Genomic DNA, 945,943 nt, shown 5'->3' with positions numbered 1-945,943 from the left:
AATTTCAGGTGGTTTATGAAAACAATAATGATTTATCAATAAATATAAAATACCAGTTAGAAAAAAAATGAGTATAAAAGTCCAGCATATAGAGTACTAAAGAATAAAGATGTAGGTAAAAAAGCTGATTTTGAATTCTATGAGCCTGATACTAGGATGCATGCTGTCATTTAATTCTTACAAGAACTCTGCTGGTTAAATATTTTATCCCTATTTTGTACATAAGGAAAACTGAGGCTCAGAACGATCCAGTGATTTACTTAAAATGTTATAATAGGGATTTAAATTTGGAGTTGGAGTAATTGTGTCTCACTGCTCCAAGCTAATTGAGCATCAAGCATTAAAGGAGATGATCCTTACTGAAAGTAAGCCGGTTCCTACAGGATCCTTGGAGTGTGTATACTTGGGGATCCTGCGTAGAGTGATCTTGAGGAAGTAAGCACACGGCAGTAAGGCTTCTGTTGCCTCAGTTGGTCATGGATGAATTTCTGTATTTGTTTTCCATATATTCTAAGCTCCAATATTTTAGCTATTAATATAAGCCAAATGTTGATACATTGTATAAGCCTTAACCCTTAAATATACAAACCAAAGTTTTCAAGAAGTAGATTTCTCAAATATGGTTTTTTTAGATCTTGACACTAAAGGCATTGTCAGTCAAATATGCAAAGTCAAACTTAAGTATATTGGGGATTTACAAAATTCAATCTTAATCTGTAGTTTGTTGATACTATACGAAGCTATATCGTGTTTTATTGACTTGTATCGAAAAGTAGATATGTTAGATTTGATATAAAAATTTCCAAATAGCTCTTCACTGTAATATATTAATATGAAATTTTAGTGTTTTCTTAAATTGTTTATTATTTTGACAAAGAATGGGTAGTTTTAAAAAGTCCATTTCAAAATACAAATGCAGAAAACAGAATTTAGTAATCTCTAGTAGAAGAAATCCTCAACTTTTAGAGAAAAGTAATATATAACTTATTCTGTTGATATGTTGAGTATTTGAATTGTTAGCAGGTAACTGAAGCACACAGGCAATTTTTGATGACTATAGTCTATCTCTGGAAGACAGGTAAGTCAAGCTTTCTCATCCAATGTATGTTTCATGACCAGCAAATAAATTTATCATATGTTAATTTAGAAAATAAACTTTACCAGGAAAGTGTATGGTTCTCCCTCCCCCACAAACCAAATTTAGCTACACAGAGAACTTATTATTGGTCACTATCCTAATGTCCAGGTGGTCTGCATCTTCAGAACTATTGATGTAAACTGGAGTAAGGTTACTTCGGCAAATATAAAACCCATCAGATCACCCACTTGAAATAATGTAATTTGAAACACTTCATAGTAATTTTTGCTCTGCAAAAATCTTATTTGACCATTTTGCTGCTTGTCTTGCTCATTTTAAATGTTTCATTTAAAACTAAAATTTAAAGTTCGTTTAACCCCTTAGCTAATTCTTGTCATAGGAAGAGTATTATTTATTACACAAATAGCTTTTATTTTTATTTGAAGATTTTTCTAAATGCACTCTTTGTTCTTTTGATCCTGAGAAACAGTTGAATCTAAATTTGGTATGATAGAAGGGTCAGTGACTGACCAAATTCTGGTTTGCATAGTTTATTGACGAAGTGGTCATAACATCCCCATGTGTTTTGTATGGCAATCTAGTGAATACTACCAACACACCCCTCCTTTAAGACTCCATTCATATATGGCTTCGTATATGGCTTCATTGCTCAGAGTGATGCAGTATGCACACAGTTATTTTTTTCTCATCAGAACTTTTTAAACTATTTTAACTTTTTTGTTATGAAACTGCCATATTCCCATCACTCAATTTTAATCATTCTGAGTTTCTGACCAAGCTTGTTTGAGCTGTAGCCAATACACTCCCTTTCCTCATATTTTTCTGAAATAAATCCCAGACATCATATTATTTCATCTGTAAATACATCATCTTTAAATATGAATACTCTTTGACATCAAATATCCAGTAAGTGTTCAAATTTTAAATTTTCTCAAAATGTTTTTTTTTTTAGGTCTTAATCCATAAGTTTCCTCATCTCTTTTATACTTGGCAAATTTTTTATGAAGAAACTGAATTGTTTGTCCTTAGGTTCTTGAGAAAATAGTTGATTCTAAATAGAGGAACAGTTATTTTCTGGCTTGTAATCCTTTTTCTTACCTGAATTTATCGTAGGTTTGAGAGAGGCTAAATTCATATGTTGTGATTCTTGCATAACCTGCATAACTAGAACAGAGTAGCGTTACAGAGATTATGAAGGAAGGACGTAGGCCCAGTTTTCAAAAAGATGGTGATCAACGTTTAATCCGTTGAATTTTAGTTGGCAAATGCTGAACAGGCAGTTGGAGATGAAGAACTAAAGTAAGGAAACAGAAGTTTAAATAGATAACAGAGGATGTCCTGTGATTAAAGTTCCTCTGTTAGTCAGAAATTGTGTGTTAACTACTCCTTGAAATAAGTGGACCCCTGCCATTATTTTCATTATTTAGTTTATAGACATTACGGTTTCTTTTCAATGGAATTTTGCCTCTATCTCTGACTATTTTTCAGTCATTGTTTTATCTGTTACTTAGAACCTTAGGAATGAGAAGTTATTTTGTGTTACTTTGTCAAGTGGTTCTAGAGTCTTCACCCTTGACATTAGCCTTTCTTCTGCTAAGAAACGGCAGTGTAAGTTTGCCTTGATCATAACTTACCTAGAATTGTGATTTAGGCTTAACCTTACTAGAATTAGATCCTGGACCAAAGAACAGGAAAAAGTAATTATAATCTAAGTTTGTTATAAAACCTAAACAAATAATGGATCCCCATGTTCCATAGTGTTAAAAATATTTATAGAATCATACAATATGAGGGATCTGAGGAATCATTTAACGCAGATGTTCTGAACCACTTAGGAATTCATGAACTTCTTTGAGATTCTAATGAAAGCCATGAAATCTCTCCTTAGAAAACGGAACAAATTCATACCCAGAATTATGCATACAATTCCAAGGGATTCATAGCCTCCCCACCTCAGTTCTGTTTATGACCTGCCTTGGAAATTGATGAACTACAAATTAAGAGAACCTTTTTAATCCAAGCCCTTACGAGGCTCCAGGAGGCGAATTGATGTCTACAAGCTACAAACACATGCTTAGTCCCAGAGCCAAGTGCAACTCTCAGGGCTCTTACCTCCCAGATCAGTTGCTCTTATAAAGAAGAGTTCATCTGGAAGATCCTTATTCAGTCACCTGCTAGGATCTGAATGTAGACCACTTAATGACTGAATGTTGTAGCTTTTCTCACGCCTTTTCAAAAGATCTACTTGTATATTCTCAGATTTTGAGATGCCTACCATCCCGTTAGATAAAAAAATGTGATATTTTATGTGTTCTATTTTTATTTTAATTATCTTCCACATTACCTGGCTTGATGTAGAAGACTAAAACTTGGATTGGTGAAAAGAGTAGTAAGTGAAGCCAGAAGCCATGTGTTCCTGAAATAAATGTAATATGAAGTTTGGTAAATAAAATCACTTAGCATGTTATGTGGGAGCTTATTTAAAGAAATTTCTAATTATCCTTTGTGCATATTTGGATCATCAGAATGTTTGGTTAAGTGAGGAGATGGGGGGATGGAGTTCTGAAAGCGTGGACAGCACGGTGTGTGGAGGAATCGGTGTGGGTGGTACAGTATCAAAAGATGAAGATATAGACATAGAGATAAGTATACAATTTTGAGAACTTAAATTTTAATGTGTAGGCAGTGGAAGGACTTTAAGCAAGGGATTAATGAAAGCTCACTTCACCTGCTACATAGAGGATAGATTTGAGGGTGTCAAGAAGACACTAACGCAGTAGTCTCACAAATGGTGAGAGCCTGAACTAGGATGAGGAGGGTACTGGGGACAAAGAGAAGATTGGAGAGATTGCAGATGTATTTAGGAAATAAAAATAGCAGGACTTGACAGTTGACTGAGGTAAAGGAAGACAGAGGCATCAAGGAAAGATCTCGTGTTTCTCTACTTTAGATGACTAGGTTCAATTTTAAATATGTTGAAAGTGAGTACCTGTGGGATGTTCAGGTGATGTCCAGAGGTGGGAACATATACAAGCCTGACACTTTCAGGGAAGAAGTTTGAGCTGAGGCTACATTTGGGATTTATCAGCATGTAAACTGTAGAGTAAGCAGCATAGAGCCATAGAAGGACCTTGGAGACTACCAACATTTAAGGTGCAATGGGAGGAAAATGAGTTGGTGAGGAGAGAAGAGAAATGATTAAGGGAGTATGGCAAGAATCCAGAAACTACAAGACTGGAGAGTTTCAACAAGGGGGTAAAGAGCAACAAGTGAAATGCAGCAGTAAGAGGAAAACCGAAAAGTGATTGACCCTGCCATTCAGGATATAAATGATAACATTTAGGGAGAGTAGTTTCAGAGAGGATGAGAGCAAAGCCAGTTTGTGGTTGAGTTGAGAAATGAATGAGAATCTTGGGGAGAGTGGAAGGGCAGGGAGAAACAACAGAGTACTGAAATGCTGAGCAGTGAAGCTAGGGAGAAAAGCAGATAATAAAAAGCCACTTTCAAAGGTTTGGGGGTATGACATACGCAGGGCTGTGGTTCAAAAAAGATCACTCACTGGCTACAATGTGGAGAATTGTGAGGATGCCACTGCATGATTGTGTTATTTTTTTTCCAGTAGTGCTCAGCCACACAGCAAAGGTGATTGGTCATTGAGCCAGGATTGGGAGTTTGCTAGGGGTGTAGTTGAAGAGTTGCGTTGGGAGAAAATGGAAGGGTCAAGGTTCAAAGGTTTCCATGAAGTGGAAGAGCAAGTGCTGTGGAGTAGCACAAATTGAATAATGGATGATGAAGTCAGAGGAAGGAATGTGTGACATTTCTGAGGTAGAGTGGTTCTGGAAACAAGGTGCACAGTGTGACCGTAGGAATGAACTAGTAAAGGTGAAAGGTTGGCATTGGAGAGATCAAGGAATCACAGACTACATTCTGAACCCCATTCCTGAGCTTAAAGCATTGGATTCTTCTTTCCTGTCATACTCGCAGTTTGTCTTGGAGATCAGTTGCTACTGACATTGGCTCATTATTTTTAGTTTTTGCAAATTCAATCATTTGACAAGTATTTGCTGAGTGCCTTCAATGGTCAGTGAACTGTGTTGACCCATTGGCAGTAAGCTTGTGTTCTGGTGGGAGAGACAGGATATGAAACACAAAGTACACAATTCTACAGTTGTTACTTTACAACTGAAATGAGTGCTTGAAAGGAAAAGTAACAGAAACCATGAGAGTATGTAGCACTGAAGTAGTCTGGAGGATTGGGGAAGATCAGAAAGGCTTCCTTTTCCAAGTGAAACTAATCCTCAGATAAAGCCTGGCATGTAATAGATAGAAATAGATGCCAAATAATGTTGGTTGAACCATTGAGAAATGGGAAATTCTTTTTTTTTAAATTGCTTCCAGCAGTTCATTCCTTAGGGACATGATGGTTGACCTGTGAAGTCTGAGGGGAAAAATAGATGAAAGGGATGCAAGGAAAATTGCAAATTGATGACACAGTACATGCAAAGGCCCTGAAGAAAAGAGCATAGTGCCTTCAGATGCTTCACAGTTCCTGTGAATGGCAGAGAACAAATGAGAGTAGAATGATGAAGCTGCTGAAATAGGCCAAATTATGCTTTTGTAGGCCCTGTTAAGGGTGTCGTATGAGCAACGGGGAGCCATTAAAAAATTAAGATGATTGGGCGTGGAATAGGGATTTGCATTTGTGGAATCAGATTTGAGTTTTTAAAAGATCACTGGCTACAATTTATACAATGATTGGAGGGAGACCATAAGGGTCCATGTGAAAGATGATGATAACTTGGGTAGGGGTGGGGGTGATGGAAGGAGAGAAGTGGCCTCATCTGTAGAACTGTTTAGGATGTTTAAATTGGTCACATAGCTTTGGTTGGCTATTATTTAAGTTGTAATAAGGAGAGAACAGGTGTGAATTTTCTTAGTAAGATTTGGTGAGTAAGACAAGTTTTCCTGGGTGGGTATCCACATAGAAGACAACATGATTCACCACTTGGTTCATCCGGAGGACAGCCCGTGAGGAATAACCAGGCTTTAAAATAAGGAATCAGAAGATGTGACGTTATCCACAAAGGAGAAAAGTAGTCTTGGTGGATTTCTGTATAGCTTAAAACTGTCAATTGAATCTTTAAAATCCTGCCTTTTATACAATTCAAAGTAATTCCAAAATAAAAATTTTAATGAGGCAGGCTTTTGATGCAATGATTAAGTTTCCATTATTTAATGATTTATTTTTTTCTAATTAAACAATCCCTTATTCATAGAGGCAATCACTTTCAACTCATATCTTTATTTGAGTAGTTATATCCATATTTCTAAAGAATATACTGTTAGGGGGCTGGCCCGGTGGCACAGCAGTTAAGTGCTCACATTCCACTTGGGCGGCCTGGGGTTCACCAGTTCGGATCCCGGGTGCGGACATGGCACTGCTTGGCGAGCCATGCTGTGGCAGGCGTCCCACATATTAGAAAAAAAAAAAAAAAAAAGTAGAGGAAGATGGGCATGGATGTTAGCTCAGGGCCAGTCTTCCTCAGCAAAAAGAGGAGGATTGGCAGCAGTTAGCTCAGGGCTAATCTTCCTCAAAAAAAAAATACATAATTTATTCTAGACCTTATTTATTGAATTATGATGTATGGAATTTTTTATGATAGAGAAAGACTTGGCTCTTAATACTCTTACCCTCTCCTCCCAATATGGATATAATTATAATGAGCGCTTATGTAATATAAAACTATATAAATATTCTCCAGTCATAGCCTACATTTAGTGTATTGTGAATACTTTTCCTTTCTTATATGCTCTTGTTTTTTCTTTAGTGAGATCACTTTGCTTTTTCACTCATAATTTCCACATAGAAATCTTTAACTCTTTTGGAGCGCTCTTTCATTTCTTTCATTCATTCGAGTCTCCTCTCCTCCCCCTCTGGTTCCACCATCAAGGAACTCCTTCCTGGAACTGATCTTATTTTGCACCAATGTGGACTGATTTTCTCGGACCGCTGTAAAGGTGTTGTACCAGATTTTTTAACCCTGTTCTGTTGATGTCTTTATTCTCACCTCATAATTGATAGCTGGGTCTAGAATTCTAAGTTGAACGTTTTTTCTTTGAAAGCATTTTCACCATACTCTAGCCTGTGCTGTTGCTGCTAAGAGGGCTGCTTGCATACTGATTGTTATTGTTCCTGTGTATGTCACCCGTGTCTTCCCTCTCTAGAAGCTTTTAGGATGTTTTCTGTATTTCTCATACTCTAAAGTTTCATTGTGATGTCCCTTAATGGATCTCTTTGTAAAATTCATTTTACAGGACATGTTATATAGACTTTTAATCTGTGTCCTTAGCTATGGAGAATTTCCTTTGGTAACTTCTTCCCCTTTAGTTTCTTTATTCTCTCTGTAATTTCTGTCAGATATTATTCTTCCTGGACTGATATTCTCAGTTAGGATTCTTTGCTTTTATTTTTTTTGGTCTTTTGGCTCTGAGTTTTTTTTCAACTTTTTCAATTAAATTTTTTTTCAGCTATATTCTAATTTTCAAAGAATTTCTTCCTGTTCTTTGCTCCTCTCATACAGTATCTTATTCTTTATTTATGAATACAACATCCCATATCTCTCAGATTCAAAAGGAGAATTCTCACTTGCCATTTGGAGGCATAAGCTCAAGTCACAGCCAGTGCATCATGTGTTCAGATTTAAGGAAGCTGATAGCTCACATTCCTCACTCCTTCAAGTTTGATTAGAATGATAAACTGGAGTCAGACAGATGGAAATAAAATTAACAGCTTTATTGTCAACAGAGCCAGAGTAGAGAACATATTGTAGCCTGGACCTGCAGCCCCAGTCAAGCTTGCTGCCATCTGCCCCAAATCTAGACCTTGAGATCCATCTGCAAGGCAAATCCTTAAATCCACGTAGCCTCCTGAAAGAAACTGCTGCCCTCACTCATTGAGCGCCAAGAGTAGGGAAGAGAGTGAAGTCACACACATATCTGGTTTTTAACAGATGTATTGCACTCATTTAAAAAATGGAAATCAACTGATGTTGAATTCTTGCCACTCACCAACCAGAAATATACATTCTCTTTATTAATAGAAATAACCTCATGGAAATGTGAGGATAAGGTTTCCTCCTTCATTGTCTGACCATTACCATTTGTTTTAGTTTAAAAAAACCATTTCTTCTATTTCCTGCATGATCTGTTTTCTCTGTTATTTTGCCCATTTAATTTGGATTCTTCCTTTAATGATGAGGGCTTTCTTCATATATCTGGTGATGCCTACCTGTCCATTCAGGTTTTAGAATAAGGTACTAAAAAGTTTATTGAAGCTCTCAGTGCATAGGTGGATTTCATCTGATGGGCTCCACTCTGGGGCAGTGGTCAGCAAACTTTTTCTGTAAGGGGCCAGAAAATACGTATATTTTAGGCTCTACAAGTAACACAGTCTATGTAGTAACCATGCAGCTCTGCCACTCAAGCACAGAAGCAGCGTAGAGAATACGTCAATGGATGGGAAGGTTGTGTTTCAGTAAAACTTTATTCACAAGAACAGAGAGCAGGGCCAGACTTGCTGACCTCTGCTCTAGGGTGATCAGATGGGAAGCCAGACTCCTGCCTGGGGCACACCTGCTGGGAGTTCTTTGAACAAGGGTTGCCTAGATGAGGAGTTGTGACTGCTGTAAGTTACACTTACAACCATGATTGTCTCGCCATGTCCCTTTTTGTGCTTGTCAGCTGAGTCCTAAGTTCACTGTTCATAACTATCCTCTTTTGCACAAATTATGTTATGGCTTCCTCTAGTCTCTTACACTTACTGCTACTTCTCTCATCCAGTAATATCTCCCCTCCAATTCTCTTCATGTTGCTTTATACATTTAAAAATTCCTTTATTATCCTTCCACTTGGGTCTTAAGAGAGAGAAGGAATAAAAATAATTTATCAATACACTATCTAGAAACCGTTTTAAAATTCTTAATACTGAGGTTATTTAATTGGCTTGTTTTCACATTTAATGGCCTTGAATATATTTTAAGTACCTCTTTCTAAATTAGTATCGTTTTTTAAAACCTATATAAAAATCCCCCCTTCGGCTAGGCAACTCCTGCCACAGAAGTTGGCCCGAGGCCCACAAATACAGGAACAGCCTGGGCCATTCATTCCCAACTTACAAACCAACCTTACCTAACAAGGATTTTTTCCTCTCAGGTGTCCCCGAGATTCAATATTTTATGAAAATGAAAGCATTAGTTTCCATCAGGGTCTCCTTAATGGCGTAGGCCCACAGTCCAGATGTTGAACACACATGAATGGTCAGAATATAAGCAATGCTTAAAGGAAAGAGGAGTTCTGGAGGGCTACTAATGTGACTTCTGCACAATTATCAAGTGCATTTTCTTTTTTCTCTTACTTCCTCAGCAAGGTCCAAGGTTTGATTTCTTACAGAAAAGCAAAGTAGGTCACAATGCATAGTACATAATAATTTGAATTGTTAAGTGGAAAATGGTACAAGCTATTCATTAATTCATCAAACAAACATTTATTGAGTATATACTACAGGCTAGAAACACTGGGTGCTCAAGTGGGAGAGTAAGGAAGGCTGAAGTCCTTTTAACCCAGGGCCATGGACATAACATCTTGGCAGAAGTTTTGTGTTTGAGCTTCTTTGCTGATAGATTCCAAACTCAGCCAGAATAGTCAGACACTCAGATGTGGCTTTTGCTTAGTGATACACTATAGTAAATGCTGCATAACATATTTTCTAATAAAAATGTGAGCAAAATTCAGTTTTGAGAAATTGGGGAACCCTTTTTGAAATTGGAGGTAATCTTGAGCACGGTAAATTCTTAAAGTCTAGATATGAAAACTGCTTCTTTTAATCCATGTATGGAGGGCATGAAGTCTAGACCCTTCCTTATAAGTAGAAAGGTCTGAAACATACTCCTTGGGATGTTTCCTCTGTGTTCAGACACTAAGCAAAATCATCATATTGCAGTTTTTTGAAGACTCAGAACATGTTCAAGCTGGGGCTAGAGACTGCCTAGGCTCATCAGTGCTCTGCTGATATTCACTGCCCTCCTTCATTCCTCATTCTCAGGTGTGTTGTATGGAGGAAAAGTTCACTGAAATTAAGAGTTCCACTTCCAGCTATGACAGAGTAACTGGTACCTGACTAGCCTGCCTGCCTTGACCGTAAAATAGGACAAAAGCTATGTGAGACAACTGCTTTTAGACACTGGACAACATGCAGCACAAGACAGTGATCCCCAACAGAAGGTAAGCTCACAAGGTGACTCATGAATGCCTAGCTCTCTGCTTATTATCCTGACTCTAGCGTAATGAGCTAGAGTCCAGGCAGGTCACAGTGGTCCCACTGAGCTGAGGAAGCAGAGATCTGAGTTCAGGGTAGTAACAGTGGCTGGAATCTGCAGGGTAGGGCAGCAGAGAAAAGGAAGCTGTGCACAGAGGATCCCTAAAAGTCTGTGCGTGGGTTCACTGTGTTTACTGAACAAGAGGTGAGCTGACTGTATTCAGTGCAAGAGTCCATGAGGCTTACCAGAAAGCAGCTCCTACGAGGTTGAGACAATAAGAGCTGCTAGAGAGTAAGCAGTGCTGGGGGGTGTTGGAGGCCCAGCCCAGAGAGAGTGGAGAGATCTTGCTAACACCTCATTAACACCCCAGGCATCCAGTTTAGACACCAGAAAGGTCCATCTTAGAAGTAAAAACTTTGCAGGGCTAGAGAAATATCCTTCAAAAATGAGGGTGAAATAAAGATACAGTTCGGTCTATGAAACCTGAGAGTATTAATTGCCAGAAGATCTGCACTATAAGAAATGCTAATGATCTTCAGGCTGAAGGGAAATACTAGATAGATAGAAATTTGGATCTACAGGAAGAAATGAAACAGCATTGGAAACTGTCTTTCCTTAAAAGCACAGGAGTGGGCAGGTAAAAGGAATTATACTCTTGTAAAACCAGTTTGTGAAGTGGTGAGAGTGGTACATGGACTCTAAAAGTCTGAGAAGGTTCATATTTTTGCCCCTAAAGCAGCAGTTCTTAAACTTCTTGTTCTCTTTATACTCATAAGAATTATTGAGGACCGCAAAGAGCTTTTGTTTATGTAGGTATACCTGTCAATATTCATCATGTTAGAAACTGAGAAAAATGTTTAAATATTATTTTAAATTACAATGGCCCATTCAACGTTAACATATAACACATTTTTATAAAAATAACTATTTTTTAAAAATTTAGTGAGAAGAGTAGCATTTCTTTTTATAGTTTTACAAATCTCTTTAATTTTTGGCTTAACAGAAGACAGGTGAAGTCTCATACCTGCTTCTGTATTCAGCCTGTTGCAACATGTTGTTTGGTTGAAGTGTATGAAAAAAGCAGGGGTGTAGTTGGAGGAGGAGGAATACTCAACAGCTTTCTCAGATAATCGTAGTCTTTGATACTACAGCAAAAAATGGACAAGTGGGGGAAGGTTTTGAGTTTCTTTTCATAAAAATTATCCTCCAAAATTATGACACCTTGGGTGCAGTACTAGCTCTCTGCACCATAGTTCGTATAAAGTTAGTTAATATGAGCCCCCTGGAGTCAAAAGTCATATTCCCTTCCTTTCCCACCCAAATCAGCCATCCCCATTTCTTCTGCCAAGGCTTTTCAGGCTACAGGGCAGAGGACAGAAGATCTGGCCTACGTGAAACTTGGGTTATGCAGTAGTTCAGGACTGGTGGAAGGCGGTTGGCTCCTTTTTACTCCTAAGCCAAGCCCTGCAGAAGTGAATTTTAGGATGTGTTTGAAAATGGAGCTCATTATTGAGTGTCTCAGGTGAGATTGTGATTTATTCTCCTCCATGAAAGGAGAAGAAACTTGTTTTTTCCTATCAAGTTTACCCATATAAGGTTGTTTCTCAAAACTCAGGTGGTAGTAAAGAAGGATGCAACATAGATAGAAGATTTTTATTGAAAGTAGTTTAAGTACTTTTCATCACTTAAAAAATTATGCCTAAAGATAATTCAAATGCAAAAAACATATAATACATCTATAGTTAAACAACCCTTTCCCCATGAAGGCAAAATTATTGAGAAATGTTTATTTTTCCCTCTTGAAATAGCTAATCCAGGTAATAATATGGCTGCAGGTGATAAACTCACATCGCTTCCTTCATTGCTTCTCTTCCTGAAACTCACAAATCTTTCAGAACCACATCAGTGAGATGCTGGCCTTTGCTTGGAAACAGAATGATATTCAGGTCTTACAGGTCCAGGGCCCAGTAGACAGACGGGCTCTTGTCCTCCACACTGGCCACCATGTCTTCAATGGCATTCCAGTCAAGCTTGCTGAGGATGCTGCCAGTGCTCTCAGACATGCTGTCCATGCCACTCACCTCAAAAGGAGGCTTTGGCTCCTCTTTCGTTGGTGACAAGTCCTATCAAATTGAGAAAGACAGTAAGTTGTGGGCTTAGCCTCAGAAAAAAGTAAATGGAACTTGAACTAAGCTTCCCAAAGATTCTAGAGTTGCTCGTCTACCAAATGGTGAAGGAAATATGAAGGGAACCCAGGCTGTCGTTGCCCAGGACATCTGGATTGGCAATGGGCTGGACATCATCTGACACAACTAGATGCTGGCACCAGATCTGAAGACAGAATGGATTTTTATAACGGTAGTACAATTACCTTTTCTTACATTTTGGTTATTTTTTTGTTAAAATACAAAGTCAAGGAAAATTCTGAAAGATAAATGCTGGAAGTACTAAACCAAAAGTGTAGACGTTTTGAATTACTACTTCAAAATGACCTAACAATTTTTCAGTATCTCTACATCCCACAAAAAATAAACCAAAAAAAAACCCTGAAGAACACAAAGGAATCACTAGGCACCCTGCAATCTGGAACAATGCTTACTTGGAGAAGAGAACTGTGACTCTCACGAAGAACCTGACGGATGTCTGCAGGCAATATCCAGGGGCTCACCACGGTCTCCTCTCTCTCATACTCTATACACACCTGCTTGGTTTGCGGTGCAAGCCCGGCACGACTTTTTGTATGCTGCAGACTACAACATGGAGCACGAGAGCCTTTCAAGGGAAAAGAACAAAGCATACGTTAGGACTGATTCATTTATAAGTTTGTTCATTGTGACTTTTTTCATCAAATCCAAGGCAATAACATTTTACCTAATGTTGGAATCACAAGGTCTGGATATGCTTCACTTTAGAGTTCTAGCGATTCTGGTCCTGTCAGTGTGAGAGAAGGAAACTGATTTGGGGCCACCTCTTTTGACGTCAAAGGTAATGGTAACCTCTAGGACAAGCGAGTCCAGGGAGAAGAAGTCACAGATAGAACAGAACTGTGGAGAAGTTCCAACCTCAAAGTTGGGTGAACTTGAGGAGCTGCGCCTTTCTTGCCTCTTCTGGAAAGTCTTGTGGAAGCTTCCTAGGCGTGATGTTTTAGGTATCTTCACTCAGGCTTCATGCCTACAAGCTGCCTTTGGTCACAGGCATCAAGGTAAATGCAATGACAACACATTACGGCCCTCTTCCTCCTTACTGAATATCAGGGTTTGTTGAAAAGAAAGTTTCATCCCAGCTAGTGCCCAGAGGCAGCTTAGCAAATTCCTCAACCAATAATGCTTCTCTGCACAAGGCCCTAGACGAGCGTGCCCACCTAAAGCACTTAATGTTCCAAAACCGATGTTATAGTACGTTGTGCCCCTCACCAGGGTGACCTGAAGAAACACCCAAGACATAAGGTATGGTGGGAAGTAAACACAGGTTGCGACAAGCAGTTGTGTGGCTCCCTGAAGAGAGGAAGAGGAGGTAACAGAGTGGTGAAGTCCGGGCACCGGGTCCTTGACAGCTCTACCAACCTCACGTCCTTAAAGCCGAGGATGCCACCCAGAAATAAATACGCCCCCAGAACAGCAATAGCACACCTTTTGACAGCTACTATGGCTAAGCGCTTTATCTACATTCAGTCCTTTGAACTTACCGGAGTGCCCCGGGGCCTGGGCCTTGGTCCTCTTACACATCTACACTCTCCCCAGCTGAGCTCATCTAGGCAATAGCTGGAAATATCATCTACATGCGGACAGTTCTCAAACCTGTACCTCTAGCCTCACAGAGCAAAGTGCCTTCTTGACATCTTTACTTGGATGTGCAATAAACATCTCACCCTTAACATGTCCAAAACCAAACCATTAATTTCTACCCCTAAACCCATTCCTTCAATACTGTTCCCCATCCCAGGAAATGCTCAGGTTAAAATCCAATTTTCTTTTATCTTTCTCTTTCTTACACATCCTATAAGCAATCCATCAGCAAGTCTTAATTTGGTCTACCTTCAAAATATATTCCAAATCTAATAACTTTCCCCATTTCTATTGTTATAACTCTAGTCCAAGCAGTATCTCTGTGTTTGTCTGCCGCCTTCTGTTTTTTCTCCCACATGTTCTAAAATATAAATTATAAATTATCTCGCTGCTGAATTCCCTCCGATGGAGTCCCACTGGATCCAGAGTAAAATCCGAGCTCTTTGCCTTAGCCTGTATCGTCTCTCACCGCTCTCTCCAACCATCTCTGGCCACTTTCCCATACTGATCGTTTCTGTCATACCAAGTTGGTGTCTGTCTGGGCTTTCAACTTGCTCTTCTCTCTGCCTGGAACTGTTCTGCCTTATCTTTGCATGACAACCCCTTTTTCATCACTCAGGATCTTGACTCCATTACACTTTCTCAAAGAGACCTTCTTTAAGAAGGTCTCCCGTATCTTATTTTTGTGCTATTGTCTGTGTTGTTCATGACGAACAGTGCCTGGTATGTAGGAGGAGCTTAACGGATGGTTGCTAAATGAATATTCTTCCTGAAAATCGTATGGGGGAAGTGTTATTATCTCCATTTTGCAAATGAGGAAAGGGAGGCTTAGAAAGGGTAGATAATCTGCCCAAGATGATGGAGATGGTCTATGCCCAGAACCTGAGCTAATACATCCACTTTCTCTTTTCGGGGGTGAAAGAAGAATAGTACTCAGAGGCTCCTTTAGGATAATCTTCATATGTGTAAATGAGAAATGGGCCTATTTATCTGGATCCCCAAGGCAGCAGCTTTCCAATAGCTTGCCTCCTGGATTAGTGCCAAAGCGGGGCCAGAGGGTGGTGGTACAAGGCGGCTGAGGGATTTTTCTTTTGACTGGCCCCAAGGGTCTGAAAAGAAACAAGGCTGACATCATTCTGTAGTACCTGTGGTTGCCACTTTAGCATCAAACGTGAGAGTGGTGCTCTGGTTGAAAAAGGTTTGGCTTTCTTTTCCTGCTATTTAAAGACATCACTGAGTATTTTGGGATGAGACTGAAAGTTCCATGTTAAAATAATTATTTCAGTGAACATTACTAAAGAACAAATTTTGAAAAACTCTATGAAAGCAAAATTATCTATGAATGGACAATAGGAATGCACATGTGAACAAATACTGTGCTAAAAAAGAAAACAGCCAGTAAAACACAGAAAAAGTTGAGACTAAAGGATTAAAAAAAGAGAAACCAGGGGTCAGCTCTGTGGCATAGTGGTTAGGTTTGGCATGTTCCTCTTCGGCAGCCCAAGTTCAGATCCTGGGCATGGACCTACACCACTCGTCAGCCATGCTGTGGCAGTGACCCACATGTAAAGTGGAGGAACACTGGCATAGATGTTAGCCCAGGGCCAATCTTCCTCAGCGAAAAAAAGAGGAAGATTGGCAACAGATCTTAGCTCAGGGCTAATCTTCCTCAGCAAAAACAAAACAAAACAAAACAAAAAACACAGAGAGAGAGAAAGAAACCAACAGGTGGTTAAGCAGTATTATAACCACAAGGGTAGGCTGTCTCTCCAAAGTAAATGGAACCAAATGGAGGCAGGATGCTGAAGTTGTTCCTTCAAGTATTCAGTATATAAGAGATTAGCAAAGGCTGTAATTACCAATGAATCCCACCCCCATCTCTGCTAAATTAATCTGCTATCTAGACTTTGATACTCGTTTGTCAAATGAACACAATTATTGCCATCTAGAAAGTGACAAACTCATCACCAAGTCTGCTGAAATTAGGGTTAACAACTCTGCATTTGGGGATAAGCCTTTACCTATGGGGTATCTACGAACCTCGAGAGGCTATCACTGGCTTTTTCTCACATATCTTTATCCAGGAATGGCTTTGTGATTTCCTTCTCTTCAGATCAGACTGCATTCTCTAGGATTTATGTGGGACAGACAATGTTGAGATAAAAATACAACATGAAAGAAATTCTGTGAAACGGAGAATGTGCAAAGCTTTTCAAGGTAGGTGTGTGTTCTTGCCCTGGTGCAGGCAGGGAAAGCTTTCGCAGGAGACAGGTAAATGATATATCAAGAAGAAACCCCACAGTGGAAACTAGGCCGGCAAGTGCAGCAGCCTCCCTTGAAGATGCACTCTTTCTCTGTAGGCTGCTGAACGATGCCACTCAGTTTCTTTATAACATATTGCCAGACAATGTCTTAAGAGTCTAGTCTGAGGAATCTGAAACTACAAACAGTAAAAGCGAATCCATTACCTCCATCACCTCCAAAAGAAAACCCTGCTCCTCCTCTTATCCTACCTGTGTCAGTTATTGGGCTGCAACCTAGACAAGCACCAAGCTAGAAACTTGGAGTCACACTCAACTTCTTCCTCTCAGAGGCAGGGCTACCACCAGCCAATGGAAGAAATACCTCTATTTGCCTTTCTCTGGGCAAGGCCTCATGCTAGATCATAACCCACTTCAAGAACACAAAACCCTGGGTCTCTAGAGTTTTCATACACAATACAATACAAATGTACATATAGGGGCTGGCCCAGTGGCGCGGCGGTTAAGTTCGCATGTTCTGCTTCTGGGTGGCCCGGGGTTCGCCAGTTCGGATCCCGGGTGCAGACATGGCACTGCTTGCCATGCCATGCTGTGGTAGGCATCCCCATGTATAAAGTAGAGGAAGATGGGCACAGACGTTAGTTCAGGGCCAGGCTTCCTCAGCAAAAAGAGGAGGATTGGCAGTAGTTAGCTCAGGGCTAAAAAAACCCCACAAAAACAAACAAAAAAAACAAATGTACATATAATTTCAATTATTTTTAGGGGCAACATTGTATTTGGGGGCATTTTATCTGTTAAACATTGCTAGACATTTGCTTAGAAAAGAATAAAAAGCTAAACTAGAAAACATTTTACAAAGGATTAAAATGAGAGACTTTGAAAGAAAACAAGGCTGGATTATAAAATTAAAAGCTCAGGATGTGATGCTTCTAGGACTCAAATTCATCCTAATAACTAGAGGCTTGGGTTTTAATGCATACAGTGGGGAAAAGTTTGGAAAAAGAACCAAGTGGAATTTCTAGAAAACATAGCCATCAACATTACAACTTGATAGATAGATTAAATAGCAGATCAGACACAGCTGAAGAGAGATGTGGTGGACTGAAAGATGAATCTGCAAAGAAAGGAGATCACAGCAGAGAGAGGGGCATAATGGCAGGATTAGACTAATTCCTATTTCTCATCATATTTGTAGTACATATAAATAGAGTTCTCACCATTATCTCTACCAAATTAGTTCTTTTCTGTAAATTGGGATAATGCCACAGAACTCACTGGATTAACGTGAGGATTAAGTCAGATCATGCATACAGGTATTAATACAATGTGGCATCGATTAAGTTCTCTATAACTGTTAGCTATTGTTTTTATTGTTCTAAGGGGATCTGAGCAGGTCATTCAACTTCTCTGCCTCAGTTTCCTCGGCTGTAATATGGGGATAATAGTCGCCCTAACTATCTACCAGCGTTGTTATAGAGAGCTAATAGGAGAATGAATGTGAAAGTACTTTTTAAATTGTGAAGAGTAACATGGGCTGAGGGAGGGCTGGGGGAGACATTGGGTATTAAGATCATTAGGTATAACTCCCCCCTCTCTAGCTGATCAGAGCAGAAATTCGAAAGAGTCCAAAGATGGGGGCAAAATCAGGCCTAAAATGCCCAAACTGATAGGTCTGTGTGCTCCGTGACTGCGTGATCACAGCACCTTCCTGAGCACTTGTTTTTATGTTAAGTACTGTGCTCAGTTCATTGATACATTCTCACTATTATAATCCATATTTTGCAGGTGAGAAAATTGAAGCTTACACAAATGGGTTAGGAATTGGCCCGAGGCTAGAGTTAGTGGTGAACTGGGATTAGAAACAAGCTAACTCCACAGCCCCTTCTCTGAACCACTGCCCACACAGCTACACTCCTCATTCTGAAACCTGCAGCTGAAACTTCTAAGACTGATTTATGATTTTTAAAAATTCAGTAGTGCAACTAGACTTCTGGTGGTGAACACACTGCAGTCTATACAGAAGTTGAAATATAATGATGGACACCTGAAATTTATATAATGTCATAATCCAATATGACCACAAAAAAAAGAAAAGAAAAATTAGTATTAAGTCCAAGAACTTTCTACTCTTTATTTATCCCTTACCTTTTTGGAAGGTAACTGGAGACTGCACAGCCTTTCTTACTGCCATTTTGGCTCCACCAGATTTTTTCTGAATGGTAAAAGTGGCAGTTCCTACAAAGACAGACAAACTTCTTTAACCCTCCATAAAAAAGCATAATTTTTCATATATCATAAGTTCCTTGAGGACTCAAACCTTCTGATTAGTAGGGGCTCAATAAATGATAGTTGATTTGAACCAAGAAAGCAAAACAAGAGTGCAGGAGAAGGAGGGAAAACTCTGCTTAGAGATTTGGTATCCTTATGGCACAACCATGGTCCTTTTCAAATGGCAAATGTGCCTTGACAACGTCTCTGGGAACTGGAATACAGGCACATAAGCCTATTAGCAGTAAACACCTAGACAAAATGCCAAGTTACACTTTACCAAGAGTATGATTAACTAAGGTTTCTTAAATTCCAGGATTAACAGCAACAATTTACTGTTTAAGTTATGCAAAATGTTTTACTTATAATCCTCAACTCTATGAATGAGAGAGGTTTTCAATAACATATTTGAGGGCACAAAGTAAGCAGGAGAGCTGGGATATGAACCTAGACCTGGATGAGTCCAAGAGACAGACCTTTTATTATGCCTATGACACCTCCCATACAATCGTATAGCCTTTATATTGTTTTTGATAGAGTCCTTTTTTTTTTGCTTGTTTTGTGTTTAGTTCTAAGTATAACAGTTTGCAAGGAGGGCTGAGGAAATTAGAAACTGCATCCTGGTTTACAAGATAGACAGCAACATATAGTCCAACTCACAAGTATCTTCAGAAAACTCTTCTCTCACAAATGAAGTGCAGTGAATTTTCAGATTTCGCCTGGATGCTCACTGGCTCATCTCTGCCATGACTGAGCCTGCCCCACGTGGGCTCGGTCACCTATTACCGACTAGGGAAGGGCCTGGGATCAGTCAGGCTTCAGTTTCTCTCCCACTGCCCCGCAATATTGGGGGACTACTGAATGTAGCCAGGGGAGTGGGTGCGTTCTGGATGTGGCAGAGGCACAGCTGGGTGCCATCGAGATGGAGAGGTCAGCGTGCTCACAAGTCCCCAGAGTTGCCTCTCTCATCTTTGCCTTAAAGGTCTGGGGAAGCTAGGTGACAGGTTAGCTAGGATAATAGCTAGGCATATGGCGCTGCTCTCTGACATAGGATAAATACTACAATAGCCCCTCATTAATATTCTTGAACAATAATTAGTTTATAAATAGCTATTTTTAGGCAAGAAAGCTAAATAGCCATTTTTTTCATTTATCCAGTTATTTCATTTGTACAATGTGAGGGGTAACACAAAATGAAGAAGAGTGTTGCTACCCTCAGAAAAATCCAGTCTAGCACGGGACACAGGTTTATAAGTAACTACAACAGAACACCTGCCACACTAGCGCCTCAAGAGGGACATAAACATGTGACTGAGGGTTCAGAGGACAAAAAAAGAACTATTTTTAGCTACTGCTGCTACCGTTTATCTCTAATATTCACAACCATCATGCAAGTTCAGAATCAGCCCCAACTCAAAAATGAAAATGTGGACGTTAAAATCATTCTATCAGATTGGAAGAAGTAAAGAATTAAGATTAGGGATGTTTTCCGAAACACAGAGGTGAGGCATTCAAGATATAAGGGAGAATTTCAACTACGGAATGGCAGCACAAAAGCACAGCATGCGGCTGGAAAACAAGCTGGCATCAGCGCAGATTACAGGGGGAAAGGAGCCTAAGGAGGCCGAGGGGGAGGACAAGGCCAGAGAGAGGGTCTGGGCCTAACTGCATGGGGTGGGGGTCACGGAGGACGTCTGGGCCCAGGAGCACGACATCAAGCTCAGTCCAGCGGGGGCAAGGGAGGGGACCAAAGGAGGGCCGAGGCCTTGGTCCAGTCAAGTGCAAGGTAACAGTACAGGCCTGACATTGGACAGGTCAAAGGGAAAGACATATTTCCACATAATCCAGGACTTTTCCATCTTATTAAGAAACTATGGTTCAAGCTTAAAATCCTTGAAAATTTTGGATGTTTCTTTAATTCTGGCAAATGTATCAGGTGTAAAATAAAATTAGAAGAAAACATGGTTACTATTTTGAAATTTTAGTTTAAAAAGAGCAGTATTTTCTTATTGTAATTTTTTCAATCAAAAGCCAAGAGGTAACCAAATTATGAAGTTTTATCAAAAAGATTGGAATTTATGGAAATTTCAATTTTCCAACTTGAGGCAGCAAACCAAAGTGAAGGTTCTTAGTGCGTAGGCACTAGACCCAGACTGGGTTTACATCCTGCCTCTGCCACATCCTAGCTGTCTGATCTTAGGCAGCTATTCCAACTTTCTCTGCCTTGGTTTTCTCATCTTGAAAATGGGAACATAAAAGTACCTATGGCACAGGGTTGTAATTCAAGAGCTTAAACAGAACCTGGCACGTTGGTTGCTGTTATACATTAGCATTAGCTGTATACATTTATACTACATGATAACTAGGATTATACATTTTTAATGGCTAATCATTTTACAAATAAGTACGTTTTACTTTAGTAATCAGAATCCAAACATGGCAAAATTAACTAACATAAAGCTAGCAATAAATAACAGATATTATATCTTCAAATGTGGAAAAGGATGTTCAAGGGGTAAAAACATGAAATTATTTCCATCTGAGCCTCTGAGTATTCCTCTTCTGTGATGTGTCCCTCCCAAAATCCATCAGAACTTGATCTGTGAAAGTGCCTACATCTTTAAACAGACCCACAAAAGAAACAGATTCCCAAATAAATCCATCTAATTTCCTGATTGTTCAAATTCTATTACAAAAAGGCCAATAGTTTAAAAATACTCCCAGGGTCGTCTTCTTTCAAAGCAATGGAACAAAATCCCAGTATAGCTAAGTCTTTACCAATTCCATGCATTCTGTTGAAATGAGAATTGCTTTTCACTTAGATTTACAGTTTTTACTAATGAAAACACAACTTTAGAGACAAGAATAGATCCAAATTACACAAGATAAAAAAGGCTTTAGGTCTTACCACGTGGCCAAGGTGAGCCGTGAGGTTGCCCCAAAGGCTTCCCCTTTGGCGTACAACTGGGTTTGGATATATTTCTGACTTTTCCAGGTTGATTTATTGGAAAATTGTGACCATGTCGATTCTCTCTAAAGCAGAAATTACATAATAATTATATTCCTAGAATTTCATATCAGTGATAAGCTATAATATTTCAGAAAGCCCAAATTCTAGCTCAGATGAATACATTCACTTGATGCTGCTTATTCTGTACAGCAGTGATACATTTAGTCTATAAGAACTCTCAACAAATTATTTTCCCTATCTCATGCTTCAAACTTCATTTGTTTTTTTCTAAGAAATGTCTTTGGTGCTCTCTCTATCCATGTTAAATTCTCCACGTATTTGGAAGTTACTTGTGTATTTAATACCCTGCGTTGGTCTCTGGTATTTCGAGTAACCCCCAAATGACACACAGACAAGTGATCTGATTACATCCGGGTTTCTGTTTGGCAGCATTTCCTCTAGGCTCTTAAATTATGAGATTACATTTATTTTGTCAAAGGTGGTAATTTTTAACAACACGAGTACTGCCAATTCACGTTCACTTTACGAATCACCAACAAATATTATTTTGTTTTTGTCTGTCATATGTAAGAAACTTCACACTTGGGTACTTTTCTTTAGCATTCTATGTTTAATTAATTCCTGCCTAATGAACTCATATCCAAACATACTGGAGGTCATTATTTTTAGAAGAAATGTATAACAGTATCTACAATTGAATCAGCAATAACTGGGCAGGGTGGGAAGAGACAGCAGAGGAAGAAGTGGGAAGCTGGTGGGGACTGTCTGTTTCTGCAAGAGTGGAGCCAAGTAGAGAGACAGGAAGAGCAGTTAGGGGGCAAATTACAAAAAGAAATGCTAACAAAAACTACAGAAAAGAAGAAAACAGGATTGAATGGATGTCAGCATTGTATTAGGTATACCCAAGTGCTTTGTTACATTTTAATTAGAGACAACGCCATTTTTGTCTTTTTCCTTGGTGATTCTATAAACTTACAAAGACCTCACAATTATATGGGGCCAATTTTTTCTTCACTTTATTGTCATAATTCTGAGCAGGGTGGACACAAATACACTGAACTTGGGTCACAAAACCACTGCCTTTCTTCTTATCATCCCTGATATTATCTTGCCAAATGACATGCCAAACCTCGTCTCACCCTCTTGGAGAAAGAGAGCGTTGCCGTCTGGAAGTGTGAGCAGTTCTGGGTCTGTCAGGCAGCGGTTTCTGCGCAGCTGCTGGTAGCTGTGCTGATTCAGATAACAGTTCACTCATCAGACTGTATGCTTGTGAGATTCGACGACTATAGTGGTCAGAGAGCAGCAATCTTTAGACAAAGAATTAAACAACATTTAACAAAAGAGTCAATTTTGTTTCATATTTCTAGAGGGAACATAGTGTTTGAAGACCACCTAGCATTTGTTTTTTTTCAGTGCTTTTCAAATGCTAATTAAAATTTCGGATTTCTGAAGACCATTAGGCAGTATTATTTAAAGACACCTGTAGTTATGGCCTTTGGGGTATTTTCAAAATGCACATACATAACTGAATTGGGAGAGGGAAGACAACCACAGAAACAAAAGTCATAAAAATTGAACGGATGGGGCCGTCCTGTGGCCGAGTGGTTACGTTTGCATGCTCTGCTTCAGCGGCCCAGGCTTTCGCTGGTTTGCATCCTGAGTGCGGACCTAGCACTGCTTGTCAAGCCATGCTGAGGTGGCATCCCACATAGCAGAAAACTAGAAGGACCTACAGCTGGAATATACAACTATGTGCCAGGGGGCTTTGGGGAGAAGAAGAAGACAGAAAAAAAAAGAAAGATTGGCAACAGATGTTAGCTCAGGTGCCAATCTTTAAAAAAAAAAAATTGAATGGAATGAATAATACTTGAAAGCAAATTCCTAAAAATGCTCGTGGAGTCTAATTATTTTCCTTGCAGTGATCTTCCATAATTTTCTGCTTATCCACATAAAAGGGACTACTGCGAAAACTAGAATTCCTAAGGCATTATCTATGCCCTGGGTGAGCAAGCCAGAGAGAGCGATCAGGGTACACTGTCCCTGGAATGTACAGCCACCAAACTCACCTGTCTTTTTCATGCTTCATCTTTTGTGTCAGCCTGATTTCCCTTGAAGTCATGTAAAACTGCACAAGAAATTATCCAGTTAGTTCATTATTGTTCAGTTCAAATAATTAAACCATTATGATCCATGGAAAACATGAAACTCCACTAATCAATTTTAACAGGGGGTTAAAATAAATTTTGCCATTTTGGAAACAGTGCAAAACACTGTCATATTTGATGATGCTTCCTACCCCAGCACAAAACATGAAAACGTTAAAGTATCATGCAATTAAAATAAAATCCAGTTCAATAAATGGAACGCAAAATATATTTTAGTAGCAAAATTAATATATTTTTTTCAAAAGGAGAGAATCTTATCAGCTACATTTAAAATGGAAAATAGGAGGGCCTGCCCGGTGGCACAGCAGTTAAGTGCACAAGTTCCACTTCAGTAGCCTGGCGTTCGCTAGTTCAGATCCCAGGTGAGGACATGGCACTGCTTGGCAAGCCATGCTGTGGTAGGCGTCCTACACATAAAGTAGAGGAAGATGGGCATGGATGTTAGCTCAGGGCCAGTCTTCCTCAGCAAAAAGAGGATTGGCAGCAGATGTTAGCTCAGGGCTAATCTTCCTCAAAAAAAATTAAAATAAATAAATAAAATGGAAAATAGGAACGTTTTAATGATGAAGACACCTGTACTTTGTACTCAGTCTTGTGATTAATCTCATCAAGAGCTTGGTTCATAGAGCAAAAATGAGTCAGACATTTAAAACCATCATTCTGATGTTCTAAAACATTCACCAGAAACCTGCTGTAGTGAGCTCATTGTGACTTTAAACTCTTCAAAACGTATACACCAGGAGGCAAACCAGCAAATGTTGGCTGCATACATCTTATTCCAGAACACTAAGAGTTACTGTTGAGTTAGTACTGAGGTTAAGTCCTTTCACACATAATTGCATATATAAAAACATGCACGCAGAAGTGGATTCACTTTCTCAAGATCCTATATGGAAGTAGTCAGTAACAAATTAAAGGTCTTACTGATTTCTGATAGAAATTCAAACGAATTTTTCATTACATTAATCCCTCACTAATCCCATATCTTTACCCAGATAGAAGCTAAAAATAAACAACTATCTGTGATCTTGAAGGAGATGTCACAAAGTCTATGAACCAAACAGTGCCAATACCCTCAGAGTTAATTTATTCTAAAAATGCCCAAAATTCTAACCATCTTAGGTATTTGCTTGGCTGACAGGGAGGGTGGTATGAGAACCTACCCCTATGGGCTGCAGGAATGCACACATATACACACACACTTTAAGATTCTGGTCACGTACCTCAGTACCTGAAGGTCATTACCATGTCCCCAGAGCTATCAACAAAATGTTATATTAACATCAACATGCTCTTTCCAGATACAGGTAAGTAAGTTACACACTTTAAATAATAGTTCACCTACTTTTGCACTATTTGGTGCTTAAATGTGACAACCTTATCTGGAAAATTCACTTACAGAATATGTTCCCCTAACGATGCTGGAAAAAATGAAGTGCTATTAAATTTTATTTTATTTCAGATTACAAAGTAAAATATAAACTGTAATCTAAGTGTAATCCAAATGTGATTTTCATAGTAATGTGATAAAGTAACATTGCTTTGTTTCACACTCTGCAGAAAAATACTTCTGACCCCCTAGCCATGGTGATGTCCATAGTCAGGGCTCAGCAAACAAATGTTGACAGATTAAACGGCAGTTGAAATACATACGGAGAGGTACCATTGTTCTGTTGGTACATGACTGGATCATACTTTAAAAAATTTTTTGAGGATAACTTATGGATAGAAAATTGGTTTTTAAAATGGCTCTATTGCAGTTGGTTGTTCAACTGCCATTGACTCTCATAGAAAATTAAGGGAACAACTCCAATCGGTCACCCAATCATTCAACCTCGTCATTTGATTAAAATGCTAGAGCCCTAATTAGCCAGGGAGAGAAAAAAGTGTTTCAGATAGTTCAACAGAACATGGTTTGTAAAATATCCTGCTACATTTTGTTAGGTTATTTCTTAACTTTTCCTGACTTAAGTAAAATGCTGAGTTTTCTGTCAAATAAAAAATGCATCCAAATTATGTTAAATCCTTTTCTTGAGTATTCCCCAGGAAAAAACTACACATATTCTGTGATAATTCCATTACCCTTGATCCGGCAGACTTACTGGATTGCTCCTGGGGCGGAAAGGATCATGCTCTTGGCTTCTCTTTTCTGCTAGCTGATTTAAGTACTCTGCCATTCTTTCTTTTCGTTTTCTTTTCATCCAGGCTTGAATCTCTCTTCTCTCCTTCTCCGTTCTTTGTGGACGTCTACCAGAAGAATGCTGAATCCTAAGAAATTGAACAGGCAGGGCATCACTTGATCTTAAATTTGTTATGGGAGAAAGTCAAATACCGTATGCTCTCACTCATAAATAGAAGATAAAAACAACAGCAAACAATCACATAGAGATGGAGATTGGACTGGTGGTTACCAGAGGGGAAAGGGGGAGGGAGGAGGCAAAAGGGGTGATTGGGTGCCTGTGTGTGGTGATGGATTGTAATTAGTCTTTAAGTGGTGAACATGATGTAATCCTCACAAAAATCAAAATATAATGATGTCCACCTGAAATTTATATAGAGTTATAAACCAATGTTACCTCAATTAAAAAAAAACTATTGAATAAATTTGTTATGGAAAGAAGAAATATCACAACTAAATACTGTTTATTTGGAAAGATTTTGCCCCATCTCAAAAAGTTGTATACACTTACGATATCTAGTCAACTTGCTCCAACCTGTCCCCTGAAATCCACTGAAAACGATCTCAGAAAGGTCACCACTGACCCCTTCAGTCTTCACCCTACTGCTGGACTTCTCTGTAACACTCAATAAAACTGGCTTTTCCTTTCTGCTTTAAACTCTCTCTTACCTGGGTCTTTTTCTACCTCTCAAAACACTATGCAGCCTCCTACCTTGGCTCCTTTCTTGTCCGCTCACCACTTCAATATTAATGTCTTTATAGGTTCTGCTTGGACTGTTGTGTTCCTGGACTATCTGATTCACTTCTAAAACTTATACCACAGAGCTGACTTCTAAACTGCTGCCCTTCTGGATCGAGCCTCCCTTTCATGCCCCTGCCAGACTTCCTGTGCGCTGGCCCAAGCTAATGACTGAGCACAGCAGGGATGCTGTGGCTGGCATTTTCCGGCAAGACACCGGACTCCTCTGATGGGTGACTTTGCCTTGACATCTCGCCAGTTACCCAGTTGAAACTTTCTTAAGAAGACTTACACTGCCCTCTGAGATTCTACTTACTCAACCCTCTCCTCTTCTCTCTCTGTGTCACAGGGAGGGGTCAGACCTGCATTGTGGTCTGACGCCTCTCTCCACTTCCATTTTTTTCTGCCTATTCCCCTTACAGGCATTTCTCCTGATAAGTCTCTGGTACATCTAATCTCATCTTGGTTTTTGCTTCTGGTTTTTGCTTCTCAGAGGATCCGAACTAACACAAGCAGTGAGGCCGGTCCAAGAAAACAGGCAGTGTGAGACAGGGATTTGGGGCAGACTCATCACCCAGTGTGCAAAGAGGACACAATCCTAAATGGCAGATGGGTCATGGATACAAACGATGTGGTTTACACTGAACACCTGCTTTCCTCCTAGGAGCCTGGACTCTTGGTATGTGCCAGGCAGAGGGTGCCTACCTGATCAGCTCCAACAAAAACCCTGGGCACTGATCTCTACAAGCTTCCCTGGTAGACAACATTCCACATGTGTTGTCACGACCTCTTGCTGGAGGAATTAAGCATGTCCTGTGTGACTCCACTGGGAAAGGATTCTTGGAAGCTTGTGCCTGGTTTCCCCTGGAATTTACCCCGTGTACCTCTTCCCTTTGCTGATTTTGCTTTGCATCCTTTTGCTGTAATAAATTACAGTGAAAATGACTCTATGAGTTCGGTGAGTCCCCCTAGTGAATCACTGAACCTGGGGTGATCCTGGGGGCCCCTAATTCAGGGTCAGATCCACACTGGCGTTGCAGTCTGACAGTTGTCCCCAGCTCCTCTGGCTCCTCCCCTTTTTCCCTTCACAGCTGTTTCTCCAAATAAATCTCTTGCTCATCTAAATCTCATTTTGGCATCTGCTTCTGGGAGGATCTGAAACTAATGTACCAATGAATATTACCAACTGAATGTTCTCCTGGAAACTTATAACATATCTAAAACTACATTCTCTGTCTTGCTAAAGAAATCACCATCAACTCACTCTTCCAAGTAGAAAATCTTTCTCACTTCCTCCCGACAGCCTCCAGGTATACTCATGCTTGTGAGCCCACACTCTCCATCCTGAGCCATCTCATCTTTAGGATACTGAAGACAGACCTCTGATGGGCTCCCAGTGCTAATTTAAAGCCCTTTGCTGACTCCGCTGCTGCTTTCAGAGACAGTTAATTCCAGATGCCTCTGGTCCCCAACCACAGCCAGCACACCCAGCCTGACCCTCTCTCTCTTTCCAAGGCATAAACTCCAGTCACGTGTAACTCCCTACCCTCACTGACCATCACTCCCTTGCATGTTATATTCTTGCTGCCTAGAATACCCTTTCTTCTAGTTATAACCCACATGAGTTTCTATTGCTCCTTTGAAATACAGCTCAAATACCTTAACCGGTGAAGCTGCATCTTTCATTGACTCTGTTCCCCCGAGCTCCCTTAGCACACTGATATAATTTGGTTTTATAGGTCTATCTCCATTCAAGAATAGAAAGCATATTTTATTGTTATTCCAGTTCTTGACATTTAATACATTATTGATGAAATATTCATAACATGATCATTAACTTTAAAAAAGGAATGAAAATTCCTACATCTGTGATTGAAGGTAACTAAATGTGTTTTACCAGGAAGTTAGGCTTACATGGTCTTGATATGAGGTCATAATAGAGCAGACGATCCCACTAATTAAATAGAAATTGGAGGTCTTTTGTACACTATTTCCTGGTAACAGCCTTTTAAGTTCAATTAGAATACACTGCATTTCCACTGAGGTAGTAAGCGGAATTGCACTAGGAAATACAGAAATGTAGCTACTCTTCATAAGGCTGACAATCTTACATAAACCGGCCAAGAGGTGTATGCGTTTTAAGGAAGCGTTAGCAGGAGAACTAGCCTTTATTCTATCAGGAACCGGTTCTAGGCCCAGGAAAGGTTGCAAGGAGAAACATTTTAACCTAATGTTCCAAGGAAAGGCTATTTAGAATGTATTCTAAGGGTTAATATTTAGGGTGAAGTACTTTGAACTAAATCATTAATTACTTCTAAGACAAAATAGGATAAAATTTATGTTGTAGTTAAAGTGATGAGACCTTAGGAAAACTCACAGGATACAGATGTGCTGTATTAGTTAAATAAACCAGTCTCTATGCTGTTGGGGGGAGGGGCAGAATGACACACAAACATCACAAAATGTATTTATGAAGAAAACATCTATTCTAAGCTTTGAATTTGTTTCATAAAAATATGGCCAATTTTGAATATTCTTGAACCATAAACATTTTAAATTACCTGGAGATATTCCTAGTTTGTTGTTCTGTTAAGCCGAGCTCATCACTGGACACTCCATCTTTTGTAATAAGGTCATCAATAATGTCTGCAATATCAGTCAATCCAGTCATCTGGAATGGACCTACTGAAACACTTCATTTGCAAATGCAATTTGAGAAATATACGTCAGTATCTACAACTTAATTACATCAACCAAAAATGAACATGTAAAAACTATGCCCTCCAAGAGCGTAAACGAACAAAAAATGCTTAACATATAACTACTGTTCCTTCTATTTCTTTAATTCCAGTAATCCTGAGTGGAAAAGCCTAGTCATCTATAATTGACGACTTTGTGCGTTCTCTTAAAAAAGCAAACAGAAGGCCCAGGAGACAACCTCTACCTGTGCTGCCTGCTGAAATTTAAGACATAGGTAGTAAAAGAAAGTGTAGCAAATGTAGCCTATTGCACTCCAATAACCAATGCTAAAATGGTGAGGGATACAATATAACAATCCTCAGTTTCTTAAAACACCCCATCCCCAATGGGAATTAATTATATTCCTTTAATCCACAAAAAAATATGTAGTGTAGAAGTTCACATACATATGAACAACAAAATTTCCAGAACACATAATTTATATCCAGCTTTAAGTAAAACTGTGAATTAATTCTTAAGATATTTACCTTTCAAATAACTCATCACTGTTATTCACACCTTAAAAGAAGATACATTATTATTAATAAAAATTTCAGGTCAGTTATTTTTTTCTACTTTCGATTATTAACCTGATTTAGAAATTATATAACCAGAAATTGAAATATTTTTAAACCTCCAAATTGGTTTAAAGATATATATGTATAGCATATTTATCCTCCTCTTAAATATGCTATTTGGTAGTGAATATTGTGCACATTTTAAGATTATTACTTTTCTATCCAGAGTACTCTGAATAATAGACTTTAAGAGATATAATTCTTCTTTGTTTAGTACACAGTTTAGAATGCTGGAATGCAATTTTACTAAAAAAACAAAAAACAAAAAAACTTCTGATGATCTAAAAGTAATACATTTGGGAAAATATCCAATCTAAATCCAAGAAAACCTTTATTTGGAAGACCATGACCCAGAAAAATATTTTTTAAACCTTGTCCAATATTAACTACATGTCTTTAAAGCAAAACACTGTATGTTTAATCCTGAAAGAGAACTGAGTTAGTGTAGGAAAGAGTGTTCTGACATCTCTTCTCAAAAATATCTCCTTGTTAGGGGTCCGGCCCAGTGGCACAGCGGTTAAGTTTGCATCTTCCGCTTCGGCAGCCCAGGGTTCGCCAGTTCAGATGCGGACATGGCACCACGTGGCAAGCCATTCTGTGGTAGGCGTCCCACATATAAAGTAGAGGAAGATGGGCATGGATGTTAGCTCAGGGCCAGTCTTCCTCAGCAAAAAGAGGAGGATTGGCAGCAGATGTTAGCTCAGGGTTAATCTTCCACAAAAAATACAAAAAAAAATTTCATTGTTAATATTTTCTTATACTAAGATAAATTCACCCTGCCCCTAAGACTTACACATCCACATGTTTTTTATAGTAAATAATTTTGTCTTCCTAAGTACATGTTGTTTTGCTTAACTTATTAATCCTCAAATCAAGGATTTTATATTATCTTTGTTCTCGGAGTCTGGGCATTCGTGAGTTAACAGTAATTAATCAAATTTACCTATTAAGAAAAGCCTCAACTAGTGAAAGAAAATAATGATCACAGTTTAAGTACAGGTTAATCGGATACAACAGGTCCGACTATTAAGAAATGAAACTGATTCCTTTTCTCAAAGGGTAGAATAGTGTTATATCCAGATAAATACCTTTACAAGTAGTTACACAGGAAGACTATATCCTGACTTCATTTTCAAACCATTTTTGGAACTCTCCCTTTGGGACGGCCTTCACAATTTACTAAACACAATTGATCAGCTTCATTCCTTGATAATCACATTCCTTTTTTTTCATTCCAAACAATGACACTCAGCCTGATCATCTACTTCATTTATCAGAAATGCCTCTGAATAACCTATGGCTGTTACCAAAAATCAATGAATAAATTATTTGCCACTATTAAGAACACTCAGAAGGATGTGCTAAGAAATGGAAGTCAGTTTCACGAGAGGAAATCTAACCTATTTTTGAGCACTAGAAGTAAGCACTAGATGTCTTTCCAAGATGCAAACTGTGGAGAAGAAAACACCCTTAGGGCATCTAAATTCTATACTTTCAAAAAAATAATTTGGTTTCTTCTTTAATCTGCAATCAAACACTGAATACTAGAGAAAAACATTTTAATTTATCCATCTTTTATGTGTTATACCATTTACTAACATTTCCTCTTTTTTTCCTCTTGCATACTAATTTAAGAAGCTATTACAATCTTGAATGAAACACCTCCTTGACCTGGTACTTTGAATTTCTCTTTTCCTACTCCTTTCTTTTCTTCTGCCTTTAAACATTAAACAGCTTGTATTTATCTCCATCTTAAAATGATCCTTGACTTCATTTCCCTTATCTCCTTTTCTACTTCCTTCTACTGTCAGAATTCTTAAGTAGTCTACACCTGTAGCTTCTTGAGCCTGTCTTTGTCCCCACCTGCCCTCTTCTACTCTTGATATTACACTGAAAGTCCCCAAAGTCCGTAAAAAGCTCAGTCTTTATTCTCAACTTTCTGGTGGCTTGTGAAGCTGTTAGCCATGCACGTTTTCTTGGAAATCCCTTCACCTGAGTCTGCTCATCCATTTCCCTCACTGAGGAGGCTCCTCCTGCTCTTTACTGGGTGACATTTCACAGGCTGGCCCTTGGCATTTTCCCTTTTTCCATCTTTCTTGCACAGAACAGACGCACTCTGTCAGTCTTAACTACATAATTAGGTAAAAGGCTCTTACATCTGTTTTTCAAGCCTATCATCAAGCTCCACTTACTTGTCAAAACTGGTCCTAAATATGGCCATTTATACAGCCCAGCATCACCTCAAACCCTACATTTGGTCTTAAGGGACTCTTGACATCAGACCTGGTCATATCCTTGCTCCTACAGTCTGACAACACTGAATAGCCATTCATTTTCTCCTTCTCCTCCTCTTTTATCCACTTAGTCAGTAAATACCACCAGTTGCCTATTGAGAGTGTCTCATTTCTTCTTCTTCTTTTCTTTTCAAAGATTGGCACCTGAGCTAACAACCGTTGCCAATCTTTTGGTTTTTTTTCCTGATTTTTTCTCCCCAAATCACCCCAGTACATAGTTGTGTATTTTAGTTGTGGGTCCTTCTAGTTGTGGCATGTGGGATTCCACCCCAGCGTGGCCTTACGAGCAGTGCCACGTCAGTGCCCAAGATCTAAACTAGCAAAACCCTGGGGCGCTGAAGTGGAGCGCACGAACTTAACCTCTCGGCCACGGGGCTAGCCCACTTTTTTTTTTTTTTTAAGGAAGATTAGCCCTGAGCTAACATCTGCTGCCAATCCTTCTCTTTTTGCTGAGGAAGACTGGCCCTGAGCTAATATCCATGCCCATCTTCCTCCACTTTATATGTGAGAAGCCTGCTGCAGCTTGGCTTGACAAGCAGTGCATAGGTCTGCACCTGGGATCTGAACTGGTGAACCCCAGGCCACCAAAGCAGAACGTGTGAACTTAACCACTGCGCCACTGGGCTGGCCCCTTGTTTCTTCTTTTCCTTTCCTACAACACTGACCAGGCCCTCATTACTTCGCAGGTCAGATTGATACAACAGCTCACTAACTGACCTATGCCTCCATTCTAGTCTCCTTCAAACCTCCTCATTTTACTTCTCTGCTCAGAATTCTCCAATGATTCCCAAGTACAAAAAGGAGTTTAAACTTCTCATATACAATTAGAACCGTCTACAACCTCTTTAACCTCATTTGTCAATTCTCCCCCATAGGAGGGAAGAAAAAGGCTACTGGTGATCAACAATCTGCAGAAATCAAACAGAGACTCAGCTAGATGCTTTCTATGTAATAGTCAATCTTCACAATTCTGTGAAATGGAAATGATTATCTGCATATGATGATGACTAAAATACAAATGGAATCCAGAAGAACTCGGGGGAAAAAATTACAAGATTTAAAGCCAGCTTCTTAATAGCTTTTATTTTTTTCCTTTTTGTTTTTTCCTCCCGAAAGCGCCCTGGTACATAGTTGTGTATTTTTAGTTGTGGATCCTTCTAGTTGTGGCATGTGGGACGCCACCTCAGCGTGGCTTGATAAGTGGTGCCATGTCTGCGCCCAGGATTTGAATCGGCGAAACCCTGGGCCGCCGAAGCGGAGCATGTGAACTTAACCACTCGGCCACAGGGCCGGCCCCATGCTTTTCTTTTATTTAAATTAAAGCAATGCCATTTAAAAATAGCATTTTTTTACTGCTTATGTTACCTTAATGATGGTAATAAAACACATTGTAAATATTCAGTAAAATCATCACTATTGACCATCAATATCTGAGGGCAAAAGAAATATTTCAAAGCCATTGTCAGTGGTTCAATTGTTGAATTTAGTAGGACCTACTACTCATATGACAAAATGTATTCATAGGACTAAAGAATAACGTTTTAAATTGCCAGCTCCAAATGAAATGGAATGAAAATTGGCACTAAACTGCTGCAAGTCTTGATATCCTCAACTGTAAAATGGGCACAATAATGGGCCTGCCTCACACATCAGGCTTAGACCAGGGTTGATGCAGGTAAAACTGCAATGTCTGCATGGCAGAGGCTCAAAAATCACAGCCATTATTTTGTTATCAAATTGAAATTCCAGCTTCTCATAATTGGCAGAGTTTGAATTTCTCAGTTTTTGTAAAAAATCAAATATAGTAATTCCAGTTGCTATATATCTAACATTAATAAGTTACACAGAGATATGATACAAGCTTGCAGTATATCTTATAAAAGTGGCAAGACGATATAGTGCTTCATGTGAATGGCACAATTTTTAACTTCCCTTCCTCTGAAATTTATAAACATTGCAAAATAGCTTCTCAAATCCTTCACAACTATATTCCCAGTAAATACTCTTCAGTCACCGTACCTTGGAAAATAAGAGGGTAAATGAATAAAATGAAGAACAATACCAGGAGACGTCATATTCTGGTCACTGGAAAGGCTGACAGCCGAATCAGCAGAAGGAAACACGCAGGTTTTCTGACTAGAATGAGTTTCTGTTACTGAAAATTCAGCTTCTGAAGTCTCTTCTCTGTCACTTTGATCTTCCTTATTCACATGGGTCAGGAAATGCACTAATTCAGAGTAAATATTACAATTAAAAGAAAACAGAGAAAAAAAATCACATGGAAAGGATGTAACACTTAGCTAACACTTCCACGTAGCCACAGATATACTAGAAGTTTGCAACATATTATTCTGACAGCTTTCTACAATATAACGAAACTATTTAATACAACATTTAAAATTTGAACTTCCCCATAGTGAAAAACTATTAAATTTATCAACTTCAGAAAATATGGTAGACTGAACTAAAGTTGACAGGCCCATGCCCTATTATAAAAACACAGAAGAAATACTAAATTAAAAAAAAAAAAAAGATAATACACAACCAAGCCCTGTCAATAAAGAAATATCCTGGTGCCAGAAAAGAAAAAGGAATTCAAAGCTGGGCAATAACTGGGCGATGATGCTGGGACAGTCCACAGAGGAACAGAAGAGGTGGTTTCTGCAGACTGCAGTGAGGGGAACTGAGCTACCCTCATGCGGCCTAGAGCGCTGAGGGAGAGGTCTGTCCATAACACGGGGATAAGAAAAACCCCGTCCTGGAAAAGCAGCAAAAGAGTTTTCCATCTGCCTGGAGAGTGAATGGGAGCAAAATAAAAGTCAACTCTGAGAAATCAAACCCCTGTCTTGCCACAAGCAGGTGTGGGATCTGAATTTATACTATTTACGTAGTACAGTAACTCCAAGCCAAGAAATGTATATAAAAACTTGTCCTCCAATTTTTTTCTACTTCAGTGACAGCAAGAAGCAAATACAAAACCACTCCAAAGATAAACACACACAGCCCAGCAGAACTCCCACTAAAGGTATGCTCATGATAAAAAAATTACAAATCACACAAAGAGACAAGCAACCATAAAGACAGTCAGTATGCGGATTCAACAACTGAGAATAGGCACACACGAAATGAAACAATCTGAAAGGGCACAAAATGTTACTAAAATCATCAAACAGATAAAAGAAGGCACAGAAACCACAATAAAAGAACAGGACAGTTCATCCAAAGAGCAGACAGACTTGAAAAATAAATAAACAGATCTTCTAGACATTAAGAACGTAGTCACCAAAATTAAAATCCTACAGCAAAGAAGACATAGCAGAAGAGAGAATCATTAAACTAAGAGAGATCTGAGGAAATCCCCCTCAGTACATCAGCGAGACATAAAGGGGTGGAAATTAAGAAGTGGTGAAGAGATACGGAAGACAGACAGGGAACATAGACCTCCAAAATGTGTTTCAGAAAAGGGAAAAGAAAGAATGCAGAGGAAGTAATATTCCAAAAGAAAATGGATGAAAAATTCCCAGTGTTAAACCTGCAAATTAAAGAATCATTCCTACTCCCATATAGAAAAAATAAAAAGAAATATACACCTAGACAGACACACTGTATCAAAAATGCAAAATAAACCAAAAATAAAGAGAAAACTTTAAAAGCACTCAGAGACAGAAGAACAGCAATTAGACAGACAGCACACACGTAGTATAAACTCAGCAGTTAGAGACGTCAGTAGATGATGGAATCATATCTTTAAAATGCTGAGGGAAAATAAGCATCAACCTAGAATTCTGTACTCAGCTATAAGCCATCACTCATGAATGTAGTAAAATTAAAGCTATTTTCAAAGACTGGGAGAATTTACACTGACAGATTCTAGATGAAAGAACTAATAAAGGGAAGAAGGAAACAACCCTCGAGAAGTGGATGCAAGAAGCAATGGTGGGCAACAGAGTAGAGAAGAGAAAATCCCAGAGTGCATCTCAGGCAGCAAGGTAAGTATTATTTCATGAAACTTGGGTTTTGGTTTTAAATATTTATTGTTTACATATTTAAATTAAAAATAAAAGAAGCAATTGAGGGCAAAGAAACTGGCAAACGTGCTAATAAATCCAAATAAGTATTGACTTAAAAGGGAGACTAAACAGGAGAGCTAAAAACAAAGGTAGAACTAAAATATTAGAAAACAATATCAAAGAAGATGGGAGGGAGTAGATTAGTGTTAAAAGCTCTAATGTCGGGGCTGGCCCGGTGGCGCAGCAGTTAGGTTTGCAAGTTCCACTTCTCAGCAGCCCAGGGCTCGCCAGTTCGGATCCCGGGTGCTGACATGGCACCGCTTGGCAAGCCATGCTGTGGTAGGCGTCCCACATATAAAGTAGAGGAAGATGGGCACGGATGTTAGCTCAGGGCCAGTCTTCCTCAGCAAAAAGAGGAGGATTGGCAGTAGTTAGCTCAGGGCTAATCTTCCTCAAAAAAAAAAAAAAAGCTCTAACATCTTAATATTGTTGGAGAGGTAAATATATTTGCCTTAGGTTTTAACTCAACTATGAATGTTGAAAATTCAAGAACAATCACTAAGAGATTAAAAATAGAATGTATAGGGGGCTAGCCCCATGGCTGAGTGGTTAAAGTTCCATGCACTCTGCTTCAGTGGCCTGGGTTCTCGGGTTCAGATCCCAGGCATGGATCTACATCACTCACCAGCTATGCTGTGGCAGTTTCCCACATACAAAGCAGAGGAAGACTGGCACAGATGTCAGCTCAGGGCCAATCCTCCTCAGCACAAAAGAGGAAGACTGGCAACGGATGTTAGCACAGGGTGAATATTCCTCAGGAAGAAAAGAAATGGAATATACAATTTCTGAAACAATAGAGGGGGAAAGAGAGAATATAGAAAACTCAATCCAAAAGAAGGAAAGAAAGAATGACAAAAACTAAAGAAAAAAATGCATAGAAAATTGGAAGCACAAAATAAGATTATAGATTAAGCACAAATATATCAGTTATCACAATAAATGGAAACTGATTATACTTGATGATTAAAACACAAACTGTATAATTATTTAAAAGAATGAAGTCTAGTTATATGCTGGACACAACATAACTACTCAGCTTGAAAGGAAAAGGATGTCTAATTCACAGGAAGTCCAGGGGACAGAGGAATATGTTAAATGACATCACAGAGACTCAACTAGCAAGATCCAGACTCTGAAAAACACTTCAGGACAAACATCTAGGTTTCTTCAACAAATAAATTGAAAGGAGGAAAAAAGAGAGAGAAAGGAAGAACCCAAAATTCAGAGAGACTCATAAGCCATCAACCAACTCCATGTGTAGACCTTACTTGGGTTCCAACTAGAACAAATAAACTATTTTTTAAATGAGACAACTGGCAACATTTGAAAATTGATTAGTTATATGAAAATATTAAGATTTTTTTCAAAAGAGTGACAATATTATTTTGCCTATGTTTAACAAAAAGAGACCTTATCGCTTAGAAATACATATAAAATATTTATGGATAAAATAATGGGCTGTCTGGGATTTGCATCAAAATAATCCAGGAGAAGGTAGGAAGACTTGGTTGGATGTAAACATAAAACAGGACGGGCCACGAGTGGATAACTGTTACAGTTGGTTGTTGGGGACATGAAACTTAATTATACTACTCTGTCTTCTATTGAAATATGTTTGAAATTTTCATAATAAATTTATAAAAAATAAAGTGTCAAAAAATATATGCCAGGCAAAAGAAAGCAGGAATGGAAATACTAATATTGGACAAAATTGGCTTTGAGTCTAAAAGCATTATTGGGGATAAAGAGGGTCATTACTTAATGATAAAAGGGACAAAATTCAACAAAAAATATAACAATTATGAACTATATTCATTTTATAATATAGCCTAAACTATACAAAGCAACATTGAATAGAATTACAAGGAAAAATAAACAATTCCACAATCATTGTGGGGAATGTTTAATGCAGCCTTCTGAGAAATAAATAGATCAAGCAAACTGAAAAGTCAGAAAGACTACAGAAAATCTGGACAATACAATTTAGAAGCTTGACTAAATATATATATCTATATATAGATAGATGGATATATCTATGTATCTCCTACATAAACTGATAGAAAATGCTTGTTCTTTTCAAATAAACAGAACATTTATAAAAACCAACTATATATACTAGGTCACACAGGAAATTTTAACAAATATCTAAGAATTGATATTATAGTATACTCACCTAATCACAATACAACAAAAATGGATACAAATTACAAAAATATAGCCCAAACCTCCTAAGATTTGGAAGCTAAAAACCCTTTTTATGCACTAAAGAAGAAATCTTATTACAAACAAACAGTTTATCTGAACACCACCAAAAGATGGTACGTATCAACACTCTTGTCTGGGTCCTTGCAGGAACATATTCAGCCTCAAATGCATATATTAGTGTAAAAAAAAGAATAAAGTTAGGAAAAAAACAAGTTAAGACCCCAAAAGCAGAGGAAATAATAACGCTAAGAGTAAAAATTTATGAAAAAGAAAATTAAGAAGCAGCAGAATCAACAAACCAAAGCCTGGTTTTTCAAAAATTAAATTGCTGACAGGACTGAATGAGAGAGGGAATATAGATATAAACAACAACTATAGATATGGTAGAACACTTCTTAAATAACTACCCTAATTTCATTCACATTATCACAAAAATAATCCTAATCTCAAAACGGGGCTGACGGCTTCAGCTAACATATGAACACTATTCCTAGTGGTGGCTCCCAAAAGTCAATGCTGCTTCTTTCAAAGCGAGGTTTCAGTCCCACCCCTCAACCCCTACAAACCTTCTTCGGAAATGCTGATGGTTTTTGAAGCCAGTTTTTTTTCAGATTCAGGACCAGAAGACAATTCAATGTGATCCAAAGGTCCAACCTGTAGAAAAACACACACAACAAAAAAACTGTTATAAACTGTTATAGTTTGATAATTGCAAAATACTGTAAACAATTTTACACAGTTTAAAATATTTGCATTAATGCAACAAATGAAAGAAATGCGATTAAATCTAATATGAGATAAAAGATGGGGATTGATGAAGAGGAGGAAATTTTTACTTATTTGTAGCTTAACTGATTTAACATTTCAAGAGGCTCAGGAAAATAGCATCATGTAATTTTAGAATGGGGAGGAATGTTAACCATCATCTAGACAAAACCTTTCATTTTAAAAATGAGGGAACAAGGCCCAGAGAAATTCAGTGACTTTCTTAGCGCGAGAACATGGACTTGAAGCCAGGTCTTCTGGGCCCCTAGTTACTGCTTGTCCACAGTATCCCTCTGCCTCTTCCAGACCTATGAGCTGTTTTCTTAACTAAAATGGGAAAATCAAAATCTTGTGTATTTATACGCACATTATAATAGGAGGAGAATATTTTAAACGTCTTCCTAAATGATGACTCTAAAATCTGTCTGATCAACCCGGACTAGCTCCTGAGATCCAGGAGCATATATCCAACTGCCTACTAATCTCACAGCACCTCAAATGTAACATGTCCCTGATAGACACCACTGGGCCTCCCTCCCCCCAACACACACACACTCCCTCTCCCTTAGTTTGGAAAACGGCTCCATCATTCATCCAGGCTGGAAATCTGGACATCATTGTAAATCTGTCTTTTTCACCTTCCCACAGCTGACAAACCTCTGAATCCTGCTACATCCTTCCCTCCATGCCCAATTCTAAAGTTCAGGTTATTATCACTCCTTGGCTTGGTACTCAGTGGATTCCAAACACCAATCAGTAGACCTGGTATAGAGCTAGCTGCATAGGAATCATTTAGGAAGCTTGCTAACAATACAGATTCCTGGGCTCCACCCCAGACCTACCTAAAATCAGAATCTCAGGGATACAGGGCCCATGAGTTTGCATTTCTGACAAGTTCCCAAGATGATTCTAATGAGGGGCTAGTTTGGAACCACTGTGACCCAACTGATCTCCTTGCTCCCAGTCTTACCCTCTCCATTCTACCTTCCACACCATTGCCAGATTGTCTGATCATATCATTTCACTGCTTAAAATTCTTCCATGGTATTGGAAGAATAAACATAGTTAAAATGTCCATACTACCCAAAGCAATCTACAGATTCAATGCAATATCTATCAGAATCCCAATGACATTCTTCATGAAGATAGAGCAAAGAATACTAAAATTTATATGGGGCAATCAAAGACTCAGAATTGCTAAGGCAATCCTGAGAAAAAAGAACAAAGCTGGAGGCATCACAATCCCTGACTTCAAAATGTAGTACAAAGCCATATTGATCAAAACAGCATGGTACTGGTACAAAAACAGATGCACAGATCAATGGAACAGAATTGAAAGCCCAGAAATAAAACCACACATCTATGGACAGCTAATCTTTGACAAAGGAGCTAAGAGCCTACAATGGAGGAAAGAAAGTCTCTTCAACAAATGGTGCTGGGAAAACTGGACAGCCACATGTAAAAGAATGAAAATCAATCATTCTTTTTCACCATTTACTAAAATAAACTCAAAATGGATCAAAGACCTAAAGATTAGGCCTGAAACAATAAGTCTTGTAGAAGAGAATATTGGCAGTACACTCTTTGACATCAGCTTCGAAAGAATCTTTTCGGACACCATAACCCCTCACATGAGGGAAACAATAGAAAGAATAAACAAATGGGACTTCATCAGACTAAAGAGCTTCTTCAAGGCAAGGGAAAACAGGATTGAAACAAAAAAACAGCCCACTAATTGGGAAAAAATATTCACAAGTTATTTATCCGACGAAGGGTTAATCGCCATAATATACAAAGAACTCACACAACTCAACAATAAAAAATCAAACAACCCGATCAAAAAATGGGCAGGGGACATGAACAGACATTTCTCCAAAGAAGATATACGAATGGCCAATAGACACATGAAAAGATGCTCATCATCACTAATCATTAGGGAAATGCAAATCAAAACTACACTAAGATATCACCTTACACCTGTTAGAATGGCAAAAATATCCCAAACCAAGAGTGACAAATGTTGGAGAGGCTGTGGAGAAAAGGGAACCCTCATACACTGTTGGTAGGAATGCAAACTGGTGCAGCCACTATGGAAAACAGTATGGAGATTCCTCAAAAAGTTAAGAATAGAAATACCTTATGACCCAGCCATCCCACTACTGTATCTATCCTAAGAACCTGAAATCAGCAATTCCAAAAGTTCCATGCACCCCTATGTTCATCACAGCATTATTCACAAGAGCCAAGTCATGGAACCAACCTAAGTGCCCAGCAACTGATGATTGGATAAAGACGATGTGGTATACATATACAATGGAATACTACTTGGCCGTAAAAAAGGACAAAGTCGTCCCATTCACAACAACATGGATAGACCTTGAGGGTATTATGTTGAGTGAAATAAGCCAGACAGAGAAAGACGAACTTTGTATGACTCCACTCATAGGTGGTAGTTAACATATGGACAAAGAGAACTGAGCAGTGGTTGCCACGGGAAAGGGGGGGGTGGGGGGAGGGCACTAGGGGTGAAGTGGTGTACCTACAACAAGACTAATAATGATGTACAACTGTAATTTCACAAGGTTGTTAACTATCATAACCTTAATAAAAAAAAATATTCAGCTATCCTTTTGGGAATACCACCCTCCCCCAAAACAAAAAAAATATTTTCGTAGTGGCTTTTTTAGATGCAGGAAGTACTCTTGCAGTATAAAAGTAACACGTGATAACCAAAACTGGAAAGCAAATAGTATTACAGTTTTAAGTACTATGTAACTTGAAATAAAATATATCAATGTGCTGTTAAAATCTAAAGGCTTGATAGAAATGGCTCTAAAATTCATGTTTATAATTAGCATAATGATGTTAATATAGGACTTTTCCCTATCATCTGGAATTGTTTTAATTTTAAGGTACAAGAAAAGAATTGTCTACTTTTATTTGATTCTACTTGAATGTTTTTTTCTTCTATGTATAAATTAAAATATTTTCTCAGTCTCATCTTAAGAGTATCAAGCACTAAAAAAACAAAACAAAACAAAACAAAAAACCAGCATGGTACTGGTACAAAAACAGGCACACAGATCAATGGAACAGAACTGAAAGCCCAGAAATAAAACCACACATCTACGGACAGCTAATCTTCAACAAGGGTGCCAAGAACATACAATGGAGAAAAGATAGTCTCTTCAATAATTTGTGTTGGGAAAACTGGACAGCCACATGCAAAAGAATGAAGGTAGACCACTATCTCACACCATACACAAAAATAAACTCAAAATGGATCAAAGACTTGAAGATACATCCTGAAACTATAAAACTCCTGGAAGATAATATTGGTAGTACACTCTTTGACATTGAAATAAACAGGATCTTTTCAAATACCGTGTCCTCTCAGACAAGGGAAACAATAGAAAAAATAAACAAGTGGGAATTCATCAGACTAAAGAGCTTCTGCAACGCAAAAGAAACTAGGATCAAAACAAAGAGACAACCCACCAATTGGGAGAAAATATTTGCAAATCATATATCTGACAAGGGGTTAATCTCCATAATATATAAGGAACTCATATAAATGAACAATAAGAAAGCAAACAATCCAAATCAAAAAGTGGGCAGAGGAGATGAACAGACATTTTTCCAAAGAAGATATACAGATGGCTGATAAACACATGAAAAGACGTTCAACATCACTAATCATCAGGGAAATACAAATCAAAACTACACTAAGATACCACCTTACACCTGTTAAAATGCCTATAATCACTAAGATTAAAAGTAACAAATGTTGGGGAGGGTGTGGAGAGAAGGGAACCCTCACACATTGCTGGTGGGAATGCAAACTGGTGCAACCACTATGGAAAACAGTATGGAGATTCCTCAAAAAACTAAAAATAGAAATACCATATGACCCAGCTATCCCACTACTGGCTATCTACCCAAACAATTTGAAATCAACAATCCAAAGTAACATACGCACCCCTATGTTCATTGCAGCACTATTCACAATAGCCAAGACATGGAAGCAACCCAAGTGCCCATTGACCGATGATTAGCTAAAGAAGATATGGTGTATACATATACAATGGAATACTACTCAGCCAGAAAAAAAGACAAATTCATCCCATTTGCAATAACATGGAAGGACCTAGAGGGAATTATGCTTAGCGAAATAAGCCAATCTGAGAAAGACAAACACCAGATGATTTCACTCATATGTAGAATATAAACAAGTACTGAGACAAAGAAAACAGTTCAGCAGTTACCAGGGGAAGGGAGGTGGGGGGGGGACAGGGGGTGAAGGGGAGCACTTATGTGGTGACAGTCGAGAAATAATGTACAACTGAAATGTCACATTGATGTAAGCTATTATGAACTCAATAAAAAAAAAATTCTTCCATAGTTCCCCACTGCCTACTTATAAGATAAAATCCTAATCACCTGGCATTGCAAACTATTCTTTCCATCCTTCCTTATCTGCCCCTACCTACCTCTACTGCCACGTCTTAAAGCCCAGTCCCACCAAGCCCTACTTCCAGCTAATGTTGACACAGTTCCCCAAACACTCTATGCCATTTGACTCCTTCTGCTTTTGTTTATAATGTTTCATCAGCTCTTCCTTATCTAACCGATGAACATCAATTCATTAGCAGCTCAAGAGTCCCCTTTACAAAGCCTTCTCTCATGCCACAGCTTCACTTACCTGTCCAGTCACAGCAAGCCAGGTGTACCTGTGTGTGCTCACCACACCCTGTTCATATGTATTTATTGGGGTACATATAAGTCTATCTTCTTTTATTAGATTCTAAACTCCCTGTCAGGGACTATCCCTTATCCATCTTTCTATTCCCAGAACTTAGCACAAGGCCTAGAATGCAGTAGCTCAATAAACGTTTGTTGAAAGAATGAATCACTCATGGACTCTGGCGAGAGTGAACAACCCTAGATTCAGGTTTAAGTAACATATCTGGCTTTACATTTGCTTAATATACTAGATCAGAAGGCAATTTCAAAAGAGATTCTTTGGAATAAGGAGTTCCAAGGACAACTTCGACATTCAACATTCATTTGGAAGTGATAGATCTAAGTCTGAGTTAAACAAAAATGAAAATAACCAAATAAACATCATCGTATCATTACTTAATAGTATTTTTTGTTACAGTAAACATTTTTTCAGTTTAGTCTCATGTATATTTAATCTTAACTTTTTAATATATGTTAAATGTTTGGATTAAATACTGTAAACCTAATAAAGACATCTTTTAAAATGTCAACATGCTAGCAACCTGGAATATTTGTTAGGTAAGTCAATGATGGAATTCCTTTCCTGCAGACTAATTTGCATTTCCCAATATTAGCCTTTAACACCTGCAAAATACTTTTACTATTTGTTCTTTAATCTTTTTTTTTTAAGATTTTATTTTTTCCTTTTTCTCCCCAAAGCCCCATAATACATAGTTGTATATTCTTCGTTGTGGGTCCTTCTAGTTGTGGCATGTGGGACGCTGCCTCAGCGTGGTTTGATGAGCGGTGCCATGTCCGCGCCCAGGATTCGAACCAATGAAACACTGGGCCGCCTGCAGCGGAGCGCGGGAATTTAAGCACTCAGCTACGGGGCCAGCCCCCTGTTCTTTAATCTTTATTATATAAATTTTACTTCCTAAAAAAAAAAGGACATGATGTTTGTACAAAATAATTACTTTTTGAGACTTTGCTTACTATTTTATCTACCTACCATGATATACCATTACACACAAACATTAATCTCTTGATTATGAATCTTTTTAAAGATACAGAAAATTTCTAAGGACTACTTGCCTCACTGTATAAATATTTAAAAGAAACTGAGGATTCCAAATATAGGGACAAAAATATTTGTAAAGTTATAAACATTTTCCCAAAGAAAATGATACTCAATTACAGCAGGGTTTGTTTAAAACATTCTGGCTTTGTAAATCATTATTTATTTTCCTGGTAGGAAGCACAGGTTCACTTCCTGAAACCTTAAGGCAGTGGTTCTCAACTGCGGCAGTTTTGCCCCCGGGGATACGTGTCCACGTCTGGAGACATTTTTGACCATCTCAGCTGCAGTGCGCTACTGACAGCCAGTGGGTCACGACCACGGATGCTACCAAACTCCCTACAACGCAGACAGCCTCCCGCAACAAAAAGATATCTGGCCTAAATGTCAGTCATGCTGAGGTTAAGAAACCCTAGCTTAAAAAAAACATATTTCCCTTATTTTTAAAAATCACGTGACTCACGGTATATCACACTACAAATCTACTAACTCGGTTACAAACAGAAAAACTAAAATAAAGACAGTCTACCTTATCGCAGTGTCGGTCTAGCACTTCGTGTCTGGGGAAATCCTGCTCTATATTTTCAGCAATGCTCTGTATTGCTAACAGCTGTTCATCAATTTTCTGAAGCTTAGAGGTGAGATGCTCTAGCCGGCAAGCTGCAGAGCTCGGCGCAGGACGAGCGACGGAGACATCGTGCAGCACTTCCCACAGCAGATAATCTTCTCCAGCATCCGACTTTGAGCTCTGTTCTTTGAATTGAAAATCTGGCTTCGGCACAACTAAATATTAATAATGGCAACATCAGAATTGACTAAAAGAAAGAAGTAGATGCTGATGATCTAATTTTTAAGACCTCATTTTAAGTTAACATTACATGCCCTTCCAAACCAGTTTTAATTTAATGCACTTAGAAATTCCATTTCATCTTGACTTCTGAGATTTGTCTTGTTGAGAGAAGAATACATAACAATGTTGCTATTACCATAAATCTCCATACAGAAGACAGTTTGAATGTTACTTTTATCCTCTACTACAAAAATATAGTTCATCGAAAAGCAACTTTAATATTTTTATGACTTTTTAAAACTCTACTTGAAAACCAACAACATCACACAGTAAAAGCTAGGCCCAGTATTGGCCATTACTGACTCTACGTGGGATCTCAGGCAAACATGAAACCGCCCAAGACCAGTACCAAGGCCAACGACTCTCCCCACTCCGAAACTCAGTTGATTCTTGGCCCAAATTTGAAACACCTCGTTTTTTAAATGCGTTCTTCCTCTGGCTTCTGGGTCTCCTCCTCCCCGTATTGCTCTTCCTTCTTCATCTTTTTTCCGGTCTTCTCTTCTGCCACCCACTCCTTCTTCCCATCAGTATTTCCTGGGGTGCCAGTCTCAGCACACTCCTCGCTCTACTCACTCTCTCTGAGTGATGTCACTGATGCACAGGTGACTTGAATTCATACTGGACTTTCTGAAAGCCAGCCCCTTAAGTCCATCTGTGTCCTGGACATCTCATGCAGGTTATCCCCAAAGCGTATCAAACCAAACTCATAGTTTCTGCCCCTCCAACTTGCTCCCTCTTCCTTATTATGCAGCTCAGTGAACAGCACTATTATTCACTCAGTTTCCAAAACCAGAGGCCTAACAGTCACCCAAGGTCCCTCTCTTTCCTTCAGATCCAAAGTGACATCAAATATTGATGACGTACCTACCAAACATCTCCATTCCTACCACCACAGTTTAGCTGCAGCTTTCACAACAGATGGACCCCAAATAGTATCCATATCTCTAACTTATTTCACCCTATCTAGTCCATCTTCCACTCAGGCCCTAGAGAGATCTTTGAAAATACAAATCTGATATTGCTCCTTTTCCACCTGAAATCCTTCAGCAGTGCTCTAACGTCATCTTAAAAGTTCAAATGCTTCAGTATGACAGATAACTTTATTCACACTCTTTCCTCCGTCTACCTCTCCAGCTCATCTCTTGCTATTTATTAAACAACAAAAAAAAGACCATTCCATTGACTCCAAGCTTAATGAACTTTTTTCTTAAACTCAGACAGCTCCATCAAACCTCCGAGTCATTGCACAATCCATTCTCATAGTCTGTATGCTCTTACTCTTGCTGAATCCTACTTTCCTTTAAGACTCCATTTAGGTGTCTCCCCCCTAAACAGCCCCAATCTTCCCCGCAGATGGACCCGATGCTGTATTTCCCGAGAATCTCATCCATACCACTGTGACAGCACTTCCTTCCTTCCCCTCACAGGTGGAACCACAGGCAGAGAGCCTGGAATTACGCTCCTGTTTAGCCCCAATACCTGGTACCTACCTTAGTATTTACTGAATGAAGAGTGAGTCAAATGAGGATCATGGTTGCCTGTCCTACTGAACTCATAGAGGTTTTATGAAGATCAAATTATGCAACACAATACTCTGAAAAATGTGAATTACTAAAGAAATGTAAGAAGTGCTTATTATATTTCAGTCCCAGTCTAAGGGGAACCTTCCAACAAGAAGATAGTGGTAAATTCCACTGCTGGCAAGGGCAGTTATATAATCTTTCCCTACCTGTTCTGGAGCTACCTTTTTTAGCTTGACTCTCACAGTCCTTGACCACCTACCCTTCCTGTTTCTCAAACTGAAGTGTCTCCCTTAATCACTCTCAGGGGAGAATTTGGTGCACAAATTTCAAGTAGAAAATGCAGCAAAAGAGATGGACATGCTCAAAATCCAGAATGCCCTACATACATAATGAAACTACCTTTGCTTTCTCTAGAGAACCTGCTCCACTCACAGTGACTAACAGAAAAAACCACCTATGGGGCCAGCCCGGTGGCACAGCAGTTAAGTTCACACGTTCAGCTTCTCGGCTGCCAGGGCTTCACCGGTTTGGATCCCAGGTGTGGACACGGCACCACTTGGCAAAAGCCATGCTGCGGTAGGTATCCTACATATAAAGCAGAGGAAGATGGGCCTGGATGTTAGCTCAGGGCCAGTCTTCCTCAGCAAAAAGAGGAGGATTGGCAGTCGTTAGCTCTCAGGGCTAATCTTCCTCAAAAAAAAAAACCACAAAACCACCTACTGAGTTCCATTGACCCTGAAATAGTCTCCCTCCGCCCAGCAAAGCTCTGCTTGCCGTTACTGGTGGCACTCCTATTGGGAGATAGTTTCTAAAATAGGAAGCTACTGTCATTCAAAATAGTGAGCAAGTCTCCACTAAAACAGAAATTTGTTTGTTTTGCTTTTGTTTTTTGTCAAATACCTAGGGACCTTGTCCCTCCCTTCTCTCAGCCTTTTCCTATAATGCAAATCCCACTTAACTCTACTCTGTAACTATATTCTGAGTTTTTAAAGTATGTTATGTAAATACCGTGATGGAATTTTAATTCCAAAATATAAAACTCTTCCTTTTAAATTGACATTTTTAAGTTCTTCTCTTTAATAAGAGTAGAAGGGTCCACTGACATATTTTCATGACCAGGCAGTCTCCCCAGTGAAGAATCCTCCAAAAAGCTGATTATAGACTTGATCTCACTGACAGAGGAAGTTAACCTGCAGCCATGATCATTTGAAATGCTGGCCTAAGACATTCAGGGGTCACAGGGAGATGGGTCTGGTACCAGTCTGTCAGAATTTCAGAAGTTGATTGCTGTGAAAATGAAGGGAAACTAACAGGGTACTTAAGTAGCCACAGGCATTTGGCTAGATGTAACCCTCATGACAACCCTGTGAGGTTTTGTCAAACAGAGATACAAGTGAGAATTAGATAAAGTTAATTTACTTGCAAAAAGTCTCCAAGCTATTATGTAACAGAGCTGGGATTGAAATCGAGTCTATTCTGTTTGAGTTTAAGAGCCATGCTCTTTTCACTTCTCCACACACCTGCCCAGCCTGAAAGACTGCTAGCTTCATACATCCTCCCTCCACCACCCATGCACCTAGCAGCCCAATGACAGGGGAGAGAGAGCGACCAAAGGCTTCAAAATCTGAAATGCTGGCAGTTACTCGTCTATGCAGCTGTAACACGCATGCGTGCCCCAACACATCCTAAGGTGAGGTCTCCTGCCACCCATCCCTTCCTTGCTCCTCATGTCTCCTGAGTGCCCACTGTTGATACACAATGAATAGGCAGTGCTGGATTCTGCTCCCAAGCATCTGACAACCACTAGGCTGGGTCCACTCCTTCCAACAGCTGTGGAACCCAGAAGAAACATTGGGTTTCTGGTGCAGGAAGTCTAAGTGTATGTGAGATTAATCTAATCATTCACCGGAAGTGAGACCTAGGTTTTGAAGAAACAGCCTTCTAAATCTTGCAAATATTTTACAATAATGCAGCCTGATTTATGACTATAAAACTGAATATTTTACTAATAAAGGACCGTTAGCTACCACCCCTGTGTATTTTCTATGAGCTATTCTAGAATTTCCCACATTTTTAAATATAAGAATTCCTTTTAATACCAGAACATTTATGAAATCCCACAGGATATTTATTTTTAGCCTCATTAATTGGAGAAAAGATATATGCACAAATACATCTGCAGTCTCCTTGCAAAATAGTCATGGGTCCCAACTTCGGAACCATGACTTTATTTTATTTATCTAGCTACCCCCACTCTCCTTAGCAAGGGAGAAGCCTTTTTCTGGTGTCTTTTGCAATATCGAAGTTTTAGTGCTTACTTCTAACATGACAGTAATTCAGAAGGAGGAGAGTCATGCTATATGTACACTGGGGCATTCACCTTTGTCCTGCTGTATGTCTGGTGGTGTAAGTGAGGGGACACCAGGCTCCTTCACTTCCGCAATGGCTGCTCTCCAGCTTCTTCCATCCAGACAGGATGGAGACACTTCTGCAGGTTTAAAAAATAAATCCACAGTGGAATTGGCAAATTCTATCAAGAACATGAAAGGTATATAAAGATTGATTCTAAACTTCTAAACAAGGTACTTAGAAGATTAATAGAACATTTCTAAATGGGAACACAAACATCCAAAAGTACAGTGGGTTTGCAGAAGGAGAGCTAAAAGACATAAGTAGGGTAACAATGCTGTATGAAAGAATTTTTCAAAATGTTTTAAATTTACTTAAAAAGTAAGAAAAAATTATTACCTTGAGGCTTGAACTTGTGCAGGGGAACAGCGTTAGTAACAGAAGCTGCCATATAATGTAACTGTGCAGAAGACAGGACTTCTGGATGATCACCTTGCTGTTTGATATTATCATCGGAACGCTCTTCTCTGACAGGTAACTCCTGTAGATCATCTGCTTCAATGTCAATCACATTTATGTAAGTGTATCCAACCTGAGCAAAAACACGTAAAATCACAGAAGATTACATTCTTTTTACTCTATATGGCCACTCTACCCAGCCCTCTCCCAAAAAAGGCAAAAAGAGCTTACATGAGCCTAACTTAGGGAAAGCTGCAGGAAGTATGTGTTATTGTCTTAGTTTACAACAGTTGGGGGCACAGTACTTAAATCTTACATTACTTTTTTACCTTTCCAACAATGCTACATAGATGAAGTTTTTAGCCTCATTTCATCTATACAACTGAATAATGTAGATGACCAGAATAAATTTTAGCATGAAGGTATCATTAAAACTTCCGCATAAAATGCAAACCAAATTTAGTACCCTATCAGATGCTGAGGGTGACAAAGGTTTCTTTGATATTTCAGTGGAAAGTTTGAGATTTAGATATACATCTGGAGCCAACAGCTGAGGAACATTCAAAGGTTCTTGTTCTGAAAATTACGAAAAGAAAAATTAGGAATATAAAAAAAATCTGTAAATAGCTCTGAGTCGTTAACTGTGTAAGAAGAAGTTAGCAACCAATAACATAAAATGCATTTGTTGAAAATCTAAGTAGAAGTTTCACAGGTATAAATAAATTAAAGCAAATTCCATTCTATTCTACAGGCAGTTTACTCCAGGGTAATTCATAATCAAATGCAGACTGACTATTGCTTTCCTTATATGAACAATTCACAAGAACAATAAAGTATCTAAATCTCGTCAAGAAAATGCTATAACTTCCTATTTCCATTTCAGATATATTATTAAGTCGAGTTTGTTTATTTAGAATTTCAATAAAACCAGACTTTAGGAAATTAACCCATAACTAATTTTTTTACTTTCAACACTCTTTCTTGTTATTCATTTGTTTATATTAACAGCTTTATTGAGATAGAATCCACATCCTTTAAAAGGGTGTATTTCAATGGTTTTTAATATATTCACAGAGCCCACAGCTAAATTTTACCACTTAAAATGTTTAACATCTAAATTTCACAAAAGTCATTAGCTTCTTAGGCAAAGAAGCCTGTTAGGGCAGGTCAGCAGACAGTCTAACTTTGTGCCTTTCACTCTAGGACTCTAATCTTATATCCTAGCAATTATTTTTAATAGAACATTACTTTCAAATTCCACATGCAAAATATAACTCGTTGTCATATTGAATAAGGAAACTTGCATCAAGCCTTGAATTTAAAACCATGTGTCAACCAAAAAACTAGAAAAAAGGAAAATGAAAATACTTAAATTATCATTCTCTATTAAATCAATTGATTGGTTTAACTGCTTTTTTATGGGAGGGTGTCTGCATCACACAGACAACAATCTTTAACTAGTCATGTTATTATCAGAAAAAAAAGAAAGAAATCACACCTGATGTGGACGAAATGTCTTGTTGATTTTTATGACATTCAGGAACAACTTCTTGAGAAGCAGCTTCTTTATCTAGTAGTCAATTAGAAGATTTGAGGCAAAAAGAGAAAACAGAAAAAGCAAAAGGATTTCACAAACAGAAAAAATTAAGTATACGAATGCAGATTTTTAGATATTGTGTATAAAAGGTGGTAGTGGTAGAAAAGCAGATTGACTGCTTAAGAATTTAATTTTTAAAAATTAATATGATGGATTCAGATCTTATTACTATTTATATCCTGGGCCTGATTACCCAGATAACAGATTCCTAGCAAATGACTGCCAACTTTGGAAGAAGATCCAGAAGCAAAGCACCGCCAAGGGGTTTCTCAAAGATACATTGAAGAATGTTTCTCAAATGCACACTTGTCATCTGCATCAAAAAACATCTTATACATGCCCAACCTCATCGAAAAAGAAACAAACCTTAAAATAACAGTGAGATGCCTTCTTTTGATCAATCACATTGGTAAAGATTTTTAAAAATTAGCTAAATCATAGTGATGACAAAAAAAGGCTCTTATGCAAGAAAATACTTTGAAGTGTTGAAGCATTATTTATAGGAGAAAAATACTGGAAACCAGCCAGTGCATTCAATAAGGAATATGTTAAATATTTTATGGCACAGCTGGAAGAAGGAAAACACTTACAATGTATTTTTTGATGACACACGGAAATGTTTGGCATAAGCAGAAATCAAAGTGAAAAGAAAAGGATACAAAATACAGGTAACTCCTATTACCCACATCTAATCCATTCCTGATAATACACTGAATAGTCAGGTACCAGGAGACTTTACTGCATTATTTTAAATGTGGAAAAAAGGGTGTCCCAGCCCATCCAATTTTTGCGAATTTCATTAAACAACTCTTTTTCTTCTTCTTCTTCTCCTCTTCCCCAAAGCTCCCCAGTAAATAGTTGTGTATTCTAGTTGTAGGTCCTTCCGGTTGTGCTATATGGCACACTGCCCAGCATGGCCTGATGAGCGGTGCCACGTCTGCACCCAAGATCTAAACCAGCAAAGCCCTGGGCCGCCGCCAAAGCAGAGAGCGCGAACCCAACCACTCGACCATGGGGCTGGCCCCTAAACAACTCTTAAACACCTAAATAACAATCCATCAAGGATTGCCAAATAAGATAAAGCATTTCAAACATCACTTTTTATTAACATTCAGTTGAGCCATTAGTTTGTGTGCAATATGCAATAACACTGAACACATCAGATACAAATTATTGTCAACACTGCAGCAAACATGTACTACAATGCAAACAAATAACAAAATATGTTAAAGATACACTCTAATTGGAGAGTGTTCCCAGTACCTGGGAAAAAACAAACACTAGGACCCATGAAGGGTTAAACTCTCAGGGACGACAACAATAATATCTGGACAATGAGAGTTCAGATAGTGAGGGAGGACACCTGTACTATACGTCACATCTAACTTTGTAAAATGTACAAAAGACACAGAAAAAACATCATCAAGATGTTGCTTCTAAGTGGTGTAATTATAGTTAATTTCATCTTCTTGGTAGCTTGCTATATTACCCAAATATTCTACAATGATGATATATTATTTTGAAACCATACCAACAAATACCATTTTACAACATATAAAATTAGAGGTTTAAAAAGGTACTTGCAAAGTTCCACACACAATTAAGAGAAACTGTTCTCCAAATATCATATAAAGAATTACTATAACACAAAGGGCAGAGAGCACTTACATTAATGAGGAAGTTTGTCAGGCAAAATTCCAAACAACTCCTCCAACATTTATTTCCTCTGTTCTTGGACACAGTTACATATACCCTTTCCACACTAAACCCAATCTAATCCTCTTCCTAACTCAACTCTGCTAGCCACAGTTGTAAGCCTCTCAATCTTAGGCAAGAAGTTCCAGTGAAGGCAATTAATGGCATAGAGAATCCAAATTCAAAACATTATTTCTACTGATTTAGGATGTAGTCCATGGCATTTCTGAACAAAAATCCCTAGTACGTTGTTTTGTGGGGTTTTTTTGCTGAGGAAGATTCACCCTGAACTAACATCTGTTGCCAATCTTCCTCTTTTGCTTGAGAAATATTTGCCTTGAGCTAACATCTGCGCTCATCTTCTATTTTGTATGTGGGCCCCCACAGCATGGTCCCCGAAACTGGTAGGTCTGAGCCCAAGAAGCGAACCTGGGCTGCCAAAGCAGAGTGTGACAAACTTAACCACTAGGCCACGGTGCCAGCCCCCCCCCCATTATGTTTTAATTAAGTTACAAATTCAATTTAAAACTTAATTTTGTTTAAAATTTCTAAAGTATATACCAAGGTTGGGGACAAGAACCTAGGATAAGTAACTAATATCACAATTTAAAATTCCCTTTAAATCACTGTTTTGAAGGAAAAAATCTAGATACATTAAGTATTTCAAAATATATTAATTTTTTAAATTAAAGTAAAACAGCATTTTACCTGAGTCTGTATTTGTACTTGCATCCTGACATTCTCTAGCTTTCTTTCTTACAGAGGCCATGAAATGCAATCCGGCTGAAGTATTAACATCCTCTTGTAGCATTTCTTAAATATAACAACAAAACATTGGAAGCAATCATTGAGAAGCCAGCACATTACCAGGAGCCCAGAAGCCGAGTACCTAACTCAAGGGAGGTGAGGTATTGGGTGTCAAGAAGTTATCAAAACGTACTTTCTGAATGAGCTGGTGTCTAAGTTGACACTCAAAGGCAGCTGGGCGGCATCAAAACCACAATTGGGGAGGATTCTGTATGCCCAGCCTAGAAACCCAGATATTCTTCTGGCTGATGAAGATCCAGTAGAAATTGTTAAGCAGGAAAGGGATATGATCAGACTGATGTTATAGAAAAATGACCCCAGCCAGTGTGTGGGAAATAGATTTGAGCAGATAAAACTGAAGTAAGGCAATCAGATAGATGAGGCTGCAGCAGCAGTTCCAGTAAGTACCTAGTAATGGTGAGGGATGGAGAAGAGGATAAATTCAAGAGTTAGAAAGGAGGCAAAAGAGGCAAGAACTGGTCATTGACTGGAAGAGAAGGGGAGGAGGAAGGCAGAATTTAGAACAACCTATGTTTTGGGGCTAAGTTGGTAGTGACACAAACGGAGATAGAGAATACAGGAGAACAAACCAGTTCATGGGAGAGGAATAATGAATTCAGACTGCACATGCTGTACTTGACGTCATTTCCACCCAAGTGGAAAAGCTCAGCAGACAGTAGAATCAAAGTTCAAAGTCTATTATGGGAGCTTGGGTTTAGATGTAGATTTTCCCGGAAGATCACCCAGGGAGACTAATCAGAAGACAGAATCAATTATGGCGCACTGTAGTGTAATAAAAAATATATGTTTGGTCTTTGTCCTCCGTTCCAGACAGAGTTCCTTAAACCCTTGGGATTTCCTGAGTGATAGGAGTAACTTTCATTATTCATAATGAGCCCCTTTTGATGATATCTGAGTCTATGCCAATGAGGTGACTCTTGGCAGACCCCTAGATGGTTTCAGAACAGGTGCTGGTCACCAGAGGAACCACCCACATGATCAGAGGGTTAGGACTATCAGCCCCACCCCACCTGTGGGAAGGGGAGAGCGGTTGGAGATGGAATTCAATCACCAACACCCAATGATGTAATCAATCATGCCTACATAATGAAACTTCAATAAAAATCCTGAAACAACAAGGCTAAGGGAGATTCTGGGCTCTGTGACCCTAACCTTATACCTTGCCCTATGCATCTCTTCCATTTGGCTGTTCCTTAGTTGCATCCTTTATAATAAAACTATATTCATAAGTAAAGCGCTTTCCTCAGCTCTGTGAGTTGTTGTAGCAAACTAGAGAACCAGTGGGGTGAGGGGTCATAGGAACTCCTGAATTTGTAGTTGACCAAGCAGAAATACAGGTGTCTGGGGACCCCGTTTACAGCTGCCATCTGAAGCAGGGAGTCTTGTGGGACTGAGCCCTTAATCTGTGGGGTCTATGCTAACTCCAGGTAATTAGTGTTAAAAATAACTTATTTATAGGACACCCAGTTAGTGTCAGAGAATTAGAGAATTACTGTTGTCTGGAATGACACGGTACACATCTAGCGTGTGTATATGTATATATGTATATGTATATGTATTTGCAGATATACTTAAGTAGGGATATTTAGAAAATAAACCCTGGAAGAATATTAACACTGGTTATCTCTAGGCAGAAGGATTACGGGAGATTTTAATATTCTTCTTATTCCTTATCTGTAGTTTGTAAATTTTCTCCAGTGAACATGTATTACCTTTACAAAACAAAAACATAAGCTATTAAGAACGCAAATAAAGTGGTTTTAAGACAAGTGAGTGGGAAAGAAGAATACCAGATGGATTAGGAAGCTGAGAGATGGAAGCTAAGCAGGTCCATTAGGAGGCGACTGCTTGCTGTCGGCACGCAGAAGCCTGATGCAGGGCAGTGGCTTCGAGAAAGGGAGGGAGGACCAGGTCAAGGGCTAAGTGAAGGAATGGGGTGATAGAGGTGAGGGATAAATCAAGTGACTTTGAAGGTAAGAATGATGCTATCACTAACAGGAAGATGCCAATTTAAAATTTGGACATGACAGGGGCTGGCCCGGTGGCACAGCAGTTAAGTTCGCACGTTCCGCTTCTCGGTGGCCCAGGGTTCGCCAGTTCAGATCCCAGGTGCAGACATGGCACCGCTTGGCACGCCATGCTGTGGTAGGCACCCCACGTATAAAGTAGAGGAAGACGGGCATGGATGTTAGCTCAGGGCCCGTCTTCCTCAGTGAAAAGAGGAGGATTGGCAGCAGTTACCTTGGGGCTAATCTTCCTCAAAAAAAAACAAAATAAAATAAAATTTGGACATGTTGAATTTAAGGTGAAGGTAGAAAAGAAAGATGAGAGAGGGCAGATGTATATTTGAGTGTCATCAAAAAAATGTAAGGGGCAGGCCCAGTGGCATAGCGGTTAAGTTCATACTCTCTGCCTTGGCGGCCCGGGGTGCGCCAGTTTGGATCCTGGGTGTGGACCTAGCACTGCTTATCAAGCCACACTGTAGCAGGTGTCCCACATATAAAATAGAGGAAGATGGGCAGAGATGTCAGCTCAGGGCCAGTCTTCCTCAGCAAAAAGAGGAGGATTGGCAGTGGATGTTAGATCAGGGCCAATCTTCCTCAAAAAAAAAAAAATTTAAGAATTGAAGTCATAAGAATGAATGGTCCTAGAGGCAGAAAAGTGTTCACGTGTTTGTGGGTATGTGTATGAAAATTACTGAGGAGAGAGCCTTGGGGAATACACATATTCAGGTGCAAGAAATAAACTGACCAATTCAAGAAAGAAAATAGCTTACTATCTATAAACAAATTGTCTTTTCTGAACTGTTTCTTTTACTTTAACGTGCATGTATATTCTATGATGAATTCAGGCATGTTCTTCCATAATTCCCTTTTAAACTTTATATAACAGTATCTTATTTGAAATTTTAATTAATTGCATTGTTCTACGCAGGGGTCGGCAAACTTTTTCTGTAAAGGGCCAGAGAGTAAATATTTCAGGCTTTGTGGACCATAGGTCCTTTTGTAACAAGTGAACCCTGATGCAGTGTAAAAGCTGGCAGAGACGATAAGTAAATGGTCGTGGCTGTGTTTCAATAACACCTGATTTACAAAAAGAGGCATGGAATGCATCTGGCCTATGGGCCATAGTTTGTCAACCACTGCTCTATTGGATAACACATCAAAACACACACACACACACACACACACACACACACACACACACACACACACACAAGCTATCCTGTCAAAGATACATGAAAATAAGTTGGTCTCATTTTTATGTACATATTTCTAGAAAGCTGGTTTTAACTCTGAACTTAGACATTATATTAATCAAGCATATACATACCAAAAGGAATGTCAAAGTCATCCAAAGGTTGGGGACCATGATGTTCTTGTTGCTCCTAAATGGATCCCAAAAAGATCAAGCTGTGATTAACTCAAAGACATTTATTATTTTGAAAAAAATGTTCAAGAGCTATGAAGATTGTTGAATTCTTAGGCATAGGTTCAAATCCTATAATTCTAGAAATATCTATTGATTCCATCAAAGTAACTCTACAAAGTAGTTCCCAAAATTCACAAGTCAAACAATAAAAAAGAGCATCACCAATTTGATGCAAAGTTACTAAGTTATGATACGCAATCCCCTCGTGCAGAGTAGCTTTGATACTCAAATAGCACCCCCATTCTTTCAAAATTGTTCATGGACTCACCATTTTTACTAAGTGTTTCCAGATATGCTCTTGAGGACTTACTGAAAAAGTGTGCCTTTGAAAAATCAATGTAAATAAAACTATATCTCTGTTTATTTAATCTGTTCTTGCAAAAATAGGTAAACAGTCACCAAACTAAGAAGGAATGTTTGAAAACATCTGATTTAAGACATAGTTTATATAAGAAACCCAGGTTTGGTAAGCCCTAGAGGCACCTAAAAGAGATCGGTGAAATTGTAATAGGAGCAACCCAGCTAACAGACCACATGCATTCAAATGTCACAGAAAAAAGCAAAGAGTGATTTCAGATATTAAACAGTAACACAGGCGGATGCTCTAAACTACAGTTTTTGATTAACCATCAAGTTGCTTACCACACTCACTGCTGTGCGGTACCATTCTGCCGAGGGACACAGCAGGGACTTATGTATTTAATGATGTCAAGATTCTCCTAGTCACAATCAGAAGTTTCCAGCAATCAGAAGACTAGATGAGCCACAAAGACATTCTAACTCTGTGTACATGCAGACCAGGGAAGAATGCACAGTAATTTTTCTATACCTTGGATTTCATAACTATTTCTGAATCCTTATCATTAATGATGGAATCCTCTGGTTGGAAAGTCACACTTGGTTTTCTCCTTAGTTTCTCTGATCTTTCTTCCTGCAGCTCTTTTTCAGCTCGTCGTCTTTGCCTGTTAAAAACAATAGCGTAAAATATATTTTTACTATTAAAATAACATCAGTTTTTCATTTGTATCATGCTATATAGGGAAACAGTTATCAAAATTATCTTAAATTATTTTCAACGGCACTTAATTTGCAAGATATTATGCTAGAATACAAGCAAACAGCAAAAAGTCAGAGACACATGAAAGTTATTTCTAGCGTCTCTACTACTGAACTGACTATTCTGTGTTAGTCACTGGAATCTCAGGTCAGGATTATACCTTTTAGGTAATTTTCAAACTCTCTTTTTTTAAGATTCTAAGCTGGCCCCAGAAGCCCTATCAGATACCTCCATTTGCCTATTTGCAGAAGTTAAGCACAGCTAGTCACCTCAGCGAAATCCCAGGAAGAAGGAAAGAGGGCCCAAAAAGTTAAGGGGAAGACTTATTTTGAAGAAGTGATACCTGGAAAAAAAGGAAGGGAAAAACCATTTCTGGAAAGGGAACACTGGTAGCAGATTTTCCGGTCTGATAAATAAGAAATTTTTTAAGTATGTTCTAGACTCGTAATAATCTACCAGTCAGTACATGTACTGAACATTTATCATGAGTAAAACACTATAAATGCTCTTTATCAGAAATCAGCGCCCTGCACATTTTCAATGCCTTGCACATTTCTTAGTGCCCGGACACAATTCACATTATTTGCTCTCGTGCTTCCTATATAAGAGTCTGGAGGATATAGTAAGATGACTAACAATAAACATCAGCTCAATGTATTGGATAGTACATGGAATATCGCGTGAGATACCAAACATTTGTGCTGCAAAAGATGACTGCTCATCCTGTTACAGAAAAATGTAAAAGAATCCAGCCTATGAATACCAGGAAAGAATTTCTTAATAGAATGGAAAAAAATAATAGTATTTGCCTCCCACAAGATAGAAACTTTCCTCATCACATGATGTGTCCAAGTGTATGACACTTGACAAGGAAATTGAATATGCAGTTGTGTATAGACCGGGAGGTTGAAGCATACAACTTCCACCTTTATAACTATATTACTGTAACTAATAATAAACTTGCAGGTATGTGATATTCTCAAATAAAATTTCACTTAAAACTTGCCTTTTTTTACTGTCCTTTCCTTGCCTCACTTCAGAGGATTCCATTTGGACCTTCAGAAGCTGAAGATGCCCAGGATCGCCTTGTTCAAATAAATTACGTGTTAGTTTCTGTTGGCTTTGTTTAAACGCAATGAGGTTTTCAAGTGGGATAAGCTGTGGTTTTTTGTGCTAGAAGACAGACACAAAGCATAACAATTCAAAATTACAAACCTCAATTATGCAATATGTTAATAACAAATTGAGAAAAACATTAAACTAAGATGTGCAAGAGATAGAACATACCAAAGATAACAAATTGATTTGGACTGGTAAGATGAGCGTCTAGATCTTAAAGAATAAATGATTTAGAGTGCTGAAAATTTCCACTGGATCATCCTATTTAAGAAATTAAGCTAGAAGTCGTCATCTTACTAATTTCTTTTCCATATTAAAAATCTTCCCTCTTATAATTATAAATGAAATTATGTAATGTCTAGCACTTGATTTAAAATTCTCTGGAACAGGGAAGGTACAGAAGGATGGAGACTACAGATGGAACACATTAGCAATATGTTGATAACCACCGACACTGAGTGATGGAAATTTGGGGGTTCATTCTACTATTCTAATAAAATTTCTTTAAATCATTCTCAAAATGTCTGCTTTTCCACTCCTTTAATCCTTTTTTTGTTCATAATATGTTCAGAAGTAAAGAAGGCATGGTAAGAAATACGTTTTCTGAAGAATGACCATTTCTTTTCAAAGCACCATCTTGAAATCTTTTAAGGGCCCCAGAGAATGAATTACTCAATCACCTTTCTACGGTGGTACTAATGACTTATAAAATTAGAGTCTAAACGATTTGAATTTCATAAATCAAACGTCACAATTTTAAAGAGGATGTGGCGGATTTATAAAGATTCAATCTTTGTCTATTTAACAACTTTAACAATTTAAAAATAAAAATATTTATTTTATTATTTTTTTTTTCCCGAGGAAGATTAGCCTTGAGCTAACATCTGCCAATCCTCCTCTTTTCACTGAGGAAGACTGGCCCTGAGCTAACATCCGTGCCCATCTTCCTCTACTTTATATGTAGGACGCCTACCACAGCATGACTTGCCACGTGGTGCCATGTCCGCACCCGGGATCCGAACCAGTGAACCCTGGGCTGCTGAAGTGGAATGTATGGCACTTAACCGCTGTGCCATTGGGCCGGCCCCTATTTTATTTTACTTTAAAGTGGGTCTATTTAACAATTTTAGCCTGTAACAGACTTGAAGGCAATCATATCACAATTGCTAAGACTAAAACAATGCTCTCTCCCTCTCTAGACACACATACACAGAACATGAACAAGAATATCTGATCAATTTATTTTACTTATTTCTTCTCTAAGCAGAAGAAATATCTCTGAAAAAGTCCAGCAAATCCTGGTATTGAAAAGAAAGACCTAAAACTTTTAAAATAGCCAATTATTATTTTAATCCTGATTTTTTTTTTTTGAGGAAGATTGGCCCTGAGCTAACATCTGTGCCAATCTTCCTCTGTTTTGTATATGCGATGCCACCACAGCATGGCTTGATGAGTGGTGTGTAAGTCTGCGCCCAGGATCCAAACCCGTGACCCTGGGCCACTGACCCAAAGTGTGTAAACTTAATGACTACGCCACCAGCTTGGCCCTAAACCTGATTTTTATATGTTTTTTTCAATAAAAGAAGCATTATTAAAAAAAGAAATGTGTAAGAGCTTTTCATTAAACATACAGTACTCATGGCATGAAAAATGTAGGGCTGTGCTTCTGCAGCACCCAGAAAAATCATTACCATGTTTCCTGGAGAGAGACAAGAGTGAAGTAATGATAATCTTGGGTATGTTCTCTCTTCTGCTACAGTTCTGATAGGTACGGAGGGAACTGTAACTGATGCTCTTGACACAGAGGAATATATATAATGAGGTTTAAGTTGCAGGTGCAATAATGGAAGTCCGAAGGAATTCTGAGGAGATATCTCAAGGGGCCTTGGCTTAACATCAAATAGTTTTTCTGGTTTTATAACTGTTGAAAAGTCCTGTCGAGGTGTCAAGTTTTCTTGTCCAACATTCTGATCCGAGTTCACATGCTTCGGGATTTCTGTAGTCACCGTTTCTGCCCATTTCTTCTGCTCAACTGCTTTTTTTATGGCTTCAGTATTATACTGGCTCAAATTCAAATGGGACGTGGAAGCAGTGTGCATTGCTCTCTGTGGCAAAGGAGGTTGGAAGGAATCAGCTAAGCCCCAAGCCTCTCTTGGCTGTGGCAGAGGCCTGAAGGGAACTTGTGCAACTCTTCCTGTAGGGAAGGAAAGGGGCTTAAATTCATGCTTGGGCTCAAATTGAAGCAAAGGAAAACCATCACCAGGTCTTAAAGTTTTTGCAACGGGAATAAGTCTAGGTGTCTTTGGAATTAGAGAAGATGTGGACAAAAGCTGGAGGTGAGTATGTGCAGCAGGGCCTGGAGACAATGAAGTGGTTGGTAAGTTTTGAGACGGTGGAGTGAGTCCTCTATTCTGAGGTTGGCCTTCTAAGTGACAAAAAGGAATACTCTCATGGGGAACATTCTGGAAAAGAAAACATATTACATAAGTTTAGAATATATTACAACCTCCTTATTTTGTAAATAATGCTCAATATGGTTTGGAGAGTGTGGAATATAGTTACTGCTAAAAAAGTTACTTACTCAAATAAAAAAACAAGAATTGAACTACTAGGACAACTTTAATGGTATTTTTAAATGCACTACCTGTAAATTTCCATTACTATTTTGATCAGATTGCAAAATTCCTCTATGGCAGTTTGGGCTGTTCTTGCCAGGCTCTCTGGTGCACTCTCCCATAGACTGTGGTTTAATGAAAAATCTCTCCTTCCGACTTCTACTGGTGTCTTCAACATCACCACTCCCTCCTGCGGGGTTCAGTACTTGGTTTCCCACCAAATGCACAGACTGAGACTGCTGTAAAAGTTGACTGACATCTGGGAGGTTAGCAAAGGATGATCCCACTATCTGCATGAGGCTCATGAAGTTGATCTGTTGCAGCTGGAGTAAAACAAAAATTAAAGAAATATCTTAAAATATAATGAGAAGAATCTAAGGAGTCAACAACAATCAGCTGAGTATTCCACAGTAGTCACAGCTTTCTCTCAGTATCTGTAGCCCCAAGAATGCTAAGCAGGAAGCACAACTGGGAGAGATAAGGAAGAAAGAATAGCTTCCTGTCTTCAAGGAGCTGTTGGCTGCGAATACGAACTCATGACTGAGACCTGGGACTATCTGTAAAGCAGTTTACAGAAATATCCCAGGGACCACAAAGGAGTGATCTGATGGAGTAGAGTGAGGACAATGAAAGAAGAACTCCTAGAATGGGTGTGTTGTACACAGGTTTTCAGGAAAGAAAAAGAACAGAGATGAGCAAACAGGTGAAGAGTACAGAATTCCTGTGGAAGAGCCGACTGGGTGAAAGGCAAAGCGGCTGACAAACTCTGCAGCACATTAGAATCACCTGAGGAGCATTTAAAAATCCCAAAGGCCAGGCCATACCCCATACCGATAAAACCAGACGTCAGGGGATGCGAGCCAGGGTTAACATTTTTTAAGATAACCAAGCGATTTCAATGGGCAGAAAAGCTTGGGAAACACCAGCATACACTGGCTTAGCTACAACAGGACATTTCTAGCAGCTACAATGAGACGATAGGTTACTGCAGTAGTTCTCAAACTTCAGCACGCACCAGAATCACTCAGAAGACTTGTTAAACCACTCTTCGCTGAGTCCCATGCCCAATTTTTTTATTTCAGTAGGTTTGGGATGCGGGCCTGAGAATCTGTCTTTCCAACATGTAAGTGATGCTGATGCTACTGGTCCAGGGACCACAGTTTGAGATCACTGGACTTGTGAGAGTATAGGGGGGAAAGGGGTAAGGCAGAGGCTGGCTGTGGGTTCTTTCAAGCCCAGCAGAAGAATCTGCACTTGATAAAACAAACCAATAGGGAAACACTGCAGGTTAAAAAAATGTATGTTACCTTCAACTGTAAAAGAAATATATGCTTATTACAGAAAAAAACAGAGAAGCATAAAAAAGAAAAGTCATTCATAATCCTACTCCCAAAGATAACTAGTATTGAAATTTTTAGTGTATTTCCTTTCACTCTTTGTATTTTTAAAACAAGAATGATATAGTATACAAATTTGTACTTGAAATTTACTGAAGATTTTAATACGGGAAAATAATAGTATTAAAACAATATCTGAAGAAGAATGTCCTAGAAAATGCATATATAAGATAATGGAAGTATGAGTTCTAAGAATCTAAGGCTGGCTACACCTATAGAAAGAGCAAGCGGCTGTGCTGACATACAGTGTGGGCAAACGAATCAAGAGGGCATGCTAAAACACTATGGGGAGAGAAAGAAGGCAAAGACAGCGCTCTAAGACAGTGATTCTTCACCTTTTGTGTGCATCACAATGATCTGCAGAACTTACTAGATATACAGGCAGTAACCAGCAAAGTCCCTACGTAATATAAAAAAACAGTTTGAGAAATGCTTCTGAAACTTTAAGCTGGTAGAACAGATAGTGCTAGTAAATGGAAAAGGAGAAGAAGGGATCAGGGAGAAAAAGAATAAAGTCAGTTTCAGTAAGTTTCTTGGGACAGTGGGACATGTTGAAAAAGTATTCTCATCAGGGCCCATATTCAAAGAGAAAATTAGTGCCAAGAATCATCAATACAAAAATGGTACATTATATCACATAAAAGGATATAGAAGTGAATGTAGAACAGATGAGTAGAGGATTAGATCTGAGGGACATTAATGCTTAAAGAATAAAATAGAAAAGGGAAATAATTAAAAATTGTTGGCAGACAGAGAAAAGGATAGCCAAGCGAGAAAAAAATGATGGAAGTCAAGGTGAACAGTACTCCAAAATGCAGCTGACATTTCAACCCAAGCCAAAATTTGGTTTGAAAATAAGAAACATGATGTGACAGGCTATTGTAGAATAAACTTTGGATACCTTTGAGCAAGAGTCTGCTGTTCTGGTTTGATTAGCCCCCACCTCACTTTCACGAGCAGCTCTGCATCCCCAAGAGCTCAGTAAAAATAGTCACTGTAAGAAGTAGGCAGCTCAGCCTGGACTCTAGGCCCTAGAGTTAAGAACTTCTGAATAACAAATGAAGAATGCCCTAACCAGAGAAACTCCGCAATTTAATTTTAACTTGTCCATTTCTGGAACTTTTCATATTTTAAAAACTTACATATATATCATGTGTAGATTTACTTATTTATTTGGAGATGTGCTTACCTGAACTAATTTAAACATTTCATCTTGGAGCATCTGCCTAACAGAATCGGAAGAATCTGGTAAGTGAGCCCTGGGTTCGTTTCTCTGGGTCTGCCGAGGTGTCGGCACAGGTGTTTGTGAAGCAACACTGACTCCATTTGATATGGAAGGTGGAACTGATGAAGACTTATCTTTAAATGCAGAGATCTGTGCACTGTGTGGAAGCATATAAATAAAAAACACACTTTAAGTCAAGAGAAACACAAATTAGATGTTCATGATCTGAATATTTTGATCCCACTTTTTTCTTCTATTTTAAAGGCTTTCTGGAAGTTTTCTGGAAATTTAAACCCTAAAGCCTATCTCTGTACGCCTCAGCCACCAGACACGTTTGTCATCAGCACAGTTATCCATCTGAATGCCTTTTTTTATTAAGGGACATGTACCGTCTAGTCAGCCATGTCCCCTCTCTATGGTGTTACAAACCACAACAGTTCACACATCTATTTTATGTGCCTGGCCCCTGTAGGCATCTGAGTTTGAGACCTGTGCAATCATTCTGATTAGCTGTACGGACTACACAATTTGGCTTAGGGATATATTTTTTGACTAAAATTAATGATCCAGAATGGAATTAAGAAAAAGTGGGAAAAGTATGGGTTAAAAAAATGTTTAAATCTGGGGGCCAGCCCAATGGCATAGTGGCTAAGTTCACACACTCTGCTTCAGAGGCCCAGTGTTTGTAGGTTCAGACCCAGGGCACAGACCTAGACATGGCTCATCATGCATGCTGTGGTGGCGTCCCACATACAAAGAAGAGGAAGACTGGCACAGATATAAGCTCAATGACAATCTTCCTCAAGCAAAAAGAGGAAAATTGGCAGCAGATGTTACCTCAGGGCCAATCATCCTCATCAAAAAAAAAAGAATGTTCAATTCTAATATGGGTACAGCAAATATTGCTGATCATCATTAAATGTGGTGAAAAACAGTATTTTGAACATTTCATTTCCAAACACATCACAGAGTATACATTCATCATAAACACTAACAAAAGTGTTTATCTAGAAATAAAAATTAAAGATCATGGTAAGCTTTTTGTTTTTTTCTCTACACAAAATGATTTTTTTGAGATAATTCCTTAAGCACATTAAGTACTCAATGTTTTCTAAGCAAATCAATCTCATAAACTAAATCAGGGAGCAGGCATTGTCATACTCAAATAAACTGATCAGTCTCTAAAAAAGAAAAGAACATATTAAATTGCTTTTAGATTTTTTTGAGTTTACCCTCCTTCCTTTTCAGCAATAATATCTGCCTTTTATCAAGCATCTAATGTGCTCAGTAACAAAACTTTATTGGGCAAATCCATGGAAGACAGGCACTACAAGTGGCTTGCCTATTTTAAGACAACTTTATTGGTCTTCTTGTCAACAAGTAGCAAGGAGATAGATTCTAATTTTGGAGGATTTTTCTAAAGTAAAGCTGTGCTATATTATCCTCCTATTTCAGCAAGACTTCTAAACACTAAACACTGTTCAACCTCTGGAAAAGAAATTCAAAAGAACTGTACGAATCTGTTCTATGAGAGAATTAAAATCATTTCATACACTATTAGGAATCTGTTAAAAGCTGAAAGTGAACTACATCTTTCAATAATATATCCACTACTACTTTCCAGAAAAGACTAGTTCCTGTATATCTTTAAAACACAACTGTTAGAGGAAAATCTTTCAAAAATAAAGTTAAAGGTGTTGGAAAAGTGTATCCATGTTGCTCTGGTTTCAATGCTTCATGTTGCTTTCATTTTACTCTCAGTTTCTAGTCAAAACATTTAGTAATTATTTTAAAATGGTACAGTAGACATCATTTCATCCTTTTATCTATTTGTAAAATATGATTACATCTAAATGGTTACAGTATGCAAAAACTCTTACCTAGAAATTTCTGAACTTGTGTCTACACAAAATGAATGAGGAGTGGTGTGTTCAGGATTTGAAAAGCCTTCGATCATACTATAATTAAAGATTAATAAGCAATTAGGAAGTGATATTCTTTACATTATCTAAGTTACAGGTGATCTAACGCTCAGCCATCTAAGAATCTACACCTCTTCTACTCCTCTGTAATGCTTAGCTAATAATTACAATCTGTTTACATTAGTCTCCATAGCAATTAGTAACAGATTCAAACAAAAGCAAAGAATATTTCTGGATGGCTTAACATACTACTTGAACACTGCTGCCTGCTGGCAACAGCCATAACAGTATCTAAAATGAGGGGGAGTGAGGTTAGCTGGGACCTCAAATTTCTCCTAAGGAAAAGGCAGACACTTTGCTCAGGAACACTACAGAGCCCACTGTCAATCTGAAACTGTGAAGACTAGTTTTTTATTAACAGAAATATTTATATTACTTGTAAAGACACATGACATTAAGTATATTCTTTTTGCTAATTACCCACAGAAGAACTGGACAAAATTTGAATACTGAGAAACAAAATCTAATATTTCAAAACTTTAAAAATTCTAAAAATTAAGAAGTCATGTCCAGACTGCAACAAATGAAAACTGCCTTCAGTAACCCTTGACGCAGTAATAAACTAGCCAGCAGAGCATGTCTCCACCACAGCCCTACGGGCAGTGTGCTGTAACGATACCACAACAGTGCAAGATTGTACATATATACTATGATTCGTGATGGTTCTTTATTTGATCCAATAAAAGTGGAGTCAGAGTAGAAGTGGTTCCCTAATTAGTAGCTAAATAAACTCTAGTCTATTTATAGCTATATTTTACTTTGATAAAGCTGATAGTGATGGGAGAACAAAAGGCAATGTAGAAATCATTATTTATATCACTATACCAAGATTTAAAGGCATAACATTTACCAAAAGTCACTGTTTACCACAGCTATAAATTGAAGTTACAATTTCACTAGGGACACAATATCACCATAAAATATATATTGTAAATTATGAGAAAAAAATCTCTTCATCAAGTGAATCCCACTTGAGCCTTGAGAGCCTTGAGCCTTTTTCACTGAGGTGAACAAGGCAGCATAATCACTTCCACACTTTTCCCCTTACCCTTTCTGTTCAGTTGATTTTTTCTCCATATATGTCTCCAATGGTCCCTCCCTTGGGCACAGAAGCTCTCCTGTAGAATGCTAGGTGGTAAAATTCATAGTACGCAAAAAGAAAAGAGGTGAAACAAACACAGTATTACTATCTGGGGCATCTTGAGTTTCACATTAGCTACTTGCCCAGAGTAACGACAGTCTAAAAGCAAGTGAGAAACCAAACATTAAAATGTACTCCCAGGCCTGCTTTGACCACATCTTTAGACTGTGCAAATTGCCTTTGGCCCATTACCCTCAGTCACCGAACATTAAAGTAGAAGGACAAAATGATGTCTTTACATCATTTGTATTTGTATTTACAAACACATTGTAAATTACATACACCCATCACCACATGATAAGCACGTTGTGAAAACAACTATAAAATCAAGGAAAATTAATCCTTTTAAAGGAATTGCTTCAATAATTTGAAATATCTGTGTTCCACCTGAAAATCCAGTGTATAGAGTTTTGAGAAAACAAATTATACATAAAAGTGCATATAATATACAAAAACTGTATACTAAAGCTGAATTATACATTTTGAATATAGAACACTTTCATCACACTTGATTAAATTAATTTACTACAGCAGTTTATGAAACAAAAATTTCATTGCCTGAAATTACTAGACATATTACTAATAATAGAATTTCAGTGCAAGAAAAATGCTGAGTGGTATGGGTATACTCTACAATCCACAGGGCACTTTTCAGAGATGATAACCTTGGTTGGATGCATTGAATAAAAACAGAAGTATAATTTAAATACCAGACAAAGTAGAAGTTGAATCACTTTATCCACTATTTATTGACTTACTTCTTCTAAATGCTGTGGTAAAGTCTGCACGTAAATGGCAATACTGGGACTTTTGAGACTTCTCACAGGTTCTTTGGTATCTTCTATAGGGAAACAAAGACAAAGAGAAAACTAACCACTTGAAAAATAATCAATTTACTTTTTAGAAGGTTGAGGAATATTACAAGAAACAAATATAATGGCAGAAACATTTTCTATCATCCTTACAAAAACATTTTTTGAGGAGACTACCTCTCCTCACCAAGTGAATCCCATTGAGCCTGAGAGGCCTCATGTCAGTGTGTATAACTCCTTGCAAAGCTCTGAGCATTTCTGTTTTAAGGTGGGCTGCCAAGAAAAGGTTCAAAGAATTGGTCCACAGAAATGAAGAGGCCAGTAATAATTACATAAGCAGGGCAAAAGGCTCAATAATTGTAAATTCAGGTTATGAGTTAATGTGTTCAATATTTCATAAATATTACGTTCTCTTTTAATTTTTGGTTTTAGTCCATAATAAACATACCAATTTAGATATAAGACTAAATAGTTATCTCAGATAATCATTCACCAATTTCAAATTAATAAGGTCAAAGAAAAATATTAGCCAAACCAACTAACCTTCATAGTCTGACAGACATACATCCATTTCCTCCTGTGTAAACGTTTCTACTTCTGAAAGATCCTCATCAATATCTATAAATTCTTTTCCAGTATCATCAGTGACAGAAATAACCTCTTCACTGGTTTCTTTTATTTCAGGATTTTTTGCTTCAGTTGGCATTCTACTGACAAAAATGAAGCAGTTAAAATTATAACTCATTCTTGGAAACAAAGAGCTTTCTTTCAATGGATTCAGTTTATTGAAAAAGAACAAACTTAGTTTTCATATTTATAAAGTCTTTTGTTTTTTAACTATGTCTGGTACACAGTAGAAGCTCAATAAAAGGTTGTACAATGACTGACTGAATATCCCCATTTTTATTTACTCAAAAGATTGAATTAATTTCAACTTATCTAAATTTGCCTTTCTCACAAAGGAATCTTCCTGCTATAAAGGCTTCAGGCTTGGTATTCAAAGATATATGACTCATAGTATTGCTTCATATGTAAAAGTGGATAAAATGATTAGCTTAACTTCCTCTGACATAGGACATCAATTAACATAATAAAGGGATCTCTCAGGATGAATTAGCTCCTCTCTCAGAAGATACAAGCTTCTAACAGGGAAGAGATATAGTTTGCAATGAATTGTTAAACCACTGCAGAAAGCGCTCACTTCCAGCTTCTCTAGTTCAAAGAAAGGCTCATTCCTTAACTTTCAAGGGTTTAGTTCTTCTCTGCAGCCCAAACTCCATCAAAAAAGGTACCATCCACTGAAAAGGAGGGTATAATTAGCAACTTACTTCGAGATACTTTGATAAGATTCATTTTGATCATTTCTTTGCTCGAGTCCAAGTTGAGTGGATGCTGCGACAGAACCGCCAGCATCTGTTTTGCAGTCACTCTCAATATGGGGTTCGCTCTGAGATCTAGCTGAGTGATTCTCTACCACCTAAAACAAATCACTTACAGCACTTAGTATTCATTACACAATACCTTACTTTCCATTATACCTTTAGATAATTACCACTTTCTACAGAATTTCTCACGATTAAGTCTCTTACGCATTATCAAGTATTTACTACGTTTCTACAACTCAATATTTGATGCTGAAGCAATGATCAAGTCTTTATTCCACCTGACAAAAACAAACCTGACTACCTGAACAGTGTTCAAAAGAAATCAGCCTTAAAATTTGTAAGTTGTATCATCAATGTTTTCAGGCCACAAAACAACGGCAATAAAATGTAAAGTTGCTTTCATTTAATTCTCTTTGCTATTATAAAGACATTTAGTAATTATTTCAAAATGACACAGCGGGTAAAAATACTGCTAAAAATACAAGGGATGTATCTCTTTTGTCTCTTACTTAGAAATTTAGGTATCCATCACCTAAAAACACTTAAAAATTTCAATGACAGCAAATAGAGTATCTTATAAACCACCTTAGAATAACAGAAACTGATCTCAAAAAAAGAAAAAAATTCACAAAAGCAAAACACAAAACACACAGACCCACACTCACACCCCTCAACCTACAATAAAATATTTTAGAATGAAGGCACTTTAAAAAAGAACAAATTTAGAATTAGAAAGTTTAGAGGGGCGTTGACAAAGATGCTGATATAGGAGACTCCTGAAGTCCCCTCCTCCCACAGACACCCTGAAGAGCAATCACACACAGAGCATTTATCGCTGAAAGAAATTCAGAAAATAGCTGACTGACTCTTACCCATTAGGTGAATGAGAAAAAGACTCACATCGAAACAGGTGCGAAGGCTGAGACACTCTCACTGGAAACCCCACCCCTGGCACAGCACCCTATAAGCAGAGGGAACTCCCCACTCCCAGCTTCTCCCTGAATAGTGAAGGGTTTGGACCCTACATTTAATGCCCCAATTTTTAAGACTCCCACTCAAGGGACAGGACCCCAAAACAGCTAGCACTGAAAGCCAACAAGGCTTGTATCCAGGACACTCACAAGACCACAGCAAACAAAGCAGTTCCCCACAGGTGCTCGAGCACTGGCTGCAGCTGTCCCTGCAGGGCTCAGCACAGAGGGGCAGGTGAAAACACCTCTCAGTCCTGCCCTGGAAGGAGTCCATCTACATGCCCTGAAAGCTGCTGCCTGAGGGTCAGGATTCTAACTGAGCACACATCTAGGGGCTGCTGCGATCCTCCCCAGGGCCCAGGGAAGAAGGTGGACCCCTCTCCCACCTTCTCCCTCTCGGCCACTCCAAGTTGCCAATATCTCCCTGGAAGGAGTTTGTACACACAACTGGCACTCCAGCTTTTGAAACTGCTGACTGAGACATGACTCCCTAGATCAGCTGTCTCTGACGGCCCTTGGGGCTTGCATTCAACGAGTCCCACAGGACCATAGCAAGCAAAGAAGCCATTCTTAAGGGGGTCAGGAGCACCCCCACGGCTAAGCAACCACGTCCACCTCACAGGGGGCAGGCAAAACACCACTCTCTCACATTCTCCCTGGAAGGGGCTAAACTATGTACTTTCCTTCATGTTGCCTGAGGGTCTGGCTTCCAATCAGCCTGCATCTAGGTGTTAAATGTGATCCACCCCTTTGGGACACTGACAGGTCTTGGTATAGACCTGTCAACTACTGGGAGCCACTAAGAAGAAAGAAGGAGGCTTAGACAATCACAAAGGTTTCAGAAAAGACCAAAAGCTCAGGCCAGGCTGGCTGACGAGGTTCATCTCTTACACAAGAACACTCTGTCCAGGCTGGGAGATGTGGTTATTTTACCTAAGGTGCAGAAACAAACACGCAGAGTTGAGGAAAATAAAGAAACAGAAGAATATGTTCTAAACAAATGAACAAGATAAATCTCCAGAAACAGATCTTAATGAAATGAAGATAAGTAATTTACCTGATAGAGATTCAAAAAAATGGTCAAAAACATGTTCACTGAGGTCAGGGGAGTAACACACAAACAAAGTGAGAATTTCAACAAAGAGATGGAACATACAAAAAGTACCAAACAAAATTACAGAGCTAAACACAAAAACTCAACTGAAAAATTCAATGGAGGGGTTCAACAACAGACTAGATCAAGTGAAAGAAGGCATCAGAAAATTCAAAGACAGGGCAGTGGAATTGATCCAATAAGAGGAGCAAATGAAAAAGAATGAAGATAGTTTAAGGAACTTATAATTTACCATCAAGAGGAACAATAAATGCATTACAGAGGTCCCAGAAGGAGAAGAGAGAGAGAGGGGGGCAGCATGCTTATTCAAAGAAATAATGGCTGAAAACTTCCCTAACCTGAAGAAAGAAACAGACTTCCAGAGACTTTCAAAAAAGATAAATTCAAGGAGACCCACATTAAGACACATCATAGGGGCTGGCCTGGTGGCAAAGTGATTGAGTTTGCGCACTCCACTTCAGCAGCCTGGGGTTCATCAGTTCGGATTCCAGGTGCGGACCTACAGACCACTTGTTAAGTCAAGCTGCGGCCGGCATCCCACATATAAAATAGAGAAAGAGGGTCACAGATGTTAGTTCAGGGCCAACCTTCCTTAGCAAAAAAGAAAAAAGAAAAGAGGAGGACAGGTGGTGGATGTTAGCTCAGAGCTAATCTTCCTAAAAAAAAAAAGGACATTATAATTAAATTGTCAAAAATTAAAGACAAGGAAAGAATCTTAATAATAATAATAATAAAAACTTGTTGCATACAAGGGAACTTCCTACAGCTATCAGCAGATTTTTAAGCAAAAACTTTGTAGACCACAAGGGAGTGGCATGATATATTCAAAGTACTGAAAGAAAAAAACTGCCAATCAAGAATACTCTATCCAGCACAGCTGTCCTTCAGAATTGAAGAAAAAATAGTTTTCCAGACAAGCAAAAGCTGAAGAGTTCATGACCACTAGACCAGCCTTATAAGAAATGTTAAAGGGAGTACTTCAAGCTGAAACAAAAAGATGCTAACTAGTAGCAGGAAAACATATGAAAGTATAAAACTCATTAGTAAAGGTAAATACATACTTAAATTCAGAATACTCTAATGTTGCAATGGTGGTAGGTAAAACACTTATAACTCCAGTATGAAGATTAAAAGACAAAAGTATGAAAAATAACTATAACTACAATAATTTGTATACAGATACACAATATAAAAAAATGTAAAGTGTGACATCAAAAACGTAAAATGGGGGGGAGGTAGCGTAAAAATGTAGAGCTTTTGTATGTGCTCAAAGTTAAGCTATTATCAGCTTGAAATAGACTATTATAAATAAAACATGTATTATGTAAACCTCATGGTAACCACAAAGCAAAAACATATAGTAGATACACAAAAGATAAAGGAATCTAAGCATATCACTATAGAAAGTTATCAAATCACAAAAGAAGAGAGCAAGAGAGGAAGAAGAGAACAAAGGAATTGTAAAATAACCAGAAAACAATTAACAAAATGGCAATATTAAGTCCATACCTATCGATAATTAATGCAAAGGTAAATGGACTAAATTCTCCAATCAAAAGACACAGAGTGGTTGAATAGAGAGAAATAAAACCAAGACCTAACTATAGGCTGCCAACAAGAGACTCACTCCAGCTTTAGCGACACATACAGACTGAAAGTGAAGGGATGGAAAAATATTCCAAGTAAATGGAAGTCAAAGGAAAATGGGTAGCTAAAGCTATATTAGACAAAACAGAGTTTAAGCAAAAGACTGTAATAAGAAACAAAGAAGGTCATTACATAATGATAAAGGAGTAAATTCATCAAGAAGATATAAGATGAGTAAATGTTTACACAGTCAACAAAGCACCTAAATATTTAAAGTAAATATTAACAGAAATGAAATAGACAGCAACACAATGACAGTAGAGAAATAGACAGCAATCTCACTACTTTTTTTTTTTTTTTTTAAAGATTTTACTTTTCCTTTTTCTCCCAAAGCCCCCCAGTACACAGTTGTGCCTTTTTAGTTGTGGGTCCTTCTAGTTGTGGCATGTGGGATGCCGCCTCAGCGTGGCCTGACGAGCAGTGCCATGTCCACGCCCAGGATTCAAACTGGCAAAACCCTGGGCTGCCGAAGCGGAGCATGTGAACTTAACCACTTGGCCACGGGGCCGGCCCCAATCTCACTACTTTTATTCAACATAGTACTCGAAGTCCTAGCCAGAGCAATTAGACAAGAAAAAGAAATAAAAGGCAACCAAATCAGAAAGGAAGAAGTAAAACTGTCTATTTGCAGGCAACATATTTTATGTAGAAAACCCTAAAGACTCCACCAAAAAATGGTTAGAATAAACAAATTCAATAAAGTTGTAGGATATGAAATCAATACATAAAAATCAGTTGCGTTTCTGTACACTAACAATGAATCATGAGAAAGAGAAATTAAGAAAACAATCCCATTTACAACCGCATCAAAAAGAATAATATACCTAAGAATAAATTTAACCAAGGAGGTGAAAGACCTGACACTGAAAACTTGAAGATATTGATGAAAAGACTTGAAGAAGACACAAATAAATGCAAAGATATTCTGGGCTCATGGATTGGAAGAATTAATATTGTTAAAATGCTCATACTACCCAAAGCAATCTACAGATCCAATGCAATTCCTACAAAATTTCAATGGCATTTTTCACAGAAGTACAACAAACATCCTAAAATTTCTATGGATCCACAAAAGACTCTGAATAGCCAAAGTAATTTTTGAGAAATTTGAGAAAGAACAAAGCTAGAGGCATCACAATTTCTGATTTCAAATGACATTACAAAGCTATAGTAATCAAACTATATGGTGTTGGCATAAAAATAGAAATATAGATCAATGAAATAGAATAGAGAGCCCAGAAGTAAATCCTTGCGTACACAGTCAATTAATTTTTGACAAAAGAGCCAAGAATATTCAATGGGGAAAGGATAGTCTCTTCAATGAATGATGCTGGGAAAACCGGACAGCCACACCGAAAAGAATGAAACTAGACCACTATCTTACAACATTCACAAAAATTAACTCAAAATGGATTAAAGATTTGAGAATAATAAGACCTGAAACCACAAAACTCCTGGAAGAAAACATAGGTGGTAAGCTCCTTGACATTGGTATTGGTGGTGATTTTTTGGATTTGACACTGAAAGCAAAGACAACAAAAACAAAAATAAACAAGTGGGGCTACTTAAACTAAAAAGCCTCTGCACAGTAAAGGAAACCATCAACAAAATGAAAAGGCAGCCTATCAAACAGGAGAAAATATTTGCAAATCATACATCTGATAAGTACTAAAACTCAATAGCAAAAAACAACCCAGTTAAAAAATGGGCAGAGGATGTGAATACACATTTTTCCAAAGACGACATACACATGACCAACAGGTACATGAAAAGGTGCTCAACAACACTAACCATCAGGGAAATGCAAATCAAAACCACAATAAGATTATCACCACACACCTGTTAGAATGGCTGTTATCAAAAAGACAAGAGATGACAAATGCTGGGGAGGACAAGGAGAGAAGGGAACCCTTGTACACTATTGGTAGGAATGTAAACCAGTACAGCCACTATGGAAAACAGTACAGAGGTTCCTCAAGAAATTAAAAATAGAACTACCATATGATCCTAAAATCCAATTTTTTTTTTTTTACAGATTTTATTTTTTCCTTTTTCTCCCCAAAGCCCCCTGGTACATAGTTGTATATTCTTCATTGTGGGTCCTTCTAGTTGTGGTATATGGGACGCTGCCTCAGCGTGGTTTGATGAGCAGTGCCATGTCAGCGCCCACGATTCGAACCAACGAAACACTGGGCTGCCTGCAGTGGAGCACGTGAACTTAACCACTCGGCCATGGGGCCAGCCCCCTAAAATCCAATTTTTGAGTATATATCCAAAGGAAATGAAAGCATTATCTCCAAGAGGCATCTAAACCCCCATGTTCGTTGCAGCATTAGTCACTGTTGCCAAGGTATGGAAACTTCAACAGATGAATAGATCAAGAAAATGTGGTATATATAAATACACAACGGAATATCACTCAGCCTTAAAAAAAGAAGAAAATCCTGTCATTTGCAACAGCATGGATAAACCTGGAAGGCATTATGCTAAGGCATTATGGAATAAACCAGACAGAGAAAGACAAATACTGCATGGTATCACTTATATGTGGGATGTTTAAAAAGAAAAACAGTTGAACTCAGAAACAGAGTAGAAGAGTGATTGCCAGGGGCCTAAGGGGTGGAGGAAATAGGGAAAAGTTGGTAAAAGGGTAAAAATTTTCAGTTATAAGGTGAGTAAGATCTGAGGATCTAATGTTTAACATGGTAACTACAGTTGATAACACTGTATTGTATAACCGAAATTTACTAAGACAGAAGAATTTAAATGTTCTCATCAAAACAAAAAAAGTAAACGTGTGAGGTGTTGGATATGTTAATTAACTCGATGAGGGGAAAACTTTTGCTATGTATATGCCTATCAAATCGTCACGCTGTATAAATATCTCACAATTTTACTTGTCAACTACGCCTCAATAAAGCTGAGAAACAGAACAAATTTAGATACTATTGGAATTTTCTAAATATTAAAAAAAAAGTCCATGTCCCACCTACTTTACCACACCTATTAATAAAATAAATTTATTTTCCAAGAAATTCGTCTCCATCTTTTTATTTTCTTAAGTGCAATAGCAACCACTCAATCAAAAGATATTTATGCAAAACACACGTGCTATTGAAAACAAGTTAAAACAGCAGCCTGCTACTTGCCATTGGCTAGAGAAAAGAAAAAACAGCTAATAAGCACTAACTCCTCTACCAATACCCATTTGCCTTTCTAGGTTTGCTTCTCCAACCTCATCTGGCCAGAGTATAAGAAAGATTATCTCCCAATACATATGATGAGACACCAGTAATAAACACTAGATAGCTGCCTAGTGCTTCATCTGAATCACAACCTGAAACTTAAAAGAAAAATTATATAAATGTAATACCACTTGCGATATCACTTAAAATTATCTTCTTCCTCCTTCTTTTTCTTTTTTTATAAACACATAAAACCTCAATACCTACAGCCTCTATGAAAGCACTTTTACCCTGATTTTTCTTCCTAATTATTTTTAAGAATAAAAGGAACTACTGGAAGAAAAAAAATTAGGCGATAGAGACTATAATCAACATTGTCATTAATTTTGTTACTTAGTGATTCTTTAATAGATGGGGAAATATAAATATAGTTTTAATCTAAAATGAGAATTCTCATTTGTATGTAATACACAATTCAAGTTCTTACCTTAATAATGGAATTTTCTGCCTTATATGCAGCAAAATAGGGTTGTTCCAAAAGCCACAATGATGTGAGAATGGCAGCTGCAGAGGTCTTCACCCGAATGATGGGACTGTACTCACAGGATGATTCAGCGAGACCAGGGTCACAGAGAAGTCTTCTATCAGACCATCTTATCATCCACTCCAGCAACCTTCTTATACTGCCAAACATGTTATTTAGTGCCAGAGGAAGATCTTCTTGAGGGTTAATATCATCGCATTGGATTGCTTTGAAACTACATCTTCCAGTTTTAACGGACTTGGGAGTCCAAAAAATATGGCTCGGCAATCTCTGGATTAACGGTTTCTCTGGATTGTCATCTTGGATTCTGTAAATCGACTTTTGTTTTAAACCAAATAATCCACTCTTCTCTGCACTTTTATTGACTTCATTCAAAGGGTTCTCTAAGAAAGGGTTCATCCCTTGATTAACCAGTACTGAAGTTGAAGGTGCCTGGTTTTCCGATTTTTCAGACTCATGTGACTCAGGAGCAACAACAAAGCAAGAGCCAGCTCTAAACACATTCTGGCTTTTGGTTTTGCCCTGACGTCGTTTTAATGTTGTATGGACATCAAAAAGTAAAGAATTAAGTTCATGTTCTCTAAGATGTCCAGAAAAACTGGTTAGAAATGGAATGCCAGGATCCTTGGAACCAAGTAGGTCTCTTTCAAGAACATAACTCAAGAAGAGATCAAGGAATTTAATATATTCATCATCATCACGTTCAAATTCCCAAACACCTATTACAGGAAGTACATTTTGTGATAACTTTGCATGATCTTCTTCAGGGCTTTCTTTCTGATTACATATTTTCTTTTTTTCATTGGGCTTACCAATAGATGTTAATTCCATGTGACTTGGGGCATTTCTACAGCAAACAGAATTGAAAAAGACAAAATTACAGATCGTTTAATCACTAAAACTGATTTTAGGATTGACAATAAAAATCCTCTCTACTGATTAAGTTGTGTCTTTTTTTTTAATGCCTCAATTACCTGTCTTTCAAATGAAGGGGCTGGACTAAATGATCTTTAAGTGTTCACTAGAGCTGAACATTCTGAGTCTAAAAAATACAACACATTAATATCAAAAGGGGAAATTTGGGGCCGGCCCTGTGGCTGAGTGGTTAAGTTCTTGCGCTCTGCTCCAGCGGTCCAGGGTTTCACTGGTTCGAATCCTGGGCGTGGACACAGCACTGCTCATCAGGCCATGCTGAGGCAGCGTCCCACATACCACAACTAGAGGGACTCACACCTAGAAATACACAACTCTGTACTGGGGGACTTTGGGAGAAAAAGGAAAAATAAAATCTAAAAAAAAAAGGGAAAATTTGTGTTAAAAGAAATTAAAATGTGTACAGAGGAGCCGGCCCAGTGGTGTAGTGGTTAAATTCACGTGCTTCACTTTGGTGGCCTGGAGTTCGGGGTTTGGATCCCGGGCGCAGACCTACACACTGTTCATCAAGCCATGCAGAGGTGGTGTCCCTCATACAAAATCGAAGAAGAGGGGCACGGATGTTAGCTCAGTGACATCTTCCTCAAGCAAAAAGAGGAAGACTGGCAACAGATGTTAGTTCAGGGGCAATCTTCCTCGAAAAAAAAAATTAAATAAGAAACAAAATTAAAATAAAATGTGTTCACAGAAATTTCACTATAAAAAAATGAGTGTTTTTTCTGGGAAAAATAAAAGGTCCTCTAAAAGGTCAGAATTTAGGAGTACAAAGTCAATAAAAATCACAAGCCACCAACACACATCTTAGTTTACAGTTTCTTGGTTTCCTCTTGCATCTGCGCTTTTCGGCTCCCCCTGTATGATGTACAGCGAGCAGGACTACCCTCAGGATTCTTTACCACACAAAAGTTGGGAATTTTTTCTAAACACTTTCTGCTGCTATTAAACCTGTTGGGCAGGCACCATAACTGCCAACCATAATTACTTTTAAGTTTGTCTCCTTCCAACAAAGTCCTTAGGGCAGAACACAGATCCCTAGTTCTCTCAGTAAGAAAAATACAAGGTTCCTTTTAGGCACCTGGGCTTAAGTAACGAGCCTCTGCTTATTAAACACACAACAAGCAGCCTTCTGCGCATTCCTGTACTAACACTGAAGTCATCAGGTGGAACAAGCATCTCATTTGTAACACTATGAGATATGGTTTAAGCAGATGTTTGGATTAGAAAGGACTATTTCACTTAAGCCAGATTATAGTCGATTACATAGTTTTTCAGTCATGAGTAGGATAAACTGCCTAGCAGATACTGGAATTATAAAAAATCAGCTTAAAGTAATAGGGGTTTAAATGATAAGCAAGAATTTCTCAACAATTTATGGACAACTTTCAAAGATGAATGTGCAATTTCCTTCCCTGGAAAGCCTTAAAAATAATACAGCTCACCCAATAACCCTCAAGTATTTAAGTCTAAAGATTACTGAAAAAAAATAGAAGTCCTCCACTAAAAGTCCTCCAGTGAACTCTAGAATTTTATCTACTCATTTGATTTTACACTTTCAGGTGGCAAAATTACTTCATATTTCAATACTTAAAACTGATTTTCAAATGTACAGTCTCATCTTATACTCCTAACATCCCTGTGAGTAGCGAGGGTACCACTCACCATTCATATTGTTAATTGTACAATCCGTGAGGTTGCTGAGACTAGAAATCAGCTTATCGGTTGCATGAAAATATTTTTTTCCAAAGGAAGTGAATGCTTACTATTAACAGATCCCAACTGTACCTTTGATACAAACGTATCCTGCTTTTCTCTTCAACCAACAAGGCCTCAGAGAAGGTATCTGCTGTATCTGCATCACTGTGGACCAGAGAATTCCCCAGTTCCGTGAGTGTGCTCCTGCTCAAACTGGTCCCCAGGGAAAACCTGTCAAAACCTGAAACCTCAGCTGGTTTTTCTTCTTCAGCTGGTTCCCATATATTCATCTCAAAAGAACCTATATTTCTCTGCACACGTTTTAGGGCTTTCATCCTCACTTTATGGATAGAGTGCATGATAACAGACATCATTTCCTCAGTTTGGGGGCCTAGAAAGAAAAGAACAAAAGGTCTTACACTTCATTAAAATGTTTCGACTCAAGACATAGGGGACCCAATTCTGGTCCCTCCTGGGAACACGAAATCTAACTTATGACTAAGGCTTATTTCCACAATCTTACAGATCATGCTTTCTTCAGTATTCATTAGAAGGCAATGGTCCATATTTTAAGGCAGAACTGCAGGGGCTAGAGAAGGTCCCTTAAAGAACAATAAAAGGGACAGAACCCAGACTCTATAAAACAGTGTGCTTGGGAAAACAAAAAATTAAGAAGTCATTTAACTATTTAAGAAATCAGAAGGACAATTATAAAAAGAAAGACTAATATTTTTTTCCATTCCCACAGAGTGGTGAATAAGAGAACATGAGTAAAATTTTAGCCAAAGAAACAAAAATACCTTTCAAATTTCAAGCAATAAGAAACAATATCATGGCAAGTTTTTCAAGGCTACCTTTGGAAAAATTTTAAACATTATTAATACATAAACAGGACGTTTCAGAGGATGTCAAAAAAGTCTTAAGAAAAATATAAATCACAATATAAGTATAATACAAGTATATTAATATATATATTAATGCAATAATGTGCAATCATAGGACACAACTAGACTTAAATACTAGATTATAGTCCTAAAAAAGAGGGTAATTTAAAGTCTTTAAAAATTTCCACAACATTGTGAATGCACTTAATATCATTAAACTGTACACTTAAAAATGACAAATTTTATTTTATGCATATTTTACCATAATAAAAAGAAAACTTCCACAAGTTCCACAAGGTGATCTCAAATGTACGGGATAAAATTAAAAGCATAAATAACCATAAAGGGAGAGGAAGAAAACTAGTTTTCAACAAACTACCTGAATTATTCAAGGCACTATGTGGTTATTTTATACACTTTATCTTATTAAATTCTTTCAATGCACATTCATAAAGCAGGTAATTTCTTTTATTTTATTGCAGTAACATTGGATTATAACACTATATAGCTTTCAGATGTACATCGTAATATATTTCGAATTCTGTGTAGATTACATCATGTTCACCACCCAAAATCTAATTATACTCCATCCCCTCACATGTGAGCCTAATCACCCCTTTTGCCCTTCCCCTCCCCACTTCCCATATTAGGTAACCACCAATTGTTTGTCATTGTTTTTATCTTCTACTTCCAAGTGAGATCATATGGTATTTTACTTTCTCCTTCTGAATTATTTCACTTAGCATAATACCCTCAAGGTCCATCCATGTTGTCACAAATGGCTGGATTTCATCATTTCTTATGGCTGAGTAGTATTCCATTGTGTATATATACCACATCTTCTTTATCCATTCGTCCCTTGATGGGCACCTAGGTTGTTTCCAAGTCTTGGCTATTGTGAATGATGCTGCAATGAACATAGGGGTACAAGTATCTTTATGCTTTTGTGTTTTCAAGTTCTTTGGATAAATACCCAGCAGTGGGAGAGCTGGATCATATGGTAGATCTATTCTTAATCTTCTGATGATAGTCCATACTGCTTTCCATAGTGGCTGCACAAGTTTGCACTCCCACTAGCAGTGCAAACTGCCTCTCCAACACTTGTTGTTTCCTGTCTTGTTAATTATAGCCATTGTGACCAAAGTGAGGTGATACCTCATTGTAGTTTTGATTTGCATTTCCCTGATAGCTAATGACGTTGAGCGTCTTTTCATATGCCTGTTGGCCATCCATATATCTTCTTTGGTCTTTTCCCCATTTTTTAATTGAGTTGTTGGTTTTTTTGTTGTTGAGATGTATGAGTTCTTTGTATATTTTGGACCCCTTATCTGATATGTGGTTTGCAAATATCTTCTCCCAATTGTTAGGTTGTCTTTTCATTTTGTTGATGATTTCCTTTGCAGTACAGAAACTTTTTAGTTTGATGTAGTCCCATTTGTTTATTTTTTTTTTGTTTCCCTTGTCTGGTCAGACATGGGACTTGAAAACATGCTGCTAAAACCAATGTCAAAGAGTGTACTGTCTATGTTTTCTTCTAGAAGTTTCATGGTTTCACGTCTTACATTCAAGTCTTTAATCCATTTTGAGTTGATTTTTGTGCACGGAATAAGGTAATGGTTTACTTTCATTCTTTTGCATGTGGCTGTCAAATTTTCCCAACACCATTTATTGAAGAGACTCTCCTTTCTCCATCGTATGCTCTTGGCTCCCTTGTCAAATATTAGCTGTCCATAGATGTGTGGCTTTAATTCTGGGTTCTTGATTCTGTTCCATTGATCTCTGTGTCTGTTTTTGTGCCAGTACCATGATGTTTTGGTTACTATGGCTTTGTAGTATATTTTGAAATCAGGGAGTGTGATACCTCCAGCTTTGTTCTTTTTTTCTCAGGAATCCTTTGGCCATTCGGGGTCTTTTGTTGTTCCATATAAATTTTAGGATTCTTTGTTCTATTTCTGTGAAAAATGTTGTTGGAACTTTGATAGGGATTGCGTTGAATCTGTAGATTGCTTTAGGGAGTATGGACATTTTAATGATGTTAATTCTTCCAATCCAAGAGCATGGAATATCTTTCCATTTCTTTGTGTCTTCTTCGATTTCTTTCAACAATGTTTTATAGTTTTTGGCGTACAGATCTTCCACCTCTTCGGTAAAGTTTATTCCTAGGTATTTTATTCTTTTTGTTGCAGTTGTAAATGGGATTGTATTCTTAATTTCTCTTTCTGCTACTTCATTGTTAGCATATAGAAACGCAACTTATTTTTATATGTTGATTTTGTATCCTGTGACTTGACTGTATTCATTTATTATTTCTAAAAGTTTTTTAGTGGCGATTCTTTAGGGTTTTCTATCTATAAAATCATGTCATCTGCAAAGAGTGACAGTTTCACTTCTTTTCCAATATGGATCCCTTTTATTTCTTTTTCTTGCCTGACTGCTCTGGCTAGGACTTCCAATACTATGTTAAATAAGAGTGGTGACAGTGGGCATCCTTGTCTGGTTCCCGTTAGAGGGATAGCTTTCAGTTTTTCCCCATTGAGAATGGTATTTGCTGTGGGTTTGTCATATATGGCCTTTATTATGTTGAGGTATTTTCCTTCTATACCCATTTTATTTAGAGTTTTTATCATAAATGCATGCTGTATCTTGTCAAATGCTTTCTGTGCATCTATTGAGATGATCATGTGACTTTTATTCTTCATTTTGTTAATGTGGTGTATCACGTTGATAGATTTGTGGATGTTGACCCATCACTGCATCCCTGGAATGAAACCCACTTGATCATGATGTATGATCTTTTTAATGTATTGTTGTATTCGATTTGCTAGTATTTTGTTGAGGATTTTTGCATCAATGTTCATCAGTGATATTGGCCTGTAATTTTCTTTTTTTGTGTTGTCCTGGTCTAGTTTGGTATCAGGATAATGTAGAATGAGTTAGGAAGCCTCCCCTCCTCTTCGATTTTTTGGAAGAGTTTGAGAAGGATAGGTATTAAGTCTTCTTTGAATGTTTGGTAGAATTCACCAGGGAAGCCATCTGGTCCTGGACTTTTATTTTGGGGAGGTTTTTGATTGCTGTTTCGATCTCCTTACTGGTGATTGGTCTATTCAAATTCTCTACTTCTTCTTGGTCCACTTTTGGAAGGTTGTATGTTTCTAAGAATTTATCCATTTCTTCTAGATTATCCAATTTGTTGGCATACTTTTTCATAGTATTCTCTTATTATCTTTTGTATTTCTGAGGTGTCCATTGTAATCTCTCCTCTTTCATTTCTGATTTTATTTATTTGAGACTTCTCTCTTTTTTTCTTGGTGAGTCTAGCTAAGGGCTTGTCAATTTTGTTTATCTTTTCAAAGAACCAGCTCTTGGTTTCATTAATTTTTTCTATTGTTTTTTAGTCTCTATTTTGTTTATTTCTGTTCTGATTTTTATTATTTCCTTCCTTCTGCTGATTTTGGGATTTGTTTGTTCTTCTTTTCCCAGTACCCTTGATGCGCTGTTAGATTGTTTATTTGGGATTTTTCTTCTTTGTTGAGGTAGGCCTGAATTGCTATAAACTTCCCTCTTAGAACTGCTTTTGCTGTATCCCATAGATTTTGGCATGTCGTATTTTCATTTTCATTGGTCTCCAGGAATTTTCTGATTTCTCCTTTGGTTTCTTCATTGACCGAATTGTTGTTCAGTAGCATTTTGGTTAATCTCCACATTTTTGTGGCTTTTCTGGTTTTTTTCCTATAGTTGATTTCTAGTTTCAAACCTTTGGGGTCAGAAATGATGCATGGTATTATTTTGATCTTCTTAAATTTACTGAGACTTGTTTTGTGGCCTAATATGTGATCAGTCCTGGAGAACGTTCCATAGGCATTTGAAAAGAATGTATATTCTGTGTTTTTTGGATAGAATGAACTATATATATCCACTAAGTCCATCTGGTCAAATGTGTTGTTTAAGGCCAGTGTTTCCTTATTGATCTTCTGTTTGGATGATCTATTCAGTGGTGTAAGTGGAGAGATAAAGTCCCCTAATATTAGTTGTGTTACTGTCTATTTCTCCTTTTATGTAGTTAATAATTGCTTTATATATTTAGGTGCTCCTATGTTGGGTGCATAGATATTTACAAGCGTTATATCTTCTTGTTGGATTGTTCCCTTTATCATTATGTAGTGCCCTTCTTGGCCTCTCGTTATAGTTTTTGTTTTAAAGTCTATTTTGTCTGATATAAGTATTGCTACCCCCGCTTTCTTTTCTTTGCCATTTGCATGGAATATCTTTTTACAACCTTTCACTTTCAGTTTATGAGTGTCTTTAAGTCTGAAGTTTGTCTCTTGTATGCAGCATATATATGGGTCTTGTTTTTTTATCTAACTGGCCACCCTATGCCTTTTGATCGGAGCATTTAGTCCACTGACATTTAAAGTAGCTATTGATAAATATGTACTTATTGCCATTTTGTTACTTCTTTTTTTTTTCTGGGTGTTTTAGTAGTTCGTCTCTGTTCCTTTCTTTTTCTCTTGCTCTCTTCCCTTGTGGTTTGATGGCTTTCTTTAGTAACATGTTTGATTTCTTTTGTCTTACTTATTTGCTTACTTATTATAGGTTTCTGATTTATGATTACCATAAGGAACCTATATTATATTCTATGTATATAACAGTCTATATAGAGTTGATAGACTCTTTAGCTTAACCTCCTTCTAAAAACTCTACTTTTAATATACTCATCTTCCCAACAAGGAAATGATGCTCAGAGAGACTGAGCAACTTGCGTATGGCTGCATAGTTAGTAAGTGACAGAGCTATGACATGAAGTCAGCTCTGTCTGGTTCCAAAGCAACTGAATTAGTGCTTCTGTAATGAGGAAGTGCTTCTGCCTTCTCACATTCCTATCGCCAAGGAAAGAGAGATATGCATAGAATCATAAGCACTAGAAAATAAATGCTTTCAAAACAAAAAGAGAATCTTCAGCAATTTATCTATCAGATATCTAAGAAATGACAATACCTTTCACAACACAGTGCCTGAGTCTCTGTTGAAGAGAGTGATATTTTTCTCTTAAAGGGACCCTTATATCCTCAGGATTGGGGAACGCTTTCACAAAAATTTCTGCTACCTTTAGAAAAATTAAAAAATAAGTTTATGAGCAACATCATTCCCAATTAAAATAAAGTAAAAGTCCTTTAAAGTCTCTTCTTCTGATTAAGTTTATTTTCCTCTACAATCACTTTACCTTTCTGATCGGTGGCAGTTCTCCAATGAGGCTCAACAGCAGATCCTGAATCAGTTCTTCAATGTTAGAAAACCGAGAGAAAGGCAGCATTCTATAGGCCCATTCCACCGCACCGAGACAGTGCTCAACCACACAAGAATCAAACTCCACTTCAAGGGCCTAAAAGCATATTGAAAAATTCATTTCCTTTTAACTTTAGATGGTTAGACCAAGGAGTTCAAAAGAAAGTTTTACTGCAAACAGTAAAATCTCCCACCAAGCAATGATTTCCCAAGGAACATTTGCTCATTTTTCTTACTCTTGTGCAGGTAAATACCTTTCTTCCCTCCACATTTTCTCTTGCTTTCTGATATTGCCTGCAACTATAGGATAACTTATCACGAATATGCAGCATCCAACACAAAGCACAAAGTTCTCTGAAGCAACCTAAATCAAGAATAAAAATATAAAAGGAAATTGTATGAGTATATATACTGATATTGTAGCAACTTCACCACTGTTGTAATTTTTTTCCCCCAAAAGGAATGTCTTTATTTTGTTAATTATAAAAGAAACATATGCATATTGTAAATACCTTATATAAAAGTCATAGATATCCTTCCAGAATTATGTATATTATTCTAGAATATTTCATGTATGTCAGCTTCACCAAAATATTGAAAAAAAATTTAGAGTAAATAACATACACTGTTTACTAATAGTTTACTTGCTTTAAACTTTATAGTACATTGTATATATTTTTCAAAGCCAATACATACAGCTCTACTTAACATTGTATAGTTAATTTATTTGGAAAATCACTTATTGATAGCATTTCAGCTTAAAATTTTTAATGCTAAAAACATAATTTCCAATATTAAATAATTTTTTATTAAAAGCAACACAACTACACAAAGATACATAAAATCATATTAAATATGCTGTTTCACAACTAGCTTTTTTTTCACCTAATGCATCTTGGATCTTTCCATGGTGGTAACATAAACACACTAAGTCTGTTTATTGCCAATAAAGTATTCCGTTGTATAGAGCATCACACTATACACAACAGCTCACAATCCAGCTAACAAAACATGTTTTCAATGTTCTGCTGATCTTAAATGTAATTTCCCTTATTATAACTAAAGTTATGTTGTAAGTATAAAGTTACAAGACAAATCAAGTAAAACCCATCTTCTCTACTGTTCTGAGGTTAATAGGATCTTTTCCCGTGGAAAACTTAATAGTCCTTCCTTTAAGCCTTAATTTTTTTTCTAATGAGCCTTATTTTTTACAGTAAACTGACTCTTACATTAGTGCCAGTATTCTCATTTTCCTTTGAAAGGTACTTAATGTATTTTTTCAAACAACTATTACAAAGCTAGGAAGTACAGTTGGACATTATAGAAACTGAGCAGACAGCAGGTCTTCTACAAATCCTACCCATGGAGGATCCAGGTGGGGGGTGGAGGAATGGGGGCAGTGGTGGCAGTGGGTATATGCTTCCAGTGGGGATATCAAGATCACCTACTGGCATTTTCAAACTACACTCCACCCCTACAGATTCTGGCAGGATCTACTAGGGGAGCATGATCCAATCTTTTCTTTTCAGAAAGGCACCATTACTGCTGGATGTTTCATTGTTTTATATTTCTCAGGCATGCTGGGATAGAACTAAGTCCAAGAATCAGCAAGATATAGTGCAGCAACATACTAGGTAGCTAGTCATCTTCTAAAAGCATCATTTGTCAGTCTTTTTCAAACTGTTTGGATTAAAATTTACTACTAATCACTAGGCTATATAATTAATTCAGTGGGTCTCAATCATTTTAAAAAATAAAATAGAAAATATCAAGAGTGCATTGCACATAGAAAAAGTAAGGATATCTCATTAAATTTTCATTGTAGTTTTATATAGGGGTATGTTTGTACTGTCTTAATGTAAAATCAGCATCTTGCTGTAAGCCATGGTCAAAAAAATTTGAATACCCAAAAGATGTAATCAACTGAAACCAGAATGGAAGGAGTTCTACTGGACAAATGATTTGGTTTCCTCAATAAATGAATGGCGTGAAAAAAATAGGGGGAGGAAAAGTTTTATAGATTAAGAGACTAACATATCGGGGCCGGCCCCGTGGCCGAGTGGTTAAGTTTGCGTGCTCCACTGCAGTGGCCCATGGTTTCATTGGTTGATCCTGGGCGCGGACATGGCAGTGCTCCTCAGGCCACATTGAGGTGGCGTCCCACATGCCACAACTAGAAGGACCTGCAACTAAGATATACAACTATGTACCAGAGGAGATTTGGGAGAGATAAAGCAGGGGAAAAAAAAAAAAAGAGAGACTAACATATCAATCAAAATGCAATGTGTGGAGGACCCTGTTTGGATCCAGATTTGTAAAAACTGTAAAAAGACACATCTGAGATAATGAAAGAAAATTAAACACAGAATAGATAATATGTGATATTAAAGAATTTTGATTAATTTTGTCACGCATAATAACAGAACTGTGGTCATAAAAAATTCCTTATCCATTAAGGACACATACTGAAGTAGTGAAATCATGATTTCAAACTTGCTTTCACATGATGAAATTATTGCAGGTGGGTGACAGGTACTTGAGAGCTCATTATATTGTCTCTAATTTCATTTAAATTTTCTATAATAAAAAGCTTCAGGGGCCAGCCCCATGGCCGAGTGGTTAAGTTCTCGAGCTCCACTTTGGTGGCCCAAGGTTTCACCAGTTCACATCCTGAGCGCGGACATGGCGCCACTCATCAAGCCATGCTGAGGGGGCGTCCCACATGACACAACTAGAAAGACCCACAACTAAAAATATACAACTATGTACCAGGGGGCTTTGGGGAGAAAAAGGAAATATAAAATCTTTAAAAAAAAAAAAAAGCTTCAAAAAAGTTTGAAAACCACTATTTTAGATAACAAACTAGGAAAGGAAACTTTGTAATCTAGCAAAATCACTTCTCAACAACCAAAAGACCAAATCAAGCAAAAGAGTAAATAGTCGACCAATTAAATAGTAGACCTCAGAGTCAAAATGAAAATACTAAAAATATGCATTCATTTAAATCACTTCAAAGAGCTACATTCTATCAATAAGCAAAAATATTTTAATGAAGATTGTTGTAAATTTAACTCATTGCTTACAGACCCAGATTTTCAAGACATAAACTAGGATTGTACATACATTTCCAGGTGATACCTGCCTGGCTCTTTCTTTTGTCAGGTGAATGACAAGTTTATGAAACCAAGCTCATGAAAGCTGAGAGAAGCAACTGAAAAGCAATTTAATGCCAGTACAGTTTGAAAAATAGTCTGAGTTGAAGAACACACATTACTTGACACTACTACGCAAGGGTCAGTGAGTTAGAAAGGAACTTTAATCAAAGTTTAGAGATAAGATCAGGGCTGAATATAAACATGACTGATAAGATTTAAGGATTAAGGAGAAAAGAATGAAACGATATCTAAGGTTTTTGTTCTTTTTAAACTTGTTACTCAGATACTGGACACAGACCATGAACATGCAATTAATTTATAAGAGAACATAGCAAACTAAATGTTCAATATAACTAGCCAAATAAAGACATTATTAATATAAAACTATCATTTTTCCCCATTAAATTAATCTGAAGGAATTACGAAATTTGGCATACTATTTCAAGAGATATAAAATAGACATATTCATTAACTCAGTAATTCCACTTCTGAGAATCTATCCTAAGGAAATACTTTAAAATAGGAAAAAGAAATGGATATGCCAGAGACAACTTAAATGTACAACTGAAGTAAATTATAATACAGTCACTAATAAAAGTCATTAAAATTAATAGATATGAAAGTTTATAAAAAGCTTAAGTAGGTATGTTAAGTTATAAAAGCAAGAAATGAAATTAATAAGTCAATATTGAAAGGTTCAAGACCTGTCCACTTACAGTACTTGGCAGCATATCCTAAGAGCAAGAAAATTACCACTGAAAGGCATTCTTGGGTGCTAAAATTCGAAATTTAAACAACGAAATGATGAGAATAATGTCATAATTGTCACAATTTGTTTTAGATAATAAATTTCTAATTTAATACCACACACGTAGTACACGGCTGTTAAAAGACACTATTTACTTGTAAACACAAAGTAAAATGACATAGAACATACTCTCCTTTGAAGAGTAACAACAGTTTAGAAACTTTCCCAAATCAAATGTAAAATATAGCATTCATATTTAAGCCTAATTTCTAAGCAAGAAGTTCATTTTGGACAAACCTATTGCTTTAATGGAAACTTCATCGAGCTTGTAGTCTCCAGTTGCTCCAGGTCGAAAGAACGCTACACCCCCTTTACAGTAATTAAGTAACGACTGAGGGAAAGGACTTAATGAAGGAAGGGACCCTTTCATTCGAATCTGAAAGTAAACAACGACAGAATATGTTATCAGTCGTATAAGTCAATTTTTAAGGAAACTATAAAGCAACATACAAGGCAATGTATGGAAACATTACAGAATGGAAAAGACAGCATGCTTCCTATCCTAGGTAAGTAAAATACCCCTGAAATCAGCTGTACTTTCAGAAACTTAGTTCACAAATCTAATTCAGGAAACTCACCAGGTCAGATCTCAAAAGAGAAAAAGAAGGTTCTAACCAAATTACCGACTCTTGTTACTCAGTTTTGCCTGTATAAAAAAGTTTAATGCGGGGCTGGCCCAGTTGCATAGTGGTTAAGTTCATGAGCTCCACTTTGGTAGCCCAGGGTTCACAGGTTCGGATCATGAGCACCGACCTACACATCACTCATCAAGCCATGTTGTGGCGGCATCCCACATACAAAAAAATGGAGGAAGACTGGGACAGATGTGAGCTCAGGCACAATCTTCCTCACCCCAAAAAATATAAAAATGTAATGCTATTTGACCCTGGCTTTACCCACAGACATAATAAAGAAAATAAAGAAATGTAAGCATCCAATTCTCATCCAAAATAAAATTATGTGCAGTACCTAAAAAACAAATACAAAAAACTCATATCTACATACATAACTTTTTAAACACTATGTAATCTCTAAAAGTGACAGATTTAGAAAGTCACCATTTGGCAACCTCTAATAAAATAATGATTCTAGCACGGATCATCAATAAGTGCTAAATTAGGTAAAAAGTTCATGTGCTGATGGAGAATGTGATAGTGTGTGGGACATGACCCTAACTCACTGATCCAGCTCACCATCACTAAAAGTGAGATAAACAGACATACATGCCATATGATACGATACAACAGGGAAGTATACAACTCCACTTAGAAAGCATTTATTTTTAAGAAAAAGTTAACCTTAATGGAATCACACTTCTCTAACAAGATGAGTGTAGACTAATTACTCACTTATGGGAAATAAAAGGAAAGTGGAACATGTTAAATGACACTAAATGAAAAAACAAATCCAGAACACATCAGACAATGCCAGAATACATTACAGGACAAATTGTTCTCTAACAAATCAAGAATAGAAAAAAAATTGAAGGGGACTGTTATAGAATAAACATTAAGAGACATACCAAACCCAGGAAGGAAAGGATTAGCAAGAGGCTTGTAATCTCCTTTCTTCTTCCACTATTCACTTTCAGAAAGAAACGCATGATCTAGGCCAATCCCCTTGTAAGCATCCTAATGACAAACTTCTTGTCAAACATATTAATGGTATTTACCAGATGTACAGAGTCTGTCTAGGTTGGTTATCATAAATAAATCTAGAAAGTATGGATTTACGGAGTATGGCTCCCTGGAAAATGACACATAAGCTATATATGCAGCCAGAAAAGATTTGGGAACAGTGTATGCAATTCCAGATTTCTCTGTTTCACCTGTGTCTTTTGGTTACCTATATCCTTGAAATTGTTAGTAAAGTTTGATTCTGAGTAAGACTGTTGATTCCTATGAGTCTGACTTGATAATACAGCACTTCCTGTTATCTCACAACCAAACATAAGCAAACTTCAGTTTGAGTACTGATTCATACTACGATATGAACAAACTTTAAAAACATCACACTAAATGAAAAAAGCCAGCCAAAAAAGGCTACATATTGTATGATTTCATTTATATAAAATGTCCACAATAGGCAAATCCATAGAGACAAAAAGCAGATTAATGATTGTAAAGGCCTGGGGAGAAAAGAAAATGGGATGTGACTGCCAATGTGTTTCTTTTTTGGGATGATGAAAATGTTCTGGAATTAAACAGTGGTGATGGTTGCATATATGTATGCGAATATATAAAAACCCACGAATTGCACACCTTAAAAAGGTGAATTTTATGATAAGTGAATTACATATCAAGAAAAAACTGGTGAAGAAGTTACCTGAAATGATTCTGCACTACATTAGTTTTCTATTGCCAACCTAAGAAATTACTACAAATTTAGCGGCTTAAAACAACACACGTTTGGTAGCGCACTGTTTCTGTGGATCAGAAGTCTAAGCACACTGTGGCTCAGCTGGTTCTCTGCTTACGGCCAACCCAGTGAGTGGGTAACAGCAAGGCTGCCTTCTTCTTTTTAGAGGTTCTAGGGGAAATCTATTTCCAGACTCATTCAGGTTGTTGGCAAAATTCTGTTCCATGTGGTTATAGAACTAAAGTCCCCCCATTTTCTTGGTGGCTATAGGCTGGGAAACATTCTCAGTTTCTAGAAGCCACCTTGATCTCTCCCAGATCATGGCCTTCTTCAAAGCCAGCAAGGGTGAGTTGAGTCCTTCACATTCTTCTAATCTCTCCTTCCATCTCATTTCTCTTGTCTTCCTTTCCCACTGCATCTCACTGACTCTTCTGCCTCTGTTTTCTGCTTTTAAGGGTTTGTGTGATTATATTGGGCCCACCAAGATAAACCAGGATAATCTCCCTATATTGACATCAGCTGATTAGTCATCTTAATTCCACCTACAAAATTCCCTCAGTACAAATTAAAGCAGCATCTGGATTAATATCTCAATAGCTAGGAGATAGGAATCTTGCAAGCATCTTTAGGATTCTGCCTAGCACTTGCTCTATGCTTTAATCTTATATAGTTAATTTATTACTTGTAAATAATTTTTACAAGGAAGAATGTCTTTAGCTGTGTTGCTGATTTTAAGAGACTCCACACAGTCTTTACATGCTAATTGAGTTAATTAAAACTAGACTGAGTAAGACTACAGTCAGGAGATGGTGAGATCAACCAACAACGCAAATATAATTTACAGCTTTAAGAAAACCATTTCCTACAATAAACAGATTTTTCTTTTCTATATTTTTTATACTTTTCTATATAATTTTTCTATATTTTTATGGTAGCTGTATGCAAATTTCACCAATCTTTCTTTCTAAAAAAGGCTAATTTTCAAAAACGATTTGATAAACAATTTCTCAAATTCTCTCTAAAGGTTCCTACTAAAAGAAGCTATAGATTGTTTTAAACATAATTTTAATCAAGGGCCAAATTAAAGATATTTAACAAAGAGACAGTCAGACAACAGGCCTACAAAGGACCTGCCACTGGATAAGGGACATCCCAGTGGATGTCCCGTCTGGCTGCATATCAGTTAAGAATGCGGGGCTACTAAGACATTTCCATACCTTCTGCATGACTTTTCTTGCCCACCTCAACTGCAAGATGTACCACTGCACGACAGGAAAAGAACACCGAGCCGCCCGGAAAAGCAAGAGAACACGTTGAAGGATTCCAGACACCTTTTGGCGATTATCTTTTTCAGCTTTTAAAAGAAGATCATCGCCATCTTCCTGAAGAAGACAAAACAATCCATTTTAGTAGGTAGTAATATGGAAATTTAAAATATTGTAAGTGAAAATAAAAACAGTGCTTCTCAAACTAGAATGTACCTGGAGATTCATAAAGGAAATTTTGAGGCTTGGCCTTAGGAGATTTCAACTATAGCTATTTCTAGTGTCGAGGAAACATTTCTCTCCCTTCAAACAATACAAAGGGCCAAATCGACCCTAATCTCAAGTCTTCCTCTACAACAGTTAAAGCCCACCACTCCTGACTCCATTGGTGGAATGTTCCAGAGAGAGCTTCTTTCAAGGAGAATGCTTTTCCCTTCCTCTGCCTGGAAAAATCCTACTTGTATTTCAATGTCACCTCCTCTGTGAAGCCCTCTCACTCTGTGCTAGTATGGTACTTTGTTCAGACATCCACTATAGCTTTCACCAATTTGTTCTATACTGATTTATGAATCTGTTTCCCACTATACTGAGAATTACCCAAGAGCAAAGGCCTTGGCATGTGTCTTTGTATGATCATAGAGCACAGAGTCAGGTCCAACACGTAGTAGGACTCAATAAATGTTTGCTGAATAAATACTATTCAAGTCAGTAGCTAACGACTAATTTCCCAGAGAAGGAGATAATGTGAGTACTGTAAACATTTGCTTCCCCAACATCCTCCCACCAATGCCAATTCTTAATAGTACCCAATTTTCAATTGGGTATCTGCAGCTCTCCTACGTAACCCATAGGATTCAGGGAGAGGTGATCTCACATCCCCAGCTTCCAGGGAAGGCCCCAATCAATTGCCAAGCAGTACCTTGCATTAGCTCTAGCCAAGAAGACTGATTCAAGGACAGTCTCACAGCATGAACCTCAGTACTCTTGCTTGGAATGCTAGGAGAGAAATACTTTTGCTGCTTTTCTTTCTCCCCTTCCCTCTCCCTCTGGACACAGGCAAGGTATCCTTAGAAGCTGCTGGCAGCCATCCTGCTCCCACAAAGGCAGCCAGCCTTAAGCTGAAGCTGAGATCTCAGAAAACAAAGTAGAGAGCAAGAACCCAAGTCTTTGGTAACATAATTGAGTCAGAAAACTCCCCTACCGCTGGGATTCTCAATTACGCCAGCCAATTCTGATCCAATTTTCTATTACATCCAACCCAGGGGTTCTAGCTGACACAGAGTGACATTTAGGAGAAATCCTACCATTGAGGACTATTTTAAAAAATAGTAAAATGAAGCAGTACTAAGGATAGTAACCAATTCAAACTAATATTAGCATAGGATATCCAAAAATACCTTAAATGCTATTTCTAATTTCTAAACCAAAATATTGAAGACTGAGATGTAAGAGGAAAAAGGAATTACTGAGAAATTCTATAAACTATTTAGTACTCCCATTTTGTAATATACTATATTTGAAATATCAAGTGAAATACTTTTAACCTATTGAAACATAATTCTAAACAAATGAAAATATAACAAAGAATTCTAAATAAAGCAAAAGAAAAAACTAGATACAGAGGTTGCCAATATTGAAACAGTAAGTAGTAATGAAACAATACCAGAATCACTTCAAAATATTAATCAAATATTAAAATAATTTAAACGTAAATAATTTACATTAACACTTTAAATCTTAAAACAAGCTAACTGTAATGTTACGATTTTCAATAAGAGCAGAAGAAAAGTTCCTGAGAGGAATACAGTATTGCTATTTATAAGACAGAACTATCAACTGAATAGTGCAAGAGAAGAAAAATGATCTTTCAAATCAAAGAGAAATCAAAGTAAGTCTTTCAAAAAAGGAAAGACAACGAAGTGAATAAATGACTGAAGTAATGTATGGCTTCTAAATTCTGACATTCATCATTTTGTTACCCTACACAAATGTTTATTTTTAAAAAAAAAAAACTGAATATAGAGAAATACCTCTTCATTTTATTACTGCAATAATTTTAACATTTATTGAATGCTTACTATGTGTCCCAGGCCCAAAGGTAAAGCCTTTACAGGATACCTCACTTAATTCTCACAACAATGCTATGAGAGGCACTATCATCATCTGCGACTTACAGATAAGGAAACTAAACAGCAGTGTGGTACAACGCCCAAGGCCATACAATCAGTAAACAGGAAAGGGGGAGCTGGAAGGCTGTCTTCAGAGCTTGCATTTTTAACTTGATGATTATGATCAAATAGATTATTTTAAAAACTGGGAGTAGTCAACTTTAAATTAATTAAAAGATTAAGCATGAAGCTTACTTCACTAAGAATAGCTGGCTGAGGACAATATAATGGAGGAGCTGGAAGATACAAGCCGATGGGCACCAAGCCCCACAGTCTCTTGCTGAAGTCCTTGGCAGAGTTTATCAGAAGCTGAAACGTCTCTGAAAGAATGTCTGCATCAGCCATAACTGCCGCTTTCAGTACTTCCTGTACGGAACCAAAGAGCATATTCGCGTCTTCCTCTTCAATGGGATCTATCAAATTCAAAATTAGGTAAAATAGTTAAAGTTTACATTATACGTATCCTATTTTGTAGGGTAAAATTTCATATCTGAAAAAGCTGATCATCAAAAATGAACACACTCAAGGCCGGCGCCACGGCGGAGTGGTTAAGTTTGCACACTCTGCTTTGGCGGCCTAGGGTTTCGCAGGTTCAAATCCTGGGCACAACATGGCACCGCTCATCAAGCCATGCTGAGGTGGCATCCCACATGCCACAACTAGAAGGACCCACAACTAAAAATACACAACTATGTACCAGGGGACTTTGGAGAAGAAGGAAAAATAAATCTTTAAAAAAAAAAAAATTAACATACTGGTTGACAGGCAAAACATCCAAACTTCTAAAGAGAAATTTATTAACTATTCTGTTACTTTAAGATTATAGGAATCACAGCATGAGACTTTTACAGAATTATACAAGACACTGTAATAAGAACTATATAATAAAAATATTCTTGGAATATAGTCCTGATTCAAAAATAATAATAGAATATTAAGGGAAAAAGGAATGTCAAGAAAGATACCAAAAAGTATACAACATTATGTGAAGGAAGTGGGAGAATAATTTTTTCTTTTTCTTAATAGTTCATCTTTTATAATAAAAGTTAACAAAAATGACATGATATAAAGCTAAAAACACAGAAAAATACAAAATAGTCAAACAGCATGGCTTGAATTATATCAATATCTATATATATGTGGACATGTCTCAGAAGGCAAAACGCAAGAAAATGCAGGTGGTAGAACTGGGGACTTAGGGATTTTTATATGAGGAAATATTTTAAGCATACTTTAAGGTACAAAAGATAATGTGAAAACACTCAAGTACTGACTTCACATCCTTGTCTGATAGTAACATTTTTGTATATACAATTTAGATTTTTTTTAAATAAAATGTTACAGATAGAGCTGAAAATTCCTTATGTGCCAATCATATTCCACTCCCTCTCTCCAGAGGTAGCCATTTGGTGTGGACATATCAGAACTCCCGTTAGATATATGTTGTGTCTTCCTATTCTATACTCTACAAAGCTTAACTTCACTTTCATATTTTCCAACTCTTTTCTTTATATCTATTTGTTATATATTTATTTTTATCTCTCTATATATTTTGTGTGTATATATAGAGAGTTTAAATTCATTTTCCAGTTCCCTAACCATCTGCTGAGTTTTTTGTTTTTAAATTGGTTTATTAAGGTATAATTTACATACACTAAAATGGATCCTTTTTAAATACAGAGTTCAATGAGTTTTGACAAATCTATACAGCCCTGTAAGAACAAACATTTCCATCACCCCCAAAAAGTTGTCTTATACTGCTTTCTTGTCAGTTCCCTTCTTACCCCCAGGCAGCCACTGATCTGTTTCCTGTCCCTATAGTGTTGCTTTTTAGAGAATGTCATATGAATAGAATCATACAGTACGTAACCTTTATTTCTGACTTCTTTCATCCAACATAATGGGTCTGTGATTCATCCACATTGTTGCATGTTATGAGTAGTTCGCTCCTCTTTATTATTTATTATTCCATTGTACAGATATATTGCAATATGTTTATCCACTCATAGGTTGATGAGTATTTGGGTTGTTTTAAGTTTTTGGCTATAATGAAAAAGCTGGTCTTTGCGTGGACCTTTGTTTTTATTTTTCTTGGGTAAATACCTATGAGTGCAATCCACTGAGTTTTTTATTTCCTCTTTGTTTCTGAGCCCTGGAAATTTCCCTTACTTTCTCTAAGTGTATATTTTAATATACAGTCTTGAAATGTATATTTTATCTAGAAACACATTTTATCTATGTATATATTGTGAGAGAGTCTTCAGATCATCTAAAACAACATACTTCCAGAACTGGAAGTTCACACTGGGAATTTTTCAGTCCATTATTTCAAAATCAACTTTCACGTAGTTACATTACCTTTTCATTTGTCTAAAACACAAATGAGAACTAGACAGAAAACTAACAAAGAAAAGTTTACAGTCATATTTCCAAGTATTATCAATTCATTCTAGAAAGAGAAATTATAATTAATAAGCTCTAGGAATCCAGAGTTAGAAGTCTTATTCCTTAATGGAGACAAGCACTAACAAAACCTCAAGGGTCCCAAAGTAGTTGCAGTTTTTATCATTAAATATATGACTTTCAATAACTGACCTCATTACTTTTCGTCTAAATTTCTCCATCTATAAACAGATAAATTTTATAGGGCTCCTGAGTAAATCTATATAATGCATTATATTATATTATTATATTATATTATTATATTACATTATTATATTACATTATATATTATATTATATATATTATATATATTGTATATTATGTTACATTATAATAATGATTATATTATTTTAAATTCCATAATACCACTTTGAACTTTTCAAATGAAATACAAAACCATCTCCAGGATTTATACACTAGGTGAGAGTTTAACATAATACTTCTAAGTACCCTTCCATTTCTGGGAGTCTATGATTCTCTGACTATAAAAGAAAATAGTCCAAATGCAGCAAAATTCAACTATTATAAAGGTATTTATGGAAAATCGGACTATCATTCAGTTATGGACCATCATGTTTTGAGCTGGTATCAGTTTTGAATGTTTCCATGCTTAACAATAAATAGCACTTCTCTTTTTGATAAGCTTATTTCAAAGTGTTAATGTATTTGTGGATATTTACATGCTTTAAAAAAATACCATAATGTTTATATTAATTAACCTGATACATGTGTCCGACCATATGTAGGAACACACCTGTAAATTGCTTGTATTTTGAGCACATTTCATTTTTTGCTTCCAGAGAGGCTGGCTGACCTAAAAAACACTGGAGTTTTTCCTGGAAAATCTGTGCTGGAGTCATATTTAAAGGTAGATTCAAATCCTTTTTCTTGGACCTGAAATCACATAAATTAAGAGAAATGAACCCAAATTTTGAAAAAAGGAAATATTCACACATCAAGAATTAACCATGAATTTTAAGAAACAATAAAATTCACTTTCTTATTCATCTTACATATAGAAAAGAAATATTCAAGGAAATATTATATTAAGGAGAGTATTAAGACTCTCCCCAATTATGGTACTAACATATCTCCCCCTCCATATTCCCACTGTTGCCTGTGTAATAGGTACTCTATCCCACCTGAACCACACCTGTTTTTTGCCACATGCCTTTGGTTGTGTTTGGAATGTTCTCCCTCCCGACAGTTACTCAATTTGTTAAGATCCTATCTTCCCTTCAATGCTCATCTCAAATTACATCTCCTATATAAAGTATGTCCTGTCCTTCCCCAACGTGATGTTACTGTTCTCCCCACTGAACCACTGGCACTTTTCTTACCAGACCGTGTAAATTACAATAGTGTTTTGTCTGATTTTCTCTGTTAAAGTATAAATGCCTTAAGCATTGAAACTATGTGGCATTTAAGTTTATATCCACTAAAATACCTGGCACAGAGCTTGGTACAGAGCAGTTACTGAATAAATAAATATATGTTGAATTGAAAAATATAAAAGACACAGCAATACCATAATATTGAGAAAAGTTAAAATACAAAGATTAGTTTGATGAGCTTAAAACTCAAATCCTATTCGGGGTAGACAAACTTTCCCACTGACTAGAAGCCCTTTGAGGGCAATTCTAACAAATAAATGTGCTAAAGAAACATTTTATCACAAATAAGTAAGCCACTGAGCTGTCCAACACAGTAGCCACTAGCTGCATGTAGCTATTTAAATTTAAATTAATTAAAGTCAGATTGAAAATTCAGTTCCTTGGTCTGAAAAGCCACATTTCAAGTGCTCAATACTTACATGTGGCTAGTAGCTCTCACATTGGACAGCACATATAGAACATTTCCATCACCAAAGAAAGTTTATTGGATAATGCTGAAATGAGGATTCCACAAAATGTGTAAATACCAGCAATGAGAGAGATACATGATACTTTAGATGATACTACTATACTATTTCTTAACTTAAGTTTGCCTAAAAATACAAACCTTGTGAAACTGCTATCATGTTTACAGAAGAGTTGGAAGGCCACACCAATTGAAACAGATGTCTTCCAGTCTCCAAGTTTATGTGCCAACCACACAGCCTCTGGGACCAGGCCACCAATAAATAATAATTCAAGGGCATATTCAACTGTCCATACATTAGAAAGATTCTGATCTCTAACAGCACTGGCCACCTTAGAGTGTTGTAGAGGAATAAGTCGAAGGGGCTGCTCTGTGAGTAAATTAAAGAAAATGGATACTACAATTACATATATCAGAACTCATGCCTCCTTACATGGGTACATTTCTCTCCTCAGTAAGTATTTTCTATACAAAACCATAAGGAAGATACATACAAAATGGGCTAAAATAATACTTAACAAATCTACAAGTTTTTCTTAAGCACTGAAGAATGTGCCTCAGTGGGTCATGAAGCAAATGTCAGCGTTCTTAAAAAACGACACAGAACAGAGTAGAAAGAGAAACAGAAGAGACAGTATCTGAGGGCATTACACGAAATAAAGGTAAATATATTTCAATAAAACTCTTGTGTCACATAATATAAACATACATATATACAGTCCTAAGTACTGGATCAGAGCATACAATTTATTAGTGTGGAGTGCTCTGAAATACATGTCTATTTCTCCTACCAGATCAGAGACTGCATTTTACCTGACTTTGCATTCCTCATAGTGTCATGCAATAAACAATTATTTCGAGGTAATAATCAAGAGTAGTAAGTGTTCAACATATTAGTGTTCATAAGAAAGTAGAAAAGTGTGATTTTCAATGATCCTGACTAAATGATAAGATTTCAATCTAGCCTGGGATTAAATAAAAAAGGTAACAACCTTCTCCCAGCCTCTGTACCTTTCCATAATTACAGTAACTTAAGCAACTGGAAAATACAATGCCAGGATTGTTATTTTTAAAAAAACACGTATTGCTAAGACTTTCACTCACTCCCTCAAAATAAAACTGGTAAATGGTATACACGGATTTCTGCTCCTTGAAATAAAATGATTATTTTCTCATGCGATCTACACAGGCTCTGTCCACACCAAGCACTAACATTTTAGCTCTCTGACAAACACAGCTGGATGGAAACAAAAAATTTAGTCAATCAAATTTAGTCAATTGAATGTTTGATTCTGCATAGGTAAAGAGCCTGGGTACTCACTAAATTTTTCCTATTTTTTTATTTAGTACGAGCAAGGCACTGTACTATTAAAAGAATCTGAGTGATTAAATTTTCTGAAAATTTTGCTGCTTTCACACAGCAAACATCACATCAAATAAGCAACTCAAATCCCCAATACATTCTGTCACTAGTTCTGACTGGAAAGATAAACAAGAAATGTATCCTAAGTCAAGCCTGCCAATATCATTTTTCATGATCCTAGGAAATTAAATAAATTAAGGGATATATACAAAGTTTCAGATATTTAAATTTTCAATAATCACATTCTCGAGCATAGAAGAGAATATAAAACCTTTTTCCTACCCTCTCCTCTCATTGGGAAGATATTTACAAAGGGAATAAAAAGTATGTGTGTCTGAGCTCTTATGAATATTTATGAATCTGTCCAGAAATAATTCACTAATTCTATCAGCTTTCTTCCTAGAATGTGACAAAGACGAGTCTTCCTTAGGTCTGCAAAGTGATCTGTAAAGATAAAGATCACAAACAAACAGCAAAAGTCCTATAAATATTGTAGGATAGGAAAGACAAGAAATTGAGACAAATTTTCTAAGTAGCAGAATTTCATTTTTTTTTCTTTTTTTAAGATTTTTCTAGAAACCACATGGAAGACTACCTACCTTCTTCAGTAAAATAATGTGGATTAAGGATACAACTTGCTGTCAGAAACATTACTATCAAAAATAGGGAACACAAGTATAAATACCTAGGTTGTGAGAAAAAAGTGAGCTTAAATATAAAACCACAGCAGTAATAAATAATGTCATATGTATAAGGAAATAATAATACATATCCAAGAGTCTTGGTCAGGAAAGCATAAGGGTGAGAGCAAGGAGCACAGGCTGTTCCCAGGGAGAAAAGGCAGAGAGCACTGGCTGAATCTGAGTTAGGACACGGTGGAGGGGGACAGGAGAGCGGGCAGATCCTGGAAGAAACTGAGCACCTGTTTCTCTGCTCACCCCAGCTCCCTAAAAGTCATAATCAAGTCAAGACCAACTCTTCTTCCCAAGGGAAGCAGGGACCTGCTAGAAAAGGGACCACTAGACAACTTGCCTTATGATCCTACCTCACACATGACTCTCTAGGGACCAGAACATCCTCAAGAACCCCAGGTAAGACTAGAGACTAGCACTCTTGTTGAAGCATCCAAGTGGGTGAGGACAGTCCTCAGCACCTACCTACCTCCTGAGACACTTATAGAACAGAAGAGTCTGAACACACAGCTCAAAGTCCACAGTTCCATGATGATCAAACGTGCTGATGACTTGTTGCTACGTCTATTAAACTTCTAATTACATTATATCTTATAGTACTCTAACCTATGTGTGCCTCGTACATATTTATCGGTTCATGTTATTTCCTGCTTAAAGCCCTCCAATAACTTCCCATTGCACTTAAAATAAAACTCAAGATTCCTTACAACGGCTTACATCATCTGGCCCCTGTCTGCGTCTGACTTCATCTCGCATCACTCTCCACCCCATCCTCTATGCTCTGGCCACACCAGTCTTTCAGTTTATCAAACACACTCCCTCACAGAGGTCTTTCCTAAATTTCCAATCTGATATAGCCACTCAGCACAATGCATTATTCTATTTCAATTCTCTGCATAACAATTATCACCATTTGATATATCTTGTTTATGTATTCATTTAATTTTCTGTCTCGATCTATTAGATGCCAACTCCATAAAAACACAGGTACTTTGGGACCAGCCCAGTGGTGCAGTGGTAAGTGCGCACGTTTCACTTTGGCGGCCCGGGGTTCACAGGTTCGGATCCCGGGTGTAGACGTGGCACCATGTGACAAGCCAAGCTGTGGTAGGTGTCCCACACATAAAGTAGAGGAAGATGGGCCTGGATGTTAGCTCAGGGCCAGTCTTCCTCTGCAAAAAGAGGATTGGCAGACGTTAGCTCAGGGCTAATCTTCGTCGAGAAAAAAACAAAAAACAGGTACTTTATCTGTTTTGTTCACGGCAGTTAGGATAAATCTGTTTCATAAGTCAAAAGAAAACAAAAAAAAATGCTATATGTGTTGTCATATTATTGATTTCATATGGTGTAAGCTAATATATTTCCAGCACCTAGAACACTGCCTGGCAGATAGCAGGCACTTAACAAAAATTAGTAGAGTGAATGAATTATCAGAGAAATCTGTGTACATGTTTATTTCCATGAGGGCAAGGCAGTTATCTAGCACAATTTAAGTACATTTTGACCCTATTAATGAAATGATTAAATAGAACAAAGTAAATGATTCAAATAAAAGTATAAAAGTAAATCATCCAAATAAAATTAAATTCTAAATTAGCACACTCAAAATATGTTAAATGTCCACATTTTTATATAAACAAAGGTGGCAGCCCTTTCACTTTAAAAATGAAACTTTGGGGCTGGTCCCATGGCCCAGTGATTAAGCTCGGTGCACTTTGCTTCAGGTTCCCAGGCACACACCTATACCACTCCTCAGTGGCCATGATGTGGCGGTGACCTATATACTAAATAGAGGAAGATTAGCACAGATATTATCTCAGGACAATCTTCCTCAAGCAAAAAGAAGATCAGCAATAGATGCTAGCTTAGGGCAAATCTTCCTCACAAAAAAAAAAAAAGGAGACTTTATACATACCAATTTGTCCAAAATTTGTGATTAAAAAATCCATATTCAATAAAAACAAATCCAACAATTACCTTTCTCAGATTTTACACATTCACAAATAGTCACTGAACATCTCCTACGTGTCAGGCACTAAGCTAGAACAGTATTATTTCCATAGAATAATGATCACCGTATAATATGGTTTCAAACATTATATGCAAAAACAAGGTGAGAAAAAGGTATATTACCTGTTTTAATATGAAGAGGAGGAAGAACATTCACGTTGTGAGGCGGCAAAATGCAAAGCAGCTGATTGGCGAAATAGGCGGCCATGAAGCGAGCCATGGACTGGACAACCCTCACTGCCGCCTCAGGACGAGCGCCTGCAGTCACTCCAGACTCACAGTGAGACTTCTCAGGAACTAAGGGACACAGCAAGTGACCAAAGGAGATTCTGATCAAACCACCAAAAAGTAATAGCATTTGAGACCTCAACATTATACAAGAAGAAAATTATAATTAAAATCTTTTTCTGAGATGAGCACCCATGGCCTGCACAAGCTAATTTATAAAAGGTAGCTATAGTTCCTTAGTGCCAGTATCTTGTACAGGACTGTCTGTAAAGTAGGTCACTATTTTTCCTATTCTTTTCATCTGTTTTAGGTAAGTACACCAATCTTGTGTGTGAAGAGTCATCCCATGATCTGTGGCACACTAGGCACATAATAGAATCCAGAGTTTTTATAACGTATCATTCACAAGGTCCAAAATATAAGTAAATATTATTATGCAGGCTCATTTATAATCTATAAAATGTGAATGTATTAGTTTCCAGTGGCTACTGTAATCAATTACAAAAAACTTGGTGGCTTTAAACAATAAACATTTATTCTATCATGAAAAAAAAAAAAGGTAGCTATAGTTCTTGAAGACAATAGGAAAAAAACAGTTAGCTCCTAATTATAAGAACATACACTTAGGAACTACATATGACTTGAAATTACTATTTTTTTAAAAAATGGAAGGATCTATGCAGAACAATCCAGCCATGATGGACTCACAAGCTTAGCATTTCATTATTTTCCCTTCTTCCTGCCCTTTCCAATTCTTCTTCTTTGATGAAAGGAGGCAGGGTTTGCTACAAAGACAATCTAAAAAGCACCAGGACAGTGATTCTTAATGCTTCTTTCTGTACCATTAGGTCTGGGGATTATGATATACTCCCATTAGTAAGAGCAGCTCACTACTACAAGATTCTTTTGGGAGATAGGGACAAAAGGAATGTGTGGGGTGGAGGGAGAAGGCTAGTGGTGGGGAATTACATCAGGATTTGTGGATTGATTCTGATATAAACTGGCAAGAGCAAAACATGTGTCATCCCTATTTGAGAACCAAAACTTAGTAATATAAGCTGGCATACAGAAATCTGAAAATAAAGAGTTAAATACTATTAAATATAAATACTAATTAACATTAATTTTTGTGAAGTATATGGCCCCAACAATAGCAAAGTTATTTTCCTTTCCAAAAGTCATCTGATATTCACAAGAAGATTAAATTCTATACGTGTATCGACATTTCTATCTTGTCACTGTATACCCCAGCATCTACCATTCCTCTTTTCATATAGTAGGCACTCAAGAGTATTGTTAATAAACTTTTTTTTATATAAAGGGGATCTTGAGAAAATTTTATTAGCCTTCAAGCAATATTCTTCATTTGGTCACTGTAAGTTTGGAAAAATCATACTACTTCTTCCCAATTAAGTTAAAAATACACGGGTAAGAATTTTTTTCTCCTGGTAAAACTTACTGTAGGAATTATATAAAGGTAAGATTTCCAGTAAGCTTAAACATCCAAAACTCAGGAATAAGCCCTTTAAACAGGGAGCAATCTGATTCTAAAAGACATGATCACAGAGTAAAATAGTAACAACTCAGAAGTCAAAAAATTTGAAAGGGTAATTCTGTACATGGCACAGTGATGATGCTAATAACGGCGCCTTATGCAATAAAATTAAATTATAACTATATAGAATGATTTAATAAGTACGCAGGAAAGACAGAACATAGTGGGCCTGCTTATAAGGTTGGAAGGCTTGCTTATAAGGTTGACCCTTGGCCAGCATCTGGGAACTTGGATTCTGGGAGGATCTCCACTACCTTATCTGATGAGAGTGGCTCGCTGGACCTAACTGTACAAACAAAGTGGTCTATGCTGAACACCTGCTTTCCTTCTGAGTGTGTGGAATTTTGGTATGGGCTACGCAGAGGGGGCCTAAGTGACCAGTCCCAAGTTAAAAGCCCTGTGCACTGATTCTCTAATGAGCTTTCCTGGGAGACAGCTCACATGTGTTGTCACAACCTGTTGCTGCAGGAATGAAGCGTGTCCTGTGTGACTCCACTGGGACAGGATCCTGAGAGGCTTGTCCCTGGTTTCCTGCAGACTTCACCCCGTGCACCTTTTCCCTTTGCTGATTTTGCTTTGTATCCTTTCGTTGCAATAAATCACAGCCCCGAGTACAACTATATGCTGAGTCCTGTGAGTGCTCCCTGTGAAGTCTTGGGGACCCCTGACCCAATACGCTTCATATACTCTAAACAATCGTCATTAAAAATTAAAACAAATACATTACTACAGGTTCAACTTATCTTGAGAGTTAAATCATGTAATGACAATACTGCTGAAAAAAATGAATATCTAATCAGTTAAAAAGTCACAGATAAAAGTCTTTCACTAGCTAGCTAGCAGAACTTTCTGGAGGGAAATTTGACACAAGCATCAAAAGTCTTAAAACAGTGGATTCTCTTGGATCCAGTAACCTTGTTTCTAGAAATTTATCCTAAAGAAATTATTAGTAGCACTTACAAAAATTTATGTACACTGCAGCATTGTTTAAAACAGTAAATAGGTGGCAACAACCTAAAATGTGCAATAATGGGGAAAACGTTTAATAGGTTTTCAAAAGAGAATATCATTTACATCGGAAAATATTCATCATAATATTAAACTTTAAAAGATTACAAAACAGAATATATAGCTCTAGTAAGATACACATAGAAACATAAATACATGTTAGATTTATAAGTGATTTTTTTCTTCTTTGTACTTTTTCATATTTTCAAAATTGTCTAAAATGAACATGTATTACTTCCATAATGTGCACAAAAAGCCAAAAAAACAAAAATCACAAAGAGTAAGCAATCTTTGTTGCTACAAAGAGTAAGTAACAGTGGTTGAAATTAAAAAATTCAGTTGGAATGGACTCCATTTAGAAAGTTCTGATATATTGGGCCTTTCAGACACATTCATAAGCATAGTATAGATCTAATGGTCTACCACTCTACAACCGTTATAAATATATTATGTGTTCGTTCATATGTATCGTTCACTCTGGTTATTGCTTAATTTCAATATACCTCTTTTAAAAAGGGCAATCCAGATACTGTGCAGCCTCTTAGATTTTTTAAAAGACTCAAAATACTTCAGAAATTTATTTTCATCACTTCGCTAAACCATCTTAAGCAACAGTTAAAGAAAATATAAATATACTAAGGAAAAATACTTGGTATCTGATATTGTGTCTAACAAATATGACTGAGAAAACAATTGCATCAGTTCACAGGCAATCACTGCTAAGCCCTAGGGATCCAAAGACAGAAAAAAAAAAGCAAACAAAAACTAGGGACTTGCTAGTGAGAAGCTGACAGTCCAAAATTCACCGTAACATAACTTGGTCACCATAGGAGGCAGAGCAACTAGCTTTCATGTATAAGCGATTTCATATCTAAGCCTATACACGCAAATTAATAAGATTAAACATACTAATTTTTGAAAAGCATACCTGAACAATCTTCATTTTCTTTTACAGGTAGGTACGACCACCTCAGTATTTCTCTTACTAGTTGATCACACAATCCTTGAGCATCATTTAAATTATAGCTATAAAGGTAGCAGTATAAAAGAGAAAGATAATAGCGTATCTGAAGAAAACACGTCCTTCTTCCTCCTTAAACGGGAAAGAATTAAGCTTACATTAAAAATATGGTAGCAAGGCAACGTTCTTAATCTGGGTGCTAGGTAGACAGGAGTGTTCAGTTTATGAAAATTCATCAAGCTGTACACTCATATTATGTGAACTTTTCAGTAACTGTTTTATACTTCAATAAAAGATATTTTTAAAAAGAAGTTAGCAATAAGTTTTTTCATTTTTAAGTTCTGAACAATTTTCTTTTTTTTCTCAGGCCCTAGGATGACTAAGATTTTATCCAAAGAGAGCTACAAATCCTTATCATCTTAGCTCTAAGGTTCACTAATGACATTTATCCCAATTACATATGGTATGAAATAGAAAGGAAACTGCTAAAAAAAAAAAAAAAAAAAAAAAACCCCAAGAAACCAAACCACATATCAAACAGACAGTCAAAGAGAATTTCCAAAGGAGAAGAAACTATCCAATAAGACAGGAGCCCCTGACCATTGCCTTCGAATATCTGAAGGGTGTTTAGGACTGACACTGCTGGTTGCCTGCCCCTTATCCATTCTTCCTATGTATAAGAATTCCAATTTTATTTGGGGTTACAATGCACCCAGATCACAACTTCCCGTTAGGTGTGGCCATGTGAAAACGTGACTAAGTTCTGAACCAAGAGATAATATTGTGTAGAACTTCCAGAAAAGCTGCTTAAAGAGAGGTAACTCAGCTAGGAGGTGTACCCTTGCTTGCCCTTCCTGCCTTCCTCCTTTCTGCTGCCTAGAATATGGATGTTATGGCTGGAGCTCCAGCACCCATACTCATGTAATGGCCTTAAGATTGGAAGCAATGCACTAAGGATAACGGAGTAGAAAAACTAAAGGAGCGTGGATTCTTGATGAGAAATATCAAATCAGTCCCAGACTGTCAACCTCTGGTCTCCTTTCCTAAGAAGGAGAAATAAACTTCTTTCCTGTTGAAGTCACTGTTACTTTCAGACTACATTACTAGAAGCCATTCCTAATGGATACTGTTGGAAATGAAATTAAATCGAAAGGTCCGCAATGGAACTCATTACGAAAATTTTTCTCCAGCAGAATCTCTCATCTGCTTGAATGCCACTCTTCTTCACCTAGTTGGACAATCCTTAAATATGAGAACTAATTTAGTAGACTTCCTTCTCCAAATCTATTCAGTCATAAGTCCAACTGATTAAACCTATTAAACATCTGTCAAACATGACTTCTGTTCTCCAGTACTCTTGACATTGCTTTGGTTCAGGACCTCCTCAACTAATTTTCTCGCTTCTGAGTAAAACCCACATCTCTACACCACACTCCTACAAATGACCCTCCACACTGTACCAAAGTGATCTTTCCAAATGGCCTATATTTATTTCAAAAGTTCTCTTTCCTACATAAAACATCTTAACTGATCGCACTGTCTTCAGGATAAAATCTTAATCCCTTGGCACTACAGACAGTTCGTTCCTTTATCACGTGTTCTCTCTCTACCTTTCACCTTAGCTCTCACCACCCTACCTCCAACATTACATATGTATATCATATAATGTAGCCCTATTAAACTACTTGCAGTTTATGAAATTGTCATGGTTTCTCATGCCTTTTGCTTTTGGAATGCCATATCCTCTGCTAAACCATTCTCACTACTTTAACTGGGCAATTTCTACTCAGTTTAAATGTCAACTCCTCCAGGTTTTCCCCAGACTAATTCTTGCACTCCGGCCTCAGATTGTGTGAAGAGTTCTTCTGTATTTCCCCAGCACCATTCATACAACATAACAAGAAAAGTGCTGGCTGTTTATGTAATATCTCCTTCAGACTGTGGGCAACTGATAAAGTTGTTGACTTCAGTTATTCCTAGTGCCTAATACAGTACTAAGCACATAGCAGTCCCCCAATAAATACTGGTTAAGTAGGTGAATGAACGAAACATACAAAGCCAGAGCAGTCAGAAAATAAATTTAACTGTCCAAATCTGACCATGTAGTATTTGCAGTCAGGGCTATCTCCAAGGTCACCAGCTGAGAACACCTGTCAGCTTAGCCACACCCTCACCCCTATATCATAAAAGCTATCACCAGTTTCTAGAATCTACACCGTATATTCTCATCAAAAACTCCATGTAGCCCATACTTGACCCAACAATAAGTCTAGCTCACAGGAAATTCTTAAAGTTGAATTACTTAAGGGCAGAGAGCCTTAGCTCCATGTTTCTCTAAGTATGCAAGAAGGGAGTAAAATATCTGGCCCATAGGTTCTCATTTAGATACTTGCAGTCCCCTTAAAGAACAAAAAAAATCTAAAACATTATTTTATTTAGGATCTAAATCTCATTTTTTCCCTCATCAACAATCAATCATAGGTTCCACGACTAATCAAAAAAAGGACAGAAGGAGCTTTATCTACAGATAACAGAAAAAGTCTTGGGGCGACAAATTCCAAGACTAAGAATAATTTTAGGGGCCGGCCCGGTGGCACAGCGGTTAAGTGCACATGTTGCGCTTAGGCGGCCCAGGGTTCACCAGTTCAGATCCCAGGTGTGGACATGGCACTGCTTGGCAGGCCATGCTGTGGTAGGCGTCCTACATATAAACTAGAGGAAGATGGGCACAGTGTTAGCTCAGGGCCAGTCTTCCTGAGCAAAAAGAGGAGGATTGGCAACAGTTAGCTCAGGGCTAATCTTCCTAAAAAAGAATAATTTTAAATAAGTATTTCTGACAAGCATGGTACCTAATGACAGTCAAGGTGCTCAAATATGTATTCCATCTGAGCATTAAGAAATTGTGAGCAAGCCAACCCTGATGGCCTAGTGGTTAAAGTTTGCCACAGCCTGCTTTGGTGGCCCAGGTTCGGTTCCTAGGCATGGAAACACAGCACTCATCTGTCTGTAGCCATGCTGTGGTGGCAGTTCACATAGAAGAACTAGAAGGACCTACAACTAGAATATACAGCTATGTACTGGGGCTTGGGGGAGGGGAAAAATAAAGAGAAAGGAAGATTCGCCACAGATGTCAGCTCAGGGCAAATCTTTCCCAGAAAAAAAAAAAAAAAAAAAATTGTGAGCACTCAGAAATCTGGAATCATTTTTAAGCTCTATAGCATGCTAAAATATGTTCCTACCAATATTACGGCAAATATTATTTTTTAACACTCCTTTACCTTTCTCTTGGGTTTCCTGAAGAGCTTTCTTCCACAGCTGAACAGACTTTTCATATGATCCTAAAAGGAAACACTCTTCACCTACAAAGTTTTTAACCAACAATCAGTCATGGTGAAGTACATTATTTTATAAAAATTTACTTTGTTTTAAAATTCAGTGGAGACAGCTCAGCCAGAAATTATTTTGAAAAATAAATAACTGCAACCAATTAATAAAATCAAAGCCCAGTTAACTGTATTGCTTATTCATGGAGGTAGAAATCGTTTATAAGCTACTGACCATTGATAGGTTTAAGTTCTAAGGTTCGGTTCACGCAAACTCCAGCCTCCTGTAAGTTAGACTGTATGTGACATAACAGGCTCTTGACAGCAGAAGCTTCATGGGTCATCTTTTCATTGAACGGTCTGTCATCTTCAGGAACTCTTCGACTTAATTGTGTTTGATACCATAAAGTTTTTTTGTACAATATTCTCCAGAGAGCAATCAATCTGCACATAAAATTCAGTAATCAAATTTCAGACTAGGGATAAAAATGAGTATAGCCTCCTACTTAGCCTTATTTTTTTCTTGCTGGGATTCTTCAGGGATGTAATAACATATATACAAACCGATCAGTTTTAATACAGCACAAAGTCCACTGATGAAAAAAATGCATAATATATTTTAAGTATCTTCATGAATGCTTTATGTGCCCATGGTCATTTCTCTATAGCACTTCCCTAAACCAAAGTCTTTCAACAGTATTATAGTTGCCCAAGACTAATAACATATGTGCTGAATAACATCACCATAAATCCTAAAATATTTTTAAATAACATAAAATTTATAATGCTGAGTGCTAATGGATACAGGGCTTCTTTTGGGGGTAATAAAAATATTCTCGAATTAGCGCTCATACTTCTACAACCTTGTGACTATACTAAAAATCACTGAATTGTTAACTTTAAAATGGTGAATTTTACAGTACGGGAATTATATCTGAATTTTTTAAAAAGGAAAAAATCTAAAATGCTGAGGGATCAGCATTATATAAAGTATATATATAAAGAAATTATACCTGTGACCTGGCTGTTGAACAAGATTTACTACTTGAGGACAAATCTTGAAAGCTGAGTTCCAAGACCAGTTTCCGCGAGAACCACTATCTTGAAACATCTGAAACACGGGTACCACAAATGAGTCTTGATTTGCTGTTCTACTTCCATCAGTTAATGCTGAAGTAATTTCAGGTTGAAGATTGTATGTGTCATTTAGATTATCAGCTACCATTCTGAGTAAATGAAAACAGGCTAAAAGCTTCTCTGAGAATAACTGACCCTGTTGTTGCTGAGTCAACAAAAGCTTGATAGTATTTGAGGTCAGCTTTACCAAATGTCCCACATCTTGTTTGTATCTCATATCCCAATACTGGATTGATAAACACTGATGAAAAAGTTCAAAGATACAAAGTATCCATGCGTTATGTCTTGGGCTCTTGTTTAAAAAAAGACCAAGTGTGGGGAAAGGACATTTTATAAATTGAAGAATGTAGAAAAAATGAGTGATACAAACTACTGTATAATTTAACATTAAATTTTTTTCTGTCACATTTTTTGAAATGCCAATAGCCCATGCCGCAAGGAGATTTTTCTGGACAGACTGCAGTTCTGCAATGGTTCTGTCTGTCTCCTCATTGTTACCCTTTGCATGTATCGTATCAAACATAGATGCAAATTCCAATCTTCCCTCCTTGGCACTACTAAACAATGGATCATTTTCCTGGCTCCAAAAAGAGAGTAAGTTGTTTGGAAAGTGTTTGCCTTCATCAGTTTCTTCCTCTTCAAAATCCTAAAACAAAAGTAAAAAAATTATACTTAATACCTTACAAATAGAATCACTTTGGTGTTCTCAAATTTCTCTTCCCTTAAACAAGAGAAAAACAAAACGTGTTTCTTGGAAAAAACTCAATACATAATCCTTCAACGTAAATAAAACACTGCTCCTAAGTACCTGCAAATCTGCTGTTTTTTCATCTAACTTCATTGTTTCTTCCGCTTGCAAGAATCTGGGGAGAGTAGAATCAGCTGAACTTTCATTTCCTTGGTGTTTTAACAGGCTAGACCTTAGGGAATCCAGTGATCGCAAGTTTAGTCCTTTGCCTTTTGGCTGTAGAAGACAAAAAATTTCCAAAAGCAAAGTTTTATCCATAATTCTATTACAAGCAATTAAAAATTCTATAGACAACTGTATACAATCCAAAGACATTACTGTCAGTATAGTTTTAAATCTGCAAAGACTAAGAAGCCGACTTTTACTAATGATACCAAAAAGCACTATACCTTAGACATCACCACACTTTGGTACGTTTTCTCAAGTCTCTCAGTTGAGTCAAGTAGAAGGGATCTCATGAGCACTGATGGAGACAGGTTACCGAGAAATCGAAGGGTTGTGACCATGTATCCATCAGAAATAATGAGGTAGGGTAACCGTGAGTGTGCTTTTACAGAAAATCTCTGTCTCATAGGGTCACTATCAGACGCTGATGAATCTACAGAATTATTTGAATCTTGAAAAGTAAACTGCTGTGGTCTAGCAAACAAACATCAAAATTCAAGAATTACTAAGAGAAAAATCTTAAAGGAAACAACCATATTATTCCAAAGAAAAAGCAAAACAACAATTAAGTTACAGAATGATGAAAAAAGTAAGCAAACTAAACACAAAAATATTAATGTGCATATACCTGTAAGGAAAACATAAGTGATTAAATAATGTATATGTTAATTTTTTAAAATTTTTCCTGAATTGTGGCATTTATTCTATTTTGTTTTTTAATCTGGTTTTATACAAATTATTTTAGAAAAGAAGGCAGTTCATTTTTACTACTAAAGAGAGTTAAATAGTTAACTTTCCTTCTTACCACATATTTAAATATACTTATAAGAATATAATTATGAGCTATGAGTATACTTGTTATCGAGGAGAAAGAAAAGAAACTGATGAGGGCATTTGGAGAGGACAGTGGTGAGTAAAACTCTATCAGCTTAAGGTTAAATTTGACTGAATTTCCACACAAATGTACTTATTTATTGTTATGGTGGTCTACCTGACTCTGATAACTTATTATCACTGCTTATTAAATTTGGGGCTGTATAAATATAAAGAGGACAAACAATCAAAATAGATTATAATTTTTTTCTGCTTAGGAAACTATTCAAATATAGACTTTATTAGCCAAATGGTCAATGATAGGAGATTGGTTAATTACAGAATGTACACACCACAGAAATCTACAGAACATTAAAAAATGACTTAATGGAAAGAAGTGTAAGAAATACTACTAAGTCAAAAAAGCAAAATAGTAAACAGCATATATCATATAATTTCTTTTGTTTTAAACAAGAAACTAATATTGTTATTAAAATGTTATGGAAATTTTTTTTAATTTGGAGGACAACAGGCTAAAATGTTAATTGTTATCTCTGAGGAATAGGACTACAAAAGTCTCTCACTTTCTTCATTATTTAATTTTGTAACATTTGATTTTTAAGTTTTTAATAATGAATATATATTATTTTTGTAATCAGAAAAAGCAACTGATTTTGAAAGGCCCCCAAATATTAAAGGAGAATGTGAGGGAATTCAAGTTAATTATGAATAAGACCTCAAGAAATAAGGAAAAAATACTTTCACTACTGCAGGAAATGACAAATATTTCCATTAGAATTTCCTATTGCTAACCATTCAGTATCATTTTTTTCTGCTAAATATAACCAAAGACACACACGACCCCCTCAGTTTTCTTTGTGTAAAGTAAAGGGAATGGATTCATTTCAAAGGCCTTTTCCAATTTTTTTGTTCTGTAAATAGCTGTGTATATGTGTCTAGCCATATTTAACAATATCAACATCCATAACAACAAATATTTACTGAGCATTTATTTTATGCCACAACTGTGCTAGGCAATTTATCATTATTTATTATCTTACTTCATTCCCTCAACCCTAGGAGACACTTATTGTCATCTTCATTTCACAGTAAAAGAAACAGAGGCTTAAAGAATAACTTACCCCAAGTTATACAACTAATAAGTAGAAGAATCAAGATCTGAATCTTGATCTGACTCCAAAGGCAAACCAATCCCCCATCTCACAATTAAAAATTAAAATACAGCTAAATTATAAAGTCTTCTATCTACTTCCAAAAACTTTTCCCCTTTTTCCCTTTGAGAAAAAAAGTAGATAAATCCATGTGCCCAGCTAATTTTGAGTTACTAATTCATCTAAGTGCTCTTCTTTTAAAACTTTAAAAGACATATCATACTTTAATTTTTATATCACAGAAGATAAATTTTTAGTGCTATTGAATATTTAAATAACTTATACTTACATAGTCACAATGGCAAATTTTCACCAGGATTAAGCCACAAAAAGAAATAGAAGAAAACTATAAATAAGAAACAGATATTGAGATGATAGACTTAAAGAAAGAAGACAATTTGAAAGATGAAATTATCAAAAAAAAAACACACAATAAAGTAATACCAAAAGAGAAAAACTTCCATAAACAAATTAAAACAATTCAAATGTCTCACCTATATGTTATTAGTGGGTGAAGAGGAATAAATTCTGCTGGCCCAAATTCTATTGAGCAACCAAATGTAACTAATGTGAGCAATTCACCTTGGCAGGTCAACAAAACCAGGGAGCCGCGTTTTAACACACAAGCCAGAAAAAGACTATCGTGAGTCCAGCTGATATCACCTACCCAGTAGGACCTAAAAAAAAAGCAAGACAATATATTTACAAAGGACTCTCTATAATTTATACTGGCCAAGCAGGGGTGCAACACTTCAAAAAATAAGGAGAAAAGAATGCATAGTAGGCAGTTGCTACATACATGTTGTGTATTTTGCTTCCCAGAATAAAGGTAAGAAAAAGGGATTTTATTCATAAACATCTACTCTATACGACATACCAATTAGAATTTACTGAGATTCATGAGCAAATCATAAAATGAAAATACTCCTTAAGAGCGTCAGGCTTTTTAGTGATTCACATTTTAATCAGAACAGCTTTTAATCCTATTGGTGTCCACAGCTGAGATCTACTGATAGACCAATACCAGGCCAGCGCTCCCTGCAGCCTGCCAGAGTCCCGCTCGGCAGCAGATCCCTCTCCCCTCTTCGTTACCACTACTCAACTATCTGGTCATATTAATGTTTCACAGGGACAAAATGCAGCTCCTCCTTATGTAAACAGGACACCCCAAGTCAAACAGACCTGCACTGAGACCAGTAATACTTCTGGAAAGGAACTTTTGGGGAGCGAATGAAAATGAAGACGCAAGGCTGGAGGGACCTGAAAACTTTGGAAATTCAGAGAACAACATAGAAAAGTGTTCAGAAAAGGAAATAAGGAAGTCCAAGAGGAAATATTCCTACTCTACAGTCCCATACAGGCCCTGGCGGTAGCTCATGTGCCATCCAAAATCACCACTTATGTTGCTACTGACCCATATACAGAGAATGCCAACTTTGTTTAAAGGGCTATAAGTGTCTCAGTATTGAATGGTCTTCCCAAGTTTCTTTCATTTCAACCTCTCCAACTAAGTGAAACATTTCTCTACTCCATGATTCCACTCCTCCTGAGACAACACAGAAATAAATAGAAGAAAAAACATATATGTTCACCTATCTTCCACCCTTCCAGGTCCTTCCTTAAAGTATTTAAGGCTTTCCCTATATAAAGCAATTTTTAGAATCTATCAAGCACAAATGCTGAAAGTTGCATTATCTATCTAAATATCCATCTATTTAGATACCTATTGAATTATCAGAGCCTTAAACTTACGAGAAGAAAATAACTTATTGGAAAAGAAAATAAAAACACTATTTAGAAATACAAGAGTTCTTACCTGACAAGTGTAGCTGGAACCACAGGATTCTTATTACTACATCCTTTAAGGCTACCATAGAGAGTAACAAAATTCAGTGTGTTTATAAATAATACCTGAGTTGCCTGGAAAGGAAAAAAAAAAAAAAGACAACAAAATCATTAAAATTATTACACTTTAATCATTACTTATAATTCTGGAAGCTAGAGATCTATTATTCTAGTGACAAACTATCTAGGGAGTCTTTCCCAACTCACAAGGCAATGCTGACCACCTATAACTCTTTTCTCTCTTATACCACATTTTAAGAACACCAGTTAGCACTTTGCCCTTCTTTCTTTCTTTTCCCTTATCCTCTGCTCACTTCTGAAGACCAAGTTTCAAAAATTATGACAGCTAATTTAAATAACTTTACCAATGCACAATGTTAAGTTGGATGAGAAAACACCAATATAAAGAACATAAAGTAGTATTAAGAAAAAAATATATCTTCAAGAGGAAAAAAACCTCAAAACAGGACTAAACACTCTCTTTTATAGGTTCTTCCAAGACAGATTACATTTACTGACCTTTGGATCTTTCTGATTAAGAGTTACTGCCAGGGTAAGGCCATCTCTGGAAAAGGCAGAAATTAGAGCTCCTCTTGATTTTACTGATTCACATTTAGGAATCAGACTGCTCAGAAGGCAATCTTGTTGTGCCCAATGAACACAGAATGGCAATGATCTAAGGAAACAATGAAATATTTGAAAACAGCAAGTATAATAACTTCTAAATCAATATAAGTTCATTAGAAAAAATTAAAGGGTCCCACTAAACTCCTACATGTGCACATACACTAGGGGGCCCCTTAGCAACCATTCAGAAGTGTCATCCCAGAGGGCCAGCCTGGTGGCACAGTGGTTAAGTTTGTGTGCTCCACTTTGGCAGCCCAGGGTTTGAGGGTTCAGATCCTCGGCGTGGCCTTAGCACCACTCATGAAGCCACGCTGTGGCAGGCATCCCACATATAAAATAGAGGAAGATGGGCACGGATGTTAGCTCAGGACCAATCTTCCTCAGCAAAAAGAGGAGGATTGGCAGTAGCTGTTAGCTCAGGGCTAATCTTCCTCCAAAAAAAAAATTAAAAATAATCTAAAAGAAGTATCATCCCGGGTACAAAAGAGTAGTCACCACTTAAAAAGCTCAATGTCGGAGTTTTGTTAGTAATGGCACATTCCATAGCCAACCCCAAACACATCTGCTTCCACTAAAGATTCAAATACACATATTTCTACATCACTGCAAACATTTTTACAGGGATTAAATAGGTATGGAAGAGAGGATTTTTAAGATAGTGTTCTATATTTGATATTAAGATGGTTTACACATACATGTATATTTGTCAAAGTCCATCTAGTTGTATACTTAAGATTTGTTCATTTTACTTTATACAAATTACAGCTTAACAAGTTCTGTTAGCATAAAAAAATAAAATAAACAGAAAAAAACAAAAAAATCACACTATTTTACTAAATCTTACTTAGGCATTATATGCTTTTAAGGCGTTCTTTCTATTTTATGGGGCGTTTTAGATAAATGTAACTATTGTTAATAAAACAAAGCTTAAGCATTTGAAAGGCACAGTAGCAAATTCAAGTAAGTTATGCCCCTTTTAAAATTCAATTGAATTACTTCCCCAAATAGTTATTTTTATAATCTTAAGAGAAGTAAGACCACAGCTTGCCTTATCTTTTACATTTTCTCAATTCCAAGAAGGGAAACAAAACAAAAACAAGAAAAACTTTCCGGAGTAAACATTTAAAAATGAAAACTAAAGAAACAGAGCAATACTTACAAGAATAAAGGATTTATGAGGTCTCAGAAGTTGAAGTTCACGTTTCCTTTACTAATTTTATTATGTATTTATGGGCCAAAAGATGATAACGTTTTAAAAGGCAAAGAAAATAAGGAAGGAGGAAACATTTTCCTCACCTTATAGGTGTAAATACATTCTCATGCCACCGAATTGCTAGAAATGTTAATTTCAGGCATTCCCCAGAATAAAAAGTAAATGAACACAAGCAGCAGTCTCCAAATAACTGTAGATAAATTTAATATGCTTTAGTATATAATTAATCTGAAAATAAATCAAGATATATAAAACATAAACATCTTTCTCATCATAAATAAAATAAATGAAACATATTGAGCTCCTGCTTATATTTTTATTCTTAACCTTAAGCTGAAGACTAAGTAATTTATTTCTGAGCCAGAGGCCGGTCCCAAATGGGAAATCAAGGCACAGTTTATTCTCTTAAGAAAACACTGCCATTTACTGTAGCTATAACTGGAAAGATTCTTATATTTTTATTTTTCTCTTCTTTTATAGTTACATAGGGCACTACCCCTGAAGGTGGGGGAAGGTAGAGGAAAACAATAAAACTTCAAAATGCAATTTCTAACTATAGGGGATTGCATAATAAAATGTTGGTCCACACATACAAAGAGTAACAAGCAGCTATTTAAAATGTTTTTTAGGGGCTGGTCCTGTGGCACAGTGGTTGAGTTTAGCACGCTCCACTTCAGCAGCCCGGGTTTGTGGATTCAGATCCTGGGCATCAACCTACGCTACTCCTCAGCTGTGCTGTGGCAGCAACCCACAGATAAAGTGGAAGAAGGCTGGCACAGATGTTAGTTTAAGGCTAATCTTCCTCAAGCCAAAAAAGATGAAGATTGGCAACAGATGTTAGCTCAGGGCTAATCTTCCTCAGCAAAATTAAATAAACAAATAAAATGTTTTTTTAGTTAATGAATGTGTTATGTCCTTGGAATTAAATGGCTTACTTAATATCACCAATTATAGCTTTTTAAATTACAAAACTAGTTACATTTTAAAACTAGGGAAAAATAAAACTAGGAAAAGAGAAAGGAAGCTGTAAGTTCAAACCCCCTCTTTTTTTTGGTGAGGAAGATTGGCCCTGAACCAAGATCTTTTGCCAATTTTCCTCTATTTGCTTGAGGAAGATTGTCCCTAAGCTAATATCTGTGCCAGCCTTCCTCTATTTCATATGTGGGATGCCACCATAGCATGGCTTGATGAGCAGTGCATAGGTTGCACCCGGGATCTGAACCCACGAACCCCAGGCCACCAATGCACAGCATGCAAACTTAACCACTACACCACCATGCCAGCCCCTCAAACCATTTTTAATAAATATTTTTAAAAATGTGACCAGGAAATAGAAAAATATCTTTTCCACAATAATTTCACAATTACTAGGACAATAAATGATGACTAGAGATACATAGCTATGCCATTACACACTCCGCTCAATGGCTTCACGGACAGCCTCTATTCTTCGTCTGAAATCTCAACTTCTATAACACCCTGTCTGATTTGGACTTTACCTCATTTTTTATGAAAACAGCATGCACTACAGCTTCTTTATCTTTAGTGGAAGGCAAATGAACTGCTTCTTCAGGTATGATCTGGGACCACTGGCCCACCAATGAAGGGCTTTTAGAAGATATGATATTCTTGAATTCCAAATATTCCCAAAGAAATATGCATCCAGAAGGAGTTATAAGCAGAACTCTTTTCCCATTTCCAGATACATACAAGTACAGTCTCAAAGAGCTTGCTAAAAGGAAAAAAAAAAGCAATTAAACCTCTGAAGTCTGAATTCTCTCTAGAAAGTATGTAATTTATCTATTCTGACAATAAGAAATCAAAATGATGTTTCCATTCAGGATGTAAAACTAAGGTACTAATAATAAATTCAAAGTACAAATAATAGTAACATTTGGCATGTACTTAGGTGGTTATTAGGAACCCACTGTTATCAGAGATATGTTAGGCATGCCAGACTTTTCTTTTTTCAAGACAAATCTAAGTATCACAAATCACCACCACCAAAAAAAAAACCATATATACATACGGAAATATATATATACAGATACATACATACACACATTTAGAGATATATTTTTAAAATATTAATAGGAAAATGTTTCATCCTCTTTTCCTCCTATTTATCAAGTTAAACCTATTTTAAACAAATAAAAAATTCTCACCTACTGCAGCTTTAATCATTTCCTTAGGCTTTTCAGTTGCTTGTATAGTTTTCAAACAATCTTGATCTTTGTTCCAAAGGAAAACCTCCCCTGTAGTGAGTACCCCAGCCAGCCAGGCATCTGTTTCAAAAAAGGAAATACAATTCTTATAATCTAATATTTTCGTTAATATTACCCCAAATTGTTAAAAAATACAGTTAAACTAGGCTTTTGAAAATCTCAGTACTACTTAACCATTACTGGATGTTGTTAGGACAATAACATTCTTCAACAAAGGCTGCAGACTAGGAATTTTCTTCTTTGTCCTTCCTGACAGCAAATTAATTTCATTTATGAATTTATCATCCAAAAGAAAAACAGCTTCATTTTCCTAAGAGAAGAAACAAGTGAGAAACTTAAGAGGTGCCAGAAATTAATTCAACATCTTATCTAAATAAATTATCCCAGAAAGGAAAACAAAGTGACATCTAAGAACAACCCTTACAATAAATCATAAAACGAAAAGTAAAGTTGATGAAGTAACCTGCAGATTTTTCATTCTATCTTAAAATACCTCTTATCAGAATTCCTAGGTAAGATGACCTAATGGTTGCATTTAGATTTCTTTGAAGTTTAAAGTTATAGGAATGTCTTCCAATTCTGCTAGAGAAAACTGGGTTGTCTGCTGTTTAATCTCATCAACTTGAACAATGGTATGGGTAAGTTTTTAAATTATTTAGTTAGATTAAAATGGATACGGCTTCTGAAACCCCTGGCTCTGATCACTTTTTTAGTATCTAGAAAAAGTATACTTTTTTTTTTTTGAGGAAGATTAGCCCTGAGCTAACTGCTGCCAATCCTCCTCCTTTTGCTGAGGAAGACTGGCCCTGAGATAACATCCGTGCCCATCTTCCTCTACTTATATGTGGGACACCTGCCACAGCGTGGCTTGCCAAGCGGTGCCATGTTCACACCCAAGATCTGAACCAGCGAACCCCGAGCTGCCAAAGTGGAATGTGTACACTTAACTGCTGCGCCACCAGGCCGGCCCCAAAAAGTATGCTATTTTGAATTAACTTTGTTTTCATATATTCTAGGGCAGTGGTTTTCAAAGTATCACTTAACCAGCAGCATAAGCAACACCTGAGACGCTGTCAGAAATTCTCCAACACCACCCCAGACCTACTGATCAGAAACTCTGGGAGTGGGGCGCAGCACATGCTTTAACAAGATCTCCAAATGATTCTGAACTATCAAAAAGTTCGAGAGACACTGTTCTAGAGGAAGTTAATTAATGGTATAATTTCTCACAGGAAATGACACAAAACACCAAATTTTTTAATTTTAATAATTATTACAAACTCTAAGAGGATTTTATAGGTTTTCCCACTTTTCCTAAGGTGAGGAATCTATTCCACGTTGCGAATGGTGTTCCTGGATTGTTAGTGTATTGTGGCCCATCCTTATTCTAGTTCTAAGCGGCACTTTATTGCACATTCATGAAAACCAAAATGGGAACTGACTATTCCAGTAGGGAAAGAATCAGAAGATAAAATATTCCCTTTTGATACCTGCCATATCAACCTTCTCAAACACAATATGAAAAATATTTTTTTGAAAGTAAACTATTTCTTCTAGACAGACCACTTAACTTTCTGGAAAAGCTAACTTACTCACTACAACAAAAAAACTCCACAAACACACAAAACCCCTGTTCAGCGTGCAGGTGATCTGTCTAAAGATGGTGCTTTGTTTTTTTTTTAAAGATTTTATTTTTCCTTTTTCTCCCCAAAGCCCCCCGGTACACAGTTGTGTATTTTTAGTTGTAGATCCTTCTAGTTGCGGCATGTTGGATGCTACCTCAGCGTGGCTTGACAAGTGTACCATGTCTGGCCCAGGATTCGAACCAGCAAAACCCTGGGCTGCCGAAGCAGAGCGCACAAACTTAACCACTCGCCACGGGGCCAGCCCCTAAGGATGGTGTTTTATTTTGTAAAGGCCATAGAACATTCTTCAATTTTAGGGGCAAAGCAGACATTTAACACATATTATGCCTGGTATTGTACAAATAAAGAAAAAACTTACCTGTCCCAACCAGCAGACTCGTGGCCAGGGTTTTTTCTGCTTGATACTTGTTGATGTCAAAACTTCTAATCTTATCTCCATGCTTGTTAAGATATCAATGACCAATTAAGTAAAAACAGTCACAAAATGCTGTGAAAAACAAATATAATAACAAACAGCCCATAATATTTACTGAGAATTTTAATTTAGAATTTTCATAAAGTTTTGGTAAATTACTCTCTCAGTAGCTCGTTAACTCTCTTTTTAAAGGTCAGATATTGACAACACATTCAGTATCTCATTTTTATCTTGAATAAGATATAAGGCAAAATGTATTTGCTTTTTTGATAAGTTATTTCTCACACTATGAAGATAAACAAGAATGAGGAAAAGATTTTCACAATAAAGTTTCTATGTGATTTTCTTTTCTCGGTGTGGCAGGTTGTATTTTCCAAAAGAGGCCACAACAATATCTCCCACCCCACATGCTCGTCTTACACTGTGACTTTGACACTTCTCTCATTGAGAGCTCTGGTCTATGGCTCATCCCTTGAAAGTGGGTGGGATTTTGACCAAAAATAAAATGGAAGTGATGCTATGCATTTCTCAAGGCTGGATCATAAAAGGCAAAACAGCTTCTACCTTACTTCCTGGAATAAACACCCTTGAAGCCTTCAATCGCCACATAAGCAGTGCAAACTGCCCTGAGCCACCAAGCTGTAAGAAAGTGTAAACTACCACATAAAAATGAAGCCGAGATAACATGTAGTGAAGGTGCCTAGCAAGTCCCTGTGCTGTGTTTGAGGATTGTGGAGGCCAGGAACAGTTGTCAGAACCCAAGCAGAATGAGGAGAGTGTAACCCTAGGCCAATGGTCCATTTCTGCGAGAATCTTAGGAGGATGTTCCTGCAGTGGGACAGCCTGGCAAGTGTGCTGGAGACAAAGTAGAGAGAGAACACAGGAGCCATACTGAAAAGGACCTCACTGACCAAACTGAGGACAATTTGAGCATCAAAACAAAGTAGAGTAATGGATTTAAAAATCCATGGGATAAAAAAGGAAACCATGAATTCATACAATTATAAATAAGTAAAAGAATAAACTTAACATTTGATGAAAAATTGTATATTTACAGGGGCCGGCCCAGTGGTGCAGCAGTTAAGCGTTCCACTTTGGCGGCCAGGGGTTCCCTGTTTTGGATCCCGGGTGCTAACATGGGACCGCTTGGCAAGCCATCCTGTGGAAGGCATCCAACATATAAAGTAGAGGAAGACCGGCACAGATGTTAGTTCAGGGCCAGTCTTCCTCAGCAAAAAGAGGAGGATTGGCAGCAGATGTTAGCTCAGGGCTGATCTTCCTCAAAAAAAAAAAAAAAAAAAAAAAAATTTATATTTACATTGCTTCAAAGCATCTCCCTATAAAACACTCATTAATTGCAAAGGAGAAAAGAGTAACTTTACAATGAAAAAGCCAGGTCGACTCCACTTAATCCAGTGCTCAAAATGAAAATCATCAGAAATGGTATATACAGAAATCAGGTGCCACCTGATAAGTAAAATGAGAAAAACATCTCTGTGACATATGTGCTAAAGATACATAACCTGAATCTAATCACAAGGAAACATCAGGTGAACCCAAGTTTAGTGACATTCTACAAAATAACAGGGATTTGCTTTAAAATACTCCAGATGTATACTCATAAGTTTTGCAATTAAAATGTAAAGTATAAAAGACAGCTAACCATTTCAAGATGTGAGGATAGAGCCCTATCACATTTGATGACGGATGGTCTTCAATCTTTCATAACTCTAAAAATCACCCCCTGTTATGTAGCAAAGGTTATTTCTTCTATATATGCAACTCGCACCCAAAACACTACGGTACGGATGGATGCTAATAAACATCACGAAACAAGTAAAATCAGTTAATGTAAGAACGAGAAGTAAAAATGAAGTCAATGACAGTCACAAAACACGTTAGGAGAAATATGCTAAGTCTACCCAAAAGAGTATCTTTTATTTATAACACATTGGCGAATGCAATTTCAAGAGAAATCCAAATTCTTCTGTGGTTTTCACCATAGACGAGTCTAAGAAATCATATCCATTCCTTAGGCTCAATTTATCACCAACTAAGGCCAAACACAGGAGTTTCCCTACGACCACGTCACACAAGTCATCCCCAGGGACTCCTCTGAGGTTCTCTACCCGGCCCTGCGGGGGAGGCGTAAGAGCGAGGGCCGCCCTCTACCCGGTGAGGCGCCCGGAGGACAGGACAGGAGCTGGAGGACCAGGGTTCCGGCCGAGGTCTGGCCCCACCCTGACATCGTCCCCCGCCGGCCAGAGGGCGCCCCGGCCGCGAGAGTCCCCGCGCCTCCGTCAGCCTGAGGATGCTGCGGCAGGAGGACGAGGCCGGGAGGCTGGGGAAGGCCTGGAGCGAGGGAAGGGCCAGGACCGGCGCTGGGAACGGACCCCGGGGCTGGCCGAGGCCGCGGACATGCTCGGTACAGGGGGGCACGGAGGGGCCCGAGGACTCCGGGAACCCGCCGGCGCGGGGAGGAGGCTGGAGCCGTGAGGGGCAGCAAGCTGCGGGCAGTTACCTGCGCCAGGGCCCGGCCCGGCCGGGGCGGGGAAGGCGCGGCGAGCCGAAGGCGAAGCGGACAGCGCGGAGAGAGGCGGGAGCGCGACGGCCGCGGCCCTGACGCCAGCCTGCGCCCGGGCGACGGCGGGGGCGGGGAGGGGGCGCGGGCCGCGCCAGGGCGCCTGCTCTGAGCTGGCGGGAGCGCAGGCGGGAGGCTCGGAGAGCTCCTCCTCCCGCCTCCTCTCCGCCCCGCCTTGCCGGGTTCCCGGCGGCGTCCTCCCAGGCGTCCTGTGGCTCCGCGCCGTCTCCCCGCCTCCATCTGCCTCTTCCCGCTCCCCTTCTCCCCTCCTCCTTCTCTCCCTCTCCTCCTCTCCGCCTCCCCGTCTCCGCTCCTCCCCGTCCCCCCCTCCTCTCCCTCCTTGTCTCCCCCACCGCTTTGGCCGGCCCTGCAGTGTCCACCTCCGTGGGCGCTCCTCAGACACACGCCTGTTGAGCGCCCAGACACTGGGCTGCGCTTTCCAGGAACCCGTTGAATAACTAATATTAGTCATTCACGGGATGTCAGCTCCAGCAGGGCAAAAATAAAGGGACTGTACTCAGCCCTCCACAGATCAGGTGGGTAACTTACAGCCCTGAGGAGAGGCGTCTGTGCTGGCTACCCTCGTGACTCTTTACTACACTGTTTTCTCGTCCTTCGACCCTGTCCTGGGCCGGCCGACCGATTGGGAACAGGGGTCACGATCAAGCAGCTTTAGGGCTATGTTTGGCCTGGAAAAGCGTTTTTCTGTAGCTTACAGCTAAGCAATGGCATGCTCTCCGTTTCCCTACCCACCCTCCTCTTCACATGTTGATGTCCCGGCCTGGGTTTTTTTTTTTTTAAGGATTGGCACCTGGGCTAACAACTGTTGCCAATCTTTTTTTCTTTTCTGCTTTATTTCCCACCCCCACCCCCCATAGTTGTATATCTTAGTTGCAGGTCCTTCTAGTTGTGGGATGTGGGCCACCGCCTCAACGTGGCCTGATAAGCGGTGCCATGTCCACAACCAGGATCCCAACCCTGGGCCGCTGCAGCGGAGCGTGGGAACTTAACCACTCGGCCACGGAGCCGCCCGGCCTGTGTTTTGAAGGCATTTTGGCTTGTTACTATCGGCTAGGCTCAGTATGTTCTGCTGAGTAAATCGCCCAGTCCTCTCAACTGGAGAGCTATCAGGTTGGTTTATCTTAGCAAACAAAGGATACAGGGCAGGAGGACTCGGGCAGCATTAGAAACCAGCACTTATCCCTGTGTCTCTGTGAGGGATGAGTGGCAGCTGGGATGCTGGCTGCTCAGCACCATTTATCTTAAAGGTTATAGAACTGAGGTGGTTCAAGTGCATCCAAAGTCACCAACATCTTAGATAAATCCCTCTAGAGTTAGCACAAAAAGTCTCAAGTGGAAAAATTCGCTAAGAAATCCTAACCTATGCTCACAATTTTCTGTGTTCCCATGTCTAGGTCTTAAGATGTGATAATAATGGGATAACTGTGGCTGATTTAGCTGTATGGCCACCAGACCTAGAGGTATTGGCATAATTCTGGAGTTGACTGCTCCACACATTTATTTCTTCTTTAAAAATTTATGAGTGACTATAATTTGCTAAAATGAAAATTATTGAATGCCTAATATGTGTCAAACACTATGCTGGGTATACAGATGGGAAGACAATGTTGTCTCTATTCAAAAGAGATACATAGACACTTAAACTACAGTGTGATGATAAATTCCATGATAGCAGTATTCACAGAGTGCATTTTCTCTGTGTGGGAGACAAGGAAGTTGGAAATATCTAAGCTAGATTTTGAATGAGGACTAGTTCAGTTTGAAGTACATCCATTTTGTGGTGCCTGTGGACTTCCAGGTGGAAGTATCTAGTGAACAATTAGATACGTGGTTTAGAAGCCCAATAGGAGAACTGTAGATATAAAATATGTAACCTAAACATGTCTGTCCTTCAGCCTGCCCTGCACTTTTTAAGAGTCCCCTCTCTTTAATATATATTGATGAATAAGAGTTCAGTGGAAAATACCAATTCTTATGAGAATGTCAGAGGGTTAGAAGAGAACTAAGAGAGGGGGGTCATGAAAGCCCAGGAAGGAAGAGTCGAGGAAGGAGTGATCAATCACGTGAAAATTGAAGTATGGTCAAATAAAAATAAGCCTGAGAATTCCCCCATCGGACTCGGTATTTTGTAGTTATAGTGCCATGTATATAAGGTCCTTTTGGTAGCAGATAATAAAATCAAATCTGACTAGTTTCAGCAAGAGAGGGAATTTATTGTAGAGATTCTGTTGTATCCCACGGAATCTAAGGAATGGTTTCAACAAGCAATCTTTGAGAAGGACTGGAACCAGGAGACATCATGGACATTCTCTCTAGGACAGTGCTGTCGGGTAGAAACTTCTGTATTAATGAAAGTGTTCTACGTCTGCTCTGTCCAATATGGTAGCCATAAGCCACAAATAGTATTGAGCACTTGAAATGTAGCTAGTGCAACTGAGACACGGACTTTTAGATTTTATTTTACTTCAAAGAGCCACATGTTCCTGTATTGCACAGTGCAACATTAAAGCCTTGCCATTAACATGACTTAGCTCCAATTATTTTCAGCCTCTGTCTTGTTTCAAAATTGTAAATCTCTTGGAGGGAAAATGCAAATGGGGTTTGGGTAAGAGCTCCACTCCCCTATCGATCAGCTATGTCTAGGATCACATAGTACAGAAATGGCTGCTGAGGGCTTGTCTCATGTATCTGAGGACATTCTCCCTCCATGAGGGGAATCCTTATAACCTCAGGTCTGTTATAAAATGGAGTGGTGAATTATTTAGGGCAAGACTAGGCTGCCGTATCAAAAGGCCCCTACAATAAATCAGTGGTCTAAAGAACATAGGAGTTTATTTCTCTCTTGTGTAACTGTTAAAAGGTGAATGATTCAGTTTTTGGTGTAGCTCTGCTCCACACAATTATTCAGGGATCCAGCTTCCTTCAACCTACTTGTTCTGTCATTCTCCAATGGCTTGCTCAAGACTGGGTCACAGTGGATTCCAGCCCAAGGGAACAGGAAAAAGAGAGAGCACACCCACAGTCTTAAGACCTGGGCCCAGAAATAGTACACAATGTTTCTGCTTTTGTTGGGTTGGAGAGAACTTAGTCACATGGTCACATCTGAGTGCAGAGGAGGCTGGGAAATGTAGATTAGCAATGTACCCTGATTTTGGTGGACAACTAGCAGTTTTTATCACAAGTGGTTAGAATACGAAAGAAAAAAAAAAAAGGCGGACCGGTCTCAACACTTCCGGGTTCCGGCTGCCACTTCCGGGTTCCGGCCACCACTCTGGGTTCCGGCCACCACTTCCGGGTTCCGGCTGCCGGAGCAGTGGGCTCCTCGCGCACGCGCGGCGGGGGCTACTGTGTTCCGCACTGGGCACGGTAGAGGCGTTCTCAAAGTGACTGGCCATGTCGCTGCCCCACTTTTACCGGGACGGGGAAGGCCACATGGATGATGATGAGGACGAGCGGGAGAACTTCGAGATCACCGACTGGGATCTCCAGAATGAATTCAACCCCAACCGGCAGCGCCACTGGCGGACCAAGGAAGAGGCCACCAATGGAGTGTGGACAGAGCGAGCCTCGGATGGAGAGAGACCCAGCTTTGGAGGCAAACGAGCTCGCGACTGCTCAGCGCCAGTCAGCTTCATCAGCGCGGGGCTCAAGAAGCGGGCAGCAGAGGAGGCGGAGCTGGAAGATTCTGATGACGAAGAGGAGCCTGTCAAGCAGGATGACTTTCCTAAGGATTTTGGACCCAAGAAGTTAAAAACGGGAGGCAACTTTACACCCAGCCAGAAAGGCTTTGCTGGAGGAACCAAGTCTTTCATGGATTTTGGCAGCTGGGAGAGACACACAAAAGGAATTGGACAGAAGCTTCTTCAGAAAATGGGCTACGTCCCTGGGAGGGGCCTCGGGAAGAATGCACAAGGTATCATTAAGCCAATCGAAGCCAAACAGAGAAAGGGCAGAGGCGCTGTGGGAGCTTACGGCTCCGAGCGCACCCCCCAGTCCCTGCAGGACTTCCCTGTGGTCCACTCAAAGGAAGAGGCCGAGGAGTTTCAGAAGGAGCTGAGCCAGTGGAGACAAGGCCCCAGCGGAAGCAAGAAGAAGCCCAAATACTTTTACAAGACCGTGGAAGAGTTGAAGGCCAAGGGCAGGGTTAGCAAGTAGCTCACCGCCCCCGAGAAGGAGCTTTCTCAGGTCAAGGTCATAGACATGACTGGCCGCGAGCAGAAGGTCTACTTCAGCTACAGCCAGATCAGCCACAAGCACAACGTCCCCGGCGACGGGCTGCTGCTGCAGTCGCCGCAGCCACCACAGCCCGGCAAAGAGGCCAAGGCCCCGGGCTTCGCGCTGCCAGAGCTGGAGCACAACCTGCAGTTGCTCATCGACCTCACGGAGCAGGAGATCATCCAGAACGACCGGCAGCTGCAGTACGAGCGGGACATGGTGGTCAACCTCTCCCACGAGCTGGAGAAGATGTCGGAGGTCCTGGACCACGAGGAGCGGCTCATCTCCAAACTCAGCAAGGTCTTGGAGATGGTGGAGGAGTGCGAGCGGTGCATGCAGCCCAACTGCAGCGACCCCCTCACGCTGGACGGGTGCACCCACATCTTTGAGACCCTGAGGGACAAGTACTATGAGGACTACTGGATGTCCCACCGTGTGGACCTCACCGTGGCCATCGTCTACCCACTCATGAAGGAGTACTTCAATGAGTGGGACCCCCTCAAAGACTGTACTTACGGCACCGAGATCATCTCTAAGTGGAAAAGCCTCCTGGAGAACGACCAGCTCCTGTCGCACGGTGAGCAGGACCTCTTGGCAGATGCCTTTCACAGGCTCATTTGGGAAGTCTGGATGCCTCTCGTTCGAAACATTGTCACCCAGTGGCAACCAAGGAACTGTGACCCGATGGTGGACTTTTTGGATAGCTGGGTGCACATTATCCCCGTGTGGATCTTAGATACCATCCTGGACCAGCTCATCTTCCCCAAGCTGCAGAAGGAGGTGGAGAACTGGAACCCACTGACGGACACCATCCCCATCCATTCCTGGATCCACCCGTGGCTGCCCCTCATGCAGGCACGTCTGGAGCGGCTCTATTCCTCCATCCGCAGCAAACTGTCCCGTGCCCTGCAGAAGTGGCACCCCAGCGACTCCTCAGCCAAGCTCATTCTGCAGCCCTGGAAGGAGGTCTTCACCCCTGGCTCCTGGGAAGCATTCATGGTCAAGAACATAGTGCCCAAGCTGGAGATGTGTCTTGGCGAGTTGGTCATTAACCCCCACCAGCAGCACATGGATGCCTTTTATTGGGTCATCACCTGGGAAGGGATGATCTCTGTCTCCAGCCTGGTGGGGCTTCTTGAAAAGCACTTCTTTCCCAAGTGGCTTCAGGTGCTGTGCTCCTGGCTCAGTAACAGCCCCAATTATGAGGAGATCACCAAGTGGTACCTGGGTTGGAAGTCCGTGTTCTCAGACCAAGTGCTGGCACACCTGTCCGTCAACGACAAGTTTAATGAAGCACTTGACATTATGAACAGGGCGGTGTCCTCCAATGTGGGGGCCTACATGCAGCCCGGAGCACGAGAGAACATTGCCTACCTCACCCACGTAGAGCGGAGGAAGGACTTCCAGTACGAGGCCATGCAGGAGCGACGGGAGGCTGAGAACATGGCCCAGAGGGGCATTGGCATGGCCGCCGGCTCCATGCCCATGAACTTTAAGGACCTCATTGAGACCAAGGCTGAGGAACACAACATCGTCTTCATGCCCATCATCGGGAAGCGACACGAAGGGAAGCAGCTCTACACCTTTGGCCGCATCGTCATGTACATTGACCGGGGAGTGGTCTTCGTCCAGGGCAAGAAGACCTGGGTGCCCACCTCCCTGCAGAGCCTGATTGACATGGCCAAGTAGACGGCGGCCAGAGGAGCAGACCCAAGAGGGACATATTTATGAATAAACGATATTTTAAACCAAAAAAAAAAAAAATACATATTTCTTGCCTTCAAGAATATCACAGGTTTGGTGAGGAAATAGATCAGTATTTAACCAGCAATGAGTAAGGAACATGCTGTAAAAACCCAAAAAAAAGAATGACTTTAAACAGTATTTCCCAAACTTTAATGTATATATGCATCACTGGGAATTCTTTTTGAAATGCAGATTCTGGGTAGGTCTGGGGTGGGTGGGGCCACGTGAGATCTGCTGTCCTAAAAAGCTCCGAGGTGTTGCCCATGCTGCTGGTCCTTGGACCATACTTTGAGTAGCAAGTGATTTCAGATTCAGCAAACACCACAGAGGGAATGGCTACACCTTTGTATTATGGTGTAGTGATTAAGAGACCAGCTTTGGATGTTAGCCATCCTGTGTTTAATTCCCAACTCTGTGACTTACTGGTTGATTTAAATTGCCTTCTGTAGCCCTAATAAAGATCTTCAGTATCAGAGAACCTCACACAAACTGGATTTAATAATAAAAAAAAGTTGGTTGGCTTATTAACACAGGGGTTCAACAGGTTTCTTACAAGTTTTGATCATGCTGGGCTCTTGTTCCATTTTTATCTAATTCTCTTCACTCTGCCTTTTGTCTTCCTGATGTATTCTTTTGTGATCAAGTGAAAAGATGGCAAATTTACATCTGTTTTACAAAGAAAATGTAGTTTTCTACAATTGAACATTCTTCTTGAGCTTCCACTGGAATGTGTAGTAGAGAAGGTGTTTACTTTGTCAATTAATGGTACTTCCATTTCTTCTTTGGTAAAGTCTCTTTCAAATAAATGCTCTATCTTGTAGATTTTCTTCTTCTCATTCTACCTAAACTACAAGGTAGATTCATAATGATAGTGGTAGGAGGGGCTTTGTGTCCTGAAAGCAATAGGGGGAGAGAGTGGTTGTACTCAAACTTTGTTTCTATATGCTTATCCATCACTTCTTCAGGATGTCTGATGTTTGCTCCTGGGTCTCTTGCTGTGGTGTCTACTGTGGGACAGTTAGTAAGTCTCTAATTTTTCCCTTGCTGTTGCTACAATGACCATGAAGGCTCAGATACATCCTTCATCTTTCCATTCTGTTGCCTTCACAGTGTGGTCCCCTTTCTCTCAACTCCTTTGGAGCATGTGAGAACATTATGTCCCTTGAAACTGACATAAGAGCTGATAGCAGGTCAGGAATGATGACTCAGCTCCTTTCCCTAACTATCCCACATGTTATCATGTTTTATTCTGCTGGGGTCACCCCAAATTGGGGATAGAGGAGCAGCCCAAGGGATAGTCTTTTCCAAGAACTGGGAAAAGTTACTCTGCTTTCAACTTTCTCTTCAACCTCATCATCATGAGATTTTATGTTAAAATACGTGCATATCTGATTCCTTGTTTCCACTAAGCAGAGAGGCTTTCTTCTTCCTCTGCTTGCCTGGATAGTCCTTCTCTTACATATATTCTGAGTCCTATCTAGATTGCTTCTGCATCGTGGCTTATGGTAAAATTCCATATTCAGACTTTAACGCTTTGAGTTTGATATATAACAAATTTAGAGAGCCCCTTTCTCTGTGAATAAAGCTGAACTGGTTGAACAGTTGTCTCACTGAAGAATCAAATAGGGGCCGGCCCCGTGCCTGAGTGGTTAAGTTCCTGCACTCCGCTTCGGTGGCCCGGGGTTTCCGTGGTTCGCATCCTGGGCGCAGATGTAGCACTGCTCATCAGGCCACTTTGAGGTGGCATCCCACATGCCACAACTAGAAGGACTCACAACTAAAATATACAACTATGTACTGGGGGGATTCGGGGAGAAAAAGCTGAAAAAAAAAGAAGATTGGCAACAGTTGTTAGCTCAGGTGCCAAGCTTTAAAAAAAAAAAAGAATCAAATAACTTTGCTTGAAGACTTCAAGCTGAAAACAAACTCTTTGTTCTTAGTAGTATCTATCTTCTCCATAGAAGGGTGAATGCCACTGATTCAACGAATGGGTAATGTGGTGACTTTGTAATGTGTCAACTTGGCTAGGATGAGTTACGTTTTCCAGAATTCCTCTCCCTGTATGTTTCTACCTAGAATAGGCCACAAGAGATATTCTTACGGGAGATTCGAAGGGCAGAAGTAAAGCAGCAGCCATCTTGTAGCTCACAGACGTGGCTGCTTGTCTGCTGGCTTACCGTGTTGTTGTGAAGCAGTGGCAGGGCTTGCAGCTGCTCTAGCTTCCCTTGGACACTCTTTCAGAGTCTCCAACTCCTGGGTCAGCTGTAAGTATTTAGCTCCATGAAGAAGGCTCCAGCTTCTGCAGGACACCAATACCACCAAGGTCAGAAGCAACAAGAACTGACATGGGTTTTGGATAATCCTCAAGAGCTCCAGCTCATGCCTTCAGGTCCCAGCCTGTCCTTACTTTCTTCTACTTTGCAGCCGTCTTCCCTTGCTACCTGACTGCTCTGTGAACTTCAAGCTCCGGTGTCTGCTGCAAAGACAACAGCCTCATAGAGACTGCTTAAACCAGCTCTCATAATTGCATAAAATCAATTCCCTGTAAAACACATGCACTCACACACACACATTTTCTGGTGCTGCTCTCTTTTTGATTGAACCTTGATTGACATAGTGTTCAACGTAACAAGATTTGATGAAAATAAAACTTACTTCCCAAAATATTCTTTAAAAATATCATCTCTGTTATAGTAGCAAAAGGGCTACAGATGGCCCAGAACTTACAGTCTCACACCTCACCATCCAGAACAGAAAGCTCCTCTATTACCCCAACCTGGGCTTCACTCTGATTCGAACAAGTTAATTCACATATCCATGTTGAGTCATTGATTGGTTTAGGCTTTAGTTAAGTGTCATTTATAATCTAATCACTGTGACAAGGTGAGTTGCAAGATTGCAATGGCACTAGCTAATCTTGGACTTTCCCTGTCACCTGAAATGCAGCCATTTTATATTTTAAGTATGCCTCCCATTGCTTGTCAGTTGGAGGGTTAATTTATCACCTACTTGGGCAGACCGTAAGTAAGAGGCCAGAAGCCATTTTGAGAGACAGCCTTCCAGTTCAATAGAAACTATGAAACTGAGTTACACAATTGGTTGGAGTTGCCAGAGTTGCCAGAGACAAAGGACTTATTTCTCGTAGGAGGCACTATGGATGCATATGCCATCCCAGTAGTGGAGCACCATCTTCTGGTTTCTTTTCCAAGGCTCTAATTCAGAAAGTGGACCCACAACAACTGAGTAACCTGATAGATGAGGAACTTCCCAGGAATTCCCTGATAGTCTACCAAGCCTCTATTTGGTCCTTGTCTTTACACAAGTGTAATAATACTGTCGTAACATGCATCCCTTTAATTTCAAGTCCCCAATTCTCTTCCTATTTAGATGGCAATTGGAGTTGTTACTTCCATTTTCAGAAAACCCATCAGAAGAACCATATAGAACCATGTAGAAGAAAAAAGTAGGTCAAATACTAAGACCGGGCACCAATACCTTGGCTGTCAGGACAGGACATAGGGAAGATTATTTGTACTTTTAGGTAAGGTTCTGAATTTTCATTGGGGTGGTAGTTAAACAAGTGTCTTCGCTTTGAGAAAACTGATTATCCTATGATTTGTGTACTTTTCTGTATGTTATTGCAGTTAAAAGTTTTTGTGGTTTTTTTTTTAAGTTTGGCACCTGGGCTAACAACCGTTGCCAATCTTTTCTTTTTTTTTTTATTCTCCCCAAAGTCCCCCAGTACATAGTTGTATATTCTAGTTGTGAGTGCCTCTGGTTGTGGCGTGTCAGTCGCCACCTCAGCGTGGCCTGATGAGCGGTGCCATGTCCAAGCCCAGGATCCAAACCGGTGAAACCCTGGGCCACTGAAGCAGAGCGCAAGAACTTAACCACTCGGCCGTGGGGTCGGCCCCCTAAAAGTTTGTTTTTAAAGAAATCTTATATTAAAAGCTGTCATTTAGGGGCCAGCCCAGTGGCATAACAGTTCAGTTGGCACCCTCTGCTTCGGCAGCCTGGGGTTCACCGGATTGGATCCTGGGTACGAACATATGTACCGCTTATCAAACCATGCTGTGGCAGGCGTCTCACATATAAAGTAGAGGAAGGTGGGCACAGATGTTAGCTCAGGGCTGATCTTCCTCAGCAAAAAGAGAAGGATTGGTGGTGGACGTTAGCTTAGGGCTAATCTTCCTTAAAAAAAAAAAAAAAAAGCTACCGGGGCCGGCCCAGTGGCCGAGTGGTTAAGTTTGCACGCTCAGCAGCTTTGGCATCCCAGGGTTTCACCGGTTTGGATCCTGGGTGCAGACATGGCACCGCTCATCAAGCCACACTGAGGCGGCGTTCCACATGCCACAACTAAAAGGATCCACAACTAAAACATATACAACTATGTACTGGGGGCTTTGGGGAGAAGAATAAAAAAAAAAAAGATTGGCAACAGTTGTTAGCTCAGGTGCCAATCTTGACAAAAAAATTTTTTTAAAAGCTACCATTTAAACAAAAATTAAAACTCTGCTGACTAAGGAAAAAGAGATCCTCTATTGGCTCCCAAACAGATTCACCTTTAAAGAATGAATAGGATTTTGATAAGTAGAGGAAAACTATGAATTCAGTTACATCATATGAAATAAAAGTAGGACATATTCAGCAAACATAAAACAAGCTCCTTGTGGCAGATTCTAAGTACAAGACATCTTTTGGGCGCTGGCTTAGCAGACTCTCTCTTTGAGAACTGCTGCTCTGCACTCTCAGATGTGGACCTTAGCAGGCACATTAACAGTACATAACCCTGTTCTCCCATGTTACCCCACCCCAGCTAATTAACTGGGCCGAATGGGACTGAAGGCAGTGGCATACTGCTAAATATTTAACAACCTGCTCTAGGGGTTGGAGAGAAGCCGTGATTTATAGCGTTTGCCAATTTCTGTGATGTAAATTCTTCCACCATGACTGATTTCAAGTGAAAGTCTCATATCGACTGGCTCACAGATTTCCTGAAAATTTAACAGTCAGCTCTCAAAACCCAGTATCAGGGGCTCCAGGACACCACTGACTTAGGGCTGGCAAGCCACTATCATCCTGAGAGAGAGAACATCTCTTTTGATAGATTTGTCAGAAGAGTGAAGACGTTTCTTCCCCATAAGTCCACTCCCTTCACATCTTATTAACCTACATTAAGGCACCTGCCCTGAATATAATGTGTCTCAGGTTTCATGAAATACAAACACTGTGAGGATGGGTGAGTTGTCCTGATTGGCTTTTACCCGTGAGGATCTGCTCTGGTTTATGTAGGGGGAGGGAAGAAAGTCTAATGAAATTGAGTTCCTGTTAGGAAAGTGAAAGAGAAAATGAATGAATAGATTTAAAAATCCACTATGCCAAATACCCTTATAATTAGATACCTCAAATCACGTGGTTATCAGGAAGCTGAAGAACAAGTCATGAACAAACAAAAAATATCCATTATATCAAGTACTGTATTTCATCTTTTCTGAGATGCACCTTCCATTGTAACTTCTCCAACTGGGAAGACTTTTACAAGAGTTGTCAGCCAGGTGGAAGTAATTGCCTGGCATGTGCATCAAAACTTGCAAAACGGTTGTCAGCAGCTTGGCAGAAAATTCCTGAGTCATTACTAGAATGAACACTCTTAAGAAATGCTTCATCACCAACATTCTTGATGGTCATAAGTTATTATTTTCAGGGTCTATGAAGAGTTTAGGATTTTACCCTACTAGCAAGCAAACAAACGCTCCTGTTACTGTTTCATGGATGCTGGTAGAAAACATGAACTCCTGGGGTGATGAAGTCTGTGAGGTTCTCCATGCCTCTCAGTTCCCACAGGGCAACACAGGTGGCTAGATGGACAAACTGGGTTGTGTTCAGGAGAGGAACATTGAGCTGGGGGATTTCCTGCTTTTATAGTGACTGGCAAGTTGGTCATCTCATTGTTTGGAAAATTACCTCAGAAAACACAACTCTCAGAAATGCCGTGGGTAGGGTGGTCAGGGCTTTGTGTTCTTGGCATATCCTGCAAGAGTGTAGGGGACACAGGATCATGGGGGATTGCCTATCATAGTCATCAATATTGTGTTGAAAAACACAGGCATCAATATCTGAGTCCAAAAATAATTTAGAAGAGTTGGTTTGTCAATGTAAAATTGTTTTAGGAGTACCTTAACCTATTTGTTTAGCTTCTGTTTTCTTTTTATGAATAAACAGAAATGATATGATAAAACTCTATCTTACAAATCTAAAGAACTCTTTATACAAGTATAAAATAAAAATTTAAAGTGATAAGAATGCATTATGTCAGTTCAATTGGCAACATTTTTTTCTTGGTAGTACTTTAAAAAACGGTTAGTTGGTGGCACTTTAGGCTAGAGAAAATTTACTAAACTCTAATTTTTCTTATGGAATGTGGAAATACATAATGGTCAGTTTAGCCTGCAATTTTGCCAGCCCTCTTATTTTCTGATCAAGTTGTTTTTTTTATTTACTTGAGTTTTCAAGATATGAAATCATGGTGCCTTCATATGGAAATATTTTGAGATTTTTACTTATGTTTATCTTTTTACATTGTAAAGTTTATAGCATTCTTTTTTGATATATTTTATTACAATTGCTGGCATCTTAATTATTGTGTTCACTGAAAATGGTGCCTGGATGGAAGGACTCTAGTCCTTTTTCTTCAGCATATAAATTATACAGAAGAACAAACACACTGGCAAAAATATTAACTGCGATAATATGTGAAAACATTAGATACTTTTATTTGCAAAATTCTCATTATTTGTAAAAGACTGTGTTACCATAATCTGGGCATTGCTTTTAAACACACGAAATTTAGGAATTAATGTCCATTTAAGTCTCTTAGAAGTGACAATCAAATATATATATCGTTTTGTTTCCATTCTTATGACCCATCACATTAATCCTAAAATTGTCATATAAAATTATTTTTCCTTATAAAATATGTATTTTATTCAATTCAGCAAACATTTGTGAGGCTGCTATTACTTGTAGATGATTTTTCCGGCTGGGAAACAGATACAGAGTTGAACAGGACACTCCTTATCCTTAAAAAGCTCGTGTATTTAAATGCTTTATTTATAATGACTAAATGATTCATAATTCACTCAAATAATGTTCAATTTATTTAATTGTACAATGTAGTATATATACACAGAAATATATATAAAATATACATGTAAAGTTTATAAAGTATGGAGTAAACATCTATGACAGTCGTCAAGAAAGAGAACATTAACTTCCTAGAAGGCACACACATCCCATGCTCATGAAATCTTCCTCTCCCCACAACCATATCCCTCTCCCTACTCCCTGGAGGGAGCCATCAGACCAACTTTTATGAGCCTTGGTTTCTTTATGGTTTTGCCACCTATGTATACGTATCTAAACAATCCAGGGCAGGTTTTTCTGTTGTCTGTTTTTGAACTGTGTGTAAACGGAAACATACATACAGAAAGCATGTATTCTGTTTTCTTAAGATTGGCACCGAGCTAACAACTGTTGCCAATCTTTTTTTTTCCTGCTTTTTCTCCCCAAATCACCCCAGTTCATAGTTGTATATTTTAGTTGTGAGTCCTTCTAGTTGCGGCATGTAGGATGCCACCTCAATGTGACCTGATGAACAGTGCCATGTCTGAGCCCAGGATCTGAACCAGTGAAAACCTGGGCTGCCAGTGCGGAGCTCACAAACTTAACTACTTGGCCCCGGGGCTGGCCCACATACATTCTTTTGTTACTTAATTCTTTCACTTAACATCATATTGCTGCTTGTACAGGCATGGTATTCCATTGTAAGAATATACCACAATTTATATTATTTATTCAACTGTTGATGGGGATTTAGGTTGTTTCCAGTTTTTGGCTATTATGAGTAAAGCTGCTATGAATGTTCTTGTACAAGTTTTTCTGTGGACATAGGTTTTTATTTCTCTTGAGTAAATACCTAGGAGCAATAAATAGGATTGCAGGGTCATACAACTATACAGTTAACCTTACAGAAACTGCCAAACTGTTTTCCAAAGCGGCCATACCATTTTGCATTCCTACAAATCATGTATGAGTTCCAGTTACTCTGCATCTTTGCCAATGGCCAATCTTAAATTTTAGCCATTCTTGTGGATGTGTAGTGGCATCTTATTATAGTTTTAATTTGTATCTCCTTTCTGAGCAATGATGTTGAACAACTTTTCATGTGCTTATTTGCCATTCAAATATCTTCTTGGGTCAAGTATGCAAATCTTTTTGCCCCCCCCTTTTTTTTTTGGTGGGGGTTGTCTCTTTATTGAGTTGTAAGAGTATTGTATATATTTAAATCAAGTCTTTTATCAGATCTACGGTTTGCAAATATTTTATCCCAGTCTGGGGCTTGCCTTTTCATTTTCTTAATGTCTTTTGAAGAGCAGATGTTTTAAATTTTGATGAAGTTCAATTTATTAACTTTTTCTGATTCAGGTTTTTTGTGTCCTAAAAAATCTGCCTAATCCAAGGTCACAAAGATTTTCTCCACTGTTTTTCTCTAGAACTCTTACAGTTTTACCTTTTATGTTTAGGCCTATGATGCATATCAAGTTAATTTTTGTATATGTTATGAGGTAAGGGTTGAGCGTTTTCTCCATGTGGTTATTCAATTGTTCCACCACCATTTATCGGAAAGACTATTCTTTCCCCCATTGAATTACCTTGGCACCTTTGTTGAAAACTGATTGTCCATATATGTGTACATCTCTTTCTGTACTCTTTGTTCCATCGATTGATATGTATATCCTTACACCAATGCCACATTATTGCAATTAACTATAGCTTTATAATAAAATCTTGAAATCAGTAGAATATGTTCTCCAATTTTATTCTTCTTTTTGATAACTGTTTTGGCTATCCTAGGACCTCTCATTTCCATATAAATTTTAGAATCAGCTTGTCAATTTCTACAAAAAAGTCTGCTGGAAATCCGGGTAGGATTGCATTGAATCTATTTATCAATTTAGTAAGAACTGTGTGCTAAGTTGTCTTCCAATCTATGAACATTGTCTATTTCTCATTTGGGGTTTCTTTAATTTCTGCCAGCACTGTTTTAGAGTTTCCATTATATAGGTCTTACATGTATTTTGTTAAAATTAATCTTATTTTGTTTTTTTTTTTCTTCTCAGGAAAATTAGCCCTGAGCCAACTACTGCCAATCCTCCTCTTTTTGCTGAGGAAGACTGGCCCTGAGCTAATATCCATGCCCATCTTCCTCTACTTTATATGTGGACACCTACCACAGCATGGCTTTTGCCAAGCGGTGCCATGTCTGCACCTGGGATCCCAACCAGTGAACCCCAGGCCACCGAGAATTGGAACGTGTAAACTTAACCGCTGTGGCACCAGGCCGGCCCTTTTATGTTGTTTTAAATGAGTTTTTAACAAATTTTTGATTACTTGTTGCTAGTATATAGAAATGCAGTTGATTATTTATTTTTTTGCTGAGGAAGATTCACCCTGAGCTAACATCTGTTGCCAATCTTCCTCTTTTTGCTTGAGGAAGACTTGCCCTGAGCTAGCATCTGTGCCAATCTTCCTCTATTTTGTATGTGGGACGCCACCACAGCATGGCTGCCAACAAGCGGTGAGGGTCCACACCTGGGAACTAAATCCAGGCTGCTGAAGCAGAGCATGCCAAACTGCTAGGCCATGGGGCTGGCCCCTGAAGTTGATTTTTGTACACTGACCTTATATCCTGTAATCTTGCTAAAGTAACTTACTAATTATAGCAGTTTGTTCCACTTATTAGTTCTAGTATTTTTTGTATATTCTATAGGATTTTCCACATAATTTTCTGTGAATAAGCATACACTTACTTCTGCTTTTCCATTTGTACATCTTACATTTCTTTTGACAAATTGCCCTGATCAGGACCTCCAATACTACGTTCAACAGAAACATCCTTATTTGTTCCCAACTTTAAGGAGAAAGTGTTTAGTCTTCCACCATTGAGTATGGGTTTAGCTGTACATTTTTCATAGATATCTTTTATCAGACTAAGTTCCCTTTTATTCCTAGTTTGCTGAGAACTTGATCATGATGTGTGTTGGTGTGATTTTGTGTCTATCCTGCCCTAGTTTCATTGAGTTTCTTAGATCTATGGGTTTATAGTTTTCATCAAAGCGCAAGGAAGTGAGTGGTAAGTAAGGTAGGTGGACATAGTGGACTGATGTGTACCTAGCATCCAATTCTTTAGCAAAGCATTTCTTTCCTGTTCTGTATGGTTTGGGTGATGATCCTGTACCACTGTACCCTAAGACTGAATCCATGACTCAGGCTGGGTCAATGAGAGCCCTTCTTATGACTTGTCTGTTGGCTATACCTCTGGATACTGCCTGTACTCTCCCAGGAGTTACAGAGCAAACTGTCTGCAGAGAGAGACAAAGAATGAACATGAAAGAAGAGCAGAAGTGACCTAGAGAAAGCACTGTAGATACTGAGCCTCTGGACCGAGCCATGTGGAAGTAGCTCTATACTTGGACGACTTAGTTGAGGGCCAATAAAGTCTTCTTTTGCTTAAACTAACTTGAGATTTTTGTTATTTTTATTTTTGTCAACTGCCATGGAGTCCTTATATGCCACACTAGGAATCTGGAATTTCTGCTGAGGGAGAAGGTAAGGTATAATATATTTAGGTTTTCATTTTTTTTTTTAAAGATTTTATTTTTTCCTTTTTCTCCTCAAAGTCCCCCAGTACATAGTTGTATGTTCTTCGTTGTGGGTCCTTCTAGTTGTGGCATGTGGGACACTACCTCAGCGTGGTTTGATGAGCAGTGCCATGTCTGCACCCAGGATTCGAACCAATGAAACACTGGGCCGCCTGCAGCGGAGCGCACGAACTTAACCACTCAGCCACGGGGCCAGCCCCTAGGTTTTCATTTTTAAAAGACCTCTCTGACTTTAGTGTGGAAAAAAGAATGAAGGAGGGGGTCAAATTGGAGACAGGCAGACCACTTAGACACTACTGAAGGCATACAAGTGAAAGGGTAATCTGATTAAACCCTAAAAATCTGAAACAGTGAGACAACTACACGGAAATGGAGGATATTAAGGAAAGAGACTTGCTTAGAAATTCGTGAATGATTGGATTTGGAGGGAGAAGGAAGAATTTAAAGAGGATACCCATATTTCTGATTAGAATAATTAGATGGTAAAGATTGAGGTAGGGCCCAGCCTCATGGCTGAGTGGTTAAAGTTCTGTGCGCTCTGCTTCAGCAGCCCAGGTTTCCAGGTTCGGATCACGGGCGTGGACCTACTCCACTCACCAACCACACTGTGGAGATGTCCCACGTACAAAAAAATGGAGGAAGATTGGCAGAGATGTTAGCTCAGGGCTAATCTTCCTCAGCAAAAAAATAAATAAATAAAAACTGAGGTAGAAAATAAAGGAGGAGGAACAGGAGTGGACAGAGGGCAGGGAGAGAGGAATGAGTGCAGATTTGGTCACATTTCGACTAAGGAGTTTCTAAGGTCATGCAAATGGAAATGTTCATTTCACGGATGGACACTCAGGTGTGGGCTGGAGATATGATATGATAATCCTGGCTCCCATGTGGTAAACTGATTAATCTTAAAAAGTGTTAGTATTCCTGCTGATAGGAGCTGCCCAAATGCAAAAAGCATAACTGAGTTTTAAGACAAATGTTTAATTTCAAAAAATGCCATAATGCAGCAGAAATGATTTGAAATGAAAAAGAGTAAAAACAGTATTGTCACTACTCTAATATTTGAAGCAGAAGAACAAAACTGAATAAGAAATAGATTACATTAATTCCTACAAAATTTTGGATTGAAAAAAACCTTATCGTTTAGCTTCAATCTCCTGATGAAGAAAATTTCCGTATCAGGAAAACAAAACTTAGAAGAGTTTAAATGAGTTACTAGAAGACTCAAAAATATTCTTCAAAAAAAGTTTAAGAGAATTTAAATGAAGAACTTGATTGAAAAAAGATGGAAATTATGAGCCCTTTCAAGATCTTTAGATTCAACATTCTAGTTCTTCATTTCCTTGATACGACTGTGTCACCATCATAATTTTTTCTCTCTTGAATAAGAGGAAAAAAGATGGAGTCAGGAAGTATCCTGAAGACCAGAATGAGTAATCCGTGGGAGTCCTGAGATGAAATCAACTCTAAAAGATAAAAGTGGAGGGAGTTTATGTGGTTAGCAGAGAGGTGTTCAACGAAAGGCCACTAGTTAAGTCGGGTATGTTATAACTAAAGGGATGTTGAACTTATATCACGTGCATTTCAGGTCAATATCCCATACCTTGCACAGTTACTCAAAACACAGTTTTCTCTTCTTTCCTAACCATTTTGCCATACTAAAATGACCTGCCTAAAACATAAATGTCACAACCAAGATGTTCAGTGACTCCTCACTGCCTACAATGAATACACTGTTTCATAAACTGTTCTACTTATTATTCATTGCCTATTTATGTTTAATAGTAACTATAAAGAAATGTGTTGAATGAACACCAAGTACAAAGTATACTAATGTAGTGGATACATGTGCCAGAACAATGCTATTCCAAGTTTGATCCACTGACCACCAGTATCAGCATCACATTGGAGGTGGAAGCCAATAATCTGTTTTAACAGGCTATCCAGATTATTCTTTTTTTTTTTTTTTAGGAAGATTATCCCTGAGCTAACATCTGCCGCCAGTCCTCCTCTTTTTTCTGAGGAAGATTGGCCCTGAGCTAACATCCGTGCCCATCTTCCTCTATTTTATGTGTGGGACGCCTGCCAGAGCATGGCTTGATAAGCAGTGCTAGGTCTGTGCCTGGGATCCAAACCAGTGAACCCCGGGCCGCTGAAGCGGAACGTGTGAACTTAACCGCTGTACCACCGGGCCAGCCCCCAGGTGATTCTTATGAATGTCAAAGTTTTAGAAACATTGTTCTAGAGGGCTAAAAAGAAGGAGGGAACCTAATTTTTTTTCTCTTAGGGACTTTACCCTCCAAAGGGTATTGAAAACATCTGCTTGTGTGGCTGGAATTCTTAAACCCTCTCAAAAGGTGCTATGTGAAGAAGGGACAAGGGTTCAGATTTCTGACTCCTAAGGATTACTTAGCTGTGCTAGCTTACAGACCTTTTGAAAGATGTAGCTTCAGTATTGTGAGTTTATTTAACATAGACAGTCATGTGTTGCTTAACAACGGAGATATGTTTTGAGAAATGTGCTGTTAGGCGACTTTGTTGTTATGGGAACATCATACAGCGTACTAACACAAACCTAGATGGTAAAGCCTATGACTACTGCCTAGGCTAAATGGTACTAATCTTATGAGACCACTGTTGTATATGCAACCCATGACTGTATATTAATGTGCTTGTGTGTATATGGGCTTAAAACAAAAACATATATATAGATAGATAGATAGTAGAATTGGAGTCACAGCTAAATTATAGCATTTTAGCCAGATTTTCATTTTAAGTTGACATGACAGAATTTTAAATGTACAGAATTAAAAATGCATAGCATACATTCATTTTACATATTCACAAACTAAACTTAATTGAAAAGCTAAAAAATATGAGAGGTAGTGGTATCTAATGAGTGACATTTTCACATTTTATTAAACATTATAAATTAGAAGATTATAGGCAAAAGAGAGCTAAGTTCTAAGAGAATAAATATGGAAATGGCAACCCATGGTCTTAGGAACAAATGAAGGTGGAAGGAAAAATATTTTCAAAATGTATTTTAAAAATTGCCAGACAGGCAATAATGACAACAGGCAGAAGGTAATTAATCTTGGTAACACAAAAGATGAGAGGAAAGGAGTTCGTGTTGTTGCCTTTTTGTTAGTCCTGGTCATTCCCACTCTTTTCTCCTCCCTCACTGTAGCCATGACTTTGGGGCACTTGGTTTAGTTATTCCAATTCTGTTAAAGACTGAAAACTACATTACTAAAAATTTTGCTTTATATATTGTGTGTCTTGGGTAAAACTTGTGTGTTGTGGTTATTGACAGGGGAGGGAGGAAGAAAAAGCAGATAGAGAGCCAAGCCATACACCAGACGAATCCTCTTATGCAGTCGTTCTCAAAGTTAACACGTACTAGAATGCCCTGGAAGGCTTGTTAAAACAGAGAGCTGGGCCTCATCCCAAAGTTTTGGATTCAATAGGTTTGGGATTGGTCCTAAGATTTTGAATTTCTATCAAGTTGCCAGATGATGCTGATGTAGCAGTTTGGTGCGCGCACTTTGAGAACCACTGGTCTAAGGGAATTAGTAGTCACAAGGCCAAAGAAGAGCTAGGTAGACACTAAGGGAAAACAGTATCTTCCTGTATAACTTTTCAGGACAAGGAACATTAGCTACAGGTTTATCACTTGTTCAAAAAACAACCAGATATATACCAATCTTCGAGGATTATAACTGATGAAATCAGTAGTTGCAGGAAATTTCTTTCCATGGATGAACCCAAAACCTAAGTAATTTTTTTAAAGAGACAGTGTTTGCTTGCCTATTTAAGAATTGTTGTAGAATCCAGTATTATGGGAATGGACCTGCTCAGCTAGCCTATTTAAGTTTTAATATCGCTATCCTTGGACTAACTTGAAAATGAATACTACAAATCCAAAATTTCTGCCTGCAGTAAAATTCAAAATAAAAGTTTCTAAATATTTTTTACCCTTGTGTTAAGATCATAAATAATCGTATTTCAGTTGTTTTTTTAACCTGATTATTAAAAAAAAATAGTAGTAGTAAAAAAGAATTTGTCCAGCAAATGTACTATTTGTAGATACTAGTCACTTTTTAAAAACACATTTCTATTAAAATTGTTCTTAATTTCTTAGATTTGGAGCACCTGACATCTGGACCCAGCTGAGCTTTTATTTTACAGATCAAAATGCATAGATGAAAATACATTACAATAATTAATGAAGCCGTTCTAGTTTAGCCTGAAGAGATTTAAAATTCCCTGTGATGGCTTGTACTGCTACTGAAGAGCTCATAGACTGGAGCTCAACCAGATAACCACAAACAGCATCCAGGCAGAGATTTGTAAATCTTCTCCTGTAAAAGAAAAGACATCTGATCAACGGTCTATACATTTAAAAACATTTCCTCCTATAGAACTTTCCTCCAACTTCTGCTAACCTTACTCATAGCCCCAAAGCAGAGCAAGGGCCCCGTGTGTAAGTAAACAGCAAATGACTGAAAAGAGAAGGAAGAGCAGGGGTTGGGACATTACCATATAACCACCATTTTCCTTTTGAAGATTATTATAGTGAGAAGGAGGTAGTAAGGGATGACTCCTTAAATTAATATTATTTAAATTCTTTTGGCCTTTTCAAACAAATACACCTTGAAATGGCCAATAATATCACACAACATAATTGAACTGTCCTAGATCACTAATTTAAAGCCGAAGGAGTTTAGAAGTAATTCATACATCATATCCTTTCACTTGTAGAAAGGATTCAGGACAAGGGTTGAAAACTGGAAGCCCCTAACCATTCACACATGCTAACTGACATCATTCAAATAGTTACTGCTAACATACAAAAGAGCTTAAATCTCCTATACTTCTGTATAATCTCCACATCTTTCCCTATTCTCTCCAAATCTGTTTACTCAGATATTTATTAGAAGCATTTAGAAGTCTTTGCTATAATACAATATCTAATTCATACTTACCTCTCACAATTTAAAACTTGGCTAGGATTCTCAACATATCTTGTTAATAGTACACGTATACAATCCAAAAGGTGCAGTGGTTTCTTCATTCTGTTCCAGAATGGATCCTATAAAGAAAATACACATCGTGAGTTATAAGCCAAACTGTGCCAACTGATTTTTCAACCATTTATGTTAGTTAAAACAGTCATCAGAGCCCAAGGCAAAATTTACTGATATTAAAATAAGCATTTTATATTATGTGGTACTAAATTATATATCTGGTTATGGTTAATATTTAAAGAACATTGAAAACTGCACTGTGATATTCTTTAGGAAGAATATTTGCTACATCAACCAACTTTGTGGAGAATGTAAACTTCCTGTTTAGTAATGTGAGGTCAAAGAAAAAACCCATCTCTTCCTATTGCCCGTGACAGCACTCTTACTTTGAACCTATGCAGACTTAGTCCGATATGGTAAATAAGAGACTAAACTAGTAGTCCAAGAATCTTAACTCTAGTTTAAGCCATATGACTTAAACAGGTTATTTAACATCTCTGCTCTTGTCAGATGTAGTGGAAGATGGGGATGCTACTACTTGCTCACTTCCACCAAAGGCTCATCGTGAGGCTTAAATGAGACAGACAAGGGCCTTGGAAAGCACTGCATGAATGTTGAGATGATGCTACTATAATAGATACAATCTAGTTCAACAAGGTTTTATTTGGATCATTTAGGATAAAAATTACAAGATATATAGTCTGATAAGGTTCAATATGCGGAGAAAGATCTTCAAGCACTGATATTTTAGATGAGGTCATAGTAAATAAATACACTGTTACTTTGTTCTTTTAAAGTAAGTGATGATTCTAATGTGATGTGTTTAGCCTATTCCACCAAGAGTAAAGCATATGTTTATTAATGTTAAAAAATAATATTGGATTTTTATCATGATATACAGCAAAGCAATTCTCATTATCAGTTATTAAAGTGAATTATGGGGGCCAGCCCCATGGCTGAGTGGTTAAGTTCGTGTGCTCCGCTTCAGTGGCCTGGGGTTCGCCTGTTCGGATCCTGGGTGCAGACCTATGAACCACTCATCAAGCCGTGATGTGGCAGCATCCCACATAGAACTGGAATGACTTGCAACTAGGATATACAACTATGTATTGGAGAAGAGGAAGACTGGCAACAGATGTTAGCTCAGGGCCAATCTTCCTCAACAACAACAACAACAAAATAGCATTGCTTAAAAAAAGACTGACATAATTTCTGATACTCAACCAATGAAGCAAATTTCTGATGACAATTGTATTAGATGATGAGATACTTCAAAAACACTTAACCAAAATACTCCACTCCCATAACTAGAAAAAGTTAGTTAACTTTAACTAAATAAATTATTTTATTTTATTTAATATTTTCCTTACCCGTGACTTGAACAAGTGATCATATACTTCCAGTAGTCTAGGTAATGGTACTCCAATTTCATTCATTGTTTGTATTACAAAACCCACATCCCAGTTCAAAGTACAAACTTGCTGCTCTAAGAACTGCACGATAAAATCTAGGGAGGGAAAAAGATAAAAAATTAGGGTTGTTAACTCCCCCCAGCTTTACTGAGATATAACTGACACATAACATTGTGTGAGTTTAAGGTATACAATGCGATGATCTGATACACATATATTAAGAAATGTTTACCAGAATAAGATTAGTTAACACATCCTTCACCTTACATAATCATTTTGTTGTTGTTGTTGGAGGATTGTTAACTCTTGATACCAAAAAGTTGGTATGATTTCTAACTGAGCAGTTTCTATGGGAATCTTTTAAAAAACAATTTTCCAAAAAGAACTTTTTATAAAAATAAGACACATACCAGAATCAGCAAATCCATAGGGACAGAAAGTGGATTAATGGTTGCCTCTGGCTGAATGGTGGGAAAGAGTAGGGAGTGACTGCTAATAAGTACATGGTTTTTTTTGGATGATGAATATGGTCCAAATTTAATTGTGGTGACAGTTGCACAACTCTGTGAATATGCTAAAATCATTGATTTATACACTTTAAAGCTAATAGGAAAAAAAGTACATTTTAGTGAATTTGGAAAATATAGAAAGGTACAAGGAAATAGAGAGCATTTACAATCTCACTACTGGAGAGGACCCACTGATAATTTCTTCAATATCTCGATATACTATATCCTCAATTTAACATCTTTTTGGAAAAGAAAGGCTACTGTATCCTGATTTTAGAAATATTAAATGCATTTTTTAAATGCTCCAGCCCCCACATTCAAGTTATTTATTTTGATAGTTCTAATTGTGGCCCTACTTTCACTTTTTACTACTTGTCACATCATAAATAAGATCATAACAGTACCAAATTCCTATTTATGATACCTGAAATCAGAGACTGACCAATGTGAATATCCATGGGCAAGAGGAATCACTGAAAAGCTGCCCCTGAAATTGCATCTCCCCTGGAATGTACCAGACAAAGATTTTGGACAGGTAATAAAAATTCTAAAAACCCTAAACTTGTTCTAGTTTGAAGTCCCCTGGAGCTTGTACCAATTGAAAGACTGATAGAAAAATGAGGCCTCTTCTACCCTAAACTTTACTGGGCTCAAAAATTAAAAATCTAAAGCCAAAGCAGAAATACACTCAAAAGAGACTGTGTATAATGTGGTCTTTTTTACTATTAAAATTGTCGTTTCATATATTTATAAAATATATATATATATTTGCTCTTTATTTTTCTGATCAATGAAACGGTGTGGCAGTTTTTAATGGCTTTATTTCTTATCAAGTCCAAGGACTAAATCCTAAATCAGGGATGGTCTATAAACAAGTTTGTATCCTAATTTTTAAAAACAATTTAATGTTATGTTGTGAGCATTTTCATGTTTCTCAACATTTTTCAAAAACACAAAGTGCTTAATATTCTACTTATGGGTGTATTTATGTTGATTCTATTGTTTTACAGCTAAAGAAAACACAGATTAGCGAATGGCTCATAGTAATTAGAGTCACTTACATAACAATTATACTCCGCATATTTTGTTAAGAAAGTGGTTCACAAGTTACATTTTTAACACAACTTCTCACTATTTTAAAGAAAACTATGCTCTCAATATAATACACAGTAGTTGAATCAATCACAGATTACTCATGCACAAAAACACCAGCTGTTTTTCTTTTCTCTTCACAAACTCGTATAGGGTTACCAACACTATAACCACTGTCTGACAGTACTATGCCAAGACAGACATATAAACTTGGATGGTCAGTCAAAGAAAGTTTCATACCCAACCATTCATCACCAAATTCTGCTATTCTTTGGAGGACTTTCTTTCTGGAGAGGTAGAATTAAACTGCTGAGCTAAATAGCAACAAAGAAACACTTTCACCCTAAAGATCATTATTTTTCCATGTCAATCAGGAAACCCATCAAAACAAAAAACATCCTGACAGCACCTAGGGTTACTGCTTACCTAATGGAAAGAAGCGAGGTGTGCCAGCATAAATTTTTCCAAGCAGCACAATCTTGAGACTAAGAGCATGCATTCTATCTGGGGAACTCAATGTCACACTTTCGTTCAATTCTGTAAGAAAGTGGCATGTCATTAGAAACCCAAATTATTTTTAATGTGAAATGTTTAAATTGGCTATTTTATTCTGTTTCAAGTTACAAAATACCCTAGAACTGATATTTACATAATATAATGAGTAGAGTCTCTGTTTCTGTTAGCGTCTGATATACTCTCTTGTCTTACCAGGGTACTGGTTATGAGACTCTGAGGGAACTGTCTCAGGCTCCTTTATTAAGCAGTACAAACCACAAAAATGACACTCCAAGCTTCCTCTCCAATATCCACTCTGATCATCCTCTAGAGGACTACCCTCCACCACATCCAGCTACCCTCCACTTACCCTCTACGTGGCTATATACAATTTTCATGAACCCTGGATATATGAGGCACCAGCAGTTTGCATTCCTCTACCAAGTCACTAAACACTGGATGCTAAATATACCAAAAAGCGAACACTTACCTTTCTCTATGATATCTTGCCAAAGTGTCTGCACCAATATAGGGTCTGAATAACCGGCACAATGAATTATTGCAAGTTTACACTCTGCAAGTTTAAATGGGTCAGCAAATTCCCCATAAAGCTGTGGGAGAAAATGCCAACATTATATATCCAATTAGAGGTCAGCATTCAGAAATTAATGGTGAAACACTCCTTGAAAGTTTAAAACAATCAAAGATTTTATCTAAAGTTTTCAAAATACGATATAAAGATGTGACAATGTGTAGCTAGTTATAACCCCAGATTAAAAGTGGTGAATGAATGGTAAAAACATTCAAACAGATTTCAGCATGTGTGTCTGTGTTTTTCTCGTCTGGGAGATGTTGCAATGACATTTCTTTTAGAATTAGTGTTGTCTAAACCAGAGTTTGAAGAAATGGAAATAACTGACAAATTTCAGGGCGCTTAAGGATACTGGAGCCATGTCCAAGAATGTCAAGAATAACTTGACAACTTGAATGTCAAGAACAACTGAAGAAGGAGCTGCTCTGAGGATTCAGAGTGGGAGAGGCTAAGAAAGTGCAGCAAAGGTATGTTACTTTTACAAGACAAGAAGCAAGGCCACGGGGCTGGCCCTATGGCCTGGTGGTTAAGTTCAGTGTGTTGCACTTCGGTGGCCTGGGTTTGGTTCCCCGACACAGACCTACACCACTTGTCAGTGGCCATGCTATGATGATGACTCACATACAAAACAGAGGAAGACTGGCACAGATGTTAGCTCAGGCAGAATCTTCCTCAGCCAAAAAAAAAAAGCAGCAGCAAGGCCATAAAATAGCTGGCAGAAGTTTTAACAAAGCCCCATGTGAGGCTGATAGATTCTTGATAGCTACTGGCTTGGAAAGAGCAACTCAGTTCTTTCTAAGAGTAAGATATAACAGCAGTGATTTATCAGCCGAGTGACATGCTGCCAAGGACGACTTATCTTATTTTGTGGAGATAGGTTAATCTTTCCCATGAAACAACAAGTAAAATGCAAAAGAAATAACGAATTTGTAGATATTAGCTGACTGCTTGACGGTTATAGGAATTTCACTTGCTTTTTTATTACCTTAGTTATGTCCATCAGCTCAGCATCCAGCTGAGAAATTGCATCCTGTACAGAAGAATGATGGGAATACTGCCTTTGTAGTGTCTCTTGTATCTGAAGTTGGATCCTAGCAACCTAGTTTGGATAGAAAAAAAGGAAGTCTTAAGTTCTCTATGATAATTCAATAGGTACTTGAAGGAATGACTCCTAGTATCTGGCTTTAAGTTTGTTAAAATAAAAATAATGTATAAATAAAGACTTCTATCATAATAGACCAGCAACTCTTCATCACAACATAAAAGGCTGCACAGGAAGTGGACTGTGGCAGAGTCTTTGATGCCCACAATACCCGCAGCCAGACTAATGGCTAGACTACACTTTATACTTCCCAGCCTCCTTTGCAGGGAGGCATGGCCATAAGACTGAATTCTCTTCAAAGGAATGGACTGGACATAAAGTATGTCACTTCAGGGCTGAGGTTTTTAAGAGTGAATGTGCTTCTTACAAACTCTTTTTTTCCCCTTCTTCCCTCTAACCGAAGAAAAAGATAAGGGAATGGTAGAGCCAGAAAATAGAGCCCAAAATCAACCTAGTGGAAGAAAGCCACCTGCCAACCAGGGACACCCACTCCAGATTTTGGACCACTATACATTTTTGGGTCTGTTAGTTAAGGCAGTTAAGCCTCCTCTACTTCATACACCTACTTATTAGCTTCCAGGATAAATGGTGAATGTGATACAATTTGCTTTGTGTCCCAACAGTTGAAGAAGCCTTCAGAAATGTCATAGAGAAAACTTTTAAATTACAGCAATGTCCTATGACACCAGTGCTATGTCCTTAAAATCTCTGAAAAGATTTAGATCTAAATATGAAAATAAATAATACAGGCAGAAATGACTAGAATTAATAATACTGACTGCTATGATAAACCTATTATTTACAAGGGGAAGAAGAGAAAGTGCAATAACGTGGCTATTACTCAGTGTGGACAAAGCTTAAGTATTTTTAGCACTTACTTCCATTTTTTCTTCTAATTCATGAAGGAATTCACCATCTGCAGCTATTGATGAAATGGCAGTGGAACTTTTGGCACTGAGAATGGCTCGAGCAATGTACTCTAGTCGCTGCTGAAGTGAAATTTCTGTGCTGGGGGAAAATCCTTATTTTTATTTTATGAATTCTCAAGGATTCAAGATACAAATAATTACTTATAATGCATTATTTTATACCAAGTGAACATAAAAGGCATTTGAAACTTGAGAAAATTATTAGAGGGTTTCTAATAAAAGAGATCAATAATTTAAGGCAACAAATAAAGAAATACTTTATTTGTTCATGTACACAAAAGTAACTTCCTATTTTAAAACTTGAGTTCAAGATACTAAAATTTGGATTCTTCTAAAATTAAATTAAGGAAAACATTCTTCATAGCTCCTCGTATGCTTCACTTCTCCACCTTAATGTGGTCAATACCACATTTCATCTTCCACACAGCAACCAGAGTGTGCACTTAAAAACATAAACTAGATGTCACACGCTTTCTTAAAATCCCCCAGTCGCCTTCCCCCTTTCCTCCAACCACCTCTCCTTCTACTTGCTCCCTTCCTGACTAGCTCCAATCCCACTGGCTTTCTTTTTTGTATCCCAAACATGATAAACTTCTATCTGATGCAGTGCCTCTGTACAGACTATGTTCCTGTGCTTGGACTACTTTTCCTCCCATTTCTTTACATGGTTGCCTATTCTTGTCACCTGAGACTCAATTTTAATGACAATTTCTCTGAGGTCTTCTCTGACCATTCCTATGTAAAGCAGCTCCCCACTTCCCTAGGCACTTTCTACTGTACTGTCTTATTTTCATTGTATTTATAGAACTTGAACCTGTTTATTTGTCTATGGGTTTTACCCACTAGAATGGGAGCTCCTTGGTAGCATGGGTGGTGTCTATCTTGTTTACACTCCTCCCTGCATGCCTTGGGCATCAAAATCTATTTGCTGGCGGACTGACTGAAAGTGTCAGAGAGCCCCAAGCATGTACCCACCTCATGGTTGCCAGCTTCAGTCCTTTTGAATCTTCTAACTCTATCAGATCTGGCTTTGACATTGTAAAGTATCTTGGCATTAAAAGCAAACTCCTTTAGTTGCTGGCAACCTCTCAGATCAATGAATATTAAATTAACCTTTGATATCCTAATTAATTCCAACCTGAATCAGGAAAAAATTGGCTTTCTTTTACTTTCGGAGAAGGTCTCACTTAGACTGTCCTTCTGTGTAGCTATGGCTCCTATACTTTTCCCCTTCCAAAAAGAAACCAAAAGGAAAAAGAGTTAACTCCTTTCTCTCTTCTACCTTTCAAAGTATATGTGTCTATGACAGTTAATTAGCACTGACCATCTCTTAAGGTTACACATAAGGAACACAGTACATTTGGGAGCTCTGTCTCTAAAAGGGCCTTCCTTTCTTTCCCCTCTTATCTCTAAACAAACTCACTTGAACTTTACATTTTAAAAGTGAGTAACATTTCTGAATTATTTAAAAGAGAACAGTCTATGCTGCCTATTTATTTGGTACAGGCTATAAATGCGAAAAAAGAAAAAATACAGTGAGAAAGAGAGTAACGTAATAGTTGGAAAAACATTTTACGGTGGAAAGAGATGGTAAGCTGAGAGCTAAAGAGTGGATATAGGGGCCGGCCCGGTGGTGCAGCAGTTAAGGTCACACATTCTGCTTTGGTGGGCCAGGGTTCACTGGTTTGGATCCCAGGTGCAGACATGGCACCGCTTGTCAAGCCATGCTGCAGCAGGCATCCCACATATAAAGTAGAGGAAGATGGGCACAGACGTTAGCTCAAGGCCAATCTTATTCAGCAAAAAGAAGAGGATTACTGGCAGATGTTAGCTCAGGGCTGATCTTACTCAAAAAAAGAAAAGAAAAGAAAAGAAAAAAATGAGTGGCTGTACTACAAGGTATCTCATGTGAAGAGGAAATTAGGTTACACAAGTGAGTGTGTGAAGTAAACGTGGACAATGGGTGTTCCTAAAAGTTAGAGAATTTCTGAATATTTTTAAACAAGAATTTAATAATTATTCTAACAAGGAAAAAGGTAAATAAACAATAAAAGGGCAATTAAGAGCCACTCAAGTTTTTGAGCAATAAGTGGCATGATAAAAAATGGAACATTAAGATTTGATGGTAATGGTATCTAGGACTAACTAAGAAGAACGACAAGCGTGATCCAGAAATGATACTGAAGGGCTGAATGAGGGGTGCAGTCCATATGTACCTCCAGCAGAGGACAGTATGTAAAAGGCACACAAACAATGGATAAAGGAATGAATTACACAACCTTAAGATATAGAGCTACAGTGAATTAAATACTTAATAATGCTATCAATTCTTAATTATATAAACGAAAAATTAACCAAGGCCTTTACTAGAAACTGCCTTTTAGGCCTTTACTAGTTTAAATTCCTTTCCTTTCCTTTTATTAAACCAAAGACAAAGGAATTAAAGTCAATTATATATATTTCACTTTCTGTTTGAGAGAGGAACTTATAAAAATCAAGTGCCTGTTATGACCAAGGAGGGCAAGAAGAGCAAAAAAGCCTTGGGTCTACATAGGCAATAAACACACCTGCATCAGTATACATACAGACACACACACACTCACACTCGCTATTAGCCATATCTGGATTCTTTAAGTGACCATTCTGATTAACTGGGTTTAATAACAGCTTTGCCTCAACAGCCTCCTCTTCCTGACTTAACCGCTCTCCAGGTTTTAGAAATAGCATTTGTATTATTTTGGCAAAGAAAACTCCAAATGAAAATAGGGGGTCAAATTAATGATCCGCCTAACATTTTATTAAATTGTCTTTTGATATGATAACCTAATTAGAAATTTCAATATTTTCTTTAACTGGATTCTTAATAATCCCCTGTATATGCTCTAAGACCTTTTTCATAATTTAAACCAATGGCAGAGTAGAGGAAATTTGTCTGGAATTAGTAAAAAATTCAAATTATAAAGCCCTGGAGAAGTAGTTTTTGTCCTTTTAGTTAAGAATACTAATTAATTGGAGCCTGCCCCATGGCCGAGTGGTTAAGTTTGTGTACTCCACTTCGGTGGCCCAAGGTTTCGCCGGTTCGGATCCTGAGCACAGACATGGCACCACTCATCAGGCCACGTTGAGGCAGCGTCCCACATACCACAACTAGAAGGACCCACAGCTAAAATATACAACTATGTACTGGGGGGATTTGGGGAGAAGAAGGAAAAAAAAAGATTGGCAACAGATGTTAGCTTGGGGCCAATCTTACAAAAAAAAAAGAATATAATTGATGTTAGGAAGAAAGAATCTAAAGACATACTTTAAAGAAAAGGATTTAGAAGACAGTTTGACTAGAGAGGGTCTTAGGTATGCTTTTAGTACCTTCTACATGTTATTAAAAACAAAACAAATAGAAAAAGAGAAAACCATAAACTTTAGGTAAATCCAAGTAAAAGCATAAAATTCTACATATGTATAATCTGAATGAGGTTTGATTTAATTTTTGAAATCTGGATGTAACTAGATATAGCTAAGTAATCAATCACTTTTCACAGTGGGAATATTACACCATACCTATGCATGTCAGCCAATTTGGACAGGACACGAGCAGCATTACTAAAACTTCTGTTCTTCTCATAATACCTCCAGAGTAAATCCATATAATGGACTTTGTTTTGATCAACTTTGGCCATTCGGACTAGATGGGGCTCTAGAAATGGAGAGGCAATCTGGAAATTGTATAGTTACTCAGAAACATTTTATGACCACTCACTTGCTCTTTATGTAGTACATATAACATTTTTAAGACAACTATAGGTGTGCCTTGTTTTATGAATAAATAAGCAAAATATAATCCAATAACAGATAAAAGAGAGGGCAATTTTTCTCACTATAAATGATTTTTGTTTTATCACAGTTAATGAAAGAGTTGGTATCACAGTTGCATTAGGCTGATAAAAATAATTTCCTATAATCCAATTATAAATCTTTTAATAAACTTTGAGAACACAGCTATTGATTCCTAGAATCTGAGCTCAAAGGCATCCTTGAAATTATCAAATGCCATGTATTTATTTTACAGACTGAGGAACACTGAGACTTAGGGTAGTGAAAGGACATGTGTGAAGTCACATAGTGACTTCACAGAAGAGCTAAGACAAAGTTCAGGTGTTCTAATTCATAATCCAGTGATCTCCACCCCACAATATAAACAACCCCAATCAGCTTCTCAATAAAAGAAAATTAGAGCAATGGCCTACTTTGCCTACTAGAAAAAGATATTGCATTACTTGGCTTTACACGAACACCTTGGTAGGTACAGAATGAGAAAAAATTTCCTATAACTATATGTGTTTAACCCATTGAGTTATGCTATTTAAAAATACAAATTAACATTAGAGTAAAAAACCATTTTTTTACCTGCAGTAGCTTATCTGCAAGGTCAGCTTGTATTAGCCAATTATAAAGGGCAATACTAAAGAGCTCATCTTTGGATCGTTGAGACAATTTAAGCATCTGTTCAAACTAAAATAAAGAAAACAATAAAAATTAGCACAGTTAAAGGTTCAGTTGCTGTAATATCATGACCCTTAGCCTTATAAACTCCTGTTAAGATATCAAGAATCCTTAAACCATAAGTTTGAAGAGCTATGACCTTTCCCAAGATGATTATGCCACCACTAACACACAGAACTTCTAAACACAATGTATTTCCAGAATGAAAATATGCTATGTCCCTTACGTGATGTCCTGCTTCTTCATTACTCAGCATATTGGGATCAGAGGATAACACTGGAGGCCCAGGTTTCTTGGGTACACTGGGAGACTGAGGAGCAGCCTTACTTTGATTTACTAGTTCTTGAAGTGTATCTGTAATACACTTGTAACTGTTTAATCTGAAAGAGAATGGCAAAGGAGCAATTACATTATTTAATTAGACAGCAATTGATTTATCTTTTTTTTTCTCTTTGGTGAGGTGCCACAGCAGGGCTTGATGAGCTGTGTGTAGGTCTGTGCCTTGGATCCAAACCTACAAACCCCAGGCCGACAAAGTGGAATGCACGAACTTAACCACTATACCACTGGGCCTAATTTAAATACAGACAACAATCTGAAGACTATTTTGGAGAAGATGTGTGTGTGTATACATATATATACACACACAAATTTGGTATTAAAAATAATACAAATCATAGGCTTTTTCAATAGGTTGGAGAAGCATTTGGTTAAACATAAAAAGGTAAAGTTTTAAAAATGACTGTATTAACAAAAAACATGTCTTAGGTGATATATTTCCTTCATGGATATACATTTTTTTCTTTAACAGTCTCAACTAAACTGTGAACATTTAAAAATAATCCTTGAGCAATGTCAGCACCATGGCAGAATGAGCTGTTCCCTTTGTCTCTCCTCTCTAAGTTACAACTAAACGGACACAGAACAGAATGCCTGAGAGATCCAGGCAGCTATACGTCTGAAGGTGGGTATACTGGACTTCCAGGAAGCAGCAGAACTAAGGGAGCAGATCCAAGCCTGGCCCCACAACTGCCCCCTCCCCTGGCAGCGGCGATCCATGATGCAGACCCTCACACAGTGCTGGAAGAAGTGTGAATGGAGGCCCGTGTGCAAATGCTGTAGAAATGGTAGCCCGGCTCACAGGAGTGCCCACCCCGCTGCAGCAGCCCCATTCATGTGAACGTTCCCCAGCAAGTGGCCACGGCTCAGCCCGTGTGACAGCGCCCTACCCCTGCAAGTGCGACCCACTGAGCAGCTGTGGCCAGCCTGCAGGAATCAAGAGTGGCTATACAGGTACAACTAGGAGCAGAAGGAGTGGAAACAGAAAACACAGCCCCTGGCCCCTGTCCACCCAGCTATGGCAGGTGGAACCTTGGGACCATTTACTACCACAAATGTGCCAGTGGAGGATCAATTTATCAAACACCATGGAGAACTACAGTAATAGCTGCAGAACAGAAGGAAAATGACAAGTCTCCAAAAACCAAACCTTAAGTCACAGAAGATTACAGTCTAAATGACAGAGAATTCAAAATAGTTGTCATTGAGAAACTCAGTGAGTTACAAGCACACAGAAAGACAGTTCAATGAGCTCAGGAATAAAATTAATGAACAGAAGGAACAGTTCACCAAAGAGATTAAGCCCTTAAAAAACAATGACACAGAAATTCTAATAGTAGAATTAAATGAAAAGATAGACCAGATGGACTTAATAGATATAGAATACTCCATCCAAAAATGGCAGAATATACATTCTTCTCAAGTGCACATGGAACATTTTCAAAGATAGACCATGTTAGGAAACAAGGCAAGCCTCAATAAATATAAGAAGACTGAAATCATATGAAGCATCTTTTCTGACCACAATGCTATGAAACTAGAAATTAACAAGAAAAAAACTGGTAAAGTGACAAATACGTGGAGACTGAACAACCAATGGATCATTGAAGAAATTAAAGGAGAAATCAGAAAATATCTGGAGACAAACAAAAATGAAAATAGACCATACCAACTCATATGGGAAAAGCAAAAGCAGTCCTAAGAGGGAAATTCACAGCAATACAGGATCACCTCAACAAACAAGAAAAATCTCAAATAAGTAATCTGAAACTACACCTAACAGAATTAGAAAAAGGAGAACAAACAAGGCCCAAAGTCAGCAGAAGGATGAAAATAATAAAAATTAGAGCAAAAATACATGAAATTGAAATAAAGACAAAACAGTAGAAAGGATCAATGAAACTAAGAGCTGATTGTTTGAGAAGATAAACAAAATTGACAAACCCTTAGCCAGATTCACTAAGAGAAAAAGAGAGAAGGCTCAAATAAACAAAATTAGTAATGAAAGAGAAATTACAATGGATACTGCAGAAATACAAAGGATTATAAGAGAATACTATGAAAAACTATATGACAACACATAGGACAATCTAGAAGAAATGGATAAATTCTTACACACATGTAACCTCCCAAAACTCAATCAAGAAGAAATAGAGAATCACAAGTAAAGAGATTGAAACAGTAATCAAAAACCTCCCCCCGCAAAAAAGTACAGGGCCACATAGCTTCTTAGGAGAATTCTACCAAACATTCAAAGAAGATTTAATACATATCCTTCTCAAAACATTCCAAAAATTTGAAGATGACGGAACACTTCCTAACTCATTCTATGAGGCCAACATCACCCAGATCCCAAAGCCAGACAAGGACAATACAAAAAAGGAAAATTACAGGCCAATATTGTTGATGAACATAGATGCAAAAACTCTCAACAAAATATTGGCAAACTGAACACAGCAATACATTAAAAGGAACATACACCATAATCAAGCGGGACTTTTATCAGGGATGCAGGGATGGTTCAACATCCGCAAATCAATGAATGTGATATATCACATGAACGAATGAGGAATAAAACCCATATGACCATCTCAATAGACACAGAGAAAGTATTTGACAAGATTCAACATCCATTTATGAAAAACACTCTCAATAAAATGGGTATAGAAGGAAAGTACCTCAACATAATAAAGGCCATATATGACAAACCCACAGCCAATATCATACTGAACAGGGAAAACCTGAAAGCCATCCCTCTAAGAACAGGAACAAGACAAGCATGCCCACTCTCACCACTCTTATTCAACACAGTCCTGGAGGTTTTGGCTAGAGCAATTAGATAAGAAAAAGAGATAAAAGGTATCCAGATTGGCAAGGAAAAAGTGAAACTTTCACTGTTTGCAGACAACATGATTCCATATACAGAAAACCCTAAAGAATCCATTGGAAAACTATTAGAAATAATCAACAACTACAGCAAAGTTACAGGGTACAAAATCAACTTACCAAAATCAGTTGCATTTCTATACTCTAACAACGAATTAATGGAAAGAAAACAAGAATATAATCGCATTTATAATTGCAAGAAAAAGAATAAAATATCTGGGAATAAATTTAACCAAGGAGGTGAAAGATCTATACAATGAAAACTATAAGACATTATTGAAAGAATGATGATGACATAAAGAAATGGAATGATAGTCCATGCATATGGATTGAAAGAACATGGTTAAAATCTCCATACTACCTAAAGCAATCTACAGATTCAAAACAATCCCAATCAGAATCCCAATGATATTCTTCATGGAAATAGAACAAAGAATCCCAAAATTCATATGGGGCAACAAAAGACCCCGAAGAGCTAAAGCAATCCTAAGAAAAAGAACAAAGCTGGAGACATCACAATTCCTGACTTCAAAATATGATACAAAGCTATAGTAATCAAAACAGCATGGTACTGGTACAAAAACAGACACACAGATCAGTGGAACAGAACTGAAAGCCCAGAAATAACACCACACATCCATGGACAGCTAATCTTTGACAAAGAAGCCAAGAACATACAACGGAGAAAGGAAAGTCTCTTCAATAAATGGTGTTGGGAAAACTAGACAGCCTCATGCAAAGAATGAAAGGAGACCATTATCATTTGCAATATGCAAAAATCAACTCACAATGGATTAAACACTTGAAGGTAACATGTGAAACCATAAAACTCCTAGAAGATAATGCAGGAAGTAGACTCTTTGACATTGGTCTTAGAAGGATCTTTTTGAATACCATGTCTACTCAGCTAAGGGAAACAAAAGAAAAAATAAACAAGTGGGACTTCATCAGACGAAAGACCTTCCTCAAAGCAAAGGAAACCAGGAACAAAACGAAAAGACAACCCACCAACTGGGAGAAGATATTTGCAAACCATATATCCGACAAAGGGTTAATCTCCAAAATATATAAAGAACTCATAGGGGGCTGGCCCCGTGGCCGAGTGGTTAAGTTCGCGCGCTCCGCTGCAGGCGGCCCAGTGTTTCGTTGGTTCGAATCCTGGGCGCAGACATGGCACCGCTCATCAAACCACGCTGAGGCAGCGTCCCACGTGCCACAACTAGAAGGACCCACAACGAAGAATATACAGCTATGTACCGGGGGACTTTAGGGAGAAAAAGGAAAAAATAAAATCTTTAAAAAAAAAAAACTCATAGAACTCAACAACAACAACAACAAATAACCTGATCAAAAAATGGCAGAGGATGTGAACAGACGTTTTTCAAAGAAGATACACAGATGGCCAATAGGTATACGAGAAGATGTTCATCACTAGTGATCAGGGAGACGCAGACCAAAACCACAATGAGACATCACCTTACGCCTGTCAGAGTGGCTACAATACCAAAACAAAAAACATCACTAATGATCAGGGAGACGCAGACCAAAACCACAATGAGACATCACCTTACGCCTGTCAGAGTGGCTACAATACCAAAACAAAAAAATACTGTTGGAGAGGATATAGAGAAAATAGAACCCTCACACACTGCTGGTGGGAATGCAAACTGGTGCAGCCACTACTGAAAACAGTATGGAAATTTCTCAAAAATAAGAGAAATACCAGATGACCCAGCTATTCCACTACTGTGTATTTATCCGAAGAACTTGAAATCAACAGTTCAGAGACTTAATGCACCCCTATGTTCACTGCAGCATTATTCACAATAGCCAAGAAGTGGAAACAACCCAAGCGCCCATCAGCTGACGAATGGATACAGAAAACGTGGTACAAATATATATGGACTCTGAGGGTATTATATGTTAAGCAAAATAAGTCAGACAGAGAAAGACAAACACCACAATTTCACTCCTATGTGGAAGATAAACAAACACATGGACAAAGAGAACAAATGAGTGGTTACCAGAGGGGAAGGAGGTTGGGAGGTGGGCATAAAGGGTAAAGGGGCACATATATATATGGTGACTGACAAATAATAATGTACAATTGAAATTTCACAGTATTATAAACTATTATGACCTCAATAAAATAAAAAACAAACTATACAGAAATTCTGGATATGAAAAACACAATTAATGAGATTAAAAATAATATAGAAACCCTAAAAAATAGAGCAGACCTTACGGAGCAGAGAACAAGTGACCTAGGAGATGGAAATCTGGAAATGCTTCAGGTGGAGGAGGAAAGAGAACAAAGATTTAAAAAAACAAAGAAACTCTTTAAGAAATATCCGACTCAATTAGGAAAAGTAATGTAAGGATTATAGGTATCCTAGAGGGAAAAGAGTGGGAGAAAGGAGCTGAGAGCTTGTTTAAAGAAATAATAGCCAAGAACTTCCCAAACCTGGAGACATAACTAGTCACACAAGTACATGAGACCAATAGAACTCCTAATTACATCAATGCAAATTACCTTCTCCAAGGCATATAATACTAAATCCGGCAAAAGTCAATGACAAAGAAAAAATATTAAAGGCAGCAAGGCAGAAGAAAATAACGTACAAAGGAAGCCCTATCAGGCTTTCAGTGGATTTCTCAGGAGAAACCTTATAGGCTAGGAGAGAATGTAATGATATATTCAAAGTACTGAAAGACAAAAACTTCTAGCTAAGGAATACTCTATTCAGCAAAATTATCCTTCAGATATGACAGAGAAGTAAATGCTTTCCCAGATAAAAATAGTCCTTTAAAATAAAATTACTAATCTTCACCCAGAACCAGAAATGGGGGATGGGGGTGAGTCAGTTTTGTTTCCAAATAAGCTATCTCATTTAAAATCGACATTAATAAAGTCTCAGAAAAACCACAGGCACAAGTTCAAAAATGTTGATAAGTCCCTAAGAATTTTCACCAGACTAAAATTTTATCCCTAGGCTAAGATTCATAATCTTGATTCAGGTCTTTAATAAAACAAGACATTTTTAAGTTAAAGCATAAGTCAATTTAATAAGGGTTGTACTTGACTGATATACTATTTTCCTAACACTACAAAGAAAGGTCTGTATCCGTAAAGTTGACAATCTGCGAAGGTGATAAAACTCGCCTTTCTTGGAAAGCCTGAAGTCCCACCAGGTCTTCGTCTGGCTCTCCATGTTTATAGAAATGAAGTCCAAGACCCTGAGGATCTTTTTTCTCTGCAGCAGTAAGAGAGAGCTCCACCACACCCTCATAAAAACGCACTAATTGGAAATAAAAAAGACAAAGAGTTAAGGCTTATTAACAGCTTATTAAGCTGGATATGTTTTTCCTTAACTGGCTTATAAAAATATGGATCAAGGTTATTACATTTCTACCATATATTAGTCATTGTACTGACAATATCATATAAAGTATTTCCGACAAGTCCACCAAAGATCAGGGTCCCAACATTCCTAAAAAGCAGCTATTAAATAGATTTTCTTCATTGGGAAAACATTTTTGTATTTAAAATAACGAAAAGGAGGGTTTCCGTTCCTTGATAGAAAAAAAAAAATCCTGAAATTCAAAACAATACCCATGAAAACAGTTACTTTTCCATCACGTTAGATTTGATTTAAAGTAATTTTAAAGTGAGCAGACAATATTTAAAAAATTAGTCAAAAGAATGTAAAGCATCTGAAAAACAAATGTAACCCAGAAAGTAATCTAATACAGTAGTAGTTTAACTGAACAAGGACTGAAACTCCAATGTTAAAAAGTTACATATTTCAAGATATAAAAAGAGCGTTCTAGCAGAGGCCGGTGCAATCATCAAAGCCTAAAAGACAAGGGATGAATTTCCTCTGTCATATCACTCGGGCCACTAAAGTTGAAGGAAGATTTGCCTCTGGAAGAAACTCTTCATCATTCACTTGTTTTACTCACACAGTCATTTGTCCTCTGAGTTAAGAAAAAGGTATGAAGAACATTTTGTTTCTCACCTTGTCTATACTGAGCACAAACATTGGAAAGGTCCACTTGATGGCTGATTTTTTGATACTCCTTTAATGATTCCCTTAACATTCTTTCCTTTTCAATCTTATTTTGAACTTGTCGGGAACGCTGAAGAAGCTCATTTGCCTAGCAGTAGAGATGACAGGAACTTAAAAAAAAAATAAAATCAAGCACACAGATGACACTGTCAACATATGTTTTAGTCTATGTCTAAATTTACATCTGGTTTATTATCATCAAAAATAAAAACAACTCTACAAACTTACTTCTTAATTTTAGGCAGAAAAGTTTTTGACCCCCAAATCCTAGCTACTCTTAATTCCTCTCACAAATATGTTAAGCAAGACAGCTTTTGACTGGTAAATCTCTTGCCTAGTCAATACATTATTGGTCAGCAGGCAGTCCGTGGGACACTGATTTTTTTAAATTATTTCCACCTGTAGGAAAGGATCAATAAAAATTGCTCAATTAACTCTAATTCATTACAGACTTAAAGATTCAGTGATTTTCCTTAATTTCTAAGGAGAGGCATGTTTAACCATTGTCTTTTAAAAAAAATATGGCCTAGAAATACTATCAAAGATTCTTTATGTAAAAGTTTAATATACATGGACTTTAAGAAATCATATATGCCAATGTCTTTCTTACACAGATGAGAATTCTGAGGTCAGGAGAGCTTAAGAGACCTACCCAAGGTCATATATTAAGTAAAAGAAGATAGTTCCTGATTCCAGTTCTAGTGTAGTTTTCATCGTAACATGAAACTTCCCAGAAGAAACACCGAAATAGGTAACAAACCATCATACCTTAGAACAAACTGCATCATCAGTGCTATACAGAAGTGGGCAGATATCCTGTAAATGTAAACTAATGCCGTCAACAGCAGCATTATCTCTGATGTAGCAGTTGATAAGAGAAGCAATTAATGCCCCAGTCAGTTCTTTGTCCCTGATTACCAGATCTTTAAAGGTGGTGATTTTCAACTGCTCTTGAAATTCCTAGGAGTATAAAAGAAAATCCTTTTTTCTACCAAAAACAAAGGAATATCATATTTCAATATAGAATAAAATTTAATAACTTAAAATAACCAAAATATTAATAGACTCTACAATTCAAAAGAAGATACACTAAACTATATGAACTAACATACTTTTGCAAACTTTCATAGAATCACAGAGTTGGAAAGAACCCACAGTATGTCTAGTCCAAATCTCACTTTACATATGAGGAAAGTAAAGCCCAGATAGAGCCAAAATTTGAGCCACATCTCCTGACTTCAGTTATAACCAGGAAAGAAACTGGGCTTACACCTGTTTTTCCTAAATAATGTTAGAATTCTATTATTCAAGGCCCTCCAACATTGGAGTTTGATCTCATTTTGTACAAATCTGCTTGTTAAAACGGAGTTCTAAAGCATTGAGGTGATTTTTATATTAGAGTACAATATTCTGTTTAGTGATGTGACTGCTATTTCTTTTTTCTAAATTTCAGCAAATATCCAATCTGTATTTAAATATTGGAGTAATACTTAATTTGCATTCCTTGAGCATACACTTCATAATGCAAGGAAGGAAGCTATTAAGATGGGTCAGAAAAAGGCACCTAGGCTAAAAATTTACCTGTTATGTTTATCACCCAATAAAACTAAAAATCATTATTCTACCTGGCCTGCAAAACAGTTTTCATAATTAACCATATTAGCTTGAATTTTTAAAAAGAAAAAAAAAGTATGTGCTTAAAAGAAATACAACCACAAACAAAATAATTCATTGGACACTACTGGAAAGAACTAGGGGATTGCCTTTGAAAACTGGTACTTAAAAGTCAAGAATTAAACATTTCAGGGTAACCAAATAGCCCTACAGGATAAGAAAAAAACCATTTTTAAAAATAGAATTGCAGTTAATAAATACGGAAAAAAGCACAGATTTAGAAAATGACCATATTGTAATTCTAAATGAAACAACTAACTCAGGTAATGATTATCAATGGATAACGAACGCTTCAAAGTCTGATGGAGAATTTCACAATGTCAGGATTGGACTTACTACCTGAATCCGGCAATCAATCTTAATATCAGTAAAAGTGGGACAATCAAACCTTTTGGTCTAATAAACACAGCCTGACACACAAACCACCACCTATGAAGCATTCTATTCTTCCTCAGATAAATGGACCTGAACTTTATCAAGCCTCTGTAGACTTAATTCCCATTTTACAGAAAAGGCAGGAAACAGAGGGACATGTTAACTACAGTGAAGGTGAAGAGAACCTCACAATGTTGGACATTCTACAGAGTTGATGACCATCTACAAGGCAAAAGCAAGGAAAAAAAGAAGGAAAAATTGCTCTAGATTGAAAAATATTTAAGAGAAATGAAAACCAAATTCAGTGAGTCAATCAGCTGGTTAGATTCTGATTTCAATCAAACAATCGTAAAAAGATATTTTTAAGACAGTCACAGAAATTTCATTACTTTAGATGCCACCAAAGAATTACTGTTAATATTGCTAAGTGTGATAATGATACTGTTATTTAAGGAAATGCCCATCTTTTTTCGGAAATACACACTAAATTAAGTAGGAATGAAATAACATGATGTCTGGGATCCACTTTAAAATAATTCAATAAAAGGAAAAGAAAAAAGCGGATTAGGCAAAGTTGGCAAAATCTTTAAAATGCTAAATATGAGTAAAGTGTATATGGAGATTAGTTGTAGTAGTTGCTCTATTTTCATGTATGTTTAGAAATGTTCACAACTGAACAATAGGCAGAAATACCTTCCCCCTAAATGGCTTAATATTTAGATGAAGCAAATTATCATTACCTTTAAAAAAGGTTCAAATGAGGACAGCAAGAGAAATATGAACCATTCGTTACCCACAATGGTAAACATCTTTCTTTAAAGCAGGAATGTTTAATTTAGGTTGCTGAACTTCTTGAAATTACATGCAAAAATTTTGTGTATGTGTCTGTACACATTCTTTGAGAGAGATGTTTTAAAAAGAAATTAATTAATTAATTAACTTTTTTTGAGGAAGATTAGCCCTGAGCTAACTGCTGCCAATCCTCCTCTTTTTGCTGAGGAAGACTGGCCCTGAGCTAACATCCATGCCCATCTTCCTCCACTTTATACGTGGGATGCCTGCCACAGCATGGCTTGCCAAGTGGCGCTATGCCCGCACCCAGGATCCAAACTGGTGAACCCTGGGCCACCGAAGCGGAGCGTGTGCACTTCACCACTGTGCCATCGGGCCGGTCCCGTGAGAGAGTTTTTTGATCAGATTCCCAAAGGGATCTGTAGCCTAAATAAAGGTAACAATCCACTGTTTTAAAAAACATTTTTGGTAAAGTAAGATTTCCTTCACATACTATTATAAAGTTCTTACATACTGTAAACACTTGTGGCTTTGACAAAGTGGCTCTCTCAAGTTATCACGTGTTAGTGCAATCTTCTTATAACACACGAACTTTATCATAACCTAAATGCTTCTCCGAATAATCTCCTTCCAAACCCAAGTCTAAGATTAAAGCTGACTCAAAAGAAAACTAAGCATAGTATTAACAGTGTGATCTTAAGGGAAAAAAAATATCCTACCTTCTGAAGTTCTCCTACAATAACAGTGAATTGATGCTCACAAAGAAGTTTCCATAAAGCCAGAGCCTGGTATGATTTTCGAACCAACTGCTGGATTGCTTGAAGTGAAACCTTTTCACTCAGTTGAGCCTCTAATTATAAAACACAACTAATGAAGTTTTATAAAATAACATAAAGTTGTTTTATTCCAAGTAAATCAATACTTTACCTCAAATAAAAACGATTATAGTTAAGGTTGAAATCCTTGTTGTTCTCTTCGCTCCCCTCATGAGTTACTGAATTCATGTTTTTATCCTCTCACTGTATATACGTGCTTCTGGGTGTTTGTGTGAGCGTGTACACATAAGCAATAAAAATACTGCTGCGTTTTAAAATAGTTTACACCATTGCTCTTTCCACCCAGTTGCAGGCTACCCATATTTAGAAATTTAAATATAATACATTTATTTTAATTGCAGAGTGTTCCACCACGTTAGTATACTATAATCAGGTCCACTTTCCACCTGAAGGACATTTATATTGTCTCCAATGTTTAGTGACTAAAACAATAATGCAATAAATATTCTTAAAAAGGCTCTCCTGGAAAGCAGTCAGGTTTCTCTGGGACTAAAGCTTCCCAAACCTTGGATTAAGATGCATTGGTGAGTCATGAAACCAATTCAGTCATGACAGTTTTTTTTTTTTCTTAAAAAAGCAGCAGAATAGAGTAAAATAGGAAAGAAAAGAGTGTAAAACAGGTAGAGCTACTTTCTGAAATTTTGTTTCATTTGTGTGTGTATGCTTTTACATATCTGGGGCATTACGTAAATGTAAATAATGTAAATCTGGGTCTTACTGTGGGGAAAAAGTCTGATAAAGACTGCTCTAGGATGTACACCTACGGAAACTGCTGGTTTGAGTATATACGCATTTTCAGCTTTTGCTATACATATACAACCAAACTGCTCTCCAAAGTGGTCATTTCAGTGTATACTGCCAGCAAATTGAATGCTCCCGTTTGTATGAATCTTTATTAATGCTTGATATTGGCAAGCTTGAGGCCTTACTGGAGTTTCATTAGCAGTACTGAAAAAAGAATTTACAAGACAGCAAACAGAAAATGAGGGCCAGCAGGAAGGAAAGGAAGTACTTTAGGGACAAGAGAAAATGGCTGGGTCTTAATTAGCAAAGTTCTATTAGCCAGAATAATTGGCTCGAACAATAGAAGACAAAAAGAACTTAAAAAAATGAATGACAGACAAAATTTAAGCAATAATTTATTATTATTTCAATTCATATCCAGAATAATTGATGATCATGAGAACTTTTCAGTTCCCTTACTCTATCCTTAGTTGTTACTATTTATAATAGATTAAAAAAAAGGCCAAAACTTTGATTCATATTTTAAACTCTACAAAAAGGTGTCACTAATCATTTGGAAAATGCAAATCAAAACCACAATGAGATACCACTTCATACCTCTTAGGATGGATATTATAAAAAATAATAATCTGAAAAGTAACTGGTATGTGGAGAAACTGGAGCCCTTTGTGCACTACTGTTAGGAATGTAAAATGGTACAGCTGCTATGGAAAACAGTATGGAGCTTCCTCAAAACACTAAAAATAGAATCACTATATGATCCAGCAATTCCACTTCTGGGTATATAACAAAAGAATTGAATGCAAGGACTCAAATTTATATTTGTACATCATGTTCATAGCAGGATTATTCACAATATCCAAAAGCGGAAGTAACTCAAGTGTCCATCAATGGATGAATAGATAAACAAAATGTAGCATATACATACAATCTTAAAAAAGAAAAAAATTCTGACACATGCCACAAGGATGAACTCTGAAGGTATTATGCTAAGTGAAATAAGCCAGTCACAAAAGGACAAATACTATATGATTCCACTTATGAGGTACCTGAGTAGTCAAATTCAGAAATAAAGAATGGTGGTTGTCAAGGGCTGGGGGCAGGGGGAAATGGGGAGTTATTGTTTCATGGGTACTGAGTTTCAGTTTGGCAAGATGACAAAAGTTCTGGAGATGGATAGTGGTAATGTATGCAAAATGATGTGAATGTACTAAATGCCAGTGAACTGTACACTTAGACATGATTAAAATGGTACATTTTTTACCAATAAAAAAATCCCACTGATTAAAAAATAAGGTGTATATCATGTTTTCTGGTGGAGGAAGGGACAAAAATTTATGGGCTGAAAGTTATGGAAATACATATTGCCCCATTTTCCCCCATCACACTGCTGATACTTTAATAAACAATATTTGTGTTATTGCAAACTAGATCTTATTGAGAGATGTCCATTATTTTCTATTTGACTAATAAAACTCTCTACTGGGTTCATGTACATTTAACTGATCAGAAGCAATAATTTACCATGAAACTTCCTCTGCAGCTCCTGTTGCATTTGCTGGGTATTTCCATTTTCAGGACGCATGAATCCTATCAGCCTCTGCTGTACTTTGGCAGTAGTACTGAAACAGAAATTCCAGAGTGTACTGGTATTTTTAACAGCTTTATTGACATGTAAATTCCTATAATATACAGTTCAACCATTTAAAGTGTACAATTTAATTTTTAAAATACATTCATAGGGTTGTCCAACTATCACCACAATTGAATTATAGAACATTTTCACCCACTCCCCATTAGTGGTCAGTCTCCATTTTCTCTTTTCTCCCACCTCTACCCCCAGGAACTACTACTCTACTTTCTGTCTCTATAAATTTGCCTATTCTGAATATTTCATATAAATGAACTGGAATATGTTGTAAACACTTTTTTTCCTCTTTAGTGAAATAATCACTGGCAAATCAATGATGACAATGTAAACCTGAAGCATTTTAATCTCTCAGATGTTTGAAGTTTCACTGAGAATAGATGAGTAATAACAAGTTTCCTTTTATTGAACACTTGTTTTTTGCCTTCACCAATGATTTAACTTAACACACACAACAGTTCTGTAAGGTAAGTACTATTAAGAATCTCATTTTACAGATGAGAAAACTTCAGGACAAAAGTAAAAAGCAAAGAATCTGCTGTAAGGAAATACTGGCCGCTGAGAGAAATGAGCAAGTAAGAGCATTTGGTGTTGATTTGGTGAAGAATCTGATATTTGAGCTGTTAATGCAACTTTAGGGATGAGAAGAAATATTGCTGAACTTTCAGGAGAAATTCCTGTTTGGTAGCTGACGCTTGGTGAAATACAGATTAAGATTTTAACTTCAAAAGTATATGACTACTGAAGCTATAATTGGTACACTGTAGGATCAAGCAAATAAGTGATTATGTCAATGTTGTTAGAAAACAAGATTTTTAGGGTAAAAGAAATTGCGCAAAACTCCTGTAATCTTAAATTTGAACTGAAAACAACAGCACAACTCACAATTCTGTTTTATTAAAAAATAAAAACAAAACAGTATACAGCTTGACCAGGAGCAATGAATACCTCCAGCTGTAGTCTCTCATATGATTTCCTACCAAAAGAAACCAGAGCTCTGAAGAAATGGCCGATTCCAGGTGTAGGGGAGGAATTGTACCAAATGAGCCTGGAATGTCTCGTGATACTAGAAAGCAAAGAAGCTACTACAGACTACTGTCAAAATGACCCCAGAGCAATCTGAAGAGGCAAAAGATGGGACAATTTCGCATTTAAAAAACATGCAACAGATTGAAACACATTAAATATGTTTAAAACCACAGATTGATAATGATACTAAAGAAAAGCCTCAACTCATGGTGCTGGCTGAGATAGAGTAAGCCTACTACGGCCTCTCCCGTTGATTACAACTAAAACCCCAGGACAGAATACAAAATGCAACTACCATCTGAGGACTCTGAAAAGTTAGTAACAGCACACCGAGGGGAAGTCAAAACTCAAATGACAACCCATATGGAGGTGAGTTAGTGGTTTTTTCCCCTTACTCCTTTATCTCTAGGCTTTGACCAAAGGTGAGCTGAGTCTCAAAGCCGTGTGGACAGTAAAATTCCCAGGGAATGTTCAGCAAGGTCTGGAGACATTCTGATTGTCATTACTGGGGAGAACTACCGGTATCTAGTAGGTAGAGGCCAAGGATGCTCCAACAATGCACAGGACAGCCCTCACAACAAAGAATTAGCTAGTCCATAATGTCTACAGTGCCAAAGTTGAAAAACTTGGGAACACAGGAACTGGGAAGAGAGGGCCCTGTGGTCTGAACAGTTTGGAGGGAATCAGTTATTTTCTCTTGCTGCTTTGCCCCAAAGACACCACCATTTCTGCAAACTGCACGACACCAAGGGAGCTAAAACAGAGAGGCAATGACTTTCTATCCAGATGACCAGTAAAAGGGACCCCTGGGAGCTAGATATTGTGAGCGAAATCACAGCAAAAAGAGGCTGAAGAAGGAGATCCGTTAATTCTGTGTAACAACTTCTGGGCTCGCCCCCTAAGCTGTATATGTTTGGAACACACGGGAAGAAACATAGTGAAGATTCTAAGAACTGAACTGAGATATAAACCACTGTACAAGTTCCAGAATAACCTGTGAGACATTAATGCGAGAGACAGACCTAAAGAGCATAAGGCTTTGAAAACTAAGCTGACATTGGAATCACTGCCCACAGACTGGAAGACAGAACCTGTAGTCTGAAGCTAACTAGGTAGACTGCCTGCTGAAACAAACAAGACTGACGTTCTCTGGAGTACTGATACGTGCAGCGACATGAATAAATCTCAAATGCAGCGTGCTTCATAAAAGAAGCCAGAATCAATTTATATGACATTCTGGAAAAGGCAAAACCAGAGGTGAATAAGAGATCAGTGGTGGCCAGGGTTAGGTGTGGGAAGATGGAGTGGATACAAGAGAGACAGCACAAGAAAAATTTGGGGGGATGATGGAACTGTTCTGCATCTTGGTTGTGGCGGTGGTGATTACACAACTTTACACATGTGTCAAAACTCATACAACTGCACACCAAGAAAACATAGATTTTACTATATAACTTAATAAAAAACAAACAAAAAACCCACACTGCTCTTCTTTGGAGGATGTTGGAAACCAATTCATTACTTTTAAATTTGGTAAATAAAGAGAATGCAGCAAGCATTTATCCAGGCTTTCTGAATGAATCTTTCAAAATGTATCTCAGGATAACCAGATAGTTGAAGAAGAGATTTTTTTAAAACTATGGAGGATTATAGCAGGACTTCAGTTCAGCCAGTGTGTCCTTCGCCCATGTAGGCTGACTAAGTGCAGTGTTCAATCACGTACTTTACTTTTTTGTAAGGGTAAACCACTCACAAACAAAATGGTGGATTTGTGGCACAGGGCTCCACAGGCTCCGAATACTGCTCAGCAAAGTCAAGGGCATCCTAACAAACAGGGGGAAGCTGGGGGGGGGGGGGGCAGGCAGATTACATGGGATTTACACAGCAGGCTAATCCACTGGGTACCCAACTGCTATCAGAACGCCTCTCTTTCAATCCCTTGGCAACTCAAGCTCTAACTGGTATAAACATCCTCAAGATCCAATTATTAAAGGCTGGAGAGGACCAGTTGGCAAAGAATAAACAAAATAAAATCTCATCTGGGTGGCCCTGGCATCCAGGCCCAAATCTCCTCTGGAGCAAATGACAATACATTAAATATGTAAGGTGCTGACACTGCTACGACCTCCCAACTCACTTGAGAGAAACTGCAGTTTCACTGGTGTGTCTGGCACACTGAGGAGAAAATCTACCAACTGACCTAATCTCAGCTTTTTACCATATTCTTATCATATTCTAGGGTAAAACTAACCCTGGGAGCTTCACAAAAGCTTTGTTCACAAGATGGTCTGCTTCTGAACACTGATCACAACTGCTGAGCAGATCTAATCAGCTACCTATACTAATAAATAAATATATTCATTTTATAAACCCAGCCAGAAAAATACCACCAAGTATGACATATCTGCTAGCTTGGAAAAGATGGACTATGCTGGGCAGTCGAAGGCAACAGCCCCCAATGAAACAACTAATGTAAGAAATATGAAAAAACTTGAAAAGCAATTCTAGTTGTATTCTTAGTGAGATTTGGGATTCACATTACAAGTAGTGACTGCCATGAAAAAGGAAAAGTTGGAAAATCAAAGGGCTCTTGGAATTAAAAGTATAATGGCCAGAAAAAAAATTTATCAGACAAACTGAACAAACGCTACTTAAAATAGAATTAAATGACTGAGAACATCAACTTTAGGAATTCTGCAATCTACAGGAAAAAAAAAAGAATGAAAGAAATTATGGAATTTCTTTCCATAAGAATAAATAAATAAGAATAAATAAATAAATAAGAATAAAATATGAGAAGAAACTGAGGCTAGACCCAGGAGAGTCAATACGATTCTCCAAAGAGAATGGGAAAGATGGAATACTACAATAATTTAAAAATAATAGAAGAACATTTACCAAAGCTTAAATCTTTAGTTTAGACGCTCATTGAAAATGTTCAGTTCTCAAAACACACTGAAAGAACACAGAGCTAAAGATATTATGGTGCAATTTCTGAAATTCAGTCACAAAGAAAAAAATCATAAAAAATTTCAAAGTAAACACAAGCCATTTACGGTGGAAAGAGAATCAGAAAAGCAACGTACTTTTCCTTTGCCACATTAAAATTCAGGAAGAAAATGGAACAAAATGAACACGAAGATCTGAGAGAAAAGTACTATGACCTTAAAATTTCATACCCACTAGGTAATAAAAAGGGCTGAAGCACTGACACATGCTACAACATAAACCTCAAACACGAACCTCAAAACATGCTACGCAAAAAAAGCTAGACTTCAAAGACCACACACTGTATGATTCCATTTATATGAAATGTTAGGAATAGGTAAATTTATAGAAACAGAATAGATTAACAATTATTTGGGGCTCAGGGGTAGAAATAGGGAGTGACTACAAATGGACAAAAGGGACGTCTTTGGGGTGAAGGAAATGTTCTAAAATTGGATTGTGGTGATGATTGGACAATTCTATATATTTACTAAAAGTCCTTTAACTGAACATTTAAAACAAGTGAATTTTATAGTATATAAATTATCTTAAAACAGCTATTAAAAAATTCCCATACACAGTGAAACTAATGTTGAAGGCATGCAAGGTTTGGTTGAAATTATGAAATCTGTTAATATAATTCTGTTAATAAAGGTAAAGAAAAAACTGTATGATCTCTTTTCATCTTCTTTAATGGGGAAACACCACATGCTTTCTCACTAAAGTCAGGAATAAGACCAGAGGCCCACTCTATCTCCATGATTTAACACTGTTGGAGACATCAGCCTAGGCAGACAGGAGAAAGCAACTAGAATTGGAAAGGAAAAGGTAAAATTATCTATGTGCAGACGACAGGGTTACATATGTGAAAAATCCAAAAACTCCAATGAAAAAACTACTAAAAACAGTAAAGAGAAATCAGTAAAGCAGTAGGTTATAAAATTAACAGATAATTGCAGTTATACATGCAAAATTCAATAAATTGCTTAGAAACTATTAATAGAAGAACATAATGGTAGAAAACAAACAAAAAAATCTTTCAATTAACATATCAGATAACTTCTAGGAAGAAGGATAGTGGTAGAGGGCAGGAGGAGGAGGTAAGATAATAGATTGTGTTCAATTATTAATGCTCACTGAGATGTGTATTTTTCATATTTTAAAACTAGAGGAAGAAAAATCATGTATAAAACTTCTTAATCAGCATTTGGGGTGGGCCAAGGCCTGATCAATCCAGTAAAATAAGAGAATGAGGAAAGGGAGAAAAACAAAAAACAAAACAAAAAGTAAATTCAGGATGGTGAGAATAAAGATCAAACATTTAACTAATCCCAACAAATGGGAAGGGGTTAAATTCTCCTATTAAAAGACAAAGACTCTTAAACTGAGGTTAAAAGGGAGGAAGAAATCAATTTATATGTCGTTTAAGACACACTTAAAAGCATTCTGAGGGGCTGGCCCAGTGGCGCAGCAGTTAAGTTCGAGTGCTCTGTTTCAGTGGCCTGGGGTTCGCTGGTTCGGATCCCAGGTGTGCACATGGCATCGCCTGGCAAGCCATGCTGTGGTAGGCGTCCCACATATAAAGTAGAGGAAGATGGGCACTGATGTTAGCTCAGGGCCAATCTTCCTCAAAAAAAAAAAAAAAAAAAAAAAAAGGAGGAGAATTGGCAGCAGATGTTAGCTCAGGGCTAATCTTCCTCAAAAAAAAAAAAAGCATTCTGAAGGCTAAAAATAAAGAAAACTGATATAACCTTCTCAGGATACAACCAAATACTACATATTAACATTTTAAAAAGCCTTTACACCCAATAATTCTACTTTTAAAGAAATTCATCTGAAGATAACTGAACAAGTACACAAACATGTATAAAGAATAATAATCACTGCAACTTGCTTAAAACTCCCAGAAATAGAAACAGCCTAAACATGACTAGAGTTCTACTGTTAGTTGCTTGTATATAAATAACAGAATGATATGTAGCTAATACAGAATTTATTTATTTGTTTATTTTTTGGTGAGGACGATTGGCCCTGAGCTAACACCCATTGCCAATCTTCCTTTTTGCTTGAGGAAGACTGTGGCTGAGTTAACACCTGTGCCAACTTCCTCTATTTTGTATGTGGAACACTGCCACAGCCTGGCTTGATGAGTAGTGTGTAGGTCCATGCCTGGGATCCGAACCTGAGAACCTGGGGCCACTGAAGCAGAGAATGTGGACCTAACCACTACACCACCGGACAGGCCCCAAAAGAAGATAATTTCTTCCACTGATTTGGAATTTCCAAAAGGATATACCGAATGTAAACAATGTTTCATAAAAGTATGCATACTTAGATCCTATTTTTACTTTTAAAGAAATGTATATTTATATATGCTTTAAAAAGTTTATATTGTCATACTTCAAATCATAATTCTTTTGGGGAGAGATGTGAATTTTTTGAAATTTCTTATTACTTTTATAATAAAAAAAAGTTCATCCTAAACATATGTCCACACAAAAACTTTTACAGGAATCTTCATATCAGCTTTATTCTTAATAGTCAAAAAGCTCAAATAACCCAAATGTGCATCAACTGATGAACTGAAAAATGAAACAAAGTACAGATACACACTACAACATGCGAACCTTGAAAATATTATGCTAAGGGAAAGAAGCCAGAAACAAAAGGCTACATAGTGTATATTTCCATTTATATAAAAGATTCAGAATACGGCAGATCCATAAAGACTGAGAGTAGATTAATGCTTGCTAGTGGTTGGTGGGGGAGGGGATGTGGGGGGGGGCTGTGGACTGAATGTTTGTGCCCCCACCGAATTCAGAGGTTGAAGCCCTAATCCCCAAAGTGATGGTACTTGGAAGTGGGGCTTTTGGGAAGTAATTAGGTTTAGTGTGAGTCCCCCTGATATCAGTACCCTTATAAGAAGAGACCAGAGGGCTTGCTCTCTTGTTTTCTCTCTGCCATATAAGGACACAGAAAGAAAGCAGCTGTCTGTAAACCAGGGAGAGGGTCCTCACAAGAACTCAACCAGGCTGGCACCCTGATCTCATACTTCCAGCTTCCAGAAATGAGAGAAATAAATGTTTCTTGTTTAAGCCAGTGTATGGAGTTTTTGTTATTGCAGCTTGGACTAAGACAGGGAGTGAATGCTAATGGGTATAGGGTTTCTTTTTGGTGTGAAGAAAATGTTTTGGAATTAGATAGTAGTGATGATTGCATAACCTTGTGAATATACTAAAAACTACTGAACTAAACATTTTAAAAGGATGAATTTTACAATGTGTGAGTTGATCTGAGCAAAAGAAAAAAGAGTAAATAAATCCTATTTATTCTTACTTTGGATTTCCTAATGGTCCTCCTGCAAATTGGGAGTTTCTGTCTAGAAATTCTTGCAAACCTTTTAGCTCTTGTAGCACTGACTCCAGCAGCTGGGAAGGAACACTACTTTCAATCTGTAAGGAAGTATTTTAAAAAGCTTAAAAACACTGAGAAAGTATATATATATAAAATACATGCTCTGTATATCTATAATTGAATATAAAGTTTTAATTTTGAGGTATGCTATCTTTATAAAGTTATTTCTTATATCAATTCACACTTGGTGACTAGAATAAAAGGCTAGATACATCCCTCCCCTCCTGCTGATTTTACTGAGGTAGAATTTACAGACAGTACAATACACAAATCTTAAGTGAACACTTGATGACTTTTTACATTTTAATGCAGTCAGATCCAAACCACAATACAGAATATTTCTAACACCCAAGAAAGTTCCCTAATGCCCCTTTCTAGTCATTAGTCATTCTACCGCCCAGTAACCACTCTTCTGACTTCTATCATTATAGATTAGTTTTGTCTGTTCTTGAACTTCACATATACAAAGTGATATACTCTGTTAAGTAAATACATTTTTATTCTTAGAAATGTGAACTTTAAAACAGTATCAGAGGTGAAAAGATACTTGCTATCTTTTCATTTTAAAAAGAAAAAAGCTTATAATAAATATGTCCATATTTCACATTTAAAAAAGCCTTACATCTGAGGGGCCGGCCACGTGGCCGAGTGGTTGGGTTCGCGCGCTCTGCTTTGGCGGCCCAGGGTTTCGTCAGTTAGAATCCTGGGCATGGACATGGCACGGCTCGTCGAGCCATGCTGGGGTGGCATCCCACATGCCACAACTAGAAGGACCCACAACTAAAAACACACAACTATGTACTGGAAGGCCTTTGGGAGAAAAAGACAAAAAATAAAATCTTAAAAATAAAGTCTTATATCTGAATTTATGATAATATAAAATTCTATAAGATGTTTTCTTAAAGCTCAGTAGAGGGGCCAACCCCGTGGCCAAGTGGTTAGTTTCGAGCCTTCCGCTTTGGCGACCCAGGGTTTTGCTGGTTCGGATCTTGGGAGCAGACGTGGCACTGCTTGTCAGGCCACGCTGAGGCAGTGTCCCACATGCCACAATTAGGAGGACCCACAATTAAAATATACAACTATGTACAGGGGGAACTTGGGGAGAAAAATGCAGAAAAGAAATTTTTAAAAAAAGCAGTCTGGAAAGTATGTCAAATTAGTATTGAGTCCATAGAGTTTTGGGGCATAAAAGCAAAATATTAAATAGTAACTTTGAGCAATATTAAGCACTAGGATTAACTCTATTTAGCCTTCACAACAACCTTATTAGGGAGATATATTATTATTCTCATTTTACAATGAGGTGTCAGGCTCTGAAAGGCTAAGAAATTTACTCATCAGTTAATCACTGCCAGAGCTGAGACAACTCAGGGGGTGGACAGTTTACTGGACAAGTACACAAGCACATACATATACAAATAATCATTGCATCTTGTTTATAACATCAAGAAATGTAAACCAATCTACTTATCCACTACTAACATAAACTGATTACATAGAGAGAATGGAATACTATTATACAACACACTTACTGCAGTGATCTCTCTGTTGCCACTCTTGAATACTCTCTCCACAACTAAACTAGCATCCCAGATGTTTCTGGAACAAAAAATGTTTTAATGGTTTTGTCATAGGTAAATAAAAGTAATTATAATATGTAGTAAATTCCTTTCTGTGTTTATTCACTTTTTATAGTACAGAAGTGGTTTTGTCTAACATTTTACTACGTTATCTCAGAGAACAGAAAACAACAAAATTTTTAAATCTGATACATCTAAAGTTATTTCACACAACGAAATATTGCTGAAGAAAACTCAAAAGGCTCTAGGTTAATGAATTCTAAACAAGGAAGCTTATAATACAAAAAAAGATTTAAAAGGGATTCTAACACTGTTTCATCACATTTTTAAGCAAATGACTCAAATGAAAGCATATATCTTAAAACTAAGAAAAATTTATACTACACATGATAATTAACTAGATGGTACGGTAGACTGATCGCAAAAATGGCTGTTAATTCTTTATCCATCCTTATACCTACCCCCTTCACAATATGACTTTAACGCCTCTCTCATAATGAGGAGTCTACTTCCTATCTTTTAAATCCTGGGTTGGCCTGGAAACATTCTCCTACCAAGTGAATGAGGAGGAAATGACGGTAGGCCAGTTCTGGCCTAGGCACCCTTGAAGAAGCTTGCAAGTTTCTATTCTCTCTCATGGAACTTTGCCACCACCAAGTGAATAATTCCTGGCTAGTCTGCTAGGATGAGACACCATGTGGTTTTCCAATCCAGCTGTCCCAGTTAAGGACATTCTAGACCAGCATTCAGACATGACCCTAAATATGTGAGAGTCCAGCCAAGAGAGACGGAGCTCTGTTCAAACTCAGCTGACTGTATGTGCATGCGTGAGCCTAGCCAAGACCAGAATTGCCTATTTGACTTGCAGACACACGTCACTGAACTATGGGGTGGTCTGTAACACTGTATGTTAATGTACTTATAGATACATCTTGAAGATAAATATGTAACACAGAAACAAACATAGATGGTTGGACAATAAAACAGCTGAATGATAGAAAACAATCTTATTAATGGACAAGTGAGCTGAAACTACCAGTAAAATTTAATAAAAATAAATGATGTCCCAAATTTAGAGTTAAAAATATTCAACTACACAAAATAGAACAAGGCGAGCAGCAGTTAATTATTCTATGAAAAACTTACCCCATGATTCGAGAGAAGTAGATGCAAATACCATTGTGTTTCCCAGAGTAGACAATCTCTGGTCCAGCCATACAACTCATACCTGTGGCCTGAGTTGCTAGGTTTCCCACAGGATACGCTGGAGTCGACATGGCAGGAGGATGTACACCTTGAATCCACATAAGAAAACCAAATCTTAAAAATTTAACCTTAAACATTCAGAATTCTCAATAATCCAAGTTTGTTCTATCTAGACCCACATGTAAGAATATTTACAAAAATACTGGAATAGATAAATATGTAATTTAGTTTTCCTTGCTAAGAAGAGAGACTTAGCCTTGGATGGGAACTCCCAGGTAGGCTTTCCAGGGTTAGCAATGCAGGATGAAAAGGAAAGAAAGCTTGCAATCACTGCTCCTTAATGCTGGGAGTGAAATAGAACTAATTATACAGATTTCAGGGCTAGTAATTAAATCCTGGTCCTCAAATAAGGGGCTTTCCAGTTACACTACTGAAGGACTTCCTTAGTAAAGGCACTCATGACCAAATGCCATCCCTGCTTGGATGTCACTTCTAATAAATTACATTATTTTCAAGGTAATAGGGCAAGTTAATCTTTTTCTAGGTATTAAGGATAGTAAGCTCACAGTGTTAGCTCCTCAAAAAGAGTCATAGCAGAAACTGAAAACAAGGAAAAGAGGTACCTTGAGATGGTGTTCCCAAAAAGGATGGAGTAGGATATGGACTACCACTAGGAACAGGAGAACCTAAAAAGGAAAGAAATATAAAGATTTATAAAATTACCTCCCAATCTTTTGAATCTGAACAAAATTAGACGTAGAAGTTATTTCTAAGCATAAGATGAGGAATGGCACCATTCATAATATACTCAAGAATTAGGGACTCATCTCATTTCCTGGTAACTTTCTAACAATCCCCACTTTGGAAGACATTGAGGGGAGAGCTTATTAAATCATTCATCTCCTTCCTTTTGAATAAATAACAAAAGAGTTCTGTACATACTATTAGTTACATCTTATTTTGTTCCCTAGCATACATTAAGTATTCAGTATTAATAATCATCACTCTTAAGAGTAGACCTCTATAGACTTATTCACTAATAATACAGTAGCAATAAATAAAATATAATGAAAAGCTTTATACATTAAAACATGCTACAAAGTTTCCAAAATTCAAACTCTATTAGAAACAGTTTCATTTCAGTGTTTCATACTCACTAGCGTACACAGGAGACCCCAAGATGGGACCAACATTACTTGGAGCAGGGAGAGTGGTCGGAAATCTCATCTGTGCTTCACCACCATACCTATTTTTATGACAACAAAGGCTGAGTTTATTCAGTGAAACTATCCATCTTAAAAGCTGGAATTGTTCCAAGTCCTGCTTAGCTTAAAAATAAATGTTTTTTGGGGCCAGCCCCATGGCCAAGTGGTTTAGTTCACAAGCTCCACTTTGCTGGCCCAGGGTTTTGCCGGTTCGAATCCTGGGCGTGGACATGGCACCGCTCATCAGGCCATACTGAGGCTGTGTCCCACATGCCACAACTGGAAGGACCCACAACTGAAAAATATACAACTATGTACCCGGGGGTGCTTTGAGGAGAAAAAGGAAAAATAAAAAGTCTAAATCACCCAGAATCTAATAACCCCTTAAAAAAAAAAAAAAAAAAGCTTTAAACATTAGAGACTTTCATGTATTGTGTATGCATAGATACATAATAAAATGCTGATTTAGTAAATGTCGACTTGAAACTGCTACCAGGAAGAATTATAAGCAACTCTGGCAATTTCTTAAAAAAGAGTCTGCAATGCATAGAATTTACTTAATGAGTATATGGGCACTGTAATTTTCATACTAGATTATAGTTAGTATTTAAAAAAATGCTTTTAAACAAAATCACGTTGTAAATTCTTATTTTTAGCTAAATATTTTCTTACTAAAAATATCTTTTTGACACCAAATTTCCTTAAAGTGATTCACAATTGCTGAATGCAAATGATACACATAAAGCAGAACTGGCATAGTGTTTCAGGAAGTGAAAAAGATAGATGAGATAGAAACCAAGGTAGAAAGAACACTAGACGGAGACAGTGGAGAAGAGAATCCAGAGAAAGGGAAATGATGCATAAAGTATGCTAATCTAGCTGTTTCCAGTAGCATTATCACCTTTCCAGATTTCACCTTTCTGCAAATGAATTTTAGTAACTTGCCTATACAGTCACTCAACTGTTTTGCAAGCCCTTAAACTATCACATTGGCCAATGCAAACATTTAAAAAAGTAGCCAAGAACGGAAGAAAACTGACACATACCTGAAGAAAGCCCGAGTAGCCCAAGCAGATACTTCTCTGTCACAGGCAGCAGTGGAACACGCAAGGATAAGGCAAGTTGCACAAGCCTGGTCTTCCTGTAAAAAAACGAATATCTTCCCTTATATTAAATATAAACATTTTTAAAAGGTTGTGTTCACTGCTACATCCAGTGTTTAAATCCGTGCCTAGCAGGGCAAGTGCTTGATAAATATTTGCTGACTGAATGAAATCAGCTGCTATGAAAAAGGAGAGGTAAACACACTGGTCTTAAAGTTTATCACAGGCACTAATACTAAAGGATGCTCTCTTTTTCTTTTTATCTAGATTCTATGTTAGTTTCAGTGGCTTATTCTTCCCATTTTTTTCTCATGGTCTTTTTACATCTTTTAGAAAACGACAATACAGTCACGTGCTGCATAATGACATTTTGGTCAACGACGGACCACACATACGATGGTGGTTCCATGAGATTAGTACCATATAGCCTAGCTGTGTAGTAGGCTAATGCCTCTAGGTTTGCGTGAGTACACTCTATGACATTTGCATAAAGACAAAACTACCTAAAGACACATTTCTCAGAAAGTCAAGTGCCAGGTACTATTTTAAGAGTTTAGCAGGTATCCTCATACTACATAATATTATAATGTAATGCATATTTTACATATGAGGAAATAGAAGCCCAGAGAATTCAAGTAATCTACCCTGGTGGTGGAGCTGGTTGTTCAAATCCAGAGTCTGTATATTTAACTCTGATCTGATATTCTTGATTTTAAACTAAACATTACCAGTTTTACCTCATCAATTCTAGTTGTGGCTTTAAAATACTAATGTCCCCATCATTATTGCCTCAAGTTTTTTCCTCACACCACTAAGTAAAAAACAGAAAGTATTTGTCCATAATTGTCTTGTCATTTTAATAAAAATGTATTTGTCATATAATTTGAACATCAGATTCCTCCTAGTACACTTTAATGATAAGAAATTATCAATAACAGAGAATAAAACTCTGAACGTTTACTATAAGCCTTACAGCATATTAAATCCCACTCCCAAGTATCAGTACACATATAGTGACTAAGGTAAAGAAAGGAAGATTTTGTAAAATTACCTGTTAATTACAGTATTTTAGTCCTAACTTATATAAAATTTAGCTATCATTCCCACTGTTTAAAATATCACTACATTAAAAAAAGAAGTACAAATAATTACCTGATGTAATTTAAAGAATCTTTCAATTTCTTCTCCATCTCCGCCCACATTACTCACAAGTAGATGCCTCAACTGATCTACAGGTCTAAGTTTATGAAACATAAGACTCCCCTAAGAAGTTAAAAAAAAAGAAAGAACATGAATAATAGATTTACCAAGCTTGGCTGGTAGCAATGGATCCTGCTACACTACGTAATAAAACCAATGAAACAAACAAAAAAACCCCACAAGAATACAAAGTAAATCAGTTAAAAAGATTATCTACATTTCAATTTCCCAACCTACACTAGATCTACATATCCATAGAGGAAACAATATGAAAACACTGCCCCCCTTTCCCCCTGACAAAGGAAAGCAAAAGGGTGCTGACTCTGTCAGACACAAAATATACTATAAACCTTTATCTTATGCATGGTAATAGCACATGAATAAAGAGTCAGATAAGTGGAACAAAATAGAAAGTTCTGACATAGGCTCAAGTAAATAGTAGAATTTAGTATATAATAAAAGCTATTCTTCAAACCAGAGGCTAAAAGTTAGATCACCCATTAATTACGTCAGCACAAGTACGTCCATTTAGAAAAAGATGAAGCTGGATCCATACTCATATCTGTACCAGGATAAATTCCAAACAGATCAAAGGATTTAAAGGACAAAATAAAATTATAATAGTACTAGAAGAAACTATGGGTGAATTCTTTTATGAACTTCATTGAGTGAAGAAGGTTTTATCACCATGACATAAATCCCAAAAGATAACTGAAGATTTTAATTACTTATAAACTTATCCACATAGGAAAAATCTCAATAAACAAAATCAAATGATAAATCACGAAAAATATTTGAGACTAAAATACAAAAAGTTAGTTTCCTTGATACATAAAGAGCTTCTATAAATCAAAAGGAAAAAGACAATTCAATAGAAAAATAGAGAACGGGAAGAGTTCACAGAAAAATAAACACTTGAAAAGATAGTCTCACTCTTAATAAGATGAAATATTGTACTTGGACAGGATGCAAGGAAACAGGCACTCAACATTCACTGATAACGAATGTATGTATACAGGGAAATCTGGCAACATCTATCAAATTTATAAATACACATACTCTTTGACCCAACAGATACAATTCTACAGCTTTAGTCGCACATGTGCATAATGATATACACACAAGGTTGTAGCATAATTTTTAATAGCAAAAGATGATCCATTAATAGGGGATTAAATATGGCATAGCCATATAAAAGAATACCTTTCAAATATACAATAGAAAGTTCTTTATATATCGATATGAAAAGATCTCAAATATATTTCTGAAAGATAAAAAGCAAGGTGTAAAACTATATATAATCTGCCACCATTTGTTGAGAAACATATTTGTATTGTGTGTGTGTGTATATATATATTAAACATGTCTCTGGAGGATACACAGATGCTGATGACACGAGTGTCTCTAGGGAAGGGATGTGAATTTGAGATTTTACTGTGTACATCTATTATATCATTTGAATTTTGTCAATGCATTACAATCCAAAAAATAAATATTAAGAAAATGTTTTTCAACAAGTGAGAACTATAATAAAGATAGCTTATTTTATTTCTATTATGCCGCTGAACACTGGTGATAGAAATGCTATTTTAGAAAAAGCATAATACTTTATAAAAAGCAAGTTCTTTTTGTTGCATTTTTTGGTATTTACAAACTATTCCTTAAGAATATTTTAAGAGTAAACAATCCTAAGTACGTAAGTAAATGACTCTATCAAGAGACTACTGCAGGATACTTGATCAAAACATTAAATCTTGTTTCGCTTCTTTTTGTCTCCACCTTAACAGAATACGTCCATACCTGTGCTGAGAGAAGAACAAATTTCTTTGGAGGCAACATGTGCTGCTGTACAACAACTGGTGAGTCAGTTATTGGAATATGATCCTTATTTAAGGGTGTAATTATCTTGTCTACTTTCAATTCATCTATTGCAGAAAGAGCCCAGGAATGACCATCAACACGAGTCGTCATCTATGCAAAAGAAAATATTTCTTATACATATTATTAAAGGTACATAAAGCAAAACCTCCTAAAAAGAAAAAAAACCCTGAAACCTCCAAATAAATGCGGGATTTAATAAATTAATAATACAGTGATATGAATAGTCTCAAAGGCCTGTATTTAATTTTCTACTGTATTTGTCTAATCAGGTACCTTTTATGATAACAAATAATCTTTTCACATTAGAGGACAAAGGCAAAAATTTAAAATAGACTATAAATAGTATTTACCAGAATTACAATTCTTTCAATGACCAAAGACTGACTACCTTCTACCATCCTTCCAACGACAGACTGATCTATACTGGTAGGTTGAGTGCTTATATTTTGCTGACATGAAGATTTCTGTTCTCTTCTGAAGTTGTATTTGCTTTTTTAAACTAACGTATTCCTTTTTTTTTCCAAGTGTTTTAATTTTCTAAAATACTTTATCATAAAAATTTTCAAGCATTCAAAAATGTTGAAAGTACAGTAAATGTCCATATGGCCAATATCTATGTTCAACAATTGTCAGAATTTTGCCATATTTGCTTTCTCTTTCTATAAACTTTTTCTTTTATTGAACCATTTGAAAGTATGTTTTGGACATCATAGGTCATTGCTAAATGACATATGCATCTCCTAAAAATAAGGATGTTCTCTTATATAACCATGATACTACTATAACATTTAAGAATATTAACAATTGTCTAATATAACCAAATGCCCAGCCAATATAGCATTTCCCCATTGTCCCAATGTCTTTTATAGCTTTTTTTGGGAGACTAGAATTTGATCAAAGTTCATGTACTTTATCTATATTTGGTGGGTTTTTTTTAAAAGGTCCATATTTGTTTGAGAACTCAAGCATTATAGAAATGAAATGATATGATGTATAGTATTTGCTTTAAAAACAAAAACAAATAATTAACTTTTATCGAGTGCTTCTAATGTACCAGGTAGTGTTCTGAGTGCTTTACATACATCAACTTGTTTAAACCTACAACAACCCCATAGAGATAAATACTATCAAAACTATTATGGATGAGGAAATCAGGGGCCAGAGATATAGTAAGTCTTTTGAGCCACAGCTCTGAGGAAATGGAGCCAGAATTCAATCCTGCATCCCCTAACACTGTGCTCCCATCAGGATAGGGTTTATATCTTACTGAGTTCTGATTCCTCACAGTCTATCACAGAATGAGGTACACAGTATGTGCTTAGTGAAGTTCAAAGAATAAAGAATTTGAGAAAGGTGCTCCTTGCCTCCATACCTACCTCTTGCCCCTACCCCAGCTGCTTAGGCCCCATCAGAAACTTGTAAGAGCCCATTCAAACCATGCACCCATGCCTGGGGGTTGGGTTCTTCCTTCTCTCATCTACACCTACCTTTTGCCACTGACACACGTGAAGGGCTTATGTTTGAGAATAACCAGGAAGCAGCCAGGGACAGCTAGAACTAAAATGCCTTTAAAGAGATGGCTCCAAATGGAAAGTCTCAGACATTCACACCCTAGTGGGGGTTGGCTTATCTGGTTTGATCAGCAGCCTCTGGAGGCAGGCAGCCTGAGCTATGCTAGGGCATCTAGGAGGACAGGTGGGGGTGGAGCAGGGGACACTAAGGGTAGACAGCAGAGACGGCCTGCCCTCAGCTTCTTGGGCTCAGGGCTGGGATGAAAGAAGAAAGACGAAACAAGATGGGGAAAATGTGGGTAATTCTTTAATGTGGGCTTCAATTAACCATTCTATTTTTGTGTCTGAAAATTTCTACAATTAAAAGAAAAAACTTTAAATATTTAGGCAGAGCTACAAATTAAAGAGATTGTACGAATAAAATTCTAAGTCATAACTATAAGGGATGACCTTATAAATAAGTAACCAAAAATATAATACAAGGGACCAAGATAATTTCAGAAAAGATATATGCATTTTCAGATACATTATGAAAAACATTCTAAAAGAATTCCAATATTTTAAGATATTTTTAATGATTACCATAATGACTTCTAACCTCACAGAGGAAAAATGAAGAATTAATGGAAGACATTTCTTTTCAAGATGCTTGCTAATCATATAAGATTATTAGAAGGAAACAGTAATAAATCAGAAGATAAAGTTTCTTACAATTTTATTCTTCACTTAAAATTATGTAAAAAATTCTTTATAATTCCTTAGGATAACTTGCCTGGGTTTCCATCATTGGCTTTTGGAAAGGAAATGTATCATGGTTGACACACCACAAAATGTCATTATCTTCATTTTCTGAGGCTGCCATCAGCAGAATACCTAAAAGTTTAATACACAAAATCTTATTATATGATGTCAAATAATATGCATTCCCCAATAATCTTAATATTAATTAGTAACATTAACATATATACACATATATATTAATATATATACATATTTATGTATAAATATACACACACCCCCCACTAATCGGAGATATGAGTTAATATAAAAAAAGAGTTTCTGGATTAAAAACCAAAACATTCTAAACTTTACGGGAAATTTCCCTGTTATTTTCAAATGCCTTAAAATACATTCTAATTTTAATAACTTTAGGAATCTAAACTCTGATAGTGTTTCAGAACTTACCTTTACTATAAAGAGCTTTATGTACTTTTGAAGGCTTTTCCACTGTTGAAGATGCTGAGAATCCAGGAGGCAAGCGGACGTGGACCAGCGTCAATGTGTTAGGTCGTGCTAAAGGCTGTCTGAACGGACAAGTGCTGAAATATAACCTTACACCTGATGATGGGATAAAATTCTCCATCAGTAACAGAAAATACAGACGAGGTCCATGTGCTATTGAAGCAATTCCACAGAGAAACACAGCACTCTGCTAAAGCTATACATCACTTCTCTGACTCATCTTAAATCACTAGGTGTACTACCAAGCTGAAGTGGATTTCTAAGACAACGTCACTTGGAATTGAGAGGTGAATCAACACCTTTCAGTAGAAAGAGCTTACAACCGTAAGATAAGGGAGCCTGCATTCCAATTCAGGCTCTGTCACTGAGTGTTAGCCACTTTACCTTTCAGACCTGGTTTACATCTATAAAATGAGGAGACAGAACCAGAGGACTCTTCTAATCTTCAAAATCCTTAGGTTTATGAAATATTAATATGGCTTGATAACTGATACAGAAGTAAAAACATATTGCTAATGATAAATTTCCAAATCAGAGGATTCTCAAAAGTTATAACGGCAATAGCAGATGTATAAATAAAACAACATACCTGCATGTGTGACAGCCAATAACTGACAGTCCAGTGATTCGGAATTTTCAATCACTGCTATTTGAACAATTGGTTTAAAAACAGAACGATCTATGGTCCTAAACGAAAGGAGAAAAACCAAAGTTTATTTAAAAAGTGTGTCTACTAAACTATAAGGAACATAGTCCACCAGCATTTTTACATGTCTAAATATGAGAAAATAGTTTAAGACTAACTTCTTAGGAAAGTATTACAATAGCAGCAAGAATTGGCAAAAACCCTTGAATGTGTGTTGTTTACATTAATATTGTTAAGAGCAACCCTTTTTTCAGATCATAAAAGAAGGCTAAATCCACTGGGTGAACAGTTAATGGGGAACAAGGTGTTATCGGAGCATCAAAATATCATTGTAAAGATTACCACTAATTAAACAGGGGAGAAAAATGAACCTTTATAATGGAGAGATATGGTGAACACCACTTAACCAACTATTCATAGTGGGAAACCTGGTGCTATGTGCCTCCTGATGTAATGCTGTAAGAAGTTCACTGATAACCTACGCGATTGTGGTTAAAAACAATAGCCCCTGAATCTAATGATAAGGAAAAAAGGGCAAATTCAGAAATTGGGATATTCTATAAATAACTCACCCGCCCCCTGCTCCCAAAAGTCAACATTTGACAAATAAAAGGACACTAAAGACCAAAGCAATTCATGAGCTCTGACTGAAGCTGGAGAAAATGGAAAGAAAAATAGCCATAAAAGATTTTTGAGACTATTGAGTAATTTTAATATGGACTGTACAATTACAAAATAATATTACAAAATTATTAACTTTTTAAGATGTAGTAATGATACTGTGGTATATGAGACAGGAGATGGAAGTGGAGGATTTAAGGGTGAAAGTCATGATGTCTACAACTTACTTTCCAATAGGTCAGAAGAAAGTAAGTGAGCAAATGAGGCAAAATGTTAACAATTAGCAAATTTAGATAAAGGATGTATCAGTTTCTACCATGCTATTCTTTTAATTTTTCTGTGGATTTGAAAAAATTTCCAAAAAGAGTTGAGGAAGAAAAAGGAAACCCTTTATTTTCGATTGTCTGCCTTTAGAAGGTTTTTTTTGGCTGAGGAACATTAGCCCTGAGCCAATATCTGTTGCCAATCTTCCTCTTTATTTGCTTGAGGAAGATTAGCCCTGAGCTAACAATCTGTGCCAACCTTCCTCTACTTTTTATGTGGGTCACTGCCACAGCATGGCTGACGAGTAGTACAGGTCTGTGCCCAGGATTAGAACCTGTGAACCTGGGCCACCAAAGTGGAGTGCACCGAACTTAAACACTATACCACGGGGCCAGCTCCAAGAATTTTTTTGTCACTGAAGAGCAAAGAAAACATGTTGATTTTTCACTAGGATATCTGATTGCAGCAATGACCCAGGCACATAAGACAAGAGAAGCTGAAAATTTGAGGCCTTTGTTATGTGAAGAAAATTTTTTGCAGCTGACTAAGTCAACGGTGATATACGCAAAGACCAGTGTATAGTGTCTGAAGACTTGCCTTCTAGGTTGGGTTCCAGCACTTATGTAGCAGTCAGACCTCAAGCAAATCCTAACATCCCTTAGTTTCAGTTTCCCCATGAATACAATAAGGATAATATGACTGAAACTCTGTGCACTTGTGTCAATTACCAGATCACCTAAACTTGTACGATGTAGGCCTGTTACAGGGTGGAGTAGTTATAAGAGGGGAAACTTGAGACATGCGGCTTCCCAGTCACAATTCTAATGCCTGCACAGACCACCTAAAGCTTAAAGTTCCAAGGAAAGACACAGGTCAAGCTGTACTTCACATTGCAAAATCAGTCTGCCATACGTCTCAAACCATCCAACATAAGAATAAAATGAAAGAAGTCTCTAGCAGCTCTGTTTCAAACACAACCTATAACGTCATCCCCAACATTCCTTATCTTTTAGAGATATTTTGAGGAAGGAATAAGTTAATTTTAGTATATTGCACATAAATGGTATAATTGTGCCTGCAAATGAAATGTCCAGCAAGAAAGTACACACATTACCTAGCAATGTTTCCAGCAGCAGAGACGATAGAATTCTGTGACACTGAGGCAACTCTGCTCATTCCTTGTCCATCTTGGCCCAAATCATAAACCTGTGAACAAAAAATTATGTCCACTTAAACATGATTATAAGATATATACATTTTACAAAACAAACAAAAGAATTTTCTTAAACAAACTTTCCTTTTTCAGGGATTCTATAATTTTGGTATTTCACATAGGGATGGAAACACTCAGAGATTTGAAATTTCATAAAAAAGGGGCATTAAGAAATGGTTTGGGTTGTTTTTAAAAAGCACACAGTCCAAAGGAAAAGTCTAAGAGTGACTGAATCTTCTTCCTTAAAAACAGGGATGTTTTTCCCCCTTTAAATGGTAGAATAACATTAAAACTTACCTGTATTACTCCTTTCTCAGATCGAGTATATAAAATATTTCTAGAATTATCAATTGCAATTTGAACAATAGGATCTAAAAGTAAAAGAAAAAAAAGAAAAAAACCTAAACATTAATGAACCAACCAGCAGACACTTACAACAAATTAAAACTGCTGAATTAGATCTTTGCATTCAGGGACTTTCCTCTGGCTTTGTAGATAAATCCCAGGATATTTGTATAAGGACAAAGTTAAGAAGCCTTTAGGTCAGACAACATGTGAACAAAGCAGACATCAAATACTGTGACTGGGTTGAGACCATCACCAATAAGTCATTATGTCTTCTAAATGAAATTTTTTTTTTTTTTGGAAGATTAGCCCTGAGCTAACATCTGCTGCCAATCCAACTCTTTTTGCTGAGCAAGACTGGCCATGAGCTAACATCCGTGCCCATCTTCCTCTACTTTATACGTGGGACGCCTACCACAGCATGGCCTGCCAAGCGGTGCCACGTCCACACCCAGGATCCCAACTGGCAGACCCCAGGCCAGTGAAGCAGAACGTGCGAACTTAACCACTGCACCACTGGGCCAGCCCGTGAATTTTAAGCTAATTGAAAAACATGTTCTAGATTATTTTTCCATTCAACAGACATTAAATAGATTGTTTGCTATATGTTAAAAACACAAAATAAATTACACCCGGTCTATTCCTTCAAGAAACTTCCAGTTGAGTTTAATTCATTGTGTGAAGGGAAATTATTTAAAAACTCAATCACACTAACATTTTTTAGGTGCATTACTTATTTCAATAAATGATTTTTAATTATTTCACCTGCCAAAAACACTCAGTTTATTAAAAACTTGGATAAATTCATTTTTTACTGGGAATTTGTTCCAGAACATGAAAAATATGTATTACATGTCTGAATGTCTGTCTCTCTCTCTCACACACACGTTTTGGTTTAAGAATGTATGTAAAGCTGCTATTTAGACACATGTTCCATGATGCTACATTTACAGGAACTTGGGAATAAAACCCATGATGTCTCCACGTTTCATAATCCCTTCTTCCTTTAAGAGATCATATGAATAACAAATACTATTTAATAAGACAAATTGTTTCAATTAAGAATGAGAATTCTGATGTTAAGCCAACAATCTGTTAAAATTTTTTGTTTGCCAAATTTGTTTTCTACTTACCATCTTCTGAGAATGTGAATTGTAGCAATGAAGGAACAAGGAAAGAAAGTGAGCTCTTTGAGTGGTTTATTTTCCTACATCTTTGGCTAAACCAACCTGCTTCTGCCTTAAAAGAAAAAATTGAAAGAAAGAAGACTGGTAAATGTAGGTACCTCTATCATAGCAATTATTGTATACCCATGCTTATAAAAATCTTCAAATCTTAGTGAAATACCAATAATTGTACATAAAGTGAGACATATTCTTCAAAAGTAAATACTGACTTTAGTCCTATAATTAAAAAAATTGTACTTTGTTATAATTAAACCACTGCTTTCAGTGAAATGAGCTATGTCTATTCCAGCAACTTCAGGAGTGTTATGTCACTCAACTCATATTTTATTTTTTTTGCTGAGGAAGATTGGCCCTGAGCTAACATCTGTGCCAATCTTCCTCTATTTTGTAGGGTTGCCGCCACAATATGGCCACCAAAGAGGGGTGTAGGTCTGTGCCCAGGAACTGAACCCAGGCCACCGAAGTGGAGTGTGCCAAACTTTAACCATCAGCGCTGGCCCAGTCAGTGAAGTCCTGTTTTAATTATCTTAAAAACTCCTGTTTCAGGGCTTGCCCAGTGGTAGAGTAGTTAACTTGGTGTGTTCTGCTTCAGCAGCCTGGGGTTCAGGGGTTCAGATCTCAGGTGCCGACCTACACACTGCTAATCAGGCCTTGCTGCAGCAGCATCCTACATACAAAATGGAGGAAGAGTGGCACAGATGTTAGTTTAGGGATAATCTTTCTCAAGCAAAAGAAGGAAGATTGGCAATGGATGTTAGCTCAGGGCCAATCTTCCTTACCAAAAACAAAACAAAACAAAACAAACCCCAAAAACTCCTGTTTGAAGTGGTAAGGAAAATAAGCACAGTTTATAAGTATCAAAAGTACACAGGATAGAGGTATTTTTATCTCTTCTCACTACTGCTAAAAGGAATTTTATTAGCCACCACCATCAAAATCTACAGTCTACTTCTCAATGACTGAGTTTTGCCATACTTAAATCTATAACAAAACCATTTTTTGTAATGAACACAGCCAGGAGAAAGTGGGCAATGAAGAGATACAATGTAATATTAAAAAACCCAGCTGACCTGGGTTCTAATACTGCCACTAATTAGCTGTGTAACTGTGAGAATATTATTTTACCAGTTTCCTATCATTTACCTTATAAAAAAGGCAACAGCACAGGAGGGAAACAAACCCAGCAAAGGACACAAAGAGGCACTTCAGAGAAGAGAAAATACAAATGACCAATACATGAAAATATGCTTAACTCAATTAGTAATAAAAAACAACTTCTCTCCATCAGATTGGCCAAAATCAATGTTTGATAATACCAATATTAGTGACAGTGAGGGGAGGGGAGGATACATTCATAGATGCCTGCCAAGGATCTAAAACTCTGAGAGGGCAATACAAAACTATACAATACAATTTTAAATACACATACTCTATAAGCCATCTATTAGAATTCTAAGTCTTTCAGACTAAAAAGTTTCTACACAAGTAAAGAAAGAGGTCTCCAAAAGAATAAGGTACTATAGCATTATTTGTGAAAGGGAAAAACTGAGAACCTAGAGGTCCATCAAGAAAGGAATTGTTAAATAAACCACGCACATTCATTTTACGGACAAGTATGCAGCAATCACAAAACATAATATCTATCTACCAGATACAGACAAGGAGAGACTTTCAAGACATAGTTCAGTGAAAAGCCAATTATGAAACAAAATGTAAGCAATAATCCAAGTAAAAATATACATATACAAAAGTATACTATATACTTGTAAATGGATAAATATACATATAAACAGATATATGTAGATATTTACAGATATATTTAAAGATATTTATCAATGTATGTATCATGCTCTATAAGGATATACACAGAACTGATAATGGCTTTGACCTCTGGGGAGAAGACTGGGTTTTGTAGGCATGGTGTAGTCATGGAGGACTACAGCTATAACTATGTTTGAATACTTTCCATAAGAACATACTAATGTACTTATATAATTAGAAAATAAAAACAACAGCTTACCTATCCCTACTCCATCAAGAGGGAGGGAAAAAAACGTGTATAATGCCAGACTTACTTGGTATGCTACTTCATACAAACAGCCATCCTTTCCAGCCAAGAAAATTCTGCCATTATCGGTGGAAGTTATTGTTAAAAGGTAAGTATTATCAGTGGGAAGAGAATATAAAGGATCTGGAAGCAACTGCATTCCACCACACATACTGTCATTAAGAACTCCAGAACCTATTTGTTTTTTAAAAGGAAGAACACAGGAATTAGTTTACCAGCTTTTTTAAAATTTAAAACAATTACTGCATTATCTTCAGAATTGATATTTTTACTGAAGCCTTGAAATACTCAAAAGCTTCTGTAATATACATTTTAAATTACTATAAAAAGTCTCATATAATTTGATAATTCAAGTTAAATACAACCTACAGTATATATATAATGTGTAACAGTATATACACATAACATATAAAATATATAAATTATTATATATAATATTATATATGTATACATGTCATGGTAAAACATCAAACAAAAAACTAACCCAAATAATATTTTGGAAGAAAGTCTAAGGACGTGGTAGTAATAATCACTGAGTCACTGAAATTCAACATTATTTCACCCAAAACAGATTGCTAGAATGCAAAAAAAAAAGCCATTGAATGTGCTTGTAATAAATTAATTGAGGGCTTCTTACCTTAATAGAAAGAATAATGTATTATATTTCAGTGTTCTATATGTTAAAATGGCCATCCAAAAATTTAGAAACAAAGAAGTTGAAAGCATTATTGAAAAACACAAGGGTCAATTATTTCTCTACTACTATCCTCCCTTTATCTTAGACATTTAAGAACCACACATTAATATGGTAAATATATCTAAAATACATTTTTGGTGGCGTGACTGACCTGAAAGATAGCATATTTATAGGGAAATGTTATTTTCCTACAAGCAAATAGCCTGGAAAGTTAATGTAGTGAAAAAGATTAGCTTTTAATAATAATATTAAATTGGCCAAGACATTTTTATTTTAAAAAACACAACATGTGGATTTCTATACCTGTTTGCAGATTAGCATAGCTTAGCCCAAGAATCACTATATCCACAGGAGTTGCCAAAACCAGGAGGTGTCGAACGTGAGGTTGAAAGATGCCTAAGATAAAGTAGACATGCAGTAGGGATTATTTCCTGAAAAACATCTAGACTTAGGTGTTAACAGAATACAGCTTTATCAATAAAATGAACTATTGATTAAATAGTATATGAAAAGTCTGAACTCAGTTTAGTTAATTTTGATGTTAATATATTATACCCTATGATCATTTAAATAAGTAAATAGTCATAGAAAAGAACCACCTTAGGAAATAAACACTTCAGTATTTAACGCCATTTAAAATCAGTGTTACATTACAAAATAGCTGAGGTTTACTAAAATATAAAAGACTTCTATTTGTATACTCATGTTAATAGCAGCATTATTCACAAGACCTAGAAGGGTAAAGCAACCCAAGTATCTAACAATGGATGAATAAATAAAATGTGGTATACAACTACAATGGAATATTATTCAGCCTTAAAAAGAGAGGGAAATTCTGACACATGCTACAATAGAGTTGAACCTTGAGGACAATATGCTAAATGAAATACGCCATTCACAAAAACACAATGATTCCACTTACATGAGGCACCTGGAGTAGTCAAATTCAAGGAGACAGAAATGAGTTTACATGCCAAATGAGTTCATATATCAAAACCAGGTAATTTAAAGTTTTGGTGGGACATTAAACCAAGTACAAATTTTTTTTATGTTAATTCACACTAAGGTATTAATTTTAAAAAGTGAGGCGTGGTATGAAATGCTATGTGTAATTATCACTGTCATTATATTATGACATCAAAAAGTAGTGTCTCTAATAGGAATAAAAGTAAATATACTTTATGATTATGGACATCTCTTTGTATGTATACATTTGGCTTACTTAAGCATATTAAATGTCATAGAAAATACAACAAAGCTTATATCATTACTTGGTTTTACTTTCACTTGATGAACATAAAGGAACACAAAGTCATAGTTTGCATATCAAGGTTTTAAGTCAATATAACTAAAGGCACAGACTTCTTGTCATTTTTTTTCTTTTGAGGAAGATTAGCTCTGAGCTAACTGCTGCCAATCCTCCTCTTTTTCGCTGAGGAAGACTGGCTCTGAGCTAACATCCGTGCCCATCTTCCTCTACTTTATATGTGGGATGCCTACCATAGCATGGCCTGCCAAATGGTGCCATGTCCACACCCGGGATCCGAACAGGCAGACCCATGGCCACCGAAGCAGGACATGCAAACTTAACCGCTGTGCCACTGGGCTGGCCCCCACAGACTTCTTGTCTTACTGATCTCAAAATACACCTGATATTTCATTGTAAGTTGATTTAAAAAGTCTGAACTTTACGAAAACTTAGATTTTCTTTAAAGGAAGATAAATAAAGTAGCACCTCATCAAATGATGCTATCTTCTCTGAAATCTTTCATAATTTATTCAAGTATTTTGAAACAGGAGATAGTAAAATTGGAAGCCACTTCCTTTCAGGATGCAACAGGTCAAAAGACTTACATTTCACTTCAGTCAACTCTCACTTCTTATCTACAGAGTGCACATCTTATTAGTACCTTTTAGAAACTGCCATTGTCCTTCAGGTCTTTGGAACGGTGAAAAGTCTCACTGTTCAATACAATTTTGAAAGAAAGTTTTGTGCTTGTGTAAATATGAGCACTTAGGATCCTTTGCAAAACATCTGTTTTTGCTGCTTTGATGAAGAAACTTAACAGAACCCTAACTCACTGCATTCCACAAGGCATGCTTTTGCACCAAAAACTTGGCCAATGGCACCTTCAACTTCAAAGGCAACTTCAATGATAGCATGAACTTTTCAAGAGATTTTGTCCAGAAATAGGAAAATATAAAGTTGTTCTCATCTACCAAGAAGTTCACTGGCTTTCCAGAAGTAGTTGACTAAACTTGAGGTAGGAGGTTTACTTTCTTGGAGACACAAGGAAAGATTATTCTAAGAATAACTTGCAGGAAGAAGTTTATATGCGATTTGACTTAGGTGGCAGCTCTATTGGGTCATACAGATGAGGTAAATAGTTTAACTTATAATCATATAATCCCTGTAAGGAATACTGCCCAAAAGCAACAAGCTCTTTTGACTAAGTTACCTCCCTGGAAGATGAGATTGAAGCTGGACAACGATGTGAATCTTTCCATACACAAGAAAGGTTTTTTGAACTTGAAAAGTGTGATTAAGCCTTGTCAATTTCTCTGTAGGCAAAAACCTGGAAATACTAAAAACACTGGGGAATTCTTGTGTTTTATTATTCAAACAATCATAAAATTGAACCTTCTTGCTTACATAGAAAGCATCAATAAAGCAGACTTTTGTCAAAAAGCTTGACTTAGAAAAAGATGACTTTAACTTGACAATGTTCCCTTGCAAAAGACGAAGTAAGAAAAGGACTTTGTTAGCTGTAACATATTTTTGAGAGTCAGAATTTTCAGTACTTGACAGCAAAGTCAGAATCGTTTAATTATCAAAGACAACTTCGCTACCTCATCAAAGACTATGCCATAATTTCAATTTTGCACTAAAATTTACATTTGAGTGGAACAAAATTTTACTATTTGTTTTAGATGGAGAATTTACTACAATGGGGCAGAAACAGTTGTTGACTTTTATATGAATAAACTTCTCAATGAAAAAACAAGACAGACAGACAAATATCAGAGTAAAGACTGCTTTGAGATTCTATGTAAAGGAAATACATTTCCACTGCAATCGTACAAACTATATAAAACTGCATGTTTGGGGGCCAGCCCCATGGCTGAATGGTTAACTTCGCACGCACTGCTTCAGCGGCCCAGGGTTCATCGGTTCAGGTCCTGGGCACGGACCTAGCATGGCTTGTCAGGCAATGCTGAGAAGGCATCCTACATCAAAGAACTAGAAGGACTTACAACTAGGATATACAACTATGTACTGGGGGCCTTTGGAGAGAAAAAAAAAAAGAGGAAGATTGGCAACAGATGTTAGGTTAGGGCCAATCTTTTTCACCAAAAAAAAAAAAAAGAGAGAGAAATGCAAGTTGCTTTAAACTACTAACTAAAAAAACCCTGCATGTTTATACTTATGCAAATTATTGTAATTTTAAAATGGCCATGACCTTAAAAAATTTTTAGGCTTTGCAAACAAGTGAATTTTTTTTTGAGTTTTTATTGAGATTATGATAGTTTACAATCTTGTGAAGTTTCAGTTGTACATTATTGTTTGTCAGTCATGTTGTAGGTGCACCACTTCACCTTTTGTGCTCACCCTCCATGCCCACTTTCCCCTGGTAGCCACTAATCTGTTCTCCTTGTCTACATGGAAACAAGTGAATTTTATCTATTATTTCCTCTAGTAAGAAGGGACAGTCAGGGGCTGGCCCCATGGCTGAGTGGTTAAGTTTGCGCACTCCACTTCAGTGGCCCAGTGTTTTGCCAGTTCGGATCCTGGATGCGGACATGGCACCACTCATCAGGCCATGTTGAGGAGGCATCCCACATGCCACAACGAGAAGGACCCACAACTAAAATATACAACTATCTACTGGGTGGATTTGGGGAGAAAAAGCAGAAAAAACAAAAAACAAGACTGGCAACAGGTGTTAGCTCAGGTGCCAATCTTTAAAAAAAAAAAAAGAAGGCACATTCAAGGGATGTATATTAAATGTAAACCAATCAATTCTGCTCCTCAGTAGCTTGATAAAAGATCTCACATAATGAAGTTATAACTGTAAGTTAAACAATAATTATGACTTCTCTAAGATTTTGAACTCTGTTGTCACTTCCATGGGCAAGCAAAACTTAAAAAATGCAGAGACAAAAATGTTTTTTAGATTAAATTCAGTAACTGATGAAAAATGTATAATGTAAAAAACAAGGTAAATCAAGACAGAGTAACAAAAATCAAGATAAAATTCAAGAACTACAGCTTAACAATTTTAAAGGCAGACTCACTTATAAAGTGAGTAAACTGTTAAATATTTCTAATGACTTTATATATTTCTAATTATTAGTAATTCAGAACAAAACTTCAACAGGAAATTCAACTTCTTAAAATGTGTTATCATTCAGTACTAAAACACCTGGGAGTCTATGTATATACAAACATAATTTAATCCTTTTATTTTTATCTCTTACCAGCTTTTGGTTTCACAAGCCCCACAGCAAGAATAGTCTCACTAAGTCCATCGAAATAAGCAAGGTCTCCTCTGTCAAGAGTTAAAGAAAAACACGTCATACACAAAAAGAAAACCAAGTTTTATCTTATAAGACTCTTTAAGGCTATAAATATAAGGAAAAATAAGCCAGCAAACAAAACTGTTTCAGTTCCAAGACCCAGGCACACAGCCCTGCCTAAGGCTAAGCAGGAAAAGGAAAACAGGGAATGCTGCTCCCCATTCCACATACCTTCCAAACCAGGTTGCAGTCTCAAATAACAGTGATCTACCACTGGAGCAGGGGCAAGAGTATAGAGAGGGTACATCCTCTACAGAACAGGCTCACAGGGAAAGCCTATGGCTGAGGGTGGAACAGGAGCATTGAGAAAAAATCCCCAACAACCCAACCTGTACCCTAAGTGTAAGATAATTCCAAAGGAATTTGAAACCTATGATCCACTGAGGATAACCATAGCAACAACAAAACCAAACTCAGCTCAACTTCTGACTTGGAAAAAGTCAACTTCCTCCACAACAAAGGCCTACCTGCCAGGCCCTAGCAAGACACATGCCCATTTCTAAGGATGTTACTTACTGCAGTATTCATTGTCCTATACATGATGTCCACTTTCAATCAAAAAACATGAGACACAAAAAAGCAAGAAAAAAAAAGCCCACTGTCAAGAAACAAAAATCAACAGAACCAGACTATCTATGAGCCAGAGGTCCAAACTACCAGATAGACTTGACACAGCTAATGAAAGAATCGGTACACCTCAAGTTAGGTCAATAGAAATTGTCCAAATTGAAACAAAAAAAGGAAAAAAAAAAGCAGAGAAACAAAAAGCAGAACAGAGCATCCAAAGTCTGTTGGATAACATCAGTCTAACAAAAGTGTAACTGAAATCTCAGGAGAGGGAGAGAATGGGGCAGAAAAAATATTTGAAGACAGTGGGTGAAAAAATTTCCAAAAATAATGAAAGACATCAAACCAAAGACCCACGAAGCTCAGAGAATACCAAACAGGATAAACACCAGGGAAATAATCGTATGATCCGGACTTTGAAGAAAACTTCCCGTTGTCCTGAAAAGGGCCATGCAAACAGAAAGAAAACACCTAAATGGCAAATTATGGTGGACCAGGTTTCCTCATTTTCCCATGCTGTGGAATCATATAGGCTCCTCTGATAATGAGCACAACCTCTGGAAACTAAGACTAACACCGGGAGAGTTGGGGGTTAGGGAACAATGAATCAAATAAGATTATCTTTCTATCATCCAGATGGATTTAGGATTTATAAATAGAAAACTAATGGAATAACTGAAACTAAGCCTATAAAATTTCACAGAATTGAATTTTTGAACTAAAGATTTATACCCAGTACTTCTGCCTAGACTTTTCTTTTTTTTTTTTTTTTTTTGGAGGAAGATTAGCCCTCAGCTAACTACTGCCAGTCCTCCTCTTTTTGCTGAGGAAGCCTGGCTCTGAGCTAACATCCGTGCCCATCTTCCTCTAGTTTATACGTGGGACGCCTACCACAGCATGGCTGCCAAGCAGTGCCATGTCCGCACCCGGGATCCGAACCAGCAAACCCCGGGCCGCCGAGAAGCGGAACGTGCGAACTTAACCGCTGCGCCACCGGGCCGGCCCCTTCTGCCTAGACTTTTCAATAAGCACGTTGTTCAAATAATTTTTCTTTAAATGAGTTCTAGTTTGAACATACAGTAAGGTTGGACTGTACCTTCCATGTGGTCCAGGACTACGCTTATATCATTCAATACTGTTTTTAGCACAGTGTTTGATACACAATAAGCTCAATGTATTTATTAAATGAATGACTATGTTAGATATTAATGCAAATACAAAAACTTTCAGGGGCCGGCCCCGTGGCCAAGTGGTTAAGTTCTCGCACTCCACTTTGGCGGCCCAGGGTTTGGATCCTGGGTGTGGATGTGGCACTGGTTGTTAGGCCATGCTGAGGTGGCATCCCATGTGCCACAACAAGAACCTACAACTAAAATATACAACTATGTACTGGGGGGATTTGAGGAGAAAAAAAGCAGCAGAAAAAAAAAGAAGATTGGCAACAGTTGTCCCAGGTGCCAATATTTAAAAAAAAAAAAAAAAAGATGATCAAACTGCAGGGCTGGCCCAGTGGCACAGCAGTTAAGTTTGCACATGCTTCGGCGGCCCGGGTTTCGCCGGTTCGGATCCTGCGTGTGGACATGGCACTGCTTGGAAAGCCATGCTGTGGTAGGCGTCCCACATATAAAGCAGAGGAAGATGGGCATGGGTGTTAGCTCAGGGCCAGTCTTCCTCAGCAAAGAGAGGAGGATTGGCAGCAGATGTTAGCTAAGGGCTAATCTTCCTCAAAAGAAAAAAAAAAAACAAAAAACAAGAACATCAAATCATCTCTCAATGAATTTTGTTGTTAGTGCCTTTGAGTTGATTCCAACTCCCAGTGACCCTGTGTCCAGCACAGCAGAACTCTGCCTGGTCTTTTTGCACGTTTCTTTCACCTTCTAGTGCTATATCAGATAATGTTCCACTGATATTCACAGGGTTTTCATGGCCAATTTTTTTGGAAGAGAGTGGCTAGGTCCTTCTTCCTACTCTGTCTTAGTCTGGAAGCTCCAGTGACATCTGTCCACCATGGTGACCCTGCTGGTATTTAAAATACCAGTTGCACAGCTTTCAGCATCAAAGCAACATGCAGTGCCACAGTATGACAACCAACAGACAGGTGGTTCCCTGACTGGGAAACAGACCTGGGCTGCATCTTACCACTAGACCACTACAGCTGGCCTCAAGAATTACTGACAGACTATTTACTGCAAAATGAGAGCTTGGGAAATAGATTCCTGCTATTCAGAGTGGTACTCAGAATGGCGGCATCACCTGGAAGCTTGTTACAAATGCATACAGCCTCTTGAGCCTCACTCAGAACTATTATAATGGAATCCACATTTTAACCTTATTCCCAGGTGACTGGTATGCATACTGGGAAGCACTGACTCAGCCGTTAGACAAATGAAAGATAAACCAGGCAGCTTTTAATGAGTAGATCACTAGCTGCAATAAAGATAATCTAAATTCTAATCATGGTAAAGCAAATCAGCCTTCAATACATACCCATCTTCATAGTTCCACATGAATATGTCACTGTCAATTGTGAGCCAAGCTCTGCTGATAGGAGGGAACACACCCATCATGCAGTTACACTGCATATCTGAGGTAGTGTGGATGTAAGGATAAAAATTTCAATCTCATCTTTGTTAAACTTGTTTCAAAAGATTTTGATTTAAAATTAGTGATTAAAAAATCATGCCCTGCCCATACTTTAACAGAAAGAGCAAATGAAATATCTTGATTTCCAATGAAAGCCTTAGTGAATGACATGAACACATAGTTTATAATTTCTAAATAATGCTATCTGACCACTTAAAATGTATTCTGAAGGACAAATGTATTGTTTTTACTAACTTAAAAAAAGAATACTGATTATGAACACCACCAGTGAACTTTGACACTAAAAAACTGTTTTACTGGGACAGTTTTTCCAATGTCTAAGAGCAAGAGTGATGAAAAAAAAAGCACACAGGATGCTAAAGTCATAGCTTGGTGACAATCTGCAAACCTCATATATAGTGCAATTGAAAAACAGACAAAGAATTATGTTAAATAATCATAAGACAATGAAACAGTCCTGAAAACAAAAGAATTCCCTAACTAAAGAAAATGTCTTTGATAAAGTATGGTATTATCAGAGGATTAAAGAATATTAAGAAACCAAGCAAAGGTAGAGTATGGGATAAGGTACATCATATACTTAATAATACTATTTTACAAAGTCTCAGAGAAACACTGAAAATTTTAAGAAAAATATTTATTAGATTTTACTAGTTTTTCTATTTATTTTATAAGCAATTTTCCATTTCCTTTCTATTTCTTTTCTTTTTTTTTGAGGAAGCCCTGAGCTAACTACTGCCAATCCTCCTCTTTTTGCTGAGGAAGACTGGCCCTGAGCTAACATCCACGCCCATCTTCCTCTACTTTATATGTGGGACGCCTGCCACAGCATGGCTTTTGCCAAGCGGTGCCATCTCCGCACCTGGGATCTGAACCGGCAAACCCCGGGCCGCCGAGAAGCAGAACGTGCGAACTTTGCTGCGCCACTGGGCCAGCCACTCCTTTCTATTTCTAAATCATTATACTAAAATATGAAACCCTTTTACTCTAAATAGATTAATATCCTTTTAAAAGTCTCAGATTTAATCTTTATACAGTATCTTGAAGTCTTTATTATGAGAGCAGTAGAATGATATAAAACCTTCCTAGCAAATAACTATAGATCTAGTGCTTTTATAGGGTTTGCCACACTTTAAGAAAATCAAACAAAATCTTTACTTTTAGAGGGTAAGAAAACTCCTCTAGCTACTCAGACTGTGAAGATGCCATTAGTATCTCAGTCTCTTATATCTTCAGATATGGATTCTTATTGAGGTCTTTAGAAATGTGATCACTTATAAACTTTAACTCCAAGTGTAAAAACATACCAAAAACTTTGGGAAAAAATAACTATGTGGCAGTTTTGTTTGTTTTTAAATATTGTTAGAGCCACAACTGTTTTAAAATGTTAAAATATGGGAAAAAATAAAAATGAAAATTATAGGTCTTTGAACTGAAAAGGGTAGTAGTAAAAGCTTCCTCATATAGCACTTAATCGGAAAATAATACTTTGCAATGTATCATTCAAAACTGCAGAGTTCCTTGTAAACAATTCACTCTCCTTGATATCCCAAAATAATTAAATAATTAAAATGTCACTCAATTTTCAACATTCAATTTTATATGAAATTTTCCAGGCACATGGCAAAGTAACCACATACTTAAATGTATTTTGAATAAAACCCTCAAATGAACTTATATACAACACACTAATTAAAAATGACTTATAAAAATGAGAATATCAATTTTAAAATTTTTTGTTAAAAACAAAGTAATAGGATACGTCCAAACTGTTCAACAAGTTCAGGTGGGAGAGGAACTCTTCGGATGGAACTGATGTCTGGAAGGTTGGGTACCGACAGCAAACCAGGTCCTTGTAGAGGATAATCCATATCTGACATGCCAGAAACAGTGGGATTATCTACAAAAAATAAAATGAAGCATTTATGTAAAATAATGTATTGAGCATCAACTAGGCATACAGAAACACTGTAAGCTACAAAAAAATTACCCATTTGGTGGTTCCAAAGGTACAGGAGAATAAGGTAGTTCTGACCTGAGACAAAGGAGGCCTGAAAAATTCCAGTGTCAAGGTGGAGGCAATTACTGGTTTCAGTACTGAACAGAAGGCTATCTTTCACAAAGACTTATTCCATAAGAAAGGAAATGTTCAGTTCATTAATTGAGTGTTTTTCTATTATTTTGCTAATCCGAAAAGAGAAAATATTTCTAAAACTGCTTTGTGATTCTCAGCTAAAACAACTGGGGACAAACAAAATATTGATTGGGGAAAAACAGCTATTTCTTTTCCCACTTAAACATTTATAGATTAAAACAATCCATGCCTTTTTCCATTAGATTTCTTTCTCAGACCAATTAGATAAAAACAAATAATACCACATAAGCAATATTTTATTGGGGAGAAAAATCACAGACTGCTCTATAAAGAGTTCTCATTTGGCAACCTTTCTCATGCTCTAAGACTCAGACACTAAGGGCTGGTCAATTCAGCCTGTGTTTCCTAGTCCTGAACAAGGTGTTCTTAGATTTGACTGATGACCTATTTATCCCAGGCACATTTTCAGGCTCTCTTAACGTACAAAGATGTTGGGTAAAACTGACATGTAAAACAATTTTAAATGTATTACGGTAATTTTAAAAATATATACAACTAGAGAGAAAAATGCAATCAATCCCTCTGTACTGATTCTCCAGTTTCAACAATTACCAATAAGATGCCCAAGGAGGTTTCATTTATAGACAGTCCAACTTACAATGGTTCAACTCATGACTTTCCTGCTTTACAGTGGTGCAAAAGTGGTACACATTCAGTAGAAACTGCATTTCAAATTTTGAATTTTGATCTTTTCCTGGGCTAGCGATATGCAATATGATAGTCTATCGAGATGCTGGGCAGCGGCAGCGATCCGAAGCTCCCAGTCAGCTAGGCGATCAAGAGGGTAAATAACCCATACACTTACAACCCATTCTGTGACCATACAATCATTCAGTTTTCCACTTTCAGTACAGTATTAAATAAATTACATGAGATATTCAACACTTTACTATAAAACAGGCTTTGTGTTAGATGATTTTGCCCAAATGTAGGCTAATGTGAGTTTTGAGCATGTTTAAGGTAGGCTAGGCTAAGCTATCATGTTTGGCAGGTTAGGTGCATTAAATACAGTTTTGACTTAGTATTTTCAACTTACGATGGGTTTATTGGGACATAACCCCATCATAAGTTGAGGAAGATTTGTATTTCACTATCTACTCTAAGAATTTTTTTTGAAGCAAATCCCAGATATCTCATTTAATCTTAAAACATATTTTTAATAAAACATTGCATGTGTCAAATGGCAGTGAGAACACAAAGGATGGAATTAATAACTGGTGAGCATGTGAATAGTTAAGAAAGCCTTCACAGAGAAAGTGATATTTAAGGGAGTCTGGAAGAAGTGTTTGTCAGGCAAAGAAGAATATTCCAGAAATAATGAAGAGTACATGTAAATATAATCCTGAAGAGGGGGCTTCTTATGGAAAACATGTTAAATTTAGTGAGACTGGAACAAGGGGGTTGAGAATACGATGGAACAGGGACAGATCAGGTTGAAGAGGGAGGTGTGTGTTCAGGTGGATAGGGAGGATTGGGGTCAGATATGACGAGAGGACCACAAGGTATGGACTGTTTTTATACCCTGCTTTCAAATTTAAGGATGTCAAAGTGAGTAATGCTGTTCAAGATAAGTGTTGCTAGGTAAGTCACTCGGTTCTCATAAGACAAGCACACGAGTAAGTAGCTGTCAGGAACAAATATCTTTGCTTCCATCTTTTCTCTGATCACAAGTCTACTCAAATAACGATTTTTATAAATTGTCAGAGGCATCTTTTAGGTTTACATTGCACAGATTATCCGGGTTATTTTATCCTGCTTCTTGCTTACCAAAAATCTTGACTCAATCTTATCTACACTTCTCTGCTTTTCTCCAATTTCATCTCCCAAAGGAGTCACTTTTTTCTAGCAACTTTTGTAATCTACATCTCTTGAGAAGCCTGGCCATAATTTAAACCTGCTAAAATATTTTCCAGTTACCTCTCTTTCATGGGCACATACTCTACCTCACCCTACCTGTCCATTAGCACTGCTGATTCCCCTGTTCTCCTTTATTCTACTGGTAGTTCTTAACGCGTTCCAGCAGTTCATATTACACTAACGCTACACATAATAAAGCTTATCCTTGAGAGAACACGGTAAATCACCAATTAACTCCGTTTGCTCTTCCGTTTTACTCTAATATTAATAGGAGGAATTAACAATGATGAGACTTGGATCAGGTGATCCTCCTCATCTGGCCCGAGCAAAAAACACTTGGTGACAGTCAGGAGCTCACTAAGGTCGGGGTCTTCGCCTCTTCCTGCTTCAAATGCGGGCTTGCTCTTTACTCCTACCCTCTCAAGTACCTGCAATGAAGAAAGTGAGGACAGGAAAAAAACGGAACACAGGCTCTTTTTCGATCTTCAAAATGCAGCCAACAGCGCCCTAAACTCAAGATGTCCTCGCCTGGTCCACCCTGGGGATAAGGACCTAGTTAGGGAGTCAGGCGAATCTTTTCGGCTGAGAAAGCAGAGTCACTAAATGGGCACCGATCACTCACTTGGGGCAGACACCATGAGCAGCTCGGAAAGGTCCGGGTACATGCGGTCTTCCTGCAACTGACGGTCGATGAGCCGCCCCGCATTTTCCAGAGCTTCCTGTAGGGCTGCGGCCGACGTGGAGGCCGGCATCGCCGAGCCCAACAAAGAAGACGGCATCTCTAAAATCCGAGACACCAGCGTCCACAAAAAGTCAAAAACCAACGAGAAAAATGAGAAAACCCAAGACACTTGCTCAGACCAGCGACTTGGGGCGCGCGCGCCAAACAAGCACCTCGGCGCCTGTGCATGACGCACTTCCGGTTCGTCAAGTGGGGAATTTGAAGATGCCGTTTTGGAGCTAGGGAGGGGAAACCGTTGAGGGGGCTGGACGTTGGGGGTGGAGCGAGTGAGCAGGAGGCTGTTTCGAAGCGTCTGGCTGGGTGTTTGGGGGTGGGGAAGCGGGAAATCCGAGGAGGTTGTTCAGGGAAGGGAGGAAGGAAGGGGACAGGGGAAGGATCAGGGAAGGAGAGGACGGGACGGGGTCGGGACGGGTGGGGAGGAGGGAGGGAGGAAGAAGGGACGGGGTAGGCGGGGTCCTGGTGGTGCGGGTGCAGCGCCGGCTGCTCACGTTCTGGTGGGTTTAGCGCGCGCTGGTTCTGAATGCCGCGAGCTTCGGGGGTCGGAACCCCGCAACTGCAACTATTTAAGAGCATGCGCGTCAATTTCTTTGGTGTCCAAATAACTTCTCTTCTGCAAGTAGATAGGAGTTGGTAGTTTGTTGTGACAAACAGTTTGCATATGAACCAGAATTTCGCTACAGTGAGCTTCAGTGTGAATGAAAATTCATCAGGCTTTTCTATTTGTGTATCGCTACCGGTTGACTTTGTGGTCCGTTACCGTGAATAATTTTGTGTTTACGGAATCGTTCGCTGCGTGCAGGGGGCTGCTAGCTTGCTTTGTTTCCCATTACAGAGAGGAAGCAGAGGATTCTAATTCATCTTTTCATCTCCGGCACATGATAGAGGGACCAGTATAAAGTAGGCCACCCAATGATCACCCAGACCTTCTACAGAAACCGAATTCTTTAGTTATGTCAGGCACCGTGTTTGGTGCCGGGAATATCAAACTGATTAAACATTCTTGTCCTTAAGGTGCTTCGTGCAGAGACACACAAGCAAAGCATTAGAGTGCATCACCATGATTTTTCTGCGGGCTGTATATTAACTACAGTAGAAGGATAAGAGAAATGAGCAAGGAGAGCTAAGATAAGGCTTCATTTCATACAGAAAGCGACTTGAGTGGATAAATCAAAGCCTTCAAACAGCAGACTTTATTTAGAATTATTAGAATTAGTCCTTATTTAAAATTTAACCTAAGTAAGCTTCATCCGGTTACATTATTCACAGTTTAGCAAGTCAATACAGAATACTATAATTGGTCTTTTCTACTCGAATTACTTGTTACTCCCTCAAATAAGTGGTTGACTAAATTTCTGACTATTAAAGTTCTGTGACATTACAGATCTATACATATAATTTAAGACCTCATAGCAAATATACCAGGAAAAATTAGATTTGTGTTATTGGTAGATAAATAGGCAGATGGGTCTCCAGCTGTCAATTTTCTTTATTTGGTACACCCCAGGTTGAAAACTGATGGTCTGGTACAGTGTTAAGTTCGTTTTTAATTTGAGACAAAATATACAATTGAGAGTTTTCAACTCCACAAATTGGATAATCTAGCGATACTGTTCTAATATTCCTGCACAGCAGCAGCATTCCTGGGGGGCTTTTCATATTGCCTATGGCTACTTTCCAGCTACAACTGCTGAGTTGAGTAGTTGCTACACAGGCCACGTGGCATCAAACCTAAAATATTTACCATATACCCCTTTACAGGAAAAGTTTGCTGAAGTCTTCTCTAGAACAGCGATTCTAAAACATTTTGATCTCAGGAACTCTTGATACCCTTAAAGATTAAGAAATCCAAAGAGTTTTTGTTTTGTGTAAGTTATAGTTGTCAATAATTGCTAATATCTCATAAAAATGAGTTTAAAAAGTAGTTTAAAGAATAATAAGCCTAATCCTTGTTAATATAAATAACACATTTTATGAAAAATTGCCATACTTTCCAATACTAAAACATTAGTGAGAAGAATGGCACTATTTTACATTTTTGCAAATCTCTTAAACATCTGGCTTAATAAGAGATAGCTAGATTCTCATATCCGCATCTGCTATCAATATGTTGTGATATGTTGTTTAGTTGAGGTATATAAAGAAAAGCAGACCTCACACAGTGATGTAGTTGGAAAAGGGAGAAGTATTTTAATAACCTTTTTAGACACTCGTGAATATTCTCCTCTGGTAGTGCCAAAACTTGATAAATGGTAGTTTCTTAAAGCTTAGTTGTGATGTGGAATTTGAAACCATCAGTAAAGTTTTTTGAACTTTGCTAAATTAAAATCCACGGGTCTGTCTTGTACTTTGAATGCATCTTTTATCTATGCATGATTCTGTAACATTGTGTGTTGGTCATTTGGGAAATACTGGTTCTCTGAGTTATGCAGAACTTCCAAATGTTGATAGATCTCATTAACCAATATGAAAAAAGATCACGTTAATATCACTACCTATCTTATCAGAAAAATCTTTTAAGTATTGGGAAGCCGTCAAGCTTATGGTGGTTGGTTCAAGTTTTTCAAGATTCTAATTTTCTCTGAAAGGTCTGATTTCCATTAGCAACAAGTACAGCGAGTTGTTTTCCTTGAAGTGACAAACTCATTTAATTCATTATTGAGAAAATGTCTGGCAAATTCTTAAGTCTGAATGTATTTTGTGAGTCATACTTTTAAGTAAAAATGGTGTTTCTTGAAAAAGCTAACAAGTCAATTGCACAAATAAGGTTTTTTTTGAGAGAATCATCATACTTTGATATGCATCAGAAGTGCTTTGTGAGTACTTCTCATTTTGTCACACAGTGTATTCGAAAGTTAAATACTCCAGTCAAGATTTAATAAAATTAATAATGTTATGGCTTTATTATGGACGTTTTAAAGGGAAACTAGTTTTGTTTACAAGGGGTATGTAACAGTGAAGAATGCAGTGACTACAACAGTTTGCTTGTCATTGCCTTGATTTATGTTGAGGCACTAGCCGTTTTACCCATCATTGCTTTTGCATTATCAGTGCAAATGCCAATAGAATGAAAAAGGCAAATGATGTCTTACTACTATAATGAAAATAGTTTCAATCTCATGGACACTGTTAAAGGAGTCTGCAGAAGACATTTGAGAACTACTGTTCAAGTAGCTTCCTATGTTTCTGATTTAAGTCAACTCTGTAGCCCACTTAGGTATTTAAGGTTTTAAAAAGTCTCTTCATTAGAATGGAAATTCTGTGAGGGCAGTGTCTTCACCACTCTTACTAGCGTCTGGCACTTAATAATGGCCAGCATTTATTGAGTGTGTAATATATGCCAGGCACTATTCTAATTGCTTTATGAGAATTAACTCATTCAATCACCAGAAAAACCTATGAGCAGATAGTTGCTATTATTAGATTATCCACTTAACAGATGAGGAATTTGAAGCACATGAAGACGCTATCCTGCCCCTCAAATATTTGATTTATGAATAAATTCACTTGGTTTGCTTCAAGAAAATCAAAGTTGCCCTGGCACACTTAACAACTTTATTATGAAGATGTTTCATGCAAACAAAACCAGAAAAAAAAAGAGATTAATGTAGAAGCCTCCACTAGTGCAATTATTGACTCTATCTTTTAGCAAAAGCAAATACATCTTCCTGTGAATTTTCTGTAATGATCATGATTATCTACTTCCACTGGTTGATGATATCTACTTTCCTTTTTTATCTCAAGTACTTTGTAGTTTAGAAATTTATGTATCTACAATGAAATCTTCTCAACAAATGGTGCTAGAACAACTGGACATCCATATGCAAAAAAATGAATCTGGACACAGACCTTACACCCTTCACAAAAATTAACTCAAAATAGATCACAGACCTAAATGTAAAACACAAAACTGTAAAATTCCCAGAAGATAACACAGGAGAAAATCTAGATGAGTTGGGTAGGGCGATGACTTTTTAGATACAACAGCAAAGGCATGATCCATGAAAGAAATAGTTGATAAGCTGGACTTCATTAGAATTAAAAACTTCTGCTCTGCAAAAGACAGCGTCAAGAGAATGAGAAGACAAGCCACAGACTGGGAGAAAATATTTGCAAAAGACACATCTGATAAAGGACTGTAATCCAAAATATACAAAGAAGTCTTAAAACTCAACAATAAGAAAACAGACAATCTGATTAAAAAATTGGCCAAAAGGGCTGGCCTGGTGCTGTAGTGGTTAAGTTTGCGTGCTCCACTTCAGCGGCCCAGGATTCGCGGCTTTGGATCCCATGCACGGACCTACGTACCACTCATCAAACCATGCTGTGGTGTTGTCCCACATATAAAATAGAGGAAGATTGGCAACATGTTAGTGACAATCTTCCTCACGCACAAAGTTAAAAAAATGGGGCAGAGACCTTAACAGACACTTCACCAAAGAAGATATACAGATGGCAATTAAGCATGTGAAAAGTTCCACATCATTTATCATCAGGAAAAGGCAAATTAAAACAACGAGATACCGTTTACATACCTATTAGAAGGGCCAAAATCTGGAACACTGACAACACCAAATGCTAGTGAGGATGTGGGGGAATAGGAACTCTCATTCATTGCTAATGGGAATGCAAAATGGTGCAGTCACTCCGGAAGACAGTTTGGCAGTTTCTTACAAAACTAAATATATTCTTACCATATGATCCAGCAATCGTGCTCCTTGATATTTGCCCAAATGAGTTGAAAACTTATATCCACACAAAAACCTGCACATAGATGTTTGTAGCAGCTTTATTAAAAATTGCTAAAACTTGGAGGCAACCAGGATGTCCTTCAGTAGGTGAATGAATAAGTAAACTGTGGTACATCCAGACAATGGAATATTTTTCAGCGCTAAAAAGAAATGAGCTATTAAGTCATGAAAAGACATGGAGGAAACTTAAATGTATATTACTGAGAGAAGCCAATCTGAAAAGGCTACATACTGTATGATTCCAATTATATGACATTCTGGGAAAAGCAAAACTGTAGAGACAATAAAAATACCAGTGGTTGGCAGGGGTTGGGGGAGAGGAGAAGGAGGGATGAACAGGCAAAGCACAGGAGTTTTAGAGCAGTGAAAATACTCTGTATGATACCATAATGGAAGCGTGTCATTATAATTTGTCCTAACCCATAGAATGTACAACACCATGAGTGAATCATATATGAAGTATGGACTTTGGGTGATTATGATGTGTCACTGTAGGTTCATCACTTGTAACAAGTGTACCACTCTAGTGGGAGATGTTAGTAAAAGGATAGGCTATGTGTGTGTGCGTGCAAGGAATATATAGGAAATCTGAACCTTCCCCTCAATTTTTCTGTGAACTTTAACCTGCTCTAAAAAATTTAAATTATTAAAAGAAAAAAAAAATGTGTCATCTGAGGCTCTCACCCACAAGTCCTTGACTCCTGAGGAACTGAAATAGCTATTTATAAGCTTGGGGCATTGGTTACATAATGAGCTGTATTCATAAAGTTCTATTCTACTACCTGAGGTCTGCTTATCTGTACTCAGAAAAGAGACAGTCGCATTAATAACTTATTTTGTTAAAGGTACAATGAACTAGCCTTATTGATTGGAGTTCACATTGACTTTTGACTTTTGCTGTTCAGTAATCTCTGGATGAGACCAAACTTTGTTGTCCCAAGTTATATAACATCCTGCATATAAGAGGAGTAGCTTTTGCCTTCACAACTGCTTTTGTTTTTCTTATTCATTCATTTAACAAATACTGAGTGCCCACATAGGCACTGTGCTATGAAGGAAGGATACTAAATGACCTGATAGATAGAGGGGCCTAACTTGGTTGGAGGTCTATAAAGGTCTGTAAATGCTTACAAGAGCATTGACGTTTAATTTGAGAACTTAAGGATGACTAGAGTTAAATGAAGGGCATGGGGTTGGTGAAGAGTCAGCTTTGAGGACATCATGTTCTGAGGGTGCTTATAGAGCTGGAAGAAGACTGGCGTGGTAGAAAATAGAAAAAAATGAAGTTGGAAAGGCTTTGCAGGCCATGTTAATAATTTTGTATTTTATTCTAAGAGCAATGGAAATGATATTAGACTTGATAATTATCATTTAGAGTGTATAGATAAAGCATAATTTGAGATAGGAGATTAAGGTAGTGGTGGGGCCGATAGTATCTTTATGAAAATATTTTCATTCAGCAACGTTTATTAGGTCTATACAGAGTTTTGCTAGAATTCAGAAATATAAAGATAAATAATATGCCATTAGTTCATAGCATAGCTAAGGAGTCGTTAAAAGCAATATGAAGTGAAAATATAAGAAATACGTGAATTAAGTGCTTTGGGAACCCTTGCTGTGGTCTGGGAAACTCTATAACCAAGCATAGCTAATAGAGGGAGGCTTGGGGTAAGAATATGAGCTTTAGAGCATTTTCTGACAACTCTTACCTACTCAGGTCTTTATGGCTTCTGAGTGCTTTTCAGTCATGTGTTAGATACTAGTTTCTTCCTCAAAATATATTCAAAAGATGGAGAACTGTGGAAGTTTCCTTATACTGAAGGACAACAAGCAAAGAAAGGGAGTTTGTTGGCTTCTCTTTAGAACTCTGAGAGGATTAAGTGTCACCTTGGCCATAAACGCGTCTTAAAAGGTAAAGAGCCTTGGGGAAACTCCAGACAATGTTCCCATCCAGCAGGTTGAGTTAGGAGGCAGCGTCGGCGGCGCTCATGCCCCGCCAGCCCGCTAGGGCGGCGCTGCTCAGCAGGCCGCGGGCCCTCCGCGGAAGGTGCCGCTCTTGGCCCGGGCGGCGACGCTGCCGCTCGCAGGCGATACTTCCTGCTGGGTTTGCCGCGGCTTCTCGGCTGCTGTTTGCGCTGTGGCTGTGCTGTTTCTGCGCAGGACGGCTGCCATGGAGCGCCCGGGGCCCAGCGAAGGTGGGTCCGGTGGGGCGAGCCCGGACGGGGTGGGCTGGGCCGGGGGCGCCGCAGTAACGAGGCTACCTTTCTTTTCTGCTTTTGCCCCAGTGACAGGCTCAGACGCGTCGGGACCGGACCCGCAGCTGGCGGTCACCATGGGCTTCACAGGGTTCGGTGAGTGACTGCCCCGTCTCCTTTTGCAGAGGTTTTTAGAGCCGCAGGTTGGGAGGGGAGGCCGAGCTGTCGCCTCTGTTCCGCACCTGCCGCAGAGCCAGGCCTAATTACTTTAGCATCTATCTTGCAATTTCTCTACGCTCTTTTCCCCATTCGTCTTCTGACTCCTGCCTATCTATGGGATCGGCTCAGGTGACACTTATGGAAGCCTTGTGGGAAAGAAAAATTGCTTTGTGACCCACGCGGTGGAGGGTGTTGGTTGGGAGAGGGAGTTTTCACTTTGCGTCCTGAGACAGAGCTAACCACCGATTGCGGTCTATAATGAGGTGGCCCTTCTGGCAACAAATGGGCCATTAAGTGATGTTATAGTGGTTATTAAACGCTTCTTCCCCAGAATCTTCACTTCAGTCTCTCTGTAGAGCCTAGTCACGGCAAGTTATGCGATCAAGATAAAGGCCTCGAACAGAGATGTAGTCATCTGTTGAAAACATTGCTCTCAGTAAAAAAACAAATGTAAATTGTTTTCTCACCCCATTTCTGTTGGATCTTGGAGAGAACAAATGTTAGGCTAATGAGGCAGGTCTCTTGTTAGTTTGTTCATATATTCGCTTATTCTGGTAATGTCTTGAGCCACATGTTTACTATTTCCTAAGTGGTCATGACTACAAAAGTACTATAGACCTTTGTAGTACATACTGTGGTACTTACTTTGTTTCAGTTCTTTAAAATAGCTTTTGCCCTAATTTCAAAAGTAACACATTTTCATAGGAGAAAATCTAAACAACACAATAAATGAAAAGGAAGAAAGCAAACTCATTCATAATCTCATGATCTAGAAATCAAGACTTGTTAATTTGTTTTCCAGTCTTTTCTGTTGTGTATTTATTAAGAAAATTAAGATCATTTGTGTATACGGTTTTATATTTCTCTTATATATAATTTGTCCTTAATATTTTGAGCATTCTCCGGTATTATAAAATGTTCTTCCAAAACATGATTTTTAATGGCCGAGTGGTAGCCTATTTAATAGAAATGCCATAGTTTGTAATACTTTTAACTTTCCCCTATGTAGTTTCTAATTCTTTTCTTTTTTCTTTTTGTGAGGAAGATTCGCCTGGAGCTAACATCTGTTGCCAATTCTTTCTCTCTCTTTTTTTTTTGGAAAAGATTTTATTTTTCCTTTTTCTCCCTAAAGCCCCCCAGTACATAGTTGTATATTTTTAGTTGTGGGTCCTTCTGGTTGGGCATGTAGGACGCCACCTCAGCATAGCTTGATGATTAATGCTATGTCTGCGTCCAGGATCCGAACCATCGACACACTGGGCCACTGAAGTGGAGCACAGGAACTTAACCACTCGACCATGGGGCCGGCCCCCAACCAATTCTCTTTTTTTTTTTTTGCTTGAAGAAGAATGGCCCTGAGCTAACATCTGTGCCATTCTACCTCTGTTTTGTATGTGGGATGCCTCCTCAGCATGGCTGATGAGTGGAGTAGGTCTGCACCCAGGATCCAAACCTGTGAACCTGGACTGCTGAAGTGGAGCGTGCAGAACTTTAACTGCTCAGCCATGGGTCTGGCCCTCTAATTCTAACTTTTATCACTAATGCCAAAATGAACATTTTTGTAAATAACTCTTTTATCTCCTTTCATAAAAGAGATTTTATGCATATTTCCATAGGGTAGATTTTTAAAGGAGGAATTGCTTATAAAGAATGTAAATGTTAAAAAGTAACCAAAAAGTTGGGTATATATCTTTTAAAACTTCTTGATACATATTGTCATAATGCCCTTCAGAAAAGCTGTTTCGATTTATATCAAAGTCAATATTATGTAAATAGAGTACTACTTTTACTGTACTCTTAGTAACATGGAGTAGGTATTAGTATTGAAAAAAGCACGTACAACATTCCTTCCAAGCTCATTCAGGTTCTTGTCAGAATTTGATTCCTTGTGGTTTTAAGGCTGAGGCCCCTGTTTCTTTACTGGCTGTCAGGTGCGAGTCTCTTAGCTGCTGCTTCTTAAGGTACCTGCATTACTTGCATCTTGCCCCTTCATCTTAAAACTGCAGTGTCTCCAGTCCTTATCACACTTCAGATCTCTCTCACTTCTGCCGTATCTCTTCTTTATCTTTGCTTGTAAGGACTTGTGTGATTAAAGTCTATAATCTTAATTACATCTGCAGAGTCCCTTTTGCCATGTAATGTAACATATACACAGGTTCCAGAGATTAGGGTATAATCGTTCTTCATTCTGCCTGCCACACCAGTGTTGTAGTTTTAAGGGGTAGAGTCTAGATGATTTAGAGAAGGATGGAAAAGTTGGCTGGTTAGTGGTACTTAGTGATGAGATTGTCGTGAAAAATTCCCTGGGAAGAAAGCTCTTTCTTTCTTGATATTTTATGGTTATCATTGTAGCCATGCTGTAAATACACAGACTAAGTGGTTATTGGTCAATCAGAAAGCATTTATTGACTACTTACACTCTGGCCAGCTTAGGGCAAGAAGATCACAGCCTGTTACTTATTCCTGTTTTAGGGAAAAAAGCTCGCACATTTGATTTGGAAGCAATGTTTGAACAAACTCGGAGAACAGCTGTGGAAAGAAGTCGGAAAACTCTGGGTAAGAAGTTCAGTTATCTGCTCTTTTATTGATTTAAATGCTGTATACACCTTACACAAGTATGTTGACAGTTATTATAAATAAGACTGAAAAAAATTTCAAAGGCCATATTTGCTAGTTCCTTTGGGAGCAGAGGTTATTTATTTATTTATTTATTTATTTATTTATTATTATTTTTTGGTGAGGATGATTCACTCTCAGCTAACATCTGTTGCCAATCTTCCTCCTTTTTTGCTTGAGGAGGGTTAACCCTGAGCTAACATCTGTATGAGTCTTCCTCCATTTTTGTATGTGGGTCACCACCAAGGCATGGCTGATGAGTGGTGTGGGTCTGTGCCCAGGATCCAAACCTGTGAACCCGGGCCACCGGAATGGAGCATGTGGACTTACCCATTACATGACAGGGCAGGCCCCAGAGGTTATTTTTTTTAAACATGGTGAAAAGTTACATCCAAATAAAATAAGAAGATCTGGGTGCTAAAATCTCTTAGAAGTGTGTGCTATGAATAAAGGAGGATTCTAAATTAATTTATAAGAATCAGAATAGCAGTTTCTTTATTACCTCTCCTCCTGCCTCTTTCTGATTCTCATTTCATGTTTTTCTTTCCTGCTTACAGCGAAACCAGTATTTGGAAGGCTGGGCGAGAGGTGGTTCTCAGAGCTGTGTACACCACTGACTGTTGACCCAGACAGTATAGAAAATTGAGACATACAGTGAATGTGGCTGCTGCTGTTGAATCCCTGCATTAATGAGTTGTATCAGACATTTAATGAAGGCCTTAATTTCCAGACTGTCTGGTTTGATACCAGGTGGTTGGCAATTCTAGGTACCACCTTAGGGTCTTCGAAGGAGACTGACTCCTCTACTGCTTTCTTTGGATCTGATTCAGATCATTCTTACACTAGAGAAAGGAAATATGTAATGTGATGGAACAGAAGGGGCTAGAAATCAGAGACAGGACTCCTGGAAAAATTTAAGTGAACGTTGTTCTCTGGTACATGCTATTGTTGGATTTAAAATGATAAATTATATAGCAGTAATAGCTAATATTTGGGAAGTGAGCTTGACATGAAATATTTTGGTCTTTAGAAGAATAACAGGTTTCTTTTTTTGTGGTGAAAAGACAGCTGTCTATGTATACTATCTTTTAAAAAACTTTCATCATTGTGTGAAATTTCGAACACATACAAAAGTACTGTAGTGAGCTCACATGTGTCTGTCACACAGATTTAATTACTATGACAATTTGTAGCTAGTGTTATTTCCATTCACTTTCCATCTTAGATTACTTTGACACAAATCCTAGACACATTATTTCACCCATAAATATTTTATTTTATTTTATTGTTTTTTTTTTGAGGAAGTTTAGCCCTGAGCTACCTACTGCCAGTCCTCCTCTTTTTGCTGAGGAAGCCTGGCCCTGAGCTAACATCTGTGCCCATCTTCCTCTACTTTATATGTGGGACGCCTACCACAGCATGGCTTTTTGCCAGGTGGTGCCATGTCCGCACCTGGGATCTGAACCGGTGAACCTCGGGTCGCTGAGAAGCGGAACATGTGCACTTGCACTTGACTGCTGCGCCACCGGGCCGGCCCCACACCTGTAAATATTTTAGTATGTGTCTTTAAGAGACAAGGATCCTTTTAAAAAACTTAACCAAAATACCATTACCACTCCTAAAAATATTAAATAATTTAATATGAAACAAGATACAAAGACATGATATCTGAGGGGTATTTACAGATACTTCAACCACTTAATTTTTAGACATTTTAATCAATGTTTATTGTAGTATGGCTTTCTTGTAGTTACCTCTTTCAGCCTGTGATACAAACTGGTTTGAACAGGGATTGTCTTATTCTCCTAAGTTTTATAGTCCCCAGCCTTGCAAGATAGGTTCTCAATATATATTTGAGACTATTGAATTGAGTTTAGAACTGTGATACTGCCTTTCAAAAAATAAAATTCTGCTTCTTTGGAGAATGTTTTAAAATGGCGTGATCCATTGTAAAGAGCTTGAGGTTTGGAGTGGGAGGACCTGGATTTGAGGGTCAGCCCCATGTTCTGCCAGATGAGTAACATTGGATGGATTTTCAAACTTCAGATCCTTAATTTCCCCATCTGTTAGGTGGAAATGGTAATAAGATCTCCCTTACAAGGTTCTTGAAGGGACTGAGATATTGAGCATATCACCTTTTAAAGATACTTTATAAATATCACTTTTAATTCCTGTTGTTTTTCTTGGTAAAACATGTATGCATTTAGCACCTAAGAGGAATTTCAGTGAAGATTTAATAGATTTTTAAAATTTTGAAAAATTATCTAAAGGCCATGTTCTTCTGTGATGTTTGTGGATGAATGAAATGTATTGAATTTTGTTTTCCTAGTACATCCTTGCACTTGGACTGCTGTTTCTACCCCTGATCTAAACACATGAATCCAAAGTTTGACTTCTTTTAAGAAAAGTTCAAAAATTCTGATATGGGCATTATTTATCTCATAATTGGTGTTGGATTCCTTCCCTGGGCATTGACATCAGACTTGAGAAAAATAAGAACTTTGGTCCTTTTAATAGGAAATTTAATTGTCTGTGTATGTGGATGTAAACTATTTTGGTTGTTAAATGCTCTAGTAGAAAGGATAAATTACTATAAATCCTCAATAAAATACGCATTATGTAAAATGTCAGGAAATAATAATGGTACAAATTGCTTTTTAATTTTTTTGTTCCTGAAAGCTTTAAATATGTTTAGGACATATGAAAGACATAGACCTTTTTTTAGAACTGTTATACTATGAGGAGATAAATGAGGAAGAAAAATTTCTTTTATTCAAATGCTCATTTTGGGTGTTATGATGCTTTGGGTGGATTATGAACCTTCTCTGATATGACTGGAAAAATATTTCTTGAAAAAATGGTTAAGATAGGATTTGAATAAGATTTCAGTGGATGATTTAATGATCCTGAAAAGAAAAATTGTCCCAGAGATCTTAGAAATTAGAAAAGCTTAAATTTTTTTTGCTTGAAACAGCCTTCCTACCTAGTTAATTCCTACCTCATCCTTTAAGTCCTCATTCATATTTTGCCTTTTCTAGGTATTTATTTCAAAACCCCTCTGGACGTAATAATTGTTTCCCACCTTTGTTCCCATAACAGTTTAAAAAATACTATGATGTCAAATCATTATCTTGTACACCTGAAACTAATATAATATTGTATGTCAACTATACTTCAATAAAAAAGTATTATAAATCTATTTTAATATGTTAATGTCTTGAGGATAAGAACCTTGTTCTTCGTTTTCATGCTTACAGTGCCTAACACAGAGCTTGGTACATAGTAGTTACATCCCTAAATATTTAATGGAGAAATGTAACTTATGTACTTAAAGTGTTCCCATCTTATTTTTATTTCCTAGTGTTTTGGCATTAAACATTTAAAACTGAATGTAAATTTTCATGAAATTAGTGGGCTGGTGAATTGTTTTAAGTTAGAATAACAAAAACATTTAGTAAGATTTAAGTCCAATGAATAGAGAGGTTATCAGGATTAGAAAACATTCTAGCTTATATTTCTAGTACTTTTATTTCCTTTACATTTTGTCTATCTTAACTCTCATTTCTTCCTTAAAGTTAAGTGGTTGCTATGATGATTGGCTTTGAGATTTTCAGGTGCCAAGTTACATTCATTTGCATCTGCAATTCGTGTGAATCGGCCCAGATGCGACATGGTAGTTTTGGATCATTTGCTGTTAACCTAGACAAAAGTCACAAATATGTGGGGTACTTTTTCAGAAATGGCTATCCAAAATTGGTAACTCTTTGAAAGTAGAGAACAATACAATGAGGTGGTTGGAAGAATAAAGTGAGGTATTGGAGAGTAGGTTAATTCACTTTTGTTAAGGGAAGATATAAAGCATTTTTGTAGTGTTTACAGTGTATTTGGTTCCTCATTGTGTAAAAATGCACAAAACAGTCCCTTTGTCCGGGAGCTACAGTCTGTTAAATTCTGTTTTGTTTTGCTTTTGACCTCAGTCAACAATGAGAAAAAATTTTTTTTTCTCTAAAATGTCTTTCTTTTTTTTTTTTTCCTGCTTTAATGCAGCGGGTGACAGCAGGAACCTCTCTGAATAGAAAATCCTTGCTAGTGTAACAAAAAAAGTTAAAATTTTAAATTACAAAATTAGATGCTTCACTAGATGGGGCAAGTAGTTTGGAGTATTTATTCACTGGTGAGGAACTGTAGTTAGATGGGCGGGTGGGTCGCAGTTTCCAGGTAGTCTGGTGAAAGCAGTAAAGAGCTGTTCTTCACAGCCATTTAGAGAGAGAGGCAGGCTCACTTATATAAGGTAGGTGGTGCTCGTTGGATACTTTTACAGTCTAGAAAGTCTGGTCACATCAAGGAAAGACCCAGTTGTGGAGCCTTGAATTCACTACTCTGGGACTTACTAGCTCTGTTACTTAAATTTTCTATGTCTCAGATTCCTCAACTGTAGAGTGAGGATAATAGTTCCTATTTCAACTGTATTAGATAATTGAAGTTTGCTAAGAGAGCAGAACTTAAATGTTCTCACCAAAAAAAAAGGTTAAATACGTGGGGTGATGGATGTGTCATTGACTCCATGGGGGAATCCTTTCACAATGTCTATGTGTATCAAATCATCACTTGTACACTTTAAATATCTTACAATTTTGTCAATTATACCTCAATAAAGCTGAAAAAAAAATAGTACCTACTTCAGAGGTTGTTAGGAAGATTAAAGGAATTAATTTACAGGAATTGCTTAAAATAATACCTGGTATATAGTAAGCTCATTGTAAGAATTAGTTGCTATTATTTTTGTTAAATTAAGATTGATGTTAAGATGCTTTTGGTTGTTACTTGCAAAGAAGTCATAGAAGACCTAATCAAAAATGGCTCACATAAGAAAAATTTAGTATCACACCTGACAAGAACTCCAGAATGGGGCTGTTCGATCTTCTGCGATCTTCTGAGTCCTGACATGAAGTACATGAAGTTTTTTCCCCTTTTTCTGCTTTGCCAGCTTTAGGGTGTTGGCTTGTCCTAAGCTGACTGTCCTCATGACCCAAAATTGTCAGTGAAATTTTGTTCAGGCAGATGACCACAGGCACAGGCTGAAAGGAGACTATTTTATATACCTCTTTTTAGGAGTAAGAGAACCTTTCTCGAATGTACCTCTACCTGACTTCTCACGTCTTATTGGCCAGCGTTAGTGTGCCACGTCAGTTCCAAAAACAGCAATTGGCAAGAGCAATATGCTTGACTTGGAATGAAGCTTCTCTCTTTCTGGGCAGGGAGGGGCCCAGGATCTCCTGAAGCACAGGGCTGCCACTTTCCTGGGGAAAATTGTGGTTTTCTTAGCAAGGAAAAAAGGAGGAAACAGCTATTGGGTAGGTGGCTAATAATATGTATTTTGTTATCAATTTCTAATTAGCATCAAAACTGCCTCTAAGACCTTAGCCTCTAGTCCAAGTGTGGTTCCCTCCGCGCTGACCCAGGAGGGTATGGAGGGATTGACTGGAGAAGCAGGAGGAGGCTAGGAGCCAAGCAGGCCCACTCTTAAATTTGGACATTATCCTTCTCTCTTTTTTATTTTTTCAACCTCCTCCAGGATCGGAGCCAGAGTTGTTGACTCCTAACCCACCTTAGCCCAGTGAAGAGCACAAAAAAAATCAACTTGAGCTAGAGCTGTAGCATTTGCCTTATCCTTCTGGAGTGTTTTACCTTCCATGTTTGAAAAGAAAGACTATGTGTTTACTTGTTGACACTTGCTGGTTATTTCCTTGTTCTTCATCTTCCGTATCCTATTAACAAAAGACCCTAAAGGGTACAGCATCCCAGTTAATAAGTGCCTTTTGATATTGCTTAACTTTAAGTGTATTGTTTTTCATTATTAAATTAAGGAAAACAACATTAAAGATTATCTCCATTTACTGAGGATGGTGGCAGTTGAGAACCAGACTATTCAGATAATTCATTTCCTTCCCCTGTGCCCCGCAATTGTACAGTGATATTATCAGAGGAACGAGGTTAAATTTCCTTGGATAAATTTTGTGTGTGTGTGTCTTTCCAAGGTAAACGACTCTAGAAACCTAGTGTACTTAATTGAAATAGTCTCATGGTTTTGGTAAGAAGGCTCTGACCAAAAATCCAGTGTGGGAAATTCAGAAATGAACAAAGTGCTGAATTTATGGTTTAAAACATTAAAAATAAAAAGTGAAGTTACCTAAAATATTACCTGTGAATACTTTCTTTTTTACTTACAACCTTCCACATCTTTTTACATAGAACAGTCGTGGTTCATGTACTATTTACATGCTAATTTTGCTTAGCATATCTGTTAATATTTTCCCAGATTTGTACATTTTCCATCACTATTTTTATTAGCTGTATTTTGTATTATGTTGATACACAGTAATTATTTTCCCAGTGTTGGGCATTTAGGTTGATAATTTTTTGCTGTTATTGGTAACACTCTTAAGTTACATCTTTGTGACTATGTTAATTTTCAGCCTTTTTGTTATTGACAAATTTTGAAGTCTAACTGTTGGAAATTTTTAAAAATCTTTTCAGAGGCAAGAGAAAAAGAAGAAGAAATGAACAGAGAGAAAGAATTAAGAAGGCAAAATGAAGATATTGAACCAACATCTTCAGGCTCAAATGTGGTCAGAGATTGTTCTAAATCATCTCCCAGGTACTTGACTTTCTCAAAAGGGTTGTTTTAAAGTATCATTTTCTAGGTGTTCATAACACAATTTTGGCAAAGTTCCTGATATTAAAAGTTTGCATAATTTCTCCCAATTTAGGCAATTGTATATCCCTAGGACCATGAAAAAGTCGTTGGTCACATTGTGAATCACTTGAGTTTTTCTAAAGTATTCCAGATGTAGTGTTACAATCTATGCCTTTTGACTGCAGAGCATAACTATATAAAGTTGTAAAGATGTTCTCAAATTTGTAATTTTTGTCATGTTTATTTTGGTGTTTACATCTTTCGTCCTTTTTTCCAAAATTCTACATTCATGATAACCTTTTTTAGTAGGATCCTTTATGGAAATAGATAAAAAGAAAGAATATAAGTAGAGGCACATTATAAAGTTTACAGATCTAGGAGAAAGCAGCCATTATAATTAAAGTGAAATTTAATACTGTGTAACTTAATTACTAAGAACTTTAAAAAACATAAATGTATATAGATATCAAATCTGGAAGGAATAATACAAGAAATCTAATGTTGTTAGGTATATTGTTAATTGTCAAATTGGTTCTGTAAACTGTTCATGGCAAAATGTGCCATCGGATTGTCATTCCTTCTGTTCATTGTAGGAAAAAACCATAAAAATATGGAATACACAAAATATCATTTATGCTGTGTAATTTCATTTTTTGCTCATCTACTCCCTAGTGCAGATCTTTGGTGTCTCAATCTAGGCTCTAGAGCAGAATCTCACTCCGTAATAATCTTGGTCTTTTCTATAGTTTATCTTTGTAGGGAGAGGGAATATCTACATGGGACTACAAATGTGTTTCTCCCTTTTCATGGCAGTGCAACCCTAATATCTGTTAGTCTCTGAAGTGTGGGTATCTTTGTATAGATTCATGAAAAGCAGGGCTCAGCAAACCTTTTCTATCAAGGACAGATAGTAAATGTTTTAGGCATTGGAGTCCATACTATCTCGTTCTCAACTACTCCCCTCCTGTGGACAATACATAAACAGATGGACTTGGCTGCATTCCATAAATCTTTAGAAAGCAAGCACCTGGCCAGAGTTTGCCAACTCTTGCTATAGAGTGTAATTCCTTTATATACTAGTCAAAAAATTCAGTTTTGCATTGTCTATAGTTTTGTATTAATTGTCAGTCACACAGTGTTGCTGGGTTTCAATATGGTAGAAAAAACCCCTCCTTTTTCTAAGACAAACATTTAATATTTACCTTTAGTTTCTTACTTTTGGGATGATTTAAGATGTCTTGGGAATTCATCTTATTGCTAAGGCTTTGACACACAATGATTTCATTAACTGAAAATTGTAAAGACTTCTATAGTTCTGTTGATTCTATATTTTGGTGCAATGCTAACTTTAAAACCAAAAGATAAAGAACGTGCACTATTGGTATTGGGAATAAATTTTATTGATATGACAAAACCCAAGCATTACTTTTGTTATTAGTGATTACAATTACAGAACTATTATTGACATTATAATTATAAAATATAAAGATAGAAATAATCAAGAAAAATATAACTTAAAAAAATTTTATTGAGGTCGTAATAGTTTATAAAATTGTAAAATTTCAGTTGTACATTATTATTTGTCAGTCACCATATAAAGGTGCCCCTTTACCCTCTATGCCCACCCCCTAACCCCCTTCCCCTCTGGGAACCATTAATCTCTTCTCTTTGTTTATGTGTTAGTATTCTTCTATGTATGAGTGAAATCATATGAGGTTCATCTTTCTCTGTTTGGCTTATTTTGCTTAACATAATACCCTCAAGGTCCATCCATGATGTTGTGAATGGGACGATTTTGTCTTTTTTTTATGCCTGAGTAGTAGTCCATTGTATATATATATATGTCATATCTTTTATCCAATCATTAGTCGATGGGCACTTGGGTTGCTTCCACTTCTTGGCTATTGTGAATAATGCTGGAATAAACATAGGGGTGCATAGGTCTCTTTGAATTGTTGATTTCAAGTTGTTGGACAAATACCCAGTTGTAGGATAGCTAGGTTGTATGGTATTTCTATTTTTAATTTTTTGATATGTCTCCATATTGTTTTCATAGTGGCTGCACCAGTTTGCATTCCTACCAGCAGTGTATGAGGGTTCCCTTTTCTCAAAATCCTCTCCAATATTTTTTTTGATAGATTTTTGATTACTATTTCAATGTCTTTACTTGTGATTGGTCTCTTCAGAGTCCCTATTTCTTCTTGATTCACTTTTGGGAGATTGTATGTGTCTAAGAATTTATCCATTTTTTCTGGATTGTCCAATGTGTTGGCATATAGTTTTTCATCATATTCTCTTATAATCCTTTGTATTTCTGTAGTATCCATTGTAATTTCTCCTCTTTCATTACTAATTTTATTTATTTGAGCCTTCTCTCTCTTTTTGTTAGTGAGTCTGACTAAGCATTTGTCAATTTTGGTTATCTTCTCAAAGAACCAGCTCTTAGTTTCAGTGATCCTTTCTACTGTTGTTTTTGGTTTCAATTTCATTTATTTCTGCTCTTATTTTTATTATTTCCCTCCCTCTGCTGACTTTGGGCCTTGTTTGTTCTTCGCTTTCTAATTCTACTAGGTGCGGTTTAAGGTTGCTTATTTGAGATTTTTCTTGTTAAGTTGGGCCTGTATTACTTTGAATTTCCCTTTTAAGGCCACTTTTGCTGCATCCCATTTGAATTGGTCTAGTGTATTTTCATTTTCCTTTGTCTCTGATATTTTTTGATTTCTCCTTTAATTTCTTTGCTGATCCATTGGTTGTTAAGTAGCATGTTGTTTCATCTCCACATATTTGGTACTTTCCCGTCTTTTTTCTTGTAGTTGATTTCTGGTTCATAGCATTATGGTTGGAAAACATGCTTGATATGATTTCAGTTGTCTTAAATTTAATGAGGCTTGCCTTGTTTCCCAACATACAGTCTATCCTTGACAATGTTCATCTGTACTCGAGAAGAATGTGTATTCTGCTGTTTTAGGATGGAGTGTCCTCTATATATCTATTAAGTCCGTCTGGTCTAGTTTTTCATTTAATTCCACTATCTCCTTGTTCACTTTCTGTCTGGATGATCTATCCATTGATGTAAGTGGGGTGTTAAGGTCCCCTACTATTATTGTGTTGTTGTTAATATCTCCTTTTAGGTTTGTTAATAGTTGCTTTATGTACTTCAGTGCTCCCTTGTTTTTGGTGCATATATAAATGTTATGTCCTTTTGGTGGAGTGTCCATTTTATTATTATATACTGCCCCTCTTTGTCTCTCATTGCCTGTTTTATTTTGAAGTCTGCTTTCTCTAATATAAGTATTGTGACACCTGCTTTCTATTGTTTGCCATTAGCTTGGAGTATCATCTTCCTTCACTGTAAGCCTGTGTTCATCTTTAGAGCTGAGATGTGTTTCCTGGAGGCAGTGTATTGTTGAGTCTTGTTTGTTAATCAATCCTGCCACTCCTTGTCTTTTTATTGGAGAATTCATTCCATTTACATTTAGAGTGATTATTGATAGGTGAGGGCTTAATGCTGCCATTTTATCGCTCGTTTTCCAATTGTTCTGTATTTCCTTTGTTTCTCATCCTGTGTATTTCAGACTACCAATTCAGTTTGGTAGTTCTCTATGATGGTTTTCTCACTTTTTTTTTTTATCGTTTCTGTCTCTGTTCTGATTATTTGTTTAGTGGTTACTGTGAGGTTTGTATAAAAAAATCTTGTAGATGAGATAGTCCATTTTCTGATAGCCTCTTGTTTCCCATCTAAGCTGATTCCATCCTTTCTTCTTCCCTTTCTAAGTTATTGTTGTGACAACTTATTCCATCCTGTGTTGTGAGTTTATGGTTAAAATGATGAGATTATCGTTATTTTTGATGTTTTCCTTCCCTTTATCTTTAATGTTATAATTGTTTGCTAACCAGTTCTGATAGAGAGCTGCAATTTTTTTGATTTTGTCTGCCTGTTTATCCCCTTGCTCAAGGCTTTGTAAACTCTTTCTTTTTCTTATTTCAGATATGAGGGCCTTGTTGATCATTTCTTGTAAGGGGGGTCTTGTGATGAACTCCCTCAGCTTTTTTTATCTGAGAAAGTTTTTATTTCTCCATCATATCTGAAGGATATTTTTTGCTGGATAGAGTATTCTTCTCTGAAAGTTTCTATCTTTCAGAATTTTGAACATATCATTCCGCTCTCTCCTAGCTTGTAAGGTTTCTGCTGAGAAATCCACTGAAAGCCTAATAGGGGTTCCTTTGTAAGTTATTTTCTTCTGCCTTTCTGCCCTTAATATTTATTCTTTTTTACTAACATTTGCCAGTATTACTACTATATGCCTCGGAGAAAGTCTTTTTTATTATTTTTCTTATTTTTAAAGATTGGCACTTGAGCTAACATCTGTTGCCAATCATCTTCTTCTTTTTTTTTCTTCTTCTTCTCCCCAAAGACCCCCAGTACATAGTTGTGTATTCTAGTTGTAGGTCCTTCTGGTTGTGCTATGTGGAATGCTTCCTCAGCATGGCTTGATGAGCAGTGCCATGTCCTCACCCAGGATCCGAACCAGCGAAACCCTGGGCCACTGAAGCGGAGTTTGTGAACTTAATCACTTGTCCATGGGGCCGACCCCAAGAAGGTCTTTTTACATTGATATAATTAGGATTTCTTTTAACTTTTTTCACTTGTATTTCCAGCTTTTTCCCCATGTTTGGGAAGTTCTCAGCTATTATTTCATTAAACAAGCTTTCTGCTCCATTCTCCCTCTGGAATACCTATAATCCTTATGTTGCGTTTCCTAATTGAGTTGGATATTTCTCGGAGTATATCTTCATTTTTTTAGTCTTATCTCTCTCTCCTTCTCCATCTGAAGCATTTCTATATTTCTCTCCTCTACACTGCTTATTCTCTCCATAATAGCAGCTCTGTTATTCAGGGAGTCCAAATTTTTCTTTATTTTATCCTCAAACTTCTGGTTGGTTTTTCTTTTTAGTTTCAATCTTTTTTTGTGAAGAATTCCCTCTGTTCATTAATTTTGTTCCTGATTTCATAGAACTGTCTATCTGGGGCAGGTCCCGTGGCTGAATGGTTAAGTTCGTGCGCTGTGCTTCAGCGGCCCAGGGTTTAGCCTATTTGACTCCTGGGCGTGGACATGGCACCACTCATCAGGCCATGCTGAGGCAGCATCCCACATGCCACAACTAGAAGGACACACAGCTAAAAATACACAACTATGTACCAGGGGGCTTTGGGAGAAAAAGGAAAAATAAAATCTTTAAAAAAAAAAAGAACTATCTGAATTTTTTTAATAACTCATTGAATTTTTTAATGATAGCTATTTTGAATTCTCTCTGATTTAGACTGTAAATTTCTGTGCCTTCAGGATTGATTTCTGGCTGCTTGTCATTTTCCTTCCGGTCTGGAGTATTAATGTATTTCTTCATACTGTTTGATGGGGTTGATTTGTGCCTTTGCATAATGTTAGTATGGTAGTATCAATGAGAGGAGTTTCACTGCCCTAAACATCCTCTGTGCTCCACCTATTTCTTCCTCCCTCATTCCTAACCTCTAGCAACCACTGATCTTTTAAATTTTTATTGAAGTAATATATTCATATTACAGAGTCAAACATTGTAAAGCCTCATGTCTCTGTTCGTGATTTTTGCTTCCCAGAAGAAACCATTTTAAATTTAAAAAATTTTTTCTTCTTCTGTTTACCTCCATGTTTCTAAATTATATCCTTTTACTACTGTCTTGATTTTTTCTATTGTGCCAAAATTTTTATAACATAAAATTTACTATTTTAAACATTTTAAGTGTACAGTTCAGTGGCATTAATAACATTTATAATATTGTACAACCATCATCACTATTTCCAAAAATTTTTGCCACTCTAAACAGAAATTTTAACCATGAAGCAATAACTTCCCACTCTTTTCTTCCTCTAGCTGCTGATAACCTCTAATCTACTTTCTGTCTTCATGAATTTGCTTATTCTAGATATTTCATATAAGTGGAATCATACAATATTTGTCCTTTTGTGTCTGGCTTGTTTCACTTTACATAATGTTTTCAAGGTTTGTGTTGTATCAGAACTTTGTTCCTTTAAATGACTGAATAGTATTCCATTGTACGTGTATACCACGATTTGTTTACCCATTCATTTGTTGATGAATACTTGGGTTGTTTCCACCTTTTGGGTATTGTGAATGCAATGAACATTGGCATACAAGTATTTGTTTGAGTCTTTGCTTTTAATTCTTTTGGGTGTATACATAGGAATGCAATTTCTGGGTCATTGGATAATTTTATGTTTAACTTTTTGAAGACCTGCCAAACTGTTTTTCACAGTGGCTGCATTATTTTACATTCCTACTAGTAATGTCTGAGGGTTCCAGTTTCTCCACATTCTTGCCATCACTTGTTATTTTCCTATTTATTTATTTTGATTGTAGCCATCGTAAGTAGGTGTGAAATGGTATCTCATTTTGGTTTTTATTTTCATTTTCCTAATGTCTAATGATGGTGAGCATCTTTTGATGTACTTATTGGCCATTTGTCTCTTCAGTAAATGGTGTTGGGAAAACTGGACAGCCACATGTAAAAGAATGAAAGTAGACCATTCCCTTACACCATGCACAAAAATCAACTCAAAATGGATTAAAGACTTGAATGTAAGATGCGAAACCGTGAAACTTCTAGAGGAAAACATAGGCAGTACGCTCTTTGACATCAGTCTTGGCAGCATATTTTTGAGTCCCATGTCTGACTGGGCAAGGGAAGCAAAAGAAATAATGAACAAATGGGACTACATCACACTAAAAAGCTTCTGCACAGCAAAGGAAACCATCAACAAAATGAAAAGACAACCTAACAATTGGGAGAAGATATTTGCAAACCGTATATCAGATAAGGGGTTAATATCCAAGATATACAAAGAACTCATACATCTCAACAACAAAAAAACCAACAACCCAATTAAAAAATGGGCAAAAGATCTGAACAGAGATTTCTCCAAAGAAGATATACACATGGCCAACAGGCATATGAAAAGATGCTCAACATCATTAGCTGTCAGGGAAATGCAAATCAAAACTACAGTGACATATCACGTCACTTTGGTCAGAATGGCTATAATTAACAAGATAGGAAACAACAAGTGTTGGAGAGGATGTGGTGGGAGTGCAAACTGGTGCAGCCACTATGGAAAGCAGTATGGAGTATCCTCAGAAAATTAAGAATAGATCTACCATATGATCCAGCTCTCCCACCGCTGGGTATTTATCCAAATAACTTGAAAACACAAATGCATAAAAATACATGTACCCCTATGTTCATTGCAGCATCATTCACAATAGCCAAGACTTGGAGACAACCTAGGTGCCCATCAAGGGACAGATGGATAAAGAAGATGTGGTATATATACATAATGGAATACTACTCAGCCATAAGAAATGGTGAAATCTGGCCATTTGTGACAACATGGATGGACCTTGAGGGTATTATGCTAAGTGAAATAAGTCAGAGGGAGAAAGTCAAATACCGTATGATCTCACTCATAAGTAGAAGATAAAAACAATGACAAACAAACATGAAGCAATGGAGATTGGATTGGTGGTTACCATGGGGAAGGGGGGGGAGGGCAAAAGGGGTGATTAAGCTCACATGTGAGGGGATGGACTATAATTAGTTTTTGGGTGGTGAACATGATATAATCTACACAGAATTCGAAATATATTACGATGTACATCTGAAAGCTATATAATGTTATAATCCAATGTTACTTCAATAAAAAAAAAGAAAGCTTGTGACTTCTGAACCAATGCATTCAGAAATTTGTGATTTAATCACAAGGGAGAAAATTTGGGAGTGTGAATACTTTACTTTAAGGAAAATTTATTCAGTCATTTAGCTATTATTTATTGAACATCTGTTGTGGGGTAGGCACTTCTTTAGGCACTGGGGATACAACAACTAACAAATCAGATGAGATCTCTGAGCTTATATTGTTGTAGGGATATTTGAGAGGAAGGATAACAGATTATAAACAACTAAGTAACCAATCAAATAAGATAATTTCGTAATGTAGGTAATAAGGATAATCAAAGTAAGCTAATTAAGGTAATGGTGACTGATGGGAGTGTGTGAAAGTTTAGAAAGGGGGCGGCCCTGAAGGCCTGTTTGAAGAGGTGACAATTGACGAGACCTGAATGATGAAAAAGAGGCCATATAACAATCAATTCCAGCAGAGGGACTGCAGGTGCTCATGCTGGACCCTCATGCTGAACCAAGCCTGACTTGTTCAGTTAGAAATGCCTTTGGTGCTGGAGCAGAGTGAGTGAGACAATTGCAAAAACAAAGAGAAACTGTTTATGGAGGTTTGCTACCTCCTACCTTTGCAAAAGGATAATATGTATGTGAGAATATATTCTTTTCAATATTAAACCTAGATGAAAATAAAAATAAATATCCCATATTTTCTTCAATAGATATGGAGTGCCTATTATATCATTTAGATGCTAGGTCAGGCATCATTTGGCTGCTAGAGACACAGCAATGATCATGACAGACAGAAATTTCTGCTTTCATGGAGTTTATATACTAGGAATACTTTATTAGAAGGCTATAAAATATTTGATAACTTGATAAAATATTTGATAGATTAAGTGACATCATTAGGAATGCAATTCTTAACCCTGTGGGGTGGGAAGTGGAAGGATGGTGGATGGTGATGGCTTTCAGAATGCCTAGAGGGGTTTGATAAAGACCTTAATGAGGGTGTGTAATAGTCCTCACTGTGTTGGATAGAAAAAAAGTTGAGAATCCCTATGATACTCCCTAGAGTAAGATATTTTTAGAAAGCAGGAATGCTACATTTAACGTTTTTTTTTTATTGAGGTTATGATAGTTTACAACATTGTGAAATTTCAGTTGTACATTATTATTTGTCAGTCGTCGTATAGGTGTGCCCCTTCACTCTTCGTGCCCACCTCCCTCCCCCCTTCCCCCTGGAAACCACTAATCTGTTCTCTTTGTCCATGTGTTTGTTTATCTTCTACTTATGAGTAACATCATATGCTGCTGGTCTTTCTCCTTCTTGATTATTTCGCTTAACATAATACCCTCCGGGTCCATCTATGTTGTGAATGGGACAACTTTATCATTTTTTATGGCTGAGTAGTAGGAATGCTACATTTAACATTTCAGCAATTCGGCAACCTTGGATTAGCACTGAGAAATAATTTGTATTTCAGAAAACATATTGAAGCATTTTGAGAGTGATATTAACTTTCTTACATGGCAGGCTTTATTTGCTCCTGTGGCAAACAGCGATTGGATTCAAATGTAGTACATAGAGGCATTGGGTGTCTCCGTGGTTTTCTTTCTTATGGATGTAGTGTTTTGTAGTTTTTCTTGCACATTCCAGTAAGTGAGGATGATCTAATGGGGGTCTAAAGTATAATTGCTGTGACCTTTCATCTGACTTTAATTTATGTTTAGGTAAGATAAGTATATAAAAGAAGTTTTTTACTTTCTTAAGATAAAATATTTGATTTACATATTTAATGCTTGAATCACAAATTTGAAAACATTTTAAAAACTCAGTTAAAAGGAGAGGCAGTACCTGAGAAATCAGTACTCTCTCTAGATTGTGCTCTTTGTGGCAGTGGAGACAAAGAGTTTGTTTCTGTGTTTTCAGGGATACAAGCAGCAGTGAAAGTGAAGAGACTTCTGATTCTTCTGATGATGAGTTAATTGGCCCTCCTTTACCCCTTAAAATGGTGGAAGAACCAGTTAGTCATATGGAGGAAGAAATCATCGGTCCTTTACCTCCACCTCCTTTTGAAGAAGTGGAAGAAGATGATGATGATGACGGTGATTCAGAAGAGGAGGATGTAAGTATTTCAGTGAGGTAGTGTCTTAGGGTAGTGTACAGATCAGTTCTCTGCTAAACTGTTATTCATGAATAAGAGCAAATTAAAAAAAAAAATCTGAATTTATGGCTGACAGCCCTTGTTGAAAGACTTCTAGAGAATGTGCTTCAGCAACAAGGAAACAGAAATCAAAAATAATAATTGGAGAGCAGGAAGCAATGTATTAAAAAAATTAAACATTTTGTTAAATCAACGTAAGCATTCAGAGTAAATAATGGTGTTGATGAATAAATTTGGGGGGATTTAAAAACAAACTGGATCTAAAATTATTGTGAACAGTAATGTGGAAGATGGGAGAGTAGAATCAGTTCATTCGTTTTGACGTCCTTGTATTATTTGGGAGGGGGCTAGGGTTATTAAATTTAGATTGTTGTGTGCACGTTACGGTTTTAAGAGTAACTGCCCAAAAAATAGAAATAAATGATATAAACTCCAAAATAGTAAAAAAAAATATAAAATAAAACCATTGGTATACTTCCTGTATTTGACATCTGGAATGGATAATTTTTAAATACTACCCTCCTCTGTGTGACAGATTATTTTCAGTAAATAATTACGAAATGGAACAAATAATAATGGTCAGAAAAGAAATTAAACTTTTACAAATCTGTCAATGACTTCTCAGAATGGACATTCTTTGCATATTCATGTTCAGTACACAATATATGAAATTTGTCAATCTATAGTTGTTCATAGTTGGTCAAAAGAAGCTTTTAATTTTAATTTTGAAACTTTTTTTCACATGAAATGACTGTTATATATGTATATACACATGCACACCTGTGTATGTAAAATTATAAAAAGAGCAACATAAGGATAAATTTGGCAGTTTCGTTAAAAATCTTATTGTGCAATAAGTTCCCGAAACTGCAGTGTTGAGCATATCTTTTTTCCTTTGATATTAATTCTAGTGACTTTTAAATATCTCTGTTCTTGAAATATTTTCACTAAAATCTTTTTTCCGGAAAATTCATCATTTTCTGATATATTTCGTAATGACTTCTAAAGTTTTCTTCTGTAAAAATCAGAGAAAATGGCTAAATAATGACAAATATTGTCATTAAATGTTGCCTTAGAATGTTTTTGATGAAAACAATTGAGGTGTTCAAACATTGCCTTTTTGAATTCTTCTGCCAACTTAGTCTACCATCTTTTGTTTTTTCTCCTGGCATTCAGAGAATAGGAGAATGGAAGATACTCAGGTTTTGTTTCTTTATCTTAATAATCATTGTTTATTTTGAATCTGCTATTTAAATGCAGAAGCATGTAGTGCAACAGTGATTGGAGATGTGAAACTGCTCTTCAAGTAAGCTTGAATGAATCTGAACCATTAAAAGCATTATTTGAAAATGTGTGTAGCTGAGTATGTATGTGCATGTATGTAGTAGACACGGTATAACTGGGAGTTCTCCACAGTAAGTTCATGTAGAATACAATGTTTATTAAAAGATAAGTAATAAAAATATGCTAATTTTAAGCTTACATATCTATTATCAAGGGTCAGCACTAAACATAGCAAACAACAAATTTCTAAACTGACATTTTTAGAATTGCCAGCAAATGGTGGTAATAAAAAGCAGACTTATCTTCAGTTGACTGTGCTATTGTTTTTAAATTCTGTACAGAAAATATACCCCCTTGTCTGCACCACTTCCAGTGCAATGCAGACAAGGGGGTACCTTCTGTCAAATGCTTTAGTTGAAAATGTATGTAGCTGAGTATGTATGTGCATGTATGTGGTAGACACGGTATAAGTGGGAGTTCTGCAAAGTAAGTTCATGCAGAAAAAAGGAGTAGATGAAAATCTTGGTAAATAGGGATCACAAAATAAGGTGATAGGTGTGAATACAAATATATCAGTGTTCATAATAGATGTAAATGGAAAGATAAAAATTCTCAGATTGAACAATTCAGGTATGTTCTGTTTGTGAGTGGTATACCTAAAATGTAATGACATAGGAAGGTTGAAAGAAAAAGAAGGAAGAGATATAGCAGGAAAATACAAATCAAAATAACTGATTAATATTATAAAATTAATCTTTAAGTCATAATCTTAATTAGCAAACAAGTGTCAATAGCTAATGGTAAAAGGAACAATTTATTCTTCAGGAAAATTTGGGAGTCCTTAACCTCTGTGCATTTAACACAATATACTCAAAGCATTTGACAGAATTACAAGGAGACATGGAAGATTCTGCAATCATAACAGGAGATTCAGAAATTAAGATGACAATTAGTAAGAGTATAGATTTTGAACAGTACAAATGCACAGGTCTTATCTATTGAACATACATAGAACCCTCATCTAACGTTTTCTTTTCAAGCACACATGGGTAATCAGAAACAGCAGCAAGAAGCAGCAGTACACATCTAGGTCGCAACGTGCTATGGATGTGAGAAAGATGTACTTTTCCATTTCTCCTTCTATTTCTCTTTCCGACATATATCACAACCAGCATTTCCAAGGCTGGGCCAGAGATGGTGTGAAGCAGATAGGTTGGAAATTTGGAAGTGTTGTGAAGGTGGCTTTGTAGTGGTCTTCCTAGATTCTGATAAAGTATGTTGGCCTTGAATAGAGGCCTTTGGTTTTCAGACCTTGTGGTTTGGTAGTAGATTGGTGGCAACCTCATGCTGTGTTTTAGGTTCTGAGTGAGAACAGAACTTTTCTGCTTTGTTATATTTGATATGTGGAATATTGGCAACCTTCTAGATCAAACAATAATAGAGTCAGGGATTATAGACAGAGGGAATCTGCTGAATACTGTCTTTAACATGAATGTTATTGTGGGATCTAGACAGACAAATTAGCATGATTCATTTTAGGCGATTTACATAGCAGTGTTTGGCCTGTGTTTCAACATAGAATTAAAATGTTTCTGGCCTTTGAAAGAATTTTGTTATTGTGATTGGTTGGATTTAGGGTCTAGTAGTTCTTTGCTTGTTGATTCAGAGACTGAGTTTAGTTCCTTCAGGAAATCAGTTTGAGGTAATGCTAAATTACAAGAGATTGTTTTATACATCAGAATGCTAGTTATACTTTTACAATTTGGGATATATCAGAATTGTCCCATCTACTTATCAAGGCTTAACCATTCTCCAGGTCCCCTTGATTGCTTCTCCTTTTTTCTCTCATACTTGGACTCATCACTGTCAGCCTTTCGTGTCTTTTGTTTCCTTTCGTGCTTTCAGCCTTTTCCTTTCTACTTGCTTGACTGTAAGCTTGCAAACATACTAAAATCTTCCTTTAACTTAGTTTTCTTTCCAAGCTACTGTACAACAATTTCCTCTTTCTCTTTGTTGCTAAATGTCTTGAAAGCAGTATCTGTATTTGCCATCTCTGCTTTGTCGCCACACATTTTCTCCTTAAATCTTTGTTGTCAGTTTCTGCCCTTCCCATTTCACTGAAATTCTTCTCACAAAGATCCTGAGTGACAAAATCCAGGTGTGCAAATCCAAGGGCCCTTTCTCAGTTCTCATTCTGCACCTCTGCAGTACTGGACAGTTTGACTTCTCCTTCCTTGAAACTCTTCCTTCGCCATTTCTTTATACTCTTGGCTTGCTGCCTATCTCTTGGACTGTTTATTCAACAGATACTTACTGAGCAGGTATTATGAGTCAGGTACTTTGCAGGTGTTGGGGCTATCGCAGTGAATAAGGCAGACAAATCCCTGCTCCGATGGTGCTTACATTTCTGCTAGAGTCCCTTTTACTGCTTCATATTTCCTTACATTTCCCCAACCACAAGCATTCCTGAGGCTCTGTCCTTGCCTACCTTATTTCATATGTGGTATGTGTGGAGGTTCATACATTTTCTGGTTCTCATAACTCCTGTTCACTCAGAGCAACTAGAGGCATTGCCCCATCTTATTTGAACTTCAGATCCCAACTTTCTAACCACTCATGAAACATGTCCACATTTAATCTCCAAGAATATTCTAAATTCAACATCTAAGATCAAACTCAGGCTTTTATTTTCTCCCACTTAACCTTTTGCTGTAGCCACTTAGCTTGTCACTTTGCCTCTAGGATCTTTCATTTAAATCCCGTTTCTTCACTGCTTCAAGACTAAATTATTTGTAGCATGAGTCAGACTGCAAATAATAGTACTCATTCCCTAAATGAGGGAAAATAAAGCACCAGAGCAGGCAAGACTCCATCTGGGGATTCCTGAATACAATCTGATAATTTTGTTGCTCAGAAACATGCAAAGCACTGTGGCTTTTTAGAGAGACATTCTACTTAGTAGGAAAGCAGCCAAGTTCACATACTTGAGTGGCTAAATATTTCAGCAAGTATTATTGAAATTAATGGAAAAATATTTTAAAAATACCTTTTTTTTTTAGCCCACTGATTCTTAATCTAAATGTAAGAATCATCTTTGGTACAATTGAAAAATACATATTCTTAGGCTGTGTAATCTGGAGATGGATTGAGTAGGACTGGGGTGCACCCTGCCTCAACACCTGCAATCTGTGTGATAACAAAAGGCTCCACAGGTAAGCGTCTTCGCAATTCACCTGTGGTTGCAGCTCTTCCCAATGCACTTGTGGCTGCTTACTTAGATAGTCACTGTTGGGGTCATAGGTTAACCATATTAGGGTACCTTCATAGGTTATGATCTGTGTCATGCCTCATGGATACTTCAGGACATGGGATATCGCTTGCAAAATAGTGTTTCTTAAAAAGAAGGGTATGGAATTGCTGCCTTGTTTCTCTGTGACAGTGAAGCTACTTTGAAGTTTTCATATAAAACTTATATAAGAATATTCTTTCTTTGAAATAACTTAGAAGTAATATCTATTTTGATTATTATTTTGTGAAAAATATTTCTTCCATAATATGTGAAGGTTGGTATTTCTAGAAGTGTTAGTGTTTAGTTGCTTCCGAAGATGACACGGGAGAGATGATAAGCTCCTGGTCTTTGAATCTCACTCGTTTTTGTATCATCTTATGCCTGTCTTGAATTGTACCTATTAAATCGTAACCATTATATTTTGTGAAGGGCTATGAGCAGGTCGATATTCTAAGAATTGAGCCAGTAGCTCTGATAGTTGTTTTTATTATTGAAATTATATTACTAAGTATCAAGGGCCTTAAAAATGTTCATTTCCTTTAAACTCAGTAATATCACCTCTGGGATTCTATCCTAAGGAAATTTAGAAAAAGCTTTATGCACACAAGATGCTTATCACAGTACTATTGTAATAGTGGTTTTCAGAATGTTTTCCATGGAGCGTTGTCTGGGGGTGGTGGGTGGTAGAATTGGATCCCTCATATCTGTTTTCATTTGAGGGAACTGATGAGAGCGTGTCTACCTCACTGGTGGTACCAAGAAACTGATTTTCTTGTATTAAGTACACTTCTTGTATTGTTTTTTTTAAAGGTTTTGTTTTTTTCCTTTTTCTCCCCAAAGCCCCCCGGTACATAGCTGTATACTCTTTGTTGTGGGTCCTTCTAGTTGTGGCATGTGGGACGTCGCCTCAGCGTGGTTTGATGAGCAGTGCCATGTCCGCGCCCAGGATTTGAACCAACGAAACACTGGGCCGCCTGCAGCGGAGCACGCGATCTTAACCATTCGGCCACGGGGTCAGGCCCACTTCTTGTATTTTTAATACGATGACTTTCCAGAAGGCGACATATGTTATGCTTTGGCTTTTAAAAGGCAAAATATAAATAAATTTAATAACTTAGAAAAAAAATGTTAGGCTTGCTCAGAGCTTTCTCTTGACAGAAAGTTTCCATGTCTAAAAATGTTTGAAAATAACTGACATATATAAGTATTAGAATAATTAGAAATAATGTAAATATATAACTAATAATACAGGAAGGACAAGTGAATTGTTTTATAGTCATATAAAATATTATATAATCATTAAACATGTTTAATAAGAGTTTTCAGTAGCACTAGGAAAAGCTGTAAAAACTATATGATTTCAAAAATTTAAATGATAAATATGCATGGAAAAAAGTACTCCCATTGCTTGCTTCTGTATTGTGGGAATCAGGATAATGTTTATTTCTGCCATATACTTTTCCAGTTTTCACACTGATCCTAAACTGTGTCTGGAATTAGACACAAATAATGGGATTACAAACAGTTAACAGTCCTTTGTTGTAAGGCAATTAAGATCTTAATTGAAAAAAGTCTCGAACAAATAGAGAAAAAAACCTGAACAGAATAATGTTGAACATGAATATAAAATAGGTCTTAAGTACTAATGAATAAACTTATATCTTACCTTCTTCCAAAAGGGATTTAATGAAGTGAAATGCTATAAGAAAGCATAAATTAGGAAGAATGAAAGAAAATAGAAAACTAAGGAACATAAAGTTAATATAAAACGTGGGAAACAGAGTTCTAAATATTTGCTCTGACTAGGCCACAAAACCTAGTCACCCTCATTGATTCCTCTCTTTCTCTCCTACCCCACATCCAGTCTCTAATTCAACAAGTCTCATTAGCTCTGTCTACAAAGTAAATACTAGATCTCTCTCTCTCTCTCTCCATCCATCACTACCACCTTAGTGAATCCAATATTACTTCAACGTCAGCAGCCACTTAAATCGTCCCTTAGCTTCCACTGTTGACTGGATTACAGTAATAGTAACCCAGGCAATAAAAAGAAGCAAAATAGAGATAGATACAGGGAGGCAATATGGAATAGTGATTAAGAGAGTAGATTTTGGAGCCAGATGGAGCTCTTTCAACTTTCAAGTTATGTGACTTCGGGCCAGTTACTTAACCTCTATGTGTTTCTTTCCTCCTCTGTAAAATCGGACCAGTAAAACCCTCAACTTGAGTTGTGCAAATGATTAAATGAGTGAATGAATGTACATAGAACCCTTAGAATGCCTGGTATTTATCATTTTGGTCATCTGTTTTAATATATAGCAAAAGGTGAATAAATTTAACATGATTTTTAATAAAAACATTTAAAGATGACACTAAAAGGAAACTTTTGTACCATGTTAAATAATTCATTCATGCTTCATACCAGCAGTCAGTGTTATAAATAATTAAGGTGCATTAGAGGTATTCTCTTTAAAATCAGGAATAAAATAAGGATGGTAACTGTCACATCTAGACATTGTTGGCAGTTAAACAAGTCAAACTGATATAATTAAGACTATATATTAGAAAGAAGTGAGAATATTGTATTTGATATGACTGTGCCTGAAGCAAAAAGGAACTAATCAAAACTTTTATTATAACAGATTAATAGTGTCTGGTTTAAAGGGTTAAAAATCAAAAAGAGGGGCTGGCCCCGTGGCTGAGTGGTTAAGTTCATGCGCTCTGCTGCAGGCGGCCCAGTGTTTTGTTGGTTCGAATCCTGGGCGCCGACATGGCACTGCTCATCGAGCCATGCTGAGGCAGCGTCCCACATACCACAACTAGAAGGACGCACAATGAAGAATATACAGCTATGTACTGGGGGGCTTTGAGCAGAAAAAGGCAATAAATAAAATCTTAAAAAAAAAATCAAAAAGAGATACCTGTTTCACAACAGAAACAACAACAACAACAAATTAGGAATAAGCTTAATGAGAGATGTGTCTGAATATAAATAACACTATAAAGCTTTTCAGTACAGGAAAGAATTTGAGTAAGAACCACTAGGTAATCAGTAAATGTTTCTCAAATTTTTTCCCACAGAGGTTGAATAATTTGCCCAATTTATTTATTTGCTCATTTATCTGATTATTAAATGGTGAGAGTTGCAATTCAAACCCAGCCCGTGTATGCTTTTAACATTACTATGCTGCCTCCCATACTTGGAAGCCTGTGGAGTTGAGCTTCGAGCGTATTTTAAGTGGCCCACCCATATATCAGTACATTATTAATTTGGTGCCAGTGACAGAAAATGGAAAATAACAGTGGCTTAAACAAGATAGAAGTCTTTTTTCTCTGTCACATAAATGAAATCAAGAATTAAATGGACAAGAACTAGTTTGTAAGTCCAGGATATCAAGATTTAGACTGCTTCTGTCTTTTTATTCTGCCATCCGCAATGTATGGACTTCAAGATGGATGGTTAAGTTGTAGCCGTTAGTTTTGCAGTTCTGTCAGCTGGAAGGCAGAAAGGATAAAGAAGTCTACTCATTTTGAACTTCATATCTTTCTTTCACGTGATAAATATAGTATTGACTTTAGGAAGCCAGGAGTCTAGGTAAAATTCAATGCTTCCATTACAAAGGATGGATAATGGATGCGGTGGGAGGAGCCAACTAGAAACCATGTAGTGAGCATAAATTTTTACTCAATATTTGGTGCTTTCAGTTATAGAACTGCAAATTATTTACTTTTTCTTGTCATTTTAGCCGTTATGTATGACATGCATATATATATACTATTTATTTGATTTTACTTTGTTCATCGTGAACGTGTTGACTGCCTTTCTCCAAAGAAATAAAAGACATAAAGTTTATGGGTGCTAATGTGATTTTTAAACTCTCAGGATTTCATTACTATATTAACATGCACAAATTTCACTTGAATTCTTTTGTGTCTGTTATGTCCTGCTGTTTAGTTATTCTGCTGTTTTTCTTTGTTCAGAAATGAGTGGCAATCTTTTTGGTTCATTTTTTTAAAGTAAGATTCCATAAAACTAGTCTTGGCTAAGATTTTAGTCAAGTTCAACTGTATACCTATCAAGTTCATTTATATAGAAAATCATTGAAACACTCATAAGGAAAATGGAGACATAAAAGCTCAATTGTTTTTCTTTACAAAAGGATTCCCAGTAAGAGATCTTAACAGAAAAATTTTATTTTTTTGAGGAATCTTAGCCCTGAGCTGACATCCACCACCAATCCTACTCTTTTTGCTGAGGAAGATTGGCTCTGAGCTAAGATCCGTGCCCATCTTCTGCCTGCCACAGCATGGCTTGATAAGTGCGGTGTGTAGGTCTGTGCCCGGGATCCAAACCTGTGAACTCTGGGCCTCCAAAGCAGAGCATGCAAACTTAACAGCTACGCCACCGGGCTGACCCCAGAGAAAGTGTATTTTTAATGCTTTACTTTAGGGAAATGTGCCTCTGAGGTGAAGCAAGTTACACCTGTAAATAAAATAAGTAGTTTCTCTTCAATTGAGTTTGTGATTATCATTTTTTTTACATATAATTCATGCTCCATTTTGCACTGGTTCTATTAGTAATTCAGGATATTTTTTGCAAGGACGTATCATCTTTCATCAGAATAGGCTAATATATGAAAGGTCTGATTTGTAATGTATCAGATCTCACCAATTCCTATTTGCCCATCAATCCTCTCTGACAAAGGAGTCTGCTGGTTTTGAATTGATACTGATCAAAATTTTAATACTTCCTTCCCATTCCTCCAGTTTCCGCTAGTTAAAATTCTGTCAAGCCTTTAAAGACTGTTTCATATGTGATTTCCTCCACGCAGCCTCTGCAGATGCCAGCTGCACGTTTTATTTTCCAAAATTGGTTTCTGCCTTTTGTAGCAAACTTAAACTATTTTCCTTGTTAAATCATTATTTGTGTGCTTGTCTTAACTCGTCTGCCTCCCCTTTGGAATCACATGTAAAGATCTCAGGTATAGGGACTTGTATATAAATGGTATAGTAACTTTTAAAAACCCCTTACAACTTTCAGCGTAGTGCCTTTTATATAGTACATACAGAGTAAATATTTGTCAAGTGGAATAGAGTGTACTTGGCTTTTATAATTGAAAATTTCATTTTAAGACATTGGAGACTGTTTTCTCTTTGTGATATATCAATCCCTAGTTTTTACATGGAAAATGGAAGTAGGGATAGGAGAGTGAACAGAGGAAATCTGAGCAAGAAATATGAATAAAAACCTATTTCTGTAAGAACCATTATATATGCCTTGTCCTAAGCTTACAATTTAGTTACATAATAGTTTAATAATTATGAGAACTGCCCCACAGTAAAATGAAATTACTTAATTTAATTGTGTAGACTATAACTGCTTATGAACTTACCTGTCAAAGCAGGACAAAAAAGTTATACTTTTATCTTTCTTAAAACCATCTCACAAACTTTTTTAAAAAAAGTGATTATTATATATAATAATATGCACAGATTTTAAGGGTTCAGTTGATGGGTTTTGACAATTGTATATATACTGTGTGTGGCCACAATCCAAAACAAGATATAGGACATTTCCATCACCCAAATAGTTCCTTGTGCCTTCTTCTATTCACGAAACTCACTTTTAAAAGTGAGTTTTTGATAGCTCTAGAATTAGAAGGAAAATTACCAGAGAACATAATTAGTAGGTACATTAAGAACTACACTGCCTGATTATGATTGGTCTTTTAAATGTGCATTTTAGTTCTGTTGCTGACTAATGGTTGGTCTAATGTTAATGTTGTATATAGTAATTTGATGACAAGCTTGTTTTTCGCTCATTGTTTATTCCATTTTACTTATCTACAATGGTAATGAAATTGTTCTTATAAATAGAATGCAAATAAAAATAGTATGCAGACGATTATTGAACTTTGTCAAACTACACCACTGTTAAATAATTGGAAGTATTTAGTATTTGAAGGTTTATTATATTATTATTTTTTGAATTTAATAAGTGAACAAAAATTCAAACGGGTAGGGTCAGAGAAAGGTGAAAAATAAATTTTAAAACGTATCTATTGTGTATGATTCAGATTTTTTTAAAGGTAAAGAAGGTTGTAACTTATAATTAAATGGAAACTTTGGGATTATTGAGGATTTTCATTTTCCTTGCTATCTTGTTTCCCATTATTACAGAAAATTGAAAGTTGCATTTTTATGACTGTAACTAAAGGCTAGATGTAACAGTGACTTTTTAGTTGTGAGCACCTGTTTTCCGTGAACTTTGTCTGACTCCCTGGCTGGCACGTTCTGTGGTGCAGAGTCCAAGTTTGGGCCACCACTGTGCTTCCCTGACTTCTGGTTTGAGGCTTCTCATCCCCTTGGCCTTGGTCATTGCCAACCACCTGTATCAGTCAATCTCTTTCCCTCATGCATAGGGAAATGTTGAAGAATTAGAAGTGGAAAAAAACTCTCTTAGTTCTCAAGAGTTGATATGAGAATGAGATGATATATGTAAACACTTAACATAGGGATTGACACATACTAAGCACTCAAAATTCCTGGGTTTTATCATTGTTTTCATCATGATTACCAGTATGATTAATGACCAATTTAAATGTAATTGCAGCTGACTGGAAAAAAAGTTTTTTAAAGCAATGTGAGGAAGCCTCAGGATTTTAACTTCAGAGGAAAATTAATGTTCTTTAAAACAGAGCGATTTAATTACACCTGCAAGATTCTGTCAGCAGAGGATGCTAGAAGCTCTATTCCAAAATCCAGTGAGCTTGCTCCTTACCATTTCCAAACTGCTAATGTGTGAAGATCTTCATTCTTTATGATTGGCACTAGGGGGCAATAGAGGCATTTCGGCTTTTGGCAAGAATCCATTTTTTTCAACTGTCTCCTGTCTACAGTGTGAGGAAAGAAAGGAATCTTATAAACAATGCCTTCTACAAATTGGACCAAGTGAGGTTTAGGTTGAGATTAATGCTGGAATAATTACTTTTTTTTTTCTTTGGAGAAGATAGAAAAAATTCTTTTGTGATTTGACAATATTATAACATATATTTATAGTTTTTTTTTTTTATCTTTAAGCTTTTTAGATCAGTTTTTTAGATATGGATTCCTATATAGAATAAGGCTTTATGGGAGGAATTGTAAGGATAGCCTCTTTATAATTTAAGATTTAAGTCTGTAAGGTAGATAAGAAGGTTTATTTCTGTAATCACCAGACTAATCCAAACTTTTAAAAACATGTATCAGATCTTGTCACTTCCCTGCTTCCCTTGTCCCTTTCCTGTCAGTAAGCCCTCCGATTTCTTCCTATCACATTGTTAAGGAATCCAAGTTCCTTGCCTTGATCTCTAAGGCCTGCATGACTTGGCCTCTACAGATCTCCGACGTCATCCCCTTCCAATCCCTGTCTTGCTCGCTCTTCTCTACCCACATTGACCTTTCTGCTTGTCTTTGAACAACTATGCTTGTTCTCTCATAGAGCCTTCTATTTACTCTTTTTTCTACGTAGAATAACTCTCAGAGCTTCACATGCTGCCCTCATTTCATTTGGACCTTTGCTCAAATGTTACCTCGCTGACCACCTTATATATCAGTACCCCCACTCTATTCTGCTGCTTTTCCTGTCACTGCTTTATAGTACTTATCATTATCTGACATTTTTGTTGATTTTCTTTCTCCTCACAGTAATGTAAGTTCATGAGGGCAGTTACATTGTCTCTTGTACTACTGTTTCCCCAGTGGCTTGACTGGTACCTGGCACATAGTAGATGTGTCAGGAGTATTTGTTGAATGAATGGCCATCCTTCGCTGTGTTCGTAGTTACTCTCTAACCCCTAAACATCTCATTGAATCAAAGCTAGCTTCTGATCTACTCACAGTTAATCTTTAGAAACTCAGGAGTCAATACTTCACCCTCACATTTCCAGGCTCGTCTTGCCACAGTTCCTTTGTCAAAAGGCTGCAGTTCTTTTTAAGCCCGCCTTGCCAGAGGGGCTTTTATATCTAAGGTAGCTGCCAGGAACGGTCCCTAGTATGAGTCCTTTCTGCCACTGAGCGGAGGTTTTCATTTTGTTCAACAAACATTTTGTGCATCTGCAATGTGAATGACACTGCCAGTATGGATCATTTTCTTTGTTCTCAGTAATTAGCGTATAGTGGGGAAGAAGGGCTAGTTTATGTAGATAATACAAAGCATAATGTAAATGCAGTGAGGAACGCGGGAGGGTACTTTTTATCTGACTATTTGTAGTCTCCTCAGTTGCAAGTTGTTTGAACATGTAAGTGTTCAGCATTATACTGTGGTAAACCTCTGTTAATATAATGTATATATCATGAATTGCAAATTTTGCAGATGTTAAGTCTGTGGAAGTGGTGTTAAGGATGTCCTTCACTACACCCAAAGCCATTGTCAAATGGGGATCTAGTGGAGTTAGACCAGTTCTTAATTGAAAAAGAGAAACTGACAAGGGTGATAAATGATTTGTAGATCATAGGATTAGGAGCCTTTGAGAAAATTGATGAAGGCCTTGAATATTTTTTGCAAAAATAGCCGTCTTATTTTTTTTGGGGGTGGGTGAAGATTAGCCCTGAGCTAACTACTGCTAGTCCTCCTCTTTTTGCTGAGGAAGCCTGGCCCTGAGCTGAGATCCGTGCCCATCTTCCTCTACTTTATATGTGGGACGCCTACCACAGCATGGTGTGCCAAGTGGTGCCATGTCCGTACCCAGGATCCAAACTGGTGAACCCTGTGCTGCCGAGAAGGGGAATGTGTGCACTTAACTGCTGCGCCACCGGGCCGGCCGCGAAAAATAGCCATCTTAATAATCCTGCCAAAGTCTGTGATGCCATGTTATACTGTAGTAAATTTTAGTTGGAAAAACTACTCCATACTTTCTGTAAAATGATACGTGATTCATTCTTTGTGGATTCTAAGAATTAGTATAGTCTGAGATTTGATGCAGTTATGAGTTAAATTTTGTTAAAGATTAAATAAATTGGTATCTAAAAGTTTAAATTTCTTTTTAAGGTATTTTGATCAAACCTTTTTATGTGCTCTCATCTATGAAAATTTGGGTCTACTTTTCAATTGACCTTGTAATCATTGAAAAATGTTATTATGTTCTCCCTTGTATCCTTTATCATTTCTTATAGCATATACCTTATCTTCTGGATTCACAGAACCCCTGTTCATTTCTTCAAAAACAATCCCTTGGCACATCTACTTCTTTCTCAAAACGTTTTTTTCCTTTATCCAAGGATATTTACTATCATCAGTACTTTCTGTGAAGTAAAGAAATCTTCTTTTTTAATTTTTCGTGCTCTTTCTGCTCATAACACTGCAATTATTTTTCACACTTTGTATTTTTGAACTTAGGTTCAGAGAATTGAATTATTCACACTTCATAGTTCTGGTAATACTGTTGTAATTGGCCCTTCCAAAGTCCTTCACTTGTTTACCTATGTGGAATCCTCCTCTTTTTTATCTTTTGCTTTCATTTCTCTTTTCTTTCCAGTTTCTTATGTCTTCCTACATACGCCTTACCTATTGGCTCTGTTTCACTTGAGTTTCATTTTACCTTAAAGTGTTTTTTTTTTTTAACTGGATTCAGTGTAATTAAATTTTTCCCCCATTTCATACTCTGCTTATATATTTTTAAATTTTACTCTGAGGTGCTTTTATTTATTGATCTCATTTTATTTTCTTCTACCTTCACAAGTAGAAAGTGGTCTTAAGAACAGGGTCAGGTAATTAGTTTTTGCACTCCTCTCAGTGTTAAAGACAGCCATAGAAACAGACACATTAGTATTTCCTTTTAGTAGATATGAACACAGTATTTGAATGTAAAACATCTCCCTTGATCTTTTACCCCTTCTGTTTTACCTGGATAAAAGTGGAAGATTTACGTGTGTCAATTTTGAAAAGGATTTCTTAATGTTTTAATCTCATTCAAAAAAGTTCTTTTAAAGAATTTTTACAAAATCGTGAATATTTATCAAAATTGACAATTTGTCTGTTAGTGGAGTCAGGTACTTGCCTGTTACCATGATTATAAAATTTGCATTTGAATAAATTTATATTTCTAGGTGCCAAGTTGATAGAATAGCATGTAAGTACATATTGAGACAGCACAAACAGCTTATTTTTTAAATTCTTCTATAGACCTTGATCTTTATTGGAAAGACATTTTGTTCATACTATTTGTACTGAGTGCTAGAAGTGCAGCTAATTGTGAATTTGAAATAAGACCAAGACCACCAAGTTGATTCACATAGCATATCAGGCAGCTGTTGGGTGGTAATTTTGGCATTTCACTACCGATCTGAATTGGAATCAAGGAGTGTTTATTCGCTTCTGCATCCCACAGAGCCTTGCATGCTATAAATGGGGATTAAATGTTTTTGATTGAATGAAGAAGTTAGTGGCACAGTCTTGATTTTTACTATCATAAAAAGTGATGCTGCAACAAACCAGGAATTCACTGATAAGCCACAGTTCTGTATCTACAGCTCCCTTTTGTTTGATTTATGATAAAGAAATAAGCATATGTTCAACTCTAGAACCAAAGAATAGTACTGACAGTGGATACTTCCTTTGTGCAGCAATGTTTTAAGCACTTAAGGTGAAATAACTCATTTAATCTTCCTAGTACTACTATCCTCTTTTGACAGATAAAAAGCTGATACTCAGAGGTGCTAAATAACTTTCCCAAAGCCACCCAGTAGTAAGGTGGAGCCAGGATTCAAATCTAGGGAATCTACTCCAGAATCCATGTACTTAACTGTTATGCCCTCCTTTACCACTGATTATAACCTAGCCTGCTTCCCAAGGTCGTTCTTCCCTTTCCCCTACACTTGTCTCATGCCCCCTCCATACAAACTATGAACAGTCTTTGAACATGACTAACTCTTTCATGCATTCCAATATGGATTTCTTTCTCTCTGAACCCTGCCCAATACTCCATTCACTTGGTAGTCTGTGTGAGCAGTGACCCTTGTGGGTACATTGTGACAGACCTGTCTCCTTCACCAAGGAAGAACCTTCTCATTTTTCAGGATCTAGTGCTTCTGCTTATGAAAGGAGAGCATTTTCTCCTTGTGAAAGGAGAGGATTTTCTCCTTGTAAAAACCTTCACTGACACACAAAAGTAAAGTTGAATACCTCCTCCCTTGTGCTACTTCTGTATTAGGTATATTCTTCTATTATTTTATATTTTTTATAACAGCTTAATTGAGATATGTCATATATCACAATTCATAATTTTCAGTTATACAGTTCAGTGTTTCTTAGTATAATCATAGAGTTGTACAACCATCACCACTATCTAATTTTAAAGCATTTTCATACCAAGAGAAACTTTGCATCTTTAACTTTCACTCCCTATTCTCCCCCCATTACCCTGCCTGCAACTCTTGGCAACCACTAATCTACTTTCTGTCTCTATGGGTTTTCTTATTCTGGACATTTCATATCAATGAAATAATATAGTAAGTGGTCTTTTGTGACTGATTTCTTTCACTTAGCATAATGTTTTCAAGGTTCATCCATGTTGTAGGATATATCAGCACTTCATTCCTTTTTATTGCCAAATACTATTGCATCGTATGGACATACCACTTTTTTTTTTAATGCCTTCATTAGTCGATGGACATTTGGGTGTTTGTACTTTTTGGCTATTGTAAATAATGCTCCTATGAACATTTGTGTAGAAATTTTTGAATGGATGTGTATTTTTGTTTTTTGCAGGAGTGTGTATCTAGGTGTAGAATTGCTAGGCCGTATGATAACTCTGTGTTTAACATTTTGAGGAACTGCCAAACTGTTTTCTAAAGTGGCTGCACCATTTTACAATCCCACCAGTAGTCTATGAGGGTTTAATTTCACCACATAATCACCAACACATGTTATTGTTTGTCTTTTTGATTGTAGCTATCCTAATAGTGTGAAGTGATATCTCACAGTGGTTTTTATTTGTACTTGCATAGAGAATAATAATGTTGAGCATTGTTTCATGTGCTTATTGGCCATTTGTGTGTCTCTTTAGATCTTTGCCCGTTTCAGTTGGGTGGTCTATTTATTATTGAATTATAAGGCTTCTGTATGTATCCTGGACATAAATCAGATATATGATTTGCAAATATTTTCTCTCACTTTGTGGGTTGTCATCTTCTTTTGTTAAATTTAATTTTATTTAAAAAAATATGTTTAAAGATTGACACCTGAGCTAATCTGTGTTGCCAATCTTCTCTCTTTTTTTTTTGTTTCCTCGTTCTTCTTCTCCCCAAAGCCCCCCAGTACACAGTTGTATATTCTAGTTATGAGTGCCTCTGGTTGTGCTGTGTGGGACGCTGCCTTAGTGTGGCTTGATGAGCGGTGCTAGGTCTGTGCCCAGGATCTGAACTGGTGAAACCCTGGACCACGAAGCAGAGTGCATGAACTTAACCACTCAGCCACAGGGCTGGCCCCCCATTGTCATATTCTTGATGGTGAACTTTGAAGCATAATAATTTTAAATTTTGGTAAAGTCAGATTTATCTGTTTTTCTTTTCTATTGTTGCTTGTACTTTTGCTGTCTTATCTAAGGAGCCCAACCCAAGGTTGCAAAGATTTACTCGTTTTTTCCTCATAGTTTCATAGTTTTAGTTCTTACATTTAGGTCTTTGATCCACTTTGGGTTATTTTTTGCATACGATTTGACATAGGGCATATTTATGTTATTGTCCTTGTCACACTATGATAAAATATTATAATTGTGATACAGTTATTTATTTACAGGTGTGTACCTTCTGTGGCTTCTGAGCTCCATGAAGACATTGCCTGTGTTTTGCTTATCTTGAGAATCCTAGTATTTAGCATAGAGCCTGGCACTCAAGCTTTATTAGGTACAGCTTTCATTAAGTCTGTCTGTGGCTTTGAACGTTTTATCTTAAAAGTACACAGAAAAATTTTCAAGATAAAATATAAATAGTTAGCAAATATGTCCCCATGTTTTAGAAGGATATATAAACTATGATAAGAACACACCCTGATTGTGTATTTTTTTCCTTACAGATTTCATGCTTATTTTCTTTTAAAGACAGATTTTCATTACTAGGTAATCTTTGTATCTTAAATTAAGAATGAATATATTTTGAGCACCTGCTATATGTCAGACACTGTGCAAGTATTGAAGATATAAATCAAATAAGGCATAGTACCTGTCCTCAGGGATCTTACAGACTAGGAGGAGATGGCAAGTAAACACTCTACTTCTGTTTTTTTTTCTTTTTTGAGCAGGATTAGCTCTGAACTAACATCTGCTGCCAATCCTCCTTTTTTTTGCTGAGGAAGACTGGCCTTGAGCTAACATCCACCCATGTTCCTCCACTTTATATTTGGGACACCTGCCACAGCATGGCTTGCCAAGTGGTGCTTAGGTCTGCACCTGAGATCCGAACTCGCCAACCCTGGGGTCACTGAAGTGGAACATGTGAACTTAATTGCTGAACCACTGGGCCGGCCCCCTGCTTCTGTTTTTTAGCAAGAAATGCCCAAGAGCAATTTAAAATATTTGGTTGTAGTGGGTGGTGTTAGACATTATGGGAAGTATGAGGAAGTGTTAATAATGTGCTTGTTCCATATTTGGTGGGATGAATAAGACATATACTTGCTAGAGGTAGAATTGTAGAATGAATCCAAGAGAAACTATATGGATAGACCATTGAAATGTCTCTAATTTTCACTGCCCTTTGACAGTTGTGAAGCATGTACACGTTTTTGCATGTATGGAAAATAATATTAAATCAGATATAGTATCTATTCTGCAGTGTTAGGTTTTTAAAAGAGCTTTAGCAGAGGAGAAGGATAATGATATACTTTTCAATATCAAGTAAATTTAATAAAAATTTGTTATGCCTCAGACTTCTTTTGTTTTCCCAAATACGTTAATTCTCACCTAATTTGACTTGATACCTTGACACCTTTTGTAGTCAAAATTAGTAGAGTCTGTGCATCTTTAACTAAATATAAAAAGACTGCCCAAGCAATAACTAAATTTTTATAAAAAATGGATATGAAATCTTAAGCATACTCAAAATGCTACACTGTATAACCTATGTTGAACTAATTCTGTGCTGCATATCTAAGATTCTGAAACTTTGTGAAACTTTCCTATCTCAAGGCATTTTATACTTGATCTCAAACAATTTCTAAGATGTGTACTTTCAGGATAAAACTTTTGAGCCATAGACTCATAGCAATATCTTACTGATTATGGGTGATAATTATAATGTGTTTTGCCACATTAACTCCTTTGATCATCACAGCAGCTCTGGGAAGCTAACAGGCCTGTATTACTGTAGAGGAGGCCTTATGTTGTAATGATTATGTGCACAGACTTTGGTGCCAGACTTCTAAGTTCAAATTCCTTCTCAGTCACTTACCAGTTATGTGACCTTGGACAAATTACTTAACCTATTTTTTCCTTAGTTTCCTCATTTTTAAAATGGGGTGATAATTGTACCTATCAGAGAGTTGTTGTGAGGATTAAATTACTTAATATATATGTGGTGCTTTGAACAATACTGGTCCATAGAATGCATGTATATGCTAGCTGTTACTATTACTATGTATATCCAGTAGTTAAGGAAATAGCGGCTCTAAGAAGAAAAGATTTTTCACTCTTAGCACTAGTTAAGTAATAGAATTGAGATTCTTGTCCTGTTCTTGGATTGTCTCTTTAACACAGTATGAATTTTTCTTAAGTAGCTGTTGAATGAATGGTTGTATGAATTGGAAAAAAATTCCCTGTTACCTCTCAATTTTGGAAAACTGAATTATAGAGTAAGATTTTTGCTAAGTAAAATTGACATCCAAGATTTTCCAGTCAAATATCTTTCTTAGGTTATGGAAATTATCTTAAGATGTAAAATTTAGGTCAAGCAATGTACTACCAAGCCATGATGGGGCTGGTGAACTTTTGCAATAAAGTGGCAATCTCAGAAAACCTTTGCTTCTTACACTTTAGTGTGCATACAGCTCTCCTGGGGACCTTGTCGAAAAGCAGATTCTGGTATAGTAGGTCTGGAGAGAGGTCTGACATTCTAAATTTTTAACAAAGTCCTGAGTGATATCCATGGTGCTGCTCTGTGGAACATGCTTTGAGTAGCAAGGCATCAGAGTACATTTTTAGCTTTTATGAGAACTGTGGTGGTATCAGACTGAGGCTTGTATTAATTTTTACTTCACTTATAAACAGGTGCTTTGTTCCCAAATGAATCATTGTAACAAATACTTATTCTTTGTAGACAGAGAGCTAGGACTTGAGGCTTTGAGAAGATGTCTAATTCAAGTTGTGAAGATGTGAGAATGGTGTATATGTTGTTGCCTCTGACATGGTAGAGGTGGGCTTTGTTTAACAATAGGACAAATGTAAAACTCAGGGATCCCAGTTTGAGCAGGTGAAATTCTCCCTCTTCATTTATAGTTGTAAAAGGAAGCCTCCTCTTTGGGATGAGGGTGAAGGAGTGGGAGGGAGAGGTTTTGTTATACGGGTCATAGAAAGCCAGCTTGTTCCTTAATTATGTTAGGGTTCTATGTTCTCCCCTCCCCCGATCCCTGGTAAGCTCAGTTCCTCAGTTCTTCCATTCCTGCCTGGAATGCTTAATATTGTGGGTAAGGGTGGGCTCTTAATACATATATTAATGGTACCGAGCAAAGGCTAGCTGCCTGATGCACACAGAAGCCAATACTATGGCACTGGCTTTTGAGAGAAGAAAGAGCTTTATTGCAAGGTTGACCAGCAAGGAGACAGGAGACAGTGCTCAAATTTGTCTGCTTGAACTGAACTGGGGATGGCCTTTTTTAAGGATTAGGGAGTGAGAGTGGTTATGTAAGTTTCTAGGTTGGCTGAACCTGAGTGGATGGTGGGAGTGTAAGGGCCTTGTAAGTCCTGTGTGCTATAAATCAAAGGACCCTTGCTTCTCGTTAGGTTCCCCATGTGGCTTTCATATCTCCTTGAGTTCTGTAGTTAGGGAACTTTTGGTTCTGGCACTGCTCAAGGTCATCTGAGGACTTGGTTTCCATCTTCTGTGCATACTCTGATATTTCGTCTTTTGCACATGCTCTCTCCCAGTTTCAGCAGGAACACGGCTCTTGAGAGGGTTGCCCAGCATCAACTTGATGGCAGTTCTGCAAGTGGGTGCTGCCCCCTTGGGCTCTCACGGTCTCTGGAAAACAGCTTACAAAAACTTTTTAGTAGGTAGACCAATCAATGGTGATGAGTAAGTCTAAGACTGTTTCACTAAGAAGTAATAAATGAAAAGTAAATATACCTGCAAAGGATAAGAATATTGCTAGACTCTTTAGAGATTAGTATTTTATAACAGACTATCTGCTTTTTAATTGTATATGAAACTATTTTGTTTTTAATGATATTTATTTTCCAGCTTTATTGAGGTATAATTGACAAATAAAAATTTTGTCTAGTTAAGGTGTACAACTTAATGGTTTGATATGTACATTGTGAAATGATTACCACAATCAAGTTAATTAACACATCCATCACCTCACACAGTTACTTTTTTTGGGGGGGTATGGTGAGAACACTTAAGATCAACTTTTTTAGCAAATTTCAAGTTTACAGTATTATTAGCTATAGTCACCATGCTATACATTGTATCCCCAGCATTTATCTTATAGCTGAAAGTTTGTATCTTTTGACCAGAAACTTTTTAAAAACATTGATTTTTTTAAAACTTAGCCTGGAACAATATCCTACAAATGTAGAAAATTTCTAAAACAAAAATGTGTGAGTGCTGTGAAAAGTTATTGATTGCTACTAAAGGTGGTGGAGACCAGTGAAAGTTTTCAATGAAAAATGATCTAGGAAGCGTACTATCATGGTGGTGAGCAATGTGGAGAGAAGTGAAGAAGATGGAAGTCAGGGAAGGACATAAGGTAGTGTTCATAGTTCCAGATGTGAATAAGTTTAATGTAAACCATGTCGTCATAGAGTGTCATGAATTACCTAATCCGACTCTTTTCACTTTTATAGATGAAAAAGCTGAGGTTCTATATAGTTAAGTGGCTTAGTGAAGGTTACAAGTGAAGTTAATCTCATAGTTCTGTTTAGATTTCAGGTCTTCAGACTTAGCAAATAAGAATAAGACCCAAAATAGTCACAAAATTTTACGGTGTTAGGAAATGATAAGGCATATGTTCATGGTAGCTTTTGAAAATAAATGTGTCATTTGGTATAAATCCTATTGGCTTATCACCTGCCATTGTCGAGTGATAAATAAACATAGAAAATTATCTTTGTGTTTATTGATAGTGTCATGGAGTTTTTTTTTAAATAGCATAATTTTTGATAAAGTATAAGAATGAACTTTTTTGAGTTTCTCAGCTCTCACAGTTTTTTAACAATGTATTCTTAAGTCATGTTACTGAGAAATGTTCTCCAAGATTGTAGCTTGCAAAAGGGCATAAATGGTTTGAAGGTAATTTAGAGGCGGTTTGGGAATACTGCTAATTGAAGAATTGGAACCAGCTGTGAGAATTAGCTAGGAAATTGTCCTTCCTTCCTGCAATATTTTAGACATGTAACTTTACATTTTTGGAGAAGGATTTTAAACGTTTGATAAATGATTTATTTTGAAGCTTACCTAAAGTTTATTAGAGCATTGAGAAGAATTCAGGCTTATTATGCATCTTTTTGTCTTTTTTTTGTTTGCTTCTGTGGGTTATATCTATTAAAGAGGTATTTTGTTTTGGTAAACTATGCATAACCGTTTTAAAAGGTACAGTTCAGTAGTGTTACGTTGTTGTGCAACTGATCTCCAGAACTTTTTCATCTCGCAAAACAAATTCCATACCTATTAAACAACAACTCCGCATTTCCTGCTCTCTCCCGACCCTGCAACCACTATTCTACTTTCTGTTTCTATGAATTTGACTACTCTAGATACCTCATATAAGTGGAATCATACAGTATTTGTCTTTCTATGACTGGCTTATTTCACCTAGCATAATGTCTTCCAGGTTCATTCATGTTGTAGCATGTGTCAGATTTACCTTCCATTTTAAGACTGAATACTATTGCATTGTATGTATATACCACATTTTGTTTATCCATTCATCCACTTGGGTTGCTTCCACCTTTTGACTGTCGTGAATAATGCTGCTATGAACTTGGGTGTACAAACATCTCTTTGAGACTCTCCTTTCAATGTTTTTGAGTGTATGCTCAGAGTGGAATTGCTGAATCATAAGATAATTCTATTTTTAATTTTTTGAGGAACCACTATACTGTTTTCCATAGCAGCTGTACCATTTCCTTCCAGTGATGCATAAGCGTTCTAGTTTTTGTACGTCCTCTCCAATAGTTTACTTTATTTTTCTTTCTTTCTTCCTTTTTAAATAATAGCCATCCTAATGAGTGTGAAGTGCTATATCATTGTGGTTATTATTTGCATTTCTCTAATGGTTAGTGATGGTGAGTATCTTTTCACATGCTTGTTGATCACCTGTATATCTCCTTTAGAGACATATCTATTCAGTTCCTTTGCCAGTTTTTGAGTCAGGTTGTTTGTTTTTTGATTATTGAGTTGTAGGAGTTTTTAAAGTATATTCTGGATATTAACTCCTTAGTAGATATATGATTTGTGGATATTTCCTCCCATTCTGTATGTTGCCTTTTCACTGTCTTGATTGTGTCTTTTTAAATTTTTTTTTGAGGAAGATTAGCCCTGAGCTAACATCTGATGCCAATTCTCTTTTTGCTAAGGAAAATTGGCCCTGAGCTAACGTCTGTGCCCCATCTCCCTCCATTTTATCTGTGGGATGCCTGCTACAGAATGGCCCAATAAGTAGTGCATAGATCTGTGCCCAGGATCCAAACCAGCAAACCTCGGGCTGCCAAAGTGGAGCATGGGAACTTGACTGTTATGCCACCAAGCTGGCCCTTGATTGTGTCTTTTGATGCACAGAACTCCTTGGTGATTTTTTGAAAACTCACATCTTATCAAATTACTCTATGTGGCTCAAAGCTTAAATTTCACATTGTTGGCATTGTATGCAATCTGGCTCCTAATTAACTCTCTGGGTTAAGTTTTTAAAAAAAAATACTGCATATATACACATAACACACACAGTCTTCCCCTTTTTCCTTCCCAGCAATTTAAACTGTAGCCAGGCAAAAATATTTGCAGTTCAGAAAGTTTCAAGATTCATCTTATTCTCTCTGAATGCCCTCCACATTCACCTAGGGAACCTCTATTTACTTTTCCAAAGGCATCTCAAACATCTCTTTTATGAAGCCTTTTCTTTTTTTTTTTTTTTTTTTTTTTTAAGATTTTATTTTTTCCTTTTTCTCCCCAAAGTCCCCCGGTACGTAGTTCTATATTCTTCGTTGTGGGTCCTTCTAGTTGTGGCATGTGGGATGCTGCCTCAGCGTGGTTTGATGAGCAGTGCCATGTCCGCACCCAGGATTCGAACCAACGAAACACTGGGCCGCCTGCAGCGGAGCGCGCGAACTTAACCACTCGGCCACGGGGCCAGCCCCATGAAGCCTTTTCTAATCACCCTCTACTTCTCCGGGTGGAATGGAATTGAGCACTGAACCCTGACTGTTCTTCTGTCATAGCACCTGAAGCATTTTAGTTTGCCTGTTTGTTTACCTGTCTGTTTTTCTTTACTGGACTGACAGTTCCTTGTGAGCAGTCTTCATTATTGATCTTTTTTATCTTTAATCTAACTGTAGTCCCTGATATGTGGTATGTAATTAAATGCTCAATAAATGTTTGTTAAATGAATGTATGATTAGTGAGTGAATGAATAAGTGAATTCCTGTTAAGTCAGTGTTATTGGATCCCCAGAGTTACACTACAATAGACCCTAATTCTCATTGCCTGTGTTGCTGTACTGGTAACTATTTCCAAAGTGGTTTCTGGCAAAAAATAGTGCTCATTTTCAAGCTTCTGCTTGGCAGTCCCCATTCTTTCCTCCCAATGCCTAGCTACTTTGTGGCAGATCTTTGTTACTGGGTAGACTTTTTATTATGGCTTATAGTACCATACATATCCAACTTTTTAAACTTAACGACACCTTTACCCTAGAAAGGTTATTTCTGATTTGCACGTCTTTTGAAAACACTGTAAGGATGTACGTCAGATGGAATCACTCATGTCATTCCAGATATATTTGCTCTCATTGTTATTGGGGGTAAACCAAAGAGCCTGGGAAATAATCCTTTGGTTGGCATTTAAAACCAAACCAAAATAAAAACTGCTATCTTTCCACCTCTTCCATTAAAACTGTGGCTCTTGTTATGAATTCTGGTATTAAATGACTTCATTGAAGTCTTATAGTTTATGGTGTCCCCTGGCAGGAAAATCTTGAAAATATTTTACTGTTATAGCAAATTTCACACTAAGCCATATTTCAAAAAGTCATTAGTAAAAGTTCTGGAAAAAGAACAGTCACCATTAAGTGATATGCTACCAAAAGATGGATTGCTACTATTTTAGATGATTTAGTTGTGCCAATTATATGGGCTTTTTATGAGTTATGCCCTACATGATTTCCAGTAAAACTTTGATTTTAAATGTAAACAACATTTATTTAAACATTTAATTCACTCCTAATGTAAATACTAAGTTGTTCTGTGTTCTTGTAAGTTTTTTTCTTTAAATGTCAGCAATTGTCCATATATAGGCATATTCTGCATTGAATTCAATGAAATAATTTTCATCCCCTCTTTCCATGATAGTGTTTCTGTTTCCTGAGTGATGAAAAAGTAATTAGTTATGAAATGAGACACAGCCTATAATAGATTCTTCTCTAAGTGAAACATTTGAACTGTTCTGGTTCTTGCAAGAGAACCAAGCACTTATATGTAAGTTTTTATTGCTGACAAATATTGTCAACTGCAAAGAGAGCAATGGCTTACATATCTAGGAATAGTCTAGAATTCATTTGTTTGACTTTTAAATTATTTTAGAATGTTGGTATCTCTGAAGTAGGTATGTGTAGCACTTTCCAAAACATAGTAAACCATACTGTAACATCTTTGTCTTAAAATAAACTGTAAACTCTCCACTAGTTCCTTAGGCCACTGTGAGGTAAGTGTTGCTGTTCAGGGCTTTCTTGGTTCCTAATCTTCACTGATTTGTGGTAGTAATAGACTACAGTAATCTCTCAGATGCAAAGAGTCTAATAAACAAAACTGCCTTTATTTCTCTATTCTGGCAACTTTAAATCTGCTTTTACTCTGGGATAGAATCATTTGGTCTTCAAAGGTTTTCATTTTTTCAAAATCCTCAGTTATCCCTGACTCTCACTCACCAGGCTGACCAGATAAATAGCACTTTCTCTTCTTTATGGACATAAACATTAATGTTTGAAGGTAAATTAAAAATTACAATCTAACGTGATCTACAAGGTAGACGTTGGGCCATTCATTCATTCCAAAAACTTTTGTGTGTGTCTGCCGTACACCAGCTGTTTTGTGAACTGGAGATCCGAGGTAATAGATATATACACAGTCTTTGAGAAGTATCCATTTCACAGTTTTGTTAGGGAGTAGTGGGGAGGGAGACAGGTCAACAATTACAATGTATTGTGTTAAGTTCTGTGATAGAGATAAGGAGAAGTTGTCATGAGACTGCATAGAAGGGTCATTTAACCTGGAGCGTGAAATGTTGAGAAATGCTTCCAGGAGCAGGTCACATCTGAATTGAGTCTTGAGGGGTGAGTAGGAATTAGCTAGGTAAAGAGGAAGAGAAACTTGGAAATAGTCTAAGATGATATGACCAGACATATAGGAGGTACGCCTTAGAATAAATGGTGGCTGTTATTTATTGAGCACCTACTTTGTGCCAGACTCTGTATTAGGGGCTTTAAACAACTGACCTCACAGTAACCTAAGGGGCAGCTGCCATTATCCTCAATTTGCAAGTGAGGAAACTGAGTCATAAGTCTCCTGAGGTTATGATAGGGTTAGTGAGAGGCAAAGCTAGATTTAAAAACCCTAGCTTTTCTGGCTTTTTGTCTGTGCTGTTTCCTCCCAGGAAAGAATAGTTATCATGCTGTTGAAAGGTCGGGTGTGCAGGTAAAGTTCTGAAAAGTATCCACTGGTACTGTAGGGACTTGTTTATTCATTCGGGTCATAATTACTGAGAGTGTCTTAAGTGCCAAGAACGGTGCTAGCCATTAGGAGTAAAATGACAAGTGCCAAAGTGGTAGAGGTAGAAGGGTGAAAGAAATTAGAGAAACTGCGTGAAAACTGTAGTGTGAAGAAGCTTGATTGCCAAGGAAAAGACAGTGTTATGGCAGTAAATGTAGGGGAAATCAGTGTGTGTGTGTGTTTTAATACAGGAAGTACTTTAAATGTTTATATGCTGAGGAGAAAGAGGCATAGCAGGGGAAAGATTTAAGATAATGTAGAAAGAACTGGTGATTGATTGATTCATCAGGGATCCTAAAGAGTGAGAGGAGATAGGGACCAAAGTCTGTTAGATTGCACATATTTTGTTAAGTATATTGCAAGATGATCCTAAGGTGAATTTGTAATGGCTATGGAATTTTAGTATGATTAGCTTGCTCTTGGATAATGGAGAGTTGACTAAACTATGAAACTTCTTATTCAAATGATCACTGTGACCTCTTATGTCTGATTTATGCATCCATCTTCTCTATCTCTGTTATTCTGTCCATACCCCTGACTATTGTAGCATTTATTATATTGAATTAGTCACTGATGTCTCCCTCTTAGACCATATGCTTCTTGGAGGGGAGATGAGTAGAGGCTGTGTCTGATGCCACCTAGCATCTGCTATAATCTCACTTTAATAAATGCTTGTTGAATCGATGAATCAGTGAATGACCGTTCCTTGTTTGTACCATTTTGGACAGTAGACAACTTTTTGTTTTTTAAACTTTTAAAGGTATATATATCCACCCTGTGGAGATTTTGTTGTTTATTATAAATTAAGTACATAGGTAGTTTAAAGTATGCTCAACTTCCAATGAAAAGAGAACTTTAAATATTTTGGATGCTGAGAAGACCTTACGATTTCATACAACATAAAAAGAGTTTCTTAGGTTTTATTTTTATTTTATTTCATTATTTTTTTGAGAAAGATTAGCCCTGAGCTAACATCTGCTACCAATCCTCCTCTTTTTGCTGAGGAAGACTGGCCCTGCGCTAACATCCATGCCCATACTTCCTCTACTTTATCAGCATGGCTTGATAATCGGTGGGTAGGTCCATGCCTGGGATCTGAACTGGCAAACCCTGGGCCGCCGAAGTGGAGTGTGCAAACTTAATTGCTCTGCCACCGGGCCAGCCCCAGTGATGCAATTTTTAAAAATTCTATTTCCTGTGAATGTGGTATGCAGTTTTCCCCAATTACTGTATATTACTCATCAGTGTCATGAAATTTTCTTTTTTTCAGAATCCTGTCCAAAAGATCCCCGACTCACATGAGATAACACTAAAGCATGGCACTAAAACAGTAAGTTGTAAAAATTGGATTCTTTTTTCTAAGTAACAGGGCTCTAATGGAAAAATGAACTAATAAGATACATTTGTATTAATGCTAATTACGCAGTCAACTGATATCGCAAAAGCTATAGATATTAAGCAAAATGGAGAGATTGCTTTTCTGTTCAGTCAAAATAGCCATTGCATTTCATTTAAAATAGGAACACTTATTATTGTCATTGTTATTGTTGGCTTTAAAACCTCTTTTTCTTTGATATAGGAACATTACTAGTGAAAGAAAGAAATGAAACTCAAAACAGTTTTCTTTTTTATGGTGTGGGAAAATTTCTCAGTACCCTTAGCTTTATTTTTCTTTCGGTAAAAGGCCTGAGTTCATTTTTTAGATGAATGTTGAGATAAGAAATAAACATAAAATAGTCACTGTATTGCTCTAAGATTATATTACTTAGATTTATGGATTATATTTTCATATTATATTTGTTGGTTATTTAATGATTTATAACAAATTTTTGAGATATAAGATGAATTCATTTTATCTTGTAGAACTGTTAAAAAGTAGTAGTTGAATGAGTGAAACTTGCTTATCAATGAATGAAAATATAATCACCTTGCTTTCCCTTTTCAGTGAAGCTGCCTTTTTCTAGCTATTTGACATGTAAAGTAGGAAACTACATCCTGTAATAAGGGGGAAAACATCAGTCAATAGAAATAGACTCAGAAGTGGCACAAGTAATAGAATTAATAGACACGGATGTTAAAACAGTGACATTCTTCTCACTAAATTTTTTGCTTTTGAAAATATCGTTTTCATAAAAATATGTTAAAGCATAGTAGGTTTATTGTTTTAAATGAAGTGAACAATAAATATGTTTAAACATCTTAATTTTAATTCTTACTGTGGTAAATATTGATACACATAACTCACATAAACAAATGCTTTTGGGGGTCCTCTATAGATTTTAGAAGTGTAAAGGGTTTCAAAGCCAAAATATCTGAGAACTGCTGTCTTAAGAAATCATTTTCATCTAATTCTGGATATTTTATCTACTTTTTATTAAATCAAACTTTTGATATTTTAATTCTGAAATCGTGACAAAATTTTAATAATTTTCGTGGTTTTAAGTAAATAAGGAAAGGCATTATAGACTGATAGTACTTAAAAGGAGGCTTTCCTGTCATTTAGTCCAGAGATTTTTACAACTGAGAGAGTTTATGCATATCATACATGTTTTATTTAAATATTCTTATTTTTTCAAATCAGATTTTATCTTTTAAAGAAATATAGTTTAAAAAAATGCTCTATCTTGTTTTATGTATTAAAAATCAATTAGAGCTTCTAATTGTACTGTTTGGTTAATTAATGTTTTTGCATTCCTGCTTTTACCCTGCATATATCTCATCTCCTTGTAAATGTGTCAGAGATTAGGAAGGTAACTATTATGTCTGGTCTAGTTTTTTTCCAACTGGTTATTGTAAAAATATTTACACATTCACAGAAGTATAGAGAATACTAAAAGGAATCCACATATATTTATATCTGAGCCTTACCAATTATCTACGTAAGGCCAGTTTTGTTTACATTTCTAGCACCCACCCCACCCCGTCTACTCAGCTTGTGGGTCACTACTTTTTCACTTTCATCCTCCTGGATCAGTTTGATTTGAACAGTATGATGAGGTTGGAACGTTGGCTTAAAAAAATCAAGACTATTATTGTTTACAAATGCTTTTCTATGTGTATCAGCATCTTCTCAGTATTATGGACAAAAATAGCATCAATAACTATATTGGATACTAGAGTTACATAAAAGTGCTGCTGTCTTCTGATGCTCTAGTTTTAAATTTGTATGGTATTCAGGATATTCTCACTGTTCTCATTAAGTTTTTAATAAGTATTTACAGGCAGCCCTAATTTTCCATAGTACCAGTTACGGAGACCTGTGCATATTGGGACTGTGTCTTCACTTCGCTTGGTTCCAATCTGCATGAATTTCGGTTAACATGGTATAGTGCAAAGTGAGGACTACCTGTATTATAAAATAAAGTTATGAAATAGGCTAGTACTAATAACTTTGGTGAAAATCAGTTGGCCACAAGTGTAAAGCTTTATTCCTAGACTCTCAATTATATTGCACTGATCTATAAATCTATCCTCAAGCCAGTACCATGCTATCTTTAATCCTGTAGCTTTGTAGTAACTTTTGAAGTCAGGAAAGTTGAAGTCCTCTAACTTTGTTGTACTCTTTCAAGATTGCTTTGGCTATTTTGGGTCCTTTGCATTTCCATGTGAATTTTAGGATCAGCTTGCCAATTTCTTCAAAAAGTCCAGCTGGGATTTTGATAGGGATTGTGTTGAATTTGTAAACCAATTCCAGGGAGTATTGCCATCTTAACAATATTAAGTCTTCTGATTCATGAGCCTGGAATGTCTTTCCATTTATTTAGATCTTTAAAATTTTTTTGAACAGCATTTTATAATTTTTAGTATACAGGTCTTGTCCTTTTCTGTAATATTTATTTCGTAAAGTATTTTATTCATTTGGATGATATCGTAAATGAAATTGTTTTCTCAGTTTCATGTTTGGATTGTTCATTGGTATTGCATAGAAATACAGTTGATTTCTGTATATTGATCTTATTTCTTGTTACCTTATTGAACTCATTTATTCTAGTAGTTTTTTAGTAGATTCCTTAGGGTTTTCTATTGAGATGACTATGTGTTTTTTGTCCTTTATTCTCTTACTATAGTGTATTACAACAATTGATTTTCAGGTGTTAAACCAACCTTATCTATATATTTTTTTGAGGAAGATTAGCCCTGAGCTAACATCTGCTGCTGATCCTGCTCTTTTTGCTGTGGAAGATTAGCCCTGAGCTAACATCTGTGCCCATCTTCCTCTATTTTATATGTGAGACACCTGCCACAGCATGGCTTGATAAGTGGTGTGTAGGTCTGTGCCCGGGATCCAAACTGGTGAGCCCTGGGCCACTGAAGCGGAGTGTACGAACTTAACTGCTACGCCACTAGGCCAGCCCCACCAACCTTGTATTTTTGTACTTATTCCTAGAATAACTCACTTTATCGTGGTGTATACTTCTTGTTGTATGTCGCTGGATTCAGTTTGTTAATATTTTGTTGAGGATTTTTGTGTTTATATTCATAAGGGATATAGGTCTATAGTTTTGTTTTCTTATGATGTCTTTGGTTTTGGTGTCAAGGCAATATTGGCCTTGTAGAATGAGTTTGGAAGCATTTACTCCTCCATTTTCTGGAAGAGTTTATGAAGGAAGGATATTAATTCTTCTTCAAATGTTTGGTAGAATTCACCAGTGAAGCCATATGGATATAGGCTTTTCTTTGTGGAAAGATTTTTGATTACTAATTCAAGCCCTTATTAAAAATCTATTAGGTTTTCTTTTTCTTCATGAGTCAGTTTTGGTAATTTGTATCTTTCTAAAAATTTGTACCTTTCCTCTAAGTTATCTAACTGGTTGGCATGCAGTTCACAGAACTCCTTTGTAATCCTTTTAGTTTCTGTTATGTTGGTAGTGAGTCCGCTCTTTCATTCCTCATTTTAGTAATTCTTTCTGTTTTTGCTTGGCCAGCTGCCTAAAGCTTTCACAATTTTCTTAGAATTTTCAAAGGACCAACTTTCGGTCCTGTTGATTTTCTTTGTTTTAAAAAATTCTCTATTTTACTGATTCCTGCTCTGATCTTTGTTATTTCCTTCCTTCTGCTTGCTTTGGGTTTTGTTTATTCTTCTTTTGGTCGGTTTTTTTTTTTTTTTTTTGGAAGATTAGCCCTGAGCTAACTGCTGCCATTCCTCCTCTTTTTGCTGAGGAAGACTGGCCCTGAGCTAACATCCATGCCCACCTTCCTCTACTTTTTTTTATATGTGGGATGCCTACCACAGTATGGCGTGCCAAGTGGTGCTGTGTCCATACCCGGGATCCGAACCGGCGAACCCTGGGCTGCCAAAGCAGAATGTGCGCACTTAATCACTGCACCACTGGGCCGGCCCCCATTCTTTTGGTAGTTTTTTAAGGTAGATGCTAAAGTTACTGAGTTGAGATCTTTCTTCCTTTTAATATAGGTGTCATAGCCATATGTTTCCTTCCAAGTATTTCTATTTTCATATATTGCTTAAATGAATAATTTACTTCTGACCACAGTAAAAATGGATGCTTTTGGGTATCTCACAGAAAGACTGAAATATTAATAAATGGGAATTGTGTAGGGAGTTCTTTCAAAGTTTTGGGCTAAAAACATCGGATGATCAATGATTTATAATGAATTGAAAGATTCTTTACTAAGTCTTCCTATGTAAACAAGGCTTGTATGGTTTTGAAACCACTTAAATTTTAAAAATATTTTACTGAAGAATTTCTAGATACAAAAAAAGCTATAAATATGCAAAAGTTTATACAGTTAATGTACTATGGGATAAATTAAATTCATAAATTGAATTACCTTATGGACTGAAGTTTAAGACTTCTTACAAGAAGAAGGAGGTGATAAAAATTAATTCTCTGAACAAAGAGGCCAAAGCTGAAAGTATTTGTGTCCCTTCTCAAATTGGAACAGATGATTATTTTTACATGATCTGACATTTCATGCAGTAAACATTAAAACAGAAAGTTTAAAACATTTTATTTATTGTTCAAAGAAATTCAGACCATCACCCAGAATAATCTGATATTAGTTTTTAGTCTTTTTATTAGCTTAAAATAATTATGCTTTTTCTTTTTAAAGATTGGCCCCTGAGCTAACAACTATTGCCAGTTTTTATCCACAAATCCCCCCAGTACATAGTTGTATGCTTTAGTTGTGAGTCCTTCTTGTTGTGGCATGTGGGACGCTGCCTCAGTGTGGCCTGACGAGTGGTGCCATGTCTGTGCCCAGGATCCAAACCTGGGCCACTGAAACCCTGGGCTGCCGAAGCAGAGTGTGTGAACTTAACCACTTGGCCATGGGGCTGGCCCCTAAAATAATTATACTTACAACTCTGTTCTAAGCCATTCTTTTAGACCAACATTTATATGAGTTCTTATTTTTTTTTTTTAAAGATTGGCATCTGAGCTAACAATTGTTGCCAATCTTCTTTTTAAAATTTTTTTCTGCTTTTTCTCCCCAAACTCCCCCAGCACATAGTTGTATATTTTAGTTGTGGGTCCTAGTTGTGGGATGTGGGACGCCGCCTCAGCATGGCCTGATGAGCAGTGCCATGTCCTCGCCCAGGATCTGAACCTGCAAAACACTGGGCCGCCGAAGCAGGGTGCACCAACTTAACCACTTGGCCGTGGGGCCAGCCCCTGAGGTCCTTTTTTATTTCAGTATGATTAAAATGCACCTGAGAGTTAACTAGACTTTCTGTGTTCTTCAAGTATTTGGAACATAGCGATTGAGAAGTAGCTGGCAGATCCTCTGGCTGGATATGTCTTCTCTACCTGGGGAGTGTTTTCTACCTCAGAGCCCTGTTTTCTCTCTTAGTCATTACCTTTCTTTTCTTTTTGGTGGATGACGAATGATGTATACAAACAGCTGCAGAGATCCTCAGCCTTCAGAATGCTGCATTGAAAACCTCATTTAGTCACTTTGCTGTAGAATTTGCTGTCTTTCTTCTGCCCTCAGATAGGAAAGAGTTATCTTTGCGGTTTATCCTGTTCTTTTTTGACAGAGGATAATTTATATCATATTTGTCAGATTGCATTTCTCTTTGTGTTGCATAGGTTTATTTTACTTTTAGTCCTCCTTCCTTTTTTTAAACAAATATTTCTTAGAGTGTCTGTTTTGTGCCCGGCGCTTTACTGGGCACAGATGTGACTCTGGGCCTCCACCCCTGTGGCTCCACACCGTGGGTCAGCGTGGAAGCCGAACTTACACTCTTGAAGGGAGGGCAGGCACAGAATAGACGAGCCACCAGTGGATTTGTAATTTCAAGTCGCACTGAAGTGGGATGAACACTGGTGGGGTCAGCCTTATCAGGAGCAGGGGCAGCTCTTTAATTGTGACAAGAGGGAAGAAGGATAGAGTGGGCATGGGGGCAAGTAAGTTTGTAGTTGGTGTTAGCAGAAGTCACTTCTTAGACTTTTAATGTGATTGTTTATTTTTGTTTTTGATTGTTTTGAGTTTTTAGTCATATTGTTCAGACATAAAGAATGACTTAGTTTATTAAAATATTTTTTCTTTATTTATTTCAAAAGAAATAATACTGAAAAGTCAAATAATATAGAAGGTGCTGTCCATTCCTGCTTTTCAGAAATAGAACAGTTGGCAGTCTGTACTTCCAGTGCCTGTAAGGTAGGAGGTCAGTTAGACAAAGGAAATGGGGGTTATAATAGATTGTAAGTAGCTTTTCTCCAATTAATTAAACTTTTTTTTAAACTAGGTTTCTGCTTTGGGTCTGGATCCCTCAGGTGCCCGTTTGGTGACTGGAGGATATGACTATGATGTTAAGTTTTGGGATTTTGCTGGAATGGATGCGTCTTTTAAGGCATTTCGGTCCCTTCAGCCTTGTGAATGGTATGTATTACGCAACTTAATATCTTCATATTTGAAGACAGTGCTGTTGTCATTTGAATTACATCTATAATAATTTGTACCAAAATACAGTAAGTTTATATGACTGTATTCTGCCTCCACTACTCAAATGAAAGTAAAATGTATCTTAAATTTCTTTAAGTTTCATTAACCTGTATTGTAAAGACATTTTCTGTCTTTTGTTGTTTTAAAAAAAATACTTTTATTTTGACATTGTTACCTTGCCTAGTTTATTTTAAAACACTGCAGTAAATACTGTGTAATATTATGCATGTGTGTATGACATATGTTAGGCCAAACCCAGATGCTAGTTGGTGCCGCACTGTGTGGGTGGGTATGGTCAGCTAGCATTATATCAGAAAGGGCTTTACATGTTGCTACCACAAGCCAACCTCTTATTTCTATTTTTGTCCATATTTGATCTTTTAGCATATTGGGTATCAAAAATGGATTTTTATTGGTGAAAGTGGTATCTTGTTAACTTACGTAATGTATGTTAGAAATGGGCTCTCATTGATGACGTTTTAAAGATATTTAGGATAATGTGGATTAACTGAAATTACTTAGACCCCATTTCCTAATCTTGCATGAATAGGGTGTAAGAATGTAGTTTCACCTTTAACTAAGCTCTTAGAGATGTGTTTTTTGCTAAGCCTAATATCCACCTGTAAACTCTGGATTCTGTCAACTCTGTGGAGAAAGTTCCTGTCTCTGGACTGTTGGGTGTTTGCTTCTAGTAAACCTTTCAGGAAAGTCGTGTTTGCAGCCTCTGAAAGGCTAGAGAGCTGGGATTTTTCTTAAGCCTGCAGGACAGGTCATATGAATTGTTTTTGCTCACTTGCCAATAAATGCTTAGACAATAACTGTCTGTCTGTGGAAAAGAATTGGGATTGAGACCTCAGATTTCTCTGGCAGCTATAGTTACCTAGCAAAATAACTTAAAAGTTGTATTTGACTCAGGTGGCTTTGGTCAGTTTTCTACAAATCATATCGATTTGTAAATTTTGAAGTCATAACTCTGAAGCTATCGTTAGTAAAGATTGCAGAATTTCCTAAATGAACATAGCACATCTCTGATCAATTGGACAGGGAAAAAAAAAAGAATAAAGAAACTGAGTATCTCCAGTGATGGCTGGATTTAAAATAGCTCTCATGATTTAAAGTAGTAACATGTTATCTTGAGTTAGTATGATGACATTTAAAAAATGTACTTAAAATATGTCATTATATCCCTTTTCCTCATGGGCTAGTCTCTTGATTCATATAGGGATTGTGCTCTCCTTCTACCTTTACAACTATAAGCGGACTTGTTCAGGATTATCCACTGCTCTGTTAATGATCAGCTCTGAATAGAGTATGCTTCATGAGTTGCAAGCCAGTGTTCTATTACTAAACTGTCATAATTGAAAACGCAGAAAAGCCCAAGAATAAGCTTATTTTCTCTTCCATAATTAAATCATTGCATTCTATGTATAATAGTGAACTATCAAAGGGTAGATGGGAAGAAACAGAATTCCTGACAATCCATGTAAAATTAATATAAACTCTAATACTGCAAACATTATGTGAATGTTACTATTTTAAGTCATGAGAACCAGTTAACTTTGCCATCATTTGCCCCTAATCTCCAAATAATGTGACTCTATTTTTTATAACACTGGGGTTTCTTTTTAGACTTAATGTGTTTTTTATATCTATTTATATATTCATCTGTAATTCGCTTTTTACTATGAAAACTTTCAAATATAAGGAAGAGTAGAGGAGTTAGTATAATAACCATCTACCATACTTAGATTTAACAGTTATAAACATTTTTCTGTATTTGCTTCATCTCATTGTTATTTTTGCAGTATTTAAAAATAAAGACAGACATAACTTTCACTTTGAAATGCTTCAGTATGTATCTTTCAGAAATATAGACATTTTCCTATATAAACATAGTTCCATTGTTACTTCTAATAAAATTCTTTAGAATTCCTTAATATTGCTAATAACCATTCCGTATTTAAATTTGTCCATTTGCCCTCAAAATGTGTTTTAATGCTGGTTTGTCAAACATGGATCCAATCAAATAATACACATCACCTTTATTTTGTACCTCTCTTATGTATCTTTTAATCTAGAACAGGGTCTCCTTCCTACCGTTTCCTTCCCCATGACTTCGTTAAACAGACAGGCCCAGTGTTCCTCTATGAGGTTCTTACTCCCTCATTTTCTAATTGCTTTCTTACGATGTCATTTAACTTGTTTCTTTATCGCTAGTATTTCCTCTAGAAGATCCAAAGGCTTGATCATAATCCATATTGTATCACATCAGGTGGCATATATGGTCTAGTTGTTGCCACTATTAGTGACTAGCAATTAAGATTGATCCCTAGGTTAGGTTGGTGACATCTGATTCTTCCATTGTAAAGTGAATATTATATACTTGAGATAGGCAGGAACTTCATGGGGAGACACTTTGGCACCATGTAAATATCAAAATTCTTATCCCTTCACTTAGCAAGTTTAGCATCCATTAATTGTTCATACCTGAATCAGTTATCCCCTTGAGGGTTCCAAGTTTTTTTTTTTCTAGTTCTATTATTTCATCTACATTTATTTGCTGGCATTCTTCTAAAAGAAGAACTTTTCCTCATTAACCGATGTTATTTGGTTACCCTGAAATACATTTCCTACTAAAGAGGGAGGATAAATGCTTAGTTATTTCCCTTTAATTACTTATTTCAGCTTAAGAGCTGGTGGTGATAAATGAGTTGTTGCTGTTATTGGTGGTGATGTTTTTGGTTTTCTTTTTTTGGCATTTTCTTTTTTGAGTATCAGTATTTGCGACTTAGAAATTTTTCATGTGTTGCGGTCAGTTGCAGTCATTTTTCTTGTTGATGTTTAAATTGTTCCAGATTTGGCCAGTGGGAGTCCCTGATTGCTATGTAGTTTTGACATGACCTCATTAGTCTTTAAAAGCTTGCTTATTTTCTCACACAACATGATGTAGCCTTCCTGGTACATTCCTTTCCAAGTCCTGAAATCAGCATTTCCCCATGGAAACCTGTTTTTCTTTTTTTGGTGGGAATGGTATTTAGAGACCAAATCTGGATGCTACGCATGCTCATTGATAATGGGGTATCTTTGCTTCTTGACCTTTTCAGTGGAAAGAAGTAGAAAATAGAGATATATAAGCATATGTGTGTGTGTATGTTTAAATAAGATCATATTGATATTTCCATTTCAAGATTTTAGTAAACTTTTAATTTCAAAATATTTTTTAATTTATAGAAAAGCTGTAAAGATAGTCCAGAGTTCAGATATACCCCTAACCCAGTTTCTTCTGTTGTTAACATCTTATGTGGCCATGGTACATTTGTGACAATTAAACCAACCAATGTTGGTACATTACTGTTAACTTAACTCCAAACTTCATTTGGATTTCACTGGTTTTTCCACTAAGATCCCTTTCAAAATACTACAATACATTTAGTCTTCATGTCTGTTTAGTCTTTTCTGATTTATGATAGTTTCTCAGTCTTCCCTTGTTTTTCATGACCTTGACAGTTTTGAGGGGTACTGGTCAGATATTTTGTAGAATGTCCCTTGAGTTGTTTTTTTATGTTGTTTTTCTCATGGTTAGACTGGGACTATGTATTTTGGAGACAAAAATCTCAGAGGTGAAGTGCCTTTCTTATCATATATCACTGGTGCGTGCTATCATATTTTTAAGGTTTCTCCACTGTGAAGTTACTTTTTCCTCCCCTTTCCATATGCTGTTCTTCGGAAGCAAGTCAGTAAATGCTGCTCACTCTTGGGAGAGTGGAAAAATTAAGTTCCGCTTCCTGGAGGGGGTGGTATTTACATAAACTACTTGGAATTCTCCTGTAAAGAAGAATTGTCTCTTCTCCTTCATTTATTTATTTCATCATTTATTTCTACCAGTATCTACTATTGGCTATTTATTTTATATCTTGGGTACTATGTTATTTATTTTGTTGCTCAGATTGTTTCAGCTGTGGCCACTGAGAGCTCTTTCAGTTTGGCTCTTGTGTTCTTTTCTTTGACTCCCCTCCCCCCCTTTTTTTGAGTACTTCCTTACTTTTTGGAACTATAAGATGTTCGAGATTCATCTTATATTTTCCTTGCCCTAGTCCCAAAATCAGTCATATCTCTCATGAGAGTGGTACCAGAAAACAGGATCTGGGTTCTCACTGTGCTTGCTGCTCCTGAGGTGTCACTGCCTCTAGACCTTCTCAGCCAACAGACCTAGGAAGTGTGTGCATCTATACTACCCTGTGTATACACTGTATCTATAATTGTTTCTGTATCCATTTGCATCTGTATTAAGCTAAACAGGAGTTCGTACTGATGTCTGACTCTAATGCAGTACACATTGGTTCATTCTAGCCTTCCTTCTTCTTCTTGCTTGGAAACATTCACTTTCCAACAGTGAGAAACTTGTCTCCCACCGCCCATCCATTTATGTATTTGTTCAATCCCAGTGTACATGTAAAACAACCTCAGAATTGTTAGTTTGTACCCCTGTTCCAATTTAACTTTAACAGTACAGAATGTTTACTTAACGTCTTTGATTTCTATACTCAAATTCAAAGATAGAACATATTTTTGAGAAAAGACTTACTGGTCAAGACCAGGAGTTGGCAAAATTTTTCTATAAAGGGCCAGTTAGTAAGTATTTGAGGCCTTACAGGCCACAAATGATCTTTGTTAAATTTATCTGTGTGTGCATGTGTGTGTCTATATTATATGATATTATGTTAAATTTATATTACATTTTTAAATAAAGAAAAAGGTACAGTGCAGGTATTTACATTTTTTTTGCATTCAATTTCATTCTCTTTATTTTGTTACCTTGTTACAGTTTTTGATTCTGACATCCAACATATTAGTGATCAGTCCTTGTTTTTTGCCAGTTGCAAATTTGCTAAATGTGCAGTAGATTCTTATTCAGTTGACACCTGTTGAATATGGCAGAGTCAGATTTTGGTATGCCATTGGAAGCCTTTCTTTATTTTCATATTGATCTGTTAAACGACCTTTTAGATTCAGTTGTTCATTCATATGAGAATCCATACATACCTAATATTCAGCTAAAATTTTTCATGACATTTTTGTCACCTCTCTACGTTATTCCTATATCATCTGCCAAGAAAACTTGAGGGAGTTTGTTGAGTGTCTTGAAGATATGAAAGCACAGTATGCTATTTTCACACCATCTCCTCACGTGTACTAGCAGATGTCAGAATTTGACTGATATCCAGCAGGCAACCTGCTGCCTATCCACCAGCATCCTAGAATAAGGGTGTGTCAAAGAGGCATTCACACACAAAGGACTCCCATAGCCGTTCAGGAGGGGAGACACAAGTCCTAAGTATAGGAGTGAAACTGAGGTAAGGTGTTTTGAATTCTGGGTCCCTCTGATGAATTTCTCCAAAGGACTCTGTTGCTGTAGTATTCTTGGCCTTGCTCTCACTCCCCTGGGACACCTTAAAAAGACTGATGTTGTGTTTTCTTTTTTTTTTTTTTAAAGATTTTATTGTTTCCTTTTTCTCCCCAAAGCCCCCCAGTACATAGTTGTATATTCTTAGTTGTGGGTCCTTCTAGTTGTGGCATGTGGGATGCTGCCTCAGCGTGGCCTGATGAGCGATGCCATGTCCGCGCCCAAGATTCGAACCGGCGAAACCCTGGACTGCTGCAGCAGAGCACACGAACTTAATCACTCAACCACAGGGCTGGCTCCTGCTGTTAAGTGTTTTCTTGATCTACCAATATAAAAATCAGATTTTTCAAAATGCTTTTCTTTTGTTGTTGTTCAACTTCTTTTTGATGCATGTTCCATTTTTAGTATTTTGAAGTCTGTTTAATAATTTGTTTTGGACTTTTGCCCAGCATCAGTATTAGATTTTTGTGTGTCTAGTTTCTGAAGTCTTCCTTTGTCCCATTTAGTGAAAATTAGTACCACATTTTCTCTAATCCAGCCTTCTAGTCACCTTTTCCTTTCTCTCTGTTTCCTCATGGATTTTCAATAATTATATATGTAGGTTCAAGAGTCAGAATCCTTAGGCTCACAGATTCTTTGGATGTATCCTCTATGTAAAAAAATGTAGATGGAGTAAAATTTTTCATAAAATATTAAGAATTTCTGGATCGTTTAGATAGCCCAAGTTAAGAATTTCTTTTTTTTTTCTTCTGCTTAATCTCCCCAAATCCCCCCAGTACACAGTTGTATATCTTAGTTGCACGTCCTTCTAGTTGTGTCATGTGGCACGCTGCCTCAACGTGGCCTGAGGAACAGTGCCATGTCTGTGCCCAGGATCCGAACCGGTGAAATCCCAGGCCGCTGCAGTGGAGCGCGTGGACTTAACTGCTTGGCCACGGGGCTGGCCCCAGGAATTTCCTATCTTCTGCCCATTTAAAAATGGCTAGATACTCTCTATTCTCTTCTTTTTGACATTTTAAGTAATCAAGTAACACATAAATTATGTTCTCATACAGAAATCAAAACATTACAGACAAAACTAAATTTCCTTGATTATCTTCATTTTAATCTCTTTCCCAGGTGTTATGACTGTTTTTTCATTATGGTTTATATTCTTTGAGGTTTTTCCATGCAGTTATCAACAAATGTGTGTGCCTATCAAAAACCAGTATATACTATATTTGTTTTCATAAATGGTATCAGATGGTTGTTATTCCATAATTTGTTTTTTTCCCCAACTTTGCAATATTGCTTAGAGATTTTTGATATTGTACATATATACTACTGTATTCTAAGTGCTGCAGAGCAGACCGTGTGTAACTTACCATAGTTCAGTGGTTTTGAAACGTTGTTAGTAGGGTGCCGGAACTGTCTGAGGGCTTGTTAAAATATTCACTGCTGGACCTCACTTTTACAGTTTAGACACACTGAGAACCACCACACTGATAAGCTCTTCTGTGATTGATGGGCTTTAGGGTTGTGGCCACTTTTTCACTATTACAAATAAATGATTAGTTTGGAATTTATAAGCCAGGTGTTTTGCTTTAATTTCTGGGATCATTTAGTCAACCACGTATTGTTTAGTCAGATGTGACACAATTTCATAGACAATACATATTGATTTAGTATTAATTATATTCACTTGTGAGAAAATTGTTTGTAGTTTTTATTACCATACGATATGGTTTTCAACAATTTGTTAATCATTTGTGTCAAATGTTCAACCTTTTCAAGTGGATGAATTCTGTTTTTCATCAGGTGTTTCTTGCTTTAAAATTACAATTTTTACTTGACTCATAAATGTTAAAATAAATTTCCAGGGCCAGCCCGGTGGCATAGTGGTTAAGTTTGCATGCTCTGCTTCAGCGGCCTAGGGTTTATGGGTTCAGATCCTGGGCATGGACGTAGACACCACTCATCAAGCCATGCTGTGGCAGTGTCCCACATACAAAATAGAGGAAGATTGGCACAGATGTTAGCTCAGGGGCAGTCTTCCTTAAGCAAAAAGAGGAAGATTGGCAACAGATGTTAGCTTAGGTCCAATCTTCCTCACCAAAAAAAAAAAAAAAAAAAAAAAAAAAATCCATTTCAGAAATTCACCAGATTCATGATTGAAAACAAGGTTGTTTTTGGTTATGCAATATAGAAACCGTCTTCCCAAAGCCATTTTGTGAATGAGCACTTACCAGAACTGCTCAACTGTATGGATAACTTTCAGTGTGAAGTGATGGCCCTGCATACTTTAGTAAATTCTGAGACTTTGCACATTACAGGTTTTTCAAACTGGGGTTTATGGACATATTCTTAGGGGTTCATGAATTCCTTTCCTTAATTTAAAAATTTCGATTTTTATTTTGACAATCATTTGTCTTAATCCTAATGTCTGCATTTGTTTACCTTTGTGTTTAAAATCACTTGGGCCCTAGTGCTGCTTTCACTTTCAGTTTCCATGGCCTAATGGGAAGGGAGCAGAGACATGCTTTGTGCATAAGTGACGCATTGGCACCAAGTGAAAGCTTGTTTTGTCATGAAGTGATATATGAATAAAGTTTTCACAGTGGTTATCAAAGAGAAAATTGGTGGGAAAATTGAGTGATCGCTAGAACCCAGTAAAATAGGCATGTGTTACAGCAGGCAAAAAGTATTCAACTTGTTGCTCTAATGGCAGATTAGAGGACTTTGGTAGAGGGATATAATTAATTTGTTCCATGGTAAAGAAGTGTTTTTCATTCTCTATAATATTGTTTTAGTAAACATCTTATAATTAATTTGAATTTTATTGCTTTTGTTTTAGTATCTATTTTTAGCATCACCGCAGTCTGCTTTCCATCACCCTGAAAACAAACCTCATTCCTACTTGCAGTCTCTCTCCATTTCCACCTCCAGCCTTCGGCAGCAACTAATCTAATTTCTGTCCCTATAGATTTGCTTTTTCTGGACATTTCGTATAAATGGAATCATACAACATGTGGTCTCTTGTGTCTGGCCTTTTTCACTTAGCATAATGTCTTTGAGGTTCATTCATGTTATGGCACACATCAGCACTTTGTTCCTTTTTATGGTTGAATAGTATTCCGTTTGTGTTTGTGTGTGTTTATAAATACGTATCATATTTTGTTTGTCCATTCACCATTAGTGGACATTTGGGTTGTTTCCACTTTTTGGCTCTTGTGAATGGTGCTATGAACATTTGTGTACAAGTCTTTGGATCGACATGTTTCCATCTCTCTTAGGCAGATACCTAAATTGGGAATTGCTAGGTCATATGGTAAATTTATGCTTAATATGTTAATAACCTGACAAACTGATGTCCAAAGTGACTGTACCATTTTACATTCCCACCAGCAATATACATATAAGAGTTTCAGTTTCTCTACATTCTCACCAACATTTGTTATTGCCTTTTTTTATTGAGTTCATAATAATTTATAACATTGTCATACATTTGTTGTGCATTATTTTTTGTCAGTCACCATATATATGTGCCCCTTCACCCCTTGTGCCCACCCCCAACCCCCTTCTGCTCTGGTAACCACTACACTGTTCTCTTTGTCTGTGTGTTAGTTTATCTTCCACATATGAGTGAAATCATATGGTGTTCATCTTTCTCTGTCTGGCTTATTTCACTTAACATAATACCCTCAAGGTCCATCCATGTTGTTGTGAATGGGATGATTTTGTCTTTTTTTTAGGGCCGAGTAGTAGTCCATTGTATATATACATATATACACACAATGGAATAAGAAGATGTGATATATATATCTACCTATGTATCTTTATCTTTATCTATATATATATCACATCTTCTTTATCCAGTCATTAGTTGATGGGCACTTGGGTTACTTTCACTTCTTGGCCATAGTGAATAATGCTGCAGTGAACATAGGGGTGCATAAGTCCTTTGAATTGTTGATTTCAAGTTTTTTGAATAAACACCTAGTACTGGGATAGCTGGATCGTGTCGTATCTCAATTTTTAGTTTTTTGAGAAATCTCCATACTGTTTTCCATAGTGTCTGTACCAGTTTGCATTCCCACCAGCAGTGAATGAGGGTTCCCTTTTCTCCATATCCTCTCCAACATTATTCCTTGTCTTGGTGATTATAGGCATTCTAATGGGTATAAGATGATATCTTAGTGTAGTTTTGATTTGCATTTCCCTGATGATTAGTGATGTTGAACATCTTTTCATGTGCCTGTTGGCCATCTGTATATCTTCTTTGGAAAAATTTCTGTTCATATCCTCTGCCGGGTTTTTGATAGGGTTGTTTGTTTTTTTGTTGTTGAGTTGTGTGAGTTCTTTATATATTTTGGAGATTAACCCCTTGTCAGATGTATGTTTTGCAAATATTTTCTCCCAGTTGATGGGTTGTTTTTCTGTTTTGTTCCTGGTTTCCTTTGCCTTGCGGAAGCTCTTTAGTCTGATGAAGTCCCACTTGTTTGTTTTTTCTTTTGTTTCCCTTACCTGAGTAGACATGGTATTCGAAAAGATCCTTGTAAGACTTATGTCAAAGAGTGTACTGCCTATATTTTCTTTTAGGAGTTATATGGTTTCAGGTCTTACCTTCAAGTCTTTAATCCATTTTGAGTTAATTTTTGTTTGTGGTGAAATATAATGGTCTACCCTCATTCTTTTCCATGCAGCTCTCCAGTTTTCCCAACACCAGTTTTGAAGAGACATCCCTTTCTCCATTGAATGTTCTTGGCTCCTTTCTCGAAGATTAGCTGTCTGTAGATGTGTGGTTTTATTTCTGGGTTCTCAGTTCTGTTCCGTTGACCTGTGTTTCTATTTTTGTACCAGACCATACTGTTTTGATTATTATGACTCTCTAGTATATTTTGAAGTCAGGGATTGTGATGCCTCTAGCTTTGTTCCTTTTTCTCAGGATTGCTTTAGCTATTCAGGGTCTTTTGTTCTCCCTATGAATTTTAGGATTCTTTGTTCTACTTCCATGTAGAATGTCATTGGGATTCTGATTGAGATTGCATTGAATTTGTAGATTGCTTTAGCTAGTATGGAGATTTTAACTATATTTATTCTTCCAATCCATGTGCATGGAATATTTTTCCATTTCTTTATGTCATCATCAATGTTTTTCAGTAATGTCATAGTTTTCATTGTATAGGTCTTTCATCTCCTTGGTTAAATTTATTGCTAGATATTTTATTCTTTTTCTTGCCGTTGTAAATGGGATTGTATTCTTGAGTTCTCTTTCTGTTACTTCGTTGTTAGAGTATAGAGTGAGAGTATAGAGTATAGGGTATAGAAATAGAGTATAGCATTGTTAGAGCTAAGAAATATGCTGAAAGCCTGATAGGGGTTCCTTTGTAAGTTATTTTTTTCTGCCTTGGTGCCCTTAGTGTTTTTTCTTTGTCATTGACTTTTGCCAGCTTTACTCCTATATGCCTTGGAGAAGGTCTTTTTACATTGTTATAATTAGGAGTTCTGTTGGCTTCTTTCACTTGTATTTCCAGCTTCTTCTCCAGGTTTTGGAAGTTCTCAGCTTTTATTTCTTTGAACAGGCTTTCTGCTCCATTTCCTTCTCTTCTCCCTCTGGAATACCACTTATCCTTATGTTGCACTTCCTGATTGAGTTGGATATTTCTTGGAGGATTTCTTCATTTCTTTTTAGTATTTGTTCTCTTTCCTCCTCCACTGGAAGCATTTCTATATTTCTGTCCTCCAGACTGCTAATTCTTCCCTGCATAATATCAGCTGTTATTTAGGGAGACCAGATTTTTCTTTATCTCATCCATTTGTGTTTTTCATCTCTGACATTTCTGATTGGTTTTTCTTTATAGTTTCAATCTTATTTGTGAAGAATTCCCTCCGTTTGTTAATTTTGTTCATGATTTCATTGAACTGTCTATCTTTATTTTCTTGTAACTTGAGTTTTTTTTTTATGATAGCTATTTTGAATTCTCTTTCATTTAGATTATAAATTTCTGTGCCTTCTGGGATTGATTTCCGGTTACTTGTCGTTTTCCTTCTGGTCTGGAGCATTAATATATTTCTACATGCTGTTCTATGGTATGGATTTGTGCCTCCACATAGTGATAGTATGTCATCACAGCTTCCACCTGCTGCCTCTGGGTTGGGGTAAAGAGCTGTGTATTCTGAGCCTGCTGCAACCTGCGGCTCACTTGATCACAGCTGTTGCTTTTCTATTGTACATGCTGTGCTCTGGCCGACCAGCTGAGCTGGAGCTCCAGAACAGGGGAGGGAACTTTGTTTTGTTATTTGTGATCCCAGAGTGTTCTTTCTCTGCCCTCACTATCTGCTCTCTCCTGGGGTGCTGGCTTGAAGACACCCCCACAATAGTTTAGCTGCCACTGTGTGGGTCTTTCCCACGGGCTGTGAGGGAACTTGGAGAGCGTAGTTGTTCCTGAGGAGACCTGCCCCTCCCCGTTCTTCTCTCAGAGCCATGCGTGGTCTCCCTCCCTGGGTTGCTGCTACTGGGGGAGGCAGAGGAGATCCCATTACCTCCTTCCACTTCCACTGGGGGGGTACAGCACCTCCACCTTCAGATGTATGGCTTCCTGGGTCTCTCACACGTCTTCTGTAAATGTCCTCTCTTGGTATACGAATGTCCTTCTTGTTGTATCTTAGAGGGAAGAGTCTCAGGGAAGAAATTACTCCACCATGATGCTGATGTCACTTCTGTTATTGTCTTTTTGATGATAGTCAATTCTTTGGGTGTGAGTGGTTGGTATTTACTTTTAAATTCACTGTGACTATATAGATTTTTAAGAGTTGTAAGTATAAGGAGCCTAGTTATATGTTCATACTCAGTTGAATAATACTATAATAAAAGTTATTTATTACGAAGTGATCTCTAAATATATTTTCTCATCAAAAGGAAGGAGTTATTACTCAAATTTGAGAAACGCTGACCTGAGGCATCAAGAAAAATTTCACTTGTGGAACAGTCTTTGAAATATATTGAGTCAAAACCACAATATAGAATAGTATATAGTTTTTAAAAAAAAGTTTGGAAAGAAACAATATCTACTTTTTGCTTGTGTAAGCATAAAATATTCTTGGAAAGGTACGCAACAAACCAGTTACACTGGTTGTCTATGGGGAAAAAAACTGGTTATCTGAGGGACCAAGGTGGGAGGAAAATAAGTTTATTTGCCCTCTTATATCTTTTGAGTTTTATCCACTAGTTGTATATATTACTTATATAATATGGAAATAAATGTTTTTCTTTTGTTGAAGAACACAGAGATATGTTCTGTTTGCATAATAGTTTATTGAGCTTGGCTGAGTTCTTTATGTCAGTTAATTCTCATAACTGCCCTGTGTCATAGGTATATTTATTGTCCCTATTTTACAGATATGGAAATGGAGGCTTAGAGAGATTAATTAACTAGCTCAAGGTCACACATAAGTGATAGAACAGGGATTTGAATACAGGCATTCTAACTGTAGAGCGTGTACCATTAATTACTGTGTTAGACAAAAGCACTGAAAGGATTGAAGCCATGTAGAATAAGGGCATCAGAAACAGTCAAGAGTGTGTGTGTTTGCTTAAATCCATTTATGTATAAGCCATACTCATCTCAACATTTTATTCACTGCCCATGCCAGATAAGTGAAGTAATTTTAGCTTTTAGGGAAAGTTTTTTTCATTAGTTTACAGCTGACATTTATGCAGCATAATAGTTCATTCATTTAACATAACCGTGTGTAGATGAGTGATTTTTTTCAGGTATTTATACTTTGTGTGTGTGTGTGTGTGTGTGTGTGTGTGTGTTATCAGTTAGTTCTGAAAAAGAAACTGAAGATGGACAAAGATTCCCTTTGCCATATTGGATCTATGATTTGTGTATGAGTTGATGTGTAATGAAGCAGAGTTAGATAAATTTCAGTAATCATGTCATTGTAACTCATTTCACTTGGATAATAGCTCATTAATTGAATTCAGATTAATAAAATATTTTTCATTGAACTTTTTATAATTATTAGTGAAGTGGTAAACTTGGTTAATGAGTATCCTTATTAATATCATTTTCTAAACTATTACATTTTGCACCTTTTAGAGCAAGAAACCATAAAGCCATGTGACTTTTTTCCCTGTAGATTCACTGATCAGTGGCATCATTGATTAGGCTCTACTTGAGATGCAAAATAGAATATTAAATCCATCTAGCTACTTTAGTTTTGCATAATAAGGTTTTATTTGTTAGTAACTAAACTTGGATGTCACCATAGAAAAGAAAAAGTTGAAAGATAAGATGCCTTCAGTTGTAAAATCCCTAGCTTAGTAAAATCAGAAATCGTTCTCAGGTATGTCAGGATAGTCCTGAGGATGACAGAACTTTATTGCACTTACTAACTGGAGAGGAGGTGTTGACTTGGTCTGTACGAAGCTCAATGTGGGACCATGTGCATCACCAGAAAGCTTTAATATGAGATGAAAAGGTATGTGGGAAAGCACAGTTAATGTTTTTTGATATATGCTGTATACCTGAATATATTTTCTCCTTCTCTGATATCTTCACTGTAAAATTATATAAGCTTACAGATGATTTTTTGCTTAGTTTCCTGGGTTTCTGCTGCCCTCTATAACTGTTATCACATTATATAATTTGTGAATTTTATCTCATTAACTAAAAACCAGTGACCTCTTGGATTGTGTCTCAGCTCAAATATTAGCTCCTCAAAGAGACCTTTCCCGGCCATCCCTTCAATAGTACCTCCTCTCCCCAGCTTCCCACTCTATCCATTGCCCTGATTTGTTTTCTTTATAGCACTTATTATCATCAGAAATGATCTGTTTTGTACATTTGTTTACTTGAATTCCAGTACCTGGGATAGTGCCTGGCATATAGTAGGAACTTATTATTTATTAAATAAGTTGTAAATAATATAATCTTTTCATATTTTTCTTCAAAAATTTCTTGTTGTGTAGAATGAAAGACCATTTTCACCAAGATGTACCTATCTTTTCAAAAAGAAAGGAAGCATAAAGATTTCTTTTCCTGGAAGATCTAAAATGTTTGGCTTAAACCCTATCAGTTCAGGGCAAATAAGGAACAGGCAGCTCTTGAAATCTATGGCTCTGCAGTGTTGGTGATGCATTGGGCATCAGGCTTTAGGCTGATCTGTTTAGCTCTTTGAAAAAACAAAAAACAGGACGTACTCTCAAGATAACTAGTTAATGAGTTTCATTGCGTTTTATGATTTCCATTCATTTTATATTAAAATTGATTGCCCCTAGCCGTGATTTCCATGTTTGGAAATGGCATTTGCAGTTCTTGGCATATATCTACCAGTTCCTCCTTTTGATTAAACGGTTCCAGAGTTCAAAGGAAAAAACACTTTTACAGAGTATTTCACCTTCCTGAGTGAATCCTAGATTCAGAAATTTAGAAATTTCTGTTACTAGAAATCAGAATGGATGTCAGTGCTCTAGCCATTGGGCATGATACAATGTCTTCTCTGCCATTTTAGCTGAGCTTTTGTCATAACTGTCAGTTATAGTGGGGATGGAGGAAATGTCATTACTTTCCCATGCTTCCGTTGAAGTACTTTTTCCTCTGTTTCCATAGCAGACTGATTTATGTAAAATTCATTTTACAACTAAGTATTACTATAGAGTCAATGTGCATGATGGGTAAGAGCATGGATTCTGAGTCATATAAGTCTGAATTTGAAGTCTTTCTTGGGCAGTTCACTTGCTGTATGACTAGGCAAGTTATTTAATCATTTTGAAACTTGGTTTCTTTGCCTGTAAAATAGAATGAACAGTATCCATTTCCTTGGCTTGTGATAATGATTAAATGAGATAACATATGCAAAGTTTGTGGCACAATGCTTGATGCTTGGTTAAGCGCTCAGTAAATATTAAATCTTGTTATCTTAGTATTCAACATGAAGGAATTCCAGTATACAGACTCTCACAAGGTACCGTCTCTCATATCTTTCAAGCATTATTTCCTGTCCTGAGTTTTTGTTAGTATCATAAGATTGGATTGTACCTCTAAAAATTCAGACTGCTGGTTAGGCTGTTATCTGTCCTGATTTCGATTTTAGGAGTATTGGCTATCCAATTTTGATTCTGTGTTATCTCTTCTCTATTTCCCTTTTCATCTTTCTGACCCAGTTTTCTTGATCTTTTTGTTTGTTTGCTTTTTTGCTACAGTCTGTGAAAATCCCTTAATCCAATCTACTTTACTAATTTCTTGCTGTTTTAATTCAGTTCCTTACTGCTTTTAATGCACTTTTAAAAGTCACGTTTATTCATGTATTATTTGTATACAGTAAAATTCTTCTTAAAGTTACAGTTCCATGAATTTTTAGAAATTCCTACAGTCACATTACCAGCACCATAGTCAAGATATAGAACGTTTCCATTACCCTAAAAAGTTCCCTCCAGCCACTTTGTAATCAATCTCTTCTCCTGACATGCAAGCAACCACTGATCTGATTTTGTTGTTGCCTCTTTCAATAGTTTTTTTGCTTTGTATTGCTATGTAGTTTTCCCTTCTATGAATACACTACAGGTCATTTATCTGTTCACCAATTGATAGGCATTTGGGTTGCTTCCAGGTTTTAGAGATTATGAATGAAACTGCTGTAAATATTTCTGTATAGGTTATTTTGTGGATAAATGTTTTAATTTCGTTGGACAAATACCTAAGAGTGAATTGCTGGCTCGTATGAAATATTTGTTAACTTTATAAGAAATTGTGTAACTTTTCTAAAGTGGCTTTACCATTTTGCTCTCTTAGCAGCAACATGTAAGAGTTCTAGTTGCTTTACATCCTTGCCTGTACTTGGTATTATCAATATTTTAAAAATTAGCCATTTTTTTGTTGTGTAGTGATACGTAATTGGGCTTTAATTTGAATTTCCCTGATGACTAGTGACGTTAAGCATCTGTTTATGTCTTTATTTGTTTTATGTGTATCTTCTTTGGTGATGTGTCTGTTCAAATATTTTGCCCCTTTAAAAATTGGGTTATTTTTCTTGGGTTGGTGAATAAAATTCTTTATAAGATTTGTGTATCACAAATATTTCCTCTCAGTCTGTGGCTTGCTTTTCATTTTCATAATAGTATCTTTTGAAGAGCAGCTTTAATGTACTTCTAAATATTGTTTTCTATCCTTGCCTATTTTCTGCTTATGTTGTTATAAACCATGTTTTCTTGGAAATTTCTTTTTTTTTTTTCAAGATTGGCACCTGAGCTAACAACTGTTGCCAGTCTTTTTTTTTTTTTTCTCCTGCTTTTTCTCCCCAAATCCCCCCAGTACATAGTTGTGTATTTTAGTTGTGGATCCTTCCAGTTGTGGCACGTGGGATGCCACCTCAGCGTGGCCTGACGAGCAGTGCCATGTCCAAGCCCAGGATCCAAACTGGAGAAACCCTGGGCTGCTGAAGCAGAGTGCGTGAACTTAACCACTCTGCCACGGGGCTGGCCCCTCTTGGGAATTTTTGAAGATAGAAAGGTTTTCTCATATTTATTAAAAAAAGCAGTTTCCAAAAAACTTCCATTTTTGCAATATATAACTTACATATGTATGTTTTCCAATTACTAGGGGAGGTTTGGAAGGTTACATCTTGGGAATGGATGTGTATTATGTGAGGGAAATGAGAAACTTCCACTTTTTACTTTTACATGACTTGGCAAGACAATATTAATTGCTTTTATAATTAGAAAGATGTTTTATACTTCAGAAAACAAAAGACATCATAAACAGAATTAAAAGACATTATAAACTCAAAAAGAGGTGGACTACATGTTGAAAGCAGTGAGCTACTATCCATAACGCATAGAGCTTCTATAAATCAATAAGGAAAGGGATATTTGAAAATTAAAATTGGTCAAAGGAAATGAATTAACAGATAATAGCAGAAGAATACAATTGGCCAATAAACATGAAAAAAAGATACTCACCTTCACTAACAATCAAAGAAGGAAATATTAAAATGCCTATGAAGTACTGCTTGTCCCCTCTAAGACTGGCGAAGAGGAAAAAGATCTGTTCTGTCCAATGAGGGGAGAAGGCAAAGATGGCATCTCAGTTACTAAACTTTTTTTCCACAGAACGATTTGATAATGTCTGTCAAGATGTGACGTGTGAACTCTGATGGCAAGATTTAGAGAAACAAGTATTTCACGCATTGTTGGTGGGAGTATAAATCGATACCATTTTATGGAGGGCAATTTGGTGTTATCTTCCAAGTTACAAACACAGATACTCCTTTCTAGGAACTTCTCTGACAGATATATCCACACATGTGGAAAGACCAAGAAACAAGTTTGTTTATTTCAGGATTATATATAACAGGAACAGATATGTTCTCTTGAATTTTATCTTTAGCACAAAATAATTACAGTCTGAAAATACTTTCTTTTTCCTTAAAAAAAAAATTCACAGCTACATTCTTTTGTTCTTTATCTTTTATGCTCTAGAATGGGGATTGGCAAACTATGACCAGAGGGCCAAACACAGTCCACGTCCTGCTTTTGCACAATGCTTAAACTGAGAATTGGGGATTTTACAGTTTTAAGGGGTTGTAAAACAAAATACAACAAAGAAGAATATGTGACAGAAATCATATATGGCCTGCAAAGCTTAACATATTTATTGTCTGGCTCTTTGCAGAAAAAGTTTGCTGACCCCCTACTCTAGAATCTCTTCACACCCCCCTTATTATTTTACTCTCCCTGCTTAGTAAGAAACAGGCTGAGTAGATTCTTCTTGCATCTCATCACTTCCTTGAGCTTACTAGTTTCTAACTAAAGGAATGAGCCTGTGGTCTGAGAGAGTTTTGAGGGGGCTGTATCTGAGAGTAATCTGTGTAGGGGAGTCTCCTCTCCATGTGATGGATGCTCCATTTTCAGGGAAGCTATTCTGTTAGATTTCTGACAAGTTGGTACATCTCTGTTTTTTTCTACCCTGTTATCATCTTTTCTTCTTTTGAGGAAGATTAGTCCTGAGCTAACATCTGCCACCAGTCTTCCTCTTTTTCTCTTTTTTCTGAGGAAGACTGGCCCTGAGCTAATATCTGTGCCCATCTTCCTCTACTTTATATGTGGGACGCCTGCCACAGCATGGCTTGACAAGCGGTGGCTTAGGTCCGTGCCTGGGCTCTGAACCTGTGAACCCCTGGCTGCCTTAAGCAGAGAGTGCAAACTTAATTGCTGCGTGACCAGGCCAGCCCCTCAACCCTGTTATCATCTCTTGAACATCCTTTTCAGCTATTAGCTGCCTAATGTTGTGATAACTGTTTTCATAAGTTTAGCCTTGCTGTTTTGAGAAGGTGCTGCCCTAAGAATTCATGGTTTCTGGGATATTTTCACATGAAGCTGTTGCACCCTTTTTGGGAGGTGTTTTTCTAATCACTCTAGACCTTTCCTAATAGAAATTTCCGGATAGTTTCTACCTTTTAACTGTTCTTTCAGTTTCCAATTCTGATATTTCTCCTGATTGTTATGTTTTTCTGGATATTTCTTTTGATATTTCGATAAGAGAAGTCTAATGCATCCTCAAGCAACTATTTTTCCTATTTTCAAGATCTTAAGGACCTCATGTTTATATTGTTTTTGCACCATCTTCAGAATCTCCCCTCCATTGACAAAATATGTTTTTATATTCTTGGGTGACCTTTCACAAGTCCTTAATTTCTCAAGTCTTATGTTTATTTTTTTTTCCCTGAACCTTGAAGGACTTTATATGTGCCGTCATCTTTCTAACTGACTCTATTTCTTATTACTTCACGATGTGAAGGCTTCATTGCAGTCTGTTCAGTGTCCCCGTTCCGTTCCTCCCTCATTACCTGGTCCTTTTCTCCATCTTTACTTGTACTCCATAGATACCATACTTCGTACTCCTCCTGCCTCTCCAGTTTCTTCAGAATCCCTCCTTCAGAGTTTTCCTCAAGCATCTTCCTTGCTTAAATCTCCCGTAGAATACTGAAGCTGTGTCTTTACTCTTTTTTTCCCACTATTCATGCTAAATCCCTTTAATGCCTTCTTGATGCATTTTGGCTAAGACCCTAGTGCCCTGCGATGGTTTATAAAGTCCTTTGTGATCTGGCCCCTGCACATTTCTTCCCTTTTCTTGTTGTGCTTTAGCAAAATGGCTGAGAGATTTTTACACAGTACTTTTTTTTCTGCTTAGAATGCTCTTCCCTACTCCTGCTACCTGCTCCCCTGTCACAAAGTGGTTAGCTCCTTCTTATGCTTAGGTCTCCCCCTAAATGTTGCTTTTCCAGAGAGGCTCTCTAAAGTAGGGCATTCCCAGTTTTTGCTCCCTCAAAACCTTTTATTCATTGTTAAATTCTGAGCCCATGTTGCTCTACTACTAGAATTAAGACTCAAGTTATTCCTAACGTCAACATTAGAAAGGAACCTGCTGGGAATAATCAGAACAGGATTTAATTTCTTTTTTTTTTTAGATTTTTAAAAAAATTTTTTTCCTTTTTCTCCCCAAAGCCCCCTAGTACATAGTTGTATATTCTTCGTTGTGGGTCCTTCTAGTTGTGGCATGTGGGACGCTACCTCAGCGTGGTTTGATGAGCAGTGCCGTGTCCACACGCGAACCTAACTGCTCGGCCACGGGGCCAGCCCCAGGATTTAATTTTTGCTAGTCATCCTCATTGATTGGCTGTTCATGATCATATTTCTCTAATCCCTAGAAGACATGAAAACATATTGCTTAGGTATTTTGGTCCCTTGTCTTTTGACTTATCCTGTTTTAGCGTGGAACTTGACGGTGAAATCATATAAAGTCATGATGGCATTAGTCTGTACTTGAGTGATAGAGAAGTTTTATCACATTTCTAAACAAGAATATACATTTTAGTGGAAGGGAAGGATTAGAGATAGTCTTTAGTAAGATTGTATATAGTCCTGGATAGAAATTTTCTGTACCTTTAGTTTTGATCAACAGATAAATTATTTTTTAAAGTTACTACCTAGCTTGCTAACCTTTAGTATGTTTAAGCTGGTAGGTGATATATTCTTAATTAATTTTACATTGGAAATCAATTCTTAAATTTAAAGCTAAAATATTAAAGTAGCTGAAGATTTATTTAGCATGGACTAAGTTAGTATTTTCTGATATTCTCAGACAGAAGCCTTTGATGGTTCTGCTTCATGTCTATTGCTTTCTTTTCCTGTTCTCAGCACTGGATAATATATGTTGCATACCTGGAAGGAATAGACAGTTTCATCAAATACTATAGGAAGACAGTATGCAAATCTGAAACTATATTTTCTCTAATTATTATCACTTTCCATTTCCAAGAATGTAGTAGTCATATTTGACACAGTGATTGAGTTTTTTGAGTGGCTGCAGAAAATCGGAAAAGATGTAAGAACATTTGTCTCGAGTATTTTGGTTAATAATAATTAAAATGTGTGCAAAACTGATACTAACTTGTTATGAATTTGAAATATTTAGTGTATTCAATTCAAATGTATTCATTACAGGTGGCTACCAAGATTTTATACCCATTAAACAAGTAATCTTAAAGAGACCTTGGAAATAAGGAAGTAACAACAATAATGGCAACTACTTGTTTTACAGACTGTTGCTAGGTGCCCTTATGTGTATTATTTTTAATCCTCGCCCCAGTCCTGTAAGTATCATTTCTCCTGGGTGTTCAGTGGAGGAAACCAGGACTCTGCAAAGTTATACAGCTAGTAATGAACTCTGTGTCTCAGGAGCACCTCTGCATAGTGCTGCCATCTGGCCTCATCTCCTAATTTTCTAAAAAATGAGGAGACTGAGTCTAGTGAAGCTGAAGGGCTTGCTCCTCGTCACACAGCTAGTTAACAGCAGAGTGAGAACTTGGATCCCTGGCCTCCTGACTCACATTCCGGTGCGCTTTTCACTACATCAGGACACCTTGGCTCCTGAACCCCAAGTGACAGCCCCAAACAGCTGTGTTTATCTGTCTTGCATGTCCCAGCTTGTTTTGCTAGCCGAGCAAAAACTACTTAAAAGGATCCTCAATCTTCACCTTCCCACTCCCCTCCACTTACACTCATGTACTCCCACTTGCCCCATGAATAACTTCACAGAAAGAATTGTGCAATGTCACTAAGCCTTCCTCTGGTGTCAGAGTTACTCCCTGAGAGAACATTCACTTCCTCATGACTCCAGTTGACTGTCAGATTGGCTTTCCCTCTCTTCTCTTTGATCGGAATCTTAGTAGTATAGGCAGGAATTTGAGGAGCAGATGTTATACCCCTTGAACAAGCCCTTTAATTCTCCTTAGTACTGTGTCTAATGACCCTTAATCCTGTCCTTTTAACTCTGTGGCTAGCAGAATTAAGAGCGAAGTGGGACAGGAATGGTGAGCTTGATGCTGAACATTTCATTTTAATGTTAACAAAGAGAGCACATGAAAAACAGTGAGAGAGGGAAAAACGTTAAGTTCTACAATATAACTAAAAAGCAAGGCGAAAATTAATTTGGGATCACTGAGATTTTGTATTTCCCTCCAAATGTAAATAGAGCAGTTTGGTGGAGCAAATAGCCAGAGAAATAGAGCCGCTGACTTTCTGTGACTTTGTCATCTTAAATTTCGCTGTGTTTTTTAGATTTTCATTTCCCTTTGGAAATAAAAATGATTCACCAGAAAAAACAAAGTGATCACACACAGAACTTGATCTTTCATGGTTAGTGAAGAAAATTAAGACTTCCCCCAAATGGGAGTACTGTTAACAAAGATATACCCTGTGAACTGCTTTGGTTCAGCAGTCTGAACTGTCTCATTGTCAAAGATCTGATCTGTTTGTCTGTAAACTAAAAAAAAAAAAAAGAAAAAGAAGCAGTCTTTAATTTTTCCAGTTCTAATGAATTACTGGAAATTTAGTATATCAGTCAGGGTCCGATTAGGAGAAAGAAATCACACAGTAATTTCAAGAGGGAAAGTTTATTATAAAGAATTACTAACTATAACAGAGGATTGGAGTAATGAGAGATTGACTAGTAAAATGTAAAGAGAACTCTAAAGACTGTAGAATTAGCACATCAAAGGAGCATCCCCTACCCTTAAGGTGGAGCGAGAGCATCAGGCAAGAGGCCTCCAGGAGTGAGATCTAGACATTTTTTGAGAGAGCAAGGTTTTGGCTCACTATTGCTGTCAAGCTGCAACAGCAGAACTTGCCAGAACCTGTCTGACCAGAGTGACTGTTAACAAAACTGCCTTAGAGTGGTGCTGGGGGAAGCTTCTGGGTGCTGCTGACTACCGTGTGTTTCAGCAGCCTGGTCATGGAGGAACTGCACAAACTACAGGAACTGGACACTGGAGTGGACTCTGGAGTGGACTCTGGAGTGGACTCTGGAGTGGACTCTGGAGTGGTGCGGGAGCCTACCAAGAGGAGCACACCAGGGCCCGGGGAAACCCCTTCCTCCTGTCTGTCTGGCACCCTCCACCAACAAAACTTAACATCATGCCAACTGGCAAAGGGAAAATATTTAAAGGGCTCAAATGCATTTTGCAGCATAGGCAGTGAAGGGTGAATTTGGAGCTGAGAGGCAATAATTGGACATCTGACACGTTTGATGAAACATGTAATTTTGTGCGTTATTATCATTGGACTCACGCTTACATTTGAGACCCTGGTCAGAATTTTGCTAAGGACCTCGTTTCTTCCTCATATTTTAGGAAGGATAGACACCCTGAGGCCAGAAAAGGCTTTTCTTTTTCAGGAAGGAAGGTCCTGGGCACTAGCCCTGCATTTGCTTTTTTGGGTTCTTTTCTTATGAGCATCTGGTTTGGGAGCTTCAATTTATCTACCCTGACAGTTTGCTCTTGGGCATTGTGGTGAAATTCCTTGAACTGTCGCACATATTAACCTCAGAACTGACTCAGATCTTTGTTTGAATTATCTTTGCCATTGGAATCAGTACTTGGAATCAGTACATTAAGATGGCTTTTTGAAGAATAAATATTTCAAAAACTATCAGCTGGAATTTTCAGCATTTTAGGAGAGATGGTCAGTGTCAATTTCGAGCAGCAGTTCCTAGTTAATGGTGGCTGTGCAGGAAATCCGTTTCGTTGGTAAGTGTCTGATTTGGATTTGGTAACCAGCCAGGAAGAATAATTCTATTGAGGCCTAGCCAGACACACATAAATTTTAATTCTTTTAGATATATACTGTTTCTAGAAGAGAAAATTATCGTGAGTTAATAGTGTTTTCCTGAGATATCCATTTATTTTTCAGCCTTGAAATTATAGACTTAGAAAGTAACTCAGACTAAATAGCCTAAAATTTTGTTAAAATTGTCTTATCACTAAAATTTGACATTGGCCTGTTAGGATAAATCAAGGAATGTAACTGTTTTTTTTTTTTGCTAGCAGAGTTTCATTCATGAAGGAAGCTATGAAGACAGCTTTAAAAAAAAAGATGTTCATTTTTATTTTGCTAGAGAAATTTTATGTTTGGGATTTTATTAAGTTGGTCCTCTACCAGAATTCTTTATGGGTTTGTGTGTTAATATCTATTTAAGAGGTTTAGTTACTTGCTTTTCATTCATATTTATTTGAGGATTTCTTTTTTAAGAGAATGGCCCCTGTGAGGACATACCTGTAAGATTGCTCTCATGTAATACTTTAGCATACCATCTCTGAAGAATGTTATAGACTATTTTTTAACATGGTGAATAAGAAATTTTTACCTGAGGAATTTTCTTCAACAGTCATGTTTAAATTTGTGACTGAAGGTCACATTTAGGGACTGCATAATGACTTTTTTAGTACTAGTAGTTATTATTGTCCAAGTGGACTTTTATAGATTTCATTAGGTTTTTTTTGTGTGCATGTGTGAGGAAGATTCAGCCTGAGCTAACACCTGTTGCCAGTCTTCTTTTTTAGCTTGAGGAAGATCAACCCTGAGCTAACATCTGTGCCACCACTCCTCTATCTTGTATGTGGGACGCCTGCACAGCATGCCTGATGAGTGGAGCAGGTCCACGCTTGGGATCCAAATCAGGGCTGCTGAAGTGGAGTGTGTGGCACTTTAACAACTGGGTCAGAGTGCTGTCCCCTCTTTTGTTTTGTTTTTAAAGAACATTTTACTCAACTTAGTGTTTCATTTTTCATCTATTTTATGAGGCAATAAGAAACTTCTTCCAAAGTTGGGGCTGTTTTATATTTATTTCACATTAACAGCTGCACTGTTCAGTGCACTGGCCATTAGCCACATGTGGCTATTAATTTTTTTGTTTAAAAATTTTTTTTTGGTGAGCAAGATTGGCTCTGAGCTAACATCTATGCCAGTCTTCCTCTATTTTGTATCTGGGACACTGCCACAGCGTGGCTTGATGAGTGGTGCGTAGGTCCGTGTCTGGGATCTGAACTTGTGAACCCTGGGTTGCCGAAGCAGAGCATGTGAACTTAACCACTGTGCCACCGGGCTGGCACCCATTTGTGGCTATTTAAATTAAATAACATCAAAAATTCCTTAGTTGCACTAGCCATATTTCAAATGCTTGATAGAAACATGTGGCCAGTAGCTACCATAATGGACAGCACAGGCACAGAACATTTCTACCATCACAGAAAGTTCTGTTGGGTAGTGCTGGTCCTACAGTGTGTAGAACAGTGACAGACTCACATTTGGCAGTTGTTGATGTGATAGCTTCCTTCCTTTGAAGGTAGATGTTTTCATTTTACCATCCCAATAATAATTTTTGAGGCTCTGTGAATTTTATAATTTACTCTTTCTGGTTAAAACAATATATAATTTATTTTACCCTAACAGTTATATATGTATATTTTCCAAATTATACGTGTTCCTTCCACGTGGAGGTGACTACTATTAACATTGTGGTATTTTTCTCTTATACTCACATATGTAAATATTTTTATTTTACAAAACTAGTACCATTCTGTACATATTGTTTTATAACCTCCTTCTTAATGTTTATACATATCACAAGCAGCTAGAGGTAGAATTTTTCTAAAATTTATATCCACTTGACAAGCATTTATAGAGCACCTCCTATGTGCCAGGTATTGTTTTAGATTTTGAGCACAGAACACTATATAAGTATAGTCCTATCCTCGTACAGCTTTTATTCTATTGAGGGAAGACCAACTACAAACAAAACATGCGTAATAACAGATGGTGGTAAGTGCTGTGGAGAAATGGAAATTGGATAAGCTGAGTTACACAGCTCCATTCTTAGAAACATTTGAGTACCTTTTTTGGTTGCACTTCTGAGGGTTTCCGTTGGTCACCTTAGAAACATTTGAGTACCTTTTTTGGTTGCACTTCTGAGGGTTTCCGTTGGTCACCTTAATAACATATGACTTTGACAAGTGGCCATAGCTGGAGTGAGGACGGGATCTCTCCCCAAAACATCCTCTCAATAGGCTGGCCTCAAGCCTATAAAGAAGCGTCAAGTCTTGCTACTCCTAACTGTGGTCCCCTAAACTGTCTGGTATTGGCATGTCTTTGATTTTCTGTTTCTTTGGAACTTGGAATGTGCAACACATTACTAAGGAAGCAGATAGTAGTGGGAGCGGAAGCAAAGACGTGCAAACAGAGGAAGTGGAGAAAGCAGGAGTAACTGATGGAATTGAAGCCACCAGGTAGCATAAAGCTTAAATAAGCAAAAAGTGGGAGAAGTAGAGGAAAGTTAATTGGGAGTTAAAAAAGCAATACATATAATGGCAAAGCAGAGTTGGTGGCACCAGATAATAAAGAGTAGTTGCAGGACTTCCTCCTTGGGTCATCAGAGCAGTTGTCATGTTACTGAAGCTACTGAATGAAGGTGGGTTCTTTGTGAGGCCTGGCTGAATAGCTCCTCTTGGTATTCTCTATGTCCTTGTTTGATCTTGTAACAAACCTCTAAGTAAATAGTCTGTAAGGTAAACCAGGTTTTTTGTTGCTTGAAAGAGCCACAACCTTAATAGGCTTCTATGATTTCTGGACATTTTTGTGCTTTCCAATATTTGGCAATGTTTATGTTTCTAAGGTTTGTATTGAACATTCTTCTGCTTGTACTTTAATGGTTAAATTTCTCTTTATGAGTGAAAGTTTATCTTTTGTGATGTAAAATCATCTCAGATTAATTTATGGACTCTGAATTTATTTAGCAATGGGTAAAGAGAAGGTTTCACATAATTCTTGAAAACTAAAGTATGCCCATTTAAGCATTAAAAAAATCAATTTAACCTCAAAAAGTATTACATGTAATTTACTTTCTTGGCTTATTTCGAGATTTTTCTGGCCTTTGATGATCAAATTATACTGCAGAATATTGTAGTATCTTTGCTTGATGTTCTTATTGGTGAATTAAGGGCCTTTATGTAAAATTGCTTCAGATGAATTTGTTTTATTATAATGTTTAAATTAAAGTATGACGTATCGGAAAATACACAAATCCTAAGGATATAGCTGATGACTAATTGTAAAATGAACACATCCCAGCAGTCCTCACTGAGATGGAAGAAGTATGGAATATTACCAGCACCAGAAGTTCCTTTCCCACATATTACCCCCACCCTCCTCATCCTGACTACTATACTGTAGATTACTTTTGCCTGTATCTGAGTGTTATTTAAATGGGATATTCTTTTTTGTCTGGCTTCTTTCACTTGATTGTATTCGTAAGATTTATCCATGAAGTGTGTAGCAGAAATTTGTTCATTTTATTTGGTATACAGTGTTCTACTGTATGAATATACATCTTTTTATCTATTTTTTGCTTATGGACATTTGAATTATTTCCAGTTTTGGACTTTTATGACTAGTTCTGCTGTGAGTATTCTTACAGATGCCTTTGGCACACATATTGCATTTCTGTTGGATATATGCTTAGGAGTGAAATTGCTGGGTCATAGGTTATGCATATATTCTGCTAGTAGGTACTGCCTAACAGTTTTTTTTTTTAATTTATTTTTTTTAAAGATTTAAACAATTTTTTTCCTTTTTCTCCCCAAAGCCCCCCGGTACATAGTTGTATATTCTTCGTTGTGGGTCCTTCTAGTTGTGGCATGTGGGACGCTGCCTCAGCGTGGTTTGATGAGCAGTGCCATATCCGCACCCAGGATTCGAACCAACGAAACACTGGGCCGCCTGCAGCAGAGCTCGTGAACTTAACCACTCGGCCACGGGGCCAGCCCCTGCCTAACAGTTTTTGAAAATGATCGCACCAGTTTAGCCTCCCACTCATTATCAATGAGAGTTACTCTACATTCTTACCAACATTTTGTGTTGTCAGCCCTTTAAATTTCAGTTATTTTGGTGGGTAGATAGTGATATCTCATTATAGTTTTGTTTTGAGTTTTCCTGATGAATAATAAGATTGGGCAAGTTTTCACTATGTCATTGGATATTTGGGTATCCTGTGTCAAGTGTTTAAATCTTTTGACCATTTTTCTGTTCATTGTCTTTTCTTACCATTTTACAAGAGTTCTTTATATATTGTGAATGTGGGGGTTTTTTATTGATTAAATATGTGGCACATCTTCACTCCCAATCTGTGGCTTATCCTTTCACTGTCTTAGTGATATCTTTTGATGAACAGAAGGTTCTAGTTTTTTTTTTTATTGAGGTTATAATAGTTTACAACATTGTGAAATTTCACTTGTACCTTATTATTTGTCAGTCACCCAGAAGGTTCTAATTTTGATGAAGTTAAAATTTGCAATCTTTTTCTAAATAGAGTTTTTTGTGCCGTCTTGATTTTTATGTGTTGTGTAAAATAGAGATCACAATTCACTTATTTACTTTTACTATATGGATATCCAGTTGATCTACCATTGTTCATTGAAGGCTTTTCTCTTATCGCCTTTGTCATAAATCAAGTGATCTTGTTCTCGTCATATTGCATTAACAAGGACCTCTATTTATGTTGAATAGAAGTGGTAATAATAGGCTTTCTTGTCTTGTTCCTGATTTGAGAGGGAAAGCTTTTAACATTTTAACATTAAGTAGGATTTTTGTCATAATTTTTTCTAGATGATACTCTTTATCAGATTAAGAACATTCCTTTTTATTCCTAATTTGCCAGGAGGTTTATAAAAATTATTCATGAATGTTCAAATTTTTAAATAAAAATTCTTAAGTTGAAGTACACTCTATATGCAATATTTTGCTATCCTTAAGGACTTGGCTGAATAAATTTTAATAGTTGCATACACCTTATGTAACCACTACTCAGAACAAGATAGAGAATATATCTATCCCTCCAGAAAGTTTGAGTCACTTTCCAATCAGTGTCCATATTCCTCATCATGGTGAGTATTTTCTGATTTCAGTTACCATAGTATTTTCCTAATCTTTGACTTTATGTAAATAGGATCATATATTTTGTATCTCTTTTAATTTACTCAATAAAATATTTGTGAGTAAATATTTTCTCATGTGAACATCCATGTTATCGCATGTATTTTATTGCATGAATATACCAAATGTGTTTATCTGTTCTCCAATTAATGAACATTTAGATTATTGTTTCCAGTGTTTGGTCATAGTGAATAAGAATGCTGTGAACACTTCTGTTGAAACATTTTTGTAGACTGTGAACATACCTAGGAATAGAACCGCTGGGTCACAGAACAGATGCATGTTTAACTTTATAAGAAACTGATAAACCATTCGCCAACATGGTTATATTGTTTTACACTCTCACTAGCAGTGTATGAGGGTTCTAATTGCTCCACGTTCTTGACAACATTTGGTGTTCAATTTCTTCAATTTTAATCATTTTAGTGAGTATGAAATGATAATTTGTATTTTTTTCATTTTACAGATGGTTAATGATGTTGAGCATCTTTTAATGTTTGTATAGGATATTTGCATATATTTTGCATAGTGTCTATTCCTTTTAGACATTTTTTAGTAGGTTGCTCCTTGTATTTTTTAAAAAAATTGTTGTGTTTTAGGAGTTCTTTATATATGTTAGATAGGAATCCTTTGTCAGCTACATGTGTTATGAATGTTTTCCACCAGTGTATGACTTGGTCCATTCATATTCCTAATGTCTTTTAATAAGTGTTATGAAATACTTGAATTATTTTTCCTTCTTTGTGCTGTTATTGTAGAAAATCACATGGATTGACTGGACGTTAAACTCATCTTACCTTCCTGGAATAAATCTTACTTGACATGATGTATTTTCCTTTTTATACGTTGCAGGATTCAGTTTGCTAGTATTTTGTTTGGAACTTTTGCATCTGTTTTCATGAGACATGTTGGCTTATTTTCCTTTTGACAATGCCCTTATCAGGTTTTGGTATCAAGATTTTTCTGTCATGAAAAGAATTTGAAATCATTCCTACTTTTCTGTTCTCTGGAGATCTTTGGATATAGGTTTTTTTTTTTTTTTTTTTTTGCTTTTTGACATTGATGCTTAGATCATTGATTAAAACTTTTTGGGGGGTAATATATGCATTTAAGTGTGTAAATTTTCTTCTAAATATGGCTTTGACTGCATGTCACAAGTTCTCATCCATGGTACTATCCTCATAATCCAATTAAAAACATTTTCTAATTTCTCCTGTGTTTTCTCCTTTGACCTAAGGATTATTTACAAGTATATTTCTTAATTTTCGAACGTTTGGTGATTTTCAGATTATTTTTAAAAATTGCTTTTTACTAATTCCACTAGGGTTAGGGAGTATATATTCTATATAGTTTTAGACTTTTGGTATTTATTGAGACTTGATTTACAGATCAGTATATGTCAGTTCTTAAAACATTATTTGTATGTTTGAGTGTATTTTGCTGTTGTCGGTATAACATATGTAAATTAGTCAAATTTATTAATTATGTTGTTCAAATCTTCTGTCTTCTTACTGATTATTTTATTTGCTTGCATATCAGTCAGTGGGAAAGAGATGTTAAAATCTCCCAGTGTGACTGGGTTTGCCTGTTTCTCCTTTTAGTTTTGTTGTTTTTTGCTTTGTATATTTAGAGGTATATCATTAGGTGCAAGTACATTTACAGTCTCTTCCTGGTGGATTGAACCTTTTATCCTTATGAAATATCCTTTTTATCTCCAATAATGTTCCTTGCTTTAAAGTCTACCTCCTGATATTAGTAAGATATACCAGCTTTCTTTCTGTCAGTATTTGTGAAGTATATGTTTTTACATTCTTTTACTTTCACACTTTCTCTCTTTATATAAAGTATCTCTTTTACGTGAAAGTTTATTTTTTATTCATTCTTAAAAACTTTGCCTTTCAAGTGGAATATTTAATTTGATTATGGTTAATATAATCACTGGTAAGTTTGAGTGTAAGTCATCCATCTTATTCATTGTTTTCTATTTGTCCATCCTGTTTTATTTCCCTTTTACTGTCCTTTTTATTTTCATTCATTAATTTTTAATATATATTCTCCTCTCTGTTAGCTTGTTGATATCTTTTCCTGTTCTTTTAGTGGTTACCCTAAAGATTTCAACATATATTCCAATAGTAGACTTAAAGTCTATTAAAAATTAGTGCTTTTACCCCTTCCCATTCAATGGAAAGGCCTTAGAACATTTGCTATATATAACTAAATTTATCCTCTCTTACCCTTTTGCAGTTGTTTTCATATATTTCAATTTTATATATGAGTATATATATGTATGTACATTTTAAATCCCATCAGATGTTGTTAATTTTGTTTTATGCAGTCAGTATTCATTGAGATTTACTTATATATTCTCCCTTCTGTTACTCTTCATACCATCCTGTCTCTGCTTTTATTTGGGATCATTTTCTTTCTGACTGAAGAACGCTTCAAGTATAGTCAGCTACCAATAAATTCTTTTAGCTTATATTTTTCCGAAAACATCTTTATTTTGCTTTTATTTTTAGTGATTTTATAATTCTATGTAGGCAGTTATTTTTATTCAGAACTTTAGAGCTATCACTACATTGTCTTCTGGCTTTTGTTGCTTCTGTGGCAAAGTCATTTATTAGTTTTATTTTTACTCTTTTGAAGGAATTTTTTTCCCCCACTCCGGCTGTTTTAAGGTTTTACATTTGTCTTTGACTTTCAGCAGTTGTGTCTGGGTGTGTTTTTCTGGTACCCTATTGGGCTACTTACATGCTTATGTACCCTACTGGGGTTTATAGTACTTATGGAATCTGTGGGCTGGTGTCAGTTATCATCTTTCCAAAAGTTTTGGCAGTCACCTCTTCACACACTGGTTCTCTGTCCTTCCGTTCTGCAGTTCTAGTGTGAGACCTTTTCACCATATCTCATATGTATATTAAGTTTTTCTTTTTGCATTTCTCATTTTTTCTCACCATGCTTAAATCTAAAAATTATCTTTTAATCATTAATTTCTGCTACTAAACCTATCCATTAGTTCTAAATTTCAGGTATTGTATTTTGCATTTTAGAATTTCTGCATATTTTTTTAAATGATTTTCAGTTCTATGTATAAATTCTCTATCTTGTCATTTAATTTCTTAATTATAGTTATTTTAAATTTCATGGTTCAACATCTGGTTCTCCCAATTTCTGCAAGCTTGGATAAAAAATTATCTCTTTTCACTAACCTCTAACTGAATTTAACATTTCCTTTAATTATGAAAGTAGGCAACAAAGTCACAGGTGTACCTGCAAATTTCAAATACTTTTGTATCTCATTACTATTGTTACAGATAAATTGAAATATATATGCTTATACTCATCACTGCTTTGAAATTACAGTAGTCATTAGACCTGCCTCTAGGTGTAGTTACTTAACACATTAATACAGAAACTCACATATTATGTCACAAATTTTAAAAAATTATTTTTATAGTTATTTCTTTATAGCTGGCTTCCAATATATGCCTAGTGTATTTTTTTTATGTGTTTAAAAAACATATTGAGAAGGAGTCCACAGAGTTCAGAGTGCAGAATGGTCCAAAAAATGATCTGTACAGCGTAGGTCAGATTGTATCATTGCTCAGTTCAGAATGCTCCAGTGGGCTTCCTCTCATTTCTCTCAGAGAGTAAAATGCAGAGTCTTTTCAGTGTCTTAAATGGCTGTCCATGATGTGTACCAGCCCACTTGCTGCACTTTGACCTTATCTCCACCTCCTGTTCTTTTTGCTCACTTTGCTGCAGCCACATAGGGAAAATGCCAGGGACACTCTTGCTGCAGGTCCTTTCTAGTAGCTGTTCCCTCTTCTTGGAACACTCTTCCTCAAAATATCTTCATCGCCTACTCAGTCTCTTACCTCCTGACCACTCTACTTAAAATATTTATCCCTTCCCCTTGGTACTAACTGCCTTCTCTGCTCTGGTTTTCCCCATACACTTATTATAATTTCTCATATTACATATTTTACTTATTCATTAGTTTAGTATTGATTTTGGGAGAGGAGCTCACCATAGGCTTCTGTTTACTGTCAGGTTGGACCTTCAGCAATAGTTAGGTCAACTTTGGAGAGTTGCTCTTGGTCCCACGCGTAACTTCCATCCCTTTTACCACCTCTATTTCACTTATAAGCCTATTGCATTAAGAACAGGGTGGATGATGACAAAAACTAGCTAATGTCAGCTGAATTGGCCAAGTCACTTTGACTGCATGGTTGTTCATTGCCTCTTTTGAGGTCGATGCTGTCTTGGATTAACATGTAGTACAAAGAACTTCATACTTGGTGTCCACTTTCATATATCTGTCTACATGCATCTTCCCCACTTCTTGCCTCAATCTCCTGATCTTTTCTAGGGATTATCTCGATCTTCTGGAGAGCATATTTCTCACTATTGTAGTTGATACTTTTTGCTCACCTGATTCATATAACATGATGTTATCAAGATCATGGACCAACATGAATTTCTTTGGAATGTCCAGATGGTCCAAGTCCCTTAGTACTATGTTAAGACAAAGGGCTTCAAAATTAATATACCCCTGATTCAGGCATGTAAATGTGTGCTGCTGTTGGTTGCAAATGTAACTGTCTTTTGTCTTTCGTCCTAATAGAGATAGAAAAACACACTTTACCAGATCAATGACTGCATACCACTTACCTGACAGAGAACTGTAACCCTGTCTTTATATGCTGCCAAGGAGGCCCTCTGGCTTTCACACTATATATAGTCTTTAATTGGTCATTAATTATCCTTAGCCTTTCATTGTCTTTCTTCATTGCATTGACTGCTCCTAGCAATAGCTATTCAATTCTGTAGTCCTTTTTATTACTATTTTTCCTGTCTCTTTCAAATGCCTGAAATATTGCACCAGCCAGGGCCTTCTCTTTCACCAACAAAGTTTTGGCAATTGCAGTTGCAGTGCTGCAGCGTATCAGAAACTGTGTACCACTAGTGATGGCGTCCTCATTGCTAGCCAGTCGGTGATTGATAACTGCTCCTAAATCTCATTTTGGAGTTGGATTCATAGGACCACTTTTGGTACCAACTCTCTCAGGTCAGGTTCCTCAAAAAAACACTTTGAAACATCAGGATTTGCATGCAGAAGTTTGTTGAGGAGTGCTTCTGGGGTCAACCCTGTGAGAAAAGGTGCAAGGGAAACTGCATTAGGAAGATGGAGAAATTGAATTGCCATATAGATGCAACAGCAGCCTCAACTGATTCCCACATGGAGATCTGAGGCTGGAGTAACCCTTCTGAGATATCCCAGATTGAAGCAGAGGGCTGGACCATTTTACTGCACGTCAGCCAGTCCCTGACTGTGGGCTGCTTTGGAATGGTAACATAACCTTGGATGAGGGAGTTGTCTGCAACTCAGGGGAATTCCTCAGGGCTTATTTGTGAGTCATCAGCAAGCCAAATCCTGGAAGCTGGGGGAATGAGTCCTGAAGGGGTGTTTCTGGGTGGCACACCGCAGCATTCACTACAGCCACAATGGCAAGATCAGTTTTAGTGATGGTAAGGGTGGAAAGGATACTGTAGTGCTAGAGAAATAAAGGAGGAGATGAAAACTCTTTTAAATAGCTTAGCTGTGAAGGGAGCAGAGAGAGGATAGGCAGTAGAAGTTCCTAAGGAGACTGGAAGGGATCGGATCCAGAATATAGGTAGTAGATTAGCCTTGGTCAGGAAGATATTTATTTCCACCATTGTAATCAAAGAGAAGAAGGAAGAGAGATGCAGTAAGTTTGTAAATTAATGGGAGGAAGTTGAGGCAGTTTAGATGCAGATAACTTTATAAATTCAAGGGAGGTAGTTGAGGCAGTTATTTGTTTCTTCTGGCAAAGAGCAGGAAGAATTAACAGCTGAAAGAGGAGGATTTGTTTGGGTTGAAGATTTAAGGTCAGTAGAGAAGAATTTACTAGATTGCTGTGGAGAGTGGGAGGGAGAGCTAACAGGATAGCCGCTGGTGTTGAGAGCGCATTATAGGTGGATGTTCCTGATGTTGTAGAATTATCACTTTGTGCAGTTGTGTGACTTTTTCTCTGGCAGTGCTTAATGTAGTAAAAGTATAAACGTTATGCTCAGTGTCTTACCAGACTTTTTTTTTTTTTTTTTGGCATAGCCATCAGATCAAGTCATTACAGTATAGTAATACGGGAGACATGATTCTTGTGGTGTCTGGAAGCTCTCAGGCCAAAGTGATTGACAGAGATGGTTTTGAAGTAATGGAATGTATAAAGGGAGACCAATATATTGTGGACATGGCCAACACCAAGGTAAGCATTAAACAAAATGCTTTAGTGAATTTAATTAATTCAGCACACATTTATTTTTTTTATTTTCTTTTTAAAGATTGGCACCTGAACTAACAGCTGTTGCCAATCTTCTTTTTTTTTTTATTCTTCTCCCCAAAGCCCCCCAGTACATAATTGTAGGTCCCTCTGGTTGTGCTGTGTGGGACGCCACCTCAGCGTGGCCTGACGAGCGGTGCCATGTCCACACCCAGGATCCGAACCCGTGAAAACCTGGGCTGCTGAAGTGAAGCACGCAAACTTAACCACTTGGCAACGGGGCCAGCCCCTCAGCACACATTTATTAACAACTTGTTTGAGTTGCCATAATTCACCCCAAAAGTTGGTGTCTTGTTTTAAACAATTTATTATTTCTCACAATTCTGTGCATTGACCTGGACGTTCTTCTGCTTTGTAGTGTTAGCTGGAACACTAGGATGGTTGTGAGGTCCAAAATTGCCCTGCTTAGATGGTTTACAGTTGGTGCTCTACCCAATGTCATCTCTTTCTCTCTCCCTCTTCTCCTACCTCTTCCTTCGCTCTCAAGTGCTCTCTCTCTCTCTCCTTCTCTCTTTCTCTTTTCACGTGTCTGGTTTGGGATTTCTTACAGTGTGGTGGACTTAGTGGGCTTTGACTTCTTGCTTAATGACTGGATTCCATGAAAGACACACATGGAAACTTAAGATTTCTTAAGGTCTGGCTTCAAGTCTTACACAACACCATAGGGCCAGCCCAAATTTGGGGAGAGAGGAAATAGACTCCACCATCTGATGTGTGAATGGCAAGATCACACTGTAAAATATCACCTGGGATGGGAGATATGGATGCTGCCATCTTTGGAAATACAATCTACTACAAACCTATTATATACTAGGCTTTAGGACAAGAAGGAAGGAGGGTTTCATCAACTTTTTTTTTCTTTTGCTTGAGGAAGGTTAGTCTTGAGCTAAGAGCTGTGTCAGTCTTCCTCCACTTTATATGTGGGTCACCACCACAGCATGGCTGATGAGTGGTGTAGGTCCACGCCTGGGATATGAACCCACAAACCTGGGCTGCCAAAGTGAAGTGCACCAAACTTAACCACTGCACCATGGAGCTGGCCCCTTCATCAACCTTTTTATGTAAAGATTTTTAGTGAGATAATGGTATTTTTATTTATTATTATTATTATTATTTTTAAATCTATGGACTTTATTCAAATTTTGTCAATTGTCTTATGTCCTTTATAGCAAGATTAAAAAAAATAATTTTTTAAAAAATTTTAATTTTTTTCGTATGTACATCATATTTCGAATTCTGTGTACATTACATAATGTTCACCACCCAAACACTAATTACAGTGCATCCCCTCACATGTGAGCCTAATCACCCCTTTTGCCCTCCCCGCTCCCCCCTTCCCCAGTGGTAACCACCAGTCCAATCTCCAATGCTATGTGTTTTTTTTTTTTTTTGTCATTTTTATCTTCTACTTATGAGTGAGATCATATGGTATTTGACCTTCTTCCTCTGACTTATTTCACTCAGCATAATATCCTCGAGGTCTATCCATGTTGTCACAAATGGCCTGATTTCGTGATTTCTTATGGCTGAGTAGTAGTCCATTGTGTATAAATACCACATCTTCTTTATCCATTCGTCCCTTGATGGGCACCTAGGTTGCTTCCATGTCTTGGCTATTGTGTATAATGCCGCAGTGAACATAGGGGTGCAAGTATCTTTAAATTAATGTATGTTAAATATCAATTAACCAAAGCCACAATAATGCTATAAAACTTAATGGCTTATTTATAATTGCTGACATACCTGTGGATTAGCTGCTCTTGGCTGGGCTTGGCTCCAAGCTGCAGATAGAATCTAGGTCTGTTCAATGTATCTCTGTTCCTCCTTGCACAGAGGACTACCTGAGGGTATATTTTTCTCATGGTGATGGCAGAAACACAAGAAGGAATGTCCAACTCTGGAAGCACATTTCAAGCCTCTTGCTCATTATGTCCATGAACATTTCATTGCCAAAGCAAATCACATGACCATGGGTAACATTAAGAGTGGAGAAACATGGCTTGATCTCTAGTGAGAGGATCTGTAGTATGGCATGTCAAAAGTTGTGGATACAGGGAGGGGTGATGGATTGGAAACAATAAGGCAGTCTACCACAGATATATTAAAGTGTCAGTACATGTGGTTGACACAGAATTTTGAACCTTCATTTTAATTTTGATTTTTACTTTCTCCCCCTGCCTATCTAGCACTTTCTTCTAATACACTAAGCTTCATGGTTTGTTCCTAAATCAAAATTTTGTATGAGATTTGGCTGTCTAAGAAAATACAGTCAGTGCTCACTAGTTGTGGTTTCTATATTTGCAAACTCACCTACTTGCTAAAATTTTTTTGTAACCCCCAAATCAATACTCACGGCACTTTCATGGTCATTTGCAGACATGCACTTGCACAGAGTGACAAAAAAGAATTTGAACAAGGTGGTGCTCTGCCTTCTTGTTTCAGCTCTCAAACTATAATCAAGTGTCCTTTTTGTGGTCTATTTATTGCTACGTTTTCTTATTTTTATGCTTTTGTTGGAGATTTTGTTGTTTAAGATGGCCCCCAAGAGTAGTGCTAAGGTGCTGTAGTACTGTCTAGTGTTCCTAAGTGCAAGAAGTCTGTGATGTGCCTTTCAGAGAAAATACGTGTGTAAGATAAGCTGGATTTAGGAATGAGTTATAGTGCTGTTGGCCGTGAGTTCAGTGTTAATGAGCCAAGGGTATGTGTTACATAAGATGTCCTTAAACACAAACATACATAAAACAAGGTTATGTGTTGATTGGTTAACAAAAATGTGACCAGAGGCTTGCGGGAACCTAACCCTGTATTTGATAATTCAGTGTTTGCAAAACTTTATAGACCATAACTCCTGCGAGTAATGAGGATTGACTGCGATCTACTTTAGATGCTCTGGTTGAGCTATTGGCATAAATTAATATAGTATGTTTCAGAGTACCCTCTGCTGAATCCTAGTGAAGTGCCTCTCACCCCAACGAGAATCACAATCTCATGCCTTTTCTTTTGTTTGTTGACTATTTATTGAATGTCTAGTATATGTTAGATGATTTGAACAGGATTCACATATAATTTAAACGTAAAATTATATGTAGTTATATTGTATTCATGGCTTGAGTAGTTTTTTTTCTTTTGTTTTTCATGTATTCCATTAGAGTTTCTCATTCCCCTCTCCTTAAAATCATTTCCCCAGAAATTCCTCCAAAGATGTTGTGTTGAGGGTGATGGTGGTAAGGAAATAAAGCAGGTGGGTCTCCAGATTGCTCTCCCTGTCTTAAACTCAAATAGTTCTGTTTTTATCTGTTTTATTTGAAGCTTGGAGGAATCCAAAACTTTAAACAACTGGTTTGTGGAAATGAAAGCTTTAAAAGCTCCTATTTAATTTATTCTTTTTAAGTTTGTGCTTACCATAGATAATTTTTCTCAAGTTTGAGGGAGAGAAGTTTTTGCCTGTCTCTAAGCTCTTCTTAATGATTTCAGACGCTTCGGGCCACTTACATTAAAAAAAGCCTGACTTTGTGGATCTATATTTTAGCCAAGAAAATTTCAAGAAAGGAATCTGGTTGGTTCTGTGTCTGGCTATTTCTTCAATCTCAGACTTATACATACAGTACATATAGTAAGATGAATAGGAAAATTGGACAAGGATGGATAATATTTTAATTTCCTGTATTTCTATATTACCAATATGTAAAAAACTACTATATATTATAACTATATACTGTAACTCCCTCAAGCCTGCCTAATCTTATTTCCATTTTGATTTCAAAACCATGGTCAATATTTACTCTTCTTCATTTCCCAGCAGCAAATATAATTATCTGTATGTCTAGGAAATATTACTGATAACTTACTTGTAGTTTTTGGCTTGAATGATGAGTTTTGGAAATACAAGAATTATTATTTGAAAGTAGTAGATTTCATGGGACACTTCTTTTTCTCAACTTTTTAACCTCTTTACTGATTCCAACAGTAATTAGTAACTTGTGGCTTTACTGGAAAATTCAACTAATAGGACATTAAGGAAACCATTAAATATATCTGATCTGTTATGATAACATTATATACTTCAAATATAAACAGGCCCTTCTAATTACATTTTTAAATTGTTATATCGTTAAATTTGTATCTTTAATCTGTATATCATTTTGCATTTGTGTGTGCGTGTGTGTATATATATACACACACGCACACACACAATCGCTCTCACCGAAAAAAACAAAAACAAAAACTGCGGTTATATTGTCATCTAAAACTCATTTATTCTAGGGGCTGGCCCCGTGGCCGAGTGGTTACGTTCGCGCGCTCCGCTGCAGGCGGCCCAGTGTTTCGTTGGTTCGAATCCTGGGCGCGGACATGGCACTGCTCATCAAACCACGCTGAGGCAGCGTCCCACATGCCACAGCTAGAGGAACCCACAACGAAGAATACACAACTATGTACCGGGGGGCTTTGGGGAGAAAAAGGAAAAAATAAAATCTTTAAAACTCATTTATTCTAAACTAGAATTTTGGTTTGTTACTTCCAATCAGAGTGTTTTCCTCTATAACTTTGAACTCTTAGGCACACACTTTGCCTGGGATTCAGACGGGGCTCTTTGGCCTAGAGCCCACAAACGTGTGATTATTAAGCTTCTATCCCTCATTGAGAAATATTCCTGTATTTCAAAACTCCATAGCAAATAAGTATTAAGTTTAATTAAAAAATGTTTTAGTAGATTATTAGTAAGTGATACCTATGGTAGTAGTCTTATTGTCTCATTTATTAAACTTACTTTTTTTTTTTTTTTTTTTTTGCTGAGGAAGATTAACCCTGAGTTAACATAGGTTGCCAATCTTTGTTTTTTGTTTTTTTTTTGAGGAAGATTAGCCCTGAGTTAACATCTGCTGCCTATCCCCCTCTTTTTGCTGAGGGAGACTGGCCCTGAGCTAGCATCCATGCCTGTCTTCCACTACTTTATATGTGGGACACCTACCACAGCATGGCTTGCCAAGTGGTGCCATGTCTGCACTGATCCAAACTGGTGAACCCCGGGCCGCTGAAGTGGAATGTGTGAACCTAACTGCTGTGCCACCAAGCCAGCCCCAATCTTTGTGTTTTTGCTTGAGGAAGATTTGCCCTGCACTAACAGCTGTGCCAATCTTCCTTTTTTTTTTTGTATGGGGGTTGCTACCACAGCATGGCTGCTGACGAGTGGTATAGGTCCTCTCCTGGGAACCGAACTCAGGCCACTGAAGCAGAACATGCCAAACTTAACCACTAGGCCATGGGGCCAGCCTGTATTAAACTTTCTTTTATCAATTCATCTAGAGTTGATATTGTTAAGTCTATTTCCCTTGAATTGTTTTCAACCCTCTTCTTTTCAACATCAAAATGATTCTCTGTCATTTATTTCTTAATTACTTGACTAAAGTGGGAGAGGACAGGCTCAGAGGATCCCAGAATGCTTGGACCTTTTGTTCAGCGATTTCTCTATGAGTGTACTCTATGGAAATCAGAAGCTTTATAAGGAATTTCAGGAAAAAAAATTTTTTCTTTTCAAATGCTTTATTTATATTTGAATAGTACATGTGGTTATTCTGATATCCAGCCACTTCAGAAAATTGCCCTTATTATTTGGAGATGAAATATTTTAGTCATGTCCTTTTAATGGTAAATACTGTTTCCTAGGGAGTAAAATATCTTAAACTGTGAATTCTAGGTATCTTTTTGTTTTCTTAAGCAGTTTTAACTGCAAATATAAACTCTAAAAAGTGCAATGTTTTAAAGTACATTGTGTTTCTTTCCAATTTATAAATATTTCCAGAGCTTTTAATTGAATAGAAACTCCTTGACACTGGTTTCTGTCCTTTGACATATCCCTATTATTTTGGGGGTACTTGCTTACATTCTGACACGACAAAATGTTCCTGGCTATCTTGTACTTTTCCTGCTCTGATGTTGCCTATTTCTAAAGTGATCCATGGCTCCTTTAATGCGAATTCTATTTACAAATCAAGGTCTGGGCACTGTATATGTTCATTGCTGGTCAGGTGTCATTGCTTCTAGACTATTTCAGAAGAAAGATCTTGGGTGGGAGGACAAACCAACCAACAAAAAAATAAATAAAATATATAAAATATCATGAGTTCACACTGATATATCCAAAATTCTAACCCACCTTCCCAGTCTTTCCCCATTCCATATTTGTATTTTACTTTTCCAACAGTGAGGAGCCTGGCTTCCAACATCATCACTGTATTTATTCATTTGTTCAATGCTACAATACATAGAAAGTAGTTTCAGAATTGCTAAGCCCATAGTCCTGGTTGTAGGCAGAATTCTAAGATGTCCCCTAGGATGCCCTGTCCGTCTCCTTGAGTGTGGATGTGGACTGTATGATGAGATAGTCCTGTGATTAGGTTATATTGTATGGCACAATTGACTTTAAGAAGGGAAAATAATCCTTAGTAGATCTGGCCTAATCAGGTGGGCCCTTAAAAGGGATTGGGCTCTTCCTGGCCAAAGAGATTTGAAGTGTGGGGGGGATTTGACTTGAAGGAGATTCTCTGTTGCTGGCATGTAAGCATGACTTGAATAATGAAGTTGAGTATATAGCCAAGGAGATTTCCAAGCAAAGCTTGAAGGTACTGCCTGGTTTCTTCTTGCTGCTTGTAATAAAACATGAGACAAGAAGGATGAAAGAAGTCTTATTAAAGGGGAACCAGGACTAGATGAGTTAATTAATTTTGAGCCTAATCAGATGCGAAGTAACGTTAAGATGACAAAATTGCTTCCTGAAAGAGGAAAAGCCAAGGGTGTGGCTATATAACCTTTTGCTAAAACTTTAGAAAGATCAAAGAATTAGAGTATTCAGTTACACTAAAGGCTCTTTCAAGAAATTAAGCTTGTACCTCACAAATCTCAACCAAACCAGGTGACCTCTAGGAAGCTTAAGGATATTCTTCCTTAGCCACTTCAGCAGGAGCTATAGATAAAGAAGGAATTCTTTTGCACAGATTTGCAGGGATGGCTTTTGTGTAATTCAGATCCAACATGAGAAAGATTCTCATTTGCTGGCTTTGAAGATGGAGGAATCCATGTGGCAAGGAAGGCACACAGCTTCTAGATGCTGAGAGCAGCCCCTAGCTGACAGACAGCAAGGAAATGGGCATCTTACTCCAACACTCACAGGGAACTTGGATTGTGCCAGCACCCTGAGTGGGCTTGGAAGCAGATTCTTCCCAGAGCCTCCAGAAAGGAATGCAGCCCTACGGACATCCTGATTTCAGTCTACGAGACTCTGAGCAGAGAGTCCAGCCACAGGGATTTCTGACCTCCAAAACTGTTAGTTAATAAATTGGAGTTATTTTAAGCCCCTAAGTTTGTGGTAGTTTGTTACACAGTAATAGAAAACTAATACAATTCTGCAGAAACCAAATATACTAAGTAATAATGAAAGTCCCTGAGGAGGTGGTGGTGATTGTGATCAAGCACAAGAGCAGGAGTTAGCTTTGAGTGGGAGAAGGGAATACATTTACACCGGAAATGGAAGGATAAGGATGGGCTCATGTGCAGATATGTTTATAGGTGGTGGGCCTTAGATAGGAAATTGAAAGTGTTACCATCCACTAGCAGTGTCATTTCCTAATTTTGTGTTGGGAGATGTTGGGTTGAAGCCTTCAGCAGGATAGTAAAGACTTGGAATAGCTTTGATGGGTGAGAGAAAAATGGCTGGAAGAATTGTGGGAGCATTAAGGGCTACAGAATGAAAATTTGTAGAGACAATCATTCTGCATATTTGTATGATATCGTTGAGTCTTATTCAGGAACCTGGGTGTTTGAATGGAATGCAATGATGGGGAGGAGGGAGTTATTCTAGAATAAAAGTTGTTCATTGTAGGTAAAGCAAAAGGACACTTAGGCTTATGCTGAGAGAGTGGTTGAAGTTTAGGATATTGAAAATCAGGCTAGAAAACTGGAAGATGGGCAGTTGTGTGACTAGTAAATGCAATATCTAAACCTAAGACATATCAGGTGATAATTATTTGTTAAATCAATAAATATTGGAAGTTCATGATTTCAGAAAAGGAACCATTTGTGATAATGGCAGAGTTAGCCATATTTGAGGCTGCCGAAATATCTTGGAAGAGCTCATTGAAGGCAAGTAGATCAAAAAAGAATGAATTTATCTCTTTGACGCGTTCAAATGGATTTTAAAATTGCTCAGGAATTAGAAAGACTTGGACTTCAGAGTCCTTGATTCACAGAAGGAAATGACTAAAAGTGTGATGGATTACAACAGGGTTTGGCAAACTGTGGCCTGTGGGCCAAATTCAGCCTGCACCCTGTTTTCGTAAGTAAAAGTTTTATTGGAACATAGCCATGCCCTTTTATCTACTGTTGTCATTGGCTGCTTTTGTGCTACGTTGGTAAAGATGAGTAGGTGCAGCAGAGACCATGTGGTCCACAAAGCCTGAAATACTTACTGTCTGGCTCTTCAGAGAAAAAGTTTGCTAACACTTGAATCAAAGCCATGAACATTTTCTCCAGCAAAATGTTCTCATGCAAAATTTTCCTGACAGTTTCAGGAAGTTTGGTGATTTCTGAAAGTCTGTGAATGGACGTTGGTTAAGAAGAACTTTTGGATGAAAGCTCATGTATAGTCCCTGCTGTGTTTCACTGCTTCATAGGAGTTGGCTCTGTTAGCTAGCTCACCATGGCAGAGACGTGGGTGCTTTAATTTTATGGGTCATAGAGCCTCACCTCATTCATTGACTACAAATGGTACTGTAGTAGGACAGCTGTTTTACAGCCTTTGTCTTAGGGACCCCCACAAAAGTATGGACAGATTAGTACAGATCAGCACGTGTGTGTGTGTGTGTGTGTGTGTGTGTGTGTATGTGTGTAGGAAACCAATATTGGTCATGGATCAGTAATATCCTCTCTTTCTGCAAAGTATGCTCTATTATGAGAAACAAATAGATGCTTAATTCTTTCTTCTAGGCTATTTCCAGTTAAGGCTGTTAAATAAAGGAAGGGATTTTTTCTTCGTAAGTGCTTATGTTTAGATAAAGGAGAGAAAGAAAAACTAGTTTATTTGATGAAAAAGTGTTTTAGTCACTGACTGTTCTCTAATAGGTGTCACTTTAAAATGTTTTCCACTAATGTTAGCCATGGTACTGAATCTGTTTAGACCCATTTAAGAATCCTTAGTTGAACTTCTTTTTTGTTATGACTAATTTTGGTCACTGTTTTAACACAAGGATACTTAACATTCCCGTTGCCTTTGTCATGCGCCTATCTTTACAAACAAGAAGCAACATTCACAGTCTTGTAGATTTTTTCACTTTAACCTACTATTGGTGTTCATATTCTAGGTACTCAACAGCTAAAGTGACCATATGTCCTTTTATCTTAATGTGTTCTACAATAGGGATCATTTTCTTTGGGTTCTCTTAAAAATATCCTTTATATTCTAAGATGCTATTTCAACTCTAATCAACAAATACTAGTAAAAGACCTGTTTTCTGGGACCTGCCTTCAAGACCTGCATGGGCTCGGTGAGTTGTAGGTTGCTGTTAGGACGAAGTATAGGAAGTGAGGTTCAAAGACTGGACTGAGCAGAACCCATCTGTAGAATCCCTGAGTCTGAGAGCGGGAGAGGAAAACGGTAAACTAGGAACTAACTGGGAGGTAAGTAGAAGATGCATTAGTTAAGGGACCAGGCTGAGATGTCAATGAGATGGAGCTAAGTTAAGCAGAGGAGGGGAATGAGAGTGTGGAGTAGTATGGAAGTTCAAAGAAGCCAAAGCAGTTTAAGATCTAAGTTCTCAAAGACTGGGCATGTCTTCAGTTATGTGGTGTTCCTTTTGTTGCAAATGATGAACTATTTTCCTGGCTCAGAGGCAGGCATTTGATGGGATCAAACTAGACCAGATACCTGTTTACTGCTCAGTGTTAGAAATTCTTTTTTTTTCCTGAAATAAGCATAGACTGACAAATTTCTGTTTTGGAAAGAGATTAATGGGACCCCTAACAATCCTATAGATTTTAATCTATGAGCCAATCAATTAATTATTGTCTTTTAGTACCTTAGGTGCACAGAATTGAGGGGAGCCTAACTCACGTGTCTGTTCATGGCACCCTATCGTCATGCCATATCTGATGATCAGTTCTCAGTTCTCATAATGCTGTAACTCTTAGCGTCATTGACACAGTTATTTACTCTCTCCTTCTTGAAACACCTTCTTTACTTGACTCCCAATTTACTGTACGCTCCTTGTTTTCTTCTTACTTCACTGACCGTTCCTTTTCATTCTTGTTTTGTAGTTCCTACTGTCCCATTCAACCTTTAAATGTTTGAGCGTCGTGGGGCTCAGCACTGAGTCCTCTTTATTTAGTTTATTTTTTATTTTTATTGAGGTATAATTGACATACAACATTGTATTAGTTTCAGGTGTACAATGTAATGATTTGATATTTGTTTATATTGCATAATGATCACCACAATAAGTCTGGTTAACATCTGTCACCATAGTTAGTATTTTTCTTATAATGAGAACTTTTTTTATTAAGATTATGATAGTTAACAACCTTGTGAAATTACAGTTGTACATTATTGTTACTCATGTTGTAGGTACACCACTTCACCCTTTGTGCCCTCCCCTCAACCCCCCTTTCCCCTGGTAACCACTGATCAGTTCTCTTTGTCTATATGTTAACTACCACCTATGAGTGGAGTCATACAGAGCTTGTCTTTCTCTGTCTGACTTATTTCACTCAACATAATACCCTCAAGGTCCATCCATGTTGTTGTGAATGGGACGACTTTGTCCTTTTTTTATGGGTGAGTAGTATTCCATTGTGTATATATACTATGTCTTCTTTATCCAATCATCAGTTGCTGGGCACTTAGGTTGGTTCCACATCTTGGCTATTGTGAATACTGTTGTGATGAACATAGGGGTACATGGACTTTTGGAATTGCTGATTTCAGGTTCTTAGGATAGATACCCAGTAGTGGGATGGCTGGGTCATAAGGTATTTCTATTTTTAACTTTTTGAGAAATCTCCATACTGTTTTCCATAGTGGCTGCACCAGTTTGCATTCCCACCAACAGTGTATGAGGGTTCCTTTTTCTCCACAGCCTCTCCAACATTTGTCACTCTTGGTTTTGGATAGTTTTGCCATTCTAACAGGTGTAAGGTGATATCTTAGTGTAGTTTTAATTTGCCTTTCCCTGATGATTAGTGATGATGAGCATCTTTTCATGTGTCTATTGGCCATGCGTACATCTTCTTTGGAGAAATGTCTGTTCATGTCCCCTGCCCATTTTTTGATCAGGTTATTTGATTTTTTGTTGTTGAGCTGTGTGAGTTCTTTATATATTATGGAGTTTAACCCTTTGTTGGATAAATAACTTGTAGATATTTTTTCCCAATTAGTGGGCTGTTTTTTTTGTTTCAATCCTGTTTTCCCTTGCCTTGAAGAAGCTCTTTAGTCTGATGAAGTCCCAATTGTTTATTCTTTCTGTTGTTTCCCTCGTCTGAGGGGTTATGGTGTCCGAAAAGATTCTTTTGAAACTGATGTCAAAGAGTGTACTGCCTATATTCTCTTCTAGAAGACTTATTGTTTCAGGCCTAATCTTTAGGTCTTTGATCCATAATGAGAACTTTTAATATTTATTCTCATAGCAACTTTCAAATCTGCAATATAGTATTATTAACTATAGTGGCCATGCCATACATTACATCTCCATGACTTCCTTATTTTATAACTCAAAGTTTGTACCTTTTGACTCCCTTTACCCCCCAGCCTCCACCTCTGGCAACTACCAATCTGTTCTCTGTATCTATGAGCTTGGTTTTTGTTTTAATTTTAAATTTCACATATAAGTGAGATCATATGGTGTTTGTCTTTCTCTGACTTATTTCACTTAGCATAATACCCTCAAGGTCCATCCATGTTGCTGCAAATGGCAAGATTTCATTTTTTTATGACTGAATAATATTCTATTGTATATTTATATATATACCATATTTTCTTTATCCATTCATCCATTGACAGACACTTAGGTTGTTTCCATATCTTGGCTGTTATGAGTAATGCTGCAGTGAATGTGAGGGTGCATATATCTTTTTGAGTTAGTGTTTCCATTTTCTTTGGATAATACCCAGAAGTGGAATTGCTGGATCATGTGATAGTTCTATTTTTAATTTTTTTGAGGAGCCTTCATACTGTTTTCCATAGTGGCTTCACCAATTTATATTCCCACCAATAGTGCACAAAGGTTCCCTTTTCTCCATATCCTCCCCAGCATTTGTTATTTCTTATCTTCTTGATAAAGCCATCCTAACATGTTTGAGGTGATATCTCATTGTGGTTTTTGTTTGTTTGTTTATTTGTGTTTTGCTGAGGAAGATTTGCCCTGAGCTAACATCTGTTCCAGTCTTCCTCTTCTATATGTGGGTTGCCACCACAGCATGGCTGATGAGTGGTGTAGGTCTGTGCCCAGGATCCGAACCCATGAACCTAGGCCGCCACAGTGTAGAGCACCAAATTCAGCAAGTATGCCATGGGGCTGGCCCCTCATTGTGGTTTTAATTTGCATTTGCCTGATGATTAGTGATATTACGCACCTTTTCGTGTATCTGTTGGCCAACTGTATGTCTTCTTTAGAAAAATGTCTGTTCAGATCTTCTGCCCGTTTTGTAATTGGCTTATTTTTTTCCTTTTGAGTTGTATGAGTTCTTTCTATATTTTGGATATTAACCCCTTATCAGACATATGATTTGCAAATATTTTCTTCCATTCAGTAGGTTGGCTTTTCATTTTGTTGATGGTTTCCTTTCCTGTGCAAAAGCTTTTTAGTTTGATGTAGTCCTGCTTGTTTATTCTTGCTTTTTGTTGCTTTTACTTTGGTGTCAAATCCAAAAAGTCATTGCCAAGACCAATGTTAGGCGCTTATAGCCTATGTTTTCTTATAGCAATTTTACTGTTTCAGGTCTTACATTCAAGTCTTTAATCCATTTTAAGTTAATTTTTGTGTATGCTGTAAGCTAAAGGTCCAGTTTCATTCCTTTGTGTGTTGCTGTCCGGTTTTCCCAGGACCATTTATTGAAGAGACTGTGCTTTCCCTGTTGTATATTCTTGGCTCCTTTGTCATAAATTAATTGAGCATGTATGTGTGGGTTTATTTCTGTGCTCTCTATTCTGTTTCATTGATCTGTGTGTCTGCTTTTATGCCAATATCATACTGTTTTGATTAGTATAGCTTTGTAATACAGTTTGAAATCTGGGAGCATGATGCCTCCCACTCTGTTCTTCTTTCTCAAGATTGCTTTGGCTATTCAGGGTCCTTTGTGGTTTCATACAAATTTTAAAATTGTTTTTTCTATTTCTGTGAAAAGTGCCATTGAAATTTTGGTAGGGATTGCATTGAAGCTATAGATTGCTTTGGATACTATGGACATTTTAACTATTAATTCCTGTAATCCATGAGCACAGAATATCTTTCCATTTATTTGTGTCTTCTTCAGTTTCTTTCATCATTGTCTTAGGGTTTTCACTGCACAGGTCTTTCACCTCCTTGGTTAAAGGTATCCCTAGGTATTTTATTCTTTTTTTTCTTTTTTTAAATTTTTCTTGTGTTTTGAGGAAGATTAGCTCTGAGCTAACATCTGCTGCCCATCCTCCTCTTTTTTCTGAGGAAGACTGACCCTGAGCTAACATCTGTGCCAGTCTTCCTCTACTTTATATGTAGAACACCTGCCACAGCATGGCTTGACAAGCAGTGTGTAGGTCCACACCTGGGACCTGAACTGGCAAACTCTGGGCTGCCAAAGCGTAACGTGCAAACTTAGTCACTGCACCACTGGGCTGACCCTGGTGTTTTTTTCTTTTTGATGTAACTGTAAATGGGATTGTTTTCTGGGCCCTCTTTAATATTTACACTCTATCCCTGATTGATTTCATCTGGTCACATGGCTAAAATACCATGTATAGACACTGATGACTTACAAATTTATGTTTCTTGCCCTATCTTCTCACCTGTCCAGTATTACCAGCTACATACTTCACAGACTCACTTGGATGTATAATAGACATCTCAACATAAAATGTCCGAAAAGGAAATCCTGATTTTTCTTCCTAGACCTGCTCCTTCTGCAGTCATCTTTATTTCAGTACCATCACCACTCACCAATTGATCAACCCTAAAATCTTTGAGTTCTGCATGACTCCTTTCTTTCCCTCATGCTGCACATCTGTCCCATTGACCAAACATGTTTGGCCAACAAAGCCTTATGAATATTGCTAGTATAAACATTTGCATGTAGGTTTTGTGTCGAGATAAGTTTTCAAATCAATTGGGTTATTACCCTAGGAATGTGATTGTTGGATTGTATGATCAGACTATGTTTAGCTTTTTTTTTTTTTTTGAGGAAGATTAGCCCTGAGCTAACATCTGCTGCCAGTCCTCCTCTTTTTGCTGAGGAAGACTGGCCCTGAGCTAACATCCATGCCCATTCTCCTCTATTTTATATGTGGGACGCCCACGACAGCCCGGCCAGCCAAGTGGTGCCATGACTGCACCCGGGATCTGACCCGGCGAACACCGGTCTGCCGAAGCGGAACATGTGAACTTAACCATTGCGCCACCCCGGGGGGCCTCTATGTTTAGTTTTTTAAGAAGCTGCCGAGCTGTCTTCCAAAGTAGCTGTACCATTTTGCTTTCCTGCCAGCAATGAACGAGAGTTGCTGTTACTCTGCACCCTTGCTAGAACTTGACATTGTCACTTTTTTGGAATTTAGCTATTCTAATAGATGTTTAATGGTATGTCATTTTTTTTTTTTAAAGATTGGCACCTGAGCTAACAGCTGTTGCCAATCTTCTTTTGTTTTCCCCTGCTTTTTTCTCCCCAAATGCCCCCAATACATAATTGTATATTTTAGTTGTGGGTCCTTCTAGTTGTGGCATGTGGGACGCCACCTCAACATGGCCTAAAGAGCGGTGCTATGTCCACGCCCAGGATCTGAACCCTGGGCCGCCGAAGCGGAGTGCGAGGACTTAACCACTTGGCCATGGGGCCGGCCCCGTATCTCATTGTTTTAATTGCGTTTTCCTCATGACTAATGATGTTGAGCATCTTTTCATGTTTTCCATCTTTGTATCTTCTCTGGTGAAATGTCTATCCAATTTTTTGCGTATTTTGGGGGAAGAGGGAATGTTTGTTTTCTTACTGTTTGTTCTTGAGAGTTAAAAAAAATATTCTGGGTATAACTTCTTTTTCAAGTATTGTCTCCTAGTCTGTGGCTTGTCTATGCAAAAACAATTTTAAAATTTTGATAAAATCAGTTTATCAATTTTTTTTTAATGGATCATGTTTTGGGTGTTAGATCTAAGAACTTTTTGCCAAACTCGATGATGAAAAGATTTTGTCCTGCTTTTCTTATAGGAGTTTTAAAGTTTTATGTTTTACATTTGAGTGTATGATCCATTTTGAGTTAATTTTTGTATATGGAATGAGAAATAGGTCAAGGTTCTTTTTCGGCATATGAATGGCTGGTTGTTTCAGCACCCTTAGTTGAAAAGACTGCCCTTTCTTTATTGAATTGCCTTTGCATCTTTGTCCAACATCAATTGATGATATTTGAGACAGTTTATTTTGAGGCCCTCTATTCTCCTCCATTGGTACGTGTTTATCCTTTCACTATCCTTTCACACTGTCTTGAGAACTGTATCGTTTTAGTATTTCTTAAAATTTGGTGGTGAATTCTCTTTCTTCTTCTTTTTTAAAATTGTTTTGGCTATTCTAGTTTGTTTACTTTTTCACATAGATTTTAGAATCATCCTGTCTATACTTACGAAGAATCCTATTGCAATTTCGTTTGGAATTATTTTAAATCTAAAGACTGTTTGGAGAGAATCGACATCTAAACTGTATTGAGTTTTCCAATCCATCAACAACAGTATATCTCTCACATAATTATTTAGGACTTCTTTTATTTCTTTCATCTGGTTTTATAATTTTCAGCATAGAGATCCTGAACATATTTCATTAAATTTATACTGAAGTATTTAATATTTTTGAGCTATTATAAATGATCTTGTTTTAAAATTTTCTGGGGTTTCTAATTGTTCATTAGTAGTATAGAGAAATACTGTGATTTTGTTATTTTTTTTGTATGTTGACCTTGTATCCTGCAGCCTTGCTCAACTCACTTACTAGTTTTTTGTGGATTCTTTATAGACAGTCATAGTGTCTTGGAATTTTATTTTGGTGTTTATTTGGTGTTTTGTTTCTTCCTTTCCAATGTGAATGTTTTTTCTTTCTTTTTCTTGCCTTATTATACTTGTCAGAACTTTCAGTGTGATATTAAATAGGAATGGTCAGAGTAAACGTTCTTGTGTAAATCCTGTTGTTTGGGGGGAAAAATTCAGTCTTTCATGATTAAGTATGTTGTTAGCTGTAGATTTTTTGTAGATACCTTTGTCAAGTTGAGGAAATTCTTTTCTATTCCTGATTTGCTTTATTTACTCAGATATTTGACTTTTGTTGTCCATTCATTGCTTATATTCTAAGTTTCTCTTTTTTATTATTTCCCTTTCATTTGAAGAACTTCTTTTAGCATTTCTTTTTTAATTTTATTGAGATAGAATTCACATACCATAAAATTCACCCATTTTGACCGGCCCCATGGCCTAGTGGTTAAGTTCAGGGTGCTGCACTTCAGTGGCCTGAGTTCAGTTCCTGGGTGCAGACCCAAACCACTTGTTGGTGTACATACTGCAGCAGCGACCCTCATACAAAATAGAGGAAGATTGGCACAGATGTTGGCTCAGGGCAAATTTTCCTCAGCAAAAATAATAGTGATAAAAAATTCACCCGTTTAATGTGTATATTCAGTGGCTTTTAGTATAGTCACTGGTTTTTAGTGTATTTATGGAATGTGCAGTCATCACCACAATCACTTTTAGAACGTTTTCATCACCTCAAAAAGAAACTCCTGGAGACAATAAGAAGATCAGTGGTTGCCAGGTGTTAGAGGGTAGGGAAGGGTAAGTAGGCAGAGCACAGAGGATTTTTAAGACAATGAAACTAGTCTGTATGATACTATAATGGTAGATACATGTCATTACAAATTTGGTAGAATGTACAACATCAAGAGTGAACTCTAATGTAAACTATAGATTTTAGATGATAATGGTGTGTCAATGTAAGTTCATCAATTGTAACAAATGTGCTACTCTGGTGGGGCATATTGATAATAGGGGGAGGCTATGTTTGGGAGTAGGAGATACATGGGAAATCTCTCTACTTTCCTTCTGGTCAGTTTTGCTGTGAACTTAAAACTGCTCTAAAAAATAAAGTCTGTTAAAAACAAAAAACTCCCTGTCCTTTAGCCATCATGCTCAACTCTCCCACACCTCTAAGCCCTATGCAACTGCTAATCTACTTTCTGTCTCTGTAGATTTGCCTGTTCTGGATATTTTGTATAAGTGTAATCATACAATATGTGGACCTTTATAACTGGCTTCTTTTACTTTGCATAATATTTTCAAAACTCATCCATGTTTTAGCATATATCGATATTTCATTTCTTTTCATTACCAAATAATATTCCATTGTATGGATATACCGCATTTATCTATTCTTCAGTTGATGGACAGTTATATTGTTTCCACTTTTTGACTATTATGAATAATGCTACTATAAACATTCCTCTACAAGATTTTGTGTGGACACGTTTTCATTTCTCTTGGATGTATACCTAGGAGTGGAATTTCTGGGTCCTATGGTAAGTCTATGTTTAGTTTTTTGAGGGACTGTCAGACTGTTTTCCAAAGTGTACCATTTTACATACCCACAAGTTGTGTACGAGAATTGTAATATTTCTACATCCTCATCAACACTTGTTTTTTAAAAATTATAACTGTCCTGGTGGGTGTGAAGTGGTATCGTAGTGTGGTTTTGATTTGCATTTCCCTGATGGCTAATTGTGTCAAGCATCTTTTTGTGTATATATTAGCCATTTGTATATCTTCTTTGGAGAAATGTCTATTCAAATTCTTGCCCATTTTTTAAAAAAAATTTTATTGAGGTCATAATAGTTTATAACATTGTGAAATTTTAGCTGTACATTATTATTTGTCATTCACCAAATAAATGTGCCCCTTTACCCTTTATGCTCACCCCCCAATACCCTTCCCCTCTGGTAACCACTGCTGTTCTCTTTGTCCATGTGTTTGTTTATCTTCCACATATGAGTGAAATCATGCAGTGTTTGTCTTTCTCTATCTGGCTTATTTCACTTAACGTACAGTCAAGGTCTGTCTATGTTGTTGCAAATGGGACAATTTTGTCTTTTTTATGGCTGAGTAGTATTCCATTGTACATATATACTACATCTTCTTTATCCATTCACCAATTCTTGGGACTTGAGTTGTTGTCTTGGCTATTGTGAATAATGCTGCAGTGAATGTAGGGGTGCATAAGTCTCTTTGAATTGTTGATTTCAAGTTCTTTGGATAAATACCCAGTAGTGGGATACCTGGGTCGTATGGTATTTCTATTTTTAATTTTTTGAGAAATCTCCATGCTGTTTCCCATAGTGGCTATATAGTTTGCACTCCCACCAGCAGTGTATGAAGGTTCCCTTTTCTACATATCCTCTCCAACATTTGCTGTTTCCTGTCTTGGTGATAATAGCTGTTCTAACAGGTGTAAGGTGATATCTTATTGTAGTTTTGATTTGCATTTCCCTGATGATTAGTGATATTGAACATCTTTTCATGTGCCTGTTGGCCATCTCTATATCTTCTTTGGAAAAATGTCTGTTCATATCCTCTGCCCATTTTTTCATCAGGTTTTTTTTTGTTGTTGTTGAGTTGTATGAGTTCTGTATATATTTTGATGATTAAACCTTTGTCGGATATATGATTTGCAAATATTTTCTCCCAGTTGATGGGTTGTCTGTTTGCTTTGTTCCTGGTTTCCTTTGCCTTGCAGAAGCTCTTTAGTCTGATGAAGTCCCACTTGTTTATTTTTTCTTGTGTTTCCCTTGCCTGAGTAGACATGGTATTTGAAAAGATCCTTCTAAGGCTGATGTCAAAGAGTGTACTGCCTATATTTTCTTCTAGTATTTTTATGGTTTCACATCTTACCTTCAGGTCACAAATCCTTGCCCATTTTTAAATTTGGGTTGTCTTTTTATTATTGAGTTTTAACGATTGTTTATATATTCTAGATACTAGTCCTTGCTCAGAATATGATTTGCAAAAATTTTCTCCCATTTTGTGGGTCGTCTTTTCTTTCTTCATAGTGTCCTTGAAGCACAACAGTTTTAAATTTTGGTGAAGTCCAATATTTTTTCCTTTATTTTTGTGCCTTTGATGTCATTACCTACCCCAAGGTCACAAAGAATTATGCCTTTGCTTTCTTTTAAGACTTTTATAGTTTTAGCTCTTACATTTAGGTCTGTGATCCATTTTGAATTAATTTTTGTGTGTGATATGAGGTAGGTATCTAACTTCATTCTTTAGCTTGCGGATATTCAGTTGTCCCAGCACCACTTGTTGAAAAGAGAATTCTTTCCCCTAAGTTATTTTTGTTTCTCTTGTCAAAAATGAATTGACTAGAAATGTTTCTTTCTAGATTCTTAATTCTTTTCTGTTCATCTATATGTATATCTTCTTGCTAGCACTACACTGTCCTTAATTAGTTTAGCTTTGTAGTTAATCTTGAAATTGAGAAGTGTCAATCCTCCAGCTTTGTTCTTTCTTTTCATGATTATTCTTGAAATAAATATTTCTTGAAATGATAAAATAATGATTAAAATAAGAATGTAACAATAAGAATAATAAATTTTCTTGAAATAATAAAAGAACCTTGAAATTCTTGGCTGTTCTTTGAATTTCCATATGAATTAAATGATCAGTTTTTCAATTTCTGTAGCATTTCTTTTAAAGCAGGTATACTGGTGACAAGTTCTTTTAGTTTTCTTTCTTCTTAAAATGTCTTTATTTCACCTCCATTCCTAAAGTACATTTTTTGTACATTTAACTTGGCAGTAGTTTTCTCTCAGTGCTTTAAAAATATTGTTCCACTGTCTCCTGGCTTTACTTATTTCTGATGAGTGATCTACAGTATTCAAGGTTTTTTTTTTTTTCCTATATGTAATGAGTTGTCTTTTAGGTTTACTGTTAGAATTTTTTCCTTTATTTTTGACTTTTAATAGTTTAATTATGATCTTTCTAGGTGTGGGTTTAAAAAATTTTTTTTTATTTCTTTTAATTGTGTATTTTTTGTTTTTAGTTCATCCTGTTTGGCATTCGTTGAATATTCTTGGATCTGTAAATTCACATCTTTCACCATATTTGGGAAATTTTTAGCCGTTATTGTTATTATTTTTTTTGGTGAGGAAAATTGGCCCTAAGCTAACATTGGTTGCCAATCTTCCTCTTTTTGCTTGAGGAAGATTGTTGCTGAGCTGACATTGGTGCCAGTCTTTCTCTATTTTGTATGTGGGACACTGCCACAGCATGGCTTGATGAGTGGTGAGTAGGTCTATGCCTGGGATCTGAACCCATGAACACCAGGCCACCGAAGCAGAGCGCATGAACCTAACCACTATACCACCGGGCTGGCCCCAGCCATTATTTTTTAAAATATTTTTCTTCTCCTTTTTTTCTTCTCCTCCTCAGTCTTTTATAACATGATACTTAATCTTTTTGTCTCACGGGTCTCTGTGATTCTCATTTTTTTCCCATTCTTTTTTCTTCTTGTTGTTTGAATAGAATTATTTCTGTTTATCTGTCTTCAAGTTCGCTGATTCTTTCCTCTGACATATCCCTTCTACAATTGGGTGCCTTCAGTGAATTTTTCATTTCCATTATTGTGTTTTTCAATATGACCGGATATCCGTGTTTTTATAATTTGTTTTTCTTTGGTGAGCAATTCTGTCTTTGCACTTGGTTTCAAAAGTGTTTGCTTTCCCTTTTTGTATCATGGTTATAAACACTGGTTTAAAGTCTTTTTCTGATAATTCTACCATTTGAGTCATCTTGTGGTTGACATCTTTTGTCTTATTTCTTGAGAGCTGGTTAGGTTTTCCTGGTTCTTTGTATGTTTAGTTTTGGATTATATGCTTGACATTTTGAATATGGTGTTAGGAAATTCTGAGTCCTGTCCAAAACCTCTGGAAAAAGCTGGGGTTTTTTTGTTTGTGTGAGTGTGTGGTTTCTTTTTAGCTGACAGTCAACCTGGTTAATTTTAGACTGTATGTCCTGACCTGCCTCCTATGAACTGTTTTTCCCTCCTATATTGGTTTAATTTTCAAAATCTTTGCATGTTATTCTGGTTTGCCCCATGTGCCTGTTCCCAGGAGTCCGTGTGGAACCTGGATGGTAGTCTGCACTGTCTTCAGTTCTCAATGCTTTTCTTACAATGATTCTTCACATATGTGCACCTACTGGAGCTCAGGACTTTTTGTATAGATTTAAAGGATATTTTTATCCAGCTTCCTTACCTTTAACCTTAAGCTTTTTCTTTACTCTCTGTTTTCTGTTTTGGTCTTCTTGCTAGAAGACCAGAGACTTACTCGTTTTATGCTATATGGCAGTTTTCATAATTGGCTATGCCTCCAGGCAAAACTGGAGTAGGGTGAGAAAATCAAAATTTCCCCACCCCACAGCAGCTGCTTTTATGTGTAGGTGGGAAAAGGGCATGCTGCTGCTCTGTTGTTGGTGTTTCCCAAATGTAAAGCATAGAGTATCAGAAGGATTCAACCCTTCATATGCTTCTGTGCAATGGGAAGGCATGAGCGATCTGCTTTGTTACTTATGTTGGCCTAGCAGAGGGCAGGGAGTGTCAAACATGCTCTACCCCACAAGGGTCGCTGTCATTGCTGCTTTTGGGGAAACGGAGGAGGTCTTATGGCTTTTCGTTGCTGGCCCTTTCCTGGTGTAGGGTCAAGGGAGCCAACAGATAATCCTCTCTGAGGGCTGCTCCTGTCACTGGGGAAAAGGCAGCTGCCGTTTTGTTGCTGGCACTCATCTGCTGTAGAGGCCTCACAGGGCCACGGCTGGTTAGGAGGATGAGAAGTGCCACCTCAGAGCCAGCCCTTACCTGGTGTGAAAAGGAGTAAGTCAATAATTCTTTCACCTATGAGGACTACTTCCATTTCTGGTGCCAGCACTGCAGGGGAGACTTGTAGCTTTGTTGCTCTGTGCTTGCCTGGCATAGGGAAGGTCAGGTCACAAGAGCTTTGTCCCACAGGCCCTTCACTTCTCCTGCCACCCCTCACCCCTGGAGTGAGCAACCTTTTCTTGGGACTTGATCTGTCAGTTCTCACTCTCACTTGCCAGTTGTGGGCTGCCATAGAGCCTGTCAGGAAATGTGTAAGACAAGAAACATCCCCAGGAAACTCATCATCTCATGCTCCTCAAGACCTCGATTCTTTACCCTTTTTTTTCTTGCTCTTCTGTATTATTCAGTATCTTCTGGTAGTTACTTTATTTTGTTCAGAGTTTTTGGTTGTAATCAGTGGAAGAGATAGGGGTGAAGTGTGTGTATTCCGTCTTGAGTGAAACCGGAACCTCCTGTAAAATATATTTTAATTCATTCCAGTTCTCTGATCAAAATTATGAGGTAGGATTTTACTCCTGTTCTTAGCTACATCTTCTTGATTTATGTGTAATGAGAATGCTAGAAGGACTGGTGAACCATACTTGATGTGAAATGCAGGAACAATTCCCAAAACCATGTTACACACCTGGTTTGCTGGTAAATTGTGATGTTAACTGCCAGACGTTGGATGTCCCACCTAGCACCAATGCCAGTTAAGAGCCGGGAACTTCATCTTGCAGGATGAAGTTGTACTTGCTGTACTGCTGCCCTTAAGGAGAGTGCTATGGTCTGAATGTGTCCCCCCCAAATTCATGAGTTGAAACCTAACCCCTAAGGTGATATTGTTAGCAGGTGGGACCTTTGGGAGATAATTAGGTTGTGAAGGCGGAGCCCTCATGAATGGGATTAGTGCCCTTTTGAAAGTTGCCAGAGAAAGCTCCCTCACCCCTTCACCATGTGAGGTTACAGTGAAAAGATGGCCTCTTCACAGAGGAAGTTCAGACACCAAATTTGCCAGTGCCTTGATCTTAAACTTTCCAGCCTCCAGAACTGTGAGAAATAAATGTTTCTTGTTTATAAGCCACTCAGTTTATGATATTTTTTTGTTATGGTAGCCTAAACAGACCAAGACAGAAAGAGAGCACTCTATTGTCCTGGAGTCATAACTCAGGAGAAAAATCACGGCTGGAGCTATATTGTGTTGCTGTGTCGTATCTGTAAGGGAGGTTGGCAAAGTTAGCATCGGACTTTTTCACTTCTCTAGTGAGAGGTGGTCTCTGTCTTCTACCAAGAGTCATTTTTTTGGGGGAATTCCCTACGCACAGAGAGGTTCATGTTCTCCATGGCCAGAAAGAATGACATATATTTGTACAGTTGACATATATTTATACAGATGTATATTTGTACTGTCACATAGTTGATCAGTTCACAAACCTTGCTTTCATCTGTGATTGCAGCTCAGGTACAATTCTTTAGGGAATCCTGTTGTCTCTTTAAAATATATCCCAGATCTTCTCACTTCTGAACACTTTATTGTTGTTCCTAGTCCAAGCCACTGTCAATTTTAACATCAGCCACATCAGTATCTTCCTAGCTGTCCCTCTTAATTCCTCTTTTGTCTTGGCAACAGGCCTTTCTTCACACAGCAGCCAGAATATTTTTTTTTAAAGTATTTATCTTGATATAATTTCAAATATAGAGAGTGTAAGAATAGTACACAGAGCTTCTTTATACTTTTTTCCCCGAGATTCACCACTTGCTAGCATTTCGCCCCATTGCTTTATCATCCCCTCACATTTTCCTCCTTCCTACCCTCAACTAACACAAACATTCCCCCACTCCTCTCCCTCCCTTCCTTCCTCTCCTCTCCATTTATACGCTCCTTCACACGCCCACTCATGCTCATATGTATACTCACATATATATAAATTATGTGTGGGTGTGTGTGTTTAATTATCCCCAACTTTTGAAAGTAAGTTGCAAACACCATGCTCCTTTACTCCTAAATTCTTCAGTGTGGTTTTCGTAATAACATTATATCTTCTTACATAACTGTAAATTTAACGTTGATAAAATACTATTATCTAATCCATAGTCCATAGTTTCACAAGTTGTCTTAATGATTTCCTTTATAACTATTTTCCTGTCAGTTCGATTGTCATGCCTTTTTGTCTTCTTTAATTGGGAACAGTTCTTCTGCCTTTTTTGTTTTTATTTTTTACTTTGATATTTTTGAAGACTGTAAGTCAGTTATTTTGTAAAATGTAGAATTTGATTTTGCTGGTTTTCCTCATAGTTAGAGTCAAAGTCTGCATTTCTAGAAGGACTATCACAGAAACAATATCGTGTCCTCCTTAATTCCTCGTATCAGGAAATACGTGATGTCAGTTTGTCCCAGTATTGGTGATGTTAACTTGGATCACTCATTTAAGGCATTGTCTACCAGATTGCTTCACTGTGAAGTTAATATTTTCTATTTGTAATTATTAAGTAATTTGAAGGGAGATTTTGAGAACCTGGAAATATCTTGTTCATTATCAGACTTTCCTCTATTGATTTTAGCATCCCTGATGATTCTTGCCTGAATCAGTTATTACTGTGATGATTACAGAATGGTGATTTTTCTAACTCCATCATTCATTTTATATTTATTAATTCGTATTCTACTGTAAGATGGAGCTGTCTATTTATTATATATTAATATGTACTCAAGGGTTCTTATTTTAGTCAGTGGTTTATTATCCATTACTCTCATTATTTATTTTGAAAACTTACTTGTCCCAGATTTAGCCAGTGGAAGCCCCTTCAACCTACACTTTATACTTTTTTTTTTTTAAGATTGGCCCTGAGCTAACATCTGTTGCCAATCTTTTTTTTTTCCTTCTTCTCCCCAAAGTCCCCAGTACATAGTTATGTACTAGTGTAGGTCCTTCTAGTTCTGCTGTGTGGACTGCTGCCTCAACATGGCTTGATGAGCGGTGTCAGGTCTGCGCCCAGGATCTGAACTGGTGAAACCCTGGGCTGCCGAAGCAGAGCACACAAACTTAACCACTCGGCCATAGGGCCAGCCCCCTGCACTTTATACTTTAACGTATTCCCACCATTTTTGCAGCGCTTTCTTATTTTTTGGCACAACAAAATGTTCCATGTTCCTCTTGTACTTTTCCTATCCCAGCACTATAATCAATCATTTCTTCAAGGAACCCTGATTCTTTATAGTGGAGAATGATATTTAGAAACCAGAACCTCTCTTCTAGGTTTGCTGGGGTGTCATTTCTTCTAGACATCCTCAGCATATAAAACTAGAGAATAACTTACACACATACTTAAACACCTATACTTGTATCTACCTATTAAAAATCCTGAGTTCATGTTGATGTCCCTAATTTCAGTCATATACCACAGAGTTCATTCTAGTCTTGCCTCTTTCCATTTTTGTAACTTCCTTCTCCAACAGTGACGGAAATTTGATTTCCATTATTTTCAACATATTTCCACATTTGCTTAATTCTTCATTATATTGAATGCAGTTTCAGAATTGTTAATGCATACCAGTGCAAGAAGGAAACAAATGTATTAACTAGAATTCGTTATTTATTTATGGTTCTTTGGATTTTAGACTGAGAGTATTAGTTTCCTAGGACTACTGTAATAAATTACCACAGATTTGTTAGCTTAAAACAGCAGAAGTTTGTTCTTTGGCAATTCTGAAGGCCAGAGATCCAAAATCAAGGTGTTGGCTCAACCATGCTCTCCCCAATGACTCTAGGGTAATCCTTCCTTGCCTCTTCCAGCTTCTAGTGACCTAAGGGATTCCTTGGATTGTGGCTGCCTTCATCTTCACAGAGAGTTCTCTTTGAGATTCTTAATTATATCTGCAAATACTCTTTTTGCATTAAAGTCACATTTACAAGTTCTGGCAATCAGGATATGGACATATCTATTTGGGGGCCACATTCAACCCTTTACAGAGTATATGGTTACTTGGGTTATTTACCTTCTGTTTGTCCTTTCAGAGTATTTGTTGCTTATTTGAAATATAGTAGCGTTCATTTGTTTCTGTTTACATTCAGTTTTAGGTTTCTCCCATCCTTAATTGGTTTATTTTTGAATATGTAAGACATTAACACAGTTTCAAAAATCAAATAACAAGTTAATAGATATGTAATTTCAAATTATAGTGACTGTTATTAAGGAAATGGACAGGTACTCTGCTAGAGAACAACAGAATGGGCCATATTTAGATGGAAGACCAGGTAATACTTATTTGAACAAGTGGCATGTAACCTGAGATTGAAAGAGTGAGAAGAGGCCAGTCATGTAAAAGTGGAAAAAAGAGCTTTGCAGTAGATAGAAAAGCCTGTGAGAAGGCCCTGATGCAGGGAAAGAGCTGAATGTTTTGGAGGAAATGAAAGAACGCCAGTGGGCTGGTGCATGTTGGGCAAGAGGGAACACAAAATAAGTAAAGTTGTAAAGGAAGCAGGAGCCAGAAAATGTAAGTTGTTGTAGACTGTGTAAAGGGTTGGAAAGCCAGTAGAGGATAATAAGCAGTGGTATTTTTAGAAGCATACTTTTAAAGGACTATATTGATTACTCTGTGGAGCATGTGAGACAAGAGTAAAAGTAGAGACTAGTTATAGACCTGTTACAGTACATAGTAAGTGATGGAGAGGCATGAGATACTGTTGGCTCAAACAAGGGTGGTAGTGGTGAAAAAGTAGAAAAGTGGATAGATTTGAGATGTATTTTGGATCAAACTGACAGGACTAGCTAGTGGATTGAATCTGGGTGGGTAGACAGAGAGTTTTTAGGTTATTGTTTTGGGGTATTTAAGGATGACTTCCAAGTTTGTAGCTTTAGCAAGTAGGAAAGAAGTTGATTACAAATGAAGTGGACAGTAAGAATCAAGATTTTCCTGTTGGACCCATTATGTTTGAAATGCCTGTGACATGCAGATGGAAATGTCAAGCTGGTGGTTGAATATACGTCTTGAGCTCAGAGAGGAAAATGGAGCCTCCAACTTCCTATCTAGTCCCTCCAGGCATCCCTTCAGTCCATGCCTCCCTACTGCATCTGTGGTTCCCATTCCTACCCTGTGAACATGAGCAGAATGTCAGGAATAGGCCAGATACTGTTTGAGGCCTTGTTGGCAACTTGGACAGGAGATGGTCTCCAGGCCCACGTGTGGGTACTCCAGTTCCGATTCATTCTTTCCAGAGAGCTACTGTTACTTTCCTTATAAGTCATTGAATGTGCACATTTTGCTCCTTTTAGCATAGCTTTATTTTGGACCCTTTCAGATTAAGAGACCTTGCCATTATTACATTAAAAAATGTTAGGCTCTTCTCTGCCCCAGTTGAATCTGACCTATTGTGTCAGACCACTCTAGCTGACTTTGCTACCTAGGAGGGAACTGCCTGTGTGTGTTTATGTTTGATATGTACTCTGTGGTTGGTTTGGTGTGTACGTCAATTTTTATACCAACATCACATTGTTTTAACTGCAATGTTTTTATATTATGTTCTATACTTAGTAGGGCTAATCTTCCTGAATCATTTTAAAGACGTTTTTGCTTTTCTTACATATTTATTCTTACAGATGTATTGTAGAGTCAGGATTGTTCACACAGTTGTAAGCAGTGTGGATTTTTTTCTGAAGCCTGTTGGCTTTTGCCTTGATTGTTTGTAAGTACTTTCTATTCTTCTTGTTTTCCATTGAGAAAAGTGTCTTTAAAGAAAAGTCTATATTGCTTTCTTATTATGGTTTTTTCTTTTTCTTTCCTAAAGAGAGGCTATCATTTTCCTCTCTATTTCCTTCCTTATTAAGCACCTGTTATATGCAAGCACTGTCCTAATTCTTGGAGGAATCACAGGAGGGATTACATAGTGAATTAAAGTGAAATAAATAAAGCATATCATGAAATAAACTTGGGAGAAAATAATAGCAGTTTGTAATTAAAATAGTGTGCTTTTGGGAGGACTAAAAAGTTTTTTTGTTGTTTTTTGTGTTTTTATTTTATTTTTATTGCATTAACATTGGTTTATAACATAATATAAATTTCGGGTGTACGTCATTATATTTCGATTTCTGTGTAGATTACATCATGTTCACCACCCAAAGACTACTTATAATCCATCACCACACACATGTGCCTAATCACCCCTTTTGCCCTCCTCCCTCCCCTCTTCCCCTCTGGTAACTGCCAATCCAGTCTCTGTCTCTATGTGATTGTTTGTTGTTGTTTTTATCTTCTATTTACCAGGGAGATCATACAGTATTTGAATTTCTTCCTCTGACTTGTTTCACTTAGCATAATACCCTCAAGGTCCATCCATGTTGTCACAAATGGCTAGATTTCATTGTTTTTTTATGGCTGAGTAGTAGTCCATTGTGTACATATACCACATCTTCTTTATCCATTTGTCCTTTGATGGGCACCTAGGTTGCTTCCAAGTCTTGGCTATTGTGGATATAATGCTACAGTGAACATAGTGGTGCATATCTTTACACATTCATGATTTCGTGTTCTTTGGATAAATACCCAGCAGTGGAATAGCTTGATCATATGGCAGTTCTATTCTTAATTTTTTGAGGAATCTCCATACTGTTTTCCATAGTAGCTGCGCCAGTTTGCACTCCCACTAGCAGTGTATGAGAGTTCCCTTTTCTCCACATCCTTTCCAATACTTGTTATGTCCTGTCTTGTTAATTATAGCCATTCTAACGGGTGTGAAGTGATATCTCATTGTAGTTTTGATTTACATTTCCCTGAGAATGAGTGATGTTGAAGATCTTTTCAGATGCTCGTTGGCCATCCATATATCTTCTTTGGAGAAATGTCTGTTCAGATTGTTTGCCCATTTTTTAATTGGGTTGTTAGTTTTTTTATTGTTGAGATGTATGAGTTCTTTATATATTTTGGATATTAACCCCTTATCAGATATATGGTTTGCAAATATCTTGTTCCAGTTGTTAGGTTGTCTTTTCATTTTTGTTTTTTTCCTTCTTCCTCTCCCCAAAGCCCCCCAGTACATAGTTGTATATTCTAGTTATGAGTGCCTCTGGTTGTGCTATGTGGGACCCCACCTCAGCATGGCTTGATGAGCTCAGGATCTGAACCAGTGAAACCCTAGGCCATGGAAGTGGAACATGCGAACTTAACCGCTAAGCCACGGGGCCGGCCCCTGTCTTTTCATTTTGTTGATGGTTTCCTTTGCTGTACAGAAGCTTTGTCCCATTTGTTTATTTTTCCTTTGTTTCCTTTGCCTGGTCAGACATGGTACTTGAAAATATGCTGATGTCGAAGAGCGTGCTGTCTATGTTTTCGTCCAAAAATTTCATGCTTTTGGGTCTTACATTCAAGTCTTTTATCAATTTTGAGTTAATTTGTGTGTATGGTGCAAGGTAATGATCTACTTTCATTCTTTTGCATGTGGCTGTCCAGTTTTTCCAACATCATTTATTGAAGAGACTTTCCTTTCTCCATTGTATGTTCTTGACTCCCTTGTAGAAAATTAGCTGTCCATAGATGTGTGGGTTTATTTCTGGGCTCTCAGTTCTGAACCATTGATCTCTGTGTCTATGTGCCAGTACCATGCTGTTTTATTGCTACAGCTTTGTAATGTATTTTGAAATCAGAGAGTGTGATACCTCCTGTTTTGTTCTTTTTTCTTAGAATCCGTTGGTGATTCAGGGTCTTTTGTTTTGCCATATAAATTTTAGGATTCTTTGTTCTATTTCTGTGAAAAATGTCATTGGAACTTTGATAGGGTTTGCATTGAATCTGTAGATTGCTTTAGGAAGTATGGACATTTTAACTATGTTAATTCTTCTAATCCAAGAGCACAGATTATCTCTCCATTTCTTTGTGTTGTCTTCAATTTCTTTCAGCAAGGTTTTATAGTTTTCAGTGTATAGATCTTTCACCTCTTTGGTTAAGTTTATTCCCAGGTATTTTATTCTTTTTGTTGCAATTGTAAACGGGATTGTATTCTTAATTTCTCTTTCTGCTACTTTGTTCTTAGTGTATAGAAACACAGCTGATTTTTGTGTATTGATATGGTATCCTGCAATTTTACTGTATTCTTTTGTTATTTCTAAAAGTTTTTTGGTGGATTCTTTAGGGTTTTCTGTATATAAAATCATGTCATCTGCAAATAGTGACAGTCTCACTTCTTTCTTTCCGATTTGGATCCCTTTTACTTCTTTTTCTTGCCTGATTGCCCTGGCTAGGACTTCCAATACTATGTTAAATAAGAGTGGTGTAAGTGGGCATCCTTGTCTGGTTCCTGTTCTTAGAGGGATAGATTTCAGTTTTTCTCCATTGAGAATATTAGCTGTGGGTTTATCATATATGGCCTTTATCATGTTGAGGTACTTTCCTTCTGTACACATTTTATTCAGAGTTTTTGTCATAAGTGGATGCTATATCTGGTCAAATGCTTTCTCTGCGTCTATTGAGATGTTCATGTGATTTTTATTCTTCATTTTGTTAATGTGGTGTATCACATTGATTGATTTGCAGATGTCAAGCCATCTATGCATCCCTGGAATAAATCCATTTAATCATGATGTATGATCTTTTTAATGTATTGTTGTATTAGATTTGCTAGTATTTTGTTGAAGATTTTTGCATCGATGTTCATCAGGGACATTGGCCTGTAGTTTTCTTTTTTTGTGTTGTCCTTGTCTGGTTTTTGGATCAGGGTAATGTTGGCTTCGTAGAATGAGTTAGGAAGCTTCCCCTTCTCTTCAGTGTTCTGGCAGAGTGTGAGAAGGATAGGTATTAAGTCTTCTTTGAATGTTTGGTAGAATTCACCAGGGAAGTGTCTGGTCCTGGACTTTTATTTTTTGGGAGGGTTTTGATTCCTGTTTCAATCTCCTTCCTGGTGATTGGTCTATTCAAATTCTCTCTGTCTTCTTGATTCAGTTTTGGAAGGTTATATGATTCTAAGAATTTATCCATTTCTTCTAGATTATCCAATTGTTAATGTATAGTTTTTCATAGTATTCTCTTGTAATCTTTTGTATTTCTGAGGTGTCCATTGTAATTTCTCCTATTTCATGTCTGATTTTACTTATTTGAGCCTTCTTTCTTTTTTTTTCTTGAGTCCAGCTAAAGGTTTGTCAATTTTGCTTCTCTTTTTCAAAGAAGCAGCTCTTAGTTACATTGATTTTTTAATATTCTTTTCTTGTCTCTATTTCATTTATTTCTGCTCTGATTTCTATTTTATTTTTAATTTTTTAATTTTTTGGAAGATTAGCCCTGAGCTAACTCTGCCGCCAATCCTCTTCTTTTTCCTGAGGAAGACTGGCCCTGAGCTAACATCTGTGCCCATCTTCTTCTACTTTATATGTGGGACATCTATCACAGCATGGCTTGCCAAGCAGTGCCATGTCCGCACCTGGGATCTGAACCGGCAAACCGTGGGCCGCTGAAGCGGAATATGCGCACTTCACTGTTGCACCACAGGGCTGGACCCTCTGTTCTGATTTCTATTATTTCCTTCCTTCTACTGATTTTGGGCTTTGTTTGTTCTTATTTTTCTAGTTCCTTTAGGTGTACTGTTAGATTGTTTACTTGAGATTTTTCTTGTTTGCTGAGGTGGGCATATATTGCTATAAGCGTCCCTCTTAGAACGGCTTTTGCTATATCCCATTAATTTTGACAGGTCATATTTTCATTTCATTTGTCTCCAGGTATTTTTTGATTTCTCCTTTGATTTCTTCATTGACCCAGTCGTTCTTCACTGGCATTTTGTTTAATCGCCACAAATTTGTAGCTTTTCCAATTTTCTTCCTGTACTTGATTTCTAGTTTCATACCGTTGTAGTCAGAAAAGATGCTTGGTATTACTTCACTCTTCTTAAATTTATTGAGACTTGTTTTGTGGTGTAATATGTGATGTATCCTGGAGAATGTTCTGTGTGCATTTGAAAAGAATGTGTTCTGCAGTTTTGGCATGGAATGTTCTATGTGTATCTATAATGTCCATCTGCTCTAATGTGTTACTTAAGGCCAGTGTTTCCTTATTGATCGTCTGTTTGGATGATCTATCCATTGGTGTCAGTGGAGTGTTAAAGTCCTCTGCTATTATTGTGTTGCTGTCTATTTCTCCTTTTATGTCTGTTAATAATTGCTTTATATGTTTAGGTGCTCCTATGTTGGGTGCATAGATATTTACAAGTGGTGTATCCTTTTGTTGTATTATTCCCTTTGTCATTGTATGTTGTGCTTCTTTGTCTCTTGTTACAGTTTTTGTTTTGAAGTCTATTTTGTTAGTATAAGTATTACTACCTCAGCTTTCTTTTCATTGCCATTTGCATGGAGTATCTTTTTCCATACCTTCACTTTCAATTTGTGAATGTCTTTAGGTCTGAAGTGTGTCTCTTTTATACAGCATATATATGGGTCTTGATTTTTTATCCAGTCAGCTGCCCTATGCCTTTTGATTGGAGCATTTAGCCCATTAACTTTTGAGGTAGCTATTGATAAGAATGTACTTACTGCCATTTTGTTACTTTTTTTTCTGGGTGTTTTAGTAGTTCTTCCTTGTTCCTTTCTTCTTCTCTTGCTCTCTTCTGTTGTGGTTTGATGGCTTTCTTTAGTAGTATGTTTGGGTTCCTTTCTCTTAGTTTTTTGTGTATTTATTATAGCTTTGTGGTTTGTATAGCCTACGTATATAGCAATCTGTATTAAGTTGATGGTCTCTTTAGTTTGGTCTCTTTTTAAAAGTTCTACTCTTTTACTCTCTTCCTTCCACATTTCATGTTTTTGATATCATATCTAGCTTCTTTTTGTGTGCATGTGTATCTATTACCCTCTTATAGTGGAAATAGATAATTTTAGTACTTTTGTCTTTTGACCTTAATGTTAGCTTGATAGGTGGTTGCTCTGCCTCCTTTGCTGTATATTTGCCTTTATCAGTGATTTTATTGCTTCTTTTTTTTCCATAATGTTCTTATTCCTATTTGTGGTCTTATCTTTTCCATTTAAGTAAGTCTCCTTAACATTTCTCGTAAGGCTGGTTTCTTGGTGATAAACTCCTTTAGTTTTTGCTTGTTTGGGATATTCTTTCTCTCTCCTTCCATTCTGAATGATAACCTTGCCAAGTAGAGATTCTTGGATGTAGATTTTTTCCTTTCAGCAGTTTAAATATATCATGCCACTCGGTTCTAGCCTGTAAGGTTTCTGCTGAGAAGTCAGCTGATAGCCTTATGCAGTTTCCTTTGTATGTAACTTGTTACCTTTCTCTTGCAGCTTTTAGGATTCTCATTTTATCTTTAATTTTGTACATTTTAATTGTAATGTGTCTTTGTGTGGGCCTCTTTGGGTTTATCTTGTTTGGTGCTTTGTGTGCTTTCTGTACCTGGATGTCTGTTTCCTTCCTTATGTTCGGAAAGTTTTCAGCTATTATTTCTTCAAATAGATTCTCTGCCCCTTTGTCTTTCTTTTCTCCTCCTGGGACACCTATAATATGGATGTTCGTATGCTTGATGTTGTCCCAGAGGTCCCTTAGACTGTCCTCATTCTTTTTAATTCTTTTTTCTTTTATCTGTTCAGCTTGGATGATTTCCTCTAGTCTTTCGTTCAGCATGCTGATCCATTTTTCTTTATCATCTACTCTGCTATTGAGTCCCTTTGATGAATTTTTTATTTCCAGTATTGCATTCTTCATTTCTGATTGGTTCTTTTTTGTATTTTCCAGTGCTTTGTTGAAGTTGTCTCTGAGTTCATCTGTTCTTCTCCCAAGATCAGTGAGCATCCTTATGACTCTTAGTTTGTACTCTTCATCAGGTAGATTGTTTATCACTGTTTTGTTTAGTTCTTTTTCTGTGGTTTTGTCCTGTTCCCTTGCTTGGAACGTACTCCTTTGTCTCCTCATTTTGCCTCTTTCTCTGTGTTTATATCTATGTGTTACGTAGGTCAGCTGTGTTTCCCAATCTTGGAGACGTGGCCTTGTGTAAGAGATGCCTTATCAGGCCCAGTAGTGTGCTTCCCTCTGTCACCAGTTCCAAATGTTCCAGGAGTCTCCCCTGTGTGGCCTACATGTGTCCCTCTGGTGTAGCAGGTTTGATCTTGCTTCAGGTGCCTAGGGAGGTGAGGCTGTCCCTCTGTCTGTCTGGTTGTAATGCTCAGCTGTGTGTGGCTGCTATGGACCCTACAATCACAGAATTGGGCATGAGGAGCCCCAGCACAGTTGGCTGCAAGGTCTAACAGCACATTCCCGTTACAGTTTTTCTGTAAAGTGAGTAGGCCTCCAGCGTAGTTGGTTGCTAGGCTCAGGGGCTTACAGTTGCTGTAGGCCTCCAGACTACAAGGCTGTTCTCAGCTGTTTCTCATGATTACAGCTGAGTGGGGCCCACCCCATGCTTGGGAGCACCCAGTTGTTTCAGGCTTTGGAAATTGTGGCTGATCCCCTATATGGCTGTTTCAGAAGCACAAGTCTGCTGCAGCTGAGAAGCCCCACCACCCACAGGGCCACACACCCTGCCAACGCATTCTGCCCCATGTGCATGCCCCAACCCTGTGAAGTGGACCCAGTCTCCCCACTGCAGAGACCCCACACACTCTAGCAACACAGGCCCGCTTCTTGCACATGCCCTGCCCCGCAGAGGTGGACCCACTTGCCCGACTGTAGAGGTCCCACACACCCTGCTTATGTGGGCCCACACATTCCTGGAAGGCTTGCTTTTGGGTGGGGCCAGTCCCTAAGGTGGGCTGCCTGCCCTGGCTGAGCTGAATTAAATTGATGGTCTAGTGAATGGGGCAGACCACTGCACTAACAGGCCAGTGGAAGAACTCCAATGGCCTCTGCTAATGTCTGTGTGAGCACACCTGTACTAGGTTACAATAATGACTGTTGCCATGTCTCAGTCCCTGGGGAGGTCTCACCTCTGAGATCTACCCAGAGCCTATTAAGTGATTCTCTTTTCACCAAAGGACTGTGCACCTTTCTTTCTGATGATTTTAGATTGCTTTCCGAAATGAGTGAATTTGTGTGTGGGCCACTTAAGAGCAGGCTTTTTTTCCCCTTATGTCCTATAGCTTTTCTGGGGCTATTCCCCGTTGTTGTTAATAGCCAGCAAAGTCGTATATTATGACACTCGTCTCCGTTGTGCTGAGTCCAAAAGCTACTTAGTGTGGTAATGCTCCCCTACTCAGATCCCCCACTCCTCCAGGGAAGGCTTCGTACCTTAAGATTGCTTCCGACCAGCTGTGAAGCACCCTGGCTCAAAGGTGGCTCTTTTCTTTTCAGAAGGGAATTTCTGTCTCTTCCACCTCAGGCACTGTCCCTTGTGGGAGTTCTTTTTATCCAGTTTTCAGTTCTCTCTCATGGGTCATTGTTCAATGAGTAGTTGTAAATTTGTTGTGTCCATGGGAGGAGGTGAGTTCAGAGTCAACCTGAACTGCCATCTTAACACTGTCTCTAAAAAATTTTTCTCTTGAACGTGATATGACAGTTTCTGGTCAGTTTATTTATTTTTTATCTTTGTAAACATCTTTTTTTCTATATTTTTGTTTTTTCAGGGTCACACAGCAATGCTTCATACTGGCTCATGGCATCCTAAAATAAAGGGAGAATTTATGACTTGCTCAAATGATGCGTGAGTATTGTTGATAATTCATCTACTACATTCCTATATTTCAGAATTTTGTTTAACATTCGTATGGTAACAATCTTGCCAGTAAAGTAGGAGATAGAGTATTAGGAATCCTGATGTTTATATAGTAGTATTCTTTAATTTAGATTTAGCTGATAGTGTGAGGTTTGTTTAAATAAATATGAAAACTATGAAAATGAGAGTTGATATAAATTTCAGTAAAGTTTGTTAGGGAGCACAATGGATCAAACTGATGCTATTAAGGGGACTCAAATGACTTTGAAGTTGTGACTAATAATTTGTTACTTTTTATAGTAAAGACTCATTTCCATCTGAGTCTAAAAGCTCATATAAGTTTATTGTTTAAATGATTGTTTTTTGGAAGTAATAACTGAAAAAAATTGATTAAATGAGTTTTAAGACTCTTTTGCATTATATCTGTTGGCCTACAACTCAAGAATATTACAGGGACTATTTGAGCACTTTGTTCTTGTGTTGTTATATTTTATGATTCATTTTTAGTACTAAGAGTAGTTCATGGGGCCGGCTCCATGGCTGAGTTGTTAAGTTGGTGCACTCTGTGTCGGTGGCCCAGGATTTCGCTGGTTCAGATTCTGGGTGTGGACATGGCACCACTCATCAGGCCATGCTGAGATGGCATCCCACATAGCACAACCAGGAGGACCCACAACTAGAATATACAACTATGGAGTGGAGGACATTGGGAAGAAGAAGAAGAAGAAGAAGAACAAGAAAAGAAAAAAAGAAGATTGGCAACAGATGTTAGCTCAGGTGCCAAACTAAGGAAAAAAAAAAAAAAGAAGTATGCACTGTTTATAATATTACAGGGAAAATTACAATGAGAAATCTTGTAAATTAAAAATATAGGTGGTATTATTTAGATGAAACACCGTTATATTTTAGATAAAAAAGAACATTTTTGTTTTTAGGTTATTTAGTCTTTCATCATTTTACTTTCTAATATTTATAATTTGCCTCTTTAACCTTCAAAATTGCTGTTCACATCCTTGGATATTTTATGTTTTCTGGAATTAATCTTTAGAATAACAGACAAAAGACATAATTTTATTTCAATGGCACAATTTAAAAATTAGCTTGATCTAAAAGGAACTAAAATTTGGGAGGCTGTAGAGAATATGACTGAAGCAGGATAATGCATTTGGTTAAAATTTCTTTAAATGGAACTATGTAGTTTTAATTTTTTTTATCTTTGTCTTATTATCTTTCCAAGTACTTAAATTGTGTGTGTTTAAGGTGGCGTTTCTTACTTCAGCATTAGGAAATCAAATTTAGCAGCTAATTTACATTAGTAGTATACCATACCCAAGTAAGGTTTATTCTAGGAATGCAAAGATATTTTACAATTAGGAAGTCTTGTCATCAAGAAATTTGCAATATAATTCATTATTTAGCAAATGAAAGGTGAAAAACCATTTGATTTTGTTATATGATCAAATTGGCATTTAATAAAATTTAGTAGTCTAAGTAACTAAGAATTTAGTAAAAGTTCTAAGTAAAATATGAATAGGAAGAAATTACCGTAACCTGATAAAAACTTTTCCAAAATTTAAAATAAGTATTGTATTGTATATTGCAATGCTGAAGCTACTTGCATTTAAATAGGAAACAAGACAGGGATGCCCACAACTGTTTAGAGACTTTATGCAGAGTAGACTTAGAGACTTTATATAATATAGTAAGATGAGACAGTAAATAAATTGATATTATTGTTGGGAACAAACAAACACTATTAAAGCACAGAGGATCCAGGCTACTCTGGTTAAAAACTTAAGATAAATAAAGTAGTTGGAAAAAACCCTTTTGTTCTCAGAACTATTTAAGGCTCTGGCTGAATGATGGGCTCTCATAGTTGCTAACACAGTAATTTTTTTTTTTTTTTATTAATGTTATGATAGATTACAACCTTGTGAGATTTCAGTTGTACATTTTTGTTAGTCATGTTGTGGGTACACCACTTCCCCCTTTGTGCCCTCCCCCCATCCCCCCTTTTCCCTGGTAACCACTGATCAGATCTCCTTGTCAATATACTAACTTCCACCTATGAGTGGAGTCATATAGAGTTCGTCTTTCTCTGACTGGCTTATTTCGCTTAACACAATACCCTCGAGGTCCATCCATGTTGCTGTGAATGGGCCAATTTCGTCTTTTTTTATGGCTGAGTAGTATTCCATTGTGTATATATACCATATCTTCTTTATCCAATCATCAGTTTCTGGGCATGTAGGTTGGTTCCACGTCTTGGCTATTGTAAATAATGCTGCGATGAACATAGGGGTGCAACGGACTCTTGAGATATCTGATATCAGGTTCTTAGGATAGATACCCAGTAATGGGATGGCTGGGTCATAGGGTATTTCTATTTTTAACTTTTTGAGAAATCTCCATACTGTTTTCCATAGTGGCTGTACCAGTTTGCATTCCCACCAACAGTGTATGAGGGTTCCTTTTTCTCCACAACCTCTCCAACATTTGCTGCTCTTGGTTTTGGATGTTTTTGCCAATCTAAGCGGTGTAAGGTGATATCTTAGTGTAGTTTTGATTTGCATTTCCCTGATGATTAGCGATGATGAACATCTTTTCATGTGTCTATTGCCCATATTCATATCTTCTTTTGAGAAATGTCTGTTCATGTCCTCTGCCCATTTTTTGATCGGGTTGTTTGTTTTTTTTTTGTTAAGCCGTGTGAGTTCTTTGTATATTATGGAGGTTAACCCTTTGTTGGATAAGTGGCATGTAAATATTTTTTCCCAATTAGTGAGCTGTTTTTTTGTTTCAATCCTGTTTCCCTTGCCTTGAAGAAGCTCTTTAGTCTGATGAAGTCCCAATTGTTTATTCTTTCTATTGTTTCCCTCAACTGAGGAGTTATAGTGTCCGAAAAGATTCTTTTGAAACTGATGTCAAAGAGGGTACTGCCTATATTCTCTTCCAGAAGACTTATTGTTTCAGGCCTAATCTTTAGGTCTTTGATCCATTTTGAATTTATTTTGGTGTGTGGTGAAAAAGAATGGTCAATTTTCAATCTTTTGCATGTGACTGTCCAGTTTTCCCAGCACCATTTGTTGAAGAGACTTTCTTTTCTCCATTGTAGGCCCTCTGCTCCTTTGTCGAAGATTAGCTGTCCATAGATGTGTGGTTTTATCTCTGGGCTTTCAATTCTGTTCCATTGATCTGTGGACCTGTTTTTGTACCAGTACCATGCTGTTTTGATCACTGTAGCTCTGTAGTATGTTTTGAAATCGGGGATTGTGATTCCGCCGGCTTTGTTTTTCTTGCTCAGGATTGCTTTAGCAATTCGCGGTCTTTTGTTGCCTCATATGAATTTTAGGATTCTTTGTTCAATTTCTGTGAAGAATGTTCTTGGGATTCTGATTGGGATAGCATTGAATCTTTAGATTGCTTTAGGTAGTATGGACATTTTAACTATGTTTATTCTTCCAATCCATGTGCATGGAATGTCTTTCCATCTCTTTATGTCGTCGTCAATTTCTTTCAAGAAAGTCTTGTAGTTTTCATTGTATAGATCCTTCACTTCCTTGGTTAAGTTTATCCCAAGGTATTTTATTCTTTTCATTGTGGTTGTGAATGGGATTGAGTTCCTGAGTTCTTTTTCTGTTAGTTCATTGTTGGTGTATAGAAATGCTACTGATTTATGTATGTTGATTTTATACACTGCTACTTTGCTGTAGTTGTTGATTATTTCTAATAGTTTTTCTATGGATTCTTTGGGGTTTTCTATATATAAGATCATGTCATCTGCAAACAGTGAGAGTTTTACTTCTTCGTTACCTATTTGGATTACTTTTATTTCTTTTTCCTGCCGAATTGCTCTGGCCAACACCTCCAGTACTATGTTGAATAGGAGTGGTGAAAGTGGGCACCCTTGTCTTGTTCCTGTCCTCAGAGGGATGGCTTTCAGTTTTTGTCCATTGAGTATGATGTTGGCTGGCTAACACAGTAACTTTTATGAACTCTATGGACGCTTTTCCCTAATTGATTTCCAGAATATGTAAATCAGTAAACATTTTACTAGAAAGGCATTCCATGGTTAAATAAATTTGAGAAACTTTGAGTGTTATATTCCCAGGCCAGTGATCCACATCAGACATTTAAATGGTTTTGAATAGGATATAAAGAAACCTATTGAACTTTCTTAATCCTCTAATCAACGGTTTGGATAAAATTTTAAGTCATGACGTCATTTTACTGGGTATAAAATATAATTTATTCCATTCCTTGAAAGAGCAATTCTTTAGTTCCCTGCCCAAATCACTGACTTACTAGTATATTGTACCCTTGAAAATGTGCTCCAATTTCTTTTTACACTGGACGCATTGGTCTTTTTTTGTCCACAGTTCTATGTCAGGATCAGTAGGCTTTAACCATAGACCCCATCATACATGTTCTTTACTACGTTTTAGAGAATCTGCCACTAATAATTTTAGATAGTTTTCGGTTTGACTGACTTTTTCTTGGCCTTTGACTCAGAGGTAGTAATAAGCTAAGCTGTGTGACATAGTGTACACATCACTGTGTGCCAGGTACACTCTGTGATCTAAGCCTCTGCTTTCATGGGGTTTACGTTCCAGTGGAGGTGAGACCTGGGAGACAGACTAGGTACAAATACACTAAAAAATCAGTATAGTTTTATGTAGTAGTAAGTGTTAAGAATAAAGTAAAATAAAACAAAAGGATAGAGAGAGAAGAAAAGAGAAGGGCCTCAGAGAAAGCATCTGAGGAGGTGACCTTTTAGTTGAGACTTATGCACAGGAGGCAGCCGCAAGGGAAAGAGCTTTCCAGGCCAAAATGGCAGTGTAGTTCAAGACCTTAAGATAGGAATGCAATGTAGCATATTTGAGGAGCAGTTTAACTGACAATTTGTATGTTGGTAGGAAAGGTGAGAATGATACTAAATGAATTTGTAGAGGAAGGCGGGGACGAGATCATATAAAGTGTTGTAGGGTAAGGTATAAAGGGCTAGGATTTTAATGTAATTACAAGGCAAGCCGTTGGAGAGTACTAAATCTGTACCATAATAGTATTGAAAACTCAGAATCCATATGAATGGTTTCTTTGCAGGGTGTTAAAATTTCCCAGTGGGAGAACATTGGGATCATAGCTAATAATAGCTAACTCTTATTGAGCACTGACTATGTGCCAGCGCTGTGCAATACATTTTACCTGTGCTATGCACTTTATCTTATGTTCTCCTCGTGGCAATAGGGTAGGTAGTAATGTTATTACATATTTCAAATGAAGAAACTGGTTATGACTTTCCCAAGGACACATGATTCTTACCTGGTTGAGCCAGGATGTGAACGCACTATGTCAGGTACTTTGTGAGTGATTGTCACAAAGGTTATGGTGATTGATTTACAGATGCACACACAGGGTACAAATCCCTTTTATGTAAGGAAAGGATACGAGAACTCACCTCATTAAGAACATTCTGCAGTATTCTCCCCCATTGGAAGGACAAATTCCCCTCTCCTTGAAGTCTCCAGTAGGACACCCCAGTGTTGATGCTTCCACATTATCTGACTTGTGATGAGGATCCTGAGAAGTCCATTGCCATTAGAAGTGGGTCTTTACTCCCCCCTCCAGGCAGCCATAAGTGATTTTTGCTATGTGGAGCCATTCTGGCAATGCTGGAAGAGTCACAGCTAGTGGTAAACTGTATTTAGGCCTGAGAATGTTTCCTCAGTCCATCTTGCCAATTTGGGAGTTTGTGTGGGGTCCCCCTCCCCCACATTCCTAAGCAAAAACTAAACAAGGAAAACAATGTGCTGGTTTAAATGCCTCTTATTTTAAAATATTGTTTCTTAAAGTATGATGTATTTGGTATATAACTTTATTAAAATAAAGAAATTTCATTCTGTTTCTAATTTTATCATAGATGTTGAACTTTATAAAATACTTTTGTGTAGTATTTGATGTAATCTTGCTTTTTTTGGTCCATTCGTATAGAGAAGTACGTTAATACATTTGAGAATGTTTAACCATTCTTGCTTTTTTGTAGTAAATCATAGTTGATCACTTTGTATTTTTAAAAGATATATTGCTCAATTTAGGAAACTTGTATTTTACTTATGATTTTAATTTTATATTGACAGGTAAAAGGGGACTTTTTTTCCCCTTGTATTGTTTTTATTGGGTTTTAGAGCCAAGATTACACTGACCTCTTAAAATAAGGCAGCTTTCCCTCTTTTTCTAGTATCTAGCACCCGTGTCCAAGTTCATAAACATGGCAGTAAACAGAAATCTCATGGAACCTCCGAGATCATCTAACAATTTGAATTGAAGTCCACACCCAGAGTTCTAATGTCAAAATTATTTTACAAGGGTTGTTTTTATTTTCGACTACTACTTCTCAGAGTTTTTCTGAGAAAATAGTTCAGTAAATTTAGAAGAAATTTGGAAGTATGCAGGAGGAATTTAGAAGAAAATGCTTTGATAAGAAAATTTTCAGGAAAATATCCATGATAAGGTTAAGTGTACTAATGTTGTGTCTGGGCCGAGTTCTCCCATAAAGGAAAGGTGAGTGGACCTGGACATAGGAACATAGGAAGTGGGAAGGAGGGGCAAAGGAGCATAGGAATGGCATCTTGGGACCTGCAAATATAACTTGATGTAGATCATTTTGAATAAAATGTACTTAGAAGTCTTTTTTTATAAAAGGAAGAATATGCCTTGAATTGAAGTATCAATGTTTAAAAACAGTTAACTAGTTAGTTCAGGGGTAGTGTATATATTATCTTTGGAGATCAACAACTTCCATTGTTAAAAATAGGTAATTAGGATCAAGAATCATGTTTTTGTTTTTTGCTTTTTTACCCTAATATGTTAGAGTAAAAAGGTTTTAATTTTATTATTGGACAAACTCTGGGTTAACAGGATAAACAAAGTAAAATTGGTGATACTTTTGATTATACTTAAGTGTAATTCTCAAATGAATATTTTATCAAATTATACTATAAAATATTCTAAATAGGTCTTACAAAAAAAATGAATAACCATGGTATATTGGTTACTTTCCTTCATCCTGTGAAAGTGACACAGATCATTAGGAGTAACTAGCATCTGATCAGGCGTTATCAAAAATTTAAGATCTGGTACTATGAAGTTCATCCTGGATTAAGAAATATTCCCGTAATTCGGGAATTAGTTTGATGAGGGCCTTGGCAAAATCTGCCCTGTATTTTTTAGTGTGTCTCATAGCTTAGAGGGCAGTTCTGCTTTTCAGTGCTTTATCTTGTTCTCTTCTATGTTGGTGAGCATGACAGAGAGATAAACATCAACTGCACATCTTACAAATTCTTCACTGTCTTGGAGATTTTATTAAGGGTTACTTAGGATTTAAACTAGGATAATTTTATCAGACTCCATCAAGCTCATAATAGTAATATCCTCTTCTTCCTCTTTTCCCCATTCACCTTTATCTCTCCCTCCTTCCCTCATTTTGGGCAACTGGAAAATACATATTTTGGATAATATGACCATATTGTAGATGGCCTCTGGATAAAAGTTATTCATCTCAACACCTCCTGTGTCATCACAGTATTATGTATTTAGTGCCAACACACATGGAGAATGTTTGCCACGCTATGGCTGCCAGCAGTGTAGGAGTAGAGGGGGAGCCCTGGCCAGGCCAATACCAGCCATTCCTGTAAGCAGCACTTATTATAAAGAAGTTTAGATGCAATAGGAGTGAAGAGTCAGATGGCATTTGTGAGAAACTATTCCACTGAAGGCCAAAGTGGCACTCACTATTTTGTTCTGGCCTCATGTATGCTGAGTTAAATTATGGATGTTTCTTCTGAGTGTCAGTTGGAGATGCTACTGCCATAATGTTTTGATTTTATGAGTTTCATTGTGAAACATGAACCTGGGATGAGGCCAATTTAGGAATGAAATGAAAAGAGGAAGAGGGTAATATGGCAGTCTTTTTGGTTTTCCCAAGTTTATCAGAATGAAACATAGATAATAAAGCAGCGCTTACTACATTATGCTTGGGAGTAAATGTTAATAAAAACCAGATGATAATGAAGATAAAAATGCTTACTTAGCCAGAGGAAGTCAGTTATGCTTGTGAATTTATATGATCTGATATGGAGCCATTTTATAATATGAATTGTAGTAGTGTACGGAGTGAGAATACAAATGATACAAGTGTAATCTGAGTTCTTGGTACAGAATTTGTAGTAAGAAAATTCCAGCTCAGCACAGAGCTCTGTCCATAAGTACTGGTGAGTGAATCAGATGCTTCCATTATACACCTTGAGAGTTTTCTATTACTTACTCAGGAATTTTTATTGCAGAGGAATTTGTTCAGATCTGTTGCAGCTGCTTCTGTCTCTACATGCAGTTAACGATGAGGAAAAATCAGGAAAATAATGAAATGCACAAACATTTCACAGTGAGTTACTGCAGAAGAATAGACGCGATTAGATAAGAAGAACAAATACTGGGGAGATGACAAAACTTCACAAAATAATGTCTCCTTCCACAGTCAGGGGAGAGAGGAAGTATGGAAGAATAGGTAGGCAGTGGCAGGGCCCATGGTAAAAAAAAAAAAAAAAAGAAAAAGGGCGCAGAGAAAGTGGGTCTAGACTGGAGTAAAAGAGGAGGAACCGGTAGATGTCACAAAATAGCCAGAAATCCATTCGTAAGCACTTGTGAAAAATGACTCTCAAGTGCTGAATGAGTCTTTAAGGGCTAGAATCCTGCAATAGTAGGCAGAATTAAGAACCAGAGACTTTTTAAAAAATCAAATTGAGAGTGATTTTTACTCCAGGCCACAATGGTCTGGGGAAAGTAAGGCTGCACATGCAACATTAAAAACATTCACTAGCACTGGCATAAGAAAGAGGTGCTAACACTAAATGCTTGCGAGAATCGGGGAAAGCTTTACACAGGAGTTTGAAATATGTGTATTAGTATAAATTCCTTTTGTGGAAAAGTAGAGAAGTGATGAGAAAGGAGATGGGCTTGTAGAAGAATATAGGACAAGCTTAATTTGGGCCCTCAAAGATGTTACCATCTAGAACATGCAAAATATATAGTGAACCATGATTAGATGATTTTACCTATAAGTAAAAGACAATTTCATTTTTAGGTTATATTTTATATACTGTGAATTGAATATTTAGAGACATTAACATCTAGTCAATTTAGTTTTCTTTTGAGCAACTAAATGTTAGAAATGTCAATATCATGAAAGAAATAAAGGCAGGATTATTCTAAACTAAAGGATTTGTGGCAAGCATTTTACAAACCGTGCAATTTGTGAACTTTGATTTGATCTTATTTCCTCTGAGGCAGGAGGAACGGAGGGAGGAAGCCAGGAAGGACGGAAGGAATAACCAAAAAGTAGCAATAAAGAGACTATTTTGGGGACAATTGAGGAAATTCACTTATTAGGTGATATGACATATTGCAAAAATGGCCACAATTCTTCATCTTTCCTTGTATCTGTGCCCTTCGCAATGTGGCTTAGCAGCTGCTCCCATTAAGAGGCAGAGTCTATTTCCCTACCCTTGAATTTGGGCTGGCCAACAGACCGTGGCAAAAATGATAGTGTGCCTTTTCTGAGCATTGGGTTCTTAAGAGTTCTTGGGTGCTTCCACTCTCTTGGAATCAGAGCATTGCTGTCTGATCAAGCTCTGGCTAGACCTCAACCTAGATCAGTAGAACTGACCACAGACACGTGAGTTAACCCAGCTAGGACAGAACCACCCAGCTGACTAGTAGACTCATAAGCAATAACCTATGCCTGTTGTTTTAAGCCATTAAAGTTTGGAAATATTTTGTTATGCAGCAGTTAACTGATACAGATGATATTATTGAGTCATGTTGTATAGAATCATGGTTATATAGAAGAATGTCTTTATTCTTAGAAGATACCAACGATGAATTTCAGTATGAAGTGTCAGGAGATCTGAAACTTACTTTTAAATGGTATAGCAAAAATAAAGTGTTGTGTTTGTGTGTGTAGTATGTGTTTAGTATATGTGTGTATATACATATATATATGGAAAGAGAGAGGTTGAGAATACAGATATGGCAAAGTATTAGGGTATATGGGTGTTTATTGTACTACTCTTAACTTTTTTGTAGCTTTGAAGCCTTTCCAAATAAAACATTGGGAGGATCTTCTTAACATTGGCTTATTTGGATGTCATCTGTCCCACCCCCACTTTTTTCTCTAAAAGTTGATATAAGATGAAGTAAAAAGGGTCATGAGGATTCTAGTTAGTTAACTCCACTTAATCAATTTTTTTCCTAGAAATTTTTTCAGTGTATTTGAAGTTTCTGCTTATCAGTGCTGACTTCGCTTATGAGAACCTAGTGGTTGGGGATTGTCTGCATGGGTTATATGTAGCAGGATTCCCTAAGTGTGTTCCTAGGCATGCTAATACCTATCGAGTGTCTCTGAGAAAGAGTTCCTTAGTCCTTCACTTGGAGAGTCACAGTGCCAGAGACTAAGTACGTTGAAGATTCTGAGAAATATATTAATGAAAGAAACCAGCATTTTCCAGACATTTCAATACAAATCCCTCTCTCTCCCACAGCCAATAGCACCTGTTATACCCTGGGTATAGTGTTCCCAGGAATATACTTTGGGAAGTGAAGATTGCCACTAGTAAGCCTTTCCATGGTGGGATTCAGTAAATTATAAATATCTTTTTATTTGGTTGCAGCTTATAAAGATGAATTAAACCAGTTAAAATTTTTGGCAAGTTTTGGCATGGCTTAATAGAAAGAACGTGTACTTTCCAGACCACTCCACCACTAATCATGACTTTGAGCTAGTAATTTACCGCTGAGTCCCAGATTCTTATAAAATGGCATAATACTTGATTCACAAGAGTGTAATCTGGATTTAATGTGAAAAGCCTTGCACATAGTTTGCATTCATGCATAGGACTAGCCTTGGATTCATTTGAATTGGATTGAAATCTGCGTATACTTTTCAGTCTAGTTTTTCCTAGGATTTCTCTCGCATCTTGATGAGCATCTCCTATTTGAGAGCATGTATGGGGCGTGTTGAATCTCACAGGTTTTTGCTGGAAGGCTGCTGGGCAGATTTCACTTGATTTTTATAATCAATAACATATGTAAATGTAATTATAAAATTCACTAAGGAATGATGAGTCACATAAATGGATCACAGAGAAGTAAACTTTTCTGTAACTCAAAAGTTTTTTTCCCCATTTGGAATTTTTTTTGAAACTTAAAAAAAAATTGTTATTTTCCTATATTATTCATAAATGTTTTGAATATAACTTAGCATCTTCATAATTTATAAATTATTACATTGTGGTATAATATACCTCAAAAAGTCGTAGCATAATAGGTCTTTACAGCTCTTTGAATTCTTGACTGCTACTTTTATTTTTTTGCCTTTTCCTTTCTGTTAATTGTTACTTCTTGCTGCTGTCAGTATGACAAGTATCTCAGTTTCTCTCCTCAGTGTTTTTTCTTCTAATAAGCTGTGGACTGGGGCTGGGATAGGATAGTCCAAGCTTTTTAGAATTTGTGCAGAAGAAGAGGGAATAAGCAATTAGTATGGTGTAAGATTTTTCTTAGCACGTTGATTTTTGCTATCTTTGGCTGCTAGGAGACTTTTTCTTGCTTACTTCCTGGTTCTGGGCAGAATTTTGTTCTGTCTATGTTGTCAGATAAGTAAGATGGTGTTTATATTTCTTTTTCTTTTCTTTTCTTGTCTTTTTCTCTTTTGAGGACGTTTAGCCCTGAGCTAACATCTGCTGCCAATCCTCCTCTTTTTGCTGAGGAAGACTGGCCCTGAGCTAACATCCATGCCCATCTTCCTCTACTTTATACGTGGGATGCCTACCACAGCATGGCTTTTGCCAAGTGGTGCCATGTCCGCACCCAGAATCCAAACCGGCGAAACCTGGGCCGCCAAAGCGGAACATGTGAACTTAACCACTGTGCCACCGGGCCGGCCCCGGTGTTTATATTTCTAATGGTTCCTTTGTGATGCTGCCCTTAAAGAAACAGAAAATACTGTGTTTTCAGATGTTAAGTAGACATTATGATGATCATTTCTCAATGTATATAAATATCGAATCATTATGTTGTACACTTAAAACTAGTATAATGTTATATGTCAATTATATCGCCATTAAAAAAAGGAAATATACTATTTGGATCATGTTTCTGCAAATCTGATATTGCTTTTATCTAATTTAATTCTTTGATTCTTCTAGTTCTAATTATTCTTTAATATATTCTCATAGTTTTTAATTTTAAAGCTGTGAGGATACTGTAACTATCTGTTTCAGCAGCTACCAGCATTTAAAAAATTAATAGCTTTGGGGCCAGCCCAGTATTATAGTGGTTGAGTTCATGCATTCTGCTTTGGTGGCCCAGGGTTTGCAGGTTCAGATCCTGGGTGCAGACCTAGTACCACTCGTCAAGCCATGCTTTGGCAGCATCCCACATAAAATAGAGGAAGATTGGCACAGATGTTAGCTCAGCGACAGTCTTTCTTCAGCAAAAAGAGGAAGATTGGCAACAGATGTTAACTCAGGGCCAATCTTCCTCACACACACACACACACAATTAATAGCTTTGATTCTATTTTCATTGTGTGGGTAATTAATATGTCTGTATATTTTTAAAGCATTTGTTGATAGAAATTTTACATGAAACAGATAACTTTGTTGAAAAATTAATTATGATTTAGCAGTAGAGCCCAATCCTGAAAATATTTCCATTCACCCTTGCTGGTTATGGTGAAATATGCTTATAATTAAAGGCAAAATGTACTCAAATACTTTTTTTTTGAGTTCCTAATTGTTTATATCATTGTGGAATTTCAGTTGTACATTATTTCTTGTCTGTCACTGCATAAGTGCTCCCCTTTACCCCCTGTGCCCACCCCCTACCCCCCTTCCCCTGGTAACCACTGAACTGTTTTCTTTGTCCATGTGTTTGTTTATATTCCACATATGAGTGAAATCATCTGGTGTTTGTCTTTCTCAGTCTGGCTTATTTCGCTTAGCATAAGTCCTTCCAGGTCCATCCATGTTGTTGCAAATGGGATGATTTTGTCTTTTTTATGGCTGAGTAGTATTCCATTGTCTATATATACCACATCTTCTTTATTCAATCATCAGTCAATGGGCACTTGGATTGTTTCCATGTCTTGGCTATCGTAAATAGTGCTGCAGTGAACATAGGGGTACATAGGTTACTTTGGATTGTTGATTTCAAGTTGTTTGGGTAGATGATAACCAGTAGTGGGACAGCTGCGTCATATGGCAGTTGTATTTTTAATTTTTTGAGGAATCTCCATACTGTTTTGCATCGTGGCTGCCCCAATTTGCATTCCCACCAGCAGTGTATGAGGTGGGAATGCACCCTTTTCTCCACATCCTCTGCAACATTTGTTATTTTTAGTCTTAGTGATTATAGGCATTTTAACAGGCATAAGGTGGTATCTTAGTGTAGTTTTGATTTGCATTTACTTGATGATTAGTGATATTGAACATCTTTTCATGTGTTTATTGGCCATCTGTATATCTTTGGAAAAATGTCTGTTCATATCCTCTGCCCATTTTTTCATCGGGCTCTTTGGTGTTTTGTTGTTCAGTTGTGTGAGTTCCTTATATATTATGGAGATTAACCCCTTGTCAGATATGTGATTTGCAAATATTTTCTCCCAATTGGTGGGTTGTCTTTTTGTTTTAATCCTAGTGTCTTTTGCCTTGCAGAAGCTCTTTGGTCTGGTGAAGTCCCACTTTATGGGACTTTTTTTTTTCCTTTTGTTTCCCTTGTCTGAGAAGACATAGTATTTGAAAAGATCCTTTTAAGTTTGATGTCAGAGAGTGTACTACTTATATTATCTTCCAGGAGTTTTATGGTTTCAGGACTTATCTTCAAGTCTTTGATCCATTTTGAGCTTTATTTTTGTGTATGGCGTGAGATAATGGTCTACTTTCATTTTTTTGCATGTGGCTGTCCAGTATTCCCAACACCATTTATTGAAGAGGCTGTCTTTTCTCCATTGTATGTTCTTGGCACCTTTGTTGAAGATAAGCTTTCTGTATATGTGCAGTTTTATTTCTGTTCTTTCAGTTCTGTTCCATTGATCAGTGTGTCTGTTTTTCTACCAGTAGCAGGCTGTTTTGATCACTATGGTTTTGTAGTACATTTTGAAGTCAGGGGTTGTGATGCCTCTAAGCTTGTTCTTTTTTCTCAGTATTGCTTTAGCACTTTGGGGTCTTTGGTTGCCCCATATGAATTTTAGGATTCTTTGTTCTATTTCTGTAAAGAATGTCATTGGGATTCTGATTGGGATTGCATTGAATCTGTAGATTGGTTTGGGTGGTATGGACATTTTAACTATGTTTATTCTTCCAATCCATGTGCATGGAATCTCTTTCCATCTCTTTGTGTCATTATCTATTTCTTTCAATAATGTCTTACAGTTTTCATTATATAAGTCCTTCACCTCCTTAGTTAAATTTATTCCTAGCTACTTTATTCTTCTTGTTGAGATTGTAAATGAAATTGTATTCTTGGGTTCTCTTTCTGTAAGTTCGTTTTAGAGTACAGAAATGCAACTGATTGTTTAAGTTGATTTTGTACCCTGCCACTTTACTGTAGTTGTTAATTATTTCTAATAGTTTTCCAATAGATTCTTTAGGGTTTTCTATATATAAGATCATGTCGTCTGCAAACAGTGAGAATTTCACTTCTTTGTTCCTTATTTGGATTCCTTTTATTCTTTTCTCTTGCCTAATTGCTCTGGCCAAAACCTCCAGTACTGTGTTGAACAAGAGTGGTGATAGTGGGCATCCTTGTCTTGTTCCTGTTCTCAAAGCGATGGTGTTCAGTTTTTGCCCATTGAGTTTGATGTTGGCTGTGGGTTTGTCATATATGGCCTTTATTACGTTGAGGTAATTTCCTTCTATCCCCATCTTGTTAAGAATTTTTATTGTAAATGGCTGTTGGATCTTGTCAAATGCTTTTTTCTCTGCATCTATTGAGATGATCATGTGGGTTTTTTCCCTCATTTTGTTAATGTGGGGTATCACATTGATTGATTTGCAGATGTTGAACCATCCCTGTGTCCCTAGTATAAATTCCACTTGATCATGATGTGTGATCTTTTTGATGTATTGCTGAATTCAGGTTGTCAGTATTTTGTTGAGGATTTTTGCATCTGTGTTTATCAGTGATATTTGCTTGTAGTTTTCCTTTTTTGTATTGTCCTTGTCAGGCTTTGGTATCAGTGTGATGTTGGCCTCATAGAATGTGTTAGGAAGTGTTCCATCTTCCCTAATTTTTTGGAATAGCTTGAGAAAGATAGGTATTAAATCCTCTCTGAAAGTTTGGTAGAATACCCCAGGGAAGCTGTCTGGTCCTGGGCTTTTATTCTTTGGGATGGTGCTTTTGATTACTGTTTCAATCTCTTTACTTGTGATTGGTCTATTCAGATTCTCTATTTCTTCTTGATTCATCTTTGGGAGGTTGTAAGAGTCTAAGCATTTATCCACTTCCTCTAGATTGTCCATTTTGTTGGCATATAGTTTTTCATGGTGTTCTCTTATAATCCATTGTATTTCTGTGGTATCCATTGTTATTGCCCCTCTTTCATTTCTAATTTTATTTATCTGAGCTTTCTTTCTTTTCTTCTTTGTAAGTATGGCTAGGGGTTTGTCAGTTTTCTTTGTCTTCTCCAAGAACCAGCTCTTTGTTTCATTGATCCTTTCTACTGCCTTTTTTGTTTTAATAGCATTTTATTTCTGCTCCGATTTTTGTTATTTCTCTCCTGCTGACTTTGGGCTTTGTTCTTCTTTTTCTAATTCACTAGGTGTAGTTTGAGATTGCTTATTTGTGCTTTTTCTTGTTAAGGTGAGCCTGTATTGCAATGATTTTCCCTCTTAATATGGCTTTTGCTATATCCAATATGAGTTGATATGGTATGTTTTAGTTTTCATTTGTCTCCAGATGTTTTTTGATTTCTCTTTTAATTTCTTCAATGATCCATCGCTTGTTCAATAGCATGTTGTTTAGTCTCAACATCTTTGTCTCTTTCTCAACTCTTTTCTTGTAATTAATTTCTTTTTTATAGCATTGTGATCAGAAAAGATGCTTGTTAGTATTTCAATCTTCTTAAATTTATTGAGGCTTGCCTTGTTTCCCCACATGTGGTCTATCCTTGAGAATGTTCCATGCACACTTAAGAAGAATATGTTTTCTGCTCTTTTTGGTTGGAGTGTTCTATATATGTCTATTAAGTCCAACTAGCTTAGCTTTTCATTTAATTCCACTGTTTCCTTGTTGATTTTCTGTCTGGATGATCTATCCATTGATGTGAGTGGAGTGTTGAGGTCCTCTACAGTTATTGTGTTATTATTAATGTCTTCTTTTAGGTTTGTTAATAGTTGCTTTATGTACTTTGGTGCTCCTGTGTTGGGTGCATAGATATGTATAAGTGTTATTTCTTCTTGATGAAATGTCCCTTTGATCATTATATACTACCCCTCTTTGTCTCTCTTTACCTGTCTTATCTTGAAGTCTACTTTGTCTGATATAAGTATTGCAACACCTACTTTCTTTTGTTTGCCATTAGCTTGGAGTGTTGTCTTCCATCCCTTCACTCTGAGGCTGTGTTTGTCATTGGAGCTGAGATGTGTTTCCTGGAGGCAGCATAATGTTGGGTCTTGTTCCTTAATTTATTTTGCCACTCTGTGTCTTTTTATTGGAGAATTCAGTCCATTTATGTTTAGGGTGATTATCGATATATGAGGGCTTAATGTTGCCATTTTATCTCTCGTTTTCAGGTTCTCCTGCATTTCCGTTGTTTCTCTTCCTGTATATTTTGGTGTACCAATTGAGTTATGTAGTTTTTTATGTTGTGTTTCTTCGTTTTCTCCCTATTTATTATTTGTGTCTCTGTTCTGCTTTTTTGTTTAGTGGTTACCCTGAGGTTTGTATTCAAAATCTTGTGGATAAGATAGTCCCTTTTCTGATGAACTCTTATTTCCTTAGACTAAACCAATTCAGTCCCTTTCCTCTTCCCCTCCTAAGTTCTTTTTCTCATATCTTATCCCATCTTGTGTTATGAGTTTGTGGTTAAAATGACAAGATTATCTTTGTTTTTCGTATTTTCCTTCCCCTTGTCTTTAATGCTGTACTTGAGTATTTGCTGTCCTGCTCTGATTCTGTTAATCTCCTTACTCCATGCTTTGTAACCCATTTCTCCCTTCTTGTTTTTTTTTCAGGTGTGAGGGACTTCTTGAGGATTTCTTGTGTGTGGGAGGTGGGGTCTCGTGGCTACAAACTCAGTTAGCTTATGTTTGTCTGGGAAAGTTCTTATTTCGCCATCATATCTGAAGGATATTTTTGCTGGATATAGTATTGTTGGCTGAAAGTTTCCGTCCTTCAAAGATTTGAATATGTCATTCCAGTCTCTCCTAGCCTGTAAGGTTCTGCAGAGAAATCTGCTGAAAGCCTGATGGGGGTTCCTTTGTAGGTTATTTTCTTCTGTCTTGCTGCCCTTAGTATTCTTTCTTTTTTGTGATTCACTTTTGCCAGTTTCACTACTTTATGCCTTGCAGTAGATATTTTTACGTTGACATATTTAGGAGATCTGATAGCCTCTTCCACATGGATTTCCATCTCCTTCCCTCCATTTGGGAAGTTCTCTGCTATTATTTGTTTGAACAAGCTTTCTGCTCCATTCTCTCTGTCTCTTCTCCAGAATACCTATAATTCTTATGTTGCATTTTCTAATTGAGTCATATATTTCTCAGAGACTTTCTTCATTTCTTTTTAGTCTTAGTTCTCTCTCCTCCTCTCTCTTGAGCATTTCAACATGTCTATCTACGATTATAATGATACACTCCTTTATGATGTCCACTTGAGTGTTCAGGGAATCTGTATTTGTTTTATTTCTTCCATTGTGTCTTTCATCTCTAATATTTCTGATTAATTCGTTTTTATAGTTTCAATCTCTTTTGTAAAGTAGTTCCTGAACTTGTTGAATTGTTTCTCTACATTCTCTTTTACCGCGGTGAGTTTTTTGATGATAGCTATTTTGAATTCTTGTCATTTAGATTACATATTTCTGTGTCCTCAGGACTGATTTCTCAATACTTGTCATTTTCTCTTTCTTCTGGAGATCTAATATAATGTTTGATATTGCTAGAGGGAGTGGCTCTGTTTTTTTGCATCTTGGTGTTATTTGGTCACAGTTACCACCTATCGCCACTGGGTGGGGATTGAGAGCCACATGTTCTGAGCCCTCTGCCTTCAGCTGAGATCCCAGGGGCTGGAGCCAACTCTGAGCAGTTGAGGGGAGGGCTGCCTTCTCCTGTGTGCTCTCAGGGATTTCTCCCTCTGCTCTTGCTATCTGCTCTCCTGGGGTGTTGGCTTGATGAGGTCACCCCCTGTGAAAGCTTTCACCCTGGTAGAGGGCTTCTCTCTAGGCTGCAAGGGCCCTCGGGGATCCTTGATGTTCCTGTGAACGAACGTCCCCTCTCCCCTTCCTTCCCTCTTGGAGGCCACCCACGGTCCCGGATCACAGTCTTTTGGGGAGGGAGCAGTGTTTTCTCTTCCCCTGTTCCATTTCCTCCGAGGGGGGCTCCAGTCTCTCTCCCCTCTGTCGTATGGTTGCATGGGTCTCTCCAACGTTTTTTGTGTTGTGTTGGGATGTCCCCTTTTGGAGTATGAATGTCCTTTTCGTTGTATGTTCGAGAGGTGAGATTCCATCCGTCTGCCATGATGCTGACGTCACTCTCAGACACTTTTTAAGGCTCTTTTTCTTCATGAGTTCTGAGAGTAATAAAAATCTTTCTTGAAATTACTGCTGTAATTGAGATGTGCACATTTTGGTGTTAGTTTTCTTTAGCGTATATTGACAAACTTTTCCTGTAGGTTTGAAGGGAATAACAATGTAGATCTTCTTTTAATTTTATCATAAATTCATTTGGTTCATATAAGTTTCTTTCTCTCAAAATAGTTTGCTTTTACTGAGCTGTATTTTATTTCTATTATATTGAGAAACACACAGTAGGTAAAGAATCTGTAAAATTTTAAAATAAAATAACCCAATGCAGAGCTACCAGGACAAATTCTTTAAAATAAAATAATATTATGAAACTCAAAATCCTGGAGACGTATTTTAATTGGAAAATGAAATTGACAGTTATTGAGAACCATGCCATGCTACAAGAATACTAACTTTGCCACTGGTTTTGTGCAATATTCCCTTTATTTATACAATCAGATTGTTCCTATAAAGCCAAAACCACCAAAGACAGCTACTAAGTCATATATATTTGTTTAAGAGTTATTGTGGAAAATTGTGAGCCTGACCTTGCCAGATCTTGGCCTGTGAAGACCTGGCTGGCTTTATCGACTAATTTAGGCTAGCACTGCTGGCTCATAAAATGTAGGTGTCTGTCCTGGTCCACTGTGTTATAGAGGGCTAAATAAGTGCTATACCTAGTCTACCTGCCTCAAGCTCTGTGGCAGGTTTGGAGGAAGATACTGCTTTGGTTATCAGAGGAGGCTTCACAAAGGAAATAATATTTGAGTTTGAGATTGAAGGATGAATAGAAGTCTTCTAGGAAAGTAGTTAAAGGAAAATAATTCCAGGCACCAGTAAGATTTCATACCAAGCTCTGAAGACCAGAAGTGTAAAAATGGTCATAGAAAGGCAAGAATAAGCAGAAGCAGTAAACCAAAGAAACTCTAGGCTGTTATCTTCTAGGATATCTGTTGTAGATTTTTATAAGAACTTAATACGGGAAAAAAATAAACAAAGGTTAAGTATGTGTTAGAGGATTATTTGTATTTCTTTAAATTATATTTTCTACATAGCCAACCATATCTTAAAGTAAATAGTTAGCTGCATTTTATTATGATAATTATTGATAAAATATTCTTTTGTTTATAGAATTGTGGGTGTGCTTTACCTCTTTTCATCTGGGTCTTAGCTCCCCTTGGCAGACACCGCCTAATGGCAGTTGCTAGAATTGCAGGCAATAAATGCATTGGAAAAGTTCATAGTAACAGGAAAAGCCCAACCCAGTTTACAGAATAATTAATATAATGTAGTGATATGAATTAGTCCTTTTTTGAAACCTGGACGTATTATATCATAGTAAGTATTCCTAAATAACTGTCTCATATCTCTTATAAATTTTCCATTCAGAAAGGCTTTCTTTGCCTCTAAAAATGACTGAAATTCTTATAGAGTGTTACTACTAATGGAACGTGAATAGCCAAGGCAGTTGACGTATTTAGAATGAAATAGGTTGGTCATGCTGATTCTTATAGGACTTGTAATATTCTTAAATATTAAGAATATTATTAATATTAAGAAATTAATATAACTAAATTATTATGCATAATACGTATTTCAAAGTAAATTCTGAGAGGAAATCTAAATTAGATGTTCACACAATGCAAGTCTAAATAATTCATTTTTTATCATAAAGTCAACTCTTGTGGGATAGATTATCTGATGTATGGATTAGTCATGACAAATATGTTTATTTAATAAGATATTTAGAATTAATAATTATTAATTATGCATAGTTCCCCATAAGCATTAAACAAATTGTATCTTATCCCTACTTCCATCACACAATATTCTGATAATATAAACATTATAAGAGATGAAGTTCTCAAATGCTTAGGTTGACAAATGAATTTCTCAAGGTTATGAAGTTAGAGGTTCATGCTATTTTTTCCTTGTGTCCTTTCTATTTCTTTATTGCTTAAAATTAAAAAATATATTTTGTAATTATAAAATAGTAATATAACTTTATACTTGGCAAAGTATAAAGTGTAACTTTATACTTTAAACATGGCAGAAATCTTAGGCAGTTCAGAGAAGCACAGCCTCATCTGTTGATTCCCAGTGTCGTAATATGACTACTAATGTTTGAGGAGAGGAAATAGCTTAGAGGTTTTTTTTGTTTTACATGCACTTGAACATAGCTATAATTATAGTTTACACAAAATCTTACTTTTATTCCCTTAACCTTAATCTGAATAACCTTCTACCAAAACCTTTTCCCTGCTGTGATATATTTCTATGATCATAATTTTTAGTTGTGGCATAATATTTAGTTTTAAGTACCATAATTTACCAAGCCATTCTGTTATCCATATGTGTTGAATATTTTTATGCATGCAACTTGTTTCATATTTTGGATTTTGTTCTTCCTTTTTTTAAAAAAGTATATTTACTATTAGTGTCTACATTTAGATGCAGAAAAGTATTTGGGAAAAAAAAAAGAATCTCACTTCCCAAGGAATTTTTTGTGTGTACTAATTCTTTGACTGAATTATATGATTTGACCAATTCTGTGACAGTTACTACCATCCACTGTGTGTCTTATTATATGGCAGATAGAGGACTGGGTGGACTATCCCTGTGGGATTTCCTTAATTTATCTGTTTTGGACATGAAAATTTTATTGGAAACTAGTTAGTTTACTGATTCTGGAAAAAAATGAAAAAAAAATTAGTTGGTTCCTCTTCTAGCACTTGTGATTGAAATCCTTAGTTTATATATTTGAATCATAACAAACATACATCATATGATCTTCATTTACAAGTGACCTTTTCTTTTGGAGCTCCTGATCTTAAGCAAGCTTATCAATGTGTGAAATACCAATGCTTTATTCACCTGCACATTTTCAATAGAGGCCTTTCTTTTAATGATCTTTTAATTCATCTTATAATTTTAGTCAGATGTTAATATCCTCTTAATTTCCCTTTTACCCAGGCAGATGTCCTGGAACTGTGAGAAATTACAGTAGCAATTAGAAGAAAGCAGGAAGGGTAGGTTGGTCAGTCTTGGAGAGCAGGAACAATGGAGCCCATTTCCAGATTCAAGCAACTAAAATTTGAGAGTCCAAGTAAATTCCTTTGTGTGGAATTCAAACTTAAGAATGTTAAGTATCGCTTTCTAATACAGAAAAACCTTGCCATAATGCTGTAAAAGGAGCCACAAATATTCAGTTGTGTAAAGTGTGGGATGCTATGAAACACAATCATGTTATTATAAGATCAATGAAATGACTGGGGTGAGCCTGTTGTGGAGGATGGGAGCCCACTGCCAATTGCTTCATATCCAAATTAGTGTTAAGGAAGGGTATGTTATTGAGCCATTTCACTGGATTTAATATTTTTATTTCCCTTTTAAATGGAATTGTATATTAGAAATGAAATCATTGACATTTTGTTTTTAGACACAACCTGAGTAACTTCCAAAGGAAGACATCAGCTAAATTGAATTGACTCTCTCTGGTGGTACTTGTATTATGGAATGACATGTATGATCAGCCAGCATGAAAAGAACTTGGCTGTTGTTTCAAAACAGCACAACTAGTGCTTGACATTTATGAAGTTCGTTTAAAAAAACTTGACAAAATCAGTGATGTTAATGACCACCCAAGTAGCTGGTGTAATTAATGCTGATGGGCTTTGAGGAGCATTGGCAAGGCACGGAGCCTGAATAGATCAACCACGAGTTTACCAAATATGGGCTATTTATTCTTCCTAGATAGTTTATTGAGACTAGGACTTTTGTAAAATACTGTTTTTGTACGAGGGTAATAGCCAATGTTACTGAACGCGTGCTATGTGCCAGATGTACTCTTCTCAAAACTTTGAATGTATTAACTCATTTATCTCACAACAAGACAGGTTGGGCAATAGCAGGATCTTTCCTTTTTCCTTCTCTTCCTCATCTGCTTTTTGTGTAAGAGTCTGAAATCATTGCTTTGTTCTGGGGATGCACTTTTGCAAAGGTGCTGTGGTCTTAGTGGTGAGAGGAAAGTTTCAAAGTTGTATAGTTGGTGGTGAGTCTTTGGTAACTACATGGTTTCAAATGTTAGGCATCTTCTAATAAGAATTTTATTCTTGCTCTTGGTAATTCTAAATATCTTATTAAATCAACTATTTTTCATGACTAATCCATACATTAGATAATCTTTCCCACAAGAGTTGATTATGTAATAAAAAATGAATTATTTACATTTGCATTGTGTGAACATCTAATTTAGATTTCCTCTTGGAATTTATTTTGGAATATGTATTATGTATATTAATTTAGAATTATATTAATTTCTTAATATTAATAATATTCTTAATAACATTTAAGAATATTACAATTCCTATAAGAACTAGCATGACCACTCTATTTCACTTTAAATATATCAATTGCCTTGGCTGTTAAAAGAATTTCAGTCATTTTGTTAGATGCAAAGAAAGCCCTTCTGAATGGGAAATTTCAAAGAGGTATCAGACATTTATTTAGGAATACTTACTATGATGTAATATACTTGATTTTCTGACATAGTTTCCTATTTAGTTTTTAAAGTTGCTGAATTGCATGTAGTTTCCATATTAATATCTGTTGGCCTCCAATTTTTGTTTTGAACTCAGCATATTTAATATTTTTCTTTGACTCATAAATACCCACTTCTTGCTGAAAGTTTGTTTCCCTGTTCTGCGTTATCTTCCAGCTGTGTATATTATTTGCAGAGATGTTTTAATACCTCTAGAGAAAAGCAGGTGACTCCACAGTGATCTCACTATTAGGCTAGTAGGCCTTGTTTTGTTGCTTTTTTTTTTTTGCTTATACTTGTCTCCACTCCCACCCCTTAGCTAGAATATTAATAACTTATCTCCCATTGATACTTATTCTAATAGTTACGTGTATTCTTACACTATTTTCAGGCAAGACTTACTGAACTTTTCTCTTAGTTTGGTGTGGCATCACTTACCACTTATCATTTATTTTTCCCCCTTCTCTACTCTTCTTCTTTCTCTTCCACTTCCTTCCCCTCCTCCTTCCCCTTTCCTCCCTTCTTCCTTTTCCTTCACCCATCCTCTTCCTCCTCTATGTCTCTTAACAACAAATATTAATCCAGAGCCTACTCCTATAAAGTTGTATAGAAATATTGATATATTTAGGTATTAGTTGATTGCCAGAAATGTGTTAATCTGTAGAAATATAAAAGACTTTTTGAAAGCCTTGGGAGGTTATGGATTGGCTCTTGTTAGCCTTTAAGACACTAAACTCATTTTGTTTTTCTTACATTAAAAACTTTCACTTCTTTTAGTTACGTATTTGTTTTGCTTTGACTGATGAATTCCATTTCATTGTATTTATTGCTTATACTCGTAACTTTTAGATGATAACTTTTATAGGTTCTTTTATACTTTCTTTTTTTGGTAGCAGAACAAAGTTTTGATATTTTAATTAGCCAATTTAAGCAAAACTAGTTATGGGGAGAATTTAAAACCAAGAAAAGTTATTGATAACTAAGTGTTCCTAAAGTAGCTTAAATTATGAGTTTATATAATTCAAGATAGAGAGGTACAGATACTACATTTATTTTTGATGTAAATATTGTAGTGGTTCGGGAGACTAGCTCAGAGCCAGATGTTCTTCAAAGTCGTTATGGATTAAGCACTGCCTTTCGATGAATCATTTTCTTTCTACTCTGTCCAGAGGCATTTCTCTGACCTGTTGTGCTGTCTATTTTCCCTTGGTTAAGGTTACACAGTTTTATTGACAGCTAGATCATCTAGTTCAGTTCCTTCTGTTAAGATATAAAGTTTATAAGCTACAATGTATCCCTTCCCCAGAACTCCCAGTTTAAAGTCAAATAGGAGAGTTTGTCTGGTAAGCCAAATATGAGCTATTATCTATCTGTCTATATCAGATTGACTGACACCTTTTCTTCTTGATCTTTTGTGCTGTTTCACATCTTTAAAATACATGCCCTTTGACTGAACATGAATTTGTATTTCTTAGTTATTGCTGATTCCTACAGTAACTTATTCAAACTAGGCTACTGCATATCTCAAACTATAAATGAGCCTGTCTGAGATGCTTTAATAGTTTGTTATAAAAAATAGGAATGAGTCCTATATTTTAGAAGATTTGTGACTATGGGAGTCACAGGGCCTTCCTGGGACTTCTCACCAGCTACTCATCATTTATTTTATTACATAAACAAGACTTACAGAAGCCAGTCTTGAGGAAAAAATACAAGTCAAAGCAGAATATCTAGTCAGGCATTGGCTTTGGCTGAGCCAGCCACGTGGTACAGGGTGCCTGTGACTGGCAGTCTCACGCATATGTTCGTTATATCAGTTTGCCTACTTGCTTCAATTCCATGAGGCAAGTGGTCTATTACATAAACCGTCGGGGAAGATCTACAAAGAAGGATGACTGTGATTGGCTAGTAGAGACTCACTATGTCTCACCTCATGGGTATTGCAGGAGAAAGATCATTAGGAAATAAAGTCTGTAGTATGAACTGCTTAAGTGCTTTTCAAATTTGTTAATATTATTTCTTTAAATATTGCTTTATGTGCCATGAAGGCAGGGATATTTTGTACTTCTTGTGTCCTCTGTAGCCTCTCTCCAAGTTCTAGAAAAATAGAATTAACTAATATAGAAAACTGAGAGTAAGATTATTTTGCTCAACCTATAAATCCATATTTTTGAATTTTTTTAGAAATAAAGTCTTCCTCACCTATCACTATCACAGAGATGGCATACATTGTGCTAAAACAACTGTTTAATTAAAATTGTGTAAAATATTTGTATCACATACATGTTCACAACAGATAAGGTTAGCTGTTTTGGTGGGGAGATGGAGTGACGGTTCTCCAGAATCAGGAAGAGTTCGCTTTTGGCAGCTGTTATGTTGGCATGGTGCTAAGCCTTGTTTTGTTCCCAACAAGGACAGGATCTGCTGTAGGAGGGTCTTGGCAACAGGCCATATCATTATGAGGGTTATTTTTATAAAGCAGGTCTCATTGTATTGGCAAAGCTTAATCCTCTGGTGGGTAGAATTCATTTTATCATAATTTATATTATGACATTACTTTTTTAGTAATAAACTAAAAAAATTCTCTCTGTTGATTTAACATAAAGATAGCATCCGATGTTGAAAGTACATTTGCTATTTACATATATAAAAATTGTTTCATGTGTTAGTGTGGAAAAGGAAAAAAAGAACTCTTCAATTTAGGGAATAAAGGCTGAAGGAAACGGTGCTGAGGGAAAAAGAGGCATTTGAAGGAAATGGGACAGGGCAGGCACTCTAGATACCTCTTATAAAGGCATCTAAGATGCACTTATGGTCTTGGGGTCTACATATGAGTAGATGACACCACATGCATGTTCAAACTTTGTGTAATTAAGTGGAAAATCTTCCTTCTTCTTTAAAGTGGCAGTCTAGAAAAACCAGAAGACTTGGGTTTGAAACCTGCAAGTTACCTAATGGCTTTGAGCCTCAGTTTCCTCACTGACCAATTATGGGCATGTTAGATAGTTTTGGAGGAAGCTTAGCTCTTTAGACTGGAGTTAGAAAAACATTTCCTTTTCCTCTCTTATGATGAAATTGTGAGGTTCCAATTGGTATGACAACTGTATGAGATCTTCTGATAAAATTGTGATATCTGTTTGTACTGCTAATTACAGTTTTCACTAATAACTCTACCTTTTTTCATTGGAGTAGTTCTGAGTTATGGTTTTAGAAAAGATTTTTCCTATTGATGTTGACATTTTTCTAATTGTGTTTGTTTTATTTCAAAGGCAACTTAAGTGCAGCTCATGTTTTTATGCATAAACATTTGCAGTAACTCATGTAGTTAAAATTTAAATACACAACTATTATAGCCCTTTAGAAATAGCATCACCATAAAAATCAACTACTTTATATGACATATTTTATACAATAGCACAGATGATCTTATAGATTTTGCTCTTTCTTGATGTCCCAATTGTGGCAAATTGACTCATTATGTTATAAGGTAGCAGTAAGACAGAACTGTTGATATAGCTATAGTTTTGGCAGATTTGGAATATCTGCAGAGAGCTTACAAGTTAGGAAAAAATTTGTTGTGTTGTTTGTCAGCACAATTCAGAGATATTCATCTGGATCCATAAAACTCTGAAGTCTAAATAAAAGTTACAAAGCAGTTTACAACCTTAACAAATCAGGTCTTTTAAGAATCCCTTCTTTCTTCTTTTTGCTGATTCGTGCAAGACTGCTTTTGTGTCATTAGTAACTGAGCTGGTGAAATAGCTTAGCTGGTAGGCATATTTTGCTGCAAAAGTCATTCCCTTTTGATCTTAAGATGAACTGTAGTCATTTATCGTTAGGGTCTGTTATCTTGTTGAAAGAAGAACCTTGAGTAGATTTATTTTATTACATATCAGCTTGATGTGTGAAATTACTTATGTTGTCTGTATTTACAACTGTTAATTCCCAGGAAAACAGGTGCCTTTATATTATGTAGCCCACTGGAATTTAAACCTTTTTTTTTTTTAATGGGTTCATCAAGATGTCAAAACCTTCAATATTTAGTGTCATTTCTATGTTTTGAAGAGTTGTTAGAAGGCTGTGGATATTTAGAGCATTAGAGTAACCCTTTAGGGAGATAATTTCCTAAAAAATAATAGACAAAGCAGTTTACAGATAGAAGATTTGAATACGTTCAGCATATTGCCCTAGAATAAATAAATATTTTCTTTTTAGAAATTCACATAGATAATAAAAATGTTTAGTGTTACTTGCTTTTTATGATAACTTTACCTAGGTATAATGCACATACCATAAAATTTATCCTTTTAAGGTGTACAATTTGTGGGTTTTGGTATAGTCACAGAGTTGTGCAACCATTTATCTAATTTTTTAGAACCTTTTCATTGCCCCAAAATGAAATCCCACTGGCAGTCACTCCCCATTTTCTCCTTCCCTCAGCCCATGGCAACCACTGATCTACTTTTTTGTTAGTTTCTGAATTTTAAAATGATGCATTGAAGTTGAAATAAATAATAGTTTAATGCTGCTGATCCGTCATGCTAATAAAATTATGTAATTAAGTTCTATATCATTAAATATTTGTAGCAATGTATTAAGGTTTATTTTCTTCATGTTGTAAACAATAGTTTATCATCACTATATGCTTTAATTAGGCATAGTAGCATATCGCTAATTTCCTGCTATTATTTAGTAAAATTTTGTTGAATCTACCTCATTTTTGTTTTTTATTTCTGAAAATTTCAAATAAATGTTTGTTTCCTCTAATCCCCAAATTGGGGTAAATACAATGAACTTGACTGTATTTATCTTTGCTTAGATTACCTTTCCCTCACAGTACAAATAAGTATTTAGATAGCAGTTATAAGAAGTAATGTCTAAAATACTACTTTGCAGTTTTTATCAGTCTTAGAAACATCCCTCTTTTGTACACAATTGACATTCTTTACAGATTATGCTTATTTATTCACTAATGCAAATTCAAGGTCCTTGTTAACTTTTGTGACTTTGGGCACCTGATTGTTAGAATGACCAGTAGATTAGTAATCACAAATATATGATTATCGTGCATGGTTAGTCTAGTTTTGCCTGGTTTAAATTAGAGCTTGAGAGTCAGAGGTAAAGAGGGTATTTTTTGAGGTTGGCAGGTATACTGAGGATTCTGTTAGTGTAGAGATCTGCGTTATAGTTCACCTGGGATTTGCTTTAGCTGAGAACTATCAGAATCATCCTAAGACTGTTATTGTATGAACCTCCAACATGTGTATGGAGTGAAGAGATGTTGTGAAGTTGGTTATATAAGAATTCTGGAAAAAAAGACCTGTTTTAGGAACATCTCTATAAGGCTTCTCTGACTCTTCTTGGGGAGTGATGATAGAACCTGGGGTCTCTAACAGCAACTAATAGTAGTATACTGTGACTATTGCTATAATAGCTGTTTTTCAGTGTCTCTGTAGTAAAAAGCAATGGTAAATTCCTTCAATAGCTAAGATACTGGAAGAACCTGTAGGTTGAACAAGCACTCTATTCTTTAATTCATGCCTCAGGTTTTACCTTTAGATATAAAATCAAAATATTATTTTTGAACTGTAAATAAACAAGAGGACTAAAACATTGCTCTTACTGGATATTGACAAGAGATGCTTGGAGCCTGGATCAACTGGGCAGGTGGAGAGTGAGTATCATCATACAAGTGGACATCACACTACAACTTCTATCATAGTACACAAAAATATAACCTAAATCCATGGTCTCTGGAGAATGCTTATATATAGATACACATGTTGGATTTTATAATAGCTCTCAGAGGAAGAATGGGTTTCACTTTACAAAATTTTGTTCTGCCTACAGAATTTTGAGAGTAAATCTCTCGTATAACTTGATGTTCTTATGTAAAATAAAAAAGTGAAAAGCTATGCTGTTTAAGTAATACAAAATAGGCCTGGTAAGGAGTGCTAACAGTATAATTAGATACTGAATTTTTTGTTTTATATTCAAAAAAATTTTTTTCATGCCAGATTAGCTACTCCATGTACAATCCCCAAAAGATGCATTTTATTGCTGTGTCTCATGCATATTTTTCACTGAGTTTGAACAGGCGGTTTTGTCCATGCCTGTAAGAAGACTTCTTTCACTGCTCCCAGTTATCATGCCTGGCTTGTGTAATTGGGTAGTCATCAGAAAAAAAGGGAGGGGGGATTTTTTTAACCTTTGAAAGTGATATCCTTTTTAGCCTTGGCAGGTCTCAGTGTTCTATCTTTGTCTCTAAAATCCGCATCGGAAATGCTAAGAGTTCCCATGCTGGAGTTAGGAGAGGTCGGTGTCAGGAGGATCCTGTAGCACTTTTCAGAAATGAGAGGATCATCCAGCAAAACTAGGCCACATAGTCTAAGGATCAAGTGCACCCAGTAATATCACTTGGATTTGAAGATCTGCATGCTTTTAAGCTTATCTGTAATTTGGTCTGGTTTCTGTTTACCTATTTAAGCCCAGCATAGTTTTTGTGGTTGCCGAAAAATACCTTACTAATATCAGTTTGTGTTATAAAAGTAGTTTTTCATTTTCATCTAATTTTCTTTCTAGTAGGTTGCCAAGTTTATGTGTATTTGCCGTAAGAACTCCTCATTTAGCCCTACCCCCCCAACTCACCTGGCTCCTTCTTGTGGTACAAGGGTATACCGAGTGATTCCGTGAACATTTTTAGAGAATTTTATCTCTGTGTGTCATGTATTTAGGAAGTGAGTCTTTTCTTGAATTATATAAATACAAGTTTTTCTATATATTTGAAAAATCTAACTCAGGCTTAGCCCCTGTTTATGTTAATTGAATCCTTCCAACAGTGATACAATGGACTGCCCTATTAGTTTCTCAAGCCTGTTGATAGCACTCACAGTGAACAAACAGAATACCCTGTGGTAAAAACATGATTCTCTGAAATCAGTGGGGAATGACACTGCAATAAAGTGAGTTATCTAGTGCAACTCTTTTAACATTTCTTCTGATCATGGAAAGCATTTTATAATATGCTTCTCTGCCAATAATACACTAAGTGTAACTCCTTGCTGAATCAGAATCATCATTATGAATATCATACACTGAACTGTACGCCTCTCAGGTAGATGCATGTGTAGGGCCAAACAGTGTGTGGGAGATGGGTTGTAAAAAAACGGCCTTGATTTTTCCTTGCCTGTATCTATGCCCTTTGCAGTGTGACTCTGCAGATAGAGTCCTCTGGGCTGGCTTTGTAACTTGCTTTGGCTAATAGATATGACAGAGGTGATGGTGTGTCAATTATGAGGCTAAGCCTCAAGAGGTCTTTTGCATTTCTGCTCATGGAACCCTGTTTAGCTGCCGTGGGAATTAGCTTGGGCTAGCCTACTGGGTGTCTCCATCACCCCTGTCACCTTCTCCAAGAGCCAGCCAACCACAATATATGTGAGGGAGGCCATTCTAGATAAGCAGATCTTACCTAACTTATCAGACTATTACAAAATCATGAGAGCGCACAGCCAAGATGGAATTACCAGCTGATCTGTAGAGTTAAGAGTGAGAAATGCTTATTGTTTTAAGCCCCTGGATTTGGGGTAGTTTGTTATGCAGCAGTATCTAACTTCTGTACAATGGTTGGTCTAAGAACACATTTCTTTGGGAGAAGCAAAAAGCTTCAGACGTCAGCTTGCTTTTTGGTCATTTGTTGCTTTCTCAGAAAATTGTTCTGAGTGATACTTCTGCAAAAGAAGTGAGTCAAAGACAAAAGCAGCTTACTTTCATTGTTGCTGGACTCCCCCAAGTGTTTTTTAATTGAATTACTGGTTTTTAAATAATGTTTTTCTTTGTTTTCACTGTCCTTTTACAATAGTATTTCATATATCATCTGTTCTATTGACCTTACTAGAAGGGGATCCACAGGAAGTCCCCTGTCATCCTCTACCCATTTTTTAATCTTATGTGTGCTCAGTCTTTTGATGAAATGTGTTAAATATTTCCTCATCATTTATTTAGTCATATAACACAAATAATTTTTGAGCACTTATAGTATGCATAGGCACTGTGCCAGGGGCTTTTGTGAGCTTACAGTGTAGGAAGATACTGAGTAGTAAACAGTAAATTAAAATCCAGTGGGATAGGAATACCTATGATAGGACATGTAAGAGGAAGCAGTTGGGCCGGTACATTAAAAGGTGCTCAACATCACTAATCACCAGGGAAGTGCAAATCAAGACCACAAAGAGATATCATCTCACACTTGTTAGGATGTCTGTTATCAAAAAGACAAGAAATAACAGATACTGGCAAGGATGTAGAGAAAAGGGAACCCTGGTACACTGTTGGTGGGAATATAAACTGGTATAGCCACTATGGAAAACAGTGTGGTGGTTCCTCAAGAAATTAAAACAGAACTACCATTTGATCCAGCAATTCCACTTCTGGGTATATATCCAAAGGAAACAAAATCCTTATCTTGAAGAGCTATCTGCACTCCAATGTTCATTGCAGCATTATTCACAACAGGCAAGGTATGTAAACAACCTAAGTGTCTGTCAGTGGATGAATGGATAAAGAAGATGTGGTATGTATGAATATTATTTAACCTTAAAAAAGAAGGAAATCTTGCCATTTGAAACAACATAGATGTACTTGAGGATATTACTAAGTGAAATGTCAGACAGAGAAAGAGAAATACTGTATGGTATCACTTACATGTGGAATTCAAAAGAAAATTGAACTCATAAAAACAGAGAGTAGAATGGTGGTTGCCAAGGGCTGGGGGGTGGGGAAAATAAGGAGAGATTGGTAAAAGGTACAAACTTCTAGTTACAAGATGAATAAGGTCTGAGGATCTAACAATTAACGTGCTGACTGTAGTTGATACTGCTCTACAGTATAACTGAAACTTGCTAAGAGATTAAAACTTGTATTCTCACAAAAAAAAAAACACAAAAAGGTAAATATGTGAGATGAAAGATGTGTTAATTAACTCCATGGTCGGAATCCTTTTATATATATCTATAAAATATGTATAAATATACATATATTTTAATTATATATAATATATGATATTTAAAAATATATAAAAATGTATAAAATATATATCAATTCATCTTGTCCACTGTATATTACACTTTGATCAATTATACTTCAATAAAAAAAGAAACTTAAAAAAAGGCCCCATTCAAAAAAAAACAAAACAAAACAGGAAGCAGTTGGGGGATCAGTGGCTCCTCTGAGGAAGTCATGTGTAATTTTAGATCTAAAGGATGAGTGGGAATTAGCCAGTAAAAGAGAACAGAAGTAGCATTTTATGCATGGGAAATGTATATAGAAAGACCTAAAGGCAAGAGAAATGGTTGAATGTGGCTGGAAATATAGAATATTTAGGGGCTAGTGGCAAGAGATAAGTCCAGAATGTGATTAGGAACTAGATCGTAAAAGATGCTGTAAGACATATTATCATTGTGGAAGGTAGATTGGAGGGAGGCAAGACTAGAGGCAAGAGAGTGCAGTTAGGAGGGTTTTGCAGTAATTTATGCAAGAGAATGAGACCATAAATTAGGACAGTAGCAGTTCAGATAAAGAGAATTAGATGAATTCAAGTAAAAGGCATAATTAACAGGACATAGGGACTGAATAAAGGGTGAGTGTAATGGAGAGAGAGGAGTCGAGGATAATGTCCAAGCTTGGACAACTGGCTGGCTGGTTCACTGAGGTAGAGGGGCATCCTAAGAGGAAAAAGGTATTTGGGAGGAGGACAATTTAATTTTGAAAGTGTTAACTTTGAGGTACTTCTGAAATTTTAAAGAAGTATCCGGAAGACAGCAGTTATTTGCCTTTCAAACTCAGGAACTCTCTGTTCTGGAGATATAGCTTTGAGAGTCATGTGTATGTGGCAACTGAAACCGTGGGGGAGATAGGAGATCAACCAGGCAGGGGGCTTTTCGTTTTTGAAAAAAGGATCTGGGTCTGAACTCTGAGGAAATGACCCTATGTAAGAGACAAAGAGGAGTCTTCAAAGAGTACTGAGTAAGATCAACCAGAGAGATAGGAGGAAAACAAAGTGTGGTGTCACAAAACTAAGAGAATGTGTCAAGAATGTGAGAATGGTCATCAGGATCAAAAGCTGCTGTGAGATCAAGTAAAGGGAGGTCTGAAGAATGTCCTTGGGCTTCAGGAACGTGGCGTCTGTGTCTAAGCACAAGTTGTTCTCTCCACTTAGAATGTTCTTTATCCTTTTTTGTATTAGAGTTTTCTTGAACTCTCAGTCTTTTTTCAAGATGTTTCTCACATGTCCCCTCTTCTGTGAAGTCTTCTCCCCACAAAATTGTTTCCTTGCTGTAGTTTCACACTAGTGCAGCATATATGAGCATTCTCACAGATGAATTTTTCATCTGTGTACCCTGACAAGACAGTGAATTCCTGAACTCACCAAGTTTGTATTAATTCTTTTAGTACTGAGATCTTGTGTTACTCATCCTTTTGTTCTTAACACTCTTCATGGTACCTAGCGAAGAAATGTTACTTGATAAATGTTTGTGGATTTGAATGCTTGATTTTGAATGTAATCCTAGGCAAAAGCAGCATTTAAAATTGCACATTAACAGTTACTTCAAACCCAAAATTTCTAAATAGTGCTGCCTGTTGGATGAACTTTGTCGTATGCTCTTTTCTCTAATAACACTCACAATACAAATTAAATTCTTCTCAGTAATATGCATTATTAATATGACATTGGAGAATGGGGGGTCAATAGTTTTCTGTAATTGGCCAGGAAGAGACTAGCTTTGTTCTCTCTAATAAGCCTCTGTATCCAAAATGATCTTTTAGGACCTTACCAAAATACGTAAGAGTCAGTCAAATAGTCTGCTTTTGCCTAGAAGTTAGGAATAAATTTGGTGACTGATAGAGGATTTTAAGTCCGTGTGTCCATTTTGGGTAAGTACATTGAGCCATTTCCTGCCAAATAATTAAGCTACCCCATGGGTTTACATTGGAAGAGAGTTACTCTTAAAATCTACTGGAGTAGACTAGGGTAATAGTTACTTTTGACTTAGCATGCAACACTTATAATGTTGCATGTATATATATATAAATAAATATACACCTTACCTTTTTTATTATAACTTGGAGAATTGGTAACATCCCTTCTTCCTCCCTCCTGGTAATTTGAGTACTTAATTTACTCAAACTCTTCTTTTATATACCTTTTTTGATATTTTTTTGCAGGGATGATAGGAGCTTGATCATTTGTTGTGCTTCTATGTAAAGGGTGTTCAGAACTATAGAAGCAAACAGAAGGACCTCTGCAGTGAAAAACAAAAGGTTAAAGAGTGTTAAGATCTGTTTTATGGAGTTTAATGATTGTCTTAGATAAAAGGAGAAAGAAGGGACCAGCTCATGTTAAGCAAGGATTTATAATTCCCAGGAAAAGCCAAAAGGAGAAGCCTGTGATAACAGCTTCAGAAACTGCCCATGAATGAATTCTTGCTGGACTGAGAGCTTATGGCCTGTTCCTGAAATATGTGTAAAATTATATGTAAAGGTCAAGAGAGCAGCATTAATATGTATGACCAGATTCCAACTCTAGTAGGCAATCTCTTCCCTCAGGCGTAAAATGAGATAGTTGAGCCTTGGAGGAGAAACATGCTGTGTAAGCCTGTGTTGTGTAATACAATTGTTGTACACAGTTGTGTCCTTTGGTGTTACAAATGTTTGAGTAGGACTGGGGAAGACTGGATATACCACCAAGAAAAGGGGATCCATGTGGTCTGGGGGGCCCCTGAGAAGTTGGTGCACCTCTGCTGGGCATCATAACCAGTTCTGCTTAGTTCATTAAACCAGACAGAATCTTAGGAATTATCCTTGAAACTTCCTTTCTTTTAATCCCATTTTCACCAGTCCTGTAGGTTCTACCTCTGAAGATACATTTTGAATCCATTTGCTTCTTCATTTATTAACTATTTTATTTGAATGAATGAATGAATGATTGCATTCAGCTTCCCAAGTTCAAATCACCCTCAGCTCTCAACAGAAAGACCTGCAAACATAATGCAGTTCCCCCACTGCAAACATAGTGATATTTTCTAAAAATCACAAATCATGTCATATTAACTCCCCAGCTTAAAACCTCTAGACTTTAGGCTAAGATCCAAAATATTTATCACTTCCTACATGACCTTGCATAATCTGGTTCTGGCTCTCTTTATTTCAGCCACAGCAACTGGTTTTCTGGTCCTCCGATAACTCAAACTCTCTCTCACTCCTTGGCTGTAGTACCTGCTCTTCCCACTTCTTGGAGTGCTTTTACTTCCACTCTTCTTCTGGTAAACTTTAATGTGGTCCTCCAGGATGCAGGTGCTGAGATGGAGAGTGGCATGCAGGAGGCTTATGGGAGGAAGGGGCCTGCCTGTGAAAGATAGAAGAGGAAAGACGCAAGATTGGATAGGTCAAGACTTCAGACCAAGAGCTAATTGTCGTGACGTGAAAGAGGGGAGTAAGCAGGAGTGGGCAAGGAAAACCTCAGACCACAATGCAGATCTAACAAAGTCTCTGGCGACTCAACTGGGAGCTCTGGAGCAAAGCTTACTCATTAGAAGAGACCTGCACTTCTAGGCAGACTTGGCCAGGCCATACTACTCACAGTGTGCTCAGTGATCAGCTGAGGTGACCTGGGAAGAGTAAGGCCTTGGCTCAAAAGCTGAGCAGATCCTGAGGCTGTTAATAGCTGGAGGTTGTCAGTTAAGTGCACTGTTTACAACTGAATGGCAAGTGGTTTCTTGAAGGGAGATGCTAGTTTCACACCTCCATGGGCTTGCCACAGTGACACTACACATTTCACTGTTTTCTCCCTATCTTACTAATCACTTGTCAATTTTATTTTGCTTCTTTCTCCTCCTATTTCTCAACCTCTCAAAGTTAGAATGTGTGAGGGTTTGATCCTGGATGTTCCCCTCGTTCGTACTCTCTTCCTAAATCCCATGGCTTTACGTACCATCTCTATGCCCAACTCCTAGTTATACATCTCTAGTTCTGCCCTCTCTACTGAACTTCAGGCTCCTAAATCCAACAGCCTGCTGGATAACTCCTCTTGTCTAATAGGTACTTCACCCTATATGACCAAAATATAATTCTTAGTTTTCTTTCCCAAAGGTGCATCTCTTCTATTTTTCCCCATGTAAGTACTACACCCATCAATGCACTTGTCCAGACCAGAGATGTGAGAGTCATTTTCAATTTCTCTTTCATTTACCCTTTCTGGTCCTATATGTTATACCTCTAAAATATGACCCATGTTTTTCTGTTTCTCTCCCTCTCCACTGACATATCTTGTCCAAGCCATGATAAGCTCTTATGTGGACTCTGCAGTGGTCTCTTAACTGGACTCCTTGTTTCCTTTTTGTCTTCACAGAATACTCTAGAATGAAACCTCTATGAGGGCAAGGGTTTTTCCTGTTTTGTGCCCCACTGTATCCACAGTGCCCAAAATAGTATCTGGTATGTAATGGACGCTTATTAAAATATTTGTTAAATGAAGGAATGAGTGAGTGAATCAATTCTCCACTTAGATTTATGACATAAAGTAGATTATGCCCTTTCCGTGCTTATGATTCCCCAGCGGTTTTCTAGTTTAGAATAGAATCTAGATCATAGAACTACATAATCTGGCTCCTGCCTACTTCATTGACTTTGTCTCATATCACACTATGTTCAAGCCACCTCACCCTTCTCTCCATTTCTCACACCATGCTCTTTCTCACATTAAGACCTTTCACTTGTGGTCCCTCTTCCTGGTATGTTCTAACGCAAGATATAGCCCCTTATCATTCAGATCCCAACTCCAGAAGGTCATAGTCTCAGAGATACCTTTGCTGGCCATTGTATGTAATTAACACCCCTCCCACCACCTCCATCCCAATTTTGTCCCACAGTTGTATTTTATTTCTTTATACTACTTAATTCTTCTAGCTGTTTAGTCTTTAAACTTTATTTTGACTTAGGGCATTAGAACAACTAATTCTTTTTCATTTTTAATTAGTTGATAGCTAGCCCTTCCTTCCATCTCTATCTACCAAACATTCCTTTCTCACCCTCTAGTGTATCTAATGTAAGGTGGCCAAAGTAATTGGACTAGAGCCTAGAAAATCGAGTTTAGATTATGATTATTTTAGGAAGGCCCTTGGGTGCTATATCATAAGTATCTAGAATTTTTTCTGTAGCCTTCTGAACCCTCAGGCTTTTCCTCAGGAGAACAACATCATCAAATTTATCTTTTTTTTTTCCTGAAAAAAACATCGTTTTTATGACAGGGTAATGACGGGCTAAAGACAGGGAGCTCAGTCACAAGGTTAGTTCTAGAGTGTAGACAACAGGTAATGATGGTGCACTCCAGGGAACTGGTGGCAATTTGGTGGAAAGTAGGGAATAGATGTGAGGCATACTTGAGAATGGGATTCATCAGAACTTATCATCTGGTCGGATATTTATTCAGTCATGAGTTATTGGCACCAACTCTGTGTCACACCCTGGGCTAGGTTCTAGGGGACACTAGTGTGCAAGATATCTCCTAGTCTAGTGGAGAAGAAGGACACTAATGTATTCATAATTATGGTTTGTAATCAGTCCTTTGAAGCAAACAGACGGGGTCAGATGTTATGCCATGATGAGGATGATTATGATGATGATGATGATTAGAGAGAGGTCAGGGAAGACTTTTCAAAGGAGACAACATTTTAGTTGAGAACAGAGGAGAAGAAAGAAGTAACTATGAGACAAGATGATGTTCTACATAGAAAGAACCACGTGTGCATTGTGGGCATGGGGACGGAGAGGAAGGAGTCAAGGATGAATGAGACCACTTCCTTGAGCCGTTGTATTAATGCTGATTCTCCCAAGTGAGACAGGAAAGATAGGAGAAGCCAGTCTGAAGGGGAAGATGTTACATTCTATTTTTGACCTATTTAAGTTCTAGGTGCCTGCAGGAAAACCAAATGTCTGGTTGATAGTTGGAAAGTAGAATTGTGACCCAGGCAATAGCTAGATAAGTGGATAGTAAACTTAGGCCTGAGAGTCCTTATATGGGTGGTGGTTGAAGCCATAGTACTTTGTATAATTACCTCAGAACCCTGAAGAATACCAGCTTTTTGAAGGCACAGGTGAGATGTGCTTCAGCGGAAGAGATAGGAAAACTTAAAGGCAGGGGAGAAAAAGGCTTCAAGGGAAAAACAGGTCAAAGATGTGCATAACTGTTGTATTTGGCAGCCAGGGAGTTATTGCTGGTCTCACAGAGTTTAGTTTCAGAAAAGAGGCAGAGACGAAAAACAAGGCTGCATGGAAAACATGAAAGAGGTGTTTGTTGGTAGAGAAGGAAAGAGGCATGGAGAGAGCAATTAAGGGAAGTATCAATAAATGTGGTACACTGATACAGCCAGAGTAGAGAGGAAGAATGAAACTAATGATTTGAGTAATTATAAACATGTCAACATTTTAGGATTTTGCTTTGCCATTTTTCAGGCTCTGTACCAGAGCATTGCCATTTTATTTTATAGCTCTAACAAACCCACTGTTAGTGGAGACCATATGAATGTCAGAAAGTTCCCGAGTAACAGTGTAATCAAGATGTGGAAGCAGTCTTCCAGTAGTTAAACATTCAGCCGGAATTGTACCCTATTTATCAAATTTTAATAACTTACTGATTTCTTGGCTGTGTACCTTCAACTAGGCTCTTAGTTTTATTGAAGATCAAAATGTTTGTTTTTTTAATTTAATGATTAAGATATAACATTTTGGATAATTTTCTTCCCATAATTAAATGCCATCAATTCAGTAAACTTATTTGAACTCATTTGCGAGGCACAGCTCTTGGTGCTAGGGACACAAAGATGTACAAAACTCAGGACTCTGTCCTCAAGGAGGTCACAGTCTAATGTGGCAGAGGAAAATGCATAGTGTAAAATACAGTGTGATATGACAAGTTTTCTACAGGAAGTGTAACATACTCAACCCTATAGAAACACGGAAAAAGTGACAAATTTAGCGTGGAGAATGAGGGGATGTGTCCACAGGGGGTCCCTGATCTGGATCTGCCCCCTATCTCTTCCACATATCGTGTTCTCATTTAAATGGTGTATTTGAAGTTTTAATTTTCTGCATAGTCTTAACCCTGATGTCATTATTATTTTGTTTCTCTAATTCCTAATATAAGTGTTTCTCCAAACTCTGTTCCTTGAAGGCATACAATAAAAAGATATGGAAATGAAGGAACAAACGAATTAATGTATGTGACTAGACTAAAAGCTTCACAAGGACACAGATGTTTGTTTTGTTCAGTGCTGTATTTCCAGCACTTAGAGCAGTGCTTGGCCTATCAGGAGGTCTGTAAGGACTTTTTGACTGAATGGAAGGAAAAGGGAGGGAGGGTGAGAAGAAAGGAAGGGAATTTGTTTAATATATTCACTTCTGGAAGAGCAAAGAAAAGAAAAAGGACAAAAAAATCTAACTCTGACAATGAACAATTTTAGAAAAATTAAACCTTTGGAACAGAGATTTGATTATAGTCTGAAAGAAATTTGAATTTCGATGTATTAACTTTTGTCCATTTCATTATTGTGAATAATCAATATGGAGTCATTTTCTTTCTTACAGCATTTGATAGACTGGGCACCCAAAATGGAATTTTTGTGATAGACAACACCTTTTACAAACAAGAAGTCTCCCAAACATTTTACAGTACATGTTTCTTTAGAAAGAATCCTTTAGAAGAGCATCTCTACTTTGTCTTCATAGTTTCTTCCTTTTGTATATCTGTAACACTCCATTTTAATTTTGCTGCCCTAGGATTTGATAATGTACTTAAAAATGATTGGTTTTATTCTATCTTATTGATTCTTTAGAAGTCATACTTTTATCTTCTCGGGAAACATTTACTTCTCAAAAATTAGTGTTTTATCTGTTGTATGCCCAAGACAATATACAGCTTCTTAAAAGTATGAAATTATAGTACCTATAGAAACTCAAATAATCCTGATATCAACATATATAGTAGTGAAACTGCTTTCTAATTTTATCTGTTTAATGAATTCACTTAGTTTTTTTCACTGCACTGTTTTTAATTTTCCAGTCACCACATGTGAATCAAATTAAGATGGTTTGTTTAGAAGCTGTATTGCCAAGCAGCAATGGAAAGCTCCTTTGGCTTACATTTTGAATTTTTTTCCCCTTTGTCTTTGGCCAACAGCTCAGCCCCTTTGGTGTCCCATCTGCTTAACACACGACAGCTATGGCACATTTCCATTCATCTGGGTCAGAAAATAAAAAGACCTTTAAGTCAGCCTGGATATTACCTGCCATTGCTGTGGGTCCAATACAGTTACAGACAAGATACTTTTGCTTTTGTTTTTCCCAGGAATTGATGCAAATAAACCCATTACTGTGAATTTGTAGCTTCATTTTGAAATGTCCATAATTGAATTCTAGAAATTATTTAACTTTCAGAGCGTACAAGCATTCATCTGAAATGAACAGCGTGTTGCTCCACTCCCCCATTACTTCAGCACTCTTCATGCTAAGTTCTCATCATCATACCGGTGATTTATTGTACTTTTTGACTGATGACTCTTGATTCAGCTTTCTTTTGAGAGTCTAAACTGGTCTAGGGTAGATTCTACTTTTGGAAGTCCAAAGATTTCAATTTTTCTCTTGATTCTGTAGCCAATATTCCCATGAATTAGGAAAGTAACTTTTTTTCAACCCACATTATCAACAGTTCAAAAATAGCACTATTTATTTTTTCTATTGATTTGTTAATTTGTTTGTTTATTTTTATGCATCCTGTCTCATTCCAAAAATGAATTCGAAGGAGCTCAATGTGATAATAGTAACACAACGTTATAAAAAATAAAGCATTCAGAGATGTGGGAAAGTAAGGGTGAAGGGATAAATAAGTTCACAAAAAATTATTAGGAGAAGGAGTGGGTAAAGTTAGGTTGTAGATTCAGCTCTAAACTTGCTAGTGACCAGAGCAAAGATGTGGACATGCTCAGTTAAAAGAGTCTTAGGATCCCAAAGAGGAAAACGGAGCTTTTCCTTTTAATAGAGTATAAATGAAAAATGTTTCCCAGGGGCCCTCATATAGAGAGCACTGGTTGATGTAGACAATATCCTTAGAATAAACGCAGTAGTAGATTTATAATAATTGGCCATTTACTATGGATGAGGCACTGTGCTAAGTGCTTTATGTATATTTTCTTGTTCAGTTTTTTAAAAATAACTCAGCAGTTTTATTTTCAGATTAGGAAACAAGGCTCTGAGAGGTTAAGTAACTTATCCAAGATCGCATAGTAAGTGGGGAGAGAAGATTTAAAAACAGGCAAATCTGACTTCATTGTTCTCTTCCTTAATTATTTTTCTGTATTGTATTCATGTTACTATTTTTTGTTGCACCCCTCAACGTAAGTCAAGGGCAGAACCAAAAAATGTAATTTAGGCAAAGCCATTCTAAGAGAGGATCAAAGGAATGCAGTCCAAATGTACAGTCAGCTCTCTGGAGGTCTTACTTGGGCCAGGGGTAAAATTTAGGTCACCTAGAGCTGTGTTCGTTCTTCATCTTTGTGGGATCTCTTTGATGATCTAGGGGAAGCTACAGACTTTCTCTTCAAAAAGTACAAATGTATATACTATTTTAGGTAACTCGCCCCCCTCCCCCCAAAAAACTATCCATAGATTTAGAGTTGGATAGCAGAGAGTCCAGGGAAGGACAGTCAGGTAAACAGTAAGTGTGTCACATGAGGACAGATCCTTTTGCATTAACTGGCTGTTGAATATTAGGTGGCTTGTCCCTTCTTAAGTCATAAGCCAGGAGATATTTCACTGGATTCCAAATCCCAGGTCTCGCAGTACTGTAGACAGCTCCTGGGGGTGGGGAGAGTGGATGAAGACTTTTGCTTTTTTAAATTTTCTAAAGCAGTATCTGCCTTCCGGGGATATTTGACCTTTGATGGTCTTGATATTCAGTTATAGGATGGGTCATTTTAGCAGTTGTATTCTGGTCCTATTTCTCCTGCAATCAGTTTAAGTGTTGCGCTGACCATGGTATTCCGACTCATTAACTGCAGGGATAGGTGAAAGCCAAACCATGAAATCAAACCTTTTAATGTTTTAGGGAGACATGTAGTAAATGTCTCTGGAAACTAGAATAAGTGTATTAAAAACAGTACTTGTCAAAGTCCCTATATCAGACATCTAGGAATATAACCCAAGAATACTCTACTTACTTAGTAGTGTCTGGCCGAATTTTATACGATGATCATACGACTAGAGGTCTACGCACAATTATCTTTTAGGTATTAAGGTACCTCTACAACCAGGTTGACCTGGATTAGAATCTTAACTCTGCCACTAACTATGTGATCATGGACAAATTACATAACTTCTTACACCTTATCTCTAAAATGAGAACTATAAAGGTACCTACCTCAATGTTGAGCTTCAAATGAAATAATACGTGTAAAGCCCTTAGGACAGTGCTGTGTAATACAGCCTTAATAAATGTTTAGCTTTTATTAATATTATTATACTTAACGGTAATGCTGCAGAACATCTCTTTATGTTGTCTTTTTTTTTTTTTTGAGGAAGATTAGCCCTGAGCTAACTGCTGCCAATCCTCCTCTTTTTGCTAAGGAAGACTGGCCCTGAGCTAACATCCATGCCCATCTTCCACCACTTTATATGTGGGACGCCTACCACAGCATGGTTTGCCAAGCAGTGCCATGTCTGCACCCGGACCCGAACCAGTGAACCCCAGGCTGCTGAAGTGGAACGTGGGCACCTAACCACTGCACCACTGGGCCGGCCCCCATTTATGTTGTCTCTTTATGTAACTGTAAAGGCTGGAGAGTATTCAGAGAGTTTGCTGAGTTTCAACCCCTGTTTTCAGCATAGGCTGTCCTTGTGTGTAGCACTTCCTTAGCATGGTCTCCACCTCTGCCTTTTCTCAAATGACCTGTTTCTGATGACAAAATGCTACTTGGGTCGTTCTCCCTGCTCTTTTGATCCCAGTAGTTCATAGCATATGCACCAGGTTTTAAACTGTATCTGCTGAGTTTTAAACCTTTTCCTGGATTCACCCTGTTTATTTCTGTTTTTGAACTCTGCATCAGCTGCTGCTGATTCTTCTACATTCTCTTCCTCCTCCTCCACACACAGAAAGTTTATCCTCCTAAAGGTTTTTTTTAAGAATGTCTAACAGAGCTTATTTGGGGGGAAAATGCCTACCTTATGAACAGGTCTAGGGGATAGGAAAGTATGAGAGATGGGGACAGAGACAGGCAATTATAGTAAATGGTATCTCTTACCCTTGTATCCTTTTGAATGTATTTTCTTGGGGCTGGCCCCGTGGCTGAGTGGTTAAGTTCACACATTCCGCTTTGGTGGCCCAGGGTTTCAGGGCTTGGATCCTGGGCGTGGACCTAGCACCACTCATCAAGCCATGCTGAGGCGGCGTCCCACATAGCACAACCAGAAGGACCTACAACTAGAGTATACAACTATGTACCGGGGGGCTTTGGGCAGAAGAAGAAGAAGAAGAAAAAGAAGAAAAAAAGATTGGCAACAGATGTTAGCTCAGGTGCCAATCTTTAAAAAAAAAAGTATTTTCTCATTGATTATCTTCATTGGAAGAGAAAAGTTGGTATTCATTTTGTTAAATAGTAAGGACTACATTTCTGTTAACATAGTATACTTTACAATGGTGAGATTTTCAAAGCCACTGCTTATTCCTAAAAGATGCAAAGTGCAAGTAATATTCAGCTTTCTTTTGCATTAGTTTTATAGATATGGAAATTTTACAGTATTCTTTCTCAAGTAAAAGTATTACTTGGACCGTCAGTATTTATAACTTATCAATCCAAAATTGTTATGACCTTACCTGTTTTCATGGATCCATATAGTAGGTGCAGTAGTTGATTATCCTCTTATCTGAATATTGACATTAATTATTACCTAATCCTTTTGTGCCTTAGTTTTCCCCTGTAAATAGAGATAATAACAGTACCTTATTCACAGCTTTGTGAAGATTAAATAAGTGCTTAGAACAGTGTTGCTTCATTATGAGCACATAAATGTTTGCTATCTATTAGTCCAAATCTTAGCTTTTATTCGTATTATTAGTTTAGTATTCTGAATTCACTATCAAACACATTTTGGCATTCATGATTTCTGGAAGTAATCTTCCAAGTATAAGAGTTCTGTTGTAGATTAATTTGTTAGAGATATTGAAAAGATTCACTATTTTTAGTGTAAACCTCTAAAGTAAAATTGACTTCACTACTTAACTTTACAACTTGATTAAGCATTGTTTAGCTTTCCAGTCAGGACAAACCATCCATTCCCTTTCAAAAGAAGAATATTTATCTCATTTTCAAATTTGCACTGAATCACTCTTTGGCACATAAAATTTTATCTTTAGAATCTGTTTTGCAGATGTGGAGTCTGCTGTTTTAAAACTTGATTGGTTAAGATTTCATATATATATATATATTGTATTTCAGAGGCATTTAAAAAAATAAAGAGTAATGGCTGTAGTCATGAAGAATAATGGCTCCATACTTCAGCAGCTTGTTGGAAAGCCTGCCTGCACCTGCTAATATCCAGGGAGAAGTTGGTCCAGAAATACCATTGAGCCCTGGCAGCACCCGGGTAAAGGGTGGGTGGAGGCGGATTTCTGTAAGATTTGTCATACCCACTTTATCCTGTGCTGGCTACCATAATCTCTTTCTTCTTCCCCCATATCTCTCCATTCTCCACCTCTACACGTTTTGCTCTGTCTTGCTCTTGCCAGACAGACTTATATTACTTCTTAATATAAGGTAAACAATTATCTGTAATTATAGGCACACTGCATGTTTTTCCACATTTTAAGATCAAATTTACGTATGATTTGTTATAAGAGTAATTAATTAGCCGTACTAGCACTGAGTGACTTTCTCTTATGCCCCAGGTAGATTCATTGTGAATTTCTTACTCCCCAATCAAGTACATAGAAATGCAGTTGTAGAATTACAGAATTGTTCTGTCTGTTTTTAGTGCCCTCTCCAGAGGAGTTGATTTCCATCAGGAACTTCTTCATGTTCATTTCCAGTTGGTCAGAAATATATACTATTATTAACAACCCTAGATCTTTACTATTTTAATTTTGTTTTCTTGTGTCTTTCTCTCTTCTTCTCAAATTCTTCATTTATGTTAATAAAAGCATCATTCTTCTTTGTTCAGGACCTTTGTCAGGGACACTGTCTTCATTCCTTCTTGGCTCCATACTCTGCAGCCATGGGTCAAGCCCTGTTGCTGGAGCACCAGTCCAGGCAGACTTTGGGGCACACCACTTGCCTAGGATGGGAGTTCAGGCCTGCCCTTCATGATCCTAAACTCCATATTGGTGTTGACTCTCTCTTGCTTCCCAAAGTTTACAGAATACTGTGCACACTCCCTAACTGGATGTGCAAAACCTTTCCCACTCCCGTCCTAGCCTGTTTCCATCCTCATCTCCAGACATCTGTGCATTATCCCCCCCACCCAACACACACGCAAGCACGTGCACACACACACACACACACTAACTATATCAGACTGTTCATGATTCCTTTCAAGGCCTTTGCTCATGGTATTCCTTCTGCCGTAAATTCCCACCTTCAAATCTACCTCACAAGCCCTTCTTCCTATTTAGGAGTCAAATTAAATGTTATGTCCTCTCCTTGGCCTCTCTTCCTCAGTTCCATTCCTTTTCATCCTACCCAGGTTTTATCAGTTCCCGTCTGTTTAAATAGCATTTTATGCAGGAGCATTCTTCACCTGCTATCTCTGTCTTATCACTTCCTACTCCTGATTCCATAGCATTTTGACTTCTGCCCCTGTCATTCTACCAAAATTGCTCTTGCAGACCTCATCTATGTCCTTTATCTCTTAAATCCAATGAAGGCCTTTCACTCCTTATTTTACTTAGTATCTCTTTGGAATTGACACTCTCGATGACACTTTCCTATTAAACTTTCTCCTTTGGCTTTCCAAACACTGCCCTCTCCTGCCTCTGATATTTCTTTCTTGTCTCTTGTCTCACTCCTTTTCCTTTTTGCTGCCTGTTCCTTAAGCGTCTGTTCCATGGAGGTCTGCCTTCTTTAGTTCGCAAGGTGTATCTCCGTCTACATTCTAATGACTCCTAATTTGTATTCCTTTCACCCGCCCAATACAAGATTCTCCACCCGGTTGTCATACAACTGATCTGAACCTTAACCTGCTCTTACCTCCTTTAATATTATTATCTTTTGTCTTACACCACACCTTCCACAACTCTGCCTCACTGAATGAATGGCATCACCCCCTGGCGCTCCTCAAAAGTATTTTTCTTTTACACCCTCCCCACTGCATTGCCTTTGCCCAGGCCTTGGTCGTCTCTCCCCTGGGCTATCCAACCTGCAGATCTGTCCCCTCCAAACAGTTTTCCCCACTGCCACCCAAGTGGTTTTCTAAAATGTGGATCTGATTATATAACTTAAGTCATTCCTCTATTTAGTGGCTCCATAGTCTCCTAGATTATAAAGCCCGTAATTGCAGGATATCTCATAAGATACCGTGTACAATCTGGTAATTGCCAACTATTGTTATGATCTCGTCTTCCACTTATACCCACTGGATGCCTCATCCTCTTGTTGAAGCAAACTACTTGTTCCTAGAATAAGTTGTGCTTTTGCAAGCCTCCTTATCTTTGCATTTTCTACACCAATTTCTAGGATTTACCCCTCTCCCCCTCTCCCAACTATGAATTTCACCTGCAGAATCTCAACTCTTCCCAAAATACACACCTCTGTGGAATCCTTTCCAGATGTTTCCAAATGAGCTACCTCTTTCTCTTCTCTGGGTACTGCCTCGTGAGGTGATGTCTTTTTTTTTTTTTTTTCCAATTTTTCTCCTCCATTTGATTATGTGTTCTTGGAGAACAGGCATCTTTGTATCCCCAGGTATCCACCAAGATACCTAACTTATAGAAAGTATTTAGTATATATTTGTTGAATTGTGGCCCCATGGCTTATTGCTTGTTTGTTATTTCCACCACCTAAGCTGTGATTTCTGTGAAGGCAAAGGCCCTGTCCTAGTCAGTCCTGGTCTCTTCAGAGCCAGGAACAGTGCTCATGCCTCAACAAAAACTAATTGGAGCAGATTATTTTGAAGAACGTTTCAGGAAAACTCAAGAGTAGAGCAGTACTGAAAGATTATAATGACAATATATATTGTAAATATGTATGTATTTAATTATATAAATATATATTTAATTACATACATCTGGTACAGGTGTTGAAGGCCTATTATGTGTATAAAACGATGCTAGGTATTAAGAGAATAAAAAGAGTTGAAACAAGTATCCATATGGAAGATTTTAATTTGGCATTTCAGAAGGTGTATGGTAGTCTCCATATATTCTTTTGAAATACTTGTGAAGCATTTTTGCCGTAAATCTGAGCAGAACAATCCTTAGCATCTACCTGTGAGTGTTCTCTTAAAACGTTATACTACATGTCTCGTGAGCTTCATGATAGGTTAAAGTAAAAAGGTTAGGGGGGAAAAAGGAACCTACTGTCTCAACATATGCAGATATATATCTGAGGGTGTAGTTTTCCCTTCCCTTCCTCCTTCCCTTTTCCTGTTCTCCCTTCCTATGTTTAAGGTCACTTATTGAGATAATAGGTATGAATAGATAATGTATATTTATATATCTATATATTTCCTATTTGTACGCAAACCTTTAAGCAGTTGAACATTTGACATCTAGTGTAGGGCTTTAATTTAATGTTGGTGGGAAGCTGTTGAGTACTGCTTCACCTACAGTGGTCCAACAGGTCCCGTGGACTAGAAGTCTCTGTGTAATTCAGGATCTTTTACTTCTTAAGCTATATGCTAGTCCCTGATCTTTTGTTTGATTTAATGAAATAAAAGATTAAAAAGTGCTTCATAGGGGCTGGCCCCATGGCTGAGTGGTTAAGTTCAATTGCTCTGCTTCGGTGCCCAGGGTTTCGTCGATTCAGATCCTGGGTGCAGACATGGCACCGCTCATCAAGCCATGATGAGGTGGCATCCCACATGCCACAACTAGAAGGACCTACAACTAGAATATACAACTGTGTACTGGGGGACTTTGGGGAGAAGAAGAAGAAGAAAAAAAAAAGATTGGCAACAGCTGTTAGCTCAGGTGCCAATCTTTTTAAAAAAAAAAGTTTCATAAACAGCTTTAGGGTTATTTGGTTTATAAGAGCAGAGAGTAATTTTATCTAATAAGAGTATTGATATATATTTTAAATTGAGAATCTCTTCTAATTCCATTTGATTGTCTTCCTCATTGAGGATTTCCTAAGGTGGTCCTCAGAAATGTTTAATTACTGATGGTTATTCTAGGAATTTAATGAGACTTTCAACTCTACTGGTTCCAGCTGAAACTAGAAGAGGATGGGGCAATTTAATGATTTTTAGTATATTTACAAAGTTGTGCAACCATCACAACAATCTAATTTATAGCATTTCCATCACCCTAAAAAGAAACCATGTTCAGTCAATCCCCATGCCTACCCCAGCTTGTAGGCAACCACTAATCTGCTTTCCGTCTAGATATTTCCCTTTTATTTCAGATAAATGGGAGCATACAATATATAACCTTTTGTGTCTAGCTTCTTTCACTTAGCATAATGTCTTTTGAGGTTCTTCCATATTATAGTGTATCGTGGGTTAAATGGTAGCCCCTGAAAAGATACTTCCATAACAAATTCCTGGAACCTATGAATGTTACCGTACTTGGAAAAGAGATCTTTGCAGATGTAATTGTTAAGGATCTTGAGATAGGTCATCCTGGATTATCCAGGTGGGCCCTAAATCCAATGACAAATCTCCTTAGAAGAGACAGAAAAGGAGAAGACACACAGGGGCCATGTAAAGATAGAGGCGGAGATTGGAGTGATGTGATTATAAACCAATGAAGCCAAGTAGTGCCGACAGGCACCAGAAGCTGGAAGAGGCAAGGAGGGATTCTCTCAGAGAGCCTGCAGAGGGAGTAGACTTCTGGCCTCCAGAACTATGAGAGACTAAACTTCTGTGGTTTTAAGCCACTCAGTTTGTAGTTATTTGTTATGGCAGCCTCAGGGAAGTCATATATAGTATGTGTCACAACTTTGTTCGTTTTTATTGCCAAGTAGTTTTCCATTGTATGACAGTTTCTTGTTTTGTTTATCTATTTGTCGCTTGATGGACATAGGAGTTGTTTCCAGTTTTTGGCTGTTATGAATAATGCCTCTATGAACATTCATGTTAAAGTTGTCACATGGGGATGTATTTTCAGTTTTCTTGGATGGATACCTGGGGTGGAATTATTGAGTTGTGTGGTAAATCTATGTTTAATATTTTACAAAGCTGCCAAACTTTTCCAAAGTGGCTCCACCATTTTACATTCCTACCAATAATGTACGAGGGTTCCAGTTTCTTTCCTTCCTCACCAACACTTCTTATTGTCTTGTCTTTTTTATTATAGCTATCCAGTGGGCATGAAGTGGTATCTCACTGTGATTTTTATTTGCATTTTCTTAATGACAAATGATGTTAAGCATCTCTTCATGTGCTTATTGGGCATTTGTATATATTCTTTAGTGAAATGTGTATTCAAGTCTTTTGCTGATTTAAAAAGTTGGTCACTTATCGCTTTGTTGAATTGTAAAAGTACTTTAAATATTCTAGATACCAGTCCCTTATCAGATATATGATTTACAAATGTTTTCTCCAAGTCTGTGTCTTGTCTTTAAACTTTCTTCCTAGTATCTTTTGAAGCACATAAATTTTTAATTTTGATGAAATTCAATGTATCTATTTTTTTTCCCTTTTATCATTTGTGCTTTTGGTGTTGTATCTAAGAAATCATTCCCTAATTCAAGGTCATGTTTTAAAAGTTTCACATTTATGTTCATCATCCATTTTGAGTTAATTTTTGTATGATGTGAAGTAAAGGTCCATATTCACCTTTTTGCATTTGGTCCATATTGCACCTTTTTGTCTCGTCGTCATTTTTTGAAAAGACCGTTTTTTTTTCCATTGAATTGTTTTGGCATCTTTGTTGAAAATCAATGGCCATAAATCTAAGGGTATAAGTGGTTATTTATTGAGGATTCATTCCTTACTCTAACTCTAAATTTCGTGAGGCCTAACTTTAATAATTGTAATTGTAAAACATTAACACCAAATACATTTCTCCTAAATGCGATTGTATTCTTATTGCAATTACTGTATATGTGTGTTTATAAAAATTATTGTGGATTATATAGGAGCCAGAACATTTTTCCCATTTCTTTGGAACTTCACTACCTTAAATTTGGGCATTTTTGTCAAGAAGGTTGTTCTTGTTAGATTTGTTCTACCAAGAGAGCCAGCAAGTTTCAAACTCTTACATCACTCGAGTTGCTTGTATAGTCTTTCGAGAAAAATTAAACCAAGATCTCTTAAGTGATTTCCATGCAAAATTAATGCTTCCCTTGACTTCTGCCAAATGTTGTGATACATTTATGCAGCAGATGCCAGAAAGTTTAGAACTTGTATCTGGAAAGAATTCAAAATTTTAAGACAGAAAGCATTTGTGCCTGGGGCAATGTAATGTCCCACCTGTGTCTTTTTCTTGTCTTCTGGGTGTTTTCATTGTGTGTCCAGAAAGGCCCAGGCAGATCCTTCTTCTATTTTTAAATCTTTTTTTATGAAACACAGTTTTAATTTTACAAGACTAGGTCTCATTCCAAGTTTCAAAATAAGTGTTCTTCGGTATAAAATGTTTTGACAGATACCTAATGGCCTAGCACTTTAGCGACCATTTTTTTAGGCATAGATTCAGAGAATCAGAGCCATAAAACCGTAGTGTAATTAGTCACCATCAGATGCTGTGTAAATTTATATTTCATCCATCTATATACTAGGTTAGCTGCTTTTTTTCCTTTCTGTTATTTTGATAACTGGCTCAACCTGTTAATATACCACTGAAATAATGGAACATACTTGGTTGTTGGATTTATTAGCTTTAATATTTTACTTATGGTCTAAGAGGAGGAGCAGAAAGGAACTAGTATTTATTGAGTGCCTACTGTGTTCCAAGTACTATTCTAGACACATTTACATCCCTTATCTCGTTTAGTCCTCCCAACCCCTCGTGGATAGTATTATTATCCCAGTTTTAGAGATGAAGGACTTTAAACAAGCCAGATAGTGATAAGGATATGTAATACTTGTGTGGGCTTTTCGTATCGTAATTCTAAAATGTCATCTGACTTTTCTAGATGTTCAGTCATAAAAAAAAAGAGGAACTATTGTAATTTATCCCCACTATTGCAGAGCTGAGGGTGGAAAAAAAGGCACCGAGGTATGTCTCAACTTTTTGTGCATATTAAATATGGGAAGCATAGTGAATGGAGATAAGAGACAAGCAATACAGAATACGTTTAGTAGAGGGTAAGGTTTTATGATGCTCAGATACATATGGTGCTGGAACAATTGGATATCCACATGCAAAAAAAAAAAAACAAACCTTGACTTCATACCACATATAAAAACTAATTTGAATAGATCATAGACCTAGTTGTAAAACTTAATATAAAACTTCTTGAAGAAAACATAGGAGAATTTCTATGACCTTGGGTTAGGCAAAGATTTGTTAGATATGATATAAAAAAATTTGGTAGGTAGAACTTTATTAAAATATAGAACATCTGCTATTTGAAAGACTGTTTAAAAAAAATGAAAAGGTAAGCTACAGATTTGGAAAATATTTGCCAGACACATATCTGATAAAGAACTTGTATCTAGAATATCAAAAGAACTGTCTAAGTACAATAATAAGAAAATAAACAAGTAAATATTTAAAATGAGCAAGAGATTTCAAGAGACACTTCACCAAAGAAGAGAAATGGATAGCAAATAGTATGTGGAAAGATTCTCAAGGTCGTTAGTCATTTAGGAAATGTAAATTAAAATCACAATACCAATACACACCTATTAGAATGGCTTAAAAAACAGCAACTGATAATACCAAGTGCTGTAAAGGGTATGGAGCAATTGGAACTCTCATACATTACTGGTGAGAATGCAAAATGGAACAGCTACTTTGGAAAATAGTTTTTAAGAAACTATAAGCAGTTTTTAATAAAGTTAAACATACAATTCCCATCTGACTAGTAATCCCATTTCTAGGTATTTAGCCAAGAGAAATGAAAACTTATTTTTACAAAAAACCCCAAACAAAACCCCAAAAAACTGTACATGAATATTTATAGTGACTTTATTCATAGTCACCTCAAACTGGAAACAACCTAATATCCTTGATTTAGTGAATGGATAAACAAAATGTAGTATATCCATATGATGGGATGTTTTTTAGCAACACAAAAGAATATACTACTGATATATATAACAACTCAAATATATTATGCTAAATTAAAGAAGCCAGAGTCAAAAGGCTACATACAGTATGATTCCTACTATATAATATTGGAAAAGACATACCTATGGAGATACAAAGCAGGTCAATGGTTGCCAAGGGTTAAAACTTGGGAGGGGAGGGGGTTTTATAAAGAGACAACATAAGGGGAATTTTTGGAGTGATAGAACTATGCATTTGTCAAAACTCACAGAACTGAACATTTAAAATGATGAATTTGGGGCCCAGCCTGGTGGCATAGTGGTTAAGTTTGTGTGCTCCACTTTGGTGGCCTGGGGTTCATGGGTTCGGATCCCAGGCACAGATCTACACACTGCTCATCCAACCATGCTATGACGGCAACCCACGTATAGAATGGAGAAAGACTGGCACAGATGTTAGCTCAGGGCTAATCTCTCTCAAGCAAGAAGAGGAAGATTGACAACAGATATTAGTTCAGGGCCAATCTTCCTAACCAAAAACAAACAAACAAAAAAGATGAATTTCATTGTATGTTATACCCCACTAAATTTTATCTATCTTTCTTTCTATCCCTGTATCTATTTATCTGTCCATCCATCTGTCTGCCTGTCTGTCTGTCTCTCAGTAAGAGAAGTCTAGACACAGGCACTCCAGAGTTGGTTTGGTGCTTCTAGTGTCGTCAAAGACCAAGGTTCCTTCTATTTTGTTGCTCTGATAAGATGCTTCTTGAGCTCAGCATCATTTCTAGAGTGCTGGCAGAGGAGGAAGTAAACAAGAGGGGATGAAGAACGGTCTGTTACCTTCTTTTAGACACTTTCCTAAAGTCCTACACTACTCTTCCATTTACACTGCATTGGTCAAAACATAGTTGCCATGTTTCATCACATCTAGCTGCAAGAGAGGCTGGGAAATACGGACCTTTGAGAAGAAAGCAGAATGGATGTTGGAGAATGCTGCTAACAGGATCTGTCATGTTGCTTATGGCTTCTAGCTGTCAAAGTGTCTTGTAACACTGAAGTTAAGTCTCCTGGCTCCTTACTAGGTTGCTTTAAATCCTGGAGTTCTAAGGTGCCCTTCTCTTGTTTCTGTGTACAGTTCCCAAACCCTTATTTGAGCTTACATCTTGCTAGCCAGTAGTTTATAAAATTGAGTTAGTTCAATCTTATGTCAGGCACGGGGTTTGACAGCTGTGAAAACTAGGGTTTGATAATGTTAAACAATTAAGTTCCCAAGCACAGCTTAGGGGAAAGACATGTGAAAGTTATTAAAAAAGAAAAAAACCTTCATTTGGAATAAATCATAAATATTTGACAGAAAATGCTGGCTATTTGAAATCTATACATTTAAAAATCAATTGCATTTCATTGTAAGTTGATTATACCTCAATAAAGTTGCTTTCTAAAATATTTAGATAAGCAGTGAATTTCTGTCATTTATTCAACAAATGTTTATTGAGGACCTAATATGTGTTATGTTCCTGTTATGTTCAAGAGATGGTGCAGATCCTAGGCAAACAAAGATTAAAAACAAAAAAAAGCACGCTTGCTCTCAAGGACCTCTTCTTGTAGAAGAAATACATTTTTTTTTCTGAGGAAGATTCACCCTGAGCTAACATCTATTTCCAATCTTCCTCTTTTTACTGAGGAAGATTCACCCTGAGCTAACATCTATTGCCATTCTGCCTCTTCTTTTCCTGTATGTAAGCCTCTGTGATAGTATGGCCACTGACAGATGAGTGGTGTAGGTCTGCGCCTGGGAACTGAACCTGGGCCACCAAAGCGGAGCACGCTGAACTTAGTCACTAGGCCACCAGGGCTGGCCCATAAGAAATAGATGTTAACATGCTTGAATACAACTTATATGATTTATGTTATAAGACAGAGTTAGAAGGTAATATGGGAACCTGGGTAGAGTAAGTTCCTAGTTTTGTTCTTTTAAAAAATTATTTAGGCTGTTCCAAGTTGTTTGCGTTTCCATGTGGGTTTTAGAATCAGCTTACTGAACTTCTACTCCAAAGAAACCCTGCTGGAGTTTTGATTGAGATTGCATTGAATCTAAAGATTAATTAGGGGAGAATTGAAATCTAAACAATGTTGACTCTTCTGATCCATGAATACAGCATATTTTCTCATTTATGCAGATCTTCTTTCATTTGTCTTAGAAATGTTTTATGGTTTTTGGTGTACAAATAGTAAACATACCTTGCCAGATTCCATATTTATTTGTGCTGTTTAAATGGTATTATTTTCACAATTTCAACATCCAATTGTTTACTGCTAATCAGTAGAAAGCAAAATCTAGTAGCATTCTAGGAGCAAATTCTTGGGGTTTTCTATAGATGATTATGTGGTCTCTTAATAAAGACAGATTTGTTTCTTCTTTCTAGTCTGTAAGCCTTTAATTTCTTTTATTTGCCTTATTTCACTGGCTGGCAATGCCAGTATAAAGAAACGATGAGAGCTAGACATCATTGCTTTGTTCTCAAGCATAAGAGGAAAGCATTCAGTCATTCTCTTTAATTAAATTACCTGTAAGTTTTTCATAGTTGTCCTCTATCAGGTTGAGAAAGTTCCATCCTATTGCTCATTTTCTGAGAGGTGGGTGTTTTTTTTGTTTTTTGCTGAGGAAGATTAGCCCTGAGTGCCAGCCTTCCTCCATTTTATATGTGGGTTGCCACCACAGCATGGCTGATGAGTGGTGTATGTCTGCGCCTGAGATCTGAACCCTTGAACCCAGGCCACTGAAGCAGAGCATGCTAAACTTAACCACTATGCTACGGGGCCAGCCCCCTGAAAGTTTTTTATTGTGAATGAATGTGGACGTTTTTTTCAAATGCTTGTCTTGCATTGATTGAGATGATCACATGTCTTTTTTCTTTTTTAGTCTGTTGATATGTTTAATTTTCTATTAAACATTATATTGTTTAGTTTTCAGTCCTTTCAATCCTTCTTTGTATTCCTGGTTTAAATACCAGTTAATCATGATGTAGTATCATTTTTATACACTGCTAGTTTGAATTTGCTGATATTTTGTCAAGGATTTTTGTGTCTCTGTTTCTTGGGGATATGGATCCATAGTTTCCTTTTTTTGTGGTGACTTTGGCTTTGGCATCAGGGTGATGCTGGCCTTATACAAGGAGCTGAGAAGTGTTTCCTCTTTTATTTTCCAGAAGAGTTTGTTTAGAGTTGGTATTATTATTTCTTGCTTGCTTGGTAGAATTCAACAGTGAAGCTATCTAGAGTTTCCTCATTGGAAGATTTTAAACTATGTTTTCAGCTTTTTTAGTCATATAGGAATATTCCAGTTATTTCTTATTGAATGAGCTTTTGTAGTTTGTATCGTTCAATGAAATTTGTCCATTTCACCTAAATTATCAAATTTACTTATATAAATTTGTTCATAAAATTCCTTTATTATCCTTTTAATGTTGTTAAGCTCTATAGTGATATCCTCTCTTTCATTCAAAATATTAGTGTTTGATATTGTCTCCAATTTTTGTTTTTTTCATCAATCCAGCTAGAGGTTTATTAATTTTATTGATCTTCCCAAAGAGCCAGCTTCTGTTTTCTCTACTGTTTTTCCATTTTCTATTTTAGTCATTTGTACTCTCAATTTCATCATTTCCTTCTTTTTGTTTGTTTGGGTTTAACTTTCTCTTTTTCTAGTTTCTTAAGATTGAATCTTAAGTCATTGATTTGAGGTCTTTCTTTTTATATATAGTTAATGCTTTATTTTCTTTCTGTGCTCTGCTTAGCTGAATACTATGAATTTTGAAATATTCTATTTTCACATTTGTTGGATTCAAGGTACTTTCTAATACCCCTTGTGATTTTTTTCTTTGACCCATGGATTATTTAAAATTGTTTCTATTAGTTTCTAAATGTTATGGAAAAGATATATTTCCAGATACATTTCTATTATTGACTGCTTATTTAATTTTATTTTCTGACAGTATGCATACTTTATATGATTTTGGTCATTTTTAGTGGTTTAGATTTGTTTTATGGCCCAGAATATGGTCTATCTTGTTGAATGTTCAGTGTGTACCTGAAAAGAATGAACATTCAGTTGTTGTTGGGTGAAGTGTTATATAAATGTTACTTAGCTCAACTTCTTTGGTAGCTCAACTTGTTTTTGAGGTTTTCTATACCTTTACTGATTTTTTTGGGGGGGGGAGAGGAGGGATCTACTTGTTCTATCAGTTACTGAGAGAAGAGTGTTGAAGTGTACAGCTATAGGTATGGATTTGCTCTTTCTTCTTTTATTTCTATTAAGTTTTTATATTTTGAAGCTTTGTTATTAGGGGCATATGCATTTAGGATTGTTGTGTCTTCTTGATCAGTTGACTTTATCATTATGAAATTTTCCTCTTTGTCTCTAGTTTTATCCTTGTTCTGAAGTCAACTTTGGTATTAATATGGTCACTCCAGCTTTCTTTGATTATGTTTACATGGTACATCATTTTCCCCCGTCCTTTTACTACTAATGTCTCTAAGTCTTTAGAGGCTTTTTTGTGTTTTTTAAAGACAAAATCTGCTGAGTCTTGCTTTTATCTAATCCAATCTGACAGTCTTTGCTTTATTAATTAGAGTTTTTAGGCCACTTCAAATTAATGTAATTATCGATGAGGTTGGATTGAAATCTACCATGTTGCTATTTGTTTTATATTTATCCCATAGTTCTTTTTTATCTCTTCCTGGTTTTGATGGGATTAATTTTTGTTTCCATTTTATCTCCATTATTATGTATTCATTATTAAAAATGTGTTAGTGATTGCTCTAGGATTTATAATATACATCTTCAATGTATCAAAGTTTCTCTTCTAATAATATTTTACTATTTCAAGTATAGTATAAAACTGTATGCTTCCATCTCTCCCTCCCAACCTTTGTACTACTGTTGTCATACATTTTTACTTGAACTGTTTATCTTAAAACTTCACAATATATTATTTTTGCTTTATAGCCATTTATCTTTTAAAGAGATTTAAACATTCTTTTAAATGTCTTTTACATTTTCTCTCATTTGTACCATTTTTGGCACTCTTCATTTCTTTGTGTAGATGCAGGTTTCCATTTGTGTCCTATTTGTTTTTCCTGAAGAACTTCCTTTAACATTTCTTGTAGTATGTATCTGGTGGAAATGAATTGTCTCAGCTTTTCTTCACCTGAAAAAGTCTTCATGTCACCTTATTTTTGAAATATATTTTCATTGGCTATAGAGTATAGAATTTACAGTTTTTTTCTTTAAAAACTTTAGAGATGTTCCATAGTGGTTTAGCTTGGATAATTTCTGCCAAGAAGTGGCTGAACTCTTTTTTGTTTGGCTGTGTATTGTGGGTGTTTTCTCTCTCTCTTGGTCATATAGATTTTGTTCTAGCCTCCCTCAGTGGCAGTAATCCTTTGCCTGGGACTGTGAGTGGGAGGGAGTCTTGTCCCCGCTTCAGCTCTAGACTGCTGTTGCTTGTTACTTGGTGAAAACTCAGGGGCAGACAGCTTTATTTTTATTACTCCCCCAGAGGCATGAGATCTTTGCCTGGGCCCTAGAGCAGGACAGCATTCTTTTTTAGTGACTTACTTTTTCAGTGTGTTTTCTGGTGTATGTTATATAACGGCACATTAGCACATGTAAGTAATTTAGATATTAATGTGTGTGTATAGGAGGTGTATGTTCAACAGTTTTACTGATCAGAGTGTATAGTCAGAATTGTTTGGAGGCCACTGCTTTAGAGGGTCAGAACTAATAGCTGATAGATTTGAAGTAGAATTTGCCACTTGCTGTTTGATTTGATGACACCACGATTTGGATGCTTTACTTTATTTCAGTGAGTAACCTCATTTACAGATGGGGAATGTTTTATGGTGCACATTTTATTTTATTTTAAAATAATTATTAGGTTTATATGCTTAAAAGGTGAAGCTGTCTTTATGTGCTCTTTTGTATTTTAAACTCCTTTCTTTTTTGTAAATGAAAATTTCCTTATTCTTTTTAGGACTGTGAGGACATGGGAAGTAGAAAATCCAAGGAAGCAAAGAAGCGTGTTTAAACCACGGACAATGCAGGGTAAAAAAGTAATTCCCACCACGTGCACATATAGTAGAGATGGAAACCTCATTGCAGCTGCCTGCCAGAATGGAAGCATACAGATTTGGGACCGAAATTTGACTGTAAGTCAAGGACATTTAAGTCCGCTATTCTTAGAAGAAAACCACCTTATAAAGACAAACATCATGTTAAAATATTATGAAGGTCAATTTCCTGAGTTTAGCCCTAATTTAAACTTCAGTGTTAGTTGATAAAACATTGGGACTTTTGCAGTAAACAGTATTTCAGCAAACATTCCAGCCGAGTATTTTCCAATGCGTATTACATTCTTTTTTTAAAATAAATTAGATCTTTTGGTATAAAATTTAAAAAGCACAGTTCAGTTTATTATGTGGCATCTCAGTATACTTGATTTTGAAAATGAAGGTTTGACAGTAATATGAAGCAAGACTAAACAGAGAACTAGAAAACTACGTACTATATGGCAGGCACTGTTCTAGGCACTGGGAGTACTGCACATCATCCAAAATTCCTGCCCTCATGGAGTTTACATTTTAGTTCTTTAAAAAAATTATGAAGATAATATTCTTCCAAATAAAATTGCCCATCAAACATTTACATTTTGAAAGGGACCCCAGGAAGCATAGTTGTCTTTTCAGGCAGATGAGTTAAAGTTAGTTTTCTTGGAATAAGGTGAAAGGTAATGATAGGGGAAAAAGAATCCATGTTGATAATGCTGGAAATATCTCTGGCATTTTCTGTTTGTCAGATCTTTTTATTTCTGTTTTCATCTCCACTGTAAACCCCATAAAGCTTCATAACAGCACAGAGATTTTTAAAATCCTTTGAATTGTAAACTGAGATTTTACTAAGCAATAAATTTTTTAGTAACTGGCTTTCATCGTCTCTGGGTGCTGTTGATTTAAACATAGAAATTCTGAAACATGAAGTTTTCTTGTGTAGCTTTACTAGTGGTGTGTTTGGTATAGTGCGTGTATATATGCCTTTTTCTTAGAACCTATATATTTTCATAAAGTTGAGTATAGCTCTTAAAGATTGGCCTTGCATGTCTCTTGGAATAGTGAGTATTTCCTATTTCCAGTTTTTTAGAAACAAAGCTATTTGAATGCCAGTTTCCTCCCCAAAAATCTTTTAAGCCGTTCTGCTGATCACAGTCTTTGGTTCTGTTTTGTTAGAATTTAATAATACATGAATGTATAGCTTATTATACCATATCCTGTTCATTATATTTTTATTCATATTTTTACATTTGCGTGTAAATGTGCGTCACCTGAAGACAAATAAAATTGAGAAGAAAAAACTTGCTAGCAGGAAACACAGCTTGATTTAAAAGCAGATTTTTAAAAAATTTATAATAATAACAATAATAATAATGATAATAAATCATCCACAGGGAAACACTAAAGCTGAGGTCAGAAAACCTAATGGCAGTAGTTTTTCACACAGTACCCAAAGAATTACATGGTAAATGAGGGCTAATACATACTTTTTGTGGCAATTCAGTAAAGCTATCATAATTGTCATATTTAATCATAGAATTCTCAATAGACCAGCTTCAACTTTAGCAAATTAAATGAAACATATTTCTTTGTTTAGAAGTAAGGTGTCTGTCTATTAATGATAAATTCCTGTGTTCTATGTATGTATGGTAGCCATTAGCCACATTCGACTATTTCAATTTAAATTAAGATAAAATACAATTAAAATTTCAGTTTCTCAGTCATACTAGCCAGTTTTCACATGCCCAATAACACATGTGTCTAGTGGCTACTTACTGAACAGCACAGATAGAGAACATTCCTATCATTGCAGAAAGTTCTGTTGGACATTGCTGCTCAAGAGGAGTGTTTGCTCCACGTCCGTTTCAGTCATATGGTGATGGAGTGTTTTTCAGTTTGGCAAGAAGGCTGTCTCTTCAGAGGAGCTTTTATAGGTCTGCACTGCCTCCCTGGCCCCTCAACCTCCAATCACCAGCATATATCTAAGCAACAGCAAGGAGGCCAGTGCTTGGTTGGAGTAAAGTGAGGGAGGTGCAGAATATGGGGAGATGACACTGGAGGGGTAACAGCATGCACCCTGACTCAGGGCCTTTGCATGTGTTGAACCCCTCAGCCTGTAACACTCTTCTCCTAGGTGTTCATATGGCTTTTTCCCCTCACCTCTTTCAGTTCTTTGCTGAAATTTTCCCTTCTCTGCAAGGCCTTCCCTGACTCCACCATATATATATAATTGCAGCCTTCCCCCCTTGAGTGGTATTCTTTATCCCTCTTATTTTCTTCCATAGTCCTGATTACCATCTGACATACTATACTGTATCTTTTACTTCCTTGTTTATTGGCTGTTTTCCTCCAGTAGGATACTGGTTCCATGAGAGAAAGGATTACTGTCTATTTTGCTCCCGGCTATGTTCCCAGAGCAAAGAACAATGCCTAATATACAGGAGATCCTGAATAAATATTTGTTGAATGAATGAGTGAATGAATGTGTTCTGAAAAGGTAAGATAAAATGAGATTGTCAGTTTGTTTCTAAGGAGACATTGAAAAATAGTAGCGTAGGGGCCCGCCTGGTGGCACAGTGGTTAAGTTTGCACATTCCGCTTTGGCGGCCTGGGGTTTGCCGGTTCAGATCCCAGGTGTGGACATGGCACCACTTGGCAAGCCATGCTGTGGTGGGTGTCCCACATATAAAGTGGTGGAAGATGGGCACAAAGGTTAGCTCAGGGCCAGTCTTCCTCAGCAAAAAGAGGAGGATTGGCAGCGGATGTTAGCTCAGGGCTAATCTTCCTCAAAAAAAAAAAAAAAATAGTAGCATAACAAACTATTCTAGTTATTTGAAAACATAATAAGATACAGATATGAGAAAGAGAGAGCTAGGTAGATATTAAGATAATTTAGGGTACATCCTTAATGATGTGTAAATACACAATCTGTATTAACATAGGTAGATTTTTTTATTTTTTATTTTTTTTTATTATTTTTTTTTTATTAATGTTATGATAGATTATAACCTTGTGAGATTTCAGTTGTACATTTTTGTTAGTCATGTTGTGGGTACACCACTTCCCCCTCTGTGCCCTCCCCCCACCCCCCCTTTTCCCTGGTAACCACCGATCAGATCTCCTTATCAATATACTTATTTCCACCTATGAGTGGGGTCATATAGAGTTTGTCTTTCTCTGACTGGCTTATTTCGCTTAACGTAATACCCTCGAGGTCCATCCACGCTGTTGTGAATGGGCCAATTTTGTCTTTTTTTATGGCTGAGTAGTATTCCATTGTGTATATATACCACATCTTCTTTATCCAGTCATCAGTTTCTGGGCATGTAGGCTGGTTCCACGTCTTGGCTATTGTAAATAATGCTGCGATGAACATAGGGGTGCAACGGACTCTTGAGATTTCTGACATCAGTAATGGGATGGCTGGGTCATAGGGTATTTCTATTTTTAACTTTTTGAGAAATCTCCATACTGTTTTCCATAGTGGCTGTACCAGTTTGCATTCCCACCAACAGTGTATGAGGGTTCCTTTTTCTCCACAACCTCTCCAACATTTGTCACTCTTGGTTTTGGATGTTTTTGCCAATCTAAGCGGTGTAAGGTGATATCTTAGTGTAGTTTTGATTTGCATTTCCCTGATGATTAGCGATGATGAACATCTTTTCATGTGTCTATTGGCCATATTCATATCTTCTTTTGAGAAATGTCTGTTCATGTCCTCTGCCCATTTTTTGATCGGGTTGTTTGTTTTTTTGTTGTTAAGCAGTGTGAGTTCTTTGTATATTATGGAGATTAACCCTTTGTCGGATAAGTGGCTTATAAATATTTTTTCCCAATTAGTGAGCTGTTTTTTTGTTTCAATCCTGTTTTCCCTTGCCTTGAAGAAGCTCTTTAGTCTGATGAAGTCCCATTTGTTTATTCTTTCTATTGTTTCCCTCAACTGAGGAGTTACAGTGTCCGAAAAGATTCTTTTGAAACTAATGTCAAAGAGTGTACTGCCTATATTCTCTTCCAAAAGACTTATTGTCTCAGGCCTAATCTTTAGGTCTTTGATAACATAGGTAGATTTTTAAAAACTGTTTTCATCTCTCTCTCAGGTATAATTTCTAACTTTTAAAATATTCCAGCATGTATAGTCTTAGGAATACCTACTGACTTCTTCTGTTCATATAAAATCACCTACCAAATTCTTTGGACGTATTTTGCTCAAAGCAGTGTTGCTGCTCTTTAATATCTATCAAGAATCTACAATATGCAGTATGCTAGACTCTGTACTAAAAGAACATGCTGTATTTACTTGTATTGCAATCACTATTTGTAGACAAGGATTTTGGCAGGAAAATGAGGATCCATCGTATTCATGGAGTTTCACCTGGAGTTTTGCCTTCCCTGGACACAGGTGATGGGAAGGAATAACATTTAAAATTTGATTTGGCAATAGGGTACTTGTAGCAATTTGACCCGCTCTCCACCTGACTGCCTCCTACTGCTCTTTTGGCTTGCAGTCCCAGCCCAGATTCTGGGGCTGTCCCTTTTGGGAAAATGGTGACACGCTACACCCCTTTACCAGAAAAGGCTCAAGCCTACGAGATCCTGCAGAGACATTTCTCCAGCTCAGTGGTTGATCAGTGCCCACACTCTCTCAGCCAATCTAGAGAATGATTGGTGTGGATCACAGAAAGTTGGGACAAAAATTGGTAATCACATCAGGAGATAAGTAAGCCCCTAGTGAATAGGAGAACGTGAAGAAGAGACAATACAGGAAATAAAGTCACCAATAGTAGCTTACGTCCAGTGCACGACAAATCTTTAAATGTCTCCAATCACTGTCAGGTGACCCATGTTAAGATTAGGTTGATTTATGTCCTTTTACACCTTTCCTTTTATTAATATGTATATAAACAGGTTAAACATTTTTGCTTGTTTTTATATAGAGAAAGAATTTGCAATTTGCTTGAAAGCAACATGGACAACCTTGTAAGTGAATAGATATAGCCCTAATTTGCTTTTTTCAAAATCTCTTTATTTAAATAGAATCATAAGTTTATAAACATGAATATACACTTTTCAAAAAATTTATTGTTATTGTTACTATTCTTCTTCTTTTATTTAATTACCTCTCCTTTCGACTCTCATTGTTCTGTTTCTACCCTATATTGCTTGTAAATTACCTGGTATGTATCCTTCTGTACTTTTCTCCGTATCTCTATATCTGTATCTATCTAGCTAGCTAGCTAGGTCAGGAACATTTCACCTGGTATTTTTGAGCACCTACTACCTCACTAAGAATAAGACCAAAGACAAAAAGATCTTTTCTCTTCTTCCTGCAAGGACTCATCACTTAATCTACAGCTTTTACCCAATATGCGTTGTTCAGGTTAAAGCAGTGAAGTATTAACTACAGGGGGGAGAGAACTACATTATAGAGGCAAAAACAATATTTTATTTTTTAGACAATTTTTAAGAATCAAGTGATTTAGAAAATGGTTCTGGTTTCTTTCTTTGGGAAAAAATAGTGTATCTTTGTAAAAAATATAAAGAACAATATTAAAAATTCAAATATAGATTTTTGTCTCTTCATTAGGCCTAATACTGGGAGTCTGGAAAAATAGATACGGACAGCTCAAAGTCTACTGCATATTTCTATAACACATTTTGTAAATGACACCTGAGACATACAATTACATTATACATTACTTGGAACTTTCTGTCCATCAGTCCTGAGTTTCCTAAGCTCTCTACACCTTATTTTCCCTATTCATGAAGTGAGGGCAAGATCTCCAACCTGTCACATCTTGAGAATTGTATTAGGTGACGTATTTAAAGCACCCAGAACAGGACTGGCACGTAACAGGTTGTCAATAACTGTTGGTCTTCTTCCTCCTTTTTCTCTTTAGCTCCCAGATGATTTACAGTTTTAGTAGAATGATGAGGTTACATCTCAGGATGCTGTTTAACTAAGGCTGTGAAAGTGTCATGCGTCTGAGTTTAACAGATTTCTTTGTAACTAAAAGTATGGTTTAGGAAAATAAGAATATAGACCCCTGCTAAAGCATTCATGCAATGTATGAAAATACAGCTGCCATCAATAAATAAGAATGCTCTATATCCATTGGTTAGTAAGCCTAAGTAGATATATGAATCATAATAACTTTTTTTTACAAACGTTCAAGAGAAAGCGTCTGGCATACAAATTATTCTGTAGTATTTTTGACGTGTGTACTTTTCAAACTTTTCAAAAAAGTGTATCATTGATTCAAAACGCAAATAAACCACCAAGATTGTGTGGAATTACTTGCAGCCTCTGAAGTTAAACTCATTTATTCAATTCTGCTCCCTCCTAAAACTCCACTAAAATGACTGAAAAGGCATTTTTAAAAGCATAAACCCACATGGACAAAGAGAATTAAGAGAGGAGACCACAGCAGAAACGAGAAGTCAAGACGCATGTGTTAGTTAGAAACATGAATGGTAATTGACTTCGATAACTAGAGAGGCTGGAACCTCAGCTGTGGCCGTGGAAGCCTGTGAAAGATGAACTGGTTTATCCTGCAATTCCCTCTTCCACCCTGTGCAACCAGGTTACTGCTCTTTTTTTTTTTTTTAATAGGAAAAAATTAGAGGCTGTTTAAATGTTTGTTAATAAAAGACTATCCAAAATATTTATTAAAAATTCTATAGAATATATCACATAGCCGTTAAAAATAAATTAATATTTTGTGCATTTACATTTCACCTTATTACCAGTAAATTGAGATTTCAACAGTCTTTCTCTTTCCTTGCCCTTTAACCTGAATAGTTAATGTTCTTTACCGTCTTTACTTTGCTGACTTGGATTTAATTATTTTATTATTCCGTGGTTTCCTCTGTAAACTTGTTAGTTGCAATCATATAGAAATCTTTCTGTAATTGCACTAAGTGATTAAATCAGGAATCCTTTACTTAATATAGCCTGATACAAATAATTACTTTTACCACTTCCCCCAAATGCTAATACTTTAAACACTTTTTAAAAAAAAATTATTTTATTGAGGTCATATTGGCTTATAACATTATGTAAATTTCAGGTGTACATTATTGTATATCAGTTTCTGAATAGACGGCATAATGTTCACTACCAATAGTCTAGTTTTTATCTGACACCATCCATATGCGCCCCTTTACCCCTTTCGCCTTCCCCCTACCCGCTTCCCCTCTGGTAACCACTAATGTGTTCTCCTTATCCATATGTTCCTTCATCTTCCCTCACCCCCACAGAAGACCAAAGGATTACTCTTAGAGGGGGTCTGTTAGAGCAACTGTATTCCAGGCAAAGCTGAGATAAGGTGAATATCTTCATATGGAGCTATGTTTCCTCTCCCCGTCCTCTATTATTATTATAATAATGGCACTTACTGAGCGTAACTGTGGGCTAGGCAGTATTTTAAGCGCTATAGACGTACTCTATCACTTAATCCTTATAACAATCCTATGATGTAGGTACTGTTACTATCATCATTTTACAGGTGAGGAAACCAAGACACAATGAGGTTGAGTTGCCTACCCAAAATTACAGTTAATAAGTGGCAGAACTGGGATTTATTCCCAAGCAGTCTGGCTCAAGAGCCTGTACGAAGGGTTAGTAACCTATGGCCCATGAGCCAAATTTTTGTTTTTAAATGTTTCTATTGTCTTCCTATGGCTGTTGTAACAAATTTAGCATGAACTTAGTGGCTTAAAACAACACAAATTTATTATCTTACTCTTCTGTACATCAGAATTCTCATGGGACTAAAATCAAGGTGTTGGCAGGACGTGTTCCTTTCTGGAGGCTTCAGGGGAGAAGCCATTTCTTTGCTTTTTCCAGTTTCTAGAAGCCACCCATATTCCTTGGCTCATGGCCTCCTTCCTCCATCTTCAAGGTCAGCAACAATGAGTGGAGTCCTTTTCACGTTGCGACACTGCGACCCTCTCTTCTGCTTCCCTCTTCCACTTTTAAAGACCTTTGTGATTACATTGAGTCTACTCAAATAACCCAGGAGAATCTCCCTAATTGAAGATCACTTGACTAGCAATGTTAATTCAGTCTGAAATCTTCATTCTTCTTTGTCATGTAGGAGAACACAATCACGGGTCCAGGGATCAGGACGTGGACATCTTTAGGGGGCGTTATTCTGTTACCACAATGGTTTTAAAAAAGTCAAAATGAGAAAAATACTTCATGACTCATGAAAGTTATGTGAAATTCAAATTTCAATATCCATAAATAAAGTTTAATTAGAATAGCCTTGCTCATTCGTTTTTGTATTGTCTGTGGCTGCTTTTGTGCTACACTAGCAGAGTTGAGTACTTGCAACAGACTATATGGCCCTCAGAGCCTAAAATATGTACTGTCTGGCTTTTTACAGAAGAAGATTTTTGACCCCTGACAGAGTTTCTGATCAGTTTTTTTTTTCTTGTGAGGAAGATTTGCCCTGAACTAATATCCATTGCCAATCCTCCTCTTTTTTTGCTTCTGGAAGATTAGCCCTGAGCTAACATCTGTGCCAGTCTTCCTCTACTTTTGTTTGTGGGATGCCTCCACAGCATGGCTGATGAGCAGAGTAGGTCCAAACCCACAAACCTGGGCAGCCGAAGCAGAGCATGCAGAACTTCAACCACTCAGCTACAGGGCTGACCCCATGATCAGCTTTTCACTGCCTTATTCTTATATAGTAATGGACAGATAAGGATCACTAGACATTTGAGGAAATCCTCTAACATGAAATACGAAGACTAAAGCAAACAGAATAACTCAGAGGGGAGAGAGAGACAATGTAGGAAACAGAAGACTATTTCAAGAAAAAAAATCTTATAGTTAGTATTCTCAGAGAGAAAAGAGAGAATATTGTAGCCAAGAAACTAAAGCAGAATACTACAAAAATTTTTGAACATTTAGACTTCAAGAAAGACGTCTTGGAAAATAAATAGATGATACCAGCAGGGAAAGCCATAGGAGTATTGAAAGATAAAGTCAAGAAAATCTTCTAGAAAGTAGACTAAAATACAGTGAGAAAGAAAAGGTAGATTTTTATTTTATTTTACTTTTTTAAAGATTGGCACCTGAGCTAACAACTGTTGCCAAGTTTTTTTTTTTTCTTTCTGCTTTTTCTCCCCAAATCCCCCCAGTATATAGTTGTGTATTTTAGTTGTGGGTCCTTCTAGTTGTAGTATGTAGGACACCGCCTCAGCATGGCCTGATGAGTGGTACTATGTCTGCGCCCAGGATCGAAACCAGAAAAACCCTGGGCCGCTGTATGGGAGCACGTGAACTTAACCACTCGGCCACGGGGCTGGCCCTAGATTTTTAAAAGAGTCAATTCAGGGTCCAGTATTTGACCAGAAAGTTTTAGAAAGAGAAAAATTGTAGAGGAGGGAGGATGGAATTAGGTAAGAAATAGTCCCACATCCCTACCACCCCCACAAAAGAAAAAGTCTCAAAACTGAAAAAGAAAATTTTTTTCCATGTAGGAAGGGCTCATTGAATGCTCAGCACAATGAATGAAAAAGACTCACATGAAGCCACACGTCATGAAATTTCAGGGCACCGGGGTTATAGGGAAGATTCTGAAAACTTGCAGAGAGAGAGAAAATAGGAAACATGTTAACAGAAGGATAAGGGGGCCATGTAATGTAGGATGTTGGTAAGACAGTTGCTCAAGGTGTGTAGGATCATGATCATGGACTCTTAGCTCAGTAGGGAAGGAGATGAAGAGCAGGAGGGGCTGACAGGTGGAGGGAAGTTAGAGAGATCACATCATTTATTCCACAATTATTGAGTACCTTCTCTGGTCCAAGCACTGTTCTAGGCGCTGAGGATACCAGAATAAACAAAACAGAGAGAGACCACCCCCCCCCCCCACCTCAGTTTGCTTTCAAAGGCTCTGAAGAAGCTGGAAAATTGGTATTTTGAGGATTTATCAGAAGAGATTCTGCAATCTCATGTAGTGTTTTTAAGAATAAAATAAGACTTTCTAAGTGCCAAATTCAGCTGTCTTTTTAGTCTTTGTTCTTATTGACAGTAGCACTCTTTGAAACAACTTTTTCTCCTGCCAACTTCCCTCTTGTCCTCTAAACTCAAGGCAACTAGGCATCCTTTATGTGTGTGACAGTCACTGTCATCTTGTTCTTATTGTTCTCATCCTCCTCCTCTGGCTGCATTCCCACTGTCTCCATATTAGAGTAAAAGGACATCATCTTTCCTAGTCTTCTGTCAAGGAGATGAACTATTTTAAGTTATCATTACTTTCAGTGACTACTCACTGAATCTGCTTCTCTTAATTCCTTCCTACACATTCTTCTGCGCTCCAGAGGTATGTTCAGTTACCTGAGCAACAACCCCCACCAGGATGTTATACCAGCACGTCAAGTCAATAAACCCAGAACACAGTTCCTCATCAACTCTAGAACTCACTCTTCCTTTTGACTTTGCTATTTTTCTTAATTTATATTTCCATTTAGAACTTCAGAATATTCTCTATCTCCTATAATCAGTCTCAGACTTATAAATTCTATGTGTTAGTTCGCTCTGCTTCAGGCCTGCATCATCTCTAACCTGTGCTGTTGGACATCCTCACTCTTCTCTATCCATCCGCTCTGGAATACGCAGCCCCAGTTTAAGTTGTGTTAAATGCAGTGCTCACTGCTTCAGTGCTTATCACATGCTGAATATAGTTCACATTTCCTCAGGCTGACACCTGCAGCCTTTTAATTTGTCTTTAACCAACCTTTGAGTATCTCCCATGACTTTCTCCATCAATAGAAAACTTCTTTTTAAAATCAGTTAGATTACACTCTTTTTCCTCCTGATTATCTTCTACTTTACTGCATTGGTGCCTTTCCCTTTGCTGACCACTCTGCCCTGTATGTGGGTCTCCCACTGCTGGTGGAGACCTCACGCATTGAAGAAGGCCAGATCAGATGCCATTCCCTCCATAGCATCCTTATGCACTGCCTTGATGCATAGACATTAACGTATAGAAGGAAAAAAATGTAACTTATGAAAATAATTTGTGAAAAATTCGTAGGTTTAGATGATCATATACTGATCAAAGTTACTCAGGGAAGCCTGAAGAAGAATTAAAATTGAGTTAACGTAAGTATTTACTTATAAAGATTTATAAATATTCTTAAAACATTTTAACTTGTAAGTAAAAATAGAAGAATTTTCCCCTAAATGTGATAGGAGTAGAAAAATTATATGAATATTTATGGGTGTGTGTTGATATTTAGGACAGAAAAAATGGAAATCAGTCATGAACCCAAAACCTCCAGTTTAAAATATATGAATAAGAGCTGCTGTTATGGAGTCAAACGTATAAACATTCTAAGTAAGCAGTTAGTGTAATCTTATATTGAATAAATGGACCAGAGGGGCTTTATAGATTCAGGAGAATGATGTAATTTTTGTCACTATTTGGTGACTTGACATTAGCCAAAATATTAAAGTGAAAGTAATTATGAAATATCTGTAAAAAAGTAGGACATTTTTACCTGTGTTGTGTGTAATCATGATTAGAGACAGTCGTTCTGTAACTGTTTTCAATTCCACTAGACATGAATCCAAAACATAGCTCATAATTTCCTCTGAAAACCTGGTCCCAAGCTTTACACTCTTTACTAGCCCCCAAAGAAAGTTAATTTTGGCTGTTTTTTTCTGACTATAAAATTAATTCATAGTTATTTGTAAAAAATGTTCATCCAAAATAGAAAAGCATGTGACGAAATGAGTCTCTTATAACTATACCACTTAGAGATGAGCATTTCTAGATTCTTTTCTGTACTTACATATAAGTTGTGTTCCTTGCATGTGTGTTTGTTTCAGTGTATTGGGGTTAGTAGCCCTAATAATTAGCACCCCTCTTCCCTCCGTGGACTCTAAACAAATTAAGAAATAAGACTAATCGCTAAAGCATGATGGATGAAGGCCAGAATGCACTTTTGTTCCATATGGTGGAGGAGGATGACAGCCAAAAGTGCCTGCTCACTAACTCTTGGAATTGGACAGATTTGCCCACAGTCTCATCCAACACTGATCCTGGCGAGGTTTGCCCCAGGTAGACTCGGGGTGTGGGGCAGCAGAGGAGGGTTACTCCATGAGGGCAGCTTGCACCCAAGAAGGAAAAGGGAACAGCTGAGCCAAGAACTCTCCGTTAGTTCTTCCCACATTCACAAGTCAGATTAGTAAACTACCTTCCTTCCTAGGGAAGAGTGAATGACAAGTGTGGGATGAGAGGCTAGCTCATCAAATAGGGCCTTGAGGCTCTGTAAAGGAGTTTGAATACTCTTCTGAGGGTAACGGAAGCCGTTAGACAGATTTTAGGAGAAGAATGACATCATCATCTAAATTACATTTTTAAAAGAATCACTCTAGCCGTTCTGCATGGAGAATAACTATGCGGGGAGAAAGGCAGAAGCAAGAAGGCTGGTTGGGGGCTGGCTATTGTAGATGTCCAGGTAATTTCCTGGAGAGGGTGGTAGTGGTGGAGGTGATGTTTGAATTCCAAAGATTTTTTGAAGCTAGAATTGACAAATGGTTAAAATTTAGAAATAATTTTTTCACAGTATTTTAAATTATGCCTTTTAAAGAGTTGTACACTGGTATAATATAGAGAATTTAATTTGGAAAATGATTTCATAAAACACATTTGATGATGCCTTTCCATGGTGACTGATTTTCTAGTGGTAAGTAGGCTATTTGAGAGTCGAGAATTTGGATTGCATGAAAGCCTACTTTGATTTTGTGTTATTTTAGCTAGTTTTGAACAGCTGATTTTACTTTTATTATCTTATATCAATTGGCAATATGGAGTAAATGCTCCCTAATTCTTAAAAAAAAAAAAAAAAGACTTTTAGTGTTTTCCCCAGCACAGGTAAAGTCCTCTGCAGTTGTCTAGCTAGAGCTGTTATGTCGTCTAAAATGGTCAGAGTCTCTGCAGGATGACTGTAGTCTCTAGAAAGCCTATATAAGGGATGCCCTCTCTAGGAGAGAGATTTCCTGAGCCATGCTTCTCAGCTTCAGGACAGCTATGATTTATTTCGTAAGCTGCCGAGGCCAAACATTACTGTTTAACCATTATAAACAAAATAGTAAATGTTAAATGTTCACTCAATAGAGCCACTAGTAGGGCTTTTATATACGGAAAGTAATGTCTGAGCCAAAAATGTAGAACAGTTCTCTGGTCTGCGTGCATTCTCTTTTAACCGACTCTTTGATTCATTGCAGCTAGAGAAGTGATGTAACCACTGATGATTTGATCTCCAAAACTCTTGCTGCTACATTGAATCTTCCTGTTTTGTTTTGTTTTTCCTTCCTCCTTCCACTAATTACCGAAGTCTTAATAATTTACCACATTTCTTAATAGTTCTCAGAAACTTTTTTTATGTGAGACCCAAATTAAAGAGCATTGCAAGATTCTGTTTAACCTCAACAATTCAGAATATTTTAAATATTTACCAGTTTTGTCCCTTATCAGACTTTTTATGGTTTTCAGCTCTATCCTACAAAGTAATGCAAGGATCAAATTTTAATTCGGAAGTATTTTTAAAATTATTGCGCAATTTATTTATAGTCAATTGTATAAAGAATTATTCTCACTCTGAACTGTCTGATAAAGAACTTTACTTTTTGCTGTAAAGGTTTTCCCCTGGGGAGAAAGCACTGATGCTCATGGGACATGTGTTTAGGGCGTCTGTTGCTGTGTACATCATGTGGTAACCTGTTTTATTCTGAAAAACAGTTCTTATCCTCTGAATCTGACAATATAACAGAGAAAGGACTGATTTGTCTTGTAAAGCTGTATTTTGTTTTTACCCACAGTAAATTACATTTTATATTGTGACTGACTCCACACATCTCTTTGCACAGACCGACACCCACACGCACACAACTGAAATAGAAGAGTGCCATAATTCCTAATCTTGCAATGTACAGTGCACTCTGATATTTTTTCGTTCCATTTGATTTAATTTTTAAAAAGTACTGATCACAATCTATTAAATTGATTTTATGACCCACTAATGAGCTAGAATCCAGAGTTTGAGAAACACTTCTAAAGCATGTCCCAAAAATAATTTGATCTTCACAGCAACCTTGTGAAGTAGGCAAGACTAATGTCAGTGTTTTCAAAACACAGTTAAATCCCATACTTAAAAAAACAGAAGCTTTGACTGAAGAAGAAGAAGAAATGGTTTGGGGCATTGAGAGACCAGAGGTCATCGTGAAGACAGTAGGTGCTTGAATGGTGAGGGAGAGGAAGGGGGGCTGCAGAGATTTAGAACAGGAGGCAGATGGATGCAAAAGATGCTTTGCCTGCCTTGGGATTTTTGCCTAAGCCCTTGAAGACATCTGGTATGCCACCAGAAATCACCTGTGGTTAGAATGTGCAAGGTTGCTGGTGTCTTGAGAGGCTGCCAGAATTAGTTTGCAGAGCTCTACCTATCAGATTCCTGTAGTTCATCCCCAGAAATTCCATCCATACTAATCCAGTCCAGTTTCTCTAGTTAAGTCTATTTCCCAGACTTCATTTGTTTGCATACTACTCTCATAATTCTTTCTATATTTATACACCACCTTATTCTTTACTTACTTTAAAAAATTGATTTATTTTACAATTATAAATAATTTTTTTATTGCGGTAAAATTCACATAACGTATGATTAACTTTTTTTTTTTTTTTTTTTTTGGTGAGGAGGTTTCACCCTGAGCTAACATCCATTGCCAATCCTCCTCTTTTTTGGCTTAAGGAAGATTAGCCCTGAGCTAATATCTGTGCCAATCTTCCTCTATTTTTTGTAGTGTGGAATGCTGCCACAGCATGGCTGATGAGTGGAGTAGGTCTGCTCCCAGGATCCGAATCCACGAACCCATGTCGCTGAAGTGGAGCGTGTGGAACTTTAACCACTTGACCGCAGGGCCGACCCCAATTAACCACTTACAAATGTACAATTCAGTGGTATTTAGTGTATTCACAACGTTGTGCAATCACTAGCTCTCTGTAGTTTCAAAACTTTCTCATCACCCCATAAAAACACCCTGTGCCCATCACTCCCCATTCCTCCTTTCCTAAAGGAAACATTATAACACAACCATAAATAAAAAGCCAATGTTGCTGTAAATAGAACATAGCAATTTTTAAAACTGCATTAAAAATAAAACAATTATAAATTCTGGCTAAATACTGTTGTCTGCTAAGGCTCTGTGTCTGAAATTTTTCTGTGTTAAAGAGATATTAGCAAGTGTTATGGTGGTATTAAAGACAAATTAGCACTAAATCAAGGCTTTCTGCTTGGTACAATCAGAAGAATTGAAGGAGAATTTTAAAAACATGACTTTCTCGCTGCGAGATTCACTGCTATTTAATGCTGTTCCCTTGTACCAGCTAAAATTTGTCTCACTACAGCTGAATTCATCCCAACCTCTCCGCTCCCCCGCCAAGCTCCTCTCATCACCTCATTATTAAAAGGATTATATATTATTCCCAGAATCTTCTATAACTGAACCTCCAGAGTTCCAAGTGTGTTGTATTAAGTCTGGTGATTGCAGTCTTCATCATTATCCTTGATCATGTAAAATCAGGTATTTACCAAATAGTGAACTAGATCCTTTGGCAGTTTTGAAGAAAAGACAGAGATACTCCTCTCAAATAATATAAATCTTTATTGTGAAAATCAGTTTATGCACAATTAACACTTAGAAAATAAAACCGATAATAGTCAGTAGACAAGTGAATTGTATTTTAAAAGTTCACTTGTTTAAATTGTTTGGAACTTGTATACTTTTTCATAGAAATTGTACTTAATATTAGCTGTGTTATTGTGAATATTCTAGATTAGCCAAATGTAGCTCATCTTTCTGTGCTTTTCTTTAAGTTCTTCAGAGGTAACGCTAGTATGATCAAAAGAATACTTTGCCTCTCAAACCTCAGTTTCCTCATCTGAATAATAAGCTTCACCTCTACTTGGTTATAAGGATCGAATGGCATAACCTTTGTGAACGTGCCTAGCTCAGTGCCTGATGCTTAGTTGAAGGTCAATAAGTGTGCATTCTTTTATTCAGTCACTCATGTTCATAATCTTGTTAATATGTTAGGAAAGTGCATCACTACCGTTTGCTCAAAGAATTCGGTTAGTTTTGTTCTTCAGTGACCTATAGAACTTGACTAGAGAATTCACCTCCTTCTCAGTGCTGCCTACCTCAGCATTAGTAATGGTGGTGGTGTAGCCATAGCAGTAATAGTAATAATAATTATTATTATTAGAATGGGAGCTAACATTGCCCATCTACTATGTACCAGGAATTTTTCTAAATTCTTTCAGTGTATTTGCTTGTTCTATAGCTCTTTGAGGTTAGTATTCTTATCTCTATTTTAAGGATGAGTTAACTGAGACTGATAAATTTACTTAAGGACACACAGTAAGGCGTAGGTAGATCTGGGATTTGACTTCAGGCAGTCTGGGTCCAGAGTCTGTACTTTTAACCACAGTCTCTGGGGCCTCTCACAAGAGTGGGATCCCATGCATACACCCCAAATGAAGGGTCTGTCAGCAAGGGGAATATTCCAGAGAGCTCATTCTCCTCTACAGGTGTGCAAAAGCCAGGAAATGCTTATTATCAAGGACAGAATTGTCTGATAGAGTATCTGGTTCACATAGAAAAGATCCAGCTTCTGTCTGTCTGCCCACAGAGGGCCAGCAGAGCTGGGTGAATGTGGAGTGGAACCAGGAGAGAAGGAACAGGTAGGGAATATATTGCGAAGGGAATTCCTGAGCCCCTTATCATGGTTAACGAGGATCAAAGTAGAATAGAGACTGGGGAAGAAAAGAGATCAGTTTAGACTCAAGTAATTAGGCAAGGAGTGACTAGCAGTCTTTTCCCCTTAGCTGCATCACCTAAATTAAGTGCATTAGAAGTATTTCTAAATTTTGTGTCTGTTCTCTTGGTGAAAATAGTGTGTGGAGTCCACATACATTGAAGGAAATAATTCATTCTGTACTATATTTACACTTTATATATTTTATTACTGAGATGGTGAATCAAGAATATAGAAATGGCATAAAGTTAAAACATTTTGCTAAGTTCAAGTGACCATAACTTAAGTGGGATTCTTTGTCATTGACTAGATCTAGTAGCCAGATGACATTTTACTATTTTATTTTTAAACCTAGGAAGATTCGCCTATAAACCATTTAGTAGGAGAGCAAACTTTCCAAATGCTGTGAGTTAAAACATATGGAGATACGAAAGATACTTGCATGGGGCTTGAATGTTTCCCACACATAAACTGTGTGTATCAAAGAGGGAAAGATATTTTGGACATTTCACTAAAATACTAATTTAAAGTTATAGCAAAATACATGATGGTTATGTTTACATTGATAAATTAGGAATACTTTTGTTTAATAAGATATGATAAGCCAAAAAATAAAGAATTCTCTGCTATATCTCTAAATCCACACTTAGAAAGTGGCCCTCCTGTATAAACCTGAAACTGATATAGTTGTGTGTGTGTGTGTGTGTGTGTGTTTGAGTTTGATAGTGGTTGCTTATTTGTATGGGGTTTCCCCATTTATGAAGACAGACTTGGACCAGCTGCTTCTATTTTATCTTAGGGAGAGTATTTTTTATTTAAAAACGAGTACATATTCTCTATTTTCCAATTAGCTAAGAAAACATGTTAAGCTTTACTTTCTGTACTCTGTGTGTTATGGAAACAGTAGATAGATTGAATATACTTTCTCAAACGAATCTCTGTTCGCACCCCACACAGTAATTTGCCATGCCCTTCTTGGTGGCATTGGGATGGGGTGATGTTGAGAGGGAAGCCTATTTTTTTCCCTTTCAGTAAATGGCTGTAAGCAAGAGAGATGCAATATCAGACTAAAGTTTTTGAAGAATTGCTTTGTTTTCTATATGCAGGATAAGTCAGAAGAAATGAAGGCAAGAGACTAGGGGGTCAGTTAAGAGGTCCCAGGCAAGTCCAGTCCCAAGTAAGAGGTGATGAGGAACTCAACCAAGTATGTGGAGTGAGAATGGAGACCAATCCAGAGAAGTGGGTTAGAGAGATATTTAGGATATAGGATGCATACAACTTGGTAAACGTTTGTATATGAGGCAGTGAAGGATGAGTGACTGACTAGAGTGAGTAACTGGAGACCCATGCCACCCATGAAAGCAGAGAGATTTGCCTGAGGAAGTGGAGGGAGAAGGAAAGGCTGTAAGGAGTTTAGTTTTGGATGTGTTGAGGCACAAATTCCTCGACTTGTTATCCAACTCAGTTGAATAAATGAATGAATTAATTGACTCATTCTTGGAGCTTGTATCCATCCCCATTACTCTCTTTCCCTAGATTTTGACTGAAAAATGCCCTAACTTTTTGGCCTGGAACTGGACTTCTATTTTCAAACCCTCACTGAGGTCTAATTCTTTCCTCCATGATCTCTTAGCCTAATTTCCTGATTTCTGCTGATTGAATTTCCATGCTTTGACCCTGTGCCTTCTGTGCCTGCATTACTTTGGACCTCTGGCCTATGTTTACTTACCAACTTATGATAACTATGATCCTTACCAACTCCCTTCCTGCCTTACTCACCTTTGGATCAAAATCCTTCTGGATGCATGTTCTTTGGAGAGACGGTAAGGATACATTGCTCTCCTCATTAGAGATGTATTTTCTCGGTGTCCCTATGCACTGGTTTTGATAGGGGCTGGGAGGGGACATACCACTGTAGTGCAGAGGAAGAGTACTCTACTAGGACTTGTGCCACTGCTGCTTCAAAACTAGCTTTTTGAAGTAAATCACTCAACCCCTCCATGCCTCAGTCTCCTTATCTGTAAAACAAGTAGGTTGGGCTCAAGGACCTTTAAAACTCCACCTCCAGTTGTAAAAATTCGTCTCAAATTTTACATCTGTAATATTTGACTCTGCAGAACTGGATTTGATAGCACTGTGTATCAATTCCAGTGTGTTTTAAATAATAGAAAAATTAAACCCTTTATAGAAGTTAAATGGAAAAATGTCTTAAGAATTTCAGTAAAATTAAATTGAAAAGGGAAAAAACTGAAAATGGTTTATTTGTGCTGCAAAGATAATTGATAAAAGAATTAAATTAGCCTAATGGAGCTCATTCTGGAATACATTTTCTCAATGATATTAATCAAAGTTGGGATAATTTGATAAAAATATATTTGAAAAAATGATGAGGGCATTTCAAAAGGACACAGGAGCCAACCTGAATGAGTTCCTAATGGCCAAATCTGGGACAAGTCTGTGAACTATATCTGGAAGAAGTCTGTGAACTATAACCCATAGAATAAATTAAAGATCCAGGCATACACACTCGCACATACACACACATTATCTCTCTTTCTTAAAATAGAATTCCAATTAATAAATGTAGAAAGAATGATAGAAATAGAAAATCACCATGAAGCAAACACCACAGTAATAATTATTGCAAGCAAGAATCATTGATGGATGCTAACATTAGTGTGCAAAGGTGTGATGAGAAACAGTATATTTATGTATGTAGTCTCAAGGTTTTTTTCTCACAAGATACTTATCAACTACAAAGGGAAAAATAGTAAATTTACGTTGGAGAAACCCGGCAGACACTACCTTAGCCAAGTGGTTAAAGATAACATTGCCTGTGTTAAAACATTGACATTGTATAACTCCTGATATGATACCTGAGAAGGTACAACATCACTGATGTTGTATTCTTGCTAAAAATGTATAACCTCAGACTAATAATGGGAAAACATCAGACAAATCCAAATGGAGGAATAGTCTGTAAAATAACTGGTTAGTCCTCTTTACAAGTATCAAAATAAACTGTCCCAGATTGGAAGAGACTAAAAAGACATGACAACTAAAGGCAGTGAGGGGTCCCAGATTCAATCTGGACCAGAAAAAAAGACAATAGTAAGGAAAGTGGTGAAATTGGAATAAGGTCTATAGATTAGTTACTAGTCTTCTGTCAGTGTTAATTTGCTTCTTTTTCAATAATTTTACCATGGTTATAGTAGATGTTAACATTAGGGGAATCTGGGTAAAGAATATGAGAACTCTTTGTAATATTTTTGTAATTTTCCTATAAGTTTAGAATTACTTTAAGATAAAGATTTTAAAACTTGTATTTTAGCCTTAAAAATGATTTTGAAACAGTCTTGGTGTCAACATGGTAAGGTTAAGTCAACACACAACCCTCCTCCTCCCCACACAGTAAGCCTGAAAATGCTAAAGTTCACAGATTTTGAAAATTTTGAAAAAGATAATTTTAGGACAGCAGGAAGATCTGTTTAATAAATGGAGAGGCAAATTTTTGGTCTTCAACATCCCTGAGGATTAGTAAAAACTTAACAATATGTTCAAGAAGCATGTGCGCATATAAATGACTTACCTTTGGAGGGTGACCCTCTGGAGGACAATCATGTCTCCTTGTGCTATTAAATGAGTTGTGTGTCACATGAGTCTTAGTGGGAAGTAGAGCACAGCTCCCACTCAAAAAGCCAAAAATGTCAAATGCTCATTTTCCTAGCTTTCTTTGTGTTGCTAGAATGCAGGTGTTCAGCCTAGGCTCAGCCAATCAAATTCACTCGCTCTGGGCTTTGATTCAGGAGACAGTGAGAGGGGAGAATTCATTCTGGCGTGGGAGTGGGAGTAGTAGCAACAATTTTCATGGGTAGCAGTGACGCTGATGATGTCATATCCAACATTCTGAAGTGGGAATGGTGTCATCTAGGCTTGTTCTAGGTCCTGAATCTGGCTGGGATCCTGGCTGTGCCAAGCCTGCCTTGTTCTCACACATTTTCTCATCCTGGTTCTGATGCCTCCCCAACAATTGTAGGATGCACTTTCTATTCTTTCAGTAAATTAGTTTCCTGCTACAATTGAGAACTCTAACTGATAATGTACACATCTACTGTTGTTTGGATGTTAGTGAAAATATCAGGAGTAAGACAGAACCCTTTAGCATATAATTTTAATAGATTTAATAACTTTTTTGTGATTAATAGAGAGCTATCTGGACTTTGTCTCGATCTTTCTTACCCTGTCTATTAGGACACTCAAATGAGTTTATGTTGCAAGAGTTATTTTTTAGGCATGTACGTTTTTCAGCACTTAAAGGTTTAATGTACTTTTATGTGTATTATACTGAGATAGTAAGTTGAGTTTGAGAGTCATTATAGTGTAATGCTTAATGGTGTAGACTCTGGAGATATACCTGTATTCAAATCCAGGCTCTGCCACTTATAGTCTGAATGACAGTTTCTCCAGTTATAAAATGGGGATACTAACAGCACCCCCACCCCGGGCTTGTTAGGAGGACTAAATTAGTATATTTATATATATGTGTGTGTATATGTATTTGTGTGTGTGTGTGTATATGTGTGTGTGTGTGTTTGTATGATTAGAGCAATGCTGGGCAGATAGTAAGCTCTCTATTTAAGGGTTAGCTCTTGTTGTTATTTTGATTCTCATATCATCTCAGACATTTATTTACGTTTGTTTTTCTGGTTGATTTTAACATATTAAGTCCTTAACCCTTCTTTGTGTCCACAATAACTTTTCTTCTTGGTGAACCCCTCTTGTATGCATCTGACAGAAGAGAGTTCACACTGATGCTGAGATCTGAGATCAGACTTTGTGAATTGTTATATTACTGAATCAGCTGTGTTCTTGATAGTTATTGGAATCGGTATAGCATCTGAATTTTTAGCTGATTTGCTTACAAAGAAAAGTGATAACAGACACCCCAACTTCAAAAGGAAATGAATTTGTTGTTTTCAAGAGCAAGACTAAAATATTAGCTTCAATTAATTATCTTTGAATGTTTCTGGAATAATTCAATATACATAGCACTTAAAAGAAAAAAATGTATCTAACTTAATCAAGTGGATTTTTATAAGCCACATAAACAAAATTAAGCTATTCACTGGCTACCCAAGGGATGAGTAAGTTAGAGCATTCGGAAGAAATGGAGAACATAAAAACAAGCCCAGAGAGAGTATTCATTTAAATAATGAAGAATAGTGTCATTGTGTTGAGTCTTTGAAATTCTTTCCCTGGTTGCCTATTGGAGTAAGTTTTCCTTTAAGAATTATCGTACCAATATGATGGAAAAAACCTGAAAAATTTCCCTACAACTTCATACTTTTTGATCATAGGATTAAGACTCAGTGAAGAGATTTTAATCATCATAGTATAAGATTGTGCTTCTTACCCAGTGGATATAGACATCATTATCCGTCTCTAAAGACTCATCAGAACTTTCCTCAAAGTTTTATTGCAGTCAGCAGTCTATTAAAGGAAAACCAGAGTGCTCACTGGGGCTGCTAGTGAGACAGGAAGAAGTTAAAAGTTTACTCTCTAAATACTTTTCCTGCCTCATTTGCAGATCCAGGAACTCTTGATCTATGAACCTTATTTATGCATGAATCTTGTAAGTCTTAATTCCTCCACTTTCTTGGCTCTTAAGTTCTTTCTGGTCTGAGTTTCTTGTACAGTTCTCTGTCAGTGGCTCTGGCCTTTTACATGTTAGTTGATGCCAGTGTCATCTGTTTTGGATTATAAGGTCCTTGAGGACAGTGACTCTTTTGGCTTGGGTTCTACAACACTCTTTGATGGTGATCATGGTGATGAAGTAGTTTGCTCCTTTGATTTGAAATATACTCCTGACTTCTGGTTAGCATATTCTGAGAATTAGTAGTATTGCACCTATTTCTCAATATTGATCTACTTTCCAATTGCCTGTGTCATATCAAAACAAAATAATAGCTATTTTTTGCTGATCATTTTCTGGGTACCAGAAGTGTGTTTGGTCTCTTTACATTTGTTATTTCATCTAATTCTCACCAGAACTTACTGAAATTGGTATTATTTTCTCAGTTTTATAGATGAGAAAACTAAGGCTTAAAGAAGTTAAGTAACTTACCTGTTGTGTACAAGTAGAAATGTTAAAGCCAAGAAACCCAGATCTGTCTGACTCCAGAGGCACTGCTTTCAGCCACTGTACCATGGTTTTCTATGAGTCTCCATGGACATTTGCATGTACTATTGATTCTTTGATGTCTTTGAAATCTATTAAAAAAATTTTTTTTAACAGAATGCTTAGAGAGAGTTATCATGATTGTAATAGCATACCCTTGAAAAACAAGAATATTTCACTGATTTGTCTTCATTTATTAGGGGAAAAAATTCTAAAAGTGTGTTAAATACCTATTCCATTTGTCTAGCATTGCAAAACCTGTTATTTTAATTTCTAATGCTATTTAGAATATGAGAGCGAACATTCCTATTAGTAGCTGTCAGTGTTGATACATTTTGTATTTCCATGATAATTTTTCTAGAGCTATGTCTTAGCCTTTCTGATGTAGTATTCACTAGTCTTTGATAAATAGACTGTATTGTGTGGTTTTTTTCATTGAGAGAATGATGGAGTTAAAAATAATCACAATAATAATTTTAAAAGAACATGCTGACATTTAGATCTAAAGACTTTCCCCTCTAGGCTATAAAGTCTTAAAAGTAGGTCACACTTTGGGTTTAAACTCTCAACAGATACTTGCTCTCTGTATTAGCTTACCTTTTGATCTTAAAGCAGCACTTATTCTTGACTTCAGTAAATTTTAAATTGTCCTTCCAAATTTGGAAATCCTGTATAAAATGAAAAATCACCAATCATTTAAAGGATACAATTAAAGAAGCAAGTTTGTACTTTTCTGTTCTGTCCTCTTGAAGAATTGACACTTTTCTTCAGTCACTGATTTAAGCTAGAAATATGAGGCAGTTTAAAAGCAGAGAAGTTCATGCTCACTTGAATAAAATGGGGTATAGGGTACCATCCTTAAAATTCTCTGTAGGATTACCTTTCATTAATCAGAGGACAGTAGAGTAAGAGAGAGTTTGGAGGCTAAACCCCAAACACAGACTGCTTCACTGAGCTAGCATAATTGGCGATTCACTTGTTTCCCAATGCTCTATTCATTACAAAAAAATTGCCGTGGGTCTTTTGAACGATTTTTCTTCAGTTCTACCACCACCACAAACCAGTGAAGAACATGACCTTCAGCCTTTCCCCTTTTGTTTCTCTGATTCATTGCAGGCTTTCTTATACTTAGAATTTCTCTTTCAGATTCTCCTGCCCTATACTGCCTACTTCCAGTAAGGATAAACCCCGGGCTCGCTTCTCTGCTGTCACTACTGGTTACTGAAACACTTATTTTTGCAAACTGATTTTTGTTGTTCTATAGTAGCATAAACTATTTTAGATGTCAGCTATTTTAGACCGGCCTATTCTATGGCCAGAGAAGGTTGATGGGTGTGAAGGTGTAATTAAAGGTTACTTTAAATATTCTAGATCTGGTAACTCTCAATATAATATTTGATTTAAATATGCATGCAGGAATTTTGATAGCATGATTGCTACAAGTGTGGTGCCTGTTTACTTTGAGTAGGTATCCTTTTATTATTATAAACTCCCTATAAATATATAAAGTTAACAAATATTTATTTCAAATCAACTAACTGGTGATGATTTATTTCACATTTTAGTTCTCTTAGCCCACTATTAGCGCCTCCCCACAGTATTACCCGGTCTGCTCTTCTCTTCCTCTCTGTATTTACTCTAGATTTTCCTCCCAAATGCTTAGTGGAGTTCTTTCTTTCTTTTCTTCCTCCATCTCTTCATCGTCTTATTACTGAAAATAATAGTTAACTAAATTCTTTAAGTTTAGAAAATAAGAATTATATTCTTTGTCTTATTGTTTATATTTGACATTATAATCTTGATCTCTATTGCCAAATAGAAGGACCGAGACAGTCGAAAACAAGCATATAGATTATAAACCTGTATCCAGATATTTAAGGGGTCCCATGTAAGATGGTCTAAAAGAGAATATTTCCAGCATGCAACTTTCCAGATAAGATACATACCAGGTGCTCAAGACAACCAGGAAATGGGGAAGTATAATTAGAATCAGAAGAGAACTCTGCTAGAGGCACAATACCTAGAAATAGTACACAGTGAGCATGCATTTACTTTCAGGACTCAGAAAGTCCTGAAAGTAAAAAGGCTGTGTCCTGCTTACCTAAGGAACACAAGGAAGTAAAAGGAAGAGTGACAGAGGAAAAAGAAGAACATAAAGAGAGAGCAATAAAAACTTGTTCTGTAGATGTTTTTATGTCTTCGTTTTCTTACTCTCGGCTTCAGTTAATTTCATCAGATGTTCATAAATAGAGAAAAGAAGCCAGCATCCTCAGTTCAGCTAATAGTTATTGCATAAATACTAATGCTAGGTCCATTATTTCATTAGATTGTGATCCAGATCAAAGTATGAAAACAGTTCAAAATTGACCAGAATTGTGCATATGTGTTTGGTTTTGTTTGTTTTTTGGTGAGCAATAAGTGATGTGTTTTCCTAAAGAGAATAAAATCTCGTTTGCTAATGAATTAGTAAACCCAGAAGTATTTTGAACATCTAATAACAGTTCTTACTTTTACCAAATATGGGATTAGGTAGGAGGTAAAACATTGTTCTTCAGGAAATGAACATTATACCTTCAAAAAAATCATCAAGCTTCAATTTTTCATGATTTCCTTGAATATTTTGGGAAATAATTTTTAGATTTTCTAAAATATTTTAACCTTTACTCACATGAAAAGACAAATAAGAAGTAATTCCCTTCCCAGGCTTTCTTACAGAAAGGCTAGAGCTTTGTTTCTGTGGTTGTTGCTACTAAACAGTTTCAGAAAAGATAGTGAAGTAGGTGAGGTCTTTTCTACTGGCATCTTACATATAATGTGTGACTATCGTGATACTATACAGACTGTAACCAGATACGTCCAGCAAAAGGCTGCCTGAGCCTTGGGAAATTTCTCATGAGATTTGAAACCAGAGTTGGTGCTTGGTCTTCTAGTAGCTCATGATTTATAAGAGAAAAACAACAGCTCTGCTTTTTGATAACCTGTGATATTTCCAGCCTTACTAAACTATGCCTTATGTTAAAATGAATTTAGGAACAACTGAAATTCATTTTAAAAATCTCACCAATCAGCAGAACAAATTTATTGTCTTTTATTCTGTGTTGTGTCTGTGATACTCAAACTCATTTGGCCATTTTTCCTAGTTCACACTGTCCTACATCAACTCTATCCAAATGTCTCTATGTTAACTGTGCAGCGTGAAACGCTAATGTCAATACCTTTCTCATGAAAAGAAGTTATATTTCAGTTTTGAGTGCCTCAGACACAGGAGGCACTCAGTAAATATTATTGACAGACTGAAATGTGTGTAAAAGAGAGGAGGTTTCAAAAATACAAAATAGTTGTTTCATGGAAACAAATTAGTCTTCCAATTTTCTCACCACAAAGAACCCCTACCATACTAAAAAAAAAAAAGCTTATCAGTAAATATATAGAAAGATCAAATTAAAAATGTTTAAATAAATGCTATTCTTCACTATCTTTTTTTCCTTTACTTGCTTGACTAAGGTGGTGATAATATCTGCACTGTGTGAAGAGCCCTTGGATTCTATTCCAGAAAGGCCATGTCCTCCAGGCATGTTGAATTTCCTTCTGTTTTCATCTGAATTTATGAAGCCACTGCACTGTAAAGGATGATGCCATAATGTAGAACCTCACTGTGATTAATTCCAGTATTGACTGGAACTAGTTAATAACTTTTTTTTAAGAATAATATTTTCCAAAGAAAGAGAGCTGTTCTTTTAGTGGTAATCTGTTGGTAGCTAAATTGTCAGAAGTCACTATAAAATAAAACATCAACACACATGCTTAGTACCCTTCACCAATTTTTTCTCATCTGGACTTTATGGACAAAGATAGTGGTTGGAGATATGTCTTTGGCTTCAAACAAAACAACACTGTAAAGTTGAACACTTCTTGCTTCTTTGTAGTTTGTTATTCATTGAATTTTGAGTTATAGCTAAAATAAGTGTCTTCTTTTATTTATTTATTTATTTATTTATTTTTGATGAGGAAGATTGGCCCTGAGCTAACATCTGCTGCCAATCTTCCTCTTTTTGCTTGAGGAACATTATCCCTGAGCTAACATCTGTGCCAATCTTCCTCTATTTTTTTTTTTGGTATGTGAGATGCCGCCACAGCATGGCTTGATGATCAGTGCATAGATCTGTGCCTGGGATCCGAACCTGCGACCCTAGGCTGCCGAAGCAGAGTGCACGAACGTAACCACTTACCTGGCCTGACCCCATGTGCGTCTTCTTTATGAAAGGAAGAGTAACTGGATTTTTCAAATATGAAGATTTTATTTCATATATTTGATAAAGAAATTGTGATATACACACACACAGTGGAATATTATTTAGCCATAAAAAAGAATTAAATATTTGCCATTTGCAACAACATGAATGGACCTCAAGGGCATTATGTTAAGTGAAATAAGTCAGAGAAAGACAAATACTGTATGACCTCTCTTATATGTGGGATCTAAAAATATATATTTTTTAAAAATCCAGCTCAGAGATACAGAGAACGGATTGGTGGTTGCTAGAGGCGAGGGGTATGGCGGTGGGAGAAACAGGTGAATTCTTTTTGTTTATTTTAGTTTAAATAAATTGAATAAAAAAATAAATAAAAATGTTGCAGCACATCAAAAAAAGCATAATTTGGAGCAAGAATTTTCTCTACCATTTTAATTTTTTATCTCTTCTAAATTATGTTGATCCTATTGAATTGTACTTCTCATTATCCTATTGAATTTTACTTTTTAAGACAGAAATTTGTTTTTCATTAATAATATTGTCAGTGGACTCTAAATGATGTTTTGAAATGATCTTTAGAAATCATTTAGAAATTAGATAAATCCAAACAATATCTATTTTCAGTGATAAATTCCCTAGAAGCATATTCCTGTACCCAACTTTATAAAAATCAAATCAAATTTTGAAAAAGATATTTCAAGAAGAGTGCTGTGTGCGTTAGAAAAGCTTCATGTAGCAAAAGATGCCTGGAGTAAGATGCACAGGATAACTACAGAGCAGGTAGAGAGGAGAGAGGCAGGCTCTCTAAGTAAAGAAACAGCATAGGCAAAGGTGTAAAGTGGAAAATGGAAGTCTTTCCAACTGACAGTGACCGTTTGAGTTTATCTAGAGCAAAGGATTCTCACTGGGAGTAGTAGGAAGTAAGATCAGGAAGTTAGGTTGGGGCCAGACCATGGAGGAACATGAATATCGTTGTGCCTCGTTTTTTTTTTGTTTTTTATTTTCCAATTTATTTTTTTATTGACATCACATTGGTTGGTAACGTTATATAAATTTCAGGTGTACATCATTATATTTCAACTTCACAGACTACATTGTCTTCACCAACAAAAGTCTAGTTGTCGTCTGTCACCATACAAATGTGCCCCTTTACCCTTTTAGCACCCCCTCCCCCAACCCTTCCCCTCTGGTAATCACCAATCTGTTCTCAGTATCTATGTGTTTGTTTGTTGTTGTTGTTTCGTCTTCTACATATGAGTGAAATTATATGGTATTTGGCTTTCTCCTTCTAACTTATTTCATTTAGCATAATATCCTCAAGGTCCATCCGTGTTGTCAAAAACAGCAAGATTTCATCTTTTTAAACGGCTGAGCAGTATTCCATTTGTAAATATATATACCACATCTTCTTTATCCATTCGTCTGTTGATGGGCACTTAGGTTCTTTCCAAGTCTTGGCTATGGTGAATAATGCTGCAATGAACATAGGGGTGCACATATCTTTTCAAATCGGTGTTTTTGTGTTCTCTTGATAAATACCCAGAAGTGGAATAGTTGGTCATATGGTAGTTCTATTTTTTGAAGACTCTCTATATGGTTTTCCATAGTTGTTGCACTAGATTACATTCCCACTAGTAGTGTGCAAGGGTTTCCCTTTCTCCACATCTCTCTAACACTTAATTTCTTGTCTTTTTAGTAATAGCCATTCTGATGGATGTGAGGTGATACCTCATTGTGATTTTGATTTGCATTTTCCTAATAATTAGTGATGTTGAACATGTTTTCATGTGCCTGTTGACCATCTGTATATCTTCTTTGGAAAAACGTTCAGATCTTCTGTCCATTTTTCAATAGGGTTCTTTGCTTTTTTGTTGTTGAGTTGTATGAGTTCTTCACATATTTTGGATATTAACCCCGTATCAGATACATGATTTGCAAATATCTTCTCCCAGATGGTAGGTTGTCTTTTTGGTTTTTTGATGGTTTATTTTGCTGTACAGAAGCTTGTTAGTTTGAGGTAGTCCCACTTGTTTATTTTTTCTTTTGTTTCCTTGCCTGAGGAGACATATTCAAAAAGATGCTGCTAAGACCAATGTCAAAGAGCATACTGCCTATGTTTTCTTCTAGGAGTTTTATGGTTTCAGGTCTTACATTCAAGTCTTTAATCCATTTTGAGTTAATTTTTGTGTCTGGTGTAAGATAATGGTCTACTTTCATTCTTTTGCATGTGGCTGTCCAGTTTTCCTAGCACCGTTTATTCAACAGATTGTTCCTGATTTTAGACATACATTCATTCACTCATTTACTTATTTACTTATTCGCTTACTTCCTTATTTGCAATGTCAGTTCCTAAAGGTCTAAGCATGTGGAAGTAATATGATCAACAAAAAGTTTTAGAAAGATTAATTTGGTGAGAGTACACCAGATGGTTGGGATAAGAGAAAGATCTCTCTTTACATTAAGTTATTATAACAATTGTGATGAAGCAGGGGAGCATGACGGGAAGTGGAACTTGTGATCTTGAACGGGTTAGTTAACCTTTCTGATCATGTGTGGTTTTTGTGTCTGGACAGTGGATGTAATAAAAGTATCTATTCTGAATGTCTAGCTGGTTGTTGTGAGCATTAAATGTGGTAGTACACATAAAAGTACTTTGTAAACTCTGAAGCTTGTATACGTTCAGGCTAATATTACTTACTATTTCGTTATCAGCATTTATTGGCAGCTCAGGGGGTGTAGGCCATTGTACTAGTTACTAAAAGGAGGCATAGGATGTGAGAGATGGGTTATATCAAGAGATACTTGGTAAGGGTCAAGGATAATGCTTAGTGACTGAAAAAAGTGTAGTAGGTTAACTGAAATAGGGAAGTCAGGACTGGGAGCGGTTTTGGGGTAAAAATGTAGGAGTTTAGTTCTAGGAATATTGATTGGAAGAGATGATAGTACATCTAAGTGGAAATGTCCAGTATCATTAGACATAAAAAGGTTTGCTTGAGAGAAAGTTATATAGTAGAGTGGGATTTAAATTTGGGGATCACTTCCATGGTAGATAATTGAAGCCCTGGGCATTCATGAGTTCTTGGGGCAGTAGGTGTGGAAAGGAGGGCAGACATTTAAGGGCAAACCATGTACATATTTGTTCCCTCACAGTCTCTCCCTCATATGCTCTGCTCCCTATTTGAGGAGGAAAAGAAACTGTCCTTTATAACTCCCTCCGCTGCTCATCCACCCACTCCTTTTTTTTATACTGTCTTGGAAGTAACACTTCCTTCAACAGAACTTCTTGAGGGCTTTCAGAACATCAGTCAACAGAATGTGCTTTATTTTTATGGAATAAAAATTTTATGCATTTTATGTGCTTTATTTTTATTTTATTTTTTAGGGGGGTTTTATGACGATAAAATAATGTAAATATACCCTGGGAGTGAAACATAGTAAGTGCTTAATAAATGCAATTTTATGGTGATTATTATATCTTGTAACCATAACAGTGATTTCATTCCTTGTTATTCATAGTTGTATACATTTTTGTTTCCTTTCCAAGACTGGGAGATCTTGGGGGTCAGGGACCCTGTTGTAGTTATCTTGCTACCCAAGGGGCCTAGTGCAGTGCCTCATTTACAGTAGAAACTCAGTAACTGATGAGATGAATTGAGGAGTCAGTTGAGTGTTGAAAGAGAGTAACAGCAACTGTTGAGTCTGTCTTCCACTGAAACCACAGCGTCTTCAAGTCCAAATTTAAAAGGATAAGACTTTGTTTCATTTCCTTTCTAAATTGCTACCTATTTTCACTCTGACACCCCTTCTCTTACAAGTACCATGGCATACACAACTTAATCGTGTCACACGCTGACTCTTCTTTGTCCTTACATAATTAGTGTGTTTATACCCAAGTGATAACTTTTTCAAAAAGGAATTAGGACTAAAAATCATGTAGATAAATGACAGGAAGCCTAAACTTGTTAACTTTTTGTTGTCTACATGGCTCATTGTTTTTATTTAAACGTAGCTAACAGTCTCTAAAATTATGAAAATTGATTTATGTGGTTGTAGATTAATGCTGCCACACTCTATTTTACAATGAAAATATTTAGGTACATATATATTCTTATTTTCCCACAAAATATTTTAGATGCTAGTTAAATAAATAAGACATATATTCGCAGAAGATACCTTTTCAGTGGAAATTCAAACAGAACCAACTCTCTAATCTTAGATAATGGTGAGAAGGGACAGCATGAATATTAGGCTACCAAACAATTGCTTGTCATCTCTAAACACACTATGCCCTTTCCTGCTTGCCTTAGAAAATAATGTTCCTTCTTCCTAGAATATACTTTGCCCCTTTCTCTGCCTGGTGACCTCCTAGTTTCCCTTCAAAACCCTCCTTAAATGTCATTACCTCTGTAAAAACATTTCTGCCCCCTTGGCAGAATTAGTCACTTCCTCCTCTCTGTCTGCTTGTGTGACAGCCCTTTGAGCTCTCTTCCCACACTCCACTGTGAGTTCCCCTGAACAGTTGCCATCTCTCTAGCCCTAGCTTCGTGATTAGGTGCTCCATAAATGTTGAGGGAATGAATGAATGAATGAATGAATGAGTTAATGAGTAATATAGGAATCTACACATAACCAAAAATCCAGGTTTTGACAAGAGTGATAGCAACTTGCCCTCTCCCAAATATTTGCCAACTATGGTTGTTGTTTTATTATAGGGCAAAATGAAACATTTGAAGTTTTATTTTCCACTTTTGTCTTCCCACATTCTGCTGAAGACCACTTACTTAAAGGGAGAGACTGAAGAAGGGGACTAACTCTTTGCATTTGGGCTAATCAATTCTTGACCTCAGTACAAGAAGGGTCTCTTTAGTACTCATCATATTTTCTATCAATAGGATGGGTCTCAATGATCTGTACATATTTCATTCCATCATTTTCCCTTTAGCCAGTTCTTAGAAAATGATTTAGAAGTAGTCTACTATTATTTCAGTTTCTCGAGGGGAAAAACTTATATTCTAATTCCTCAGCAGCATATAAATTTTAAGGTAGATGCTTCCATAGTTAGAAAATAGGTTATTAATATTTCTTAGCTGTTTATGACCTACTGCAATTAAGTAATAGCCCTGACATTTTTGTTTTATCTCTTTGTTTTATTCACTAAAGAAGTCGTAGTTTGATATAGATTTCTATTTGGTTTTTTATACTTTTGTAAATGTTTCTTGTTTCAATTTCTAATTATTCGTTGATGGTTTTTCTGTTTTCTATTTTATTGACTTCTGCTCTTTATTATTTTCTTCCTTCTTTTTTGTTCCTCTTTTTCTAATTTCTTAAAGTAGAAGCTTAGGACTTTTATTTGAGACCTCTCTTCTTTTTTAATATATACATTAAACTCCTTAAATTCCTCTCTAAATACTGCTGTATTTTTTGTCTTAGTTGGCTCAGCCTCCCATAACAAAATACCATAGACTGGCTTAAACAACAGACGTTTATTTCTCATAGTTCTAGAAACTGGGAAATCTAAGGTTAAGGTGCTGGCAGGTTCAGTTCCTGGTGAGGACCTTCTTCCTAGTTTGCCTTCTCCTTGCTATGTCCTCACGTGGCGGGGGAGTGATGGGGTGGGGGTGGGGGGTTGTCTGGACTCAGGGACTGGAACCAGACAGGGCGGAGACGGGACCAGAAAGCAAGCTAAGGTTATTGAGTGGTCTCTCTTCCTCTTCTTATAAGGACGCTAATATGGGGGTCCTACCTCTCATGACCTCTTCTAAACCTAATTACCACCCAAAGGCCCACCTCCAAATACCATGACATTGGAGGAATAGGGCTTCAACATACTGAATTTTGAGGGGACACAAACATTCAGTCTGTAACAATTTGTATCTCAAAAAGTTTGATGTTTTGTGTTTACATTTTTAATGAATTAAAAATATTTTCCAATTCTCCCTTCTGATTTATTTTTTGGGCAATGGATTATTTAGAAGCATGTGGTATAATTTCCAAATATGTTGTTTTTCTATCATTCATTTAATTGGTTTCTACTTTAATTCCATTATGGTCTGAGAATATACTTTACATGATTTTAATACTTTAAAATTTATAGTGATTTGTTTTCTTGTCCAGAATATAGTCTGTCTCAATAAATGTTCCATGTACACTTGAAAAGAGTGTATATTCTGCTGTTTTGGGAAGGAGTGTCCTACAAATGTCAGTTACATCAAATTGGTTGATAGTGTTGATTATGTCACCTGATTTCTACTGATTTTTATGTCTACTTATTTTATCAGTTACCGAGAGAGGAATGTTGAAATCTCCAACTATAGTTATGGATATGTCTATTAATATTTTCAGTTCTTTTTTTTCTTCCTTTGTGTATTTTAAGGCTCTTTTATTGGGTGCATACACATTTTGAATTATGTTTTCTTGCTGAATTGACCCCTTCATCACTGGGTAATATATCTCTATTTCTGGTAATATGTCCTGTTCTTTAGAACATCTGCATTGTCTGATGGTAATATAGCTGTTCCAGGTCTCTTTTGACTTGTATTTGCCTAGTGTATCTTTTTCCATTTTTTTACTTTTAAATTAAGCCAAATTGGATTTCTTATAGATGTGTATAGTCAAGTCTTGCTTTTTTATCTCATATAACAATCTTTGCTTTTTAATTTCAGCATTTAGACTATGCTATCCAATACATGGCCTATTTAAATTTAAATTAGTTAAAATTAAATTTAAAATTCAGTTCCTTAATGACAGTAGCCATGTGTTCTGATCTCAATAGCTGCATGTGGCAGGTGGCTTCCTTGTTAGACAGCGTGGGTCTAGAACACAGGCAGGTTTCCTGCCCCTTGTCTTCATTGCAGCCAAACTCTACTTTGTGTCTGTAGGGGGTCTTGGGTGAGAGCAAATGGCCTGACCTTCACTTTGCTCTGTGACATCTGACCTTTGCCTAGAAGGGGCAGGGGCCAGGAGGTAGGAGGGTTCCCTACCCTCTGTCAGCAGTAGATATTTTTGCCTCATGTCAAAGTAGTATCCAGCCCACAGCCCTGGGCCAAAGCTCATCCTCTGTGCCTACTACCTAAGAATGATGTGAAGGGTCTTAGGATCAGATGCACTTATAGATCACCTTTCAGAACCTGACATATTGATAAATAGAGAGCTTCAATTTTTTTTTATTAAAACTCTGGTGAAAAGGAGAGTTTAAGAGAATATTTTGAGGTTGTGGAGATAGCACAGTTTTACAGATATGCTAAATACCTGGAAGAGTTTTTTAGATCTCAGTTTTGGCTTTCTAGTAAAGATTGGTTTGTGTTTGTTAACAAAACATATTTGTCTGCCCAGAGGAAGAAACTACCTGCCTTGATTAAAATGGTTTCAATGCATCCCTGTACTTATATTTAATGATGTCTTACTAATAAATGAGTTGCATCTTTTTTACTTCAGATTAAGACAATTTCTTTTGTCGTGTTACCTAAGGCAGTCTCTTTCTCTTTTGTGATAGTGTGATTTATAATAAATATATATTTGGTCTTCATCCTCAGTCCCTGATTCAGGGCTCCTAAAACCCATGTAAATTCCTGAATGATGAGAGCACTAGGGAGCATCTTTTGTTTTAATGAGGTGATTCCAGATGGGCTCCTGGATGGCTCCTGGATGGGAACTGGTCACCACGAAGACCAAGCCATGATTAGAAGCTTGGAATTTTCAGCCCCGCTCCCCACTTGTCTAGAGATGGGAGAGGGGCTAGAAATGGAGTTAATAACTGATTATGCCTACTTGAGGAAGCATCCATAAAAATCATAATGGTATGGGGTTGAGAGAGCATCCATGTTCTGGGAGAGTGATATACTGCTACTTCATGGGGACAGAAGCTCCTGCACTTGGGACCCTACCTCACCCTATGTATCTCTTCATCTGGCTGTTCATCTGTACCCTTTATTATATCTTTTAATAAACTTGTAGACATAAATGAGTGTTTCCTAGAGTTTTGTGGGCTGCTCTAGCAAATTAATTGAGCCCTAGGAGGGGCTTCTGGGTAACCTCAGGACCTACTACTGGCAAGGCATCTGAAGTGGGGTGGGAGCAGTCTTGTGGGACTGAGCCCTTAACCTCCAGGTAGATAGTGTCAAAATTGAGTTAAATCTTAGGACACTGGGGCTGGCCCCATGACCGAGTGGTTAAGTTCTCATCCTCTGCTTCCTTCACTGGTTCGGATCCTGGGTGTGGACCTACACACTGCTCATCAAGCCATGCTGTGGCAGCACCCACATAGCAGAACCAGAAGGACTTACAACTAGAATATACAACTATGTACGGGGGCTTGGGGAGGAAAAAGGGAGACTGGCAATCTTCTTCACCAAAAGGCATCCCTAAAAAAAAAATTGTAGGACACTGAGCTGGTGTCATAGAGAATTGCATAGTGTGGGGAAAAAACCCACATACATATGGTGACCTGAAGTGTCACAAGTGAAGTGGTCTGTGTGAGTAGTAAAGGAAAACACAGGTGAAAACTGGGTGGTTTTTCCAAGTAGATCCTCCAGCAGTCCTTGCAATGTGGAAAAGAGGCGTATTAGACCTTTTAGTTTATTAGGAGAAGCTGGAAATCTCTAATTTCTTGAATGCCTGTAGATTGTTATATATTGCTGTTCATTTCTTCTGTCTTCTCCTTCAAATTAAAAAATAAATGAAAATACTTTTTTTAGAAAAATTTTCCTCTGATAGTAGTTACTACTTGGTCAGTTTCATTTTTGTGGTTTTAGTTGAAAGAGTCACATCACCAGGATCATTGGATTAACATATGTAACGAACAAGGAAATACAGGTTTTTAACAAGTAAAAAAGTTATTAAAACGCTTAGAATATGAATAAGAGTGTAATCATCTTGAAGGCAGGGGTTATGTTTTTGCATCTGTTCCTACAAGGGTGGCATAATGCCAGGGACCTAGAAAGCAACCAGTAAACATTTACTTCAATTTGATTCCTTAAGTGAGTGAAATTGGAACTCCTGCTTTTTTGAAATAAGTTAATGATAGGCTCAAAATAAGCAAAATATTGATACTACTATTTTTAGTTGTTGTGAAGGCCTTTTCTCTAATAAAGTGTACATTGACAAAAGGGGAAATGTTTTATTTTTGTAATTAAGCTGCCAGGTTAATGTGGCATTACACTTATCTCAGCTTCAACTTTTGAGGCAAAAATGCAAATTTAAACCAGTTAACTTTGGGGCATAGTCCTTGGAGAAAAGGCAAAAGATCATTTGACTTCTGCAATATGCTTTTTGCCAAGATTTTAAACTGTGCTTTGTTTTTTGTTTTCTACCCTGCAACTCCAGTAGTATGGTTCCTTTGTTTGCTCACTCCAGTTCTAAGTCCAACTTGATAAAACCCACAATTTGGCAAGTTGGTACGATTCCAGATTTATGACACACATTTTCTTCTTGGCCCTCCTTGCCTTTGGTAATCCCTTCCTTGCTCTTGTCCAGTTATCTCTGTCATTTCATCTCATCAGGTATTTTCAAATTTACCCGGCTCTTTTCTGGTCCATCTTACAATCCCCCACTCCCTACTCAATTATCTCCCCTTCTTTACATGGAAAAATATGGACAGTGAGGCTGCACTTCTATTAGACTTTTCACCCTCATATGTACAAATGTGTCTCTGTGTTCATGTCTCCTTGGTCTCTCAGCCTCTTTCCTTGCAGTCTCCAAGGAAGAGGTCTTTCTCTTCTAGTTCCTCACTAATCCTTCCACCTGTGCGTTTGATGGCGTCCTTCCTGCTTCCTCTGAGACCTAATTCTATCAGTTACTCCCTTTCCTGTATTTTTATCCTTTTCATCCCTATTGGCTCCTAGAAAATATGCTCAAGTTTCTGCTTTTAATTTATTTGATTTAACAAAAAAAGCCTTCTCCAACTCTTCCTTCTTTCATTGTCAGGTTTCTACCCAGTCACTATATTTGTAGTGTCCACTTCACAGATTCACTGAAATTGCCCATACCAAAGTCACAGACTACAACTTAAATTGTTTTCAGACGTGCTCCTGCATTACCCAGCTTCAAGCCCTCACCTGCTTTCGCCTGGACCACTGCAGGTGTTTCTTAACTCATCTCCCTGCCCGCAGTCTTCCCTTTTCTAGTTTATCTGTCCCACTGCTACAGGGTGATCTTTTAAAATACAGATATGATCATATTATCCCTCTCTCCTTAAAACCCTTCAGAGGTACAACATTGCCCATAGGGTACAATTTCAAACTCTATAAAAGGGCGTATGAGGCCACTAATGTTTTGTCTTCCAGCTCTCCAATCTTATGTGCTGCTGGTCTGTTCTTGGTACCACCTGTACTTCCAAAAGCACTGTGCTATTTCACACTTCTGAGTCTTTTATATGCTGAGTCCTCAAGTGGAGTAACTTTTCTTTGTATTGCCGGTGATCTCCTACTTAACCTTCAAAGACCACAGTCAAGCGTCCTCACCAGGCTTTACCTGATTTCTCTTTCCTCCACTCCCAACCTATCACTGTTATGCTATCATGGAAGAGTGGACCATTATTTTGTGGGCTTACTATATAGTTTGTGGATACTGCCATTTTCATTGTATGATGCATTGCAAATATTTGTTTTATGTTTACCTCTCTTCCTATACAAATCCCCTTGAGAGTAAGGAGCCATTTTACTAATCTATTACTCATCTGCAATACCTAGCATAGTGCCTTGCACATAGCAGCGACTCCATAAATATTTGTAGAATGAGTGAATAAACAGTTGGACTAATTTCAGTAAATATTAATTGGTACTTCTTCTGTAGGCTCAGTATTATACTTTTAAAGTTAGATAATAAGTTTTGGATTATATGTCTGATAAACTGTACTTAATGCTGGCTGCTGTGTCATGTAGTTTTATAGCAATCTAAAGGGCAGGGAGGAGGATGTGTTTGTAGTTAGTGACTTAATACAATAGTCTCTCTGAGTATTTAGGTCTTTTCCTCATATTGTTATGGTGCACAGTACAAGCTCATCCATACCTTCCTTTCCTAACCAAACTGTACAAAACTAGAGAAAAGATTTCATGATATTTATGATTATTTTTCCCCTGGCTTCCAGTTGCCTTCTCTATCTCCGTGTAGCTGCCAGAGAACTCCATCTAAAATGCAGATCTGATGATTTACTCACATCTGCAGTAATCTGAGTTCTGTTTATGACCCTTCAATTCTTCCTTTCCATTTTTCTGTAATTTAGTCACTTTCGTAATCTCCCGCTTTACCAAATTTAAGACCTTATTCTTAGACTTCTTTTGAAAGTTTGTTGTCACTAATAGAACTGTTCTGCATCCCTTTTGCACCTGCAGCTGATAACACTCACTATTCTGTACCCCAAGCATATGGTTCCAGAGGATAAACATAACAACACATTGGTAATGTTTATGTTAAATGAGCCAGTCTTCTCCAAGCATCTGCTGCACAGGCGCAGAAACAGATAAATGGTTTCAGCTATTGGCTGCCAGGGGAACAGAAGGGTTGCCACAACAAACTCGGCAAACAACCCCAAAAGTCCCTAAGAAGCGTAAACTCTCGCTGCTGGAAAATCAAAATTAGTAAAGGACTGTGCATTTTTGGTTCTTGACCTTAGCTTTGTCCCCTACATCCCTGTGTAGAGATTGGAGTGTTTTCTGCAGCAACTGGGACATCTTTAGAAGAGTGCATTTGAGATTCACTCAGCTTTTGAAGGAAAGTGTATTTGAAATCTCTCATCACTTATAAGTTACTTTGTAGTGGAGCTGGATTGTACTCTCCTTGGAAGCTTGGTCTTTTGACTGACATTGATAAGGTTGGCTCCAAGGAAACCTAGCATCCTCTTTGCCCTGGCGCCACTGGGCCCGCCACCCTCCTCCCCCCACCACTCCCTCTTCCTCCCCCTCCCTCCTCCACCACCTCTCTATCCCTCACTTGAACTGACTGCCAGAGTTCACAGACAGCTGGGCAGAGAGTGGCTAAATCTGCCCAGCTGCCCGGGAAGCTTGGCGGCCAGGCTGAGGGAAGGAAGCATCGGCTCTCTTTGAAGGTCGGCTGCCAGTGAATCTCAGGCAGCTGGACTTCAAAGGGGGGACCGCTGGGCTTTCCCTCCTGTCTAGGCAGGTCATTCCATGGCAGTGTGCTTCCGGTGTTGGCATAGCGGCTTTCAAGTTCCTCTTCAATTAAAGAGCTGAATTGAAAGCAGCACTTGTGTTCACATTTGTGTTTCTTATGTGATATAGACAGTCTAAGACCATAACCCATTGCCCCAAACTTAGCTATAATGATGGAGGAGAAAAGATAACATCATAAAAAAGGCAGCTAAGGAGATCCACAGCGGTTAGTGGGATCTCCTCATTGCCACTTATAACTTGTATTATTTACCAAGTTTTAAATTACTTCAGGGACCCTTGGTGTGATCTTCTTGAGTAAAGGCTAATCAACCTATGCTTATGAACTGAATTTAGCTGGTGACCTGGTATTAAGTTTAGTCATGGATGATGGATTTCCAGAAACTGGTGTAGGGCTCACCCACTAACCCACACTTTACTCTCCTGCTGCATTTCTCACCTTTCACGTTCAGATTCCATTGGTGGTTGGGGAGAGGACTGGCCTGGTGAGGAAAGAGCAAAGGTGCTGCACAGAGTCCAGGACCACCTTAGCTGCGAATAGGGTCAGGGTAGAGGGAGCCTGGAGTCAGAGGAGCTGTAAGTATTTACGTGTATAGTGGTGGTTAAGAGTTGAGGTCCTGGAGCCAGGCTGCCGTGTTCAAATCTTGCCTCTGCCACTTATTGGCCTCATGACATTGGGTAACTAACCTTACCTTTCTGTACCACAATGTCCTCCCTGGAAAGTGAGGATAATAATAGTACTTAGAAGGCTATTGGAAGATTCAAGGGGTTAACACATACCATGTATCTAGGATAGTATCTAGCCCATAGTAAATGCCCAATAAATGTTAAGTGTCATTATCATGTACCAGATCTCATTGACTGGGGCTAGAGGGGTGTGAGAAATGAGTGGTTTGTGATTTTTACTGCCGCTGTAAGGGTAAAAGACTGCTAGCTTCTGCCTTAGATGGAATTTGTAATAGAATTTTTTTTCAGAAATCCTCAATAGTGTAAAAAAAAATTGTGTTACGTAGTTTGAAGGAGAAAAAGTTCTTTCGTGTTATCCATCTCTCTCCTTTCACTGCACTTGCTTGGGATGCAAGGAGATACAATTCATTCAAGGCTCTTACTATAATAATCTATACAGATCTGAAAGAAGCCTGATCAAGCATGGCAGCGTATATATACACATATATATGTATAAATATATAAATAAGTAAGGTGTTTTACTGAAGAGTACAGTTTCTGGAGTTAGAATCAGGGTTTGAATTCTGACAATTTATTAGTCATATGTCTTTGGGGACCTCACTAAATTTCAGTTTTCTTGTTTATAAATTGATACTAATAATTACATATACCTCAGAAGGCTTGTTTGAAGAATGAAATTAGCAAATGTATGATTTACTGCACTAAGTAGTAGCATGTTCACTAAATGTACCTGTCATCATCATCGTCATCATTATTGTTAAAATCATTGTTGAATTACAAGGAAGACTTTAGTTTATGTAACAATGATTTTACAAATAGAATGCCTTTTCCTAAGATTTTTATTTTCTCTAGATCAGTGGTCAGTAAATTGTGGGCCCAATCCAGCCTGCCACCTCTTGTTGTAAATAAAGTTTTATTGGAACACAGCCTCCTCTCTCTGTTTATGTATCGTCTATGGCTGCTTTCATTCTACAGCAGCAGAAGTGAACAGTTGCAGCAGAGACTATGTAGTCCTCATAGCCTAAAATATTTACTGTCTGGCCCTTTCCAGAAAAAGTTTACTGATTTTTGCTCTCTGTATGTATTTTCTCAATTAAGGTCCAGAGAATGTTAGTTTTATCCATGTTAGTGAGTACTATCTGAAAAAAAAAAAAAAAAAAAAGAAAACGGTTCCATAGTCAAATAAGCTTTGGAAATGTTAAAGAGGTTGATTTATTCTAGGAGTACTATTTAAAAGACTCTGGTTTTTAATATACTAATGTGCATTGTGAATCTTCAAGACAAGGCCATGGTATGCAAATAAACTGTAGTTTCCCAGGCTTGCTTGGCTGTAGAAGGACCCCCACCCCCTCATCCCACCCCTGGATATGATGATGTTACACAAAACATCCTCTGGGAAACCCTGCTCTGGGGCTGTCTCTCTGGAAGAACTTTCTTCTTAAATCATTCCTCTTGGTGATTTAGGTGGTATCCTCATTTGGAGACCTACAGAAGATCATAGGAGATTCTGTATTACCTCAATTTTTTCCCCAGTAAAAATTATGCTTTGCTTAAAATCAGAAAAGTAAAATATACCAGATATGTAAGTGGTCTAATCAGATAATATCCTCATGTTTTAATGGTTCTGTATCATGTCTCAAGATTATAAATGGAGTCTCAAAGTCCAAAGTTTCATTTCATGCCTTCTTGAAATTCCAGAAGCATAGGTCTTCTGTAGGGCGTTAACATTTTTTGCATCCAGATTTTTGAAGCATAAATCTGGAGTGCCTAACTGGTATACCAACCGATCTCAGCTAGGGTTTATAAGAAGGAAGATTAATGTGAAGGTAACTTGTGCCTTAGCCATAAGGGGTTTGTTTTATAGACTAAAGTAAACACCTTGAATTTCAAGTTGCAAGCACATGGGGAGCCAGAAGATTCCAGAGCTGTGGCGTCATGTTCTGCCTGTGACTCACACATCTTAGTGACTGAGCTTTCTCCTGCAGCTGCAGCTTCCAGCTGGTCATCAGATAGAGCCCTAGGTAGTCACACACTGCAGTCACCTGGTTTGACCAAACAGGCATGTAATTGCAACATTGTCCAGTTATGAATGAAGGCTGGGCTATCTCTTTGCCAAACACAGTTGAAAAATAAATGCTAAGTCATAGCTGTTTTCTGAAATCACAGTGATTGCAACACTGAACCTGGACTAAGTGGAGAACCCTGCTGGAGAGTTCAGCCCTGGTCATAGATACTTACTCTCACTCGCTCTCACTCTCACTCTCTCTCTCTGTCTCTGTCTCTCTGTCTCTCTCTCTTTCTTTTGAGCTTCCCCATTATGGCAGAGGCCAATTCTTGGTCATTTTGATGCCCTCTAAACCTGGCTTATAACTGAGGCAGTAAACATTTTATGAAAGAATAAGAGGTCTTAAGTATTTCTTTCCCCATTCCCAACTTGCAAATCATTTCAAGAAAATTCCATGTCGTCTCTTCATTTATATATCTCAGTGTTGTGTGTATAATGTGTCCTCACTAAATGTATTTGACATTGTAAATGTGGATTCTAAAAATTTCATTATCACACTTTTATGGGGGATGATGAATGGACTTTTCAGAAACCTTTGTCAGATATTAGTGTCTTTTGCCTTTATTTCTTTAAAAAAAAAAGGAAGGAAGGGAGGGAGAGGGAGAGTGAAGGAAAGAATGAGGGAAGAGTAAAACATCTTGGCTGGAACATAATTATCTTTTTTTCAAAGTTAGAAACTTGCAAAACTGTCAACTTACTATGAAATATGTTGTTTCCTTGAAATGTGCTCAAAAGTTCAGAGTTTCATTTGCTATATTTATTAAGTACGTTCCTCTTGTAAGCAAGCACCATGATATGTGATGCATAACATATTATACAGTATGCTAAGATTCACTGGGGTTCTTGGAGTTCAGATGATTTGCCTGGGAAAGAAATAATCAGGCTGACCTACTTGAAAGAAAGGATCAGAAATGTCGGGAAAGAGCTTTCATCTAGTACCATAAAGAAAATCAACTTAAACACAGTCCTCCCTTCCATGTCTTCCGAGAATGAGCTGTTTCCGGGCATTCTTCTCTCACTTCAGTACTGTCTGCTGGAATCATTGCCTTACTCAGTGTCAAAGAATATATAGAAGAAATGGCTGCAACTGGTTGGAAACAGACTACAACTACCTAGAGACAATGGTTATCCCAAGCAGCCACAGCAAGTATTAAGAAACATTGCTAGAGAGAATTCTTGCTCTCACAGGCAGATGCAAAAAGGCAAGAGAGGAGCGTATTGATTATATAAAGTACATCACATGGTGAAGTTGAATAAATTCTAATTATACAGTTGCAGGACTAGTTTATGATGGATATTGTTTGGTAGAATGCTAAGGTAGGGGAGAGAGAATCAACCTTCTTACAAAGTTATTACTGCTCCTTTAGTATCATCCAACTTATAATAATGACAGACACTTATATAATGTTTACTATCTGCCAGGCACTGTTCACATCCTTTATATGTTGCATTAGTTAACTTTTGCTGCATTAACAAACTACACTAAAATTTAGTAGCTTAAAGCAACAGACATTTATTATTTCTCATAATTCTGTAGATCGGTTGAGTAGCACTTCTGATCTGAACTGGCTTGGCTGATTTCTCCTGGGTTCTCTATTGGGTCTACAGTTAAATAACAGCTCAGTCGGGGCTGGATAGTCTAAGATGGCCTCACCCACATGTCTGGCTGTTGGCTAGATGTCAGCTGGTGCCACAGGGATGACTGGGCACATGTCTCTGGTCATCTAAGAAGCTAGTCCATGCTTTTTCACAAGGTGGCTCTGTTCCAAAAACAGCAGGAGAGCAGATCCCAACGTATATGCCTTTATTTACTGCTTGTGTCTTGTTTGCTAATGTCCTCTCTTAGTGTTCTCTGAGAAGCAGATGCTAAGAGTGTTAGATGTGTAAGAGATTTATTGCTAAAACGCCTATAACGGAGAAGTGAATGGGGAGCCAGAGGAGGCTGGAGAGTATCAGATGGTGATGCATGTCTGACCCCTATGAAGGAAAGAAGGAAGGAAGGAGGGTTGACTAAGGAGAATCTCAGACTGCAACACAGTTCTAAGAAACCTTCAGCCCGGCCAATAGGAAGTCCTTGAGCCAAAGTCACCCCAAGCCTTTATTAATCTGCTCTAGCTATGATACCTCATTCAGCACAGTAGGTACAATTGGGACTACTACCTGATTAAGTCTGTAGTCAACAATCTCTTTGTCTTTGAGGAGAATTATTGCCCCATGAGTAGCTCTGTCCTTCCTCTAAGGAATCTGGCTGCCTCTATAGTCAATAGCTTCCTGATCTGAAAATAGGCTCAGATGTGGGAACAGAGCAAGGGGTCATGACTTTTTATTGGGATGATCACCCTCAGCCTCCTGCTCCTCTATTCATTTCTCTTTTTTGTTGTAGATATCAGGCAGTACTTTTTGTGTCTGCCCATCTGTTCTGCCTCTAGGAATGCCATGTTCTATCAACCATCTCCACAACTCACTGCACATCACGCCTCCTTGGCTGCCTCTCTGACCTTGCCAGTCATTATAGTAATTGCAGCCTTTGGGCTTCTAGCTGTTAAGCATGGCAACCTGGCTTTGATTACTTTGGGCCTCATCATCTCCATGGATATTAATGACCCAGCTCTGTGACATTAGCCCTGGGCTGCAGAGGAGAGCTTCCACTGAACTTCTCAGTGATGCTGGCTCCCTCTCACCTGTGCATTCCTGATGGCCTTCGTGAATGGTATTTCCTCTGGCCCCGCTCATGAAAAATAATATTCTGTGTTTTTTGACTTGACACAATATATGCATTCCGGCATGCTCACTTCCCCAGCCTTCTTATTCTTTTCTCTGTTGTCTGCCCGAATAATTTAGAGTGTTTTTTGTTTGTATTTTATTCAACATTTGCCATCACTTTTTCAGGCCTCTAATAGTATCCTAGCAGCAAGTTTCCGCCATCCCCTGGGGTCCTTGTCCAAAAAAGTGCCCCCAAATCAATGAATCCTGCTTATCTAGTTTTACATCGAAGCCCCCTTGATTAAGCATCCTCAAAATCTAAACTCAAGGTACTTCATGGCTCCTGCCAGTACTGCTAGCTAATTCTTGCATCTCTTTTGGTACGTAATCTCTTTCCTCCCTTAGCAGGCCCAGCTACTTCCCCAGCTGGCTAATACTAGGATTCAACCCTACTTATTGGCCTAGCAGCCCGGAGTGGAGGTATGAGCAGGTCCGAAGAGAAAGTATCTGCTGCCTTGTTGGGGAGGGGCAGTTGTGGCATCTTCCAACACAAAGAAAGTTCTAGCTCTTACTTGGCAAGAGCAGACCACCTCTGTAAGCTGTGAAGCTTCCAGGGGGTTCTGCAGATCCAGCATCTTAATGGGCATCCATCCAAATATCCTATCCTTATGTTTCAGGGTCTCAGGTTTTCCCAGCTAGAGCTCTGACCTTAGAATAACAGGCTTGGCTGAGCATTTAAATATGTCTGGAACTCTATAAATCTAACTACCAGATCGCTTTTGTTTGTTGCTCTGCTCTGTCTGCTCTTCCATTACAGGAGATGAGGGCCTCTTTGAAAGCTGCTAAAGTGGCCCTTGGCTCTCCCACTTAGTCTTTAGCTGTTAGTGACCATCAGTTTCTCATTATCCTTCTGCAGGGTATCAGTAACCAGCCAACACTATTGTCTTTGTAGGCATTATTCCTCCCATATCTTTTAAATGCCTAAAACATTTTACCCTCAGGGACATTACCCTGCACCAGGAAGTTTTCCCAGGTCTCGTCAAGTGAAATCTGTAGCAACTGGACAGCTACCAAGTGCTAGAGTGTATCTCTGCCCCACATTCACTTAGGACAATGTCCTCTTTACCTACCAGGCAATGAATGAGGCAGTCCCAGATTCCTATCTTACTACCTGTGTTGTCAGATCCCTCCTGGCACCATTTGTGTTAGTCTGTGTCCTCTGAGAAGCAGACACCAAGATAGGATTAAACATATAAGAAATTTATTGGAGAAAGGCCTGTAAGGGCAAATGGAGAGGGAGCCTGAGAAGGCTGGAGAGACTTAGACCATGATGCAGGTCATACACCTATGAAAGAGAAAGGAAAGAAAGGAGTGCTAAATGTCTATCAACTGATGAATGGATAAATAAAATGTGGTACACCCATACAATGGAATATTATTTCGCAATAAAAGGAAATGAAATATTGATACCTACTCCAACATCAATGAGCCTCAAAAACATTATGCTAAGTGAAAGAAGCCAGTCACAAAAGATAGCATATTGTATGATTTCATTTATATGAAATGTTCAGATAGGCAAATTTGCAGAGACAGAAACTAGATTAGTGGTTGCTTAGGGCTGAGGGGTTACAGGGAAATGGAGAGTGATTGCTAATGTGTATGGGTTCTTTTTGGGGTGATAGAAATGTTCTGAAATTGACTTTAGTGATGATTGCTCAACTCTCTGAAAATACTAAACCACATTGAACTGCATACTTTAAGTGGGCAAACTCCATGGTATATGAACTATATCTCAATAAAACTGTTAAAAGAAAAGAGAAAAAAGGAGGATTGTACAGAAGGAGTCTTCGACTATAATACAATGCCAAGAAAGTTTCAGTCAGTCTGATTAGGAGTCCTTTATCCCCTGTGCTCAATCATTGGCTGGGGGCAGCCCTTGGAAAGCCTGGCCTAGTCACAGAGGCAGTGAGGGTGTTAGTTATGCTTTTCACAGTGGGAGATCTGAGAGGCACATTTTCATTGCTATGCGTCCTGTAAGCCAAAACAAGACATATTTCCATACCTAGACTCAAGGTGTAAAGAAATAGCTGCCACATCTTGGTGAAAAGAAGAGCAAAGTTATATTGCAAAGGAGCATGCCACACTTGCATTAACTTATTAAATTCTCCCAACAGCTTATGAAGTGGATACTATTGTTATTTTCATTTAATAGTTGGCATAGGAGCTATAGGGAGATTAACTAGCCTAAGATCATATAGATGATAAGTGATGGAGCCTGGATTTGAACTCGTCACTCTGGTTCCACAGCCTGTGTTCTTTATCATTACACTGTGTTTTCATACAGTATATTAATTTGAATATCACAGAATCGAATGGAGGGGTTCTATTGTCTCTTTCCTCTCATTAAAATGAAAGCTTCATGAGAATAGGGGATTGCAAAGCATCTTTAAGGGTAGTTGCTCTACTTTTGTATACGTTATCCTCATTATCCAAAATCAGAGAAACAGGAGGAAATTATATTCAGTCTAGACCTGTATTTATTCTGTTTTTTAATCTTGGCATTTAAAAAAATCCTGGCATATTTTTAGTCCTGGGGTAAGTAACCCTACCATGTGATTGAAAATATAGAATTGACTGGAATTGCCTGGTTATCGCTAAGCTTGAAAATAGATTCCCAATGAGAAAGAAATTTTATATCTATTGAGGGGATCCTAGGAATAGATTTGCGAGGACAATCAAATGTTACTACACCTAGTTTGTTAGATAGCCTAGCATTTGCCTCATCTTGCTCTCAGAGTTTATGTGTTGGTAGCATAGTTGCATCTCAGCAACTTTCTGAGAGGAAGTACCCACTACAGGCTTAATAAATGTGTGCTTTTGACACAGGGCAGAGATAGTAGGTCAAATGTAACTCAATCTCTTTGGGAGTTTGGGAGAAGGGTAGGAGTGGGAAGATGTTTGGTGCATGTATTTTAAAGATTAAGAAACTGAGAAACAGAAAAATTAAGCAACTTGGCCAGGATCAAACTAAAATGTAGTAAGTTGAAATTTTAGGTCAAGATGGCTTGGCTCTAGGACAATTACTCTTTCCATTAAATTTTTCTATATTTTCAGCCCAGCATTTCATTTAAATTTTCTCATTTAAAATAGTTTATTCCACTGTTTCTATTAATTACAAAACATATTTTGATCATTTTGAGGGCTGTCCTTCCTCTTTTGTTGATAGACACACACTAGAGCAATAGAAAGATACTGGGATTTACCGACAACTGGATGTAAACTCACTGACCGTCAGTACCACTACAGAATGTTGGCATTACAGTCATGCATCGCTTAATGACAGGGATATATTTTGAGAAATGTGTCTCTAGGCAATTTCACCTTTGTGTGAACATCAAAGAGTTTACTTACACAAACCTAGATGGTATAGCCTACTACACACCTAGGCTCCATTATAATTTTATGGGACCACCATTGTATTTGCGGTCCTTCATTGACCAAAGCGTTGTATGTGGTGCATGACTGTATTTAGGATTTCAGGAAGTGGAATATTTAAGACTTTGTGGACATCGTATTTTTCTCAGAGAATTTGGCAGACTCCTTTAGAGAAGAAAAATCTAGAATTAGTCAGCATAGCCACAGAAGGCAGGACCGAGACTCACAAGTAAATGTTAGGAGGGAATCTTGGACCCAGTTTAAGAAAGGTGTTGCCAATTAGCAATGGACTGATGTTGCTTGTGATGTCATGAGTTCTGTACTGCCACTGGCTCCATGACCATCTGCTAAGAAGGGAAATAGGGACAGTTTTACCAGTTGGGAGTCTGTATGATCTCAGAGAAGGCCTTTAAAACTCTAGGATTTGGGGCTTGCATTTTCCAGCACTATGAATATTTGAGACTTGATACTCCCCAAATCATAACACAAGGCACTCCAAAGAATAGGAAACCTATATAAAAGAGTTAAGTCTCAACTTCCCTGAAGAATGATTTTCTTTGCCTAGGATGATTATGAAAGCAGTTAAAGGAGAATTTGCAGTTTTAAATTTCCCACATTATGCCAGGAGTGTTTTTCAGTCAGGTTGACTTTGTTTTCAAAGTGTGAGGGTGTGTGTCATCATGGACTGTCCAAGTGTTAATGTTTTATGGAAGTTTAAGATCCTCTCTGGCTATTTTATTTCATTGGGATGAACTTTCGTTACTGGTTAAAATAATTGACGAGTACTTTTGACATAAAATTCGTGAGTTGTCCATCTCAAGTGAAGAGATTTTGCTTCTTAATTTTATGAGGTCCTTTAAAAGAGGAAGTGCATTAGATTATTTTGAGTACAATCTCTTCTTCTCCCTTGAAATCTTAATTATTAATATGCAGTTATTTTTTACTTTAAAAGGGTGTTACACTAAGATATAAATCTATTCAGCAGTAGAGAATATCATGGGAAGTCAGAAGACAGAGTGGGGCTTGTTTTGTGGCATATGTTTACTCTTTCTGCATTATAAATAATAGAATTGTGAAAGTTTGAAAACACCAACCTCCATTATAATGGACCTTTAGTACCTAAGTGAGAAGACATAAAAATTTAGTAGATGGATATTTGGTGAAGTCCGTTCTTACTAGATAAAGGCAAAATCACCTGTAGTCAAAATCCCTTATTCCCATTCAGTTCATTGTATTTTATTTATGCTATCACCTGTTAGATCCAACAGAATCTTTTCTTAAGTTTTGAAACACTTTTTCTTTATTTGAGTACCAGATGGCTATTTGTCTTGAAGTCCTAGAATCCCACTCAGGGCAGTAAACAGATCAGGGGAAACAAGGCCAATTTAGGGAGCAGCAGATTCACGACTCCATTTCATCCCCTTTCTGGAGCAACAAGGCTTAAATTAGACCGTCAAATGGAACTACCTGCTTGCTCCTGGGCTCACACTGAAGGTTATGTGATGTGATTCCTTTGGATTCTACACCTTTTAAGTTCTTTGTCCCACTTTACTGGTAAATGTATATGTACACATCTATATGTATGTGTGTATTTATATTTGCGAATATTGGCATTCAAGGTCTATTTTGTCCTACTAATTATAAAAAGTACATATTGATCAGTAACTGGAATTATAAAATATGTATTTATCAGTTTCTGCCTCTTCCTTAAGAATCATAGAGCTAAGTGACCTTAGAAATCATCTAGCTCAATCCATTTATTTTACAGGAGATAGAATTGTGATCCAGAGAGGCTAAGTGATCTGTCCCCAGTCACATTGCTAGTTTTTGACTGAACTAAGTCTAGATTTCATATCTCCTGGTCCTGGCTCAGTGCTCTTTTTACTATAATACATCCCTTTCCACTCATGAGATGATGGATCTTCCTTCTATTTAGATATGTGTATGTATTGATTAGCATTAAAAACAAATAAAACATTTAAAACAAATAAAAAAACTAAATTAATTTCACTGAGTGGCCAAATATAAGTACAGGACTTTTTGGTAAATTTTTACCATTATAGTATCTTTCAAAAGCTTTATGTAGAGTTTAGTAGTTGATGACTTGAAATACAAACAAGTGGCAAATTTTCCTTGTTGAGGTTGGTAGCAGAGTTTTGTTTTTCTGAGGAACAAAATATTCCCAATCTATTCTCCACATGTGTCCAGAATGATCTTTTAAAAATAAGCAAACCCAGTCATGTTAATCCTCTGTGTAAACTCCCGTAACAGCTCCCTTTTGCCTTCAGGATAAAATCTAAACCCTTACTATGGCCTAAAGGCCCCTGGTGCTCTGGGCCTTGCGGACATCAGCCTGCCTACCTCTGCTCTCCCTGTAATCATAGTTAACTTCTTTCAGTTCTTTGAATGCATCCAGCTCTTTTACCTTCGGGCCTTTCAATGTGCACGTTAGCTTTCTATTGCTTCATAGCAAATTACCACAAATTTAGTGGCTTAAGAAAACACCAATTTGTTTCACAGTTTTTGTAGATAAGAAGTCTGACATGATATGGTTGGATTCTCTTCTTAGGGTCTTATCAGGCTAAAATCAAAGTAATGCCCTGGGCTGTGGCTCTCCTCTGGGGCTCCGGGTCCTCTTTAGAGCTCACTGGTTATTGGCAGAATTCAGATCCCCATTTCCTTGACACATCTTTAAGTCAACAGTGGTATGTCAAACACTTCTCATTCTTGAAATCTCTTTGCCTTACTCTTCTGTCACATCTCTATTGCTTCCTCTTCTGTCCTCAGCCAGGAGAAAGCTCTGCTTTTAAGGACTCATGTGACTACTTCAGCCCCACCTGGATAACCCAGGAGAATGATCTCCTTATTTTAAGGTCAACTAATTAGTAACCTTAATTATACCTGCAAAGTCTCTTTTGCCATGGAGAGTAACATATTATGGCTGTGACACCAGAGGGCAGAGGTCATGGAGGTCAAAATTCTGCCTCCCACAATGCAGTACCCTCTGACTGGAATACTCTTTCTTGTCCCTGTATCCTGCTCCTTCATGTGCTGACTCTTCCTTTGTCTCCTGGGTCTCTGATTTCTTTTTGTCCCTCTTTTTTAACCTATTCTCAAGTTTGGGTTAGGAACCTCTCTTCAGTACTTGCCTATTACTGTATGCTTCCCTATTGAACCACTTGTCGATTGCTATGCTTATCCATATCCTTTCAGGGGACTGTTGGTTAGCTCTTTGAGGAGAGAAGCCTTGTTTGGGAACATTTGTGTTTTCCTGCTTAACCTTATGTCTGCCATACAGTTGATACCCATTAAAAAAAAAAGTTGAATCAATGAATTATTTATATCCATGAAAAGTAGAAACATGATAACTCTCTCTCTCTTTTTTTCTTTTGAGGAAGATCAGCCCTGAGCTAACATCTGCCAATCCTTCTCTTTTTGCTGAGGAAGACTGGCCCTGAGCTAACATCCATGCCCATCTTTCTCTACTTTATATGTGGGACGCCTACCACAGTGTGGCTTGATGAGTGGTGCTGTGTCCGCACCCGGGATCCGAACCAGCGGACCCCAGGCTGCCAAAGTGGAACGTGTGAACTTAACCGCTGTGCCAGCAGGCCAGCCCCGATAACTCTCTTTAAGATGAATTTCTAAGACTGTCACCCAGAAGAAGAGAGGACAGTTTTAACTCAATATGTACAAATGACTAAAAAAAAAAAAGAAATGATTTGCTTTTGTGAGGTAGTGTGCTCCTCATTACTGGAAACTTTTAGCTGAAAGCTGAATGACAGAGTGTCAGGAATATTGTTGGGAGGCTAATGTACATGAACTCTACTTTATGACTCATTCTTTGTTAGGGCTGCTGCAAGACCAGTGGAGATGGAGTTGCTTGTATTCCTCTGCCTGTGGCTCCCAGGAGAGACCTACATGCCGTCATCACTAGCAATATCCCTGTCCATTCACTGCAGAATTATCCAGCCTGGTGGATCTGGAATAATTGATTCCCTAGTGCTTTGACCTGTGCTGGTTACTGAATCATAACTGAATGGCAAGATTAGTAGTAGAGTTACTTTTACAATTCATTAAGTGTGCAGAAGTGAGATTAGAAGTAAAAAGACTATTAACATACACTAGTAGAGAAGGAGTATTGTCGTTAGTGCCATCAAGTCAATTCTGACTCCTATCGACCCTGTGTGCAGCACAACAGAATCCTGCCTGGTCTTTTTGCGCCATCCTCTCACCTTCCGGCACTCTATCAAACAATGCTCCGTGGCTATTCACAGGGTTTTCATGGCCAACTTTTTCAGAAGTGTGTGGCTAAGTCTTTCTTCCTAGTCTGTCTAGTCTGGAAGCCCTGCTGAAACCTGTCCACCATTGGTTACCTTCTGGTATTTGAAATACTGGTGGCAGAGCTTGCAGCATCACAGCAACATGTAGCCACCACAGTATGATGACCATCAGACAGCTGGTGTGGTTCCCTGACTGCAGAGCATTCACTAGACCACCAGAGCTGAGAGAAGGACTGTAGTGTAGTGTTTAAGAGCAGGGTTTTTGGTTCAAACTCCAGCTCTACCACTTACTAGCTGTGTGACTTTGAACAAGGTACTTAAGTCTGTGTGCTTCAGTTTCCTAATCTGTGAAATGGAGATGCTAATAGTAGAACCTAACTTGTAGAGTGATTGTGAGAATTAAATAGGCAAGATAGTAAAGGATGTAGTGCCGAGGATATAATAAGCATTGTGTAAGGGTTAGCTATCATCATCATCATCATCATCATCATCATCATCATCATCAGTAAAGGATGTAGTGCCGAGGATATAATAAGCATTGTGTAAGGGTTAGCTATCATCATCATCATCATCATCATCATCATCATCAACAACAACAACAACAACATTATCCTACAGGCACATTAAAGATGTTTCAAGACCTACAACATGTACACAGTGTCTGGCATATACTTGGAATACAGTGATATTTTTGAGTTAATAAATAATATGTTCATTTGTAATTTTTATTTATATTTACTCCTTAACTATAGGAAATGGTTCCAGTAACTTTATAATTAAAGTTACTGTGTTGCTCAGAGCTTGCTAAGGCCAGGCTGAAAAATATCTCCTGCTAAGACTTACCTTATCTCTTCTTTTCTCTTATTAAAGTAAATGGATGTTTTAAAAAGCCTTTTGAATTTTTTTTTCCAGGATAAAGAAAACATAATCACGTGAAATTAATATTTTACATATAGATGTATGTAATTTTCTGGATGATAAATTGAAATATTCTTGCTACAGAAATGTTTTCATGTGAATTCAGATGAGATGTTAACACTTTGCTTGTTTTCGCAAACAGGTTCATCCTAAATTCCACTATAAACAGGCTCATGACCCAGGCACAGACACTTCTTGCGTTGCTTTCTCCTATGATGGTAATGTCCTTGCCTCTCGTGGAGGTAGGTTGAAAGCTTTCTTTTTGATGTGTTTTTATATTTAAAATGATCATACTTCATGCTAACAGATGTCACACTGGTATCCTAGCACTTAGTAAAGCTAGCTGTGCTTTTATTAACGTGCCTTTGCCAATCTGATTTTTTTCATTAGAATCCATTTGCAACTTGGCAATATTGTTTTATTAAAAGGGATCAAGCTGGGGTCAGCCCTGTGGCTGAGTGGTTAAGTTTGTGCACTCCGCTTCAGCAGCCCGGGGTTCACCAGTTTGGATCCTGGGCGCAGACCTAGCATTGCTCATCAAGCCATGGTGTGGCAGCATGCCACCTAGAGGAACTAGGATGACCTACAACTAGGATATACAACTATATACTGGGGCTTTAGGGAGAGGAAAAGAAAAAGAAAAGAGGAAGATTGGTAACAGATGTTAGCTCAGGGTCAATCTTCTCACCAAAAAAAAAAAAAAAGGGGGGGGAATCAAGTACAATTTAGAAAATGTATACTTTTTTGCCTAAGTTTTTATTTTCGCTTCAAATCCCATCAAAGTTTGAAGCCTCCAAGGATGACCTTTGCGTATACTTTATAGAATTTTATAGACAATGTTCTACATTCTTTCTATACCATTTTATAATTCTAGGTCTGGTATTTCAAAATCTTCTATTTGCTGACCATTGATTTTTTTCCGTTCAAACACCAACTGAATTCAGTTAAAGGAGGTTGTATACCCAGATGTTATTTTCTAATAGCTACATATAGATCATGTTGTAAGTTTACTTATCCATACACATATAGTTGAATATAGGTTGTTTCTGATTTTTTGCTAAATCTTTCTCACATGGATAAGCTGTGCATTGATAGGAGGAGATAAGAGAATAGTGAGGGCAGCTTATGAGCAAAGCATTATGGGGAAGTGTGGGACATGACTGAAGATCTTCCATGGGCCCACTTGTGGGGAGAGAAAAGTAGGAAAAGTCAGTAGATCGGAGCCATGTTACAGATGGCCTTAAATATCACATAAAGGATGTAGTCTTTATTTCGCAGGCCAAATTAATTTAGCAACAGTACATTTAGTCGTTCATTCACTCATTCAACTTCTATATATTGAGCAGCTGCTCTAAGCCGACATTATGCTAGGTGCTGGGTATAGGCTGTGAACATCATAGGCAGGGTTCCTTTCCTGAAAGAATTTACAACCTGATGTAGAGGGGAGTGGAAGTGAGGAGGAGATGAAGAGACTTGGCACAGCTTTCCCCTCAGTTTAACCAGTCCATGTCCTTTTACCCTCGGGAGCTCCATTCAGATTCTCTTTCCTCCAAGGAACCTTATCTATTATATCTAAACTACCCTCACTTACATAATTTTTTAAAAACCAAAGCAAGTGTACATGTATTTTCTATTTATGGTATACATGACAAAGGTGGATATGTATAAAATATGTATTTTGGTCCATCAGTTCTAAGCTGCTACTTGCATCCTGAGATGACTCTTAATTAAGACTATACATACTCTACTTACAAATGGTGGTTCTTACCCCAGAAGTGTATCTGAATCCCCTAGGAAGGTTTTTCAAATGATAAGTGCTCCACTTAGAAATTATCACATTCAGGGCTGGCCCAGTGGCTGAGTGGTTAAGTTCACTCACTCTGCTTCAGCGGCCCAGGGTTTCGCTGTTTCAGATCCTGGGCATGGAGATGGCACTGCTTATCAAGCCATGCTGAGGTGGTGTCCCACATAGTACAACCGGAAGGACCTACAACTAGAATATACAACTATGCACTGGGGGCCTTTGGGGAGAAGGAGGGGAAAAAAAGATTGGCAACTGATGTTAGCTCAGGTGCCAATCTTTAAAAAAAAAAAGAAACAAAGAAATTGCCACATTCACTCTTGCATCTTCAGATTGTATACCCAAATCTCCAAGGTGGAGTGGAGAGGGAAGAGAGGGGTAAGAGTTTGAAAATTCTCCCCAGAGGATTCTAAAATAGGCCAGTCCCCATCCAATTGATAATTACTGCCTTAGAAGCATAGGCCTAACTCCACTTCAGTCAAAGCCATTTTGCTGATAATTCTTACTTTCCCTTTCCATCCTCTAATAGCTATTGGGTCACATGTCATCAACACAACATGTATACCATATTCTATCATTTTCCTTCCTCAATGTATAGAATATGGCAGATGGAAGTCTGTTCAGTAGAGAGTCCCCAGGGTGTGGTAAGGTGCTCCTGCTAGCTCCAGAACTTGCCAGCTTAGCTAAACTATTTAATGCAGGTTAATGTTTTCTTATTGTTTGAGAATTGTGAAGATCTGTAATCTTTTTTTAAGACTAAAAGCAAAAAGGTGAGTCTTACAAAGTCCTTCCAATATAAGCAGGTCCCTAGTCCAGCCAGTTGTGGATTAGTGCACCTACCAAAAGTGGGATTTCAGAGGAAGGGTCGCTGGGGAGAGAACGGAGATTTCTATTGAACTCTCCACTCACCTCACTTGCATCTGATAGTGATTCCTGTTGGACTCAAGGGCTTGAGGCAGGTCTCAGCTGTGGACACTGGGGAGAAGGAAGAGCAAAGACATTACTTATATGAGTTTTGGCTTTCATTCTGGTCAGGAATTAGTTAGTAGCCCTGTAGAAATATTTTAAAAAATGATGCTTAAAAGAATATTAATTATACTTTAAATAGCTTGGAAACACTGTACTCCCCAGCAGAGTGAAGAATGATAGCCACAGGTAGAGTTACACTGTAGGGGAGGGAATCGCATGGCTCACCCTCATTAACGTTAATGGATAGCTTCACCTACACACTAGTGGGAAAAAGAATCTGTTGTGAATTGAACTGTTTTCGGGCCTGATGGTTGTTAAATTAATATCTTCTTTAGAAGTCAGGTTATGCTCAAATAGACCACAGGGGAACTACCATCTGCTCTAAAATCACTCTTTAGAGTAGATTCTCCAGGGTTCCTTCTAGCCTATAGATGCTACATCATTCTGGAAAGTAATTTCTAGAAGGCCAGTTCATTGTCATATATCTTTCTACTGTTCTTGCAACTACTGCTTTCAAGCTCCCCAAACGGTTAAAAAAGCAAAACATGCTTATGTACATCTCCTTCCTTCCTTCTTTCCTTCCTTCCCTCCCTCCCTCTCTCCCCCTCCTTCCCTTCCCTCCCTTTCTCCCTCTTTTCTTCCCTTTCTCCCTTTCTTCTTATAGTTGTACACTAAGTTTAGCAAACTCTAAACTTGGAACTAGTTCTTTTTGCCCAATTCACTTTCTGTATTTTTTTTCTTTCTCATTCCTCTATCAGGTGATGATTCATTAAAATTGTGGGACATCCGACAGTTTAATAAGCCACTTTTTTCAGCCTCAGGTCTTCCTACCATGTTCCCAATGTAAGTAGCATATTTTTAATATTTGATAAGTGTGAGAGAATAGAAAAGAAATTTCTTTACCTTAACATTAATTTGTATCATGTCTTTTAGATATTCTAGAAAAGGAATTTGAAGAGTGATTGAAATTGGTTTTTGAAAGATTCATTTTATTTTTCCTTTTCATTTTGCACATTCTTCAGAAAAATATTTTTTTGAAGTTGAAATGATGTATGTTCTTGCATTTGTGTGTGTTTATATATTATATCCACTCATAGGTCTTGGAGTAGTAAAAATATTTTAAGGGATTGAATTGTTCTTTTAATATTGTATAAATGACAAGGTAGGCCTACATATTTGTTGTCTTTTAAAATTTGAACCCTCATACCATCAAAGCAATTTTTCAGAGTTACTGAGCATTATTTTATTATCACTTTCTCAATTATTTTCTTATCATCATTCTAATCAATAATTGGGTAAGCCTCACTTGTTCAGACTGTCTCGCTGTGGTAGCTGAACACAGTTGTCTCCATCCTACTAAGTTGACAACTAAAGCATTTAAAGATTTTTCTGAGGCAGCTGAGGTGGGATTTGACCTCCAAGTCCTACAGTTGGTGCCTAAGCAAAATTTTCTATTTTGGTAAAAATAAAATTTCACATCTGTGTTAAATAATGCCCGACAGGGAGAGCACATGAAGGTAATGGAAGCATCAAGTGGAGGAAGCTGAATAATAACAGAGCACTAACTCTAACGCGGTCTGTGGCCCATGGCATTTATCTGTTCAAACAAACAGATGGACAAACAAGCATGAATTCATAGCTGATGAGAATCTTTTGAGCTGTTATGCCTGCTAACTACGTAACTTCTTTGGATCATGTCTTAGATTATTCACAATCAGGTGTGCCAGATCTCCAATAACAAGAGCTGTTGACTCATAGCCATCAATCAGGTTCTGGTGGTGCAACCTGCTCCTCATTTCATGGTGCTTGACTTGACAAAACTCAAATTATGTGAGTGATGGTGGTGGTAAAAAATAGTTCCAAAACTGGTGAAAATAATCACTACTTAGACATTAGTCATACGATGTCTATTTGTGTATATACTCTGTCAATGTCTGTATTGAGTTTTTCCCACACTCTCTTTACATTAAAAAATATTATAATGTGTAGAAGTTAAAAAGCTGGATCAGACTGCCTAAGTTCGAATCCCAGCTGCACCACTTACTTTTGTGATCTTGGACAAGGTTTATTTAACTTCCCTCTGCCTCAGTTTCCTCATCAGTAAAATAGGAATAATAATATCTACCTCATAGGATTGTTGTGAAGATTAAGTGAATTAATATAAGTGCTTAACTTATTGTAAGCCCCGTATAAGAGTTATCTCTTATCACAATGATGTTGTTTATATTTTATTTAACTCGCTTACTGCACTGTTGTGGGGTCATAAGCTTACAATTATAAACTCTTTTTTTCTGTAGGACCGACTGCTGTTTCAGTCCAGATGATAAACTCATAGTCACTGGCACATCTGTACAAAGGGGATGTGGCAGTGGCAAACTTGTTTTCTTTGAGCGCAGGACTTTCCAAAGGGTGTACGAAATAGACATCACGGATGCGGTATGTATATTCTTTTCTCTCCAGCCTTGAGAATGAAGTGAAGTTTGCCTCGTAGCCATCTTGGTTTTTAAATAGAACATAAGCCCTGGCTGGTACAGTGCAATGGTGGCTGCTTTTTCCACCAAAACAGGAATTTTTAGTACATTACAGACTGGCTGATCTCCCCTGTCCCCTCCCCGACCCAGTATTTCCTATGGGCCCTACGTCAGTCAGCATTAAGGCTGGGCCTGGGATGTTTCACCCGTCTGCCAGCCAATTTGAGGAGAGCAGAAGCTGATCATCATGTAAGATACAGAAAGGAGCTTCCCACATGGTATATGTTTGTGAGGATTCGGGGGTTGTGGACAGTGAAAAGTTATGCCCTCAGAAAGTGGTGAAGTGTATCATTGTTTGAAAACCTTGGAAACTTTGACAGAATTCTGCTTGTCAGAGTTGTCATTAGGGTAAGACTTCTCAGCTTCCACCGAGTTTAATTTCTGTTTAGTTATTTGAAAGTTTAAAACAATTCAGATTTAGCTTCTGTATTTAAAAAAAAAAAACTCTTTAGTTTGCTTTACAGATTTGTATAGGCACTAAAACACCAGCATACATGCATGCATTCATTCATTCATGTCCTGGGACTGGAACCATATTTAATGCAATAATAGTGAAGATTCCCAGAGGAAAATCTGAATTCCTTTAAAGTCTTTTAAAGTATATATTATTATTTAGATGGTAAGGCAAATCATTTTATTTTCTGAGTATGAAACAGGCCAATTAATGTCTGTGTAAATTTTCTTTGGCTCGTTGTCAGATTCTTTAGTAACATCCTATATCTTAAACAGAGCTCTTATGTAGGTTCTCCAGTTGTTTCAGCTCTTTGTAAACAGTTGAGACATATTAGGTACTTAAATGATTCAGACAATTGAACAACTGTTTTGAAATCACGAGTAAAAAGCTGTTGTCTTTAGTGTTCTAGTATTACTGTGGAGTCTTAATTTGTAGGCCCTAAATTTGAAACCATGGTAGAGTGAGTTAGAGACAATGAACTAAACAATGAGACTGATTCTAGATGAGTACTTAAATTTAAAGATTGTAATCTCATGACGTAATCTGAAATGTGCCAGCACTAATAATACTTTTTTTGGGTACATCCAGCAGCCAACTAAAACATCAGAATCAAAGAAAAATACTCTTGACTCTATCAACTTTAATCTCAAAAAAATGAAATTATTATAATTGGTTGTTCCAGATGTAAGCTGTGTTCTGTTATGGCTCTCAATGACAATACATCTCAGTATTACTCATGGTGTTGTGTTTTAAGATTGTAGTTTAAATTGAAACATAAATAATTAAGAGATGTAGAAGTATGATTGCACTTTTAAAGACATGCTGCATTTCTGTAGGGCACAGAACATGCTGTTTGCTGTGTTGCTCTGAGTTGCTTTTCTACCTAGATCTGTTTCTCCATAGCGCTTACTACCACTTCATCTAATATGTATTTGTTTGTTTTTGTCTGTCTTCTTTTACCAGGAGGTAAGAAACTTTGTTTTATTCACTGCAATGTCCTCAGTGCTTAGAACAGTGCCTGGCACATAGATGGCACTTAATCAGTATTTATTGAATGAGTGAATGGTGTACTTGAGAAATGCAGATAATGCATATTGTAGACCACAGGTGTGTCTTGGGAGAATGAGGCAGGAGAGTAGTATCTAGAGAAGGAAAGGTACATTGACCTTGTATACCATAATAAGAAGGTGACTATCTTGTGGCTCTTTTTTAAAGCAAAGGGATGATACATTCAGATCTAGGTTTTAGAACAGTTAGTTTTTATTGAAATGTGAAGGCTAGGTTTACAAGATTTGGTATTCATTTGTATATGAAGACTAAGGTTTATAACTTGGGATACTGGGTCAGTGTTCCCTGAGATTAAAAAAGGAGAAGAAAAGAAAAGAAAAGAAAAGAAAGCAGGTTTTGGAAGAAAGACAGTGAGTTCTGTTGAAATGTTGAAGTACCTGTAGGACCTCTGGGTAGAGATGCTTAGTAGACAGATAGGTAGATGAGTTTGGTGCTTAAGAGAAAGAAGACAGTTTTGGGAGAAGCATTTATAGTTCCTAGTTGAAATGTTGGTTCTGGTTAGTTTGATTAAGGAAAGGGCACAAAGGATGGAGAAGATGAGCCCTCGAAAATCCGAGCATTTAAGGGATGAGCAAATGAAGAGAAGCAAACAAAAGAGAAGGCTCATGAAGTCAAGAGATTATACCATATATTGAATTACCTTAGAAAAGTCAGAAAACAGATTCTGAGATCCATTTTAATGGATGGATGAACAGAGAACTTCAAATAGAGACAAACCCACACACCTGAAAGTGGCCTTTTCAATCGTTGATTTAGGATTTGTTTGTCTTTTGTTGTGGTTAACATCAGACAGTATTGTTTTCTGTTTATGTAGTAAAATGATATGCTAAAAGGACTTTATACTGTCCCTTTGATCTATTTTCTCAAGTTGTGAGTCTTCTTGGAATGTAAGAAAATAAGCAAATGCATTCTTTGGAAGGGATAAAGAGAGTGGACATTTTACTAGAAGGGCCAGAAAACACCTCTTTTATTTTATTGTGGTTTTGGCATTAAAAATCAGGATGGTCATTTCTTTGGAAATAACACACCCTGCTGTAGTAATGTACTTACTGTGTTGTTTTAATGTACATTAAAGACAACATCTCCTATTCTTAGTATCAACATTTAGTGGTGTGCTTGTTTAACGAGGCACAGGCAACGGTGGCTTTAGTTCTATCCTAGATGTGTCCCCGTACTTCAGTAGAGTGTGATTGGTTATATTCTTCCCACACCCTCTTCTAAAACAAAATAGTCCCCTCGATAGTTATATTCTAGAATACCCAGCTCAACATGAGCATTATTTTCAGTCAGGGGATGTTAACAATCTGTACAGTTAATTTCCTAATAACTAAAAATTCTCCTACCATCTTCACAATAAATAGCTTTTAAAAGTCTAAGAATATTTATATTTATTTTTGAAATAAACTAAAAAAAAAAACTAGTTCTGTTTCCATTCTCTGCATTGTCGTATGCTCTAAAAATTTTTCTTTATTCAGTAGAAAAACTCTCACCTCTCTTCACTAGGAGGTGACAAATATTTTTTTAACATTTACTGTATGATATTTGTAGACATTTTACAATTCTGCTGAAATTATTTTTAGATGTTTCCTTTGTAGTCCACTTGTGTTTCCTCAAGTTAAAAAAAAAACACAACACACTCATACTCCTCATTTATCATCTAATTCTTTGTGATTTGAGTAGTGTGCTTAGCCTCTTTCCTAAGATAAATTCCAGAATGTAACTTCAATCTTGAGTTTACGAACTCACTTTTGTTTTTGTGTTAGACGGGACCCTAGGCTTTTTATATGTTGTGTAAAAGGCTTCCATTACTCTCTTCTGTGCAATAAAAGCATACGGGAGAAAGAATGGGCAAAATATAATTGGAGATGATGTATCAGTTTTTAAAAAAATAATTAGAAGAAACATAGACATTTTTAAACCTTTTCAAAGTTCTAGTTATATCAGGAAATGCTCTGAAAATAACATTAAAAACTATTGTTAGCTTAATAATTTTTCATCAAACTATAATTTCTTGCAAAATGACTTAATAGAATTTCCTTTTTAACTAACATAAATCAAGGTACATGGTTTATGCAGTTGTACTAGCGTATTACCATTTATACTCTTTAACCCAAGCTTAGTGAAATAAAGTTGTTTTGACCTGGTATTATTTAAGATGGTGGCCTCTTCACCTCAGATGCTTTTGGCAATAATTTAAAAGAGATAGCAGGCATTCCCTTGGGTAAAGAGAAGAAAAAAAGCCAGAAATTTCACACCTGCTGCTGACTTCTCTTCTGATTTGTTTCTTGGCTTAGGTACTCTGGTGAGAGACCTCTGTGTCTTAAAACTGACTGAACAAAGTGAGGAAAAGAAAGAAAAAAACTACACCTTTATTTTTAAAATACAGCCAAAGCATCTAGCACAACTGATCTGGCATGTGGCCACTGAAGAGAAGGGAAGGGAAATTTGCTCTGATATTTTCAACTAGACTGCCGTAAGCATTTCAAAGTGGATCGAGAATCCTTGTACCGACATAAGAAATATAATAGTACAGGTCTTTTAAGGAAGGAAAGAGCTCCTTTGTAATTATCTAAAGAATATTTGATTATCTTTAGGAACACTTTTTAACCACTGAAGAACATAGATAGCAAAGAGCAAGGATTATGTTAGATTTTTGCTTCTTTCTACCGTGACTTGTTCTCTAGAAAACTCCCTTCCTGTAGGAAATGAAATCTAAATTGTGCACATCTCATTTGTTCTTTACAAAAGAAGACTCAGAAGGTCTAGTATTAGGTGTCTTCTGTCACTTTGAAATCTTGTTATTAATTTTCATGCAGCCAGCTCTACAATCAGAGAAAGTGTATATTCTAGATCTGCCTTCCTGGAACTTTGTCAGTTGTTTTTATCTTCATCAAATGGAAAAAAGTGAAATAAAAATATTGAGTTTTCTGTTTGTTATTAACTCTGGCCTTCTCCTAAAAGATAGGGAAAACCTAAAGTTTTTCTACTAGATTGATTTATTTACTTACTATAAGCCCCTTATTATCAGGGGTATTGGTTGAAAAATATATAATTATTGTTAAAATTATGTTACAATTTATATTTTTACCAAAAGTAGGGGAAAATTTCTTATTTAAGACTGATTATAGAGATAGCCTACTATATATATTGAGGAGAAAGTGAGGTCCATATTGTGGAAAAAAAGATTTCTTTAAAAAAAAACTTTCCCTGAAAATTCCAACTATATTTCCTTCTTTATTTAATTAGGGAAGTTCTGAAGACAACTTGATTTCACATTATTTTTCCTTACCTTGTAAGATCTGATTCTTGATATATGCATTTCAGTGTGGACTATCAGATTAGCATTTTGTATTTTAATTGTATTTTTCTGGTTATAAAAGTAGTACATACTAAATCTAAAAAATTAACAATGTAGAAAAGATCAAGAAAGTAAATATCATATCTAATCGTATCACTCATAGATTACTCCATTGATATGGCATTTAATGTAATAAATTTTGCTGTCCAAGAAAATTGTTATATATGTTAATATATAAAATGACATGTAACATATAAAATGAAAGTATTACCACTTTCGTTTCACATAAAAAGTTTTTGTCTTCTTATTAGGAGAGAATATTGATGCTTTAAATCCAAAGAGCTTGAATAAGAAGAATAGGTGGATATAATGGGGCCGTGAAATAATAGACCCTTCGTGAAGCTTTATTTATCTTAATTTGTAAGTGTAAGGGACATGCTGACCATTCAGACTGCAATCATCGTCAATTATTTGTACACATGGAAGAGAGCAGAAAGGTCATTCAGATTATAATGGATATTCCAGAACTCCTCAGAATTGGCTTTGGAATGTATCTTTGTTGTTACGTTTGCATATAGATATAACTAATCTGGAAATTCACTTCAAACAAATTAATGAAGCTGTGCCTGTGAAAGCTTGTCTCTGAAGGAGCTGGGGAACTCATCTTTTCTTCCGTTTCGTACTGGGAATAGACTAGTGATCTGTCTTATTGATATAAAGACCCAGCTCAGGCCGAATTGCACCTCTTTAAACATTTTGTAGAAATAAAGGAAACAAGTGGTGTCTTTGCCTAGTCAGGATCATACAAGAAATAGTACACAGAGGGAACCTGAGCTATCGGCAGTACAAATGCCAACTGAAAATAAACTTGAAAGAAAGACTATATTTGGGATTTATCTGCCTTCTAAAATATAGTGAAACCTTCTTAATGTGAAGCACAAAGGGATGGAAAAAATTGGCTTTGAATTAACTAGCTTTCTATATCTGATTTTTATTAAAGAGCAATCAGGCAGCTGGTTGACTAGGGAATAGCAATTGCTTTGAATTATGTATTATTTTGTATAAAGTGATAGCTTAATGAAATTATACTGTAATTCACTTTCTTGGGAAGATTAAACAATGCAGATTCTAGGTGAATCTTGATTAACATGTTTGTATTTAATAAAGTATGTATATTTTCCCACAGCCAAGTGATAAGGCATATCAACATAGGTGTGTTGAACATTTGCTCATTGAGAACAGAAAGGCAGGGTATGTGAGCACTGGATGTTTCCTGGTCTTCCGAGATGTATGAATATTTGATAGAGAACCTGGGAGTAAGTAGAAGATGATGGGGTTTTAGTGTAAATCTGCCAATACAGTGGTTACGTGGTTCCTTCTCTAGTACTGCTTTCTCCAGGGTCAAGAGCTAACTTCCAGCAGGGCTATTAGGCAATGTTTTACTGTCAAGAAGCACAATGATCAGTCAGTTCTACTTTCTGTAAGAATATTTTCTTTAATCACTGAAAAAAAGAGATGCCATTGGGCTGTCATAAAAAAACGCTACTGCATTTTTGCTGCTTTCATGATTTGGATTACTAAACCCTGTTTTGAGATTTCCTGGAGCAAGCAGCATACATCCCAGAGTTCAGTCTAAACCATAACTGGAACTCAGCTGGAGTCCCCTACTAAGTTAGCTTCACAGTGTCCCGAGGGGCTGGCATCAGTAAGACTTGATTAAATTACTTTTCGGTTCTCATTGCCCCTAAAGGTATCATGCTGTAGATGGGTTTCAGGATTTGGAGGTTACAGTTGAGTGCTCATCTGTAGGCACAATCAGGATACAAAACAGTTCCATCACCCCCAAAAACTCCTTTGTGCTATCCCTCTAGAGTCACACTCTCACCCCTTCCCCGCCCGCTGCTCCTAACCCCTCGCATTATTGATCTGTTCTCCATCACAAGTGTTGCCTTTTTAAGAACGTCTTATGAAAGGACTCATACAGTATGTAACCTTTTTAGACGGACTTCTTTCAGCAGAATGCTTTAGAGATTCATCAAGGTCACTGTGTATGTCAATAGTTTGTTACATTTTATTGCTGAGTAGTATTCTGCTGTATGCATATAGCACAGTTGGTTTACCTGTTAAAGGACATTTGATTGTTTCCAGTTTTTGGAGAATATGGAGAGAACTGCTATAAGCCTTCATATACAGGTTTTTGTGTGAACATAAGTTTTCATTTCCCCAGGGTAAGTATCTAAGTGTGGGCTTGCTGGGTCACACGGTGAGTGTATGTTTATTTTTATAAGAAAATGCCAAGCCATTCTTCAGAGTAGCAGTACCATTTTGCGTTCCCACCAACAGTAAATGCATTTTCTACTTGCTCTACATCCTCAAATACTTTGTATTGTTAGCATTTTAAGTTTTATACATTCTAAGAGGTGTGGAGTGGTGTCTCATTGTAGTTGGAATTTCCATTTTCCTGATGGCTAATGATGTTGAATATCTTCATGTGTTCATTTCCCATTATTATAGCCTTTTTGGCGAAGAAGCTGTTCGTATTTTTTGCCCGTTTTTAAATCAGGTTGTTTTCTTGCTGTTAAGTTTTGAGAGTCCTTTATGTATTCTAGGTACCAGGCTTTTGTTAGGATATGTGATTTGCAAATATTTTCTCCCAGCTTCTTGCTTGTTTTTTTCTTTTTCTTAATAGTGTCTTTTACAAAGCAAAAGATTTTAATCTTGATAAAATCTAGTTTATCAGTTTTTTCTTTTATAGAAAGTACTTTTAGTGTCACATCTAAGAACTTGACTGACTCCAGGTCACAGAGATTTTCTTCTAAAAGTTTTATGTTTTACATTTATGTCTCTTGTTCATTTTGAGCTCATTATTTATTTATTTATTTATTTATTTTTGGTGAGGAAGATTCGCCCTGAGCCAACGTCCATCGCCAATTCTCTCTCTCTCTTTTTTTTTTTTTTGCTTGAGGAAGATTAGCGCTGAGCCACTATCCGTGCCAGTCCTCCCCCACTTTGCACATGGGATGCCCCCACAGCATGGCTGATGAGTGGAGTAGGTCCGCGCCCAGGATCTGAACCCATGAACCCACACTGATAAAGCAGAGCACGTGGAACTCTAACCACCTAGCCATGGGGCCGGCCCCCTGAGCTCATTTTTATGTGATAGAGTGAGATATAGGTTGCAGCAGGGCCAGGACTAGGGTCAGGCTCAAGCACAAAATTTAAGAAAGTGCCAAAAAACTCTGTAATCAAGATAAGTAACATTTTAATGCAACATTATGAAAGAATCAAAATTAGTGTAAAAAATCCATGATGACTAAAATGGCAGTATTTTAAATAAAAATGGGATCAGTAACAGTGCTGTGCCAAACTGTATTCAAGCCTGAGGCAAAAGGAAAACTCAGTTGGACTGATCCTGTCTTTATTTAAAATTTTGATATTTTGTTCATCACAAATTTTTTTTGTTTTTTTTGGCTGGGGGAGGGGTACCAGAGTGGAGGAAATGGTAAACTCATTTCTAATTCAGTGAAACTTTGAATTCTGGACTAATTCCCTAGTGTGCCTACTACTCTTTACTCTTTAGAGTCCTCAAGTAGGGGCTCCGTGCCTTCTCTCCAGGTTTTATAACTGTGATCAGAAGGAGAGACCAAGTGGAATGTGTTTCGTCTCTCTCACCCGGAACCAGAAGTTGTTTTTTTTTTAATTAAATAAATTATAATGGTGATGGGAAATACATAATGAAATAGTATAAATTGCAGCCGATGTGCCTAGGAGGAAGCTTCTAAGATTGCTGCACACTTACAGGAACGTTCACTTGTAGGAAATAAAATAACATCATTGATCCCAGTATGAGTCACCTCTCTTACTGTGGTGGTATGTTCCCTTGACATAACTACGCGGCAGGCAAGGCTACTGGCTTTTTCTAAATTAGCCACCTTCTGGCATCGGGCATACCTTACTCAGTGTCTCAGTATCTTCCAGAGTCTATCTCCTTGCCTACCTGAGAACTATGGCTCAACTCTCCTATATGAAAATTAGATTTACTTCTAACAGATTTACAACCTCCCTAAAGAGTTTATTCTTGTTTATGAAAGCCTTTACCATCAGATCTTTTTTTCCTTTACTTTTAGCTTTACATTCTCATGCTCAGAGCCCACATCCTTTACTCTAGTCCTCATGGAGTTGGAGAACAGCTGGTCAACATCCTCTATTTCCTTTAAGATTATAACGTTAGTGTTCACTCTTCTCTTGTCTAAGTGAACCAAACTTAGTTGCATAGGTTTTTTTTTAACGTTTCCTTGTGGGTCATATTTTCTCAACACTTCTATTATCTTTGCTACTCTCTTCTTAGCCATTTCTAAATTCTTTAGCGACCAATTAGAGTAAGGATCTCCTCAGTGCCATGTGGGTGGTAAGGGCGTTATAGTCCTAATGCTTCACACAGTACGTGGTACATAGTGGGTGTTTGGTGAAAATATATTTGTTAATTTTGCTTACCTCTTATTATATTTTATTCTAGTATGTTCTTATTGGAACTTACTGTAATGGCCTGTTCCCTACCGCCTTCTTTTGTTTTTATTTTTTGTTAATAGTTTTGTCTAGTTAATTTGGAATTTCAGACCATAAATATGTTTTCTTTTAGATTTGATGAAAGAAGTACACATTTTATTTTGTCTGCTTCTTTAAAACTTCAGATGATCTTTTTCAGACTTACTAAAAATAGCTGTGTTTTGAGTTCACTGGAGGAAACACAAATATACTACGGATGCTTAAAATACTGGTAATTTAAAACTCTAATGAATGTAATTTGTTTTGGTTGTTATACTGTTAATGAATATGATCTGTTTCCTGGATCTATTTTGTAAGACACACTGTACTTTGAAGTAAAGATTATTTGCTGGAATTTGTCACTATGTTTTATCAGCAGTCTAATCATTATTCCTCCTTAGAATAGAAGACAAATTCTGATACACTTATCACTTCCTTTCTGTTCTCATCTCCAGTCTCTTTTAAAAGAAAAACTTTATAAATTTACTTAACCGGTAGACTCTTAATTCAGGTACAGTTGTTTAGGTTCTCCATTTCAGCATTCTTCTCTGAAATAATGTCTACTGTAGGAATCCAGATACAAAACCTATAGTGAGATGTCTTTTCCTATAATTACTGTTTGACATTGATCTCGTTTTGGGAGTTACAGTGAGATGAAGGACCCCTCACATCCTGCTTCAGCCTTCATAAATCATTGAAGGGAGGAAAATGAGGACTAAAAGGAGGGCTTGTCCAGTTTAATAGTTTACCCATTTTTTAGAGTCATTTAACCCTCTAACAGGCTATGTTAGTAGGTATCTAGTGCTTATTGGTGTCAGCAGTTTCAAGGAAATGTTTTGTATTTACTGTTTTGCTTCCATTTCTAGTCCTTCAAAACAGTAGAAACAGTCAGTGTTTCCCTTTTGATTAAGTAGAAACTTTTTTTCCCTCTCTGCACAAAAGTTTGGTGTTTATTTAATTGATATTTAAACTTATCTATATTTCCTGGTATAGCCATGATTGCCATGAATGGCAAACTGGATGAAAAATCAGCCACTAGATAATGCAACCCTGAAGAAGAAATGTACATGACTCCTCTATAAAATATCAGGACAACTTCATTTTGTAGATATTTAAAGGTATTCAAAATGACACACTATTCTTTGTATAACGTGTAAACATATAATACAGTACCGACTAGTGCTCTGTTGTCTCACTTCAGCACCATATTACGTCCCACTGATAGAAGACCCAGGGAAAGACTTTACATCTTGTAGGATTTTCTAGGACAGTTTTTCGTCTCCCAACCTGAATTTGATGAACAATCTTTGGTAACAAGTTTTCCAGCTGTTCTATCAGAACTCTGGCCAAACTTTCACAATTATATATAGTGTGGGGAAGAAAGAGATCTATAATTAACACATATCCCAGGATAGCATTTTTTCTTTTTTGGAGTGATGGATAATGTATATCTTGTATGAGGAGAGAGGTTGTGAGACCCCCAGAGGGCTAAATAAAAGAGTATGATTTGTAAAACATCTTCACCTATACTATATTAAGATAAATAGTGCTTTATGTATCCTGTGTAGTTCATCTTTGAAGGTTCAGCTTTTCCTGTATTTTTTTGATTTTACATACTTGATCATTTCCAAGATCTGATCATATATACTTCTTATGTAGTAGTTAGGGATTTAATAGTTTTATTCATTTGTGCTTTGTTTATTCATATAAACCAAGGATTTGTGGTTATTATTGTTGTTATGCCCAACTCTATTGATAAATTAAGGAGGGTAAAAGGGCCTGGGTCTGTGTAGATTAGACTGAGAGAGATGGCCTTAGATAGTGCTTCCCAAGCTTTTTCACAAGCTGGTCCCCATAATAGATGATAACATGTGATATAAACAGATAAGGCTACTCTTTGCTGGAGTGCCTTTCCTGAGGCTCCAGCGCCCCAGGCCCCTCTCAGGCCTAAGGAGCTCCATATCTTGGCACCACCAGTGGGAAGCTGTGCTAGAATTTTGGGAATGTGCCTCCAGTAAGTGCTGCTTCTAAGTGGATCACTGTGGTGTGGGGCCTCTAGGGTGTTTGCCCTGTAGGACCCACCAGCAGTGTCACTCACCCTGCGGACTCCAGCTTCCAGCCTGCTGTTTGTTTCCTGCTCCCAGACTGTCGTTAATAAGAATAATTACCAGGTTTTCTTCAATCATTATTTGTGATTTCTTTGCCTTTGTAAGCTCTTCTGAAATAGCAGGATTGGAGCAAACTAACATTTAGTGTTTTGAATTAGGTGAAGGAAATTCTATTTAATTTTCTTACCCAAGAGACCTTCCATTTTCTCTGAGAACTTTTTCTTGTGATGAAATTCTTTAGGCAAGTTTATTATCAGATACAGATGTGATTCATTTAGTGCCAAGGACAACTACCAGTTTCCAGATTTTTGCTGCTTTAGCAGTTACCTTAATTTTAGAGCATGGGCTGTAAATGAACTGATTTCAATAAATGCATTTTCCATGGGTTTGATGAGAATTAATTTGATAATTAGATGCCAATTTTTAAAAAGCATAATCTGTGCATCTGTAGCAAATATAATGGCAGGTGTAGAGTAACACCTTTCCTTGTTTGGTTTTTCTGCAGCAACCCTTACATTTATAAAAGTGTGATGGCATTTTTTGTTTTCACCATTGGTCTTCTGTCTGGTTTATCAGAGAGAGAATTATTTGGGGCAGAGGGGGGAAGATTGAGAAGAGTTCCAGCAAAGAGTGACAGCTGTTACAAATCTGGCCCTATGGTAGAACTTCCTTGGAGCTGGAGGAGTGTGGAGGAGGCAAAAACGATAAGTGCGTGCTCGCTTAGGGAGAAGAGCAGAGATGTCTGTCTTTAATCTTTTCCATTCGCGGAATGTCTCCATGGAGATCAGGTTGGTGTTGAAGAGTCTTATTTATTGGAGACTGAGGCTTGCTCACCAGGTTTGCTTCCTGAACTTTAGAGGGGTGAGGCCAAGCCCCATGGCCCATGCATGCTGCAAAATAATCCAAGTTTGGGAAAAGCAAAGCTTTGGGAGGACAGGACAAATAGCCTGGAAAAGTTTAAAGAATTCCCATCTTACTCTTCTACCTTCCTGACTCAGTGTTTTAATGTGAAAAGCAGTTTTTCTTTCTCTGTGAAATAAAACTTGGGCTTGTGGAAATCTGAAGAAAGTTCCTTCTCCAGTAGCTTTCCATTTTCATCTGCCTTCTTTTTATTTGTTTTGAACTCACATCTTGATCTGTGTTCTTAGCCTTGGCGATCGGCACACATGGCCATTCAAATGTGTTGGGTAGTCCTGAGGATGTCCATGACCAGGTGACAGCCTCTCTACAGTCTGCAAAACTGCCTGACAGTCTCCCTCACAGACAGGTGTAAGGCTCTTTCTTTGAAAATTCTCAAAAATACTTGTTCTCCCAAGGAATCACTGAATTAGCTTATCCATTCTTACACTATATGACAAAAACCAAACATGTAAAACCAGATGGAGTTTGGTTTACAGTGTGGGTCAGCAGCTGGGAAGGATCAGGAAATGGTGTTTCATCATAATCATGTTTAAGATATAAAATTATGAAGGATGTTGGGCTTCTTTTAGCATGTAAAGTAGAATCAGGATGTAAAGATGTTTGGATATATGCATTACAGATGCCTAAGATGTTACACAGGCATCGATTTCTTTTATGGTAACATTTATGAACTGAGTAGTAGTGGGCTTTTTCCTTTATGATTTTAGTAACACCATCTGCTTTTCGATATAAACTTGCTAAGATTTCTACTTCTGGGTTAGGTGGATTTGGAAATGATTTAAAATCTCCCACATCCCTTTCTCCCCATCTTCTAAAATAGGACTTTGCATAATTAGTTGCATGGAGGAATCAGCATTGGAGCTGGAAAACCTCCGTGCTGATCCCAGCTCCTCTATTTACAAGTTATGTGACCTTGGGAAAGTTACCCACTCTCTGACAAGCCTCAGTTTCTTCTTGTGAAATGAGAATGAGATTACTAATTTTGTAGTATTGTTGTGAGGATTCAATTATTTTAAATAACATAAAATCCAGATACCTAATAGTTCCCTTCCCACCACGTCCTACAATGTAAATTCATTTCTCGCATTGGTTACCTCCTCCTCTCCTTATTTGCTTCCATGATTTCAGTAAAGTAAACCAAAAAGCCACAGAAATAAATTATTTGGAATTTTTTTGTGGCCTTTTCACTTTTGCTAAGGAGTAATCCCAAAATTCCTGTTTTGGAATCTTGACACTGCCATTTGCACACAGTGTTCTCTTCTTCCCCAGCCCACCCCCTCTTTTTTCTTGGGTCTCTATAGTGAAGAAGGATCTCTGTGTTGAGCATGTTAAGGTTTCGTAACTCCTCCTTGTCATCTTGCTAATTATCTCCAACCTCGGTTATCATTTCTTTGTGGCTGCTGCTGGAGCTAAGTACTTTTGGGGCAGATTTTGGTTGCTCTGCACTGCCAAATTATAATGCTAAAATGAAAGTAGGCTTTGGTTTAAAAGACTAAACCTAATTTTGTGCTAAAATGGAGTTCAGCTTGGGCAGCTAGGGGAAGCCATTAGTGGGCCCACATGTTTTGGTAAGATGAAGTAGATTAGTGTAGGAATAAAACACTTTATCAATTTAATTAAGCAAACAAGTGTGTTAAAATATGCAGACTAATTTCAGAATTTAGTTCTTTGCACTACAGTGGCCTTCTGCCGTTTGAATCTCATGATATAGTATGAAGCCTTTCTCTTTGAAATCTCATGTCATGACATTGCTCTCTGGCCCTTTGATTCAGATGTGCTCTACCCTTCATTTGCTGCATTGCTCAGTAAATCTGTAGGTCTGAGTATGTCAAGCCCACAGCCACAGAAGCACATCTTCAAGAACAGAGGACGAAGGAAGTCTCGGGTGGATGGGCGATTGACTGAATGCACTCTTTCTAAGTAGTTATAGCTCATCTGTCTTCTGATAGTTCCTTGGGCTTCTAGCAGGCACGTGTCCCATTGTTGTTAAGTAAAGCCCTGTATGGATGTTTGACAAGTTAGCAGCGTGGCAGCTCTGCTTGCTCCCCAGCCTCGCCTCTGTCTCAGGGATTGTTTGGTTTGGCAGATGGCCAGCTCTCTGCTATAAGATGCATTTCCTTGACAGGACAAAGTGTGGAGCCGCATTAGCTGCAAAGTTTACAAAGGTTAGCTAAACACACACAATAAATATTAATAAACAAAAAAGGCCCACCCACCTTCGACTTTGAATTCTGTTTCTTCATTCCATGTTTTGGAATCCCTGTAGTATTTGATTAATAACCAGTCTTAGGGTAATTGAGCCTTAAGTATCCTCTGTCTAAGTCAGACTGCTCACAGAGCCCTCATTGGCTGCTTTCGTGACTCATTGCCACAGTGGATGGAGCTCTGGAATGACTGTTTAGTTCAAGGGGTCTTATTTGCCTTCTCTTTGCTTCCGTGTGAAAAGAGGAGTAAATGTGCTTCTCCTTAAGAGCTTATACTGACCAGCCGTGTGCGTGTCTAAGAGCTCTAGAGGGTAAAGGATGTGAACAGGAACAGAGGTACAGTGCCCTGAGCTTGGACTCCCTGGAAAGCAATCAGACATTGGTCTGTTGGCCTGGACGATTGCCTCTCTCTAACATTTACACCCTCAGCGTAGAGGGAGAGAGTAACAGTAACCCGCTGCCCCTGGAAACTGCCTGTTTGGCTGGGTGTCTTGGAATTTACCAGGGCTACGCTGTGGATCTTTTCCAATTCTGCACCCTGCTCACTTGAAAGCATATTTGAGAACCAGTAATCTTAGATTGCTTAGCCAGACCTCTAGAGAACCAAGGAAGAGAAATAAATTTAATGCTATGTCCTTAAGATTGTCCTGGAGCCATGTGTGGGTGGCTGAGATTTCTGAAGGCCCTTGAAAGCCCCCTCACTATCTTCTTTTGCTCACTGGTTCATGCATATCCCTCTTTTTAAGACCACATTAGGAGGGAGCTAACCTTACTGCATTTGTAGGATACTTGAGTATAATAATGATCTGGAGAAATAAAATTATTCCTCATAGATAGCAATGATTTAACTTAAAAATTGTCTCCAACTCCACTTAGCAAAGCGATCCATTTAGGCTTGGGTGAACTGTAACTTTTAGTTCATTTCTTCAGGAAACATTTATTGAGCACCAGACACTAATCTGGGCACTTGGGATATATTGCCACGTAAGTCAGACCAAGATCTCTGCCTATGTGGAACATACGTTTTAGTGGGGGAGGCTGACAAGAAACACAATTAACAATAAATTATATATTATGTTAAAAGGTGATACATGCTATAAAAAAAGAAAAAGCAGAGTAAGGGGAGTTGTGGGTACAATTTTAAATAGGGTGGTCTGGGTAGCAATGACATTTAAGCAGAGTCTTGTAGGAGATGAGTATTGGCTTGGATGGATTTATTCTAGATAGGGTTTATGAAATATGTTTGTGACTCTTCTCATGTTTCCACATACCTGGCTGTGACCATCTGGAAATTTCCAGTGGTCTAAGCATGGTTCTCAAATTAATCTCAGTGGTGGTGCACCTGGAAGTCAGGCTGAACTTTGCAGACCATAAACTATTGATATACTTAATTCCATCTTACCAACCAGGCACGGTTTTATTAGGAGAAAATGTGACTCTTTATACAGATGCATTATAAAGTACGTTCCTTGAACATATGAACAAAACAATGACAACCCCCCAAAATGTCAAACTGTATATGATTTACTATTTTCAAGTTTTTCTGTTAATATTCACTCATTATTATATATGTATTATCATCTTTTAGCACTTGCCAGCAGACATTGGGTAGCGGGCACCACAGATTTAAGAAAAATTGTGGAAAGAAATCCTAAAATTTTGAAAACCTGCCCTTTTAGTATAATTTTTCCCCTATCAACAGGGAAAACATAGCCTCTCTGATTTGATTTTCTCAGTAGAACATCTTTAGTGGTGCATCTCTTTAGTGGTGCAGAGCCTAGGAACCACTCTTCTAGAGTCTTGTCAGACACGAATTAGAAGTCCTGAAGACTTACATTTCTTCCTTACTTCCTCAGGAATCTCAGAGAAGGATTTGTAGCCCTTTAACTTGACGCGTATTTTTTGCCAGTCAGGTGGGAGCCAGAATTTCTCTCAAAAGGGACTGCAGAGATTCCCAGATATTCTATCTTAACAAAAGAGTGGGCTGGTTAGGGAGAAGAAACCAAAGAAGTTCAGCCCAAGGTAGACTGGGGAGACAGATTCCATGATTTTGATTTTACTATTAGAATGTAAAATGGCAATATCTAATTGTAGCCTTTTTCCCCTTAATCCTTGTACATTGCTTGGCACGTGATAGGTTCTTAATAAACATTAAATTAATGTTTCCCCTCGTCTCTTGTTCTATCAGAGCGGGATCTGCAGCATTGCACATGGTGTTTCTGCCCACCAACCTCAGCTTCATCTTTTTTCTCCTTAATACTATCCCTGCTATGCCCCCGCCTCTGCCCTCTTACTGCAGACAAAAATTAGAAACAGGTTGCAGTTCTCACTGAGAAGTTGTGGTTCTTTCTGACCCCAGAGCACCACTTATTTTTCTCACCAGTAATGAATTCAAAGGATCATAACTTTCAGTGACCCTTCTCTTAAACAGCGTTTCATTCAGGTTAATGTCAAGTATTTGTATTCCGTATCTCTGTTTTACTTCTGCTGTTGTCCTGCTGGTTTATCTCATAGATAGGGACATATTATTCAGTGCCTGCAAATATGTGTTGTTCCTTAAAAAGCTTTATGAGATTTGGATCTTTGTGAAGTAAAAACAATAACCACCTGGCCTCAATCTGCTGTCCAGAGGGACATATTGTGTGTGTAAAAGCATGAAACACTGAATCCAAAGCTGCTTCAGTGGTAAGCAGAACTGTATTATGTGGGTTCAGCATTCCAAGATGCCAGCCTCGCAAGGCAATGGAGCTGGGAAAGCCTAACTTTGTGGTTTCAAAGCTGTTAGGAAAGGAGAGGAGGGATGTCAGGAAGGGAGCATCTTTTTTATTTTTACAGGATAATCACACAGATAATAGTGATGGAACAGAACTTAACCTAGGAACATGACCTTGTAGTTTAGAAGAAAATGTCCTAAAAGTTACAGGTAACCATCAGGATGATATTCAGTTTAGTAAATTAGCCACCAAAGTACCAGCAGGCATTTTCCATTTTTATTTGGCCTCTTTGGTTGATTACTGTGCCTTTCCTTTTCAGAGTGTTGTCCGCTGCCTGTGGCACCCAAAGCTGAACCAGATCATGGTGGGAACTGGAAACGGATTGGCTAAAGTCTATTATGACCCCAACAAGAGTCAGAGGTATTTCATACGTATTGCCTGTTTTAGATGGATGACAACAACTGGGGGGAGGACTTTTTTTTCACCCCTGCTCTTATTTATTTCCCCCTTTGATGGGGATCCACCCTTTTAGAAGCTGCAGCTGGCACAGAGTAAAGCCTCAAACTTCTAGTATTGTGCTTTAGAGAGGCTTTGGGTATTGCCCTTGATCTACACAAAATTCAAAGTGAAAGTTTCCTGGGGATTTGCAGTTCTTTAGCTGAAATGTCGAGTGCAAGGGGGTGGGGAGGGCCTGCTCACTTTGCATACCACCCTGGATGGTGGCATTAGCAGTGATGCATGTAAGGGATTAACAAGCAGGGAACTAGCCACTTACAGGAAATGGGACCAGCTAGTCCATTTTGTTCCCTTTCTGTTTGGGCTTTTATCAGGTACCAATTGCATGTTTGGCAGGGTTGTTCTCTGCCAGCAGAAGGGGACAGCACAAATACTTGCCCCTTTAACCCCATGCTCACCTCAAATGCCAGGGTAAAGCACACCAATGTGTTTCAAAGGTCCAGAACTTCGCTAGAGGCTCAGTTGGTCCCTCAGATATTTCCAGTTTCCTTGGGCACAAATGTGGACTTGTGTTACCACCCAAAAAAGGATGGTTTTGTTTCCCGCTGTTAAGGTACAGTGACTGATGAGCTGTTTCTTTAGAGTAAGCCTTGGTTAGCTAATATTAAAATTCACATGCTAAATTCACTGGGGTTCCTTCCTGACAAACCTGTTTTGAGGCCCCACATCCTTTTTGGGGAAAGGAAACCCATACTCTGTTAATTCATTGACTATAATTTGGCTCTGAATAGAAACAGACAGTCTTGTCTTCCTTCAGAACTTTCTGGATTAGAGTTGGAACCCGTGTCCTATAAAATGAAGTTATGTACTGAGGTATTTAAGAACAATAGGATTTTGTTTGCTTTTTAATAAAGGAATCGAAAGTGCTAATATAATTTGGATGAGAGGGAGTCTGTTCCACTTGAAAAAACAGTGAACCCCATTTGATAGCACCCGTTTAGAGGGCACTATCTTTAGAGTCTTTACTTTTAAGAAATTTGCCTATTTGTAGTTGTTCCTCCTGAAAGAGATAGCTCGTCATTGCTAAGGAGAAGTGAATTGTTCTAAGCACACTTTTGGTTAATCCCACACATTGTCAGGCTGTAGCCAGTTGGCAACACTGCCAAGGACTCAGTTCCAGCCACTTGTGCTCTTATATTTGAGATGTGGACAAATGCCACTTGGGGTGTAGACCACCCAGGTTGCTTTCATCTGAGACATAAACTACAATTTGAACCCTGTGACCCTTAGGGTGAAAAGGTTGATTCTCTTTAAGATCTTAATTTTAAATTATTTCTGTAGATTTTTTAAACTAACTTTCTGCTGCCCAGTTACCGGTCCAACCCTTTTGCTCAGTAGTGACCACTGACTAACAGACTCACTTTCCCATACATTTAATCTCTTATCACTGAGAGCTCCATCTGTTGCCATCCTTTAGAAAGTCAAGGACTTGGTAAGAGGGTGTGCACAGAGTATGTTCCTGAAAATATATAATGCTTTTGACATAGACTTTCTGTTTCTAAGACCAAGTAAAGAAAATAATTTCCTTTTACCCCTCCTCAGGGGAGCAAAATTATGCGTGGTTAAAACCCAACGGAAGGCAAAACAAGCTGAGACTCTAACCCAGGACTACATCATCACCCGTAAGTTGTCAGCATGGTCTCTCCGTCATAGATCTCCCTTCTATTCTAGTGTGCAGTTGATCTCATGGCTTTAAAGACAGAAAAAGCCCTCAGAGTTCAGGCATATATTACAAAATATCCCGTTCACGTGGATAGGACCGCGAGTCATGTAACAGCTAACCCCGTTAGCTTCTGTCACTCATCACAGAGACAGGGTTATTTTGTGTAACTTTCAACCCCAAAGGGAAAAGCCTATTTGAGCCTAATGCATTACTCCATAGCAGCCTTTTAAAGAATAGCAATCTGTTCTAAGAATAAACAAGAAGGAGTGCAGGGCTTGGAATCAGGAGACGTGGATTTGTCCAGTTCCACCTCTGACTGGCAGTGTGATGTTGAACAACTGAACTTTATCAGGAGAGTAAGGAGACTCGCGAAGGGTCTCCTCCAGCTCCCTCTGATATTCTGTGACCGCGTGATCCCGAGACATTTAGATATAAAATTAACTACCTGGGGTGTGATCAGAAATCTTATTCAGACAGAGCAGCTTTTCTTGGGTATGTCACACAACCTCGTTAGTCTGGCAGCTTTTTGTTTCCCAGAGCCACATCTCAGACAGGTAGCAGCTAGGAGGGAACTCTTGCATGTGATAGCAATTGTCATTAGCAGATGCCCCTGTGGACTTGATCAGTCTCAGTCTAAAGCCCAGGGGGCGCTGTACTGCTGGGTTTTCTCCCTGGAGGTGGGTCTCCTATAAGACCAAGTCCCTTGAAGCTTATGGTCGGTAAAGAGATCCCATGGCACTTTTTTCAAGAGTAGAAGTGTTAAAGTCGGTGTCATAACCAGTCTAGCTCATGTAATTACATGCGGCCTACTTAAATTCCTCCAGTCGTTTGAAGTGAAAAGCTATTTTTCCCCCTCCTAAAAATACTGTTGTGTCATGTTGCCTGACAGAGTGACGTGTGGCTGTGTTTCTCAGGCAGAGAAACCCAAGGCAGTCATGTTTCACTGATGAGTGATATGGTCCTGGCCCAGACTGGCAGTAGGGGTAGAAGGTGGGGGATACTGGAAGCGTTTTTGAGGTGTTAGAGACATTTCTGTTATTCATATTATAAATTCCCTTTAAACCTTTCCCTCCCCAAGTCCCCTGGAAGAAGCCTTCTCTTTTAAAGGAGGTTTTAGTCTGTGTGTAAGCATCCAAAGAAATTATTCTAGTACTTTTTTTGGTCAAAAAAAGATACTTAATTCTTCCCCCAATAATCTTCTCCCTCTCTCCCAAAATATCACACTGTGTTCCTTTTAAGTTTGTATACTCTTTTATATTCTGAAATTTAATTCCAAGATTAAGTAAACAACCAACAGCAATTGGACAAATATTACTTTGATTTTCGTTCTTTTGTTTTGTCCACCATGGAGGAGTAGGGATAATTCCCCATCAAGTCACCCTGTCAGGAGATTGAGGCACCCCCGTGCATTCCAGGCAAGCTTTATCCCAGTTTCAGTGGGATAAGTGCTCCTCCCTTCCGGTTACTCAGTGTTGTCTCCTCCTGAGAGGTGGTCACATTTCAGAAATGTGTGAAGTGATTCCAGTGTTTATGAGGCATCTGAGTAAACTTCAGGGCTGATAGGCAAGCTGTTGGTATTATTCACATTTGGGTCTTGTAAGAAAAAATTAGAGGCAGCCCCGTTAAGTGTTTCTTTTCAAAACTGCAGAAATTAAGTTCAACTGCTACCCATGGTTTGGGAGATGGCGCGCCTCACTGATGTTTCCATGACGGTATTTGACAGGATTTCCTCAGTGCCATTAGTTGCCAGGAGAGGTGAACAATGAGTCTGGTCTCAAACAAAATTGGCTAATTGGTTACAGTAAGACTGTCTTTTATTATTAGATGAAGGCTGTCATCGTGACTTCCATTTCTTCTTTCAGTTAGTCATGCTCTAGCTATGTTTTTGGATGGAAGGGTTATTATCATAATGAAATTTTTCAAATGTGACTTTTTGTAGCTCATGCCCTGCCTATGTTCCGTGAGCCCCGCCAACGAAGTACAAGGAAACAGCTGGAGAAGGACCGACTGGATCCCCTGAAGTCTCACAAACCCGAGCCTCCTGTAGCAGGCCCAGGTGACTGTGCTGTAGCTCGTGACCTGCAAAGGGGGTTGGCGGCAGGGTGGGGCAATTGATAGAGAATTGGGAAGATCTTTTGGGCCTGGGTGCCTCTTTGTCTTCAGAAAGATTTTACTAAATAGGGGTTTTCAAATATTTTCTTTTTAGCATCAGAACTTCTTGCTTAGGGATCTGGTGTGGAATCCCAGTGCATAAAATAGATAAAATGGAGCTGCTGTGCTGAAGTACAGAGGGAACCTGGAGCACCTTCTGTTCAGTCTCTAACTTGAGCCCTTTAGTGATGTTGGTGGAACTGTGGGGCTCCTGGGAACCCAGTGTTAAAACCCCTGCTCTCAATGTTGGCTTAATATACAACATTGGATACTTTGACCAGAATCCAGGCTGGATTAGGTTTCACAAAAGGCAGAAAGTGGCCATCATTTAGTTCTGTGTTGATAAAATGGAGCTGCCCACTTTCCCTAGAAGATGAATGAAGTCCTTAGAGTTTTTAGGAAAGTAAATACCAGAAGAAAGTAAGACAGCATTGGCTATTGTGCAGCACATACCTTTATTAGAGTCCCATTTTCTGTTATCACCTGTGTGGTTTCCGTTTGTCCTAGGCTCACAAGCCTATAGCTTTTGACTTGTTAATTCCTGTGAACCTGAGTTTTGGACCTACATCTATTCGGCCCACCCCTTCAGCATTGAAAACATTTCACATACCAATCTCAATTTTTCTTTTTTCACTTCCTCTGCCACCCATCCTAATCAAAGTTCCTAAATAATATTCTTACCTGGATTACTGAAAAACTCTTCTAACCTTATTTCAAGTTACTCTTTTTCCTCCCCACCCTACTTCCATTCATCTTACACACAGCTTTTATTCCCAACTCCTCCAGCTTTCATATTGCTACTACTCCTAAATCTGCATAAGCTTCCCACTGTCCAGTTGCATTTCCGGAGATTTGAAGTTCTCTACAGTCTGCCTCTAACCCACTCTTGAGCTTTACACCTTATTTCTGTTCTACTTTTGGTTCACTCCTGCCCCTAAATGCCCAGGGAGCTTTTGTCTTTCTGTGCTTTTGTACTTAAACCATTCTTATTGAAAATAACCTTCTCTGTCTTCTGAGCTTTCTTAAATTGGCTCCATCTCTTCCTAAGGACAACCCCCTCAACCACCTCAGCCTGAAGAGCTCTTGCCTCCCTTTTAAGTGCTACAGTAGTTACTGACCACACAAATTCTTTGGCAATTAATTATTTCCTGCTTTATTTAGTCTCTTGTTATCTTGATTTATAAAATTAACTTTTAGTGCTATTTGGCTTTTCGTGTTTTTTGGGTTTTTACCTGAGGAAGATTCACCCTGAGCAAACCTGTGTTGCCAATCTTCCTCTTTTTGTGCATGAGCTGCCGCCACAGCATGGCCACCCACTGACAGACGAGAGTGGTGTAGGTCTGCGCCTGGGAACCAAAGTGGAGTGCACTGAACTTAACCACTAGGTCACCGGCGCTGATCCTTACGTTTTTTTTTTTTTTAATCCTCCTAAAAAGTCATACATTTTTTTGAGTACTGGACACCAGGCTGGCTGTTGGGGATCAAGTAGGAAATAAATCTATGCCCTTGTGGAGCTTCCTGTCTACTAGAGCAATTATAGTACAGTAAAATAATGTGAATCGGTGTGTTCAGCTTATTTGTTTTCTCTCCTACAAGGTACCTGGAAGCTGACAAGCCCTAAGATATGTTTGTTTAAAACTAAAATAGCATCTGATGAATATTGGTTATATTTACTAATTGAATTTCAAATGTTCATGCCTGAGGAATTTTTTTAAGGCATATACATGGCAAAGTATTTGTAATTCTTCCTACATTGGTATCATTATGTAAATTAAGCAACTAAGACATAACAAAAAATGTCTTTTTCTATGTAAAAATGTTATGGGGAAATTGAGGTTTGGTGATTTCCTACTCTGGTTGTGATTATCATAAATGACAGCTGAAAGAACAATACTCAAATACTCTTAAGATTTGTGTGCTTCAAACCAAAGTTTGAAGAAGCCCTAGAGTGCTCAAAACCTTGATTCCATGGGGAAAGACAAAAATTGGGTAAACCAAAGTAAAGCTCTGGCCCCATTTTGTCATTCACTTAACAGGCCACCTTGGAAGCCAGCACTGAGGGATTCTCACCCTTGTCAATCTGACAGTACAGTGCACACAAGGTATACTTATATATTGCCATGCACGTTCTGTTTCTGATTTGTGGTTTCTTTCCTTTGGAACAGGTCGAGGCGGCCGGGTTGGAACCCATGGGGGTACTCTGTCGTCATACATCGTGAAGAACATTGCTTTGGACAAGACCGATGACAGCAATCCCCGGGAAGCCATTTTGCGGCATGCCAAAGCAGCTGAAGACAACCCATATTGGGTTTCTCCAGCATATTCCAAGTAAGGAGACAGCCTTTTAAAATAGAAAAATTATTGTGTTTGGTGAATGGGAAGAACACAACAATGGCCACTTTGAGGTTCTAACTTCTCCACTTCTTGTTTTACTCTTGAGCATGAAAAACAGACCAGGTACTCATAGGTCCTGAAACCTAGGCATTTGTTTGTATCTTAGAACTTTAAAATGGTGAATTTTTGAACCAGACCAGTTCCATCAGAGTTATAGCCTAGTATAAACCCATTATGTGAAGCCCACTCTACCTATGATTAAAAAAAAGAGGAGCGCCGGCCCTGTGGCCGAGTGGTTAAGTTTGCGCGCTCTGCTTCGACGGCTCAGGGTTTCACTGGTTCGGATCCTGGGCATGGACGTGGCACCACTCATCAGGCCATGCTGAGGCAGTGTCCCACATACCACAACTAGAAGGACCCACAGCTAAAATATATACAACTATGTACTGGAAGGATTTGGGGAGATAAAGCAGGGGGAAAAAAAAAGAAGATTGGCAACAGTTGTTAGCTCAGGTGCCAATCTTTGAGGGAAAAAAGGGAAATTACTGCCTATATGCATTATCTTAGTTAGGGAGGCTTTACACTTTACTTAGTCCCCTAATGTTAAGACTTTACATAACCATGGTACAATTAATTAGCAATGCCATGAAATTAACAGTAGTATAATACTGTTAACTAAGCTTATCTGATTTTCCTGTTTTTCTGCTTTCTCTGTTCCGGGATCCTATCCATGGTCCCACATTGCATTTAGTTGTTACTTCTCCTTAGTCTTCTCCAGTCATAATAGTTTCTCAGTCTTTCTTGTCTTTCATGAGCTTGATGCTTTCAGTGAACACTGGCTTGTTGTTTTGTACACTTTCTCTCAGTTTGGGTTTGTTTGATATTTTTTCATGATTGTAATGAAACTTTGCATTTTTGGCAAAAATAATACAGGAATGATGTATCATTCTCAGTGCATCTTATCAGGAGCTTCGTGTCACTGTGTCTCATGTCACTAACTTTGATCCCTTGGTTAAGGTGGTGTCTGCCAAGTTTCTCCACTGTAAAGTTTCTGTCATTCCATTTTGAGTTAATAAATTTCTTGGGAGTGATATTTTAAGACTATGCAAATTCTCTCTCTCCTTACGCTTCTGCTTTCTAACTTTATCATCCATGGGTAGATTTGCCTGCAATGGTTATTAGTGTGGCGTTTGCCTAATGGTGATTTTCTGTTTCCCTCTTTTCTTCTACATTTATTAATTGGAATTCTACTGAAAGGAAGAATTGTCTTGTCTCCCACATTTATTTATTTTTCAAGTATTTTTTTATATCAGTATGGACTTTAAAATACTTTATTCTATGGGTTAAAATCCAATGCTATCATTATTTAGTCTGTTGCTCACGTTGTTCCAGCTTTGGCCTGTGGAATCCCCTTCAGAACGGCTCCTGTCTTCTTTCAACAAGTCCCTGTATTTTTTTGAGCACTTCCTTACTTTCTGGCACCACAAAATGTTCCAGGCTCATCTTTCTGGGTTTTTTTGGTCCCAGTCCTAGAACCAATCACTTCTCCAAGGAATTCTGGTTCCTTTTCTTGGAGAATGATGTTTAGAAACCAAGAAGTTGGTGCTAGAAGTGCTCATTGCTACTAAAATGTCGCTTCTTCTAGGTCCTCTCAACTGACAAAGCTCAGAAATAGATGTATGTATACTAACCTACGCATACACACGCGTACATATTTCTGTGTGTATCTATCTGTATTTATATTTTAAAAATCATGAGTTTAAACTGGTGCCTCTCATTGCAGTCCTGTAGCGCAGAGTTCATTTCCCCTTTCCCCTTTCCGTATTTGTAACTTCTTTCTCCAGTGGTGAGAAAACCAGCTCTCGTTATCTGCAATAGATTTACTTATTTGTTCAGTTCTGGTCTACACATAAAGTAGTTTCAGAATTGCTGACCCCACTGTGAGAAATACTTTCCCTAAGTAGAGTACAGCGTTTGTGTACAGTTCTTTTTGTCTTTTTTAGCCTTACAGTATCTATCTAGTCAAGATATTGTTTTCCAAACTTACTTGGCTTAGATCTTTTCTTCTCCACTCCTGTCAGTGTGATTATGTTATTCATTTGAAGTGCAGTTAGGGTCATTTGTTAGTGTTTGTATTCTCTTTGGGGTTTCTCGCATATTCTGGGGTTTTTTTTAGGGTGTGTGTGGGGTATGTGAACTATTCTTGTAGTGCTAGGAGTCAGAACTTTAAAAGAGATATACTCAGAGGAGTGCCACACCTTCTTTATCCCTGCCACCCCATTCCAGCAGCCCCCCATTCTTTCAGTCCTTTTCCTACTCACCCCTATAGGTAACCAGTCTCTATTTTCTGGTTTGTCTTCTTTTGCACAAATGAGCAGAAACGTATTTTCTTATATCCGCTCCTTTCTTACATGAAGGGCTGCATGGTATAAATACTCTTTTGGGCTTTGCTGTTTTTCACTTAGCAATATGCCCTGGAAATCACTCTATATGAGTTCACAGAGCTCATTCTCATTCTTTTTGATAGCTGCATGGTGCTCCATTGTATGGATGTACCATACTTTATTCAACCATTCTCTTCTCTATTGTTATTTAGGTTGTTCCCAGTATTTTACAGGTACTAACAATGCTACACTGAATGAATTTGTGCATGTATATTTTTGTATTGTTGGAAGTGTATTCACTTTTTTCTTGATGTCTTTATGTATTGCTAAAGTTTTCAATTATGAGAAAGCTGCACCCTGATCGCTTTTCAAAACATTAATATGCTGGAAAAAATCACTTATGTACCAACTCAGCTTACGTGTTTACTGATGTCAGTCCCCTATCTGCTATGAACTTCTTTGCATAAAAGAAAAAACATTGTCTTAGCTTGGGTTCCTTAGAAACAGATGCTGAGATAAAGATTCTCATAAAGGTGATTTATTAGGAAGTGTTCCCAAAGAAAACCAGTACAGGAGTGGAGAAGTGTAATGAAGCCGAGCAAGGGTACAGTATCAAGCAAAGTTCCAGGAAGGGTCACTTTGGTTCAGTCCCACAGAGCCACCCTGGAGACCCTGGTCAGAGGCACAGTAGCTGGAGTACTTACACTCCAGTATCTGTTGCTCATTGGTAATGGCTGGAGATGGGGTTTGGGAAGACAGTGCCAGGCTCTTGCGGCTCTCCAGGGCTTTAGCAACCTGCCAACAGCCTTCTGACAAAGAGAGATAGGTGCTGCTGTTGTGAGTGAAAGCACCTCACACATAGATGCTAGAGGGATTTGAGGGCATTCTGTGGGGATCACTGCATCCTCTGCTCTGCACGTTGTAGCAGAACAGGCTTAGCTGAACTGTGTATTGTCAGTGGTGGTTGTTCACAGTATATGTTAGTAACCAGACAGTACAGATGGAACATCTCTGAACAATTAATTGGATAATATTACAACAGCTAAGAGGGTCATATCAAGGCTGGCCAGCTAAATAGTATGCATTTATAGCCTTCATTTGTATAGAATTTGTGTGTATATAAACTAATGTATGTCAACTCATCATTGGCAGCCAGATAAGCTTATAAACTATGCCTCTGTTGACACTTCTGTTTTTAATGGAGTGTTTTCTATTATTATTAGGGATTCTTTTATACTTCAAAAAACTTGTTTAGAAACATACCAAAAATTAGCTGAGGAGAGAAGAGTAAACAGACCCATGGTTTAAAATTTGCTATACATAGCAAGAATCATTTTGATAGCAAACTGCTCCAAATCGATGTGTGTATGTTTACACACAAAGCGAATCATTGAGGTGTCTCCATAAATATTGACATCATACAGTTTACTGATTTTTGATTGATATTAACAATATATAATTCATAGGAAGGTGCCAAAGATCTATCTTACCACTGAAGAAAATGAGACACTAAGAAGATAACTTTTAGAACCTGCTGGATAGCAAGTCATTGCTAGAGCCCAGGCCAAGAACCTTCCCTTAGAATTTCCAGGTTATTGTTCTAACTTCTAACAACTAATTATTTTGATAAAAGATCAAACTTCAATTTTTTATGTTGGAAATTTTAAGTAATACATGCACACAGTGCAAAAACAAATCCAGCAGTGCTAAAGGGTAGACAGTGGAAATTCAAAAGCCTTTCTTTCCCTTTGGCCCCCGGTTCCTTCATTCTACTACTGAGGGATGCCCACCACCCACACATTCCTGTATTTCCTCCGAGAGAGAGAGTCCTTGCATAAACGAACAGATACGTATGTACATGCGTTCATTGTTTAAAAGCACAGGTATATAGCATGTTTTACAAGCTGGTTTTTGTTTGTGTTATTTTGTTGGTTTTTTACTTTGTTTTTTACTTCGAAGATTGGACCAGATTCGTCCATCCATATCTAGCTCATTCTTTATGCTTTCTTGATATTTTCCATTCAATGGATATGTTATACTTTTCTAAAATACCTTATTGAAGGATATTTACATAGTTTTCAGTCTTTTGCTTTCATAAATACTGAAATTAATATCTTTGGGCGTACTTATTTGCCCACATGTACAAAACTTGTGGAAATAGAATTGCCAAGTCAACGGGTATTTGCATTTTAAATTTGTATAAATGGTGCTGAATTTTCCTCTAAAGAGACCTTTTAATCAACTTCTCCAGTGTATCGGCCCCTCCCTCATCCTTGCTGAGAGATGGTTCCTTTTATCTTTGCCAAACTCATAGGTGAAAACTTGTATTGCATTGTAGTTTACGCTTACATTTTTACATCTTTTAAGCATGTTTTCATATGTTAAAAGCCTTTGTTTCCTGTGAACTTTTCTACTTATGTCTTGTGCCCATTTATCTATCAGTTGATGGGTCCTTTTCCTATTGGTTTGTAAGAGTGCTTTATATTAAAGAGCTTAACCCTTTGTGTGTCATGTATTACAGATGTTGGTCCCAGTCAGTCATTTTTATTTTACTTTGTTTATGACATTTTTCCCATGTGTGAAAAAAATTTAATGTAGTCAGATTTAGAAATTTTTCTTTCTTGGGTTTTATTTTAGTTAGGAAAGCCTCCACTCTCCAAGATTATTCTTTAAATTCTCCCATCTTTCCATTTAATACTTTTTAAAAAAATTTTTTAGAGTTAAATCTTTGATTCACTGGAATTGTTTTAGTGACAGGAGTGAGGTGGGTGTATTAGTTGCTTGGGGCCACCATAACAAATTACCAAAAACTTGGTGGCTTGAAAAGCAGAAATTGATCCTTTTACAGTTCTGGAAGGCCAAAGTCCGAAATTAAGGTGGCAGCCAGAGCCGCACTCCACATGGGGCTCTAGGGGAAAATTCATTCCATGCCTCTTCCAGCTTCTGGAGGTTGCCTGCCTGCTCGGCTTGTAGCCGTGTTACTCCAGTCTCTGCTTAGTCTTGGCGTCGCCTTCTCCTTTGTGTTGGTCTTCTCCTCTTCTCTCTTATAGGATACCTGTGATGTCATTTAGGGCCCACTTGAGATAATCTAGAATTAATTCCTCACTTTCAGATCCTTAATCACATCTGCAAAGACCTTTTTTTCCAAATTCTACAGTATTCACAGGTTCCAGGGATTTAAGGTGGGTATTTTGGGGGGCCATTTTTCAGCCTACCACCGTAGAACTCCAATTTAGTCTTTCCTAGTTGGTTAGCCAGTTGCTGTTAAACTGTTTTATTGGGTAATCTAATTTTCCTCATTGAATTGAAATTATATCTTTATTATATGTACTGCACTCACGTGAATTTTAGCCAGTTTCTGGGCTTTCTGTTCTGTTCCGTTAATTGATCTAGTCAAGTATCGATACCAAATGGTTTTCAGTATTGGAGGGCTGCCTGCTCTCCTTAGTCTTCTTATCAGAATTTTTCTATCTATTCTTGCAGGTTTCTGTAACCTTACTCTAAGTTATCTCGTAACCTCTCCCCCCAAAAAATTCTTGGTGCTATTTTTGTTGAAATTGAGTTATATGTATATGTTAATTTATATAGAGTTTTATAACATTGCTTCTTTTAAACCAAGAAAAGGGTATGTCTTTTCTGTTTAGTCACGTCTCTTTATCCCTCGGTAGTATTTGTGAGTTTTCTTCATATAGATCTACATTTCCTTTTAAGTTTATTTCTAGTTATTTTATCTTTTTGTGCTCTTGTAAATAGGATCATTTCTTCTGCTGAATTTATAACTCCATTGTATATGGGAATGCTATGTGTTTATATATATACATGTATTATTAATTTATATATGGGTATTTGTTTCATATCTATTTACTGTATTTTCCTACTGTTTAAATGATTTTTTACTCAATTTGCTTGGGGTATTCAGGCATAAAATTATATCATATGCAAATAATGTTAAATTTACCTCTTTTTTTTCCAATTTTTATGCCTGCTCTTTCTTTATCTTATCTAATTGTATTGACTAGTACTGCCAGAACAATATTAAATAATATCAGTAATCACATCCTTTTATCACCTCAAACTTTAACAGGAGTGACTCCATTAGGTTGAAACATACGTAATTGCCTTTTTTGTAGGTGAAAAAAGTCAAATGTCAGTGGTTTCATATTGTTCAGTTTAATGGTATTTCCCCGTAAGACATGATACCTTTTGAAAACACATGTACAAGATGTTAAGGAAGAATCCATCTTATTTTATTTTATTTATTCATTCAACAAAGGTTTATTGAACACCTACTATGTGTCAGATACTGTTCTAGGTTGTGGGGATACAGCAGTTTTTATCGAGCTTATATTCTAGTTGACAGAGACAGACAATAAACAAATCCATAAATGTTAGATGGTAGCAAGTGAAAAGAAGAAAACTAAAATAGGGGACATAGAGTAACCAGGGGGTTAAAAGGGTGCTATTTGTAGATATAGTGATCAGGGGAGAACCTCTGCTGAGTGATCTGTGACCTGAGTGAATGAGGGAGTGAGCCATGCGGATATCCAGGGGGGAGCATCCCATGCAGAGCGAACACCACACAAAGACCAGAGGCGTGTTCATCTGAAGTAGATGCTGAATTTTACTGAATTCCTTTCTCGTATCTCTGTGGAAGTGACCATATGGTTGTTCTACTTTGATCAATGAAAATGATCAATTATATTACTGAATTTCTTAAGATCGAATCATCCTTGCATCTTTGGTACGACCCTCGCATGGTTATGGTTTAGTCTTTGTCAGTGCCAGGCTGGCTTTGTAAAAATTCTGTATGCTTTTCTTTTCTATGCATATTCTCGAACTGTTTTATACCATTAAATCTACTTTGTAAAGATTTGATAGATGCCCCTGTGAATCTGTCAAAGCCTGGTGCTTTTGTGGCGAGGAGGGTGAGTAGTAATTCGTTAATTTTCCTCCTTCTTTTCCATCCCTTCGTGGTAAATAGTCTGTTTGGATTTTCTGACTCTTTTGAGTCTGCTTGGTAATTAATATTTTCTTGGAAAATCATTCTTCCAGATTTTCAACTTTCTTTAAATAGAATTAATTGAAGTGGAAATGGGTTTTGTTCCTTGGTGACTATTGCCTGATGATATTTTCCTGCACTGGAGGTGATTTGTTTATATTTACAATTGAATAATGTGCTAGCTTAATGGTGGCTCTGCAAAGTGGGTGGAACGGACATTGTCGTATCGTCTCCTTACATATGAGGAGACTTCGGCATCAAGATTTACAATTAACAATGGTTGCAACTGGAACTAGACTTCATTTCTTTTGATGCCTAATCTAATGAGCTTTTCAGAGGACTGTGATCTCTCTTAATATACACCTTTCTGCCGCTCCCTTTTGCTCCCATCTCTTTCCTTCTACCCAATTTTGTCACCTTACATTTATTGCATACTAACTAAGTTCATGGCACTGTCTGTGGCATGTAATTTGTTAGCCAGAATTGCAGTGCTATTTCTCCCATGTTCACCTGCTAGAGTATACTGTTTACTGCCAAGTGGCGAAGTGTTTGAAGGGAAGCTAATATTTAAAGGATCTTTTCATAAAGGTCACTGTAATTGAGAATGTGTGTCTGGTTGTTTTTCTTCACTGCAATTGACTTCTGTCAGTGATGAAATGAAGATTTACTGTATCTTGCTTTATCACAGAAAAGCACAAGTAGACATTACACAAATTTGCCCACTTGCACGTGACATATACTCACCTTTATTCTCCAGTGATGGTAACAGAGTCTTTGAACACGTTACATTTATCAATTGAGTTTTAAGTTTCATTTCTGGCACTGGCAGTGTAATAGCCATGAAAGTTTAAAACACAGCAGGATCACAGAAGACTCTTGTTCAGCCACACATGGGCAGATTCGATTACAGTTTCTTGTTAAAAGATGTTGCTGGAGGGAGGCGAAAGGAGCTGGCTGGGGAGTGGGCAGGATATAGATCCAGAAGGCTATTAGTTTACATATCTGACTGGGGTAGATGTGTGTGGGAGCCTGGACCCTGGCCAGTAGGCTGACAGCCTGACAGCTCTGTCAGCCATGCCCGTTTTCTTGCCAGATAAGCTGCCATTATTGCTGTTTCAGTCAATTTAATTTTCAGTGTGCATGTCTTGTCTGATACAGGATACATGGATATGTGTGTATGTGTGTTAAAATATCATTCCCCTCCATAAAGGATCCATTTAAAGCCATGTTGAGTTAGTAGGCAATATTGAAAGAGGTCCTTCTTTGATTGAGTAAAGGTTTATATATTATTTGTGTTGGGAAGACACATAAACCCACAGAGATAAATAAAACTTTTTTCTTGAGTTATACTTCAAGGTGACTGATCCTCACTGATCACCATATTCCTGTGGAAAGGCCAGTGTCTCTCAAAGTGGTTTGTGGACTGCCTGTGTCAGAGTGGAGGGAGGGAGTGGGAAGGTTAAAAATGCAAATTTCTAGATTTCACCCCAGCCAGACTCAATTAGACTCTGCAAGATTGGGGCTGGGAATCTGCATCTTGAGAAGTTCCCTAGGTGATTATTTTGTATAGTAATGTTTGATAATAATACAAAAGTAGCTATTGAACATAAACCACAAGTGATTCGCCCTTAAGAAAATACAAAGGTACAGAATAGATTATTTTGATTGTAGAGATTCATACTGAAGACAGAGTATTTACATAACAAAAGTATTTCTTCCTCCAGGAGTTTTTAAAAAATAGCAAGCTGCTATGTTGTATTTAATATATAAATTATTTTATCAAATATATTCCACATACAACTTTTTGAAAATTTACCTGCTATATGAAGTGAGGAACACGTAAGAGTCAAAGCAAGGTTTATAATAACGATGACACTTTTATTACACTTAGACCATGCCAGGCTTGTTTAAAAACTTTATATGTATTATTCATTTAATCCTCCTATGAGGTAAGTGATATTATTGTCTCCATTTTACAAATGAAGAAATTGAGGCTTATAACTTGACCAAAGCCACGCAGGTAGCTGAGTTGGGATTTCAACACAGGCGGTCTGGCTTCAGAGTCAGGCCTCTGCTTTTGACTACTGCAGTGTACTGCTTCGCACCACAATGCAACTGATAGTAGCTATGGGAGTAATAGCGAAGCTGAGGGACGACTGTGTGAGCCAGCAGGCAGGGCGGAAGCACGGCAGGCGGAGTCGGAAGTCCGGGGGTTTAGTTCCTGCTGAGATTCGCTTACCTTCCCTGAGACTATTTCCCCATCTGTGAAGTAAGAGAGTAGGGCTGCACTAATGCCCAGTTTTCACACGTTTTTGAGTGGAAATTGTGGCACACAGTTATATATTTTATAAATGTGAACTTAGAGAGGGCATTGATGATCCTGGGCTGCCTCAGGCCTGTGGGCTCCTCAAAGATTTAATCATTCTGACTTGTTTACCCACTTGGTGGTGAGGTAGCTAATGGTGATTTTAGACAGTTCTTCTTCATTTTTTTCCTCTCTCTTTTTTGTTTTTTGTTTCCCGTTTCCGCAGGTTTCAGATATGTCCCTTTCTCCCCTTCACTCAATCTTCGAATCTCGCAGTAGCCTTATGAGTTAGTGTGTCCTTTTTAATGAGTCTGAGATACGTTTGTCTCTTTTCCAAAATATTATGTGTTCATTTCCTGAAGAAAATAGAACATTCTTTATCTAGAAACATCTTATTGCCTCTCATCTTCTTCTGTGTCCCTAATATTAAAAAAAAAAAATTATCTTTGATTAGCTGTTCACCAGAAAGAAGGGACCATTTCAAGTGGAACCTTTGGTCAAGTTCTTTATTTAATCTTAATAATTCTGCAATTGTGATGACTGGGTCAGAGTTCATCTGGACCATGTTCATTCTCACAGGGTTAACAAGTGTGTCAGATTGTCAAGTCATGGCTATAGTTGACTTTGGCTTTGAGGGTTTCCTTCATAATAAACAATGGGCCCTGAGCCAAAAAAGCTTGTGGTTTATACTCACATACTGATGACTAAATATTACAAGTGATTTCCCTTCATACTCATTCTATTACCCTGGAGCTCGCTTTATGCTTTTTGAATGAATCATATCAGGAGAATATGCATAATTAAGAAAGACTTTGAGCTGTGGATTTTGCATTGCAGCTGCAAACATTTGGGGACTTCATTCTGGCCTGAGCACGAGGGGAGGAGTGTAGAAGGCCCGCGTTAGAGCTTGGTCAGAAGAGAAAGGACAGCTCCGCTGACACTTTGAATCTCTTGCACAAACAATGCACCCCCTAAAATGCCCTTTTAGAAGCTTGCAGGGGGACTCTTTATTATTTACTGACTGTTCTACACAAAATTCTTCTGGGTGGAAACACTGAAGGTGGGATTCGGTTTCTGTTGGCCTTCTGTTTTTTTTTCTATACACATAGTTGTTTGAAAGGACTCACTTTCTACAAATAACTTGAGAATTCAGTTTAAAAAATGTTCCAAGGGGAAAATTAGTCAGCACAAAGTATCAGTACATTAGAATTTGTAGATTTGAGAAAGACGTTTTCTTAGGCTTTTATATTTGCTTCATGAAATATTAACTGTTAGCAAATGCAGAATTTACTGAAGCTAAAATAAAAAACCCTTCAGCCCTCCTCTGATTAGTTTATTTAATGGCTCGCAGTAATAACTGTTGATATCTAGTCTGCTGTCCTTTTCTTAGTAACTCTAGTAAACAAGTTGACATATACAGTCAGGTGAAAAATGTTTCCTATTCACCAAGTAAGTTAATCAAACTGCAAAATGCAAGTTTCACATCAGCCTTCTGTAAGTTTTTTTTTCTTTCCTTTCAAATTCTTTTTTTTTGAGGAAGATTAGCCCTGAGCTAACATCTGTCACCAATCCTCCTCTTTTTGCTGAGGAAGATTGGCCCTGAGCTAACATCTGTGCCCATCTTCCTCTATGCCTGCCATAGCATGGCTTGGTACGCGGTGCGTAGGTCCGTACCCGGGAGCTGAACCCATGAACCCTGGGCCATCGAAGCGGAGCACACAAACTTAACCGCTCTGCCACTGGGTGGGCCCCTGTAAGTTTAAGCTTTCAATTAATACTTAGAAAAATGGGTAAGTGTGGGCCATCAACTAGTAAAATAGTGTGGATGAAGCTGATTTCAGTAAGGTGGGTACTCTACTGGTTCTCAGTGAGACTTACCTTATCCCTTAACCTGTTGAGCACCCACATTGATGATTACCTTTGGCTGATGGAATGTTCCCCTTACCCCCTTCTTCTTCACGTCAATCCTTTTATAGTCTTTTGTTTTGGGCAACGGAGATAAATCTGCCATGAGACTGTAAATTGAGTTGACACCTTCCTGTTTCTTGACAAAGGAGGTAGAGAATTCTGGAGGAACTGATTAAATAGAAGACGAAAATGGGTGGGCAATGGAAACGCTTTCTTGAAGCGGTGGAATATATTTCTTGCACGTTATTTATTGATGGGTGTATTTCCTGAGTTGCTGCCATGCCTTCGTGCCCATTGGTTTGTCCTCCTCTTCCTTACGGAAGCATCCACGAGAGTCTATGTTTACAGATTCCATTTCTTCAAGCAGCGCAGAAAGAAATCCATTTTTGTGGCCAGTGACAATGTTAATAGAGACTTAGAGGGTTTTTGTTGTTGTTTATCTGTTAGCTTCCTATTGGTTTTAAGAGTAGGAATTTCTGCACCAGCTTGAAGTGTTTTCAAATCTGTTAACATTTTATCTTTTTGCACATGTCATTTTACTCCTACTTGACATTGTTGATTTATTTTATAGTAGTTTTCTATGCCAAGGGCAAATTAGGCCACCTCCCGGGGAAGAAATCTCCTGGTTCTCTTCCTAACTCTGCTTAGTGGTTGCCTAATCATTTCTGTTCCTCATTGTCTTGAAAAGTGGTGACTAAAGAAATCCATTTTAAATGCCCTAGATAATCCTGAATTGAATTTTTTTGTCTTCCTCATATATGGATTTCCAGAGACTTTCAAAAGAATGACTGCTGGACATAAATTCAAAGATAAAAATTGCTGAAGAGAAAGAATAGCTGCAAGATTTAAAGCTGTAATTCTCTCTTTGCTTCTATAAAACACTGGCATTCCTGAGGCTAGCTAGAGATATTAGTGTGCTGAAGCCAATCTTTTTTGAAGAACCTAGTCTTTATTCAGCAGACAATGCAGAGCTCTTATGGAAGGTTCTGAACTATGTAGTAAGAATGTTGGTTTTGGAGGCAGGATGGATTGGAATGAGGGAAACTTCTTTCTGTGGGCCACGTCTCCCTTCACCTCCCTGTACCTAACTCCCGGGAATTAAAGACTGCTCCTTAAAGGGGCCTGTGAAAATGCAACGTCAAACTCCATTCCTTCACCAGGTCTTCAGTAGCATGATACAGGGCCCACTTCTCCAGATATGGGAAATGTTTTCCTACAGTTGGCGGAAGCTCACCCTGTATAAAAGTTTTATTTAAGAAGACAAATTTTTACTCCACAGCCTGGTTTCGGAGCCCTGCTTTACTCCTTTCTTTCCCAAAGTAGGGGAGGGATGGAGCTCCCAGCAGGTGTTATTCACAGTGTAGTCCAACAAAACTGGACTGCAAAAATTGGACTAACAAAAATTTAGATTTGGATTTTGGTACTCTTTTTATTTTTCTAGAAATATAATATTTGTCTGCGAGGGATTGGAAATTAGAAAACAAAGACTGGCCTTGCACCATAGATGGTTTGAGAAGCATTGCTCTGGGATGGCCCCACGTTGGAGGCTAAGACCCTTTCTATCCCAGGAAAAGGGTTTTTCCATTCTTCCTTATGACTAAATACAAGAACCTAGGTTTTTTTTTGTTAATTGTAATTGTTTAAAATACACGTAACAAAATTTACCATCTTAACCATTTTAAGTGTACATTTCAGTAGTGTTAAGTGCAATCACATTGTTGTGCAACCAATCTCCAGAACTCTTTTTATCTTGCAAAACTAACACTCTATACCCATTATACAACAGCTCATTTCCCCCTCTGCCTACCTCCTGGCAACCACCATTCTCCTTTCCCTCATGAAATTGACTACTCCATGTACCTCGTGTAAGTGGAATTACACAGTATTTGTCTTTTTGTCACTGGCCTATTTCACTTAGCATAATGTCCTCAAGGTTCATCCAGGTAGCATTTTTCAGAACCCCCTTTCTTTTTAAGGCTGAATAATAGTCCATTGTCTGTATATACCACCTTTTTGTTTATCCATTCATCCATCCATGGACACTTAGCTTGCTTCCATGGATGTACAAATATCTCTGTAAGACTCTATTTTCAGTTCTTTTGAGCGTATACTCAGAAGTGGAATTGCTAGATCACATGATGAATCTATTTTTAATTTTTTGAGGAGCTGCCATACTGGGAAAATTTGGATGCTGATTTATGCCTTGATTTTGGCAATTTGGGGAAGGAGAGCATGGCTATTGGAAAGCCAAGTGTCATGATTTGATGTTGCATAGGCATAATATAGCTATTTTGCTGGCAACATTGTTGTTAGTTCAAAAGTGGAATTTAAAATAAATTTCATGGAGTTTCACAAAGAGGACCGCTCCACCTTCCAAACAAGTTGATGTCGCCGAAGGTAAAATACCTGCAAAGGATGAGGGGACTGTTGGGGTCTGGTGATTGAACGTGACAATCTAAGTAACCCTGATGTAAAAATTTACTCAGTGAAAAATTTACTAGTTCAATGCTAGTCAAGGGGGAAAGCTATCTCCTTTGAAAGACTGATATTTTTCTTTTCTTTTGTCTTGGCTGCTAGGAAATTCGGTGCTAAGTTTTATACTCAGTTCCGTACTTTTTTGTTCCTTGGTTCTTGATCTCCTACTCATTTATTTTGTTTTGATTTTCTTTATAGGTCAATTTTATTGAGATATAATTTATATATAATAAAAATACAAAACGCGTCCATTTCAAGTCTTGACGAATATCTACACCTGTGTAGTCACCACTTCAATCAAGATTGTAGAATACTTCATCCCCCAAAATGTTCTCCCATGCCTCTTTGCAATCATTACTCTCTTTCTGCCCCTTGTTGAATAGTTCCACTGATTCTCTGCCCTTTAGTGTTAGCCATCAACCTGCTAAAAATACTTTTGGAAGTTAGTGGAATATAAAAGAGTAACCACTCAAATGAAATAGCCTTTTCAAGCTCTGGGTTTCCTTCCTGTAATCTGTCATCAGTTTCTTCTTTTTTATATCCAAAAAAGCAGCATTACAACTTCTTAGTACATAAACCTCTTTGCAGCTAACATTGATGAGCTGGTGTCTTATGAAGCACTGCTGGATATCTTTAGAAGACCATGTTTCTTTTTTTCCCCCTTAGAGATTAAATATCTAATTTAAAGGATTTTTTAAACCAGACAATTTTGTTCCTGTATGGGTTTGTCCATATCTAAGTGGCCAACATCTTTGCGAGAAGATGAAATATGTAATGAGCACCAATTGCCTTGTTATAGCATGTTAGAAAGCCAGTGGTCCTGCTTTCTAGTAATTCAGCAACTCACGACCTATGAAAATCTGCAGTTGCTTTTGGAAATGTTAGAGCTATGGTGTGTTTGTTGATGTCCTAAGTGTCTTAAAGTGACAACAAGTTTAACCAATTGGATTGGATATGGGGACAGCCTGGGCTCTAGATAGGTGTGTGAGATAAGTGGAGAGACAGGAGTTATAACTAACTTATGCTGGAGGAATTCTAGGACACGGCTCGCACTGGAACATCATCAGCATGATGTGGATGCTTTCTACTTCTTCCTCAGGATAACGAAGAAACAGCAAGAAGTAATAGAAGCTTTTAACCTTGTTTTCACTTGGCAAATAAAAGGAGTTATTGTCATTATTTTTACCATTCTCGAATTACCTTGACACAATGAATTGAACTCTAAATAGAGATGTAAGCTAAAATATATCATCTTCAGTATTATGCTTTAATGTTTCCTCATAATGTGACAGAGTGGTTTTTAAAAGGAAATCAACAGTAGCATGACCAAAAAGAGTATGAATTATAACCATTTGACATTTTCTTGGAATTATTTTCTGTGTGAATGGTGTAAAAAGGAATGTCATTGAACCAGGTATGTTTACAAAGCACAGAAAGTCCTAATACAAAGATTGCTTGATGTACTTTGTGCCAGTATTACAGCAATGATACTCAATGACGATTCCTAAAATGCTTGACATTTCCAGGCATGGATCTGGGTGTTGGGATGGAGGGAATGTTCATTTGTTTGTTTTGTTTTTTTATTTTTTCTAGCAGTACTCAAATTACTATATGTGTTATCTAGTATTTTAAACTCATTGGATAAGAAAACTATTAACTCAAATTCTCCTATTCATGTGCACCATAATCACATATATTTGGACTGCTTACATCTAGGAACAGCCCAGAGAGCTATAAATAAAGATCATGTAGATTCTTGCGTGGCGACTATAATTTGGCCTCCCAAACGGTCCTGGTGAGCTTGAGTTTGATGTGGAGGGTGGTTCTATGTGATTCCACTGAATTTGATACTTTTTTTTTTATTTTATTTTATTGAAGGAAAGGACAGCACACATAGTCTGCCACAGAGTGAAAATCTTTAAAAGAATCTTTGGCTCTTGTCTTGAACATAATTAAATTTCTATTTTCCTTTTCTTTGCCAGAAGTTCAATGATTGATATTTAATAATTGAGATGTGATTGATTCCCCAAATGTGCTTCCACTTGATGAAAGGAGCAAAGTCTAATCTAATAAACACATGTCGACTAAATTTTTCCTCTTCTCTTTAACTTTCTTTTAGGACTCAGCCCAAAACCATGTTTGCCCAAGTTGAATCTGATGATGAGGAAACAAAGAATGAGCCAGAATGGAAAAAACGTAAAATCTGAAGAATCTCATATGAGAGCTGTTTGCATGAGGGGGAGGGATATTGGCCGGTTTTTTTTTTTAATGAAATAAAAAGTACATTTTTATGAACAAATTTTGTCCTTTCATTATTGAACCACTCAAAAGATTGGTACATACCCTTCACTAAAATTGTGCTTACATTTTCTTACCTACAGCTATTAGACTGTATTATAAGTAAATAAGAAACAGATTCTTAGCCTATTACCAAGTACTTTAGGTATTTGGAAACTTTATTCAGCAATTATTGGTCTTGTACAGATTCTCATAATCTTGAGGGAGGGGAATGGACATTGAGATGTATATCTGTCTTGAGCAATTCTAGGAGCTCAATATGGAAAGAAGCCTCAAAAGCTTAATATTTCTGTATAATTTCACAACAGTTGTTTACATGACTGTAAATAATTAGGCTGAGTTCAAACTAAAAGCATTGCCATACTAGGAAAGAACGTGTATCTGATTATTCTTCAACAGCAGAATGCGGTGGTTGGGAGTTAGGAGGCAGGCTTTGAAGTCATACAGATGTGAGTTCAAATCCTAGCTCTGCTTTTACTGCCTGGGTCAGCTTGGGAGAGTATTAAACTTCAGTCTTCTAGACTCAGATGACGATAGTGCCACCCTCGTAGGTTTGTCAGAAGGATTCAATGAGACTCTCCTTGTCAAGCATATAGAGTAGTACCTGGCACACTGTAAATATACACTATGTGTTTGCTGTTTTAAAATAGAGCTAATGATAGCTACTTTACCTGATTTTTATCAGTATTAAATTAGAAATATATAGAAATGCTTTATAGATATAAGAGCTATATAAGTAGAAGACATTAAAAGTCATTCTAAGAGATCCTTTTGCTTTTGTGACTAGAAAACTAAAACAAAAATTGGCAGTTTGTCCAAAGTAATAGTGAGTCAATAGAATAAAGTTCTGTGGACTGATTTCACATAGACCTGGGGCAGTTTTTGCATGTTAACTAATCCCCGCTAAACAATTTATGTGTTTTAGTGCTCTTGCCTTCTGCTGTCCTGCTCTCATTTGTCCTAGTGAATTAAATAATTATAAAAATGAATGATGATCCAAAATGTATGTCAGAAAGTTCCTGGTTCTACAGGTCTCACATACCACCCCCTGCCCCCAGCCGCCTTCCTCAAAAATCTTTTTTAGTAACCACTCACACTCACACAGCTTTCTTGCCTCTACAGTTCTGAGGTGGCAGGGGGCACCCTTCCATAGATATATCCTAAAAACTTTCTTCTTGTAAACTATTCTCTCCTTTTTCCCTCCCATCCCCATCTTCATCCCATTCCCCTTCTCTTGTCACTTTGTTTGTAGGTAATAAGAAGTAGGACTAACATTTGCTGAGTCTCTGATGACTGCCATTCTAAGCTCCTTACCTGCATTAGCTCATTTAATTCTCACAGAAACCCCCATGAGTAGGTAAGATTGCTAAACCCATTTTACAGATGAGACAGAAGTTGTTCAAGATATCACGTAATCTGTCTGAGATTACAATTAGGGAGGGCTGTGTGAAGACACCCAAGATCTCTAAACATCAGTAATTAACAAACTGCTCCGTTTCCTAGTCCTGTTGAAATACACTTCATCCAAAATCAATTATGGGCCAATATTTTATTCCAGCTGCTTAGGATTCGTAAATTTATTGCTTCTTGGATAAAATTTACTGAAAGCATTTCATATGTTTCCCAGTCTTAACATAAACATTGCACCATATGGAAGTATTCGTTTTGCACAGCCAAAAGTTGCAGTGGAGGATTGGAAGGAGGAATAAAACTTGATCGTAGTGGTCTTGGCGGAGTCTGCTATGATGTAAGGGAAGAGAAAGGCAAATTTAGCACGAAGATGATTTTCTCATTGTTACCCGTAAGTGGCTCTTTTCATGCTTGAGATGATCTATCTCACTCAAGAGAGTTTTATAAAAAATTATTTTTTCCGCACATGATTGGCAAAAAACACATAAGAATTTCAATGTCATTTTTGGTGACCAAGGAACTTAGACCAGGACTGGACAAATAGTGGGTGCTCATTTGATGTGTAGTCCCATCACCAGGGTAGACATCTCCAGTTGGTTATCCCACAGGCCCTCACACTCCCATGCCCCTCAGGCCTCATTATCTTACCCCATACAACCTTGTATCCCCTGTCTTGGTCAACTACATTTCTATTTGCTCAAATAAGGAACCTGGAAGTCATAATAATGACTCCTCACTCACCCCCACTGCCACCCCATTTACCCATTTGCCGATTTCTGTCGATGCTGTCATCTGAATCTCTCATGTTTGCCCTTTCTCTCTGCTCCTACTGCCCCTACTAGAATTTAGACCCTCTTTTATCCCTCACCAGGACCTCTCAGGAGCCTCCTTCCCAACTAGTCTCCCTGTTTTTCACACACACACACACCGTCTAACTGAGTTAGCTTTCTGAAACCAAAACCTATCATTTCATTCCTTTGCTTAGAGCCCTCCAGAGGCTCCATGCCAGTGCTTCTGACCGATTTGTGTAGCACTTAGAACATCCAGCATTCAGCCTCCCCCTGTCTTTCTTGCTTTAACTTCTGTTGATCTTGCACATGCTTCTGAGGTCCAGCCACACTGACCCAAAAGGTACCATGTTCTTTGACACCTGAGTACCTTTGCACATGTTGTCCCTCTTTCCTCCCTTGTCTGCCTGGGAAATTCCTATTTGTTTCTGAATATGGGGATCAATTGCACCTTCCTTGAGCAGTCTTCCATGACCCATCCAGGCAAACAATTAGTTGTTCCCTCGTCTGCTCCCATAGTTGCTTACATATCTCTCCACTGTAGCCTCCTTGTAGATGCATTGTAAATGCACACATATCCATGGCTTGTGGGCCTGAGTGTGTGCATTTCCCCCACTGGGATGGAGATTGTAAAAACTAAAGCACATGGGGTTCTGTGAATATTCAATGAATTTGTTTAATGAATGAGAGGAGCCATGTTTAATTCAAATTTGTGTTCCTAGACCCTAGCCCTGAGAAAGAGGTTAAAAGGGTGCTCATTAAATCTTTGACAGAGGGAAGGAGAGAAACAGGGAAGGGAGAGGAAGGGATGGGAAGAGAATGAGGTGTGAGAAGTGTTTCTGCCTCTCAGATGGGAAGGAGGATTCTTAATATGGAAGCTTGGTCTGTACCAAGGTTGTTTTGCCTTTCTCTGTTGGACTTTATTCACAGGTAACTGTTGTGATGGCTCGAGGAAGAAGCAGGATTGTGAACAGTTGTGTTTACTGTTCCTCGCATGACCCAACAAGCCCTAGGCCACCATGACATCCTCAGATGCTCACTTCCTGTCCTGTCGGGGTTGGTACCATGAAGGTCATGGGACCCTGAGTCACCAAAAATCTGAGATATCTCTAGCATGGGGGTTATTGACATAGGCAAGGTGTCTGTGAACCCCTCAAAGTATGCAGCATACTTTGCTTATGCTCATGTACATTTTTCTGAGAGAGGATCCATAGCTTTAATTAAAATTCTGGGATACTGGGTGTTGCTAGCAGCTCTTTCATCTTCCAAGAGGTCTTGATAAAATTGGCTATTCAGACTTGAAAACCAGGACAAAACTCTCACACACACAAAATACCAAACAGAACAAACTAAACTAAAACCTGTAACACACTGGCTCACATTTAATCTTAGGCAGTTAATCTTATTGCTTTGTTGTCAGACCTTAATATTTATTCTCTAAAGACTATTAGCCTTCTCTCCCATTAAAAACTAAGGAGATCAGCTTCATGATCACTTAAATGCAGGACCCAAGTGTGAGCACTTCTTTATGTGATCTAAGAGTGAGTATTAGGAAACTTGAACCAATTTGAGAAAAGCTTTTAAGAATCAATATGACTATTTCAGGCAACTATGAGCCCTTCAGAGTTTAATAACTGATGAGTCAGATGTGGTAGGAGAAAGGGAGGGCAATGAGATGCTTGCTTAGTTGTATACATACAGCTTGGATCAGTAGCTCTTCAGAAGTCATGTGCTTCATTTATTTGTCAGTCTTCTTGTATGTGAGAATGTTGGGAAATGCAGGAGTATTGTTAACAGACACCTTTTGAAAAGTATCTATCTGGAATGGGGCATACTACAAGCTACCATGACCAGTACTCTTAATTTTTAGTTAACACCCTCAGCAAAGAACTGAGAGAAGACCAGGCCAGGGGTGAAGGGCCTAAAGATGGGAAATTTCGTGTGTGTGTGTGTGTGTGTGTGTGTGTGTGTATGTGTAGAGGTATATAGATGGAGAAGGGGCTTTGAGGGCAAAGAGGGGAGAAATTTGGTATTCTAAGTAGTTTCATGAATTATCAGAGAGTTTATATTAGGGGTCTTCAAAATTTTAAATAAAAGCATTTTAAAGGTACTTCACGTGCCCCTGCTTGTAACAATACTCATTAAAGAAAATTTGAAAAATGTCGACTTATATTGGTAGATCAGAGATGGCCACAAGTTCTTTAACATTCCTCTCATCAAGAAAATCCCCTCCTCTTAAATCTGAGCAGGCCCCGAGATGGCTTGATGAATAGAACAAGGCAGAAGTGATGCTGTGCTAGTTTTCAGGCCCAGGCGTTAAGAGACTTGCAGTTTCTGCTTCCTTTCTCTTAGAACACTTGTTCTTGAAACCTGGCTGCCATGCGATGAGGAAGCTCAAGCAGCCCCATGGAGAGGCCCACGTGGAGATGAACTGAGGCTTCTGGCCAACAACCCCATCTGACCTCCCAGCTGACCACCAGCACCAACATGTTCTTGAGCAATCTTGGAAAGCGCATCCTTCAGTCACAGTTGAATTACATTAACTGTTGTCGCATGAGGCAGAAATGAGCCAACCTCTACTGGGCCCTGCCCAAATGACAGATTAATGAGAACAATAAATGCAAGAAGCAATAAGTTGTGGGGTTGTTCATTATGCAGAAATAAATAATTGGCACAACCTAAAAGATAAACAGAAATCATTCAACCATTCAAAGACAAACAATGCTGATATTTTGATGAATTATTTTCCTTTTTTTTCTTTTATGTACAATTTTGTGATTTATTTGCTCTTCTTAAAACATAATTGTATTTATAAAAATATTGTGTATTTTTCACTTGTTAAATGGTGTGTTTTTCACTTGTAAATTTTCTACATTATTACAAACCTCATATATAATTTTAGAGGATACTGAATAGTCCATTGTATAAATGTATCTTCTGTACTTAGCCATTCTCTTATTATTGGAAATATAGATTGTTTTCAGACTTGCTGCTATAAGCAGTGCTGCTTTGCCTGAGCTCTATGCCTAAAGTTTCTTTATGTATGTAGACTTCTATTCTTAGAATTGGCTACCAAAATGGAATTATGGGGGGGGGGGAGTGTCAAAAAGAATGATTCGTATTTGCTAGATAGGATCCTTGTAATCTTGGTAGTTACCTTGTCAGTTGATTCACACTTGGAGAGGATAAAGATGATTCTTGGAAATGTTCCTAGTACGCTGGGTTGAATAGTGTCCCCCCCAAATTCCTGCCCTCCCAGAATCTCAGAATGTGATCTTATTTAGAAATACAGTCTTTGCAGTTGCAGTTAGTTAAAGTAAGATGAGGTCATAGTAGATTAAGATGGGCCCTACATCCAATGTCTGGTGTCTTTATAAGACGGTCATATGAAGACAGAGAGAGACACACACAAGGAGGGAAAAAGACCATATGAAGATGGAGGCACATAATGGAGTGACATAGCTACCGGTCAAGGAACTCCAAGGATTGTCAGAGGCCAGGAGGAGGCAGGGAAGGCAAGGAAGGATTCTTCTCTAGAACCTTAGGTACTGACACCTTGTTTTTAGACTTCTAGCCTCTGGAAATGCGATAGACTAAATTTCTGTCATTTTAAGCCATCCAGATTACCCTGTGGTAATTCATTAAGGCAGCCCTAGGAAATGCATACACTGAGCAACAAGATGTGAGGAACACTTGAGTCCAGATGGAGACTTTCAAGGCTGCATATCACAATTCACTAAGGACTCAGGAAAAGAAAAGAAAAAATTCACAAGAAGACTTTCAAGATCCAACATCAAAGTTTAGAATCCTGTCATCCTCCCGCACCCTCCAGCCCCGGGCCCCAAACATCAGTATGGACTTGAGTTATTATAGTTGTTGTTTTATGCCACTAACTTTTGAGATAATTTGTTACACAGCAATAGACAACTGATACAATTTCTAATGCAGCTAATTCCTCTTACATTTTGAGCATCTGGCCTCTAGTTTCCAGAGAGACTTTCTGTTCAGTCTTCTGAGAAGGGACTCATTAAGAATTTGTCTTAAGGGGCCAGCCCAATGGTACAGGAGTTAACTTCTCACATTCTGCTTCAGCGGCCTAGGGTTCACCAGTTCAGATCCCAGGTGCGGACATGGCACCGCTTGGCAAGCCATGCTGTGGCAGGCGTCCCACATATAAAGTAGAGGAAGATGGGCATGGATGTTAGCTCAGGGCCAGTCTTCCTCAGCAAAAAGAGGAGGATTGGCAGCAGATGTTAGCTCAGCACTAATCTTCCTCAAAAAAAAAAAAAAGGAATTTGTCTTAAGACAAAGGCAGTAAGGTCACTTGGCTTTTCTCGATGGGATGGGAGGGAGGGGACAGACTTTATTCTTCGGACAAGTCCAGAGATTACAGCTAAGGAAATAATTATAGTATTCTTTCCTTCAGTTCTTTTGAGTCAGCAGAGTTGCTGCTCCTTCCCCATTTTCTCCCCAGTCAACTTGGCTGGAAGTGGTTCCCCGAGCTGCTGTGGGTTCCACACTTGGTCTTATCCCCCATCCTCAGGGCACACAGACATCCAGCATTGCAGTCTCCTAATCCAAAGTATCCATGAGGTTGGAAGCTTATGACTCAGTCTTCCTCACAGCCTTTTTTATTCTGAGACATGTATGCCTGAATAACCAATGATGGTTTTGCCGTTTACAAGTCACTTTGAAGCGTGGGTGGCTGACAACTGGACTCTCTCCTCGGATCTGCCAGACAGAGCTGACGTGACCAGATGTCTGGTGTTGTTCCTCAGATCTCTGAAGTTCATCAGCCATGGCAAAAGATAAACATATGATGGGAGAATATTTGCTACATTACTCAAGGAGTCTTAGTCAGTGGTATGGCTGGTATCTTGGAAGGAACATGAAATACGAAGCCAGAAGTTTGGGGTTCATGTTTCTCCTTTGCTATTTAGTAATTTTGTGAGTTTAGGGAAGTCATATAAACTATGAGCCTCAGTTTCTTCATCAGTGGAATGGGGACAATATTAATCACCTAACCTACATCCAGAGGGATGTTTTACGGTTCCAATGAGGGAGAGCGAGCATTGCGAACTGTGAAATGCTAATATAGTGGCTTTGTGGTTATTTATTATTAGTATCTCAGTGAGTTTACATGAAGGGTATATTCTTAGAAAACAAGCCCAAATCCATGTCAGCCCTTTAATGGAGAATCCTGTCTGGTGGCAGACAAGAGGCTCTACCCACAGGGAGGATTTGATTTCGCACGTGTGAGAGATTGCCATCTAACGTGAAAGGTATCCAAGATTTGGTAAGGTGGTCTTAGATGGGCTCTGGTCCTGGTTGATTCAGCTTTTCATGGGGCCACCTGGGACCCTGATCTACCGCCTGTTGGCCACGTTTGACTCTATGACCCTTATGGTACTGGTGGTGATAGCATCCAAAACCTACCCAAATTTAGAAAAATTGGAAAGTTGTGTTTTGCATTTCTCATAGGCTATTTTGATACTGTTTTCTCATGTTTGACCTTGTTTCTCTCCAGCACTGAAAAGTATCGTGTTCACTTTGTTGGGTGCCATGTGGTCTTTCCCTTTGACTTTTCTGCCTCTTGTTTATGAAAAATAGCAAGTCAACCATGAAAAATGGCCAGCAGCAATCTTGCCTCCTAAATAGAGACTTTTTTCTTCTCCTTATTTTGTTTTAAAAATAAGAAGGCATTTTGCCTTTGGGGAAAAAATGTCTTATTATTCAAAGACTCACAGTGTAGAGGAAAGGTCTGGAGCTGGGAGACCTGGGTTCGAATCCTGGGCTGGGCAACTAGCTAGGCTATTTGGAACCTCAGTGACTCTCAGGGATGCTATGAGGATCAAAGTGTGAAAGCACTTTGCAAACAATGAAACGCTACACAAATGTTCTTGTTGCTGCTTCTATTTTCAGAGGCCCCCTAGCAGGAACAGGCAGGCTTTTCAGAGATTCTGGTTCAGGACATTCCTTGGAAATGCTGTCTTATGGCTTATGTGTATTTGATCTGAAACAAGAAAGTCCCGAAGAATGTGTTGCAGATCTGTTTCTTCACCTCAAAACTTTGCAACTTGACTTTGAAATCCAGCCCCTACCCCTTCAGTGCCCACCAACGGTTATGGCCCCACCTGGGAGCTGTAGACTAGACTATGACCCATCCCCTGAGCCTTTCACCTGTTGATAAGCCCCAGTGGCCAGGTTGTTTATTTTATCCATCTCCAAGGCTGGCTGAACCCCAAAAGGGTTGTGCATGGTGACTCTCTCTTTCGCCTGACAATGTCTGGCCTGGGGGTAAGACTCATGAATCTGCTCAGAGCCAGATGTGTGGTCCTAACCTAGCTGTGCCTGGATTTACTTGCATCTTCCCAGATCTTTGTCATTATAACAGTCAACGACAATCAACATTATTCTTTTAATTTATACGTAGTCAGCTTTCAGTTTTTCCCCTTTACTGAGGATCCCAGGACTGTAAATAATGAGAAGACAGAACAGCACAAAAAGCACATGTCACTGCTTTTATCTCTGGAGATGTCTGACAAGCAGTCCCTCACCTTTGCCTCAATGTGCCTTGAGAGCTGCGTCGTAACATAGGCTGTGGCAGAGCACACTTGTCCACCAGGTTGCATTTTACCCGTAAGAACAATGTTGTAATTGGGAGACCGAGGGGATCAAGGACTAAGTAATCCACAAGTTATAGTTATGACCAACCATGTGTCATAAAATCCAGAGAAAGCAGCAGAAAGCACCTAGAATAAAGTGAAAGAGCAAAGCTGTAATTAGGGACCGTTAGACTTGGAAAGCATATTAGGGACCATTTACTCGAGCCCCATATTTTACAAATGAGAAAATTAGAGCCCCGAGGGTCAGCTACTTGTGCCAGGACACACTGTTAGTTAATGCTAGAGCTTTGATCGTAACAAAGATCATTGATAGCAGCCCAGTGTTCCTTCAGCTCTGCTCTTCTTGGGGTCACTGATCGGCATGAGACAGACCTAGCCTGGAATCCTGGCTCTGCCATGGATTGTGACCTTGGCCAAGTTATTTCACTTCTTTGGACCTCAACGTCGCCATCTTTAAAACAGAGAAATTAACACTTAATTCATGGGGTTGTTGTCAAGATTAAAAGAGACAATTAATGTAAAAAAAAAAAAGACTTAACCAGTGGCCAAGACAACAGTAAATGCTCAGTAAGTGACAGTTATTATGATTATGCTAAGGGCCAATACACCATCAAGTATACATACATCACTCTACTGCGACATAAATTTGGCTCAACTAAAACGAACTTACCAGCAAATCTGGACTAATCTTTTCTCAGCTTGTTTTGCTTTCTCTGGGATTTTGGGTGGCTTTCAGTGGTAGGTCTGGATTTAACCATGTCTTTCAAACATGGTCTGGAGAAACTGAAATCACCTTCTTCATTTTGTTTTGCTGTCTCAGCTGTAATTAGTCATATTGGAGTCTTTTCCTTAAATCAGAGTCTTGTACTTAAAACTCAGACTGTTCTTTTAAAAACATACATTGGAGAATCCAAATATTTAGAGGCCTCACTAAAGACTTTAGATTTTGAGGATTTTGAGAGTAGGTCACTGTTGAATCTAGTCCATCTGATTTCTCTCTCTATTTGATCTTTTTTTAAAACACCAACAATTTGAAGGCTGCTTTGAAAGGAGTAAAGGTGAAATGAAGAAACATCCCAGGACCACCCGAGAGGGAAACGTCGAAGGCACACCAGCTGGTTTCCTCGGTGGCAGCGTACAAAGGCTCTGGTGGGTTCCAACAGTGTTGGCAGTGGATCGACATGGCCTAAGGCACTGAGCGGGGGAAGGAGGGCTGCTGAATTGGACTGTGCTGAAGAAGTGGAGCAGTGGAAGGCCAAGTGCTGAAACGCCGGAAGGCCTTGTGTAGGATTAGAAGGGGCAGCTGGCTTCCCTTCGCTTCTATTCCCTGGGTGTGCTGCTGGGCAAGACCCAGAGAATGAGCCACAGCAGGTGGAATCCATTTTGATTTTCAGACGAGGGTGGCACCTAAATCCCAGAGTGTTTGTTCACACAGGGGCATCTGAGGGTGGGCTGAGGTCTCTCCTCCACGCCACTCAGCTCTCTGCAAATCCTGCCTCTTTCTCCTGGCCATGCTCCTGAGAGGCAGGGCAGCAAGAGAGTTTCTGTTTTGCCTCTAAAGAAACCAAAGCGTGGGGACTTAAACTAGACTTAAACCAGCAGGTGTGGCTAAGCTGAACGTGGGATCGAGAGTTCCTGTACCCCCAAAGCGGCATTGTATAGGCATTGTTCATAAATATCCTGTTAACCCTCAGATACAAGGAAAATGATCTGGTCTTAGAAAATGCCAGACCCGCAAAAGAGATCCCGCAAAAGTCAAACCCATGACTGGGGTGTAAGTCATGCGCTTGGGCAGCATCTGCCTGGGTAGTACATAATTGTGGCCACTGCTGCATTACTAACCTCTCCCTCAGCCATTTGTGGAAGCAGTCATTCTTTGGGAAATGGGAGTTGGACCCTTCCCCCTTCTGAAATCCAAAATGCCATCAGTGTGATATCCTTCTCTATACCACCATTCTGACAGCTTGTGGGATCTTACAAGTTGCTAAAAGAATGTTGCCTGGAGGGAGCCTCTCTGGGTAAAGGCATGCTATGGATTCAGCCTTCTGGTGTATGGTCTCATAAAAGAATGATCCAATATCAGAAGAAACCGATTCTAAAATGTCAGGCTGCATCAGAGACATCTGGGATAGTTATTAGAAATATCAAATCCTGGGTCCCGCTCCCAGTCTTTCCGATTGACTAAAGGTCCTGGGGCAAGGCCCAGGAATCTGCATTTATAACAAGTCTCTCAAGTGACTCTGAAACGGGAGGTCAGGGACAGTGCTCCATGAAACAATTCTCAAGACAATACAGTGTATTTATGTCCCTCTTGATTCTGAACTTGAGTAAATCTGGGAAACTTGATGCCTCAGTTACCATCAAGACCTAGCCGGCAATATGCCTAAGTTGAGAGAATGGCAGCCTGATCTGAGAAGACTCAAGGAGTGTTTCAGTCTTGGCCCCACTGCAACCTCTTGATCCTCTGTTTTCCTGCCTATGAAATGGAGCACCCCCATACGTTGAGTTCTTAAGAGGAAAGATACTGTGTGACAATAGAGGTGATATTGATAAAAGGTGTGTTACCTTAAACCTAGATACAATTTAACAATAGCTTATACTTTATCTTTTGATTTTCACAATAACCTCAGATAGAATTTCACAGTAAACTATTTCACTCACGAAGATACTTTGGCACAGAGATGTGTTCTAGAGCCAACAGTGACATCCATTATTCCGTTAACAGGAACACCGAACTTAAGGTCAGGGTCCTGCTTTTCAAACTGGCCATTGGAGAATCTACATGGTTGAAGGCCCCACCAAGGAGTTTGGTTGTGGTATTTGGCTAAGGGATCTCTTGAATCTGGTCCCGATGTCCATTTCTTTGCTCTCTTGTCTGCACTAGCTCTTATGGAACTAGATCTGGGACTGGAACATGATCCAACTACCAGGGTGGTGATCTTCCTGGTAGACTTTCCTGCCTTTCTGTATAAAATCCATGGAGTATCATGTGGCTATTAGTACAGTCTGTTGAGTATAGGTGTGGCTACTATTACCTTAATCCAGAGAGTTACCAGAAGATGTTTAAAATGACCAGGAGAAGCATTTAAGATTTCATGTGACCAGAGTCTTAAACTGGACCAGATATAGCTGAATAGTCTACTTCCATTTTCTTAATGCCGGTATCTCATGCTTGGCATAGATTATCATGGGAGTCAGGAGACCTGAGTTCTGGTCCAGACTTGGCCAATAATCTTCTGTGAGTTTGGGACATTTACTAATCTCTTGGAGTCTCATTTTCCTCATCTATAAAATGAGATTTCTTGACTCTAGGTTCCCTTTTGGGTCTAATGTCCTTCAATCTAACTCCCACCAATCCACTAGGAATGCTAGGGATATATGAATGAGTGCCTTCCCCAGGAACCAGCCTGAGGACAAGTAAGTACCGCTTCTTGGTGAATTTCCAGGGACACAGAAAGCAGAAGGTTCAGGCTTGAGGAAAACGTGGGAGTAGGGTATGTTTATATTTTTTGTCCACTGGGCATGTACAGATGCCCATTGCCTCCACTATTCACTTTGCCTTCAGCTTTTGTTTTGCTACCTGAGGGAAGCCAAGACCTCTTGAAGTCAGAGCAATATGTGGCAAGGAGGAAGCTAACGAGGAGAGATTAGATGCTTTCATACCTAGTAGTTAGGAAGAAAGTGGTAGACACCTCTAGCTACAGACAGGCTTGGCTCCCGTAGGGCCACCTAACTCCATCACCAGGCATAGGAGTGTCACGAGGAACAGTTCAGTTGTGTTAAGTATATTCACATTGTCGGAAAACAGACTATCTATCTCTTTTTAAGAGCAAATCCTGAGACCTGAAAAATACATAAATTTTCAGGAATGAAATGTTGTAGGAGAAATGGCTGTAGACTGGCTTTCTAAAATTTAAATTCAATTTTCTAAAAATTATTCAAGAATTGGCACCATGTTTTTATGATTAAAATATCTTTCAATAGTTGAGTTTATGAGAAAGAGTTACCCTGCTGGCTGTGACTAATACAGATGCCTTTGCTGCATCTTTCAATTTTGGGCTTTCTCTTATTATATGAAATCTTTAGATATCTCATTTTTACTTCCTCCTTGGTTAAGTGAGCATCTTCAGAGGCACATAAAGCTGGGGTGCAGTACCACCTATCACCATTAGGTACTACTTGTTTGCCGTAATAATAAAGGGACTGAAAATAGCTGAATAGAACTTCTTTCCTTCCTTCTTTCTTCCCCTTTTTGTGCCTCCTGGGTGCCAAGCTCTATGCTAGGCCCTGCAGATATAGCAATAAACAAGACAAAGTCTCAGGTTGAGACAGACAAGTCATTACAATAGGAGGTGGTAACTTTGGGAGAGGGAAACATCCAGGATGCTGTGTGAGGACCAGTTTGGTCGCAGGTGAGGCAATGAAGTGGCCTGAACCAGGGCAGGGGCTTTGGGAGTGGAGAGAGATTTCGGCTGTTGGAACAAGTTGGTGGGTTCATGTTTCGGTGGAGGCCATGGATGCAGGTGGCTCTGACCCCCTTGATCATCGTCCATCAGGGGTTATAAAATGGTCACTTACGACCAATTTTGTTTGTCTCACGTGGCATTATTTTTCTAATGTTCCTTACTTGCCAAAAGGAAATACAGATTTTTAGCTTCTCATGAAAAATCAGAAGGTCTAGTAGCAATCGGCTGGAACCAAGTCATGGCCACCCCTTTCGGCAGAGCATCAACCCACCAGCCGGCCTGTTCTCTCATTTAGGTTCTTTGGCTGTTCCCTTGGGGCAGGGCCAATAGTTAGTGGGTGTGCACTGGTACACCTGAACCAGTTGTCAAATTGGTGAAATCTTCCTGTTCTACATAAATAGCTTTCCTGATCTTCCTTAGTGCCCACCTTGCTCTGAGGGAACATTTCCCAGCAGCACCTCCCAACCCCGCTTCCTACAACCTGGCTGTAAAGAAGTTCCATCTTGGCACCAAGGGCCCCCAGCTCCTCGTGCCAGTGCTGAGTCTCACATCCATTTGCTGACTAGTCTTCTCCCTGAGCCATGATAGCCATTAAATATTTTTAACATCATCCCTGCCTTTAGATGATCAAGTCTGTGGCCTCTGGGCTGAACCACGCAATCTTGCCTCCTGGAGCATGGGACATGTTCAATCACAGATGACTGTGGAGTTTGGGTTGATTTTTTTTAACTTTTAATTATAAAAGCTATTTTCAGAAGTGTTTATATTTGCATAGCATGGTGCTGAATGTGATCTAGAGATTATTAGGTAAATTTTTATAACCTGAGGGAGATAGGAAATAATTTTTTATTTTTGCAGCTCCAATACATTAAAATAATGTAATTTTTTTCAACTACTGAAAGCCATTCCCGGGAGATATTTAAGTTCTTTGTAGTCAGCCTCAGGTAGCAGTACAGATAAAACAATAAATAATAAATACACCTATTCGTACTGCTAAAACCAGACTGTTTTGCCTCTCCTTCACAAGTAGCCCATCTATGTGCGACCTGAAGGCCAACCTTGGAAGAACCTGTTGTTTCTCCTCCAAGAAATTGTTCTGTCTAGAGAAACACTTGTTCCGTTTTAATTAGAAACCGGTGGGGCGCTGGGCCGGCTGGCTGGCTGCTCCATGCCACGCTGTAAACCAGAGGGCTGAGCGCCGGCCAGGGAGTCTGAGCATATCTTCAGGGTGAGATATTTGGTTACACAGGGAGGGGAGTTGATTGCCAGTCCTCCCATCTGGAGAAAAATTTCTGGGTGGCAGGAGCTAAGGATAGGGTGAAAGAAAGTGATACACTGAGGAGAGTGGGGTGAGGTGAGGAGAAGAGGCTGCGCCCTGGCTGGGTGTGTGGCAGCTGTGAGGAGGTCAGCTTCGCCTCTGCCCTGTGTTTATCTGAATCGAACTCAATGGGACTGAATCATTGTGGGGTTCTGTTGGTGTTCTTCTCCACCGGTCTACCTCCTCAGGATCACCTAGAGAAACCCATTTCTCACTGCAAAGGCCAAGGGGCTAACTTATTGGCATCTCCCTCTGAGTCTTCCTGGGATGGTGGACTTGAGGGAAAGGCAGGCTCTTCTTGAACACCACTCCCTCTGAAGCAAAGGCAGCAGCTCCCCCCATTTCCCCCCACAGTTGGAATTTACTGCTTTTATAGCTCTTGTTACATCACTTCCTAAGTGGGGCTTACAGGCATCTCTCCCCACTAGAGTGTGAACCACGTGATGTCAATGACCACACCTTCCACTCCACTCCACTCCACTTCCAGCATCTAGCGCCATATCTGGCACAAATAAATTGAGTAAGTGTAACGAATGTTTGTCAACGAATAGAAGGCAAAATCCACGCTAGGTCAGAAACAGCATTGACATTATTGTGTGCATTTTCTACAACTATGCTGCTTTCATGGATCCAAAGCACAGCAAGACCTTGAAGCACTTGGGGAACCACGGACAATGAGTCACACAGGGAGAGCAGAGTGAAGCAAATAGGACCAGTACAATTCCAGTCATTGAATGGTTGAAGAGCTTGGAAATTGGATGTTTCTCTGTTAAATAATTGCTCCAATATATGTGTGACCCTCATATGTCAGTGTCAGCCATTCTGGATGAATCAGAGGATATTATTTCTGGAGTTTATGTTCATTTCAATTCCATTTTGAATTTTCCATGCACTCTATTGGAATCAGTAGCGGCCATTTGTTGAGCTCCCACCATGAGCCAAGCCCTGTGTGAGATACTTTCCAGGTATTAAAGGTCATAACGTCTCTGCCAGGCAGGTACTGTTCTTGCTGCACGCATGAGGAAACTGAGGCTCAGGCTGCTTACAAGGCAGCATCACCTTGTGCTTGGAGAGACTCAGTTTCCAAACTCTGCCTCTTATAATTATGGGACTTTGGGGGAAGTCACTTAACTATGGTCATTAAAACCAGAATATTTGGAAAGAAATCAACTTTTGTCTTGGCCAAATCACACTGGGTCAGTGCAGTTAGAGGAGCAGTGACACGTGACTGTCTTGTTGCGTGTCAGATGCACACATATTGATGTGAACTTTGTGACCTCTTTGTTTCCTTTCTTTGGGATGTGAGGAGGGACAGCTCTCAGGTCACGCATACTTCGAATTGTGCTAGTTCCGGAGTTTGGAAGAGCCTATTCAGCTCACAAGCTGGACAGGCCTTTCTCTTGGACATGAAAGATTTATGACCTGTTTAGCGATAAGCCCCCACCACAAAAACCTCATTGAGCTTGTTACACATTATCTCCCAAATATCAACTCAGATTAAAAGGACCGTCTGGCCCACTGACAATTATCCATTGGCTTCTGTACAGTGTGTTATTGTACAGCACTTCCTCAGGAACTATAATTAGGTGGTTGTGTAAGGAGTCCACAGTGCACGTTTGAATAGCGACTCTATTTGGCTCATGATATCACTCCTTCACTCCAGTCCCTTCTCATCATGTGGCCTTCACTGCGGTGTGGCTGGAATTCAGTGCACGTGAAATCAGACCTTCACTGAGTTTTCTGTGAAGTAATGATAGCACCTAGGATGAATCACTTGGGACAAGAGCCTTTACATTCCTGAAATAATTATGGTGTAAGAGCCAAGAGTTCTGGGAACCTCACTTTTTAACTCTTGGATCTGGACAAGTCCCTCAGCCTCTCAGAGTCTTCCTTTGTTCTTCTGGAAATTGGGGTTCACGGTACGAGCAACCCAAGTGGGTTATAATGTATAGATTACCTCCCTCTTTCTCCCCTCCCACACCTGCTCAGTGACCACATCCTGAGCATTCCACCTCAACTCCAACTGCTCCTCAACTGTTTCTCTATCTCCGTGGCCACTGTCCTGGTCCCAGCCACTATCTCCTCTTGCCTTAGACCACTGCACCAGCCTTTGACTGGTTTTGCTGCACCCTCTCTGACACCCCTGTAATAGACTTGCTGCTTCCACAGTGATCTTCCTGGACAATCATTTGGAACATATCCTCTGGCTTAAAACCTTCCAGTGGTATCTCTGTGCTCTAAGGATAAAGCCCCAATTCTTCATCTTGACCTATCAGACCCTGCGTGAACTGTCCCTGTCTATATCTCACATGTCATGTCATGCCACTCTCCCCTCACTACCAGCATTCCAGCCAAATCAGCTTATTTTCAGCAACTCAAATATATCAAGAACTCTCTTTTTTAAAAGATTTTTGCACTGGATGTTCCTTCTGCCTAGAACATTCTCTACTTCCTTCTCAAGCCCCTCCCATGACCTGCTAACCCCAGATCCTCCTTTAAGAACTAGTTTCAAAGGTCGCTTCCTTGGGAAATCTTCCTGAAACCACCCCCAACCTCCACCGTTATATAAACTCCTGATAAATAGTTCTACTCTACTTCTTTGCATAGGTCACAACTCCAATTAAATAATTACTTGGGAAAATATTTGTTTAAAGTCTGTCTCCCTCTCTGGACTGTTTCTGGAACCCAGTCTCATTCTCATCACACTGCATGGCACATAATGTTCATCAATAAACATTGTGGAGGGGATAAAACTTATTACTCCTCTCTGAACTTCATTCTACCATTTTTTGTAGTTGAACATCCTTGAGGGGCACCTTTGCTATTTAATTTCCAGTCTCCTCTTGGTTGAGAGGACAGATGACTCTGTGCGGGGGAATCCCATCTCTGGGTTTTCTTGGCCACCATGGGCTGGCTGGAAAGTATGGTAGGAGTCAGGAAGAGTCATTGACCTATTGAATGTCAGAGCTAGAAAGAGGCTTAGAGTTCAGTGAACCCTATGACCACATTTTACAGATGGGGAAACTGAGTCTAAGAGAGAAATTGAATGTTATGCCCAAGAGCAGAGCTAAGGAATGGATTCAATGACCCTAAAATGTTCTTTTATCAGACATAAATACATCCATACAAAAATATGTATTCAGAGAACATTTCGTAATTGTCATTTCTGTTGCCTCATTGATCCTCAGAGCAGCCTTGAGAAGAAGGAAGGTCAATCATGGTTGATCCTGATTTTACAAATGAGGAAACAAGAACAGAGAGTATACAGATGATTTACACCTACACCCAGGGTCAACTCAGCTTACGAGTGCAGAATCCTGACCGAGTCCCCAAGCTTCTGGAACTCAGGCAAATGTTTTTCCCACTGTACTGCTCTGCACCTTTCACAAATAGCTACTTGGTCAACTCCAATTCAGGTAAGAAATGCATTGGCCAGGGAGTACAGCTGTAAGCAAAGAAAAGTTCTGCTTCGTTCTCTTCCTTACTCCCTTGGTGGCTATGATGTCTGTCACTTGCCCTTCCATCTGTCAGGAGGAACTATCTTAAGCCAGAGGGCATGATGGGAAGAGAGTAGAGGTACTGTAGAATCAGCCTCACCTGGGTTTAAATCTGGCTCTGCTACCTACACCTGGGTGACCCTAACCAGGTTATAGGAACCTCTCTGAGCCTTAGGTTTCTGGCTGTAAAATGACTGCCTCTCCCTAGCTTTGTTCAGGATGAGGTGAGGTAGTGTCTATAAGATGCAGAGAAGACAGAAGGTGCTCCACTAACACGACTTATCCTAACATCAAAGGTAGCATGGAGCAACAAAGCTGAGAAGAAAATGCCAGCAAAGGCCATCCTTTGGGCAGAAAAGGTGTCAGAAGGGCGAAATGAACCCTGGGGGTGTGGTTAATCAGGGAGCAGTTTTGCAGGCTGATGCAGATTGTGTTTTAGCTGCAGTCTTATTGGCTGCCTCCTGAATTCACGTGAGTCCCCATGTGTCACGCATCACGCCCATTGCACGGGTATGCGTACTTGCTCGGGCAGTTGAGGGGGGGTGGGGAAGACAGGAGGCAGGCAGTGTCCCAGCAGCTCCCCTCACCCCCAGCATCACCAACACATTTCTGCACAAATTACGTTTCCCATCTCTGCATTTGGGTGGGGAAAGTTAAAAAAATAAATGGGAGAAAATGCTTATCAGTTAATCTGATTGTGGGTTCATTCTTAAAGCCATTGGGGAGCTTTTGTTTTTCTAAGCTGTGACTTCACAAAATGTATCCAGAAAAGGTGCTTAAAGGAAGTTATTCCACTGAGCCGTGAATGCTGTCATTTTATGAGTACCCTTTTTCCCAGTCTAGAAGCTGAAGTCCAAAAACACCATCCCTAAAGGTTAAACTAGAAAATATAAATTGAAATTGTTTTTTCATTATCAACATTTAAATTAAAATTTCATGGCAGACTCAGGAGCAAGGAGGAGGGGTGGCGGAGAGAGGTGTCAGGTGATCAAAGTAGAGAGATCTAGTTCAAAAAAAAAGGCAAGTCCAGGTCATTCCTGTGTGCTCCTCAGCAGCTTCTCAGATAGGCAGAAGTCATGGCCCTGGGGAATTTACCAAGTTCAAGGGCTGTGCCTTAGCCCGCAGGCTCTGTCACTGAATTTTGTCCACAGATCAAGGGCAAGTCCAGGGGCAGACCCATCCCCCCCAAACTCCCAAGACTGAGATGAAAGCAGAAGCTGGATTAGTTAATTTCCAGCGAGAAATCACCGTGGCAAGGGCCGGAATCCCACGTTGGCATGGCAAGCTCCTTCCCTCCTTGCAGCAGGCAGATGCCACTGAGAACTAAGTTGAGTCAGAGGAATCGAATGTCTAATGGGGGAGGGAGAGAGAATCTGACTCGGCCCTGCCACCCAGGGCCCAAGGGCACCAAGTCCCCAAGCCAAGGATCCTGTTCCTTGGGAAGTCACTGCCCACATCTGCGTCCGTGACAGTTCTGTTCTGATCCCATTGTCACCAAACCCCATTTTGAGGGGCGCATCCTTTTTTCTAAGGAAGAGGCAAAGCTTTCTCTTCTTCACAAAGCTGTCCAGTTATGTATTCCCCAAAGATTGAAAATGATGAATTCAAGTTAATGAATGAGACATTTGAGATGGTGAAGAAATTGAGGCATGTATATATTCCTTGAAATATCTTCTATGTGTAAAGGGAAAAGAAAGCAAGTTATGACGTTATTACATGTGTGGGGGTGGTAGGAGAAAGGAAAGTGATCTCTGGACTGGAAAATTTAATTCTGACTGGCTTAGGTTAGTTACATTGTTGAGAAAAAGGAACCAAGGAGTAAATATCTAAGTGGATTAGGAAAGGCATAGTGGTAGTGGGGAGTCAATACAATTCACAGCGGGACTGTGTCTTCAGGCCCCGCTCTCCTGCTTCTACCCACATCCCTGGGAACTCATCCACCCCATGGTATCAGTGAGCACATGGGTGCTGGTGCCCCTTAACTCTCTATCTCCTTTCTTTCTCTCCTGAGCTTGGAATTCAATTGTCTACTGCCTATCTTCACCTTCACATCCCATAGGCAGCCTAAATGCACCACATCCAATATGGAGAACACATCACCAAGCATTGGCACCTACTGCACCACCAGTGGCCAGCCCCTCCATTGATTCTGTCACCCAAACATAAACAAACCTGGCAATGGGTCACAATCCCACCTTCTCTTTTTACCTTCAGATCTAACCTGTTACCATATCCAGTAGATTATTTCCTCTTTCCGTTTATCATATTGGTCTTCTCCTCTCCTTCCCACCCCAACTACCTTGGTCAGACCCTCCCCTACATCTTTCTCCTGAGCTATTGTCATTGCCTCCTAACCTGTCTCCCTGCCTCTACTCATATCTACTCCAAGCCACACTCCACACTGTTGCTGCAGAGATCTTTCTTCAGCACAAATGGAATCATCATGCTAGCCTTGAAAGGCTTTGGGTCACCTACAAGATAAAGTCCGAACTCTTCACTGGGGTAGGCAAAGCTCTCCTTGACCTGGACCCTGTCTATCTCTCCAGGTTTCTCTTTTACTTCACTTCTTTAACCTCTTCACTCACTACACGTTTATCACATACCTACTTTGTGCCAGGTATGATGTGGGTGCTAGGGATACAGGGATAAATGTAACTATCGCCTTGCACCTTACAACCCATCTACACAAAGCACATATCGTTCCATGGCTGTGAGGCTGTTCCAAGTTTTTGCACCTTTGCTCACTCAGTTCTCTCTGCTGCTCTCCTGAGACTGCACGACCTTTCCCCACTTCTGTTGGCAGGGACCCAGCTATCTTTCAAGACTTGCTTAGGATCCCTTCCTTTAGGGAGCTGTCCTAGAACTCTCCTTCTGCTGTGCCCCAACTGCCACCTGTACGTGGGCCTTTGTTCACTTATTCAAAGCATTATAAGGCAGGCTCCACCACATCCTACCTGTGTGATCTTAGGCAAGTCACTGTGCGCAATTTCCTCATCTATAATATGAAGTCAAGGATGATATTGTAGGAGAGGCAAAACTTTACCTCTACCCACCTTAGGTTTTCAGTTGGGACTCTTTAACAAAAAGATTAACAAGAGAAAAATAGTTTATTAATGGGTGCAGTGCACACCACACAGGAGAAACCGGAATGAAAAGTAACTCAAAGCAGTGGCTTGGAATTTTGGCTTATCTAGCATCTTCAACAAGGAATGACAAATCTATAGAGAAATGATAGGACAAGGGAAAGCAGTTTTAGGCTTCCAAGGGCAGCAAACTGTTGGAGGGTAAATATATGGGAGCGAACTAATGGAGGAAGTTTTGTTAAGGATTCCTCTGGTGCCCTCACTGGGCTGATAAGAGTCTGTCTCCAGTAAAAGGAGAGTTTACATCCTGTCTTTAGGCAGAAAAGGGGGAGCTTTTCTGAGGTTGTTCCTTCTTAATTACCTTTAGCTCAAAATAATTTTCATGTCAAAGAGGCATATTTTGGGGTGATATATTTTGGTTTCCTTTAATATCAACTTCATACTATTGTTTTGAAACATAGTGCCTGGTCCATTGTGCACCCAATAAATATCAGCTGCTGTAACAATGATAACGATGATGCCAACAAGGGAGAGTTTAGTGCAGCTTCTGTGGAAAACTGCTTGGCAATTCATCAGAAAGCTAAACATAGAGTTACCACATGACCCAGCCATTCTGCTCCTAGATATATACCCCAAAGAAATGAAAACATATACCCACACACAAAACTGTACACAAAAGTTTACAGCAGCATTATTTGTAACAGCCAAAAAGCAGGAAGAACCCAAATGCCCATTGACAGATGAATGGATAAACAAATTGTGGTATACATATCCAGGGACTATTATCTAGCTGTGAAAAGGAATGAAGTTCTGATACACGCTACAATTTGGATGAACCTCAAAAATTTTATCCATTAGATACCTAAGGGATGAGTCTGGGCTTGTAGAAAAGAGCCTTCTAACAGTTTATTCCAAAGTGATGTCAGTGAACACCCACCTGAAATACTAGAATTTGGATGGAAAAGAGGGAAAGTGTTCCCAAACAACAGCTAGTGTGAGAAGAAAATCAAGCAAACACCAGGGAAGATGATGGGTGGGTGGGGATGGAGGAATTCTTGACTGCATTGCTCAGAAAGGCGGGAGGGCCGAGAAGAAGGAAGAGGGGTGGGAGTGAGATCCATGCTCTGGGGAAGGTCCTGAAGTCAGGGCAGTGAATGAACACTGAGACTCAGAGCAAAGGTTTTGGGAGGATTTTGTGGCTGTGATTTAGAAGTCTGGGGAGAAATCAGGCAGTTGTAAGGAAAAACTCCAATTGCGGGGGATGCACAGGACCATGCCATGTGAGGCTGAAATGAATTGGTCTGGGGAATTTGGTACAGAGTCTGCACCTAATAGCAGGGGAAGCTCCACCAGCCAAAGTCTTGACAGCCCATGTGGAGATGGCAGGCTAGGCTGTCTTGTAAGGCAGGAAGTGGGGCTAGGGGAGGGTGCCACCGGACTCCCTTACTCAGGGCATATCTCAGTTCTCCAACTCCTGCTGTCCAGAGGGCATTATCTCCTTTGGGTTCCTGAGGCCTTTGGTACCTGCTCCAGTGTTACCTTGTCCTTCTTCTTCTTTCTCAGTAGACTGGAACATCGTGAAGGCAGAGGAGGTATCTCGGTCACCACAAAGTGTGGGCAGGAAGCACTCACTCTGCTCATTTGGTAGAATAGAACCTGATCATTTAGGGGAGGCGCCTGCCTTCCAGATACCCACAGAAATGAAAACGCCTTCTCAATTGATTGCTAGAAATGACACTTCTGACTTGCCTTGTGGGGAAAGGAAGTAGAACTCACTTCCTTCCTCTAGAAGAGGAGTGAATAAGTCCCTAGGAGAGGCCAAAGGGTCATTCATCTGTTTTTTCTTTCCTCCCAGCTCTTGCAAGTTTGCATGTGGTGGTGCATTTTGGTGGGAAGCTTGGAAGGTCTTTTCTTGGATAACGGGATGTTTGAGCTGGGAAGGGATGAGGGGATGTGAAGGAGGCTTGGTATGTGAATGGTAGGAGAAAAGAATTGGGAAGAGCTTTGTTCACCGGATCTTACCGTGCAAACAGGCCAGGCCAAAGGCATTGGTGGCAGTGAGGTTGTGATCAGGGAACCTTCACTTGGCTGGGTCTCTGCTGTTTCTGGGAGGCGGGGGGCCACCTGGCTGTCTCAGGGCTGTGCTCAATGGACTGGTTGGAATGGTCAGTGTTACAGGTGCACTGCAGCTTCACCTCTGGATTTTGTGTTCTTGGAGGGAAAAAACTGGTGTTTCTGCAAACGGGTTTTACTTGCCTGATATGGTTTTTCATAGAAATTCTTCAGCTTTCAGTGTTTATTCTGCTTATGACTATTTATCCTTACACTAAGGCCAAGAAGTTCCTCAGAACTAGCCCAGCCCTGTTGAACATATTTCCAGATCAATATTCTTAAACTGTTTTCTTCGCTGTGTCTTTCCTCTGCTCAAACTTCTCCGATGGTCTGCATTGTTGTGCCCCAAAGCATGGTTTGAGAATCAGCAGCACCGGTACTGGGAGCTTGTTAGAAATGCAGAATCTCGGGCTCCATTCCAGACCTACTGAATCAGAATCTTCATTTTAACAAGATCCCTGTGTGTTTTACATGCACGTTGAAGTTGAAGAGGTCTGGTGGACATGAGACTGAGATAAGCATGACTCCTCAGTGGACCCCATTATCATTGGTTGCTCCTCCAGATAAATATTCACTCCAGGATGGCCTGGTCTAAATGAGCTTGGTGCCCTTAAAAGCTCTCTCCTAACGTGTGCTCTGGCTTTTAGTTTCAGACTTCATTCTTATTTTTGAACAGAGAAATTTATACAATATTTATTCCACCATAATCCATTTCTCCTGAGATGCTGCTTTTATTTTCCCATTTTTCGATGTCCCATAGTCAACCACATGCCCTCCCCACTTCCAAAGCATGCCTGAAATTCCAGAATGCTAGACCAGATCAGAGCCCTCAGTCCCTTTCTTTGCCTGGGAAGTTTAGGCAGCCTTCAGAACATGCCATGTTCATTCATTCACACTTCCGTATCTTTGCTCAGCTGGGGGCCCTTATGGAAGTCCTTTCACCCCTTGAGCTATGCTTTCATGGTCTAGACGAAGCCACATGACTTGTCTGAAGCCCTTCCTAGAGACATCAAAAGTATCAAGCCCACACTGCACCATCCTTCCTCCAAACTCTAAAATCACTGATCTGTACCTATAATTTGGGCACTAAATCCTATCGACCTTTGCATGTGGTGGCAAATGGTTTATAAGTTTACTAAGAAATAACACAAGGTTTTCTTTTTGAACTTTAAATTTTGAAATAATTTTAGACTGACAGAAAATTTGTCAAAATAATAAGAGGAGAGCTCCCATATATCCTTCACCCAGCTTCCCATAATGCTAACATCTTCCACAACCACGGTACAATGATCCAAACCAGCACATTAACTTTGGTACAATACTATTAATGAAACTACAGACACTATTGAGAGAGGTTTCCCCAGTTTTCCCACTAATGTTCTTTTCCCGTTCCAGGATCCAGTCCAAGATCTAGCCTTGATTTAGTTGTCCGGTCTCCTTAGTCTCCACAACCCGGGTATAATTCTGCCTTTCTTGTCTCTCGCGTACTTGACACTTTGAACAGAGCTGGTCAGTTATTTTGTAGAATGTCCTTGAATTTGTGTTTGATGTTCTCTCAAGGCTAGATTGAGGTTTGCATTTTTGGCAAAAATAACACAAGAGTGATGTGGTGGTATCCTCAGTGCATAATTATATCAGAGAACATGATATCAATATGTCTTATTACTGGCGATCTTAGCCTTGATCATTTGGTTAAGATGGCGTCTGCTAAATTGCTCCACTGTAAAGTTACTATTTTCCCATTTGTAATTAATAAATATCTTTGGAGAGATACTTTGAGATTATGCAAATATCCTTCTCTTCTAACGTGTGCCCACCAATTTTAACATCCATTGGTGGATCTGCCCGCAAAAATTATTCCTGTGGCACAGACCATGTATATATTCATAAATTCTCAACTGTGTGAGATAAGTTAGCCCTTGTTAAACCACTGCAGTAGAGTTTTCTATTAACTGAACCTTCTTTGAACTGTCTTTCTAATGGGGTCCGATACAGCAGAATATTAATCTGATAAATGGCACAATCAAATAAATAAAATGCTCCTTCATTCGTTCATCTCTCTGCCCACTCATCCATCCATCCATCCCTTCATCCATCCAATATTCCTTTTTTTGTAAAAAAAAGAAATTCAAGTGCCAATCCTCATATTTCTCCCAGTTGTGCCCTTACTGGTGCCCCCTAGTCCCTACTGTTCTGTTTGAATTGTTATATGAACTTGCTGTTGTGGCAAAACGAAAAAGCCAAGATGGGAACATTAATTTCTTTGAACAGATGGTCGTCAGAATCAATCTGAAAGAAGAGGTGCCAAATTGTTTTGCTGGAATGTGCCATCACACAAAATGACTCTGTCATGGACATCTGTTGTTTTTGTCTGCCCAGCATCCCTCATCCCTTCTTTAAGTCACAGAACCCAAATTTCCTTTGCAGAATCTCACCTTCCATGTTCTTAGTCCTGCAGTTTAGTGGGATTGGCCCACCTGTTGGCACCAGAGGTGAGCACGTGCCCTAGGCCAGGACAGAATTACCCATCCCTCTGGCCATTGTGATTGGCTGAGATATTGGCATCTGGCTCTAAGTGGCCAATCAGAATCTCTTCCAAGATCCTTGGTGGAATTATCAAGTAAGAAGTCTCTCTTGGGGCTGGCCCCGTGGCAGAGTGGTTAAGTTCGCACGCTCGGCTTGGGCATCCCACAGTTTTGCTGGTTTGGATCCTGGGCGGGGACATGGCACTTCTCATTGGGCCATGCTGAGGTGGAGTCCCGCATAATACAACCAGAGGCATTTACAACTAGAATATACCACTATGTACTGAGGGGCTTTGGGAAGGAAGAAAAAAAAAAATCACTCTTTCTACTGGGTATCTAAGAGAGTGTGTTCTAAGCCTGTATCTTCCAATGGACATCTTTGCCACCACGTGGGGAAAGACAGTCTGAGAATGAGGCCAATACAGTGGAAGAAAGTGAAGTAGGAGAGAATGAGAGGGGGCTATTCCACATGATGTCAGTTGATCTCCCGGAAGTAGCTTTTTCTGAAGCTAGTTCCACTCCAGGACTTTTCAGTTGCTTGAGCCAATCAATTCCCCTTCATTGTATAAGGCAGCTTGGGTTGAGTTTCTGTTACTTGTAACCTAGAGTCCTGACAAATACAGATTCTTTTTAAGCACCTGCTACTTGTGAGGGCACATGCTCAGGGCTCTTCAGGATTCAAAGATGAGCCAGATATGTCCACAGCCCTGAAATATCCACAAGAAAGGGGCCGAGGCCATTAGCCTGATCCATACATGAAGAGCTTGACTGTAGGACCACCGGGAAGTGAGGGATAAATACCAGCTGGGGCGAATTGGGAGCATCAGAGAGATGAGGAACATTATTCCCAGCAGCGGGAAAGGCTAGGCAAGGGTCCAATGGTAGAAAGTGAAAAAACTCAGTGTGTATTTTGAGGTTCTGTAGGTCATCCTTAGTGACTGAAGGGTAGAGTTTAGGTTAAAAAGGAAGATTTGGGAGACAAAAAAAAAAAAAAAAACAACTAGAGAAAAGATTTGTTTGAAGCAAATTGTGGAAGCTCTGCTCCGTAGTCTCAGGGGTTTGACTGGCAGCAGGAAGGAGAGAGGGATTTGCTGCCGGGGAGTAAGGGCAGGATTAATTTGGCAGCAATGAGTACAGTCAGAGGGGAAGGGATGGGAGGCGGGGGGCCTGTGAGGAGGCCAAGGCAACTGTCCGGTTGAACCTCAGTGCAGGGCTGGGAAGGACCAGATGGAAAAAGACGGCTGGAGGCGGATGGAATCCCAGCCCCTGAGAACATTCTGCAGAGAGACTCTGGCCATATTTGCTCAAGAATCTTCCTCGTGGTATCATTTGAAAGCCATACTTTTTATTTCATGCTAAACATTGTCAGAGGGAGCAGTGGCAGATTCATCCTGAATGTCAGCCAACCAGCCTGGCATGCACACTTTTAATGGCATTCCAGACCTCAGGGCCTGGCAGACAGACTCCCTCAGATCCCTGCCCCTGCCTGGCTCCTGCCGTAGCCCGAGTTAGGGTGTCAGGAGGGAGTGTCTCTCTTCTTACTTGGTCCTTCTCAGCAGAAAAGGTCCAGGATGAGACTCCAACCCTCCCCTGCATGAGAATGTACAGTGTGGCCTTCCTAGAGGTGCCACTGCATTGGCTTCAGGCTCGGTGCCGTTCTGATGGCACCTTCACTCCTCTTGCTCTCCCGCCCTCCTCACGCCCAGCACCGCCATTGCTAACCCTAGTCCGAGTCACCATCACCGCGCGTGTGGATTGCTGCAGCAGCGTAGCTGGGCTCCTTGCTCTTCTACAGTCTGTACTCAACAAAGCAGCTAGAACGATGCTTGAAAATCACAAGCTAGATCCTGCTACCTCTCGTCTTAAAACCTCCTGATGGGCCTGATGGGGGCCGGCCCCGTGGCCGAGTGGTTCGTGCACTCCACTGCAGTTGGCCCAGTGTTTTGTCGGTTCGAATCCTGGGCACGGACATGGCACCGCCCATTAGGCCATGCTGAGGCGGCACCCCACATGCCACAACTAGAAGGACCCACAACTAAGAATATACAACTATGTACCAGGGGGCTTTGGGGAAAAAAAGGAAAAAATAAAATCTTTAAAAAAAACCAAAAACAACAAACCTCCTGATGGCTTCCTGCCTGAGTCAGAATAAAATCCTAAATCCCTACAATGGCCCCAAAGATTCTGCACCATCTGACCCTTGGTTTCCTCCTCAACTTTATTTCCTACCACATCCCAAGCCCTTTGGGCCTTTACACCTGCTACTCTTCCCTACTTCTGCTGATTGCTCTCTTTGTGGCCCATAGCATACCTCATCATAATAAAATCTTGTATCTATTAGGAATAGGCTAAGATGTGCTGCAGTAACAAACAACCTCCAAATCTCTGTGGCTCAAATAACAAAGGGTTATTTGTCATTCCCCACACTATGTCTGCTGTGGATTGGCAGAGAGTCTCTTTTCATCACAGTCACTCCAAGCTGACAGAAGAGCCACCATCTTGAATGTTGCTGGTTGTTGTTGACTACAGAGGGTCTTAATTGGCAATTAAATGTTAGTCTCAGAAGAAACACATGTCACTTCTGCTCACACTCTATGACCAGTCACTGGCTTCAGTCCACCACAAGAGAACCCAAATGTCTAATCTCACCACGTGGCCAAGAGTGGAAGGGGTCTGCAATTATTTGGTGAACGGCACTAATGATGACCACTAATGGCTGATTTGTTTTGTGTATGTGGCATGGATTAGAACCCCTTGGAGTGTCTTCCAGACCAGCAATTGTGCACTATGGCAGGGTTGGCCAGGTGGGGATGGGGCAGAGGGTGGCTGGAGAGTGAGGACAGGGGAGGAAGGTTGGTTACCTCTGCTCTAGCTCAAGGAGAATGAAAACGTGGCCGAGTTTGGCTGCTTACTGGACCAGTCCAATTGGTGCATGTCAGAAAATGTGATGGCCATTTGTCAGGTCCTGAATCAGGCCAAGGGTGCCTTTGTACTGACGGTGGGCGAGAAAGATCTCCCTGCCCAGAAATAACTTATCTTCTGGTGTCTGCAATTCTTCTATTAGAGATTCACTCCTTTGGTTCTAAAATAGCATTTCCCAAGTGGTGTTCAGGAGAACTTCTATAAGATGTCAACAGATGCTCTTTGGTCAAACAAGATTGTGAGATACTGGGTTAAACAAAATTAAACAGGTTTTTCCTCTGCAGCCTTCTCAGGGCCTTGTTTAATATGCTAATATGTACTGTCTCTTTCTGAGATGGGCCCAAAATATGCAGCATTTCCCCAATTTTTAAAATCAAGGAACCCCTGCCTCCATGAATGCCTCCCTAGTGTTCAACTGAGCAGTTTGGGAAATGCCCAAACTTTCTTCCAAAGTCTGGAAGCCTTTTCAGTCCTTCTGAGTCCCCTGTGGAAAGTAAATGTCCCCAGGAGGGGCTTTTCCTGGGAGAATGAAAGAAGCGCAGACAAGGCCTTGAGAGAATGGGACTCAAGAGAGTGGTTTGGGGAGGCAGAGGGTCTGAAAGGGAGACCGAAGGTATGAAGACTAAAAGCCATCCTTTTCCCTACTCCCAAGGATGTATGCTGAGCTGGAGTCTGGCAGACTGAGAGCTCCCTGTCCTCCACACCCCTCACCACCCCCAGCCTTGCTGCTTCCTTCCCTCTCCTGCCCGATGAAGCCCATTAGTGCCACTTTCCAAAGTTCTGGCCTTGCCCCCATCTCTAGCTTCTCAAGCCAACAGCATACCAGGCTGTTTCTAGTGTTGACGGCTTAGCTCTCCAGTTCCTTCTATCTGGAATGCCCTGTCTTCTCCCAACTCCAGAATGGGACATTCCTACTCATCCTTTCCTAGTCCATTCAGGCAGCCACCTCCAGGAAGCATCCCTGATCCCTTTCCCCTGCTCCCCAGCCTCAGCTGAATTTATTGTCCCTCCTCAAAGCTCCCACAACACACTGTGCATCTTGGTCACTGCGCTGACGACGTTGTATTTTAACACTCTATTTCTGTCCTAATCTGGAAGCCCCTGGAGGGCTTTGTCTTTATATCTTTTATCTTTACATCTTTATATCCTCCCTTGGTAGGAGATAGATGCTCAGTAATTAATTGAATGAATGAGACCCAGGCACAGAGTAGGAAGTAGGTTAAAATCCCCTGCATATACCACTTTAAAGAACTTCCCAAATTAACATAATCTATTCAGCACGTTTAAAAGCCTCATCCTTGTTTGTCACGGCCAACTCTGCTGGTTCTCTGATTTTTCCTGGGGCCTCAAGTCTTCCCTCTACCCTTCTCATCATCTGCCTTCTGTCTGACCAATTCTCCCTCCGCTGTCATTATCCCCTTGACCATCAGTCAGCTTTAGGTCTCCTGAGTCCTGTTGTCCTTTCTCAAAGATAATGAATGAGTCTTGGAATGTTAATGGCCTGCCCTTAGGTTTGTTTCCCTAAGTAGGCAGTAAATGCAAATATCTTGAGAAGACAATCTAATTTGAAGTGTGGGAAGAAGCTTTTTTTTAGGACGAGACTGGATTTAATGATTGAGGAAGGAAAAACTAGAGGGAAACAACAAGTAGATAACACAGGAAGTTTGTTACTGGCCATGCACTCATGGCCACATTATGACCTTTGTGGGTCCTAGGGACTTTTGCCTTTGTGGGTCCCTTTTCTGTAAAAAAATATTAAAAATTATACAACTGTGTTGGTGTATAAAGATGAGGATAATCCAGGCTGGATTTGTTATTATATATTCATTATTGTTATATTCAATTGTTTCTTCTGATCTAAAAAAATTAAAATTAAAATAATTGTTGGACCTCTAAAAATCTCGTGGCCCCTAGGCAAGGTGTCTGCTATGCCTAACGGCTATGTCAGCCTTCAGCCCACCACCCTTGGAACTGCTCTCGGAATGCACAGTGCTCTTCCACCCTTTTGGGTCGCACTCTTCCTTCTGCCTGGAGCATCTGGACCTTGTCCCACCCCCACCTTTGCGCCCGTCCACCTGACAGATTCCTGCTCAAACTCAAGGCCCAGCTCCAATGACTCTTCGTCTTGCCAAATTTAGCAAATTGAAATACAGGATGCCCAGTTGAATTTCAGATAAACAACTAGTAATCATTTCAGTACGAGTATGTCCCAAGTATTGCATGTCCCAAATCTTGCACGAGACATAGTAATACTAAGAAATTATGCATGTTTATCTGAAATTCAAATTGTCTGGCAACCCTAGTCTGTAGCTGTCCCTGACTCATTTTCCTTTCAGGCTTTCGTCCCTCCCGCTGCTTGCCAAGTGTTCTAGCACTTTCTACGCACCTGTCACCACACATCCTCCACTCCAGTCCCCATCATCATTATCCTCACCTGCCACAGGGCCGGGGTGTGGCAGTGCGTTCCTTGTCACATATGAGTAAATGAGTGCTTTCCCTTTATTTCCCTAACTATCTACTTGTTTTCAGGGATGACTTGGCAGCATTTGGTTTCAATTTCATTCAGGATGTTGTGTGATGAGACAAGAGTCCAGTTAACTATTGCATGGGATTACAGTAATAGTCTGTTGACAAAGATGTGTCCCAAGAAGACAGTTTGGGCTCAGACATTTCATTATTTGATGGAAGAAGGTCCGAGACTGGTGGCTGACAGCCCTGTGTCATCTCTGTCCTGTCGTCTCCTCCACACCCACCTCCCCTGCCCAGGTCTGTGTCCCCCCTCTCCCCACCACCGCCCCCGCCGCTGTGCTCTGAGAAGCAAAGGTGGACAGTGTGAGGTCTCGGGCTCCCTCCTCCCCATGATTCTGGGGTGGGATAGCAAAGCAGCTGTGGCCCAAGCAGGACCCTGCCTGTGAAGGATGGGGGTGAGGGGGCTTTCTGCTTTTGAGGCAGGTTCAGGAAATTCTGATTTTCTACCTTTACTTTGGGAGTGGACTGATTCTTTTAAAAGTTCTTTTATACTTTTACCACTTAGCGCTGGCCACGTGGAGAACACCGCCCATCCCGGGCTGGCACAAGCCAAGGCGACTGTCGGAGCCTGGCGTCTGGGCTCCAAAGTCTCCTAATCCAGTGCTCTCACACCATTCTCAGCAGCAAGGAATTCAGAGCCGGGTACCCAGGGAGAGCAGCTTTCCCTCTGAGGATCACGGCGGGGGTGGGGGTGGGGGTCGCTGCGGGGTGTGGGGCGGGGTGGGGATATCATTCCCTCAAGACCACGGAGCAGCCAAAGCACCAGCGGTTTCGGTTTGAGTGAGGATTTGCGGGAAGCCTGGTGAAAGTTCCCTTTCTTATTGCTGCAAAGAATTTCCCAGCTTTCAACACATTTTCCCTTTCTTGGCTGAATGAAATTCCCAAAGTCGACCGCTGGTTAATCACGCTGAGCAAGAAACCACAGTGCCCGAATGTCCAGTGTGTGTGTTGGGGGGGTTGGGGGGGGGGGTGGTGGTGTCCTTCCCATGCGAGCTGCCCTGAGGTTTGCCCCTCTACTGATCTCTAGCCCCCTCTCTGCTCATCCTGACGCTTTCAGGAACCGGCAACATGGCCTGAGGGAGTTTCAAGGGAGGGTCAACAGGTGCTATGAGAAAGAAAAGAAAACCATGGCAGCTTCCTGGTCCCATCCACCTGGGGAATTCTGCACACTAGGCCTCTCCCGAACTGTCACAACCTTCATTAGTCTAATAAAGGCTCTGACAAGTTCGAGGCTTCTCTTTTAACTTGAAAAAACTGTTGACGGTATTTAACTCAATGTTTTCCAAATTTACTTGATCAGAGAACCACCCCATCCTTTTTTTTTCTGAGGAGCATCTCACCTGGTTACTCATCCTGGGGACGCACTTTGGGGAAATGGCTCTAAGAAGGGAGAGGAGGTAAGCCAGAGTTTTACAATGCTCACATTCCCTCTCCAAGTCACTAACTCCATAGCAGGACTTGGCTCAGGAAAGCGCGGCTGGCCTCGGCACTGCCCTGGCGGGAGGACGCTAAACGCCTGAGCTCACAAGTGGGGACCGGCGACTCTCTGGAGCCTCAAGGCTAGGGACGGCACGCGCCGGGAGGGCAAGGCATTTCAGGCAAAGCCTGGGATTGCACTGAATGCTGTCTGTTGGAAAGCCTAGGCCGGCAGCCACTTAGAAGAGTCTTAAGACTGTCAGAGTTTGGTTTTGGGTTTAAAATGTTGCACAAGGCCACCTTTTAATAGTCAGAAGGCCTCCCTTGATGTAACACGGGCGTGTGTCATCTGAGGAGGAAGCGTGCTCTCCTCTCCCAACCCAGGGCAGTGGCATTTCCTCTCTTCAGTCTGTTTTCCTTGCCATCAGAATACACGAAGCTCAAGGCCACCATTTGCACAATTCCAGGGATTCTGCCACATTGCACGTAGAAACGATGTGAATGGCGTCCCCTAGAGTTGTGCAAGGTGGTGGCACCATCCAAGCGTTTGCCTACCTCAGGATTTTGCCAGGACACCCATTATTTGTTGGCACTACCTAGCTTTTAAGTCCTGCCTCAGTATCACATCTAATTAAAGCAGGCCCCTGTTATTTTCTATTATAATATCCTGTTTGTATTCCTTATACATGCCACGTACATATGCTTTCTTTATGCATCCCACTTATCAACACCTGGATCACTACGTATTTGTACTTCTTTGAATATTGTCTGTGTCTCCTCAAATAAAGTATCGACTCCATGAGATTGAGCAGAGTTTTAGTTCTGGCCACTGTTGGAACCCTGGTGCCTTGCACAGTGCCTGGTAGTGTAGGCACGCCATAAATATTTGTCAAATGAGTAAATGAAGAACAACTTTGCAAATTTTTTCCCACTTGGGTGGTGATTGGTAGTGGAGAGTTGATGGACAAGGCCACTGACCAACCAGTGGGCTGTGTGGTGGTGAAGGGGAGGGCCTTCTAGCCCAGGGCCTGGCTGTGGTCCCAGGGCACCGGGAGGAGGTACAGAAGTACAGAGAGCAATAGAAATGAGTTTTTATTTGTAAAAAGTTACAAAATGATATTGTACAAAAATAAAGTCTGTAGAGAACTTTGGTTGTATAACACAAACGACCAAGACAGATCAGAGAAGTCAGAACTTCCAAAGAAGTGCACTCCTTACTGGATCAGATGGTAATCACAATGATAAAGAAAAATCACAAACTTTACCCTTTTGTGGATTTGGTGGAGCGATTTGCTTCAGTTGAAACCTGCTTGTGGTGTGTAGCGATGCAGGGAACAAGTTGTCAACACCCATTGAATCCCACAGCCCCTTTGGGTAGGGACTCTTCATGGGGAGCTGGGGGCCGACTTAGGTTGACTACCTGGGGACACCAGCCACCACACCTGCCAGGACTCTGAGTTGGACAGATGATCCTGGGGCGACATCAAATTGTGCTTCATGAATGACCAGACGGCTGGGTCTGCCCCTATTCTGAGCAGGTTACTCCTCAGCAAGACCCCGGCTCTGGAGAGGGTAGAGGGAGGCCCTTTCCCTCTAGTTCTGAGTCGAGCAAGGGGGGCAGAAAGGACAGAGAGGGGCAGAATGGCGGAGAACTTGGGTCTTTTGGGGCTGGGGAGAAGGGATGTCTGGTAACTGCTGCCTCTTGGTTACTTTGTAAAATTAACATGATTGTTTGAGAGAGGCCAGTAGGTCATTAAATTGCTAAATCTGTCATATTTTTGGGCTAATAGCCACTAAGGTAGTGATAGATGATCTCCTTGATAAAAATGCCTTTTACAAAATGTATGACAAGCTCTAACATAAGGCCCAGTGTATTGCGCATGGATTGGCTGCCAGAAAAATCCAGGATCTGGGGCATGTGCGAGATGGTGGTTCCCATCCTTCGCTCCCTTCCCTTGGAAAGCTTTCCTCATAAAGGTACTGTGATCTGTGAGCTTGGGGCTTTGGGTAGCCATGGCCAAGCCATAAATATCTTCCTCATGTCACTTTCTGATTCTGGGTCACCTTCTTCCAAGGGAGGGGTCAGGTGTACAAGGGCAGCAACTGTTGCTCTGAGGCCGCAGGCAAGGGGCTTTTATGGCAACCAGGCAGAAGCCCCTTCTGGAAGGCCGGCAGTACGCTCCTTGGCTGCACTGGGCACGAGCATGTTTCTCAGAAGGGCGGTGGGGGAAGGATGGAGGAAGAGTCCCTGCCATGGGGGCAGAAGCCTGGCTGCCTGACAGGATTTTTGCTTTTAGGTCAATATTGAATCCAGGACTACCTACTAAAAGGAATTTAACCTTTCATATATTTGGTTATGCATATCATAGATAGATATATGTCGAGGGGAGTAAGAGCTTAAATACGACAGAAAGTGGAGCACATGGCAGACGGGTTCAGAGACGGAATAATGAGGAAATAAAGCCGAGTGCCAACGGACTCTGCACACAGCTCCCCAAAAGGGGGCCCGTCACCAATGCTCCTTCTGACACTTTTCTTTTTTAAAAAATAAAAATAGGGAAGATGCTGAAATTGGGGAAATGAACGAGGGCTTTTCTTAAAAAGGTAAAGTAAGTGATTTTTGCCTGGTGAAAAACTTTTTAATACTTTGAAAAGCATGGACCCTTGTTCTCAATTAAAATGTCCTTTGTCACCTTTCTTTGCATTTTGCGAGCACATATACTTTGGCACCTTTGAAAAGAAACTTTAATAAATAAGAGAAAAAAGAGAAACTCATTAGTGAACGGTAATAAATAACAATAACTTAAATCTCAATAAATAGCTTCTCTATATTTCTGTATCTGAAACAGATGCATTGCATCGAGTAGCTTCTCTGGTCACTGGTGACCACGCATAAACGGAGCTGGGGTGTATGTAACATCTGTCTCTCTGTAAACCGACAGGCCCGGCGGGTTGCCCTGCCCCCGTGCAGCTGGGGGCCTTCCCCACTGCTCTCCTGTGAAAATGCTGCCGAAAACCACAACTGGTTTCCTGTTTCTAAGGACACAAAGGAAATACCTTCAGGTTTGGTTTTAGTCATGAGGACAGCCTTTTTGGTTCCTAGCCAATTTCTTCCCACCCCACACACCATGTTCGAAACCAATCACCAATGGTTCACAAAAAGGCTGGTTGTACGAAACCTCAGGCCTCAACCTTCCAATTCAAAGGTTACTATCTCTTGTGTCTTTGCTTTTGCTTTTTCCTCCTTTCCCGGGTATGTCTCCACTGAGTGACAGAAAAATAAACCTTTCTTGCTTTCAGCGGTAAAATGTAACAGCAAGGAATGACACCAGGATTCCCGTTTCCCTGGTGTCTCCAGATATGTGAAAACAAACCACAGGAGATTCATGGGTTTGGTTTCATGCGCATCCGCAACTGGGCCGTGACCGGTGATTGTATCAGATGAAATGATGGCAACACCCAACGGGGGACACCAGCCCTGAGCTTTGGGTGACATCGGCTGCCGTCTGGGAGAATACAGACGGCTATTTTCTCTCTCTCCTGTCCAGTTTTCTGTAGCTGGATCTCCCTCTACCAGGCTCCCATAACGGCTGCCTTCCTCCTCCTCCTCCTCCTCTTCCTCCTCCGCCTCCTTGGTCCTCATCTTCCATTCTGGGCAAACATTTCCTGGGAACCTTGGTCCCTTTCTTTGCACTGTAGCAGGAATGCAATACACAGCGGTCTCTGGAGCCGGACTCAGATACATCCACACCTTTTAGCGGAATGCTTTCTTAGAATATGGTAAACCAAGTTATCATCTAAAAATGACAGGTCGTCATCGAAGGCGATGGGTCTGCAACATGCCTGCCCTACTTTGTCACTCACCAGCCTTCTATTTTTGGATAAGTTTTTTAATATTTTGTCGTACATTGTCTCGGCTGCCTCGCAGGAGCCACTGCAGTACCTAAAAATCAGTTCCTCCTTGGTTTCGTAGCCCAAACCCAAGTCAGTGACATTTAAATGTATCGCGGTTAAGACACAACCCCGGTTTTTGCCCCTCTGGCCTCGCTGACCTTTCCTTCTGGAATTCTCCGGGTTGGCAGCTGCAGCCTGCCGATTCCGCTCTCTTCTAGGAAGCACTGCCATTTGTTTATCTGGTGACCTTTTCAGTCTTTTAATGGTGGCTTGAATAAAATCCATGACATCATCAAACTGATCAGGATAATCCTCTGGCATATTTGCTGTTCAACAAGAAAACAGAAAAGGTCACATGAGACAACAACAATGATCATTTCAAGCAGTCTTCTGGGTCAAAGGGCCTCCTAAAGGCAGCCACGATTGGACCCACAGCGAAACTATCAGCCAGTTCAGCTAAGTGATCACTGTAATCCCCCAAGAACAGAGGCTAAAATGCACCCTCCAAGACTTTGCAGAAGGAAAGTGATTCAGTTGAAAGAGGAGACTAACGTGGTGGGTGACACACTGCCTGGTAAAAAACAAAGCCTTAGAAGTGTATATTTCACTTGAATAACATCTGCTGTTTTTAACAAGGCTGTAGAGAGTTGCTGTGAACAGGCTGATCCTCTAAGGCCATTTTTCTTGTCTAATAGCGTGACCTAGAGTAGTGGTTCTCAAACGTCAATGTGAATGAGAATAAGCTGGGATGCTCCTTGGAATGCAGATTCCTGGCCCTGTCCTTAGGGGGCGCTGTGGGGAGGGGCCAAGGAATCTGCATTTTTAACAAACCCTGGAGGAATTCTGATGTAGGTGATCCATGGGCCATACTTTGAGAAACCCTGTCTTAGAGGGTGACAAAGGCCTATCTCGGATTGGGAAGTCTTCCAACACTGCTACTTGCATCTGGAATACCGAGTGTCTTCTCTGAAATTGACCCCCACTCGACATCTCTGCTTGGCTGAGTGGGATGAGAACCATTTTGAGAGAACAAATGAAAAGCTCATAAACTCAACTATATTTTAAAACTTCCTTAAAAAACATTAAGAGACGGAAAAATAGCCTACTTTTCATCAACAAAGAGACTAATTTACCAGTTCCTTGGAACAGCATGACTTAAAAAGTTATGGAAATACTGTAAGAGGGCATTTCAATGTATCATAGCAATAAATAGAATGAGATGCTATTTGTGGACAGATGCAGCCTGACCCCGCTGTCTTTGGTTGCAAACAGGACAAGAGGCGAGCACTTTAGGGAGCTCACATGGAGGAATGATGAGGTGATGCCTCTAAAAGGTTTGAGACCTTTGGGTAGAATCATGATTAGCAATCTCTTGGTGTTTCCTGCTGTGTTTCAGCATTTGCTTTGGCTGATCAAGTAAGAGAAGAGTAACTATTTGAACAATTTAATACATTTTTAAAAGAGGAAAGCAATTCAAATGCCTATTTATTAGGTACTAGAACTTTTATGTTCCCCTCATCGCATTTTCGGGTAATTTAGTATGTTTGGGGTTATACATGGCTTAGAAAAATAATACTACAAAAGAGTTGTTAGCAAGAGTGAATGTTTTTTGTTGAGACTGTATCAAAGCAGAGAAGGATTACATTGTGCCTCACCCACGTCAAATTGTTTTGTCATGAACTGATTGTTGAGGTATCCCATTGTGTTAAACAAAATCCAACTAAGGTGACTTAACCATATCTATCTCTCTATCTATCGATATATAGAGATAATATATAATATATATAAAATATATGCTATTTGGTATTGAAAAGAGAGGGGATTGCGTGGAATCCCAGAACACCTTTTTGCCCCATATCTAAAATTTGGCATTGAATGATCCTACTGCCCAGAAGTCACGAAGCTGCTTCCACTGTGCTCTGAGTCCCATCATCTCGCGCCTGGATAACCACAACAGCTCCTAAACTCCCTCATTCCAGCCTTACCCTCCTTCAGTCTATTTTCCACCCAGCAGCTCTCTTAAAACTGTTAATGCAGTGCATGTCTCTCCTCTGCTCCAAACCCTCCAATGGTTCCCCATTTCTCTTGGAGCAAAAGCCAAAGCCTACATTGGCCTAAGGCCCTACCTGACCCGGCAAGCCCCTCTCTCCCAGTCTTTGTTACCTCTGACCTCATCTGCTACTTCTCCTTATTGCCTCCCCTCCAGCTTCTCTGGCCTCCTTCCTGTTCCTCAAACACAGGGTTTCTCAACCTCAGCACTACCTACATTTTGGGTTGGATCATTCTTTGCTGTGGGACACTGTCCCTTGCGTTGTGGGAGGTTTAGTTGTATCCCTGGCCTCTACCCAGGAGATGCCAGTAGTATCTCCCCATCCCAGCAGTGACAAACTAAAGTGTCTCCAGACATTGGCAAATGTCCCCTGGGGGCAAAATCATCATGGGTTGAGAACCACAGGTTAGACATAAGCAGCGACTCAGGGTCTTCGTGCTGGCTGATCCCTCTCTGCCTGGAATGCTGTTCCTGCAGAGCACCCAGTGGCTCACTCTCACATCCCCTTCAAGCCTGTGCTCAAACGTCACTACCACCAAGTCCCACCATGACCTTCCTGTTTAAAATATAGTCCCTCCCCAAGCCCGAATCCAGACCCTCCTGCCCTGCTCTTCCCTCCCACCATATTACTTAATATCTTCCAACACTCTGGATAACCTATTTCTTCTGTTTGATATTTGTTGTCTGTCTTCTCTGATAGAATGTTAACTCCAGGAGGCAGAGGCCTTTGCTTGTTCACCAACAGATCCTAAGTGTCTAAAATAGGATCTGATCCCTGGAGGCCCCCGATGATTTTTGAATGAAGTAGGTCACTTGAAGAGGGGGGAAGAAAGAGTCCTTAATTTTCAAGGGGACACTTGGACTTTAGCTGAGAGCGGCACCATTATGAAATGAAAGGATCCAAAATAAACAGCCTACATCACGCGGGCAGCCTCGATGCCCTGAATGGCACATTTTCTACCTGAGAGTTGAATAACCATCTTCAAGCTGACTTTCCCTTGCCAGCTTCCTGCAGCTTTAAAGTGTTCAGCTCTCAATGCCTGCCTTATCCCCAGTCTTCAGAAAGGGTTCATGCTCGCTGGGAGCAACATGTTCCCAAGGAGGACTGAAGGCTGGGAGAGTATTCTGAATTTGTCATTTCCTCTGAACCACTTTCTAACTGGACTTCCTTAGGAAGTTTTCTTTTCTTTCTTAAAAAAAAACCTTTAAATCTCTGTGATTTAAAGACATGAACCACTTATTTTGAAAAACAATCTGCTTGGCTATTCGTGATTTTTTTCAATAGTAAGCAAGAGAAGAGGAAATTAGGTGTGCACAGTTTCAAAAAACCATGCTTGTGTAGAAATCTGAACTGGTAAAACTGACATATTAGGGGTGATTCATCAAAATACAAAAAAAAGTCTTCAAATTCCAAAAAAGAATCTTTGTTTTACTAAAGGATTCACATGATGGGGTCCCTGGCCCTATTCAAGGATTCCTGAATAGATCATTAACTTAAGAACCTGGGAACATAGGAAGTTAAAATCGATTAAGAATCAACTGAAGATTAATAAGAAATGAGGATGAAACATTACTACAATTTTAACATAAACTAATGGGAAAACATCTGAGTTACAAAAGTTCAACTTACGCCAGTTTAGAGACTCATTAATTTATATAACATAAGTTATATAATTTTGTATTGCTAGAGTTAGAACAATGATTTGAATCAGTATTTATAATGGTCTTATTTATTGCCCAATACTTTCAAAGTTCCTGAAAAACATTTTCCCTCCTTTTTAAGACATGTTGACTGCATGCCTTTGTCCACTGGCATTGCTTGCCAGATAAAATACAGTACACATAATTAAATTTGAATTTCAGATAAATACCGAATACATTTTTAGCATAAGCAGTCCTAAATAATGTTTGGGACATATTTATACTTCGTTATGAGACTATTTAGTCCCTTTTTCCTTATTTTCAATTCCAGTGGCCTTTTCAGGGCGATATGTGCAGCAGCGTGAATGCACCAACCACTCACGCTTTTCGATGAGGTGGCGAACAGATCATTAACCCTAAGTTAAAAGGCTTCCTGGCACTGGGAAGCAGTCAATAAACGTTCGATGTGTTAAACTGAAAGATGTAGCTAATGAGGACTTCTCTTTTTGATGGGAAAACCTCCCTCATATCTCGTTGTGAATGTGGAAATATTTAAGCCCCAAGTTCAGGCCATAGGCAATTCTTACTGAGCTGAAGTTTTTTCGTTTTTTTTCCTTTCTTCTCCTTCTTGAAAAATAGCGCAAAAAATAAATATTTCTGCTGAAAGTTTTACATGGATATGAATTTTGGAAATGAGAAAAGGGCAACAGTATCTTTTCCAAACCACAAAGCAAATAGGCCTGTCTCTTCCAACTAAATTCCTAATTCCAGGCCTTTGGATGCTGACTGAGCTCATTCATAGAGAGGCCTCCATTTATCAACACTAGGCATTTGGGGGGCATTAGGAGCCATGCACCTCACTGAGCCTATGTTTAAAAATTCTGCAGAGGCCTCCACCCGGCCCAGGCAAATAAACTCCCTGTGACGAACCAAGGAGCCCACTGCCTCAATCTTCCAGGAATTCACCGAGCTGAGGGGAAAGAAAGGACTTTGGGTTTGGGTCTGGATTAGCTCCCTAAATGAAGGTTTAATGGCATATCACTTTCTTCTCCATCCTATAAAGGGTTTGGCAGAATGTCGGCGATGCAAACAGCCCTCGTTCGTATGAACTTTGATAGTAAAATACTTGCAAAAGAGGAGCATCATTTTTAAAAAACAGGTCAAACACTTGCTCATTTCCCAGACCCACTGGAAGGATTTATCTTGGAAAACACATCCATCTAAAAGCTAAAGGTTTTGAAAAATCAAAATGCTCAAATGCATTTAAGTCACTCTTCAGCGTGCAACCAAATATTTTGGCATTATTCTATTTAAGATATTTTAAGTTTGATGTGTCCTTTGTATAAACAGTGTTATTTAAACAAACGAAACCTTGTTCTGGGCCACGACTGGGAACAAACCGTTCACTGAACAGGCCTTGCCTCCCTCGATTATGGGGAAAAAAGGAGTAACGTCACCTTGGGAACAAAGGCCTGGGATATTGACTATTTTGTAAAGTTAATTGAGGTTTTATAGGAACAATGGTGAGGCGTCAGAGTACTCCCTGTAACAGCAGAACTAAAAAGGACAAAATGCAAAACATCATCTTGGTTAAGCTGCCATTCCAGTGGACAAAGTATTCTCCTAAATATTGGATTTCTCTTGAAAACAGTACAGGTTAACTATATTTTAATCAAAGGGGTCATTTTATACAGATATCAGGTTGCCCCTTCTTCATCCCAACCAGTCTGGGGGTCTAAGCTGGCCTTCAGCCCGGGGTCAACCCGTGGGTCCCAGAGGAAGGCAGCTCAAGGTTGTGTACAACGTGGTGAGGAGATTATCTCTTACCGGGAGGAGAGGCGGGCTCTGCAGAGGGAGGGAGGTCTCGAGGCTCTGAGGGTCCCAGCAAAGAGGGGGCCTGACCCTAGTACCTACAGGGGCCCTCCCTTAGAGGAGCTGGCTTCTAGGCCAGAGCCAGCCTCAGGGATGCAGAAGCCCTGGAGAGAAGGTCCAGGTGTTTCTTGCTCTGGGAAGGACCAGCGTCTGTGCTTCACTGTAAAGCATTCAGCTTCTGTGTACCAGAAGGGCAAGGGTTAACACGCTGAGGTCCATAAGGGTGAGCTACTGCCTAAGCCAAGGCCAGACAGGTGAGAGGTGTGTCTGGAACCAATGCCCGGGTGCCCCCGCTCCAGGTAGTGCCTGGGTCTGGGGTGGGTAGACGCCGGGTGTGAGGCCATAGGATGCTGTGCCTGGGGCTGCTGAGGTGCTGAGCAGCCCGTCCTCGCATGTAGAACCCTCCCTGAAAGGCTGTCCCAGACAGGAGGCAGGTGGGAACCCCCCCGGGAGTGGGGACATTTAATCTGATATTCTTTGCCTACCTGTACCCCAGGTAAAGTACAAATGGCTCCTCAGACCAAGTATATAAAAAATGGAAGTTCTCTCTCTCTCTCTATACATGCACCCACACACATACACATACATATATGTATGTACACACACACACGCCTGTTTATATGAAAAGAAAAGGTCAGCCTAAGACTGATATAACCTCTCAAGAAAATTCCCAACTAACTCCATTCTTTAGAATAAGTTATTTTCACTTTTCAATAAGGTACGAACATGATTTTCTTTCACTAACATTGAAATATCATAAGAACTACATGGTTGAGTCTTACCTTTAAAATTCCTCACATTACAAAATTTCATCACTCTGTGTTTTAGATAACAGCGTCTTTGCACTTAAAAATATTGCCAATATAAAGGGGACGATAGATGGCTACTTTCACACACTAACTTTAAAACCAACATCATTCCTGCAAGTAGGGATCACATATTATCTCCACTTTACAGGTCAGGAAACTGAGGCTCAGAGAAGATATGTATTTGCCCAGGGCTACCTGGTTCGGAAATGTGGACTCGGTTTGGTTTCAAAGCTCAAACTTGTTCTAGTGCCCCTGCCGCTTATTTGTTTTTACGTACAAATTCTATTGCCACGCAGCTTTTCAAGTCTCGAAACATGTGGCAATTTACTCTGGATGAAGTGTAAGATATCCTGATTTCACAGGAACACATTTACCAAATTCAGGACAGGAAGCGAGTATATTTACTTTCTATTGGAAAATTCGGTATGAACTGAGGTACGTTAAGTAGATTCTAAAATCAGCCTGCCATGGGCCACAGAATATAGCAAATAGTCTCCCAAAAGAGAAAAGCCATGCCTTTCAGGATCTCTCTCCCACGTCCTGGTTCTTGCATATCACTCTAAGGCCGATCTGGCGATTTCCCAGTTAAAACCGGAAAAGCGGCAGCCAAGGACGGCGGCAGATTCAGACAGAGAGGCCCCGTCTCCGGAAGCTCCTCAAACTCACTCTGGCACCAAACGACGAGGCTCTCGCTGCAGAGCTGGAGAGGACAGAGCTTGGGATTCCAGTCTGAGGTCAGTCCCTGACCAGCCTCGTGACCTTGGACGTGTCACTTAACCCTTCTAAGGTCAACCAGACCTTCTCTGGGGCCCTCCCCAGGGCTAAAACCCTAAGATTCGGACAGTCTATGGCTTGATGGGAAAGTGCTGCCAGACATAGGTTTTTTGTCACCTCTGTCAGGGAGAGGACCACCTCCAGCTGATGCCCGAGCAGCATTCTGCTTGGCCACCATCATCAGGGGCCCTAGGAAACCCCACAGGAGGCATTTTAGGTTCTAGTAGTTCTCAACCTTTTCAGTTTACCTCTTGGGTCAACATCGTGGTTACATTTGAAATAATCACCAAGTTCTCTCGATTCATCAAGTCATCTTCCTGTGCCCTATTTTAGGAGAGGTAAAAAGATGTGCATAAAAGGCCTGTATTTGAGTCTGAAAACACCCACGGAGGCATCCTGACACCTCAGTCTCCATCTGAAAGGTGGAGATGGAGTAGTGACCTCTGAGAGGACATACTAAGCCAACATGATATTATAATCCTTCAATCTCTATCAACCAAAAGTCAAACACTAAACTTGCCATTTTCCTAAAATCTCTATTTTATTCATTTCTGTTTCTGCTGCTTCAAGCATGTTTAGGTCATACCCAACTTAGGACTCCAGGGCTAGAATCACCCACTGCAACTGCGACCCAATGGCTCGTGAGAGCTCCACAGCTTATCTTGGAAACCATTGACCCTTGTTCTTATCTGACCTTCACTGATCTCTGAAATGTGTCGTGTAGGTCCATAAGAGTGTTCCAGTTCTCTGAAAAATTCTACAAAGTTTTGTCTTCTGCTGCTATTTAAAAGTGTTAATTTTGTCACTTATTTGAACTATTTAAAAAAGAAGTCCATAGGTCTTGAAGCACTGGCATGCTGACGTATCTCACATTACGTAACGACCATCCTTGCCTTCCTATTGGATAATGTATTCATCTAGCATTAGAGATACCATCCTGGTCTTAAGGCACTCTTGGGTTAACTTCAAGAGGGGTCCATGGCATCTATTTCCCTAAGAACGATCACCAGATGAGGCAGTTTACTAAGTCATTGTGAGCACTGCCAGAGCTACCAGTGCATTCTCTCCATGACCAGTGGTTTGCTGACAATAAGGCATGACATGGGTTTATTTGAAAAGTATTTGCATTGTAAAAACACCAGTGTTTTGTTGTTTTAAAAAACATTTCTGGATCCTCTCAAAGCAGAAGAAAAGGACCAACCAGAATAAAAACCATTTCGGAATATAGAAAAAGGAGACTTGGGTATACTTTTAAAAGATACTTTGGCCACCAAAATGCCATTGTATTTACCATCTCCACCCACTTTGACCAATGTAGTGCATGCTTATTAGTTATATTGTATCTTGAATTTTTATCCTACAACTTAACTGAGAAAACTTGTCATAAGTGTAATGGCAATTATTCCATGAACACAAATAGCCAAAAAGCCTCAGTCACGGAGAGACGGACGGTTTAGTCATTTTGCTATTCAGATTCTGATTGCCCTGCTCTGATTTCCACCTATGTGGTCCATACTTTTATTATATTTATGTTAATAACTTTACAGTAATACAGCATGCCTCCCCTGGGGGAAAATGTCCCTTCTCCTGCTTTTAAGTCAGGAAAACACACAACAGGGTGTCCATTTGTTAGCTAATCCATGAACACCTGGTGTGGGCTAAAAGCACTCCACGATCAGCAGTAAACTCTGCAGGCTAATGTATGCGCATCATAACCTCTGCTACTGCCCTTATTAAAAACTTAACAGGGAAGAGCGAGAACATTACCCAATAAAATTAAGTGTCCAAAAAACCGCTTGGGAAAATAATTTCTTGTGGCGTTATCAGAGGTTCCTTTGCTTCCTTCTGCCCACAAAGCCCTGCTCCCAGCCTGGGAGGCCCCAAACTCCCCAGGGAGTCTGCATTGCACTTCCCTCAGCCCTTCCCAGAGGGCCACCGGAGCAGTAGGTAAAAGGAACATGGAGGACCTGAGGGACTTGGGCAAGAGTGGGGGGAACTAAGAGAAGATGAAAGGAAAATAAAGGGGACGAAAGGAAAGTGTTCTTTATCACTTGAGCCTGTTTCATAGATTCCTGTGGTCAGATGTGAGGAGGGACTTTCTATTCCCAGTGAATAAATTCATTGGAATGTCAGACTCTTCGTGTAATCAGCTCTAAGAATCATTCAAAAATGACTGCAGTTACAAAACCCCAAAGCCGGACTTTTCTCTTCACTGACTTTCCGTCATCGTCAGGAGACTGATGCAGGTGTGTCTTGGGCTGGCAGGAAGTGATCTTGCAGAGTGGGGATGAGAGTGAGTGTTGGGCTCAGGCTGCCCTGGGTCCAGAGTCTGGCTAAGCTGCTTAACCACGTGGAGTCCCAATTTCCCCTTAAAATGGGGACAGTCACACCTTCACTACAATGGAAGAACAGTTTCCAGCTCAGTGCTGGAAAGCATTTAACAAATGATGCCTGAAGTACGTCCTTATGCTTGTCACGTCTGCGATATTTCTTCAGCGATGTCTACATAGGGGGCAGCAGTGTGAAGATTAACTCTACTGGCTCTAGACAAAGTGAGATTACCCCAAGGGAGATGCAGACATTGGTCCCTTGTTAGTCTAGTGTGTTCCATAGAGGAGAGGGCCTGCAGCCCCTGACCTGGTGGTCTACGGTCTGTGGGCAGAAGGAGCAGGCTTATCTGGGGAGTTTGTACTGCCTCTTCTGTGTTCCTAGAAATGCCTGAAAATTAACCACACAAACATCAACTTAGTCCACAGCCCAAGAACGATACTTTTGTGTCCAGTGTGGTATGGGTCAGTGTCATCAAACTGAGACACATGTCCCTCCCGGCACATCAAGACGTTCTACAATGCCTGTGGGTAGTTTTAAGAGAATCAATTTCCAGATCCTCAGCTTCCACATGTACTCGATCCTAAAACTGGTCTGTCCTGCGGCCAGATCTCTTTTCCCATGTCCCCTTTTACAGTCACCCTTCCTCCTTCCTGAGAGAGTGTACTTCTTGTCCATCTCATCTTTTTACTGTGAGGCACTGTCTAGAGGATAAACAACTATAGACACTATGTAAGGACAACTCAGGCATGTATGGCTCCATGGGACAAAGTGCTATGGGTGGCCCCTGATGTGAGGACCCATCAGCATGAACTTAGTATTCTGAGGATGTTTGCCCGAATCTAATCACATGGAAACAATCACACAAATCCAAATTGAAAGGCAGTGTGCAAAACAGCAAGCGAGGCAGCCTGGACTTCTCAAAAATGTCAATGTCATGGGGAAAAAAGTCTTGGGAGCTATTCCAAATTAAAGGAGAATAAAGAGACAGGATAATCAAATGCAACTTGTGATCCTCAACTGATGAAAACTCTATAAAGGACATTATAGCCACAATTGGGGAAATGTGAATATGGACGATCCATTGGATAACATTATTGTATCAATGTTGAATTTCCTGAGCCTGATAACTGAGTTGTGGTTATATAAGATAATGTCCAGGGCCGGCCTGTGGCCGAGTGGTTAATTTTGCGTGCTTTGTTTCGGTGGCCCAGGGTTTCACCGGTTTGGATCCTGGGCATGGACATGGCACCACTCGTCAGGCCACGCTGAGGCAGCGACTGATATGCCACAACTAGAAGGACCCACAATTAAAATATACAACTATGTACTGGGGGGATTTGGGGAGAAAAGGCAGGAAAAAAAAAAAACAGGATTGGCACCAGTTGTTAGCTCAGGTGCCAATCTTAAAAAAAAAAAAAGATAATGTCTTTGTTCTTAGAAGGTATGTGCTGAACTATTTAACGTTATGTTGGCAACTAATTCTCAAATGGTTCAGAAAAAAAATGAAGCAAAATGCTAACAAGAGGTCAATCTTGGTGAAGGGTACATGAGCATTCATTATACTATGAACACTTACTGAGGGAAAGTCCCACATGAATAAATGAAGAAATACTGAAGTGGGCGGTTCCACATTTCATTCTGGCCAGGCCCTCATGGCAAGGCTCAGCGCTTTATCTGCCTGTTCAGCCACTCATCTATCTATTCATCTTATAATTAGGATCCAGAAGTGTGATGGTTGTCACAGAAGTATATTAACCAGTGTATTTGAAGTGAAAATGAAGTCAGATCTTTTCTGACCAAAAAGTCAATTTATTTCAGCTGATTAGTTTGATAGTTTTCCATGAATTGAATAAGCTAAATTTGCAGCTCCAAGGTTTTGCCAAAAATATATTAGAAGCACATATTCCTGAATGGGCGGGAAATCACATCCAGTACAACCATTAAACTTGTGATAAAAAATTTTAGATGTCACCTGAGAAGTGTATAATAGTTTTTCAACATTCTTTTTGCAGGTTTGCAAGGAAAAAGGTTGAAGACTTTTAAACCCATGCCTTTCCACCTCTGTTATCTTTTTAAAGTCCTGCAAAAGTGGGTATTGTCTCTACTGGGCTAACCAGTTGACTCCCAATAGTGACCCAAGCTCTGGCTATGCAAACTCACTCCTAGTCCCTCTGTGGCCGTGCCTCTGACACTTGTGCAGTCACCCTTGGTTTTCGGTGTGAATGCCCTCTTTCCCTGGGTAGAGGGGGTGGATTCTGAGAAGAAGTACCTCCCAAGTGCTGTCAACCTATCAAGCATTCAAGGAGACCTCGCTTTGTCCCCCAAATTTAGGGAGCTTTCCCATACTGCAAAAAGCATCAATACTATAGGAGTCCACAGAGAAATTCATGTTTCTCTCCTTAAAACATTCTGATCTGGGCTTTGAAGTAGCTGTTAATAATATGAGCCTAGGCCCACTGCTGTCCAAATGGAAATCAAAAAAATGGCCTAAAGGAAATTTAAATTCCCTGCTTCTTTCTATTAGCTTGCTCCCTTGATTTTCCTGGAAGTCTGTGTTTCAGGGTTATGAATGTATTTTTAGCAAGTCAATGTTTGTGTTTTCTTAATCTACTAATATGGGAGCACAGTCTGTGTTAAGCCAAAAAATATTGGCTTCGAGACCAGAAATCTGAGGTTTGAATTCTGGTTTTACTACTTAATAGATTTTCGACCTTGAGCAATTCTCTAGGTCTCATTTCTTCATCTGTAAAATGGGGATACCAATACCTCACTTTGTCCAGCAAAGCTCAAACTTACTCAATTTTAGGACAAAATATAAAACCTATTTGTTAAAAACTGAGTTAACCACGTGGATCACTAAGAGGTACTATGACACTAACTTTAATATTAAGTTTTTATTTGTAGCTCTTCACTTACTTGAGGATTAATAGGTTGACTCTATTGTGGCTATGCCGAGAAGCTTTTTAAAAATAAGGACACGATACTTCAAAATGACAAATATGCCTATGCTACAGACCCCACTCACGAGCAGCCTGGGTACTGGAGTAACTTTTGCAGCAAGATGGGTTTGCAGCAAGATCCCACTCACTCAAGCTGCTCCAGTGGCGCCCCATTGCCATTAAAAAGACAGCAAACACCTTCTTGTCCTGGATTTTACAGCATTTCATAATCTGGGTATCACCTACGGAGATATCCTAAATTTCACACCACTTCCCGCCACCTGTTCTCAGCACTTGGCGACTGGTCTGGCTTCCTCCTTGTATCCACCATCTGCCCCTTCCCCATGTCAGGATCACAAATTTGCCCATGCATCTCCCTAGTCTGGAATGTGCCTTTTTTCTTTTTCCTTCCCTTCCTAATACCCATCTTTGAAGTACCAGCTCAAATCCTCCCTCTTCCCTGAATCCTTTCCTGCTATGATCTCAAATCCCAGTGACCTCATTGCTAGGAATTCTTACCATGACCACAGCTAATGTAAACCCCTCGGCAGACATATCTATCCGTCTGACTGACAAGCCACACACCCATCTGCCTATCTATAGTTTATAACTGGGTCATAAGCTATTTAAGTTCACAATTTTGCCTTTTTGATGCCACACAGCACCTAGTGCATGAAAGATATTTAATACCTGCTTCATGATCGAACTGCAGTGATTAAAGAATAAGTGTTTTAATTGAGTGAAGGTGCTATGGACCATTAAGGGCCAAATGAACAAAGATGAATGGGATGTTAGGAGAGGAAAATGCCAGAGAGCTTTTATTTTTATAACAGCAAAAGTAGAAGCTTTTGAGCATAATTCTTAGGCTATTGGATCAACCTAAGGTCCTAAGGCTGGCCAATTCAAATTAAGCCTGCAATAGATTTCTCTAAAGAGCAACAGTTTGATTTAGGTCTCTGGACTGGGGCCAGAGTGAGATGTTGTTCTAAGATCTCAAGTGAGAAATCAGTGCCCCATAAAAGGGTCTGACATGCAGTTTCTTGATTCCAGGAGTCCTGTTCCAAATGGCAGAGCCCCTTCTCAGCTTAGGTAGTCATTTTATTATAGTATTGCTCATTCATACAGTTTCTAAAGCGATAAGAAGCAACAGGTGAGTGGTGCTCATTTTTTCTGAATTCTATGTCCTATAACATTAGATTTGAGAGCTTAACATTTAACCAGCCTGTTGCACTAGAAGCTTCCTTAGCTGGATAACAATGGGCTGAAAGTTTACTAAAGTTTATTAAAAGTTTTTTACTAGGTTTATGAAACATCTTAAACATCCAGCTGGAATCAATTAAAACAGAAACCCTCTATCTCAACACAGGTAGTTTCTAACTCATAGCCCCCTTAACACTTACAGAGAAGGAAGGAGTTGCCTGCCCTGGCTCCCTTCTCCCTATGGTGGAAGAGGGTCTCCCTAACATGTCCACGGGAATCTGGTGGGAAAAATTCCATAGGAACTATGTGGGCTCAGACAATGGGGAAGGGAAGGAGCCGTGAAACCTGGGAAGAGCCAGGGGGAGCCCACCCAGGGGCAGAATCCCAGGCAAGCCTGGCCTGCCTATGTGCTGACCAACTGACTGACCACAGAGCCCAAAATAGTCTCCCCTGTACTTCTTTCAGTCTCCGTACTATGTTATGGTGCTTGAAATTCCACCATTTAGAGCAACCTCTTGTCTTGGCAGAAGCAGGAGTGAAAGGCTGTGGCAGGAGAAAAGGTATTCCTTGGGTGCGTTGGGGAGGGGCTGTTGGAAGTAGGAGGGTGCCAAGTAACAGCTATAATACCTATTTATGGGGCATGGGCTTTACAGGCATTATCTCATTTAACTCTCCCAGCAACCCCATGAGGTAGGTTTAATACTATCCTTATTTTACAGAGGAGGAAACTGAGGTTTAAGAGATGTTAAGCAACAGCTGGTTAAGTGGCAAGGCTGGGATCCAAACCATAGTCTGATCTGAATGTGTGAACTCGAACTCTTGCTTGCCGAAACTCCTGATTTCTTGCTCTATGCCCTCCTTCTGCAGATTATGGGACCTGGCACCTTGGGAAGACACTCTAGTCAATAAGACTGTGATTCGTACTTCAGTTATATCATGGTTCACATAGATTTTTGTGGGCTAGGCTGGGAACTTGATAGCTTGATTTATAATATTGTTCTATAGGAAATATTGTGACTTGCTGCCAAACTGGTGGAATATAATCCCATTGTATTACAATAAATTGTACATTACCTTAATTACAATTTAACAACGCTCAATGTTTTTTCCAGTTGGCTTCTGGTCACACAAAAAGCCCACCTTCCAAGACCAAGGTTCTTCATGTGTAGTTTTAGTTTTCAATGCTACGGAATGACCACACATTGTATATTTCCTGAGCGCACGGGCTTTTGTCTATTATGTGCACCAAGGATTCTCTAGCACCTAGGACAGTGCCTGGCACATATAGGCACACATTAACTATTTGTTGAATGAATAGACGTTTTTAGATCACAAATGTTTAAAACCACATGTACCTTATGCTTTTACTTGTGAAACACATTTAGAGCTGTCACACACAGCTGAGATCTGACATATGACTACGATCGACTAAACTTGGATAAGTTTAGACAACCTCGTGCAACACAGTTTTAGTCATTAGCTGAGACCTTCCTCTCACAAAAAGTGTCTTTCCCTAGGTAGCAAAACTGAACGCTCTGCGTTTCAGTGGTTTGGGGAACTCTGGTCCTAGGTTCAGCAGACTTGCTTCCTGAAGCTGCTTTACCTCTTGTGGGCTGAGGACCATAAGAGGATTCCTTTCTATGACATCTGCAAGTTTCACCTTCTAGATTCCTCATGTCTGCTCTAATCGCCCTTTGGAGATGACGCTGGCACAAAGCAAAAGAGAACAAAGATAGCTAAAGGGAAAAGCCTTGAACACCCTAATAAGAAAATCACAAGCCCTTGAGTTCAGACAAGTTCAAAGTTGCTAAAGGAGGCAGCCACAGCCCATTTACTTTACAGCCAACCTCTAGGCAAGCAAGTGAGCCAGTGATGAATTCTGTTTGGTAGGTTCACCCTCTTCATCATGCTCAGAATAGAATTCTGGCTGTTTCATTTACATTGGAACCAGGAGAACACATGCAACCTCAAGGGAGCGTGTGTGGATGGGGTGCAGTCCAGCCCCCTTTGAACAGCAGAGAATGACTGTTAAAGTGGCACGAAAAAGTCTTTGCTCAATCACTAGGTTACAAATATTTGAAAAGAAGAGAGACCAGTATTTACGGTACTTTCTATTTTCAAATGAAGCAAGTGACTTAATGTTTTTCTACGTAAGTCTTAACCAGTTGCACGGCGTACAGTGCAGGATATAAATGTCAGCACTGCGACAGGGGTGTGTTGACACTGGCTGAGTGCTCAAAGTCTGCACACTGTCATTATTCTGCCTTCCCTGCACTGACAGCTTGCTACCGAATTGAACGTACCTGGAAAGAAGTCAATTTGGCTTAGAATGCAGCTCGGTTTCTCTTTGGGAACACTTCTCTTTCAGGTTTCCTCTAGGATCTATTGGGTCTTCCCACAGATAAAATAGAATTGGGTGTGTTCTGCTGGTTCAGTTGTAAATAGAGAAGCCAGAATCTTGTCCAGTGATGACTTCACATCAGTTTCAGAAAGGGGAAGTAATCTCCCTTCCCCCACAACATGTCCCCTCCCTCACAGTCAGTAAGATTAATGCTACTTTGCTTGCTTTGTGACTTGCCGAACCTTATATGAGGCACAGATTTTCTTAGGGTATTATCAAGTCATAGTGATTCGACCCTGACTGCACATTAGATTTACCAGGGGACCATCTAAATATGCAGATGCCCAGGCCACACCCCAAATCAATTAAATCAGAGTCTCTTAGAGTGAGGCCCAGTATCAGTATTCATTAAAGTCCCCTAGGTGATTCCAGTGAGCAGAGGTCTCTTCTTACAAGTTTCTTCCCAAAGGACGGTTAGGGCAGTAGCATGAAGGCCAGGGGGCAAATCTCATAGCCATTGGCATTTTGGAGTGAAAAAGCCTCCCTTTACTGTACGGTTGTAAACTGTTCATGGAGTTCTAAAGTAAGCAACTTGTCCAAAGTCACAGTTGAAAGCAGAGCCAGAACCAAGGGCCTACATTAAGTAAGCATAGGTAGACAGAATCCTAATATGCTAATTAAATCTCTATGAATTAATCAGGCACAGTCATTTTTCTCTCCTGAACGTCCTGGTTAGAGAATTATTGTCTACTGCTGTGTTCTGTTCCTCTGGCCTAGGCTGTGTGAATGAATGAAAAACCACTTAGCTCTCATGGGTACTGTCCTGAAGACTACGGTGCAGAGCAGCATTTTAAATTTAAGTTTCTCTTGGAAAAACATTTATATACACTAAGATGGAAATTCATGGTTGAAACCAAAGCCTTTAAAAATAGGTTTATACAACTAATTGACAGCAACTTGGAACAGTTACTTTAATTTCAAAGGATCAACCATGTTCTCTTTCTAACCCTAAGTCACTCCTGAAGTCTTAATTTGCCTTTAGGAAAAAAATGAACTTTTTCTCTTTCAGGACTTCTGGAAGAAGATGCTTTTATTGTTGTAATTAAGCATAAAATAAGCCCATCACATTTCCTGGGCTGTTTTTAACCCAAGGAGACAGGGTTTGGGGTACTCTGAGTATACAGCTGATTTGTGGGGCCGCTTCTCCTATGCATATGACCACAGTATGTTTCAAGTGCAAAATAGCTAGAGGGGTAATGGGAGAGGGGAGTAGCCAGGGTGACATCCTGGATACAGCTCACATTGCTTTATTTTGGGATTGTGTCAAATTTTCTACTGCTATCTTTGTTGTCCACATACCTCCTCCATAACCTCTAACTTGTAATATAGCACACCTGGCTTTATGCAACAGATAAACTTCTGAAGATGGAGGGTAAATTATATCAAATCACAGTTGACATGGCCTAATAAACTTGATATCTAAACATGTTAATTTTTGAGAGATAAATCACATATTTATTTTCTACTATGAATAACCTGGTCTTTTCTTAAGAGTTAACATGGTCATGCATGGAGTGAACTACAGACCTCTTCCCCAGTCCCAGCGAGCACTATTTACCGTTAAGTCTTTCTAGAACCGGAACTTTTCTGAACAGATTTGACACTGCCCAGACGCTTGTTTTGGAAATAGAGGCCCTTCTGTGTTTTCTCTGACTCTGGCTTCGTTTTGTGAAACCTTGGCCTTTCCCTTGCAAGGGCAGTTTAGCATGAAAATACAATTGTTTCCAGGATTCAGCACCGCCAGACACACCCAAACAGATACAGGGCTTTGGAAGAAAGAAAAATGTGATGCATATATATGTGTATAGGTGATGGGGAAGCGGAGAAAAAGGGACAACTGTGTGTTTTCCTGTGGTGGTGGTAGTGGTGGGGAAAAGACCCGTTCACCGGAATGCTAAACAGACAGCATAAAAATCTGATACTCTCTCTGCTGGGCTTTGGGCAGCAGCCGGCAGCTAGGGCACTGGCACCGGGAGGGGGCTTCAGCGCCAGCGCAGCTCTGCCCCCGGGTCGGCGAGACCAGAGTGCCATCCGGGCTGCCTTGGAGTGCGTGCGGGCAGCGGGTGGGGGTGCGTAGGGGTCCGTCGGCGGCCCCCCCGCGGGGAGGGAACGGTTCTTACAGTCACTGCTCAGCGCGAAGGGCGCGCGGCGGCGGCCGAGGGAGCGGTCTTCGGCGGGCGCCTCGGGAGGCCTCTTACCGGCGGGCAGCGGGAAGGCGGACGCGGTGTGGAGCAGCACCAGGCAGACAGCCACGACATCCCATAACTTCATCTTAGAGTCCCGTCCGGCGGCGGCACCTGCGCGGGCGGGCGGGCGGGGGAGAGAACCGCAGAATGCACTTTACGCCTGGACGCCGAGGGCCGCCGCGCTGCCCTTGGGCGCAGCATCCCCGCGGGTCCCTGTGCCCCTCTCCAAAGTCGTCACCGCCCTCCTCCGGGACGGCTGAAGCCCAGAGGTTCCCTGGGCATCCCCCGCCCTCTTTCCAAGTCCCCTGCTCGCTCCCCCTCCCGGGTGCGCCCCGGGCGCGGCTTGCTATCCGCGTCCAACCTACAAGGAAGCCCTTCCCTTCCGCCACCTGATCCCAGGGGTCAGATTTTCCAGCAGGGCTGCTGCCCCCGCCAGTACCAATACAACGACACCAGGACACCTGGCCAACACGATGACACCAGTACTGGCGCGCAACGCTCCCTCATCTCTTGGGGGGGCGACGGGGCAGCCCTCACCCTGAGTCTCCCGCCCCAGCCAGAGGCTTTCCTACTCCGCCAGGCAGCTCCCGTAGATCCCGGGAACCAGCCCTCGACGAAAGCAAGCAACCAGCCTTTCATTTTAGGAATAAAATCAAGTGCACCCTCAGCCCGGGGTCCCGATCCTGCTCTCAGCTAGGCGGGGACGGCTCAGTGGCACCACTCACCCCACCTGCGCTTCATTCCTCCCACTTAAATAAGTATATTGTCGCCGGAACAAGAAGTTAGTAGGGACTTGGAGATTTAGGGCCTGTAAAGGAATATCTGCGTTGTTACTAAACTTCCCACGTCAACTCGGTTTAAAATACTACTTCCACCTCTTAAGGTCATGAACGTGAAATAATGTATGAAAAGGCCTAGAGGAGCATAAAGTAAGCGCTCAACAAATACTTTAGTATTGCTGTCAGGTAGGGATTGCAACTGTCTTGAAAATTTTCATCCTTCGTGGTATGCCGGAACACACTCTTTTTATTTTATTTTATTTTTGCAGTTTTGGCAGATTCTTGCCCTAAATCCCTTCCCCTCCCAGAGAAGTCTCGAGCTCCCCGCGGCGGAGTCACGGTCATTCCTGGACGCCTGTACTCAGTCCTGGATGCTGCGGAGGCGCAGGGCCACCAGAAGGCCTAGACCACGAAAGGGCGCGGAGTGGGGGCTCAGCTCTTCCCAGCGAGGGGGCTCCGTTTGGCTTCTCAGTCCTCACACCTCTAGAAAGGAGGGCCACGCAGACAGAGGCGGGCGAGAAAAAGCTACCGTCAACTCAGGGCCAAGTCCCACCCAATTAGGAGGTGGGGAGGGGACCCGGGCACCTCCGGGACTGCGGGGTTACCCAGTGCCTTCCCAATGCCAGTGTTGCAGTTTACAGGAGAATTCATGCAGTTGATTATCCCCTCTTCTCCAAATATAACGGATTCTTAGGTTAATCTCCTTGATCTTTTTCCACGGGAGGGAGTCAGACGGTTTACAGATAAATGCAAAAACCTCGGCACCTTTCCTCTCCGTTAGTTCCCAGGTTTGCCTGCCTCCCTTCCACCAGCCGCCCCCTCCCGCCCCCGTCTCCACCCAGAACTCCCGCCCGGGTTCCCGTGCAGACCACCCGGGGAAGAGTTTAACTCGGCCGCCACCTCCCGCCGCTGCGGAGACGAATGCATTTTCCATCCCTTGGGCATCTGTTTGTTCGCTAGGCAGCTGTTGGGCTCGGGGAGTCTGTAGGGACTAGGAACTCGAGCAACCTGCAGCTCCGGGCGCCTCATGCTGCGCTGGCTGGTTTACAAACCCGAGAAAAAGCAAAGGCTCTGGGCATGGACGCACCGGCTCAGGAAACACTGCACCCAAGGCGCGCATAAACAGCGCAGCGAGGCGCTTTGGGAGAGAGGTCTGGGGGAGCGCGAGGCCTCCCGCCCCTCGCCCCAGCGTCAGCTCTCCTGTGTGTGCGAAATGGCTGGCGGCGCCGAGAAGCAGGGAGGCGCGGGGTTAAGGCGCCACTCCAAATCGCGGTGCCCGCCAGCAGTAAGCGACAGAGGCACTAGATTTCCCTTCCACATTAAGAGGGTTTTTCTTTTTTTTGTTTTCTGCTTGGCCGACGGAGGGCTTTTTAAATTGGACGTGGAGATCCTCAATTAGAAGTGTGGCGAAGCTGGCAAAAGAGGAAACAGTGGAAAACTCCCCGCTTCGTCAGAGGAGGCTCCCAGCTCCTGTTCCCGCCCTCGGCCGGGTGCGGCTCAGGCCCCGAAAGAGCCCTCCCACCTCCCCCGGGAGAGGGGCGGGGGGGCGCATTCTTCCCTCTGAGCACCGCCGGGGCCGGATCCAGCCGGAGCGTCTCTAGTTCCCGGTATTTGCCGGGTGCAAGAAGAGGAGGGAGTCTGGGGGCTGAGCATACACAGTGGTCTACCAGGACGTTTCCCCCCAAGCCCATGTGGGCGCCCCACCCCACCTCACACACACCCGGTGGCTTCCCTGTTGTCTCTTTATCGCTCTCTCAAAGCACAGCTGCCCGATGTGTTTCTGTTGCAACCATCCGCTTTTGCTACTCGCGCAAATTGCTGAACGCACTGCCACGTGCGGTAATCAAGCCCTTTTTCCCAAGTCAGCTCCGCCAGGCTCCCCCGCAACGGTTCCTGAACCCCACAAACTGGTCCCCCTCTGCGTCCGGGACCAACAGCCCAGGCATGGCAAAAGGGGCGCGTCGCGAGCGCCAGCACCTGGTGGTCCCCAAGCCCGGGGCGGAAAGGACGCCGAAATGCCGGTACACGCAGCCGCTTGCAGCCGGGCGCTTCTGGGTTCCCAGCACCAGGGGGCACCAGAAACCGCCGGAGTCCTCTAGCGCCCACGCGGCCCGGAGGCTGCGTTGTCATTTTAAGAACTGTAAAACCGGTGAGCAAGCATTCCCCTACAATCCTCCCCAAATCCAAATTACCCCCGGAACTTCTGGATGTCCTCACCAGCATCCCCGCTTTTCAGGCTCCTACCCCTCCATTCTCCCTTCCTAGTTTTTCTCCACCCACCTCACCTGAGCTGGTAACTCGGTAACCTGCTTTTAGAACTTCCCCCTCCCCCGATTTCCCGCGTCACCATGACAGCTTCACCGCGGGTGAGCGCTCCCGCCGCCAGTGCCCCCGCACCTTCTTGTGTCTGGCAGGATGGGAGGTTTGTTTGGGCTTTGCCGTAAAGATCCAGATTTCAGGGAGAGAAAAGAGAGGTGGGGCGGGGGGCATGCTGCAACTCGGGGTTTTCTTTTGGGTTAAGGACAGAAGTTGCTGAAAGACATATTTATTTTAGCCGTTCCGGGTCCTAACTGACAGAGGACTTATTCTCCCCCTAATTGTTGGGCCCAAGACCGGGGGAGGGAAGGAGATTGACTGACGCTTTCTGCAGACGGTCTGGGGAGGGGTCTGGCTGTTAAAGGGCCCAAGGCCGGGTTCCAAGTCCTGGGGCACCGGAACTCCTTGCGATAGTGGGCTGGGGACGCCGAGGGCTCCCCGGACACCTGACACTTGTTGAAAAGGCGGCACTGTCCCTCTACCCCGCCAAAGCGAAGGCGTGGCGAAACAGTGAGGGCGAGACCTTGTCCAGGCCGGGTGGAAGGCCAGCGGCTCCCACTTTGAGGGCTTTGCGGGAAGAGGTGCGCGCGTGAGGTTGGAAGAAGCATCTCTTCCGTGGAATATTTAAGTGTATATTCAAAATACTGAGGAAGATTAGAGTGCCCTCTAACATACCCGCCGCAGGGGCGGCAAAAGTTTTGTTTGTCCCCGCCAATGAGCAAAAATGTTGGGAGCACAGGGTTGGGCAGCCCCTCCACCTCCCTGGGGCGCGCAAGTAGGCTCTGCCCGCGGGTTCGCCACAGTCGAACCTAGAGAGGCGCCAGGAGGATGGGGGGTTCCGGCGAAAGTCCGTTCCCCGCCCCGGTAAGTGTTGGTTTTCAACGGGTGGGGCTGGAAACCAAACCACGGCGAAATCAGCCCTGAGGTGGTGCAAGGTAGTGGTGGTGGGGTATTATTGGGGAGGTGACACAGAGTGGGAGAAAAGAGGTCACTGAAATAATCACTTCGATGGCCTAGCGAAGACCTGGGCCATCCAAGGTCTTCTTCTTGAGGAGTTTCAAGAGTCTGTTCAAGGCGGAGACCCGAGTCCCCCTCTCCTAACCTCGACCGGGATGGTTAATCGGGGTTGTGGGCATTAGGAAGGTGCAAGCAACTGGGTTCCAAAAAGGGCGAGGAATGTAGCTTTGCAAGACCGCGCCCTGACGAGGTGAGCCCTCTATTTTTAGGTTCTCAGCACCTTTGCAGCAGTCCCTCCTGGGGCCTGCGTTTTCCCTCAGAACAGATCAAAACAAGCTTAATAGTAAGTTACACTCCTGGCACGGCAATGATACCTCTGCAGCTGCACGTCCAGAGAGGACACTCTCTGGTCGCGATGGTTCAAAGATGACCTAGCCCGGCACCGTCCCGGGAGTTGACAGAAGAGCGCCCCGCTGAGTCGGGGAGGGAAATGCCCTTCTTGGACATTCCAGGGTCCAGAGGCATCAGGGGCACCAGAGATCTTTGCCCACGTGCAAAGACAACCTGCCCCTCCGCAAGGCCAGACTCTCTCCCGTTCAACTTCTCTATCTCGTCTGTCCTCCCAGCGCCTCGGGTCCCTCTAGTCTTTCCTCTTTCCAATCTCATCGCCTGCTTTGGGGTCCAGCCGCGCCCCCTCTGTCTCCAGCGCCCCACAGCCCGCCGCGCCAGCCGGCGCCACCCGCTCCCTCCATCCCGGCCCGCTCCCCCACTTACCTCGGATCCGGTCTCCGCAGACCCCCAGTTGGACATTAACTCCAGGAGCCCCGAGTCCCAGCCAGGAGACCCATCCAGGCCGAGGGCAGCAGCGCGGAGCCCCGCCCAACAGGTCAGGGGCAAGAGTTCGCAATCCTGGGGCTGCTCGGGGCAGCGAGGGCGCGCAGGAGGCGGCGGCCAAGGCTCCCGCCGCCGCCGCCGCGGCGAGAAGGGCGAGGGATGCCGACAGCTCCCCTGCCGGCCCCCAGCACCCCCAGAAGCCGAGGTCCGAGCAGCCGCCGCTGTCTTGGGTGGGGGGTGACACGGCTGCGCGCGCCGCGCTCTTGGCTGGGGCTGCGCGGGCCCGGGGCGCGGCGGGCGGCTCAGCGGCGGCGGCCGCGCTCTGCGCCTTCTCGGGGCGCAGCGCCTGGGAGCACAAGACGGGCCGGGCTGATGCTGCCACCGGAGCTGAGGTCTTGCCTGGAAATCCGAACGAGACACCACGTCAACCGGCGCGGGGAGTCCCGTGAAGACATGAGGGCGCCAGGAGCGCAGGCTGGTCCTTGAGAGCCCGGGCCGGGGGGCCGGGGTGGGGGAGGGGAGGCGCGGGGCCCCGGGAGGGGAGGGGTCGGGAGGCGGCGGTGGAGGAGGGAAACGAGAGCAGCGAGGCGGCGCCCGAGCTCCCGAGGCGGGGGCTCGGGTACGAGTGGGTGACGCGAGGCGCCCCTCCCCGGGGTGCAGGGAGAGCGCTCAGTGCGTGGAGACGCTGCAGGGCTCGCGCCTCCTCCTCGCTGGGTAGATCCGGAGGAATGTGCGGAACTCGTCGCGGACCAACCGAGGAGGGCAATCCGAACTTGACCGCGGCGCCCGGGCTTGGCCTCCGCGCCCCGCGCTCTGAGGGCGGGCGCTCTGTCGGGTGGAGGGCTACACTGGGCTTTCCTCGTGCCTGTCGAAGGCTCTCTTTCCTCCTCGGGTGTCTAGCTCTCTCGCTTTTCTGCAGGGTAGAAGGCAGTGGAGGAGAGGACCTGCTTGCCGGAGTTCTCCTAGCACTACGAAGGAGAGATGTGGAGCGGCCCAGGGAGGGAAACCGAGGGTTTGCCAGGGGACGCTGAGAGGGGGGATGAATTTATAGGTCTCTCACTCCGTGACGTGCCCTCCAGTGGCTTTTCTGATTCGCTTTCTGACCTAAACACACATTAGTTTAGTCCCCATGCTAGGGCCAGCACGGTCTCCGAATATCTGCTGGCTGAAGTCAGAGGCTTTGCATATCATGTATTACATGGCAGGCAATGAAGAAGGCTTCTGAGGCTGGCCGGCTCCTCAGTCCTAGGCTCCATTTTCATGCTGTTGTAATATAACACCAGACATGGGGTAGGCACATACATTCAAAATCCCGATTCCAGAACAGTAAGATCACTTTATCAGGAACAGGTCACGGGGGATTGGCCTTAAACCCGCTTTTATCCAGATTTTGCAAAATGCAGATGGGAAACCTAACCAAGCCTTCCCTTGGGTGCTGAGTTTCCAGGGAGCAGGGACCCAGGTCCTATTCCTGAGCTCTGTGAGACCTTTTAGGCATTCCTCTTGTTGGTTAGCTTACCACCAGAAACAGCCAGAGCCTTCTTTTGTAGAGGACATGAGGAGGGCAAGTCCTTACACACCCTGCACATGACTCTACCCATTAATACATTTCATTAACACAGGGCATGAAATTAGCTCTACCTTTAAAATAATGTATTAAACAAGGTATGTCTTTGCTAAGCAGAAACTTGCTTTCCGGAAGCCACTGGACCTGAATTCAGAGGGACCTCTTTTATTTTATTACTGGGGCCAGGGAAAGGGTAAACAGGCTCAGTTTACATCCATGTACCTCTTATTTTATGACTCATCCGGTTGTTGGGGAGTATGTGTTCCTCAAGTAGCTGATACAGACAATAGACAGGGGAAATGTGTGTGGCAGTGTTGGGGGAAGATCACATATTATTAAACTTCTTAAAAGTCAAAGATCAGCTTCTTTGGAGGTTTGTCAGTGAAGCTAGTGTGGGAGGGAAATTGTTCTTACTAACATTACAGTGATTTAAGATTAAGCAGAGTGGGAATCGAGTCATCCAAACATCCCTTAGTTGAAATTAGGATGCTCACTGTAGTTCTGCAGAATGTGACATTTCCTTCTTTGATAGATTTATGGTGGAAATGTAGATGGATTTGGAAATGGGAGGGTGGAATAACCTTAATAAATTTATTCTAGTTTAGCATTGTTTTTGGAATCTGAAGGCGACCCCAGTCAGTGTTCTTACCGTGACTGATTTCTTCATTTTGAGAAGCCTTTTCACAGGGCATGGTCATGCCATCCAAGCACCTGCAATGATTTAGCACTTGCTGTGTGCCAGGCAAAGTTCTAGACCCTGGGAATTGGGCTGATTGGGCTTTTTGGGGTTGCAAAGAACAGGCGCCACTGAGTTTACCCTAAGTAATGGGAATTTACTGTGGAAGGAGGGCTGACCGGAATCTCCACCACTCAGCCACGTGTCTCCGAAAAGCCTTCCGGAAAGGCCACCCAGCCAGGCCTCACGAAAACTGGATTGAAGTTCAGGAACTGGAAGGTCATTCAGGATACGGCTCTGTGACTGGGTTATCTCGCTGCCCCCTGAGCAGCAGGCATCTGCGATCCCTACTAGCAGGCTTAGCCGCCAAGGTGATTCAGCTCCTCTCTCGCTGTTTTTCTCCGGTGTCTCTTGGCTTCTGCTTCAGCTACCAACTGCTCAGCTCTCTGTTGATCTCACATTTAAACTCCTTTAGTGAAAGGATCTAATTGGCCCCACTGGGCACTAACCAGGTGCTAGAGTTGGACTGAACTTTTGTGTCAGGCCTCCTTTTGGGTTACCGGACACCCTGCCGCTGGGCAGACCTTGGTCAGGTGCTTACTCCTGGGCTCGTCACCCATGTCCACTTTGTTGGGTTGCATGATACAGAGCCTGGCCGCCTTTGCTTAAGAAACTTTGTAGAGTTCCTCCTCGTCTTCCCTCCACAGTATTTGCGCCCCCAGAAGGAGCTATGTTTACGGCAGGCACTTGGAGTTTAACAAACCTCTGTCTTCGGGAAGCCTCAAGGATGAATAAGATACAACTCCATTAGCTTACCATCTATAAGGAAAAGGAGCCATGCTCACAAGTAATAGTGGTACAAAGTGATGGATGAGGTGCTCCTGTCTGATCTTCACATGGCCAGTGCAGCCCTGGGGAGATAACATAAACATACTCACGCCTAGACCCTATTCCGGGGCAATTAAATGAGGATCTTTTGGGTGGTGGAGCCCAGGAGTTGGTATTTTTTAAATATTCCTCAGGTCATTCTAAGTGCAGCCTGCGTTGAGATATCAATTATCTTTATTTTTTTCAATGATTACAAGCATTTTATGGTTCTTTTTGAGAGCAAAACTAAGAGACTCATTTATTTTGATAGATTCTAGGACTAAGACTCTTACAAAATATTAAATATTTTTGAAATACTACTAATTATCTTGAAATGCTAATATAAAGGAAGATGTAAAATTTAATTTAGAGTTAAAGCAAATACTTCTAGTTCTGAAAAAACATTTATTTGCATGATTACAACATTCAGATGACAGCAGAAAAGGTGAAAAGCTCTAAAAATTTCAGTCCTCTACTGCAAAGCCCAACATTTAAATGTACTGTAATTGATATTGACAGAAATTTCCTCAGACTCACCTTTACAGACAATGAAAAACAAAGTTTCTCCCAAAGCGACTGCCAGAAAGTACTCATTTGATGTCTTGGGCACAGGGAATGGCCTGATGTCACAAAGCCCCCAAATGCTGAAAGTAGGGACCCCCATAGCTCTGTGACTCCATCTTCTTTCTCGAAGAAACAAAGAGATGTTTGATTTGAAGCTATTCCTCAGCAAAGTCCAGAAGAGAACAATTTACAGTCCAGAAGAGAGCCACTTTTGCTCTGAATCGTTAGCTCATCCCCTGATAAAGTAACGACAGACTGCTAAGAAGTCTCACCCTGTCCCTAGATCTCAGCCTTTCATCTGGAAAACCTTGCCTGAGAATCAGAAAGAGAGAAGCAAGTCTTGTTCAAGCATCTCATCTCCTCTTTGAGAAAAAAGGTTCAAAACCGTGCTAATTTCTCATTTCACCATTACCATCATCAGTATCAGAATTTGTTGTGGAGCTCTAACTGAAAGATGTTGAAATGATGGGTGCTGACAGTGCTTGCAGAGAAAACACAAACATAAAATGATGAAAAATCATATAAGGTATCCTCAGGCTATGGGCCTGGAGTATTACTGTATTTGGAACTCAGAGTAGGCCTTGATTGGGGTAGGGAGGAGGGGGTGGGGAGGGGCATTCCAGGCTAGGTGGAAAGAGTCTCTGGAGACTACAGCCTGTGGGGCGCTGGGGCAGAGGGTCAGCCTTTGGCCATTCACAGAGTCCTCAGTGAGCTCCCAGTGGGGCTTTGCAGCTGCTTTGCCTAGAAGGGCCAGGCCCTGGGTCCCTGGACTCCCTCATAGCAGGTCATGATGGCTGAAACAGAATCCATCACTTGAGCAGGGCAATTTCCTTTTCAAAGTCACCACTTTATTGGGCAGGGATTTGTTTCATGCTTGCTGGCTCTTTAGCAGTCATTTTCACCAATGATACTATTACTCATAAAGAAAAGATAAATTCACTGTCCTTCAAATCACTTAAAAAAAGAGAAAAGAAAAAAAAAACAAAAGTGGGAAAATGGACTGTAATGGCCTCTTAGCAAAGTAGTAGTAAGAGACAAATTCTTTGGAGCAAATAGTTTCTCATAAGAAATCAATTATGACATTGACAAGGTAGATTTATCAGTAATTTCCAGCAGTTCTTATATAAGGATCAGATTGTCCCATTATCTATTAATTCTGTTTTTGGTTCTTGAGGTTGCGTTATGAGACTCCTCTTCTCCAGAAATAAAACTTCAATCAGGTAAGAGGGTTATGGCAGACTTTGTTACTATGCATGTGGTGTAATGGCTTAGCTCTGGGCTTGACAAACTTTTTCTGTAAAGGGCAAGCATTTTCTGTAAAGATAGTAAGTATTTAGGCTTTGCAGGCCATACAATCTCTATTGAAACCACTCACCTCTACCCTGTATTGCAAAAGCAGCCATTGATAATATGTAACTGGGCACGGCTGTGTTCCCATGAAACTTTATTTATGGACAGAGTGAGATTTGAATTTTATATAATTTTCATGTGTCACGAAATACTCTTCTTTTGGTGTTTTCCCAACCGTTTAAAAATGTAAAAACCATTCTTAGCTCGTGGACCAAACAAAAGCGTGCAGTGGACAGGATTTGGGCAGAGGGCTGTGGTTTGTGGTCTCCAGCTTAAGTTAAAATTGTAACTTTGAGGGGATGTAAGAGCTCTAGAATTATGAAATTCTAGAGCCAGAAGGGACCTGATACTTTTCGTCTTATCTCCTCATTTTACCAGGAGAGAACACTGAGGCAGAGAGTGGTTAAGTGACTTATCCGAGGTCACCCTTTGAGTGAGGGACACACCCCTACTATCTGAGAAAGCATGGGATCAAGTCAGTACTTCGTTGCTCTATGCATGTGTGCGTGCGCAGTGGGAACAGGGGAGCACATGGAGGATGCGTTGTGTCATCTTTCTTTCATATTGTGATTTAGTATATTTTGTTGAGACAAGATATGAGTCAAAATACGGAGAAATCATTTGGAATCTGTATTGGTGGCAGAGTTTGATGTCAGGCTGAATGGGGAACAGAAATTTGAAAAGAAGTCAATTGCTGCCTTTTAGAGTATAGCAGAGCTCCCAGGCAAAGCAGAGCACTAAATAGATTTTTTTTTCCTTCTTAAAAGGCCATTATATTTCTGTGATTGGTTTTTAGACAGCAGATACACAGAACCTTATCACAAAGGCACGGAGATGTTGAGAGAGAGATTTGAGTGGCAAATCAAGATACCTGTATCCTCATTCTTTTGTGGACCACCTGGTGCCTACTGAAGAAATTTTAGAACCTTTTAAAGAATTGAAATCATAAGCGATAGTTAAAGACACTGCCATAGAGGATAGTTGACTCTGAGACAAGGACTCAGCATTTGGACCTCAAGCCAAAATATTCCAAGGGACCTCTTTGCCATGTACTAATTGCATAATACAGACTTCAGTCTAGACTCTTCTCTTGCCTAAAATAGATGAACTATTTGACCATTTCCAACTCTGGCAACAAAACAATAAGACAGCCTCTCTTCTCTGCCATTGTATCCCCTCCGCCATTGCCTTCTCCACTTTTCCGCTGTGTGGGAAAATGAATTAATCAGCTAATGAATCCTCATCAATATTTATGGGTTTTATAGAAGGAAATAGTAAATATAAGTGAATTTTGTGGTTCCTTAGATGTTTCAAGCAACTCCCCAAATATCCCTCATTGAATTAGCAGCTGGGTGAGGCGGCGGAGGCTTCTAATGTTGTGTCACAGGCACCTCACTCGCCTCACCCCAGTCCCTGCCTCGATTAGCAGAAACCTCAAGTTGAGAGCCCCAAATCCTAAAGCCACTAATTAGGAGGAAGTCATGCTGAGGATCAGACAATTCTGATCAAGTTGGAGCTCTGCCCCTGACAAGCTGTGGGAGCTTAGGAAACTTCTAGCATCCCCGGCCTCACCTATTTTTCTCTTCTTTCTCCTTCTCTCCCTCACTGGGATACTGTGTGAATAGACAAGACAATAAACCAGATTTTCTGAGTTCATAAACTACTCCCTGGGAATAATTTATATTGCACATATACTTTCTGGCCACTGGGGTACTATTTGGTAAATTACTGCCCTCCTGCAGTGCTCTAAGTGGAACCCCAGTGACCTGAAGGAGTTAATGCCTCCCTCCAAGCAATTCACTTACTCCTGGGGCGTAATTTATACTCTCAGAGGATCTGGCAGGCCATATGTGAAGTGCTTGGAGTTCTTTAAGAGAAAGTCAGCTCTAGAAATGTAAAGAATTAATATTTCAAAAAGCGCATTTGCAGACCGTTCTTTGAGGAATCTGTCATGCAACTTTCCCCAGAACAATCCTGTAAGGTAGGTCATTGTTACCCCTTCCAGAGTCATTCTCTAGCCAATGAAATATCAGTCCATAATACACCCAACCTGAGGTTGGGATAACATATTTGTAGAAGGACTTCACTATTTGAAAAATAACAGGTGAGAGATTGGGAAGTAGTTTTTAGAGATCTGAGTACAAAACAAAAGGCAAAAGTAAGGTAAATGTAATAAAGTATCTGCTTTGTAAATAATAGTAGGAATATGACCTAAAGGGTCAATTTTTTATACAAACACAGGAGCACTTACTATTAGAATGTGGCATCCTTTCAGGATGGTCACCAAGCAGACTATCTGTATATCTTAATATGCAGTTATTGCTCAAAACACTTTTATGACGTGAATGTATTTGTTCATTTATCCAACAAATATCATTTAGGCATCTCTCTTCATGAGGCCTTGTGTTGGCGGTTGTCAAGAGTCACAAAAAGGCGTGAGGTAGCATTCCTATATTCGGTGGTGGCACTTATCTGGATTTTGAAGGTGAGTTTAATTTTGGGCAAAGACCAAATCATCTGAAATAAATTCTAGGGAAAGAGGTGGGTTAAAAGCAAGAGAAGGTAATTCAGAGACTGGTTTTTTGCTATGGCTTGGTGGTAGGTTGCAATCTTCACCCTTCTCTGTATCCATGTTCCTTGCAATATGACTTTTCAGATCCTCTTACTAAAATGGTGGTGTCCATTTCCCCATCCCTTAAATCTGAACTGGCATTCTGACTTGTTTTGGCCAGCAGAAGGCAATGGTGGTGAGGATATTCCACTTTTGAACCTAGGACCCAAAAGGCTAACATGTTTCCACTTACTCTCTCAAACCTCTGCCATTACCATAAGAACGTGCTTGGGTCAGCCTGAAGAAGGATGAGTGACATGTGGAACAGAGTAGTCTTGCTCTGTTCATCACAGCCAAGGTCAGCTTACATTGGCTGAAAGCCAGCTGACTCCCCTGACCAGACATATAGGTAAGCCTTGTAAAGATTGGCAGAGCTGCCTGTCTGACCACTCCTGATGGATAAGCAATAAATACTTGTTGTGGGCTACAGGGATTTTGTGGTTGTTACATAGCATTATTATGGCAATGGATAACTGATACAGCTTCCTTCCAGAAGAGGAACTCCCAATGTTGAACAAGAACAAGAACAAGTGTGTCTCCAGGTGACAGCTAGGAGGCTGTAACACACATGTGGGAATATGTGTCCCAGTGATTACTGGGCATCCTTCCTCTGTTCCTACTATACTTTGTACTCATTGTATGCAATTGCTTGTCTGCGTATCCACCATTAGGCTAAATGTTCTGCAAGGACAGGAGCCACTTTTATTTTTACGTCCTTAGCACTAACATATAAATGGTATTTGTTAGGTGAAGGAAAGTGAAGAATTTCGTTAGAAAGCATAACTTGCATTGTTGCTTTTAGTGACTTTGTTCTATTCGTGACGTCTTTGGTGTGTAGTATGTAATCTTAAAAAAATAATGCAATTACTTGAGTAAGTTATACATGTACATCTTACACCTTTCAAAAGATGCAAAAGTATTTTCAATGATAAGTGATTCTCTCTCATGCTGTCTTCAAGCCATCCACTTTTCCTGGTAACACAATTACTAGATTCTTATGACTTCTTCAGAGATTGTGCAATCATTAAGATAAAGCTTTTGTCTAGGAAAGAAAGAATGTTTTCCACCATTATATTGTAAAAGTCTGCCCATTTTACAATCCCTTTTCTTTTGCATATTTGGGCCCATTGGATGTAGCCTGTGGGTTCTTTGCTAGAATGTTGTGAGAGCTGTTCCCTCTGAGTTTGTTCTTTTTTGATTAAGCAACATTCCCTTGGCTTGTTTAAGGTTTGAACCCTGCTGGAATTAACGCAGCTGTTTGTGTTTACTTCTTTGCTCATATACTTTATCACATGTGATGTCAGCCAGCTCCAGGAGCCTGGTAATTACCACGGAACCAGGCAGCAGAGGGAGCAGATAAACTCAAAACATTGAGTTTTCTGGGTGACAGGGAGCCAGGAGTTCTGAAGCCCTAAAAATATCTTTTATCGTGGAGAACCCGTGCTTCTATTTGATGATGATAGTGGGGTGAGTATAATTTTAGTATTTAAAACTCTTAAAGGAGTCTTTACAGGCCAGCATGTTTCTTCTGCTCTATGACAATGCAAAGACTTATAAACTGTGGCAAAAACATGTTGGCATAACTGTGTTGGCTGGAATCCAGCTGGCATTGTAGCTTTCAAGGCGTTTTGGAGGTTCTATGAGGTGGTTTAAACCAAAGCCACAAAAATGAGAAAAAATTTATTTTCAGATGAATTTTAGTACACTGCCAACTCCTGGTACTTGTGTGCTAAAGATGCAAATTTTTTTTTCTATTTTAACAAATTAAGTGGTTTAAAAATATTCTGCCTCATGATTCATGAGATTTCAAGTTCAACTAATTTTTTTTTTCTTTGCTGAAGGAGATTCGCCCTGAGCTAACATCAGCTGCCAATCTTCCTCTTTTTATATGTGAGCTGCCACCACAGCATGGCCACTAACAGACGTGTGGTGTGGGTCCACGCCCAGGAACCGAACACAGGCTGCTAAAGTGGAGCACACTGAAGTTAACCACTAGGCCAAGGGGGCTGGCCTGAGGTTCAATAATTTTTAATAAGTGCAAAATATGTACGAGGTACCGTATTAAATGTTTACATGTATATTTTCTGATCTGGTGAAATATATTATTCATTAAATATTATATTACAAAGATCAAAGCAGGAAAACATTTAAGAAATAAATTGAGGTAGTTGTTTTATATCTGCTTTTTACGGTTTGCATAATCTTGGTTTGCATAATATGATTGTCCATAATATCTCTGTAGAGGAAGTCTTCTGTACGTTTTACACCAGATTTAGCAGGATTCACTTATATTTGTGTGATGGCTACTCTCAGAGAAGAAAAACTGTTGTGTGGCATGCCTGGGACGTTAGTTTTTTTTTTTTTTTTTACGATTGAGGGACTGTTTCATGAAAACATCGTTTCAAACAGATGTGTTCTAGTGTTTACTGAGGGGAGAATTTAAGCCAGACGGATTAATTAGCAGTTAGTCAAGACATTTTCCTGTTCCTATCTGGGTAGTCTGGGGATTATGAAGCTGTCAGTAGGTTATATTCAGATGATGAAAAAAATGACAAACAGCAAACCAAACCTCAGATCACTATGCTAGGGTGTAAAATATGGTGTCCTAACCGCTGTATGTGGTTTTTATTGGAACACGAGTTTTTTGGAGCAGGCATGATAGAACTAACATAGGGGTCAGCAAACTTTTTCTATAAGGGCCAAGTAGTCAATATTTTAGGCTTTGTGGGCCACACAGTCCATCATAACGACTTAACTCTGTGATTGTAGTGCTAAAGTAGTTTTAGACAATATATAAATGAATGAGCATGGCTGTATTCCAACACTTTACTTATGGACAGTAAAATTTGAATTCCATGTAATTTTCACGTCAGGAAATATTATTATCCTTTCGATTTTTTTCAGCCACTTAAAATGCAAAAAATATTCTTAGTTTGCTGGCCATACATTTGGCCCGTGGACCATACTTTGCCAACTCTTGGGCTAAAGCAAAGAGTCTCTAATCACTTTTAGTCCTGGTTCTTTTTGGTGTTTTACACAACGCTAAATCATTTTAAATCTTAGTTTCTATATTTGTAAAATGAGGGATAAAAGTAGTTGTACCGTTTCTTCCCAGGATTGTTGGCAGGACTAAGTGAGGTAGTGGATGTGAAAGTATTTGAAGAATGTGAAGTGCCATGCTGATGTAAGATATTGACTATCTTATTATTTGCGTTGGGAATGTGTTTGATTAGAAGTAGCGGAGAACTGGATTAACAGAGGCTTAAGCCGTAAAGACACTTATTGGTTACTTACGTAGATTTACAAATTCCCAGAATTGGTGCAGTGGCTCAAGGATGTGGTTCAAGACCTGGTATTTTCTCTCTACATTCTGCTAGTATCCTTGTGCTGGTGCTCCCTCCTTTCACAGTGCAAGATGGATGTCGTAACTCCAAAAGTCGTGTTCTTACATGACCGCATCCCAGAGAAGAAGGGGACAGGGAATAGAGAGAAAAGGCATCTCCTTCCAGCTCTCTCTTATTTTGTCAAGGAGGAAAATCTTTCCTAGCACTCCCCCAGCAGCCTTCCCTTCACATCTCATTGATCAGAACTGGTTCACATGCCCATCCTAGCCCAACACTGGCAAAGGGGAAGAGGATTGGTGTGCTTGGCTTATAGACCAGCATGAATCACCTTCTGGAATTGGGCACAATGCTGCCTGGACAGTCAGGAAGCAAGGAAGGAAGACGAGGGAGCAACTAATGATGTCTGCCACATTATTTTTCTTTCCTGTTATAAATTGTGTGACTGGCATCAGGTTGGGGGACTAGCTGGTGAGTTAATTCCCTAAGAGCACTCAGAGATGAATCCTCCAGGTGCCATACAAGCTATCCTCACAGGCACATACAGACGAAGATCATTGTAGTTAGCTGGCGTGGTGAGACTATGAGTGGAGACTGCATGAAGACAGAATCTCTGCGTTACCCTGCACTAACCTGAGAAGGAAGCAGAAAAAGGGAGAAACCTGAAGGTCATCTCCATATGGCTTCTGGAATGTACTAGACAGAACCAATTTAATCCGCATGTGCTATTAGGAAATGCCCTACAGTCTTTTTTTCTGAGGAATCTCTTCATTGTAAAACCCAGTACTAAAGGTACCTTTGTATGTGGGTCTCATTTTCAGAAAATTCAGATTAAAAATCTAGACTCTAAAAGTACAAATTATGAGTCAAAGATTCTAAAGTCTAAAATATTCTTTATTTTATATAAGAAAATACTTTGGTGCTCTTTAAATGATTTCATTGATGAAAATCAGATTTCCACATAATTTATATACGTGTGTGTGTGTCACACACACACCACCTATTACATTGCATTGAGCTAGGTAGACCTATAACTTGATTGAAAAATCATGAGTAAAATAATCCTTTAGCATAAAATTGTCACTTATGTGAACTAAATCAAATAGGATTTCAGGGTACCAGAGCAAATGACATTTCCCAGGGATTAAATGCCTACTTCAAAAAGAGAGTCTTACAGAAGTTATAAACTCTGTACATACAGGTCAAATCTCATGACAATTCAGAGATTACTACTTTGTGTGGGAGGTTCAACCAAAGGTTCCTCAAAACTATAAAACTCTAAGATTCTTTCATTCTATGAGTATCATTTGACCTTAAAGTTCCTTTCCTTTCGCAAATACTACAATTCTATGATTATAGTAGAAAGGTCTTTATAATCAAGTTCCAAGCTCATAACCTGCTGTCCCTACATTCACCTATCCATTTGTCTATTTGTTCGTTCGTTGTTTTTTTTAGCTCACACACACTCCCTGGTCTCATGGAATTTACGGCGTAGATGAGAAGATCAACATTAAAGTCTAGCTGATGATACTGATGAATGCATAACTATACACAGAGTAGTGCTCTGAAGAAAGGAATGCTGCACTACAAAAGGACACGATGAAAGAGCCCGACCTTGACTGGGGATCAGGGAAAGCTTCTTCGAGGAAGCAATCCTTGAGCTGAGAACCGATTTGTGAGTAGGAGTTAATTAGGTGAAAGAGGTAGAGTGGGATGGAAAGAGCATTCCTAACAGAGGTACGGTGTTTGTGTTTCCCTGTCTATCTATCCATCCATTTGTCTGTTCATCCATCCATCCATCCATCCATCCATCCTGTTTTACAAAACAGTATATTACCAAGTGATCATGGAGATGTAAATAGGTATAATTGTCTCTGTTTTCTAAGTCTGTAAGTCAATTTGGGGACACCAGAGAAGAATTCTTTTAAAAATTCCTCAGAAAATGTTAGGAGGTTATTTTAAGTCATAATAGACAAGAGGCAATTTCAGCCCTTACTCTTGCTCTTATTGGAAGGGGATTTGCCTGAGTGAACATCAAGAGGCCGCTCTCCCCTGGGTATCTACCTTGTTCTGCCTTTTTCCCTGTGGAGAAGGTGCAGAATGCAGAGGATAAGACCCATGTGCCAGCAGCCTAACGCTGCTTCCATGGGAACTGAAATTTGCAGTTAAAAATTGAAGCAAAATCCTCCATTAATAGAGGAATTTATCTGATTTTACAATGAGTCACGTTTTCCTAGTGCTTTTAGGATCAACCAGAAAGCAAAATTCAGTATTTTAAAAAAAGGGAATTAAATTGGTATCTGTTCTACATAAAGCGATTTCATCATCTCACTGTGATCTCCAAGAATATGGTTCCTCATACGAAAATCAGGGATAGTTTGCAGGCATGCTTTTAGTGATTAGCAAATTATTTATTTACAGTTGTTGTCAGATTAATGGTAAATGTTCCACTGAGTTCACAGAATCTTGGCATTGAATTTATACCTGGAATGAGCTTAGAGATCCAGTATAGCTCTCATTTTACACAAGAAGAAATCGAAAGCCAGATAGGTTAAGTGACTTTTTCAAGCGACTTAAAAATTTATGCCCCAACTCATTTCACAGGCTTTTGTGATAGCTGTGCAAGTAGGGTATAAGCTATTTAGGATCTTCTATCTCCTGGTTCAGTGTGGGGGACTCTGGAGTATGATTCTGCACTCAAATTCTTGCTATTTACTAGCCTTGTGACCTTGGAAAAATTGCTTAACTTCCCTAAGCTTCAGTTTTCTCATCTCTAAAAGGGGATAATAATTGTACCCACATCCCTGCATTGTTGTGAAGATTAGAATGCATGAGAAGAGGCAGGCCTGTAGTAAACACTCAGTAATTGCTTTGTGATGTTTCTTGCTTTGGCCAACAGAAAGAAGACGGAAGTGACCATATGCCAGTTCAGAGTGGGACTTCAAGAAGCATGGTAAGTTTCCTCTATTCTCTTGTGCTCCTCCACTCTGCCATGAGAAAACCATGTCCTGGGCAGTCAGTCATTCCAGAGAAAGGAGACAGATGGAAGAAATGTGAGCCCTTATGATTAATGTCACCATGAACATTCTAGTACAGGTCTTTTTGTGGGCATTTGCATTTACTTCTAAGTATATACCTAAGAGTGGAATTACATTAAAAGCAGCCAATGAGTTTTCCAAAGTGGTTGTACCATTTTACACTTTCACCAGCAATGTGTGAGAGTTCCAGTTACTCCGCATCCTCTCCAACACTTGATATTGTCAGTCTTTAATTGCATCCATGTGTGTTGTTATTTCATTGTTGGTAGCCTACTGAGTTACGCTTGTTTCTTGCATGTTTGGAAACGTATTCTAATACTAGCTTCTAGGTCCTCTGTTTCATCCTCAAAGATGGCACACAAAAAGTTTGACTAAGCCCAGACCCAGACTTGTCACTCAGCCTTGCTTGTTGAGACTAACAGCTGGGAATTGGCCAGATCAAACACCACATACCCCAGAAACACCCAGCCAGTTCACTGGGTAGTTGGTGAACCTTCCAAGGGATCACACTGCTTTGATGCTCAAACTCCTCCTAAGTGACAAATGTCTGTGAGTGTGATGTAGAGCTATTGAAGATCTTTTCTGTACCTTCCGTGTATTTAATGAACAACAAAAATTCGTACTTTTTGGTGGACTAAAATCCCATTGTACTTGCGTAGCTCACAGAGGAGGAGCCTACTCACGATTTTGCCTAGGATGCCATGGTAGTAACTGCAGTGAGCTTTCCAAATCATCTTCCTCTCCATCTGTTCTCCTTTCTACTTTCTCTCCTTTTTCACTTCTTCCTTTCCCTTTTTGTCTCCTCTCTCTCCCTTTCTCCTCCTTCTCCTTGTTTTTCTCCGTTCATCAACTAAATGAGAGTTGAACAAAACATCTGGACACAAATTTGAAATCACCAGGAAAACTCAAGCCCCTGAAGCATCACGTGTTTGCCCCTGTCCCTTCTGAATTTAACATAGGCCTGATTTAATTCATATATAATTTTAACGTGTGTATTATGAAGAGTTCTATTTTCTCCTGTTATTGTTACTTCATGTAGTTATTTCTATATTCCTAGATAACACTCATAATTGTGATTCCTAATGTCAGTATAATAGTCCATTGTATTAACACACCAGCCTGCTGAGCCATTGCATCCAGTAGCTACACAATATTCCAGCATGTGGATGTAGTACAATTTATCTAACTGGTCCTCTTTTATTGGACATTTGTGCCACTTCCAGTTTGGAGCATTAATAATAGTGCTATAGAAAATATTCTTTTGCATAAATCTTTATCTACATTTCTGCTTATTTCCTTAGAATTAATTTCTAGATGGAGAATTACAGGGTCAGAGGGTAATGAACCTTTTAAATGTTCTTTCAACACGTAATCCATAATGTTCCAGAAAGACCGGGTCAACTTTTTTACTAAAAGTAGTGTATGAGAATGCCTATTTCATTCATGGCAAATGAAGACTTAAGATTTCTGTTTTAATTATATAATTTTTAAATTTTTTTGAAATTACACAGAAATAGCTATCTGCTGCCCAAACCTCAGTCTTACAGAAGTGAATGATTATTTCTTTAAATGTTGGGATGAAGGCTAGATTATGTTTAGGGGTGTACCCTGTGCTTTGCAGGATTTTTAGGTGGTGGTAGATGCTGTTGAGGCAGGACTAGGGTATAGTCAGTGACAACAGGTAAGATTTCTCAATGTGTGTTCCTCAACAGCAGTCAATTGCTGGGTTCTTCTCCCTTCCTTCCTCCTGTCTTGGTGGTCATTAGTGCTGTTCTCCAAATCTTTCTGGCTCTCTGACTTCCAGGCACAGGGTAGGATTTCACTTCCTGGCCCCCTTGTAGTTGAGTGACTAGTGGTTGGCCATATGACTAGTTCTGGACAATAAGATGTGAGTGGAAGTGATGTGTGTCACCACCAGACCAAGCATGTAATTGCTGGTGTGAGATTGTGCAGAGCTTTCTCTCCTCTCCCACGTGCCTGGCAATGTGTGAATTGGTGTCCACTTCCTCAGCCTGGGTCCTGGACTAAGGAGAGATGGAGCAGGCCCCCTCAGCCAAGCAGTGATGGAAATGTAGTGGAGTGAGAAAGATGCCTTTTTTGGCTTTGAGATTTTGATAGTGTTTATTACTACAGCATAAACTAGCATGTTCTGAATGTGATCCCTTCTCCTTTCTCACCTCCCAACATTTATGAGTAACTCCCCATATCCATTATATAGTCATAAGACCTTTGCCATGAGCCTAGTGGTTGGGAGTCAAGAGAAATAGATTTGAATCTCGTATGTTATGTAATTGACACAAAATGCTTAGATACAATTAACACTTAAGTTTTTAAAACCGTATTTGATGGCAAGTAAACAAAAAATAAATATATTTATTCAGGGAGGTTCAAGAACAAATAGACTGATGGTTACAGGGTGGAAGGGCAGTGGGAAGGGAAGAGATATTGATGACTGGCTTAGAGAGAGATGGAAGTCTGACCAGTTGGTACTGTAGATGTGTCCATCTAGTCTGTAGCTTTAAGCTTCCCAAAGTAGTACAAAAAGGCTAAGCCCCTTATTGCTCAAGAACCTGCCAAAAGAATTTGCTACTGTGTGCACAGATAGGCAGGGTGTATGTGTGCATATGTGTGAAATTGTGAAGAAACCACACGCCCAGTGGAAAATAATGCCCCCTTTTAAACAAGCTGAGCAGGTCTTGATACAAGGCAGTGTGGTCTTGCTCCTCTGTTTACAGAGGAAGCCTTTCATGCAGGCATGATAGATGGACGATTTAAACCATTGAGATCCTTTATGCTAACAGACCGTTTATCTTGGATTTTCCAGGTTTCCAGGTTGTCTTCAAGGAGTACACCATTGACTCTGAAATTAGCTGTTGTGTGGACAGATACGTTACAAGTCTCTAAATTACCAAGCTGCAGGATCTTGTCATTCCAATGCTTTAATGGACTCTAACACCATTTCAGCCCTCCCTTCTGCCCTGAGACCTTGTCACCTGGGCAATTTCAGGTTTCTTTTCCTTCCAGATGTCAGGGCCTCTCCTCCTCCTCCTTGCTTTTCTTTAGCATCAACATTTCCAACTACTATTTTCTAGTTATCTTTCTTTTTGTTTCTGTGATACATCCAAACCTTGGATTTTCCCTAAAGGGAAAAGTGGGTCTTCTGCCTAGGAGAAGTGGATGGCTTCCCAAGTTGTGCTCAAGGGCTCTTTCCTCAGTTTTCAGATTTTTTGGGAACTGAAAATCTGGTTGCTGGATTGTGTGTATGTGTGTGTTCCCTATCATCACAGAAAAGAAAGAATATGTGTGATAGCATTCTCTTTTAAAGTCAGTTGAAATCTTGTATAGAGAATGTTTGAGAAGACATTCCCTGAAAGATGTTCCCTGAAGAGATGTTCCAGGGTGGCATCACCCAAGCAGATGTGAAAAGTACTTTCCTGGAGGCGCTCTGGGGTGAAAAGTTTTCTCCTTCCAGAATGCTTTCCTAGTAGCCTGTATCTCTAACAATTTATCATCTGTATCAGAGTCACCAGGGTGGTATTAACTATGCAGATTCCTGAGTTACACCCCAGAGCCACTGGGTTGGAGCCTTTGGGGGCTGGGAGCCAGGGATTGGCATTTTAACAGATACCCCAGTTTCCGAGCCACTGCCTCCTAGTAGAACTCCCACCAGCTCCAGAGCTTCTCCTATATGCCTCACCTGCAACAAAGCCGCAGACCCTTCTGTCTCGGAGACAGGGATGGGAGGGAGGGAAGATGGCTCCCTGCCTCTTCTCCAAAACTCTCTTGTGTGGCTGGGCCTAGTATCTGTGAGTGAGAAGGTCATGCAGGAAGGTCAGTGTACAAGGCTTAGGAAATACATAAGGAGTGAAACACTGAGATGTTTCCCTGACTTCTAGTCAGGGATTATGGAACAAGCACCATTTTGTTTTTTCACTCGCTAGTCCTCAAAATATTTTTTAAGGGGCCGGCCCGGTGGCGCAGCAGTTAAGTTCGTACATTCCACTTCTTGGTGGCCTGGCGTTTGCTGGTTCGGATCCTGGGTGCGGCCGTGGCACCGCTTGGCATGCCATGCTGTGGTAGGCGTCCCACATATAAAGTAGAGGAAGATGGGCACGGATGTTAGCTCAGGGCCAGTCTTCCACAGCACAAAGAGGAGGATTGGCAGCAGATGTTAGCTCAGGGCCAGGCTTCCTCAGCAAAAGGAGGAGGACTGGCAGTAGTTAGCTCAGGGCTAATCTTCCTCAAAGAAAAAAAAATATTTTTTAAGTGCTCAACATGTGCCAAGCACCATTCTAGGTGCATTCCACCATTTGCATCCCTCATCTTTTTGTCAGATATGAAAAATGAAGCTGAGATTTAAGTCCCAAATCATCCCCAAATAGGTAGCACCAGCAAAATAATTAGAATTAAGACAATTCTCTCCCTTTCTCTGAGTATGTGTGTGGTACCTTTGTGTCATACACATATGTATGTGGGTTAGGGACTTTAGTGTGTGTTTTCAAACATACGTGTATAATTCATTCAGTTTATTACTTTACTCATGCTTTTGTTTATTTATTCAGTAAACATTCACCCATTCATTAATTCAACTAATATGTATTGTAGGCCTGCTGTGGACCAGTCTAGGAACTAGGGATACAGTGATGAAAGAGGCAAAGTTCTTGCCCTCATGGAGCTTTTGTTTCAGTAGACAGTGCTCTTATATGTGTATTAAATAAAGAAATACTATTTTGCAATTTATGTTTCTAGCAGAGATAGGCAAGCCAGCACTGGTGCTCTAGTGGTTAAGATTTTGTGCTCTCACCACCACAGCCCCTGTTCATCTCTTGGTTAGGGAACTACATCACCTGATTGTCGGTTGTGATGCTGTGGCAGCTGCATGTTACTGTGATTCTGAAAGCTGTGCCACTGGTATTTCAAATACCAGCAGGGTCACTCATGGTAGATAGGTTTCAGCGGAGCTTCCAGACCAAGACAGATTAGGAGAAAGGACCTGGCCACCCACTTCCGAAAAAATTGGCCATGGAAGCCCTGTGAAAAGCAGTGAAGCATTGTCTGATACAGCTCCAGAAGGTGAGAGGATGGTGCAGAAAGACTGGGCAGGGTTCGGCTCTGGGGTACACAGGGTCACTGGGAGTCGGAATGGACTCCTCAGCGCTGAGGAAAAGAGACTGGCAATTCAACAGAATGCAGATCAGGGCACAGGAGCCCTGCCCTTTTCTTTCCTCTTCCTGGCTTTACAAATGTTCTTTTCAGCAAAGGTGCCTTCCCAGACATTTCATCACATGTTTGAAATATTTATACACATAACTGGGGAAAATGAATTAAAAGTGTGAACTCGCCATGGCACGTAAGTCAAAATAGGAAGCTAAGTTATTCAGCTGTGACTTTTGACTGGTTCCCATTAGGAAACCCCTTTCAAGAAAAACCTTCACGGAGCAACACACTTCAAAGAGGTTCCCGGCAATGCTGTGTTTAAAACGTGTTAATGGGACCTAATTGCAAACAGCTGCCCAGTTTAACCACTGTTTGGGTTGGCGCTTGCCCACTCTAGATCTAGGTCATTTTTTTTGTTACATTATGTTCATATTGGGATCTTAATATATTTGTTATAATCTCAGAATGTGTCACCATCCAAAGGATTGTGTGATAAATAAAAACATGGAGACAACATATTTGTCAAACCCTGAGGTCACTGCCAAGTACAAAAGTGTTTGAGAGCAGATGCCCTATTTGATACTTGGTGTGGGGTCATGGTACCTCGCTTAAACATATGGGAAAATATCCAACGACAACAAAAAAAATCTGTGGTATTTGCTGGTATGAGTGGAAACATTGAATGATGTTTTATTGTCTATTCTCCACTTAACTATTGAATTTTAATGTCATGTACTGTAGAAAGAAGGAGGAAAAATAAATAAATATATATTAGTTTATTAGGTGAAATTGCTATTGGATCTAGTTTTATAGAATATTGATGTTTCTCAAGAAGCAATTATGAGAGCAACTTATTTGTTAAATGTGAAGGGGTCGTTTTCAAAATATTTAACAAGTAGTAAGGCATGAACACTGAACAGGTGGAAGGAGCACTGGCCATAGTAACTGGCATGGCCATACTCATGCATACTTGTATAGCGACCAAAGGGTTCAGTATCCGGCAAGTTCTCAGTGAGGCTGCCTGGAATGTGATCCTGCTGGGATTCAGTATAGAATGTGCACCTCAAAGTTATCTCACCCTAGGCGGGAGAGAGCTGGGGTATTTATACCCATTCCCATCCCACATTGGTTGAAGGCTGCTTCCTGGGCATTAATTTTCCAGCACTTTTGTCCTGCCATTCAAGTGGCAAAGTGGGCTCTGGAGGACTGAGGATGCCCATATGCAAAGGAATGCTGGTGCTGGCAATTGGAAGTCAGGCTGCTGAGGATTGAAATGGTATGTACCCAGGAGTATGGGTGGGGCATGAGCGGCACCTGCTATGGTGGTAGGGGGGCATTTGAGGATGTTGGTAGAACTGAAATAGGGATCATGAAATATTTCTGTCTCTGCATTGGGTACATCAGTAGCAATAGCCTCCCTGAGATTGTTTGAAACAAATTGGCCCTCAGAATATGAGTTATAAGTTAAATGGGATTGAGGGGGTGGAGTGTATAATAAAAATGATGATGACGAGAATAAGATCGTTAATATTTATGTGTTCTCACTATGTGATAGGCATTGCTTCCCCATTTTCCAGATGAGGAAACTGAGGATTAGTGATGTTGAATAACTTGCTCAAGGACACACAGGTGGAATGGTAGAGACAGGATTTGAATTCTGGTCTTTCTGACTCCGTATCACAAACTCCTGAAAGTGTGAATGGTTTAACACAAATCCTTCCTTTTCTCTTTCCTTCCTTCCCTCCCTTCCTTTCTTCCTTCTTTTCCCTTTCAACACATATTTGAGTACTTACTATGTGCCAGACACTGTTTTAAGCACCACACAGCAAAGAAACAATTTTGGTCTTTTTTGATCCAAAGAGTATCCCCATCCTTCCCTTAAAAAACATTTTCCCAGGCCTGCCCTGTGGCCGAGCGGTTAAGTTCATGCACTCCGCTTTGGTGGCCCAGGACTTCATGGGTTTGGATCCTGGGCGCAAACATGGCATCACTCATCAAGCCATGCTGAGGCAGCATCCCACATAGCACAACCAGAAGGACCTACAACTGGAATATACAACTATGTACTGCGGGGCTTTGGGGAGAAGGAGAAAAAGGAAAAACAAAGCAGATTGGCAACAGATGTTAGCTCAGGCATTAATCTTTAAAAAAAAAACAAACCATTTTCCCTTCCCAAGGCCCTCCCCTAACTTTTGTGGGGCCCTGGCAAGTGTAAAATTGGAGGCTCATATACCACGTCTAAATATTTGAAAGTTATAAATCAAGCTGACAAACAAATAAAATATGTTCCATCCTCATGCTTTGACAAATATAGCTGCACAGAGGGCAGGTTTGAATTAAGAATTTGTGGACTCCTGGAGTGCCATGCAGAGTGTGGTGGCTCAGGGAGTGTGGACTCCTGGCCACAGCCTGCTGCCTGTCCCCTTCTCTGGCAGTCCCACATGAGGGGGCTGTGCACGCACCTGTATCTGCACATCCACACTCCATCCCTGCCAACAGCCACCCCATGGTCGCTTCTTGGGCTTAGCTGCCTACTGAAAGTGTGGCCTGCCCTTGAGAGAACTGGCCTGGGGAAGGCTGCAGAAGTGGGCTTGGATCACTCCTGCAGGGAATTCCAGGGTCTCTGGTACCCAACGCATGGTCTGGAAGAGGAAATACAGGCTCCAAGTGGGCACATCTCCATGGGCTCACATCCTTTTCTCCCAGTGGAAAGGGGCACAGCCAGTGGAGGACCAGAAGTGCGGCGCCCAGGAGGCCCCTGTTTCCTGGGCTTAGGCGCAGTACTGCTCCTCCCTGTTCTAGTCTCTCTGCTGAAGCTTACTTTTGCACATGGATTTTTTTTTTTTTGAGATTTGGCCCTCTGAAGATTTTTTTAAAAGGAAAATGTGGAATTAAAACACTCCACTTCTTGACCAGAGGGAGGGTCAGTTGAGGTGGACAGATGGTAGATGTTACAGGAAGAGGAAGAGTCAGATTGTGGAGAAAGATCCACTGGCCTGGGAAGACTTCTCCAGTCTACAGAGAGGGAAAGATATGCTCCCAGGTGCTCTCTCTTGAAATCTTCATGGGCTCATCCCAGACTTCTGGAAATGGATGAGATTTCAGCAGTATCAGCTCTTCAGCCTATTCACTTCTCTAGCCATGCCAACCCAGAGTTCTGGATACACTCCTGAAACATGCGCATACTCAATGCTTGCCTTTACTGTGTCAGATTATCCTGGGAGAGTCAGATAGAAGAATATTTGACCCAAACAGCACATGTTCATGCCAGTGGTGTTCCCCTCTCTCCCTTAGGGAAGATAGATGGTTTAATATTTACTAGAACTGGGACTAGACACACACTGACATATTCAGTGGGTGATAATGATCTTTATTAATGCAGTTGGTACTAATTGCATGTCTATTTAATGTTTTTGCTTCCCCTTCAGGTGGTTATTGTCTCCTGGGCACAGGTAACTGCCAGCAGTTAGGGAGTCACTAGTAGATCTAGGATGGCATTAGCTTATTTGATATGCTGACGTCAGGGTAGTGGCTCGCAGGACACTGCGATGGGGAAGATTCTGTAGTCGCACCCAGGCTTGTTGAGCAAGAGTGCTACGTGGGCCAGGAGTACACCTGGCTGATGACTTACCAGGGGGTTGCTCCGGAGGGGACTGCCTAGGATGAAGATCAAATGGGAAACATGGGCAGACCTCAGGGGCATGTGAGTCCTGTGAGGACCTGAACTTTTCCCCCAGGGACCATCTTGGAGAGGAATGGGAAATGGAGAGGAGGAAAACGGCAGGACTGAATTACCTAGGAACTTTAAATTATTGGATTGGATGACATTTAATTTTCTGACTCTACATAGTAAGATGGAAGGCTCAGGAGAAAGATTAGACCAATTATTGAAAATAATGAAGTTACATTTTCTTTGTGTAACTTAAATGTAGGGTAATTTTGAACTTTCTAAAATTGTCTTTGCCCTGTGTCTCTTCGCCCACGCCTCATGCATGAGTGCACATGTGCACGCACACACACGCGCACACACGAATGACACTTCTATAAGTTTGTCCCTGCCACCACCTCCTTGCAAGAATCTACACTTACAAAAGCATTAGGGAGGAATGTAGACTTCACAGGGGATTGAAGAAGAGTTGAATGAGGTTTCACTGTACACCCTGTGGCAAACAGGTTCATAATCCCCCTTCAATACTGTTTGTCATCATCTCTAAGATGCACTTTTTCCTATTTGAATATTTGATATCTCTGAACCAGAATCTGTCTCACTGTGGTGGTGTGTTATAGTCTAATTTTCAGAAATTTCATAGCAACACATAAAATAATGATGTGTCTTACACTGGCACCTTCCCATATTGGATAACATCCTTGTGGCCTTGTGCTTTGCTGTTCTTCCTCAACTGTGACCAGAGGCTTACCCACAGAGGCAGTTGAGTAGAGTGGTTCAAAGCACAGATTCTAGAGGCAGACAGTTGCTCACTAGCCCCACCATTCGTGAGCCAAGTGACCTTGGGCAAGTTACTGAGCCACTCTGGGCCTTTCTTCCCCATCTGTGAAATGGAGATATTACTAACAACTTCATAGGATTGTTGTAAGAGTTAAATGAGTTGATACACATAAAGAGATTGGAACAGTGCCAGGAGAGGGAAGCACTGGATAAGTAGTTAGTCTTGTAGTTTTTCCCTCTGTGGTCTCCTCCTACACAGGCCCAGCCTCCTGCTGCCTATTGCTTTTCCTTCCCTCCTTATTTTATGAATAGTAGTTCAGTCACTACTGTTTGCTCTTTGAACAACTCTTGAGATCTTGCCTCTCCCCCCCAAGTGGCTTCCCTAAATATTTCCTCCAAACAAATCTGTTCTCTCTTTAGAGGAATTCTGAGAGAGAAAAATTGCTGTATGGTAACATATTTTTATCCTTATTTCTGAGGCATCTGTGGTGGATGAAAGAGACAGTGAGGTATGAGCCTGACTGGAGTGGAGGAGGTTTGTGGGGAACATTAAGGGATAGGATGGGAAAAATAGGTTGGGCCAGATGGCCATGTGAAGGATTCATAGGATATTTCTTTAATATGTCTCCTTGTAGCCTTTGTGTTTGATAGCAGCCTTCCATGCTGTGGATGCCCAGTCACACTGGCCAGCCCATATAGGGTGGAGAGGGCTTTCTCACTCTCCTCAAATCACTCTGTAGGGCAGCAGCTGCTTCTTCCCACATCTAAGGCTGACCCTAGGAGACGAGTTAGTGGATGTGAACTGAGAGACTAATTTGGGCTTAGGTGAAAGGTGGAAATTCAGGAACAAAATTTCAGATATAGGGGTCTTAGAGAAAGATAGATAAAAACAAAGAGACACCCTAACACATCTTGGTCCGAGGTGTGTCCCAGGCCTGCATGCCCTTGTAAGATTTTCCAGACCCTTGGAGCTGGAGTTTGAACGACTGCAGCCCTGGTTTTTTCTTCAGTGAGGCTGGACAAAATGACCAACTTCTAGTCAATGGAAAATTTCTGCTGTGTGGGGTTAGCGCTTCCAGCTCCAGCAATCAAACATACTAAACATAGAGTGTGTCTTGGCACAGAGTGACCAGTACCCCCAACTGGTCAGTACTCCACCCTGTTAGTTCATTTTGCTGGTGACCTTGTCTACGAGAGCAAATAGCTTTCTAGCTGGTCACCTCTGGAACAAAGTGAGAGTTTTTGAATGGAGATTAAAAAAATATTTTTTGGATTTGTTTTGGGTTTAATGAGTCAATGCTTTATTTTACTATGAGTGTTTATAACTAAACCTAAATGTACGTAAGGGTCTTGAACCACCCCCCACAGCTATTTCCTATTTGTTCCCAGAAAAATTCCAATGCCAGATTTTGTCATAGCAACCAGAGGTAAATATCAAGATAGTAATAAAGAGAAAACTGGGGAAAGGGTTTCCCTCCAATGTGGCTTGAGTTTCTGTAGGGCATCCACCGTCTGTGCGAAGCCCTGAAAGGTGGGAGTTGGCCCCACGGCTCCTTTGGGGATCTAGTGGAGGCCGGTTCTGCTGACTTCAGGACCCATCAGGAAATACATCACTCGGTTGGCCAGCCAGGTGCAGAAGGACTGGCTGCCTCGCTCCTCAGGCTTTGCACCTGTTGTGTGTTGAGCTTTATTTTTGTATGCCAAGTTCTCAAAATTAAATGTATTGAATTATTATTATCCCATCATGCTTTTCCTCTGAGGACTTCCATAAACAAGCCTGTTGTTTATTTCCTAAATTGTTCCCTCAAATGCTCTTTGGAAGAAGGCAGGGTATATATGAGTGAGCAAAGAAAACAACAAAACACGCAAGTCTTCAGATACCTGCCACAGTGTCCCGCATGCTGTTCCTTTCCTCTTTGTCCTCCTTGTCATGGGGATGCTATGAGGTCAGACTCCTTACCCATAGGTAAAATCATCTCTAGTTTCTCTACAGTCCAGCCTTCTTGCTGAAAGCAGTTTTGAGTTTTGAAACAGTTGTTTCAGGCATTGGTTCTGAGTAGGGGTATGTTGGTAAATGTTTAACAACTGGCTTTCAGAAATAAAATTGCCTTGATTTGTAGAATGCACTGATGTCAGTGGTGTAAATACTCCCATAATGGCCAATTTCAAACTACCAAAGTGACCTTATGAATGTGAACCGGAAAGAGATGTACACAGTTGACTCTGGGGAGCTGATGGGAGCTGGCTGCACTATACCACTGATCCTATGGACTAGGCCAGGGGTTCTCAACCTCGGTACTGCTGACACCTTCAGCTGGATAATTCTTTGTTGGTGGTGGCGTCTTGTGCATTGTAGGATTCTTAGCAGCATCTCTGCTGGTCATCTAATACTCTTAGCAGCATTAGATGCTAAGAGCATACCCCCTATCCCCCGAGTTGTGACAAAAATGTTTCCAGACATTGCCAGATGTACCCTGAGCAGCAAAATCAACCCCTAGTTCTGGACCATTCTCTATAGACATTGTTTAGAAGGCCCATTCAACAGACTGTAGGCCTTTACCAAGTGTTCTCCATGAACCACCCTTAACTTGCACCTAAAAATGTGCTCTCTTAGCATTTTGGAAGTGGTATTTAAAAACTCAGAGTATACTTCCTTGAGGAGTCTTGGGAAGAGTGATGTCATAAAGAATCAAGGTACCAAGACAAAGCATGGCCACTGAGGAGAATCAAGGTAATTCCATGGACTGGACTCAAGAACAGAATAGATTGTGATAGACTGTAGAGGTCCCCTACTACAGTCTTGTCTTTGTATGCATGAGAAATGGGACTCAGAGGCAGGGAGTGACTTGTCCAAGGGCACAGAGCAGGCTATAGATGTGCTTGGGAGAGTCAGAGAGGTGATATGGTAAATGCAATGAAATGCCTCTGTGATATACTGGGAATTGGGGCCAACTCCACTTTGTAGCCATGAGTATTTTGTAGGCTTTACAATGTTGGGTTTCGATGGCCATATTTTGACACCTTCCTGTCCCTAACCTCCTGCCATCTGCCCCTGGAAATATCTGCTCATGAAAACCACATTATAATGAGGGACTTCTGTGTCAGATGGAATTATTCCATCAGCTTCAGGAGTGAGTCGTTTGTTCAAATGTTCTATTCAAGAGGGTCAAGCTGCTTGTCATTAAAAAACAAATGTTGAAGATTGTTATTGGTTCCTCTCTCCTTCCTCCCACATCTGCTCTGAGCCTTCTCACTGATGAGGTATCTCAGGCCATTCCCATAATGAATTAAGAATAGGACTTATAGAAGAAACTGACTTTTTAGTAGAAAACTTAAGACCAAAATACTAACGCGAGAAGAACTAAGAAATCCCTTCCTAGTTTGCATTGAAAACGTGTTTTCAATGCAGGGAGATGCCCAATCAGAAAGGAAATATTAGGGAGGGATTATTTTCATCAGCAGAGTTCCTTGGCTTTGGAAGTTCCAGCTTAATTAGGGCGATCACATACTAGTAAGTCAATATACTTCAAATGCCAATAAATTCGGCTTAACGAGGAGAGCAAGACTGCTTTCATTAGGGGATTGAATAAAAGTGAAAGGAGTGCTTTGAATTATGGATCTTTAGAGACACATCAACATTTGAAAAGAATTAAGATTTGATGATTTTCTGTGGAATAATTTGTCACCTCACTCCAGATTAGTTTTTTTACAATAAGTACTGGCTCTTGAGAATATCTCCCATAAATAAAGTTTATTGTCATTACCTCATGCATCTCACATTGTCCTTTGTCACACCCCCACCGGGTTCACAGTGATCATGCAGACCAAGCCTGTGGTCCTTGTCCATTTCCTTGCACCAGTCCTTCAAGGCTCTCTGAGCAATATAGGCCAGTTGGACTTTTGCTTTCTTTTCCCAGAGGACAGTTCAGCCTCAGCGTCTTAATCTAAAGGGGTCAATAATACAGAGTGTCTGATGTGGATAAGAGGAGGAGGTATTTTGGGTTGTGGAGAACATTTGATGTAACTCTGATGCTCAGGCCACACAGCCCCAAAAGGAAAGGCCTCCTGGGTGATGGGAAAACTTTTCTTTCTTTGATATGGATTTTGAAGTGATCTAATCTTGTTACTTTTTTATGAGGAAGCTCTCTACACAGCAACTAATGACTTTTTTAAGCAGTTAATACTTTACTGTATAATCTTTGGGAAATGTTTTATGCGTAGCTTGTCACGAACTGTTCAATAGGCTGCTTATACATCTTGCCAAATGACTGTCCAGAGGAGCATGCCAATATACAGTCTTCCCTGCTGTACAGGAGCACCTTGATTATTGCAATTAAAAAAGTCAATACGTTGGGAAATAATATGTCATTGTTATTTTTATTAGAATTTATACAACTCTAATGAGGCTGATTATAATTTTGCATGTCGAGTTTTTTTATTGACTTTATTTTTTTAGAGCAGTTTTAGATTTACAACAAAATCGAGGGTAGGATACAGAAATTTCGCATATACCCCCTCTCCCAACACATGCTTAGACTCCCCCATTATCAACATCCCCCACCAGAGTGGTATATTTGTTACAACTGGTGGACCTACGTTGATACAGCATCAATGCTCAAAATCCATACTTTCCATTACTATTCACCCTTAGTGTCGTACCTTCTATAGATTTGGACAAATGTGTAACAATACATTATCCATCATTAGTGTATCATACAAAGTATCTTCTCTGCCCTAAAAATCCTCTATGCTGGCCTATTCATCTGTCCCTCCCCATCTCAGCCCCTGACAACCACTATTCCTTTATGATTTTTTTCTCAAAGTGGAAAAGGGAGCAACAAATTTTAGTTCTAACGAAAGGTCCTATTGACCTTCATAAGCCCTAGGAATGAGGGGGGCAAAATTGGGAGAAAATAGAGCAAAGAATTTGATCTATAGCATTTGCCCTTGAGCTGACCTTGAACCTTCCAGACCTTCACCCTGCACTCTTGCAACATTGCCCACACTACAAGACTAGCACCAAGAGAGGTCAAGACATGAGTAGTACTGGTCTTTCAAAACAGCAGATTCCAAATAGCTGTCTTTCTAGACTATTCCTTCTGAAGTTTTGTTTGTGCCAACTACTTGTCTCTGTCATATGATCCTTCCTGGCTCTGTAACACAGATGTGAAAAGTGAAGAGAGCATGCCATTGAATTTTGTTTCTGAAAGTGGAAAAATATACAATTAACTTTGGAACTTTTAAAGCGTTAATATTATTCCCCATATGTATCCATACCCATATGTAGAAATAAATCTAGAGGGTGTTGTATACATGTACATTACTTTTTGGTATAAAATGGTTAAGCCTGATGGGCTGTTTCAGGCTGGGTTTTGGGGCTTGGCTTGACACATGGGCCAGGATCCGGTCATTAGATTGTAGACTGAGCACCCTGATTTAGTCTGTTTATTGAAGGTGCTCAGGTGTTGGGGAAGCCACTCACTCCATCCACACTCATAAGCCTATTTTATTCATCAGAACAACTTACTGAACTGTGAGCCCCTTGGCGACAGGACTCATAGCTTATTTTGTATCCTCAGTGCTTAGCATAGTGCCAGGCATGTAAAAGCTTCTCTTTTAAAAAAGTATTTTAAGCTTTATTGAAGTATAAATGATGTAGAGTCAACTGCACATTTTTAAAGTTTTCCATTTGATGCGTTTTGATATATGTGAACACCCATGAAACCATCACCACAATCAAGATAATGAACGTATCCTACACCCGCAAAGTTTCCTTGTGTTCCTTTACAATCTTTCCCTCCTTCCTCCCCCCATACCCAGACAGCCGTGTTTCTGCTTTCTGTCACTATAGATTAGTTTGCATTTTCTAGAATTTTGTATAAGTGGAATCATACAACATGTAGTCTATTTTTTTTTTTGGTCTTGCTGTTTTCACTCAGCATAGTTATTTTGAGATTCATTGATGTAATTCCATATATTAATAATTTGTTACTTTTCATTGCTGAATAGTTTTCCATTGTATGAGTCATAATAGGTAATTAATAAATGTTTGTGGCATTACATTGACTTGACAATTAAGTTTTAGAACTATAATGGGGGGAAGAGTGGATAATGGGGTTACCACTCTATTTCCATTGAGTAGGTCCACTTAGGAAGTCAAAATAGAAATCAGGAGGTGAATTGGCATGGTAGTGACTTTTGTTGTCATCCAATATCTGTTCTTCTTTCACAGTAATAGACTACTTGATTTTGGGCTGAGCACAGAATTGTAGGGAATAAAGACTACATTTCCCAGCCTTCTGTGCAGCTAAGTGTGGCCATGTGACAAAGTTGTGGCCAATATAATATAAACAGAAGGGGTGTGTGAAACTTTAAAAATGTCTCCTTAAAGGAAGGGGGATTTCTTTCTCCTCTTCTTCCTCCTTCCTGTTGTCTGAAATGTCATAATGTCTGGAGCTCTAGCAGCCACTTTGGACCAGAAGGGACCTTGAGGATGGAAGCCCCTCATGGCAGAGCAAGAAGATAGAAGTCTGGATCCCTGAAATCACAGAGTGCTGTGCCAGCCCTGGATTACCTACCTCCAGATTTCACAACTGTGAGAGAGGAGTAAACTTTGATCTTGTTTAAGCTTTTTAAAAGCCTCTTTTGTGTTTTTCTGTTTCTTGAGGCCAAAACAATCCTGACTAATACAATTAGTAAGGACAGAGTTAGAACAAGAGGGAGTTTGATGTTTCTGAAAGGTCGTTTACATCATGCTAATGTGTCCATCTTCACTCTAAGGATGTTTCTGAATAGAAACCTGGCATCAGCTGTTGGAATCTCTTTTGGTGAGTTTTGGAAAAACACTAACAAATCATTGTTAACAATTCTCCTTTTCCCAACTATGCTATTTGCTTCCGTCTATTTGTATCCATCACTAACATTTTTGACTTCTCAAAATTATAGCTTATTTTACATTTATTTACTTTTAACTTGGTGGCTTTCTGGTGGGATATGGGGTTAGCCTAATCTCATTAAATTTTTTTACAAATCATAGTTATGGTGGCTTATTTGGAAATGCTTTCTGTAGAAGTCTAGTCTCATTTATCATGTATGAATTCTTGTTATGTTTAATTCTTAGTGATGGTTTGGCTTGTGATTCTCTTTTCTTTTTATTAGAAATATTTCAAACATACAGAAAAGAACGTATGTCCAGATGTCATTTACCTGGCAAACACGACACTGTAGAACAGTAGCTGTCAGCTTTATTGATTGATTTAGCAGTGGAACCCTTTTTTCAAATGGCATTGTTTGGGGCAAACCCCATGGCCGAGTGATTAAGTTCTCGTGATCTGCTACGGCAGCCCAGGGTTTTCACTGGTTTGGATCCTGGGTGCAGACATGGCACCACTCATCAGGCCGTTGAGGTGGCGTCCCACATGCCACAACTAGAAGGACCCAAAACTAAAATATGCAACTATGTACTAGGGGGATTTAGGGAGAAAAAGCAGAAAGAAAAAAAAAAAGAAAGAAAAAAAGAAAAAAGAAGATTGGCAACAGTTGTTAGCTCAGGTGCCAATCTTAAAAAAAAAAAAAAGGCACTATTTGCAGAACCCCATTATATAAAACATATATTGGAGCTTCTCTGGTTAAAGTGGAAGTGGAGAGCTTGGAGCCTGACTGGATAATCCTTCTGCCTGCCCATCCCCGCCTCTCACCATGGAGGTCACTGAGATGCGCTCCCAAAGCATGAAGACCCTGTGAATGTAGCCAAAACCCACAGATTTAGAAGATGTTCAAGATCTAGAAAGCAAGCTAAACCCTATTCTCTGATCAACCAAAATAGATATCACAATGCCCAGATGTTCAAGCCCATACATTTAGTTCATAAGGGAGCCTGTAAGACTCTCATTCAAATCTCTGAACTCTTATTCTAGCCACAGTTCTAGCAAGCTTTGTAATCTGGTTTCCCAGTCACAGAGGAATAGAACAACAGCTCAGGGGGCAAGATGGTCAGACACAGCCAGACATGACTGCTGGCAGATAGACCAATGGGGAGGAGGCAAGGATGTTGAAAAAAGACAAACGCAAGGCATCAAAAACCACCTCCTGAGGTCATTTAGGGTAAATGTAGTCTTCCCACTGTATTCCAGTGGGTCAAGAAGGCATGACTTTATATATTTATATATGCATGTCTGTGTATTTGTATATACTTAGTGGGAGTGGGTGCATAGTAGTATATAGTATGCACATATATGTGTGTATATGTATATGGGTGTGTGTGTATATGTATATACATATATATATATATATGCAGTATTTTGCTGACTGTTTATGATGACCCTGAGAGGAAAAGCCACACTTATCTTTTATATTTTACATTTTGTTTTATAGTAATAACAATAATACTTATTGGAATGATTATTCTGTTCTCAGCTACTGTTCCAAGTGTTTTATGTAGTTAACTTATTTAACTCTCACCGTTACTTTATGAACTAGGGACTATCCCCAGAGACACAGAGAAGTTAAATGCCTTGCCCAATGTCACACAGTGAGCATGGGGTAGAGCTGGGATTCAAAGCCAGGCATCCTGACTCTAGGCCCAGGCTCTTAACATAGACCATATCTGAGGAGAATTCCCAATATTTAAACAATAAAGCGCAAACATCTTGTAACCAGCAAGTTTTTCAGTTGTCTGGAAAACTCACTTATTCAATAAGTGGAAAACTCACTTGTCTTCCAATAATCCTGGGTAAATGAAAGAACAAATTGAATTGAGACTGGAACCTAGGTCCCCTAATGTCATATCTAAAGAGCTTTCCCCTCTGCCATATGGCTCCTCAGGAAGGCCTCCGAAAGGCAGACTGACTTGAGTGGGTCTGAGTAACCAGGAAATATTCCACAGTTGGACTTGGCAATGGAAGTGAAACATGTGGACGCAAATTGCCTCCAAGATGGTTGTGTTTTTGTCTGTAGTGTCATGTTCCTAGTGGCTCAAGGGGTATTTTGGAGTTAACTTAAAGGCTACTGTATTTTTTAGAGGCATTTTCTTTCTGGTCTATGTTTATATATTGTGGTGAAAGAGTCAGAAGGCTTCAAGCTTCAAACGTGAATCCTCTTTCAAGTTATGAAAGTGCCAGGATGTGGGGTGCAGTTCAGCCTGTGTTGCCTCAGGCCCTGGGATTGGCCTGGCTTCATGTCCAACCTTGGTTACTGTTTTTTGTACTCTGGGATGCAGAAAGTGCCTTGACTTTTCCTGTTACTTACACCTGTATGTGCAGACTCATTTCCACCTTTGTGAAATGAAACGTGATTTCAAGGGAAACTGCTGATTCTAAAAGGTCCACACATTCTGAAGGAAACCCAGGAGCACATTTCTCGTAGGGCTGGTATCTTAGTCAGTTTGGGCGGCTGTAACAAGATACCATAGACCAGGTGGCTTAAACAACAAACATTTATTTCTCATGGTTCTGGAGGCTGGAAGTTCGCGATCAGGGTGCCAGCGTGGTTGGGTTCTGGTGAGGGCTCTCTTCCTGGTTTACAGGCAGCCACCTTCTTGCTGTATCCTCACATGGCAGAAAGAGAGATCGTTTCTTTCATATTTCTTTTATGAGGGCACTGATAAAAAAGCCATGATTGGTTCCACCTTCATGACCTGATGAGGGCTCCACCTTCATGACCTATTTATCTCTCAAAGATGCCCCACCTCCAAATACCATCACCCTGGGGATTAGGGCTTCAATATATGAATTTTGAAGGGACACAAACATTGACTACATAGCAGCTGGAGTGTTAATTTATTATACATTGCCCCCCTCAGTGTTATTTTCGTGGTTTCTTTAAGTGGATGGGTCATATGTAATGTATGACACACACATACACCTGGTCCATCAACCAGGCTTTAAGACAATTTATTTTCTTTTTTTAAGGGGATAAGTAAGTCTAACTAAAGCAAATCAAAATGCTCAGCACATTTGCTGAACCCTTGGCAAAACCAAATTCTTGGTAATTGAAACAATATCACACCATATTATTTCAAGCCAATCCTACTTAATCCCCCCTTCCCCATACTTGCCTGCCTGGTGAACTACTACCGATCTTACAAATCCCAGTTTCCATGTGACCTCTTTTGTGCTGCTTCTGAACATTGAATATACCAGTATTATAGAACTTATCTCCTGGAGTAGTAATTATTTGTTGCATATCTACCGTCCTTGTTAGGGTGTGAGTTTCATGAAAGTAGGATTCACGACTCATGTATCGCCATACCGTTGTACATAGAAGGTGTAGTGTTCAGAATTCTAAGATGGCCCCCAAGATTCCCACCCCGCTGGTATACATACAATATATAATCCTTTCTCCTTGAGTGTGGACAGGATGTGTGAATATGATGGATGTCACTCCCCTGATTAGGTTACATTATATGGCTACGGTAAGGGGTTTTGCAGATGTGATTAAGTTCCCAAATCAGCTGATTTTGAATTAACCAAAAAGGTGATTATACTGGGTGGGCTTGTCTTAATTAGGCAAAAGCCCTTTAAAGTGGTCTGGACCATTCCCAAAGGAAAAAGATTTCCCTACTGGCTTTGAAGAAGTAAGCAGCTGTCTTTTAAGAACATGGGCCCACATGGCAAGGGCATGAGGGTGGCTCTAGAAGGTGAGAGCACTTCATGGCCAATAGCTATCAAGAAAATGGGTAGCTCAGCCCTACAGCCACAAGGAAGTGAATTCTTCCAGCAGCTTGAATGAGCTGGGAAGTGGTATTTTCCCCAGTCAAACCTCCGGATGGGGATGTAGCCCGGCTGACACCTTAATTGCAACCTTATGGGAGCCTGAGCCGAGACTGAACTTAGCCATGCCCAGACTCCTGACCTGTGGAAACTATGAGATAGCAAATGCATGTTGTTTTAGGCCACTAAAGTTGTGGTAATTTGTTATGCAATAATAGAAAAGTAATACAGTAGGCATTTCTTAAATGTTTGTCAAATTTAATTTAATCAGGGAAATAGAATACTTCAAGTGAATTTTACTAAAGTTTTGGCCAATTAAAAAAATGTAGACATCCTAAAGAATCGCTGTCTTCCTTTGAATCTTCTACCCATTCAGTCAACTTCACACACTGCCAGGTTTCCATAAATACCAGCTTCTGATTGTCTGGAAATAGGAAGTGATATTCTCTCCAGCCATCATTCAGCATTCTTGGGAGATAGAATGGATAAAAATTGATGTTGAAATGAGACCACCATCATTTTGCAGTCTGCTCACTATGTACAGAGCTCAGGATGATTAGAAAATGTAAAACACATGTGAGTCGCTCAAAGCTCTTTAGTTAAATCACATTTACATAGATCAGTTTTCCCAAAGGACCTAAGTTAGCTGAACTTAAGCAATTAAAAAAACCCCCAAAACCCAAAACTAGAACCTTTTGCTAAAGCCAGAAAATATGGGTGAGTTAAACCATGTCAGATATAATGGTTTGTTTTGAGACATATTTTTGTTGTCTGCATGTGTGAGTGTTTTTTTAAGGCAGATAGAAAAGCAGAACTTCCAAGATCTTTAGCTGCTGAGATAGAAACCCAGTATATGGGGTTCAGTTGCACCAAAGCAGTTGATACCATCAGGATCACTGATGACCCGGGTCAGGGATGTGCTGCTGGCTCTCCATTGCATTCCAGAGCCATCTTAGGGGCCATGGGAACAGAGGAACTGTGAATGCGGCTGAAAACAAAATTGGACCCAACCTTGGTCTTGGTGTTCCACCAAGAGCAAGTTTCTAGGACCTTGACATCTCACCGTAAGGGGAACTCTCCTTGCTGTTCTGCCATGTGGAGAATAAAAACAAACATTTTGATCCTGGAGCCTCTTCTCTCCCACCGCCAACATTTCAATTTCATTTGCCCTTAGCCAAATGTAGCTTCCTGTTTCTAAGAGAAGAGGCCGAAAGAGCCCTTTGAAGGCCTCACAGACAGTCTCAGAAGGCTTCATGGGCAGCAAACAACTCTTAGCAAACAACAATTTGATGAGTTAAGTGTAAACGGATCAGAGACATATGGATTACATTTTTGGGGAAATACACATGGGCTTACAATGTAAAGCGGGGCAGTGGTGGGGGTTGGGGGTGGAGAAGGGAATGCTTGGAAAAATGTGGTTTGGGTCTTGCCAATTGCAAAATGTTTCAAACAAATAACTTGAGATGTTTTGCCCAACCTAGAGCATGGCTGGATTCACCCTTTCCTTCTATTTATGTGTCATTTTCAGATTTGGCATACGTGCCAATGCTGATTTGGGTCTTGGGTAGGTTTTAAAAAATGCAGTTGTTTGGAGAGATCATTGCATGTGATTTTGTGTAGCCTCTGAGTGTGAAGGGTGGGGTGGCGTTGGAGAAGAGCTGGGCATTTAGAAACATCTCTCAGCCTCTGGACCAAACATTTCTAAGCCCCTCTGGTATACTCCACAGTGGAGTTTCCAAATCCAGGTGGTGCTAGTGGGGAGATGTGGTAGCTTGAGAGAGTTACTTGATAACCTCAGTTTCCCCAACTGTAAAATGGGGATAATCTTACCTACCCTGGGGCCCATGGGGATTGAGATGCTGTAAGGTATAGAGTTAGGAGTGTGGACTCTGGAGGTGTATTCTTGGGATATCATCCCAGCTCTGACAGTGTGTGAACTTGGGCAAGTTCTATAGCCTCTCTGTGCCTCAGTCTCTTCATCTGCATATTGGAGGAAAATGTTAGCATCCACCACATAGGATTATTTTGAGAATTAAAAGCGTTTTTACGTATAAAGAACTTAGCACAGTGCCTGGCACATCATAAGTATTTGGCAAATACTAACAATTGCTATTGTGGTTTATAACTTTTCTTGTTCCATTAAGCCTTTGGATATTGTAGAAAATGAGGCAACTTCACCTCGAGGCTGGGGACAAGGGCAGCACATTACTCCAATTGCAGGGGTCCCCTCCAACTTACTTCCTTTTCCTACTGCTTCTGCTTATAGATTAATTCTATACTTCTTTCACCTCCAAATAAAAAGTAGGTAGATTCCTCAGTCTAAAATTGGACTCATCTTTTTCTCCATTTTTGGAAGGATCCTTTTCTCTCATATACTTTACCACCATCCAACACTCAGAGTCACTTGGTTCAAGAGCCCAACTAAATCATACTAGAGTGTGAGAGAATTCTAGGGGCTCAAGCAGAAGAAAATCATGAGGCCTGAGTAGTGTTGGCTTAACGCATTGCTTCTCAATCTGTCTTGCATGTTAGGATGAACTGGGGAGCATTAAAAAGATAATAGAGGTTTTGAGAGTGGAGCTTGGGCATTAGTAAGTTTTAAAATTCTCTAGATGCTTCTAAAGTGCAGGCAGGTCTGAGAATCACTCTGGCTAAAGCATAGAGTAGGCATTGCAGGTGCTCCCCATGGTCATTTCTGACCCTCGTCCCTTTTAACTTATTGGTCCTTCCTTTGGAGGCCAGGTGGGGTTTCTGTCCTCCACACAGCGGGCAAGCTTTCCTCTGGGGCTCTGCCCTCGAGGTCTGCAGAAGCAAAGTCACTTCCTCTCTGAACCCCAGGCTGGCTATGGGTCAGAGCTGCTACCCAGGTGGTTGGCACCCTCTCACCCCAGCTCTGTTCTGATGGACTTGTCTGAATCCAAGCCTTCTTTCCTGTCTAACTCCTTCTAGCTGTTGTTTCTCCTCTCCTCCTCTCTTGATCAGCACAGTTTTGCTTTGCTCTGTCAAGCATAGTTTCAGAGGCTGTGGAGTGTAGTGAAGGAAGAGGGGATTTGGAATTGGACCTGAGTTTAAATCTCTCCTTGGCTACTGACAAGTTACTTAATCCGTCTGGGCCTCAGTTCCTCACTTGCAAAATAGGAATAATCTTACCTAGATAATTCTTTTGCTGTGAAAATTAAGGGAGATAAAATAGGGGTGATGGTCATGGTGGTAGTGATGGCAGGGTGACAGCAGTGGTGATAATGGTGGTGGTGGTGATAGTGATTGTGGTGGTGGTTGTTTTTGGAATGGAGATGGCGGTTTGGTAGTGGTAGTGGTGGTGGTTGACCATGAGAGTAGCGATGGTGATGGTGGTAGTGGTGATGCTCACTTGGTGGTGGTAGAGGGGTGGTGACCATGGTGGTGATGAGGGTTTGGTGGTGATAGAAGTTAATCAAGAACGTGGAAGCCTAGAGGAAGGATCAATGTTCTGTTCAGAGGAACCACGTGGGAAGCCAAGAGAGAAGGGTCGTTGTTTGCATTTGCTGAGGCAATAGGAATAGCTGGTTGTATCAGTAAGTATTTGGTCAGGAAAGCAGAGCTACTCTGAGTCACATGGAAGAAGGGATTTATTATAGAAATTAGACTTACCCAATGTGAAAACTAGTGGAAAAGTCTATGCAAGGTTGTTGCCTCTGTATCTAGTGTTGGCCCTAAAGTTTCTACAGGTCAGCAGGGCCTGTGCTTTGGATGGAAAGTTGCATGAGAAGTGGTAGAGAGTAAAAACAAACTGGAACCTGCATCTGACTCTCACCACCTCCAATCCTGATAACACAGATGATATGCAAGAAAAGTGGGTGCCCATCATCACAGAGCTGCACATGCACCTGACTCAGGAGGAGATCCAATGGGAAGTGGAGATGCTGCAGGCCCAGCTAATGCCCATATCACCAAGGTGGACCTGCAAGTCTGAGACAATGTATGTGAGCTGCCATTGTGCCTGGTGCCCTAATCCAATCTTCTGAGCATGATGGCCACTGCTTCATTCCACCTTCCAAATCTCATGCAGATTTCTCTTGTTGCCAGCCTTAATCCAGAACTATACAGGGAAGGAACTCTTGGAAATATAGTCCTTGCTCAGTTCTTATGACACAGCACAAGAACACCACAATGGGGGGCCTCATGTAGATTAGACAGATTAAAAGCTTCAGCAAGCCAGAGTGGCCTGTGCACTATACTCACCTCTAAAATTTCAAGCTTGGAGAGGCAAGGATAACTAGAGCTGGGCTGAGGGGCATGCCAAAGACTGGACAAGGGAGCCCGTTGCACTCTCAGGTCAAGGAATAGCCTGGTCATTTCATCTCATGCCCGGATGCTGTGTTTGGCATCCCCTCTACCCCCTAACCACTGAGGGGGTCCATCTCTTGTACCAATCCTCGACTTTGCAGTCACGGGCTGGGTGAGGCTGAAAATACCTGGCCCTCTTTGGGATTCTAGTGTGCCTCTAGCTTCAGCCTGGTGTCTCTTTAAATGGCTGTTTTTCTTGGCATTGATGCTACTCTCTGTTTCTGATATCTATTCCTGCTAAATCTGCTAGCTGGACCTGTAGGTCTCTTTGATGGCCAACATCCTCAGACCATGGATGCTCCCTCTAGAGCCTCTAGTGTTCAGGGGCTGCAGCCTTGGGAAAGCTTCTACCCTCTTCCTAATACTCTGGCTTTGGAAGGCTTCATTTATCAACAAACAGAATTATGATCTTATTTTTATTCTTTGAAATTTGAAAATTTTCTTCATCAAATTGAGCATTTAGAATTTAGCTCAACTATGTTCTCTCCCATTTTGGCTGTCACTGCTCTGACTGCATCAAATCTTGGATGGGTGATGGGAATGGAAGTAGTTGGTTCTGAACTTTGTACTGTGAAACGAGTAGTTTGAGATTCAGTGCTCTCCACTCCCTCTTTTTCCTTATTTACTATGTTACCTGGTTTGCGAACATTTTCTCCAGCTGCAAACAATTTACACAAATTGTAAACTATGTAACTGTTGTAATCTCTGGAACTATGACCAGAGACTGGAAAATGACCAGTTGTCATCGGATGTGAAAACTCATAGAAAGGGTCCTCTCACTTGTGGCCTTGTACCTGATACTTCTCAGATGGTGGACAAGTTATTCTAATTATTTGCACCTCAGTTTCTTATCTGTAAAATAAGTGGATCGCCTTGCATTTCATTCTGTGTTCTTTGAAGCCCCAGGGTTGCCAGAGGACTCACTGAGAATTTGGGGATGGGAAGAACATGGGGTCTAGGTTCCCCTCATCCCTTGTTCAACTAGCAAAGAGCCACTTATTTCTATTTTATATTTGGTTTCTGTGATAGATTGGATTATTCGTTGGCAAATAATCACTCTCTTCCCTCTCTCCCTTGGAGTAGATCACACTCTCTTGTCCTACTGACTTTGGGCTTGACCATGTAACTTTGACCAATGGAACGTGAGAGGATGTAAATGAGTAGAGATTTTAAACGTACTTGCATGTTTTGGCTTGTCTCATGTGCTCTTCCATTTACCATGAAAACGTGCCCACAGGGAGCCACTGGTCCAGGAAGAATGAGAGATGCGTGGAGCAGACCTAAACCTAACCCATAGCCTGAAGCAGAACTTCCCCAGCTGAGTCCTGCCTAGACCAGCTTATCATCAGCCTGCGGATCTATAAGCAAGAGATTAAGTGTTGTTAAAAAACCTTCTATTTGGGGGTGGTTTGTTCCACAGCATTACTTCAGCCATAGCTAATACAGTTTACAAATAAGTTTTAATCAATAATTAGATCCTTTGGTTTTGAAAAAGTTTGAAGCTTGAAAAGCACTGAGTTTGCTGATTTTTCAGCTCTTCCATGCAGCTCTAATATCCTGTGTTTCTTCCTCCTTGTGCATATAGGAGAGAGAAGGAGAAAGAAAGGGTTTTGGAAACAAGAAAAATCTTGTGGAAAGAAAGAAAAAAGAAACTATAGGTTTTTCTTTTTGAGAGAAGAGGGACTTGTTAGAAAGCAGGGGACATCCATCATTAAGGCATGTTTTATTTCTTCTTTGAATCCTCATGTAAACAGATTTCTCCACTGGTATTATTTGGCAGTTACATTATTTTGTCCATTTTTGTGTTCCATTTGCACAACCTCTGAAATTCCAGGAAGAAGGTGAAAGAATAACATTGCACATAGCCCTGGGTTGTGCTGTGTTTATTTCATGACCGACCATTCACTTGGGCTTAACCTCAAAGTGACCTTTCTGATTCCAGACAAGACAGCAAAGCTTTGCTAACAGATTCAAAATCGTACTCTTAAGGAACAGAAACAGATTACTTCCCCAACTGAAGATGTTTTCTATTCTCATTATTTGTGTCCATGGTCACAAATGAGGTGCCAGGGAGGTCATTTTTTAGGAATTCCTTGAGTACTTTAGTGCTGAAGTGCATGTGTAGATCCCTGAGGTTGTAAACAATTGGTACCCACACCCTCAACTCTGGATATATTAGTTGCAGAATGGAGGGAGGGAGGAAGGAGGGATAGGAATGCCTTCGATGATTTTCAAGCCTGATTTGCTTCAGCCCTTTGCAACAGGATTTCATTTTAATCTTAAGGTTTTGAGAACATCTCAAATATAAATATAAAACTATTGCCCAAAGCCGAAAATAGGGGATATTTGGATGCCATCTGTTCCAATGAATAGTTACAAAGCTATGATATCATGTTTGAAGGTAGGTAGCCTCTTCAAGGATGAACAACATTTTGCATCCGATCGTGGAAGGATGGTTCTGTTTCCCAGGAAGAGAGTCTTTGTAGGGTTTGTGAGGCCAGCATGAGGCAGGCTAGGAGGTGTCTAATGGCAGGGGCTGGGTTTGAGGCCATCTCTGCCATCAGCCTGTGCTCAGGTTGTGTCCTACACAGATGGCCATCTGAATTTGGGTATCAAGTGATTTGCCTGCTTGTTTTACTGGATTGAATGCCTTTGAGGACAACAGGAGCTGCTTAATATTTCAGAGCCAGAACTTGGCACTGCCTGTGCATAGAGAATTCTACTGTCATGCTCTGGGGGACCTGAGTCTATGGCCCACAGTGGCATGTAGGGAGAAAAGGGCTGTCTAGGAGATAATTTATTTTAGGTTGACTAATCAGTGTCTAGTAAATATGTGCCAATAGTTGTATTTATTGAGTGCCAGGAGATTTTATTTAAAAAGGTCTTTTCTGGTAACCTCTAAAGAGAAAGAAAGAATATATACCTACCCAGCTAATATAAAGAGAAGATGGAATTAAAAAAGACAAAATAAATCTAGATAAAGGAAGAAAAAAGAGAAAAGGAACACAGAACACTTTGGACAAATGGTAAGGTGGAATATTTAACTCCAAATGAGTCAACTATTACATTAAATGTTAATGAACTAAATTTTACAGTTGAAAGATAAAGGTTGTCAGACTGAAAAAGTAAAATCCAAGGATATACACCTTAAAATAAATTTACAGGAACCCTTCATCTGTGCCTATAAATGGCCATAGCCCTTTGCCAAAGCAACCTGGTGGTATATACCATTAGCTGTAAGCTTGTTCATACATTTACTCTTTTTGTTTTTGAGGAGGAGGATTAGCCCTGAGCTAACTGCTGCCAATCCTCCTCATTTTGCTGAGGAAGACTGGCCCTGAGCTAACATCCATGCCCATCTTCCTCTACTTTATATGTGGGACGCTTGCCTCAGCATGGCATACCAAGCAGTACCATGTCCATACCCAGGATCCGAACCGGTGAACCCCAGGCCAGCGAGAAGCGGAATGTGAGAACTTAACCACTGTGCCACCGGGCCGGCCCCAATGCTGTTTACTCCTATAAGTCATTGTAATAGACCAGACCTCAGAGCCTGTAGTGGGGATGGACCTTAGTTCAAATCCCATCACTGCCCTGTGCAAGCTGTGTGACTTTGGGCAAATGGCAATCTTTCACATTTTCATCTGCAAAAGGAAGATAATTAGTACTTTTCTCATAGGGATGTTGTGAGGAGTCAGTGATATTTTGAGTTTAAAGTGCTTATCACAGAGCCTGGCACATAGTAACTGCTTGACAAATGTTAGCTAATATAATCACTGCTGCTGCTGCAGTTTTTACAAAATTACCAGGATTATTACTGGGAATCTGTTTCAGGGAAATAAGCTAAAGAAAAATGTTGTAGGCATAAAGATATTTATTGCATCCTATGTATAGCAATAAGAAATTAGAAACAATCTAAATGTGTCACTCGTTTATTCATTCATTTATTCAATTCAACAAGTATTTATTGGGATTCACTTATGGGCCAGACACTGTTTCCCACTGTTTGGGATACATCAGTGAACAAGACAGACAGCGATCCCTGCTTTTGTGATGGAGAATGTATAGCTAAACTGTGGGGCAATAACTCAATGGAATGTTTCGCAGCTATTAAAACAAGGGCAATGAAGACATGGAAAGTTGTGTCTAGTACCATGTAAAATCAAAAAGCAGAAGAGGTAAACATAGATGCCTTAAAATATATGTGGGTGGGCAGAGACTAAAATGGAGCATTTGACAATGAACATGGCTGTAAGAGTGATGGGAGTGTGTTTATTGTTTTTTAATAATTTGCCAAATGGCTTTATGATATTATGAAAAAAAGTAATTGAGGAAAGTGAATTGGCACAAAGAAAAGCTTCTTATGGTTTAGGAGTCAAAGTGAGGCCTGGGGGCAGAAAAAGAAATTGCCTATGTAACAGGGAGGGAAAAATGGCCATTTCAAAACAGAAATGACTGTTGCAGCTTCCCTGGGTGCTGGGAGCAGTGGATGTCATGCCAGGGAAGGCGGTTCTTGTAAAGGAGACCTTATTAAGCAGATGAGTGAAAGAGGCCCTGAAGCCCCTGGAAAGGGAATAGTTCAGACTTAAACATGTCTATATAATAAAGTAACAGAAATTTTCCATTTTCTCTTGGCAGTTTGGAGGTGGAGGGAGAAACAGGGATTTGGAGGCTAGAAAACTGGAAGAAGATGAGCAAGGAAAGATCCAGCCTGAGAGGGTGAGAGTGGAGGGATGGAGTAGGAACTTTAAGAACACTGGTGACTAATATTCAATTTTAAGCTATTTTCTGTTCTGTTTTAATCAAAGTTCAGTAAAAGTATGATTATGCACAACAGTGATTCTCTGTTCATTCGGGGAATGAATTGGGGGAAGGGGTGACATCTGAGGAGGAGAGCAGACAAGTGCACACAGCAGACCATATGTACAGAAGACAAGATGGTGAGTGCAGACCAAGAAGACGCTGGAAGGGAGAACTTAACTGCGAAGTGTAGTCCCATGGGATGGGGGCTCAGGCCATTTTGTTTGGATATTAAAAGAAAGCTGGTGTGGTGCCATAGGACATGCAGAGTTCACATACACAGGGTGATCTGAAGGGTCCTGGCCAGGGGCTGCCTTTTCCGTATTGACACTTCCTGGAGCCTTGACTTGCTTCATTGCCACCGTTAGCAATGCAGTCGTTTGCAATGGACATTACTCTACCTAGGAGTCCTGCTATTTTTGGTGCAGCAAGGGCTAGGAGAAGTCCTGCCTTTCCATGAAGGCCTTAGGGAGAATGAGTTTGGCAGATCCTTTAGCCACTTAGGCAGGAAGTTGGACAGGTTTTGATGGGTTGGGGGTGGACGGAGAGAAGGGAACAACAAGTAGACATGAATAAGAGTGATTCCAGGGCACTGAGGCCGGGTGGTGGTAGTGGAAGGGGGAAGCAGCACGAAGTCTCCTAGGACAACTGGAGAATGGTGTCTAGACTCTGACACCTGCTCCCAGGGGAGCTTGTGACAATGGCCCTTTTAGGAATGGTGCCCGACTTAAAGATTTCTAGAACAGCAACCCTGTGTGACCTTAGTGTAGCAAGGTGATGGTGGGTGGGAGCTATCTGTCCCAGATACAGGCCATGGGGGTAGGGAGAGGGGAGTACATAGTCTGTAGAAAATTTAAAAACCATTATAAAACAAACTAATTTTTATTATCATCGCATACCAACAATTCCAAACACTGTGGTGATAAAGCACTCCTCCCTGCTGGGATAGCCAGATTGGCCATCCCTATCCCCTGGGCTGTGGCTTCTATGGGATGGAGAACAGCTGAGGTGGGGAATCCAGAAGGGGCATGTGTAGGAAAGAAGCCCAAATTCCTCCATCTGGTAAATAAGACGTTTCTCCTGACTGAACTTGAAAGACGTGAGCCTGGTCAAGGGTGGGACAAGAAAATCCTCAGAAGATGGCAGCTGAGTGGAGGTTAAGCAAACAGTGGTGCCAAACCAGTGGCAGCTTGGTAAACAGGTGGCTTGCATCCTCTTCAAACACTCAAGATTAGTGTCTTTTCAGGGAATCTGTGGCGGGGAGAGAGGACTAGTGCCTCTTTTGTGAAAGAGAGCGCTTGGTTGTGTCCCAGCCAGGTCACTTCCATGCTGGAACATGGAGGTTGCAACATCAGACAAATCACTCAACTTCGCCCAGCCTCAGTTTCCTCACTTATAAAGGTGCACTTTGCCGTGTTGTTATGAGGACTGTTACAAAGTATAAATAAGACAATGTAAAAGCACCTGGCATACCACAGGACAGCGAATCTTTCTGAAGAAGAGAATTGGGCTTCTCTCTAGCTTGGTGAATGGTTGGAGAATGCAATGTGAACATTCCTGCTGGCTCATGGGGGAGCCGTGGTTAGTTGGACATTTGGAGCTGCTGGGAGTTCAATGCCATGGGCAATCCACTCCCTAGCCCCTTTGAAATAAGATACGTAGCTGCTCTCTTCCGTGGGGCAGGATATTGCACAGCCCAGGGCATTGCTGGGTCTGGGTTCTTAGGGCCTCAGTGGTGGCTCTAGCAGGGAAGAAGACCAGAACAGCTTGGTGAGGCCTGGAAAAGACATACATCACCTGGACAGTGAGTCTGCAGGAGAACAGGCATCTTTCAGGCTGCTACTAGGCCCCTGGAATAGCACTGCCCAGGCCTCTCCACAGCTGGTCTGTTTTCCTGACATTAGCATCCAACCACAGCTGATGTCCTTCTACTGGGTGTCAGAAGCAAAAGACCTGAGCTCCAGTCCTGACTCTAGGCTGCTCTTTCATACCTGCCACTGTAGAGTGAACTCCCCATGGCAGGACGCTGCTGTCCCCAACACTGAAGTTAAATGAGAGCTGCTTGGGAAGGCAGCTCTGGAAAGGTAGAATCGCCAAGTGAGCCTCTCTTTGGCTTCCACCTCCTCTCCACCAACCCTCCAAAGACCCCAAAGCCCGTGGCCTCAGGCTGCTCAAAACCCCTCACTCTGGACCCTCACTCATCAGACCCTTCCCTGATGTGCTCCTGGGTAGGCGAGAGCTTACAACAGACCCTTGACAATCCAGAGGACTATACTCCAGACCTTTCTGGCTCCCCAAATTTGAGAATAAAGTAAGAATAAGAGAATGTACAAGTTATTCATTTTCCCTTAATTGGTATTTCCATTGAGAGTCAAATGTTTCTGTGCTTACCCTCACATTGCTCATCAACTACTGTTTACATTTCCAACTTTCCCTGAAGTTTCATCTTTCACTTGATGGCAATTTTTCACATAGAAACCAAGTATTTAAAATCACCTGCCAGAGTCACTTCGTACGTGCCTTCAGTGAACAGAGAACAATGGAGCTGAGTCCAACTGTGGTCTCTGGTCAGCTGGCTGGGCTCCTTTCGCCAGTTTCTCAGACACCCCAGACTCAAACTGGTATCTTAGCAAAGTTACACAGCGCTCCATTCCCTAGGACTTTAGGGTTGCTTCATATTGTTTGAATTGAAATGAAACGGGGATTGTGAAGTGGTTCCTCCCTCCCCTGTTTAACCACCTCTGTCCTCATTTCTTACTGCTGGGTGCTAGGAAGGCAATTGATTGCGTTAATGCAAGCTAATCCGCCTCAGAGTCTGCTTATTAATTCAAATGAATCTTAATTTGGTAAAGGATCAAATGTGAATGAAGTTTTTTAAAAGTTGTTACTTGGGGGGATTGTTTTTGTTCTACGCTTGTGTTCTTTGGATGCTGTTCAAGCTATTATTTTTTTTAAAAGAAGAACTACATTGGCAATTAGGAAGAGAATACAGACTGTACACTCGGAGTAAGAAATGAAGAGAATTATTTGACTGCAAACTGGAAGCATTCAGGAGCTTTTTAATTTATTATGTTCATTAATTAATACATAATAATGATTCATTATATTGATTTCTAAGAAGATGGAATATAAGTTTTTTTGTATCAAGTATGGTTCTAGGTACTGGAGAATACAAAGATGCTAGCAGGTCTTTCTCTTTAAATCTCTATGTCTTTCTACCTTCCTCACTGTTAATACAAATATATCATGCAGCTCATGCAGAGCCTTGAACAGGTGTCGGCTTAACTTTGCTTTAAATCAGTGGTTCTAAACAGGGGTGATTTTGCTAACCAGGGACATTTGGCAATGTCTGGAGAACCACACAAGGTGCTACGGCACCTCGTGGGTAGAGGCCAGGGATCCTGCAAAACATTTTTAAATGCACAGAACAGCCCCTTATCCCCATCCTAACAAAGAATTATCCACACCAACCTGTCAACGGTGCTGAGTTTGAGAACCCCTGCTCTAAACTATGGGTTCTCCCCCTTTGAGAGCTAATGCATAATGAGAAATGTTACCGATGTGAGTTCACTGAGATTGGGCCCCAAAGGTGGGAACATCTGAGATTCTGAAATCTGGCTTTTATGTAACTACAACACCAAATCTTGTAATACTACCCTATCTTTATAGATAGTACTCATGGTCATTTCCTGGAATTTTTAAAAGAGTGAAAAAAATCGACCCTGATTCTTCTACTGACTAGCTGTGTCACCTTGGGTAGGTCACTTAAACTCTCTGGACCTCTGTTTTCTCACATAAAATGCAGTGTGCAATTCACAATCTCTAAAGTACTGTTCAGTTTTCACGTTCTATGCCCATAAAAGCGAATGAAGCACTCAAAAGTGGCCCTTCTGTCTTCTGGGTGCTTATCATCCAAGCCCCCTGGTCTGCTGATCCTTCAAATCAGGGCAAAATTCCCTCTTCCTCCTTCCATTACCTGATCAATTTCTGGGCCCATTTTTATAAAAATGACACAATCATAAGGCCCTGGGGTTTCAAATAGCTCTTAGTAAGTTAGAACTAATAAATATTTTATAGTTAAACCTAAAATAGAAACCTGGCTCCTCCCTAGTATTAAACAGATTGAAAACGTCTCCACACTAGGAAGCGGTGGGAAAAACATATCTCCACAATTGAAGACATATGTGGACATGGCAGTTTGACCCTCCTGATATATCAAAGAGACAGACTCCTAAAGTGTAGTCAAGGATGACCTGCTAATAGCAGCCATTTGACTAGGTAAATGGCAAGGCCTGGAGTCAGAGAGGCAAAGCATATGTATACGTTTGCATTTTGGGAAGAAGAGGTTGTAGCTTCCAGTCATTGTTCGGGCTGAGTCTAAATTAACATGTTAATAAATCAGGACTCAATAATAAGCACTGTCTAAATAAGTCTAATAACCCTTTCTGACTCGAATCCAAGTATCAGGACTGGAAATGGTTGAAACTGGTCCCTTCTGTGAAAGATGAAATTGGTGAAATAGAAATATTCGCTGAGAAGTTGAAAGCCTTCTCATTAACAACTAGCCACTGGAGACACTAATAAAGACAGAGCTCTAAAAACCAAAAAATTACTAATCTTGTCTATAGAAATTGTTCTTCTGTTATGGACTTGCTGGTAGTTGGTTAGTCCTGGCACTTAATAATGATCAAAAGTGGACAGAGAAGTGCTGAGCCATGAACTAGAAGGAGAGGAGGTTTTGGAAAGTACTGGATTGAGCCTGCTCCCATTGGCCGTTGACCATCCAGGAGCCCATTCTCCTGTCCATTAGATTGTTCTGGGCAGCCTTCCCCCAATCTGGACCATTCTGCAGAACTCCAAGGCAAAGCTGGCACTAGGAAACCCCAGTTTTATGAATGTCTCAGTTACAGATTTCTGGTCTTAATTACCGGAGTGGAAAAGTGATGTGTGTTTTCTAAGATTAGCTTTTACACCAGCTACTGTAATTGGCCAGGCTCAAGCTCTTGCAGAAGCAGCCTGGCAGCTGGAGAGAAATGGCTTTATGTGATGGGACAAAGAGTCATCAGCTTGCTTGGGGGAAACCTTTTACAGAAACCATTGTTACTGTGTGTTTATGTGCACTGGCTGAAGATTCTGACTTGGAAGGGAAAAAGGTAAGTAAGTGATAGTTGTGGGTCAGTTATATTTTTAAAAGTTTGGAAGTTAATGATTTCATGACCATTCTGAGAACTGTTACAGCATAGGACCTGTTATAACCAGATATTTCCTTCATCCAGCACATATTATTGCATACCAGTGGTTGTCCCTGTGCTGTGCAAAAGGGACATAGTGGTGACCCACTCAACATGGTCCCTGCCCTCATGGGTCTTGTAGTCTAGTCTTTGCCCAGTTGTTTTCACCTCACTTAAATTAATGCTATACAGTTGTTAGTTTTGAAACTTGTGTCATCCATCTATGGCCATAGTAATGTGTGTAATGAAACACCCCAAAACTCAGTGACTGAAAACAATTGGTATTTATTAAGCCTATGAGTTTGTAGGATCGCAGTTTAGGCTGGGCTTGTCTAGACAGTTCTTCTGGTCTTGGTTGGGCTCACTAATATGATAGTCTCAAGGGCTGACTGATCTAGGATGGGCTCAGCTGGGAGGTTCTTCTGGTCTCAGCTGAGTTCACTCACATACAAGTCTGGCAGTTGATTGGCTGTTGGCTGGGGCAGTTGGGATGATTGTGTCATGCATTTCTCATCCTCCAGTGGGCTAGCCCAGGCATGTTCTCCAAGCAACCACAGATGAGCAAAAGCAAAAGTAGAAACACCAAGTGATTCTTTTTATCCTTGGCTTGTCAGGGCTGCCAAATGGTCAAAGCAAGTCACAAACTGAGAATGAAGGAGTGAGGAAGTATGTGCCACTTTTTGATTGGTAGACCTGCCAAGTCACGTTGCAAAGGCCAAGGATCCAGAGAGGGGTGAAGGGTTGGCGCCGGCAGTGTAATCAGTTAATCCCAATGCTTGTTGATGATATTGTCAGCATTGCCTTTTTATTAGTAGAAAAACTATGTATCTATGTTTATTTAAATATGTTCTTTTTTCAGTTTAAGACTAAACACTATTATCTTCAGTAGGAAAAAATAGTCAATAAAAGCCTTTTGAATAAATACTTTTTAATGAAGAAAAAAGGTACATGGAAGAAAAAATTTGGCTTTGCCAAGTTTGGGATAGTGAGTGGACTTACTAGCCATGAAAGATAATTTGTTCTGGAGTGGGATGGGGAGAGGGAGATAAAGGTAGAAAGTTAGGTTGGAAATAGATTATGAAGGACCTTGACTTTCAAGCAGAGGAATCTGGACCTTTTGTTTTAATGTCAGTAATGGGGAAATATTAAAAAACAATTTGAAAACAAGTTGAAAGTGACCTTGGAATTAAATAATGTAAAAGTCTCTTAAAAGGAAGACTCTGTCCAAATGCTTGTTTATTTTCTGCTCCTATTGAAACACTAGTGTCAATGGGTGGATAGAAATGCTGTACTGTGGGGGTTCAGCTGGCTCCAGAAGTTTTCATGAAACACAGCCCCCAGTTTAATCCCTTGGTGGGTCCAACGGCTTTGCACGTTCTGTAACTTCTTGCATATCTAATGACATACAGCTACTCTGCAAATGTGTGTGTTTCTTTGCAAGGAGGTCCAGGTGAGTAAGTGTGGATAAGACAAACTGGTGAACATCTCCCTTGAATGCAGGAAAAACACGTATATATTTTACCACTAGCACCAGGAAGATGGATATATCTCTGCTTCTATATCTCTGTCTATAATTATACCTAGCAAATGAGGCTATGCTGGAATGTTCATTGGTATGTTTATATTTCAAAAAAGTTACTTTTCAGGATTCAGGTTCATGCTCAGCCAAAACTTTCTGGAGTTGATATTTGTAATTGAGACAAAAACTTTTCCTTTTTTTTTTTTTTCAAACTAAAGGAACAAAATTCATTGCAATGGAGCTATGGCTCTCAGCCTGGGCTGCATATTAGATTCATCCAGGGAGCTTTAAAAAACATCCCAATACCTAGAATCACTGAGATTGGTGCCCAGGCATCAGGATTTTTAAAAACTCCCAGGTGATGCTAATCTGCAAGCAAGATTGAGAACCACTGCAATGGGTGAATAAACAGAAGCTGGGTTTGTGAACATCCCTGGTGTGGGTGTTTTCTTTGCTGGGTTTTTGGCTTTTACAATGTGTTTTCTGCCAATGCCTCTGCACTGAAAGAACCACCCCATCCCTGATTGCTAATCCTCCCTGTAGCTGTGGTTTTCCCAGGAAGCCACTACAAAGCAAAACAAATTCCCTGCAACTGTGCTTTGCATTATCTTTCATTGGTTTCTGCTGCCCACCTCCTGGCTTCCCCATTGGTCTCTGCTCTCTCAGTACCCACGTGTGAAGCTGTGGTACAGAGCAATGCCCTGTTCTGCTGGAAGGCCGGCGCACTGGGTGCCGTGACTTGGTACTGCACTCAGGTCCCTTGCAATCAGGCTCACAGTGAAGGCCCCCTTTCTAGAGTGTTGTGAGGACTCATGGATAACACATGTGTGACCGGCAGATTGCACAAGCTGGACTCAGGGGGCAGAGAGTCCCATTATTCTTGCTCACTATTACTCTTCAAACAGGGTCTTTTGGTCTTTCCTCCCCTGTCCCTGGAAGATTCAACAGATGTTTGGTCACTTTCAGGTATTCTAGTTTTACTTTCTTGTGTTAAAAAATTATGATCCAAATCAAAATTTCAAGTTTTCTTCCAATTCAGAGCTTCCTGGTGCGATCAAGTCTTGGGAACTTGCAGTGGGGAAGAGTGGAGTGTGCTTTGTCCTGTGATTTCTCTTGTGTGTGTGAGGAAGATTGGCCCTGAGCTAACATCTGTGCCAATCTTCCTCTGTTTTATGTGGGACACCGCCACAGTGCGGCTTGATGAGTGGTGCTAGGTCTTCACCTGGGATCCGAACCTATGAACCCAGGGCTGCTGAAGTGGGGCATGTGAACTTAACTGCTACACCACTGGGCTGGCTCCTTGATTTCTCTTTCCTGTTCTTTCATTTCTCTTCTGTCTCTTATTTTGCTACTGCTCGTTCTTGGTTGTTTTAGTCTGATCTTAGTGCAGTTGTATTCTGGGGTTGATGCCCTCTGGGTGTTGGATACCCAAATACTGGCTTTCTCTCTTGGGGTGCTTTTGTTGGTCTTAGGAAAGCTTTCCCTAAAGAGGTGTCAGGCACTGCTCACTGCCTTGTTCCCTGACTTGGGGGCTCACCTTCCTGCTGATCACTTATGGTTCCCCTTGTCGATGAAAATAATCCATAACCAATCTATAAATGAAAATTTGGGCAAGTTTATTCTAAGCTGAAATCTGAGGACCATGGCCCGGGGCCTTTCTTCCCAAAGGAAGAAAGGGCACCAAAGAAGTGGGGTGCACAGAGTGGTTATATACCCCCAAACAGGGTGTTTCACATATGATTGAAATGTCCCTCCCACAATAGTCACAAGATTGCCCTGTCGGTACAGCACTTGATGGACACAGCAGGTAGTGGGTTTGCTATCTTGGTGGGCGTAGCAGGAGGCAAGTCTATTGTCTCGAGCTGGGCGGTCACAGGTGAGCGCAGCAACCAGTTTCTAGACTAAAGAAAGATGCTTAATCCTTAAGGAGACGCCAACATTGGGAGGGGGAGGGAAGTTGCACCTTTATCTCAAGGGCCTTTGTTCTTGCCATAGGGAATATCTAAAGCAGATATACAATGCATGATCAACAGCCATGGCCAGGCCCTTTTGGAAAGATAAGGTCAGGCCGAATTAGGTTTATAACAAATGGCTTCCTCATATTCTCCAATATATCCTATTGCTTGCCATTTTTATTTGTCACCCTCACCCTGCTTCCAATCTTCCCCTGAGCTTCCTGTTGCTGGGTTCACTTTGCCTTTGGAGTTGAATCTTTTCGAGGTAGCTCAAGCATAGCTGTCCTCCAGGGGATCCACTGCTCCTGGGAGGTATTTTGTGTTTTCTGCCCACTCAACTCTGGAAAGGCAGGCTGTGTTCAAGCCTTTTCATGCCCTGCTCTGGTTGCAGTGCTAGGGGCTCTGTGAGTTTTGCAGCTTCGCAAGCATCGTGCTGAGAGGCAAAATGTTAATCTCCCTTTCAGGAAGATCCACCCACCCTCTAAGGCTTGAGTTGGGGTGGGGAATGTCTCTCCCTGACACCCAACTGAAATGAATAAGATTCTCTAAACACACAGTCACAACTCTCAGAAGAAATCCTTCTTCTCCTACCTTCCTTCGCTTGTCTTTATTTCCTTTTATTGATTGGTTAAAGGTAAGTGATGGACTATAGGTCATGAGCCAGCCTCTCCCCCTCTTTTTAAAATTTTGAAACAATCCCAAACTTTCACTAGGAAGGTCACTATAAAGAACTTTCTCCTCTTGAACCTTTGGAAGTAAATTTCCAACGTGGATGTGATCACCCTAGGATATTTTAGAGGGTGTTTCCTATAGAAAAGGGGACATTTTCCTATGTAACCGCAATACAGCCATCAAAATCAGGACATTAATATTGATGCCTTGCTATCATCTAATCCTCACACCCCATTCAAGGTTTGCCGGCTGTCTTAATAACATCCTTAAAGCAAAAGGATATAGTTCAGAATCATGTGCCACATTTAGTTTTCATGTCTCTTAGGCCTCCTTCAGTCTGCAACATACCTTGGTTTTTATCACCTTGATACTTTGAAGTTTACAGGCCAATTATTTTATAGCACACCCCTCAATATAGATTTGTCTGATATTTCCTCAGGACTAGATTCCGATTATGCACTTTTGCAGGAATACCACAGCAGTTAGATAAAGTTCTTTTCACTGCCTCCTATCAAGTGGCACAGATGTCTCTTTATGCTATTATTGGTGTTGTTACCTTTGATCACTTGATTAAGTTTGTGTCTTCTAGGCTTTCCCGCTGTAAAGGTACTCTTTTTCCCTGTGTAATTGATACACATTTTGTGGGGAGGTATTTTGAAACTGTATGAACATCTCATTCCTTATCAAACGTTGAATTTATTCATGTATTTATGTCTGTACAGGCTCATGGTTTCCCATTATGTTGAATGAGTTTTAATTCTTCTTATTTATTTTCATGCTAAAATTGTCCCTGGTTTGGCCAGTGGGATCCCATTCAAGCTGGCTTCTGTATTCCTTTGACAGAATCTGGCATTCTTTGAGTGCTTGCTGGCTTTCTGGCACAGGAAGACACTCTGGGCTCACCTGTACTTTCTGTGCTCCAGCCCTGGAATCAGCCATTTCTCCAAAGAGCCCTGGGCACTTTTAGTAGAAAATAGTATTTCGAAGCCAAGATCTGAGTGCTAGGAGTGCTCATTGTTATTGGAGGATTGCTGCTCTCAGGCCCTCTCAATGGCCAGAGCTAGTATGTCTGTGTGTGTGTGTGTGTGTGTACACATTTCTCCATCTATTGAAAACTGTGAGTTCACACAGATGTCTCCAATTGTAACCCAACGCTAGGACTTTCCCCCTTTCTGTATTTATAACTCTCTTTTCCAACAGTGGGAAACCTTGCTTCCATTGTTAACATATTTATTGATTTGATCAAGGTCTTTGTATATAACCAATCTCCCATATCTGCTGCCATCCCCTCCCTGACAGGGCCACCCTCCTCACTCTGTTTAAACTCTAATACCTCACTCTGAGCCACTGTGGCTTCTCCCATCCCCGCTGCAGAACTAGCTTGCTCTGTTCCAACTGATGGCTTTAGCACTGACTTGTTCAGGAAGGAAGAGAAGCTCATGGGGCCACTGAACCAGTTTTGAGTCACTAGTTAGCAAGGCTCACATGGATACTCCAGCCCAGGGGTTCCCTCTGAGGTTCATAGAACACCAAAGGATGCATGTAGAAAATTCAGGGGGTCTGTGAACTTTGGGAAATAAATTACATCTTTATTCTCTAAATTCTAACTGCATTTTACCTGTTCCTCCAATTATCAATGTAGGCAACACAGCACAGTGGTATCAGCAGTGCCTGTGACTTTGTCAACAACAAAAATCACACATATTTTCATATCACATCACAGTTGTTGCAGAAACTATTACTAATGCTCATCACTAATTTAAAATTATGATAGTTATGAGATGTTCCTTTAGATCTTATTATTTATAGTTCTAAAATAAAGTCTGCATATTATGGTATCACAAAAAATTATTTTTAAGTTGTTTTTATAGTTGTCTTTTAACGTAACTCTATATATTTTATTTTGTGCATTAAGAATAATTATCCTGAAGAGAGGTCCGCGGTCTTCACCAAATTGACAAGGAGTCCAAGGGAACAAAAATGGTTAAAAGCTTCAGCTTAGCACTTCTCTTTTGAATGTGAAAGAATGTTCCCCCATTACTTTAAAATTTGGAGCCCGAACTAGATGAGAAAATTTCCCTCTAAGAAACAGTCTGGTAGGCATCTGAAATGACTCCCCCTAGTAGACTGAGGGTCGCCTCTTGGGTATTAACTCCCTGGCACCTCTGGCTTGTTCTGCCTGCAGGCTGAGCATGCTCCTGAGGCCAGAGGACACCCATGGGCAGAAAGATGCAGGAAGTCATTGCTGGGTAGGACACCTATCTCAGGTGACCTTTGGGGTGGACTGAAGGGGTATGGGAGGGCCACCAATTGTATCTTCCACCTCCACACTCTTCTCTCTGGGCCTCAGCTCCTTCCTTTGTAAAATGAGGAAGGACAATCTCTAAGGTTCCTCCTTGAGTCTCTAATACAATTTGAAGAATGTGCTTAGCCCTAGAGAAGGACAGTGCACACAGCTAGAATGGAAGAGCCCCATGCTTTGCATCTCCTCAGGTGGCAGGGTTGAGTGTGTTGCTCTGGTCCTCCCCTATATCATTACTCCCTCTCCCCCGAGGTGCCAGAGGAAAGGAGAGGGGAGGAAGGCCACAGAGCTGTAACAGGGTGGCTGGTGGTCAGCCCAATTAGGGGTGAGTCTGCCCCTCCTCCCCTTCCTCTGGGCCCCAGAAAGTCTGTTCTGCAAATGAGCCGTCCTGTCTCTGATCACTTTTCCCCGGGTTGGGTTTCTAGACCTTCACAACACTCAGGTTACTACTTGGTCTGGTTCAGGGTATCACTTTCTGTGACATCCTCTCCATAAAGCCTCTTCGGTACTTTCTCCCCAGAGGTTCTTGACCCATATACTTCAAGAGCACTCGGCTTTCCTTGGCAGAAAATCAGGATAAAGTGAGCTGGTGAAGCAGGAGGATGGCAGAGGACCTCTAAGGGCCTCTCTTTCAACTACTTTTATTTCTACTATTAGAACTCCATGGAACTAGTAAATATGTCGGAACTTATGTAGCCAAGTGGGTGTTGTCTTTCCAAGTGGCCACGTTGAGAGTACTATTGCTTAAAACAAGAGTGTTGCTTTTTTTTCCTCTCCCGGAATTGTTCTGTAGTGCTGGTTTAGGAACCACAAAGAGAGAACCACTCATACTGCATTATTTTCCCATCTTGCTTTTGAGCAGAGACACTATTACTGTATTTACCAGGCTTCAGTCCAGGTAGCTTGATTATTTCCAAAAGTCTAATTCACCCATCACGGTTGAAGATAATAAATACCATCCACAGAGTTCTTTCTATATTCTAGGGGCTGTGCTAAACACACTGCATAAATTTCCTCATTGATAATCCTGTGAAGTAGTACAACTATTTTTTTCCCAGACAAAAATTTCTGCCCTCTTGGAACTTAAATTCTAGTGGAGGAGACAGAAATAAAGAATGATTTACTAGATAAAAAATTTACATAGTATATTAGAATGTGATTGAGGAAAAAAAAACAGGTTAAAGGAGATTGGATGGCTAGGTGAAGGTTGAAATTGTAAAATACGTGGTAGCATTCGTCATTTGAGCAAAGATTTGAAGGAGTAGAGAGAGTGAGCCATGTTATCTGCAGAGAACGATTTCAGGCAGAGGAACAGCCAGTACACAGGCCCTGAGGCAGGAGCATGCCTGGTGTGTTTGAGAAATGACTGGGTACACCTCCAATTTCTAGGGGACTTCTAGACCGTTGTGAAGACTTTGGTTTTACTCTGAGATGAATGGAGGGGAAATTGTAGGATTGTGAGCACATGTGTGACATGACCAGACTTCTATTTGAATAGGATCACAGTTATGGAGAATAACTAAACAGAGGCAAGAGCAGTTGTCTGTTAATATGGGCAAGCATAACCAGGCCTTGTTGTAGATACAGGAGAGAAATATTTGTGGTTCAGACCAGACCATGTGTATGCATCCAGTGGGTGCATTCAAAGTTGCTACCAGGTGTGTTAATTTTTCTTCAAATTGGGTGACGCCTGAGTAAAGAGAATTTGCAGGGCCTGGTCATCTCTCTAATAACAGATTTAGAAGCAGCAGAAGACAACGTGTTTGGCAGAGAAAACAGTCACCAGTATAACTGCTCACCAAGTCTCCAGCGGATCCTTGGAATAGGAGTTCTGTGAGAGGAGACTAGTCTCAGACTAGCCTAAGAAAGATTAAGAGAGGACCTGAAACAGGTTATAAGCCAAAAATTGGGAAGGTGGAGAAAAAATGCAAGATAGGGGGAGCTGGTAAGCCTGTGAAGATTTGATTTCTTTGATTCCATAGGACACTCGTGTCAGTGTTTCCAACAGTAGATGAGGGTCCATGTCAGGCAAAGGGCACAGACAGAGTGTGGCCAGAGACTTGCAGCCAAAGGTCCAGTGCAGTCAGGAAGTGGAGCAGAAGAGGAGTGCTGCTGTTTAGACATGGCACAGGTCTTGGGATCCAAGGTTTGGAGAAACAGGCAAAGTAGAGCTGCCAGCAGTATATCTGGGCTCAGGTCTCTGTCCTCTGTCCTGGTTTTCAGGAGCTTTCCTTTGGGTATGGGGTAGCCATTGGCATGAGGCATGATGGTGTGGAGCTGTAGTAGATAGTGTTATAATTCTATACCAACTTGACCTAAATGCAGAGGTTTGGAAACATTCCTAGGATGAGTTCTGGTTCTTGTTAGCAGCTCAGGAGGTTTTAACTAATGACTAACATGGGGTTTTGGGTTATCTGTCAGTTTCTTTTATGCATGCTCTCTTTCCTGTTAGAATGGAGGAAGGAAAGATCAGATCAGGGGAGCTGTCAGGTTCAGGAATACCAGGCATGGAATCAGGAAGACCCAGAGATCACAGCGCTGCTGGCAGAGCAACAGCCTTCACAGGGCTCATTCCAAAGTTCCCTCTTGGACATGGGGCTGGAAGAAAGAAGGAGGAAAGGAGAAAATAAAATCATGCATTATATTGTCAGATGACAGCAGACTTAGTCACTTTTAGTGCAAACATGATCTGGCTTATTTCATGTAAACTACACACCAAATTTGAATAATGGGAGCAGACATGAAGAAAAAGAAAGGGGGGCGCTGATGATGACTCACAGGGTGAGTCCAACCAATAGTGACCCCAACCAATAGTCCTGGAAAAATGGAGATATTTGGTGTATAGCCAGTGCTGGTAATGGGGGTGATGTGCTGCCTGCCTCCTTAAAGACCCAAGGGAGTGAGCGCAGCCTGCTCTACCTGCACATGCTTCTTCCCTGTGATCTTGATATAGCTCCACCCCTTGGTGTGAGGCTTGGGCACTGGGGAAAACCTCCCTCCTGAGCTCTAGGCCAAAAATGTTTCTTTGGTTCAGAGGGCTTTGGACACCACTTTCTGGTTTTGTTGATTTGAGTTCACCAGGGAGCATCAAAAAACATAATCATGGTCCCAGAATGTTTGAGCTCAAAGGGACTTTGGCAAGCATCCCATTCAAATCTTTTATTATAGTGATGAGAGCCGAGAACCAGACAAGCCCAATAGCTTGTCCAAGGTTCTATAGCTCGCTGGTTCAGAACAGGTACTGGAGCTCCAGTTTAGTATTTTTTAGAACTTATGTTGGTTTTCCTTTCAGCAAATATTTATTGAGCTTGTGTTAGATGCTAGGCGTATTGGTGAACAAGGCAAAGTCCTGGCCCTAACAATCTGGTGGGGAGAAAGTCATTAACCAAATGAACCCATAAATAAAACAGTTACAGATAGTGACAAGAGCCACAGGGGAGGTAAACAGGGGAAAGAGACAGGGAGTGACTGAGGGTTGTGGGGTGACTCTTTTTTAGTGGGAGATCACTGAAATCACTGAAGGTGTAACAAAACTACTCACCTCCCCTGGCTTCCCCAGGTAGAGTAAGGACATCACCAGCTACTCAGCTGGTGGCTCAGCCTCTAAACCTAGGAGTCATCCTTGACGCCTCTCTTAACTCACCTCCCACATCTGTTGCATCAGCAACTCATCTTACACCAGTTGTCTTGAAACTATCCTCTTCTTTCCGCCTCCTCTGCAATCACCACCCCCTAGCCCAATCCACCATCCTCTCTCACTTGGACAGCCACAATGGCCTGATGCTACCCTTTCCCCCTACATTTCATTCTCCACACTGCAGCCAGGCAGATCTTTTAAAACATAAATCAGATCTTGTCACTCACCCCGGTAAACTTACCCCCACCCAGGTGGCAACTCATCATACCTGGAATGAAGTCAAGTTTCTGTCGACTGCTCCTGCCTCATTTTCCTGCTCTCCTCGACTTCTGCTCCAGCCATCTTGACTTTCCTACTATTTCTTGTGAACGTCAAGCTTGTCTAACATAGTTTTTAGAAAATAATAACAAAGGCAGTTCCTTTCTAATGTTTCATTTATCCATACATAACCGGCCATTAAGTAAGGTGACCACATGGTTTGGGCCTGTATTAGCACCCCCTTTTACTCTCAGAGTTGTCCCAGTTTTGGCAATAAATTATGTGATCATCCTGTCATTAAGGATTTGGGGGTAATCTGTACATGGCTTCCTCCCTTCCTCCTTCCCTCTGTCTCTTCCTCAAACACATGGAAAGTAAGCTACCCAGTACCAGACATGTAGTAAGTGCTGGAAGGTGGAAATACCTGAAAATAAATCAGCCTTGGTTATGCCCTCAAGGAACTTTCAAACATCTGCACAAACACTGAAAACTAAAACAAAATTACAATGATGTGACCTAGACATTTTCAGATTTGATGTCTGCTGTTCTATAGACAGAATGGCTGGCTGTTGGCTTAAACATTTTACAGTTTACCCAGATGTTTGGCACCACCTAGACACGGCCTGATTTCCCTCTCCCCACCAGTCGCTCTCAACCCTCCCTCTCTTTCCTCCCTTGTTTGTTCCCATTACTCAAGGTTTGGCAGGTTTCACGCATGCACCATGCCAGAACATCTTCACATGGAACATGATTAAGACCAAGGCCTTGGGTCTTGCCTGCCTTCTGACAATTCACTACATAACATAATTTTCTTGTTCTTTCTCTGTTGCTTCCAGACCCAAGTCAGCCAGGCGGGATCTAAATTAGCTTCTTGATGGCCCTTGTATTCCTGCCAAAAGTGTTTGTGATTGCTTGGCCTGCAAGTTCCATGTATTCCAGCCCCTCAGTGGTGCCCTTGGGGAAGCACGTTGAGGCTTCTGGCCCCTGGAGTGCTGTTTGTCTGCCTGGCTCCCTACCGCAGGGTGAAGCCCACCCTCCACGTGGGAGCCGAGAGAAGCTCCGTGTGTGGTTCTGAGAGAGGTCAGGGGTGGGGGTGAGGATTGGGAAGACTTAACCTAGTCTTTTTGGAGAAGTGCTTTCCAGTGGTCATCTATCCCTCCTCCTGGCTTTGCTGGGTAGAGAGTTGGTGAGCATTTACACGGGATGGCATAAGAGGACTGAAATAAGACTCCTTCCTCAAATGACTCATTATTAGCCTACATTGGTTTCTTAGAACCCCACCTCTAGTTTTATCTTCTATTAATCTTCTTGATAAGGGAAAACCCATTAGCGAGCAAATGCAGCAGATGATAATTAAACTAAGTAACACATCATCTCCCATCACCTCTAGAGACATAGAACTCAAAAGACTGATGCTTTTTTGATGAGAGTGGAGCAAGTTTAAGGGGAATTCAGGATTATTTGGCTCCATTGGGCATGGGGAGTGCCTCTGAGCTGAGACTAGACATTTGGGGATGTGAGGGAGGGTGCTAAAGGAGATGCAGGGGTGCAGATGGAATAGTGGAGGCATTTTAATGACAGACTGCCAAGAGCATGATGATGGTGAACCCTGGTACCCTGTTGACTCTTCTCGTAGCATGGCCGGGAATGGAGTGGTGGTGCTGTGGGCAGGAAAATTCATTCTTCCTTTGTCTCCCAAGAGTCTGAAGTAGGGTGGTGGAGAAGACATTACATTCTATGCTCAGTAGAGATCCCCCAGGCTAAAGAGAGAGAGGGAATCAGGGCAGGGCAGAATGTGCATATGGCCTCAGGATAGTAGGCATGTATAGCGACAAAAAGCCTTTACCAGATAGAGAATTTCCCACATTTTCTCAAGGGCAGCAGGGTTATATTTATACAAAAGTCAGAACTTAAATCCATGCCCTCTTAAGAGACTTTGTAACACAGGGAGACAGATGACTTTCACAATGAACATAGGGGATGTGACTTGATCCTGGCTACAGGAGGTAATTTACTGCAAGGCATTATTGGATCCAGATGTCACATGTCCCGTAGAGGCTGCCTGGATGAGCCTTCCCACCAAAATCTGTACTCTACTAAGGCAGACAAAGGCCTTCTCGAGGAGGGAGTTGGGATTGATAGAGACAGTCACCTACAACAGGCATGGGGACGCCCTGGGCTGTCCACAGAGTAGGATGGTGTGAGTCACGGCCTGCATGAGTGGGAAGGACTTGGCTTTTCCCAGTGAGGGCAGGTAATCTGGTGGAGAGGAAGGAAGGAGTTGTAGGTTCAGCATTTCTTTACTGGAGGAAGGAAACAACCAGGGGATAATAAACCAAATAAATGGAAAACATCTTTCCTAAAACAAGCCCGTATGTCAGCTATAGACAGGGCTCATGAGACAAATTCTTTTGTGAGGATGAAGCTTCACAAGAACACACACATATATTGTTCATACACAAGGATTTTTCAATGCCTGTATATGTACATATGTCCGCACATATACACCCTTATACATAGAAATAAATACACAACCCCATATTATATATATACATGAATGTATACCCAGATATATACATATAAACATGCATATGCAGACACACATAATATTGGCATTGATTTGATGCATATATATGTATATGTATATACTCACATATGTAATATGGAAGTGCACACATGATAAGCCAAGTCTCAATTATCTACCATTATCCACTCTTTTCTCCAGCATGTTTTTTATCTGAGAATGGTTTCTTTCTCTTCTTAAGTATAATACTGCAATCATCACTTGATCCATGGTTATGAAATGCAATTATGTTATAATTGCCATTCCCTGAACCCAAATGCTAAAGATTGATTAACTGCAATAGAAAAGAATAAAAAAATCCTTAACCCAAATGCCAACTTGTATTATTTATTCCAAAGTCAGATAAAAATTGAGTCTGTAGAAATGAGCCATTTTAATTTATTTGCTTCTTGATTATTGGAACTGAATGTTTGTGTCCACTCAAAATTCATATGTTGAAATCTTTACCCTCAATGTGATGGTGCTAGGTGGTGGTGCCTTTGGTAGGTGATTAGGTCATTGGGTGGAGCCCTCATGAATGCAATTAGTGCCCTTATAAAAGGGAACTCAGAGAGCTTCCCTGCCCCTTAGGCCATGTGAGGACACAGTGAGAAGACAGCTGTTTATGAATCAGGAGGCAGGCCCTCACCAGACATCGAATCTGCCAGGGCCTTGATCTTGGACTTCCCAGCCTCCAGAACTGTGAGAAATAAATTTCTGTTGTTTATAAGCCACGCAGTCTATGGTGTTCTATTATAGCAGCCCGAATGAACTGAGATAGCACTGATACTTGTAAGTTTGGCTGGGTTTCATTGGTGATCTAAAAATGTCTTTATTTCCTTTTTGTTTTTTCTTTCTGGCATAGATGAACTGACTTGTGCAAGTGGAGATCATCTTCAACATGACAGGCAGAGCCAGGTGTGGGGCATGGCTCGTAATCCTCATACCTGCTTTTGTTGTGTGTGTACACATACACCACCCCCCGTTCCCCCCACCATATACTTGTGTTTAAATGTCCGGCCTTTATCCTTGAAAACCTCTAATAAAATTGAGGATGACTTTGTCCTGCTGAGTTTTTCAAGCCTCTGGTGACAGAGTGCTATCTTCAGCGATGGACGTGATTCTTACAAAGTCCATGAGCTTGGGGCTGGTGCTTGGCGCTGGTACTTCATTTTTAATGCCAAAAAAGGCCTCCTCTTGGGGTGTGTATTCAATTCCTCCAGGCTCTTGAGGACATAACAAGTGGAAACTCTCTGATGCAACTTCTAGAAAGAAATCTGTATTTAAGACAGTGTCTCAGGCCTCCTGAAACCAACGAACAATTCAAACTTAGGAGAACTAAGCTCCTAGGGTGTGGAGTTTTCCTGGTAATTGAATGTTCGGAAAAGAAACCATTTTCGTCTCAACCATTTGGTTGGAAAGCTTGCTCAAATGTGTTAATACCCTTCCTGTAAATTCCGTGACCATGGTTGGGTCTTTTTTTCATTATTGAGGATTCTACAAAGAGACTAAGGCATTTGATAAACAGGAGATGAAGCTGTAGAAGAAAATTCAGGAGGTTCTTCCTGCAACCGGGACTTTTTCCTTTCCTCCTAAATTCCTGACATCCATTTGTTTTCTTGTTATTGTGATGATGGGTATAATGATTCTGGAGACTTCTACCACGATCACTGCCACTTACCTCTTTCTGAGCCCTTTCTTTGTGTGCAGCACGGTGCTGCGATCTTTTACGTGCAGCTGCCCACGAGGCCGCATAACTGCCCATTTTCCAGAAACTGAAACTCAGGGAGCTCCAGTAACTTGCTCAAGGTCTTGCAGCTGGAAGGCTGGGGAGAGGGATTCAATCCAGGTCTGGCATCTAAATATGTTCTCTCAATCACTATGGCTTTCGCTTCTCTTCTTAAAAGCGAACAAACTGAGGTTTTGGCAAGTTAGGTTAAAAGTTGCTTTATTTGTGTGTGTGTGTATTTCTTTTTAGATTCAGTAAGTGTATAAACACCAAGTATTTTACCGAACTCTTTTTTTGCCACATTGCACAGTTAAAATACTTGAATGGGCTATTGTTTTTATAGCCCCCCAGCAAAATTTCTTGTTCTCTTAGAGATCTCTTCAGTTTTACGTTTTTTTTTTTGCTGTTCCCTTTCCTGTAACCTGAAATTTTTTGAGTCAGCGACTTTTGCAATATCTATACAGATAGTCTTTTTGGTTAAGGGTGAATTTTGGCAACTTAAGGATTACTAAGCAGATATTTAAAGTTTCCGTCAATTTCTTTGGCAATAGCAGGAGAATTTAAAAACTAGAGTTTCCCTCTCTCAGTGGCCACTTTCTATAGGAAACCTAAACCCTGGAGAGCCTTGCCAAGAATAAATGCAGAGAAGGTATTGCTTGCAGACCATTGTCCTTGAGCTCAGACAGCCTCCTCCTGTCTCCTGGCCCCAGGGTATAAATAGAGAGAGACTCAGAGGAGACTGGCAGAGATCTTGCTGACAGCCCTTCCAAACTTCCAGAAAAGATGACTCGCTGCCTATAGGAAAGTTTGTCTCATGGTCGGGCAGCTCCCCTGTCTCCTGTAGACTAAGAATCCTTTTCAGGCCAGTGGCTTCTCTGAATTCCCCTGGTATTTTTGTGTCTGTCCATTCATCTGTTCTCTTAGGAAGCATTTATTAGGTACTGGCAATGAGAAAATGAACAAGGTCTAGTTCTTACCCCTGGGAGCTCCCAGTTTACTTGGGGAGACAGACACATAACTAGATGACAAGATGGCAATATGTCCTTGGAGAGTATGGATGAAGGCCTTGGGAACAAAGGAGAAGGAGCCATTGATTCTACCTGGGGGAGTCCAGGGAGGCCTCACAGAGGAGGTGACATTTGAGTTGAGTCCTGAGGGATAAGGAGGAGCTTATTAGGCAGAGGGACCCTGTGAGCACAGGCAAGAGACCAGCTTTGCTAAACTGGCTATTATATTTGGAAAAGGGTGACCTGTGAATGTAACTGATTCATCCCACCATCCATTTCCATGAAATTGTTCTTGGGTAAGAAAAGAGGTAACAAAAACAGAGAACCCCCTGCCTAGTTTGGCAGCAGCGCCCTGCTCTCTTGTTGAAAGCATTGAATTTATTTGCTTCCCCCATCTGGCCTTCCAATCTGAAGTCCTGAACGTTTCTGCTCCTCTTCTTTTTCTATCTACATTTTTTTTTGGCAACTGTTTTGAGGGATTTAAAAGACAAAACTTCCATTCCATTTACTGCGGCCACTGGCAGTTCAGCATTTCTTCCTCTCCAGCCTCCCCCGGAGACACACTTGGAGACGGGAGATGGGCCGGAAGTGTGTACAGTGCGATAAGTGGAGGCTGAGATCGCCTGCCCCGAGCCAGTTCTGACTCCTTTAGTGGTTGTGTCCCTCTAGGGACATCAGGCCCTGCATCCTGTGGGGGCTTGCCCTTGGCTGGGCTCTGCTCTCTAGTGAAGATTTTCCTCATCCTCCTTGGGAACAGTCATTTTATGGGCCTTGCCATGCTGCTGTGTTCTATCTGTTCCTTTGGGTCCCAATTTGGTGTCTATTGCGAGTGGGGGAGTGTGTGCATGGAGTGGAGGGAGGATAGGATTCTTCTGGATTGGGGGAGGAAGGACAAGGGGGAGACTGTGTAGACTTCCACTATAACGAGAGTTTGGTGCAACTGACCATTAATTGTCAGTGCTCATGGAAGGGACCCCCCACAGTTAATAACTCAAAAGGTCAGGCGGTTAAATATTGTTTGATTTTAGAATACATTTATTAATTGACCTTTTGTTGCTTTATTGTTTGGTCATGAACCATGTGAAAGTTCAGGGTTTTGAAGAGTGGTGGGTTCTCATTAATTCTGCTGCATCCTTGTGAGACAATAAAACCAGGAAACTAAACTCAGCTGTGGGCATTGGAAAAGGCTAGAGTTGTGCATCAACCTGACTCTCCATCCCAGACACATTGCTTGATTTTGGGCAAATCTTTAGTCCAGCCTTGTTATGCTCAGGCATTCCTCATCCACATGTTTTTACCAGTTCTTTGATTAGTTGCAAGCAACAACAGCCATGGCTGCCATTCTTATGAAAACATGCCCTCACACCATATAGGTGGCTTCCTTGCTAGGTGCCAAAGTGAAACTCCTGTGATACAGCTCCCCTATCTGAACAGACACAGAATGTCAGGGGGACGAGCAAACCCAGAGCCCATTTGTGCTAAACCTCTGGAGTCCACACTGTTCAATAGCTTTTCCAAGGACATATGCTAAGTGGCAGAAATGGGACCAGAACTCGAGACTTGCCAATTGCCAGCCCTTTTCCACCTCACTGAGCCGCTTCTTTGTGTGTATGAGTGTTCTTTTAACAACCACGAAGTAATCAGGTTGATTCTAACTAACCACTCATTGTGGAACTTCTAGCGCAGTCGTTCGCAGCCCTGGCTACAAATTAGAATCAGCTGGGGACCATTTAAAAAATACCCACACCCGGGTGTCACTGACCAATTCGACCTAATTCTCTGAGTGTGCCCCACTAACAAATTTCCCCAGCTGATTCTAAAACGGCAGAGAGGCTTAAGACCCCCTGTTCTAGAGCAGAGAAGGAAAGAAAGCTTTTCTTAAGAATCTTTAATTTGCTGACTGGACTACGGTTTGCTAACACAAACCTAATGTCATACACTGCCGTGAGAAAATAGTTTTCTCCAGGAGCAGGTTAAAGCCTAGAGCAATTTTTTTTTCTCATTCCAAATTTGCAAGTGATCCAGCATTCCCTAACTGATTCGGACAGGGAATCTGGGCTTGGACACCGGAAACAAATATTGAAGATGGAGTTTTCCTTCCCTTCGAAAATGAGTTGGAGGGCCATCAGTAGGACCAGGGACCACATCCTCCCCTGTCCCGCGCTACCCCCCCCCCATTGAAATTTGAGAGTAAACTTGTTTTATATTAGAGAGAATTAATGTCAGATCTTGGATCAGTTTGTTACAACAATAAGGCAGCTGTTTGTAATACAAATGCCTCAGGCTTTCTCACAACCTGTTTTTTCAAAATCTCTGCAAAGGTGTTTAATGGATAACCTCCCAAAGCCATCCTCTCCTCATGTAAAATTGTGTCTGCTGCCCCTCTTTCTCTCTCTGCTGAGGAGAGTGCGGGGGCTTGGGGAAGAGGTTACTGCAGTGGTGTGCTGGAGCGTGCTGCTCTTCCTGGTGTGGGAGAGCCAATTGTACTCACTTCCCCTCTCCGCAGTCACTGACTTCACATTGGTAGCTTGAAATTGGCCACCATGGGAGTATTTACACCATGGAAATGGGCAAATGTGACACATTAGGGAATGTTTTCCCCCTGGAGAACAGATAATTAAACAATCACCAGCATACCACTGGGCACAGGTATTCTCTGGACAGTTCCCAAGGAGAAGATGTGAGTGGCATCATTGGGGATTATATTTTAATTTGGAGATTTTCTTTGAAGAATTATCATTCTCCAAAGAACATTCTGGATCCTGTGGTATTAATATCACATTCTCATAAGGCATCTCAAAGTCATCTCAAACGTCTCATGCCTAAAATTAAACATCCAGATTTCTATCTCTCACCACCTCAAATAATTTCCGTCCATAGTATTTCCCAGCTCAGTAAATGGAAGCTCCAACATTTCACTTATTTAAGTGAAAAATTTGGGAGTCATCTTCGACTGCTGTCTTTCTCTCATGCTCTCCATACTGTACATTAGCAAATCCTATTGACTTTATCTTCAAAACATAGCCAATTCTTATCAGCTCCACCTGGTCCAAGCCACCATCATTCCTCATGTGGGGTATTGCAATGGCCTCCTAACTGTTCTCTCTGCTCAGAGGGAGACCTTTGTCCCTCGAAGTCTATTTGCCACACACAGCAATGAAAGTAATCTTTTAAACGCATATGTCAGATCACGCCATTCCAAAGTTCAAAATGCTCTGGTGATTTCTCATCTCAATGAGAATAAAAGCAAGGCTTTGCCAGACCTTGATGATCTTTCTGACTTCATCTCCTTCCATTCTCACCCTTGGTCATTGTCTCTCTCAAGCACACTAATTTCCTTGCAGTTGTTTGAATACTAAATAGGTCACGATGTTTCCCTCGCAGGGACTTTGCACATGCTGTTGCTTCCACCTGGAACCCCCTTCTTTGAATATCCAATGGCTCACTCCCTTACCATATATCTTTTAGAGCTCTGCCCAATTGTCATCTCGTTCAGAGGGGTCTTGCCTGATTATATATCAAATAGAACATCATGCCCAACTCTGACAGCTTCTTTACTTTTCGCCATCGCAGTTATTTCTACCTGACATATATCTGTGTATTATTTTGCTTTTGGCCCCTCCTAGAAACTAAGCTCCAAGTAAGCAGGGCTTTGTCTGTATTGTTTGCTGCTATATCCTCAGTGCCTAGAAGTGTGCTTGGCATCTAGCAGGCAACAAATATATTTTTTAAAATTTGTTTTATCGAGGTCACATTGGTTTATAACATTATATAAATTTCAGGTGTACATCTTTACGACTTCTGTAAAGACTGCATTGTGTTCATTACTACCAAGAGTCTAGTTTCCACCTGTCACCATACATATGTGCCCCTTTACCCTTTTTGCCCTCCCACCACCCCCTTCTCCTCTGGTAACCACTACTCTTTTCTCTATATCTATGTGTTTGTTTATCTTCCACGTATAAGTGAAGTCATATGGTAGTTGTAATTGTCTTTCTCTATCTGACTTATTTCGCTTAGCATAATACCCTCAAGATCCATCTATGTTGTCAAAAATGGCATGATTTCATCTTTTTTTAATGGCTGAGTAGTATTCCTTTGTGTGTACATATACCATACCTTCTTTATCCATTCATCCATTGATGGGCACTTAGGTTGCTTCCAAGTCTTGGCTATTGTGAATAATGCTGCCATTGACATAGGGGTGCATGTATCTTTTCGAATTAGTGTTTTCATGTTCTTTGGATAAATAACCAGAAATGGAATAGCTGGATCATATAGTATTTCTATTTTTACTTTTTTGAGAAATCTCCATACTGTTTTCCATAGTTCCTGCAGCAATTTACATTCCCACCAGCAGTATATGAGCATTCCTTTTTCTCCACAGCCTCTCCAAGAATTGTTATTTCTAGTCTTTTTAATAATAGCCATTCTGACTGCTGTGAGTTGATATCTCATTGTAGTTTTGATTTGCATTTCCCTAATAATTAGTGATGTTGAACATCTTTTCATGTGCCTGTTGGCCATCTGTATCTCTCCTTTGGAAAAATGTTTGTTCATATGCTCTGCCCATTTTTTGATCAGGTTGTTTGTTTTTTTTGTTGTTGAGTTATATGAGTTCTTTACGTATTTTGAATATTAACCCCTTATTGAATATATGATTTGCAAATATTTCCTCCTAGCAGGCAATAAATATCTATGGAATGAATGAGTAACTGTGTGAGAGAGTATATGCACAGTGAATGTGGGTGTATATATCAAACTATATGAAATTGTCATTATTTGACAACAATCATTTTAATTCAACTCTTCATTTTACAGATGAGATCCTTAAGACCATGAAAGGGCAGATGACTTGCTCCAGGGGCAGTTAGTGATGGGAACATGTTTCCTTCTCATAAGCAAAATGTTTTTGAAAGCAGAATACCCAGATACTATCAGTTAGCAGTGCGTGGGATACTGGTCATTCCCACGTGTTACGGTTTTTGCCTTTGTCTCTAAGCAGGCTAGGAGAAAAGCTTTCAAAGAGACTTTCATCTGCTTTGGCCAGGATAATGCTTTCCAGAACTCTCTTAGAGAAGGCTCAGAGCTGCTCTTGCACCACTGTCAACAGGGAGTTCTTCCACACCGGCTGAGTCAGGGCCAGGAAGTACCTCGAACTTACTGCTTTGGGACTTTGGTAAGAAAGCTTGCAGCTGGGTGCCTTCAGGAATCAGCAATAAAGTCTAGACTTAACTACAGGTCTTGAGCTAAGACCACTTAGAGCATGGCTGGAGCTACAAGGCTTTTTAATGCAGAAGTCTCAGCTCTGCAAGCTTTTCACTCCTTATCTGTGCCAAGACCCCTTCTTGGGAGTCATGTCCCAGGGTGGGGACATGGGGAGGATCTCAGAGGCTCTCCCTATGAAAAAATGCGAAATAGGAATGTTTTGATTTCTTTGGGGTGTTCACTGTATAGTGAATTTGACTAGTTTCTTCTGAAGTTTCCCAAAGAATAATGTTTGATGTGAATTTATTGCTTAATAAATTTTACTAGAAGGGAATGGAGCTGGTGAGGAGACATTTGGATTGATTTTCAAACAAATCAGGATTTGAGAACAATTTGGGATGAGGACTCTCAAGCTGATGCTGAACAAACAGTAGGAGTCCCTTTCAACAAAGCTTGCAGTTCTTTTTATGTGAATTGTTTCTCTGAATTATCTAAGGAGGCATTTGGCTTCACCTGCAAAGTTCTTTGCCCTTGGAGTAAAATTTAGCTACAGACTTGCATCCTTAGATTTGGGTATGTAGAGGAGGAAGAAATTTTTCTCTACCCTTCCAGCTTCTTCTGGCTGGTCTAAGAATTAAACTGACATGAGACAGGTTAATAGGAGAAAATCAAATTTAATTTCATGTGTATAGGAACCCCACATACACAAGAGAATCAGAGACCCTACACACATGAGAAGTTTAGAGTCCTCACATACATGAGAGGTTCAGAGACAGAAAGGTAAAATGAGGTATTTATGCCATCTTGAGCCAAGGAATGGGATAGGGGCCTGGGGCATGAGAAGGGAGGAGGGTAATTCACAGAATGATAAGAAGAGGAGATAATCAGTACTTAAATGTTTGTCCTGCCGTATAGGTAGGTCACAAAAATTTATTTCTGGTAATATGTTTTATTATGGGCAAGGCCCCCAATTTAAATTCTTTAAGGGAGAGGTAAAAATTTCTCTTGAGCCCACAGGTTTTTTTATGCTTTTAGCTCAAAATATTCCACGTGCTAAATGGCACATCTTGGGGAGGCCTGTTCTGACCCCTTCAATCCTGCCTTTGAAACTTCATGATAAGTTTCACATTCCACAAGTTGGGTTAGTAGATTGCTCCATCTCGTTGAACCAGTCTCTTAGTTCTGAGACAGGTCAGTTCAGTCAAACAGTTGTATCTCATTTCAGGAGGTGGTGGTACAGGTAGGCTCCCAAAATTAGGCGTATGGCGCAAACAATCAGGTATTTAATGAGTTGCATTTTTATGGAAACAAAAAACCGACAATGGTTAATGATTGGAGTAAACCATGATCCCAGTTTCTGAGTTCTGAGGGTAGCCAGTTGGGAAGATTTCTAGATGTTTGGCTTGAAGCATTTTCATATCAAGTGAGGGCCAGCAGTAGCAATCTGATAGACTTTCCTAGTTCACAGTTTGGATGTCTCTGATGATTTCTTTGAGTGGTATAAAGATGGTCCATACATAAGCTATTGTGGTGATTTCTCTGAAATTTATATCAAATTTCAGCTTCAGTTTGTAGGGCTTCAGGAAAAGGGCAGTTTTAATTCTCAATGAGTCCAAATCAAAGGTGGGAGAGAACTGGATACATTAATTTGGAAGATTGTAGCCAAATATTGGAGGAAGCTAGAAGAATTCAGGGTCTGGGTCAGCTTACAGGTAATAAACAAAACCTTAAAAGACAATGAGCAGCTAGACTTTAATATCCACAGAAGTGTATTATAGTCTTATTGAAACATAATTTTCCTCTCTAAAATCACCTCCATTTTTATCAAAGATAATCACTATAAAACTAATTTGTTTGTAAAATAAGTCTAGTTTCAAGAAACTTGGCTTGTTATTTTCTTAAGTTTAGCAAGAATAGCAATTGACCATATAGGCTTTTTAAAATCTGCTTTGCTGAAAGCTTTCATAAGGAATCTCCAGTTGAACTTTTAAAGGTCCCTCTAGGCCAGGAAACCAAGCTGAGGACCTGCCATCAGACCCACCTGCGATACACATAGATTTAAGTGAATTTCTTTCTTTTCAAGATTCTCAAAATATCCTGAGGTTCCTGCACCTGCCAGGAAGTGACCTTTATCACTCATCTGGTAAGGCTGCTGGGAACCCTATAAGCAAGGTACCAGGCCAATATTTCTGAGGGGCTTTATTGGCTTCATAGTCAATCTTAGTTTCTTAAAGCTGTCTGGTCATATTTGACCCTATGCAGGTTCTCTCTCAAATATGACATCCCAGTAAAAGCCTTGGTAATATAAGTAGTTTCCAATTGTGTCCTGTTACAAGGAGAATAGATTCTAATTGAACTTATCCAAATAACTATATTTCCATGGAAATAAGAATACTCACTAAATTTCTGAATTCTGGAGGGATCAGGCAGGGAGAAAAAGATAAATGTTCAATTCTGTTTACAAAGATATAATTTACCATTTGCTATAGTCATAGTTAGCTTAGTAGAAAAAAATCCTTTATCTGGAAAAGAAAAGATAAAAACCAGTAATATTTCAGACAAAGAGTCATAAAAATGTATCAGTTTATTCAGTCCTATGTAATTAGCCTTTGTTCTGTTGAGTCCAGTTTTTCCACTAGTTCTGTTGACCTTGCCTGATGATTGAGGATGACAGGGACAATGATAATTTCAAGAAGTTTGCAAGGCTTTCATTAAGGCTTGTATGATCTACCCAGTGAAGTGGGTGCCTTGATTGCTGGAGATTATGGAAGGTATACCCCAAGTATGAAACACACTAATGGTTTTTTTTTTGCCATTGTGAAAGCATTAGCCTTGTAGCAAGGGAAGGCTTCAACCAATCCAGAAAACATACATCCAATAACAAGAACATATTGATAACCCATACTAAGTAGCAGTTGAATGAAATTTAGCTGCAGGTGCTCCAGGAATCCAGAAGGAGGAGGTCTGAGGTCTCTAGGGACAAAAATAATTCTTCTTGTGGTGGGTGAAGGAATAAAAAAAACTGAAAAATGAGGTTTGCCAGGGAGCTGGGAAGAACCAAGTGACTGTCTTGGGTTTCCCATAACCCTGACTGTTTGTTTAATTTATAGCCATTTTTTACCCACTTTAATTTCTCTGACTCAAGAGCAGACTGTTATCATACTACAATGATATCAGGATGGGAAAAGTCTGCCATAGGGGGGATAAATCTTTGCAGAAGCAGAATGGACTTGATCTACATGTGTCATCATCTTTATAGATTATGTTGTTGCCCTTGCATGAAAGTCAGCTAGGGTGTTCTCCTGATACTCAGATTCAGTTCTTTTAGTGTGAGCCTCAATTTTGATGACAGATAACATTTTCTACCAGGACACATCAGATTTCCAGGAATTCCACACAATTTCTGGAACACTTATAACATGCCTAACAGATACAACATAAAGAAAGCTTAAATGTTACTTCTTATTTGACAATGCTTCCCATGTAATTTAACATATTAAATAAGCCTAATTAGTTTAATATCCCTCTTTTTATAAGTAGAGAGGAGAAATCCTTTGAGATGTTTTTGGGATCCTCTGAAAAAATCTAAAGTTAGCTAGAGGTCAAAAAGACTTCACTTAGAATTTGATTTGGGAAGATTGTCAAAATATCAAAAATTCATCATATTGTAGGGCACTGTGAAACAATGCTTAGTTATCTATTTAACTATGGTGACAATTAAAGACTTTTAGGCAAATACAGAAAGTTAAAATAGTTGTAAGAAAAACCTTAGCTCTTGTAATTAAAGACTTGATAAAAACAACACAGGAAATTATTTTAATAAAACATAAAATATCTGCCTTTTAACCAGACTACTCAAAGGTGAAGAAAAGTCTTTCATAATCTCTCTATCAAGAGTAGACTAAAAGCCCAAGAAAACCTTGTTCTTTTAACAGAGAGAAAACCAAATTCTAATTTTGCAACAGCTTACTTTTGATATTAAAGCTCAGTTACTTAATTGAATTAATTCCAATCTTAACCAGCTTGGCTATGCATAAAACTCTTTTCTCAGGGTTTATTTTCCATAAACCTTCTATAACATTACTTTTTACATTCAAATTTTGTCCTATGCTTCTCTCCTCTATTTTAATAGAAGCACACATTTTATACTAAGATGATTAATTTTAATAGTTTTAATCACATATATTAAGTAGAATTTCTCACCCTAAGAGACCTTAATTTCTAGTAAAAACTAAGAAGTGAGCCATTGTGAACTGTCTGCCACACCAGCATTTTTTAGTTTGGCAAATTTATAAGTTCATTTCATAATTTCTAGAAACATATGCTTCTTCATAGTACAGTCTCTCAATAAAGCACAAGACATATTTACTAACAGACTTAAATTTGTCTTCTAGTTTCTCTATAATAAGAGGTCAAAAGTAGGTAAACTTAAATTTGTTTTGCAATTAATGTTTCAGTATTTTACCCTATCTGGAAATGATCTAGGCATTCAATGAATTCTCATCATTTAACTTAGTAAAACTCTAAGGTTTCAAGTTACCAAAAAGATTTGCAAGATATTTTTAAGTACACATTCCATAAAATATAATTATTGCACCAAAAAATTCTTATTTCATTAGCGTCTATATAATTTATTTATTCTTAACAATCATACTTAGATTATTCATGAAAATATCATGAGACATTAAAGTAGTTAGCTGTCATTTTAATATTTGCTGACAAATTTTGTAACAGACATAACATGAAGTTATTTCACTCAGTACCCAGGTAGAAAACATGTTACATGTCTGTATTATATCTGATGCTGATAACTCTGAAGACATGCCTATTTTAATTAAACCAACAACCATAAACAAGCTTTTATTTACCAAAGATTATTTTATATCATGTTAATTGAAAAACATTTGGGTTAGTTTTTATTACATTTAGAAATAATTTACATAAGCTCTTACCTTAAGCCAATTAAATAGAGCTCTTTTAGAAATTAATTTTGCTGATACAATTAGGAGGTAGAAAAATATCACATATATATAACATACACAGATACATAGGCATAAGTAGAGCTCTTAAGTAGCTTTCAGTTTAAAATTTTAGCCATGAGGTGAGTATGATAATGCAAATATCACTAGTTTATAAAAGAACAATTGGATCAAAACTGTGTTTCTGGAGATGGGACAAATTAACTATACTTGCTTAGATGGCTAATGCTTTTTTCTACTAAAATTTGTGGAGAAGGCACTTAAGATGCTAGACTTTGGACAAGGGTGCTTCTACAGCCGTTTACCTCTTTTTTCATTTTTTGTGTTCTTCAGTCTTAGGAATTGGTGATGGTCTAGATAAGAGTTCTCAAAGAAGTTACAAGCCTTTTGAGATGAATGGGGGGAGATTTTGGGATTGGTGAAGGGAAATGAGTGGAATCTGAATTGCCTGTAGAGTTGCATTTTCAGTTTTTCAAAGATTTGAAAGGTAAAGACAATTACTCTTAATTCCTCAGAAATTGGGTTGTAACTTAAGTGACATCATAGGTTGATCTATGTGTTCAACTACATTATCCCAAATTTGCTTCTTTGCCTCTGGGTACATAGTTTTATTTTAACTTAGGGAATAAGTTCTATAAAAAATTCCTATCAGGTTCTGAATATCAGCTTCCAATTTTTGACCATAGAGCTACAAAAAAAAAATTCTTTTAAATATCTTGCCAATTTTCAGTAGAACAAACAGTAAATATTTCTGGAAGTATTAAAGAACTCCATGGGCCCAAGAGGCATCCTCAAAGGTTACTACGTTCCCAAGATCTAAAGTCACTACCAAAGATAGCCAAAAGAAAGAACCAATAGCTTGCATGTCCCAGGCAGGCAGAAAGCCAAGCCGAACCCTTAAGACATGAAACAAGATAAGCAAGAAGGCAATAGCTATCCCTGGGAGAGAAAGGATCAATAACCAATGGGTTTGGATTTGGAAAGGAAGAACAATATGAAATTTTATTTTCCTCTCTTGACTGGGCATTACAGAATGGCCACTAGAATGGAAGTAAAAAGGAGGCTGTCCAGGGGACGCAAATTCCCTGGGAGAGGATTCTAGGATATATCCACAAAGGATGTTGCACAGGAAGGCCTGAAGCTGGCAGAGCCCGATTATAGAGACCAGCAAAGTGAGCCTATGGCCTGTCCCAGGGGCTTTTGCTAAATTCATTTTCTGACTTTCAGCATTTACATGAGTAATTATATACTTTTAGAGATTAGGCTGGAGTGCTTTCTGCAAAACTTGTAGGAAAAGGGAAGCTAAAACTGGGCTGGATTTTAGGGACCAGCCTGGTAGTGTACTGGTTAAGTTCACATGCTCTGTTTTAGTGGCCTGGGGTTTGTGGGTTCGGATCCTGAGCATGGACCTTGCACTGCTCCTCAAGCCACACTGTGATGGCACCCCACATAAAATGGAGGAAGGTTGTCATAGATGTTAGCTCAGCAAACAATCTTCCTCAAGCAAAAAGAGGAAGATTGGCAACAGATATTACCTCAGGGCCAATCTTCCTCTCACACAAACACATACACACACACACACAAAACCAAAAAACAGGACTAGATTTTAAGAAGGGGGTTTTATGTTGGATTTTTGTTTTAAGTCTAAATTTTTATTCTCTTATCTCATTACAGAGTCCCTAAGTCTAGCTGTCGTATTATTTTTTTTCTCCTTTTCTTCTTAAGTGTTGGACAATTGTACTTTCAACTGATTTTTTTTTTTTTTTACAGTATCTACAAATGTCTGAAGGCAAATAGGAAGAGGTCTGAGTGGACTTTTATTTTTGTTCTAATCTCTGTCCTTCCATCTTATTAAGGAAGTCTTAATGGCTAGCCATTATACCAATATAAGAGCTCTCTAAAATTCTTTTTTCCAATTTGGAAATTTTTTCAGTTCAGATGATCCATTGTCTGGCCATTGACGAACAGGCTCTTAATAGTGACTCAAACCAATAAGCATTTTTATGGCTTAATCATGGACACAAGAGGCATTTCTAAATGAGAGTGCAAAGGATGTAGCCCTTACAAGATCCAAAAAGTTCGTTCCCAGAATTAGCCTAAGAAGGTAAAGTCAGTATCTATGAGGGGCCCTATTTTTAAATAGCCATTCCAAAACACAGGGAATCATGTGCCATCCTCCTCCCTCCACTTTGTATAGAATAGGGTAAGCTGAGCTCTGATCACAGCCTAATTGACTGCTTGCCAGTTGCATATGCATCCTCTGGCTGGTAGAGACAAAGAAAACAATGACCATCTCTGGGAGGAATGGGATCAATGGAAAACAAGAGTAGTAGTCTTAAATCTTTACCAAATCACTTTTGTCCTAAAAGCTAGTTTCACAAATATCTTCTCCCGCTAATCTAAGTTTAGCAAAGAGAAAAAAAAGACTCTTACCCACTCTTGCTTCCAATAGACCCTGCAGCAGGCGGAGATCCAGGAGACTGAGGGGCAAGAGCTCTTACCTTCTGTTGGTGCTTGTCAGACATCTCAGGATCTCTCAGCTGCAGCAACTTTGAAGCGAGCAGAGTCCAGCCAGGGATGTTTATCCTGCCAGCTATGCCAACTGTGGGGGAAGAAGAAATTTTCCTCTACCCTTCTAGATTCTTCTGACCAGTCTAAGAATTAAATTGACATGAGAGTGATTAACAGGAGAAAATAAAGTTTAATTTGGTACATATGGGAAACCCATATACATAAGAGAGTCAAAGACCCCACATACATGAGAGGTTCAGAGACAGAAAGGTAAAATGAGCTATTTATGCCATCTTGAGTGAAGGAATAGGATAGGGGCCTGGGGTTTCAGAGGGGAGGAGGGTAATTCACAAGATGATAAGAAGAGGAGATGTTTAGTAATTAGATGTTTGCCTTGCCATGCAGATAGGTCATAAAAATTTATTTCTGGTACTACCTCTTATTATGGGAAAGGCCTCCTATTTAAATTCTTTAAGGGAAAGTTAGAAGTTTCTCTGAAGCCCACAGGGTCTCAATTGCCTTTAGCTCAAAATATTCCACATGCTAAAGTGGCACATAGTGGGGAGGCCTCTTCTTATCCCCTTTAGGTACTTCTGTTAAGAATTTGCCTTAAAAATGGGTACAAATCCCCCTAAATGACAGGCTTAATTTGTTGGAATATATTTTGCAAATTTTCTCCCTGAATGTTGTACCATTGGACTTTTCAAGGCTGTAATTTATGTCAGGGCAAGTAACTTTTCAGGATGTCAATATTGAAAACCCAAGGCTCTGTCTGCTGAGGTGTGGAAAGGTTTGCTAAACTTGTTTCGTACTCACAGTTTTGGTAAGTGTTAGACTTTTGTAAGTCTTACACAGTAGCCATGTCTCTACTTGTATGCTTGGCTACGTAATTTCCTGTCAGGATTTCACCCTCCACAGGAGCTGGGAACCTGTGTATGGGTTCACTTCCATAGTGGGCTCCTATTTCCTCTGTTATAGGCTCTATAAGATATCCCTTACAGAGGGGATTTCTGGATTGCTTCCCAGAAAGCTCTGGAAATAGGTCCAGAGCTTGTTATCTGTGTTCCTCACACTAGAGTTTAAGCTGGTGAGGGCATTTCTGGACCATTACTGCCCAGGTTCAAACCCCATCTCTCTTAGCTGTGGGACTTGGAGCAAGTTATGTATCCTCTTCTTGCCTCAGCTTCCTCATCTGTAAAATGGTAATAATAACATTAGTAATCCTAACTTCACAAAGTTTTTGTGGGGATTGAGTGAGCTAATAAAGGTAAAGTGTTTACAGCCCAACATATAGCACTAGCACTCCATAAATATCATTATGATTGTAATAACATGTCAACTTGCTTACATTTAACCAGTTTCCCTTGATCATCAGTGACTCTGCCCATTCAATCTGCTTCTTGAAGATAATTATCTATCTGTTCAAGTCATCTATGGGGTTGGATCATCCACATGTGTCTTTGGTATGTCTTTCATTTCATAAGTGCTACGTGATAGCATTTTTCTTGATTATCCTTTACTTTCTTCCCACACTTCTAGAACTTTCTGGCTCATTCAGTTGTCAGCCTGGAAGTCCTGTTATGGCCTCCCTCATCACCTTCCTTCCTACTTTAAAGAATTAGTACCTTTTATTTCCAATTAGGCAATTAATGTAACTATAAACAACCTATGGCCATAGAGTCTAACTGTAAAGGAGTTTAACTAGAGAATGCTCATTGAACAGCCCTCTGAGTGTTGGGCTGCTGTTATCTCAGGAAAAGTGAAGCTGCACCCACATTGTGAACTATGCCTCTCATGTGTGGCAGGAGGTGGGGTCAGCAAGCCTTATGAACCCCACCTAGAAATGTCAGATCCAGTCCAAGAGGTAAAGGACAGAGTCTCAGGATGAAGTAAGCATTAGGATATCTGAATGGAATCCACAGAGAGCCAAGGGAGGAGAGTCCCATAATCCTACCCTTGAAACAAGAGCCCAAGATCATGGCCTTTGGGGCCGGTGAGGTCAGGCAGATGGGGAAGCAGGCAGTCAGGGAGGGGTGCACAGCAATTGAGCAATTTCTGAGAGAATTTGATGGCTCAAGCAACTTTCCCAGGGCCAGGTATGTATTTACTTACTCTGGCAAAGCAATGACAAAAGCTGCTGCTCTGCATCTAGTAATTCCAGAACCACTATTAGGTCTTGGCCTACCAGTGTAAAGGATAATTATAAGTGGATATAAGCATGTATAGCTCCTCAGTAAAAGTCTCAACCTACAGTTGGCAACATGGCAGATAAAAGCTCAGTTAATGCCTCCCTCTCTGGTTTCCATGGAACACTATCTTCTGGTTCGCCTCCTACCTCTTTTGTGTTGCCGTCTCAGTCTTTTTGCAGGCTCCTCTTCCTTTTATATGTTGATGTTCCTCAGAAGTCTTAGGATCCTTTGCTTCTTATTCTTCTTTTCCTCCTAGGATAATCTTATATATGTCTATATTTTCTCCTGTTTCTTAAAAATTGTATTAAAAAATAGTTTTGAAATGCTTAAAATGCAAAAACCAGGTTCTTATACCATCTACTCTTATCCTCTGTCCATTTCTATCCTGTGGAGACAATACTTTTTAATTCTTTGGCTGTTTCTTTTGATAGTGTCTCTTATTTATATAATATTTTATACTACTAGTTCTTCATGTGTCAATTTCAGAAAAATGTCTGAAATTAACAAATCTCTTCAACATAGATAAGAATTTAGCTCTCTTGTATCTCCCTGTACTTCCCTCCCTGGTTCACCTAAGATATTTATACTTTTTGTTAAACTATCAGCATTTACAGTATTATAACTATATTAATATTATTCATTTTAGACCCAAGTAGAGGACTGTGATAATATTTATTTTCTATCACTTTTATTTCTCTTAGAGTCAATAATTGCAACTAATTCTCACTTGTAGATTCTTCAATATAACTATTCGTCTTTTCTTTTCTTTTTTCCTGAATGCTGCATTATATTTGTTACAAACCTATCAGTTTTTCCTAAATGTTCAATTATCTCTGATTACATATCAATTCTCCCCTTTTCCTTTCCTGAGCTCTTCCACCATAGCCCTCTCTGCTGCTCTGATCAGACCCCTTGTTATCAGGATCCACTGGGTATTCCTGTGTTTGGTGAAGATGCCTTCTGGAAGTTTCCAAAGAAAGAGAGCATGGAAGTTAAAAATTTTTGAGTCCTTGCTCATCTGAAAATGTCTTTAATGTATTCTCACACTTGATTGGAAGTTAGGATGGGTCTGTAATTTGATATTCACAGCCATTTTCTCTTGGAATTTTGAAGGTATTCCTTTGTGGTCTTTTATATCCCTGTGTTGTGTTTGTCAATAGGCATACATTTCTCAAAACAGGCGTAATCTTATAAAATGCAATGTCTTTTCAAATAAATTAAGGGTATGGCCTGAAAGATTTTTACAGATGTATATACCCATCTAACCTCATTTAGATCACCAACCCACAAGGTTATCTTGTGTCTGTTCCCTGTCAATACCACCTCACCTCTGCCCTAAAGATAACCACTTATCTGACTTCTATCACCATAGATTAGCTTTACTTATTTTTGAACTTCATATATGGAATCACACAGTACTTTTCTGTGCCTGGCTTCTTCTGCTCGATAAAATGTCTATGAGATTCATCCATGGAGTTGTGAATGTTAGCTGTTCATTTGTTTTTATACAATTTAATATTCCAAAATTTTATCCATTCTCTTGTTTTTAGACATTTAGGTTGTTTTCAGATTTTGGCTACTATGAATGAAGCTGCTAAGAACATTCTGTATGTCTTTTCGAGGACACACACACTTATTTGAGGAAACAACTGGGAGTAGAATTTCCTAGATACTGGGGTTGTAGATACTACCAGACAGTTTGACAATTTTGCAAAGTAGATGCAACACTTTTCATAATTATGCGAGTTCCAGTTGCTCCATGTCTTCCCTAATGCATGGAATTGTCAGCCTTTTTAATTTTAGCCATCCTTGTGGATGAATAGTGATATCTCATTGAAGTTGTCACTTGCATTTTCCTAATGACTAATCATGTTAAGTATTTTTTCATACATTTACTAGCCAATTATATATCTTATTTTGTGAAGTGTCTATTCAAATCTTTTTACCATTTAAAAAAATTAGCTTGGAGAGAGGTGTCAAGATGCCAGCATAGGCAGGCTCTGAACACACCTCCTCCCATAGACACAACCAATTTACAACTACTCTGGCCACAACAGAAGGACACATGCAACCCACAAAGGGTCACCTCTGGAACATTTGGAAGTGACGACTAGGGGGAAGCATACTGCTGGGCCTCATAAGGCATCTCTTACACATGGCCACCTCTCCAAGATCGGGAGATGTAGCTGACCCACCTAATACACAGATATAAGCACAGAAAAAGAAACAAAATGAGGAGGCAAAGGAACATGTTCCAAGGAAGGGACAGGACAAAACCCCATAAAAAGAACTAATGAAACAGAAATAAACAATCTACCTGACAGAGTCTTCAGACAAAATGTCATAAGGATGCTCACTGATCTTGGGAGAAAAATGGGTGAACTCAGTGAGAACTTCAACAAAGAATTGTAAAATATAAAAAAGAATCAATCAGAAAAGGAGAATACAATATTGGAAATGAATAATTCACTAGGGACTCAACAGCAGAGTAGATGATACAGAACAGATCAGCGAAATGGACAAAAGACTAGAGGAAATCACTCAAGTTGAACTGATAAAAGAAAAAAGAATTAAAAAGAATGAGAATAGTCTAAGGGACTTCAGGGACAACATCAAAGGCACTAACATCTGTATTATAGGTATCCCAGAAGGAGAAGAGAAAGACAAAGGGGCAGAGAATCTATGTGAAGAAATAATAACTGAAAGCTTTCCTAACCTGAGGAAGGAAACAGACTTCTAGATACAGGAAGCACAGAAAGCACCTAACAAGATAAACCCAAAGAGTCCCACACCAAGATGCCTTATAATTAAAATGTCCAGAATTAAAGATAAAGAGAGAATCCTAAAAGTTGCAAGGGAAAGGCGACAAGTTACATTCAAAGGAAACCCCATAAGGCTATCAGCTGACTTCTCAGCTGAAACCTTACAGGCTAAATGGGAGTGGCATAATATATTTAAAGTGCTGAGAGGAAAAAACCTACAACCAAGAGTACTCTACCCAACAAGGTTATCATTCAGAATGGAAGGAGAGATAAAGAGTTTCCCAGACAAGCAAAGACTAAAGGAGTTCAATACCAAGAAGCCAGTTTTACAAGAAATGCTAAAGGGGCTTATTTAAGTGGGAAAGAGAAGACCACAAATAGGAATAAGAACATCATAAAAAAAAAGGCAATAAAATCATTAGCAAAGGCAAAAATACAGTAAAGGTAGCAGATCAACCACCTATAAAGATAAGATGAAGGTCAAAAGACAAAAGTACTAAAATTGCCTATTTCCATGACAAGAGAGTAATGGATACCCACACACAAACACACACACACACAAAGAGGTTAGATATGATATCAAAAATATAAAATGTGGGAGGAGGGGAGTGAAAGAGTAGAGCTTTTACAAAGAAATCAAACTAAAGGAACCAGCAACTTAATATACATTGCCATATATGTAGATTATTGCATATGAACCTCATGGTAATCACAAACCAAACACCTATAATAAATACACAAAAAGTTAAGAGAAAGGAACTCAAACATAATACTAAAGAAAACCACAAGAGAAGGGAGCAAGAGAAGAAGAAAGGAACAGAGAAGAACTACTAAAACACTCAGAAAAAAAGTAACAAAATGGCAGCAAGTACATAGTTATTCATAGCTACTTTAAATTTCAATGCACTAAATGCTCCAATTGAAAGACATAGGGTGGCCAGTTGGATAAAAAAACAAGGCCTATATATATGCTGCATACAAGAGACACACTTCAGACCTAAAGGCACTCACAAACTGAAAGTGAAGTGGTGGAAAAAGATACTCCATGCAAATGGCAATGAAAAGAAAGCTGGGATAGCAATACTTATATCAGAAAAAATAGACTTTAAAATAAGAACTGTAACAAGAGAGAAAGAAGGCGATTACATAATGATTAAGGGAAAAATCCAACAAGAGGCTGTAACACTTGTAAATATCTATGCACCCAACATAGAAACACCTAAATATATAAAGCAATTATTAGCAGACATAAAATGAGAAACAGACAGTAACACAATAATACTGGGGGACTTTTAACACTCCACTGACACCAATGGATAGATCATCCAAGCAGAAGATCAACAAGGAAACATTGGCCTTAAATGACACATTAGATCAGATGGATTTAGTACATATATATAGAACATTCTTTCCAAAAACCACAGAATACACATTCTTTTCAAATGCACATGGAACATTCTGCAGGATTGATCACATATTAGGCCATAAAACAAATCTCAATAAATTTAAGATGATTAAAATAATATCAAGCATCTTTTCTGACCACAAAGGCATGAAATAGAAATCAACTAAGGGGAGAAAATTGGAAAAGTCACAAATATGTGGAGATTAAACAAAATTCTACTGAACAACGATTGTGTCACCAATGAAATCAAAGGAGAAATAAAAAAAAACCTGGAGATACATGAAAATGAAAATATGCCAAAATTTATGGGAAAGAACAAAAGTGGTTCTAAGAGGGAAGTTTATAGCTACACAGGCCTACATCAACAAACAAAGAAAATATCAAATAAACAATCTAACAGTGCACCTATAGGAATTGGATAAAGAAGAACAAACAAAGCCCAAAATCAGTAGAAGGAAGGAAATAACAAAAATCAGAGCAGAACTAAATGAAATAGACACTAAAAAAACAATAGAAAAAAATTCCAATGAAACCAAGAGCTGGTTCTTTGAAAAGATAAGCAAAATTGACAAACCTTTAGCTAGACTCACCAAGAAAAAAAGAGAAAAGGCTCAAATAAGTAAAATCAGAAATGAAAGAGGAGAAATTACAATGGACACCTCAGAAATACAAAAGATTGTAAGAGAACACTATGAAAAGCTACATGCCAACAAATTGGATAATCTAGAAGAAATGGATAAATTCTTAGAATCATACAACCTTCCAAAACTGAATCAAGAAGAAATATGGAATTTGAATAGACCACTCACCAGTAAGAAGATCGAAACAGTAATCAAAACCCTCCCCAAAAATAAAAGTCCAGGACCAGATGCTTCCCTTGTGAATTCTACCAAACATTCAAAGAAGACTTAATACCCATCCTTCTCAAACTCTTCCAAAAAACTGGAGAGGAGGGGAAGCTTCCTAACTCATTCTATGAAGCCAATGTTACCCTGATACAAAAACCAGACAAGGACAACACAAAAAAAGAAAATTACAGGCCAATATCAGTGATGAACATCAATGCAAACATCTTCAACAAAATGCTAGAAAATCAAATACAATAATACATTAAAAAGATCATACATCATGATCAAGTGGGATTTATTCTAGGGATGAGGAGAAGGTTCAAGATGTGCAAATCAATCAATGTGATACACCACATTAACAAAATGAATAAAAATCACATGATCATCTCAATAGATGCTGAGAAAACATTTGACAAGATACAGTACCCATTTACGATAAAAACTCTGAATAAAATGGGTATAGAAGGAAAGTATCTCAACATGATAAAGGCCATATATGACAAACCCACAGCTAATATCATTCTCAATGTAGAAAAACTGAAATCTATCCCTCTAAGAACAGGAACCAGACAAGGATGCCCACTTTCACCGCTCTTATTTGACATTGTATTGGAAGTCCTAGCCAGAGCAATCAGGCAAGATAAATAAATAAAAGTGATCCCAATGGAAAGGAAGAAGTGAAAGTGTCACTATTTGCAGATGACGTGATTTTATATATAGAAAACCCTAAAGAACCCACCAAAAAAACTTTTAGAAATAATAAATGAATATGGTAAAGTTGGAGGATACAAAATCAACACACAAAAATCAGTTGTGTTTCTAAATGCTAACAACAAGATAGCAGAAAGAGAAATTAAGGATACAATCCCATTTACAATTGCAACAAAAAGAATAAAATACCCAAGAATAAACTTACCCAAAGAGGTGAAAGATCTATGCAATGAAAACTATAAAATATTGTTGAAAGAAATTGAAGAAGACACAAAGAAATGGAAAGATATTCCATGCTCTTGGATTAGAAGAATTAACATAGTTAAAATGTCCAAACTTCATAAAGCAATCTACAGATTCAATCCCTATCAAAGGTCCAACAATATTTTTCATAGAAATAAAACAAAGAATCCTAAAATTTGTATGGAACAACAAAAGACCCCAAATAGCCAAAAGAACCCTGAGAAAATGAACAAAGCTCAAGGTATCACATTCCTTGATTTCAAAATATACTACAAAGCTATAGTAACCAAAATAGTATGGTTCTGGCACAAAAACAGATGCACAGATCAATGGAACAGAAGCGAGATCCCAGAAATAATCTCACCCATCTGTGGACAGTCAATTTTCAACACGGGAGCCAAGACATACAATGGAGAAAGGAAAGTCTCTTCAATAAATGGTGTTGGAAAAACTGCACAGCTACATGCAAAAGAATGAAAATAGACCATTATCTTACACCATACACAGAAAAAAACTCAAACTGGATTAAAGACTTGAATGTAAGACCTGAAACCATGAAACTTCTAGAAGAAAACATAGGCAGTATGCTCTTCGACATTGGTCTTAGCAGCATATTTTCAAGTACTATGTCTGACCAGGCAAGAGAAACAATAGAAAAAAATAAACAAATGGGACTCCATCAAACTAAAAAGCTTCTGCACAGCAAAGAAACCATCAACAAAATGAAAAGACAGTTTAGCAGTTGGGAGAGGATATTTGCAAACCACATATCTGATAAGGGGTTAATATCCAAAATATATAAAGAACTCATACATTTCAACAACAAAAAAACTAACAACCCAATTAAAAAATGGGCAAAAGATCTGAATAGGCATTTCTCTGAAGGATATATACAGAGGGCCAATAGGCACATGAAAGGATGTTCAACATCATTAACTATCAGGGAAATGTAAATCAAAATTACAATGAGATATCACCTCACTCCTGTCAGAATGGCTATAATTAACCAGACAGGAAATAACAAGTGTTGGAGAGAATGTGGAGAGAAGGAAACTCTCATACACTGTTGGTGGGAGTGCAAACTGGTGCAGCCACTACGGAAAACAGTATGGAGATTTCTCAGAAAATTAAGAATAGAACTACCATATGATCCATCTATTCTAATGCTGGGTATTTATTCAAAGGACATGAAAACACAAATATGTAACGATACGTGCACCCCTATGTTCACTGCAGCATTATTCACAATAGCTAAGACTTGGAAGCAACCTAGGTGCCCATCAAGGGATGAATGGCTAAAGAAGATGTGGAACATATACACAACGGAATACTACTCAGCCACAAGAAATTATGAAATCCAGCCATTTGTGACAACATGGATGGACCTTGAGGGTATTATGCTAAGTGAAATAAGTCAGAGGAAGAAAGTCAAATACTGTATAATCTCACTTGTAAGTAGAAGATAAAAATAACAAACAATCACATAGAAACAGAGATTGGATTGGTGGTTACCAGAGGGGAAAGGGGGAGGGAGGAGGGTGAAAAGAGTGATTAGGCACATGTGTGTGGTGATGGATTGTAATTAATCTTTGCATGGTGAACATGATGTAATCTACACAGAAATTGAAATATGATGACGTACACCTGAAATTTATATAATGTTATAAACCAATGTTACCTCGATAAAAACACCTCATAAATATTACCTTTATCTTTTTTATTGATTTGAAGGAATTCTTTACATATTCTGGATACAAGTCATTTGTCAGTTATATGTATTGAGGCTATCTTCTCATAGGCTATGACTTGCTTATTCACTTTGTTAGTGGTGTATTTAATTTTACTAAAGTCCAGTTTATTCATTTTTCAACAACTGGTGCATTTTGCGTTTTGTTTAATAAATCTTTGCCTTCCCCAACATCACAAAGACATTCTTCTTGTGATTCTTCAGGAATCTTTATTGTCTTACTTTCATATTTAGGTCTATGATCTACCCTGTGATGTCATTATGATTCTCATTCCTTTGTATATGAACTATGTTTTTTATCTCCCTGGGAGATTTTAGTTTTATGTTGATGACCTAGGTGTTGTGAAGTTTCACAGTTATATGCTTTGATGTGGGCCTGTTTTTGGTTACTGTGTATGTACTTGACGGGGCCTTTCGATCTGGAAATTTGTTCCTCAACTCTGGGACATTTTGGGGGTATTATTTCTTGATAATTTCCTTCATTCTCTCACTGCATTCTCTTTCTAGAATTCCTATTAGTCAGCCGTTGGACCTCCAGGATTGATTATCCAAGTCTTTAAACTTCCTAATTTTCCATCTCTTAGACTTTTGATATGCTGCGTAGGACATTTCTTCAACATTACCATTGTCCTTTACTACTGATTGTTTTATTAGTTATCATTTTTAATTTCCAAGGTCATTTTCTCGTCTTTAATGTTCTTTGGAGGGTGAATCAGCCCTTCTGCAAGCACTTTAGGTTGAACCTTGAGAAATCAGTTTGCTTTCCTTCAATCATTTCTGTTGAACATGTTGTTCAGTGCTATCCACTTTTTTTTTATTGAGTTATTGATAGGTTACAATCTTGTGAAATTTCAATTGTACGTTAATGTTTGTCAGTCATGTTGTAGGTGCACCACTTCACCCTTTGTGCCCACCCCCCACCCCACCTTTCACCTGGTATCCACTAAACTATTCTTAGTCCATAATTTTAAATTCCTCATATGAGTGGAGTCATACACAGATTGTCCTTCTCTCGCTGGCTTATTTCACTTAACATAATTCTCTCAAGGTCCATCCATGTTATTGCAAATGGAATGATTTTGTTCTGTTTTGCAGCTGAGTAGTATTCCATTGTATATATGTACCACATCTTCTTTATCCATTCGTCTGTTGCTGGACACTTCGGTTGCTTCCACGTCTTGGCTATTGTAAACAGTGCTGCAATAAACATTGGGGTGCACAGGACTTTTGGGATTGCTGACTTCAGGCTCTTTGGATAAATACCCAGTAGTGGGATGGCTGGATCGTATGGTACTTCTATTTTTAGTTTTTTGAGGAATCTCCATACTGTTTTCCATAGTGGCTGCACCAGTTTGCATTCCCACCAGCAGTGTATGAGGGTTCCTTTTTCTCCGCAACCTCTCCAACATTTGTTGCTATTAGTTGTAGATATTTTTGTCATTCTAACGGGTGTAAGGTGATATCTTAGTGTAGTTTTGATTTGCATTTCCCTGATGATCAGCGATGATGAGCATCTTTTCATGTGCCTATTGGCCATCAGTATATCTTCTTTGGAGAAATGTCTGTTCATGTCTCCAGCCTATTCTTTGATTGGGTTGTTTGATGTTTTGTGGTTGGGTTGTGAGAGTTCTTTATATATTATGGATATTAAGCCTTCGTCAGATATATGACTTGCAAATATTTTTTCCCAGTTAGTGGGTTGTTGTTTTGTTTCAATCCTGTTTTCATTTGCCTTGAAGAAGCTCTTTAATCTGATGAAGTCCCATTTGTTTATTCTTTCTGTTGTTTCCCTTCTCTGAGAAGGCGTGGTGTCTGAAAAGATCCTTTTAATACTGATGTCAAAGAGTGTACTGCCTACGTTTTCTTCCAGAAGGCTTATGGTTTCAGGTCTCACCTTTAGGTCTTTAATCCATTTTGAGTTTATTTTGGTGAATGGTGAAAAAGAATGGTCAATTTTCATTCTTTTACATGTGGCTTTCCAGTTTTCCCAGCACCATTTGTTGAAAAGACTTTCTTTTCTCCATTGTATGCCCTCAGCTCCTTTGTCAAAGATAAGCTGTCCATAGATGTGTGGTTTTATTTCTGGGCTTTCAATTCTGTTCCATTGATCTGTGCACCTGTTTTTGTACCAGTACCATGCTGTTTTGATTACTGTAGCTTTGTAGTATGTTTTGAAGTCAGGGATTGTGATGCCTCCCGTTTTGTTCTTTTTTCTCAGGATTGCTTTAGAAATTCGAGGTCTTTTGTTGCCCCATATGAATTTTAGGATTCTTTGTTCTAATTCTGTAAAGAATGTCATTGGGATTCTGATTGGGATGGCGTTGAATCTGTAGATTGCTTTAGGTAGAATAGACATTTTAACTATGTTTATTCTTCCAATCCATGTACATGGAATGTCTTTCCATCTCCTTATGTCGTCATCCAATTCTCTCAGAAAGGCCTTGTAATTTTCATTATATAGGTCCTTCACTTCCTTGGTTAAATTTACCCCAAGGTATTTTATTCTTTTTGTTGCGATTGTGAATGGTATTGTATTCTTGAGTTCTTTTTCTGTTGGTTCATTACTGGAGTATAGAAATGCTACTGATTTATGTAAATTGATTTTATACCCTGCAACTTTGTTGTAGTTGTTGATTACTTCTAACAGTTTTCCAATGGATTCTTTGGGGTTTTCTATATATAAGATTATGTCGTCTGCAAACAGCAAGAGTTTCACTTCTTCCCTCCCTATTTGGATTCCTTTTATTCCTTTTTCTTGCCTGATTGCTCTGGCCAGGACCTCCAGTACTATGTTAAATAAGAGTGGTGATAGAGGGCATCCTTGTCTTGTTCCTGTTTTCAGGGGGATGGGGTTCAGTTTTTGCCCATTGAGTATGATGTTGGCTATGGGTTTGTCGTATATGGCCTTTATTATGTTGAGGTAGTTTCCTTCTATGCCCATTTTGTTGAGAGTTTTAATCATAAATGGCTGTTGGATCTTGTCAAATGCCTTCTCTGCATCTATTGAGATGATCATGTGGTTTTTATTCCTCAGTTTGTTGATGTGTATCACGTTGATTGATTTGCGGATGTTGAACCATCCCTGTGTCCCTGGTATGAATCCCACCTGATCCTGATGTATGATTCTTTTGATGAATTGCTGAATTCTGGTTGCCAAAATTTTGTTTAGAATTTTTGCATCTATGTTCATCAGTAATATTGGCCTGTAGTTCTCTTTTTTCGTGGTGTCCTTGTCAGGTTTTGGTGTCAGCGTGATGTTGGCCTCATAGAATGTGTTAGGAAGTGTTCCATCTTCCCTAATTTTTTGGAATAGTTTGAAAAGGATAGGCATTAAATCCTCTCTGAAAGTTTGGTAGAATTCCCCAGGAAAGCCATCTGGTCCTGGGGTTTTATTCTTTGGGATGTTTTTGATTGCTGTTTCAATCTCTTTCCTTGTGATTGGTCTATTCAAATTGTCTGCCTCTTCTTGAGTGAGCTCTGGGAGATTGTAGGAGTCCAAGAATTTATCCATTTCCTCTAGGTTATCCATTCTGTTGGCATATAGCTTTTTGTAGTACTCTCTTATAATCTGTTGTATTTCTGCAGAGTCTGTTGTTATTTTTCCTCTTTCATTTCTGATTTTGTTTATTTGAGCTTTCTCCCTTTTTTTCTTTGTAAGTCTGGCTAGTGGTTTGTCAATTTTATTTATCTTCTCAAAAACCCAGCTCTTTGTCTCATTGATCCTTTCTACTACCTTTTTCGTTTCAATAGTATTTATTTCTGCTCTGATTTTTATTATTTCTCTCCTTCTGCTGACTTTGGGCTTCATTTGTTCTTTTTTCTCTAGTTCAGTTAGGTGTGCTTTAAGGTTGCTTATTTGGGATCTTTCTTGTTTGTTAAGATGTGCCTGTATTGCAATGAATTTTCCTCTTAATACAGCTTTTGCTGTATCCCATATGAGTTGGTATGGCATGCTATCATTTTCATTTGTTTCCAGGTATTTTTTTATTTCTTCTTTAATTTCTTCAATGATCCATTGCTTGTTCAGTAGTGTGTTGTTTAGTCTCCACATCTTTGTCCCTTTCTCAGCTTTTTTCTTGTAATTAATTTCTAGCCTTATAGCACTATGATCTGAGAAGATGCTTGTTATTATTTCATTTTTTTTTTAATTCGTAGAGGCTTGCCTTGTTTCCCAACATATGGTCTATCCTAGAGAATGTTCCATGTGCACTTGAGAAGAATGTGTATTCAGCTCTTTCAGGGTGGAGTGTTCTATATATGTCTATTAAGTCCAATTGTTTTAGTTTTTCATTCAGCTCCACTATTTCCTTGTTGATTTTCTGTCTGGATGATCTGTCCATTGATGTGAGTGGGGTGTTGAGGTCCCCTACTATTATTGTGTTGTTTTTAACATCTTCTTTTAGGTCTGTTAATAGTTGCTTTATGAATCTTGGTGCTCCTGTGTTGGGTGCATAGATATTTATAAGCATTATTTCTTCTTGATGAAGTGTCCCTTTGATCATTATATATTGTCCCTCTGTGTCTCTCTTTACCTGTCTTATTTTGAAATCCACTTGGTCTGATATGAGAATTGCAACACCTGCCTTTTTTTCCTTGCTATTTGCTTGAAGTATTGTCCTCCACCCCTTCACCCTGAGTCTGTGTTTGTCCTTGGGGCTGAGGTGTGTTTCCTGGAGGCAACAAATTGTTGGAGTGCTATCCACTTTTTTATTTGCTTTGTTGTTGTCTGCTTACATGTTCTTAAATACCCTATTATCATACTAGCATGGTCTTGGAAGGGAGAAGACGTACACACTTGCCCTCAATTTAGGTTCTCTCCCATTGTTTCTGCTCCCTTCTGTTTATTCTCAAATATATATATATATATATATTTTTTTTTTTTTAAAGATTTTTATTTTTTCCTTTTTCTCCCCAAAGCCCCCTGGTACATAGTTGTGTATTCTTCGTTGTGGGTTCTTCTAGTTGTGGCATGTGGGACGCTGCCTCAGCGTGGTCTGATGAGCAGTGCCATGTCCGCGCCCAGGATTCGAACCAACGAAACACTGAGCCGCCTGCAGCGGAGCGCGCGAACTTAACCACTCGGCCACGGGGCCAGCCCCTCAAATATATTTTTTAAGCATATAGACATCTCTTGAATTCTAGATACACCCAAATTCCTGTGGGAAAAACACCACATCAAAGTTAACACACTCATGACAAAATCCATCATCTCTTCATAACCTGTTCTTCCTTCTAAATTCTCAGTCTTGGTGAATGGTGTTGACACTCATCTAGTTGTCCAAGCAGGAAAACAGAGAGTCATTCATAACTCCTCCCACTTCTTTACTCTTACCTTTCATTGTCCCCAAGTTCTGTTGATTCTTTCAATGTCTCTTATCTGTCCTTAACTCTTCATTCTTGCTGCTGTTTATGGTTTAGGCCCATGTTATTACTCATCTATACTATCGCAATGCCCTCTTCCCTGGTTTCTCTGCTTCTCATCTCAACCAACCCCTTCTAATTCATTCCTCATACTGCTTCCATAGCGCCTTTTCCGACATTGGGGTTTGAACTCTACGAGGGCAGCAACCTCATCTTTGCTCATCAATATATCCTCAATTTGTTTGAATAGTGCCTCGCTCTTAGTAGTCACTCAATAAATATTTGTGGACTGAATAGATGAACAAATAACCTAATCCTGGCACTCCCTTGCTCAGGACCTTTCAATGCTTCTGCGCCTGCCCCCATCGTTTGCATGATAAAATCTGAACTCCTTATCGTGATGTGATCTATCACTGGTCCAACCTCAGTCCCCACTTCTTCCTAAATCACCCTTTCCTTCCTGGTAACACTGAATAACTTGTTCCCAGAGACCATCATGCTTTCTTAGGCCTCCAAGACTTTGCACATGCTAGTCTCTCTGTCTGGGACACCTCTTGTTCCTCTGCCTATCTGGCAAGTTGTAGTTCATTTTCAAAGTTTCATCACAAGAGTTACCTCCCTGACGGAGGCTCTTCTGGAGACCAAGGCAAACTTAAGGTTTCCTTTCTTTATGACCTCGTCACACATTGTATGCCTTCTGTGGAAGACATGAGTACTTTCATCAATCTCTGGTTCCATTCTACTTATGGGCATGCAGGAAAACTATACTTCCCTGTTCCTTTGAAATTATGGATGGCCAGGTGACTCTTCTTGGTCAATGATGTATGAATGGAATTGTTGTACTCAGGTATGTTTAAGAGCCAGAGTGCAGTTCTCCTTCTCCTCCTCCCTCTGCCAAGACAACCAGCTGCATTCTGTATAGTGGGAGTCTCTGTTAGCCTGTGTGTCTGAACGAGGATGAAGCAGAACAGAACCCCCGAGCTGCTCATGCTAGACATATAGTATGAGCATGAAAGAGACTTTTATTGTTTGAAGCTGCTGAAATGTTGGGGTTATTTGCCACTGCAGCTTAACCTAATCTATCCTGACTAATACGCTTTCATCATAGCCATTGCCGTATGTCTTAACAACATCACTTTACCGTTTCTTTGAGGTCAAGAACCATATCATTATATCCTTTTTTTATATAGTAGGCACTTAAAAGCTTTTGTTAGCTAGTGCTAGGCTAGAAAACTCAGTATTTTTTGAGCATTTGCAGTGTACCTGGCACTGTGCTAAGGATTTATGCATGTTATTTCATTTAATCTTCACAAGAACCCTGTGAGATAGGTATGACTATTACCATTGTGCTGAACGGAAAAGATACTCAGAGGGGTTTAGGTAACTTGCTCAATGTCACACAGCTGGTGAGGGGCAGATCCAGCAATCAAAGCCAAGTACATCTGATTCTGAAACCCACACTCATTCCCTTGCATGCAACCTTAGGAGTAACAGATGAAGAACGCTCCGCCTTCCTGGAGGTTCCTGTCAAAGCAGACATTCCTGTCATAAGCCTTATAAAGGACAACTAAACAAGCATTAAACAAATGCAAGAGTCAAGTAAGTAAATAAACAAAATTGGAAACACGTTTTTAGCATCTAATGGGAAATGGAGAATTCTTCAGAAAACTTTCCAGTTCTTGAGGAAAAGCAAGTCACATACAGTGTATTTACTGAAAATTCCGTCTGCAGTCCAGAATGAAAGCCAACCCAGAGCACTGCTTGCTTGGCCCAGTTCTGGTTGGCATGGCTGACTTTTGGATCAGTTTCCCCGGTGGCCTCTGTTAACATGAACTAATAACCAATGACGAGGCACAATCATATGGCCTAGCCTCTAGCTTTGGTATGGCATTCTCAGAAAAACATTACCTCAAGGATGCATCAGCTGGATCCTCAGGTAGCTATTAGATGATGCATTGAAGTGGATCTGCAGTGGACTGAAGACATGCTCCAACTTCACGGAAGTATGAGCGGCATTGTGGCCCATTGAAAGAACAGCCACAGCTAAGGGACTGATGGCTTAGGTCAGAGAGAGCTTCCAAGAAGGAGGCAGTAGCAGCCTGAGAGGCAAAGGGGCTGAATACCAATAACTATCAAGTGGAGGGTTTTCCCACTTGTGTAGGAAAACCATGGGAGTGAACCTCAGAGTTGGACTTGGTCCTAGAACATTCTAATATCCTTTAAGTTGTTATGCTTGACTCTCTATTGACTTTTATTTGTATTATTGGTGATTTTTTGCTACTCTGAACTTTAACAGTATGTAACATTCATTTTGTATTTTCCCTTATTACCATATGTAATATAATAAATACATGTATTTGGGGAAGTTGAATGTCATTTCCACAACCGGTTTACATGCTTTTTGAAGACTTATATGTCTTTGCGAGAGTATCTAGCATGGGGCTTCACACATTTGCAGCTCTGTTGGCTTATATATTTTGTGCCACCTCTTTGGGGAAACAGCTGCTGGTCCCCAACAGCATCCTTAATCTTGAGAGTATTAAGGACTCAGAATACATAATACAAGTATCCCTTGCTTATTGAATTTACTTGGATCCTAGTTTGAATAGTAAATTTTCTAAAGCTATTTGGTTCCTGAGTTTTCATAGTGAGTACTAAGTGTCTGGAATGGCAAGGGTGTTTTGATTGTCTCTGGGATTTTATTTATAGAGGTGACAGAATGATGACACAGAGAAGCCAATGCCATTGAAAGAAGAGTTTATTACTTAGAATTTTCAGAAGAAGTGGGTAGGCCTCGCCATGCAGGGCCACGTGGGGAAGCACAGGTTTGGTCAGGAGGCAGAAGGAACCAGGGGAAGGCATGAGCAAGAGCCTTTGTTGTGGTTCCTGTGGGAAAGGCAAGGCAGGGAAGGGTAAATATTTTAGGATTGGATAGTTTGAATAATTTTGGCAGGCTCTGGGCTATAGGGGTGGTCTCTAGTTGTTCAGTACCTGGCCCTGAGGTGATTTTGGGCAGAGGAAAGATTGGCTTGGTGTGTGTGAGTTAGATAAAACACGCAACTGGGGACCTGGGCTCTGGATTGGTTGGTTTGCATATGAAAGGCATACTGGCAGGCAAGTTGTTTGCTATCTCTAGGAACTAGCTAACCTTGGAGAGGCAGTCTCTCCCTGGCCAGCCAGGTCCTCAAGCTATCAAAACATTATAAAATATAGAAAATAAAACATGATTAATCCAGAGAGCCCCCTGACCTTGCTTCTGTAGGGACTAACCTACAGAAAATTCTGAGCACCCTTTCATCTTCACCATACCTTCAGTTACTCTCCCTAGCAATATCATGAGGTATGTGTGATCATCCCCATTTTGTGGATGAAGAAACTGAAACACCTCGCCCCAGGCCATATAGCTGGCAGTTGGTGGGTTAGAGATTTCGTCTCAAATTCCTCCACTGCACCCTGGGAGTTTATTGAATCTCACAGAGGAAGCACTTCTGCTCCATCTGCCGCTTGAGGCAGCATTGAAGTTGTTAAGGCGCTTGGAATGTGAATGGCATTAATTAGGCCTCCGAGTTTAGTACCAGGCTAAGTGAAGGAAAGGAAGTTCGTGCCTGGACTAGTGCTCAAAGTCCCTGTACTTCCTTTATTTGGCTTCGGTGTCAGCTGGAAGGGATGATTTTTTCCCCTTAAACTAAGCTTCCAAATTGGATATATATCAAACTTTGCGGTGAGGCCTGAAACCAGGGGTTCTGCAGGTTTAACATGTTTGTAGCTGCTTGGGGCTGCCTGAAGGACAGCAGACAGGGTTAGAGGTGTGGCCAGGCTGTGCCCACTGAAGTGTGCCCAGAGCTGGACACTTGAACCCAATCCAGGGAAGAGGGGCCCAGGATGGGGAGTCAGTTCCCTTGTGAGGTGTTTGGCTTGGGAGGGAGAGGGCATAGACTGAGTCTGTGTTTATTCCCTTCCCCACAAGGACACTTCCCAGCTCTTGCTGTGTGTTGGTGGCACGGTGGTGACTTCAGACTTTGGCATGTATTCGTTTTAGAATGCTGTGTGAAAGGAGGATTGTTGAAAATATAATGTTTGCTTAAATGACTGCCCAGAGGGCACCTTTAAATTCCAAATAGGATGCCCTTGGGTGCACTACAAGGACCAGCAGAGAGAGGCTGCTCTTTAAGAGCTAGATAAGCTATGTTGTCCACAGTAGAGTAGACTTTGGGTGTGGGGGCTCTGGAGTGACAGCGTTGGCCTTCAGACCTTGGCGCTGCACTTCCTGACTGTGTAACCTTGGGCAAATGCCTTAATACTAAGAGCTAACACTTGACAGCTGTTGTCATGGGCCAGGTACTGTTTCTAAGCCCTTTTTATAGAGCAACTCATTTAGTCCTCAAAATCACCCGGCTAGGAAGATGCAAGTGTCGTCCCCATTTTGCTGGTGAAGAAACCAAGGCACAGGGAGGTTATGTAACATGCCAAGGTCAGACACCTTAGTCAATGGCAGAACCAGGATTCAGATCCTTGCAATCTGGCCCCTGAGTCCGCGGTCTTAACCACTGTGCTCCATGATTGCACTTGAGCTTCAGCACTTCATTTCCTTATCTATAAAATGCATGTTACCATAATCCCTGCTGTGTGGGATGCTGAGGGATTAGTGAGATAGTACGTAGAAAGAATTTGGCATGTAGTAAGTGCTCAAAAAGTGTTTGCACTTATTATTATTCTTCATAAGCCAGCGCGTCCCTTGTCTTTTTTCTAACTTTCTTCCCTGTGTCCTCTCTGTGGCCATAAGAAGTGGGTGGAACTAGAGGGTTTATTCTCCTGGATAAGTTTAGAAAAGAAGAATATCCCAGAGCATGTAGTAACTGCGTGAAGGTACTGTGTCCCTTGCCTCCTGACCTGGGTAAACCTCTGATGGGGGTTGCATACCACCTTCCAACCATACATCATCCATCCCTGGTTTTTTGTTTTTGTGTTTGTTAGTGGCAGAACTAACAAAGCAAAAAAAAAAAAAAAAAAAAAAAAAAACCCAAATACTATATATATATAAAGAAATACCATATACCATATATACAGATGAGGCATGTAGGCTGGATTCACCAGGGAAGACGGTAGCTTTTATCCCCCATAGATACTGCCAAACGACTTTTCCATAGAGGATCTGTAGCAATGACAACTCTCACCTGAAATGGATCATCAGTGAGTCCCTTTCCCCATACTCTCAGAAGAACTAGATGTCAGGGATCCATTCATGTTTTAAAACAAACACGAGTCCACCCCCTGCACGATTTCACTAGCCACACTCTCCGCCCAGCCTGAGGACTCGTGGTGGCTGACAGGATAAATCAAGAGCGCTGCATAGAGAAGACCTGGCTTGACCTGGCGACACTTGACCTGTGATGGCGCCCAGGCTTGGAGGAGGAGTGTCTTCTCTCAGGGGAGGGGAGAGTGTCTGCTGTATCTGCCCCCCCTCGGGCTCTGCCCCGCCAGCAGGTGTCCTCTAAACTCAGATAGGTGAGATGTTAGTCCAGCAGGAAGGAGGGAGGCCGAAGATGTGCTCTGAGTGGGTTCTATGCAGCCAAAGAAGGAGCTGGGGAATTGAGGCAATTATCCTGGCTAATTTTTCAGGATTGTTCCGATAATCTAAGCTGATGCCCTACCTCTCTTAACCCCATCCCCACTTTTTTTCTCCCCTCAGTTACCTAGATAAGATGAAACAGATCTATGTCATTGTAAAAAAGAATTTCATGAGATGTAGGGGAAGATTCTTGACTACCAGACCGATTAAAAGCTAATGAGAGGGTGAAAAATTCCCATCCATGAAGACTTGAAAGCCTTAAAAAAAATAGTTTTCCTAATTAAAAGAACATACACACATTCCTATTTTGAAAACATAAGAAAATATCAATCAATTCTCCTTCCACTTTCCAGAAACAATCCTCTTTCATTTTGAAATAATTTTTTAAACCCATTGAAAGTTTTACATATTAATATTTTGTTTCACAAAATTGAGATCATTCTGTAATACAGAACATTATTTTTCTTACATATTATATTTTATCATAAGAATTCTTTCTCACCGTTAACTATATTTTTTTTAGAAACACATGGGTACTTTAAGTATTAAGGCAGGCAGCCACTAATAGTCTTGGGTGGCTTGCAATGAGGAGGCAGGGTGCTGGCTCAGGAAACCTGTGGGAAAATAAACCTCCTTCTCTTTACAGACCCTGTCGATTAATACTGTTTGTATAAGGCGTGTTTCCATGATAAAATTCTAGTGTAGATTTTGGACGTTCATTTCTGAATGTGGGTAGTGTAGGGAAGGCAGAGAAACAGAGAAGTGAATGGAGAAAGAAGGTTTGAGTGTACCTGATAGAGACCCATGAGGACCTGGGGAAGTGGGGAGGAGGGGCCAGTGAGCTGATCCAGACGAGGTATGCTGACTCACTGGGCTTGAGGCATACCCATCAGCTCTGTGGGTGACCATTGTGATAGTGGTTAGTGCTGGTCACCAAACATTCCCAGATCTCCTTCCAGGTACGTGGTGGGGTGTGTTTCCCTGCTCCCTTGTGGTTCATATGGCCATGTGACATGCCTTGGCCCATGAAATGTGAGTGGAGGGGACATGCGTCACTTTCAGGTAGAAGCTCTAAGAGCCAGGGCATGGTTTCCCATGTTCCTTCTGCTCTAGTGCCTGGCAAGGCTCCAAGGGGTGGCAGACCCATCTAGGTCTTAGAGCAAGGATGACACAGACCAGAGCCCACAACTGACCTCTAATGTTTTCTCTTCTTTTGAAGGAGGAAGCAGAGTATGCCTGTGGGTCCTTGCAGGTGTCTGACATGATGCAGACAGGCACTCTGGGTAATGACATTTGCCCCTGTGGATCCAGATATTAATTAAGAGCAAAGGATGGAAGAGACTGTGCCTCAAAAGAGGCGAGAGGCATGCTTCCCAACAGAACGTATCAGAGAGAACAGGACAGAGGGTAGAGGGGGTTTCTAGGAGCCACAAAGAACAGACCTGATGTGGACCACTGTGGTAACTACCACCTTAACACAACTGCAAATGCTGGGAGTGGAACCGAAGAGTATTAGAGCAACATTGGAGAAGAAATGGAAAAGCCTGGGGCCAGACAGGGTGAGCTAGGATTCCACCTGAGATAGTTAATTTTATGTGTCAACTTGGCTATGGTGCCCAGTTGTTTAGTCAAACACTAGTCTAGATGTTGTGTAAAGATACAGTAGTCCCCCATTTCTACAGTTTGACTGTCCATAGTTTCAGTTACTTGCAGTCAACCACAGTCCAAAAATATTAAATAGAAAATTCTAGAAATAAACAATTCTTAAAGTGTGCACCATTCTGAGTAGCATGATGAAATCTTTTGCCGTCCTGCTCCGTCCCACCCAGGACATGAATCATCCCTTTGTCCAGCGTATCCACGCTGTATACACTACCCACTCTTTAGTTGCTTAGTAGCCACTCAGTTATCAGATGACTGTCACGGTATCATAGCACTGTGTTCAAGTAACCTGTATTTTACTTAATAATGGCCCCAAAATGCAAGAGTAGTGATCCTGGCAATTTGGATATACCAAAGAGAAGCCATAAAATATTTCCTTTAAGTGAAAAGATGAAAGTTCTTGATCTAATAAGGAAGGAAAAAAAATTGTATGCTGAGATTGCTAAGGTCTACAGTAACTTTTATTACAGTATATTCTTACAATTGTTCTATTTTATTATTAGTTATTGGTAATCTCTTAGTGTTCCTAATTTACAAATTAAACTTTATCATAGATATGTATGTATAGGAAAAAACATAGTATATATGAGATTTGGTACTATCCATGGTTTCAGGCATCCACTGGGAGTCTTAGGACATATCCCTCACTGATAAGGGGGGACTACTGTATGGTGTAGATGTGACTAACATCGACAATCTCTTTACTTTAAGTAAAGGAGATTACTCTTAATAATGTGAGTGGGCCTCACCTAATCAGTTGAATGCTTTACGAGCCAAAACTGAGGGTTCTGGGCGAGAAGAAATTCTACCTTAAGATTGCAAAGTGAATTCTTGCTGAGTTTCCAGCCTTCTGGTCTGTCCTACAAATTTCAGAGTTACCAGCCCTCACAATTGTGTGAGCCAATTCCCTAACACAATCTCTTTACATATATTAATATATATCTCATATCTATATATCTGTATCTCATCTATATCTCATATCTATCTTTTCATTCCATTGAGATGAAAAATTTTTATTTAAATTTTTTATATTAAAAGCAATTAAATTAATAGCTTTAACAGACCCAAGAGACCCACTCTCTGGCTACCGAATGATAAAGCCCTTTTCTAAAGACAGAGCAACTCAGCATTTCAAAAGCTCCATTTTGCCACAGTTCTCATTCCCCTCAAATCGTTCATCAGACCCATTAACCAAAAGCCAAGTTGCTCTTCAGGGAAATTTTTTTTCAGTCTTTTAAAAAATCTTTTCCCATGCCAAAGCTGTTCCATATGTGTAGAAAGGATCTATCAGCTTGAGTTCCCATTCCTGCAATCACATTCCTGGGGGAACAGACCACAGGACAGAAAACCATGTCTTCATGGCTGTTTTCCTTGGAAACCAAGTGGAGATTTTGCAAACTCAATTCTGCAAACACACATCAGTTGAAGGTAAAGTTGTGAAATGGGCCTAATCTGTACATGGCTCCTCTTTTGGGGACCTCTATATGTCATCTTCCCCTCACCTCTACCACCAGGTCCTGCCTCTTTCTCATCCTAATCACCCCCGCCCCCATGCCCTTTTGTGCCTTCAGCTTGCCTATAATCAGTACTTCTCTGCCCACCAATGTCTGGACAATGCCCACCTGAGCTCAGGCATTTCCTCCTTGAACTGTCAACCTTTCCTTGACTCTGGTCCCAAAGCCACTGGGTCCCATCTTCAGGTTCACAACAACAATGAATAAACGTACCCTTGCTAATGTGTTGGCTTGCTCCCATCCAACTCAAGGAGTTATCTAGCCCCACTAAAAAGCTTTGTTCCTTACCAACTGATGAGGTTCTAGGATTGGAGCACTCACTTCTCAAATTCTACTCTTCCACTACTGTGCGGGAGCTAGTTCACTCAGGCTCGTGACAACTGGTAGTTAAATCTTCAGGAATCTTCTGAGCTGCTTGCTAAACTGTTGGTAGTGTGAAAGTGGCCATAATGAGAATATATGTCCCATTACAAATTGGCAAACACCACAAATCAGAGGTATTTTTCTCCTTCAAAGAGCTTGCTTAACAACAGTCACTGTACCCATCCCTCCTCACTTACTATAAGGTTCCAAGTGAAGTGTCACAAAAAATCTCACGAGCTGCAGCTTGTGGGGCGTGAGTTGGAAGTCGGAGTGGAGAAACTTCTTACCTCCTCTGCAGATGAGACGCCCTTTTATAATTTTTCGCTTTTGTCCTCATTAAGTTTTATGATCCTTTTGATTACCTTAATTTACGATTATGATCCACCATGTGTTTGTTGTTTGAATAACCCCTTAATTGTCTTCTTCTGTATCTTGATTGGAATCTCCTTTGGGAAAGGTGATGTGTTTTATAAGAGAAATATCTTAGGAGCAGCAGACCACAATTAAAATTAACATATGTTGGGGGAAGTCACAGAACATCAAGGATAACATGTTTGGTTTGCTGAATGTTAACTGGGGCTGAAGGAAGCAACGAAAAGGGCAAAATGAGCCTGGGACACTTGTGTACCGAGCACTCAAGGAGAGCTCTCAGAGGCTGAGAGGCCCAGGCCACTTATATTATTTTTAGGCTCCTAGAAAAAAATAGATAAATGCCTTAATATAGACAGAGCTCTTCAAAAGGTTGAGAAGTCGAGTTCTGAAGAAGCAGATGCTCTTTTTCTAGAACCCACTGTAATTGGAATGTGGAAACAATGACCTTTTGGAGGATAACTGTCTAACTGCCTCTTCCCCAGACCGTGGGCTCCCTGAAGACCAAGACTGTATTCCATTCTGTAATCCAAGCTCCTGGTACAGTGCCAGGCTCCCAATGGGTGCTTCCATAAACTATGGTTTAAAGAAAGATGCAAGGGAGAAGAAAGGCCAAGAGACATCAGGTGGTCCTAAAGGTAGTGAGGTCTACTTTCTCCAGCCAGCGGTTTCCAGACTTTGAATTTCACAAGTGAGTACAATTTTTGAGTAATCTTGAGGACAAACATAGGATTGCTAGACTTCTGATTTTGTTAAGTAATGCCACTGAAAATGAGTCAACAGGTACTATCTCCCAGGACTAATATATTATTAAGAGAAAAAAATATATTTTTTAGGAAGATTAGCCCTGAGCTAACATCTGCCGCCAATCCTCCTCTTTTTGCTGAGGAAGACTGGCCCTGAGCTCACATCTGTGCCCCTCTTCCTCTACTTTATATGTGGGATGCCTGCCACAGCAAGGCTTGGCAAGCGGTGCGTAGGTCCACATCCAGGATCCAAATGGGTGAACCCCAGGCCTCCAAAGCAGAACATGCAAACTTAAATGCTGCACCACCAGGCCGGCCCCTAGAACAAAAATATTTTGACGTCAAAAATGAGGAGGAATCACAGATAATCCTTCCCAAAAAAGGAGATGGCAACTTTCTATTGATAATATATATTGGTAGATATATATTATATCTCCTTGCTGGATGTAGAGAACTTGAGTCCTGAGGATTTCATCAGAGTCCATAGACAGTCTTTAGATAAGCCCTACTTATTAAAACGGGGAAGAGAAAATCAGGTAATAATCACAGGAACCACTTACTGATTGTCTTCCTATTAAGTGGATATGGGTTATTCCTTTATTCATTTAACATATGAAGCAACAAATATGGAAGCCATTCAGTCTGATGCATGTCTGGGACTGAACCACTCCTTTAATGTCTCCAAATCAGGATTGGTCTGGACATGGGTTCTGATGATACCGGGAGATGGGAGGGATGGCTCTGCTTTTTATCCCCTCTTTTGGTCCACGTGGATAAAGTGATCCTGGGTAATCCCAAATTCGAGGATTTCCCAGGGTCCTTGGGATCAAGCATGATGTAGCTGGAATGACAAACCTAGAATCAGCAGTGGCACATTGGGCTAGATTCTGGGTCTCTAGTCCATTATCTGTAAATGTGAGAGTTTAACTGGGGGACTGCTATGAAATTGATGTAGACTAAATTCCAGAGATTTGGCTCAAACAGTCTTAGGAATACAGTGAATATGTAGATCAGCTGTTTGCTTTGCTAAAGAGGAATCTGTTCCTATATTTGACAACATATTTTGGGTTTGTCTGGAATCTTTACGTTTCAAACATTATCAATAGACTTTTATTGAGTTACTCACTATGTGCAAAGATAAGTGGTAGACACTGTAGGGACAGCAAAACTTGAAGGTATTCTCCCTACTATCCCCTTCGCTATTGAAGCTTTCAGTCTAGTGGGGGAACTAGGACAGGTAGATATTACTTTAAAATTCAAAAAAAAAATAAGCCTAAAACCTTCAGAAAATTTGTATATAAAAATGATAAGTTAAAAGTAGAAGCAAGAAGATCTATAAACATCTATAAACATGGTGTGGCTGCGTGGTTCTCTTGGAAGTTCAGCTCTCCTTGAGTGGAGCAGAGGAGGGAAAAGGTAGGAAGGAGAGATTTCTCGCTGGAATGTTTAGGAAAGGCATTAAGGATGAGGTAGGTATATAGTTGGGCTTTGAATGTTGGAAAGAATTTCAGACAGTGAAAGCGTCCCAGGTGGGGACTGTGTACGGGGTCCGGGGGTAGAGCATTAGGTGGGCTTGGGGATAGAGATGAAATTAGCCCGGTCCTGGCAAAAGGCTTAGGGAGCAGTGGGAGATCAGGCTGGGATGGCTGTCCAAGGACTGCTGGTAAAGAGTGTGGAAGGCTGGGCAAATGAGAATGGGCTAAGGTTGCCCCCAAAATGGGAACCATCACATGTTGCTTGTTCCTTTTTTTTTAAACAAAATGGCAACATCATAAACGGAAGGGATTCCACTTTGTATAGACCAGCTTACTAATGAGATGTCACCCATTTCCTTCAAATTGGAGGCTATGTGTGTGGACCATCAGACCCAGCCACTGAGAATGGGATGGATTAGCTCGAATTCTTTGGACACTGAGTTCACGCATGTTAGAGTTTGGGGCCTGGGTGTAATTTTCTTTAGAGAGAGGAGCGCTTTGAGCCTCCTCCACTTAACTTGTTTATAAAAATCCTGGAGAATTATTTTCCAGACGATGGGTGGGGGAAGCCAGGATGTTTAGCAGTGATCCTATAAACAAATGAAGATGGTTTTTTGCAATAGGAACAGACTGAGTGAAATTATTTTTTATGATTCGAGGAAATTCTGATTTCTGGGATGGCTGAGGCAGAAACAGTTTGTATCTTCCTATGCTGACTTTCTCTCCCAAGGAGAATATTACTTATCTTTCCTGGCAACACTTAAAACCTCTTCATTTCAAACTCAATGTGAGTGTCTAGAAATTGACACGGTGTGGCTGTGTGGTTCTCCTGAGAGTTCAGCTCTCCTTGAGTGAAGTACAGGAGGAAAAAGATAAAAAGGAATGACAGCTTTCATTTCTCCAGAGCACGCGTCATGATTGCAGATCAGAACTGCACTTCGAAGAAATCTTTGTGATATTGAATCTTAAGTTTCTTATAAATATGATCAGTTTGAGGACCTATGGGCTATCAAGGATCATATATTTTAAAAATTACTCTTTCCTTCTATTATTCTTTAGAGCAACAACTGTTATGTTTTATTTGAAAATTAGAATGAGTTGCAGCAGAGAGTGAGGCCCAAAATGGAGTCTCATCCCAAATTGGGGTGACAATTCAATGGGTAATCCTTTATTAAGACAATAACACGGAGATCTTGTCAAGAGGATGATTCTTCCATGTTGTCCTGTCAGTATTATGGGCCAAGCGGCCACAGGCAGAGCTGACTTTGTAAACAGACGGACAGAAGGTTGTGCCGTGCGGGCAGCTGTACCTGGTGCCTGAAATTCATCATGCCCAGCAGATTGGGGTTTAAATGACAATGTTTGATCTGCAACACTTGACACGTGATTGACCAAGCAGATGCAAAGGAAACCCAAGAAGAATGGGTGGAGGACGGAGAAGGAAGACTCTGAGGACAGCATGGCTGAGGGGTCTGAGTAACCCTCCCCTGAGCGCTAGAGACAGAAGAGGGACAAAAACGTCAGAGCAGAGAGCTGTGGGCCACCAGGCGCTTTTGTGAAAATTCCCATGCAATTCTGCCCCTTGCAGAAAATGCCTCTAATCTACAGCTCCTCTCCCATTATCTCTCTTTAATAGTGATTAAATGAGTGAGCCAGATTTGCTGTCAGATTCCTAGGAGTAAGGGTAGTAGGATACAGGTCAGGTGGGTTCTGGAGTGGGAGCAAGGAAGTAAAGTCCAAGTCGCCTTGCTAGAGGACTTCTGGAATAATCCATTATTCTTGGCAATAAACATTTAGACTTTTTCCATAAGATGCCAAGTTTGTGATCTGGTTTTAGTCCTTTTTATCTACCCATCTAACAACAGGCCAGGCCCAGCAATGTGGATTTCACAAAACGCAGAACTTTAAAATGTTAGAGCAAGAAAATGCTTAGTGATCACTTGGTCTAGAGGTTTTTGAATTTTTCTCTTTTAAAGCAGTGCAATCTTTTCTTCAACAGAAACCAGACCAAGAAGTCCAACATGAAATCATTTAAAAATGGAGCAGCTCTGGTTAATCCCAGCAGCTCTTCTGAAGCAGCCAGGTGGAGGGGAAAAATGATTTGCTCAAAGTCATCGATGCTGGGGAGTGATTTAGCAGGCCCCAGAGTCCTGGTCTCTGATCCTCCATCCAATACTCTGTTCACTGTACCGTGTGACATTAAATAATCAGTGTACCATGTAGTATTAAATACTGAACTGACAAAAAAATCCACAAGGCTGAGTTGGAGAACTGCTGTCATGAAGGTGTGACGTGCTGTTATTGTAAAGTAAAGCATATTTTGTCAATAAACATGTGGCATGTTTTTTAAAATTTTTTTGCTGAGGTAAATTCACCCTGAGCTAACATCTGTTGCCAGTCTTCCTCTTTTTGTCTGTGAGCTGCTGCCACAGCATGGCCACTGATGAGTGGTGTACGTCCGCACCTGGGAACCAGACCCAGGCTGCCAAGTGCAGCATGCCGAACTTAACCACTAGGCTGCTGGGGCTGGCCCAACATACGGGTTTTGTAATATTTAGAGGAGGGAAAGTGAAACCTGGCATGGGGAAGTTTCTTGTAGACCTGATTCTGGGGACATTGAAAGGATAAGAAGGAGTCACACAGCGCTAGAAGGAACTTCTGCTGCTTAACTCCAATCATGTGATGGTGATCTCCTATTTTGTTGCTTTTCACGGATATATTTATTTTTAAAATTTATGGTGCATATGAAAGAGTGTGTACAACATCTACATATAGTTTAAGAATACAAATATGAAGATTTATGGATCTCTCTCCCCCCACCACCTAAGAATGAGAATATTTCTAAAACTATTGAACTTCCCTATATGTGTCTTGCTCCTATTGAATCCCCCTGCCACCCTAGCCACCAGTCTGAATTTTGTATATTTTCTTGCTTTTTACCGTAGTTTTACCACTATATATGCATCTCTAGGCAAAATATTATTTTCGTCTGTGTTTAACTTTATATATATGTAGTCATTTCTTGTCTTTCTTCTTGTGCCCAACATCATGCTCTAGAACATTTCTGTCACTGCAGAAAGTCCTGTTGGACTGTACACCTCTAGATATTTATTCATGGTATTGAGCGGAAATTCATCCATAATGTTGATCATTAGTGTTCATTGCTGTATAATATTCTACTGTCTGAATAACCACTATGCATTTATTTATTTTACAGTTGCTAGATAGTTGGTATATTTCTAGTTTTTGCTCCTGAAAAATGCTTCTGGGAATATTGTACTGGTCTTCTGGTGCAAGAGCTGCTCTAGGGTCTACACCTAGAAATAGACGTGCGGGGTGAAGGATGGGAACCTGTTCAGATTTTACCAGGTAAGAGGCCGGCCTTGAGGCCGTGTGGTTAAGTTCATGCACTCTGCTTCCACAGCCTAGGGTGTCTCTCCTTTGGATCCTGGGCACAGACCTAGCACCACTCATCAACGTATGCTTAGGTGGCATCTCACATAGCAGAACCAGAAGGACCTACAAGTAGAATATACAGCTATGTATTGGGGGGTTTTGAGGTGAAGAAGAAGAAGAAAAAAAGGATTGGCAACAGATGTTAGCTCAGGGCCAATCTTTAAAAAAAAAATTTTCCTGTGTAATAACTAATAACTTCACTCTCTTTCCTCCTCCCTCCCTCAATCCCTCCCTCCCTCCCTCTCTTCCACTTCTCTCTTCCTTCTTTCTCTTCTTTCCTTATCGTTGGACCTCAGGTGTTTAAATTGGATTAAATACCATCCTTGGCTCATGACACACTGTCATCATTGGACCAAGCAAAGTCTTCTTTCCCTATCTATCTATCCATCTACCCATCTATTAAAGAATATACCATCCAACCAAGAAGTAAATATTTACCAATCACTTAGCAATTATTTGTATCCTCTTGTCCTATCCTGTCCTTTTCCTTCCCCTGCAGAGGTAACCACCATCTTGAATTTTGTATTATAATATTTTTTTAGAAAAAATTATTTTTTCATACATATATACTGTGATAGTTATTGACTTTGGTGTAGCAAATTACTCCAAATGCCAGTATCTTAGAACAACAATGATCATTTATGATGTTATAGTTACTGTGGGTCAGGAACTTAGAGAGGGCACAGCAGGGGTGGCTTGTCTCTGCTCCATGATGTCTGAGGTCTCAGCTGGGAGACTCAAAACCTGGGGGGCTGGAATCATCCAAAGGCTTGATGGGATCTGGAGGATCCACTTCCAAGTCAGCTCACTCACGTGGCTGGCAAGGCGGGGCTGGCACCTTGGTTCCTCTCCACGTGGGCCTCCCCACAGGGCTGTTGACTGTCGCTGTGACAGGGTAGCTTGCTTTAAGGAGGATATCATCCATTGTTTTTTCCAGCCTAGATGCCATCTCAGGAATAACATGATGAAAATCATAACATTTCTCCTTAGGTCTTGAATTTGTGAGAAAATAATCTAAACTATTCAGGTGGAATAATGGGCTATGGATTACCAGATACAACCTAGAAAAGGACATGTGAGCCAATGAAGACATTAGTTGCAAAAAGCAACAAGTTATGGTCTTCATTTAATGGTATTGGAAACTAAACGGCATTGTCTTACCATTGTGGAAGAGAAAGATGGGTTCACCCCTGGCAAACTTTTGCTGTGTTGAGCCCAGGCACTGTGCACAAGAAAGGAAAGATGCCCCCAGAAAAGAAGGCTATGAGGAGATAAATAAAATCTAAGCATGAATATGGGAGAGTGAGGAGATGGGAGCAGGTAGGGAGAGGCAGGGGCTGTACTTAGGAAAACAGAGTGAAAAGGTCAGTATTATTCAGCCTAGAAAGATAAAGGCTGAGAGGATGCAATAATGAAGAGTTCACAAGTCCTGATTCCTGAAGAACTACTCTTTGAAAGGCAAATTTAACATAATATAAGAAAGTCCCACTTTATATAGTGGGTAATGTACTTTTGTTTCTCACTACTCAAAAATTGAGGCAAGTTCTGAAAATATGAATCTGTTGGGGATATGTGTTTATAGAGCTGGCTGTGGAGGGGACAGAGATTTTTGGTTTTTTTGAGTTCTAATCTGACTTTTTGAGTTCATATCAAAGAGGACAACTGTGTCCTTTTATAAGATGCTTCTTGGGGTCTCTGTCACTGTTTGTATCCGGATCCAGAAGAGCAGCTCTTCTGTTTTTATAGAAGAATTTGCACATCTTAATCATCTCTGATCTCCCAGGGTTGGGTGTGTAGGAGAACCCAGAGGTGACGCTAGCACTTTGGGGTGGTGATGCAAGGGCTGGTGCTATGATAGCAGTCAGTAGTTCGTACCTTTTTGCTAAAAAGTGGAATGAGAGGAGCCAGTCCCCAGTGGTTGGCAGAGGTCACAGGGAATACTGTGGGCTCACATATTACTGCTGACGTCCAGTGACACTGGCCACCAAGTTTGAACTCCTTGTGGACGGAAGAAATATTGAGACAGAGAGTACGAAAGAAAAAACCAAATGCATCCTATTAAATAAGACCCCTTGGACACCAGTCATTTCCATAAAGAGACCAATACAGCAATGAATAGGAATGAGATTCTTTTATGTATTTAACATGTAGCATCCAGAAAATCCAAGGACTATTTAGTCTTGGGTTTTTAACTTCCTTCTCTAAAAACAACACGTAACGTCATTTAGCCATCTGATTCAAGGATCTGGGTGCATTCCAAACCAACAACCACCTTTTCCTAAATTATTTTATAAATGATAGAGGCATCTGAACTTAATGCTACAGGACCAGATGAATATAGATGAGTTGATCTTTAAATGGAGTCTCCAAGCCCCAAGAGGGTAGGTACTGTGTCTGTCCAGTTTGTCATCATGTTCTGGTACCTAGCTTAGTGACCGCCCATAACACAAGCACAAAACAATTGGATTAATAAATTAATAAGTAAAGCAAGAATGGCTGGGGTTTCCTATTTATAGTTGTGTGTATTAAGTAGAGCTATTTGGCTTTTATATTTTAATTTGTCAATACTCATCTATTGGTTATTTAACCGTGAGATATTGTTTGGTGTGGTTTAGTTTGTCCCTTAAAAAAAAAAAGATCCAACTAGGTCATTTTGGTGGAAATGAGCAACTGGGGAGGTAGAATTGGATTCTTAATTGGAGGCTCTCAGAACGTTCATGCTTGAATTCTTCCGGGGTGAGAGAGTATCACCCTCCAGATCTTAAGAGTTCTTAAAAGGGAGGTGTAGTATTTCAGAAACAACCCTTTCAAGCCTTAATGCCTTTCATCAAAGGCTTTTAAAGCACTTTGCCTTTAACAGAGTCCACGACTACCTCCTGCCCAGCTTACACACATGCCTCCCTTTGAGGTCAGTGGAGGCTAATAGTGCTGAGAAAACAAGCCGGTGTATGAGGTGGAGGCTGCAACCTAGCCGGATTTCAGTCTTGCATATGAGTGTGCACCTGGGACTTCAAAGAATTCATTGTAGGCCAAAATGAAATCAAGCATGAGGTCCAAAGAAAACCGGCTGCCAGATGAATGGACTTGGGGTCTCACATTTAGAGTCCTCTCAGAATGGAATAGTTGGCCATGGGAGGTAGTGAGATCCTTGTCATTGGAGATATTCAAGTTGAGGCCGACTGACCATTTGGCGGCAATGCAGTGGTGGCGAGGGCGAGTAGGACCTATATTCTAGATGGAGGAACCAGCTTCATGGTCGGTAAGATCCCCTACCCCTCCATGTCTAATGAGTCCATGAAATGAAATCGGCTTCTCCTTTCTGGAATGAGTCATCATAAATCCTCAGTTTGCTTAGACCCTCACCCACCCACATTTCCGCCCATTACTCAAACTTAGTGAGAATGAGGCAAGTGACTCCACTCCGATCTGTCCAGCTAGAATCGGCAAGGAATTACAAAAGAAACTTCCAGGATAGATTTTTGGACTAGGGCACATTTATTATTGGTGTTCCAAATGGGGACCCTAAGCCCGGAAGGAATCTGAATCACCCATTTGGTTGGGTTTCCTATTCTGTGCTTGTCAAGGCAGGACATGGCGGTGGTAGATTTTATCACGGTTAATCAAGTCATTAATTAGCAGTGTTGAGTCTTCATGGGGATCTGTGTCTGAATGTATTTGCTTCAGGGAAATAATTGTGATTGCTTAGTCTAGTGAGTGGCTCTCAAACCTTAGTGTGCATCAGAATTACCTCCGGGCTTGTTTAAAGACACACTGCTGGGCCCCACCCTCAGATTTTCTGATTCAGTAGTTGGGGTTGTGGCCAGAGAATTTGCCTTTTTAAGCAACTTCCCAGGGGTATTAGTCTTCTAATGCTGCTGTAACAAATTACCACAAATTTAGTGACTTAAAACAACACAACTTTATTATCTTACAGTTCCGGAGGATGAAAGTCCAAAAGGGGTTTCACTGGGCTGAAATCAAGGTGTTGGCAGGGTTGTGTGGAGGCTCTGGGGAGAATCCATTTCCTTGCATCTAGAGAATCCATTTCGAGCTTCTAGAAGCTGCCTGCATTCCTGGGCCCATTGCCCCCTTCCATCTTCAAAGCCAGCAATGACTGGTTGAGTCTTTCTCAAGATACCATCTCTCTGGTTCTTAACTCTTCTGCTTCTCTCTCCCTGGTTTAAGGATCCTTGTGATTACATTGGGTTCACCTGGATAATCTTATTTTAAAGTAAGCTTATTAGCAGCCTTAATTTCATTTGCAAACTTAATTCCTCCTTGCCATATAATATGATACATTCGTAGGTCCTGAGGATTAGGACTTGGACATCTTTGGGGGGCCATCATTCTACCTACACCATTCCAGGTGATGCTGATGCTGTTGGCCTGGAGACCACACTTCAGGAACCTCTGGTTTAGTGACTTGAGGGACTGATCAGAGGATGAACAGTCATGGGGAGGATTGCTTGTCAATAAAATTGGGCAGGAATATGCATGTCTTATGGAAAATTAGCATTTTGTGTGGTTTAAGATTTTATCAAAGTTTTATGCAAAATACTACTTGGTAAAATATTAACCCAAAGATCCTTGTGGACATCCAAACAGAAGGACCAAAGAAAGGCCTATTTCCCATGATTCCAGCACTCTGCCCTGCCCCCATTAGTCTAATTCACCCCTTGTCTTTGCTGCTGTCATGATTGTTACCTGCCAAGTTATTCCCTTCTCATTACCAGTTAAGACACTGCTCCTTTTTAAGACTCAGTTTGGAGCCTCCCTTTGCCATGATGCCTTTCTAATTGCTCTAGCTGAATGTTATCTTGCTTAGTTTACTAGATGCCCTCACACATGCAATCATTTGTTCCCCATAACAGTGCTTTGAGGTGAGTGGTTTCTCCATTTCACAGATGGAAAGAAAAGAAAAAGGCAATAGAAAGTTTTAGTAAGCTGCTCAAGTTCACTCAGCTCTTGCAGGTCTGAGAACTCAGTCTCTGCAATGGACTGAATGTTTGTGTCCCCCCGGATTCATATGTCGAAACCTAACCCCCAATGTGATGGTATTTGGAGGTGGGGCCTTTGGGAGGTGATTGGGTCATGAGGGTGGAACCCTCATGAATGGGATTAGTGCCCTTATAGAAGAGACCCTAGAGAACTCCCTGGCCCCTTCTGCCATATGAGAACACAGTGAGAAGATGGCCATCTATGAACCACAAAGCGGGTCCTCACTGGACACCAAATCCACCAGCGCCTTGATCTTGAACTTCCCAGCCTCCAGCACTGTGAGAAATAAATGCTGTTTGAGCTACTTGGTCTATGGTATTTCTGTTAAAGCAGCCCTTGAGCTGTGACTCTGTATCGAGCTTGTCCAGCACTGCGATGAAGGATGGGCATATTTAGGGGAACTTACAGCTAGTGAATTCTAGGTTGAGTGATCAAGCCTCAGTTGGGCAGGATATCCTCTGGAGGATGTGACTTCCTCTTTAAGCTCCTTCCTTATGTCAAAGGAAAATTCTCTCTTGTTAAGCTGCTCTTTATTGAGTGGCATATATTTTTACTCTTGTAAATGGAAATAGAGTTCCTTGCTTGGGAATTTAACTTGTCAAATATAAATGCTGTCATTATAATTATTATGTGCAATTGATTTGAGCTGCTGTTGTTCCCAGCTTCATTCCTGGAGTTTCAAAGAAAGAGACTGTTAAAATGATGAGAATCACAGATTTGGAGAAAGGTTTGTTAAAATCAAACACCAGCAGTAATGTGTCTCCTGTCATCTGTAAACTTTGTGTACCATGACATAGGTGGTCATTATCTTTTTCTTTCATTTAAGAAACTCTTGATCATCAGGCCCATGATTCCGATCTGGGTGAAAGTTTATATGATTAGATTAGTTCCATGGAATAGGCGAGGGAAGATGAGAGCCAAAGACCTATAAAAAATTATAACCCTAAGGTAGTAATTTTATAAAACAAGTGTGTGAGTAGATGGTGATTCAGCACCGGTCCCTTTTTGTTGTTCAGTAAGTTTCGATTTTACTGTTGGGTAGGCGAGTGGGAGAGAAAAAATGGTGGATGGGACTAAAATGGACTAAATGGGACTAAAACTGGACATGGGACTAAGACATAGATCCTAATGCCTCCTTCCGGTCTTTCTTCCTTCTGGTCTTCCCTAGAAAACTCCCTGATGCCTCTGCATTCATTTCCTTGAGAATGTGAATGGATAAGCTGGGACTGATATTTACCTGCTGGTTGGGAAATCTTGTCGGGTCAGTTCCCCTGAGTGGTCATGAGACAGTGCCCAGCCCAGCAGGTGTGTCCCTGAAGCGTATCTGTCATCAGAAAGGGAATTCCTCCTCATTGCAAATGGAGTGTGATTGCTTGTCAGGTGAACCAGCGCCCGTGAGCCCTGGGTCCCTGCCAAGCTTGTGTGGGTTTGGGTGTTGGAAGTATTCTGGGATGTAAGGGAACATTCCAGGGAGTGAAATTCACTGTAATGCAATTAATACCGTGATGAAAGATTCATCTGCTTCACATTCTTAGGTTATGCCCTGAACATTCAGAAGAAATGTTAAATTAATTCATTAAAATAACAAAATTCAACAGAAGTTCTTAGTGTACTCCACCATGTCCTGAAGCGCTGTCAGAACATGAAATTAACATGGTAAACTTCCTCCTGAGGAACAGCCAATGAGCATCCACAAAACAGACTTCTTAATTTTTCACTGGTTACCAAATCAAGATATATCAGAGATTCAGTTTCAAGATAAGTAGGTAATAGTGACTTTAGGAGGTGATGTCCTTACTCTGCCATGATGACGGAGATGATGAAGAAAATAATAGTAATTAACCTTTGTGGAGTATTATTTACATGTATTACTACATTTGATCCTCAAACAACCCAATGAGATGGGTGCTATAATAATCCTCATTTTGCTGATGAGGAAATTTAGTCTTAGAAAGCTTAACAAACTTGCCCAAGGCGACACAGCTAGTGAGTTCCAGAACTGAGATTCAAACCAATCATTCTGGCTCCAGAAACTGTGTTATGTTTACTCTCTCCTCATATTGCCAGGAATAAGTTAATTCTTTCTTTTTTTCTCTCTCCCTCTTTGCAGACTTCATTCTTTTCCACCTCTGTTCATTTTCTTTATATTATTTAATTTTCCAAGCATTGACTAAACACTTTCTATGTGCTAGGCATGATGTTAAGAGGCAGGGATTCAACATTGAGCAAGACTCAGATCCTACCTGCAAGAAACTTGTAGGTATCTTTGCTACTTCTTCTTCTTCTTCGTTTTCTTTGTGAGGAAGATTGGCCCTGAGCTAACATCTGTTGCTAATCTTCCTCTTTTTTCTTTTCTCCCCAAAGCCTCAGTACATAGTTGTATATCCTGTTGTAGGTCATTCTAGTTCTTCTACGTGGGATGCTGCCACAGCGTGGCTTGATGAGCAGTGTGTAGGTCCACGTCCAGGATCTGAACCAGCAAACCTTGGGCTGCTGAAGTGGAGTGTGAGAACTTAAGCACTTGGCCATGGGGCTGGCCCCATCTTTGCTTCTTTACTCCCACATTATCCTCCTCTTGTCTTCCTCTTCCTCCTTCCTCCTCCTCATCATTGGCAGACATAGCAGATAACTGGGGCTACTCTATCAAGACTTCTTAAGAATTTTCCCTCTGAATGAACGTTAACTGCTGAAGGTAGAAAAAGCTAGAAGGCAACTATCCCCTTGTCAGGGGAATTCTGACAGGAGAAAGGCAGACCTGAAAAGAAATGGTGCTAAAAATACCACTAAGATGTGAAGGACAGAGTCTTCAGCAGGAGACAGTGGGAAGCTGGAGAAGGTGAAAATAGCATTTGGTCCACGATCACTCCAAGAGTGATAGTGATCTGCTTGTATGTGTCTACAGGGTGTGTATACACAGGAAGTGAGATGGCTGGGCAGAGCTCTTCAGGTTAAACTGCCAGAGAGATGAAGGGGGGGAGGGAGGGAGGAAAGAAAATGATTGATTGCAATTCCTGAATAGGGTTTTTTTTTTTTTAGAGGGTAGACTTTGCGTGCCATTTCTGGACCTGCTCATGAAAATCAAGGGAAGATGTTCTTGTGTGAACTATTTTTAGATGTTCACTTTGCTTTTAACATCAGCTGAAGGACACGGATTATTTAAAATACGCACTGCCAGGGATCTAGCCCTGTGAAATCATATGAGCTCCAGTGGCAGACCACAGCCTGCTTCATCCAATGTTTTATTCCATTTATCTCAAATGACCAGATTTTTTTTTTTTTTTTTTTTGATGGGGAAGATTCACCCTGAGCTAACATCTGTTGCCAGTCTTCCTCTTTTTGCTTGAGGAAGATTTGCCCTGAGCCAACATCTGTGCCAATCTTCTTCTATTTTCGTACGTGGATCACTGCCACAGCATCACCACCAATGAGTGGTGTAGATCCAGACCCAGGAGCTGAATTCGGGCTGCCGAAGCAGAGCGTGCCAGACTTAACCACTAGGCTGTGAGGCTGGCCCCTCAAATGACAGATTTTAATGAGAAATGAGTTCATGACTATATTCCCAAGAGATCCTTCCAGATAAAGTGAAATCATAGTGGACATAAAAGCACTTTCTAAAGGATTAAAAACGGTCATGAAGTCACTTTAAGAGCAAAGCCTTACTCTTTCTGTTTGGATATATTTTTTAAATGATCTGTTCTGAGCTTGTATTTGTTCTTAGAAGCTTTACAGAGGCCTCTACAATGAGTGTTAAAATGGGGTTCTGCATTTATAGGTTTCTGGTTTTTTGGATTGCCGTGAGTCACCGTGCTCCTGGCTCTGTTTCCAATGACAGGCCTCATGAGAACATGGAGATTTCTCAGTGGGCCTTGTTCCACAGAGAGCCTGCAGTTTTTGGATGCTATATTAGTCAGTGTTCTCCAGAGAACCGAATCAATGAGATATATATGTATCCTACTGATGTGTGTGTGTGTGTGTGTGTACCGAGAGAGAGAAATTTATTAAGGAATTGGCTCATGAGACTGTGGTGGCTAGCAAGGTTGAAATCTGCACAGCAGGCCAGCAAGCTGGAAACCCAGGCAGGGTTTCTGTGCTGCAGTCTGGAGTCAGAATTCCTGCTTCTTCAGGAAACCTCGGTCTTTGTTTTTAAGCCCTTCAACTGATTGGATGAGGCCCACCCACATTCTAGAGGACATCTACTTTACTTAAAGTCTACTGATTGTGAAGGTTAATTACATCTTAAAAATACCTCTACAGCAACAACTAGATTTGCGTTCGACCAAAAATTGATCATCATAGTTTAGCCAAATTGACACGTAAAATCAGCCACCACAGGTTTCTAGAGCCCAGGGGTCTTGGGGTGATGTCCAGAGCAGTAGGCTGATAGGGCTTGTCTTAGAACTAAAGACTTAGGACTAAACCCATGTTACATAGTTGTGGGAACCCACCCTGCTTGATTGTGACCTCTTGCCTAACATAATACAGACTGTATGCCATAGCAGATCAACCTAACGCATCCACAGCGCCTGGCCTGAGAGTGGACGAGATGGAGGATGTGAGGTGGCAGCACAGAGTCATGTACCTAAATCTCAGAATATCAGGATGAGGGTCCCCAGAGGCAAACCCCCTGCTTGCCCATTTGGCATCTTTGTCCAAATTTGAAAAGGTTCCCCCTTCTTCTGAGTGGATACAGCCCCTAGTCAGGATACATGACCCGGTGGGCACTGGATGTCATCCCTCACACCTTACAAGGTGTCCTCGTACAGCCAGTAAACTTCCAACTGCAGGCATTGGCTTTGCTCAGGGGGAACCAAGTCCCATTTTATGGATGAGAAACTGACTCCACATATTGATGAACTTGCCAAAGGGTGTGTTCCAGATAATCTTGAATTTAGAATTCTAGATTCTAAAACTAGATTCTGAGCAGCCTGATGACGTGTACCTTGTTCTTTGGGCGAAGCAGCCAGAGGGGTGTGGACTGGAAAGAGACCTCCTCTCCAAAAGTTCCCTCCCTTTACCTATCGGCTCACCAATTTCAGAATTACTTAATTTGATTATAAAATAAAAATGCCCTCTGAGAGTATCGCCTCGTTAATATGTCAGCATGATTGACTTTACTCGGGTGATGATGATAATTCTTTACATCTAAAAAACATCTAATGGTTTTCAAATACACAGAGTATTTTATTCCCAAGACCACAACTATTTCGTGGCTGTCAAGGACTTCCTTGAGGAAATTCATAGTTAATGACTTCAGGAAGTATTAAAAACTTTTTTCTGAGCATATTTTATACTGAAGTATAATGCACATACATAAAAGTACATTGCATACTCCTATGTAACCCCCACCCAGATCAAGAAATAGAATATTAACAGTACCCAAGAAATTCCCTCCCTCTAAAAATGTTGGTGCTGACCTCTTCCTAAAGATCCAGTGTTCAAAGAGGTCATAACTGTAACATAAGTCTCAAGGTGAGCATGAAGAGTTCTAGTCAACTCTGTGCATCAGACCAGGGTTAGGTTAATCTGTGCTCGGCAAGTTAGGAATGAATGAGAAAGGTACTAAATAATTCCTGGCCTTAATTCCTTTTAAATCTTCTCTAAACCTTAAAAATGTTTATCTGCTTTGACCCAATGACTTTGTTTCCTGGAATTCTCAGAGACTCAGAGATTTCTGTACAAGTTGAGAATGGATTCAACCTAAGCATTAACGATAAGGGCTTGGTTAAACCAATCTTTCATAGACTGGTGAGTGGAATATTGTGCAATGATGAGACAAGTCAGGATCTTTGCTTACATGCTCATGATATAGTGAGAAGAGAAAAAGGCAAGATACAAGAATTGTACGTACACCCTAAAATAATTATCTTAATTTTTGTTAAAAATGTCTGAAAGACTGGAAGGAAATACATGAAAACATAAACAGTGGTGGTCTCTAGGTGCGGAATTGTAGGAAAATTTTAGTTTTATTTTCATGCATTTTGTTTGCTTACTTTTTTAATAATTTTAAAATTTCTAAGTGATTATGTTACTTTAGTAATGAAACAAAATATTTGGAACTTCTTTATAAAACCATTTACTTTTGATGAGTGTCCAGTCACTAAATAACTCTATTTTTGTTCAAAATAAATAAGAGGAAGAAAAATATGCTTATTTTCTCATCAGGAAAAAGACACAGAAATAATTTCTTTTTCCAAATTCTACACTTGACTGACACTTCTGGCCTCACTGAAATTACACGCCCAGCTCTTCTGAATACGACGCAATCTTTTGAAAACTGAGACTGTGAATGACATGGAGCCAAACCAATGGTAGGCATTCTTGTTATTTTTGCCATCCTGAAACACCTTTGGAACCATCAAGAAAATAGACACCTGCAGTACGGGTTTCAAAGCATGTGGACTTTTGTTTTCTAACTCTTCAAAAATTGATCATCTGTATAGCACATACGTGTTAATTCTCAACCAGAATGCCCCATTCTCTAAGTTTTTTTGTTAAATAGGAGAAAGGATTTTTTTCCCCTTGCACTTCAAACCCGGCTCCCAGTATATAGCTAGTGCATGCTGAGGTGAATTTGTCCAGTTGTTCAAGTGGGGGTGCGGGTGGGGGTGGCAGTTGGTGTTGTGGACATGGAGTGAGTTTTGCAAATTTGCAACCTTGAGGAAAGTGAGCAGACATCTCTGTGCCTTGGTTTGTCTGTAGGAAGTGGAGCCCAGAGACATGCCAACTTTTAAGAGCTGAACTGAGCTGCAAGCACTTGGATAAGTGTTAACAGAAGAGAAGAGGGGAAGAGAGGCCAGCCACGCAGTGTGCTGCTCTGGGAGGGCATGGTTGGGCAGGAAGAAAAGAAGCCTTCCAGCAAAGCAGACCGTGCTTGGGTCATGATGGAGGGGCCACGGAAGGTGGGTGATTATTTCTTACAATTGTAGAATGCTAGGGCTCAAAGAATCCTCAGCAATCATCTCACCCAAAACACTTATTTTAAGATGGGGAAACTGAATACAAGACAAGTTAGGGACTTGGACAGTGGAGGGATCCAGTTAGCCGCACAGGCAGGATTAAAACAGGTCTTTGGTATTTTTTCACCTTTCCGCCATCTTGGGCCAGTTAAATATCCAAACTGAGTGACTCTCCAAGGGTACCAGGGGGGAAAGAGCATCTTTTCCCAAACAAGACAGTTTATCAGGTGGCATAGCCTTTCTTTAAGAGCTACAGACTAACTGCTGCCATTTTCAGATGCCAGTGTCACCTGCCTACTCCTTGGGGTTTCCTAGACCAGTCCTGTGGCTTATTACATAGCTAAAGAGTAGGAGAGACTGGTTTGCTGAGAAATACAAGGTTTGGGGGATATTTTATGGTCTGGGTTTCGCCACAAGCAGACCTTGAAACAAGGATTTGAGGACAAGTAGTTTATTTGGGAAGGAATCCCAGGAAACACCACTAGGGGAGCGGGAAGTGAGCCAGGGAAGGGAAGGAAGCCAGTAGTAAATGGCGTGTTATCAAACCAGCTACCACTGTGGGCAACCCGAGCTCAGTTCTGCTGCAGACTGGGAGACTTCATAGGGCATATTCTTTAGAGCAGGCTTTTGCAACCTCAGCTCTGTTGACGTCTTGGGCTGGATAATTTTTTGTTGTAGGGAGCTGTTCTGTGTGTTGTCAGGTGTTGAGCATCATCCCTGGTCTCTACTCACTCGTTCAAGTAGCGTCTCTCCCTGCACTCCTCCTCCAAGTTGTGACAACCCGAAAGTCTCCAGACATTGCCAAATGTCCCCTGAGGGGCAAAATCACCCAGGGTTGAGAACTACTGCCTAAGAGTTATCCCATTCAAGGGACAAGGAAACTGGGGTATATTTATCCACTGACTGTCCATCTGGCATTGGTGGAGGGCTGTTCCAAGCATGCAATCTTGGTCTGAAAGAAGTCCTCAGGCAGAGATTTGCAGGGTAAACAACTCTTGACATTTATAAGTAAGTTCTGAGGGTATTTGGGTGAGCCATAGAAAATACCTACATTATGTGGTCTTCTAGGGATCTGCTTCATCACTCATTCATTTAGTCATCATTTCTTCATTCATTCTACAAATGTTTGTCAAAGATCTACTCTGTGTGCTAGGCATCAGGTAGGACACAGGAGATTCAGTGTGCAATGGTGAGCAAAAAATGGACACAGTTCCTGTCCTATGTCGTTAGAAGTAGCATTCTAGAAGAGCAATGAGCATTAATCAGATAATACAAATGAGTGTTTTTCATTGCAGCTGTGATGAGTGCTAAGATAAGATACGCAGCATGGAAATACATCATAAGCCTACGGCTGTTCCTCCAACACTCTACCTTTAGGACTCTGGCACTTGTTGTTCCTCTACCTGAAACTTTTTTCTTCCAGATAGCATCGCTTGGTCCTTCACTTCATTTGGGGCCCTGTTAAGTGTCTTCTCTTTAGAGAGCTATTCCCTGACCATTTTATCTAAAATAGTGCTCCTGTTCTTTTATCTTTTACTCTGTTTATTTGTGGTTCATAGAACTTATCATACCTGACAGGGTTTATATTTGTTGTTAATTGTCCTTCTTGCCACATGGATTGTTTTGTTTCCTTTATGTTCCCAGCAGCTAGGACAATACCTAGTACTTAACAAGTATTCAAAAAACATTTGTTGTATGAACAAACTAGAGAGATTATATGACTTGGTCAGGGAAGTCAAGAAAAACTTTCTGAAGGCGATGGCAAGAAGCCAAGATCTAAAGACAGTAGGAATGTCCTGGATGAAGAAGGTAGGGAATAACATTCCAGACCACGGGAAAGCATGTGGAATGGCTCTGTGCATGGAAGAAGCATGGTGATCCTAAAGAACTAAAAGAAGCCCAATGTGCCTGGAGCGGAGAGAGCATGGAACCAGTAGTTAACATTTTAATATTTCTAGAATAAAAATAATGGGAAGCTACTGATGTGTGTTAAGCAATGGAAAGTTGTACATGGGACGGTAGAAGAAGGGATGGGCAAATATAATCAGATTTCTATCTTAAAAAGATCATTCTGGCTCCAGGGTCTAGATCACTGGAGGGGGACAAGTGTGGATGCCATTGTGCTGATGTGTTTCATCAGCAAGCTTATACCCATCTGGTTGAATATTTGTGTGTACATGGAAAATTTCAGGTCGTGTCTCAAGGGCTCATGTATATATGTCCTTGAATTCCGAGGAATGGAAAAAGTGTTATTTTCCCCAAGTGCTTCCAGAGAGCTCTTGCACCCTGTTCTCCTCATTCGTGTCCATGTCCTTGCAGTGTCTCTAGATTCGGTTGAGGAATGAGGACCTGTGGTTGAGGAGCTGTGGTTGCCTCCTTTCTATTGGATAATCCATCTCCTGGGGCTCTAGTTCCTTAGCTAATCTGGGTGAAACCAAGCCTTGTCCTGGATCCTGGAATCTTGTAGGGGACTGTTGTACTTGTTCACAAATATTTGATGACTTTTCCATGGGAGGATAATCTGTCCCAGCCTGTTGAAATTGGGCATGGCCAGTGACTTGCTTTCACTAATATGAGCAGAAAGGATGTAGGTCATTTTTGAGACAGAATTTTTCACAGTCAGAGCGTGATTGTCTGTGTCCTCTTGCATTTGTAGGTACACAATAAATGTTTGTTGAGAAAAGACAAATGAAAGCAAAAAACCCCAGTGGGGAGTGGGGAGTGGGGAGTAGCCTAGACCTATTCCCAGAGTTTGCACTAACAAGCTGTGGCACGGTTGTTTTGCTATCCTAGTGGCCGCACATGTTTCTTAAGGTTCCTTTCATTTCCAAGACCCTGTACAGATACTGTAGAAGTAAAATGATGATTTTTGGGTGAAGTGTTGCCCCTGCTGGCTAATCAGGGCAAAGACTTGGGTGGAGGATGGGGAGCACTGATAGGCAAGTTATTTTGTGCTGTTAAAAAAATTGCTCTTCACGGGGCTGGCTCCGTGGCCGAGTGGTTAAGTTCACGCGCTCTGCTGCGGCGGCCCAGGGTTCGGATCCTGGGCGCGGACATGGCACCGCTCGTTAGGCCACGTTGAGGTGGTGTCCCACATCCCACAACCAGAAGAACCTGCAAGTAAGATACACAATTATATACCGGGGGTGTTTGGGAAATAAAAGCAGGAAAAAAAAAAAAAAAAAGATTGGCAACAGTTGTTAGCCCAGGTGCCAATCTAAAAAAAAAAAAAAAAAAAATTGCTCTTCAGGGTAAGTGCTCCTGAATAGCAGGTTTTCCCTGTAAGCTGTGTTCTATGCTCTTTCTCAGACTTGTTCTCCGCTGAGATCAGAGGAAGGGCCAGTGAACATCAATTGTCTGAGGAGCCTCAAGACTCTTCCCTGAGACCAGGAAATGAGGGAACTGTTCCTACAAATTGCTGTCAACATTTATTCTTAATAAGTGTTCTTTGTAGGCACTGTTTTGGTGACCTCAATCCCAGGAGGCACCCCCTTCGGGCGACGGGATGCCTTAAGTGGGGAGTTGACAGGCCTGGGTTGTGTCTGAGGTTTGCTGAGGGCGTCGTTATCTCCACTTGAGCCAGATGTTTCCCCAGCCCCTAACATATGGTGGTTTCTTAGCACGACATCTCAATCAGAGTCTCTGATGACTCCTGGTGCCATCTTGCAGACATGGTTTGCTTCCTCTTTGTGGGTGCCCCACCCAGAAAAGGCTGCTGCACAGAAGAGGAAGTAAACATCATGCTTAATTCATTAGGTTAAAAGTAAGCTGTGGTGAAAGGAATGGGATGGAGTGAAAGGGACACACACACGCCCCAGAAGACCCCAGTGCGTCACTGCCTTTCAGTTTCTCTTGTGCTTCCTGCAGCTTGTGTCAGATTCCACGGACACTCAGCTCTGCACACGTGCCCCCAAGCTGCCCCTCTGCCGTTGGGGATGTGTTACCTAAAACCAGGCACTGACCTCAGGTCAGGAACTCTTGAGTGTTTAATCTCTCTGCTGTTCATGGCTAGCTGGGTGGCCTCTGAAATATTATTTAATGTCTCTGGGTTCTGATTTCCTCACTTGCATGGTACCCAGTGACCTTGCAGTGACATTTCACTACTTAGGAAAAATGGTGCCATTTGAATGTTTAGTCTTTACCTATGGAAAGATAAGGAGGGGTTTCTAGTTTGAAGATGATCCTGTGAACCTAGGGTCGCAGTTTATCTTCTCAACTAGGGCAGAGAAGGTTATACCTCAAGAAAAAGGCAAGTTTCTCCCTTTCTAAGAAAATGAAAGTTGTGAAACTTACGTTTCTTATTTTTCCCTGATTGCTCAGAGCCAAATATAAAATTTAATTGGCAATTATATAAACCCTTGTTAGCATATTTTCCTTTTCCTTTTCCCCTTTGGGCATAATTTTCTATTTTATTAATTTTATTGATCTGACGGTCAGAGTGTAAATAAATTAAAAACTAAATTCGTGCATAGCATGAAGGCACCTTATGGATTGTTAAATCCAGCTATGGAGTTTACAGACTAAGCAGCAAAAGTCTATAGAGAAGGGACTCGAGCAAGTGTCCTCAGCTTCTTGGTTACAGAGCTGGGCCTGGAAAGCAGGTCTTCTGCTCATTCCTCCATTCCGTGATGACCGTCCTTCTTAGAAAGTGGAGCTGACCTATGACAATGGGGAAAAAGCAACACAATAGCCTTTGCTTGAGTTTCAGGAACAGAATTTTTAGAGTTGAATAGTTTCGGGTACATGTTATGAGGAATTCAGTTAATTTGTGCTGATTAGATCATACCTAATAGTTACACTTGTGGATCTAGGTTATGGATTCTTCTGGAATCTTCTGAACCTGGTGGGCCATTTTTGACTGGATGGAAATTCACAGCAGTCTGTGTTCATCATGATGAAAATTAGCAGCAGTTCGTCTTAGTCTACTTGCCGCGGTGTACAGCTATGACAGTAAGTGTATTTTCATTCATCTGTTTGCAATATTTATGGAGCGCCTATTATATGTCCAGTACTAGGGGCTTAACAAATGTATACATATAACGTATTTGTGTTAAATAGTTTTATGGGTAAATGTAATATATTATGTCTATGCAGGTAAGTGTAATGAATATATTTTGTATACAGATCCATGAATGTAGAATATGTAGCAGATCTATTATCTGTGTATGCATACTTTTGGCGGAATTCTGTTGCCTGGCTTCCTTATATCCCCCTATTTCCTCAATTCCCATCTTCTCTTTCCTGACTCACTTTTTCCTTCTGGTACTAAAGTAGAATAAGGGCGGCTATGTATGATGGAGAAAGTTGTACACGGCACAGTTCTCCAGGGCTCATTCGTACCTGTACGTACGGCCATAAGCGGCAGCCCTGCAGTTCAAACCATGAAGTCACCACCTACCTAATGACATCTTGCCATCCTAAACTGAAGGTACAGTTTTAGGTGAAATAAATCATCTTTTGAGTGCTGAATTTGCAAACAAATATATAGCAAAAGTAACAATTACATCACAAAAATGAATCAAATTACTTAGTAATTGTTTTCCTCTAATATTGGGCAAAGTGACAAGACTGAATCCTGAAGAAAGCTACTTTACTCTCCTTGTTGGTGCTGTCTCCCAGGACATACTGTGATGTGGTGTGGGAATGGCCATGATGTGTTGAAATTCTTTCAGTTCTCACTGATGTGGAAAGAATTCTAAATGGGCCTCAGGTTCTGGGCTGTAGTAGATTGCGGTATAGTAAGACTCCAGAGTAACTAACTTCTCTATCATTTGAAAAATTAATTGGAGAAGACGCTAAGAGTTTTGCAGATAATCCTTCTCAATGATAATATTGTAAATATTTAAGTACGGTTAGCATACTTAAGTATGGCTAAACATATTTAAGTATGGTTAACATAACAGTAATACCATGTATTTTAATATCATCCTATCTCCAAGGAGCTCTAAGTGATTTACAAATTGTTTTTAAATCCAGTTATAGCCCCCAGAGTGTCTGGGAAGCAAGCAGGGACAAGTTCTATAAATATTGTTTAAAGACAAGGAATTTGAGATTCATTCAGTGGCAAATCTAGACTCATCCAGTGTGTCAATGTCTGAATTAGACCCGCTTGGCACCCGTGTTCTTCTTGTTTTGCTGTTTTCAGTGGAGGCCTAGAGCCTTCATTCCTATTTGATCAACTCTCTTCCTTCCAGCTTGCTTCCTAAATGCTATCGCACTGTGCCCTACTGCATAAAGTTCAAGGCAAAATGGAATCTGTGCTATTTTAGTGAGGGATTGAGACTATTCTGTGCAGAGAGTTTTGCCAACAATCACAAACACATTGTTCTGGGTTAACGTCTTTTTAAATATTTTGTAGATAGCTAAAACTAAGGGTTTCACTGCATTCTGGAGTTTTACCAATGGAAGAGGGGTGTGGGGTACAGTGGATAGAGCACTTGCTTGTGATTCAGGGATCTGGGTTCTAGTTTTCAAGAGTTTGGCCTTTGCTAGAGGTCTGTGAGCTGAGCTGGAGCCATGAGAACCTTCCCCAGGAGATGTGGCTTCAGGAAATGAACCTGATTTATAAGGGAAGGCATAATTGGGCCCCTCTAGCACTGGATCCTTTCTGTAAACTCACGGTCTTTCCCTCTTCTCTGGTCACTGTCACAGGCTTTTGGAAATTTGAATAGAGGGATAGATCGAGAAGCAATTGCTGCCATTCTTGAGGCCTTTACTCATGTGCAGTCATTATTTCCTTTCATCATATGACCTAGGTTTTAGCTGTGTCACCTCGGGCAAGTGGTTTAATCATTCTGGATCTCGGTTGCATCAAGTATAAAAAGGAGAGGTTTGTGGTTTTTAAATCAGGCCCTGTGAATCTCTAAGAATCAGGGGAGAGTCCTTAGGAGCTTCTAAGAGCATCAAAAGCTACATGGGCAGGTTTCCTTATACTATCAATCTTTTACCTCATTTTCAGTCACAGGGCCTTGACTTTTTAGTCTGTGTTAAATAGTGGCATTACTTGAAAGAAGGCTTCTCACGCTAAAAATGTTTAGTTTTACTTCTATCAAGATGGATTAAAAGAGATTGGATTTATCTTTCCACCTGAAAGAAACAAAGATATATGAAACAACAATTTCAAGACTGAGGACATCATCCATACAAGGAAACTACCTGAGTCCAGAGAAGGAACCATCCTAAAGGATTAGAAGGAATAATCTCTGGTGCTCACACAGACGCAGGAATAATGCCTGTTCCCATCAGCCAGATTGCAGAGCCCTGCAATGCGTGGATCACTGGGTAGAGCACTCAGAAAAGTTTTGTCTCAATGGTGGAAAATAATTAGCCCTAGGCTAAACACTGCTCTGGTCCTGTCTAACAAGTCTTGAAAGCAAGACCAAAAGATACCAAACTATCGCCTTCTAATTTAATTGTATCCCTGAATAAAGGGCAAAAATATTTATAAAAATACAAAGCTATCCAATACCAAACAAAGTAAAATTCACAATGACTGGAATCCAATAAAAAATTACCAAGCATATAAAAAAGCAGGAAAATACAACCCTTAATAGGGAGAAAAATCAATCAAAACTGACCCGGAATTGACACAGATGTTGGATTTAGCAGACAAGGACATTAAAATAATTATTTTAGCTATATTCCACATGTTCAAAAAGTAAAGTAGAGACATGGAACATATTTTTAAAAAGCCCAAATAAAGCTTCTAGATGTGAAAGCCACAATATCTGAGGTGACAAACACACTGGATGGGATTAATAGCAGATTAGACATTGCAGAATACAAGATTAGTGAATTTGAAGACACTGTAATAGAAACTATTAAAAAATGAAGCATATAGAGAAAAAAGAATTAAAAAATAAACAGAGCATCAGTGAGCTGTGGGGTAACTTCAAGAGGCTGTATATCTATCTATCTATCTATCTATCTAATCTATCTATCTATCTATCTATCTATCTATCTATCTATCTATCTATCTATTATATATCTGTGTAATTGGAGTTCCTAAAGGAGAAGAAAGGGAAGGACAAAAAAAATTTGAGGAAACAATATTATGAAACCCATAAACTTATGAATATTAGTTTCCTACTATCGCTATGACAAATTACCATGAACTTAGTGGCTTGAAATGACATAAATTTATTATTGTTTAGTTCTAGAGGTCAGAAATCTGAAATGGACCTTAGGGACTAAACTAAAGATATCAACAGAGTTGCATTTCTTCTGGAAGCTCTGGAAGAGAATCTATTCTTTGCCTCTTACAGCTTCTAGAAGCTGCTTGCAATTCTAGACATGTGTCTGCATCACTCCAACTTCTTCTTCTGTTGTCACATATCCTTCTTTCACTCTGGCCATCCTGCTGTTCTCTATACGGGGCCTTGTGATTATATTGGGCTCACTTGGATAACCCAGGATAATATTCTCATCTCAAGGCTCTTAATTTCATCACATATACAAAGTCCATTTTGCAGTTTAAGGTAACATATTCACAGGCATTATGGGGTGAATTGTGTCTCCCCCAAAATTATGTTGAAGTTGTAATCCATGGTACCTGCAAATGTGACCATATTTGGAAATAGGGTCTTTGTAGATGTAGCTAAGATGTACATTAAAGTGAGGTCATACTGTGGTAGGGTGGGCCCTTAATCCGTTATGACTCGTATCCTTATAAGAGAGGAGAGAGACATAAAGAAGGGAATACAATGTGAAGACACAGACACAGAAGAAAGATGGCCATGTGAATTTAGAGGTAGAGACTGGAGTTATGCTGCCACAAGCCAAAGACACCTGGGGCTACCAGAAGCTGGAAGAGGCAAGGAAGGATCATTCTCTAGAGACTTTGGAAGAAGTTGACCCTGCCAGCATCTTGATTTTGGACTGCTAGCCTCCAGAACTGTGAGAGAATAAATTTCTATTGTTTAAGCCACTAGTCTGTGGCAGCCATAGTAAACGAATAAAATAGGTTTCAAGAATTAGGATGTGGGCATTGTTAGGAGCTATTATTCTACCAACCACACCACAGACTCAAGAAGTTCAAGAAACCCCAAGCCCAAGAAACTTGAAGAAAAGTACACCAAGGCACATCATAATTAAGTTGTTGAAAATCACCGATAAAAACAAAAGGTCTAGAAGCAGTCAGAGCAAAGAGACACCTTACATACAGAGGAACAAAGGAGTACATTCTAGAAGCAGATTCTAATCAGAAACAATGCCAGTGAGAAGTGATTAGAACAATATCTTAAAAGTCCTGAAAGATAAAAACTATCAACCTTGAATTCTATACCCAGCAAAAATATCCTTTGAAAGTGAATGCAGATAGACATTTTCAGACGTACAAAAGCTGAAAACATTCATCACCAGCAGACCACAGCTAGAAGAAATGTTTAAGTCTTTCAGGTGGAAAGAAAATGATCCTAGATGGAAATCTGGATCTACATTAAGGATGGAAGAACACCAGAAATGGTAACTACACAGGTAAATGTGTAAGACTTTCTCCTTTATTATTAATCTTTTAAAAATATAATTGACTGTTAGAAATAATAACAATGAAGTAATTACATTATAAAATGTGTAAAAGCAAAATGTATGACAAAAATAGCACAAAGGCCAGGAAGGGAGAAATGGAAGAATGCCATTGTTAAAGTTCTTATATTATACATACTGTGGTAAAACATCATTTGAAGGTAGACTGTGGTAAGTTAAAAGTGTGTACTATATCCTAAAGCAAACACTAAAATAACGAAACAGGGGGCCGGCCCTATGGCCGAGTGGTTATATTTGTGCACTTTGCTTTGGTGACCCAGGGTTTTGCCAGTTCAGATCCTGGGGGTGGACATGGCACCACTCACAAGGCCATGTTGAGGCAGCGTCCCACATGCCACAACTACAAGGACCCACAACTAAAATATACAACTATGTACTGGGGGACTTTGGGGAGAAAAATAAGGAAAAGAAAAAGAAGGTTGGAAACAGTTGTTAGCTTAGCTGCCAATCTTTGGAAAAAAAAATAACGAAACGAATTATAGCTAAAAAGCCAATAAAGAAGATAAAATAGAATCATTAAAAATAATTAGTCCAACTCAGAAAAAGAAGAGTGAATAAATAAGTTGTGGTATATCCTTACAGTGGGATACTACTCAACAATAAACAGAAGTAAACTATTGACACGTACAATAATATGGATGAATCTCAAAATACTTATATTGAGTGAAAGACCAGAGAAAAAAGTGTATATACTATATGATTTTGTTTATATAAAATTCTGGAAATTATAAATTAATCAACAGTGACAAAAACCAGAGCAGTGGTTAGTGGGGGATGGGAGAGTGAAGCAGGCAGGAGTAGGAGGGAGGGATTGCAAAGCGACATAAGGAAACTTTCGGGGTTGTTGCATATGTTTGCTCTCTTGATGGTAGTGATGGTTTCACAGATGTATTCTCATGGCAGATCTTATCAAATTATATACTTTAAATATGTGCAGTTCATATGTCAATTATACCTTTATAAACCTGTTAACCATCAGGCTACTTATTGACTTCTATTTCTGTTCTAAACAATGAGCAAAATTTCTAATGAGGGAACTGCTGATGATGGTGTAAATTATTATAATCCTTCTAGAAAGCAATTTGGCAATATGTGTCAAGGCCCCTAAAAATGTTCATATGCTTTGCCTCAGAATCCCATTCTTGGTAACCTAGGCTAAAGAAATAATTGAAAAGACAAGAATTATGGAAATCCTTGCAACTTCTCCCTCCCACCCCACATGCTTAGAAATGACAAAAATATTGCTTTTAAAATCATGTTTGAAAGCAAAAAAGTCTCCAATTGGCCAAAAATCATTTGGTGAATTTCAGAAAGATGAAAGATAGTTGGGATCAGATTGAAAAATGAAATCACAGGCCAAAACCCATGCAGGAGAGAATTCCTGTAAAGGTGGGTGTGGCTCCAAGGATGCTTCTAGGCAAAAGTTGGTGATTTTCAGAAGTCCCCTGGGGCAACTGACGGGGTGATTAGTTGGAGTTCTATAGCAGAAGCAATCAGATCTGTTGAGCATCTGCCTTCTTCCTTTCCTCTGCCTCTTCCATGCTCAGGCAATGAGCAGTCAATGTGGCTGTCCCCTTAGGCAGGAACAGTCAGTGCAGAGAGGCTGGGTGGGGCCTTTAGTGGCTGTGACACCCAGGTGAAACAATGAGCCCCCACATCAAGAGATAACTGAAGGCCTGCCCTGAGGGATAGCACTTTCTGTTCCTCATCCAAATCCCAGGAGACCGGATAGAGGTCACACTGCATAGAACAGAGTGTCCTGCTCTGTTCCACAAGCAGCCTAAAGATACACAAAGGTTGAAATGAAAGGAATGGAAAGAAATATAAAAGGAAAATGTTAGCCAGAATAGAGCAAATTTGGCAGTACTGATATGCATTAAAAGAGAATTCAAGGTAGATATTATTAAAATGGCCAAAGAGGAATATTTCAGAATAATAAAAGAATTTATCAATCAAATAAACCTTTATGAGCCTGATAACATAGCTTCTGAATACGTAAAGCAAAAGCAAATAGAAAATATAAGGATAAATGGATAGATCCACAATCACAATGGGCTTTAACATACAATTTTTAGAAAGCAATAAGTTAATTTCACAAAAAATAAATAAGGAAATAAAAATAATAAGTAAGTAAAAAATAAAAGATTTGAATAACACAATGAATAAATTTGACATATATATGTAGCCAGTGAACAGTATTCATTTTTTCCAAAAGTGTATTAAACATTCAGAAAAAAATTGATCGCATGTATTAGAAAATGTTAACAAATTAAAAAGCAAAAAGAAGTCAATAGACCATATTCACTGATGATGATGCATTAAAATTAGAAATTGAGAAGAAAAAAAACCCAGCAAAAAACCCCCAACCAAAAACTAACTATATTCCTTAAAATTAAAACCTATACTTTTTGAAATTAAAAAAAAAAAGCCCACTTCTTTGTAGTGCCTGAGTTAAAGAGGAAACAAAAAAACTATTTACAAATGCAGTACAACGAAAGTACAATGTGTTAAAACCATTGATATGGCCAAGACAGTACTTGGAGAAATATTTGTCGTCATAATTGTACTTATTAGGAAAAACAAGGACGACAAAACAATAAATGTACGAATCCTTGAAATTAAGAAGCTGGATACATATGAGAAAAATAAATTCAAAGAATGTAGACTGAAAAAATTAATAAAAAGTAGAAACTCATTACACAGACATTAAAAAATAGGTGAAGAAATGAAAGAGTTGCTCTGTAAACCCAAAAGCTACTTCTTTGCAAAGGCCTCTTTGTTCTGGTCTCACATGCCAGGACCTTCTCCTGTGTCCCATTCTTCCTCATTCCACCTCCCTCAATCACAGGGACTAATAGGGAAACCCAGTGGACATACTGCTACATCGCTACTCAGAGGCCCTGAATACTGAACATAACGTACTCAATATATTTGGCAGGTGGTATTTATCAGTTTATTTTACTGAAGTCTACACATGACATGTTAAGAAGTTTGAATGCAGCCTGTAGAACTGTACACGCCAGAGACTGTGTGCAAACCCCAGCAATCTGGACCTTTCTGAATATACTGTCAAAAATCTGGTACTTATAAACCCATGGGTTTCTTTCTTGGGGAAGAAATCCTTCTTTTGTAAGTGAGCCCTGGGGGAGGAATGTGCATTTACTTCAGAATCTATGAAGCTCTGCCCATGTGGCCGCAAGGGTTTCGGTGACGTGGGCATGTCTGCTTTTCTTTCGATCCTGTCTACTTTGCTCCTCACCCGACTTCATGCTCTATAAAACAGTTCGCCCTGGGAAAATTTGTGAAGGTCGCTGTAGCATATGTTGTCACGTTCCCAGCCCTTTTCAGTACCATCAAAGTACCTAGTGTTCCCACTTTGGATCACACTGAGCTAGGATGGGGCCCTAACTTATTCCAATTTGCTCCCCCATCCAACTTATTAGTCCCATGTCCCATGATCTTATATCCCTACTGTATCCAAGAGGCTGATAACTAATTAGATAAAATGATTTGAATTTAGAATTCCTGGATCTAAAAGGAGCCTGAGAACTCATCACATTCACTGTCCTCAACTACTTTAACTCCATGCTCCCCACGGAGAGCTTTCTCACTTTCATCTTTTGAATATTCCTGCCAGCCAAATGGTTTTTGTTTAGCTTAACTTTTTGTAGTGTTTGTGGTGAAACATTAAGAATGTTGGCATGCCCCTACTCCCCATTCTCATGTGCTTCTCCTATGGAGATGCCTTCTCTTAGGGACAGTTACTCATACACAGTGCAATATTTGGGTTTGCATTTGGTTGTATGTAACAGAAGTATGGGTGCAATGGCTTAACCAAATAAGGCTTTGCCGAATTCCCAAGTAATAAAAGTCCAGAGGCAGAGTCAGGCTGGGACGGCTGCTCAGGGAAGTCACCAGATGTTATGTTAGTACAGAAGTAGCTTTCAAGATAATTGGTTGGCTTAAGTTTTTTTTGGAGGCATTTCCTACTCTTGTGTAAACAGGCTGTGAGAAGTTATTCGTAAGTTCTCAGGATGATTCCGTTGGTGGCTGGTAAATCTTTAACAACAGGCTTTCTGGGGAAATATGTAGTGTTTGCTGATTTCTGTGGTGTAAATACCCCCACCATCGCCCAACTACCAACAGGAAGCTATTGAACAAGGAATTGGGACGAGATATGCACTATTGGCTCTAGTCAATGGATAGGAGCCTGAATGAGCCAGCCCCGACAACCTAATTGTTTGCTCCTGAAGGGTCCTATGTCCAGCCACTGGTTCCTAGGGCTCTTGGCTGCCTCACTCCAATAGAGGTTAACTGCATCCTACTAGGGAATGCCATCCCAGTAGTCTCAGGTGAATGTTTCTTGTGAGGTGTGGGCAATGCTCTAAAAAGAGCAGAAGCCTTTGAGCTTACAGAACAGGTTGCTTGACTGTTTTCTGCCTACTTGCTAATAAATGTCTATATGTGTGGCTGAATTTGGTTTGAGATTTTAGTTCACTAAAACCTCTTAGAGAGATTGAGAGAGGAGCTAACCCTCTTTTTCCTCTAACTATGGCCTGCTCTCGAGGTCTACCAAAAAGAACCTAATAGTTGTACGTACAAAATGGTTTGGGCCAATTTACAATGCCTTCAATAAATAGTTGTTTAATGAACATGTGCTTCCAATCCTTGGATGTCAGCAGTGTGCTTAGAAGCGTTCTCTCAGACCTTGATAGGTCATCGTGCTGCTGTCATTTGGGGGACATTTTACCATGTGGTCGGGCGTGAGCTGGACACTAGACTCTCACCACGAGTAACTTTATATAACTTAGAGTTGCTTAGAGCACATGTCTTTGTTCAGATTCTCCTCCAAAGCAGACTCTGAGACAAGGGTTTGGATGTTGGTAGTTTATTTGGTGAGGTGATCCCAAGAGGATGAGTGAGTGGGAAGAGAGACAAAAAATCGAAAAAAGCAAATCAAAGGGACACTAGTGGGTGTGTTACCACTGTGCGCAGCTAATCTTGTTGCAGACCTTCTCAGAGGCTGCATAGAACACACGTAAGATTGTCTCACTGAGGGACAAGAAAGCTGAGGTATTTGTCCACCAGCTTCCAAGCCTCATTGGTTGTGAGGGCCAAGCACGCTCCTGAGCACAGAGAAAAACCTTAGGCTGAAAGAGATGCAGGTACTTCAGGGAGGAAGGCTTTGGCATGTCTTTGGCATGGAACTGTCTACTGAAGCTGCAAACGACCTCCGAGTGGGCTGAGAGACTATTGTCAGGGCCTGACCAACAGCAGGGCAGACTGGCCTGCTTGCAGCAGAGGAGCCTCCCCAACATCCTGCCAGGGCACAAGGGCTCCACTCCTGCCAGGGCTGGGTGGAGGGAATGGACAGGAGGTGGGCACCCTGACTCTGCCCTGCTCCACGGTGACCAGCCTGGTACTGGGAGAGGGTGGGAGCAGGACTCCAAGGTGTGGGGAAATGGAAGGGAAATAGTTTTGAATATTGACTAGTTCCCTTGACTCATGACTATGCTCCCAGTGGATTTGGGGAAGAACGTCTGCCTATTAGAGTCTCACTACCACCCACTTTCACTCCATAGGAAAGAGGGACCAAGTTGTGGTCCCAGAAATCTACCCAAACTCTCACACCTTCTTCTTCAAATCAGGGAAGCCTGTGGCTCCTCTGGATCCCAAGTGCTGCCACTGTAAATCCTTCCTCACGCCTATGTCAGCAACAGTGAAGAACATCAGACTTTATGGATAGCAACCACATATTCCACGGATCCAGGCTCTTGTCTCTTCAAGTAATATTTGTTCTTTATCTTAGCTGATAGTGCTCCAGGCTATTGGAGGACAAGATACCATCTTTTAAAATTGCAAAATAGAAGAAAAACCTCAGTAAATCCAGAAAGCTTTAGCAGTTGGCTGAGGTCAAATTATTTAAGTGAACATCAGCTTCTCCATCATGAAGAAGAACTTTCAACTGAAAATTAAATGAGCCTAATGACAAATAGAAATGGCAAGCAACGGGATATACTGGAGTATATGAGGAAGCCATTTGGTATAAACCTAATTTGGCCTGACTTTGTTTTTTCCAAAAGAGCCTGACTGTGGCCATTGAGCATGCATTGTATATCTGCTTTAAACATTTACTATGGCAAGAACAAATGGCCTTAAGATAAAGGTGCAACTTCCCCCACACATTGGCGTTTCCTTGGGGATAAGCATCTTTCCTTAGGCTAGGAACTGATTGCTGCACTCTCCTTTGACCACCCAGCTCACCTGTGACCACCCAGCTCGAGACAACAGACCTGCCACCCTGCTGTGTCCACCAAGACAGCAGACCTACCTGCTGTTTCCATCAATCGCTGTGCTGACAGAGCAGTCTCGTGACTATTGTAAAAGGGACATTTCAATCCTATGTGAAACATCCTCTTTGGGGGTATATAACCACTCTGTGCACCCCAGTTCTTCGATGCCCCTTCTTCCTTTGGGAAGAAAGGCCCCAGGCCATGGTCCTCACATTTTAGCTCAGAATAAATTCTCCCAAATTTTCATTTATAGATTGGTTATGGATTATTTTTGTCGACACTAATGATAACCATTTGTTTCTCCTTTGCACACGCTAGTTGGCAAAACTGCCATCTGCTTCCAACCAGTACATTTTGTTCATTTCTGGTTGCATTCTTGTCATCCCAGTTCAATATGGAGATTTTTATCCTGGAGCTAATTAGTTTCAGCTGATATTTACTCAACATCAAACTTTTTGGAGATAAATAGAAGTAGAATAGCCAGTTGGTGTGATGGAGTCTTTTTTTTTTCTGTGTAGGTTGATGCCATCCTTACTTTCTTCTTTTTCCACATTTTTCCAAAGAAGATAAAGAAAACCCAAATCTTATGAAATTGGTCAGCATAAGATGACAAAAGTTTCACAGGAAAGATAAGAGAAAAAAAAATCACTTGTCAACCCTAGGGGCAGGCTCTGAAGGAAATGTACAGCTTTATTTCTATTGCAGGAATATGTTATGAAAAAAATCCTGCCTTTGCATAATGGGCCCTGTTTGCAACTGACAGCTTGAGGTTTCTGCACCAGGGAACTGAAAAGTTGTCAGTGTTAATAAAAAGAAGTTTTCCCGATAATGGTTTTGGTGCACTGAGTGCAAGCATGTGCTATTTCCAGTGTTTGGTTAGAAAGAGACTATAATATGGAATGCATTATACAGAAGAGCCAAAAATAACATCTGTCTCACAAATAAGGGAAACGATCTCATTTCATATCTCTTCTTAGTTGACAGCATCTTTTTTTCTTTACTGGAAAATTATAGTTTTGTATAGTTTACAGAAATAACATTTAAACATCGCATGTGATTTTAGACTCAGATGGGATCTACTTAATAAAACACACAAGCAATTAGAGAACTTTGTTGTAATCACTTCTGAAACCCCAGAAGTTTCGCATCGGCTGGGCTGAGTTGCTGCCTTCCCAGCATCTCTTGTTTCGGAAGCTTAGTAGAGGAAACCACCACTGCCCACATCATGTAGACAGATCATCTTTACCTAGCTGTGCAGATGTTTTTGAACTTTATGCTGCTACTGCTTGGGAAGATTTCTTATTTGTAGAATGAAAATTATATTCACCAGCGATTGGAGTCTGGTGGACACAGAAGTTAAGCACACTCGGCAGCCCATCCCAGAGACCTTCTTAGGGAAGAAAGAATAGGAAAGAAATCCCAGTTTTCAGTTTTTAATTTGATTTAACAGAGGACTTACCTGTTTCAGCTGTAAGCGAAGCCCACTTACATACATTTTTTACCCTCCCAAATATATGAACTCCTCTACAAATCCAAAATGTGCTTATGTGAAGACAGCTATTTTGGCAAATTCTCATGACATCCGTGATATTTTCGTTAGGATTTGTCTTGCTCGTGGATCTCCTTCAGTGCTTCCGCTGTTTTGACCAGACGCACCTCCATATTTCAGAAGGAGCTGATATTCCCTACCATTGTGACTGTGCTTGATGAACTACTAACCTTCCGTTATCATTGTTATTGTTTGGTTAGCGGTCACAGTCTTTGATTTCAGAGTACTTATTTATTGGTTGAATCATCTCTTGGATGCCCAGGAAGAGTCTATTTGGATAAATATGATCTGTCATTTAAGTATTTCTCATGGTCTGTAATGGGCAATATTGAGGTGGTAGAGATGAGAGTGGTGTTAGTGATGGTGGTGATGGAGATTGTGGCAGTAGTGGAGGTGACAGATATGGTGGTGTTATTGGAAGTGATGGTGGCAGTGGTGGTGGTGGTGGTGGTGATGGAGATGGTAGTGGTGGCAGAGATGATGGAAATGCTGTGAAGAACAGGTTAATCTGAGATCAAGAGGGGAAATGTCAAGGTGGTATTTGGCTCAGGTTAAGTTTACAAAGATCAGGACTCTGATCAAGCTGCGCTTGATCTTACAAAGAAACTGTATGTGGAAATAGTGGGCAATATTAAGAGGTTAAATAGCAGTTCCCTGTGGGGGGAATCTTCACCAAATAACACTTTCACCAGGGCCTTTCTCAGCTTGAGAGCCTATAATTGCCTCCTATACCCATGCCTGGCTTTCAAAGTTCCCCATAAGCAGACCTCACAATAACTGTCACACCAGACCTCCCACAATTCCCCAACATGCTGCCTAAGCCAGCACCATCTCTGCAGGGCCTTGACTTATCAAACTCCATCATGCTTCCTTGTCTTTGCTTATTCTGTTCCCCTAGCCAGAAAAGCACTCTCTGACTTTCTCACCTCATCAAATCATATTCCTTCAAGAAGTTCTCCATTTTCCACAGTCTTTTCTGCCCACTCTAGCCACCAAGGAGCAATTGGTTCTCTGAACTCAGATACTCCTACAGTCGTTGTGAAGAATAGTCTCAGCCTCCCTCAACTTTCCGTTTCCTCTGCTTCAGGAGGAGTTCCCTTTTTCACTACACCCTCTTCTCAGTACTGAGTTTTCCTCTGGATCTTCTCCTTATCAGTCCCAATCCATCACCATCACAAGAAACACCATTCCAATGCAGGTGTTCAATGATACAACAGGCTTATAGTATTATTTTTCTTGGGGATGTTTGCCTTTTAACTAGTGATTACCCCCTTGTTTGACCTAAGTCAAATTACCGTATATTTATTGAGAATGTACTATGTACAAGGCTGTGTGTGAGGCTGTGGAAGTGCCCAAGCAGCATTAGACATGACTTGCCCCCAAGGAACTTAAGATTTAACTGAGGAGAGGAACCTAATATACATTAGAAACAATACAATACAAGCTCAATGGTAAACTCTGGTTTCGAACACAGGGTGTCATATGAATGCAGATTCACTGCCAAGATGAAATGCAAGGGGTGGTAGGAAGGGCATTTTTCTCCCTCCGTGCTGGGTTCCTCAAAGTGCTTCAGAAAAACCCTGTGTGATTATGTTGTGTAGTGAGAGTGGTTACCAGGTCTCTGGGAAGCTGTGGCTCAGAGAGATGTTGAGGGTGGAGGTGGTGGTGATGGTGGAGGTGGGTGGGGAAGCCAGTGGAAATCCTCGCTCATTTTGCTAGTAGATGAAATAAAGTGACTGAAGAAATTATACAGGAGGTGTGAGGACATGGAAAATGTCATTGCAGTCCATTTTAGTTCAATAGCCAGGTGTTTTGGCTTTCTTTACCACGGTAATCTACCTCCTCTCCAAATGGTGCTGGGGGTGTTTGGAAGAAACAGCTATCTCGATTTTCAGAGAATGACAATCTGGATTTGACCCATACTCAAAATGTCTGGAAAGCCTACTTTCCCTTTGGCTCTTTGGAGAGAATCAGGGAATTTTGTGGTAGGTCAGGAAATGAGAAAAGAAAATAGGATGGGGAATGGAAGTAAGGAAAAACAGATCTCCAGAAAATGGAAGAGAGTTAACAAGCAGGGAAGGCATGTGGCATACATTTAAATGAGACAAGTTTCCTATCTTTTAAAACAAATTTACCAACTTTTCATGTATACAGGGAGACCACACAGAGTTTGTCATAAAATTCAATGAGGATATATTTCTGGAGTCCCTCCACTCCCTCCTAATCCCCACTCCACCCTCTCAAAGAAACAAAAAGGGAAGCGAATTTGGTGGTGGTAGGCTAAAGGACTACAGAAGAATCCCACTAGCTTAACGTAGAACTGGAACTGTGACATTTAATTCTAGGCCAGGCTCGTTGCCAAGTCCCAAGGAAAACAAATGCACTCTCAGTGTTTTAGCTGCAAGTTAACACTGAAAGGGGGCCCAGTAGTAGTTTGTAAGTCATTATTCCCATTGGTACAGTTACTACCACATCTGGAACTAGGTAGAGGCAATTTTAAGGGGGCTTATTTATATAATTAGCTACCTGCTGGTTCATTCATCCGTCTATTTCTCCAGTCACAGTCTTTTCTTTGTGCTAGCACAGCACTCCGTGTTTTCCTTACAACGTTTATCACATTGTATTGGTAGCTTCACCAAATTTAGCTTCTTTTCTTCTGGAGGGCTCACAGCTTAAACTAAATTTCCGCAGCTCTTTTGCCATTAGGTATAGCCATATTACTGAGTTCTATCTAAAGGAATGTGTGTGGATGTAGTGCGTTCCATATATAGGCCTGGCCCATACGAAACTTCTCATGAAAAATCATCTATGCTCATTTCCCCTTCCAGCTGGCTGGAATGGAGATGATGCCCAGTGAAATTTTGTAATTTTCTTTTGTTATAATGTCTTTATTTAGTTTTGGTGTTATACTGGCCTCATAAAATGAGTTGGGAAGTGTTCCCTCTTCCTCTATTTTCTAAAAGCGTTTGTGTAAGACTGGAATTATTTCTTCCATAAATATTTGGTAGAATTCACCAATGAAACCATCTGGGCCTGTAATTTTGTTTGTGAGAAGGTTTTAAGTAATAAATTCAATTTACTTAATAGCTATAGAGCTCTTCAAATTTTTTGCTTCATGTTGTGTCAGTATTGGTAAAGTGTACTTTTCAAGAATTTGTTCATTTCATCTAAGTTGTGGAATTTGTTGGCATAAAGATTTTCGTGATGTTCATTTATTATCCTCTTGATATTTTTGGGATCTGTGGTGATAACTCTTCTTTCATTCCTGATATTGGTAACTTGTGTTCTTAAGGTAACTTTGGAAACCAAATGTTGAAGATGCTGAAGACTCAAGATGGAAAGAACCTTGGTCTTTGAATAACCTTTTGGTGGAGATCTGCCAGCTAATCAGAAATGCCCGCATCGTATTGTTACATGAGCAAGAAATAAGCATCTGTTATATGAAGTCCCTGAGATCTGGGGGGTTTGATTTGTTATTGCAACTAGCACGACCTTACCCATTGCAGATTGTCATTTTTGTTTTCTGTGTTTATATTTCCTGCTATACTGTGGCCCCTGGAGGAATAGGGACCATGATAAACCTGCTCTTTGTATTTGTTCCAGAGCTTAGTGCAATACTTGGTGAATATTAGGTTCTCCATAAATACTTCTTAAATATAAGTGAGTGATTGAAATTGTTCCTATGTGTTTGGAGCCTAGAGATTTTCTTCCCCTGGGGTGGGTAACTCAATGCCAAGCTGGAGCTCCCCAGAACACTCAGTGTTGGCTGCCTGTCTCATGTTCTTCCTCCTTTTTCTTTCCTCATGTTTGCCCTCCCTTCTCATTGCTCTCTGTGTCCTGCCTTTATTCAGAACCACACCTGTGGGCCACTATCAGAGATGTTTTTACGGAAGTAACTCTCTTTAATTCAGATTCCACTGGAAGGGAATCCAGAATAGAAAAGACGTGGGCTGTGCTTATTTTGCCTTTGCTTTCTTACCAAAACATATCAACAAAAAAGTCAACCCACTGAACACCACCACCACTCAGAACCGAGCATATACAAATGGATCCCAGGGAGGAACATGGAGATTACTGGAAAGAATAAACCTTGAAAGGATTCTTCCAGTGACAGAAGTTTAAATATCTTTACATATAAGCAATAGACTAATTACAAGATCATACGTAATTAAAGTAGATATCAGGTCCACTGCTGGGAAAAGCATATTTTGCTATATCTTAGCATATGTTCCTATAAAATAATTCCATCAAAAATGTTTTCTTTTCTTTTTTTAAATGTTTTCCTTCCTCTTCTCCCTAAGGCCCCCTAGTACATAGCTGTATATGCTAGTTGTGAGTGCCTCTGGTTGTGCCATGTGGGACGCCACCTCAGCATGGCCTGATGAGTGGTGCCATGTCTGCGCCTGGGATCCAAACCAGCGAAACCCTGGCCCGATGAAGCGGAGCACGCGAACTTAACCACTGGGCCACGGGGCTGGCCCCCAAAATGTTTTCTAATTCAGACTTTCACCAAATTGGACTAGTCCTCTTAAACAACAAGAGGCATCAATGAGGGGCTCCCTGCACTAAGTAACTGTTAGCTGACAGCTGGGTGCCTCTTGTAGATATTCTTGTGGTCCTTAGAGGTAAGAATGGAAATGTTCCAACACATACAATTTTCTGGGTTCTAGGTAACCTTCCTAGTGTTTTTCAAGTAATAACAAAAGCTTACAGCCAAGTTTCATTTCAGTTGTGCTTTTTCTTAATTACTTGCTGACAGGTTTACTACTCTGTTTAAAGCAAATGGGTGCCATACTATTTCTCAGAACATTTTTGCTCTTTGTCTTGCCTAACTTATGCTAAAGAGTTTGTTTCTACAGTGCTCATTCTCATGCTTCATATACATCCTTAGAAATGTATCTAGGCCTCCTTCATTATACTCTGCAAATACATTCTAGCAAAGTTTATTATAAAGCAAACATTATTTTCCATTAATATCTGGAGATTTATTCATCTGGAGAATATCCTCTCCATAGATTGAGTTGAAAAATTCTGGCAGATGTTTGTTGAAATGGCGCCTAACTGCATGATGTAAAGTGGGACTGTATGAATTGTGTGCTTCCTGGAGTTTGCAGTCTGCACTTAAACCATGCCCACGCGGATTACGTCGCCTTTCTCAATTCTGTTGCCCCTCAACCTCCATCCTTTCTTAGCCCATGATAGGCCCAGGCATTTATACAATATCTAGAAATTCCTGATTGCGTGCTCAGTTCTCTGAAACTCTGTTTCCCTTTTCCTTTGGTTTGGTTATTCAGTGTCCCTTCAAGCTGGGCTGTGATGTTGTGCCTCCACAGAACATGTCACTGTCAGATAAGTGAAAGAGTCCTGTCTGCACACTTCCTAAATCAGAGGTTTCAGATTCCACAAAATGCAAATACAATTTGACTAGTTTAAATTCTACATAAAATTTGCTTAATCAAAGGAAATGTGTTAAGAGCAGGTAGACAGTGGTGTAAAACCTTGCGATAAACTGTCTTGCTTTAATAATGATGATAATAAAAATTGTTAACTATTATCGAATGCCTGCTGTGTCCCAGGTGCTATTGTAAGTACTTTACAATATATCTTAAATCATCTGATCCTCATAACAGCCCTGTGAAATAAGCACTATTGTTACTTCCATTTTACAGATGAGAAAACTAAGGTACAGAGAGAATAAGTAATTTATCCAAGGTTACACAGCTTATAAGTGATGTCTATACTATACATTCAAATATTTCTTGAAGAATCTTTCTTGAAGAATCTTGAACAATCTTGTTGAAGAATCTTCCTCTTGTTCAGGGTAATACATATTATATCTCCTTTTGCTGTATTTGAGAAATATTGTGATGGTTATTCTTGTCTCCAAATGCTATTTACATGAAAAAAGTTCCGCTCTATATATCACAGCTATACTTACATTAAAACAACAAAATCACTTTACCCATATCCTAAAATAATGATATCTTGGTTTTTAATTCAGAAATACCAGGTCTAAGTTCTTAATTTGATGGAATATTTTACAAATTGAATTTTAAGCCATCCCTACCATCATTATGGTCAGCAAAATAAATTCTCATTATAACTAGTTTGCTCTCACTTAATAATATACAGTATTACAAATTTGTCGCTTTTCACTAGCCTAATCCATGTTGTAAAAATAACTAAAAGGAAGCTGGCTCCTGAAACTCCTGCTGCCTTATCTTCTCTGTGGTGTATTGTGAGGGTTAAATGTAAAAACTCATGTGGTGTCACTTAGAAATGTTAGAGCCCTAATCGAATGTTAATAATTTAACTTGATATTGTAGATTATTAAGCATTCATAAAGCAATTTTAGGCATGTTAATTCCTCATGGGTTCATGTATGTTTCAATATGTATTTGTTGAAACAATTCATGTTTCAGGTTTAATTTTGCAGTCCCTAGAATTCTGAGTATTTTTGCAGTGTATAAGTTGCATTGATAGCCCCAACCCTTGACCCTATGATCAGCCACAGGACTTGCTTTGGCCAATGGGACGTTAACAAATAGGGTGCAAAGCAGGCACTCTGGACTCAGTCTCTTCCCACTCTCGCTTTTTTGCCATGACCAGGCTAGCCCACTAAAATACTGCAAAAGACACATAGAAATGGTTCAGGTCATCTGTGGCCATCCAAAACCAGTCAGCCTCTAGCCAACCTGCCAGCTGTCCACAGACTCACAGGTGAGCCTAGCCAAGATCACCTGAGCATGACCCAGATCAGCAGAACTACCCAGCTGACCTATAGACTAGTGAGAAATATTAAATTATTATTGTTTTAAGCCACTATGTTTGGGATTTTTTTTTTTATATAGCAATAGCTGACTGATACAACCTTAAGTGCAGCAATAATCATTACTATTTATGAATCCCCATTTGAGTGCATATTGAGGCTACTCAGCGCAGTGGTTTAGGCTCTTGGCTTTGGAACCAGACTGCCTAGGGTTCAAACCCCAGTTTTTTAACTTATAATAGTGCCTGACAACTACGAAGCACCATAAGCATGTTGAATAAAATGTTATGTGGCCAGATCTGTAGCAAGAGTGTGCACAAATGGTCTCTTTCTATTCCCCCAATAACTCTTGTGAAGTAGATAATGTTACTCCTACTTAGTAGACTTGGATACCAGGGCTCAGAGAAGTTAAGAAACTTGCACAGTATCACAGCCAGTAAGTGGCAGAGCCAAGATTATGAACCTAGGTCTGGCTAAGTTTATAAATGCTATTATATATACATTACTTTCACAGTTTAGCCATTTTGGCCTTCTTTTGGGCTTTACATCTCAATTTCAGTCTTGTGCTTCAAGTAGAATTTTTAAAAATAAATTCAGAAATATAAATAATATTAAGAAGGCAGAAGAGGATGTAATAGTGAAAATGTGGACTGTGTGAAGTGCTGGATATCCCCTCTTACTTGCCAAAGGTGTCTCGACCTTAAAATCCTGTTTGTATACGTCAGATTTGGTCATGAGAAACGAAGATAAATGAAAACCACAAAGTCTAAATCTTATCTATTTAATACAGTAAACACTTCCCTAAACCAGACTTATTACTGGGCTCGGGGATGGAGTTGGGGTCTGAACTTAGGATATTTGAATTATAGATTTATTTTTCAAAGAAGTGCAGTTTTATTCAGGTAAATAATATTTCCATGGCAAATTGTGTTGTTTATAGACCCTACTGAGCAATTATATGATAACAATTGATATGTAGGCTTCACTTCCTCCCCATCCCCTGCTGAAATCATATGGTATTATAATGGAATAAATTGCTTAAACGCAGCCTCCAGTCTTTTTTCATTATTCATTTCTTTGGAAAGGCAATAATGGTAGAATGACCCTAAATTCTGGATTCCAGGATCTGTATTACTGAGATTTTATAATCCCTCATTCCTCTGGATCTTCCCATACAACTTTTGATCACTGTCACCAACAAGCAACAAAATGCTAAGCTTGTCCTTTTCTTGTGCATATGCTAACAAGTCATTAAAAAAAAAAACAACCCATTGGAATCAATTATTTGGAAGCAGACTTCAGAAAAAGTGGTCTGCGTAATCCACAGCCTGGATAACATGCCTCTGAACTCTGGATTCTGTTCTGAATATTCTTTTCAAAGTGTTTGGTTTCTGTTTTCCCTTACTCTATCCAGTAAAGCAGACTCAGATTGTTGTTTAACAGTTTCTGCCTGGAAACAATCTCAAATGACCCAGACTTTTCAGTCTTTTATCCTGTGCATCAGATTCATAATGCATCTCCACCAAATATTTGATAGCTGTGATTCAGCCTGGGAGCTCAAGACCAGTTGCTTCATGTGTATGGTGACAAGTGTGACAGCTAAGATTGATGGGCAGCCCTCTATGTCAGGAGCTTCCTTGCTGAAGATGGGGAGTTGTTGCATACACCCAACTCCCCATCCCCAGGGACAGGCTAGTGCCGAGTCCAGACTCAGAGACAGATTATTATTATCATAGTAAAGTCACTTCAAAGAGAGTGGAATTCTGTGACCGTGAGATCACGGTAGATCTGACTGCAACTTTTGCAGCATTTCATTAGTTTTTCCCTGGAACAGTCCAGGAAGTGGCATACATGAGGCTTTCTGGCTCACAGACTTGCTGTGCTTCTGGCTGAAAAAAACACTGAAATCTTAAGAAATATGTTTATGGTGCCCATATCTCAAGAAGCTTTTGCTTGATCTTGGCAGGGCGAGCTGCTGTTTGAACAACTGAAAAAATCTTTTTAAACTGTTTCCAAAAACCATTTGCAAACACCCTGAAGTAAGGTTACATACTTACAATTCAGCTCTAAGCCTCAATTAAGGCTATTGTTGTATGGTGCTTGCTGCCTCTAATAGCCTGACACCATAATAATATTATACAGTATCCTGAGATTATGAGAAGAATGTTTAACATCTGCTTATACTCAGAGAACAAAGGAGAATGGAAGGATGCTTCCTGTAACACTTGCAAAGCACTGCCTTTTCTTGCTGGTGATGCAGCGTGGCTTTTCCCATGGATTGTTTCTCTGCCATCCAGAAGCACTGCCAAAATGTTCTGGAAGAGGTTGGAGAAAGTGTCCCGTAGATAGGCCACTCAAGGCTGGGGCTCAGCAAAACTGACCTCATTAAGGGAACCATTTCTGAGCTCCTCCAGAATAGTCAAAGATTGTACTTTTAATCACCTTTATTTTTTGTGGTATGAACATTTAAAATTTACTCTCAGCAACATTTAATTATGTGATACAGTATTGTTAGCTATAATCACCATGCTGTACATTAGGTCCCCAGAACTTATAACTGAAAGTTTGTACCCTTTGGCCAATATATCCTCATCCGCACCACCCCCACCCCCCAGTCTCTGGTAATCACCATTCTACTCTCTGTTTCTCTGAGTTTGACTTTTTTTAGATTCCACGTATAAGTGAAATCATACCGTATTTGTCTTTCCCTGACTTATTTCACTTTGATTAACGCCCTTAAGATTCATCCAAGATGTTGCAAATGACAGGATTTCCTTCCTTCTTGTGGCTGAATAATATTCCATTATATATGTAAACTTTATCTTCTTTATCCGTTCATCTGTTGATGGACACTTAGGTTGTTTCCATATCTTGGCTATTGTGAATAATGCTGCAATGAACACGGGAGTGCAGATATCTCTACCAGATCCCAATTTCAATTTCTTTGGACATATACCCAAAAGTGAGATTGCTGGATCATATGGTAGTTCTATTTTTAATTTTTTGAGGACCCTCCATACTGTTTTCCATAGTGACTGTACCAATTTACATTCCTACCAACAGTGCACGAGGGTTCCCTTTTTTCCACATCCTCACCAACACTAGTTATCTTTTGTCTTTTTAGTGATAGCCATTCTAACAGGTGTGAGGTGCCAACTCATTGTGGTTTTGTTGTGCATTTCCCTGACGATTAGTAATGCGGAGGTGTTAGCTAATGCTATGATGGTAATCATTTTATAATATATAAACGTATCAAATCAACATGTTGTCCACTTTAAGCTTACACAATAGTATATATCAATTGTATCTCAATAAAGCTGCAAAAAATTTAAAATGTATAAAGTACAAATAAGTTGTATTTTTGTTAGTTTATTAAAATAAGAGTACCTGGTTTCCAGATGGTGGAGAATACTCCAGAGATAGTGGGTCTTTCTGACTTGGATCTTTGCTCTAATCTGCTCTAATCTCTAACGTTGTCCTCTGGAAGCAAGTGATGGAGAATGATGTTGAATATGACCTTATGACACTTCTAGCAATAGATGTCCTTGGAAAGAGGTTCAAGATTAATTTACCTTATGCCATGCTCTGCTTTCCTGGGGTCATACTCTATAGGGACAAGGATTATCATTCTCAGTCTTCATTAAATAGGAACTTGAGACATGATGAAGGGAATAACTTGTGAATAGAAACACAGCAGATAGGAAAAGAAATAACAAAAATGGAACCCCATGTGTCTGCTTTCTGGTCTGCCAGGCAAAGCAGTGCTCTTGTCTGTTTAACAAAACTCTAAGAAAAAAATCATGATCTGCTTATTAATTAATTGAAAGAGACAAAACAATAATGACTATAGTGGGCATTTATTCGTTGACTTTCTGGTACTTTCCAGTCTGACCCTTTCTCTTTTCTAATAGAACTCTGAATTTCCTCCCTTACAGTTTGTTGAGCCTTGTCCTGATTTGGATACCTCTGGAAGCCAAGCTGACACAGATTTAAGTAAAAGTAGTTTATTTGGGAGAAATACTGGTGGGTGGGGAAGTGTGATAGGGAGGGGAAAGTCAATAAAGGGTGTGTTAACCAACCACTCAGAGTTCAGAACTCAGAGTTCTTCCAGCTGAGGAGTGAGCACGCTGGAGTATTTATCTGCCAATTCCCTGTTAATCCTTAGTTGAGAGCAGCTTCTGGGAGCATTAACTCTGGAGCTTCTAGTTTGCTCTGTGCATGGGCCCATGATCTTTCAGTCAGGAAAAAAAAAGCCCTCAAGCAGAAAGTAGCATAAGTTTGCAGTGAGCAGCCTTGGGTGGGTAGATTGAGGGCTGAGGGGAGATGTATGGGCCCCAACAGTGACTGCTGCAGGACTTGACTCCTCCCGCATCCCAGAGGGAAGGACTTGACTGGCTCAGAGCAGTTGCACAGTGCATCCCCTTGGCCACGGTCATTGATATGCTATTTGGGCAGGTGACACAAATCAGTCTATGTCAGGAATGTGACTCAAAACCCAGACTTTAGCTGGCTGCTGCAAGAGTGGACTCTCTCTTCTTCACTAAATAAGAAGAGGAAGCCTGGAAATTGCTGGTGGCCATCTTGGGAGCAATGAGAAGAACCACCTGAGCTTGAGGACATGTACCAAGACTAGAGAGAGAGACAGGTCCTGACTATAGAAATTGAGCCCTGCGTTAAGATTTATACAAAGCTGTATAGGGCTGCTGTAACAAAGTACCAAAAACTAGGTGGTTTAAAACAATGGAAATTTATCCCACAGTTCTGGAGGCCAGAAGTGCGAAGTCACAGTGTCTGTCAGCAGGACCAAACTCTCTCTGATTGCTCCAGGGGAGAATGTTTCCTTTCTTTTCTGGCTGCTGGCATTTGCTGAGGATCTTTGGCATTCCTTGGCTTGTCGATACATTACTCTGTCACATGGCTGTCTTCTCCCTGTGTGTCTTTGCATCTTCTTCCCTCTGTGCACGTCTGTGTCTGTGTCCATATTTCCCTTTTTTATAAGGACATTAATCATATTGGATTAGGGCTCATCCTAATGGAACTCATTTTAACTTGATTACCTCTGAAAAGACCCTATTGCCAAATAAAGTCGCAGTCTGAGGTACTGAAAGTTAGGACTTCAACATATACTTTTGGGGGACACAATTCAACACGTAACAGAAACCAAACCTATTCAATTATGATAGAAAACAAATCTATTTTTGGTTTAAGGCCATTTCAATTGAGTCTTTCTGTTGCATGCAATGACATCTCACTTACCAATTCCTTGATTTGTGGCTCTGGATAAAACGAAACAGAAAAACCAAAGCAAGTGGGGGACATGCTGTGTGTGAGCTAACGTGGCTGGCACAAGGAGAATGTGCGAGCAAGCACTAGGATTAGAATATGCACTGCTGAGGTGCTCAATAAAAATTTTCCAAAAGGGCTTCCATTCATTCTTTGGTTCAACACGTATTTCCTAAAATCCCCTCCTCCCCGATGTGCCAGATACTGTTCTAAGTATTGGGAATACGGCACTAAATAAAAAAGACATGTTTTTCTGCCCTCATGGAGTTATATTCTAGGAGGGGAGACAGATAATGAACCAGAGAAATCAGTAAAATGCAGAGTACCTTAGATAATACAATGGGAATAAGGACTATTGGGAGGCCTGGAATTTTAGACAGAGTGGGCAGAGAAGGCCTCATTGGTAAGATGACATTTACATAATGACCCAAAGGAAGTGATGAGGTTATTCCTGTAGTTATTTATTCTAATGGGAACATGGTCTCCATTCTGGGTCTAACTGGAAGCGTAAGTGGGTTAAAGCCAGAAAAGCCATAGAGGAGGCACTGTATTCCTTGAGGGGATTACAGCTAGAAGCTCTTGTGTTTGAAGGGAATTTGCTTTATTTCCACCTGGTCCATCTTGGACACCTGGAGAACTCTACAAACCACTGAGTCTGTTTGCAGGAAATTAGTCGTGGCAAAGGTCGAGTCCATCTCATAGCCCATGACAAGTTGAATGTGTCTTTAAAAGCTTTAAAAGCTGAGACAATTCTTGCCAGCCATTATGAACATTTTGTCTGACTTCAAGGTTTCAGTACTGTGAAAAAGAAAGAGAAGGACCACGTCTGTTTCAGCGTCCCTTGGGCTTTATTATTTTTAACAGCAAAATATTGATTTTCTAAAACATCCAAATATACAAGGTGTGGCTTGAAGGCCTAAGACGGATTCCACAAGCATCCTATGAAAATCAGTCGTATTTCTTCCAGCTGTAGCCCCTTAGGTCTTATGGATGGGTAATAGATATTGAACAATGCTTTTGATCTAGTTGAATACACTATTTATACAAAAGGACTCTCCATGCTCCAAAGGGATGTTGAGAAGAACAATTTGTCACTTTGCCAGTTTGTGTCACCTAGCACACATTTTTTTTATAACTCCAAATTAAGACAGCAGTCATCAGTTAAGTAAACAAAGCATTTACTCTGGTGCAGATAGTAAACATAGTTATGCTCTACTAAATTATTTGTTTTTCCTGGATAATAACTACATGAATAGTAGATGACTGTGAATTTCCTATATGCCTGGTGGTAGTGATAATCAGTGCTTGAATATATGAGTAGGGAACTTTTAAAAATGTCCCGTGCTGTAGGCAAAATTAAGTTATCGGAATTTGCACCTGATGTGAATTATTAAAGATTCAATTTAAGATGCTAAAAGAGAGAGAGAGAGAGAGAGAGACTAAAATTCAGAGGCATAAACAGGAGACAAGTTTGCTTCTTGGTGATGTAAGTCTGGAGGCACGTAAGCAGACCGGGGTGCCCAGGGAGGTCTACTCTTGAAGGTCTCCCAGGACTCAGTTTCTCTTATCTTGCGTTTCTTTCATGCCTTAGGATGCTGTCCTCATCTCCCTGCTGAAGCTGACTCACCACCACTATGTGTTTTTTTCACAAAGGAAAACGAGCAAGTAGAAGAGAAGCAGCTTTTTTTAAAAAAATATTATTTTATTGAAGTCATATTGGCATACAACATTGTGTAAATTTCAGGTGGACACTAGTATATTTCAGTTTCTGTATAGAGTGTTTCATGTTCACCACCAATAGTCTAGTTTTTATCTGTCACCATACATATGTGCCCCTTTACCCCCTTTGCCCACCTGTCACACCCTTTCCCCTCTGATAACCACCAACATGCTTTCCCTTTCTATGTGTTTGTTTATCTTCTACATATGAGTGACATCATATGGCATTTGTCTTTCTCTGGTTGACTCACTTTGCTGAGCATAATACCATCAAAGTCAATCCATGTTGTTGCAAGTGGCACGATTTTGTCTTTTTTTATGGCTGAGTAGTATTCTGTTGTATATATATACATCACATCTTCTTTATCCATTCATCCACTGATGGGCACTTGGGTTTCTTCTATGTCTTGGCCATTGTGAATAATGCTGCGATGAACATAGGGGGAGAAGCAGCTTTTTTAAGTGACACAAGCTGTATATTATCTCTTCAGCTCATGTCCAGCTGGCCAGAGCTTAGCTGCAAAGGAAGCTGGAAACATCTCTAGCTGTATGGCCTTGGTCCATGCCCAAACTCCTGGGGGTCAGCTAAGGAAAGACAAAGATTAGAATGGATATCAGAAGACAATTAGCTTCAGTAAAAGTGCTGTGGTTTCTCTCATGAGAAGGAATGAAATTTGGACTTTAAGGGCTCATAAAACTTTGGGAGGCATTTGTTTACTTAACAACCACCATATACTGAGGCTGTGATGTTTTCCTCATGGTCATACAGTCCAGTTGGAAAGATAGGCGATCAAATAGAAATTAATAACAGCATGGGAAGATATTGTGAATGAGGAGATACAAATACTGCGAGCGCACAGAGCAGAAGGACTTAACCTAGTCAAGGGACAGAAGGATCAGTGATGGTTTTCTGGGGGATGGATGCTGGGCTGAGACTTCTGTGCAAGGTCCTGTTTGGGTGGAATCCACATTCCAAGGGTGGGAATCAGACACACGGTGTAACTTTAATGAATCTTCCAAAGACAGAAGTCATTTACAAGGCTGCTGCAAGAAATCTTAACTCAAGGCAGGAGCAAAGGGAAAGCTATGTAGAATTTATCCAGAAAGGAAGAAGGATTACTGAGCTGGGAGGAAATTTTCTTGGCACCAGTCTTGTAGCAAAGTATAGAATCATGATGAGCCCCAGATTCTGGGTCATCTGCAGTGGTTTGAAACATGGACCTGGTTATTGTTTGGCTACATGCACCAATAAATCGATCAAGCCTTTCAACAAGAATTAGAATATTCCTATAATTCCCCATTAATCACGTCTTTTGGAAAGGTAGGAAGTGGTAGGAAACACATCTGTTTGGTTGTTTGGCACCAAAGTATTTGCTCTCCTAGTGTTTATCTGGTGTTTCCTTACTAAAAAATGTTGTAAGTTTGAATCATGATGAAATCTATTCTATTTGGAGAGTTGCTTCTGAGAATGGATAGCAAATTGTCCTAAAAAAAAAAGTCGGGGAAAAATATTGGAAGATAATGATCGGGTAGGAATGGGGGAAATTACTTGACAGTTTTTGCTAGTTTGGAGCAAAACATCTCATTTTTTCCTGCTTTAGAGCAGGCTATCTTATTTTCTCCATGCTTATTTTATTAGGTTTTGGTTTAAGTGCAGGTTCTGAGCTGCTGCTTGCTTTTAATTTTGCCTTTCTTAAGATTATTCATTTGCAAGCACTTACTGAGCTCCTACTATGGTGAAGTGTTGCTTGGTATTGCCAGGAGTTGCAGGCTCTGGTAATTGCTAGTGGCTTGGTGTTTAGGCTGGGATAGTGAAAAGGCAGACTTAGTTCGTGCCAAAATAGAGCACAGCGCTAGAAATCGAGGCACGCCACTCATCAGCTTTACTTCTGAAATGCTGTGTGTCTCTGGCCAGTTATTCAACCTCTCTCTTCTATAAAATTCCTTTACTTATAATGAAAATGATCATAGTATTTGTTTTTTCTCTTTCACTCTTCATTTCTACCCTCTGGAAAAAGGCTGCCATATCCGGTTCTTACACTGTGGCTAGGACCTGATTCATCTTTGACAAAACCAAGTATGGGATACACTGAGACCTTCTCCTTTTAAAGACTGTTTTGAGAAGGGTGACTCTGCAAGCATTTGCTAGAAGGTGGGATGGCTTTCCCATCACAGACACTCCATGGTTTTACTCACAAGATAGAAACTTAGGTATCCCTTGGAATTCCACATCCAGCCGAGGCCATTTCTATTGCCTATTACACTTTAGAGTCACACTGAATGGAAGAATGGAGTGCAGGACAGTGTTTTCTCCCAGCATCTGACAAGAGTAGCGGCATGGAATGGATCTTAACATTAGCTGAGTTATGTGCTAGGCACTGTGTTACTTTTGTTACTTTGTTTAGTATAAGGAAAAAGTCACTGATGAAGCATTATTATTACCTTTATAATGATGAGTAGGTTGAGCTTGGGAGAGCTAAGTAACAACTGATAAAATGTAGAGGCAGGATCCCAACCTACCTCTCTCAGACTCCCATGTCCATGCTGCCTGCCATTAAAATGTGTTTCCTTGAGCCAGTGAAATCCAGACACCTAATTAGTCTGGTTGGGTTGGCCCTGTTCCTTTCAGGAATCCAGGTGAGTCTCAACTGTCTGGGAGAGCAAGCTCCTCCAATGCGGGGGCAAAATGGGACAGATTTGAGCTGAGAAAGGAAGTTGGCTGGAATATTGTGGCTCAAGCTGCTGTCTTACTGGCAAGAATAGACCATTTTGTTTCACAAAATGATCGGAGGTCATCACCCTGTCTTTCCTTTAGTTGATCCCCAAAGATACCAATAAAACATTAAATTTTTTTTTTTTTAGCTTCTATGGTTTTGAAAACTTGTTCCAAATTTATATCCAGACCAGGTCTGCATAGAATGTGTGCCATCACTTACATGCAGCAAAGTCATCCTTGCCCTGTGCATAAGGCAGTTGTCATCTGACTGTGGGCCTCTGGAGGGCAGGGGGTGCAACTTAGTCATTGCGGAGTTCCCAGAACCCAGCACAGCGTCTGGCACACGGCTCAACAAATGTCCATTGAAATTAATTGGTATCCCTATGTTTCTTGTCTGTATCTAAAGGGGTCAAATTTAAATTCAAATAGGCAAGTGCCAATCAAATCATTTCCAACTCTCTTTGTTGCTCGGGACAGCGTGGGCTTGGTTCACTTTTAGTTTTACCTGTAGGGTCAACATTATGTTTGTGTCATGTCCCGTCTTTAGGGGAATGCCCTGTAACTGGGGCACGTGGATTCCCGGTGCCACCCCGAAGGTCCACCAAAGACTGACAAGTGGAGAGTAACATTTGTAACATGTCCAAAAAAGGAAATTTGAGGAGAAATTAGGGGAAGCCCATAGTAATCTTGAAATGCATTAAGTTTGGAGAGCTGCTTGGAAAATGGTTAACTTTTCACTTGCACGGGAAGAGCAGAGAGAAGTGCATGAATGAGGACAGCTGCTCTGTGGTCTGAGCAGGTCTATTTGCATTTCTGCTGTTAGGGTCGCTACGGCCTTTTTACTAATGTTGGTAATGCTCTGGTGGTTAGTTTCAATGATTTTCTTTATTGTTAGTTGCATGGTTGTTCCATTTAACCTGTATTCCCCAGGTTATTTCTTAAAGCAATTTATTGAACATTATCCTAAATTGAACTGCATTTAGTATCCCTTGACCCAATTACTTAAGTGGTCCACATCCATTTGATTTTGATTGTCTGCTCTCTTGCTATTTGCTTTCTCTCTAATTTTACTATCAGTTGCAAAAGAGACTGTTTAGTTCTGATGTCCCTTCCTTCCCGAACCATTCTCTGTTTGAACAGTGCAACTCATAAAGGCAGCTGTTCTAATTTGAAAAATCCCAGTTCTTCCATCTGAGTATGGTTTATTTCAACAATTCAATTCTACAAAGATTTATGGAGTGCCTACCTTGTGATAGGACTCGGCTAAGAGCTATCTGCTCACCCCCTTTCTCCTTTGGAGTGAGTTTGCTAGGCAAGGGTCTCTGATTTCTGAGCGTAGTGTCTTAGCTCTGGATCCTGTCAGATGGTTTTCCAACACCAGTTTCAACCTCTGGGTTCCTTTCAACACTCCTCTCACAGTGCACAGCAAATGTCTAGCAGGTCAGTAGGCTGCAATCATTTGTGTGTTTGTAACTTCTAATTCACAATCAAGCCCTGTTTCTTCAGGTGTTCTTCTATCATAGTCTTTAGAATAATTTCTACTCTTTGTCTAATAACATTTGTATAATATACTTGGTCCTGGTTCATGTCTTGAATTAAAAAAAAGTCAGTATCACTACAATTTGTCACTTCCCATCCTTAGGATGTCCTTTTTAAACTTCTGAACTCAAGCAAGATTCACCATCTTCCTTTATTTCTCCTAACCCTTGTAAACCAACACTGTGTTTTTATTGGCCTTCAGACTTGTTTAAGTTGAGCTAGTGGTGGGAATGGAAATGGTTTTCTCTGGGAAACCTGATTATTTATACTGCATGAGTAAAGACATCTTTAAACAGGGCTCCCTTTTGGTCTTTTCCGATTTCTACCCTAGTGTGAAAGTGACAGTTTACTAAGCTTTTCGATTACTTGCTAATTCCCACGTCCATCTTGTGAGATCAGTGATCCCGTTGCCAATTTGCTGCGTAAATCGCATTACAACCAATTCTCCACTAACTCACAGAAAGCCAGTCACAGGTGGAGTTCTCCTCGCCGGCAGTGTCCTCCTCTATGAAGTCCCAGTCAGTACAAACCGGATTTGACCTGCTCTCCTGAGGCAGAGGGAAGATCTTGTCTAAAGCCACTTAGTAGCTCAATGGCTGAAAACCCAGAAATTCCAGATTTGGGGATATTTGCCCTGATCGCTCAACCATGCCATAGTTCAAGCCGCGGGTTATATTTTGAGTGACAGCGATTTGATTCAACCATGACATTGAACAGGAGATTGAATTACCAGAGTGTCAAGTTTACTGAAGGGAAAGACAAAACAAAGTAGCAGAAATGGTGGCAGTGGAGAGAGGCAGAATTTGGTAGCAAAATGGAAGGAAATGGAATTAGTCTGTTGTTTAAAAGAAATGCGACTGTGGGGATTATGCTAACAAGCCCATGAAGTGTTTTTTTTTTTAAAGTTATGTGCAATTCAGGTCCTCTGAGAACTGCTTTCTTGTGTTACAGCAAACATAAGGTCCTGCTTCTTAGCCAAAAAGAAAAAAAGAGACATTATAAAAGAAACAAACCTTTATGTTTTAAAATATTGACCTTTGGTCTTAGAAAGGTTTCTCCTTTTCTTTCTTTTTGGGTTTATTCTATGGTAAATGGAAGAGAAGCGTGCAATTACTCTCATTTTATCCCTGCTCTTTTGCCTGGTGGTGTCTGGATTCCACTGGACTCTTATTGATGTAAGGATATGGCCATTTGCAAATAACTGGAGGAAATATGACATTTTTTTGTTTGCAGCTGTATTGTATTCCAAAAGGAAATGTGGTTCTATTACAAATTTGCTATATAATCTTAAATGTCTGGGCTCTGATGCAACTGTGGCACTCATAAAAGGGGGCCCAGGGAGGGTGCTTTGAATATTAGGTTCTAAATGTTCTTCTATGGAATATGCTGTTTCTCTCCATTTGAGATTCAAAACTTTGTGTAAAACTATGCTTCTCTGCTAAAGGATGACTTTTCTTTCTCTCCAGAATTGAAGAGGAATATGTAGTATAAACACTTAGTCTGGTGTGAATAATTTCACCCTTGACTGCAAGAAACTTTTGAAATAGGTTCATTTGAAGACTTTAAGTTTATCTTGTGTGCAAAATCCAATGTTTCAGAACTTCCAACTCTCACATCCAGTTATAATATATTTGACAATAGGAGATCGATTTTCTCTATTCACTCTGTCAACTAAACATGTTTCCCCTTCAATCTGTTTGTCTCACTAGAATGAGACTGGCTACTTTTGACGTTTGGCACTCCTTATAGTAGCTTGTATTTTTTCCAGATGACTGTAGTGTATATGTCAGCACTATGTACATAGAGCTCTATTTTTTAAAAATAAAGCAGAATTCAGTCTAACCCTTTTATATGGAAGAAAATAGAGCCATATGGAAAGATTTCATTTTTCAAATGTACTTTAGCAGTCATAAAATTTAAATTCAGCTTATGTAGAAAGCAGGTTGAGTTTGTTTCATGTCGTTCTCACTGTTGACTGAGTTTGAAGAGCATTGCACTGACTCTTGGCTTCGCATCATGCACAGTGTGCTCTTGCTCTTGTGTATCGACAGATGTGAAGAGCAAGGGGGACTTGGGCAGATATTTTGGACAGCTAGATAAAGTCAGACATTCCTTGGAAACTGATACAATCTTTGTTTCAGAAGAGATCACAAAGCCCCAAAGACGTTTATCAGTTCCACAGTGAGGCATTGTGGGGGGCCTCAAGCCAAGCAATGGCATCTGCGGCCCCTGATGGGATTGATACACACAGGCCATCTGAAACGGAAACCACTTTCCCAAGATAGCTGGACTGCCTTCATTTGGAGATCTTACCACTTTGTAGAATTTGAAGAAAACTTGCATGGAATCACGGAATAAAGATGTCAGCCAAGAAATGTCCTGGAAGACATCTGCCCTATATATGTGTGCAACAATCTGCTGTTTGAAAAACAGCAATCATATTCAGTGTAGCTTGTAATCTACACTTTGCTTGAGAAAGATAATGATTGTGAATGGAAATACATCTGGGTCTCTTTAAAATATTGAGCACCGTGCTCATTTATAAATGTGTAAACATTGATTGCAATCAGCTACGATTGGATGGCATCTCTTCTCACCTCCAGAATGGGCTGGAGCTGGTTGGAGATTCTGAGGGCATGCCATCATAGATGAAAGTTCTAAGGGGAAAAGCAGATTCCAACGGGAAAGGCACAGCCATACAGGGGAGCATCAGGGGTGATTTTCTTTACCAGAGAGCTGCTCCTGGCTATTTCAATAAGAAGAGACTGGTGGCTTGGACACTATGGAAAAAGCTGGGTAAGCATGTTCAAAATTGTATTTTTTAACAAAGAGATTGGCAGCAAGTATATATTAATATGAAAGCTTCAATAAAAATTTGAATTGAAAGCAGCTGTAAAGTTATTAAAAATCAAGGAAGAAGGGACAGTATATTCTTATTTTTAGTTGTTTCATTTTTTCTGGATTCTTTTTATTTTGCTGGTGTCTAATGGCTCGTACGTAAGACTTTTGAGCTTTCTATTTTGTTATTCTAAATAAAACTTAAATATTTTGATGTGTCATGGTATATCTTCCCTTGGTGTTCTTGAGACCTAATGTAGGATATTTCAAATTTCAGGTTGCAAGTGATTAGTGAATGGGAGAATCTAATTTAGTGGTTTGTGACCAGTGTTTTTTCTTAATGTTTTACTGAAGTATCATTAACACACAGAAAAGTGCACATATATTTTGATACATTTTCACAGATTGAACACACCCATGTAACCAACACTTAGGCAAAGAAGCACCAGCTCCCTGTAAGCCTCCCCACCATGATTCCTTCAAATCACTACCCCTCCAAAGATAATCCATTGTCTGGACTTATAACAGCATAGATTAGTTTTGGCTGCTTTTGAACTTTATATATCTAGAATCATACAATATGAACCCTTTTGTGTCTAATATTATGCATGGGAAATTCATCCATATTATTGCAAACAATTGTAGTGCTCCATTACGTGAATATACCAACATTTATTTATCCATTCTATTGTTGATGAGGCTTGGGGAGATTCTGATATTTGGTCTTATGAGCATTTCTGCTGTTCGTATTGCTTCTTTGAACACTCTAAACAAGTCCAATGGTTATCACTTGCTCTCATTTCTCCTGAGTATGTACCTAGAGTGAAATTGTTGGGTCATTGTATATGGTGTCGTCTGCGTTAGTGGATCCTGTCAAAGAATTTCTCAAAGTGGTTGTACTGATTCAGAGTTGAATATAATAGAATAAATAAAGCAGAATTGAATGGAATGGAAAAAATGGAAGCCTACATCACATGCTGTAGTGGTAATTGTGGTAATTATTCTTCCTTCAAACTTTTGTTTCAACTATATAGTTATTTATGTTTGTACTAGATCTCAGTAAGAAATATACTCCCTTCTTTTTGAGTTTCCATAAAAAAGTTTAAGAAGCACTTGTCTAATTTTTTTTTTTTTGAAGAAGACTGGCCATGAGCTAACATCCATTCCCATCTTCCTCTACTTTATATGTGGGATGCGTGCTGTAGCATGGCTTGATAAGCATGTGTAGGTCCATGCCTGGGATTGGAACCTGCGAACCCTGGGCCACCGAAGCGGAGCACAGGAGCCTAACCGCTGTGTCTCTGGGCAGGCCCCAGCAGTTGTCTAATTTTAAGGCTCAAGTCCAAACAATTATATTGACTGTATTGCTTTAGTGAGCCGCAGAAATTGCCCTGGTGTCAGTGAATAATAGAACAAGCATTGTGGAGAGTAGAGAAATCGTGAGCTCTTTTAGGATCTGGACCAACTTTCAACAATAATAATATTTGGAAATATGCTGTGATAAGAGCTACACAGAGAAATGAAAGCATAAGGTCGAACAATCATTTGTGATTTTGAGATAGTCAAAACAGCAACCTGGAAAATTTCATGTTATCATTTCTGGTCTTTGGTACTGAGAGTGCTTGTGAAATGTCTCTTAAAAAGCCTCTCCTAACACACAGTTCCAGCTTACCCAGTTCCTCAACCAGGGAAATTAATCACTCCTCAAGTCCAAGGCAAAGGCCAATTCTGTCATAATAAGGAAAATGTATAGTTCGCATACAAAACATATTTGCCTGAGTTTCTTGATTGATCACCCAGAATGGTTAGTACTCAATAGAGAATGTAACAGGCATCGTACATATAGAATAGTTGACTGCCTGAGATTGTATACTGGCTCTACTACCTACTACCTACATTTCTTTCCTTCTTTTCTTCCTTTCTTCCTTTGTTCCTTCCTTTTTTCTTCCCTTCCTTCCATCCTGTTAAAATTCTAATTATAAGGGTGACACCTATTGCATAGTGCATCTTTTAGGCTTATGGTTCTATTAAAAGTGCAAATTTGATCATACGGTTTCCTCGCTTAATATCCTTCAATGTTCCCATTGCCTTTAGGGAAACTTCTTCATGTGGCTTACAAGGCCCTCTGCCTTCTGGTCCCTCCTTACCTCTCCAGGTCTGTTGGCTGACATTGCCCTTTGCTTTCAGCCATATTGAACTCCCTTTGGTTCTTTGAATGTGCCAAACTCTCTCTTTAAGGACTTACCATGCGATGTTCCCTTTCCCTCTATTGTGCCTTGCTAATTTCTGCTCATCTTTCAGGGGTCCTCACAGATGACATTTTCTCCAGGAGGCTTTCCCAAAGATGGGAATTATTTGCTCTTACTCCTATTGATTCTTGCTGTTTTATCAAGATGCTATATTCTATTTGTTTATTTTGTTTCCCCTGCCACTGGTTGTAGGTTCTCTAAGAGCAGGGACAATATCTTTCTCGTTTATCTTTGTATCTTTAAAACATTGTTCCTCTAGTCAGTCGTGAAATACAGGGGTATTCTTTGAAGGATGGTATTATAGATGACTTTTTATTTTTGTCTTTCAATTTATCTATTGTGACTAATTTTTCTATAGTGAACATGTATTACCTGTGCTGTAAAATTATGAAAGTTTTGAGATGAGTTAAATATCAAAAAGAAAATTTTAAAAAATCAGATAACTGTAGGAAAAGAATAAAGTGTTGTAATACATTGGTGAGTCTGTTGTCTGTGGCTGGTGTTTAAAGGGTGATAGAATTCAAGGCCCCTGGCCACCCCACCCCAAACTCATATTTGTTAGTAGGATTTAGGGTGTGCAGACTGTAGGGTCCAACCTACTAAAAGGCAGGTAGAATCAGAGAGGAAATGAATATAATTAAGGAAGGGGAGAATCATTTAGGAGAGACAGATGGGACCAGCTGTGAAAGTTCTTTGGAAAAATGGAAGAACATAAAAGAGTTCCAAGTATAAGAAAAATAGGAATTCAGAACCAGGAAATATGAGAAAAGGCTGGAGGAATAAGAAGTACAAAGTATAATAAGAGAGAAAAGAGGGATAAAGGAAAGAAAAAGAAAGGCAGAAAGGAATAGGGCTCTGTAGGGAAAAAAAATATCAGAAAGGTATTTAGGGAACAGGTCAGGAAGAAACAGAAAGTAAGACTGTTGACATGTCCTACCCAGTGCAGGACATCTGGTCTCCTGTTGGTAGTAGGTCTGCCTCATTCAGCCGTCCAGGTGTAGCCATCATAGCCACAAGGTCCTTCAGGGATTTCTGAAAAGTCCCCCTTGGGTCACTCTTTTCTTTGGGAGGTTTTGTCTTCCAAACTTAAGTGCACTGGGCCTCTGGTGTGAGCCATTTATTTACGTTTTGAAATGCGAGTGTTCCATGTGAACTTTCCCTACCCTGCTGTATCTGTGTGCCTGGGACAAAAGACATGACTTAGCTGTCAGTGCACTGAAGTATGCAGCCTGCCTGTAGGTCAGGTCACACAGCAAAGCTGTTTTAAAAGTATGGGGCTCCTCTTGGGAGACAGCTGTGTGTCCATGCAGCATTTGTTAGCTGTGCTAAAGATGGAATTGAGGACAGAGGGAACCTCCAGAAGAACACTATATGAATGGAAGGGTGCCATAAAGTGTTTTAAACTGGTGTGAAGTTAGGTTTGAAGTGTTGGGATCAGAGGGTAAGTTCTGTTTCCCCTGGAGCCCAAGTCATTCACTGGCAGATTTTCAGAGAACTAGTCGTGGTAGGTACAAAATGGCCACACTGAGACTCACTGACTGTGAGTCTTACTGCTAGTTTACCAAGGTGAAGACTACAGGCCGCAGTCCAATGGTGATCACGTTTCCTTGGCTTAGGAGAAGGTAGTGGTCATACTGTATCATTTATTTTCTTATCCTACTTTTAATAGATTCTACTTTTAACCATGGACAGTTGGTCTTGGAAATCCATACTCTTGGCCACTGTCTAGTGAGTCTGCCTAATAAAATTGATCTTGAAGTTGAAACGGGTAAGACAGGTGATTAAATTGCCTTCACTATTCCTGGGGCAGAACTTAACCTTCATGAGATGATTAAATTTAATATATGGAATAATATGGGTTAAGTAATGCAAATCTTGCTTTCCATTGTGGTCTTAAGTTTATTTATTTGGCTATAGAGATTATTGTTGAGTTTGGTTGTTAAACGTAGAGTTAGGCAGAGATAGGATGGCCCACTGGCTCCAGGGACTCATCCTTTTCTGGCTTTGGCATGGATTGCAGGCAACTTTCTACCTTTTGGTGTTGCTCTCCCATTGGAATGATTAACATCTAGGACTATGTATTTCAGTCCAGAGTTTGAGTGTAATATTTGTGACCCATTGTGGAAACTATTCTGTTTGCAGATACCCACACACGTATGGAAAATATTGAGGCTAATTCATGTCTCTGTCTTCAGGGAACAGTTATGATGTTGTAGAAATGGCATGGATTTGGGAAGTGAGATAATTCTAGCTTCAAATCTGGGCTCTGCCAAATACTTACTGGAAAACTTTGGACAACTTATTTAATCTTACAGCTTCAGTTTCCTTACCTGTACAATGAGGATAATATCTACTCATGCAATTGTTGTGAATATTAAATAAGAAAATCTTTATATGTTAGTGTTCTTAGTTTCAGATAACAGAATTTGCTTTTGCAACTTTAAGCAGGAAGGTATTTAATAAGGGATATTAACTCACAAGATCATCGGGAATGAAGAAAAAATCACCTCTAGGCTGGGCTTCCAAGAATCACACTGCAGAACTGGCCTGCTAAGAGAGATTCCACCGCATTCAGCCCCAGAGCCAGGTTGCCTTTGCCCTGATCAGAAATTGATAAGTCAAAAGCTGTCATTGCTGTTGCCAGTCTTGGAAGAGCCAAATGCTTCTACCTTTGTGCCAACCAGAAAAGCTGGACTCACCTGAGTGGCTTCCATGTCTCCCTGTGCACTTCTCTTCTCCTGCCTCTAGTCCTAATACACTCTTCTTCAAAGGGTTATGGTCCTTTTTACAACGATTACTTCCAGATGCCTTGCATTTTGCCCTCTGATCTTTTCTTGCTACCTTGATACCCAGAATGACTTTCCTCCTGCTCTCCACCCATCAAAATCCTAGTAACCTTAAAGACTTTATTCAAGTTCTCCTGTTCTAAGCTTCACAGAATTAAGTCAACTCTCTATCCTTTAAATATTAAAATTATCTCTGTTTAATTACCCCCATTTCTCTGGTCATGTTGTCTCTGCCTGTTATTTTAAAATTTTACTGTGTTTTTTTTTGCATTTTAATCTGCTTTTCTCAACTCAATTGTAAGTTTCTTCATAGCAAGGATATATATAAAATCTGGTGGTCCTATAGCAGTGAGCCCATGGTATATATTCAACAAATACTTGTTGATAACAAACCAATCAGACCGTTAGCACACCTGGCTCCATTAGGAACTGATGCTGCGATGAGACTCACAGATCCCCCTTCTGGACTGGAGGACTTACTCCTCCCACTGTTTTCCCTCATCTTGGGACAACTCTGAAGGGCCGTCCCAGCTTCAGAGGTCTCTGTGAGGTTGGCGAAGATGTTTGTTGAGACTGCATCACAGCCTAACTTCTCCTTCTTCTCAATCTCTCTTCTGAGTCCCTTTCTCTTCTTTAGGGGCTGATCTCGAGACACTCCCGGATCAGCCTTTCACACTAACCTCAGGGTGTTTTCTTGGGAGTTCACCCTGCAACAGGAGTTGTGTGACAAGATAAAAACAGTAAAGGATTTGAAGGTTCTGAGTTTGGTTTGATGTGTTTGAAAGAAAAAAAAGCAATTCGAATTTTGGCAAGGTTTTTCATGCCCACATATTTGAAATCAGAGGTATGTAGCTATTATTATCATTTTCAAATGAAATTAATTAAAAAGAAATTAACTAAAAAAAGAAATTAACTAAAAAAAATTAACGACTAAGGTACGTCTTTGCATTTAGGTAGGATCTATCACCTTATTCAGAGAGTGATACATGAATCCACAAATAAGACAGTTTTTATATGTATATCTCATTTCTTATATGAAGAAACTTTGTTTGAAAAATTACTGATGGGTCCTGCCTGATGGAAACTGAATATATCATAATGTTAATAAAAGATTGTTACTTATTATTTGAGTTTTCTAAATGAGTTAAAAGGCAAATGAGGTGAAACTAGAAATAATGAGTATAAATAACTGTTTAAAAATTGAGCTTTCAAAGACTCAGTGTGAATTTATAAATTGCATTTACTAACTTCATTGCTTTGCAGTGAGACTTGTGCATCTGGGAAGATATTAACTGTTATTTTACAATGATTCTATTTACAAATGGGACTATGGTTCTTACGGAATTTGTAATTATACTACATGTGTAATATGGCTGTTCCCCACCCCCTCCCCAAAATCAGAGTCATACAGCTAGAAGCAATCTTAGATTTCATCCAGGGAGTCTGTGTCTCTTAGTTTACATATAAGGGTAAAGGAGATTAAAAAAACATGTCTAGAGTCAAGATCCATCTAACAGACAAGCATCTACTCCAGGATCTTCAAATTCCATCCATTGTGTGTGGCAGTCCCTTCCCCTTGTCTGTCTTTTGGGGATTATCTATGTAAATTATCTCTCACTCAGGGCTGAAGGACAGTTTTTCTTATTTGCATTTCTCATGCTATGCCAAACAATTGGGAGCATTCACAGATTACAGTGTCTGAATTCCATAAACTAACAAAAAACCCAAACAAGTTTAATTCGGTCAAGAGATTGATTTATTTATAGAAATATTTCAGAAATATTTACTTCTCCAATTACCATTGTACCTGCTGTGATGACATGTGGTTCCTTGACATTCACAAATGCAGAGAAAACGGACGTGGGGCAATATCCTTCTCTACCTTAAATTTAATTCAGTTCAACTCAAAGGCTGAGGAATAAAAGAAGGTACATTTTTAAAGTGTCTCCCACTGCCCCCCCCCCCCCGCACCCCCTCCCATAAATAAGTTTTTTGCATCAACCCGGCCTGCTCAGAGAGACCCATGAACCTCTGGCTTGTTCCTCTCACTTGAGGTTGAGAGGTTGGAAAACATTGACTGGCTGTGGGCCCTCTGTGAGGCTATGTTTCTAGATTTGTTTAGAAACTTGGAAGAGTTCTTCAGTCTTCTAGTAGGGGAGGAGTGTGTCTATCAGGTTAGCCTGGAATCAGAGCCAGAGCCAGTGTTAATTAGGCCCAAAAGTAAATGACGATTTAGCTTTTATTTGGCTTTTAATTTAGCTTTTAATGGCTAATTTGCTTCTCCATAGACAGCCAAATGATCATATAAAATAGACTAAATGTTTTGGCCATATTTGGTTGTCTTTCTGAATCAAATCTACCACGTACTGTTCTGTTACCTCTAGAGAGGGCAGAGCCATCCAGAGCTGTTTTCCTACAATCTATGTAACAAAACAAAACAAACCTGATCTATAACCAGAAAAAGAAAAGCCAAAATGGAAGTAAAGACTATACACGCCCATTCTAAGAATAAACTCGCTATTTGACTCCAATGGAGTTTAAAGTATCAATACCTAGATTCTTCTGTTGGAGTTATAACACGTTTTGGAAAAGTAGTTTGGGGACTCTCTATGACCTTCTAAACCCCAAACAGATCTTGCTTATAATTGTTATGCATCAGATGATAGAAGCTTGGTTTCTAGACGCTGATTCTCTAGTGATAACTACCTTATTAAATACAATTATTTGGTTAAAGTGAAATAAAATGTCAGCTTGAAATTGTGCAGTTGCAACCTGTCTTGGGAAGGACTCATACCCTAGTTCTCACGCAGTGATGTTTATAATTATTCTCATTTCCCAACAGACATTGATTACCAGCAGATAGACCATCCCTGACTTGCCAGCCAGAGTGTACATGGGTCTCTCTAAGTAGATATTCTTTTTTGCCAAATGCAGTCTCAAGTCTTTAAGTTTTACCAATTATATTCCATTATGTTCAAGGATTATCATTATGCATGGTGGGGTTTTGTATTTATTCTTATGAGCCTCAGTGTTACAAATCACAGAGGCAAGGTCTATATTATTGTCACTAATACTACCACAATGGCCATTTATTGAGTGTTGACCATGTGCTAGAAACTGTGCCTTTGTATATATTATATTGAATCTTTTCTGTACCAGTGCAAGTTAGGTGTTCTTATACCCATTTTATCTATGAAAAAACTGAGGCTGAGAGAAGTGAAATAACTTACCTGCATTCCCCCAGCTGACTTGTAACAGACTTAGGATTCAATGCCAGTTCTTTCTGGGTTAAAACCTCTTAATTTTTCATTTTTTCACTAGGAAAAGAATATCTGTGCAAGGCAAATAATTTGGAAATGGATTAACCTGCCCATTTTTCATGTAAGAGTTTAGTACAGAAATATTCTGCTTTCCTTTTTTGCTTTTTTCCGATAAATGCTATGAGTCACCCCCTTTGTCTGTAGAAACTAACATGGTAGTTGTCTTACTTAAAATCACAAGCCATCTGTGGTAAAGAGTGCCTGGGTTTGACTCCCATCTCAGCCGCTTCCTAGCCATGTGGCCCCAGGTAAGTCACTCAGCCCAATCCCACAGGGAGCTCTGCAGCCTAAATTACACCTTAGGTTTTTCCTGCATTGAGATAAGTTTGCTGGCTTTTCAAACTCTCCCACCAGTTGACCATTGGCTAAGGGCCAGGAAATGAAGGAGAGAAGAGAGGATGCGAAAGTCCAGGCACTTTCAGTGATCTGCACATGTAACAAAGTGGTGCTGCCTGTGTTAGCCACTAAAGCATCAAGCACTGGGGAACGTGGGGCACACAGGACTGGCCAACCAGGTCTGAGGGTTCTGGCCAGAGCACAGGCAGGGTCCTGTGCAGTGTGGGAATCTTTTCCCTCTTTATCCTATGCTGTAGGAATGACTGCCTGGCAGGACTGCTCAGGGTAGATCCTCAGTGCTCTAGAGCTGTGATTCCTGCCATTCTGGAGGGCAATTGGGATCCTTTTCTCCCAGCCTCCTCTTTCTGCCTTGATGAGCGGAACTTTGCTCTTGGAGCCTGGTGCTGAGACACGGAATATACAAGGAAGCGTAAGGCAAAGTCTCTGCGGTTTACAGAGCTCACTGTCTTGTGAGGGAGGCAGTCATGTATACAATTGGCTAAAATAATTCCTAAAGACTGACACTAGGGCTATGAAGAGGTAAAAACACAGTGCTGTGGGAACACAAGAGAAGGAGCAGAGAATTCAAATGGGGGCTTTGAGGGAAAACTTCATGGCAGTGGTGCCATTTCAGCTAAGCCTTGAAGGATAAATATCAGTAAGATTTGGAGATGGGAAAGAAAGGGAGGGCACTGTGGATTGAGGGAGCAGCATGAGCAAATACTGTGAGAAATGAGGCAGGTAGTTTGCTTGGAGCAATGAATATTCCACTGACTACCCAGGATACCTTAGTGGGACATGAGTCAGGAGAAGCAGGACCTGGATGCTGTGGAAGCTTTCATGGAGGGACAGTGCTGTCAACAATGACCAGGTTTTATAGCATGGTGCTCTTAACACTGTGGCTTCGTTATGCTACATCAAAGATGTGTTTTGATAAACTGTCCTCATAAAGGATGTAACAGGAGTTTCCAATAGAAATAACATTCCAAACTGAAGTGTAAAACTAGGATTTACAAAGCAGGTGACTGAAAACTTAAAACCCTGAAGCTTTCATCCATGTTGAGGATATAGAAGAGCTGAGGAGAGGAGTACTTTTGAAGATGAATTTTGGGAGAGCGTTTTTGGGGAGAGTGGGTTCCAACCCAAGGGAATCCCCAAAATTAGTAGTCTCCCATTCTCTTCAGATAAAGAGACAGGGGCTTCTAGCACACCAATTGGAGTTGTGTGTCCCTTTGAGCTGGACTTGTGTCTGACATCGTCTGGAAAGTCCAAAAGGTGAGAGATGGACTGGCTAGTTGCTCTGACCTGAGGAGTGAAGGAGAGATTGCTGTGTGATGGGATTGACCAGCACTTCCAGAGTTGCTGGGGCAGGTAACAGCAAAAGATGGCTGGCGTGGGGTCTCCTTAAGTCCTGTCTGAAATGGCCTCGAGGGAGACCCCCTCAGACTTCAGCAGAGGGAAGCTTGAGGTACAACTGGATTTCTTAGGGCTAAAGAAGAAATAAGCCACAGCTGGAATAGAAAAGCATTCTGCTGGTGGCAGATCCATCGTTATGGAGCATCTCCAGAGAACCCAGAAAATGGCCCACGAGAGATTTATTTTTAGACATCTGCCAGGCCTGGAGAGTGGCAATGCTCAATTATCACAGTAGTATCAGTCAAGTAAGAACATATCTGCCCTATTTCCTTCACGTCTTCCATGACTTCTAATACAGAGGGGTCAGAAAGCACATTAGGCAAGCTGAGGAAGGAGGGATAAAAGTATCGGGCCATGGAAGAGGGAAGAAATTTCCTTTCACCCATTTCCTGATCTGAGGCTTCTTGAGTACACTAGGCCCTAGCTTGGGGTAGGAGTGAGAGGTGAGGGAAGAAGTGTTAACCCTATAGCAAGACTGAAGTTTACACGGGATTGGATATTTTAAATAATAGATTGGGAATACTCGTATTTCTTAAAGGTTATCAGAAAAGTCATGAGACTGCCCAAATTTTCATCCAAGGGCATCCACCAATTAAGCCCCACTGAATAAGTCATTGTATGGCTGAACCCCATGAGTTATGCTTGTTTAATGTAGTGGTGACACTACTAATTCTTCTTAAAATTGTTTCCATGGGAAAAACTCATTCAGTTCCCAAAAGATGGAATACTGCACATCGACACTTGCTTATTTGCCCATGTTGGGTAATTGTGTGATGGTTATAAGCGTGCCAGCCAATGAATTAATGATTCTGATTTAAGGGCCAAATAAGTGACTTCCAGGCTCTTAAGATGACACCTAATCTAGAGTGAAATGAGACACTGTCTTCAATTGATCTGCTTAAAGTTGTCCCAGCATCAGATACATGAGATCTTGCCACCAGGACCCGGGCCCTCACTTCTCTGCCTCCATGCTGAGCTACAGCCCCTCCATGACGTTCACCAGCTCCCACCATGCCCCTTAACCAGGCACTCATCCCACCAGTTCCCAATCAAAGCCAAGGAAATTACTTTTTCCCCAGTGGGGTTCTGCTAGGTCTTCAGGACTTGAATAAAAGGCAACACAGATGCTAATGCTCACAGACTGACTGCATTGTCTGAGCTCTTCTAAGAACTATATGCCAAGCTTTTAAAGAAGCTGTGCATCCTCTTCAATCCTGCTTAAGTGTTTTGTGGAGAAAAATTTTCTTTTAAAACAAGGTCAGTAAACTTTGGCCCATGGGCCAAATCCAGGCCTCTGCCTGTTTTGTTTTGTTTTTTTAAATGCAACGTGAATGTTTATTTAGTTTACAGTCCTTACATGTCATTAAGCCAAACAGCAGAACTTTGTGTTATGGAAAGAAGGTATGGAGGGACCCCATTCGATGTATCCCTCGTAGAGGAAGGTGTTATATATTATTGAGGTCTTTTTTTTCCTTGCCTTTTATTTTATATATACATATTTATATATTTTTTAAATTTGAGTTCATAATAGTTTACATCATTATGAGATTTCAGTTGTACATTATTTATCGTCTGTGGCCACATAAGTGCTCCCCTTCACCTCCTGTGCCCACCTCCACCCCCCTTCCCCTGGTAACCACTGAACTGTTTTCTTTGTCCATGTGTTTGTTCATATTCCATATATGAGTGAAATCATCTGGTGTTTGTCTTTCTCAGTCTGACTTATTTCACTTGGCATAATTCCCTCCAGGTCCATCCATGTTGTTGCAAATGGGATGAATTTGTCTTTTTTCTGGCTGAGTAGTATTCCATTGTATATATACACCACATCCTCTTCATCCAATCATCAGTCAATGGGCACTTGGGTAGTTTCCATGTCTTGGCTATTGTGAATAGTGCTGCAATGAACATAGGGGTGCATATGTTACTTTGGATTGTTGATTTCAAGTTGTTTGGGTAGATACCTAGTAGTGGGATAGCTGGGTCATATGGTAGTTCTCTCTTTGGTTTTTTGAGGAATCTCCATACTGTTTTCCATAGTGGCTCACCAGTTTGCACTCCCACCAGGCCTCTGCCTGTTTTTCTGTAGCCTGTGAGCTAGTAATGGTTATCACATTTTTAAATGTTTGGGGAAAAAAATCAAAAGAAGAATAGTAGCTTGTGACATGTGAAATTATATGAAATTCACATTTTAGAGTCCACAAATAAGTTTTACTGGAACACAGTCATGCTCATTCCTTTCCATATTGTCTATGACTCCAATTAAAGTCGAATATTTGTGACAGGGATTGTACAGCCTATATAGCCTAAACTATTTACTATCTGGCCCTTTGTGGAAAAATGCTTGCCAATTCCTGATGATTTTGTTTTGATCCAAGAAGCTTCTCTTTTCTGTACCTTAGTCATTTACTTTCGATTCTGGCGTTTAGGTTGTAGCAGACACGAGGTTGCTGATTTAGACAATGAATCTTCCCCTGCTAGGAGATTTCAGTGTAATACAGCAGGCAAAGCACTCAACAAGAGGCTAGGACAATGGGGTTAGGCTTGGTTTTGCCATTAGCTCACAGACTCCAGGCAAGTCATTTTACCTTTTTGGGTTTTGAGGAATGAGCTGTTTCATGGGTTTTCAACCTTTGCTTTGAGGGGTACTAGTCAGCCTTTGAGTCTTTTCAGGATCAGATAGACAGGGGGTCCAATCCCCCACTTCTTGATCTTCAACCAGAGTGTCCTCAAGAGTGTGGACTTTACATACTGGCCATTTGCATTAGATTTTAATGGATAGAAAGGATTGGCTGCTAAGCATTTTCCTTTTGAAAAGCCATAGAACCAGATCATCCCCAAGGTCCCTCACTGTCCCATGAGACTAAGAGGAAGGAAGAGCTTTTGGGATATGATACTACTAAGGGGTTTAAGCCATAGACAGGAGATGGTGACCTTAAAATTCTAAATCCAGTTTCTTGGCATATTATGTAATCGTCCACCTGTTTCAATTTTCCCATCTGGATAACAAAAGTAGCATATAACTGGGTTCTCTAAAACATATGGTAGTTATGGCAATATGTACTATTTGAAGAAGAAATGGTGTCCTGGCTAGTTTGTTCCAATTTTGACTTACTTAAAAACTCACAGATGTGGATTCTACCAGGGAAGCTGGAAAGTGAGAAGCGCTTTGTTTCTTTCACGTCAGCTGTCGGGGTTGACAGAACTTTGATAAACAATTCTCTAAAAACAATTTGAACTTAGTGTTGTTTTATATACTCAAGTGTAGACCATTATGGTTTTGATTGGTGAAGTTCATTAGAAAGCCTAAAAAGGGTGGAAATAACAAGCTACAGTCTTTCCTTGCCCCCTAATGTAGACATGACTGGGTATTTTTAGATGCATTATCTTTGAGTTGATAAACATGTTCAGTTATTATCTTAAGAAGGCAAGCTTAATTGAATTTGCAGTCCACATTCTCCAGGTTTTATGCCCATTTACAAATGACCATTCATCCACCCACTTGAAAAGATTAATGATAGAAGGCAGGCAAATTGCTTAAGATACAGATTTGATTTATTTTTACTAAATAATGTGTAATAGTAGGTACATTGGGGAGATGGTGCTGATAATTTTTCTACAGTCAAATTTTGGAAGTACAAGTGAGTAAACAGAGGCAGAAGGGGTGTTCAAAGGAACATTAGAAGGGTCTATTAAACTTTATTTTAAATATCCACACTCAATTTATTCAATAAAATTTATTGACCACCATACATGAAGCACTGGTGGCTATGACAATGAATTAATTAGACAGAGACCTGCTTGCACAGGACCTACTGTCTGGAGAGGAGTTCAGAGGCAAAGAGTGGATCCTTTCTGTTTAACTCAGATAACACTACCCTTCCCTGGCCAACCCCACATTAGCAACTTGGGGCCCAGCTGGCCATGATGGCTCAGCTTGACGGAAACATTGCAAGAAATGGATAATTCTCTCTCATCTTTCTCATTGCTCTTCCCCAGCTTCCAATTTTGCCAGAATCCATTTATGTTTCAAATCATCTTCAGATAGGAGTTTTGAAGAGGCTACCTGGGCTCATAGTCCTATGAGGTTTGGAGGAGTGTCTGCCATGGAACATTTGGGAATAGAATTGTGGAAGCGCTGAATCCAAATCTTCCAACTGTGATGTTTTACCATTAAGATTCCCAGGGAAAGCCTGGGATCCCACCCCTGGTCTGCAGTTGAGACTGAATTGTTGGCTCTGCCCCTAACCGCTCTGTCACTCCTGGCTAATCACTTGATTTCCCATCTCAGATTCTTGGAGGGAGGTAAGGGCTAGCTCTTCCTCCATCTGCTCTCCCCCATGGCGTTATTGTGGTAATTCACTGGAAGATAGCTCTTACTTGGCTTTCAGTGGAAGACTCCATGAACATGTATGATCAAGATTGAGAAGGCACAGTGGAATGAAGTATCCCAAGATTTACAGTCACATTGGGGTGGCTGGGGGGGACAGGGGGTGTATTTCAAAGCCTGGTTCAATCTCCTGAGTTGGGAACTTTGAAAGGAACTTGGACTTTGGAAGGTTCGAATTTGTTAGTTCTTGGCCCAGCGTAACTTTCCATTCCTAAGGAAGAAGTCTATAAAAAGGCCATTTGGACTTCAAAGAGATGATATTTTGATGCATTAAGTGTACATATGAATCAGAAACATGTGGATTAAATTTCCCGTTCAAACACGTGGCCTTGAAAATTTCAGGGGAAAGTGTTTGGCAAAGTGTGCCTGGGATTTGGATAAAGACTGAGCTTTTTTTCACGTTTGAGAAGTTTTATCTCTTTCCACATGCCCCCCTGTGATACGATCGACACAGCCCTAATACTGTATACTCAGAGGGGGGCAGGGAAAAAAAACGTGTTCTGACGAATATATATTGAGTTTACTAAAGGGGAGGAGGATATGGACCTTTGTTAGATGGGTCACTACAGTTTACAAAAACCCCAAACCCAACCAAACAATTTTTTCCTGGAATAAGAGCATGGGAAAACAAGACACCAATTACACTGGCGACAAGTGCTGTGGGACAGTTGGCTCTGTTTTAATGACTAGTGTCCTGCCCTCTCAGTCCAAGGCCACCATCAATATTGGTGTGAACTTTGCTAGGCAGCTCTTAAAGAATTCAAGAGGAAAACCAGTCCTTCTGAGCCTGGCTGCCAAGGAACTGGTCTCTGCACAAACCGATTCATCTAGAGTTCACTGCTGTAGTTTGTATAGGATGCCTTCCTGGGTTTCTCTGAAAGAGGCTGCCTCTGTGCAGGAGGAGCTAGAAAATGTCACTAACGTCAGCTTCAGTGCAGCTCTGCAATGTGAATGGATGACGACTTTCTGTTAAATACAAAAGGGCTCTCCATGTGTCCTTGAGAAGAATGTGTAAGCCAAATCATCCGTCGAGGGTTAGGTCCAACATTTTCTCTGTTTTTTTTTTTTTGTTGTTGTTCTATAATAATGTATTTTTTTCCCTGAATACAAATAATTCTTGCTAATTGTAGAAATTTTGAAAAACACAGACAGCTATACAGAAGAAAATAAAAACCACCATAATTCAATAATTTAATCACCATTAACCTAGACATTTTTCCATGACATTAAGTATTTTTCAAAAACACTAGCTTTAAATTTTGTTATTGAGGTCACATTCGTGTACATCATTGTATTTTGACTTCCGTATAGACTACCTCATGTTCACCACCAAACGCTAGTTTTCATCTGTCACCATACAAATTTACTCCTTTACTCCTTTTGCCCTCCCCCCACCTTCTTCCCTTCTGATAACCACCAATCTGTTCTCTGTATCTACGTGTTTGTTGTTGTTGCTTTTTTTTATCTGCCACATATGAGTGATCAAAAACACTACTTGTAACAGCCCTTAAATACTCCACAATACAGATGTTTCAGAATCTATTTGACCAATCTCCTATTGTCAATATTTAGTTTGTTTCCAATTTTATTTTGTTATGATAATGCAAAGATAAACACTCCTGAACGTAAATCTGTGTTCTCATCTCTGATTATTTCCTTAAGGTAGATTCCTGGTGAGGAGACGGCTGACTTAGAGTGTGTGAACATTTTTATATGTTTTGATACATTATGCCAAGTAGATTTCCAGGAAGTTTGGGTTAATTTATTCTCTCACCTGCAGTGCATTTGAAGGTCTCATCCATTCTTTTAAGCCATTACAGTGTTAGAGAGCACCCTTTTTGTACACGCACAGCCTTACAGATGGGGATATTTATGAATCCTTTGCCCTGCTGAGCCCTCCAGTAAGAATGGCAGTGACCATGGATGCTAACCACTGAACCATGGAAGAGGTGAGAGCCCTGCAGAGCATTTAGAAGGATCTTGTTGGCTTTAGAGTATATTGGCTAAATTTTTCTGCTCCTTCAGCTCATCAAGGCTCCAATTATCCCTCTTTCTCTTTGAGTTGTTCTAAGAATCTGCATGACTGCTTCCCTGGGGGGGTCCCTACAAGCTAGGTCCAGATTGGCTACATGGGGTGGGGGGTCCACTTCCAAACCTGTTGTCAACTTTATCTCCCAAATACACAGGGACCAATACCTTTGACTTCCCAACCCAATGGGGCAGAAGGGGAGCTAGGATCGGGGACAGTTAGGCAATATGTGGCCCAAAGCCAGGATGTTCTTCTCTGCACTGGCCAGGCAGGGTTATCTACCCTCTGGTTATTAGTCCAGAGCTGCCTGAGTTGTATTGTCTTATGAATCCTTCCTGGCTGCAAAGTGGATCTTTGCATTGAGGGGATGGTACTTTACAAGGGAATGGTAATCCTGTCTCGTGGGTTAAGCAGGGTATACCTTCCAGGATCCAGGATCCCAACCCACCACCTCTCTCCCTATACCATTTAGGCTCCTGTGTCAACTCCCTTCTTCCCCCATGGCTATTGTATGTTAGGAATACAGGTTAGCATTATTATTAGGTTAAGTAACACACACTTGGGGAAAGTAACTCTTATTTTAAGCAAGCCATCAATTAACAAATTCCAAAGTCAAAAACACAAATTTTTGTATGGATTATCTATAACCAAAAAAACAAAAAAACAGCAACAACAAACTAAACAAACATTCTCTTCATTAATCGAGTACTTAGAGTCTGTGGAAATATTTCAAAAACAATATTTTAAAAACTGAAAACAAAAGAGAAGAAAAAAGAAACCCTAGGAAATTTCCATTTACTTTCGGCCACATAGCATTCTGACAGGCATAATTAATGATATAATTTCCTGAGTGTCCATTGGACCTGTGCTTTTTTTTTAAATGTATAATACACACATATAACACAAAACCAAACAGGTAATTAAAGTGCTTCCCATTTGTAACGAGTAAACCCTTCAGAAACCTGTCAGGCAGCATCCGGGTTCCACCTCCCACTCTTTATTAACTGACATGTCAAAGAAGAAAGCCATATCATTTTTATGTTCCCATGGCACAGAAACTAATTTTGGGTATTTTAGGCCAGGGAGATTTATAGATCAGCATCAGAAACTTCTCTTGGGTTCCTGAGAGAGTAGTAACATTCCAGGAGTTGGATGGATTTAGTATCCACCCTGTTTAAATTATGGGCTCCTGTCAAACCCATGGGTATCCCTGAGTAACCTTCTATTATGGCCCAGCTGTTCCTTAAAAGAAGCTATGGAAAATGTCAGGACATGGTGGCAGGTCTCCCCTCCTCTGCTGGGTCCCCTTGGGGAGGATTGGGTTGAGCAGGAATTCTGCAGGAGGGTTCTGAAGCTCTCAGGAGAATCGTCCGCCAAATGCTGTTGATGGCGGCCCTTGAAGTTGGACATTTAGTGGAAAGGGAGAGGAAGAGTACCTGGGAATCAGCATTTTGGAGCAAACAGCAGGTCTTTCTGTATATCAGCCTTCTCAGGGGGCCTCGGGAGTGGGGAGTAATGTTTCAGAGCACAAATGAGAAAGTTATATAAGGTTGAGCAGAGGATGCCTTTGTTTAGACTGTTAATGTTAAAAGGAACAACTATTTGCTGTTCATTTGCTGGCCGAAGAGAAATAAAGGTGTAATTGTCATTTGGCTGGATTATCTACTTTTTGATAGGCACAAAATAAAGCTTTTGAGAATCTTATATCCATCTGCAACATTTCCTTCTTTATTCTAATGGAGGTGATGACAAAATTCTCCTTCCTGTGACCCGTAAGCTGCACAACTGGATCTTCAAAGAACACCTCATAAAATAGGTGCTTTGGAATCTGAGAGGCTTGGATCTCAACTGTTCCAAGCTGTGTGACCTTGGGTAAAATTTTAACCTCTCTGGGCCTGATTCTTTAAACTCAAAGCAAGGATAATCATATTGATTTTAAAGGTTGGTTTTTATTTTGTATATTATTTTATATATATTTTGTATATTGGTTCAAGGATTCAGTGAGATAATGCAAGTCAAGTTTTTAGTATTGTCTGGCACATGGTAAGCCCTCAGTGAATGATTAGGATGATTATTCTCAGTCTTTAGGATGATTATCAGGGAAGCACTAGGAAAAATGGAAATAGATGACTGACTGGATAGAACCAATGAAGGCTAAAAGCAAGGATGCAAGAATTGCCACCATTTGTGCTATGAAGAAATCTGATAATGTCTGGTCACCTCTTAGGTACTAAGCTCCATGAGAATGGGTACTGTATTTGGTTTTGCTCACTATTATGTTTCCAGTGCCTGGCGCATAGTGGTACATAGGGTGTGACTATTTGGTGAATGAATGAACGCTAAGTCCCAGTTCAAGTTTCCCATCCTCCATGGATATTTCTCTAATCCATTCTGAGTCCTCTCTTCTGTGAATTTCACTGCCTGATACTTTTTGGAAACTTCATCACATTCTCCCTTGTCCTGTAATTTCATGTTATTGTCTGTGTGTGTGTGTGTGTGTGTGTGTGTGTATGTGTGTGAGTGTAAGTAGATTATAAACTCTGGAAGGCAGGACCTATGCCTTATACGGCCCCTGAGTCTTCCCTTGGCCTCCCCTCACCACTCCTGACACCTCAAACAAAAACCATCCTTAGGCACACATTAGTGACTAAATACATACACTTTGAATTGAATTGAAATACTGTCGTGCAGCAAATGGAGTTATAGATTTCTGGAAATTCACACTTCCCATAAGACAGGCTGCATTTTATATGCTCCCCTAATCATTTCAGGAGTCTTGGGGCTTGGCGTGTGCCCACTTGTCTTCTTTTGCAGAATATCTCCACCAACCTAAGCAGTGTTGTCATGTGGTTAAATTTCCCTTATTGCCTTACCATGAAACGCATATTCTCAGAAAGTCCCCACTTCAACTTTGGTTAACACCAGCTTATAAACTTGTGCCAACAGAGAAAATCCTGCTGCTTTGCAATCACTGCCTCTTTGAATAGGCAAGTTGGGGATAAATTGATTGGTTTCTCCAGGACTTTGGTTTCAAAGTTGAACAGGTATGAGCAATATGACTCCTGTCTGATCATATTTCATGGCCACCGCAAGTGGCTGCTAAGAGATTTTGCTTAAGGCTGCAGCTGGGGCTGGTTGGGTGCCTGCCAAGAGCAGGGGCACGATATATTTGTATAGTGTATATGGATGTCTGTTTTCATAGGTATAATATTCATATATATTGCTTTGGGGATCAAGAGGAAGGGTGTAAATACTCTGTTCTCCCCACAGTGTTTTGTAGGCTGATTCTCCTTCCTGCCTACTCAGTTTCCAACAGGGTCCTAAAGATGACAAGTCCCAAGAAAAAGCCAGTACTCGATAGTAGTGCCTTCAAGGAAGAAAATGATGCATGCCATTCTTGAGGCTGGGATAGATATTAGGCATAGGGGTAAAGACTTGTCGATACACAGTTGTCACAACTAACCATATATGTTCTTACATTTTCTCTGAGAGCTTCAAGTTCTATTTTCACCCCTTCCTTCATTCATTAGCCTGCCTCAGTCTGGATATCTGCGTTAAGAGAAAGGCTTGTGGAAGCTTTCCAACATCTCCCTCCCCACTTCTTATTTAAAGATTCTATGGAGAAGATAGGATTTCAGGAACTGCTTGAATCAAGGAAAAGAGAGGTCTTTGTGTCTCAAGGTCTCTCTCCAACTCTGTTTTCTAATTCTTCAACATAAACTTTGAGTCCATCTTTAAAGCACTTGATGTAGTGTGTAGCTCAGTATTTTTTATATATTGAGCCCTCTTTAAATATGTTTAAGTTTTCCTAGATTATAGTAATAAAGAATGTCCTATATTGGCCAGAGGTAAGAATTTGTACTTTTCCAAGAACTGGAGGTTAGAGGACAGAGGAAAGAGACTCGTGTGTGTGTGTGTGTGTGTGTGTGTATACATGCATGTGTGTCTCAGATTCTCAGAAAACTGTATGGATAAAGAAGAGAGTAACCCTGGTGCCTTGAGCACATACTGTGTGCCACGCTCTGTACCACGGCTTTGCAGGCGTCATCTTATCTACTTCTCAAATTCTCACAATAGCCATGAAGCAGGCATTATTATAACTTTCCTTTTACAGATGAGGAACTTGATGTTTCATAGGGGAAATTACTTGTTCAAGGTCACACAGCTAGTAATTCACAAAGTTGGGATTCAAACTCAGGTTTTTCTCTCTAGAGCTCGAGTTCTTCCTAATGTTATACTGTCTTAAGGCCTCTGATAGATTAAAACACACAGACACACACACAAGCCATCACCATCACCATCCTCACCAACTTTGAGGATTCAGGACCTTTTTCTGAGCGAAAGCTCCTGTACTGAAAGCCCAAATGAAGCACGTTTAGGGACTGGGAAGTTCAGGTTTTATCAGCAGAGTGGACTCGTGAATCCTGCCAACAGCTGGGCCAGAGTGCTCTTTCTCAGTCAGCTGGGCATGACTTACAAAGATGTTTGTGAACTCAAGAGCCATGTGGTTTTCTGGGGCTGTTCCTGATCTTCAGGGACAAGTCTCATATCAGATTCCTGGACGTGGACAGTGGGGGCCCTCCGTAAGCCTGGGCTTCCTGGATATCTCCCTGTCTGTGTATCTCCCTTTTCCTGAAGCTGCCCTCATTCTGTGTTGATAGAGTGGCTGTTTACTATTGAACACCCTGTTGGCAGGATGCCTCCTACGTGTTTTGGAAAGACATGTCTCATCTGTTGTGGATAGAGGGTTATTTGCCCAGCAGTGTTTGTTCTCTTTCTCATTGTCTCTTTCACTTTCCTCTCACACCAGCTACAGAGCATCTTGATCTATTTTTGAGGATTGGGTCTGTAGCCCTTGAATCACTGACCATAACTACCTCAGGCCCTAATCATCTTAGAAATGGACCTGGGATTTGGTTCTAATGTTCAGCCTAGGAGCAGAAAGCCAGCTTAAATATCTCAAAGAATAGCTCATCAAGTGATTAAAGAAACACTTTGCAAACTGAAATCAATAACCTAAGCTCAGCTCTCACTTAAAGTCGGGCCACCAATATAATCAATTTCAGTAGGCATTATCCTGCTCCATCAAGGAGAACCAAGCCATGTTATCTTCACGTGCGCTGCATACTTGATGCATAATAGGAGTTTAAGTAAGTGGAATCTCACAGAGAAGAGGAATTCCATGAATAGCTCATAAGTCAAAGATGACAATAAAATGTCGACTAGCTTAATGGAGTTGGTTACCTGCTGCTTCCAGGAAGCTGCTTAATTCAATTTGTCAGCTCCAGGCTGACACTAGGGACCTGGACTCATCCTTAGAACTCCTAAGGACCTATATTGAATTCTGCTGTCTTTAGCTTCTCACTTCCTTTCAGCAGTATGTGCAACAGGACCCACTGGCCACAAAGGCAGCTGGTGTTATCAGGAGGCTGCTCTGAACTGGCAAAGAATAATCTCAGTGTTGACAAAAATTGGTTAAGCTATGACCTGTCATGGTCTTCCTTGCTACCCTCCTACAGTCCTGGAATATCGTGCTTGCTGCTAGAAGACCTTTGAGATGTGTCTGTATGACCGGAGCCACCAAGGAATGACATCTGACTCTGATGCTTACTTTTTTATATAGAATTTGAGTCATCTTGCCTCAAATTTGGAAGACATTTTCTTTTTTGTTTCCCTAATGTCCTCATTCAGTTTTCCTTGGTTGTGGAAGAAGAGGTAGTAAGTTCCCCCTGAACCTACCCATTCTCAACAAAAAATAACTCCCCTGGCTCTTGATGACTACATCAGCCCATGATAGATAATGTTTACTCAGAAATTTGCCTCTGCAGGATGTTGAGCTTGTATGGATATTCTTCAGAGACATTTAGAAGATGTAGAAATACAAAAATCAGGTGACATCACTCGATTTGGAACCTAGACATAAGAACTGGGGTGTAAGTGTTATTCCTCCTTTTAGGGGCAGACACTAATGATAATACAGTCACGACTTGACTTTCCCACCAAAAAAGCAAAAGTTCAGGGAAGCAGGATGGCTTTTGGGAATGCCCAAATCATTTGAGAGCAGCTGCCTTTTGTGAGTGGCCTAATTAGCATTCTTAAGGCTACACGGCTGTAAGGAATGGTCCAAAAATTGTAGCTCTGAGTGCTTACAGCAAGCAGGGTTATTTAAGAACTTTCCGGGGCCCTGTGGCACTATTGAATATCCATAGCCAGTTCCAGGTTGGGAGTGAGGGCAGTGTACAGTTACCGGAGTGAGTGTCGACATTTTTCATGCCTGGCCTGCCTTCCCAGCAAGTTGCTTGGGTAAACAACATCTAAATTTTACAGGCTTTGAACATGTGGCACTCCACATGTATTGGGCATTTGAATTGGCTGGTAATTCTGAGTAAGCAGAATTTCTTGTTGAATTCACTAGCATTTCCCTGTCGTATGTTTTAGATTTTCAAAACAGTGAATCAGGAGGCCTGGAGCTTCCACTATTAGGGAACCAAATCTGAACAATGCCAAAAACCAAGATCTCAGAAAATTAAATAATCTTTGTAACACCAGTAATGCTTATCACTTTAGAAGGCAAAAGTCTTACCCGGGGACCTTTGTGCAAAGCTAATTGGATCCTGTTGCTGCCCCTCTCTGTTAAATCTGGATTTAACATAATCTTGGTAGTGGTTTCATTTTTTACCTTTCTGCAGCAAGATTCTTAATCTTGATTTTAGAAAATCTATTTTGCTGTTATCTTGTCCCTACCCTCATGCCACCTCTTCCCAAGTTAAAGAAAAAAAAAACAAGCAATCCATTCTAGATTAGTAAAATGGGCCCCCTGTAGGCTTGGCTTTATTTAGAGTTGGCATTAGTCAAATTTGAATATGAATCCAAAGGTCTGGATACCAGGTCAATGGAAAAGTGGAGGACTTAGACTTTTCCCTCAGTAAATGAGATAAACAGTTAACTTCAATAACTCTCCACGGCACCATAGGATAAGCATTGTACAAACGATTCTATAAGGCTTTGTCTTCTACAAAACACACTTAGACCATCCTGTCAGGACCCTTTCCTCACAGAACTTAATTTACCCAGCTATTCCAGTTCCCTTCTCTGGATTCAAGTAGCATTTCTGTAGTTCATATGGTTTAGAATTTATACCATCCCTGCTTTGTTTTACCCATGTTAGTCTTTCCTTTTCATCAGAATTAGAAGCTCTTCTCTGGGACTAGTTGTCTGGAGTGAGGAAGGCACCACATCTTCCTCTGCTTTTCTAACTCCCACAGGATCAAGCACACTGGTGAACACATAATCTGGCACAATAAATAGTTATGGATTAATTCAATTTTTATATTATCTAGTGAAAAGAGACTAGAACCAAAGAGGCAAGAATTCTGGTCCTCACACCTCAGTTTTCTCATCAATAGGATGAGGGTGATGGATTAGATTTAGTGGTTTTCCAACTTTTTTTTTAAACAGTGGAATGTTTTTTTCCATGTGAAGTCTTATTTTATCTAAGTCACCAGTAGACAAAAGTTCGTTCAAAGTCATATTTTTAAAAAATTTACACTTATTGTATTACTTATAAGTCAACTGGTATGTGCAATGAGGCTTTATGAACACAGACATGGAAATTAGGGGTTAGAGTGGCAGCTGGTGCATCAGCTTCCTCCTTATTGTGTGTTCTGTTTAGGTTATATAATATTGAGAAAACCCTGATTTACACAGAGGCTATTTGCAAATAGGAGCAGTTTTTCTTTTTTAAGCAGATCACCTTGTCATTTCAGGGAACCCACCAGTTAAGCCTACCCAGAAGGTTAAAAGAAGAATGGAAAGACATTTTTGATTCACATTTTAATCAGTAATAACTTCTAACACCTGACAATATTTATCATCTCATAAAAGTCAGATGAAAAAGCACCCACATTTTATGAATGTGAGAACTATAAATGCTATTAATACATCTCATTGTGTTATCTACTTCTTGTTACACATTTGACAGCAACCCTATAATAAAATATGCAAGCTAGTGAATGTTAGTTTTATTAAAATAGAAACGTAAGCAGAAGGAAATTAGACACTCATGGAATGGTATAATTAAAATTTGTACATTTTATTCAATGTAAATTTAACCTAATAAAAGAAATAGTAAACAAGTATTGAACTGAGAGCTATGCACACTGAAGTATTTAGGAGTGAGGTGTTTTGATGTCTGCAGCTTACTTTGCAATTAAATGGATCAACGGATGGATAGAGTTGGGTAGTTGTAGAGTTATATGGCAAAGCAAATAAAGCAAAATGTTACTTGTTCACTGGACAATTCTTCCAACTTTTGTGTATATTTGACAATTCTCATGATAAAATATCGGGGCAAAGGTAACTGGAAAGTCAAATCTTTGTCTGAAATGAAAGTGTATATCAAGCATATTATTTTATATTATTTTAATTCACATCCAACATTGAAACTTTCCTGGTAAACTGAGTTCCTCAAAACATGGATGACTTTAAGCCCCTCTTGAGGGTGACAACCATCCTGCTGGTTCTAGTGACGGCGGTGTGAGTGGAGTCATGTCACTGATAGAATATCAGTTCAGTGAAAAGGCTGTAAGTTATATTTTGTGGTGCCTTGCACTTCAGACTGTGTGGGTACCAGCACAAAAATCAGAACCTGTGAGCACTACACTGTCCCAGCTTTAATTTCTGGTCCAGCTTGGGAAACAGCACTCACAGCAGTCAAGATCTCCCCCCAACACACCACCCCATGACCCTGACTCCTCCCCTCTTTATTCCCTAGGGAATGGCAGACCTCATCTTCCTCACCAAAGGGAAAAGGTGGTGCTGTGTGTTGCTGATAACTGACACTGCCAAATGAAGGCTCCCTTTGTGGAGGAAACTCACTACTAGTTTCCTTCTCGGGTGCCCAGGAGAGTGGAGGTTGAAAGGCAGCTTTCCTGAGGCTCACTTCCAAACAGGCAACGTCATTGAGGATTAGGTCAAGGGTCTTCTTGGTGATGCATCTTACTCTTTGGCTTCAGAGAGAATAGTTCAGATGCTCAGAGGGAAACCAAACTTAAGCGCAGCTGCGATAGTCTCCAACGTGGTATCCCTGCGTCTGGTTTCCTTTCCCGTCAATCTATCCAATTTACCTCATCCACATCCAATTTAATCATCCTAGAGTATCATGTTTGCCTTTTTTTGTTGTTCTTAAAACTGTTCTTTTTCAAATTCTTCAGTGGCTTTCAATACCTACAAGATAAAATATAATCTCTTTAACCTCTCACTCAGGAACCTCCCACTGAGGACTATGGCTCTAATCTGTCTTTTTAGATTTAATTTCCTCAGTTCTTTAGAAACTCCTTCTGCCTTTGCTTGATTGGCTCCCACCGCCTCCCTCCACTCCCTGGACTTCCTAAATGTGCCGTACAAATTCTATATAAGAGGTTTGCCAATACTGTTCTCTTCCTCTTCATCTATCCCAATCCAATCAGCTGAGGCAGTCCCTTCTTCCTCTGAGTTTCTGTATCAGTGAGGGACATAGGATCAGGATGCTTTGGGCTGCAGGTAACAGAAAACCAGGAGTCAAGTTATCCTAAACCAGTGATGTTTAAGCTTTAGCATGCATCAGAGACACTTGGAGGGCTTGTTAAGCCACAGATTGCTGGCTCACACCTCCACATTTTCTGATTCAGTAGGTCAAGGATGGGACCAAAAATGGCATTTCAAACAAGTTCTCAGGTGATGCTGCTGCTGCAGGGGAGGTGGCAGGGAGGCAGGCATGCTGTAACCAATTGGGAATATTTTTAAAACTCCTGATAATCATACCTCACCACTCACCAATTAAATCAGACCCTTGAGAGGTGAATCCAGGCATCTGTATCTTTAAGCACTCTCCAGGTATTTGCAATGTGCAACCAATACTTGGATCCACTGGTCTAGAGGAAGGGAGGTTGCAGTTTTGGTTGCCTCATCACCCCAACATTGTCATCGTGGATAATCTTTCTTCTATCCTTCTCCTTTGCCTTCCTTTGGGGTCCTTGCTGACTTTTTTCTTTACTGTTGCAAGTTGCTTGCACTTCTTCAAACCTCATCTCCTTTCAAAACACTGTCCAAAGCTTAGAAAAGAAGAAAGCATCTGCTGTCTTTTGTCTTTTTAAACCTAAAGAAAATTTTCCTAGAAGCCTCTCAGAGGATTCCTTCACACATCTGTGATCTGAGCTAAATCACATGACTAATCCCAAGCCAATCACTAAAGACAGAATGAAATAATTGTGTTGACTTAGACCAGAGGTTCACAACTTGGCAGTAAATTAGAATCAACTGGGGAACTTCAAAACTATTGGATGCTGGGACCCATGTCTAACCAATTAAATCAGAGACCTGGGGTAGGGTCTAGTTATTAGAAATTTTAAACCACTCCTCAGTGATTCTAAAGCTCAGGCAGAATTTAGAACTATTGGTTTTGACCATCAAGCTTCACCCCCTAGGGCTGTGAAGAAGGGCACCCTTTAGGAAAACAGAGAGCCACCTGATAGCTGAACAAAGTTAAGTTTCTGTTAGCAGAGGAAGAAGGGTAGTGGCTACTGGATAGACAATTGTCATTCACGGGACATCCATGTGCTGCCACGTATGGTTAATCATAATGGCCCGGGCTTATACCCTAACTGAGAACGGAACTCTGCTCCACTTCTTTATAACAAGTTCTTATCTTAATGCTTTGTGCAGAGTAAGTATTCAGTACATTTTTGTTTATTATTTATTGCTTTGTCAATCTGCTGGGAGATTCACTGCTGGTGTGAAGTTCCTTTGCCCGGACATTTAAACCTGCCAGAAGGACTGCTTCACCTCCCCCACCATCTAAGCCAGAGAGAAGACATTGAAAGGTCCTGCTCTGCTACTTGATTAGTGTATCTGCCTCTTGACCCTGCTGTGGTTTTATGTGACAGGGAAATTCCACACTCCTGGCACGAACGCTTGGCCTGACCCGGGCTGTGCTAGGAGCTGCTGCTCGTTTATGTGTGCTTGCTTTTGTCCTCAGGGTCCTGAGGGCCAAAGTTTGTCTCTCAAAGTTGACTTGGGCAAGTCAGCACTGGGGCTCTTTTGTGTGATGAGGACATTTGGATGCATAATTGAGAAACTTTCTCCCCTCTCTGCAGAGAACTTGACGTTTCCCTATCGTGGTCAGAGAATAAGCATTTGAAGGTTGACAGGGTGAAGAGACAGGCCGTCAACTTTAGATTAAAGGAGCTGATGATGGGGAGGACTAGTTGTGAGTTTAGAAGCATAAACTCTCTTTCATTCAGCAAAATCCTGTGCACAGCTCCTCATTCACAACTCCTACGGAAGAGGATGCTGAGGAGAGCCTTGCCCTCTGAGGGCTTAATTGGCAATATTAACCTGTAAGCTGTTTCATATTGGGCAGAACAAGGCGGAGATTCTAAGAGCCAGCTCTATGGGATAATCATTTGGAACTTTATATTTCAAGGCGGGAGGAAGGTGCTTGATAGTTAATCATTCCCTTCCCTACAATAAAGTCTGAAATAAAAACTTTATATTCTGTTACACAAAACCTCGTTCCCTGGGAATGTTGCTTCCTCTCATTTCTTTCCTCTCCAAAGTCATAATTAGTCTGGCCACCCCCTATTAATTACTTGGTTCTTGGTAACCGGAGACACTTACTGGTAGAGCTGCTTTGCACACACTCAACTTGGAGGGCTGTCTCGAATCTAACAAGTGTGAGTATCAAATTCACTACAAGACATGCAGCAAATGACCATTTCTTTCCTATCATTTTGCTCTAAATTGAAAATCCTTGCAACACTGCCACTTTGTAGATGAGACATTTTGCAAACTGTTTATTTCGGGGACAATTTTCAGGATTTAGGGAAGGGGGCTTTGAATCTATTGCAGCCTGGTTGAAGTTGACACAAACTAAATCTCTCTCTTCTTCTGAGAGGTAGGTGAACCCCACTTGGTTCACTTTGAAGGCCCATGGCTGGCATGTGAACTGAACGGTATTGATTTCTACTTTGTTTTCAATAACGTGTCTTGAGAGCTCTACAAAGCCAACAGTACAGCTTTATGGGGCCAGAGTAGGAGCTAACGTCTGCTCCGCCAATTGCCATTTTCTATAAATCTTACAAAGACCCTTGCCACACTGTTTACAAAGATGCAGCTTCTGAGTGCCAGAGCAAGGATCAAATTCCTTTTCCGAAACTTCATTAAGTACAACTTTCATCCTTCTTCCATGAAGAATTATTGTAAAAAGTGAAAACTCTACCACATGTGGCTAAAGAAGGGAACAGTGGAGAGTGTGTGTTCCTGAGCCCAATATAAGTGCCTTTAATTTGCCAAGTTGACAGTCATCCAGGCTCCTGAAGAAATAGCATAGCCCAGCCCCCAATCCTCATTTCTTTCCTAAGAATTCCTATTAAAGTGAAAAATGAGTATAAATTTGCCTCAAATCTTAAAAAAAGCAAGAAAACCTCAGTTTTTCTTTCCCCAGCAAATCTCCTATTGCTAATTGGTTGGCACCCAGGGTGAGGGGAGGACAAATTCCACAACTGAGAATTTTCTGGTTCCTGGCCACACCTGCTTTGTGAATAGAATGACGAAGAGGAGAGAGTTGTGTTATGACTCTGTTTCTTCTTGGGAGGCAAGAAGAAGAAAGAACAGCCGAGTTACTCCTGTGTTCCCTGCCAGGCAGCCTTCCTGCCTGCCAGTCCAATTCCTCGGCGTTTGTGGGGGGTATTAAAATAGTACCTTGAGGATTTCAGAAACTCTTCGGGGATTTGCAAGCATGACAATGCTGGCTATTCTCTACTCCTGATGAGTCTCCTTCGGGGGAAGGACAGGGGCAGTCAGAAGAGGTGAGCCTGTGCCAAGTGAAGCTGAAGGTCTGGGAGCCCTGACAAGGAGCAGGCTGCCGAGTGTGGTCCTGGAGGCCTGACTCTGCCACTGCCTGATGCTACAGGTGATAGATGGATGACTTACTCAACTTGTATCCTCATCTCTTGGTCTGAAAAATAGGGATGACACCATCAAACTACTCAAGGTTTCCAACACGGATGATTACCTAGGAATTTGCCACTAGGAAATGTTGACTGTTCTGACTGTTCATGAGCCTGGCTTCCCAGACATGGGGGCTCACTGAACATCTCCCTTCACAATGCTTCGCCAGGCCCTTCCGGACCTTTTAGTCTAAAATTCTGATGATGTCCTGACAAGACTTTTTGCAGGCTTGGCTAGTTTGTTAGCTCTTGTGGGGCTGTGAACATGCAAAGTGAAAGCCAATTGTGTATTTGTAGCTAATTCCCTGTGGGGAAGCCCGAGGGATTGACTAGGAGAGAAGCAGAAGAGATGTTTTAGCTTCTCAGAAACTTGTCCTAGTCCTTGGGTATTTCTTCCCTTTGGGAGTCAGTTGCCTCTGACTCTGTCAGCCAGAAGAAAAGATTCAGTATGCTAATTTGAAAAATTTTGAAAAAAAAAAAAAAGACAATCTTTTATGTTGTTATTTGCCTGTGGGTCAGATATTCTTATCTTTTGGCTGACTATAATGTTTTTCTTTTCTACAGCAATGTCCTGCAACCATGTGTAATTCAGCTAGGAACAGCCTTCCAATCCATTTAAGCATCTTCTTTACTATTCTTTAACCATTGTAATCATTACAAGTGGGCCTTCTATTGGGCATTTTCAGCTTGGAGCACAGCCTCTGTGGATGTGGGCTGCCTTCCTCTTCTGCATCATGATTCCTACTGGTCCCTTCTCACTTGACCTGTAGGGCAGGAACCAATCTCACCAAGGAAGTCAACAGCAGACAATCAATGTAATCCTTTTATAATGCTTGGAGCAGGATTAGCATCTGCCACAGAGAAGGCTGCACAGAAATTTCTCAGAACTATACTTTACATGCAGTGAGGGACATCTGTATCACACAGGCTCCGGCTGCATTGCTAGGTGTGTCCTCTCCTGCTTATACTCAGTCTACTTCTAACAGTATGGCCTTTGCTGCCACTGCCATTCCACTTCCAAGTCAGTTGGAGGAGCTAGATGGGAGTTCAAGATAAGAAAATGTCCCATTCTGGCACCTTCTTGTCTTGTATCTCCCCAAATAACAGGATGCTAGGTAGATGGCAATTCCCAGAGTGTGGGAATAATGCGATTGATGGAAATGTCCTGAGACTCCTCAATTTCTCTCATTTTATCAACCCTGGCCTCCCTACTCCGAGCCATCCCAAATCCTTGTATATCAAGGGCTGAAATACAGGGTAGCAAGGCAGATCCCTTTGGGACTGTCTACAGGCTGGTCACTACCCTGGATACTCAATATGGGTCTAATCCCAGTGAGTTTTCTGAGTCTCCAGTGACTTATTCTTTTACAGCAAAATCATGGAGCCATAGAACCATAGGTCCCGGAACCATAGATCACAGACTTTTGGAAGCTGTTGTTCATAGGCTTTGTGTCTCTACACCTCTATGTAGAATATGTTGAAAGTGCTCTAACATTTATGGATTTTAATTTCTATGATATTCCACATACCATGCTATTACAGTAGTTATCATTTTTCAATTTTACTGATGAAGGAAACAATGGAAGTGAAATATCTAGCTTGAACTGAACTTCTCAGTGCAGGGAGAATTCTAAGAAATTCTGTAGTAAATTTTACAGAGGGGGAAATGGGCTCTGAGGGGGTTAAATTGATTGTCCAAGGTGGAGACAGTCAGTTATCAGACAGGGCTGGGGCCAATTACATGTGGCCTTGACTCCTAAATTCTGTTTTTCCTTGCAACATCCTGCCTCCCTACAAGGCAGTGCTCTATGCAACAATTGCCATGAGACAGATTCAATTCCAATTGAGAGAAGTACATTTTGTTTGGGTATCAGCAAAATTTGTGATATTAAGAAGAACCTAGAAAGGCAAATCTGCATTAATTTAAAATGCTAAGCAATATTGACACTTCTAAGGGACTCTATGGGACTCTTTTTGTTCATTATCATGGTCTGTAAGTCTTGCTATATTTGAGGGGACTGGTTGTTTTCTGCCTTAAGGGTGGTGTAGACTTTGTGAATCTATATCTCTAAGTAGAATATCCTGAGAGTTGGGGGCCTTACTGGGGACAAAGTTGAAGTCTTTCTATTCCATACATCATTTTCTTTCAGATACTATGGCAGGCGATGCCCTTCCTTCCTTCTTTCTTACCTTCCTTCCCTCCCTTCTTCTTTCCTCCTTCCCCTCCTCCCCCCTCCCTCCTTTATTCTTTCTTTCTTTCCTTCATTCTCTCTTCCTCCTCCTCCTTCTCTACGTCTTCTACTTCTTTTCTCCTCCTTCTCCTCCTCTGCTTCCCTTCTTTGATAAAGGAATGGTTGGGAATGAATTGTCAGGACGAAGGTCTAGGGTATGTTTGTGGTTCAATCAACGCTAATTGCCTTCAAATAAAACACTTTATTTGCTGGCTTCCTAGACTGAAAGAAAAACCAGTCATAGAAAAAGAAGGTATGTAGCAAAGACATAAACCAGCATCTGCCTAAGATTGTGAAATCCTCAGTTCCTAATGGCATTCTTGTGAAGAAAGTGTGATCATGGATGACATGATCATAGACTAGATAAGACTTATGTCTACTTTATTCCAATATCCTCTCAATTTTGAGATAAGATCTGGGACTCCCAAGGGTATAAAAAGGAGCAACAGAGTTATCTAACTCCCCCAAATTCAAAAAACACAATCAAGCCGGTCAAGGAGGGCATCTTCCCTGACTTTCCTTGAGAGTCTAGACGTGATGTCATAGGAGCAATACCAATTGTACAGGCCAGAGGGCAAAACTCCATTTGAGTTTCATTGGTAAGACTCTTCAAAACGGAATTAGTCCTGGTCAGGCTGCAGGAGGAAAAGGAGTTAATACTAATGAGTTGGAAGAGTGTAACTAAGCTTGCAGCTAAGGAAAACAAATACATTCCTAGAGATTAAAAGACACTAATTTTCCCACTAAGAGGAAGGTGGGACCTAATCCCCTTTTCAACTAGGTTTATCACATAGAGGAATGTGTGTGTATATATGTGTGTGTGTGTGTGTGTGAGTGATCTCTAGAAAACTCTTCCTTGTTTTTTGAGGCTAATATAGACTACATTTGATGATACGGAAATTGTCAGTTCTAACCATGATTGTGTTCAATAATTAAGGGCCTTTCAAGTATTCCCCTGGCACTACAGAGATGAAAGGTGCCATCAGCATCTGAGGCCATTCAGAAATTTTAGTGACAAATTGTGTGGTAAGTACTTACTTGTCAGCTTGCGGGTCTCTTCAGTTTTTGGAACTTGCTGATGGTCGAGGTGAGGGCATGGCTTCAAGCTTGACTGCTTCACTGCTCATCCGTAGCTTCCTTTCATCCCCCTTTCCAGTTAAGGAGCCTCAGAGTTTTTCAAAGGCCATTACACTGCCCAATAACATTCCTAAGAGAAGAAGGAAGAGTGTTTGTTTAGCTGAATTAGAGGAAGTCCCATGAGGCCAGTGAAGTTTTCTTTAAGCCGTATCTGGTAGAACGAAAAAAATTAAGTGGGTTTCTTTGCTTTGTGCTTTATTGTTTTTTTTTTATAGTCCCTTAAAAAGGTAATCTGTACTGAGATTTGAGCCAGCTAATATCTGTTGAAAAGTTGAACATCATTCGTAGGACAAAAAGAGTCACTAAATCTACTTATTTTTCCTGGAAACCTCGGAGCCTAGGTGGCATGTGGCTAACTCTTGCCAATGGAATGGGAAGGGGCGGCTGGAGCGAGTGTACCCTCTCTGAACTTTCTCCCTCCCCTCTATCTGCTGCTGGATGAAGCCTGGGCCATCTCAAAACCCTTTGTTGAGATGGTGAAGCCACAGCATGGAAGAAGCCTGGATCCCATGTGTCACCACTTGGAGGAGAGCAGACCAACCAGGAATATACACACTGTACTTTGTGAGAACAAAAAGTAAACTTTTGGGGTTGTTTGTTCCATCAATTAGCCTACTCTGGCCAATTCAGTCTGTATCTCTAGAGTCCCTTCAAAGTCTAATATTCTATAATGCAAAGAGGTCCTTGATTGAAAGTTGTTTCTCCCTTCGTTTGACTTTTCATGATATAATAATAAATGAAACTGTACAGAATAACAGAAAGAAGGCCAGGGAAAAATCCAGAACCAAGTAAATTTGGGATGTGCGCAACTTGAGGCTATGTTGTACATTTCCTGAGGACAAGGACCTGTACATCTTTGATCTCTTTATAACCCCCTATTTTTATATGTCATAGGCACTTAATCAATACTGTTGAATGAATGAATGACTGTGTGGGGAGAAGCTATCAAGTTCTGATGATCACATACCTTGAGAAGTGCTATGGTCTAAATGTTTGTGTCTCTCCAAAATTCGTACATTGAAATCCTAATATCCAAAGGTGATGGCCTTGGTAGATGGGGCCTTTTAGGAGGTGCTTAAGTCATGAGGGCAGAGCCCTTATAAAAGCCCTTTTAAAAGAGGCTCCAGAGAGCTAGCCTGCCCCTTCCACCACGTGAGGACACAGCAAGGAGGGGCCGGCTAAACCAGAAAGAGGACCATCACCAAAACCCAACTCTGCTGGCACCTTCATTTTAGACTGCCAGCCTCCAGAACTGAAAGGAATAAACTTGCGTTGTTTACAAGCCACCCAGTCTGTGGTATTTTGTTGTAGCAGCCCGAATGGACTAAGACAGGAAGCCAGGGCTGCTTAATTTCTGGGTTATCATCATCCTGAACTCAATCGTGTCGTGTGTGGATGATGGTGCCTTTTCTGTTGGTGAAGGGGGTAAGAGCACATGCTCTGGGCCCGGAGGAACCAGACAGGCTGGGCTAGAATCCTCTGTGACCCTGCCTCTTCCTTAGCCCTTCCATGCCTCAGTTTTCTTAGGTGTAAAATAGAGATAAAAATGCTACAAAACTCCTAGGGTCCTCTTGAGGATGAAAGGAGTTAACGCAGGTGAAGCATGTAGCACAGACCTGCTACAAAGTTGAGTAACTTGGAGTTATGACAAGAATTCAAAATGTCTCTAAGTTAAATCAAGAGAAGACTCCACTCCCCTGTCTAGTTCTGCCACAGCCACTATCTAAGCCGGTATAGATGCTGGCCTTGACAAGATGCAGCATGGCACTAGTATTGTGCTCCAGCGTTGCCTTATTAAAACATCATTAAGTCATACTCACTCAAGTAATCAGTGGTTCTCATGGAGCAAGAGTGTGGGTGATGTGTGAACGATTTCCTAATGCAGATGCCCTTCAGGGTCACCGACTGGCTGAATGACCTAGAGGTCAAGGTGACTCAAGTTCCCCAAGTTTCATTTTCTCATGTGTAAAGTGAGGGAAGAACAATTACCTACCATGCAGGCTATTGGAAGGATGAAATCAAAACAATGTTCCTGAAGCTCAATGTCTGGCAGGGAGAGGCACTCCTGGATGTCACTCTTACCCCTCCGTGTCGCCTCTTTGAAACCAGCTCTGGCTGAAGCTCAGAGACATTTCTCTAGTTTTTAGTCAGAACTCTATGCTTTTGTTAAAACTTACATACATTTTGGGAAGCTTTTGTTTATCTGCTTATTTTCCCCAAACACTCATTTTCTTGAAAGGAAATGGAATCTGTCTGTTTTTGATTCATTTACACTTAACTTGTTAGCATTGTTTGGTAAATGCCAGCCAACAGCCAAGTAGCTCTTGGAAACTGGTTTTAAAAGCTGCATTTTAAAGTCTAGAAAGTTTATTTTTCTTTTTTTCTTTTTCAAGAACTTCTAAAAAGAAACTGGACTTTAGCACCAGTTCGAGTTTGGGTTTATTCTCAGTGTGTGAGTGGCTTCCAACAAATTTGGTGTTAAAACACACTTTGCCATTCCTGGTTTTAAAATTTCAGCAGAATTTAATTTACTCTTGAAAAAAGTTTTCAGATTCCAAGCCAAGAGAATGCTTGTGTGTTCTGTTGCTGTTTTGCTGGATCATGAGATTGTCGCCTCTTCAAGATTTTTGGTTTGCCACTTAAATGAAAAAAAAAAATGAAGACCTTTGCTGCATATTTGCACGGTACTGGCTTTCCGTCGACCTTATCTTCATTGATTTGGTAGAGGGGTTTGGTGGAAATTGGTAAGAAGTCTCATTCGTGTAGTCAGACATGAGAAATTACATATAATTATCCAAACCTATACTCAACAAGAGGAAAAACAGAAAGGGGTTGGATGCTCCCCTTGGTGTAGAGGGTTTCTCAGTGGTTTCTAATGGGTAGGACACCAGCCCCGCTCTCTACCGTATCATTTTACCCACCAAGCCAGTATCATAAACACGACCTCAAGACAATGCCATTTACTTTCCATTGTGGAGTAATAGACTTCGTCTGCTATTTCTAGGCTAACAATTGTCCATTGTTCATGCTGCTTCAAGGTTTAGAAATCAGATTTTCTCTCTGGTTCCCAGGGGAAACAGGGAGACTGAAAACAAACAGGGAGGTAATTTGCACATGTGTAGCAGCCACTTCATTTGCTAAGGGTCTCAAGTTGTGTATTTTAGGAGACGAATTTGCAACAGGTTGGGTTTTTTGTGTAAATCTCAGAAAGGAAATGTCTTCTCTTGATTTGCATTCAGCTGTTTAAGGCTCACACAGGCTTTCAGGGCAGGCTTGGTAAGTCTTGGCAAGTTTGACTTGAGTGCTCATTTCTAGAAGAGGAAGGTGTGTTTCCGGTTTCAGTAAATTCCAATCTTCTACTTTTCTGCTTCGCAACTGACTAGAGGCGGTACATGAACTGTCACACTGATAATTTTTATCTTCACCTTGATTGTGAGCATTTTAAGCTAAATAAGGGAGACTTGCACGTATCAAATCAGTTTTGCAGCTATACCCAAATTTTCATATAGCCAAAATAGCCGCAGGAGATATGGGTGACGGTGGTAAGCAATCCCCGGAACTCTTCCTTGTCTAATTTAACAAGGTAGGTGGAGCCCAGTGAGAACCTACCTACTCCAAGCAGATTTGCCTCCTGAAGGCAAAATGATGGGGATTGAAACTCCCCAAATACTAACAGATCTGGGAAGAATGGAATTATGTTTATGGTTTGTCTGGTTTTTTTCTTTTCCTACTTTTCTGAATTTTTATACAATGGATGCGTGTGTATCTATACATTTTAAGTTTTTGTTTACCAAAAAGATAAGCATATATGTTTGCTTTTTAAAAAATCAAACTATATAGAAGTGTATAAAATGAAATGCCCAAGTTCTTTTCATTCATCCCCTAACCACACTCTGCTCTCTAAAGATCACAGTTGGTTTTGTGTGTAAACTTCCAGCCTTTCGTCTGTTATATTTGTGTAGTTGTAAGCATTATACTGAAAGAGTGGGACTCCATAGCATACAGGTAGAAAACCTTGTTGTCTCTGTAAATACTTGCTGTCTCTATAAACACAATACCCAGGTTTGTTCTAACTGTCTTGGACACTCATATATATAATAACTCCTTCAGTCCTTTCAAGTCCCGAGCATAGGCCCCAGGCTCTCTGGCTCTCTGTGCACGGGGGATGGGGGGAGGGGAGCAGTAGGAGGTGGGGTGGTTTCCACCAGATTGGGACATCCTCTGACAAAAAATGCAGGTGCTGCCAGGCAGAATGAAAGCTCACTCCCGGAGCACGTGTATACGATCAAGAGATCAGAAGGATATGAATGGAGCACTGGCAGCATCTCTCCAGGTGGAGCCCCTTTTAAAATGATCCTGGCTGGCTCCCTTGCATGTGGTCCAAACGGAACATCAATGCAATCTTGCTGCCGCTCTTAGGAGAAGTGCAGTTTGCTGTACTGAAGCGCACTCGGTGCCTGGGCCTCCCTACCCTACTGGATCCAGCCTCTTGCCCTTAGATGAACTTTAGTCATGGATCACTCTGTACCCCTATAGTCTCCAGCATTCTGAGCAATCTCCCTGAAACTCTGCTTATTTAAAGTAAAGATGGAGGACTGGCCTGGTGGCGCAGTGGTTAAGTTTGCACGTTCTCTTTGGGGGTGGGGGGGCGGGTTTGCCGGTTGGGATCCAAGGTGTGGATGTAACACCGCTTGGCAAGCCATGCTGCGGTAGGCGTCCACATATAAAGTGGAGGAAGGTGGGCACAGATGTTAACTCAGGGCTAATCTTCCTCAGTAAATAAGTAAATAAATAAAGTAAAGATGTAAACACCACCACACTCTGACAAATCATTCCAAAGAAATTCTCTCTCAGCTTTTCAATGTCAGTCCTTTCATACTTTTGAGGTGGGCGATGGGCTAATGGTATAGTGGATGCCTCCTTTGCAGATCCTGTCTAGGTGATATAGCAGCTCCTTTTGGAATGTGAGAGCACTAATCACCTATCGCTTTGTTCTGTCTCTTGGGGCTTTAGACAAAGCTGAAAAAGAGTCTCATTTTAACATGTTGTTATAGACTTAGAAACTTCATCGTTTTCCATAAATTGGAACATATTAATACTTTGCAAATCACTGTCTTAATTGTCAATATGTCTAGCAATCTTTTCATGTCAGGTGATGTTGTGCTACCTCATTTATTTTAATGGCAGCAAAATATTTCATCGGGTAGATAAGCTATAGTTTGACCATATCCCTCTTGATAGGCTGTTTCCAATTTCCAATTTTTGGATCTTAGAAACAATGCTGCTGTGAATATTTTTGTATTCCCTTTTTTTTTTTTTTTTGCAGTTTTTTGCGTGTGTGTACACATGCTAGTATTTTTCTAGCATAGAAGCTTAGAAGGGAAGCAAATGGTATGAAAAGTTAGGGACCAGGAAGATTTTGCTAACTACTGCCGAAATGCCTACAGGAGAGTTGTATGAATTTCTGCTTTCTTCAGCAGTGCCTAAGCGTAGCCATTTCCCCAGATCCTCACTAAATATGTTCATTGTTTTTAGTCTTTGCCATTTCGGGGGGCCAACAGTGATCTCAATATTTTATTATGCATTCCCTTGATTACTAATCTTTTCTCATGTTTGTCCATTTGTATCTGTGCTCTTTAAACTGCCTGATAACACATCCTTCTTCGGTTTGGGGTTCTAAGATCTTTCCCAACTCCTTGTAGTTCTAAACAAAGGGGAAATGGCAAAATGATAAATGAGAGAGAGAGATTGTAGAGACTCGGTGAAAACTCTGGCCCAGCTCCATGAGGACAAGAAATGGCAGAAATTCTACCACTCAGATTTTATCATATCTGTTTCCAGAGCTCTTTGCAAGTCTGAATCTGAAACATGGGTCTACTTTTATTCTCAAACTGACACATATAATTTTATTAGTAAAATTTCAACCGATTCCTTGTGTTTGAGAGCATGTACAAACTTACTTCAAATCTTAAGCCTGAGTAGTTACATTTATGCCTCTCTGTCCCTTTGCCTTTATTTTGCACATATTAAAAATTACTAAAGGCATATTGGGTTTAGAGGAAGAACCAAAGGATATTATTTAGGAACACCTAGCAGCCATGGCAACATGCCTTTCGAAGGCGCATGTACTCTGCTGAAAAATATTCCACTTACAGGTAATGACATACATTTGCCAAACAGCCCCAAGCTAATCCAAGAAAGAATAGACAGATGGTTAGAGGCGTGTCAGGAATAGGATTTACAAAATAAGATTATGGTTATGCTGGAAAGTAACAGCAATCATTGTAAACAGATGGAACAGACTCACTTTTTGCCACGGGGCAGAGGAAGAAAGGGGTTTTGCATTGCTGCGTGTGAATTAGAGTTGGCTCCCCTAGATACATAGCTCTTTGGGGTTTTATAGATTTTGTAGACACTTGTATAGGCCACATGACTGGGCCTCCAGCTGAGTTTCTTCAGATCTAAAGCAGAGGAACTGCATTCTCATTCTAGACATCCCTGGTGGTGTTGGCCCTATTTTGTTTGTGTTTGGAAAATGAATTCACATCCTTTTCTACGTGAACATAACTGTCACACCATTTGAACTGTCAGTTGAGAAGACACTGGAGAGAGCCAGCCTCTTTATTCCTGATTGTGTATTTTTGGCTATAGGAATTAGATTTACAACAGAGGAGGGTATGGAAAAGCTCCCATATGTGATCGGCCTGTTTGCTTATTAATCTAGATCCTAGTCCTTGAAGGTGTAATCAATGTGTCTGCCTCTGCTGTGAATGTAAAAATCTCAGATCTCTCCTTTTCAATTTGACTAAGAGTTAGAAAGATAATGCTTTCTCCTGGGAGTATTTTGGCGTTTTCCAAGGGAAAAGAGAGAGAGGTCATCGATGGGGATTTGCTGATGATGACCTGAGAAGAACGTGGTTGCGAAGAAAGACTGGAGATCTCAGACCCTGGGATGGAGTCAAGGCTCCCTTGCCTGGGTACGAAGTGTCCCCTGGCAAGCACAGCGTGGAATTTGGCTTTTAGAATACATTTCCATCAGTCCTAGAGTTTAACAGTAGTTCTCAATGGCAGCCCACCACAGAGCGTGTGAGGCCTCCAAGTTGGCAAGACTGATTTCTGACTAATGGGGAAAATTACCCAATGAGAATTAGCAATCTTACATCACCGATCAAAATTCTTACATTACCTTTCATGTGGATAATAGAACAAGACTTCCAAAAGGAGTTGGGACTGGTTTTAACATGGCCTGTTGGTCACTGAAACAGGAAATATTTAACATGAATCACACTCATTTGGAATATTTTTGATTTGTCTTGATCCTAAGGTTTCCAGGTGTTAGGATTATTGAGCACGCGTTTAACCATTTTATGTGTAGGAAAAAAAGTGCCCTCTCATCATTCCTGGATAGACACAATTGGCCTGATTTGGCTCTATCATGCTCTTTATTTGTACCATATTTTTCAACATAACACTTTTGGGGAAGTGGGGGCTCTTAAATGTTAAGCTTAGAAAACCAGTCCTGGCCAAGTATCCCAAAGAAAATTGTTGCTATCACAGGCTGAATTGATCCCAGATGGATTCTGGAATGGGAGGATTTGCAATGATGTAAAATGGACTAAATATGAATTACACCATGCTGACCCTCTGGAAGAGGGCTTGACCTACAGACACGTGTGTCCTCAGAGTTGGAGCTTAGATACTATTTCCTTTGGACTTTGCATGGCATGATGTGGTTAAAAGGATTAAAAAATGTTAAGCTGGTGTTAGAAGATGGCATGATTTGAGAACAGATGCAGCAACTGAGGCAGGAAACTTGCCTTCCTCATAATTGATGTCGGAAATGAGAAGCCGAGGGCCACGGTCCAGGATGGAGATGACTGAGCTGCTTTGTCTCGTCTTTCAGACTGTATTGAAAAATTCTGCTTTGTATGTTTGCTGCCAAGTCTTTTGGTAATAATAAGAGCTCTAATCATCTGCTTATGAAGCCCAAGTTTTAACACATGTTTTTTTCTTAGATCACACTTTTCTTGCCTTGCCCTTTACCCTCATTAGTACTTTTGTCCTGGGAGAAAATGTTCAAATGTTCCTCCCTATGGCAATATTTTCAAAAACCCACACTAAATTGGAAAAATAAGAAGTAAACTCACAGTAATTCCATTTGCATTTTATCAGTGTGTAGAGAGCTACTGTGGGGGAGGGGGGGTCTACTCCTGGAAAACCCTTTAGAAAAGCAAAAGTTCTCCAATTCTATGTTTTTGTGTGTGTTTGTTTTGTGGGTTTTTTGGTGAGGAAGATTCCCCCTGAGCTAACATCTGTTGCCAATCTTCCTCTTTTTCTTTTTGTATGTGATCTACCACAGCATGGCCACTGATGAGTGATGGAGGTCCGCCCCCAGGAGCAGAGCCCAGTCTGCCAAAGCGAAGCATGCCAAACTTAACCACTAGGCAACCAGGGCTGGCCCTCCAATTCTATGTTTTGGTGGATAATTCTTGACCTGTGTGGTTGATCTTGATTCTGTGCGAAACAAAAAATAAAGGAGTTCATCAGTATGTTCCATGCTACCACTGTCTTGACAAGATGTTCAACTTGTCTGTAATTCCAACAGAAAGTCACTCAGTGATCTGTGTGCCTCAGTGCACGTCTCCCTCGAACGATGCTCAGTATACAACAGAGTGCTCAAGCATTGCCCAACCAGAGAATTTCTTCCCGGCCTCTCATTGAATGGAACAGATGTGACTCCAAAATATGAGGAAAACTATGGCACCAAAGTAGCGTTCTGATTGGCCATTACACTTGGATCTGTAGCGACTTGTAAAACAGAAGTTAGGGTATTTTCCCTCTTAAGCCAGGTTTATAAATAGTAGCTTAACACCCCAGGCAGGGGTGTTGCCGGGAAGGATTATTGCACTTTTTTGGGGGCTTTTGGTCACTCTAATTTTGGACACATACCTTACAACATACAGGAGGCATGCAGGAATCAGCCCTCAGAAATGCCCTGGCTGACATGTCTCATGGCTTAATTATAGCAGTGTGCATCCACAGCACCAGTGTCTTGAATTATTCCCATAGCAATGTCTACACACTGATCCACCTCAGATTTCTAGCAATTCAGTCCAGAGATGTGTACTGACCTACTATACAATTGCTACCACTTGGCTTCAGTTGTCCTGCAGTAGATTCATTTCAGCTCTTTGGAGTTCTCGGTAAAAGTATCTAGAAGTCCTATACCTTAATTCTAATCCAGTGTTCTTCAAATTTCATGTTGCAACCCATTAATGGATTTTTTAATGGGTCATTACTAGTGTTTTGGGGAGAAATGACATTAAATAGAATTGAACAGAGTGGTAAATATCAAAGTAGATTGCATATAATAAAGGCTAGTATTGTTACATGGAACTTTCTGTGTACTCCATCCATTCTAAGCCATACTTATTTTTTCTTTATAGATCTCTGAAATCAGGATGATTTTTATAATAGACAACTTTTTTTTCTTTCTTAGTGTAAAATGATGTATATTGCAGCTGAGGACAAGTTAGATTTGGTGTACGTATGTATTGGGCTTCAACGTAAAATGCATTTCTTTTTGTGGATCATGGTCGAAAGAGCTTGAAGAAGACTGATGTCACCCAGCCTTTCCAGGTTGCCTCTCCACTGGAAGTTGGATAGTTGGTCTCTTGCTACCTGGAGACTTTATGCAGAATTTCTGAGCCTCCAGTGTCACCCTATTTCCTGATGAACAATGGTTATCCTCCTCCACAGGGAAGTAGGTGTTCAAGATCTGGGTATCTCTATGTAGTCTTTCTTTGGATGCTGAGGATGACTCAGCCAGGATGGTAATAGTGTCAAAGATCTCGGGTCAGTGGGGCTTCTCTGGTCTAACCCTCCATTCTACTGTTCACACCAATGCCTCCTGGAAGAGACTTCTTGGTGATGCAGCAGCTTTGGAGGTGGCAGAGAGGATTGCTTCTAGATTTTACTTTTATGGGCACTACCTTCTAAGACTTCTGTGGTTTCTCCCATTAGGGCTTCCTGTAGCCACTTCCAACAGTGTAGTTTCACAAGAGCCGTGGTCTGCTAAGGGCCTTGGCATTTCTCTTGTCTCAGGGGGTTTCTGCCTTTCTTATGCTGACAACCCACTGGGATTCCCAGAACCACTTACAGAAGACAAGTCACAGGGCTCTGCTGGACTCTCTTGATCAGATACTGTTCTCTATAGATACATAAGGGAAAAGGTCCGCATTGCACCAGGGGTGCCATACCCCTGCTTCTCTTCTGCTCTGTCTGGAGAGGGAAGTTGTTAATCCAAAGGAATGAGCTGCTTTGGAAATTTTAGATTCTGTGGCTCTTGAGAGGAGAGGTACATTTTCGTGTCATCCCTTGGGCTCTATCTGCACCGCAAATCCTCTCTGTTAGATAGTCATCTTATTAATGTCCCCATTAATTGTTGTGGTAACAAGCTAGAAACTTAAATCTTGCATAAAAACCTTAAAAAATCTTGTGTCTGACTCAGAATTCTAAATTTATTTTCTGTCTACAAATCCTGCCTGCTTTCCTGGAGTTTAAGTGTTACCCTTCCCAGACGTAACTTCCATCCTGATCCCAACAACGTAGATTAATTTTGCCTGTTTTTGCACTTTATACAAGTGGAATTGTACAGGATGTACTCTTTTGTGCCTGGCTTATTTTAACATTATTATGTTTATGAGATTCATCCATATTTTTGCATGTTCTTGTAGATCATTTATTCTCATTGCTCTATAGTATCACATTTTTGTGAATATACCACGAATTATTCTTCCATTCAACTATTAAGGGTATTTGGGTAGTTTTTAGTGTTTGGCTATTATAAATAGTGCTGTTGTGAATATCCTACTACCTTCTAGGATGTATACCTCGGAGTAGAATTAACAAGTCGTAGGGAATGTATATTCAGCTTTAGTAGATTCTGAAAATGGACTTTGTCGTTTTAGCCATTCTGGTGGATGTGTAATAGTGTTTCATGTGGTTTTAATTTGCATTTCCCTAATGGCTAATGGAGCTGAGAATCTTTCGTATGCTTATTACTTATTTGGATAGCGTATTTTGTGAGTTGTCTACCCGTTTTCCTTTTGGGTTGTCTGTCATTTTCTTATTGAGGTACATATCATTTGTCAGATGTACCTATCGCAAATATCTTTTCCACTGTGGGGTTTCCTTTTAATTCTCTTAATGATATCTTCTGATGAACAGGTGCTCTTAATGTTACTATTATTCAATTTATCAATTTTATATTTAATGTTTTTATGTCTTCTTTAAGAGTTTTTGCCTGCTCCAAAGTCATGAAAATATTCTCCTATGTTTTTAACAATTTAAAAAAAGGGTCCCATTCCTTCTCTTTTTCTCTTTACTTTTCTTGCTTTCTTTCTATCGACTCCTCCTTTTCCTATTTCTTCTTTCCTTACTTCTTTTTTCCCTTCTGGTTCTCTGTCTAAATGAACAGCATAAGAAAAACCTTTAATCTGTTCCTTATGAAAATCAGATTACTCCTCTGCTTAAAATATTCCGTAGTCTACCAAAGCTTCCAGGATAAAATTAAAATTTCCTAGCTTAGGATGCAAGGGCTGTAATGCTCTTTCCCCGACCTACCTCTCTAGCCTTCCCTAATTTCGGTTTCCACCTGAAACATCTTATTCCAATCATACAGCAGCACTAAAATTTCTAAAGCTGTCTGCTGTTTTTGCTTCCATGCCTTTGCATATGCTGTCCTGTCTGCCCGGAATGCTCTTCCTCCTTCTCCATTTGACTCAGCCTAACCAAGTTTTCTCTGGTAATCTTTCTGCCCCACACATCTGGTTGAGCTGAGTTTCCTTTGCTCCCTCGGCACCCATGGCATATCTGGGTTATGACACTTATCACACTCTCATTATTGTTTTACATGTCTTTCTCCCTCACTGGAGTTGCAAGATGCTCCAGAGCAAGGACTGTGTCTTATTTGCCTTTTTGTGTCAAATGTCAATACGGCTGGCATGGAGAAGGTGCTCAACACATTGAAGAAGTACTTTTGATAACAATGCATCTCCATTTTATGGATGAGGAAATGAAGTGATAACAAGACCAAAATATGGAAAAGAGATGGAATTTGTTGAGGATACAATGCACTAGCATTTTATGTTATTAGGACCTCTTGGTTGAAAATTCTGTATGGAGCTTTTTCATGGCATATTTGTTTTGCTAGCAAGCTTGGCATTTGTCCTTTTTCTTCTCTCTTTTCTCTGGAAGTTTGTGGGTCTTTTTTAAGACAACTGGTGAATGTTTAAACACTCTGGAAACATCATTGCATTGATTTTCTTTCTGCACTTAGTACCTGGAGTATAAGGAAAATACAAATGAAAGTATAATTTCCTTAGTATAAGGAAAGATAAATGAAATCATTTTTACTAGCTTGTGTCTTTCATTTTTTGTTATGTGTTCATGTAATATTTTTATTTACTTAATTATGAATAGGCAATATGTACACATATTTTAAAATCAAAAGGTGCAGAAAGATATATAGTGAAAAGATTCTTGCTAAAAGTCTCCCTTTGACAATACCAAATGTTGGCAAAGATGTGGAGCAACTAACTAGATCTCTCACACAGATGATGGAGTTTAAGTCAGTACAAACACTTGGGAAAGCTGCTTGGAAATATCTACTAAACCTAAATACACCTTTATCTCGTGAACAGCAATTCCTCAGAAGTGACTACTTGTAAGTCCACTGAAAGACCTGTAAAATACAACCATAATACTCCTAGCAGGTTTTATTCATAATATCCCCAAACTGAAAACAACTCCATGTCCATCTACAGTGGTATATACACAAACTGTGGTGTATTCAATCATACGATGGAATACTACACAGTAAGGAAAAAACTGACATACGCAATAACATGGATGAATCTCATAGACTTAATGCCCAACAAAAGAAGCCACACATGACAGATTACATTCTGTATTAATCTGTTTATATTATGATCCAGGTCAGAGGGGTGGTTGTGTTTGGGAGCTGGGTATTGACTGAATGGGAGCAAGGAGTGTCTTCTAGGGTTCTTGAAATGTTCTGTATTTTGATCAGGATTATGGTTATATGAGTGGATACATGTGTAAAAATTCATTGAGCTGTTCACTTAAGATTTGCACACTTTACTTCAATAGAATAGTAGATAATAATTAAAAAAACACACAAAATATTTTTTCAAGTCTCTCTTCCCTCCCTCTCCCTATTCTTCAACTTCTTCTCCACAGAGAAAACTAATGTTATCAGTGTTTTTGGTGCAACCTTTCAAGGATATTTTGTGCAGGTACAGGCAAATACATGCATATGTACATGCATGAATACTTACATATATGTGTAACTTTTTCAATTTTTTAAATAGATGGTAGCTTTTAATGCACACTATTTTGTACCTTTCTTTTTCTTCCCCCCGCCCCAGCAATCTGGAGATTGTCAGGATGTTTAGGTATATAAATTTTGTGTATTATAACATAAATGGTAGCCTGAGTTATTCTGTACCTTGACCAAAGAAGAGTGTGATAAAAATAAATAGAACGAGTGACGGTAGAAGTTGTAAACCAGTGAAGTCTGCTTTTTGTTGATTATCTCAGGGTTAATGGCAGTGCCACCCTGGAACTAACATCAGAGAAAGTTTAGACTTAAAACTGATGGACAATTTTAAAAGTTACCATCCCAGGAATTTGTCATTTTCCAGTTCTAGTTGAACGGTTTATGTCTGCCATTCTTAAAACTGCGGTATGGAGTGAGATCTTCATTAAGTAATAGTAGATTAAAACGTGTTCTCAAATTTCCTGAGCCTGGAGACTGTTTGGAGGTTCAAGTTCACTCTTCAGGTCCAAATGAAAGTCACGAAGTCATCAGTCACACACATTTTTTGAGCATTGCCATGCCGGGTGCTGTCTCACTGTGTGCTCACCTGGCCTTTCTTCTGTGCATGTGGTGGTGGGGGCTCTCTTTCTCTTCTTATAAGGCCACCAGTTCTATGGGATTACGGCCCTACCCTCATGACCTCAACTAACCTTAATTACCTTCTAAAGACCCTATCTCCAAGTACAGCCACATTGGGGGTTAGAGCTTCAATTTATGAATTTGGGGGAGAGGGGGTACAGTTCAGTCCATACAAGCTACTAAACCTCCCTGAAACCTTGTTTCCTCATCTGGGAAATGAGGATAATAATACTTGCCTCAATGGGTTGATGGGAGGATTGAAAGATTATACTGGCACGTCAAAGGTGTCTAATGTTTGTTTTCTTTTGTTTTTAACATTCTTCTTTTGGAGAGAAAATAGTGAAAGTGGCAAATGTCATCACTCTGTGGTAATATGTGGTCCTATTGATAGAATCCTAAAGCCAGAAGTTCCCACAGAATTTAAATGACTTGTTCAAGATCACCTGTCAAGTGAGTTACAGAAACTGGACCAAACCCTAGGTCTCAGGACTATCAGGCCTGTGTTGTATCACATTGTATGACTTATTTTGCTGAGGGTTGACAAGAGTGGGTGGACTGTTCAGCAGGCTTAGATTTGTCTTGGGTCTTTAACAGCAATGCCGCCCCCAGACACATGCAGGCATTATGGGCTGAGTGGAACGCTATGTGCCCTGTGTAAAGCTGTCCTTTCATTGGATTAGTGAGCTGGAGCGGCCTCTTTTGCTATGCACAGGTCTGGCCTCACAGTATCTAGTTTCAGAAGAGCATGGTTGGCCAGCATGCAGGTCAGGGAGAAAAGGTTCTGTGGGGGTCACCAATGTCCTTGGGGAGAGGGGATCGTGCTTCTCGCTAGGCAGGAGGCTCTGCACCAACTGCGTTGTAAAGGCACCAGCTCAGGCAGCTGAAACAATTTGCCCTCTAAGGAATTTGGGTTTTGAGGGACAATATCTGTGATTGAATGACTATCTCCAACTGAACTCCACATGGCTCCAGTTACCCCGATCATTCCAGCCTGCATAAACATTCTCTCTCTAGCTATGAGTGGCTGGGTACATAATCCCAGGCTGGCTGGTGAGAGGGTGGAGAATATGCTGTTTCCCAAATGATAGGATTTAAGGGGCAAAGACTGGGGCCCATGGTCCTCAAAGATTTCTCCAATAGAGTGGCTCTGTGTTTGAACTCCCACTATTAGCAACGAATTTCTTTGTATGTTGAAAGCTTTGGGGTCCTTATAATCCCTCTTAGAGACTTCAAAACCCCTCTGTAGGATGAGAGGAAGCTGAGCTGTGTGTGTCTCAGTTATCAGGCAGCTATCAGACCCTGTGGAGGGGTGACACAGAGTACACCGAGAAATGATGTGGCTGAAATGTGACCTACTGTGAGTTCATCTAACCCCCTTGATTTGCAGTCAAGGAAACCAGAGTAAAAAGACTTATCTGAGGTCACACGACTGGTTAGGGCAGAGCCAAGTCAGATAGCCAGACTTTTGGCTTCTGCTTCTGTCCTATTTATTTAGTAGAAGCAATGATGAAGAAAACAGATCGGCTACTGAAGCGTGAGCCCCGGAACACAGGGAATGGGAAGGAGAGCAAAGACAAACTCTGACAGCCTCCCAGCTGTGCCTAAGGCCAGTCCTGGTGTCAGCACTCGCGCAGGAAATCCCCTCTTATAAACAGAGACATATTCCAAAAGTTCATTCGTATGTTTACTTCTTGAATTGTGGAGCTTGTTTTCCTGTGGAAATAATAGTTTAAATGTTTTATATGTTGAGTTAGGTTCCCCAAGATCTATCTACAAAAACCTATTTAATTCATGGAGCACTTGAAGGTAGCATTAATAGGAGTATTTCAATTAACCCTACCCAGTACTCATTTTTTACCTTATTACTTCTATGGGAATATTACATATTTTAGATGAGGTTGGAAGAAAGGCATCTCCCGCACAGGGCAAGGGTGGCTCTCCTAGAACAGAATCTGGAGGGTGGGACAGGATATGGATTAGGAAGTGTGGGTGAGAGGGCAGCCACACTCTCTGAACCTCAGCTCTAAAATAAGAACAGTAGGAATAATTTTTGCCCTGCCCACTCACTTCGTAGGTTTGAGATAAGGACCCAGTGAGATAGTAGATGGGATGGTGCTTTGAAAAAAAAAAATAGAGAAAATATTTGTCTAGGTAAGATAAGCCCTTTCTAAGTCAATCACTCCCTAGATGGTTTGATGGAGTAGCTGGGGAGAGATACCAGGGTGGTGGTGCTGCTATGGTGCAGTGTTTAGGCCTCAATTTGTAGTAGTAATGATGATAATTAACAGTAGTGACAGTATACTAATATTTACAGAGAGCTTTCTAGGCACCAGGCATGGTCCTGGGTGCTTTATAATACTAACTTGTACTCATTGTAATGGTTAACTTAATGTATTAACTTGGCTGGGCCTTGATACCCAGATATCTGGTCACATGCTAGTCTAGATGTTGCTTTGAAGGTGTTTTTTGGATGAGGTTAACATTTAAATCAGTAGACTTTGAGTAAAGCAGAGTACCTCCATAACAGGATGGGACTCATCCAATCAGTTGAAGGCCTTAAAATTCTGAGATTCTCCAAGGAAGAAGGAGTTTTGCCTCCAGACTGCCTTCAGACTCAGGCTGTAGCTGTAAAATGAGCTCTTGCCTGCTCATCTGCCCTGCAGATTTCTGACTTGCCAGCTTCAACAATCACATGAGCCAATTCCTTAAAATCAATCAATTTCTGTGTGTGTGTTTGTCTCTGTCTCTCTCTCTATACACACATATATATGCTCTGTTTCTCTGGAGAATCCTAACTAATACACCCAATTGACAGCGGAAAAGCTAAAACATAAAACACAGGAATTTTCTTAAATAAGCAGCTATGACAGAGACTGGGTAATTGTTCACCAAACTGTTTTCCTTTTCCCTCTGAGCAAGCAGCTAAACTACATTTGCCAGCCTCCCTTGCAGATAGATGAGCCCATGTAAGTGAGTGCTGGTCTATGGCTAGTGGGTGGGGATGATATACACATCTCCAGATCATGATCACTCTTCCCTCACCTGCTGACTCCAAAGCCCTGGGTGATGACAGGGCCATGGCGTGCAGTGAGCCTGAGTCCCTGAATAACTGCATGGAGCAGAGCCTCTCAGCCAAAAGCAACTGTACAGTGACCTCGGTGAGCAGTAAACCTGGGTTGTTTAGTCTCTGAGATTTAGGGGTTTATGTTGTTAATTATAGCACTTTCCCTGACAAATTTAGTGATGGAGCTAGATTCCAGGCTCCAGAGTCTGAATGCTTCATCTCTGTACTGCTCAAATGTTCCTCACATTCACTAATCAACAGCTCGGAATAGGAAATGTCTCCTTCACTTTTCCCACCTGCTCCTAAAAAACCAAGGTTGCCTCAGAGGTACAGAACACCACCTCCTGGAGCTAAATGCTAAGCATCATGTTCTAGGGTGCCCAAAGCTCTGCAGAGGAAAGTGAGAGCCCTGGGTATGGAAGGGGAGGGAGAGGACAAAGATGGGCACAAATTATGCACTCATCTGTTTTCTAATTTCCCTTGATGTGGTCTTTGTCTTCCCCAAGGAGGAGAGTCCCTGGTTCTTGGCTAACTGATGAGCATGGTCTGTTTATGCTGGAGTAGACTGTGGAAATATATAGCACGTTCTGCCCAGTGCCAGCCATTCCTCACCTTGCGATGCTTTTTCCAAAAAGAAAGAGCTGTCGCAGCGCCGCTCAAGGAGGCTGGCGCAAACGCGTTTTTCCACATAAATGTTGCCGTCTATAAACAAATTCAAGGTTCAAGGGGAGGGGAGCTGCTTTATTGTCCCTCTTCTGTGCAACTTGGGCTGCTTGGCCGCGCCTACCTAGGCCAGTCACACTGTCCAGTCTGGGGCAGTTTTACTCCTTGGATTTGTCTGGGTTCAGAAGGTTTACCTAGGTTGGAAGGTGACAGATGGGGCTCTTGTGACCAGATTCAAATGAGCAGGCCAAGTCTTTTCACCCCATAGAACAAAGAAATCCCTGGGAGGAAACTATTACTAGAAAGGGATCTGTTGATACATATGCTTCCATTGAAACCACAGGGGAAACCCTGCCCATATTAGCTTTTGTATTAAAAGGTAACCTTGCACGCAAGCTCCAGTACGAAATCTGAACCTTGAGGAGTGAGTCGTCTGGCTGAGTCTTTGGGAAGAATTTGTTAGGTTTAGGAAAACGTAAATTTAACTTTACTATAACAACTACATGAGGTCAAAAGATTTTTTGACAGATTTTTCACTTTTCAACCAATGCTAGTTTAACTTCAGCCTCTAGCTAGTCTATTCTTTTCAAATAAAAAAATTAGAATAAGTCTTTGTTTAAATTAACCAGTTAATTTATTTTTATCGTATAGACAACTGACTACCTTTGTTTAAGTAAAACAATGGTTGATTTCCTATGGTTTGGTAGAACTGGATATTTCAAACCGGCGTGTGAGATTTTGGGGATTGGATGTATGTGGTTTGACAAAGTTCTCCGTGCACCTCTGATCTTTCCTACTCTACCACAGTCCTCCCTAAGGGATTCCATAAGAATCCCTGTTTTGTGGTGAATTGCCGGACGTTTATTAGAGCTTGAGACAATCAGGTTTCTTGCTTGTAAGCAAGAGAAGCAGGCTTTGGCTAATGTCAGGAAAATGAAGGTTTATTTATTTATAGTAAGAGTCATCAGATTTGGTGAGAATCTGGGAGACCAAGCTCGGGAATGATAGGAACCAAGGAAACATGATAGCCCTGGGAAGCAGGCAGTAGGAAACAAAGCAATTGTCTCTGTCTCCTACCAGGAACTGAGTGGCTGGGATGTTACCACCACTGCTGCCTCTGCAATGAAGATGACCCTCAGGTGTTCCCTACCTTGGTAGGCAGACTTCTACAGATGACCCAAGATTCCTGTCCCCTGCTTATTCAACAGAACACTAATCTAGGTACCGATATGAAAGGATTTTGTGGGTATAAAGTCCAAAGTCAATTGAGCTTAAGATATGGAGATTATCAGGATAGGCCTAATCTAATCATATGAGCCCTTTAAGGTGGAAGAAGAAGGCAGGAGAGGAAGTCAGAGAGATTCAAAGCATCAGAAGGATGCTATGTGCCATTTCTGTCTTTGACGATGGAAGTGGCCATATTGCAGGACCACAAAATAGCTGCAAGGAGCTGAGAGTGACCCTCTGCCAGCAGCCAAAAAGGAAAGAAGTGGGGCCAGCCCAGTGGTGCAGCGGTTAAGTGCACACGTTCCGCTTCAGCGGCCAGGGGTTCACCGGTTCGGATCCCGGGTGCGGATATGGCACTGCTTGTCAAGCCATGTTGTGGTGGTGTCCCATATAAAGTAGAGAAAGATGGGCATGGATGTTAGCTCAGGGCCAGTCTTCCTCAGCAAAAAAGAGGAGGATTGGCAGCAGATGTTAGCTCAGGGCTAATCTTCCTTAAAAAAAAAAAAAAAGGCAAGAAGGACATTAGTCCTACCACTGCAAGGAGCTGAATTCTACTAATGACAGGAATGAGCTTGGAAGAGTTGTGTCAGATAAGAACACAGCTGGCCAACATCTTGTGAGATTCTGTATTGGTCAGGGTTCTCCAAAGAAAGAGAACCAATAGGATATACATAGATATATATAAGAGGAGATTTATTTTAGGAGTTAGCTTACACGATTATGGAGGCTGAGAAGTTTCATGATCTGCCAGCTGCAAACTGGAGACCCAGGAAAACCAGTGGTGTAATTCAGTCTGAGTCTAAAGGCCTGAGAATCAGGAGGCCAATAGCATAATCCTAGTCTGAGTGTGAAGGCCCAAGAACCAGGAGCACCATTGTCCAAGGGCAGAAGAAGATAGATCAAGCAGAGAGCAAATTTGCCCCTTTTTGGTTCTATTCAAGCCCTCCATTGCATGATATCCTCCCACATTGGTGAGGGCCATCTTCTTTACTCAGTCTACTGATTCAAATGCTAATCTCTTCCAGAAACACCCTCACAGACACACCCAGAAATAATGTTTTACCATCTATATGGACATCCCTTAGCCAAGTGAAGTTGACACATAAAACGAACCATCACAGACCCTGATCAAAGAACCCAGCCATAGCATCCCAGAATTCTGACCTATACAACTATGAACAAATAAACACATGTTGTTTTAAGACACTAAATTTGTGGTCATTTGACACAGCAATCGGTAACTAATACACTGTATCCTGTGTCACCTGGGAGTTACAAAGTCTGGGAGATGATGTCCCATTGAGTGACCCTAGCCCATATACAGGCCCCTGACTGCAGTTGTGAGCAGATATTGTACAAATTGGTCTTTCTCTTTGCAGTTGGAAGGTAAGCTCTAGGAATTACCTCCTTCCACGGCTATACACCATGGAAAAGAGTTGATTTCCCCAAATGAAATCAGGGTGTGTTACAGAAAAGGATGAGAGCTTGGTAACTCTGGTAAATGTTTACCACAAAGTTTTTCTCAGTAAATGTTCTGGTATGTCTCCTGCTCTATCCGCCTGTGGCTGCTGTACGGCCAGGTGCTAACCACACCTAAGTTCCTGACATCCCTTCTTATTTGCAGATCTCTCGTGTAAAAATGTGGATAACATGTTGTGTCTTAAGTGCCAAGGTTTCAGGATAAGCTGATGGATGTTTAAGAGGTGGAATGGTGTGATGAACAGGCTCTAAGTTTGGGAGTATTGACAAGTAGATTTTAACTCAAGGTTTTCAGCCAGGTCACTTTGGGCAATCAGTAAGACCCCCTGGATATAAGTTGCCTCTCTGAGAACTGAAGGACTGTGATTAATGAAATCTATAGTCTCTTCCATCTGAAAGAACTTCTGATTATCTGTCTTAAATTCACTCATTCATTGAATAATTGTTGAAAGTTGATATGTGTCAGGTTCTAAAGATATAGGGGTGAGCAAGGCTGACAAGGCCCCTGAAGAACAGGATCAACATTACATGGCAGTCAGGGAAAACCTCTCCAAGAGGTAATATTGGAGTGGGACTTGAGCACTGAACACTGGGTCTGCTATGAGATTATAAACAATGGGTCAATTGCCAAAATGTTTAGCCAATATGGTTGGGCATAGATTAGATATGGCCCATGGGCCATATCTCTCTTGCTGCCCGCCTATTTTTGTATGGCCCTTGAGCTAAGAATTGTTTTCACATTTTCAAAGGTATATTAGTTTTCTAGGGCTGCCATAATAAACCGCAAACTGAATGGCTCAAACAACAGATTTATTGTCTTACAGTTTTGGAGGCTAAGTCCCAAATCAAGGTGTTAGCAGGGTTGGCTCCTCCTGAGAGCTGTGAGGGAGACTCTGTTCCATGCCTTACTCCTTGTTTATGGTAGCTTGAGGCATTCTTTGGCTTGTAGATGGCATTCTTCTGTGTCTTTACATCGTCTTCCCTCTATGTTTTCCTCTCTGTGTCCAAATTTCCCCTTTTTATAAGGACACCAGTCACATTGGATTAGGGCCCACCCTAATGACCTCCTCTTAACTTGATTACCTCTGCAAAGACCCTATTTCCAAACAAGGCTGTATTCTGAGGAACTGGAGATTAGGACATTATATATGTTCTCTGGAGAGAGGGAAGAGCAGGCCACCATTTAACCCACAACAAATGGCTACGTTTTAAACAGTTATGTAAGTACTGACATGATATTCTCAATTTTGCCTCTTCGCCCACAAAGCCTAAAATATTTGCTGTCTGGCTCTTCAATAAGTTTACCAACCCTGATTTAGATCAGTGGCTGTCAAATTTTAGGAAACGTCTGTCACTTAGAGGACCTCACTTCCAAAGTTTCAAGAATTTGCAAGTAATACTGATGCTGCTAGTACAGACAATGGTTCGCAAATTCAGGTCCTTGGATGTGTCATATTATCTAAGGAATTTGTTGATAGTACAGATTTCTGGTGCTCCAGACTTAGTCAGTCAGAATCTCCAGGGATGAGGCCAGAGATGATTCTAGTATGCAGCCAGGTGTGGGAACTACTGGCCTAATTTAATTACATTGGTGAGGAAGAACTGACTGGATTATTCCTTTGTAATTGGATTGGTTGCTTGGAACTCATCTGTCTGTGGGAGATCGGGACAACTGGGGAATCCTGTTCTTGTCAAGACTCGTGTTGAAGGAAAACATCATCAAGAAATGTATGGTCTGAATTCTTCCAAAGCCAGAGATCTTTGTTTAGGCTGTTTCATAAATATTATTATCATTAAGTGGCTTGTCAGCAGCTCATGGTAAAAAAAGACGTATTGACTGCAAACTCATTTGGAGCCAACAACAATGTGGGACATCTGTTGAGAGACCTCAGGCTTTCTGGGCTGCTCGGAGAGCCATTTGCTCTAACAGTCCCATGTGCCCCGGGCCCCAGGTGCTGTGACTCCCGGTCAATTAAGCAAACTTTAAGAGGGACACTGACACTGGAATATTTCCAGGGGAGGAGAATGAGGGATCTGGAAACTATGTTCAAGGAAGAAGGATTGAAAGAAGGCTTGCAAAATGGTGGCCTGCAGGCCCAATCCAGCCACAGATATGTTATGCTCAACAATCATAGTGGTTAAAATATTTTGAATTTGAGAGTCTTGGGGCAAAGCATGTACTCTGGCCAGTTCCACAAACTCTCCAATTCCTATTTCTTTATTCCAGCCCTTTTCACAGAAATTTGTTACCTGCTTGCTCTCTGGGCTTTGCAATTTGAAAACTGTCAGAAGAACTGAAGATATGTGGTCAGGTCACAGAAGGCTAAGAAGAGAATATCAGCTATTTTTAAATATCTGAAAACATGCACTTATGTATTCAGTGAGTGCCAACGATGCGCCAGCTTTGATGCCAGGTGCTGGGGGTACAGCCATAACTAAGACAGGTCCATGTGGCCCCTCTTAGAGCTAACATTCTCTAATTTTACAAATTGTCATTTGTAAAAAAGACATACAAATAACAATTGAAACTGTGATAAGCACTTTGAAGGAGACAGCAAGGGTGTAAATAGAGAACAATATGAACATCTTAGTTTGGGTGGTGTTGTCAGGGAAGCTGCTGGCCACTCCAAAAGCGGGAGACCTGCTGTCATGGGGAAGTATTTTAATCCTTGTTTTCTTCTAAGGATCAATAAGGAATCCTGACGGGGTATTTGAAAGGGAGATTTTATTTCATGATAAGAAAGAACATTCCAACCCATGCGTTAAGAGGCCTTGGGAGGTAATGAAGTTCAAGACAATGAAGATGATAGAACTAACCACAGATTCTCAGTAGGTAGAGTTGTGATGGAGGCGCATGAGAGGGTTTCATCATCTCCAAAGAGATTCATTGCAATTCTGAGATTCTCTGAAGTGATGTGATGACAGCAGTATAAAACCAGAGAAATCCTATTTTGGGCCCAGATTATACATAATCTCTAATTGGATTATCTTCAAATTTCACAGGCAAACATGAAGAAGTAGATACGCCTGGTTCCACAGAGAACAGAGTACGAACGGAGATTGTCCAATAGGACCTTGACATGGAAAAACCCTGAGGTACTAAGCTGATGTTTAGAAAAGTAATCCAGAACAGTCAATCCATTGTTACTATAATCATGTTCTTTAGAAGGAATGGGATTTGAAGTGACCTGGTGGTACATTTTCTATTATCCTTAAAAACTGTATGTTAAACCACGTCCAGCTTTTGGAAAACCCAGATAGCCATTCTGAACCCTATTGTTGTTTGCGTGTGTGTTTTGTTTTGTGGATGTTAAGGGGTAACCTAGAATGAGATCTCTGGAGCCATCAAATGAGGTAGGCTATGGTGGTTCCATTAATACCAAAAATACCCACTGAGGGTCAAACACTCAGCAAAGGTGACACTGATGTTAGTTCTCAGCAAACCCAACACATCCCTCCTGAGGACTTCAGATCCTTTCTACTTCTACCACCTTCCCGCAGGCTATCTCCTCACCATTAATAATAATTACAGCAACTAATTAGGAGAGTGGCTTACCTGCCAGGCACTAAGTGCTTCCCATATGTTATCTTCTTTAATGTTTATAACAATCCTTTCTCCATTTACCTGATGAAGAAATTGAGGACTGGAGAGTCAAGGATTACAGCCCAAGCAAGACAGAGCAACTCACAGGCACTGACAGGCTTTGAGTTGAGGTTCGCCTGGCTCCACAGCTTGGCTCTTTCCCACAGGCTGCCACTCATTGTCTTTGAGGATGATCACTGAAACTGGTTTTTCCTCTGATAAAAATGTGAGAAATTCCCCTCGAGCTGGTTCTGACAGTAAACGTAGTCAGATTGCCCAAGGGAGAATCTCTCAGATTGTGTAAAATTTATCTCTTGAAGAATCCTGTTCTATGTGTGTCTGTTTTTAAGTAAAACTTTAATTTTACTTAATTTTATATTACTTTCTTTGTTCTTTTCCCTTGCCTTGTGAAGTCATGTTTTTATAATAAATTCAATATTAGGGATAGAGAATAGAACCTACAGTTTAGTGTATCTGTGTGTTTTTAATGTGGTTAACTATGCTTGTTTTCATGATTATTTTTTCCTCTTTCCTTTATTGAGGAAATAATTTACATACAACAAAATGCACAGATCTAAGTGTACAGTTCAATGGCTTTTGATGGGTATATGTATTCCTGTGTTACCATTAATTTTCATCATAGTGAAAGATGTCTATTCCTTCATTGCCCCAGAGACAACCACTGTTCTGATTTTTAGCACCATATATTAGCTTTGCCTGTTCTTGGACTTAGTATAAATGGATTCAGATAGTATGTAGTCTTTTGTGTCTAGCTTCTGCTACTCAGTGTGTTCATCCATATTGTTGCATGTATCTTTACTTCATTTTTGTTACTGACTGGAAGTCCATTGTATAAACACACTACAATATACTTATTCTCTCTTTTTGATGGACATCTGGTTTATTGACTTTTTTGACAATTATGAATTAAGGTGCTATGAACATTTGTACACAAGTCTTTTGGTGCACATGTGCTTTCATTTCTCCTAAGTACGTTCCTAGGTGGGGAATTGTTGTGTCAGAAGGTAGGGTATGTTGAGCTTTATAAAAACCTGCCAAACTGTTTTCCAGATTGATGATGTTTTTTCCACTCCCACAGCAGTGTGTGGGTGTTCCAGCTGCTTCACGTCCTCATCAACGCTTGACACGGCTACTTTTTAATTTTAGCCAGATAGTGGTATCTCTTTATGGTTTTAATTTATATTTCCCTGATAACTTATGATGTTAACCACCTTTTCATATGCTTATTGGATAAGCTTGTACCTTTTCTTGGGAAATATCTATTTAAATTTTTTTCCTCTTTTAAATTGGGTTATTTTTAAATTATTAATTAATAGAACTTTTTATATATTCTGGAAATGAATCTCTTTTTATATATATGTATTATGAATATTTTCTTATAGTCAGTAGCTTGCCTTTTTTCACTTTCTTAATAGAGTCTTTTATGAGTAGAAGCTTTTAATTTAGAAAAAATTAAACATCATTTTTTTCTCTTGGTTAATACCTTTTGCATCCTGACTAAAAAAATATTTGACAATCTCAGTCATGAAGATATTCTTTAGCATTTTTTCCTAGAAGCTTTAGAATTTTGTTTTTTGCATTTAGATCTGTGGCCATCCCCCTCAAAAATATATAGTTTTTCATGCTATAATGTAGAGAATCAACATTATTTTTTTCTCACACAGCTATCCATTTGTTCTGGCACCAGTTGATATTATAGCACCATTGCTATTTCTCCACTGAATTACATTGAATTTTGTTGAAAATCTATTGATTATATGTATATGGGTCTATTTATTGACTCTGTTCTTTTTCATTTTCTATTTGCTTTTCCTCATGCCAACACACTATCTTAATTAATGCAACTTTATAATAAGTCCTAAAATCTGCAAAGAAAAAAAATACCTGCTAGGATTTAGATTGGGATTATGTTTAATCTATAGGTTAATTTTGGGAGAATGGATATCTTAACAATAATGAATCCTCCAATCCTTGATATCTCTCCATTTATTTAGAATTTCTTTCAAAATGTTTCTGTAGTTTACAAGTATAGAGGACTTGTGCATGTATTTAAAAAATTATTTTTAGATATTTGATGCTATTATAAATGATCTTTTACAAATTTCATTTTCTATTTTCTTTGTCACTAGGATATACAAATATATAAAAATTGATTTTTGTATATTGCTATTGCATCTTGTGACACTGCTAAATTCACTCAATAGTCCTAGTAGTTTCTTTGTTGATTCCTTGGATTTTCTGCATAAGTGATTCTATTGTCTGAAACAAAGATAGTTTATTTCTTCCTCATCAATCTTCATGCCTTTTATTCTTTGTTTTAAATCATTTTTTTCTGATATATGCATTTAAAGCTATCATTTTTCCTGTAAGCACTATTTCAGCTACATCTCACGAATTTTGATATTTGTGTTTTCATTATCATTCAGTACACAGTATTTTATTAAATTCTATTTCAATTTTTCTTCAACCCAAGGATTGTTTAGAAGTATGTGACCTAATTTCTAAATAGTTGAGGGTTTTTCTAGTTATGAATTTATTATTGACTTCTAATTGGATTCCATTTTGTGGAGAGAATATACTCTGAGAGTTCTAGTTACATGTATGTTAGATCATTTGATATTAACCCACATATGTCTGACACTGTGTTCAGTATTTTAATTCATTTTTCTTTCTGTACTTTACCTTGACTATTTTCTATTGACCTATCTTTGAGTTCACTGATCATTCATTTGTTCCAGTCTGCTTTTAAGCTTATTCATTGCATTCATTTCAGATGAATTTTTTTATTCTAGAATTTCTTGTAGAGTCTTCTTTAGAGCTTTAGTTTCTCTGATGAAATTTCTGTCTGTTCATCCATCCTGTCCATTTTTACTTTATTTCATTTGAGTTTTTTATGAGGAAGAATGGCCTTGAACTAACATCTGTTGTCAGTCTTCCTATTTGGCTTGAGGAAGATTGTCCCTGAGCTAACATCTGTGCCAGTCTTCCTCTATTTTGTGTGTGGGGTGCTGCCACAGCATGATGAGCAGTGTTTAGGTCTGCACCTGGGATCCAAACTCACAAACCCTGGGCCACCGAAGCAGAACGTGTGAACTTAACCACTACACCACCCAGCAGGCCTCAATCCTGTCCATTTTTAATATAGTTAATGTAATTATTTAAAATACTTAAAATAGTTATTTTAGAGATCTTGACTACTGATTGCAGCATGTGGTCATCAGTGGGTCTGCCTCTACTGACTTTTTTTTTGTTTTTTTTTTTTGCTGAGGAAGTTTCACCCTGAGCTAACGTCTATTGTCAATCTTCCTCTTTTTGTGTGTGAGCCACCACCACAGCATAGCCACTGATGAGTGGTGTAGGTCCATGCCTGGGAACCAAACCCGGGCTGCCAAAGTGAAGCACCGAATCTAACCATTAGGTCACCAGGGCTGGCCCAACTGTTTTCTTTTTTTGATTGTAGGTCACATTTTCATTCTTCTTTGCATGCCTCATAATTTTTTTATTGTATATCAGACATTTTGAAAGAATAATAGGAGCTGAACTAGAGTGTGTATTTTTCTTTTGTTTTTCCCAGAGAGGGCCTTCCCTTTCCTCTGTCCAGAAGCTTGGGAAGGGGATTTTTATCTAGATCCTATCATGAGTTTAGCTGATCTGGGACTGAGGTACAACTTTAATTAGTTTCAGTTTACCTCTTGCCAACGAGATTATGGAGATCTCTTGGCTTTTCAGCTTAAACCGTAGCTTCTTGCTTCACATTTACAGGGCTGATTTGAGATTTGAACTAGAAGGGGATTTGGTTGCTGTTTTAGTTAGTTTAATTTCACCTCCAGATTCAATTCCAGAAAAGCTCTGGAAGCTAAGCAGCACAAGGGACTAGAAGATCTCGCTCTTCCTCACAGCTCTGCCCCAACTGCTGCTGACTCAGGAAAATCCCCATGGGGGAGAACTGGTGTTCTGAGAGATGTATTTTTGTGTTTGAGACTCTTCTAGATTCCAATATTTCAGGATAGCCCACACTATTGTTAATAGTTCAGCGGATTTCTCCTCATTCCAGCAAATTCCTTCTGTCTCTGTCAAGTCTACCTGCCTGAACTCAGGCTAGGCAATTTATCCCAAGTGTGAAAATAATCACCACTTTTTGCTCTTCTTTAAAGAGCGTGTCTCTCTCTGGAATTAGCCTATTTAAATTTCTTGTGTGTGTTAGTAAGCTTTGATGACTTTAAAGAAAAATATAATTTTTAGTTAATCTTTTAATTTTTTTTGTTATGATGAAAGTGATCATCTTTATGCCTTTCTACATCTTAACCAGAAGTGGGACTCCTATCTTAGAGTTTTGTCTTAGATTAGTTCTGGGAGGCAAGTGTAAGCCTCAGAGCAACATAAAGTAGTCACAATTCTGGATTTAGACTTATTTAGATTTAGAATGCCGGTTGCCTGAGTCATGAGCAGTATTTGGCTTTGTAAAGTCTTACTGTTGTTTAAACCCTCCCTCCCCCACCAAAAGAAGTTAGTTTTACTGCATAAGCTTACTTCATATGCCCTTTTCCTTCAAATCTAAGTTAAGACTTTTCCTTCAATCTGTCTCCACTGGAACCATCCTGATCTAAGCTACCTTTATGGCCAAATGACACCAATAGCTTATTCCTGATTTTCTAGCTGGTTTCCCCATTGCCCCACCGGGCTATCTCTAATTCAGGCCCTACATCGCATCCAGACTGATGGTTACAAAAATGTAACTCTCGCCATGTCATCCTCCTGCTTAAATTCTTTCAATGGCTTCCCACTGCTTTTAAGGTGCAGACAAAACTCAGCATGGCCTCTCCAGATCTATCTTGCACCCTACCCCCTTTTCCCAATGTTCCACTAGCTTTCTTTTAATCCCTACTCTCTTTGTTTTCTCCCACCATAGAACCTTTGCACATGCTGATCCCTCTACCTGGGATGGTCTTCCTTTCTCTTTTTACCTAGTTAATGCCTGTCTTCTTCCCCTTTCAGATAGTACCTCAAGTGTCACTTCTCAGAGAAAACTTCCCAGACCTTTCTGGCTTTTTCAGATCCTCCTATCTGTTTTTCTCTTATCTGTAGTCACTTGACCCAGTGAAGAGTTTTGTATTTGATTATAGAATTATCTAACTATTGGCAACATCCTCCATTAGATTAAAATCTCTAATGAGAGCAGAGAAAAATACTTGTTTTCTGGATCACCATTTCATCCCCAATGCCTAGAACAGTGACTGAGGTTTAATAAAATGTGTGGAAAGAGTGAATAACAAATTAGTGAATTTGGAGAAAACAAGTATATTTTATTTGTTTATCCTGAGGTCTATTCTTTAGGTGGTTCCTATGTTCTATCTATCTATCTATCTATCATCTATCTATCTGTCTATCTAACTATCTATCATCGTCATCATCTCTCTCTCTATTTTGTTTTCTAAAATCTTTGGAAGAAGGTCCTTGGACTTCAGGAGTTTGTCTAAATCAGATTTAAACCATACGGCTACATATTAAGGAGGAAGTACACCTACTTTTGAAATCTGAGTTGACCATGATAGGTGTGTTATTTGGTTCACTAGAACAAAGGACTCTCTTGCAGAGCAATAAAGGAATTCTCTAATCCTTTCTTTACTGATTGCATTGGCATGTTTATTTCTCTTGACCTAGATAACTAGAGTGGATGGGAATTGAACATTTGTCAATTAATTAGCAACTTAAATTACTTGTGAAAATGGATGTAAAAATCGACTCAAGCTGACATAGTTGAGTTTTCAGATGCCATGTAAACATAAGTGGTGTTTTCTTTTTCTGTGGTGGTGTCCAAGGAATTGTGGTCAAGACTTAAGATCATTTAAGACCTCCTCCATAGAGTTCTTCTTCAAAGACTGGGTCTAGTTACCTAAGCTATTCTTAAATTATCTCCAAGTTTCCAATTCCATTCCTCATCAGTCTTTTGATCCAGTGTGCAATTACTGGCATTGAAAATGGTGGAATTGTAAAGGAAACATCTCTCCTTCAAAAGTCAAGAAGATTGAGTTTCGCAATCACATGGGAGTGATTTTAATGTTTTTGTTCCTAATAATTCTTTGGCATAGCATCTCAGATGCTACTGGCACCCCCAAGATGGCTCAGAATTGAGAGACTCACAAGTATCTCTATCAGTAGACTTTTCCTAGCACTTGAAACCTCATGGAAAAATAGCACACGTAGGCCCACCCTCTTTCATATAATTTTGAGATCCTTGGCCTCTCTGTCTTTTTACACATGACGAAAGATATTGCTTAAGTAAAAGCAAGAAGATGTAATTAGACTGTCTGCTGAAAGGAAAGAAACAGTTAGCTCCTCCCTGCCATATCTATTTTTGTTTTAAAAAATAAGTAAATAAGTTCAAGAAAGACCAGATTGTATCTTTAATACTTAATTTTCTTGACATTTTGATATGATTAACTGGAATTGAGCCAATCTGGAATGGTTTAAAATGTCAAGAAATGCCTGTTTGTGGATTGTGTGTGTATGTGTGTGTATGTGTGTGCACATGCACATATGTGAATGCATGTTACATAGATTATAGAAGAGAAAAATTGCTCTGTGGTAAGATATGTTTCCAAAGAAAATAGGTCTAAAGAAAATGGAATTATTGCTCTGACTACTAGTTCCTAAGCATTTTTTCTCTTTTTACTCTCTCTCTTCTGCATGTGTGCAAACATGTGATCATAGGGAAAAAGATGTAACAGAAGCCTTGAACAAGAATCTTAATGCTAAATTGATTCACACTTCTTGAGGAGCATTACTAGTCAGGTTTTTCTTTCTCAGTATTCATGTCACATGAAATCCTCAGCACTGCATAGATAGAAAGATAATGTGATTTCTTTATGTTCACTAGTTCAATTTTTTTGAACACCTGCTATGCACAAAGGTATTATATTGGATGCTATTAATTATATGTTAACTTGGAAGCAATTATAACTTTATTTGAAAAATCACATTGGCCTCCTTTTCTCTGTATCCCTTATATCCTGATTACTCATGTCAATGATTCCTAGGTCCTTCAATAACGGAGAGACTTTTGTGTCTTATGATATAGCAAAAGTAATAATTAAGATAAATTAGTAACTAACAATTATTTTGGGATTATTATGTACACTGTACTGTGTGCTTTGCATCATTATCTCATTTGATGCTCACAGGAGTCCTGTGGGTCATGACTATTATTACCCCCACTTTACAAATGAAGCAATTGAGGTGGAGAGTTCAGGTAACTTGCCCAAGTTTACACAGCCAGTAAGTGGTCAAGCTGAGACAGAATAAGTTGAAGAACCACAAGATGATATCCATAGAGCTTGGTGATGAGAGCTCATTGGTGCAAATTTGACATGAGAAACGTAGGAATGAAATGACTCCTAGCACTTTTAAGGGCAAGAAACCAGACATCCTAAGAAGTCGCAAGTTCATTCTGCTGATTCCAGAAATATTGATATGAACCCCTTTAAAAATCAGCAGAGGCAAAAGGACACAAACTGATCAACAGAAGAAAATTAAAATTCTAGAAACAGATTCACATATAGATAAGTATTTAGTGCTTCACTAAGGTAATATCTCAAGAGGAGAAATGACAGATCTTTCAATACATAGTAATAACAACAATGCCTATCATTTGCTAGGCTCTGGGCAATGTTCTAATCCTTCATGTGCTTTAACCCATCACCCTTAAGCCCACCCTGTGAGGTAGGTACCATTATTTTCATCCCTATTTTGTAGATGAGACACAGAAAAGATGCGTAACTTTCGAAGGCCAAAAACCCACCAGTCTGGCTTCAAAACCAGCTTTCTTAACCACTAGGCTATGCAACATCTCCATTAGGAATCCTATTTAGCCACTTAGAAAAAAATGAATTTATCACCTGACCTTATATCTTTCAAGAAAGTAAATTCTAGATGAATTAAGAATTTAAAAGTAAAATGTAAAACAATAAATATACTGGAAGAAAATGTAATTAAAAATTGAAGTAATTGGGATGGAGAAGGTTATTTCTCAAAAGGACATTTAAGACAGCAATCTCAAAAGAAATATTTTAAGGACCAGCCCAGTGGCGCAGTGGTTAAGTTTGTGCGTTCCACTTGGTTGGCCCAGGGTTTGCTGGTTTGGATTCCCAGTGCAGACCTATGCACCACTCATCAAGCCATGCTGTGGCAGGCATCCCATATATAAAGTAGAGGAAGATGGGCATGGATCTTACCTCAGGGCCCGCCTTCCTCAAACAAAGAAAAAAAAAAAAAAAGAAGAAATCAAATACTTAAAAAAATGAAATATTTTATAATTTTGCTTACATCAAAATGTTGAGCTTTTATATGGAAAACCCACAAATAAACAAATAACTAAACTCCACCATAAACAAAGTCAAAAAGAAAATGACAAATGAGAAAAAATTACAACATATGACAGACAAAAATTTACTGTTTTTAATATGTAAAGATGAACAGCCAAGTGAGAAATGAGCTAGGATATCAACAGACAGCTAATCAGATATTAATGGATAAAAAATTAAATATCAGTGGATAACTGATGTCAGAATAATTGGATAAAAAATTAAATATCAGTGGATAACTGATGTCAGAATAATTCCATATTTAGTAGAGCTCAAAAAGTTACATGTTTAAACAATGTTATTTTCGCCTATTGTTTTGGTGAATGATATCATTTATTGGTGAGGTAGGTTATGGGAAACTGGCATTGCTATATCCTACTGCTAGAAGTATAACTTTTGGGGAAGGCAATTTGGCAAGATGTGTAAAAACCTTAAATTGTGAGTATTTTTTGATTCAGCAATTGAATTTTTAGGAATTTATTCTAAGAATATCATCTTACACATGTGCAAGAATTTACGTACAATTGTGCTAGTTGAAGGATTGATTCTAATAGTGAAATGGTGCAAACAACTATAGAACCAATAAGAGAGGATTAGCTAAATAAGTGAAGCCAAAGACGTTTGCATCAAAGTCTATACATCAAAATTGGGATTGAGCTCTATGTATGATCATATCTTATTCAACAATGGAAAGCATGTTCCATGTTGTGGTTAACATCTATTTTTTGCTGGCCAACATCGATTTCTCCTAGTTCTTGGTCACAGTCTCCCATAACTTTTTTTGGGAAACCACCACTTCTGCATTGACCTTTCCCCACCTCTGGGGATGACAGCTGGTTGATTTAAGCAAATAATGGTGTGTTATCCTCCTGGCTACAGTGATGTTGCAGAAGTGAGCATATCATATAAGCACACATCTAGCAGGATGTACTTCATGACTTTTGTTGGGAACTACTTGAGCAGAGACTGTCCTGCTTCTTATCTGAATGCTAATGTGGAAAGAAGTGGCTTCAGGAGCTGTTGGCAGCCATCTTTGCACCATAAAGAGAGAGGCTGAGGATGGAGCTAAATGGAGCTAGGAAGTAAAGAGGGGAAATGGTGAGAGAGAAAGCAGGTGCACTTCACATCCTTGAGCCTTGGATAAAGCCTTGTATGAAGCAAGTATGATGCACCACTTCAAACTCTTCAGATGTGTGAGTCAATAATTTCTCTTCCTCTTCCCATTTTCTAAAAGCCAGTTGGGGTGGGGATATCTGTTTCATGCAATTGAAGGTGTTTTAACAGACACACATCTCTCTGTCTCACCCATATAATACTCATATGTTTGGGACAAATGGCTGAGAATGAAAATATGTATTCTGCTGAAGCAAAAGCTATAGTCAAATGTCATGATTACTGAAAGCATTTCAGGACTATAAGAATAAATCTAGGATTTTATGCAAATGTCTCAATTATTATCATAGTTTCATTGTTAATATTTAATAGTGAAAATCTGAAAATTTTTTATTATACTCTAGGAACATTGTTGTAGTTTCTCAGAGCTGGCAATTGCCAGACAGTTTTTTCAACCACTATTCTGCACATTTCAATACTAAAAAAAGGGCTGCTTTCAACTGGCACATTTAATAATGTCACCAGCCATTTGTGCACAGCAGAATATAATTCAGGCAAAGGTTTCAACAGTGTGTTTTCTAGAAGGAACTATTTACCCAAGATTCATAACGTTAGCAAATCTCAGAAACCCTTTATCTTTGGCTGCCAAAAGGACATGTAGCTATAGCAATAATTTCAACAAGGTTTTTATTTAAAATGATAGTTCTATAAGCTTAAATATTATAAGGAATTGCCTTCTTTGAGAATTCTTATAAAGTTTGTAATTTTGGAATTGATTAGTGAAAACAAAATATGTTACATGTGCCCATTTTTCTCTAACAACTTATTCTATGATTTATACTTTTTTAGTTCTTATTGTGTGGAGGAAAAGGTGGTTTATTATGGGTGTTATGGTCCGTAATTTGGGAACTTTTTCTCCCTGTGAAATTTTAAGGTTACAGAGTTTACACAATAGTTTTAATTCACCTTAAAAAAAAGCGAAGAATTCCAAAACAGAACTTTTTCTTAAAAAAATCATGGTCAAATAGAAATAAACAGCTGAATATTGGTCTGCCTTTTATTATTATTTAAATTTTTATACACACGCTTTGGTTCATAAAGGATATCATGATCTTCCTAAGTTATCCAGCTAATTCATTCTCTATTAATATTTCCATTAGTTTATTCTATATTAATATTGTATTAATAGTTTAACATTTGAAAACTATTTCCTTATTTATTTAACCTTTTGAAAGTTTCCAATAATCATTTTAGTACAGAAAATTATTAAATTTTATGATCATTCTTAATTATTGCAGCTTTTTTGGTAGATATCTATATCTACATACTTGCAATATTTGTAATCCAATTATTAGAATTTCAATATATAAAGCACATAAAGAATATAGAGATTTTTCCTCCAGGTTGAATCTAAAATTCTCATGGATATTTTTAGGTGAATATTCAGATATCAGCTCAAAATCAGATTGTTCTGTTCAAATTACTGACATTGTTGTCAGCTAGATGTGATGGTCGTCTGTTCCACCACACGATCACTGAACCTGCATGAGTTCAAGGTTGTCCATTGGTGAGGAAGTTGGCATTCAGCTTTTGCACTTGCCAAGGCCAAAGCCAGAGATGAAATCAAAGACCAGAGTTTTGGACAAACACCGAGGCCAAGGCCCAATGTCAGTGCATCATGTACGTATCATTCTTAGCAGCTACACTTTATGACTGTACCAGCATTTACTTAACTAGTCTCCCAGAGAAGAATGCTGAAAACACATGCCCCAGAATGATCATGGTGCTTATCTCTGGATGACGGAATTACAGATGATTTTTTTCTCATTGCTCATCATTATTTTCTGCTTTTTTTCTCCAATTAACATGCATTACTTGAGTAATGAAGAAAAAACATAAAAGTCTGAAACTTCTCTATTTTAGAATGAATAACAACAATAAAAAAGTGAATTTACAAAGACAACATCACACTAAAAAAAATCTAGAGGTACACTGGGCAATCCCTGTTGATGAGACATTGCCAGGACTTAAAGGGTCAGGAAGTTTTCCCTAAGATGTATCTTCAATTCCTCCTGCTGTTGGTTAAGCCCTTTCATCAAAGGAGACAGAGCAGCTGCTAATCCTCATCTGATCTACCTCCAGATTGGTATTATATTTCTTCTCTCTGTCTTCTCATTTTTAGACTAAATAAACTTTCCTTTTAGTGTCTGTCCACCACATCTTTATTCTGAACAATTATAGAATTAACGGCAAAGAAGTAAATTCCTCCTTCAAGGATGCACTCATTCTGTTTGATTCCTTTGAAGCTCATTGGCAGAAAAACTAAGGGGGGTTGGGGGGTATGCAAAATGGGTGAATGGGGTCAAGAGGTACAAACTTCCAGTTATAAAATAGGTAAGTCATGGGGATGTAATGTACAGCATGGTGACTGTAGTCAATAACATTGTGGTGCATTTTTGAAAGTTCCAGGAGAGTATATCTTAAAAGTTCTCACCACAAGAAAAAGAAAAAAATTTGTAACTTTGTATGGTGACAGATGGAAACTAGACTTAGTGTGGTGCTCCTTTAGCAGTGTATACAATATCAAATCATTACGTTGTACACCTGAAATTTATATAATGTTATATATCAATTATACCTCAATAAAATAAAAACTTGTTGGGGATAGGCCTTGAAGCTCCAATTTGTAGAGGAGTCCTAAACCCCAGCAAATAAATAAAGTTGGAATGATTAGTACTATTCTATCCTGGAAGCTCAGAGATAGAAAAATCATTTGAGAAAAAAAAAATCCATTTTACACACACACACACACATTTTCCTTATATATTCTTTTCCATATTCCCTACCAGAAAATGCAGGAAAGGCCATTGCTAAATTGTGTTGGGCTGCTCACTGGAAGGAAGCACAGCCTTCTCTTGGGGTAGAAGCGGAGAGGGAACAAGGATCTGGGATCTGGGATTTCTTCCCAGTTAAGGCAGTTAGTTATTCATCGTCTGATCCAGGCAATGGAGGTTCATATTCTGGCCATGTCTGTACAATTAAAAAATAATGCAAAGCAAAATGGAAAAAAGTTCACAATGAATAGTGACTGTCTTCCCATATTGATCCCAGTTAGTGTGGCCCTTAGGGCTGAGTATGTAGTTGGGTTTCAGTAAAGAATTATTGACATGCTGCTGATCCATTCTGCCAGGCAGCTTGTCTGTCAGCAAAGGAGGCTTTGTGATGACTTCCTTGAGATACACACAACCTTTGAGGAACTTAATAAATGATATTTTCTGGGTTTACTTGGAATTTACCTTTTTTTGGGCCCCTAAACTTACGGATTCAGATGAAAGTTGGGGCAGGCAGGTAAAGGGTCTGACCACAGACAAGTGTTATGTTCTTGGCCTCACTATTAAATGGAAAAAGTGATGAAATGAACACCTAGAGGAACGACTAGATGGATCAGTTACTCACCCATAACTGTGACAACACATTGAATTATGAACATAAATGATGTGGTGCTTCTTCTCATGGGGTTATGGAATGGCTGCAGTTTGCAACCAAAGTTCTAACTATTTAATTCAGTAAATAATTCTAATTTGGAGAATCCAAAGCACAGATAATATGCCAAACAAGTCAATGAATTTGCTTGGCATACACACTCAGTGACTTTAGACCAAGATCCTTTCTGTCTTCAAAATTAGACTTGGAAACATTTGGGCACAATTTAAAAGAACCCCCAAAACCTTCTTTCCAGTTCTTTGGTACATTGTTGTTTTCCTTGACTTACAGAGGAAGTATAGAGTGTATTAACTTAAAACTGCAATTTAATAGATCGAAGCCAGCTGTTCAATCTTGGAAAATACCATATCCCAAGTATTCTCCTTTCCTTTAAGTTTTAGACTTGGTTCAGAAGCACACAAGCACACAGAAGTGGGAAAGAAGACAGAACTCATCCAAATTATTGAAATTTGATTACCATCTTGCTCAGAACATCCCAGCCAAACGAATGCATCAGTTAGTCATTGACCAATGGATTAGATCCCAACATGGGCTATGCCCAAAAACGGAGCTATGCCATCAAGGGCTCTAATTCAAAAACATAGTGGGATTGTGTCCAGGAACTGAGCTCCCAGTGCCCCTTGAGCTGGCTTTGAGACAGTTCTGTGGTGACTGCTGTTGTCTAGGACCTTTAGCTTATTAACACAACTGATGTCAAGAGCCTTTGCCAAGAATGAGGCGGTTGCTATGGGAGAGGTAGTCTAAGGAGGGGCTCCTGGGCCCAACTTCTGCAGAATCTTCTGAGGGAAGGCTGATTAGAAGCAACATACTCTCGTCTTCTGGAAACCTAAGAAGACACATGTTTTTTTCCAGTAAGTGAGACAATTGCCGAATCCATATTTCATTAATACTCAAAAGGGGCTCTCACACACACAAGAAAGTAAACTCATAACTAATAGCCCTTTGGGGGTAAAATTGTATTTTCAATTACTGTGCTCACATGGCCTTCCACTTAATCTGGAACACTGTTGTCGGAACTGGGCTGGAAGCCAGTTCTCAAAATAGCATAAATGGGAAATATTTAGGCAAGCTTTGTGATATACACTAGGTGTGTTTGGTTATTGTAACACATTTCCCTTTAGTGCTTTCAAAGTATGCATGATGGATTATGGGGTTGGAGATTATTATAGTAGGTGTCACTTCCCTTATATGACATAGCTGGGCTAGAGGTCACAGGAATCGGAACTCACTATTAGCAAAATCAGGGTACATATGCCTTATTTGGAGAGTGTGCTCAAAAATAAAAACTTCAGGTGGAGTAGAACACGTAAACGTATTTCCTTCATCTGAAAAAGAGGGAGGGTTGATCTCTAAAGTTATTTGCAGTTCTAACATTGCATGACAGAAATAAATTTTCAAACAATTTCAGATTGCCTGTAAAACAGGGCAAATAATAGTTAGTACCTTGGGTATCAACCTCAGCATTGACACAAGGATTAAATGAGTTAATATATGAAAATTACCTACCAGTGCCTGGCACACAGGATGTGCTCAGGAAGTATTAGAGGCTGTGATTGTTGTTTTTATTGGTATGTGTTTTGAGACCTTTTGAAAGCAATGTTACAGAGCTTATGCTCTGTATTCTGTCCCCTGTACCTCACACATGGCCTCATAAAAAATACACATTTCTTTTAATAATGTTTCCATTGTTCAAACAGCTCCAAATTTTGTCTCTAAAATGAAGAGATTGCTTATAGAATTAAAACAGTTGAGATGGTGTATATGAGATACTTTGTAAACAAAAGAGGGCTTATTCAAACATAACAAAATACTTGGCGTTAGCTGTTGCTAGTGTAGATGCCCTCATATCGAAATCTCCCAAATATCCATTTGTTTTAAAATATGGGTTTTGTTATTAGTCAGATATGGTGAGACAAACAGAGCAGGAGGTGATGGTCATTGGAAGGATAGTCTGTCACAGTTCCCAAGAGGAGGGGGCATGCTATACCTTGCAGAGCTACATGTGGAGCCACCAGGGCTGTTCAGGAGGCAGAAGGAATGAGGGGAAAGCATGGGCAAGAGACTTTCTTGTAGTTTTTCTGGGAAGGAATGGGCAAGGCTGGGTAAACACGCTAGGCAGGTTTAGAATTGGCTAGTTCAGCACGCTCTGGGATGTAGCGACTGCCCCTAGTTGCCAGGTACCTGACCCTGGAGTCATTAGGGCAGAAGGATAATGGCTCAACCTATGAGAGCTTGGTAGGTATGGGGTCTAGATTGGCTGGGTTATTATATTTGAATAGCCCTCTTTTGTTTACAAAGTATCTCATGTACGCCTTCTCAACGGATTTAAGTCTGTCAGCAATTGTCTTCATTTTAGAGGCAAAATTTGGAGATATTGGATGAAAGTCATGCTTTCAGGGGAGTTATTTGTTATCTCTGGGAATTAGCTAACTCTGAGAGGAGTAGTTTCTCCAGGATCGGCAAGGCCCCATATGCCAGTGCACCAAGAACACAAAAATAAGAAAATATAGTTAATATACCATTTTGTATTCATAGCATCTTTAGTTTTGCTGTTTGTTACCAAGAGAGGGCCAAGGGGGTTTAGATGAGGATGGAAATAGAGAACTTTAGCTGGGGTGGAAGGGCCTGTTCCTACCTGTTCTCCTGGACTCATTTTGAGCTCCTTGTGAATAAAAGACAAGAGTAGCAGAATCTGATGAAACTTCCCTTACCTAGCGACTCGAGATGCTTACAGGTAGCTCCCAGTAAAGACTGTGGCATGGCGTTGGAGAGGAAACCACCCTTCCCCATCTTCTCCCTTGGCCTCTTCATATGACTTAGCCCTGTTCAGATTCAAGAGAATTAGAAGATGTGGAACATCTTGAAGTGGCCCCTGGGGCACAGTTGGGCGTTGGTGTTCCCAGAATGGGCAATGGTAGTCGTGGGACTTTTCCAAGTGGCTTTGCAGGCAGGTGTGAAGAAGTTGGAGCCAGAGCAGACTGAGAACAAGACAGGCACATTTGAGGAATCTCTTTGGTCATTTCCAAGAATAACTCGGAGGTCCACTCAAAGCCCCTGAACCAGTAGACATTTATCATACTATAGAAGATGGTATTATTTTATTTCAGAAACTTTTACTCATTCAATAGTTAACCAATATTCATTGAGCCCTTTTTATCAGTTACACAAGAAAATTCATCTTACTTATTTTATAACCACTTCTAGTGTTTGCCCTAAGTATTAAATAGATTAACCACCCTCCTCTTTCACTAAACCTGGTACTGTAGTTTGGATCTACTGAGAAGCAGGTACCAAGAAGGTATTGGATGTGCCGGGAAAAGGAGGAAACAAGAAGGGAAGGAAGAGCCTGAGATTGTATTGCAGGTCTGATACCTGTGGAAGGAGAGAGGGAAGGAAGGTGGCCTGGGTGGGAAGATATTAGACTGCAGTATAGTTCTAAGAAATGTCCATCTAGGCTGATGGGGAGCCCTCGAGTCCCATGTTTTACTGGAAAGAACCTGCCTTGATTTCCTGCTATGCTCAGTCATTGTCTGGAAGCCTCATGGTGAAATTATGGTAGAAAGAGGCAGCAACTAGAGCCATCAGTCAATTACACTCTCAGCAGCAGGATATCTGAGTGGCACATTCTCATTGCCATCACATCTGGGTTCAAAATAATTTTGACTCTTTCCCAAATCAAGTTTAGCTTGAACAGTTAAGGATTTGCTACCACTGGGAATAGTAAATGAATGTCCCACAGAGTTTAAAGGCAATCCAGGAAGAGGCATCCTGAAAGGTAACTTTAAATTAGTAGAGTTCCAGCAGGGCCACCGAGCATGACTAAGCAGGTTGTGCACTACACAAGGGCATCCAGCCACGGGGGCTGGGATCTAGCCCTCAGTTTGTCCATTAGGTTGTGTGCTCTGGGCAGGGCTCTCTTTCTGAGGGAGGTCATTCTTTCTCATTTGCACAAATGTTAGCACCAGAGCCTGGGTTCCAATGCACGTTTTTGAAGTTCAATCACATATTCTACAGAGTCACTGTTGCAGAAAGAGGCGCATGTACATCTACTTCATGGAGACCTATAAAACACTTTCTTCAGTGACCCACAAGATCAAAGACCTAAACACGTCCATGGAGACATGAGCCTCCAACCTGCACCCACGTCTTTCTCGAGAACCTCTCCTGGCTGGTAGAACCCGCTCCCCTCCCCTACCTCAGTGTCCCTCTCCTGCTGGATCAGTCTAGGGCTGCCCTGATGTGCTAACCTTTCTGAACCAAAACTTTTTTTGTGTTCCATCCTGCACCACCCTGCCAGCTAGCTCTCCATGCGAAAAAAGTTGGACCAAATAGCTTCACCAGGGTGTTAAAGATTGACAACCCATCCTGAGGCAGTAGTAATAGATAATATTTTTCCAGCTTACTCTGTGCTAGGCACTATGCCAAGTGACTTCTTTTTATTGTCACAACAGTGATAAAGGGGTAATATCATCCGCATTTTTTCAGGAAGAAACCCAAACACAAGGAATTAAATAACTCCTCCAGGATCACATCATTAACAAGTGGCTGAGCAGACTTTGAACTCAGTTATTTTCCCTACAGACTTTTTGCTCTTAACCTCTGTGCAAGAATGCTTCAGCCACAGAACCTTCTGACACTGTCCTCTCGGTAAGTCTTGAAATAGAGAAAACTTCTGGAAAGAGAGAAGCTTTGCTTAATGCTTTTTACGTTATCCCATGTAAGTCAGTGTTTTTCAAAATAGTTATTCAAACAGTATTTCCCAACCAATTTAACTGGTCATAAGCAGTATTTCAATGAAATGAAAATACAAATAAAAAGACAGTACAACAGAGGGGGAAGTACCAGAAGGCATTGCATGTACAAAAGGTAAGTGTTGTTTCATTAAACTTTAGTTTGTTTTATACACGTGCATATATTTGTGTGTTGTATGACTAAAGTATACACATATGTGTACATATCTGTGTGTGAGTACTGAGTTCTGGAAAACTATGCAGACAGTGTACTCTTAACTGTGGGTCAAAGTCAAATGAGTCTGATTCACACTGGGTGCTGGATTCATCTGCTTCCTCATGTATCTGGCCCTAGAGGAGCAGAGATGTAAGTAGATAGCTATGCTGGCCTGAGCTCACCCCAGCCCTCCGCTTAGAGCTCGGGCTCTGACTATCAGGGAAGCAGAGGGATTGCAGGCAAAGTCATGCTCCCAGCAAATGTTCTCCCTTTTCTCCTTACCCCTTCTGTTTAGCATACCCTAAAGGCAGTGTGGCCACTTGGGCCAGCCTAACAAGGCCTTTCTCCTGGGGACCTCCAAATTTACAGGGTACAAAAAAAGTGAAATAATTACTTTATGAAAATGCAATTTTAATATTTGTGATAGTCACATGTTGACAGCACCTGAGCCCTTTTCACGTAGATGGGAATAACTGAGGTAGATCCTAGTTAGCAAGATGAATTAGTTAAATTAGAGTATAGGCCTATGTTGTCACTAAAACCAGTCTGTGAGCAGTATCATGAATTAAAAGTGGGAATTTGAGGAAATGTGAGGGTGAAATTCACACTCTTTGTCCCAAGCATCAGAATTCATAGTTAGTTATGACTCTGTCCATAAGATAGTTAAGACCAGGGCTGCTATGCTCAGTTAATAGCCACTACTCATGAGGGCTAACATTAGTTAGTACATGGTGACTTACCAAATGAAGACATTCTTGTAAGCCCTTTGACATAGATTGATATGTATATAATCCTTATAACAATCCTATAAGTTAGATTTTATTGCTATCCCCATTTTGCAGATGGAGAAATTGAGGTTGAGAGGTTAATAACTTGTCCGTTGTCATACATATAAAAGCCCACAGCAAACTCTATTGGTTACTGTGTTAGATTGGCTGTAGAAATGGCTCCAGTTCTTCCTTACCTGTGTCCACATCCCTTGCAATATGACTGCCACTCTTCCCACAGAGAGGCGAAGTCTATTTCACTGACCCTTGAATTGGGGCTGGCCCTGTGACTCCCTTTGGTCAGTATATATGCTGGAAGTGACTGCGTGTGTACCTAGGCCTTGCATGCTTCTGCTTTCTCTTTTGAACCCCTGCTTCCACCATGGGAAAAAGCCTGGGCTAGTCTGCTGGAGGATGAGAGGCCACAGGGAGCTGAGCCCAGTCATCCCACCTGAAGCCGTTCTTGACCAGGCTGCCCCCGGCCAACCCACCAACCAACTGACTGCAGACATGTGAGCCAGCCAGCCGAGGATGACTGAGCCTGGCTCTGATCAGCAGAACTGTCCAGTCAACTCACAGATTCATAAGTTGTTATTTTTGGACACTGAGTTTTAGGGTGACTTGTTATGCAGCATTATTGTGGCAATAGATAGCAGATACAGTTGCTTCCCATGACAGAGGTTTAAATGGCATGTGTTTACTTTTCAAACTTTTTTGCAGTTAGAGTGATCCAGTTCTGGCAGATGTACAGGGAAGTCAGCTTGCTGAGAGGTGTGGGGAGGGAAATGGTTCTGAGAAATATTTTTCTTTCTGAAAAGAAAAAGCCTGTCAATGAGACAGAACCCTTCTCTTTTACTCCCTATCTGCTTTGGTCATTAAAAATACACTTGAGCAGGGCCTGGCCTGGTGGCATAGTGGTTAAGTTCACACTCTCCGCTTTGGCAGCCTGGGGTTCTCGGGTTCGGATCCTGGATACAGACCTGGCACTGCTTGTCAGACCATGCTGTGACGGCATCCCACATAAAATAGAGGAAGATTGGCACAGATGTTAGCTCAGCGATAATCTTCCTCAAGCAAAAAGAGGAAGACTGGCAACAGATATTAGCTCAGGCCCAATCTTCTTCACACACACACACACACACACAAATACACTTGAGCCACAGCAGCTATCTTGTGATCAAGAGACAACGAGGCTGGGAACAGCACTCTAACACATTGGGGATGGCAGAATGGAAAGCTGAAAAGAGCCTCTGTTCCTGACCACATCATTCAGTTGTGGAAATAGCCCTGGAAGTGCCTCACCTTCTGCCTTTTTTACTATTTAAGCTATTGTGTGTTGTTATTCTAAGTGACACAGTGCAGGAGCCAGTGTCCAATTCTAGGTAGTCTAGTTTGTAACCGTTATGCTGCACTCTTGGAAAACTGAGTGCTGTTAAGACTAATAGAACTCTGGACCTGAGAGGCCCGAGTGAGTACGGATGGTGGTTGTTGATAAGGCTTTATGTTGGTAAATGCTGGAGTAGTTCTGGCTCCTAACCTGTCCTGGGCTGGAGCCATCCCTGCAAGGATCCTGTCTCCTGGATATCAAGCTCCACTGGGACCAGAGCACAAGCTTTCCAGGGGGGAGTCAGAAGGATGCCAAAGCTTTTCTAAAGACTCAGAAGCAGCAGGGTGGAGGGAGCAACCGTAAACCCCACCCCCTACCACAAACTCACCTCATATACCTACCCTGCCCTACCCTGGTCCCTGGTTCCAATCCCAATGACAACAAAAATCTGTCTTAATTTGTTTTAAAATTCCTTCATATTGTCTTGATTCATTAATTGTCATATTTTATAATGTTCGCGTTATCTCAAAATTAATTTGCTTTTAATAAAATGTCTTTGATCACATAGACCTAATTAAGAAAAACAGGCTTTCTATACACGGAAGAGCCCATATCAGACTTTACACTGGGTTCAGCGTTTATTGGTTATACCACCTCTTCAAAGCCAAGCCCAGGGATATCTCTGCCCCTGGCATACCGGCTGGCTTTCTCACTATTCCACGTCTCCCCCGAATAGCCAAGTCTTTTAGTCCAGGCTCCCTGCTTGCTTTCCTAGAGTCTAATTTCTGTTGACTCTCTTCTGGAGCAATGGGTCTCAGCCTCCACCTTTTCGTGTATCATAGCTCCTGATCAGCCTCACACCCTCCTGTCTAATCCCCACTCTTGGCCTGGGTCACCCCAGCCAACCCTGTCGCTAGCCACCCACACTCAAGTATTTCCATTAGTGTACTCATTTATCCCTTTTCTTGTTACATAGCTAGAGAAAATCTTGGGTAGATCAATCATAGTTTTTATCTTAAAAAAAAAACCTTCCCTTCATCCCCTTCCTTCCCACACCTGACCCTGTAACACACACAAAAACTCCAGTGTGAAAGTTTGGAGGTGGAGAAAATGAGGGGACGTCTAGATGGATGCACATTTTCAGAAAATACTAAACACCCTGTGTATAGCTCTTAGCAGGATAAAGGTCTTGGAGAGAGCTGTCCTGGACAAAGGTATCAGCACTCAAGATGAAAAACTGAACCCCTTCCCCAAGGCAATCCACCTGCCTGGCAAACAGTTGTTTTTTCAAGCTGGCAAGACCTCCCAGATCCCAGAGAGAAATTTCTACCTTGTGGTTGGAAGACCTTTCAGGACCACAGCTTGTGTGGGCATTTTGAAGGAATGGCTTCTCTTGTCTGTATTACTTGCAAAATGCTAACTGGGTTCTTGCAGAGATAGAAATGCCCAATCTAGAGCCATCAGCCTGGAGGTTTACCAAAAAAATCAAAAGAAACACAAAACTGCTGACTACTGGCTCCTCAAAGGCTGCACACAATGATATTGATCCAATGTTGGCACTGGAATTGCCCTACCAGCCACAGGGCGTTTTCCCTTTGCAGGAAGGGACGCTATCATCCAGGGCCACGTGGAGGGCCTGCAAAGACATCTATATAGCAAGTAAGGGTGAACCTTACCAGACTCTGTCCACTCTGCTACATAGCGACTTTTGTTTCAAAATAGAAAACGCTGTGAAGACTTGGGTTCTCACCAAGGGAAGGCCAGCCTGTGGTCTCCCGTGAAAACTTGAAGGATGGGGCTTTACTTTGGTGAATTATGTCTGACTTCAGCTTTGCAGATTCAGAAACCCATGATCAGCCCACTCAGTGATCTAGCTTTCAGAGGTTATGTTAGCCAAGTTCAGATAACTAATATTTAAAACTGGTCACTAGGTAATACATTTACAATAAAAAATAATTATCACAGTGAGTAGAATACTGATGTCACAAGGCTTGTGTATTATCTCCCTATAGAAAGACCTACAATTGAAGGAAGCCACATTATGAGAATATCTCTAGGGCAGCACCAAATCAGATGATTGAACTGTTGAGTGGCATGAGGCAAAGCCCGCTTGTCACTCCTCACTCCATTTTAGGGATGATCTTGCCGATGGGACCAGGAAACTCAAAGTCCACTGACAAAGGTGCTCTTTCTCTTGGATGGTACTCTCCTTGTCTCTGTTTTTCAGCCTGGTTGACACATTCCTTAGATGTGTTAATATGTTTAATCAGACCACACCATCTGGTCTAGCAGGCCTGGGAGCCACTTTGATCATTAAGGTGGCAATGCATCTTTCAGTTCTGATCTGTTGTGTATTGATTTCAAAATAAAAAAAGTTAGAGACACTTTCATTTCTCTTAATTTCAAGTTCTTAGGGGACCACTGTTTTATCATCAAGTACTGCCAGCAGGTTGTCCAGTCATCCCTCTGCGTGGAGGTCAAAATGTGGGCCCCACTGTCTCCCAGGTGTCCCTCCCAGCTCTACTATTTTGATTCTATGTGGCTCTGTTTATCCTTGGGTCTTTCCAAAAGCTCTGTAGCTTCTTGGGAAGACCAGTGTCCCTAATGTTTCAACTGTTGTTAGAGATTCTTGACACTCATATGTGGCCAGAAAAATTCAAGGAACTCTGCTAACTGGATCCACTGGCATTTCATTTGTGTCCTCACTGCTTCTCAATAATCATTTCATTCAACTCAGTGCTTCTCCGTAGCATTCTCCTCTGAACAACTTCCACACACTTTCTCTATTTCCCTCCAGCCCTCGAACTAACTTCTCTTCCCTCGTCTCTTAATGGAATATCAAAGGTATCTGAACATGAGCTTTTGTGTCCACCCTAAAATTTCCATCATTTTCCCCTTGTCTTTTTTCTCAGAGGAAGAAATGTCCTTCCCCTTTTCAAACACCACTCCCATACTATGTGTCCTTGATCCTGTATTTTCCTAGTTTTTCCAAGATTTTGTTTCATTACTCTTATGCCCTCTCTCTTGAGCTTTCAATTATTCCTTCTTCATGGGTTCCTGCTCCTTGTCTTACAAACAAACACAGGTTTTCCCCATCAAAAAACCGCTTTTTTGTCTTAACCCTCTACTCTCTTGAGTTAGCGTCTTATCTCTCTGTCCTATCGTTTACCCTCCACATTTTAAAGTGGAGTCTAATTGCCTGCCTCCATTTCTTCACTGCCACTGCCATTTCTCCCTAATCTCTTTCAGTCTGCCTACCATCCCCTTGCTCTACCAAAACTGCTCTCTTGGGGAGGGAGGGGAATAAAACAGGGAAAGAAGTTTCATGTTGTGTTTAGAAGCAAATCTAGAATCACAAATTTCATTTTAAAAACAGGTTTTTGAGGAGAGAAGCAACACAGAAAGTTCTGCCTCGTCAATAGTAGTCAGAGAATACAGTTAATGAGTTCACAGAGCTGCTCACTATCAACACCCAAGTGGTGTGCGCATTATAATTTAGGAGAGTAAGATTCCATTTACTGCAACAAACATATTGTAGCAAAAATTACTTTTATAATAAACATAAAATGTCCAAATATAATTTTTACAACATCTATGTAAAGGAAGACTTGAAGTTGTCATACAGCTTTGTAGTCAAGGTTTACATTCCACGGGAGATAACTATAAAACTTTTGTGGTTAAAAGCAGATAATCACAGGAGAGCTTCTTGCCTTTTTCAATAAACAATTCAATTTTATGATGACAAGATACAGAGTATGTATAGATTTAACTTAAACAGGAACTTCCCCATCTGGATAATACTTCTTATTCTTTGTGTCTTACAGTAACTAGTATGTAAAATTCTCTGTCTTTATTTTTATAACCAAAGATGATTCTAATCCAGAAGCATATCTTTAAAGCACTTTTGTCAACAGTCTTTTTCTATCCAAGTATCTCTTTCTTTATTAGTTCCTACTTGTTATCTTACAAACAAGCTTAGGGCTTCCAACTCCTAGAAAGACGAGAAAATCTTATCTCAACCTTGCTCCTTCTTGAGTTAGCATCGTATGCTTGTCTTTCCTTATTAAAATCTTGAAGGTAAAGACTACGTGCTATCTCTACCCTCAAATTTCTTATTAACCATTCGACCCATGACATAAAATTCAATGATGATTTTAAATGAGATTGAATCAATGTTTTGGGGGCTTATAAGTTTTTATTTTCATAGAATTAACTTTATTCAGCACCTAACATATCAGGCTTTTGGTATATGTTGTCTTGTTTAATAATAATAACGGCACTGAGATGGGTACCATTTTTTTAGTAGCTGAGGAAAAAGATGTTCAAGAACATTGCATAACCTGGTTAAAGCACTCATCTAGTAAGTGTGGAACTTAGATTCAGCCTATGACAGTCAGGACTTCTAGTTTCAAGCAACAGAAACTAAGGCGGGCTGCTTTCAGCAGAGAATGAATTGATCATGTTGTTTGGTCATTCACAGAAGCCCAGACAAGCCAGAGACATAGATTTAGGGCTGTATAACTAGGAGTAATCCTTATCCAGCCGGAGGTGAATGGAGGAAGACACTTTTGGCAGCTGTGGACACTGTAGCTTTTACTGCTGACAGTGCCAGATGGACAGTGGATGTCTGTATCACCACCACTCTCATCGCCCAGGAACTTAATATTTCTACAACCCTTGTTACCACCAGGAGGGATTTCTTGTGGCTCCCTGATATGAGGTAGGTATGTCTGACTGACAGAACCTAAGTCATGGGCCTGCACCCTAGCCATAACGTTTCTTGGGGAAGAAAGTTTCTGGACTTTTCCACGTCTATTGTGGGAAATAAGTTTTGCTTTTCTTCAAGAATCATAGTTTGTGTGTGTGGATGTGTTGGGGGATGTAGGAAATGTCAGATAAAGGAAATTGGGTTCATATATTGGATAGTCAAAAAGAAAAATAAATTCCATTAGAACTGAAATGTGCTTGACTCTAAGTCTTTTCTTTATACAAAGAAACACCTTGAAAGTCACTAATGATCTCCTATTTGCCAATTTTAATGACTTTATCTCTCATCCTTTTTGTTAACAGCTATAAAGATCTGATACTTATTAATACCTCTTTCTTTCCTTTCTTCAGTGTTTATTCCTTCCTAAAAAGAAATCAATTTATGGTTTTTGCAAAAGGAAAAGGTAGGAGGAAGGAAATAATAAAGAAAAGAGTAAAATTCAATGGAATAGAAAGTAGGCAAAAAATAGAGAAAAACAATAAAAAGAAAAGTTCGTTCTTTAAAGTATTAATAAACCCACAGGAAGGCGGATCAAGAAAAAAGAGAGAAACAAATTAGGTGACATCTGTACAGACCCTACAGACATTAAGAGGATGATAAGGGAGAGATTATAAACAATTTTATGATAATATATTTGATAACTTAGGGCAATGGGCAATTTTCTTTAAAAGGCAAATTTCTGAAATTATCAAAAGTAAAAATAGAAAATGTGAATATTTCTATATTTGTTAAAGAATTCAAATCCATAATTAGAAATCTTCCTACAAAGGAAATTTCATACCCAAGTGGCTTCATTTGTGACTACCAAACATTTAAGTAAGAAATAAGACAAATATTAAAACTTTTTCAGAGAATGAAAGAAGACGGACTACTTTCCCATTATTTTATGAGGCCAGAAAAACCTTGATACCAAAACTTGACAAGGAAAATACAAAAAAGAAAACTATAGACCCCATGAACCTCATGAACATCAACGAAAAAATTCTAAACAAATACAAACAAACAGCGATATATTTAAAAAAAAGATAAAATATCATGACCAAGTAAGGTTATGCAATTTTGGCACAACATTAAAAAATCAGTCAATGTAATTTACCACATTAAAAAATAAAGGGAAAAACTATGTGATCGTATTAATAGATGCAGAAGAAACATCTGATAACACTCAACATCTGTTCATGAAAAAACTCTCAGAAAAGTAGGAACAGAAGAGAACTTCCCCAATTTGACAAAAGCATTTACAAAAAACCTAGAGCTAACACAAAGCCTAATGGAGAACTACTGTTTTCCTTTTAAGGCAAAAATCTTCCCTCTCATCACTTCAACTCAACATTGTACTGGAGGTCATAGCCAGTACAATAAAACAAAAATAAGAAGTAAAAGGCATAAATATAGGAAGGAAGACATAAAACTATCTTTATTCACAGATAACACACTGGTCTACATAGAAAATCCGATGGAATCTACAAAAAAATTATAAACCACTGCAACTAAAAACCGAATTTATCAGGCCCAAGGGACGCAAAGTCAATATATAAAAATTATTTGCATCTATTTACTAGCAACAAACAATTGGAAAATTAATGGAAATATCATTTATAAATACCTGGGAGTACACTTAGTGAAATATAGACAAGACCTGTCTACATATTGAAAACTACAAAACATTAATGATAGAAATGTTAAAGACTGAAAAAAGTTGAAAGATATATGATGCCTATGGATTAGAAAACTCGATATTGTTAAGACATTAATTTTTCTCACATTGGTCCATTGACTGAAAGCAATTCCACTCAAAATCCCGGCAGTAACTGACAAGCTGATTCTAAAATTTATATAGAAATGCAAAGACATAACAGCCATCATCCCTTGAAAAAGAAGAACAAAATTTAAGGAGTCACACTATCAGATTTCAAGATTTATTAAAAGCTTCAGTAACTAAGACCGTGTAATTGGTGTAAGGGTAGACAAATAAATTTAGGAATTAATGGAACAGACAAGACAATATGGACTAGATTTACACATATATGGTCCATTAGATTTTTAAATGATGCCAAGTCAATTCAATGAGGAAAGGAAAGTCTTTCCAACAAATGATGGTGGAACAACTGGACATCTATACGGAAAAAAAGGAACTTTGACTCTTACCTCATACAATGCATAAAAATTAATTCAAATGTGAAAGCTTAGACTATAAAGCTTCCTAAAGGAACAATAGGAGACTATTTTTATAATCTTGAGGTAGAGGAAGATTTCTCAAGATACATAAAGCACTATCATAAAAGAAAAAAAATTATAAATCAGACTTTATCAACACCAAAAGCTTCTGTTCATCAAAAGATACTAGGAGGGGCCGGCCAGTGGCGCAGTGGTTAAGTGCGCACCTTCTGCTTTCGGGGTTAGCCGGTTTGGATCCAGGATGCAGACATGGCACCGCTTGGCATGCCATGCTGTGGTAGGCGTCCCACATATAAAGTAGAGGAAGATGGCCATGGATGTTACCTCAGGTCCAAGTCTGCCTCGTTAAAAAGAGGAGGATTGGCAGCAGATGCTAGCTTAGGGCTAATCTTCCAAAAAAAAAAAAAAATACTAAGTGAAAAGCGAAGCCACAATCTGGGAAAAAAATTCATAAACATATATCTGATAAAGGACTGATATCTGGAATGTGAAAGAACTCCTACAAATCAAATTTTAAAAAAGACAAACAATCTAAATAAATAATAGGCAGATGACTTTAACAAGTACCTCACAAAAGAAGATATATGAACAACTAGTAGCATATGACAGATGTTGAACATTATTAGTCATTAGAGAAATGCAAATTAAGACCGTGATGAGATACCAAATGATTAAAACTAAAAAGACTGCTATTGTGAATGCAAAGCGATTGGAATTCTCAAATATTTCTTGTGGGAGTGTAAAATAATAAAACTGCTTTGGAAAACTGTTTGTCATTCTTGAATAAAGTTATCCATCTATCAACGACCCAGTATTTTTGTTCCTAACTGTATCGCCAAAAGAAAGGAAGGCATCTATCCTACAAAAAGACCTGTTAGAGAATGTTCATATCAGTTTTATTGATAAGAACCTCAAGTTGGAAACAATCCAAGTGTCTATCAACATTAGAACAGAAAAGCTGTTGTATACTACTCAGCAATAAAAAAGAAAGAACTATCAATATACATCACAAGATGTATGAAACACAAAAGTTCTATTTTGAGCTAAGAAATTAGATAAAATAGTAATACTGTATTATTTTATTTATATGAATTTTAAGAACAGGCAAAATTAACCTATGGTGATAGAAATCAGAAAAGGATATGGGAATATTTACTGGAAAGGGACACTGAGAAACTTTCTCAGGTGATTGAAATATTCTGAATCTTGATCAAGGTGGTGGTTACACAGGTCAAAATCCCACTGAGCTGTACACTAAAATTTATGAATTTTGCTCCATACAAATTAAATTGCCATCGTCTATCAGGATTTAAAAATCAAAATAAGAAAAAACTCATAAAAGTCTTATTGTAAGAATCTTTTTCATATTTGAAACTATCTGGCTATTATTACCATAATCTTGACTAGTTCTGATATTCTTGAGAGAGAGTATTGTTCCTCTTAGAATTTTGTAGATGTTTTTACGATATCTCCTGGCATCAAATGTTGCATTGGAGAAGACTGAGGTCCATTTGTTAGTGCCCTCCTTGAGGTGATTGAGTGTTTCTGTCTAGATATCTGAGAATTACCTAGAAATTCATTGTCTTAGCAAGATAAGTGGTCTCCATTAAAAAAATATTTTTTAATACAGAGTAATGTGATCCACAGGTTGCATTTTTTTAATTCCAGTAAAATTTGCTTACATTATATCATTTAATACATTTTCCATCCCATATCTAAAATTCTTTCAGGAACACTAATTCTTCTTATGTTGTAATAATTTTGTTCTCTATATCAATTAGCTTCTTTTTTGTTGCACTTGTCTCTTTGTATTTTATTTTTGAATTTGCATTAACTTTTCTATATACTGGTATATTTATTTTTAGGTGGGTCTAGTCTATTTCTTATGGTCTCAAATTTAATCATAGATGATGCTGTCTTCTCCCTTGATTTGTCTTTCTGTAACTTTCCTGTTATTTTATTCTATTGTTTAATCCTCTTGACTATGGGCCCTTGTTTTATTGAATTATCTTGTTACTAAGTTTTCTGTACTATATGAAATAACTAGAATGAGAAAATTCAGAGAGACAGAACATAGATTAGAGGTTACCAGAGGCTGGAGGGAGGGAAGAATAGGAAGCTATTGCTTAATGGGTATTAGGGTAATCAAAGAGTTTTAGAAATAGATAGTGGTGAGGGTTGCACAACATTGTGAATGTAATTAATGCCATTGAATTGTACACTTAAAAATGGTCAAAATGGCAAATTATATGTTATATATTTTACCACAATAAAAAGCTTTTTTCATTCTGTAGGTTGATGGACTAAACGTGAACAGAGATGAAAGTGATTTATATTTGAGTTTCACAGTCATTCATTCCCTCAACCCCTGCAGCCAGTCTCATCAGGTCAGCTTCCAACTCTTCTTTCCTGGGTGCATTTTCTTTTTGTTTTTTGGGTTTTTTAAAGAATATATCAGTGAATATATATATATATATTTTGATTGTGGTAACATTGGTTTATAGCATTATATAAATTTCAGGTGTACAGCATTATATATTTTGATTTCTGTGTAGATTACATTATGTTCACCACCCAAAGACTAATTACCATCCATAACCACACATATGTGCCTAATCACCCCTTTCGCCCTCTTCCCTCCCCACTTCTCTGGTAACCACCAATCCAGTCTCTGTTTCTATGTGATTGTCACTTTTATCTTCTACTTATGAGTGAGATCATATGGTATTTGACTTTCTCCCTCTGACTTATCTCACTTAGCATAATCCCCTCAAGGTCCACCTATCTTGTCCAAAATGTCCGAATTTCATCATTTCCTATCGCTGAGTAGTATTCTATTGTGTATATATACCACATCTTCTTTATCCATTCATTCCTTGATAGGCACCTAGGTTGCTTCCAAGTCTTGGCTATTGTGAATAAGGCTGCGATGAACATAGGGGTGCATGTATCTTTATGCATTTGTGTTTTCAAGTTCTTTTGATAAATACCCAGCAGTGGAATAGCTGGATCATGTAGTAGCTCTATTCTTAATTTTCTGAGGAAATTCCATACTGTTTTCCACAGTGGCTGCACCAGTTTTCACTCCCACCAGCAGTATACAAGGGTTCCCTTCTCCCCACATCCTCTCCAACACTTCTTGTTTCCTGTCTTGTTAATTATAGCCATTCTGACCTGAGGGAGGTGATATCTCATTGTAGTATTGACTATGGGCCCTTGTTTTGTTGAATTATCTTCTTACTAAATTTTCTGTAGATCAGAGTACTTGTGAAGAATTTCCTTCTGATTCTTAGTTGTTTTGCATCCAAATTGGTTTCTTTATCTTTTGCAGTCTAGATGTGTGTGTGTGTGTGTGTGTGTGTGTGTGTGTGTTTGTGTATGTAAATGGTTGCCAGGATGTTCATTTTCATCTTGCTCAATCTGTCTTCCAAACCTGTTATTTGCCCTAATGTAGTGTAAGTGTTTTCTTATCTCCCTTCCCACAGTTTTGGAGTAGGTCTTTCATGTTGTTTCCACTTTTTCCATTGGCATGACAGAGCATCAGGGCTCAGCAGTCATTTTTAAAGTTGTTAAATGTTTATTAAATGTGTGAGAGCTTTCTTCACTGAGCAGAGGGATGTGTTCTAGCCCTATGGGAGTATACCCTCAAACTTGCAGCCTGTTGACCAATTTCATGTTTAGTCTTGGAGTCTTCAATGCCATTAGAGAAACTATAACCGATTGTTCATTTCCAATGTGTTCCAACATTTTCTATGACTTCCTATTTGGAGAGTGAGCTTCTCATCCAATTTTGGGATATTAGCGAGATGTTTATGGATTTAGTTGGTATGCCGTATGGCTCCTGGGGATAGAAATAGACTTAGGAGCCTTACCGTGGTGAACTGTGCCACTCCACTGCAGAATTTCCTGTCTGTTTCATTGGCCAATACTTTTTGAAGTTTATGGCATAGGGTTATACTCTTCTCTAGTTTGATTGCTTCTGTGGAATTTGGGGGGCCTGTTTTTTAAAATATATTATTTTATTGATTTTAGGAGATATTGGGGCAGGGAGATTCTTATTATGTGGCTTCATTCTCTCTTTCCTCTATTGACTTCCTTTAAAAGTTATTTCTCTGCTCCCTGCTCCCCTCTCTTACTGCCCCTCAGTCTCCTTTCTGGCTTCTTCGCCTATGTCAATTAATTAAGATATTTTCAAAGGTCATTTTGCACTCTTCTTTTCTTTCCCATCTCTTACTCTCCCTTTTCCTCCCATCTAGTCTCTTAACATACTCTTTTATAACCTCCTATTCACTGCCATGCCTCATTAATAAGTCTGGGCAGATATCACTCAAATTTGTATTTCATGCCCTGACCTGTCTTTTATGAGCTGGTCTCAGTTTGACTCTCTGCTGGGTGTCCTACCATACGACAATCCTGTTAAAATATCCAAAAGCAAGCTTATTGTGTTCTGTTCCAAACCAATGCTTCTCCCTGTCTTGGTTGCTCTCACTCTTCTAGGCACAAAAGCCTGGAGTCTTCTTTGATTATTTTTTCTTGTCCCCATCTATCCAATTAGTTAATGAACCCTTTCAATTGGACTTTTTCTCCTCTTTATTTCCACTGCCATTCCCCTAGAATAAGTTTGTATTTTTTTAATTTGAATTTTGTAATAGAACTTTAACTAGTCTCCCTTTTCTAATTTCCTGTTCCTCTAATAAATGCTCCACACAGCCCCAGAGATATCTCGCCCTAAAACCTTCTATGACTATCTAACAACTTTTTGCAGCACTCAAGGACCTCTGTAATCTGAACTTAATTTTTAATGTGAAGCTTATTTTCTACTGTGTGCCTTCACGAGCTGTTCACTCTAACTGAGGTCAATCACTAAGCATGCCCTGTTCTTTCCAATCTCTAAAGCTCCTCATAGAATGTCCTTTCTCCCATCTGCATCTCTTGAAACTTTACCAGTTTTTCAAAATCCAAATCAAATTTTGCTTCCCCCATGAACTCATCTAAATCACCTGATTCGGAAGTGGTTGATCCCTCCCTGCGCTGAACTCCTATCATTCTTTACCACTCATCACATCATCTTTCAATCATTGTGAACATGTCTTAGCCTGCCCCAAGACTGTCAATTCCTTGTGGGGTAGGGACCAAGGTTTGGGGGAGTTGTAACACTTAAGGAAAGTTGTGATATTGAAAACTTGGATTTAAGTGTCATAAAACACCAATTCCAGCTAAGTTTTGGCTCCTGTGAGTGGCTGGGCAAGTCACTTACCTTCTTTGAGCTTTACTTTTTTTTGTCCTTAAAAGAGATTGTTGTGAATATTAAACGAAATAGCAAGTGTGATAGTGCTTTATATATATATATATATATATATATGTATATGGGTATATATGATGGATGGTAAATGAAGTATAGATTAAGTTATTACTAGTTTCTTCAAATTCCCTACAGCATTGAGCCTGATAGTTTACACATAGGATGGCAATAAATGTTTATTGATTGAAAAGCATAAAATGTATCTCGCTGCAATTATGCCTGCCTACAGAACACCAAGGATACACTAATGGGTAAGGATAAGCATAGAGGAAGTTGATAGTTTGTGTGGTTACGCCAGCAATTCGCCAAGCTGGAGAACTGCTTAAGTGCATCATCTAAGATTTCATGCATGATGCAGAGGACCTGCCTAAATGGAGGCAAATGGATTAAATGGTTTGTTCCACTCCCTTCTAGCCTTTGACATCTAGTCTGTCACAGAACAACACATAATAGATGTCATATGTAAAAGTGAAATATTTGTTTATCAGTAGCTATTCTATATACATGCACATATATACATTTCAGATGTGAGTTTATGCTAAATATATTTCATGTAAATATAGACATTTATCTCCTTAAATGTTTCCCTTTTTGTCTTTGTTGTCATTCACTCAATAACCATTGTTGCTCTTTTCCAAACTCCCAGTTTTCCAGTAGCACTCCGTTTATAACCAGAGACGGCAAAGCTGGTGTATCCACACCAAAGCTGAATAGAGAGTGACAAAACAAGTACATGAGAATGGCCATTAAGTAATTCCCTCAATAGCTGAGATCATCTGGATCGAATCCTGTGAATGTTCAGATTTTCCATGCCAACTTCTCCTGCTTTTCCTCCAGAACCACATGCTCAAATGTCTTTTTTTTTAATATTCTAATTTTATAAGTTTTTTAAAAATCGTATTTCCTAGAAAACTATTCTTTTGGAAGGGATCTTCATAAAAGCCAAACATGTATTCTGAGAACCTGCTTGCAATGTGATAAATTTAAGACTATGCTTGCAATGCCTAGCTGAATCTTCACATTTATTTTGTACCTGGACAAAATTTTGGCCAAAAATGTATGTAGCATCCTTTATCCTAGATTGAGCCTAAGCTAGATTCCTGATTCCGATACCTCTGACTGCGCCTCCACGGGCACATTTGCAGAAGTCTACGTGAACGGGGGGTAGAGACGTTTTCTTGGGAAGAATTTGTCCTAAGGGGAGAACAAGGTAGGGCAAATGTGCCCCAGTAAGAAGCCTGGTCCTTTAAGGTGAGACAGCTCTCAGCCAGTCCCTCCACAAAATCATGTCTAAGTCGTAGGGAAGTCAAAACTCTGGAAGACACTGGTGGCAAAGCCACATTGTATGGAGAGGGAATGTTCTCCACCTCGCCACAGCAGAAACTCTGCTACCTCTAAAACCTCGACACGTCAGCACTGGTAGAAGTGGAAATACCCAGTGGGAGTGATGGCAGTGCACTGCGGTGGGAACCAGATCTAGAAGGCACAGAGGGCAGTGCACAGGGAGGTGGCAGGGGCAACCAAGCTCAGCAGACACAAGTGTGTGCAACGATGGTGATGCATCTATAGGCACCGGAGACAGTGGCAAGGTGCCTGCACACAGCTTAGCAGGCTTGGCAGGGATAGCAGCAGTGGCATCAGAGTAACAGAAGAGAAAAAAATATGTAAAAACAGTATTTCTTTGATAAATGCCCATAGTATATAATATGTTTGGGAATGTTTATTACAAACAGAGGGAGGAGAGAAGACAATTACTAATTTTTGAAGAAGTTTATTACATATTTAACAATTTCCATCTCATTTATTCTTTTTTAAAAAGTACATGTTGAAAGTATTACCTCTCAAGAAAGGGACAATCTGAATCTGTTTATACAACTTTTATTAAGTGCATTGCAGTTTATTAAGTGTTTTCAAGGAGAATATTGAGTCTGACAAAATCAAATACTTGACTTTCAATTTCATAAGTAAAAACAGATTTTACTCACTAAATCACTATTAAAGACATCTTAAATGATTGCAAGTTTAAAATCAGATTACGGGACTGAGAGTATGCGCCCAAGGATGAGGAGGGGTGACATGATTTATAACGAAAACGTAAGGGAAAATAAAAATAACGGAGAAGGATTTTACAAAGACGAAGAAATGTCAAAGATGAGGGTTACTGAATAGAGTTCTTAAATACATCAACCAGCTAAGCTAAGCAGTCTTCTCTAAGAGGTGCTGCTTATGTGGGTTACCGCCACTAATGACAACTTGTCTTCTGGTGGTCCAATATTAATCACCAACTCTTTGTCCCCAAGGACTTGTGAAAATTCTTAGCCAACTGCATTCTGGTTAATTGGACACAGGATGTAAACAGGTAAAGTGAATGAAACGTGGCGAGAGCTAAGTTAGAGGCATGCACAGGACATCTGTGAAAGCACAGAGGAAGAGCATTATTATAATTGAGAGTTCAGGTAAAGTCAGCGGAGATAAAGCTTGAGTCTCACAGGGTAAGTGATATTTAGCCAGGCAAATAAAGGTGGGAAGGGTATTCGAAACTAGAAGAAATAGAAAGAGTGAAGGCACCAAAGCATGGAATTGTAAAGGGGTGTGTTTGTGTGTGTGTGTGTGTGTGTTGGGGGTGGGGCAGGAGAAGGTGGTACATTGGGGCAGCCAGTGCACTAAGTGAGGGGAAGACCAAGTGAGAGATCAAGATAAAAGAGTTCAGAATGCCAGGGTAAACTGATGTCACTGATGCTGTAAACAGAGGCTGGGAGACTAATGAAGAAGAGAAAAACTGTGCATTGGTTTGTATGATGCCAATTAAAGTCATTTAAATGATCTAGTTTCTATCTTTGCCTAATTTTTCTCTGCCCAACAGGATGTGTCCATACATATATATATATATATATATATATATATATATATGGCTTATATAATGATATAAATTATATATCATCAAATTTATATATAATCACTGAATTGGTTGATTATATATAATTATGTTGTATGTTATATAATTTTATATATGTACACTAAATTTGCTAATATATAATACATATCATTATGTATACTATAAATATATATGTGTATGTTTTCTTTTATACAAGAATATCTAAAATCTAAATTTTTTGTTCGCTTTATTATAAAGTTGATTGGAAGGCAGCAAGAAGCACCATACTCAGGCCAGTATTATTTTCTTAATTGATCAAGAAGCATTGCTGGCTTGCTCAGGCATCATGATGATTTTCTCACAGTTTACTTACACGGACTATTGCAAGTATATAATGCCTTTGGTCTTGCATGATCAATGCTTCCTGACTGCTGTTTACTTTTTACATAATTTATTCACTTTTGGTGAGCAGAAAGGGTCTGTTGGCTGGGGAGTCACAAGGCCTGAGTCTCACCCGTTCTCTGCCAAACCAGCTGGGGGACCTTGGCATAGTCTGTGCCTTCTTTTTCTTCTTTCTAAAAGGCGAGTTTTGGAATTAGTGTTCTCTGGGTGCCTTTGAGATGCAGCAGACTATGGTGGCAAGAAGATGGGACCAGGACCTAGGACTCCTTGCTGGTGGCTCTGACTCTCCCCAGTGTGCTGTTTAACAAGCAGGTTGGGGCTCAGTCCTTCCATCCGTTGAATGGGGATAATAATACCTTCTGGGCTTGTCACAGGGATTAAATGAGATTGTGTTGGAAAGTAAAGTACTTTGCAAATATCAGCTAGGAATAGTGCTGCCCAGCTCTAAAGTTTTGTTACCAAGGGCCACGGAGCTCAAGTGACTTTCCCAAAGAGTCTTACTCTTTCTAGTTTCTTCCTGTTCTTTTAGATGAAAGTTGTAGTGTTAATATGCTATAAGAATCATATTTAATATAGTGTTATTCATCCTAAAAACTCATCACCATGCCATAAGGTTCAATATCATTTCCAAGAATCAAAAACGTCCTTTATTCTATCAGTTGATGTGTGGTTTATGAAAAGGATAAGGCAAAAACATGTTTCCCTTAGTAGCAAAATGGCAGAGACTTAGCATGGCCTTTTGCAGTAGGAGCTACATAAATAAATAAATAAATAAATAAATAAATAAATAAATAAAAACACCTCTTTCAAAATAGGGGTCACCATTTACCCTGGCGCTGTGTGAGTAGGGAGAGGTGAGACTGACTCAGGAAATTAAATTAAAAAATAAATAATGGCAGACCCTGATCCCGTCATCATTTCTCACTAGACCCAATAAGATTTTGAAAGGAGGACTCTGTGGAATTCATTTTAAGTCCTAGGGAAACAACATGCAATTTAAATATCTTCACATAAAAATGTTGGGAGGGGTGGGTGGGTCAGGAGATGTCAGACAGCATTGGGATCACAACCTCGCTCTCCAGACCTTTCCCCATTAAATACGATTATACGTGTCACCCGATGGTGACAATGCTATGATTGGAAGTTCCTGGAACTACCTATTGGGGAGATTTTTCTTACAGAAGTGACAAACCAAGCTTGTCAGTATTTTTCAAAATTTATTCCACTAGAAGAAGAAATTATATTGCATTTGAGTTAGAACATTAGTTTAGAGACCATAAAGGTAAAAGATCTGCTTTTTCAAGTAAAGTGACAAGACCAAGAGAGGTGAAAGGGTCTACTGGACCACCCCATTAATTAAGAGCGGAGTGGAAAATTGAAACGCCAGATCCAGCTGGTTGTTTTACTCCTTCTTTCTTTTTTTTCTTTGCACAAATATTTATTCAGCTCCTATAGCATGGGAGGCACTTTACAAACTCTGTAGGAATACAAAGCTAAAAATGAGGCTCCTCAGGAAGCTTCCAATATAGACAAGTAGAGAATTAAATGATGCAAGGCAGAATGAGATGGGTTCATTCGTGGTGACCAACAATCTGCTGTGGGTGCTGAAGGAAAGAAAGATCACTGGTCAGAGAGGCTTCATGGAAGAGGAGGCCTTTGAGAAGAGCTAGAAAGATGGCAGAATTTTGAAAGACAAATAGAGGTGGATGGCAATTGATCAAAAGCGTAGAGGTGTGAAAACAATGTGTCTTTCCAGTTTGGTCAAAAAATGTAGAACAGTGAGGGACAAGGGTGGAAAAGCGAGTTGAGGCTTTGTTGTAGGTGGATTTGTGCTGGGTTGTGGGGTGTGTGTTTCAGTTGGTAGCCAAGAAGGTGGCCACTGAAAGATTTTTCACACCATTGAGATGATGGCAGGGCTGAAAGATTGGAAGGAGGAGGCTGGGAGCTGGGTAAGCAGGATGGAGTCTGTTGAAACTGCTAAGCAGAGATCCTGGGGCAGTGAACTGGGACATTGGTAATAGAAACTGAAACTGAAAGGAAGACTATAATTTAAAAATTATTGTGGAGATGAAATCAGCAGGACATGGCACCTCATTAGATGAATAGGTGGAAAAAGAAGACGTGGGTTTAGGCATCAAAGATAATTGCAAGAGAACTGTGATACATAGAAGGAATATCATGACCAGTTTTGAGTATCCTTGGAAAATGCTGCAAGAAGAGGCTTCCTGAGCACATGGGAGAAGCCAGGGGAGTAAAATGGGGTTTGTATTGAATTGTTTTTTCCAATGAGATTCAGCTGCTCTCGGAGGAAAATGGAGACTGCAGAGCCTGTGGATTCCCCAGAGTCAGGAATTCATAAGACGATCTAGACAGGGCACTGTTGAAATAAGTGACTTGAAGTTCAGGCTGAATAGGGATAGAAATGAAACTGGAAGGGCTAAAGGAAAAGAGTAGTAGGGAGGTGCAGGGAGGTTAGGCTTAGGAGGAATAAAAGAGTGAGAAAGGTGGAAGACAAAGAGATGGTGGTGCGTGAGGAGAACGCCAGAGTTGGAGATCTTGGTGGTGAAGGCATTTTGAGTTATGAAAAAAACTACTGTGGAATTTAACCATGCTGGCTGGTGCAACTAGAATTGTGGGTGTCAAAGAACTGTGAGGCTGTCAGTGGTGGGTAAAAAGAAAGTCCCAAGAAAAATATTCAAAGAAAGTTTGTGGAAGGCATGTATGATGTCTGCATGTGTGTGTGTGTGGGGGGGGGGGGGGTGCAGAAGAAAAAGCTATTGCTGTATTTGTGTCTCACATTTTTATTGCTGCCTCCTTAATTCTTTATGAATTGAGCCAACTTGGAGCTTACTCTTATTTTATACAATCCATGTGTTTTCTCACGTCTTTGAAATATGCCGGATGTAATGTCTTTTCTTTTCTTTGTTAATCCTGTTCCTGGGGAAATATCTACTGCAATATCTTCTGCCAACTTATATTTTTCTTAAATTAATCTTTGCTTTCTCTGCCAAGCTTAATTTAAATACCTCACACCTGGCCCCACATTTTCAGTGCAAAGTTCATTCCTCTGGCTGAAATAGCAGAGAAGGGCGAGGAAAATAGGTAAGAGAGGCTTCAGGTAGAAGGAGGGGAGGGAGAAAGTAGGCACAGATTTTGAACGATTTGGACACCATTATTTATGACTTCAGCATTTGAAATTTTATCAAACTGAGGGTTGGTTGGTTTTTGGTTGGTTGGCTGGGTTTTTTCTTTCTCAGATGGTCTTGGGAGACAAAGGCAGGGAGTCAAGGCAGAATTTTGCCTGGACATGGATGTGAATTAGAAAAAAAATAACCCTGCCTTTATGGTTTGCCTTGGTTCTACAGTGCTCCAGTTTTATACTCATCGGAGTTGGACTAGAACCTTTTGTAACATCCGCGTGTGTGTGCTGTGTCTACATTTACAAAACAAGGAACCTGTAAGCCTCCAAATCCCTTCTGAGATGGTATCATACCTTCTGGACTATCCTCCTCGCCACCTTTTCAGTTTCTCAGGTAGCTGTGGTGGGTGAGAATGGAAGGAAGCCCAAGATGCTTCATTAGGTAATAAACCTGCTTGTGATAGAAAGCTTGCCTCATTTTGTTCGACTTCCAAGCCCTATTGCATTCCAAATCTTTTGGGAAGATTTTATTGTGGAAGTGGAATTAGAATGACAGTTTGGTCCTACTCTCTTTTCTCCTTTGTCCTGGTACAGCCAGAAAGGTGCAGCTGATTTTTCTTTTTTTTTTTTGCAACTGACACTGAAGGAGTTCCTCCCGGGGCAGTGACAGCACCGTTGCTGGAGGAGCATGCTGGGTGCAGCTCTCTTTGCCGTGGGTGAGTCACCCACTGAAAGCAGAGGCAAATTAGTGAGAGAGAGAAAGGTGGTTTCTAATGAAGAGACCTTGGCAGGAGGACAAACTCCAAATCTGAGCCTTGGAACCTGCTGTTTTCCTCTGGTTTTAACAACTAAAATTTGAGCTTTGAATGCAAACAAACAACATCCATTTTGTTTCTTCTTTGTAACATTCTCCTGCAATTCTTTTTTGGGGAGGGGAATGAAAAGAGGAACAGGAAAGGAAGAACAAATAACTTCTAAAACATGCGATAGTGCCACGACTTAAGCCTCATTGTTTAAATTCTTTAAGACAATTTTCCCCTTACTGAATCCAGGGGTAGGTAAAGGATTGTTCCTTTTTTTTTTTTTTTGCTTCCTGCTAATGAAATATCTCTTTCTATTTATCTTTCATAAGACCATGTTTCATCACTTATGAATGAGATTTGCTTTGGTCAGGTGAATTTGTATAACTTAGCTAACCTTTGAAAGGTGGGAGAAAAGAAAAAGAAAACCTATGCTGGGCTGTACTTACACACACACACACACACACACACACACACACACTACTTTTCATTCACCTGGAGACCACCAAGATCGTATGGGTGGTAAAGACCTGGTCTGGTTTCTGTTTGGATTAGGTATTTTTATTTTTAATATTTGTCTTCTGAGTCAGAAGTGGTTATCTCTTAAAAGAAAAATTTGATGGCTTGAAAGCTGGGTGTTTGTGCTTTCCCCTTCGAAATGTTAACATTTCAGTGGCCTTCAGTGTGCTTCAAAGCTAGCACCCCACTAAGATAAATTGGTGACCTTCCCCCCACCCCACCTCTGCCCCCATGCACTGGTGCGATTACCTCCCTCTGGCTCCCTGGGAACCCCCTGTGGCCTGAACTGGGCGATTCTGGAGAAGACTCAGTCAATCTCCGTGGCATGAATGCCTTGCCAGGACAATGGTGGCTTTTCAGGACGATTTAGTAATCTGAAGAATGCAGCAGGCTGTCCTTGAGAGGAACCTGCTTCTGTTGATATGTTTATGTGGTTTCCGGAGGTGGGAGGTGGAGGGGTTAGGGGTTGGTGGGGTGGGGGCAGGGAGAGACATGTGGATTGCCTGAAAATTTACAAGTCAGTTTGAACCTGATTTATTGAGACTTTATGAAAAGTTAAAAAAAGTTCACCTATCCAGTTTCCTGACACATTAGGTTAAAGATTGATGAAAACAAAGTTTTCAAACACTGACTAATGATTGAAAGACCCTACTCCTATCACAGCATATGTTTCACGGTAGGTTTAAACAGCATCTTTTTGTAAAATTTTAAACTCAACCTTTTCTACCTTGTCTGTCTGCTGATTAGACACCATACTTGGTATACATTTTGCCATTCTGGATGTTTGTGGCTTGTAGAGTCTATTCCAGCATAATGTTGTAGGGGACTTATGCTCTAGGTTCTTCTGGCTGGCTTAAGAATTAAATTCACATGAGACAGAATAACAGGAGAAAATCAAACAAAATTTAATAACAAGTATAAATCGGGGAAACACAGGAAAACTGAATAACTCGCCAAAATGGCTGAAGCCACCACCTTAAATACCATCTTCAGCTAAAGACAAAGGAAGATGTTGGGGGTAGTGGTTTGGGACTTCAAAGGAGAGGAAGGCAATTTATATGGAGATAGAAAAGCAAATGTTTGATAAACAAGTGTTTGCTGGGCCATCCCCTGAAGACAATATAACCCGAGAGAGAGAGAGAGAACTTTGATAAAAATGGGCTAACTGGGCTCCTTTTTAATGAAGGGCATCCAGGAAGGACCCCATGTGAGGTACTCCCCAGTCTAAATGGGCTCCCCACAGTCTATCATACCCAGAGTTTCCTATGGTGATAGCTCCTTCATGGAACAGGCCTTCTACCTTAAATTCTTTTAGGCAGTTAGGGGGAAGGTCAAAGTTTCTTTCAGTCTTTTTTTTTTTAAAAAAGATAATGAAGCCAAAGAGACACATTTCGGGGTGGCAAATCCTGATCCCCCGCAATGTCAATGAGGCCAAGATTTGTGTCTCTTAACTTGTTTTATCCACCACCATCGGAGGTAGGACTGTGCCTCCATGCCACCGTGCCAGGTTGAGTTATGGAGGAGAGTGCGAGTGGTTCCATGCATGTCCAACCCTGCTGCTGCCAGAAATGCAGTTCAAATCAGACAACCTCCCCGGAGTGGATGCCTTGCTGTCTCTATACATGGATGACAATCCTCGTCTCTGCAATTCTAGTTCCGAGCAAATCATCCACATGCCCACTACCCCAAGCCTCCAACGATGAAATCTTTCCGTAGGAGGCTGCAGGCATCCCACCCCAGGACACTGTGGTATTTGCAGTAGAGGCGACACAACTGGGCTTGAATTTCAGCTAAGCCAATCACTTACCCTCTCTGAGCTTCAGCTGTCTTGTCTGTAAAAATGAGGTGTATACCTCCTAAAAGGACAGTTTTGAGCTTTAAGTAAGATGGCAAGTGATTCGCTTAGCAGAGTGCCTGGAAAAAACTAGGTCCTGGATAACTGGTAGTGAGAGCAGCATATTGAACAAGTACACTGTGAAATATTCAAGACAAAACTTTATTTTTGCTTCCCTTGGCACCTTTAAACATTATTTGGAGGTGGTAATGGTAATGTTCCCTTAACCCAGTGAAAAATCCAGCAGCCTGTGACTTTTATGTTCATTCCTAGGACAGTGACAGCCTTGAGTCCCTTTAAGTCACATAGCCATAAATTGGAAGACAGAAAGTCTATGCTGGTAATCCTAACTATGCTACACTTGACCTGGCAGCAAGTCTCCACTCCAGCTTCAACGGCCCCCAGTGGTCCTGCTGTCATTCTGGCCTCAGCTGTCTTCCTTCCCCACTCACCAAAAACTTTTTCTTTTCCCCCATCAGAATAGTGGGGTAGGGTGGGGTGGAGGAATGAGACAAGGGGCAGAGTAGTTCCTAGTCAGATTCTTGGGACCTGGCAGGTGGCTAAGGCTGTCCCTCATGGGAGCCTCTATGGGATCCTCGGAGGTCCCTGTGGGGCATCTCTCCCTCAGCTCCTTTGTCCCACATGGCCCCATCTCTCTTCTGACTCGGCCTTTGTGTTGTCTCCATCAGTTCAAGACAACTGGTCATCCACCTCCAGCCTCCTTCATCTGATGACTCTCCATGGGCTCCCGCAGCCCCTGGCGATGCAGACTCTCCCACTGCAGGGACACATCGGGCTTAAAGATGGGGATCCAGGGAAGACCCCACGTGAGGTACTTCCCAAACCCCTTGGGGAGGTGGAGGGAAAGAGAGTCCAGAGCACAGTTTTGTCCAAAGATTTCACAATGTTTCACAACATTCTCTTTTCCCCATTCTCTGATCCCTGTTTTATGCTCCAGGTTCTGAGAGTGAGTCCCTCTTTTTTTCTTTTTAGAGCCATTCCTTTGAGAGAGAGTGTGTGTGACGATGGAAGAATCTGTCTCATATCCGCCTTGTTATCCTGATATTTGTCATATTGACACCTTAGTTTAAATTGAGGCAGGAAATTTCCCCTTTCCCACATAAACACATTGGCCATAATTTACCGTAAAGGAAACTTTAATTGATGGCCAAGATGTAGCAGAATAGGACCTTGGCAATGATCAAAAGCTGGTGACCCAGTGCAGATGAGCCACATGTTTAGGGCAGTTGAAAAGAAATTGGTATTCGATATTTCAAAGTAACATCAAAGTCGTGGTGACGAGAAGAAACGAGACCTTTGTTGAGTTTCCTTTAATTTACTGTTTAGTTTTGTTTTTATTTTGAATTTCATGACTTTTGCGTGAGCAGGGCAGCTTAAAGCTTCTTGTATTCTTGTCAGGTCTTGAGGGTCTGAGAAGGTTCCAGATTTCAGATTCTACTCTGACTGGGGCTTGGTCCAGACCAGCCACACCGTCCTCTGCACATTGGCCCTCGTGTGGAGTTAGCAGCCTGCCTCTGTGGGTTGACGTTCTTTGTGTGGCTCATGGCATCCTGACTGTAAGAGGTCAAGGTTTGGAAGCCCCATGAGTCCTGATCCGACTACCCATGGGCTGTGTGACCTTGCACACATTACCTAACCTCTCTAAAGCCTCTGTTTCCTCATCCCTAAGATGGGAAGAGTATGAAGAGTATCAACCACGTGGAGCGTGTGTGAGGATTAAATGAGGTAAGGCATGGAAGGCAGCTCCGTGTTCAGCGCATAGTAGACCCTGAAAAATCATGAGCTATTACGTCGTGACTTGCTAAAAAGGCAGTGCCCTGGCTCCCACCTCAGGAGATTCTGACTCTGGAATCTGTATTTTTCACAACTTCCCCCAGTGATTCATCTGGTGAACCTGTTTGGAAGTACTGTGTCCACCTCCTCCTTCTAGTCTGTGGAGTCATCTGGATCTCCTGCAGCCAGGTACTAAATCTTATTTAGGTAGACGAGGCAGCTATACCTAATGGTTAGTGCTAGGACTCTGGAGTAATAACGTCTGGGGTCAAATCCCTGCTTTGCCATGCACTAACAGTGTGTACCTAGGAGGTTATTCACCTCCCTGTGCCTCTGTTTTCTCATCTGTAAAATGGGGATAATAATGCTGCTGCCCCATGAGGTTGTTGTGGGGATTCAATGAGTTAATATAAGCAAAGAGCTTAAAGCAATGCCAGGTACACCGTAAGCACTCAATAAATGTTAGCTGCTATTAGGTTTACTTATTTTGGAGCACTTATCACATGCTCTGAGGAAGTCTTACAAACGATTAATAAAACTTGAATTCTTTTAAAAATTATCTTCATTAACTAGTTAATTCTTAAGTAACACACAAACCACAAGTCTAACTATGAGCAATCCAAAATTTCAGAATTTTAATCATTGAATATTAAATAGCTAAATTTTAAATAGTGATAATTGTAAAACAATTTTAAAAATCTAAAACAAAACAGAAAACCTGCTACATATAGATGTCTGGCCCTAAGCTTGCTTTTCCTCTCATCTAAACTCTTTTATGGCATTAGTTTAAAAGTCTTTTTTATTTTTCTCTATAAATTTGTAGCACCTGTAGTTTCATCTTTTAAAAATTTTAATGTCACCTTTTAAGATTAATTTTCGCTAGATGATCCAATTTCAAACATCATTTTAAAAACATGTTTTTAAGAAATTTGAAGGCGAAGATAATTTTTCTTAATTTTTTTGGTTATTCTTTCCCACAAAAGGATCATAGACTTTTGACTTTAAAGCAAAACTAAACAGGGCCTAAGCAATATAAATGCCTTGGTTTTTTTTCAAGTCTTTATGCTGCACAATCCATAAAATTCTAATAGGCTCCAGAACTAAGCTCAGCTCAGTTTACAGCGACGTTTGGTGTCTTTACTTGGAATTCACAGCCTGAGTTTCAAGTGCCATTATAAGTAACAATGACGAGCATGTTGATTCAAAACATCTTTGCACATACCCTTGATTATTTCTTCTTCTTCTTTTTTTCTTTTCTTTCCTTTTTTTGTGAGGAAGATTGCCCCTGAGCTAACATCTGTGCCCATCTTCCTCTATTTTATGTGGGATGCCGCCATGGCGTGGCTTGACAAGCAGTGCTAGGTCCCTGCCCAGGATCCAAACCTGCAAACCTGGGGCCGCCGAAGTGAAGCATATGAACTTAACCACTGCATCACTAGGCTGGCACCATTGATTATTTCTTTAGGATAAATGATTAGATGGACAATTGTTGGACCAAAGAGTATACATCCTATTAAGGTTTTGTTGCATATCATCAAGTTGCTTTCCCAAGAATTGGAACCAGTTCACACTCCCACCAGCAATGTATGGGAATGCTCATTTTCTACACACTCACACCAACACTTGTCATTATCGTTTGCCAGTTTAATAAGTAAAAATGGTATTGTATTGCTTAAACATACAACTTCATGCACTTCACAGTGAGGTTGAACATGTTAAATCTGTTTATTGACCATTTATATTTTTTACCTTATGACTTATATGCCCATATCCTTTAAGCTTCTTTCTAGGCTTTCCTCTTCTTCTTATTGGTTTATAATGCTTTTTATATATTAAAGAACAAAATCCTCTCAAACATATTACAAATATTTTTCCTAGTTTGTTCTTAATCTTTTATCTTATTGTTTTTTGGATACATAGAAATTTTAAAACTTCTTTGCAACTTAAAATTTCCCTTTATGATTTTATTCCTTTCCTTTATGATTGGTCTTACTAACCTCAAGATTCCATAAGTATTGTTTTAAAAATATCTAACTCTTTAATAGATTAGCTGCTTATTTACTTTGTTCTTCCAAATAGTTGAACATTTATTCTAGTACCATGTAGAAATCATACCAAGAACAGTTCCTAGTACATGGTAGGTACTCAAAAAAGATGTTTGGAATCAATGAATAGATAATTTAGCTAATGTTCTTATTTAGGAATTAATTTATTAGAGTTTAATCTAGCATTTCCTTTCATTTGGAGAATGAAGGATAGACTGAAATATTCATTATATCACAAAAGATCACAAAGCTTGAAGAAGTTAGCCTGTATATAGAAGGAACTAGACCATGGATATCATGGAGTCATTTCTTTATGTGACAAGAGCCACCAGTTATCCAATGCATCACCACTTATAACAAATGCGAGGAGATGGGACTATTTTGACAGGATGGCAGGCCCTGTTGGCTGCCTGCCCAATGACTACTCCCCACTTTTTCTTTGCTAATAGAAACTCAGATTTTATTTAGGCATGGGTCAGCAAGATGCTCAGGAAAAGTGGTCCTAGGTTAAAAATCATGAATCATCTAACCATATAATGATAATCCTCCTTCTTTTTTGTCAGTAATTGGTTTAAAGGTAGATATGTAACTCGGTTCTGGTTAATGGGACCTGGGGAAAGTCCACTGGGGGCCTCTGGGAGATATTTACATTCTCATAGGAAAAGAAAAATATGCAGGGGGAGTTTCCTACTCCTACCTTCCCCAACACGCGTGCACACACACACACACACACACACACACACATACACAAAACCCTTCCTCCTTTGGATATTGTCTTGTGATGCTGTGCTATTTGGGACTGTGGCAACCATCTTGGCAGCATAAGAGGAAGGTCTGAGTCTTAACAATATTGACTTTCTAAAATAGTCCATTCTCTAGACATCTTGTTATATGAGATGATGGACTCCTGTTTTAAAAAACATTTTTACTTTTTTTTTTTTTTATGGCATCCAATACTGTTCCCTTGAGTGATTCACTCAGCCTATCTGGGCTTTAGTTTCTGCCAAATAGTGTGGGTAAACTGGATGATCGCCATGGTCCCCTCCCAATTTAAAACTCCATGATTCCTTGAGCCAGGCCTAGTGGCCTAGTGGTTAAGTTCAGCGTGCTCTGCTTCAGTGACCCGGGTTCAGTGACCACACACAGACCTACATTGCTGGTTGGTGGCCATGCTGTGGCAGCAGCCCACATACAAAACAGAGGAAGATTTGAGACAGATGTTAGCTCAGGGCAAATCAACTCTATGATTGACCTAATGACTAGTTGCCCTCTGGAGCATCCTTCTTGTCTTTATTCTAAGAGAAAGTGCTTTAAATTCTGAAAGACACAATGATAATTAACATCTGTAGAGTACATATCACATTTTTTATCTCTTGTAATCTTGACAATAACTCTGAGAAATAAGTATACCCATTTTGCAGATAAGAATTGAGGCTCAGAGAGGTTAATGACATACCCAAGGTCTCTCTGGTAAGTCGGCTGAGCTGAGACTTAAAGAAACCCAGCTTCTCCAGCTCCAATTCCATTCCTCCCTCTCCTGTGCCTCACAGCCACAGGCACTATCGTCTTTGGTTGGTTTATAGCAGCAGACAAACTTCCAATGTGATTAATTTCCCCTTGCTGTCCAAATGATCACTGATCACTCTGAGAACAACTCCATGAACAGCCAGAGAGTCCAAAAGGAATTTTACCACCCACCAATGGGCTCTTTTTTTAAATGAACTTACAGGGTCAGGCTCTGATGTTTATATGAAAGGAGATAAAGCACACCTGTTCTTCTGGGAATATACTTTAAGGAAAGGAAATATATGACTTATTTTGGATAGGATATTTATAACCTACTAATCTATAAACTAAATGATGAATCACCGAGAGTCGGAGTTCTGCGGGCCCTGGCAGAATGCAGTTTACACCCAGATCATGCAGTCCCAGCGCCAAGAGGAAGAGGAGAGAGGTGGTTATGACAGGTGGGAATGGGCTTTGTGCTCATCACAACCCGTTGTTGATGAGTAACTGCTGCAGAACTTGGGGACATATACCTGCTGTCTCCATTGCCAAAGCATATGGTCTTTATAGCGGGAGGGAGGTTGAGTTATCTTGGCCTCCCATTTGCTTTGTAGGTGAGGAAATTGCCTTTATGGTTATATCCTGAGCATCGAGCACAGAATCTGGCCTGTAACAGGCACCCAATAAATATGTTCTGCATCCTGTTGTTGATTAATGAAGTTGAAGCCTAACGAGGTAAAGTGACTTGTTCAGAGTAAAATAACTCATAAATGACAGAGCCCAGACTTCTGGTCTCCTCAGTCTCATCTGATAGATTTAACTCCAGTAAAACTGGAAATATGGACTTTGTTGGAGGTCAGAAATCTCATTACACATGAGAAAATCATTGTTTTTGTTGTCTCAAAATGTCTTGGATCCAATATAAATACATCGTTCATTAAAAAAGAGGTCAAATATGTCATCCTGGATGAGGAGCAACATGAGTAGAATGACTGGAATAGCTCTGGGAGCATTTAATTGTGGAAAGCTACCTGGCTCCCAGGGCTGCTCAGAGGGGCCGAGGTGGTCTCTGGTCAGCCTGAGCAACCCACTCTCTATGTCTGGCATGACATTGGTTACCCTTAGAAAGATGCCCACCAGGCCACAGGCATAAATTCCTGACAGCTCCTCAAATCCCTAAACACATGTTAATGGCTTAAATGCGAGCCCATGAGCCACCTTAAAGGTGAAACAAAGGTGCGTATTGGAAAGATAGATTCTGAAGAGATTATATCAAAGGTAAGAGAAGCGGTTCAGCCGCTTCAACTTGGTAATGAAGGAGAGGGGGAAAGGAGAAAGGACTCTTAGCTCCGGAGGGTAGAGACTGAATAATGTTCATTTTATCAGGCACATAGTAGGTAAATATTGTTGAACAAGTGAAAATTACAGTCTTACTACATATGTATGCATATTTATATTTAATATATATTTAACATATGCATACATATACATATATATGTATATATACGTATATCATCAGTTGGATGGAGCAAACTCTATCTTCGCTGCTCTCCAATGGCTGAGTTACTCGCCATCTTTCTTGTTTTGATAGTAACTCAGCGTCTCCCAAATGCGGAGCCTGACATGATCAATCCAAATGGTCCCACTCTATGACTCTGACTGGCAGAAAGGATGGGATCCGTAAATGTAACAAGATGCTTTCTGAAGGCTACTGGTGAAGGAGTTTCCCCTCTCTTCTATGGAAGTCACCTGGAGAGATTCTCTCTTTCTGATGGACAAAGCCATTGCATTGCACAAATCCAAGGGAAACCATTGGCATTATGTTTAATTCCATTCTATGAGTAGTGTACAACACTGAAGTTGTGCAACATGGTGGACCTGCCAGTGGACATGAGTGAGGAAGCATATATTCCCCAGAAGCTGCCGGTAGCCATCTTGTGGCCATAAGGGCAGCCAGCCTTAGCGTTCAACACTACATGTGGAAGACAGATTGGAGAGATAGAATGGAACTAGGCCTTTGGTGACACTGTTGAGCTACTGGAGCAAACCTTGCTGAACCTTTCTACTTCGTTATCAGGTGGCACCAAATTCCCTCCATTGTTTAAATCTGTCTGTGTTGAGTTTTGTATTACTTGTCACCAAAAAGGTCTAAACAGACACACACAGAGAAATAGATATCGTAGATTTGTAACATTAGTCTCATCAGTGTAGACACCCAGATCAGACCACTTGGATCTCAGAGAGACGATTTTGTCCTGAGTGTCCAATTTCACACCCTATTTATAGTCACCAGATAATTACCAAGTGTCTGTTTCAGCTTGGAATAGACATGAGAACGTCTATACACATTTAACAATTCGCTTCAACAAACTTTAGCAAAACTTCCTTTACACCAGGCGCTTGGCTAAGTGTGAGGTCACAAAATATAAATTAAAAGTATTAAATGTGTTTAAAACATGAACAAAACAAGAACCCGGCCTTTAGGAACTTGCAGTTTCCTGGACAATAGGCAGTTGTGGGGGAGGTAGGAGAAAGAAGGAGGCCACAAATGCCTCCAGTCATATAAGGCACGATTGTTAAATGTAAAAAGTGAAGGGCACATACATTGCCTAGGAGGGAGAAAGTAATTCCAAGTTGGGGCATCAGGAAAGGGGTCAAGAATAAGTTTTCCTATGAGCTGGACTTGAAGAATTCACAGAATTTCCATACCCAGCAATGAGGACAAGGGCATGTTAGGCAACAAAGCATAAGAAAAGGCCAGGAGGCAGGAAATTACGGATGACTACTGTAGCGTGGCAAATGCTGGTGTGTGGGAGTGAGGCAGTGAAGGATCAGGCTAGAAGGTAGGAAGGGCCCAGAGTGTGGGGACCTGAAAGGCTTTTTAAAGGAGCTGGACTTTATTTAATAATAAAATAGTATTCAAACAAAGAATAATAGCAAATGTGTATAGTGCTTCTTTTAAGTCAGGAATTGGTCTAAGATGTTTTTATTTATCGACTAATTTAATCTTTATGACAACTTGATGGAGTAAGTATCAGAATTATTATTCCCATTTTAAAGACGAGGAAACTGAAGCACAGAGAGGTGAGGTAACTTGTTCAAGAATTTACTGGATCACATCAGACTGGTAGAGGTGGGAGTTAAACCCGGGCAGGCTGGCTCCAAGGTCTGAGTACTCCAGGGTACTCAGAATAGCAGTCATGTGGCTAGTGATGACTCAGGCACTATTGTGGAGGACAGATGGCCGTCAGGCTGTCCCAGTAGCTCAGGTAAGAAACAAGGGTCTCCCTAGGCCAGTAGCAGAGGGAAGGGAGGAGAGCAGATGGAGTCAAGAGAGAGATACAAAGGAGGGATTTGTAAAAATCTGGGGCATTGACCTGTGCAATTTGCCTTGCACATTGAACTTTGACTGCGTTTTGATGGAGGATACACTCTGTTTCCCCATATCATACTCACCCTCTTCCTATATTTCCCCTTCAGCCTGACTTTAGAGATAATACATTTATGACCCCTATTCCATAGAATTTGATGTTAGGGATAAATGAATGAGTCAGAAATGAATCAGAGATGTCTAGCTTGGGAGTAGCATGAATGGTAGCGCCATCATTGATGCGACGTAGCATAGGGAGAGGCCAGGGAGAGAGGACTAACTGGCCAGTCTGGGATATGTGGAGTTGAGAGATCTCTGGGACAGACTTGTAGCTGGACCGTAGGTGTGTGGAAGTCCAGCCTGGAGCTCAGGAGCTAGAAATAGTTCTAGTCATAGGGGTAGAAAAACTAGTTAAAGTCAGGGAGGAGTGTAGGGTGACACATGAGGGCTGGGTCCACATGCCTGAAATGGACAGATAGCTCATTTTCATCAGTTTTAATCATTCTTTTAGATCCTGTCATACTCAGCAGGCTTTAACCATACAGATTTAATCTGAAGAAACCAGTGGTTCTGGAGCCTGCCTATACGTTAAAATCACTTGGGGAGCTTTAAAAATGCTGATTCCAGGCTTCCCCTCTCCCCACCCATGAATTAAATTAGAATCATCTGGGCGTGGGTATAATTTTAAAGCTCCCCATGTCCTAACAGGCAATCTGACAGGTAAGCAACACCTGGAAGTTTATCAATGGATCATAAACTTTGCGGTAGAAAAAGAGAAAAGGAAATGGAAGACACATGCCAGGCCCCAGTCCTAGAAAGGCTGTGGTATGGTGTCCATTACCTTGCCTGGGGCAAAAAAGAGTCAGCTGCTTGGTTAGTCAGGGCAAAGCAAATTACTGGACCCACGTCATGTCTGAGATGGACAATTGCAAGGACTTAATATGTAGACCGTAAATGTTGAATGGAGCCTAGTTCAACCCTTTCTTCTAAAGCCAGGATTGACCCCCCCATGACAGAAGTAGGACTGAGCCTACTGGTGGCAGGCAAGTGGTCCAGCTGTGAGAGGAGATGGGATCAAGATGCCAGGAACTTGATGGAAACTTAATGATTTTTAGTGAGCATGTTGTGAGCTTAGCTCATCTTTGACCGTATAAAAGTAAAGTCATTATCAAAGTAACAGCAATAAATAGATAAATAAAGTGCTCCAAGTGACCTTAATGTGAACCTAGGTGGACGCCACTGCCCCAAACTGTCCAACTGAACTGCATTTCGTTCACTGTGGGTGAATGCAGGTAAAACAAAGTGTTCACCTAATTCTAATTATTTAAAATAAGATACATTTTTTTGACTATAAAAGTAACAAGATGTTCATTGTTGAAAATTTGGAAATTGAAAAAGGATATAATAAATAAAAATCTTACTACTGTCGATGACTGTTTTGTTGCATTTTTTCTGTTCATTTCAAAGCGCAAGCATATATGACACATGGGTGACATCGTGTTATATTTATAATTTAATATAATGTAATTTTTCATCTGACATTATATCATAAGCATTTCTCCATGTCATTAAAATGTCTTTGGAAACAGTTTTAAATGATTCACAATTTTTTATTTATATGGCTGAAATGTGATTTACACAACCGTTCCCCAATCTTTGAGCCCTTACATTTTTCACTTTTGTATATTATGAATGATTCTGGTATTCATTGTGTGCAAAGTTCCGATTAATTCCACAGGCCCAATTCCTAAAGGTAGACATTTTAAAGTGTATTCACAACTCTGGCCAGTTATGCAAAATTGGGACTATTGGAAGGAGCTCCGAGGGGCTCCTGAACTTACACAACGTGGTAAATGCCCTACAGTCAGGAAGGCAGCACCAAGGGGCTCTTCCGGTGCTTTGTCTCCATGCTCCCCACTACCAGGGGACAGAGTCTGAGTGGCTGAAGTCAGACCCTGGATCAAGCACATAAGGGACACACACACACACACACACACACACGGTCACCACAGGAGGCATTGTGAACACAGCATCCACCTAAACCTGTGTCTACTACATGAAGATTCCTAGAAATGAAATTCCTGGGTCAAAAAGCTATGGATATGTTGACAGTTCTTAAAAGAAATGGCCAATATACAACTATGTGCTGGGGGAGTTTGTGGGTAAAAAAGCAGGAGAAAAAAAAAGAAATGGCCTGGGGCTGGCCCTGTGGCTGAATGGTTAAGTTTGCGTGCTCTGCTTCGGCGGCCCAGGGCTTCCTTGGTTCGGATCCTGGGCAAGGACATGGCACCGCTCATCAGGCCACACTGAGGTGGCATCCCACATGACACAACTAGAAGGACTCACAACTAAAAAATATACAAATATGTACTGGGGGGATTTGGGGAGGGAAAAAACAGAGGAAAAAAAAAAAAGATTGGCAACAGTTGCTAGCTCAGGTGCCAATCTGAAAAAAAAGAAAGAAAGAAAGAAAGAAACAGCCAGATTTCTTGTCAGAAATATACCAATTTATACCCTTACAAGGTCTATGTTTGTATCACAATCCTGTATTTGGCATTGATTATTTTACACATATATATATATACTTAAATGTTATGTGCATATTTAATTCCTCCCAAATTTGATAGGTGAAAAATTGTATCTCATTTTGTCATCTTAATTTACGTTTTTTTTCTTTTAACTTACAAGCGTTCTGAGCATATTAGTGATCAGATATTGGTATTTGCCCTTCTGTGAACTGAATCTTCGTTCCCATCGCTCATTTATTGATTGGGATCTTAGCTGTGTGAATTATTCAAAAGCACCCCTCTCTATTCTCTTATACCAAAACTGCTCACCAGGTTCTGAAATAGCCACATAGTTAAGTAAAAGCATTTGTTTCCTCAAATAATGCAAATGGTTTCAGTTTATACTTCATGTGCCTCTCCAGTGTGCCAAAGATTTGAATCTTACTTCAAAAGAATGTTAAAAAAAACACAAAAGCTCCATATAAAAGTGTTAAAATTTCCCTTTATTAAACATGATTTAAAAGCCTTTGATTTGTAAAGTATTAAAAAAATCCCTTGGGCTTGTATGGGAGTTAGGTACATGGTCTTTCAATAGCTGGGGGCTGATTTGTACTTGAAGAAGAAAAATATTCCCTCGTGTAGACAGGGAAATAAACCCATCAAAGATCAGCTATCAGAGTGCACAGCCTGGGCCATTTATGGGTGAGTCAAGGAAGATATCAAAATTATGGGGTTTTTAATTATCGTTAAATAACTTGATGTGCCAAGTCAGGAGGTCCTTAGTTTTATGCTTCTAAAGAAAAATCATTTGAGGCTAAGTAGTTCTTGGCTCCTTATGACTTGAGATCACTTTAATCGGGAGAAGAAATCTGCAAAACAAAAAAAAAAGAACCTCCCCATTAATGATTATTTTGTTATGTAAGCAAAAGAAGGCATTCAGGATCAAATGAAAACGAGACCAAAATCTCCTCTGAGACGCTTGTTCCACTTTGTCCTCCACACTTACCATTCTGTAAGTTTACACGGCCAGATGGTTCCAATCTATAGTGGTTATCACAAATGTCCTTTGTGCAACAGGTTTGATAAGTCCAGAGAAAGACTCAAGTTTGTTAAGTCTGAGGTCTCAAAACATTCCTGGTGATTTCATTAGTTTTTGGAATCATGATGAACTTGTAAAATAGCTGCTGACCTTGTTGGGAACAGCATAGAGATAAGCTCTGTCTGAATTCGTATCCAATCCATGCTGTCCGAGGTTCTATCTTCCAGCTTTACAGGCTGGAGGAGGGAAGGAGAGCAGAGGTGAGAAGAGAGCTGCACATGAAACCTGCCTTCATTAGCCTGGCCCACCTGGGCTGCCCTTAAAGGTCTGGAGTGGGGTGAGGACAACACTATGGACATTGGCGACTGATTTAGAGAGGTCTTTTCCTCACATCAAAAAAAGTCTCCGAGGTAAGTTCAGTGGCTCAAGGATGTTATCAAGGACCCACATTCCTTCTCTTTTTGCTCTCTGCCATCTCTGTTTGTGAACTACAGTTACCTCATGGGCACAAGATGGCTGCAAGGCCTCCAAAATCATGTTCTTCTTCACAAAAAGCTTTCTAAACAGAAAGGGAGAGAAGAGGGCAAAAGGTTTTCTTTCTATCAGGAAAAAATCTTTCCCGAAACCCCCAGCTGACTTCCTCTTATATCTCATAGGGTCACCTGACCTAGAATTGGGTCACCTGACTGTGGCTGGCTTCACAGGTAAAGTTGAATAGGCCTGTTATAATTGGTTTAGACCAGTAGCATTCATCTCCTGGGGCTGAGCACATCGCTACCTGGAGAAAACTAGGGCTCTGCTAACAAGAAGATGGAGGGCTGGCTGCCAAGAGGCAACCTCCAGGGACCGTCCTGGTGTGGTTAGTAACACCTTCTGCTGGCAAATCACTTTACAAAGTAACCTCAGTATGTGACATGACTTCATATAATACAATTAAAACTGAGGAATGAGGAATGAGGAGGAAAAAACATGTATGTGGTGGGGAGTGGGGTGGGGTAGGGATTAAGAAAAGGGAAGATCATATGGACCAACTCAAAGCAAAGAAACAAGTTTACTAAGTACCTCTGTTGTGCCTGGCATAGTGCTAGGCTGGTGTCGCATTCAAAAGCCTTACAAATGTGTGTTCCAGGCCTTATCTGCAAGGGAATTGCCAGTTGTCCTGGTACCAATCAGAAAACAGTAGGAAGCAGAACAGTACTGAGGGCTAAAATGAGAGGTAGACAAAATAACGACTAGGAGAGATCAGGGTGAGGAGACATCGTTGCATTTTGGAATGTGGAGAGGACTTCAAGGAAGAGGTGGCTTTCTGGGCTGGGTGGGATTTAGATGAGCAGAGAGTAGAGAGGACACTCTAGGTGGGAGAACATTCCAGAGCTAGGGGAAGGGTGTGTCAAAGGTGGAAAGAAGAGTGAATGAGTGTTTGGGAGTGGGAGGGCCTGTCAGGAATAAACTTGGGTTTGGAGCAGATTTGGGAAGCCGCTGCTAGAATTCTTAGAATGTTCACATTCAAAAGTGCACCTCTGAGAGCAAAATGGTGTCTGACAAGTGAGTTTTGCTTTACAAATTTTCCTGGAGGAACATTTTTGTTGTTATTGGCGGCACAATCTCATCTCTAGTGCCTACAGATATGAGGCCTTCAGTTCATTGGGTGAAAACATTACTGGTAGCGGGTGGGCCTCCGCTGCATCCTTCCCGGGACAAATGACTATTTGTCTCGTATGTACATTGATTGCACAAAATCAAACATTTCTTGTAGCTCTGTCCTTACTTATATAGTGTTGCGTTCAAAGAAATAGCAATCCCGCTCTGGCCCTCCTTGAAGAATAACACCCATCTTTATTACAGATTTTCTTAAAAGGAGGTTAATAACCTCCTTAGACATCGTCCCCGTATTCCAAAGAGTTGCCCTCACAGGAGCTGCTGACACCTCACCCTCTCCGCCCCCCCAACAACATGTTTTCTTTTTGTTGACTCCCCCAACTCAATCATACACATCACAACTTCCTCAGCAGCCTGCACCCTATCTCTGTGTATAAAGATCTCAATTATAAACTTGACTCAAGAAATCTGGCCATTTGTGACAACATGGATGGAACTTGAGGGTATTATGCTAAGTGAAATAAGTCAGAGGGAGAAAGCCAAATACCATATGATCTCACTCATAAGTAGAAGATAAAAGCGACAATCACATAGAAACAGAGACTGTATTGGTGGTTACCAGAGAAGTGGGGAGGGAAGAGGGCGAAAGGGGTGATTAGGCACATATGTGTGGTTATGGATGGTAATTAGTCTTTGGGTGGTGAACATGATGTAATCTACACAGAAATCGAAATATATAATGATGTACACCTGAAATTTATATAATGTTATAAACCAATGTTACCACAATGAAAAAAATATATATATTCACTGATATATTCTTTAAAAAACCAAAAAAACAAAAAGAAAATGCACCCAGGAAAGAAGAGTTGGAAGCTGACCTGATGAGACTGGCTGCAGGGGTTGAGGGAATGAATGACTGAGAAACTCAAATATAAATCACTTTCATCTCTGTTCACATTTAGTCCATCAACCTACAGAATGAAAAATGTTTTTTATTGTGGTAAAATATATAACATATAATTTGCCATTTTGACCATTTTTAAGTGTACAATTCAATGGCATTAATTACATTCACAATGTTGTGCAACCATCACCACTATCTATTTCTAAAACTCTTTGATTACCCTAAACAGAAACTCTGTACCCATTAAGCAATAACTCCGCATTCTTCCCTCCCTCCAGCCTCTGGGTAACCTCTAATCTATGTTCTGTCTCTCTGAATTTTCTCATTGTAGTTATTTCATATAGTAGAATCATACATTATTTGTTCTTGTATGTCTGGCTTCTTTCACTCAGTGTAATGTTTTCAAGTTCATCCATGTTTTGGCATGTGTCAGAACTTTGTTTCTTTTTATGGCTGAATAATATTCCACTGTATGTATATAGCACATTTTGTTTATCTGTTCCACCTGCTGAGGGAGACAAGTTGTTTCCACCTTTTGGCTATTGTGAATAATGCTGCTGTGAACATTGGCATACAAGTATCTGAGTCCCTCTTTTCAATTCCCTTGGGTATATACCCAGGAAAGGAATTGCTGGATCATATGGTAAATCTATGTTTAACTTTCTGAAGAAACACCGGACTGTTTCTCACAGTGTCTGCACCATTTTACATTCACACTAGCGATGTACAAGTGTTCCAATTTCTCCACATCCTCACCAACACTGTTCTATTTTTTTTATTGTAGCTACCCTAGTAGGTGTGAAGTGGTATCTAACTGAAGTTTTGATTTGCATTTCCCTAATAACTAATAATGTTGAACGATTTTTCATGTGCTCATTGCTCATTTGGATATCTTTGGGAAAATGTCTATTCAAGTCCTTTGTCTATTTTCAAATTGGGTTATTTGTCTTTTTGCTGAATTGTAGGAGTTCTTTATATATTCTGGATATTGACCCCTTATCAGATATATGATTTGCAAATATTTTCTTCCATTCCATGGGGTGTCTTTTCACTCTTCTAATAGTATCCTTTGATGTACACAAGTTTTTAATTTTAATGAAGTCCAATTTATCTATTTTTTCTTTTGTTGCCTGTGTGTTGGTGTCAAGTTTAAGGAAGCATTGTCAAATCCAAAGTCATGAAAATATTCCTATGTTTCCTCTTAAATTCAGGTCTTTGACTGATTTTGAATTAATTTTTGCATATGGTATGAGGTGAGTCCAACTTCATTCTTTTGCACGTAGGTATCCAGTTTTCCTAGCCCTGTTTGTTGGAAAGACTGTCTATTCCTCATTGAATGGTCTTGGCACCCTTGTTGACACACGAGTATCTGTCAGGTTCTAACCAGGCATATGGAAACCACTTCACATATGACCACAGAGATAACTGAATTCAGAGAATGGTTACAAAGGGATGGAGAAACAGTGAAACCAAACCAAGAATAGAGCAACCCAAAGATGAGAAAGATCAGGAAATCTCCTGCCACTCCCTAAGTGATGTGGGCAAAGGGAAGAGCAATGTTACCAAGGCCCACGGACAGGATCACCCCATGGAAGCTGGGGATTACTAGGCAGGAGGTGGGGCTGTGGGGGAGATGCAGCCTATGCAAGAAATGCACCCGAGGCCAAATAGGAAGGGGAGACATGCTCTAGCTTCCCCACCCCCATGTGCCACTCCACCACTTGCTGAACCCAGTTAGAAGTCACTTATCTTGGGAACCTGGGGAAATGCAGTCTACAGGGGCCTCCTCACCCCTTTGCCATTCCCCACCTCCAACCCCCACCAATGATGGAGAGTGAAACAGAGAAGGATGCCGTGGAATGGATCTGAAGCTATACATAGGCCCAGGAACTAACACACAAGGAAAGCAGCAGATGCTCCCATCACTGGAGTACAGGGATCTGATTTTGGGTGTGCTGCTAAAAATAATAAATTCAATAATGACAACAGTATTATAATTACTGAGCATGAGATATGTGTGAAGCAAACTACTAGGCTCTTTGCACGTTATCTAGTTTAAATTCATGAAAAGGCCCCCTGAGGTAAATATGATAGAATAGTTTTAAAGACAGGAAGAAGGAGGCCAAGTTAAGTGGCTTGCCCAAGCTTGTAACTGGCAGAGCCAAAAGTGGCATCTGGGCCTGTTTCTCTGTGCTCCTAACCACGAGGTCTGCTGCTTCTCAGCAAAGAAGATCAAGACTTAGAGTTCTGTGAGACCAAAAAGAGTTCTCGCTCTGCTGCTGCTGTTTCCCACTTGGCTGACTGTGACTCCCAGAGAATTGTGGAAATGTGGGTTACCCCCAACCAAAGTGTCGTGGAGAAGATGGGAGGAAAATGTTGTGCCCGGAAAAGGGAAATATGAAGAACGTTCTGCCCTCTGGGTGAGCTTGCTCCTACCTCTAGAAATAAGTTTACCTTCTCGCCAAAATGAAGAAAGAATGAATAGCCATGTTGAAAATTCCTGCCATTCCTTAGAAGCAAGGGGCAAGAAGTTCTGCTAGACAGCATGGCAGCCAAGACCTGCCCCGAGGAGGCCCACGGACAGCGTGGCCTGGCACTGGGCTGCAGGGGTGGAAGATCTGGGGGAGTTCTGAGGTGCCCAGTATAGTGTTTGACCCATATGTGTGGCATCTCCATGCCTGCATCCTTTTGTAATCAGTTCCTACATTAAATTCTCCTGGTGGCAGATGACTTCAGGAGTCCTTAAGGAATGAGATCAATTGATCCACCAAAGTGCATCCAAGGTGATGGGAAATATTCTCATCTAGTAAGTTAATCAAGTATAGGTCAACAGGATCTGCACCTCACACCTGTCCCTCTTCAACTTTCTGATTTTCTAACTTAATTTCCCATTACTGTCTCCCTGGCTCACTGGCTCCAGCTACTCTGACCTCTTTGCTGTACCTTGGACATGTTAAGCATGATCCTGCCTCAGGGCCTCTGCACTTGCCATTCCATCTGCCTAGAATATTTTTTACTCATATGTCTGCTTTATTCTCTTCCTTATCTCTTTTTGGTGCTGTATTCAAAAGTCACCCATATCAGCGAGACCTTCTCTAATTATTCTATTTAAAATAACAGATGTCCTTCTCTACTCCCCTGCTTTTTCTCCATAGCTCTTATCACCTATACCAAAGGTTCTCAAACTCTAGCAGGAATCAGAATCACCTGGGGTGAGGTGAAGACACATGTTAAAATTCAGATTCCTCGCCCCACTCCCAGTGTCTGAGTCAGTAGAGCTGAGGGGGCCTGAGAACTTTCATTTTTCAGAAATTCCCAGGTGGTGACACAGATACTGATCCTAGGACCATATTTTGAGAACCATTGTCATGTAACTATCCATCTAGCTAGCTAGCTATGTACTAATATATACATTTCAAATTTGTTGGCCTTTAATAGTATATTTTAATAATGTTAAAAACTAGTATTTCTATAATTATATTCTCTTTTATCTCTTTATATTATTTGCAATTCTCTCCTTCCATTTAATCAGTCATATGAGCTTTTCAGAAAACTGGCTTTCATTTTCTGTATTCATTATTCTCTCTCTCTCTCTCTCATGGTTTACAACCCTTATTGGTCTTATGTTCTTCCTTCTTGTTTCTTTATATATGCTCTATTACTCTTTACCTTCCTGAATTGAATGCTTAGCTCATTTGCCATCTTTCTTGTTTTCTGTTCCATATATTTTTAAAGCTGTCACTGGCCCTCTAAACACTGCATTAGCTGCATCCCAATAATGTTAAAATGCAATGCTTTCCTTGTCATAAAGCTCTATGTTTTATACATTTTCTATCTGATTCATTCTTACATCCAAATGTCCTTTAGTAGTATCTTTTTTTCAGTTTCCAGACATAAAGAATTAAGAAAAAAAACTATGATTTTATGAATTTTTAATGTTATTGCACTGGGTCAGAGAAAATAGACTGCATGATGTTGATGCCTTAAAAAGTCTTGAATCTTTTTTTTTTCAGCCAAGAACATGTCCAATTTTTGTAAAGTTTCATATGAGCTTGAAAGAATATAAATTTTGTTTGTTGGGAATGAAGGTATATATGTATATATGTTAGTGCGTATATTATTGCACATAGATATAGCACTTATTCATATATATTAGCACTTCTCAATCATGTTATTAAAATTTTCAGTACATGTGCTTGTCTGTTGTCTGCTTGACCCTCTACTTCCTTCCTTCTGCTTCCTCTCATTTTTCATTCTGAGAATCCTGTTAGAGAGATATTGACACTTTCACATTTACTTTTTGTATCTCTTAACTCTTCTCTCATTTTTTTCATCTCTTCAGGCTTTCTTGATGCCTACTGGGATAAATCTGCAACCTGAACATCCAGCTTGCAAATTCAGACTTTGTATCCACTGTTTCCTGGCCCACAGCAAGGATGGGGGTAGGAATCATGCCAGGGAACATGTAGGAGAGAAGATGACATGAGTAAAGCTCTCTCCTGGAGGCTGGCTGGTGCTTCAGCTGCATCCCAGGCTCTCTGTAGCATAAGGTCATCATCATCCCACCCCCCCCCCCCCCACCCCCAGCCAAGTGGGTCCCAATCAAGACTCTCCTTGAGGGTTTCTCATAATGTTTGTGTTATTTGGCTGAGCACACTTGAGATCCATCCACTTCCCCATCTCTTCTGTAATGTCTACAACCCTGGGATCCATATGGGAGCCCGCAGTCCATGAATAGTCATTTCATGTCCATTCTGGCTTATCTGTGAGTCTCAGTTCTCTGTTTTTATAGCCACTGCTTGTCTTAATTTTATTCTTTTCAAAATAATGCAAGAAGGAAAATACCAGGAAGTTTGGGATCATTTTATTAGCAACAAATGTCTGTCAATACTAATTTATCCCATGTGTGATATATGAGTGAGATAAGTGCCAAACTATTAAATTCAACTTAAATAACAGGAACAGTGAAGAATGAACTGAAATTCTTGGCTAATAGACTAGCCACATTTTCCAGCAGAACTGACCTGCTGAAGTTCAGAGTTCTGGAGTAAAAATCTTTAACAGAGGTTGAGACAAGTAGTGCATCTGGGAGGACAAATTTCTCAGGACGAATTCCCCAGGAGTTTAGCAGAGTGGTTTCCCCATAGGTTGCCAGATTTCTCAAATAAAAATATAGAACACCCAATTAAATTTGAAAAATAGCTTTGACTGCCAAATTTTTGTATTTATTAAAAAAAATAGCTGAATATAGGACATATAAGGAGTCCTGACAAAGTCAATATATGGCACAGGACAAAATCATTAGATACAGGTCAAATCCTGTATAAATAAGTCACCTGGCAACTCTGTTTCTCCATCCGCTGTCATTGCTAGACTTGTACAGGCCTAATGGTTGCTCATGGTCATGATGAGAAAGGCCTTCCTTCCAGAACTGTGATCCATGACCACCACAGGAAAGAATATTTGAAATCAGGACCATTGCAGGAAATTCCAGGGCAAGTATTTGCATAACAATAGGTTTTCTTTACAGCAGAGGTCCTTAACCCTGGAGGTACATTAGCATCATCAGAGACTGGGTTGCCAGATAAAACACAGGATGCCCAGTAAGATTTAAATTTCAGATAAACATGAATAATTTCTTAACACAAGTACATCCCGAATATTGTATAGGATATACTTACAGTAAAAGTATTTTAGTTGTTTATCCAAAGTTCAAATTTTATTTGCTAAATCTGGTAACTTTACCTGGGGTGCTATTTGAGACACACCCCTGCCTGCGCCGCACCCCAGACAAGTTAAATCAAAATGTAATGGTGGGGCCTATCTCTTGGTCTGGTTAAGAATCTCTCCAGGTGATTTTAATGTGCAACTACAGTTGACGGTCCCTCCTCTGGAGTCTAGAGCAGAGCTTCTCAAGCTTACGTTTTATGTGAATCACCTGGGAGTTTTCAAGTGCTGATTCTCCAGTCTAGGGTGGGGCTTGAAATTCTGCATTTCTAACAAGCTCCAGGTGATGAGGTCCCACAGGGCATGGAACTTCCCTGTTGAACAAATATAGAGGAGCCCCCCAGGGGTTAGATAGTGCTGGACAGAATCCGGGTAAAAGCCTAGGATAATTGAGAGAGTATCCAGCTCTCCCTCCTAGTCCATGATTGTTGATGGGAGTTTGGCTCATTTTCCAGGCCTTCTCCTTACTGGCATTGCGGTGGCACCAGGTAAAGTGAGCAGAACCTTGGTCCAACTGGTCTTAATAGCCCCTAAGGATTTCCTTGCTGAGTATAGGATGTACCTGTGTGCAAGGAGGACAACCTAGTGCACATGTGTTTTGGGGGGGTGTGTATTGGGATGGGGAGGGAAGTGGCCGACGAAGTTGCTGCCCTCCATACCACAAGGAGTTACACTCTGACCCCCGCTTGACTTGGCAGGTTCTCTTGGCCCAACTGAAGCTGTAGTTTGATCCTCAGAAATAATCTGACCCAGGAAGGATTTTAGACCCCTTAGAGCAGCCACGGTAGTCATGCAGAAAATCATGGGATTTCTGCAGAGGTGCATATATGGGAAACAGATGGCCTGGGACAGATGTGGATACCAGCGTGGCAGCAGAGCCTTTTGAAATGGGTCAGATGGGGTCTATGGCACTGATGGGGGGTGAACTTCAGGCTTATCATGTTGCTGAGTGGAGTTCTGGAGGCCTTTGTTCCCATCACCCAGCTCTTACCCCTCACCCCCGGCCGTTGTTTCATGTTCGCTGTGGCCCATGCACACACACACACGTAGATACAGCTTTTCTGTTTTCAACTCTTAGAGAAAGTCCAGAAGTTTAGGTTACTCTTAAGATCACCAGGAAAATGTTGGCTTGTTCCTCTGGGACTGTCTAGCCTGGGTTACAATCTTTGAAGGAATATACACAAGGAACCGATCACTAGGGAATGCTGCCAAGTGTAAAAACTTAGAAAGAATCATTCTGAAAGCTACCACATTCGCCAGAACTGCCCTCAGGATACTACAGAGAAATGGGACCAGGTGGCTCCCTGTTGCTGTCCCTCCGAGGAGGTGTGGGTAGATGAGATGGAAATGCAATGTCGCTTGGAGAATAAGATTTGACTCCCATCTCAGTTTTGCCACCTAACAGTGGCAGGACACCTCAGCAGTCTGACTCAGTTTTCTAAGCTAAAAATTGGGCTAGTAATATTATGAGGGCTGCTAGAGTGTTAATGAGAGAAGATGTGTGACATCACCTAGCATTGTGCATGGCATGAGGCACCTGCCAATCAACGTTAGCCAATTCTGCCTATGGGGAGAGATTCTGTTTCCATGACAACTTCATGACCTTGGCATCTCCAGTTCTTATTCCCAGACATGTGCTCAGAGAGAAGAAGGCAGTAGAAAGCCCCCAAACCGCAGTTCAAAGAGAACTGCAAAGCTGTGTATCAGTGGCCCGGCTCATGTTTATGAAGAATGGCATTTATAGCTGAGCATTTTTCCAGGGTAGCATATTTCAATAACACAAAACAAATCACACAAAAATACCAGCACATACACACTCCTTAAAAAAGTATTTACTATTAATTTTACAAGAAGTTGACTGAACTGTTGAAAGAATGTTGAAATGAAAAGCCACTTCTGAAACATCTCTTCACGCTTAGGAACATTTTGGTGTATTATTAGTATTAGTCTTTTTAATCTGGAGGCTCTCTGCCGCCCCCGCCTGCGTGACTGAATGAGATGCTCCAGTTTGATGAACAGGAATGCTGCTGGTTATCTCCTTGGTGAACATTTGTGGATTCCAAATGAATCATCACTTGGGAATATCAAGAAATGCCATTTACCTATTAGACCCAACAGAGTTGCACTCAGTGAACTAATTATTTGACAAAATGTGCCAATTATGCAGAGAGAAAATTGTTACAGAGACTAGGGATACTCTGATTTTCTTTTTAATTTATGACTGAAAAATGAATTTGGCTCCTCATTTTTTTTGGAGGGGAAGATTGACTCTGAGCTAACATCTGTTGCTAATCTTCTTCTTTTTGCTTGAGGAAGATTGTCGCTGAGCTAACATCTGTAGCAATCTTCCTCCATTTTGTACGTGGGATGGCACCAAGCAAGGCTTGATGAGTGGTGTGTAGGTCCACGTCCGGGATCTGAACCTGTGAACCCCAGGCCGCTGAAGTGGAGAGTGCAAACTTAACCACTACACTGCTGGGCTGGTCCCTGGCTCCTCATTTTTAAACACTGCAAAGTGAGCAAATAGAGGAGGAAATTTTATTTCCAGTCTGACCAATGTCGCCAGACATAGTTTGTGCTGTTTTTGTGACTAATGACCAAATTCATATAATCCAGCTTAAATGCATTTTGGTGTGTGTATGCACATATATGTTTATATGTTAGAATATAAATATAAATTATATATATACATAATATCTGTCAAATACACTGTGCTATATAGTATTCTCTCTCTACGTGTATATATATATATATATATACTGCTGTACAAATCCTAAACATAAGTTGATTAGGGAATATCCAATGACATGGGGAGATAGCAAAATAAGGAGTTGAAAAAGGTTATAAATCAGTATTAGAGTATGATCCTAGCTTTGTAAAATTATACACACACACAGAAAACACACAGCAAAAATGAGGATATATAACAATACATGACCTGTGGTTATATCTGAGTGGTTGGATTACTGGTGATTTTGTTTTCTTTAGGCTTTTCTGTATTTTTTGCATTTTCTTCAATAAACATGATTGTTTTATGATCAGAAAAAACATCCCACAGCAAACGTTATTTTTAGGAAATGAAATAGATACCCCAGTGTTTTCGACAGCCGATGATCAGTAAGCTGCTTTACCTTCTTGGTTTTGCAACTGGGACATCCTAGTTTCTTCAACTGGCCACACAAGGGCTAAGATGCTCTTACCTGCAGCAAGATGGCAGAGCTTGAAGAGTTACCTTGAGCAGCACTGCCTTCTCCAACCAAGAAACAGAGGCCTGGCTGCCATGAGGTTTATACCTAAAGATAAAAAGCGTAAAGTGAGCCCTGAAGCCACAGAGCCGAGCTCTGAAGGGCCCTCACTTGGCTGATGTTCTGTTGTTACCATGTTGAAAGTCTTACCAGTTTTTGAACAGAGCCCTGCATTTTCATTTTTCACTGAGCTGTGCAAAATTATGTAGCTGCTCTTGCCTGGAACTCTGACCTCTCAAAGGCAGAGTCAAAGTTATAAAAGAAAAAGAAGAAGAGTAAAACCGCTTAGTTTTCCACCGTTTCAAATGTCTGGTCTGCAGGAATGCCACCCAGGTTGAGTTTACTTGGAATGTTGTATTTCCTCTGTAGCATTTCACACCATTTCTGTTTATTGAAAACACAAAGCAAACAACTTCAACTATGTTGGAGGCTGCTGGCGGCTTTCAGCTTATGGATCAATTTTTTAACCTCCTTCAGTTGTGTCGTTCCTCTGGAATGTGGCTGTCCCCGGGGACTTCCTGGCCAAGCGCCACCCCCACCCCCTCAATGGGGGCCGTGGTGGCACCTGTGTGCCCCTTCTCTCAAAGATTTCAGAACCACCTTGTGTTATCAGACCCCTGGGAAATGTGGCCCTGCTATCTCCACTTTCAGACCCTGCACCTTTCAGATTTGTGCCTACGATGACACTCTTTTAAAAAAAAAAGAGTGTTTTTACTCAACTCCAAAAAGTGCCTTCAATAAAATCCATCTGATTTGTTGGGTTTGTGCACTCTTTAAAAGGAAAAAAAAAATGAGAAGTTTGCTTTTCATTCTGAATTACTTTTAAGGAGACTGAACATTTAGAATGGAAGAAAAACAGGCTCATGATGGACTCAAACTTTTGCAAGAAAAAGGCAGAAAACCATCACTAAAGTCACCCACGTGCCTGCTGATATTTTTCATTTGCGAAATACTTAAAACTGCATTTAAAATATTTTTGCTGAATAAAAGACAAGCCTTCTCCATATTGGGGCATGCAAGTGTGCCCTGTATTGCCCCTGTCGCCTTCTGCTGCTGGGGCAGGCTCTCTCGGAGCCTCGCAGGCTGTTGGGGTCTGCGGTCACCTCCCGCCTGGCCGCCCTGCATTCCCCGCTGAGCCCCCCGGCTGGCTTGTCATCTCCGCGTGGGTTCACCAGCTCCGGAGCGCTGGCCTCTGTCACAGCATGCCCTGATTAGTCTTGGTCTCATTCAACCCTGTCCCAGGAACGGAGCTTCTCTTATTACAAAGTATCATCCTACCTCAGCTGTTGAAACCTGGTCATTTCGCACCTGCTTCGATGAATTCTGAGTGACTTGTGTTTTTGATGAGCTGCTCACTTCATAAATTCACCCCTCTCTAGTTATCAGCACTCAGTCACCACTCAAGTGTGTCCCCGCTCAGCCTTCTCTGCAGCACCAGAAGGAGGCCACTTCGGAAGCCTCTGTTAGCATTAAGATTCCCAAATAATCATTTGAGTCTGTCTGAAAACTTGAGACGGCATCATTGACAGAGCAGAGAAACTGGATCCACAGCCTGACCTGAGGGACAACGGCCTTCCTGTCCTGCGCCCAAGTGCCAGAGGGCCAGCCGGAGCAGAGAAAATGCACAATCGCGTTTTTCCTAAGAGTAGAGAGCTGGCTGGCCTTCTCACCCTGGCTTGGGGATGTGTCTGTCTGTTTTCCCTTTGTGAAACCACTGCTTGGGTTCTTTTTTCCCCTCAGGGACTTTTCAACGCCAATTGCCGGAAATCCCAAAATGTCAGGAGCTCCAGGGCACTTCTGGCATTTAGGAAATTCTTCAAGTTTGGGAAGGGGACCTGAGCGCTCGAGGTTGCCAGCTCAAAGAGGTTTGGTATCCCAGCCCTCACCAGCCTTGCTGAGGACAAAGCTGCTTTCCTCCCTTTGTCTCCTGGATGGAGCAGACTCTCCGCTCAGGGTGGATCCAGACAGGATGGGCATCGGCTCTTTTCTATTCTCTGGAGCAGCATTCGTAATCTGTGTGTTTGGTGGTGTCTGATTATGGATGTGTGTGCTTAGAGTTGGGTGAGGATGTATGTGTGTGTGTGTGCATGTGCACATAGCATAGACTGAGCATGTTTGGGAATATCCCAAGTAAAAAGGTGACCAGGTTTACACTTGTGACCCTCGTGGGAAATTTGAAAGGAGAACAGTCAGTAGCATGGGCTTCTACTGACTGACCGCCCTAGCTGTCAGTAGTTTGAGAATTCCTTTTTTGCTCCTTAGGTGTCTTTTTCCAGCTCCTTGCAGAGAGAACCAGAAAGGCTCAGCTTGCTCCTTGGGTGGAGTACGCCAGGCCCAGGAAAAACTCAGTCCCAGTGTCTCTCCTCCTGAGTCAGCCCTGACCAGGGACCAGCCCCAGGAAGTGCAGGGAGCCTCATCTCCCAGCCTGTCTGTGGTTTTCCCCGGCTCTGTGCCCTCACCAGCCAGTGGACAAAGGCACCCGCATCTTGATAGGGTTCACAGCTGTCACTGGGGATCAGCTTTGTTTGTTTCAGTCCATGCTTCACCTGCTTTCTGACTCTGTCCACTTAGGATCCCACATCAGCCCTTTGAGGACTTGACCTCCAAGCTTCATCGGAGTTCTCCTGTGGGATTTTAGCTCACATTTACCTGTCTGCCTCCTCCTGCCTTGGACCAGACGGTTAGACTCAGAACCCACCCTCAGTTGCAGCTGCTAGGATGGGATTTTAGTCAGTTGTGTAGGTTCAGAGAAAGGAGGTGTGTTCCTTCTCCACTGTGAGCAATAGCCATTCTCTTCTTATTGCTCCTGCCACCACAGGCAGCTACAGGCTTTGGAGACCTTGTTCTCCTGGTAACAGCTGCCTAGTTGCCTTCTGCCCCTGTGCCCCGCACATGGCCCTTCCCAGAGTTGACTCTACCAGGAGTAGCTACCTAATTGTCACTATGCCTGCCATCAGAGGGGAAGTATACTTTGGAGCAGTGCCCATGGCCCACTGGGTGTGACTCTTTTGGCCACTGCTGCTATTGCCACTCTTGAAATCCCCTCTTGGGATTGGGAAAGAAATCCCTGAGAGACACTCAGACATTGCTCCTCAAGGTTCATCACACCAGAGATTGTCTGCACAGCTCTGCCTGAAGAGCCTAGTTGGCAGAACCACCCAAATAGTTCTTTCCAACCCAGCATCTCAGGTCTTCTCTTGACCTTTCCACCCAGGTCCCGGGTCTCTTATGGAAAATGTTTCATTTCGACTTACTGAGAGAGCCACAACTCAAGTCCTCTTGAAGGGGCTCAGCTCAGTGTGGTGGACACAATTGTCCCAAACCTTAAATTAGGTATGATGTGTACACCACGACCCATCTCACATAAGTTAAGGGCTCTTCCCTCTAAGATTCTCCTTCGTAAGAGAGCTGCTGCCTACGCTCTACAGAATTACTGCTTCTTCCTTGCTAGCTAAATTTCCCATTCAGCCTCCCTACTATGCTAGCTGGGGTATATATGCAAACAACCTCTGGGATGTATGGCCTGAGCTCTCCCACTCTTTTCTCCAGAGGATGGCCAGGCTCAGACACATACTTCAGGCTTGATAGCAGAGACTCTCAAATGTTAGGGCACACAAGACTCACCTCTTCTTTTGTTATAAGTGCGTATTCCTTTATTCCATTTCTAGAGATTCCGATATGATAGCTTTGAAGTGGGGCAGGGCAACTGATAATTAGCAAGCTACCTCTCTTCCCAGGTGATTCTGATGCAGGTAGCTCACAGACATCATTTTGAGAAAGGATACTTCACAGTCTTTGGATTACACTCTTATTTTTAAAAAGTAAATTCTAGTTAGTAGTATTAAATATCAAAATAATAAGTAGTTATCGTTTTGTGAGTTTCTGAGTTAAATGCAATTTTGGAGAAGTCTGAAACACTTCTTTTGGCTGAATGGTCTGCTCTTTTTTCTACGCTTGGAACTCTGAGTCATGGGACCCTCGAAAGAAGGAGACCAAGCAGGTATTAAATGGTGAAAACCTAACTATATCAATAAAATTGAATGTTGTTATCACATCATGCAAAAATGATAGAGAATCTTTTCTCTAGTTATGTTTGGGGTAGTCTGACTAGGGTGTACAAAATAGGCACTTTGGGAGTCCCCAAAAAGATGCCATCAAGGAGATGGACAGTCATCTTCCAGAGTCACCAAAACGACAACGAAGAGCCAACTGGGAGAGACATGCCATTTGTGTGGACAACACAGACGATGACGAGTGTTGGCAAGGATGTGGGGAAATCGGAACCCTCATACCTTGCCAGAGTTAATATAAAATAGTGAAGATGCTATGAAAAACAGTTTGGCAGGTCCTCAAAATGTTAATCATAAGGTTGCCATATAATGCAGCAATTCCACTCCTAATTATCTGCCCAAGATAAATGAAAAGATAGGTTCACACAAAGCCTTGTATATGAATGGTCATAGCAGCATTACTTATAATAGCCAACAAGTGGAAACAACCCAAATGTCCATTAAGTGATGGATGGATAAACACAATGTCATACACCCATACCATGGAATATTATTCAGCAACAAAAAGGAATGAGGTAGCAATAAATGCTACAATATGGATGAACCTTAAAAACATTATGCTACTTACAAAAGTCAGTCACATGAGACCATATATTGAATAGGCAGCTCTACAGAGAGAGAGATCCGTAGGGTAGATTAGTGGTTGCTTAGGGCTTGGGTTGGAGGTGCTGGAGAATGATTGTTAATGGGTATGAGGTTTCTTTGGGGGATGATGAAAATGTTCTAACATTAGATCATGGTGATGGTTGAACAACTCTGAACGTACTAAAAATCACTGTACACTTAAAATGCGTCAATTTATGATGTGTAAATTATATCTCAGTAAAGCTATTTTTTTTTAAAAGGACACTCTGGACAGGAAAAGTAGTCATTTCAATCATAAGCCCATGATAAAAAATTATAAGGACAGACCCTCTAAATTGGAAATATTGATCGAGGTAGGGCTGTGTAGCTTGGTCCAGGGTTTTATTTAATGATAGTTAAAGATTCTGCCAGGCAATGTCAAGTTCACAGCTGGTCCAAGAGAGTAAGTTATCTGGTGCCAGGCTTCCTGAACCAAGAGGCTCAACGTCCCTGAGTGCTTGGACCCTGTACCCTGGGGGGTAAGCACCCACTGCAACTCAAGCACACACTTGAGGGTGGAATTTCAGCAGTCCCGTGCTGAGCTTAGAGTGATTTGACTCTGACCCGTTAGCTAAATCTGGTCCAGGCAACACGCCATGATCCAAAGAGGATCTTTGTGAAAACTACATTACTTGTATAAAAACCTTTCCATTTTGAAAAATTGCTCTAGGTCCACCTGCATTTGTAACTTTATTTGGGCTATTTGGCTGGAAAATGGATGGAATTTTTCAACATGACCATTTTACAGCTTGAAAGATAAACTTTTTTTGTTCTGCTTCAAATATTCCACTTGTTGCTAAGATTCTGTCAGCGCAAGTTGAGCTTCACTCTTAGAATTATTTACACTATCTTCCATAATTCATTCTGGGTATTGTCATAACCTTAGAAATGGAACCTCTAACTCAGCAATCTCAAACTCGTTGGAGTTGTAATATCCTATTTTTGTTCAATCTCATGAAATTTCCTTACTCTTCAAAGACCTTGAGTATGAGTCTGAATTCTAAGCTTCAGACCTATCACTAAACTTTGCATTCTGTTGAGAAAATACTAATTAAAATTAAATAGTGCTGGATGGGACTTTGGAGAACCCTTACTTCAACCGCTTCATTCTAAGGATCAGGGAAAAACTCCTTTGGAAAGTGGTGACCAAGTCACAAAGCTAGTTATTTCAGGTTGATGAACCATGGTTGGGTCATCCTTAAAATGGGATGGATAATATTTTCCCTTTATAGTTATTATTGCTTCATTCATAGAATTATAAGGCTAAAGTAAGATCACCTATGCAGCTATGTATTGAAAAAATTTTAGAAGAGCTAGATAAATGGTATTTTTAATAAACACTTGCAAACTCATGCTCATTTTATTCTGAGAAAGTTACTGTCTCTACTGATAAAGTCTGAGACCCTAAGTGGGGGTCAATCATTAGAATGGGCATCTATTGCTCTTGTCTGATAAACATCGTCTGATGAGAATAGAAGAGTTAAATCAATTTCTCAAGTTCAGGAGGGAAGCTGTATTTAATACATTGTGTTTCCACACATCTTTTAAATATTCATCAGCTTTGTAATTTTTCACTGAGATTAGTTGGTAAGAATTAGAGCAATGAGGGAAAAGCTTTGACACGATTTCCTAAAAAGGAGGAAGGCAGCTTAAAGTGAAATTGCCACCATGTTGCCAGGGTAAGAGTTACCTTGAAGCAACCACAGGACAGCGTTTGAAACAAGGCAGAGTTGATTCCAGAAAATGATGTTGGAAAATTTAAAATAGATGTAAACTGTTGATATGAATATGGGAAGATGGAACAATTTAGACTTTCTTAGTTTTAATTTGAATTGAGGGAATGTTTCTGAGATTATGTTATTAGAGCAATGACAGATTTCCAGGCCAGTGCAATCATGTAAATTGTGTCAAATGCACCCATATCTAAGTGGGATGATGTGTCTTAGGTGAGAAATCAGGCTGAAGAACTATGGAAATACACAAACTCCCAGGTAGAAAGCATGTGAAAAAAATTGAATGAAGCTAAGACCATGCAGAAATGCACATCTCTTAAAACATCCTTAAAAAGAAAAAGTCAGATGCTTCTGTCATGCTCAGTGAAGCTAGTTTACCTCAAAGGACCAAAGAAGAATGAATTGCAACTTTCTTCCAGTGAAAAGAGAGAAATACATTTGTTCGGTAGATTTTCCACAAAGCTGAATGAGGTTTAGAATTAGACTGCTACCTTTGTACTAAAGCCCACAACTGAAAACATTTTCTTTTCTGTTCAAGTGAAGAAAAAATTTGGAGGTGGCTGCACAATCCATGCTCCTCCTCTCTGAGAGCCCCTCCTGCCCCCATCCATTGGGACAGGCTCCTATGCATATTGTTATTGTGTAACCTCTCCTTCATTGTCAAAGCTGATTGGACCAGTAGGGAGACACCCAACCCAGGTTGAACCAATCAAATATTTTTCTCCTCACAACCCAGAATTAGGATTCTAAGATGTTGGCCAGATACAGCTGAACTTTTCGAGTCAGACTATGATGCGAAGTTGGGTTTCAACAGCAACAGACAAGGCTGGTCTGCAGAAAGAAAAAAATAAATGCAGATATGCAGACAAAAGCAGAAACAAGAGACCATGTGGCCCCAAAGAGATCGAGAAACTGACTATGGTTCTGACAGCTTTACTGTTTCTGGTTTAATTCCTTGTAAGGTCCAGCTACACTTCTGCCTAAAATGCGTAATATGCTTAAGCTGGTTTCAGCAGGTTTATGTCATTTTCAAACTAACAGGCCTTAACCAAAATCTCAGGGAATTTTGTAGGCGAGAAAAGATTGGATGGTTTTCTTTTATTATAAAATATCCTTCTTGATCCATAAAATACTTTTTCTTGAGGATTTTGTTTTAGAAAACAAACTACAACACATTTTTTAAATGTCATATGAATATCATTCACATTATTACTTACAAATGCCACTTCAGCCAGGGAAGGCATGATACTTAAATTCCAGCATAGTAAGGGCTTACTAAATATTGTTGAATGAATGAATCTTTCTTTGACAGATATTTACTAAACCCTATTCCAGTATTGAGCTAAGTCACGTATGAATCCTATGTTTCCAAAATTAATGATTAATGTTCTTGAGAGATTGCTCTGCCTTTCACCAAAACATAAGTGAAACAGTTTTATGGATTTGCTAGAACACATGGCCTACATATGCCATCCAGTTATATTTGCATTATTTCCATATAAGAGATTTATTGTCTCATACTAGCAATTAGGAGAGGAAAAATGGTGTTGGGCTTTTGAAGATGTGGTTGTAGAAAGAACCATTGGTTCCTCACGGGAAAAATTTAGTTTAGAATTTATTCATTTCTTTTCATTACCGAGATGCTCTGTAGCTACCTAAATGTTGGTTAAACTTATTTTCCTCCATTTTAGAGTTAGACCTGGAATCAAATCCTGTTCTGTGTCTGGGGAGATGAATTTAATGCTTCTCTAATTGCATGTCATTGTTTCCAGAATTACCTTGAAATTGTTTGCAAACACATCCCAACTGCCCAGGAGGAGGAAGAAAGTTGATTTCTACTGGATGCCTTTATGTTAGTGAGTGACCCCATCTGAGGTTTATTTACAGAGGCCCTTAAGGACACAGGTGGGGTTCATTAACCTTAGCTGACCTTCAGACTGATAAAATCCAGTCATTTGGTGGGGTAAATGGTGAGCTCTGGTTATTCCCACATAACCTACGCAGCCTTTTGGCCTAGAAACTCTCTGAAAGTTAATTTGGCAAGAGATATTTCCTGAAATATTCAACTGCAGCTGCCCATTTTGAGCCCCAAATTAACAATGAAATAATTCCTATTCTATGACTTCATAAGGATAGGTGCTATATATTTTCTAAAGCTGTAGGCCCTTTGAAGGTTTTCTTGTGTCTGGATTTATGTAAGAAACTGTTGCGTGATTTTTATTACCAATACTATTTCTGTTAAATAAAATTCAAATAATAACCAAAATCAAGAAAGAGTAATAAACTACTTTAAAGACGTAAAGGACAAAGACAGTTTATTTTGTTTTTTCTCTAACATGCAGAGTCAAATTCTCATTTGGTCCGACACGTTTCTAGGGAAATAGGTAGGTCTGTATCACTAGTCATGGCACCAAAGATATTTATGGGAAAGCATGTGCCTTCTCCCCCATAACAGTACCCCCTTCCCCACAAATAGTGGCGTATAGAAATTAGGGATTTTATTTTCCTCACCTTTCTAAGGGTCCAGAGGTAAGTGGTTAACGGCATTGGCTCATTGGCTTACAGATACCAAGGCCGAGGCATCTGGGAAGATCTGGGAGGAATAGAGGTAAATAGTACAGGCCCGCTAGGTCTGTCTTCCTTTAAGCCTCACCCACAAGACTTCTGCTCCCACCTCGTGGGCTAGAACTCTGTCTGCTAGAGGTGCTGGAAAGTGTGGCTTTTTAGCTGGGCACATTGCACCTGCTAACAAAATGAAAGTGAGGAAGAGGGCCAGCGACTAGCAGTTCTGCTCCAATATCACTTCCCAGGAAAGGTGAGGGGAGTGTCCTAAACATCCCTGGAGATTAACGCCACTCTCCGAATGTATTGTCCTGAATGTGTCTAGAACTTTCTTGAATCTATTTCTATTTTTAGTCAATCTACTTCTTGAGGGGAAAGTGAACAACGCTAGAAACAAACAAATTCAAAGGAGGTTGTTTCCAAGTTAGGCTTTTTTGGGAAGATAAGGAAGAGCCCAGTTGGAAGACAGTTAGGGAACGGCACCATTTTCGTGGATCTCATTCACTTCCCAAGAGCAACATGGGAATCACCAAGACATGGAGAGATTCCCCTCCCCTCCCTGCTCCTCACCCCTCCACTTATAGACACAGGTGAGAAGCTTTCCCACGAGGGAACTTCCATCCCTCTGCTATGTGCCAGACTCTGTCCTTGAGTCCCTTGGTGTCCCAAGTTTTGTCTCTTCTCCAAGGTTCAGGATATACAGTGATTTGTGATTGAGCTGAAGTGGGAATTTAAATCCTGCCTATGAAGGATGGGTTAGTTTTCAGTGCTTCTCAAAGTTTGGTTCAGCGACCACCTGCATCAAAGTACTTGGGGTGTTTGTTAAAAACGCAAATTGCTAGACTCCAATGACGCATTTGAAATCTGAATCTCTGAGAGAGAGCTGAGGAAACCTGGTAGGGTAATGCAAGCCCTGGGGATGCGGGTGGGGGCAGGGGGCAACAATTATCTATTTTCCCTCCACTGCCTGGCACAGCACCTGTCTTGCGGTTGGTGCTTGCAAGTGCTTGTTGGATATGAGTAAACGCTTAAAATGTTTCCTATCTTTTCTAAGCACTTTTTTTTATATTAGCTCACTTAATCCATATAAAAACCCTTTGAGATCGGCACTGTTGTTATGCCCATGCAACAGATGAGGAAACTGAGGCACAGAGAGATTAAGTGACTTGCCCAAGGTCTCATAATTTGTTGGTGGGGGAGCTGGAGTTTGAACTCAAGCTGTCTGAATAAAATTAATGATTGATAGTGAACCTAAAAATATTAGGTTGGATAGTAAGAAAAAAGAAAAATTACTGGAAAACCTAAAGATTCGTGAGAGTCTCAGAACGCATCTCTCAAGATCACGGGGAGATGATTACAGTAGGCACTGGAGATACAAAGATGAATAAATTGGAGGAGACAGACGAGTTAACTGGGCACGTACAAAACCGTGAGATATGTGCCACAAGAGAAGTTGATTTCTGGAGAACTGACCTAGAATTCATTCCACATGTATTAATTAGAATTGGGTTGGGTAGTTTAAAAAAACACAAATGGCAGTGGCTTAAGATATAGGTTTATTTTTCTCTTCTGTAAAAGACGTAAGGAGTCCGTGACCCAGGGTTATTATGGATGCCTTTAAGATCATCAGTATTCTAGGCTCCTTCTCTCTTTCTTCTTGACCATCCTTAGGGCTTGCCTTCCATCGTCAGAATCACCCCATGGTCCAAGATGGCTGCTAAAGCTCCAGCCATCATTTCTAGATTTTAGAAAGAAAGAAGGGAAAAGGGAGAAGGGAGGAAAGGACAAAAGGGTATGTACCAGCTGCCTGTCCCTCTTTTCGGGGGTTTCCCTTGAAGTCCCACCTGAAAAATGCCACTTACACCTCAGAGGTAACTCCTAACTGCAAGGGAGAGTGAGGAAGGTAGTCTTTTGTCTGGGTACATTGTTTTCTGGAATAAAGTTAGGGTTAGTTTAGTAAGAAAAAAGGGGATAGTGGGTAGCCAGTCTTGGCTACATTACTGTGCCAAAATCCTGAATTGTTTCTATAAATCAGGGCCCAAATTTTAGGTAAGGAAGGAAAGCTAAGGCCATCCTTTGAGCATTTATGAAAAGGATGAGTTCTCAGGTCACTAGCCTAAAAAAGGGACATTGACAACCCAGCAGGCAGCTATCAATCTAAAGTCATAGGAACCTTCCTAATTTGGGTGAATAGTGAGAAGAGGGCCTCAGAGATCTCTCTGGCCTTCATGCTATTGTCTGCCTGAAAATCACCAGACATACCCCAATCCCAAGTGATATTGTAAAGGGTGACAGAAGAGAGAGCAGAAGAAACAGATTAATGTTACTCCCCAAACTTCCAGGAATGACCATGAAAAGATGTATTTTTCCCCATATAGATTTGCTGAAGTTTAGCTCAGAGGAGGAATTAATTAATTAATTAATTAATTATGAAGCAATGCAAAGGGTTGTGTTAAGTTGCAGCATAAACCATTGAATCATTTGAGCTCTCAGTCGAGTTGGTTGTGCTTTGGGGCCAGGAGATGGGTTTTTTCACATATAGCCTATGGGGCTTCAGCACAGGAAGCACCATATGAGTGGAAAGTGCTCAGTGCAAAGGATGCGCTTTCTGCCTGATGAGTAGTTCATCCGGAACATCATGGCGCTGCTGCCCCACCCTGGGTGGGGCATATGATTTGTGCTGTGTCTCCGGTGCTGGTGTAGAATTTCCACTCCAATATTCCTATTCACACTGGAAAATCGACTTAGGAGCTGCTACAGCTCTGAGCATCCTGAAAACAGGTAGGCTGAACCTGGGGTAGAAACATCAGCAGGGATAGTCCTGTGCTATCTGTGGCATGTAGTGACTTTACAGAGACAGGATACACCCATTAAATCTAAATAATTGAATCGCCTACCTCCTTCCAGAAGTCTTTGGATTGTGCTTGCTCTGCGTTCTACGTCCCTCCTCTTTCTCCCTCCTTTGTCTTTTCACCTGGAGCCTTCTTTTATTCTGATCTTTGCTCCAAAATCTCCATATGGTTCACAGCACCCTAAACATACTCTAGGCCAGGCCGATGTTTCCCTTGACGTATTGTGTTCTGTGAGTTCTAAAAGATTTTTATGCTTTACCCCAAATTATGCTCAAAGTATCTATGACTGAAAGAAAAAGGTAAATCCCTGGAAAGGTAGCTGAGGTGGAGAATACTGTGACAAGGGGGCTACGGGGAAGACAAAAAACCCCATTGTGCCAGAGCCCCTCGGGCTGAAGTGGGGAGAGACGGGGGTACGGTGGGACTGAACAGGGCTGGGCATCGCTTCGGCTGGAAGTCCCACAGGGCAGGGTCTGAGGAGTGTCTTTCCTGACAGCCCCTGCATGTCAGCCATGGACCTGCATCTCAAGGACTAGAAGCTGCTAGATATGTTCCCTTCTTCAAAAAGGAAACTTCAGGCATTGACAATGCTGTTAAAGGGTTTATAATTATGTTAGGACTTGAATTTGGGGCTGAGAGTTTGGGGGTTGTCGTGGCGGAGACAATGGAGGGAATAGAATGCTATTCTACCAGTTCCCATGAAGATGGAGAACAGCACTGCGTAACAGAAACACAACGTGAGCCCCATATGTAATTTTAGTTTTTCTAGTAGCCACCTTAAAAAACTAAAAAGGCACAGATGAAATTAATTTTAATAATGTTTTATTTAACCCTATATATCAAAATATTATCATTTCAAAATGTAATCAATATAAAAATATTAATGAGATACTTTGCAATCTTTTTTTTTCCCCCCCCCAAAACTTGGTGTGTATTTTGTACTTACAGCACATTGCAGTTCAGACCAGCTCCATTTCAGGTGCTCAACAGCCACACGTGCCAGGGGCTTCTGTATCAGTCAGCACAGCTCTGGGAAGATCCATTGCTTTAACATACCAAAGCAAATTTCATCTGTCTTCCCCATGCCCTTTCTCTCTCTAGTCGCTCTGAAATTTCTCCCTTCTTTCTACTTGCCCTCTTTTCCCTCAGTTCTTTTCCAATATTCTTTACTTTTTCTCTTCTAATCTCCTTTTCTTTCTTATAGCAATATCCTCTATAAGTCACTTCTGAAATCATTGTAAATGAGAAGAGAGCCAGGACCAGGAAGAAAGGGACAAAAGGAGCTTAATTTTGTGGTGTACTACAAGGGATATAGCACAAATGGTATGCAGTTCTAGCCCAAACCCTACCACACCGAGCTCCAGGAAGAAATAATATTTTTAAGTGAATTTTGTATGAAAAAGATTTTGTTAAATTAATCTCATTCATAGTGAAAGAGGAGTACTCTCCTCTATGAGTTAACTACTCCATGCCCATGTGTGTCAAATTTTCCAACAGTAACCATACTGGATTTCTTTCAGTTGCATAGAATCTACCCAATTGCTCAACCTCTATCTTTATGGATTAGCATCCAAGCTGATGCAGAGCATGCAGGAAGCCTTCTCAGATGTTGCATTCCCCTTTGCTACCTGAAGCCTCCTCACTCATATTCATGTTTCTTGAAAACAAATGAAGAAACAGTTTCTTTTTCCTCCTTTGCCTTCTTCCTCTTGGATGTTCAAGGACAGTAGAACAGAGCCTGAGGGGCATGTAATGGGGCGGTTGGCTCAAAACTGTAAGATGTGGGTTTTGCTGGGGCTGAAAGCAAAGTCTTGAATGTACAGGAAGTTCAGCTTGGACTCTGAGAGACATTAAAGTTTCCCCCAATTTCCTTGTTTCCCTCTGATCCTATAACACTCACTGCTACCTATTGTCAAGTCCATCAAAGATAATTTTTGGTTAATTCTGGGCCTCCTTCTTAATTATCCCAACTCTTCCCTCTCATTGGAATGCACTAAGGATATAAAGATCCTTCCCAAAGTTTGGATTTGGGGCCCTATTGACGTGCTGCCTCAAACTCTCAATCCATTGAGTTAAAATAAGTCGAACCATTGTTCAGCTTCTTAAATAGACATCAGTTGGTTGGTTGACTATTTTGACTGCTCATTCCTTCATTTAGATTTAATTTTGGTTATATTGACTTTTCCCATCATGTGCTAGTTCGACATTAAAACGCTGCTTTCTTTTGCTATAGTCTCACTGGCTATGCTGAGCCAAAGCTTTTGTTGTTTTCTGTCTAGCTTATCCACCACCCACTTCATTTGACCTTATAAACATGTTTAAATAGATTTCTCGGATAATGACCATTTTTGCTGGCAACTTCCCGTTTAAATATTACAGCAGGCACAGTGCAAATTAGAGGGCAGAGCAAAAAGCACTAAGAATCATGAGACCCTGGATAAATATAGTAGAACTGCTTAGCCTTGGTAGGACAAGGCTCGCTCCCAGTTTACCCACTGACTCAGTGAGTGACTCTGGGTAGGCAGAGTAAAACAATCATTGGTTTCATCCACTGATGACTCAGCCATGTTAATCTCGATAATGGGGGCCGAAAAAGGGGTTTACTGTCACAAAGACACCTCATTTCCATCCTGAGTGTTTCACTGTTCCCTGGGCTTGCCTCTGAGTTCACTCTGAGGAAAACAAAGATGCCCTTTGTACACTATAGAGGAGAGACTGGGTGATCATCGGGGTGACTGGCCTTAACAGCAATGAGAAGAATCTTTCTAAAGGTTAGCAGATGGACAAATAGGAAGAGCTGGTCAACCTAATATTAAAATGTAGCCTTTAAAAGGTTGCTTTGTTCCATTTGCTGTTACCTTGATATAATATACTTCACTGCTCTGTGATTTCGATGGTAGCCCAAGTTCACAAATGATTCAAACTTTCAGTAAGAAGCCTGATGCGTTTTGCAATACTGGATGCTCAATGGATGTTGAGAGAGTGAGTGAATGGGTAAAGAGCTGAAGAATTAAGTGTGATTAAATTGTAAACGGCCTTGTTCACATTCTTTGACAGCAACTTATTGACTTGATTTTCCAAGTGTCATAATTGTCAAATCTGAACTTATTCAAGTCTTCTTGCTTTTCCTGATTTTTAGAGTAAGATTCGACTTTGAGACCATTTTCAGTTACTTATTGGCCATCTGATGGGTCTTTTACATTCAGTTATTTGCAGGAGATCATGCTTTTGTGACCTAGAAGGGAAATATTTTAGACAACCTTTCGCTAGTCCTTATTAGATAAACTTAGCATTCCTCTTCCTTCCACAGAAATATATTACCATATTTTCTGAGTTGGAACAAGGGAATGAGACAGTATAATGTTACGAAAAAGTTAACCAACTCATACTTTTTCCTTTAGAGAGAGAAGAAGGAACTTCAAGTGGATGAATGATGTTATTATTGACTAGTTAATAAACGTGTTACCTTACACTATATAGTTCTTTTATACTTTTTTACCCCAAATACCTTTACGTCCTCATAAAAATTGCCTGAGGCAAGTGGGACAAGTGTAACATGCTACTTGAGCAGAGATGGTAACTGAGCTTTGTCTTCAAGACTTTTACAGCCTATTTGGGAAATTAAGGTATATACAAAAAGGAATAACATGGGGCACAGTCTGTGTGCCCATGAGATGGTAGGAATTCAGGCAATGAAGCTACTACCTCGCAGCATCCGGGAAACCTTTCTGGAGAAGGATGTGTTTATGAATTTAAGGGATTAATGAAGCTGACGAAAGTGGAGAAAGCTGACTTTGGTGGATCAGGGATATAGAGAAAGGGGCAAAACCAAATACCAACAAGTCTAAGGGTTTTCAAGATTCCTTAAAATGTTTTGACCAAATCAGTTTCCAAGAACAGACTGTAATTTACGGTGTATGTGCTGATATATTGAGTTTGGGTCCTGGTGTGACCCTCAGAAAAGCAGGTTCTGATAAGTTCCTGAGACAGGCATTGAAAGCTGTAGAACAGCCTTTGGCTAAAGGACACAGCGTGTCTGACGAGAAGTGTAGGGTACGCCGCCCTGCTCTACTCAGATCCCCTCTGATCCATTTTACCATTTCTAGTTCACGCTTGTGACTCTCTCAGAAGACTGCCCCTTTGCCTGCAAGCTTGAAAGCTCCTGAGGGTTTATATCTCCCTGTACAGCCCTTAGCCAATGACTGACTGGCAAAGGAGGATGAAAGCTCAGATCAGTTGTCTCCATTTGGGATAAACTTGGAGGTGTAATTCACATTCCAGAGTTTCCCTGAAAGATTAGATTCAAATACCTTTTGCGAAATTTTCCCTAAAATCACATCCCTGCTTGGCTTTTCCCCCTTCCTGATCCACCATCCATCTTCCTCTACCCCCTTATAAAATAAATCTTCACTTCAGCATCTGCGTCTAGGGAAATTGCCCTAAATGAGGAAACATGCCTATCTTCCAATTTGGGTTAAAGGTCTGTAAAAGAAAGCCAAGAGGGATGGGGTGATGTTGCAGCTGAACCGGAAGTGAATCTCTTATTATTTTCCAGGTGCAGGAAGACTCCACCCTGCATCCTTTCTTCCTCCAATTCTAAAACAATAGAAGTTTGGAGATACTAAACTCTGGTAACTGGTCCCTGGACAGAAATGAAAAAGCCTTTCCCTCTATCCTCAACATCCCCAATACAATTTGTGTTCAGAATATGCAATTTAGAAATGATGATGACCAAAAGCTTAATCATAGTCATAGCCCTATATCACCGGTCTGTACCCACACACCCTCTTGCTCACCCCATTGATGTTTACCAGGAGGCAGCTTGCCAGAAAGACAATCAGCTGTGGGGGCTGCACAATTCCAGGAGCCAGTCCATCAAGAATGCATTCGTGACTTGGTATGGGGGTGAAGCAGAACAAAAGTAGTGTCTGTGTGCTTGCGTCACAGGAGCAGCTTTGGGAGAGATGGCTACTGACCAACCAATCCAGCTGGTGGAACCCAGATTTTTAAGACCAACTAGTTGCCCATCAGGAAGTATATACAAGGGATAAACCCACCATCATGACTCTCTCTTTCCTTCTGTTTGATTTTTTCAGGAGTGCCAATCTGTGATAGGCTGCTCTCATGTGATGATTACTCTGTTGTGTAGCCTCAGACACTAATGATGTACAGACTTTCCAAAGTTCAACTGTTTTACAAAGTTCCAAAATTAATACCAACAGCATTTCTGGGAAGAAGAAGGGAACTACTGTGACATATGGACCAAATCTGATGATTCGTCCGAAACTGATCAGCTGAATTTTTACCTCCTTTGTCCCTTCTAATCCCTTAAGAAATGAGAATCAATCAATGTCACATTGTCCAATCATTCCACAAGGAATAATGAATAGGTCCTTACGCTTAAAGGGAGCTTTCTTTGATGACCTCAAAGTTTGTCACACACAATAGGACATTGTGAACTCACTGGAAAGTAAGCTTATATCTCATGAATTTTGACTTATTGAGAAGTACATGTTAAAAATTATTACTCTTATTAATTAATGACTGAATTCTAGAATACTTCGTGCAAAAATTATATTGAAGGAAATGTCACCTTAAAAGATGTTTACAAAATTAAGATATATCGTAATTAACACTGCCTTCATCCACCATTTCAGGAGAATGTATTTTTTTTTAAAAAAAGGTTATTTTGACCCAATTTGGTCTTAGTGATTGTCTGTGATTCCTCAAGGATGGGGCTTTGTAATCACAGCTGAAGAGGGCTTATCAATTCTTAGTAAAATGAATGAATGAACAAAATATAATATCATTCATCCCTGCATTTGTTCATCATCTTATTTAGTACCTCTCTCTTTAACTATGCTTCCTAAAATGTTATTTACACTAAGAATTGGCTTTATAAGATTCTTTTAAAGCAAAGGTGAATTCAGCTTAGTCACTGTCTTATTGAAAATATCAAATTAACAAAGCCTAAATTTATGATATTTGACTATCTTATAGTAGTCAGCATCTATAGAATAGATATTCCAGACTTTTATAGGATCTATGTGACACCTATAGGATGTCTAGTAGTACAGAGGCCGCCTTTCCCATGTACCTCTTTTTATCTGTGAGGTACCCCTTCTCAGAACCCCCCAAGTAGGTCCTCATGTATCACTGGCAAGGATTGGATCCATGCTCCTTTCTAAACCAATCACTGACAAGGGAGATAAAAGTATAATCGTTAGTTAGGATTAGTCAAGATTGGCTCCCTGAGTCATGTAAAGGAAGGATGAAGACCTGAACAAAAGCAAAGGAAGGGAGAGATGGATGGTGGTCCAGAAACCAACAATATCTGCTCCAACTGCCTTCTAGGAACCCAGCTTCTTCTGTCACTGCAATGGGGAGAGATGTGTTGGAGGAGTGTGAGGTGATTTTTGTAAGGGTGGCTTATAAGAGAAGAACCATTAAGGCATGATTAATGGATGAACATGAATACCTTCTCAAAATATTTCACTAATGAGTCTTCTGAAAAGTCTTACCTTGTTCCTTTGGGTTAAATTATTTTATCCAGAATGAAAGTACCTAATAAAATGCATGTATAATTTCGGATTGGTATAGCACAGTAACTAAGATATTTATTTAATGCTTATGTAGCAATTCTTTTTTTAAGCACTTAATAGCAAGGTACTATGCTAGATGCCATGGAAGATGCAAGAATGCATCACAAATAGTCCTCCATACTGATAATCTATTAGCCTGAGTGAGCTATGTGCACAAAAAGCAAGGTAGAAAGTGATGTTATAGAGATGTGGCTGGCTATTGGAGTTTAGAGGTATGAACTATAACTTCTGAATGGTGTAGAGGACGGAGGAAGAATGGTGGAGGAGGTGGTATGTGAGTGGGCCTTGAAAGACTTTAAAATGGACACAGAGGAAAGGACAGTTGAGACATAAGTGTTTCATGGAGAGAGGAGAAGCACAGTGAACATACAGGGAAAATAAAGAGATCTCCTTCCCCTGAGGGAAAGAAGTTGGCAACCCATGGTTGGCGTTTTGTGCCAGGCTAAGGAGTTTGGTATTTATGACAAATACAGCAAGGATCCATTAAAGGTATTGGAAAGAGATGACTCTTTTTTTCTTAGTAAAATTTATTTTTTAGAGCAGTTTTAGGTTCACAGCAAAACTGAGCAGAAAGTATAGTGAGTTCCCATATACCCTTGCCACACACATGCCCAGCCTCGCCAACTATCAACCTCTCACATGAGAGTGGTATCATTTGTTACAACCTACATTGACACATCATTGTCACCCCCAACCCATAGTTTACATTAGAGTTCACTCTTTGTATTGTACATTCTACGGGTTTTGACAAGTGTATACTGATATGTACTCACCATGATAGTATCATACAGAATAGTTTCACTGCCCTAAAAATCCTCATGCTCCACCTAGTCATCCCTCCACTCTAAGCTCTGGAAACCACTGATATTTTTTATTTTTTAAAAGTACACTTTTTGGTGAGGAAGATTGGCCCTGAGCTAACATCTGTTGCCAATCTTCCTCTTTTTTTTTCTTTCTCCCTAAAGCCCCAGTACATAGTTGTATATCCTAATTGTAGGTCATTCTAGTTCTTGTAGGATGCCGCCACAGCATGGCTTGATGAGCGGTATGTAGATCCACGTCCAGGATCCAAACCAGCGAACCCCAGGATGCCAACGTGGAGTGCCAGAACTTAACCACTGTGCCACCTGGCTGCCCCCAGCATTGATCTTTTTACTGTCTCCATAATTTTGCTTTTTCCAGAGTGTCATTCAATTGGAATCAAGCAATATGTAGCCTTTTTAGATTGACTTCTTTACTTAGTAATTATCGCCTGTTTCCTTCATGTCTTTTCAAGAAGTGCCTCTTGATCAGAGCATTTATTAGTGAGATTGTTATAGTTTTTTTTTTTTTTTTGAGGAAGATTAGCCCTGAGCTAACATCTGCCTCCAATCCTCCTCTTTTTGCTGAGGAAGACTGGCCCTGAGCTAACATCCATGCCCATCTTCCTCCACTTTATATGTGGGATGCCTACCACAGCATGGCTGGCCAAGTGGTGCCATGTCCTCACTAGGAATCCGAACCAGAGAACCCCAGGTCGCCGAATTGGAACGTGAGCGCTTAACCGCTGCACCACCAGGCAGGCCCCTGTTATAGTTTTCATTGGTGAATAAATTGAGAGGGGGGTGGTAATAGACTGTGGCAATGGTAAAGGCAGTTATTTATCCATTACTTATTTGAAAGCACCTAGCTAATCATAAAGTATGATACATTTGATATTTGCAGTGATCCAGAAGAGAAGAGAGGAAACATTCAGGACAAGCAGCACAGTCAGAGAGGTTCAAGTTCACATGAGTGACAGCAGCAAAATGTCTTGGACATCCAGGAAGCAATATAAGGACACCAGGGCCTCCAAGGAGTTCAAAGTGCATGCAGGAGTCAGGGTGAGGCCCAACAGCAACTTTGGCCAAACTCAGCATTTGGCCCAAAGTAGAGATTTCTCCCAAGCACTGATAGGTTTTCTTATCCATGAAGACTTGGTTCCCAGCTACTCTCTATGGCTCCAGGCATTCCCTGAATTGGCACCAGCCAGTGCCCCAATATCCCCTCGGCTCTTCACTTTCCAAATGACTCAGCAAATCATTATTCATGTTGTCTGAGTTGACTTATGAAACCCTAATATGACAGATGAGAACTAGTTTTCTTGGGGTTTTTATTCCTGTAGGCAGTTTTCCGTTATGGCAGCTATGATTGCACGTGCATTTCTGCCAACAATACTTAGATCTTTATTTTGTACTTCAAAGATTCTCAGTGGCAGGTCCAGAGTTCTGGAATTTACTTCCCTAGCTATTTTTGACTATGTGCGAGTAGAAGTTCTCACCAGGATTTATGAAAGGCCATGCTATGTATAATGGATTCTAATTGAGGATTGGGAAGTGGGAGGTGTTTCAAAACAGGAAAGATGAATTCCTTAGACCTTATCCGTACCCATATGTAAAAGGAGATATCTGTAATTTTCATGACATTTGCTCTCAGGGCTTACTTTCATCTGGGGTGCACTGGTGGAGTTTTTGGCCAGCATCCATTCTGTTATGGGCAGTGGTCCTTGTTGTACTAGTTAATATATTGTTGGACTATCACTATTGCACAAAATGCTGATGCATAAATTTAAAGAGTAAAACAAGTAAAGTAAGTTGCTCAGGACACTTGACACCTCTAACTTAAATACTTTTATGCTGGTACATCCTGTGTTAGATATGGCACCTAGTGGTGATTTTACATCTACAGATTATTAGGTACTAATACAAAGACAAAGAGGAAATTAATGTAGCTGTGAAAATGAAGTGGTATATTCAGAAGATCCTTTGGCTTATGAAACAGTCCTCTCAAATAGAGTTGATAGTTCAGTAAATCAGAAAAGTTTCAGGAAAAGAATTAACATCTAGATGGGTATATTAGTTTCCTATTGCTTTTGTAACAGATTACTGCAGATAATTTTATGACAGATTATTTTAGTGGCTTAAAATAACACAAATTTATTGTCTTACAGCCGTGGAGATCAGAAGTCTGAAATAGGTTTCTACTGGCTTAACTGAAAATGTTGGCAAGCTGTATTCCTTTCTGGGGCTCCAGAGAAGAATCTGTTTCCTCAACTTTCCCACCTTCTAGAGGATACCTGTATTTCTTGGTTCATGGCCTCTTCCATCTTTAAAGTCAGCAGTGATTGGTTGAGTTGCTCTCACACTGCATCACTGTGATGTTAGCTCCTTTATCTCCCTGTTCCACATTTAAAGGACCCTTGTGATTGCATCAGACCCACCCCAGACAGTCCATGATAATCTCCCTGTCACAAGGTCCTTAACTTACATCTGCAAAGTCCCTTTTGCCATGTAAGGTAATATATTTACAGGTTCTGAGAATCAGGATGTGAACATCTTCAGCGGGGGAGAGGCATTATTCTGCCTACAGCAATGGGTTTCTAAATGCCACAGTGGTCGGACTTAGTATATGATCTTAGAGAAGCTACTCTGGCTATCATCTCAAACCTTGTATACTTCCTGAAGTTTGCAACTTAAAGATAGGATTGTTTTACCAATGGGGATGATGGTGGAGTTGAACTGGAAGATGGAAATAAATATGAAAAATAGGAAAAGTTACGTGGACTGGAATCAAGAAATATTATCAAATACTGTGTGCCAGGCTTTATACTAAGCCCTGTGGCAACAAAAAGTAGAAGAAAACACAAGCCTTACTTTGAACCTTGGAGGCAAAGCCCATAAACAAATAACTAAAGTTTGTACATTCACCCATCAATCACTTGGAGGAAAATACTTTCTTGTACCCTCTGGATAAACTGCTTTACTTACAGTCTAGAGCATGTCTTGGCATTCTTTCTGTGCTTTGCTCACAGTGTTCCATGAACCCACAGGGCATGTCCCAGAAACAATGAGTAAGTCAGTTTGGCTGGAGCTGAGGGAGTATATCTTCCTTAAAACAGGATGAGTAGGGAGCCCAAATGTTTTTTGTAATCAGAAACAGTTGGCAGACTAATGACCTATCCAGGGATCTTTTCTTCCTCCTGCTGTATTGTCCTCCGCAGGTTTGGCGAGCTGGAGTACTCAGGAGCTGGCCAGTACTAATGTTTATAGCCAAGCTTCCCTTCGACATTTCATTACTACCACTTAACAATATCCAGGTTTTGTAAGTGGTCACAAAAAATGGTATTTTTTCAGCTTGGAAGAAAACTCCATCACAGGAAGAAGCCTTTGGCACATGTGTAATTTCACTGTCAATTCCTTAGACGTAGTTCCATTTAGAAATGTTTTTGTTCCAGCCTATTTACGTTATCTCAGAGACACAGTTCCATTCTTTCGGTCTCATTGATTATGTCCTTATTCCTCTTTGATGTCAGAGCTAGGCTGGGTTATTCCAGTTTCTTTTCATGAGTGCTTCAGCAAAGGCCTTTAAGTAGGCCTTTTAGAACAAGATGTAGACAGACCTCAAAAAACCAGGGAATTGTTCTAATATGCAAATAAAATGATCCAAGACCAGCAAGACATTGGGAGAAGGTTGGAAGTTTCCTTTTCACCTACTGTCTCTCTATATTCCTAAGTACTCCTCTACGTTCTTAGTCAGAGATAAATTAAGATGAAAAAAATTACCTTTCAGATCTCCTCATTCTAGCTTAAATTCTAACACACAACTATTTCTTGTATTTTCCTCCAGAATTACAAAGATATAAGCTGAAATAAACAAAGGGAAAAACTAGAAAAGAGGATAAATAAATTCCCAAAGCAGTTCTTTGAAAATATTTACAAGATAGAAGAAGAAGAAGAAAAAACTACGAGACGATTCCCTATGGCAACAAAATTGGAAACCTAAAGAAAATGTATAGACTGGTTCTGCTTACAGTGTGGACAAGGGAGTTCTTACCATGCCAATCATAAACTAAAGACTAAATAAGAACACAGCTACTTGAAGGCATTGGAAATGTATATTTTGGAGGCAGATTTTGGATTGACACTTAGAAGAAGGAAAGAGCATGGGATGAGTTCTCTCCTCTTATTTTCTGAGGGCAGGTTTCAGTCTATAAGATGCAGGGGGGCAAAAACTCTGAAAGAAACCATCAATCTTATTGGCTTGTTGAACCAGAGGATTCAAGGAAACCACAGCCACAAGAAAGTGAAGAGATTCCTAGAGAGAGCCAGAAAGGGAGAAGCCCAAATTCTAGGTGTAAAACTGCTCAAATCTTTGGTGGAACCTCAACTATTACACAGAGCAGACTGAGAGGCCCATCTAAGGCTAAAAGAATGGAACTGATATTTGAGGTGCCACCCAAGACATAGAGTTTGCAGTTTGAATCCAACCATATTAAATTGCTGCTTAAACAAAGAAGTTAAATGCAGAATGTAAACAACTTAACACTACAATGATCAAGATACAAACAAAGTTACAAAAATGTGACCCACTTTTTGAGAGAAAGGAATTCTAAGGTAGCTCAGATGTTGGAATTAGCAGACAAACATTTAAAGCAGCTGTTATAAATATGTTCACTGATATGAAGGAAAATATGTTCAAAATTAATGAAAAGATAGGACATCTCAGAAGAGAAATAGAAGCCACAAAAAAGAATCAAAAATTTTAAAATTTGCTGAATGAGATTCAGAGCAGAATGGAGATGACAGAGGAAAACCAGTGAAGTTAAAGATAGATGGGTAGATATGATCCAATCTGAAGTTTGAAGAGAAACAATATTGAGAAGAAAATGAGCAGAGTCCCAGGAATCTATGGGACAAGAGGTTTAACATATGCGTAATTGGAGTCTTAGAAAGAGGTAGGGAGAGAATGGGGCTGAAAAAACTATTTTAAGAAACAATGACTAAAGATTTCCCAAATTTAACAAAAGTAAAAAATTTCCAAATTCAAAAAACTCAGCTAAGAGAAACTATGGCACTAAGAAGACAAGAAGAGAACATCTTTAAAGTGTTGAAAGACAAAGCCAAAAACCTGCCCATCCAGAAATCTATATCCAGTGAAAATATCCTTTGAGAACGTAAGGCAAAATAATGTTTTTTCAGGCCAAAGAAAACTAAGGGAATTTGTCATCAGCACATCTGCACTATAAGAATGAATGAAAGGAAGTTCATTAGACTGAAGGGAAATGATCCCAGAGGCAAATTTGGATCTCAAGAAATGAATGAGGGATATCAGAAATGATAAATGTCTGGATAATTATAAAAGACTTTTCTCCTAATTTTTTTAAAAGACGTGATCATTCAGAGCAAAAGTTGTAATATTTTAACATTGTCTTGTGAGTGTATGACATGTATAAGATGAAATACAGATGACAACTATAGCGTACAGTACAGAGTGGGGGGAAATTAACCTACACAGTTGCAACATACAGTAATATTAACTCTAAGGAGACTCGGGAATATTAATAATGTGCATCTTAATCCATAGGGCAACCATTAAACAACTATAGTAATGCAAATAAGCATAGCTCAAAAGCCCATAGATAAATTGAAATAGAATTCTAGAAAAATAAAAAAGTGTGCAAAATAACCGAAGACTAAATGAAAAACTTGCATAGGTTTACTAGGAGGATATTAGGAAAGTGATTAAAATTTTCCATTAAAATGGTTTTACAGTTGAGCCCATAAAAAAGGAGATGAATCCAATGTTATTTACACTATTCTAGACCCGAGAAAAAGAAGGGTATATCTCCCCCAGGTTTTCTAAAGTCAGCATAACTGCCACATGGTTAATTTCAGGGTTTGGCCATCAATTTTACGGGGCTGATTTTCCGTGAACTTAGTCTTTCTTGTGTAGTTCTTTCCTTTCCTGCATTGTTAAGCATTCATGTACTCACAACAACTAGCATTCAGAAGTATAGCAATCATTAACCTGACTTCTTATTTTTGAAAAGTTGTGGACCTCTAGAGTAATGAATAACCTTGTTTGCCAAGAAGGATAGGAAAAGAGGGAGCAGAAAGGAGGGAATTAACATGCATCCATCACCTACTATGTGCCAGCAAGTTCACCTAGCATTCTTTGTCATCCCTGGGAGATCTATAATATTACTCCTGCTTTTATGGATATAGAGACTGAAGATCAGAGAGGCTTTAAAAAAATACAGAAAAAAACCCCCACCTCCTTCTGTGAGGTCATGCAGTTAGAAAATGGGAGGTGTGATTTGAAGCCAGAGCTCTCTGATTTCAGAGCATGTGGTTTTCTATTTCTTCCAACTGCCAGGGGGAGTTTTTGAAATATTTAATTAAAAAATTTCTTTCTTTGAATTCTATTACTTCTAGAAACTTGAAGAAGGATGTCTTGTTTTTCAGTCCTAGCATAGCATCTGTCCCTCCTTCCAAGAGATTTGTCCTTTCCTGTTAGAAATATCATTAGAAGAACAAGCAGCTGCATTTTCTTAGCAGTGTGACGCGCTCTTTCTGTAATAACCTAGAGTTTCTTTCTCTTCTGTGTGCCTTGTAGCCCCTTCTTCCTCACTTTGCCTCGGGCTCTCACGAAAGTGTAATTTAGGGTCATCAACATCTTTATTTTTATTCAACAATTGCACAATGAACATGTAGTTTCGCTGTTTTTGTGCCAAGCGCAGTGGTACGTCTTGGGGACACCATACTGTATTTCTTGGTCTCCTGGAGCTTACATTCTAGTGGAGTAAAATAATTTAAAACAGAGGTTCTTGACCTTTGCTACCCACCTGGCAACTTAGAAACACTTAGCAAGTATTTTTCTTTGATGCCTGGGCCCATCCCAGAGATTCTAATTTTGGAGGTCTTGGGTAGGACCCAGGCATCAGCATTTATTAAAAGCCCCCCCCCCACCCCGACAATCCAATAGGCAGCTGGCATTGGTAGCCACCAATTAAATGTGTTACACTTCAAAGGAATTCATAAAAGGTTGTTTGGGGCAGTTGCCAAAAGAATATATCCTGAACGTAGAATTTCAGACATTGTAGCTTCTGGATAAAGGAGAGTTTGGACTTTGGAGCTGAAAGTCCTTTTCCTCATCCCTCAATTCACATTGTGTAGCAACGAAAAGTTTTGTCAATGGCAAAGGTCAGCGTGGCCCCAAAGCTTTCTGATCAAAATTCCCCATACGTTCTGACTACAGGTAATGCGGTAGCATTAGTTCCCATTTAGTAAATGCTACCTGCACGTTATCTTATTGAATTCTCACAATGATCCTGTGAAGTAGGCATTACGATTTTCATTTTACAGTGAAGAAACAGAGAGGGTAAGTAGCATGCTGGAGGCCACATGGCCTGGAAGTGAGAAAGCCAGTTCCAGGGCTCTGCTCTTATCCACAATGCTACAGCCAAGAAAGTGGTGCTGAGCAGAATGGTTTGAAGAAAGGGACCAGGAGGAATACTTCCCAGACCCACTCAACTTAGCAGCTCTGCAGACACAGATCCATGCTGTGGCCTAAGTAGGGTCAGCTGCTTCGGCATCTTGAATGGCACTCCCCCAAATTAAAAATAAGCCCCTCTCTCCCCTCTCAACATCGTTGCTCTTGGAACATTAGCAGCATTTCCATCCTTCACTATCTTTTCAGAAATGAGAGTTGAAGAAAGACACTGTATTTCACATCTTCCTTTCTCCCTTTCACCTGCTCTGTTAAGACGGCCAGAGATATTTAGGGCTGGGCAAAACTGGGAAGTGACTGATACGTGTCTTTGTCATCACTATCCCCTGTCTTCTGTACTCTCTTCCCCTTTGTGGAATTTAGAACCTTTAGGCTTTTTAAGCAAAGCTTTCTCTTAGGAAAGGGTCAGATCAATTCATTATACTACAATGTGAATGACTGATAGGGTCCCATGTGCCACCCTTCCCAGGGACAGTCACATTTTAACAGGGGACAAAGAGTTCAGTTTGGGAGCCCAGTACACGTGGACTTGAATCTTAGGCTGCCTACTGGTTATGTAATGTTTGGCAAGTAACCTAACCTGTCTTAGTTTCAATTTCCTCATCTCTAAAAAGGGAATAATACCTCAGACGTCTGTGATGAGGATTAAAAAGATTGGAGAATGTGCCTAGCACAGTGTCTGGCACATAGTAGGTGTCTGTTAAATGTTGGTTGCCCTTTCCTTTCACCGCAGCGGCAGAATTCATGCATCCGTTAGGCAGGAGTAAAAGTTCTCTGGGACCTGTTGTTTTGGAAATCTCTCAATGGCAGCTGGCCTCCTAATTCCTCTCCGCCGTAGACTGCACAAGGCCTTGTCAAGAAACACACTGAACTTTTCCCTGGTGAGTCACGTTAACACACACACACACTCCATTGCTGTGTGACATAGATGGGTCACGTAGGAAGGTTGTGACAATATTTCACATCCTTCCTTTCAACTCTGAAGCCTCCCCTCGAACCTAGGTGTGAAGGTTCGTATCTCATCTCTGATGCACTAAATGTCTGGATACATTTTGAACAAAACAGCCACCTCTTAGTCTGTCTTTCTACAGAGGTAGAAATGCAGTTCCTCTGAATGAAAAACTAGAGGCCGTACTCACAGAGAGTGTGGCTGAAATGCAAATACGTTTCAGCGTTTGAGCCTTTATTCCAGTGCATTAAAAAGCTGACTATTATTAAAGAACAATGCAAAGTTGTTAATTACCAAGCTTTCAAGGACGCTTTGCGCATCAGCTTGACTTTCATTGTCTGTCTTTGTCATCCTTGTAAAACATCCCATTAGACTTTCTACTAAGACAGAGAAACCAGGCTGACAATGGAAAGTGAGTTGCGTAATTGCTATTACCTTTGCAAGTTTGAAGTGCATTTTTTTTCCATAATTGTTCCAGGAAAAGAAGCCTGGTTTTGAGGACTCGGTTGGGTGAGCTAAGGACTGAGATGGAGCTGGCTGCCGCATCAAAATTCTTCTGATATTGCAGGTCCTGCCCAGTTCCAGTAGGATTCTGACTTTACCTTGACTGGCTATACAGGCCCAGGCTTGAAGCCACGGTCATCTGCGTTTAAAGCCCAGCTAGGCCACTTACTGGATGGTAGACCTGGCAAGTTACGTAATCTCTCCATGTTTCAGTTGCCTCATCAGTAAAATCAGCCTAATGACGGTACCTCCAAGGGTCTTCGTGAAGGTAAACAGAATTTACGTAATGTAATATCTCATTGCCCAGAGAAGAGGCAACAAATGCTGCTGCCCTTTCTCCTTGTTATGTAACCAAATGTAGTTGGTCCAGAGCAATTACACTTGATGAAGTCAAATGAAGTGGGCATCAAGGGCAGTGTTGGAAGGAAGGAGAAGTCACAGAGGGAAAATGTCCTCAGGGGTGTGTGCGTGCGTGCATGTGCACGCAGGTGCACATGTGTGTGCAAGCCCCAGTTGTTGAAACTCAAAGTATAAACTGCAAAAACTCTAATACGTTTGGATAGCTACCCTAAGGCAAAGAGTACAAGCAAGAGCCCCAACTCCGGTGCTACTAAGGGGCGTCATTTACCTGGCCTGGTGATGTTAGTCCCTTTCAAATGTCACATTCACAGCACAGGATTTGATGAGTTAATTCAAACCAAGTCAAGGCATTAAGTATCTTGCGGAAAAAATAACAATAGGTCATTCATTTCTGAGACATGTTTTCTGGGCTTTTTTTTTAAAACCAAAATAGTCTTTCCTGGCTCCTGAACACAAGCCGTCCTCATCTATTTCCTAAGATAATCCATTATAAATTATGACAGGCTCCCAAGAGCCTGGCGGGCAGCGCGGCCCGATCTGCTGCCCAGGTCTCACTTTTCTGTCCTGGTCATCTCCGACAAGTTCCATGCGTGACCAGTCAGGAGACGGCTAATTCCAGTCCACGCATTTCTCAGATGAGCTTCATTTTATTTTTAATTTCTCCACAAACGCACGCCAGGCGCAGATTTCGTCAGTTACAGACATAGCTCTCTCATCTGTGCCGCCCTTCCGTAGCTCATACTACCAAATGAATGAAGGTCCAGTTACATATAAAAGTGATGATGATCAGCGAAATGTCTGCCCAGAGTGGCCCTCCCCAAAAAGGGCAAGGATTCAAGGCTTGATACTCCTCTTTGGCCATCTTGGGGCCACGCACTGTACAATAAAAATGACCCCATCGACAACCTTCTGGAATCTACCCTGCCTGCAGAGTTCACAGCTCAGTGGCCTCTGGCCACCATGGAACAGAGAAATTGTTTTCTTATGTTGGATGAAATTATTTGTTTTCTGTCTTCGTCCAACAAGATTTCTTTTCAGGATAACTGACCTCATCCTTTTGAAAGCTTCCTATTTCACCTCTACAGGCATCTGGCTTTCACAGAGAGGCAGGAGACTTCTTCCAGATCCTGACAGTTGAGGGGCAGGGCTTTACGTCACTTGGGGGATTCTTGATAGGTTCATACGGCCATTTCTCAGGGCAGTTCAGGGCTGTATGGACTCTCCATCTTCATCTCAAATCATCAGGGGCCAGGAGCACAAGGAATAGGCACTGCACAGAGACTGTGAAGTCAAATCAAGACCAGGGAGCACAGGAATAAAGGCCATCTCTGTCTGCTCTCAAAGAGTTTATGGTCTACTTAGGGGAGAGGAAGTATTCGCAAGGATGCATTTACCTACAGTAATTTATCATCATGGTTAGTTAACAGGTTATGTACAAGACTGAGAGAACAAGGGATAGTGTAGCAGAAAGATTATTAGGGACCAGGGGGCTGGGTTTTGCCACCGAAGAAGTATGCAATCCAGTATACCTCACTGCCTCTTTCTGGGCACTGGTCCCAGGAAATGTAAAATCTATAATATTCTGAGATTCTACGATCAGTGGTGAAAGAGTAGGGAAATCAGGAAAGCCTTCCTCATTGGAGTTTCTAGAGCTGTGATCACAAAAGCATAACTAGGTTGATTTGAGGCGGATGTCTCTGTAGCCTCCTGATTAGACCTCTTACTCTGGATGTTTCCAACTTGCTGTGCAGACCCCAAAGCAGATGAGGCAAAGTTAGTTCAAGCCCTTTTATACAGTTCTGATTGGGGTGGAACAAGCCTATAAAAGGTCAACAAACTCTCCCAGATCTGAACCTGGAGGAGAGCCTGAGGCATGGTGGAGGAAATGCTGCCCCCACTGACCGAAGCACGCATTACGCCTGCTCCCCCCTGCCCGCCAGGCTGGGGCCCAACTGCCCTCTGGGACAAGCCAACCTTGGTAGTCACCCAACTTGAGAATCTTTTGAGCTCTTCCTGTCGCCATGCCCCACCCCATCCCATTCCACCCTCGCCTCTTTTTTCTCCTCCCTGGCAGCCACTCTGTTTTCAGATGTTTACCCCGAGTTAGAACCTCCGTGGCCGGCATGAGGCCTGGAGGGGGAGGGCAGAGCACCCTGAAAGAAGAATTTCTCTGGGAGGTGTCTAGGGAGCATCAAATGGATGCCTACTCTTTCTCTCTGTGTCCGACAGACCGTGCGGGCGTGTGTGTGAGTATGTGTTTTCACTGGTTGACAGTGGTCCGTCTCTCTGGCTTGCAATGACATTAATCCTAGATTGGCCCAGGTCAGATGCCTTTTTTGGGAACACTGGTGTCCTCTGTGCTCCTAATGCCTCATCTCAGTGGTCTCAATTTGATCAGGACATCCGGATTTTGTAACATCATTTTATAACTGCTCCCCCGACCCTGATTCCATCCTTCAGAGCTCTGAGGACATGTAACTGGAAGCCACTCCAGTTTCTCTCCCCCTCTGTGGTGGACCCGTGTCACCTGCCGCCCTGGCATCATCACCCAGGCATGCACTGTCACACTCCCAACCGGAATGTCAGCTTGCTGTTTGAGATTCACACCGACACTCGGTCCCCAGAGGGCTCCTCCCGGAGCCAGGGCGGCCTGCGCTTGGGAACACATGAAAGCACAGGAGTCCCCTGGCTTTTTGGCAGCACTTCAAGCACTAGCCCAATGAAGAGATCTTGACAGCATACTTGTAAACTCCACAGGCCCCAAGGGCTCAAACACCACGATATTTATGCTCACGGGTGGATAGCCAAAATAGTTGGGTTGTTATGCAGACATGGGTCTCTTAGTCGGGGCCAGCATTTCTGACACCTGTTAATTGGCATTTGAAAGAACTGACTCAAGGGGGGTGGGGGGCCTTTGGAGCAGCTGCCAACCTGTACCTGAACAGCAGGGAGTCCAGCAAGGTTTTGGCCCACCCAGCGGGTAAGAGATTCCCTGGGGGGATGAGCAAATGAATCCAAGCATTGCCAGAAAGGATAATCAGAGAAGGAAGAAAGTAGGAAGGAGGGTGATAAGAAAAGTAAGAGACCAAGAGGGAAAGAAAAAAAATAGAGAGAGCGGGTATTTTTAGATTTGCTAGCACAGAGCTTTGTGCTAGTGGCACCCTGGTCCCTGTTTCTGCAGCACCAGCTCTGCTGGCCCTGGGTGGAACTCATGCTCCTTGCCCCCTCTCCTCCTGAGGCTGTAGACCCATCCACTTTCAAGGTCAGCTGCAGGACCACCTCCTCCAATGAGCCTCCTCTGAAAAGCCCAGAGGCCCAGCTGCTCTTCCTCCTTGGCACTCTTCCTGTAACATACACGTCCCCATTCCCCTGTGCGTTTCTTGTGTTCCTCCCCTACAATTCCCAACCTCCCGTCGTTAATTCCTCGGGATCCTATCTGAGACTTTCTCTGGCCCACAGGGCCCAGCACAGTCCTAGACTCAAAGTGGGTTCTCAGCTTCCACAGCTAATGGATTGATGTTCTCCCTCCGGAGTCTTTTTCTTTTTCCGTTGCAGACCCCAGCTTCACCTTCTGCTCAGCAGAGCCCCTGCTCTGTCCCCACATGGCTTCATGCTGACTCATGGGGCTCTGTGTGTCCTCTTTCCTGTACCTATCCCAAGGTTTGGATGGTCAACAACATGACCTGAGGCAAGACTAGATTTAAATGACTTGGTAAAAATAATTTCTGGGGGCCAGCCCGGTAGTGTCGCATAGCGGTTAGGTTCACATGCTCCGCTTTGGCGGCTGGGGGTTCACCAGTTTCAGTCCAGGGCATGGACCTATGCACCACTTGTCAAGCCATGCTGTAGCAGGCATCCCACATATAAAGTAGAGGAAGATGGGCATGAATGTTAACTCACGGCCAGTCTTCCTCAGCAAAAAAGAAGAGGAATGGCGGCAGATGTTAGCTCAGGGCTAATCTTCCTAAAAAAGAAAATAATAATCATTTCTGTATTTCATTATTAGTACACAAAAAAAATCTCCAGAAAGTCTCTATCTATGAACTGACTTATGTTCCAAAAGTCAGCTTGTAATTTGGGTGTCTGAATCTGGAAGTCCATCGAAACAACATTAGAAATGAATTTGTTCGTTCATTTATTCATTCAATAAATACATCTTGAGCACTACTACAAGGCAGGCACTATTCTAGGTGCTGGAGAACCTGCAGGGAGGAAAGTGTATAAAAACCCTTGTCGTCAAGGAGTGGATACCCCGGAGACAGAGAACCCACAAATAAACAAGTGAAATATATGCTATGATGGATGATCCTAAGTACCCTAGGCAGGAATACAATAGGGAGGGAATAAGGAGTGCTGGGATTATAAATATGTGACCTGGGAAGGTCTATTGGAGAAAGACCTTAAGGAGTCAGGACACGGGGGAGGAAAGTTCCAGACTCAAGGCAGGAGTGAACTTGGTATGTTCAATGAACAACGAGAAGGCTAGAGGAGCCAAAGCAAAGTGAGCACTTGGGAGAGAAAAATACTGGTTGATTTCCTTGGCCAGCCCCCTGGAAGCGGATTTAGCCCTAACAAGTTGTCATGATGACAGAGCCTCACTCTCTCTGTCTTCCACAACAGGGAATTAAGGGAAAAGGGATCAAGAGTAGACATCTCCAATGACAACTTCACATATGGAATTTGCTGGTCAACTTCACATATGGAATTTGCTGCTAAGTTTTGTGTTGGCTGTCTAATCAGAGAAGGTGACAGGGTGAGCAGTTTCAAGGTGGCAAATAGCTCTGCTAAGAGATCCAAGTGGGAGAAGAAACAGGTTGATGAAAGAGAAAATTGCCTGACTCTGGGAGAGAGCGTGGAGTAGAATTTGAGGAAAGGTACATAATTCATTTCAAAAATGACAAGCAAGAGGACAGACCCAAACGGATAGTTACAGAGGTAAAATCACATTTCCCCTTTCAACACTGCTCTTTTCTCTCCATTTCCCTACATCCTTCAGGCCCCATTGGTCCATGCCCTGGACTGAAACTGGTGAACCCCCAGCCACCAAAGCGGAGCATGTGAACCTAACCGCTATGTGACACTACCGGGCTGGCCCCCAGAAATTATTTTTACCAAGTCATTTAAATCTAGTCTTGCCTCAGGTCATGTTGTTGACCATCCAAATCTTGGGATAGGTACAGGAAAGAGGACACACAGAGCCCCATGAGTCTGTTTAAGCTGCTCAAATAGCCTAGGTCCCACCACCCTGGCCTCCGCCATCCAGTTTCTCCAAGTCTGCCTACCTTCTCTCCAGTGCCCTTCAGAACGGGGAACTCCACGTAGGAAGGAAAGTTTCCAGTGACAGAGAACTCATTTCCTTATTATAAGACAGGCTATGCATTCTGGAGAGACATTGTTAGAAAATTCTTCCTTAAAGTCACTCAAAATCTGCTTTCCTGTGATTTCTACTCCCAGGTCCTGGGTGACCCTCTGAGAGAGCCAGAGGCATTCTAACTAACTCTTCTTCCAAGACACAGCTTTTCAGATTTCTGAAGACAGGTCCCTATCCCACTGCCCTAACCCCAACACATTCACTTTAAGCTTTTCTTCTTATCTTTGGTGTTCTTCAATTTCACCATGAAGTATCTAGTTTTGTTTTGCTTTGTTTTTTAAATGCTGCCCTGTATACAGTATGTGCTTTCAATCTGAGGATTCATGACCTTCTTCAGTTCCTAAAAATTCTTAATCACTACTTCTTCAATTACTGCTTCTCCCCCAACCACTCTTTTTCTTTTGTTGAAATGATGTTGAAACATGTTGGAAGCTCTCAATCTACCTTCCTGTCTCTCATAGCTCTTTCATATTTATCTCTTTATCCCTCTTAGCTGTGTTCCGAGTGAATTCTTCACAACTGTCTTCCAATTCACAAATTCTCTCTTTAACTATGACCAATATAGTGTTGACTCAATACTGTTTTACTTAATTTTACCTATATATTTTAATTCTCTATTATTCCACAGCAGCTGAACTCCAGTCCACCTCTTCCTGCCCCAGGACTTGGCTTCCAGTCATGGATCACTTTACTTTTGTATTAAATATCTATTGCAGAAATGTCTATCTCAATTTAGAGTACAGCGTCTCCTTTTAATGTTCTCCTTTCACACTCTAGTTGTCATGACTATGTTTCCAGAACAATAAGGGCCTCACAATGGGAACTTAACTCTCTGTCTTGACTTTCCCTATATAGTCCTTGAATTGATCTCATATGCCTGATTTCCTGGGCTTTCATGATTAGGATCCTGTTCTCTAAACTCACTCCAGGTGCCCATAAATGAATGCAGAGTACAGAGAACACTGATAAAACAAGATTCTAACAACATACCTTCTTTTACAGAAGCATCTATAAGAGGATAAAAGGAATACACCAAAGAAATCTCTTTCAGGCAGTTAATCAGTAGACCTAACCTGTGTAGGGCTTGGGATCATTCATAGGGTCTGCAGGACTATGGTAAACAATGCCTTGTGATCCAGGGAAAATCAGGCCAAATTCCAGGTAAGAAGAAACCTCAAAGGGGAAAAGAAGTCATCAAAGGCCAGTGGGAGAGAGTCTATGGAAACAGAAGGGGCATTCATGCTTTGGCTTTGGATGTGATAATGGTTCAAAATAATCAAATGAAGCATCTGCATGTGGGCCTCAGGTGCTTTTCAGCACCATATGCATTTACTTCCATCTTGTCTACTGATTGTCGCTCCATCACGGTCTCACCATGGGTGAGGTTTGCTGGAGTGCACGGGAAAGCAGAAGCAACTGCTCCACTATGGGGAATAAGCGTTCTCCCTGTTTACACCAGAAGGATGGGCTTGGAAGCGAAAGGTGATCAAAGGTCATTATGATTGTTTTCAGTTTTTCAAAACACTCCAGAGGAAGCCATCTTGTGTAAGAATATAAAGTGCCAATAATTATTAGGCCCTTTCAAAATAGCGTGTGAAGTTGTCTGCTGAAGAGAGCATGAGTTCTTAATTCCAAGCTTTTGACATCTCAGCTTTATCACTTACTAGCTGTGTGATGTTCAAGTAGTTTCTTAACCCCTCTGAGATTCAACTTTTACTAAGTGGGATAATGATATGTACTTTTTTATAAATGAGGATTAAATGAAATAATGCATACAAAGAGCATAGAGTAAGTGTTCAGTAAACAGTTTTGGCTCCCTTTCCTTTGGTTGGGTGTCATTTGACAGAAGTGGGGATGAGGGAAGAAGAAAGAAGTTGAAAAGATTGAATTCATGAGTGTAGATTATAGCTAACTTGAACTCATGCATCCACATCATGCTGTCTACACTGAAGTATTTTAAGGGAATTTATAGGCACTATCAAAAGGACAGTTAGGCAGAAGACTTAAGATTTTATCAAAGTCCTTCAAGAGAAATCTACAGATAGATTGCAAACACGTTCAGATGGGGGAACAAATAGCACTCTCCTCAGATTTCCATCTACTGGCTTATTTATTATAATCCCCTCTTTTGGCCGGAAAATGACCCAGTTCCACTCAAATTTGGTTGTTCCACCACCGTCCCACACAGTCTTCAAGAGACATTTTTGACATAGAGATTTTCATTTAGACTGGAAGGTTCAGAGCTAGGATAGCAGGAATGTATGAAGACATTGAAATTATATACCTGTATCTGCATTTCTTCAAGTTCCAGTTTGTTCAGTGCACCTGGATAGCTAACGTGCCGCCTTAGGTAATAGTTTTCTCAGCCCCTAAACTCCCTCTAACTCTCCCCATTGGTTTGGCCAAAAGACCCTGGGCTTGACCTACCGGAAGATGTTGATCAAAGAGTAGGGATGTTGGGATGCAGGAAGCCAGCACACGCTTGGCCTTTGAGCCCAGTCAAAGGTGATAGGGACACTAGTGGGGTGTACACACCACTCTCCTTTCATGGTATAGCCAAATACCCTGTATTTTATCACTTCCATTTGGCTGTTTAATGTGATGACCACAATGGGTTAGGAGCCAAATGCCTGGATTCAAGCTCCAGCTCTATCATCTGCCAGCTGGGGGTGTTTGGGTAAGTCCCCTGATGCTTCTCAAGCCCAATTTCCTAATCTGTCAAATGATGCTGGTGAGTGCACTCTGCATCACAGAGAGATCATTCAACCACATCGCAGATTGTGCAGACTTAGCTTTGTAAATTATAGAGTGTTCTATGGGTGCAAAGAAGTATTTGCTTCAATCATGTACATACACTCAATTGTTTCTTGTGAACGTACCTTATCTTTCCAAGTAAGACTTTAGAATTCCAGAAAGGGAGGCTACAAACTATGTATCTTTGTGGTACTGAATGGAGTGCCACACACCTACCGGTGCTTAAAGAGTAAATGAAAGAATGAGATTCCAATAATAGGAGAAGAAGGCAAGGACTTGGCTTAATATCATTTAATATACCTAGGAAAAGTATTCAACATCTTTTATTCAAAAAAATTATTGAAGACCTACCATGTTCAAGGTTTTATGTAAGGCTCTGAACATAAGATGAGTACCATGTGGCCTCTGTCTTCAGGAATTATGTGGAATAAAGTCCTAAAAGGGCTACAAGGCAAGTCTGTACTGAACAGATTGGGAACACAAAGAAGGAGTTGGTCAATTCTACCCTGTGGGGTGTTGAGGGTAGAAATGAGAAGAGGAAGGAAGAGCTTCCTGCAGAAGGTGCTACATGAACTGAGTCTTGAAAGATGAGTGAGCACTCAACAATGGGGGACCCAGGGGACATGGACACTGTGTTCAAGAGGAATAATGTGAGCAGAAACACAAATTGAGTGGGGACAAAGGCTTACAAGTGGTTTGTAGGGCCAGAGAGTAGGGAGCAAGGGAGGGGTGGTTAGAAAGAGGTGACACTAGGGCCAGCCCCAGTGGCCTAGAGGTTAAGTTTGGCATGCTCCACTTTGGTGGCCAGGGTTCGGTTCCCAAGTGCAGACCTACACCACTCATCTGACAGTGGCTATGTGGTGGTGGCAGCTCACATACAAAAAGAGGAAGATTAGCAGTGGCTGTTAGAGTGAGTCTTTCTCAGCAAAAAACAAAAGACAAAAACAAAAAGAGGCGGCACTAGAAAAGGAAGTCTTTTCCTAGTGTTGGTTTCTAAGAAAGGGGATTTTTCCTCCCCACACTCCTGACTTCTCTCCGCCCTCGGGGAGGTGCAGTGACTTCTCTGATTGGGAAATCAGGCAAGAAAACTTGGGCACCTTCTACTCAGCCCTGCCCTCCTTCTTCCTCTCGGGATGCAGAATATCTGTCACATGGAAATCTGCTCTCCTGGTCCCAGCCCACATACCTGGGGCTATGTGGGGGCATCTCCCTAATCAGGGGCTCAGTTGCAGGCCCCTTGGCTCTCATAATAAGCTATGTTCTCCACTTTCTCAATGATAAAAGTGATATCTGGCCATGTTTGTACCCTTTGTTTTATTTTGCAATTTGTCTAGAGACCACATGGGGAAGAAGGGATGCTGTGTGTTGGGTGCCCCACAAGGTAGATAAGGTCAGACCGTGGAGGGTTTGGAATGCTCTGCCTACGAGTTTGGAATCACATGGACCAAAGGATCTCTACTACAATGAGCAGGGGACAAGAGGGACTTTGGAGGGAAACAATAAATGCAGACTTTGTAGGAAGAGCACGGATCTGGGTGTCAGGAGAACTGGGAGCCAGCCCCATCTGCCACTAACCATCTGGATAACTGGGCAAGTCGCTTAAACTTTCCAGGCTTCAATTTCATCATGTGTAGATGAGTCAGTTTATAAAAATCTCTAATGGCCCTTCCAAATTAAATAAACTTAAAAAAGGGAGGATTTCCTAACGAAGGAAGTTCTGAACACCACAGTGGGTTGAACACTGTAGCAGGTTGTACAATTTCTTTCCTTGCAGATCTTGAAGAAGCAGCTGGTTTGGCACCCAATTTAGATGAGCAATTTAATTTGTATATGCCAGGTACTCTCTCACAAGCGTTATGTGAACTCTCTCATTTAATCCTCATGCCAACCTATAAAATAGAGACTATTATCATTCTTCATTTACATACAAGGAAACTGAGACTCAGAAGAGTTAAATAACTTTCCCAGGAGCCTACAAGTAGTAAGTGCCAGTGCTGGGCTTTGAACATGGGTGGTCTGGCCCACGGCCGCACTCTCCAGCACTCTCCAGCACTCCGCTGCACCACCTCCGTGCTAAGGGGCAGCTCTCAGTCCTTTCCTAAAAGCCCCTCACGATCCACGGTGTCTCTGGAGGGACCCAGTTTGCAGCTTCTCAGACACGTGCAAAAGGCAGGTGCTTGGCTAGTGAGAGAAACCAAACTCTTTGGCTCTCTCTTAGCTCTGTGCCCTCGGTTTTGACATTCAGGGGCGAGAAGCACTTGTTTGGCAATTAATAATGCACTGCCTAGTGACATCTCTTGTTTTGATGTCTTCATTGTTGTTCAGTTTCTATGTGCATGTGATTTGTCTCCTTCCTTAATATTGACCGCATAACTACCACATGTCAGCCACTGTTCTACTTGCTTTCAATGTGTTATTCATTTAACACTATGATCCTTCAAGGTGGGTACTATTATTATCCCCAATTTACAGCTGAGAAAACTGAGGCACAGAGGGAAAGGTGCTGTTATACTACAGAAAGGACACTGACATCGACATTGACATTGACAACATATGCGAGGTCCTCAATAAATATTTGCAAATGGATTAATTAGTCAAGGTTTATTTATTCCAAAGATTCCCTTGCGCAGGTCCTTCCAGTCTTCTATTTATTCTCTGCTTAGCTCTATCTTTTCTAATAATTCTTTTATTGGCTGTGTCTAAGATGCTGATTGAAACCTGAAACAGCCACACAGGTGTGGGATATTCCTAAATACCCCTGCCAGTGGGCCCTGGGCAAGCCACAGGGGCCTCCCCACCCAGAATACATTCAACACCCTGCACTCAATAGCTACGCATTAATTGACTAACGTATTGATGGAACGTTGCTTTACTTCATGACCTGCTGGTAAACACGTTTGTTCATTCTTTTATGATTTTCAGGCCTAATCGTTAGAATTTTTCTCTTTTTTTGTTCTGCATACACCTGACTTTAGGCTTTTCTTGCTACCTAGAAGCAGAAATACGAAAAACTAAAATGAGCAGAATGAGGGCTGCATGGGGTGCTTTTCTGAATGGAAGTGTGTGTGTGTGTGTGTGTGTGTACATATTTTTGAAAGAGGCTGAGAGTTGAGGAAAAGAAATCTCTCTTCTCTGTCTCTTAAATGTCCTTTGAACTGTCTCAATTCCAAAGCCACAGTTTCTATTTTTTACTATGGAGCCTAACAATGAGAGTTTAGTCTTCTCCAGTGCAGAGGCACCCAGTTTGGACATTCCAGTCTACACTAGCATTACACTTTGCAAACCAACCCAACCTGACTGTAGCTGGGACAACAATCTGCAGTGACAGCAGCAGCAATTCACATAAATCAGAGGCTAGTCAGATTTGCAAGCAGAGGTCGATTTATCCTATGTATCTACCGCCTCTTGTATCCTGACTTGTTTAAACCCCCTGTGGACAAATGAGTCTTTTATAAGAAGAGTTAAACAAGAATGAACATGAGAGGCTCTTTGCCTCTTCACTGCTGATGCTTCTTTGGTGAATGCTGTGCTCCAAAGTTGCAGTAAGAGAAATCTCCAGTTCAACCTTGGGCATGTTTCTTTTGGCTTCGCTTGTGACACTTCTCTAAATACATGTTAGCATTTTGCAACTTTGAAAAATACCAGGAATCCACATTTCTCCATAAAACCCAGGAAACTCTCAGTATTAGAGCGTGGAGCCATAACTCCACGACTTTTTACGTGGAGAATTAGTGTGTACAGCCTCCCTCCAGTGCATGCTTAGGCCTCTCCAGATCAGGTGGTGCAGGTGGTCATCCGGATAGACTCAGCATCAGCTCAGCAACAAGTGCTGTGAGGACCCCGAGTTTCAATTCTCTAACAGGAGACTCACATTCTCCACCTGCACTGGCTGGTGTGAAGAAAATATGGATCCACTGAACGCACCTAAGGAAAGGTGCTGCTCATCCACACATTCTTGTGGTACAAGTGGGAGCTATGTTATAAATTCCCCAAGAATGCAATTCACCATAGTGCAATCTGGTCATGCAATCCATGACTTTCCTAGGATAAGGAGTAAATACAGTCCATCCACATTAAAAATTAAAGGTAGGCAAAAAATATGAAGAAGCAATTCACAGGGGATGAAACAGGAATAGCTGGTAAACATATGACAAAATGAACTACCATGGTGGTTATCAGGAAAATGCAAGTGAAAATTATATCAGGTTACCATTGTATGCTCATCGGGTTGGGCATAAAATATCTGACACTACCAAGTGATGGTACAGGGGTTAAACAATGAGAAATCTTGTACCTTGCTGGTGGGAGTATACATTGGTTCAATTACTTTAGAGAAAAATTTGGCACTATTTAGTCAAAGTGAAGATGTGCATTCCCTATGCCCCAGGTAGTCCACTATTGGAGCAAGTCTCACATGAGTGTAAACGGGATACATACTTGCATATTTGGAGTAAGATTATTTGTTAAAACAAAACAATAGAAACAACCTAATGTCCACCAACAGTGTGTAATTAAACTGTGGCACCTGCATACAATCAAGTACTAGGGGTGAAAATGAACAAGGGTTACATCCACCAGCATGGATGAAGGTCACCAACAAAATGTTAAGAGGACAAAAGCCACTTGTAGACTAATAAATACAGTATGATACAACTGACATAAAGTTAAAAGCAGGCAAAAATACCATGCAATTCTCAGAGATCCATATATATATATATAGAATTAAAATATAAAGAAATGCATGAGAATGAATAGCACAAAATTCAGGATGGTGGGTTCTTCTGGGATGGAGAACACACTTAGGAAAGGATACACAGAAGGTTATCTATTATGTCAATAACTTATTTCTTAAGTTGGGTGGGTATTCATTGTACTCTTCTTTAAATCATTTGTATGTCTTAAATATTTTATAATACATTTTTAAATTTTCCTTTGAGATGCTAAAGAATTTCAGAGCTGGAAAGGCCTTAGAAATCGTCTAATTCAACAATCTCCTTTTAAACATGATGACAAATATCTAAAATCAGAGATGAAAGAGGAGAAATTACAACTGATACAACAGAAATGCAGAGAATCATAAGAGGCTTACTATGAACAATGAATTTACTATGAACTTACTTACTATGAACTATGCCAACAAAGTGGATAACCTAGAAGAAAAGACACATCCCTAGAAACATACAATCTACCAAGACTGAATCATAAAGAAATAGAAAATCTGAACAGACTTATAGCTAGTAAGGAGATTGAATCAATAATCAAAAACTCTTAACAAAAAGAAGCTCAGAACCAGATGGCTTCACTGGAAAATTCCACCAAACTTTTAAAGAAGAATTAATGTTGATCCTTCTCAAACTCTTCCAAGAAATTGAAGAGGAGGGAACACTTCCAACCTTCTTTTATGAGGCCAGAATTACCCTGATACCAAAGCCAGACAAAGATATTATAAGAAAACACAATTACAGATCAATATCCCTGATGAATATTGATGCAAAAATCTTCAACAAAGTATTAGCAAACCTAATTCAACAGCACATTTAAAGGATTATATACCATGACCAAGTGGGATTTATTCCTCAGATGTAAGGATGGTTCAACATACAAAAATCAACAAATGTAATAGACTACATTAACAGAATGAAGGACAAAAATCATGAAATCATCTTAATTGATGCATAAAAGCATTTAATATCATTTAAAATCCTTTCATGGTAAAAACACTGAACAGATGAGGAACAGAAGGAAACTGCCTCAACATAATAAAGGTCATATATGAAAAGCCCAAAGCTAGCATCATACTCAATGGTGAAAACCTGAAAGCTTTTTCTCTAAGATCAGGAACAAGACAAAGATCCTACTCTTGCCACTTCTATTCAACACAGTACTGGCAATCCTAGCCAGCGCAATTAGGCAAGAAAAAGAAATAGATGACATTCACATTGGAAAGGACGAAGGAAAACTATCTCTGTTTGCAGATGATATGATCTTATGCAGAAAACCCTAAAGATTCCACAAAAAAGAAACTATTATAACTAATAAATGAATTCAACAAAGTTGGACAATACAAAACTAGCACTCAAAATTCAATTGCATTTCTATGCACCAACAGTGAACAATTCAAAAAGCAATTTAAGAAAACAATCCCATATACAAGAGTATTAAAAAGAATAAAATACTCTGGAATAAACTTACCCAAGGAGGTGAAAGGCTTATACACTGAAAACTATCAAACACTGATGAAAGACATTAAAGAAGTCACAGATAAATGGAAAACATCCCATGTTCACGGATTGGAAGAGTTAATATTGCTAAAATGTACATACCTACAAAGCCATACACAGATTCAATACAATCCCCAGCAAAATCCCAGTGGGACTTTTTGCAAAAAGAGAAAAAAAACATCGTAAAATTCATATAGCATCTCAAAGACCCCAAAACAATCTTGAGAAAGAAGAACAAAGACAGAACAAACAACTAGAGGCCTCACACTTTCTGATTTCAAAACATATTACAAAGCTATAGTAACCAAAACAGTGTGGTACCAGCATAAAGACAGACATACAGACCAATGGAACTGAATAGAGAGCCAAGAAATAAATCCTCACATATATGGTCAAATGATCTTTGACAAACATGCTAAGACTATACGATGGGGAAAGGACAGTCTCTTCAACAAGTGGTGCTGGGAAAACATATATCCACATGCAAAGGAAAGGAGCCTTATCTTACACCATATACAAAAATTAACTCAAAATGGATTAAAGACCTAAATGGAATACATGAAACTATAAAACTCTTAGAAGAAAACATAGGGAAAGCCTTCATGACCTTAGAATAGGCAATGATTTATTGGATATGACACCAAAAGTATAGGCAACAAAAGCAAAAATAGACAAGTGGTACTACATCAAACTTAAAAACTTCTGCACAGCAAAGGAAACAGAGTAAAAAGGCAGCCTATAGAACGGGAGAAAACATTCACAAACCTTATGTTGGATAAAGGACTGATATCCAGAAGACATAAAGAACTCCTACAACCCAATAACAGAAAAGCAAACAACCTGATTAAAAATGGGTGAAAGATTTGAATAGATATCTCTCCAAAGAAGATATGCAAATTGAAAATAAGCATATGAAAATATACTCAATATCACTAATCATCAGGGAAATGCAAAGAAAAACCACAATGAGATATCACCTCATTCATACCTGTTAGGCTGGCCACTATCAAAACAAAACAGAAAATAGCAAGTGTTGGTAATGATGTGGAGAAAGTGGGATTTCTGCACACTCTTGGTGGGCTTATAAAATGATGCAGCCATTATGGAAAACAGTATGGGGGTTTCTCAAAAAAATTAAAAATAAAACCACCATATGATCCAGCAGCCCTACTTCTGGGTATATATATCCAAAAGAATTAAAAACAGCTCTTGAGGAGATATTTTCACATCCACATTCATTGCAACATTATTCACCATAGCTAAGATCTGGAAGCATCCTAAATGTCCACCAACAGATGAATGGATAAAGAAAACGTGATATTTACATGCAATGGAGTATTATTCAGTCTTTAAAAAGAAGTAAATCCTGGCATGTGCTACAACATGGATAAAACTTGAAGACATTATGCTAAGTCAAATAAGCCAGTCACAAAAAAAGAAATCCTGCATGGTTCCACTTATATGAGGTATCTGAAGTAATCAAACTCATAGAAACAGAAAGTACAAGGATGGTTGCCACGGGCTGGGGGGAGGGGTAAACAAGGAGTTGTTCAATGGTATAGAGTTTCAGTAACACAAGATGAAAAAGTTCTAGAGATCTGCTGAATAACACTGTACATAGCCTATTGTTAACAATATTCTACTGTACACTTAAAAACTGGAAAGAGGGTAAATTTATGTTGCATGTTTTTTCCACAATTAAAAAACACAACAAAATGAAACTGTGATGAAAGCAAGAGCCAAATCTTGGGAGGACTTGCTCAGGATCACAAACTTGTTAGTGCTGGGGCTAGAATTGGGGTTGGCCAAGTCTAGATCATCGACCATTTTCCTACGTCTTGCCACCTCTCCTTGTCCTGATTTCTGTTTCATTTCTAACATCATTTCAGAGATGTGAGATGGCCTTCAGTGAGGACTGCTCAAGAAAAGAATCAACCCCATGTTGAACAGTGATGCCTCTACTTTCAACGTTTCCTTATATCTTTGGAAGACTTGATCTTCCAACTTCCACAGCCTTTTATATTGAATTCTTGATTTTATCACAATCACACACTAATATTGCACTCAGCTTTTGCTGCCTTTCAAATGTGGAACTCAAGTTCCTTTAGTGGCGGTTAAGATTCATGCTTTGCTTACTGGATGAAATGACAGCTATATTATGGAGAGAAAAATGTGAGGCCTGGAAATATTGGAGAACTTACCCAACACGACATGCCGTCCTTGAGAGGAACAAGCTTTATTCTAAGTTCAAACCATTTAAAATTTCTCCACCCTCCCCTTCACTTCAGATGACAATTATCTGCCTTGTTCTCTAGCAGTGAAAAGTTATTAAAATATAGAAATGTAGATGTTTTAGTATCAGCAGGCCCATCTTTCGCCCTTGGAAATGACCTCCTCCCCTCCAGCCACTGTGATACTCGAATCTTAAGGGTTCAGTGAGACAAGTTTAAGCTTTTCTTGATTCTAAGGACACCTTTCTGCAGATTTTCATAACTTTGGGGTGACTGAGACTTTAAGATGAGAGGGAGTATGGGAAATGCTGCCAGAGGGGGAATGTCTGCCTGTTGAAATTAGAAGCCCCTTGAATGGAAGTTAACAGCCAAAGGCCCCTGAGTCATAATTCAGTCCTTGCTGTGGCCGTCATAATTCATGATTTCTTGAGCACTTCATGGGCTCCTGAATGTAATTAGGGCTGCCTTCTCAGGGGCCCACTGCCCACTATGGGGCACAGTTGGGCAGACAGCCCCACTCTGGGGACTGGTGCGGGCACCTGGGCAGCCGACCTGACCTCCTGGTTCAGCTCAGGTTCTCGGTTTAGAAAACAGAGGCTGCCGGTTGTTTACACTGTCCAGTCTCATGATTGGCTTCCTCTGGGCGAGCCTGCCTGAGCTGGGTTCCAGGAGAAACGCCACTCTGCAAAACACAGCGAGGCAGCGGCGACCCAGGGGCCCGAGGTTGACTGCTCCTCTGGAATCCTGCCGCGTCGCGGGGGGCGTCTGCTGGCGCCCAATCGGCAGCCCGGGGGACCCAGCGGATCCCCCTGAAGGCAAGGGATCCCCGCCTTGCATTCCTCACCCTCAGAGCCCACTGATCTTCCGGGCCTCCAGCCTGACCTCTGGGTCCTGGGTGTTGGCACGGATTTATGACCCTGAGCTGCTTTTTGTCTCTTCCGGAAGTAGACGTTTTGGTTGGGAAGTTTTTCAATTTCCTCCTGGCCTGGACCAAACCGCTCGGATTTCCAAGGGCGAGATTCTCCTCTCCTCACGGGTCCTCCGTGCACTGAAGGGTAATGAGGAGCCTCACTCCCATTGCAGACGGGCCTCTGCAAATGCGCTCATGGTGGAGCAGGCTGCCTTGGGCTGACCAGACCTCCTGTTGTGGAGGAGACATGCAGCCCCCTCCTTGCAGGCCTACTCCATTTATTCTCCACCGGGAGACACCTTTCCAAAATGTACATGAGAGGCAGGGGCATAATGATGGCCATCGGTCAGCTTTCCCTAACTGTCCCCTCCACGTCAATCACAAATTCTCCTAAGCCACAATTTCCCAGGACAGGTCGGGAAACCAATGCCTTTCCTAAATTGCTCACGTCATTCTGATACACCCCCAAGTCTTAGAACCTCTGCGGTAGAAACTGCACAGTAGATGGAATGGGGTAAAGCGCACCTTAGTCCTCTGGCTTTTAATCCTCCTGAAACCCCAGAACATCATTCCTAAGAAAACGAACCCAGGACAGTTTAACAATGCTGTACGTTGGACTTCTCACCAAAAACATTGCTCCTTTTTTTTTTGCCAAGAAGTTTTCATCCAATTACACACACATCTTTTATTTTTTTCCTCCACAGGATCCCATCCTTTTAACTACCATACTCACCCTCCCACGCAGTTTTCCGATGTCATTTGAAAGTCAGGGAAAAGAGTAAAGTTGGGGCATCCCTTTTATACTTTTGTGAACATCTTCCGTTCGGATGGGCCCTTTTATCCTGAAATGCTTCACCCACTTTATATCCCAGGATAACTTCACCCACCACTGAAGTACCGCCAGCCGGCTCAGGAGGGTAAGTGGCAGCTGTTGCTCTGTTTAGGGCAGGAAGTGAAGAAGAACATGATATTCAATTAAAACTGCAGGGGGAATTCAGCGAGACAGCAGGGTCTAATGGAGACTGATGGCCTGGGAGCTCAGCCGGTCTGAGTTCTATTCCCATCTCTGCCACCAGCTCACGGGGGTGACCTTGGGCCTGTCACTAAAACTTTCTGGGCCTTCGTTTCATCTGAAAAATGGTGGTGATGATACCTGCATCCTCACAGGGATCGTTCTGAAGATTAGGTAGATTACAAAAATACACAGAGCTCTTTTGATCCCTTCAAAGTCAGCAGTGAAGGATGGATGGATGCAGAGAGCGGTCTTAGGCTGAGTGGAGTCGGCTGCCAATTACAGGATGTGATTTGAGGTGTAATGAAAAGTCAGCCAGTGCTGAGCTCCCTCCCCTACCAGCCTGCTGAGTGGCTCTGAAATCCCACTGCTGGAACAGCACGGAGAGGGGCAAGCTAATGTCTAAATGTGACACAGAGGAGCAACAGCACACCCACAGCCTTCTCCTGAGTTAGCTAGACTAGTTTGCCAGTTTCCCAGGAGAAAGAAGGGCGCTGAGTGAGTGAGGTGCTAGAATAGGCCAACATTATTGGAGGAGAGTTTAGTACAAAGAATGAGAGAGCTCGGTGTCAGGATGATCGTGTTAGGGACTTGGTGGGGCGGGGAATGGAATAACAGAAGCTGGTTTAAAACATACTCTAATAAATGTTAGGCTTTTGATAACAGTAAACTAGCCCTCCCAAGCGAGGCGATGCTGTCTGACGTCTGTCCTCTCTGTGAGACACCCTACGCATCATTTCTTACCAACCTTGCTGTTCATGGAACCAGCTATGCTTTACGTTTACGTCCATGACACCAAGAAAAGAGTCGTCCTGGTGAAAGCATTATGATGATGATGATTGCGGCTGTGCTGGCCAGTGTTATCACTTCCATTTACATCAATATACATTTGTTAGGTGTCAGGCATCATCCTAAGGAGCATGGTGGAATCCTGGGGCTTAAGTTGGATTCCCAGCTCTATCACTTTGCTCTGAGACCCTGAATACTTGAGCTTTCTGGGACCCAGTTTCATTATCTGGAAAATTGGGGTGATAGACCCACTTCACAGCACTTTCCAGAGGATCAAATAAGGTGGTGCATGAAAAAAGGCATGTGTATACAGCAGAGGGCTATGCAAAAGGACCTGTTGTGTCAGTCAGGAAAGGCTGGGTTATGCTGCAGTAACAAGTAACAAATAAGCCCAGTATTCTATGGCTTAAGGCAACAAAGACTGATTTCTTACTCCTGCTACATGTCTACCACAGGTCAGCCTAGGGGACGTTCTGCTCATTGTGGTCACGCTGTGACACAGGCTGATGGAGCAGCCATCAACTGCCGGGTCAGAGGGAAAAAGGAACATGGTGAAGTCTGCATGGGCTCTTAAGTCTTCTGCTTATATTTTGTTAGCCCAGCACAGTCACATGGCCATATTGATGTCAAGTGGGCAGGAAAGTACAATCTTCTCATGAGCCAGGAGGAGAGAGCCTTTTGGCAGGCACAGTCGCTGATCCACAATGCCAGGTAAGATGTGGTCCCTGTCCTCCAGGAGCTTACCCAGAGCTTATCTTCAGATCACTCCCAAGAGGTTTCTGAAACATCTCAAGAAGACTGAAGCCCTGCTTTCTTCATGGGTCCCCCACCACCTCCCGGGCGGGGCAGCTCTCCCTTCTGTCACATTCCCGCCTTTGCTCAAGGCAGCTAGAACATCTACCTGGTTCCTTGGCCTCTGCCATGCTGGTTGTAAAGTAGCCCCCGAGGCCTCTCTCTCAGAGGTGGTGTCCTCCCTTTGTCCTTTACCCAGACTGCAAGGAGAGGTGGCCCAGCGGCGGGCACCTCAGGACGGCCTCCTGGGGCTGCGGCTAATTGTACCATGCTTGAATGCGGCCGGAAGGACAGCTCTCTGCTTGCCTCAAGCCCTTCTTGTGCCAGACGCCTGCTGACCTTCCTATGGCGTGGCCTAAGCTTGGGGCTGTCCTTCTGCCTTTGAGAAAGATACAGGCAAACTTAGGCCAGGGCTTGCCCCCCACCCTCCCTTAGAACCATTTTCCTGCTCTCCTGTAGGGCGCAGACATTTCCCACATCCCCTTCTCTGTCACCCAGAGATTCCTGGCATGGCCTGAGACTGACCAAAGCCTTCTCCCTCCTTTCTCCTGAGTCACATCCCTTCTCCTTGAACACTTCACTTGGGGCCCTGAAAGAGAAAAAAGGGTTTAATGTAATACGATGAGTAATAACCATAAATATAATGGCTTACAATGTGCAAGGAGATGTTCTGAGAGCTTGAAAAATATTAACTCATTAACTGTTCTCAATAGCCTGTGAGATATGGTTTATTAATATCCTCATTTTAGAAATGAGGAGGAAGTAGGTCCAGGAAGGTTAAGTAAGTTGTCCAAGGTCATTCAGCTAGTAAGTGGCTGAGTTAGGATTTAACCCAGGCAGTGTGACTGCCGAGCCCATGCGCATCCTGTTCATCATGGTAATTATCTATACAGTGGTTGAGAGAGGTGGTCGAAGCAAGAGCCATTCGTTCCCAGGTACTCATTTTGTGGATGGAGGCAAGAAAGCGTTCCCCGTGTATTTTGAGGCCGTGACTGCCCTCTGGTGGTCATTGGTAAGCATTGCCACTCAGAGTGCACTGAGCTGAACCTGCCAGCAAAGTGCTTCACAGATCATTCAGAGAGCGGGCAAATAAACCACAGCTTACAGGCAGCAATGGCATATTGACTATTTCTTTCCCTCTGGTTTGGTGTGTTTTCCATTTGTTTTTTTCCCCCTGGGAAGAAAAAAGAAGGGGAAGTAAAAACACACAGGCAGCTCTCCACCTCTGAGAACAAGCAGAGGAAAACCACAATTATGCAACTACCAACTCACAAGGCTATGTGTTTATTGTCATAGAAATTGTTATGTAGCGTAGATGCCATGGGATGTCATCCTAAAAAGATGCAAAAGCACATTTTCAGTCTTTTATAATTAAGTTAGGGTAAAATGCTTTCCTAAATTAATCAGGGTATTCTTCCTTTATAGAATGTTGCATGCAAAAAGATTCTTATTTTTAAAGTTCAGCCATTTTGGATTATCTATGTTCAAATAGAAATGAGGTCATTTTTTAGTTTGATGTAGAAAGACGAAGGTAGCTGTGTCTGACGCGGCTGTAATAGGGCAGCTTGGCCTGAGAAGCAGCGTGTCAGTAGTCACTACTCTTTGGGGGGCAACCTGGCTTCTTAGAAAGCCTCATAGAGAGGGAGCCCTCAGACAAGGTGATGCTGCCAGTGAGTCTTCATGGGGAGGGGGTGGGAGAGGGAAGGATGGAGAGGAGGGGAAATCCCCACCTGCCAGCACAGAAACCCAATCCTGGAGGCTGAGCCCAGGGATTGCCCAGATGAAGCCTCTAGTAACACGTAGGTGACCTGAAGAGTCATGGCTTCTGGAGTTTGGCTTTTCAGCTCCCAGGTGAAGAATTCTCAGCATCTGCCATTCTTAACTGAGTTATTTCAATTTTCTCTCCTTGAGAAGATCGAGCAAGTTGGGTGTGTACAGCACGTTAAGTAACACCAACAGCAAATCCTTCATTGATCAGAACTCCTTTATGTATTTTTCACCCCTTGTCAACACACCCCACTTACAGAGATGTGGAAAATCTCAAGAAAACTGCTGATAGGAAGAGTTAGTGAGGCAGACCTGGTTTCAGGATGCTTGAGGATCTGAGCTTACTCAGGCGCACCTGCAGGTCATGCCTGGACCACGTACGTTCATGTCCTGTCCTCGGGAACTTTCATCCACGCCCGTGCCTTCAAGTCATCCTCTCCATATGGGCCACTTGCAAATCCATTTCCTTACTGCTGCCTCTGTCCTGGGTCCCAACTTGCATCCACCTGCCCAATGGATAGCTCCCTCCGATTGTCCCCCAGTGCCCCACTCAGCATGCCCAAAACAGACCCAACTTCCTATCCTTAGAAGTGCCTCAGCTTTACTTCTCGATCTTTTTTTAATAGAGTCAGTGCTCTCCCCTGTGATTCCAGCTCAAAACCTCAAACCCCTCAATTTCCCTCCTGCTTCTGTCCCACCCACTGGACTTAGTCACTTGCCGACCTTGCTTACACCTGTGCTCTTCTTACCATCACCCACTCTTACCATCCGATGGCATGTTGTCGTGAACAGGTATGAGTTTCAACCCATGGGTTCAGATCCCAGCTCTGTTGTTTACTGTGTGTATGAATGTGGACTTCTTTACTTAATTTATTCAAGACCCATCTGTAAAATGGAAACAAATAATATGTACCTCAGAAGATTGATTATAAGCTCAATGGGAGAATATAGGTGAAATGCCTGGCGCATAGTAGGTGCTCAGTATACGTGATTTATCTTTCCTTCCATTAAGGCTTGTTGTTTCTCACAAGGGCTAATGTAATAGCCTCTTGATTAGTCCTTGCTTCTCTGCTCTCAATCATAAGTATTGATTGAATACTCACTACTTGTCGGGCACTGGGCTAATCTCTAGGAAAAGAAATATTTAAAAATTCCAGAAAGCTCTGCCCCCATGAAGCTTACAGCCCAACAGAGAAAGTTAAATTCTCTCCTTCCAGTGATTTATTTTCACTCTTCTGCCTGATGAATCTTGCGCAGACACGTCACGTCATGCCCATATTCAAGACTGTCAATGGCTCCCCATTTCCCATCTCCTGACATATATTTTCCTTTGGCTGACATTCAAGCCCTCCTTAATTAATAGCTTCCCACCTCCTTTGGTAGTCTAATGCTCCCACCACACACGCACCCTCACACACACAGACACACACACAAACCCTCATACACTTACCCTCCTTTCTGTCCAAGCAGAACTACTTTGCCAATTCAACAATCTGGGAGACACTTGTCTTTTTTAAAATTACCAATCTGGGGCCAGCCCAGTGGCGGTTAAGTGCACACGTTCTGCTTCTCGTGGCCCAGGGTTTGCCAGTTCCGATCCCCGGTGTGGACATAGCACCGCTTGGCAAAAGCCATGCTGTGGTAGGCATCCCACATATAAAGCAGAGGAAGATGGGCATGGATGTTAGCTCAGGGCCGGTCTTCCTCAGCAAGAAGAGGAGGATTGGCAGTAGTTAGCTCAGGGCTAATCTTCCTCAAAAAAAAATAAATAAATAAATAAAAATTAAAAAATTAAAATGAAATTACTGATCATGGTAACATCTTTTCTGTTTGGGAGAAATCCCCATGACTGTGGGTCTTGGTGAGAGGCAGAACCCCCTTCATACAGAAGCGGGAGCACGCAGCCCTTCTCCCCACTTTGCAGACACTGAGACGTAGGCAAATAACCCAGGCTCAGGCAGTCAAAAACCCTCCTCAGGATTCTGAATTTTGAGGGAAGGACATGGTATCAGATGAAACACTCAAACTGTCTAACTGAAGAGATCTTAATGAGGGGACTATTTCCAGAGGTGTAGGCAGGGCTTGGGAAGTTAAGAAAATCAACAAGAGATGATGAAATCCTCCGGCCCCTGGGAATAGCAATGCCCTTGGGGTCCACTTATAAAGACAAGTCTGGATAAAAGCTTATATATCTCCCCCTCAAAAAAAAATGTGGCACTTTTCTAATTTTATTAGCAAAAATCTGGGGGATCACATAAGGATGGATTCTCAGGCTGCCTGAGCAAGGAGGAAAGGGCACAAGTTTAGCCTGGACCAGACTTATCACTCCAGGTGCACTTCCAGTGATTTTTAGTTCAGGCATCTGAAAGCGATCCTAGCTGTTAGCTTGGTTGATAGACCGAAGCCACTAAATGACTTCAAGATGAGATAACTTTCTTAGTATGTTGTAGAAAAAGAAGTCAAAAGTCCTGGAGAGATGGGAAAGCTGGAGTGAATTGAGCCTGTTTGATATGCCCCCATCGTGTGTATTTCTGGAGAGGGCCAATTACCCCACTCTTCACCACGGCCTTTGGAAATGACGCTGGAAAGGAGCCCTGCCATCTTTGAACAGTGCTTTCGTGGCTGTTTACCGTGGGCTGGGTCTGCTAGTGGCAGGTTCTACAATTGAAATGGGTTTCCTCATTGCAGGAGGGTTAGGACAGCCTCTTGGGGATAGTGGTGGGGGAGCAGAGGAGAAGCCCTCCCTGGACAGAGATAATGGGAGTGTGTTTACCGTAATAGGCAGCAGAGTCAACTTGGTAACAGGAATGATCTGACTAACAAGAATCTTTGGCAGAAGTGAATTGATTCTGAAGTTCCATGTTTATATGGATAATTCGTTACAGCCCTGCTTTATTTGCATAACTAAAAATAACTTTCAGGGTGAGAGACTGTGGATTTGCCAAAATTTGGGTAGCACAAACACATGGTCATGGAAGAACCATGCTGAAACACCCACGGCCCTCTCAACCCCTGACCCCGGTGAGGACGGTGGAGGGAGAGCCCCTTTGACGCAGGCAGATAATTAGACACCAGAGAGGCATCTAAGGTACCCATGCCTGCCACCGCCTCACTTCAGCAAAGCCAAAATGTCCAAATTATTGGGGAAAAATGGCTATGATAAATGGAGAATTTGAAAAGCCCACTTTAACTGGGTCACATGGAAAATATACATTTTTTTCTTGATTTCACATTTTGGGGTCCAACAAAAACCATCAATTTAGGGACAGAATTGAGACTTTCGATTGATAAACACTGAAGTGAGAGCATGCCCTGTGGATTCACAGTTTGCCTATTTAGCATGGAGTGGTGCCCCTCACACACAAAGGAGACTTAAGCCTCTGGAGATTTCACTTCTTTCAGATTTGACTCGTTAGATTTCAAAGAATTCTAGTGCTGGAGAGAACCTGGGACACAAACTTAGAGGTCGCTTTACTACTGATGAAAAAGGAAATCCAAAGGCAGTTTGCGATGGACAACCCTCCTGTTGGCAGAGTACTGATGAGGTACTACGCCTGGTCCAAGTATTCCAGCACACTGACAACACGGGAATGTCTGTCCCGGTGGGAACCTGATGGTAAAGCAAATATCCCTGACTCAGCTAAAAATCTGATGAACTAAATTGAAAACTTCTCTCTCAGATCCTGATGCCTAATTTGAAAGTTATCAATGAAGTTCAGCCAATATGATATTAAATAAATAACTTCCAGATCTTGTGACCTTGTGTCTGATTTGAGCTAAGCCACTATGGCAGACAGTAACGATCGATAGAGCCATAGGCAGCACATGAAGAAGTTGGGTACCCTTAGGAAAGACTCTGAAATACACCTCGAGGACACAATATGGCTCTTCCTCTCAGTTTTCCAAAGATGCCTGAAGTCCATTTACCAGGGTAACTGGGTACCAGGGAAGATGTTATTTTGACTTTGGACTCTAAGCTGACAAATTCTTAGAGATTGGAGAGCGGGCTTATGGAGGCCATGTGATGCAAGATGTTTTGTCCAATTTTACCTCAATACAGCTGAGTGAGATCCCAAGCACATCCTGATTATTGAACCAGTCCTTGGACACATAGTTAATATCAATATTTTGACAATAAGAAGAATCCTTACCTTGGAGTAAGACATTTCATGGTAGGAAGGACCCAAAAGACCCTACTAACCCTATAAAATGGAAAAACAAAGGTAACGCAACATTCCTGGGTTGGGGAGGGAGGTATTTATATAAATTAGTGCTACTTGAAAAATAGCAGGGGTGGTTATTCTTCAAAATGAGGAGAGTGGTATTATTCATCTCATAGAGATGTTGTGATGATTAATTGAGTTAATATATGTGCATGGGAAATTATAATCACTTAATAAACCTTAACTACCATTTCCAGAGTCATTAATAATTATAAATCCTATTTAACCCTGCATGGGGGTGTGCAGAAGACATGTGATCTTGAAGAATCATTATAGGTTATTTTAAGCTTAGTCAGGTAGTGACAGTGTTATGGAAACCAAAGTGGGTTTGCCTCCTGGTGAGTTAAGTCAGACTCTCCACCAGAAGTAGTTGTCACACAAAGTAGGGTATATTTGCAACACATGAGAGGCCCACTGAATCATTTTTGAAGTCATGGAGTCCTAGAGCAAAGGGAAGCAGGGGCCTTTTATTTGGGACGAGGAATGTATATTCAAGAGGGAGAGGTGGGCGTTTGCTTGCACAGGCTCGGTTGGAAATCATGCTTCCACATACACTGCAGGTTATGGTAATAAGGCCTAAGCTCCTCCCCAGAGAAGAGAAATTAGCATTCAAAATGAGGCAAAGGTTATAGGCGTAGCTCCTGTGGTGGGATTTGGTCTGGGTCAGGGTGGTTGGTGATTGCATCTCTTAAACAGTTAAATGCTTCTGAACCCACCCTTGAGTTCCTCAGGGCAATAAGGAGGTGACCATGGGATCTGGAGAGTAAAAATTAACAGGTATTCTAGAGCTTAGGTAAGAGAATACAAAATAAATCCTCCCAAATACAAGCACGTACCACCTTAAAAGTCTCTTGGGGGTTCAGTGGTCTGGGGCATATCAGGATGTCTCCTCCAAGAGGAAGACAAAGCAGTGTACCTTACACCTCCTACCAAGAGGCTCGACTGTGAGCCTGAGAGGCTGAGCCACCTGTTCTAAGTGGATGCTAAGGCTACTGGACCAAGACATCAACAGAGGAGGCTCCTGAATTTTCCTCCTCCCATAGATACACTGAATATACAGCTACACACGGAGCAATTCCCTCTAAGAGAAATCCGGAAGCTAGGTGAGTGACTCCTACACGCTGGGCACTTAGAAAATACATTGAAATGGATAGGAAAGACTGAGACACAGTCTCACCATAAACCCCGCCCCCAGCACAGCAGCACACAGTTGGGAGAGAACCTCCAACTCCCAGCTTCTCCTTGAGGAGATAATGGTTTGGACCACACATCTCATAGTGCCCCGACTTTAAGGCTGCCACCCCAGGGACAGGTCTGCAAATCACCTACCTCTGAAAGCCAAAGGGGCTTGCCTTCACAAGTTCCACAAGACTATGGAAAACAAAGAAGCAGTTGTTAACAGTAGAGCACTCCCCACAGCTATCCCTCCAGGGCGCATTGCAGAGGGAGCAGGCAAAGACACCACCTCCCAGTCTTTCCCTGGATGGGATTTGATGGCACACTTTAGGAGCTGTTGCCTGAGGGTCTGGCTTCTAATCAGCACACACCTAGTGCTGGCTGCAATTCTTCTGGGATCCTGGAAGAGCCAGTGGGTACTTCCCCAGCTTTCTCCCTCTGGCTCACTCCAATAATAAAACCAAGTCACTGGTATTTGTTTTTCCTGCCAGGAGACCAACAATGTTCTAGGAAGAGGCTGCTCTATCTGCCTGGGTCCTAGAGTGAAGATCCCATGAACCAGAGTTGCAACACTGTATGTAATGAATGAGAAAGGAAACTTTGTTGCTTGTCACTGCAGCGTTACTTAGCCTACACTGACTGATAGTCTTCTTACCATGTGTCCCATCACTCAGAAGCAGTGTGCTCAACAGAGTGGTAAGATGGCTTAGGCAATGTTCAATTATGGTGTCAGGCTGGTGTGCTGTTCTTCAGGTAGAGAATACACTCAAAACCAATGACCAGTGAGTATATTGTGCTGTTTCTTCCATAACATAATTAGAGAACTGAGGAGTGGGTGTGAGGGCATAGAACCCAACCACAAAATTTTGCTTCTCCTCCCTGCAGCTCCAGTCTATGTTGTAGAGGTTTTTAGAAGCAAGAGAAGAGTACATCCCCTAGGGAACCAACAATGACCACATTGAATTGGAAGCTGAGTATGCCCCCTGCACATTTTTGGCTCAACATCTACTGCACAAACAGGCCAAAGAGGAATTATAATTGGCTGGGATGATTGACCTGGCCACCAAGAAAAATAGGTTTGGGGATCCCATTCCTGGTTCTTCCCCTTCTAGGATTCTCCTAATCTCTGAGCTTTCTTGTTCCCCTGTCCAGAAGGAGTACAGTTTTCCCATTGATGCATGATGCTCACCACAACACCGAGCTCTAGGCTTAAAGATGCAAATGTGGGAACTTACTTCATACAACTCTCCTTCTCCCCTTCCTAGAAGGTATTCCCTACTAGAGTTTGTTTGCTTCTACTCACTGTCCTAGAGCCTTCAGATAGCTACTTTTTAATCACTATGGACAGATTTATTAGTTGTTTTCTATGGAGAAATTATCTAACATGATCTTATTCTATTATGACTGGAACTAAGGTGGAATTTGGACAGAACCAAACAGACTGAGTAAAAATAGGCATTACTCATGTTACTGAAACAAAGTGGGTTGGCTTCTTGGTGAGTGGAAATTGAAGCCTTCGTCAGAAGTAGTTGTCATACAAAGTAAAATTTATTTGCAGCAAATAAAGGAGACCACAGGGAATAACTTCTAAAACTGTGGCACCACCCCCCCCCCCCCCACCCCCCAGCAAGGGAAAACAGGCATCTTTTATTTTTGGTAGGGGAAGGAATATTCAAAATGGAAGTTTCGTCATCACTTATAGAGGTGGGTATAAGCCTGTGCAGGCACAGTTTGAAAACATGCTTTCACATACAACACATGTTATACTAATAGCTTAAGCTCCTCCTGGAGCAGAGATCTTAACATTAACATGAAACAAAGGCAACTTTTGGATACTTCTTGGCCCATCTGCTCAGGCATCACTCTTGTGATAGGGTTTGGTTTGGTGATTGCACCTCTTAACATAACTAAAAAACAACTTTGAGATGCCGGCCCTGTGGCCTCGTGGTTAAGTTTGGCAGGCTCCACTTCAGCAGCTGGGGTTCACAGGTTCAGATCCTGGGTGCAGACCTACAACACTCGTCAGTCGTGCTGTGGCAGTGATCCACATACAAAATAGAGGAAGATTGACACAGGTGTTAGCTCAGGGCTAGTCTTCCTCAAGCAAAAGAAAAGGAAGATTGGCAAAGGATGTTAGCTAAGGCAAATCTTCCTCAGCCAAAAAAAAAAAAAAAAAAACCACCTTGAAAAATAAAGTGCTTTCAAAACCTCCTTTGAGTTACGCAGGGCAGTTAGTTGGTGATACCCAGAGAACCCAGATATGGAAACAAATGTAGTGACTGACAAAACCTTTGTCTGTTTGGTGGGGGTGTTTTATTTAACTATTTTATAGGAGAGTTGGGGGGCAAGTAGATTACCACAATAGCAGAAAGAGTGCACATTTTTGAAAGCCAAACGGGAGGACTATACTCTATACTTGTCTTTAGTTATTCAACAGAGAAAATGCCTTCTGACTTGGAAGAACTTTCCGTTGTGTATGCCGGCATACACACTGTACGTACATGCTCCACTGAGGCACGCACATCTTAGTGGAGGCAGGGCTTTGAGTCCCACTACAGAAGCCAAGATGGAGGCAGACACTTCTTTCCTCTACTTCCTGGAAACTAGAGAGTACCTATCCTAGGATTAGCTTATAAAAACTTCTATCCCAGACTTCGAATATTAAACAATCTTAAATCACAGAGACCCGGGGATAGTTTGATGTTATTCTGAGCAGCAGCTGCTCAGTCTAGAATCTAGCAGGAGTGGTGGCCAGTGGCCTATCACTGAGGCACCAAGGATAGCTTAGACTCACTGTACTCTTCCCCTGGTGGACTCTGGTTATATTTTTAGCTGTTAATCTTCCCTTGATTTCTGAATATTTTCTGAGCCTGACTTTCCAGGCTTTTCTTCAGTTCCATGAGCTACCTCATGACCTTTCCATAAATTTCTTCTTCCAAAGAGTTGATTTCTCTTGTTTGCAATTCAGAAACTGGCTGGCAAACCAAATGAGAGTGCACTTTTCTGCCTCTGCATGTTTGCTCACGTTCAACAGTTGCCCTGAAAAGTTCTCCCTCCTTGCTTCTCACCATCTTTCCCATGCTGGTTGCGTTAGCCTGCTTTCTTTCAGCCCCACTCCCACTCTGCTAAGTGTTGTAGGGGAGCTAAGACTCCAATCTCCGTTTCTTAGATGGCTTTGCCAGCTGTCTTCTGGTTGGTTTGCAGCAATGGGAGCACTGACTGGATATTGGCACGTGAGGAGGGGAGAGGACAAGCTTGTGCTGCTTGCAGGTGCTGGAGGTATCTTCCCAGCAGATAGTAATGACAACTCTATGCTCTTGTCTCCTTTGGCAGGTGCAGCATTGCAGCACAGAGGCCCTTTCCTGGTCCCAGCACCGGAGCTCAGTGCCCTCTCAATAGTCCCAACACTGGCTGCGTAGTGCCCCCTTGGCAAATGAGCACCCTCATGTGATGCTTCCCAGCAGAGATGTGGCCGCCGTAGTTCCAGGACTGTTCCAGGTAGCAGCCCCTCTGCAGCAATCCCGGACAGCTGGGAGGCACCCCTGGTGGTGCAGGAGAATGAGCTCCTGGCTCCGGCTAAGATCACCTCCTTTTCTTTGTTGCTGCAGCCATAGGGTTGGAAACTTTTTACTTCAGCTACAGATCTCTGGATTGCCTGGTCTTCCTGTTTTTGCTTTATTGGCCCATTCAGTGTTTTTGTAACTAATTCCCTGAATTAAATCCTCTAGTTAGAAATGTTTAGTTTGGTCTCTGCTTTCCAGATTAGACCCTCAATGATACACTATCCATTTTTCAAAGCGCATCCCTCATGCCCTCTCCTCCATGAAGTCTTATCTGATCTCCCAGCCAGAGGTAATCTATTAACTAGTTGCAATTGTTTTGAACATCTTTCGGCATTTTTAATTTTCCATCTTGTACAAAATTTACTTATCATATCCCATCTAATTTCCATTAGATTGTAAGCATATTGAAAGCAGTCACTGAATTATAATCATCCTTATATTTCCTACAGCAACTAGCTGAGTGCCATGAACTTGGTTGATGTTCTGAGCAAATATTGGTTAATTTGAATGGATGTTCCAAATGGTAACCCCCACATCTTACAATATCATCAGTCATCAATGCTTCTGTTGCCTTCGCTAAGCTGTAGTACTTATACTCATAGTAATGAGTAAATTTTGGATTTTTTTTAAAAAATAGCTGTGGTTAAGTTGCAAAAAAGTATTCTATCAATAATTCCCCAAACTGAAATGAAAATATTTGTACACCCCATTTCCTGCCTTATACTCTTTCATACACTTGAAACAGTGCTTTCTACACACATTATTCTCATTGAAATTTGACATAGATGATGTAAAATAGGAATTAATACCCTGGCTTCACACAGTCCTAAAAGGCAGAGTTTGGGCTCCTAACCCAGGTCTTTTAACTCAAAAGTCCAGCCACTTTCCTTGCCTTTTGTTTGAAGTTGAGTTTCTAGCAAACCAAGAATCACGATTCTTTAAGTCTTTTCTCCCTGCTAACAAATTCCATTAGACATACAGACTTCCGTGTTTTACACAAAGGCACAAAATAACAGATTATTTGTGATTCATTTTTCATATTAAATAAAGGGGAAAATGACCATTTTATTCCTTTGGCTTAGAGAATGTGGACAATCATGTTCTCAATTTCACGGTTCATTGCGCGTATATTTAATAGATTAGCACTGGTTTAGAAATGCGCTGTGGAACCTTCCAATATCTTGGCAGCCACTTTTTGATTGCTTTTCAGAATTGTGCTGCCTTGTTCTCCCCAGACTCTGACCAAGGTTTAGTGAGTTAAAACTGAAATGCTGCAGGCAGAAATTGAATCCAATCCAAGAAAGGCTCAAGTTATTGCTTTTCTCCACCTGTTTATTATTTGGTTTTTCATTGGTGCCATTTCTTGTCTTAAGGCCTGATGTCATAGGAGCTGATCTCCTTTCTAGGCCAGGAGACTAAGCAACATATGTGCCCTGGTATAAGGAGAGACGCACTCCATCACTAGCCCTGTGTTGGCCCCCAGGCACCTGAAAATATAGCCCCAGTAAGCTCATCGTGTGTTTGGCTGAAAGATAATTGTTCCATGGCCAGCTATACGAGGTGTTATTTGAAGGATACTGGAAATGTCCAGGCACAAATGTCATTCTCTACACCACACCCCTTGTCTTAAATTGTAGTTGATGCCTAAATTCCACCAACAGTCAGTTTTCTTTTCCATCTGGTTTTTGAATCTGTATTCCTGAGAAATTTAACACATTGATTCTGCTTTTCTGATCTTATCCAATCCCCTTATCCAATCAGACTCCAGAACCTTCACCGCTCTTAACCACCAACTTAATGTGGGCAAAGTACTTAGAATACTTCCTGGTGTATAAGAGGTCCTTAAACATTGGTAGTTATGACTGTTAATGATGAGGAAATGGGGGCAGAGACTTAAGGCGTCATTCCCAAAGTTAAAGAGCTAGAAAGTGCTGAAACCAAAATTTGACAATTGGTACCCTCAAAGTTGAGGAATTGAAGGGAGAGGGCAGTAAGAATATTCTAACAAACAAGCCACCTGCTTCTGTGAGGGCTGGGAGAGAGAGCCCACTGAAAAATATCTATGCAAATTTGTCTAGACAAAAGGAAAAATTCAGAGGCTGGCCCTGTGACCCAGTGGTTAAGTTCACAGGCTCGGCTTTGGTGGCCCAGGGTTTCACTGGTTTGGATCCTGGGCACAAACATGGCACCGCTCATCAGGCCGTGTTGAGGCGGTGTCCCACATGCCACAACTAGAAGGTCCCACAGCTAAAATATGAAACTATGTTCTGGGGGAATTGGGGGAGAAAACAACAACAACAACAAAAAATTTTTTTAAAAAAAGGGAAGGGACCGGCCCAGTGGTGCAGCTGTTAAGTGCGCACGTTCTGCTTCTCTGCGACCGGGGTTCGCCAGTTTGGATCCTGGGTGCGGACATGGCACCGTTTGGCAAGCCATGCTGTGGTAGGCGTCCCACATATAAAGTAGAGGAAGATGGGCACGGCTGTTAGCTCAGGGCCAGGCTTTCTCAGCAAAAAGAGGAGAACTGGCAGTAGTTAGCTCAGGGCTAAACTTCCTCAAAAAAACAAAGGGGGGCAAGAATTCAAAGTCTTGTGCCATTGAGGAATCATGTGGCCTCCCTTCTCCCCAAAACTTTCAGAGTGGGGACCATAACAATATCTGGAGGAGCCTGGACATAGGATGCCTTAAAGTAGAAGATGTATTAGAAGTGTGGTTCTCAACCTTTCTTTCTTCCCACCGGATTTACTTCGTTGATGACTCCCCAGGGGTATACTTAGGTTTGGGCCTAACTCTCAGCCTGATCCCTCCTTCCCTCCTCCACTCAGCAAAGCACACTGGGAATTAAGTGAAGGAAAGTGACGTTTTTGGACCAAATAACTTTGGAGAGCATTGTTCTGGTGGACCCAGTGGGCTATCTCCAAGGGGAAACTTGACCTCCCCATGCTCCCTGCAGGATGTTGTGGGTGCAGTTATCCCCATGGCTCCACCTTGAGAGTTGGGAGACTTCCTGACAGAAAAACAGGAGGGAGGAAAGGATGGAGGTATGATTGGGCAAACCAAGATCTTGCGAACACAATTCAGACATGTTTGAGAAAAGGGTGGTCATGTCACCTACCCGGCTTTCCAGCTCTGAAGACTCATGCTCAACTTGCAGACTCAGGCTGCAGAAGGGAGTCCAGCCAACCATTGGTTCGGGTTGGGGGCTCAGCCTGGGCTGACAACTAGGAGTACCATGTTGCTGACGACTAGTAGTACCAGTAGCCATCTCTTTGGTGATCGCGCTGGTCCTTCTTTCTTCTCTTTTCCTCTTTCCTTATTCTCCCATCCTACTTTCCCTATTCTCATCACCTTCCATCTCAGTTGCCACTTCCCAGTATCAATAGTGTCACAGTGGGTGTCCCACACTGCCCACGTTTTAACCTGTCAAGTTCCAACATAATGTCCCAGAGCCGTGAAATTGTAACTGTCTGCAAAGTACCAGAATGTGAAATACAAAGTACATAAAATCAGCTACATAAATTGTGAAACATTGTGCAGAAATGTAGTTGTCATGCTATATCACACATTTTGTTTGTCAAACATATATCTCTGTTAGACCTGTGTAGTGGGGAGAGGCACCTATTCCATTATTCTCCCATTCTCAATTCTCTAGATTTTCTGGTGAGAAGTCCCTGCCCCTTTCCCTTCCATCTTCACTTCCTCTCCGGTCTTCCCACTGCCCTCGCAATCCTGTCCACCTGCCTCCCTCTCTATGTCCCTTCCCTCTCCTCAACACCTCCCTTTGCTGCCCCTCTTCATCTCATCTCCCTTTTTATAGCTGCTATGTGATGGCAAATGAAATTCACAAACCAAAAATCTAAGTAAAAGTGACTTCCTCCTTTCTCCAAACTTTTTTTCCAGAGAGTTAGAATATGCATATAAACATTTTTCTCTTCCCACAAGACTTGTTCATTTTTAGTTGGAAATGGTGCCATGCCATGACCAAGCTTTGATAAGCAGAAGCTGTTAACTGAGTGCCTCGCTTATCTATCAGTTTTGTAGTGCCCTGTTTTTAGGAGAAAGGTAAATGACAAGAAAGCAAGCATAATGAATTTAGAAAAGATACTCCTATACAGTAACCTATTGCCACAAAAATGCTGTATAACAAATTATACAAAGCTCAGTGGCATAAATAATCATTTGTTTTTGCTCACAGCTGCAGGTCAACTGAAGGAAGTGTGATCCAGGCTGCGCTAAGCTGGATTCTGGGCTGCACATTGGTTCCAGCGTAGTTCTGAGTCTCTTCTCATCCTTGGGTCATTGGGAGTCTCGGAGCACGTTCTTCTCATAGGGAGGACAGAAGTTCAACTGGCCAGACATAATTCAAGCCTATGTTTGCACCATATCTTCTAACATCCCATTGAGCAAAGCCTGTCTCATGGCCAAGCGCAGTGTCAAGGGGTGGAGAAGTACACTTTACTTCTAGTAAGAAGAGCTGCAAAGTCACATGATAAAGAGTGTGAATAAGAGGAGAGATGAAGAACTGGGGCCACTGAATTCAATCTGCCACACCCCCAACTCCTGGGGCAGGAGCTGCTGCATTTAAAGCCACGAGTAGCCAGGATTTGGATGAAATCTTCACTTGGTAAACTCTGATGGCATAAGGGTCCCTCTTGAGACAGAGGCAGTGAGGCATAAAGGAAAACAGCCCATGGCAATGGGACACCATGTGAACACTCTTTACTTCTCACAAAGGGTCGATTTCTAGGACACTATCTGCCTCCTTTCATAACCTTCAGGCTGTCACTTGTCTACTTAGAGCCTCTATTTTTCACCTGTAGAATGGGCACAAGGAGAGAGAGGGGACACAATGAACTACATGACATCTGGGTTCCCTGCAGATTTTGAAGAGGTTTAAGTTTTTGGAAAAAAAATATTAAAAACATCTTTAAGTCCCTTGCCACTCTCTCCCAAAGTCATATTCACCTAGCAAGACCTCAGCCCAACTTCCTGCCTGCTCTACACCTGAACCCAAACAAGCTCAGAGTTCCCAAAGTCAATCACACAGCAGGGCCGGCCAAACCCACTTCAAACTTTTGACCAATAGTTCAAGTGGGCTCTTACCATCACTGGGCAATATCTTACATTCTCCTAATAAATGCACAGTCCAACCTTATCTGTCCTCACATTTCCAATACTTCCTCCTCACCTTGTGGTCATTGGGGGACCTCACCCCAAAACTTCATAGACAATATAGAAGCAATCCAAACAAAACTAATTCATTTTCCCTTCAGTTTCACCAACGGACCCACAACTCTACTCACTTGCTCTGCCCATGGCTGACAGGAGCATCCACTGGGCAGACAACCTGTGAAGGTCATGTAACATGAGCAGGAAATAAACCTTTATGCTATATACACCACTGAGATTTTGGAGATTTGTGCCTGCAGCATAACTAATGAAAGCTGACTAATCTATTTTTCCCTTTAGTTTATCAGACTCATACACACGGTGAAAGCAGCTTCATCACTCGAAGAACCCTTGATCCAGAATTAAGAGACCTAGATCTGGGTCTGACATTGGATCTGTTGCCTTGGGAAAATCTCTTGTCCTCTGGACCTCATGTTCCATGTTTGTAAATTGGAAATAATAAAATTTTATGATTTTTTTCTCATTGTTGTTATTTTTCTACTATAGCCAATAATAATAATAATCACTCCCATTTTTTGCTCTCCAATTATTGCCAGGCACTGGGACTAAGCACCTTCCGTGGGTTTAATCTTCACCACAGTTTCATGAAGTAGCTTTATTATCCCCATTTACAGACTTAGAACTCAAGGTCTTGCAATATTAAGTAACCTGGCCACAGTCACACAGCAAAGATTAGATGCAGGACGTTTGCTGAAGCTGAATGTGTCGAATCTAGCAAGGATTTCAACTTTACAGTTAGAAAAAGAAAGAGAAAAAAGGAATTTATAGCAAACTCCTACACATTTTATGAACTTAATATTTTTAAGGTTCATTATTCTTAATTAGAATACCTAACACCACAGCTTTATGTATAGGTGAGAACCATACTACACTTGGTTTCCAGATTTTTTTTAAAAAGGGTTTTCTTGCGGGGCTGGCCCCGTGGCCGAGTGGTTAAGTTCGGGTGCTCCGCTGCAGGCGGCCCAGTGTTTCGTTGGTTCGAATCCTGGGCGCGGACATGGCACCGCTCATCAGACCACGCTGAGGCAGCGTCCCACGTGCCACAACTAGAAGGACCCACAAGGAAGAATACACAACTATGTACCGGGGGGCTTTGGGAAGAAAAAGGAAGAAAAATAAAATCTTAAAAAAAAAAAAGGGTTTTCTTGCTTTGGGCCACGAGATGGCGCCCAAGGCCAAAAAGCTCCAATTACCAGGCCCTGCTTGATCCTAAGTCGCTTCTCAGCACTAAAATTAGGCAGGTATTCTGGCGTTTGACCACAGCTCTCACTTCTTGCCTACACCAGAGGGCCCAAGCTGGAAGAACTGATCAGAGTCCATTTGGGTTCCAGACATCTGGACACCTCGGCCAACACTGCCACTACATTTGGAGTGTTTTCCCATAGATTTACCAGCATTTTTCCAAACCAAGTAAATTTCCCTTGGAAACTTCTGTTTAGAAACTCCAGAGGCCCACAATCCAGAAATTACACATCTGCCCACCTCTGGCCAAAATATATTTTTACAAGTGTCACCATTTAATGCAATAAAATAGATATTTAATGTAACTTAAGTTTTTGAGTTATTGTTACATTAAAAATCCCGTTATACTACCCAGCATGGCCCACAGAGCAGCTGTGTGGACAGAACCCGGGAGCTGATTACAAATGCAGAATTTCAAGATCTGCTCCTGACCCACTGGATCAGAGTCTGTGTTTGAATAAGATTCCCCAGGTGATTCGTTGTATCACATTCGAGTTCGAGAAGCATACAAGACCCACTGGTCCATATGTGGTCTTCTTGTAAATTTTTTAAAAAGTGTTCCCTGCAGGCAGATGCAGCCACGAATTTCTGAGCACAGCAGGATTTCAGTGGCTTCTAGCACTTTTAGCTTGGGGCTCTTGTGCTGGGTTTAATCTGCACTTTACACAGCAACTATGATTACTGATTTATTGACGGTCATATTGCGTTCTCTCTTTCTCAAGCTTCCACTCCCTTCTCTCTCTATGGTATACGTACCCAAAGATCCCCCATCATATACATATATAATATTTGTTTAATCAGAACACAACAGCTTATCTTGCAAAGGTGTCTGTAAAAAGCACTTTTTGATTTTCAGCTGCTTGGAATACTTGTGTCACATCCATTAGCTCTGGTGAGCAAGAGATGGTAATGTTCTAAATCCTGGGATAAACATATCCCCACTCACAAACTCACAGTGCAAAAAGGATGAAAAGAATTATTATGCATCCATCTCTTCCCTACCACATTCACATCAGCCCAATACAAGTTGCATATTCCTTTAAATGCTCTGGGATCTTGTTTTAAAAACAACAAAAAAAATTCTTGATGATCTTTGCTGTAATTCTTATCTTGTTTTCCTAAGCCCTTTCTGTCTGATGCCCAGTGTCTGAGGAATTAGGTTAAATCCTCTTGGAAAGTTGGGCCAACCTTCTCCTTTGATTATTCCCAAGAGCAGTGACCTTGGTTTCGCGTGCCACGAAACAGCTAAGCATTACCTAAAAAAGGAAAATTTACAAAAGGGCAAAAAAAGGATCTAGAGGAGCACAGATAAAGAGGCATAGATAGATGGGAGAAAGGATGGGGAGGAGGAAGAGCAGAGAGAAAGGAGGTAGGAAGAAGGATGAGTGAAGAAAGAACGAGCAAAAGAAAAAGGAGTGCTAATGGTACAGGATAATAATAATACTTATAATAAATAATAATAATAATGTTCCCCATCTCATGCAGAATTACATCCAAACTCCTTACCAGGGCCCATAACTGTCCCCTTCACGTTCCCCCAGGCTCCCAATTTCATCTCCCGTCACTGTCCCTCCTCCCTCATGAATTCGCACACGCCCCCTCACCTCCGGAATCACTTCCAGCAGCCTTTGCTCCAGGGATGTTGCACTTGCTCTTACCTGTGCTGAAACACGCTTCCCGTGAGTGTCCACCGGGCTGGCTTCTCCCTCCGGCAAGTTTTCCCTCAAAATTTCTCCCCTGACCCACCCTTCACAAAACTTCACAAACGCACCTCCCCCACCCCGTCTTAATCCTGCTTTCTTTTCTCTTTCAGCTTTTATCACCTCCTGACATCTTCAATATCTGTTTGTTTCTTTGCCTCACTTCCTGGACCGGACTATTAGTTCCAGAGAGCAAGGACTTCGTTTTGTTCGCGATGGAACCTCCAGCACCGAGGACAGTGGCTGCTGCACAGCGAGGGGCGGGAAACCTCTGTGGAGGTGAACGGAGGACGTGCTGCTGCGGAGCGCTCTTGAGTGCGCTGCGCAGATCGACATGTTTAATCTTCAATAGCCCTGTAAGGTAGGTTTTGTACTGAAGAGGAACCCGAGCCACAGAGGGGTGAGATAACCTGCTCAAGGTTTCTTTGTCTGAGTTCTTCTCGGACTTTCCACTGATGAAATCTTTCTCCAGTAAAGGATGCTCCAGAGCAGGCATCAGGAAGCTGCAATTCACTGGCGGAAGCCAGTCTGCTGTGTGTTTTTGTGAAAAAATGTAGTGGAACAGCCATACCCACTTGTTGACATAGCGTCTGACTACTTTTGTGCTACAATGGCAGAGCTGAGTGACAGAGATCATACGGCCTGCAAAGCCTAAGGTATTTACTATCTTGTCCTTTACAGAATAAGTTTGCTGACCTCTGTTCTTGAAGGTAACCTAGTATGAAAACAATGCAAAACTCATGGTCATCTGGTTGCATGTGGTGATCTACTAACCGTGTTCGATCACGTCTTTTCTAGGCATTTAGATGAGTTGAGAGAAAAGAACTCCAGTTTTGGATTCAGTAAATATGTGTTCTCATCTTTGTTCTGTTTCTAACTAGCTGTGTGATCTTAGGTAATCATTTGATGTTCCTGTGTCTGTTTCCCCAAATCTAACAATAACAACAACAACAACAATAATAATAATAATAATAATAATACCTCTTGCTTAATGCCAGGCTCTGTTCTTGGCATTTTACTATAAAATGATAGTGTTTGATTTGTAAATACTCTGCGCCCTTCCAAGCTCATGGAATTGTGCTTCTACACCCCCTTGGAAGTAAGTGTGATGGTGGACTTGTTTGGTGAATAAAGTGTTAGAGGAACTGATATGCATAACTTCTGACCAAACTTTAATAGCCTGTGCATACGTCCTGTCATTCTCTTTCCCCATCTTTTCCTCTACCATGGCAACTAGAAATATTCCAGAAAGTGGATGTTCTGTCAGCAGGATCCCAGAGTGTGGCCAATGCAGAGCAGAGCTCCCTGGTTGACCCTTATGGAGCATTAGCATTCAATATACCTTTTTTTTAAGCCACTGAGGTTTGGGGCTGTTTGTTACTGAAGCATCAGTTAGCCTCTCCTGACTAATAGGACAGCCACCAAGAGTCTCTCCACGTCAAATTCTAGAGTTTTAAGAATATAAGGACCTCTTCCACCTCAGGGGTAGGATTTTCATTGTTTTTGTCATGGGAAAAAGTTACCCTGTGATGTGGAGAAGTGATAGGTGACCCTGTTGGCAGTATCTAGGGTGTTTAGTTAGGGTACAGTGGAGGGGGCAGGAGAGGGACAAGGTTCTTTTTGAATGAGGATGGGAACAATCTAGTTTGCCCTGTTCTTATTTCACTTTTAATTTTAGACCATCTTATTCCCAAATAGCTACTCCTGTGGCCACTTTAAAATTCCATCACTGCTGGTTCCTTTGGGGAAGGTACTGAAGGCTCTTATTAGAATGTGTGTGCATGCAAATGCGTGCAGGTGCCTGATTTTAGGAAGGGTAGCACATTAAGTTATTAGCAATCATAAGTAAAAACCAATGAATCAAGTTTTATTCCCTGGAAGGCAAATTAATGAGGCCTGGAAGGATACATTTTGAAAACCTGTAAATGGAAAGGTTCATACATGGACATTTCCAGGAAGTGGAGAACCCGAAGCAGCCAGGGTTCAAGGTGCCTGGCTTGAGGGATGACTGAAAGAATGAGAATGAGGAGGGAGCAGAAACAAATGTTAATCACTTGAACATAATTTAAAATGTCATTCAGACCCAGGATTGGTATGAGTTTTAAGATTAAGAAAGCAAAAGAAAAAGGTTGGGCATTTTTGTCAATTCAATTTAAAAAATTTCAACTTGGCACAAAAAAGTGGGGGAGGGGCAACTGAAATTACTTCGATTGTAAGCATGGTGTGTAGTCACCATAAGCCATTTACTTTGCTCCCTTCCCATTTTTAGCCAGGAGACTTTCAGATTGCATGCTTCAACTCATAGTGCAGGACATCTGATGTGTGCAACAGACCTCTGGCTCAGACTGGCAAACTTTCACCGCATTTGGGCATTGGGTGGAATTACTTTACAAGTCAGAGGTTTTTTGCGTTGTTCTAGAATGGGCAACTAGTGTCTGTTTTGAGATGAATCACTGGTCATTCTAAGTTGTGGGTGGCCTTTTGTGTGATCAGCAAACCCAAAGCCAAACAGCAGCAAAATTATCATTAATAATAATAGTAATTATTAACTGAACTGAAAAGCACAGTTTTTTGTGCATGTGAGGAAGATCGTTGCTGAGCTAACATCTGTGCCAATCTTCCTCTATTTGATGTGAGACGCCACCACAGCATGGCCTGATGAGCCGTGCTGGGTCCGCGCCTGTGGTTCCCAGCCAGCAAACCCCAGGCTGCTGAAGCAGAGCACGAGAACTTAACCATTATGCCACCAGGCCAGCCCCCAAAAGCACAGCCACCTTAGAGGGATGAGCCATGAGACTGTGCACCCCACTGCCTCTACCTCCAACAACAGCAGCAAACATGCCTGGAGGGCCTACTCTGTGCCAGCCCCCGATCTTCCCCTGAGCATGATGGCCACCAGGCCGCCATGTTGCACAGCTCCCGAGGAGCCATCTACTCTGTCAAGGGCTACATGGGTGCTCTTCACACAGAATGTAGCATAAGCGTGCCCTGGGGAGCTATACAAGTGGTGACCTTCTCCATCCCTAACCTCTTACGAGCATCTCACTTTCCAGGTGCCATGGAGACTGACAAACTTGTACAAGGCATGGACCAAGTTTCCAACACTAACTCTTCTGGGGTCAATCCAGGAGGAAGTGAGGTCTCTCAAGAAGCTGAGCAGACGGGAAGAGATGGAGTGTGACCTTGAACTCATGGGGTGTGTAGAAGACAAAGGAGGCTCTAAGGCTCGAAAGGGATGAGGGGCTTTGGAAAGTGCAGTAATTCCCTCCCCTCCTGGGCAGAGCAGAGCAGAGGGGACCCTCCTGGGAAAAGTCTCAGAGTCAGGATGCTATATTTCAAGTTGTCCAAATAAGTAGTACATATGGTTAACACATTTCAGGAATTGAGAGGGATAAGAAGGCTTTCTGAGCTAAATGATCTTATTTCTTCCAATGTGCTTTTGGTTTTTTTTTACTTTGAGTGTATATTGCTTTTATAATCAGAGAAGGCAATGGCTATTTCTTTTTGACAAAATTAACTCAAGTGTATTGAAAAGAGAGGTGGCAACATAAATACACACCATTAATTTGTTAGTAATTATTTACATTGGTTTACAATAATGATAATAATTATACATATATGTAGCTATACAGTAATTTATTGCTGTTGTTAGTGCAGTCAAGTGCCTTTGACTCCTAGCGACCCTGTGGACAGCAGAATGGATCTGTGCCCGGTCTCTTTTGCATTGTCCTCTTACCTTCAGGCACTATATCAGACAATGCTCTGTTGCCATTCATGGGATTTTCATGGCCAGTTTTTTCCAGAAGTGGGTGACCAGGTCCTTCCTCCTAGTCTGTCTTAGTCTAGAAGCTGCACTGAAACCTGTCCACCATGGGTGAACCTGCTATTATTTGAGCCTGGTAATAGTTATGCAGTGGCATAACTATCAGCATCACAACAACACGAGACCACCACAATATGACAACCAACAGGCAGGTGGTGTGGTCCCCTGACCAGGAAATGAACCTGAGCCATGGTGGTGAGAGCACAGAATCTTAACCACTAGAGCACCAGGGCTGGCTATACAGTAATTATAATTTAAAATAACTAATTTACACTAATTATTGATAAGGCGAAGAATGAATGAATATCAGCCATGATATAGGATGTATTCATCTCTTTCCAGATGTACATCTAAGGGTAGAAGATATTTCTGACATCCAGACTATCAGGACACATGAACTTCTTGTTTCCAAAAGTTTGTCATGTCATGTTAACATCTATGCTTGGTACATCCAACCCTTTAGTAATTATTAATCGAACCAAAAAGCACATTTGGGGTCGGGGGGGGTTGTGAGGAAGATTGTTGCTGAGTTAACATTTGTGCCAATCTTCCTCTGTTTTACATGGGATGCTGCCACAGCATGGCCTGATGAACAGTGCTGGGTCCGTGCCTGGGATCCAGGCCTGTGAACCCTGGGCCACTGAAGCAGAGCACGCTAACAACCACTACCCTACCAGGCTGGCCCTGAAAAGCACAGTTTTGATATCCAGTAAACCTCTGGTTTGAGGCAAGGTTTTCATTATGGAAATTCATTCCCCTGACCCACGAGCGTTACTTTGATGTGCTCTGGTTTGAGGTTCAGAGACCTATGTGCTACCCAGGTTTCTAAGCTTACAATCTACAAAACATCCCATGTATCTATTTGAAAATGTGGACTTCTAAATTAATAAGATTTTGCATTAGTTGTTTGAACTCATAATATATCCAATAGCAGAGAGAAGAAGTCCTGTGATGTCTGAAGCCCTGAGCAGTGGAGAGTTTAGCCCACATTATTCTCTAGTGGGGACAGAATTGTTTTACATCAGTATACACAGGAAAAATATGAAAAAATCCACATGTCATGCCTTTTCTTCCTTGCATTTTCCTCAGCCACCTTTTTCCCCTGTGTCTCTAATTCCATAATTGTTTTACGGAAGCTCTGTAAAGTGCTTAGAGATACGGTTTATGCAAGAGGTGTCATACAAAATGAAGTTGCCCTCCATGCAGCCCTACTCTCTCCAAGTAAAACATTTTGAGCATGAGGAGCACAGATTTTTCAACAGCAGATGAAAACGAAATGAACAAAACATTTTTTGATTCATTCTAATAACACTGGCAAGTGATTTCCTATAGTACCCAACAGGTAGAAAAACTGTGTTTAGTTCCCTCTACCAGATGAATCAGAAATGTAAAAAGAAATCTTAGGTGTGGAATGGTAGTAACTTCTAAATTTGGAGCTAAAAGGAAACTTGAATTCATTCAATTTATTCATAGATGAGAAAGTTGATACCTAGATGAGTTAAAAGATTTGCCAAAGATTATCCAGGTAGTAGAAAAGTCAAGCTCAGAATCCTGGTCTCTTAGCTCCCAGCCAAGTATTTGTTTCAGTAGATTATATTGTCTTGCGCTATCTCCAGCAAGGGTTTGAGTTCATACAGCCTCTCCTTTCCACTAGAATGTGCTTCATTGCAGCATCAGAATTTGGGGGCCATCATGACATAAACCTTAACAGACATAGGCTTCCAGTCTGTATAAGTTGTACAAAGAGCGCTGGAAAAAGAAATGCCATTCTGCTCGCTGAACCCACATGGTGGAAAAACTGAGGAAGAATCATGAAAAAATTGAAGACTTTGAATGTTAAGAATCACTAATATGAAAGCTTGAATTTACGCTCATGAGCATTTCCAAGCAAATTTTTCATTTCCCCAATTCTCCCTCTTCACAGACTGAAATGTTCACCAGCTGGACTCCACGTCAAAGTTAAAATTCCAGTTTGGTGAAGTTGAGATGACGGTCTGAGTTGACTCTTGTTTTAGTGTGACCTAAGTGTTCTATCCATGCCAACTTTTTCATTTTTTCTTTTTTGTGCATTAAAGATGCCTTCTTTTCTCCTTGAAGTTTAACTCCATAGAACATTCTATTTAACTGTTCTACTTCCCACAGTCTAAACAATTCTCAAATCAAATAGTCCTGCCTAGCACAATACCTCCTCTCAGACAGCCAAAATCATAGATATGGAGCGAACAAAGTGGGACTGTGTTAAAGTTGTTTAATAGGCCGCCAATGTGCAACCCACCAATGTGGGGAGGGGGAGGAGACGGGGTGGGGTGGAAAGAAAGGCACAGACATTCAAAGAAAGAGCAACAATTTTGCTTTCAGAAACAAAGTTAAAGAATATATTTTTAAAAAAGATACTTGGAATCAGAATGCAAAGTGAGATCTAACAATATAGGCTCCAGCATCAGCACTCCCCAGGGAGAGAAAACTGTCTTATCTCGAAATGTTAAGCAGATGGATGTCTGTTGCCGTGGAAATCATTAGCTGCCTCAGGAAAAGCTCTCTAGGAGTCTCTGACATTTTGGGATGTCCATTAGTTGAGTGAGGGTGTCTTACCAGCCCAATAAGACGCAAGGAGTCAATTCCCTTGGCATGGCCAGAAAGTCTTAACATCCTTGAAACAGTTGCACGTATCAGGAAGTTAATTCTTTAGTGGTCAGGAAAAAGAAAGCAATCTTGATTGGGACAGGGGAAGATGGAGCCGTCTAGTAAAAATGGCCTGAAGCTAAGGAAGAGAGTTTTTAACAATAAGCCATTGATGATGAAGAATTTCAGAGATGAGGCAGAGTAGATATTAATGGAAACCATGGATGGGTTGTGAGACAAAGCAGAATGGGATCATGTCAACTGCTCCCAGTACAAATAGTGTTCTGGCTTTTCATCTTCAGGCTTCTATGGAAATGTATGCTTCCCTACTCTCACATGTGCAAATCAGTCGAATGTCACAGAAAGAGATGTGCTCTCTCTCCTATTGAGTCCTATGAAGCACTAGATGGAAGGATGTTTTGAAGTCAAACTGTAACCTTTCTTTTAGTAAGATTCATTTATTGATATTGACAATAGGCTGTAAAGTACTGCCAAATCATGTTTCAAGGGTAGAAATTGAAATCTTTGAGATTTAGTCACTTACTTCCTAATTATGTTCTTATTTTGAGGAAAACTTAAATCTTCATTTCTCCTTCATTGCTAGAGTATCTTTCCACTTTATTTCATGAGCCTTGTCCAGGTGACACAGATATTTGTGACCCTTTTTCTGGTTTCATATTTCTGAGCCAGACTCAATTTTATAAACCATGGTTAGTTTCACCACCTGTCTCAGTAATTCTCAAATATTGGAGTGCATAGGTATCCACCAAAAGTCTGTTAAATTGTGGATTCTCGGGCCCCACTCCCAGAGATTCTGATTCAGAAGGTGTGGGACCCAGGAACCTGCATTGTGACCAATGTTCTAGGTGATTCAGGTTCTCATCAGTTGGTCTATCAGTGGCACTTTGAGAAACACTGCCTTGCGTCATCCCCTTCTAGTTGCTGATCCTTTTTGTTGATCCTGCACTCCTTCCATTTCCCACTGCCAGAGAGAACTCTTCAGGATCCACATCAAGGGTAGACTCAAGTGCCCCAAACTTTCTTAAAGGCCATACTATGTGTCAGCAGCACCAACTTACTTGCCTAGTCATTCCAACTCCAATTCTTCCATCTTTAGAATCAGTCTCTAATTCCACCTGCTCTAGAATGTCCTCTAGAATCAGGCAAAATGAGAAAGATAGAGATAGTAGCTTTTCTTTAGACAAATCGCAATCATCTCTTTAGTCCTTTGGTCCATCAACTACACAGTGAACCAGTTGGACACAACCAACGGTTCTCAAAGTTGTTTGGGAGGCAGAGCAACTACAAGTCTTTGTGGAATGCAGAAGAACATAGAACTACTTACTTACACCCAGGATATGAACCAGAAACAATTTTACTAAAAGAAAACTTGGCAATGCAATATAAAATTACAACCATGACTACATGAGTGGTAGATTGTTTCTCCCAAAGATGACCACACCCATCTATCTATCCCATCCCACATATTCTTCTTGAATGTGACTGACACTTCTATCACTGAGAGGTGGCTTTGTGTTCCCTCCCCTTGAATCCGGGCAGGAATTTGTGACTGTTCTGATCCACAGAGTATGGTAGAAGTGATACTTTGTGACTTCCAAAGCTAGGTCATAAAAAGAATGCACTTCTTCCTGGTCCTCTCACTTCCTAGGATGCTCACACTTGGAACCCAGCCTCCACATCGTGAGGAAGCCCAACTATAACATGAGGCAATCATTCTGCTATTAAGGAAGCTATGTCACCCAGGTGTAATGGCTGGGTCAAGGGATGGGGAATCTCTGTCAGCATTGGGAAAATCTTTTACTGTCTATACCTGTGCCACTAAGCTTAGGAGTTTTCATTTATGTCCATTTCAGGGTTTTCCATGGCATGCCTGGTTATCATATTAGGAGTTCTGATTTTATTCTAAGTGCAATGGGAAACTGTTGGAGGGTTTTAAGAAAAGAAAGGATGTGATGTTATTTATATTTTAAAAAGATAATTCTGACAAGGTCATGAAGAATGGGTTGTGTAGACAAACATGGAATCTAGGAGGCCTGTAGGAATTTTAGGAAATAAAATTATGGTGGTGTAGACAAAGGTGGTTAACAGTGGAGATAAAGATAAGTGGATGGATTTGGGATGTGCTTTGGAGGGAGAGTTAACAGGATCTCCCAGTGGATTTGTCATGGGGGTGATGAGAAAGGAAAGGATCTGTTAGCTTTTTGACTTGATTGCCTGGTTGAAAATAGAGTCATTTACTGAGATGATCAAGATAGAGAGAGTGGTGACTTTGGGCTGGGAGGACATGGAAATCAATAGTTCTCTTTTGAGATCTTATTAGTCATCCACACAGACATATCATGTCCAAAGAAGGATACAAGTGTGGAGTTGAGGAAAGAGGTCAAGGCTAGAAATGTAACTATGGGCATCATCAGCATATTGTTCCTATTTGAAGCCGTGGGATTGGGTGAGATCAGGGAGAGAAAGGTAGTTAGGAAAATGAAGTGGGGAGAGGCAAAGCCCTGGACAGTCTCTGTTTGGAGAACTGATAGAGAAGATGGAGCTGGCAAAGGAGGCTGAGAAGGAGACAGTATTGATATAGAAGAACCAGGAGAGGTCAGCATGTTTATTATATGCTAATAGGAATAAATGAATAGGGAAAAAAGAAAGGTGGAGGAGGAAAGACATGACCACAGAAGCAAAGTCGTTGAGAGGATGAGGGAGGAGAGATCCAGAGCACGAACGGAGGGCTGGACTTTCACAGGAACAGGGCACCCTTCCTTCTGAGTGACCGGAGTGAGGACAGACCGTGCATGCACAGAGGCTGCAGGTTGGTAGATTTGATGTGGGATGATGAGATTTTGGCTTGAGTCACTTGCTCTAAACCTAGTAGTTTGTTTATTTGATAATCTTTATGGGAAACCTGTTTGTGAAAGTCAGCTGGACCTTAGGAGGACCAGAAGTTCAATTTGGCATTACTTCAAGGTGTTTGCGTTGCAGAGTTAATGAACTCAGAGCTAAGGTTGGCCGTGGGCAAAAGGGAAGGTAAATAATGCCTATCTTTACCTCCTCCAGTCTTTCACCGTTTCTTCCCCCTCCTCTTCTCTTTGCTCAGTGTTCTCAAAGTACATTGGTTCTCAGGTCAAAAAAGAAAGCACCAGATAAACTTCTCTACACCAAGCTGTAAGGACTGAAGTGCCACCCTCTCCAGGACTGTTTGCCTTTTTAAAGAGAGCTCTGGGCAAAGAGAAGACAGTTCCCAATACAAATCCCCAGGGACATTCAGGCATGAGGAAGGTCTGGGGTAGTGGCTTTCCACCCTCAAACCCTAGTGCAGAAAACAATCATCAAACAATTACAGGATTGAAAACAAAACATCAACCAAACCACCGTACACAAATCTGATTACTACTCACAGATGCTTTCTGTTTTATCTTTAAAAGTATTTAACTGTGACATTGGTAAATCTTCACGGTGAACAAAGAAAAGAAGAACGAGGAGGAGGAAGGGAGAGGGAGGAGAGAGGGAGGAAAGAAAATGCATTATCTGGCATAGTTTATTGTATAGCGTATGGACTCTAGCTGGCTAGGTAATAATACCTCTCTGCTAATCTGTTTATATACTTAGTAGCAACTCTGGTTGAAGTGTCTAAACATTGTGATTATAATATATTCTAGATCAAAAGAGACCTCTTATGAAAGTTGGCTTGGTCATCACCATCAGCCACTGCACTTATCTTTAATAATAAAGTATGAAATTTTAGATAAAGCTTTTCTATGTGTTGTAGCAGAGGCAACGTAAAGAAATATAGCTTGGCTATTTCATAATAAGAAGAAAAGCAGAATCATTCTAACAACAACAATAACAACAACAACAGTAATGATAATGCCACAGTAGCAGCTATCATCTATCATATCAAGCATCTGCTGTGTGCCCAGCATTGTGTCAGGTAATTGATATTATCCCATTCAATTATTCTCATTTCATCTCTTAGATATTTTTTAAAAGCCTATGATTTTATAAAATGAGTAGCCATAAAGATTGTAAATTTTGAAAGGTCAAGAATAAGGTGGCCCTTGAAACCTGCAAAGGGACAGTGATATTTAACAGTAGGATTTTGTCAAGTCCGAAGAACATGTGTTCACCGTGTTGATTTCTGCCTCAACCATCCCTTCTGCGCTCAAGCCAAAGGAAACGACACACTTCCCTCCGCATTTGCTTTTTTGTCCAGTTCTACATCTCTGAATATTTTCTAGACTCTTCACTAATGGTGAATGCTAGGGAATGAAAATAGTTTAAGGTCAACCTACCCTTACTGCAGAAAGTTATTGCTCAACCTAAACCCATGCCTGGCCCTTCATCCTTAGGAAGCTGCCAACACTGAGGAATATGCTATTTGAGGTGGGCCGGCTCTGGCGGACAGAATCTGAAAGCATCTGAGGTACAAAACCTGCATTTGGATCTCATCTCAGCTACTTATTAGCTGTGTAGCCTTGGGCAAGTTCCTTAGCTTCTCTGATGCTCAATTTCCTCTTTAGTAAAGTAAAGGAATCCTGGGCTTCTTGTGAGGATCAAATCAGAGACTACATATGAGCTTATGTACTTTGTGAATGAAAGAGACATTGAATTTGTTGATTTTAGTGCTTCTCCATCTTAGGAGGAAGTGGGCCAGCAAAGAAAGAGAGAGAGAGAAAGAAAGAGCTTTGAAGACTGGAAATTGTTTTGCACATATGGGAAACATTTGATTACTGGCTATAATGATGAATCAATTTCAGTGAAAATAATCACAACAAATGGGTAACAGTTCTCTCTCTCTTTCCTCCAACCCCAATAGTTTCCAGGGTCTGCCCCACCAAACTTTTGTAAAGAGGTAAAATCACAGATTACAACATCACCTTCTTGGGGCAATCCTAATGAGGGGAGAGAGAAAACAGTATGGAGGTTTTGGATAATTCAAAAGCTGAACAATCGGCCCCTGAATAACTGAGAGGCGGCTATTTCTGCAGCATGGCTTCATGCTAGTTAGTGAGCCGGCCGGTCCAGGGAACACACGGTCAGGCATGGTGCACCCACCACCCCTGCCCAGCCCCAAACACAGATGCGGGTAATCGACCTTGATCTAAGCTCCACCAAGTCCAGGACCGTCGGTTCCACATTTGGGGCAGCATTCTCTGTGTGTGCTCATTGTGTATTCTTCATACATGTTTAAAATAAAAGTCTGCCATGTTTTCTAATGACTGCAGGGGATATGAAGCTACCTGTCTGCAAACATCACTTACTCAAGACAGAATTAAGAAAATATTTCCACTAGAGTTTCTGAAAAAGCATCAGTGCAATGATTTTTAGGCTATGAGTTTAGCAGCAGACAATGGTATAATTATTAAGTGAAATCTGTAATATAGATGATAGATTTAAAAAATAAATATATAATTAAGTGAAATCTATTTAGAGTTTACTGGTGTTTCTTTTGCCATCTTGAATTCCAAATAAACTGGTATCTGAACTCCCATAAGAATCAGTAAAAAAATGAAAGCCCTCTCATTCTTGTGTTATCCTGGATGCTACTGCAATGGAATAAATAATCCTATCAATCAATGCTTGTGCTATGAAGGCTATGATTTCTTTTACTCTCTGGCAGAAACCACAAGCCAGGGGGCTCATTAGTACAGGGCAGATGCCAATATCATTTCAGAAGAGTGTGGCATGGAGAATTAAATGCTTTCTGAGAATAAATGGAGTCTGCAGCCACTACATACATTTCCAAATCTTTGACCTTTCCCCTTAGTCTGGGAATGGATTGAGGTGGTTTTCCCAGAGGCCACTCTGTGACATCCTCATCACACAGCAGGTGAGAACTTGGCGGGGGGGAGTGGGGGGGTTGATAAAGCTGGGAGCAGCCACTCGAATGGCTCCAAATATTGGTGTGAGGCTGAGGGCTGATGATTTCCAGTGAACCCAGCCCACATCCTGTGTAGGGCTCTATCACTGCGTTACTCCCTGTTAATTCTTTTCATTTATGATTTGTCAGGTTACAGGACAGGCACCCCCTTTGGAAATAGTAAAAGCAAATGTGTGGGTCAATTTGCTGAAGTCTGTCCTCTGGCAGCAGAACAGGGAGAACTGCTGGGGGCTGAGAAGGGGCAGGACACAGGGTCTGTGTATTTGAAACGGAGCAAGTGTGTTTGCTGTGGGATGGAGTCCCTGCTGTTTTGATGCTGGCTAAATGGGGACTGAAATCCTAATGCCCAGGGCGGCCGCCCATTCTTAAGGTCCTGGCCCTGCTGTATCCACAAATATTCCTGAGATCAGAATCAGGCTCTGTCCACGAATTAGCCTACAGGGAATTACTAAGCATTCAGACGGTCAGAGAGTCAATGGCCGAAAGCACACTTTTTCCCTCATTGTGAGAATGAAGGGAGAACTTCAGAGTCAGTCTTGAAAAAGTTCAACACTCTGGCCTACTCTGTTCTGGGACGCTCACGTATTATTTCTTTGAAACCATCAGTTCTCGCGAAAGCGCAGGGCCAGGCGGGAGCATCAACTGGAAACCTCAGCAGAGTTGCGGGGCCAAGGACAACCTTGAATGAGTATCGAGTATCGATCGAAAGGCTGAACTTTTGTCCTAGGGCTCAGAGTCTGAAAACTGGTGTCTTGGTATCTAAATTGCTGAATTTGAGAGAAACTCTTCTTTAAAAAAAAGTTTGTTCACATAAAATCATTTCCCTTAAAATCAAAGTATCTAGAAAAGAGGCTTGTTGTTCATAGAAAAATGTTTCCTTTCTGAAGTAAACAATAAGCACCATTTCAGGACTTTCTTCTGCTCTCTTGAATCACAAAGTTTCCTGAGGCAGAAACTGATTAATCCTTCGCCAAACCACGTCCCTGTGTCTGCTGGGCACGCAGCTGGGGCGCATGTCCTAGCCTCCCATGGGGTTAGGTGCAACCATGAGACTGAGGTCAGTGGAACGTGGGCAGAAGTGGTGTTTGCTGCCACTGCCACCACCACGCCTGCCTCGTAGAACCTCCTTTGCAATCCTCCAGGCTCCTTCTTTTCCTGGTTGCCGCCTGGAAGCAGAGGAGCCAGGGGAGGAAGGGGGAGGTGGTTAACCTTGGGTCCTCAGACCCCCAAGGACCTGAGAAGCTGAATAGGGGAAGAAAATCCAACTTTATTTTCTCTAGCTAACTGAAACTTAATATTTTCTTCAATTATGAATGAAAGCAACAAACCACAGTAAAATCAACAGTGTCTGTGACTTTGTCACATATAGAAATGACGGGTAGTTTCATATCACGTTATAGTTGCTGATGAGATCACAAAACGCTGTGTGATCACAGCCACTGTGACATTGTGGTAGTTCTTATTATAACAAGTATATATACATAGCACGATTTCTTAAATATTTTGATAATTATATTTCAATATTATTGATTTTGCAATCTAAAGTAACTCATTTTATGCATTTACAAATAACATATTAAAAATATTATTCTGGGGATGATCCTTAAGCTTCACCAGATTGTCAAGTGGGTTCATAACACAAAAAAGTTTGAGTCCCTGCCTTGGGGATGCTGGGGCCCCAAGATGAAGGATCCTAGGGTCCTGAATGACTGTGTGGAGCAGACCCCTCCCCTTCCTCTCCTCCCTGGCCCGCTCTCCCACCAGTTCATGTTAAGCTGTAATATGAGCGGGAAATAAACAGAGATTTGAATGGCTTATCTCTGCAGTTAGTCTATGATTGATACACTCTCAAAGCAATGTAAGTAGGGAGGAAGGTAACACTCAAGTTGATGCTAGCATTCTGTCACTGTTCGCCATATCTAACTGGCAGGCACCCGGCTGCTGGGCTTTCACCTTTGTGAGCCCCAGTGAGGGTTCCCTATGTCTCGGCAGAATGAAAACACTTCTTAGACTGAGTTCTCCTATGGCCGTGTCCAAGGTCAGCTTGGGAAGGGGCACAGTGGAGCTGGTGTGGTGGTTCATAGAACTGACATGGAGAAGCCTCTGACTGCATACGCCACAGTCGTGTAAAAAGACAGCTAACCAGCTCTTTAACCAGGAGTTGGAAAGCAGTGAGCACTCAATAGCACTCTGTCAGTTTCCTTTCAAATTCATGTTTCTTTCAGTGCAGAAGCCATGACATCTAAAATATATGTATTTATTTTTTAAGTTGGTTTTAAAACAAAAAAACATTCTGATGTAGTCAAACTTGGTAAGTAAATGAGTTAGGGGATTGTCATACGCATACGCTTCTTGTTATAAGTTTAGCTGGAAATGGCTTTTTCTTTCCTTTTCTTTCCCTGATTTGTTTAACAGAGTATTTTTCCATGATTCTATTTTAACGGGCTCCTAATGATGTTCTAAGTATTCGCTTGTAGATTGTTGGAAAGCAATGAGTTTATAAACCTAATGAGGTTGATGATTATAGAAATTCAAACCAAAATCACATCTGTAACACATGCAAGTCTTTTTTAACCTCGATCTCCTTGTCCATAGCTAATGCATTGATATTGTTTGACTTAGTTTCTTTGCATAGGCATATAGGCAAGAAAAAGACTGTAACTAGCATTCTAAAGTTTCCAATATTTAAATTTCAGGGAAGCATTGGACACACTTAAAAGTGGCTTTGTTCTTGAGCTGCTCAAATCTCTTATGGACCTTTTATTTTTTAATTTTTAAAATAATTTAATTTATTGTTTGAGTAGATAATAAAATGCGTACAATATCAAAGCAACAGGAAAGATCATTTAATGGAAAAGCAAGTCCTTCTCTCTCCCTTGCCTTCTAGAAACTCAGTTTCCTGCTCTGAAAGCTACCACTGTTGCCCATTTCTTATATATCTTCTCAAAAGTATTCTATGCATATTTAAATAAACACATATATATTCATTTTTGCACAGGAATATGATGTTATACTATAAATATATAGCATTCTTTGGAACCTTTCTTTTTTAACTTGACAATATTGTCTAGAAGATCTTTCCATATCAATACAGAAAGAACTTCCTCCCTTTTCTGTATAGTATGCCATTTTCCGCATGCACCATAATCTGTTTAATCAGTCCTATTAATGGACATTGGGGTGGTTTCCAATCTTTTGCTATTACAATGTTTCAATGAGTATATTTGCCCAATAATGTCACTTTGCACATGTGAGAGTGCCTATCTGTTAACCAAATACCAAGGAGTAGAAGATATGAGCATTTTTCATCTGAGAGATACCATAAAGGACTATGATTATATAGGAATGTCTTTAAAATGACCAAGGTAGGCCTCCTGCACTAGAGAGGAATTCTCCCAAAGGATTCCCAAGATGCAAAGACCAGCCGCTTGCTTCGCCTCTCTGGGCTGAGCTGAAGGGCTAAGTAGGCACAACAGCCTAGACTTAACCATGGTGAACAGAAACGAATTTGCAAGATACAGAGGTGTCTGGGGCTTGGGGTGGGGGAGGTAAGAGAAGAGCGAGAGGTGTGGACTAATGACATTTAGAATTAAGGCCAGCCTGGCTGAGATGCCAGGAAATGCACAGGGCATGGATGCGCAGCTGGGGCCTGGAGTTAGAAGATGTAAGTCTGAATTCTGGCTCCACTACTTACTAGAGCTTTGCGACCTTGGGCAGATTAAGACAGCAATGCTTACTTCACAAGGTTGTCATGAAGGATAAAGAGAGGACGCACATGAAAATGCTTGGTCAACAGTATGAACTTAACAACTGTTAGAGGAATCTGAATTAATTTAGGTTTCAACATGCTTGGGCATGAAGGAATACTAACTTCAGAAAGATCACCAGAACAGCAACTTCATAAGAGTGTCTGGCTTTTTCACTGCTCTGCCCTTGTGCTCAGAAATGTGGCTGACATTGAGTAGTTGCCCAATGAATATTTACTGAATGAAAGAAGTTCAGGTCATCTCTACACAACTGAGGAAGGAAATGGAAATGCAAGGAGAGAGGCTGGTTAAGGCGGGAGATAATAGTTTTGGGAGTTATACATTTATAATTATTGGTCCTAATCATTATGAGAAAAGCCTACCAATGTAGGTATTTTATGAAAATTTGTTGATTGAATAAATGAAGGAATGAATGAATGAACTTTGCAGAGTGCTTTCAGAAATTGTTTCATGAAGTAGATGGGCTCCCCAACCCTAGAAGAAGAAAAGAAAGATTATTTTCATTCAAAATATTTACATTACAGTGACTTAAAGTAACTCCATATTCTATTTCTCTGTATCTTTAGCTATTTTTTGACCCATGTTTTGGTTGGAATAGATTAACGCATTCTAGTCCCTGTTTCTGGCCACATAATTCTAAAGCCTAATTTAAGTATTCATTACTGTGGTTTGTGTCTCCATATGGAAATATATTGATAAGGAGGAAATTCTGCAAACTTTCTCACTGATCAGGGATCAGGTATTTGAAATTAAATAAGGAAATAGCGTGAGATAATCTTGAATGCCCCTCTCTGCCCTAAAATTGTAGAATTTTGTGAATGAAAGCACAAGGGAAAGAGCAGAAGTTAAAAAATAAAAAAGCTCAGGATCCTGTGGGAGAGAAGCCACGTGACACTCGGGAGATGATAATAAACACCTCATATTTATAGAGTGCTTACTAAGGGCCAGGCCTTGCTTACCTTATTTCACTTAATCCTTACAATCCCTATAAAAGGGTTGTTGGAAATTCAGCCTGGTGACCAGCAGCTGGAAAGGAGATCTTTCTAAGCACGTAGCACGGTTCAAAGCAGCAAAGCTGCCAACAATAACAAGCTTTGTAAAAGTAAGTGCTGCCCCAAGTCAAAGAACTGTCTTCTCCCCAGTTGAAAGGGCTTTTCACTCTGGGGGTGGTCTCTAGCCACAAACACACACAGAGATAATGTCATCTCTGACTCTAAAGGACAGGGTTCTGTGTGGTTATGATTTTGTGGAGCAGAGCTTTCTTGCTTGTTTTTTCCCTTTCTCTAGAATCAGTTCCTCTTTCCTTTTTAAAATTTTTTTAATACTTTTTGGTGAGGAAGATCAGCTCTGAGCTTACATCTATTGCCAATCTTCCTCTTTTTTTTTCTCCCCAAAGCTCCCGTACATAGTTGTCTATCCTAGTTGTAAGTCATTCTAGTTCTTCTTTGTAGGATGCCACCACAGCATGGCTTGATGAGCGGTGTGTAGGTCCCTGTGCCCAGGATCCGATCTGGTGAACCCCAGGCTGCCAAAGCAGAGCGCGTGAACTTAACCACTCAGCCACCGGGCCAGCCCCAGTTCTTCTTTCCTTAATTGATGAGACTCTTTCTCCCTTCTGTCTATTTTCTACTTCTGTTGTGAACTGGCATAAGCCAATTTGACAGCATAGGGTTTTCGGGTTCCTTTTAGTCATTGGGTGTATATCAGTAGTCAGAGGTGGGGGAGACTACAGATCTCCAAGTGCATCGTCACGCTACAGGTAATGAAAGAAAGACTTGGACAAAGTCTGCTCCCACACAAACATTTATGGACAAGAAGGCACAAAAGTGTGCAACTCAACGACTTCAGGTCCTTGCCCTCTTAGATGCTCCAATTACTCCCTGCTTAAAGGACACATTTGGGGCAGATGGCATAACATCCTAGAGGCAGGGTTCAGTTAACCTTGCAGTTGCTATCAGGTAACCAGAATCCTCCAAGCCAGCAGTGAACTTAGGACGATTTTGGAACTCAACTCTGGGAACCATTTTAATGTGTGAGGAGAACTATATTCTTAAACCCTGTCCATTCAAGGACAGGCAGTCTTTCTACACTATTCTAGCCTAGCAGCTGGCAAACTATGGTGCACAGGCTAAAGTTGTACTGGAACACAGCCTTGCCAATTCATTTACATATTGTCTGTAGTTGATTTTGTGCTACAATGACGGAGAGTTGAGTGATTGTGACAGAGATCATTTGCCTGCAAAGCCAAAAGTAACTTATCATCTGACCCTCTACAAAAAAAGTTTTCTGACCCCTGCACTCACCAATCTACATATATTAAGCTCTATTATTTTCAACAATGAAAACCCATTGCTAATATCCATTTTGCTAATTAGGAAAACCTCTGGTGTAGACTAAAGATAAAGATAGCTGACGTGCTTACAATGGCTGCCTCTGGAATGTGGCCTTCTTATTAGATACTAGATGACTCTCTTGAAATGTGCATGTCCTACTAGGGCAATAGTAGCCTCAGAGTATTTATTAAAACTAACAACATTGTCAATTTTGAAATTTTAAAAGTAAATTGCAGTCATCACAACACTTCCTTTTATTGCTTCACAAAACCCATTTTCATTAATGATTATGATTAAACCTTCAAATACTCTTTTGTCAATAACAATATTAATCCCAGAGTTTGAAATGTATGCTATCCAACTGGATCCCAATGCAATAGCTAAGATAGAGCAAGTTTATCATTATCTCATTTTACAGAATAACAAAGCTAAGGTCTGAAAATATACCTAATTTTTTCTCAGTTGCAGAATTGGTGAATGATAGTCAGACTTGAACCTGAATCTTTTCACTTTCTAGATCTTATAGTCTCTCCTCTACACCATGATAATCTCCAGTAACAACAGCTCATTCATCATTTTTTTGGAGCAGATTTTAACTTTAATCAATAGAAATACATTTCCTCTTCATAAAGAAAATAGCATTCTCAGAAACTTCTTGACTATTTTGCAAACTGACTTTACCTCTTTTCTTCCCATTTTTTGTTCTTGAAGTTGTAAAGCCATCAGTGAGTTGCAGGATTGGTTGCTAGGGGTGGGGAGAATTTCCCAAAGGAATCAAAGAAATAAGGTTAATGCTTGAAAAGGCATCTCTTTCATCAACTACAGAAAATGAGACCCTCCAGAGTCAAAGAGGTCTGTGAAGGCCCACCCTGACTTTAACTGTAGCACAGAGTAACAAGGCTCCAGCACTAGTCACAGACTCACGCATGTTGGAAGAGGAAGGAGCTCATTATTTGGGCAAGGAGTTCACCCCACCTCACTCTTACAGTGCCAGGTTGTTCTCTCAGCTGTGTTTGACTGCATGGGAAGTTCATTTATTATTGATGGGCCAGGGATTATTAGAGCTGGTGTAGTGTCTCCTCAGCCCTTTCTTAGCCACTTTTCCCCAGGACTCTGACCCTCAGTTTCCCATAATGTATTCTTCCCCATCCCATGACATCATCTTGGCTGGATTTAAGTCCATAATTGGTGCTGGTGCATTTTGCTTCTTCCACCTGCAGGATCTGAGTTGGAGATAGGAGAGCCCTTTCTAAAACACGGTCCCTTCACATACACAGGCTCCCTGGGACTCTGTCATTACCATAACTTCTGGGGAAGGAAAAAAAAAGAACAGATATTATACTCAGAAATAAAAATATTAAGATCTGAGATCAAGAAGGAAGTTGGAAGTCATCTCTCCAGGTGCCAGAGTGATTGTCTGCCAGGCGCTTGGATCACAAGTCATAACCATGGGAATTTTATAGCAAATGAGCCTCCCATTAAAGACTTTTAAAACTCTAAGCAATTCTAAAGTAACAACTCAACAGTGTAAAGAGACAACTCAAAAGTGAGTTCAAATGTCAGTCCACTGGTAGATATGACAACAGCAGGAATGTTAGAAGTCCCCATGTGTACGTACTGAGAAGGCTGGAGTCTGTTAAGGATAGCTTCTCACTTCTGAACATCTGGGAATCTTTTATGTGATTCTTCTAGTTGACCTTTGACAACGCCTGGAAATAGTAGTGCCAACATTGGAAACAAGACAAGACTTTCAAAAGTTTGAGTTTGAGATTAAATATTTGTGAGCCTGACTCAATAGTAGGAAAGGGGGAAAAAACTCAACGAAATCTAGAAAACTCATTTTAGGGGAGAAGATTTATTCTTCTTTTAAAGATAATTAACTTTTCATATAACACCATCTCTAGGATTACGTAGTAACCATTCAGAAGGGCTTAGGTTATCCTGTGGTAATACATAACCTCAAAATCGCATTAGCTTAAAACAGCCAAGGTCTAATTTTCATCTGTGTGACATATCCATTGTGAGCATTGACTTCACTCTGGGACGCAGGATTACAGAATGGCCACTCTGTGGAACACGGGTGATCATTGTGACAGGGAGAGTGAGAGCTTTGGAAGAGCTTGAACCAGCAATTAAATGCTCCAGCCCAAAGTAACATTTGCTCACAACTTATTGGCCAGCACCAGTCACGTGCCCCACTCAATCACAAGGGGCCAGGAAGCAAAGACCTGTCAAGTACCTGGAAGACAGAGACCTGAGAATATTTGTGTTAATGACTCCTGCATGCCATTAAGTTTGAAAGGACAAAATTTGATTTGGAGTACGTTCAAAATCGTGCATGTAAAATGCTTCTGGCAATGTTGATAAGTTGACTTTTTCAAAGTGAACACTCAGAACAGCAAGAGGTCTACCCGGTGGTTCTCTGCACTTGGAGAGTGAACATTGGGATCTCCTGAAAAGTTTAAAAAACACGGATGCCTTGGTCTCTCTCCAGAGAGTCTAATTTAATTAGTTTGAGGTGCAGCTTGGGTATCAGGATTTCTTAAAGCTCCCTGAAGCAATGCTGAGCTACACTGAGAGCAGAAAGTCACTGATCTATTCTAAGGCTCCGGGTTTTAGGGTGATTTTCAACTCCAATATTATCTATTCATCTGTGTGGTCTTAAGTCAATTAACCTCTCTGGGTGTCCATTTTATTATCTCTGAAATTAGAGATGGAATATAGTGACTTCTGCAGATTCTTCCAGACTTAAAAATCCCTCACAGACCGCTGACTTCTGTTTAGAAAGTGTTTCAAGCTCAAAGTAATGCATAAGTGCAGCCAAATTACTGCGAAAGTTAATCTGATTAAGCCCCTATATTTTCAATAATAGAATAAGGGCCATAATTAGAAGGAGTCTTTACCAGGTAAGTAGTTGTGTTTTTCTACCAAACCAAGAAGCCGGGCCAGCCTGGAGGATAAAGTTATGTTACAAAAAAGATCTAAAGTTAACTGATCTCTTGGTTGAATGTGGACTGAGGGTGAACTTCTGGATCTAAAGTGACAAAAATTGTCTTACCTAAGGCTATTCAGATAAAATAAATTTAAAAAAGCCCCTTCCCCCAATTCTTCTTGCTGAAAATGAAAAAGTTAAAGGTTTCACAATTTCTTCGCCATGTAATCTCATGTCAGTGCTGGCAGTGTCTTAATAGTGTATTGATTGGCTCACGTTCCCGCTATCTTTAAAGAAGCATTATTACTCTGTTGGGCCAAACATGAAAAACTACTTTTAAAGACCTTTTTAAGAGTTTTTTGATTTTTCAAAAGCTTCTTGGGGGCTTATTGAGCTTCTCTGGCAGCTGGAATTAACTCCACAATGCTCTTTCTCTATTTCTGACACAGTGAATTCATCTGAAGCCAGCAAGTTATCAATGACTCCCAGGAGGGAGAAGATAAGGGGGCCTCGAGATAAATTAATGTGCTAATTACCTACATAGACACCTGTATTTTTAGGCTCTTTCTAAGTGCTGCCATTGCATTGGAAACTCATGATAATTATCAATAGCCATCTTAAATATGTGAAGTTGATCCCAGTGTTAAGGGGTAGAAAATGAGGAGATGAGAAGATGGATTGTAAAAATTAAAGCGGGTAGTGCGTAAAATAGCATTAAACTGTTTTCCAATTGTCAAAACGCCTGGCAAGCTGAAACAAGACAAAATCATCGTTTATGGCTCCACTTGATTTATTCAGTGCTTATATCTTTCGTCTTCCATTATTAGAAAAAACTCTCAGAATAATTTTTATTGAAGGCTTAGGAAAGTATTTGATGATCATGCACCAAATGTTATCACTTGGGAGGATGTCGTTGTGGGTGGGTCGCTTTTCTTCCTTTGAGAATCTCTGTGTTTCACTTTTCTCCATTAAACATATACATTTTTTTCTTTTTTGGAACTGGCTTCACTCTTCACTGTGTTCTTGGGAAAATTACTAAACCATCCTGAGCCTCATTCTGCATCTCAAAATGAAGATAATAATAGTATCTACCTCAAAAGGTTATGGTAAATATTAGGTTAAATCACATTAAATGGTTAACATTTGACCTATGAAAATGGCAATTTGAAACTGTTCAATATAATATTAAATATTTAGCATTGTGTCTGACATGCTAAGCATTCAGAAAATACTAGCTATGAAAGAATGTTAAGGCAATACTTACAGAGAGCACAAATTAAGAAATAGAGAAGACATAATATGCGTTTTTTAAAAGTCAGGTTTATTGAGATATAATTTCCATAGAGTATATGGTTCTAGAAAAGTTGACAAACACATACAACTGGCTAACCATAGAGAAAACATAAGAGATCTAGCATCTCCCCAAAATATATCGTGCGCCTTGTAGTCAGCTCTTCCCCCCACCACAGCCCCTGGCAACCGTTGATCTGTTTTCTGTCCTATAGTTTTTGCCTTTAATGTGGAATTTTCCCTTAATTTAATTACCCAGATGTGTCCATTTGCCTCCTTCCTATGTGAACAGATACCTGCCCCTTCAGAGGCAGAAGGGAAGCCCCATCCCTCTGGTCAGCCACTAACGAAGTTACTTGAGAAAAGGTCCCTTTTAATTTGCTCCGAAGGGTGAAGGCTGCTGGGGTTCTGGGGTGGAGGGGGCAGGCACAGGCATTTGCTGAGGCGTGACTTCTCCACATCTCCGTGTGAAAAGAGGCAGGAATGTGCTTAGACAACCCATTTTGGCTACTTTCCCTGGGATAGAGCATGATTTAGGAACTCTGATTTTTCTGTTGATTAAACCATATACACCTTCTTGTCAGAGGTCTCATGACTTAAAGTTCAACTTGAATTTCAGATCTCCAAGCAGAGTTTAACAAAGAGCCTTCCTTGGTCCAGCCCTTCTTTTAGAAAAAAGCCCTCCTTTCTTGGGTGCTGGGGCACTCTTAGCAGGCTCTAGTTCATGCTTCATGGTCTTTTTTTCTTGCTTTCTTAGCATCTCTTCATCATGATGTCACTTCGCATGAAGATAATTTGCTACAACATCCAATTGACTGATCTTTATAATCTTGAAATTAAAATGCCACTCTCCTGTTACAAGTCTTCAGTGCTCCCCCATTGTTCACAGGATGATATCTGGATTCCATTGTCTGGCAAATAAACCCTTCGTTATCTGACGCCATCCAGATCTGAAGAATAAAATTAATCAGTTTGGTTTATTGAGGTATATAGAACTCGCCAAATAGAGAACCCGGAACATTGCAAGTATAGGTCACTTATTAGTCATAAAACAAGTTTCAATAAATTTCACAGTGTTGGTATCATGGACAGAAGCTGTTTCACATAGTGGAAAAGTACATGGCCTTGGGAGCGTACCTGCCTTTGTTTGGATCCTGACCACTCCTCTTACTAGGTCTGTGACCTTGGGCAGTTACTTAACCTCTCTGTGCCTCAGTTTCTGTGAAACTCAAAGGCTTGTGGTGAAGAAAAACACAGTTCCTCAATCATGTCACATTCCCCCAGGCTTCTCTGCTTTGCACTCGCTGTTTCTACCATGGAACATGCCTTCTGCATGCTTGACCATCCGGAAACTCCCATCGTCCTTGGAGGTTCAGAATAAAATCCTTGATGACTTCCTTGGCTAGGCTTTGGGTTCCCTCTGCCTTTTATGAACACACAGGGAATTGATTTGGCAGCTTCATTGTATGGACGTTGCTGGGATCCCAGCCTTCCCACTGATCTGTCCGCTCCCTGAGGTAGGAATAGCAACTAAAACTTAGTGAATATTGGGCCGGCCTGGTGGCGCAACAAAGTTCGCATGTTCCGCTTCTCGGCGGCCCGGGTTTGCCGGTTCGGATCCCAGGTGCGGACATGGCACCGCTTGGCAAACCATGCTGTGGTAGGCGTCCCACGGATAAAGGAGAGGAAGATGGGCACGATGTTAGCTCAGGGCCAGGCTTCCTCAGCAAAAAAGAGGAGGACTGGCAGTAGTTAGCTCAGGGCTAGTCTTCCTCAAAAAACAAAAAAACAAAAAAACAAAAAAACAGTGACTATTTACTGAACACTCAGTATTTACTAAGTGCTTATTACAGGCCGGCATTGTGCTATACCTTTACATACGTTAATTCATTTCTCTCCGTAACAACTCTATGAGCTGGGGACTATGACTTTCTTCACTTTACAGATGAGGAAACTCAGGCACAAAGAGGCTACATAATTTACCTAACTTCACTCAGCTAGGGAGTGATTAAGATGGCATTCAAAAAGTCCACATTTTCAATGATTATGCCATGTTGAGATTAGGATTGACTAAATAAATACGAGCCAAAGGCCAGTGCTTCTCAGCCCAATTGTGCACAAGAACCACCTGGACACTTTGTCAAAATGCAGATTCTGATTCAATAGGTCTGGGGTAGCACCAAGACTCTGCCTTTCTACAAGGTCCCCAGCCAACGCTGCTGGTCCACGGGCCACACTTTGAGAAGCAAGGCCCTAGATCAATGGTTCAAAGCTTTGCTTTTTTGTCTCAGGACCCTTTTATGCTCTTAAATATTATTCAGGACACCAAAGAGCTTTTCTTTACGTGGGTTCTATCTGTCAATATTTACCATAATAAAAATTAAAACTGAGAAATTTTTTAAATATTTTAAGAAATAGTTAAGTAAGCCCATTATACGTTAATATAAATGCATATTTTAATGAAAAATAACTATATTTTTCAAAATTAAACATTAGTGAGGAGGATAGCATCGTTTCACATTTCTGCAAATCTCTTTAATGTCAGGTTTAATAAAAGATAGCTGCGTTCTCACACCTGCTTCTGTATTCAATCTGTTGTGATACGACATGACATGCAGCCTCTGGAACATTCCACTGGATACTCATGAGAGACTGCAAGTCAAAAAAGCAAATGACCTCTTATTATTTTTATAAGAATAGCTTTAACCTTACAGACCCCCTGTAAAGGTCTCAGAGACCCACCCAAGGGTCCGCAGACCACACTTTAAAAAACACTGCTCTAGACCATGCTTAAGAATCCTAGAGGACTCTGAAAGATGTTGGATTCACTGTGGAGTTAGGCTTTTGGAGTTTTGCAAAATTTCTGTCTTCCAAAATTCTGTGAGGATACTCTGTCTGAATCTAGATTTTGTTTCTTTTCTTGTTGCAATTTACATCCTCATCCTTATCCTTTGAAGGGGCATGATCATGGTCTCAGCACGGCTAAGACTCTCTTCAGAAAGCCAACAGCCTAAAAGGTGGTACATCCTCTAGAGAGAATATTTGATAAAGAAGAACACCAAAAGGAAAAACATTTTATTGAATTCCTGAAAGATTTTTAAAAAATTTTTATGGAATAGATCATCCCAACCTAGTGTCGTAATTGACCTAAAGCTGGAATGATGTTTCTTTATGTGCATTTACTACATTTACCTTTAGTGTTTTTTTGTCCAAATATGGTTTCACAATTTTTAAAATATAAAATGTAAACTGTTTGAAATCATTTGATGTATTTAAGTATCATACATCCACTTCTTACCCCTACTTTTTTATGCCTTACTCTTATGCCTGGATTTCTAAGCTGATACGAGGTCTACTCAGGAAAGCATTTGAGGAGGCTCCTTCACTCTCTTTGGGCTCTGAAATGTTTCCTTAGCACATCCTGGGTCTGTATCAACCCAGCTCCTCCAACTGTATGTCAAGGGAGTTACGCTTCTCAGCAAATTTGTTCACCATCATGTCAAGGCCAGGCAAATAGCATCCCGTGGGTTAAGCCTTTAGGCTCCCTCTCTGCGAAACTATCTCCTCGAGCCATGCTGTCTCAAGTCAGAGTATTATAGAATCTTAGGATCGGAAGGGATCTTCAGGGTCAGCTAGACCCTTGCCACTCAAATGTGGACTTTGGATCAGGCAGCATAGGCATCATCTGGGAGCTTGCTAGAAATGCAGAGTCCCAGGAGCCATTCAGACCTACAGAATCAGAATCTTCATTTTAACAAGACCTCAAGGGATGAAGATGCAAGACGAAGACTGAGAAGTGCTTCTCCAGACCAGCCCTCCCTCTGAAGGAGAAATCCTATCTGCAGCGTCTTCCTCCCAGCTACCCCCCAGAGCTCGTCAGCCTTCACCTTCCAGCTTCAGGATATGGCTCTCTCACTCTAGATCAATGGTTCCCAACTTTGATTGCACGTTAAAAATCACTTGGGGGCTGGCCCCGTGGCCGAGTGGTTAAGTTCGCACGCTCTGCTGCAGGCGGCCCAGTGTTTTGTCAGTTTGAATCCTGGGCGCGGACATGGCACCGCTCATTGAGCCACACTGTGGCAGCATCCCACATGCCACAACTAGAAGGACCCACAACTAAGAATATACAACTATGTACTGGGGGGCTTTGGGGAGAAAAAGGAAAATAAAATAAAATAAAATAAAATCTTAAAAAAAAAAGTTTCTATGATGCAAGAAACTCTAAATGCAAGAGCCTTTCATCAAAAAAAAAAAAAAAATCACTTGAGGAGCTTTTAAAAATCCCAGCGCTGAGGCCTCACCACTGGCTAATTAAATCTGAATCCCTGGAGATGGAGCCCATGCATTGGTATTTTATGAAGTTCTCCCCCAAGATTCTAATACGCAGCCAAGTTAGGAACTACTGATGGAGAGTCATCCATTTGCATCTTAGACTATTTACTTCATTCCTTGCTTTAATTTTCTGTGAAAATGCAAATATCCCCTCAGAAAGCAAAACTGTTATCTCTCATTTACACTTTGCTTGGAAATAGCATTCTTTTTTTAATCAGCATAAATAATTTATTGCAAACTCTTTAATATCATATACTAATAGACTTGACAATTCACACAGGGGTATTCTGGGATGGAGGAGCCAGGAGTTAGGGAGTGACATGAAAGTGTAGGATGTGAAGACAGGTTGCTGCGGGGCAGACTTCACACCTGCTGGTAACCAGGTCTAGGTCAGCTAAGCTGCCTGGGGCAGGAAAGGGCTGGGCCAGGCCAGGAACCGGAAGTTCTCCTTTGGCCAGCCCACTTCGGGCTTCCAGCTCTTGCTCTGGCTTCCGCAGCATTCGTGGTCCTCTAGGGTGAGAGAGGTGTTGGGAGGCAAGTGCTCTACAGCTGCCAGGTTGCTGGGCTCCATCAGCTGAGCGTAGGGTTTCCAGCCTGGTCCTTGGCCTGATAGGTCTAAGAGAAATTTTGCTAACGTCACAATCTTGCTGGCCTCAAAAGCAGCTGATTCTTTTTCTCCACTCAATCTTCTCGAGTAATAAGTGCTTTTGTTTGTGACATTACTGTTCAACAAACTGACATCTGTGTTTTTTTTGTGTGTGCAAGATTTAGGGGAAAATGATATTGTTGCCATTTTATTAGCTTTTAAACTATCTAGTTTTATTTAGATAGTGCTGCATTAGACTAACTGTTCTTTGGGAATATATAAATCATGATAACAGTAATTCTGAACAGACTAAATATATGATCAGCCAAAAACTGGGGGAGAAGGGAAAGAGGGTTTTATTTTAAAAGAAAAATCAAATTATGATGCATAGTCATATTAATTTACTATTAATAAAGATATAACACAAAATAAACCCTTACTAATAAATAAATTTGGAAGCACTAACATTTTAGATTCTGATGAGTATCTTTCACACAAAATAAAATTTAGAAAATATAATTTGCAAACTCTCCTTTATACATATATATTTTTGCAAACTAAATAGCAGTCTAATTAGTTTGGATGTTTGAGGATAAAATACCGTCATATCTTGCTCTCCCTCCATTCTCTGCTCACCCAGCCTTCAAATCTGGATAAACATATTAGAGTGTTCAATCACGAGTCTGACACATTAGATACACTCACAGATGCTTCAGAGATTTACAAAGTTGATTCTCAATTCTTTAAACATCCCAATAGGTAATCTTAGAGATAACTTGCTATTAAAGTGTACTCTTAGACTGAGCAAGGATTGTAGGAAGAGAAGATTGTGTTTTGGGTGCCTGGAGAGGTATAGTGTTTTAGAATATTTCTGTTCTCCCTTATAGAACATGCAGCTCAGATTCCCAAGAAAATGTGAGAGAGGAAAATGGAGAACATTTTAAGAAGGATATTTTTTTCTAAATGTAATTATTTTCTTCCATTAATACCATATCTGCATTTAAAAACTCTTCAATGAAATCTCAGTTTTGGTACATATATTCCACTTTTTGTGTGTGTGAGGAAGACTGGCTCTGAGCTAACATCTGTGCCAGTCTTCCTCTATTTTATGGAAGATGCTGCCACAGCGTGCTTGACAAGTGGTGCTAGGTCTGTACCTAGGATCCAAACCTGTGAATCTTGGGCTGCTAAAAGTGGAGCATGAGAACTTTAACCACTATACCACTGGGCCAGCCCCATATATTCCACTTTTATTTTATTTTATTTTTTGAGAAAGATTAGCCCTGAGCTAACTGCTGCCAATCCTCCTCTTTTTGCTGAGGAAGACTGGCCCTGAGCTAACATCCATGCCCATCTTCCTCTACTTTATATGTGGGACACCTACCACAGCATGGTTTGCCAAGTGGTGCCATGTCTGCACCCAGGATCCAAACTGGTGAACCCCGGGCTGCAGAAGTGGATCATGCACACTTAACTGCTGTGCCACCGGGCAGGCCCCTATTCCACTTTTTTAACTGGCTTCCATTTTCATTTCAATAATGCTTTATCTTTGTGTTTGAATACATATAAACTGAAATTAAAGCTAACACTTTAGCTTAAGTGTCTATTCTACTCTCAATTAGAACATATGGAAAGTTCTTGTAGTAACTACTTTCCTAAAATTGCTAAAACAAATCATGACAAAATCTTAATCATCCCCCAAATATATCTTTTACATAAATTCCAATTTCTTAAAGAAGGGCACACTTGTAAAGAGCCACCAACTTGAACTGCCAATTTTGTTTATCTTCTTGACTTGTTAAAATGATAAATAGTTAAAATTTGAAACCATGCTATCAAACTTGCGAGCTAATTCTGCGGACTTTATGGAATATGGGTGAGAATGTTCTTCCTGTTTTCTACAACTTCCACTTCTGTTCCTTTCTCTACTCCCAATTTGTTTTCTTGACTTCTGGGTTTCTTCTTTGCCCTAATTTCCTTCCATACAGTTCTCTACTGTTTGGGAAGTCGGTGCACGGGAGAGGATACATGGGGACATATATATGTAAGTATATACATACTTTCTTATGCATCCAAAATAAAGACATTATTGCTACAGTCTGCTTTTCACCCCAGTGAAAGTGGATAGTTTGAATTGTGTGTTGTTCTTTTCCAATTAAACCCACGATTATAATAGAGCTTGGGACAAAAGAGCGATTAAAGCCATCCCTCTCTGTTTGCCAACCAAATATTTTCAGGACTGTCTGCTACATGCAAGTCAACATCTCCACATTCTGTGTCTGCTGCTCAGATTTTCCTGTCATCTGGACTCAGCAACCACTTTGGTCTATTCCTCAGCTCAGACACCAGAGCCATGATAGCATTTCCCGGGATAAGTCGTTGGGGTCTGGACATGATTGAGGAGGGTGTGCCTGCAGCTGCCATGCCCAAACACAGCTGCAAGAATGTCCGAGCTGGGGAGGCCGGCCTCGTGGCGCAGTATTTAAGTTTGCGCCTTCGGCTTCAGCAGCCCGGGGTTCACTGGTTTGGATCCCAGATGCCGACCTAGGCACCACTTGTCAAGCCATGCTGTGGCAGGCATCCCACATATAAAGTAGAGGAAGATAGGCACAGATGTTAGCTCAGGGCCTGTCTTCCTCAGCAAAAAGAGGATGTTTGGTGGCAGGTGTTAGCTCAGGGCTAATCTTCCTCAAAAAAATAAAAATAAAAAAAATAATGTCCGAGCTAGGAAGGATCTTGTGCTCCATCCAGTTCAGCCCAGGAAACAGATGTCAGGGAGGCAAGGTGACTCATCCAGGGACATATAAGTAATAAACAAAGAAGAAAATAAGGAACATGAAAAGGACACATACTGGATCAATTAAGAGGCACTAAAGCTGAAGGAAAATATGAATGGGCTAGATGTTCCCAGGAGCAGTGAGGACTAGCTGGCATCCTACCAGTTGTAGGTGTATCCTGTGTGTATCTTCATTTATTTTTATGGCTCAGTCATTGTTCCTTCCTGGGAAAATCCCTATCTAGTGTGTCATTATCTTTTGGGAGAGATCTTTCCTTGTCCCAAAATATAAACCTTGATTTTCCATTATTTCCAGTTCACTTTGAAAGTATCCGAATCGAAGCTTCCTCCTTGGCCACAAGTCTTCTTTGACATCCTAGCAATCATCCACTAGCGCTTCTGGAGTTTAACTCTAGAGAGGACTTTGGCTGCTTCTGTGATAAATGTGAGAGTGATGGAAGGGAATAAAGCCAACATCCAGTGATGCCAAGTGCACGGTATGCACAGTGCCCTGGGTTATCCCATCTGATAGGCACAGCCTCTCAAGTATGTGTTACATCCCATTATGCAGGGGAGGAAACCAAGCCTAATTTCTCCCTCATCCTTCACTGTTGAGCTTTCTCCATATTGCCAATTAACTTAAAAACATGAATCTAAGCCATCCCCTCCTACTTTTTGGATAAGGAATTTCCTTTGAAGCTACTCCATTCCTCCTTCCTCCCACCAGCACAACCATCCTGACACACCACATGACTTCTTCTATTGGTTAAACCTTTTCTTCTCACATCCCTGCTCCCCTGGGGCTGGGTAGAAACCAAGTGTCCCCATGACCCAGCTATTTTTCACCTCCTTGACACCTTCCACTTAGTGACACTCACCGATCAGACCGAACCTTCAAATTTTCTGGTCTCCTCCTCCTCCTTGCTTCCTCCCTTAAGAAACACACAAAGGAAAATATAATCAAACTCAGATGGGAAAATCTGGGCTTTTGCTTCTTTCCACAGGTTTTCTCTTGGCATCAGAAAATCTGCATTTACTTGCTCTGTCGGTAAATAACCCAGAAATGGAGCCAGCCTTCCTCTGCTTCCTACGCCCACCTCCCAACACTGGTCTTCCCGGCCCCCGCCCCCCCTCACACCTCCCCATTTCCTCTGTCTGGGTGGACTGGATATGGCCGGCTTGGAAACCATGAGTCTGCTTCCTACAGCCTTCTCAGAGGCAGGGGATAGCTTTTGTCCCGCCATCTGTGTGTGTGTGTATTAAATGTTGCATTTTATTTTGTTTCTTTTTCTTTCTTTTTTTTTTTTTTTTTGGCAAGACACTGTTTCTTTCCAACTTCAAAGTTTTTCTGAGAATAAACCTTTTACAAGACTCCTTTTTGTTTTTGAGCAGTGAAATCTGTCTGTCCTGGGAAAAGTAAAGCGGCTGTCTGTGGAAGCTGAGATGGTGAGCCGTGGACGAGCTGAGACATCATCTTATCCGACATCCGTTCTTGATAGAGGAGAAAAAGAAGGTCTAAAGAGGTCGACTGAGTCACCAAAGTCCCACCGGCAATCAGTGACCCGGCTGGAGCCAGAGAGCAGGTCTCCTGACCTCTAGTCCACTGAGATTTTCTTGACATCACGGAGTTTCACAAACAAGCCCTGCATTTTGAAATTGCCCGCCAGCTCTCCAAATAGATGCCGTGTAGTAAGGTGAGCAGTTGCCCGTGGGCACTGGGGGGCTCCGGCATTTTGTTGTGTTGTATGCGTGGTTCCAGGTTAGCTGGAGATTACACGACCCTGGGGATGCCCCAATGTGCTGCAGGGTCTCCCTGCATTTTCAGGAAGAAGCACGTTAAATCTGGCAGCACCCGACTGAAGCACATTATCTGCGAGGTCTGCCTTGCACGCTCTGCCCCTTGGGAGTGACTCTCTTAAACTCTTCATTCTCTCCTTCTCCTAAGATGTGTGGGACCTGCGTCTCTTCTCTTGGTTTCTCAGTCCCTGTCATTCCTCCTGTCACTCCACCTAGGCTGCCCTTTATTCTTTTAAAATGCACTCTTACTTTCTTTTTCATCCAAATAGAGACATTCATGTGATTAAAAATGTTTAAACAGTGGAAAACAACACGGCTACTCTTCTTCCAATTCATCTCAGACCCCTAAACTCCCTTCCCAGAGTCTGTTAGCACCTGCATTCTGTCCTGCATCTTGCTTTGTCCACATTGCTCCATTTTAGCCCATGAAGCTCTAAGCCCATTATTTTTTACACGGCTGTCTAGTGCTCCACATATCCCATAATATATTTTACCAGTTTCTCCTCTACTGATAGATATGTTTATTGCTTCCAGAGTTTTGCTATTACAAACAATCTACATCCCACGTTCTGAGCCTCGCCCACCACCAGTTTCTCTTCCCGAATCACTATCATACTCAGATATTCCACCCACTGTAGACCCTGGGGCTGATATCCTCAGTGAGAGCTAAACAAGCTACTAAGTTAGTCCTTACCTCTGTGTTAACAGGCATGGTGTTAATGAGCCCTCCCTTCCTTTTTGGGAAGAATGTGTCCATTTTAAGAGGAACCACCTGGATGAAAGTTCTTAAAACATCTCTCTTCCATATCTCTCGAGTACTCTTTGGAATACAATGGAAAGAGGTCATGAACGAGTTATACTTTTAACCCATGGTAGAAATTCCAAGAAAACCAGGAGATCAGTAAGAGAGACATTTTGGAGCAGATGGGCTTGATTATGCCCCAAAACACGTAATGCAGGGTGGCTATCCACTTGGATATACCCAGTGAGAAGTATAGTTACAGTTTTAGCCTTGAGCCTCAGCTTGGCTGATGCTTGCAGAGAAAAAGATACACTCCAGGAGCCACATCCTGGAAGCTACACCCCTTCCCTGTAGAGATGCAGCTGCCCATATCCAAATCAGGAGGAAGCGTCCAATCAACAAGGCTGTTGGCACTACCTTCCATCATACACAAAATCTACTGCAGATCTAAATATGGAAGGTAAGCAATAATGCTTTTAGAAGAAAACATGGATTAATATCTTTGCGACCTTGAGGTAAGTAAAGATTTCTTTGTGTGTGTGGGTAAGACTAGCCCTGAGCTAACACTGCCACCAATCTTCCTCTTTTTCTGAGGAAGATTAGCCCTGAGCTAACGTCCATGCCCATCTTCCTGTATTTTATGAGGGACGCCTGCCACAGCATGGTTTGACAAGTGGTGCGTAGGTCTGCACCTGAGATCGGAACTGGTGAACCCCAGGCTGCCGGAGCAGAACATGCAAACTTAACCACTGCACCGCTGGGCTGGCCCCAGTAAAGATTTCTTAAATAGAAGACATAAGAAAATGCTAATCATTAATGAGAAAAAAATGATCCAAGCCAGCCCTGGTGGCCTAGTGGTTAAAATTCACTGTGCTCTGCTTCAGTGACCTGGGTTCGGTTCCCAGTCATGGAACCAGACCACTCATCTGTCAGTAGCCATGCTGTGGTGGCTGCTCACATAGAAGAACTAGAAGGACTTACAACTAGAATATACAACTACGTACTGGGGCTTTTGGGAGGGAAAAAGAAAAAAAGAGGGGAAGATTGGCAACAGATGTTAGCTCAGGGTGAATCAGAAAGAAAGGAAGAAAGGAAGGAAGGAAGGAAGGAAGGAAGAAAGAAAGGAAGAAAGAAAGGAAGGAAGAAAGAAAGGAAGAAAGGAAGAAAGAAAGGAAGAAAGAAAGGATAGAAGAAAGCAAGCAAGAAAGAAATTGATCAATAGTACTATATTAAAACTAGGGCTTTTGTTCATTGAAAGTCATCATTAAGAGAGTTAAAAGACAAAACAGAGGGGGGAAGATACTTTCAATATAAATATCCACCAAAACCAAAAATTCCTGTGACTTGTATCCAGCATATATAAAGAACTTCTACAAATCAATAAGAAATAGATAGATAATACAATAGAAAAATGAGCAAAAGTCATGAATAAGTACCTCACAAAATAAGATCTATAATAGCCAATAAACAAGTGAAAAGGTACTTGACTTCATTAGTTTTCAGGGAAACACAAATTAAAACCTCAATGTGATATTGGTGACTGCATACTCACCAAAATGACTAAAATACAAAAGACAAATAATGTCAAGTGTTGGTGAGATTGTGGAGTGACTGGAACTCTCATATACAGCCAGTGGGAGTGTTAATTGGTATAGCCACTTTGGGAAACTGCTTGACAAGAACTTCTAAACCTAAACATGTGCCTATCATATGACCCAGTAATTCTGCTCACAGGTATACATGACAGAAATGTATACTCATGTTTACCAAAGACACACACAGGAGTGATCACAGAAGCATTTTTGGTTGTAGCTCCAAGCTAGAAACAACCGAAATGTCCATTAGCAGTAGAATGTAAGCAAATTGTAATACATGTATATAATGGAATACTATACATCAATGAAAAGGAATAACCATGCAACTTGGATTAAAATCTCAAACATAATGTTGAATAAAAGAGGCTAAACATAAATGATTATGTTACTGGATTAAATTGCCGGATTCCGTTTATATAAAGTTCCAAACCAGGCTAAACAAATTTAGATGTTAGAAATCAGGAAAATGATTTTTCATTTGGTTGTGGGATAGGTTATGAATAGCAGGAGGAATGAAAAGGCTTTTAGGGTCTGGCATTGTTCTATTTCATGATCTGGAGGCTTATCCCATAAGTTTATTCACCTTGTGACAACCCATTGAATTATACACTTAAGATTTATGCATCTTTATACTTCATTAAAAATATTTACATTAAAATCAAAGGCTGAGGAATCATCAGGTTGCCCAACTTAACTATAATTCCCCTGGATTTTTTTTGGTGAGGAAGATTGGCCCTAAGCTAACATCTGTTGCCAATCTTCCTTTTTTTTTGCTTCAGGAAGATTGTTGTTGAGCTGGTGTCTGTGCCAGTCTTCCTCTATTTTATGTGGAACAGCGCCATGGCGTGGTTTGACGAGCCGTGCCAGGTCCGAGTCCGGGATCTGAACCTGTGAACCCCTGGCCCTGAAGGGGAGCACGTGAACTTAACCGCTACACCACTGGGCTGGCCCCCCCACCGCCCTGGGTCATTTTTAAGCGATCCTGCCAGAAATGTATGTAGAAGGAAGGACAGATTTGGGAATACCAAGTAATTTACCATGGTAACTCCAGTTCTGTCCCTGGTGAATCCTATCATGTATATAAGCGTGATTTAAACAGTTGGGTGGCTGATGGTTATATTTTATAACATATTATTACACAGGTTATCATTTGTAACACAGGGTCTTCCTCTGTTGACACACCAACGGCATGTTGCCTGTACTCCTCTACTGCTTCCTTTGTTCTGCTTTGCGGAACAGCTGGCTGTGCAACTGTCTTCTCTCCACAAAACTGTAGCCTTCTGGAGTGCCGAAGGCATTGTTGTATTTTCTTTCCCATGTCTTTGTGTTCTCAGTACAGAGCCTTACACAAAATGGGATCAACTCTCAATTAATGTTTGTTTCATATTGGGGCTGAGAGTGCTCACATTTTTTGCTGATCTATTTTTGCTTGTGTATTTTCACTAAAAGTGAATGGGAGGCTTGAACTCTCCTCTTTTTTTTTTCAAAAATATATACATCTATGGAGGGAGCATGAGGAGGGATTACTGGGCTGCTGGGCGTGTTCTAGTTCGGGATCAGGGTGCTCACGTGGCTGTAATCCATCAATCGCTACTCTTATTATTTGTGTACGTTTCTTTATATGTTGCCTGTTGATTTAAATATGTACTATGTATGTACGTAATATAGAGTGCTAGGTTGAGCAGACACTATGTTAGTGAGAGTTTGTGGGAATAGTCACCCTCATATATTTCTTGCAGGAGTGTAAACTTGTACAATCTTCTTGGAAGGAAATTTGGCTAATTTATCAAAATTGAAAAGGCATTTACCCTTTGGCTGAGAAAGGCTAGTGGAGAAATGTACCCTATAGTCTGTTATAACATGTGCAGGCTGTTATACATTCAAGGTCATCCCCTGCAGTCTTGTCTATGATAATAAAATTGGAAACAACAGAAGAAAGAATAAATAAATAGCTGTACATCATACAATAGAATATTGTTCATAAGTTAATAAGAGGAAGGCAGATCTGTATCTGCTGATTTGGAAGGATCTTCAGCTTAAAAAGCAGGTACAGCATGCTCCTGTTTGTGTTAAATATATGTGTATATATTTACCCTTATGTTCATAGACTATTTCTAGAAGGATACAAAGAAACTACTAACAGTGGTTGCTTTTGAGACAGAAAGGTTGAAAGGAAACATTTTTCACTATACACAGTGTCTGATGCATATTTCGAATTTTATATGTACATATTACCTATTCAAAAAAATAAATTGATTCTTTGCTGCTGTCTTTGTCTCACTCTCATTTAGGGACTTCCTAAACATTCTATAATTGATAAATTTGCCTTCACTTTTCTTCTAACAGTCTCCAAATCCATTCCATGGAGTAAAGGTCAGGCTCTTCTTCCACGATATTGAGCAAAGCAGGCAGGTCACCCTTCTGCCAGTGACCTTATTAATTGAGTTTAGACATCCAGTGAATGTGAACAGATTTTTTAAAATGAAACATTCAAAGCCTCTTTGCCCTCTTCAGTTTTCCTCCTCTCGGCAGGCAGGAAGAGAGTGAAAGGCAAGTGTTCATTTGTCTTTAGTCAGGTTTAAAAGTGCCTTAAACTGGTTGTCAAACTGGAGGAAGAGGGAGCCTTGGGGGATGTGATCTGACCAGCAAAGGAAGGGAATAAGTTCAGTCTAACAAGCAGATCTCAAGAAGTAAGGTCTTATCTCAATGGTCTGAGGATCCAGAGCGTGTGGAGGCACTCAAAACTAAAATATAACAATATAATCAAAGGTAATCCCCATAAGGAGGAAACAAGAAGGGCCTGGAAGAAACCAAGCCGCTTCCAAATCACCAGTGGCCACCTGCAAAAGATGGAAGGGAGGGCAGCACCTGGGAGGAGGAGGTGGAATGGGTGCATGTAGGGATATGAGAAAGAGGGCTGAAACTCAGGCTGGCAAATTTGCAAAGGACGATTTGTACAGGTCTTTTTAAAGGCACTTTCAGAGCAAACATGACTTGGATTAGATGGTGCTGTTTTATCAGATAATAAAGAGAAAGCAAACCCTGGAACTTAGTGATGATTTCATCCAGCTCCTTCTTTTTACCAACATACACTATAGGCAGAGCCTAAGATTAAATCCCCAGATCTCGAGATTCTTGGTCTACTGCTGCATCTGCTCTCCATCTGTCTCCTTAAAAGCCTGCATTCTGGAACCAGACCACTGGGATTCAACCGAAGAAGCTCTGTCTCTTGGGAGCTGCATGACTTTGGGCAAGTGACTTAACTTTTCCAGGCTTCAGTTTCCTCCTCTATCAAATGAGGGTAATACCAAAAACAATACCTACGTGGTATAGTCGTTATTGGGATGACAAAGCACTCCGAAGAGGGTCTGGTACATAGTAGGTGTTACGTAAATGCTCGCCATAATATTAATGGTTGTTATTACTTTCAATTTCTACATCAGGGAGAATCATTTTTAAGTTGGAAAGAGCAGAAGTAACATGGGAGGTATCTTCCTGTTAACACTTGCTTGGTTCTAGGTGCCACCTTAGGTCTGATATGAGAAATCACTTTCTCATAAAAAGAGCTATTGTACAACTTCTGGGCTGGTGGTGAGGTGGGAGCTCTGTCAGAGGTGATGTTCAAGCCCAGGCGCATGACCTGCGAAGGAGACTGAAGGCAGATCCCTGCGTGGACTGGAGGCAGGGCCTACATAACCCTTCCCATCTCGGATATTCCTAAGGGTCTATGATTCTGCTCCCTTTGAGACTGGCAGCCCTGGGGCCGGTCGCATTACCTGGCTTCAGACTTGACTTTGTTATCAGCGTGGAAGTGAAGAGCACAGTCTGTCCGTGTTTTCGACTCCAGCTCCGTGTAAAAGCACAAGCTCTGGTGTCACAGCTAAGACTTTCAAATGCTTAAGTCAGAGGGGACTTTGAATTCATTTATGGACAGTTGCACACCTGAGAACGCCAGCCCAAAAGGCACCTATTCTCAG

General features: G+C 39.5%; 5 protein-coding genes, 1 long non-coding RNA gene and 1 pseudogene across 33 annotated transcripts; 4 read left to right on the top strand and 3 right to left on the bottom strand.

Moving 5' to 3' along the window:
* Window positions 1-12,052: 12,052 nt before the first annotated feature.
* Window positions 12,053-126,890, bottom strand: CPLANE1 (ciliogenesis and planar polarity effector complex subunit 1). Of its 11 annotated transcripts, XR_011430165.1 has the most exons (55): window positions 126,675-126,890; window positions 124,097-124,225; window positions 122,267-122,402; window positions 122,033-122,152; window positions 121,367-121,599; window positions 119,951-120,057; window positions 118,547-118,703; window positions 117,999-118,102; window positions 116,677-116,859; window positions 114,422-114,671; window positions 114,093-114,248; window positions 113,161-113,930; window positions 112,383-112,591; window positions 112,103-112,183; window positions 108,792-108,956; window positions 105,196-105,369; window positions 101,149-101,377; window positions 99,902-100,041; window positions 96,901-97,118; window positions 94,490-94,654; window positions 91,152-91,290; window positions 87,206-87,315; window positions 86,890-87,048; window positions 86,664-86,772; window positions 80,875-81,175; window positions 78,103-79,006; window positions 70,642-70,790; window positions 69,857-70,023; window positions 69,260-69,342; window positions 68,409-68,488; window positions 67,259-67,336; window positions 65,343-65,535; window positions 62,786-63,079; window positions 61,833-62,603; window positions 60,029-60,195; window positions 58,795-58,927; window positions 57,867-57,921; window positions 54,414-54,518; window positions 51,912-51,983; window positions 50,880-50,989; window positions 50,354-50,546; window positions 49,986-50,093; window positions 45,762-46,015; window positions 39,234-39,321; window positions 34,455-34,619; window positions 30,009-30,039; window positions 29,343-29,474; window positions 25,966-26,131; window positions 23,765-23,823; window positions 22,838-23,005; window positions 21,636-21,760; window positions 18,605-18,694; window positions 13,285-13,344; window positions 13,013-13,185; window positions 12,053-12,536 (listed from the first exon to the last, which is right to left on the bottom strand). XR_011430165.1 is itself a non-coding variant. In XM_023625728.2 (54 exons), the coding sequence occupies exons 2-54, from the start codon at window positions 124,175-124,177 to the stop codon at window positions 12,363-12,365; spliced, it is 9,783 nt and encodes a 3,260-aa protein (XP_023481496.2). In that variant the 5' UTR covers window positions 124,178-124,225; window positions 126,675-126,890; the 3' UTR covers window positions 12,053-12,362. The 11 variants fall into 11 exon arrangements, 8 of the variants coding, with proteins under 8 accessions (XP_023481496.2, XP_070102002.1, XP_070102007.1 ...); XR_011430167.1 differs by lacking the exon at window positions 13,285-13,344 and having other exon boundaries at window positions 22,828-23,005; XR_011430166.1 differs by lacking the exon at window positions 54,414-54,518.
* A 3,258-nt stretch (window positions 126,891-130,148) lies between these two features.
* Window positions 130,149-130,910, top strand: LOC138919718 (tuftelin-interacting protein 11 pseudogene; annotated as a pseudogene).
* A 45-nt stretch (window positions 130,911-130,955) lies between these two features.
* Window positions 130,956-133,191, top strand: LOC100053450 (tuftelin-interacting protein 11-like). The gene has a single exon (XM_070245910.1). It carries the CDS (start codon window positions 130,956-130,958, stop codon window positions 132,657-132,659), a length of 1,704 nt encoding a protein of 567 aa, XP_070102011.1. The 3' UTR covers window positions 132,660-133,191.
* A 13,136-nt stretch (window positions 133,192-146,327) lies between these two features.
* On the bottom strand, window positions 146,328-210,899 carry NUP155 (nucleoporin 155). 2 transcript variants are annotated; one of them, XR_011430164.1, is made up of 35 exons: window positions 210,243-210,887; window positions 207,371-207,508; window positions 205,492-205,588; window positions 202,339-202,409; window positions 198,163-198,255; window positions 197,170-197,336; window positions 195,041-195,146; window positions 193,860-193,933; window positions 193,464-193,555; window positions 191,408-191,505; window positions 190,762-190,914; window positions 190,349-190,449; window positions 187,985-188,155; window positions 186,137-186,247; window positions 184,928-185,022; window positions 183,834-183,922; window positions 183,300-183,362; window positions 182,617-182,764; window positions 181,423-181,489; window positions 179,813-179,928; window positions 172,336-172,433; window positions 169,951-170,081; window positions 167,159-167,350; window positions 166,340-166,478; window positions 165,484-165,619; window positions 159,322-159,475; window positions 159,000-159,104; window positions 158,154-158,308; window positions 154,545-154,669; window positions 153,550-153,663; window positions 152,463-152,583; window positions 151,904-152,014; window positions 149,835-149,971; window positions 148,423-148,529; window positions 146,328-147,798 (listed from the first exon to the last, which is right to left on the bottom strand). XR_011430164.1 is itself a non-coding variant. In XM_001499483.7 (35 exons), exons 1-35 carry the CDS (start codon window positions 210,397-210,399, stop codon window positions 147,660-147,662), a joined length of 4,176 nt encoding a protein of 1,391 aa, XP_001499533.2. In that variant the 5' UTR covers window positions 210,400-210,899; the 3' UTR covers window positions 146,328-147,659. The 2 variants fall into 2 exon arrangements, 1 of the variants encoding a protein (XP_001499533.2); XM_001499483.7 differs by having other exon boundaries at window positions 154,545-154,674; window positions 210,243-210,899.
* Window positions 210,900-215,355: 4,456 nt separating this feature from the next.
* Window positions 215,356-500,175, top strand: WDR70 (WD repeat domain 70). 2 transcript variants are annotated; one of them, XM_001499471.6, is made up of 18 exons: window positions 215,356-217,305; window positions 217,396-217,461; window positions 219,997-220,080; window positions 226,678-226,798; window positions 236,500-236,695; window positions 264,741-264,800; window positions 271,179-271,312; window positions 306,221-306,374; window positions 342,084-342,160; window positions 400,983-401,157; window positions 454,671-454,770; window positions 458,057-458,141; window positions 459,596-459,734; window positions 477,461-477,561; window positions 479,200-479,279; window positions 481,260-481,376; window positions 483,637-483,799; window positions 499,996-500,175. In XM_001499471.6, exons 1-18 carry the CDS (start codon window positions 217,281-217,283, stop codon window positions 500,081-500,083), a joined length of 1,965 nt encoding a protein of 654 aa, XP_001499521.1. In that variant the 5' UTR covers window positions 215,356-217,280; the 3' UTR covers window positions 500,084-500,175. The 2 variants fall into 2 exon arrangements, with proteins under 2 accessions (XP_001499521.1, XP_070102000.1); XM_070245899.1 differs by having other exon boundaries at window positions 217,207-217,305; window positions 220,698-226,798.
* Window positions 500,176-533,942: 33,767 nt separating this feature from the next.
* Window positions 533,943-560,400, bottom strand: GDNF (glial cell derived neurotrophic factor). 2 transcript variants are annotated; one of them, XM_005604305.4, is made up of 3 exons: window positions 559,790-560,400; window positions 554,898-555,074; window positions 533,943-537,086 (listed from the first exon to the last, which is right to left on the bottom strand). In XM_005604305.4, exons 2-3 carry the CDS (start codon window positions 555,046-555,048, stop codon window positions 536,602-536,604), a joined length of 636 nt encoding a protein of 211 aa, XP_005604362.1. In that variant the 5' UTR covers window positions 555,049-555,074; window positions 559,790-560,400; the 3' UTR covers window positions 533,943-536,601. The 2 variants fall into 2 exon arrangements, with proteins under 2 accessions (XP_005604362.1, XP_001497230.3); XM_001497180.7 differs by having other exon boundaries at window positions 554,976-555,074.
* LOC106782347 (uncharacterized) lies at window positions 558,906-654,445 on the top strand. 15 transcript variants are annotated; one of them, XR_011430163.1, is made up of 7 exons: window positions 564,506-564,743; window positions 567,255-567,358; window positions 568,789-568,951; window positions 569,326-569,537; window positions 572,281-572,500; window positions 573,725-573,778; window positions 576,688-585,589. It is a non-coding gene; the product is annotated as an uncharacterized lncRNA (long non-coding RNA). The 15 variants fall into 15 exon arrangements; XR_011430155.1 differs by having other exon boundaries at window positions 572,281-573,778; XR_011430160.1 differs by adding an exon at window positions 558,906-558,922 and having other exon boundaries at window positions 564,698-568,951; window positions 572,281-573,778.
* The last annotated feature ends 291,498 nt before the right edge of the window (window positions 654,446-945,943 follow it).

Source organism: Equus caballus, chromosome 21 (genome assembly GCF_041296265.1).
Source record: "Equus caballus isolate H_3958 breed thoroughbred chromosome 21, TB-T2T, whole genome shotgun sequence".
In the NCBI taxonomy this organism is placed as follows: Eukaryota; Metazoa; Chordata; class Mammalia; order Perissodactyla; family Equidae; genus Equus; species Equus caballus.
The sequence above is the reverse complement of the archived record's forward strand: the minus strand, read 5'-3'. Positions and strand labels throughout refer to the sequence as shown.

Excerpts from the sequence above, each read along its gene's own strand:
- LOC100053450 (XM_070245910.1), top strand. The coding sequence starts at position 130,956 with ATGACTGGCCGCGAGCAGAAGGTCTACTTCAGCTACAGCCAGATCAGC.
- GDNF (XM_005604305.4), bottom strand. The coding sequence starts at position 555,048 with ATGAAGTTATGGGATGTCGTGGCTGTCTGCCTGGTGCTGCTCCACACC. Across the intron at positions 537,087-554,897 it reads CTTCGCGCTGAGCAGTGACT|CAAATATGCCAGAGGATTAT; the intron begins GTAAGAACCGTT and ends CTTGTTGAACAG.
- WDR70 (XM_001499471.6), top strand. The coding sequence starts at position 217,281 with ATGGAGCGCCCGGGGCCCAGCGAAG. Across the intron at positions 264,801-271,178 it reads TAAAGCATGGCACTAAAACA|GTTTCTGCTTTGGGTCTGGA; the intron begins GTAAGTTGTAAA and ends TTTTTAAACTAG. Across the intron at positions 401,158-454,670 it reads TTTGGGACCGAAATTTGACT|GTTCATCCTAAATTCCACTA; the intron begins GTAAGTCAAGGA and ends TTTCGCAAACAG.
- CPLANE1 (XM_023625728.2), bottom strand. The coding sequence starts at position 124,177 with ATGGAGATAAGATTAGAAGTTTTGACATCAACAAGTATCAAGCAGAAA. Across the intron at positions 86,773-86,889 it reads AACTGCCACCGATCAGAAAG|GTAGCAGAAATTTTTGTGAA; the intron begins GTAAAGTGATTG and ends ATTTTTCTAAAG. Across the intron at positions 18,695-21,635 it reads CGGCTCACCTTGGCCACGTG|GAACTGCCACTTTTACCATT; the intron begins GTAAGACCTAAA and ends CTGTCTTTGTAG.
- NUP155 (XM_001499483.7), bottom strand. The coding sequence starts at position 210,399 with ATGCCGTCTTCTTTGTTGGGCTCGGCGATGCCGGCCTCCACGTCGGCC. Across the intron at positions 205,589-207,370 it reads ACTTGTTGAACAGTTTGGAC|ATATGCAGTGTAACTGCATG; the intron begins GTATCCTATTAC and ends ACACTACCTCAG. Across the intron at positions 195,147-197,169 it reads TGTATGAAGTAGCATACCAA|GCAGAAGCAGGTTGGTTTAG; the intron begins GTAAGTCTGGCA and ends TTTTCTTTTAAG.